The sequence below is a fragment of the Lissotriton vulgaris genome, chromosome 4_1 (genome assembly GCF_964263255.1).
Source record: "Lissotriton vulgaris chromosome 4_1, aLisVul1.2, whole genome shotgun sequence".
NCBI classification, from domain to species: Eukaryota; Metazoa; Chordata; class Amphibia; order Caudata; family Salamandridae; genus Lissotriton; species Lissotriton vulgaris.
Genome location: NC_141691.1, coordinates 1,590,341,971 through 1,591,495,403, shown reverse-complemented (window position 1 = coordinate 1,591,495,403; position 1,153,433 = coordinate 1,590,341,971). Strand labels below are relative to the sequence as shown.

General features: G+C 47.1%; 5 protein-coding genes across 11 annotated transcripts in view; 4 read left to right on the top strand and 1 right to left on the bottom strand.

Moving 5' to 3' along the window:
- The window catches only part of CSPP1 (centrosome and spindle pole associated protein 1), a 1,363,238-nt gene extending 1,226,056 nt beyond the window's left edge, over nt 1-137,182 (bottom strand). For 4 of the 6 annotated variants that reach the window (XM_086965839.1, XM_086965840.1, XM_086965843.1 and 1 more), the window contains exons 1-5: nt 137,109-137,182; nt 113,648-113,759; nt 106,916-106,934; nt 99,772-99,870; nt 13,031-13,134 (exon numbers count right to left, since the gene is read on the bottom strand). In XM_086965839.1, coding sequence (XP_086821965.1) covers nt 13,031-13,134; nt 99,772-99,870; nt 106,916-106,934; nt 113,648-113,746 — 321 coding nt within the window. In that variant the 5' untranslated portion in view covers nt 113,747-113,759; nt 137,109-137,182. Of the gene's footprint in view, nt 1-13,030; nt 13,135-99,771; nt 99,879-106,915; nt 106,935-113,647; nt 113,760-137,108 lie in introns of all 6 variants that reach the window. The other 2 variants (XM_086965841.1, XM_086965844.1) reach the window with 2 other exon arrangements.
- Nucleotides 137,183-137,254: 72 nt separating this feature from the next.
- On the top strand, nt 137,255-330,662 carry COPS5 (COP9 signalosome subunit 5). The gene is made up of 8 exons (XM_086965846.1): nt 137,255-138,033; nt 173,200-173,434; nt 225,725-225,853; nt 261,133-261,198; nt 281,256-281,341; nt 299,087-299,198; nt 319,609-319,757; nt 330,314-330,662. Exons 1-8 carry the CDS (start codon nt 137,879-137,881, stop codon nt 330,399-330,401), a joined length of 1,020 nt encoding a protein of 339 aa, XP_086821972.1. The 5' UTR covers nt 137,255-137,878; the 3' UTR covers nt 330,402-330,662.
- Nucleotides 330,663-459,019: 128,357 nt separating this feature from the next.
- LOC147724283 (uncharacterized) lies at nt 459,020-460,580 on the top strand. The gene has a single exon (XM_086966989.1). The coding sequence runs from the start codon at nt 459,036-459,038 to the stop codon at nt 460,278-460,280; it is 1,245 nt and encodes a 414-aa protein (XP_086823115.1). The 5' UTR covers nt 459,020-459,035; the 3' UTR covers nt 460,281-460,580.
- Nucleotides 460,581-473,898: 13,318 nt separating this feature from the next.
- On the top strand, nt 473,899-1,129,655 carry PPP1R42 (protein phosphatase 1 regulatory subunit 42). 2 transcript variants are annotated; one of them, XM_086965837.1, is made up of 11 exons: nt 473,899-474,054; nt 553,558-553,616; nt 588,096-588,172; nt 722,810-723,023; nt 761,293-761,459; nt 830,875-831,013; nt 879,883-879,999; nt 914,086-914,203; nt 965,029-965,160; nt 1,026,303-1,026,459; nt 1,128,714-1,129,655. In XM_086965837.1, the coding sequence occupies exons 4-11, from the start codon at nt 722,892-722,894 to the stop codon at nt 1,128,796-1,128,798; spliced, it is 1,047 nt and encodes a 348-aa protein (XP_086821963.1). In that variant the 5' UTR covers nt 473,899-474,054; nt 553,558-553,616; nt 588,096-588,172; nt 722,810-722,891; the 3' UTR covers nt 1,128,799-1,129,655. The 2 variants fall into 2 exon arrangements, with proteins under 2 accessions (XP_086821963.1, XP_086821964.1); XM_086965838.1 differs by lacking the exon at nt 553,558-553,616 and having other exon boundaries at nt 473,900-474,054.
- Nucleotides 646,925-653,516, top strand: CUL1 (cullin 1). The gene has a single exon (XM_086965836.1). It carries the CDS (start codon nt 647,805-647,807, stop codon nt 650,133-650,135), a length of 2,331 nt encoding a protein of 776 aa, XP_086821962.1. The 5' UTR covers nt 646,925-647,804; the 3' UTR covers nt 650,136-653,516.
- Nucleotides 1,129,656-1,153,433: the final 23,778 nt, after the last annotated feature.

Genomic DNA, 1,153,433 nt, shown 5'->3' with positions numbered 1-1,153,433 from the left:
ATACTGGATGTAACCGAAGATGTCATTTTTCAAGGTACCTGCCCAAAAGAATGTCTCTCTCCTGTTTTTTTTTTACAAAAAGCATAGAGCTTGTGCAGTCTGCAGAACTTGCAAAACTTTCTCAGGTCTTACTAAAAAGGACTGGTCTCCAAGTAACCGATGAGAAGGTTTGCCTCAAGATTCTTGACTGGGGCTTTAGCTCCGTTATCTCTGGAATCGATAAAGCTAGGGAGACAAGCCACCACCAGACTATGCCGATACCCATGGCTGAAGTAAGATTTCTCAGAGCATGAAGGAGACATCTGGAGGATCAATCCAAAGCATCCTACAGGTGCAGGTATGGTATGGTTGGAGGTCGATGCAAGTTTTACAGTTCACGCTAATGAAGGGGATGCGGTAGTTTCTCAACCCAAATGGTGTTCATGATTCCAGCATTGCTGGCTGGGGAGCCCTGCAGTTCCTGGGCATTCACAGTGCATCAATATGTCCTTCAGGCCAGTCCTTCCAGACAGCTGGATCTTGACTGTTGAAGGATCAGCTCACATCATCCAGGAAGGTGCAAACCAGCTACTCGTCCAGCCAGGTAATATTTTCATTCTTTCCACAGGTTCAGCAGCAAGGTGGCTCTGCAGACATAAGCCTTGTATTCAGAAGGGAAACAGTGCAATGGTCCACTCCTGCCCCTTAATGTCTTCTCTCATAGTATTGGTGCACTGGATCTCCTAGTTGAGAAGACAAACACTGGACAAAGCACTTAGGCTGAAAAGGCCAATATTTATCCTCTGATAGTCAAGCTGGGTCAGTCGGCCAGAGACAGGATAGGCTGGTCCAGTTAGATGCAGAATGAATACAGATATGCAAGCCATCTTACAAGAGGACTATGACAAACAGGAAAAGAGGAATAGGTTTCACTTCGGCAGAGGATTTTATGTGCAGATTCTCTCTCTCTCGGAGTCAATCACATCCACTATGGCTCCACCTCACTGTCCCAGTCACTCCTGCCCCCTTAATACTCCTACATATTTTCTTAAGTTTTTCAAATAGTGTGGAAAAAGAACAAATTGATCTTTCACAGAAAAACATTTTGAACATTTTACTCTGTAGTAGAATGCATTTTAAAAAATATTTTCATGAAAATGGGAAAAAAAAATCCGTTTCAAACCTGAAAACAGAAACATGCTTAGAGATATATGCCTTTCACAAAATACCAAGATAGGAATATTTAAGGTCATATGTGGCTACATGGAGTTTGGCTGGTTAACTAGCAGGTTTGGCTATGTATTCAGGGCATTATAAGAATGCTCCCTTATGTTAGTCACCTCATAAGTTCCGTACATTAATTCCTCAGCAGTTTTTTTACGAGACTGCATATCATCAGCATTCACGCCACGACAGTTACCTAGGGGTGCCAATTTTAACTTGGGGCTCAACTCTCTTTGTGACTGTAAAAACCCACATAGTCATCCTAAGAGCATTGTGGAATGCTTCGTCAGCTTCTGTACTCTGACTGATGGAGGTTTAGAGATAATCATTCAATCAATCAGGAGGTTTAAAGGAGCTGGGGAGAGGGGGGGGGAGACACAGCAGTTCCATTCAGTCAAAGAGCTAGGTCTTGAGAGTCTTCCTGAAGGTGTTGAGGGAGGGGGAGAGTCTGATGTCGATAGGGAGCTCGCTCCAGGCCTTTGCTACGATGTAGGAGAAGGATCTTCCCCCTGTTCTGGTTCTGCGATGTGCGTTGTCTCAGCGAGGTTGGTGGAGAAGAGTTTTCTTTTCAGTGCATGGAAGGTGAGTCTTTCGTTGAGGTATTGGGGTCCTGTGTTGTGGAGGCATTTTTAGGCGTAGGTGAGTATCTTGAAGGTGACTCTTTTCGACTGGGAGCCAGTGGAGCTTCTGTAGGTGTTGGCTGATGTGCTCACGTCGGGGGATGCCGAGGACGAGTTTGGCTGCGGTGTTCTGTATCGTCTGGAGCTTGCGGAGTAGAGACTTGTTGATGCCGGCGAAGAGGCAGTTTCCATAGTCCGGTCTGCTGGTTAGGAGTGCGTGGGTGACTGTTTTCCTTGACTTGGGGAGGATCCATTTGAAGGTCTTTCAGAGGATGCAGATGGTGTTGAAGCAGCTGGATGTGACAGCGTTTACCTGCTTGTTCATGGAGAGGGAGGCATTGAGAAGAATGCTGAGGTTTCTTGCGTGGTCCTTGGGGGTAGGAGGGCTGTCGAGTGCGGTTGGCGACTAGGTGTTGTTCTATGCTGATGGGGTGGTTCAGAGTACGAGGACTTCCGTTTTCTCAGAGTTGAGCTTCAGGCAGCTGTTGCTCACCCAGGATGCAACGTCCTGCATTCTTTCCTGGAAGAGACGTCCTGCTTTCCTTCCTGGAAGCTGAGTCTGGTGGTGGTGGGGTCCTTGGTGAGTGAGAGGATAAGCTGGGTGTCATCAGTGTAGGATACTATGCTGAACCCGTGAGGTCTGATGATGGTGGCGAGGGTGGCCATGCAGATTGTGAAAAAAGTTGGACTCAGAGATGGTCAAGAACGCAGCAGAGCATAGCACAACAAACATTCCCAGACAGATTTCTAGTTATGAATAAATCAATCAGAGTACTTGTAAAGCGCGCTACTTACCCGTGAGGGTCCCAAGGCCCTGAGGGGAGCGCGGGGTGCTGCTACTGCTCGAAGAGCCAGGTCTTGAGGAGCCTTCTGAAGGCGAGTAGGTCTTGGGTCTGCCGTATGTGGGTAGGGAGGGTGTTCCAGGTCTTGGCGGCGAGGTAGGAGAAGGATCTGTCGCTGGAGGTCGTTCGTTGGATGTGGGGGACAGCGGCGAGGGCGAGGCTGGCGGAGCGGAGCTGGCGGGTGGGGGTGTGGAAGCTGAGTCTGCTGTTCAGGTAGGCTGGTCCGGCTTTGTGGAGTGCTTTGTGCGCGTGTGTGAGGAGCTTGAAGGTGATCCTCTTGTCGATGGGGAGCCAGTGTAGGTCTCTCAGGTGGGGGGTGATGTGGCTGCGGCGGGGGACGTTGACGATCAGTCAGACGGAGGCATTTTGGATGCGTTGTAGTCGTTGTAGGTGTTTGGCTGGGATTCCTGCATAAAGTGTGTTGCCATAGTCCAGTCTGCTGCCGACGAGGGCCTGTGTCACTGTTCTTCTTGTTTCGGTCGGGATCCACTTGTAGATCCTGCGGAGCATGCAGAGGGTGTTGTAGCAGGAGGAGGAGACGGCGTTGACCTGCTTAGACATGGAGAGGGAGGATTAGAGGATGAATCCTAGATTGCGAGCATGATCGGTGGGTGTTGGTGCTGTTCCCAGTGTGGTCGGCCACCAGGAGTCGTCCCAGGCTGAGAGGGTGGGACCTCCGTCTTGTCCGAGTTCAGCTTCAGAAGGCTGCTCTTCATCCAGTCGGCGACGGCCTTCATTCCCTCGTGGAGATTGGTTTGGCGGTGTGTGGGTCCTTGGTGAGGGGGAGAGGATGAGCTGGGTGTCGTCAGCGTAGGAGATGATGTTGAGGTCGTGATGGCGGACCACTTGTGCGAGGGGGGCCATGTAGACATTGAACAGCGTTGGGCTGAGGGATGAGCCCTGGGGGACGCTGAAGATGATGTCGGTGGCTTTGGATCGGAAGGGTGGGAGGCGGACGCTCTGGGTTCTGCCGGAGAGGAAGGACGTGGTCCAGTCAAGAGCCTTCTCTTGGATTCCAGCTTCTAGGAGGCATGTCTTTAGAGTGCGATGGCAGACCGTGTCGAAGGCGGCTGACAGGTCAGGAGGATGAGGGCTGATGTTTCGCCGTTGTCTAGTTGGCGCCTGATGTCTGTGGCGGCGATGAGGGCTGTCTCGGTGCTGTGGTTTCGTCTGAATCCGGACTGGGATGGGTCCAAGATGTTGTTGTTTTCCAGGTGGCGGGCCAGTTGCATGTTGACGATTTTCTCAATGACCTTTGCTGGGAACGGGAGCAGGGAGATGGGCCGGAAGTTCTTGAGGTCCGCTTTGGGCTTCTTGAGGAGGGCGATGATTTCGGCATGCTTCCAGCTTTCCGGGAATGTCGCTGTTTCGAAGGAGATGTTGATGACCTTCCGTAGTTGGGGTGCGATGGTTGTGTCTGGTTTTTTGAATACGTGGTGTGGGCACGAGTCAGACGGAGATCCTGAGTGGAAGGAGTTCATGACCTTGCGCGTCTCGTCGTCGTTGATGTTGGACCAGGAGGTCAGGCGGTTGGCGTATGGTGGTCACAGGGGAGGTGGTCTGGTGTAGTCAGGGCAGTCATGGTGTTGAAGCGGTCGTGGATATCAGCGACTTTGCGGTGGAAGAAGATGGCTTGAGAGTCGCACAGTTCTTGTGAGGGCGGGATGTTGTTGGCGCTGGGGTTGGAGAGTTCATTTATGATGCTGAAGAGCTCTTTGCTGTTGTGGGCATTGTTATCCAAGCGGTCTTTGAAGGAGGATGTCTTGGCTAATCTGATGAGGTAGTGGTGTCTGCTGGTGGCGTCCTTGTGGGCTGCGTGGTTGTCCGGTGTGCGCTCGTGGAGCCATGTCTTCTCCAGTTTCCGGGATGCGCATTTAGACGTCTGGAGCTCGTCGGTGAACCAGGTGGCTCTCTTGTTGGCGTGGCTGTTGGAGGGTTTCTTGAGCGGGGCGAGGGTGTTGGCGCAGTCGTCGATCCACTGTCTGAGGTTTCGGGCTGCGGCGTCTGGGTTGGTGGGGTCGGTGGGTGGGTTCTTGGCGAGGGATGTGATCAGCTGGTCTTCGGTGACTTTGCTCCAGCAGCGGCGAGGCAGCTGTTGGGTGCGGTGGTTGGTTTCTTGAAGGTGAAATGGATGCAGCGGTGGTCGGTCCAGTGGAGTTTGGTGGTGTGGTCGAAGGCAACGTGGGAGCCTGTGGAGAAGACGGGATCCAGCGTGTGGCCGGCGGCATGGGTGGGTGTGGTGAAGAGTTGTCTGAGGCCGAGGTTTGCGAGGTTGGCTATCAGGGTGGCGGAGTTGGCGTTCTTGTTCTCGAAGTGGAAGTTCAGGTCCCCGAGGAGGATGTAGTCCGTGGAGGCGAGTGCGTGGGTGCTGGCGAGGTCGGCGATGGAGTTGCTGATCTGAGCCCGGGGTCCAGGGGGTCTGTAGATGAGTGTTCCTCTGAGGGTGGTGTTGGGGTCGGTGTGGATCCGGAAGTGCAGGTGTTCCATGGTGTTGAGGGTGTCATCTGCGTGGGTGGTGACCTTGAGCGTGGACTTGTGGACCATGGCTATTCCTCCTCCGATTCCGTTGGCGCGATCCCTGCGGGTGATCTTGTAGCCGTCCGGGATGGCTACGGCTATGGCGATGTCGGGCGCTGAGGAGTCGTTCCACCAGGTCTCGGTCAGGAAGGCCACGTCTGGGGTGGAGATGTCGAGCAGATACCAGAGCTTGATGGCGAGTTTGCGTGTTTGCGTGCACAGCGGGTGTTAAGGAGTTTGCAGCGGAGGTGGTTGGGTCTAGTCCTTGAAGGTTTGGTGGTTCTGTCGCAGGTGAAGCTGCATGTGTGGCCGCTTCTCGGCTTGCATATGAGGTGGCTTGTGAGGGAGTAGCAGCGGGGAGGCAAATGGGTGTGCAGGGGGGGGCGGGTCGCATTGAAGCAGAGGCGGGAAAGGGCCGGATTGGAAGCGGCGGGGGGGGCAGGGGGAACTGGCGCAGAGGGGAGGGAAAAACCCAGGAAAAAAGGAGGCAGGAACCAGGTGACAAGCAGCGGCGTGGGGGCGACCTGCCTGCGAGCAGGGTCAAAGGTCACAAAAAAGCAATGAAAGGTCACAAAAAACGGGGAAAACGAGTGGCACAGAGGCACAAAGGTCACAGGAAAGGGCAAAAAAGGTCACAAAAAACGGGGAAACGAGTGGCACAGAGGCACAAAGGTCACAAGAAAGGGCAGAAAGGTCACAAAAACGGGGGAAATGAGTGGCACAGTGGCAGAAAGGTCACAAAAGACAGGCGAAACGAGTGGCACAGAGTCAGAAAGCTCACAAGAAAGGGCAGAAATGTCACAAAAAAATGAGGGGAAACGAGTGGCACAGAGGCACAAAGGTCCCAAGAAAGGGCCGAAAGGTTACAGAAATGCAGGGGCAGCTAAGCAACAGAAGGCAAAATGGGCAGAGAGACACGGGGGCCGCGAGGGGAGCAGAAGGAAAAACCGGGCAGAGAGACACGAGGGCAGCGAAGGAGAGAATGGGCACAGGTGGTGCTGTGCGGAGGTGGAGCGACCTACCTGGAAGGGTCAAGGGTCGCTCTCCTCACCGAGTAGCGGCCGGCCTATATGGGGCGGTGGGAGGGAGGAGCAGCTGGTAGGCGGGAGGTAAGTTCGGAACGGGCAGTCAGGGGGGCTAGGCCGCAGGGGACGCAGCGGTGAGGGGCGACGAAGGAAACCGAAGGCACAAGGTCACAAAAAACTAGGGGAACGAGTGGCACAGAGGCACAAAGGTCCCAAGAAAGGGCAGAAAAAGTCACAAAAACAAGGGGAAACGAGTGGCACAGAGGCAGACAGGTCACAATAAAGGGCAGAAAGGTCACAGGAAAGGGCCGAAAAGGTCACAAAAACGGGGGGGAAACGAGTGGCACAGAGGCACAAAGGTCCCAAGAAAGGGCAGAAAGGTCACAGAAATGCAGGGGCAGCTAAGCAACAGAAGGCAAAACGGGCAGAGATTCACGGGGGCCGCGAGGGGAGCAGAAGGAAAAAACCGGGCAGAGAGACACGGGGGCAGCAAGGGAGAGAACGGGCACAGGTGGTGCTGTGCGGAGGGGGAGAGACCTACCTGGAAGGCTCAAGGGTCGCTCCCCTCTCCCACTCTTCCATGTTTGCAGTCACTTGAATACTTATCATGAATGCTATCAGACCATTTCCCAGTACTCTGGACAGCAAACTTGCCTGACCCCTTGCAATATCACAGATTCTGGTGTTTCCCATCCGCAGTCCTGACCGACTCAGTATTCAGAGCTGACATTGCAAGTTACTGATGAAATTTTCAACATTAACATTGGCTCGCTCTCCTCTTTTCTGTCTGTATGGTATACCCTTAAGGTTTAGATCAGGAGCATATTAATTTTGAAGCATGACGAAGACCTCAAGTTGATTCGAACCCACCTACACATGTTACAGAAAAAACCTAGCTGGGACAACGTCAATATTAAGGTGACTCCTGAATTAGCTACCCCAGCAGCACTGGATGGCCTGCTAGCTGAATTTAGGGAAATAGCGGACTGTGACATAACTTATTTGGGCAAGCATGCACAGGCTTGTAGGGAGGGTGAGTGATCATTAAGAACACAGTTAGGGAGAAGATACTCAGCAAGGAAGGGATTTTTTGGAATTTTCGCATTACTAAGCAGAGTTGTACTCTTCAAAAATGTGCCCCACTTCGGAGCACATGGTGTCCTATCTAGCTACAGTAGGCTCATGAGCTCATGAGCTACAGTTGCTCATGAGACACTGGTTAGCTCATGAGCTAACCACAGTCAAGGTCAGATATAAGGAGGTGCTAAGAAAACATTATGTGGACCCTATGGCTGCTCAAGCCTTATGTTTTGAAGGCAAAATCACTAGGCCACAAATAATCAGTGTGAAATTTTAAAATAGCTAAGATGTTTTTACACCCTAAAGCTCGTACTGAGTCCATCAATACTACAGAGGGTTTCACTGAGAAAATCCCTAAAAGTGAGGCTAATCTTCAGACAGCCACAGAAACCCAAACAATGGAGTTTATGCCCAGAGCCTCGGGTTATACCACTGGAGGAAAGCTTTTTCAATTTAAATAGATCTGTCTAGAAGTATCAGAAGTGGGCATTTTGGGTTGTAAATATGGTTCCCCGGTGATCCATGTCCTTCCACTCCAATGACCCCTGTGAGCAAAGTCATCAATCAGTTATTCACCCAGCTTTTACAGGCCAAGGTTCTTGCACTTCCTTTGGGCTTTTTATTTTTTTATCATCCACCACCTCAAGCAACTATTATTGGCAAGCCAAAGAGGCAGGATTTTGTATTTGCTGACCAGTCTATTGAACCTTTTGCTCATTAAAACTGTTTTGCTCCTTTAGTCGGCCTCACGGACACGGATTGACTGGCTCCTTTTCAGGTTTCGATTCCAGCACTGCCATTCGCTGTTCCTCTTGATAAGCCTGTTATCTTGGAGATAGAAGTGCCTATAACTAGTGACATGCATACACAATGGACATGCATGGCAGCCTATGTTTCCTTTTCTGGAATATAGCTGGAATCCGTTTGAAACAGAACAATGCGGACTGACTAGAAACCAATAATTCCTATAATGTTCTCTGTTGTCCGGAGACGTGGACACTTGAAAATATGCATATAAATGGTTTCCAATCCTCTTGCCTTAATGCTAGACCTTCCTACTCTGGCAGGCCAGAGGGAGGCCTAGCAGGGTTTATCTCTTTTGAAATTAGTAAATTTAGAATTAAAGTGATGCTGTCAATTCCCTGTTGTCACATTTTACTTTTGATTCTTCCTTGCTTTCCGGTAATTTCACTGATTAATTTCCATTTTTATTTCTTTGGCAAACAACCACATGAACCTATTCAGGGCTTGGTTTTTAATGAAGGCCCCAATCAAAAAATCTGCGAACACAGGGTGATTATTATTTGTTTGGGCAATTTCAACATTACCAAATGCCGTTTACATAGAGATTGTGTATGTGGTCTAACCAATCGGGAGAGGAACACTTAACACACTTTTTGCATAATGAATATGAAGATGCACTAAATGCAATGTTAGCGAATACAATTTAATGTTTAACTCAGATTTTTTTTTAATGACGACGTGGTGTTTCCCCCAACATTTACAGGAAAAGGTAGAGGGTCTACCAGAGTTGGACTGGCTGCTCGGGCAGTCTGGCACTGTGAGATGGGACAGCTTGAAAAGATCAGTGTGAGGGCCAGTTGTTTTGGTCCCATAACAGCTCATAATCATAAAATCAAAAAACCCTGTCCACATCCTGGCTATTTGAAGGTGGCACATCTGGCAGGGTCAGAGTGCCTGATGGGTCAGTCTAACACTGGGGTCTCCCACTGATTTCTATCTTATCTTCATATTCGGCTCGGTTACTATCTGAATCAAACATTGTAACATCCTGTATTAGTGACCACAACCCAGTCTTTCATTGCTTAAATTGTCCTGCTACAAAGATTAAAAAAAAACATGATCCTTCAATTGCATGCCTGCCCTAATGAAGGGTTATGTATTAAATGAGAGAATGTGTATTTATTTATTTATAAAGTTTTATATAGCGCGAGCTTGATCCCGAAGGATATCAGAGCGCTTTACAATTTGAGGCAAAGGTAACAAATCAGAACATTAGCCTAACATGGGGAATCTAATGGGCATTGAATCAACTAGTACAAACATAACAGCTCAATATTGATCAAAACTTATTTTTTGAGGACATTATTTAATTAATCTAATAAAACAGCGATGTGATGTTTATCAGATGAGGCCAAGACACATGAGATTTTAGCAAACTTTGTTTTTCTTTGTGAATCCGTGTCTAACATGATGATCACTCAAACAAAAACCCCACAGATCCAACTTTTTGCAGATGGTTCAACCATACCTGTTCTCTTGCATCTAGAAATTAAAAATTAGCTACAAACTCCAAAACATGTAATATTAAGGTGATTCAGCAAGCCAGGTAAATGTATAAGAAGGTGCTAGAGGAGTGAAAAGAATAAATTAAAGCTAAGATATGGAAGTACCTACAAGCTGCAGCCGAGCGCAAGGCGTCTATGGCATTCTAGGAGGTCATAAACCAGCCTTTTTTCTCTGATGAAAATTACCCTAAAATAGCATGTCATATGGACCAGTAGACCCGGTTTGCCACTTCTCAAAAGTCTATAATGAAAGGGGCTGGTCATACTTTCAGCAGATGGCCGGCAGTTTAGCTTAGATGGCCCACTTTCTCTTGCCTGCTCTATTGTCGTAAGTCACGTAGGTACTGCCTTCTCAAAGTGCACCCTTGGTAAGGCTCCCAGCCCAAATGGGATGCTTATAGATGTTTTTAGGCAACATCCAACATTTTGTGCCCAACCCCACTCCCCCTGCCAGCTTACTAATGTGTTCATTGCCAAAATCAAAACTGAAAATCCTGGCTCTTGGGAAAATCCAACATTGTTCCCCAATTTTAAAAAGGCCGATAGAAGGCAATCATCATGCTATTGCCCTATCTCCCTTATGGATTCCTCCGGCAAAATCTTAGGAAAGGTGATTCTCCAAAAACTGGAAGAATGGGCGGAGAGAGAAGTTTCTTCTAAGATGCACAATATAGCTTTAGCCCTGGTGTCGGCACGGTTGAGCAGTCCCTAAACCTTCTCCTGCTCATGGGGAAGTATGTCAAGGGTTCTCTTAATTTAGCTTTCATGGACCTCTTCTGTTCTTTTGATCTAGTGGACAGGGGCAAGTACTGGGACATGATGTTGAAGGCAGGGTTAGAAGCCTCACTGACTGAGCTTTCAAGACACCTTAATTGGGACACGTTTGCTAACGTACGGTACGGCCAAGAAGGAGAATGTACCCCACCTTTTGAAACTAAAAGGGGGGTTAGACAGGGCTGCATTCTTGCCCCATCTTTGTTTCTATTCTATATTATTAACTTTACCAAGTCCTGAGGACATGAGGGAAGAATTTCTCCAGGGCTGGGGGACAATATGTGCCTTTCCTACTTTATGTGGACAATGCAGTGCTGATCTCCCGCATGGCCAAGGGCATGCAACAATTGCTGAATTGTTTAAACAAGATTGTGGGGGAACTGAAACTAAATTGTTATCATTAAAATCGTATATCAATAAACTCAGGTCCCAGGAATACACAGTCGCATAGTTATCATTGGTGAGACTCATTACTAAGGTCCCAAATTTTAACTACCTTGGTATTATGATTGGCTCTAATTTTAACTGGGAAAAGCTTTTATCACAGAATGTTTCCAAAATTGCAGGGGCTTTGGAAGCTATTTTTAAATTTTCTACGAAACTTGGCCATAAACACATTAAATAATTGATCTCTTTGTACAACACCAAATGTCTCTCTTTGGGAACGTATGGGGCAAGTGTTTGAGGTTATGTTGGACCCAGGGTGTCTGCAGGTTATCGCAAATACATTTCTTGACAGACTGCTCACAGTTCCTAAGAGTAATGGCAGTTTTATAACTCATTCGGAAGCTGGACTTCTGTATATAGGTAATAAAATTAAACTTGCCCCTCTCTTATTGTGGTTGACGAAAAGGCACTCAACTCAGATATTTTCTAGCCAGGTTTTAGCAGACTGTGTTACATTGGACCATTGGGACTCCATCTCTTGGCTTACATATATCAAGATCTTATTCATTTTAGACTGTGCACTGTACACTTTTTGGCAGTTTTACCGCAACAGAGAACAAGGTTTTCCTCATTAACTTGCTGTCCCTGCGACAATATTAGCCAGCAATCCCTTATTCATTTTATGGTATTTTTGTGTTTTTAGAACATACTTACTGTCCAGTTTTTATGGCCTATTTTCGTTTGAATAACCTAAGAACTTGTAGGCCTCTGTTTTTTACACCCGCTAGATTTCATCCTTATATGTTATGCAGTTCTTGGTTATATCTGGCAAGCATTGAGAATTAGGAGATAATTCATAGTTCTATTAAAAAAAACTCTTTTATCATGTATTTTAAGATCGGTTTGCCATTTTTTGCCATTTTCCTTTACTTTTATGAGATTAGTTAATCTGGAATGTTTCCGTTTTAGGGCAAGGGAATGTTACGTACAAAAAGTTTTTATAGTGTAATACTCTTGGAAAACCAGTTTCGGTATCAATGTGTTAATCTCTTTCTGTGACACCAAAATCAGCACTTTAATGTACCAATAGCACTTTATGTTTTTAATGCATCTTTTTAACAATTATGCATTGTTTGTCTGTCTTTTTATGGCTTTATTATCCAAATAGAAGTATTTGACTGACAGACTACTGGTACAATATCAATAAAAATAATTACAAATAAATATATCCACAGTATGAAACAAAAACAGCACACATTCAGTAGTCTGTTTGACTAGTATCACAGTGTGCCATACAATCCATTCACAAAATAGCGAGTATGGTAAAAATGATCCTTTTTACTGTTCACATAATAGTGGGATTACACTTTAAAAAAGAAATAATGTTTGCAATTGAATTGAGTCCTTTTGAAGGGTAATGCACATGGATGACTTCCTGTTTTATCAAGCATAACTGTAAAAAATAGATGCATGTTACAATATTAGAAGAAAAGAGTCTAGTAGAGCATGTATTCTCAAGAGAAGAGGTCTGCTGCCATAAGTAAATGTGCATAAGTGAGGAAAATTGTGAAACTGTCCCAGGGCAGAAGGGAAAGTGGAAGAACTAGTTCTGAAAAGAAAAACCATACATGCATCCAGATAAAACTTACAGGCTTGCTAAGAGCATTCTTGCAGGACATATTAAAAACGTTTCTTGCACATTTTCAAAAAGGAGCAGTGCCAAGGTAACTTCTTCAACGAAAAGAAATGTATTTTAAAAGGAGGAAGGTCACATTAGTTACCTAATGGGGCAGGGCAAGGAGGTAATTTTGGACTTGTAGGTGTCCAAGAGGACCTTAAAACAGGGGTGATGAGTTGAGCTTGTGGCATGGTCGCCACTTGTGTTTTTTTGGCATCTGTGGTAGCTCTCTGCTCCATCTCCATCAATCTGCTGCCATAATCCCATGAGTAAAGGCAAACGGACTGATGTTAGAATATAGACAGTATTATTTGGGTGGCTGCGAAGAGAAGGTCTAGCAGGTTATTTAATCCATTAAACTGGAAAAGTGTTTTTCAAATAGTGCATTTCAGTCAGTTTAGAACCAATAATGCCTGCCCCGGTTTGCAGGTCCTCTTGGACACATACAAGTCCAATATTCTATCCTGCATGGTCAAGAATAACATATTTTATGAACAATATAGAATCTCCCATTTCAGGTTCCTAAAATACACTCTTATTTTGCAGGAGGACCACCAAATTAGCTAAACATAATTCAGATTTGGAACTAGCATACCTGATTAAGATACTTTCTGTAATCTTGACGAAGTTCTTCCTTCAGTTTATGTTTTTTTCTCTCATATTCTTCGCCAAGAGGCAAGCTAACACAGAAATCCTCCTCTGTAAAAGTGTAAACTGCCATTAATTGCACTGAATAAAAATAAACTTTTATGGCTCAGGTCACTGTAATTAACTTAAAGTATAAAACCATATGACCAACAGGTATACAGAGAAAGACAATAGATATCTGGCTGTTAAAGGGCTTCTCCTAAGATCCTCTTCTTCTCAGCCTCTAGAGAACATGGTAAAGAGCATGTTAAGCACTCCTTGATCGTCCCTCATAGGCTTCCAACTAAAAGATTTTCATCGCGGTTCATAAAGTAATTTTTGTGAAAATACTACTATCAAAAGTGCTATCCTTGCTCACAAGTTTGTTTTTTCCACTCCTTGATCACAATTCTCAAAAGTTATTTGTATATTTGCATATCAGTTCCCTTTCTTCATTGAAGGCAGCGCCAAGAGCCCTAGGACAGACGCTGCGCTTTTATAAAACTCAAATAAAATTTGCACAGAAGCAAAATGTGTCATTTGCATCCACAAAAGACAGATCCTGATTCAGAGAATCATCATCAATGAACTTTATTTCGACAACTCGTGTCATACATGCATGTTTTTACAATAAATAAATACAAGATAGTTAAAAATGTTACACCTCGATAAAAACATACAGATTCCTCCTTGTACGAGTGCGGAATCATTGCAGCATACAAATCAATTGAATGATTAACAGGGCACAATCCATCACCCAATTTCCACAAGAGAAAGTCAATATCATCATTCAAACCAACTACTTTAAGCATTTGTTAAAAAGGAGCTAGTGTGTACATTTGAATAAGATGGAAGTCAGAAAACAAATTATGACCAGCGCATGCACAAATTTCTTAAAACTAGAAGCCTAAGTAACACGTCGAGCCACATGGGGCATATGCATTATTAAGGCAGTTACCAACATCACATCAGGGCCACCACAGGTGATATTTTTAAGTCTCAGTCGTTGCATAAGACTATTGTTGGACCCCGCTAGACAGGGTAAAATGCATCAGAGGAGCCAGAGTCACTGACCTGGGGTGGGCATTCCCTATCTTCATTCCCACATGCGACCCAAAAACTTAGCAACAGAACATGAAAACAGTGGCCGAGGATCAGATCTTAAGATTCTGAGTGCAATTGTGCTACTTCTGGTCACCAACTTCTTGCAAAGAGGTTTGATCCATTTCAATTGGAGACTCACATAACCAGGAAAGGCAAATAAAACTGGCAACAGTTTCTACAGAGCCTCTGCAAGCCGGGCATAGCACACCTGCACCTGAAGCCGAAGACCAAAGGTAAGTATGGGTTTTCAGAGTCAAAGTGCCAACCCTAAATTGAAAGCAAAGCTTTCTATCTAGTGGCACAGTGATAGTGTCCCATGAGGGTTTCAAGAAACTGTGGCATTTTAAGTCTAGGAACCTACCCGTCAAAGATGAACTCTCCACCCCATGAGTCTCACAATGAAAAATTCATAGCCAATTGAGGTTCTTTACTGATTCTGATGATGGGGTGGGTTTGCGGGATGGGTTTTTCCAAAGTTCCCTCATGCCTATGTTGATTAATAAATATCTTATTAACTTGCTGTAGCCACTTTATTTTGTGGAATCTATCAGCGTCAATAACATCTCTTAGGGCCATGGCACAGCGGGCTAATTCAAGTGTAGACCATAGCCTTCTCCAAAAAATTAATGGGTGTCTTCTAACTTCAGTGACCAACGCTTTCCAACCCATGTCAAGCATTAAGGGTTTCAGCACGGTGCTAGGGGAAGTCGAGTCAAACTTCTCAAAACATTCTCTGGGATGGTTAAAGCAGAGATATTAGAGAACCCCCAATGTTTTGAGCCGTATAAAGCTGAGCCCAAGGCTTTAGCACAGTAAACCTGTAAGGCTGGGCCAATTGATTTGAAAAAGGAAAAATTATGTTCCTTCACTATGGTCCCGAAGATCTGTCTGTGTTTTTAGGACATAGAATCCACTTTGGGTTTCCATGATATGTTCGAAGACAGGGTGACACCCAAGAAGATAAAAACATCTGCCATCTCAAGTGGCTTGTCCCCAAACATCACTCTTCCCCATGTTGCTTAAAAGATGTATACTTCGTTTTTATGGCAGGGGAGAGTGGGGGCTTCCCACCCTAAATCCTGTGGTGCTCCAAATGAGGTAACAACCTCAAAGTTAATCAGCAGTAATAAAGTTCAGTAGCTGCAGTAAATTCATCAAAGTAAATTTTTTAATCCATGGAAGTCATATATTTGTCAACATATAGACTGTGGCACCAACATTTTGATAGTTCAATTTAACTCAGCAAATATATTTCAGGGAAACCACTATCCCAATGCATTTCGGGATTTACATCCCTTCATCAGGGGAATGAGGATCTGCGAAGGAAATAAACACTAGTTTTAGGAAGTGGACTTTACCTTGCCCATCAAGAAAAAAATTGTTAATAAAACGGGGATTGACACTTAAAGTGATCAGAAAAGAAGACTGGAGGAATGTGCTTGTGCCAGGAAAAACACGGAAGAAAGAAATTCCCAAGTTCGGTGGCTAACACCGTGATACTAAACATGTGCTGCACGCACTGAAAAACACTAAGGTGGTATGCTGTGAAAAGTACGAATCATCGGCTCCATCACCGAAAGGGACACCCATTCAAAGTGCGTTCGAACCGTTTAAGTCATCTGAAACAATGCGGTGCATTCGAATATCGTCTTACCCCAAACGCTCATCGGCAGCGTTACAGTGTGCTGTGACTCTCGGTTAGGAAAAGCCAGTGCTCTCGGTTAGGGAAAGCCAGTGCTCGCGTTGGATATTTAACCGGACACTAAAAACGGACCAAAGTTTAAGTGGTGAACATAGATGATGGACACCCGTGACAGGGTGAGAAAAAGTGCTACCCATATCATCTAATTAAAGAGTGAAGTCCTGAGGGTTCAAAGGAGTGTATTAAAGTATCATGCCGGCGGAACAACGCGAAAATAGTGATAATAGGCAACAAAACATAGTGAGGTACATGTCAGCGAAAATAGTGTCGGCCATCTTGGATCAGGGAAGGTCGACAGACAGATACTGACAGTGACTCCGGATGGTAATTAAACATATGGACCCATGTAAGCATCAGAATAAGCTAAATGGTATAAGATAATGTCAATCGCCTAATATATACTAAAAACCAGATCATTAAGAAAAACATGTAAAAGGAAACACGAGTGCAAAACAATGAAGTCTGGTGTAAGATGTATAGGAGGAAAAAGAAATAGACAGTGAGTGAACCAGTGGGAAAAAAGAAGTATGAGGTCAATGAAAAATAAGATCAAAGAAAAAATGCATCACAATGACAGGTAAATTTAAGGGATGGGTTAGAGTGAGATTAGACAAGATGAGTGATTGTATGTTAGAGATAACAGCTGTATTCGATTCGATCATTCAGTCCTTTCGGTTGGCTCGATTCCAACCGTTTGATCCAGAAGAGTTCACGTTGCAAAAGTATCTTTCGGTTGTCAACGCCCTGTCTCAGTGGGACAACCTCTAGTACAAGGAACCTCAGTTGACTTATGTTATGTTGAGCCGAGATGTAGTGGGCTGCTAGAGGAGATTTCAGGTTCTTATTTCTTATCGTACTTTTGTGTTCTGTTAAACGAGTTTTTAGTTTCCTTTCAGTTTTACCCACATAGGGTAAGTCACATGGACACTTCAGTAGGTACACCAGGTTCATGGAATCACAAGTTGCATTGGTTTTCAAACAGATGGGCTTACCAGATCGGGGGTGATTCATGGAATTCCCTTTTATCACGTTGTTGCAGTGACTGCAGTTATGGCAAGGTTTAGTACCTGAAAACATGGTGGTCGGGCATTTTGGTTTAGATTCCAACATATTTTTCAAATTGTTCGCTCGCTGATAAGCAAATAAAGGAGTACAGTCAAACAAGCCTTGAAAATCAGGTCCATGTTGTATCATTGCCCAGTTTCGTAAGATGACTTTCTTTATCAAAGGACTTCTTGAGGAATACTTAGAAACAAAAACAGGTCTTTCCATTTTACCCTGTCCAACTTTGGGTGTTAAAAGATCTTGTCTGTCTTTCAATCTGGCGCGTTCACGTGCTGCCAGTAATGTTGCTTCGGGGTATTTCCTTTCACGATATTTCTGTAGGATGTTTTCCTCAGTTTGTTTATAGTCATCTGGTCCCGAGCAAATCCTTTTAGCTCTGAGTAACTGCGAAAAGGGTAGGTGTTTTTTTAGCGAATTTGGGTGACAACTGGTGTATAATAGAGCATTATTCCGGTCTGTTTTTTTGGTGTATAGTGAAGTCTTTAGACTTGAGTTCTCCAAGGTGACTTGAATGTCCAAGAAAGGTAAGGTGACGTTGTCTGTGTTGTGGGTGAACTGAATATGGTCGTCTACCTGATTGATGTAAGAGATGAATTCATTGATTTCTGTAGCAGAACCTGACCATATTAAAAAGATGTCATCTATGTATCTCCAATAGGTGACAATTTTGTTCCGCCAGTAGTCGTTTTCCAAAATGTTGTCGATTTCCAAACGGTGCATGAACAGATTTGCGTAGCTGGGAGCTGCGCAATTGCCCATGGAAGTCTCAACTAGTTGTAGGTAGAATTCATTATCCCAACAGAAGTAGCTGTGGTACAGCATGAACTGCATCAGTTCTAGTAGTAGCACTTTCAAGTCGTTATCCATATTACTGGTCAGTAGAAAGGATTCCATTGCTTAAATACCCCGATTGTGTGGAATAGATGTATATAGGGCGCATACATCAATCGTCACTAGGATGTACTGGGTATTCGGTCTTAGGGTCACTTTATGCAATTGATTCAAAAAGTCTGTGGAGTCACGTATGTAAGTGGACATGTTTCTCACCAAGGGTTGTAAGTACATGTCAACGAATTTTCCAGTTGGTTCATGAATGGAATTTTTTGTGGATACTATGGGTCTAAATGGAGGTTGCTGCAGACTTTTGTGGATTTTAGGCAGCATATGAATGCTGGGGCACTTCGGGTGTGGGTGTATCAGGTATTTTAAATCCTTCTCAGTGATGGTTCCCATTGTCTTGGCTTTCTCCAAGATAGTTCTTAAAATCTTCGAAAAGGCTTCCGTGGGGTCAGAAATTAATTTCAAGTAGAGCTGATTGTCTTGCACATGAGAAGTTACACTGTCTTTATAGAACTCTTGGTCCAATACCACTATGGCTCCTCCCTTGTCAGCTTTACAACAAGTTATGTTTCTGTTGTTGATGATTTCGTTAAGAGTTCTGTATTCGTTGCAGTTGAAGTTCTTGATTTTAGGCGGTGGTTCTTTGAAAACTTTTCTCAAGGCATTCAGGGTGATGGTTTCATAGGAATCCAGTATTTTGTGGCTCACTGGAGCCATGAAGGAACTCTTGCTTCTTAACTCTTTGCAGGCATGTGTTGTCAATTGGCCCGTGGGAGGGTTCACATTCGTGAAAAAATGTCGTAATCGTAAATTGCGCATAAATTTGAATACGCAAATCTCCATTTCAAGTTCGTTCGAGTGGTAAGTTGGGACGAAAGATATCCCCTTTTGCAAAACATTCACCTGATTGGTTGTTAATTGTGTCTGTGATATATTTATCACTAAGTTCTTTTGCTCCTGGTTGCTTGGGCTATGGATGTTGTTGTTGTTGTTGTTGTGTTTGCGGTTTCTGCCCCTCCTGGTTCTACGCTTACGGCTGCACCTTTCTCTAAAAAAGGAACACCAGAGGTAGTAGGAATGTTCTGGATGTTGTCGTTGCCCTTGTCCTGTGGAGTTGTTCTTTGGGCCCTGCCCTGGGGTGGACCCCGTTTTTGGGTTGTAGATCCGTCAGATGAAGTGTCATCGGATGAGTGATAGGTGGAGGGTCTTTGTTGTCTCCGTTGGGCGTAGACTTCCGCCCAACTGTACACCTCCCCTAATTTATAGTCCATAGTATCTCTTTTATATTTTCTGATTTTTCTGTCATTTATTTCTTTGGTGTATTTGTCCAACTGGACATTGATGTCTTCTAAAGCTTTATCTAACTCTTCCTTGTTCATGTTTTTCTCCAAGTTTTTTTGAATCTGGCCTATCTCTTTCTCCAGGTTGTTAATTACTTTGGAAAGTTCTTCAACAATTAGAAGAATGAGGTCTAAAGAGCAGCGATTCAATATAGCGTACCATCGTTCCGTGAACTTCGGGTTGTTCCGGCAGAGAGTGGGCTTTAAGGCGATGCGTAACCCTCTAGGGATGCGTAGGTCTTTGTGGTACCGGATCAGAGTCCCAGCGTGTAGACGCTGATTGATAATTCTCTTAGACATATACAGTAGTTGCCTTAACATACTCGGATTGGAGAAGGTACTGGTTGAGGTTGGGTCCACCTCTTGAACAAGTGAATATATCCGTTTAGTTTCATCCTGATCAAATCCAAATGTTTCCGCACGGTTTGCAGTGATATTTGCGATTTCTTCGTAAGACATTTTTGTTGGGGTGCTCGCACAATGGCCAAAAGTAGATAACAAAAATGAAAGGTGGTGTGGCACACCCTAGTTTAGGAAGATTTTTGACAAAGGTATTCGTTGGGAACAAAGTAAATTGTTTCTGGGCGCCGCAGGGGTCGTCTCTTTTGGCTGAGGAGAGACGCGAAAAATTGTAAACAAATGGCAGGGGAGAGTGGGGGCTTCCCACCCTAAATCCTGTGGTGCTCCAAATGAGGTAACAACCTCAAAGTTAATCAGCAGTAATAAAGTTCAGTAGCTGCAGTAAATTCATCAAAGTAAATTTTGTAATCCATGGAAGTCATATATTTGTCAACATATAGACTGTGGTACCAACATTTCGATAGTTCAATTCAACTCAGCAAATATATTTCAGGGAAACCACTATCCCAATGCATTTCGGGATTTACATCCCTTCATCATTGGAATGAGGATCTGCGAAGGAAATAAACACTAGTTTTAGGAAGTGGACTTTACCTTGCCCATCAAGAAAAAAATTGTTAATAAAACGGGGATTGACACTTAAAGTGATCAGAAAAGAAGACTGGAGGAATGTGCTTGTGCCAGGAAAAACACGGAAGAAAGAAATTCCCAAGTCCGGTGGCTAACACCGTGATACTAAACATGTGCTGCACGCGCTGAAAAACACTAAGGTGGTATGCTGTGAAAAGTACGAATCATCGGCTCCATCACTGAAAGGGACACCCATTCAAAGTGCGTTCGAACCGTTTAAGTCATCTGAAACAATGCGGTGCATTCGAATATCGTCTTACCCCAAACGCTCATCGGCAGCGTTACAGTGTGCTGTGACTCTCGGTTAGGAAAAGCCAGTGCTCTCGGTTAGGGAAAGCCAGTGCTCGCGTTGGATATTTAACCGGACACTAAAAACGGACCAAAGTTTAAGTGGTGAACATAGATGATGGACACCCGTGACAGGGTGAGAAAAAGTGCTACCCATATCATCTAATTAAAGAGTGAAGTCCCGAGGGTTCAAAGGAGTGTATTAAAGTATCATGCCGTCGGAACAACGCGAAAATAGTGATAATAGGCAACAAAACATAGTGGCTTATTAAGGTACATGTCAGCGAAAATCCCAAAATGTATTGGGATAGTGGTTTCCCTGAAATATATTTGCTGAGTTAAATTGAACTATCGAAATGTTGGAACCACAGTCTATATGTTGACAAATATATGACTTCCATGGATTAAAAAATTTACTTTGATGAATTTACTGCAGCTACTGAACTTTATTACTGCTGATTAACTTTGAGGTTGTTACCTCATTTGGAGCACCACAGGATTTAGGGTGGGAAGCCCCCACTCTCCCCTGCCATTTGTTTACAATTTTTCGCGTCTCTCCTCAGCCAAAAGAGACGACCCCTGCGGCGCCCAGAAACAATTTACTTTGTTCCCAACGAATACCTTTGTCAAAAATCTTCCTAAACTAGGGTGTGCCACACCACCTTTCATTTTTGTTATCTACTTTTGGCCATTGTGCGAGCACCCCAACAAAAATGTCTTACGAAGAAATCGCAAATATCACTGCAAACCGTGCGGAAACATTTGGATTTGATCAGGATGAAACTAAACGGATATATTCACTTGTTCAAGAGGTGGACCCAACCTCAACCAGTACCTTCTCCAATCCGAGTATGATAAGGCAACTACTGTATATGTCTAAGAGAATTATCAATCAGCGTCTACACGCTGGGACTCTGATCCGGTACCACAAAGACCTACGCATCCCTAGAGGGTTACGCATCGCCTTAAAGCCCACTCTCTGCCGGAACAACCCGAAGTTCACGGAACGATGGTACGCTATATTGAATCGCTGCTCTTTAGACCTCATTCTTCTAATTGTTGAAGAACTTTCCAAAGTAATTAACGACCTGGAGAAAGAGATAGGCCAGATTCAAAAAAATTTGGAGAAAAACATGAACAAGGAAGAGTTAGATAAAGCTTTAGAAGACATCAATGTCCAGTTGGACAAATACACCAAAGAAATAAATGACAGAAAAATCAGAAAATATAAAAGATACTATGGACTATAAATTAGGGGAGGTGTACAGTTGGGCAGAAGTCTACGCCCAACGGAGACAACAAAGACCCTCCACCTATCACTCATCGGATGACACTTCATCTGACGGATCTACAACCCAAAAACGGGGTCCACCCCAGGGCAGGGCCCAAAGAACAACTCCACAGGACAAGGGCAACGACAACATCCAGAACATTCCTACTACCTCTGGTGTTCCTTTTTTAGAGAAAGGTGCAGCCGTAAGCGTAGAACCAGGAGGGGCAGAAACCGCAACCACAACAACAACAACAACATCCATAGCACAAGCAACCAGGAGCAAAAGAACTTAGTGATAAATATATCACAGACACAATTAACAACCAATCAGGTGAATGTTTTGCAAAAGGGGATATCTTTCGTCCCAACTTACCACTCGAACAAACTTGAAATGGAGATTTGCGTATTCAAATTTATGCGCAATTTACGATTACGACATTTTTTCACGAATGTGAACCCTCCCACGGGCCAATTGACAACACATGCCTGCAAAGAGTTAAGAATCAAGAGTTCCTTCATGGCTCCAGTGAGCCACAAAATACTGGATTCCTATGAAACCATCACCCTGAATGCCTTGAGAAAAGTTTTCAAAGAACCACCGCCTAAAATCAAGAACTTCAACTGCAACGAATACAGAACTCTTAACGAAATCATCAACAACAGAAACATAACTTGTTGTAAAGCTGACAAGGGAGGAGCCATAGTGGTATTGGACCAAGAGTTCTATAAAGACAGTGTAACTTCTCATGTGCAAGACAATCAGCTCTACTTGAAATTAATTTCTGACCCCACGGAAGCCTTTTCGAAGATTTTAAGAACTATCTTGGAGAAAGCCAAGACAATGGGAACCATCACTGAGAAGGATTTAAAATACCTGATACACCCACACCCGAAGTGCCCCAGCATTCATATGCTGCCTAAAATCCACAAAAGTCTGCAGCAACCTCCATTTAGACCCATAGAATCCACAAAAAATTCCATTCATGAACCAACTGGAAAATTCGTTGACATGTACTTACAACCCTTGGTGAGAAACATGTCCACTTACATACGTGACTCCACAGACTTTTTGAATCAATTGCATAAAGTGACCCTAAGACCGAATACCCAGTACATCCTAGTGACGATTGATGTATGTGCCCTATATACATCTATTCCACACAATCGGGGTATTGAAGCAATGGAATCCTTTCTACTGACCAGTAATATGGATGACGACTTGAAAGTGCTACTACTAGAACTGATGCAGTTCATGCTGTACCACAGCTACTTCTGTTGGGATAATGAATTCTACCTACAACTAGTTGGGACTTCCATGGGCAATTGCGCAGCTCCCAGCTACGCAAATCTGTTCATGCACCGTTTGGAAATCGACAACATTTTGGAAAACGACTACTGGCGGAACAAAATTGTCACCTATTGGAGATACATAGATGACATCTTTTTAATATGGTCAGGTTCTGCTACAGAAATCAATGAATTCATCTCTTACATCAATCAGGTAGACGACCATATTCAGTTCAACCACAACACAGACAACGTCACCTTACCTTTCTTGGACATTCAAGTCACCTTAGAGAACTCAAGTCTAAAGACTTCACTATACACCAACAAAACAGACCGGAATAATGCTCTATTATACACCAGTTGTCACCCAAATTCGCTAAAAAAACACCTACCCTTTTAGCAGTTACTCAGAGCTAAAAGGATTTGCTCGGGACCAGATGACTATAAACAAACTGAGGAAAACATCCTACAGAAATATCGTGAAAGGAAATACCCCGAAGCAACATTACTGGCAGTACGTGAACGCGCCAGATTGAAAGACAGACAAGATCTTTTAACACCCAAAGTTGGACAGGGTAAAACGGAAAGACCTGTTTTTGTTTCTAAGTATTCCTCAAGAAGTCCTTTGATAAAGAAAGTCATCTTACGAAACTGGGCAATGATACAACATGAACCTGATTTTCAAGGCTTGTTTGACAGTACTCCTTTATTTGCTTATCAGCGAGCGAACAATTTGAAAAATATGTTGGAATCTAAACCAAAATGCCCGACCACCATGTTTTCAGGTACTAAACCTTGCCATAACTGCAGTCACTGCAACAACGTGATAAAAGGGAATTCCATGAATCACCCCCGATCTGGTAAGCCCATCTGTTTGAAAACCAATGCAACTTGTGATTCCATGAACCTGGTGTACCTACTGAAGTGTCCATGTGACTTACCCTATGTGGGTAAAACTGAAAGGAAACTAAAAACTCGTTTAACAGAACACAAAAGTACGATAAGAAATAAGAACCTGAAATCTCCTCTAGCAGCCCACTACATCTCGGCTCAACATAACATAAGTCAACTGAGGTTCCTTGTACTAGAGGTTGTCCCACTGAGACAGGGCGTTGACAACCGAAAGATACTTTTGCAACGTGAACTCTTCTGGATCAAACGGTTGGAATCGAGCCAACCGAAAGGACTGAATGATCGAATCGAATACAGCTGTTATCTCTAACATACAATCACTCATCTTGTCTAATCTCACTCTAACCCATCCCTTAAATTTACCTGTCATTGTGATGCATTTTTTCTTTGATCTTATTTTTCATTGACCTCATACTTCTTTTTTCCCACTGGTTCACTCACTGTCTATTTCTTTTTCCTCCTATACATCTTACACCAGACTTCATTGTTTTGAACTCGTGTTTCCTTTTACATGTTTTTCTTAATGATCTGGTTTTTAGTATATATTAGGCGATTGACATTATCTTATACCATTTAGCTTATTCTGATGCTTACATGGGTCCATATATTTAATTACCATCCGGAGTCACTGTCAGTATCTGTCTGTCGACCTTCCCTGATCCAAGATGGCCGACACTATTTTCGCTGACATGTACCTTAATAAGCCACTATGTTTTGTTGCCTATTAGCACTATTTTCGCGTTGTTCCGCCGGCATGATACTTTAATACACTCCTTTGAACCCTCGGGACTTCACTCTTTAATTAGATGATATGGGTAGCACTTTTTCTCACCCTGTCACGGGTGTCCATCATCTATGTTCACCACTTAAACTTTGGTCCGTTTTTAGTGTCCGGTTAAATATCCAACGCGAGCACTGGCTTTCCCTAAACGAGAGCACTGGCTTTTCCTAACCGAGAGTCACAGCACACTGTAACGCTGCCGATGAGCGTTTGGGGTAAGACGATATTCGAATGCACCGCATTGTTTCAGAAGACTTAAACGGTTCGAACGCACTTTGAATGGGTGTCCCTTTCGGTGATGGAGCCGATGATTCGTACTTTTCACAGCATACCACCTTAGTGTTTTTCAGCGCTTGCAGCACATGTTTAGTATCACGGTGTTAGCCACCGGACTTGGGAATTTCTTTCTTCCGTGTTTTTCCTGGCACAAGCACATTCCTCCAGTCTTCTTTTCTGATCACTTTAAGTGTCAATCCCCGTTTTATTAACAATTTTTTTCTTGATGGGCAAGGTAAAGTCCACTTCCTAAAACTAGTGTTTATTTCCTTCGCAGATCCTCATTCCCCTGATGAAGGGATGTAAATCCCAAAATGCATTGGGATAGTGGTTTCCCTGAAATATATTTGCTGAGTTAAATTGAACTATCAAAATGTTGGTGCCACAGTCTATATGTTGACAAATATATGACTTCAATGGATTAAAAAATTTACTTTGATGAATTTACTGCAGCTACTGAACTTTATTACTGCTGATTAACTTTGAGGTTGTTACCTCATTTGGAGCACCACAGGATTTAGGGTGGGAAGCCCCCACTCTCCCCTGCCATTTGTTTACAATTTTTCGCGTCTCTCCTCAGCCAAAAGAGACGACCCCTGCGGCGCCCAGAAACAATTTACTTTGTTCCCAACGAATACCTTTGTCAAAAATCTTCCTAAACTAGGGTGTGCCACACCACCTTTCATTTTTGTTATCTACTTCGTTTTTATGGCATTGATCTCGAGACCTAGCGATCTACGAAATCCCCAAAAAGGTGTAGTGCACGCGGGGGCGCTAGAAGGCGCACACACGGAATGGCTGCCTAGCTATGTAGCTCCCGTTCCTTGGAGCACTATCCTGCATATATCCTTTGCCACTGGGGATTAAATTTACGCTGCTGCTTGCCATCTACTGCAGCGAGTGACCCCCTACACTCGACCAGAAGTTTGGACCTCCAGCGCCTACTGGACCGGAGCAATCGCCTTCCAAAAATCTGCCGCAGCGACCCTCTGAGACTGCCGAGCGCGGAGGCCGGCCAGCGAGAGCTACGCGAGGCCGCTGCTCGCCACGAGGCTACAGGCCCCACTCGCCCCCGCTGTTTTGGCGCCTGGGACAGTCCCGGTCCTGTACTCCCTGCTGCCGGTGCGGACTGCTGCGGACTGCGGGGGCGGGCCGTCACCCGGGAGTGCCTGCCCGACATATCTGTTCTGCCACTGACGGATCTGCCTCTGGGGACCTGCACCTTCCAACTCGGTGCGGTCCAGACATCTACGGAGGTGGAGGTTTCCCGGGACCCTGCTGCACTGCCGAGAGAGGTGCGGGGAACCGGAGCACCAGCGGCGGCCTGACTGCCCGGGCAGTGGCGGTGAGTAGAGGTTTGCACTCCCGTCCTGCGGGAGCCATTTGCCGTGCCTGCGGGGCTCGCTCTTCTTAGAGGTGCTTGACAGCGGTCTTTTCCTATCTCGCACCCCGGACCGAACTCATTGCTGTGACGACCTGCTGCGACGAATGTGGCCAACTGTCGGGGGTTCAACTGACCACTCTGCCCCATACTTCTGCAGTCGCAGTGTTTGCTGCTGGCCTGATTCTTCCGGAGATCCACGCTGCTGGCCCCCCCACCGTTGGCTTCTGGACTGGGCGGCGGTGTGGCGCTCCAATGTTCAGAGTGTACCCCACATGGCATTTCCCTGATCTATGGTCACCGTGGAGCTCCTTGTGCCTATCCCTGCCACACATTTGCTCCGTATCTGCTGGCCTGCGATCAGAACATAATCCCTGCTCGCCGCTTTGCTTATCCTCAGCATCAAGGCCACTGCGTGGGTTGGAGAGGCGCTGACCGTGGTGAGTGGCGGTTGCTGTCGGCGCTATTCCTCCTCACAACTAGCGCCTTGAGGAGCTGCGGGAGCAGAGAGTGGGCTGCCGGGCGGAGGGTGACCGGTGGGCGAAATGGTGCACCCCGAGAACCGCCAGACTAAAATAAGCTTTGATGGCGCGAGGAAGGGCGCCAAATCGGTGCCTAATGACCCAGGACCCAGCGATGCGAACTCGTCTACCATCGCTTCCCCTGCCAAGGACCTTGACCTGCACCGCCTCTTTCAGGAGATGAGACAGGGGTTTGCCACGGTCGTGGAAAAAGTTGATGGGATGACGTCTCGGCTAGACGCCTTGGTGCAGAAGGTGGATCAGCACGTAGAGAGGATAGCCTCCACTGAGCAACAGATCTCGGACAATGATGACATCACCTCCTCCCATACCACGCAATTGGCCCGCATGGACAACTTGCTACGCCTCATAGCAGCCAAGAAAGAGGACTTGGAAGCCCGTAGCCGACGCAACAACATACGTGTTACGGGCATTCCGGAATCCACGGACACGGGCAGAATGGAACTTTATATCGAGAAGCTCCTCAAGGGGTCGGTAGGGGAGGACGCGTTCTCTCCCCAATTCATTGTCGAACGAGCGCACAGGTCCTTGGCTCCTATGCACAAGCCCGTTCTGGCGCCCAGGCCAATCATTGCCAAATTGCTCAATTATCGTGACCGAGATGTAGCACTAAGGGCTGCCCGGACCCAACAAACCCTGCAATACAATGGACTCATTTTCTCCATATATTCTGACTTTACCCCGTTGGTGCAGGAGGAGCGCTGCAAATTCATACCCGTGAAGAAGAAACTGCGAGAGGCCCAGGTGGAGTATGCCTTTCTCTAACCGGCAAAGCTACGTGTCACGCACCAGGGGAAGAATCGTTTTTTCACCAACCCACAGAAAGCTGAAGACTTTCTAAAAACAATTTGTAGGGCCCGGAGGGGCGGTCGAGATGCTGAGGGGGACCCGGAGGAAGAAGACCCGCCCTTGAAGCGAATGAACACTGATCCCATGGCTTCGCCTGGTCCGGACTTACTGCCATCTTCCACGGCCTTTATCGGCCCCCGCTCGGGGTGTACTGAAGGCATGGATTTTCGACTACAGACTGGGATTTGCTGACCTCTCCAGTGGTAATGTACTCCAAGGACCACTATCTCTGCCCTGGCCTCCACCAAGGGTCGTATAGTATGGGAGGCCATTGGCGGGAGAAGTGGTTGTGCGCCCTTGCTGTTGTTTCCCTCACGGGTGCTCCCCATGTGTAATGTTCAGATGTTGCAGTTGAAGGGGGTGAGGGGGGGTGGGAGGCACAATGGGTGGGGAATGGTGGCTACTGGCATGATTGGGATGCTGGGGTGGGAGGGGGGTTGGGTTGGTTCGGGAGGAGGCTTTTCTTGCTTGGAACGCTTGTTCGAATTATACACGGTCATGATTACCTATGTCGGCTACTTTGAGAGGGCATAGTCTCATCACACAGGCTAAGATTGGTTGAATTGTTATTCTTCTGTCTATGGCTGCCTTGAATGCTAATGCACAATTGACCTGCATGTCATGGAATGTTAGAGGGCTTAATGATGCTAAAAAATGTCGGAATGTCATTGCTTATCTCAATAGACACCATGTCCAGGTGGCCCTGTTGCAGGAAACCCACTTGTCACCGCAGGGGCGGACCACCTTTGCGAGCAAATGGGCCGGAGTCCGCACTTTCTCCTCTTTTTCCACTTACGCGAAAGGAGTCACCATTCTTATTGCTCGTTCTGTACCATTTCATAAATGCGGAGACTTAGTGGATAATGAGGGGTGTTATGCTCTTCTGTGGGGCAGACTGGGGCGTGACACATACACATTTGTTGCCAGCTATGCTCCTAACGTGGATGCACCCGCTTTCTTTACCACACTATGGGGCAAAATCATGGACGTTGGATCTCGCCACGTTATCTGGGGTGGTGACTTTAATTTGGCATGGATACCACATCTAGATAGGGCTGATGGAGTAAGCCACTACAAGCCTAGGGCTCGGGAGGCGCTGGAGGGCGTGATCGCAGAGGGCGAACTGGTGGACGTATGGCGGCACTTGCACCCCCTTGGGAAGGAAGGCACACGGGCACATGAGCGCGGTTGGACTATTTTCTCCTTACCAGAGGGATAACTACAGAGGTTTTAAGGGTGACACATTTGCCAAGGACATACTCTGACCACAGTCCCGTGCTGCTAAACCTCCGCATACCTGGGTGGGATAGCCCCAGACCACACTGGAGACTACAGCCCGAGACCTTGTTGGATAATCTGTTCCGAGTCGAGCTGGGTGAAAGATAACTGCCTTTTTTCCCAGAAATAGGGGATCAGTGGACTCGGTTGAACACATCTGGGAGGCCTTCAAGGTGACCGTTAGAGGATACTGCATTTCCAAAAGCTTTGGGGTCCTGCGGGATATTCAAAACACTATTCACACACTAGAAAGGGAGCTGCGGGCATTGGCACTTGGCATGGTGGCAGACGGTAGCCCTGATACACATGCTGCTTTTAGGGACACATTGTCAAAATATGAGGAGGAGGCTACCAGGGAGGCTAAGTTCCGGAGGAAACACTGGCAGGCCAGAAAATACTGTGAGGGAGATAGGCCAGGGAGGGCACTTGCGACACTTACGCAGGCCCTCGGGAACGCAACACCATACTTGAACTTACTGACGCTCACGGGACCACAGTCAGGGACTCGGACGGACTGCTCAATACCTTTACATCTCACTATCACACACTTTATACCTCTTACACTGTGGCCGATACATCTTACGCTGCCTATCTGGGAGATGTGGCGCTCTGCTGGCTCAGCGACGGAGACAGGGCGTTTCTGGCGGCCCCCTTCGAACTGAATGAAATTCGCGAGGCCATTATGTCCCTCAAGAACGGCAAGGCTCCCGGCCTCGATGGCATCCCTGCTGAATTCTATAAGGCATACATAGATATTATGGTCCCTGTCCTCCGAGAGGTTTTCGAGGAGTCGCTGGGCGACGGCGTCCTCCCTGGCTCCATGCGGGAGGTGGTTATTACTTCCCTCTTGAAGCCCGACAAGGATCCCAGCTCCTGCAATTCTTACCGCCCGCTTTCCCTCCTAAATTGCGATGTCAAGATACTTGCTAAGGTCCTGGCTGCTCGCCTATCCCTACTCATGTCCAGGATCGTACTGCCCGATCAATCTGGGTTTGTAGCTGGCCGCTCTACCTCACATAACCTCCGCACTTTATTCTCTTTGCTCCGCACAGTACACCCCGACATGCCGGTCACAGCCGTCTTCCTTGATGCCTCCAAGGCATTCGACTCGGTCGAATGGCCTTACTTATTTTTTGTCTTAGCTAGCATGGGGTTCCCGAAACTCTTCATAACCTGGGTCCGCCTGCTCTATACTCGACCCACGGCGAAAGTACTTGTAAATGGTCGCCTTTCACACCCTATCGACATTTTTAGAGGCACGCGTCAGGGATGCCCCCTATCTCCCCTCTTGTTTGCTATAGCTGTTGAACCTCTTGCCTGTCGCCTCCGTCAGCTGCATCGGGAGGGGGCGGTACAATGCTAGCAGCGTCAAATTGATGTGTCTCTCTACGCTGACGACATCACGCTTTATGTCAAACACCCTGATTTGCACCTCAACCCACTACTCCGAGAATTTGTTGTGTTCGGCAGGATGTCGAGTGTACACATTAATTGGTCCAAGTCGCAATTTTTCCCTCTAACGGCAGCGGTTGCCGACTTTCCCCTTGATTACCCGCTGGAGTGGTGTCGGACCGATCTTCGGTACCTGGGCATACAAATTTCCCGTGATAGGAGCGAAACACTACGGTCCAATTACGGAGTAGCAATCACGAAACTTGCTGTCACAGTGGACCGTTGGATAACCTTGCCTCTCTCCATGGCCGGCAGGGCATCCCTTATCAAAATGGTAGTTCTTCCCCGCTTCCTATATCTTCTCCTTAATATTCCCTATTTTCCTGGCGCTTTTTTCTTCAAAACCCTGAAGTCGGAACTACGTCGGTTATTCTGGGGGGGTAAGAACCCAAGGTTAAAATGGTCCACGCTTACCCTTCCATATGACAAGGGAGGCTTTGATATCCCTGACTTTGAAGCGCATTATCAATGCGCACAAGCGCAGTATGCCTACCACTGGCTGGCTCCCACCCCCTTCATGCCTCACATTGCGGTGGAAGATTGGATTGTACATCCTATTCCGCTCAATGGACTGCTCCATTGCCCGGAATCATCCATACCTACATCGAACACCTCTGTATCATGTACACTGGATGCATGGAGCCGTATTGCCAAGAGCATGTCCTGCCGTCTGCCGTATTCACCCAAGCTACCGCTGACATTTCATCCTGATCTCGCCCTGCTACAGGAACAGAGCTTTCACACCCTGTGTGCGAGGGTGCGGGTAGCATGTTGGGGCGACCTGTTCTCGAACGGTCAGTTCAAGTCTGCAGAACTGTTCTTTGCATCTCATAGCCGCACCCCGCTTGAAGTCTTCTATTACATACGCCTGCGTGCGGGGATGAAGGACATCCTGCCTGATTTCCCCGCTGAACCTGAGATCCTACTTTCACTTCATTTCTTACTATGCTCACAAGACGGGGCACATCTGGTCACTGGCCTTTACCGTCAACTCAGGGCTGCGGCTCCAATGCCCGAGGCGGGTGCCCGGATACATTGGAATGCTGAGCTGACTGCTGATCTCACTGATGAGCAATGGCAATACTGCTGCGCCCTTACGTCTCGTATATCCGCTAGCAGTAGACTAAAGATCATACATTATAAATTCCTGCAACGGACATATTATACACCAGTGAGGAAACATAGGTTCGGCTTGGCGGATAATGACCGGTGTGAGCGCTGCCATGCCGAACATGCAGACTTCCTGCATTTGGCGTGGGAATGCCCTCTAGTACAGCATTACTGGCAACAGGTGACTGACGCCCTCACGGTAATGACGCAGGGCACCGTGCCTATGGATCCGTTGATGGCGCTTCTCGGGCATACTCCGCATATCCCTAAATCCTGTTGGAAATTTGTCGATACTGCATTGATCTTAGCTAAGAGGCAGGTGGCATGTCGTTGGGGGCGAGGCAGAGAGCCTAAATTTAAGGATTGGATGGCAGACTTGACCTACTGTCAGGAACAACACACTACCTTCGCTGAATTGTTGCCGATCATGAGTCGACCTAAAGATATTTGGGGCTTGCTAGTTAGCTATTTACTTGCACAGACGGATGATGACGGTGCACCTGAGGTGAACCATACTAGTGATTAGCGACACTGCTGGGACTCAGAGTGGGGCCACAAACCCCGACAGCATATATACATTTCACCTCCTTTATGACAAGGGTTGTATCCCGGTTCCCGCGCCGTGGGCCACTGCCCTGCCCAGCGCACCCCACATGTCGCTCATAACCATTGACCTCTCTCACAGCGACGCCTGCCCCCTCGCCCATTCCAGGGCCCTTCCATGCCACCCATGACATGTACCCGCCTCCCTCACACTCCATGACGCCATGCATGATGCCTACTTTAGCGTTTATTATATGCCGCCAGGACTTCTGTTGTACGACTATTTTTATGAGTAAGATCTTGACTATCTGCTTTACATTGTCGGCTCGGACCTCCACCTCCAAGTATGTTTATAAAGCCTCATGGTTTGTAGCCTCATGGTTTGTTTACTATTGGGAAGTTTTTGAACAAAAAAACTGAAAACACTGTTCTACTGCAGTACATCCTCCGGTGCTCTTTAACGCTGGATGCGTTACTACTGTCGCCTGATCCTGTGATACGCTGCCGGGCCTCCGGGATGCCGGTCACAAGGCTGTGTTATAACGGATTACCACGCTGCCGGCCTCAGGGTAGTAGGTGCAAGAAGCTGTGTACTGTCTTCCCTATGCAATAAAGCAGTTTTGAACGCCAAAAAAAACCAAAAAAAGGTGTCGTGCAAGCTGTAGCCCACCAGGAGTTTTCAAGATCAACAGAGTATCATCCGCAAACAATAAAATATGTGTTTTAGTGGCAACCAAAGCAGGGGCATCAGCGGGAAAGGAAGAAAGGAACTGAACAATGGTATTAAGAAATGGGGAAAACAAAGTAGGAGCCAAAATACAACCTTGAGAAACACCTTTGTCAATAGGGAACAGATCTGTGATTTTGCCCTGTTCACTCCAGCGAACTAGAGCAAAATTATCTTGGTGCAGAGTAATTACTATGGCTAACAGATCTAGAGGTGTACCCAAATCCTGGAAGACCAACCATAACTTCTTGCAGGGGACTAAATCAAAAGCTGATTTAAGGTTGGCAAAGGCTACCACTACACTAGAGTATAAAAGCAAGAAGCGAAATACCTAGTCTATTGCACTGATTTTGTTGCGGAAGCCTGCTTGGAAGGATGAGAGGATGACATTATCAGTAATCTAGTCCTGAATTTTAACCAGGACTAGATGGGCAAAAATCTTTTGAAGAGTCGATTTAACCGATTGGCTGGTAGTTCCCAGGCGAGCATCAAACTCCTTTTTAGGTCGAGCCTAGAGTCCTCGTGCATGCACTGCTCTGCGAGGTATGCTGTATTCAGTCTGTGAATAATGGCCACGGCCACTCTCACCGCCTTTCATTGGCTCCTTCCTGTGCCTTACGAGCTGTCTTTCTTTGCTATGGTACATTGGTACCATTTGTCCCTCCTTTTGGTGAGTTTGTTACGCCCATGGCGACTGGCCTGGTTACATGGGTCATTTCGCTTCAGGGCATTTCTGTTAGTGTGGGCACTCTTTTTTTAACTTTTAATTTTGTCCGGAACTCTAGCGCCGTGTTTAAAGTTGCTACGTGGTTCTCACGTGTGACCATGTTTTTGCGTGCCTTAAAGTGTTGCTGGTCTCTCTCGTCTCAGATGTTAGCTATGTGTGGGTTGGGTGAAGTTTTATACTTTTCCTGTAACCTTAATTGGACAAATTAATTTAAAATGGGGGCAGCTGTGTCGCTGGCTATGTGAGCGCGCGATTGATCATGGCAAGCTTAATCAGCGCACGCACCACAAATGTGCAGGGAACAACAAAAGTAACAAAGGTTTCTTTTTAAATATTAAAGGGCATGTGAATTCCAAATTTTGACTGCTAATAAACAGTCTGCCAACGTTTATTATTGTGAAAATGACGAGCAGAACACTGCTCCGTGTTACAACCTGAAGGACCAAAACGATGTTGCTTGCCTATACAATAAATCAGCAGGCAAAGGGCTGTAACGCTTAACGTTGTGATGATATGGAGGATACCGTTTGTTCCAGTGTATTTGGGGAGAAAGTACAATTGTGGACACTGGAACACCCTTCTAGATTTCTGGAGGAAAGAGACACAGGATTTTCTCATAATAATAATTTTAAGACCGGGTGGGCAAGATTGCGGTATTAACGTTAAGAGACCACCTTTCAGCTGCAAACTGCTCAGGCTGGGCATTGTCACAAACAAGTATTTGCAATGCATTAGGTCTAGCAATTGCAGCATTTTGAGCTATTGGCATTGTAAATGGCAATGCCTTTTAATTATTTGTTTAAAAAAACCTGCAATAATGAAAGGCATTGTCATTTACAATACCAGTAGGTCAAAGTTTCTAAAATGCGAGACCTATTGCATTGCAAATGCTGGTTTATATATAGAGTTATCTTCAGCACCCTTCCATGAGTACAGGATAGGGTCACTGCTGGCAATGGCCATAGCCAGAACAAATATGTAAAAATGTGTCAGCAGGAATGCCATCGGGTCCTGGCACTCTCGTAACTGCTTCTAGGGCATTATAAAAATATGCTGCTCTCAGCTAGGACAGAAGGTGATCAGGTCAGTTGACTCATCGTATGCAACATTTAGTGGGAAACCCTCTTAATATAGATGTGAGAAATTATCAACCCAGGAAGCGGGCGATGTAATTTTGAGGGGGTGGGGCTTGCCTAACACTACTCTACTTGACTATGGACCAATATCTAACAGAGTCCTTAGCGGAGCAAGAATCTTTAAGATCTTACCATCTCCCCTCGTCCCACTATCTTTTTGCACGCTCCAGAGTTGATTTATAGAGCTTCCTTGCTGTGTGGACGTGCAGTGTGTCCTTATTTTTTATTGCCTGACCAATAGGGAGCGTGTTCGTCTACATTCCTTGTCGAACCAGCCTTTTGTTGCGGAGGGGGACCTCCGAAAAGATGATATGGGAATAAGAAAATAGGATAGCATTTTCCTAAATAGCTTGTTGGGAAGGTCAATAACTATCCCTTTATCACCTTTGCATAATGACCTAGTATACAACTCAGCCAAGCAGGATGATACATCCTAGCTAATAGCACACAAGGTGTCGGGGAGCCCACAGCCAAGGGGACAATTTAATGCATTGCATATTGTTAAAGGACTGTATATTCCTGGCGGTAACCAAAGTATGGATGTTAGTTGCCATAATAAAGGCTTCCAGACAGAGAGGATTATGATCACTCTCTAACTTCACATTAACGCACATATCCCTAGGAATTGGCCATAGTTTCACGTCTAATAAGAAGTACTCTAAGTGACTAGAGTGAATCACGTTGTCTTATGTATTGGCAGCTTTCCGATCAGAATCAGACCAACCATTAACTGCGCTGTGTCCCAACTCCAAAGAAATTGTTTTTAGCTGTAAGGCAGCCTCTCACCAATTTTTATGGGTGGCAATTCTAGACACAGTATACCCCACATCTTGTCCTCATCTCTGGCTAGGTGGATATGCTCAGTATCCAATTGCTCAAACGTTGTATTAAATTCCCCAGCTATTATTAAATAAGATCAGCAATTAGTGTTCCCCAAGTGCTCTTCCAGACGTGATGGTAATAGATTTTAGCCCCCCACAGCCCCTCCGTCTTAGACATCATATACATCAATGCTAGTAGTGTTATCGGCCACAAGGCCATAATATCTGCACTGTTAATGTCTTGGCCTAATCTACAATGTCAGCCCTCCTGAAGGTCCACCAGCTGGGCCGTGATTTGGGGGAATGGAAAAGTTTAGGGAGCCAGGTTTGAAGAGTGGTTCAAGGCACCAGTCCGGAAGTGTAACCTTGGAGCCCAGGCCTGCCACATTCCAGGAGATGATAGACATCAAAGACCTAGTCTCTGTGACAGTGGAAAAAGGGGTGAGGGATAAGGGGGCACAGGAGTACGGAATAACAGATAGGCCCATACGATCACCCGGAGCCTGGTTGTCATGTAGGGCGCCCAGAACTTTTTGTGGAACTGAGTCACCATCCTCCACGCAAACAGAACACGCACTGGCATAGCCAATAGGTCTCGCCTTTAGGACCTTATAAGTGTTTAGCCATGCAACACTTGATGTTGTTGCACCAGGATATTGTGCTGGATAACTAAACACTTGTAAGGTCCCAGAGGTGAGACCTATTGGCTATGCCAATGCTTGTTTTAGAAGCCACCAAAGAGACGGGGATGGTTGGAATAACAACCACTCCACATTTAAGTGAATCAAAAGAAAATTATGATCACCGAATGTTTTCTTGCACCATATAATCTGAAATATAATCAGGAAGAACTGAAATAACAAAAATCAATGGCTATATGATAACTTCTCCCAGGGAAAGTCTGTTTCTGAGCGACTGAATTAGGGCACATGTCTGTGGCAAACTGCAAATTATTCTTTGCTACTAAAAATGCAATGCATCCCGATAGGTAGCGTGGGAGCAATGCATCAGCATCACTCAGACTAAACAATCCACAGGAAATAGCTGGTAACTTGTTACACAGTCAACCAAGATAGATTATGGGGCATCACAACAGAATCTATAAGTAACACGGTTCAAACTCCCCCACACATCTATGAAAAAAATATTGTTTGAGGAGTCAAAGTTATTATAGAAATTAACAAGAAAATGTTTATTTACATCAAGACATTTGCTGCAGAATAAGAGATGGCGTGAAGGAGATTGGGATAAATTGATCGGTACTGCATAAACATTTCACGTATCTGCAATGTAGGGCACAAGGGCTTAAATTATCTGTCAAACATCAAGATCATTGGTCAATTTCTGTAGACAGAATTAGAAATAGAATGTCGAAGTCAACAGCAACACTACCTCGTCTTAATTTTCTGATCAAATTGGTTCTGTTGTATTGCCTAGCCCTCTGCTAGACTAGCGCGCCACTAAGTCCTCCCAAAAATAAAGATAAGTAAACAAACTTAATTTGTAGTTCGAAATTCCTTCATATTTTCAGAATATTCAAAAAAGTGTTGGTTTCAATTTTTATGCATGGATTACAATAATCTGCTAATCATATGTAATTTTTAAAATACTTTTTACATATATATTTTAATATTCTTCCAATTTCATTTCACCGACTCCCTGCACAGACGAAGACTCACTGGGGTTCAGCGGCCAAGGTATTGAACCACTGTTCTAGAGTAGTTAAAAGATGCAATTAGTTTTAATGAGAAACTTTGAACTGGTCCACAAAATGCCGGTGTTCATGCTCAATGGGAGAATAGTGGCTTATAGGCGGCCTTGTTAGTGGACAAAGTAACTGCTACTGTATTGATATGTACTATTTTGTTTGGGCCATTTAAGTCCTCGTACGAGTAAGATGTGTTTATTAAACAATGATTGGTAACCTATGTTGGGCAATATCTAGTTTCCACTGTTGTTTTGAAAAGAAAAGTAAAATTACAGTATCACTTACACCATGGCAGTAAAAAGATTTTTTATACTGATTCAAACATAAAACTACTGCTAAACAAAGTGATTCTTAATGCAATTGCATTGTCATAGTAGTTACCAGCGAATAATAAACATCAAGATTTTTTTTATTAGCAGTGAAAATTCTAGAGTTAAAAAAAACGAATCTCACGCAAATGCGCACAATTATTTGTTTTTTAACAAAATAGCAGGGCTTTCTGCATAGCAGTTTGTTGGCTGCCGTGCACCAACAGGTGTCACTATTACTCAGCTCACTAATATTAGTTAGACAGTCCTTCGAAGTACTAAGGGCCGAGCAAACCATGACTGGATTCCAACACGTGGTACCCAGGTTGCATAGATAACAAAATCAAACTCATATTTATTTTCCCCTTTACATTTTGATCATGATGTGGCAGAGTGGATGTATCTTAGTGGATTTTGTGATCTGCCTTAGTCTTTTTATACATTCTTGATCAACTGACATCTTGGCAGCTATCATACTTTTGTTATAATAATACACAGACACCCAGTCTAAAAGAAGCGCTATGTGCCTACTGGATGAGGAGCGCACTGAATACGAAGCTCTTTGTAAACTTCCTACAGAGGGGCACGTGCTGCCTGGATGTATAACGTGCCAAAGATTTATTATTATTGGGGTAATTGTACAAATCGTAGGACATCAGAAAAAGCTTAACATGCGTTTTGAAAAAAGATGTTTGTGTAAACCTGGAAGCCCACATTCCCCCAGAAGACTAGTGATGGTTTGCCTGAGAGCAACAAAATAGCTATATTAGGATTAAAAATAAAAGCAGCAGGTGCAGTGTAAACCGAGCTTAAATAGAGAAGATATGCCACACTGCATGTACATGAAAACTGAAACAATTTAACTAGACCAGTGAAATATAGAAATGCCAGTTTATTCAAAAAGGTTAACTCATTCGCCCCATTGAAAGACTGAAGAAAATGGCAGCTAGCACGCGGGCCCCTTTAAAAACGTGACTTGTGTGCTCGGTTATACATTTTTATATTTTTAACTCCAGTTTCTGAATGGCAGTTATTACTTCTTTGCAATACATTATAAAAGCAGTACATTAAACTTATCAAATTGCTTGAGTTACCGTTTAAAAACTTAATTTAATTCAAGTGTGTTCATGCTGGTAGCACAAATTCAGTGATAATAAAACGTATGAAACATTTCAACTTGCACACGAAAAAAGGAAATAAAACAAGAAACAATACAACTAAAAGAAACAAAACAACACCAGGTATAACAATTAAAACCACAGACTCTACCTTTTTAAAAAGATATGAACTTTTGTGCAGCGTGACTGTGCTGTCAGACCCCCGGGGCGGGTAAAAAGTCTCTGCAGTTCGGCTCCAGCTGCCTCAGGGACTGTACTCTCAAGGCAGCAGTCACTATTAGGAGCGCAGGACACCTCCACGATCGTTACAGTTCAAGATACTAAGGGTGGGAGAGTGCGTGCTCTGTTGGCAAACATAGGAAGTACCACGCTTTCAACTTCAAAAGTCACAGAAGGCACAAAAGAAAAATCCATTCCAGTCGGGGAAGTGGGAGAACGCTGCTCCGTTAGCGAGCGCAGGAACTGAAGTGCTGGTAAGTGAAATTAAACATGATTTCTTTAAAAAACGCCCAGCGTCAAAACAGAGGAAGGGAGCTATCCCTATTCTCTCACGTGTCACAGTTTTAAGCATTTAACATGACCCCAAACATTCCCGAATCAGCAACCATTCTAATACAAAAAAAACATTGGCTGCGCGGCTGTGAAACTAACGCAGGGATGTGCTCTCTGTGGTGGGGAAGGGGCAGAGCGAGGCGCTTGGGAGAGCGCTGTAAGGCTTTATGAGCCATGACCGAGTAAAGACAGATGGCGGCTGAGCGCGTGCACGCAAGCTTGAGGCCAGCAAAAGCCTCTGGTAGCACTTTGAAAAGCCACTAAGTAAATGTCTCGCAGAGCAGCGCATGCGCTGGCTCAGCGAGACCTAAAAATGAATGGGCTGGCCAGTGAGAGGGAGCGGTGATTGTCAGTCTAAGTCCTGTGTGAGAGATCAATTGCATACATGGGACAGGGCACATAGGTCAGTTTGAGGTCTATGCTCAGGCCATCTATATTTGAATCGTATTTTGGAGATCGCTGGATCGTTAGATCACTGCGTAAACACAGGCTAGACATTTACGACCTGCTTACAGAAAAACTATTCGATCTCCTGTTTCTTACAGAAACATGGTTGGATGCGGACTCAGACTCAGATATCATTGAGGCTCTACCAGAAGGGTATCTGTTGGCCAGGCAAGATAGGCCCATCGGCAGAGGTGGAGGCATAGACATTGCGTTTAAGTAACCGCTGTGTTGTCAAATGGAGCACATTATGATTATGGACAGTGAGGCAGGCGCCTCTACTATTAGGCTGAACAGTGGTACTACTGTGAAGGGTTTTTTGATTTACAGATCTCCGGGTCCCTATTCCAGGTTCTCTGACAGCCTAGTAGAGGGAATTACAGAGCCCGCACTACGTAGAGATAAGTTCCTCGTGCTAGGGGATCTGAACATGCACATGGAAGATCCCTTGGACAGAAGGGCTGTAGGGTTCTGTCAGGCATTGCAGGCACTACAGCTGGAACAGAGAGTGAAGACCCCCACTCACCAGCAGGGCCACCTACTGGACCCGATATTTGCTAATTGGGAGGAAGTAGAGGCCAAACCCACCATCCCGGTTCCTTGGTCAGACCACTTTCTTGTACCTTTTATGGTGCAGATTCCGGGTGCTAGGATACTGGAGCAGGCACCTCTTAACTTTCCCAGCCGGAAGTGGGTAAAATTGTCTCAAGCGAGGTTTGATGAGGCACTTACCAAAGGAGGGAGGCCGGGTGGGTTGGATGTTGAAACAGCTAGCAGTAACCTGGATAAGCGTATTATAGAGGCGCTGGTCTGGCCAAGGCAGAGAACGGCCCCATGGTACAACGATGAGCTGCGGTAGGCAAAGGCGGAGTGCAAGCGCTCTGAGAGGCAGTGGAGGGTGGCCTTTTTGAGCCAGGCCAGGTAGGAGCATTTGGTGAAGAGGCGGGCTTACCATGGGCTGATTAGGAAATCAAAAGCAGCCTACTATGCAGAGAGGATTAGGGAGGCGGAGAACTCCGCTAAAGAACTGTTTAAAATTTACAAATCTATCTCGGTAGCTAAATCCTCCGTAGTACAGGGGGACTGCTCGGTGGATTCTTGCAATCGTATTGCGGAATTTTTTGCGGAAAAAGTCGCGAAAATCTACTCATCCTTCCCAGCCCAAACTACAACAGGATCTGAGTTCGCTGAAGCTTTGGGGGATGTTAGGGGATTGTATGGTTTGGCAAGCTTCACTACCCCTCCCCGGAGGCGCTCATACAGATCTGCAGATCGGTAAAGTCAGGTTCCCCGAGGGATCCTGCATTTCCTAAACGGCTCGCTGGAAGCCTGGTGACCCTGGAGCCCTTCATTAGACACCTGCTAGATGTATCCTTTAGGACTCACACTGTACCTATAGGGTAGAAACAGGCGGCTGTGCTTCCCCTACAAAAGAAGCCGAACATCAGTTTTGAGAAACTGGAGAACCTCCACCCCATTTCACTTCTACCATATATGGCCAAAGTAGAGGAGAAGGTCGTGAACATCCAGCTGATGGAATTTGTGGAGGAGGCGAACCTCCTTCATGCCACTCAGTTTGGATTTCGGCCTCAACACTCTACGGAGTCAGCCCTTCTTATGGCGGTCGAGACTATCAGATAGGGGGTGTATGAGGGTCAAACTATGGCCCTGATTCTCCTGGATCTAAGTGCAGCATTCGACACTGTAGCACATGCCACCTTGCTACAGTGTCTGAATGAAGGTGGGATCTCAGGTACTGCACTGAAATGGATCCAGTCCTTCTTGGTAGATAGAGGTGTTCAGGTTAGGCAGGGTGACTGCTACTCCAGAGTGGTCAACTTGGGTCAGGCCGTACCCCAGGGTTCGTCCTTGAGCCCAACCCTATTCAACCTGTATTTCTCTCCAGTGGCTACCATAGTTGAGGGCTATGGGTTGCGCATAGTGTCCTATGCCGATGACATGCAGCTGGTCATCTCCCTATCACGCACGCCTGGTCTTGCTGCAGACAGTTTCAGAGCCTGCATGCAGAAGCTGGCATCCTGGATGTCGTCCAACTGCCTGAGGCTGAACGGCAGCAAGACGGAAGTGCTCGTGGTGGGGGGGGGGGGGGGGGGGCGGCGTTGGAGTGGTCATCGGCATGGTGGCCACCCTGTTTGGGGTCGGCACCCTTGCAATGTCAGGAAGCCAAAAACCTGGGAGTATGGCTCGATACTGACCTAACATTTGGGCCCCAGATTAACCAGGTGGTGGAGGTGTGCTTTGGTGTTCTGAAAGGCCTGCGGAAGGTTCTTGAGCTCCTACCAACGGAGGCCCGAAGGACGCTGGTGCATGCCCTTGTAACAGCACGATTAGACTATGGCAATCTTCTCTACCTGGGGGCCGCAAGAAAGAGCTTTGATCGTCTTCAAGTGTTGCAGAATGCCACGGCCCGCCTGGTCCTGAGATTGCCTAGGAGATCGGCCTCAAAGGCAGCGCTCCAAGCACTTCACTGGCTCCCGGTGAGGAGCAGAATCGAGTTCAAGACTCTGTGTACATGCCACCGCATTATTGGCGGTAAGGCACCGTTACCATTACAGGACCTTGTTACCTGTTATGAGCCACTTCGAGCCTTGAGATCTTCCGGCTCAGTGCTACTGAAGATTCCCAAAGTGAAAAAGGCACGTATGGGGGGGCAGGTCCTTTAGGTTTCTGGCCGCGAAAAGCTGGAACAAACTCCAGTTGGAACTGCGCCTGGAGCCGTCAGAGTCCAGATTCAGGGGTAAACTCAAAACTCATCTTTTTGTCCGGTAGACTGGTGCCGGGTTTTAGTTGCTGTGATTTTGCTGCTCCCACCTACCATAGCGCGGGGACACGCCGATGTGCGTAACCTGGCGCTCTATAAATCTGCTTATTATTATTATTATTATTATTACATAGGTGAGATATTCGGGCATCAAAGGTCACTAGATTATCGACTGGATCCCTCTTCCCCAGACTTAACTCAATGATGTCAAACTTGGTTCCAATTTGTGAGTACATTCTCGCCCCAAGGATTTCCTCCAATGTGAGAAAGAAACAACCCCTCATTTTTGGATCCAATGGATGGTTTTATTAATAAATGCATCCTCTTCTTCTCTATGCATGTGCTGGGTGAGATTAGAAACATTGGTCAGGGAAATGGAGCAAGGGCAGAAGGTCCCGGATGTCAGGTAGATATATGCATTGGGACTAGGAGATGCCTAGGCGACTCAGGCTCCCTATATAGCTGCTTGTTGCTATAGTTTGGGGATGGAGAGGAGCTACGGGGTCATACAAAACTGCTCTAAATTGTATGATCGAATACCCCTGTCCCTCTAAATGTTCCTGGAGCGGGAATCATACGAGTGGAATTATGAGAGACTGCTTGGTTCCCGTCCACGGTGAGGTTTAGTTTTCTGAGGAAAGATGACCGTTCAGAGGGTGTGAGATACATGTATTATTATTATTATTATTATTATTATTATTATTAGTAGTAGAATGAGGGAATTGTTCAGATACTCGTATTAATGTAATAGAGAGACGCAACACCAGAGCTTTACGGTCTCACAATTATCCCCTGAAACGGTCTCACAATTATCCCCTGAATTCTTTAATGTGCTTGAGAAGATGAGCTTTGTCTCCTGGGATAATAGATGTTAGGGGCCCAGGCCCCTTGTCTGTCTCTGGCAGGGAGCTGGTTTGCTCAGCAAAGGATGAATATCAATTGCTACAGGGGATAGTATGCCGACTGGGCTCAGAAGCGGTCGCTCCTCACGCTCCCTGGTCATCTGGGTATCGTAGCGCTATTCTGATCACTGCCACTTAGAATTATCTGTGCATTGCTCGCATTGACGATATCGTAGCGCCATACTGCTCACTGCCGCTTTTATTAATTGTGCTTTACTCTCATTGACTGCATTGTAGCGCTATACTATTACTGCTGCTTTTAACTATTTGCATTGCTCGGAATGCTGATTTAAATTACATGTGCCTGATTGTGCCGGTGCCACTGGCCATAGCATAGCGATATTAGAGACTGTGCCCCAATCTCTTCCTGTTTCGCTTTTGTTTTTGCTGCCATCTTGTTGTTGTGCCTCCTAGCCCATCTCTCCACCCCGCTCCCGCCTCCCAGCTGCTCCTCCCTCGCTCCGCCCCCCTCCACTATCCACTTATGTCAGAGCAACATACGCGCAGCGGTTACGCGCAGTGGGCGCGCCAAAGGTAAGCCCGTCTACACCCGTCCGCGCCTGGACCGCGCCCAGCGCCAGGCCCCCCGCAAAGTCCACTCCTCCCGCATAACGTACGACTCCGCAACCCTCTCTGCACTTAACTCCGACCGTCTCCCAGACTGCTACCAAGCCGCCCCAGGACGCACCCATGGACCCTTCATCTGCCACTCCTGCAAGTTTGACTGTATCAGGACCCACACTAAATCCACAAACTCAAAACAGAGCTCCGACACTAACCACCTGAAGTGCATCCTGCTCAACACCCGATCTGTCCACAAACACGCCACTGAACTATGGAACCTACTAGACACCTATACGCCGGACATCGCCTTTCTTACAGAAACTTGGATGAACGCCTCATCAGCGCCCAACATCGCCATAGCCATCCCGGACGGTTACAAGATCATTCGATAAGACTGCATCAACCAAACGGAGGAGGCTTAGCCATCGTCCATAAGAACACCATCCGCATCACAACCAGTTCCGACGACAACCTCGCAGCTGCCGAACACCTTCACTTCCAGATTCACACCGACCCTAAGACCACACTCAGAGGCACCCTCATCTACAGACCACCAGGACCCCGCACACAATTCAGCGAAGACATCACCGACTTCATCAGCCCACACGCCCTCCCCTCCGAGGACTACATTCTAATAGGGGACCTCAACTTCCACCTGGAAAAGAACAACGACAGCAACACCACCACCCTTCTGGACAACCTCGCCAATCTCTGACTCAAACAACTGGTAAACACCCCCACCCACTACGCCGGTCACACGCTCGACTCAATCTTCTCCTCCAGCAAGCACATCTTCTTCAATCACGCCACAGAACTCCATTGGACGGACCACTGCTGCGTCCACTTCAACTACAGTAAGACCACGACCCACCACCACCCACAAGTCCCCCGTGGAAACTGGAACAAAATTACCACCGACCAGCTCACCACATCGCTTTACAAAACCCTCCCGCCAAATCACTGGACCCAAATAAAGCAGCCATCAACCTCACACAATGGATCACACACAGAGCTAACAAATTAGCACCCTTGAAAAACTATCAAAACAAGCAAGGTATCAAAAAAGCCCCTTGGTTCAATGACGAACTTAAGAAATCCAAAAAGATCTGCCGCACCTTCGAGAAAGCCGGGCGAAAAAACCCAACCACAGACAACATGACTGCCCTCAAGAATGCCACCCGCAAACACCATCAGCTGATCCGATCCACCAAGAAATCGGCATTCAAGGATCAACTCGACAACAACGCCCACAACAGCAAGGAACTCTTCAACATCGTCAAAGAGTTTATCAATCCCAGCGCCGGCACCAATGACATCACTCCCTCTCAAGACATCTGCGACTCTCTAGCCTCATTCTTCCACAGCAACATCGCAGACATACATAACAGCTTTGGCGACCAGTCCACCCCCCTCACCTGCACGGAACTGAAGCCCCCCACCACCACCCTTGACGCCTGGGACCCAATCAGCACAGAAGACACCATCCGCTTGATGAACTCCATCCACTACGGATCACCAACCGACCAATGCCCCCACCACATCTTCAACAAGGCCGACTCCATCATCGCACCCCATCTCCGGGAGATCATCAACTGCTCCCTCAACACCGCTATCTTACCAGAAAGCTGGAAACATGCCGAACTCAGTTCTCTACTGAAGATACCCACAGCAGGCCCGACTGAACTTAAGAACTACCGCCCCATCTCGCTCCTCCCTTTACCTGCCAAGGTAATAGAGAAGACCATCAACAATCAGCTCGCCGCTTTCCTCGAGTCGAACGGCTCCCTCGACCCATCACAGTCCGGCTTCCGAGCCAAACATAGCACCGAGACCGCCCTCATCGCAGCCACAGACGACATTCGAACACTACTTGACAACGGAGAAACAGCTGCCCTCATCCTACTGGACCTCTCCGCAGCGTTCAACACGGTCTGTCACAGCACCCTCACAAAACGCCTCAGCAACGTCGGGATACAAAGAAAAGCACTGGACTGGATCATCTCGTTCCTCACCTGGAGAACTCAGAGTTCGCCTCCCCCCTTTCAGATCAGAGGCCACTGAAGTCATTTGCGGCGTACCACAAGGATCATCGCTCAGCCCCACCCTCTTCAACGTCTACATGAGCCCCCTCGCATCCATCGCGCGCCAACACAACCTCAACATCATCTCCTATGCTGACGACACACAGCTGATCCTCTCCCTCACCAAAGACCCAAACACCGCCAAAACCAACCTACACGAAGGGAAGAAAGACGTAGCCGAGTGGATGAAGAACAGCCGTTAAAAACTAAATTCAGACAAGACGGAAGTCCTCATCCTAGGATCATCCCCCTCTTCCTGGGACGACTCATGGTGGCCACCGGCCCTGGGCAGCGCACCCAAACCCACGGACCACGCACGCAACCTGGGCTTCATCCGGGACTCCTCCCTCTCGATGACCAAACAAGTCAACGCCGTCTCATCATCATGCTTTAACATCCTACGTATGCTCAAAAAGATCTTCAGTTGGATCCCCACGGAAACAGGAAAGACGGTCACCCATGCACTTTTCACAAGCCGACTGGACTACGGAAACACCCTCTACGCCGGAACTACAGCCAAACTACAGAAAAAACTGCAACGCATTCAGAACGCCTCCGCCAGACTCATCCTTGACATCCCCCGCCACAATCACATATCCGGTCACCTAAGAGACCTCCGCCGGCTCCCGGTCAACAAGAGAATAACGTTCCGTCTCCTCACCCACGCACACAAAGCCCTCTACGACCTAGGACCCAAATACCTCAACACGCGCCTGACCTTCTACACCCCCACCCGCCAACTACGATCGTCCAATCAAGCCCTCGCCGCAATTCCACGCATTCAAAGATCCACCATGGGAGGAAGATCTTTCTCCTACTTAGCGGCCAAAACGTGAAATTCTCTCCCCACCCACCTCCGCCTTACACAGAACCACCTATCCTTCAGAAAACCACTCAAAACTTGGATATTTGATAAATAAAGTACCCCCCTCCCTCAAGCGCCTTGAGACCCTCTGGGTGAGTAGTGCGCTATACAAATTTTAACTTGACTTGACTGGACTAGGCTGTGCAGTGGGGGTATCTGGGGCAGATAAGGTACTAGAGCTACAGCGACTCCGTGCTGGCCCTTTGAAGTTGCTCGAGATGATATGGGCTTCTTTTTTGTGCTTGGTTGTTGGCCCTGCTTTTTCAAGGGATTTCTGGGGAAATCGTTTAGGGTATAGGTCCTGGTTTAACATATGGTTTAAGTGCCTTATTTTTTATTACCACTGCCTCTGTGGTCTGTGTGGGAGGGAGTGTCTGAACTAATTAACAATTCAAAAGTCTCTATTAGAAGGTCTATTTCTTTGAGGGTACAGGTAACTGGCTTGGCACAGTTTTTAGCATGTTTGGCAATTCCCTAGGCTAAGTCCACTGCCTTACACTTGCCCATCTTACAGGAAGATAAAAATCCTAATAGTTGCCACAGAATAGTACAATACAGAATACAGTCCATCAGTGCAATATACACCACCCCACACTCAATCTGCTGTCAGCAAATAAGTACACATCTAAGTGAGAATAAGAACATTATGCACTGCAGCACTTGGGTGAGGAGGTTCGAACTAGCATGACAACAAAGTCAGCGGATTTTAGTTTGAGAGACAGTACCTTAAAAGTTCACAAAGGAAGCAGAGCCAAGAGGGTGGGCCCAGCCAAGCCTTCTTTGGGCTCCGACAGGCACGGATGGGTCTGCCCTTGGGTCAGGCGTGGCCAGCACACCTCCTGCACAGCGGGACTGTGATGGCCCTTAAATGAGATTACGGTTGAGCAGCTGGTGATCCTGAAGGAGGATGTGGGTGATAAAGTCGACAACGGCTCACCCCCTGCAACTCCCATATTCTCCCGAGTAAATGGAAGGGCAGCTCCCCAACGATTTTGACAGTCAGGAGAGGGCTGGTAGCACGCACTCCACATCAGCAGAGTGAAACCAGGAGAACTACAATTACAAATACATAAAATGTGCTAGTAGCCAGATTGTCCACAGCCCTAGGATAAGCATGGGAAAGGTGTTATACGGAGAAGGAGACAGGGATGGGGCGAGATGCTCTGCTGCCAATAGAGGACTACAAAGTCACAACTTAATGAAGATTTGCAAACCTTCCCGAAAGCTTTTTTTCAAAGTTAGTCCAGGAAAAGGTTAGATTACATGTGCATACTGAGTGTGAAAATTCCCTAAGCGCAATCATTTTTTAAGAGGGTCTAGGGTAGGTTGATTTGTTACGGGTTAAAATTGCTAGCCGCATGTGCGAGTCCCTTAGGTCATTGCCCCCAGTATGCTATAACTAAGATTTTTTAAAAGGCCTTTATGTGTATCCTCTAAGTGAGTTGCTTGCAGGCAGACAATGTCTGCCTTCAACAGTTGCAGCCCTTGCGACGCCATCTGTCTTTTAAAAAAATCATCTACACCACAGATATTTACAGTAGCTATCTGTAATCTCCCCATTTCTGTGGTCTCATTAACCCCAAACATCAATTGAATCTCCACTGCATAAGCAAACACACCAAAACAATGCAACAACAAGCATTTGCAATGCAATAGGTCTCGCATTTACACGAGTTTGAGCTATTGCCATTGTAAATGACAATGCCTTGTATAAATATTTTGGGTTTTATAACATTAAAAAAGAAATTGTCAATTACATTACTTGTAGCTTAAACTCTTGCAAATGAAAGACTTATTGCATTGCAAATACTTGTTTTTGCAGCATCTGCTCCTTCCATAAGTTCTCTGGCTTGCCTACCTACAATAAGGAGTTCCACATCTTTGGTACACACCCCAGTAAGAAGCAGGCACTAAAGGATCTTTTCTTGAAATGTAACCTCTGTACGTTATTAGTTTATTTGACTTTTAATCATGTGAGAGTCGACGGAGATGTCAGACTCATGTGTAATGTCCTGCCTACCTACCAAGGCTATCTACAAACTTTATAATACCCCAACTTGTATGTGCTTTCACTGCACCTGTTTGGCTTCACTTATAGAAACACTTCAACCCATGGCAGCAAACCTCTTGTACACTTTACTTCTCAGTCTAGGATGTGCTGGTACTGCCAGGTCAGGCCTCCAAGATAGTTTTACTTGAGAAACATGTTCTTTTGTAGCGAACCTGCACCACTGGGGTGTTAGGACACATTATCTGAAACGTATCTGAAGTACAATACAATAGGAATTACAAAGAGGAGCAGAGTTGCAGAAGAAGAATGGTTAAGCTGCAGTGACAAAAGCAAACAGAGGAATTGAGTGAACAGTTGGTAGCAAAGCTGGTAGGGGAGAAAAGAGAGTCGTTTTTACTCCAGGTGGAGGTGGTACAGATGGAATGTGAGCAGGATGGGTTTAGAGTTTATTTTAAGAGGAAGAGAGCTGAACGTTGGGGTCACCACTGCAAATGAGGCGTTTCCGTGCCCGAGAAGATCCGACGAAAGGAACTTCCGGTGTTGGGTAGTTTTGACTCTCAGGGTCTCTTTACTCACCCAAGATGGTACGGTCGGCTATAAAATCGAGGATTGCGTGAGATGTTCAGCTTCGTTCGTGATCAGGCATGTTTTGAGTTCACATTTGAGGCTGATCTGGTGGCACAGGAGAATGTTTGCATCAATGCACCCGCTGTACCAAAGTCCATGGTTTTATCTGTGCACTTCTAAGCTAATTACACTTAGTTGGTAGCGCCTCCATTTGGTGTCTGGCTCTTGCCTTTGCCCACTAGCCACGCTTTCAGTAGCCAGATGCCCTGTCACTTCTCTCTTGTAGGTCACGCCTACTGCCCCCGCACTCCCCCTCATTTTTTGCAGCTAACTGTTTTTGTATCCCCCACTTCTAGAACTACTTGCTTTGAGCTCACCTGTGCCAGCTGTTAATGCACATTTGATGGTTTTATTCCGCGCACAAGAGTAAACTGAACAGCCAATAGATACTTGTGTAAGATTCATCTGCGGGTATTGTATTTTCATATGAATATGCGAGTGTCCACATATAAAGGAGCACGTTAACAGGACAATATGGATAACACCCTGCTGTGCAATGCCAGCTGCTGTCCCTGCAGTACTCGGCTGCCTTGCCCTCCAGCTGCCCGGTCCGAGCAGGAAGGAGCATGTCTCCTTCTGCCACTCCCTCCTGCAGGGTACAGCTTTCTGCACCACCCGCAGTCCTCGCCAGCGCCTGGCTCGTAAACTCTCGCCCCTGCTGGGTTCAGCTGCGCACTCTGTTGTGGGGTTGGTGGGTATAAAAACAAATGGTAAAAGTGGCCGTCCTGGGACCCATGCGCACTTCAAGGTCGCGGCCTCCAGCTGCCATAATCCATGGAGTGCAAGGATTGTTTATACTTATTGAAATAATTATGACGTGTCGCATTCTCTGTTTTTTTGGTATGAAAGCATATTTGTGAGCAGCTTCGTTATTCATATTGCGCCAAGAAGAACTTGCCCTTACTGGCGATCGCCAGACTTCGACTTTGGATTAAAAGTGTCAACTTCACAATTAAACACGAGGTGGGGTGAGGGGGGTGGCTGGCAGTGCTAAAACTACAAGTACACATCAGTTTTTACCAGACAAATGGCTCAGAAAATGATTATAAAAGTAAACAAGACCACCATAGGGCAAGCTGCAAACACCAGCGAGAAGGCATCCTCTCACCCCAGCAGCACTTACCTACGAGCCCAGGTAGCGCTTGAGGCACTCTTCACACACCGCCTTCTTGCAGCACGGCAGGGGCTTCAGCAGCCGCTACTCCAGGCAAGCCCGGCAGCAGACGAGCACCAGCCATCTCGGCTCCGGGTAGAGGGGAGTCTTTTGGGCTTGTGGGGCAGCGGCTGCACCTCTGCAGACTCCCCCTGCTCCCCGCTGCCCTTCCTCCAGCGCTTCCGCCGCCTCCGTTGCAGCTCGTCGTGGTGCCTCCGCGGGCGCCAACACTCGGCCCAAACTCCCCGCTGGCCTACTCCTCTTCACCCCGAGTCTCTGAGTAGGGGATCTCTGCCGCTCCTTCATCCTCTCCACCGGCCTCCTCCTCCCCCGGGGGCGCATCACCGCTATACGCACGAGTGACAAAACCAAAACCGAAACCTAAAGCCTAAAAAGTCACGTGAACTGTTCACGAGGCGTGCGTCATGATCTGATTCTGCTATGCTGTCTACGGTAGAAGATCACGCGCGCGACCAAATCCCATTGTACAAAGCTGCGCGTGTGGCCATCTCTTGTCTCCACTCGTTGTCGCCTGTGCCGACGACTATGGTCTCGCGGAGAGAACGCGCTTCGCGCTTTTGCCAGGGCGAGGCCTACAAATGAACTCCACAAGAACAGTTGCCTTTCTCTGCCCTGCCACACCCCACTTTGTGTGATCCACCGTACTCCCCCCTCCCCGCCCGGCCCCCACACAATCAGGCATAGCCTGAGTGATAAGTGTTTGACCCACTGCCCCACAGTCCCCCTATTTCCATTGCTGGTACACAGTCTGCATCAGATTGCCCAATCCCATTAATCATTATTGCACCCAGAGGTACGTAACATAGCAGCCATTTGTTGATTTGGGAGGGTCTCTCCCTTCTTCCTTTCTCTTGATTTCCTCTAAATACTCCTGTGGTTGGACCTCTGCGTATGGTTCCTTTAAACTTGATGATAAGTAAGACTCCCTGTTTTCCGTTTTTACAGATTTTTACAGATAAATACAGACAGAAAACAATGTGTTTTCTGGCTGCATTTATTTTTATAAGTGGATAAATACAGAAAATGGTGCTTCTTTTAAGTGACTCTTCGTGCTGTCTCATCAAGTCTAGCCCAACAGCTGAGTAGATTGACAGCAAGGAAATTAAAAAACGGGATGAAATTTCTTTAAATAACTGCATGTGTCAACATATATTTGTTGTATAAAGCTAATATTTACCAGGAGATGTACTGTTACGTAATATTTGGCAGGTTAGATAGCTAAAACACACAGACCTAAATATATGAATGCGCGTCTATCGGTTAAATAAATATGGAAATGTACAGTTTTACAATTTCATTTATACGCAAAACACAAAGTAAATATGGATAAATACAGATACAATGGCCACAAAATAATTATGGATAAATACAGACCGAAATGTTAAAAAATAAATACCATAAAACTGGGAGCCATAATTAAGTCTGGCTGGATTCTGGCGTTAGACCTCAGCCCCTATGTTTTTTTAAAGGGAGGAATAAGTTGCTGTAGGCGCCAGCTTCCTTCTACTGTTGCGTGAGCAAAGTCAGGCTTGACAAAAAATGAGAACACCATCACAAGAATTAAGAGTATTAGGACGGCCTTGATCATAAACTGGTTGCCTCAGTAGAAAATTTCTGAAAAATAACGGTCTTTCCTTCATATTTTTTTTTTTCAAAACTGTTTTTATTAAGAGTTCAAGCAAGATTCGGTACAGCCCTCCACAGTCAGGAGGAGACCGTCAATGACACATATGTAAAGGCACAGCATTGAACCCAGAGTTTTAGAATGACATACCCCAAACCTCCCCCATCCCACCCATCCCCAATAACGCCCTCCAACCCCGTTCCCAAACTACCCACCCTAACCCAGTGCACGTGATCACAGCTTAGCAACATGAGATGAAAAGCAAAGGTGGTGTCGGCCAGCAGCCTAGGGTACAGGATCCACATCTGGAGGCAGTACATCGTCAATGTCTATCGGGGGGTCAAGGGCCAGGCCCCTGTAGTCCGCACACCGTTTCCAGATTTTATAATGTTTGCGGGGACACCCCCGGGCTTCAAATACAGGCTGCTCCAGGCCCATGAGAAAGTCCAATCCTGCCTTCCATGCACCAAGCGGGGGGCACGTTCACTCGTCCAGGCCTGTGCCAGATACCGCTTGGCCACCACCAGTCCTAGCAGCAACAGGTGACGTTTGTAAATGTTACCCCCAACGTTTTCCAGGACATGAAGAAGGCCCAGCCTAGGGGTACGGGGCAGGTCCCACCCCAACACCTCCGACAGGCAGTCCCAAACCCCAGCCCAGAATCTAGTCAATCTCTCACAGGACCACACGGTATGGAAAAGTGTCCCCCTTTCAGTACCGCACCTCAGACACTCCTGAGCGGCTATAAGACCCGCTCGCCACAGACGGTCCCTAGTAAAATATGCCCTGTGAAGGTATTTGAATTGGATAAAGCGAAGGCGGATGGCTATAGCAGTACCACGGGGAGATTCAAGGGCCTCACGCCAATCATCTTCATCCAAGGGGCCAACATCATTCTCCCAGGAGGCCTTCAACGTTGAGAGGGAAGGGGAGCAGTGCGTAACCAGGCAGCGGTATATCTGAGAGACCTTCTTGTCGCCCAGGTCTCCCATAAAAAGTTTTGCCTCAATGGGACTAAAGTCGGGGAGTTGCTCCAAGCCCACCAGGCTAGGGGCGAGGGCGGGGCGTAACTGGAGGTACCGGAAGAATTGGGATCTGGGCATGTTAAATTCAGAACTAAGGTCCTGAAAGGACTTAAGCGTAGTGCCAGTGAGGACATGGCCGAGGGACGAGATCCCGATCGCGTCCCAGCCGCCAAACCCGGATAGAGACGCCAGCGCCGGGAGCAAGCCATTACGCCATAACGGAGTCTCGGCCGTCAGTCTACCCCACCAACCCATACGGTGCAGGGCCTGTCGCCAGACCGCGAAGACCACCTGGGTGACTTTCGGCAGCAGTCTCCTCCGACTGGCCGAGTACAGTAAGGTGTGGAGGGAGGCGCCACCCATCAGAGAATGCTCCAGAGCATAGGCCGGATCACTACGGTCCCCATACCACCACTCGTTAAGCACTAGGAGATGGGAGGCCTGATAATAAGACAACAGATCCGCGGACGCCAAGCCGCCGCAGTATGTAGAAAGAAAGCACGTGCGCAGCGCAACCCTGGAGGCACCCCCGGCCCACAGAAACCGGCCCAGCACAGAGTTAACACTTCGGAACCACTGCGGGTCGATCTTAAATTGATGGTTCTGCAGCTGGTAGAGAAGCCGTGGCAGGGCCACCATCTTGAAGATGGCCGACCGGCCATAAATATTAAGGGGCATACGCGTCCACGTCTTGACGTCCATCTGGACCCGATCCCACACCGGCTGAACGTTCCGATCCCACGCCACCGAGGCCGAGGCAGAGAGGAAAACGCCCAAGTACTTCACGCCATCGACAGCTACCTGAAGGGACGCAGCCCATGGGCAGCACACTGCGTCACTCCCCAACACCCATAGGGTCGACTTGCGCGGATTAAGAAAGAGCCCCGACGCCTGACCAAACTCTTGCATTAACTCAAGGATACGAGGGCCCGTACGCTGCAAATCAGTCATGAAGAAAAGCACGTCATCGGCATACAAAGCTATGCGGTCCGAGTGGTCTGCCCCCACACAAAGCCTCGATAAAGCGCGTCCCGGCGCACCCGGGCGGCCAGCGGCTCCATAGCTAGCGCGAATAGGTACGGGGAGTGCCCCTGGTCACAGGAAACCGAGCGGATATCGCCCCAGAAACACGCACCGAGGCGGTGACATCCGTATAAAGCAACTTTACATAGGAGACAAAGACCGGGCCCAAGTTCAGTAGCGGCAGAAGAGCAAAGAGATAGGTCCAGCTGACCGAATCAAAGGCACTGTCAATATCAGCCAGCAGAAGCGCCGCCTGATCCCCGGAAGACCCAATCGCGTCAATCGCGGCCTGCGCCCGCCGAATGTTGTGCCTCGTCGCCCGGCGCGGCATAAAGCCCGCCTGATCCGGGTTGACGAGGGCCGAAATGTGTGGAAGCAGGCGGTTCGCGAGCGCTTTGGCCAGGAACTTGGCTTCAAAATTAATGAGGTATATGGGACGATAAGACTCGTGGCGATCAGGGGGTCTGCCTGGCTTCTGGAATACCACGATTTCGGCATGACGCCAGTCCGGGGGGAGGCTGCCACGCTCCCGCGCCTGCTCTAACGCCCGCTTGTAATGTGGCCCGAGCTGCAGATGAAATTTCCTATGGAATTCGCTGGGGAACCCGCTCGGCCCCGGTGCCTTACCCACATTGAGTTGACCCAGTGCGTCGCCCAACTCCTCAGCCGTCAGGGGGAGATCTAAAGCATCACGCACCTCATCGGAGACAGCAAGCGGAGGGACTGCCGCAAGGTATCCCTTGATGCTGTCGGGGGAAAGGCTCTCCCGAGAGGCGTACTGACGCCCATAATATCGCGCAAAGCTTGCCGCAAGGATCGCAGGGTCCGTTATCGCCACCCCGGCGTCGTCAACAAGCCCCGGCAGAGTAATCGGCTGCAAAGTCTGCTGACAAAGCCTGTGGAGCATGGTGCAAGACTTGTCACCCCACTGGTACACTCTACTACGCGTAGCCAACCACGCCTGGCGAGCCTCATCCAATAAGACCGAGGAGTAAGACTGCTGGGCCTGTAGAAGCAGCCGCAGCGATATATCATCAGCTGCTTCCCTGTGTTGCGCCTCCAGCTCCTCCACACGCGCCGCAGCGGTAACGATGCTTTCCTGTCGAGTCCGGCGAGCAGAAGCGCACCAGGCGATATCTATACTCCTCAAGGTGGGCTTCATAGCCTCCCAGACCGTCACCGCGTCCACCCAAGCCCCCCCCCCCCCGTAAGGTTGTCCTGCCAATAGCGGGCAATCGCACCGCGCAGATGCTGGGAGTAATCTGGATGCTGCAGGTGCCATGTAGACATCCGCCACCGGAACGGTTGGCGCGCCTTACAAAGATCAATTTGGACCGCCACGGGGGAGTGGTCAGACAGCCCGCGAGGCCGGATCGCCGCCCCTTTCACCCTGTCGAGGAAGAGGCCCCCGGTACAAACAGACAATCAAGGCGCGAGAGGGAGCCATGCACAGCCGAGACGTACGTGTATTCCCGCCTCTCCGCATGCAGGTGCCGCCAAACATCCACCCATCCAAGACCATCAATCATGGCGCCCAACCGTGTAGGGGAGGCCACAGTCGCAACCCCCTGTCCCCTCTGCCTGTCCAACGCCATGTCCACCACATCATTCCAGTCGCCACCAATCACAGCCAGGGAACGGGGGAGCTCAGTCCATAGGGCAAACAACCGCTCCGCAAGGGTCCACTGCAGCGGGGGAGGGGCATACACACTACCAAACACCACAGGCTCTACACCAATCTTCCCCTGTACAAACACAAATCGGCCCTGAGGATCGAGCCACTGACGCTCATGAGTGTAAGCCAACCGTCTGTGGATAAGAATGGCCACCCCCCTCGAGCCCCTAGTAAACCCAGCATGGAACACCTGGTGAAAGCCAAACCGCTGCAGACTCAATGCCTTAGTGCCCAACATGTGTGTTTCTTGAAGAAGGAGCACATCCGCCAGGTCTCTCTTCGCCCAGCGAAGCACAGCACCCCGCTTAATCTTGTCCAGGAGCCCCCGAACATTCCAGCTCAGAATACGCATGGAAGCGCCAGGGGACGCTAGCCGTGGAACATCAGCCATTGTCACGATGTGCCAATTCCTGCAATCCCCAGCTCCCGACCCAGGCCTCCAAACACCCCAGTTGCAAAGATCACAAAAAGCACTTGCACCCCACAGAACACAACCCCGAACCCCACAACCCCTCGTAACCAGACCCACCCCACAAGCAACCCAACATCCCAATACCTCAAGAAACAATGAAGTATCTGTTGCGGCATACGGTACTTCAGGCCCAGAACATGGCGCCGAAAGCCAGCCATGCCAATGGATCCCAACTAGCCCCCCTGCAACCAACTAGACACACTCTCAAAACCACCCCCCAGTCCCAACAGGAGGAGGCAGCCCATAGAACGTGCCCCAAACCCCCCCTCAAGCATACATCAAGGTCAGAAGCAATGCATCACAAAAAACATTAGTCCGCAAGGGTCCCAAGCATTCGCCAAAGAACAAGGTAATACTGCACCAACCAATGTGTGTTCCACCGACCAAAGTGCAGCTGCCGCAGTGTACGGCCACAGATGAAAAGCAATGAGTAGGCAGTCAGCGGGCGATGATCAGGGGCCCTTGCCAGAGTGATCGGTATCAGGCTGCGTGTCCCCCAGGAGGGGATCTCGGGACAAGGACCTCCGTCTTGAGCGAGACTTGCGATGCCGTTTCCCTTTGTTCGGCTGATCGCTCCGGTCCTGAGATGAGCTGCGCGATGACCCGGAGGGCAACCCCGGTTGGACGTGTGGTCGAAGTCTGACCGCCTCGTCGGTCCATCTGAAGACGGCCTCAGGAGTATCAAAAAAATGGGTCTTAGAGTTGAAGATCACCCGGAGGCGGGCCGGGTGGAGCAGCGAGTATTGAATTTTCAGGCCTCACAGCTTGGCCTTGGCTGCCAGGAAGGAATGCCTCTGCTGCTGGACCAGTCTGGTATAGTCCGGGAAAATCATGATCTTATGATTATCATAGAGCAGAGTGTCCTTAAGCCGCGCCTCACGGAGAATGACGTCCCTGTCATGGAAGTTGAGGATCCGGGCGATGATCGGGCGAGGCCGCTCCCCGGCAGGCGGCTTCTGCGTCAAGGCGCGGTGTGTGCGCTCCACCACGAAGCAGCGCAACAGGGTATCCGGGGGTAGCCAGCTCTCCAGCCACCGGGATAGGAAAGCGTCCATAGGCCCCTACTCACAGTCCTCCGGAAAGCCAACAAAGCGCAGGTTGTTCCGCCGCGCCCGCCCCTCAGCGTCTTCCACACGGAGTGCTAGGCCCCGCAGAGTCTCCTCCAGGTCGGCAACCTTCTTCTTGAGGGCCCCAACGTCTCCTTCCACCGCCGTGACCCTGGTCTCCGTTTCAGTGATGCGGGCGACCGCATTGCGAAAGTCTTGACGCAGCAGCATCACATCGGCACCCACCGCGCCGATCTTCGCATCCAGCATGCCACAGGACTGCGTAATGGCCGTCAGCAGCGCCGCGTTGTCCGGTCCAGCATTCTGGCCCCCACCGGCCGCCCCGGCACCTCCTCCAGAGCCAGTGAATTTATCAATAGGTCCCGTCTTAGTGGCGGCTGTGCCACCCCCGCCTCTAGTCATGGCGGCAGCAGAGACAGCTAGGCAACACGCACTTGTAGCAGGGTTGCCCCACGCGAACGTCTACCACCTAGGCCCCGGCCGGGGCGTCCGGAGCACACCAAGCCACTCGGTATCCACACGCCACCAGTCCGCCAAAACACAGGCCGGGACCCAGGCAATGTCGCTCCTCCAAGGCGCAGGAGTCGCCAATCACAAGCCCAGAGCGGGGCCGCCGATATGGCGCCGCCAGTCCATCCGCTCCAGTCGGCTCAGCAAGCCCCTCGACTCCGTTAGAGCAGTATGAACGGGGCGATTGTCGGATCCGCTCTATCGCCTCGTCGGGACACCACTCCGCAGGACGCAGCAGCGGGGCGCGTCGTCCCTCCACCTCCGGTGACTCCGCTCCAACCTCGCGGGCCCAGACGCTCGCCGTCTGCCCGGCGTCCAAGGCCAGCCGGCGGGCGGGACAAAAATTGAGGTCCCGGCGCACCACGCGGCAAGCAGGCCCAGCAGGCTCATCCTCCAACTGACGCGCCAATGGTGGTCCGGAACTCCAACGACCACACCACCGTGCTCCACCGGTCACCAGCAGGCACCTCTACAGCAGTAGATGAAGGAAGAGGGTTCAGGGCAAGGATAAATTAGCGGATAAAGATCGGGCCGGCAGGAGCTCTACAGAGCCGCGTCCGCCATCTTCGCCCTCGAAGCCACGCCCTCCTTTCCTTCATATTTTGCAGGTGTTTTTTCAAGGTTAACAGAAATCAATCAGCTCTTTGTATTTCAGAGTCCCAGTCCCAGTTCACTTGGTCGGGCAAAGCACCTTTCAGTCGGTTTACCAGATAGCCTCTAGGATTGCTACCTTGCAGTATTTTCAGAATCCCTAAAAAGCGCAAGTTATTTCTTTGCTGGCAATTTTCTTGATCTTCAAGCTTGAACACAACTCGGACATAGCTGCACCTTGAGTGGTACTCTGTGACTTCAGGAATTCAACCTCAGCTTGCAATACCTAAATCCTTGTTTCAACAGATGTTAATCGCTCAGCAATTTCTCTGCACGTTTTATTCAACTTACGGATGCCCACTTGTACTTTTTTAGCACCGACTCTTGCTCTACATTAATCATTTTTGGTTTCTTCTTGCATTTGTTTAATGGACATAAATATAGCAGTCAATGAGGGTTCTTTACTGTATAGCCATATTTGAGCCTTCTTCAACACCATCTTCCGGAGTGATTATCTTCGTTTCTGTGTAGTCCTATATTAACTGTTTACCAGCACTCCCCTTCTGGCTTCCTTTCCTCTTTATCTTTTTGGTAGACATCTTTCTTTGGGTCAGTTGAATATCCTCAATTGATGTGCTACTGCTGGACTCTGAAAGAGCCTCACTGCTTGAGGGAGTGTTTTCCTGCCCAGCAGAGTCAGAGTAGTCGGTTAAAGAGAAAAACGTCTCTCCTAGCAGATTGGCTGAGAGGGCCCCCCTGCGCGGACATATAAAGCTAGAGGACCCTGCACTCAGAGGTGTATCAAGCTTCGAGTCCCCAAGGCCTCCTCTCATCCTGCCAGCTTCCTTGCCATCTACTCTTTGCGCCACAAACTCCTCCGTGGTCAGCTGACCTCCCCATTCAATAACCCCCTTACTGAACTCTCCAAGCCAAATTTTGGTATAGCGACTAGGAGCAACGGACCGTTAGTTTCACCATTTATCAACCCATGGGGTCTCGTTCAGACTGTATCCTTTTTGTCTGTGCCACATCCCCCCCCTCCCCCTTCTCCGAAAGTACGTTATTTTTTTGGGAGTCCACTGACAGACATACAAACATTGAAGAAACAGTGGGTTGTGCAGACCCTCCCCCACTTCTACCTGTGACATGGATTTAATTGTTGTCTTTCTTACTACAGTCTCCTGCTTCATTTTACCAAGTCCAATGCGCTGCCTCGGGTCAGGGATCACTCCATGAGCATTCGCAGGCTGGCTGCTTCCCGCGGGCACTGCGTCACCACTGGGAATTCTGGCAGTCTGTGCTTTCCCCATTTTTCCGCCTTTAGACGACATGAGCTAGTTCTACAGCTCTCCTTGGAGCCACCGTAGCCGCCGATCCCAGCCGGCTGAGAGTAGGAGCCGCGAGGAAGCGCTCGTCATAGTCTGCAGCAGCACCTCTCGAAACAAAGCACACAGTAAGCAGTTCACAGAGCCCAGGCTGAGCAATCAATCATCGTACCGCTGCTCCATAGAGAGACGGTGAGAGGTGCAGCAGTGAGCCGCGAGCCATCTTTGCCCCCGCATTGCCACCAACTCCTACTGCGCGGGACACAAAAACTGCTGCTGCCTGTGGGGAACTCAATGACCGAGGATCCCTGGTGCCAAAGGTGCCATCAGGTGTTTGGGGCAGATTTCTTCCACACTACAAAACACTGTCCAACTACCGTTGAACGGAACATTGACACTGCCGCTGCCTGTGAGGGACTCCATGTTCTAGGATCCCTAGCACCAGGAGGCACCATAAGCTGTTTCGGGGCAGGTTTCTTTTGCGCTTCAAAGCGCTGCCCCGACTCCACTGTGCGGGCGAAGCCCGGGCTCGTCCCACACCAGTCAGCAACAGGAAGAGGCAGGGCAGGACCACCCCTCTTGGCTTTTATACTAAAGCTCAAAGTCTTACAGGCCAGTAGGTTCAGAACCACATTCCTCTTTTACATTTATCTTCCAGCCGTTTCACATTTGTTTGCATTAGTCATAGTGGTGAACCAAAGGATTCCGGTTTGACTGCTTTTCTTTGCCTTTTGTGACTCTTTCCTTCTGTCTCACCACGTTCCCTCGTTATTTAGATAGTCTAAAGAAAATGGGGAAGCGCAAGACTAGAGCAGCCCCTTCAGGGGGCTCTGGGACTACTTGGATGTTTTTTTGCACCGTTCAGTAGTAGTGATTTCAAAAGAAATTGAGTTGGCGGAGCGCCGCCTGTCACTCTCTTCACCACCAGGAGCTTCATGTACCTCAGCCTCGGTCATTGTCCCTGTGCAAATTAGTGTTGGGATCAATAAATCTACTGCTTCAGCAGAACTACCAAGCCCGGAATTAGTTGTAGATGTTCGTTCTGTTGCAGAAATAACTACAGGAGAAGGAAGTGGTGCAACCAGGGGTCAAGCAGGCAAAAGGAAAAGCATGAGAGCAGGCTCTACACTGAAACAGCCTTGCATAACAACTTCACTCCCTGTGCCTGGAAAGTTACGGCAGATTCGGATGTAAATTTGAGGACACTAAAGGCCCTTGTTAGTGATCTTAAAGTATCTTTATTGGATAAAATTTCAAGTAGATTTGATGCCTTCTCCTCAGAATTAAAGCCATTGAAGTTAAACTAAATGAACTGATCCCTTCTAGACCTCAATTCAAACTTTATAGGGGCGTATCAACCCTCCTCATGTTCAGAGGTGAGATCTGCGGCGCCCTTACCAGCAACCATTAAGAGTCAAACAATAAGCTTCTACCCTTCTCCTTGACTTCAATCTCTCGGTCTGATCGATCAGGTGTTTTAAGAGACACTCAGAAAGAAAAAGGGTCTCTATTAAAACCGGATCGAGTTGACTCGGTTAGAAATGGTCTATATAGTAAAGCCCCAAAACTGACAGGAAATAGCTACAATTTTCCACAACTTCCCCCAATGTACCCCTTATGTTTTAGTGTTCAAAAATGCCCCTAATCTTTCGCCACAAGTACATGACTACTTGGGACTAAAGAATACAATTATCCATTGGTTTAAAGACAAGGGAGGTGGATGGTGGATCTATCCTTTGAAATATTGATGGTCCAAAGAACCCACTGGTTAGGCCAGGTAGAAAAGAGTCACCGGAGAACTGTGTGATTGTTAACCTCAGAACTCCGTTGGTGGCAAAGACCCTTTTAGCCATGCAGGCCAATCAACTTCAAGCTCCAAGCAATATCCAAGAGTTACTCTTAGGTTATTTTTACAGACCATCTATCTTGCCCAAAATTAATTCAGCTGTTAAAGAACGTCCAACATGAACCAGCTGCAGGTAGGTACAATATCCCTTCTGGTAACCCATTTGAACCCTTGGCTGCGCTAGAGGAAATAGACTGACGCTATAAGGGTTTATACTCTACACTAACAAATGTTCCTGTTTTATTTCTGCTGCGAGAACCCCATAAAGATAAAGGGGGCGCTTCTACTTCCCAGAAGTAACCTTGTAACATTGCCACTCAAAATCAATCTAATGTCCCTAGCCCCTGGAGATTGGCTCCGGCTCAGTCAGAGGAGACTTCTGTGGAAGATTTTAATAGAAATTCTGAGAAGAAGGTATTAAGCATAGTCTCATGGAACATTGCTGAAACCAGCGCAAAAATCCTAAGCCCAGGTAGTATACATTTTATGAACTCACATGATATTTTATGTTGCCAAGAAACTTGGTCTTTTTCAACCTGTTTTGCCTTCTAAGGCAGGTAAAGCAAGTGGGTGGCTGGACACTTTTTTTCCTTTTAAAGTTGCTGATATCAATATTACAAAATGTTGGTTTTCTCATTTCCTTCTTTCCCATTTTAGTATTTCCGGGTGATTCTGATATTTTGTTAATTGTTATTATAATATTTTTAATCACTCAACTAGGGACTTTATTAGTCAGTTAAATTATTTTTTAACAGACTTTTCAAAATGCCAAACACATTGTTCATATCATTTGGGCTGCTTAGTATAATATCACTTTGTGTAGGTTTTCAGGTACAGGGATTGTAGCCTAAGTGATGGCCAATCTGGTAAACCTACACACTTTTCTCATTCAGTTCATGGTGAGGCAATAAACAGCCTGGTTGTAAAATAGAACTTAGTTTTTCCTAGCGACGTTTGTGGTTCTAAAAACGCTGGAGTTCCAACTTACACAGGGAATCAAAAGCATAGCACATTAGATTATATTCTTTTGTCGAATGATTTATCACCCGTATTTATATGATTTTTTTAAAAGCCAGTAATAATGTGCGAGACCAAAATCCTCTTTACATCAAACTGGACGCCCTCATTAAAATCCTCAAAGTGACTAATAGTTTGGAGATAAATAGGAATAAAGGTTTAAAACTAGATTGGAGAAGATTGACCCAGTAGCTTTTAACCACCTTATTGTTGAAGAAGCAAGGGTTCCCTTTATGGCCTGTTTATTGGACGAGTTGGGTCTTGCTATCATTCAGCTTGAATTTGCCAAAATTTGTAAGATGATTACTATGAAGCTCTTGTCTTCTGCCCGGGAGAAGCTACCTTCTCGCTAGTTTAACTCTGCATGTTCAACCACCAATTCAATTCAATTCAAATTTATTAGGATTTGGAATTCCGCAGAATTCCACATAAAAATACATCTTAAAAGCACAATTCATTCCACAAAAATTTCCAACGTAAATTCATATTGTCATTACATCTAAAAACCCGAATAAACATAACAGTAGCAGTCAGACTTGTGGTGTTCCACTGCAAGAGGGTGTGAACCTTAAGTAATCATGTTGACATACATGAATTCATACGGATTTATAATTGAACGCTATCCTAAAACATTCGGTATTAAAACTTATTATAAGAGGCGTGGCCAAGATGGCGACCTGACCAGACGTTGGATCGTGAGGCCCTGAACCCCAGAGTAGCCCCTGATTATCGCTTTATATCCCCCTCGGCATCAGCATCTTCCCGGTGCAGCTGGAGGAGGCAGCGGTCCCGGCTTTGGCGAGCTTCAGTCGCCCGTGCTGCCCAAATCACCGCCCCGCCGGAGAGCAGAGTCCCGCCCGGGGCCACGCCGCCTGACCGGCCGAGCAGAGAGAGCGCTAGTGCGGTAACCCAGAGATGGAGCTCTGAGAAGGGGCCCGGCCGGCGGATGCGCTAGTGGACGGCGACAGCTGGGGACCGACCCGCACCGTGTCTGTGAGCCGGCGGCGACATACCCCAGAGGGGACAGCTGGAGAGCCGGCTTCCGGTGCGCGGCTCGCCCTGAAAATCGAGGCCCTGGTCTCGGGCCTAGGCGGAGCGAAGCGTTGGACCCCATAGTGGCCTAGAGGCAGCGGAGGACCCGGTCTGCGGGATCCGGAGAGACAGACTAAGCCGGATGCATTAGCGCTGCCACCTGAGGCTCGCTATATTGAGGGGGACGAGCAGCACTGACCGGCAGGTGAAGCAGAGCCACAGCGAAACTCGATGCCCAGGCTTTGCGGCCTGCTGTAGGCGGCAATCGGCCAGAGCGCTGAGGAGGCGCCGACGGACCTGGGGGCTTGTCGTGCCCTGCAACGCCCTTCGCCCGGCCTGCTGCCGATTGCTGGTAAGGTGCGGAGGGGACCGCCACAGAAAGCGCCCGGCGTGGCCGCCACACGGGAGGCCTGAGGGAAAGACTCTTCTCCCGGGGGCACCCCTTCCTGTGGCTTCATCTCAGGCCACCTGCTACAGAGGCATGGGGGCCCGACTGCCTGCGGGCGGCGCGCGGAGAGCGGCTGTTCCGGAAATAGAGTCCCCGGCTTTGGGCCTGCTTGGCGGCGGCTGGGGGGCTTGGCATCCATAGCGCCCGGGTGTGCTGCATCGCGCCGGGCGTCCCCCCTGGCGCCGCCCTCCACTTCTGGACAGTCACACGTGCCCTACATTGTAGAGCTGGGACCTACCTGACCTGGTCCGGCTTCGTTGGCGACAAGGGCCCGGTCCTGGCGCCTGTGGAGGCCTTCACTACAAGGGGCAGAGGCAGTAGAGTGCGACCGGAGCTGGGAATGGCGAAACCCCTGACGGGGCCAACTACAACTGCCCTGCCCACTCTTGCCACCCGAGGACAACCCTATTGATTTACAGGACATCGAGGTGGGTGGTGAGTGGAAACCCCTCTGCTTATATCCCGTTGCCGACGGCCGCCTGCTCCCTGCTTCTCTGCCTGAGCCCATAGAGAACGTCCACTTCCCTTGTGTGGCTAGAGGAGGGACCCCCCCACTCCACCCAGCACCCCTCGGAGACCGGGGGTTATGGCCAACGCGGAACGCAGGGCAGGCCGCACGATACCAGACATGCTGGGTAAGAGCGCTGTGAAGGGGGACAAGACCCGCACACCCCCTTCGCCCACTACTCCGGCCAACACTACAGCGCAGGATGACGGGAGTGCCCCTATCACAAAGGCGTTCCTGGAATCTTTATTCAATACCCTGCGCGATGATTTCACGGCCCTGAAGCAAGACCTGGCGGGGAGCAACGAGAATTACGCAGGGATGTGGATGGCCTTGGTGAGAGAGTGGCGGCTGTGGAGAATGATGACCAAGCACGCATCGAAGAGGTCGAATTTTTACGACAGGAGGTACTCCAGCTTCGGAACAACAGGTGGACCTTCAGCCGCACGCAAAGAACCTTGTAAACCGTTCCCGGAGAAACAACATCCGCGTGCGGGGTGTTCATTTAAAAGCCGAAGGTAACAGCTTGTCATGCTACCTGCAGGAACTCTTCAGGGAGACTCTCGGGGAACCAGCCGATTTCGAGGTCCACATTGACCGTGCACACTGAGTGGGTCTGGCGAGGCGGGCTCCCGCCCCTCCACTGGACATTCTGGCCTTTCTTTCGGAATTCCCTTTGAAAGAGCGTATTCTGAAAGAGGCGCGCCTGAGGCAACCTCTTAGCTTCCGGGGTCACTCAGTGGCCTTATTTCAGGACCTCTCGGCCATCACGCTCCAGAAGCGGAAATCCTTCTGTGCAGTCACGTCCTTTCTCCAAGATAAAGGGATACCACACTCTTGGGGTCATCCATTTCGGATTATCTTCAAATGGCAGGGAGCCCTGCATCAGATGCGCTCCCTCCGTGACACGTGCACCTTACTAGGCATCGACATTGCGGAGGACGACTCGCCTGGAGGAATGTCACCATGACAGGTGCACGAGGGACCCTCTTCGTCGCAATCTGATGGGTGGCAGCAAGTGAGGAGACGCCGCCATCCCAAGAAGGGCCTCAAACCCGACCCAGAGACAGTGGCCCAGGAACAGGCGGTGGATATCCAAGAGGTGGTCAAAGACACATCGAGCTCTGATTGACACATCGAGGTTTGGGGGTTGATTTAATGCATTATTTTCGCAAGGGGGGGGGCAGGGGAGCCAATAGGGCTGCTACTGTCACATTCCTCCACGTTGAACTCCCACAGGTCTGGGCTACAAGTTGACTGACCTGGGACTAGGGGCTGCAAGGTCGCCAGTGCCACGTTTCCCGATACTGACCTGACCTATGGGCCTCCACGAACTTTTAACCTGTCCAGGACAATTTTGTTCTTTGGGGACTTGCCAGTTGGGGTAGGGTGGGAGTTGGGGAGGGGAATCCAGAGCTCAATTTTTGCATACACACATTGGTTACATCTCATCACTGCTCGAAATCTGCCGTTCGGGGAGAAGCCTTTTCATTCATTGCCATGGGTCGCTTGCCGGATGCCATAACCTCAGCCCACCACCTCACACATCACAATGCCACACACCTTTAAAGTATTGACACTCAATGTGCGGGGACTCAATAACCCGGTTAAAAGGCGAGCGATCCTCTCCTATTTAGAAAGTGCACATGCGGATATCTGCCTCCTCCAAGAGACGCATCTGCTGGCCCGGGATTGTCACAGGCTTCGCTCACGAGCGTTCCCGGGACAATTTTTCTCCTGCGGGACCACTAAAACTGCTGGGGTAGCACTTCTAGTAGCAAGACACTTCAAGGGGGAAGTCCTCCACAAAATAGCAGAGATAAAGGGCAGACTCTTGGTGTATCGGTTGGTCTTGGCGGGAGTGACTTACACAATAGGCTCTTTGTACAGTCCCAATGAAGGTCAGGAGAAAATCCTACACACTGCCCTCACAGAAATAGCGGCGACTTCGGATAGACACATTATAATAGGCGGGGACTTGAATGTTGTGTTTGACACAAACTTAGACCGGTCCTCCCCGCACACCTTCCACGCTAGAAGCCTCTCGGCCGCTTGCACCGACAGGCTATGGGATCTTGATTTACACGATTTGTGGCGGCAGCATCATCCTGGAGAAAGAGAATACTCCCACTACTCTGCGGCACACAAATCGTACGTACGCATAGATCACCTCCTAGTGATGAGTCCGGTGAGTTCACTCACCTCGTCGGCCGATATGGGAGTCATATCCTTGTCGGATCATGCCCCGGTCTCCATGACTGTCACCACCCCCGCCGTCTCTACCGTCTCCTAGAGTGTAGCGAAGTGGAGTGGTGTGGCTCACTGGTTAGAGGCGGCAGACCCGGAAGCAGAGGATGGCCCGGGACCAGGGTTCAATCCCGACAAGTGAACCAGGGTCAGCGGACTCGATAATTCTCGCCTCTGTGCCTACTCTAACGAGGGATCACACTCAGCAACTCTGGGCATTAGCTTGCCTCATCTCCACAACGGCCCCCCACAAACGCCGGGGATACCTGGTTTCACCTTGGAGATACCCAGGAGGGAACATCTCACAGGGAAAGCCAGGACGGGTTCCCCAGTGGTCTATAGCGCCAGGACGCCTCCGGGTAGCAGTGCGCTTTACAAGACACACACATTTACATTTACATTTACTCCGAGACACGCTCTTGCACAGACGGGATGTGGTGAAACAGGTTCAGGAATCCATACAAGACTTCCTACAGCACAACGCAAACTCAGACACTACATTAGCAACCCAGTGGGCCGCATTGAAAGCTGTCCTGCGGGGAGTATTTATTGCAATTTCCTCTGCCGACAACCGAATGTGAACAGAAAAAAGAGAGGAACTCACTCTAAAGGCGCAGGAACTCGAACACATGCACCAGCGGACGGGGGCCCGAGAGTCTGGAAACAGCTCAAGGTGGCGCGGGGTCACCTTGCGGCTCTCAATACTGACCGGGCAGAATATGCGGCACTGAGGCTGAAACACGCCTATTACACAGGCGGGGACCGGTGTGGGCGGTTACTGGCCAATCGGCTCAGAATAGCCCGGGAACATCAGAAAGTGAAGGAAATCACGCGCACTACCAGGTCTACTGTACTGGAGGATGCGCAAATAGCAGAGACATTCCGAGACTTTTATGCTAACCTTTACGAGGGCACGCCCCCGAATGTCGCTGCCGCAAATAGGTATCTGGACTCGATCACACTCCCATCTCTGGCACCGGAACAGTCGGAATAGCTAGAGAGAGAAATCCACATCGAGGAGGTGGTCGCTGCAATAGTGCGTCTCAAGGTGGGGAAGGAGCCTGGGCCGGACGGCTATTCCTCCTCCTTTTACAAGACCTTTTGTACCACTCTAGAGCCATTGCTCACTCGCTTATTTAATTCATTCGTGCACCTAGGAGCCATCCCACCGGACCTCCTGCGTGCCTCTATATCGGTCATCATAAAGCCAGGGAAGGACAGAACTAAATGTGGGGCGTATCGACCAATTTCCCTCCTTAATGTTAACCTCAAACTATACACTGGCATCCTCGCCACGCGTCTGGCCGCCCATCTGCCAGGCTTAGTAGACCCCGATCAGGCGGGCTTCATCCCTGACCGGCAGACTGTTGACAACACAAAGAGCGTAACCTACCTGATCGAAAAAGCTTCCCGAATACCTGGGGAATACATGATATTGGCGGTCGACGCTGAGAAGGCGTTTGACCGGGTTCACTGGCCCTACCTTGAAATGGTACTAACCAAGTTCAGGATAGGGTAGAGATTTCGAGCCCTAATCTTCAACTGCTACAGCGCGCCCTCCGCAGTGGTGAGAGTCAATGGCTATACATCGACCATGATCTCCATCGAGAGGTGGACGAGACAGGGGTGCCCACTGTCGCCACTCCTCTTCGCCCTCTACATGGAACCCCTCGCTTATCGGATCAGGCAACGTCAGGATGCTCTTGGCATCAAATTCGGCGGCGATCTTCATACCATCAGCCTCTATGCGGATGATGTCCTACTTACCCTAGATCATCCGCGGACGGCGCTGCCGGCGTGCGTTGCTGAGCTTGAGGCGTTTGCTATGGTGTCCGGATTCAAGATGAACACGGACAAATCTATAGCATTAGACCTGTCCCTTACGGCCCGACACGAGCTTAACTGCAGACCCTTCGACCCGTTCAATGGGCTACAGACACAGTTCCATACTTGGGAATTCAGCTCGCCCCGACCCTGACCAGAATGGTCACGGCCAACTACACTACTCTGCGCACTCTCATCCGAGGAGAGATAGAACGGTGGAGACATCTTTCCCTATCCTGGCTGGGTCGCATTGCGGCAGTTAAGATGACCGTCCTGCCGCAAATTTTATATCTCTTTCGTGCCCTACCACTTCGGCCTCCAGCGGGCTAGATACGACAAACCCAATTGGATCTAGCCAAATTTATTTGGCAGGGTCGGAAACCCCGGTTGAAGAGAACACTCGCCACTTTGGCTCTTGAGGAGGGAGGTTTGGGCGTTCCTGACCTGTATAAATACTACCAAGCAGCCCAATTGCGCTATTTGGTGGAATGGAGCAAGTGGGAGTCCGACAAACACTGGCTCTTTCAGGATCAGGCGGTAGCGGGGCGCCCATTGCAGGAGATACCGTTTCTACCTCGAGCTTATAGGCCGGCCAACCTCTATGCGTCCTCAATCACCCGGGTTCCCCTAGAAGTCTGGAATGCGACTAATACACTTCACGGCTTGACTACATTCCCCTCTCCACTCACACCCCTAGTGGACAATCCTGACTTCACCCCCGGACTGGCTAATGGGGTCTTTGCGCACTGGAGGCCGGCAGGTTGCCGCTTCCTGTATCATATATACCGCTCGGAAGGGGTGCTTCCTTTCCAGCTCTTTAAGCAAGAATATAACCCCCCCCGAAACAGAGCGTATGAGATACTTGCAGGTGCGTCACTGGGCGTTGCACCCGCAAGTCCGAGCAGCGGCCGATAGGAAATTCACTCCGTATGAGCATTGGCTCTTCTCACGCACTTCCAACTCCAAGCTCATCTCAGATCTTTATAAACTAATTCAGACGCTTACCACGCACATCTACAACCCGGGCAGGGTACGATGGGAAAAAGAACTGGGTAGATCCCCGAGTCATAAAGAATGGGAGAACATTGCATATAGGGCGTACCACATGGGTCTCACCGAGACACTCACAAAAATATCTCTATACTGGTACTACACCCCTGAGAGGCTATCCGAAATGGATCCTTCAAAAGATAAGCTCTGCTGGAGGGGTTGTGGACTCACCGGGACCTTGATACACATTCTGTGGGATTGCCCGCTCATCCAATCATACTGGACACACATCTTAGATGAAGTAGAAGCACACTTCCAGACAGAAATACCCCGCTTTCCTGCTTATATTCTGCTAGGCCTTCCCAATGCACTAACTTACCCACTGCACTATCGTAGGGGCCGTCAAATGGCCATAGCCCTTGGGTCTGCTCTGCAGAACATCCTCACACACTGGCGTACCGCCACTGTCCCTACCACTACAGGCTGGCTCCACCGGATGTGGCATGTGCTGGGTATGGAGAAGCCGTCACTCACCGCAGCAGGGAAGGGGGAACAATTTGAGGAACTCTGGCAACCATTTAGAGCCCTACTTCTGACTGAATTCACGGAGATAACTTGTCCTAGATATCTCAGATTATTGCGCCTGACGGCACCCATAGCTACGGACCCCTAGGTACTCAAGGCATGAGACGCTCAGAAGCTGATCGGTTGAGCTGTGGGGAGACCGATGGGAGCTCTGGACTGGGTGGTGGGAGGGGGGGGACAAAGGGGGCTTCGGAATGGGGAGTTGGGCTAAGGGCAGGGGGGGGGGGGGAGTTTTTCTTGGATTTTTCTAGTTCTAACACTTCTTTGGTTCAATGCATTTTCATCCCTGACAGGTTGGACATTGCTGTTATTGCCAGTATTGCATTGAACATTATGCCTTCGCTGAGGATTACTACTCGTATCTGGTGTAACCACACTGCTTATTGTACTACATTGCACTGTCTTTCAATAATAAAAAAATGTACACCTAAAACTTATTATAAAATTGAAAATTTTTAAATTCGCTATATAGCACTAGATCATGGACGCAAGAACCATGTACAAAGATAGTTTATCTATTCACTAAACTGTACTGTATATCCGCAGCATAATAACGGTGCAAAGTAGTTCAATACCATAAACTCGCTTCTTTTTTTTTTTCACAACCAATTTTATTGAGCATAAGAGTATCAAGGATGTGGTATCTTCACACACCAAGATCACCACAACAGTATCAATGCAATGATGACATATTCAGTAATGAATGCAGCAAGTGCCAATGAAGCTCAGCTTTAAAGATGCCCTAGCAGCCTACCCTAAACCCCAACTACACCCCCCCCGTACCCAACACCCCCCCCCACCACACGTGTACAGAAAGCAACACATAGAAGAGGCACAAAGAAGATGCAGGTATAGCGCAGCCAGGGCTGTGCCACTCGAGGCGAGAAGTGTCACCGCGATCAAATGTCTTCCTCCTGCTCTGCTGGGGGATCCAAGGATAGGCCACGGTAGTCGGCCCACCGCTTCCAGATCTTGAAATGTTTGCGTGGGCATCCCCGCGCCTCAAAGACTGGTTTTTCAAGGCCCATGAAATAGTCTAACCCAGCCTTCCATGCAGACAGAGGGGGGGCCCTCACAGACTTCCATGCCCGAGCCAGGTCACGCTTGGCCACCACCAGACCCAGGAGCAACAGATGGCGCTTATACACGTTGCCCCCAACCCCTTCCATGACATGTAGCAGGCCTAGCCGATGGGTACGAGGAAGATCCCAACCCAGGACCTCAGCCAGGCAACTCCACACGCCCCTCCAGAATCCAGCCAGGCGGCCACACGACCACACCGTATGTATCAGGGAGCCAGGCACTTCCCCACAGCGCAGGCACTCCGGTGACGCAATCAAGCCAGCCTTCCACAGACGCTCACGTGTATAATAGGCACGGTGCAAGTATTTGAATTGTATCAGGCGGAGCCGAACCGCAATAGCGGTGCCGCGCGGGGACTCCAGCGCCTCCCTCCAATCGTCCTCATCAAGGGCGCCCACGTCCACCTCCCACGCCTCCCGAAGGGAGCAGAGAGTGGAGGAGCAGTGAATAACAAGTGACTGATAGATCCTAGAGACCTTCTTGTCACCAAAGTCCCCCATAAACACTTTCGCCTCTAGCGGGCTGAATTCCGGCAGGGAGTCAAGACCGGCAATGCTCGGGGCAAGGGCATGCCGCAGCTGGAGGTAGCGGAAGAACTGGGACTGAGGCATCTGGAACTCCACGCGGAGTTCCTCAAAGGACTTGAGGGTGGTACCCGACACGACCTGGCCCAGTTGCGTAATTCCAATAGCCTCCCAACCCTCAAACCCGGCTAGGGCCGCCAGTTCCGGGAGCATGCCATTGTGCCACAGCGGCGTTTCAGCTGTTAATTTGCCCCACCAACCCATGCGGCGCAGAGATTGCCGCCACACCGTAAATACCACCTTAGAGACCGACGGCAACCCACGGCGTATGCGAGCCGAATAGAGAATAGTGTGGAGTGTGCGATCTCCCATGAGAAGTCTCTCCAGGGCATAGGCCGGGTCACTCCTATCTCCATACCACCATTCATTGAGGACGAGTAGGTGCGACGCTTGGTAGTAGGAGAGGAGGTCGGATGTGGCCAAACCACCACAGTACGTGGACAGAAAGCACGTCCTCAAGGCTACCCTGGCTGCACCGCCATCCCACAGGAAACGGCTCAGCACAGAGTTCACCTGGCGGAACCACTCCATGCCAATAGGGTGCGGGAAGTTTTGGAGTTGGTACAGCAGCCTCGGCAGTGCCACCATCTTAAAGATGGCCGACCTCCCAAATATCGTGAGGGGCATCCTGGACCAGGTTTTAACATCTGACTGGACCCGTTCCCACACCGGCAAGACGCTGCGCGTCCAGGCCACTGCCCGTGAGGTCGAGAGGAAGACGCCCAGATACTTCAGGCCATCCGTCGCCACACGCAAGTCGGCGGCCCATGGGTCGGAAACTACACCGCCACCTAAAAGCCACAGGGTCGATTTAGTCAGGTTAAGGTGAAGCCCAGAGACCTCGCCAAACCCCCGCATGATCTCCAAAACCCGGGGACCCGAGCGCCGCAGATCAGTGAGAAACAGGAGGACGTTGTCTGCATATAGTGCAATCCTGTCCGCCAGGTCATCGTTCCAGACAAAGCCACGTAGGTGGGCGTCTGTCCGTATTCGCAACGCCAGGGGCTCCATGGCCAGGGCGAATAAGTAGGGGGACAGCGGGCAACCCTGTCGGGTACCACGTCCGATTTGGAAGCGCCCAGAGACCGCGCCGGCCACGCGGACCGACGCCGTGACATTCGTATAGAGGAGTCGAATATACGACAGGAAGACAGGCCCTAGGTTGAGGCGGGCCGGCAAAGTGAACAAATACGCCCAGCTCACTGAATCAAAGGCTCGGTCCATGTCTGCAAGAAGGAGTGCGGCTTGTTCATCCCTAGCACCCATGGCGTCGACCACCGCCTGCGCCCGCCGGATATTATGCCTGGTGGCCCTGCGCGGCATGAACCCGGCCTGGTCAGGGTGGACCAGGTCGGCAATGTGGGGCAAGAGGCGGTTTGCCAGGGCCTTCGCCAAGATCTTGGCCTCAATGTTGAGAAGGGAGATCGGCCTGTAAGAGTCGTGCCGGTCCGGCGCCCTGCCCGGCTTCAAAAATACCACTATCTCGGCGTGACGCCAGTCTGGTGGCAGCTCGCCCTTAGTCCGCGCCGCCTCCAGGGCACTGCGAAAGTGGGGTCCCAACTGGACGTGGAACTTTTTATAAAATTCGCTAGGATAGCCGCTCGGGCCGGGCGCCTTCCCAGTATTCAATTGGCCAAGGGCCTCCCCGAGTTCCTCAGATGTAAGCGGGGCCTCCAAGGCGGTTCTAGTCTCATCAGGGACTGCCTGCGGGAGCAGGTCGTCCAGGTATGATGCAATCTCGCCCTCCATCAAAGGGTCACGAGGAGCGTATTGTGCCTCGTAGTAGCGGGCAAAGCTAGCCGCCAGCAGACTCGGGTCGGTCACGACCGAGCCGTCATCCGCCGTGAGACCGGGCAGCTCCAGGGGCTGGAAAGTTGCCTGGCAAAGCCTATGCAACATGGTGCAGGACTTATCGCCCCACTGGTACACCCTGCTGCGCGTGGCGAGCCACGCCTGTCGGGCCTCCTCGTATAGGACCGAAGCATATGTTTGTTGGGCCTGCAGGAGCTGCCGCACAACGCCCTCGTCACCCCCAAGCCGACCACGCTGCTCCAGCTCCTCTACGCGGGCTGCGGCGGTCACAATGGCTTCCCGACGTTTCCGCCGAGCAGCCGCACACCAAGTTATATCGATGCCCCGGAGCGTAGGCTTCAGCGCCTCCCACACAACCATTGCACCAACACCCCCCACCAGGTTCTCGCGCCAGAAGTGATCAATCGCTTCGCGTAAATGCGTCACGTACTCCGGCCGCTGCCGCTGCCAGGCGGACATACGCCAGCGAAAGGGTTGTCGTTTGGAAGGGAGGGTCACGGTGGCCAAGACAGGGGAATGGTCCGAGAGGCCCCTGGGGAGTATTGCGGCATCCCTGACACGACTTAGACAGGCACCCGGCACAAACAAATAATCAAGCCTCGAGAAGGACCCATGCACCGCCGATACATACGTGAAGGCCCGCACTGCGGGATGAAAATGCCGCCATACATCAATCCAGCCCAGGCCACGCACAGTCGCACACAATCTGGTGGGAGCAGCCGCGGGGGGGGGGGGGGGGGGGGTCAGACACTACAGGAGCTCGTCTCAGGCGGTCCAGGCCCACATCCATGACCTCGTTCCAGTCGCCCCGCACCATGGTCAAGACTTCCGGGATCTCGTCCCACAGCGCAAACAGCCGCTCAGACAATGCCCACTGCAGGGGGGGAGGGGCGTACACACTCCCAAAGACCACCGGCTCGGAGCCCAGCAGGCCCTTGATGAAGACAAACCTGCCCTGGGGATCAATCCATTGCTTCTCGTGAACATAAGCCACCCTACGGTGTACCAATATGGCCACCCCCCGCGACCCCCTCGTAAAGCCAGCATGGTAAACCTGTTGATACCCAAACCTCTGGAGGCTAAGGGCCTTGGAGCCCAACATGTGAGTCTCCTGGAGCAGAAGCACGTCCACCATCTCCCTCTTCCCCCACCGCAGCACAGCCCCACGCTTGATCTTATCCAGGATACCCCGCACATTCCATGTCACCACCCGCAGCGTCTTTGGAGAAGACACAGTCACGGTATCAGCCATTATCGACACACAGTCCAGAATCCGGCCTCCCCTCCCACCCTGGCGCAACCCGCAGATCAACTAAAATCAAAACCTCAGACACGTGTGGTCCCACCCCTCCAGCCCGCGAACTCAGCAACCCCCCCCCAACCCAGAACCCCCCCAACATTTGCAACACCAGAACTCTACCCCACACACCACACCAACCACCCCAATACCTCAGAAAACGTTGAAGTATCTGTCGCGGCATGGAGAGGACCGGGTCCAGAACAGAGGACCCAGGGCCCGCCATACCAATGGATCCCAACAACCCCATCATGTCACACACACCACCCCCCCAACAACACTCACATCCGTGAGGGTCTGAGGCCCACAAACAGTACCCCCCGAGCCCACTGCGTCCCATGGCAATAACTGGAGTCCTCACATGGGAACCGACCGGCATCTCAAGGACAGAATGAAACAGTCTCACCGGCCAAAGCAGAGCAGTTCAGTAGGCAGCATACAGAGTGTGTTCAGTCCCGGCAATGTTCAGCTGCCCGCGTCGGAGTGCTCCGAGTCCCTGGCACCACCCGACCGCGATGCACTGGCTGAAGCCGACCTCTTCTTGGAGCGAGACCGCCGATGGCGGCCCTTCTTGTTCGGGCGATCCGTCCGCTCCGGCGACGATCCCTGGGACCTGCCCGGGTCCAGCCCCGGCTGGGCGTGAGGCCTGATTCGCACCGCCTCGTCGGTCCAGCGGAACACCTCCGCCGGTGAATCGAAGAAATGAGTCCGGGACTGATATATCACCCGCAGGCGGGCCGGATACAGGAGAGAGTATTGGAGCTTGAGGCCCCGTAGCTTAGCCTTAGAGTCCATGAAGGATTGCCTCTGTTGCTGTACCATCTTCGTGTAGTCCGGGAAAATCATGATAGTATGATTCTCGAAGGCGAGTGAGCCCTTGTTCCTCGCCTCCCGCAGGATAGCATCTCGGTCATGATAATTCAGCAGCCGGGCGATGACAGGTCGTGGGCGCTCACCCTCCGGCAGCCGCTGGGTCAGGGCCCTGTGGGCCCTCTCAATCACGAAGCATGTAGACAGTGCCCCTTCGGGAAGCCAGCTTTCCAGCCACTCAGTCAAGAACCGCTCCATATTGTCCTTCTCGCACCGCTCCGGAAAGCCAATGAAGCGGAGGTTGTTGCGCCGCGCGCGCCCTTCTGCATCCTCCACGCGGGCCGCCAGTGTCTTTTGGATGCTCTCCACCTCCGCCAACCGTTTCTTTAGGCCACCAATGTCCGCCTCGGTCGCTGTGATGCGGGTCTCAGCCCCAGTGATCCGCTCCACCGCGTTGCGGAGGTCCTGGCGCAGGAGCGTGACATCTGCCCCAACTGCCCCAATTTTGGCATCAAGCATGTCCCGGGATTGGGTGATGGCCGCCAGAATAGCCGCATTGTCCGGCCCAGGGCCACCGCTGCCACCGGCCGCCCCCGCGCCGCCGCTCGGCCCAGTGAATTTGTCGATGGGACCATGTTTAGGCGGGCCACCTCCTCTGTCCCTGGTCATGGCACACGCTGGGCAGGGCGGACACCACCCCCGAGCTGTCGGGCACTGTCACAAGTCCTGGATGGGACGGACCAGACGAGGCCTCAGAGGAGAAAGTGGGCCGGCCTCCCAAATCCGGCGTCGCGAAAATCGAGGTCCCGGCGTCACCCAGGTGGGACAGGCCTCACCCGCACTCGTCACTACGAGCGGCTGTCCAAAGTACAGGAAAAGGCAGTGGCGCCGTGATCTGTGGGCAACCGAGCCCAGCGGGCCGGGCCAGGAGAGGCAGATCGGATGCCACCACCGTTCGCCAGGCTGTCGCCGGCTGCCTCAGGGCTCAAGGATCCCAGTCTCCAGGCCGTCACGGGGCCACGCCTCGCCGTCACCGCTCGCTGGTCACACAGGGGAAGAGCCGATGATTAGGAGCGAGTGGCACTGTCCCAATCTCCAGGCGATCGCAGCCAGAAAGATGAGCCCGGGTCGGCGCACCCGCACCCGTCAGATCGCAACTGCCACCATGCGTCGCGAAACTCGAGGACCCCGGTCTCCGGCCGGCCACCAGGCCGCGCTGCGCCGCCGCCTCCCTCCGATCACAGGAAGGGAAGAAATGCAGGATCGACACACAAACGTAGACAGGAGACTTCCCCAGATCGAAATCAAACACTGGGTATCAACAGCGGGCTCGGGGTCAGGATAAATGATCGGATTAAGTCCGGGCCGGCGGGAGCTCTACAAGGCTGCGACCGCCATCTTCGCCCGCCAAGCCACGCCCCCCCTCGCTTCTTTTTTTTAGTATGAAATCTACAATAGTTTAGCAGCAATCACGGATTTAGTGAGGTGCTTGGGATCCTAGAGGATAAGAAACTAAGAGAGGAAAAAGTTTATAATAGTGCTGATACTTAATTCCAAACCTCGTACATCGGGCAATAATCGTCTAATACATAATAATTTAGCAGCAGAAAAAATATATAAAGTGCTTGAGATCCAATGATGAGTAACTTGCAGCAAAAACGGTTTATAAAGTGCACAAGCTGAATTGTACACAATAAAAAAAGTGCAAATGCTCTGTACATACGTATTGAGAAGATCTTTACGCCCTTAAAATATGTTTAAAAATTGTTTAAAAAAGCGAACATCAGTTCGGATGGGGGGGGGGGGGGGGGAACCGACAATTTCTGGCCTCTTCCGCTGTAACAATATTATACATTAAAAAACAATTCTTTAAATATCTGTGACGTACTGACTGTAATGCGGGACAAACAAATAAAACATGATTCAAGCCTTGTATACAGGAATTACATAACTGACAATACCTTTCATGTCTAGGGATACCCTCCCAAATTCCTGTTACAATTCTTAGGGGGAGTAAATTCAATCTCAGTAGCAAATTCACCCTACGCACTCCATGTTCAAGATTCCATAAAACATAAGGTTGGGGATTTTTGACAATACTGCTCCCCACAATACAATCTGTTACTATTCTTTGAACACATTTTAATATCTCTTTCACGAGAGACCCGTAGATTGTTTTCTTAATTATAATTTATTTTCAATGCCCTCTTGAGAACCACTACCCCATCCATATCTAAACCAAACATTGATAATGCTTTTTAATTATTCCTAACAATAGCACTTTTTTCCTTAATATTTACAAATATTTCTCTGTACAGTCCTACCTGTAGCAAATTTTCGGAGCTATTTAACAGTGCATTACTCCATCGTAAGCATGCAGCCATTGATAGCACATATGTAGAGAGAAGACCAAATTCGACCCTAAAGCGCTGCAATCAGTGCAGCACGATTCAGATTACATATTTGGTGCCAGATTGGTCCTTACACTTTCTCGAATTTGGCCCACTCTTGTGCATCTATTGTTTCACTGGCATAGCTCAGAGTTGGTGGGATCTTTATTTTATAAACCGAAATAATATGTGAGAAATGTCTTTTCCCACAGTGTGTGTAGAAACGATTGATTGCAAAGGCTTGTGAAATTGCTTTGCCTTTGCAATGGTCCATATGTCTATTAGTTGAGCACCTATTTGTAAATATTTTTCCTAAATATGGATAAAATGTTACAACTTCCAATTTCTCTTTTCCCAGGAACCAATTCAAATTTTTTCTGACCCTACATCCTTTATCACTAAAAATCATAACTTTGCTTTTTAAAATATTTATTTTTAGATGATAATACTCTGTGTACCTAATTAGCTAAACAAGTTGTCTTTGCAGTCCAATTGGGGTAAAATCCATTATTATGGCATCCTCTGCATATAGCAGACAGCTCAACTCTAAGTTTTCTATGTTAGGGGAATTCCCTTTACTAAGCCCCACTCTTCTTGGCAAATCATTAATATAGATGGAAAAGAGTAAAGGGGCCAGAAGGCACCCCTGCTTCAATCCATTGTTGAAGCAGGTAAGTTCAACCACAGATAGAATACTGATGGTCACATTGGAAAAAACAACCTTGGGTAGCATCTAAAGTTAAGCAAGCTGTTTTTTTTTATAATCATGTCCTGGAAGATAGAAAATCTGAGATTAGAAGCAAAGCCTGGGAGGACCTCCAGGAGGCTGGCAAATTGAGAGACAGTTCAAAGTTTTGGTATGTGATAAACAGATCCTTTTTCAAGGAGCATGACGATTGCAGTATTGATGTCTTTATACCGATGGGGGCATGGGTCTCGCATTTTACAAAAATCTTTTCCCCCGAAGATATTTCTTCCTCACGAGACTGACAGTAAATTATTTTGCACATGATTTCCAATATTCTTTTGATGTACAAGAGTTTATTACTGCTATAAATAAGTGTACTCTAGGTAAAGTCCCAGGACCAGATGGGAAACCTGTGGATATTTTTAATCAAACCTTACCTACAAATGTGTTTAGATCTTTAGTGTTGGGGCCCATCCCAGTGACTTTGGAAGACCGCTATTGTGGCTCCTACTTTGAAAAACGGGGACCAGTGAACCTCGGCCGATTTATTTGATCGACTCTAGCGGCAAGATCCTAGGCCGAATATTATTGGCCCGTCTTGAAGACTGGGTTCTTGCAAATAACATCTAGTCAGAAGTTCAACTCAGATTTAAACTGGGTATAGGGTCAATTGCACGATGTCTGAACTTTATCTAATCTGGGGAAGTACATGAAGGCTAAAAAAGGCTCTCTGCACCTTGTTTTTATAGACTTATCAAGCGCCTTCGACCTCATAAATATCACTAAGATGTGGGAACAAATGGGCAAAATGGGAGTGGAACCTGACCGTTGGACCCTTATTGCGCGCTTGCATCAGGACCTTACAGGTAAGCGTTTGCTATGGCCCCCAAGGCGAATGTTCCCCTCATAGTATGTTGACTAGGGTGTCAGGCAGGGGCGCATCCTGGCCCCTTTTCATTTCTTGCTTTACATAAATGGCATTAGCAACCATCTGGTAGAAAATAGTAAAGATATATCTCACATCGGACAAAAATCCATTCCCATTTTACTATATGCGGAGGATGCAGGTCTGATTGTGCATACTGCAAACAGCCTTCAGTCCTTCTTAGACTCATTTCTAGCATATATGGAGGATTTGGATCTTAAATAAATTTTTCAAAGTCATATCATGACATGCAGTCGCCCCAGTATTAAGTCAGACTTTTAAAATAGGGGATTCAATTTTATCAAAGGTGAAACATTTCAACTATCTTGGAGCCACTAAGCTGAATTCCGCTTTTAACGCTTAAATGTCAGATGTTTACCAGGAATATTGAGGCCATTTTTAGATTTGCCCGCAAGCTGTAAAATTAACCAATCCCAGAAATGCTGAACCTCTTTAAGAGTAAGCATATTTCAGCAGGCGTGTATGGCGCAGGTCTCTTTGGGTACAATTAAGTGGAAATCTTACAACATGCAGAAAAACAATTTATGCGCAGATTATTGTCAGTTCCAGGAGGCACAGCTACTTTTATCTGTCATGAGGAACTTGGGATGCGATATGTTAGACCTGTCTGCCTTTGGGTAGTCCCTCCAATTTATTATTTATTTTTGTCCCCTTCCTGCCCCTCATACCTCTTAATTTTTATGTCCACTGGATACTTTTGTGGTGTTGGACTGAGGATAGATGCTCTTTTTGCCCTCATAGTTTCTTACCAAAGGCCCAGGAGCCTTTTCTGACTAGAATTCACCCAGCCCTACAAAATGGTGGCCATCAACTGCCACAACTGCCATCCTCTGAGGAAGTCCCATAGGATAGCATTGAGGCCTTCCAGAATCTTCTGGATCCTGCTGGACCCTGTGTGGCCAGCCTATAAATAGGGTAGGGGCAAGGTAGACATTTTGTGTAGAAAGTGGCCAGAGGGAGAGCGAGGTGGACAGGGACAAGAGGGAGGGAGGCGACACTGTAAGGAGGACAGCGCTTCTGCAGGAATAGACAGACTTGTGGGCCGGCTGATTTCCTAAACCGACGCTGCCCCTTGTGAGTTGACCAAACCCTGACCTGAGAATTCCAATACCAAATCTCGGAAGAGACCTCGCATCTGCCTCCCCTGAGTCTTGTGTATGGAGAACTGTAACCCAAGGACTGACAAGCGGTGAGAGTTTGCCACAGGGAGATTGCTGTTGTCTTAAAGGCAAGAATTCCACACAAAACTGACTGTGGAGAGTGCACACTTATTGGCGGAGATTGCACAGTGCGCGCAGGCACAGAACTCACTGGCGGGTGACGTGAGGCGTCAGCTGTGACCACTTCAGCGGGCTGGTTGCCCCTTCTCATCGAGTCAGTTTCCGACCACTGTGAGGAAGAAGGCGCGGCTGGGCGGAAGCCGCCTGTGAGGAGGTGGAGTTCTGCGGTGACGTCGATAGTGAGAGGCGGGGAGACGCTGAGCGAGGCCGAGCGGAGTCCGGGACCTGACCCAGGAAGTCTCCGTCGTCGTCTGGAGAGGCGGAGCCGACATCGGAGGAATCCCCGGACGTGGTGCAGCGCGAGTAGGGAAGAGCGGCCCCCGTGGACCTCAGAGGAGCCTCTCCATCTCCGGTGGGAAAACGAGTGACCGGAGCACCTTAGAACCTCAAGTCGGGCCAGTTCCCTAGTGCAAAGTAAGCTGGGAAACTTGTGGGGAAGCGGGAGGCGGCTCAGCGAGAGACCTGGGATCTGTGAACTGCCGGAACCGAAAGTAACTGCCACAAAACTTACCGGCTTGGAACTCTGCTTGCTAGTGAGTGGATTCTTTATATTAAAAAGCGGCAAGGTGACCAGGGTGTGAGGAGGGGTAGGGTGCTCTGAGAAACAGCCCCCCCCTTCCCACGAGAGATACGAATCCGGATCGTAGGGCTACATTAGAGCCAAAGAACAGTGTTCTAGAAATTCCCCAGTGGTTGAGGTGCTCTTAGGAGCCAGAGTTTTCCCACTATAAATAGAGCTCAAGTAAAGCCATAAGAAATGTATGAGTAATTTGCCTATCTTCTTTTGATTGTATAGTTGGCTGTAACTCCGGCTGGGGACGCTGCTAGGGGTAGAACACGGTGCAGCTGTAACTCAAGCTAACTTGGCCCCTAAGTTCTTGTGGGTAATGTAATTGACTGGTTACATGTCAAAGAGCCTTAATCTAGTACCATGTCCTAACCAAACTATACTGTTCAGGCTAAAAGAGGTGGTCATAGCTGTGAATATTGCTGTTTAATCTAAAATGAATGTATTCTCTAATGAAATGAAGTAATTGATGAATATTGCTAATTGATGGTGTACACTTCTAATGAACTGAATGTATGTACTATCTTGAACTGAAGAAGAAAAAAAAAGAAAGGTACAAAGAGAAACTTTTATAAAAGGTACTGGTATTTTTCTACAAAGGTGTGGTGTCTTTTATTTTTAGCGGTAAGACATTGAGTCACTGTGAGTGAATTGTAAGCATTACACTAAAGCCACGGAGCTTAGCTGTTTCCACTCTGCGCCAGGCTACCCTATGTAACCTGGGTGGTCCCTAGGTCCAACATAATTGGTGCTTCAGCGGTGGGATACGGGTTTGTGCTTACAACCACTTATTAGTGACACAGTGCTTACCACAGGCCTACACCTGGAGTTTTCTCCTGGCGGACTTCCTAATTACTACTTTTGCTTTTTCTAAATTCATTCCTGGTGGTGGGTGGAGGTAGCTTCAAATCGCCCCTTGTGAATCTATTCTTTTTGTGTGCTTGTCCCTAAATTGCCCTTTAGCAAAATGGAATTTGCTTTGGAAGAAATGGACACTTATTCTGTAGCCCAGCTTAAGGACTTTTGTAAAAAGATGGGAGTGTACTTTAAGTGTGGTGCCAAGAAGGGGGAACTCCAGACCAGTTTGAGGGCTTGAGTGGCAGCACAAGGAGAAGGGAAGGAGGAGGAAGAGGGGACGGACCGGGACACAGTCATAGGGGTAGAGGGATTGTTCCATCCTGAGATGGGAAACCTACTTCCAGTACCAATGACCTACTCAAGGAGGGGCAGTAGTGTCTCCGGAGGAAGCTTGACCGAAGCGGAACTCACAGACAGGAGGGAGAAAAGGCAGCTGAAGTGGGAGTTAGCCAGGTTAGAACAGGAGAGGGAAGAACAGAGGATGGCTCATGAGATTAAACTAAAAGAGCTAGAACTCCAGGCCCTACAATTAGGACCCTCCCCTACTCCAAATTGTGGCAGCGAAACTAAAGAACCAACCAGGGAAACCCGGCCCTACCTACCTAAAGACATAGTTGCCAGCTATAGTCAGGGGGATGATATTGCCAAGTGGCTGGCTGCCTATGAGGTCTCTTTAAGAGCCGATGGGATCCAGGAGAAACACTGGGGGGGTGGGTTATATAAGTATATGCCTCCCACTGGCCGGGACACATTATTGGCCCTAGAACAGGAGGAGCAGACCCACTACCCCACCATGAAGGTAGCATTAATCAAAAAGTTTGGGCTAACCCCGGAAAAGTATCGCCAAAAGTTCAGGGGGAGCCACAAGTTAAGCACCCAAAACTGGGTGGATTTCCTGGACTATGCGAGGAAGGCATTGGAGGGCTGGGTACAGGGCAGCGAGGTGAAGGACTAGGAGGGGTTATATGACCTTTTTCTTAAAGAGCACCTACTCGAGAAATGTTTTCCCGAGCTGCGCCAACACCTGGTGAACAGCAAGCTGACCAACCCTCGGAAGCTTGCAGAGGAGGCGGACATCTGGGCAAGTACCCGGGTGTCCTCAAAGGGGACTGGAGGGGATTCCCAAAGGGCCGGACAGGGCGCCCCTCAGAAGAAGGAGGGGGGGGGGAGATAAAAAGCGGGAGTTCTCTAAAGGTCCCCAAAACAGTTTCCAGGGAAAGGAAACAGGTTTCACCCCTAAGGCTAACCCGCCAGAAACCCTCATCCTGGCCAAAGCCAGCAGCCAAGGGTTGTCCACTGCTTTGAGTGTGGTGGTGTTGGACATTATAAGAGAGATGTCAAATGCCCAAAGAGACCACCCCCTCCCACCGAAGGAAAAGCCCCGGGAGTAGCTAGTGTAGCGCTCGGGGAGGAGTTGCCCTTAGATAAGGGGGGTGAGTGGGCGGGTGTCACCTTAGTGTCCCTGGGGGATCGGGAGATGGTTCCTAAGATCCAGGTGCCCCTAAATACTACCAAGTATGGGCAATGGATCACCATCAATGGCCAGAGAGGGGAGGCTCTGAGAGATACAGGAGCCAGTATGACTATGGTGAGGAGTCAACTGGTGTCTCCAGAGCATGTGATTCCCAATGTACTCCACCCCGCCGCGATGGCTGACGGCAGAATGGGCCATTACCCTGTGGCCGAGGTTCCCTTTGAGTGGGAAGGGGTTGCAGGTTCACTTCGAGTTGCCGTAAGCCCTGCTGTGCCAGTCCATCGTCTGCTGGGGAATGACATGGAGCACAATGCTTGGAGAGAGGTGGAATACCGGACGCATTCAGAGATGCTGGGTACACCTGACTGGGCCTGTGTAAGCACAAGGTCTGCGACTACCCGGAGAGGGAGTTCGCCCGGGTTGGAGCCTGGAACAATGGCCCAGCCCGCTGCCAAAAAGGGACAGACCCGAAGACAGGAGAAGCCTGCTTCGGCTTCCACACCCCATGTGACAGATCGGCCACCTGCGGTGGTGGACCAGGAGTCCGTGGAGGGGGAAGTAGTCTCCCTGGAGGACCTACCCATTCCTGCTGAGTGGCATGTGGAGGGAGGGCCTACCAGGGAGGAGTTCTGTAAGGGCCAGAAGGAGTGCCCTACCCTTGAGGGACTGAGGCGACAGGCCAAAGCCCAGGCAGCAGGGAACGTTGCGGGACATTACCACATTTACTGGGAAGACGGACTCCTCTACAGTGAACCCAAGGTCTAGGGCCTTGGTAGTCCCTCAACGATACCGAGCCTTTCTGCTAGAATTGGCTCATGAAATACCCTTGGCAGGACACTTAGGTCAGGACAAGACCTTTGCCCGGCTTGTCCCCCACTTTTACTGGCCTCAGATGAAAGTGGCGTCTGACACCTACTGTCGGACATGTGTATCCTGTCAAGCCAGTGGGAAAACAGGGGTGAAGCTGAAAGCTCCCCTGGAACCACTACCTGTCGTTAGCACCCCCTTTGAAATGGGTGGGCATCGACATTGTGGGGCCATTGGATCCACCAACAACAGCTGGTCACAGGTTTATCCTGGTTCTGGTGGATCACGCCACCCGGTACCCAGAGGCAATTCCTCTGAGGACTGTCACTGCACCTGTGGTGGCAAAGGCCCTGATGGGGATCTTCACCCGAGTGGGTTTCCCCAAAGAAGTTGTGTCCGACAGGGGGACCAACTTCATGCCAGCATACATGCGGGCAATGTGGAAGGAGTGTGGAGTGACCTACCGGTTCACCACTCCCTATCACCCCCAGTCAAATGGACTGGTAGAAAGGTTCAACAAGACCTTGAAGGGCATGATCAGAAGTCTGCCTGAAAGCCTGCGGAGGAAATGGGACGTCCTCCTACCCTGTTTGCTATTTTCCTACAGGGAAGTGCCACAGAAGGGAGTGGGATTCAGCCCCTTTGAGCTTCTGTATGGGCACGCTGTACGCGGTCCTCTCAGCCTGGTGAAGGATGGATGGGAAAAGTCTCCCAGGAAGCCTCCCCAGGATGTGGTGAGCTACATGCTGGCCTTCAGGAGCCAAATGGCTAAGTTGTGGAAGCAAGCTTCTGACAACTTGGAGGCCAGCCAGGCAGTAATGAAGGAGTGGTATGACCACAACGCTCACCCGGTGCAGTTGGAGCCTGGCCAGAAAGTGTGGGTGATGGAGCCTGGAGAGCTAAGTGCCCTCCAGGATCGCTGGACAGGCCCCTTTGAGGTGTTAGAAAAGAAGGCTAAGGCTACATACCTGGTGGACCTTAAGACCCCTCGACAGCCCCTACGGGTGCTACATGCTAATCGCCTCAAACCCCACCATGAGAGGCCCGAGGTCATCTTGATGATGGTGACTGATGGAGGAGAGGAAGCGGAAAGCGAACCTCTCCCAGACTTGCTTTCGTCTCAGGAAAAGGATGGGTCGGTGGAGGGAGTGATTCTCTCCCCAACCCTAACTCCTGAACAGCGGGAGGACTGCCGCCAGATACTGGAACAGTACTCTACGTTGTTCTCCCTTGTCCCGGGAAGGACCCACCTGTGTACCCATGATGTGGACACAGGAGACAGTCCACCAGTGAAGTCAAAGACCTACCGGCTGTCAGACAAGGTGAAGGCCAGCATCCACGGTGAGGTTACCAAGATGCTGGAGCTAGGAGTTATTGAACCTTCCAGTAGCCCCTGGTCCAGTCCGGTGGTTCTAGTGCCAAAAGCCGCTCCACCAGGCACCACTCCAGAACTGAGGTTCTGTGTGGATTACCGGGGACTGAACTCAGTTACCAAAACTGATGCTCATCCGATCCCTAGGGCGGATGAATTAATTGACCGGCTGGGAGCTGCCCAATACTTGAGTACCTTTGACTTCACTTCAGGGTACTGGCAGATCTCCCTTACAGAAGGAGCAAAGGAAAGGGCAGCTTTCTCCACGCCTGAGGGACACTTTCAGTTCTGTGTGATGCCCTTTGGGCTCAAGAACGCCCCTGCCACTTTTCAGCGGCTGGTGAACCAGGTCCTCTCCAGAATGGAGAGTTTCTCTGCTGCTTACCTGGATGACATTGCCGTCTTCAGCCGCAGTTGGGAGGACCATTTGCAACATTTGCAAGCAGTTCTCCAGGCCCTGAAACAAGCTGGCTTGACAATCAATGCCAGCAAATGTCAGATTGGGCAGGGGTCGGTTGTGTACCTAGGACACTTGGTGGGTAGGGGAACAGTGCAGCCCATCCAGGCAAAGATTGAGGCAATCATGGCCTGGGAACCCCTTAAGACCCAGACTGAGGTCCGAGCTTTCCTGGGCCTCACAGGTTACTACCGTCGCTTTGTGAAGGGGTATGGCACTATTGTAGCGCCCCTCACAGAGCTCACATCCAAGAAACAACCTCGACGGGTAGTTTGGACAGAGGCTTGTCAGCAAGCCTTTGAAAAATTGAAGCAGGCAATGTGTGCAGCACCGGTCCTGAGGGCCCCAGACTTCTCCAAGGAGTTCATTGTCCAGACAGACGCATCAGAACATGGCATTGGGGCAGTGTTATCGCAACTCAATGAAGAGGGTCTGGATCAGCCTGTAGTCTTCCTGTCAAGGAGACTGCTTCCCCGGGAACAGAAGTGGAGTGCAATTGAGAGGGAAGCTTTTGCGGTGGTGTGGGCTCTGAAGAAGTTGCAACCATACCTGTTTGGCTCGCACTTCCTGGTTCAGACTGACCACCGACCCCTTTGTTGGCTGATGCAAATGAAGGGGGAAAATCCCAAGTTGTTGAGATGGTCCATCTCCCTACAGGGAATGGACTTCCGGGTGGAACATCGGCCTGGAGTGGACCACGCCAATGCAGACGGTCTCTCTAGGTATTTCCGCCTTAGTGATGAGGACTCCCAAGGGGTTGGGTAGCTCTCCCCACTTTCAGCTGGGGGGGGGGACGCGTGTTCGACCTGTCTGCCTTTGGGTAGTCCCTCCAATTTATTATTTATTTTTGTACCCTTCCTGCCCCTCATACCTCTTAATTTGTATGTCCACTGGATACTTTGTGGTGTTGGACTGGGGGATAGATGCTCTTTTTGCCCTCATAGTTTCTTACCAAAGGCCCAGGAGCCTTTTCTGACTAGAATTCACCCAGCCCTACAAAATGGTGGCCATCAACTGGCACAACTGCCATCCTCTGAGGAAGTCCCATAGGATAGCATTGAGGCCTTCCAGAATCTTCTGGATCCTGCTGGACCCTGTGTGGCCAGCCTATAAATAGGGCAGGGGCAAGGTAGCCATTTTGTGTAGAAAGTGACCAGAGGGAGAGCGAGGTGGACAGGGACAGGAGGGAGGCGACATTGTAAGGAGGACAGCGCTTCTGCAGGAATAGACCGACTTGTGGGTCGGCTGATTTCCTAAACCGATGCTGCCCCTTGTGAGTTGACCAAACCCTGACCTGAGAATTCCAATACCAAATCTCGGAAGAGACCTTGCATCTGCCTCCCCTGAGTCTTGTGTATGGAGAACTGTAACCCAAGGACTGACAAGCGGTGAGAGGTTGCCAGCGGGAGATCGCTGTTGTCTTAAAGGCAAGAATTCCACACAAAATTGACTGTGGAGAGTGCACACTTATTGGCGGAGATTGCACAGTGCGCGCAGACACAGAACTCACTGGCGGGTGACGTGAGGCGTCAGCTGTCACCACTTCAGCGGGCTGGTTGCCCCTTCTCATCGAGTCAGTTTCCGACCGCTGTGAGGAAGAAGGCGCGGCTGGGCGGAAGCCGTCTGTGAGGAGGTGGAGTCCTGCGGTGACGTCGAGAGTGAGAGGCGGGGAGACGCTGAGCGAGGCCGAGCGGAGTCCGGGACCTGACCTAGGAAGTCTCCGTCATCGTCTGGAGAGGCGGAGCCGACATCGGAGGAATCCCCGGACATGGTGCAGCGCGAGCAGGGAAGAGCGGTCCCCGTGAACCTCAGAGGAGCCTCTCCATCTCCGGTGGGAAAACGAGTGACCGGAGCACCTTAGAACCTCAAGTCGGGCCAGTTCCCTAGTGCAAAGTAAGCTGGGAAACTTGTGGGGAAGCGGGAGGCGGCTCAGCGAGAGACCTGGGATCTGTGAACTGCCGGAACCGAAAGTAACTGCCATAAAACTTACCGGCTTGGAACTCTGCTTGCTAGTGAGCGGATTCTTTATATTAAAAAGCGGCAAGGTGACCAGGGTGTGAGGAGGGGTAGGGTGCTCTGAGAAACAGCCCCCCCCTTTCCCACGAGAGATACGAATCCGGATCGTAGGGCTACATTAGAGCCAAAGAACAGTGTTCTAGAAATTCCCCAGTGGTTGAGGTGCTCTTAGGAGCCAGAGTTTTCCCACTATAAATAGAGCTCAAGTAAAGCCATAAGAAATGTATGAGTAATTTGCCTATCTTCTTTTGATTGTATAGTTGGCTGTAACTCCGGCTGGGGACGCTGCTGGGGGTAGAACACGGTGCAGCTGTAACTCAAGCTAACTTGGCCCCTAAGTTCTTGTGGGTAATGTACTTGACTGGTTACATGTCAAAGAGCCTTAATCTAGTACCGTGTCCTAACCAAACTATACTGTTCAGGCTAAAAGAGGTGGTCATAGCTGTGAATATTGCTGTTTAATCTAAAATGAATGTATTCTCTAATGAAATGAAGTAATTGATGAATATTGCTAATTGATGGTGTACACTTCTAATGAATTGAATGTATGTACTATCTTGAACTGAAGAAGAAAAAAAAGAAAGGTACAAAGAGAATCTTTTATAAAAGGTACTGGTATTTTTCTACAAAGGTGTGGTGTCTTTTATTTTTAGAGGTAAGACATTGAGTCACTATGAGTGAATTGTCAGCATTACACTAAAGCCACGGAGCTTAGCTGTTTCCACTCTGTGCCAGGCTACCCTATGTAACCTGGGTGTTCCCTAGGTCCAACACGATACATTGAAGTTTTGACTTGGTTAGCCCCCCTATTGCGGTGGGTAAGAATATGGTTATCTCTAAACGCAGGTCTGACAATAACTTTTATTTCTGATTGCTTGTAATTAAATGGGGTTTATCAAATTAAATTGTTATGTATATGAAGAATACCTTCAATAGTTTGGGCCTGTAGGGTTTATACCAGTCTATTCATAAGCAACAAATGTAAGTATTGTATCTGGAGCACTGCATGATTAAATGTTTAGAGTGGTCCCATGCTAAGCAGCCAATTCTTAATTATGCCTTTGTCTCCACAACTCATAGTATAGAGCCCTACTTAGGGTGGGTCACAAAACCTACATATCGCCACTGGCTTATTCTTTTTAGATGATACACTTTTCCCTTTAAACTTTCCTTCCCACTATCGAGGGCCTGGAATCAAGATTTATCTTTTTGTGGATTTGATAATATCTTGATCCAAAGTACTACTCATTTAACTTTGTTCAGGCAGTTGTACAAAGAGCCAAGACGTTGCTTTTTGGTGCTGCTGCTTCAGAAGGCTAATGTGAAACAGCATAAGGAAGGGTTAATTTTCCTGTAGTCCCTAGGACCATTTGAAATTCCCTTATCGGTTCTTAGTTTCGTCAAATCAGCTTTCCATATTAAGAGGCGATATGAAGCTTAACGGATTTAACTGTGCCCAATCTGAATTTTGGAAATAATGTATTCTTTTTGTAAACAAATTTATTAAATCGAGTTATTTTGTTATGAATTAGTTCTCTTGTCATGGGCTATAAATCAGAATCTTGTCATATGTAAAATGGTCATTGTTTATGATTTTTAGATAAGATGTGTTTTTGAATCTGTATTATATTTATCTGATATTGTAAACCATGTTTTCACTATCCACTGTGCTTTTATGGCTTTGGCCAGATAAGGTCTATTTTGACTGACTGACTGGTAAAAGGTTATCCCTGTTTGCCGCCTCAGCTTTAAATATCTGGGTATGCACATATCGACTATGCTGGACCTCATTCGGGCCCTCACCCTTGCACCCGTCACGCAGGGAACTAGAACCAGCCTGGCGGTGAGGCAACATCTCCTCCTATACCTTTTGTGCAGTCGCACTAATCAAGGTTATATACTACCCCAGTTTCTATATATCCTGCAAAGTTGTCCACTCCACATTTCTAATATGTGGTTTAATGAGGAAGCAGCATTGTTTTGGTCATTTCTTTGGAGGGGCCTCCCTCCGCGCATTGCCCAGGCTAAATGTCGGCCAAGTCTATGAAGGATGTGCTGGGACGGTTGACATCAGTCTCTACTACTGGGCATCCTACCTTTTAGTCATAATTGACTGGCTGACTAGCAGCTGGGAAGATCCGGCGTATCAACTAGAACTGTGCAGACTTAATCTCGACAGGGTGATGGATTACGGATATGGTTGACCGCTCACTCTTAGCCTCCAGGAGGTTACTAGGGTGATCCTTTTGAAGGAGGCAGGGTGATGCACTTTACGGGCTGGGATAAACGTCGGACTGTGCAGACTCCTCTTTGGAAGTGACATTGGCTGTAGCAGGAGGCACGACTGGAGGGATTTGGATTACTGTGCAGGGAGACGTATGGCATGGCTCTGCCATGTACTCATTCACTGACCTCCAGACTCCGTTTACTCTCTCCTGCTCCTAGTCCCACAAATATTTACAGATGCGTCATGTCGTGCCCTGGAGTGTTATGACATTCGCCTACAGGAGCTCCTAGACTTTAGCCCTGTGGAGGCGCAATGGGGGGATTGGGACGCCGAAGGGTCTCCTAGCTATACCGCGCCCATTTATGTAATGCCCCGGAGACAGTGTATCCTCAACGACAGTGGTGGGAAGGATGGCTTGGGGAATTGGAAGAAGTTGAATGACGGGAGGCATGTATGGCCCCTAGGGAACTATCAATATCTGCATGTTTATGCCTAGTCCAGCTCTACTACCTCCACCAGACCTACATGACTCCCTAGCGACTGGGATTTGTAGGCATCCTTTCAGACCCCAGGTGTGCCTGTTGCAGTCTCGGATGTCAGAATTTTTTCATATGGTCTGGCAATGTCCGAAGATTGCAGGTTACTGGACTACGATTAGTACCGCCCTCTCAGCAATCCTAGATAAATCAATCGTATTGGATCCAAAAGTGGTCCTGCTGAGGATAATAAACGAATTTGGGGGGCAGACACGGCAAGATAGAACTCTGTTTGAGTTGGGGGCTCTGGTCGCCAAAAGAGACAGCACAGTTCTGGAAAAGGCCAGAACCCCCGAAGTTGTTGCTGTGGCAAGGACTAGTGTGCCAAGCAGGAGGAACCAATTTATATTGGCCTGCGGATGTCCACAGAAATTCCTTCAGATTTGCGGTAAATGGTGGACTGCTATGCATTGTCCTCTACAATGGGAGCTATACTTTGTAATGTGATTTGAAACGTGGTGGGCAGCAGAGATTGAGGGGCACTGTTTACGTTCATATTATTCTGGTTTAATTTGTGAATTTTTGCGAAAAACCAATAATATTTGTTTATCAAAAAAAAGTAAATAATTGAAACTTCTAAAAAATAATTTTAATGTAATATATTCCAATTAAAGTTTTAATTTCAAATGAATAGCGCTGTAGCTTCTTTTACTTTGCTCTACATTTCAACTAAATGTACAAAATAGGGGGGCGTGGCTTACTGCGCCAACATGGCGAACGTGTGCTGAAGAGCTCCGTCCAGCCCTAAGACGATCCTTTAATTATCCTGGCTCCCTCGGACGTAATTCAGGTCCTGGAGGGAGCGCCTTGACTGCTGGCGCCGGAGGCGACACTTTGTTCTGGATCTGGGCGGCCGGCGTGACTAAGAGCCGGCGCGGCAGCTCTGGGGACCGCGGCCTGGTTGCCGTGTGTGCAGCCAGGAAGTGCCGTAGTCAGTGACCCGGGTGAGAGCGGCAGGCGGCGGCTGGAAGACGGGTGGCGGCGGCCGGCCGGAGGTTGTGGCTTGGCGGCACTGGGTCCCTGCAGGGGGGCGGAACGGCCCCGGACCCCCTGGTGAGAAGCTCCCCTCGTGGGGCACTGGGGAAGAAGTGCCCGGTCCGGCGCATGTCTGGCCTAGACGAGGTGTTGGCGGCAGCGGGGGCCTGGAGGGCCACAGTCCCCCTGCGCAACTTTAGAAGCTGTGGTGGTGGCTGGGAAATGATGAGCGGAGAGCGGCCCTCAGCCGGCATATCTCTGGGACTGGTTGGTGCTCGGCAGCTGGGTCGGGCCGCGCCGGCAATCTGCAGGGCGGTGGGTGCCGCCAGGGCTGTCGGCCAGGCCCACATCCTTGGGGTGCGGCCTGGGGGTCACATCGGGGCCCAGGAGTGAAGAGCCCCCCCCCCCCCCCCTCCCCACCGGAACGACTGGAGGTGCCGCGGAGGGGAGCTGCTGGGGACATCTGACCCGGCGAGAGACACATAAGGCAGCGGAGAGGCAGTGGGCGAGCCCTGAGAAGAGACCGTGAAGTTGGCATTGGTGGGGTGGTCTCCCCGTCCCCCCTGCTGGACGACGGCGCCTGTTTGCTGGCGGTGGCCCAGGCGGTGACACGCTCTGGCACTACCTATTTGAAGGAACTGGCCATTGGCGTTGGGGGGTGCAGTGACCGGAGGAGAGCCCGGCTCGTGGAGGTCAGGCGAGCTGGTGGCTGGCCCGCCCCCTGGGGGCTCCGGCGGGGTGCCGTCGAACGCTGATCATGAAGAGGGGCAAAGGAGGCCGTGGCCCGGCCACGCATGGGCCCATTGAAAAATTCACTGGCCCCGGGACGGCGGGCGGAGCGGCCGGCTCTACACAGGGGGCCCCACTGGACAATGCAGCGTTGCTGGCGGCGATCACCCAATCGCGGGACATGTTGGACGCCAAGATTGGTGCGGATGTGATGCTGCTGCGGCAGGATTTACGCAACACAGTGTCCATCATAACAGAGGCGGAGGCGCGAGTGTCGGTGTGGAGGACGATGTCACTATCCTCAAACAGAAGGTGGCGAAGCTGGAGACTATGCACGCATCAAGAGAGAGAGAGAGAGAGAGGACTAGATAGCTAGTCCGCGTCCCCGTGGGTTTATATGTATTATCAAAGAAGACTAGCTTTGTATGACTATTAATATATGGACTCTGACTAGTTTTGTCAGGGGGCACCTGGTTGGTGTGTTCATGAAGCCCTCACCCACTAACCTAGTTGGTGGCATGCTACATCATTGGGCCCACCCAGTGACACCTAATGTGTCCCGGGTGTGCTACGACGCCCGATTACAGAGGAGCTGGTATTATACTGAGAGTGCAGTGTGGGGTGTTAGTGAATTGGCAGTTAAAACGGCTTGGCGATGGTCACAGTACCCATGGGTAAATTAGAGTTTAATAACTGGGCCGCCGTCAGCAGTTAAAATAAGGCTAGAGGATGTTACAGGTGGCAAGCTACTAACTCCTACATCCATATGTTGGTCGACATGTTTCAGCCAGTGCCTTAGGATAATCTGGCTTTCCTCAGGACCTATTAAAAATGGTGTTGGTACAAGTTAAAAAGGTGGGGAGTGTAATCCAGGCTATGTGTTACACTCGCTAAGTTGTTTCTCTAGGTGTGAGAGGGGGATTCCCTTCTCATGCATACCTGTACAAACGACATATACGACATAGACAAAACATTATGACAACCATCGCATCCTGGTGTTCCCAGACTATACGCGCCTTGTGCAGCAGCAGCGCCAGTCCTTCCAGGCGGCCACTGCCCGGCTGCGGGAGCTCAAGTTGCCATGTGCCCTTCTATTCCCGGCGCGCCTTCGCATGGTGTTCCAGTCCCGCACCATGTTTTTCGACTCTCCGGAGGACGTCTTCAAGTGGAAGGATGAAACTGTATGAGTGAGACCTCGTACGCCGCCTGGCATACACTAGGACTCCTCAATGAGTTAAGGAATACGGAAAGGCTCACAGGGGCCACGTAGGCGCAGCAGCAGACGATCTCGTTCCCAGAGGCGGTCACTGTCCTGCAGTCCAGCGCTGGAGGGAGACACCGGATCACAGCCACAGGACGCTGGCGCATCTGCCCCGGCAGGCAGTCACCGGGGCAGATGCGGGAATGTTCGTGGACTCCTTGATAAGATTTAACGGGGAGCAGTGCTGCGCCAGGCTAAATGGGTTGGGGCTGACGTCCTTCTATTGCAAGAGACTCACGTGATGGGCTCCAAGGTTTTGTGTCTGCAGCGCTATGGCTATCAACACATTTTTAATGCTGGTTTTACACAGGGATCCAGGGGGGTAGCCATTCTAATTCACCGCAGGGTCCCCTATGTACGTGTGCAACAGTGGGTGGATGGGCAGGGGCGCTATGTCTTTATCCGGGGTACCATTGGGGAGGCTCCCATAGTCTTTGGTTGTGTTTACGCCCCACCTCCCCTGCAGTGGCATTTAGTAGAAAGGCTGCTGACACTATGGTCTGATATACCAGAGGGGATTTCCGCCATAGGGGGGGACTGGAACGATGTCATGGATCTTTCCAGAGACAGATGTAGGAAGGGTGGGTGTCAAGGGTGCACCCAACCCACGAACTTACATGCCCTAGCCTCCAGCCTTGATTGGGTTGATATGTGGCGGCTCCAGCATGGCAATGAGAGAGGGTACACCTACATTTCGTCAGTGCATGCGTCCTTTTCCAGGTTGGATTACCTCTTTGTCCCTAGAGGGGTGGCCTCCAGGGTGGTGTCAGCTAGTATTCAAACGCGGGGGCTGTCCGATCACTCTGCCATTTACGTGGTACTGCAACTGGATGGGCGGCGGTCGCCTTTCCGATGGCGCCTCTCGGTGTGGCACCTACTGAATGAAAACTATGACAATGAAATGAGGGAGGCGATTGCAGGCTTCCTGGCCACAAACGTAGGCTCAGTGTCGGAAGTGGCAACAGTCTGGGAAGCGATTAAGCCCACCCTTCGGGGTGTGGATATAGCCTTGTGTACGGTGGCTCGGCGGCCGCGCCGGGAGGAGCTGGTCAGGGCAGAGGCGGAGATTGAGCGGCTGGAACGTCAGAGTGGGGAGGCGGATGGGGGTAGAGTAGTGAGATGCCTGATACAAGTGCAGCAATCGTACGCCTCCTTGTTGGAGGAGGCGAGGCAAGCGTGGCTGGCGACACGTAGCAGAATCTGCCAGTGGGGAGAAAAGTCCGGCAAAATGTTACATAGGCTCGGTCAGGGCACATTTAGTCCCCAGGTCCTTCCGGTGGTGCTTGATGATTGCGGAGCACCGCTTGCGGGCCCCCAGGCTATCGCACATAGTTTCGCCGATTACTACGCTGCCCTCTATGCCCCCCAGGAGTGCCTGGCTGTGGAGTGGGTGGACAGGTTTCTTGCAGACCTTCTGCCCAAGGCGGTCTCTGACGAGACACAACAGCAACTAGACCTTCCCCTGTCAGACGAGGAGCTTGGCGGGGCGCTTGGGGAGCTGAATGCCGGGAAGGCTCCTGGCCCTAACGGATTCCCCAGCGAACTCTTTAAGAGGTATTTTCTTCAGCTGGCTCCACACTATCGAGCCGTGGTGGAAGAATCCAGGGAGGTGGGCAGGCTTCCCTCGGACTGGCGGCATGCGGAGGTGATCGTGTTTCAAAAGCCGGGCAGCACGCCTCCTACCGCCCTATTTTCTTGCTAAATGTAGAGGCCAAAGTCCTGGCTAAGGCCCTGGCAAACCGCCTCTGGCCGCACATATCAGACTTGGTGCACCCGGATCAGGCCGGATTTATGCCCCAACCGGCGACCCGGCATAATATTCGGAGGGCACATGTGGCGCTGGCGACAGCTAGAAGGCTTGGGGTCCCTGCAGCCTTCCTGCTCGCAGACATGGATCGGGCGTTTGACTCCCTCAGCTGGGTCTACCCGTTTGCCCTACTGCGCAGACTTAACTTTGGTCCCCGGTTTCTGTCGTATATTCATCTTTTAAATACCGACTTGACAGCATCGGTTAGAGTAGCCGGGGCTACATCACCTAGCTTTTCAATGCGGCGCGGTACTAGACAGGGCTGCCCTTTGTCGCCCTATCTCTTTGCTTTAGCGATGGATCCAGGCGGCCTGGGTGCATATGGATGCGCAACTTAAGGGACTGGATTGGGCACCCGGTATATCACACAGGATCGCGTTATACGCCGATGATGTCCTTTTCTTTTTAACTGAGCTGGACAAGTCGGGACCGAGGATCCTGGAGATCATGCGCATCTTTGGGGAATCCTCCGGACTGTACATGAACCCCCGGAAGTCAACTTTGTGGGTACTGGGTGACCCCGGGATGGTGGGGTCCTGGGCCTCCGCACTGCAGCGGGCTGATGGCGGCCTTAAGTACTTCTGACACGCCGGAAGTGGCATGGGAGAGAAACCTGGCGCCGGTGTGGGAACGAGCTCGAGCTGATATGAAGCTCTGGTCGCGCATGCCTCTTACCATCTATGGCCGATCGGCTATTTTTAAAATGGTCACACTCCCCCGGTTGCTGTATCAGCTACAGACCATCCCTATCCGATTGCACCAAAATGGTTCCAGCAGGTGAATTCTGCGCTGGGGCAGTTTCTTTGGGCGGGAGGAGTAGTACGAGTGGCGATTCGCAAATGCTTCCTCTCCACCTACTGCGGAGGGCTGGTAACCTCAGATATCCTGTCCTACTACCAGGCTTCTCACCTACTCGTACTGAATGACTGGGGGTATGGGGACAGGGGGGAACCAGCATACGAGCTGGAGGGCGGCCTGATGGACCCACACTCCCTACATACTATACTATACTCAGCGACTTTGTTAAAAGAGCTACCACCGGGCACACGGCTGATCTTCCGCATCTGGAGACAATCACTGAAGCGTATGGGGTTGTGGAATACCCTTATGAGGGAAACCCTGCTGTGGAATAATGGGTGCCTGCCAGAGCTGGCGGCCCTACAAGGCTTTAGGGGATGGGATGCCATTGTGGTCTCGACCCTGGGCGATGTGCTCAGTCATGGGACCCTCAAGTCCTTTACGGAGCTCAAGAGGGAATTTGGCATGCCAAGGACTCAGTTCTTCCGCTACCTACAGGTCCGTCATGCGCTGTCCCCCTACTTGGAGGGAGTTCCCTCGCTTCCGGAGTTTAGCCCCCTGGAGGCCAAGGTCTTCATGGGCGATCTGGAGACCAAGAAAATTGCAAAGATCTATCAATCGCTGGTCACCCACAATGCGCCAACTCTGGATGGGCTGAGAAAGACGTAGGCACTTTAGAAGAGGAAGACTGGAGAGGGGCTCTGCCTGCTCCGCGGGGGGCGGCAATAGCCATGCGTCTCTGACTGATACAGTTTAAGTACCTACATCGGGTCTATTTTACAAGGGTCCGGCTGTGGCGGGTAGGTATGGTGGCCTCCCCGGAATGCCTTCGGTGTGGTCAGGAGGAAGGCACGTTCTTGCATACTGTGTGGTCCTGTCCTGTGTTGGATCGATTTTGGAGGGGGGTGTTCTCCTGCCTGGCGGAGGTCCTGGGGTGGGAACTCCTGCGTACGCCCCAGCTCGCCCTTCTACATGTCATGGAGGGAGTCGGGGGCAATGCCTACAAGCAACACCAGTTACTCCTAGGGCTCACCTTGGCAAAGCGCGATATTGCGAGGAAATGGAAGGATGTCCAGGCTACACCACTATCGGCCTGGAAAAATGGCCTTGGCTGGAGCAACCCATCTTTCAGGCCCGTGGATCCCCACGCAAACATTATAAAATATGGAAGAGGTGGGCTGATTATAGGGGATTGTGGTTAGATGCCCCGGCTGCGCCTACTGATCTCCCTGGGGGTTGACCGTAGGGACCTACTGGTAGGGGGTTGGCATGGGTGGGAGGGGAGGGCCGGGGTAGGCGGGATCTTGGGGTGAATGCAGTTCTAAGGATCTGTCTATGTACTTATTTGTTACTCTTGTCCTATGACCCTAGATTGTTTTGTGTCCTGAACCCAATGGAATGTTGCGCAAGTTGGGGGGGGGGGGGGGGGGGGAGGAGGGGGGGGGGGTATTGTTTTTTTTAACGGCTCTGTTGATTCAGCTCCCTGGTGCCCTTGAATGTATCCCTGTCGGCGATGCGCCCTTCTATGCTCGTTAAGGGCTGCGGCAGTGGTTTCTGGGTTACAGAGCCCTGCATATACAGAGTGTTATCGTTTAGGAGCCCTATGTGTTGGAAGTTTGTCTTAATAAAGACCATATAGGATGGGCAGCGCTCGATAGCTGTAGCATTGACCGAGGGTGATGACTAACTATGCAATGGACGCTGAAAGGGAGCCGCTAAGCTCAATGCTGCACAATACTATATACTGCAGGGGTCACAGAGCCAAGGGGGTGGGGGCGGGGGGGGGAGAAGGGGTTTGGTTTGATATGTAGTTCATTCATTCTCTGCCATAGAAATGATGACTTTATGCACCAAAAACACAACATTCTTAGAATGAATAATGTGCACGTACAGCTTAGGACGTCCCAACGGCTATTATGGGGGGGGAAGTATCCCGGTTGTGTTATGCTTATGGGTGGGGGCGTGCGTCGCCCAGATATGCAATGTATAGTGCAATGCTTCATAATGTACTGTGTCATTTTCCTTCATTCAATAAAATGTGTTTTTAAAAAAAAATTACAAAATAAATGTACTTTAATAATTAACATAAATTGGTAATATTATTTGAGTTAAATAAAAAATGTTAACTTTTCCCTATACTTTACCATAAAGAGCTCTCCAAGTTTGTTAATAGTAAAAAGTAGCAAACTTACTCAAAAGGGTAAATTACCTTTGTGAATTATGCCACAAGTGCTCAAACAATCAGGAGAGTTACTAAAGCCTTCTGATAACATTTTCTCCAGTAGTGCCCGAACCATTCGACATGAACCTGATTAATGGTTAGTCTCAACACATAAATCGCTGCACATGAGTTTTAATTACATCTTTCAGCTAACAACAAAATCATTCCATGTTTTCCTTCTACTTTATTTTGGTGAATTGCTTTAGACACTGGGTTACACTTTCCTTGCATTTTAAGTATTGCAGTGCAAGCAGACTAATTAACAGGCACAGTACTGAATTAACAAAGCTACAGGTCACATTGTTAGGAGTAAAGCAAATAAAAGAAGAAGTGATAGTTGTACACACCTGAACCATGGGTTGTTTGCTTCACTTCGCCGCCATACTGAATATTTGGCGAAATATTCTCTTTAGCCAAGGACAACATTCTTATGTTGGCCCCAGTCTCGCAGAGGCTGCTCCCGAAGGGGGCTCGAGAGCCGGCGCCATAACCAGCGCTGCGCCCCTGGACACAAACAAACTAGTGGGGGCCGGTTCTTGGCGCGCAAAGTGACCAGGAGCTAAGGAAATGCCGGCCCCTCCCCCAGCGACGGCCACCGAAGAGGCGCCGACACCCCCGGCCAATGGAGGCCCAGGCGGGCTACGAACTTGCCAATGGGCATGGGGCCTACCTGGCCTGGAAGGCGAATGGGGGAGGAATATAAACGCTGCTGCCCCAGGCAAGCTCCTATCTTATCGGAGCGGGGGAGCAGCACCGGCGGCGGAGCACAGATTCTTGTCGAGTCAAGATGAACCCCTGCACGAAAGGGCCAGCAGGAGCAACCGCCGTCGCTGAGAACATTCACCCCGCCCGGAGCAGAGCAGGGTCCGCCAGGGGCAGAGCAAACTGAGAACCGGAGACCCGAGGCCAGCGGCGCCAGTGAACTTACTGGTTATCGCACGCCGCCAGGCGAACCCTGCTGCAAGTATCAGGGGCGTTGGGGCACGGGCGGAATTACGGTAGACTGCAGCAAGCAGGTTGGACCCGAGCCCCGCAGCCGATCTTCGGCCCTGAACACGGGCTAGAACATAACATAAGCACGAGGGGCAAAGTCCGAATGGCGCGGACAGCATGATTGGATCCTCCGCCACAGAGCTGACCCAGGTATCATATTGCCTTTTTCCTCGTGGCAGGAGCGGAAGAACGGGGGCAGGGCTGGGAACCCCTTCACCCTCTCCTATGGCAAGGAACAAGCACAGACTGGAGCAAAGGAAACACAGGAAACAGCGGGATCAAAGCAGCGTGAGGGGCGGCAATGGTCGGGGAGCCTGAAGCACTGAAGAGACCCACCTTGATGGCCCCGGCTGCCTGCCATGCCTCCCGCCTTCCCAGCAAGCCGCAGAGGGGGGACGAAAGTGAGACATCTGCGGTGAAGATCGTCAGTGAGGACGTCTTGGGGCAGGAGTTGAGAAAGGCCCAGGAAGTCACAACTTCCAGCACCGACAGCCTGAACGGCAGTGCGCAGGAAAGGAGGCAGGTCGGTGCGGGCGGCGGTGCCCCCGAAGCGTGGTAATAGAGGTAAGCTCAGCAGATCGGGGGGGGGCAGCATAGCTTAAAACGGCCACTGCATACTAGATTGCGTTCGGGGCAAAGCGACAGACTAGCTCTCTCGTTAGGCAGGAAGGGGCTCCGTATAAAGGGAACCTGCAATAGAGTAATGGAGGATTAGGGTAGTCACTTGCCAGCCCCGTCGTTAGGAGGATGAGAACGCACGAGAAAGGGCAATTGGACTCTTACCAGGCCGTGTGGGCAGCATCGTCACGGAAGCGAGCTCAGCAGAGCGGGCGCAACATAGCCGCGACGAAAAGCTGCCATGGTCTGCAGTGATCCAAAAACGCACCAATAGCGTCCGAGTTTGAGGCAAGATAGACTCACCTTATCGCATAGTAGGAATGGCGCCATAGAAGGCGGAATGATGGACACGGCGGAAACCCTAGCAAATCGGCCCGAGGGTAGAATGGCAGGGAGAGCGTTGCCAGGTTTAAAATAAGTCATGGGGCCCTCGTAGTAGAGGACACACACAAGCGGAAAGGGAGGAAATACATTTGTCTCCATACGGGGCCCTCGTAGTAGAGGACACACACGATTGAAAAGAAAGGGAGCAAATTTGCCGCTGTATAGAAAGGTGCGAAATGCTCAAGAATCAATAGTGCGCGGAATGCTCAAGAGTCAATAGTTCGGGAAATGCCCAAGAATCAATAGTGCGCGAAATGCTCAAGAGTCAATAGTGCGTGAAATGCCCAAGAATCAATAGTGCGAGAAATGCTCAAGAATCAACAGTGCGCAAAATGCTTAAGAATCAATAAGGCTCAAAGAGAGTAAAATAAATAAATAAATAAATAAAAAATAAAAAAATAATAATAATAATAAATAGATAAATAAATGCGAGGATGGATCGCTTTCTGGTGGGGCCCGGCTGGGGAGGTATTAGTCTCCCTTCGAACACTCTCGGCCCGAAGGCCCCCTCCCACACAAACCGCGGTCCCAATAGCTGCAAAGGTATCCACACTGTACAGCGCAAATGTTTACAGTTTCTGGGCCAGCCTTAAAAGTTCGACAGCTAAGCAGAGAGAGGAATGCGTCCGTTACGTTGTACGTTGTGGGTTTCTTTCGGGCCATGACTCTGAAGGTGTACACCTAGCAAAAAAAAAAAAAAAGGGAGAGCAAGTACGGAGAGATGAAAGTAAGCAGCTGCATTGTAAATTGAAATGTTTTCGTTTTCATACACAGTGTACCATCAACATGCTAGGAAACATTAAAGTACATCGAATCGAGGATACATATGACACAGGAATAGAAAACACCTTGTTACATATTGGGAAAGAATGGTATAATATGTAAGATCTCCCGTTGCTCTAAGTCAAGGGTTACATTTCCTTTGTAAATTCAGGGTTACGAATGTCGGATAGGCTTATAACTACTACTGCTAGGATACGTGATCAGCACAAGTACATTCCAGGCACCCGCTTCTAATTCGCTGCCCGGTAAAGGGTTACCGCTGACCGATGACGGCAAAGTCCCCCCTCGCCGGGGGGGCAGCTACACCATCACCAAGCCTTTTGGTACCTGGTTTCGCCCACAAACAAACCTCTTAATCCCACGGCGCCAGAACGCGTAACATACACAAGGTGCCCGGGTAAAGCACTCCAATACCTTCAGGTCAGTGACTGTTTAAAACGGCAAAAACATTCGCGCGCGTCTAAGCAGCGTTTTTGATTCGGAGTGATGTTTTTAAAAATGTTTTTCAAAATATGGCGTGCTCATGGCGCATACGCTGAGCAGTCTCTGCATCGGTGCAACTTTGCGATCCGTGCCATGTATGGAGGAACAAATGTGTGTTGTCTCTAAGCTGCGATGCGTTCAGTTTGAAATAAAACAGGCTTCGGCAGATTTTCGGCACTCTTAAAAAGGGCTACTTGCTGAAACTGCAAAGAAATACTACAGTGCAGACGTTTCTATCGCTGGAGCGAGAATCGGTAGACGAAGCATTCAATTGATCTATAGTAAGGAGTTGATGTCAAAATCCCCATCATTTATTCTCAGAGACTTGCAATGACGAGAAAAGCAAGCAATTCTAAGGCAATTGGTCTCACCTTTGGGACCGTGTACATATTTAACTATGCAACACAGTAGCCTAGGTGCGGAAACATTCACTGTTCTCTAACATGAAGTAAACACCAAGCTGCATGACACGCCAGGCATGGGAGCACTTGGGGAGAATTATTGCCTCGCAGTTGGAAAGGTTGGAGTCCAAAGCTTTGTTTTTAATGTAGAGCTTTGTCTTCAATGTATAATCAGGGCCTTCGGTTCCTATCACTAAGAATCAATATGTGGAAAAATATTATTGTCTACAAGTACGCACGGAAGACAATTTCTAGGGACGGGAATTTAGAGAAAGCTAAAGTGATTCTGATATTCTACTTACCCCGCCTCTTGTCGTTTGCTATCAAGAAAGTTAAATAGTGGCAGTGCCTAAACCCAAAAAAAAAAAAAAAAAAAAAGAGTCCCTCAGCGAAAAGCAATTCAAGGAATGATGGGACCACGCCTCAGTGACCTCAGTCACCCACTGACAAGGAATACGCCGGGGGGTCAGAAGTCAGAATAGGACATCCACAAATCAGTGTGCCCAGGACCATAAATAGGGTGGCCACAGTGTTCGCTGTTAGAGCACTCAGAATCGGCAGAAGTGTAATCGTTTGCACTATGCTGAGTATAAGTTTCAGTCAAAAGTTGCTTCCCGATAGCCACGATCCTTTAGTAGGGCAAAGCCATAAATGGTCGCCAGGGGGCACGGTAATACACAGAATGACCATATTGGCGTGCAATTGGTAGGGAGCTCCACAAGTCTGGTAGGAGTCCGGATTTCTACTGTCCACCAAGAGGGCCAAAGGGGTTGAAGCATGCAGCCCGAACGGAACAGCCAGACACAAAAACCTGTGGTAGGAGGACGATGCGAGACACAGTTGAGCAAGCAGGGCAAAAACCAGCTGGCCCAAGGTAGGTCGCCGGCCTGCTATCCTGCAGCAGGTACCTGGGGGAGCCTCATCAGATGAAAAGCATGGCCAGTTAACAGGGTTTGATTCATGTTAAGGCTTTGTGGCCTCAGGGTACGGCAGACCCGCTGTCTGGGCATTAGATAGCAGTACAGCGCGGATGCTAGTTTAATTCTGATTAAGAGCCAGGCTGCCGACTCCCCCCCCCCTCCCCCCCCCTGCTGCAAGGAACTTGAACAACGCAGATCACAAAGGGGAGGCCTTTTTGGGGGTAACAGTATACAGTTAGCTAGGAGCTGGCGTAGAGGTTAAAAAAAAAAAAAAATATATATATATATATATATATATATAAAAGAAAATAAGTTTGTGTCAAAAACATACGGCAGCTCTGCAGTATGGGTGGAAGGGGAAGCAGAGGAGGCACAACAGGCCCCCCCCCCTAGCGCCAACTGCCCCCATCACAGCTATCTCCTTTGGCTAAACCAACCGTGGAAATGGCAGGCAGTATGTGTACTAGAGGATAAGATGGATGTAGGCTGGGGCCTGAAGTGTGCCCAGTTTTTAATTAAATGTCAGCTGGGGCGGAGGGGTGCCGAAGTCCGAAAGAGGGTTAGTAACTCCCACTCCCACCGAGGAAACGCAAGACGGCAACAAGTGGCACAAAGCCAAGTGCCTTGACATGTATTCAAGGTCAATAACATCAGTACCAGTGAGTGGTGGGGTAACATTATAACATCTGTTATCCGGCGCAAATATATCCTGTGGCATCATGAGCTTTACAGATAGTAGGTTTTCTGCCACCCGAGGGGGGGCCAACCCATGCTTCCATCTCTCCAGTGAAACATGGGTACAGTGGATGAGCGGGGTGGCAGGTATGAAACAAGGTCCCATATGGAAATTCCACAAGGAAAGGCGCGATCGAGGGCGTATACTGGATACTAGAATAAGCAAAGGCAATTCAAAAGCGTTAAATAACAAAATAAATCTTTGGACAAGATTACAATGGAGTAGGCGGCTACAAAATTGAGCAAATGTTTACCAACGCAGCGTTGACCGAATTGGAGTGATCGCTGCACCTCAATAGAACCGGCCCAGACAGCCTGCTGGTAGTGTCCTGGTCCCCGGGGACAAGGGTAAGAATGCGAGCTGGGGTGGTCTCAACATTAGATGTAATTACGCCCACTATACAGGCTCAGACGGGAAGGAGAAAAGACAAGGGCGGCCTACCACCTTGGAAAAAGTAGAGGCAATGCTCCTGCAGGCCCCCCGGGAAGCCTCACAAGGGGCACAGAGGGAAAAAACGGAAAAAGGCAGCCTCGTGAGGAATAGACAGGGTGGATGCTCAAGTCGGGCCAACCTGTGGGGGGCGATTGTCTTGGCAGGGTGCAAACAAGGAAAATCAGGACGTAGTTGGGGGGAGCCGCGGGGAGACGGAAGCCTCCCAGACGGCGTGGCGAAGAACTACGCTGATATCGGTTGGTACGGAGGCACACCGGAGGGCGGTGTGCCAGAATAGGTCCACTCACCTTCAGATGCCTCACGGCTGGGTGAGTTGGCCTAAGGACAGGTGTGTAGGACCACTCACTCTGGGATGCCTCACGGCTGGGAAGGAAGTTGGCCTACCAACGATGGGGGGGTAGCAAACGGAGACGGCGCTCGCAGCCCAGCCCCTGCCTGAAGGCAGGGCACAACAAGAGTCGGACAAGGTAGCGAGGGGGCCTAACTCCGGGACAGAAGCTACCCACTCCCCGCGCAAAGTGAGCGAAAAAACCAACCTATCAAGGAGAACGACCCAGAAGGGCCAAGAGACAATAACAAGGAAGTTTTGTCAAGACATAACATGCAAAATATGCAAAGTATATACATGTTTCTTTGTATTCCTAATAAACTGCGGCCAACAAATGACCACTATGTGACAAATGTGTACGTTGGCTTTTCTTGTCCGTGTAAGGAATACAGTATGGGCGAAGGTGGTATACATGTGGGAATGGGGCAGAGTGCGGGGGTTATCGCAGAGGCTGCTCCCGAAGGGGGCTCGAGAGCCGGCGCCATAACCAGCGCTGCGCCCCTGGACACAAACAAACTAGTGGGGGCCGGTTCTTGGCGCGCAAAGTGACCAGGAGCTAAGGAAATGCCGGCCCCTCCCCCAGCGACGGCCACCGAAGAGGCGCCGACACCCCCGGCCAATGGAGGCCCAGGCGGGCTACGAACTTGCCAATGGGCATGGGGCCTACCTGGCCTGGAAGGCGAATGGGGGAGGAATATAAACGCTGCTGCCCCAGGCAAGCTCCTATCTTATCGGAGCGGGGGAGCAGCACCGGCGGCGGAGCACAGATTCTTGTCCCACCCACCCACACCTAAGGAACAGCTATGTCGCAGGGCTGAGGAACAGGCAAAGCGTGGCGAAGAACTACGCTGATATCGGTTGGTACGGAGGCACACCGGAGGGCGGTGTGCCAGAATAGGTCCACTCACCTTCAGATGCCTCACGGCTGGGTGAGTTGGCCTAAGGACAGGTGTGTAGGACCACTCACTCTGGGATGCCTCACGGCTGGGAAGGAAGTTGGCCTACCAACGATGGGGGGGTAGCAAACGGAGACGGCGCTCGCAGCCCAGCCCCTGCCTGAAGGCAGGGCACAACAAGAGTCGGACAAGGTAGCGAGGGGGCCTAACTCCGGGACAGAAGCTACCCACTCCCCGCGCAAAGTGAGCGAAAAAACCAACCTATCAAGGAGAACGACCCAGAAGGGCCAAGAGACAATAACAAGGAAGTTTTGTCAAGACATAACATGCAAAATATGCAAAGTATATACATGTTTCTTTGTATTCCTAATAAACTGCGGCCAACAAATGACCACTATGTGACAAATGTGTACGTTGGCTTTTCTTGTCCGTGTAAGGAATACAGTATGGGCGAAGGTGGTATACATGTGGGAATGGGGCAGAGTGCGGGGGTTATGAGTTTCTGCAGCCGTGCTCTGGAAAGGAAACCATGTTTTTTTTAACATAAAGATATACATGACACAATGACTCTTTATTATAATTAATCAGTAGGCCTCCAATAGGAAAAAGGTGCTGCTCAAATGCATAGTTTTTGCACTTGTTTTGTAATCTGAAAAAGCAGATGCAATTGTACAACAAAAACAAAGCTTTTCGGTTTGTAGGAGAGGCATAGCGTAAAGACAAAATTACAGTACTGACCACCTCTTTTGAAATTAGACTGGGGGTGCCGATTGTTTATTAATTATGGAAAAGTCCTAATAGGGTGCTGCGGGAAGGTCAACTGAACAATGAGACTCTGGAAACTCCGCTTTAAACCTCTTGCATTGCACAATAATCTCTCTGCAGGGTTTAATTTTGTGCCGTTCCCTGTTTCCAAATATGAGACGGACAAGGTAGTGAAGGGAAAAACTGAGAAAATCATACTTGAAGGACAGAAGAGAATATCTGAAAAAAGCGACCATGGGAAAGCAAATCACAGGACCTCGGGATCCTAGAAACAGGCCACCGCAGAATTGGTGTGTATGGTGCCTGCGCTGGGGGGCTACTCCACTTAATTTACAGGCACTACAGACACAAGCACTTCACTGTGAAGGGCATGCTGGCCCATGGTGGTAGTTTTTTCACCACCTATTCATTTTTTTGAAGAAGCTTTGATCAGGGATTATTCACTTTCCTACCATTACTTTTTAACCAAGCGAGTTAAGCCAACTCCAAATGCTTTCATTGGCAGAGGCCTGAAGCTGCAACTAAACGATGAAGCCCAACAAGATCGAAAGATCTGGGATTGCTTGTGTTCTCTTGCAAAGGGGATAGAGTTTAACAGTTTGGGATGGACTATCTCTGTTCAGACAGGGCTAAGACTCACTTTGATATGTTTTGTACCAGTTTGTATTGGCATATTCAAGCATTGCATCCATCTCTTTTTTTGCTTTTCTCAGCGATATACCCCAAGTGCAGGGTATGCTCAGACGTGGGTCTTGTACTCTCTTTCCTATAAGACTCAAGTCGAATCTCACTTTAGAATATCAACAAAACTAAACAAGCATTGGAAATGCAATAGGTCTCGGATTTATTTGAGTTAGAGCTAATGGCATTGTAAATGGCAATGTCTTTTAGCCATGTGTTATGGAGTGTATGCATATGGTGTGTAATAGAATTATGTGGTATGGATTGGAATTGTTCACCCTGCACACTCACTGCTCTGCACTCACTGCTCTGCACTCACTACTGTGCACTCACTACTGTGCACTCACTACTGTGCACTCACTACTGTGCACTCACTACTGTGCACTCACTACTCTGCACTCACTACTGTGCACTCACTACTCTGCACTCACTACTCACTACTGTGCACTCAATACTGTGCACTCACTACTCACTACTGTGCACTCACTACTCACTACTCTGCACGCACTACTCACTACTCTGCACGCACTACTCACTACTCTGCACGCACTACTCACTACTCTGCACGCACTACTCACTACTCTGCACGCACTACTCACTACTCTGCACGCACTACTCACTACTCTGCACGCACTACTCACTACTCTGCACGCACTACTCACTACTCTGCACGCACTACTCACTACTCTGCACTCACTACTCTGCACTCACTACTCACTACTCTGCACTCACTACTCTGCACTCACTACTCTGCACTCACTACTCTGCACTCACTACTCTGCACTCACTACTCTGCACTCACTACTCTGCACTCACTACTCTGCACTCACTACTCTGCACTCACTACTCTGCACTCACTACTCTGCACTCACTACTCTGCACTCACTACTCTGCACTCACTACTCTGCACTCACTACTCTGCACTCACTACTCTGCACTCACTACTCTGCACTCACTACTCACTACTCTGCACTCACTACTCACTATTCTGCACTCACTACTCTGCACTCACTATTCTGCACTCACTACTCTGCACTCACTACTCACTACTCACTACTCTGCACTCACTACTCTGCACTCACTACTCACTATTCTGCACTCACTACTCACTATTCTGCACTCACTACTCTGCACTCACTACTCACTACTCTGCACTCACTACTCTGCACTCACTACTCACACTCACTACTCACTACTCTGCACTCACTACTCACTACTCTGCACTCACTACTCACTACTCTGCACTCACTACTCACTACTCTGCACTCACTACTCACTACTCTGCACTCACTACTCTGCACTCACTACTCTGCACTCACTACTCTGCACTCACTACTCTGCACTCACTACTCTGCACTCACTACTCTGCACTCACTACTCTGCACTCACTACTCACTACTCTGCACTCACTACTCACTACTCTGCACTCACTACTCTGCACTCACTACTCACTACTCTGCACTCACTACTCACTACTCTGCACTCACTACTCTGCACTCACTACTCACTACTCTGCACTCACTACTCACTACTCACTACTCTGCGCTCACTACTCTGCGCTCACTACTCTGCGCTCACTACTCTGCGCTCACTACTCTGCGCTCACTACTCTGCACTCACTACTCTGCACTCACTACTCACTACTCTGCACTCACTACTCACTACTCTGCACTCACTACTCACTACTCTGCACTCACTACTCACTACTCTGCACTCACTACTCACTACTCTGCACTCACTACTCTGCACTCACTACTCACTACTCTGCACTCACTACTCACTACTCTGCACTCACTACTCACTACTCTGCACTCACTACTCACTACTCTGCACTCACTACTCACTACTCTGCACTCACTACTCACTACTCTGCACTCACTACTCTGCACTCACTACTCACTACTCTGCACTCACTACTCTGCGCTCACTACTCTGCGCTCACTACTCTGCGCTCACTACTCTGCGCTCACTACTCTGCGCTCACTACTCTGCGCTCACTACTCACTACTCTGCACTCACTACTCTGCACTCACTACTCTGCACTCACTACTCTGCACTCACTACTCTGCACTCACTACTCTGCACTCACTACTCACTACTCTGCACTCACTACTCACTACTCTGCACTCACTACTCACTACTCTGCACTCACTACTCACTACTCTGCACTCACTACTCACTATTCTGCACTCACTACTCTGCACTCACTACTCTGCACTCACTACTCTGCACTCACTACTCTGCACTCACTACTCTGCACTCACTACTCTGCACTCACTACTCACTACTCTGCACTCACTACTCTGCACTCACTACTCACTATTCTGCACTCACTACTCTGCACTCACTACTCTGCACTCACTACTCTGCACTCACTACTCTGCACTCACTACTCTGCACTCACTACTCTGCACTCACTACTCTGCACTCACTACTCTGCACTCACTACTCACTACTCTGCACTCACTACTCACTACTCTGCACTCACTACTCACTACTCTGCACTCACTACTCACTACTCTGCACTCACTACTCACTACTCTGCACTCACTACTCTGCACTCACTACTCACTACTCTGCACTCACTACTCACTATTCTGCACTCACTACTCTGCACTCACTACTCACTATTCTGCACTCACTACTCTGCACTCACTACTCACTACTCTGCACTCACTACTCACTACTCTGCACTCACTACTCACTATTCTGCACTCACTACTCTGGACTCACTACTCACTATTCTGCACTCACTACTCACTATTCTGCACTCACTACTCACTACTCTGCACTCACTACTCTGCACTCACTACTCACTATTCTGCACTCACTACTCACTACTGTGCACTCACTACTCACTACTGTGCACTCACTACTCACTACTGTGCACTCAATACTCACTACTGTGCACTCAATACTGTGCACTCACTCACTACTGTGCACTCACTACTGTGCACTCACTCACTACTGTGCACTCACTCACTACTGTGCACTCACTCACTACTGTGCACTCACTCACTACTGTGCACTCACTACTGTGCACTCACTCACTACTGTGCACTCACTACTGTGCACTCACTCACTACTCTGTACTCACTACTCTGCACTCACTACTCTGCACTCACTACTCTGCACTCACTACTCTGCACTCACTACTCTGCACTCACTACTCACTGCACTCACTACTCACTGCACTCACTACTCTGCACTCACTACTCTGCACTCACTACTCTGCACTCACTACTCTGCACTCACTACTCACTGCACTCACTACTCTGCACTCACTACTCACTACTCTGCACTCACTACTCACTACTCACTACTCTGCACTCACTACTCACTACTCTGCACTCACTACTCACTACTCTGCACTCACTACTCACTACTCTGCACTCACTACTCACTACTCTGCACTCACTACTCACTACTCTGCACTCACTACTCTGCACTCACTACTCACTACTCTGCACTCACTACTCACTACTCTGCACTCACTACTCACTACTCTGCACTCACTACTCACTACTCTGCACTCACTACTCTGCACTCACTACTCTGCACTCACTACTCTGCACTCACTACTCTGCACTCACTACTCACTACTCTGCACTCACTACTCACTACTCTGCACTCACTACTCTGCACTCACTACTCACTTATCTGCACTCACTACTCACTACTCACTACTCTGCACTCACTCCTCTGCACCCACTACTCTGCACTCACTACTCTGCACTCACTACTCTGCACTCACAAGTTCACAACACAAATTTTAATTGCTTTGTATTTCATTATAACACTACAAATTGAGATTGAAACGCAAATATTTTTTTTTTTCATTTTGTTGCTTGTGTTCACTGTTTAGAGGAAGGTGAATTGAATCAATTAGTAATAGCAAAACTTGTTGTTGACAGCTCCTTAAGCGCAGTATGAAGCTCTATATAAAACTACATTATTATTGCTTTAATGTTGAGACACTTCTGTTCAGCTTATGGGCACCTCCGATAAATGCACAGTCTGTGTAAAAATGGTGACACTTTCCCACAATAAGGGCATAAAAGAGAATGCAGTGATACAGTGAACAGCCTGTGCGCGCTAAAATTGTCTAAAAATCCACGCGTGCCCTTGTTGAACAGCTGGTAGTCGACACAGAAACGGAAGGTACAGGATTGGGACGGGGGCCGGGGCTCCGAGTCTTTTTCACCCCCCTTACTACTTGCTCGGTCGGAAGTGAAAGGAGCCGCCGTGGTTGTTAACAAAACGGACATACATAACACTTCCAGGGGCAAGTACTGGGAGGAGAGTGCGCTATTAATCGGATAGTACCAGAACCGCTCAGCAGCACTGCCATATTTAAATGGAGACATAGGCAGAAATGTATAGCAGGCCCGTTGTTTTTTTAATGGCCCAATAACTTTGTATATGACGGCGGCTGTACCTTCAGCAGTGCAGTACTGACACTTGTTGGCCGTCTGTGCAAGGATACCAATATTTGAATGGGCATGGAAACTACAATTGCCTCAAACATTTGAGTAGGTGAGGTACTGACCTGAGGGCTGGGCCTGGACTGCAGCTTCCGAGGTAGGCCATAGGCGGGAGCGGGCCGGGCACGGCGGGCAGGCAGTAGAAGGCAGGGGCTAGTAATAGTTTAAATTATGGCCGCCGGCCGGCGGTGACGGAGGTCCTTCTCTCTGTCGTTGGAGCGTGGCTGGGTCTTAGGATGCCACACCTCACGTCTCACTCGCACTTTAAATTGCACGCGCTGAATGCTCATGCCAAATGACGCGCACTATGTAATTAATAAAAAGACGGCTCGGAGGCCCGGCTGGGGCCCGCGCGCGTGCGCAGCAGTTGCGCACATTTGATTAATGAAGAGCGAGCCTGTGAGGCCCGCCCGACCCGCACCTAATTAATGATGAGCCTCTGATGCCCGGCCTGGGCCCAGGGGCGTGCATGCCGTGCGCACCGCGCACCATTTAATTCACGACAGGGATAATTTATGATGAAGTGAAGGGGGCCCCTGGAGCGCGGGGCCCCCGTGGAGCAGTGCCGGTGACGTCACCATGGAGCGCATAGACACGCCGAGACTAGGTAGGAAGGGGAAGGGGAAGGGGGGGGGGGGGTCTCTGTGTGAAATGTTCTGTATGTGTGCGTGTTGAGTGTGTGTATGTGCGGCGAGGGGGGGGGGGGTGTCTGTATGTGTGTGCGTGCGTGTGAGTCTGCTTCCAAGGAGCCATGGGAGACAGGAAGCGCGCGCGACCTGGTCCCAGTTCCAAGGTTGCACGTGCACCTCACTTGTCTCCCGTCTCCCTTGACTCCTTGAAAGCAAGAATGATTGCAAAAGAGTCTCGGAACGACAGATTGCTTCGCAATCTGTTCGCAGTTCCGAGACCTAAAAAGGCTTAGTGTTGCTTGAGTTTGCTTGCAGAGGGGACCTGGCCATAGCAGTTTGGTGATGGACTGTCCCATCTGGTGCAAGGTGTTCGCTCATTTACTTGTGGAGCTATCGGTATGAAGTGAAAAAACAAGCAAAACAATGAACTGAAAGTGATTACTGATCTCTAATTTCAAGCATTCCGTCCATCATTTTTCAAAGTGTCCTTGCTGGCAACAGTGTTCCAATATGTTAATTACAAAAAAAAGAATAATCTACATTTTAATAGGTAATTTTTTTCTGCAAAGATTTTAGAAGAACATAACTGATGAGAGTCTCAACAATTTTCAATATTGAGTCTGAGGGGAAGAAATTAAAAACAATCAGTCTAAAGTTTAAGGTTCTTACCCGTACTTCTATATAAGGTGAGCCTTTGTCCAGTGTAGCTTTATCTTGTGCCAACTTAAACTTTTGCTCTTCTATAAAGCGATCTAGATCTTCTCCCATGGTCTTTTAAAACCTAGTAGATAAATGTTAACATATCTAATTACGCCGTCATGGTTTTGTCACATAATCAAGAAACTTTCATATGGCAAAAGACAACAGCTTGCATCGAAAACAGACTTCCAAGTTTGGATATTTTGAGCTTCAAAATCTTTCTACAGGCAAAAAAAAAAAAAAGTTTCCTATTTCTGCTTCAAGCTGTTTTAAGAAGAGCCACGTGTATTAATTTGAAAAATATATATTTATCTCTACTAACAAGGATAATGCCAAGTGTTTAACAATGTTTTGCCAACCATCTCCTTCCCCATTGATTCTCATTACCACTTTACCATTTCCAGTTGCAGGGCAGCCCTCATGACAACTTCAAGTTAAAATACCCGAATTGGCCAACTTTGTGGTGCTTACATTTTAAGTTTTGTTTTTATAGCTGTTACTGTCCAACACTGAAATTCAGAAATTGTAAACAAAGACTGGAAGTGGTTAAGGCTGCAATCACTCTGGGTGTTATGGTCGATTGGGGCTGCTGAGAAGTTACACCACCGCTCACTATAGAGCCACATGCTCAGTCAGAACTATCTTGCTCACTGGGACAGTCTTTCAGATCAGCTTCCTGGCAGTGAAATGTGTACTTGTTGTTCGCTTTCTATTACACAAGCCCTACCCCACTCGGCAAGCAGCATTTCCAGTATGCCTTCTGTTAAATAACATGAAGTTTAAAACAAATTAAAAAAACATTGTCTTTTAAAGTACAGCAACAGAATAATTTCCACACATTTTTTTAAATCAGTTTTCGGTTTGTATCTTATGGATGGATATCTTTGCCAGAGGGGCATTTCTACTCTTTCAAGGTAGGTCTGCATTACCTTGCTCTCGTCTATACTACAGACTACTAAACTTTTGAGTTCATCTGCTTATATTGATTCTATGATCACGTTTTCTAGGTTAGTATGATCGAGGAAACAAAAAAAGTCAAGGAAACTCATGGATGACTGACCTCTGCTTTTGTACCTAGCCCTCTTTATGTACCTGTATATACTAAGTCCAAGAAGAATAAAATACTTTAAAATATGGATGTTCCCTGGTACCTTTGGGTCCTTTCCGGGGGGCATTCAAGGTACTGTAGTCCAGACATCCTAGCTGAAAATGCTCCAGTGAGTCTATTCCAAGAAATTAAGCTAAGTACATATAAATGAAACGTGATTATGCAGTGAAAACCACACTGCACCTATATAGGGAGCTTTGGCCCTCCTCCCATCCAATGAAGGAGCAGCTAACTAAAAATCAATAACCGGAGTAATTTGTAACTTGGGAGGCGCTACACAAACATTTTTCACAGCTAAGTGTAACTAAATCAGCAAAAAACATGTTGATATTCTATATTCCAAAAAAAGACTCAAAAACCCAAATAAAGGGAATTTTAGAATTAAAGTGCACTTGACACAGTACAGAAGACTGCCACTCTTGACATTTAGGGTTGGATGGCCACTGTAAGCATCATCAACAGTTATAAAGTGCTGTAGCTGTAGAGCAGGGTCTTCATACAAGAGTCTGGAGCTTTTCAGGTAGGGTGGTACGCTTTTTATTCAGTTTAGGCCCTCCGGTTACAGCCACAGCCTGAAAAGTCTTGGTAAGACTCGGTTCTCCCCCAAACTGTAATCTGCGTACAGGCTTTACCTAGCAAATACACCAACATTCCAAGCATCATCACATTATCACTGCATCCACACTTTACAATATACAACATGCCTAATCAGCCCATGCCTCACAGGGTACCAAGTCACAGCACAAAGTTTCAACATTGTAGGCATTCACAAACATTCTGAGGGCCTCTTCTAATAAAGTTACCCAGCGAAAACTACACACACAAACCACTGGTGCAAGTATGGATGAACAGTTCCTGGAACACCCGCATTTTTTAGAGGCTGCAGGAGAAAGTGGTTCTCTAGAGGTAAAATAGAATTCCCTATGGGGTATAAAAAAATATACAAACACGTTTTAGCCCACCTTATTCTACCTAGCAATATTCTAAGAAATGTATGAATATTATAGACTATCATGATACTGCAAGGGATGCCTATGTATCCACAAAGAAATCGGAAATCTACTTCAAAATTCATATGAAATTTATAAGACCATATTTTTTTTTACTTTTTGAAGTAGAGTTGTGACTCGGGTTCTATGACAATTGTGCTGCCTCTGAGGGTAGCAGCAATATGCTTTGCAAGTTGAGTCTTGCTAGCGACATAATGAGAAAAAATGTACTTTTCCTTATACATCTGGTGATTTAACTTCATATGGATACATTTGGAGAATGTTTGGCTACAACATGGATTTCAGACAAAAGAGAAACGGTGTGATTAACCATGTGAGTTTTGAAGATACAGCTATGTTAGCAGATGTAGCATGCAAGTAAAAGTTAAAGCAAGGGCACACACATTCGATAGGAAAAGGTAGTTAATATTTACTGGAGTAGTTCGTTCTCTACAATCATAATTTACACGTTTACTGTAATAACAAAGTAAGATTTGAGAAGTTTCTATACTCGAGTTAAAAGGAATTTCTGCGGCTCAAGCTATTTTTTTAATAACCAACTTTATTGAAGATTTTACACCACGACATAGAACACCATATAAGAGTACAATGCACAAGCACAATAGTATAGTAAGCCCAAACATCAATAATGCAAAACAGTGCAGGATTGAATCGACAATCTGTAATAACTACACAATTTCCCCCATATTCGGCCATAATTATGAGGACAACCTCTGGCCTCGAAAATCGTAATCTCTTGGTGAGGACACCAATCCATCCCCTTGCGCCAACACCCGACAGTCAGTGGCTTTTTCTGTTTCCAGGTGCGAGTAACATCCTGTTTAGCAACTAAGCAAACCCCATCTCCTACATCAACCCCAACAGCACACTCTGGGGTGTCAACTCCAAGGTGCATCCCACAACAGAGAAAAGCACAAGCTCCACCCCCTTCCAGAAGGGTCGCAACATCAGACACTCCCATGCTACATGAAAGAAATCTACCGCTGGAAGCGCTCATCACATGCATATTACTTGAGTGTCTGGGAGCAAAATGGTGAGGGCTCCTGTGGGGTGCGGTACATCGCATGCAGGTCGTAAGACTGAACCATTTGCAGCCGCAATGAAATCGCCAACTCAGGAGTGCCATTCAGGCCTCCCTCGATTGTACTTCATTCAGTTCACCTACCCAGCCTAGCCCGCTCAAGGCAGTCAGTGGCAGGGATTTAGTGACTGAAGATCTGTTGCAGACATCCAGTTGGACAGATCCACATCTCCCTTGCCTGGAGCACTCGCGTATAAGACCTCTAGGGGATTCTGTGGATGGATGAGACACTGGGGCCTTACAGACATGTAGAGAGTACAATACAGACAGGGGCGTGACCATTCATATTATTCCCACCTTTATGGCCTACACACTCGGCTCAATAGGTTTGAGTGCTCGGCCAACCTCAGCCTAAGCCTTACCCATACTGAATATCTAGGATACACATGATCTGATCATAGCCCACTACTGTTAATATTCTGCCCCATTGCTGAACCCCCAGTGATTCCCGCATGGCACCTTAATCCATCTTTCCCTGAAGATGGGTGCTTTAGCGAATCCCTGCTGACGTCTGTCACGGAGTACTTTCAATTTAATCAGGGTACTGTCACAGACCCCTCCTCGTTGAGTGGGACGCCTTTAAGGTCGTGGTACGTCGTCACTGCATGGGGCAAACAGTAGGGGTCAAAAGAGAGCTCAACAAGGAGCCCTCTACTTTAAAGCGCAAACTGCATGATTTGGGTAATGAGGTGTGTCCTGACACAGCGCTGATACAACTTAAGGACTTGAAGAGTCAGTATAGCACCTCCCTAGAATGACTTCAGTGCCTTGATATTAGAGAATACTTGTAAAGAGGCTGGCTTAGTATATGGTGCACACTTATTTAAGTGAGGCACCTAGCACTAATCCAGGCAACCCCTATGGTGGTTTTGGTTGTCTTTGATAACCATAGAAAGCTTCCAAAGTGGTAGCTGTGGACAGCAGATACAGGCTTATTTTGAAGGAGTGTTAAGCAGCTTGTTTTATCAGTTTAATCATGTAGTGTAGGTTAAACGAAAAAGAACCACACAATGTATAAATAAAAATATGTCTATTTATTACACAACACTCACTAACACATCGGTATATCTCCTACCCGGAGATATCAACACAAATACACAATAATACTTTGGTTGCAATAAGGTAAGTAAGCACAAAATACAGTGGACTCCAGGGGGAGTCCAAACCATATACTAAACAAGCATTGGAAATGCAATAGGGCTCGCAATAGGAAAGTTTGAGCTATTGGTCTTATAAATGAATTTTTTTTTATTTATGTGTTATTTTTTAAAATAGCTAAATTAATAGCTTTGTCATTTACAATGCCAATAGTTCTAACATTCGCAACTGTGACACCTATAGCATTTGTAATGCAACATGTTTGTATTTACGTGACTTAGATGTATTGATATTACAAATAACAATGGCTTTTAATTTTTTTAATAATTAATACTTCAATAATTCATTTAATTTGTAATGGCAATAGCTTTAACTTTTGTAAATAACTTTTGTGAAGATTATGTTCAGTGTTTTTTATTGTGACGAAAATCCAAGAACAGAAGTGAAATATTAACATCTTTTTGTGATTTGTAATAAAGCGTGAAAGCTTGAAAACAACTTGAAACATTGAAAGAACATATTTGAACCGGTGATGCTGTAGTTGCGCTGAGTGATGCTGTGGTTGCGCTGAGTGATGCTGTGGTTGCGCTGAGTGATGCGGTTGTTGCGCTGAGTGATGCGGTTGTTGCGCTGAGTGATGCGGTTGTTGCGCTGAGTGATGCGGTTGTTGCGCTGAGTGATGCGGTTGTTGCGCTGAGTGATACTGTGGTGGTGCTGAGTGATGCTGTGGTGGTGCTGAGTGATGCTGTGGTGGTGCTGAGTGATGCTGTGGTGGTGCTGAGTGATGCTGTGGTGGTGCTGAGAGATGCTGTGGTGGTACTGAGTGGTGCGGAGTGATGCTGTGGTGGTGCTGAGTGGTGCTGCTGTGGTGATGCTGTTGTGGTGCAGAGTGATGCTGTGGTGGTGCAGAGTGATGCTGTAGTGGTGCAGAGTGATGCTGTGGTGGTACTGAGTGGTGCGGAGTGATGCTGTGGTGGTGCTGAGTGGTGCTGCTGTGGTGATGCTGTTGTGGTGCAGAGTGATGCTGTGGTGGTGCAGAGTGATTCTGTAGTGGTGCAGAGTGATGCTGTTGTGGTGCAGAGTGATGTTGTGGTGGTGCAGAGTGATGCTGTGGTGGTGCAGAGTGATGCTGTGGTGGTGCAGAGTGATGCTGTGGTGGTGCAGAGTGATGCTGTGGTGGTGCAGAGTGATGCTGTGGTGGTGCAGAGTGATGCTGTGGTGGTGCAGAGTGATGCTGTGGTGGTGCAGAGTGATGCTGTGGTGGTGCTGAGTGATAATGTGGTGGTGCTGAGTGATGCTGTGGTGGTGCTGAGTGATAATGTGGTGGTGCTGAGTGATAATGTGGTGGTGCTGAGTGATAATGTGGTGGTGCTGCGGTGGTGCTGAGTGATAATGTGGTGGTGCTGAGTGATAATGTGGTGGTGCTGAGTGATAATGTGGTGGTGCTGAGTGATGCTGGTTTGAATTCCAACTTTGCTGGCTTTCTTACAAGGGTATCATCATTAACAACCTACCTGTGAGAGCAACGAACCATCCATGGCAAATAGAGGCCTTGGAAGTCTTGACTCTCTAAATTGAGGCCTCCATGTACAGAACATCCCTCATTGAGAAATTAACCCTCACCAGGGCTGCAGTTTCTGCGGGATTATGTGTAGTTTAATATAGCATATACATGTAAGGAGCAATGGTTTGCACTAAATGGCCCAGAGTGTACCCATGTGCTTCAAATTATGCCTCCTGTCATCCGTGAAATGCAACACCATGGAGTCTTTGCAATGCTCATTGACACAATGCAACTTTACCATACATGGGTCAATGGCCAATTAAATAGACGTTCTGGGAGCTGGCCCTTTAATTCTGTAATCGGATTTAGGCATTCATCCTTTCTGATCGATGTATTTTGACTGCCGCGATTTGCTAAACGTTTCTTTAAAAAGCGGGACCCCTGCACTGCTTTGATGGAGCAGGCAGCCTTACAATGCAGAAACAAGAGAGGCAAAGTGAACGAAGGAGCAAAGCATAGAATATATCAAGTGATGCGCACTCTGAGCTGGGGGAGGGGGAGGGCCATTAAAGAAGGGGGCGGAGAGGAGCCGGTGAAAGCTCGGGCTGAAACTTCAAAGGAAAGCGGACATGAAAGGAAGGGTGGGAGGGAGATTCATAGGGGGGTGAGGGGGTGTGCACCATGGTGAACTGAATGCATTTGCCAGCAGAGGTGGCGCGCACGAAGTGTCTGCTGTGAAAAGGAAGCTGGGCACAATGCACGTGGTTGTTCGCGCTTTGACCGAGCGAGAGAAAAAGGCAGTGCTTTAAATATCTTGGGATCTGAGTCGCCCTCCTTCCTGACCTTGCGTGGTCGCCTAATGTGACCCCGCTGGTGAAGAGCCTGCGCTGACCTCCACAGGTGGCAGGACTGGGAAGAATAGCCCTGTTCAAAACTATATCACCCAGGTTCTTATATACTTCAGAATACACCCTTCCTTTTTCACGAACCTGGTTCAAGGAGATGGACCGCCTGGCTACCAAATTCCTTTTTGGGGGAGTGGTGGGCGGGGGGTGAGTGGTTGGTGACCTCGCTTGGCTCTGGCCCAATGCCGGATACCACCCTTCGACGGATGAATGGGCATGACCAACCTAAACCTCTACTACTTAGCAACTTGGTTGCTCACAATGCACAACTGGTTCAATGGTGGCTGGTCGGACCCAGTGTACAGAATGGAACTGAATGCTCTGGGCGTACCTAAGATCCAGGGGATGATGTACGGGGAATCTATCTCCACATCCCTGCCCACAGTGACGCAGGGGGTTCTCCTAGTCTGGCAGGCCTCTCTACAACACACCCAATAGTCAAACAAGCTGACTCAATACACACCGCTCTGGCAAGGCACCTGGCTCCAGGAGGTTCACAACCTGGAAGGATTCAGGGAGTGGGATCTTATCTGCATCTTGCAACTTGGGGACATATGGTGGGGTGAACACATACGCACCTTTCAAGACATACAAACCCAGTATTCCCTACACAGCTCCACGTTCTACAGTTATTTGCAATTGTGGCACGCCCTCAGCACCCATATATCAGATGGTACCTCACTGCCCGAATACAGCCCACCGAAGCCCAAATCATGACAGGTGACCTGGAAAGTTGTTGGGGGGGGGGGCCTTCCCGAATTTACCGCTCCTTAACAAATACACTCCCACCACATTACACTGACTCAGGGCCCAATGGGAGGGAAGGATCGGCCCTCCGGTGGAGGAGGACTAGAGGGACGTACGGATGAAACCCAAAACACTCCCCACTTCCGCGAGGCTCCGTCTAGTTCAAATATTCTACCTCCATGCCGCATACCTCACACTAAAGCGCCTCCACAGCGCAGGGCTAAGGCAGACGCTTCATGCACCCGCTGTAACCAGCAACAATCTGATTTATTTCACATGGTATGGCTATGCCCCGTCATTACACATTTTTGAGATTCCATAGAAAAGGAATTCACAGAGTTCCTGGGCTGGGAGATCCCGCATAGGCCACTGAATGTGCTCCTGGGGGTTGCTGAGGGATTGGATGGGTCTAGAGCTGACAGACTCCTTTTGAACACTGCCATGAAGGTGGCCAAGAGAAACATTGCTGTTAATTGGTTGAGCCCTGCTGCGCCCACAATGGCAAGATGGCGTAGGGGAGTGGACTGGTGCGCAGCACAAGAGAAGCCCTTGTACAAAGCCAGAGAATGTCCAATGAAATACCGCAAAGTCTGGGGCAAATGGTTGGGGGTATTTGACGGCAAGCATTACGCTTAGGTATCTGCAGACTCGATATAGGATTTTACTTTGTCCTCCTTTTCGCTCGGTGCCTTTCCTGGGCGTGGCTGTGTGATATTGCGAAGAAGCCATACATTTACTGTACACTAATGTATTTTCTTACTGCTGGTCATTTGTTTACTACGGTTTTAAAAACCAATAAAATAGATTATCCAAAAAAAACTTATTCAAATGCCAATTAAAAAAAGTTTACAAAACAAAAGCAGAGAACTCAAGGAACACCAGCAAAAAAGGAAAGACCCATCTGTATTCAGAAAGTTTGTTGGTGTCTCTATTTCGAAAAAAAAAAATTATCTTGCCCAAATAAGTGATCACACTCAGTAAACAGTGCATTTAACCAAAAAAAATGAAACGTTATACCTCCTACTTGGATACTAATCTGGTATTTGCCTTTGTCTGGCATCGAAGGGCCAAACAGTTGAGGAAACTCCATGAAATAATGTTATGAAAAATAACCTGGAAAAAGAAAAATATAAACACAGAATCCGGGGTTCCATGTCTAAATGCAATTCTGCAAGAGGTGAAAGGCCTAAACGATGACAAGAAAGTGTGGGTTTCCCCATACACTGGATATACTAGGCTAGAACAGGCAAAGAGGTTGGCCCAGGTAGTGTGAAAAATGTCAAGCTTGCTTCTCATCGCAGAATCAAACAAATCAAAGTCACAAAGATAAGGGGAAAATAGTGCTAATGCCATGTTGAAACAAAAACCACTATATGTGAAACTGAAAAGGCAGAGCTTGTGACAGAGTTTGTAGCCTTTAGCTTTGACAGAGAGCAAAATAGAGTTACAAAAAAAAAGTCAAGACAACAAAAAGTAAGAGCTAGCAAAACTCAGGGACAAGGCATAGGATGCCTGTACAGCTCCAAAAGGATTCAACATTAGCAAAGCCAATAGGGCTCACTTTCACAAGATCTATTGGCGTTGTTAATTTTTTTGCCATGTTGTACAAGAGCAAAGCTGATGTGCGTTGTATAGTAAGGTATGTAATTGTATGGAATGGTATGGGAGAGAGGGGTCAAAAGCCACAGGAACAGAGGGTGGGGTGCAAAGGCACACGGATGGAAAGTGGGAGCGAGGGAGCAGGTAAAGGCAACAAGGACGGACGAAGAGAGGCAACACAAAGGAATAGCATATCTGAAATACAACTAAAATGACAAAAGTGAGTAAAATGTAAGTGACTGGTACACTCCATATAATATGCCTGTTATTGTACAGTATGGTACAGTCAGTCATTGTATACTATAGTATGGTATTATGGGGTGATAGGTTATATCATTGTATGGTATGGTATGGTATAGTTTGGCCAGTCATTGTGTAGTATAGTATGGACTGTCATTGACCAGTATGGTATGGCCTGTCATGGTAGTGTATAGTGTAGGAGGGTGCCCTTTCTTTGCATGGTTACCCCATTTGTGCCTGACATATGATGCAACCAGACTTGATGTGCCCTGGGTCCCTGACAATAAGGTTCCCAGGGCCTGTGTTCTTTCCCAAAATTGTACCTTTGTATCCACAAATTGGCATATCCCTGGCCACAGGCAAGCCCCTTGTAAAAGGTACCATGGGTACCAAGGGCACTATGGCCAAGGAAGGCCTCTGAAGACAGCAGCACCTATTATGCCACCCTTAGAGGCCCTGCTCCTTAACCTACACGCTCTGCCACAAGAAGGCTGTGTGTTTGGGTGCAGAGAAAAGTGAAGAGTAGACATGGCATTCACCACTGCGTGCCATGCCTGCAATCCAATGCTTAAAGCCTAGGTATGTCACTCCTCTGGCAGCGTGCACTAGTCCTAAGGTGAGGATACGGAAGCATCAGCCCTGTACTCCTAGAGTGTCTACGTTTATTCTTAGACATCATAAGTGTAGTAAAGCCATAAAGAATAAATGGTCTGGGAGATGGTCACTACGAACTCCACAGCTCCATAATGGTTTTACTCAAAACTGGGAAGTTTGGTAGCAAACTTCTCAGTACATTAAATCCACACTGATGCCAGTGTGGGAGTTAATGTAAAATGCACTCAGAGGGCCTCTTAGAGATGCACCCTAAAGATAGACCAGCCCTGGTGTGGGTCCTGAATGGCTGCCCGTCATCGTCACCATCAGACAGCTTACTGGACTCCTCTGTAGTGGGCTTCCGCTCTCTGGGTCTAGAAACAAAGCCCATCCTGGGTAGAGGTGTTATGCCTCCTCCCCTAGGATGGACTGCGCCCACAAAAGGGGAAGCTTCAAAGGCCTGCCGACCTTGGACGCTGTCCCAGGCTGTATTGCTGCCCCCAGCAACTGGCTCACACTGGTTCTGACCCCCTACTTGGGCAGGAGAATCGGCGGGAAATCCAAGTTAGGAAGAGAGGTGTGCCCACCGTTGCCAACTCCACACCTCAGGTGAGAGAGACAAGGTGAAGCACACATCTCAGTGTCCTCCATCTTGAAGATGAGGGGACTCAGCCAATAAGGAAGAGGCTCTTGCCCCCTCCCTCGAGAGGGTAGCATAATAGGGGGTGTACTCATCCCTAGGAAGGGACCCGTTGGTCCCAACCTACACACCCCTCTAACGCTCCTAAATTTAGTATTTAGGGGCGACCCTGAACCTGGTCTCCTCAGATTCGAGAAAAAAAGAAGAAGGACCGAAGAGCTGTGCTGACCTAGGAAGTAACTCAGGACACCAAATGACTTGGCCCCAGCCCTACTGGCCTGTCCCAACCACGACCTGCCTACAGTGAAGAAACCAGCACGTCCCGCAGCATCAGACCCCTAAGAGTCTGGAGGACTTGCCCTGCACCCAACTAACAGACTGTCTCCCATGAGCATCAGATTTGCTCAGACCAAAGACTAACCATCGGAGTCTGAACTCTGCCAAATCTGGACCCGGTCACCACGGCTTGAAGTCGAGTGGCCCCATACTCCATAGAGGTTCAGCTGGCGATCCTAAGTTGGGATCCAGTGATCCCAGACCTCTCACAAGTTTCGAAACTAAACCTGCAGCCTTTACTTGAAGGGTCCCCCCCGACAGCGACTGAAGGTGGTAAGACAGCTGCTCCCTTGACCGAAGCGGTCCACAAAGTCAGACCACGTCAGTCCGACTGACGCCAACTGCAACCAGTCGCAGCCTAAGGAAACCAACGCCTATGACACCAGAGTCCTTGACACATTCCTGGCCTTGGGTGGCCCAACCTACAGTGTCCAAGCATCCTCCCAGATCCCCAGTCACCTTCCCAGTCGTTGGTCACCTCCAAGAAGTCCTCCTAACCGAGCCTGCAACTTTCCGAAACCAACGGTTTCCACTGAGAAGCCCTGGGACTGTGACGTCTGCTTTATCTCCTACAACCGGCTGCCTCTGTGCTACTGTCAGTGCAGTTCTTGTGTCAGTCGTTGGCCCCTGCAATGCGGATCACAACCTGAGGAGCTTTGCTCTCACACTCAAGTAGCCTGCTTGCCAGCAGGCCCCAACCAAAGGTCCCCCCCCTTAGCCCGTTGGCTAACGTTGGGCCCCTGCACCCAGCCGTCCCAGTGCCGCTGGTGGTGTAACTAGAGTGTCTACTTGGACTTAGGGGAACCTTGGACCTCACCCTGAAACCTACACCTCGTAAGTCCAATACTTACCTCAGAGTTCGATAACCATTTTTCATCCCACAGGGACTCATGGTATGAGATTTGGGGTCTAGAAAGTGTTCTATGCAGAACTGCTAAAGTATGGGGAAATGTGAGCCCTATTGTAACGTAATCCAAAAGTAATCAAAATGAGTATTTACTGTGTAATGCCAAGTATTCTGAAAAGTGATATCAACATGTAACTGTTACAATTACAAAAACAACAGCATTTCCTTGAACAGTTGTGCATTTGAAAGTACTTATTACCAACCTGTATCAAGTCCTGCTTGGTTCTAGAAATCGACTTTAAGTTAACCTTTTTAATATGTATCTAATTGGTCTAGATTCTGTCTCGGAGTGTGTGACATCAGCCTTGATTGATTGAATACAATAAATGCTTAACACACCCTCCTTATAAGCCTAACTGCTGAACCACACTACCACAAATAGAGCAGTTAGTGATTATCTAATTTAGCCTCTGCTATACCTCTGGGGATCCCCCGGACTCTGTGCACACTATACCTTAATTAGGTATAGTATATGCAGAGCCAGCTTCCTACATATAGTCTGTCATTGTATATGGTATGTCTGTCATTGCATAGTATGGTATGTCCTGGTATGTATGGTGATGGAGAGAGGGGTCAAAAGCCACAGGGACAGAGGGTGTGGGGGGGCAAAGGCACATGGAGAGTCGTGGAAGGAGCAACACAGACAAATGGAGGGAGAGCAACAATGAAGGAATACCATGTCTGCAAAACAAATAGAAACAACAAAAGTCAGAAAAATTTAAGTGATGCGTTCTCCGAATATAAACTTTCTCAGCTATGATGTAGTGTGTTTGAAGCAGTAACAAAAACTGAGATACAGAGAGGGGGCCAAAAGCCACAGCCACAGAAGGGAGAAAAGGCAACATGGCAGGAGAGGAGGGTCAGAGAGAGAGACGGAGGCAAAGGCACACCGACAGTAGGGTGAGAGGATGGTAGCAGGTAAAGGCAACATGGGTGGACGTGTGGAGAAATAGAGCGGGCAAAACAATAGATTATCATGTCTGCAATTCAACAGCAAAAATCAGAACAAGCATTTGCAATGCAAAAGGTCTCGCATTTGAAAGAGTTTAAGCTATTGGCATTGTAAATGACAGTGCAAAGGCATTGTCTTTTAAAATGCCAATAGCTCAAAATCTCGCAAATGTGAGACCTATTGCATTGCCACAGTGAAAGAGTACATGGTGCGCTGGTAATACATAGAAGCGGCCCACATTGCTAGCGTCCAATGAGTGCTGGGGTGGGGGGTAAGCCACAGTGAAAGCGATCACGACGGTCTACTAATACATAGACGCACAAACCATTAGTAAGTAGTTCTCCAAACTTCTAATGAAAGCTCCTGAGTTAGGACACATGTAAAAAGGCCAGTCCTAATGGGAGGTAACAACAGAAGACAGGGAGGTACTAAGAAGGGACTCATAAGCCGTAGCCTATTAACAAACCAGGAGCCAACATTTACAAAGGACAATGACACACAAGCCACTAAAAAATATGGGCGGAGAGTGAGCAGGGCATCAAGTCCATACCTGAATCATCATGCCTCGCAGAGCAGCGCTGCCCAGGCTCGACCTAAAAATGTAAGTGATATGCGTACAACAAAAACGTTCTCAACTATGTGTAGCGTGATTGAAGCAGTAACAAAGGCAGAGATGCGTGAAAGGGAACAAAAGCCACAAGGACGGAGGGTAGGAAGGAGAGAGGCAAAGGCAGCATGAACAGAGGGAAAGGGTGTGGGAGGGAGTGTGCAAAGCCAAAACGAATAGACATGCCTATCATACAACAAAAACAACATTCAGAAAAATCTCATGAACACGCACAGTAACATTCAAAACAGCCCTTTTGTCTTGCGCCCCGGATGGACACCACACAAGGAGGAAATAAAACCAGCATGCGCTAATCACAAAAGCATGGAAATAAGAAATAAGAGTGATGATGAAGCCAACGAATTGTTAGCAATTGATGGGCTCTAAATCACCTTTAAGCTAACAAAATGTCTTGCAAGCGACAGCACATGCTCTGTCTCAGGCGAGACCTAAAAAGAGGAGAATAAAATAAAAACAAAGCAAATGGAGGACAGGCCAACTACCCATTTTTAGGTCGAAGCCTGCATTGCAGGGCGTGCCGTGCTGCAGGCAGAGAGATATTGTGAGGAGGGGAATTCAGTACTGCGTGAAGCCACGCCCCTTTTTTCCATTGGCAGGCCTCTGGAAACGGAGGCCTGCCATTGGAAAAAGCTCATGTTTAGCAGATTTGTCTGCTCTGGATACCGCCTCTCGAGGACTCCATGACCTGCCTTACGGTAGCACGACAATATTTCTTGAAATATTGCCTTGGCAACCATGGGGCAGGTCAGGGAGTCCTTGAGGGGCGGGATTCAGTATCCTGTGTCCGCCCCCGTTAGTGCGTACTACTCCTACTCCACCATCTACTACTACTACTCCTACTCAATCACCTACTACTACTACTCCACCACCTACTCCTACTACACCACCCCCACCCCTACCCACCACTGCCACCCTACCCACCACCATCACCCTACCCACCATCACTCTACCCACCACCACACCCACTGCCACCAGTAGGTGGTGGAGAAGGAGTAGTAGGTGGTGGTGTAGGAGTAGTAGTAGTAGGTGGTAGGTGGTAGAGTAGGAGTAGTAGTAGTAGGTGGTGAAGCAGTAAGAGTAGGTGGTGGAGTAGTAGTAGTAGGTGGTGGAGTAGGAGTAGTAGGTGGTGGAGTAGGAGTAGTAGTGTTAGGTGGTGGAGTAGGAGTAGTAGGTGGTGGAGTAGGAGTAGTAGGTGGTGTAGTAGGAGTAGGTGGTGGAGTAGTAGTAGTAGGTGATGGAGTAGGAGTAGTAGTAGTAGATGGTGGAGTAGGAGTAGTACTAGTAGGAGTAGGAGAAATAGTAGGTGGTGGAGTAGGAGGAGTGGGAGCAGTGGGTGGTGGAGTAGTAGGTGGTGGAATATGAGTAGTAGGTGTAGGAGTAGTAGTAGTAATAGGAGTAGTAGTAGTAGTAGGCGGTGGAGTAATAGTAGTAAGTGGTGGAGTAGTAGTAGTAGGCGGTGGAGTAATAGTAGTAAGTGGTGGAGTAGTAGTAGTAGGCGGTGGAGTAGTAGTAGGCGGTGGAGTAGTAGTAGGTGGAGTAGAAGGTGGTGGAGTAGGAGGAGGAGTAGGTGGTGAGTAGTAGTAGTAGGTGGTGGAGTAGGAGTAGTAATAGTAGTAGGTGGTGGAGTAGGAGTAGTAGGTGGTGGAGTAGGAGTAGTAGGTGGTGGAGTAGGAGGTGGCAGAGTAGGAGTAGTAGTAGGTGGTGGAGTAGGGTGGTGGAGTAGGAGTAGTAGTAGGTGGTGGAGTAGGAGTAGTAGTAGGTGGTGGAGTAGTAGGTGGTGGAGGAGTAGTAGGCGGAGAAGGTGAAGTAGTAGTAGGTGGTGGAGTAGTAGGTGGTTTAGTAGTAGTAGGTGGTTTAGTAGTAGTAGGTGGTTTAGTAGTAATAGGCAGTGGAGTAGTAGGTGGTGGAGTAGGAGTAGTAGGTGATGGAGTAGGAGTAGTAGTAGGTGGTGAAGTAGTAGGAGTAGTAGTAGGTGGTGGAGTATGAGGAGTAGGTGGTGTAGTAGGAGTAGTAGGTGGAGTAGGAGTAGTAGGTGGTGGAGTAGGAGTAGTAGGTGGTGGAGTAGGAGTAGGTGGTGGAGTAGTAGTAGTAGGTGATGGAGTAGTAGTAGTAGATGGTGGAGTAGGAGTAGTACTAGTAGGAGTAGTAGGAGTAGGAGTAATAGTAGGTGGTGGAGTAGGAGGAGTGGGAGCAGTGGGTGGTGGAGTAGTAGGTGGTGGAATATGAGTAGTAGGTGTAGGAGTAGTAGTAGTAATAGGAGTAGTAGTAGTAGTAGGCGGTGGAGTAATAGTAGTAAGTGGTGGAGTAGTAGTAGTAGGCGGTGGAGTAGTAGTAGGCGGTGGAGTAGTAGTAGGTGGAGTAGAAGGTGGTGGAGTAGGAGGAGGAGTAGGTGGTGAGTAGTAGTAGTAGGTGGTGGAGTAGGAGTAGTAATAGTAGTAGGTGGAGTAGGAGTAGTAGGTGGTGGAGTAGGAGTAGTAGGTGGTGGAGTAGGAGGTGGCAGAGTAGGAGTAGTAGTAGGTGGTGGAGTAGGGTGGTGGAGTAGGAGTAGTAGTAGGTGGTGGAGTAGGAGTAGTAGTAGGTGGTGGAGTAGTAGGTGGTGGAGGAGTAGTAGGCGGAGAAGGTGAAGTAGTAGTAGGTGGTGGAGTAGTAGGTGGTTTAGTAGTAGTAGGTGGTTTAGTAGTAGTAGGTGGTTTAGTAGTAATAGGCAGTGGAATAGTAGGTGGTGGAGTAGGAGTAGTAGGTGATGGAGTAGGAGTAGTAGTAGGTGGTGAAGTAGTAGGAGTAGTAGTAGGTGGTGGAGTATGAGGAGTAGGTGGTGTAGTAGGAGTAGTAGGTGGAGTAGAAGGTGGTGGAGTAGGAGGAGGAGTAGGTGGTGAGTAGTAGTAGTAGGTGGTGGAGTAGGAGTAGTAATAGTAGTAGGTGGTGGAGTAGGAGTAGTAGGTGGTGGAGTAGGAGTAGTAGGTGGTGGAGTAGGAGGTGGCAGAGTAGGAGTAGTAGTAGGTGGTGGAGTAGGGTGGTGGAGTAGGAGTAGTAGTAGGTGGTGGAGTAGGAGTAGTAGGTGGTGGAGCGGGAGTAGTAAGTGGAGTAGGAGTGGTAGGTGGTGGAGTAGGAGTAGTAGGAATAGTAGGCGGTGGAGTACTAGTAGTAGGTGGTGTAGTAGGAGTAGTTAGGTGATAGAGTAGGAGTAGTAGGAGTAGGTGGTGGAGCAGGAGTAGTAGGAGTAGGTGGTGGAGTAGTAGGAATAGGTGGTGGAGTAGTTGGAGTAGTAGGTGGAGTAGGAGTAGTAGGTGGTGGGGTAGGAGTAGTATGTGGTGGAGTAGGAGTAGTAGGTGGTGGAGTAGTAGTAGGTGGTGGAGTAGTAGGAGTACTAGTAGTAGTAGGTGGTGGAGTAGTTGGTGGAGTAGGAGTAGTAGTTGGTGGAGTATGAGTAGTAGGTGTAGTAGGTAGAGTAGTAGGTGGAGTAGGAGTAGTAATAGTAGGTGGTGGAGTAGTAGTAGTACTAGTAGGTGGTGGAGTAGGAGTAGTAGGTGGTGTAGTAGTATTAGTAGTAGTAGGAGTAGTAGGAGTAGGTGGTGGAGTAGGAGTAGTAGGTGGTGGAGTAGGAATAGTAGGAGTAGTAATTGGAATAGTAGGTGGTGGAGTACTAGGAGTAGGTGGAGTAGGAGGAGTAGGTGATGGCGTAGTAGTAGTAGTAGTGTTAGTAGGAGTGGTAGTAGGAATGGTAGTAGGAGTGGTAGAGTAGGAGTAGTAGGTGGCGTAGTAGGTGGTGTAGTAGGAGGAGTGGGAGTAGCAGGTGGTGGAGTAGGAGTAGTAGGTGGTGGAGTAGTAGTAGGTGGTGGAGTAGTAGGAATAGTAGGTGGTGGAGTAGGAGTAGTAATTAGCATTTCTTTCAATGCCCTTGGACTATACCATTTCCTGCTGAAAGGCAATATTTTTCGCCATGTGTTCCCATACCTGGCGTGTCACGCAGTTTGGTGCTTACTTACCCTATATGTTAAACAAGCATTTGCAATGCAATAGGTCTTGCAGATACGCATGTTTGAGCTATTGGTATTGTAAATGTATATGCTTTTTATTTATATATTTAAAACCAAACCCAAAATAAAAGCCATAGCCATTTACAATACTACCCTAATTCCCCTACCTTTTATCTGCATATCTTCCCCTTCATTCTAATCTAAATACTCCCTCAGTACAACACATCTTACTCGCAAAGATATACAATATATGTAGCCCTCTACCAAACAGATATAGTTTACGGTTAGACACAATAAGTCTGTATACATCACATTAGGCCATTTAGTACTATCTTTTTACTTTTATTTAAAATTACAAATCATTTTCATTATGTTTTACAAAATAAAAACAACACACAAAAAACAATGTCATTTACAAAATCAATAGCTCTAAATAATGTCACTGCGAGACCTATTGCATTTTTAATGCTTGGTAACCCCTTCACTGCGGCGTCTATTCCGCCGCAGTGCTAAGGGGGCGGGGCGGAAGAGCGGCGGGCACATGCTGGTGACGGAACCGCTCCGTCACCAGCGTCGGTTGCGCTGTGCTTATGACGGAGCGGTTCCGTCATGGCCCGGCCCGCTCAATAGAACGCTCAGCGCAGGCGCGGAATTCGCGTCGCGCATGAGCGGCCCATGACGGAACCGCTCCGTCATCAGCACAGCGCCACCGCAGCTGATGACGGAGCGGTTCCGTCATCAGCATACAAGGGGTTAAAGCATAATGCCTGAAAGTATGGGGAGGTTGACATCCTATTCAGTCCCATGCCTCAACATTCAAAGAGCAAATGGAAGAAAAAGGTGCATGGAGGAACCGAGTATTGAGGGGAAACACAAAGCATAGAGGACTTGAACATGGGCCAGATAAAAGTGAAGTTGAATGAAAAGCAGCAAGGTAGGAGAAAGAAAACGGCGGCAGAGGATCTTTACAATAAAGTGTGAGAGGCATAAGTTCTGAAGGAAAGATGAGCAGGACTGAATAGGGTTTTATTTTAAGAGTCAATATCAGCCACCACTAGCAGATTTTAAGTACATGTCCCGTAGAAATCAAGTATAGTTAAAATACAAGTTGCTGAACTGCTCTGTGCACTACTGCTCACTCTATCGAAGAGAGTACTATAGACTGACAACATTGAAGCATATGCTTAACCTGTTGCATACTTGATGTCAACACAGCTACATATGACATTTAAATGTGTTTATTCCCATAGCTATTATATCTAGGACGTTTTTATCTCACTAAACCCTCATGCCGAATATATGCTTGCTTCTTTTATTAGTGTCTGGTGCTCATGACGGGTGCGATTGAAACGGAGCGGCTAGCTTCTCTCAAGAGCCGGGAGCCCATTGGTTTTCTCAAAGCCATCACCCCTCTGGCGTCGGTTCGATAAAATCCAATTCCAACCCATGTGTTACTGTGTGTTTCAGGGAACAATGAGTCGGTTAGGGTGTGTGAAAGTCCGATTCCGTATGCAAAGCACAAACACGGTTACACATTACTCAACTGTGCCAAGCCTTCTGCCTTGACTGAAAGAAGCCCTGAGTAACGAAGGACCTCTTCTCTGGGGCACTTGGTTGAGAAGGGAAAGCTACACAAGTGGGTGATGGGAGGAGAGTGGCGGCTGTAAGGAGCTGCATGCTCGGTCACTCGAAGAGCCTGTCCGTTGTCAGGCAACCAGGCTACAACAAGGCGCAGCCGGCGCCCGACACCAAAGACAGAATCAGCCCACTGAACGGGACAAAAGCAACTCCACGCAGACACTGGAGCCTTAACACCGCGCGCCACTCCCACAGGGGCCAGGGCTCTGTGCAAGAATGTGCTATGTAAGGGCAGTCTACTATTAGAAAGCAAGCATGCTTTGAGCGCGTTGGCTATGGCAGTTCAAAACAAAAAAACACAGGGAAAGCCAGAGAGAAAATAAGTGCCCCACATAGCATATAATTGATAAGGAATAACAAGTGACACCACGGTCAGTTCAAGGCGAGATCTAAATTCTGAAATGAAACCTTGGAAAGAAGATGCCACAGACCATAGGAGAATGCCTGGTGCCGGTTCATAAGAGGGTTAGGTTGGTTCAGGTGCAACAGGAACCATCGCAATATAAGAAACAGATAGAAAATAAATAGAGCACAGTGTTGAAGCTGAGAGAGAAGTTAACTAAAGTGAGACTGGTCTGCTGCCTTAATGCCTTCTTGTATACTGATGCCAATATCCAAGTTTCGTTGTTGTTGGAATAGATGCAAGTTCGAAAATCTTCACAGAGTTGATAAATACAAAATAAATGTGCTTCCACAAAACTAAGAGACACTTTCTAATCAAAAAGTATTTCAATAAGCAACAATTTTTTTAACTTTCAAGAACAACATAGCGCGATTTTAGGTAAAAGTCCTTAAAAACAGTTAAGGCGTCAGAATATGTCCCATCTATTCATTTGTTTGGCTTGTCTAAACATTCGGTCGAAGTGTTTAAGTAACAAGCAGTGCCAACAATTGCACACTGGTCCAAAATATTCCCGAAATTGAAGCAGAAAGAAAAGTTTTAACTATTTTCTGAACTGCAGCAGATACCATTTACTCTACAAATTGGCTAGCAGATTGGTCCGCATACTTAAGTGAAAAGGGCTGGCCAACCATTCCTTCAAAGCAAACAGGTTTCATCTGCTGATCTTGACGCTTTCAAAGACTGACCACCCTTAAGATTTCTCTTCCGATGAATGCATTATCTGCTGCAGCACTAATTAGGACAATAATTCGAATCACATTATTGTTAAGCCTAATATTTTTTTACCCAGTGTTTAAAGTCAAAGGTTCTCCTTATTGTAATGGGAAAACAAAATCCTATGATACTTGATAATGTCTATTATTACAGCCAAGGGCAGGACTTCCACAACACCGAGAATAATGTTAATTTAATAGATCAGGCAGTCAAATGTGACCGAGCATGTAGAAACCAAAATATTAAACAAATCTCACAAGTACGAATGTGTGATGTGGAGTAGCATGAAAAATAAATGTCAAACTTAACATTGGCATCCACAAACGTTCCCCTGATCAGAAGAATGACGACGCAAGAGCATTTTCCCATAGGAAGGCAACCTTTGATGGACAGATTATTCTACTGGAAAAAACAAACTGCATCTGTAGTGCAATCATCAATAAATATGCTCTAAATAATAAAACACATTCGCCCTAGGCTAAGCTTCCAGGACAGAGTTCAAGCAACAACCGCTCATTCACTTTCTTTCCTGAATTATGCAAACAAGCTTTACCTAAGAGAATCCACTTAGTTGCAAATTGCAAAAGTCAGAGAATTCCTCGGCCATATTGTTCCTGCATCTTAAACCCTGGGATCACACTACGCCAGCCTCTTGACCCTGCTCTGGAATACAATCTCCCTCAAAATGGGTTTTAGGCAGTACGTTTAGTCTAAAAAGCATTCCAGCAAATTGAGCCATCGGTATTTGACCCAGAAAGTCTGAGCGCTATGATGCCACAGCAATAGCAGGTGTATTCTCTATACATGTTACATACATAACATATAATACGTTTAAAATATAGTAACTAACTGATTTCAGCTCCAGGGCTGTGACTTCTATTAAAAGTGTATGTGTGTAAAACAGTGTCACCAGCAAAAACCAACGGGAAAAAAGTCCCTTCTCCTGCATTCCCAGGCATCATTGTTTAGTGCCAAAATGGAAAACAGTGATGAATTACCTGCATGTGATTAAAACGTGAGTCTATCGAAGGGATACAGAAACTGAGCTTAGAATTGTCAGTATGGGGAACAGAAAGGCATAAGTAACAAATCAGGTTGTTCTCTTTTTTGATAATTTTTGCTAACACTTTACTAACCACATTGTATTTATGTATGTGATCCATCTGTACGCTGTCACCATCTCTCCTTTTTTGGAGTCTGAACAATCATGGAATCAGGCTTCATTTACAAAACAAATACAAGTGCAGAGTTGGGTAAAATAATAAACGCCACAGATTTGCATCATAGTCTCTCTTTTTTGGCACAAATATTGACTTCGATTTATGTAATCACAGATGTACTTATTTATGTGAGTAAATAGATAACCTGCGTTTTGTCCTAACAAAAACTCAGCTTCGCGCATTTATACTGGAGCAGATCAAATGATGATAGTTGAGTTCTATGCACCTATGTACGATTATCATATGTGAACTGCCAAAGGATCTTAACTTTGATGTACAAAATGCATGAGCTGATGCATAAAAAGTATTGATGCCATTTATTTTGTGCCTTTAAAGCAGCTTGCATTACTGTTAATTTCATCAGTATCATAGAAGACAACAACCATAAAGGTATCAGACCGGCCCTGCCCCAAAAGGCATATTCCAGTCTAGAATTAAATGATGACGCCTCTGCGGATACTCAAATAAAGACGAAACGTGTATGTGCCATCTCTAACTTCGCCACAAAGATGTACTTGAGTTTCAAGGCAGAACAAGCAAGCAATCTACCATGGCACCATGGATCTACCCCATCCTGTAGAAGATTATTCAACATATAACACTAAAATGCAGTGGAATCAACTTCTTATCTGATCAAGCTATCCTTTTTGTGCCTGCTGACAAGCAGACCATAATAATTAATTTGACATATACTACTGAAGCAGGTGTCCAACAAGTAGTAGACAGTTACAGTATGCAAAGGTGAGTTTCTTATGAGTAACCATAGCCAACAAGTGGCCTTTTGGCGCCACTTAATGGACCAAAAGCTGTAGTGCTTGGATTTATCGGAACTCTGTTCTTTTGGTAAACTTAATCAGAAAAAAAAGATTATTTGGGCCTCGGTCTCCAGTAAAGAGAGTATGATGCCTCCTGGTAATTCCTTTTGGAACTTAGGTACCACTGTCAACAACAGTAATGTAGATGTCAGGGTTTTTTGTACAGAATGGCTCAAATACCAATGTGAAGATGTTTTGTTGTTACGCATCTCTATTATACTCATGTTATCGACCTCAAACGGATGGAAGTGAAACCGCAGGGATTTGAACTTTTGATCATGAGGTCAAACACTGCCTGTTTGGGTCCACTGAGTCACCAGACATAGCTCCGGAGTAGAATGACCCCACTTTTTTTTGCTTTCAGAAACAATGTCGCCACCACATTCTCCAAATGTTGCAGTTTCTGCAACAGGTTATGCTGGGGAATGGCATACAGAATTGAAATAACTAGTTTGGATGGCACCCTGGCTCGTATGACCTGGTACCTTTGAGGAGGAAAGGGAATACACTCTTGACTAGGTGCTCAATGTGAGGATATAAAAGGTTTTCCCACCATCGTAATCTCTGTTTTTGCATGTTGATCAATTCACCTCATCCAAGCTTAATTTGTTAGTAGTCAGTTTATATTTCTGCATACCTTACATTCCTTTATTTCTTTACCAGCATCAAAAGGGAAGAGTCAGTTTAAAGCAGCCAGTCCTTGTCTCCAATACAGGAAAAAACAATGCTTTGAGACATAGTGTAATTCACCCACCCACAACAAACCTTAGATGGGTTACTGCCTCACTGAACATAAAAACACACAAGATGATGGACGGAATGTTGCACATTGGCAAAACATTCACCCCCCGTCACAGATCTGGGTTTAATCCATCGTTATTTTGCTCACCAGTGAGAAAAAGGGAAGCAAATAGTCACAGCTGTGCAGAGAACATACACCACGTCCATGGTACATGTACACAAGAAATATAACAAGACAGAACGCGGCGGAGAATTAACACACTCTGCATGTATTTCCACTGTATGATCGGTCTTTGCTCTAGGAGGGGAACATACAGAAGCCCAAAATTAGAAGGCTAGCACACCACCTCAACATACATAAGTGCAGACGTAGGCTGTTGCACTTCATTTCTCTTGGGGTGCGCTGCTAGCAGGACAGTTAATAACACTCAGTGTTGCAGTCTGCACAGTCCTCTTTATTAGTTCAAATAACAAACATTTGAATCAGGCCGCTTGCTGCTGTGCTCCCTATCCCTCAGGTCAGCTTGCCTAACCATCCTTCGCTGCGCCATAGTTGCCCTAACCCCCGCTGTACCTGCTCCTATGCCGCCCTGCACAGCCGCCTCCGCTGGCCTCTCACTGCCAATGGCAACCAGCACCAGCGAGACCAACGCCTGCAGCCGGTATTCAGTAGAATCACTTGGCAACTGTGGGTGACAGCGCCCTCTGCACCCCGGAGGAGTCACTGCGGCTTCTACATCTGGGCAGACAGCTGCGAGGGCTCTTTTTAACCTAAAATTCGGTAGCGGTCGGATTGTATTTTCTGTTTTTACTTTTAAACATTCAAGGCAGTGTCTTCCTGTGCTTCGCATTTGGTACAGGGCTCATATAATAAGTTTCTTAGTCTAGAAAGACCGGAGTTGCACTGCTTGCAAATTAAACTTTTCTACCTAATATGGCCGCGGCCTAGGTACGTAACAAAATGCTTTGATTGGTCTAGTTGTGACAGGTGTCCGAAGCGAGTCACAGTCGACCACTCCATGTCTTGACGGGTGGGGATAAATTATTTTACCCCTTCTTCGGGGTTCGGTCTACTTACCCAGTGCGAGCCTTTCAGCTTTGCTCCATCAGTCAGTAATATCTTGTGTGGAGAGAGAGACTGCAGTGCGCTAGTGCTGATAGCTGTCTGGGAACTAGGCCGAGGACATTAGTCACTCCAACCCCAGTGTGGTTTCTTCGGGAGAAGGCGGTCGATCTGTTGACAGCAGCGGAAGACGATGGCGGCTTGTGGGACCTAGAGTTCAGTGGCGCTCCGTTTCTCCCGGCACGTTGCAATACTCTCTGTTCTCCTCGCCCCGTGGAGCTATGGCTGTAGCCGGCAGTAGCAGCGGGAGTAGTGTGGCCCAAAAGACATGGGAAATGGCGAACAACATGCAGGAGGCGCAGAGCATCGACGAGATCTACAAGTACGACAAGAAGCAGCAGCAGGAGATCCTGGCAGCCAAGCCCTGGACTAAGGAGTGAGTATGGGCTCAAGCTGGAGGGTGGTATTAAAGAGAGCATGCTGGGCATGAGAATGCGAAAGTGGTGGCTTCTCAAATGCTGTTCAATGGGTGTACGTTTAACTTTTAGAAAGCAGGGTCATAGCTCTGACCCATCGCCCCATCCCAATGAATCAGACCGCACTAGATTGGTTTTAGAAAAAGAAAAGTCACAGGCTTTTATAATTTAAAAATGCAATCATTGTTTTATTTAATAGTGACATGTTCTTACACGTAAAGAGCTGTAGTTCTTTTGTCTCTCTAGTAGAGATGCGGCTCACGCGAGTTTATTTTTGGGGGTTTTCCCTCCGTCGCTCTCTGTCGAGATATATATATATATATATATATATATATATATATATATATATATATATATATATATATATATATATATATATATATATATATATTTATTTATTTAAACTATAACAAGAGTTTAAGTAAAAATAACCATTGAAATTATCCAGTTATAGTTTAGTTAGCAAACTATAACTTGCGCCTCACCAACCATACACTGCGTATGACGCACATTTTACTCATGGTATTGAATTATATACTTTATACACAGATCGGTAGTGGTGTTTTCAAAATTTGAAAAGGACCGCACAATCACCAATATCAGTAAAAAATAGAAAACAGTACTGGACAGTCAATAGAATCTTTAACAATATCAAAGACGGAGTGCTACATGGACCAATATCCCCCACAACCAGGAAGGAACACAACTTCTCAAGCCAGATGATTGACAAGTAAACATACAAACAAAAATGGTCAAGAGAGCACAATCCTACAATGTAAGTATATGATGGACTCGTACAACAAAAAGTCCAAGCAATAGTAAATTCAAGTGGTGTCAATAATTCAAACTAGGATGCAGGACACATAGATGAGTAAAGTTCATAATTTGTTTAATCTTTTCCTTTATTAATTTCTTAAAAATAATTGCCCAGTTGATAAAACGACAGCCGACACGTGTTTCGTCCGTACTATGAATTAGTGCAAGGACTTTTTCAAGGCTAATAGATGAGGTCATACGGCATGAGACTTGGCAAATCACGTGGAAAATAGATAGTCAGCTCGATGCAAAACAATCGAGCAAAGGGATTAAATGGATACAAATTAGACTACCGCACATGCCATGGTTATGACGGAGTTCCATTATCAAGTGGTGTCAGATTACACATCACGCCTCGTGTTACCTCGAGGTGTTTTTTAGCACGTTGGTGTTACATTACACCGCATAGCCATATAACATTGATGTCACCGCCGCTACTTGGAATAACCATGGCATGTGCGGTAGTCTAATTTTTATCCATTTAATCCCTTTGCTCGATTGTGGATTTACTTAGCTTAAATACTGAGTCTATCTGTTTGACCGTAATATCCACCTCTGTGGCTTCTATCACGTGGTTCTATCAGGATACATTAATACCCCTTACAGAATAGAACTGATGGTCAAGAATCCCCCCTCGCCCCCTTTTTCTGATATTCAGCGAGCTGCACATATCTTTGTGGATCTAGTCAATCGGGCAACTCGTATTGGGATCATCTATGCACTTTGGGAGCATCGAGCTGACTATCTATTTTCCACGTGATTTGCCAAGTCTCATGCCGTATGACCTCATCTATTAGCCTTGAAAAAGTCCTTGTACTAATTCATAGTACGGACGAAACACGTGTCGGCTGTCGTTTTATCAACTGGGCAATTATTTTTAAGAAATTAATAAAGGAAAAGATGAAACAAATTATGAACTTTACTCATCTATGTGTCCTGCATCCTAGTTTGAATTATTGACACCACTTGAATTTACTATTGCTTGGACTTTTTGCTGTACGAGTCCATCATATACTTACATTGTAGGATTGTGCTCTCTTGACCATTTTTGTTTGTAAATTATATACTTGATGACCTTATCCAATGTTTGTGGCAGTGTGCTATAGGCCTTGTGGATTGGAGGTGATTTAAGCTAGACCTGTGCCTAATTTTCTATCACCAGTCAAGTGATAATGCACATACCCTTTCGCCACATGCAAGACACCGCATATCGCTAAACTCTTACCACATTTGGTGGATGTCACCCTCTTATCACTGGTGTCACCCGTCTAACAAACAGAATAGCTCCATTCACTTTATTGGAGACACCCACTTGGTAAACCTTGAATACCTTTTCAAGAAAGCATTCGTTCTCTATTCTTTCTTATAGGATCACCCCTTTAAACACCTCACAGGATGTGCAATTTTGACTCGAGGCTGTCTTTATTTATTTATTTATTTGCAGAGCTTTATTTAGCACGAACATGACACTACAGGGTGTCAGAGCGTTGTACATGTGGCAGTCGGGTCATACTTAAAACACAAGATGCAGGAGGGAGACAGCAGGGCGCAAAACCACAAATAAATGCAGATGCAGTATATCAAAACAATTTTGAAGCTCATGATCTCAAGGAGTCTAAAAGTAAAACATGACTGAGGGTGACTAGGGAAGGAATCTATTCATCATAATCATTTTTCCTTTTTCTTTGAAGAAGGTAGACAGGGGTGTGGAATTTGATAACATATCCACTTAACTATGAGGCAGGTTGTTTCATAAATCTTGTTGTCGTGTAACAAAATCCACTTGTCTCTTTGGTGCCATGTAGTGAGGTGACAAATTATGGCAGCAGTCTCATTATATAAGAGCTCTGATATAGCCTCTCTGATTATGCCAGGGCGCATACCATAGTAGTGTTTGAATACTTGCAATTCGCTTATGTTGCCACATTTCCACAGATCTACATGCTGGGGCTGTAGGTAGAGGTAAGCAATAGTTCCAGGGTTGGAATGCCCTTTGTGTCTGTGCAAACCTACTAACCTGCACGTTTTAAAAGTTTTCAACAACACTTTTCTAATCTTTTACCATACTGAGAAAGTTGGAAATTTACTGCTGACAATGGCAGACATAAACCTTCTTCCAGAGTTGGGGGGGAAAATGGTTGTAAGGAAATTGAACTTGCAAACACTCAGATATGAGCAAATCTACACATGCATATTTCCTCATGCTAAAATGCAGTTCACAAATACTTTCTCTTAGTGCTATGTCTTGTCCTACTTCTGTAAATTTCATGGGAAATAATGAAACTGTATAGATGCACTTAATGCAAGGATATATACTATGGGCACCTAATTTGGTTTGGCATTGGCCATGATCTTTTGCGTTTATTAAAATTCTGTCTCTATCGGCTGGCTTTACTATGAGTGACAACATTCTGCTCTTTCACAAGGAGCATACTGGCACACAAAATCGTTTTGTTGAGTGCCAGTAACTACTGTGGCAGTGTGTACTTTTTGAGACCAAAAACAATTACTGCTTTTGCCAATGTTTGTTATAATGGTGAGGACCCGACAGCTCCCACACCAATAAGGTTTTACAAAAACCATGCCAAAACAATTCACACATTGACAAAACAAAAAAGCTGACTATCAATTTCAGACCTACTGACTTTGCCAGTGCTTGTTTATTTTTGTTTCCCATAATCTTATTGACTGGTTACTCTGATTTTCCATTATGAATATTTTGGGGAAATACTAGCATGCATCAACACATGTTACTAAATGATGCTGCAAAGAAATGGTACCTGAAATTTTACAGTGGTTTAGCAAAATGCTTTTTTTGCCTACTTTCATTTTTTATGAACATTTTACTTGGAAGGGAAAGAATCGTCAATCTTGCTTTCAAGCTTCAGCAAATATGTGTATCAAATCAGAGCATCCATGGAGCATTATACATAGCCGCATTTTGCTGAACTTTGAAAACTTGTGTACATTTTTAAACTGGAACCACTGTCAGTAGTGCAGTCAGAGCTTACAACATTTACTTAGAGTGCTCACCCTAATATTATAGGCTTTCAATTATTGAACCATGAATAGAAGTTTGAACAGCATTAACATATGGACAAAAATATTACCTTAACTGCAGACGGTGCCTTTCCCTGATCCATAATAAGGTACTGCAAACTGTCAGCCAAAGGGTTTGTGCTGCGGGGGGTTGGACCTACTTGTCCCAAAGACAAAATACACATGAAAACTTGTTGCCCTTGACCACAAACAATATGTCCTGGGCGTCTGGCTGTAGGAATTCCACATCCCTGACGCAGAGTAGGGGTTTGTCCTGATTTCTGGTAGTAGTCAGTTCCATAGTCTAGGGGCTAGACCAGAGAAGGAGCGGTTGTACGTTGTCTTCTTTTTGAACTAGTGTCTTCTGCAGTAGGAAGTTAGAGCTTCTTGAGGAACGGCTGCTTCCAGGAAGTTCAAGTTTTGTGACCAGGTAGACAGGTGTGTTATGGTGAAAGGCCTTGTGAGTCATGCAAGCTATCATCAGCGGGATTCTTGCATCAAACCGGAGCCATTTTAGATGGTTGAGGTCAAGTGTGATGTGGCTGAATCTTCTGTATCCATTGATGAGCCTAGCAGCTACGTTTAAAGTAGCTGTCAGTGGAGCCAGCTGTACTTTGTGTAAATCAGCAAGAGTAGCGCTCCCCTAATCCAGACTGGAGATAACCAGGGATTGGACTGCTAACTGAAAGTCAGCCCGGGGCAAGAAAGGTTTGATTTTCCTTAGTATAGTTAGATGTTAGTTAGTTCCCCTAGTCGTGGCACTAATATGATCTTGCATATTCAGGTGTTTGTCTAACGTTATACCTAGTGATATAGTGAAATCTATTAAGTGTGGGACGTAGTTGAAATCAGTGAGTTGCTGGAGTCATTCTTCTATAGGGGAAGAGTGATTGTGAGGTATGATCAGGAGGAATTCAATTTTGAGGTTTTTGAGCATGAGGTGATTGCAGGTAAGCCATTGTTGGGTTTTCTGTAGAGTGATGTTGAGCAGTTTGATGTCATCAAAGGAGGACATTTTCAAATCTAGTTGTGTGTCATCAGTCTACATGTGGTAGTTCATGTTAGAGAGGTTCAAAAGATCGGCAAGAGGTTCCATGAACACATTGAATAAGGTGGGAGAGAGTGTGGATCCTTGGAGAACTCCAAACATGACTGAAGTAGTGTCAGATAGGGTTTAATTGACCTTGATTTTTTTATGTTCTGTTATGAAGGAAAGAAGCAAACTATTTTAGGACTGGACCTGATAGGCCATCGTATTCGCAAGCAGGTCAATCATATTATCATGTTTGACCGTGTTGAAAGCTGAACGAGGTCAAGTAATATAGGGTTTAAATTGGTCTAACATGCCAACCCCAACTTCACCCCGGGTCTCGACCCACAGGCGTTCAGAGCATGGTGGCACTCCCCCTGCAGGTCCTTGGGGCACCTTTTTAACCAGGACAGCATCCTTTCATTTCACCAAATGAGAGAGGACTATGGCATTCCAGAGGGGGATAGGCTACCCTATATGCAGGTTCGTTATTGGGCACTTCACCCACAGGTTAGGCTGGGAGCGCAGCATCATCTCACCCCCTACGAGAAGTGGCTAGTCAGGCGCACATCTGACAAAAAATTAATCTCTGATTTGTACCAACACCTACCTGTCACAAACTTCCACACATACAATGCTGGCAGATGTCGGTGGGAGCGGGAAATAGGGAGGTCTCTTACACCTAAAGAATGGCGCGGCATTTACTATAGAGCTAGACACTCCGCATATCATACAGGCCTCACTGAAACCCTGACTGAAGTGGCCACCTACTGATACCATACACCGAGCGCCTTCATCAATTTGAATCCCGCATCAGTGACCGCTGCTGGAGAGGGTGTGGGGAACTAGGCACACTGGAACATTTACTGTGGAGTTGCGACCGATTGCAGGGGTACTGGAACACAATCTTGGATGAGATAGACGTGCACTTAGACACCCAACTACCCCGGTTTCCATCCTATATCCTTCTGGGGCTGCCCAATGCCTTGATGTATCCCCTGAAATCACGGAGAGATTGCCTCATCGCTGTAGCGCATGGGGCAGCCACGCAAAATATTCTAGCACACTGGAGGACCCCGCAGGCCCCCCCACACACAGGCTGGCTGCGTAGGTTGTTGATGGTGCTCGGCATGGAGAAACTGTCACTTGTTCTGGCAGGAACCGTAACTGTGGCGGCCTTTCCTGACTCTACTCACTGAGGAGTTCCGGGAACTGAGTTGCCCCAGAAACCTACGCCTCCTGCGTCGGGCAGACACTCCGATCCCAGAGTTAAAAACAAAACCCGGGCGCGCGCGGAAAGCCATACTTTGCAGATTCTTCCATCTTCTCCTTTTCCCCCTGGTTGGGTTCCCTTTTAATTTGTGGACAGAAGGGGGGGTGGGGGGTCCTTTTGATTTGTTTTGGGGTGTTCTACGACACCTGTATTGCTGACCTACTCTAAGCAACTACGGAGCAAGACTGTTTCTTTTGAGCTGGAGTTGGTATCGCGATGTCTGACGAAGAGATTGAGGTCTTGTTTTCTTGTTTTCTCTGAAATTTCAATAAAGAGATTTAAACCATACATTGGTTTAACATTCTCAGGGCATCATCAATAATGTGTGTTGGAGCCGTTTCAGTGCTATAACCCGTTCTGAAGCCAGATTGACGCTGATCAAAGAGTTGAAAGTACTCAATGTGTTTGCAAAGTTGCATGTGTACATATTTCTTTAAAAGCTTTGCTAGTGTTGAGTTGTTGGTGATAGGGCAGTAGTTGTTCAGGTCAGACAAGTCTGCATTAGGTTTTATTTGGAATAGGGGTGACCTGTCCTATCTTTAAAGGATCAGGAAATATGCCCTGTGAGAGCGATTCATTGAATCTTGGCCCAAAGAGGGAGTAAGGAAGTACTGAATTGCTTGAGATTGGCAGACATGGAATCCTTGTAGTAGTTGGAAGGTTTGATTGTAGTTATTAGTGTGAGTATAGTGTCTTCATACAGGATTTTGAAGTCGCTCCAGTTAGCATTGTTCTTAGTAGTATAGGCAAAAATGGTTTGGACGTGGGTTAACAGCAAATGTGAGGCGCAAAGCAGGTCTGATTCAATCCTTTGTCTTTTCAATGAAATAGGTGGAGAATTCCTCACAGCTTGGCAAGGAACAAGTGTTTACCAGGTGTTAATTAGTTTTGCTTGTTACTTGTTGTTTGATAATTTCAAATAGTTTTTTTAGTCCGTTTTTGGCATTGTCTAATTACTCCCTGAAGTATTCTTCCTTGGAACATCAGATGTTTGTTGTTAACTCTTCTTGTTGACCTCAAGTGCTTGTGGTGTGCGATGGAAGGAGAGGATTTCCATGAGTTTTAATTTGAGTCTTTCCTTATTAAGGCTACTGTTGAACCAGGTTTTGGTGTGTCAGATCTGCCGCTTCAGGGCAATCATATCAAGTCTATCTGTCATGGATTTTATTCCAAATTACATAAGATCATTCACATTAATCATGTTTATGGCAGGTTGTAAGAAGTTGTTATTGCTAGTAGAGGTTAAATCGGAAAAATTAATATTCCTCAAGTCTCTGGAACAATGTTTGGGTTTAAGTGGTTGGCCCTTCTTTGTCGTCATCTTTTCCAGAATGAGGAAGGAGATTATGTTGTGGTCCGACTAGTCACAGGGGATATGTCTTCCAGTTGGATAGTATTGAATTCCAGTAAGGTGTCATTAAAAGCATTTCAATGTATGTTGAAGTCCCCAAGGAAAATATGTTTGGTGTGCTGATTTGAATTAGCGGAAATGGTCACAATTATTTGTTCAATGAAAGGTAGGTTATTTCCCGGGGTGGTAAATTGTATGAACTTTGCAAACTATCTACTCCCCACCCCATCTATCATGCAGGACTACCTGGGGAAATTCCTTGTTGACATTCGCCAAGAAAGCGGCTCCCTGAAATCGGACTTTCAGACTGTCCTCGTTGATCTACGTAAAGACATCACCGAGGTGTAAGACCGAGTGGTTGACCTGGAACAAGGCCTCGAAAAAAATCATAAAAATGTTACCCGACCTGCAAGTCTAGTGACTTAAAAAATCTTCTCAACCTATTTGTAATGCTCTCGAACCATAAACTGGTTTCAAATGATGAAATCATGGGCAAATAATTTAATTTGAGCATCAATTTTCTTCATCATCACATACAAGAGCACATTCAAATGTGTGCTGTACAAAAAACTCTTTTGTTGAATTTAATAGACTAAACTTTGTTCCCATGTATAATACAAATCTAGCCACATATAGGATACACATCACATGACCCCTGACTTGCCTCTTAGTTCATCATTTTTTATCGGGGCAGGGGTAGAGATGTTTCTCAAATCATATTTAAAAACTATCACTTTAAAAGAAAACATGCATGAAGTGGTATCACACTGTCATTTGTAATCAGCAGATTTTACATTGAAATGGCCACACGTTCCCACTGACCTGCAGCTTTAGTGATAAAACTATATAGTGTACAAGCAATAAAGTTTGGAAATATAGTTTCTGTAAACATGTGTCATTTGCACATCACCAAGTAAAGTGTTCTGGTTTGTTTTGCTCCTACTTAACTTTTTGTTTGCATCACACTTCTTAATTACAAATAAAGTTCTTTAGTAATTCCTGATATATTTGTAATATTAATTTACAGGCTATTTATTTAAATATGTGTTGGAGAAAAATAACAGACCTCTTCAGGCAGCTCACTTGAAAAATAAATCTTATTTTCCAAGCAGTAATCAGTTAAGACATACTGACATTTGACCTCTTTCCTTGAACAGACAGCAAATGTATCAAGATGAGAACAAGATTTAATGGCATCTTTATTGCTCATTCACTTTCTGAATGTTCCTTTCCTGCCTAAGTTTACTCGCCAGATGGGACTAGTAGGGGGTGAAAATAGATCGACTTGATAAAACTTTACTCACAATTGCGAGAGGGTGAGTAGATTTTTAAGGCTGACATCATTGCACACCTCCTGCAACTTAAGATGAACACACTCCTTCTTCTACTGAAGACAATTTACAAATAGCTATCTCCCCTTTTTAGGTCTCGCGCCTGCGATGCATATGGCGAAGCCATATGCCATCGCGCAGGCGCGATACTATTGTTGCTGGGTCTGCTTCCCAGGAGATAGGAGATGTCACGCGCACGCTCTGGAAGGCGATCGGCGCCGGCCGCGCGCGCGTTTCCCAATCTCCTGTCTCTCTGGAAGCAGACCAGCAAGCCCCGCCAAGGTACCACGAGCACGTCCCACGTGGGCGCCTACCACGAGGACGACCGCAGCAGCAGGGCAGCCTCGCCGCTCACGGCATCTCGCTCAGCGATCGCTCGCAATCACTTTCACCGCTCCTACTTACTGTGACCCGCAAAGGCGACAACAGGGAATAGACGCCGGACTCTGTGCGCGCTGCTAACACCGTAAAGTAAATATTCATCCCTACTACGCAGTAACTGCTGCTCCTGGCAGTTCGCTTTTCATTTAATTTGATAATGTGTTCAGCAAATGAAGTGGTGCGGGCTGCAGTGTTTTACCAGGACAAATGCATATTTTCAATCATTGTTTAACGGGGGTGGCTCAAGGCAGAGCTCAACCCCCCACTAGCGCCGTGTGCGATAGGAAGAGTAGGCGCTATCAATCGTTATTGTCTGTCTCGCGCGCTGTAATTGCATTTGATAGTCCACTGATTCTGATGTCTGCGCTAATGTTGGGAACAGCGGATAGACAGATGCTCGGGACCAATCGTATGCATCCAGTGGGCACTTTGATAAGTTGGCAGCGAGGTTCCGGGTTTGATGATAAATTGTCTCACTGGTCTCTCAGCCTCTCCTGCTCGCTCCTCAGTGATTGCTCTTCCCTTCCGCCATTGAGGGGTCAGGAGTCTCTGCTAAATTTAAAACTGCCATTATTTAAGATGTAGGCGATGCAAAGGCTAGCCCGTCAGTTGATTACACATCTGAACGTTACTTGTTTTTGGTTTAGCTGGTATGTCTTGTTTTTAACAGGGCTGGATGGATACTTTTTTTTTTTATATTCATGGTTCTGAGGGGAGACATAAATTGCCATTCCAAACAAAGACGAGTTTTTTTTTCTATTAAAAACCTGAACTGGCCCCAACAATTATTAAGATCTGTATCTTTCGCTCCCTGCGTGGATAACGAGCTCTCTCTCTGCTGGACACAGACGCTGTGTCTCGAGGCTCGGTTAATGAAGCGCGCCTTAGGTCGGGAAATTAGCAGGACTCTGACACCGGAGCCAACCTTTGGTGACCCGGCTGTACATCAAGTGCCTCTGCCATGTCTTTCCTCGTTATCACCCCGTAACCATGTCAACCCCTCTTTGTTTTCATTTCCTGTAGCCTCTTAGCGAGACTGTCGGGTGCTCTCTTGCCAGGGACAAGAAAGAAGGGGGGAGGAAGTCACGTGCATTCTGCCTTTTATGTGCTTGCGTTTGTTTGCTTAAATCAATGGAAACTTCCTATAAAATACTTTAAAAAAAAAAGCTAAACTCAATTATTTGTTTTGGAAAATGTGCATCACTCCCCTCGCCCAAGGCATGCCTTTTATTGTCCAAACACAGTGGCTAGCGTTTACAGTAATTTGAAGTGTTGGAGCCTGACTGACAGCAAAAAGCAGATTTAAAGTTTTACCTTGTGAAGTTTACCGACTCTTTAGGTTTCATAGCTACTTATACATGTTCATTAATGTGGCGGTGGCATAACGGTCAGAGCTGCTGACTTTGGAGCTGGGGAACCAGGTTAGAGTCTCGGGTCGGCTCAACATCACTTAATCTTTCCTGGCCTACCAAAAAATGAATGTGTCCTTGTTGTGTAATGTAACTGGTGCTCATGTAAAGCGCTCCAATACATTAGGGCGAGTTCATGCTGTAAAATACTGCAAAAAATAAAGTGTGTAAATAAGGGGAACCATACAGTGGGACTTTGGGCCCTCAAGCCATGCAAGAATAATGCCTCATCTACCCATTGCTGTGTGGTAAAAGACAGCCATCACCCTGATGAAGAGAGTATCTTACAGTCCAAAGCTTTGGTGCCACTGTACCTGCTGCACTATTGATAGCTGCACCCTAGGCTTTTAAATGCAACACTGTAAACCCAACCACTTCTACAGCGCCAGGGTATCGGAAAGTGATTTGGGACCAGTGCAAAGGGTGAATGCGTGATACAAATACACTTAAAACACACTATATGTAGCACTTAGTTTGGATGTTTATAAATATTTTCAAGTTTATACAGATTGGGACTGAAGGCACTGATTTATAAGGTGATTTGTCCTGGATCAAACATTTTTGGGTAAAGTGGGGAAGCTGAGATTAATATAACCTGATGTCTCCTGCCTCTGTAGTTAACCACTGCGACACAAGAAAATGGGAGTTATTTAGAGTTTGGTGGACAAGATAAAAGTTATGTGTACCCTGTCAACCAAATTCGTGGTTCGCCAGCTCAATTTACAGACCCCCCTGGATATTGCTATTTTTACAAAAGTCACCACGAAAATTAAAACAGTGACTTAAAAAAATAAAAATCGGCTGATCTTCCGTTTATTTGCTCCTCGCTGTCGCCCAAAAAAAGGTGAGCAACAGGCCAGCTGTCATCAGAGGTGTAAAGTACCTCTGTCGCGCCTGTTAATAACTTGCAAACGCCTGTATAGATCTCCCCAGACCCCGCCCTCTCCACTGCTCTTTGTCTCCATCAACCAGTGTTGCCATCAGTTTAAATGAAGATGAAAGTGGCAGCTCACTGTAAAGAGACATGTGTCATTTCGAAGTAGGTGAGATCCATTAAGTAAAGGAGATTACCACTGCTCCCACTAACTCATGAGTTTGTCACTTTCATAATAACTGGCTTCAATTGGTCCAATCCAAAGATGCTGAAAAACCTGGCAACCGGGAAAGGACTGAGAGACATTGGACGCAGTGTCTATCCTTACAGGCATTCTATTGGGTCACGGAGTCAATGGGATGTTGCGGAGAAGTGTGGCTTAATGATTATAGCGGCAGACCCTGATGCAGAGGTCTAGCCCGGGACCAGGGTTCAATTGCCCACCTCGGCGGATGTTGGGCTCAAAATTCCACGGACCTGATAATTCTCGCCTGGGTGCCTATTCCAATCATGGAGTCCAACTCTGGGCAATAGCTTATTTATTTTGAAAGTTTTATATAGCGCGAACAAGACCCTTGCGGGTATCAGAGCGCTTTACAAGGTAAGTGTCTTAGATACATAGGTACAAGGTAAATAACATAAAGTTCAAAGCTAGTCAATGATAGCGTAAACACCCTATCGTAGATACATAGGTATATGGTGCAAAACAAAACGTTCCATGAAGAACTTTTCTCTGTGCTCCAGATATTGCAAAATACTGCTGCAAGAATGGCTCTGAATAAGCCCAGACGTACCCAGTCCCGTCCCCTGCTGCAGTCCCTGCACTGGCTGCCCGTTAGGAAGAGAGCAATCTTAAAACTTCTTATCTTGGTGTTTACATTTTGCATTACAAATGCTATAGGTGTCCCATTTGGGAAAGTTATAACTATTGGCATTGTAAATGACAAAGCTATTAATTTCGTTATTTTCAAAACCAACACATAAATAAAAAATGTGTCATTTACAATACCAATAGCTCAAACTTTCCTAATGCGAGACCTATTGCATTGCAAATGCTTGTTGCATTGTTTCTACTGATCTCCAGCCACCCAGGCGGCAGCTCATCTATCAGGGCTCAGACTCATACTTTCTGTTTGCTATTTGTAATCCTTATTTTTTGTTCCTATTCTAGGATTAGCTTACTGAGCGTATTCTTACTTGGCGCTACTCAAGGGATCATGCCCCCCTGCTCAAACTTTCCTCCGTTGAGGGTGACACCCCCACAGTGTCTGGCACTTCCTCCATGACCCCTAATAGAGAGGTTCATAAGATTGGGCCCCTTTGGCCCTTTTTGTTTCCCCGAGTATGTCCCCACACCCTCTTCTTCCCCACTGGGTCTACGTGCTATTGCAAAGACTGTAACCATGTCGCAGCACTGCAAGTTAAACTCAACACCAACCCTCACCTGGGTGCAGGTCACTGTTCCCTCTAGGCCGCGCGTGCACCTTTCCTGACGTCCGCGCGCACCACCAAGCGTAGAGCGCGCACACAGGACGTCGCTAGAGTCGCGCCGCCCGCCGCTTTTAAAAAGCGAGCGGCGCAAACATGAGGCACTTTTCCAGTGGTTGGGGCGGGTGTGAGGAGTGCGGAGTGCAGGTAAGTAGGCAGGGGGGGGGGCTGGTGGCGATTATGGTGTTTGCGTGGGCGCATGGCAGACTGTGGTCTTTTGTTTAAATATTGCTGACAATCAGAGCCCCTTCACGAGCTCCGATTAACAGCAATACTTAAACAAAATGCCACAGTCTGCCCCGCGCTTTACTAACAAAAGCGTAGACACTTTCCAAACGCAGCGTGTACTTTAGCACACGCTGTGTTTGGAAAGTGTCTACACGTAGCGTAAGCGCGTCTGGTCATGTGACCTAAAAATAACACTTTTCATTGGTTCAGGACAGTTTTTTTTTCATAATGATGAAAGCCCCCACCTTATTTCCTCATTCTCACTTTGTACTTTGAGTGAAGAAGACCTGTTGATAGACCTCTCTGTACCTTTTTGGACTGGAAAATGGCTTCAGTAGCAGCAGGAGCATCTCAGCCACCACCACCACCATCAAGAGGACCACCACAACACCACAGTGGTGAGGAGAAGGAGGAGGAGAAGAAGGAGGAGGAGGAGGAGGAGATGGGGGGGGGAGGAGGACGTTCCTGCCAGAAGATAATACCCCATATAGGCTAAAGCAGCACATTATCTGGGAGTATTTTTCCATCCTAAAGGACCGAAAAAAGTGAATGTGCCAAGGGTTACTTGCCTAATCTGTGGCATTGAACTTTCAAGGGGGAATCCTAACAAGGAATACTCTTTTGGCAATAACACCATGATTCGCCACATGCATCGCCGGCATCCTAACAACTATGCTGCGGCAGAGGTCCGAGAACTGGCCAGAAACCCTCCCCAATCTTCACCCAGCACCTCCAAAAGAAAGCAACCCACTCCATCGGGACCAGAGACAAGGGAGATGGTCCCAAACATACAACCCCAGTTTGGGCAATACAAGATCACTTGTATATTTTATGGTTAAACAATCACCTATGGTGAGCAAAGCATAAAGCTCATCAACCGTGCTGGTGACAACCATAATTGCCCCAAAAAACCTTTTCCTGATTTTTTTTTTTTTTTTTTTTATTTTTTATTTTTTTTTGCTCCAGTTGAGCCGTTTACAATTCCCTATTTTTTGTTTCTCCCCATAAAAATAACAAAAAATATATAAAATTGTTCATAAAAGCCAAAAAAAGTACAAAATGTTCAAAAAAACATTAAAAAAAATAGAAAACAACAAAAAGAAGAAAAAAACAGTTCTTTTTAGAACTACCTCTAATTTATAAAAAAAGGCTACATTTTTTAAAAACTCTGTCATTCTTTTTCACCCATGGTACGCTCCCCGGTACGCTCCCCGGTGCGCGTACCGGGCGCTCCCCCCGCGCAAATCGAAAAAAACATTATTTTTTTTGCCCCGCGGGGCCCTTTTAAGTCCCCCACATCAAACCTAGGGGGTCAGGGGGGTCTACTCTGCCCCCTTTTGGTCATTTCCCCTTTTGTTTTTGCCAACGCTTGTGTCTCGATCCTACCGAGACACAAGATGGCGGCCGCTCCGGACTGTTTGAAATGTTGACAGACACCCGAGAGCCAATCAGCTTTCCGCTCGCAAACTCGCGTAGCGCGCTGGTTCGCGCCCCGGTGCACGTACCGGGGCGCGCTTATAGATATATATATATTTTTTTAACCTAAATTACTCAAAATCCACTGGAGCACATATCTTGACATAGCATAGGCACATCGGGCTACCAGTCCCTACAATTTTGCCAAGTTTGGTGGAAATCCATTCAGCCGTTCGGGCTAAAAGTGAGTTTGACCGCCCTATGGAAATTAACATGGGAAAACATGTTTTGGGACCCCCCCTTTTAGCTCGCCCCCCGCTTGACGAATCCCCCCCCCAAACTTTCAGGGAGGAGGAAAATTTCAGGGAGATTCCTCAACCGGCGCCAAAGTTATTCCCAATAGAATGTTGTGAATTCCCTATACAAAATAATCCTAACTATAACTCCCTACTGGCAACCGCCAGTAGGTAATATACGAACCAGCCCCACTCCACCAAGAAACGGGTCCGACACATGCTCTGTGGCTCTTATTGAAGGTTTCCCAGTGAAAAGTCGTGTGGTGGTGAAATGAGGGCAGACGCGTTTCAGTCTTTCGACTTTCCTCAGTGCCCGCTTCACCTGGAATACAGTTCTGCCTGAGGGGCTTGTTTAAAAAGATAGACGGAGCTTCCCTTATTGGTGCAGGAAACTCTGGACCCGCCTCCCACAGCTTGCCACTCCACCTCTCCTGCTGAATCCATTTTGGGTTTTGTTGTCCCACGCTGTTCATGCGGATACAGTGATCCACTCCAGCAAACACACAGTGGTGTCCCATTCCTGGCTGCGTGTTTCACTCGCCGCCGTCGATAGTCTCAGCAGGCTAAATGTTGTCCTGTCTCATTCGTGCCACTTTAAGCAGCATACTGCTTCTTCTTCACTCCCCAATTGGGCTCCAACTCGGGTGAGTGTTTCTGACATTTTGGGGGGGGCGCCGCGCTATGTCTTCCAAACATAACACCACCAAGCTGCAAGTTATGCGCGGAGCTCCTGACCGTGAAGGCGTGCCGGTGAGTCGGTACTTGCTCCCGACAAATATTCAAACCAGTCCCACTCCATGAAGAAACGGGTCCGACACATGCTCAGTGGCTCGAAAGAGATTTTAATATATATATATCGGAGAAGGACTACATGCCGAACAGGGCTTCAACTTCAATTTACTAGTTCAAATGCACAGAACACAGCATGTCTCCCCGACACGTTTTGGTAAAAATTAACCTTGATCACTGGTTATATCAGCAAATTGGATCAACAGGTGAGTTTTTATGTCCCGTGATGAGTTCCTTAGTGAGCAATGCAGTGTGGTATGAATAGTTTAATTAAATCAGCCATGGATCACAGTGTTCAAACAAAATATAACCTACAAGACCTTTAGTCCCGTATCCTCAGCCTTGCCCCTCAAATCTGAACAGGCCCCCAAAATGCATAAATCTGCAAGAGCAATCACTGCCCGCACAGGCGGTTTAGGCAGCTCATGTTTGCAAATTGGTGCAGTGAGACTTGAACCCCAGTTCCATAGTTGGCAGCATCCTGGATAGAAGAAGGTAGCCAGAAGCTCAGCTAGTTAAGAGCTCGAGGTTCCAACAGGAGCTCGAGCTGAGCCCGAATCAGGTTTCGGCTCAAGCTTTTGGTGGTTCGCCCAAATCTAAAGTATACAGATATTGTATTGCACACACAAGAGCTGGGTTTAAGTGTGTGGACTGCTAGTTATAGGACATAATCAGAGAGAAGTTAGTGGTCACAAACTTGAGACTCTAAAGGTGAATAATTCCAAGAATGCGTAAACAGTTGAGTTGCATTTTGTTTTGCGGCTTCTCGGCATTATGACGTTTTGTGTAAAAGTTGCAAAGCATGTCAAGAGTTAGAATGTCCTAGAAGTATTCTGTCAAAAAGCAGTTGTTAAAATGTCCGTAAAATTAGAACAAATGAAACTGTTAGCCCATCTAAAGGATCCACAAAGAACCTTTTTGGTTAATGTAATTGGGCACTAAACCAAAATACCTCAAGGTAAGCAACGTCCTCCCTTTTTTTTTTTTTTTTAACCCCACAAACCTCCTATTAAGCCAATTGAGGCTAATTTTGTGTATAAACCATGCACCCAGAAGTCATTATACATTTGCCTGTTTTGCAGTTTATATACCTTTGTAATCGACTTCTGGATAGCGGAAATCATATGCCATTGGTTTTAATAACCCCCAAAATAGGGGCTTCGCTTGATGGTTGGTTAACTTTTTTTCTTGCTGATGGTAGCTAATGAACATAGTTACCTTGCCCTTTTTATAGGTCTCAACTGAGCCAGCACGTGCACGGTCGCTGGCAATGTATTTTATTAGCAATGGAAGCGTATGTACAAAGTAGAGGGCAGATGCAACAGGGAGTCGGCAGGGGGCAAGCAACCAATGGAAGCACTTTAAGCTGGGGCAGGTGAGTAGGGCAGGAGGGTGAAATATATTAAAAAGAAAAGCCAGCAAAGGGGGTGTGGAAAGCAACAGACAAACTTCGGGGATAGTAGATTAACCCTTTCGATGCTCATGACGAGCTCAGCTCGTCATGATGCACAGTTGAGCTGTGCTGATGACGAGCTGAGCTCGTCATGAATGATGTACTAAAGCATTTTCCAGCACAGGGGGGGGGAAACGCCTAGCAGCCAAGGTGTTAAGAAGCTACCTGGGTACCCCCATGGTTTGCTGAAATGGAAATCAAAAAATTAGTACCCTGAATGTGAGCAGTGGAAAAATACAAGTCGTCCAGTCATAAGGATAGTTAATAGGCTATGATTCATGGGAGGGACAAACGGAAGAGGATAGCAAGGCATCCAACTAGAAGCAAGCAATAGGCGATGATAAAGCCAACCAATGGTAAGCAGTGGGTGAGCTCAAAGCCCACTTTAAGTTTTTGATCTTGTTCACAAGATGCTTTTGCCTACATATAGCTGTTGTTCGCAGAGGGGGAGCAATGGCCTCACAGGTTCACCTACATATTAAATACTGTCTCATTCTGGGGCTTTTGATGTGCCAGGCTCCCTTGACCCTCAGGGCATCCACCCTGATTATTTTTCATTGATTTAAGCAGCTGACTATTAAAAAGTTATCTTTTGCTCTGGTTGCCCGATTTTGCTAGGGTTTGGGTTCTTATACTGTTGTCTCACTCAAGACACCAGGACTGTTTCTATAGAATCTTCTGGCCCACAATTGTATTATGATGGTTCCCAGTGATTTTTACAGCCCCTTTGCACTACCGCATCCTATTACTAGAAGTAGAGGGCTGGTAGATCTTTGCACCTGCCTTCCTGCCCAGCTCTTGTTACTCTAATCTGGATCACCCTGCAGGAACACATCAAGGTCCTCAAGGCACACCACCCTTGTTGCTCTGCTAATCTGGATCACCCTGCAGGAACACATCAAGGTCCTCAAGGCACACCACCCTGCTTACCAACAGTCCTCAAGCACTCAATGTCTTCTACCACTTGCAGAGTGCCTGTATTTCCAGCAGAAAATGAGGTTACCCCTCCCAGGTGGTTTCAAATTTAGTGCACCGGGTCCCTGCCAACCTGGTCCCCTGAGCCAGTGATTCTTCCCTGAAACAACCCCCCAATTGGTAATTCTTCCCCCTGTACGTTCTTAGTAAATGGTACCCTGGGTACCTAGGGCCTGGTAGCTTAAGAGGGTCCCTTGGTACCCCCCTCATTGGACCATGCCACTGCTCTTGCGGGCAGCATGCCCTGTGACGGAGAAAACAACTAAGTCAACATGGTACCCTGCCTGGGTGCCATGCCACCTAGCACTGCATGACAGCATAGGTAAGTCACCACTCTAGCAGGCCTCACAATCCCCTAAGGCAGGGTGCACTATACTAGAGGTGAGGGCATATCTGCATTAGCAGATAAGCTCCTACAATATTGGGGACCATTTCATGATATTGTAAGGGCCAGTCAAGCCATAGAGAGGACCAGGGCTGGGAACTCCACAGCACCATGATGTCTCCACTGAATATAGGAGTGTTTGGTGGCAAACTGCTCCTTGCAATAAATCCACACTGGTGCCAGTGTGTGGGATTTATTGTACCATGTCCCAAGAGGAATACCTCCGAGGTGCCCCCCTGAATCCCTACCAATCCTGGTGTGGTCTCTGACCACACCATAGGAAGCCAACCACAACCAGACATGTTTCTGGACCCCTGGGGAGTCCCTGCTCTCTGGGACCTGAAACAATGCACATCCTGGGCAGAGCTGTCATGCCTGCTCTTCCAGGATGGGCCAGTGCTGGAAGACGGAAGCTTCAAAGGCATACCGCCTTTGTAATGCTACCCCCAGCCTCTGTTGCTAGCAGCAGATGGCAGTCCCTGGTTTACACCCCCACTTTGGGCGGGAACATTAACAAAGATAGATGTGCCCACCCCTGCCAATCACACCACTAAGGTGGGGGAAGCAAGGTGAAGCACAACTCTGTCTCTGCCATCTTGGAGCTAGGTCTATGCCCTCACCCACAGGAGGGTGGCAAAATAGAGAGTGTAGTCACCCCAGGTGAAGTGCCCATTAGCCCTAGCTGCTACTCTCATAAAACACCTCCTAAATTTAGTATTTAGGTGGCTCCCCCAGACCTGGCCTCCCGATCTGCGATGACTTAAGAAGACACCCTGCAGCAGAAGCCAGAAGATGACAATTTCCTTGGCTCCAGCCCTACCAGCCTGTCTCCTGCTCGACGACCCTGCGACCTTGTCTCGCGGCGCCGCGGATGGACGAATAGGTCCCAGGAGGAACCAGACCGAACTACTCGGTCTCTTTCTCTGCCAGGCGACCCATGAGGCTTTTTACTAAGAAATAACTGAAAAAGCTTGAGGGAATCCCCCTCTAACAGTTACAGCGCCTTAGCGTGCGCAACACATAGAAATAAACAACACTCACTTAAAATATAGTTTATTATAATTTTGCACTTTTCACATTTCTCTTTGGTCCTGAGGAAAGCCAGCTTAGAATAAAAGGCACTGGCTGAAACATGTAGACCACACTGGACGCTGGAGGTCATTGTAACTCTCCCTTAAACGTCCTTTTGCCTTTTTAACCTGCTAACAGAGGCCCAGTTCATTAAATATTGCTAATCCCTCGGGTGCTGGGATCTCCTGGATAGCATTTTAAATCTTCACCTTCACACCCCTTCACTGCACACTCAGCAATATACCAGCTCCGCAGTCACCTGGCGTTGAAGCACACCCGGGGCACATTCGGTGCCACTGTGGTGGGCCCGATGATGAAGCATGCCACCGACTAGGTCGGTGGGTGAGGGCTTTCAAAGGAAAACAGTGATTTTCCCTCATTGATACTGCTGACGTACCTGAGTCTCCTAAACATTTCCCTTAAACTAGCTAGCCTATATTGATTGATATATATAATACTGGGGATACAGGCTAGCTTATCTAGTCCTCTCTCTCTTGTTGATCTGTACATGAGTCTGAGTGACTCACCTGTGGCGCCACACTACACACGCCTCACACCCCACATACCCACACTTCATCAAACTGCAAAATCAAAAGATCTCCGGCAATGAGCCCCTTCGTGGGTGCCCGTCCGGCATTGCTGTGCCGGCCCGATGAGGAGCATGCCCAGATGATGAAGCATGACACCTTTCACGATGTGTGAGGGCACTTGCGCCTATTGTAACGTATTCTACTGACCTGACATACTACTAGTACTCTGCATTTGTCTAAGGAACTGCACACTCCTGTATTTAAGTTACTGTTTAAGGGAGCACATGTGCTGGACCTATCCAGAAGCACCTGGTTTCTCTTATTTAAATACAGTTAATCATCAAGCTTTATTCGGCACAAATTCACTGAGCCATAAAAGCACAAAATATTATAGATATTTTAATCATATTGTATCTTAAAACCAAAATTCACACAATGCCAAGGCAATTAATATAAAACATAAAACAAAATGATGTGCCTACATCATGCATAAATACACCAGACTGATTTTATATCTGCAAGGTTAAAATGCAATTCTGATGACCATTGTCTACATATAACCATGAAACCTCAGTGAAATCACCAATAAACAAACCAACGAGCTAAGGTTAGTACAGTAACCCTTCTCAAATTTTCTGGTTTCCTGAATCATCTAAAAAATCTCTAATGTGGCTCACATTCAAGAAGAACAGGGCGACTCTGTAGCATACTCTGGCATCCCCTAATTCATGCAAAAATGTAAAAGCCACCGGTGATAATTCTTTTTTGTAAAAATGGTGGTTTAAGAAGGGATTTCTTGGGGGTCAAATGCTATATGCTGAGATGACTGATCTGCTTGGTTATCATGGGGACATTTCCTAGTAATTGTGCCCCAGCTCTTGTTTTTTGGAAAATCAATCAAATGATGGAAAATAAGAAGATGGAAACTGATTAAGAGATACCTGTGCTGTGCATTAACTATCGTAAGGTATAATTTGCATCCTAATTCCTCATTTCTTACTCTGTACTGCCCTACTGAAACCTTGGGGAGATCTACTTGTTTCCTCTTCCTATGGCAGACTTCCAGCACATGCTTTCTTAATTCTTTTGTGAATACCTTAAGATATCCTCCGGATGAAACCATAGATTCCCCTCTGCCTGCTCCAGTCACAGCGAAGTCTGTTTTATCTTACATAACCATTGGATTCTATTCATCTTATCTAGGCCCATACAGTCCTTAAGGATTAATTTAGTAAGCAGATTTTTTGTTTGGACCAGACAGATCGCCACAAAAGTAGTTTTTTTTTTAATGGATATTAGAAAGGAATTCCACTCCCAGTGCCCAATAGATGCCGGGGTAGAGCAGGGTACTCGCAGTAATCTCCTTAAAAAAGGTGTTTTCTGTAATCGGTAGAACACTCTTGTCCCCTGTGGCCCAGATAACCTACACCATACATTGCATATTAAATTGTTTTAATATTCTATATAGAGGGTTAGCATCTGGACAATGAGTTAATTACCTAATTTAGCAGCAAACCTCACCCACCCTTCATTATTTCCAATCATGTTGGAGACCCAGATCTTCCTATGGCGCTGCCAATCCAATTTTGATGAAAAGTGGATCCCCAAATAACTAAAAGTATTAGTGCCTTGTAGTTTACTTCCTTTATTATAAACAGTATGTTGTTTCCCTTCTGCACGACAACAACTAATTGTAAAAGTTGTAGCAATATTAATTGCCATGCTCCGCTCCTCTCCTCCATAAAATCTGTAAAATAATTTATTAGAAGGGGCAGACTCTTGAAGTACTTGAAAATACAGCTGCATCATCGGTATCGGGACCTGCCGCCTACCAATCCTGTGGGTATCAACACCCACTGCCTGAGGTGTTTCCTCTATGTCATTTATATATAATGAAGAAAGGAGGGGCCCCATTACACACCTTTTGTCGAACCCCTCTCCTTATGTTGAAAGGTTCCGTTAGTTTTACCTGTATTCCAAATCTAACTTTTGCCTCTAGATGTTTATACAAAGAGGCTAAGAAAGAAATAATTTCCTTGGTGGCCCCCTTTTAATCCAGACATTTCCCGAGCTTCTATGATTAACCAAATCTAAGGTGCTACCAAGGTCGATAAAGCAAATCTACAGTGATCCATCCATAGCTTGGTATACCTCCCTATTAATAGGGTCAAGTTAAGCGATAGCTCGAACGTTCTTAGGCCTTACCCAAACCGAGAACTAGAGAGAATTCCATTCTCTTATGCCCATAATTCCAATCTTTCTAGGAAGACTCGCCCCAACAATTTAGCCGAAGAGCCCAGCAGTGAAATGGGCCTGTAACATTTTGTGTCGTTTCTTGAACCCTTCTTAAAAATCAGTATAATTAGTGAGGTTGACTAGGTAGTGGGTATATGCCGGGCTCCTGCTGCATTAAGAACGTTGGTTAGAAAAGGGCCCATAAATTGAGATCTGATCTATACACATCCATTGGGACCACATCCGGTCCTGCGGCCTTGCCCTTTGGGCTGTTGTTAATCCACATCCGGTCCTGCGGCCTTGCCCTTTGGGCTGTTGTTAATAGCCCTAACTACCTCCTCTACAGTAAATGTGATAACGGTGGATAGTTTGCCTGCCCAACCACCTAGATCTCCCTCTTCTTGATCAGACCTAGAGAATATTGAACCAAAATGGTCTGTCCATTGGGTAGGGTTGACAGCAGATTCCAAATCGGGACCTGTTCTCTTTGTAAAAAAGGGGGGCCTTAGCAGTTCTCCAAAACGGAACACTATCCTTGGTTTCAGCTGCTTGCACCAGGTTCGCCCAAGCCCCCTGTAGGAATTTCTTCCTGGCCTTTACAGGATTATTATAGTTTATTCTAGCTGTCCGAACTGCCTCCTTATCCCTAGGGTATTGGTTTAGGATTTTGATCATCCTGGTCCTAGCCTTTGTGCATTCCCCATCAAACAACCCACACCGTTGCTTCCTATGATATTTAACCCTTATTGTAAGTAATTGGTTGATCGAGTTGGATATTATTACATGGGCATCCTGTGTGTCCCTGTGATTATTTACAGGCTCCAGCCCAATTAATAGTTGTTCCAAGATCTTTGCCACCATATTCTTTATAAAATCAGATGGATTAACACCTGCCCATTTAATCCCCTCTTCTGACCTACAGGGACAATGTTGGCAATCTTCCCTGATTTACATACATTTTTTCCTCGTAACAAATTTTAAGAACTAAAGTCAGATCATTTTAGAGTAAGAAATGTTGTAGTAAACACTGGTGGCTGAGGCTAACTATCACTAAAGCGAGAATGTACTTTGAACATGGATAAAATAGCTCTCCTCTTTTTTTTTTGTGTGTGTGTAAATTCCAGTTATGGCGATGCTTAGGTATTCACCATGTTGATGTTCTCTTTTAGAATTCAACTGAAGTATACAAAAAAGTGATTGGTAGGATGTTTGGATTAATTCAGCCACTGCTAGTTCACCGTTCCAGTCCATTGTAATTTTGTACATCATACCACCTGAGTTTGGACCCAGCTATATTCAAATCAGTCTTGACCCTGCTCCAATACAGTCTAGCCCAAACTGGCATGCCAGGTCCTCCCTGAACCGGAACACAAGCAACACAATGCAGGTTTCATCCTTACTAGGAGGTAGCGGGAGCAGGGCCTGGACTCTGGCTTTTAGACTTCATACCATCATGCAGAATACCTTGCCGCGCAGGTACAATCGCGCCGCTCTGCTCTCTATTAGAGAGAGGCTTACGGTATGTGCTTATGATCCTGTGCACCCGCTGTCGGGTCCTTTAGTCTGTGCCTGTGGCAGTTTGTCTCTTGACACCCCCTCTGGGGTGCGCTCCGGGAACAGGGATGCCTCAAGTACACGTACTAACATCTCTGAGCGTGTACTTAGCATATGGAGCCTGAACGTGAGATCGTTGATCAAGCACCATCAGTCCTTACGTGACATGATCGAAAAGGACTCTCCTGACCTCATTTTCCTCACTGAGACGTGGCTGCAGGATGCGGATACTGCAATAATCAATCTGGCATTCCCTTCCAACTACACAGTGTTCACTCTTAACCGCACCTCTAGAGGGGGCGGCATAGCTATGGTATTAAAATCTTGATTCCTGGCTGAATGGAAAGCTCTTGATTTACCAGCGTGTGAGAGCGCCTCTTTTAAGATAGCCTTCAGTCATCAGTTTACTCTGAGCGGTATGCTTATCTACCGCCCACCAGGTAATGACACTGCCTTTAAGGCCGCTCTGGTTAACGTGGTCAGCTCTTTAGCTCCAAGTTGTGCCAATTTTAACATCGTAGGTGACCTCAATATTCACTTTGATCAGAGGTCATCAGCACCTATCAACACCTTGCTAGCGGACCTTGAAGCCATGCAAATGAACCAACTAGTTACCTCCCCTACCCATATAGGAGGTCATATCCTTGACCCCTTCTTTTCCACACTGGAGCGGGCTAGGGCCTCTGACCCGATGGTGGTAGGTTGGACTGATCATCTGTTGGTTAAAGTGTCATGTCCTATAAATGACCCACAATTTAAACCTGTGGACAGACTGATCCTTAAAAGAAATTGGCATAAGCTCAAACTGGAGGAGTTTTTTAAGATCTTGGAGGTACATCCTCTGGGCAATCTGCTGAATGTGGAACAAGGATATGAGCAGTTTCGTAACTGGGTCCTGGCTGCCCTTGACTCTCTGATACCGATGCGCTGGTCGAAATGCCATGCTAAAGTTCCCAGCCCATGGTATAACGATACTCTTGCCGAGCTTAAGAGAACGTGCCGGCAAGCTGAGAGGGCGTGGAGGAAATCCTTTGATCCCACTTTGAAATCTCTGTATTTTACCCAGCTTAAGATCTATCACAGGGCAATCTGTCAAACCCGGGCCACACACTATGCTTTGGAGTTTCAGAATAGCCCCAACCCATCTAAATTAATCTTTAAGGTTCTCAAAGACCTTCTGGGTAAACGGGCCACCTCGGCGGAAATCTGCACGGACTCCCACTGTGAAAGTCTGGCATCCTTTTTCGTGGAGAAAGTGCAGGCAATCTACCAAGGATTTACATCATCTGTGCCCGGTACTGAGCAAACCGGGGTGATGGCTACGGTTCATGAAACCCTGTCCTCCCTGTCAGTAATGTCTGAGGAGACTTTTGACACTCTGAGCCTCAAAATTAAATCTGGTTCTCCATTAGATCCGCTGAAGCCAGAGTTACTCAGACTCCTCCCTCCCCTATGTCGCGAGCCTATCCTGGATCTGATCAATCTTTCGCTCACTTCAGGTGTGGTCCCTTCTTCCTGGAAGCAGGCAGTGGTCAGCCCAATCTTGAAGAAGCCTAACCTTGACCCCCTATTACCAGAAAACTACCGTCCCATCTCCCTCCTGCCCTGGACCGCTAAGGTTACTGAGGCACACGTAAATTCCATCTTGTCCGCCCATCTCTCTCGTAATAACATTCTAGACGAGAGCCAGAATGGTTTTCGTGCACAACATAGCACTGAAACGGCACTGCTCTTTATGACCGAGCACTTGCGAACGGTGCTAGATGCTGGGCAGACAGCGGCGCTCCTTTTGTTAGACCTGAGCGCCGCGTTTGATACGGTGTCTCATGATATTCTGATACGGCGTTTGGAGGAAGTGGGAATTGAGGGGACTGCTCTCCAATGGTTTTGCTCTTTCCTTTCGGACCGGTTTTTTAAAGTGGCTATTCCACCTGGTCAGTCCTCTTTCCATCCTCTGGGGCTGGGGGTTCCGCAGGGCTCTGCGTTGAGCCCCTCTCTGTTCAACCTATATGTGAAGCCGCTGGCTGCAGTCGTCAGACAATGTGGCCTTACCATGAGATCGTATGCCGACGACACGCAGCTGGCGGTGACACTCAGCGGTGATCCCGAGGTGAACGCTCCCAGATTCCGTGCAGGACTCATAGCCGTGGCAAACTGGATGCAAACTAACTGCTTGCAGTTAAATGCCAAAAAAAACGAAGTCCTGATTTTAGGAAAGCAGGCGGAGCTTTGGGGAGATCAGTGGTGGCCTCCAGAACTGGGGGTGACTCCCATCCCAGCTGCCGAAGTTAAGAACTTGGGGGTCTGGCTGGATCCTACACTCTCCTTCACCAGCCACACGAAGAAGGTCGCAGCTACCTGCTATGGTATTCTGGGCTAAGACCGGTCCTCAAATTCTTCGACCCCCCCTACTCGGCAACTGGTGGTCCAAGCCTCCATTCTCTCTCGGCTGGACTATGGGAGTGCGTTGCTGCTTGGAGTGAATCAGGCGGAGGCTACTAGACTGCAAAAGGTGCAGAATGCCGCGGCGCGTGCTATCGTCGGCCTTCCTAGGCATTGCTCTGTCTCTACAGTTTTGACCTCGCTCCACTGGCTGCCGGTCAGACAGAGAATTAAATTTAAGGCCCTCTGTCTGACATTTAAAATCCTGAAGCTCTCCTCTCCCCCTGCCCTTGCTAAGCTTGTTACCTCCTATGTTCCTACGCGGTCTCTTAGATCGGAATCTCTCCATCTGGCGGTCAGTACACGGTTTAGACTGAGTAGGATGGGAGGCCGCTCCTTTCAAGTGCTAGCGGCAGGACTATGGAACTCTCTCCCTGTCCATATTCGAGCCTTGAACAGCCTCACTTCTTTTAGGGGTGCCATAAAAACTTATCTGTTCCCTATTGCTGTATGATTCCCCTTCTCCTTCCCAGCATCGATCTGTTGTGTTGTGGTACCCGATCAGGCGCCGGGACGCCCCTTGGCTGGGGCAGCTGCGTGCCTTAGAAATGCTACTAACATAACATAACATAACTAGGACTCATCAGTTGGTATAGCTTGATTCCAGTGACACGTGGGCATGCGCGTCCTAGTTAGGGTGTCGCACTGAAGAATACAAAAAAAGAAGACTGTGCTGTCAAGAATCGTTTTGTGAACTGTTTAAACAGTCTGAACCATATGTTTCGGATGCGTGCCGTAACGTTTTTATAAGGTGATGGCACTAGAATAGTTCTGCAGTGCCTTTGAGAGCAAGAAAGATAGTGCCATAGCAAGGGTGTCATGAGCCCTAATTCAAATAAGAAAATCGGCCCCTGACCTCCCAGTCGGTTATTAATACACAGCCATAATTGTATGTGTAGTGGGCCCCTTGCACCTACAACACCAATGCCACTGCACGAGTGGTAACTACACCACTGGTAAGATGTTTTTTATTCTACCTGTTTTGTCACTTCTTCCTATATTCACCTCTCTTATCCCATCTCCTAAGCTTTTTCTCTCACCTTGTTATCCTTTTCCACAGTCTCTTATCCATCCTCTCCTCCCTTTCTCACATTTTTGCCCCCCTTTACTCTTTTTTTCTGTCCTCCTCAATCTACGTCCTATCCTTCCTTCTCTTTCCCCAGTACTTATTTAACTTCCCTATCAATTTCCACAGGGTCTCTTTCACTTCTATATCTTGTATTCGCTTCTCTCATATGTTGTTCGGCTTCGTTCCCTTGTCCCAGGCACCCTAATGTCTGCCACTTTTTGTTCTTCAAATCTTTTCTTGCTTGTTCTGGTCCTTTTTTTCTCGATCTTATCCTTGCCCTTATGTCCTCTTTTCCTCTGCCTGCTACTTTTCACCCTTTCCTTTTATCCTTATTCCCCATTGCACCCTTATCTGCTTCTCTCCCTTTGCTCTTCCATGTTCACTCTCACCTACATATCTCTTCTTTTTTCTGCCCTCTTCATTTACACCATTCCTTTTTTATTTCTTCTCTATACCTCCTTTCTGATACTCTTCTATTTTTCTTTCCATATTTTTGTTCTTACTCTTCTTCTAGTTTCCATTCACATCACTTCTCACTATCATTTTGATCTGCTTTCTCATTTTCTCTCTTCTGGACTCAACCTTTACTCTGCTACCCCGCTTATTTCACAGAGATTTCCTAACTTTTACTTCAAGCCCTGTAGAAGAAGAAACATACACATGCAGGAAATCTTAAACAATTGAGGAGTCCAATTAAAATGCAGCCTTCGCTTCACACGCACCTGCCCCCAGTGCTACTCCAGCAGTTGTACCACTGATAGTTATTCCCTTGACATAAGGATAGCTATAAGGTGCTCACGGACGCACGATCCCTCAGGATTACAAACTGCAACAAGCATTTGCAATGCAATAGGTCTCGCATTAGAAAAGTTTGAGCTATTGGTATTGTAAATGACACATTTATTACTACGTGTTGGTTTTGAAAATAGCTAAATTAATAGCTTTGTCATTTACAATGCCCATAGTTATAACTTTCGCAAATGTGACACCTATAGCATTTGTAATGCAATATGTGTTGCATTTACGTGACTTAGATGTATTAATATTACAAATAACAACAAAGGCTTTTATTTTTTTTAATAATTAATACTTAAATCTTATTGTTATTGTTATTTATAATGGCAATAGCTTAAACTTTTGTGAAGATTATGTTCAGTGCAGTAACAATAGCTACATTAGTCCCCGTAGATTCCAGGGAAACCGGTGACTTTGATAAGAATCCAATCAGCATGTCTGGTCAATATAATATACTGGCAAGCAAACATACTTTTCCCGAATAATTCCACAGAACTGTGTTCCCCCATCATTCCCTGCAGGGGACAAAAGTTCTGCACGAGCAGGCTCCCAGCAGTGCTAGTTTCCGAACAGCTCCCGTTTAAATCAAAGGCTGAACCGCCCACCTCCCGCTCACCCCATCTGCTACTGCCCTAAAACTATTTATGTGGCATATGTGCCGCGATCCAAGTTAGCTAGCTGCTCACATCTGTTAATAGAGTTGTCCGGGGAGAGCCGGTTGTACCTGTTGTGACGTGGCGCTATGGGGTTGCCACCACAGGAATAACAGAATAACAGATTTTCGATCCTAAATTCAGTGGAAAAGATGCTATTTTTAGCATCTACTAAACCAGAGTGCATACACGCCAAGAGACCCGATTTGGGTGGGAGACTCCTGATTTTTAAAGACAAAACTGACTTCATTTTGGCTTTCTTGCGCCTGAAATTGCCTCTTAAAATTAAGTCAATGAAGGGAATATATTATTCCGATGTTTTTTTTTGTTATCCCCCGTTTTCTTCTTCTTAAACGTTAGCTTGTACTGTGAACTATAACAAATGGATGACTCGATAAATGCAGCTCTATTCTTCTAATTATGCCACATTAAACAAGTCGGGCAACAGTGACAACCCGACTTTGTTTTAATCTGGGACCACCCAGATAGATCGTCTCACGCAATATAAACTAACTGCAGCCAACAAGTAAAGATGGTGTCAGCCTTTTATGGGATTGTGGACGATTCTTGTTTGAAGGAGGGGCGGGCAGGATTGGGGGAGGGGTGGCCCACGGGCAGTGCCGATGTGAAGCGGTTTGCGCTTAGGAATGAACCCGTTGCTACCCTTGTGCAATAAGAGGAGGACACTGAACGGTTCAAATGCGGTTTGCAGCCATTAATGCCCAGGCATACACACATACTATTAGTGCATGCTACAAGAGGTAAACCTTCACCAGTCCACAGATTGTTCCTTCCTGCCTTAAGCCTTGCTAAATAAAGCTTTGTATCTGGATAACAGGTGCCCAGGGTGGCAGGGACACAGGCTCTTGTCTTACACATTTGCTATTCCCACTAAGAATATTACACCAGTGTTGAACTCGCAGACGTTTTACAACAATCATGGTTATTACCAAGTCTTAACAAGCTATCACCCAGCAGCAATGCACGACACGAATTCAAGCATATGTAATGGGGTATTTATTTTAAAGAGTCAGATTATGCTTGAAAACAAAACTCGACTGAGAAACAGGCACTCTAGGAACTAACCTCACACAGGATGAGGCATATCACAATCAAAATAAGCTCTTGGCATTGCTGTGGGGGGGCGGGAGCGCATTGATGGGGGAGCAGCAGCCTTTGATGTGCGAGCGCGTGAATGGGGAGAGCGGCCGTGGGAGGGGAAGTCAGGGAGTGCCAAGTGGAGGCGGGGGGAGGGGGAACGGAGCCTTTGAAGTGTGTGCGCCGCTGAGACAGATGGTGGTTTGTGACGTAGCTGGTTTGTGAACGCGCACGGAGCACATGCACTGTGGCAAATCCGCCGTTGGTTTCAAAGCTTATTTGGCCCTCAATACTCTACTCTCCTCCATTTTTCACTTAAGTGATAAATAGTCGAGACCTAAAAACAGATGTGTAGCAACGCAGTGCAACGCATGCTTTAGCACTCTAGCTGTAACAGGCTCAGTGTTCATGTTACTTTACTTGTTACACAACTGCCCCAAGCAATGTTCTTTAAGTCTGAGCTGAGAGAGCACGTAACAAGAGGAACACAGCTCTGAATAATGCAGGTATCGCCTATAACAAGGTAATATGGCTAAAGAAGGAATGACCATCCCATTGCAGAGAGACTGTCAAAATGTGTGTTTTTGTTTTTTACCACATAGAGGCTTCTCTTTTGTCAAAGACGCATGCAGGCTTATCCTTTAACGTGCAGCATTTCTCTTAAAGGTGGACAGAATAAGGTCACCTCCACACTGAGTATACATTAAACACTTCTGATCAGTGTTGTGTTTTGGCCATAATTTTGAGCCCTCACCTTGACATCTAGGTAAATTAAGCATCACTATTCAATGTTAAGCCGGTTCCTCTGTGTCAAGAAGATGTATAGATGTTGACGACTTTCACCCGAGCACATTCGGATCAAAGCCCTTCGATTCATATCCCTCACAGCACTGTTTCAAGGCCAGGATGCAGAAGAACAATGCAGAAACATTTGGGGTCCGTTTCCAGCTATCAGAGAAGAAGATAGAAAGGGTATAGATATGGGCGTTATCCCTCCGTATGCCTTTTTCTGTGCTGACCACTCAACTGAAATAGCTTTTTCAGTTGTACAAAGGGAATCAAAGCCTCAGCCCACAGACAGTTTTGCAAATTTTTCTCCAGTTTTTCAGCCCAGAGCAAAAACACTTTTTGTTGAGAACCAGTGGAAAAATTGGACTAAAGCGACATGGGGTCAAGGAGGTGGGTTATCCTTGAAAACAATACTACATATAAGAATACATTGGGTATTTACAGTGATATCCGTTTATATTTTTGGAGGTGACTAATTATGTATTGATGTTGACTAAATTGTTGGTTGCAAGGAAATCGGGTCTTATCTCGAGTGGTAGAGGTGTAACACTATGGGACCAGTGAAGAAGCATGTGCTCCAAGGCGTATAGCGAGTGATGTTAATCTGCATAGAAGTATTTAAATTGGTGGACAAGAGAAACCATCTGAAGTCACTTATGCATTACTTTTAATTATATATATATTTGTCATTTCTGAAACTCTCTAAAATCAGCTCTGCAGAGCTTTGATGTGTATATATTTGGCATTTCTGAAACTTTACCATGAAGAGCATGGAATGCCTTTTAGCTCGTTAAGTGCAAGTGAGAACAAAGGGACAAATCGGGAGGACAGAATGCTACTAGAACGGGAACAACAATATTTCCCTGAGCAAGTCAAAAGTTATTAAAATGGCCTAAAGCAAAGACTGAACTTGAGCCATATTTCTGAATACTCCAGAAAAAGCAAATCTCTAGGGGTAAGCGGAGGAGAGTCTCCTAATGTTGCTGCTTTCAGTGGTAGGAGAATTGTGTGAGGGGCTAAAGTGAACAAGGGTTGATGAAATCCCTGCAGCATCCCCCTTCCATCAGCTCGCTGCCATCCTCGTTGGTTCCTCACCAGACCCCTCCAGCACTCGCTGTGCTACATTTTTCATTGCCTCCTGTTTAATTTCTCATGGTTCTTAAATTTTTTTATATTCTATTGTAGTATTGCGAATACTGATCACCCACTTGAGCACTTGCATTGTGCCCATCTTTCAACCACCTCTAACCATGTACCTTGCGTGCTGGTAGAGGTTTTAACACCATACCTTTTCGAAACGCTGTTTTTTGGGGAGGTGTATTTTTATGTTTTGCTCCTTAGCTTTTTCATTCAATTGGAATTCACGGGTCAGTTCATAACATGGCTAGATTAGTTAACTACTGACTCCAGCAACCTGGGTAGCCCACAGTGTGCCATGCGCAAGGAAGTGTCAAATCTGTTTTATCTTCTCTATCAAACTGCTTTTCATTGTGCTATATTTTTAACTAGTAAAACAAAATGCTGGGGTATGCAGAAGTGTAATAAATTATAAAAGAGAAGCAAACCCTCAATTTAAACGGTGAACAAGGATGATGGTCATTTGAACTTGAAAACCTGAAGGAAAGCATTGTTGTTAACATGGTTTTGAATTCATGTGTTTATGGTTTTCCAAGCACGTTTTCCGCGTGCCATTTTAACATCCACCTGTAATGTTTCCATTCATAGGCAAAAAAAAATAATTGAACTTCGATTGGTTCTACAAATTATAACTGAAAAGGTGGTGGGGAGTAGGTTTGGGTAGAGGAGGGCAGTAATCGTATTTTTGGTGATGTAAATATTTGAAACACTAAGTAGACTGCCTTTTCCTATTTATGTCTTGCGTATACAGTGCATGCGTTGTCTCTTCGAGACATTTTGTTTATTGTTATTGGGCTTGGAGCCCTCCCATTACTTACCATGGGTGTGCTTCAAAGCCACTCTCATTTGCTTGTTTCCTGCTGGTCAGTTCTACGGTCAGCCCTTCCCTCTTGTTGCGTGTGACCTTCCCCTGGAGCATAGCCGTGTACTTGTATCCTTACACTGCTCGCACTTTTGGGACCTATTTTTTTTCATTTTGTTGAGCCACTCTAAAGAGAGCAACTTTCATAGCTGGCTCTACCCTTTTGACTGTTGTTTTAGGTTGTTCAGCTAGCCTTTGTCTCTCCTGAGAGTACTCGCTATCCGTGAACAGGCCTTTAATTCTTGTTTTTATCTCGTCTCATTTGCTGTGCATTCAAAGACTGAGGTCAAATGTCAGGCTTTTTATTCCGAGGGAACTTGGTGTTTACTTTTGCTGAATTCAAAGTGAGAGAATTTATGTAACAATCCATCCTGCTGAGTACCCATGTGAGAGGACAGGCTGTAGGATGTAATCTTTTCTAGCGCACAGCAAAAATGAATGTGCTGATACTATAGCCTTATAGCCCGCCGTAGCGGGCTATACCGGCTATTAAAGGCCCGCTGAATCGTTAAAGGCCCGAGCCGAAGGCGAGGGACTTTAACGAAACAGCTGGACTTTAATAGCCGTATAGCTCTGCTACGAAAGGCTAGAAGGCTATTTGAACATTCTGCCACTAGAGGGCAGAATGTTCTAACAAATTAAACAAAGGGTTCTCGAAGTTCGAGGGGATATAAATCCCCTCGAACTTCGAGAAGCCTTTGTACAACATTGGAATGTTGCTCTGCGGGCCTTTACCGGCCCGTAGAAACAGGGAGCACTCAATCGTCTGCAATGGAGCTCCCAACATTCCAATGTACTAATTCAGAATACATTGGAACGAGAACCATAGAAATAAAGCCCTTTTTTTTTTTTTTGTAATTCTGAACTATTGTGGAAACAGATGTTTTAATATGATCACGACAAATCATACACTAGGTGATGACATTGCCAAACATTATTATTTGTACGCAGTACAACTGTATATCTATGCAAATGTAATGGCCATTTTCAATTGGAAATGTGTTGTCTGTAATATCAGTGCCCTATCACAGCACACATACTCCACACTACGTCACTCCACTTTACACTACTCCTCTCTACAACACTCTGCACCACTTTATGCCATGCTACTTCACAGTAAGACACTCATTGACACAGCTTGCCACTCCACACCCCTCCACTCTACCCCACTCCAATATACCCAACTCTATTTCACTCTAATCTACCCCACTCCAATCTCTACCATACTCTAATCCACTCCACTCTAATGTACCCTACTCCTCTCCAATCTACCCCACTCTAATCGACTCCACCCTACTCCACTCCACTCCACCCTCCCCACTCCATCCTACTCCAATCCACCCAGTCTACCCCACTCTACTCTACTGTATCCCAATTTACGATGCTCCAATCTACCACACTCCACTTCGATCCAATCTATACCACTCTAGCCCACTCCAATCTACCCACTTCCAGCCCAATCTACTCCACTACAATCTATCTACTTCACTTCAATTTACTGCATTCCACTGTACCTCACTCCACTTCAACCTACCCTACTCCTCTACCCCAGTCTGCCCCATTCCACCCCAATCTACTCCATTCCAATCTACCCCACTTTAATCCTCACAGTGTACCCCACTCCACCTCACCCCACACAATCTACCTCAATTCACTGCACTGTTCCCAATCTGTCCCATTCCAATCTATCCCAGTATACCCAACTCCACTCTACCCAGATCTACTGAATTCCTATCTACCGCAGTTTACCCAAATCTACTTCTGTGTACCACAATTCACCCAAATCAGCCCACTCTTCTCCACTCTGACAGTAATCTATCCCACAGCATCCCAAATCTAATTTACCAAATCTACCCCACTCTACTCCATTCTACCCCACTGTACACCACTCCAGTCTACCCTACCTCGCTCTACCCCCATATATCCACTACAATCTACCGCACTCTACTGTAAAACAATCTACCCCACTACAATCTACTCCAGTCTGCTTCACTCCACGCTACGCTAAACCAACCTACCCCACGGCACTTTACTCCAGTCTACCCTTCCCACGCTATTCCAATCTACACCACTCCACACCACGCCATTAAAGTTTAGTCATGCTGAACAGCAGCCACACTGGTGTACAACGTGGCTAAAACACATTGCCAAAACCAATAGCTCTTGCATAAACAAGACCTATTGGCTGTGCCAGGGCTTGTTCTTTAGTACAAGCAAAGAGCGGGACATCCTGCACACTTACGTGGCTGAGGAGGTTATGTGAACTGTGTATTGTCTTTATTTGTTAAGAATATGATAAATATTTTCGGAAGTGGCTTTATTTCCACAATTACATCTTTGCTTCCGGTCTCTTGTAGCCATCATTACTTCAAGTATTGCAAAATCTCGGCGCTTGCTCTGCTGAAGATGGTGATGCATGCTCGTTCTGGAGGCAGTCTCGAGGTCATGGGGCTAATGCTTGGGAAAGTGGACGGTGAAACCATGATCATTATGGACAGCTTTGCCTTACCAGTGGAAGGAACAGAGACCAGAGTCAATGCGCAGGCAGCAGCCTACGAGTACATGGCGGCATATATCGAAAATGCAAAGCAGGTACTGAAAGCAACCTTTTTGACAAATCTCCATAAGTATGTGTAGTTCACTATGCGAATAAAGTATGTTTCCTTCTGACCCAAATCCTACATATGCTCTAGCACTAACCTGTAACTTCAGGCTTGGGGAGCTCTAGAATGCGGATCGGTATTTATTTTCGCCCAATACTTGAAAATGTACATGCTTCAGATTTGAATGAACAATGTGCCCTATAATCCGATCACTTTTTTTTAGAGCAACTGCACGATGGCAGAGAATAGCATTAAGAGCTAAAACGTTTTCTCACTGTCTCATAATGTGTGTAATGCCTTTCTGTGACTTGCCCAATGTACTCTTGATTTATGCGACATTGTCCTTTTTGTTTTAAGGACAGAGACCAGGGCTGTGGTCGCATGATTTTGCTTGGTGACCATTTCTTCCCTTTTTTTACATAAAATATTCAGGCCATCCAAACACTTCAGTATAATTATATTATGAAAACGAAAACCTCTAAAATATGTCAGCTATGTCCCCGGTCATCGTAGCATACCCCAAATCCATGCCTATCTTCATTAGAGCTTGACTGTGGGGATGTTATGGTGTAACTAGTGACCATAACGGTTCTTGAATCTGCCACTGCTGCTCAAAAAAACAAACAATGGCAAATGTATTGAAAAATGTATTTCTTTGTCAGGCGGGTGCAATGCAGTTCTCAAACTCCAAAGCCATAGTGAGAATCTCAGTCTTGGCCAGTCCGATATCATTCATGTTTGAAAATCTACTACTTGAATCAGTTCTTGATCTTATTTGTACAGATAGCGATAAGTAAACCTTTTTACCCACCTTACATATTTTTTTCTGTAAATAGGAACAACAAAAAAGTAAAGGTTGATGCAAAATAGAAAAAGTTCCCATGGTTAGCATCACTCTTATTCGGTTTTACTGTGCTGTTGTGCAAATAATATTATTCTTATAATGAGCATATGCTACTTTCAAGATCTTTCTTTATGCGCATCTGCTCCCTTCCTTCCATTGAACAACGTTTTGCTGTTTTTATTTACGTAGTTTCGATGACTGTACATAGGTAATAAATGCAATGCGTAACTGTGCTAATAGCAGTTTCAGTCATCCTAAGTTGCATCAGTGTATTAATCTGGGTAGTGATGCCAATACATAAGAAGGAACCTCCCCTATCACTAGATAAAGGATCCCAAAAGGCTTGTAGGCTATGTGCCATTAGCATCTTTTCATCTGAAGATTGGTTATTATCTTCTGTTTCAAATTGTAATTTTAAACTCTTTGAACAAGTCTGTAGCACCGTTGTCCGGCTTTAGGGAGGTCCAATGAATGGGTCCCACCAGATAGAAGTCTAAGCTTCAAAGTGCCATAATGGTTTAGATGTATCCAGAGGGTCATGATTGGCAGATCTAAGGTTACAAGTTGGTAAGTGAGTCTGATAAATTGTTGGAGATGTAACTTGGTAGTTTTTAGGTCTCGCCTGAGCCAATGTGCTTGGGCATTGCTCCGGCAAGAATATAGTAAGGGGAAAAGAACAGTCTACCAAAACGGCGGATTAGACACAGTTCATGTGATCTAGGCGCGTGCACAGAGCCAGCCACGTCACACACCACCATTTGTCTGTGCCTCGCATCAGACTTCAAAGGCAGCCTCCCCCCCCCCCAATCGGACTTTAAAGGCTGCCGCTGCCCCGCTGCGCATCAGACTGCAAAGGAATGCGCTCCTGCCCCACCGCCCCCGCCACAGCAATGCAGAGAGCTTGTTTTGCTTGCTACTCCTTGCCCTCTGGTCTCCACCTGCTCTCTCGTATGCTTGCATTTTCCTTCCTTGGACCTGGGTGTTTTCAGTTTTCTCCCATTCAGTTCCTTCTCGACCCTGTACTTGATTACTTTCCAAGCCCCAGCCCTCGCTGCCTCTATCGTTATACACTCTCCCCTTGCTTTTTCCCAGCTCCATCATTCTGTGCTTTGATAAATTGAACTCGCTTTGTAGCACTCAACCCTGCGTGTTAGCTTCAGTCTCTGTGCTGCTGCACCACATGACTCAGGGGCACCACCACATGACTCAGGGGCACCACCACATGACTCAAGGGCACCACCACATGACTCGGGGGCACCACCACATGACTCGGGGGCACCACCACATGACTCGGGGGCACCACCACATGACTCGGGGGCACCACCACATGACTCGGGGGCACCACCACATGACTCGGGGGCACCACCCCATGACTCGGGGGCACCACCCCATGACTCTGGGGGGCACCACCCCATGACTCTGGGGGGCACCACCCCATGACTCTGGGGGGCACCACCCCATGACTCTGGGGGGCACCACCCCATGACTCTGGGGGGCACCACCCCATGACTCTGGGGGGCACCACCCCATGACTCTGGGGGGCACCACCACATGACTCTGGGGGACACCACCACATGACTCGGGGGACACCACCACATCACTCAGACCAACCAGATCATCACTCAGCGCCACAACAGCACTGTCCTTGCTTGCAACCAATAAGCATTGCCATAGCCAATAAGACTCACATTAGGAAAGTGTAAGCTATTGGCATTGTGAATAACAATGCTATTAATTTATATATTTTCAAAGCCAACACATTAAAAAAATGTGTCATTTGCAATACCAATAGCTCACACTTTCTTAATGCGAGACCTATTGCATTGCAAATGCTTGTTTTTATTGATATGAATACTAATGCTAATATGTTGCATTTGGCCCCGTTTTTAGCTGTGAGCTGAGTAGCCTGATGTCAGCAAACTGAAATAGGGTGTGCTCGGTGGGTTAAATAGTCTGAGAAGCAAAATGTAAAACGTTCTCTAAAGGCACAAAAGAGTAAATGGGGATTCCGACCTAAAAGCTCTTCGAACTAGTCCAGTCTACTGATGACTTGTGAGTTAAATAGTGTTTTGGCTGTCCAAGAGGGTACGCGTGAGCAAGTTTTGTGTACGTCAAGCAGTTGACAGCATGCTATGGAAACTGCACTTAAGATGAATGTTTCCGTCCTCATTGATACCCTGAAGAGAACACAGAGTTTTCAGCTGATAGATCCAACTTCATTGAGTCGGAAGGAAGGAGCACAGGTTTGGCTCGAGGCGTGGGTTCAGTTGTGGAGGGTGAAGTTTAAGACTTCAGTTTTGTAGGCTGTTTATCAGAGGGTGTAGTGCCATCTAACGATGTATGGTTGGGAGGCAGGGAAATGTGTGACTGGGAGTGAGATGTAAAGGTGGGGAATTAGAAAATTTGTGGGTGATCTACATGAAGATGATCTGAGAAATCAAATGAGGAGATAATATCACCAAGAGAAATTGGCACATAACATCAGCCGCAGCAAATGTGTACTTTTGAACTATTTATGCAAATTATTAATCAAACTGGAAAAAGTTGTTAAACAAAAATACTTTTTTTGTGTAAATTCATCTTACAATAGCTACAGAGTGGTTTCACTGTTCAATAATTCTCATATATGCACATATGTGTTGTGTTAAACAGACTTATATAGCGCACATCTACCCGTAGGTGTCTTGGTGCTTGCTGAACATAAACCTGCTGAGACTGGGACAGCTAGTTGTTAAACAACCATGTCTTTAGCTTTTTTCTGAACGCGAGCAGGGAGGAGATGCTCCGAAGATGTGGAGGAAGAGTATTCCAAAGCCTGGCCATGCCATTGGCAAAGCTCCTTCCTGCCAGTTCACTTTGCTGAATCTAGCGATGGTGACAGTTCTAGAGCCGGCCGACGAAAATGTCAGTTTGGAGTGTACCAGTTAAAAAGCTTCCATAGAAATTCCAGTCCTCCCTGTGCAGGGCTTTATGGGCCAGACAGAGCGCTTTGAATTTGATTCCCTTTTGAACTGGTTGCCAGTGGAGTTTTCGAATGTCTGAAGAGATCGATTGGAATTTGGGAATGTTCAAGATCAATCTAGCTGCTGCATTTTGAAACATTGAAGTTTCCTAAGCAGTTTTTCCTGAAGGTTCATGAACAGTCCATTGCAATAGTCTAGTTTTGTGAGGACTAATGCTGAGACCACAGTTTTCCTGGCATTTTTAGGAATGAAAGGGAAAACCTTTTTCTCAACATTCTAATTGTGTAGAATGAAGAGGAGATTACCTTAGATACTCTGGCTTCATATTTGAGCTTATCGTCAATAATGTAGCCCAGCAGCACAGGCCTGGGCGACCCTTAAGATTACACTAGTTAAACAAAACCTTGCACAACATTGGGGCGCGCCCACTGCCCCCAGACATCTGCACCGGTGTCAAGACCTAGATAGAGCAATGGTGGCAGAAAAGGCAGTATTCCTACACAGAGGGTGTCCAAATAAGTGGGTGCGGGGCAAATGAAATTTGCTTCGCTGCAAGATTTGTTCCCACACCGAACCCCCTCCCCCCCAACCCCCCCCCCCCCCCAAGAAGGAATCGGACCAAGATTTAAGCGACTAACCCACACAAACTATCTTAAAACCACTTAAATACCTGGGATCGGGGACGGGACACTTATGTATGTAATGTTGTGCAGTAAGGCAACTGTGTACAATGTGTTACTTGACAAACTAACCTGAAATCAGTATCATGATATTGACAATTGTTATATGTAATCAGCACTCTTCTGAACTTGTAAAAATATATTTAAAAAAATGTAGCCCAGGTTTTTAGCTTTCAACACAGGTGAGGCATGCAGTCCCAGGCCACCAAATAAGAGACCATGCTGGAAAGAGATTGCCAAGGAGTGTAACCTCAGTTTTACTTGAATTAATTTTAAGCCATATCTGCTCATCCAGCCGCTTATTGCCACCATGCAGTTGTGTAATCTTAAAGAGCCAGAGGCATCTTTATCCACTGCTAATACCACCAGCTGGATGTCATCAGCATAGGTAGTGGGACTTAAGTTGAAGCTTTTAATGAAGGAGTCCAATTTTGAGACATATATGTTAAATAAGGTTGAGCTCAACAAAGAGCCCTGGGGGCCCCCACAAGGTAGTGTAAAAGGTAAAGATTTCAAATGGCCCAAATTTAGAGTTTGAGCACTTCCAGAAAGAATGACCGTAATAAAAGGGCCTTATTTTTAACTCCTATGGCGTTCAGACGGTGGGCCAGAAGCTCATGTTCCACAGTATCTAATGCTGTTTAAAGGTCAAACAAGATGAGGGCTGCTGACCCCTCACTATCCAGAGAGGTTCTTATGTCTTCAGTGGTTTTTATCAATGCAGTCTCAGTACTGTGGTCTGCTCTAAACCTTAACTTACTGGGGTCTAATTGATTGTCAAGAACGTGTATTTATATGTACATATAGGTGTATGTAATATCAATTTATTTTAAAATACAAGAGACAATATGTCCTAAATCCATGCCTCTTTCCATTCTAACTTTAAAATCTTTCAATGGGGGCAGTTAAACTAAACTGGCTAAATTCAATGGCTTTACGAATTTCTGTCTCAACCATAACTTGCCTAAACAGGTTTATCAAGTTTATTTTTTTTAAGTTTTTTTTTCTTCACCTGACTGGTCTACGTCAGTCAACATATTAAATAAAATAAATCCACATCACTATCTTATAAATAATCCTATGACATAAGATAGACCTTATCAATTTAATATTTCTTCCATTAATAAAAACCGATAAGAAAGATTAACAAAATGTATATACTTCAAAACACATATTCATTTGGCGAATTTTGTAATGAGGTCCATCAGATCCTGGTCGGAAACTGGCTTCAATCTTTTTATTAGAAGAAGTAGATATTGGTTTCTGGCTTTTTTCACTGCTGGACAGAAGTGCAAAACATGGAATGTATTTTGATCTCCTTTTTTGACAGAGTTCACAAATGGAATATATTCTAAAATTCGTAGTCCTTCTTGCCAAAACTCGGTTTAGATGGATATTTCCTATATGGCGGCACATGATAAAACATCTGATACCATGAGAGATTCGGAAAGAAAACTAGGACTGAGCCAGTCACAGTGAAAGTCTGTGCACACTGTTTTATAGATTTTCAGGGAAGCACAATGCATCTAAAAGTGAAATTTGTTGATAGTTTCCTGGCTCTTGTTTGCTTTTTTTCTTATGCTGGGGAACCGTAATGGTCCCCCTCAGTGAATTTGGCTAGCATAGCAGAATATGAAAAAGGGACCAAGCATTTGGCCCACACTTATAAAACCTTTGTACATTTCATTAAGCTTATACCAATCCCAGACCTTTTTAGTGCTGATTGATACTCCAGGATGTCTTTTGCTCCCTGCTAAGATTTGTATGTGCAGTTCAATTGATTTTAACAATATGATTGTGCCTTCACACCTTCTTTCTAAGTGTGATTGTACCGGTTTGTACTATGCTGGGAATCCATCACCATTAAGGTTTTTACCCTTTATTTATGTTTTCATAGCCTAGCATCTTCCTGTTACGGTGGCATATTATACGTTTTTCTGGCTAGTCATCTCAAGTAGAAATCTTGCGATGATTTGAGAACTAAAACATATCCTGTCGTGGACCGGTCTACCAGTTGAAGCTAGATGCCTATCTTGTGCAGTGGAATATGGGAACTTTGAAGCTTTTACAGTATGGCTTGTCTTTGTATGAAGTGTATCATGGCGTTGGGAGATTCTGAGCTGATTTTCAGAAAGGTTGCTATTGATAATTTTACATCAGCGTCAAGCAGGGTGATCATGTCCACATATGCAGAAACGTCATAAGAATTGCATACTAGTAATTTTCCTTATAACCGCTTAGCCTCTCAGTGATATCAAGAGTTTGAGAGTTAGTAAAAAAAGGGATAACAATGAAATTGCTGTCTGGTTCTTTGTTTTACAGAAAGGCTGTGAGTCGGTTTGCTGTTTTGTGCCTAGTGAGAGAGAGGCCAAACATCAATGCTTTATAGAATAGTTTCAGGTCCAATTTGCTCAGTCCTTTTAAAAAGAACATGATTTCCTTGTCAAACGTTTTTTCTCATTGGGGGGCGTGGCTAGCAGCATGGTCGAGTAAGACGTGTGCCGGCGTAGCTCCCGGCTACTTACACTGATTCGACTACTTGTATGGCGGCCTAAAGTCCTGAAACTTGGAGTTTTGCCTTCCACGGGGGTCCCTGCTTCCTTCTGACAGCGTGTGCTGTTTGAGAGCTGCTGCGGCCCGTTTCCAGCAGAGGTGGCGTCCGGATTGAAGACCTCGCTACGAGACCTAAGATGGCGCCGCCCATGTGCTGGAGGTAGTCTTGGTGCTGCCGGAGATGCAGCTGTTTGCCAAGCGCATTGCAGCCGGAGAGGAGTTTCATTATTACCTGGTGGGGGCTGCGATGGCCGATTGAGGCTCCGAAGGGACGCCGCATCGGCCCCGGGGAGCTGGTGGAGAGGCCGGAAAAGGAGCTGAAACCGCAGTTGGCCCGTCGGCCCATCCGGGGCCTGCCGTGCTTGAGGGGTGAGCCGGCCCGAGCGGAGTGGCGAGGTCTACGGCGGTCCTGAGGGATCCGAGACCGGATCCGGAGAGCAGCGGACACCCTGTCGGCCAATCTGGGCGGGAGCCGAGTGACAGGCGAGCCCTTGGTGCCGTGGACCGGCTGGAGGACTCCCGGAATCGGGCGGTAAGTGGGAGAAGACTGCAGGCCCTGCCGGCAGAGACAGTTGAAGCATAACCACCCCCTCCCCCCGTTCATCCGTTCGCATAGTGAATGACCAAGGAGTGAGGAGGTCTTTGCTTGAGTGGGAGACAACCGAGAGCGCGACGCGGGGAGGAGGCCTCCGTTCCCTGCGCTGACTGGGATCGCCAGCCTGCAGGCTGAAGGCCGGCCACGGGGGGAGAGCCACGGGCGGTTGAGACCCTGGAGGTTCAGGGGCCACAGTAAGACGCGGCATGCGGAGCTCAACCCGGCAATAGACCTGGGCAGAGGGCCGGAGTGATAGCTTTGACTTGGCAGCTTGTGAGAGGCAGGGGGCACCCCACTGGCCCGCAGCGAGGTTGTGGAAGGACCGGAGAGTCCTAGTGGCTATTAGGGGGGCCCGCGTCATTGTGTCCGGGAGCCCAGGACTGGAGAGGCCCGGCGTTCCCGTTACTCCCCCCCCCCCCCCCCCCCCCCCTTCTCATCCTCACGTTGCTGTAGTGTGTCTGATTGTGACAGGATTCGACTTTTGGCGGTTCCCGGGTAGCGGCGAGGGCGCTGCCTGGATCAGGGGCCGGGGCTGCGCGTCCCCCTGGAGGTGGGAGCAGTGCCGGGGATTTTGCTCCCCTCCCTGGACTGAAGCAGGGATTACCCATTGAATGTCCTTGGTGAATGGGAGTGGAGGTTAGTGCGGCTCCCGGTGGAAGTTGTAGCATAGGGGCCCTGCCTGCTGAGGTCACTGAGCTTGGGGTGCGGTGGAGAGAGAATACGTGGCACCTGGACGGCGTGCCTGCGGAAGGTGTGCGGACAGTGATTTGATAATCATGGGCAAGAAAACCACAGACCCTAAGCCCTCCCCCGGCAGGGAACTCTGGACCAGTACACGGCGGCAACACCCCCCGTCCCGCACCTGGAGGGTGATCCGCCTGGAGCAAGATCGGACACTGCCCTGCTGATGGGAGCCATACAAGCATCCCGGGTGGCCCTGGAGAATAAAATCAGACAAGTGTGAACGGAGTTGACGCTCCTACGGCAAGACCTCCGAAACCTGTCCGAAAGAGTGACGGCCTCGGAGACTAGAATAGGAGACGCAGAAGACACCATACTAGACTTAAAGAAGGATATGGCGGACCTACAGTCCTCCCACAAGCAGCTTATGTGGAAGGTGAACGATGTGCAAAACAGGGCAAGACGTAACAACCTCCACTTTGTGGGTTTTAGAGAGGGAATTGAGGGTGCAAACATGGCGTAGTTTCTGCACTCCTGGCTTCTTCGCACCTTCCCACAGGATACATTGTCTATGTGCTTCGTCATAGAAAGGGCGCACCGTGCGCTGCTGGCGAAGCCACCGGCAGGAGCAAAGCCTTCGCCAGTTATTGCTCACTTTTTTAGAATTTTTTGGACAGAGACATGATTCTGCGGGAAGCTAGAAAACTTGGGGAAATCCGCCTTCAAAAAATGCCCAAATCTTGATTTTTCCAGATTACAGCCAGGAGGTGCCGAAGCAGAGGCGTTCCTTTGACTCAGTTAAGGCTAAACTAAGGGACCTCCACGTCCAGTACACGCTTCTCTTTCCTGCGAAATTGAAGGTGATTTACAGGGAGAAAACCTACTTCTTTCAAAACCCAGAAGAGGCATGGCAGTGGCTGGTGGAGCCCCCCCACTCACTGCATCCCCTGGTGGTGGCAATACACAATATGGAACAAGAGAGTACACAGGGGACGGGGGCCTCGCAGGGGGACCCCCAGGACTCCAATTCGTGATGATGGGATAATATCGGCTGCCCAAATATTGACTTTGTGGCCACAGAGCACTCAAGTTGGACACCCCTCCTGTTTGTTTTGTTCTTTAGGATTGATTTTCTTTCTGGTTTTTACCTGCTTGTGCCTCTGCTTTTCCATGTTTCTCTTTTAGAGGTTTAGAGCAGGCTCTTCCTTTTTTGGGGCTGAGACTGGGTGGGCAACAGACCTTTACCTGGACAGCATTATCTTGCCTCTAGGATGGCGATAGGACTGGAAGGGAGGGGGGTGGGGAGGGGGGAGTTCTTGGGGTGGTTATGAAAGGCTGTCGGGGAGGGGAGGGGGCAGTTTTAGATGTTTGTTGGGGGGCGTTTACTGTTATCTTTTTTTAAAGCATGTTGCAGACAGAAATGTTCCACACACCCACATACCACACACTAGACGCCGACCGATGCAGAAGCAAGCTGGGAATGATGTTTCCTGAACTGGTGGGTGGCCCCGGGAATCCTGCGCAAGATAGTAGCACAGCCAAAATCCTCATGTGGAATGTGAACAGCCTGGGTAATAAGATAAAAAGGGGGTTGGTCATTGGCTTTGTCAAGAGGACGGCCCCGGACATAGCCCTGCTGCAGGAAACCCACTTACATGGTACGCGGTGCGGGTTTCTGGCCAGGGGAGCGTACAAGGTGCTGTCACATGCAGGGTACACGTCTGGATCTAGAGGGGTTGCCATATTGATTAAGAAGTGTCCCCCCCCCCCCCCTTTTTTTTTACTGCTACACGTAAATGGACAGATCCACAAGGGCCTTATTTGGGGGTTACGGGACCCTGGAAACGCCAGAAGATCACGATAGTTTCTCTCTACGCACCACCCACACTTCAGGCTAGAACCCTAGCGAGGGTCGCTGATATCCTTCTGAACACGCCAGACACACTGCACATGGCGGGGGGTCGGGGGGTTTATTGATGTTATCTTCCCCCCTCTTGACAGGTCGGGAGACCGGACGGACCCTATGGCACTGTCCCCTTTGGCGAGGATCACTGACACGCTGGGGCTGACTGACATCTGGAGATGGCTCCACCCGGACGTTAGAACTAACTCTTATTTCTCGGGGGCACATAAGGGGTACTCTAGGTTGGACTATGTCTTCCTTCCTGCAAACCATGCTCTTAGCACTGAGGATCAGGCAAAATATCATGTGCGGGGCGTCTCGAACCACGCGCAACTCTTGGTGACAACAGGGATGAAACATAGGGCAAGGGGTAGGAGCTGAGGATTGATATCATGGGATCTCCAGAATAACGACCTGCTGCGGGGACTTGGGGCCGACGCAAAGGTGTACTTTGCAGAAAACCTATGATCGGTGCAGTCAGGGGTGACTATATGGGAAGCTTTTAAGACAGTCATGCGTGATAGGGCCCAGAATATGCTAGCGTGGGAGAAGAGGAGAGTGCAGGGTGAACTACAAGACCTGGAAACACGCATCTTAGAACTTGAACGGCGGCACGTGGAGATAGACCGACACAGTCCCTCAGACTCCTACTAGATGCACAGCACCATTACAAGGCACTGGTGACGGAGGAGGCCAAAACGCAGGCGCAGGTGACCTTACATAGGTTGTATGACGTGGGGGATAAGTCTGGAAAACTCTTGGCGTGGCTGAGTCGTAAAGAGAAGGATGCGAGATGGGTGGAACAGGTGTTAGACGTACAGGGCCATATCAGGAGGACTGATGTCCAGATCGCGCAGGCATTCACAGCTTATGAGGAGTTATACAAGGCGAGGGACCTAGGCTCGACAGCGGAAGTAGGGCATTTTTTGTATACCATTGAGACCCCCCGTCTTTGCGGAGGAGGATCAGGCGGGTCTAGAGGAAGAGATAACCGTGACGGAGGTTAGGGAGGCTCTAGCTAGACTTCGCCCGGGGAAATCTCCTGGTCCGAACAGGTTCCCCGCAGAATTTTCTTTTAAAACAGCAGACCTTCTCACTAATCATTTGGTGGCCTTGTTCGTGGGGGCGGGTCAGGAGGGCACTCTGACGCCAGATTTACGTATGGCCACAATTGTACCTATCCATAAACTGGGTAAGGCGCCAGAGGAGTTTGCGTCCTATCGCCCCCATATCCGTTCTGAATGTGGAGGTTAAACTCCTGGTGACGATTCTGGCGCTGCGACTGAGACGGGTAATTTCAGCTCTGGTCCACTTGGATCCGACGGGCTTTCTGCCCGACAGGGAACCAGGCTAAATCTGAGGAGGACCCATAACTGGCTGATGGAGGTATGTGATTGTGAGGAGCCCATGTGTTTCTGTCGCTGGATGCAGAAAAAGCTTTTGACGCGGTACCCTGGCCCTTCTTGGAGGGAGTAAGTTTGGTTTTGGTCCGAAGTTTAGGAAATGGGTGAACCTCCTCTACACCGACCCACGAGCGAGAGTTAAAGTCAATGGGGTGTTATCAGCAGACTTTCCCATACGGAGAGGGACCCGGCAAGTGTGCCCTCTATCACCACTACTGTTTTCCCTTACCATAGAAATAGTGCCGTGCAAGAAGACTCGAAAAAGGGATAACAGGGTTTAAGACTGACCGGAGTGATGCAGTCGGGGAAAAAATTTCGCTATACGCGGACGATATCATCCTATAAGTCACCCACCCAGAGGTCTCAATACCGCGTTTATTCACCCTGTTGGGCTGATATGGCTCCCACTCGAGATACAAGATTAATTGGCATAAGTCGGTCCTGTACAGCCCCCGGGGAGAGAGCTTGGGGCCTACCCTACCTGTCGCGCTTTGGGTGACGGAGGAGGGGTTTACATACTTGGGGATATTCATAACGAAGGACCGCTCAATCTCGTATCAGAGGAACATTCAGCGAGTCCTCGTAAATTTCGCTGGTGGCGCTGCCAGATGGAAGCCCCTCCCCCTTACGATTCTAGGTCATGCAGAAATGTTCACGATGATAACCTTACCGAGGTTCTTATACGCCCTACAAAATGAGTACTTCCCCCTCCTTCGACAGGTCTTCAAAGCGATAAATGGAGAACTCCTGGCGTTGCTTTGGTTGGGGAAGCAGCCCAGGATTGCCCTTGAGACTCTACAGAGGAATCAGTACAATGGGGGGGATCTCCTTACCAAACATCGAGGCATACTATTGGGCGGAACATTTATCGCCAATAAACGATTGGCTCCACGCCCCAGCGGACCATCCAACATATAGACTGGAGAGGGGAAAAATGGCTCACCAAACGTGTTTGCACTACATATATGGAGGTAGGGGAAAACGAAGACTACTCTCACCAACACGTGTGACCGTGGAGTTGTGGGAGAGGGCGACGGGGAGACTCAGATGGGCACACAAACCGACAAAACAAACCCTGATATGGCATTGTACATGGCTGAAGGAATTGCATAAATTAAAAGGGTTTAAAAGATGGGATGACCTAAGTATTTCTCTTTTTGGGAGATCTGCTGAAAAGGGGAGCTTTGAAGTCCTTCAGGCGTTAAGGATGGTTTATGGATTACATCATACGCAGTAATTGAAGTATGCACAGGTGTGTCATGCATGGAGGGCGGAGGTGCGCTCTCGAGTCCGCTGCCGTAGTATGCACCATTGGAGAGCACGTCCCGACTAAGCTAGTTTCCCTGACCTATAGGACTTTGTTAATAATATGCCGGACGGACTGGAGAAATTGAGAGAGATCTGGGAAATGGATCTGGGGGAAATGGATACACTAGATTTGAAGACTGCCCTGATGCACCCTAGGGAAGTCGCGATAAAGTCTCGGCTTCGACTTGTACAATTTAAAATCCTCCATAGGGTTTATTATGATAGACACCGACTACACCGGATAGGGCAAGCCACTAACTCTACCTGTGGGCGTGAGGAGGGAAACTTTTATCATGTCATCTGGGACGGTCGTGTTATCCAGGATTACTGGGCCGAGATATTAGGGGAGCTAAGCGCCATATTGGAGACTGCCCTCCCGGTGGAGCCTAGATTGGTTCTGTTGGGCATAGCTAATCAGGTGGATCTGAATCGCCCACTTTTGATTTCCTCTCACTGGCTTTGGTGGTGGCCAAGAGGGATGTGGCTTGGGCTTGGGGTGCTCCTGTGCCCCCATGAATAGGGTAGTTGAGAAGAGGTATGGACATCCTACATGGCAGCGGAGAGGGTCACATACAAAGCCAGAGGCTGCCCCAAGAAGTTCAACAGAGTGTGGGGGAAATGGAGACGGTACCATGTCCTGGACGTGGGACTATGAAAGAGAAAGGGCGGTTCTCCGTGCTGTACCGACGCAGGGGGTGGAAGTTATGGACATCAATTTGCAATACTGAGTTAGAGGACATGGCACTGTATCCACGTGTAATGTTTTGTCATGTGACATCCTGGGGAAGGTGGGCGGAGGGTGGTGGTGGGGGGTAGGGTATGGTGGAAGGCCTTATGTGACATGCTTGATATGTTTATATGTTTTAAAAATGCAAATAAAAAGAAATTTAAAATAAATGCTTTTTCGCATTCAGGTCTGTAGCTGCATACTATCGTTGATTGTTGTGCAAAGTGCTCTTTCTATTTCACGCACTCCCAATTTGAATGATCTGATGTGTTTTTAACTTATTCAAAGATTCTATATTTTGTTTGGGTTTGTAAAGCTCAAAAGTTACCTAAAGCGCAGAAAAGCTTCCTTGTGATGAAGGAGAATGAGCACTACCTGAGATGATTTTTATTATTATGTAGCATTTGGAACACTGCCTTAGGTTTATTACACTAGCCTCTGGTAAAAATGCCTTTTTAAAAGCAACAACTAAAACATAGTCCTTATGGCAATAGGCAAATCTCTGAATCCTAATATAGTCCAAGATTAAAAAGCCTGCAAAATCTATGCAGAATTTTTAGAGCTTCTGTGGAATTTCAGAAAATCAATATGACTTTAGGAATGGTTCCTCTTTGCAGTAACCTATAATAGTCAAACACAAGCTGATGATAAGTATGCAAGGAAAAGGGGGTAAAAGAACAGTGCTATTTAGATGCATTGAGTGCTCAGCGCATCAGATTAAATCCAACGTTCATCAGAGAAGGCTGCACAGTGTATTTGGTATAGATCAGTGCTGCAAAGAGGTTGAGCTGCTAAGATATTGTGGGTATTCAGCTATAAACAGACAAAAGTAGGTATAGAAGACTTTTTATTCAATCTTCTTTGTAGGTAAAAAAAAGAAATATATGTATATGGGCAAACTATAAAGTAATACCAGTCCGTCCTCTTTCGTGATTCCTTATCAGGGTTTTGATAATAGTCTTCGGTTGGTTTGCTCTCCACTTCCGGCAGATTGAAGTCAGATTACCAAGTGGGAAGGGAATAAAGAAAGCAAGAGAAATAACAGCCATCACTATGGGCTCTCGTGAGTTTCAGAAGTAAAGGGGGATGGAGGGAAGAACACCCGAACCGTCACCAGTGCCACACGAAACGTTTGTGTAAAAGAAAAAAAAGACACAAATAAACAAAACGTTCGTCCCGGGAGCTTAAGGATTCAAGACTCTCCTCCCTCCCCTGGCTTATGGACACTTGTGGGAGACCCCCTTTCGAACCATCCACGCACTCATACCTCTGGAAGTCACGCTCCTTCGTGAGGGGGCTGGCAGGCTCGTGGTACCGGATCTGGTCCGGCTCCCGTTCGTGGTTTCCTCTGGAATGGCTCCTCGGCAGCTTTGGTATCCCCTGTTCTCCTGAGCACGACAAGGCTTGGTTGACGTCGTCTCCGCGATCCCTCTCCGGCTTATCCTGGACTCATAGGTTCTGTGGTCCCAGTACGCGACGTCTTCTTCGGTTTCCGTGGCAGTTAAAAAGGCTGTCTCCCAGTCTTCCGATACTCCCAAAGGTGCATGTGCCCCCGTCACGTGGGACGTCCGCTACTCCAGGAAGTGGAAGGATGGTGGATTATAGAGACTCCTGGCTGAGCGTATCCCATGGTGACTGCAAAACAAATACAGGAGAGACGTAAGGAGATCATTGGTTATCCTCCCCCTTCACGTTCGGTGTCCTGGTTGAGCATTTCATGACCAATATATATTTATCACAAACGCCCAGCAATGTTTTACAGAATTACACTAGATTAAGATTAAATACATTTTTATATGGAATCCTATCAATCTGGAGAAGAAAAGATTGCCTTATTACAGGGGCGTCCTGAGTTACAAACTCCAGGAGACGCACTAGATGGCTGTAAGAAATTACTAGACTACATTCTAGTATTTTTGGTTATATTGTAATTGGGGGTCTTAAAATGCTATCCCTAAAGAAACTGCTTTGCATAGCAGATGTAACATTGCTGAAGACTCCTAAAAGCATATGTTGCGGCATCAAACAGTTGTGCTGGAATGTCGACTTCTGTACCATTCCAGGGTGTGTTTTTCCTTCAGTTCTTTGGCGGTTAGATCTGTCATTTTGACAATCTGGAGGATGAAGTCCCACTGGTTTATGTGGGGTTAAATTGATGATGGAGAGGGGCGTGGGTGGCCACATTACTTAAGGAGCGCCACAGCACAGGCTTTATTGATTCTCCACTGGGACTAACACCGGCAACTCCACTGAGTATCATGGAAAATGTACACACAGCGTCCTAGGGAGGGAAACCTGGGCACTGTTGCCATAAGAATTTAGGTTTCTGCTACTACTGTTAAATTAAAGGGGTTATTACATGTTTCGGCACTTATTGCTTCACCTAAAACACACTACTGAGGGTGAACCGTTGGTAATGCCCAAATATACCATCTCCAATTCATGCTTACAACCCTAAATGTAAGGCATCTTAACTACCCCACTAAATGATGTGGTGTTTGGAAATATCTTTAACAGGAGGATAGAGACATTTTATTTATTCATGTAACTCACATTGCACATTAACCAACTTGGAATGAAGAATAAGGGCTATTCAGTTCAGTTATGGCCTGCAGGGAAAACGCAGGAAAGAGAGATGTAATTCTCTTTAGAATAGATATTGACATCCACTTGACACTATCTGATCTTGGCAAACACAAGGAGATGATGGACGGAGTGCTGAAACTTTTCAGATAGACCTCCCCAGTCACAGATCTGGGTTGAATCCATCATCGTTCTTTAGCTCACTTCCCCACCCCAGTTCAGACACAGGTATATGGAAATCAGTCTTGACCCTGTGCCTCATGGGAACAGTCCAGCCCGAACTGCCAAGCCATGTCTTCCCTGGATGGGAAACCAGCATCCTGAGACCTGTTCCTCAAATGTCACATGCCCTAATAATCTGTAGGCAGGAGAGTAGGAAGGCCATCCAAGCCTTCATGATTGGTGTTCAACTCCTATTTCATCCAAAAGAAGAGAGGAATTAGATAAGCCTATCTAAACGCTAGCAATTCTGCAAGCTATCAAAGCTATGTACCATAACCGGGCTCTGGGCCCAGATGTGCTCACCATTTTCTACAGATATTTCAAAGCTCTTCTCATAGAACCCTTTACTAAATTGTTCTTCAAAGATGAGCCAGGCACAAGTACGAGAGTGGTGGAACTTGCCATAATCCCCCAAACCAGGCAAATCACCAGACCATTGCAAATTGTATGTTCCATTAGCCTTGCTCATTGCCGACTGTGTAAGGAAATGCCTATTTTTGCATAATCACCCCCAGTTTTAGTACCAATGCTGCTGGTTTTTCGACTCTGAAGGTGCACTTTCGCAGAGATGGATGCAGGACTCCAGTTTCGTCCACCTCGACAGACCTCTCCAGGACATCGGATGGCCAATTTGTTCATAAATTTCTTATAGAAGGTCACAATCAGGCCGTCTCCTTCTGGTGCTTGGCCATTAAGCATGTCTCCTGCGGCTTTCTTTATATCATATATTGTAATGAGCAGTGACAGTATCTCATTCATGAGTTTTCAAGACATACAATTGTCAACTTCTCAAAATTTTGCAAAACCTTAGCCTTGGAGTGAGCGAGTTGGCATTAGCACAGTTTGTCATAGTGCATGAAGGTTTTGGTAATGCTAGGAGAATCCATAGTGCTTATCACTTTTATTATCCCTGTTGGCTGCTGGAATCTAGCCAACATTCTTCCTGGTCTTTCCCCCTTACCTAAAGCCCTTACTTACTCCTGTAAATGTACTGAAAAACTTGACCTCACAATCTATTCTATTCTATACAGCACTTGCAGAGTGCATAACTATTCACAGGCATCCCATCGCTGATAGTGTGGCTCTGACTCATTAAGGAGATTTAGAACGACCCGTCTTGGAAAAGCCAACCCCTAAGTGATTTCCGCAAGTAGAGTTCCTTTTTGATCATTCTTAGGGAGGCTGGTCCACAACTTGGCTGCATTGTGGATGAAGGAGCATTCTCAGCATGCCATAGCAAGTGGCTGCAAGTTTTACTGCGTGGTAGTTAAATTTGAATTATCCAGCCACATTCCTAGGCTCTTTACGCTGTTTTCAGAAAGACTGAGATCCCCAGGTCCGTGTGGCCAGCCCAGATCCCAGGATGAGTTAAAGTTGTTGCCTAGGATCTTCAGCTCCATCTTGTTTCCATTTAATATTGAGGTAGGAGCTATTCATTCACTTGGCAACTTTCTCTAGGCAGTGGCCCAGTGAGAAACATGGGTAGTCTTGGCTCGGAATGAGGGAAAAGACCGGTTGCGTATCACCAGTGTAAGAGACTAACAATATCTCATAGGGGAGGATGATATCAGCAACTGACCTCAAGTACAAACTAAAAAGAGTCTGACTCTACCAGGAACCCTGGGGAACACCACATTTTAGGGGGAGGACTTCTGATACACAACCCCCTTCAGCGACCTGAAAGGTCCTGTCCTTGAGGAAGTACTTCAGCCAAGCTAGAGCGGTTCCAGAGATTCCAAAACTCTGTAGTCTCTCAGCAAGAATGTCATGTTGAAAGCTGAACTCTGGTCCAGGAGGATGATCGCTGCTGGACTTTTCGCTTCTTCATCCACAGCCAGAAAGTCAGTCTCTGTGCTGTGGAAAGGGCGAAATCCAGGCTGGGTGAGATGCAAGATAAAGTGATTTGCTAAAAATTCTGAAAGTATTAGATTCTCCTTGACGTCACTCTGCCTGGCATGCATAGTTGCCAGCCATCGGTCACTGTCAGCTGTTGCATAAAGCAAATTCATCTCCTGAAGGTCTCCCTTTATTCGGGGAAGCATGGACAGATTAGACTTAAAGACCACAGATTGTTAGGCAATACAAACAATGTGACTTTAAATGCTTCCTTTAGAACACTTGAGCTGTGTACTTTGTCTCCACAATTGTACTTTTGAAGGCTGAATCTAGCACAGCTTCGGTGGGAGCAGTGTCCTCCTAGAGTACATTGTGTAAGCAATAGTGTTAAAACTTGAGTACAATTGGCGAGTGGTCTGACAGTTTACACCGGTAATGTATGCATATCCGTATCCATCCATCCATACACCACACATGAGGCCAGACAAGAGTCTTTCTGCAAGTACATACCATGCAATGCTGATTAGAACATAAAATGTAATCCCGTGGATGCTGGAGTCTACAGGTATCAACAAGCTCACCGGCAGTCGTGATTTGATGAATGAACTTTGCTTCAGCTGGCAGCTCCGCAGTTGATTCACCTGATCTGTCCAACTTAACATTTAGGATTGTATTGAAGTTCTACCCACTCACTCCCTTTCCAAATGATGGTGCATCGAAATTGTTGATTATCTATAATGGGAGCATAAAAATTTGGTAACGTACATTCCCTCCATCACTCCTTGAACTATTAATGACTCCTACTACCCCGAGTGCTTAAGCTCTGAGCAGTCGAAAGAGGGTTCTCCTTATTCATATCTGTAACCCAGCCCATATGTCTTATTAGAAATAGTGACCTCATCCTCCCAACCTGCTCTGTCACACCCTTTTAGTTTGTTGAGACAGATGCGTTTCCCGCAGGTCTACCACATCTACACCACACCTATTTAAATGGTAGTGTCTTCCAGGTATCCCGAAGACACCAATTGTTTCAAAATAGTAGTCTCAGCAGCAGTGTGCATCATCTTTGTATCGTGTTCCATGATCGGTGTCACAATGTGTGATATAAAGTGTGAATGGGCCTCTTTGATTGTGAAACATAATATTCCTTGGTTTCTAATCATAGAACAATTATTCTCCCTCCCACACTGCCCACCCAAGCTAATGGTGAACAATCCTCACCCAATATCTTCCAAACTTTAGAGAGCCACGACCATCTATGACTCCTAGTGCTGAACACTAGGGACTGAAAGCACAGGGATCAACAATTATCACAGACATGTGGTAGTAGCTGCTCAATCAGAAATATGGGTGAGGCAGCCCCACCAACAAATTCATGTGCGCATAAATGTGATTCTTTATATCTAAACCAGGAAGATCATTCATATTCTTGGTAAAGATAAATATTTCCCGCGCAGCACGTAGACAATATCGCCTTTCGACCTCATATCCGTGGGTTGAGTGCAACACTCTGTGATTCGCGTGACTTTTATCTGGACGCCTCCAGCTTCGGTTGACTTATCGGAATCTGATTGTGCGCAGCCCGTAGATGGGCTAATGATTTGACCTCCTATCTGTGGACCAAGCCTTTTTTATTGGATTAGCCGTGACCCATACCGGCACGGCCGCCATATCGTTCCTGAATTAGTCTGCAGGACGATCCTATCTCCTCGTGCGCAGCGCTGTTCTCATACCCTCTCTCACCTAAGGAGATACTTTGAATTTTCCATATAGCGCCCTGAAGAAGTCCTGCACTGGGACAAAACGCGTCGGCTGTACTGTGTTTTTTCTATGTAATGGAATAAAGAGACTAAACTGAGGAACCTCTCCCTCGTCATTTACTGGATCCGCACTTTATAATCGTTCCTATTTAACTGTGTTTTGTTGTGTGGTGCACCCGTGCTTTTGGGTTTAAATCTATTTTCTGTTATTGTCTCCAGTTCCTGTTTGCTCTTTTTCCTCAGTGTCAGGCATCAGACACTTTTCCTTAGGGTGTGTAATAAGCAGCACAAATGCTGTCAAACAGCTAGGGTAGACCATCACATATGACACATTTATGGATTGTAATTCCTTTTTGCTAGCTCCAAATGATCTGTAGGCATCCTGGGTGGCTTGTGAAGTCTGGAAAAAGTGAAATTGACGAACCGGCATTCTGAAGTTCTCTTTTCTTTCAGGCCAATCTCAATGCCACATTACGATCCTTGTAATTCTGTAGTCTAGCTAAGACTGACCACGGTGACACCACTGGGACTGGCCTCAGGGCAAGCATCCTGTGGGCCTTCTTGACAATTCAATCTGAGGAAAATCTGTCTCTGTCACACAGATTAGTCAGGAGTGACGCCGCAAACGAATCCATATTGACTGTGTTGATTCATTTCTGGACACCAGTCATTCTAATGTTATTGCAGCTGGTGTGTGTTTCTAGGTCCTCATTCTTGGCACAGATGACTTCAATACCTTTTCCATCTTAAGATTCCTCCCTGACTTCATCAACATGTTGTTCTCAATGTCTGACATGCAATGGTCTGTCATGTTTGGAAGCATGGTTATCAAACATAGAATCCGTTCGTATAGACAAGGCATCAATTTAGCACTGATCGTCCATAAGCTTGCCCTGTATCTCCTATGAGAGATTTGATATCCTGATCTTTGGGACGGGCAGGACATCAGCTTTATCCTATGAACTCTTAACGCCGGTCTCCAATGCAGAGTGAGTGCCTAATGTCAAAAGATAAATTGGGCTGCCTATGGTCAATTTTCCCTTTCTATAGAGATGGCAGCAGCAGAATTTACACCACCACAAGACAGCCATGTACCGGTGGTTGGATTTGGTCTGTAAGTCGTGTGACTGCCACCTTCAGTTTCTATTGAGGAATGATGAACAGAATGAAATCTGTTGTACTCCATATGCAGATGTTTATCTACCATATTTTTCTTTATGCCAGGTCACAGACTGGCTTGCACGGTCTCGATCTGTAATGCTAGAGCACTCTGCCACAAGGATTCGACTTGCATCAATTCAGCTTGGGGACAAGACTATCCATGCATACACTGTTACTCCCCCAGGCCATGCTGCTGTGGTGGAGCCAACCCCAGTCTCCGACCTCTTCTGTAAGGTGCTCCAGTGACTTCACCTTTCCATCGGTGAACACTAGTCCAGATTGTCTATTCTCCTCCTACATGTGTATCTGCCAGTGCTGATATCTCTCCTCTGGCGCAGCTTTTACCACACACCTCAGAAAGGGTTTACTGCAGAAGTTTCGCTCTCTCTCGCTTTCTCTCGCTCTCTCTTTCTTTCTCTCTCTTTCTTTCTCTCTTTCTCTTTCTTTCTCTCTCTTTCTCTCTCTTTCTCTCTCTCTTTCTCTTTCTCTCTCACTCTTTCTCTCTCTTTCTCTCTCTCTCTTTCTCTCTCTCGCTTTCTCTTTTTCTATCTCCTCTTCGTGGCCAAGATAGGCACGTTTGTGAAGGTGGGGTCAGTCACCCCCGGGGTCAGTCTTATACCTCTGCCACAAATAGCAATGTTTCTTCACCACTCCACTCTGACTGTTTCGTATCTGTGAGAGGTCAGGTTCTTCACACTGACATCAGTAGTACAGTGTGCCACAGCGCTCACAACCGCACTCCTTGCTGTCTAGGCCTCACCTAATTTCAGGTGATAAACCGTCATCCCACAAGCACCACACCGCATTTTGATTTCCTCCTCCCCTCCTCGATTGCAAATGTTTCCCCCAACTAAGACCGAATTGTCCATGTCCCTAGCAGAGGCTATCTGAATCCGATATAATTGAGAGAATCCCCAGAGAGTTTAATAAAAAAAAATTTAAGGCTGTTTCTTCTTAGATCCTGATGCCTCACTTAACTCTTTTGATGAAATATTAAGAAATACCATAAATTAATTTTTACCCCAAAAATAAAGAACTATTCAGCGTAAAAGGTAGTTTCTCCCCAGAACTTATAAAGATAAAACGTGAGCTTTGCCAGCTAGAATGTAAATGGCTTAAAGACCATTCATTGGATTGCAAGGTTATATACTCATCTAAAGCAAAATAATATTAATCTAAAATAAAGGAATCAAAGAAAGTCTACTTCTTATGTAGATTGCAGAATGCCTACAATTTACCTAGAGTACTTTTCTCTATTGTCAGACTGCTTCAAAAACCTACTGGATTGCAAAATGACTTTCTCACCTCCCCTAAACTGTGAGACACTCAATTTTTTTCAGTTACTATATCTATGTGTAGGAAGAACATTTGCATCTAATCACCTATTAAGCCATCTCTCATTTAATCCATTGTCCCTTTCTGGAAAGTTGACGCAACACTTGAGACATTTCTCTCTCTATAACTGGCACAGTTCATTGAAATAATTTCAAATAGCACCCCCACCCCCTGGGGAATTACGCTAGATCATATTCCTTCAAAATATGTGCAGAAACATGAAGGGGTTATTTTTCTGCCCCCGTGTTCAGGTCTTCAACTGCTCTCGGAGGGTCAGTCTGTTCCTCATGTGTGGAAGTTAGTGCCTCAAACCCCCGTAATTTTAGACCCATTTATCTTTTACCCCATCTCTTCAAATGATTGGAGTGATGGGTTTTTCTCCAACTTCAGAACTTTGTGAAATCTAACATTACTCATAATCCTTTCCAAGCAGGCTTTAGGCCCAAAGCGAGCACCATACTGGTAGTGATATCTGTCGTAGATCTTTGCAGATTAATGTATACAGAAGGACTGGAAGCCTTGGTGCTCCTAGACCTCTCCAAAGCCTTGACACCATTGATCATAATCTCTTGTACACAAGAATGAAAGATTGTGGTATCCGTCGTCTGGCACTAGACTGGTTAAAGGTCTTTCTAATCCTTTGTGAGTAGATGGTTATTCTTCACTCTTTTATCTTCTGAACCAAAAAAAATGGAACTCTAAATAACATAGTTTTCGATTTTTTTCACTGTCACTCTTCAGTATTTACAGAAGAACGCGAATATCTGTTTCATCAGTTGAAAGTAAAGATGTTTATGTACCCGGACAATACCTGGTGAACACTTTGGTATTAATCTCGAACAATGACAAAAAGGGTCTGTACATTCCACACGATCTATCACCCCCAGGTGATGATCTTCTTTTATCACACAAATAATGGAAACCATTTTCTCTAACTCTGAGCAATACCATAGCCATTTCTTCCTTGGGGATTTCAACTTACACTAGAACGATACAAATGATCCACTACTCTGCACTTTCAAGAATTTCCTCTCTGACCTAAACTTCACCAAGTTCTGAACAAACCTACCCACAATAAGGGTGCCACCCTTGACTTATTCATCGCGAAAGACAATGTTATACAACTGGATGGCATATCACCTTGTGACTGGTCAGTCCCACTACCTAATCTCTTTTCTCCTCTCGGAAAGGGTGCTGATCAGACTTTGTAAAACCAAACAATGGGCAAGAGAGCTAAGTTACATCAACGTTAATGATCTAACCCACATTAGCAACAACCTCCTTCCTCCGCCCCCTAATGTGACAAACCTTGATGACCTTACTACATTTTACATCTACTCCATGACCAATTTGCTTGACTAAATCGCTCCAAAACAGCTCAAAGGGAATCCCAGCAAAAAAGCAAATCCCTGGTTTAATTGCTCCCTTAACGATGAAAGACGCAAACTAAGAGTGGCCGTGAGATCATGAAGAAACTCTCCTTCCATAACGAACCTCAAGCAGTTGAGGATGACAAGAAGTGCATATCACAAAAACATCTGTTGCACCAAAGCCAATCCCTCTAAATCGGAACTAGAACATGCCAAAAACAGACTGAAAAAACTCTTCAAAATCTTTAAAGTAACAAGCAAACAACTCCACCAACTAGCACTCTACACTTAAGGACTCACTCCCCAGCGATGAAAACTCTCTATACATTTCGGAGATCAGAAAAGAAAGATTTACCTATAACTACAACTCCCCGTACCAAATGCACATTTTCAGCCCCAGCCCATTCCCTTTCCATGGTTACCCTTGGCGAGTTCCCTACTTTCTGGCTACATGGAGTATACTCCAAAAAGTAATGCGTTGTGGAGTACCTTTTCACTACCAGATGATGCTGAACTATTCAAAATTATAACTTCTCTAAAACCTTCATATCATTTCATTGATCCGCTGCCCGCCAAGTGCTTCAAAGAGCTTTGATCTTCCTTGCTCCCACTCTGGTCTAAGATTGTCCACGAATCTCTCATGCAGGGCTTGATTCCTGACTGCCTCAAAATAGGACAAGTCACCTCCATCCCAAAGAAGCCTAATGCAGTCTTCTCTGATCTTAACAACTTATGGTCAATTCCTAATAGCATGACTTTAGCCAAGCTACTTGAGAAATGCTTTCACAAGCAACTCTGTAATCCATATAGAACAGTTTCAACTCATGGGCCAATTCCAATTGGGTTTCAGATTTAGATATAGTACTGAAACTGCCTTAACACACATTGTTGATGATTCCTTGAGATTACTTGACAAGAACGAACTCTGGGGCTGATTCACTAAACTAATCTGAGACAAAATTCCAAACCTACTACTTTTGGTATTCAAAGAAGACCTTTAGTAGTAGTAAAGTTAGGATTTTGTCGTCTTATACTTCTTGATCTCTCCTCGACACAGTCAAACATGACAGCTTAATTTATCTCCTTGAAATAAGGATGGGGTTATTCGGCCCAGTTTCAACATAGTTTTGCCTCATTCCGACATAATTGAACGCAAAGAATCAAAATCAACCATTCCTTGTCTATCACTACACTGGTCTCAATTGGAGTGCCTCAAGTATCCGCACTCTCGCCCATGCTTTTCACCGAAATACTGAACTGCTCAAACACACATTACTACATATACGCCAATGACACTCAATTATACCGAAAAATCTCTTCACCGAATGATATCAAAACTCTAATTTTTGCTCTTCTGAAAACTCAACATTGACTAACTCACAATCCACTTAAGCTAAATACGCTCAAGACCGAATTCCTCCTGATTGCTCCCCAAAATCACTGCCACGATTTAAAACTAGCTCAAATAACACTGCGCTCTAATGCGATGTTTATGTTGTGGACTTCACTAAATCATTAGGCATAACTCTGGACAAAAACCTGAATATGCAAGACCACATCAGTGAGACCACAAGAGGAGCCAATCACCAACTCAACACATTAAGGAAACTCAAACTATTCCTGCTGACTGATGACGTGCAGCTATCAGTCCAATCCCTAGTTATTTCCCACATGGACTCCAAAATTGTTACCTTGGCTGGGCTACCTAAATCCTGACTGGCATCTGTAAGAGCTTCGCTGAACTCAGCAGTCTGACTCATCACTGGGTCACGAAAACGAGATCACATCACACCAGATCTTACTCAACTCAATTGGCTTTCTCTCAAAGCAAGGATCCGATTCAACATAGCCTACTAGACGTACAAAATGCTTCATTAGAACACTCCAATTTACCTGGCAAAAAAATATGGAACGTCTCTCACCCCCCCACCCCCACGCCAATAGTTATAACTTTCGCAAATGTGACACCTATAGCATTTGTAATGCAACATGTTTTGTATTTACGTGACTTAGATGAATTGATATTACAAATAACATTGGCTTTTAATTTTTTTAAATAATTAATACTTAAATAAAAGTGATTGTAATTTATAATGCCAATAGCTTAAACTTTTGTAAACAACTTTTGTGAAGATTATATTCAGTGTATTTTATTGTGACGAAAATCCAAGAACGGAAGTGAAATATTAACATCTTTTTGTGACATTTGTAATAAAGCTTGAAACATTGAGAGAACATATTTGAACCATTTGTTGTTGAATGGTTGCACAGATTGATGCTGTGGTGGCGCCGATTGATGCTGTGGTGGCGCTGAGTGATATTGTGGTGGCGACCAGTGATGCTGTGGCGTTCAGTGATGCTGTGGTAGCGCATAGTGATGTTGTGGTGCCCCTGAGTGATGCTGCGGTCGTGCTAGGTGATGCGATAGATAGACGGAGGGGGATAGATAGATAGACGTTTAAAAAGTAGGAGACTTCTGGGGGAGATACTGGAGGATGTCATTCAAGCAACTAAGCTAAGGAATTGAACTTCACCTAGATCATTTTTTAGATACATCCAAGTAAGACATACAGTGAGTAACTAGGTCCAAATTTTGGAAGGTGCTCCCTGAAGCGCCCTACTGGAATCTGCATCGCTGGTGGACTCGGGAACCACTGGTCCGGTGTGAAAGATTAAGGCATTAAAGAACAACACACCGAATACAATCAAAGACTAAGTGGGAGGAAGATGGAACAGGACCTTCCAGTGGCTGCAACCAAGCAGTTTGAATGTATTTTATTCAGGAAGATTTGAGGTGTGTGTGTGTGTGTGGGGGGGAGAGGTGGAGGGGTTGTTTGAAAGCCACAAAAACCAATAGAAGTGCTTTCCCCTAAAAAATGTTACCCTATTGGTCCGGCCATAGGTCTGCGCGAGAAGACATCATTGCAGAAATACTAGTCAATAAAACACACGCATTCAAGAAGGGGTGGGACACTTGTTCAGCATTTGAGTCGCAACACTTGAAAACACTGGGGATGACTTGGGTGGGATGCCTGAATATATTTCAGTTTTCCCAAGTTTCAACATTGGGATACAAGTACAGCAATCTGCAGTGACCACATGAGAACTCGCCATCAGAAAAGATTTATTTTTATTTTATATGGGGGCCCAGGGGAAATAAATAACCATACAGAATCACATTAACAGCCCCCAAATCAACTCTTAAATGAGAAAGGTTGTGAGAAAATGTGTTTAACCCTTCACACAGGTAGCCTGTCTGGGGCAGACCTCAGCATTGCCAGGAGCGCTGCGCAGGAAAACACAGCGTGCGGCGCCGTCCATTCAGAAATAACATGTGTACCAACACAGACTACTCGCCAGAGAAGTAACATTCTGTCATAAGATCACACAAGGTACCAAGTCCCCTTAACTCTGAGGATAGTTCAGCAGGGATTTCTGAGATCTCGCAGAGGCAAGAGGGTGCTGCCAGAAAGGACCAAGGGAGCTGAGCAATTTATTCCTTAATTAATTCGCATCTAATAGCAGGCGCGTTCTGATACCAGAAATGCCCTGAAAGAACCAAAAAACTTGCGAGAATTATTGACTACATCCTTCCACTAAAAGACTTGAGTAGAAATACAGCTGGAATTCCCTGTGCCGTTTTTATAAGCGTACTGACCTATACAAACTACGCAAGGGCTTTTCCATAGCACACTTTTAGAAGCGGTGGTAAGATATGTGAAATGTCTGAAGGGCACGTTTAAAGGAAATAAGGGGGTGTGCCCCAGTATCATTTACTGGGATGTCAAACATTTCAACTGGTGGCCACACCTCCAAACGTTAAAGGCTTCAAACCTGTCCAAGTCCAGACACCAACAGCATGGTTTAGAAAGACGTGTTTGTTTGAGCCTGTTATTGCAAAAGCAAATTTTAAATCTGGACTTTAAAATGACTGGCCATGAAAGAGACCAGTGACCGACGCCCCTCAGAGACCCCCTTACGCCCTGCCTCTTGCACGTCGATAGGCTGCACGCTCTGCTGGGGTATGGCTGCCTGGCATGCAGCCATTCACAAGCTCCTTTCACGTGTACGATGCTGTTTGTAGCACTAAAATCCAGACATACTGGTTCTGCTAGTGCTGGAACAAAGTAAAAACAAGCTGTAGTAGGTGCAAATCAGTGTTGGTGCGTCGCAGCTGGGGGGGCGGCGGTGATGGCTGATGAGAGGGGGTTAATGGAGCGTAAAACGGCACCTACGGCAATACAAATTAAAGCAATTTAATCGGAATCACTGGAACCATGTAAGAGGGGTGTTGCTGTCTGCAGGGCTTTAATGCATACAGCTCCATACAGATTAGCACCCTGGTCCTGGGCTAAACCCGCCCACGCCAAAAGGCAGCCTTGATTGTAGGGTTTCGGCTTGAACCACAATTGTTTAAAAAAACCAAGAAGGAAACCACACCAGAAGCAAGACCTTCCTGGAAATTACGTCAGTGGTTTCGGTTCTTAGAACACCGGTCTAGGTGCGCCTTTTGCACCTCTCATTTAGTGACATTATCTGACGTCATCTTCTAGCACTTTCTGTGCTCTGATTACCGTTCTGCTTGCCCCAGAGTTGTTAACTTTGTTCTCTTGGAACGGACAGTGGGCCGGTTGGCGGCTTTCTGCAAGACAGAAAGTTGTCGAAAACCTGGTGTTTACGGTGGGTTGAGTTTATGGATTGGCGACTTTGTCTGTGGTAGATCACCTCTTATGCGTTTGGAAGGGGCGAGCCAAGCTTCGTGCATGCGTGAATTTTAAAAGTCTGGCGATGCACAAGACCGTGATATCATCTGTACTTCTACTCAAACTGGTATTGTCTCTGTTCTATCCTACTTAGTTTTTGGTCCCTTCTAGTTCACCATCGGTACATTATAGATGGGATTGCATTTTTAGGGTTTCAGTTATTTAAGCATTTTTATATAGCATGTACTTTACCTGAAAGTGTCAGATTGCTTTACAAGTGATCCAGTTACATTACAGAAGGACATCAGAGTACATGGATCACGTGCAAGATACGAAACAGATACATGCGTGAAATAAAGACGAAACAAGTAAGTCCGGTTATCCGGTTCGCTTTAATACTCCTGACACAACATCGATAGACTAGTCAACTGCTGTTGAACCAACTGAAACACAACAGGCAGAGTAGAACATTGCGACCGGGCAAAAGAATGAAAGGTTACTTTGAGGGGATAAAGGGCCAAACCAATTAAGAAAGAACTAGGCGGGAAAAGAGAAAATACAATTTGGTAAATACAACAATGTGCCTAAACACAAACAAGCTCTTGGCATTGCTGTGGAGAGGGGGGGAAGGGGGGAGGAGAAACCCGAGACACGGCCTGGCGGCCGTGAAAGTGAAAGTACGGCCGGCCGGACGTGAATAATTAGGGGAGGAGAAATGCCTGAGGCAGAGCGCACAGCTTCAGATGCCTGTGGGAGGGAGGCTGGTGGCTTTGAAGTGCACTCGCTTTTTTCACAGGCACTGCATGCAATCGCCGATGGTTAAGCTCTGGTTAAGCCCCAATATCTCTCGCAAGCTCAATGCACAAGCGCATTGACAGGCTCGACCTAAAAAAAGTCAAAATGTTGTTCCAAGTGTTGTTCCTGAAAAGCTGCCTGCAACTATAGACTAAGTCACCAAGGTAACTTTTATCTCATGTTTACAGAATGGATCTATCTTTCAACCATGCTATGCTTCTTTATTTCTAATATGATCACCTTATGTCTGCTTAACTTCTTTTATGGTTTGCTTATATGTACAGCCCTCTGATACCCGGTCGGGTCATGTTCGCACTTTATAAAACTTTTCAAATAAATAAATACTCCATCTTGGCCATTTCCCACCATGGCTGAAGTGGTCTCTCTTTTCTCTAAATGCTCTTTTAAAACATGATGGGGGTTGAATACCAACTTCTTGAAACTGAACGCTAACGAAATGGATATTCTGTTAACCCTCTCACGAAGATCTTTTTAGCTGTATTTTAGGGGAGGTTAAGTCAACCTGCAAATGCTTCTCAGGATAGTCCAATGTAAACGCACTGGTGAGCGTGTTAACCTTTATTTTTTATTTTTTTCGGTCTGATTAGACAAAGGTTGCTCTCTGGAAATATCTCTTTCCACCCAGCATCAGCACACTACACAGTACTTAATATACAGAAAGGAGCTTTGAGGCCGACCTCTTCAGGGCTTGTTTGTGCACATTTCTTCCATGCCCTGACTCCATGACGATCTGTCGTGTCTTGGATTAGCCACCATCATTTGTTGATGTAGATATTTCTGCTTTTGTAAAAAGTAGTCCTTGATTTTCTCTACATTTTCAAAGTATCAAGCGGTAGCATATTCCTATCACCTTGGCCCAATACACAACTGCCCTCCAGAGACCTAGTATTTTGTAAGCAGGAGAAGATATCTAGTAAAGTTATTTCCTCATATGCATAGTGCGAATCTTAAAGCTGCCCTGATGGCGCTCAGCGTTTAAATCTTAGGCGCTGTTCTGGGACACTCGCCACTCGAGCAGTTCTGACATCACTGCTTATTTAGTGTACTTTCTTTTCAGCAACCCTGAGGCACGGATTTATATATTTTTGCATCCATAGTACTCCGAGGGATGAAAAGGCTGGTGCAGCGTATGACACACCCAAGTCCTACTTCACACACTGACAACCAGTACCTCCACTACTGCCCCACTTCTGAGTCACTGTATATTGTTGTTTGAGTGCAGTGTCGGGTGGCGAGTGCAGGTATGAGAAGTTCATCTTCACCAGTCCCCACAGAACACCAGAAATTGCAAACCAAAAAGCAGAAAGCTTGCACGACGTGGGCATCTCCCCTGTGCTTCACGATTTAGATGGGTGCACAACACTGTCAGTGGAGATGCCACGCTTTTGTGATATTACGTTTTTTTATTTACATTTTTTCATTATGTTGTATCATGTAGAACACTGTGTTCATTCTGCCTTTTGCAGACTGTGCCTCAGTCGCTGTTTTGCAGGACAGAGGCTCACTTGTCACTTTTTTTTCTTTAGGTCTGGAGGCTGATTTGCTAAGAAAGTAGTAATTTCACACTTGCAGATTTATACTTCTGTGCAAGTGTAGATTTACTTCTAACTGGAATTGCCAAACTTTTCCAACAGTAGCCATGGAAAGCTACGCCAGCCAAAGGTTTCCATCAGTATTCCTGAGGAGGTGATTTGACCATCCCAGTGAGGTCTTATTTCTATGTGCGCAGTTGTCAAAAACAGAGCTTTCGGGGGGGGGGGCGTTGTCTGACTGGAGATGCCGTAGGACGTGTTCTGTGGGAGCTCCGACCCTCCACCACTGTTTTGGGCCTGCAAAGCGGAGCTGGGGCGCTCATGTTGACCACCCCCATCCCCCGGGGTGAGAGCAGGCTGTGGGGAGCTGCGGAATCAGAGGGCGGCAAAGGCTTGCTGCGTGGTGTCCCCCTTGAGAGGCTTGCGGGGAACACTTAGCGACTCGGAGGTGGGAACCGCCATTTTGTCCGCTGTCCGGCGGAGCCTTTGCTGTGATTTCCCCGAGCTTGGTGGTCCCTGAGCCCAAGGAGCCTGCATGCCCCCCCCCGTCCTGGCGGCTTCAGGGGAGTACCGGCGGAGTGCGATCTGGGGGTGACTGGAGCTCCACAGCTGCGGTGCCACCGCTGGCCCCTGGGTGACTGCGGGGAACCTGCGGCCGGCGGGCTGGAGATGCGGCCGGGAAGAGGAGACTCGGACCAGGATTGAAGCTTCCTTCCACTATCCACACCCCCCCCCCCCGCTCTGATAGGTGGTGAGCGGCACGAGGAGACTGCAACGGAGGCTTCTTCTGGACCCCCGGTAGTGGCCTTACATAGTGGGCGGCCCCGGCAGCTGTGTTGGCCCCGCTGCGGTGGCAGAAGTGCGGGGGTGTTCCTGAGGCCCTACGGAGACTGCGAGGCCCCCCTACACGGCCGGGCCCCTGGCGGAGAAACTGAGGTGGGGCGGATTTCCGGCTCGTGGTGACCCCTTTGAAAGTCTGACAGGGAGTGCACGGCGGAGCGGAGGTAGGAGCCGCCATCTTGTGGCCTGCCCGACGGAGCGCTTGGTGCTGCCTGCTCGGGCCTGGGGGTCCGCGAGCCTCGGGTGCCTGCCCGGGTCCCCCCCACACCAGGAGCAGAGGAGATGAGCGCGGATTGAGGGCGACTGGAGCCTTGCAACAACTGTGGTGTAGCCAACGATCTGCCGGCTGGAGGCGTGACCGGACGGCGGAGACCTGGGCCGGGCCTGAGACCTTCCCAACCCCCCCCCCCCCCACCCCATGTTTGTTTGTTGAGGGGAGTTGTGTATATCATCTGCACCACGCCTTGCAGTCTTGGGTCCTCCTCTGTGGACCATTTGCAGTAGGTGTCCTGGGGGCGGGGGGTAGATTCGCCACTGTTGTCAGCTGTGTCACTCCTGCTCTCAAGCCTTACAGGAGGAGGGGAGGGACAAAGAGAGACTCCCTGTGCCTGAGTGCCAGTGAGCGGACGGGCAGGGAGCTGGGGCTCGTTAACCTGCATACTGGTCTGGGACTGAGGCTTTGGACCATACCTAGCGAATGGCGTCACGTTGGGGAGCCCTCCTAATTGCCTGGTACTAGGCAAGCTGTGGCTGCATTCTCTGACTGCCTCCGGGCCACTCCAGGGATGGCGATGACTCGCTCCAGAGGGGGGAAGGTGGATCCGGCCACTGCCCCAAGGACCATTCTGTTGTGGCGATGTGGGGTAAGGCGAGGGCGTCCACTACCTCTGAGGGCTCTTCCCAGGCAGCCGGGGACTCGATGCTGGTCACTCAGGCGTTTATGACCTCTTTTAGGACAGAGCTCAAGATGGAGATCGGCTCCCTCAGGACTGAGGTGCGCACCTACGTGACAGAGCTTCGGAGGGAAGTCACGGACTTGGGGGACCGGTTGGATGGGCTGGAGAAAACAATGGATGCCCGCACGGAAGATCAGGAGCAGCTGTGGCAGCGCCTGGCTGTTCTGGAGGAGCAGAATATAGAGTTGCAAGTCAAACAGGAGGACGTGGAGAACTGAAGCCACCGGAACAATCTTCGCATCCGAGGTGTTCCCATCGGAGAAGAGGGGAAGGACATTCTAACGTATGTGGCGCAGCTCCTCCATGAGGTATGGGGTAATGAGAATGCCTCTCTGCCGACTATGGACCGGGCGCACCGAGTCTCTGGATCCTCGGGCCGATTGGGCCTCCTTCCGGACATCCTGACCCTGATGCATTTCTTTACTGTGAAGGAAGCCATCTGGAGAGCGACTTGCGACAAACTAGACCTCCGATACCAGGGGCACAAGATACAGATATTTCAGGACCTGGCGCCAAAAACTCTGAAGCGACGACGAGCCTTCAAGCCAGTGACAGAGAAACTACGAACCGTGGTCATTTCTTACCAATGGGGCCACCCTTTTGCCCTCATTTTCCAGTGGGAGGGCAGGCGAAGAGTGATTCGGGTCAGCTCCTTCACGTACCAACATCGCCGCCAGCAAGCCCATCCCGCCCACGAAGGCAGGAGCGGATACCAGCCAAACCGACTTGGACCACTGTCCAGCGCCATTGTCGCACGCCCCCGCTAGATGAGCGGTCGTCCTCACAGGCCAAACAGGACACCATAGCACACATTAAATCCCTGGAAGGAGACCGGGAGGAACCTGTCTCTCGTCCTTCGACGCCATGATCAGAGGAATGGCCCTCAGCTGAACAATAGATTGCCCGCTCCCCCAGCGGGTTCCTCTCACCCCTACGAGTGGTACTCTGCAGCATGTCTTACCATATGCCCCGGCTCCTGGCTGGGAGGGTGGGGGTGGCGGAAGTTCCCTGATGGTAGAGCATCAAGGCTACTACGGACCCACCCCGAACTGTCCCTAAGGGAGTGACATCCCTGAGAGCATCCAAACCTTTGGGTGTAGGATGGGCCAGAGAAGTGAGGCCCTGTTGGCAGTTATGGTTATACTATGTTTTGAGGCCGGATTGGCCGCTTCTTGAACTCTTGCTCTTTTCTCTTTCTTCTTGTCTCATACTGGCTTTCTTCCCTCTTTCACTTCTTCCTCTCTTCTCTTCTCTTTTCTCTGCCTCTCTGCACTTTGCTTCCCATTGCTTCCGCTCTCTTTCTCTTTCCCTTCTTTAGTGTGCGTTGGGTTGGGAGAGACGCGACCGCGACGCTCAGGGTGGAGTGGGGCGGGGGGGCATGCCCTGCGGGGCTGCGCTGCGCAAGGGCAGGCGGGGAAAGGCGTGGATGGGTTCTGACTGGCTCATAATATGACAGCTAACATACCCAGTCCCTTGAAGGTATTAACGCTAAACGTCAAGGGCCTGAACTCTCCTAATAAGCGACGCCAGACGTGGCGATACCTCCTGCAACAGAGCCCAGACATTTGCAGGAAACCCACCTCTTTCAGGCTGATACTCGACGCATGGCTCACGCCAGATATCCCCTCCAATTTTGGGCGGCAGCAGACACTAAGACAGCAGGTGTAGCAATACTGTGCAGGGCTGGCGTCGGGCGGGAGGGGGGGGGGGGGTTGGGCCCTTTAGGAGTGGGGTTGGGCGCTTTCTTAGGGTGAGTGTGGCGATTGGACGGCGTACCTTCACTCTGTGTAATGTGTATGCACCCAACCATATGTAGGATCGGTATCTCCAGTCGCTCCTGACAGATCATGTCCAGCGGGGAGACCCCTTTCTGATCCTAGGAGGGGATTTTAACCTAGTCTGGGAGCCGGCAGTGGACCGTAGTGATGCCGTGTTCAGTGGCGCCGGGGCTATGTCTTCCGCATTGCGTATTCAAATACCGGAACTGGGACTGTTTGATGCGTGGCGCTATCACTCCCCGGACTTGAGGGACTACTAGTTTTATTCCCACGCCCATCGCTCGTACTCCCGGGATGATTACTTATTTGTTTCTCATGCCCTGCTGCGCGACATGTTGGGAACCTCCATGTCTGATATTTCGCTCTCAGACCATGCGCATGTCGAGTTGCTCTTTCAGGACCCGGCCGGGTCCTCTACCCGCAAATCGAAGTGGCACTTGCCACCGGGTATCCTTCGAGACCCGGCAGATGTAGACAGCATCAGAACTGCCATTGACTCTTACTTCGCTACCAACGATCTCCCGGAAACACCCTTTCCTGTGGTGTGAGACGCCTTTAAGGCAACCATGAGAGGCCATATAACCACTCTTTTGATTGCCAGGGCGCGTGAGGCTCGGGCCTTAGAGGATAGACTGGCAAAAGACATAAAATTGGAAGAGTGAAGGGATCAGGGTGGCCCCTCGTTAGCATCTAGGAGGCGCCTTGCCAACCTTAGAGGGCAACTACAAATTTTACGCACTAACAAAACAGAGAAATCGCTACTGGCCCTAAAGCAGAAGTACAATGAGGGGGGGACAGGATGGGCAAGTTGCTCGCGGGAAGGTTACGGGCTTGTGCGGCTAAGGCTCATATAACGACTGTCCAGCGCCCTGACGGGACGAAGGTCACCTTGGAGGGGGCAAAGCACGAGGCTTTCCAGACCTACTTCTCGGCACTATATCAGAGGGAGCCGCCGGCTCCAGAGGTGGTGGCGGACGTTCTAAATAATTACACGGGGGCGACGCTACACCCGCACTATGCTACGACCCTGGAAGGCCCTATCACTCAAGAAAAGGTACTAACAGCCATGAGGGATCTTCCCCTTGGGAAGACTCCGGGACCGGATGGTCTGCCCCTATCTTTCTATCGCATGTTCCAGTCCCAGCTTTGGCCGCATCTCTTGAGGCTGTATAACTCCTTTACAGACACAGAGGGGCCATCCCAGGATATGGTAATGGCGGAGATAGCATTGATTTTTAAAGCCAGGGAAGGACCCCACACAGTGTGTGTCGTATCGCCCCATTGCTTTGCTAAATACCGACCTCCAATTTACACCAAACTCTTGGCGAGCTGGACCCTTATATGCCGGGGCTGGTGGATCCAGACCAGGTTGGCTTTATCCGCAACCGGCAGGGGGCAGATAATGTACGCAAAATAGCGCACTTAGTGGGTAAGGCGCGCCACTGGGGAATCCCGGCTTGCCTTCTTTAGTTGGATGCGGAGAAGGCATTCGATCGCGTGGATTGGACCTTCCTGCGGGCGGTTTTAAGTAAAATTGGAGTGGGCCAGAACATGATTACCCGGATCATGGCACTATATCTCGGATTCGGGTCAATGGCTGGCTCACGGAGCCATTCACCATATATAGGGGTACCAGACGGGGTGCCCTCTTTCACCTCTGTTATTTGCCCTTGTGGTGGAACCACTGGCAGAGATGATTCACCAGGCACCTGATATACATGGCATCCAATTGGGGGGACGTGAGAACAAGGTGGCGTTGTTTGCGGATGATCCTATTCTCTCCTTAACGCGCCCCGAGAGTCCCTTCCGGACCTCCATACTGCGCTGTGCCTTTTTGAACATGCTTTCTGGCCTCAAAATTAATCATAGTAAGTCTTGGGCTCTCAACTTTACCATCCCACAGAAGGAGATCTACCTCCTGGAGAGCCTGGTCCCATACCAGTGGGTCGCCCACTCCATTCGCTACCTCGGCCTCTTGACATGTGGACGCAAGCTAATTGGCGAGACTGTCGCAGGTCAGTGCTTGAAGATCTGTGGCGGTGGGGGCCACTGCTGCTGTCGTGGCTGGGCCGACTCCACGCTATCAAAATGTCGGTCCTTCCCAAAATCTTATATCTCTTTCAATGCCTGCCCACCCCCATTCCGTTACATTGTATACGGAGCCTCCAGCGCGACCTCACAAACTTTATTTGGGGCGGTAAGAGACCCCAGTTCTCGCAGAAGCTCCTGATAGTGCCGAGGGATAGGGGGGACTGGCATGTCCCAATCTAGTGGACTACTATTGGGCAGTGCATCTTCGGTGCGTAGTGGAGTGGGTGGTCCCAGAGAGTGAGAAGGGATGGCTACACATGGAACGAGCTGTGACTGAGCTAACTATCTGGGACCTTGCTTGGCACCACCGGGCGGCGCGCTCGAAGAGTGCCTATGTTGCTATACCCACAAAAACGGTCCTGGACATTTGGGATAAAGTAGCTGTACGCAGAGGCCTCACGACCTTCCCCTCGCCACACACTCCGATAGAGGGGAATCCGTCTTTCCCACCGGCATATCACACACTAGCCTTTGTCAAATGGTCGCAAGGGGACTGCCGGGTTAGAACAGACCTGTTTGAGGGGGGTGCGCTTAAATACTTTGCTCAATGCAGGGAAGAGTTCTGAGTCCCGTCAACGGCAGGGCACTGGGTGTCTACGGAGGACATGCATCAGGCAGCTACGCGGGACTTCACTCCCTTGGAGCGCCTGGCCGACACCCCATCGAGCCAAAGGGGCTTATATCCCGAATCTATCAGATTTTGAAACATCCACAGATACCGCTCTCCCACCCCTATTAACACCTCTGGCAGGAAATGTTAGGTGCGGATATTTCGTCTGCGCAGTGGAGCAGGCTGTGGCGGGATATTCCCAAAGTGTACTGTAGAATTCCGCAATGGGAGAACGCTTATAAGCTCATGCCTCAGTGGTATTACACGCCCCAACGCCTTCACAGGATGTTCCCTGCATCCTCCCCCTTGTGCTGGAGATGTCGATCTGCGACAGGGGACTTCATTCACATCTGGTGGGCCTGTCCGTTGTTGACTATACTCTGGAAGGAGGTCCTCAGCCACATCAGGAGGGTGCTGGGGTTCCCTTTGCCTGATGATCCTAGTGCGGTCTTGCTGGGCATTAAACCTGCTGGCCTGAAGGCGCTCACCAGGAGTGATTGGATTTTGGCGCTTCAAATGTTAGGAGCGGCCAAACAGCTCATTGCTCTGTATTTGAAAAAACCAGAGGCTCCTCCTATCGCTGCCTGGTTTGTGTGTTTATGGCATGTTGCCACTATGGAGCTCTTCACAGCGCGACTGCAGGCACTTGATACACGCTATAAGGCTGTTTGACAACCTTTAATTAAATACCTATGCACGGTAGAACATGCCCGCCATATGCCCACCAAACTGAGAACGCTGCGCCTTTTCACAGGTGCTGTTATTCCCTCGGACCCAAGCAGATTGATGCCCTAGCCGCTCTCCTGCGTTGCGATTCCACCATGGTCACCATGGGAATGGCCTTCATACTCTGCTCTCTCATTCCCAGCGCACACTGCTCTTACTCTCCCTGCACTGTCTCTCCTCTTCTCCTTCGTCCATCTCCTATCGTCTACCCTTTTCTACCATCTTCTCCGCTGCTCTGCGGGTTCTGGCTCTGTTGGGCTGATTGTTGACTCCGGGCGTGTTGCCCGTCTGTTGCAAGGGTGGACACTAGTTGTCTCCCTCCATACAGGACCAGACTGTCATCATATGCATCACAGAACGCGGCCGGCCCCTTGTGGGTTGTAGGTGTAACTCTGGGTAACATCTCGCCTTCTATATAGAGTGATAGCAAATTGGATGTAATATTCGAGCACGCGGCCGGCCCTGGATAGGGTTGTAGGCTTAACGCTGTGTACCTCTGGTCCTGGTCCTGTGGTGTGCGAACTTTTTTTTTTCTCAAAATAAAAACAGATTTGAAACACAAAACAGAGCATTCCTCATGGGGAATAGGATCCCCTGTGCCAACACCTACTACTTTGTTTTTTTCCATAGGAAAAATATTTTCACGTAAGACAACTCTTCCGTTACTGCCTCACCAAATCTTAGTGATCCAGTCCTCTTCCCACCCTTGATATAGATTTAAGCCATGCAAATAGGATTATGTCTGCCAAGAATCCCTTTTTGAATGCCTTGCAGGCGATAAAAAAAAAAGGCAAACCAAGTCGAAAATTAGACACGAGTTGGTGGCTGGGTACCGTCAGTGCTCACAAATCAAGTGTCTCACAATTATTTAACTATCTACTATGCACATTAACATAATCAATTGTAAAGTATTTGGACAGAAGAGGTTGGATGCCCCAGGGTGAAGAAATGCCACCAAATGTTCCTCAAAGAGCACAATGCTTATGAAATCTAAATAGATCCCTGAGCACTCCACAATAAATTGTTCCAGAGTTAGATAAGAAGTCTTAGTATTTGTTCATAAACATTTGAGCATCTAGAACTTGCATTTCTTCTTAATATTATTTATATTTGCAAAATATCAAACATCTGATCGTTGATATACAAATTCCTACAAAACACTAGCCAACAAGTGTTTTGCCTCTGGGCAAATATTTTCCAGTCAACTTTCTCTGGGCTAAAAGAGGTAACAATACATTTAGAATGCCAAACTAGAACCAAAACCATAACCCATCCCCCAAAGTACCATGAACTGAAAATGGGGCGGAACTGAAAATTACAAATGTGTTCAGAGAGCAACTGAAAATCTTTTTTGCTTATGAAATAAACTTTGTGTTTTGATGTCAAACATAGTCTACGTTCCAAATATAATGCAGTGCCAATTATGTATTCACCTATTTGACGCACCAGAGTTATTGACACCCATAAACCATGATATAGAGTGGTGTGGCTCACTGGTTAGAGGCGGAAGACCCGGAAGCTGAGGTCGGCCCGGGACCAGGGTTCGATTCCCAACGCAGCAAGGTGTTGGGCCATGGTCAGCGGACTCGATAATTCTCGCCTCTGTGCCTACTCCAACCATGGGTCCCACTCAGCAACTCTGGGCAATAGCTTGCTTAATCTCTACTAATGGCCCCATCAGCGACGGGGATGCCTGGCTCCACCTTGGAGATGCCCAGGAGGGACCATCTCACAGGGAAAGCCAGGATGGGTTCCCCAGCGGTATACAGCACCGGGACGCCCCTTTGCTGGGGCAGCTGTGTGCTTTACAAGTATACGACATTTAACATATGGAAATGTCTAGAATGTAAAAGAAAGGAAACTAAGGTAAAGCTTAGAACACACTGTATGGCTCCCCTATTCTGAATAAGAACATCCAAGATACTATTCTTTAGAAAGTAAATATGACCAATATCTTAACAACAATTTCATTGTCTTAAGTAAGTAAACAACAATTAATATCTAAGTAATTGCCCTCCATGCCAATATTCTAGACAAAATTAAGGTGATGGTGGTAGTCGTGCAAATAGTATTAAAAAAACTAAAGTTCAAAGCCCAAAGTCAGCCTGTGTTTCAAGTTAAAAAACTCAATAAAGGTAGGATGTATCGAGGACTCTGTCTATAAACTACATATAAGTTGTTTCTAAAATAAACAGATACTTGCAAGTTACCCCTTCAAAATAAACTATTACTTTGCAGCATACCACCGTAAAGTGAATGTGTTTTAGTCGCAAGTAAAGCACTCTAGATTCATGTCCTAATTCAAACTAGATTAATGATTTGAAACCCCATTGTTTGCCATATTAGGCACCATCATAAAGAACATGCGGTAATACCTGTTCTGAAGCAATCTTAGCAAAGATTCCCATAGCTATATAATGATAGAAGGTGCAACAATAAAATGGGGAGCTTAAAAGGGAACTTGCCAACAGGAAGGTACTCCACATTTCTTGCACTAAATGTCAGTGCATGGTGTTGTAGATGGCCGCCATGTTAGAGTAACTTATATAGGTAAGATCAAAAGAGGACTTATGTACCTGTGGTTGAATAGAAGTACAGGTATTGGCCATCTTAAATGTGTCATTGTGTTGAATAAAAACCAAAAAAGGAGAAACCCTATGCATCCTAAAACTATCTCACACAATTAACGAAAGCAGCCTGTTCACTGGAGTTGATCTAAACGTAAATCACAAACCATAGCAATATTTATCTGTCAATATAAGCAATTGTATTTCATATTTAGGCACAGATTTTAGAGACAAAACTAATCAAGGCTGTTAAACTATACATTTTGTGCCAATACCAAGAAAGGACTGTGCACATTCTACAATACATGGTGTCCACACAATGGATTGGCATTTTACATCGTCATAATAGAGTGAATGATTTTTTTAAAAACATTTATAGGAAAGCAGAGAGTGGGTATATCCTCAAACAATAAACACCAATAGTGTAGGGCTTACCAAGTTTAAGTCTTAGTGTTCTGAGTAACCTTGTTATTCCTCATAAACTTACTAGTTACAACTACTCAGTATTTTGTCATTTGCTCTCAGCATATGTGTGAAGTACTAATGAACAAGTCTATTAATCATAATCGCAATATATAGTCTAAAACGTGCTGCTCAAACAAGTTCTGTTAAAATCTCAAATGTAGAGTTGGAGCATGGCTGTGTGGAGTCCATGTTATTTAAAGTTGAGTCTTATGACTAAAAAAATGGAGTGCCAAGACTCTCTGAATTACAGTAATGTTCAGCAGTCACCTAAGAAATAGTGCAGTTTGTTGCCAATATTTAGTCCTTATTTTGCTGCTGCTTTTAATTTCATGATCTATAACACTTCCTGATATCTCTGTTTCAGCCCACAAATTCTACATTTGGGGTCAACTGTTGCTGTCTCTAATCCATGAAATTGAAAATGTCCTGTATTACATTCCAAATTATGCATTGCAATTGGATGTTTAGGATCTCCCTGCTTCACTGCTCAGAAGTGATCCGAAATTCTGTCTTGCAGGAGTTTAATTGTACTGCCAACCTATGTGTTATGACATTTACAAATCAAAACATATACCACAAAATTTGTTTCACAGTTAATTGTGCCCTTAATCTCACAAATTGGACTGTTATTGTATGACAAAAAAAGGTTTTTACCTGATCAACTGCTAGTCTGAAAATGGAATAATGCCCACATTAAAGCCCTTTGTTCTTGAGGACCAGCAAGGCACGATCATCCTTATTCCTGGATAGCTGTGACTAATTATTTTTCCTATTTTGTCCTTTTCGATCAATAAATCTGGGGCAAGGGGGTAACCTATTTACTAATCACAGTATCTTCTATCAGAAAGTAGCAATGTCTGGTAAGAATTCTACTACGTTTACTGCCTTCAGGCCCATAAAATGTAATTAACTAATTACTTCATTATTCCTCTATTTGTTTTTTAATGTGACACATCTATCCAGGTTTTAAGCTTTCAGAGTAGCAGCCCTATTTATTCGTTTCTCATACCCTCTCCTCAGAAATATCTCCTCAATTGTATTGATATTATTTTTAAAAATCACAATCTGTTACAATTCCTCCTCGCCCAAATCTTTACCCCAAATGGAATAGACATAAGTTGACTCTTAAGGTGTGAGCTAGATGCATGTAATAAAGACTTGCGTTATGTATTCTTGTGGTACATCCAACTCTGTAGTGTCCTATCACTGAACTACATGTCCACATCTAGAAAAGTAATACTCTCATAGTGATAATCTAAAGTGAAGCTCATATTATATTAATTGGAACTCAAAAATGCAACAATTTCAATCCAAATAATCAATACGGCATCTGTATATCTTCTCCAGTATTGTATGTATTCTATCCGTTTGCGCCACCAGGACCCCAGATATACCTCTCCTTGAACCAACCCATAAATAGATTTGCGTACGAAGGGGAAAGCCTGGAACCACCGTCCATTGTACAATAACACATTCTCAGTCAATCCAATCATACTAAGAATCCTAGTTGTATGTGCCATGAGTTCGATGGGTCTTTTGTTAAGAATTTCAATTGCCATTGGTCCAAAGTCATGTTTTATATTTATGTATAATGAACCCATATGCAAAGTGGTCAGTGAAATCCCTTCCTCGCAAATTATATCACACAAAAGATGAAGGACGTGTTTAGTGCCCTGAATGAAGGCTGGGAGATTGAATACTTAGGGTATTGTCAACCGCTTTGGTGTGACATGTGTGAGTAAATAACTGGCACTGCATTATATCTGGAAAGTAGGCTATGTTTGACATCAAAACATATGAACTTTTTATTTCATAAGTGAAAAACAAATTCAGTTCCTCCCGGAATACACTTGTATTTCTTAGTTCATGGCGCTTTGGGTGATGGTTTATGATTTTTGGTTTTAGTGTGATATTCTAAATGTGTTGTTACCTCTTCTATCCCTGAGGAAGTCAATTGGAAAAGATTTGCCCAGCGACAGAAAATGTTGCCAAGTGTTTTGAAGTAACTTGTACATGAAGGATCAGTGTTCGGTCATTTGCAAATTAAACATAATATTTGGTAGAACTGCAAGTTGGAGATGACTGACCTTTAGGAACAAAATACTAAAAATACTTTTCTTCTAAGTATGGAGCTATTTTGAGTCTAGATTTGTTTACATTTTCTATGAATAGGGTTTACAGAAAGTAACTGCCGCGTGGCCTCTTTGCAGCCCTCGGGAGGAAGTTTGGAGGCTCTGATCGCCTGCCCCTTTGCCCAGCCAAGGTATTTCTTTCAAGTTTTTCTTATAAGCCGTGCTTCGGGTAACCAGGCTGCCGGCAGTTGTTTGCATCACTCTGACTGAGGTCTACTCCTTGCCAGGCTCCGTCATCTGTGTCTGTGAAAGGATATTGTGTGTGCTCTGTTCTCCATCCACCAGATCCTTAAAGTAACAGGCCGGATTTAAATCTACCCATACATATCCCGAATTCCAATTATAGGTCTTGAAACAAGCATACCTGTACATGCAGAACTGAATTTATATAAAAGCAAACGCATTGAAAGAAGTTGATAAGTATTTTTTTTTCTGCTTCCATATTCCAACAGCAAAAGTCGTTTGGAAATTACCTTTAAAATGCCCAACTACTGTTATTAATAAAAAAAAAAAAAAAAAAAAATATTAAGACTCACGCCTCGTTACAGGCCAAGTCAGTACTAAGCGGTGAAGGCTAATGCAGAACCAGCCCGCAACCATGAATGTTTGCTTTTGTGGACAACGTTGTGCCACTTTTTAATGGGAGCTGTGCCCCCTTCTTCCTTGTAACAAGGCCCCTACTGTGAAGCAGAAGATACTCCTCTACTCCAGTTTTTCAGGTGTGCCCCCTCCCCCACCAAAAAGGGAGGTGGTAAACTTGAACTAGACAGGGGCCAGGGCACTAAATCTGAGAAGGCTTTAATCGGGAGAGCCGTGGGGCCTTCAGCCCAGAATAGTCGAAGATTCTAGAATAAGACACAACTAAGCCGATGAGCTGCTCCCTAATCAATGACAATCTACAAGTGGACCATATATCGAATGGTTGTTCTTAATGACTGGTTTTAGTAAGTCAAGTTTTACAAACTCATGTTTTTAAACGGAGATCTTTGGTTTCTAGTAACTTTTTGTTTGCCTGCACCGCAGGAGATTAAATATTTGTAAGTACTAGACATTTTCGAAGATAAAAATCAATTCAGTTACCTGGACTTTTGACGATACTCAAGCAAAAAGTGGCTTAAATTGCTATAACGTGCAGTGACGACTTTGAAATATGCTCTGCAATTACAGTAAACACTCCGAGAGAAATTGGTATGTCCTCTCGATCACTTCCATTATTTTTATGCATGCTATTCACTTTGTTCAAAAGAGGACCATTCATATATGTATGCAACGTACCAGATATTCTTAAGCTGTGTGGTAACTTGTCAAGTTTTGTATAGCGCGAAAATGACCCCGGAGGGTATCAGAGCGCTTTACATGGGTATAGGTAGGCAAAGGAGAATAGGTAAGAGAGAAATCATGGAAACCGTTAGTTGATACACAACCGGGGCAAGCAGAGATTGGTCGGGAAAGGAAGCAGAAGGGTGATAGCGAAAAAGGAAGGCAATATACATAAATAGCCAATCGGACATAAAGTTAAAATAAATAATCACTTAGAGGCAATAGGAGCCCAACAGCAAGTTCAGTTCAGCGCATAGTTCATTAGAGCAGTTTGTTCAAAAGTAGCTTTTTGACTTCCCTTTTGAAGGCAAGAGTAGAGGGTATTAGTCTTGTATCCACTGAGAGGGAGTTCCAGATTCTCGGGGCGAAGCCAGATAATGAACGTTTGTACGTTTTAAGCTTCTTAAATTTCTTTGGCTTAAGCAGCAGAATGCTAGTACTCCTTGTGGATCTGGAGCCACCCGAAAGTTCCAGTTTGTTTGTCAAGTAGATAGGGGTGTTGAAATGTAATGCTCTATGGGTCATACATGCGATCTTGAGTTGTATCCTGGCTTCAAAGGGAAGCCAATTGAGCGATTTGAGGTCCGGTGAGATGTGATTGGTCTTCTTAGGGCCTGTGATAAGTCTAGTGGCAGCATGTAGAGATGCTCTGATGGGTGCTAAGCTGAGTTTAGGCAGACCGCAAAGAGTTGCATTGCCGTATTCTAGTCTGGAAATGACAAGTGCTTGCACTGATGATTTAAAGTTATCCTGGGGAAGATAGGGTTTGAGTTTCCTTAGTATGCAGAGTTAAAAGTTCGCTCCTTTAGTTGATGATCTGATATGATCTTGCAGGTTTACGTTTTTGTCTAGCACAACTCCCAGTGATTTAGTGGAGTCAACGATGTTCGGAGTGCAGTTGAGGGCGGTGAGGTTACCGAGAAATTTCAAAACCATGGAGGTTTGCGTAGAGGGTGAAATGAAGAGGAATCCAGTCTTGAGGGCGTTTAATTTGAGATGGTTGGAGGTAAGCCAGTTAAGAGTTTTGAGAAGGGTTCCATTGAGAGATTTGATGTTATCAGGGGAGGAGATGTTCATGTATAGTTGGGTGTCGTCCACATATAAGTGATATTGGATGTTGGAGTCTTTAAGGATTACAGTCAGTGGTTCAAGGAAGAGGTTGAAGAGAGGGGGGAGAGTGAGGAGCCTTGGGGAACACCCAGAGTGCAGGGACTCTGGTTGGAGAGAGACTGGTTGAGTTTGACCCTTTGTGATCGGTTGTTGAGGAAAGAGGCAAACCATTTAAGGACCGTGCCAGAGAGCCCCATTCTGCGTTCCAAAAGGAAGAGTAGATTGTCATGTTTGACGGTGTCAAAAGCCGATGACGGATCGAGTAGGATTAAAAGGCAGGTTTCATTTTGGTCAAGTGAAGTGAGAGCATTGTCCACAATGTGAGTGATGGCCGTTTCAGTGCTGTGCCCAGTGCGGAAACCCGATTTAGCAATTCCAGCTTCTCGACCAATTCCAATGTGTTTGCGTAGTTGTTTGTGAACGCATTTCTCCAGAAGTATCGCCAGGGTCGGTATGTTTGTGATTGAGTCGTAGTTGTTCAGGTTAATAGGGTTTAAAAAAAAAAAAAAAAGAACATTCAGCAGACATGTTAAGTACAGGTGCCTCTGGAAACACTTGAAGGCATGTAAAAGGGGTGCATGGCACGTACAGGTCTTCAAGATGGATGCAAGTCATGGTGCCAAACTCTTAAGATCGGTGCATGGTAGTGCGGAGGGCTGTAAGAAAGGAGTGTGGTAGTGTGAAGGGCTGTAAGAAAAGCGTGTGGAAGTGTGAATGGCTAAAAGAGGGGTGCATGGCAGTGTAGTGGGCTGTAATATGGGTTCATGAAAGTGTGGAGGGCTGTAAGAGGTACATGGCTGTGTGGAGGCTGTAAAACAGGCGTCTGGTAGTGTGAAGTGTTGTAAGACAGGGGTGTGATAGTGTGAAGGGCTGTAAGAGAGGTGCATGGCTGTGTGGAGTGCTGTAAGATGGCAGCTTAGCTGTGTGCAAGAATCTTAGATTGGTGTACAGTTGTGTGAATGGCTGTGAGAGATGCCTGAAATCTAAGAGTTATGAAGTGCATTATTGCGAGCAGTTCTTCTAATGGGGTGCATACTTGGCTGCACAAGAGGAGCACGTTGCTGTAAGAAGGGTTTAAACGATGCATTGCTGTAAGAAGAGCTATATAGAGGCTGCATAAAAGAAAGACTGCTGCAGCAATCAATCAATCAATCATAACACTTGTATAGCGCGCTACTCACCAGGAAGGGTCTCAAGGCGCTTGGGGGAGGGGGGCTGCTACTGCTCGAACAGCCAGGTCTTGAGTTGTCTCCTGAAGGCAAGGTGGTCCTGGGTCAGCCGAAGGTGGATGGGGAGGGAGTTCCATTACTTGGCCGCCAGGTAGGAGAAGGATCTGCCTCCGGCAGTGGCTCTTCGGATGCGTGGTACGGAGGCGAGGGCGAGGCTAGCGGATCGTAGCTGGCGGGTGGGCGTGTGGAAGGTCAGGCGGTCGTTGAGGTACTTGGGGCCCAGGTTGTGGAGAGACTTGTGGGTGAGGAGCCTGAACGTGATCCTCTTGTTGACGTGGAGCCAGTGCAGGTTCCTCAGGTGGCCGGAGATGTGGCTGCGTCGAGGGATGTCTAGGATGAGTCAGGCGGAGGCGTTGTAGTCTTTTCTGCAGCTTGGCTTTGGTTCCGGCGTATTGGGTGTTTCCGTAGTCCAGCCGGCTGGTGACGAGGGCCTGGGTGACGTCTTCCTGGTTTCGATCGGGGTCCATCGGAAGATCTTGCGGAGCATGCGGAGGGTGTGAAAGCATGAAGAGGAGACGGCGTTGACTTGTCTGGTCATCGAGAGGGAGGAGTCCAGGATGAAGCCCAGGTTGCGTGCGTGGTCTGTCGGCTTGGGGGCGGTGCCCAGGGCTGGGGGCCACCAGGAGTCGTCCCAGGCGGTGGGTGATGGCCCAAGGATGAGGACTTGCGTCTTTTCTGAGTTCAGTTTCAAGCGGCTGTTCTTTATCCACTCGGCGACGTCTTTCATCCCTTCGTGGAGGCTGGTTCTGGCGGTGTCGGGGTCTCTGGTGAGGGAGAGGATCAGCTGGGTGTCGTCGGCGTAGGAGATGATGTTGAGGTTGTGTTGGCGTGCGATGGCTTCGAGTGGTCTCATGTAGACGTTGAAGAGGGTGGGGCTGAGTGATGATCCTTGCGGGATGCCGCAGATGATTTCGGTGGCCTCGGAACGAAACGGGGGAGGCTGACTGTGTTCTTCCAGCGAGGAACGAGATGATCCACTTCAATGCCTTCTCTTGGATGCCGGTGTTGCCGAGGCGTTGGACTAGGGTGCGGTGGCAGACCGTGTCGAACGCGGCGGAGAGGTCCAGGAGGATGAGTGCCGCTGTTTCCCCGTTGTCGAAGGGCTCGGATGTCGTCGGTGGCTGCGATGAGGGCGGTCTCGGTGCTGTGGTTGGCTCTGAAACTGCACTGCGAGGGGTCGAGGGATCCATTTGTCTCGAGGAAGGCGGCAAGCTGTCTGTTGGCGATCTTCTCGATGACTTTGGCAGGAAAAGGGAGGAGCGAGATGGGTTCTTGAGGTCGGTGGGGTCCGCTGTTGGTTTCTTCAGTAGGACGCGGAGCTCGGCATACTTCCAGCTCTCCGGGAAGGTGGCTGTGTTGAAGGAGGTGTTGATGACGTCTCGTAGTTGGGGTGCGATGGTGGAGTCGGCCTTGTTGAAGACGTGGTGGGGCAGGGGTCAGTCGGAGATCCGGAGTGGATGGTGTTCATCGTGCGGGCTGTGTCTTCGGTGGTCACTGCGGTCCAGGTGCGGAGGGTGGCAGTGGGGTGCGTTGGTCCGACGGTTGGTTGTGAGAATGCTGTGCCGAAGTTGTTGTGGATGTCGGCAATCTTGCGGTGGAAGAACGAGGCGAGGGAGTCGCAGAGATCTTGTGAGGGGGTGATGTCGTTGTTGCTGGTGCTGGGGTTGGAGAACTCATTGACGATGTAGAAGAGTTCCTTGCTGTCGTGGGCGTTGTTGTCTAGTCGGTCCTTCAGTGATTTCTTCTTGGTGGTGCGGATGAGCTGGTGGTGCTTGCGGGTCTCGTGTTAAAGGCCGGTCATGTTGTCAGTGGTCCGGTCGAGGAGCCAGGCTTTCTCGAGGGTGCGGCAGGTCTTCTTGGAGTCCTTGAGTTCGTCGGTGAACCAGGGGGCCTTCTTGCTTCTTGGTTTGCTGGGAGGGTTCTTCAGTGGAGCAAGGTCGTCGGCGCAGGCGGTCAGCCACTGCGTGAAGTTGCGGGCTGCTTCGTTGGGGTCCGGTGTGCTGGCAGGTGGGTTCTGGCTGAGTGAGGCGGTGAGCTGGTAGGCGGTGATCTTGCTCCAGCTTCTGTGAGGGATCTGTTGCGGGTGGTGGTGGATGGTGGTTTTTCTGAAGCTGAAGTGGACGCAGCTGTGGTCGGTCCAGTGAAGTCCGGTGGAGTGGCTGAAGGTGATGTGCTTGCTGGATGAGAAGACTGGGTCAAGCGTGTGGCCGGCGTAGTGAAGTGGGTGGGGGTGTTGACCAGTTGCTTGAGTCTGAGGTTGACGAGGTTGTCCAGCAGGGTGACGGTGTTGCGGTCCTTGTTGTTCTCCAGGTGGAAGTTGAGGTCCCCTAGGAGGATGTAGTCGGCGGAGGGGAGGGCGTGTGGGCTGATGAAGTCCGTGATGTCTTCGCTGAATTCTGTGCGTGGTCCCGGTGGTCTGTAGATGAGGGTGCCTCTGAGGGTTGTCTTTGGGTCGGTGTGAATCTGGAAGTGGAGGTGTTCAGCGGCGGTGTAGGTGTCGTCCGCGTCGGTCGTGATGCGGATGGTGTTCTTGTGGACGATGGCGATGCCTCCTCCGGTCTGGTTGACGCGGTCCCTCCTGATCTTGTATCCATCCGGGATGGCGATGGCGATGTCGGGGGCTGAGGAGGCGTTCATCCATGTTTCAGTGAGGAAGGTGACGTCTGGTGATGTTGTGTCGAGCAGGTTCCAGAGTTCGACGGCGTGTCTGTGGGCGGAGCGGGTGTTGAGCAGGATGCACTTGAGGTCGCTGCTGGGGTTAGGCTTGGCGGGCGTGGTGCATGTTCGGAGGCAGGTGAACTTGCAGGTAGTGCAGGTGAAGGGTCCGTGGAAGCGTTTCGGGGCGGCCCGGCAGCAGGCGGGGTTTCGGCCGGCATTGAGTGCGTTGAGGGCGGCGGCGTCGTAGGTCTGTCTGGTCGTCTTGCGTCAGTGGGGGCCAGGGGTCCTGGCGCTGGGCGCGGTCCAAATGCGGACGGGCTTACCTTTGGCGCGCCTTCTGCGCACAATCGGCGCGCCCGCTCCGCGGTCGCCATTTATGGTGAAGTGGGAGGGAGGGAGGAGCAGCTGGGAGGTGGCAGCGTGGAGGGCACAGAAGGAAAAGGGGGCGTGGCCGCTAGCACGGCAGCGGGAAGCGGGGCGGGCAGGGGGCAGAGACACAGTAACAGTACAGGCAATGATAAAATAATCAGTAACAGTAAATGGGAAATAAAATAAAGATTAGCAAGCTGCAGGGAAACAAAAAAGAGACAAAGGAGACAAAAAGAAAATTAGCACAACACGAAGATACGGCGGGGGCCGAGGCAGACTCAGCGAGGCTGCGGGCAGCAGCGGGGCGGGTTGCACACGCAGCAGCTGGTGGCCGTGCGGCGCGGGGGTGTCCTGGGAACAGGTCACACTCACCTGCGCCGCGTGGTCGACATTTATGGCCAAGTGGGAGGGAGGGAGGAGCAGCTGGGAGGCGGGAGCGGGGAGGGCACAGAAGGAAAAGGGGGCGTGGCCGCTAGCACGGCGGCGGGAAGCGGGCGGGCAGGGGGCAGAGACACAGTAACAGTACAGGCAATGATAAAATAATCAGTAACAGTAAATGGGAAATAAAATGAAGATTAGCAAGCTGCAGGGAGACAAAAAAGAGACAAAGGAGACAAAAAGAAAATTAGCACAACACGAAGATACGGCGGGGGCCGAGGCAGGCTCAGCGAGGCTGCGGGCAGCAGCGGGGCAGGTTGCACACGCAGCAGCTGGTGGCTGTGCGGAGCGGGGTGTCCTGGGAACAGCAGAGTTCCATAGTTGTGCGAAGGGTTGTGTGAGGGAGCATACATGGTTGTGAGGATTGTTGGAGGACTGCCTGGATGTGGGAAGGGTAAGATGGGTGCATGATTATGGGAATAGTTGTGAGACGTGCATACATGGCACAGTGCTTGATTGAGAAGAGTTATGCAAGGGTGTATTACAATTAAGGGTTTGAAGCGGGCGGCTTGCATGACTGTTAGAACACTTGTAAGGTCGATACAAGGGGGGGATGGATGATTGGAAGAGCTGTGAGATATGCATCAGCTCTCCTGATGCACCCCTCCCTAATCAGTGGTAATAAATATCTATCAAGGTGCTTTGGTGGAGAGGGGACGTGTCTCCGGTTCTCCATCCTGGGTGTAAAGTGGGGCTGCCTTTTTTATTGTATTGTTTTGCACGTGAAACTCTGGACTGGTTGAAAGTTTTGTACAGGTTCGTGCTGGGGTGTTTGTGGTATGTTAAAGGGCTGAAGTGCTGGTATCAGAACCGTGTTTAGTGCTTAGGTGATGTCTGTTGTGTCCTACCTGTGGCTGCTGTACTGGATGTGATCTAAGAATGTGTTTGAGAAATGTGCTGGTTATCTTTGGGCATTGTGTCCTGCCTTTGTGGTCAGCAGTGTTTATCCAGGGCCGAGCAGTGTGTTCTACAAGCGGGGTCGAGATTGATTGATTGAATGATTGATTGTTACTGAGCCGTGTGTTAGATATACACCTGCGAGTGGGAGTGGTGTTCACTGAGAAATGCCTTGAGTACAAGGGCTGCAGTTGAGTTGCGCGCTTTGTCCTACAGGTTAGAACAGTCATCTAATAATAAGCCTCACACTGGAGAGTTGTCTTTTTTCGATTTCACCACATTTTGTACAGCTTACAGTGACTTTATTCTCATGAGACCAAATCTCTTCCCTAGATACTTCACGAGATCCACATTGCGCTGTCACATGCCGGCAGGTCTTTGATCTTCAGCCAAAATCGCCAGGGGCTACATCTCCGCGCCGTATTCTGAAGTTTATAATTACACTATCAAATTTGTATTGGTTCTAACAGAAGACAGTCCTATACAATTGTAATATCGTTTTATCTTCAAAATAAATAAAATACGACCATTAAAACAAAGAAAACATACATCTATAAACCAGACCTGTTTGTTGGCTTTGCCACTGCTTGATTGATTACATGACTGCCTTGCTGTGTGCTGGTGTGAATGGTTATTGGGTGAGACAGTGTGTTCTTTGAGTTGAAATGAATGAGTGCCTATGACCGGCAGCGCAGAGCCTGCAATAATACCATGTCCTTACAATACTAGAGACAACTTGCTTGTTAATTAGTTAACTTGAAACTTGATAGAATGCTCTGTTTATTTGAGAGTTCAAATGCATAAACATTCATTGGCTACTCCAAAATGTCTGTCTTAGAACGAAAAAGGCTAGTACTGCTATTTGTTATTGGACCTCTTAGATTTTTTTTAACATTCATAGTGCGGTGACTTTAAACATTTCCACCCCCTGCTTTGATTCTTCAGAACGTTATGCACCTCTAAGCAGTCCTACATCTGTCAAAGAACAAGACCTCAGATCGACAAGTTTTTTATTTTCTTATTATTCCCTTGAATTTAAATGCATTTTCTAAAAGTCCACGAGAGGGCAGCAGTCTCTTGTGAATAACGGATGCCCGTATATGTTTTTCCTTCTCCAGGTCGGCCGTCTTGAAAATGCCATTGGTTGGTATCACAGTCACCCTGGTTACGGATGCTGGCTCTCGGGGATTGATGTCAGCACACAGATGCTAAATCAGCAGTTCCAGGAGCCGTTTGTCGCTGTCGTGGTAAGTGTCTGCAGCATTTTTGCTTGACTTGTCATGGCTTTTCTGTAATATGACATGAAATAAAGATGTGAGCTTCTGGGTTTGCTTCAGGCGCCCCTCTGCATGTTGCCGGATTTAAATTGTGCAGGTTGCCCTTTTCAGTCAATGTCCTCTTACACAGATAGCCCCCCTCCCTGCTTCTTCAAGACTAGTGTAGTGTTCACCCCCGTGCTGCCTCCTTCACGTCTGTCAACAGCATGCTCTTTCCTGTGTACTGTATTCAATATCCACTATTCGCCGTAGTTTATAGCGCACTCTTCTATATTACCTGTAGTTTGCTCTTTTCCACCCTAACTTTAACACCACGGGAAGCCATTAAGGGGGATACAGACCATTAGTTTGACGAAGAGCGCACAAATATAGGTTACTACAGTGAACACGAACACCACGCATCACGCTTATAACGCATGCCCAAAACTGCATTTACAACTCATTTGCCTCAATGACTATGACCATTACATGCATTACATCACATATACATACATATGTAAATTTTTCATACTTCCCTGAACACTACACATCTCTGAACCATAAAATATCCTTACTAACCCTCAAAACTACCTTTAAACACTTTTCTTCCTGTCAGCAATACTATCATTGAACCCTAAAAACCCTTTACTACTCCCATATAATACACTTTGCCGATCCTAAAAAAAAAAAAAAAAAACCTCCCCAGCCCTATATAATATCCATCTCTGAGCTCTAAAACATCCTATACATCACCGGGCTCTTAAAACTCCTCATGATCCCTGTGCACCACCCATCCCAGAGTTGAAAAATTCCTTAAAACCCCTAAGCGGTTCCCATCGCAGAGTACCACATACACTACGTATCACAGACTCCTACTCTAGATACCCCTAAAGCTTCTGACCTTAAAATATGCTGTAACTTTAATTTGTTTTAACTTGCCTCATAACTCACCCTGTTGTAGTAGTAAATGTATTGTTGAAACTTTGTTGTGATTGTAGTGGATGCATTGTAATAGTGTAATGCCAACGGGGTCGGATTGGTAACGTGGGCACTCCGGAAATGGCCGAAGGGCCGGTAATAGTGTAATACCGACCGCGTCGAATTGGTAACATGGGCACTCGGGAAATGGCCGAAGGGCCAGTAAAATAGTGTAATATCGACAGGGTCGGATTAATAACGCGGGCACTCTGACAAATAGCCAAAGGGCCGGTAGGCTAGTTCCAGCTGTGGACTGCTTTTTTGGAAAGTCTGAGGGCTGTCTATGCTGTTGGATGCCGTAAGTGGCCTAGTGGGTGCCTGAGTGGCCATTCTAGAGGCAGATGATGGGCTCCGGTATTCATGTGTAGCTCAGCAGTGTGAACTAATCTGTGCATTTTTTTAAAATCTAAGTGAAGTTAATAGAATATGCCTCCTACCCCCCATCTTTTAATGAAACTGCAAGATGCTTCTTTGGTGCCTGTTTGAACAGTGGGGTCACTCATTTACCCAAGGGAGATCCTTTCGTCTTCTAGTCGAAATAGAATGTCGAAGTTCCAGGATATATGTTGCAGAGTTTAGTCTAGGGTAATCTGAAGTCCTAGGGACTGGGTTCCTATACTTATACTAAGTTTAGGAGTTGGACTAACTCTAGGGTCCCACCTATGGGAGGACCTGGGGAGGAGGTGTTACACCCCTTCCCCTTTGTCCAGTTTCGTGCCAAAGCTGGGCTGAGTGCCCCAGTAACCGGTTTGAACTGAGGTATTCACAGGGACACTTTGTGTGCCCCAGGCACTGTGTGAAAATCATTCACTAAATGCACCCGCCCTGCCCCAATACACTAAAGCCTGTCTGGGGAGGTGGTTAAACCTCCCTGGACAGGAAACCTATTGTCCAGACCTCCCCTGCTGGAGTTTTGTCCAGCAGTGGGAGGTCAGACTCATGTCTCAGGCAACAGCATCCATTTTGTGATGCTGGGGCTCTTTTAAACTTCTACAGTTTAGGTAAGTGTGTACATGTCTTCTCCCTCTTGAAGGGTGGAATTCTACCCCCGCCGCCAGAACTGGCGGGGAAGGGGGATATTCCAAAGTGTTTGAAAACAAACAACATGTTTTGATGCAGCCATTCCAAAGTTAGCATTTACCGTAAGGTTATAATGCAGTTAAGAGTATATGGCATGGCTGTATCACAGAACAGCTACAAGGAAGGGATTCCGAAAGCTGCAGAGGGACTCAGCTCATGCCTGGGCACCCTCTCACACAAAACCAAGCACTCTGCCTTCAGGATTGTCAAGGCCTGCCATAGGAGTGACTTATAGGTTTATATGTGTCTGTATATATAGGTAGATATAGGTATACTATATCTAAGAAAGAGGTACACTTACCGCCTTACCCAGGCTGCAGTAGCAGACCTGTGGTGCCATTTTGGAAGGCTTCCCAGGGAAGGCATAATACATGCTTCAGCCCCTGGCAGGCCTCTGGGGTACCTATGCCCTTGGTACCTAAGGTACCATATACTAGGGACTCACAAGGGTAACCCAGTAACCAATCTGGAGTGGAGTGTACCTCAATTTAGAGAGGAAGCAGCTAGGCTGGGGTCCTGGTTAGCAGGACCCCAGCCAGATTAAAGTCGATAAATCAGTGAAACACAGCAAAAAGTCTGGGTTACCATAGTAAGCAGATCCTACTCTCCTACAGAGTGGCTTTTTATTATTCTATTCCCCGCTTCCCATCCACTTTGTTTTTTTATATTTAGCAAAACGTATTCCTCTGACTCCCGTTTCTGCCATGGTGTCCCGGCACAAACTGTATTTCATACGTTTGCTGCCAAATTAGAGTAACTGTTATTGACCAAAGTGAAAGACTTTGTAGAAGGTTGCTTTTATCTTTTTTACAAAACCTGTGAATTGTGTAGGAACCAGGGCTCTCTATGTAGGCCTTTGACTTCTCTTTAATTGCTTAAGTTCCCAGAACAAAGCATCAAGAGTTACAGCAAACACAACTGCAGACCAAGATGTATATCTGCACGCCTATTATCGCAGTAGCTAAATGCAAGGTCTTTCTTGGGGCTACTACATTTTTTTTGCCTTCTGCTAGTCTCTGGACACCTTACTACATAGTACAGTAGCCTTTCATGCTTCATAGATGGTTTAATCACACACTTTTTTTCCTATTAAACGTTTACATCCATTCCCCTTCCATGTCCTAGATTAAATTCCACCAATGGTCATCTGTTCATCTCTTTGTATTCTGAAATTATGCATATTTGCGCTGTTTCATATAACTATTCATGTGCTTCCAAGTTTTTCTTTAAAAGCAGCCTCTGTTTTTGACACTGCCATGATTGTCTTAATATTCCAAACGCAAAACAGTGTAGGTGGTTTAACCTTTCAAATCGTGCAGTTCTCTTTACGAAGCACAAACGTTCTTCTGTGTGTCATTGATCTAATGGGTTAGAAGAATAATGGAGGGGTTACCCGCCTCCCAATCAGTAATATAGATCTAACAGCCCCAGTAAGATTCGTTATTTATTTGTGTAGCGAGATGTCTTTTTGCTCCCACTGCTGGTACGTTCACTAAATTAACAGCTGTACCCTGGTAATTCAACCGTGTGTGTACTCTTCTGTATCCAACTATATAGACCAATGCTGATTATCCAGAAATACGGGATACGTTTACAGGAGCAACCAGTGTGTACACAGATGGACAGGTTTCTATGTCTTAGGTTTGTAATTACTGGTGCAGTCCTTCTAAAAGAGGGATCAAGAGGATCATTTCCTGTGGTCAACCCACTAAAGCTCCCAGTTTATTTCCTTAAAAAAGGGGAAAGCTATTTCATAACTACCACTATTATTGGAGAAAGCGGATAATGCGGTGTTGATAGTTTAATTAATAGAGTATGTCCTCTTTTTGGAGTGTGCCAAATAATACTTTTCGCTAAAAATACTTCTAGCGAACACCTAACCGGCTTTAGCTGCAGTGTGTCCTGCTACATATTAAAAGCATATGGCACGATAAACCTTTATGAATTTGGGTTGGATGTTTCACTGCCCTGATATTTTCAGCACATTCTTCAGGACCAGAGGACCAACATGCAGAAAATGGATTGCAAGTATCTTCATGGAATTTTTTTTTTAAAACGTTCTTTTGTTGTTATTACAGTAGTAGGAATACCGCTTCAACCAGACCATAAACATTCAGGGTATCGTTTGCAAAATGCGTTTCCAGCCAAGGGGTGTAATCATCCCGGGGACAGAGGTAACGGGTCAAAGTTCTCCACCTCCTCTTCCCTCCCAGAACAGAGGTTTCCCCCCCCCCCCCCCACCACCCCCGGTCTCTTTATGATGGATATCTCAAGAAATACTGTTCTCCTCTCCCTCAAGGTGGACTATTGTCTAGGGGTCTAAAGGTTTCACCAGCATTTCTCCCTATTCCTCTGTCATTTTGTCATCTTGGCAAGACTGCTTCATATGGTGTTCATTGGTCAGAGCCCATTCCAACAAATCTTTTACAAACATCTTCCCCCCCCCCCCCCCCCAGACTCCTGGGGGACCCCAGTTTATAGCAATTGGTCTTTTTTTATCTGATAAAAACTTCTAGCCTCAGATTCCTTACCTTAGAAATATACCCAGGCATCAGACTGGATCCGGAAACGTTTCCGGAGCAGTAACCCTGCGTGCCAGTAGGTGGCATTGATCGGCTCTGCAAGTGACATGTGCAGTGCCTATATAGGTGCCAGCCCAACATGCTGATGTCAGTTTTCTTTCTGATACAGTCAGCGCTAATCCGGAGAGAGCGTATCTTTGTTTTGACCTTTTTCAAACAGTATTTTTTTTATTTTTTAGATGTCATCCCGGAAGGGCGGCTTCAAACCCTGCGCTCCTGTCACTGACTGATGTCGGTCACAGACCTGTATCTTGTATGCCTTTGGTGCATCAAGCACGATCCGAAGGTCTGCTCTGATTGCCAGGCCATGAACCCATGCCTTAGAACAAATATATGATACGACTCGCAGCCCTCTTCTGGATGACCTGGACGCCGCAGTATGCACACTAAATAATGACCTCACTTCTGCAATAGAAAAAATAGCCCCATTGCGTCCTCTCACCTCCAACAGGCAAAAACCCTCTGCCCCTTGGTTCACACAAGAACTCAGGACACATAGAAGCAAGTGTAAGAAGCTTGAACGACTCTGGAGACAGAGCTATGACCCAGCAGCCAAGGCGCTCTACAAACAAGGCCTTAAAGAGTTTCGTAAACTCAAACACCACTCCATGAGCACGTACTTCTCGGATACCATTGTCAAAGCTAAGAATTCCACCAGGACACTCTTCAACATAGTCAAAGACTTCACTCAGCCCAATGCCCTCGCTGCCCCTATCCCCATGTCGCAAACACTATGCGACAATCTCTCAAACTTCTTTGAAGAGAAAATTATCAACATTGCAGCCACCATCCAACAAAATGGTACGGTCAACACTAAAAGTCCCGACACCAATCATATTCCGGCCTTTACAGCATTTCAACCTCTTACTAAGGAACAAGCTACGAAATTATTTCTGGATTGCAAGTCGGGCTCTCCTCTAGACCCTGCTCCAGCCTCAATCCTGAGTGACATTGCTCCTTTAATTATCGACTCTTTTCTCGAAATCTGGAATTCCTCCCTTTCCACCAGTGTTGTCCCTGCAGCCTGGAAACATGCACTACTTATCCCTATTCAAAAGAAAGTAGGTATGGACCCTCTTTGTCTGAGTAACTACCGTCCGATTTCACTTTTGCCCAAACCCGCCAAAGTACTAGAGAAAGCAGTCCAACTCCAACTATCAGACTATCTAGAATCTAACTCCCTGTTTCATGACACCCAGTCAGGCTTCAGACCGGACTTTAGTACAGAGTCTGCACTACTCGAAGTCTCTGAGTCAATTAGAGAATGCTCGGACAGGGGAGAGGAGGCCATGTTGGTCCTCCTCGACCTGTCCGCTGCATTCGACACCATCTCACACGACACACTAATGACTCGCCTACAAGAGACAGGGATTGGCGGCCCCCCCCTCCTGTGGGTAAAATCTTTTTTAAATAACAGAACCCAACAAGTGATGTTAGGATCGTTTCTCTCTGACAAAAAACCACTGACCTGGGGAGTCCCACAGGGCTCTGCCCTGAGCCCTCTCCTCTTCAATGTGTACCTTAAACCTCTTGCAAAGATTGTTGAATCATGTGGAGTCAAGGTGACTTTCTACGCCGACGACACACAACTGGTGTTCTCCTTCAAAGACCATGATGAAAAATCATTTGACAACTTCCGCAACTGCATGGTAAAGATCGCCTCATGGATGGCCGAGAACAATTTAAAACTCAATACTGATAAGACTGAAGTCTTATTTTTTAATCAAAAAACTCCTCTACCCCCCAATATCTGGTGGCCATCCGAACTAAACCCTCCCCCAGAGCCGGTCCCAGCGGCCCGAAACCTAGGATTTCAATTCGACACTTCTCTCTCCTGCAAAACCCAAATCAGTAAAGTAACCTCTGCCTGCTTTGGAAAGCTACGCATGTTAAAAAAAATCATTCCCTATCTACCACTTGACTCCCGAAAAACAGTAGTCCATGCCCTGATAACCTCCCACCTGGACTACGCAAATAGCCTGTATTTAGGGGCCCCCGCCTATCTCATCAACCAGCTACAGAGAGTCCAGAATGCAGCGGCAAGATTAATCAACAATATTCCTTTTCGACACTCCATCTCCCCCCACCTTATCAAACTTCACTGGCTCCCAATAAAAATGCGGATTCAATTCAAAGCCCTGACCCTGGCTTTCAGAGCCCTCAATGACCGTGGTCCTGCATACCTCCGACGCAGACTGAGACTCTCTCATTCACAGCGTAACCTCAGATCCAACAATCTACGCCTAATCACAACCCCCCGTTTTCGTCTCACACGTACGGGTGGAAGGGCCTTCGCCGTTGTCACCTCTAAACTCTGGAACCAGTTACCCACAGAGTTAAGATTCGCCACCTCAGAACCCCTTTTCCGAAAAAAATTAAAGACCTGGTTCTTCTCCCAGATCTAAACTCTCATTCCTTCCCCCTTCCCCCCTCTGAGATAAGGTCTTCAGCGCCGGGACACCTCCGTCGGAGGTAGCTGTGCGCTCTATAAAATACTAAATAAAAATAATAATAATAACCCAAAGGCCTTGAGAGAGCGATCCATCAAGCTCCTGGCGGCCCAATGTGCAGTGCCACAAAGATCTCGATCCCGGTCAAGCGGAAGGTCCCAGGAGTGAGTGCAATGAAGATTTTGGGCTCCGCAACCAAAGTTGTCGGGCCTTTCTGGTACGTCCTATCATAAGAAGAGCAAGACGTAGAAGAGGTCTTCGACTTCACCCTGTTCATTGGCCGACGAGACGAGGGTGCGTCTGCAATCGAGGCATGGCTCCGCGATTGAGCTAGCACCTGGGTGGGTTCTGCATTTCTCTGAGTTTTCGGGAGCCAGAGCGACCCTAGCTCAACTTGAGGAGTTTTATGAGGTAATTTTCCTCCTATTTGAGCAGCCCGGTCCAGCTGACCCACCGTTGGGTCCCGTGGGTTCGGGAGGAGCCCCTGCTTGGATCTCTACCGTCGGTTAGGCCTTGGTACTAGTTGAGCCCCTTGGACCCTGAATGGATTTAGACTGGCACCAGTTGTGCCACCTCGACCTTTCCCAGACGCCAGTCCCTATGCAGACACTCCCGACATCCCCAATTCTGTTTTTCCTGACTCTGACCCGGATGGGCTTCGCCTAACACTCCAGCTCCCTTTGGAGCCATACCTTTCAGGCTGTGGCCTAAGCCTTATCCTTATGGGATAGGACTCTGGGAGGACTGGGGGGGGGGGGGGGGGGGTTTAAATCGCTGGACCCTGCAGAATTACAGCCCTTTGACCCCAATGTGGCCTGGTCTGAGGATTTGGCAGAAGCAAACAGACTGGACACTTCTCCAGATATTGGCATGCTTTCTCCCTCTACCGCGGCTACAGAGAGGGAGCATTTTTCGCAATGGTGGTGAGGGCGGCGGCCGAGGTCCTGGACCTTAACCTGCAGTCTGTGGCAGTCGGGATTAACGTCTTGACAAAGGTGCTTCAGCCGGGAGTGTCCCTCTCAGAACTGCTTCTCCCCTTTAATAAAGCCTTTACAGAAGCCCTGCTTGGGACCTGGTCCAAGCCCAGCACTGGGACTCCTCTGAGCAGGACAAATTCCCTCTGCCAGTACCAGCACTAGGGGATCCCCAACTTCTACATACAACACCCTACCCCGGAGAGCTTGATGTCTAAGCCTCTACCTCCCATGGTGCTTTCCCTTCCTCACCCCCGGATAGGGAATCAAAGAGGCTGGACACCTTAGGGAAAAATGTTTTGCAGCGTGAATCTTTCTGGATTCACTATGCTGTGCATTATTCCGCGGTCTAGTGGTTGGGTCCAGAATCGTAGTTTTTTTTTCTTTTTTTTTTTGTCGTAGCCCAGGTGGGTGTCGTCCTCCCACCTTTTGGTGCGGAAGCTCCCACCCTTGGGCGCCATCTTCAGATTCTTTTTTCCGCCGTCGAGTCTGGATCGTTCCACGAGTGGCTCCAGAGTTTTGGAGGAAAAGAAGACACTGATAAGCCGCTTTTGCAAGGAAAAGCCTGAAAAGACCACGAGGGATAACCACTTTGAACCGGGACGACGAAGAAGAAGGAGAACTTCGAAGATCTTCGACGTCCGACTGAGAATGCGCGCAGGAGGCAAATACGCGCAGAAGGATCAACACCCGGTTTGCAACCCCTGCCTACCGGTCGACCACGAGAGCAACGACTGCAACGCCTGCTCCAACTTCACACCGAAGACTCTCCGGGTTAGGGAGCGACCGAGACGGGACAACTACAACATGCAGGCCACAAGTCAACAGCTGTCCCTTCGGGACATGGGGCTCTGGAGCGACGATGAGGATAACGTCGCCGGAGAATACGACAGCTACACGGTCATAGAGACCGATAACAAGACTTCTAAAAAGGTAGGAGAGTCGACGACCCCTAAAGCTCCGAAAGAGCCCCGACAATCTGAGGTGGACTCTAGAAAAACAGAGTCGAAGTCCTCGAGGGGAGTACTGGTGCTGAAAATCTCGACAGCCGCAGCTGCATCCAGGACGAAATGCCCAGCGGATCCTTCGAAAAGGACTCCCAGGCGGTGAAGACCGGCGAAACGCCAAGGTCGTCGGCGCACGTCCCCGAAAAGGAACTTTTGACTTCGAAAGAGGGGGCCCCCAAAGATGGCTTTGGTTGAAAGACCCAACGCTCATCTCGACGTCGAGATTTACGACGAAAATAGCAGCCGAACCTTTCGACGCCTAACAGGCCGCCGAAATGGAGAGGAAGAAAAGACGGCTCGAGGCCGAGATGGATGCCATCCTTCAACGAAAGAAGGAGTTCGACGATGAAGAGATTCAACATACCGTCGAAGCAAAGCACGGTGGTCGTGGAAATAGAAGAGGAGGAGGACTTCGAGGCCAAGGAGCCGCCGAATCGTCGCGAGGCACAGAAACACCTGGATGAAGAAGCCTCTTACTACGATGAGGAGGGGGAAGACTATCAGCGGACGACCCTCTGATCAGCATCCTCGGGGACACAGGACCTGGAGTGGCAGGACCTCGACACCAGGAGCCCAGAAGAGGCCGTTGACACGTACCCTTTCCCCGCCAGATGACATTGGGGTGTACAATATGGTCCTCAAGAACGCGGCAACAGCCTTTGGAGTAAAACTAGATGAGGAGAAGCCGAAAGCTGACTTTTTCTTCGAGACCCTGCTCCCCACGCAGACTAGGAACCAGTACCTCCATATGCTTGAGAGTGTCATGGCCCAGGGGAGGAGGCGTTCAAGGAACCAGCGACATGCAGGTCCGTCACGCCTAGCACAGAGAAGAAATATAAACACTCTGCCAAGGACCCTTCATACATCAGAGGATCTGTTACAGCTGACTCCATTATTGCGGCGACCGCCAGTAAAAGGGCTAATGTCCCGACGACCTTAGGGCCATCTCCAGACAAGGAAAGCAGGAGGATGGACCTGACTGGGAGAAAGATAGAAAGGAACGCTGCAATGACCTGGCGCATGGCAAACTCAAACACCCTGCTGAACAGGCACCAGTACTAGATCCTGGATGAGATCGGACAGCTGCTGCAGCACCTACCAGATGAGTACCAGCAAAGAGCTGCACACCTGGTTGAGGAAAGAAAGAACGTGGCAAATGCCTGCCTCAAAACTGCCTTGGATGGAGCAGACCCGTCCAGCAGGCTGATGATGTTGGGAGTCACTGAGAAAAGACAGGCTTGGCTCAGGATTTCGGGCTTAAAGCCAGTGGTACAGCACAACATTCTTAGCACCCCTTTCAACGGGGAGACACTTATTGGCGCACCAGTGGATGAAAAACTCACACAGCTGAAAAAGGAAAACGAAACTGCAAGGTCCATGGGGGCCCTCTAATTCAGAGGAACAAGGAGAGGTACCCCGTAACGGAGACCAAACAGAAGGGGGGGGTTAACCAGCCGGGAACGTCGCACCAGGCATTCCAACAGTCACAGCAGGGCAACAACCAAACACCGGAAGGGAACCAGAAACAACACTGGCACCAACAACAGAGAGGCCAGTCCTTTTGCGGGAGAGGGAACGGACGTGGACAAAACAAGAGTGGGCCAACAACCCGCCTCTAAGTGACTCCGTCACGAGATCCGTGCCCACCCGCGCAAAGCCTCCCAGGGTGGAGCACAAAAAGACCGAAGCAGGGTTACACGGAACACACATTGCAGAACATGTAACACCAGTAGGAGGCAGGTTAAGTCGTTTCTTCCAGGACTGGAAGAAGATAACCACAGACAAATGGATACTCAACATCATACAGTTCAGATACTGCATAGAACTGGAAAAGACACCACCAAACAGCCAAAAAGAAGGGCGCAGTCAGAAAAAAGAGCTAGAGCTACTTCAAAGGGACGCGACAGACCTCCTGGAAAAGGAGGCCATTGAGCCAGTACCATACCGAGAAAGGAACAAGGGAGTGTACTCCGAAAGGAACAAGGGAGTGTACTCCACATACTTCCTCGTGTCAAAGGTGGACGAAACAATGAGGCCCATCCTAGACCTAAGGTTCCTGAACAAGTTCATAAAGACACAGAAATTCAAGAGGACGTCCTTAGAGGAGGTCATTCCTCAGATAAGGGACGGAGATTTCATGGCCAGCATAGACCTCAAGGATGCTTACCTGCACATCCCAATGAACAGGCAGCACAAACACCTACTGAGATTCACAATATACAAAGATCACTACCAGTTCACAGCCCTAGCGTTTGGACTAAAATCTGCACCAAGGATCTTTACAAAGTGCCTCGCAGCAGTGGCAGCGCACCTAAGACGGGAAGGGATCCATGTATACCTGTATACCCTTACCTGAACCTAATAAAGGCAAGCTCCCACAGAACATGCAAGGAACACGCACAACACGTGACAAATACGCTGATGGACCTGCGAGTCTCCATCCTCTGGGGAAAATCCTCTAGGGAACCAGAGCAAGTAAAAATCTTCCTGGGAGCGCAGATCAACACCATACAGAGCAAGGTGTTCCCCAGCGACAAGAGGACAGTGGCACTACTGAAGGAGACGCGCCTCTACCAGAAGGGGCAAGCTCTGACCGCGAGCAAGGTCATAGGCATGATGGCCTTGTGCATACATTTGATACCAAATGTACGCCTCCACATGAGGGAGCAAGAAGAACATGACAGAAGGGAAGCCTCTAACACCACCGACCCCAACGGTGACCATCACAACAGACACATCCCATAAGGGATGGGGAGCACACATGAGCAAGCTCAGGGTGAGGGGTCTGTGGACTCCAGCGGATGCGGTCAAACACATCAGCTGCCTGGAACTAAAGACCGTGTTCCTCGCCCTCAAAGCCTTCCAGAGGAAACTACAACCAAAGAGTGCTGATCCAAACAGACAACACAACAACTATTTTCTACATCAACAAACAGGGAGGAACACAATCAGCTCCACTATCAAACCTAGCACAGGAGATATGGAGATGGGCCATCCCACTGAAAATAGACCTGTTAGCCATACACCTACCAGGGAAGGACAATGTGCAAGCAGACTGGCTCAGCAGACAGACATCGGCATCCCACGAGTGGGAGCTCAATACGCAGGAAACACAAAAGCTATTCAAAAGGTGGGGAACGCCATCATCTGAAAGAGACACGTTGGACATAAATTCCTTCCTTTAGAATATCCCCAGGCGTCAGACTGGATCCGGAATTTTTTTTGTGTAGCAAAACCCCTGCGCGTCTGTAGGCGTCGTCTGCGTCGTTAGCGCCGGAATGACGTCGTCGGAGTACTTAGACGCTGCCCATGCGCGCGGACGTCAGTTCTTCTTTTTTCGCGCCAGCTAGCGCAGATCCGGAGAAGCTCTACCCCTAGTCATTTATTGACTGAACTTTTTGATCTTTTTGATCATTTATTTCCTCGAGTCTTCGACTTGATCGGTGCCGGTAGGGATGCCCGGGTTCAAACCCTGTTTTAAGTGCGACCGACTGATGTCGGTTACGGACCCGCATCGCCGGTGCCTGAAGTGTTTAGGCCTCGACCACGACGACCGCACCTGCTCCGACTGCCGGGCCCTGACGTCTAAGGCTAGGCGGGAGCGATCCTGCAAGCGCCTCGAGCTCCGGCAGTCGGCCCCGCGCCGTTCCAGGTCCCGGTCCCACGGGAGGGCGAGGGACCGGTCGCGGGGTCGGAGTCATCGCAGCTCCGGGAGTGGACATCAGTCGTCCGGATCCAAGACCTCAGGTAAGAGGCATGAGAGGTCGGAGATACGTCATCTTTCCTCCGACCCACTCCGATGCTCTCACAATCAGGCCGGGGGTTCAGGCGACACCGCCCACGCGGCTCCGAGGGAGTCTCAAGTGTCGCTGCCTGCCCCACACCTTCGGGTCCCTGGGCATAGATAGAGCGGTACCTCATGGCCATGAGGTCCCTCCCTCCTCAGTCTGGTTCCGTGGCGCCTCCGGGCCCAACGGTCCTGGCTGGAGGCCCTAGCGGGTCGGGTGCTTCGGCCCCGACGCCGCCGGCGACTTCGGTCCCGGCGCAGCAGGAGCTCACCGGATCCTGGTCGTCGCCAGTCGACCTCACCGGCGTGGGCCCCACGGGTGTCGCCCCCGGCGCCCTCTGTGGACGCCGTCCCCAATGTTCCCTTCGGTCCCACTCTGGCGCCGCTTCCGACGGCCTTTGGAGATTTTTATTTCCATGAGGAGGCCCCGTCTGTTAATCCTGTTTTACAGGAGACGGGTGACGAGGGAGATTGGGAGGGGTCTGAGGACGCTCTGGCACTGGAGTGCCAGTCTCAACAGGACTGGACATATGAGCTTGGGGAGGCCAGTGGTATTGACACTTCGCCAGACACTGGATTTGTCTCCCCTCCAACCGTGGCTTCGGAGGAGGGGTCTACTTACAGTGTATTGTTGACGAGGGCGGCCAAGGCCTTAAACCTTGAGCTGCCTGTCGCGGCCGTGAGGACTAACCTCCTCACTGAGGTCCTCAAACTGCAGTCCAGCTCCAGCGAGCCTCTGCTGCTGTTCAATGATGCCTTGTGTGACGTTCTTGTGGGCACTTGGTCCAAGCCCGCCACAGGTCCGCCTGTGGATAGGAACGTGGCCAGACGCTACCGCCCGGCCCCGGGCTACCCTTGCTTTTTGTCCACCCATCTCACCCAGAGAGCCTGGTTATCCAGGCCTCCACCTCCCAGACCGCATTCCCGTCGGCTCCGCCCGATCGGGAATCCAAGAGATATGAACAGTTCGGGAAGAAAGTGTTCTCATCCCTAAGCTTTGGGATGCGGTCTGTCAACACCGCCTGTCTCTTGGGCCGCTACACCCACATCCTGTGGGACGCTGTGGCGGACGTGCTGCCACAATGTCCGGAGGAGGTCCGGGCTAAACTCGCCCAAACCCTTGTGGAGGGCCGAGATGCAGCACGATATTCCATCCGGTGTGGGCTGGATACCACAGACTCACTGGGCAGGGCGATGGCAATGACAGTGGCGGTTCGACGCCACGCCTGGTTGAGGTCCGCCAACTTTTCGGCCGATGTCCAGGCCACACTTCTGGACATGCCGTTTCATGGCCCTCGCCTCTTTGGCGACAAGGCAGACCATGCACTTGAGCGTTTTAAGGACTCCAGGGCTAAAGCCAAGTCCTTGGGCCTCTCGGCCACACGCCAGCAATCAGGTGCCTTTCGCTCCTTTTGTGGCCAAGGAAGGGGGCGCCCCCACACGTGCTGCCAGCCACGCACCGCAGAATGTTCAACAGCGCGGTGGCGGGCGTGGAAACCGCCGTGGCGGCGGTCGGGGTCAACGGCGAGGCCAGTCCACACCTCCCTCCATAACACCTGCCTCAAAACCTTCCTAGTCAGAGTTTTCAGGACCATGTGACGCCTGTGGGAGGCAGGGTTCGCCATCACCTCTCCCACTGGCGCACTGTCACGTCGGACAGGTGGGTGCTGCAGATCGTCCGAAGGGGTTTACTCCCTCCCCTTCGAGGCTACCCCTCCAGCCATGCCACTGCAATTCCACCGCGGTCGGGAGATCACTTGCAATTTCTGCAAGAGAAAGTCACGGCCCTCTTGGCCAAGGGGGCCATCGAGCGCTTTCCTGGGCCAGAAGTAGGGTGTGGTTGTTACTCCCACTACTTTCTGGTACCCAAGAAGGGCAAAGGGGGCCTACACCCTATCTTGGACCTACGCAACGTCAACTGCTTCCTCCAGAAGGAGAAGTTCAAGATGCTGACTTTGGCTTAGGTCTTAGCTGCCCTGGACCCTGGAGACTGGCTGGTAGCGTTGGACTTGCAGGAAGCTTATTTTCACATCCCCGTCCTGCCGGCCCACAGGCGTTACCTGCGGTTCACGGTAGGCCACGAGCACGTTCAGTTTACCGTGCTCCCCTTCGGCCTTACCAACGCCCCACGGGTGTTCACGAAGGTGATGGCAGTGGTCGCAGCTCATCTGCGCAGGTTAGGGGTGTCAGTCTTCCCCTACCTCGACGACTGATTGTTGAAGGCGGGCTCGCGCCAGACAGTCGTCCGCCACCTCCAGACTACGGCCGACCTCCTGCACTTGCTGGGGTTCTCCATCAACGTGCCGGAGTCGCACCTGTGTCCCTCTCAGAAGCTCTTCTTCATTGGAGCGGTTCTAGACTCTGCGCAGTTTTGGGTTTATCCATCCGAATAGCTTGTTCGGGATATTTAGGCTCTGATTCCGATCTTTCAGCCTTTATCCCGAGTCTCGGTCAGGTTGACGCTGCGGCTTTTGGGGCTGATGGCCTCCTGCATCCTTCTGGTGCATCACGCCCGGTGGCGGATGCGGGCTCTGCAGTGGTACCTGAAGTTTCAGTGGGCCCAGCATCAGGGCAACTTGTCCGATCATGTCTTGATCTCGGTGGGCACTGCAAGACCGCTGCAGTGGTGGCTCACGGACCGCGATTGGGTCAATGGCAGATCCCTCTCCCTTCCCCAACCGGAGCACGTAGTTGTGACGGACTCGTCCCTCCAGGGCTAGGGAGGCCACATGGGAGAGGCGGAGATCAGAGGCCTCTGGTCTCCGGGGAGTCCCGGCTCCATATCAACCTTTTGGAGCTGCGGGCGATCCGACTAGAACTGAAGGCATTCCTCCCCTCAGTCCGGGGGAGTGTAGTGCAGGTGTTCACGGACAACACCACCGCCATGTGGTACTGCAACAAACAGGGCAGGGTGGGGACGTGGACCCTATGCCAGGAGGCTCTGCACCTCTGGCAGTGGCTGGAACATCAGGGCGTGACCCTGGTGGTTCAACACCTGGCAAGCTCTCTGAATACCAGGGCGGACAAACTCAGCCGTCTGTGCTTGATGGAACACGAATGGCGTCTGAACTCGGACGTGGCGCAAGGCCTCTTTCAGCAATGGGGAGAGCATTGGTTAGATCTATTCGCCACAGAAGAGAACGCGCAATGTCATCAGTTCTGCGCGTTGGAATTTCCAAGGCGGCACTCGCTCGGCGAAGCTTTTCGTCGCGAGTGGAGTTGTGGTCTATTGTACACCTTTCCGCCTATACCACTTCTGCCCAGAGTGCTGAAGAAGATCAGGCGCGACCGGGCCCAGGTTATCCTGGTGGCTCCGGACTGGGCACGAAGATACTGGTATCCTGAGCCACTCAGCATGTCAGTCGATCCCCCAATTCGCCTGCCTCTTCGGGAGTACCTTCTGTCGCAGCAGCAGGGGACGGTTCTGCACCCGAACCTGTCAAGTCTCCACCTACAAGCTTGGAGATTTAGCGGCGGCAGTTGAGGCCATTAGACTTGCCTCCCGAAGTCTGTGATATCATCTGGCAGCCAGGCGTCCCTCCACAAAGTCGGTATACGCCTGCAGGTGGAACAGATTTGTGGCATGGTGCACAGTAAAGGCTGTGGACCCACTCTCTGCACCCTTTCTGCGGTTCTCCTCTTTCTTCTTTCTCTTGCCCAGCAGGGCTCTGCTCTGGGCACTCTCAAGGGGTACCTTTCTGCCCTTTCCGCCTTCTTACGGCTACCTGATCAGCCTTCCTTATTCAAGTCCCCCATTGTCAATAGGTTTTTGAAGGGCATCACACACATGTTCCCTTCTGTTCCCTTCGTGATGCCCCAGTGGGACTTGAATCTTGTACTTACTTACCTAATGTGTGCTCCCTTTGAGCCGCTCCATAACTGTCCTCTCCGTCTTCTTACTTTGAAGACTGCTTTCCTGGTGGCCATCACCTCTGCCAGGAGGGTGAGTGAGCTCAGGCTCTTTCTTCTACACCTCCTTTCCTCTCTGTCCATCCGGACAAGGTTGTGTTGCGGACGAGACCCTCGTTCCTGCCCAAGGTTGTCACGGCCTTCCACATCGGGCAGTCCATTACCTTGCCCACCTTCTTTCCGCCTCTGCATCCCTCGAAAGAGGAAGAGAGGCTCCACCGTCTGGACCCAAAACATGCGCCCTCTTACTATCTGGATCCCACACGCCAGTTCCGGATGGATGACCAACTCTTTGTTGGTTACGTGGGCGCTAAGAAGGGAAAGGCGGTGCACAAGAGGACCATCTCGCGGTGGATCATCTTGTGGATCCAGGCATGTTACTCCTTGGCCAAAAAGGAGCCCCCTCCTGGATTGCAGGCTCATTCTACTCGGGCCTCAGCGACTACAACTGCCCTGGGCCGAGGAGTGCCCTTGCAGGACATTTGCCTGGCAGCTACGTGGGCCTCGCTGCACACGTTTGCAAGACACTATTGCCTGGACAGCCAAGTCCGGAGTGATTGCTTCTTTGGCCGTTTCGTCCTCCAGGGCTTTCTGGTGTGAATATTGGTTCGCAGACCCACCACCGTGGTTGGTATTGCCAGGGTATCTATTCTAAGGTAAGGAATCTATCACTAACGTGTCTCTTTCAGATGCACAAGTTACTACTTGTGGAACGATATATTTGTAAGAGACATTAGTTAGTGATAGATTCCTTACCCACCCACCCATCCTCCCCGTTCTGCGAACCGATATCTAGGGTTAAGGTCATCCCCTTTCAGGGCCCTAGTTTCATGGCACCAGTGTTGGTTCTATCATGGCTCTGCGTATCTGGCGTGGAAAAGCTGTGTATCAGAACTGACGTCAGTGCGCATGGGCGGCGTCTAAGTACTCTGACGACGTCATTCCGGCGCTAACGACGCCGACGACTGACGCGGAGCCGCGGACGACGCCTACCGACGCGCAGGGGTATTGCTACGCAAAAAAATTCCGGATCCAGTCTGACTCCTAGGGATATTCTAAGGTACGGAATCTATCACTAAGTAATGTCTCTTACAGATATATCGTTACACGAGTAGTAACTTGTGCAATAGACCTATGTACAACACACCTGAATGCAAAATGCCAAAGCTTCGCGTCCAGGCTACCAGGGGAAGGATCCCTGGGGAATGCCCTATGGATAAGTTGGTCAAAAACATTTGCCTACGCTTTTCCCCTGATACCACTGATACACAGACAGGGCTCGAAAATTCGACTCGACCGCTCTCATAGTCTAGCTAAATTTAACAAGGTCTAGCTGTTTTTAGGTCCTACTCGCCCTTTCTGGCGAGTAGGAAAACAAACCAACTTTTGTCCTCTGTCTCTGAAAACGGAAAAAATGTGACAAGATAACAAGATTTAAAGGCATTTTTATTGCTCATGAAGTTAATGAGCAATAAAAATGCCTTTTAATCTTGTTATCTTGTCACATTTGCTCCGCTTTCAGAGACTGAGGTCAAGTAGGTTGCAGTTAGGTCGAGGACATTTTTTAAGGTACTAGTCCTGCAGGACTAGTACCATTTTTGGGATTTTTCGAGCCCTGACAGAGTACTCACCAAGTGCAGAGCCAGCAGCATGACTCTGGTCCTGGTGGCACCACAGTGGGCCAGGCAGATCTGGTACTCGCAAATAATGGAAATGGCACACTGTGCCCCCCACAAATTTGGGAAAAGAAAGGACCTACTCTCCATGGAAAATGGAGAAGTATTGCACCCAGAGCCGGAGAGCCTCAGCCTGGCAGCATGGCTACTGAAGACTTAAGAGTTTGCACACCTGAGGTTACCTGAGAGCATCCTGCGGGTACTACGAGAGGCATGGAGACCTAGCACACGAAGTTGCTATGTGGCGAAGTGGAAAAGGTTCACACTATGGTGCAGCAGGAAGAAGCTACACAAAGAGATGACAAGAGAATCAACGGTGCTAATGTATCTCACGCACCTGCTGAAGGAAGGACTAAGCTGGTCCTCTCTGAGAGCACACCTGGCAGCAATAGTGGCCTACACAAGAGGTGAAACAGGGAAGGGTTTCTTTACATCAAAGATAGTAAAGAGATTCCTGGAAGGGGCGAAAAGAATCGCATCTCCGAAGAGGATGCCGCCACCGGCATGGAACCTTAATGTAGTCCTAACACAACTCATGAAAGCGCCTTTTGAACTCATCCATAAGACCTCTCTACAAATGCTAACATTGAAGACCGCTTTCTTGGTGGCAATCACCTCACTGCGCAGGGTCAGCGAACTACAGGCGCTAACACTACAAGAACCCTACATCCAGATACACAATGATGGGGTGGTGATGAGAACGGACCCACACTTTATGCCAAAGGTGGTGTCGAGGTTCCACATCAACCAGACAGTGCAAATACCAAGTTTCTTTCAGAAACCGACCACAAGTGCAGAGAGGGCGCTGCACACTCTGGACGCTAGAAGGGCAGTAATACAGTACATAGAAAGAACCAAGGAACTCAGGAAGACAAAGCAGTTCTTTGTGTCCTTCGCAAGCAGTTTTCTGGGTAGATCAGTAACAAAGGGAACCATCGCACGATGGATCGCACAGACAATACAATTCTGCCACAAACAAGCAGACCAAGAACTAGCGGAGGGGGCACGGGTCCACTCGACTAGGAAAAAGGGAGCAACAATAGCCTTCCTGGCTAACACACCCATTCAAGAAATATGCCTGGCGGCAACATGGGCTTCAGTGCACATGTTCATTAAACACTACTGTGTGGGTATACAAATGAACAAGGGAGCACAAGTAGGACAGAAAGTGCTTCAACATATATTCAACAACCAACGCTCATCTTCCACCCAGCCGCCGCAAACATAACAAACCGCTACAAAGTCTATGCACGGCATAGTGAATCCAGAAAGATTCACTCTGCAAAACCTAATAGTTTCTTACCTGTCGGTGTAGTTTTGCAGCTTGAAGATCTTTCTGGATTCACTAGTGAACCCACCCACCTCCGCCAGAAAGATGAGGCTGGAGAAGCAGGTGGAAAAACAAGGACTATACTGAAAATGGACACCTTGAAGGACTAAGCGGGTAAAACACTTACTTGAACATTGCCAAGGATTCGTAAACAGAACACAAAACGAGAAAAAAAGAATCCGAAGATGGCGCCCAAGTGTGGGAGCTTCCGCAGGAAGCGTGCCGACGTCCCGAGAAGGACACCAAAAGGTGTGACGTCGACGCCCACCTGGGCCTCAAAAAAAAGCTGCAAAACTACACCGACGGTTAAGAAACTATTCGTTTTTCTTTCTCCAGCCTAGCACTGCCAGTGAACACCACATACCTTTTGGACTGCTACACCGATGCTCGATGGGACACAGTAGAGCAGGTGCCGTCCTCTCCCAGACCTTTGCCTACATGAGAGATGCAGCCAAGTTCACCATACGTTGTGGATTGGATACCACTGACTCGTTGGGCAGAGCAGTTTCATCAGTAGTGGCCTTATGGTGCCACTCGTAGGTGAGGACAACTGGCTTTTCTGGTGATGTCTAAGTATCGATTGTGAACATGCCCTTTGGCTCTCATCTCTTCGAAGACCAATACAGCAGGATTACGACCAGGTCCCTGGGCCTTTCCATGGCCTCTCGCCACCCCCAATCCACCATACGCTATTTTTGTGTTCACGGAAGGGGTTTCCAGCTGCTTCTGTACCACCACAGCGGCGTGCAAGCTTCCCAGCCTTAGCCTGACTGAGGACACGAAACCCACAGACCTCGTAGGTCGGGCAGCCAGAGGTAGGCCCAGCCCACCAAACCTCCCGGCAGCCGCAGTCTCCAGGCCCTTATAGTCTGCCCTCTTGTCATCATGGGCATCCAGTAGGTGGGAGGGTCTGCCATCACCTGCCCCACTGGCGGTCTAGAACATCAGACCAATGAATTCTGCAAATTGTCCGGAGAGTTTATTCCCTTACGAGACTACCCTTTCACCCATGCAACCTGCTTGCCACAGGATGACGAGGACAATCTTTATTAGCTCTGCCAGAAAGTGACTGCTCCTTTGTCCAAGGAAGCCATCGAGAGGGTACTCGCAGCAGAAGTAGGTTGGGGTTTCTATTTCTGCTGCTTTCTGATACTCAAGGAGACTGTGGCTTTTGTCCTATACTAGACCTGTATCCTCTCAAATTCTTTCTCAGGAAGGAGAAATTCATAATGCTGGCACCTTCTCATGTCTGGTCTGCCCTGGACTCTGGAGACTAGTTGGTGTTGATGAACTTTAAGGACGCATATTTCCACATTTCTGCCTGCGTGCCCACAGGCAGTTCACGGTGGGCCACGAGCATTTTCAGTTTGCTTTGCTCCCTTTTGGCGTTACCAGCGCCCCTCGGGTTTTTACCAATGTGATGTTGGTGGTTGCTGCTCATCTGCAGAGATCAAGTGGGAGTCTTCGGCTATCTTGACATCTAGCTGTTGAAGGTGGTCTCTCCCCAGGCTGTCGTCTTACACCTCCAGACTAAGGAGGACAGCCTGCATTTACTGGGGTTCGCTATCAACGTGCCGAATTCAAATCTGACACGCTCTCAGACTCTTCCCTTTCATCTGAGCTGTTCTAGAAATGGTGCAGCGGGACACTTGCTAAGTGGGCTGTGAGCCCCATGATTTTTTGAGGGGACTGCTGAGTGGCATGCAACTTGTGGACAGGTGGTGAAGAATATTCACATTACTCAACCGTGTTAAAAAGTTATACTAGAATAGACTACAACCTCTTGAACAAGAGGCTTCTTGCAGAGGTAAAGAATCCATTATGTTATCAGATCATGAGCTAGTGCAGGGCATCCTGACACAACGGTAAAGGGTAAGGAAAAAGGGATATGGAACATGGCGCCTAAATGAAACACTGTTAAGAAACCCAGTAGTGATAGAGAATATCAAAGAGAGAAAATGGCAATAATGACACCCATGCTGCCACAAAGTGAGATGTCCTAAAGGTGGTACTGCGGGGTCAATTTATAGCAGAGGCAGCCCATTTTAAAAGGTGAAGGAAAGCCTCTTCGTTCTATTGAGGGAGAGAAAAAATGAAAAGTACAGAAGAGACACAAAAAACAGTCACAGAAGCAATGGAGAAACGTTGTTTCAATTGGAAGCCTAATCCGTACCATAGAAACGGAGAAATTTAATTATTTAATAGCGAAGCTGGATAAAAAAAATACTGCAAGTGGGTAGTAAGCTTTGAAAGTTGTGTACTAATCTATTCCGAGCTAAACAAGGATGTAGGCATATGGAGGAGGTGAGAAACATTGAAGGGGAAACGTGTAGGGTATACAAAGAAAAAGCAACGATTTTTTAATTATTTATTTTATTTTACTTAACATTATACTCCAAAGACCCTACTACCCTCCAGGATCAGCTGGCATAAATATGCTGGCAGGTTTGTGGCAAATCTCACATGCAGATGTGAAGGAACTTGATAAACCACTAGCAAAAGAGGACATTATTGCATAAAGTATGCCTTGAAATGGGAGCAGTAACGTTAGCAATATCTAAGCCTTATATCTGAATTTGAAGCAAGCTAAATCTGCTGATAACTCTGCTTCCTAATGGAATTTTTTGTTACTTAACGCTAGTGTTAAAATAAACTAAAATGGCAACGCTGTGGTTTCAGGAGATTCTGAAGGAAATTATACTCTTTACTTTATTTTGGGGAGACAAGTAAGTGGTAATACCAGGAAGGCTAGTGTCCTGATTCTGAAATAGAAGTTGGCAGGGTTGACTGGGACATTATGTATCGTGTCCCAGATCCCCACTTTTTTGCTTGCCCTTACCTTGGCACCCTTGTCATAAAGGATCCGGAATTACACTCAGATATAAGGGTTTTAAATGGGGACACAAGAATATAGGTTCACCATGTTTGCTGATGACATTTTGCTCTCCCTAACGGATCCTAAAACGTCACTAATGAAGGTGATTGATGAACTCTGGGAGTATCTGCAAAGATCAGACTTGAAAATTAACCTGTACAAGGGCTGGCAATCACACTTTTTTTTATAACTTTTTATTTGCAAAAAGAAACTTGTTGGTCATTACACATATATACTCAGTCATTGCAAAAAAAAAAAAAAAAGATGGTAGTAGTACATGGATCATTATGGCATTAAAAGTTCGTCAAGGGAGGGTATCTCACGGGGTTCACACAGGTGTCCACGGTACTCATTACATTTTGACCAAATGTTTTGTCAGGAGTCTACTACTCCTCCATGGACCAACCAACGGAGCCGGCGTAAGGGGCAGCGGAGAGGGATTCTCCTCATAGACTCGTAGCAAGGAAGCACGAGTAACCCCTACGTTAAACGGTCTCATGGAGTAGTAGACTCCTGACAAAACAGTCAGCTAAATAGCGGTTATCCAATAGGTACATTGTATTACCTGCACTTGTATATTTTCACTTTTTTAGTATATAGAACCCCTAAAAAAGTAGAGAAACGTGAGTAAGGTGGGGATTTGTGTACCCCAGTCCTGAAGGTGTTTTTACACCAAAACATGTTGACACACACATAGGAGGTGGCGCACATAGGTTACGCCAATACCTCCGCTCACCTTTTTATTAGTACCAGCCCGGGGACCAAATAAAGTTTTTGTACCCCACGAGCCAGGCACTTTTTACCCTTCACCCACTATCAAACCCCACCACAGCACTCACTTAAAATTCCCTCACCCACACCACACATAGCCACTGTAAGTGCTCCGACGCAACCATAGGTCGCAGCACGCCGCATCCCGTGGAGGGGTGCGAGGACCCCGATGATGAAGCATGACGCCAAGGGGCCTGTTGGTGTGTGAGGGGTACCAAAAAACAACCAGTGTGTTCCCAACCATCGTAGGGACACCCCCTTCCCCCTTCCTAATGGATTCCTTTTGTTTATGAAACTAACTCAGGGAGAACTAATCCATTTAAGATTATTCTCTCCCTCCCCCTTTTTGTTAACTTTTGTGAGGCAAATGTCACCATCCCCTTGGATCCCCATAGGTCTTTTATACAGGAGATCCCTATCAAATCCCAATTGCGAAATCCCTTTGTACGACCCAGTGTACCCAGCCTTTCGGAAACCCAGAGCAGGATAGCCAGCGTGAGTTTGTCTGCCCACCCTAGTATGCAGCTGATAATATGCCAGAGTTGGACAGAGTGCCTTGTAGGTCCTGTAAGGGGATATTTGTTAGGTTTAGAATAGAGCGCAGCCTTAAAGTTTTCTCCTGGGAGGAGCCACCTGTCCATCTCGTACCCGGGATCGTCCCCACCACTATACTTACCCAGATTTATGGCCGAGAGGTGTGCTGCCCCATAGTATTTTCGGATGTTCGGGAGTGCTATACCCCCTTTGTACCACCCTAGTGTGAGTTTCTGGAGCAATATGCGCGGTGCCCTATCCCACAACAGGTCTCTCGGAGTGGCCTCAATATCTGTAAAATACTTATGTGGGACTAAATCTTGTTAGTTCTGGAGGGTATATAAAAAATGTGGTAGCGCCATCATCTTAAATAGAGCTGCCCGACCCAGTAGGGACATCGGGAGCCTTTTCCAAATGGCAGTGTCCCTTTTGAATCTCTGCAGAGGTGGTAAGAGATTCCTCTTGTATCGAGTTGTCTCGTCCCTCGAGATAAAGATTCCAAGATACTTGAACCCCTCCATGGCCATCTTGATCTGGCAGTCACGCGGTATTGACGGGGGCGCCACGCAGGACGTATAGTAGCGATTTCCCCCAGTTGGACATACAGTAGTGTTTTCCCCTAGTTGATGCTGTAACCTGAGTTTTTCACAAAACTGGTGAAACTGTCTAGGGCGACTCTTAGGGATTTGGAGCGGGAGGGGAGGTACAAGAGGCTATCATCCGCATATAGCGAAATCCGGTCCTCCCAGCCATCTGCCCATCTGAGCCCCCTTAATGAGAGAGCCTGACGTATCCAGGCCGCGAGAGGTTGCAGGGAGAGGGCAACAGCAGGGGGGAGAGAGGGTAGCCCTGCTGCGTCCCTCTTTCTCTGAGATCTTGTCATTCACGACCACCTGGGCTAATAGCTCAGTGTAGAGGTGGCGCACCCACCCAATGAAGTTAGGACCGAAGCCCATCTTCTTGAGGACCGCTATCATGTATGGCCATTCAAGGATGTCAAATGCCATAGTGGCATCCAACATGACCACCACGTCTTCCTGGATAGTGTGGCAGCGTCCTAGTACTCCGTGGAGTCGTCGCAAGTTGAGCGCAGTGTTTCGGTGCGGCATTAAGCCTGATTGGTCAGGGTGGATCAGTTTGATAATTATCGGCTTTATCCTGTTTGCGAGGAGCTTCGCGAGGATTTGGGGTTCAGCATTTAATAATGATATCTGCCTAGAAGAGCTCTCTGGGTTTCCCTTCTCTAGGGATGGCCATCAGTGTGGCGATGCGTTGGTCTCTCGGGAGCTTCCCAAAAACCTTACTGTCTTCGAACTTATTTTTAAGGTGTTGACCCAGGTAGTCTGGTTTGAGTTTGTACAGCTCAATAGGGAGACCATTAGGTCCCAGGGCTTTCCCAGATTGCCTTAGCCAGCTCTTCTGTGGTGAGTACACCTTCCAGAGTCTCCCTATCGTCGTCAGAAAGAGTGGGCAACTTAATGTCAGCCAAAAACGCGGAGGAATCCTCCCGCCGCTCCGACCCCCTGCTGTATATTCTTTTGAAATGTGCTGCAAACTCGCTAACAGTCTCCTGAGGTTCAGTCAGAGGGCTGTCCCCCTCAGTCCGAAGCTCTGCCACCACCCTCTGCACTTTCTGCTTTTTTGTCTAGCCAGGCTATTAATTTGCCCTCTTCGTCACTGTGTTCAAACAATCGGCCGTCTCTGTCTCTTGCTAGGTTTTTAGCTGCGTCTGTCGCTAGTTCCTTCTATTCAGTATTCAGCTGCTTTGAGCTGCATCTGATGCCGAGCTCCCGGATTCCCATCTACGTGTGTTGCCCCCTCCAAAGCGAGAAGGCCACGCTCGATGATACGCATTTGTGTCTCCTTCTCTTTGCACAGTCTGGCAATTAGGGAGAGGGCTTTACCCCTCAGTACCGTCTTAAATGCTTCCCAAAGGACAGCAGGGTATTCCACCGTCCCAATGTTTTCTTGAAAGTATTGTTCTATCCAGCGGGAGATCTTCTTCTTAGCCTCAGGATTATGTAGGAACCAGGGGTTTATGGGCACAACACAGACCACCTTCTGTTCCCCCAATAGTGAGGTGTGCCCATATTGGGGAGTGGTCAGACGTACCTCTTGGCAGATTTGTGATGTCTCGAATGGTAGTGTCAAGGTGCAGAGGTGCAAGGATATAGTCTAACCTAGAGAACGTTTGATGTGGTCCCAAGAAGGATGTGTACTGCTGTAGGTTTGGGTTGCGCTTACGCCAGAGGTCAACTAATCCAAATGCCTCCAGGAGATTGGAGAGCCACATGTGTCCGGTCAGTGTCTCGAGGGGGGGTGCCTATCCAGTCCTCCTGACACATCTGCGTTGAAGTCACAAATTGAAGAACCATATTCCTCTTGAGCTTGTCACCCAACCCCTTGACATCACAACTAAGGAGTTTGAGACTTTTATTCCACCTTGTAGCCATCGCTGGAAGCTATCTTAGTACAAAATCTGTAGCATCTGCAACCCTGCACCATTGCACAAATACATTCCCTGCATAACCAGCTCAAGCCCTCCCCCCCCAGGCATCACTACCCATCAATAAAAAACAATGAAACTGTCGTCCCCCCGCCATTCCCCCACCCTGCTACCCTGCCGCGTAGGTTTACAATGACCCACATCCCCAACTAGCAGAGCGCCTGTCTCCCCAAAAAGGAAGGAGAGAAACCCCCCCCCCCCTGAAAACTGTTAAGTGGGGAGATGCGCTGGCACCAACCCCAGCCTCCGAACGCCTTTCCCCATACATTTAGTACCTTATCAAGCATATGCATGTATATTTCGAATAGAGCCAAGCGGTACCGTCAGTTACATCCCGCCCCCACCAAGTGCGTTCAATCAATCAATCATACCATTTGTATAGCGCACTACTCACCCGGAAGGGTCTCAAGGCGCTTGGGGGAAGGGGTCTGCTATTGCTCCAACAGCCAGGTCTTGAGTTGTCTCCTGAAGGCGAGATGGTCTTGGGTCAGCCGAAGGTGGATGGGGAGGGAGTTCCATGTCTTGGCTGCCAGGTAGGAGAAGGATCTGCCTCCGGCGTTGGCTCTTCGGATGCGTGGTACGACGGCGAGGGCGAGGCTAGTAGAACGTAGCTGCCGGGTGGGCGTGTAAAAGGTCAGGCGGTCTTTGAGGTACTTGGGGCCCAGGTCGTGGAGAGACTTGTGGCTAAGGAGCCTGAACGTGATCCTCTTGCTGACGGGGAGCCAGTGCAGGTCCCTCAGGTGGGCGTAAATGTGGCTGCGTCGGGGGATGTCCAGGATGAGTCGGGCGGAGGCGTTCTGGATGCGTTGGAGTCTTTTCTGTAGCTTGGCTGTGGTTCCGGCGTAGAGGGTGTTTCCGTAGTCCAGTCGGCTGGTGACGAGTGCCTGGGTGACCGTCTTCCTGGTTTCGGTCGGGATCCAGCGGAAGATCTTGCGGAGCATGCGTAGGGTGTTGAAGCATGATGAGGAGACGGCGTTGACTTGTCTGGTCATTGAGAGGGAGGAGTCCAGGATGAAGCCCAGGTTGCGTGCGTGGTCTGTTGGCTTGGGAGTAGTGCCCAGGGTGGGGGGCCACCAGGAGTCGTCCCAGGCGGAGGGCGATTGTCCCAGGATGAGGACTTCAGTCTTGTCTGAGTTCAGTTTCAGGCGGCTGTTCTTCATCCATTCGGCGACGTCTTTCATCTCTTCGTGTAGGCTAGTTCTGGCGGGGTCTCTGGTGAGGGAGAGGATCAGCTGTGTGTCGTCGGCGTAGGAGATGATGTTGAGTTTGTGCTGGCGTGCGATGGCTGCAAGAGGTCTCATGTAGACGTTGAAGAGGGTGGGGCTGAGTGATGATCCTTGCGGGACGCCGCAGATGACTTCGGTGACCTCGGATCGAAACGGGGGGAGGCGGACTCTGTGTTCTTCCGGCAAGGAACGAGGTGATCCACTCCAGCGCCTTCTCTTGGATACCGATGTTGCTTAGGCGTTGAACTAGGGTGCGGTAGCAGACAGTGTCGAATGCTGTGGAGAGGTACAGGAGGATGAGTGCCGCTGCTTCCCCGTTGTCGAGCAGGGCTCGGATGTCGTCGGTGGCTGCGATGAGGGCGGTCTCGGTGCTGTGGTTGGCTCTGAAACCGGACAGCGAGGGGTCGAGGGATCCGTTCGTCTCGAAGAAGGCGGCAAGCTGTCTGTTGACGTCTTCTCGATGACTTTGTCAGGAAAAGGGAGGAGCGAGATGGGGCGGAAGTTCTTGAGGTCGGTGGGGTCCGCTGTTGGTTTCTTCAGTAGGGCGCTGAGCTCGGCATGCTTCCAGCTCTCCGGGAAGGTGGCGGTGTTGAAGGAGGTGTTGATGATGTTCCGTAGTTGGGGTGCGATGGTAGATTCGGCCTTGTTGAAGACGTGGTGGGGGCAGGGGTCAGTTGGAGATCCGGAGTGGACGGTGCTCATCGTGCGGGCTGTGTCTTCGGTGGTCACCGTGGTCCAGGTGCGGAGGGTGGCGGTGGGGGGCGTTGGTTCGACGGTAGGGTGCGTGGATGGTGCGTCGAAGCTGTTGTGGATGTCGGCGATCTTGCGGTGGAAGAATGAGGCGAGAGAGTCTCAGATCTTGTGAAGGAGTGATGTTGTTGTTGCCGGTGCTGGGGTTGGGGAACTCCTTGACGATGTTGAAGAGTTCCTTGCTGTCGTGGGAGTTGTTGTCCAGTCGTTCCTTCAGAGATTTCTTCTTGGTGGTGCGGATAAGCTGGTGGTGCTTGCGGGTGGCGTGTTTGAGGGCGGTCATGTTGTCTGTGGTCTGGTCGCGGAGCCAGGCTTTCTCGAGGGTGTGGCAGTTCTTCTTGGAGTCCTTGAATTCGTCGGTGAACCAGGACGCCTTCTTGCTTCTGGGTCTGCTGGGAGGTTTCTTTAGTGGTGCGAGGTCGTGGGCGCAGGCGGTCAGCCACTGCGTGAAGTTGTATTTACACAAGTTGACCTCGCACACCAAAATGCTGTATAGCAAACTCAATGTTAGTATTCAGTAAACATTCATGTTATGACTAAAGTAAAGTCAAACTGTTCTCCCAAGGAATTGGTACAAGTCAATTTTTCTTCGTTATGTTCTCTTTATTGATTGAAACACTCGCAGATAAAAAATAGCCAACGCGTTTCGTCCGAAACCGGACTTCTTCAGGGTATGATTAAAAAGTTCGCGGATTCAATTATACATCCTTTCATATATGGATCCAGTAAGAGGTAGCAAGAGATCAAAAGGTAATGCCTTAAATTCGGCGAGTCCGTCGTGTATGCGTGTGGTCGTCTGGAATCCGGATACCAGACGACCACACGCATACACGACGGACTCGCCGAATTTAAGGCATTACCTTTTGATCTCTTGCTACCTCTTACTGGATCCATATATGAAAGGATGTATAATTGAATCCGCGAACTTTTTAATCATACCCTGAAGAAGTCCGGTTTCGGACGAAACGCGTTGGCTATTTTTTATCTGCGAGTGTTTCAATCAATAAAGAGAACATAACGAAGAAAAATTGACTTGTACCAATTCCTTGGGAGAACAGTTTGACTTTACTTTAGTCATAACATGAATGTTTACTGAATACTAACATTGAGTTTGCTATACAGCATTTTGGTGTGCGAGGTCAACTTGTGTAAATAGATATACAGAACAAATTCATTTGTTCTAAATTGGGCTCTAGGGGGTTGTAGCCCAGACCATTCGCACCCTTGCTTTGAGTAACTGTTGGGAACCTGACTTGTGGTGCGGCACTTAAAGCCTCAATCCCCTTTCTTGCTGTGATAGACTGCGTGAAGTTGTAGACTGCTTCGTTGGGATCCGTTGTGCTGGCGGGTGGGTTCTGGCTGAGGGAGGTGGTGAGCTGCTCGGCGGTGAACTTGCTCCAGCTCCTGTGAAGAACCTGTTGCGGGTAGTGGTGGGTCGTGGTTCTTCTGAAGCTGTAGTGGTCGCAGCTGTGGTCGGTCCAGTGGAGTCCGGTGGCGTGGCTGAAGGTGATGTGCTTGCTGGAAGAGAAGACTGGATCAAGCGTGTGGCCGGCGTAGTGGGTGGGGGTGTTGACCAGTTGCTTGAGTCCAAGGTTGGCGAGGTTGTCCAGCAGGGCGGCGGTTTTGCGGTCCTTGTTGTTCTCCAGGTGGAAGTTGAGGTCCCCTTGGAGGATGTAGTCGCGGAGGGGAGGGCGTGCGGGCTGATGAAGTCCGTGATGTCGTCGCTGAATTGTGTGCGTGGTCCCGGGGGTCTGTAGACGAGGGTGCCTCTGAGCGTCGTCTTTGGGTCGGCGTGGATCTGGAAGTGGAGGTGCTCTGCGGCGGAGAAGGTGTCGTTGGAGTCGGTCGTGATGCGGATGGTGTTCTTGTGTACGATGGCGATGCCTCCTCCGGTCTGGTTGATGCTGTCCCTCCGTGTGATGTTGTATACGTCTGGGATGGCGATGTCGGGTGCAGAGGAGGCGTTCATCCAGGTTTCCGTGAGGAAGGCGACGTCTGGTGAAGTTGTGTCGAGCAGGTTCCAGAGTTCGATGGCGTGTCTGTGGATGGAGCGGGTGTTGAGCAGGATGCACTTGAGGCGGGGGGGCGGGGCCGCAGGGAGGCAGCGGCAGGTAAGTCTGGTGCGGGCGGGCGGCTCAGCGGCGGCTGGGTCGCCCTAGCGAGCAATCAGCAGGAGGAGTGTGGGGGCGACCACGCCTGGGTAAGGCACAGCGTTTAGCAATGTCCCATTGCCGGCTGGGCATTCTGCCCGTGAAGTGTGAATAATAAGTCATGAAGTAGCTCCGGCCCCACTGAGCAAATTCCGCCCTTCCAAGGCATGGAGAGTACATCGCCCTCCCGGTCAGGGTTGCCCCAGGAAGCCCACCCCCGGTAACCTATATAAGATTTATACATTACACTACAACTTAAAGAGATCCAAAAACGTAATGTCTCCAGTCCATGCGAGTCCACTATCGTTTCTGAGCACCTCCCATGTCAGGGCTGTGAGATCTCGATTGCCATGAGCGCGGACTAGTTCTGTCTGTGTCCTATCTGCCATCCAGTGACCCCGGTGACTTGGCCCGAGTATCTCTCCATCCGTCCTCTGTTGCGGTTGTCGACGTCTGTGACGCACCTCTTTCGAGCCAGTCCTGCACCTCCGAAGGCGACATGAAGAAGAGGGACTTGCCGCCAGCAATTATTTTGAGCTTGGCAGGAAAGAACATCATGTATTTAATACCTTTTTCCCGATGCGCTGCTTTCACCCCATCAAAGGAGCGCTGGTCCTGTTGCACTTTGAGCGTAAAATCGGGAAAGAACCTGACTGTCGTGTTCTCATATTGTAGGTCTCACATCTGTCTGGCGGCCTGCAAGATGGCATCCCGGTCTCTATAGTTAAGGATTTTCGCTATGATGGTACTCAGTGGAGCCCCTGGTTTGGACTTGGGGATTGGTGCACAGTGGACTCCCAACGGTGAATATAGTAGAGAGTCGTTTCGGCTTCAAGTAATTTAGGATCAAATCCTCCAGGAAGAGGTCCATACTAGGCCTTTCTGAATCTTCGGGAACGCCCACCATACAAATGTTCCGTCGGGCCCTCCCTTCCTGACCTTCGAGCTTCAAGGCAACCTAGTGGTGGCAATCACAATTTTTAAAGCTTCTCAGAACTTTGTGAAACTGGGCCCCATAAAAAGGACTAAGAACATGATTAGGTATTTGGATATTGACTTGGCCAAAACATTAGCTATAACTAAATATATCAAGCTATGGGGTCTGACTAAAGCGGTGAAGCCTGAGCTACAAATCTTCCATGCTGAGCCGGAAAGCCTGACTTAAAGGTACTATAGTGCCAGAAATCTTGTGCACGTTCCAGACCTTGGAAATTAGACTACATTGCACACCTACATCGTATGTGCATGGATTTAATTTTGGCAACGGTAAAGAATACTTAATGCTGCCCCTAAACTAGGAGAGCCCCAATTTGCTTAGATATTTTAAGGCAGTAAGCTGGCAATATCAAGTAAAATGGGAAAGGAGTAGGTTACATATGGGAAATACAGTAGACTCCATGGGCATACATAAATCTGCTGCTATAATCTTTGCCCATACCAAGTCCCACCTTGGGGTCTGGGATTAGGTGGGGGGTAAAGTGGGATCTGATTTTGTATCCTTCACCCATGGCTCGATTGTGGGAGAATAAAACGTTTGCACCAGGGGTGGAAAGACATTGCACCCGTAGCTTGGTGGAAGGGGATGTAAATCACTGCACGATGTATTAAGTGTTGGAGGGGTCAAGTCCTTTGTACAGGAGCAAATTTTAAACAAAGGCTAAAAGAGAAGCTACTTATGCGGGTGAGTGGTGGGGGGGTAAGAAACTCTATAAAATCCTTTACAGATAAGGCATCCCAGATAAATTGGGGCAAATCGGTCACCCAGGAGGTTCACTGTATTGGAGGAGATGTGAGGGTGCTTGTATTTGGGGTGCAAGAATACATTTATTGAGTTCATGTATAAAATTGTGCCCATTTTCTGAAGGTGTGCTCAAAACTATTGAAGTAAGTCAAATAATAGCAGTACCTAATATAAAAAAATAGCACAATAATTGCAACCAAGTGCTAATTTAATATAATCAAACTAAATAAGCGATGCAGTGAAATACACGTGATTTAAGTGGTCAGTGTGTGTATCATATGACTAAGAAGAGCACAGCCTGTTAAAATGTAAGCAAAAGATTTAGAATCGGTCCACCTCAGCAGTCGACAAAGTTTCAATCCCCTGTATAAATGTGGGATCATTATCAGGACTCTATGGATAGGGAGCCCGTGAAAAAGATTAGAGTTGAATCAAAGCACACTGAATGAGCAGAAATACGTTGACGGGAGCCTCCAGCAATGGGCCCAGGAGTATGAAACCCCTGCGGAAGGAGGCGGGTGTTCATCAATCTGTTACTGCACCAAGGAAGGAATTCTCCAGGGCCAACGAGATTGGGACCATGGGGGCTGAAAACAGTGCCCCAATGAGCCAGTGAGTTGCTGCAGTTCAGGAAACCGAATTGCTAAGCAGACGTAAACGTCCTGCCCCAGGGCTGGCCCATTTGTGCGACCGATTTATTGAGAAACGCTATGTAGCTATTGCCCTCCATCTTTCTACCCACTACTTCTCGCCTTTTGCTGTCTTTGTCTGGGAGAGGACCCATAGACGCCAGAGGCACACACTCAAATGCCCTTCGCTTCAGATGAAGTCATAAACAGCGGTAAGAAGTGGAAAACCTAATGTTATCCCTAAGGCATTCATAGAGGAGGAGAGTAACTCCTGCCTTAAGTTTGCATTGGACACAGCTGACACTGTGAGTAGACAATTGGCTACAGGCACTGTGATGAGAAGATGTTAGTGGCTATACATTTCAGGATTTAAGTACAAAGTACAGGCTAACATAATTGATATACCTCATATAGGAAACCATCTCTTTCGACCAGAGGTGGTACATAGGAACCTGAGGAGTATGAAAAAGGCAAACAACACAGATAAAGCCCTAGGAGCATTGCAAAAATGTAGGCATTTCTCTAAAAGGTTTTTCTCTAACGGAGGACATAGGAGTGCATTCTCACATTCCAAAAGCAACCTACAGAGACCCACTTTGAGCAGACACAACAGCAGCAACAACCGCACCAAAAAAGCAATAGCTTTGTGCCTTGCCAGAGGCAGCACCTCTAGAGTCACAACCTCACAATCTGCTGCACACAAAACCCGTTGGGGGGGAGAGAAATGGCTTCCTTGTGCACACGGAAGTCCATTACAATGGACAAATGGGGGCTAAACTTCAATTAATCATGAGTTTCCATAGAGTTCATTCAACCACATCCTATTAAATCTCCAACACATACATACAAGAAAGAGCAAGAACAGGTACTGCAAAAAGAGGTGCAGGAATTATTGGAAAAGGAAGCAGTAGAATTTGTAGCCCTACAGGAACAAGACTCTGGGGTTTGTCAAGACACAAAGGTTCTGGATGACTTCGTTACAGGATGTAGTTCTAGTGTTGGAAGTAAGGACTGTTATAGCCCTAAAAGATGCCTACTTCCGCATCCCAATTCATCCCTCACAGTGCAAATACTTCTGATTTCTATTTAAAAGAGATTGTCAGTTCAAAGTGTTACCCTTTAGCATAAAATCTGCCCAGTCTATTCCTTTGTTTCCCTATCGAGACAACTCGCTGGTGAAAATAAACACATTCAAAGAGTGCAAGAAGATTCTGCTAAATAATTGAAAAAAGGTTTCCTCTTCCTCATAGATTTTCCTGGGACCAAAGCTCGACGCTCTGAAATCAAACGCATACCGACTCTGAAGATAGTACAAGCATTGCAAGGACAGTCTTGTCTCTACCGCAGGTCTTGACACCTGACTTTGAGAACAATGATAAAGCTATTGGAGATGATGGCCTTTAGTATTTAGTTAATCCTAAACACGATCGGGCGGTTCACAAACTTCACAGAATGAGAAATCAGTAAAGAATTTCAATGGTGGGCTTCTGAAAACATGTGGACCGCTCAATATACCTTAGAGGTGAGGGATCCACCTGTAAGAGGTGGGTGAGCCTCTGAAAGCTGGCCCTGGCTCAGCTCGAAGTCCTCTTGACCCCTGAAGCCCGAAATGAGTTGAGCTTTCATGTGGCGTCTGTGCCACTCAGGCTGTCACCTCATGCGCCAAAAAATAAAGGGAAAGCTTTGATGACAAGCCTTTGATGTAAAACGCACAAGAGAGAAATAGATACCAGTCTAGTGATGATGTATTCCCAGATGACTATGGTGGAGTTAAAGGTGCGTCTGTTTAAGTGCTTCGTGAAGCAACAATAAATATATCATAAAAAGGTTAGATTGTCAGTCCTACACGTGTTGGTACGTGTCTGCACAAGTGGAGACAAATACAGCAACTTTGACAATGGGCAGTTGCAATGCATTACAGAAGACCCGACAGTCTGATCAGTCAAGTCAATTTTCAGCACGCAACAGGAAGCACAGGTTGTTGTTCCAAATGAGTGTTCAAGAGGACAGTTTAAAAAGAGTTCAAGCACTGAAACACTGCTCACTCGAGGATCTTGACGTTTACGAATACATAGAGTTCAGTGCTCCCTTAGTTTAGCAAACAATTCTCCTCCTAGATAGAAAGCCATAGCTTTGCTAAACTGCCTGCCATTGCCATGATCTATTAGACTGCGTCAAATGTCTTTGTGTGGCTATGAGTAGTATGTCCTTGTAGGAAAGTAGTGTTGATGAGAAGGGAGGATAATAAATATGCAAATATTGTGCAGATGTGCAGTATGAATTATTAACACTTGCTTTCCTTTTTTTTTTTTTAGATTGATCCTACTAGAACAATATCTGCAGGAAAAGTAAACCTCGGAGCATTTAGGACATACCCGAAGGTAACAAATCATTCATTGTGTTAAGGCTAATGCAGGTTTTTATGTCAAGCTAGCGTCAGTACATACAAATTGTGATATATCTATTGGTAGGTAGTGTCAGTTGCATATATTATTATTGAACAGATCACCTTGCATAATATGGCCTCTGGTACCCCAAACAGAGCGACAAATTAGATATTGTTAAAGAGTTTGCTACTTCTGAGATTGACAGTCACATTAGTATTAATGGGAAACGTATTCTCTTCACCCAGTAAATATCTGGGATTGAAAAAATATTGTTCCTTGTACTTACAAATCCTATAGTTAACAACCATCTCTTATATGGAAGGGGTATTGGCTCAACATAAATTGTCCTTTTCTCTATAATGCTTTCATCACTTGCCTCACAGGTTGCATCTCGTCGTCTGTGCTTGGTGGCTCTCTCTAAATATGTGGAATTAGGTTGGTCCGCTCTGTCTGGCATCTGCTTCGTGTGTTGTGCATGTTGAGCGTTTGCAAAATCACCGTACTAATTTAATAAATGGGTAGACTGATTTGGCCTGGAATAGTGCCTTTACATCCCCTTCAAAAGTGTGGGGTGAGGGGGATTAGTTACAGGATGGTTGGTTGCCGCCCGCAGTTGGGTAATTTTTATTTGATGTCCACTAGGCTCTTATTTGCCACACATTCTCCCTGTGACAGGGAGGGCAACCGGATACCTTGCAGAGGGACTTTATCGAGACCCACATTCCTACGCAGGGACACATGCATTGGAGCATGGAGGGCATGATGGAGAAACATAACACCCAGGAGGCAAGACACACTGGTTGAAGGTCCTGTCATGAAACATCATTGGCCTTTTTGATGAGCTCAGATGGGGTGGTGGCCCGAAATCTTAAGTCAATCCCCAGACCTGATACTCCTGCAAGATACACACCTAACAGGGAACATAACCAACAGGTAGCAATACAAAGTACTGGCCCACTCCGGATACACCGGAGGACTGGTGATCCTGGCAAGGAAAAAAAAAACACTTTCACACAGAAAAGACCTGGCGATTGGTTTGGGTCTAGGGCTCCAGAGGATGCGCCCACATTTTCGCCTTGAGCATCTAGGCACCCTCAGCAAACCGTTCTAGATGCAGATGGATAACTCCTGTTAGAGATGGATGCTGATATACACATGGTGGAGGGAGACTTCAACGAGATATTGAACAATATCCTGGATAGATCACGTTGGCACAGCTGGGCTACCAGCAGATACCCTCCTGCTAGGTCTTTTAGAAGTTTGGAGAGCCACACACCCGAAAGACAGACAGTATTCCTTCTTTTCTGGGACTCCTCAGACCTTCTCCCTACTAGACTATCTTTGTTTCGATGGGGGAGTTCCCTGGTCACCTGTCAGCGCCGATGGGCATCTTGGACTACTGCCTCTGTTGGTACTTTTGAGGGCACAGACTGACACTAAGGGGGGTGGGGGGGGGGGATGCCTTAGTGGCTGGGAGCTCCAAGATACTGAAGTGGTGCGCGATCTGTTTCAATCCAATACTGTGATTAAAATACAGACTCCATGCCCTCCCCGATGACACTGGGGGAGCTTATGAGATGGTCCTATGTGATAGGGCTCAAAACTTAATAGACTGAAAGAAAGCCCAGAGAGTGACCCAATTGAAACCGCGTAAAGCGAACATATTGGAGGCAGAGCAACTGCTCCTCAGATTGGGAAGCAACTTCGCCTGGAGACCTTATATAAATGCCAAGAATGACCCGGCGCATGAGGAAGCTAAGGAGCAATATTTTGCCTCACTGCAAAACCTTTACGAAGAGGAGGACAAAAGGGGCCGCGTCCTGGCGTGGCTCTGCAGACTGGCGGAGGTGGGCAAAATCGGGGACCTCGCAGGCACATAGCTGTCGCTTATGCGTCATACTATCAAACCCTGCTTTTTTTGGGAGGAATATCTGCTGCTGCAGCTTGGTATGGCTGACTGGGAATATTTTGATCAGGAACTCTCCCTACAGGAGATCTCAAGGGCAGTGGTGGTGATGCTTCCCGGGAGGACCACGGCCCCAACGGGATATCGGTGAAATTCGACAAACGGACACTCTCCATCCTGGGCCGCCACTAGCTGGCCATGTTCAAGGGAGCATAATTGACCCCTGTAAACACTGAATACCGAACCTTTCCCTAGTGGCTAAGCTTTTACTGAGGCTGACACAAAGACGTGACTGATCCGCTCCCATGGGACAATGAGTGCTTTTAAGCTTTCCTAGAGCTGAGAAATCCATATGAAGAAATAGTGTTCTTTAAGAGTGGAACACTGTATACGTCGGCTATGGCTATGTCACTTGTTCCTGGGCGCGGCCATGTCAAATTATCATTGCATGAGCACCTGCTCGCCTACATATTCTGATAATGATGGTATCGTTATGATTTGGAAATTAATAAAAATTTGTTTGGCGAAATAGTGTTCTTTGAGTCAGAACCAAGAGCACTGGTGTCCGAATCGCCACAAACTGGTCAGTTGCAAGGAGCAATACAGAAAGAGACTGCAAAAAGGAGAAAGGGGTGAAGAACTGCAGTCACACCAATCCAGGCTCCTGTGGTTTCACCAAGTGCCATTGAAGTTTCTGAAGGAGAAGAAGAGACAACATTTCAACCTGAGAAAACAGTTGAGGCAGCACCAGAACAAACAGATGATCCAGGTGAAGAAACAAGTTCTGGATCAAGAAGAGTCACCCGCAGTGCTGAATGCCCCCAAAATTATGGTCAAAGGAGACTAATAAATGTGTCAGTTGATCGCATACCATCGACCGTTGGTGAAGAAACCGAGTCAAGTGGTGTAAGGGACACCGTAGAAGTTAACAGAAAAGAATCAGATCAAAAAGAACACGAATGCCTTGTCGAAGATATACTGAACCTGATTGGCCATATTACACAAATCAAGTGTTAAATGCATCAGTGAAAGATTTGATTGACCTGAGATCCAAACTATATGAGCTCCCATGATATTACAATAGATGCAAAATTGGGACAAAGCTGTTTGAAACTTTTTTTCCGAAAGAAATAAAGGTTTGAGAGACCTTAATAAAAAGTGCAAAAGACTGAAATAATAAAATGTTGTCTTTAAGAAGATATCCCTAGGCTGCGGGAAAAGAGCAGGGATAACACATTTATGGTTTAAATTGTTTTATTGAATTTATTTGGAAATTATAACACATTACATTACACCTAACACATTTAGAAGAAGACGGAGTAGTGTTAAGGTTGGCTATACAAAGATAGCCTTAAATAAGAAAATGTTCCTAACTTTAAAATAGAAACTATTTGAGAAAAAACCCTGAAATATTGATTTTATTGTTGCTGCTTTATTTTCCTTAACGATCTCACTACAGGCAAACGTGCTTCCTAACTAGGGATAGATGCAAGATTATGTTGGGTGTTACATATTTAGTAACAGTATTAGTGATTATAACAATATTAGAGGGGCTTTATTTCACACCAGATAACGATGAGATTAGGTCAACACTTGCCCCTAAGACATCTAAAAACACACAACAGAGGAGACCAAATTAAAGGCATCATTCGTGAGCTACATATAAGATTATATTACTAATGTTTATTCTAGGTTAGTTCAACAATGTATGCACACAGGTACTAGACAAAGGATTTTTGTGTCTGTGCTAACTTATCTTCATTAGTTGCAGAAGACATTACGTGCTACCACATACCTTTTGTTAATCACAGTTGCATGTAGCATTTTGCTTAGCTTAGTGTACAGGCGATAACACTTTGAATATTTTTACTCAGATTATGACTTGGTTCTTTCATGAGTACCATTACACAATAGCATGAATTTACACCCACTGGCAAAAGAAATGGCTACAGCTTGGTATTGTTTAAGACCATCTATACCTATAGATAGTGTTAAGGCTTTCAAAAATATTTGAACCTGCTTAATGAGACCCTTAGAGGAGGTAATTGTTATGACCGAGTGAAGAAGTACAAACATTTTATACAGTAAAAATAGAGAAGAAGACTTTTTGAAAAAGTTTGGAAGAAAGAAGCGGAATGTAAAAAGAAAATGATCAGTTCCAAATTAAAATTGACTGGAGACAAAAAGGTAAAATATGTCTTTAGAGAAGAAGAATCTAGACTAGAAAAAGACATGTAGGAATTAGTAGTTGTGAACACACATTTGAAATTATGGGAGGTACGTGGCATTTTTTACCAGAAGAAGCTGTCATTCCTGGAGTTTATTTCATTTGTGGACCAGGTGCCTATTTTCAATTACCAGTTGATTGGGAGAGTATTTGTGATTTAGCTTTACTGTTTCCTAAAAGGTATCATGTATATAGTATGGATGCACTAAAAATGACATCACACAGACATACAAGTAGCATAGGTGATGAAACGCATTATAGTGGGAGACCTTATTGGAGCAACCATATCTCCAGTAGGGGCTTTTTTGAATGACAAGAAGGTTAGAAAGTGTTAGACTCAGCCTCGTTGCGTGGTCCTTCCTGACCTGTAGCAACACCCTTCCGAGCTTACCCCACAACGAACCCCTGAGTTCCCCAGCCTAACTGACCCTTTCCTCCATGTTACCCATGACCATTCCCGGACTTCCCCGTCCAGGCCTCCATCTTCCCGGCCCGTAGGCCCTGTGTGTCCACTTCCCGGCACCTAAGATGGCCGCCGAGCCAGCGCGGCCTAGGCCAAGAGGCGCCACCCTGGCTGGAGAACCGACACCCCCCATGAGTGAGAGAGGAAGAAGCAGTATCGTTCACACCTCCGATCTCTCCTCAAGAAGTGGGGTTTGATCGCCCCTCCGGCCACCCGGAGGGCTGGCTCCACGCCTGCTGTGTGTCTGGGACTCCTCCTGAACCTGACATGAATGGATCAAAGAGCCGCGTGGCAGGAAACCCCAACAAGCGGCTCCCAGGTGCTAAGACCCCTGCAGACCAGAACTCCGGAGATCAAAGGGGAACAGCCCTATAACTGGGGATGCTCCGGGTCTATCGACAGATTCGATTCTGGACACAAGGAGAGCCCTGCTGACATGGTCGTGGCTTGATTGGCAGAGAAGGACTTCTGCTGGAAACCACCTGAGCCCTGCTGAGTGACTCTTAGATCACCTGAGCCCTGCTGAGTGACTCGCGGCTCCCCTGAAGATCGTAAGATCTCCGACATCGTGCTTGAGCCCTGCTGAGTGACTCGCGGCTCCCCTGCAACTTTGGAACACCTGAGCCCTGCTGAGTGACTCGCGGCTCCCCTGCAACTTTTGAACACCTGAGCCCTGCTGAGTGACTCGCGGCTCCCTGACTCTCCTGGTCCGGCTGGACCTTGACAGATCGCCCATATCCCCCGGCTCGAGGATTGAGAGCTGTGCGTCGGTTACGCAACAATATTGACACTGAGCCTATAAGACTGTCCCGCTACCCCTACCCTGACCGAGACTCTTTGAGCTCTTGCTCTGCTTGTATTACTTGCTTCATCTGATCATAAAGAGCCCTTAAATCCCGATATAAAGAAACGTTCTCAAGAAGCTACGGTGTGGTGTCTTTGTCGTGTGGTGCATGTGTGGTGTGTAAGATCCTAGATTCGAGACTCTCCCCCTGAGAAGTCTCCCGCCTCGCTAGTCTTCGTACCTAGGGAGGTGGGTCCCAGGGTGGTCAGGTACACTCCCTGCCCTCCCCGGAGGTCGCCTTCTAACAGAAAGGCTTTCAACAGTTGTGTACAAATTGACAATTAGTACTTCTGGAGCTTTATTAGTTGTAAATACAGAATTAGTGGATATTAAATCAATGGTTTTGCAAAATCACTTGGCATTAGACATTTTACTCACAGAGCGAGGCGAATTCTGCAGGATGCTGAAAGCTCAGCATTGCTGTTCCTATTTACTAAATGAAAGTAAGACAATGCAAGAATTTGCTAAGAATATTCTGATCTGAATCCTGAATTAAAACCATTAGAAACTCCACGGAGTTTAGGAAAGTTTGGCAAGGGAATTTCTACAATTGGTAACCGGTTTGCTACTGCTGGGTGAGAAATTTTGAATGCTGTCTTTTTGCCAGTACAGTAGGGCTTTGATTCTTAGGCTCGATTGCTTTTTTTCAAAGGCTGTAGGTATTACATTAACAAAAGAAAGAGCAGCTAAACCAGAAGAATGATAGAGACGGAATTGGAATTAAAATTAAATGATTACTGAAATTGAAAATACAAAACGTTATAAAGGAACCTCGAGGTTTGAAAAGAAAAAAAACACTCAACTGAGGATGAGAGTGAACTCTAAAGATTAATTTGTGAAGAAATTGTGATGGTTAGATAGCCATCAGAGGGAGAAATTTAGGGTGCATTTTAATACTAAGAAAATAATATAGTTTATAATAATGTGCAGAAATAACGTGCACTCTTTAATTAAAATAAAATGTGTTTAATATGCAGAAATTGTAGTAGGCAACCATATCTATTCGTACTAGGCCTTAAATGGCTAAAACAATATTGCTTGAAAAGCTGACTTAGCTAGAAATGTTTAAACCTGCATAAAATGATTTTCTTGACAACTACATGAACGTGTTTTTCATTATAAATAATAGGTGCAGGAATGTTTTCATCTAAACTTTGCAAAATGTTTCTACTTACAAAAAGATCACTGTTAACTCGCATGTTTTTGACATTTGGCCAGGCATTGAAATAATTCACATACATAGAGATGCAGCATTTAATCTGTGTACTTGACCTTTTTAGCCTAATTGTTTTTCCAAATAATGGTGGTTGCGCTAAATGCTTTCTTTTCATTAATTTCAGATGTTTCGATTTCTAATTAGACCATTGTTAACAATGAAACTTCTTGACTATATTATAAGGTTAGCATGTAGTTTAAACGTGGGAAAGCGAACTTGAATGAGGAAATTGCGGAAGTGTGGCTCACTGGTTAGAGGAGGCATACCCTGAAGCAGAGGTCAGACCCGGGACCAGGGTTCGATTCCCGACGCGGCAGGGTCTGGAACCCAATTGTCCACGGACTCGATAATTCTCGCTTCGGTGCCCACTCTAAGCAGGAGTTCACACTATGCAGCTCTGGGCAACAAGCTTGCTTAATCTCCACAACGGCCCCCCGCGGCGGGATGCCTGGCTCTCACCTTGGGGATAACCAGTACGGGTTATCTCACAGGGAAAAGCCAGGACGGGTTCCCAATGCAAGCGCCGAGATGCCCAAGGGTAGTCGAGCGCTATATAAGAACATACATACATACATACATACATACATACATACATACATACATACATACATACATGAATTTAGGAATAATACCACCTAGTTACAAATTTAGCATTGCAGTCTGTGGACCATTGTATTCTGGTGAGAAGAAGAGCGATCCTCTTCCCATGAGAGCATTGAAAGCGGATTGCCTGACTGGAGATGGAAGAGGCAACATGTTGCAAAAGATTTAGAATGTGTTGTCTATAATGCGTGTTCCTAGAGTAGGTTACCAATTTCCAGACCTTTTCTTACCCAGACCCACTTCCACGCAGTTTTAAGACTCCATTGAGTTTCTTGAACAACTTTGGGAAGTTCTGCTTTGATCCATTTTGGTTTCCTTGAATTGCTGTATATGCCAAAGCGTTATGCTTGCACTCTCACTCTTACTATAACCCTTTATGGGTGCTGACTACCATCCTTTCTCTCCCAATTCCTAGAATAGGGATTCTTTCCTTTTTTGGAGCACAATTAATGCACGTTATTACAACTTACTGATGGATTATTGATTTCTAAAAGGATTCTAATGATTAAACTTCATGAATTTAACTTGTAACCTAATAAAGAAGACTTACTAAAATATTTAAATATTAACCCCTTGTATGCTGATGACGAACCCCAGCCGTCATGCACTACGGTGCTCGTGTGCTGATGACGGCTATGGTTCGTCATGGCCCGTCCCCGTCCCTGTTCCTTTGTTTACCGCACAGCGGCGGAAACGGGCCAGCAGCGAAGGGGTGAAAACCCTTTAACTCATACTAATTTCCCATTACTGATGGGAAATTAGATTAGACATTGTGATTATAATTTATGTGATGTTCAGCTCCTGGTCTTCTCTAAAACAATGGCAGAGATCCATTGCCACAATAAGAGCGGGAATTCGCCCATGTGATGGTAAACCGAGAACTTTAAATTGAAAAATTGATTCCCGCTCCAGCAGTTAGGTCATTCAGTGTTTAGTATCTTATCGCAAGGGCTACATGAATAATAAATAGCTTGGGTATTAGTCCTAGCTGCTTTGAAAATGTTTGAGAGACTTTGGGAACTCTAATTCTAAAAGAGTTGAGCAACTTAGAAAAAAATAGGGATTTCCTGCAGATCCATGTTTAGATGAGGCTTCTGAACGGCCAGTTAGCATTAAACAGCTTTCAGGGCCCCATGGAGGCCTGTACGGTAAGTGTAAGTGAGTACACAGGAAGAAAATACCCTACTAAAATGTAAAGGCAGCTAACTACTGTGTACTAAAACCATGTAGGTGGTGTTCTGAATGTATGTTGTAAATGAGGCAGCAAGTAATCATTGATGGCTGTGCAGAGGCGAACCCAAAGTGCACAGCTAAAAACACAGCATTTTTTGCCATCCTGGAGATTATATTCTCTAATAGGGCTGTGATATGCAGATTGATCAATTTCTTCTCTTCAGAATAATGACGGATTTCTTTACATCAAGTTACTGTGCTAATTGGTCTGAATGTAAGGATAGTGTGGGTTATCTCCAAACAATTTAAGCTGAAATAAAAAGCTTTGGACATGATGGTTTTCTGCTTACATGGTTTTTGAAGTTTTTATGATGGCTTTAACACCTCTCATGTATATTGAAATTATTGCCTCAACCTCAAATTGAATCCTGGAGCATGCTGCTACACAACCTTTCAGCTCTTTAGACTAATAACACAAGCTTTCCACCTGCAGGTAATGGAAACAAAGTATTGTATCTTTTAATGCCATCACCTTACGGCTAATTCGCTTCCATTCTCACTGCATTCGAACCAGTGAGGTCCACTCATTCTACATCCTGACGCATTAAACTCACCACACTTACTCTACTCACACTGCATCTTGAGCATTGCTTTCCTGCCCCCACAATGTAATTCTTCCACTCGCACTGTATCCCAACTGATTGCACTTTATCACTCCTACTCGCTACTTGAGTCCATGCAGGTGCATCACCCCTGTCGTTTGTGCTTACCCCAGCTAGTATAGTTTAACATTGTCCACTCACTCTGATGGCGTTCCCTCTAAACTCCTCTCCTTGGACTCTCCCTCTGCATTCTCTCAGATTTAAGTATGACACTGTATTTGTGTCCTCTCTTAGGCTACATCTGCACACCTCGTGCTGCTAACCTTTTGTAGCACATCTTTCCTTCATACTTAGGGCAATCCTTTGTATCTCACCTTACTTGCCCTCCTCTCATGTTGCCCTCTCATCTTCACTCTGAGCTGGTCGTTCACATTTATATTATTATGGCTTTAGTATTCTCTTCCCTTTCTTTTCTGACATGTCTTTTCCTCCCTCCTCGGCTCTCTTTCCCCTCACCCTCCTGCACCTTCGAGCTCTTTCTTGGAGGATCTTTCACTGCAGTATTGTTTGGTCTGGTCTTTGCTCACCACTGTTTTCCCACAGCTTTTCGGTTACAAATAAGGGTCGCTAGTTGGCAATAGTTTGCACCTTTGTTAAAGTAGGGACTCTGCTTCATAGTCAGGTTAAGGGAGATACACTTCTAAAATAACCCCTGCTCACCCCCTTGGTAGCTCGGCACGAGCAGACAGACTTATCTCAGAGGCAGTGTGTAAAGCATTTGTGCACACATACTAAAATACAGTGATACACTACAAATGGACACCACACTAGTTTAGAAAAAGAAGTAATCTTTATCTAAACCAAACCAGATCAAAACGTCAAAAATTCAACATACAATAATCAAAATGACTTTTAGAAGATAAAAACTGTTCTGTCCATAGCAAACTATAAATGCAACACTTTCAACACAAAGTACCTTGAATGCGTCAGAATCATAAACAAAAACATCTGTAGGGAAGGTGATGTGTCGGTTACTGAGGTTACGTTTGAGTCCAGAAGTAATCTAAAGTTCTGGGGTCTGGGCCCCAATATTAATATTCCATTTCTCTTTGTTCTCTTGTGGTAGAGAGGCTCTTTGCCCAATCAAAACCAGTTCTGTCCTCTCTGGTCCAGCTTCCCGGCAGGAGGTGGAGACAGCATTGTGTAAGGCGGATCAGGCCCAATCAGGTGAAAGGAATCACCTTCCCCTACTCTAAATGCAGCCCTGGTCTATTCAGCCCAGCCCTGACATCCCGGAACATCAGGACACACCTCAACCCCCCCAATTGGTTGTCCACCGTGAATGCACGTCCACAGTGAATGCACATCCCCAGCCCCCTGTCGCTCCAAAGCCAGACAATCCACAAACCATCAGAAGCACACAGGATGCCTAAGCAAGTAAATACCCACTTTCTAAAAGTGGAATTTCCAAAGAAACAATATAAAAATCATCTTTACTAAAATATGTGTTTTTATATTCTGAATTCAGGCATCCTAAACTCTATCTTTCTATCTTGTTCCAGTGGGACATTATACTTATAAGATGTTATAAATAAACTCCCATTCTATCCCATGGGACAGATAGCCTTTCAACAGTGAAAAAACGAAATACACTGTAGTTCACTATCATGACATGTCACACACACACACCAGTGCATGTCCTACCTTAGACATACACTGCACCCTGCCCACAGCGGTACCTTGGGCCTACCTAAGGGGTGAGTCGCATGTAATAAAAGGAAAAGTTAGGGCCTGGCAAGTGGGTGCACTTGCCAGGTCGACATGGCAGTAAAAACTGTGCGCAGACAATGCAGTGGCAGGTCTGAGAGTTCTTTCAAAGGCAGCTTGTGTGGGTGGCGCAATCAATGCAGCAAGCCCACCAGCAGCTTGCATTTGATTTACAGGCCTTTGGCACACACAGTGCACTGTACTAGGGACTTGGTAGTAAATTACGTAGGTCAATCATAGAAACACCAGTCCATAACCACAATTTACACAGAGAGCATAAACACTTAAGCACTGATTAGCAGTGATAAAGTGCAGAGAGTCCTAAAGCCAACAATTGCAGGGTCACAAACAGGAGTCCAAAAAGCAAAAGGTCTTAGGGTAAACCCGCTGAAAAAGCCAATATTGCTTTCTTTGGTTTCAGTATCAAGCTGGCCTTTCTTCCCTGTAATTTTCTTACCCCGCCCTTCCATCGCCATCTTCTCTCTAGCCTTCATTTTTCTTGGGTATTTTTCACTATAGTTTTCTTTCCTATCCCCTTTCTTCCTTTGTGCTTTACTTCCCACTATTTTTCACTATCTCTTTCTTCCCCTGTCCTCTTCGAAGTGCATGTGTTCTTCGAAGTGCATGTGTTACCTTGTTCTCTCCCTCTGTTTTTCCTGCCTTTTCCCCTGTGCACTTTTCCAGCTCCCCCACTTCTCCTGTGTACCCAACCCGCTCTCTGTGTTTAATGTAATCAGTTTTAATTTTTTTTTAGCACTCCATGGGTGTGCATGTTTTATTGCTTTTCACAATTTTTCCTGTCCCTCTCGCTGCTTTCCCCCCTGCTCTGTATTCTCCCGGTTACGCATCCATCCCACTCCCTGTCATCCAGACAATTAAAAAAAAAAAACGTTATTTTTAAAAGTTTATTTTGAGCACCAGAAAGTTGCAAACGTTCTCCTGAGACGCTGGCATCCTTTTGTGTTACCCCCAGGGTCATACTCGAATCTGTAGGGCAATCAGGCAGTGCCTGATGGGCTGCTTGGATATGTCAGTTCGTGAGCTTTTTATTTGTTTTTGCTGTTCATGGGCCTGTTGTCATGACTCATCACATTATTAGCCATCTTGGAATGGGTTTTGTTAAATACAACATCTAATACAAGATTGCTAGCTATGCCTTCTCATGCATCTTGACACATGGATGCAATTCGTGAAGACCTGCTGGGTTTGCCAATGCCTGTTTATGTAAGATTCTGCGATATGCTGTGGGCACCAATTTGACCAACAATCCATCAAGCCAGTGAATGATGATAGCTTACCTGACCATGCCATTGGTGAATAGACAACCTGAGTTTCCTTTCTGAATGTTGTCTGTTATATGATGTGGATTTTGTTGTGTTGGATGGTTGGGTGTGTGTAGTAGAAACGTGACGTTTTGCCAAATGGGCAAACATGTCTGTAGTGAGACCTATAAATGCCCAGGTTGTCAGTTTATAATTATTCCTGTGCAACCTAACATTTTTATGCTCTTTCCAAGGTCTTGTCACATAATTCACCAGCATTGATGTTCTCAGATATGATTAACAAATTAGTCCTGTTTAGTAACCTGTAAAACTAGCCCCGTCCCAGCAGCTGCTGTGCTGCAGCAATTCTGTAGACCAGGCTCTTGGTCTTGCATTTGGCATTGTACCTAAATGATCACGTCCTATTCCCAAAATCCAAGCCTCCTTTTTCCAGACCAGTCTGTTGGATTCAATAATTGGCTTGATTCACATTTCCACTTTTCTGCCATTCCACGTATAAATGTGCAGAAGAATAAAGGTGAAGGGAGTAAACTTGTGGCAGCCTACTTGAAAATTACTTTGTTTGGAATAGTCTGTTCACCAGCTCTCTCTTTGCAATTTATTTGACTCAACAAGTGCCTCTTTACAATCCCTATGAGAATTTAAGCTATTAATGTCACATTTGGTAAATGATTTTATTGAGGTTTTGCCATGTTCAATTTCAACCATGTATTACCTGCCTAAATTTGTACAGGGAATAAATGTGATAGTAACACACTAATTGGAATCTCAGAGGTGAATTACTGTAGAGGCTGTGATGAGTTCTCAGATTCTTCTCCTAGACATTGATATACCTTCTCACCAACAACAAAATTTCGGGAAGATGTCATAGCCATCTCAAGCTGGATGACTGAGAACTGCCTCACACCTTAACTCTTCAAAAACGGAGGTGCTCCTAATTGGCCGGGACTCACAGAAATGGGGCGACCAGTGGTGGCTCCCGACGATGGGCTGTCCCCCGATTCCAAAGAAGGAAGTTAAGAATCTGGGAGTTTTAATGGACAACTCTCTCTCCTACGAGTCGCATACAAAAAAGGTGGCTGGTACTTGTTTTGGACGCCTACGCACCCTTAAGCCCATTCTGGGCTTCTTTGAACCGTCTACCAGACATGTAATAGTCCAGTCCTTGGTCCTATCCCACCTGGACGACTGCAATAGTCTATTTCATGGTACCAACCTAACGACCATGAATAGACTCCAAAGGGCTCAAAAGGCTGCGGCTCGCACACTTCTTGCCCTCCCCAGACACTGCCACACTTCTCACTTACTACGCCGTCTTCACTGGCAGCCGGTGAAACAGAGAATCCAGTTTAAAACACTCTGTCTAACTCACAAGATCCTATATGGCCAAGCCCCCCAAATACTGCAGGGTCTCTGCTCTTTCTACATCCCCACACGTGCCCTTGGCTATGCCGACCTCCACCTCGCTCGCACCACTGGGGTACGCAAGAGCAGAGCAGGTGGACAATCCTTCCAATTCCTGGCTCCGGCCCTTTGGAACTCCATCCCCCCTGAGGCATGTGCCACACAGGATCACTGGCTCTTCGGGAAAAAAAATTAAAACCTGGTTGTTCGCCTCCATTTAGCACAAGCTACCCAGCTCAGCTTGCCAATCTGGCTCACTCCACTGTATACTCCATAGCACCCCGCTGGTTGACTTGTCTGCAAGCGCTGGAACGCCCTGTTGCTAGGGCAGCCATGCGCTATACAAACACAACTAACATAACATCCGATTTTCCTGATAATGCTTTCAATTTGTGCAAAAATGTAATGATCATGCAAGTGCTCTGTTTTAGGTAAATTATGTGTTCGAGGCATATGCGCTGCAGATACTACACTATGCATTAGATCGCCACCTGGCATTGGGCTCGGATGATTGCATGTTCTTGTCGTCTTGGAAGAAGTCTTTTGTAGTCAGGAGATAGGTGACTCCTCCCTTGAACGATAGTACGCATGGGCATTGGCTCCATCCTTCCATTGTGATTTTCTGCCACTGGGTTTGGATGAAAGTTTTCCGCTCCGGCTAGAAATAGACATTTCAAGAACTTCAAAGCGCAAAAAACTTCCCAAAACTCTCCAAACTAACTTCGATACCGAATAACATTGTTTTGATTCCATCAGCTCGATTACGGTCATAGACGCGGGCCGTTGGGCCTATCTACGCCGGGAGAACTACACCTCATGGAAAGGTCGCCCTCAAGAAATGCCCCGGGTGTGGAGCAAAGTTTCCACGCAGTGACCATCACGAGCTCTGCAACCTGTGCCTGTCGCCAGAACACGACGAGTCCAGCTGTACAGCCTGCGAGTCCTTTCGATCCAAGAAAACCATCAGAAATCGGAGGGCCCGTCGACACGACCTGCAAGAGATCAGCTCCGGAACCAGTGGATATCTTCGTCGAGGAGGTTCCGCTCGTTCCCGAAGAAGATTCTGATGATCTCAAGATCGTATCAGAGGAAGACTACTCAGATGACTCCATACCATCGGGTCAGCGTGTGAGTACCACTGCCCCTGCACCACACACAGCACCCAGATCGAAGGCAAAGGTCAACACTCCGCCTCCGGGGCCCAGTCGCAATCGAAAAACCACTTCGACAGCCCCGCCATCGAGCCCGGCTCCGAAGAAAGTAATTAAGCCTTCCGGTACCTCAGTACCAAGCAAGCTGCACGTGCCGATCCCACCAGCTCCCTCAGCACCGAAACCGAAAGAAGTTTCTGCTCCGAAACCATCAACTTCTAAAGACAAGGGTACGAAGCCAGCGTCCGACGCCTCGAAGCCGACGAGACGAGCTTCCACTCCGAAGACATCGTCTTCCATCCCGAAACAGCCAAGGCCTGATTCAGACACGTCCAAAGCCTCGAAACAGCCTACGTCACCGAAAACAACACCCTTGGTGCCGAAAACTACGCCAAAGGACACTGTAACAACTCCTAAGGCTAAAGACAAGCAGCAACCTCGCCCGGTGCGGAAAAAATCGGCGCCGACAAAGGTTTCTCAAGCAGAAGAACTTTTCCAGCCAGATCCTCTGCAAAAGAAGATCTACATCGACCCAATAACAGGGCAGGTGTACACCACACCACATAAGAAAGGGAAGGCAGATGAAACCCCCACTCCTGTGGTTCCTGCCAAGAAGAAGGACTTTGCCACATCCCCTATGCACCCTTTTTCACCTATCCTTCCTTCTCCTTCATCTCCTGCTTCTCTTAACAATTCACCACAGATTTCTCCTTCACATTCTCCTCTTTTGTCACCACACTCACCTCAGAATGATGATGAGTATAGTTTAGGGGGAGGGATGGACACAGATGAGCTTTTTCCATACCCTACAGATGACACAGTCTGGGAGTACCCAAATCCACAGGATATACCAGACATTCCTGACCCGCAGTCATACCCATCAAAACCTTCTTCCCCAGAAGAGGACATCGGATTTGGGCACCTATTAAACAGAGCTGCCATTTACCATGGGGTCACTGCATTCTGACGAAGCAGAGGAAGATTTCCTATTAAACACTTTTGAACAATCACAGAGATCTGTTCAAATTCTTCCTATGATTAAAGGAGTCATCAAACATGCTCCAGAAAATTTTAAAGACCCTGTACGTACCAGGATTTTAAACCCTAGGATTGAGAAAAAATAGGCCTGCACCTGCAGATCCAGCCTACATTAAAGGACAACTACCATTAGATTCCCTAGTTGTATCCAATGCTAGGAAGAGAGCAAACTCGCAAACTTCAGGTGAAGCTCCTCCACCTGACAAAGCATCCAAGGTCATAGATGCCTCAGGCAAAAGAATAACCGCACAAGCTATCAACATATGGCAGATAGCTAATACACAAGCCCTCCTTTCCCGATATGATAAAGCTTATTATGATCAGTTAGAGAAACTGCTGAACCATCTACCTGAACAATATAAGGCACAAGCAAATGACCTCAATCAAGTGCGCACTAGACGTTGCAGATACTGCTTCTAGAGCGTGGCTACGCATTTCAATATTTAAACAGGAAGTCCAAACTACCATTTTAAATCAACCATTTAATCAAAATCAATTGTTTGGACCAGCGGTAGACACAACACTGGAAAAAATGAAGAAGGATACAGACACTGCCAAATCTATGGGAGCTTTGCAGTCCACACAAACTAGAAGTGCCTTTCGTCGCTCCTTCTATAGAGGGGGCTCCAAACAAACAGGTGCAGACAACACAACATCCTTCAAATCCAGCACACAAACATCCTCTAACAAAGGATATTTTTAGAGGAGGATATAGAGGAAATAACAACAAGGGAAGAGGTTGGGGAAACAGTAATCAATCCTCTTACACCACAAAGCAGTGACTTCCCCCTGCTCCCCCAACAGCATTCCACTCCTGTGGGGGGCAGATTAACGCAATTCCTACCTGTCTGGAACTCCATCACCACAGACAAGTGGGTAAGACAGATTATCCAGTATGGCTACTGCCTAGAACTTACAGCAGCCCCTCCACACCTACCACCCAGGCAGCGTCCACAGAACACCTTACTCTGCTCAAACAAGAAGTTCTGTCACTTCTACAAAAGGACGCAATACAACTAGTTCCTTTGCAAGAACAGGGAACAGGTGTATTTTCTAATTCCCAAAAAGGGCGGGACACTAAGACCAATTCTCGACCTCAGTCCCCTCAATCATTACGTACAGTCAGATCATTTTCATATGATCACTTTAAAAAAAGTGCTCCCACTGCTGCAACAAGGCGATTTCGTTACGACGTTCGACCTAAAGGACGCCTACTTCCACATTCCTATACATCCTGCTCACAGGAAGTATTTGAGGTTTGTCCTGGAAGGACAACATTATCAGTTCAAGGTCCTTCCATTGGAAGTGACAACAGCACAACGAGTATTCACAAAGTGCCTAGCAGTAGTAGCAGCACACCTCAGGAGACAACACATACATGTCTTCCCTTATCTAGATGACTGGCTCATCAAAGCCAAGTCATTCAATCATTGTGTCTAACACACGCAACAGACAATTCAAATGTTGCACGACTTAGGGTTCACAATAAACTACACCAAGTCGCACCTCCAACCCTCTCACATACATCAGTATCTAGGGGCTACAATAAATAAATCTACTGCTCTAGCGTATCCCAGTCCAGCAAGGATACAGAGCATTCAAGCCTTAGTCACAATCTTTCAACAACAGCAGTCTCTGCAAGCCAGATTGTTCATGAGACTAATAGGCATGATGGCATCTTGCATCTTCATAGTACCATATGCAAGACTGCAGATGCGCCAGTTACAAGAATGTCTAGCACAGCAATGGAACCAGGCACAAGGGCAACTAACAGACCTGGTGTCGGTAGACAGCCGCACACATTGCTCTCTGCAGTGGTGGAACACCAAAAACTTGACTAAGGGGCTGCCGTTCCTCGAGCCTGTTCCACAGATAGTGCTTACAGCAGACGCATCCCTCACAGGATGGGAAGCTCATCTCCTACACCATACAACTCAAGGACACTGGAACAGTCAACAACAATTGTTCCATATCAACCATCTAGAGCCGCAAGCAATTTTCTTAGAACTCAAAACATTCCAAGTACAAGTACAGAACAAAGCTGTCTTGATCTGGACGGACAACATGACAGCCATGTATTACATACAAAAACAGGGGGGGACACACTCTCTACACCTGTCCCAACTCGCACAGAGCATTTGGAGATGGGCCATTCCACAAAACATATATCTGTTGGCAGAACACCTTCTAGAAGTTAGCAATCAGATAGCAAATCTGCTGAGTCGGCAGAAGCAACAAATTGATGAATGGGAACTACATCCACAGGTTCTTCAACCATTCTTTCACGAGTGGGGTTATCCAGACATAGATCTGTTCGCCACACACAAACGCAAAATGCCCAACCTTCGCCGCCAGGTTTCCACACCCGCTGGTCAAGGGCAGTGCGATATGGATGAACTGGTCTGGCAGATTTGTGTACGCTTTTCCGCCCATACCACTAATACCATTAGTGGTACGCAAGCTCAGACAACAATCCCTAAAATTGATCCTAGTAGCTCCCACATAGGCACGCCAACCGTGGTTCACCAAACTGCTAGAACTCTCTCTAGTTCCACACCAAAAGTTACATCTGACTCCATCCCTGCTAACGCAGAACCATGGAGACATCAGACATCCAGACCCAAGTCAACTGAATTTGGCGATCTGGCTCCTGAAGTCTTAGAGTTGGGTTATCTTAACCTACCACCAGACTGTATGAACATCATTAAAGAGGCCAGGAGACCTACTACCAGAGCTTGCTATGCTGCTAAATGGAAGAGATTTGCCATTTACTGCAATAATAATCAAATTGATCCCCTGGATGCTTCTATCCAAAATATCATTTGCTTCATTTTACATTTACAAAGGTGTGACTTGGCATATTCATCCATACGCCTACACCAATTGCAGCATATTTATAAAACAGACAACATCTGTCTCTTTTTAGAGTACCTGCAATTGAAGCATTTATGGAAGGATTAAAAAGAATCATTCCACCCAGGTTACCACCTTCTCCAGTGTGGAACCTCAAAGTGGTTCTTACAAGGCTCATGGGACCCCCTTTTGAATCTCTACACAAATGTGAACTGCAATTCCTCACCTGGAAAACAGCTTTCCTTATTGCTATCACCTCTCTTAGAAGAGTAAGTGAGATCCAAGCATTCACAATACAAGAACCTTTTTTACAACTACATCGTATTAAAGTGGTTCTAAGAACTAACCCCAAATTCCTTCCAAAAGTTATTACTCCTTTTCATTGAAACCAATGTGTAGAGTTACCCGTGTTTTTCAAAAACCCTGACTCTGTGGCAGAAAGGGCTCTACACACTCTAGATGTTAAGAGCTCTTCTCTACTATATAGATAGGACTAAATCTTTTCGAAAAACAAAACAATTATTTGTAGCTTTCTCTCCACCTCATAAAGGCAACCCCATCTCTAAGGATGGAATTGCAAGGTGGGTTGTAAAATGCATACAAGTCTGCTATCAAAAAGCAAAACGTATACTAATAGTTCCTCCTAGAGCGCACTAAACACGCAAGCTAGGCGCCTCTATGTCTTTCTTAGGGAACATCTCCTTAGAAGACATATGCACGGCAGCAACATGGTCTACAACACACACCTTCACTAAACACTACTGTGTTGATGTGCAAGCCAAGCAGCAAGCTGCAGTAGGCCAAGCTGTTCTTAAAACTCTTTTTCAAACAACTGCAAGCGACCACCGCTAGGGGAGACACTGCTGCACAATCAATGCATAGTGTAGTATCTGCAGCTCATATGCCTCGAACGGAAAATGCTACTTACCAGTATGCATTTGTTCTTGGCATGTAGAGCCACAGATCAGTACACGCCCTCCTGCCTCCCCGGGACTTGTATCTGTTCCAGTTTCTATCTTACTTAGATGCACACGCATAGACATCTTTTCTTTACTTCTAACTCCATCATTTCCCATCGTGGCGAAAAACAATCTAAGGATGGAGCCGATGCCCATGCGCACTATCGTTCAAGGGAGGAGCCACACATCTCGTGACTAGAAAATACTTTTTCCAAGACGACAACAACATGCATTCATCCGAGCCCAACACCAGGTGGCTATCTAATGCATAGTGTAGTGATCTGCAGCTCTACATGCCAAGAACAGATGCATACTGGTAAGTAGCATTTTCCTTCCTCTCTTTATAATTTATGACTTTAATTTCTACTTATAGCTGTTTACTTTGATGTTCTATGTGGATTGTAGCAATGCCATTTTTTGCACATTAGGGTGCAGCCAGTAATGCTATGCAATTCCTTCTTTTCTATTTTGGTTTTGTTTCTAATTATTGTATTTTAATAACTTTTGCCTTGCCATATCATTCCTTTCTGTGATCCAAAATGTATTTTATTTGCAATTTTAGGGGTACAAGCCTCCAGATGAAGGTCCATCGGAATACCAGACTATCCCATTAAATAAGATAGAAGACTTTGGTGTGCACTGTAAACAGTAAGTATTCCATTGTGATATACTCCATACCTGTGAAGTACCCAAAGGGGGATCTAAGCAGAACTTTGAAATCCAAGTGATGTGGGCACCCAGGTGGCACATCGGAAGTCTAGGATGAAAGGGGCTTACCAAAACTCTGGGCAGCTGCCTGACAGCATGTTCGATCATGTAGTTGCTTCTGCATGGCTCCTCTTCTCTATCCCTTGGGCTGTAAAATCCTCTTCTATGCAGCGCTATTCTGCGAGGGTAACTCCACTACCATTTTCCCGTCAGCAAGTCGGCTGCTTTCCTCAGGTTATTCCAAACAGGACTTCAAGCAGAATGCTAGAATTTCCTGGTTTGTTCACAAGCTGAAGAAATGCAAGCAGTGAGGGATCCCCAGCCCAGGAGCCAGATATCTCTCAGACGCATAACTGGGTCCCCATTCTTGTTCAAGATAATCAGTCTCCTGGGTTCCTAATAAGTGATTAGGCCCTGTAGCAGACACAAATGTGAATTCCAGCAGCCCCTCTGTTCTGGTTTTAGGGGTGCTGGCATTCAATGGAGGTGGGGTGTACCGCTATGTGCCCTAACAGGCAATTTAAAATAATGGTTCGTAGAGGATGAGGTGTATGCTGCACAGCCTGTACACAAAATAATCTGTAGCAGTGCCTCTGAGGGAAGCATAATGGACTAGATATTCCTATGCACTCAAAGAATTGTGTCCCTTCCCTAATCACTGGGATCTTGGTCACTTGAAAGGTGAAGCGTACAAATGTTCCAGGGTATTCTCCCAGATCATAACTGTCTGAGCAGTTCCACCTTTTCCTCCATTAAGACAACCATTCACATACACAATGATCCAAATTGGATTCATGCTCACTTGATCCCACATACACACAGGCTCAGCACTAACCCAACTCTGCTTGCAACTACGCACGCTCTCTACTTCAAATGTTCCATATAGATGGTGCAAATGCAGACTCTGGCCGACTTGTAGGTAAGGCCATTGTGCATCTCTCACCTGCAATTGAAAGATGCAAAAAGCCCTGTTCTTTCCAATATCATCAATGCTTCCACCACTCTCTGTCTCTCAGCCCACCGGGAGGCAAGTCACATCACCCGGGTAAGACCTCGGAGACCCTCTTTTAGTTTTGTTCTATTACACTGGTGACCCACTGTAAATAACCATGGTTATCACGTTCACCGGGGACAAATCTAGAAACCTGCAGCCACAATTTTAACTTGTGACAAGCTGAGCATTGGACATAGGTGCATGTTCACTAAAGCCATGTAAGGCACATCCCTGTCCTAACATGTCCTGCCAAAATTGTTTTGCTACTCCTAGCATCACTTGCGGATCAGTGTGATCATGTGGCCTATTCTGTATTCTGTATTATCTAGCACTTTCCTACAATTCAAAATCAGGACAAATCATGTTCTGCCCTCTGTTTCCCCTCATTGCATTTGCTATTTATTTTGCGAGCCTTTTGGAAATGTTATCAATTGGTAAATAGAGAAGCCATGTTCAATGCATTTTTTTTAAACTCCCTCCTGATGAGCGGTTCCAACCTACATATTGCAACAGTTTCCAGTACATAATCCTAGTGTCCTTTAGCTATTTTTCATCAAATCATAGATTCATACGTATCATTCAACTTATATTTAATTTCTGTTTAACCTGCCTTTTTTGGCTCAGCCATTCCTTTTGAGGTCTCTCCTACGCCGCGCACAAGCGCTGATTAGGAGAGACCTCCTGGCATCGCTCTCTACTTTCTTGGAAACTCGTGCATGTTTTGCACTCTTTCCAATGAGTACTCGTGCATGCAGAGCGTTTGCCTTGCGGGAACGAGCAGCGGCATCATCTGTTAACAATTATCGCCCCCGCCGCTGCTCACTCTCGCAAGGCAAATACTCTGCGCGCACGAGTACTGTTTAACTTTCTGGGCCGCGCTTGTTTTCTTGTCCATGCCAGTGCTTTTGATGGCTCGTCGTGCCTGGGCACTGAGTGCCAAGCAGACCCTTGGCTCGGTTCTCAGGGTTCATTGCCTGGCTCGCTGCCTCGAGGTGGAAGGGGGAATTCCCCCACAGTGCAGGGACCTGCCCTCCGGGGCAAGAAAGGCCCTGGCTGCAGAGAGCCCGGTTCACCCAGAGGCCGCTCCATAGGAGGAAAATGCTGGCTGGATTCAGGAAGTCACTCAGTTTACAGAAAGGCGCTGCGCACTCTTGGGGGAAACGAAACTGAAAGTGATATTGACAGTACTTTGTTTAATCATTTCAAGTGGTTTTGCGTCAGTGACGTCATCAGTCAAACATTTAAGTGGCCTCCGAGTGTCTGCTCCCTAGAGTGCGCCTCTAGCAGCTGCCTGCCTCTGGAGACTCACTCCCAGACCAGGTGAGTGAACTGGGATCTGGGGTAAGGGGGTGAACCAACAAGTAACAGCGAGAGCCCTTGGCTCGGCTCTGAGAGCCCGTGCACGAGACGAGCCTTGACAATGTGTTCGTGTAAATCATGCAGCAATCGCCGTGCAAAATTAAGATAAAGTTGCTTCTTCGTTTACAAAATGTATTTCTTTAACATGTGAGGGGGGGTATTTAACCTAAGGTAACCTGTTTAAATCGCACTGTATCGAGGGCTATGTAATATAAGCAATAGATATTTAACATGAAGTTAAAAACATTCATGCCCGTCCCCGCCCAGACAATGCCACCAGTGAGCTGAAGTGCAAGAGCCATCAGTTACTACCTAGTGTATTAATCAATACAATGGGTTTTTTTTAGAGCACGCGTCCTGAAATCACTTACTTAAAAATGCTCTTTCATGTGGTGATGAAGAAAGCAGGTGAAATAACACATTTGCCTAGGATCACACAATTTGGTCAAGCTGGGACTGATCCAGGGTTTTCTAGTTTCAGATTGTGTAATTCAAGCACTAGATGGTGTTTTTTTTGTTGTTGGTTTTTTTTGTCCTCATTAGCCATTGAGTCGATCCAACTGTGCTCCTAACCGCACAGACAAGAGGCCAGACCCCCCTATAGCACCAAGAAGCCCAATAGTAAGCTCCAAGTACTCAGAGTCCGCCCCCCGTCCCCAGCAGAGCTTGGACGAACATTCTCCCTTCAGACCAGTTCGGCCAGTTGTCCAATAGCTGTACGGTGCCTCCCTTTGGACAGAGAGATTTTAGGCCTAATCATCGGACCCGGGGGGAAAAAAAAAACCCCCGGGTAAACTAACTGTCCCTTCTCCAGTTAATCAGGCGGTCCCAAAATCTCAAAGATCGAGGACTACATGATCTGGATAGATCCTGCTTTGACGTTGCATATAATGAAGACAGCCACTCTGCATGTGTTGGGGAGTTTGTGTTGACCCAGTTTTTGCAAATTTCTCTTCTTGCCAGTAATATGGCGTAAAACAGAAATTCTCTCTCTAGTCCCTTGATATTGTCGTTTATTCCAAAAATAATTAAAAGCCATGAGCACGGGATAGATGAGCCAAGAATAGATTCAAGTGTTGTTCTAACTTCGTTCCAGAAGGTAGCAATGCTCGGGCACTCCCAAAACATGTGAAGATCTGAGGCGGCTAGCAAAGAACATTTGCAACAGCACTTCCCTGGTTGAAATTTCGACAGGCGTTTAGGGGAATAATACGCTCTGTGAAGTGTAAAAAAGTGGTTGCGCCTCAACCATGCTGGCTTAATAATTCTATAAAGCAGGGTGAAAGATTCCTCCCATAAGGCCTCCATGTGTGGTTCTCCCTCCGGCCCCCAGAGTTTTTCCGGGAGGTTGAGATCCCTCTCTCCCTCCTCTATGATGTGCCAGTAAAAGAGCGCTACTTCCTTTTTCCCGGGAGGTCTTTCCACCAGGGTATCTTCTAACATCTCTCCACTCCCATCATTGCTTTCTTCTTAGTTTGAGTCCGAAGCCAGCTACTTAATTGCAAGTACACTAACCAAGAGCTTGATGGTGTTATCTTGAAGTTGAAAATCTCCCAATTTATGATTGATCCTTCCACCAGGAGATCGCCCCACTGTGTGATACCTGCATCTAGCAAGATTCTTTTTACTGTGTTGGCTTCTTGTGATGCTAGTCCCGGTAAATCCCAAATTGGGGCATATTTAGATAGGTATCCTGCCCCGATCTTTGACTTTATTTGAGACCATTCTTTTAAAATACCCAATAGTGACTTTAATCTAATCTTTTTAAAAAACTTCTGGTGGCCGAACTTAAAGAGAAATCCATTCACTGGGAGATCCGAACCCATTAGCATTGCCTTATACATAAGCCCATTTGCATTTTCCCAAGGGATCTTAAGTAACATCCTAGCATGGGTCAGGTGGAATGCCCAAGCATAGTATTCCAAATCTTGCAATGCGAGCCCCCCTTTTTCTCCTTCTTCTCAATTTTTTCCAGGCTAATCTGCTGGATTTATACCCCCAGACAAATGAATTTATATTTTGCTGACATTTTGCTAGCTGTTTAGTATCGAAAAAGGAGTAGTTCGCGTACCATTTATTAATAGGGATGCTCTAGGATTATTATACAATAAGCCTATGGCCCTGCAAAAATTAGGACCCAGATGGTATTTTTCCATGATTGAATTTAAATATACCCAGTTAACCCTATTAAACGCTTTTGTAGCGTCAAGGGTCATGATGGCCAGGGGTAAGCCAAAAGTTGAAGCAATATCCGCGGCTCCCACCAAGTCGTAGGTTAAGTCTGCCAATTGCCGGCCCTTAATAAACCCCTTTTGATCCGGGTGGATAATTGACCCAATCTCGCTTCCCAATCTCGCAGCCAAAATGGAGGTAAAAATTTTATAATCATTGTTGAGAAGCGAGATTGGGCGATATGATCTGCACTCGGCTGGGTTCTTACCTGTTTTTAATATTAAAGCTATATTGGGTTCTCCCCAAGAGCTTGGTGGTGTCTCCCCTCTAATCATTATGTTATTAAAAAGGTTTGTAAGAACTGGGGTAAGAATAGAATTAAGTACCCTGTATAATTCTCCTGGGAGACCGTCTGGTCCCGCAGCTTTACCCTGTGCTAGTTGTTGAATAGTGTTGGAAACTTCCAGCTCTGTTATATCTTTATCTATATTTTCAGTTTGATGGCTTTCCAATTTTGGGAGAGTTATTTTATTCAACCATTCATTCCTTTCATTTGAATTAACATTAAGTTCCTCTGTGTAGATATTCTGGAAGAACTCATTAAAGGCTTCCCCAATGGCTGTATCTGTTGACCTACTGTTGGCTTCCCCAGCGACCATCACTTCCTTAATGAAGTTTCTGGACTGATCAGCTTTTATTTTCCAGGCCAGCAATTTTCCAGCAGATTCACCGTATTCGAAGTGGGCAAGTTTTCTTGCCTGCCATCTTTTATTTAACCTTTCCTGCAACAGTGTATCTAACTTGGCCTTTAATTCTATTTTCTCCTCTTGGTTATCAGAGGGGGACTGGTCTAATGATTCTAGATGGGTCAATTCTTGCTCTATATGTCGAATTGCCTCTTCATATTTCTTTCTCCTGAATGAGGCCCTACCTGTGATACAACCCCTGATGTAAGCCTCCCATACCATGACCAGGGAGGCAGAGCCTAAGTTTTGCTCTAGAAAAAAAAGCGTTTCCTGCTTCAAATATTCTTTCTCCTCGGCCTCCAATAGAATTGTTCGGTCAAAGGACCAAGATAAGTGAGTAGGCTTCTGCTCTGATTTTATAGTGAAGAAAATAGCAGAATGATCTGACAGATGTAGAGGCAGATATGTTATGCTTTTAACCTGATCCTTAATTGAAAGACTAAATAGGGCGTAATCAATACGTGATTTATGCCTATATTTATAGTTGTGGTATGAGACTCCCATAGTATTCCCAGATTTGTCTCCATAGATCTATTAAACCAAGATTCGACATACATCTACGCAGTGTATCCCTCATATTGCTATGTACTACGGCCCTAGAGGTTGCAGATTTGTCTAATTTTGGATCTAAGACCAGATTAAAATCCCCGACCCATATTATCGGGTCAGAGCAAGAAATCAGCTGATTTTGCAGGATATTTAAATAAGAAGGGTCATCCTGGTTAGGCCCATAATAGCTGATGATGTTAACAGGCTTAAGGTATAATTGAGCATTAACTATCAACCATCTACTGCTAGCATCTGTTTTCCAACCCGTAATCTGGGCCTTTGCTGATTTTTTAAAGATGATGGCAGTACCGCGAATATTAGCATTGTGATCCGTAGTTATAAATGTATCGACCCATTTAAGCTTTTTAAGTATATCGGTGATCTCCTGTTTGTTCAAATGTGTTTCCTGGATCGCAATGATCTGCGCGGGTGAATCTCTTAAGTATTGTAAAATTCTATTTCTTCTAGCCCTAACACGCAGACCATTTACGTTCCAGGATAAGAATTTAATGTCTGACATTAATTGTAAAGCTCTTTAACACTGTTTCCCCGCCCTCAACTCTATTAATTTTTTGGGAGACAGCCTATCATTAGCTATATCACTTTCTGTTTTAGCCAAGCATTCACTTTGAGGCACAATTGGATCCATATTGTTCGTTATTCTAAAATTCGGTTTATGAGGACTTTTATATTTTACATTACCCCCCTCCCCCCTCCCTCCCTTAGAAAACCCCTCCCTACTTACTCTGGCATGATGGTTTGCCAGCGTGTCGTCTCTGACATGCTCCCGCTACATACCCTAGTATCATTATTAGTAATCATTTTACTGGTCACTATTCTTAAGATATAAGCAGTAATGATACATAAAGCCAAATTGTAGGCCCCTTGTCTAGTCGCTATTCTATAATACCATATTATTGCTATTGATATTACTCTACTGTCCAAGAATAGATTTGGGGAGTAGCGTGGGAATCAGAAAATAAACATCCTTACAAATTATTAGCATAGGAATTTTGACATGAGTGTACTGGGGTGGAAATCTATCGTAGAATTTCCAGTTAGTTAACTCTTTAAATTTTTTTTTTTGTGTGTAATATATCACCCAATAGTGTTTTATTAACAAAGTTGTATATCCTCACCCAAGTGATAATAATTTCGCGTGGTTTTTTTTTTTCCCCTTTTTTCTTTCCCTCTCTTTTCCTATATTCCTTTTATTTATTTCCCCACATTGTCCCCCATTCTTATATATATATATATATATATATATATATATATATATATATATATATATATATATATATATATATATATATATTTATTTATTTTAATTCCCTTATTTTTCTTTTCTTTTTTTCTTTACCTCTTCTTTTTTCCCTTTCCTTTAACTCATTTACAAATAATTACAAGAATTTCACCCACGGTCAGGAGGGTTTACGTGATCCCTAATATTGGCGAGTAGCTCATCTGCTTCCAAGGGCGACTTAACGTTGTACATTTTATTATTGTACATAATCCTTAAAAAAGCAGGGAATCTCAATTGCACAGTGGCTCCTAGGCTTCTGAACTTCTCCATCCGTTGACCTAATTCCCACTGCCTGTCCAGCGCTGTTCTAGATAGGTCTGATCTCACTTCAAAAGAGAAGTCAGAAGCTTTCAAAGTCTTGGTTTTCAGGGCTGCGGTCAAGATCTTCTCTTTCAAGGAGTATGTTAAGAAGTTCACTAGGATCTTCCTTGGTTTATCCCTGCCCGGTTTAAGGCGGAACGGATCCCTGTGTACCCTCTGAATATCTATTTCTATCTCAGGCAAAGTTTCATCCAAGTTCAAAGAATCTTTTAGTAGGGTTGCAACAAACTTTTTTAAGTCTCCTCCTTCTTTTCCCTCTGGTATTTTTAGGAGTCTCAAGTTGTTCCTACTGGAAAAAATTTCGAGAGACTCAACCCTCTCTTTGACTGAGTCACCTTCCCGTCGTAGTGTCTGGATCTTCACTTCGGCAGACTCCAGTTTAGCCTTGAGCTCCTCAACACAATTTTCTAGACCGCCAGTTCTTAATGAGAGACCATCAACCTTAGATTCCAGGTTCTTGCACATTGTGGGGATCTCCGATTGAGTATGTCTAAACTCCTCAAAACATCTCTTTGATTCCTTGAACCCGTTTCTAATCTCTGCCCTCATGCTAAGAAGTATAGCTTGAATGGTATCATCACTACCAGTAGCTTCACCGCCCCCACTACCTGGATCCAAATACTTTCTCGCTTGCTGTTTCTGCAGTCAAGGCTGGCTGGTCTAGCGGCAAGGATAAATTGTCGACCCGTTCGACTGGGTCCCCCATCTCTATAGCTCTGGCTAACTCTCCTGCCTTTTCCTTCCGATTACCAATATTATCGAGTACAGGTATGGAAGATGTAGAAGTGGTTGTAGCACCGTTATCTCTAACTAATACAAGTGCAGTTTGAGTACAATGTGGTCTTTGGGATTCTTGATTTATATTCAGGACCTGGGGGAGGACCTTAAAATAAGATTTCAACGAAGGTGTGATTCGGGAGGTTTTAATAGCTTTTGTCTTAGAACCCTCCTTACTCAGGCTAACCTTATGGGGTAGCTCCTTCGGAGCGGTGTACCGTAGCTGTCTTTCCTTACCCCTTTTTGATACCCTTAAAACTGGGGGTTGTAATGTATCAACTTCTGCCTGTCGCTCAAATCCTGGCTCGGACTCAGTGAAAGACTGCTCCCCTGAACTTTTTTCTGCCACTTGGCCTGTGTCATTAGGGTCTGTAGGGTCTATAGGAGCGGCTAATTCTTTATCTTTATTGCTACCTTTTCCTTTCCCCTTCGCCTTTCGCCTCCCCAGGGTTCTGGTGATAGTTGGATGTGGAGTCTCACTCAAAATCTGACAAGAGGCTTTAGATTGTGCGTTAAATCTGAATAGTCTGGGTGCAGAGTCTAAATTTTGCAAAGAGTAACAGCCCTGTGTATCTGTAAGATCCTGGCTATCAACAGGCTGAGCCCCCCCTACAAAAGAACTCGACAACTTCCCCCTCCCCCTCTGCTGGTCCCCCTTACCGCACCAAATAGTTGTTGTTGCCACTCTTTTTGAAGAGACGCTGTATACTGCGGCTCTCCTCCTTCTTCGAAGCTCCACGGCTGCGTCACCCCAGCGGTAAGGTGTGGGGAAAATAGTCTGCCCGCAACACATTGGCAGTTCTAAGCGCCTTTACACTCATGCAGCACTGTTGCTTTTCTAAAGAAACCAGACTGATCTTTCGCTGATAAGTTTTCAATCTTCTCCAGACTTTCTCCTGAGACTGGGGTCCTAGCCAGACCTAAGAGGAACAAAAGAAGGTCCCACAACAAATCAACTCGAAAAGAACCCAAGTGTAGTTCACATATTCCTCTAAATACCAGGTCTCGCTTGAAGTTTGTACCATGTAAACATAAACAAATATTAAGAAAAATATAAACCATAGAAAATGTGTCTTATAAAAATATACAGTTTATTACAATTCAAAGATAAAAACAAATAGTTTGTACAATAAATGTGCCCAAATACACAATAGGATATTTGTAAAAACAGTTAAAAAATCACAATTTTAAAAAAACATTTCATCATGAATGTCACAGTTGTTCTTGTAGTCGACGCAGCGTTTCGGTGAATCGGTGATAACACCTTCTTCAGGACAAACAATTCTATAAAAGAACATTACAATTAGACACATGCCATGATATGAAAAACCGGCATATTCTACCTTTTTATTTTTAACATTCTCCTTAATGTTTGGGCGTATATTGAGACACACAATGAAGGGGTTTTTTATTACCTTAAAAGACTGTCACAGATACATTCTATTCAGTGCATTACTGAAGGCATTCGGTCTATATGACTCTACACCTGGGTCTTGTGGAATGAGAACAAATAGTCCTCATGAGGGTAGCTATGAGGGTTCAAGAAACCTGTAGCATACCTGTGTGTTCTTATGACACTATCCTCACTCTTTCAATTTGGAGGAGTTTTTGGTCAGCTTCAGTCAGACATCTGGAATATTTAATTTCCAATTTGCAGTCCCTTAATGAAAAGAGGATTATAATTACTTTTCATATAATCTTAAGTCCTAAATTGTGGACCTTTCCCTGAAAACATATGTTGATTTTACCTTCTTATATCAGGAGCTCTGTATTGGTGAGGGTACCGGAGGGGGGCCACCGAGTTGTAGATAAGAGCACTGTTGGAATAAGGAAGTAATCTTATATTTCCGGAGCACGCTCAAATATAGTTTCCGTTATTAACTGATTAGCTGGAGTGATCTTAGCATATTTTCTTAAGGGAAAGACTCACATTTATGTACTAAGGTTTATAGAAGTGGAGTACGCATATAGATACATGAGGCATTCTGCTGCTAGATACTATGACTATGCCTGGTGTATCGCAATAAACTGTGCATGGTAGAGTACATCTGATATTTCTTATCTCCCCAGTTCCACTCACCTAGGAGTAAGCAAGTTTCTTATTCATATGTTAGCCACTGGATGCTTTCAATTCTTGTCCGCGGTGACACTCTATTAGCGATTGTGGTTGTTTTGTAAATGCAACCTGTAAGGGATCATATGATAGCCTCAGTTTGTATTCTTTTCGACTTCATTAATACAAACAGGAGAATTTTTTTGAACTTACTCAATGGTTATGAATAAAGGCATAATTTAAAATCAATATTAGGTTTTATTCTCTAATTCTACTAATTTTTACTCAAGTTATACAATTGTAGGGGTTTTTGGTGAATAGATTATTTTTTAATTACACATTCCCAGTATTCGCTATCTTGCTAGTACTTAATTTTCGATAGCGGAGTGCTATAACAGAGAGCAATTAGGTAGCATGGGTACTGACGAAAATCTGTTAGCTGACAGGTATTATCAGCGTGCTGCTCTGGTTAGGTTACTGCGGGGCGATGATAATTCGAACAGTGGGCCGTCACACGGAATCAGCTGGCCATAAAATAGAACAACTAACGTGGTGTGGACTGGAGATAATCACTCAAAATATGAGAGGAGGCAATATTAATATGAAACGGAAAAAACGGGAGCAATTTTACATGTCCCGTTTTAACTCAGTAAATGAGGGCCTCAACACAAGGGAAGATTGGGAAAGAGTCCTGCAATAGCCCTGTATCTGCATATCTCTTAAAAACTTCTGCGCAGAAACGGGTAATACTATTCATGAGTCCAGTCAAGATCTTAAGAAGAGAATAACAGTAATTCCCACCAGCATGCTAGATAGACAACGTGTACCTATTAGATCGCCGGGAATATAGGATCCGACTCCCCTTACCCCTCCTCAAATCTAAATACACAATCCCAAAAATAAACTTCACTAGGGGGAGCTCAATGAATCCCTAAGTGAATACTTTTTGCATTAAGCGACACTTCCACCATATATTTAAACAGAAAACGACATAAGACCTGTAAAATAAGTAACTCCATGAAATGGAAGGTCTTAAATAGCTGCTTTTGAATTAAGACGGCGGAACCACACATACTAAAAAATCCCCGTAAATAATCCAACATTGCCTGTGACTGTGAACAATAACAAAACACGCCGGTTTGTTTACAAACGCACATTTGTCAACAGTGTGTGCGATGAATACATAGAACTACAATTGTAGTTCTTCCCTTCAATCAATCCCAAAGTAAAAATGACGCGGAGAAAAAAAGTCACGTAATTGACGGCTTTTCCCGCTGAAATTGACATTTAAAAGACAAGCGGACGAACGCCAAGACACATACCTGGCAGACCGTCCTGACAAGCAGACGCCGAAAGGACCGCGAGGGGAGCAGGGAGGCCGATCCACATTACGAAGGTAAGACCAATACCGGGACTGCGTCAACGGCACCCGTTCTAGTGTGACGGCCCACTGTTCGAATTATCATCGCCCCGCAGTAACCTAACCAGAGCAGCACGCTGATAATACCTGTCAGCTAACAGATTTTCGTCAGTACCCATGCTACCTAATTGCTCTCTGTTATAGCACTCCGCTATCGAAAATTAAGTAATAGCAAGATAGCGAATACTGGGAATGTGTAATTAAAAAATAATCTATTCACCAAAAACCCCTACAATTGTATAACTTGAGTAAAAATTAGTAGAATGAGAGAACAAAACCTAATATTGATTTTAAATTATGCCTTTATTCATAACCATTGAGTAAGTTCAAAAAAATTCTCCTGTTTGTATTAATGAAGTCGAAAAGAATACAAACTGAGGCTATCATATGATCCCTTACAGGTTGCATTTATAAACAACCACAATCGCTAAGAGTGTCGCCGCGGACAAGAATTGAAAGCATCCAGTGGCTAACATATGAATAAGAAACTTGCTTACTCCTAGGTGAGTGGAACTGGGGAGATAAGAAATATCAGATGTACTCTACCATGCACAGTTTATTGCGATACACCAGGCATAGTCATAGTATCTAGCAGCAGAATGCCTCATGTATCTATATGTGTACTCCACTTCTATAAACCTTAGTACATAAATGTGAGTCTTTCCCTTAAGAAAATATGCTAAGATCACTCCAGCTAATCAGCTAAATAACGGAAACTATATTTGAGCGTGCTCCGGAAATATAAGATTACTTCCTTATTCCAACAGTGCTCTTATCTACAACTCGGTGGCCCCCCTCCGGTACCCTCACCAATACAGAGCTCCTGATATAAGAAGGTAAAATCAACATATGTTTTCAGGGAAAGGTCCACAATTTAGGACTTAAGATTATATGAAAAGTAATTATAATCCTCTTTTCATTAAGGGACTGCAAATTGGAAATTAAATATTCCAGATGTCTGACTGAAGCTGACCAAAAACTCCTCCAAATTGAAAGAGTGAGGATAGTGTCATAAGAACACACAGGTATGCTACAGGTTTCTTGAACCCTCATAGCTACCCTCATGAGGACTATTTGTTCTCATTCCACAAGACCCAAGTGTAGAGTCATATAGACCGAATGCCTTCAGTAATGCACTGAATAGAATGTATCTGTGACAGTCTTTTAAGGTAATAAAAAACCCCTTCATTGTGTCTCAATGTACGCCCAAACATTAAGGAGAATGTTAAAAATAAAAAGGTAGAATATGCCGTTTTTTCATATCATGGCATGTGTCTAATTGTAATGTTCTTTTATAGAATTGTTTGTCCTGAAGAAGGTGTTATCACCGATTCACCGAAACGCTGCGTCGACTACAAGAACAACTGTGACATTCATGATGAAATGTTTTTTTAAAATTGTGATTTTTTAACTGTTTTTACAAATATCCTATTGTGTATTTGGGCACATTTATTGTACAAACTATTTGTTTTTATCTTTGAATTGTAATAAACTGTATATTTTTATAAGACACATTTTCTATGGTTTATATTTTTCTTAATATTTTGTTTATGTTTACATGGTACAAACTTCAAGCGAGACCTGGTATTTAGAGGAATATGTGAACTACACTTGGGTTCTTTTCGAGTTGATTTGTTGTGGGACCTTCTTTTGTTCCTCCTAAATTAGACTCCTTGTCCCCTATTTAATTATAGAGGAGGCCTCCCTTCCTTTTTTTTTTTTTTTTTTTTTTTTTCATTCCTAGCCAGACCTAAGCCTGAGCCCAGATCTACTAAAAAAAAAAAACAATCTCCCACAAAACAGGGTCTCTGTGGTCTTCGGGAGCTTTGTCTGTTTATTTAATTATTTTCCTCTTTTATTTTAATTTTTTTTTTTTCGGAGCAGCCCGTCTCTGCAGCCTCCTTGGGTAGGGCCCCACCTGCCGCTCACTCCCGCTCTCCTCTCTTCCCTTGAGCCTGAGCTCACACGCTTACTTACCGTCCCACCACTCGAAAGGGAAGGGAAGGGGAGGGGACAGACAGGCACACAAACAAACTTGGAGAGCTCCGTGGGGAGCATGCGGTCCTTATTGAAAGAATGCGATGCCACAACTATGCAGCACATACCGCCAAAACACATGCCAAGGCGGATAGAGCCGGCCACTTGCTGGCCTGGCTGGTGCAGAAGGCAGAGCGTAATGCCCCGGTTGGCGCCATTCGCGCAAGGGACAGGACAGTGGTATACACGCAACGTGAGATCCATCGGGCGCTGATCGACCATTACCGGGACCTCTATAGCGCCCGAGGCATAGGCAAGCTCGGGTGTTGGCTGACTTCCTGGAATCGGTTGCACTACCTACAGTTACGGAGAGCCAAAAGGCAGAACTTGGTGCCCTGCTCACACTATAAGTGGGAGATGCAATACAAGCACTGGCGACCGGGAAAACACTGGGCCCGACGGCCTGCCAACTGAATACTATAAAGCAAATAGGGACATTCTGGCGCCCCTGCTCCTCCAGGTGTTCAGGGCATTGGTAGATGCGGGTCAGCTCCCACCAACTATGCGAGAAGTGTTTTTAGTGTCCTTGCCCAAGCCTGACAGGGACCCCATGTCCCTAGGTTCCTATCGCCCACTGGCAATGTTTAACACCGACTACAAGATTCTCGCCAAAATTCTTGCAAAGCGCCTGGCGCCTACGGTTCCGCACTTAGTCACCCGGATCAAAACGGGTTTGTTCCAGTGCGGTACATCCCTGAATCACAGGAGATACTTCAGGGTAGCGGCGGAGGCAACGAAGACCTGGCCCAGGGCGGGTATCTGGTGCTAGACTTAGAAAAGGCCTTTGACTGCTTCGAGTGGGCTACCAGTCGTCGGTGCTGGAGGCGTATGAATTGGAAGCAAACTTCCTGCAGATGGTGGGACTCTTGTACAGGAACCCAGTGGTCCGCGTCCGACTGGGGCCATTTATCTCGGAGGCTGTGGCGGTGGGCAGGGGCACCCGTCAGGGGTGCCCTCTGTCTCCCCTACTTTTTGCACTGGCCATGGAACCCTTAGCTGCGGCCATGAGACAAACCCTGGTTGACGGTATCCCACTGGGCGATGGTGTACACCAGGTGTCCTTGTATGCGATGATCTTTTGGTCTTTGTCCGAGACGTGGGCCGCATACTGGCGCTGCTGGACCACTTGTTAAGCCGCATCGCCGACCTATCGGGACTCCGAGTAAACGTAGGCAAGTCATGCCTCTATGCCTTTTGTAGTGAGGTAGCTGACCCGGAGTACAGTTTGCACGGTACCAGAGTCCAGTGGGGAGCAGATACGTTTAAGTATCTGGGGTTCCAGATCTACCGCCAGCCAGCAGACCTGCTTGACGGAAATCTGGGGAGAGCGGTGGCGGCGCTCAAGGCTCTGATGGCGCTTCCTGTCTACACTCCCACTGATGCCCACAGGCGGAGTGGCTCTTGCCAAAATGGTGATTCTTCCTCGCCTTTTGTATTATTTTGCAAACTTGCCCTTGTTCATACCTGCGTCCTTTTTCTCCAAACTCAACCGGATCCTGCTTGACTTTATTTGGGGCGAGTCCAGGCACCGTCTGGCCCTTGGGAAATTGTCCCTACCCCCCACGGATAAAAGCGGGTTAGCTGCCACCTGCTTTGAGCATTACTACCTGGCGACGCAGCTCCAATGGATCGCCCGCTGGTTAGCGGACAGGGGGAGAGAGGACACTGCCTTGAATGAGCCGCCTTATACCCTGGAGCAGATCACTGCGCTATTCCATCTGCTGGCGGCGCCATCGCGACCCACCCCACTGTTGCTGGCGGTGGCATTCAAATGCTTCCGCAGGGCGCTGAACCTTACAAAAGCGGTGCTCCCATACGCACCTGCGGTGCCGCTGGAAGGCTCGCCAGGGGGTGAGGGGATCCTCAAGCACTATATGCTAGAGCAATGGCAGGAAGCGGACGTCCAGACGTTAGGCGACCTGTATCGAGACAGAGCACTGATACCCTATGAAACGCTTGTCACGTACACTGGGCTTCACCCTGGGGGGTTCCTAATACACCGCTCCCTCGCGGCTCGCATGGCGGCTAAGTTGGATGATATTGCGGAGGAGCCAGCGCAGCACTTGACCGTGAAATACCTATATGTCATGGGCAGGGGCAGGCATCTAATCAAGTGGTTTGCTGCATCCCTACGGGCGCATACGGAGCTGGACCTGGCCCCCCTCAGCGGAAAGTGGGAGTGATATATGGGGCGTGCACTGGCTGACAAAGGGTGGGCGAGGATCCTAAAAAGTCCAGTGCGCATCCCCAGAAATAGGCGCTTCCGCCAAATCCAAATCTACATAGTTCATAGAGCCTACCTTACCCCAGACTTAATAAATAAATACTTTCATAGGGCTGATGCGTCTTGCCCTAGGTGAAGTGAGGTGAATGCAGACCTCCTACATCTTCTGTGGCATTGCCCAGGGCTTGGTACCTACTGGAGAGACATTAGCGCGCTGCTTACGCAATGCACCGGCCGCGCCATCCCTTGTGGCTGGCCTGAATATCTCTTACATCAGTTCAAGCGTTCGCCTAAGGATAAGGCATTGTCCTGCTTTCTGGATTTGGGGATGGTAACCGCGGTGCAAAGGCTCACTAGGAGATGGAAGGCGAGTGACCCGCCTAATGTACGGGCATGGATTCTGTCCCTCCTGTCCTGGGCCCGGGCAGAATGGACTGCCATACGAAGGGAGGAAACAGTGGGGCTCCGCAGGGAACCCATGGCGGCGCACTGGGAACTCATGCTCAACGCTCTGCAGGTGGCGGAGAATGCCACAGGCGAGGGGGTGACGGGGGATCAAGATGGTACAGAGGGTGACGAGGGGGGTGTGCAGCGGACGCTATGCCTGCCACACTGACTGATGCATGCCATGTAAAAGAGATAAGGAAGCAGTAGCAATAGAAACATGCGCGCTTGGGGGGAGAGGGGGTGCCGGGGAGGAGGGCTCGGGGATGAGAACGGAGACGACTTATGATGCATCTCTGTGACAGCAGATTGATGTTCTGGATTTGTTGTAAATGTTTTTTTTCTTTTTGCAGTTAACTAATTTATGCTGAGGGCGCGCCTCGGTGGCCTAGACTCATATACATGCTATTTATGTGCAATATTGCGTCGCCTGGTTGCTACATCCTCTTGCCCGTGCATCGACACCGGATACAGCTGTACAGTTATATCGTTTGCAATGACGCACTTTATGTAATGTTGAAATATATAAATGCCAATAAACAGATTTGACAAAAAAGAGTATTTGCGGTCTCCTGTCTTGACACCTATCCCTCACTGTTCTTGAGGTTGTACTAAATCCACTTAACTGCAGTGTAGTTGGTACAAAATGCAGCACCAAGAATTGTGACCAGACTGTGGTAACAGAATGACACCTCACCCAATCCTTTGAAACTTCACTCGCTGCTTGGATTTGGGAAATAGGGGTGATTGCAGATTTTTACTATCAATTGCCTCTGGAGATCCAATCGGTGTTTTAGCGTTACAGGAACCTAATCAATCCTTAAGTGTCTGGCTCTTAAATTTAATTTAAAAAAAAAATGAAATAAACAACCTATACCAGGGTAAGTCGTTTCCTGCTGGTTAAGCTCCCAGAATGGCCATCTTATTATTATAGGTTATAATAATAAAAATAACAGATCCCTCATTGATCAGCTATACATCTAGGGTGCCACATGTAAAAATAAACACGAATCATGGGCAATGAATGTGGATATTTTAAAAATATTCTAAAAATCCCATAATTACAGTAAGAGAAACTGGTGTATCATTATCATAGAGGTGACTGCTGCCTGGACGCAGGTACTCCCTGAGATGGAGAAGTCCTGCTTGGCTGAAAAGCGTGTATTGATCAAATAAAATAGGAAAATCACTCTTTTTTTTTTCTACCCGATCAGTGGTCATTAACCTTTTCCCCTCAAGAGCAATGAACTGATTGACGACCAATCATCTGCGTTTCTGTTTTTTAGGTATTATGCTTTAGAGGTCACATATTTCAAGTCTTCTTTGGATCGCAAGTTGCTCGAGCTCCTGTGGAACAAGTACTGGGTGAACACGCTCAGCTCCTCTAGCTTGCTCACTGTAAGTACTGTGCAATATTAATGTGGCTTTTATGTACATGTTATTTCTAGGATGGAAAGCAGTTATTTCTATTGTTATCTGACTGTAATGAATTGGCCTTTTAAAGTCATCTCTGTATTCTGATCGACCACTCTCCTCTCCACGTATGAATTAATATTTAAATATAATAGAGACCAGTCTTGCATAATTGCTCTTTCCTTTAGTAGTGCAGTATAACTACTTGTTAGACCAGTAAAGCCAATACCGTTATTCCTTGATCATGATTTACTGCATGAGGTTCTATTTTGCTATCCAGACTCACAGGGCATTTGTATTTAAAATCGACTTTTACCCTAATTTTGGGCAACTACTACTTACGTTTTGGTTGCACACTCCATAAGTGCATGTGTTTTCCAATTTTCTCTCTTGTGTTCTTTTCTCGACCATTGATCTCTCTTGCCTGTGTGCTTCCCCGTGCTCCACTTTTCCCTCTTTCGTCTGTTACCCCGTGTTCTGTAACTCGCGTTGGTTCTCACCTGCCTGCCATGTTACTTCTCCTCCACTAATCCAGCCATCATGTTTATTTTTGTTAATAGCGCTAGCGCTAATTGTGCTAAGTTTTTAAAACTTTTTTTAAAGCATGTTGTGAGAAGTTGGCCCTGGTATATGCTGTCCACTAATTAAAGTGGGCACCTTGCACCAGTTCAAACGACCCTTATTGATGATTAGGTCAAAGACAACTTTTAAAGAAAGCTATCCTGTGGTAGCTGTGGAGAGCAGCCTTCAGGCTAAGTCTTGAAGGAATGTAAAGCAGCTTGTTTTACCAGTCTATAACCTCCTGAATGACCAAATGAAAGGAGAACCACACAAGGAATATACAAATTATATGTATTCATTACTAAACACTCTCTACTAACATCTTTATGATATTGGAGAACAAAGCACACAATATGAAATCACTAGAACGACAGTAAATAGCACAATACATGGATGGGCTCCAGGGGGAAACCAAACCTTATAGTAAAAAAGTGGTATAACAACCACGACTTGACTAGACAGTGCCTAGAGCACGTAGAATTGCTGGGACCCCAAGGAACCACCCAAGGTAGTGACACAAGGGAGCCACAGGGGACGCGTGCAGTGTGAGAACACATATTGGTTACCTGTTCGTTTATTGGTATTATATTTTTACATGTTTGCTTTCCTATTTTGCTCCTCACTCACTACCGACTACTATATTGTACCCAATAGTTGGTGGAATCACCCTCCTGTTGCCCCTACCCCTTGTTTCTGTAAAGCGCCCTGATATCTCCAAAGATCTTGTTCGCGCTATATAAAACTTTGAATAAATGAATAAATGTGCAAGCTCCTTACAACTCTATGGGAAAGCCGCAGTTGGAATTTTAAAGATTAAGGACACTTAGAAGAGGACTTTGAGCAAACCCTTTCAAACTTGGAAGGTTCCAAGGCCAGCACCCATGTGAGCACCAGAGTACTCATGTTACCTCACCCAGGGAAGCCGGGTGCATAGGTGTCAAATGGTGTCGGAAATCTTAGTCGTTTTCAATAGCGTGATGCTGAAAAGTGCTGCTGCCTTGAAGAGGAAAAGTGTCCGGTGTGATTCAAGCCTGGATCGGAGCTGAGAAGAACCTGAAAGCAGAGACGACAGAGTCTAGGTCACTTCTTGATGACCAGGGGCTCGGTAGACGAATGCCCACCGATATTGGGTGCCTCAGGTGAGAAGAGATGAAGCATGACTTTGCTGCCACGGGGACCAGGAGACGTCGAGGACGACCAAAGCCTGCAGGCAAGCTGTCCCATGGTGGATGTTCAGTGCTGGGGGGGTCAGTGTCCGGATTGAACACAAACCACCCAAGTGATGGAGAGTCAGGGCACGTCTGGAGCAACTAGGAAAGCCCACTGAAAGTTAAAGTTGCCTTCACAGGGATCCACGGGCCAACGAACCAGGGATCGCGAAAGCACCTCAAGAGGAATAGCAAAATACTACCCCATGGAACACTCGTGGAGTGTAGGCCGGTAATCTTCGGTGGAATCCCGGTTCGGGGTCAGGACTATGAGTAGCCCAAAGCACAGCTTCAGGGTCGCCGGAAAGCAGATGCTTCTGCAAATGTACACGGTGTCCAAGGGCTCGGGTTGCACGGTCCCCACGAGGGATACGGGTCTCCGGTTTGCTGAGCACACTAGTCGACCTCGGGGACACTTGGAAACCCACCTCCTGTGTTGCAAATGTCTTAGGAGTCCTCAGGAGCTTCGGAGATGCAAACCGGTCAGATGCGTCTTTGATGCCTGCTTAGCAGGGGAGTAACTCATTTACTCCAAGGGAGATTCTTCAGTCATCTAGCACAGTGTAGATCATCAAATTACTTAGTTTCTGTAGCAGAGTTTTGTCCAGGTAAATCTAAAGTCCTATAGTCGGAGGTTTCTACTTTTTTTTAATCCTTTTTATTCAGGGGGGTTCCTACTTTATACCCAAGGAAAGGGTTTGACAAACTCTGGGTACCCACCTATGGGAGGGTCAGGACAGAGGGGTGGCTATACCCATGTTTTTTGTCCAGTTTCACGCCAGAGCAGGAGCCAATGGCTCCTGCAACTGGTTTGAGTTGGACTATGCACAGGGACACCAAATGTGCCCCCAGTGCAGAAATCAAAGCACTCGGAGTGCACCCACCCAGCCCCAATACACTAAAGCCTGTCTGGGAGGTGGTCACACCTCCTTGTGACAGGAAGCCTATTGTCCAACCTTCCCTTGCTGGAGTTTCATCCAGCAGTAGGAGGCAGACTCGTGTCTGTGGCTGGCAGCATCCATCTTGTGATGCCAGGGTCGAGAAAGCTGGTTCCGGGTGTACCGGTCTTGTCATATTTCTCCCTCTAGGAGGGTAGAATCATACCTTCCCCGCCAATTACTGGCGGGGAGGTATGATTCCAAGTTGTTTGACACTAAACACAACATTTTTCCAAACGGCTGTTTTTAAAGTTAGCATTTACTGCGAGGTTATAATGCACCTGCATCACAGAACAACCCCGGAGAATAGGTTCCAAAGGCTGCAGAAGGGCTCTGCTCAAACTAACAAAAGGGGGGGTAGAGGTGCACTCAGTACTCTACACTGTTATCTGATAATCAAATCTAACAATAGTAGTCAAAAGGGTGCTACACTACAAATTGTGTTGGCTACACAATATGTGAAAACTATAACAAGATGTAGACAGTGGCCTACATGCAGTGTGCACTTTTCCAGGAGAAATAATTCTCAGTTATAAGAGTAACAAACTCAATAATTGAATTAACAAAATAATCTCAATGAACTGAGTTGATGAGCAAACATTATCAGTAGACGTTTTATGTAACCTGTTTTGTAGATTATAAACAGTATCATTTGCTATTTTAACAGTATCTTGTCATGAACAAGAATGTATAGAGATACTTGCTCTATTGAACTGTAAATAATAATGTGATCTTGGTAAATATCTATGTATTTTGAGAAGTGAAAAACACTTTAAATATATAAAAGAATTTGAATTCATTGAGATTATTTTGTTAATTTTGTTACTCTTATAACTGAGAATTATTTCTCCTGGAACAGTGCACACTGCATGTAGGCCGCTGTTTACATCTTGTTACAGAAGGGCTCTGCTCATGCATGGGCACCCTCTCATATAAACCCCAGCACCCTGCATTCAGGATTGATAAGGCCTTCCACAAGGATGACTGATAGGTTTATATGTGCAGTGATATAAGGGAGATGTAGTGAACCTATATTTAAGTAAGGGGGGCATGCACCAGCTTACACAGGTTGCAGTAGCAGACCTGTGGTGTCAGTTTGAGTGGTCTCTCGGGGGTTGCACAATACATGCTGCAGCCCTTGGGAGGCCTCTGGGGTACATATGCCCTAGGTACATAGTATACCATATGCAAGGTACTTATAAGGGTACCCCAGAATCCAATCTGGAGTGTACCTAAAGTCCATGCAATCAATTTAGGGAGAAAGCAGATAAACTGGGGTCCTGATTAGCAGGATCCCAGTCCGACTAGTCGAAAACCAGCAAAACACCGGAAAAAATTGGGGGTAACCTTGCAGTCCGATTCCCCCTTCCTACACATGTAAGCGATATTTAATTTCCTGATCTATCCAGAATCAGTCAATAAAAAGAACAATGAAAACCAGTCAGTTTATTGGCAAGCAGATGACTGCTGAAGTCATGCATGCACCTACAAAATGACGCAGTGGCGTGACCTGGTACTTTTCTTTTTCAGCCATGAGTACCATTGAGTTGGGTAACAACAAACATCTGTTATTCAGCGCCAAGATACCCGTAGTGGTGAACGTGCGCTTTACAAATGCACATGTTATGTTATGTTTCATTGATGCTGTGAAGTAGAAAAATCGGAACCCGTAGTAAACACCATCAGCAATGTTGGTGAAGTAGGACATTATGCCACATCACCATTTATATTTGTTGATTCTTTGGTGCTCACAATCTGCAGTTAAGCTCTTTATAGAATTTTGGTGATTCTTTCACGGAAGGGTTGGATGGCCTTCTAGCCTGACTTCCACACTTTATTCTTGTGCTTTACACACTTCTGTTTTTTTCATCCCTACTTAGTTCAGGTTTTGACCTAGCTTTATAATTCATCGGAGTGTACCTGACCATTGTGATTTGACTATCTTGGAGATTCTAGCCTTCAGCAGAAAAGTGCACATGCAGCCCATTGATTCCTTGCAGTGTTTTTTCAGCCTTCTGAGCTCTGCCTCCCTCCAGCTCCCCAGTATATTAATCTTAGGAGCAATGACAGTCAAGCAGAAACTGTCAGAGCCTATTAATGGAGGCACCCTTGCAGAGGGGAGCTGCTTTAGAGCAGACATAGCAGGCCACTGGTCCCGCTCTTTGTACCCACATAAACTTTAGCCCTCTTTGCTAGGTAATTGATTATGAAGCAAGATACCCATACTTGGTGTTTTACCATAGACCAGTTCATGTAGTAATATATGGCTACAAAACCAGTCATGGCTGTGCCAAAAACCAATCTAGGCCCACTGCACAAAGGAAAACTGGTCCCTTAGTATCTTTTTGCATAGGGTTCTTTTTCATACAATGCTTGTACTGCACCTTGGCCTTGGATTAAAAGGCATAATCACATTGTATAGAGTAAAGATGATGTTGGCAAAAAACTTGTTTGATTGTTTGCTTATAATCTTTAACTGCCATGCTAAGAGTGTGGGCAAGGCCAAGATGGCGGCTCGATTGGACATGCTTGCTTGTCGATCCATCCTCACTGCATCTAAAGCACTGTAGCAGAGCTCCATCCACCTAGACTACACCCCCTGGAACAACCCGGGACAACAGCCAGCTGGTCCGCAGCACGAGTAGACTGGAGAGGCCCAAACGGGACTGGGTGAAGGAGCGGGGCCTCCGTGCAAAACTCTGGATCGGAGGACTGCGACCCATGCAGTACACGTTCCCCCGCGCTGCGGCCTTCCCAGCGCTGGAGTGCCGGTTGACTTGGCCCCGTGTCGCAACGCGGCTGGTTATCAGAGACCCGTGCCTGGAGATCCCGAAGACAAGCTGACCATGTTGGGGCCATAACTGAATACCAAGGCGATGGATCCCGTGAGGACTGCTTCGGCCAGTAAGGAGAGACTGCGACTGCCCTGGTGGCTCCTGACTGTAGTGTCAAGGGGAGGCTGACTCTGGTGTGTGGAATCCTGCTGAAGACGTTTGCGGCTGCCCGGGGCTCGGCTAGGGGGGCATAGCTGGGGTCTGGAAGCTACGTGGAGGAGGCTCTCCCTGGATTGCCTTGATGGCTCTCCAGTCTACGAGGAATTGCAGCCCGGCCGCCCCTGTCCTCTGATTGTGGTGCCAGACGGGCAGAAGCTTTAAGGATTTCCCCCGCTGGGCATCTAATCTTCCACATTTCACTTGATTATAGGCAACAAGCAGCAGCCTGCACATGCAGTGAGGCCACAGACCGGCTTCAGGTGAGTAGACCGCACACCAAGCCCCGGTGTGAGGTGGGATTGAAGTGGGCTGGGCCTGCTGATCTGGCAGTCCTGGTTGAGCAGTTGCCCTCTTCCTGGGAGCTGGGCTGGTTGCTGTGAAGGCCGGAAGGCCTGGAAGCAAGAACGTTGGGCCTGAGCCGTTTATGAGGCGGGACCAGGGCCTGCTCCACCACTAGCCATAGTGGAGAGGTGCTCAGCATGGTGGGACTGCTTGGCTACCCCAGCGACTTCTGGGGACACGATTGGTAGACATCTGCTGGTCTGACCCCCCTGTTCAGGAGCAGGGGGGGGGGGAACGATGCAGTGACTGATCAGATTTAACGAGTGGCCCCAGAGTACGAGTGATCTGGCGAGGCTTGGCTCCTGAGCATGAAGAGATGCACTGCTGGGCCCCTGCACCTGCTCCAAAGTAGGTGACTTCCGGAGGGTGGAAGTTGAGGGTGGGGGCCTTTAAATTGACTCTCTTCTTGGAGCTTGCACCTGGGAACCCTCTGCTTCCCAAGTCACAGAAGCCACCCTTGGAGCAGTCCTTGACGAAATGGCCTTTACAAAGTCAAAGAAGGACTGCACCCTGTGAGACCTTCTCCTGAAGGCCTATGGTGAGAAATCCGGGTCAGCTGAGCCGAAACCTGGGGGCAGTTGTTAAGCTCTTGAAAGCCCAGTTACCCGCAAATTTCAGGAATCCTTATTTGCCTCCCTATGTGAGGATCTGTAAGCATATTTGAGAGGTATGCAGATATCTGGATGAGGTAGGGGAGCGGGTGGCGGCCTTGGAGAACAGTGCCACTGCCAGAGACTAAGAGAGCGAAAGGCTTCATCAGGAAGTAATCCATCTCCAAGAACAACAGACTGACCTGTAGGCACATGCGGAGGACCTTGACAACTTGTCCAGAAGGAATAACCTTTGTATATGGGGGCCCCAACTGCCTCAGAAGGCTCTGATCTGGAGGAGTATGTTCAGGTCTTGTTCCACCAGATTTTGGATTCCCTGGCGGAGGAAGAAATCAAACTCGACTGATTCCACCGAGTGGGGCCACCGTGTGCGTTGAAGCAACTTCCAGCTGACACTATGGTCTGTGTCGTGATTTTAAATCTATTTCAGTTTTTTCTAAGGAATATAGGGAGTTGTCCTGCCCGTCATATCTCTGCATTCTCTGCCTGTTTCAAGAGTCTTCTCCCTCGGAGCGCTACTGGGTACTGTTAAAAGTGGCCTTGGTGAAGTCTCGGGTTGGGGACGCTTGGAACCCCGCTTGTCTCCCCCTCTAGTAGCAGCTACGTAGGTGGGTGGAGGGGTTACTTGTTTCCTCTTTTTGTTTTTGTTTCATTACTCCATTCAAATCTCAGTTTCCCACATGCTAAGCACTTCTACTGTTGGCAGCAATCCAAAACATTGAATAAACGCAGCCGGATCAGTTGGGTTGTAGACCGCATGCTGTGTGCTTTATGTGCAGACTGTTAATAAACAGAATTGATCCTAAATGTCATGCTAATCAATGATCTTTCTTCTGCACAGTCTTAGTAAAGATCTATTAGTGAGTTTTTCAAAGTTGATTTAACGCTGGATAAGGTAGAGCGTTTTTCGGAAGATATGTTGAAGGGAGTTCTTAAGACTCTGTGTTACCACAGAAAGAGCTCTCACCCTTACGTTTAAAAACTACAGTGATCAATGCTAGATTTTTAACACTATTTTATTTTAAAAGCAGTCCACTTGTAGTCAGCCCTTGAGCCATATGTATCCCTAGCATCACAGCGCAAAGCAGGATACTCTGTACTTCCCCAACACTCCCTTGCAAGACCAGTTGCCCCCACCCTAAAACACTTTTACTCTCTCACTTGTAGAGGTGTTTTCTCACGGGCACTTCTGCCACAGTTTCTACACCTTTTGAATATCCAAAGCATCAAACTAAAGCTGTAAACTGTTTGATAGTTCTCCACGCCGGTAGTGGGCTCAGGCCCCACTACGGCACTGGAAGCAACATCCGACCTCACTGGAGCCATAAAGTATCCCAACTGGCTCCCTGACTTCAATTCCTTTTTTCCCCCCCCTCCATCGACGCAAATCTGGAGCTTCGCTCACCTGAGGAAATTCTCAAGATTTTTGTCTAATCGTTACCTAAACTACTTACAGGTGCAATGCACGGATGTCTCCCCCATAACATGTCCGGTTTCTAAGCCTTCAAATTTCCATCACAGTCTCGCACAACATCTATTTGTAGTTTCTGAAGTCGGACCACATTTAGGTCCGTACCTCTAGCAAAGTATGCACCCCTAGGCCATAAAGGAGTAAAAGCCAAGCTGTTTATAGCTCTGGCTCGGAATGATCATGGCCAAATATAAGAAGAGACCCAGGACAAGTTGCTTGGCGTCACCTCAGTTGTCAAAATCATCCAGGCGGAAGCACAAAAAGGAGCAGCACCAAGACTCCTACTTGTGCCCAACTTCAAACTGGAAATCCCCACATCCTTCCATTAGTCCTCCTCGGGACTCTTCTTTGGCATCAGAGCTGGTTAAGCTTCCTGCAGAGGACCTGGAACCTGTGTCTTATTCGTACCCGACGACAGTCACTGACCCGTTGACGTCTGCCCTACCATCACCTAGGCCTCGGCCTGGTCTGTATTACCCAACTTTATAGCCCTGTGAATAGACCCGATTTTTTGCAGGGCTATGGTACCTTCTGGAGTGCATTTGAGACCCGTGGGACTCTAGCCCCCTTCGCTCCTTGCCTTCCACTGCTACCTTTAACGTTAGCTTCAACTCCAATGCCGGCTTCAACTTTGACATCATGACCAACATCTCTTCCGTTCCACATTCCAGCAGCGTCCACCTCAACATTGGTTTAGATTTACTAGCGCTGCTGCTGCCGCAAACCTCGCCACCGGCACCACAGCTACTCTCTACCCCAGATCCTTTGCCTCCAATGGAAATGCTTCCCCTGCAACACATCAAGACGGAAACCACAGTGTCCTATTGAAGATCACTATTCTCTTGGGATTCTGACCCCCTGTAAGAACAGTTTTTGTTGTTTAAATTTGTTTATTGGGTTTTAGTTTGCATTTTACAATCAGCATGACCGTGATTATGCAGTACAGTGGTACATGTCCGTAGGTACACCGTATCAGTACACGCCGAATAGCCTTCCTCATACAGTATTCATGTGCTGATCAGCCTATTCGAGTTGTTCGGTCCGTTAATATTCCCCAAATAGTCCCCTGTAGTGTCAGCAGTAGCTTACCCCTGAGGCGAGCAGAGACTGTCCGTGGTGAACGACCTACTATGCTTAGCGTGGTAATGTTGATCTTTACTCAGTCGTCCCAGATAGTGCCGACGAGGCCGGCATGATGCGTGTCTGCATGTGTCGTCATGACGTTCTTGTGTATAGGTCTTTCCAATAAACTATTGGTAGGGGGGATATCCCCTCCAGTCTAAACTTCTAACTGTTTCAACCTTTGGGGTTAACCTGGTGGGGTGGAGGGGACTGGGGGGGGGGGTGCTGTGCTGGGGTGGGGCTGTATCTTAGAGTGCATAGCACTGTAGCATGCGGGGAGTCAGTAGCGTGTGCTGGATAGCAGGGGTCATGGGGTGTGGAGCCATGCGGCGCTTGGGAAGTTTTGTGACTGTGTCAGTGAGGTGTAGAGACCGAAGTGGCTGTTCGGGTCTGGGACTGCGAGGCAGTCTGCGACTCTGGTGGACTTGTCGCCCGTGTGAATTTGTGCATTAACTGGGCCCAAACTAGGGATATAGGGTGTTTGCGGTGCCCCGTCACTTCCTCCTCCCGGAGTATCTCCTCCTCCGCTTTACCCCATTTATGTCCGGCGCCTATCAAGGCTGCCTCCGGTGGTCCCGAGGAGGTCCTCCAATGCATGGCTATTCCCCTGCAGTATTGTTTCCCATCACTGGAGGGCCAGTGATAGGAAACGATACTGCACTTTCTCGTTTTCCGCCTTGCGGAAGATTCTGAGCGCCCATGCTTCCCATGTAGACATGGTTGTGATGGCAGTCAACTCCCCGAGGGTCAGATGGACTGTATTCCAGAACCCTTGGAGTGTGGGGCAGTCCCAGAACACTTGCTTAAAATCTGCTTCCGGGGTTTGAGAGCGGGGGCAGGCAAAGTGTGTATCCGGAAAGAAGCGATGCAGTCGGTGTATTGTGAGAGAGGCTGTATGGAGGATATTAAACTGTATGTTACGGAATCTTGCATTCCTAGAGACTTTTTTGGGGTATTCCAGGGCCATGCTCCATTCTTTGTCGTGGACCACTCTGCCTATGTCCGTCTCCCACTTCTGACTTAGGGGTTAAAGGGATGGAAGGATCAGTGTATGCACTTCCTTGTACAGCCAAGTGACCAGATGGCGCCCCACTCCATGTGCAGGATCGTGTGTATCACTGGGTGCGGCGTGGGTTCCCCTGCGTTAGGATTTCAGTATTTACGACTGCTCTCTATTAATTGCCTGTGGAGTAAGAATTGCTCGTGAGGAAGATCATATTGCTCCATCATCTGGTCGTATGTTTTCAACTGTCCCTCTTCGAAGAATGATTCCACCTCTGTGACTGACCACTCAGTCCATACATGAAGTGTTCCATATGTGTAGTATGTGTCCCGTCGTGGGAAGCCCACCAGTGGCAGTAAGGGTGAATACGGCGGTCGTGCTCAGAACATGCGGTGAATACGCATCATACAGGTGCGGGCTATGGATAACTGTAGGGGTCGAGTACGTATAGCTTTGGTACCTGGGAGCAGCATTCAGTGGATTGCTGGTTGTGGCGTGGGGCCGTCTGCAGTGATGGTTTCTCTGACCCCCTGTAAGAACAGTTATTGATCAGGAAGGTGATGGGATGTCTGGTACCATGGACCCATACTTCATGGCACTCTGGTACGGAAGTGGCCTTGATACTTAACTTTAGTGGGTTCTGCTCCTTGACTGGCCTCTCTTCACTGGAGGTTTCATCCTACTATGCAGCCTTACGAAAGGTGGCGGAGGCTTTTGACCTTCATCAGAGAATAAAGCCAACTTTCTCACTGAAGTTCTAAATCCAACAGCTCGCGATACAGAACCTCTATTACCCTTCAATGAAGGTCTCACAAAGTCCATTCTTGCGGTGTATGAGAAGCCCACTACTTATGCAATGAACAGAGTGATGGCAAGGAGTTGTAGACCAGCTCTCAATGGCCTGGCATTTCTCTCCAGTCGTCCGTTGCTAGAGAGCCTTATTGCCCAGGCTTTCTGCTCATCCAAACTAGCATTAGGAGCCTTCAGACATTCCTTGCCTCTCCCTTCCCTCTCTTCTTTGTCCTCTTCTCCAGCAATCGCAGGGAAACAGTGCTACTTTTTTCTTATTGAAACACACGGTGCCTTTCCACATACCTGCAAGGCCATTACTTCAGACCAATGGGTCATGCAGATTGTGGAAAGTGCTGTATCCTACCCTTTTAGCTTTCCTTGCCCCCCAGCAGACCATCTTCTAATCCTTCAGCAGGAGGTAGAGATCTTACTGCAAAAAGAGGCGGTTGAGCTGGTGCAAGAGTAGGAGCAGGGCTAGGGTCTGATGTTTCAGTTGATTTCTGGTTCTAAAAAAGGGAGGTAGGCGGTTTGATCCTAGACCTAAGGGTTTTGAATGGTTCCTGTGAAAGAACAGCTTCAAATTGCAATCCCTAGCACAGTTGCCACTTGCAGCAGAAGACTGAATGGTGCATGTCCACCTGCAGGACGAGTGCTTTCACATAAAAATTCTGCGGTCGCACAGGAAGTATCTACATTTTACTGTCTGACCAGAACATCACCAGTTTACAGTCCTTCCGTTTGGCTCAAATTCAGCCGCTCATCCGACCATCCAGCTTTTTGCCACACAAACCATGGTTTCCCACCATGCCCGCAACTTTATATAACCAGATGCAAAAACAAAAGAAACTATATCCCCTTTGGTAGTTGTTTAATTGTATTGCTTCATGAAAATGCTGCCTGGCAAGAAAAGAAAGCAAACACCACAGGGAGACTCACCCTCCTTTTTTAGCCTGGATGTTACCTCTGAACTACTCCATTCCATTTGACCATCCACCTACCCCCAGGACATCTAGGCGGGCACAGATCAGGTATTGTCATGTGAATGACAGGGATGACATGGCCAAACATGCCCTGTCTTTTACCCCTGCCTCATTGCTGGCTGCTCCTCCCTGCGTTGTGAAAATGATGGAGGAGAGTGAAAACTTTAAGCTGGTACTTTGTTTTCAAGATCTTGGTAACTGGCCAGGATAAACTGCACATATACAATACAAACAAGCACCAAGTGTTTATGAGGTAGACCATGTGATATAACTGCCAAAGCTGCCTTTTGAACTGTGGAATAAGGTTCGAGTCTCAGCATCTCATCATCTCATCTACTGATCCTGGGCAAATCACTTGATTTCCCTGTCCCTAAAGAAAAACATAATAGTAATCCATCTCTTTGTAATGTAATCAGGTGCTCCTGTAAAGCAATGCCGAGTTTGGGCTATATAAAACTGCAAAAAGTATGATAAGAAAGCATTTCTGTCCAAAGTAAGCATGTCTGTGTGGGGTGTTTTGTATTATGAGGGCTTCAAAAGCCTTTCATTGCCAAATACTTAAACATTTATTCAGAGTGACTCGAAACACTACATATGTGCGTTGCGGTTTCACTATTGCTGTACATTAACGTGTTCCAAGTACAGTAAATTTGCTGTTTAATATTTACTGAAATGTCAGTAAACTACATTATATCACAGAAACGAGTGGTGTTTGTCATGTGCACCTACGCTATGCTTTAATCTGTATTTCTATTGTCAAGTCATCCGTCCTATTTAGTCGTCATTTATGGGCTATGTCGCCTAAAGTGGATAACACCCCATATTTGATGGTGGTTTTCAGCTTTGACATTATTACCAAAATGCAATGGATCTGGCGTTTATGGGCTGCAATCTCTCAAGTACACCACTCCTCCTCCTCTTGTACAGACACAACACTCACCCTACACTAAAAGAGGCGCGCTGCTTACCCTGAAATCACGAGGGCACATCATCCTGTTGGACTGAAAAACCCCACACTGCACTCTGAATTCACAAGCACTTCTCTCACCCTGCACTCGCACAGGCACCTCCTCTCCCTGAACCCACACCAGTATTGGTCCCAGCTCTCCCTGCACATACACTGGAATGGCCTGCAACTCGGACACTGTACTCACGTTGCACTCACTCAGGCACACTCCCAGTCCTGCCCTAATCCAGTGACACTGTTCACCCTGCTCTTAAACAGGTACACCTTGCGCTCGGGCACATTACTTATCCTGTGCTCTTACAGATACGTCACTCCTATTGCTTTTCCCCCCTTGAGCCACCCTGGCAATGGCTCCTTTAATCTGATCCCCACAGCCTCTCCTTGACACACAAGTACATGTATTTTCGTTTTATAGGGAGGAGCTGTGTGGGAGGGGGACACAAGACACATGACAGCCAGCTCATGCCTGTGCATGGCCACTAATTTCATTCGGCGAGCTTATCCTAGTAAGTGGAGAGCAGCTACTAACTGGAAGGGTAAAACAAGTAGTCATTTCTAAAGGAAGGCTCAGCACCTAAGATCACACGTTTTGTTCAAGCAGAAAGCCAGGATTGAGTCCCGATTCTTTTCCTTTTTTTTCCAGTTTCATTTTCTGCAATTCAGCAACTAGAGCAGTATCTTTTTGTCACATCAAAGGTTAATGCTTTGTCCTTAAAACCTTGGAGTATGGGATTAGAGCATGGGTTACGGGCAGAATGCTGTAGTTATTAGGGAAATACATGCTTGTTTTTTTCCTCCAGATTCCCTTTTTATTAGTACATAACTTTTAACTGTCACTAAAATAGAATGCCGCAAAATTTCCAATTTTGTGTTGAACAATTTTCTAATCCAAGCCACAATATCCGGTGGTCTCTATCGTGTATTCAACTCAGACGCATGGGGAATCTCATTGTATACTTGAACGACTGACACATAGAAACAGAGTCCCCAGAGATGGTGGTGCAATATATGCACGTCACAGTGTCTCTGTTGTTCAACTTGGGCTTTTCCATCAACCAGTCCAAATCTCACCTCGTGCCTTCTCAGTGCATCCTGGTCATAGGTGCAGTAATGGATACTACATCAAATTGGGCCTTTCCAGCTACTCTGGGTATTCAAGATATACAGGCTGTGAATCCCATGTTTCACAACAGAGCACAAGTTCCAGTCCTGCTGGTCTTGCGTTTTCTAAGTCGACTTGTGTCCTGCATTTTGCTGGTCACTCACGCATGCTGGCACATGAGGACCCTCCAGTGGTGCCTCTTCAGACAGTAGTCCCGAAATAGGGGAGATCTGTGCTGGTCTGTCAGAATCTCTGGAATACTGCAGCAGATTTGACATGGTGGTATGTGGAAGGAAAGCTAGTGCAGGGAAGGCATTTCCAGCCACCACCAACTGTAACAACAGTCCTCATGGATACTTCCACCCTCAGGTGGAGCTCATCTAGAGGACCTGAAGATCAGAGCCCTATGGTTTCCTGCAGAGAAGATGTACATCAATCTGCTGGAACTGTGTGCAATTTGGTTGGTGCGCTCTGGACAGACTGACCGCAAAGAGATCTTGACAGACAATATGACCTTGATGTGGTGCATCACCAAGCAAGGAGCTGTAGGGTTGCAGCTTTTCTGTCGATGTACAACTGTTCAGGTGTTTTGCACAAGCACTTTATCTGGCTTGTTGCCACTTATCAGTCTGGGGTTCTTAATGTCCGAGTGGACAGTCCCTGTCGATGTCACCTTGATGATAAAGTGTGGCGACTTCACCTAGAGGTGCATCAGCACATCTTCAGACTTCACGAAACACCTCAGGTGGACCTTTTCGTAACAGTGACACTGCTCAGTGCCCAGTGTTGTGTGTCCTCCAGTATCCGTTGCTGGGATTAGCTGTGGTTGGCTTTCCGCTTCACAATGTGTTTCCCCCTCATACCCTTGATTCTTCAGATGCTGAAGAAGATTAGCCTTGATCGGGCCCAAGTCATCTAAATAGCCCCAGGCTGGCCAAGAAGGGTATGGTGTGCAAACCTAATGCTATACCTGTGACTCTTGCTTTGTCTCCTTCATAGGGTAAACCACCTCTCGCAGACACAGGGGCATGTACTGCACCCCAACCTCCAAAGCCTCTGCATTGATGCTTGGAGATTGAATGGGGTGACCTGATTGCTTTTTCTCTACCTCCTGAAGTAGTGGATGACATCCTAAGTGCCCACAGACACTCCGCCAAAAAGATCTATTCTGGGTGTTGAAGTTGGTTTATTAAATGGCCTACAGACAATTCTGTAGACCGTCTTAAAGCCCACTTAAAGAACATCCTTTGCTTTCCATTCTTCGAAGCCCAAAATGGGTGGGCAGTGGGCACAGGCATAGGCTACTTGTCCGCATTACTCAGGCTCCTAGATCAACAGTCCCTCTTCACGTCACAACTAGTTAAGAGATTTCTGAAGTGCCTTGCCAAAAGGTTTCCACCTACCCCTTTCATAATTCCACTACTGGATCTTATTCTGTTTAATGTACTCTCTTTTGGAACCATTGCACAGTTACTAGTTGTGACTGCTTACATTTAATACAATTTTTCTTGTAGCTCTAACATCAGCAAGGCTTGCCAGTGAGTTGCAGGTACTGAGCGGCAAGCTTGACTTCACTACTTTCTTCCCTTCCCCCCACAAGCTGGTTCTGAGAATGAGGGCTGCTTTTCGTCCAAAGATGGCCTCACGCTTTCATATAGGGGCAGTCTAATCACCTTACCCATGTTCTTTCCTCCTCTTCATTCTTCTAAAGAGGACGAGCGACTTCATAGGCTGGATCCCAGGACAGCAGTCAGTTTTTAACTGATCGTACTTAAGGCTTCAGGATTGACAACCAGCACTTTTCATAGGTTACACTGTCAGGTGAGTATAGGGGTTTTGGTGTTGTGGTTACTTCTGAAGCCAGATTGGAGAGGACCAGGATGTGGTTCATTTTGATGAACTCTGAGTTGGATGTTGATGGCTTTTTCTTTGAGTTTGGCTGAGAAGGGGAGCAGAGAGATGGATCTGTAGTTCTTGAGGTCCGTTGGGTTGGCAGAGGGTTTCTTCAGCAGGGGCTAATCTCATGTTTCCAGTCTTCAGGGAGGGTGGCGGACTCGATCGAACAGTTGACAGTGCAGCAGATGTTCCGGGTGCGATGGAGGTGCAGGCTCTGTTGAAGATGTGGTGAGGGCAGGGATCTGATGGGACTGTGGAGTGGATGCTCTGCATGATCCAGACAGTGTCATCAGAGGTGAGGGTGGTCCAGTTGAGCAAGATCCTCTGGAGTCATTGAGTGAGGTGATTTATGATGGGCAGCAAAGCTGTCTTAGATCTATTGATCTTGGGGTGGAAGAAGGTGGCAAGGTTGTCGCAGATGTCTGGAGAGAGCGAATGTGTGCTATCTCTGTGCTGGGTTTGGTAAATTCTTTGACCATGGCTAAAAACGAATTTGCTGTTGTTGGTGTTGCATTCCTGTATGGCTGCTTTCTTTTTTCTGATGAGGTGCTGGTGTGTGGTGACGGCAGTTTTGAAGGCTGCCTGGTCTACCATGATCTTGCTGAAAAATGAGTTCTACATCTTCTTTTGGACTTGCCTTGGGACTTTACTGAAGCCTAGCAATAATTCCATTTGAAGAAACTTGACTTCTAATGTTGCCACATGCATTACTGCCACATATTTTGTAACCTGACACTTTTCCGGCATTGGTACCGCCTTCTCCGACTTCCACTAGCTATAGAAAAGACTTGACATTGAGCAAAGACCTGATTTCCTGACAAATAGTTAATCATAAAGACCAAATGCTCTCCCAGTAAAATTACATTTGTTTGAAATACAGAAGGCTAAATAATTCACATCTAATGGATCACACTTGGATATCTCTTCTAGCTCTGAGGCTTCACTTTGGTTCGTAGTGCATAGTTGCAGAGTACTGCACAGCTGCGTTTCCCACTTTCATTCTTCTCTTGCAATGCATGTGCTCATCCCTAAACAAATGATTCACACCAAATATGCCAGAATGAGAGAGAGAGAACGAGAGAGAGAGAGAAGGAGAGACAGAACGAACACGAGAGAACACAAACTTACTTTGTGGAATTTGGAAAACCTAGCTGCCTTGAAGAAAGGGATTATTAAATCACGCCTAAGCACAGCTTTTAACGGTTTACAAAAAACCTCCTATGGACCATACCCAAAAATCACAGTGGCTTAGTACCAGCCCTTTCTTTACCGTTGGCTTTCTTATCACTCATTTCCATGAAACTTTTTCGATGGCTTCATTTCTTTTTCTTTAATTTGTCTATCTTTTGAAGCATAGTCTCTGTATCATCCTCTTGATTGGACGACTTTCATGCTTCCACTTATCATATTCAGGGAAATACTTTTTTCTCTTTTGCTTGGCGCTTGATGAGAGTGCATGTGTTCTTGATCCCTCCTTCACGTTAAGGATATTGATTCACCTTAACCCTTCCATACAGCCGCGATTCTGGGCCTGTGCGGCAGAATCAGGATTGGGCGGGTTTATAACGGCCCCCAGCCGTCATCAGCACACGAGCACCATAGTGCATGACGGCTGGGGGCCGTCATAAGCATGCAAGGGGTTAAAGCACACCCTTGATCCTAATTACATCACAGGAAGTGCCATCATATGGGCTTTGGACATCAGCCTTCCCAAAGTGTTGTCTTATGACCTTAACCCTATTGACATCACAATATTTGACATTGCTGAGGTTCCATAATAAATGCATGATTAATATAATAACACAAAATAGACACGTCTATTTTAGATAGCTCCTTTATTGGGGTTCTGACGTGATGTGCAAGGGGATGCTTACTTATTTCTCTTAACTTTACTGGAAAATTAGTTTGTTCATCTGAAGAGGTTTCAGTGCCACAAAACACACAACCGTTCTGGAAACTTATTATTTTCATACCACAAACTAGCGTAATTTAATCGTTTTCCCTACTGTATTCTGCAATGAGAAATGGTGTTGATAAATCACAGGGAGAGAAAAGTGCTTTAAATAAAACAATGCTCGTTATGTTCATACATTTTAATTGAAGTAGAACATATATTGAATAGGAACTAAAATGTTGAGCTTAAATTTTCCTTACTGTTAATACATTTTGATTTAAGATCATTTGCAAGCCTCTATCACTCTTATGAAGCACAGAGGTGACCGCTTTATTCAGACACTTGTTTTTTGATCTGTTTACAATAATGAATCGTCAATTTGTTTTGAAAAAAAAATTGTCATTTATTTTTATTTAATCAGAAGAGTGCACAATGCACTGCTGTTTTTTTTCTTTCATTTGTACAAAACCTAACATGTATTGTCTAACCCTGGGCAAAGCACTACGCCACGCTTGCGTACTTTGCACTACTTCGCACTACAACAATTACACGTAGCACAGTGCAAACACGCGTAGCGGTCATTTTTTGCTTGCTCGTGGTCCTCAACGTCAAGTTAGCGACCGCGAGCAAGCAAAATGACATCCCGGCGAGACTTTTACGTCGTTCGCGATCAGCAACATCAAGTTGACGGTCGTGAGCGTGGAAAATAAACTTCCTGGCGAGATTCTCAACGCATGGAGGTCAGGTTTCTCATTGCGAGTGGTCGGGTATGCTCGCGACCGCTCACGATGAGAAACTACCAGTCCGCGTTGAGAAAGCTGCCGCAAGAGTAGAAATCTACTGGAGCGGCAGCAAACGACCGCTTGCACTGTGCAAGATGCAGTTTGCACTGATTGCACAGTGCGGACAATCATCCGGCACTGTGCAATCCGTGCGAACAGCATTTTGCAAAGTGCACTATGCAGTTCGCGTTGCTCACGTAGTGCGAAGTGCACTTTCGCGTAGCTACGCGTAGCACTGCTGCGCAAACTACCCCCAGGCTTCGTATTGTCCCAGTGGACGCTGCAGAAAGTAAACGGTGCTAATAAAGACACTGTATACCTTCTGTTCTTAGAGAATGCCTGACGACTTCTAGGCAGGGTTCCTGAAGAGGGTGCTTCTCACCTCCTATTCCCCCCCCCCCCCCGCCGCCCCCCAACTCCCACCCCCTGAAAACATGTTGACCAGATATTGCATTTTAAAGTACACTTTCCACATAAATTAGTTAAAAAGTCACAGGCTCTGTAAAAGCACTGATTTAAATATTTAAGTCTTTGCTGTAATGCCGCGCCAATAGGGGTGCCACTATATTTAAAAACATACCTTATGTCAAAAATGATCTCTAGGATGTCAGTTCAAGCATTTTGTCATGATTGCCCTCCTATATACTTTGGTTGTCCTCCGTTATGCAAAAAATTACCTTCCATGTGCAAGCACCAGCATTTTGGCATGGTTACCCCCATGCCAAAAACTTCTTCAAGTTTGCAAGTGCAGCAGTTTGTCTCCTCTGTGTCCCCTTGTGCCAAGTGTGTCCTCGTTTGGTAGCAATTTGTCACAGGTGTCTGTCGTGCGAAAAATTGCCTCCAATATGCCAGTGCCCGAATTTTGCCATGGCTGCCTCTTTAAGGCAAGAACTACCCTCAAAATGCCGGTGTCAAGGGTAGGCTCACAAGCATAACTCCACATTCTTACTCATTTTACTTATATTCACTTGTTCATACTCACACTCTTACTTATTTATTCGCACTTGCAGTTTCACTCCATCACTGCCTCTAATGCTCACTCATTCTTGCTGACATTCCCTCACAATCATACCCATTCATTCTCACTAGCTACCGTGCCACTTTATTTCCTTTAAAAAAAAAGGTAAATACGTTTCAAAAAATGCTTTCACTCAAGTAGAATTTTTTTTTTAAATTTACCGGTCTGAATGGCATCTACCATCTTGGAAGGGTAAATAAAAACCATGTTATGCCAATGCTTCACAGCAACAGAAATGAGCAAAAGCCAATAAATCAAAACGTTTTGAGCTATTGGCTTTGCTAGTGCTTGTTTGTAACATTCCTCCTTTCACAGACCACATGTGAAGTCCTAAAGCTGGGGGCATTAATTATAACAATACATGGGGCTAAAAAAGACATACTATCTCCAGTATAATGTGAGCACAAAAGTACGACCAAATCAATCTAGAACCATGTATTCCCTTAACAGTGGTGGTGATTGAAGCTCAGTTTGGAAGAGGGAAATTGGTGCAGGAGGCAGCTATATTCTTTGAATGAAAAAGCAACTCCCAGTGGCAAAATGCCATCAAACAGCTTGCAGATTTAATTGCCCAGTGATTCTATATATCCTGTGTCAGAAAGTGTGCTTAGGATTTGTTGGGAATTGAACTAATAGTGACGACTACTGTTGTGTATGCAGACTACATGGTCAATGCTGCTCTTATACATTGTATACCTTTTGTGTGTCTCCAAAGAATGCAGATTACACCACAGGACAGGTCTTCGATTTGTCTGAAAAGCTTGAGCAGTCTGAAGCACAGCTCGGTCGTGGAAGTTTTATGTTGGGGTTAGAGACACATGACCGAAAATCTGAAGACAAATTAGCTAAAGCCACAAGAGACAGGTAAGAGCTGTATATGTCTGTTTTGTTTTTATGCATGGCTCTAATCGCGAACCATGAGCTGTACTAACTGGATTCTAAATCATATAATTCACTGCTATGATGTAGCAACAGTTAATAACAAAACGTTTTACCCACTGTTGCTAAGTCTTGAAGGCCTTCCAGACCATGTTGACAGGGCTCTCGGAGAGCCTGTCAGTGCCGCTGCACTTGAATGAAAGCAGAAAGCACAGCTGCAGAAGGGAGAAGGAAGGTGGTGGGGGTTGGTTGAGGATGGCAGGTAAGGTATTTTGTTCACATTAGGGCGTGGAAGCCATTTGTGTATGGCTCCCCTATTAATCCTTTGCCTCAGCCTAGCAGTTATAAGCATTGGCAGATGATTTTTCAGGGCCATATAACAAATAAAATTATTGATGGATAACTGAGTTACCAGGATGCCTTTCACCTTGGGGTTTTGACAGCCTCATTGCTTTGCTTTCGTCTATTTGATGTCAGAGAACCCCATGGTATAAATCATCCAGTGACTCACATTTCCCCATCCATCATTCTATGTTATGTACAGTTCTTACTGAGAGACTCCATCATGAATTCCAGATTCTAAAACTGGTAATCGACTGCTATGACATAGTAACGGTTAAAAGCTTCTACCCGCTGCTGCTACGTCATAAAGGAACTCTGGGCTCCTCTGACAGGCCTCTATGGTAATCCGGAAGCAGTGCTTTTGAAGAGGGAGGGGGTAGGCACATAGAGTGGCTGGCAGAGCTAGATGTTTTTTTGGGTTTGGAATTGGGAGGAAAGACCATGTAATGTTTGGCTCCCCCATTTCTCCTCTCCCTCTGCATATCAGTTGACGTAGTGGCAGATAAATGGGGGCATTCATATATAGATGGGTAAAAGTAAATATCTGGGATGTTTTCACTTTGATGTTACCATAGTCAACAGGAGCTTTGCTCTCATAAATATTGCATTGAACCCCTTGGTGACAATCATCCCCGATTTTCACTGTTGACGATATTGCTAAATAATTTAATGTAAGGCCCAATGCATGTGCCTCCCAGTTTTTTTCTGTTTCGATTTTCAAAATGTGTAACCTGATAAAGCTAACGAGCAGTAAATGATTATTAGATAGAAAGGCCAAGAGTAGACATTTTGGTAACAATTTTCAGTTTCTCCATCCTTTCCATCGTTTAATTTGGAAACTAAGCAGGTGCAAAAATGTCTCAAATTTGTAACTCACTAGCTAAGGAAGAGCTGAAGAGCATGTTGCTCTCCACCTGGCTTGCTTCATTTGTATTTCTTAGCCCCTAACTTGTTGCAAAGGACTTTAACTGACAGTAGGATTATTTTAGACTTGTAAATAGTCAGGCGGTCTCCTCCTTGGGCACTGGCTAATTGTCTTTTATTTCTACTTTGACCATAAGTCGCTTGTGGTCTGCAAGATATAGCAATGTTTTCATCTGAAAATCTTCCAGTAATTTCTTCCTTTTGTGAGTTTTTTTCTTTTTTCTAAATCCTATTTATATATAGTGTGCACAGGTAGGCATGTACTAAGAGTTAGATACCGTTCCTACCTTCAGTGTAGACTATGTATCATTTCCTAATCTCCGTCTTTCCTGTTTTAATTTCACCACAAGAACAGTCCTGCCAAGTACCACGAATTCAACTCGGAGGCCACTGAAGTCATCTTTGGCGTACCACAAGGATCTTCACTCAGTCCCACCCTCTTCAACGTTTACATGAGTCCACTCGCCTCCATCGTGCGTCAACACAACATCATCTCCTACTCCACCCAGTTAATCCTTTCCCTCACCAAAGACACCAACACCGCCAAAACCAATCTTCACGAAGGCATGAAAGAAGTAGCCGAATGGATGAAGGATAGCCGCCTAAAGCTTAACTCAGACAAAACGGAGGTGCTCATCCTAGGATCTTCCCCCTCGGCCTGGGACGACTCTTGGTGGCCTTCCGCTTTGGGCACAGCTCCCACACCCACAGACCATGCACGTAACCTTGGCTTCATCCTAGACTCCTCTCTCTCGATGTCCAGACAAGTCAACGCAGTCTCATCCTCCTGCTTCAACGTACTCCGCATTCTCAAAAAGATCTTCCGCTGGATCCCCCTCGAGACAAAGACTGTCACCCACGCACTGGTCACGAGTCGACTGGATTATGGTAACACACTATACGCCGGAATCACAGCAAAATTACAGAAAAAAACTCCAACGCATCCAAAACGCATCAGCGAGACTCATATTAGACATCCCTCGCCATGATCACATCACCGGACACCTAAAAGACCTCCACTGGCTTCCCGTCAACAAAAGAATTACTTTCCGCCTTCTCACCCACGCACACAAGGCCCTCTACAAGCTAGGACCTGAATGCCTCAACAATCGTCTGTCCTTCTACAAACCCACTCGCCAACTAAGATCGTCCAATCAAGCCCTCGCCGCAGTCCCGCGCATCCGAAAATCCACCATGGGTGGTAGATCCTTCTCCTTCCTTGCTGCCAAGACCTGGAACTCACTCCCCACTCACCTCCGCCTTACTCAAAACCACATCTCCTTCAGAAAAGAACTTAAAACCTGGCTATTCGACAAATAATGAACCCCTTCCCCAAGCTCCTTGAGACCCTCTGGGTGAGTAGTGCGCTTTATAAATGCCCGAACTTGAACTTGAACAGTGTGGTGATCCGCATCACCGCACTGAAATGAATTGTCACGCATTTGCATAGTGCCTCAGCCTCCCTGGCACTGCCTAAACTATCTCATGGAGTGAAAGTGTGGCAGCTGGCAGTGCTCCCTACCTGGCGTGCCCGCGCTGTTCCCGCTGCAGGCTTGGGTCTTGCAGCAGAGTTGAGGCTGCTGTTAGGCTCGCTGTACAATGCAACAATGTTCCATTTTGTTTTCCGCTGGGCGGCTCTCACACATCCTGACGTCATGGTAATGCCCAGGCCAGTCTGATGCATCCAATAGTCTGGCGCCGGGGTGGGGCATGTCACGTCCTGCTTGCAAACGCGGGGAGTTTTTATTTTTAGAGGAAGCGGCTTGAGCTGGCTACTGGTGTGTTGCTGCCGCCGCAATCTTAGAGCTTGAAGCGCTGCGTGCTGCTCGCACCTGCCTGGTCCGCTATTGCGTTCTGCCCCACTGTCAATTCAATTATTCATCAACGAGCTCAGCTTCACGTCATGGAGTCCATGACCAGCAGTTTCAGTGGCCGCCCAGGACAACCGGTCACTGATTGGAGAACAGCAGACTTGAGGACAGCCGGCCCACGGGCTAAGGAGGCCTGCGGTAAACCTGAACTGCCTGCAAAAAAGTTGAAGTAAGTACCAGCCACCCGAGTGTGTGTGCGCTTATTCGACCCTGCGAAAATAGTACTTGCTGAATATTTGACTAAACCCATTTGTTCACAAGCAAGCCAAAATATGTGACAACCATGATTTACAAAATGACAGGAACATTGATGCAAACATTAACAAATGCCATAAGTCTGCCTTTGTATTTGAATGTGCTTTTTCAATAATTGGCAGGTTTTGTGCATGTACGTGTCTGTGGGGGACTCGTGAAAGTTTGTCAGAATGTTCTGTACATTACTCATGGAACGTCACGTCCAGTTCATGTCTCCTCGCTGTGTTTCTATCACAAGTAGCTTCTGTTTTGCATGGATGCTTTCTTGGATGGTTTTTCTCGCATCCTTCTGAGATTGTGGTGAGTGTGTTATTCAAGTCTCAAACGGATGTCACTTGTACAACCATAACAAACAGCAGTTTATGTTCTGAGAGAGTTTTGAGCCCGTCATTGTTGCAGTGTTACAAGTGAAACTACTGGCTCTAAAATGTTACATGCTTTTGCTAAAACGTAATTTTGGCTGGAAAAGTCAACTTGGCAACTGTGGTCTAAACTGCAGAGGTGGGTGAAAGTTGAGGCCTGTGCCAGTAATTTTTTGGGGAATAATAAATGGGCAAATCCTAATCCAAAGATACATCATAGCGTGTGTGCCGTCAGAACTGAGCATAATCTTTACCACACAGCGGGCTCGTCGCCTTCCTTAAATGAAAGTGTTTCTGAAAGTAGGTCAGTGAGACTATGCTATCAGCCTAACTGGCCAAAAAAGAGTGCCTCCCATGCTCAGCTTTCGAATGCAGCCATGCTTACAGCTCGTGTGGTCCGCGTAAATCGAGTGACTCTACGAGTCACTAGCTGATTATAATAAAGCAGTCTGGAAGGCGTTCATAATTTATCTATTTTCTGCAAATTTTGACTGTAGTCTAATAAATGAGTTGTTTAACAATTATGTCTTATGCTTTGAAGCAGTTACCTTCAACATTCTCGTTGCTCAAATGGGTGTAATTTCTGATATTTATGTGTTTCCCTCCTCTTCACTGCTTTATTTTGCTCGCGAACAAGTGTCGCTCATAGTCGTTGAAATGTCACTCATAATTTCACTGAAATTATGAAAATGTCACACACAGCAATCTGAAACCTTGGCAGCTATGCGAGAAGTGCGTCCTTGCTTATTGTCCTCATCCAGGAATGACACATTCACATTTACATTACCATCGATCCCTCTGTAGTGTGACAAGCTATTGTGTGCCTACGATCTGAGAAATTAGATGTACGACTTTGCAAAAGAAATGAAACTGACCCTTCAGAATGCAAAAGAATATTTAAATACTTAAAGCGTATAGTTGCCAATATTGCTAAATGTTAACAGGTTTCATTGTGGTGGGGTCTAAAATGCCTTCGCCTGCCTAGTTTCTGGGCACTGTTGCTTTGCGGAAACATATACACCCTCCTCTTGTGTTTGATGCCACTCCGAAGATCCTATGTTTAGGTTTGGATCGTTCTTTACTGGTCTCTTTAAGCGGCTTTCCTTTTCTAAACTGTTTGGGACCCCACAAATGAGCTGTCCGCTCAAGTAAATTTTTTGGTGGCCAAATCTTTTTAATAGGTTCCATCTCCTATGAAAGTCACACAGCCCTGCCAGTGTTGTCTCACACCGTACCTTCTGTTTTCTTCCTGCCTCTCTCATCCATGGGAAAATGTTTTCCAACAAATTAAATCCTCTACGTACTCTTGCATTGTCTCTGGTACACTCAAGATGCTATCCTACAGTTAAGACTTAGGTTTGGACTTTTGTCTGGCTTTTGTTTGAGCTTTTGTAGCAGTTTTTCAGTGTTTTACCTCCGCCAGGTGTTGTTAGACCTTTATGGCTCAGAACTTTGCACTTCACCTAATTAATATCCTTTTATTTTTTAGGTCGAGCCTGAGCCAGCGCGCATGCTCTGCACTGCAAGGCTTCTTGTGGATTCTCCAGCTTTCTCCGTGTGGGTCTGACTCCTCCCACAAATTAGATTGGGTTTTGTGTGTGTCTTTCAAGAATGAAAGCATGCAAATGGCTAAAGGCGGGTGCATATTCTACTTCTTCTCCAAAAGTTCACTCCCACTGCATTTTGCTCTCGGGAGTGAGCAGCCGCGCGCAGAGTGGCGGCTGCATTCCTTTCACAGCAGGTGCTTTTAACAAGGCTGTTTACGATTATGTGCGCTTCTGGGAGGAGTCCGGGGGCGATGGCTTGGGCTTTGAAGGTGTATGTGTACAGCGCAGGGCTCTTGTTATATAGCGCTACCAAAACACATCTCTCGGCGACAAAGCGCTATGCAAATAAAACTTATAACAAAATTCTTCTAGCAAACGTATACGGCCGTAGGAGCAAACTTGTGGAAATGAACAGCGCTGACGTATTCTAATGAGAAATACGCATATAAACGTTTTCCGGGTAAACAAACTCATTTAGGCAATACAACATAGTTAGATCATTCCGTTGTTGTGACTTCTGAAGATGTCTAGTGAGCGCCATAAATAATACATTGTACCTATGAACACCATCTCTGAAAAGTGAAGCGCTGCACTGCCCTCAGTCTAGATTGGAACTTCCACGTAGAATGCTACATTGAAAGCAGGGAATGCTTAGATCAGAGAGCCGTAAAAGTCCCTTGTATGCACCAAACATGGAGAAACTTAGGATTGAGCCTCTCGGCGATCATTCATTTTCCACCCAGCTCACGTTCACTTTCATTGTGCATGTCGATAAAGCGCTTAATAAATTCATGTTTCATGAAGCGCTGCAGCCAAGGCGCACAGCCCCCAAGCTTCATCTTTCGCAATGGTGCTCCACCTTTTCAGTGCAGCACCCCTTGTTGTTTTAGGAAGTTAAGAGGAAGGAGTGAAGGGTGCGCTGGTTCTCTTTATACTAGTGGTTAATCTCAATTGAAGCTTTACAGGGACGTTTTTAATTAATTCACAATAAACTTCGTGGGAATGTGCGCACACGCTGCTTTAGGAGTTGCCTTATTTTCCGTTTTAGCCCTCCCACCCTCCCTCTAGTATATGGAAACAATAGCCGTGCTGCTGTACCCTAACTTTATTGCTTACTCGCCAAACACATGCAGCGTCTCCTGGCTTTCTCTGTGTTGGGTAAGGGCACAAATAGTGTGAATGCTTGTTTATTTCCTCCTCACCCTTCCTCATAATAATGGCTAGCATCTCTTTGTCCCAACCATGGCGCTTAGCCTGTTTATAATGTGCTGCATAACTAAACACTTATAAGGTCCCAACGGCGAGACCTATTGGCTATGCCAATGCTGTCTCCACAGACTTTCACTTCTCGATGTAGAATATTGCCTCTGGCTGTATATTCCAATCATTCTTTTATTTTTTTTATTAATTCATGCGCATTTGTTACCCTTATTCAACCCCGCTACTGATTTCTCTTATACACTATCTCATGGTGACTTTAGTTGGTTTTCAACAACTGTGGCTGGCAAAAGGGCCAGATATCTCTGCTAATTTTCTTTTTTTTTTAATGCACGCCTGTGTCGCCTTCAGGGTTCACTGCTACCAATTCTGCCCGCATGCCATTTAATCGAAGTACAGAATTCATTTATATAGCTCCCCCCTCTTCTGTGGTGTTTGCCTCTCAGTGAGAACGGTATGGAAGCTTGTTATAGTGTGCCTGATCTGTGCGCTCTGTTCCTCATGGGCAATCTTTCTCAGTGCCATCTTGGTGAGAATGCTGCTTCTCCACTCATGGGCCCGTCCTAGTTCACCATGTCTGTCCTTGCACAGCTGCCCTTTCAGCCCAGTGCACACACTCTTGGGTGACCCATGCCATTATTGCTTCTTTGTCACTTCTTCAAACTCCCTTGGCTGGCTTGAATGTTGTTGTAGTAGTCTACTGCTTATGCACATACACCCTCAATCTCGCCAAGGGGTGCATAAAAGGCCCCCAGCTAGTTCAACACTTCTTTCACTTATTTATAGCTGTCCCAAGGAAGAGTCAGGGGAATAAGTATGAAGGAAGTGAAAGATGATGATGACTATTTTTTCCGTCTTTGGTGATTACAACACTTGACTAGACCTTGACGAGCACTTGCTCTCAGACCTACTTTCATCTTTGTTCACTGGGTGTTGATAAGATGACTTTATTATCGTGCGTTGTTTACTCTGCTTCTTGCTGTTCAGAGGAAGCAGTGGTAACCAGTTCCCAAAGACTGATGTTTTGCCCCTTCAGAGACGATGGAGTCCAAACTTGCAGCAGGAGCACCATGATACCTCCATATGTGTATTCCTGAGGCATTTCTTCCATGGAAATGGCGTGGAATTTGGAGACTGTGTGTCGCTGTAGGTCTTTACTTCACCCAGCACATTATAGTCGTTTCTGCAATTCATCTCTGTCCAATTATACGAGACATCCTCTGTGCATCATGTCACCTAAAGATTAATTATATAGCATTGGTCCACCGTTCTCCACCAAAGAACTGTCCTGGTGGAAGGTAAAGGCTTCATGTTCTGAGATTACATTGTTCTGTGGTTAGAGATACAAGCCTTTACTCTACATTAAACCAGTACTCCTGCGCAATATTGGCCACACCTCGATCAAGAGTGTCTTCCATAGGCTGCATTACAACGTTCTATGCTGCAGTAGCTAGACTGCCTACAAAACTGAATTTTCCCTGTCAGCACTACAGAGAGAGCTCCTCCCCTGTCAGCTCTGCAGACAGATCTGTCATTTATTATGTTAAAATAATTTAACATATCTTAAACCTTCATCCAATAAGCAATGGAGTGCTCTATAGGGCACATTTCTTATTGTAGCAGAAGCATCTCAGACAAGCGGTGTTGCACATGGAACAGGTTGTTGTTGTTGGTGTATGTGTGTAAATATGTGTGATATTAAACTATAACTATAACTGTACTGTCCCTGTTTACAAAATATTTCCAGCCATGCTCCTCATGACATCCTGGTTTCTGTAGTGTGGTTCCATCATGACTTCGGCCCCTCACGTCAAAATCCAAATTTGCACAGTACTGTTCAGTGTGCAGCATTTTCATGATGCTCCTGCTGCAATAAACACGATTTTATATGTAGCATGCTTCACTGCTGATTTGGAGGTTGGGTCACACTACATAATGTTTTCCAAGGCGTAGATGAAGTACTCGTAAATCAGTGGAAAAGTGGTTTTGATGTTGATGGGTTTCTAAAATCACCAAAGACAAAGATTTGGTTTAGTGGTTTAGTGGCTTAGTCGTTTGTATCCATTTACTGTTCGCTTTTCCACTTAACCAAAAATCTGTGTGATTCTGCCCAAATCAGTGTGTCTATAATTGTATATATGTGTACTATAAATGTGCTATTGTGTGGTATGTAACAATCTGTGTGATGAATAACTGATCTATCCCTATTGCATGTTATTACCCACCCTCCCCCGAGAAACTGTTTTTTGTAATGTGAGCATTAAGATAAACCCCAACTCCTCCCATGCTCCTGCACCAACCATGCCTCCCCCATGAACTACACCATGCCAGGGGATGCCTCTAGAACTAAACCTAACACTCCTCTTGTGACTTCTGGACTATATGACCAACGCAGCCTCCAGGCATGGATACAGTTTTCCAGTGGTATTTAGAACTGGACCCAATATTGTAGATGGGGCGTCCAGGACTGGACATCAGCCTACAAGTGATAGTTATAACTGTAAGGTCACCTCTGTTTCCTTTTTAGATTTCTAACTCTACATCACAGGTTTCCTCTTGATTTCAATGTAGCCTTATCATTCTGTTTACCCACGTTAAGGCCATTAAGTACAAGAACTTGAAGATGCACAAACACAGGAAAAGCACCCACTGACCCTGTGGGACTTGTTCTGTGTCATAGTAAAGCATGACAACCCCATTTCATTACTCAAAAGCTTAAAAAAGTGATATTGCAAATGTTTGTTGGCAGGTGCCCGACTTTCAGGCACATGAATATATGAGATGTCTCTGAAGTAGAACTGGCCTTTCAAGTTCTGCAGGAAGTTAAAAATGAGGGTTTGATTCCAGCGGAAAGCACTTCTACAAGTTGTTTAACCCCTCCCATGCTCGTGACGGAACCGTTCCGTCACGAGCCTCGGGTGGGCTGTGCTGGTGACGGAACGGTTCCGTCACGGCCCGCTCGCCGCGCCTGCGTGGCGCGTTCTATTGAGCGGGCGGGGCCGTGACGGAACCGTTCCGTCACAAGCACAGCTCACCCGCGTGCCGTGACGGAGCGGTTCCGTCACGAGCACCGGACCGCCGCGCGGCCCCCCACCCCCTTAGCACTGCGGCGAAATAGCCGCGCAGTGAAGGGGTTAATCGACAAGGAGTGCTGAAGAGTGGAACCATGGCTGATGTGAAAATTAGATGTTCTTTTGTGCTAGTGCTAGCTGCACAGTCATGCCGTTTCCCTTTTCCCTCCGCAGTGCACTTCCACAGGCAGAACATTTAGAACCCTATTTGAGTGTATATGTTGTTCTAGAAGGGCTTTGCTAGCCAAAGGTGCTCCCGCATAGCTAATGTTTGGCCTCAATAGAACACAACATTTATTTATTCATGTCGTCCTATCCCTTGTGAAAAATGGTCAAGATGAGACACTGCAAGACCTCAGTGGTATAGATATGCTTGTAAGACCAGCCTGAAAAGCTTTAAGTGTATTTGTTTTCTGCAGCTTTATGCTTCCACGGCTGACAAAACTATTGCTTTGGATTCAGAGAATATGCACTAGAATCAGCACTGTCATGTTCCACACTATCCTCCTCTGGTTAAGGGTCGACCTAAATTAGTAAGACGTTCGCTAGCGGTTTCCTGACTCAGCCCATGTTTTACAAGGTCTAAATGTATTGGTAAAGACTCACCAGAAGCTCTTAATTTTACCACTAGTTAGTGACACGTCAGCATCTGCATTATGGCTACCTCTATTAAATGTTGATGAATCCACCTCTTTAGTTTGACATGTACCTAGTTGTTTTTTGGTGAGTGTTAATGGATCTCGCTTGACATTTATTGTGCTAGTTAGACTTCAGTACCTTAAGATGGCTCATCCCTTTATGCACTGCAATATATTATAATCTACAAACACAAAATAGAAATAGTTGCGTTCTGTAGAAACACAGTCCAAGATTAACTTAATGTATCTTCTGTTTGTAAACTACACTTTTGTTTGAAATACTCCAGTGTGACTAATTTTTTTTTCTTTTCAGCTGTAAGACAACAATTGAAGCTATTCATGGACTGATGTCACAGGTTATCAAGGATAAACTTTTTAACCAAATAAACACCTCTGCCTAAAACTTTACCTGAAGCTTTGGACTTGGGAAGTCTCGTCCTCCAAAATGTGGTGCCCTATTTAATTTGTTTCAAGCTCTTCAAACTGGTGGAACTGTAAACTAGAGTAAAGCATTTACAACTGTACATGACCCGATGTCCTCTTTGTTTTATACCTTCCTCTTTCTTAGTTTTAAGCCTGAAACTGTTCCGCAAAGTTGTCAATTGCAGGTCTCCATTTTAAAGATCCATTACATTCTGCAATAAAACACGATTTAGCCTAAACATGTCTCATTTGCATCATTATTAAAAATGTATAGTTCTTGTGATGTTTTCACTTGGTATTCATAAAGTTCAATTTCATTTTGCCTTAAATAAATGTTAGATATTGTGCTTTTCTCCAGTTACCCATTTACGCGCGGGTTGCAGACTGCTGAAAATTCTCATTCATAATACCTGATATATATATATATTCAGCTTCCCTACCGTTTCTCAGCTCCATTTGAGAATTGTAATTGTGAGCCTGCTGTTCGCTTCTATTAAATTTACCTCTGTTAAAGTTTAGCCATAAAAGGTATGTAGTATGGTGGAGAGACATGGATATCCAAGATGGCTGCTCTTGTTTACATTTTTTGAAAACAGATTTTATTGCTAGATCACATAGAAATCGCAGAGCTCTGTTCCCCAGAGGCAACTGCCAATCAAGTAGATACACATAACGCATTGCAATCCATCATGTCTTTTACATCAAAAACCATAAAATGAATGCAATTAACAACCCTCCCTCCGCCCCCCCACCCCCCGCCACCCCCAACCCTCTCGGATCCCCCCCCCCCCGCACGGTTTCAAAACAATGTCAGCAATTTGTGTACACACATCCATCGGCACAGCATGCTCAGGCATCTAGTATCGGGTCCTGTTCTGGTGGAGGCTCGAGCCAAATGCCCCTGAAATCAGCCCATTGTTTCCAGATCTCATAATGTTTCCGAGGGCAGCCCCGGGCAAGAAATATGGGCTTCTCCATCCCCATACAAAAATCTAGCCCCCTCTTCCACGCCACCAATGTCGGAGCCCTCGGGTCCTTCCACGCCTGCGCTATATCTCTTTTGGCAACTGTGAGTCCCAGTAACAATAAATGCCTCTTGTAGAGGTTCCCCCCCACTCCATCCAACACATGCAACTAGTCCTAGGCGAGGCGTGCGGGGGAGCACCCATCCAAGGACCTCATCCAATCCATTCCAAACTCCATTCCAGAACCTGTGTAAGTGGCCACAACTCCACACCGTGTGAAAGTGCCCTCCTCACATCCAGACCTAGTACAGTGAGGCCCGCCTGCCATAGCCTCCGCCGGGTGAAATATACCCTGTGTAGGTATTTGAATTGGATCAACCTAAGGCGGACAGAAATGGCCGCTCCTCTGGGGCCTGCCAGAACCTCAATCCAGTCCTCCTCTTCTAAGGCTCCTACATCATCCTGCCAGGTCCCCTTCAGTTTCTGCAAGTCGGAAGAGCAATGTATAATCGGGGATTGATATATGCGTGATATTTTCTTGGTCTCGATGTCTCCCATAAAGACCAGAGCCTCCAGCGGACTAAATTCAAGAAGAGATGTCAATCCCTCCAGATATGGGGCAATGGCATGTCGGAATTGTAAATAACGGAAGAAGAACTGAGTGCGGTGCATATGGTATTCTGCACTCAAGTCTTCTAACGACTTGAACGACGTCCCCGCCATGACATCTCCCAGTTTAGACATTCCGATATCGCCCCACCCCGCAAAGCCCAGAAGGGCCACCAAGTCAGGGAAACTGCCATTTCGCCAGAGAGGAGTTTCTTCAGTCAGGGTCTGCCACCACCCCATTCGCCGCAGGGCTTGCCTCCAAACATCAAATACCACCTGTGTCTCTGACGGCAGTGCCCTGCGCCTCTGCGTCGCGTACAGCAACGTGTGGAGTGTGTGTGTGGCTCCATAAGGGACCGCTCCAGCGCGTAGGCCGGGGTCTCACCTGACCACCATTCAATCAATACGAGGAGATGCGAGGCTTGGTAATATGAGCGATCATCGGTAGTCTCCAGACCCCCACCGTACGTCGATCGAAAGCATGTGCGTAGCGCCACCCGGACCGAACCACCCACCCATAGGAATTGTCCCAGAATCGAGTCCACTTGCCTAAACCAGGAGGGTGAGATAGAATAGGGATGGTTTTGCAACTGATAAAGTAGTCTAGGCAGAGCCACCATTTTAAAGATGGCCGACCTACCGTAGATTGTCAGTGGCATGCGGGACCATACTTTAATATCTGCCCGTGTTCGTTCCCAAACTGGCACCACATTGCGCTCCTAGGATACAGCAGAGATCTGACAGGAACACCCCAAGGTATTTAATGCCTCCCACTGCGGTCTGAAGGGCCGACGCCCAGTCTCCGACTGCTGGGACATCCCCCAGCACCCAAAGGGTAGATTTGCGCTGATTGATATAGAGGCCCGACGTCTCGCCAAAAATTTGTAAGATGCGCATAAGGCGGGGCCCTTCTTTACATTTTTTAAGTTGACTTCTTTTCCCGAGCCAGGTTGTCGATGAGAGCGTAGCTCATACTCAGAGGGGATGAGTACAGAGATAGCAAGAAGCGAAGGAATGGAGCTTTCTCTGATAATGGTATGCAATCATTACCGGGGACAGTGGTCCGTTCAAAGCTTCAGAGAAGAGCCGGGATGATTGCTGTGACAGTTCGTCTGCTGAACCCTAGTGGCTGAAAGCACTCCAGCGCAAGCTACAGAGGAGAGCAGATGGACTTCGAGGGTTGAATGCAATGCTTTTCCTGGTTCCACCATGATTTCAACTGTCTCTTTGGGCTTTGATGCGTGAATTGATAATAACTTGTAATGAGAGGTCATCCAGCACCGCCCAACGGAAGTAAGAAGAAAGCACTGCAGGAAACCTTGACCTTATTCCTGCTGAGAGCTGTGACTATGCCACTGACTACCAGTAGTATAAAACTCGGTGGATAGGAGGAATTATTTACTGCACCTGATGACTACCGTTTTATTCTGTTGTGGGGTGTGTACCGGGTACAGTAAATTCCTGCTGTGCAGAGTATTCCATTTGAAAACTTAGAATAACATGCATAGTCTGTATATGCTGCACTGATTTCCAGATGTATCACATTTTTCCTGAACACTTAGCTTAGTACATTTAATGAGATGTTGATGAAATGTCAGAATGTGGAATGCAATTACCACTGCACAAGTCTTCATTCCAGGGCTGGCATTTATGCCCTACTCTTATTCAGAGACTCATGACGTTTGGTGCAAGCCTACTAGGGTAAACCACAAGCTAGTCAGAATTGGGAGAGCAGCAACCAAAAAGAAAAGATTGAAAGTCATAGGAAACAAATTCCTTTTTCCTCATGATCTCAGTAGGGAAATATGTTTGAGGCATTTGTGCTGAAGATACACATGCTTTGCATACTCCTGCCATCTAATGTTGGGTGCAGATGTTTGCAAGTTGTTTTTCTTCGAAGAAGTCTCTCCAGTTATAAGGTAAGGTGACTCCTCCTTTCGGTAATAGTGCGCATGGGCATCAACTCCATTGTTGGATTATTTGATTTTTTTTCTGTCATCTGGTTTGGATGTGTAATGCTGCGCTCCGGTTCAAAACTGTTCTTCGGGTTCCCCTCTGTGCGCAATCCACTCTACCCTCTATGGTATTGTTCGCAAACACGTTTCCCTGTTCGTTATCGAAGCGATCCTGAAACACTCTTATCTTTCAGCTGACATAACTGGGTAGGCCCTCTGGCCTAGCCTATATCGGTCTACCCTTCTTCTGATGGAACAAACTCCACTCCAATTCTGTCCTCTGTGCCGCGCCAAGTACCCTCACACTGACCTACATCAACTTTTTAACTTGTGCCTCTCACCGGAGCACAAGGAAGAAGACTGTGACGACTGTAAGTCATAGCGGTCTAAGAAAACTCTACGTGATAGTCTGGCTCGATGACGAGAAATGCAACACCAAAGCATTCAACACACTCTGGATATCTAAGGCGAAGAATCCGAGCATGGAGAAGTCGAAGTATTGGTGGCAGAAGAGGAGGCCATCTCTGTTCCAGAGTCGGATTCCGAACTTGAGATAGACTTGGACTCCGAAGACGTGACTCCGGGACAGGGTGCCGTGAGTACCCAACACCCTTTGCCACCCAAAGCTTTTTACAAAAAACATAAGGCTACGGCACCACCTCTGCCTCCGGGCCAAGGTCGGCACTGAGACAATGATTCTAACGGCTCGCACCGAAACAAACAGTCAAGACTTCCGGCTCTGGATCAAAACGGCCGAAATCATCTTCAGATCCGAAATCCTTCGGTTCCAAGGACCGATCTGGTTTGGAGCCAAAACACTCTGCTCTGAAACCAAAACATGTTTCGAAGCTGAAACCTTCTGCTCACAAAAGCAAAACTATTGAGCCTCCCGAACCAATTTTAGACGTTCTCAAGGCTAAATTGGATCCTAAACAGAAGAAGCTTTATATCCATTCTAATACAGGACCTATTTCTGCCAAGACACCAGTCAAACACAATCTTCCTTCAGACGACCCTGCAGATAAAATTCCTCTGAAAAGAAAAATGGACATGGCTGCTAGCCTGCTTATCCTGCCCCTCAATCCCCTCCACCTTCTACAGAGTTACCAGATTCCTTACACATACCACCTCAGGGATCTCCACATACACAGCCTCAAGGGTATGATACTGATGAAGAAGACTCTAATTTGCCTGTAGACCCATGGAATGATTACACCAGGGGATACTGACCCAGGCCTTTACCCTGCAAAACCATCACCACCAGATGATAACATGGCTTATCAAGAACCTATTGCTAGAGCAGGAGAGTATCATGGGGTGGCCTTACATAAAGAGTCCTTAGAAGAAGACTTTTTATTTGAAACCCTTCGGTCCACACACAGGTCAAGTCAAACACTCCCTATGTTAAAAGGTATGATGAGGCATGCAGATGACATCTTCAAAGACCCTGTGCGAGCTCGTATTTTAACTACCAGAGCCGATAAAACAATATAAACCTTCTCCATCTGACCCTGTATTCATCAGAGGACAATTACCTCTCAATTCCCTAGTAGTGTCCAATGCTCACAAAAGGGCCAATTCACAAACATCTGGTGATGCAACTCCCCCAGACAAGAAATCTAAGCTCATAGATGCCTCTGGGAAGCGAGTGGCTGCTCAAGCCACTAACCAGTGGTGCATCGCAAACACACAGGGCCTACTTGCTAGGTACGACAGGGCACACTGGGATGAGATGAAGTATCTGCTCCAACCTCTCCTAGATGAACACAAAAGCAAAGTACAAGAGTTTAGTTCAAGAACGCAAACTAATTTCTATCTTATCTATTAGATATGCTCTAGATGGCGCTGACACCGTTGCTAGAGAGATAAATACCAGCATTCCACTCAGAAGGCAAGTATGTCTTACACCCCTTTTGACAAAAAACACCTGTTTGGTCCTGAAGTCAATCCGGCTTTAGAAAAAATGAAAAAGGACACTGACATAGCAAAGTCCATCGGAGCGCCCATGTCTCCATTAAATAGAGGCTCCTTTCGCCGCTCCTTTTACAGAGCAGGGTCCAAACCCACATCTTCAGACCCAAATGTTTCCTTGTATAAAGGCAACACTCATTCCTCTCCATTTAGAGGTTTCTATAGAGGAAACAATTCCAAAGGTAGGGCTAGAGGTGCCACAGCACGTAACTCCCCATCTCCCAACAAACAGTGAGTTGCCAACATTTCCCCCGATTATTTAACACCTGTCGGGGGAAGGCTTCAACAATTTCTCCCCATTTGGCAGTTCATAACATCCCAATAATGGGTAATCGATCTTATCCAACATGGTTAGTGCCTGGAGCTTACCACCAATCCTCCAAACATCAAACTCGCACTCACAAACTGTCATCACACCACTTAGTTATTCAAACAGGAAGTGCAATCTCTCTCACAAAAAGGAGCCATAGGACCAGTTCCATTAAAGTACCAAGGTACAGGGGTGTACTCTCGCTGGTTTCTAATCCCCAAAAAGGACGGCTCCTTGAGACCCATTTTGGATCTGAGTGTTAAACCTATACATTCCGTCAGAATACTTTAATATGGTAAATGTTATGTTATAGCACATTTATAACGTGCACCGATACTCTCAAGTGTCCTGGCATGGAAGTTAGCTGGGGTCAGAAGCAAGAAACACGTTAGATGGCCTGACTAAACAGATGCGTTTTCAAATGCTTTTTAAAGAGTTGAAACTCTTGGGTAAGTTGAAGCTCAGGGCGAAGCAAGTTCCAGGCAACAGCGGCTTTAACCGAAAGCGACTAGCCACCCAAGCGAACTCTACAAACGCGCTGGACAATCATCCGGCGGGCTGAAGCAGATCGCAGAGGACGGTTCGGCATATAAAAGGCGAACCTCTTCCTGAGATAGGAAGGACCTGAGCCATGAAGAGCCCGGTGTGCCAAGGTAATTGCTTTAAACTGCACCCGTTGGACGACCGGCAGCGAGTGCAGTTCACGTAGGTAATGATGGGCGCTGGCTCTCCTAGGAGCGTTAAAAAGGAGTCTTGCTGCGGCATTCTGAATGATTTATAGTTTCCGCAGAAGATAGCTGGGCAGACCTATAAAAAGAGCATTAATACAAAAATACCTCTAATCTGACCTATATGGTTTAATCCAGTGATTGAATCACAACTATAAAAAGAGCATTGGCATAGTCCAGCCTCGATAGAATCAAGGCGCGGGTAATCGTCTCCTTGGCCGCCCGCGGAAGCAGAGGAAAGATTTTTCTGAGTTCCTTGAGGGTGCCGAAGCAAACTCCGGTCAGTTTTTTAACATGGTCCGCAAACCGTAAATCCTCACTGAACCAAATCCCCAGATTTTTGGCAGGTCCTTCCACCGAGCGAGGGCTGGGGAAGTCAGGCCATAGATGATGTCTAAAATCCGGAGGAAACTGACCATACAGGAGTACCTCAGATTTGTCCTCATTGCATTTGAGACACTTCTGGGCAGCATCAGTGGACAGATCTGAGCCGCTCCAAGTGAATAGCAGCTGCGTATCATCAGCATACGCTATCACTTTTGCTCCCAGCGACTCAGCCAGGTGGACCAGCGGTGTAAGATAAATGTTAAAAAACAGGGGACTTAAGGTAGCCAGGTTCCTGACCGAGGAAGCACACGGGCCCATGCAAACCTGCTGCGAGCGAGTCCATTCCCAGGCCAGACCCGAAATCCCAATCGCCGATAGCCTGCCAAGAGCAGCTGGCGGGGCACCGTATCGAAGGCGGCAGAGAGGTCAAGCAAAATCAGGGCCGCTCTGCCGCCCCCGTCCAGACACTCCCTGATAGCCTCCGACATTTCCACCAGTCTCAGTGCTATAGGCAGACTGAAATCCGGACTGAGCAGGATGCAAAGCGCTGGAAGTCTCCACAAACGTCTGCAGCTGCCGAAAGGCAGCCTTCTCACAGATTTTGGCCAGGGCAGGTAGCAGCGAAATAGGTCGGTAGTTGGCAAGTACTAGAGGGTCCAGTGAGGGTTTCTTCAATAGAGGGAGCAATTTTGCGTGTTTCCATCTGAGCGGGACTACTGCCGTCTGAAGAGACAGATTAACCATATGTACTACCACTGGACAAACCTCTTTGGCTACGCCCGCTATAACTCGGGCCGGACAAGGGTCCGAAGGCGAGCCGGACTTGAGAGCGCCAAGAATGGCCAAAATGTCGGTCTTGCCAACGGGCAGAAATGAAGTAAGCCTAGCGGAAACATCGCATGGAATGTGGGGGGGCCACAGGAAAGAGATCTCCTCCTGGCTGAGATGGGAACCAACACTATCCTGGATGTTTGTATCTTATCCACAAAAAAGCAGGAGAGATCCTCACACCATTGATGTGACACAGGTAGTGGTCTTTGTTCAGCACAAGGTGATAAAAAACTGAACAATAGCAAAGATCTATTTTCCATTGTTCCTGGCATGCGCAATTCTTTCAGCAAAGTAGTCACTTTTAGCTTGCCTAATAGCCATGTAGTACTCCCTCTGTGCTAAATGTACGGTCTTTTTAGCGGACGGGCAGTAGTCCAGGCGCCAGCAGTGTTCCAGCTTCTTGCACTCCAGTTTCAAGTCCCTGAGCTTAGTGGAGTACCATGGCTGCGAGGGGGGGAGCGACGGTTACGACCATTATTATCTATGGAGCTGGCGCAGACCCCCTGGCTGATCCATTGATCAAAATTGGCCACCGCCCCCTCAAGATCCGTAGCCGGAGAGGGGCGGGAGTGTTGTAAGGCCGTAGAGCGAGACAGGAGGTTAATCTTCCTGGCTAGAGGCTTGTGAGGTAAAAAGAGACTTCTGGAGGTCCTGCCAGCCGACCAAGAAAACCTAATCAGGTGATGGTCAGACCATGTAACTGGCTAAGGATCATTAGCGTGGACAGGGAAGTTGGCGCAAACCAGATCAATGAGGTGGCCGCCCTCATGGGAAGGTTGTGTCACGTGTTGTGTCAGATGGGCAAGGCCAAGCGAATCCCGGAGGATCCTGACTTCAGAAGCCGCCGGGTTGTCCAGATGGATATTAAAATCCCCGACCAGGAGAAATTTAGGGTAGCGGAGAGCGCGAGGAACAGTAATATCAAAAGCCCGTAAAAAGGCTCCAGGTGGACCTGGCGGGAGATATACCAGAGTCCCGTTCCCCCCCCGGCTGAAATGCGGGGAGAGGATAAAAGTGAATCCCCAATTACTTTACCAGTGAAAGACCAGGAGTCTCTAAACACCACAGCCACCCAACCCCCCCCCCCCCCGCCCCCCCCCCGTATCGCTCCGGTCACCCCTGCCTATTTCAAAGTCAAGAGGAATAGAGAGTTCCACCACCGGAGTGCTGGACTCATCGAGCCAGGTGTCCGTAATGAAGAGAGCATCTAGCTTAGAATCAGATAGCTCAAAAATGTCAGACGCATGTTTGACCATTGAGCGGGCGTTAATAAGAGCTGCCTGAATCCTAGCTTCGCCTGGCTCTGGGGGACACGGCTTGGGCAGTTGGGTATGAAAGCGAAATCTACAGACCGGGCAGGACTTAGAAAGGTTATCAAGGTGGGGAGGAGCCAAGATGGCGACCGGAGCAGACGTGTAGGCTCCCGGCTCTGCCAGCCCTTGAGCCCCGCATTGCTATCCTGCCTAGCATCCTGACATATTTTAGCGGTGGTCAGATCGGGAAGTTGTGCTGACTTTGCCCGTGTTCCTCCGGGATCCCTGCTCGTCCGGAGCTCGAAGATAACTACGAAACCGTCCTGCTGCCTTAGACCCCTGCGTGAACCGCCGCTCACCGCCGGACCTCGATGGAGTGGTGGCGGCCGGACTGCCTGCGTGCTACCTGGAGCCTAGGGAGTGTTGCCTTTTGAACGGGACGCAGACCGGACTACACTATCTGCCGTGGATTGCCGCGCACTGAGACTGTAGCGCGCTTGTAAGGAAAAGATGTACTGTACGAGCGGCTCCTTTGTTCGGTGCTGGGGGCGTGCTGCTTAGACTCCATTACTGTGCCTGCCTGAAATCGCCGGATTGCTCCTTTGCCTTGCCTATCCATCTGAGCCGAGGCGGCTCCTTGTTGAGGACGCACGATTGCAGCTGGCCTTGGCAGCATCAGAGGCCGGGATTGTAACTTATTCATGCTGCATCCGCCCCGGCTTTTGCATCGGATTATCTGCAGAATGGATGTGTCTGCTGACTCGCAGTATGGGGAAGATCGCCCACCCTCGCCCTTGGACTGTAGTACCCTATCCGGGCTGGGGGCCGGAATGCATGTACCCTCTCGTGATTTGGAGACGGGGGAACCGCAGCCTGCATTGTCTTATGGGGCTATCCTGGCTGCCCTTTGTGATCTGCGATCGGCTTTGAGAAATGGCTCCCTTATGCTATGTGAGAAGCTCGATGTAACTGCGTCTGCTCTGGGGCGGGAGCGGAGGGTCTGTTCCCAGCACCGCTCGCATTTTCCTTTGTTGGTGCATGAAGGGGCTACAGTGTTTTCAAGTGCTCCCAGCGATGGAGAGACCAGTGTTGACTGTATCGGCGCCTGCGGACGGCCGTCCGCCAGCTCTACCTGTGATACTTTGTTTCCCCCTCTGGGGACTGACTCTTTGTTTTCGCTACCATCACTATTGACACGGGTGCCGGCTAAGCGACTTCTGGGCCCCCCGAAGGCTCCTTCTTTGTGGCCTCCGTTCTTTCCATTGTGGAGCTTGTGCCATCAGGATACCCCGAAGGCTCCTTTTATTGAGGTCAACGGATTGTTTCGTGAATGGCACCGTCCATTTTGTGTTCACGAGTCTCCCCCTTCCTCCTTGCGACCATTTTGTCTCTTTGTTAGGCTTTCCTCGAGGGGTGTGTCCAGGGGGGCATCCGAGATCGGGCCAGAGCTAGGCGGTTTCCTCCGTTGTATTGATTCACGGACTGGCGGGGATTAGGATGGGACTGCTACGTATATCAACTGTATGACTCGGATGCACAATACGATATGATTCTCCCCATCTGTAGTTGTATTTGCTGCTTGCTGTTGTACTGGTGATACTTGGGGTGGAGGAAGTCTGTGGGGCTGGGTCGGCCGGGAGCATATAGAATTGGCCCTCCTCGGTTCATTCGTGATTTTCTTTTTTTCTTTTCCTCCTTTCTTTCTAGCTGTATTTCGGGTACTCTTTTTTGGGCGACAGGCACACTGCAAGGAGGGGGGTAGGCCGTAGCCTCTGCATGCGTGTAGGGTGGGGGGATGGGGGGGAGCTTTCGTTGGTCTTTGGTTCTATGGGCCTTATTTATTTATTTTTTTCTTCTCCTATGCTCATGCTTTCACTTTTCTTTTTTTCTTTGGATCGGTGGGGTGGATGGGTGGAGGGGGGGTGACGATTGGCATGTGATATGATTAATGGTTACTTGTCCTTATGGATTGCTTCGTGCCGCTACATTGCCTATGTTTTTGCCTGCTTATTCACTGCTGATGGTGTTGCCCGCTCCCGTTACTTGATGGTTACTTGGTCCCTGATTCTTCTTACTTACTATTTTTTATAGCATATTATTGAGTAAAACACTTTTAAAATTAACCTTCATACCTCCTGTTTCCCGGCAGTTCCCTTAGGTTCAGTGTAATTTGGACTGTCTGCTACCTTGTGATGTGATACTGCTGAGACCCGTCTATTTGCAACTCTGCATCAATGTTTTCGAGGCCTGCCGGATGGTTGTAGGTCCGTATTTGTTTTGCCTTTTTTGAACAATAAAGGTTTAAAAAAAAAAGGTTATCAAGAACCCCCCATTGGCCGCCCCCCATGCAACATGGGCCCTTCAGTAATAATAAGTCCTTACGCGAGTAGATTTTATTGTGATTTGGCTGATCTGGCAGGGTTTGGCCAGCATGGCTGGCGCTGGTCGCATCCGGGGCGCAGACGGGCTTGCCTTAGGCTCTCCTTCGGCGCACCAGCGGTGCGCCCGCTGCACGTCCGGAAGAACATGAGCAATATATAGCCTAGCCCCTCCTCCAGCTAGATCGCAGCCCATGGTCCTGCCGGGCTTGGGGACTTACCCAAGATGGCGACCTGCCCTCCACACAAACGGCAATACAGCCGCGATGGACCGAGGCAGGGGGAGCACACCTCGCAACAGGTAAGAGAGGAGATTGCAAATTAGTGAAGAAGCAGCGATTTAAAAGTGGTAAAAAAAGTTGATTTAAAAGCACAATTAATACAATAGGGTCGAGCAAGTAGCGATGAGGTAAGAGCAGAAGAGTACACATTAATATTAATCATTACACCCAAAGTGCCTCGCAGTCTGCCCCACAGCGCTTAAGCGGAATCTTAGGAGCTGCCACCACCTACTACTGCCACCAACAGACAAAGCTAGTCAAAAGGGGCAGCCTTTCATCAACCCAGTTCCACAGGTCGTGCTAACAGCAGACTCCTCTCTTGCTGGTTGGGGTGCCCAGCTCCACAATTACACAATTCAGGGTCTCTGGGACAAGAAGCACCAATCTCCCCACATTAACTATCTAGAGATTCTAGAAGTATTTCTAGCACTCAAACCTTTCCAGTCATCTCATAGACATGATTGTCCTAGTCCAAACGGACAACATGACAGCCATGTACTATATACAAAAACAAGGGGTTGGGGGAGACACATTCTCCAGCTGTCACACCTCTCTCAGACCATCTGGAGCTGGACAATTCATCACAAAATTCATCTTCTGGCAGAACACCTTCCAGGAGTCAACAATCAATTTGCTGTTCTCCTCAGCAGAAGGAGACCGCAAATACACGAGTTGGAACTACATCTTTTTTCATACTTTCAAAAATGGTGATTTCCACAAATAGATCGGTTTGCCCCAGTGGACAAAGCAAAATGCCCAAACTTCGCCTCCACGTTCCCACTCCCTCGATCCAAAGGCAGTGCCCTATGGATCAATTAGTCAAAGATATTTGCCTATGCTCCTCCGCCTCTCCCACTCCTTTCGTTTCTAGTTCGACCGCTCAAGCAAACATCACTCACACTTGATTTAGTAGCTCCCACATGAGCCCGTCAACTATGGTTCTCCACACTTCTGGAACTCTAAGAAGTTCCACGTCAAAAGCTACACCTCCATTCCAGCCTTTCCACTCAGTAGCTTGGAGTAATCAGACACCCAAACCCCATGGAGCTCAACTTAGCAATTTGTCTCCTGAAGTCCTAGAGTTTGGATACTTATATTGCCCCCAAACTGTATGACTATCCTAAAATAAGCTTTTGGGAAGGTCCAGCATGAATGGCCTAGTAGAAGTCTAGAAAAAAGATTAATGCGGTTTCTTTGTAGAGAGAGTCCGATACTGGGAATACAAACCAACCTGACCAGAGTAGTTCAAAGTTGGGAAGCCATATTGTTGGATTATAATGCCCTCACACACCTGGTAGGGTGTCATGCTTAATCATCAGGCTGCTCCTTGTCTGGTCGGCGGTACAATACCAGACGGGCTTCCTATAGTAGGGGCACTTTAACAGAGATCTTTTACCAACAGCCGTAAGGTGATGTGGGGTGAGGGACTAGTTTTGTGTAGATGTATGTGTATTTGTTCTGAATCTAAAATAGGGTTGGGAGTACCAACGACATTAACTTTAATCAAGAGGCCTCCTACCCTAAGTAAAAGAAGTGATATAAGGCACTCAGCTGAGGATTAGGTCTATAGTTATGGCGCTCCTATAGGTGAAAGGTCAACATGTTTCTTGCCATATAACTAATGTGCGGTCGATTCGGCAGGACCAAAAAAAACGAATTTAAAGTATCTACAACTAACAAATCAGATGGTATGTGGCGACACACTCACTACCATACGACTCACTAGTCAGATACCTGGTAGTACTGGAACTACCCTAAGTTGTAAACTAACCAGTCATCACAGTGCCCGGTAGGTTTCAACACGAGGAGTTCCTCATGTATAATGTGCATGTAGCACGTCGCCAGCTAACCTACCCTCTGCTACCAGGACCTAAAATAAGCAAGAAAGCCCACTACCAGAGCTTGTTATGTAGCAAACTCTATCCCTTCTTCGCGCTAACCCAAAATTCTGCCCTAAATTGGTTTCTACTTTTCATCTTAAACACTCAGTTGAGTTACCTGTAGTCTTCCCTCAACCTGATTCTGTAGCAGAACGAGCTCTTCACAAACTTGATGTCAGGAGAGCGTTACTGTAATCTATCAAAAGGTCAAAAGATTTTTTGTAAAACAAAGCAACTGTTTGTTGCATTTGCACCACCTCATAAAAGCAATCCTATCTCTAAATCTGGCATTTCAAGATGGATTGTTAAATGCGTTCAAACTTGCTATGCAAAAGCAAAAAGAACTTTATCTATATCCCCTAGAGTGCATTCCACTCACAAAATCGGGGCTTTTATGACCTTTTTAGGTAACATTCCTATAGCTGACATATGTAAAGCAGCAACATGGTCTACACCACACAAATCTACCAAACACTTTTGTGTGAATGTGTTGGCACAACAACTAGCCAATGTAGGGATAAGCAGTGCTAAAAGCTTGTTTCAGTCAACTGCAACATCTACTGGTTAGCCACCGCTTTGGGAGAATACTGCTATATCGTCTATGCAAAGCATGTGTATCTACCGCACACATGCCTTAAATAGATTATTACTTACTCAGTAAGCATCTGTGCTTGGCATGTAGAGCTATAGATTCAAATGTGACCTCCTGGGTCACCTGTAGTTGTTGCAGTTCTCCTTATTTACATTATATACACATGGACATCTCTTTACCATACTCTTACTCCATTCTCACCCTCTTAAGGGAAAACAATCTAACAATGGGGTTGATGCCCATACGCACTATCACCGAAAGAAGGAGTCGCCTTACCTTGTGAATGGAAAGACTTCTTTGAAGAAAAACAACTTGCAAACATCTGAACCCAACACTAGATGGTAGGAGTATGCAAAGCATATTAAACTACAGCCCTACATGCCAAGAACAGAAGCTTACTGGTTAAAGAACATAATCCTTTCCAGGCAGAATCTTCAAGAAATCAGAAAAGAAATATTTTACGTTACAAGGAGAAGTCTGGGAGAGGAAATCTGTGTATGCTAGTTGAGCCAGAAAGCTCCTAGAAGGAAAAAATAAAAAAAGGAACAGAACAGAAGAGGAGAGGAGATGCATGCTGATCTTGGCCAGAGACCTCCTAAGGCAGAAGCCATCACTCGCGGTCGTTCCTCTAGAAGCATCACTGTGGTGCTGTGCCTTTTCTGGCATTCGGCGGCTTGGCTGGGGAGGTAACTCTCCTATGTAGGCTCCCTTTCTCCAGTGTGTGCTGCCCTGTAAATCCATTTATAGTCCGGCATCTGAAGAACAAAACACTCTTTGTACTTGTAAGAAGCACTTTCATGTGTTACTTCGGACTAATCCCCCCCCCGCACACACTAAATAATATGCCAGATTGAATAATTTTGCAAGTTAAGTACTTATTTTCATCTAGAAGAATACAAAGCACTATACTATAGTAGAAATAAAGTCCGGTGAAGATAATGTGGTTCAGTGTTTTAATTGCCAATTGATGGCCCAGGAATCATGGGCTGAAATCCCAGCATCTCCCACTTTAACAATCATATCACTATACATCAATGTGCACTTTTGACCTTATTTAGGATCATAAACCATTCAGACAAGCATTGAAAATGCAATAGGTCTCGCCCTTGTTTAAGTTAAAGCAATTCTGTTTGTAATCATGTGGCTTTTTAGCTTTGCTTTTTTTAGTGTTTTTCAAACTTTCATGCACATAACATGTATATGTATGCATGCATTTAGATTTGGATTTATATAGATATGCAGATGTGTGTGTGTGTGTGTGTGTGTATATATATATATATATATATATATATATATATATATATATATTAATTACCTACTGGCGGTCGCCAGTAGGTAGTTCTAGTTAGGATCTACTTTCCATAGGAAATCTGCAACATTCTATTGGGAATAACTTTGGCGCCGGTGGACGAATCTTCGCGAATTTCTCAAAGTAGGTGGCCCGCTCCTTCCCTGAAAATGTGGGGGGGATTCGTCAAGCGGGGGCCGAGATAAAAGGGGGGTCCCAAAACGTGTTTTCTCCATGTTAATTTCCATAGGGCGGTCAAACTCACTTTTAGCCCGAACGGCTGAATGGATTTCCACCAAACTTGGCAAAATTGTAGGGACTGGTAGCCCGATGTGCCTTTGCTATGTCTCAAGATATGTGCTCCAGTGGATTTTGAGTAATTTAGGTTCAAAAAAATATATATATCTATAGGCGCGCCCCGGGGAGCGCAGCGGGCGCAACACGCGCAAGGAAAGCTGATTGGCTCTCGTGTGTCTGTAAACATTCAAAACAGTCCGGAGCGGCCGCCATCTTGTGTCTCGGTAGGATCGAGACACAAGAGGTGGCAAAAAAAAGGGGGGGAATGACCATAAGGGGGCAGAGTAGACCCCCCCCCCGGATCCCCTAGGTTTGATGTGGGGGCTATAAAAAGGCCCCGCGGGGCAAAAAAAAAAAAATAATAATTCGATTCGCGCGGGGAGGCGCCCGGTACGTGCACCGGGGAGCGTAGCATGGGGAAAATCCAGTTTATTCACTGCGTCACCTCTACGACCCTTTCTTGCGTCAATACGTCCCTTTTGCATACATTACACCTGACATAGGTATAATGTGGCGCAGGGGCTTACAAAGTGACGCATCTACCTAGATGCGTCACTTTGTAAATATGACTGAATAAGGTGCATTTTTTACAGCACTGGTGCGTCACAAAAAGTGACGCACCGGTGGCGTTAAAGTGACGCATGGCCTCATAAATGAGGCCTTCAGTCTTCTAGTCATGCGTCATATTAAATATATGACGTATTATGTCTGAAGTACTTACAGATACGTCAGTATTTCAGACGCATCTGTAAGCGCAAAAGTGATGCATTGCTGGAGTGTGTCACAAAAATGATGCAACTCCAGCAATGCATCTTTTCTTACCCTTCCACACCCCCGTTCCTTTTCAACATTTTCTTTGAATATCCACATTCCCCATGTTCACTCTCCTTCTCCTTACTTTCCTTCCCAACACTCACCTTTTTTCAGTCCCCCTACTTCACTTCCTTTCTCCTCTCATACCTTTCTGTTCTTTCCTACTCATTTTCCTTTCCATTATCAATGCACTCCACTTCACTTACTCTTTTTCATTTTTTAATGAATATAGCTCTTTGATGAGAATTGGAGGTAGTTCTGAAAAGAACTTTTTTTTTTCTTTTTTTAAAACAAAAACAGGGAATGGAAACTGCTCAACAGGAGCAAAAAAAAATTAGGGCTGGGAACGGCAGCGATGGTTCTCTAATGCTCGAACCATGAGCAGAACACTTTGCTCCCCAAAGGTAAGTAGCTGATCGCAGTATCTGCATTTCAGGACGCCTTTGTTGAATGCAGGCTTAATGTTTAGAACCAGCTCTTGCGATCACCCCCTCACTGAAGTAGTTGCTCCTCCGGTGGATGTAGAGGCCCCATCACTGGGAACCTCTTGTGCCAGAGCCCTGACACTTTCCCGGGCAAAATTCTGGGGGTGCTTCCTCTCCACATGGCGAAGCATTGTGGAGTTCCCAAAAGAATATTTCTTAGTGGGGTCACCCCGTGACAGGACTGTGTGGCAGATCCTGCACTCCACTTTTGGAGCATTGACCTTCTTCTGGTCATCTGGTATGGAAAAAAAATTCCAAATGAAATGCTCTTTGACCTTCGGCTGAGGAGGCTCTTCATCAATGAATTCAGGCTCATCTTCACTGCTGGATGGTCTGGCTGCCATGATTATCCAAGAAAGATCGAAGAGAAAAAAGGCAGGTCTTTCAGTCACAAAAGGGAAAGAAGAAGTGAAGGTGGGGATTTCATTCTTTGTAAAAAAAACTGTTAGCAACCAATGAAAAGTGTTATTTTAAGGTCACATGACTTGACGCGCTGACGCTGCGCGCACCGGAGCGCTTCCGGGGGCGCATACGCAGCGCGAACGTAGGCGCTTCCGGGGGCTCATACGCGGCGCGAACGTAGGCGCTTCCGGGGGCGCTTACGCGGCGCGCCGAAGTGACGTTTTGATAGTTTCACGGAAATGCAAAATTATTTTCATTTCATTATTCAAAAAAACTGCTTTTATATGTATGGTACTAAATGTCTTGCGTTATTTACTTTTCATTCATATTTTTTTACACGAACGCAAGTAGCGCTCTGGGTGCGCTTTCCGGAGAGCTTACCGGTGCGCGGACCCAGAGCGCCCCAAGAAAAAATGATTAAAAAAAAATGTTTTTAAAAATATTATAAAAAAAATAATACTAATTAATACTCACACAAAACAGCAAATTAAAAAAAATCGTAGGTTACAAACTCGATATAGAAAGGAATTAGCATTTTAAAAACCTATGAAATTCACTGAAAAAACCATAGGTTTCACACCAGTTATAGTTAGGAATTAGCATTTAAAAATCCTATTAAATTCACTGAAAAAAACATAGGTTTCACACCAGTTATAGTTACCTGGAAATTTTACTGACATAAAACCATTGAAATTCCCACGTTATAGTTAGTTGGACTCACTATAACTTGCGCGCCTGCAATGCACTGCTGATGATGTCGCATATTACATCACTCATGACATGGTCAGTGACATCACTCATGACATCACTGATGACACCATCCTTGTGACAGACCTCCTTTCAGTGTAATGTAACCCTTGAAACATATTCCAAAATAGAAACTAACATTTTCAAAAACATGGAGATACCCATACCAGCTACAACCAATTCAGTAATTCCGCCACCTATATACACATCCACTCATTCACCAACAGTTCTATATAGTCACTCATACATATACTCACTCATCATATGTAGTGATACACCTATACATCCTGTTACACACCGACAGTCATCCAAAAGTTACTCACACACATACTCGCACATGCAAATAAACTATTGAACATCCATTTATTTGCATATACAGCTATACACACACTACCACCTTACTTCTAAGGAAACTTACACATACTTACTCTCTTAAACAATCACTTATAGAAACACATACTTATTTAAACAGGAACTCTTACAATCTCTCACTCTCACTTATATACATCAATACTCCATATACTAGATTAAAACATATGTAGTTACTGATAAAGACACTAGTGAGACAGACATTCACTTACTAACACATACATATACACACTCATTCACCCATACAGTCCTGCACATAAGCTGTCTTCAAAACACATACAAACAGTGAGTGTCATTGATGCATCTATGTGCTAGGTAATACCCCCACCAAACCATACAGACACTCATACTGATACTAGAAAAAACATCTAATAACCCATATACACACACATGTAGCTACTCACCAACCATGCAGCCACTTATACACAAAGTGAAACACTGATACAAACATTTAAATATTTAAACAGTACTCGCTAATATATGTATTCACTAAGATACACTTAATAAGCCAGTTAATCAATCAATTTTTTTTTTTTTTTTAAAACATCCATTTAGACACTTATTTAAACATTTATTCTTCCATCCACCTTTACAAATACATATATAAAACATATTTATTTTTCAGAAAGACACACGTTCACTGGATGGTGTCATCAGTGATGTCATGAGTGATGTCACTGACCATGTCATGAGTGATGTAATATGTGACATCATCAGCAGTGCATTGCAGGCGCGCAAGTTATAGTGAGTCCAACTAACTATAACGTAGGAATTTCAATGGTTTTATGTCAGTAAAATTTCCAGGTAACTATAACTGGTGTGAAAGCTATGGTTTTTTCAGTGAATATATATATATATGTGTGTGTATATATCAAAGCTCCTTCAGATTGCACCTACTTCACGCACTCGCGAACGGGTGCTCTCGCGTGTGGTGCCCCCGGTACAATCAACGCTCCAAACTTGCCTTCAAAATGAAGAAAGAGAAAACACTCTCAGGGGCGAGTCCAGGTCTTTATTAAAGGACTCCCAGTGACCAGACTTGTTTCCGCAGTCGCCTTTTTTGATGGTGAATTGGCGCGCCAGAAACGGCCATTTTATTAAATATTATTTCCGACATACACATGAACATAGAAAGCGGACTGTTCTTTTCCAAAAACCATGCGTCTTCTTAAAGCATGCTGCGGCAAAAATTGGCTCACTTTAACATAATTTCATCAGCATTTTTCATACCGTTCCAATGAGCACTTTGTTATACAACCCATGAATGGGTCAACACAAAAAGAAACTGTGTTCGAGGCATATGAGCTGCAAATTGTACACTTAGCATTAGATCGCCACCTGGTGTTGGGCTCGGATGATTGCATGTTGTTGTCGTCTTGGAAGAAGACTTTGTAGTCACGAGATAGGTGACTCCTCCCTTGGATGATAGTGCGCATGGGCATCGGTTCCCTTCTTAGATTGTTTTTTTCCGCCACTGGGTTCGGATGAAAGTTTTCCGCTCCGTTAGAAATAGACTTTTCAAGCACTTCGAATCTCAAACTTCCTAAAAACTTACCAAACTACTTTCGATATCGACTAACATCGTTTCGACTCGATCAACTCGATTCCGGTCGTCGACGCGGGCCGTTGGACCTATCCACGCCGTGAGGCCTACACCTCATGGAAAGGACGCCATTCAAGAGAAGCCCTGAGTGTGGAGCAAAATTTCCACACAGTGACCGCCATGAGGTCTGCAACCTCCGCTTATCGCCAGAACACGACTAATCCAACTGTACAGCTTGCGCGTCCTTTCGATCTAAGAAAACTATCTGAGATCAAAGGGCCCGTCGACACGACCTGCTGAGATCAGCTCCGGAACCGGTGGATATCTTCGACGTTCCCGAAGAAGATTCAGATGATCTCCAGATCGTATCGGAGGCAGACAACTCAGATGACTCCATACCATCGAGTCAGCTTGTGAGTACTGCCCCTGCACCACACACAGCACCCAGATCGAAGGCAAAGGGCAACACTCTGCCTCCGGGGCCCAGGTGCGATCTAAAAATCACTTCGAAAGCCCCGCCATCGAGCCCAGCTCCCAAGAAAATAACTAAGCCTTCCGGTAGCTCGGTACCGAGCAAGCCACACGTGCCAGTCCCACAAGCTCCCTCGGCACTGAAACCGAAAGAAGTCTTGACTCCAAACCGTCGACTTCTAGAGACAAGGGTACAAAGCCAGCATCCGACGCCTCGAAGCCGACAAGACCAGCTTCCACACCGAAGACATCGCCTTTGGTACTGAAACCGACAAGGCCTGATTCCTTGGCGCCCAAACCATCGAAATAGCCTACGACACCAAAATCAACACCTTCGGTGCCGAAAACTACGCCAAACGACATTGTAACACCTCTAAGGCTAAAGACAAACCGCAACCTCGTCCGGAACCGAAAAAATCGGCACAGACAAAGGTTACACAAGGAGCAGACCTTTTCCAACCAGATCCTCTGCAAAAGAAGATCTACATTGACCCAAAGACGGGTCATGTATCCTCTACACCACACAAGAAGAGGAAGGCAGATGCAACATCCACACCTGTAGTTCCTGCTAAGAAGAAGGGCTCTGCCACATCTCCTATGCACCCTTCTTCTCCTGTACTTCCTTCTCATTCATCACCTGTTCCTCTTAACAACTCATCACTGGTATCTCCTTCACATTCTCCTCTTTTATCCTCACACTCACCTCAAGATGATTTATTTATTATTTATTTAAAGGTTTTGTAGAGCACGTAGTAACCCTAGAGCATCCCAGCGCTAAACCTGAGTCTCCGGGGGTTTCAGCCGAGGAGGGAATTATGGGTGAGGAAAAAAGATGATGATGAGTATAGTTTAGGTGGAGGGATAGACCCAGATGAGCCTTTCCCATACCCTGTAGATGATACAGACTGGAAGTACCCAAACCCACAGGATGTGCCAGATATTCCTGACCCACAGTCATACCCATCAAAACCTTCTCCCCCAGAAGATAACATTGGGTTTGGTCACCTGTTGAACAGAGCTGCCATTTACCATGGGGTCACTATGCATTCTGATGAGGAAGAGGAAGACTCTCTTAGACACATTTGAACAATCGCAAAGGTCTGTTCAAATTCTTCGCATGATAAAAGGGGTCATCAAACATGCTCCTGAGATATTTAAAGACCCTGTACGTACTAGAATTCTAAACCCTAGAATTGAGAAAAACTATAGGCCTGCACCTGCAGATCCAGCCTATATTAAAGGACAACTACGATTATATTCACTAGTTGTGTCAAATGCTAGGAAAAGGGCAAAGTCACAAACTTCAGGTGAGGCACCCCCACCTGACAAAGAATCCAAGGTAATAGATGCTTCAGGCAAAAGAATAGCTGCACAAGCTACTAACATATGGCGTATAGCTAATACACAAGCCCTCCTCTCGCGATATGATAGGGCGCATTATGATCAGTTAGAGAAACTATTAGACCATCTACCTGATCAATATAAGGCACAAGCAAACAACCTTATACAAGAAGGCAAGCTAATTTCTAATGCCTCAATCAAGTGCGCACTAGATGTAGCAGACTCTGCATCTAGAACTGTAAATACTAGTGTCGTACTTAGGAGACATGCGTGGCTACGCATTTCAGGGTTTAAACAGGAAGTGCAAACTACCATTTTAAATCAACTATTTAATCAAAAACAACTGTTTGGACCAGAAGTAGACACAGCACTTGAAAAGATGAAGAAGGATACAGACACTGCCAAATCTACGGGAGCTTTACAGTCCACACAAGCTAAAAGTTCTTTTCGTCGCTCCTTCTACAGAGGAGGCTCCAAACTAACTGGGGCAGACAATACAACATCCTTCAAATCTAGCACACAAACATCCTCGAAAAACTGATATTTTAGAGGAGGATATAGAGGTAATAACAAGGGGAGAGGCCAGGGTAACCACAATAATCAAACCTCTTCCACTACAAAACAGTGACTTCCCTCTGCTCCCCCAACAGCATTCCAACCCTGTGGGGGGCAGATTAACACAATACCTGCCTGTCTGGAACTCCATAACAGAAAAGTGGGTAAGACAGATTATCCAGTATGGCTACTGCCTAGAACTTACATCAACCCCTCCACACATACCACCCAGGCAGCATCCAATGGCTAGAGAACACCTTACTCTGCTCAAACAAGTTCTGTCACTTCTACAAAAAGATGCAATACAAATAGTTCCTTTACAAGAACAAGGAACGGGGGTTTACTCTCTGTATTTTCTAATTCCCAAAAAGGACGGGACTCTAAGACCAATTCTCGACCTCAGGCCCCTCAATCACTATATACAATCAGATCATTTTCATATGATCACTTTACAACAAGTGCTCCCACTGCTGCAACAAGGCGATTTCCTTACAACACTAGACCTAAAGGACGCCTACTTCCACATTCCTATACATCCTGCTCACAGAAAGTATCTAAGGTTTGTACTGGAAGGACAACACTATCAGTTCAAAGTCCTTCCTTTCGGAGTGACAACGGCACCACAAGTATTCACAAAGTGCCTAGCAGTAGTAGCATTTACATCAACATATAACATGTGGACATATAAACAAAGACACAAGGTGTATACGGAAAAATATATCTTTATCAAATTGCTCAAAAAAAGTCAGCTACAAATACAGATCAATAAACAAATAAAAATTAGGACTGTAGGTACACATATAGATGAATCATAAAGTGACACAACAGAACCTAAATGGACACCTATCCCAAATCACATTGAGTAAAACAAAAGAGAGGGATAAGGTGTGTAGTCGACGTTTCGGTTTCTCTGGCGTTAGTTTGTTGAAACCATCCTCAGGACTGTTATTAAGTTATGGTCTGTATAGAGATATTGTTTTCTGTTTAAAAAGGTAGTAACTGCATCCCTTGGATTGCTGTAAGTCAAGTTGTTTATCGAATCTATAAATTATTAGATGAAAAGTAACACGTAATCATTCAGGCTATCGATAGATTGTTCTTCATAGGTATTCCTCATAAAATTCAGTTCTATATGATGAGGATAGACAATCGAGCATGTGTCAAGTTGATCTCCAACGCAAACAAATACGAGCTGAAGTAAGTAGTATGGAAAGCAGTTATAAATCCTGCACCACCTGTCCTAATATTAGGATGGAGTAGAGTAGAGATACGTGGGTTCGTGAAGAAGAGACGCAAGGGATGCAGTTACTACCTTTTTAAACAGAAAACAATATCTCTATACAGACCATAACTTAATAACAGTCCTGAGGATGGTTTCAACAAACTAACGCCAGAGAAACCGAAACGTCGACTACACACCTTATCCCTCTCTTTTGTTTTACTCAATGTGATTTGGGATAGGTGTCCATTTAGGTTCTGTTGTGTCACTTTATGATTCATCTATATGTGTACCTACAGTCCTAATTTTTATTTGTTTATTGATCTGTATTTGTAGCTGACTTTTTTTGAGCAATTTGATAAAGATATATTTTTCCGTATACACCTTGTGTCTTTGTTTATATGTCCACATGTTATATGTTGATGTAAATACTTTTTGTCAAATCAGAATAGGATTATTGATATATTCACGCTTAGGACAAATGATTGGTCCTTCCAAAAACATTTTGAACTAAACAAAATACAGTTTGAATAAATTCCCTTGACGGCAAATTTACCTTCTCAACTTTATTACCCAAGCCCTCAAGGGTATTTCGGGTCGCTCACTCTTTCTAAAATTTAGCAGTAGTAGCAGCACATCTCAGGAGACAACAAATACACTTCTTCCCTTATCTAAACGATTGGATCATAAAAGCCAAGTCATTCAAACAGTGTGTCCAACACACACAACACACACAACAGACAATTCAAACGTTGCACGACTTAGGGTTCACAATAAACTACACCAAGTCGCACCTGCAACCCTCTCATATAGATCAGTATCTAGGGGCTACAATAAACACGTCTACAGCTCTAGCGTATCCCAGTCCAGCAAGGATACAGAGCATTCAAGCCTCAGTCACAGCTTTTCAAAACCAGCACTCTCTGCAAGCCAGAGTGTTCATGAGACTAATAGGCATGATGGCATCTTGCATCTTCATAGCACCATATGCAAGACTGCAAATGCGTCCATTACAGGAATGTCTAGCACAACAGTGGAACCAGGCTCAAGGTCAACTAACAGACCTGGTGTTGGTAGACAGCCGCGCACATCGCTCTGCAGTGGTGGAACACCAAAAACTTGACCAATGCGGCCGTTCCTCGAACCTGTTCCACAACTAGTGCTTACAGCAGACGCATCTCTCCCAGGATGGGGAGCCCATCACCTACATCATACAACTCCAGGACAATGGAACAGTCAACAAAAATTGTTCCATATCAACCATCTAAAGCTGCTAGCAATATTCTTAGCACTCAAAACATTTCAAGTACAAGTACGAAACAAAGCTGTCTTAATCCGGACGGACAACATGACAGCCATGTATTATATACAAAAACAGGGGGGGGGGGACACTCTCTACAACTGTCCCAGCTCGCACAGAACATTTGGAGATGGGCCATTCCACAAATCATATATCTGTTGGCAGATCACCCTCCGGGAGTTCACAATCAGATAGCAGATCTTTTAAGTCGGCAGACACAACAAATTCACGATTGGGAACTACATCCGCAGGTTCTTCAACCATTCTTTCACAAGTGGGGTCATCCAAACATAGATCTGTTCGCCACACACAAAAACGCAAAATGCTCAACCTTCGCCGCCAGGTTTCCACACCCGCTGTCCAAGGGCAATGCAATATGGATTACCTGATCAGGCAGATTTGCGTATGCTTTTCCGCCAGTACCACTAATACCATTAGTAGTACGCAAGCTCAGACAACAGTCTCTCAAACTAATCCTAGTAGCTCCCACATTGGCACGCCAACCGTGGTACACCACACTGCTAGAACTCTCTCTAGTTCCACACCAAAAGTTACGGCTGACTCCATCCTTGCTAACGCAAAACCATGGAGACATCAGACATCCAGACCCAAGTCAACTGAATTTGGCGATCTGACTCCTGAAGTCTTAGAGTTTGGTTATCTTAAACTACCACCAGACTGTATGAACATCATTAAAGAAGCTAGGATACCTACTACCAGAGCGTGCTGTGCGGCTAAATGGAAGAGATTTGCCATTTACTGCAACAATAACCAAATTGAGCCTCCTGGATGGTTCCATCCAGAATATCATTTGCTACCTTTTACATTTACAAAGGTGTAACTTGGCATATTCATCCATACACCTGCACTTTGCAGCAATTGCAGCATATTTACAAAACAGACATCTGTCTCTCTTCAGAGTACCTGCAATTAAAGCATTTATGGAAGGATTAAAAAGAATCATCCCACCCAGGTTGCCACCTTCTCCGGTGTGGAACCTAAATGTTGTTCTTACAAGACTCATGGGACCCCCTTTCGAGCCTTTACATAAATGTGAACTGCAATTCCTCACGTGGAAAACAGCTTTTCTTATTGCTATTACCTCTCTTAGAAGAGTAAGTGAGATACAAGCTTTCACAATACAAGAACCATTTTTACAAATACATCGTAACATAGTGGTTCTAAGAACTAATCCAAAATTCCTTCCAACGTCATTACTCCTTTTCATTTAAATTATTCTGTATAGTTACCTGTGTTTTCCAAAACCCAGACTCTGTAGCAGAAAGGGCTTTATACAAACTAGATGTTAAAAGAGCTCTTCTCTACTATATGAATAGAACGAAGTCTTTTCGAAAAACAAAACCACTGTTAGTGTCTTTCTCAGAAAGAAGGAGCAGCGTTAAGGCTCCTAAAAAGAGGACGCTTGGAGGCACAAAGATGGTGGTGTGAAAAGGGTGCACCTCCTGAGGGACATTTTATGGAAGGGAGACTGGTTAACCAGTCTGGATCTAAATGACTCATATCTAACGATCCCAATATGGGGACCTCATCAGAAGTTCCTCCAATTCACATGGGAAGGGAAAACTATTCCAGTTTTGCAGCCTCCACTTCGGAATATCATCTCTACCTTGGTGCTTCACCAAGTTACTCCGACCTGTCACCGCCTGGCTCAGACAGAGGGGAGTGAGGCTGATCATATATCTCGACAACATCCTCATAATGGCCAAATCAAAAGACACCGTGTCACTTCACACCGACCTTACAATTCGCCTTTTGCAGCACCTGCAGTTTATTATAAACACAAAGAAATCTTGTGTAATTCCAAGTCAACAGACACAGTGTCTGGGTTTCGTGGTAGACACAGTGAGAGCAGAATTGAGACTCCCCACAAAGAAAGTAAGGAAGGTGAGGAAGGAACTCCGAAAGTTACTCAGCCTAGACTCCTTCCCCTTAGGAATCCTAGCAAGGATCCTGGGCCTACTTTCATCGACAATTCAAGCAATCTTCCCAGGTCCATTAATATCCCTGCAACGTATGCCACCCTGTTGGGTTCTATCATTGCTTTGGATATAAAGCTTAACACATGTAAGCCTTCTTTCCCCCTAATATCTCCATGTGAACCCTTAATCAATCAATCAATCAATCAATCAATCATTGACACTTATAAAGCGCGCTACATACCCGTAGGGTCTCAAGGCGCTGGGGGGGGGGGGTGCTGCTACTGCTCGAACAGCCAGGTCTTCAGCTTCTTCCTGAAGGAGAGGTGGTCTTGGGTCAGGCGCAGGTCGGGAGGGAGGGAGTTCCAGGTCTTGGCGGCCAGGTAGGAGAAGGACCTTCCTCCTGTAGTCGCTCTTCGGATGCGGGGGACGGCGGCGAGGGCGTGGTTGGCTGATCGGAGGTGGCGTTTGGGAGCGTAGAAGTTGACTCGGCTGTTGAGGTAGCTCGGGCCTTGGTCGTGTAGGGCTTTGTGTGCGTGGGTGAGGAGGCGGAAGGTGATTCTTTTGTTGACGGGGAGCCAGTGAAGGTCTCTCAGATGTCCGGAGATGTGGCTGGTTCGTGGGATGTCGAGGATGAGTCTGGCTGAGGCGTTCTGGATCCGCTGGAGTCTCTTCTGGAGCTTGGCGGTGGTACCGGCGTAGAGGGCGTTGCCGTAGTCCAGTCGGCTGGTGACGAGGGCCTGGGTGACGGTCTTCCTGGTCTCGGTGGGGATCCACCAGAAGATCTTCCGTAGCATGCGTAGGATGTTGAAGCACGCCGAGGAGACGTTGTTGACTTGCCTGGTCATGGAGAGGGAGGAGTCCAGGATGAAGCCCAGGTTGCGTGCATGGTCTGTCGGTTTGGGTGCGGTGCCCAGGGCGGGAGGCCACCAGGAGTCGTCCCAGGCGGAGGGTGAGGAGCCCAGGATCAAGCTGCGTTCTTGATCGTTTTGGGTGGCTTTTCTGGAAAAGAAGCATTTACTCCAGTCTGTCTCCAGGGTATTAAAAATATTAGCCTCCGTGTCCTTAATAAAATCCAGATTTTATGCCCAGCAGGCTGTGAAAAATCGAAATGTTCCCAAACTTCTAGAAAGTTTGCCTATAGAGGATGCCTACATTGTGCGTGTGCTATGAGTATCTGGAATGTGTCATCAGGGTTATATATGTGGCCTATCAGCCAGGGCTGCTGACTCTGGAACTGAAGAACCAGGTTCGAGTCTGGTCTTTGGCTCAACATCATTCTAGGAAAATTACGTAAACTCCTGGTGCCATGAAAACGGTGAAGAAAGCATGATCTTTTAATTGGTGCTCATGTAAACACTGAGAGGGCATGAATAGAGCCAGGTTTGCGTACAAATATCTGTAGTTTATGTGAATATTTCTATGCCACCGATATGATTGCTAGTGTTTGGACAATGAAGTGTTCATACATGTGCTGCACTTTTTTTGTTCCTTTCTTCATAACCAAATGAGTCCAATTAGTAGTGTCACCATAAGCACTGTTATTTTTGCCATCTTAACTTCCACACGAAACTTAAAACTCAGTAATTTACATGCTCAGTCCCTGTTTAAGTGGTCATATGCACCACTTCACCGTCATCATGTACACAAATTTTGTTTGAAGAACAACTCAGGAAATAAATAGTACAGTCCAACTCCTGGTTTGAGAACTATTCCTGAATTCAACAAATAAAAAGTAAATACATACAAATAACAAGCGCGGCCCGTCATGGGACTGACAGAAGATGTGCACGCTGGGGCTGCCTTTACTGGCGGCGGGAAAAAAAATCAACAGAGTATCACGCTGCCAGTAAAGGAGCCAATACCCGCGTGGACATCTTCTGTGTCAGTTTGTCTCCCCGCGTGCACATCTTCTGTCTCAGTTTGTCTCCCGGTGTGCATGCTAGAATCGTATCTATTCCAAAAGGCCTCTCATGTCAGAGCAGCGCACGCGCTGCTTTCACCAGGCCGAGACCTAATAAACGAGACTACAAATGAAAAGCCTTGTGCACATATGGTCAAATAAACTATAACGCTGCCTCGGGGGCGGAGCTAGCCGGCAACCGAGATGGCTGCCTGAGTCTGGAGCTCCTCCGCTCTGAACCGCAATCCTGCATTTATCCTGCTTATTTGGGACCCATATATCGACAGATTTGTGCCTGGAAGTGACCGCAACTGCTGGGGCCAAGTTTGAAGTGTCGCGGTGGGGTCCTGTTGCTTGGTGACCGGGATCGCTGATGCCCAGTTTTGAGGGGAGCTGCTGGGAGCCGTGGCTTGGAGAGCGGGGAACAAGTGAGGCGGTGGACGGAGGGCCTGTGAAGCAGTGGGCTCAGGTGACTACGCGGCGGCCCCTGGATGCACGCCTGCCGGCCAACAGCACTGCGCAACCCTGTGTTGAAGTGGAGGTCACAGCACAATATCCGAGCGGCAAGCGGAAGAGTGAGCCTGGCGAGGGGGGGGTCTCCTTACTCCTCTACCCTTGGGGTGGCGGATTCGAGGCCTGGAAGCTGCGACTAGTGCACGGAGTGCTCGACCCTTGAGGGGCCTGGAGGTGAGGAGAGACGCTTGGCCTTGGAGGCCCTACTGCGACGGTGGGTGCACCCGGGACTCATCGTTCCCACCTGTGCATCTCTTGCTGGGGCTCCCCGTTGGTTTTGCGTAGGAGGATTGGACATTGAGGGGCCTACCCTTCGGGCATCAGAGGCTCCCTGTTGTTTGAGGCGGGGGACCGTCCCCATTGCGAGGCCCGTGTGTAGGAGAACGGGGGGCCCACTTGACTGCATTCATATTGGCGGCCCGGACCTGCTTGATGCCAAATTTGATTTACCCCCCAGCCTGAGGTCCCGAGAACAGATATAGCGGGCAGCCAGAGGCGCCACCGTGGGCTGCTTGATACTGCTTGCCTGCCCGTGCGCAGTACCCGGCTACACTGATACACCCCTCTTCTCTGCTTCTGTTTCTGGGTGCACTGGTCCGCTACCTAACGACTTGTGGGACGCGTGAAGATTGTGAATGCTTTCAACTCTCTTGCAGTGCTGGGGCCTTTTCCTCTGAGTGTCCTTGCGATTCCCTTGGCCCGATCTGTCGACGGAGCACCTACTGACCACGGATCTACGCTTGAGGCTTGGAGAGACCTCTCTTGGCACCATGGGACGCCAGGATAGAACACAACCGAAGCTCTCCTTTCAGCAGAAGACCTCTAAGAGGACGGATGGCGCTGGGAGTGGCGACACGACCGATGGAGCCGGGGCGGATGGTGCGCAGCAGCAAGTCCTCAGAGAAAAACTCCTAGCCATGGAAAAGAACCTACAGGGGGGCATGGCTGCGATTGGCACGAAACTGGATGCCCTGACCTATCGCATGGACCGCATGGCAGAGAGGTTAGATAAACACGCGGAACGACTGGACATGTCGGAGCGTCGCCTTACTGAGGTCGAGGAGGCCCACACCTCGCTGGAGTCAGACAATCGACAGAGTGGGCGGGCTATGCAGTTGCTCCTGGATAAGACTGAGGACTTGGAAGCCCGTTCGCGACGCTGCAATCTACGGGTTACGGGCCTTCCGGAGAGTACCCCTACTGGTAATATGGAGCTTTTCATGCAAAACCTGCTGAAGAAACTGTTTGGGGACAATGCTTTCTCGCACATGTTTGTGGTCGAGAGGGCGCATCGCTCCTTGGGGCCGCGACCTATCATAGCCAAGCTCTTAAACTAAAGGGATCGCGATATCGCGCTCAAACTGGCTAGAGAAAAACAACCTTTGCAGTACGAGGGCTCCATCTTGTCCATTTACCTGGACTTCACGGCTCGTGTCCAGAGGCCTGGAAACAGTTCGCTCCCATGAAACGCCAGCTATGCAATCTGGGCGCTGATTACACAATGCTGTACCCGGCGGAACTACGCGTTAATCGACAGGGGAAGTGCCTAATCTTTACGGATCCTAAGGCGCTGCAGAAGGCCTTGAAAGACTGGCAGCTAGAGAAGCAACAGCCGAGGCAGGAATACGATGGCCTGGAAGGGGCTCCCTGGAGGACCAGGACTGATTGAGACATGCAGCGGGCCGATTGCTGCTGGCTGTGTCACCTAAGGTTTGGTTGCTGTTTGGTTCACTATAGGCCTCTAGACATGTTTCGGATCCCGGGTGGTACCGGTGATCCACAGACTGATGTGTTGTATAACTACTTCTCAGGTTATGACAGTTCTTTAATACTGCAACTGTGTAATTTTGCATTGAGCCCTCTGGCGGCCTTGTGCCGCTCTCAGTTATGTGTAGATTTGCCATTGTATATGTTTGTGCCTATTGCCCGCTGGACTTTGCTCGATAGTACGTTCTTCTATATTGACTGACCACGGTTGCACTGGCTCCCCTTCGGGCCCAGAGTGTACTTTTTTGATGTGATGCGCTTATTCTCTTCCGTTGTTGGGGTTTCCAAGTGAGCATATAATGGTGTTGTTACCATGCTTTCTTTTTTCAAGGTTCCGGGCGTGGGGTGACGGGGAAGGGTGTTGGAACTACTGTTGTTTGGTGCCACTGGCACGTGCTAGTTTGGCTACTTCTGCCCTTGTGTGCTAACCACTGCTCTCATAGTTCCTTAGTGGGGGGGTGGGGGGGGGGTGGATGCTGTGTGGGTGCCGGGGGTGCTTGTGACTGTATTCTTGTTGGGGGCGGTGATGTGGGAAGGGTTCTGTTTGTTGGGGTGGACGGATGAGCGTGGGTTAAATGCTTTGGAGCTGAGGTTTGCCTGGGGAGGGGAAGAATGCTTGTTGGGGTGGTTGGATGAGCGTGGCCTAGTTGGGGTTGGGCAAACATGGGTGGGGGGATGGGATGGTTTTGTTCCTGATTCCATTTTGTTGCCTAGAGGTGCGGGCAGCTGTTGTTTGTGACATGTGATCTAGCTGGTAGGAGTGACAACGGTAGACAGGCAATCCCACAAGTTACTAATCTGTATGCGGTAGACACTAATTTTTTCTCTCCTCCATGGCAGGGGACGTGACAGATGGGGTGGAAGCTCTTGACACAACACGGCTACTGACATGGGATGTGAGGGGCTTGAATGATCACCGCAAGGTCCGTAGGGTTCTCCAATATTTGGCTATGTACAGGGTGGACATTGCGATTCTGCAAGCGACGCACCTGGCACCACATAGTCCCGTCCTTGCTTACAGAGGACTCCGTGACAATAACCATGCTGCAGGTTTTACTTCTCATGCTAGGGGGGTTCTTACTTGGTTTAATCCTAAATCTTCCCTTACGTGGACGCCGATGGCCACTGATAGTGAGGGTCGGTTCACGATCATGGCCTGCTCCGGTAAAGGTCTTGACCTGTGTATAGTGAACACATATGGCCCCAATTTTGATCTCCCTAGCTTTTACACGACACTGGCCCAGAGGGTTTATGCGTTGGAGGACAGGGTTGTTTTTTGGGGAGGGGTTTTTAACCTGACACTACGTCCGGCGCTGGACACATCGGACGGCCCACCCCGGGCGCCTTTGGCCTCTGCGCGCACACTAGATACACATTTGACTAATCTTGATCTGCGCGATGTATGGCGACACAGGAACCCTTTACGGGGAGGGTTTACACACTACTCAGCCCACCACAACATTCATACGAGGATTGACTATTGGTTTGTGTCCTCGGCTTGCATGCGAGACCTGCGATCCTGCGAGGGCCTTCCGCGGACCTACTCGGACCATTCGCCTATATTGATCTCCTGCGCGGTGCCGGCGAGACGGGTTCCGCCTTTTTCTTGGCGATTTCCCCCTTACTCTTTACTTGACCCCCTCTTCAAGGAGGAACTATTTACGGCCCTGGAGACTTTCTTTGAGGCCAATGTGGGTTCTGTTGATTCGTTCCATTCGGTTTGGGAAGCATTTAAGCTCTAAGCATGGCGGCGTGCTAAAGTCAATCAGGGGCCGCTTAGAACTTTTGGAGCGGAAGCTTCGAGATCTGGAAGAATTGCGCTTACGGTCTGGCGGCGGCTCTGTCGACCGAGAGATTGCTGGGGTTCTTCGGGAGTACAACAACGAGGCAGATTTGGAGATTAAACACTTAGAGAAGTATGCCATCGCCAGAACTTACTGTGAGGGTGAGCGCCCTGGCGCAGTGCTGGCACGCCTGGCTAGGCGGGGCAAAGAGCGTTCTTCTGTTCCGCTAATGAGATCTGGTGACGCCGGGCTCCCGCTGACTAATGATGAGATAACTGCACGTTTTAAAGACTACTACGAGGCTCTGTACGCCTCGAGGGGACCTGCTCTGGAGGATGGGATAGTTGACTACTTGTCCCACATAGAGCTCCCATGGCTCTCAGATGTGGACCGTAAGTTTTTGGCTCGCCCCTTTGAGAGAGAGGAGGTGGAACTAGCGCTGTCCTCCATGAGGGGCGGTAGCGCCCCGGGCAGCGACGGCCTCACAGTGGCTTTCTACAAAGCTTTCTCGAATTTGCTGCTTCCCCATCTACTAAGCCTCCTCGATGATATGGCTAATTCGGGATCTATGCCGCCCTCCATGCGCGAGGCTGTCATCGTGGCGATTCTTAAACCGGGCAAGGAACCTAATGACTGTGCCTCATATCGCCCACTCTCCCTGATGAACGTAGACGCGAAGATCTTTGCTAAAGTGCTCTCTAACCGTCTTCATCCTATGGTCACGACACTGGTGGCCCCGGAGCAGTCTGGGTTTGTGCCTACGCGCAATCTGGTTTATAATATTAGAATGGTTTTTGCTGCTTTTGAACATACTCGCCCGGAGGTACCAGCTGTTGCCGTATATTTAGATATGGAGAAGGCGTTCGATTCTGTAGAGTGGACGTTTATGCATCATGTTCTCCGAAGGATGGGTGTTGGTCTTCTCTTTCTGCAGCTATTGTCGGTCCTGTACTCAAAACTGAGGGCTCTGATCCGTATTGGACCTCTGACCTCTGAACCCATTGATATTGGCAGGGGCACGAGGCAGGGATGCCCGCTCTCCCCGATGCTCTATGCTTTGGTGGCAGAGCCCCTTGCTTGTGCCCTCTGCGAGTACCACGCTCACCGGTGTATCCGCTTCCCTACGTACAGGCTCATTGTCTCTACGTAAGCGGACGATACGCTTCTCTATGTTTGAGACCCGGAGAATCACCTTTCTCCGGTATTGCGGGAGGTGGTCCGGTTTGGCGCCCTTTCTGGCATCCGGGTGAACTGGATGAAGTCGATTATGTTTCCGCTTACTGCGGCTACGGTGCAGTTCGACCCTGAGTTTCCACTACAGTGGACTACTGAAGCAGTCCGATATCTTGGCATCCGGCTCCACACTAATTCGGAGTTAGTTCTCCGGGAAAATTATGGCTGCGCTTTTTCAAAATTGTAGGGTGATGTAGTGAGATGAATTTCCCTCCCACTGTCTCTTCTAGGGCGCATCACGCTAATGAAGATGGTGGTGCTCCCGCGTTTTCTTTTTCTGTTTAACACAATCCCTATGGTTCTGTCGATCCATTTTTTTCCGCAGGCTCCAATCGCTCCTGGTACGGCTTGCTTGGCCGGGTAAACAACCTAGAGTAGCTTGGCATATTTTAGTACGACCGTATGCGGCGGGCGGGCTCAACGCCCCAGATTTGGAACTCTACTACCGCGCGGCACAGTATGCCCATGCATATGCGTGGATCCATGGTCCACAGGACGCCCCCTACGTCCGTATTGAACGAATAGTCGCAGACCCGACTCCTTTGCCGGCCCTGTTAATGCAGACTAGAGATAGACGTACGGGCCTGGTCGATTCTCTAATGTCGGTCACTCACGCCTGGCACTATATGGCGAACGCCCAAGCATGTTCGCCCCTCTAATCTCCGAGCGCTAACCTTGAGTTGTGTTACTGGCTGGGTCCCTGCAGGGAAAATGAGGTGATTTTGGCACTGAGACGGATTGGGATACACACCATGGGTGATTTGTTCTCGGGTGGTGTGGCGCGGAAGTGGGACGAGGTGACTGCTGCGATGGAGGACCCTCCCTCGATAGCGCGTTTTCAGTTCCATAGGATACGCAGTGCTCTGCGGGACCTTCTGGGACCAGACATGACAGAGCCAGTGACGGTAACTACCTTTGATTATGTGGTCACGGCTGAGTCTCCTCAAAGATTGATTTCCACTCTTTATCGGTTGGCCCAGACGGAGCTGTACGCAGATTATACCAAGCCACGACTGGCCTGGCAACATGACCTGGGCACTGAAATGACTGAAGACCTCTGGAGCTATTGCTGCGCCAGCGTCCGCAAGATCTCTCTCAAAGGCCGGCATAGGCTCACGCATTTTAAATTCCTGAACAGGACATATTATACGCCGGATAGGCTTCATAGATACAGACTTCGTGAATCCTCGGCATGTGAGAGGTGTAGGGCCCCCCTGCCGGATTTCCTTCATGTTGCCTGGTCCTGCCCCAGGATCTTTTCTTTTTGGCAGGCAGTCTTTGTTGAGATTAATAATACTGTGAAATTGACGCTAACTCCGGATCCCTTATTGGCTCTCTTGGGCTACTCCAAACCCTTGCGCTCCTCCCAGCGACGCACTGTAGATTTGGCGCTTCTGATGATCAAGCGCTGTATTGCCACAGCCTGGATGAGAGGCCCCCCGCCTGTGGTACGGGCGTGGAAGAGAGAACTGGTTTATTGTTGTACCCAAACTGAGCAGTATAGCGACTTGTTGCCCCCCAGGAACAGGCCTAAGAACTACTGGACAGCAGTACTGGAGAGTGCGGCTCATGCGGACGTGCCTGATGAGACTACTGCAGCTGTTGATGTGGAGCGGGATGGTCCAATGGGGGTGACTCCTGCCGCTGACCCTGACGCGCCTCTGGAGGCTGAATTATACCTGTAGGGAGTCCTTGGCTGCTGGTGGGAGGTATTGAAATGAGGCAGGCCTGTGCACACTGACCCCTTTCCCTATAATTCTGTTGACCTACCGCAATGCCTATGTTGTGCAATCTCTGCGACGTGTCTTGGTTGTCTTAGGAACGTATGATGCTTGCCCTGCTGTTTGATTGATTAAATGCCTGTGACGTTGTTTTCGTTTCTGTTGCATTGGTTCAATGAAAAAACAAAGTTCACCTGGAAATGCATTGTCATTTTTTGTCTAGCATGTGCTGCGGCCAATTGAGGTGCCTAGTGCCGAATCGCCGCCGGTCCCCCGGGATGTCGGCTGAAGGGCTGTATCACTGAAGGTTATTTTTCTTATCGTACGCTGCCGGCCCCCGGGTTGTAGGCACACAGCTGTGGTACATGTGCAATGCTTAATAAAGCCTTTTGAACTTTAAAAAAAAAACTATAACACTGCCTCATTTGTAATAATATGAGTACAGGTTTTGCTTTGTTTTCATGTTGGACCTATTGTTGACATTCTAGGGCTTTCAGCATCTTATACTCGCCTTGTTTGACCAAAGCATCCATGTTGACGTTGGATCGATCTGATGACTGGTTTTCTACTTCACTCCGCGAGAATTTCCCAACATAGAACTGTGAATATGAGCAGGTTTAACTTTCTCGTTCTAAAAATGTCTAACTAATTCTGCCCTAATACTTTTAATGGTTATCCAACAAACTTCTGTTTATAAATCATAACTTTATTTGCATAGAATAGCAATGAAAAACAGAAAGTACAAGAAAGTAAACTTATGGAGTAATAGAAAGAGCTTAAGGCCACCCAAAAACAAAATGCATCTCAGTGTACCTCTTAGCAGTTACATTACAGACTGTTTTTGTATACACTGAAATTTCCCAATTTAGTACAGTGAACCCCAATAATATTACTACTCATTCTACATCTTTTTACATGGCTTCTTTTGTAATTGGGGAGTCTCGTCCCACGGGCCCCCTTCACCAGCTTTGGGTCTAGCAGTTAAAAGAGCAAATCTACAAATTAGTTCCATGTCAGTTGAATCTTTCTCACCGACTTTCCATTTTTCTTTAATTTTGTATTTATTACTTTTGCCTCAGACCTTTAAAAAGGTGTCTAACTTCAGGGCCTTCTAGTGTAGGTTTTTTGTGTGTGTTTTTTTCAATAATATGTGGACCTATGGACGTAGGTGTTAAGCCTGCAACTATGCCTTAGAATTAAAGTGACCCCCTCCGGATTCCTAGCTATGATTTAGTCGGTTGGTTAGGAGTAACCCACATCATTTGGAAGAAAGTACTTCCACTGTATTTACATTTCGGGCAGTCATCACTAGCAGCAGGATTTATTCTATGCAACATAACTGGGAATGCACAGGCAGAGCACCGCACATTAAATTATGCAAGTTTACATCAAGCAGTACTTTCCTTATCTGCAGGTATGCTTACCTCCACTTCCCCTGTTATTCTGGCATAACGTCACATAGAAATCCCCATAATTGGGCAACCATGTGTTGGGGGTGAGAAGAGAGACGACATTCCACCGGGAGTATAGAGTACAATCTTCCTGGGTTAATACTACTAACATGGGTATCCTATAGCCCAAACCATCTTCAGACCGAGCATACGTGTTGAAAAATTCTATTAGGAATCCTGATTCTTTTTTTTCTTTTAGTGGCATACTTCATCATCGGGTCTCTTCCTGGTGTAGGGAGAATAAGGTACCCTAAAGATCCCAAACAAAAGCAACAGTTCTTAACTGTATCTAGGATGCCAACAATAAAAAGGTACAGGTTGTCAGTCTGGAATTTTTATGTCACTAGACCCCATCGGGTAATATGCTTAAGTTCTCCCTGTTATTGTGGTATCGCAGTCAGTCTCCCATTTCCTTTTTACTGCCTGCCCTAGACGTCTTCCAAAAAGGCTGTTGATGATGGTTTTATCCATTTTGTTACTCATCAAATCTCATTTTATCCTGATTTTTTTCTGGGTGACTGGAGGGTCGCATAGAGGTGGACTTGTGAGCAACAGTGGCATCTGCAGTTACTTGGCATCTCAAAGGATGCGGTGTACAAGCCAAGAGACTCATGCACTGAACCGTCCTGTTTATGGTGCATCCTACCAGATGTACATCACTTTGAGTTTGCTCTCGACATAGATCTGACAATTGCGCTTACGCAAAAGCACGAGTTTGTTTCTCTTGACTTATTTATTCCTCTGAGCACCAATATCCTGCATGTCTTTTTTTTAGCCAGTCCCAGATCAAGAGGAAGCGTCTGCTTCACTGCAGAGGGCTGGAATCATGGCACATCTACTTGTTTGTGCCCTCCTGGCTGGATCAGCCTAGTCCACCGTACTCTGGCTTCAGGATACATTAATCTAAGCAAAAAAGCCCTGCACACTTCCAAAGGTTAAGTGCATGTACATGTCATTAATTAGACCATATCACAGTTGAAATGGTTTGCCAATCCAATCGATGACTTTATTTTGGTCACATCAGACCATAAAAGCTCATTGCGGCATACATACAAACACCAAGTTAATAAATAACATAAAACAGTATAAAACAATCATATTTACAGTCATTTACCAGATTAAAACAATGCTTCAGCCATCCCATTTATAGCACAGAATCAAAATTCATTAAAAGTTGTCGATAATAACTAAGTTAAGATGAAATTCCAAATATCCACATACCTCAATGCCTTCTTACTTTTCTTTTCACAGGAGGCAAGTATACAGTTCCAAATATGATTATTTTAAAATACTCCTACGCTTGTGCCACATCCGGTTCAAAAAGCGTGAGACAGCAAAAACAATAGGGGGATGGGTGTCATACTTTAAAACCCTAAAAGCTTGAGAACAGTGTCTAAAACCCAAGTTTCTATAAATTGGAATTACTCATCGTTTGCGGGATTCAAAATATGCAGGGCAGATAAAAGACATGGATTTCCGACTCTAACTTATATTTACACGCTGGACATTCATTATTCTTTTCATTGTCCCATTTGCTAGTAAACAGCCTAAGAGGGAGAGTCCCCAATCTAAATTGCATGTATAGTTTCCTAGCTGCAGGTGGGTAAATCAAGTCTAGAAACTCTTCTTTTTCATATTCTGCTTTCACTTGGAGAAACTCTGTTGTCAAGCGACCAACAGTGGAACTTGCTTGCAGGGTCAACAGATTGTGGTGCCTATAGTGTCACACCAGATCTGCCCTATTTATTGATTGGCACGCTATATCTGGTGCTTCCCAAAGCTCCGACCTTCCTATTCTATTACAGAGTGCCCTTATGTAGCTAAGCCATGGGATTTTCTTGCTGCTCAGAATTCGCAAGACCTCCCTAAATTCATCTCTGTAAGGAGATAACTCAGTGACTACCCATAGTCTTCTCCAGTACATCAGTGGCCTTAGCGCGGCTTCATCCTCAATGGGTAGTAGCCCTAGGTCCATGCGGAGGGGGACAAAAGGTGTACTGCGCGGAAGTCCCACCAAATTACTCATGAATGCGTGCTCTACCTTCATGAGGTTTGCGGGGCTGTGGTGCCCCCAGAGTTCAGCCCCATGTAGAGTAGCCGCCCTAGCCTGTACTTTATAGATTTCAATACTAGGGGCAGCTGGTTTGAACTTGGACAGTCTGTACATTTTCATTATCCCTCCGCTATTTCAGTTAACTTTAAGGACGCCCTAGCTAATTGGGTCTCCCACTCGAGCTGTTCCGCTAAAGTGATGCCCAAATACTCAAACGTCTTCACTCTCTCCAGGGGATTACCATCTAATGCTGGATTCGGGCAAGTGGACCTGGGAGGGTTGAAGATCATATATTTCGTTTTGGATAAATTGATCTCCAGGCCTCTCGAAATACAGAAGTCAGCAAAGCAAAGTACGCTGGATGCCCGTTGATGTTTTAGACAACAGCAAAGTGTCGTCCGCGAACATCAACGCAGGCACCCTCCCAGTGACTAACCTAGGAGCATCGTTATCTTTAACTCCAAGTAAATGGTCTATAAGCCCATTGATGTAAAGGCAAAATAAAGTAGGTGCCAAAACACACCCCTAGCGGACCCCCTGTTTCACCGGGAAGCGTGCTGACAATTCTCCATGCTTCCCACACCTAACTTGTGCGTAGGTCTCCCTGTGTAACCTCACCAGCACATCCAGAAGGTATGGTGGGATTCCAAGATCAAACAGTACCTTCCACAACTTTTCTCTAGGGACTAGATCAAAAGATGGAAACCATCCTGAACCAGATGACCACATGGAGACAGGCGTTACTTTTCGCCGATACACTTTTTTCAATTCCTGAGCTTCTGAACTGAGATAACATATATGCTTGAACACACATCATTTTCAAATTTATTGGGTTCTATTCACAGGCAACAACTAAATGAACTAATATTGTTTACTTTTCAAGCCCTGAAGAAGTCCGATTGAGGAAGAAACGCGTTGGTGGTTTCGAATTTTAAAGGACATGAATAAAGAATAACTTTTAACATCGCAAGATCTGATCGATTTTTCCCATTTGGTAAAATAACCGTTTACTACAAACCATGTGTGCACTGTGATATGGTCTAATTAATGACATGCACATGCACTTAACCTTTGGAAGTGTGCAGGGCTATATTGCTTATGTTGTTTTAGAGTGATCAAGGAATTTTTTCCTTGCCTCTTTATGTTGGGACCTAGGGGATTGTGCCTTAAGCCCACTTGCACCTTACCTTGCTGAATATTACTACTGGGGATGTTAGGACTGGTGCAGTCACTAATGCTTTGATCCCCTTTTTTGTGTGTTATAGGATACAGTAATCTCTTTACCTCGTCGGTCCCAGACCATTCAAATTCAGACAAAGAACAGTTTAATAAAATGCCTCCATCAACATTCAGACCCTAACACGTTTTTACCACACAGTTGTTTTACAAGCAGTTTATTCTGCCCACTGGCTTCCTCCATGGTCCATGATTCTTGAGTCTTCGCTTTTTATAACCACTGTGATTATTCATGAATCACAGCCTAGCTTGGGGCCATGTAGAAGTTTCACCTTTAGGTTTGATAAACTTTTTCTTAATCTACTGCAACTCACTAGGCTGTTACTGACAGTCTAAAACCGATCTGGAAACTTAAGTTCTGTGAATTCACTAAATGTCCCTCCCCGCAGCGGCCCGTCTGTGCTAGCCGCACTTTCATCCTCCCTCTCCCCAGGCTGTCTGTGCCTTCCACTCCAGTTGCCTCCAAGACCAGCTGCCTCTGGTCAGCCCATTCAGTCGACCATCAGATGCAAAACGCCCTTACACTCTTTCTCCCTTACTTCAAAAGTTTGTACCTTACTTTAAAATCTCCTGTAATAGTCTTTGTGCAGTCTACTTTTGCTCCTCCCCCGAGTACTGCTGGAATATACATTACAATGGGAATGGAAGAAGGGGAGAATTTATTTATTTATTTATTTATAACAACATTTGTAAAGCGCGAACGAAGGCCCACGGGCATCTCGGCGCTAAGTAACTGCAATGTTTAGCCAACAAGGGGAGCTGAAGTTCATTGATTAAAAAGCCAGGTTTTGAGGTTTTTGCGGAAAGACCAGAGGGAAGTACTGGTCTTGATTGAGTGAGGCAGTGTGTTCCACAGTTTCGGTGCGGCTACGAGAAATCTTCTGTCACCCCAGTTGACAGATTTGGTTCGGGGGACCACCAGTTCAAAGGAACTGGAGGAGCGCAGTGTTCTAGAAGGGCAGTAGGGGGTTAGGTTCTGAGTGAAGAACACTGGTCCGGCATTATGTAAAGCCTTGTATACCAAGCACAGGGACTTGAACTTAATCCTCATCTTCACCGGTAGCCAGTGAAGTTGTCTTATGGTGGGTGACACCGGTTGGTATTTGGGAATTCGCCCTAGGAGCCTGGCGGCCGCGTTCTGAATAGCCTGCATTTTCGATAGCACTCTCTCCTGGGCACCTAGACACAAAGCGTTACAGTAGTCTAGGGTGGAGAGTACCAGGGAGCTCACCAATGTTTTGGCGGCATTTTCGGGTAGAAAGGGCAGAATTTTCTTAATGAGCCTTAATTTATGAAAGGCTGAGGAGGAAATCTGGTTAGCATGTGGTAAGAAGTTCAGACGATTGTCGAACAAGACTCCCAGGTTCCTCACCTTGTTAACCAGGTCTGGGGGCTGGCCCATAGGTGAAGGCCACCAAAGGGGGGACCACTCCGGGGAAAGATTGCCAAAAATTACAACTTCCGATTTATCGGAGTTTAATTTCAGGCAGTTGTGGGCCATCCAGTTCCCAATTGCCAGCATGCCCTGATTGAACATGTTGGCTTTTTGAAGTTCATCATTCTTGACGGCGAGGACCAATTGAGTGTCATCTGTGTAGGACGTGAGGCTCATCCCCTGTGCCCTGATGACTTTGGCAAGGTCCGACACATAAATGTTGAATAGTGTCGGACTAAGGGATGAGCCTTGGGGAACTCCACATGGCAGTGACAGGGGGGAGGATTCATAAGGTCCGACAGTTACGACCTGGGTCCTATTAGCCAGGAAGGAGGCAAGAAGATTTTTAGCATTGCCTCGGATGCCTATGCTCTCGACACGGTCGACCAAGGTGGTATGGTCGACCGTGTCGAAGGCCGCCGATAGATCCAATAGGATCAGGACAGCTGTACCTCCCGCATCCCGAATGGATCTGATATCATCCGCCGCTTTGACCAAGGCGGTCTCAGTTCCATGGAATCGGCAGAAGCCAAACTGCGATTCGTCCAGACATTTCTTTTCCTCGATAAAGAAAGAGAGTTGGACATTCATGATTTTTTCCACTATTTTCGCTAGTAGTGGGAGACTGGCGATGGGGCGGTAACTTTTGAGTTCTTCCTTATCAAGGGTGGGTTTTTTGAGGAGCGGTTTTATAAGGGTTTTCTTTAATGTCTCAGGGTAAGTACCTGTGCTAAACATGGAGTTGCAAATATCAGTTATGGCCGGGAGAACTGCATCCATGATTGGCCGCAGAACCTTCAGGGGACAAGGGTCTATGGCCGACCCCGATTTAATGGAGGATACGATGTTTAGTACCTGAGAACAGGTCACCTCTCTGAACTGAGGAGAGATTGGTCCGTCAAGGTGAGTTGAAGGCCTGTGGGAAGGGGTTACGTTGTTGGCGAAGACCCGATAGATGTCGTCAACTTTGCTGAAGAAAAACTTGGACAAAGCATCACAGAGAGTTTGGGACGGGGGAGGTGTGAGATCGATAGAGAGACCTGCTAGTTGTTTGGTGGTCTCATATAGAGATTTGTTCGAGTTTTGTGCAGTTTCTATTTTGTTGCAGTAATACTTTTTCTTAGCGTCAAAAATGAGATTTTTGTATTTTGCTACTGACTCTTTGTACAGAGATTTGGCTTCGGGAGTGTAATCTTTCCGCCAGTGTCTCTCTCTGTTTCGACACTGTTGCTTTTGTGTGCGTAATTCCTCCGTGTACCACTGGGCCGACGGGGTAGATCTGTTGCGTGACCGTTGTTTGACTTGAACCAAGTCTTTGGCTGCTGAGCTAACCCAGTTGTGGAATTGGGAAGTAGCGGTGTTGGGGTCGGGAGATAAAATGGGGGAGGTGTCTTTGAGCAGGGTTTCCAGCCTGCATTCATCTATGTCATCCCATGCCAGATCGGGTTGGCGGGGGTTGGGGTTAGATTTGTCGGCCAAGGAGTCGTGTACTTGTAGCGATGCCAGGATGAGATGGTGATCAGACCAAGTTAAGGGGAGTATTTGTGTGACTTGGAGGCCCGTGGCATTGGTAAAAATGCCATCTAACGTGTGACCTCCTTCGTGCGTAGGGGAGTGAACCAGGGGAAGAAGGCCAAAGGTGGACATGTCGGCTAAGAGCGTGGCAGTATCGGGATTGTCAGGAACGTCAAAATGAAAATTAAAATCACCTAGAATAGTGAGGGAGTTGTCAAGCGCAGATGCTTCCAAAAAGGACCTAAGAGCACCAATGAAATCGTTCCTGGGCCCCGGAGGTCGATAAAGGAGAATCCCTTTAAAGGTATAAGAAGGGGTCAGTTTGATTGCAAATTCTAAAGCTTCACAGGAAGTCTGTGGAATCATAGTGAACCTTACAGTGTAAGTGTCACGAGCAATGATGGCAATACCACCACCTTTTTTCTTTGTTTGCCTATCCAGTCTGTGGGTGGTAAACCCCGCAGGAACGGCTATGACTAGATCCGGGTCGGACGCTTGGCCCATCCATGTTTCTGTCATGAACAGAAGATCTATTTTATGATCATGGATCAGCTCATGAATGTCTTGGCTGTGTTTGCCAAGCGAGCGGACGTTCGTGAGCGCAATGGTGTGGGTTTTCGTGGAGTAGTGCTTACCACCCGGGGGTTTGCGGGTGGAAGGTATCATGGCGTGACAGCCTGGGCAGTATGTGACTGGGCTTGTGAGCAAAGAATTCGGGTGGGATATGAGACATATCTGACTGGTCGTGGGGCGAAGAAGCTGGAGCTGGGCGGCAGAGTAATGGATACTTGGAGGCAGAGGGGACGAACCAGGGGGGGTGGCCCTAGGCCCGGGCCAGGCGCAGACGGGCTTGCCTTTGGCGCGCCTTCGGCGCGCCCGCTGCGCCCGCCCGCTGCGCGGTCGGGCGAATCTGTTGTTAATATACATAGTTGGGCAGGGCGGGAGGAGGGTGGGAGGGGCGCAGAGCAAACCGGCCAGCCTTCCCAATTAAAGATGGCGCCCAAAGTGATCCTGAAAGCTTCCCAGCGCCTGAGTACAGCGGCGCTGTGGGAAGAGAACGTGCAAAAGCCTCGGCGAATTAATCTCGCCTTGAGGTGGGGGGGCGGAGATATAAAATAGCACCTGGTTAAAATATTTTACAGTTATTAAAAAAACAGATTAGCAATTCAATAGTTTTCAATCGTTTTTTTGCCACTAAAGTGCAAGTAAGCAAAGCAAACCTCCGGCTTCCGCCTCAGAGGGAAAACATCAAGCAGATACTGGGGAGTGAGGGTAACTCCCTTAAATACCCTGGGAGGGCGGGAGGGGCGCAGAGCAAACCGGCCAGCCTTCCCAATTAAAGATGGCGCCCAAAGTGATCCTGAAAGCTTCCCAGCGCCTGAGTACAGCGGCGCTGTGGGAAGAGAACGTGCAAAAGCCTCGGCGAATTAATATCGCCTTGAGGTGCGGGGGCGGAGATATAAAATAGCACCTGGTTAAAATATTTTACAGTTATTAAAAAAACAGATTAGCAATTCAATCGTTTTCAATCGTTTTTTTGCCACTAAAGTGCAAGTAAGCAAAGCAAACCTCCGGCTTCCGCCTCAGAGGGAAAACATCAAGCAGATACTGGGGAGTGAGGGTAACGCCCTTAAATACCCTGGGAGGGCGGGAGGGGCGCAGAGCAAACCGGCCAGCCTTCCCAATTAAAGATGGCGCCCAAAGTGATCCTGAAAGCTTCCCAGCGCCTGAGTACAGCGGCGCTGTGGGAAGAGAACGTGCAAAAGCCTCGGCGAATTAATCTCGCCTTGAGGTGGGGGGGGCGGAGATATAAAATAGCACCTGGTTAAAATATTTTACAGTTATTAAAAAACAGATTAGCAATTCAATTGTTTTCAATTGTTTTTTTGCCACTAAAGTGCAAGTAAGCAAAGCAAACCTCCGGCTTCCGCCTCAGAGGGAAAACATCAAGCAGATACTGGGGAGTGAGGGTAACGCCCTTAAATACCCTGGGAGGGCGGGAGGGGCGCAGAGCAAACCGGCCAGCCTTCCCAATTAAAGATGGCGCCCAAAGTGATCCTGAAAGCTTCCCAGTGCCTGAGTACAGCGGCGCTGTGGGAAGAGAACGTGCAAAACCCTTGGCAAATTAATCTCGCCTTGAGGTGGGGGGGCTGAGATATAAAATAGCACCTGGTTAAAATATTTTACAGTTATTAAAAAAACAGATTAGCAATTCAATCGTTTTCAATCGTTTTTTTGCCACTAAAGTGCAAGTAAGCAAATCAAACCTCCGGCTTCCGCCTCAGAGGGAAAACATCAAGCAGAAAGGGCTCAAACTTACTTACAACATGCACCAGAGAGCCTATCCATCAGTGTACAGTTAAGGGCTCGCGTATCTGATCTAGTGTTATAGTAACACCTTGCGGGGCACCTCCTTCTGGTAACCAGCCTTGCAACCATCTTTTCGGTGGAGCGCCGTAACACCTGCTCCGCCTAGTCCCCAGACCAAGCAAAAGAAACTCCAGTACTATAAGCCAAGCAAGTAGTGAAAAGATGACGTCTGGTAGGACGGGGAGAGCACTACCAGCTGCCCTGAAGCGCAGGAAGAATAAGGCAGCTTGCTCCGCGAACCTGGACGTGATAGCGGAGTCTACAGCCCCTAGCCCCGAGTCTAACCCTCACACCCTGGTCCTAACTTCTATACCTGACCATGCCCTAGCCAGCCCTAGGGGAAGGGCAGGCCAATCGGGCTGACCCAGAACCACGCTCCTTGATTTTTTTCCCCAGGAAGGCTTTAACTGCTGTTACCACATTCGTCCCCAAAGAAGAGACCTTTGCTTGTGAATGCCCAGCACTGGCTGAGACCAGACCACTGATGCTACAAGTCCAAGCTACAGTCCATGGAGCCCTGCTGTCTCCATACAAGTTCAATAATGGCGGTAATGCTGCTGAAGGCCCGACTCACGAACTAGCCACCTCATCTGTCCCACTAGCTCGAAGCCCTACACTGTGCTCTTCGCCGCCCTCTCCAGCGACTAATCCCCGCAGTCGTCCCTGCTGGTGATTTCTCACCAGACACGGCTCTAGCTACCAGTGGTCAGGAATCCTCATCTACTCCATCCATGAAGACAGCTTGCCCAGCTGTCTAGGGCCCCCAAATAGGTGCCCACATACAACTAGTGGTCCAATCTCGACTGGTACCCACAACAGAATTATGCATAGATTGTCCCTTCAGCCCAGCAGCTGCCCAATGCATCAGGTGCCCAGCTAGAAACCATGCCTTACTCTCCACAAATAAATCACTTAAACGTGATGCTTTGGCAATCCTCAGCCCAGAACCGATTGCACAGAACTGAACGATCAATCTCTCCTGAAGCTGTCGCTTTTCGTCCAGAGGTGCCTCGCAGCCCACGCGACCTGCCAATACCAACTCAGGCATTCCTTCTTTATCTGGACACAACTTTTGCAAAACCTCACACCTCACCTCACTTCTCCACTGGCAAGCTGTATCTCCAAGTCAAACTCTTGAAATCCCTTGATGGCTTTACGGCATGGATTGATAGTAAGCTTGAAAACCTAATTAGAAACCATCATCTTGTCCATTGGCTCCATCCCTGAGAATTTAGGGCCATCGCCTCCAGACACCCTGGCAGCCACTTCTACTATGATGCCTCTGCCTGCACCTCGAACCGTTGGTTCTGATGGAAACCAGCCCCCCCCCCCACCCCCCCCCCACCCACCAACCTCTAAGCAAAAGGAAACTGAAACACCACCAGAAGCAAAGGAACAAAACCAATAGCAATTCCTTTTCATTCACACACAATGTATTTACGTTGGTTATTAAAGAGAGCACAAGGAGCCTAGTGCTCACTGAAGAAAAGGCGGGTTTAACTATACAACAAAAACCCAACTACTGAAACAAACTGTGGGCCTAGTGATCGCCAGGCCAAGTCTTCCTCCAAGCCCAAATGCTAGAGCGCCAAGACAAATCGAGAGTCAAACTGTCTCCAGTGCTGAAGTTTCCACCACAAGGGTTCATCAGCCAGACAGAGGAGGGACTTTGACGCGTTAATGGGGAGGTATCACGATTCGGTTCACAATCGAAAATGCATCTTCAAAGAAAAGCAACTCGTAGCTCGTCTAGCACAACGGTATAGATGCAGTCACACTGTAGTGTTTTCAGCAGCCCATGGTCATATCTCTTTTCTTTGGTGACGTCACAGTAAAGGCACTGGTGCTGACATTTGAAAATTCGGATTTGTTTGTTTTGAGTTGTTAACTGAATGCTAGTTCTTTTCACAATGAACATAGCCCTGTTGATCCTGTTACGTGGGGTGTGTATTCAGACCCATCGCTCATCGGGCATATCTGCAATACCCGGGAGCTAGACACAGGTTGCAGCAGCCTGTGCCAGACCAACTTTTCTCTTTGCATTCTGGGGCTTGTAGTCCTGATTTCATAATGGACTAAAGAGATTTTAAAGTCTGAGGCTGATGGCCAGTGCTACATGAATCAACTGGACTGTGAACGAGGACTGGACATCATGTTCAATGTATTATATGTTTAGCTTCTAATGTTGTCAGGAGCTATCGTAAATGTTAACATACCGAGAGAGCACCGTGCCCGGTGAGATGACGTGAATTTAAAGGATGACGAGCAGGTATATAAACTGTTATTGTCTAGCCAGAGTTTACCGTTTCTGAGCACCCAGCCACAGCATGACATAATAAAAGATAATAAACTAAGCTACTGTGCGGCCCCTTACAAATAAACACAGACCTGAACGGCGCGCCACGCGGAGTCAGGGGGAAAAGTTTCACGTCGTGCCGTGCTGCCCTCGTATTGCAGAGAGGCAGGCAGGCCGGCCACGGGGGATTGTGGGTAGGCGTAAGCGTGACGAGGAGCAGGGATCCCCATGCTGTGCACGGCCCCTGTGTCATAACCTAGACCCTGATCCAGCTGGGCTCAGGCTGAGCAGGGCCGGTCCTAGGACTTGAGGGGCCCTGGGCGAAAGGGAAGATGTGAAGTCCCTCTAATTTGCATGCGACATCACAAGAAGTGACATCATAGAAAACCAACATCACAAGACTATTGATATTTGACATTGCTAAGAGACATAGTGTTGATATCAGTAACATGAATTAAAAGATAGATATCCAAATGAAATACGTCTATCTATTTTGAAACTGTATTAAGTGGATTACACAGTCACTTTGGATGGGAAAGCTAGATGCAGGTCTCACAAATATGGCAAGTCTAACTCCTAGTTAACTGTGTGTTACCAAATTAGTTCATAGTAATAATTAGAGCGCATTGCCGAAAATAAATTGAATGGCATTCCTGGTAAAAAAAATTATGCAACAGGGTGTAGCGAGATGACATTGAATTCAGATACAAATACCTTTTTTATTCTTTTTGAGAGCTTCATAAATCAGACTAGAACAAAAAAGGACAGCAGAGTTCTGTAGGAAAAAAACTTTCAGGTTTAGAATTCAGAATGATTATATACTCCTCACAGGGGATGTAAGCCATGTGAGGAATATATACATTACTTATATAAAGCAGGTAAAAGGAAACATTACACTCTGACAATGAGGAGAGAAGTAAACTGATAGGTACATAGAAAGACACTTCTAGTGAAACATAAATAGAGTAACTTCAAAGTTCTAGGTTATTCTCATTGGGTGGCTCCCAGGTAGTGATTAATTACGTAAAGTTTAACTACTAGAGTAGTGGTAATTTTACTAGGTGTTGGCGCCACAGAGGGATGTACACTTATCCTGATTACAGGTAATCAATTTATAATGTTTCAACGGTGCTACAAGGAGAAGAGAACCACTTTCTCTCTTCTAGTTAGGCAAATGCCACAAGATGCTTGAGACTCCTTAGCACACGTTTAGTATACCATGTTACAAATATATACATGTGTTTCCACCATACAGTTCGCACACAAAATAAATTCTCATTCCTTTTATTCAGGGTTGGTTGTTGTTTATTTCAGGAGACGTCACAGCCGACACGTGTTTCGTCGTTTTGGGGAATGTAACACCCGACTTTTTCAAGGCTATTCTCCAATGTTTCTTTTGTTATTTTTTGAGGTGATAATTCCAACCCTCAAAGGGGTTCTTGTGGGGATGACGTATGTATAAGGGAATCTTCATCCATGTATTGACCAGAATATTGGTTCAATATTTGTAAGCTTATCGTTGTGTTCTTCTCGGGAGGTTATACGTCCCTTCTGCTACATCTTATGTTGCAGTGTTTGTCCGGTGATTAATTACGTAAAGTTTAGTATCTATGTGTTTAACCCCTTCACTGCAGCGCCTATTCCGCCGCAGTGCTAAGGGGGCGGGGCGGCCGCGCGGCGGCCGCATGCTGGTGACGGAACCGCTCCGTCACCAGCCTCGGTTGAGCTGTGCTCATGACGGAGCGGTTCCGTCATGGCCCGCCCCGCTCAATGGAACGTCCAGCGCAGGCGCGGAATTCGCGCCTCGCAGGCGTTCCGAGCGGGCCATGACGGAACCGCTCCATCATCAGCACAGCGCACCCGCAGCTGATGACGGAGCGGTTCCGTCATCAGCATCCAAGGAGTTAAAGTAAAGGTATGCTGCAGATTTTAGGGGGTTTTCATTTGGTGTCAGGCCAGTTGAAAGTGGCAGTGTCAGAATGGCATTATTCTGATGAAAATCCATCAATCGCCCCAAAAAGATGGTCCTATTCATCTATATATTCACAACTTTACATGGTCGTCAAACTTGAGAAAAATATGGGGTAGGGCAGGAATGACGAAATAAAAGAAATTGCAATCTTTGTATTATGTCCTGTACACATCTGGAAGTTATTGGTAGAATCTGCCCTGTTTCGCCTACATCCTAATACAAACATATAAATATGACAGGTTATCAGAAAGCTCATTCATAACTAACAGGGAAATAATACAAGGCAAAAAAATGAGTGTCATACTTACATTCTCCTTCAATGATTAGGTGGTGACGATCTTCTGAGCCGATCAGGATATTACTCAGGACATTGGAGATCAGAAGTAAAGGTAACTTGTGGAGAAACACAAAAAGTGTTTCTGACAAGACTCTCAGGTTAGAGAAGAGCTGTTATATCAAATGGGGGGACCAGGAGTCGTTAGGTCCAGCATATAAGCTCCTTACTATATATAATGGTCCAACAGTTCTATGAAAAGATCTCCGGTAAAGTGCCCCTTTTGGGTGCCCGTTGGGCATTGCAGTGCTGGCCCGCGTAGAAGATTGTCCGATGATGAAGCATGACCCGCATACAGGTGTGTGAGGGCACTTGCTCCTTTTGCAGCATATTCCCCCTCTGATAAATGGTATTTCTACACCCTTATTCCACTGTCTTTAAAATGAACTGTAGACTCTTGTTGGATCAGAGAAGAGCAGTGCCAAGATTGAAAAAATTGAGAAATACAAATCTGTGCCATGATGCTCTCCTAGACAAAATAATGGAAGCAGGCTAAGTCTTATTTCTTCAATTGTGTCTTTTTTACCCTGATATGTCATTCACTACTGATAATGAAGGTAAACATTTCTGGGAAGAAATTCCTAAAGGTCATGAGGATGTTTTGTCATGTTAGCTGGAATGAACAAGGGTCCCTGGGACTCCAAGTAAAATATTGGGCTTGCATGGAGGGGTGTTGCCAGTAAGGCAACACTAGGCAGCACAATCTGCTATTGTGCTCTCAGGGCAAAAACATATCAAGCGCTTTGTCACTCACCTTTCCATGTGCAGGGTATCAGTGAGGCTGGGGTCTAAACCAAAATCCGAATAAGACCCGTCCAACTGGTGATTGTCTGCTTTTGACAGCCGCCTGCAGCTTGAGAGTGGCTTGTGTGAAGTCCTGCTAAAAATGTTGGCTTCCATGGGTCCGTAGAAGTAGGTGGAATTTGGATGTTTTAAAGTTTGTGTTGTTTCTGCTGAGGTTGTCAGCCTTGATTTCTCTTTGGCTTCCTTCCTCCTTCATCAGGTGTACTTTTTTTTTTAGCATTAGGCCATATCTTTGCCTCTAAATAAATAAAATAGTGCATGGCTACAGCTTATCTCACCAATTACAATTCTAGCGATTTTGGCATCTTTATACTCATTGAAAGCCTTTGCTGCCAGGCACATGTCGCCATGTGGATTACTGGGCCTTCTGTGATGATCACCTTTTTTGGGGTACAGGCACACATCATTCCAATGTCACTGTGGCTAAGCTGGGACTTCCTTATTATTATTACAGTTTGTGAGTCTCCCTCTCACATACCCTCACCCATCTGAACCCCTGGTGCTGCTTTCCATAATGTAATCTGTACCTCGTTGCCCATCACGCATGACATAAAAAACATTAAACTTATTCTCAAAACAACACAACACCCTTCTAACCTCATACTTCCAACTACATGTTATAGCTTGCTATCTATGTTGGTAAGTGCTTAGCACCTCACATATAGTAAGCGCTAAACAAATGCTACAATACCATACAATATCTTAATTGGACACATCCTAGTAAAACACACTTGAAAAGCTAAAATCCCATTAAAATGAATTAGAAATGCTTCCAAATTGCTGCTGTGGGTTACACAGCATTGAACATGAATCTATAAGGCTGCTTGTGGGGCAACGTCATTTCTGTTGTGATCAATGTTCAACCTCGAGCAGTCTAGCTGATATAAGGTTGGCATGAAAGTTCAGACCTCTCATCTTTCATGTAGAATTTCATAAGTATACCTATTTAATTGCTCACTTAACAGGCTGTCCAGCCTACGATTAAAGTATCCTTAGACTGGGTAACAGAAATGTACGCTTTTCGCAACACTACAAATTACGTTTCTTAAGGATAAAATAACATAACAATTTGTAAAGCGCACGCTCACCCAGAGGTCTCTTGGCACTGAATAACAGATGTTCATTGTTACCCAACTCAATGGTACTCATTTTACCGACCTCATATGGATGAAAGGCTGAGTGGACCCGCCGGGATTTGAACCTGTGACCCTGAGGTCGAACACAGGCCCCTGCAATGGATGCATTAGTCCATTGAGCCACCAGATCTGGCTACTAAACCTTTGGATAAACCTTTGAAAAGGGAAGCTCCAAATGGCTGCCATATTGCCAATGTACCAAAACCAAAGGCTGAATATGGGGATTAAGGAATGAGTTAGTGAACTTCATTGCCATACTATGGCTGCACCTTTACATGCGAGGCCACAAGGAATCCCTTGCACAATGTCCATCTTCTTTCTGATCCCTCCGTAAAGTGGATTTGGGCTCAGTACATGCAACAAACAAGGCTAAATACATGCCGGGCCTTTATCATTGTGTGTTGACCCTAATAACTGGGGCATAGGATTGGATAGTAAATCTGTTGACAAACAAAGCCTGGAGAGGAGGCAAGCAAAGGCCTCGGTTTGTTCACAGTTGATAGCAGAATAGTATCGTGAGTTGCACCCTGGCTGTATAACGGTAGACCAGCAGTTTGAATCTATTCATGGCACAATCGTCCGTCCACGATCCATTATCTGATCGTCATTAAATAGTACAATCGTAACTCCGTAGAAAAAGTAGAATGAAACACCTTTATATGTATGTGATAATTCAAATGACAGCTAAAAATAGCTTTGTCACGCCACTACATAGGTATTGTGCGTTTCACCACTGCGTTAATATCCAATGTGTTGAGTGCCTCTTTTCATGCTAAATATTCAATTTCAAAATATTGCTAAATATTACAGGCAAAAGTTCAGAATAACATCACCATTGGCAAAGCCAATAGGTCGCGCCTATAAAAAATATTGGCTTTGACAATGTTGAGTTGCCGTGTTGTACACCAGTGTGGCTGCTGTTCAGCATGGTTAAAACTTAGTGGCATGGAGTGTCCTTGAGAAGAGTGGTAGGAGTAGGGTGTCATAGACTGAATTTGTTGGAGTAGTAGTTGTAGAGTGGAATAGGGGGTGTAGAGTGTTATACAGTTGAGTAGATGGGAGTAGAGTTCAGTGGTTCAGTGGCAGAGATTGTGGTAGAGTGCAGTGTTATCAAGTGCAGAGTCGTAGAGTGGAGTGTCGTAGATTGGAGTGGGGTGGCCTGAGGTAGTGGGTGGATTGGGGTGGATTGGGTTGAATTGGGATAGAGAGAGTTGGAGTGAGTGGAGTGAGGTGGACTGGGTGGTTGGGTGGATTGGATTGGAGTGGGATGGATTGAAATGGGGTGAGGTGGATTGGAGTAGGGTGTATAAGATCAGTTTGGGGTGGGGTGGATTGGAGTTTGGTGGACTAGAGGGATTGGGATAAGTGGGGTGGCCGGAACTGTGGAGGATTGGATTGGGGTAGAGTTGGGTGGATTGGAGTAAAGTGGAGTGGATTGAACTGCAGTGGAGTGGGCTGGGTTGGAGTGGGGTGGACTGAATGTGGTGGATTAGACTGGAGTGGGTGGATTAAAATGGGGAGGGAGGACTGGATTGGGGTTTGGTGGATTGGAGTGAACAGGAGTGGGGTGGACTGGAGTGGAGGGGGTGGACTGGAGTGGGGTGGAATGTAGTGAGATGGGGAATGGATTGGGATGAATTGAATTTGGGTGAATTGGATTGGGGTGGGGTGGATTGGAGTAGATAGAATTGCAGTGGGGTGGATTAGATTGGGGTGAATGGGATTTGGGTGGGGTGAACTGGATTGGGTGAGGTGGGTTGGATTGTGGTGAGTGGGTTGGATTGAATTGGGGTGGGTTGGATTGAAGTACAGAGGTTTGGATTAGAGTGAGGTTGATTCAATTTGGGTGGATTGGATTGAAGTGGGAAGGATTATATTGGAGTGGGTGGATTGGATGGAGGTGAGGTGAAGTGGATTGGAGTGGGGCAGATTGTTTTGGATGGGAGCGGGCAGACTGTTTTGGATTAGAATAGGGCAAATTGTTTTGGATTGGGGTGGGGCAAATTGTTTTGGATTGAGTGGGGCAAATTATTTTGGGTTGGAGCGGGGCGGATTGGAGTGGGGCAGAATGTTTTGGATTGGAGTGGGCAGATTGTTTTGGATTGGGGTGGAGCAAATTGTTTTATATTAATTGGGTGAGATTGTTTTGGAGTGGAGGGGGCAGATTGTTGTGGGCAGATTTTTGGGGGATTGGAGTGGGGTGGATTTGAATGGAGTGGAATGGATTTTGAAGGGACTGGGATGGATTGGATTGGGTTGAGGAGGTGAGGTGAGGAGGATTGCATTGGAGTGGGTCTTTGGATTGGGCTGGTTTGGCGTGGATTACATTGGCGTGGGGTGGATTAGATTGGGGTGAATGGGATTTGGGTGGGGTGAACTGGATTGGGTGAGGTGGGTTGGATTGGGGTGAGTGGGTTGGATTGAATTGGGGTGGGTTGGATTGGAGTACGGAGGTTTGGATTAGAGTGGGGTTGATTCAATTTGGGTGGATTGGATTGAAGTGGGATGGATTAGATTGGAGTGGGGTGGATTGGATGGAGGTGGAGTGGTTTGGAGTGGATTGTGGTGGATTGGAGCGGGGTGAATTGGGATGGAGTGGTGTGGATTGTAGTCTGGCTTTGATTGTAGTCTGGTGGGGATTGGGGTGTGGTGGGGATTGGGGAGTGGGGCAGATTGTTTTGGTGTGGGGCAAATTGTTTTGGCGTGGGGCAGATTGTTTTGGTGTGGGGCAAATTGTTTTGGAGAGGGGCCGCGTGGATTAGTGTGTGGCACATTGTTTGGGGGTAGATTGTATTGGTGTGGGGCAGATTGTTTGGGGGCAGATTGGATTGGTGTGTGGCAGATTGGATTGGTGTGGGGCAGATTGTTTTAGGGCAGATTGGATTGGTGTGGGCATATTGGATCGGTGTGGGGCAGATTGTTTTAGGACAGGTTGTTTTGGTTTGGTGTGGGGCATATTAGAGTGGGGCAAATTGGGATATGGGGTGAGAGGATTGGAGTGTGAAGCAGTGGGGTGGTTTGGATTGGTCTAGGGTGGATTGGATTAAGTGGGAGTGGAGTGGAGTGGTGTGGGGTGGATTAGAGTGGGACCGATTGGAGGTGTACTGAATGATTGTGTTAAAGCATTGTCTAGCTACAGTACTTCCCTTCTGCCTTCCACCACACCCCACCATCCCTGCCCTGTTAAACAAAACCCAGGTGGAGCACAATCAGGGGTTCAAAACAGTATCTATGAATAACCCTACAAGTAATTAAATGGACAAGAAATTCACAGCTGCTCGGACATAAGTGAGGGACTCAAAGTGTGTCACAAAGCATTCAATCTTCTTCCTTCACGATAAGAGGGGCCACGGAGCTCCCTGCTGGGGAAATTGGGTGGTAATCCATTTCTACGCACTTAGCTGCATTTACAGCCCTCTAAGTTTATCACTGTTGGCCTAGGCTGGGAAATTAAATGTAATGATCTAGAAGTATAGCGCTGTGAGGCAGAGGACAGGACCCCCCCTGTCCTGGGGGGCCCCCACCTCTGGCCCTTTCAGCCTGATGGAGAGCTGTGAGGCCCAGCTGCCCTAGACTTCACAGCACTAGATAATGGCGCAAGTCCCAGTGAAAAGGGCCCCACACCTAACTTTGCAGCCTGATTCACTGCTTCGAGACCCAGGGGATGAAGAAACACCTCCTCTGTGCCTCAAAGCAGTAGGGAGACACTTTACTAAACACTGCCCTACGGTGGCAGTCTGAGCTGGATGCTCCCCCTCCCCTCATCGATCTCTCCTTACTTGTTAATGTCCGGCTCATTGTGGAAACAAAAGAGCCTTCTGTCGCCTGGAAACGGAATACACAAAGGGCAGACCAGTTCTTTGCCACAGGTTTTAAACAGAGGTGCGGCCCTGCCCTTGTCTCTGAGAGCCAACATAATTGCTGACTTTGCTGCTCTCACGTCCTCTACCCCTTGTTTACCCTCCCCCACCTTTCACACCCAGGAAGGCTACCATGTCCTGACCTGTAAGTTCAAGACACCTCGCTCATAAAGACATTAGCAAAGTGATTGAGTTGGGGGAGGGGGGCCTGGGGGAGTGGGTGAGCTGACTGTGAAAATGTGACAGTGGGGCCCCCTGTTATTGAGCTGAGTGCGAGGCCCTGGGCAGCTACCCACACTGCCCATGCCTAGCGCCGGCCCTGGGGCTGAGCAAGCACATATGTTGTGACTAATTCACATGCAGTTGTTATACTAAAAAATAAAATGAGTTCCACATTGGTGATAAGCGTACTCGTTAAATTCATGCCAATGTGGGTGAAGCTGTGTTGTGAGGGTTATGTGTTTTGCCTATGAGCAGTTCTAAACCTTATCCCGTGCTTCTGCTTATTTTTCGGTTTACTACACCATCGAACAGAACTGCAATCAATCGGATATAAGGAAGAAACACTGACAAATACTAGACGCTCTGAAGTGAAACCAGTATTTTAGGAGATTTGATGAATGACTTCTATATGCATCATTTGAGTGGGAGGGGTAAGAAGAGATGGGGACAGCAGCATATGTAATTGTAATTGCATTTCTATAGAGCCTACTACCCCTGACGAGGCACAGGTAGTAGCACATCTGATGAGGTGTTGAAGCACTTTTTGGCGAGAAGCACGCTACTCCGGAACCCAAAGAGGATAAGCGGTGAATTAGTATAAGGAAATATGAAAATTGATTTGAGCGGTGGACATATTAGTCAGTTATTTGGATTGACAAGGATAGTGGAAGGATAGAAGAGGCAAGGGTTTGCATTTATATAGTGCTTGCTACTCCCAATGAGGTGTTGAAGTGCTTTTCGGTGTGTAGCACACTACTCCGGAACCCATAAAGAATTAGTGGTGAATTAGTATAGGGAAATAGGAGTGGAGATTTAATAAATTGTAGTATGAAGAGGGTCTGTTAAACATCCTTAATATGCAGTGCCAGAAGAGTGGGTGAGATTCTAAGACTGAGTTCAATGTTGACAGTCAAGTGTTTACCTACAGAGATGATCATTGCTGTACAGATATATTGTATGTAAGCGAGAGTGGACAGGGAAAATAAGCATTGACAAAGCCAGTAAGTCACAACTTTTCGACCTATTAGCTTTGGCATAGCCTCTCAGCTATCCTGGCACCATCAACAAGATGCTGTGTAGCATGACGAAAAGTTAAAAAGAAAAAAAGGCTTGTTGACATGTCTACCTCATTTTGTAGGTGCACCAAGCTCTGTCACGCATGTGTCCAAAATAAGATGGAAGCTGTTATTTTTTTATTTACTGATGAGAGATGGACCGCGAGAGGCCACCATAACCTTGTTGACAGACAAATTGGATGCAATACTGGCTACAACTGGGTACACATGAGAGGCCGTGGATTTGAAACTTGTTATGGTGGGCAATGATCTCTCCTTACTAAAGGCAGACCTCTGCAAAGTAACTGAGAGGGTGGCAAACATCGAGTCATCGCTAGTCAGGGTGAGGTCTTCTGTGTGAGTGCTGGGTGCAAATATAATAAGATAAAGTTTGTGCAATAAAGAGTGAGGTATCTGAAATAGAGAGCAAATGAGTCCGAAAGGAGGTTATAAGAGTTACGGTGCACTAAATTGCACTACTGGACGAAGGCACTCATTTTGGTGCTGAACATTATGGACAAACTTGACATTAACAGATTCCGTCCACAAGAGAACGCTCTCCAGATGGATCATCTTGTGCATCAAGATTTGCCACGCTCTGGCCAAGAATGAGCCTCCTGAAGGTATCATTCTAGGCGAGCCCCCACCATGTGATGACCTGCTCCTAAGTTATAGTAACGAGGAAAACCTGTTGCAGTTGGTATGATGACCTGTTCATAGTGGGTGATAGAAAGGTGTTTCTTTTGTGGACTGACAGCCACAGTGCAGCAACAGGGGAGGCATATTTGTAGAAGTAAGCTGAGCCTCCTGTCTCTCCAGCTGATAAAGTACATGCTGTTTTTCCCTGCAAAGCTAACATTTCTAGATGGAACAACATCACACTTCTTCACAGTGCTGGGTGTGCTGTATGACTGGGCCATGGAACACAAAATAACTATTGCTGAGTTCCCATGAAGAAGGAGTAGATGGAAGCGCATACGATGGGAGCCAAGAAAAGGAGGCAAGCCACCGAATAGCAAGGGGTGGCCCTACAGGCAAAAGTGGTGGCAGAGATCAACCTGCGGAGGTCTTCTTTGGAAGCATTGGCGGAAGAACTGACTAACTCAGCAACCAGGATGACCAAATCCGCCATGGAGTGAGACATGGATTATCCAGATGTTGAATAAAGCCCCTGGAGTTAAGCCAATGTCATCAGAGGAACTATGCTATATACTGCTATTTCACATTGTTAATATGCACTTGGAAGCTGTGGCTCAAGTTTTTCTTCCCTCCACTTTTCCTCTCCCCACATTTATTTAACATACCACCACACATATGGCCATATTAGAGCTAATACATTAGGAGTAGATGCAAGTAATGGAGTTCTAAGGTGGGCTGGATGGTGAGCTTTACCAGAGAGGCACACAACTAGATGAAAGGGTTGGTGAGATACGATTGCACAGAGGTGAGACAGGAGTCAGAGAATGAGCACTTGTGGAGGGTTGGGTACGTATGTCACTCACAAAAGATGATATCTATATATATATATGTACATATACATATGTACACAGTGGTGTCATAAGTGATGTAATATATGAGGTCATAAGCAGTGCATGGCGGGGGCACAAGTTATAGTTAAAACTGCCAACTCTAACTGGTAAATTTCAGTTTTTTTTTAGTTCAAAACTTTAATCTTGTCGCTGACAAATTCAACTAACTATAACATTACTTTAACCTCTGTTTTTTTCCAGTGAATTTCTAAGGGATTTAAGAAAAAAATTAAAATTGATTATTTCATCACACCTAACTATAACATTAGTTTAACGTTTGTTTTTTTCCAGTGAATTTCAATATTTTTTCAACATAAAGTAATATTTATTTTAGATAAGTAAATCCAACCCCCCGCCGCGCCCTGCCTTTGGCAATGTGCGGCAGGGTGTTGGGTGCATATCCCCACAAGCAGCCAACCCCACAATGTGCATTACCTTCAGCTGTTGGCAGTAGGGGTTGGCCATAAGGCCTGGCATGGAGCCAGGGCCTTCTGGCCAACCCCCACAAAGGCAGCCTACTCCACTGTGCACATGGCCTTTGGCCCGGCCCTTGGGTCCCCATTCCCCAGTATCTTTTTTTATTTATTTAAAAGGGAGAGCACCGTGTGGTACCCCTCCCTGAGCTTCATAATGCACTGTGGACCTCATCTCCCAGGGCCTTCTTTTTTTTAAAGGGGGAGGGGGCAGCATGCCCCTGTTCCAGAGCCTCATCTCCCTGATCCTTTTTAGGCCCTGGGGATCCAATCCCCTTGGGCCATTTCTCTAAATAAAAGAGAGAGGGGCTCACATGACGCCCCATGCCAGTTTTGGCCTTGGGGACCCGATCCCCTGGGGCCCAGCATGATGATCAGGGAGAGGAAGGCAGCCGGCCCCCCACCAGGGCCGATTTCAGTCCTGGGGACCCCATCATCCAGGGCCACTCTTTTAAATAAAGGGAGATGGGCACAAGTGGCTGCCCTCCCTGGGCCGATTTTGGCCCAGGGGATGCCATCCTTTGGACCCAACATGATTTTGAGGGGGAGAGATGCCTGCGGCCCCCCTCCCTGGGGCCATTTTGACTCCAGGGACCTAATCTCTCGTGGCCCTTACACTTTAAAGGTGGGTGCCCTGGTGCCCACTCTGGGCATCCACCTTTCATTTGTTGCGGGCCACGGGGGGAGCCCTACGGCATGCAGCCTCAGCCCGGTCCTCGCATATAGAGGGAGCAGCTACTAATTCTGCTTCCTCTGGGTGGGGGTAATATTTTGAACTGTTTCCCTGCCCGCTTCTCTGCGGGCATGGAAACAGATAAAAAGTCCGCTCCCAGCGGGCAGGAGTATTTTGAAGCTCCCGCCTGCTGGGACAAGACATAGTGCTTGCTCCCATTTAGAGGGAAATTAAAAAATGCTCACGCCAGGCTGGGAAACTGCTGTGTCCCGGGTGTTGGCTCCCCAAGACAGTGCTACTGAGCCGACTATGGGCGATGGGGTCCCCAGGGCCATTAATGGCTTAAAGAGGGGCCCCCTTCCCCATCTGTTACATTTTGGCCCGGAGGGTGGACTCCCTGGGGCCTTTTGAAGCTCACGGGTAGGGGGACACGCAGTCCCTTCCCCATTTTCTTAAATTTTGGCCAGGGTTAGGATTGGAGAGGTGGGCCATGCACCCCATATAAAACCTTCTCGGCCCCAGGGTAGGGTTTCCCCAGGGCCTCTCTAGGCTCAGGGATAGGGGCTGCGCAGCCCACCTCCCCTTCATGAATACAGCCCTGGGGGTATGCTCCCTGGGGCTTATAACTATTGAATGTGGTCCGGCTTCCATCTTTTTTTTGTTGCCTTGGGGATTGTCAATGTCAGGCTCTTCCTCCTCGTTGTGCGATGTAAAGTCGCGTAAGGCCTGTACTAATGCTTCCCACGCAGCTGCTGCCTCCAGCGCCTTGTCGTCTAGTCTTCGACGTGCCATTTGGTATCGGAGTGTGCTTTCACTAGCGGCCCATTTCAGTAGGACCTGTTCTCGTTTTCCAGAACCTCGTGATTTCTCTTTTGGCCAGAAGAAGTCCCATGTCTATATATTTGCTTGTGGTCCAATTTTGGGAGTGTGTAGGAGCCAATGTAACACACTGGTAGTCATGTCAAATTGCAGCTGCCTCTCCGTCACCACATTCAATCCGGCTTCCATCTTGTTGATTTTTTTCCCAATCCCGCAAGAGTCTCGTAGGATCAAATTATTTGCAGATTATTGTTTCTTTTTTGACCTGAAGGTGTGCCTACCCTGAATATTTATAGTATTAAAAAAAATTAGGACATGGGACTAAGTCCAAGAGTCTTGTAATGGCTAGCAGCAACATTTTTCTCAAGTTGCTTACCGGCAAACCGAGTGCTTGCTCTTGTGGGAGTCTGAGAAGGGCCAAAGGAAAAAAGATCCCTGGGCCAATCAGAGCACTCTATTTTGAAATTGCCTCTCCCTTGGATCCAGCTATCCAGAAGCCCATGTAAGTAAGTATGAATAGTATGTTTTTAGTAAAAGCAAACAATAGATTTCATTTGGTGCGACTCTACCCAATCATTCCTGGTTTAGGCATTCTTTTAGACTGTTGAGGACATTTTGTTTTGGCCTCTTCTTTGACTGATCGTGGATACTCCACATATGCCTTTTGCATTTCTTTTTCCAACTTTTCCATTGTGTATATATTACCTGCCTGATTGCTATGAATTTCTTCTTTTTTTCTGATAATACACCAGGGAAAGGGCAACTCTTACAAGCTGGAGAAGATGTGTTACGTGGACTTCTGTTGAACTCTTCTTTTTGTAGGTGAAATGACTTTTTCCCCATTGGAATATGGCTTTGCATGCTAGCTCTATGACTTTAATCTCAGTTGCAATTGTTATATACGCAAGTGTGGGGATATAGTAGGGAGAAGTGTCTGCTTGGCCTTCAGCTCCAACTCTGTTGGTTGACTGTTACGCTATATTTTGCCTATAGCATGGCAATACTTAATTTAAGCTGGAAGCGTCCACCAGCAATAATTTTTAGGAACCAGCAATTATTATTCGTCATCAGACTTTCACACAGTGGAAGAGAGAGAAGAACACAAAAGGGGGGATAGGAAGAGGAAGAGAATGATGTAAAAACAGTGACAGGAAAAAATGAAGGAAAACAACCAATAAGAGTGAGATAATGAGGCAAGGAGTGTCTGGTTGTGGCCGATAGAGTCCGGAGGTAGAATAAAGGCTACGCAGCATTGATAGTCGGTATCATTATATCAAGATAAGTATTGATGGTAAGTATATAATTGTTTGTTTTATATAATATCAAAGTTTTTAATATCAATAACCTTAATATTGTTGTATAATATTGTTTCAGAGTGATTTTATGTAGGGTTTATAATGTTTATTTGAATGTTAAATTTGTTTATATATTTTGAAACATGTTTGTTACTGTTGAAAATATATTTATGTATATATATGTGTGTGTTACATATCTAAATATATATTTTTGTTTTGGGGAAGCTGGGTATTGTTGGGAATGAGATGTTTGTTTTTGTTGTAATAATTCTTTATTTATTAATATTGTTATTTATTTTTTTGGGTTGTGGTTATTTTGGGGTTTCAGTGGGCAGTTTTTAAATTCTTAAATGTTTTAATTAATCGTGGGTAATTTGTTTGCATCTAAAAATGCAGTTGTGATTTTATTGGTCAGGCTTTGTAGGTATTTCGAATGGGTAGTGTATTACATTTTATTCATGTTTTAACGTAAAAAAAAATTGAAAATATTTTGGGTTGAATTAATTATTTTTAATTAGTGTTATTTATTTTTTGGGTTGTTGATTATTTTGGGCTTTGAGTAGATAATTTATTAAAGTATTTTTTTTTAAATTACATTTATTTGGATTTTATTCATTTAAATATTTAAAAACGTTTTTTTATTTTTTATAGTTCAGGTTTTTGGTATGTAGGGGTTTATGTGGGTAATATATTATTATTTTTGTTTTATTACATTTAAAAAAAATTTGTTTAGTAATCTTAACGTTATGCCTGTTTTTTAATACATTTGTGCATGCTATTTGTGTTATTTTTCTTTTTTTTCAGAGTGGTTTTGGTGTGCATTGATTTATTGTATTTAATTTTTATATTGTGTTATATTTGAGTGTTTTTATTTAGATTTTTTTATCTTTTTGATTTTTTAGGCTTTTGCTTGGGTAGTTTATTAAATTGTGTTATATTTTTTAATTTGCAGATTGTTTTGGTAATATACTGAACTGCATTATTAAATGTATTCTTAGTATAAATGTTATTTATTTTTCAGTTTTTTAGGTTCATGGGGTTGGGGATGGGAGTTACAGTGCATTAATAATTATTGGTGTGGTCTCTGTTGCACCTAACAGATGATGCCATATTAGCAAGAATGATCCAGCCCCCCTCGGTTCAGGCACTGCATATGTGTCCTAATACCTAGAGTCAATCCCCCCACTGCCGGGCCCACTCTCCCATTGATAGCAAGCTTGGGCTAGGAGGTGTATCTGGGAGAACCTCATCCCCACCCCTCCTGTATTCTGAAAGCTAATGTGTCCGTTTGTGACCAACTGCACCTTTGACATCAAAACGTCCCTCCTCCTCCAGTATACCAAATGTATAATGTTTGTGCCTCTCCTGTGCTCTTGCATGGGAGGCGTGAACTGGTTTCACACAGTTTAGTCTGACCTGGATCACTCATTGTAGGCACTGGGTGTCACATCTGTACCTACCACCGAGCACCTCAGGAGTTCTGTTTGACTCACAATAACCAATGGGGGGGGGGGGGGGGGGTCTGCTCAGACAGCATCTCTCCTGTGTCTACAGCCCTATGCCCCAGCCCCTTATGCTTCACCACTGTGTGCGCCATGGCCCATCCTGTCCAGAATCACTTAAATTCGCCCAAAGTGCTACCTACTTGTTGCACTCTGGTTCGATGCATACAGTCATTGCTTCAGTTAGGTTCAAGTTTAAGTTAATAATTTATTATTCATTATTTCGTTTTTCCAGCTGTCTAGGGCCTTGGTCTTTTATTGTGTCATGTCGCCTGGTCTCATAGACTTCCAACAAATATGCAACACTTTTCCTGCCTACAGCTCGGGCCCCTTCTCGCCCATGTGGCACACCCCATGTCCAGGGTCCTATGTCAGGAGGACCATCGTACGACCATGCCTCACTGATCTGTTTTTTCTCTTCAATTGCTGCTCTGTGGGACCCCCAGCTACACCACAAGGAATGTGGAAAGGGGGTAGTGCCTCAAGGCGTTATTAGTTGTGTCCACTCTGTTTTGGGGGCAGCATCTTGCCAGTGCTTGTTCGCTGCTCAGCTCTTGTCGAGCTGCCTAGACCTAACCCAAAGTGCCTGCTTTTCCTCTGCTTACCGTCTCAAAGCCCCGGGTACTCTGTAGCACCCTGGGCCCTCAGTAGTGGACTTCTGCACATGGTGGGATGTCTTGTGGTCATCACGGTCAGAGCAGAGTGACAGGACTACGCGTCAACCCCTATGTTGGCTTACACCAAGCCCCACCTGCATATATTTAACTGGTTTTAGCTACATTAAAGATGGCCAGCCATGCATGCATGGCATCCATCTTTGAATGATTCTGTAAATCTTTACTGCCAAAGTATTCAAAGATTTCCACCAGTGTATGTACATACATGAGTACACACGGGTGTTCATCTTTATAATGTGTTTGTAATTAATATTTTTAAAAAAACTATAAAAAATAAGTACTGGCAATACCAGACATGCTGACTTTGTCAATGCTTGTTCTTCTTCTGCTGACAACTGCTGTTCATCTTTAGCCCTTCATTGCACTATTCTCAACAGATCTAGTTTTCAAGGTCTATTTTCAATAGCAGCTGCTGAAATATATAACTACTCTTCTACAAGCCATTCAGAAATAATGTATGTCTATTTTCTGTCTTGCACCCTGCTCATACTTTTTCTTGTCTACAGCAACAAACGAGATTATATATTCTCTGTTTCAGTTTCATTTTCTTTATATTCAATGTCTCCGTTTTCTAGCCTTACCTCCTACCTGTTATCCATGTTCTAACATCTCTTTGTTTAATCCGTTATGAGCTGTTCATTTACTTTTTTGCTTTTAATCTGTTTTTCTGAACATTTTGTGCTGCCAAATCAAGTTTCGTTCATTTTTATAGCACTAGACTATGGACAGCTTTAGCTCTAGCACTCTGTTGGCTCGTCCTGTTATTCCCAATAAGCATAGAGTGGGATTTCTGTCAGCCCTTTGCTCGTACTTGGATTGCTTTTTTGGCTTTCTCAGTTGTTTCTTTTTGATTTGATGGCCTACCTCTTTATTCTTGTGTTTCTCCCGCCTGGGAGCATTTTGGTCTCACAGTGTTTTGAATGGTTGACTTGAATATTGGAAACACAACAAGATGATTGATGGAGTGCTGAAACTTTTCAACCACTCAAGTCAAGAGATCTGGGTGTAATCCATTGTTCTTTTGCTCACTCTGCACCCTAGTTTGGACTAAGCCATATGCAAATCAGTCTTGACCATGAACCTCATGGGAACAATTCAGTCTGAACTGCCAAGCCAGGACTTACCTGGACCGGAAACAAGCATTTTGGGACTGGTTTTAGGGCATCACCCCTCATCAGCAAGGCTAGCTTGAATCCAGTGGTGCAGCGAGCAAGGGACCCACATATGGGACATTTACTGCCTAGGGCTGCATGCCACTCACTGCTACCTCACAACCGATCTTTCTCTCTTTCCTAATTGTCACAGGGTGGGGAGAGGTCATCAGACTTCATTGGCCTCACGGCATCATGTGATGACTTAAGGAAGGGTGAGTTTACAGATTAAACTGGAGCCTGTGCCGGGTTGCTGTAACGAAGTGTGCGGACCCTGAGGGGAGAGTGGATGCTTGGAGCAGGCTGCCCAGACGGTGGAGGGGCCATAATCAGGTACAGGCAGCTGTCCGTGATGCGAGGCGTTCTGCACTCTTCAGACTACTTTCGTGTTTTTTAAAATAATTTACTTACCCTATTCTTGCTTTTTGCACTTGTTTCCTCCTTTGTTCTTACGTCTTTTTTTCTCTCCTGCTACCTTTCTCATAATTTTTCTCCGTTTCCTTCTTTCTCTGTCAGCATGTCCTTTCTTTTTATTTCATGCCAATTTGCTAATTTTCTTTTTCTGGCTGTCCTGTCTGCTCTTCATATTTCCTCATTTTCGTTTCCTCTGATGCCTTGTAATTACTGCCACTGGATCTGTGTGCAGGTATAGAGAGGTGTCAGGGACCTCCGGATCCAGCTGAATGCAACAGCCAGACTCAGAAGCCTAGGATCACATCATTTGGATAAACCAGGATTGATCCTTGGATTTTTGGTGTCACATTGAGCCGTTAAGCAAGTAAATGGATGTTTCTCTTGCTGCCCTATTTTATACTGAACATATTTTTTTGTCTCCCTTTCTTGGCACATGAGATTAGAGCATAGGCAACAGGCAGGTGCCACAAGAAGGCATGGCTCATTTTTGACTCAAGAGTCCAAAAGGATCTTGAACTTAGCCCGAGCCAGGCAGTTAGCTCAAGCTTTCAATGGCTCGCTCACCTCTACCTCTCAAATTTGCAGATAAAAAATTAAAAATTCGATGCAATACATTTAAATTTTTTCTTTAAAAATACCTATAAGAAAAGTGATTGTTGGTTAATTTATTATAGAAATTTTGTTTGAAAATGCACCGTTTTACACCACTTTTTGAAAATGTTCTCAGGGGCAGAAATCTCCCAAACTTTCCTAGAAAATTTCGAGCTCACTCGCATGTGCACCAAAGTTCATTAATTGTTCTTAAGCTCCACTAGTTTCAAATTCCACTAGCGGCCACTGCGTTTTATCTGACCTGATGACATCGGTAATCCTGGGAGGATGGTGGAGCGCCTTCGTGCGCTCCGCTCTCCCAACGATGAGGGCTCACGACCTCTTGCGAACTTTCCCTGATGATGAATTGACCTCCTCAGACCTCAGATGGCCCATGTAGTTGTCGGACATCTTTGCCTGGCTCCTGCAGTCAGCCGCGGTCCGTGCAGGTAACAGCTGTGGGGCCAGGTAATTATTTATTTAATTTTCCCTTGGCATCATCCCTCGGAAACTCCTGTTACACGACCCCACTGCCCCACCGCCGTTACCTGCACCGACCGCGGCTGCCTGCAGCGATCAGTAAGTGTTTCTCCTGGCTTCCCTGGCAAGGTGAATCAGGGCATCGGCCCAGACTGACCGTGGATCCCCTTCTTGGCACATGTTGGTTTGCCAAACTTGGCCAGCACACAGGTTATGTCCTCGTCTTCACAGTCCACCCCCTTCCTGGGGACATGGAGTTCGCCGACCTTGGCGGCTGCACAGTGACTGCACACACTTCACTGTGGGCCCCTTCTTGGTCACGCAAGATCGCTTGATTTGGCACACACAAGGGAGACACCCATACTTCATGGTGGCCGCCCATCCTGGTCACATGGGGGTCAAGAGTGGGTGGACAGCCTGCACTCCTGCAGCAGTACCAACCAGACTGAGCATCTCACACTTCGCTCATCAGGATCCACTCACTAGGATCCTGTCTGAGTCTTGCCCCTCCAGGTGCTCCTCTCCTCAACACAGGGTCCAATGGTCTTGGCAGTTAGGCAGAATTCTGGTGCTACAGGTTCATGATAAGTTGTCTTGACTTCCTGGGTGATGTCCCCATGCCTAGCAGAGAGACAAGCAGAGAGTGGTCCCTAGTCCTGGTCCTGTAGTTAGAAGTCTTTGCAATCTGCTTCCTCCTGATGGATAGTGCTGTTTCATGCTCCCATCTTTATAGTCTAACTCCGGATACAAAATGTGATTTGGTGTCTGACCCCTTGACATTTGAGTTGGGGTGTCGGCTCCTTTGGAGCCCTCTCTCCTCTGCACTGCTCTTTGCACTGTCTGCCACATCAAGAGTGGCTCCATTTCTGACTGACCCACAACACAGGCTAAGTGAGTAACTGCAGATCACACCTGGCTGTCAGCCTCCACTGAAATATGTCTCATAAATGTTCAAAGGCCTAGGCCTTCCTCTCAATCAAGGTTCCCTGGTCGACAGTGCCAGCTTTATCAGTCTCTCCATAACTTTGACAATGAGTCCAGGCCTCACTGCCCAGTAACTCTTCCTGGAATCAAAAAGACCGTTGATGTGCACAGAGGATGCTTTACTCCCCTTCCAATGGTGTGTGCTCCCTCCTCAGCCCCTAGGAATATCAGCACCACACAACCCCCATCTGAGGGTTGCAGCCCTCACCTCTCAACCTCTGCAGGCTATATTTCCAAAATGAACCATGCACAGGCACAAACACATTCCATCCCAGCAAGCACATGCAAGTATCAAGCATCCAGCGCTACATACAATCCATGCAGGCAAGAGTAAGTTAAGTACACCACCACAGAACTTTACATGAGTGGGCCTTTAGGCACCATTCCTGTGATATAGGTAAAAAGGCCTGTTCGCTCTACTGATCATTATGAAACACAGCACAGGGATCCTGCCACCACCGTGATCATGTCCCTCGAGCTTGGTGCACCCCTTCTGGCCCATTACCATGAGACAGGCCTAGGTCATGGTGAACACACATGTGCCCTAGGACCAAAAATCATTACCAGGGGTCCAGATATGCATGCAGCTGGGGCTCTCAGGGCAGGTGGGGTGCACATCCGTCCCCATGCCGGACGCTCACCTTTTACATGCCAGTACCTCAACACACATTCCATACAACAGATTTGCGATAGTTCATATTTTCATGCCCAACTTACACATTTCTCAACTTTTCTATATTTTTGGGTACTTTTTGCAAAAAAAGGCGTTGTTTGGGAAACAAATCTTTGCAACATCTTACACATCCATAATGGACTTGCAAGAATTTGTTTGCTTAAATGTACAACATCGGCCAAGGACAGGACAGAGAGTTAGCGAGCCTGACACATCAACCAGCTCACTTTCTGCCCAGGTCAGGTGTAAACCAAACTCACTACCAGTTTAAGGTAAATAAGTGCCGTTTGTGAAATAAACGTTTTCCACTGCTTTAGAGGGAATGACTGAACAGGTGACTCGTGACTTACCTTGAACAAACTTTTACCTAATAACAGCTGTTTGAGATCTAAGAGGGAATAGCATAGGCTGAGGAGCCACAGTGGAGTGGTGTGGCTTACTGGTTAGAAACGGCAGACCCAGAAGCAGAGGACGGCCTGGGACCAGGGTTCAATTCCCGACGTGGCAGGGTCGTGAACCAGGGTCAGCGGACTCGATAATTCTCGCCTCGGTGCCTACTCTAACCAGGGATCACACTCGGCAACTCTGGGCATTAGCTTGCCTCATCTCCACAACGGCCTCCCACAAACGCCGGGGATGCCTGGTTTCACCTTGGAGATACCCAGGAGGGAACATCTCACAGGGAAAGCCAGGACGGGTTCCCCAGCGGTCTATAGCGCCAGGACGCCTCCGGGTAGCAGTGCGCTTTACAAGACACACACATTTATATTTACATCTTACCTGCTCGAGGCTGTCCCTCTGAAACGGGCTCGGTCCTTTTAACGGGAAGAAGGGCAGGGAGGGTGCACGGGGGAGGGGGGACGGATCTGGTTCGCCCGCTGGATGTGTATGCCACCTGTGAAGGAAGAGGCGGTTCCACCTTCCTGTGCTCTTGGATGAGCATCGTTCATAAGCACCAATCAGCTGAAATATATGCAGAACAGCAGTACATACAAGAAATATGAAAAATGGAAACGGAAACATTTGGTTAAACTCCTTTTAATAAATCCTCTGGGAGACTGTGAACTTTCAAGTACATGGATAGCTCGCAAAATATTGAAACCTGATGTTAAATAAATGAATGCCACATCGTATTTTTTTCGAAAGGTAATTTAATACATTAATTGCAAAAATATCAGATAAAAGGAAGTAGCTTTTTAAATATAAAAGTATTGTATCAAATTATCCTTGTGGTTACCTTATTTAACTCTTATGTAAAGTTATACAGGATGGTGCTTAATCTGTGTTGTAATGAAAAAGTACGGTAAAAACGAATAAGTAATTACAAAATGGGCGCAAAAAAACATGTGTATACTATTTCTCATTGCAATGCAAGCCACCATCATATACTCCTCCCGCACCAAAGACTGAGCCTCCTGTCTGTCTACAATCTGTGTACAACATGCCTTTGAGATGCATTAACCTGATGCAGATACACAGTAGTGACAAAAGCTAGGGATCTGAACTTGATGCCAGGGGAAGGTGTGTAAGCGAAGTAAAGTAATTGAGGCGGTCTATAGAAAGCAAAATAAAAGTGGATCAATAAATTAGGACTCACATTGCATTAGTGCCTATTAAGTTATTGTTTTATTGTTGACATTTCCAACATGTTATGTGGTGTTCCAACCTGTGCATTTTAGGATATTTTGAGTTACTTCAGGTGTGATGTGTTTGCACTACTCTACATGACCGAACACATGAAACTCATTAGAAGTTCCCTCCGTATGCAAGGCGCCTCATTGTGGACTACTTGCCTCCACCGGTAAGACAACCTCAAATTCCAGTGGACTCTGAAAATTCCCTGGTTAGATTTCGTCAACTCAGTCTTAAATATTATTGGGTTGTTCATGGGTTGATCTTGCTTCCTTCCTAGTCAGACGCTTGAAACTGGCACTTGCTTTAAACTCAAGGTCAGTTGCTAGGATCACATGCTTACTCCATCCAAGGCTTTGTCATTGTTTCTCTGCACACAAGGAGGCAGGTTCTTAACAGAAGACATCAGTCTTCCACTGGTCAAATGAGAAGCTATTATGACAATGATGAGACGTTAATCTTTTTCTCTCGCCTTTTGCACCTCCCTATGCACACTGAGGCTTCCTTTATAGCATGTACCTCTTTATAAAAATTTAAAACCAAAGTTAATAAATAGACTTGTTTTTGGATATTGACCCAAGTCTACTGGTGCCAATACCTCTTTAAGAACCCAATAACTGCCTCTTCTTCGTTTTGTCAGTGCTCTGTAAGATACAGCACAAGGGGGTTGACTCACACGTTTCTTAGTCAGCAGCGGTTCAAAGAGAACCCCATTTGCAAGGTTAAAATTCCATTCTTTTTTCAATGAATCAGGAATGTTGTCATTATCTTCAAAAGGGTATTTGAAAATGCAAAATTCCACTACTTTAGTGGAGTTTATGTAATCACACATTTAGTAGTAGGGCAGGGTTGTTGGTAATTTTGGGCAGGGGTCTACCTGTAAAATTTGGTGAATGCCCCCAAACTTATAAGGAACAATAAAAAAGTATAATGTTTTAATGCGCACTTCAATACATTTTCAGACAGAGAACTGTACACCTTGTTACATGTCTAGATGCCGTAATACTTATGCATGTGAGTTCTCCTGGAAATCTGCCTCTTGTGCACGCAAGTTCTATTGGAAATCTATGGCTGTTTCACGTTTTCAGCAGTACTCTTGGGATTAAATTGAAAGTTGGACATTTGTTCCGAATTTAGAAGTGCCCCTACAACTGGAAATGTAAGACTTTCAGAGCAGTCCCTTTGTTAATTTCTACCACAGTGTTTCTCCTGAACTTGTTACCAGAGGCATATACAATTAAACAACTACATTAATTCCGGCCCTGTAACTAGCCTTCAAAAAGTGCATTTTAAGATGTACTTTGTGCAAATGTTGAATGATTTTTAAAATCATAAATTAGATTTCCAGATTTCCCCAGATGAGTCAGAAGGCATGGCCTCTTGCCATAGCACATTCTCCGCGTAGCTGGCCTAAGGCCAGCTTGAACCAGAAGTCCAAAAGGTGCCACAAGCAGATTTGGCTAAAGTACCTGCCAGAGACAAAAAATTTTTTATTTCGTAGCATCAACGTCTTAAGTTCAAATGTTCCGCGACAACAGTAATCAACACACTCTTAAAAGTATTAGTACTAGAACTGGATATTATTCACATAGTAGTTTTGTAAGCATATTGAATAGTAGTGACAGAGCTGTTGCCACATGTACTGCGCAGCTGCCTTCAAATGTTTTCTAGACTTCTCTCCAGTACACGGCCCGGAAATTCGGTTTATAACCCCTGTGGAACTAAGGACTTAGAGCCTTTTTACGAGTTTGGTGGTCCTCCTGTAAGCCAGCCACTGCCATGCCGACAGGAGGACCACCAAGCCAGTTGTGCAACTGCCGGATTCGGAGTTGAATCTAGGGTGGGCAGGCAGTGCTGCCGCGGCCTCACGGCAGCAGCGGCCTCACAGGAGCAGCGGCTGTGTTAGGCTCATAGGAGAACCTTTATAGCAGACTGCGCCTTGGCAGTGCCTGCAGCATGTTCCTGCACGGTGTGGTATGCATGCTCACCCTGTAGGAATGGGGGTGGAATTACAGGGTGGCACAACATGTGCCCCCCCCACACCCTCCCCCCCCATGCCCCCTCATGCCCAGAAGCGACAGGGGGCCCTGTTAAGGCCCTCTTATTTGCCTCTCCGCCACCCTTTTCATGGCGGGCTCACCGCCATGAAATGGGCGGTGGAAAGCCAACTCAGATTATACTCGGCAGTGCCGTAGCGGCACCACCCGCTTATTCCTGTCCCATTCCGCTGCGTGACTGCCACAGGATCCTGGATACTGGCAGATGCGGCTGTCCCGGTGTGGTCTGACTGCCACATTCAGAATATTGCAGGCGTACCTGCAGTGGTGGAGGTGGTCGGCAGATGCTGCTAAACACTGCATAGTTTTTCCAAGATAGCTGGGAGATAACTATGGGGGCAACTCGATGGACTATGGCTGTCTATGTATCTCTGCTAGAGCTAGAGTTCTGCACTGCAGCTGTTGCTCTAATTCGGTTGCTTCTTGGCCAGGGTCATCGTGTTGGTTCTCTTGATGATAAATGACATTACAACACTGGTATTTCTAGGACAGTTGCTTTATTGTAGTAACATGCAACAGCACCAGGAAGCAACTGTCACCTTAACCAAAGCATCACATTCTATACAGAATGTAGCGCACCCTACCTAGACATTCTATTGTAAAACATTATGAACAACACATTACTGCACATCTTCCTCCCTTTAATGAAATAATAGTTCTCTAACTGAAATATTAACTTACATAAATCCACCACAGATATCATCACAAACTGTAGCTCTCATTGCGGTATTAAGCCAAACGTATACACCTTTCAATGTACATTTCTTTGGGATGCCCTAATATAAATATTACAACAAAAGTGTTGCCACCATCTCAAGTACAAAAACATACAACAAAGTGTTGCCATCATCTCAAATATGAAAACTTACCAGTTTTTTTATCACTCTGCTTTCTGACATACTTTTGATATCCTCCGGGATGACATGATGACTCAGTACTTTTGTATGGTTTAGTTTGAAGGGTATTTTGTGAATCACTTCACACAGTCACATTGACGACCCTACTTAAATTCCACTAATCATTCCCTTTTATCATGACAGCATTACCTTTGACTGCTTCTGCCATAGTGGGTTCCCTGAACCTACATGACCCGTTTGGTACATGACATGGTTTTTTAATCTGTACCTAATCACCCACCTGAATTTTCTGGATCACTGACACCACAAATATCGGTTTACAGAATGATCAAAACCTAAATATCAGTAACAAAAATATTGAGACCCTATACTTAATTAAAAACTAACTAATATCGTACAAAAAATATTGACTTCAAAAATATCTAAACTTACATATATCGAAAACAAAATTATCAGAAACAAAATATTGTGACATAATTATACTAAGAGTTCTCCAAACCGGTCCTGGAGGGCCAGATCCATGCCAGATTTTTAAAATAACTACATGTATCTCAATGGGGATATCCAAAAAATCTGACTATGTGAAAAATATCGAAATCAAGACTATCGACTACATAAATATCATTAAAACAAGTTGTAAGAAACCAGTAAAAAAATACAAATAACACATTATTTAAACAAACAACAAAAATATAGCCCACGTTAATAACTACAATTTATAAATAAAATATATTTTACTTACCCAAAATAATACATTTAAAATATATCAACATAAAAATGCTCTAAATTATATATTACACATAATTACATCCCACTTACATACAACACATATTAATATTTACAAACAATATTATTTCTTTACTTAAAATAAATACATATAATATTAAATAAAATAAGTTATCTCTAATACAAGCATACAAAAATATTAATTGGCGTTTTCCAAATAAGGACATAACTGCAAAAGTAATTAAAATGAAGCTAAAACAACCAGTAATATTAAACTATACAAAACGATACCCATTAAAATAGCTTAACCAGTTAAACAAGCAATATCAAAGCCTCAGTAATTTAACAAAAAAATAGCTCAGAAAATGCCAAACATTTGAAGTGGACAAAATTCTGCCAGATTTTCCCTGCAAAAGAGACACCTGCAACATATACAACAGTACATCCACTTCTCCAAGTAAAATAATTGTAACTTTAAGAAACCATTCTTAATAAACAATTACTATCACTGTTTTTAACATTTATCCTTTTCTACAGATTATTCAAACTTCAACTAAACTCCATCGACAAGCACACATCAAAGACCACAAAAAAACCATGTGTTTCTAAAACACTGCTTTAAACTTACTAAAACAGCAACAATTAAAACTCTGAATAACCTAAACATCCTTAAACATCAAAAATATATGTTCAATCAATAAAACTACCTTTTCTCTAACAACAGAAAAAAGCATCTGTTTGAAAAAGAAGCTTGACGAAGAAAAAGGTTCCATGAAGATAAAACTTCACTAAAGAAGATACAAGTAAGTTTTGAAAAAAACATGTCTACTTAACTGTATATTAATAACAAGCATTTGAAATGCAATAGGGCTCACATTTACGAGAGTTTGAGCTATAGGCATTGTAAATGACAATGCCTTTTATTTATGTGTTGTTTTTAAAACAAATAAATAAAAGGCATTGTCATTTACAATGCCAATAGCTTAAACTCTCTCAAATGTGAGACCTGTTGCATTGCAAATGTGTTTTTGCTATACTTTTTTTTTTTTAAGTTAAGAGAGAGCGTGTCCTGCCTGCAACAGCAGGCAGGACAAAGTTATTTGCTAAAATAGTGCTCGGAGGCTGTAATTATAATAGGGGGTGTCGCCGTGTGAGGTTACAAAATGAGACACAACGGTACTAAGGAGGGAGCTTCGAGTCCCTACATGAATACAGCATGCCTCGCAGAGCAGCGCATGTGCTGCCTAGGCTCGACCTAAAAACAGACTTAATTGCATGATAATTATGGTGATGCTTCAGACCGGACCTAACAACACTGGGAATGGACATTTACGAGTCTCTTGTTACATCTGCGGCAGGGGTAGGTGGTACTGCTGCAGAGTTTACTATATTTTGCACCCTGAGGGTGGGGGCAAATATGCAGAGTCTGTTGGGACCCTTCTCTGCATCAGCTGCCACTACTCGCTTGTTCCAAGGCCCCTTCAGGCACCCTCATGTCCAGCTTCTCATGGTATTTGTTTAGGCTATATGTCCCAGTGTGCTGATTTGGGAACATGTTACTCACAGCCCCCCATTCATACAGACAAAGGTACAGCCCAGCTTTTCCATGGTGGTATCACAATTTGGTGGAGACTCTATGTAGACAGGTAGGTGTGTTACTTACTGGCGTTTGCGTCCACAACGGTTTTGATTTTGCTTGTCGGCGAGTAGGTACAGCAGCGGCAGGACATGTAGAACATGCTCCATGTCGGCACAGGACATGAGAAACTGTGTTGAGGTGGGTATCAGGCTTCTATTCCTCCCTTTCCGCCAGCTCAGATGAGGTGGTTGAACCGCCACGGTCGGCTCGTCAGAAAGGCACATCGTAATGGGGCAGGCAGTCCGTAAGGCGGTCCGCTCTTTAACTGGCTCCATTGGTCATTTCCGATGCCACTGCGATCGGAATTTCCTGGAAGAGTTGGAGGGATTGCGGTGGTCAGATTTATGTCCTTACGCTAGCATTGTAATACGCCGGTCGGAGCGACCACTTCCGTTGGGACCGTGGAGGTCCGACTGCCTCAGACAGGACCGCGAGTCCGGTCCGACTGCTATCGTAATCAGCCCCTATGTGTGCCTCCTATCACCCACTTTCCCTAATAATTTGCAACAATAAGATCCTGGCCAAAGTAATTGCCACCCAGTTGTCCCACTTACTGGAGAGTATAGACTCCTGCACAGTCTAGATTTGTTCCGCAAAGATCAACAACACTTAATTTGTGCATGGTCTTTGTGGTTTTGCAATTTAAATTTAGTGTGCAGTTCCGAGAAGAGAAGGAATTCAACTCATCCAAAATACGTCCTTTTAAGAGAGTAGTAGCTCATAGTGTGGTCATCGGAGGCAACACGTTGCGGTCTTGCATCAGATAAATCCTGAAATAAATGCAGCAATTCCACTGGTGGACACTGAAAAGGTGTTTGATTCCTTGGAATGGCCTTTTCTATTGGAATAGCATCCCAAATAGTTTTTTTATACTGCTAAATTTGCTTTATGCAAAGCTCACAGCCCGGTTATGTACAAATGGCCTGATCTCAAATCTGTTTCAACTAGCTACAAGCACTTCCCAGACATGCCTCCTATCTCCCGTGTTGTATATATTAGCAATGGGTCCTATTGCTTGGCAGTAGCAAGAGAAACATTTGCTTAGAGGACTGTATTTCCTTCGTGGGTGGCTATTGCTGTCTCTGTATGCAGAGGTACACAAGAATAACAATAATTTGGAGTAATACTGATTTCTTCTCACTTACCGATGGTATGAAGTGCTGTGAGTTAGAATATCCCATTAGGAGGGTCACAGACTCGGTAAAATACCTGGGTATAGTCTTGAACAGAAGTGTTGAGTCAATTAGTCAGTTCAACTATAGACCTTCTATTTAACTTGGCTGCTAGAGATATTTTCCACCTGTGCTGCATTCCCTGATTTACCATTGTTCATGACGAGCTCAGCTCGTCATGAGCATCGAAGGGGATTGTGGCAGGTTGACAGCTGGCTCTAACTTCCATTGACATCAGCTGGACAGGTGGCATTGATAAAAATGATTGTACTCTATTTGTACCTCTTCACGAACATCCCTGTATCCTTGAATAAACACTTCTTTATTATACTAAAAATAACACTGATCAAATTGCCATTGGCAAATGGGCTGGCGTGGATCAGCTGGAAAATGATGATACTTCCATACACAAGAGGGGACTCGAGATTCTGGATCTAGAAATGTACTATTTTGTGGCACAATGTGGATTAAGCAAGATATTTGTTCAGCCTGGATGCTCGCACCCCATATCTCATTCCAGAAGGGACCAAACGGAGGGCATACAATTGGCTTTGTTGCTTCAAGTAGGCCTCCCCAGAGGTTAAAACTTTAACCACTAGAAGTTGGGCCTGGCAAATATGTTACAAAGCTGGAGGGTCTTTTCTGTAGTCACCTCCACTTAAATTAATAAATAACCCTTTATTGTCAGTGACTACAGAACGGACTGCGCAGAACACTTTGAAGACAATGACACTGTTAGAAATGTTGGGCATGTATGTGCATAGGGAAAATTCTTAACACTGGAACAATGCCGTTCTAGAGAAAACACCACTTCTGATTGCTAACTGAACTATGAAAGGCACAAATAGATGTTACAATGGGTAGACTTTCTGCTATGAGAATGTTGTAATGTGCATTCATCATGTGCAACCACATTTTTTGTTCTACATGGTTGTGTACTGAATGTTTAAATTAAATTGAAAATACAAAATACACTGGCTCCCGATTGAAAAGCATATTAGTTTCAAGGCACTTTGCATGGTTCACAAATCACTGCATTCTCCCTACCCATTAAGATTAAAGACTATGTTCGATTGGCACTCCCCTAACAGGCCCTTGCGTTCTTCGCTCCAAATGCAATTGGTCATACCAAGAACCAAAAAGAACAAGCATTTGCAATGCAATAGGTCTCGCATTTACGTGAGTTTTAGCTATTGACATTGCATATGACAATGCCTTTTATTTATGTTTAAAAAACGAATACAAATATAAAAGGCATTGTCATTTACAATGCTAATAGCTTACACTCGCGTAAATGCAAATGCTTGTTTCATGTCCCACTATAAGAATAGCTGTGCTACGTGAGAGTGATGTATTAGTCCTGCCCCGTGCTATTTTGATGGTCTCCAGTTCTGGTGAACTTTTTGATTTGTTTCACTATTATTATGACATTGCCATCTGTGTCCGTAGCTTCAAACCCCATGTCAAGTAGCAGTGACACTCGTGTGAGCAGGACTTTCTCACTTTTCCTTTTCACTCATTCTAGTATGTGAAAAGCACCACCTGATGGACAGTGGAACGATCCTGTGTGACTCGGGGACATATTTCTGTGGCTGAAATGTTTTTCACGGAAGTCAAGCAGTAACCCCGCAATAAATCTGAAGTAAAACGTTACTTTTCACTGATTACTGGTAAAATGTGGCAAGAAATTAGCCTAGTATGAAGTCTTCGAATGTGTTTGGAATGTTTCTCATCTTCCCAGCGTCCACAAAAGGTCTCCGGGCTCTTACTGTGGCTTTAAGGGATTGATACCATCTTGGACCTGCACAGCGAGGCCAGGGCTGCATTACTGCTGGCTTTTTGTTGTTTTATCCTAAGCCGTCTATGGTCTGCTGTATACTGAGTCATCTGTGGTCTTTAATTAAGCTTTGCTGGAGGTTTGGCTCTCGCTTGGCACTTGCGTTTGCCCGACCGCAGTAGAAGCTTTATGTGGACTTGAGATGCTTCTGTTAATGATGGAGCCTGCAAGCTTCCGTTAACAGGCGCTCATCAGACACCACATTTTCACAGATGGACTTACTGGGCAGACATTTGACTTATTTTGCAGCAAGTCATGGGAAAGCAAGATAACATCTATAGAACAAGCGGCTCCCAGCAAGCAGAACAGTGGACGTCCACATCCACAACAATCTTCAAGTACCGTCAAGAGTCACCAGTGCAGCAATGTGAGGAAGCAGAGAGACTCAATGGCGGCTCGCGGGAAGCCCACCAGCTGTGTTATGTCTCGAAGCACTTGCTGCGTTGCTGGGACGCACGCCCAAACCACGAGAGCTGGCAGTAGAAAACTAAGTCGGCTCTGCACCAGCTGAGCGACAAGGAACGGCACAGGGCAGAAAAGTGCTTCGCGGAGCAGCTGGAAGTCGCTGCTTGGCGATGACAATGCGCCGGCAGGCTCCGAATTAGTTCCGCACTTCAGGACATCAAAAAGATGATTTCTGGGCATGCAGTTTGGGCCTGCCTCAGACCCGCACCCTTGAGCTCCTTGAGTTAGAAAGAGGACTCCCTGGTCCGCTGCAGGGTCGTATGTGCAGCTCCAAGAATGATGAAGCCACGCAACAGTAGCTCCTATTCAGGCAATAGCTGAACAGCAACTTTAAAACTGAGCGCAACGCCGCTTCAAGGACACCGCGCTTGGTTTATTTTTTTAACTTTAACACTGAGCGCGGTGTCCTTGAAGCGAGCGCTGTAGTGAGTATTAAAGTTAAACTAGGCTCCTGGTGAAGCTGCATAGAGAAGGAGCGGGCAGCCCTTTCGGTTTCGAGCGCAGCTCGACACTCACGCCGTGCTGGGTGGCCCGTCTTTGCAGCGGTGATGCGGCTGAATGGAATTCCTGTTCCCGGCCAACGCCTAGCATTACAAAGGGTGTTGGGGGCTGCAACACCACAAATTGAGATACACACCTGCGAAGGCAAGTGTGTTTCAAACGAGCTGTGGTAAGAGCAAAGGTGGGTACACGGGAGCGGACTTTCACCACAGAAATAAGGAAATGGTTCTTCTATAACAAGCTCTTGGCATTGCATTGGGGAGGGGGGAGAAGAAATGCGAGACACGGCCTGGCGGCCGGGAAAGTGCGGCCGGCCGGCCGTGGGAGGAGAAATGCCTTTGAAGTGAAGCCCTTTGATTCAAAGGCTCCGCCCGCTGTGGGCGGAGCCTTTGAAGTGAAGCCCTTTGAAATGAAGCTCTAGGAGGCAGGCGGCTCGGGGAGAAGCACGTTCATGAGCACATGCACTGTTTCAAATCCGCCGTTGGTTTGAGAAGTTATTTTGCCTCCTATAATTCTCCCCTATCCATTCCTTGCGGAATGGGATAGGCGAGACCTAAAAAATTGGGGGACAGAGAATTTTCGGTGGCAGTGAGCAGACTTTGGAACTCCCTTCCCCTTGCTCTCAGGTCTAACCCACTGCTGCTCCCTTTTAGAAAGGCTCTGAAGACCTGGCTTTTCTCGCTCTAGTATCGATCTGGATCTTCTTCTTCCTTCTCAGCCTGCTTGTGGACGGCTGGTCTCTAGCGCCTTGATGCCTTAGGGTGATTGTTTTTTATTTTTTTATTTTTTTGAAAACATATTTTATTGAAGATTCATCATCATACAACGTTACATCCAACCTCTCATCATCATTTACGAAATATGTCTACTTTTATACCCCAACATTCGCTCACGCACCCCCCCCCACCCCGCCACCCCCCTTGGCTGGTGCGGGCATGTAACTTCCAAATCTCAATAACACATGTTACTCAGTTAGCAGTTGTACAGTCTCTGATTGTTGTAAGGTCTAAGCATTACACTGAAATTCTATGTGCCCTAGCTCTCATCTTCTTGTTGGTGATCTATCAAAGCCTGAACTAAGGCCTCCCACGCCTTCGCTTGATCTAAGGCCCTCTCCTAATGCGATCGTTGGGCTTGTTGCATCCGGATCGTACTCTCACTCCTTGCCCATTTCAAAAGTTCTGCCCGCCAGCGCATGTGTGATGGACCCTCCCTCGACTTCCAGTGCATGGTGATCTCTCTCTTTGCTAAAATAAGCCCTAGGTCTATAAATTTGCTTGTTATCTTTGTCTTGGGTGTGTGAGGAAACAAAAGCAGCACACATGTGGCCATATCGTAAGACAACTGCCTGCCTGTAACATCATTCAAAAGTGTACCCACTTCTGTCCAATATCTCCCCAGGCTCTGGCAGTCCCACAGCATATGCTCCAGTTCCACCCTTTCTGTCAAGCATCTGGGGCATGCAGCATTTTGCACCTGGAAGTGCCTGCCTTAGGGTTATTGTTGCGCTTTACAAATCTCAAAATCAAATCAAATCAAATAAAAAAAAAAACTAAAGCAAATCGATAGCACTAACCAGTTTCCAACAAACCCCTCCAAAGGTAGGTTACGGGTAGGTTAACACAGCCTCTGCACTCCTTCAAAGAACTATCATCAAATTAATTTCTATATATTGTCAAGGGTGAGCAGGCCAGCCGAATGCCCCTCTGACCCGTGTACAAAATGAATCTTCAAAAATTTACTTTTAACAACTTTAGCCATCACTGATCAACAAATGTTCAGCAACAGTAGTTTTTCACGAAAACTTAAAAATGCACCCCCGTTATTAAATAAAAAAATTGTAGACAGTACATGTGGAAGAATTACTACCTGGTTCCATATTAACAGTTCATTCCTTCAATACTATAAGGTGAGCTAGCGTTTGAGGGGGGAAATAGTGAGTCAGAAGTTAAATAGATATTTTTTAAAGTCTTTTCTTCTCTTTTTGTAGAGAAACATTAGCTACTTGCACTTCTACTACTTGAATTGGCATAAGGAGAAGATATTTAGGTAACTATACTTTCCACACATAGTTCTTGAGCCCCACTGTTCTACTATCTTGTTACCTATTTCTTCCCTTACAGTTCCTGCCATATCACACGCCAGCCAGCCAGTGGAGGGTATCATTGGACCAACCGGTAGAAAGTGTCGCTCCAAGGATTTCTTCCCCGACCTTTTCTTGTTTTGTTTCCCTTCTTCCCCCCAAGCACCCCCGTGAACTAGAGTCTGATAGTCACGGCGGTGTTGGTGGGAAGTTGCGGACCTGTCTTCAGCTCCTGGGCGCTCCTGCGGAAACACAGTGAGATCATTACAAGGGGTGGCTTATATATAATCAAAAGGACGTTCCTTTATAATGAGTAACCTAAATAAAGAAGTGTTGATGATTACACAGTCTACGTATAGTTTGACCATATAAATATTACTACTTGTATGTACATAACATTGTACATAAAATGTAGTAAGTAAAATGTATTTGTGTATATGTATGCCTGTATACATATCACTATATACCTAAATGCCTGGGTATGTCTTTATATTTGTATTAATTAATTATTTACATATTAGGAGAAAGAAAAAAACATTATATTTTCTCTGTTCAACCTCTGCCCCTCTCCATTCTCTGGCTCATCCCAAACCTTTCTGACTACTTTGGACTCCAAAACATCCTTTCAAAACTCTTCCCTCCTCCTTTATCCAATTCATCCAACTAACAGGTGTACATGTCCCCATATACCAAATTACACCGCACATCTTCCCCTTACTAATCCACTTCAGTAAGTCTATCCCTTTCAAAGTACAGTAAATGCACGAGATCTCAGGAGCACAGTTTTAACATACTTACCACAACTTAATCTCCAAGGAAACAAAAAAAACGTTACTAATCTACTACCTTTTTACTTCTAACCTTGGATTCCAGAGTACTGTGCTGAAGTTTTTTCAATGCCTCTTCAGGGGTAGTACGTGTAATATAAATATAATTTACAATTACAATTACAACTAGTGCTAATCTCCCAAAATCAGAGAGGCTGTGCTGAGGCTGAAACCCAGCCCCACTCAAGATACAACAACTTGAAAGGGAATTAAAATGGCACTGGGCAATAAATCCTGAAGGGAAAAGAGTTTGCTTGAGCGTACCAGAGTGAGCAGAGACTTGAGGGTCTGACTTTTCATCAAAGCTGATAATTAAGGGAGGAATTTGTCTGCTCACCCTGCTACAAGGGGGTCTTATTAGACCATGCATTGCCCCCACACCTGTCCCTAAAGAGAGACATCTGACTTTTATTTAACAATGGCTTCTAGTGCTTCAAACCCCTAGTCCTCCACAGGCGCTTGGAGATTCCTAGCAATAATGTTGATAATCATCCCAGCTGGGTAAATTACTCCGCCATTTTAAAATAGGTTTCTGGGATTAGGCCACTGCTGTGGTGGGAGAAGGAGTCGCCAGGAGACCTGGTTCAGAGTTTTTAGGAGCCCCCCTGAGGACTTCTTGACAGGCGAGATACCCCCATGTAAAACCGAGTATCTCGTCACACCGAGCGAACATTCTCATATCCCGCATCTTGCAGGGCTTTGCTCGAGGCACGTGGAACAAAGAGCTGCCCGCGTGCAACAATCGCGCCAGTAATCCATGACTCCTAACATGAAGTGAGAGGCGAGGCTGCAGTTCATCAAAACGCGCCCCGGGGCACAATGTTTCCCAGTCAGTCATTGCAAAACTTTTTTTTCTGTCTGCTTTTATCCAAAGCACCTCTGAGCAGTGCTTAACGAACTGGCAGCTCCGTCTCGAAGTCAGTTGTTCCATAAGCTCCGCCACAAAACTGAAAAAGCAATTAATCATTTGAACCAGCCATCATACCATCATTTTAGCCATTTACTTCCTCCACAAAGTCTGCCTTCGTGCACTGCGATAACGCCAAGTTTCTGTACAATGTAAAGGGCTTTAATCCTGAGTGTAGACAGTAAACTGCGCAGGCCCTCTATGAATACATGGAATTATGTATTGTTAATTCCCTTACCATAGCAGGCCACGATGACATGCTGACAAAGCTTACCGGGGCGGCCATATTGTTGGTAGCGACTATATGCAGAGTCAATAGTATATATATATATATATATATATATATATATATATCTGTACACAAAGTGATCCTTCAGCCCTTTGGACGCGCTCAGCAGTGTGTGCTCTGCCTAGGGGTCGGATCCTGACCCAGAAAATTTTTGGAAAACAAAGGAGGCGGCACAATCAGGATGTCTTAGTTAAGCCTTTATTTCAAGACTATTCACCCCACCAACGCGTTTCAGCCTTACACGGCCTTGCTCACGGTTGGTTAGTCCCTCTACAGTGTTTCTATTTATACTGACCCATAGACAGCCATTTATGAGGCATTATGGGATATGTAGTTTTTGTTACATTTTAGTGAAAAATTAAAAGAAAAGAAAGACTTGGCATGCTTATAATTTCAACATGTTATAAGTAACTTAATTAATGTCAAGTGATACAGGGTCTAGTACCCTAGTCTTTTCATGATGTTCAAGGTTTTGTATTTAGAAAATATAGGGTGTAGTACCCTAATTTCTGCTGAGGCTTTCAGTCCAGGTGAATATGCAGGTCTTCCCCAAAGTTCATCCCTCTCGGGTGTTTGGTGCGGAGTCTGATAATCATCCGCGACTCCATTTGTCGTAGTCTGCGGACCATATCTCCTCCTCGTTCCATTTTGTCCAGAACTTTTGCCCCAAAGAAATGCATCTGCCTCCAATCTCCGTTTTGGCATGTGCTCATATGTTTGGCAGTGGCATATTGCATGTTGGAATTTTTTACTGCCCTTATATGTTCCAAGATTCTTTTTTTCTTTTTTTCAACATGCAGGTCGTGCTCCCTACGTATTTCATTCCGCATTTGCATTGGATGATGTAAACAACATTTTTGGAACTGCATGAGATTTGTTGTTCTATTTTCATGGACTTGCCATTCGGTTCCTCAATCATTTTCATGTGTTTGCCAATTTTGCAAGCCTTACAAGAGTTGCAGGGTTGAAATCCATTGCGTTGTGTACTTAGCCAATTCTGTTTTGGTCTTTCTTGGAAATGACTTTTTACTAGTAGGTTTTTCAATGCGGTGTTCTTTTTATATGTTATTAGGGGAGCATTTCCAATGGTGGTTCCAATGTCAGGATCTTTTGTTAGGATATGCCAATATTTTTTCATTATTCGAGCAACATTAGAGCTCTCCTTGCTGTAAGTCATTATTAATCTTGGAGGAGCATTGGCTTCAGTTTTTTTCGGTTGTTCCATCAGTGTCTGAGTCCGTGTTTTTTGGTCAATTTTGCGTTTGCATTTGTTTAACACTCTTTCCTCATAGCCTCTCGCTCTGAATCGACATTTACTTTCTTCGATGACTTTCTCTGCTTCTTCAGGTAGGGAACAATTTCTCTTGAGTCTTGTAAATTCACCATACGGTATACTCCGTAGGAGGGGTGCGGGATGAAAGCTTGTACCATGCAGTACACTGTTTGTGGCTGTCTTTTTCCGGAAAAGGGTAGATTCCAATTTCCCGTTGTGTACATATATCTTGGTATCCAAGAAATCAATTTCTTTCACACTGGTGTTGCATGTGAATTGCAGTCCGACATCATTCTTGTTCAATTTGTCGAAGTACATTTTAAATTGGTCATCCGTGCCATGCCAAATAATGAATAGGTCGTCGATGTAACGGACCCATAGCATTATTCGTTCCAGATCTTCTTGGTTGTCTTCATTCCAGGCAATGGTTTTTTCCCACCACCCCATCGTGATGTTAGCATAGTTTGGTGACAGAGAAATGCCCATGGCAGTTCCACAGATTTGTTTATAAAGCTGTTTGTTAAACAAAAATACATTGTTTTTTAAGCAGAGATCAATCATTTGCATCAACATATTTGAATGGTCTAGATATGTGATGTTACGTTGTTTCAAGTAATATTCGCAGGCCTGCATTCCGATTTCATGGCGGATCGACGTGTAGAGTGAGACTACATCAATTGTTACTAAAAGGAAGTCAGGGTTCCAGGTCACATCCATTAGGGTTCTCAAGAAATCTCCAGTGTCTTTTATGTAGGATGGAAGGGTCTGGGCAATAGGGGCTAGAAATTTGTCTGCGTAGTTTGAGATGTTTTCATACAATGACCCACACGATGAAACTATTGGCCTTCCTGGTGGTTGATTTAGGGTTTTATGAATTTTCGGGAGAAAATATATACACGGTGTTATCGGTGGTCAATCGTTAGATATTTTCTCTCTTCATCATCTATTAGACCCTTCTTGTGCCAAGTCTCCAAGTGTTCGTGTAGTTCCTTTTTCATGTTGTTAAAAGGATTCATTGTTAACTTTTCATAGTTATTCAATTGATTTAGTTGTCTCATAGCCTCCCATGTGTAGTCAATTGTGTTGAGTAGGACAATGTTGCCCCCCTTGTCCGCTGGTTTTATAATGATTTTGTCGTTATCCATTAGCGTTTTGATGGCTGCACGTTCTGCTTTTGTTAAGTTTTCGCGTGTCTTGTTTCTGGCTTTAACAAGATTGTCAAGTTCTTTTATTATTGCTTCTGAAAACATATCAATTTTGTTGCCTGGTGACAGGATGGGGTAATATCTCGATTTTCTTTTTAAGCCAGTAGCTGGTCTGGCATCCGTTGGAATATTTAACTCCTCTAGAAATTCAGTTTCTGAGATAGAGGCTCCTTCCAGGTCAAACAATGTTTCAAAGCTGTTTTTCATGTCAGGAATATCTGCAATGGTTTCGAAATGAACTGTGTCCGTACGCTCATTTACATTGGTGACTGGTGCCGTCTGGTTATTAACATGTACTTTTGCGAGTTTCAACTTTCTGATATATTTATAGAAATCTATGCGGGTCTCCGTGTAGTCGAAATGAGCCTCAGGACAAAAAGATAAGCCTTTGTTCAAGACACGCTGTTCTGTTTCTGTTAATTGGTGGTCTGAAAGGTTCACTATTAAGTTGGCCTCGGATTGCGATTGCGTAGTGGGTACTGACGTTTTTCTTCGTTTTGCCCGGCGGGTTTTTCTGGCACTGACATGGGGGTTGTTTGATTTTGCTGCCCCCTGCCTCTTCCTCTGTTCCTTTGGTTGGGGTATGGTCTTTCTTTTCTTTTAATTTTTCACTAAAATGTAACAAAAACTACATATCCCATAATGCCTCATAAATGGCTGTCTATGGGTCAGTATAAATAGAAACACTGTAGAGGGACTAACCAACCGTGAGCAAGGCCGTGTAAGGCTGAAACGCGTTGGTGGGGTGAATAGTCTTGAAATAAAGGCTTAACTAAGACATCCTGATTGTGCCGCCTCCTTTGTTTTCCATATATATATATATATATATATATATACACACTAGCAGCTCGTCCCGACGGTTGTAAAGATGGTCCTCCCCCCCAGATGACACAACTACTTATGTGGTAAGTACTTGGCTTATTTCTCTGAATTACGCAGAGAGCGCCGAGCCTGCTGCCTCCTTGGCTCCGGCGCCTGCACTGAGAGCGTTCGCGCGCTTACACAAAATGGTGGGTCGGCGTGCTACGTCATCGCGCCGACCCGAACACTAGAGCGCTAACTCTACATATCTCCCCCTTTGATATACATTCAACACAATATAGAGTCACTGTCCATCCCCCATGTCATAGTCCCGAAATCTGGCTGGCCTCATCACGGCCCTTCCCCCTCTGGTACACCTTACCGGGGTGGACGTCACTTCTCTCCTGCTGGATCTCCCCAGGGTGTTCTCTCTACCTTCTTGGCTGCCTGCCGCCTTCGGGCTCTCCTGTGACCTCTGTTCCTGCCGGGGCATCTCTCCGCTGGGCGATCTCACCGCCCCTTGCTCGCCCCTTATGTTCCCTTCATCGGTCTCTCCTTCCTCCATGGTCTGTTCATACTCCACTCCGCTTCTCTCCATTCCTTCCTGATCTTGGTCCGGAATATCCCACTGTAGTATTTTGTTGCATCTCGCCATGCGGTCTTGGGACCATACATTTCCGTCGCTCAGCAGGGCAGCCCTGTCATACACCTCCTTGACTTGGAGAGGTCTACTGTACTTGCTGTCCCCCTTCCTTTGCAGCACTGCCAACTTGACTCTCACCCATTCTCCTTCTTCTAATCCGGTGTCTCTCACATTCCTTCTAGCGTTGTAGTGTTGTGTGTACACTGCTTGGGCCTTTTCCAAATTCGCTTGAACCACAGCTGGCGACCATTTGCTGGTCACCGTTTTCTCCTTCCACGCCCTGTTGTCCTTCGTGAATGGATCTCGGCCCCTCAATATCTGGAATGGGCTGTACCCTGTGCTCGTAGGGGTGATTCGATACGCCCATATCATTTGCCATATCTCTCTTTCCCAGTCCTTGTCTCTCATTATCACGGCTTGTATGGATCCCATCAGAACACGGTAAACCGTTCCACCAGCCCGTTTCCCGCTGGGTGGTATATGGACGTGTGCTTCGAAACTATGCCATTCCTTTCCATGAATTTGGCCCACTTATCTGAAGTGAACTGTGGACCATTGTCACTCAGTATAAGTTTAGGGATCCCTTCCCTCTGGAATGTGTTAGTTAGGAATTTGAGCACGGTTTCGGTGTCCATTTCTTCTTCCACTCTCAGATCTGGCCACTTGGAGTACCTGTCCATAAGCACACACACATATTTCTGTGTTCCTTGTCCATCAAGAATCGGACCTAAGATGTCGATAGATAATTCTTCCCACGGATTCGTGGGGGTGTCGAATTTACCCAAGGCTGGCCTGAGTGGTTTTAGAGTCTTGTCCACTTGTTGACATTGGGTACACTCCCTGACATGGCGTTCTGCTTGTATGTCCTGCCCGGCCACCAGTACCCCTCCTTGGCTCTCAATTTGGTCTTTCCGATTCCCAAGTGACCTTCATGTAGTAGAGCAAGTAATCTGGGGATGATTCCTCTTGGCGGTATCACCTTGTCTCCTCTGTATATGAACACTCCCTTGTCATCCACCGAGAGTTCTTCTCTCACCTCATAATGCCTCCGCAGGTGCCCATTCAAATGTTTTTTCTCGGGCCACCCGCTCACTATGCATTTCACTACCTCCTGTAGCTCCAGGTCCTCTCTGTAGGCTTCCTCCCATTCTTGGTTGCTGATGACCCTTTCATGATCCTCCATAAGTGCTACCATATCTTCCATGGTGTCCCGATCCTCTTCTTCTCTTTCCATCAGTGCCGCCCGGCTTAATTAATCTGCTACCTTGTTTCTGTTTCCGGGGATGTATTCCACATCGTACCTATATTCTAGGAGCTTCAACGTCATCTTAGCAATCCGGGACGTGGCGCTAGCATGCCCACTGGACGTAAGTACCTTTAACAGGGGCTTGTGGTCTGTTTTTAGCTGAAATCTTGTACCCCATAGAAATTGTCTGTATCTGGTCATAGCCCATACCACAGCTAGCACCTCCTTCTCTATGACGCTGAATTTCTTTTCTGTTTCACTCAGCACTTGGGATGCGAAGCTCAGCGTCTCCACCACTCCTTGCCCCCTGTCTTGCATCAGGACTGCTCCCAGTCCCTTGTCGCTGACATCGGTGGTTAGGATTGTACTCCCCTGAGGGTTGTATCCCTACAACGGTATGGCCTGTCCCACCTCTCTCTTTATGTCCTCAAATTCTCCCTGGGCTTCCTCCGTCCATCTGAACACCGTCTTCTCCCGTGTTAACTGCCTCATGTGGTGGGTCTTTGTCGCGAAGTGAGGGACAAATTTTCTATAATATTCGGCCATTCCCAAGAATGATCTGACCTCTTCCTTGTTGGACGGGGGTGGCGCTTCACGGATGGCTCTCACGTTTTCCGTCTTCGGGGTGACTCTTTGTACCCCGATCTCGTGTCCTAGGTAGATCACCTTCTCCATTCCTAGCCGGCACTTCTCCCACTCCACCGTTAATCCTCTCTCTTCCAGTACTCGCAGAACCTTGGATAGCTTGGCATCATGATCCATTCTGTCCTTACCCATCAGCAGTATGTCGTCCTGGAAGTACTGGATGCCCTCCATGTTCTTGAAGAGTTGGTGCATCAATTTTTGAAATACTGCCGCCGCTGACGCCAGTCCGAACGGCATCCTACAGAACTGGTAGCACCCGAAGGGTGTGATGAAGGACGTGAGTTTCCTGCTCTCCGGATGCAGCGCTATCTGATCATAGGCCGAGGTTAAGTCGATAGTGGAATACCACTTGATTCCTCGAGTCTTCGCCAACATCTCCTCAATACGTGGCAGTGGGAACTTCTCCACCACGATGTTCTTATTTAATTCACGCAGGTCCACGCAGAGCCTGACCTTGCCGCTGGGTTTCATCACCACCACCAATGGCGCCAGCCACTCCGCGCACGTGACAGGCTCAATTATGCCTTTCTTCTCCAGCTCCTGAAGTTCGATTTGCACCGCTTCCTTCACTGCCAGTGGCACATTTCTCACTCTGTGTGCTACCGGTTTCGCGTCTGTTTTCAAAATGATTTTATGCGCAAACCTCTCCAGCTTCCTTACTTTCCCGCCGAATACCCTGGGGTAGTCTTCCCTCCATTTCTCCAGGTTTGGCCATTGTTCAGGCTCAGTTAGTAAGACTTGCACTGCTCCTCCTGGGTCCAACTTGATGCCTACGTCGCCCTGGTCCATCCATCCCAGCACCGACGGTCCCTTCTCTGAGACATACAGTTTGCAGACTGCACAACGTCCCTTGAATTCAAACTTGAGTGGTCTAAAGCCCACCATGGGAATGCGGTCTCCATTGTACGACACCAGCCTTATGTCCAGTTTCTCCAATTCTGGGCCCAGTTGTGGCCTGAACTTCTCATTCCATACCGCCCGTTGCACTATTGTGTAAGGTGACCCCGGGTCTGCCACTATGCTGATTGGTACTCCTGCGATGTGCATGTCCAACACTGGTTTGCTTGATCTCTTGGCGTCCACACATAGCACCTGGTCGTAGATGCAAAGGACTGTGTCATCCTCTTCATGATCGCTTCCTTCCTGGTCATCTTGCCTCTGGTCCACAAATTTCACCACGTTCCTAGTCGCTTTCCTCCTACACACCTTCTCATAGTGTCCTACGATCCCGCAGAACAGACACTTGGCGCGGAATGCCAGGCACTTCCTGTCGTGCGCCTCGTGCGTCATGCTGCCACACCGATAACACGGGTTCTTGGCGCCCTTCAAATGGCCTCCGAGCGGCCCCGGATTTCCTTGCCACTTGTTCTGGCCTCTCTGTGGTGTTCCCTTTATCCTGTTTTCTCTCCTGGGGACCTCCTCTTCAATTCTATTTACCATGGGCCTGGCTAGCATTTCTTTTCTTGCCGCCTCTGCGGACCGCCTCGCCAATTCTGCCTTTTTGACAATCGCCATTACCTCCTTCAGGGAGGAGTCCCCACTGGCCCACAACTTGTCCTGTACCGCTTTACTCGTTGTGTGCATCACTATCTGATCTTTTATGAATTCGTAGTGGAAATTCGCGTATCGGCACGTGGATGCCAACTTCTTGAGTGCCGCGACATATTCATCGATCGATTCCCCCACTTCCTGTTTCCGTTGTTGGAAGTTGTATCGGTCAATTGAGATACAGACAGCCGGTCTATAATGTTCATTTAGTTCTTCTATCGCATGGGCATATACGTCATCATCATTATCCTGTCTCTGTTTGGGTACCAAATTCTTGAACACCCTCAGCCCCTCCGGGCCCAAATTGTGAAGTAGTATCCTCCTTTTACTTGTAAACGGTTCTTCATTCTCATCCTCCAGCACCTCGATGTAGTTGGAAATATATTCCTTCTAGTCCTCCCACTTCATTAGGGGTTTGCCTGGTTTGGGTAGAAACAGTATGGGCGCCGTTGTAGAGGACGCCTGCGCGCACATGGTTTCGCGCTTTTCTCCTGGTGGCGTCTCCCCTTGTCCCTTGGTGCTCCCTGGTGCGTTATCCTTATCCTCCCCTTCTCTTTTCGGGCTTACTGGAGTGCTTCGGGCCTCACCACCGTCTCTGCTCCCTGAGGTCGACAGTGCTATTCCCCCGCTGGGCATGCAACAGGTTCTGGTAGCCCCTTGTCTTTGCCCTGCCGTCCACTACTGGCCGCGTGGCAGCGTGTTCTGGCTACCCTGCCGTCGTGGTTTGGTGGGTCTCACTGCCCCAATCCTTCTTGCCTGGGCTATCGGTGACTGGGCCCCCTCGTACCTGTTTTCCTTTTTTTTTTCTGGCTGTGGTGTGCACTCTGTAGTCCGAGGACTTCAAACACGGCCCTGCCGCGATCTCTGCGTCGTGGGGTGCTGCCTCCGTCGTGTCCAGCTTGTGCTGTGCAGTGGGTGTCCTGCCTGGTGTGTTCACTCTGCACGTGGGCACTTTACACCTTCCTTCTTACTTTAGACTGGTTCTGTTTTTTTTTTCTTCTTTAGCATCCGAGCCTCGTCGCCATTGTAAAGATTGTCCTCCCCCACAGATGACACAACTACTTATGTGGTAAGTACTTGGTTTATTTCTCTGAATTACGCAGAGAGCGCCGAGCCTGCTGCCTCCGGCGCCCGCACTGAGAGCGTTCGCGCGCTTACACAAGATGGCGGGTCGGCGTGCTACGTCATCGCGCCGACCCGAACACTAGAGCGCTAACTCTACAACGGTGTCCGGGTATGAATTGCTGCCGGCCAGTAGTATATTGTTTTGTAGGATTTCGTTTTCATAGCATTTCTTATCTGTGACAGGCCTGTGAAACGCTCCGATTCACAGTGCACTGCTGATGCACTTAAGAGTGTGCGTTCAGTAGTGTGTGAACTCGAGTTTCCCTACTTTATTTTTCCTTGCAATATTATATAGTGCAAACTCGACAACATGGCATGAGCACAATTTACATTACAGAAGGACACATTCATTAGTGGTAGGCACGGGGAGACAAAGCGATTTGCTTGGAATCACAGGATGTTGAGCTGATGCCGAGTTTCGAACATAGCTCCCCAGCTCTAAAGTTTGCAATTCTAGAACTTGTGGCGGGAGGTGTGACTAAAAGTGTATGTCGGTGCTGGCCATCAATGAGAGAGACCTGTGCATTTTTCAAATCGGTGGTGAAAAAATATGAGTATGTTGCTGGAGATGTGGGCCGCCGTGCCACAAATGTACTTACCGGGGAGGGCAAACACCCATTATTCCACAACTTTCTTTCCGCATACCATCACTCTGCATACTTTCATTACGAAAGTACCATGACTCCGCAATGCCATTATAACGCATGGCATTACATTTTATATGCTTTTACCACGCATACATTTGCAACAAAATTCATTGTAAATGCATGAATGGTAAAAGCATGTTTTTAAAAAAATGTTTGGATAAGGTAAGTATGGGTATAGGGGTATATGTTTTGGGGTACTGAGGTATAGTTTTTGGGGTGTTTGGGTATTTTAAGGGTTCAGATATAGTTTTGGGTTATGGGGTACAGGGGTAGTTTTAGGGTTTAGGGATAGGTATGGGTTTTGGGGTACAGGGGTATTTTTAGGGTTCAGGGCTAGGTTTGGGTTTGGGGGTATAGGTGTATTTTTAGGGTTCAGGGGTAGGTTTGGGTTTTGGGGTACAGGGGTATTTTAGGGTTCAGGGGTAAGTTTGGGTTTTGGGGTACAGGGTTATTTTTATGGTTCAGGGCTAGTTTTTGGGTACAGGGGTATTTTTAGGGTTCTGGGGTAGGTTAGGGTTTTGGGGTACAGGGGCATTTTAAGGGTTCAGGGCTAGGATTGGGTTTTGGGGTACAGGGTATTTTAGGGTTCAAGGGTAGGTTTGGGTTTTGGGGTACAGGGGTAGTTTTAGGGTTCAGGGCTAGGTTTGGGTTTTTGGGTACAGGGGTATTTTTAGGGTTCAGGGGTAGGTTTGGGTTTTGAGGTACAGGGGTATTTATAGGGTTCAGGGCTAGGTTTGGGTTTTGGGGTACAGGGGTATTTTTAGGGTTTAGGGATAGGTTTGGGTTTTGGGGTACAGGGTATATTGATAGGGTTAAGATGGGTTAGTGTTTAAGGGTGTTAGGGGTATTTTAAGGAGGTTTATGATTATGGGGTGCAGGGGGATTTAAAGGGAGCAGGGTGGACACCCGGAGCTGGAATGTACAGAACCTGGGAAGAAAAAACAATGAAATATTGGGCACAACGCCCGCTTTTTTTCCCGTAATCCCGCGCCCAGCACACGCCCACGCCCACGTCCCAGCACACGCCTACAGCACACGATATGAGACATGGCATGAAGGGCGGAACTTACCACACACCCCCAGCGTTTGTCACGCCCCCAGCACACGCCCACAGCACAACGCAGACACGCCCACAAGGGACTACTTTGCTGGCACAGTTCTTTTACCTTTTAAATGTATATGGTGGGCGTCTGCATAGCCTATGTCCTTCTGCTGCAACTGCCCTTTCCAACGCTGTATTGGGTGTTGTGATTGGTGCTGTGGTTCCTGAGATTAACCGCCTCAAAGGTTTGGGCTCTCTCTTTATTATATTAGTATAGATATAGAAGATATATGGAGTGAGGCCACCGTGGTGAGCGTGATCTCTGGTTGTCATTAAAATTACTACGTACACTGTCCCCAGTGAACTGTCATGTAATGGTACTTGAACACTCATTGATGGAAAGGCCTATTTTCGAAACGGTTTAATTAAAATTAAAGCACTAAGTACTAATACTCTCCATGTGCTTTACAACTAATGCTTCACCCAGGCAGGCCTGCTCTATGCCGGTAAACATTGCTTGGCACGCAAATAAATGAAGGCAGAGGGAAAAGCAGCAGGAATAATTACTTACATCTTGCGCCCGATCCGGTAGACAAGAGTCATGATTGAATTCCTGTTGATGAATAAATACATATTTGTAATGGAGATGACACGTGAGACTACTTTTTAATTTTTTTTATTTAATGTGATTTTATATAGCGCGAACATTACCCGAAGGTGTCAGAGCGCTTTACATAAGAACCAGTTGCGATACATAAGGACTCAGGATTACGTGCGTTGCATAAAATATACAATCAGAAAAAATTGCAAATGTACAAGTTATGGAGTCACACAAGGAGGAGCATTCAAGGAAGGGATACGGATGGACATACTCTAAGAGTCACATAGGCATGGTAGAGAGTGCAAAGGTCTACTGCATATACTAGTGATTAGAGTTATCTCTATATACATAGGGAAGGGTTACAAATGGATATACTCTAAGAGTCACATAGGAATGGTAGAGAGTACACAGGTCTACTCCATATACTAGAGATTAGAGTTATCTCTATATACAAAGATATACAAATAGTCGGTGAATCCTATCCCTGTGGGGCCTATTCAATATGTATAGTTTCCAATCGAAAGTGCAAGGGTCGTCATACAGAATTACACCCATGATCAAGGCATTCCTGTAGTACATCGATATCATATGCAGATGCGTGCACAGATCACTCCTGCTGCCATACTGACTGTGGATAGAGCATAACATGCCATCTTCATTCATCATCCATTTAGGGCAGCAATGCTACGAACTTCATTTACATCATTAAGTCCCAGAGTTGTGGTTTGTAAACGGTCCATACATCTACCTTCTCTTACTGAGAGTTTCGTAGAATGCGTTTGAGCTGGTTTAATTGCTTCCACAATTTCCCATCACTTCCATTCTGCATCGGATGCAACTCTGATGTTGCCATATCCATTGAGTGATCGTCTGTGTTGTGTGTCCAACATACATTATTTACGGACACAGGAGCAGAGCGAAGCCTTTACCCTGGTACTCTTGCCAGGTAGCCTCAAGTGGAGGCCTGTTACCTGACAGCAGCGGCTATCCTACAATTGTGCAATTGTGGATCGTCCTCGCTGTTCTTATGACCACCAGTTGTAAACTTTATATTACTACTTGCACTGTTAACAATGACAGTGTGACTTCTTGATGGGCCAGATAAATTCCCCCACACCTCATTAAGGGAAACAATAGGGTAGAAAGACGTTGACCAGATTTCTACTTTGCGGTTGAATTTCCTCCCGGTTTATTTAGTTGGGTTTAATCCTATTCTTAGGGACAGAATACAATAGTGGAATTCCACCAAGAGATTGTTTTAGCTTCTTTTCAACTGCACTCACCACCATCACCCACCCCTTATACTCACATAGGGATGTTACATCTAAAAGAGCTATTCCTGAATTCAGGAGTTGTATCCCACACCGATGCAGGTTATTGTGGTGTGAGGAGGATGCCTATGATGAAGCATGCAACCTAAGGGTGGGTAAGGGTCAGAAAAGTTACTGCAATTAGTGTTCGAGACGGTGCGGTCCTTCAGTGAGTGACAACAAATGTCTTGACCATGTACAGACCTGGGTTTTCTTGTGGTTTCTATTGATATTATGAGTACATACTCGGTCTATAAGTACTCATTGACTTCCTCTGTGTTTTGTGACAAGAGCAGTTGACCACTGTGCAGGAGGGTTGGTCCACCAGAAACTTGTGAAGAGTGTGACTGGCGTGCACCTGACTCAGAGCCCATCACTATGCTGAAGCGGAGAATTTGCAGCACTGCAGAAGTGTGCTCAAGCAAATTCTCTGTTGACTCTGCTGTTGCAGCCATTGCACTAAATTGCGGTCTGCATTGCTGAAGAAGGGGCCGATCCTGACATGTAGCACTTATCAAGTACCTGAAGTGATCCTGTTGATGCAGCTGTTTCAATCACCAAAGTGAGACAGTGGTAGCCATGGCACATTGTCAACTGTGTGCCTGTGTGGTCTATGCTACTGAAAGTAGAAGCTTCTCCTTTGAGTCACTGAACAAAGTATGCCGAAGCAACTGAGTGACTGTCTGTAGCGCTATCCTTAAGTGCGCCTGATCGATCCACCCACCAGTGGCAGACAGCCCTTAGCAGAAACCCAGTTGCTGACTCCGGACCTGCAACTGGAAGAGTACTACAATGACCCCTCATCCAAAGGAGGCCCAATCGACTGACTCAATGACTCACCCGTCTGGAAGGAGGAGGCCCACTTATGACCCATACGCCATCTACGCTGTGAGCCTACAAGGGGCCGCTACCTGAAGCCAGCCGAACGCTACCACTGCTTCCAGGACACTGCTGTGCAGCCTGCTGCTGCCAGTCAGGAGTAGAGCAGCCATCTGGGCTGACCGCTGCAGGTGTACCTCCTCTCCAGTGATGGAGTATAAGAGACTGAGGCGGCCCAGGACAACGATAAGAGACTGAGCGCTATTACTGCCTGAAGGCTCGTAACGGAGAGGAGGGCAGCATGCACCTGCACTATTACACACAGACTAACCTACAGTAAGAAAGGGGGCTGGAAGGGGACAGAGTAAGATGGGGGACTACCTTATCTAGATGTATTAGCCTTGTACAAGGATCTGGAGTATTTGATGCTTTTGTGTAGTGTGTATTGCTGAGTTTTCAGAGTAATAAATACTAATATCAATGATAAGCACTAGGTTTGACAATCATGTTGTGCTGTTGGGTGTCTGCTAAGTGCTGAGTCTGTTGTACCCCCACACTTATCTTCCTGAGAAGCCTGTAACTGCTCACCATTGCTAGTCAAGTGCTAAAAAAGTTTGTACTTTGCCCAATTTGCAGACCATAGTAGGACAGACTTTGGAACATCAAAGGCAAATGACTCTAGCCCCCACGGCGTTGACCCAGTAGTCCCTGCTTGCTCTGTGCCCTGCCTCCTAAGAGGGGTCTGACAAATGTACACTGTCAGATGGGCAACCCAACAGGATTACTTCGGGACATCAAGCCTGTTTTGTTTCTGCGGTCAAATAAACATTCTGTCGGAATTTGTTCCAAAATGTGGCAATATTTGAAGTGAGGTGTATGTCAGAGAGAGAGGAAAAGAGTGGGAAAGGGGACATCCCTGGCTGCTGACCAGTGTGGCCTCAATTCCGCATGACTGTTTCTCATTCACCTTGATTTTAGGAACTTTGGGGGTTATAACTGCCCATTTTAGGAAGCAACAGTTGCAACCAGCTGTGCCTGGCGTATCAACTGTGAGTGACAGCGAACCCGTGGAAGATCCTTCCTAGCATCTAATGATATCATTTTGCCGCCACTTTTCCCACTGACATCTATGTGATGTAGGATCTTTTTGTATTGTTTGCAGTTTGCTTATCTTTAAGAAATCCTCTTTTGTCAGTGTATGAGTTGACGTACGAGTCTGTCCGGCCTGGTTTCCAGACACTTTGTGAAGTATTGTGCAACTAAAAAGCTTCTTTACGGTTTGGTGGGAAGCCCTCTCCCATCCTGGTCCATGACCGCCATCCTTATTTAGAGACATTTGCCTGCCTAGTGTAGATCTCTGAGCCTTCTGAGGAGGTGCCTCAATGGCTTTAGTTTTGATGATCGCCTGCATTGTTTCATGCAGCTTCTCAGCAGTTTTTGGGTGGTTCGAAACATACTTCCAAAGCAGGGGGGTGTTTTTGAAAAACAAAATACTAATGGCCCATATACCTTGGGAGTTAGTTTCTCTTAGTGTTTGAGGGATCAGTTTTATTTTTTCTTGTTCCAGAATGTCTGCCATAGTTAGGGTGGATGGTCTGACATGTTTTGACCAATGGCATAATATCAGACAGACCAACAGTTTGGTGGACAGTGTACTCTGCTACATTTGTGTGGTTGGGTTCCATGTCCACTAAACTCTAAATTGGGCCATAAGTTAAGTATGGAATCGTCCTGCGTGGCGCGCTAAGGGCCCTATTAAGATGGCGCTCCTGAGTAAGAGGGACCCTCCGCATGGGCAGCGGCGGTCCCTCCATGGCAATTAGGATGTGACCGCCACCCTGGCGGTCACATCCTGTATTTTTTACATTGCGGCGGGTGCTGCTTGAAGCAGCACCCGCCTCAATGTAAAAAATGAAAGCAGTGCATTTGAATGCACAAAGCGGCAGGCACCGCGCGGTGCCTGCCGCTTCGTGCACGCAAAGGCAGGGGGGTAACATAGGTACCTCCCATGTGCACCCCCCACATCCCCTTCACCCAGGGGGCCCGCAACGGGCCCCCGAAGTGAATGTCCATATGCTTTTCCACGGCGGAAAAGCCGCCGCGGAAAGGTATGTGATTCCCTCCATCCTAATATGGCTGGCGGTGTCTGATAGACACCGCCAGCCATGTTAGTGCTTTTCCACGTCGGTCGGAAGGCGACCGCGGCGGAACAGCTGCGGACGGAATTCAAGACCCACCAGCCATCCTAATTTGGCGGTGGGTCTGTGGAGGCTCCGCAGCGGCGCTTCCGCCGGCCCGGAGGATGCGGGAAAACCGCGATCATAATCGGCCCCTTAGTGTAGAGTCCTTGCTGGGCTGAATTACTAAGGGCGCTGTTGGCTTCCTTCATAGGAGGGACTGAGCGCGCAAGCGCAGTCATTCATTAGACCTATTAATGTGAAAAATAAACCAGCGGCAAATGCCTTGGAGAATCTGGTTATCACCCCATCAGGACACGGGGCCTAAGATGCCGTGAGATTCCGCATGGCTTCAAGGTCCTCCTCCCTCTTAATCAGGGTGTTCAGCTGTCTCCTCTGCTTACAAGTGAGGCATAGTGACCGTCGCAAGGCAGTCATGGCTGTTCTGCTCTGAAGTGAGTTTGGCTGTATATAGAGTATTGTAAAAGTGGATGAAGAGTTGAAGTTCTCCTGATCTCCACTGACAAGTTCTTTAGAGTAGGCCACAGCTCGGATTTCACCGAATAATTCTCTTTTGTGAGATCTTTGAATACTTTCTGCATGAAGCTATTTGTCAAGGTCTCTTCCTCAGATGTAACATCCGAAGCTCAGTCACCTTGCATCAATGTGACTCTAGAGGGTGCAGGAGTAAGTGATGTCATTGTAGTGCTTCTACTTGTGAGTGATCTATAATATTTGTGTCCTTAGCACCAATCATGGAGGCAGGGATAACTCCTCACAACCACTGTCCTCTCAAAGGTCTCCTTTTATCCAGTGCACTAATGTTCAGTGTTCTCTTTGTTTTCTCTAATTGGCACTTGATCGTTACTATATGCTCTCAAGGTTTAGGAGTATTGAGAATGGGATCCCATGTGCTGTCAACACTACTGAGACTCAACCTCTTTCCATCTATGCACACAGACTTGAATTTCTGTGCTAAATATGCTCTCTGACCTCGTACCATAACTTATGTCTTTAGCTAGACAGTGTTTACCCCAGTTTTGCTTGTACTAGCACTGGAGGTATTACATATCTGAGGCCTTTGCTGCTCCCGACAAACCCCATTCACTAACTCGCCACGCCGATCCTCTACAAGATGTTCTGTACTGTGAGATAGCTGGATCAACCAGGACGACCGAAACACCCGCAATGTATATGTCAACTTATGCCATTGATGTATTATGATTTATTTATTTATTTATTTTTAACATTTGTTAAGCGCGAACAATTGCCCGCAGGCGTCTCGGCGCTGTACATTTGTTTGCTTTCCTGTGCTACTCTGTTAAATTATTAGAGACTAAATAACCAAGTTTTCAGTTTCTTCCTAAAAGAGATGAGGGTTGGGCAGGATCTTATAGATTGCGGGAGAGTGTTCCACAGCTTTGGGGCAGTGACCAGGAAGCGTCTGTCTCCCCAGTTGACCAGCTCGGTCCGAGGTACCACCAAATCATTCTGTGTTGTTGAACGAAGTGTTCGCGGGGGAGCGTAAGGAACAAGGTGGTCTCTAAAAAATTGGGGTGCTTGATGATGTAGCGATTTGTAGACAATACATAATGTTTTAAATTTAATTCTGTTCCTAACAGGGAGCCAGTGAAGACTTCTCAAGGTCTCGGCTATTGGCTTGAATCTGGGAGTATCTGAAAGAAGTCTGGCTGCAGCGTTTTGAATTGTTTGCATTTTCTTGATGACCCTAACTTGGGCATTGGAAAACAGTCCATTACAGTAATCCAGTGCTGATAGGACCAGGGAACTGACCTAAGTTTTGCCTACATTTTTCGGAAGAAAAGGGAGAATCTTCCTTATCAAGCGTAATTTAAAAAATGCTGTGCTAGCCGTTTGATTGGCATGGGCCATGAAATTTAATTTGTCGTCAAAAATGACGCCCAGATTTCTCACTTTTGTGGCTGGTTTTGGCAGATGATATGTGTGCTAAAAAACAAGAATTAGAACTGCCCTGCCAACTGTATACCTGTCATGTACTATGATCGAGCTTTGTATACTATTATTTTTTTCTATTGTACTCCTTCTGCAAAATACCTAAATAAAGTTAAAAAAAAAAAATAAAAAAAAAAGGTTAGGAGGTGTGGTCCCATTCCTATGTGAGTCTAAGCATTGGTGCTTTCCTCATGTGCTGAGTGCCTCCAAGTATGTTATTGAGTGGCGTCTATGCTCCTTTATCGGTCACCACGAGTGCTGTTTGACTTGGTGGCTCATCTCTCCACAGAGATTGCTCATGTTACGTCTCTGTCCCAAGACGTAAGTAGTGTATCCATATATGTTGTCTAGCTTGGGTGGAGGAGTACCTGTGTGTATATTCCCTGCATTCATGCTAGAAGCCTCCAAGGACACTGGTGATATCCTCTGTAGTTTATCGTAAGGGTGCCTGGGGTAACTTCCTGGACACAATGACCTGCCTCCAAATCCAGGCCCGTACCAGTTGTTGGTGCCTTTATGCCTGCTCACTCTGTTCTGTCCAAGATCCTCAGCCATCTTGGATTGCCTCCAAAGACTGCTGTGGATTGCCACAGCAGTCCATCACCAGTCACAAGGTCTCGTTCGGGGGAGAATAGATCGTCCCCTCCTCTCATATAATGTGAAAGCAACTCCCTTCCTGAGATACCAAGAAGTACCAACCCTGTGTCTAGTTTGCAAGACCACCCAGGGTATTACCAGGCCCTTAATCATCTGCCCCAGGTGTATCAGAGGTCGTTCGCTGGACCTTGCTGCCCAGTTCCAATACTGGGACTCCTGCCTTGGACCCCTACTCTACGATTCACCAAGTACTCACAGTTCCAAGGGTGCTCCGGGAGAGATGCCCACCTCTATTGATGGGCTGGTACGGTCTCTCCGGCATACTCACCTGCCCTCCAGCATCTCAAGTTGGTGGCTTCACTTGTGGCTTGCTTTTATCCAGAGGAGTGCTTCGTGGATCATCCTGTATATACACAGCGTATCACATGTACCCCTGATGGGGCAAAAAGGCTTCCCTTGCTATGATCGAGGGTTTTAAAGCCATGATGTCTGACAGGACGCCTACTAGCAATCAAAAGTAAAGGTGACTGTTTCCTGAAGCCACAATGTCACTACACACAGGAATATGTGGCAGGAAAGTGTCCTCCAGAAGCTGCCACCTTCTCAGAAGTTGAAAGCAAAGGCATACAAAAACCTCCTTGATGGGTGAAGTTTTCAAAGGGCAGGGGAAAATCAATAATCCAATCCAAATAAGAATTCTTCTGGAGCGAAGAGTCAGGACTAGCAAGTGGAGGGAGAGAGGGAACAAAGTGAAGGAACACAGCTATGTTGCGACACACCCTCCAACCAGACTGAAGTCCTTACTTTTTTAGCAAAACAACCAGAAAAGGAAATTATATCAAACATCACATGACAATAATCATAATGGATTGGAAAAATCAGAAAGAAACCAAGGAAGAAACGTCATGATGGACAATGAAAAAAACAGAGAATGAAAACCTGAAGTAGACTAGCTGAGAAGAAGCTTTAAAAGGCATCTACAAACCTTCAGCCAGGTAATGGCTATTTCCAAGCCAGAATAACAAGGAGCAGCAGCCAGTGGCCCAGTCATTTGAAGAAAGGCACCCGCAGCTGAGTGAGATTCTCAGCACACAGCTTTGGGCTTCTTGCGGTGTTTCTGAGACCTAGGAATCACAGGACCACACAAGGTACCAAGGGTCTGTGCCCATAAGGCTAACACTTCAGGGTTGCAACATAGAGCAAGTGAGGAACAAGAGCATCAGCATATTCTTTATAAATCTTAGTGGTGAGTTCATCAGGACCCAAGGCTTTATTCTTCCCGTATTACTTGATGGCCTGCCTCACCTCTTCTTTTACAGTGGCTTATGATAGCTCCCTTGGATTGCCGTCTTGCTGCACTATTATTTAAGTGTTTTGTGTTAAGCTGCAGTGGTACTCTTGATGTGTATAATTTGAATATTATGTAGCTAAGATGTTCAGGATGTACTGTGTGTGTGAAAGGCGATCAGTCTAAGCTAAATATAAATAAAACACAAATAGTTGTTAATTACAAACCATTGGCTACGGTTTCTGGAATCTGTAGGGTTGCCAACTATCTAGGGGTTAAAATCTCATCTAAAATTAGTGATATGGCGTGGCCATGATGGCGACCGCGACAGCCGCATAGCCGCGGAGCTCCTCGCCCCGACCCCCAGTAACCCCCACGAAAGCCCCCTGTAGCAGCTGATTTGGCCCCCCCGCACGCCGCACAACGCGGGGCAGACCCGGAGCTCCTGTGTGGGAGCCAACGGAGCTGTGGCCGCTCATACCTGCCGCCGGCCGTGGCCGGGACACACCGGGGAACGGACCCTGTGCGGGCCGGCCTGCCACGGCCCTGTGGCCGCCTGGTTCGCGCTGCGGAGCCACAGCAGCGGAGCGGAGACTGATCCCTGACGTGCGGGCCCTCAAGGGCATAGGGGAGCTGCCTAGAGTGCCGAGGAATCGACACGAGCCCTTTGCCCTCTGGACAAGAATTGTGGAGCGGAGGGTGCCGTGGCCGGCGCACCTGAGGCGGACTGCGGCCGGGGTGCGCTGCACGCCAGGCCCCGGCTTGGGCCTGCTTGGGCCTACGCCGAAGGGGGGAAAAGCAGTTGGCGCGCGGACGCAAGAAGCCCGCCGGAGGCGATAGTGGTGTGCCCCAGACGCCTGCACCTCCACCGAGCCCCGGCCTGGGCTCACCGACTGCGACCATGAGCTAGGAGGAGGCGGGGCGTGCGGTTCCCACCCCGAGGTGGCTGCTGTGCACACTCGAGGCCTGCCCCAGCCTCTGCATCCAGGCCTCCCTTCCAAGCGTGAGAGATCCTGGTGTGGCACCGACAACCCGGCTGGGGAGTGGACGATCCGAAGCACAGCTGCACCTGAGGTGAGGAGTTGGGGGTACTCGGGGGGCCTGGAGGTCGCGCCCCCGGCGGGAGGAGAGCTGGTGTCGATCCGGGGCCGGACCCCCTTCCGGATCCACGTAAGAACGGCCTAAGGCGCCCAAGTGGGCGAGAGCTAACCTCCGGACACATCCCAAGCGCGTGTTGGGGGCTCTGTGGACCAACTGGACAGTAGCGTGTTGCCCTTGTCTGCGCTGGCCCCTGCCAACAGGGGGGGGGCACACACCGGACCTCCGGCGGGGTAGGGCATACTCCGCGCTCGCACACATCTCCAGGCACAGTGAAGAGGGGCTCGAGGGACTAGAACTACAGGCCCTAACCTGACGCTATACTTCAGCTCCTCACGGGCATAGTCTGTTCTTCTTGACACCCCACAATGTCGAACGCCAACCGGAGGGGGGCCGGCCGATTAATGAGCTACTGATGAAGACTTCCTGTAAAACGGAGAAATCTCAAGTGTCCACATCACCAAAGGCGCAGACAACCACTCCAACCAAGGAGGCTGAAGATGCCCCTATCACAAAGTCCTTTCTGGAAACCCTCTTCAACACGTTACGGGAAGACTTTCAGACTCTAAAGCAAGAACTGGTGAGTGAACAAAGGGAACTGCGCCGAGACTTGGATGGTTTAGGGGAGAGAGTGGTGGCGGTGGAGGAATCTAATCATGCACGCTGTGAGGACTTGGCGCTCCTCCAGCAAGAAGTTATCCGTCTTCAGGAGCAGCAGGTGGGCCTCCAGGCCCACGCGGAGGACCTCGAGAACCGCTCTCGGCGGAACAACATACGGGTGCGGGGAGTGCCATTGAAAGCGGAGGGGAATAGGGTCACCGAATATCTTCAAGACCCCTTTCGGGAGGTCCTCAACGAACCTGCTGACTTTCCCATCCGTATCGACCGGGCACACCGTGTGGGACTTCCTCGCCGGGCTCCTGCCCCACCGCCAGACATCTTGGCGTTCCTCCCGGACTTTCCCCTGAAGGAGAGGATTCTGAGAGACGCGCGGCGAGCGCAACCCATCCGCTTCCGTGACTGCCCCATCGAACTCTTTCAAGATCTCTCTGCCATCACTCTCCAGAAGCGCAAAGACTTCAAGGTCGTCACCACGTTCCTCAGAGACAAAGGAGTGCCATATTCCTGGGGTCACCCATTCCGCCTGATCTTCAAGTGGGAGGGAGCCTTGCACCAGCTCCGTTCGCTTCAAGACACCTGTGCCCGACTGGGCCTCGAGCTCCCCGACGACACCTCGGACGGGGACTCCACTCCGGGACCCTCGCAGGCGGTCCGGGCCCAACCGTCTGAGGGAGACTAGCAGCAAGTTAGGAGACGCCGCGGGCCCAAAAACCGTCTACGCCCGGACCCGGGGACGATTGCCAAGGACAAAGCCGCAGCCATCGAAGAGGTCGTCAAAGACACTACCGCTAAATCCTAGTGTGCCTCAACGGGGCCATGCCTAACGCACTCTCTCTGAAAGTGGGGGGGAGGGTGAGGGGTGGGGGCGGCGGGGGTTGCCACTGCCACAGTCTCCTTTACTTCTCTATTCTGCGGGCCTGAACTGACTTTGGATAGGCCTGAGACTATGATTTTGAGTTGGGAACCACAAGTTGGGGTTAGGGTGGGACAGGGAGGGGTACTTTGTTTGGTGGAGGGGTCCTTCGGAGGGAGGGGAGGGGGAAGGGGGGAAAGGGGGGAACCTTCTTTTCCACGGATGCGGAGATGTACAGTTGAATTTTTATCCTTCAGGCCACCAGCCCCCATTACACATGCGCTTGCCCCCACTTCGTTCCTGGAATGATGCATCCGCTGACTATTCTTTCCCTAAATGTCAGGGGGCTTAACAGCCCCAACAAGCGCAGGGCGATCCTCTCCTTCCTAGAGCGCTCGCAGGCCGACATCTGCCTCCTACAGGAGGCACATCTGCTGTCCAAAGACCACCACAGGCTTCGGTCCCGTGCCTTCCCTGAGCAGCTTTTCTCGTCCACGTCCAGGAAAGTGGCTGGGGTAGCCATACTGGTGGCAAGGTCCTTTAAGGGACGGGTGTTGCAGAAGGAGGCGGAAGTTAAAGGTAGGCTACTAATCCACCGCTTCCTTGTGGCAGGGCAGACGCTACTAATAGGCTCCATGTACGTACCCAATGAAGGACAAGAAAAGTACTTGCACTCCGCGCTTGAGGCGGCCACAGCTAACACGCACCAACACCTGCTACTAGGGGGGGACCTGAACCTGGTGTTTCACAACGTCGCCGATCGCTCCAACCAGAGGGTGGGCCAGGTAGGGGCATTGTCAGTGGAGGGCCACGCACGCCTTGCAGACCTGGGTCTGATCGATTTGTGGAGGCACTTTCATCCCCACGCCACAGCCTACACTCACTACTCAGCAGCCCATAAATCTTATGCGCGACTAGATTACCTGCTTTGCTCCGCCCACCTTGCGACGCGCGTACAGGAGGTTGAGATCCACCCGGCCTCGCTCTCTGATCATTCCCCGGTTACAGCATCCTTTCTGGTGCCTGACACACCCAGCCCACAACGTCACTGGCGCTTGCGAGACGGCTTGCTGCAGAACCCCTCTTCGTTGGAGAAGATCAAGGCAGCCATCAGCCAATTCCTTACACACAATGATAACGGTGACACTTCCAAAGCTACCCAATGGGCAACACTAAAAGCTGTTCTCCGTGGCGAGTTTATTTCCCTGACAGCGGCCAACAATAGGGAGCGCGCACAGAAAAGGGCTGACCTCACACAGCGCGTAAAGGAGCTGGAACAATTGCACCAACGCACCGGGGCGGCCAGGGCATGGCGCCAGCTCTGCACGGAGCGGAAGATGCTAGCTGCACTAGATCAGGATGTTGCGGAATTCGCCGCGATACGCCTGAAACATGCCTACTATACAGGTGGGGACCGCTGCGGGAAACTGTTGGCGTGCAAACTACGGGAACAGCGGCAGCAGCGGCGAATCAACGCCATCCGACCCGCACAAGGGGATACACTCACCGATGACGCTGCCATAGCGGCTGCGTTCGGGACCTTCTATGCCGACCTGTATGAGGCAGTCAGGCTAGACCTACAACGTGGTAGCGACTACCTCGACGGGGCAACCCTTCCATCGCTGACCGAAGCACAGTCTCAGTTCCTCGATAGGCCCATAGGTCTGGAGGAAGTCATCTCCGCGATTTCCCGCCTCAAGCTGGGGAAATCTCCAGGCCCGGATGGCTACTCCGCGGCTTTTTACAAGAAATTCTGCCAGCAAGTGGCCCCCCTACTGCGGGATCTCTTCAACACCTTCGACCAGGCCGGGGCTATCCCCCCCGAACTGCTGGAGGCAGCGATTTCGGTAATTCCCAAAGTCGGCAGAGACCCCACTCGATGCGGCTCCTACAGGCCGATATCTCTATTGAACGTCGACCTTAAGCTGTATACGGGTATCATCGCGAGCCGGCTGGCGCTGTACATGCAGCAGCTGGTCGAACCCGATCAGGCCTGCTTCATCCCTCAGCGGCAAACGAGCGATAACACCAGACGCGTCCTCCACCTTATCGAGGCAGGATCGCGCACGAGGCCGGGCTGTATGCTTCTCACCATCGACGCCGAGAAGGCGTTCGATCGGGTGCACTGGCCCTATCTAGAACAGACGCTTCAGAGATTCGGCCTCGGGGAGACTACCCGAAACAGGATATTAAAACTGCTATAGACAGCCCACCGCGACGGTACGAGTTAATGGTGATACCTCACCGCGTTTCCCGATAGGCAGAGGGACCAGGCAGGGCTGCCCGCTCTCTCCTCTCCTGTTTGCGCTCTACATGGAGCCACTAGCACAAAGGTTCAGGCATCACCACCACATTAGAGGCATCCCCTTTGGGGGAGACACGCACAAGATCAGCTTATATGCAGACGACATCCTGCTCTCCCTAATGGACCCTATGCAATCTCTGAGGGCGCTTCTGGTCGAACTGCACTCCTTTGCACAGGCCTCGGGGTTTTAAAATTAACGTGGAAAAATTTGTGGCCTTGAATGTGTCCCTGCCCCCCGACGTGTTGGCGGATGCCAAAGCCGAGTTTGATCTGCAGTGGTCCAGCTCCACGGACCCATATCTGGGGGTCTTACTAGCACCGACGGTGCCGGGTACAGCAGAAGCCAACTACGCCAGGCTGAGCACACAAATTAGTGAGACGCTGCGGAAATGGAATCGCCTCACACTTTCCTGGCTCGGACGTATAGCGGCGGTCAAGATGACCCTTTTACCGCAGGTCCTTTACATCTTTCAGACCCTTCCTCTACGCCCACCGACGGGATGGCTCCAGAAGACAAAAGCAGATCTAGCGCGCTATGTCTGGAACGGGCGTCGTCCCCGCTTTAAGCAGCGGATCGCGACTCTCCCCCCGGCCCATGGAGGCGTTGGCCTGCCGGACCTCACCCTGTACTTCCAAGCAGCGCAGCTGCGCACTCTGGTGGAATGGTACCAACTTGAGTCCAGCAAGCATTGGCTCTTCCAGGACCAAGCCGTAGCGGGTCAACCGCTCCAGGGTGTACCCTTTCTACAGCGGTGGCATAGGCCCCCTAACCTCTATGCGTCATACATCACGGGCACGGTGATGAAAGTTTGGGATCAAGTGGCTGTCCGGAGAGGACTCACCTCGTTTCCCTCCCCACTGACGCCAATATTCTGGAATCCCGACTTTACACCGGGCTTGGACCCACAGCTTTTTAAAACGTGGAGGACCACTCCCTGTAGGGAAGCGGGCCACATGTTCAATCTGGAGGGCATCCTCTCCTTTCAGAAGGTGAAGGAGGAGTATGGGATACAGGAGGCAGACCGACTTCCATACTTGCAGGTCCGGCACTGGGTCTTACACCCCTCCATTAAGCCGGGGGCGCAGCGTTTCCTCACGCCATACGAGAAATGGCTTCTCACGCGCACGTCTGAGAAGAAACTGCTCTCAGATTTATATCAACACTTGCTCCTCACCAACATATACACCTACCACCCTGGGAAGGCTAGATGGGAGGAAGACCTGGGGAGGCAACTCACACGTAAGGAGTGGGAGGGGATATATCACAGAGCCAGGCACTCGGCCTATCACACCGGCCTCACAGAGACCCTGACGAAAGTAGCCACATATTGGTACCATACCCCAGCAAGAATTCATCGTTGGGACCCCCAGGCGAGCGATCGCTGTTGGAGGGGATGTGGGGAGCGGGGAACACTTGAACACCTGCTATGGAGCTGTGAGCTGCTGCGACAATATTGGTCCACCATCCTAGATCTCGTAGACGCGCACTTAGACACCCAGTTTCCCAGTTTCCCTGCCTATATCATTCTTGGCTTGCCAAATGCGCTGATGTATCCCCTGAAATCCATGAGAGGGAGGTTGATCGCCATAGCACTGGGAGCCGCGGTGCAGAACATTGTGACACGCTGGAGAGATCCACAGCCCCCCATACAACTTGGTTGGCTACATCGACTCTGGACAATCCTGGGAATGGAGAAGCTGTCCCTGACAGCAGCAGGGCGAACCGAGGAGTTTGCAGATCTCTGGCGGCCATTTTTTACTTTGCTTACCGGGGAATTTCAGGAGCTGAGCTGCCCCCGATATCTACGACTGCTGGATGGGTTTTGCTTGGGTTTACTCAGCGGACAAGAAGGTGGGTGGGGGTAAGGGAATGGGGGGGTCGTTTGGGGTTGTTCGGGGTTTGGTTTTGTTGCACAGATAATTACAGCATTCGACACGCTCCATTGCCTTTCAACGCGGCCGGTCCAACTGGGTTGTAGGCGGCTTGCTGTGTTTAATGCATCCTGAATGACACTGGTACCCGCTATGGTTTTACTTAGCATTGTAATTGTGTGGCCGGTGTCTTCATAAGCATGGGTCGGTATTTTTGCTATGAATAAACAGATTTAATACTAAAATTAGTGATATAATTACAATAAATTACGATGCTTTATTAAAATCAACATCTTTGTCATTAAAAAAATGGCATAAGTTCCCTTTAAATATTATCAGCAGAATTAACCTGATTAAAATGAAAATACTTCCGAAATTTCTTTATTTATTTCGTTCTATACCATTGGCACTTAAAAATTCCTTTTTTTTAAAACTTGATGGAATGTTCAGTAGTTTCATTTGGGGATACAGGAAGGTGCGCAGATCTTTGATGTTACTTAAGGGCTCTTTAGATACCGGGGGACTTAATTTTCCAGACCTTAAATTATACTTTTGGGCTACCTTTATTGGTCGTTTGCGCTCCTTGCCTAATTCAGATACGCAATTTTTTTTCTTACCATTATGTTAAATTCAGACTCTAGAATGTTTTTGTTAAGACTATTACAAAAGGGTTCAATTTAAGACTGCTAGAGATACAGCCAAGATTTGGTTCAATATTTTGTCTTTTTGTAAAACGTCTTTTTTTTATTCTAAATTACGCCTCTGGGGAAGTCCGGGTCTTCGCGGATTTATAATGATGGTTGGGCAAATATATCGTCTGCTCATGGAATTGTTACATTGGGGGACCTTTATGGCTCTCGTGGCTTTTTAGATTTTGTTGTACTTAAAAATATAGATAAGTTGACCGAGGAAATGAGGTTTAAGTATATCCAAATCCATAATTTTTTTATATGTAAGATAAAAATTCTCGATATCTCAGACTCCGACATTTGGAACTGTTTTTATTCATCTAAGACAAAATCTTTAATCAGTGAAGGGTACAGTTGTCTTATTACATATAAGACAAGTGATTGTTCTAAATTAGCCGAGAAATGGTGTTCCAAGTTGAGACTTATGATAAATTCCAACCAGATTGCCCACTCTCTTTCGAATCTAAATAATTTGGTGCAATCATCGAGCTTAAGACTGCAACAATTCAAAACCACGTGTATGTTGTATTACACCCCTGAAGTGATTCTCAAGTGGTCGGCAAATGCTTCATTTAGTGACCGTACTAAGTGCCCTAAATGCGATCTTGTTGGTGCTAATCTAGAACATATGCTGTTCTCTTGCTCGATGTTAAAGGAGTTCTGGTCTGCTCTGGACAAGGTCATGAAAATGAAATTGGCTAGGCCTCCTCTTCTCTCGGCTCTAACTGTACTTTTAGACATACACAATGTTACCCTTCCTCAACAGGCCTTAATTACCATTTTACTATCGAGTGCTAAATTAACCATTGCTCGTGCCTGGATTTCCCCACAGCCTCCACATATAATGGAATGGTGGTCTTTGGTTAATGAAATTTACGGCATGGAGGCGGCTCTGGCTAGGCTCAGAGGTGACCGGTCTTTATGCAAATTTCAAAAAATCTGGGGCAATTTTATTGAAAATTATCTTAAAATTACTTAAAATTCAAAATGTAAAATGCTAATCTTGTATTTTTCTTTTTGTATCTTCTCTCTGCCTTCCTTTTTACCATTTTCTGATAAATCTCTTGTATCTCCTGAATTTAATATGACCATGAAGTAATTGTTAACACATTAATTCTGCTACACTGTTGCTAAATTGTATCCTCCCTGATGTGTTTTGTTTTACTTGGTTTATTCTTTTCCATTTTTCGTGCTGTTAATAAAAAGTAAAAAAAGGCGATCAGTCATTCCTGTGTTTGAATTATGGATATTCTGTTGTCTACGCATTTTCCTTGTAGTGTTTGTGATAGAGATTTCTTAGGTGTGTCCTTTTCTCTAAACCTTTGGACCTTAAATGATTTCTGCAAAAGTCACACCTAAGCTCCACTGTTTCTCTGAGCTCAATGCAAGGCATGGCTAATCCCTGCCAGCATCCAGTGTGTGCTTTTTGGAGTATTCTGTCTCCAGCTGTGTGAGTTTAGTCTGGAGGTGGGTCAGGTGATCCCTGAACACCTACAAGGTTCCAGTTCCTTGACAATTGAAATGCCCCTGATGTATACTTTAAAGGTTTCCCAAACATCCAAAGTACTGGGATCTGAGCCCACATTGATTTGAATGAACACAGTTATGGCCCAGTGTATAACTATTTTGAATGACGTGTCTTGTAGTTGCTTCAGTCTGAATCTCCATGTTTTGCTGTGTTAGTTGGGATTGGGATAAGACATCTGCAGTAGTACTGGAAAATGGTCTGATAGAGTTCTGAGGAAGTTCTATGTCTTCTTTACCAAGGGGCTAGATTGCATGATATTATACATCTTGGTTTTAGTCACAGGGTCTCTGGCCACTCACCTGCACTATAATTCTGTCACCCCACCGCTGTTTAGCGGGTCCGGTTTCCGGGGAGGCAGTGGGCAGGGAGCGCCATCTTTGTGTGGGAGGGGAACTGTGGGTGCCATCTTTGAGCGTTCTTGAGCTCGGGGACAGTGGGAGCTGCCTATTTAAGGCAGAGTATCCACTGGGACAGTCTGGCACAGTGGACCTGAAGTTAAGTATTGCAGCAGCGCCTTGCTGCTGGGTGTGCGCGCTGTTTTAGCGTTTATAGCGTTACATGCTATTTTTTAACCACCCGTTTTGTATTTTATTTTAATATTGTTTACTTTCCCCTGGTTTTAGTCACAGGGTCTCTGGCCACTCACCTGCACTATAATTCTGTCACCCCACCGCTGTTTAGCGGGTCCAGTTTCCGGGGAGGCAGTGGGCAGGGAGCGCCATCTTTGTGCGGGAGGGGAACTGTGGGCGCCATCTTTGAGCATTCTTGCGCTCGGGGACAGTGGGAGCTGCCTATTTAAAGGACTCCTCTCAACGCGCAGCGGTGACGCGCAGCGGGAGCGCCTTCTCTGCGCCTGAGTCGCGCCAGAGTCCCGCCCGTCTGCGCTCATCCGCGTCTCGGAAGTCGGCGAGGTAGGCATGTAGTAATTTTGCTGTCCTGTAGTATGTTGTTTGTTGATTAAGACGTACCAGCAGTTCCGATGCTCTCTTACTCTTCCACTGAGTTATTAGCGGTACGAGGATCTATTTCCTCCTGCCACCATGTTTTCCCAGGAGGCCGCTCGCTTAGGAAGGGTTGCGCTGGCTGCGGCTGGAATATGCCGCAGCGGGAAGGTTTACCGCCTGTATCCACATCACCACATGTTCTTTGTCACCTGCCTAATACCAGATCTCTTAGTAAACATGCCAATGACATCTGGAATCTGTTATCTGACTCTAAAATCTCGTGTCTGTTCCTCACAGAGACCTGGCTTAGTGAGTGTTCCGGCCCTGATATTGCCACTGCTGTCCCTCCAAATTACACAATCTACAGGAAGGACAGAGAGGTTGGTCGGGGTGGTGGTGTGGCAATAGTTGTTGACAAGACTCTCTCTTGTTTGACATTCCCTGTGGATAACATCAAGGGTAGTGAAGCCTTAGGCTTCACTCTCAAACTATCTCCCCATCAAACCTGTACAGGGATTATTATCTATAGGGCACCTGGCCCTTTAGGTTCCTTTTTTGAGGACCTTCAGGTGGCACTTTCTGTACCTTGCCTGAGATCGAAGCATTGTATCCTACTGGGAGATTTCAATCTCCATATGGACAACACTGTTGACCCCGATACTATTAAGCTCCAGGACATAGTCTGTCTGTTGGGGCTGTCCCCTTTCATTTTTAGCCCGACTCATATCAAAGGCCATACGATCGATCAGATCTTTTCCACTAGGTCTATCGAGGCTTCTCCACCGCTTCCTGTTCTTTGGACAGACCACTTTCTAATAGAATTTCGCATCTCCATTATATCCATGCCCAGTGCTAGAGGAGCGAAAGATACCAGAAGGATGTCTCGGCCTTTTCATCGAGTCACGGCAGAAATGCTTTCTGCCGCTCTTGGCCAATATCCCTGCCCTCTATCAGGTGACCTGGAGCAAGATATTGAATTGGTCCAGAAGTGGCTCGAAAGTAGGTTTGAGGAGTTAGCCCCTGGTAAGCCAGGTAACTCTGTGGGTAAATACACCTCGGCCCCCTGGTTTACTCCTCTTCTTGGTAGGATGCGCCAGGACTGCAAGAGGGCAGAAAGAGTCTGGAGGCGCTTGTATGATCCAGAAGATAAAACTAAATACAGGGAGTTAATCCGACTTTACCATAAGCAAATTTTGGATGCAAAAAAAGCTTATCTGGAACACAGAATTGACGCAGCAGATAGTAGGAGTAAAGAAATTTTTAGAATTGTACAAGAGTTTATCTCCCCTGCCTCGAGCTCTCCAAATCATTCTCACACCGAAGTCTGGATCAGCCAACTCAGTGAGTTCTTTATTAATAAAATCAAGCTTATCCAAGGCTCCTTCCCTAAAGAGGCCTTAGCCCAGGTGTCTGTCATCTGACTCCCACACCTTCACCAGTGAAGGAGATGTAATGTAATGTAATGTAATGTATAAGCATTTATATAGCGCACTACTTACCCGGAGGGTCCCAAGGCGCTTCGACCGCTGTGAAACCCTTCCTGGCTTCCCTGAGAGATGGTCCCTTAATGGGTATCTCCAGGGTGAGACCAGGCATCCCTGGCGGTCTGGTGGGGCCGTTAGTGAAGATGAGGCAAGCTAATGCCCAGAGTTGCCGAGTGTGATCGCTGATCAGAGTGGGCACCGAGGCGAGAGAATTATCGAGTCCGCTGACCCTGGTCCAGAAACCTGCCTCGCCGGGAATCGAACCCTGGTCCCGGGCCGTCCTCTGCTCTCGGGTCTGCCGCCTCTAACCAGTGAGCCACACTACTGCTTTTGGCTTTTCCCTCCATCTCTCATGCTTCTTCTCTCGACCTTCTGACTCGACTTAAATCAGGCTCGCCGCTCGATCCCTGCCCTGCTACATGCCTTGGGAGAGTGGCACCGGCAATTAACACCTTGCTCAATCCTTTGCCCAATGCCTCCCTGACATCTGGAGAGGTGCCCATGGCCTGGAAGCACGCCCTGATTCTGCCGCTGTTAAAAAAACCTACATCAGATCCCCTTGTTCACGCGAATTATAGACCAATTTCCCTCCTTCCCTCTCTGGCTAAGGTGATTGAGAAACACGTGCACCTCTCTATTTCCAGCTTCATTGAGAATAACAACATCCTGCACGACTCTCAATCGGGTTTCCGTGCGAATGACAGCACGGAGACAGCTCTTTTGGAGATTACCGATGCCATTCGAGAGACTTTGGATGGAGGAGGGAAAGCCATCTTGGTCATGTTGGACTTGTCGGCGGCGTTCGACACCGCCCCCCACGACGGTCTCCTCTTAAGACTCTGGGAGATCGGTTTTCGGGGGACGGTGTGGAAATGGTTTAAGTCATTTCTAACCAACCGCCGACAAGTGGTCTGGGCACCTCTGTTTTCCGCTGAAATGCCGCCGCTGGAGGTGGGGGTACCTCAGAGGTCCATCCTGGGCCCCACCCGTTTCAATATCTACATGGCCCCTCTGGCGGCGGTAGCGGAATCTTTTGGTGCCCAGATCATATCCTATGCTGATGACACCCAGCTACTTTTTACGTGCAACAAGGGTGAAGATTTTGACAGCGGACGGATCAGGGAATGTCTGGAAGCCGTGTTTGACTGGTTTCAGAGGCATAGTCTGAAGTGCAATTCGGACAAATCGGAGCTGCTCTTCTTCGGAAGTCCTCCGGATCCCGATTGGAAGACTTGGTGGCCTCGTGACATGTCACCGCCTGAGGATACCTTGCAAAAAGCCAAAAATCTGGGTGTCTTATGTGATGTTGATCTTTCTTTTAGACCCCAGATTGTAGGGCTGACCGGAAAGTGCTTCGGTGTTTTGAAACTGCTGCGGAAGTTTCTTCCCTTAATATCCCTCCAACATAAAAAAATTATTGTTCAGGCCTTGATAGGCTTGCGTCTTGACTACGCGAATGCCCTCTATCTAGGCCTTCTGAAATATCTTCTAGCACGTTTGCAGGTCGTGCAGAACTCGGCTGCTAGAGCCATCTTTGGACTACCGCGAAGGGCTCGCGCGTCGGAGTTGCTTGAGAAACTTCATTGGCTTCCGATTGCCAAGAGAGTCACTTTTAAGATCTTGACCCTGGCCTTTAAAGCTCTCCACTTGACCGGCCCTAACTACCTCCGGAAGCGGATGGCCTTTTATGCTCCCAGGAGGTCTTTAATGTCCACATTGCAGGCCAAAGCCGCTGTTCCCACTATTAGACGTGCTCGTACTGGAGGTCGCTCCTTCCGGTATTTGGCCCCTCGTTGTTGGAACGAGCTTCCCTTGGCTTTGAGAACTACTTCTAACCTGCTCGCCTTTCGAAAAGAATTGAAGACCTGGCTCTTCTCACAGTAATGCTGCGCCGCCATGTTGAGGGCGTTGTGTTATGTACTTTCCTTCTATCTCTCTTTGCCAAAGCGCCGGGACACTCCATGGAGTAGCCGTGCGCTATAGAAGAGCCCTTTTATAACATAACATAACATCTTTTTGGGGTTGTTCTAGCCATTCAAGTTCCAGCTTAATGCTTTGAATTGGCGATTCGGCATGTTATTATTAGTGGCTGTGGTGTATTTATTGTCTTTTGCTGTTGTGCCATTCGCCACATGGGGCATGGTTCATAGATTCATTTGTGTGAGCATATTTCATTGCTAGAGAATGGACATAGTACATGATGCAATAGTAGATTAACAACCCCTCACCAACCGTGACCCCAAAAGTACAGTAGTACCCCATTACTTCTAAATGCAAAGGATGAGAACTGATGCCTCAATTATTATTTTCCTACTGCTGTGCACTTGACACATGGAGAGGCCAGAGGCATGCCATAGCCTGGGAAGTGCGGGGAGCATTTAGCCTAATACGCATTTTGCAACCTAACCACGGAGTAACAATATGTACTGTGAAAAAGAAGTAATGAGCAACATTAACATCAGTATGAATTATGATTGGTTCAAGCCCTATATATCATTCTCTTGCGTGTTTCGGGTATATGTCCGCCCGGTCCAGGATGTTTCATGTTTATTTTAGATCAAAGTTCTTATCGTGGATTCTACTGAGCATGTCTTCCCTTCTCTGTTTGCTTTTGTGTGTAAGACAGGGTTGGGGTAGCAGTCCACCATCTGCAGCTGTCTTAGATTTTATTGTTCAGGTAATTTGTTTTCTGCTTCATTCAGGCGATGGGAGATAAGCACCCTCCATCATTGCCAGGCCTTTCCAGGAACGTCATCAACCTCTCTGGGTTGCTAAAGACATTCTCCTTTGTGGACTGTGTGCAGTATTGCTGGGTAGATCAATAACAAAACGGGGAACAAACCCTATACTCTCAAGGAACTAGAAGAGTATACAAGTCATTATTATCACACGTGTTCCAAGGGCGTTAATTTACAAAGAAGTAACATATAGGTAGATCCATATTTATAATCCTCATATGACAATTCCAACAGGTGATAAGGTGCTACCCGTGATGACGCAGTTCATAGTGCAGTTAAGTGAAGTAGTATGCATAAATATACACAGTGTGCAAATGTTATCACAAAAGCTTATACCTCACTCGGCACACAATCCCCTACTCCCCATTGATACCATTGATGGGGACATCCAAAGGCTGAGCAAGAATACCAGACTCAGGCTTACTGTGTTGGAATGAGGCTGGATTGGAAACACTGGGAGACCTTTACACAGAAGGCGCCCTCCTCACATTCGAGACTTTAACAAGCGACCAAGGAGTTCCCGCGGGACAATTTCTCCTATACAATGCAATTGTCAGTTCTTTTTTTTAAATATTTCTTTTTATTAGAAAAACAAGCAAGGCAGCAACAAATTACATGAAGTGCATAGACTGCGCAAAGGCGGAACATCATTATATCGACAATGGAATAATCGACACATTGACGGGGGAGGGGTGGAGCATCAAAAACCTTAAAGCAGTCAAGGAGTAATGCGGGGTCAGGGGGAAAGCGGGACTTCAAGGACAGGCGTCACTGGTGGTATACATATGTCACCTCTATACCGATTCCAAGGACCCCATACTTTGTGCCACTTCCGGGGACGACCCCGAGCCAGGTATACAGTTTTTTCCCTGAACATGCACCAATCCATGTTTTCCATCCACACCTCAAGGGTAGGGGGCCTCTGGGATCCCCATAACTGTGCAATATTACGTTTGGCGATCATAGCCCCTAGTGTCACCCATTGAGTTTGAGCCACGTTATGGTCGGTGGGCTCCCAAACATTTAGCAAGCAGCGCCTGGCTTCTGGCAAGAGAGCCACACCCGTGACCTCCTAAATAACCTTGTGAACCTTCCTCCAATATATAGCAACTTCCCTACACTCCCAGATGATGTGGAGAAACGTACCCAGCTGTCAGCTACCCCGTTGGCACAGACCCTCTTCAGAAAAGCCCATGCGAACCAGACGGGGACCCGTGATATATACTCAGTGTAATATTTTAGTTGAACTAATTCGAGTCGTGCCGGAATTGCGACCTCCTTGGGGCAGGAGATCGCCGACTGCCAGTCCTCATCATCAAGCTCAAGGCCGTCACGGCTCCACTGATCTCACAATTTCGACAGTAGGTCTGCCCTATGGTTGATCAATTTTTTATACACCAGGGAGATGTTACTGTCCGGTATATGACCATCCAACACTCAGTCCTCCAGTGGGGTAGATTCCGGTATCTCCTCCCCAACCGGGAAGGCCGAAGTCAATGCATGACGAACCTGAGCATAACGGAAATACACAGACCCACCCAATTCAAACTCAACCTGCAGGGCCGCAAACAACTTTACCTGTCCCTTGGCATAAAGGTCTCCTACCTTGTTAATGCCAATAAGATCCCACTTGTCGAACCCCTTAGTGTTCCACAATTTACCAAACCTATCAGATCCGAAAAGCGGGGTCGCCAAGGTCAAGCGATCTTTCCAGCCCAACGCACTAATGGCATCCTGCCAGACACGTACGGCTGCCCTCGTCGGACCCGACAAAGATCTCACAACCGCCTTAGAATATAGCGCCCTATAATAGTTGCCCCCGGGAAGTAACCACCGATCCATGGCGAAACCAGGGTTTAACTCGGGGCCATACGTACCATGGTTAATGGCCCCTAACTGCGATGCCCAATAGTACCTTTTGATGTCGGGAAGGGCAATACCCCCGTTGTACCACAGGAGTGTCAGTTTGGCAATCGCGATACGGGCCTGCCATCCCACAACAGTTTCCTCTGTAAACCCTCAACTATCCGAAAGTAACTAGCAGGAACTATGTCAAGCGTGTTCTGAAGGGCATACAAAAAACGAGGAAGAGACATCATCTTAAAAAGGGCCGCTCGCCCAAGCAACGAAAGCGGAAGCTTCCGCCAGCTCGCAACATCCAGCTTCAACCGATTCAAGGGGGGGAGAAGGTTTTGCTCATATCGAACCCGGGGGTCCACCGAAACATAAATACCAAGATATTTAAACCCCTCTTGCGCTATCTGAATGGGACAGTTACGCGGCAAAACAGGAGTATCACCACATAGGACATAAAGATAGGATTTAGCCCAGTTGATAATCAGGCCCGAGTTTTAACCGAAGGATGTCAAAACGTCACACAAAACTATCAGAGACTTCCTAGGGGAAATCAAGTAAAGCAGGATGTTGTCTGCATATAGGGAGATACGATGTTCGTACTCCGGAGACCAGTAAATACCCCTCATGAAGGGCTCCCAAATGATCCACGCAGTGAGGGGCTCCAGGGCCAGTGCGAACAAAAGGGGGGAGAGCGGGCAACCCTGACGGGTAGCCCGTCCGAGACAAAACGGAGCCGAAACACGACCATTAACCACAATCTGTGCGAGGGGGTCCGCATAAAGAAGCCGAACCCAATTGATAAAATCCGATCCAAAACCGAATTTAGCCAGCACCGCCCACAAATACGGCCATTCCACAGTATCGAACGCCATAGTGGCGTCCAAAGATGCCAAAATGGCCGGCTCACGCAACGTGGCGGCCCTCGCAAGAACTCCGTGCAGACGCCGAAGGTTCAACGCTGTGTTTCTATGCGGGATTAAACAAGACTGATCCGCATGGATTAGAGCACTATTGGTTTTGATCAATCTATTAGCCAGTAGCTTGGCAAGAATTTTACGTTCGGCATTTAACAGAGAAATCGATCTGTATGAGGCACACCTATTCCTCGGTTTCTCTTCCTTGTGTATTACAACTATCGTCACTAACCTCTGGTCGCGGGGAAGAAAACCACGGTCCCGGGACTCTAGGAACATGTCCCTTAAATATGGAGCAATCTTGTCAGACCGGAGTTTGTACAATTCTATCGGCAGACCATTGGGACCCATCGGTTTACCGGAACGTAGGGAGCGCATAGCTAACGCCACCTCATCGGCAGTAATTGTACCATCCATAAGTTCCCTGTCTTCCACAGAGAGACACGGAAGGGCAATATCTCGTAACAATAAGCACGAGTCCTCCTCCGGCCTATCAGACACGGAAGAGTACACAGTATGAAAATGATCCGCAAAACACGCCACTATCTCTTGTGGGTCTGTCACAGTAGCTCCGCTCACTGTCACAATCTCCGGTACCACATGACTCGCTCTATCCTTTCTATCCAACCATGCTATCAATTTGCCTGTCTTGTCACCAACATCATAAAGACGCCCCTGTTGTTCCCGACTAAGAGCTTTCGCGGCTTCCGTCACCAACATCTTATATTCCAGCTGCTTCAATTGCAGAACATGCAATCTAGAACGGGTCACCTCCCGTTTTGCGCTAGTTCCAAATCAGCAATCTCGGTCTCTATCTTTACCACTTCTTCCTCTTTTTGCTTCTTGACTCCAGCAATCAATGATAGAGCTTGACCCCTAATAACGGCCTTAAACGCTTTCCATAAGGAGACCGCGGAGGAAACCAAACCTTCATTCTCCCGGAAATAGTGTTCCAAAGCCTTTACAAGTACACTGCGGGTCTTGGGACTGCGAAGATACCAAGGGTTAATCGGGGCTACCCTTCCCTCGGCACCCGGTGTTAATTCCAGCCGAAGCCACAGCGGGGAGTGATCGGAAATACCCCGGGCCAAATGCCTGATCTCTTTAATACAAAACGCATGTGCCGCCGGCACCAACACATAATCAATCCTAGAGAGGCTACCATGGGCGCCCGAATGAAACGTATACTGCCGCTGATCAGAGTGAAGCAATCTCCAGCAGTCCACCAGGCCCAGAGTGTCCATGAAATCAGGTAGCCATCCAAGCGCCCCCTTTAGATCCCTAGGGGGGTGTCTATCAAGCAAACCAGAAACCACAGCGTTGAAATCCCCGCCCAGTATCAGAGACCCCCCGGGAAGATCGAGCAAGACCCGTCCCAAATCAGCAAAGGTAGTAGATTGTAGGCCAGGAGGAATATAGACAGAGACCAGGGAAAGCGTGCGGCCCTCCCACTGACCCGAAATAGCCGCATAACTTCCCCTATCGTCAAGGACCGTGGAGTCTACCTCAAGTGGGAAAGCGTTCTTAATAAGGATTCCAACACCCTGGACCCAGAGGAGAACCCGGCATGGGCAACTAGACAATACCCCTTCCTGTTCATGGCATGACATGTATTCCCTACCAAGTGGGTCTCCTGCAGTAGAACAACATCAGGTGAGTGACGTTTCAGGAGCTGCAGTACTACCCCACGCTTAATCTTATCCCCCAGCCCGTTAACATTCCAACTCATCAACCTCAACCCCCTACCCCCATCATGAAAGAGAAAGAGGATCCAGCCCCAAGCAGAGTCCAGCACATCAATAAGAAAGTCCAGCAATAGAGCGCCTTGCAAAAATAGCAACCAGAAAACCAGCACACCCCCACTAAAACAACCCATTACAACACCCCCACCCTGCACCACTGCATACGACTAAAGAGCCATCCCAACTCGCAGTGTGCCTGTCGCCCCCACATCTAAACTAAACTACGAAAAGTAAAGCTGAGGAGGAGAAAGACCCACCGATATTCCCGCAACCCCAGTTCAAACAACAATTAGATGCACATCATAATTGGAACCATCACAGTAGCAATCCCACAAATGTCCCCAGAGACTGGACAAATGGCACTCATTCCTGCAACCCAAGTCCTCCCTCTGCTCCACCAGGCTGACTCTCTGGTCCCTGTCGGGCCGGCAGAGTGTCTAACCAGTCCGCTACCACCTCAGGCTTATCAAAGGAGTGAACCCGTTTGTTGTATTCGATCCTCAGCTTGGCCTGGAAAAGCATGGCATATTTGAGTCCCATATCTCGTAGTCTTCTTTTTACCCCCAGAAAACTGAGCCTCTGTTTCTGGACCGCCTGCGTGAAGTCCGGGTAGAAACTGATAGAAGAATTCTCAAATTTCAAGGGTCCACCCGCCCTCAAAGCCTGTAGGATAGCATCTCTGTCCCGAAAGTTGAAAATCCGTGCTATCATAGGCCTCGGCGGGGCTCCCACCTTCGGTCTGCCACCCGGGATCCTATGGGCCCGTTCCACCATAAAAAACTTGCTCAGTCCCTTGGGGGCTAGATGTTTGACGATAAGGTCCTCAACAAAAAGGTCAGCCGCTTGTTCCTCCGCCTGTTCCGGAACACCAACTATGCGGACATTGTTCCGCCGAGCCCTCCCTTCAAATTCCTCCAGGCGACGGATAGCAAAGTCATTGGAGGATTTCAGGTTACGGGCCTCGGTCTGCAGGTCAACGACATCAGTGGTTAAGCTCGACGTTTTTATGTCCAAAGATTTGACCTTTTCATTGGTTTTTGTAAGGTCCGTACGGATCAAATTAACGTCAATCGCCACTGTATCCAACTTATGAGCAAGGGTCTCCATTTGCTTTCCGAGGGAAGACTTGATACCATCGATGGCGGCCATCATATCCTGCAATGTCGGTTCCATTGCCGGAGTCGATGAACCCCCCGCTTCCTCCAGCGGTCGGCTAGGTCCACTGGGCGACCCCTTAACCTGAGCGTAGCAATCCATCACATTGGTTTGGGTATAGCCACCTCGTCTGGTGGTTTTCAACCTCTGTTTGTCCCCCTCCGATTTGTTCGCCATTTCGGGATAATTCCAGGTATTATCCAAATCAAGAGCAGGGGGGGACACAAGCAGGCGAACCAGAAAGCAATAGACAGCACCCAACTATAAGGGATGTCGACCAAGATACTAGAGCAGTATGGAGTCGAGAAAGCGAAAGTCCAAAATGGCCCTCAGGCGAAGGGACAAAAATGGACAAAAAGACAATTTATGGTGCAGTCCAAGGCCAAAACTCCAAATATTGTTCGGCACGCCCAAGTACCGCTCAGGATACAAGCTTTCGAAGCGGTTGAGGCGTCCCAAGGCCCAGGATCCAACCCAGATGACAAAAATCTAAAGCGAAAGTGGAACCAGACCGAGTGTCTCAGCTGCCTTAGGCCGTTGTTGTTCAACTGCACTCTGGGCACCATGCCAACTCGGGCGCCGGGGATCCAAGAGGCGAAGGCCGCAAACTTTCCAGCGCTACAACTCCGGTCTCCGTGGTCTGATCGGGAAATAAATTTCAGTTTTCGCTTCTCCTGTGGTTCATCCACACGAAGACGTCAACAGCGAACAGAATCAGTGACAGGATATATTCGGGAGGTTACGTGGGTCTCGGGAGCCCTGTGCTCACGCGACCATCTGGTTGCGCGCAAAGCTCCTCCAATTGTCAGATCTTTAACGGCGGTGTGGGGAGACAGCACAGATGAATTACCAACGCACCTACTCCTACACTATCTACACGTTATGGGGGAGGGTTCACACATAATGCACTGGCTGGTGGAAGCGCTTCTCACGCACACATTGAAGCCGATGACTCAACTGCGTGTGAGATGGGTGGAGGACAGGGGGCAGCCATGGATGGATAAGGAATGGGACAGGATTCTGGCAGGCTCATCCTACATACCACAAAGCTCTAAATTTAAACTCATACAAACATATATAATACACAGAGCATACCTATCCCCAGACAAAATCAACAAATACTTCAACATTAACACCATCATTTGCCCGAGATGCCAGCTTGTGGATGCTGATCTTCTGCATATGCTGTGGTCCTGTGCCCAACTCCAAACATACTGGAGTGCGGTTGTGGAGGCGCTTGAGAGGTGCACTAAGTTCTCATTGGAGAGCACATGGGAGGTCTGTATCTTAGGACTCTACACACGAAAAAAATAAAACAAAGTTACCTCTAGATTCAAAGATTTAGGCCTAATAGGAGGAACATGACTCATCACTAAAAGATGGAAACATAAAGATCCACCAGTAAAAACCAACTGGGAAAAATCCCTTGCGGTCTGGGCACTAGCCAAAAGCACTACATTGCATAGAGAAGAAACTGCAGGGCTCCGAAAGTATCATATTGCGCAGTACTGGGATGCAATCCTCCATACGCTCATACACCAAGATAGTGAGGGAGAAGATATGTCCCCACAGACAGCCAGAGATGGCGGTGCAACTGCTAGCTAGTGAAATACTGAGCACTCTATCTTTTAACATAACCCACCATGCCTGACATGATATGCTTCGTGGCGGTGGACTGACGCCGTGCCCAGACGTAGCAACTGCAAAGCTACCACAATTACCCCCTGAGGATGCGCATGGCAAAATATTGGGCTGAGTGCACTTACAGCAACACATATGTTCCAACCGAACAGTAGCACAGACTAGATGGCGGAATCCCCCACTCCCTCACATTTAGTAAACCCTTCTTCGATATTTTATTAGTTAGCACACGCATCTTTTTCTTTTCTTTCCTAGCTCATAATATTTTTTTTTTAATTTATATGTTTAGGATTAAGCATTACTAATTGTTAAACAGCTAATAAACAACATAAACGGAGTGACATATAGTATTCAACGAACCACATTATCCCTAGCCAGACATCATGGATAACAGCTGTAACAAATACGGAACACACAAACATACTGTGAGGAAATTTTAGTGACTAGAGGCAACACTAAGCAAATTTAGTAATAAGGCGCAGACCTCAGTCTTGTGCTGACAATGCCTATTATATAATTGTTCCTGCCCATCTGTCTCATAACGTGACATGCATGTGTCTATGTAAGTTAATAAAGGACAGTGGTATTCATTTTTATAAGCGCTGTAAATGCGCTGTTTTGCTTGTGTTTGTATAAATAAAATTCAATAAAGATATTTGAAAATAATAAATATACAGTGTGCAAAACACAGACTCCGAGCTCAACCAACAGGACAAAATTCAAAAGCATGAGAATATAATTGGCAGCTCAGGCTGTACTGTTCCCATGAGGCACAGGTTCGCGACTGATTTGCATATAGCTGGGTCTGAACTGAGGTGGCGAAGAACGCTAAAGAACGATTATAGATTCAACCCAGATCTGTGACTGGGAGTGAGTGTCTGAAAAGTTTCCACGCTCAGTCCATCATCTCCTTGCGTTTGCTAAACATTAAAGTGTCAGGAGCCACGCCAGCCACAGCAGAGGCACCCCCCAAATGGTCGCACGACCCGAATCCCAATAAATTCAGACCACACAAGTTTCTGTTTATGGAAGAATTGAGGTCACAGTTTATTAGGCATTTCCAACTTACAACCAATCCTTTACACACCATTATTTTTGTCTGGCGAGCCTGTGTCCTTACCCCATCAGCTCTGCACTGTGCGCAACATTCAGTGCAGCTATGTTTGCCAAGGTGACCTATCACTGTCCTTACCCCATTAGCTCTGCACTGTGCCCTACATTCAGTGCAGCTATCTTTGCCAAGGTGACCTGTCACCTGGGGACGCACCCTTTCCTTTCACTCCGGGCCAGCTTCTGCTTCCAGCCCGACCGGGTAACCTTTTACTTCCGGTTTCCACACACTCTTTGGGTAAGCGCCTGCTTCAACCCAACCGGATGACCCTTCCGTTTTCGGTGTCCACTCACTCCCGGGTAACCAGCCGGTTCCCACCCGGCCGGGTGACCTTTCACTTCCGGTGTCCACACATTTCATTCCGGGTAAGCGTTTGTTCCTACCCCAGCCCGGTGCCTCTTCACTTCCGGTGCGTACACTCTTAATTGTTTACTTCCGGTTCATCTGACAAAGGGGCTCAGGGAGCTTGCCAGTGACCCCCTGGGTCCTGACTGCCCCGTTTGCGCTCTGTGCCCGCTTTGCAACCTGCTTTTTTGTATTCCTCTTGGATCGCTTTGTAAGTACCGCCTGCTGTCCCTTCTTCCGAACCAAAGGACCTCTTGCAAGTCCCCTATGCCTCTGCGACAAATCTCACCCCCTTCTCCGCCCCCCCCGCCGAAATCTTGTTCCTCAGAGGGTGGGCGGGTCTTCTCCTGACACAATTCCCCGGAGAAAGAGGGCCTTGTGCCCGGTGCCCACCTTTAAATACCCCTACCTCCCTACCACATTCCTAACCCTAGATTCACGGCTGAGCTGGCCCAGCCCTATTATCTGGTGGTACCACTCTTTCTCCTTCCTTGTCTCTCTTCCCTTATCTCCAGCCTATCCCGTGCATTGGTGCTCGGGCTCTGCTTCCCGGGGGCGGCCTCCACTGACACCCCCGGTCCAGCCACTATCCCCCTACCCCTGGGGAGTGCGGGGCCGAACCAAGGGGCACAGCAGAGGCACCCCCACATGGTCGCACCACCCGAATCCCAATAAATTCAGACCACACAAGTTTCTGTTTTATGGAAGAATTGAGGTCGCAGTTGATTAGGCATTTCCAACTTACAACCAATCCTTTACACACCATTATTTTTGTCTTGCGAGCCTGTGTTCTTACCCCATCAGCTCTGCACTGTGCCCTTCATTCAGTGCAGCTATCTTTGCCAAGGTGACCTATCACCGTCCTTACCCCATTAGCTCTGCACTGTGCCCTACATACAGTGCAGCTATCTTTGCCGAGGTGACCTATCACCTGGGGACGCACCCTTTCCTTTCACACCGGGCAAGCTTCTGCTTCCAGCCCGACCGGGTAACCTTTTACTTCCGGTTGCCACACACTCCTTGGGTAAGTGCCTGCTTCAACCCAACCGGATGACCCTTCTGCTTCCCGTGCCCACTCACTCCTGGGTAACCAGCCGGTTCCCACCCGGCCGGGTGACCTTTTACTTCCGGTGTCCACACATTTCATTCCGGGTAAGCGTTTGTTCCTACCCCAGCCCGGTGCCTCTTCACTTCCGGTGCGTACCCTCTTAATTGTTTACTTCCGGTTCACCTGACACAGGGGCTCGGGGATCTTGCCAATGACCCCCTGGGTCCTGACTGCCCTCTTTGCGGTCTATGCTTGCTTTGCAACCTGCTTTTTTGTATTCCTCTTGGATCGCTTTGTAAGTACTGCCTGCTGTCCCTTCTTCAGAAACAAAGGACCTCTTGCAAGTCCACTATGCCTCTGTGACAAATCTCACCCCTTTGTCCGCCCCCCCCACCTCCTCCAGAAATCTTGTTCCTCAGAGAGTGGGTGGGCGGGTCTTCTCCTGACACAATTCCCCGGCGAAAGAGGGCCTTTTCCCCGGTGCCCACCTTTAAATACCCCTACCTCCCTACCACATTCCTAACCCTAGATTTACGGCTGAGCTGGCCCAGTCCTATTATCTGGCGGTACCGGTCTTTCTCCTTCCTTGTCTCCCTTCCCTTATCTCCAGCCAAGCCGTGCATTGGTGCTCGGGCTCTGCTTCCCGGGGGCGGCCTCCACTGAGACCCCTGGTCCAGCCACTGTCCCCCTTCCCCTTGGGAGCGGGGGGCCGAACCAAGGGGCAATGTTGCTTTCATGATGCACTGCAAAGTCAGCTACAGTGACCCAGAAAGACAAGGTCAATTTGTTTATTCACTGATAACCAGCAGTATAGAGAAACCTGAAGCGCGTTGACTGCTTAAATGAATGCAGCTCCTCAGTGCACACGTCGGCACCAGGAGCTCTAATATGCATGACTTTTAGTGCGGTTATGCGCACACCTGCACTAAGATGCATTTGTCTTACCCCTGATGCGTGGTACTTGGCAGGGCTGATTTAACTCCATTATAATCCGCACACAATTTCTGAGCACACAATGATCTCTGCAGCAGGTGTTTTAACCATGTAGATATTTTCAAATACAGCCTCTTTGTGACCAATTAAGTAATCTACAATAGATTTACTGTCACGTATGTTGCCAATTTTTTTAAATAAATGTAGAAGTTTACTGAACAGACTATATTTTTTAATCTCCACCCCTCATGACTCCACCTCTTTTTCTCTGCCACCTTGTCCCCCCCTCATTCCAATGTATGGGTTCCCGGAGTATTTTTCCCCAATTCTATGTCAGGAAGCGGAGGCGAGTATTTTGCTTGTCCTTTCTCCATTTTATTGGACAGCACGTTAAAAGAATAAAGAAAAAACATCATCCATGAACTACCCTAACCAACATGGCAGCGGTAGTCATGGTAGCGCATTAACCAATCACAGTCCATACAACAGCATAAAGGAATCCCACGTCGGTAGTCCTTTCTCTTTCTCCATTGCTGCCGCGTCAAGATAAGTCCTGTTTTTCTCTCAGCTTATTCTTGTGGCGTGGCAGTTTGAGAATATTGTTGCAACAGCTTTTGTTGGTTTTCATTATATTATTGGGATTGTTGCCTTGCTCTGCAAGCTGTTCTTGAATGGTTTTACCGACGCGGTAGGCTTCTGGCCCGAGCGTCTCTGTTTCGTGCGTGCGCGGTCTCTGGCGGCTTTCTCCACAGCGCTTTCTCCGCGCTTGTCGTGAACACGCGCAGAGGCTTGGCGCTTCGCTTTTGCATTGTTGCCTCGTTCCCCACACTGACGCTGCTGTTTAGCGGCAGGATATTATTTTGGTGACTGATTTCTATAATATTAATATTTGGCCTTCTCAGTCACTTACAGTTTGACGAATTGTTTTAACACATTTTACTTTGTGTGGCCTTTGTGGGTGCCTGTGTTGGGGAACCCCCCTCATAATTTTTTTTTTTTTTTTCCTTTTATGGGTGCCCAGTCTTCTGCGCAAATGCAGTCTCATCAGGAACATGATTATGTGGCTGTTGACTCTGAACAGCCTCAACAGCCTCTATTGCGCCCTCCTGCAGAGGTGGACAGACTCCTGTCTTCGGCTATTGCCCAGGCGCTGGCACCTCTGCAGGACAGTGTCAATAAGCTGTCTGCCCACGTATTTAAAACCGGTTCAGGCATTTTGGGAGACAGTGGGGCTGGGCCCAGTGGCGTACTTTCTGTACCTCCACGCACGGACAAGAAGCGTGGCGCGGGGCACCTGGAAGGCTTCAGCAGACTTGCAGAGGTCTTTCATAAGAGTGCGCGCATGCTAAGAAGCGCACCCTTCCGGGGGGACGACTCACCCGGGGATATTGGTGGTGCTACCACCCAGGACCTTGACCCGGAGGAAGGGTTTCCCCTAGAGGGAGTAGATGACGAGGATGACTATGCTGATGACGATGAGGATGAATCCTCCGAAGATATGTCGGATATTAGTAGGTCTTGGCGCCCTAAATCGAATGTCTCAGATTGTGGTCAAGGTGACCTGGTTCCCCCAGACATGTTTGACCCTACCACTATTTTCAGACCCCGTTCCTCTGAGTGGATTCCTGAGAAATCTACGCCAGACTATGTAGCCGCTAAACTTCGGCAACCGCTCTCTCAGGACGTGCGATTACGTCTACGCTCGGAGTGTCCGCGCCTGTCTCTTCCCAATAGGGTGGCGGCCACTCCTGAGATAGACCCAAAATTATGCACGTTTTTTGCCAAATACGTTAAAGACCCTAAAAAAGGGATAGATAGATCCTGGAAAGCTTGTCAGGACAAGTTGTTGGACGTTGTAGGTCCCCTTAAGAAGATCATTGAGCTTGCCCAACGTTCCAAAGAGACTGGTATGCCACTCCCAGTTGATGACGTAGCGGGTTGGGCACAGAGGGCTATGTTTCTCCTTGGCAATGCCAACTGTGCTCTCTCTGCGGAGCGTCGCCGGTCACTCTTACTAAAAATTGATCCCAAGCTTGGTGAGTTATCCTCTTCTGAGGCAGGTTCAGTGGCGCAAGGTGCCTTGTTCGGTGACCCTTTTGTAAAAGAACTTGGGAAGTTTGTGGCAACTTTCTCCGTGTTAGATAAAGCACAAGCTTCAATGAAAAAGATGTTTCCAAAGAAGGTTTTTGGCGGGGCCGGCAGAGGCAGGGGTCGCTCTTCCGGCCGCCAGTTCCAGCAAGGCCTCAATAAGGGTCAGCCCAGGAGGAACACTGGATAGAACGACGGATGACAAGGTTCCTTCTATCCGTCCCGTGGAGGCAAAGGCCAAGGCAGAGGACGTGATGGCAATCAGTTCAACTCCAAGGGATTCAACGGTAAGCTTTTCCATCATTTCTCCGGTACGTCTGGGGGGGAAGGATTGCTATGGTTCTTCAGGCCTGGTCGGCTCTCACATCAGATCCTTGGGTTCTGGAAACTGTTCAGGGATTTCGCATAGAGTTTTACGGTTCCCCCGTTCAACTCTTGCGACCTCGTCCACTGTTTTTTTTCACACGCAGACCAGGAGCTCATAGATCTAGAGGTACAGGCTATGCTGCTAAAAGGCGCCATCATTCCATCTTCTCTTCATCCAAACGGCTTTCTCAGCAACATCTTTCTGGTCGAGAAGAAAGACAAAGGTTTCAGACCAGTCATCAACCTTCGTTCATTCAACGAATGGCTGATTTACAGACATTTCAAGATGGAGGGCATCCATCTATTGAGAGACCTTCTTCTACAGAACGACTGGTTGGTACTTTGGACCTGAAGGATGCCTATCTTTTGGTTCCAATTTTCCCTCCACATTGTCGATTCCTCCAGTTTCTCTGGAGGGATCAGGTCTACGAGTTTCGTACACTCCCCTTTGGTCTTTCCTCAGCACCATGGTGTTTTACCAAACTCCTGCGACCCGTAGTAGAACATCTTCGCACCATGGGAATTCGTCTAATAATTTACTTGGACGATATTCTTTTAATGAATCAGTCCAGGGATCTTCTTCTGCACCATCTTCAGATTACCATATCTCTTCTTCAATCTCTTGGGTTCATCATCAACACCCAGAAATCAGACTTAGTCCCTCAACAGGAAATGACTTTCCTTGGTTTTCTGATAAGGACGACGGATGCAACGCTACATCTCACTTCTCAAAAAATCTCCAAGATCAAGAAGGAGATTCGCAAGGTCCTTCGTCGGGACCGGATTGCTCTCCGTCAATTGGCCAGGATAGTGGGCTTACTGTCTTCATCGATTCAGGCCATTTTTCCAGGCCCGCTTCATTACAGGGCTCTCCAGAGACTAAAAGCGTTTCATCTTCGCAAAGGTCTCACGTACTCGGAACTCATTTCTTTGTCCACAGAAGCCAGATCGGAACTCCTATGGTGGTTGGATCACATGGATGCATGGAACGGGAAGGCGATCTACAGCTCCCGTCCAGATCTTGTGATCGAATCAGATGCCAGTCGCCAGGGATGGGGAGCCCAGTGCGGCTCCCTTTCGGTGGGAGGCAGATGGACGGAGGAGGAACTTCATCTCCACATCAACTGTTTGGAACTACTTGCGGGTTCGTTCCCATCCGTTCATTCACCACGACCAAAGTCTCTTGTTGTGTCCTTCTTCGGATGGACAATACGACTGCGGTCAGATATATCAATCGACTGGGCGGCACCCATTCCAAAGTCCTAGTGGATCTTGTGAAGGATTTCTGGAACTATTGTCTTCTACGTCAGATTTCTGTCATGGCGGAGTATCTCCCCGGCGATCTGAACTCAGTGGCGGACTGGCAATCCAGGAATTTTCGGGATGCCAGCGATTGGAAACTGGATCCTTCTGTGTTTCAAAAGATTTTGGATCTTTGGGGCCTTCCAGTGATGGACTTGTTTGCGTCCAGTTGGAACGCCCAACTTCCCCGGTTCTACAGCTGGAAGCCGGACCCGGGTGCGGAAGCAGTAGATGCCTTCCTACAGGATTGGTCCAAGTTCCCAGCTTATGCATTTCTCCTGTTCCTGTTCAGTCGGAGGGTAGCAGCTCAGGTCCGCAGACAACGAGCCTCTCTAATCTTGATTACTCCGATCTGGAAGGCTCAATGTTGGTTCCCGTCCCTCCTAGAGTTATCATGGGACAGACCTCTTCGGTTGCCGTTTTTCGACCTCATTCTGACGGACCCATTGGGTCATCCACACCCCCTGGTTCTCCAAGGCCATCTACGTCTCATAGCCTGGAGGATTTCAGGGGACGTTGGTCTAACGACTCACTTTCGAGAGACGCTGAACTCCTCATTCAGCGAGCCTGGGCCCCTAGTACCACTAAACGATAGCGATCTGCCTGGAACAGATGGGTTCGTTGGTGTGTGGCAAAACACCTGGATCCCGTGGGCTCTTCTGTGACAGAAGTAATTAATTTCCTTGCTAAGCTTTTTCACGACAAACTTGCATACTGTACCATCAATTCTTTCAGATCAGCAATTTTTGCGGGTCATGCCCTTGTGGATGGTTCTCCTGTAGGAGAGCATCCTTGGGTATGCAAACTCCTCAAAGGTATTCGTCTTTCACGTCCCCCGGAACCTCGTTATTCCAGTCTTTGGGATGTGAATGTGGTTTTGCAATTCCTTCTATCCTGGCAGGATAATGAGTACCTTTCACGCAAAGAGCTTTCGGCTAAATTGGCTATTCTCCTCTGTCTAATTTCTTGCAAAAGGGCTTCTGATGTTCGTGCCCTTGATATTTCTGCCAGAGTCTTTACCCCTGACGGGGTTACTTTTACCGTCTCCAGAAGAACTAAGTGCAATACCAGGTCAGTATCTTATCCAGCTTTTCCGGATTCACCAAAACTACGTGTTGTTCGTTGCCTCAAAACTTATGAAGATGTGACTTTAGAAGTCCGCCCCCCGGGCGAGAGACAATTACTAATTGCAATAAAGAAACCTTTCAAGGCATTTTTTTCTCCTACCATAGCCAGATGGGTCAGGTGGATTATGTCTGAGGCTGGTATTAACATTACAAACTTCGGCGCTCATTCCACTAGAGGCGCTATGGCTTCCAAGGCTGTCCAAGTTGGGGGCAGATTGGAAGATATTATGAATGCAGCGGATTGGTCTTCGGATTCAACTTTCAAAAAGTATTATTTTAAGCCAATCCATGAGGCTGCTTCTCTGGTGGTGAGTAAGCTTTAAACAAGCAAAATCCTTGCCTCCGCTTCCTGACATAGAATGAGAAATTTCCTAGTTCACACAAAGGAAAATTTCAATTCTATTAAGGACGCGGAGGCGAGGATTTTCCCACCCTGGCTTTATCTAGCCTTCCCTCCCAGACCTATGGATTCCAGTAATTGTTTCTTCATATGAGGGAAGTAATTTTTGTTTCCTATGTATTGATGTATACACTTGATTGTTATGTTTTACTTGATATATCTTGTTTTTTACTGCAATTATCTTTGCTTATTCCCATTGCAATGTGTTAGATTCTTTTCAACATTGTTCTGGACGAGATATTATTATTTCTCTTCCCTAGGCTCCGATCAGAAAACGGACTAGAGGGTAGAGGACTTCTTTCCAGCAGCAGCAACGAAAGAGGAAGAACTACCGACGTGGGATTCCTTTATGCTGTTGTATGGACTGTGATTGGTTAATGCGCTACCATGACTACCACTGCCATGTTGGTTAGGGTAGTTCATGGATGATGTTTTTTCTTTATTCTTTTAACATGCTGTCCAATAAAATGGAGAAAGGACTAGCAAAACCCTTGCCTCCGCGTCATTAATAGAATTGAAACTTTCCTTTGTGTGAACTAGGAAATTTCTCATTCCAGCCAAAATAACCGTTGATAATTTCAGAGGGTTAATTCCAACAATATGGCGCCCAGGGCTGCTTCAAGGTTCTTTCTTTCATACAGAAAGTTAGCTCTCTAGTCTATCAGAACTTTGTGAGTGTAGCCTTACCTCAATGTAAGTTATTATTATTTTTTTTTGCATATTTTATATAGCGCGAACTCGACCCGAAGGTATTGGAGCGATTTACAGGAGCACCGTATTTACATCACACATTCATGCACGGGGAGATTAAGTGATTTGCCCAGAATCACAGGATTTGGGAGGGAGGGGTGGGAGAAAAGTAGACCAAAAATGTTTTGAGTGTGAAAAAGGCCGCTTTATTAGGAAACAGGTGCACATTACAAATATAAAACCCTGGCAACGCCGTACAAAACTATACCTCACTAAATAAATAATTAACTACAAACCCCGCCCCCCACCCCCTCCCCTAAAATTCTTTGGCCCCTCCCCCACCCATCAATACAGCATTAAAACATTACAACAACATTATAAACATACCATACGTCATTAATCAAATCATTACGTCATCATTTAACCCCTTATTCATCAAACCCCAATCACATATTGAAAGCCAGGCCCTCTATAACCATAAACCCTGCCTGACCCTTCACTCCTGCCAATACCCCCCAAAACCTGAACGGTCAAACAATGACCAACTTCCCCTGAACCTGTCAATCAAAGAATCAACCCAATACTCATCAAACAATCTACAATAAACCGCACCGAGACAACCAAAAACCCCGCACAGCACCTGTTCCTAGCGACAATACAAATCACAAGAAAAGACCCCTGCACACCTATATCTAAGAAAACAGCCTTTTAATCAAAAATTAAAAATATAAAATAAAAGAAGAGAAAAACCCTAACTTAACAAAAAATGGGGGGAGAAAAACCCCAGAAAGGAAGGATATAATAAAGGGGAGGGAGGGTGGGACAAAAAACGCTAACAGCCCTCCTAGCCACCAGGTCACCAAACCTAAAATGGTGGCTAGGAGGCGGGAACAGGGAAATTTATAATTGGGCTGGCCAGTCCTACTAGGCCAGCCCAATACCAGAACATTCTGCCACCGTGTCGGCGGCGTTCGACACGGTGTCGCACGAATGCCTATTAAATATCCTCCAGAGCAAAGGAGTACAAGACATAGCGTTAAAATGGATTAAATCATTCCTGAGTAACCGCACCCAAGCAGTGCACATGGGCCAATTCCATTCAAAACCCCGTCCCATTGGCTGTGGAGTCCCACAAGGAGCCTCTCTAAGCCCCACTCTCTTTAATGTCTACGTTTCATCTCTGGCTGACATTGGAAGAAAGTGGGGCATCGGCATATGTTCATATGCCGACGATACACAGCTGATGGTGACCATGGACGAAAGATCGGAAAGATCGGAAACAACCAAAAATAAACTGCACAGTTGCCTCTCCGAAATGGCAGATTGGATGCGCAACCACTGCCTTAAACTCAATGCCGGAAAATCTGAAATATTACTGTTCGGAGGAGCAAAACTATCATGGAATGATACGTGGTGGCCACCGTCACTGGGAACAGCCCCCACCCCGAAACAGTACGCCAGAAACCTGGGCATCATGATGGACGACGCACTGTCCATGAAAGACCACGTACGCATACTCTGGGGTAAAGGATTTGCAATTTTGAAACTCCTAGCCAAAATCTTCTCTTGGATCCCACTGGACTGTCGGCGTACAATTACCCAGGCCCTCCTGGTCAGCCGCCTGGATTATGGCAATGCCCTATTCGAAGGGATGAACGAGCAACTGTTCTCCCGCTTACAGGTCCTTCAAAACCAGGCAGCCAAACTGGTATGCAATAAAGGCAAACGAGATTCGGCATCAGCATGCCTGAAAAAACTCCACTGGCTGCCAATGCGTCAGCGAGCCACCTTTAAACTGCTTTGTCACGCGCACAAAGCCCTCCACAAAACAGGCCCTACAATCCTGCAAGGGAAAATCGAGTTTTATATTCCAAACAGGAACCTAAGATCCAATAACTTAGCCCTAGCAAAACCCAAGCGCATCTACAAAACGAGGACAGGTGGTCGAGCCTTTTCACACCTGGCGGCCAAACGATGGAATGAACTACCTATGGATCTTAGACACACTACAAACCTCCTTCAATTCCGGCAAAAACTCAAAAACCACCTTTTCCCTAAAAACTAATTCCCCCCGCATAATCTCAGCAGTCCCTTTTTCTTTTTAGCGCCGTGATATCCCTTGGGATGAGTGTCGCGCTCTATAAATACCAGAAATAAAATTTAAAAAAAAATAACTTCCAGAGGAAAAAAACCCTCGCAGCCCTCCCAAACAGCCCGGGGGAGGAGGCCTCCCTTCGGTCAGCTCCCTCCCCCAAGCCCCCCTTGGGAGGGAGGGCGAGGGGTGGGAGAAAAGTAGACCAAAAATGTTTTGAGTGTGAAAAAGGCCGCTTTATTAGGAAACAGGTGCACATTACAAATATAAAACCCTGGCAACGCCGTACAAAACTATACCTCACTAAATAAATAATTAACTACAAACCCCGCCCCCCACCCCCTAAAATTCTTTGGCCCCTCCCCCACCCATCAATACAGCATTAAAACATTACAACAACATTATAAACATAACATCATCAATAAAACATTACGTCATTAATCAAATCATTACATCATCATTTAACCCCTTATTCATCAAACCCCAATCACATATTGAAAGCCAGGCCCTCTATAACCATAAACCCTGCCTGACCCTTCACTCCTGCCAATACCCCCCAAAACCTGAACGGTCAAACAATGACCAACTTCCCCTGAACCTGTCAATCAAAGAATCAACCCAATACTCATCAAACAATCTACAATAAACCGCACCGAGACAACCAAAAACCCCGCCACCCAGAAAGGTAGGAGGGGGAGAGAAACTACACCGCCTCCCTTTCTGCCCCCCCAAACAGTAAACTATAAACAGGACCGAACCAATATCAACGTTGCATGGCTAGCGAACGCGCCAAAACCTCACGTAACTCTAACAAGTATAGGTCCATTCCCACTCTGGACAGGTGGACACCATCATCTCTGAAAAATTCCACTGTCTCAAATTTAATCTCCCTATGGGGAATCCTGCTAAAACCAAGACCACGGCAGCAGCGATAAACCTCAGAGTTAACTTTCTTCCTGGCCCTGTCAACAGCCCTGGGATTGACCGCTCCTCTCCAGATCCTACGCGGTATCAATTCAGTCCAAAAGACATGGCATCCAGCCCAAAGCTCTTTGATATGGCCCAAATCCCTCTTAATAGCTCGAAGTAACACCACACCTTTGGTAGCACAAAGATCGTTTTCCCCCAGATGGATGACCAGAATATCAGGACATAGCCCGCCCACCATATTGTTGTTAAGACAAGGGATTAACTCTCTCCAGAGCATACCACCTTTCCCCTTCCAAACCACATTGAACATGCGAGCGTTAAAACCCAGAAGTTCTCCAAAGTAACTCTGCGCCGCCTGGACTCGGGCCCACTTCACGAAGGAATGCCCAACTATCCAGACTGTCACCACAGGAGAACGAGGCCCAGCAACCGATCCTACAAAAGAAAACAGAGTTAAAGCTCATGGGAAGGAAGAGGACGCATGCGCCTCCTCCGCTTGACTCCTCACGTAGCGCTGAAAGCAGTTTGAAGACCAACGCCCCAATCTCATGATATCCCTTTGAGTCCAACCTCTGTTAAAGGCTTCAGTTGCAGCACCAATCCTGAAAGAATGTGTCCCATATAAGTTCCCATCCAGACCCAAGTGCTGCAAAGCCTTGCGCAAAACCATGCGAAATTGGTATGCTGTAACAGGGGTGCCATCAATATGCTGAAAAACAAGCGCATCATCACCACCCCCGCACAAAGAACGCCAGCGCCGCGCCAACAGTAAAGGGCAAGTAATCCTTGGAGCACGCGCTTGCAACCACACACCCTTCCCTTTCTTCGTCTGATTTGGAGCTGGCTAACCATATATGCACCCCCTCATCAGAACAAAAAACATCACGCCAAAATAGGCCACACTTACATTTCGAACCCAACAACTCCGAAACCCTGAAAGCTCCAAAAAACATGAATGCCATTAACATGGAAAATAAACATGACTCAAAGTCATTTGAACAAACGGAAGGTAGAATAGTTATCAACCGAGCCAGAATCTGCCAAGATAAAGGAGCCCTGAGTCTACTGGTATGCCCTTGCTCTCTGGCCCAACCCTCGAGCATCCTCCTGCCAATCTCCCCCGCTGTCGGAGAATAACCCCATAACAACTTACCCATAAAAGCTATCCCTGCCAATTTACCTGCAATGGTTACCTTGGTCAGCCCTTTATCCATGAGATCTAAAATGAAGTTTACCACATCCTCAGAACGACGCCAAACTTCCTCACGCCTAGAAGCGCCGGACTCCAGAAACTCCCTCCAGGCCAGAGAATAAGCAGAACGCGTAGACACAGACAAAGAACCTACCACCAGTTGTAAGACCCGACGTTGCCTACGTGCCACAGATGAATCGGCATCGGGGTCGGTGCTCCGTCTGCTTCCCTCGCCAGTCCACGGAATCTCCCCCACTGTGAAAGAGACAGAGCATCCGCAATGTCATTGTCCACACCAGGGATGTGCAAAGGACGAAAGTGAATGTCGTGTTTCAAACAACCCAGCACGAAGACTCTCATGAGCTTCAATACCTGTTCATCCCTGGCAGACTGTCGGTTAACAATCTCCACTACAGCCATGTTGTCCACACGAAAAAGCACCTTCTTGTGTGCCAAGACCTCCCCCCATAGGATCAAAGCCACCAGCAAAGGGAAAAGCTCCAAAAAGGTAATGCTGCGACCACCATTCAACCACTCATCCGGCCAACGTTCTGCACACCATCTTCCATTCCAATACAGACCAAAACCATCACTGCCAGCAGCATCTGAAAACATTTGCACATCCCACTGGAAGTCAACGTCCCGTACCAAAGGAACACCATTAAAAGAAGAGAGAAAAAATTTCCACATTCTCAAATCCTCCTTGACACCAGCAGACAAGCGAACACGATGGTGAGGCAAATGTTGACCTGCAAGAGCCCTGCCCAATCTGCGACAAAACGTCCTTCCTGCTCTCACGACCCTACCGGCAAAATTGAGATGGCCTAGTAGCACCTGAACATCTTTCACCAACACTTTCCTTTAACATGGTTTCAAGCAACTCCAGCATTTTCACTTTTTTATCCTCAGGCAGGCGAGCACACATTGCCACAGAATCAATTTCAATTCCTAAAAAGGACAAAACAGTGGCAGGACCCATCGTTTTCTCGGGAGCCAAAGGAACTCCCAGATCCTTCATGAGCCCTTGGAAAGTGTCCAGAGCAGACTGGCACTCCGTGGAGCCCGGGGACCCGACAAAGAAAAAGTCATCTAGGTAGTGCGTTACCAGTGAGTGACAGAACTGATGAGTAAAGTACCACTGTAGAAAAGTACTAAAACACTCAAAAAGAGCACATGAAATGGAGCAACCCATCGGCAGAGCCTTGTCCACATACCATTGTCCTGAAAAATGTATACCCAGGAGACACCAATCATCCGGATGGACAGGCAACAGCCGGAAGGCAGACTTTATATCACACTTGGCCATCTCAGCAGCTGAGCCCGCGGTCACAACAAGTGACATGGCCACGTCAACTGAGGAATAGGAGACTGAAACAGCCTCTGGGTCAATAAAATCATTGACAGACGACCCTTCCGGCCATGATAAGTGTTGAATAAGCCTGAATTGTCCCGGATCTTTCTTCGGGACCACTCCAATAGGTGATATTATTAAATTAAGGATCGGCCAATCATGAAAAGGGCCAGCCATCCTTCCTTCATGTACTTCTTTATTTAGCTTGTCCTGCGCCACTGTGCCATGCTCAGATGCTGATTTCAAATTAGCAGACCATCTCCTCTCCCTTGAGCCCATGTAACCTAACCGGAAACCAAATTCAAAACCATCCAACAATTTTTTCTTTACTGCTTCATCCTCATAGTCCTGAAGCGCAAGACGCAACCTCTCCAACTTAACCGGTGTATGAGCCCTTGGACCCAACACCCTGAGTACCTCTGGATCCCCTTCCCCCTGAAAACTGTGGGGGCGTCCCCGAACCACCTGCACTCGCCTGTTTCCCCTGTTGGCTTCCTGCTGGCTTGTTATCCCAGCATCTGAAAAATGGGTGTCTCCTACCACAGCAGGGCATTCGTGCTTAAACTTACAATATTCTCTGCTACAAGATCCCTTGTTGAACTCCCAGCATGCGCCCATTCCCGACTGTGTGGTTGAAGTAGCTCCCACCCCTCCCCGGGTGGGCTTGCCCTGAAAGGGCCGGTAAACTAAAGGGAAACCACTCGCTGTAAAAATAGTCTTCCCCCCTGATGCAGATCCCATGGTATGCTGCCATAAGTCAATGTCCAGCTCCCCCCACTTGGCCTCCGGATCCCAAGCCATCCTGGCCCTGAACTCCTCATCATACTGGGACCAAGCAAACCCGCCTCCAGTAATCTGCGCCTTGCGTATAACATCCATGTACTTAAAAAGAGACACGCTGCGCTCTGGAAACTTTTCACAATATACACTCGCATAAATAAGAAATGCAGCCGTCCAATTCTCAATGTTTAAAGGAACTCTAGGACGTTTTGCCAACTCAAACTCCTCTTCCTTAGACCCTTCTTTAGACCGGACTTCCCGGTGCAGCAGCTTCAGGAGTTCAACATACTCACCGTTCCAAATATGTTCTTTTGTAGCCAACATTAAATGAGCACCCAAAGGCTTTGTGACCCCCATATAAGGCAACTTTTTAATTTTCAATTCCTTGCTGGCCAATGGCTCTTTAACTGCACTAGGAGCATCAGTGCTAGTACCACTCTCCACTTTACCTGTGACTTCCAAAACATCATCAGTGCCCACTGCGGTGTCCTTAACATAACGTCCTTTCAGCAACCTCCCTTCACCAATACCCACATTCCCTTCCCCTCCTGTGCCCACAGACACCATAGTAGGTTTGGCCTGTGCAGCTAACTGCTCACCTGGCAATAAAGAGACCACTCTCGAAGGCTCCGCCCGTGGTGCTGAAGTCAATGTGTCCTGTCTGCGAGGCGCCCTGACCGATGGGCCGTGCTCTCTTCTCACTTGCACTTGACTTTGTACCGCTGGAGCCTGAAAAACACTACCAGATACATGAGAGGGCACCCCCCCCTCCACGTCCCGTAATTCACCTTCCTCGGGACTATCCTCGTCATAATCCAGCACCACTGAATCCGAACCAATAGGCAACACATCAGTACGGGTCTTACCCAAACCGGTATCAACAATAGTACATTTAAATGTTTGTGAAGAACCTCCAGGGGGGGAGCAGACTGTACCCGCCTGTAACTCCCCTTGCATTGACTCTGCGGCTCCATAGCCGCCGGTAAGGTAGGACACCTATACCTGCTACTCGTTGGGGCCAGCGGGGTCCCGCCGGACCCTTGTGTGCCGACCGCGGCGGGCTCCCTCGGTGGAGCAGAGAGGGCCGCGCTAGGCATTCTCCTCGCTTCACCTTGGCGAAATTGGACTGGACCGCGCCCTGCCAAGTCTGGACCGCCGCACCTATCCCTGTCCTGAAAAAAAAAAGTTTGGACTGGTGTGCTAGGGTTCCTAAAGACTACACCCAAACCAGACTCTGTCCCCCGCAAAGTAGAACCCACATTCAACACCTGACATCTGTCTAAAGAACGTCCTCGAACACTAAATCTCAAAGGCACCTCCCTGACCGGAGAGCCACCTATCACCTCTTCATCCTCACTGCAATCCAAATTATCCACCGCCACTGCTGAAGAAGAAGCCTGAATATGAGCCCTTGCACACCACTCGTGACCCTCACCATCTTTCTGAAAACTCCGCTGCGCAAGACCTGCCGCACCAAAATGCTCCCACCCAGGGGAACTACACATAAAATAGGGGCCTCTTGTATCCCCAGTCCAACGTGGAACCGCATCCCTAGGCCCCTGCACAAACCCACCACTCACCTGCCCAAAACCCCTTCCATGCCCCAACATCGTGCCCTGGGAGCCCACACCCCCTACCCTCAGTACACCAGGTGGGCAAATCCCTCCAGTATTATCTACAACTGCCTTACTAAGAACCGTCGACCCTGCACCAGGTGCAGGTCTTGCTACATTGCTATCAGAAGGAAAGGTTCTGTGGCCCACCAGTGACACTCTCCTGCCTTCTCTCTGAAGACTGTCATCCACTCCCAGAAAAACAGCAGACCCAAAACCCCCTGAACGTGGAGCCTCTTGCCCCAAAGCCACACCAGAAAGAGAACTCCCTTCGCCCATTTGGGCCCATTCTCCCTCTCCCCTGGAACCCCCCCCCACAGACAAAACATCACCCACTGAAGAACCAGGAGTGGAAAACAATAAAGGGCTGCCCACATTACCCTCCACATCCACCATACCAGTATCAGCATCCTGTTCCGAAACTACCTGACCATAATAAGGCGCCAAGCCCCCAGAACCCAACTCAATATTAGATACCACAATACTTGAATCCCTCTTCTCCCCAGCATGTTTCTCATGCACGAAATGCTTGGAAGGGGTTAACAAAATTCGAGATGCTGCCTCAGGCACAAACTGAGACTCAGCGACAACCCACTCCGAATCATGAACACCGGGCTCAACCCGCTCCTGGCCTGCCCCTTGCAAAACAAATTGAACAGAGCCTCTGCGCGCTCCACGCGCAGAGACCACCTCCTTGTGCTGTAAGCGCCGCTCGACCAGAGGGTCCAAAGCGGAGCGCTTTTTGCTCCCTCCCCGGCCCCCCCTTCCCCGCCTCCCCGCCGAGGCGGAACCTGAAACCAAAGGTTCAACTAGAGCCAAAGCTCCCACCCGCACATCCGGGGGGGGGAAGCAGCGCGCGACCTGAAACCTGCGCCTGACCCACCATAGCGCCGGACATGCCCAGAGCTCCCCCCGCCCCCACCGCAACTCTTACCTTGGACGTCGGAGCCGCAAACGTCTCCCTCCCGCCCTCACCAGAAGCGCCGCATACCGCCGGAGCTTCCACCTCCCTCACAGCTACACGCGCAAGCCTATGAGGGGCCGGCTTCCTCGTACGGGACCGGCCCCTATCGCTTACCTGGCTCGGGCGTCTCTTCTTCGGCGACGAGCACGCCATTACCGCAGCAACCACGGCAGCAGAAGCCTGGCGCTGGGGTCGCGCCGGCACACCTCCTGCCAATAAATCCATGCGACCTGCCTCAGCTAGCAGGCGCATCGCCTCAATCACTCGAGAATCCTCCATTGCAATAATTGGAAAAGACAAGAAGCCTAAGACAAGAAGCCTAAGAAAACTGTCCCACAATAAACAAATAAGCCGCAGACAAAAAACGCTAACAGCCCTCCTAGCCACCAGGTCACCAAACCTAAAATGGTGGCTAGGAGGCGGGAACAGGGAAATTTATAATTGGGCTGGCCAGTCCTACTAGGCCAGCCCAATACCAGAACATTCTGGCAACTTCCAGAGGAAAAAACCCCTCGCAGCCCTCCCAAACAGCCCGGGGGAGGAGACCTCCCTTCGGTCAGCTCCCTCCCCCAAGCCCCCCATGGACGCGACCTCGAGGCTCGAACCTGGTTAGCGTAGGGCGTTTATGCCGACGGACCACATCCTCTCCCCCAAGTGACACAATTAATCCATTTAAACGAATCTGGTTGATAATGTAGTGCACCGGTTTATCCCGCATGCACTGTAATCCGCCACATCTACTTCCCTCACCGCAGAGCAGCACTCTCTTTTATGTAATACATACAGCATAAACGGTAAATTAGTTCGCGCTTAGGGTAAAGACACATTGGCGTCGTATTTCCTAAGTGGTACCGGATATAGCAGCACATCACCCCCATTAGTCTCAGCGACTCGATGCTCAGGGCACAGGGTTGTGCGCGAGCGCTGCTTCTTTTCACCTTTTCCGGTTTGGCTCTGTTTTGTAGCGTTCTGTTGCCATAGCGACCCTTCAGCGGGACTTGCAAGCTTCTTTTCGAGAACTACCCTCACTGTTCCGGCGCAGCCAGCTATCCAAGTCCCGTGGGAGAGCCTGCACATACTGCAGCCCGAGAGCATGCCCGGTACCCCCAACATTCAATGACTTGACTCCAGGGAGTACTGCAGCAGGAGAGCGGCAGGTAGGGCCATCGCTGGCAGCCTCAGTGCTGCAAGACTGGTGCTGTGTGATCAGCTCTTGAACTGACCCTAAACAGGATCCAGAACAGGCTTTAGCTTTTTTAAACTCTAGTCTTTACCCAGAGTCACTTCCAGGCATTGGTAGTTACACTAGATATATTCATTCTCACGACACACTAACATGCTTTCAAGAGACAGCTAAAGAAAACGGACTCTTTAAATAAAAATAAGTACACTCACTCCTACAAATGTTCTTTAACAAGCAGTAGGTTCTCGCAATGAAAATGCGCTTTTTGTCTTAACCAAAACTGCAGTATTTTAAAACGTTTCTCGTGGTGATCAGTGTATGGTCCGTTTTATGTACAGTGTGTCGCGTGTGGAAGCAGGACTTTGTCAAAAGTCCCACTTTCTTGAAAGTAGCCTAGAACGCCTATATGGCTGTTAAAAAAAATTGTGTCGGAAATGTTAGGAGTCGCTTTAAAATTAAGCACCTTCCACCACAAACAGATGTAAACTATATACGTCTCCTCTGAATTCCAAATGCCCTATTGGAAAACAGCTTTGAGAACATTGCAGTGTAAATAGTGATTGTCTTCTCCAATTCAAAACACTTTAACAGGGTCGCCAAATGTGTAACATAAAAGATTACTATCGCATTAGTTCAGAACACGGAGTACCTACCTGGCAATGCTTCGTTTATACATCTGCCATTTTCTTTCTCCCTGTTCTTTGTTTCATATCGTCATGTAAACAATTCTAGAATTATTGATGAAAACAATTTGACAAAAAATAACCATTGCCTCACTCGTGTTTTGAATTGCACGTACAGTAGAGTAGGGCAATTATTATCATGTACCGAAAGATTCTTCACATTTAACAGTCTGTCGACTTCAATCATTAGGAAATAAAACGTGGACAGGAAACTTTCTCGTCGTTTCAGAATTTCATCTACATTTCCCATGCAGCATTTAGATAGTATTTCTGCGTTATGAGCTAAAAAATATTCTTCTATGCTGAACTCTTTAGAATCGTTGATAGATGTACTATTAGGCCTATTCAATGTTATTCAGATTTTCGATTTTACTCAAAAAGTAGAAATAGTCCAGTGTCCTTGCCAATTACTACTTACAAAATCTTCCAAAGGAAGTATAGTTACCCTTAGTACTGTACATTCAATACCTAATGAATTATTAACAGATGACGCTTTGTCACTGGGAATTAATGACATGTTCGTGCTTTTTTTTCCAAACCATTAATCTCAGATGGTTTTGCCCTTTTGGTTGTTTCGATATAAATCAAGAATAAACTACAACTCAAAAGTACAGAGGGTCTCACTGGTACCCTAACCTCATCTGGGAAACCTATCCTAAATAAACAAAGAAGTGATTTGCCACGTGTTTCAGAGTTACTGTATGCAGTGAGAGTGACTGCACCCCCTAAATATAGGTAGATAACCAACAAAAGGGCTCCAGAGATTCATTTTGACAAATAGTTACCCTTTGCAGTTCATAGAGCCAGAATAGTTGTCACGTGGGCTAATGTCATGTGTGACTATTAGCAAGTCCAAGCATTTTACCCAACATTCTAACACCAGTCCCGTCCCATAGATCAGCTTTTCAAAGGTTAGTCCCCTTATCAGTACTCTATTTCCACTTTTGTACTATAAATGTGCTACAGTTTAAATTGTCCATAATCTTATATCTCTTTTGATGAAACAAAGTTTAATGTTTAGTTATATTTAGGAAAACGTTGTTTTCCCTATACAAACCAAACAAACTACAAAAACTGTAAAAATTCTAGTTATACCTTTCATTTGCAATCTATTCAGCACCTCCAAATTATTATAAGTAGCACACCTCCTTACACACTGTTTTTTCAACTCGCTAACCAGGCAACACTAACTATAACTTGCCACTTTACCATACACTTTGTTGTGACAAATGATGTAATTTAATAATTTCTAAGTGTTGTCATGAATGTTATGATTTCACATGTTATGAGTAATGTTGTATGCAAGGGTATAACCAGTGCAATGAAAAGGAATGAGTTATAGTTAATGTAGTGTGGTGAGTGAGATGACAAGACTGTGTTTGGAGGTGCACGACTAATAGTAATTTGAAGGTTGTGCGTAAATTATAGATGGAAGTTATAATTATAACTTTACAATTTTTAATATTTGTGTATTTTAAGTGGGGTTGTATAGAAAGAATAAATAAGGTATTTCTAACTTTAAATTAGCCTTAACCGTTGCTTTTTTAATTGTATTTTAATGTTGTTTTTTTTAAAGAAAAATGTGTGAAATGGTTGTGTGGAGTGTCAGTCATTGCTGGAGTGTTGTAAAGTGGAGTGTCGTGTAGTACAGTGAAGGAGAGTGTTGTAGAGTCAAGAATCATAGAGTGGAGTATTGTAGAATGGAATAGAGTCAAGTAACCTAGCATACAGTGGAGTAAACTGTTAGACATTGGGGTGGTGTGATGTGTCATATAGTGGAGTGGAGTATCGTAGAGTGGAGTGGCATGTTGTAGAGTGTAGTGGCATGTTGGACAGTAGAGTTGGCTGTTATACAGTGGTGTATTATCAACTGGAGTGTCGTGAAATGAATTGTGGTGAAGTGGAGTGTCATTGAGTAGAGTGGCATAGACTGTTGAGTGTTGTAGAGTGCAGTGGCATAGAGTGAAGTTCAGTGAAGTAGAGAGTCGTATAGTTCGGTGTTGTTGAGTGTTGTGTCATACAGCAGAGTGGCGGAGAGTCTTGTTCAGTGTAGTGTCGTACAGAGCAGTGCAACTATTTGTGAGAACACAGAGTGAGGTAGAGTGGCGAGTTATAGTTAGTGTTGTCTGGTTAGCGAGTTGAAAAGATTGTGTAATGAGGTGTGCTTCTTATAATAATTGAAGAGTAGTGGATACATTGAAAATGAAGGCTATAACTTTACAATTTTTTAATTTTTTGTAGTTTAAGTTTGGTTTGTATAGGGGAAAAAAAGTTTGTCTAACTATAACTAAGCTTTAACCTTTGTTTTTCTAATTTGAATTTCAATGTTTTTTTAAACTTTTATTAAAAATATGTTTCGAATCGTAGAGTCCAGTATCATTGAGTAGAGTGCTGTTATGTTGAGTTTTGTACAGTATAATGGAGAAGAGTGCTGTAAAGTCTGTTGTCATAGTGTGGAGCAGAGTAGAGGGGAGTGGCGTACTGTACAGTGTAGTAAAGTGCTATGTAATGTAATGGCATGGTGTCTCATAAAGTGGAGTCCAATATCGTAGACTGGAGCGCTAAGTTGTACAGTGGACTTGCGTGTCGTACAGTAGAGTATGGTGTCATAGACTATCCTAGAGTGGAGTAGAGTGCTTTAGAGTTGAGTAGGATAAAGTAGAGTGTTGTAGACTGGAGTATCGTCGAGTGAAGTGTCGTAGAATACCCTAGGGGAAAGTGGAGTGCTATGTCATATAGTGGATGGAAATGTGTATCGTAGAGAGGAGTGGAGTGGGGTGTTGTCGAGTGTTCAACATGGTAGTACAGTGGCGTAGAGTGGATGGGAATGGAGTAGAGTGTCATAGAGTGTAATACAGTGTTGCCGAGTGAAGTTGCATATAGTGGAGTACAATGTCAGATAGTGGAGCGATGTAGAGTGGATTACACTGGAATGGGGTAGCGAAGAGTGAGGTAAAGTGTCAGAGTGTCAAGAGGTGTGTCATAGACTATAGGGGTGTGGAGTGCAGTAGACTAAAGTGTTGTAGCATAAAGTAAAGTCTCATAGATTGGACTACTGCGTTGAGTGGCGTCTCATACCGTATATGAAAGTGTTGTAGATTACAGTAGAGTAAAGTGGCATACAGTCTAGTTGAGTTTTGTAGAGTGGAGTGGGTACAGTATAGTGTTGTAGGGTGTGGTATAGTGGATTGGCATAAAGTGTTATACAGTACAATGGCATAGAGTGGCGTAGAGTGGAGTGGTGTACAGTGGAGTAGTGGAGTACTGTGTCGTTGAGTATAGTAGAGTAAAGTGGGGTGCAGTGGCATACAAAGAGTTGCATACAGTGGGTACAGGGGACTAGAGTATAGTAGAGCGGCATAGAGATGAGTAGAGTGTTGTACAGTGGCATACTGTATAGTACAGTGTTATACAGTAGAGTGTAGGTTTCTAGACAGGAGTAAAGTGCTGTAGAGAGTGCCATTCAGTGTAGTAAAGTGTTGTAGAGTGGAGTCGCATAGAGTACAGTAGTGTGTAAAACAATGGAGCTGCATAGAGTGGATTGTTGTACAGTAGCGTAGAGTGTGGTAAAGTCTCGTACAGTGGAGTAGAGTGGAGTGAAGTGGCGTAACGTAGTGTGCAGTAAAGTATAATAGGGTGTATTGGTGTGTTGTAGAGTGGCATAGAGTGTACTGACATCGCATAGGTAGTAAACTGCTTTAAATTAGAGGGGTGTTTCATAAAGTAGAGGGGAGTGCTGTGTATTAGGGTTAGAAAAGTGTTGCGTAGTGGAATAAAGTGTTGCACAATGAAGTGTAAGGGCATAGAGTAGAGTATAGAGTTGGGTAGTGGAGTAGAGGGCTGTTGAGTGCCAAAATGTGTAGTGGACTTCTAGAGGGTCGTACAGTGGAGCGGTGTAGAGTAGAGTGGCATACCCTTTCGTGGTGTAGAGTGGATTACAGTAAAGTGGAGTAGCATACAGTATAATAGCGTTCAGTGGAATACCATACAGTGTAGTGTAGAAGGATGGAGTGACATAGAGTGGAATAGCATAGAGATGAGTGGTGGAAAATGAAGTAGGGTATAGTTGATTGGTGTAGCATAGAGTCGAGGAAACTGTTATAAATTGGAGTGGCGTCCAGGCGAAGTAGAGCACATCTTATGTGAATTTGCCACAGTGTCGAGCTGGTTGTAAATGCATCCAAATCTGTCTTTACCCATTTGACGCAGACTCTCCTGACCCACAGTATGTCCTGGGTGGCACACGCATCAAATGGGAAGCACACACATTCCGATATCTGGGGATCCGGGTGTATCATCGCACAACAGATCTGCTTGAGGGGAATCTGGATAGGGAAATCACATCTATCCGGTCACAAGCAGCATTCTGGGGAATGCTCCCTCTAACCACCATGGGCCGAGTAGCGTTAACAAAGATGATAATCCTGCCTTGACTGCTATATTACTTTACCAATCTGCCATTGTACCTTCCTCTGTCCCTTTTCAATACACTGGAATGATAAGTGAGAGGGCACATCTGGGTGGCCTCACATAGCAGAGTAGCAATTCGAAAGCTATATCTACCGTCGGACCGGGGGGGGCCAACCTTACCCAACCTGGAACATTACTATGTAGCAACCCAGCTGCAATGGGTGGCCGTATGGCTGTCGGAGCAGCGCCTAGTGGACACTGCATCGATCCTTCCGGCCGTGACCCATGAGACTCTTCTCACTCTTTTCTACCCATGCTGCAAGCAGAAGCCACCGCTGCATCTCCTTCTAACTGTGGCACATCGATGTTACTGCACAAGTCTGATTTTGACGAGGACCACCAAACCGTTCACCCCGCGATCTCAATAATAGACACGTCAGGTCGACAATGTGCCATCACAGCCGTGAAGTGCGCCATCTCACTGATAGTTGTTTACAAGACCTCGGGGATCTGTATCATGATGGCGCCCTATCGACTTATGCCTCACTCATCGATGCCTACTGAGTAGCGCTGGGGCAATTTCTAAAACACCGAGCACTCATAGCCGCTCTACATGAGAACTGGGGAGACATGTCCACTGAACCTTCCATGCACCTAACCATCTAATACCTGCACGTGATGGGGAGGGGTAGACATCTCACAAAGTGGTTTGCGACATCTCTGCGGTTTCACATAACAATGTTGTTACTCTCCCTACGCGTTCACTGGGAGGAAGACCACCAACGCACTTTCACGGAAGCTGAGTGGGACAGGGTGCTGGAGGGCCCAATAGGTGTTCCGCACAACATGCGGTTCCAGCTCATACAATACTTTTTTACGCAGAGGGCATACCTTACGCCAGCGCAAATTAACAAATACTACGCTGGTGCGTCCGCAGCCTGCCCATGCTGTCAAGCTGCCGACCCGGATTTACTGCACATGCTATGGAACTGTCCGAGGCTGGGGGAGTACTAGGAGTTGGTAGAGTCAGCACTAAGCCTCTACACGGGCCACACCATCTACCAGACATGCACCTAACTATCCAATACCTGCACGTGTTGGGGTGGGTTAGTCATCTCACAAAGTGGTTTGCGGCATCTCTGCGGTCTCACATAACAATGCTGTTACTCTCCCTACGCGTTCACTGGGAGGAAGACCTCCAACGCCCTTTCACGGAAGCTGAGTGGGACAGGGTGCTGGAGGGCCCGATAGTTGTTCCGCGCAACATGCGGCTCCAGCTCATACAATACTTTATCACGCAGAGGGCATACCTTACGCCAGCGCAAATTAACAAATACTACGCTGGTGCATCCGCAGCCTGCCCATGCTGTCAAGCTGCCGACCCGGATTTACTGCACATGCTGTGGAACTGTCCGAGGCTGGGGGAGTACTAGGAGTTTGTAGAGTCAGCACTAAGCCTCTACATGGGCCGAACCATTTACCAGACATGGGAGACCTGCGTCTTGCACCTGTATGCAAACAACAAACGCTTGTGAGTCACCTCTCGGTTTCTGGCACTGGAGCTGATCACTGCAAAGTGACTGATCATGAGGCGCAGGCAATCGGCGGAACCCCAGGTGGTGCAAGCCTGGAAGCTTTCGCTAAAGGTCTGGGCGCGGCCGAAAGTGTAGCACTGCGCAGGGAGGACGCACTGGGTCTCCATAAGATCCCCATTGCAGAAAACTGGGACGCAATACTATGGGAACTCCTGACGGTGATGAGGCCTTAGAGCCTGACGCTGGCTCTGCAGCAGGCGAATAGAAACAGAACCCCCACACAAGTACCATGTAGCTAAACACATTCAGCGATACGCATGACGGTTATGCCCTGAGCTTACACAGACGCATGCAGAATCAACCAGAGTGCAGTGCCCCCACCCCCTCTGTAACACACAAGCCCCCCCTCAGGCGCCGGTGCAGAGGCATAATCCACACTGCAGCGGCCCATGATCACTCCGCCCACCCATGCCCCCCACCCGGTTAATCACGGTTCCCCCCCCTTACCCACATTGTGTGCGCCTCCTCAATGATATCGATATAAGGAGGCAATGAGAAAGAACTTCACGGGAAAATGACCCCTCCTCCGGCACGCAGCCTAGCATGAGTTGCGCCTGTCAGAACGACACGCACAGTAGCTGAGTACCACAACATGCCCGGGGAGGTGGGGTGGGGGGGCGACGAGCACCCAACATTTGTACTGCTGTCTTATCATCCCGATTACAAAGTGTTGTACTTCTTTCCACTAGCTGGTACTGTGAATGTTTGGGTTAAGGCTCTGTGCAATGTTGTGGATTGCATTCAAATGTTGTTCCATGAAAATACAATAAACAGATTTAAACAAAAAAATAAATTTGAGTGGCGAGTCATACAGAAGAGTGGAGTGCTGTGTCATTCAGTGTTGGAAACTGTCGTCGAGTGGAGTGTTGTACAATAGAGTGTACGGGCATAGAGTTTGGTACAAATTTGGGCAGTGGAATGTATGGGGATACAGTGGAGTAGAGTCTAATAGAGTTGCACTGAGTGTAGTAGAGTTTTGTAGAGTGAAGTTATATAGAGTTAAGGAGAGTACACTGAAGTGGCATAGAACGGAGTAGCTTACAGTGGAGTGGCATGTATTGGAATAGCGTACGGTGGAGTGGAATAGCATATAGTGTAGTAGCGTACAGTGGAGTAGCGCAGACTGAAGTGGTATACAGTGGAGTGGCATAGAGTGGAATGTTGCACAGTTGAGTGGCATAGATTATAATAGAGTATAGTGTAGTAGCATACAGTTGAGTGGCTTACAGTGGAGTGGTGTAGATTGGAGTGGGGTAGAGTGTAATAGCATACAGTGGAGTAATGTACAGTGGAATGACATCCAATGGAGTAGCGTAGAATGAAATGGCATACATTGGAGTGGGTCGGGTAGAATTATAGTAGAGTAGCAAAGAATGAAGATGTGTACGGTGCAATAGCATTGAGTGGAGTGGCTTTCAGTGGAGTGGGGTAGAGTGGAATAGCATACAGTGGAGTGGCATCCAATGTTCCAGCATAGAATGGAGTGGTGTATAGTGGAGTGACAGAGAGTTGAGTAGCGTGTAGTGGAGCGGCATAGATTAGAGTAGCATACAGTGCAGTGGCAAATAAGGAAGTAGCATACAGTGGAGTGTTGTACAATGGATTGGCATACAGTGGAATAGCATAGAGTGGCATACAGTGGAAGTGGAATAGCATACTGTGGAGTAGCGCTTAGTGGAGTGGCATACAATGTGAGGCGTACAGTGTAATAGCGTAGAGTGGGCTGACATAGAGTGGAGTTGTGTACTGTGTAATAGGACAGTGGAGTCGCGTAGAGTGTTATAGTGTATAGTGGGATAGCATACAGTGGAGACTTGTAGACTTGAGTGGCTTACAGTCGCGTGAGGTAGAGTGTAATAGCATACAGTCGAGTGGCTTACATCGGAGTGGTGTCCAATGGAATAGCATAGATTGTAGTGGTGTAGAGTGGAGAGGCATGTAGTGGTGTACAGTGGGGTAGCGTACAGTTGAGTGGCATGCAGTGGAATATCGTAGAGCGGAGTGTTGTAGAGTGGAGTGGCATACAGTGAATGGTGTTGAGTGGAATAGTGTATAGTGTAATAGTGTCTATTGGAGTGGCGTACAGTGGAGTTACGTAGAGCAGAGGTAAGCACAGTGTAATAGTGTAGAGTGTGGTGGCATACAGTGGAGGTGTGTACAGTGTAATAACATTGAGTGGAATGGCATAGAGTGGAGTCTTGCACATTGGACATGCATAGAGTGGAATAGCATACAGTGGAGTATCGATCAATTGCGTGGCGTTGAGTGGAATGGCATATACTGGGATATCGTAGAGTGGAATGGTGTATAGTGTAGTGGCGTACAGTGGAGCGACATACAAATGTATGTGAAATTAAGCAGCAATATAGATTATGGTGAGCAGAGTAACGCAAAACAGCGAAATTCCCTCCCTTACATTTCACCAGATTTACCAATCAACAAAAGGTCACCCCTGGTGGCCTTGCTTTGCTTTGTAAATCTGATGTTAGTATTGCCTTGCCCATGCAACACCATGCGTGACACAAGGGTACCACAATACAATAACAAAACAAGGCCGTATTTATAATATGGGCCACTGTATACTGCGGCAACTTTGCGGTATACCATGATACATGATGATGACAATCCGGTATATAATTGGATATTTACTTGTTTTAGAAAATGAAACAGCAGCCTTTTTTTTACTACACTTTGACTGTTTTCTTTGTTAGGGCCTTAGATATAGGTAAGTAGTAGATTTTACTGTGGTTCCCTACCTAATACCACTTTTTTAAAGGTGGAAATAGGTAGGAAAATTGAATTATATATTTTTTATTTATTCATTAAATACGTTTACAGAGTACTGCGCTAGTACCTAGGAAGTACCGTATTTTACAGGAAATGTGTTTTTTTTCCTGTGGTGCTTCATACACTTTTATTCACAGAATTAAATATGCTAAAAATTGTAAATATATACTTACTACACTATATTTGTGAAATATAGTGTTTGACAGCGTTTTTTATTTTTATTAAAAAAATGTAAGTACTGCAGTACTTACTAGGTAGTACCGCAGTACTCCGTAACATCTTTTTAAAACAAATAGAAACGTATAATTTTTTTTCCGTACCTATTACCAGTTTACTAAAGTGGTATAATAGATAGGGAAAAATATTAAACCTAATACTTGCCTATATCTAAGGCCCTAAGCCAGAACACTGACAAAGTGGCCTAAAAACAATATGGCTGCCTTTAAACTTTTTAAAAAGCACTCATTATCCAATCAGATAATGACTTGTCAACGCCATGTACCGCTTTAGTTTCACAAAATTTAAGAAATTCAATGAAAGTACTGCAGTCACAGATATCACAAAGTTTAAATGTATTATAACTGAAAAATACTTACCCTACTTGCCTCAAATACCCAAAAAGGATCATCTGCGCACCATAATGTATAATCCTCCCAAATTTCATGTAAATCTTTTCAGTTATTAGTTTCGCTACTTCAACTATAATAGGTTATAGAAAATGCATTGATGGAAAAACACTTTTTGAGACCCCCCTTTTATCTTTGCACCCCCTTAACGATTCAGCCCTAAAATTTACATCATCAAAATATTTAGAAAATGCTGTTGGTCTGGAAAGTTTTGTGGTGATTCGTCAAATGACTGGAAAGTTATTAAGAGCAAAACTCCGAGGAATTCCTATTTCTGGGAATTCTAACTAGAACTACAATGTGGCAATCAGATGTATTGTGATTTCTTTCTTTTTATCCATTGTATTTATTGTGACCAGAAATGTGTCTTTTAGTTGTTCATGTAGTAATTCTAAAACTTTACATATGCAGTTTATTTTATTTTTCATCTCCCTTGTTACTTTCAGTAACATTGTGTTACATATGAAGCCCAAAGTAAATGAAAGCTAATCATTGTTGTTTTAAAAATTGAGATATTTCTTTTTCGTAGGTGCCAATTATCATGTCCTCCATTTAGTAGTTTGTATAGTTCACTGCTAAGTCACTTTTCCATTTTGTTTCACAGGAGTGCATAAGGAAGGTGGTTTTTGTTTGGCTTGTTGGACACAGTTTTATTTTGTGATCCAGAGTGCATGCTAAGAAAAGTAATGTCGATTAAGATGTATTCTATTTGTTATTCATTTGTTTATTGGGTTCCAGTACCATGTGACCATAAGTGGGTCTTTCAGTAAATCTGAAACTTTACAATGCACTCTAGTTTATTTTATGGGCTTTCTTGCTATTTTTAGTAGTACTGTGTGACACAGATGTCACTAAGGCTGTGGCCCTTATAACTTCAAAACCATTTTATAACATCACTTGCAATAGCCAAAAATGATCACCCACATAGTCTAATGTACATTACTGTGAAATTCTATTACAATCCATTTAGCTGTTTTGCTGCTACTTCTATTACGAAAAGTCTATGTGAAATGCATTGGGGTCAAAACCTGTTTTGGGATACCCCTTTTTCCTTTGCACCTTCTTGACCAAACACTGCAAAACTTTCCATCCTCCGCCAATATAACGGGAACAATAGGTCTGAAAGGTTTACTGGAGGTTCGTCAAATGGGTGCAAAGTTAATTAAGGGTCAAAAATCTGAGAAATTCCTATTACTGGCAGCCTAACTATAACTACTTATTCACCAGTTATGGTAAGCAAATCACATAAGGCATGACATAACTTCCCGCCATGTTTGACTGTTGCTTGCCTACCCCTTTCCAGTGCAGTTAGACCTGTTACCTTAGGGTGGTCCCCCCCCCCACTTTTTGCCTTCATCCTCCATTTTTTCTGATATCATTTTTCTGGCATTATGACTATGCATGCGTTACTACTGCTAGCAGGCGCGCAACGCCATAGGGCTCAAAGGGCTTCAGCCCCCCCGTTGTGTGCATCAGCCAGGGCATACAGACAGTTTTTGAGCTGTTCTGGTCTGGCGTCCGTCTTATTGCAGCCGCACCCAAGTACTTCGCAGGTCTTTAAAAGACCATTTACTTGCTAACGAGGCTTTGTTGTTTTTTCGCCCCTTATAAGAGCCCCTGCATCTTCACTCTGCAGAGTTAGCCCCCTGAAATTTTCAGTAGCCCCCCCCCCGAAATTTGGCTCTAGTTTTGCCTCTGACTGCTAACTAGTGCTGAAGTGCAGGTGCTCATTCCTTAAAACATGGTAATATTGGCTTATCCCAAAGTGGCTTATTTAATGTATTTATAAGTTCCTAGTAAAGTGGTACTACTTGTACTCAGGGTCTGTAAATTAATTGCTAATAGTGTGACCGCGTAACTGATTGTGCCACCCACTTAAGAAGCCCTTTAAACATGTCTCAGGCTTGCCATTGCCGAGCCTGTATGTGCAGTTTTCATCTAACATAAACCTTTTGCCTGGCCCAAACCTTCCTTTTTAATACATATAAGTCACCCCTAGTGTAGGTCCTGAACAACACAGATGGCCGGGTGCAATGTATTTAAAAAGTAGGACATGCACTTTTAAGACTCACAAGTCCTGAGAGTGAGAAACTCTTAAATTTGTTTTCCACTACTGCAAGGCCTGGCTCTCCCATACGATAACATCGGAGTTGTCTTATTACATTTTATACGTTTTTTTTCTAAATGGGAAGAGTTAGCCAGTTCATATTTGGTATCTCTGGAAGCCTGATTTAAAATCCTAACTTTTGGTGAAGTCGGATTTTAAATTACAAATCTGAAAATTTCACTTTTAGAAAGTTGGCATTTTCTTGCCTTAGCCATTTGGTGCCTGCAGCCCGGCTTTGGTCACATGACTGGGTGTAATTGGCAGTTGGGCTTTGTGTATTCCTCCTAAACAGCAACACACAATGGGAGTTTGGGTGCGACTGGATGGGCCATCACTGGCAGGATGGGAGGGAGGAGCCGGGCCCAGCCTCACTTACAACTGAATAGGCTGTGCCCTGTCTCCACTCAATTGCTGCATACCCCCTGTAGTTAGTCTAGAGCCAGGGCAGGGAAGGCAGGGCATGTGTGCACTTCAAAGGCATGTCTCGAGAAGCTTTCCCCCACTTCAAAGGCACAACTGTGTATAAAAGAAGGACCTCAGACATCACTTCAGTGCCCCATTCAAATCTCTGTTGAGCCAAACTTGGTGGGATAGTGTAAGAAGTGCGAAATCACGCCTGGAACACACTCCACTTGCGGGCATGCTTTGGTGAAACATTCGTGTCACATACGCTTACCCTGACCTTAGGGTGGTCTGAGCTATTACTAGCCAGAACAGGATGGCACTTCCCTGTAGTCACACACTGGAGCAAAATAGCAACCGAGGGTGAGCGATATAATCTGCTGTCAGAGGCACATGGTTTCATGGCACGGCTGAACTCTAATAGTACTCCCCCTTACATAAATCAAAAACATGATTACGGGCTTTAAAGCCCATCTAAATTTGTATGCTCTAATTTATGTTTTTGTTTTCACCACATTGCACAGACATTCTACAATATCATCGGAGTATGGGTGATAACTGTTCATAGAAAATATTAGAAGTATCATCCTTTTAAGAATAATCTTGTTTCCCACTTTGCTCATTGCAACTAAGATAGGAAGTCCCCAGTGGGTGATTTCTTATATAACTTTAGTGCCAGAGAACTGCCTGTGAAACGGGGGCAAAACAACAATCCTCCCCTAGCCCACTTAGTTCGTCAAGGAGATGTGCTGGCATGCACACCTAAACGTATTCCTATCTGCCGGTCGTTGAATGATCAGAGCATCCGAGCGGTTGGAATATAAGCTCACTGCTTCACATCTCTTGCTGATTACCCACGCCATTACATTCCTTTACGCGATTGTGTCATCATCGAAGCGTGTCCCGAGCATGATGCGGAATGTAGTTTGCTGTTGTTGTCAGTCACATTAAGATGCTTTGGTATTGTCGGCCAAATTAAAGTGCTTTGAATTGGCATTACATTTTCTTGTTATTTCAAAAGGAAGAATACAGTTCCCAACATTCTATCGCATCCCAGCGCAAGTAGACAATCCTAATCATAAAGGGTGGCCAAAGTCTGTGGCGAATACCGTTCCCAGTTATTACCGGAAACATCAGTGACCTGTGCTTGTTCATGTTTAGTATAACCCTAATGCTTAGTTTTTTATTAGTTATTTCCATAAGTGTCTCCATACTTTGGCACTATAGGGGGTCTGATAATTGGGTTTTCTAAGAACAACCATGTAAACAAATGACTAACCATAAAACAAAGTTGAGCTAGTCTAATTCAAATATCTCAGGTGGTATGTGTAAGCTCCAGCGGGCATACTAAGAAAACGTATTAAGATTAAGATGTATTCTATTTCTTATGTATTTGTTTATTGGGCTTCATTGGCATGTGACCATAAATGGTTATTTCAGTTGTTCATGTATAAATCTGAAACTTTACATATGCAGTCTAGTTTATATTTTGACCTTCCTTGCTAGTTTTAGTAGCATTGTGCTTCATAACCACTTTATAACATCACTTGCAATAGCAAAAATATAATATACATAGTCTAATGTACATTGCTGTGACATTTCATTACAATCCATTCAGCTGGTTTGCTGCTGCGAACAATAACAAAAAGTCTATGTAAAATGCATTGGGGTCAACACCGAACTATAACTAATGTGTGTGTGTGTATCTATATATATATATATATATATATATATATATATATATATATATATATATATATATATATATATATATATATATATATATATATATATATATACACAGGGACGTTATAGTTAGGCTCATATTTCAATTGTACAAAACCGGTGAAATTCAGCAGTTACAGTTAGCTGGTCTAACTATAATGTATGCTCCCACAATGCACTGCTTATGACCTCACATATTACATCAATCATGACATGGTCAGTGACTTCACTGATGATATCTTGATGATATCACTGATGACATCATCTAGAAAGTGAAAGTGTAAACATTTCTGAGTTTCAATCAATCAATCAATCAGGGGTTTATATAGAACGTTACTCAACCGTGAGTGTCTCAAGGCACTTGGGGGGATTAGAAGACAGCTCCGGATCAGTCGAAGAGCCAGGTCTTGAGGTCCTTCCTGAACGTGTGCAGGGTCGGGAGCATCTGATGTTCACCGGGAGTTAGTTCCAGGTCTTGTCTATGATGTAGGAGAAGGCTCTTCCTCTGGTTTTGTTTCTGCAGATGTGGGGGACCTCGGCGAGGTCGGCGGAGCGGAGGTTTCTCTTGGGTGCGAGGAAGGAGACTCTCTCGTTGAGGTATTTGGGTCAGATGTTGTTGAGGGCTTTGTAGGCGTGGGTGAGGAGTTTAAAAGTGACTCTGTTCTCGACACGGAGCCAGTGGAGGCTGCCTAGGTGTTGGGTCATGTGCTAGTGCTGCGGTGTTCCGAGGACGAGTCTGGCTGTGGCGTTCTGGATGGTTTGGAGTCTGTGTAGAAGAGTTCTGTTGATTCCGGCGTAGAGGGTGTTGCCGTAGTCAAGTTTGCTGCTTATGAGTGCGTGGGTGAGCTTTAAAGATATGTATACTAAGTGACTGAATAACTTTAATACTATTCTTTTTGTACTACTAATAAGTGATACTATTTCTAACATATGTCATCTGAAATACTAGGAGACTGAATCTGTGTGTAAGTGGTTATCTGACTAGATGTATGGGTGTGTGAGTGGCTTTATAGGTGAATATGTGGGTGTGAGTTGCTGTATGGGTGAGTAAGTGCTTGCGTCAATGGCTGAAGTGGTGAGTGAGTTGCTGTATGGGTGGGTGAGTGGCTGTGTGAGCGGCTATATGAATGGGTGAGAGGCTGTGTGAGTGGCTGTATTGTTGATTAAGTGGGTGTGTCAGCAACTGTGTGGGTGAGTGTTTGGCTGTGTGAGCAGCTGTATGAGTGAGTAAGTGGCTGTGTGAGTAGCTGTGTGGGTAGGTGAGTGTTTTTGTGAGTGGCTGTATCAGTTAGTGAGTGCCATAGGTGAGTGACTGGATATGTAAGTGGGTGTATGGGTGAGTGTATGGCTGTTTGAGTGAATCAATGGGTAAGTGAGTAGGTGTATGAGTAGCTGTATTGCACAGTCAATATGTGTATACGTGCTTGTATAGGTGAGTGAGTTGCATGTTAGTGGCTGTATTGGAGAGTTAGTGCCTGTGTGAGTGGCTGTATGGGTGAGTGAGTGGTTGTGTGAGTGCTTGTATGTATGTGTGAATGGGTATGTAAGTACTTGTGGGGGTGTGGGAGTGGGTGCATAAGTGGTTGTATGGGTGAGTGGCTCTGTTGAGAGGCGGTATGGATGAGTGAGTGGGGGTGTAAGTGCCTGTAGGAGTAAATATGTGGGTGTGTGAGTAGCTGTATGGGTGAGTGAGTGAGTGACTATGTGAGTGATTGCACGCAGATGGCATTCTGTGAGCAATTGAGACCATACTACTGCATTCTCTCAAGAACCTATTCAAATGTTGGTGTAGTAAAAAGCAAATGCAGTCCCCGTTGTTGATTGCAACTGCTAGTAATGCTGACTGAGAAAAACGTTCTGATTTAGTATATAATTAACGGGTCCAAAATCGTTTGTAAAACCTCTTTCATTGACAGCTTTTAAAAGTAGAATACATAGAATCAAAACAGAAACAACAACCAAGATAGGGAGAAAACAGATCAGTAAACAAATGATAAAATGATAGCCAAATAGCAGCACACTTTTCTTGACACCATATGAGTGCTACATCACTTTTTCTTAATTAGAAAAAGTTAGCAAATCAAAAATCCATTCCGCAATCTAAGGAGACAAGGAAGATTTACATTTCTTTTAGAAAGTGCTTTTTTTGCTACAACACATACGCTGGAAAGCTTCATCTTTTAGGATGCGTTAAGCCATGTATAGCACTAAAGACATGAAACCTTTACAGTTTTCAGTTGTATAAATTCAAGAAATTCACACTTGAGTCATGCTAAATGTGTAATAAGTAACAATACATAGAAATCACATTTTATGTGTATTTAACTTAGTCAAATTCAACTATACGTGCAAGGCAAAATATAATGTATACATTTTAAAAAGTGCGGACAATTCTGTCTGCCATTTTTCTCAATGAACGGCCTCGGAGTGACCGTGAGATGGTTGGGAGGGAAGGAAAACGTGAATCTGCTCAGTCGGTTTGTTGGTCTCCAACGTGGCTCTTAAATCTAGAATCTGGAGTATCAAGATTCATCACATAGAAATTCGTCAAGCCATGGCATTAATTGCTCCAATAACTGCATGCGTGACGAGCCAAGTGTGGTATAAAACTTTAATGACGACTAGCAAGGCATTAAACTTATATCTGGAATACATGAACCGTAAACGTGTGACTGTCTGTCGATGGCAACATGTGAGAAAAGGAAGGCTCTTGGCCTCTATGCGCTGTTCTCACCTCCCGGCTAAGTCTGTGTAGCCTTCTCATGAGAAGGAATTGAAAGCCAGCCATGGTTGGTTTATCAGTTTTAAGACTGATTCATCCTAAAAAATTTGCAGACTGTTGGGGAAGCTGCATTTGCCGTTGAAGAGAAAGTAAAAAAAATTACCTCGAGCCAATAAAGCATAGATGAAAAGGGGTCTATTCTCTTCAGGAAAAAAATGCCTAACCGCACTTTGAAATCAGAAAGACAGGCCCTCTGGCTTCAAAGCCGCCAAAGAACGTGTGTGATGTGTGTTTGAGCTTGTATAGCGCACAGCTACCCGCAGTGGGTTTCCCGGCGCTTGCTTAGGGAACCCGTCCTGGTATTCCCCTGTGAGATAACCCCGGCAGGGTATCCACAAGGTGAAAGCCAGGCATCCCGCCACGAGGGGCCGTTGTGGAGATTAAGCAAGCTATTGCCCAGAGTCGCAGAGTGTGAACCCGTGAGTCGAGAAGGCACCGGAGCGAGAATTATCGAGTCCGTGGAATTTTTTAGCCCAAGACCCGCCGAGGCGGGGAATTGAACCCTGGTCCAGGGCCGATCTCAGCTTCCGGGTCTGCCGCCTCTAACCCCTGAGCCACACTTCTCCACGTGTGACTGTGTTGTTTTGTGGCAGTGCAGCTATGCATTTAATGAAGCCAGGCTTGCTTTACAGGGATTCAAATCACTGTGCCCTGAAAGGCAAGAATGGAAATCTTCTGCCTGTGTTCAGCTTATCAAATAAAAGGCTTGGGTGACAGCAACTTATTTCGAAATTGGTTCCCCAAATGTATAATTCCAGAATCAAGCAGTACCTTGATGAGAAAAAGGACTTGACTTTAAAATACTGCTGATCGTAGATAATGCTCCACGGCATCCTGAGGCATTCCAGTTTACACAAATCAGCGTTAAAGTTGGCTTTCACCCTCCCCCATACCACATACAGCCTCCATCTTGGTGACCAAGGCATGATTCGCTGTTTAAAGGCTACGTATAACAAGTTACGCTCTCATAGATATGTATCACTATGGAGGCTGTCTTGGTTTCAATATTGTTCTCTTGTGTGATCACTTTATTATATTATTGGATTCTTGTATCTTTTTTAAACTGTTAACTCAACCACTGATCACTTCGATCGCATTCTATTTCTTGAGTTACTTCTCAGTGGCACATGGTGAGATTTGAAAGTGGTGGCTGAGGGCACTGTGGCGAGTGAGCAAGCCTGACTGCCCTAAGGGGGTAGGGCCGGACTGGGAACCGGAACCGCCCCTGGCAAACTGCTCGGTCGGCACACCTGGGGGGCGGCTAAGCTGTTTGCTAGGGCCAGTTTCGACCAATTTTGCTACAGTGGGCCGAATTGCCGACCCCGGTAACAAGAACGCCCCCCTTCAGGGGCCCAAAACCGGCCTCCACCCTGGCGGCCCACTGGAGAAACGCCCAGTGCCAGCTACGGCCAGTCTGGCCCTGTAAGGGCGGGCTCGTGGGGGTTTGAAAAAAGAGCGTGCAAATGGTGCATTTTCAAGCAAATTTGATTTGTTGGACTGGTCATAGTGAAACAGCAAGGAATAATCATTAACAGGTAGTAGAGCACCCTACAAGGCACTGTACATCTCATTGAGAGCAACCAACCATAGAGTAAACATTAGACAGATTGATGTCAGGCATACTTCATTAATTTCAGTGTCTCCAATATCTGTAGAGCAGACGAGAACCAACTAAGCAAATCACAAACTAGCACCATTCAAGAAATTGTCACAAACTATTCAAGAAATGTTACAATTAACATATTGCTCACTTTTTGTCGAGAAAATCAGCACGTCTCTCTTTAATAGCTGCGAACTTCTCAATAACTTGAAAATTAAACTCTGGGATTCATTTAACAAGGTCTCTCTCTAGAGAGAGCATCACTAAAGCATTCAGTCTTTCCTCAATCACGGTGTTCCTCAGGAATGTCGTAATTCTGTTTAAAGTGGAAAAACACAGTTCCGCTTCTGCTGTTGTCATAGGGGTGTTATGTATTATTTTTTAGCAAACCCACTGTCTCTGTAAGTGGCTTTTCCATATTAAGTTTCTAAATTAAAGCAAGCGAAGAAATGGCACCAATGGCCTCCTGATACACAAGCATTGAATACAGTACAGTTAATTCAGTTCTCAGATTCTCTTTGTTGAGCATAGGGTAAGCTTCCACAGCCTCATTCAGTGCTTGCTCAAGGAAGGAATTATCATATTTTGCAAACTGATTACTTTGCAGTAATGTGTCACTCACAAAATGCTTTGTAAATGAAAAACGTTCATTTGCCTGTACAATTATAGTGTCACATATCTCTTTTGCAATTCGGACCAGACTACTGATGTTTTTTCTGCGGTTTGAGAAACTAGAATCGTTTGGCAGTCTGCTATCTAAATTGTCAACCTCTTCTCTGACTTTGTTCATGCTGGTGAAAAAGTTAGTGGTAGCTCTTTCCACAAAGACAGTATGTATTTCACGTTTTTGTATCTGGTCATATATGTCATCATGAGGCATTATTTCATGAAATAAAAGCAGGAAAAACTGGAACTCCCTGTCTTGTAATGTTCTAGCAAAGCCACGGCCTCATTCCGACTTTTAAATTCAAAGTCATCATTGGCTTCTATGGTTTCGAAACATTTCTCAAGATCAACCCTATATTGGAATATTAGGCTGATTGTACGTATATGAAAGTTCCAAGGAGTTGAGGCTCTCTGTGGAAGCCTTCTGGTCACATTTTCTGAAGTACTTTTGTTCTTTTTGTGGGAACATGAGAAGAATGCTGCCATTCCCTCCTACATCTTTAAAGAGAATCTGTGCCTCAGAGATCTTTCCTACTGCTTGTTGCATACTAAGATTAAGTTGGTGCACATAATGGGTATTAGGGTACACACCTCACATTTATTTTTGTACTCCACCAGAGATTCCACTCATTATTGAAGCGCCATCATAGCTTTGTACAATCGTTTTTTGTTTTTCAGACTGCTCTGGAAAAATCAAGTTTATTTCACGTAGTATAGCTGAAGAATTCACAAATTAACACAAGTCATGTATGTACCTAGCATGTAAAAATCTTCGAATGCATGTAATGATGGCAAGCTAGTATGTCTAGATCGGACAGTTTTGAACAACCTGCAAGTCCAGAAAGTCTGACTGCCTCCATTGATATAAAATGGACGTCGCCTCATGCATCCGTCATACCAAAAACATAATATGTACCAATTGAAACAATGGATATAAATGCTTAATATCTGTGTGTATGTATCACAATATAAGAAAAACGAATAAAAAAAGCTTTAAAAAAAATAGCTGAAGAAATGGTTTCTGCAGTAGAGTCTCTTAAATGTGTGAAACCATAGTACCTCTCCACAACTTTACTGTCATTGTCAAGGTACAGAAAGATCACTACGGACTGTGGTTTAGTGGCCACATCAGTGGTGTCATAAGCCTGAATAGCTACAAAGTCTGTGTTTTTCAACTGTTGGACGATATAGCTTTTTACAATCTCAAGCAGTTCATTTTTTATAGTTTTAGAAGTGCCCTTGAAGACTGTAGCACTTGCTAAATGAGCTTCCATTTCACTGTCTATGCTTGCTATGAAATCCAGAAGGCCTCTGAATATACCAGGATTTGAGGAACAACAGAAATGAATGCAATCAATTATTTTTGATAGTAGGTGTCTATTCCTATCAACTGCTTAATTGTGTTTGTTTATAGATTTGGGGTACGCATCGCTTATGTGGGCTTCATTCGGCGTGTCTCCCAACATTCCCAGACTCGTCAGGTTTTCCACGTACATTCTTGTGTGCGCTTCTTTATTATTTTTTGACAAATGCTTCAACTCTGTTACTACTTTTTGGTCCATGGAATGTCACCACCAAACAGCAAGTAGGTGAAGCAGAACAGAGAATTTGTTAAAGTACACCCTGTAAGCCAATCAACGTTTGTGTACCAGGTGTTTGAGAATGTACGTGTGCAAATCTTCCCTCTGTCTTGGGTACTTTGCTGTAGTTTTAGGTCTGGCCGGTCAGGTCCTAGTTGTTTTACAATTAGTTTCTCTTCATGTCTCAGTCCAATGAACAAAGGTCACTAGAAAATGTGCAATTATTACACTTTGTATTATGCAATGTACTGCTGATCATTAAAACATATGAAACAAATTAACATGGGAGCCTGCACCTAACCTTCTGGGATCGCATCCATTCAACTTCTCCATAGCTTTCCGTAGGGTAGCAAGTTCCCCTGTGCGTAATCATTGTCCAAAGTCCACGTTTTTGTCTGTTGTGGTCTGAAGCAGCCTCTGTCGATCTTGGAAATCCTCACTAAACAAATACAATTTGGAGTATTTTTCACGGTTGCTCCCTGTAACATCCCTGCAAATGTTGCTATTACTTCCCTCTGGAGATTAAGGAAAGTTAATTTTTCATGATGTAAATTCAAATTGTATTATACCATCTGTGCTTGTGTCCAAACACAATAGCAAACTTTCAGTTATTATTAAGCACCTGATACTTCTGGAAAGCAATACATGAACTATTAATCAGGTTGGGCAGACATTATATCCGAACATTTACAGAGAGTGTGATACTTAGACTGATCAAGCCTCAGAACTCTGGGAAAACTTTCACATAACCATTGACATTGCCCCCCAAAGACCAGGATCGTAGGTCACATATGACAACAAACACAATAGAATGCAAACAAAGGCATTTGTATAATTTTAGATGGTTTGGAACTTATGAACATACATTTCCACTCACCGCTTATTCCGGACCTTTCAATTAACCAAGGTAGATATCCAATGAGAATCACAGTTGCCTGGAGGTTTCTTCAATGTTATAGCCTTATTGAGCTGGAAATAGGGTACAGGGGACCATGCTGGTGGTCTTCATCTTCAAAATCGCGTCTTCTATAAGGCCACATACTGTTCTGGGAGATCCTCCCGAAGCCAATTTGAGGAGAAAGAAAGGCATCTTCTCTGCATCGTTGACACTTTTGTGGGCACTCCCAACACTAAGCATCACTGGCAGTGAGGAGGGAGAATGTACAGTATCTTTGATATGCTTTTGGAGAGAGAGAGACAGCTACTTGTAAGTTAACTATTCTCAACTGCAATCCACATCTTGAAGATACAGACACGTGGACCCCAAAAATGTGTAACCCATCCCTGTACGTACGTATACATGTGCTCCCAACAGTCATGTGGGAGTGAAGGGTGCCCGTAATATAACACTGCAGAATTGTAACACGTAGGGCCAGTAGAAAGAAGTGCAGACAAAAAGTCATGTACATCAGAACAATGATGACATACCACTGAACACCAGTCTCTTCACAGCCTGGTAAACCAAGGATGGATACCCATGTCCATCAGAATGGAGTAGGGAGCTGAACACGAGCATAACCAAACCAAAATCTCGAACCGCGCCTTTTAAAAAGGGTTATTGCACAAGGTTGCTTTGGCAGCAGAAGATGCCAGGCCACTTACTTACAAGACATAAATCGGTGGCATAGAGGCACAGTACTACATCCAGGACTTTTTTCTCTACACTCATGGAAATAGGGTAGGCAGTACATTGAGAGAATTTTGTGACGGCCCAGAGTTATAATTTGAGGGTGCCTAGCACCTTCCCAATCGACACTGCTTCTGTGAAAAAAACTAGATTCCAACCTCCACCCTAAGCTTATTGCGGTTGTTGTCTTGTTGTCTTTCATAAGGGCGGGGTCTGTGACAGTATTTATTTAAATATCCTAATTATGTGAATTAGAATCTGGGAAATGTGTCTTAAGACAGTATTTTTGTGCCCCTTAGCTGAACTTTATTGCACTGAAACTATGACACTTCCTTAAATATCAATGTGTGTACTACTGTTGGACAGATATCTGTGATCGCTAAAGTATTGGTCAAACTTCTGTTGATAAAGAAAAGTAGTTCAGTCTCAATTGTGATTCATGATAAAACTAGTACTCCGGGGCGTGGCTTCGGAGGCGATGAGCTAGGGCGTGGCTTCCGGGAGCTCCGGCGCCCTGCTGCCTGTTTTAGCGATATTTAGCGGAGTTTGGGGGCTGCACGGGGACCCAGAGAGCTGAGGGGACCCCTGGAGAGTGTGGACACTGGCGACCTGAAAGCACAGCGGAGTGCCTCGCCGGGAGAGCCGGAGAGGGTCGGTGACGTCCCCGCGGGCGATTCGGACCCGCCATTTTGGCTCTCTGACCGGAGGCAGGCCCCTGCGTTCCGGACCCGGCCACATGCTGTCTGTGGGTCCCGGCCGGGGTCCGGATGAGCGGAGGAGTGCGCCAGGGTGTAACCCTGCTGGCGGAAGCATCGGCGTCGCCCGGTGGGGACAGGAGCCTGGGCGGCGGCCCCGAGACCCGGCGCGGCCTACGGAGGCCTCGGCCTGCAGCAACCGGAGGGGAGCTGAGGAGCGGGCCTGCAGCCGAGTCCACTCGGGGCGGTTGAGGAGCCCCTGGAGTGCGGAGCGGCCTGAGGCGTGAGTAAACCTGCCCTGTGTGCCGGCGCCCCGGCGAAGAGCTGTGCCCGCCATTTTGGTACCCCGGAGTTGGAGGGGTTGCCAGTGTGTGCAAGGGGCCCGGGGGGCGCTGTAGTGGAGGGCGCCGTAGCGCCGGTGAGCTGCTTTTGCGGGGGGCCCTGGAGGCTGTTGCTGGGGCGAGTGGCGAGGAGCAGTGATCTGCTGGGGCCACCCGAGGGACAAGCACGGCGTGGACCCGGGCCCTTGCTGGTGGAGGTGGCTATTCGCCGGGTGGTGGCGAATAGCGGAGGAGCGGTGTGCTGCGGCATGGGACTCTGACCTCTGTCTCTCCTGCGCAGTGGTGTGGACATAGGGCCCCGTCTAGCCACGAGAAGTTCGTGAGGAAGCTGGGAAAGGCCATGGGGCGAGGCGAGAGAGCAGGCCACAACGGACTATTCGGGTGAGAGGCGCACAGCAAACCCGGGCCTTTGTTGGTAGCGGTGGACCTGGCCCTGCCTGTTGACGCTGTGCGGTGGCGAATGGAGTCGGCGCCGGTTGCGGCGCTCTGTTTGGGATGCTGAGGCCTATGGCGCTGTGCCCTGTCCCCCCCCCCTTGTGCATCGGCGTGGGCGTAGGGCCCTAGATGACCACGAGGAGTCGGCGGGGGAGTGCTGCGGCCCTGGGAGTTGGAAGCGGAGCCAGGGGCGAGGTGGGGGAAGGGCCCCCACGAGCTTCCGGGGCGAGAGGCTCTGAGAGGACCCGGACTCTTGGTGGTGGAAGGGAGCCTCCCCCTGGATGTAAGTGCGAGCTGGTGAGAGCTGCGGCGGTGCTGGTTGCAAAGCATTAGTGAGTGACCTGGGCCCAAAACCCCTGCGTGCTGCTGTACCCTGGGTCCCTGCTCCCTGACTCTCTGTTCCCCTGTGCAGCGGCCTGGACACTGCCCTATATTGCCGGGCTCTCCCCAGTGGCCTCCTTCTGCCTGTGTACTCTTGGGGCATTTCGTAACACTGACCCGGGGTGGACCGGGGAGCCCCTATTCCTGATACTCACGCTGTTGCTGCCTGGGGGGCCTGGCAATGCTGATTGACTTAAGCATTGCGGTTGCCTGCTGCATGGGAGTGGTACTTTGAACACATCGCTAGAGGGACGGGAAGGTTGGAGGAGGTACGACCTTGAGTGGAATCCCCCCCACCCCGTCCGCTTTCTTGGACCTGCTGTGCTACACTTTGCCTATATTCTGCGACACCCGTGGACAGACCTCATCCACAGATCTGACGATGACACGGTCCAGAGGGGGTAAAGCGGATTCGGCGGCGACATCCAGGGACACTTCGTGGTGGCCATGTGGGGCAAGGCGGGAGCGATGGCACCGGCTGAAGGTTCCTCGCAGACTGCTGGGGACTCGCATACGATGACCCAGGCCTTCATGGCCTCCTTCATGTCCGAACTCAAGACGGAGATAGGCTCCCTACGCTCTGAGGTACATTCATGTGTCCAAGAACTACGAAAAGAGGTCACCGAGCTGGGAGATAGGGGCGACGGGCTCGGGAAAGTAGTTGATGCGCGCACGGAGGATCAAGAGCAGTTGTGGCAGAGAGTGGCGGCGCTGGAGGAACAGAACATTGAGCTGCAGGTCAAACAGGAAGACCTTGAAAACAGGAGCCGCCGGAACAACCTCCGCATTCGGGGTGTTCCGCTCGAAGCGGAGGGATAAGACATCCTGACATATGTGACGCGGCTCCTTCACGAGGTCTGGGGTGCCGAGGATACCTCTCCACCAATTTTAGACCGCGCTCATCGAGTCTTCGGGCCCGCGGGTAGGGCAGGCCTCCTCCCGGATATCCTGACGCGAGTGCACTACTTCACAGAGAAGGAGGCCATTCTGAAAGCGGCAAGGGACAAGCCGTATCTCAGCTACGGAGGCCATAAGATTGAAATCTTCCAGGACCTGGCCTCCAACACCCTGCGCAGACGGAGGGCCTTTAGACTGGTGACGGAGAAGCTGCGGGCCCTCAATATTTCCTACCAGTGGGGCTATCCCTTCGCCCTTATCTTCCGCTGAGAAGACAAACGCAGAATCATTCGGTCTTATCGTGAGGCGGCGCAACTGCTCAAGCTGCCGGACTCGACGGCTCACAGCCCCTCGCGGCCAAAGCACCAAGAGAGGATCCTGGCCCAACCGGATTGGACCACGGTGCAGCACCACCGCCGCTCCCCCGATGGATGAAAGATCTGCCTCGCAGGCCAAGCAAGACATTATAGCGCACATCCGCTCCCTCGAGGGTGACCGTGAAGGGCAGGCATCGCGTTCACACACCCCGTGACCCAGAAATCAATGGAGAATCATGCCTTTGCGGTCTTAGATGTTCCACATGCCGCCCCTTTCCCCCTGATCTGGCAGTGCTGGCCGACGCCTACACCCAATCCTATGGAGACAATCCACCTACGCGTTGGATGAGACGCTACCTCTAGAGTGGCCTCAACACATGATCATCACCACTGGCTCAGGGAACGGCTCTGACCCCCTTGTTGTGCGACCGTTCTGTGCCCCCTGCTACCTATCTGTATCCCCTCTTCATGAAATTGCTGCCCTAAGAGACAAAGAAGATGACTCCCTCTGCGTATAACCCGTGGAGTGCGCCTGGAAACACGAGGGGGTCAATTTAGTCACCCTACATTGTCCGCTCCGTAATGACGTCTGATGGTCGGCACCACACTCTCCTGTAGCGTGCCAATGCCTGGCGCCCCCGACCCCAGATCGGTCAGCGGGGGTGGCGGGGCTCGAGACAGCTGTCTGCTGGTTTTTCTGTAGGTGGCCCCCATACCGTCCCATAGGGAGCGACATTCCTGAGTGCGTCCAAACCCTTGGGTAGAGGATGCCCGGTGACTGGGACAGTCCACTATGGCCCTGTTTGCCTCCATTGGCCTTTGTTGTTCAGAGGCCTGCTCGGCTGGTTTTGGAATCTCTTTCCCTTTTTTCTTCTTCTATCTTCCTTTCCTGCTTTAAATTCCCTCAGGCCTTTCTACTTTCCTTCTTCACGTTTCTGTGTGTGGCAGGGTGGAGCTCGGACAGCTGCAACCTCCTGAGCAGGATTGGTGGGAGGGGGTGACCTCTGTCCCTTCCCTTTCACGATGGCGGGAGTGGGGAGCGAGGGCGGATCCTGACTACTGCTAAATATGGCTGTGAACATCCCCAGGCCCTTAAAGGTCTTGACGCTTAACGTCAAGGGTTTGAATTCCCCTAATAAGTGAAAGCAGGTGTGGCGTTACCTTCTCCAACAATCTCCCGACATCATTTTCCTTCAGGAAACACACCTACTGCAGGGAGACACCAAGCGCATGGCACATTCCAAGTACCCTACCCAGTTTTGGGCGGCTACTGACACTAAAACGGCGAGAGTAGCAATATTGTGCAGAGCTGGCTTCAGGCGGGGAGATGTAAAGCCTTATAGGAGTGGGGATGGGCGCTTTCTCAAAGTTACAGTGCGCATGGGGAGGTGCCAATTTACCCTATGCAACGTATACGCACCCAATCAGTTGCAAGGCAAGTACCTCCAGACGCTTTTGCGGGAACAGATTCCATGCGGCGACCCGAACATGATTGATCTTGGGGGGGGGGGGGGGGGGGGGGGGGGGGGGGGACTTCAACCTGGTCTGGGACCCGGATATGGATCGTAGCGATGCCACTTTGAATGGCACCGGGGCGATGTCCTCTGCGTTGCCCACGACGATTGCGGACTTGGGGTTAATTGATGCGTGGCGCTACCACAACCCGGAGCTGAGAGATTACTCCGTCTACTCGCACGCTCATAGATCCTATTCCCGTATAGACTTTCTATTCACGTCACTTTACCTGGTGCGGGACACGTTGGGAGCTTCCATCTCGGACATCTCACTGTCGGACCACGCTCATGTTGAGCTGCTCCTACAGGACCCGGCTGCACGCCCCGCTCGAGGGGCACGTTGGTTCCTACCGCCGAGCATCCTCCGAGACGCTGCGGATGTTGACAGCATCCGAGAGGCCATTGACTCTTATTTTGTCTCCAATTACACCCTGGAGATGTCCTTCCCGGTGATATGGGACACCTTCAAGGCCACAATTCGGGGGAATATCACTTCCCTGGCAATAGCGCGGAGGCGTGCGGCCTGTAAACTGGAAGCCAACCTGGCGGGGGATATCAAGAAAGCCGAGATGCAAGATCGGGAACGCACTTCACTAGAATCCAGGAGGACGCTAGCTAACCTCAGGGGCAGCTCCGGCTCCTACGCACCAATAAGGCGGAGCACTCTTTGCTGGCACTGAAGCAAAAGTACTTTGAGGGAGGAGACAAGGTGGGGCGCTTGCTAGCAGGGAGGTTGAGGGCACGCGCGGCCAGGGCCCACATAGCTAATATCCAGCTTCCGGATGGGTCTAGAGCTGTCTCGGAGGGGGCCAAGCAGGACGCTTTTGTGGAATACTTATACGGGAGGGAGCCCGCCTTGGCGGACGCATTCGCGGCTGTCCTTGATGACCATGAGGGGACGCCGCTGCCTTCGGGATGTGCGGCGGAACTAGAAGGCTCCATAACTGAGGAAGAGGTTACGGCGGCGATTAAAGATCTCCCCTTGGGGAAAACGCCAGGACCGGATGGCCTACCCCTATCTTTCTATTGCACATTCCAGTTCCAGCTTCGACCTTACCTCCTGAGGCTGTTTAACTCTTTAACTGACATGTGTGCTTCCTATCGCCCTATTGCCCTATTGAATACCGACCTTAAGATTTATACTACACTACTCGCTAAGCGCTTAGACCCGTATATGCCGGGGTTTGTGGACCCTGATCAGGTCGGCTTCATCCGCGATCGACAGGGAGCGGATAACGTACGCAAGCTTGCGCACCTCGTGGGGAAGGTACATCATTGGAACGTTCCGGCTTGCCTTCTCTCCCTGGACGCGGAGAAGGCGTTCGACCGGGTAGATTGGGCCTTCCTTAGGGCGATACTCCATAAATTTGGACTGGGCCCGAAGATGGTCGCAAGAATCATGGCCCCATATATAGGGCCACTGTCCAGAATCCAGGTCAATGGCGGCCTAATTCCACCGCTAGCGATACACAGGGGCACAAGGCAGGGGTGCCCCCTCTCACCCCTATTGTTTGCCCTCGCAGTGGAACCTCTAGCGGAGATGATACGCCGCGAGCCTGAGGTTCACGGAATAGTACATGGTGGGATGGACAACAAGGTGGCATTGTTTGCTGATGACCTGATCCTCACCTTTACGTGCCCGCAGGAGTCTCTCCCGGCCATCCATAGGGTGCTTTGCCTATACGAGAGAGCCTCTGGCCTCAAGATCAACCATAACAAGTCTTGGGCTCTCAACCTCACTATTCTGGCAGAGGAGATCCCCTCTTTGAAGGAAGCCGGGCCCTACCAGTGGGCTGAGCACCATATTCGATACTTGGGCCTCACCCCGACCCCCTCCCTGGATGCCTGGTCATCGGTGAACTGAAGGGAATGCCGCAAAGCAGTTCTAGAGGACCTGCGAAGGTGGAAGCCTCTGATGCTGTCGTGGCTAGGCCGGCTCAATGCTGTTAAAATGTCGATCCTCTCCAAGATTTTATATGTGTTCCAATGTCTCCCCACCCCAATTCCGCTTCACTGTATACGGGGACTGCAACGCGAGCTCACGTCTTTTGTGTGGGGTGGAAAGCGATCCCGCTTTTCACAGAAGATCCTTATGGCGCTGCGGGATAGGGGGGACCTAGCTTGCCCCAACCTAGTACACTACTATTGGGCTGTACACCTCCATTTTGTGGTGGAATGGGGGGTACGCAAGAGCGAAAAAGGATGGTTCCATATGGACCGAGCGGTAACGGGGAGCACTATCTGGGACTTACCGTGGCTTCATCGGACTGCTCGTTCTAGGAGCGCGTACATGGCAGTACCCACAAAGACGGTACTTGACATTTGGGACAGTGTTGCTGTGTGTAAAGGGCTTACCACGGTCCCGTCCCCACACACCCCCATAGCGGGGAACCTGCAGTTTCCCCTGGCCCATCACTCTCTGGCGTTTGAGAAATGGACGCAAGGAGACTGCAGGGTGATTGGCGGTCTCTTTGACGGGGGCACACCCAAATCCTTCGACCAATGCCGGGAGGAGTTCCGGCTGCCGGCGGCGGCAATGCTGCAGTATGCTCAGCTGCGTCACTGGGACTCTGGTGGGAAAATGAACCAAGCAGCCACACGGGCCTTCACCCCTTTTGAAAAATTGGCGCGCTCCCTTGGGGGACTAAAAAGGCTGATTTCCCAGATCTACCGCATTCAGCAGCATCCGCCGATGGTACCTGTCCACCCCTATCAGCGTCAATGGCAACTAGCGGTTGACACGGACATTGAACCCTCGCAATGGGAAAGAATATGGAGAGATATCCCCAAGATATACCGGAGTATCCCACAGAGGGAAAATGCTTACAAGCTCCTAACCCAGTAGTACTACACTCTGCTACGGTTGCATAAGATGTTCCCCGCAGTCTCCTTCTTGTGCTGGAGGTGTCGGTCTGCAATGGGGGATTTTGTCCACATTTGGTGGGCGTGCCCGATTTTAACTGTCTTCTGGAAAGAGATCCTCAGTCACATTAGATGGGTATTGGGGTTCCCCCTGCCTGAAGCCGTGAGCACAATCTTGCTTGGTGTTAGACCTCCCACTCTCAAGGCGCTCACCCGTAGCGACTGGATCTTGACGCTCCAAATGCTAGGGCCGGCTAAGCAGCTTATTGCCTTGTACTGGAAAAGATCAGAAGCACCGCCCATAGCGTCTTGGTTTGTACGGCTCTGGCACGTCTTGGAGATGGAGCTCCTCACAGCGCGACTGCAAGCGCACGACACACGCTTTGGGGCGGTCTGGAAGCCCCTAGTACGATATCTCTGCTCAGTAGAACATGCGAGATACATGCCCACCAGACTCCGAACTCTACACTTTTTTGAAGACGCTATTACCCCTACAGATCCTAACAGACTACTTCCATAGACACTCTACATGGCGCGAGAGCTGCTGAGGCTGCTTCCATCATGCTAGCCCCCCCATACTGTTGCATGCACACCTTGCCCTCACACCACTTTCCCTATCTCTCGTCTCCTGTACTCTTTTCCTACTTTTTCCTTCTCTTTTCTCTATCCCTGGCCTTTCTATGAGGCTGTAGCGCCTTGTTGGGCCGTTCAGAAGTGTTGGGCCAGTTGCCCGTTTACTCGTTCCCAAAGGCCCTGTGCTTTGGACTGCTTATGCACTATACAATTAAGACAGCTGACGTTGAGCCACGCTTCCGGCCCCATCGGGGTTGTAGTCAAGGCGCTGTGTTAACATGTTTCTATATGCCAGATCTATGATCCAATTGCTATTCTGTACGCAGCCGGCCTCGATGCGAGGTTGTAGGCTTAACGCTGTGTCTCTGTGCCCCTGTCATAGGGATTGTTCTATAAAATAAAATAGACTTGGAATAAAAAACAACTAGTACTCCTGTGTTTCAAATGGCAGAATCTTTAGGCAACTTATCAAAGGGTTTTTCATTCACTTAATGGAACTTATGCTACATGTTAACAATGAAGCAAACCAATTAAGTCTGACTGATAATGTCAATGTGCAATCCCCTCCAGCAATTAAATTTTTCCTCTTATGAATATCTGCAAAGAGCTGCGTACCTTACATCCAAGGGTCAAAGCCAGGAAGTTATTTTGACACAGTGGACCACAAGGCCCTCTTTGGTTGCATGTAGAACATTTCTGGTATAGAAGATACATCACTAGAGCCGTTTAAGTATTTTCTTTAAGGCTGCACCCACTGGGTGAACCTGCGATTCTCCCTTTTAGGCCCTTCTTTATTTCGTGCAGAGTGACTCAAAGGTCTGTACCATGCCAAGCCCGTTCAGTAAATAAATGGTGCCTCTTGACAGCCAAAATAATGTATTAATTGATTTTGTTTTGTAAAATGCTACATGTCGCCTTTTGTTTACTTCTAAGGCTCACCCACTACTCTGGAACTATGTTGTGGCATGATGGGAGAAGAGTTATGGCTTCTGCCTCAAAATCAACACAAGTTGAGCTCAAAAGTAAATGAAGGCAAACAAAGGTTCTCCGTTGTTGCAGACACAATACTGAAAGAAAAGTTGAGCTGTCTAGCGGGATGCGTGGTATGGAGGGCTGAAGAAGCTAAGAGGATGATGCCCATAGAGGTTCATAGAGGACTAGCTGCAGCAAGAATACAGAAATATGAATTCTCAATATGTTAGGACAGGGGCGGCTCTAGGCTCATGGCGGCCCTGGGCAGGGAGCATAGATAGGGTGCCCCGGAAGAGGGGGTCCGGGCGGGGTGGAGCGCGGAGGCCAGTGAAGAGGGGGGGTGCGGGGGGTTGGGAGTCAGGGTGTTTGGAAGTGGAACAGAGCCGGAGGCCGCCAAATCCCTGCCGGGGACCGCCATGCAAATATGTAGCCATCCTCAGAGGATTATTATATTAGGGATATATATTGACATGGTGGCCCCTGGGGTTTGGTGGCCCTGTGCAGGTGCACAGCTTGCACGTGCCTAAGGCCGCCCCTGGTCAGGATATTGCAAAGGCTGTCTGGGCTATATACTTTAATGCAAAAGAGATTTTCAGCAATACAACAAGCTAGGAAAGTTTACAAAGAATTGCAAATGCAAACTGTCTTCAACGGGTCTGAAAGAGAAGCTATTTTATATTGATGCTTTGAAGATTCTGAATTGGATTATTGCAATGTTTTTTGGTTCAGCCTAGGGTGCCTGGGACTGGGCTGAGACCAAATCTACAGACATTAGAATGAATGAGTGTTTTTTTAGATCAGAAAAGAGACAAGGAGATGGATCTCCAGAGGGAGGCATGTGCACCAGAGAGCCTTTGGAGACCGGTAATGGAAGGAGTGTACTACTTGAAGCTCTAAACGTTCTAGTTATGAGCCACTTATTTTCTACCAGCTCTTGAAATGAGAGGTCATGATTTGGGAACAGCTCTGGGAAGCTTTTTTTTTATATCTCTTTATTGTTTTAAAGTGATATATATAATTAACAATGAACCCTATAGCAACATATCCCCCTGCTCTGGTCAGATAGACAGTTCATCAGATTACAGTTACTGTGACAACAATACACGGTACACAGCGGTTTCTCATATTTCATTTGGTTTTAAAAATTATTTCTTGACATTTTATAATATAACATTACTTTGAGGGAGAGCTGCTTCATCTCTGTTGTTGTCAAATATCTTGTATCATGGAGGTAATCTGTCAGATAGATAGTCCAAAATGGTGACTACTACAAACTAAGGGCCCGATTACGATGTCAGACAGACCGGAGTCCATACAACATAGTTTGGGAACTGGAACCGAACGACTTCCTGTTGTCGGTTCCAGCCCAGCGAGTAGGATGCGACCGAACCCTGTTCGGTCGCAATCCTATACTTTACAATGAGAGCATGCATTCCGAATGGAATGGATGCTCTCATGGTAAAGAGCTGACCTGCAGTTCATCCCTGCACTCCGTGGCAGGCATCCCAAGGTTCCTGTCACCGGGTGCAGGGATGAACAGGGGGCACCCTAAATGCCCCCTAGGCCGTCATTCGGTGGCCTGGCACCCATGGGGGCCCTGCTGGGGGCCACTAAAGACAGATTCTCAAAGCCTTTCTGTGTCGGAAAGGCCGGCAGAGAAAGGCTGTGGGAATTTGACATCGTAATCCCTCGGCTAGAAAGGATTACTGAAGGCTTTCCGAATGGCGGCCGGGCTCTCCCAGCCCCTTTGGAAATCCGATTCAGATTCCCTTCCGACCTACCCCATCAAAATGGGTTAGTCAGAAAGGAATCCGACCAGACGATTTCGATGCGGTCTGAATCTTGACACTATCGAACACATCCATCATATGTGGAGAACATTATTCCACCTCAGTGCAGCAGTTTGAGCAACAGTCATCTACTTGTGGGTTCACTCTGTGTAGCAACTGTGGAGTAGTGTTACTCTTTAAACACATATAGTATGTAACGTTAAATATAGTGTTTCTGTGTGGGGGATCTACAGGTAGCGAATACCCTTTCCCATTCCTTACCTAGTTGTGGTGACCTGCAAGTCTGCTTCATACAGACTTGTTGGCATTGGAAGGCTTTCCCTACATAGATAGGTACTGGCCAAGTAAAAAAAGTCCCTTTGCAAATGAGGTCAAAGAATTTGGCTCCATCTTGACTTTAGAGTGCGCACGTCTACAGAAAGTTATTTGAAGACTGTTAGCGAGAGAGCGAATGAGAGAAAGATATTTTTAACCTTATATATGTGATACTGCAGCTTACATTGCAGTAACCTGTGCTTTATTGTGTGTGAGCAAAGCTTGCACTGCTCATGCATGTGGTGTACTTTATGTGAGTGGAGCCTACGCTGCTGTCTGCCCATGCTACACCTGTTGTGTGTACGAGGTGAGTTTGCAGTACTGATGCCCGTAACATGCCTGTTCTGTGTGTATAGCGAAGATTACACTGCTGCTGCCAGTGCAATGGGGTTTCCATTGCTGGTGAAAGTGGTACCACATGGGACATGTGTTCATTGAGACACAGAAAATGAGGCATAGTGTAAGGACTTGTAAACTCGTTTCAGTTGTACCATGCATATTTGCCAAAATTACAAGAATAAATCACTACCGAACCAAGCACTTACATTGCAGGCAGCTACAATGTTACAGTGCCATTTAAACACTTTATTACAGTAACATTTAAAAAGAGAAGGAAAATGAATCACCACCTAACTGGGCACCTAAGGGCAAGTTTAAAATCAAAGCTGGGTTACCAAGTTAATCTAACAAGTAAATCAAAGAAAGCATACTATGAACCAATTTCATCACTGAAGAGAAAGGAACTATTTTTAGGCAGATGAGAACAATGTACAGGTGTTGTGCAGTCACTCAAGTGAAGGGAGCCAAAGGGGAGAGGGCTAACCCATTGCCCCATTCAGTATGCTGAAAGTGAGCGGAAACAAAACGCGAATGGCAATTTAACATACCAGTGGATGAAGCCCACTAACCCCAACCCCCTCACGGTAGGTATGTTATGTATGAATGTTTTGGAAAAACAATAGCCTGTAGAGATAGCTAACACTGTCTTAGAAGGAGGCCTACAAATGAGAGGGAGCACCTTTATTTATGAAGCAGTTATCCTGCAATGAGTGTCATCAGACTATGCCGGGGCATGAATTGCTCATTTACTGCTGGTTTCTACTTTACCTTCAGCTACTTGTATGTTTTGTTTTCCTTATTATTAAATGGATGACAATAGGTGTCAGAGGGAAAAAAAATAACTTGATCAATTATTCTGGCCTGACATGAGACGTCATGCTTAGATTATTTTTAATGTATACAGATACTGGATCGGTGGATGTTTAGGGCTCCATCTCCAAATACTATTGACTCTGCTTCCATCCTGACTGCAAGGAATAGATTAGGAGTGCCCGTGTTAGCCAGACAGAGCGGGCGGAGCCCAAGGCGGAACTGCTTGGTAGTGCTGCTGGTATGTGGCGATGGCGCGACATTTTAAGCATTGTTTTCATTATTCCTTAAATAAAAGCTCAGTTATAGATTTTTTCACATTGGTGGCTTTGTGGTGTCCTGTTTCATGGGTATTAGAAAATCTCACACAAAGGCACTACCATGCTAATGAAGGCTATGAGATACACATTGTATCTGTGGCTTACCTTGACTTGTGAGTGTGCTAAGGTATTGCCACCACCCTGGCATTTAGTTGCCATCTATTGCATCTAATGACAACCCATAGCATAATTCCGATAGTCATTGCTGCCATCTGAGTCCAGCCATGGCATCTATTGGTCACTCCATGATATGGATGAATGGGATGCTTAAAGTAGGCATATGGGGCTGAACATGGGCGTATGCTAGTAGTAACATGAGCATATGAGAATTTACCTTGAAATATAAGCTAGTAACAGTCCTTGGGGTCAGTAGTAATTAAAGGCATTTCATGAAACAGACGTATTGACTTTGTGGTCAAAATTGTATTGCCAATAAAGTAAATGCTGGTATTTTAGTAAAATAATTGTTTTAAAAGAGCACTACAAAGTCCTGCATGTAGACAAAGTGTGTGTTTTCACTAAGAGGAAATAAGCTAATATTGAGGGAAAAACAGTGTATTTCAGAAAATGAGCGTCTCAAGCTTGGGATCAAACTGTCTGCATGTGCAAAATATATTGACTGGTTTAAGTGTAAGTCCTAATTCATGTTGAGTTGGGAACACGTTTGCCGAAGTTATGGTATCATTTCCTTGGTATCACTTTGCACTTACTTGCTACTATGTCGGTTATTTTATGACTTAAGAGGAGGCATTTCATTATCTAAGTTGACATCTTTTTATGATATTATCATTATTGCATCAAACTGTTGCAAGTTTGCGCCTCTAAGATCAGCGTGGTCCAAGGTCACACCCTGTCTACCGCCTTAGCCTTTAAGTCCTCTGTTACTTGTCTGTGCCTTGTTTGTTCTTTATGTGCCCAATATCAAACGTACCTTGTTTTGTATGCCCAGTGTCATAGATATCCACGTCCAAGTGTTCAAAGAGTTTCGTGCTAAGGTTTTCGATCAAAGTTAATGGGTTAACAGTAACCTGTAGGCAAATGTACTAAGATTTGATTTGCAGACACTTATCAGAAAATGTGCACCGCCTTTTTGCGAAACGATTCTTATTCTGGAATTTGACCTTTGTACTAATAGGTTGGTTCACAAAGTAAGGAACCATAGTAAGTCCAGACACCCCTGTCTAATGAATATTCCTTAGACAGATCGCAATTTGTGCCTCACTTCAATGGGTCACAATCACAGGAATGGTGGCCTGCTAGGGTCAACACACCACCATGCCTGTGATAGCTTTTAAATAAAACTTTTTCTATGCAACCCAATTTCCTTAAAGGAAACGGACCACTTTAAAAAACCTCTTTTAAACATATCTGTGACAAGGAAAGCTGCCACCAAAGGTTTTACCCTAATTCATAAAGAGGAAGGGGTCCAAAGGAGATAATTTTGCTCTTGCAAATAGTTTACTACCCCAAATTGTGAGCCAGTAACTTTTCAATGGTTTGTGTCGCGACCTTAATTCCGCTCACAAATCATTGTTATTGAAATGCAGTTTGGAAGGGACGACCACATTCAGGAAGTATCAGGAATACCATTTTAGGAGTCAGTAAAAGTTTACTGACTCCTAAAATAGGGTTTGTTCATAAGTCTCAAACACTCACAAATTCTGAGTTGGAGTGTTTGTGATGGCAAAATAAGTACATGTGGCCCTTTATGATTCCTAGTTATGAAATTCCATTGAAGTGTATGGGGCCACTGAGACTGACCAAGAGTGAAACTGTGCTCCAGTGAGTGAAATATGAGGTCTCTGCAACTCTGTGTGCTTGACTAGCAAGAGTTGTTCCTTGTACTGTGTATACAATGGGGCTCATGCGCTGAAGAACCTTTTTTTCTATAAACACCAGGACATTGAGATAACTCATAGGATTATGAAACAAGAAGGGGATTTCATTCTGAACTTCAGTCTTATGGTTTATGTCAAGTTAGACAGGCTGTAACGATCTGGAAATGGTCACACCTGTCACTGCATTATTTTCACGTTGTGTTACGAGCTGTCATTTTCTCATCGCCTGCAGATGTTTCCAGACTTAGTACTTTGACACATGCATCTTTTGAAGAAACAAACACTGGATTGTGGAAAAGCTGCTAATTGTTTTAAGCGAGACCACAGAAAATAAATGTAATATCCAGAACGGTTTCACAGATTGAACAAATATGCCTACCAGTAAAAAAGACTGTACTCTAGACGACTCTCAATAACTACATTGAACATAAATAAACGGGCCTGACTTGATGGATTACCTCTCTCCCATCAAAAAACACAAATTCCATAATTTGTGATTTTCTCACCTCTTCAATTCGTCTTTTAATTTCCCCCCTGATGATTTATGCTTGTGAAACCTATAGGCTACCCATCAGCCCTGGCCTTTGGGCCTAGAAGAATTGTAGAACTGTATCGTTTTCCAGCACTTGTAGAAGTACTGAGTGATTAGAAGTTGCAATGGCGGCATGTATCCATGTGAAAACTGCAGTCTCTCTAAGGTGACACGTTAGTCATATAACTCTGGAATACCGGAAATGTGCGAAGTTAGTATTGTAGTTTAGGTACTGTCTGACAGCCTGCAGTTCGTGTGAAAGCACTGAAGTTTCTTTAGGTCGAGCTATTTATAGCTCTGAACTATTGCAGGGGAAACAACACTCTTGAACAAGCGGATTGCTCCCAATGCATCTTGTGTACTGAAGCGTGACGCTTCGCCAGGCGCTCGCTTGGCCTCACACCCCATCCCCATATGCTCTCCCTCCCACTCGCTCGCTCCTCCGCCCCCTCACCTATATACGACTTGCAAGTAAGCCTCTATGGCATTCCCCCTGTTCATTAAGCCTCCTGTGCTCCGTGTATTCCCCCCTCCCTTTTAGCCCATCCCTTTGAAGTCTGCTCGCATTTCCCTCCTCCCCCTTCTGGGTCCTTGGCTCCTCGCAATCCCCCCTCCCTTCTCGCCCAGCCCTTTCATGCTCTGCTGCCTTCTCCCTACTCCCGTTTTCGTTAGTTGCATTCACACTAGGAAGTCGATTTTAGGTGAAGACGTCAACAATAAGCTGCACAATGAATAACTTAATCACCATCTTTTAATTGTATTTTAACTAAATTGCCTTCTACTAAGGGACTTCAAACTAGTCATGTACCCTGTACTAGAACACTTGAAAATGTGCCTCCATCTGAGTCCAGTCGGCTCCCGCTTAGTTCTAATTTACTGACATTTGCTGGGATGGTTGGGGTAAACATGGGACTGTCCTGGATACCGGCTCACCCTGAACGTTTCCTTCACACAGAGTACACAAACAGATTGAAACAGAGCTCTTTGCCGTTTCCACCCTTCATTACGACTTTCTCTTATTTTCTTATTATTTCCAAAAGTCCGTACTTGAACCCTTCCTTCTATCCAACCCCCGTGCCTCTCGCCTCCTTGACACCACACCATTGTCTTCCGCCCATCGCCCCTGCCTCCTGCCGCCTCCCCCTACCCTTTTCTACCTGTGCGCCTCGGGTACTTTGAATACTCAGTACACGCGCAGCACGAAAATACAAAAAATATAAAAAAATGAGAGTTCTAAAACTGAGAATCTAGCATATTTTCTTTAAGAATGTTGATTAGACTAATAACAGCATCAACAATAAGAATAATATAAATATTAATGACTGCTGGGAGCAATAATTCACTGAACCATCAGACAGGCTATGTTAAAACTACACCTTCGTTTATTTTTCTTTATTCCCTCACTGAACAGTATAGAGCAAATTACCATAAGAGGGCATCCCCCTAGACATGAATTATGTAATAATTTGGGAAGCTTACTGGTCTTGAGACGCGCGTGCACAAAGCAATCAGCCTCGCACCCATTTGCTCCCCGAGCCAGGCATCTGAAGCTTTACCAGCGCGCGCTCGGCCTCACTTCTCCTCACACCCCATCAGCAATAAACACCATCTGCCTCGTATCAGACTTCAGAGGAATCCGTCTCACAACGGCCACTGCCCATTCCCCTCCCCTACTACAGAGCGCATCTCAAGGCCGTGCTTTCACTTTCACAGCCGCGAGGCCGTGTCTCTTTCATGGCCAATGCTTGTTTTTGTACTATCGCGTTTGCTTTCAACAGTGGCTGACGCGCTTTTCATTTCTCTGCGGGTAAAGTCCACTCTTTTCTCATTGTAACTTTTGATGTGCGACAAACACAAATCCCACTCACCGCCCGGGTAAGTTGAATAAACCTTCTCACTGCTGGAGTGTTAATTAACATTCAATAGTGACGTCGGTCCCCTGGAGGAGTCTCTCCTTTGTGATGCACATGTTTGGTGTTTCCGAGGGTAACGCATTTACTGCCCCCTCCCCCCAGCAGAAGGAAGCGGGCAGGGAGATGAGGGCTTTTACCACCCCGGAAGTCCTGCCAGCAGCCCGGAACATTGGAGCCCAGCTGCCAGCCCGGGCATGTTTTCTCCGATGGCTACAGAGTGCCATGGACTTTACATTATGTCTACTTGGTTTCTTCAAATGTTTAAATCGGACTTTGTATACTTCTTTCCTATATTCCTCTGTATTCTTTTTCTTTACTTCATCCCCCCCCTTCTGCCTCATGCCTGCAGCCTTTCACTGTCCCTTCTCTTCTATTTACCGCACTGTCCTTCACAGTGCTTAATTTGAGCCAGTGGTTTCTGGTGCTCAGCACGGGCACTTAATCATCAACACTGGTGCTTGTAGCGTGAACTCAATCCAATTAGAGCGCTTTTCATCAGCACCAGTTAAGGACACACTCATTTTTGTAGACATTGGAGATTAAGTTATTTGGCCAAAACCACAGAATGTTGAGCCGAAGTTGGCAGATCTGGCCATTATGCCACATCCTCTCCCATTCCTGGTTAGTAGTAGGTTCTGTTTTAGGTGGAGCTAACAGGAGAAATGGGCTGGTGCAAGCTGCCTCTTGACGAGAGCACTCAGAGACACCACCACATCACTCAGGAACACCACCACCTCAACACTCGGGGACACCACCACCTCACTCGGGGACACCACCACATCACTCGGGGACACCACCACATCACTCGGGGACACCACCACATCACTCGGGGACACCACCACATCACTCAGGGACACCACCACACCACTCAGAGACACCACCACATCACTCGGGAACACCACCACATCACTCGGGGACACCACCACATCACTCGGGGACACCACCACATCACTCGGGGACACCACCACATCACTCAGCCTAACCACATCATCACTCAGCACCACAACAGCACTGTCCTTGCTTGCTACCAACAAGCATTGCCATAGCCAATAGGTCTCGCATTAGGAAAGTGTAAGCTATTGGCTTTGTGAATAACAATGCTATTAATTTAGATATTTTGAAAGCCAACACATATTAAAAAAATGTGTCATTTACAATAACAATAGCTCCCACTTTCCTAATGCGAGACCTATTGCATTGCAAATGCTTGTTGTATACTGGCTGCAGAACTCGACAAAAGTGCTGGTACTCAGTATTCTAAAGTTCTGGTACTCTCCTTTTGAAAGAAGTTCAGGTAGGACACATGTCCATTTGAAGGTCTCTTTACTACTCATACAGTGTTCCTTCAAACCAATGAATGTGACGTGATTTAACAGTCAGTCTTACTGAATTTCTTTGACCAGCTGCTCCCATGAAAGGTCATATCCATACCTTGGCACCTATTACAATTAAAGGCTATTAGTACATCAAGTCCACTACATCCATAAAGGGGGACCCTTTCCTAACAGGGACATTTGATAAATATTCCACTAGATTTGACCAAAAACTTGCAGCCCTATGCGGGCCGCAGATTTCAATCTTTCTTTGATTATATCCCCTTCTCCATAAGCAACAGTCTCATTTAACTCCCACATTTATTTATTGATTTATCCGTCCTTTTCCAAGCCAAGGATAGGACCAAGGCGTGATGCCCCTTTACATCTGCTGTTGGATGAAACGGACACCCCTTACTTCCTTTCACAGTTTGAAACGTGAGTAAGCAGGTGATACTTGAAATAGCCAAATAAAGCACCCATTTTAGGATGCACGGACCCTCTCCACCAAAGTGGTATGCTTCATCATCGGTTCGTGACTTTTTTTATCAACATTTGACCTCTTACCTATCAAAAACCATATGATCTTTAAGTGTCTTTGCATGGTTCATTCCTCTCAATCAGTATGTTTGGTTTATCTGCTATACTCCGGGTTGCTTCATGAGGTATTCTCCTTAACTTCTTTGAAGCCTTCCTGAGATCAGGGAAAAGAGGTGGGGAGATCGGTCCTACTCCTGCCTTGTAGACAAGTACTGGAACAAACCATCCCAGACCCAGTGTTAAATTGATGACTGCTTCACCTTCCTTATGAAACTCAAAACTAGGATTTTTCCATTTTATTTTTCTTTAATCACCTAGCAGCAGTTGCCATTCGGTGCTCTCCTTCTATTAGTGCCAATATACCATTTTGAGTGACAGTTTTCGTACTGTATAAATTAATCTTCAGTCAGTGTATATATCCTCTCCCTAGTCTGACAGGCGCATGTTGGCCTTCTTGGGACAAGATACAGGAATCTAACAGTTAAGCTTTGGAAATTAGGTGTAGTGTAGTTTAAGCATGGCTTTTCACCTCTAATGTGCATCGTTTTGTGTATAATACTATTTTGTCTACACATTTAGTTTATTAAAGTACCCTCCGGTGCCCTTTCTAGTCAAGCTGTAGCTCAGGGTGACCAATAAGAGCTACAAGTATACAATGCACCTTCAAGAATTCAGGCGCACAGACTTGTGACTACAATGGATTTTCTGTTTCCCTTACTAACACATTCACCCAAGGTTCAGCTCTTATTCCCATTCTCTCCTTTCCCTTCTCAACGCATCGCCCACTCCCATCACCTACAAAGAACTTGCCCCGATACCTCTCAAATCAGCCTCAGGTCGCGGAGAGAGAGGACTCCTCATGTGGCTTTTCCCTGCAGTTTGATCTGGGAGCATTTAAAGAGGGTTTGTGTGGCAGTCTGGCTTCTTCTCAGACCTCAATTGTCTCTTGTTGTAGGACACAGTTCCCAGAACTTGATACAGTTCTTCGTCTACTGGCTGTTGTCAGACACAGCCTTGCAACAATTGGTCATGTTCTCTGTCTCTGCTGTGATCTGAGTCAACCCCTTTCGACTTGGTCTTCTTTCTGTTGGTCCCTTTTAAGCTTGCTTCTTCTGCACTGCTCTGTATTCCAAATATGATGTCTTTCTGGCCGACATCCGATTGTCATTTAAACTATCTGACTAGCTTATATTCCGGACTGCAGATAATGGACTAGCAACTATTGACACCCATGGATTAAGGAGGACCTTGACAGCTAGTGCTGGGGACACCCTGTCACAGTGGATTACGTGATTGAAGTGCGATAACATAGGTGGTCCTGGGTAACCAGTGATTAAAAAAAATAGCACCAACACAGGATGGGATGCTGGCCATCAACAACTTACTGGCCGAGGTTCCCAAGAAAAAGCCTCACATTCAGCTTTTATTTTCGTTCAACTTTGCGACATGCATCACTTAAATTAAAAATATTTTACAACCCCTTTAAGAGAAACTACTTCCAAGGAAGGTACTTGTATCACTAGAAATATTTTTTTAGATGAGTACCATGTTTAGTAAAAAGGAAGCGAAATCAGCAGGCAACATGAGGGGAGTTAGATATCACAGGGCAAAGGTATGTCACTCAGTAGCGGCCCTACCCCTGCCGAAGTGGGTGGCAGGAGGGAGGTGTGTAGTGTTCTGGGACAAAAAAAATAAATAAACTTACCTTATAGCCGCCACTGTCTCCTGCATCAGCTCTTTCTGCTTCTGGCTCTGGGCACAGGCTCCCAGACTGCCCTGCGGCCAATCCTGAAGCTGCTCTCGCATGAGAGCAGCTTCAGGATTGGCCTGAGCACCGGCAACTTGCGCTCCCAGGCAGACTGGGAGCCTGTGCCTGCTCTTTGCAGCCTCAGCAAGGCAGCTGGGGCTGGAGAGAGCCTCACTGCGCATGAGGTGTTTGGTCGGCCTGAGACGGCTGGCTAAACACCTCATGCGCAGTGAAGGGAGTGACCACCACTCCCCCACCAGCAGTGTCATCCCCTGGACCCACCCCCAAGACTCGTCAGATTCCTAAGGGTGGGTCCAGAGGATTAAAATAAAATGATAATAAAATGGGTTTAACCCGTTGACCGCAGCTGGAATTCCGCCACAGTGTGGGTGATTTATGACTGGGCGTGGTCAGGACGGCCCCCGGCCGTCCTCCGCACACGCCCACAGTGACATCGGACGGACGCACAGAAAGGGTTAAACCCCTTTTTATTATTGTTTCATTTGCTGGTGGTGGCGGCAGGTTGGTCGGCGCTCCTCCGCTGTAATGGAGCGGCTGCCACTGACGTTGCTTAGTATTAAGATGTAAGGGTTGTCAACACAATACTTAATAAAATACTCACAAATTAATAAAAAACATGTTCATCATAAGACTCAACAGTCTCAGTATGTTAGCGGTACCTGCCCAAGGAGGCATTGTGCAGGCATCTAAGAAAATAAATGTTTGACATAGTGTAAATGGAGCCATCGCCCTCTGTTCTATTGTTTGTTTACTTTCCTCCTTTGACTGCATTACCAAGTCCCAGCTTAACAACAGGCTGCCATTGTTCATTCACAGAGTTGTAACGGTTAGCGAAGGGATGCAAAGATTAAGGTGTTGTGCATTGTATTGCTATATACTTGTATTTTAGTCTAGTTAAAATACATTTTTTACGGTTCTATAAGCTGTCGAAAGCACTTTGAGTCACTTGGGATGTATTTACAGATAGGTCCAGAATTGAAACATTTGGTAGCTCTGTTTCACCTGTTGTTTGACAGCAGGCAGAAGGCATTGCTTCACAAAGCTTTGTAGAATGACAAATGCTCTGCCCCATTGAGATGTAGTGCGAAATGCAAACTTAAACATAGGCTTTCCTGTTTTCATTTTTTCTGTTAGCATTACCGTGACTGTTTAGTGTTTTTTCAAAGTCTCAAAATTAGTGTTCATCCGTATTTATACATTTCGACAAATAAAGTGAACGTTTTTAAAATCTGTAAAAGATCTTTACAGAAGGGGGCCAATAAATTGTACAGAGTATCATAAAAATACTTAATTCACTTCAAATTTTCGAGACAGTATTGGAACACATAATCAATTGCCTTAAATCATGCGTTGTTTGTTTCATAAAATGTGTGTAACTTTTCTTCCACAGCTCTTTGCTTCTTAAGTGGAAAACACACTAGCATTGAGCATGTTGCACGACCAAAGTCCTTGAAAGTTTCCCCGAGCTTGTTCTCAAGTGGAAGTGTGACTTCCAAACCAATTACGTTGTACACTTAGTAGACTTGTGTGTTTGGGATTTTAACTTTTTACTTTGTGAACTACTTAAGTCATGTTCTCCTTTTGAAAGTGAAGGGTGCAATAGATTTTGCTTCTTTCAACCTGTGTTCTATGGCCCTTGCATGTCTCGCCTGTGGTGTCAAATTCTGTGAATCACTACAATGGACAGTATAGCGTTCACTGCACTCAGCACAGAAAACCAACTGTTGAATGTTGAGATCATTTTCTTTATCATGCCACAATCTACATCGACATCAACTGTCTCCCTCATGAGTTCCCAAAAATGATTATTTTTAATGCCTTTCTGTTGGTATTTCTTTAAACACAAAAAGCCATGCATCACATAATTCAGAAGCTCCTTGTATTGATTATAACGGACACGGACCACAATTATTCGTATTAAAGACTTTTTTAACCTACGGACTGTCCGCCATTACGCGTTTCAGCCGTCCACGACATTGATCAATGACAGAACTGCATTATGGGATCAACAATTTAAAGTGACAAGTGCATCTACCATGTCAATAGACATCGATAACAGACGATAGCCATTTCCTTGTAAGTGGATAAAACTACACTAATAGCATGTAAGATACATAAATGTCTGAACATATGCAAATATATATATATATATATATATATATATATATATTTAAATATCCATAAATACACGTAAATACGATTGAATGTTTTCATAAGGGATGTCAGTTCTTTTTGATTAATTTGATACATAAATGTATGATTTCTTCTCCTTATTTACACTTATATAGTCCCATAATTGTATCCTTTCATTTGTTCATTCCTATTTTTGTGAAAAGGGAAATGTGTTATAACTTGATTGTCATTGGTTCTTCAGTGTTCCACTGTTCCACTGTAGTCAAGGGTAATGGCTGTGTTCTATGTCTGGGCAACAGTGGAACACTAAGAGAGCTTGAGAGAAGAGCTGTTGACCAAGGTGGAAGCTGTACTGGGTTGGCGTGCGAACTAAAATCTCAGAAGATCTTACTGACTCCTGTGTTAAAATAACACATTTAGGTAACATTTAGCAGAAAGCACGAACTCCTGCAATATTAAGAAACAGAACTAAAGTAACAGGTATAAAGGCAACAAACTGGGAATTGGTAACAAAGGAACAGGGAAAGAAAGGCAAGGACTGTGAAAAGGATAACTACAGAAGTAATGTAAGTGAAAGAAATAATGTTGCACTGAAACAGAGAAACTGCAGAACAGTGGAAGTTAGGGAATCGGTGCTAGTTCAGGAAAAACTGTGTAGGTTCAGGAAATCAGGATGCGCTACAAGACAGTGCTAGTTCAAGACGAAAGGATACAGTGCTGCTATATAGTACAGGTATAGGAAAGAAGGAATTTATGAAGATCATGAATCGGGAATCACGAAACACCAAGGGTCTGCTTAACAGGAACAATACATCAATAATGAATGCTGTACTGAAGCTTTAATGACCACATGCCTTAGGTGTGAAGAAGCTAGCACCTGCCAACCACATGAGTTCTATTTCCTCCACCCATCCTTGGTCTACAAGGGTGGAGACTCTAAGAAATGCAGGCTGTGTCTTGAAAAGCATGCAGGCTGCCACAAAGCTAGGCATGGATCTGGAATGCAAGTAAAGTTCTACATGTTTTCCAGGAAGCCAGACATCAGTATTGGGTCACAAGGTCAAGGCGTCAAGTAAATGTAGATTTTGGAAGGAAAACATTCTGGCTGCCACAAAGCCCTGCTTGTATCTGAAATGAAAGGATAGTTCAAAATATTGTCCAAGAAGCTCAAATTCAAGACACAAATATAGTGCGAGGTCAGAAAGCTTGGGCGACAATGGAAAGTTCTACAGGTAGGCTTGCTAATGGTGGGCATGAGAGCACAGAGAGTGAATTGTGACAGTATCACATTACATAGCCTTCTGTCTTGTGTCAGTATTGACTGCTGCAACCATAAACAAGTAGTGGTTCAGCCAAACAAAGAAGTGTCCTCTCATCTTGTCCCTTTGGTCCCTCCATAATAGTATTTTATAGTTCCTGAAATCAGAGCCAATTAAAAGTCTCTCAAGGGGGCTCAGTACTTTTTACATTTATATGGGCAATCTTTTATTGCATTTTGGGAAATATACAGCTTTTTTATGCATCCTTTTTCCCCGCAGGGAATTACAACGCAGCGACCGCGTTGTAATTCCCAGCGGAGAAAGGTTTTCGTGGTAAACAATGTTTATCCATTTTGGGTCTGTGGATCTGACTCCCTTGTTTTCCATAGTATTACCCTCTACAGTGTTAGTGTATTAGGAGAATCCATAATACTCAAACGTTCTGTTTGCACTTTTAGCTAGAACCTCTGGATAGCAGTATATTCCCAAATCGTGTAAAACTATATACCGTCCTCTACTACATCGCATGCATAGTAGACTGCCAACAAAGTTCATGGTATGCAGTCTGGACTTACAATGATCTGTTCTATGCAGTATCTTAGGTTAGAGAAGTCTAAAACTTGTTTGGATACCACCATATCCAGGGTATGGCAATGCCTCGTCCCCTTCCACATCCACTTAGGGGCCCAGATACAAAATACAATAGGTTTTCAACCTCACATGTGCATTGAGTAAGTTATTGTTAATGGTGCTGTAACTTTAATTGCCTGGTCTCTCAATTCTTCCATTAATATTCTAACCTCTATTAGGGAGTGATCAGGAACATCATTCCAAGCCACTGTATGGCTCAACAAAGCTCGCCGGATAGTTTTGTTTGCACCAGGCACATTCTCCTTAACAATCCTTAAAGGATTTCAGACCACTGTTCCTAGCACATCACCTAGTTTCGATATTCCTGTAAGGTCCCAATTCCTGTATGCCTAGAGCTTTGTCACCACCCCCACGAGAGAACTCGCCAGTAGAGGGGTTTCTGTTGTGACTTTACCTTTCCACTCTACAAGAACTGTGATAATGAACCACAACTTCGTCTCTGTGGATGTTGCATGCAGCTTCATGTTCGTGACCTTTCTCCCTTGTTGAAAGTAAAAATATATCTTACTGCCCTGGGTTATTCTAGCTAGATGGATTGAGGGCTCATCCAACAGGGAATGTGCCAACTCGTATATGACTACTCATTCAATCAAGTAGTACAATCTTTAAAATTTGGCAGGACAACACCACTCTCATGAAGAAGCTGGTATCAATTTGTCATAAAGCATGTTGTTTTGGAATGGCATGGAGGTCCCTGAGTATAACATTCACTCATTCTTTCTCACTCTAACTCATTCTCATGGAAACATGCTTTACGGGGCTGTGCAGTGCCATGACCATGTGTGCTAATGCATGAGTATATGATTTCTGTTGGAAAATCAAATAAATACATTTTAAAAAGAATAAAGTTCCCAGGGCTACCTTTACCAGTGATGCGTGGGGAAGCCTCTGAGGCCAGGGCTGGGACTACACCAGCCCTAAATAGAATCTCTGATGTCGGGTTCAACTGCTTTTATACACCTGTGCCACCCCTAAGACAGATGTCACTGCCTTCCTCAGGCTGCTTTACCATAGCTTGCTGCGAAGGTGACATTATTTATTACACTAATAGTGAAAAGGATCATATTTCTCCCTATTAGAATAATTACCAATGGGCAAAAAAACTAGAAGGCTACATACCCAATACTCATAAGGACAAGCTGTATGTGGACCTGCTTCTAATACCTATTTCACAGGTCTATATGTTGATGTAGTCATGCTGATATATGGGAATCGATTTATTTTCTCTTACACTATTTGTGCTTGTCTAATGATGGGTCAGGAATAAAGGACGTCAGCACATGTGCCATTCCTTCTTATACTTTGACATACAAGCCCTGCCCTCTACTTACTGGTTTTCCTGTCCAACTGCTTTTTTTTTACAGACTGTTGTTGATAATCAAATCATTATATTTATTCCTATCCCTGAATGATAGGGAGGGATGTTCCAAAGTCTTATGCATTTAGTGTATTACCGGATGTTCATCTAAAAGTCTTGATTTGTAGCTTATTGCAAGCCACCAATCAACAAGTTTTTCCTTTTTTGCAGGAAATTTTGTCAGGGAGATTCTCAGTTTGTTCACATTTTGCACTTCCACTAATTGATATTTCACTGGTCAATATCCATCATGGAGTTTATAAGAGAAAAGTCACTTCAAACAGATGAGTATTATACATTGTAGAAATACAGTTTCTGATCCTTCTTTTTTCATTAATATTATAGTTCAGAGTTGTTCCATTTGCAGATGAGATACTACATTTGTTGTGGTCAAGTCATACATTTTTTAAAGATTCTTTTTCATTTATGTTTTGAAAACTTTACTACATTGAAGGAAAGAAAACAATACACAAACAATCACCATTATTTGGCAGAGATACATGCAATATTTCAATTATCAATTAATTTCTATTTAAATCAAATCATTCACATTTCCCAAGGCATCATTTCATTTTAAGCACTTCCATAGTCTAGTTTCTTTTTTTCAGTAAACAAAGTATAACTACAATTGTGATCCATCTGAAGACTAGAACCCCAATAAAGTGATTAGGAAAATATTAATAAACCATAAAATGCAAAACCATAATATGTGAATTAAAGGGTAGCCTAAAACATATGATGATACATAAAAGAAGACTGAAACAGAGAGATGATTGAGAAGAGGTGTCATTAAAAAATGCAAATCTAATATTATATATTATTTACTGCAAAATAGCGATAATGAAACATAATATCAAGTTCTTTAGTATTCATACAGTGAATTTACATAACTTAACAAGGTCTTCTTGGAGGCCTAGCCACTTCATTGTTTTAAATTTTACAAGTATTCGAAAATATAGATGTTTCTGTTAGGTATTCTATCAAAGGTAACCACAGGGTATTAGTTTTCTTTTGTTTTTTTAAACATCTTTATTCACAATTTTCCAACAACAGTTTTCCTACCTTTCCCCTCGCCCCCCACCACCCCTGATCAGACAGAACAGAACGAAAAGTACATATCGTACAGTATACTATTTACAAAACGATAAACAAAAGAGAAAACATACATTGTATATTTGTGGTATAAATCAAAAACAGTAGCGTCAAATAGCTGGTTCGATTTTTAACTTTGCTGCTGGCACCATTCTAGCAAGGGAGATCAGATCTTCAGGCCAATTTTCCGACGCCTTCTACCCTTCCGTCTGTATATAGAAGTCTCCATATTTGAGATGGCCAGGAATCTAGATAGCCATTGGTTAAAGGAGGGGGATTCGGGATCTAGCCATGCAGAGGCAATACATAGTCTAAACACTGCCATAGCAATAAATATAAGTTCGTGGCCCACCCGGGTTTCATTGGGATCTGTAGCTCCGAGTAGGATTATATCAGGAACACCGGAGTTTTTACCACTGTTGTTAAAAATTTCTCCATTTCCTTTTTAAAGAGATTTAAACCTATACAGGTCAAAAAGATATGACAGCGTCAGCACTATACAAGCCACACCTAGGGCAGGGTATTAGTTTTCATAAACTTGGGTGAAGAACATTTAATAGTATTCATTTTCTGAGCATAACATATTCCATTTCGCGTCCAATTTGTTCTCTTGACAAACCACAACAACTTGGAGAGATTTATGCAATTATATAACTACCTCACTCTCTTTACGCAGAGCTGGAGAATAAAACATTACCTACCTTCGTTTGCTTCAACTTTTGGGATTCTCCATCATTCAAGTGAATCTCTTGTAATAACACAATACGTGCATTTTATCTGGGAGTATAATTAAGAATCTTTGACGTTTAACTGGGTGTTGGAGACCTTTGACATTCCAGGAGATTATGTGTACCAACTCAAATCAAAAATTAAAGCGTGGAGAACATTACTACCTTTGCTTCAAATAAATGATAGAATTGTACCATGAAAGGCAGCAAAAAAACATATAAGTACAGGAGTATGGCACTTTCTATTTCCCTTACATTGATGGTAAAAAGTAGGATAATAAACAATTTTGGTTACGAAATTCAATTCACATTAATTCTCACAAAGTTTGATGATATGACCAGCCTACTAATATACTCTTCGAAGCCATTGAATAAGACTTATCTGAATTGCAGTAATGTGATATCATACGCGAATGGCTCGAAACACCATTATGCATGTAATGTTTATTATCTACTAAAATCTAGCAATCATTTTTCCCCCCTAAAATAAGCACATGAGTATGTCAGAAACAAAGAAGACACTATATAGAACAACTTGAAGTCAAATATCTGAACATGAAGACCACAAAATTGACTGGAAACAAAATGAGTTACTGTAGAGCATGGTGAACAGTCAAGGGTCTTCATTAGACAACATAGTAGCAGTCAATTCAATAAGTCGCCTAGGCGACACAAACCTATAAGCAAACAGAACAATGATTAAGATCATATAATATTTTATTAGTTAAACAGAACAGTTAACATACAACGAGGAACAAACACATTACATTATGGCAACAAAAACATGAATAAATAAACAGAATAACATTTGAACTATTCCCTCTTTAGAGATATCCTAATCCCTTTAACCAAATATTTTGTACGTTCAACACAATCAGAATAGTGCTACTTTAAAAAGACAAGGGAATACAAGGCCATATCTAGCATTGAGCTTTCTTAAAGAAGGCCTCAAGTCCAGAAAGTCTTAATGTCTCACAGTTGTAGCTCTTGAAACATTTTGAAAAATAAAAAATATCCTGACCAGTCCAAATCAAGCGCTTCTCTCTTGCAGCTTGACAACTTTAAAATATTTTTTAAACTCTGCATCATCCATAAAGAGGTAACCACCACACTCTCTCTCTTCTTCACTTTCACACACACCTCCTCTCTGATAAAGGGCAACTCTGCGTCGATTCCATTGTTCGCCATTCTCCAAAATGACATAATAGTCAAAAGCACGCACAACTTTGTTAGATCCTTTAAACTTAGACAAGCTTCTCACAGTGCAACCAGATCCTAACCCAATCTCCCTCCACCACTGCCTTTTTATAAACCCCATCAACCCTCAACTCAGAGCTGTGAGAACCACCACTCGATACCCATTCCTTTAACCAAGCAGGTACTAACTTGCTCCCTGGAGATCTCCCTCTCATGATCTCAAAGCGGGACTTGGATGTGGCCTCTTGAATGGTGGTACAATATGCCCAAATCAGATCCTGGACAACCTACTTGACATCTATGCCAGTAGACACCACCATTTGTATAAATCCCTTCACCATTCTGTTGGCTCTTTCTACAATGCCATTGCCTTAGGGATTATACACAGTGGTGCGATGATGGATGATACCATGTTTTGTGAGATAAGTTTCCATGTCCAGGGAGACTAACCGTCCCATTATCTGTGATAAGGATGGATGGAGTCCCTTCCTCCTAAAAAATCTTGGTGAGGCATACAATAGTTGATATGATGGTGATTTCACATAGAAAATGCACCGACAGCCACCTGGAAAACATATCCACCACAAACCTGCAGTCCTACTCCACCTCTGACATAGGACCAAGGAAGTCAATGCGGACACTATGCCAAGGTTTAACAGGGTTGGCGATATGACTCATGAACACTTGTTTGCCTACTTTGAGTCTCTTTTCTCTCTCCTTGCATATCTGGCAATTGACAACCCAATCCGAGATTTGACCATCCATTCCTGGCCACCAAAACTGAGTCTTGACTCAGCGCTGAGTCAAGCCTTGGACAAGATGACCTTCATGGGCCATGCCAATGATCCTATTTCTTAATCCCAGAGGGGGAACAAACCTGTCCCCTCTCATGAGAATCTTGCTACCACAAGTGGATAACTCATCAAAGACTTTAAGAAAGGGACGTACAGATGTGGAAACGCAACTCTCCCTCCTCTTGCCAAGGTTAACCAGACGCATAACCTCTATGAGACCAGGTGTCTAACCCTACCCATGACGTGAAGATATTGCATGGTTAGATGCTGCTCAGGCTCCGCCGTGACATCTCCCCACCTGGCCGTCATCCTCGCTATTAGGGAGCAATGTAGTAAGAACCCCCCTGGAGGAAGCCCGTCTTCGGAGACCAGCGTCTCATAAGGCATCAGTGTTCCATCCCTGTAAAGGTCACCCAGTGTCTGGACATCTGCCTCCCGCCATTGCTCTAACATGGGGAGCGTGAGAAGAGAACCCCCTCGCCGCCTGGTGAACCCTCTAAGGGCACCGCAGGCGCGTAGGGAAGCACCTTTCGCGCGAGGAACAGTGCTCTGCGGAAGCATTTGTACGCTACCGCCAGCAGCAGCGGGGTGGGTCGCTCAGTCCCCGCCAGTGGGTGAAAGAGTTTAGTGACACGCTCCAGAGTGTATGGCGGCTCACCCGTGGTCGTGTCGTCTCTCCCCCTATCTGCCAACCAGCGGGCAATCCATTGGAGCACCGCGGCCAAATAGTAATGCTCAAAGCAGGGAGCGGCCAATCCTCCCTTGTCTGTGGGTAGGAACAATTTCCCCAGCGCCAGTCGGTGTCGGGACGTGCCCCAAATGAAGCCTCGCAGGACCGTGTTGAGTGTGGAGAAAAGGAGGCCGGTATAAATAGGGGCAGATTAACAAAATAGTACAGGAGGCGGGGGAGCGTGATCATTTTGGCAAGGGCCACTCTGCCCGTGGGTGTCAGCGGGAGCGTGGACCAGAAGCATATGTGAGATCTAAGTGCTGCCACCGCCCGTCCCAGATTTCCATCAAATAAATCAGCCGGCTGACGGTAAATCGGAATCCCCAAATACTTAAAGGTGTCAGCCTTCCACTGGACTCTAGTGCCATCAAGGCAGTACCCCGGTTCGTCTACCCCACTGCCAAATGCATAGAGGCTGGACTTGCCTGCATTCACCCGAAGCTCCGAGACAGCTGCGAATCGACGCAGCAATCGGGGCAGTTGTTCCGGTATGCATCCCACATCCCTCACAAACACCAACAGATCGTCGGCATATAGTGATACCAGATGGGTAGCATCACCCAGGGTGATGCCATCTCCCAGGGTCTGCCTCATGGCCGCAGCCAGAGGTTCCATGGCCAGTGCAAACAGCAGCAGGGACAGAGGACATCCCTGCCGAGTGCCCCTGCCCACCGCCACTGCCTCCGAGACATATGGCCCCAGTCGTACGCGGACTACTGGGTTTCGATATAGGAGATCAACCATCTGCAAGAAGTACACGTCCAGCTCGTATCTCTCTAGCACCGCCGACAGGTAGCCCCACTCCAGACAGTCAAAGGCCTTTTCCAAATCTAACACCAGGCACCCTGCCTTTGGCCATTCCCTCATTGCCTCAGCCGCTACCTTGAAGTATCTCCTGAGGTTCAGGGACGTGGACCTCTCTGGCACAAATCCATTTTGATCTGGGTGAATTAAGTGGGGGACCACTGGCGCCAGGCTTTATGCAAGTATTTTTACAAAGACTTTATAGTCAGCATTGCCAGCGGCCGATAGGAACCCAAGGCTGTGAGGTCTCTATCCGGCTTGGGCAGGAATGCTTCTCGCGTAGATGGGGGAAACGAGCCTGCGTCAATCGCTGTATTGTACAACTGAAGGAGTAGGGGCATTAGGATTTCCCTATTCGCCTTATGGTATTCGGCTGGCAGGCCATCTGGGCCTAGGGTTTTCCCCGTCACCAAAGCCTGAATCGCGTCTACCACTTCCTTCAGCCCGAGTGGGGCATTAAGTGCGCCTCAGTGCTCCTCAGAGGCCGTGGGAAGGGTAACAGAGTCTAGGAACTCGTCTAGCATGTGCCTGGGGCCAGTGCCGCGGGCCGTGTATAACTGCTTATAGTGGTCAGTCAAGGCTCGATGTATTTCACGTTGCGTGCAGACAATCTCCCCTTCCCCTGCACGAATGGCTCCTATCGGGGTTCCGCGACCTGCTTTTTGTACTAACCAGGCCAGCAGCCGACCCGCTATGTCCACCTTGGCGTGCGTTCTGGCCGTGTGCGCAGCGTAGATGTGGCATCTTAGCTGCTCCATGAGAACTGCATGTTTACCACGGAGATCGCTCAGCGTGCCTGAGTGCCCACCAGTCCCCTCACCCTCCCTCTCATACCGCAGGAGTTCAGACTCCAGGCGCGTCAGGGAAGCAGACAATGTTTTACGGATGTTCCACGTGCTTCCCATGCAATGCCCACGAATGGCTGCTCTGTGCGCGTCCCATTTCACCATAGGGTCGCTCACCGTCCCTGCATTGTCCTCAAAGTAGGCTAGGAGGGCTGTGCTCAGTGAAGAGCGGAACTCAGAGTCTTGGAGCGTGGCAGCCTGCAGCCTCCACGTGGGTACAGGCGGCCGGCCCGCCTCCCAGCTAATGTGGAACCATAGGGGGTTATGATCTGAGTGTGTCCTACCCAGCTATTCTGACTTGGCCAGGAGCGGGAGCAGTGATTGGGAGCCAATTATTCGGTCTAACCGGACATGTATGTCATGGACTGGCGAGTAGTAGGAGTATATTTTATCTACAGGGTGCTGCACGCGCCATAAATCATGTACCCCCCAGTGTGAGAGCCAGTCCCGGAACGCCTGTGCATTCTACATTACCGCTGCGGCCCGGAGGGGATGAAAGGATCGGTCTAGGTGTACATCCAGCACAAGGTTAAAGTCCCCACCAAGGAACCAGGGGAGGCCAGCATACGGATGAAGGATGTGATTTAAGCTCGCTAGGAAGGAGAGCTGGTCCGTGTTAGGTGCATATAGAGATCCCAGCAGGACTTCCTGACCATTCAGTCGCCCCCACACTAAGTAGTACCTCCCCTCTGGGTCCACCTAATCGTCTTCGCATATGAAGGGGACACCCGCCCTCACCTAAATCAGCGTGCCGCACGCATGCGCAGAAAAGGTCGTACCATAGATTTGCCCCCTCCAGCGCGTGCGGAGCCTATCAAGTTCCACCTGGGTTATGTGTGTCTCCTGGAGGAGAGCAATCTCCACCGCATGTCGCTGCAGATAGGAGAAGACAGAGTAGCGGTGTGATGGGGTGTGCATACCGCGGATGTTCCAGGTCATTATGTTAGTGTGTGTCATGTGTCGGGACGCAGCGAGCCCGTCCTGGGCCAGGGGAACACCTCAAAGGGGGGGCCTATGGGTGCCATCATGGAAGGGGGAATCAGTGTGCCGCATCTGAAACGTGAGAACAGTGACAAACAGTGGGCGAGTTCCCAACGGGGCATACGTCCAAACTAAAAATGAATCTACCGCTTAGTGTTGTGTTAACCCAGCACAGTGGCTATGTGGGTGAGCGCGCAGCCAACAGTCAAATTATGGTGCACCCCTATCTCGGACTCCCGGGCGTCCAAGAGGTGCTCGAAGAATGCTGAGGTGGGAAGCGCACGGAGCCGGTGTGAGCCACCAGTAGAGGAGCCCCTGCATGAACTGATCGTTCCGCGCCGTTTAATCGTGGGCCTGGAAACACGCCTGCGTACACTAAGCTGTGCATGCTCGCAAGACAGCGCAAACACAGTTGGCTAAAAGGCACATAGCAGCAGCGCGCGGAACAACAGCATTAGAAGGATATAGGAAAGAGAACATTTAGCGACAGGAACTCCTGCCTGGTCGCTGTAGTCCATTGTTCAGTCACACAATCTGGTCAGCTGTCTGGGGCATCATCACGGGCAGGCCCATGTCTTCTGAAAGCACAGTGGATGGGGAGGACGAACCACTCATGTCTAGGTCATTGTGCGGTCGGTGTCCGAGTGGGCAGCGGTGCTCACCACTCCCAGTGTCGCAACCGCTTCAAGTGCTTCCTGCTGTTCCAGCCGCATCTTCTCCGGGTGGGTGCGACCTGGCCCAGGCCTGCACCCCGACGAGCCCCCCCTCCTTCTTCGCCTCCTCGATCGCTGCTCCTGCCACCCGCTTTCCTCCGGGCCCGTGTGTCTCGTTCCTGACCATTGTCCTGTCTCTTCCAACCAGTCCCAGAAGTCCGATGGGGCATCGAAGAAGCGGGCAGCTTCCTAAGAGACCACACAGAGACGAGAGGGGAACAGCAGGGAATAGGGCAGCTCCAGTTCTCTCAGCTGTCTCTTCACGGCTTTGTATGTGTTTCTCCTCCTCTGCATTGCTACCGTATAGTCTGGGAAAAACATCACTCGGCTATTCCTCACTTTGAGATTGCCCAACTTCCTGGTTTCACGGAGCACCACATCTCGGTCGCGATAACTGAGAAGCTTGAAAAGGAACGGGCGAGGCCGAGCTCCAGGTCGCGGAGCCTGCATTGGCACTCTGTGTGCTCTTTTTACCACAAAGTGCAGGGACAGCATCCCCCGAGGCAAGAGTTCCCGCAGCCAATTCTCGGAATACAACGGCGGGTCTTTCCCTTCTTCCCCCTCCGGCAGTCCAACCACCCGGATGTTATTGCGCCGAGAGCGCCCTTCCGCGTCTTCAATGCGGTCCTCCAGCATGTGAACCCTGTCGTCAGTTAAATCTTGGAGTGCTGAGGCGTGATTTTTCTCCACAGGCTGCAGTTCTTGGACCGACTGACGTTGTGCGGCGACAGATTCCGACAGCTTACGGTGGTCCGCATGTAGTAGGTTGAAGTCGGAGGTGACCTTATCTATCCGGACTTCTAGGGACACTTTAGTTTGCACAAAGTGGTTCCGATACTCTCCACCGCCGCCAGTACAGAGTCCATTTTGGCTGCCAGGACTGCCTCCGGCTCCATGCTGTCACGCCTATGCTCCTGTGCGGAGCCCAGATCGCCCGCCGTCTGCTGCTTAAGTTGGGCTTTATCCCTGAGTCTGCCCATCACCAGCTGCGGTGCCGTAGGCATCCACGTGTGATGCCAGACTTTAAGAGGTTAGAGGAAAAAATGCGTCACCAAATCGGTTGCAGCACCGGCAGTGGCAGGAGGGAGCTGTTCAAAGAAACGGGCTGTTTCCGCCAGGAGCCGTGTCATCTGTCCCAGGGAGAGTTCGCCGTCCGCCCCGACTCCAGGGGTTCTTTTGTACGTGTCCTCTCAACGGTAAGTAGCTCTCGCTCCTGACCTGTACCCCAGGCTACAGGGACCTCAATAGCATGGGGAAATGGGCCCAGCGCACCCAGCACATCCCCAAACACCTGATGCCTGTGCGTGGTGCTGAGGTTGCCGTGAGAGCAGGCTCCGCTGGCTATGACGGCCCTTAAAATGGCACCTAGTTCAAAATGGCCCCAGTGCGTCCGGCCGCCACCAATCTGTCCGTACCAGCGAGACTCACCGCAGTGTCCCGGTGCAGCAGCCGCACGGCCCAGTCGCGGCAGTCTCCACTAGCGCGCTGCTTCCTCCGTCATTGACCTCGGCACGGTGCTGCGGTTCGCCGTCTCAATGTCCAGGGGTCCCCGGGGGCCTTATCTAGCTCGTGTGGGCAGCTGTGCCCAGCCGCCCCAACTGTCGGCTCCGTCACTCTTAGAGGCCCCCAGCGCCGGCAACACCCGCAGGGCAGCACCTCGCAGCCAGAGTCCAGCACTCAAGGCCCAAGGTCCGGGCCTCCACCCAGCAAGCCTGCACAGGGACCAGAGACTCGCCCCTCGGCCTCAAGCTCACCACCGCAGCCCAAGGTCCCTGCGTTCCGGGCCCTAAATCCGCATTTTTCAAATTATCACGACACAACCGCTCCAGACAAAAAGTGGGCACCCCTTGTCGTGCAGCAGCACCGCCGTGCAGACGCCTCAGCCCGGTCCCTGGCCCCGCTCCTCACTGCGTGTGGCTCAAGACGCACAGCAGCTCCTGCGTCTCTGGTAATGCGGCGCCTCTCTGTGGGCCGGCAGTCCGAGGGGTGCGCAAGGTCCCGGCTTCATGGGCTGCGGAGGTCGCCGCAGCCGCCTCCAGCACCGCTCCGCCTGCAGCCGTAGGCACTGCAGTCTCCGCCGCCTAGGTCTCGTCTTCCCCCTGGGCCACGGGTGCAGGCCCCGTCGGGGTCTCCCATGCGCCGCCTGTCGCCTGCCGATGCCCCCTGGGTCTCGCCTCAGCTCACTGCCCACCACGTCAGTCACGGGGTCTGCCGATCATTCCGGAGGGCCGCGCTCAGCCTGCTCTGCGGGCGTCTGGGTCCAGAGCAGCTCCTATCTTCCCCCGGCAGTGCCACCGCAGCGGCATGGGGCTCGCCAGCGGGCGCCGGATCCCTGGGTGTGTTTCGCGCTCTTTGCCTTCAGGGTGATGCTGCCACAGACCGCTCGTTATCTCCACCGTCTCCGCTGCGATCTGGGGTTCACTGCGTCCTCGGGTCCTCACTGCATCCCCATACCGTCTCCACTCAATTTGGAACACGGAGACGCATCTCTGGAGGATAAATGCAGGAGCATTAGGGGTCTAAGGACGGAGCTCTAGTAAGCCACGTCCGCCATGTTTGCTGGCTGGCCATGCCCCCTCATCACCAATTCATTAATGTTAGGCAGCGGATAGGTGTCAGCAATGATATTCTGATGAAGCAACCTCAAGTCCACGCAAAATCTAAGTCGACCATCAGCCTTTCGCGTGATCACTACTGGGGAAACCCAGTCTGAGGCCTCCACTTGTTCAATGAGCCCCTCTTTTAGCATATTGTGTAGTAACTCTTATACACCGTCTATAACAATAACAGGCACCCTTATGAGCTTGTGTTGTACAGGGATCGCTCCCATCTTGAGAACAATTTTAATCGCATAACCTTTAAGAAGACCTAATTTTTCATAGAAAACATTTTTATGAGAGTTCAAAATATCTTCAATGTACTCGTCTTTTACAACCATGACTTGTGTTGTAGAAGTGAGATTTCTATCAGTCTCACTGGTGCAGGGACATCCTTGGTCTACGGGTTTACAAAACGAGGATCAACACTGGAGTGGAAACAAAATACAAGTTTATTTCACTCATGAGAGGAGTCCCATCACTCAGACACCACAAGTGCCATAGGGAGGGAACTAACAAGTACAAGTTCAAACATGGCATTTATACTTTTAGGTGCCTTGTGAAACACATTGAAACCACTTCAACATTGTTACATAATGCTTTCACAACCACTTACACAACCCCTTTTGGCATTGTTACATAAGTGTACATGCTGAACTGTTGAATCCTGATAAACCCCTACCCACGTCATCTCTGTAGATAGGTAAGGGAAGTTACAGGCGTTGGTGGGCTAACAGATTAGACATCTGTACACTTAGGGCAGGACTCCTTACCTGTGGCACACACGTATTATCAGTACAACCAGCTTTCCAGTGAACATGTAACCTCTGACTTTATGAAAGTCCCAGCAGAAACACAAAAATGGGGGCTGGTAGACAAAATAGAAGAGGAGTAGAGGCTAACTTAACAGAATACATTTTTTACCGTTCAACAGTTCCTCCTTTTGGACTCTACTAAACACATTTTGTCTAATTAAATAATAAAAAATATATATTCCAGATACATAAAACTTCATGAGTACAGAAAGGATAAAAGAGAACAAATTAACATACTTAGTGATATAATCATCATGACCACCATATTCCTCCACTTCTAAATCTGATCCTTTTGCCTGTTGGTTACCATCATCATCTGGATAACATGCTATGTTTAGCTCTTTATTAAGACCTCCTATATCAAAGGTAAAATCTTACTAACATGTGCTGCCCATAAAACTCCAAACTAGGCCGTGCAAGAGCCATTGTGGGAGAATGGGAGTGGTATGAGGTGTTCACCCCTTTTTCCTGGTGTGCAGGCAACAATCCACAAACCCAACAATCAAAAATATTAGCAATACTATGCGTATAATTTCACAGCAGTCTTTGCCAGGATCATTTGGAACAGGCCTTTCCATTTCACAGCATCTCTCAGATCAAAGTTTTGGCACCAACCATTATGCAGATCTTGTGTAGCCGCTGAAATCTGGTGAGAAACTGCACGCTACACATCAGCCAGACCTTCAAAGCAATTGCTAGTCTTTTCCTCAGTGTTTTTCACAAGTGCATTTGCATGTACATATTCAAGCCACTTCAGTGATGTTGAAACACAGTCTTTTGCAAAGTGTAACTCTGTGCTGTGTTTGTGTTGCTTTATTGGGCTTGAAACCTCAGACAGATAGCTCCAATCCAATCTTTGTTCTATCTGTGGTCCTGCACACATCATCCTTGAGACCTCATTATGATCTGATTACAGAGAAACTGGCAATCTATACCTGGGCATCAGTTTTTGCAATAACACATTTGATACTATACAGTTGTCATTTTTCTCATATTCTGTTCTGATACAACCTTGTTGTTCTGCTTCCAAAACATTTCTTGTACCACTTTTAGTTTTTTAAGTGATTAACATCAGCATTAAATAAACAGTATCCTTTTCCTATTCACCTGTGAAAATTCCATTGAATTTATATGTTAACAGGGCACAATATTGTATAACTGAATTAACTTTTGTCTCACCTATGACAATAATGACTCCCATTTGAGCAGGTATACTGCATGTAATAGTAAGGGCAATCAATTTCAAATTTTGGGCTGTTGTAACTACTGAAAGACATAAAGCTTTAACAACATAATATATAGGAAGCACAGCGTGTGCTGCTCCTAATCTGTCATTGTTACCTTTCAAACCTGGGCAATCTAAAAAACGGACATTGTTGGGCTCAATCAAACGTTCATCCTTAAAATCTAACCTTGGCTTTAGACATAGATTCATGACACCTAGACATTCAGATTCAGCTTCATCAAGAACAATTCCATTTGTTGGCTGTAAGCTCAATACATTTGAATTCAGACATTTCTTAGCCACAGTAGTATCCCAAAATAACTTTACAAAGGAAGGTATTATTTTCTCACTCTTTTTGTGTCTGACATTTACCATAGCTACTAAATTAAGGCAGCTGGTCATTTCTGTGACATTGGGGTCAAGGGTCACTGTTCTTTTCATTTAGTTTCTGTGAACCTGTGATCAGAAAGTTACATAAACTTCCAATCAATTCCAACAAAAATCCTTTACTGAGTTTATCTCCAATTATTAGTAAAATTTCTGCATCTGATTCTAATTTGAATAAGACATGTTCTGCATGTTTTATTAATCTGACATCTTTCTCTGTGAACTCCCATACTTCAGTGTTTATTATTTCTTGGAAATCATAGTGTAATTTTTCAACTGTCATTTCTGCTATAGCTGTCTCTTGTTGGGCCATTTTAAAGTCAACATCCTCATCAGGAATTTGATAATTAACATAATCTACTACTTTCTGGTGCGAACTACACTTAACAATAGCCACTCGCTTTGTTAGTGTTAATGCAGTCAGCAAATTTTGAACTAACTCTCCATGCTGTCACCCCAATTGTATGCCGTGTGGTAATAGCATAAGCTGCAGTCGTGGTGCCATCGGGTAGCGTAAAACAAGATCCATCCACATACAATTCAGTCTGAGCATCAGGCAGGTGCATTTCAGTCAGGTCCACTCGACCCTTTGTTTGTTCTTCAGTTGTAAAAATACAGTCATGTATATCACTAGGCTGTTCAGAGGGCAATGGCAACAAAGTAGCTGGATTTAAGGTCAGGCAGCGTTTAAGTGTAATGTGTGGTACTAACAAAGTGCTTAGTCTGATTCAATAATACATCAACTGAATGGGGATCAAAAACCGCCAATTTACGATCCAGTACAAGTCCTGCTGATTGTCTGATTGAAATGACAATTGCTGCCACGGCCTTCAGGCAACCAGGGAGTGCCCTGGCCATATATACTTTTGGCATTTAAAGTCTAACCCTTCTCTCATCACTTTCTACACTCTCTTGTGGTGCTTTTGATTGTAATTCTTTAATTTTCTGTACAATAGTCTGTACTTCAAATTTCTTCCTATCAATTTTTTATTTAATCTGTTTTTGTTTAATTTGTTTTCTCCATAACCCTACGGCATCAAACATACCCTGCCTACTTTTTCTCTTAAAGAGCTGCTCTTCTACAAATGGCAATTTATTTAAATCAAAGGTACCATTTAGGTAGCCACTGTAAACTGGCATCTGCCTTCATATATTTGTTCCACAATGTGCTAAACAGTATGGAAGAAATACCATATTTAATGTACATTTCATAATTCAGAGTGCCTTCTAGAGGCGCAGGCTGTCTTTCTTCTAGAATACTATTCTTGTTTCAACAACAACATAGGGCACGAAGAGTGCTCAAAACAGGCATGTTTACCAAATACTTCTTAACAATAACGTTAAGAGACTCTTATACCAAAACCTAAAGATGAGAAAAAAATCTCACATTACCTGTCAGACATTTTCAAATGACTTTTTACTAACAAAAGACCCAAAAAAGACAACCAATTCGATCCTACCTAATCGCAGTACTCCAACTCGCACCTGCCAATCCTCTGATCAATAGATCACCTCCAAAATGCCAACCGAAGAGTCCCAGTTGAGACACACAGCCACCACGAAGGTCAGGTCGGTAAGCTGAAAATCACCTTGGCCGCGAGAGCAAGTCTCAGTCTGCGGGGCGGCCCTGGGTGTTTCTGTCCTGTCGAAACGACCTGCTTCTGGTCCAGCTGTGTCCTTCAATGGGGACCCACTTTGCCGGTGCCAATTGTAGAAGTGAGATTCCTATCAGTCTCATTGGTGCAGGGACACCCTTAACCTACGGGCTCACAAAATGAGGATCAACACTGGAGTGGAAACAAAATAGAAGTTTATTTCACTCATGAGAGGAGTACCATCACTCGGACATAGCAAGTGCCAGAGGGAGGGAACTAACAAGTACAAGTTCAAACATGGCATTTGTACTTTTCGGTGCCTTGTGAAACACATTAAAACCACTTTGTCATTGTTACATAATGCTTACACAACCCTTTTGGCATTTTTACATAATGCGTACATGCTGAACTGTTGAATCCTGATAAACCGCTACCCACGTCATCTTTGTAGATAGGCAAGGGAGGTTACAGGCGTTGGTGGGCTAAAAGATTAGACATCTGAACACTTTGCCCTTCAGCAGGGAAGGACTCCTTACTGTGGCACACAAGTATTATCAGTACAACCAGCTTTCCAGTGAACATGTAACTTCTGACTTTAAGAAAGTCCCAGCAGAAACAAAAAAATGGGGGCTGGTAGACAAAATGTAAGGAAGTAGAGGCTAACTTAATAGAATATATATTTTTACTGTTCAACAGTGTGGGTCTCTAGGATCAATTTCGATGTGAAGATCGTACTGATGCACCCAGCCTAAAATAGCAGGCCCACTTTCAGCGACATAAACTTTACCATAGATGGACCTCCCTTCGAACTCAATCAAGGATTACATAATCCCCACCATGTCAATAGTTTCACCTTGGTAGATTGTGGGTGAGATGTCTCTGGGTTTCAAGCTAGTGTCCCCTCTCAAGAGTATAAAAATGAAATCAGGAACAATGGAGTACTTAGACCCTGTGTCAATTATAAGTGACGCCTCTTTACCATGTACCTTAAATACTGCTTTAGGTCTGCTCAACCCCAGACTCATCTCTATCCACACAACGAATTCTATCTGGGGTTTCAATTTGTTGAACAGTTTCTTCTGCTACCCACGCAACTTTGCCTCTCTTGGCCATTCTGCACCTCAGGCACTCCTTGTTCTGAGCAAAACAAAACCTGGACTCTGACCCTTGACTGAGACTGCCACAACCATTGCAACACTTACTTGCTGGGACAGAAGGGGAACAACCCTACCTCTCTGACTAGGGTGTCTTACCCGAGAGGCCATAGGCTGGGCACTAGATTGGGCAAATCTGTTCACAGCACCCACCTCCAAGACTTAGTTCCACTTTCTCTAGTTCCTTCGTACATAGGTTGGACTGTTCAAGGTCTTTGGCTATCCCTATAGCATCTGTTAAGCTGGGATATTTAGCAGCCCACAATCTCTCCTGAATGTTCTTGTTTGCACACTGAATAATAAGCTGGTCTCTTATAAGTTCATCTGTCATTGCACCAATGTTGCACTTCATAGACAATTTGTGAAGTCTAGAAACAAACTCACCAATGCTCTCATCTCCTTTCTGATGTTGGGTATAACACTTGTATCTAGACATAACTTAATTTTCCTCTTTGGCATAGCGCAACTCCTAATCTGCGCCTAGCTTCTAAATATACATCCTGAATGACTTCTCCATTCACACTAACAGCTTGTAGGTAAATATCTAAAGACTCTCTGGCCTTCCTTACCCACAGCACTAACAACAGGGCTTTTTTCCTTCAGGGTTTGATCTCTCCGCTATCCAGTGCTTCTAAATATTTGTCGAACATCAAGACCTAATCATCCCACGGCATGGGTGGTGTGCCCGGCTGCATTAGGAAAAAGGGTGGTGGTACAATAGATACATGTGTAGATAATGCAGGTATAGATGCAGCGGGTATAGGTGGAGAATTATCCCCAAACGCCTCCATATTTGTTTTTTTTTTAAAAACCTTTATTTAACATTTGCACACATATACAAAACCGGGCCTACAACCCCCAGGGCTGGCCGCTAAGCAGTTCAGTATAGTTTCATAGTCAGTTTCAAAGCAATTGTCCCTGGGGATCATAGTAGCTCAGATTACCAAATACAGTGGTTGCGAGTGCAGTTCGGTGCGAAACAGGATAGGAGGTTTTCATTTTCAATATAAAATAGAAAGGATCAGGTATCATATAGTGTCTCGGACCATGGGAATGGGGGCGAACAGGAAAACGATGCGTCCATACCAAGTTCGCTACCCTAGCAATCAACGGCGTTTAGACATGCGACATCAGGATAAATAGCACAGTATTAATATCCACACCGTCCTTGTCGTCCGCCCCCCGGCACCCAGGCCCCGGAGAGGTCTAGGCACAGGTGTAGAGATGAGGATGTAGAGAAAGCCGAACCCACTACACTAACCCAGAAAAGAAAGGAAAGGAAGGCAAGAGAAGAAGAAAAAGAGGCCATAGAACAAAGACAAAAACGAAATACCCACCCCCACACCCCCCCACCCTGCACCCCTGCAAATGACTACGGCCACCCCCCACGCAGCGTGCCTGTCGCCCAGCAACCAAAGCCCGAAATATAGAAGAAAGGGAAAGAGAAAAAAGTAAGAAAGCCCCATTCGAAAGGGGAAATCGGAGGAGGGCATAATACTACGGACTCCCGGTCTCCTTCCCCCGACCTAGCCAACCCTGCCCCGGAATCCGTTAGGACAGTGAAGCAATCCCGTCAACCATAATTTCACATCGGTAAACCCAGACAGGGATCTCAACCCTGACCCCTACGATCAAATGTACTGAAGTCGGTAAGTAAGGGAAGCCCCTTACACACAATGTCCCATAAGTCGACAGAACAGGAGCGCATAGATGTAGATTGCTGGTACCACCATCGCCCCACCCCATCTCCGAGGCCAAGCTTCGTCTCATCCGCCATCTTGAACGACCGGTGGAGGAGGGGGATCGACAAAGCCCAAAACAGCATACAGTACAAAGTGGAGGACACCACAGTGGGGACGTATAAATGTTCCGAAGGGTGCAGGATCGAAGGTTTCAACAGTTTAATTGGGTGTCCAGGCACACTCCAGTCTGGCAAATCCGTCACAATGGGGGCAAACACTGTTTCCACCGCCGGGTCTAAATACACCTCCGAAGCGTCCATTGCAAAGTGGGCTGGCTGCCGGGTCGCAAGCGTCAAGGCAGGGTCCGGTCTCGAGCCTGTGGCTTCATCCATCGCAGACAACAAGGCGCGAGTCCGAGCTTAATAGTGCCCTGAAGCGTCATAAGTGCCTCCATCACCGTTAACAAAGACGGGCCAGATCGAACCCGCTCCTTTAAACTTATTCTGTCCTCAGGCATGGTGAACCCAACGGAGAGGCGCCTTCTCCGGGGTAAAGTGAAACGGAGCAGGAATAAGCTAGGAGGGAACGGCGGTCAGCGAGCAGTGGTACGCGGCGAGGTGCCGATCCGGGGGGCTCGGCGTTATGGATGCCGGATCCCCGGTCAGGGACCCTCACAAGACAGTAACTTGCGTCACTCGTCGCCTCACACGTTATAGGGCACCAGGTAGCTGATGGTAGCAAAACAATCAAGAAAAAGTTCGAGTGGACCAGAGACCGGGCCCAACCGCATGCAGCAGCCTGTTGTTGTTCAGCTCGGACCCGGCAGGGCCAGCACTAGAGATCCCAGCTTCCCAGGTAGGTTAGGCCTCAGTACGTTCTTCGACGTATCTTCGCTCCACGACGGCGGAAAAACTCAGGGATTGCACCACTGGAGTGTGGGACGGATCACCCACACGGATCCGGTTCAGGTAAGCAGGATTGTCAACAGGATAGTGAAGCGCAGGACGGAGGTCAGCGGAGCCGGGAGACTATGCGGCCATCTTAGTTGGTATCGTAGCTCCTCCCCCAAACGCCTCCATATTAAACAGCTTATAAATGCCCCCTTAAAAGAAAATAGAGAAAGCACACCTTAGAATAGGCTTCCTAATGTAAAGCAGGAATACTAGCCCTTTGAATGTGACAAACGAGCACTTAACATAAGTAAAGTAAACAGTTTCAGAATTCCAAGCATTATCAACAACAGGTGTGTGTGTCACAACAGAAGTCAGTACCAAAGGTAAAGCACAAGACTTGATTTCAACACTCCATGCACCATTAACACCAGGTGTGCGTTTTACCGAAGAAAATCGTGAACGCACTATGGAACTATCGTACCGGGTGTGCGTATCACCGAAGCCTGTCCAGAAGCGACACTAACAGGGGAAAGGACAGCATACTGCCAAAGAAACCATGCGGGAGACCAGGAGACAGATTAAGTTATGGGGCAGGTATTGGCCAAGACAGAACTCCTTCGCAGATTCATCACTCAGCCGAACTCCTTCGCAGCTCCACCACTCAGCACCTGACACCTCCGAGGCTCCACCTCTTATGAAACTCTGATATCAGCTGCGGTAGGCGGAGAGTAGGCAGCGGACATGAGGTGCACATGATGTTATACTACACAAACCAAAGTATCTCAGGGACTACAAGATGATAGAGAGCCTTAGATACTTCTCTTGATAAGGACTACCACGAAGTATAAATAACCGAAAACAATATTAATTACATTTTCGGATTCCCATCACTCACCAACATGGTGACATGCTTCATCATCTGGGTCTCCTCTGACAGTCAACCTGGTGACTTCAAGGGCTACAACTCCATCATAGTGGTGAAGGAGCCCAACAGTGTTTTTATCTCTATTTGGAAATACCTGTCTGATTTACCAGATGTGAGCAGTGGTGTGTATGGGAAATATGTGCAGTGCAACAGTGAAATGTGAGATTAAAATTGGACCCCGGTAGACCCAATATTTATTCTAGTCTACCGTAACCCAAAATAAAAACAGTGCAACAGGCAGTTTCAACAGATAGCTGTGTACGATAATTAAGTGGTCAACATGTTTCAGCACATACGGACAATACTCTATCCTGTGCCTTCGTCAGGACATATCAAATGTATTGCTACTGCAAAAAAGTGAAAGATAAAAAGTGAAAGATCAATAAGTATGCAAGTACACTTAAAACAGTTGGAAACAATACAACCTGATCACCTGATTTGTGGTGTGTACAATTTCTCCTCAACAATACTCGTGTATCTTGAGATATCTCGAGTATTTGAGGGAACTACCTCACCCCAACCGGCAACAGCTCAGGATACAGGAGGCACCGCTCTGTCCATCGGTACCTCACGACATGAGGTTATGCCAAATCTCCGCTCCCGGCCAAATTCCAGAAACAATGGAGGAAATAAAGAAGCTGCCGCCTCAAACAGTAGAATTGCCTTCCTGTTAGGTATCCTCCCCTTTTGACATCTGGGTTTTAAAAAAATAATTTTTATGCCTTCTTTTTTAGCGCTCGAATCACCGTGAGGCATCTCGGCGCTTACTCAGAACGCACCCTAAAAGAGAAAAAAGAAGAGGGAACAGAAGAAAGGAGAAAAAGAGACCCCTAGTATAGGAAAGCCTTTAGGTGTTTCCTGAAGCTTTGATAAGATGGAATCTCACGCAAAGAGACAGGTAGGCTGTTCCAATATTTGGGGGCGAGGTAAGAGAAAGCTCTGCCTCCTGATCTATGAAGTTTGATTCGGGGGACCCGCAGTAGTATTTGCGAGCTTGATCTCAACGGCCGACTAGGGATATATTTTGCCAGCTTGTTCTGCAAGTATTTGGGGCCATGTCCCTGCAGGGCACTAAACGTTAGGCAGCAGACCTTGAAGAACGATCTTTGCTTTATCGGCAACCAGTGCAATTTCTTCAACAAAGGCAGAGAGGGGGATCAACACCAGCCTAGCTGCCGTATTCTGGACCACCCCCTTTTGTGAATCGTTTTTGGCCACTATAGGTGTGGCAGGGTATACTCAGACATGAGTCCCTTTCTCACTGCATCATCAGGATTCAAGCAAGCCGGGCCGAAGAAGGCTGAAATGCCAGAAACCGGTCCCCGGTAGCTTGTCTCCTTTCTGGTGAAGAATTGGCTTGGTAGTTTGGTCTGCCCTGTTCCCATGATGCACTGGGCCAGGGACAGACTGATTTGCATATAGCCAGGTTCTGAGCTGGGATGGTGCAGTGAGATAAATAACGGTGATGGATCAAGCCCTGATCTTTGGACTGGGTAAGAGTGGTCTGCTTAATTCAGACACTCTGTTCATCACCACCCCCTTTTGTGAATCGTTTTTGGCCACTATAGGTGTGGCAGGGTATACTCAGACATGAGTCCCTTTCTCACTGCATCATCAGGATTCAAGCAAGCCGGGCCGAAGAAGGCTGAAATGCCAGAAACCGGTCCCCGGTAGCTTGTCTCCTTTCTGGTGAAGAATTGGCTTGGTAGTTTGGTCTGCCCTGTTCCCATGATGCACTGGGCCAGGGACAGACTGATTTGCATATAGCCAGGTTCTGAGCTGGGATGGTGCAGTGAGATAAATAACGGTGATGGATCAAGCCCTGATCTTTGGACTGGGTAAGAGTGGTCTGCTTAATTCAGACACTCTGTTCATCACCACCCCCTTTTGTGAATCGTTTTTGGCCACTATAGGTGTGGCAGGGTATACTCAGACATGAGTCCCTTTCTCACTGCATCATCAGGATTCAAGCAAGCCGGGCCGAAGAAGGCTGAAATGCCAGAAACCGGTCCCCGGTAGCTTGTCTCCTTTCTGGTGAAGAATTGGCTTGGTAGTTTGGTCTGCCCTGTTCCCATGATGCACTGGGCCAGGGACAGACTGATTTGCATATAGCCAGGTTCTGAGCAGGGATGGTGCAGTGAGATAAATAACGGTGATGGATCAAGCCCTGATCTTTGGACTGGGTAAGAGTGGTCTGCTTAATTCAGACACTCTGTTCATCACCACCCCCTTTTGTGAATCGTTTTTGGCCACTATAGGTGTGGCAGGGTATACTCAGACATGAGTCCCTTTCTCACTGCATCATCAGGATTCAAGCAAGCCGGGCCGAAGAAGGCTGAAATGCCAGAAACCGGTCCCCGGTAGCTTGTCTCCTTTCTGGTGAAGAATTGGCTTGGTAGTTTGGTCTGCCCTGTTCCCATGATGCACTGGGCCAGGGACAGACTGATTTGCATATAGCCAGGTTCTGAGCTGGGATGGTGCAGTGAGATAAATAACGGTGATGGATCAAGCCCTGATCTTTGGACTGGGTAAGAGTGGTCTGCTTAATTCAGACACTCTGTTCATCACCACCCCCTTTTGTGAATCGTTTTTGGCCACTATAGGTGTGGCAGGGTATACTCAGACATGAGTCCCTTTCTCACTGCATCATCAGGATTCAAGCAAGCCGGGCCGAAGAAGGCTGAAATGCCAGAAACCGGTCCCCGGTAGCTTGTCTCCTTTCTGGTGAAGAATTGGCTTGGTAGTTTGGTCTGCCCTGTTCCCATGATGCACTGGGCCAGGGACAGACTGATTTGCATATAGCCAGGTTCTGAGCTGGGATGGTGCAGTGAGATAAATAACGGTGATGGATCAAGCCCTGATCTTTGGACTGGGTAAGAGTGGTCTGCTTAATTCAGACACTCTGTTCATCACCACCCCCTTTTGTGAATCGTTTTTGGCCACTATAGGTGTGGCAGGGTATACTCAGACATGAGTCCCTTTCTCACTGCATCATCAGGATTCAAGCAAGCCGGGCCGAAGAAGGCCGAAATGCCAGAAACCGGTCCCCGGTAGCTTGTCTCCTTTCTGGTGAAGAATTGGCTTGGTAGTTTGGTCTGCCCTGTTCCCATGATGCACTGGGCCAGGGACAGACTGATTTGCATATAGCCAGGTTCTGAGCTGGGATGGTGCAGTGAGATAAATAACGGTGATGGATCAAGCCCTGATCTTTGGACTGGGTAAGAGTGGTCTGCTTAATTCAGACACTCTGTTCATCACCACCCCCTTTTGTGAATCGTATTCTGGATCACCTGCAGCTTTTTCAAGGACTTTGTTCCAGCTTCTGCTAAAAGTGCGTTGCCATAATCCAGTCGGCTAATGACTCGCTTGGGTCAAGGTTCTTCGATGCTCTAACGGGATAAAAGGAAAAATCTTTCTTAGGAGTCTTAACCTATAGTAACAGGATCCCGAAATGGCCGCTACATGATTCTGCATGGAGAGAGAGTGGTTGATCTTGATCCCCAAGTTGTTCACACACTCTTTGGGTGTGGGGGGGGGCCCTAGTTGTGTAGACCATCACTCCTTGGACCAGGCTGCCGAGGCCTTTCCCTGCAGCATGACTTCCTTCTTCCCTGGGTTCAGCTGGAGAAAGTTGTTAGTCATCCAGTTACAGATTTCCATGATACCTGTGGAAAAACAGAGTCTATCCGCCGCCTGGTCAGGGCCGATATTGAACAGCAGCTGGATATCATCGGCGTACGAAATGGTTTCGAACCCCAGGGCCTCCACTATCCTAGCCAGAGGTGCCATATAGATGTTAAAAATGGTAGAGCTAAGGCAGGAGCCCTGGGGGACGCCCTTATCCAATGGAGTTTTAACTGCCCGATAGGGGCCTATGATGACTGTTTGGGACCTATCGGTCAGGAAATTCTGAAGCCATTTGAGGGCCAACCCACCGATTCCAATAGCTCCTAACCTCTCCGCCAGCTTCCTATGTGAGATGGTATCAAAAGCTGCGGAGAGGTCAAGAAGGATCAAGATTGCCGATCCCCCAGCATCCACCGACATCCGCAGGGAGTCAGTAACAGCTAACAGTGCCGTTTCCATACTGCCTGACTGCGAGGCATCCAGAATAGAGTTTGCTTCAAGGTAGCTGTTCAACTGCTGATTGATCATACTTTCAAGCATTTTACCCAGTAGGGGGAGCAGCGAAATCGGGTGGTAATTTCCCAACTCTTGGGGATTAGCCTTAGGTTTTTTTAAAATCGGATGGACAAATGCTTCCTTCCAAGGAGACGGAATTACTTCCTCTGTAATTGAGAGGTTGAGCAATTTCTGAATAGTAGGAGCCAGAGTCTGGGACAAGAGTGCCATGATTTTTGGGGGGCATGGATCTGCCGGGGAGCCAGACTTAGCGGATTCCAGTGCTTTCTGCGTTTTTGCTAGCGCAACCCGGGAACCTGTCTTCAACTGAGGGTGCGCCCCTGCTGCTGCAGACTGGGGAACTGCTTCCGTGCTGGCAGCGCTCTCCGGGCAGCTCTTACATCTTCCCTGAGGCTCCGCGACCACACAGGGTTCGTCCGTCCACCACTTCTGTGTGCCGCCTCTGTCAGGACCCCGGCCAAGATCGTCGCCAAACTGTTGTGAAGGAATGGTCACAAAAGACGACGGTGCTGACAAGGTAAGCTGTTTATTGATAACCACACAGAAGTGGCGGACACCAGCACTTGGCAGGCACAACAGCCCGAAGCAACAGCCTTCACCAACTGACGCCCCCCCCCCCATTCAAAACCCTGACTTTCTCTTCAGTTGTTGCCCATGAGACCTCGAGGCACGAAGGGTCCTCGAGCTCTCGTGAAGCTGGGTGCGCAAGCCCAACATAACAGTAGTCTTTACCCCGTGGTGGTTAATGTCTTCACCACTTTCTCACTGATATTTGGCTATCTTTTGAATACAAACATAGTGGGTGCTAAGGTTTTTTCACCAATAGTTAGGATCTTGAAGTGCTTTATGATTCACAAAATAAAAGCACTGGCTTAAATGATGGGACAAGTATTTATTAGTATTCTATCTTGTTTTAGCCTGAGCTAATGTTTTCCCTGTTGTTTCGAGCTCTCTTTTATTTTTGCTTTGCAAACTTTTATGGTGTAACCTCTTTGTTATAGTTTGTTTCAGAGCAGGTCTGGTGACAAATATCTCTAAGATTGGAACAGTTCCTTTAGATACCAAAAACATGACTGAAGGGGAATTTTCCTCTTGTTGGTTTTGGTTGGTAACTATGGAAATCTAACAATGACTTGCTAATGGATCTAACAATGACTTGCTAATGGTGATTTTCATGTGTTATGTATTCTCAAACATTCTCTTCACCACATACCTTTCTAAATCCAGAAAAGTAATTGTTCTAAACCCAGCACTCCATGAACTGAATTTAGAGGATACAAGATGTAGAGGATGAGATTGAAATGAGCTACTGGCCTTGTGAGAATGTTTAATTACTCATAGAAGAACATTTAAATACCCATTTTCTGTTTCTGCAAAAAATATTTCACTGCAATTGATTCATAAGATCACTCATAGATGCACTGTATGTTCCTAAAAGGTTGTTGATAAAGCCATAGAAAGCCTGTATACCTTTCCAACGAAATACAAGCATGAGTAGCAGTCTGGTAGTAAAGTGAGGAATAAGAGTGGTTAATGTTTTGTTGAATATATTCCTTCTGATCAAGGCAATAAAATTAGCAGCAAGCAATGAAGCATTTTGCAAGGGTAAGGTCAGAGACATTTTAATGCTTTGTAACAGTGTGGAATGTATTGATTGATAGTCCACTGTCAGATGGTGACAGATCTAATGCAAATGAGGTTACCTGCTACAAAAGGTGTCAAGTACACAATTTACAAAATAATTTTAACATTTCATCCATAGTTAGTTGTAATGAAGATAGACATCGTTATTGTGCTATTTATCAAATAACTATAACGTTTTTGAGAAACAAACGTCAGGTATGACAATGGTTTCATGTTGAACATTTTCCAGTCCTTCTGAACTCTTGCACCACCACAGGAGTATATATGAAACCCAGAGCGGTACTAACTGGGCAGCAGGTTAACACCAAGGTTCAAGGCAAGCATACTAAGCCTGGGCCTCTGTTTATATAGTTAGTGACCTGGAAGCACTTGTGTTAAAGATAATCATTTCCGGTTTTGATCCTTCACATAGCAGCTACCAACTGAATGTGCGCTCTCTGCTCAAATATAAATCACCGCCTTATTTGGTTCAAGAAGACATCTTTTCCTCTATAGTTTCAAGGCCCCTCTTTATCAGTGCTGTTCGTATTGGCTGTCACCTATGCACGGCCTTCTACTCTCTTCCAGAGAGAAGCCCTGATTCAAATCCCACATCAGTTATTGGGGCATTATAACAGAGATCCTCCAACAATTGTAACACTGAGCATATTGTATATTGTAGTAAAGATTGCATGTACAGTATGATTTATTCCTTATTGGTCACAATCTCCAGTTTTTTCTAAAATGCTATTACTGGGGCAGCACCTGGTGGCAGAAGGCACACCAGCACCTTTGTGTGCTCTTTGTACCACATGGAAATTTGACCTTGTCGGCTTCATCCACTGTTACATGATAGCCACCATGTATGTGTCTTCATTGTTTTCTAATATCCCAATCACATGAATGTTGTCTTATCGTGACCCTCCCTCAACATCATTCAGGGCCATATGTATGAAGCCGTTTTTGAATCGCAAAGGCAAGGTAAACAAGGTAAGCTGTTTATTGATAACCACACAGAAGTGGCGGACACCAGCACTTGGCAGGTACAACAGCCCGAAGCAACAGCCTTCACCAACTGACGCCCCCCCCCCCATTCAAAACCCTGACTTTCTCTTCAGTTGTTGCCCATGAGACCTCGAGGCACGAAGGGTCCTCGAGCTCTCGTGAAGCTGGGTGCGCAAGCCCAACATAACAGTAGTCTTTACCCCGTGGTGGTTAATGTCTTCACCACTTTCTCACTGATATTTGGCTATCTTTTGAATACAAACATAGTGGGTGCTAAGGTTTTTTCACCAATAGTTAGGATCTTGAAGTGCTTTATGATTCTCTATTTTCACAAAATAAAAGCACTGGCTTAAATGATGGGACAATTATTTATTAGTATTCTATCTTGTTTTAGCCTGAGCTAATGTTTTCCCTGTTGTTTCGAGCTCTCTTTTATTCTTGCTTTGCAAACTTTTATGGTGTAACCTCTTTGTTATAGTTTGTTTCAGAGCAGGTCTGGTGACAAATATCTCTAAGATTGGAACAGTTCCTTTAGATACCAAAAACATGACTGAAGGGGAATTTTCCTCTTGTTGGTTTTGGTTGGTAACTATGGAAATCTAACAATGACTTGCTAATGGTGATTTTCATGTGTTATGTATTCTCAAACATTCTCTTCACCACATACCTTTCTAAATCCAGAAAAGTAATTGTTCTAAACCCAGCACTCCATGAACTGAATTTAGAGGATACAAGATGTAGAGGATGAGATTGAAATGAGCTACTGGCCTTGTGAGAATGTTTAATTACTCATAGAAGAACATTTAAATACCCATTTTCTGTTTCTGCAAAAAATATTTCACTGCAATTGCTTCATAAGATCACTCATAGATGCACTGCATGTTCCTAAAAGGTTGTTGATAAAGCCATAGAAAGCCTGTATACCTTTCCAACGAAATACAAGCATGAGTAGCAGTCTGGTAGTAAAGTGAGGAATAAGACTGGTTAATGTTTTGTTGAATATATTCCTTCTGATCAAGGCAATAAAATTAGCAGCAAGCAATGAAGCATTTTGCAAGGGTAAGGTCAGAGACATTTTAATGCTTTGTAACAGTGTGGAATGTATTGATTGATAGTCCACTGTCAGATGGTGACAGATCTAATGCAAATGAGGTTACCTGCTACAAAAGGCGTCAAGTACACAATTTACAAAATAATTTTAACATTTCATCCATAGTTAGTTGTAATGAAGGTAGACATCGTTATTGTGCTATTTATCAAATAACTTATACGTTTTTGAGAAAAAAACGTCAGGTATGACAATGGTTTCATGTTGAACATTTTCCAGTCCTTCTCAACTCTTGCATCACCGCAGGAGTATATATGAAACCCAGAGCGGTACTAACTGGGCAGCAGGTTAACATCAAGGATCAAGGCAAGCATACTAAGCCTGGGCCTCTGTTTATATGGTTAGTGACCTGGAAGCACTTTTGTTAAAGATAATCATTTCCGGTTTTGATCCTTCACATAGCAGCTACCAACTGAATGTGCGCTCTCTGCTCAACTATAAATCACCTCCTTATTTGGTTCAAGAAGACATCTTTTCCTCTATAGTTTCAAGGCCCCTCTTTATCAGTGCTGTTCGTATTGGCTGTCACCTATGCACGGCCTTCTACTCTCTTCCAGAGAAGCCCTGATTTAAATCCCAAATCAGTTATTGGGGCATTATAACAGAGATCCTCCAACAATTGTAACACTGAGCATATTGTATATTGTAGTAAAGATTGCATGTACAGTATAATTTATTCCTTATTGGTCACAATCTCCAGTTTTTTCTAAAATGCTATTACTGGGGCAGCACCTGGTGGCAGAAGGCAAAACAGCATCTTTGTGTGCTTTTTGTACCACATGGAAATTTGACCTTGTCGGCTTCATCCACTGTTACATGATATCCACCATGTATGTGCCTTCATTGTTTTCTAATATCCCAATCACATGAATGTTGTCTTATTGTGACCCTCCCTCAACATCATCCAGTCTGTATTTCAGGGAGAGAACCATTTGTTTCAATCCTTTACCTGCTTCTGCAGGTTGTCGGTGTTGGGCTGTAACTCTCCCAGTGCATTTTCATTTTTCTTTAGTGTGTCAGTGAGTTTTTGTTAATCGTTCCTCTGGAGTCTCACATCTATCCCCACCAAGTCATTTTTTGTTCTAGTGCTTCTCCAATATTTGAGATGGCAATAAATATCTTACCCAGTTTCTTCTGGGCAGTAATTTTTTTCTACCGTAGCCTGTTCTTTTGCAGTTTTGGTGAACATTGACCCACTAAGTTCTGCAGCGCCCTGCACTCTTGGAGTATTGTTACAAAAAAGAACACTTTAGCGGCGGACTGTATAGGCTGCACCTTGATCTCCAATCATAACAAGTAGAGTGTCCTGTGCACAATTCTTTTGGCACCTGCAGCCTTTTTGTGCCTCTGTTCAATAGATCAAAAACGTATAAACTATGAGAAGGTGCACCAGGAAAGAGTGCAATTTCAGTATAGATATCAAATTATCTTTATTTTTATTCCTCAGTGTAAACAGTAAAATTCAATCAAGGTGTTTCGTTCCATACACTCCTGGAACTTCATCAGGGCTCCAGATTGTATATAGCGATGTATTTATTGGATTTAATAACTTAGTAATGCATCCATAGTGATTTGGATGAAAAGTCCTCCACATAAGATGTTCTGGCTATTCTATGGGCTGCCGCGAATTCTAACAAGCATCATCAAGCCCCATAATCAATACCATAGTAAGCATCCATATCGAAGTACTGTGCGGTCTGGTTTCAAAAAGCTCTTGGAGTCTTGTGTTTGCCCATTCTAATTCAGAATTCAATTTTGATAATTCCTGTGCTTTTAAGGTAGAGCAAGATTCCACGTTTGTGCTACTTTCTCAAGATTGTCAGGTGGTCCAGGTGTGCAACCCAGGGTTTCCTCTGTGCGTGCCGTTGAGTTGTTTAGAAATCTTATGGGGGTGTATGAGTTTGCCTCAAGTGCACTCCTGCTCCCCCAAAATAATAAATACCTGCAGAGGGGTTTTGTACTGCAGATTAGTCTACTGATGTGTGCTCTGATCGCTTAAAAGAGCGTCCTTTTGGAGGGGACCAGGTTTGGCAGTTGTGGCTGGATTATTGCAGTTGGAGCCGGACCACGGCTGATTTGCATATGGCTAGTCACACTGTAGAATTGCAATAGTGGGCATAACATTTTGGCTTGGAATGTAAACGTGAGTTAGTGGCTGAAATTCAACCATCCTTTTCATAGCAGTAGACACCATAAATGCAACAAGTTTACCCATATGTAGGTCTCATGCTTACTAAGACTATGTCAGAGGACTCAAGCTATATTTCACTGAGAAGGCCTTAGTAGCCGAAACCAACATTGGGTTGATTGTGTCCCTATCTGGAGGGGACTTGGTCTGACAGTTTGGTCTAGACTGAGGTTTATCTGTATGTGGCTGGTATTTGTCTAAAGTAGCATGGTTGGTTAAAAAAACAATGGTGTGGTATGCAACCTGAATGACTACCAGTGGCTGAGATTAATTTAGGTATTCCTTTAATCTGTTTGTTGCAATAGACATTCCTAAGTGTGGCAATGATGCCCAGACGTATCGCCCATGCTCATTTGCCACAGTTCACAAGCTGAGTAGACCATGACCATCTGGGGTTGCTTGGGTTCCCATATGGAGGGGATTGGGTCTATAAATTTCGGGCTAGACTATTTCTACTGGAGCAAGACCAAGGCTAATTTGCATTCGGCTGTGGTTATTCTGGAACCGCATAGTGTTAAAAAACACGATGAACTGAATTGCAGCTCCAAGTGCTTGTTGGTGGATGAAATTAATTAAACAACCTTCCAACACTTTGTTGTTTGTCACAAAGCATCCAGTCCCTTCCACACAGCCTCAATCATTCAAACTTCTCCTGAAATCTTGCTGGAGGCACTTGCTTTTTCAACAGTGACGTTTGGGCTGAAGAATCTTTGCTATGTACCTAAGGTAAAGCATGTTAATTCAATAGGCTCAGCTGGTCTAGTCAGACCTCCCTAACCAAACACCCGTGGCCCTCTGCCTTCTTCAGGGCTTCATGTTTTTCCATCCCAGCCTCTGACCCTCAACCGGGGTACCACATAATCTCTGGGTGCGGTATCCAGCAGATGGGGGAAGGCCACAAATCTCTGTGGGTTCTCGTTCCCAGCTGGGATTACCTTTGTTGTGCTTGCTCCCATCTGGGCCTGTCAAGACCCAGAGCACTAACCAGGTCCTTGCTTCTCCTGGTGAAGCAACTCATATATGCAGCCGTCGCTAGGCACCAATTAACCCCCCCTCCCCAATAGTAGCAATCTCCAATCCACACCTGACTGCAGACCAGTAGGGCAGGGGAAAAAGGGACGTTCTCTAGGCGACTGTTACTGCTGCTCAGGCTGTCCTCCGGGTGAAATTATCTGGACTGTGAGCTGTTCGGAGTTTGAGTTCCTCGATTTCTTACTCCTGTGAAAACACAAGAATTAGACACAGGAATTACCTCTCTCCCTTACTAATTTCTTAGCCTTACTTTCAGCAATTGTCCCTTCGTATCGGTCACTTCCCGTTTCCCACTATACGCGAGGGTTTTTCGGAATCTCTTCTTTTGTTTTTTAACTGGAAAGGGAAACTGGTAATAGAAGAACCAAGATCTGTGATACTGTTGTTCTGTACTTGGAGTGTTTGCTCTAATCTACCCATTGTTAATCACAGCATTTTGCTCTTCTCACTTCTAAATTAAGGGCACAAATACCGCAGCAAACTCCGAAATTGTAGCTGCTTTACTTCAATGGTTTGTGCAAACTGGATGGGTATACACAATGATTCAAACAACACAACTGTCATGAAAATACGTTTTTGTCTTACATCAAATTGAAACTTCTGTCTTTTTCCCAAAAACTTTTTTCTCGCATTATTTCTCTCTATATTCTGCATTGAGGTGCTTCTCGTAACTTTACCAAAGTAATTATGCAATACATTTCTGCTGCTTATTTCTTACCTTCAATATAGTGAATCATTTCTTTTCCTTACTACTATCTCTTTCTAGGTTGTCGATCAGATCAACTTTCACTCCACGCAACGGTCTTCTTTCTGCAAGAGAGGCAGGTAAGTCATCAACAGACTGATGAAGTGCAGTTGTCATGAGAACCCTGACGGAGATCTTACTTGTGCAGGTTCCTCTCTAACACGCGCGGCTCCAACCTGTGGGCAAGGCTTAATCATACTTGCCAAAACCAACCAACATGGTTGCTAAATCTTGTGCGATCTCGGCATCATGCAGGAAGTGGTATTGTAATCCAAAGAAATCTAGATTGGGATGCGGCCTGAGTAATTACCAGTGGTTGAGATTAATTCAAGCATTCCATCCATCACTTTTTGTGTACATTTGTGTTCCACCCTACGTGGGAAGGGTATGCCCAGACGTGAGTCCAGTGCACACTGTCATTCGAACCAAGCTATATCTGGCTAACCCATAACAAGGGTGAAACCAGTCCAGGGTTGCTAGTGTTCCGGTTCAGGGAGGACCCGGATTTTCAGTTTGGGTTGGGCTGTTCCCATTAGAGCAGGGTCAAGACTGATTTGCATATGGCTGGGTTCAAACTGAGTTGGCATGGTGTGCAAAATAATGATGGATTAGGATGCAACACTGAGTAATTATCAGTGGGTGAGACTTATTCAAGCATTCCATCCATCACTTTTGTGTGCTTTAGTTTTTCATTATAATTGCTAACTGGATGTGTCACAAGTCATTGATTATAAAGATATTAAAGACAGATTATACAAGGATTGCAGAATCTTATGTATTACAAAGAAATTGGAGCTATCGCTTTATACAGGGATTACAGAATTCCATGATTTATATATAAAATCTTTAAATATTATAAACCAAGCAAATTGTTGTTGGTCTAGTTTCAGCAGAGCAAAATATCTTAATGATTTATGGGCTTGCAAATACCTAATGGTTTAAAGCCCTGCGGACGAGGGAACTCAAATTCATCATTCCACTTCCTGGTCTCTAGCCAACTTTGTCATAGCCACCCCTACTGCATTCACCTATTTTTAGGACCGTTTTACTGGTAGGCTTGGCAATTAGTAGAGTGGCTCCATTAGGGTGAAACAGGAGGCCACCACCATATGGATAGGTACAGCTCAGTGGTCCAACTCCTTTCAAATCCAGTATCTCATCTCCCCACCATCCCCAAACCAAAATAGGTATTGATGTTTCCAAACACATGGACTGATTTTCTCCCCTTACCCTCTTACCTCTAAAACAGGCTGAAAAGAAGCCAACTAAACTGTAGTTATGAAAGATGGTGTTGGATAGAGTAACAGGAAGCTTGAACAGAAAACCTTCAAAACACTTTGCCTGCTGTCCTGCCAGAGGTTAAGGTGGGGTCAGGCCTATTATACCCTAGGAAAGCTCAGACCCAATACTGAAAATGAGGTAGAGTCAGGGGTAGTGCTGACCTTATTTTCAACCAATCAATATCCTTGAAAATGAAGGAGAAGCAGGGGTGGGTTTTAAGCCATATCCTCTCTTGTCATAGTTGACACGAGCTGGATATCAGGTGGAGTGTCTGGACCTCATCCATTCTATTTTTCGGTCAAGTGTTCTTTCCCGATGAAATGGTGAAGGGGAGACGGGAGAATGGCGAAAGAGGTGCGTTTTGGGAGGCTATAATGTGAAACAAGCTGGATTCGAGGATCCCTCTTCTGACTTCTGCTAGTCTCTATTTCAGGTCCCTGGACCAAGCAATTACCCCAGCTCTTGTGATCCCCAACATAAGCCTGTATTAAGTCTTGTATGCTATAAAGCGTATTCCATTAATTCTTAGATATTCTCAAAAGAACAGGAAATGCAAGTGAGTGGCAGGGGCGTAACTCAGGCCCCCGCTTCCCCTGCGGTACAGGGCAACCCCCAAGCTGCAAGGGGCCCCCTCAGCACAATACTCAGGTCTGAACTCTCCGGATAAAATCCAGAGCGGGGGACCCTCCGTGTACATTGCAGGGGGGCCCCTTAAACTTTCCTCACGCCATTGGTGTGTGGGAGGTGAAGAACCAACTATCATCGCAAAAGACTGTAAGGAAAAGATCAGGATGTAACAATAGCAGACATACGGTACTTTCAGACACAGAGAAGCTGTAAAAAGGACAGACTGTACAGTTACCCACTATCTTATGTGTTGGAATAAATACTGTATTAACCAATCCAGGCTCTTGGTGCTTAATGGGTAAAAATGTACAGACCCTGGTTATGAGTGGCTTGCATTTAAGATCTGGTATTATTGTGCATCACAAGTAGATCCCCCTGCATACCGGGGAATAACAACATGCTGGAATCAATGTTTCTGCAGAGGTGTCTGCAAGTAGACCCATAATTGCAGGCTTTTTACTAGGAACACCATGCCCAAGGTATTACTTGGATGATTTTTACCCTTTTAACTATTGTGAGATTAATGCTACCAGGTCCTGTAATTCCTGAATTATTTACTATCTACAGTTACTGGGAAGGGGAATTTCTGGTCACTTGTAATGGTAACCTAAGGAACATTGTGCTTGCATCTTGAATTTTTACAACCGGTAGGTATAAATAAGCTTAAAAGATGAAGAATAATTTTTTCATGAAAATTTGGTTGACAGAGCACAACCCAAAACAAGTTACAAAAGTGACTCCAGTGAGTCGTCAGTTCAATAAACAATAATAGCACAGATCCAATAGTATTCTCAGCCAAAATCTTTTATTCTTAAGTCTTCATCGATGTTGACCCGTAGAGACAGAAACAAGCACAGCCGACACGTGTTTCGTATTGAGACGACTTTTTCAAGACTGTTTAACAGAATAATACATCTCATTTTAATTTTATGTTTAATGTTCCAGAAAAATTGAGAAACTAACTAAGTAATTTCTATTTAAGAACATCTAACAAAGAAAAGAAAAGGGAGAAAATGAAAGGATGTGCATTGTAGAGGAAACAAGACTACTAAAAAGTAGTCCGGTGTTGCTCAGGCAGAGACACCCATGCGCAAAGATAGAGAAAACCCAGTGATGGAACTGGAAAAAATGTTTGGTGAGAAAACAGTCCCAGACACCAAGACATTGGCCCCTTGCTAATACGTACAAAAACATTTTTGTGAACAACCATAACCAAAATTGGAAGAGAGCAAGAATAAACTTAGAATAATACCAAAGATCAACACTTTGCGTTGAAACATGTTGTGTGATGACACTTTCAGGATAGTGTTTAAAGCGTTCGTATATTTGCCCAGGCTCCTATGTATAAAACAAATGTCATTTTTAGACATAAAAAAGGAAAAGAGAAGGGAAAAAAACGAACATCCATCAATAGTTATTCGAATTTTGAGGGTTTATTAAGTATGTGAATACAAATATGAAAGTCCTAATGTGGAACAAACATCCACAGTTTATACTATCAATTCTTTCTACCTGTTTGGTAGTTATGCACGTAAGACCATGTCTACAGTAAAGACATAATATAAATGGTGAGCAGTCTTATAGATGCTACACCCGAAATAACATCCATCAAAAATAATTTGATAAAAACTTTTTCTGGATTAATAAAAGCAAGTATCAAATTCGGCTAGAGAAAATGTATTTGCGCCTTGCGTGACACATTCGTCCCATAACTTACGGAATCAAGTAAGGAGAGTATATTCCACAGTCGGGTATAAGCAGTGTCGGTCAGAAGCGTCCAAACAATAGAAGGCCCTTCCCGACGTGAAAATCGTAAACAACCAGCAGCTGAAAAAAATGAGTGATTAACCCCTTCCATGCGGCCGCGATTCCCCTCGTGTGCTGTAAACAACACGAACAGGGGCGGGCCGTGACGAACCCCAGCCGTCATCAGCACACGAGCACCGTAGTGCATGACGGCTGGGGTTCGTCATCAGCATGGAAGGGGTTAAGAATGGATAAGTAGACCGCCTCTGAAAATTACCAAACCACCCATCTTGATGGCCAGCTGCATTTGACAATGACATCCTTTTGCCCGACACTTACTTTGTGGAGCGGTGTCTGCAGCCTGGGCAATGCTAATAAAATCCTCCTTTTGTAAAACGGACCACTGTGATTTCGAATGGGCAATGTGATAACTGCAATAGACCAAAGAGAAACTAGTATAAAGAACCTAATATCTGGGTTTTAAAAAATCTATATAAGCAAATTACGAGACACGGTGACAGGAGCACCCAATACATGATGTCGCTCGTGTCCAGGTCACAATGGAATAAAAGTGGTAATAGCAGCTAGAAAAGGGAACTTACTTCGAAAGATACGAACAAATTTACTGGATAATTAGTAGGGGAACGTCAAAAGATATCCTCACTAGGTAATGGTGTACTTCAAACGCTCCCAGGCACAGGTAGCTACAAAAAACAGAAAGCCAATAGAGCAGCCTCCACAATTTTTCATATATTTTAAATGTAGAATTCACTAAGTTATACAGAGATTCTATGACCAACTCGAACTGGCACAGAAAATATGCACATGGTCCTTCTGTCTAGAATAACTCACCCTGTCTGAGAAGGTATCCTCAGTGTTTCGAATTCCAGCCACGCCAAACGACCGATGTGAGGTGCCATTAAAAGTATTGTGATTTCCCGCCTTTCACGGCGTGACGCAAGGGTCAAAACGCATACGCGTTATCCTAGTTAAGGCAATATCCCGCGGCCATTTTTGTAGTTTGCTTGTATTACAAAGCGCAGCAAAAATGCAGGTGCCCGTATCCAACTCGCATGAGATGTACAAAGTGTAAAGCAGACATGCCAACCCTCCCGATTCAGGCGTGAGACTACCGATTTGAAAGCTAGTCTCCCGCCTCCCGATTCCTACAAGCAAATACCCGATTCCTCGGGGGTTTCAGCTGACAGGGCTTGCTATTGTGTAAAGTGCTAATTTTTCCAACAAAGAGTGGCGATGCAGGGGCTCTCGAAGGGGTGAAAAACCAACAAAGCCTTATTAACAAGGGAATCGTATTTTAAAGACCTGCAAAGTACTGGGGAGGGGGGAGCTGTTTCAGCCCGGGCTGCCACAGGGGGGTGGGGGGTGCATGCACTGCCAACAACCAGGCCAGTGCCCAACACTTGCATCATCCTCTCTGCCTGCATTATACTCCATGCTTCTGAAAGGTAAGAAAAAAAACGTGCATTTACGTTTTAAATGTCCGATCCTACAGCAGCGCACTTCCAAAGCCCATACATGCCGTTAACCCGATTCAAAATCCCATTCTCCCGATTTTTTTTTTTAATCTCCCACTTTGCTCTCCTGAAATGTTGGCATGTATGGTAAAGAATGTAACAAAATGTAAAAGATGTTACAACAGTCCTGCCCAACACTGTGACACGGACATGCCAAATATTTAAGTATAAACGTCCGAAATGTCCCAAACGGAACCGCGTACCATATGCAATCAGCCACACAAGCCAAACAGATAGAGGACAGGGGCGGTTTTCTTTCAAGGGCGGCGGGGCTCCGCCCTCCCTATCGACTCGGCCGGCATAATAAGCAAGGGTTTTAAAATGCTAACAGCAACAGCAATGTTACTTATTACCATTTTAAATCCCGAACCGGAACCGCACTGCCGATCAAAGCCCCGGGCCATCTGACATCTGACCTGCTGCCTGCCTGCTCTTGAGCGAGCGTCACTGCAGCAGCAGGCAGGCCAGGCAGGAAATGAAGGCAGCGTGTGGGGTGATTTGTGACACATGCGCTTTTGCGCATGTGTCACAATTGAAGTCTAAGACTGCTGGAGTGTAAACACCGGGCGCATTAGGTGCCAGCCCGGAAATATAAAGAATGGCCCTTTTGGGGCCCGCCCAGAAATGACGTAAAGCAGCATCGTAAATTTAGAGCAGCCTCGGGCGGGTACAGTGTAAGCCCGAGGCTGCATTGAAGTCTATGGTGTGTACATGAAGGCTGGGGCATGATGACGAGTACACCCTCACCCCACCCTTTAATCAGTCGTCACTTGAGGGGGTGGGGTCATGCATAACTGACCCCAGCATTCTCTCAAAAACGATTAATTTGGGAAAGGTCATTTTTAAAAATACAATAATCATTACACTGAATGATTATTGTATATAAACGTTTAACTTTATTAAAAAAAAAAAACGCTGTAAGCATTTTATTTATGTCACAGAGTCATGAGACTTAACTCATGACCCTGTGACGTGGTGCCACATGCTGCACAGAGTAGAGCCTTCACTTTCATCCTGAAAGTGAAAGCTTTACTGTTTCAGCTCTCTCTCTCCGAACCAGTAGCTGCTGGACAACAAAAGAAAAGGAGAAGCACAGCCAGCCAGCAACTAGCATCAACCAACTGACTGACCAAGACAGAAGCTGCCTGATAACTGGGGTAAGTGTGAAGTATTAATTATTGTTCTTTTAAATTATTTTTGCAATATTTCCATTATTTAAATATACTACTTTGTAATTATTTTAACATATAGCACACTCTAGTATCATGACTCATGAGTGCATTTAAATAAACTTGCAAGGGTTAATGTGTCTCATGCAGTGCACTTCATGCAAAATGCTATGTAATATGCAGATGACAGATTTTTATTTTATGAAACTAGATAAGTGGGTTACTGCTTTGAATACAGAGCTCATTTGGTTATGTACAGTCCATACATGTTAATCCTTCCCATATAGCACAGTGAGCTATAAACAGCATGCAACTCTTCAACCTTGTAACGCTCACTTACTTTTGTTACACAACCTGTACATTGATTTACACTCTTCATTTATTGTCAATATATGTGTACATGTGATCTAAAGCTCTTTGACACCCTACATGTGGATGAGTAGCACTATAAAAAGAAATAGAAACAAAATAGTGGTATTTAAATTTAAAATGTTTGCAAATACAAATTCAAAAGCAAGCGTCTTATGATGTGATAAGCTTTAAGCCTTTCTTTCTGCTCCATTGCTTCAAATCAATTACTATTTAAAGCAAGACTACTCACCCGTAGGGTCTCAAGGCGCTGTGTGTGGGGGGTTGAGGGGAGGGGATCTGCGATTGATTTGACGAGCCAAGTCTTGAGGTCCTTCCTTAATTGCGGACGTGATGGTGATTGCCTGAGGTGCAGAGGCAGGACGTTCCAGAAGTTTAGACAAGGATCTTTCTCCAGCACTGGTCTACAGATGTGTGATGGTGGCCTGCGCCAGTTGGGCGGAGTGGAGATGTCAGGGGAGAGTGTAGAAGCAGAAGTGGTGGTTGAGCTATGTATGTCTGGCGTTGTGGAGGGATTTGTAGGCATGCGTGAGGCGCTTGAGGTAAGGTAATTCTTTTGTTGAAAGATAGCAAGTGAAGGTCTCTCAGGGAATATATGACGTTATATCGCATGCCAACACAAAGAATGCCATTATAACGCGGTTGTAACAACACAAGTGCTGTTACAACGCATTACCATTGCAAAGCACACTTTTACCATGCATATGCCTTTACCACGCATGCCATTACAAGGCAAAGACATGCGTGGTAAAGGCATATACTTGGTAAAAGTGGTTAAGGTAAGTAATTGTGTGTCTCTGTTTGTGTGTGTGTGTGTGTGTGTATATATATATATATATATATATATATATATATATATATATATATATATATATATATATATATATATATATATATATATATATATATATATATATATATTATATTTATATATTAATACCCCCAGGCAACCCCCAAATTACCCTTTGTACCAGTGCCAATAGCCCTACCCCCTTAAAATTCTAAAATTACCCTTACCACCCTAATACCCATACCCCCTAAACCCTAAAATTACCCTTACCACCCCAAAACCCAAACCAACCCTGAACCCTAAAATTACCCTTACAACCCCAAACCCTAAAACTTTAAATTACCCTTGGCACCACAAAATCCAAATTTGTCCGAGCCCTAAAATTACCCTGTGCACCCTAAAATCCAAACCCACCCTGAATCCTAAAATGAACCTTGGCACCCCAAAACATATACCCATCCTGAACCCTAAAATTAATCTTGGCAACCCAAACCTATACCCCTACACCTCAAAACCCAAACCCACCCTAAACCCTATACTTACCTTATACTTACATGTAAAACACATATGCTTTTACCATGCTTGCCTATACAAAGAAATTCATGTAAAGGCATGTGTGGTAAAAGTATATACATTATAATGCTTTACATTGTAATGCTATGCATTGTAATAGCATTGCGATGTAATGGTACTTGCGTTGTGTTGGCATGCGTTGTAATGGCATGCGTTGTATTGGATATTTCCCTTCTCAGGTGGCCGGTGATGTGGCTGCGGCGTGGGATGTTCAGGATGAGTTTGGCGGAGGTGTTCTTGATGTTCTGCAGTTTCCTATGGAGTTTCTGGGTGGTGCTGGATAGAGTGCTGACAAGCTCATGGGTGATTCAGAAAAGGGGGTGGTGATGAACAGAGTGTCTGAATTAAGCAGACCACTCTTACCTAGTCCAAAGATCAGGGCTTGATCCATCACCGTTATTTAGCTCACTGCACCATCCCAGCTCAGAACCTGGCTATATGCAAATCAGTCTGTCCCTGGCCCAGTGCATCATGGGAACAGGGCAGACTAAACTACCAAGCAAATTCTTCACCAGAAAGGAGACAAGCTTCCGGGGACCGGTTTCTGGCATTTCAGCCGTCGTCGGCCTGGCTTGCTTGAATCCTGATGGTGCAGTGAGCAAGGGACTCATGTCTGAGTATACCCTGCCACACCTATAGTCAAGTCAAGTCAAGTCAAGTCAGGTGATTTATATAGCGCGCTACATACCCAGAGGGTCTCAAGGCGCTTGAGGAAGGGTGGGGAATTACTTGTCGAAAATCCAGGTTTTAAGTTGCTTTCTGAATGTAAGGTGGTTCTGAGTGAGGCGAAGGTGAGTGGGAAGTGAGTTCCAGGTTTTAGCTGCCAGGTAGGAGAAGGATCTGCCTCCCATGGTGGTTTTGTTGATGCGAGGTACAGTTGCAAGGGCTTGGTTGGAGGATCGTAGGGGGCGGGAGGGGGTGTAGAAGGAAAGTCGTGAGTTGAGGCATTCGGGTCCAAGTTCGTAGAGTGCTTTGTGTGCGTGGGTTAGGAGGCGGAAAGTAATCTTCTTGTTAACGGGGAGCCAGTGGAAGTTTTTCAGGTGTCCAGAGATGTGGTCTTTATGCAGGATGTCTAGTATGAGTCTGGCTGAGGCGTTCTGGATGCGTTGGAGTTTTTTTTGGAGTTTTGCGGTGGTACCGGTGTATAGGGTGTTTCCGTAGTCCAGGCGGCTCGTGACCAGTGCGTGGGTGACCGTTTTTCTAGTTTCGGTGGGGATCCAGCGAAATGTTTTTTTGAGCATGCGAAGAATATTGAAGCCAGAAGATGAGACGGCGTTGACTTGTCTGTTCATAGAGAGTGAGGAGTCCAGGATGACGCCTAAGTTCCGTGCGTGGTCCGTCGGGATGGGTGCTTTTCCAAGGGCCTCTGGCCACCAAGATTCGTCCCAGGCGGAGGGGGAGGTACCAAGGATGAGGACTTCAGTTTTGTCGGAGTTCAGTTTTAGACGGCTGTACTTCATCCACTCGGCTACTTCTTTCATTCCTTCATGTAGGTTGGTTTTGGCGGTGTTGGGGTCTTTGGTGAGTGATAGTATCAGTTGAGTGTCATCAGCGTAGGAGATGATGTTGAGGTTATGTTGGCGTGCGATGGTCGCGAGGGGGCTCATGTATACGTTGAAGACGGTGGGACTGAGTGAGGATCCTTGTGGCACGCCGCAGATGAATTCTGTAGCTTCTGATTTGAATGGTGGAAGGCGGACTCTCTGGGTTCTTCCGGCAAGGAACGAGGTGATCCACTCCAGTGCTTTTCCTTGGATTCCGATGTTTCTGAGGCGTTGTATTAAGGTGCTATGACAAACTGTGTCAAAGGCTGCGGAGAGGTCGAGGAGGATGAGTGCGACCGTGTCTCCGTTATCTAGCAGAGTTCGAATGTCGTCTGTTGCTGCGATGAGTGCGGTCTCAGTGCTGTGTTTGGCTCGGAAGCCAGACTGTGAGGAGTCGAGGGATTTGTTGGTTTCGAGGAAGGCGGCGAGCTGGTTGTTGACAGCTTTCTCGATGACTTTGGCCGGGAATGGAAGGAGCGAGATAGGACGGTAGTTTTTGAGTTTGGTGGGGTCAGCTGTGGGTTTCTTCAGAAGGGCGCTGAGTTCGGCAGGTTTCCAACTATCCGGGAAGGTGGCGGAGTTGAGGGAGCAGTTGATGACGTCTCGGAGGTGCGGTGCTATAATGGAGTCAGCTTTGTTAAAGATGTGGTGAGGGCATGGGTCTGTGGGGGATCCTGAGGGGATGGAGTTCATTAGGCGGATGGTGTCCTCAGTGGAGATTGGGTTCCAGTCATTGAGGATGTTCAAGGGGGGTGGGGGTCCTGCAGAAGGTTGGGTGGGTTGGTATTCGGGCCGGTTGTCGAAGCTGTTGTGGATGTCAGCAATCTTGTTGTAGAAGAATGAGGCTAGGGAGTCGCAGAGGGCTTGAGAAGGGGTGATGTCGTTGGAGTTGGCTGAGGGGTTGGTAAATTCCTTGACGATGTTGAATAATTCCTTGCTGTTGTGGGCGTTGCTATCTAGTCGGTCCTTGAAAGCGGCTTTCTTGGCATTCCTGATTAGTTGGTGGTGTATACGGGTGGCGTTTTTGAAGGCGTCCTTGGTGCTGGTGTTTGGGTCTTTTTACCAGGCCTTCTCAAGGGAGTGACAGAGTTTCTTAGATTTCTTAAGATCATCGTTGAACCAGGAGGCCTTCTTGCTGCCTAGTTTGATTTGACGTTTTTTCAGAGGTGCTAGGATGTCGGCGCTGTTGGATATCCATTGGGTGAGGTTAATGGCTGCTTGGTCGGGATTTGAGGAGTGGGCAGGGGGGTTTTGAAGAAGCGATGAGGCGATCTGGTCGATGGTGATTTTGTTCCAGTTTCTTCGCAGAGTGGGTTGAGGATGGTTGTTGGTTGTGGTCTTGTTGTAGGTAAAGTGAACGCAACTGTGGTCCGTCCAAAGGAGAGCAGTGGTGTGGCTGAAGGAGACATGTTTGCTGGAGGTGAAGATGGGGTCGAGTGTGTGACCTGCGATGTGGATGGGGGTAGTGACAAGTTGTTTAAGTCCGAGGTTGGCGAGATTGTCCAGAAGGGTGGTGGCGTTGCGGTCGTTGTTCTTTTCAAGGTGAAAGTTGAGGTCTCCCAAAAGAATGTAATCCTCGGAGGTGAGAGCGTGTGGGGTGATAAAGTCTGTGATGTCCTCACTGAATTGTGCACGGGGTCCAGGTGGCCTGTAGAGGAGGCTGCCTCTGAGTGTGGTCTTTGGGTCGATGTGGATCTGGAAGTGAAGGTGTTCAGTGTTTGCGAGATTGATGTCTGAGCTGGTTGAGATGCGGATGGATTTCTTATGGACGATAGCGATGCCACCTCCTGTTTGGTCGGTACGGTCCTTACGGATGATCTTATAGCCTTCCGGGATGGCAATGGTGATGTCAGGGGCTGATGTGGAGTTCATCCATGTTTCTGTTAGGAAGGCGACATCTGGAGAGATGGTGTCTAGTAGATTCCAGAGGTCGATGGCGTGCCTGTGGACTGAGCGGGTATTGAGCAGTGGCCAAAAACGATTCAGAAAAGGGGGTGGTGATGAACAGAGTGTCTGAATTAAGCAGACCACTCTTACCCAGTCCAGTGGCGGAGGTGTTCTTGATGTTCTGCAGTTTCTTATGGAGTTTCTGGGTGGTGCTGGATAGAGTCCTGCCAAGCTCATGGGTGACAGTTTTGTTGTACTCACTGGGGACACACTGGAAGATTTCATCAAGTAGATGGAGCATGTGGAAATAGGAGGAATAAACAACATTGATTTGGTGGTTTATTGAGAGAGAGAAGTCCAGGAGGTTGCCAAGGTTTCGCACGTAGTCAGTGGGCGTGTGGGGGGTCCAAGTGCGGCAGACCCCCTCTGCCTGGGCCACCAAGAGTCAACCAGGGCAGAGGGGGTGGCAACACTTGGGTTTGGATCCCAGGTTGAGGACTTAGGTCTTGTTTGAGTTAGTTAAGCTTGAGGCAGCTGTCCTTCATCCTGAGGGAGACTGCATTTATCCTGTTGTGGAAGTTGCTCTTGGCAGCTGTGGGTTCTTCTGTGAGGTAGAGAATCAGCTGGATGTTATCGGCGTAGGAGACAATGTTGAGTCTGTGGTTCTTGACGATGGCTGCAAATGGGGCCTGAAGAGCTTGGGGCTCAGGGAGGAGCCTTGAGACCCTTTGCAGCTGATCTCTGTGGGTTTTCAGTTGAGTGGTGGAAGTCGTACTCTCTGTGTTCGGCCGGTGAGGAAGGAGCAGATCCATCCAGGGCTTTGTTCCGGATGCCGGCATCGTGGAATCTTGTGCAGAGGGTGTGGTGGGAAACGGTGTTGAAGGCGGCTGAGAGGTCCAGCAGGAAGAGGGAAGCTGTTTCCTATTGGTCGAGGCATTTGCTTTTAGGTTTGAGGCTCCAGATATCTCCTTGGAACAGAAGGAGGCCTGAAGGCCCTTTAACTTCGGCCTTTGTTATGGGCCCAGGTGAAATCTGATAAGCTGCTGCCCCCCTCCACTTGCACATTGCAGCTCGGAATGATAGCAGGCAACGTGCAGCAGCAGGCGCTGCTGAATGTGTCAGTTACAAATGAGGTTTTTGTTTGGCTAAGGTATACACCTAAGCCAAGCAGTACCCACCACCACTCAGGTTAATTCAGATGCAAGATTACCTGTACTCCTCGTCTGGTAGCTTGGCGCAGAGGAGGCTTATCAAAGAGGCAATGTGTAAAGTATTTCTGCAACGCATAGTAAAGTAACAGTGAAAGACAAAGCAAAACACTCCACACTAGTTCTAGAAAAATAGACCATCTTTATGTAATTAAAACCAGGCCTAAAGGACAGCAATTCAATAGTCTATCAAGAGTTATGCCAGTACTAGTAACGTTAATAGCTCATCACAGTGCTCAGGAACCTTTAAGGGAATTACAGTAATCCTCAAATGAGCCCACCGGCCTCCTCCACCTTGAAAAGATTTTCAATGCAGTGGGGGTTGAAGTTAGCCTGCACACAGGCCTTCGGGACAGTACATGGGGCTTGGAGTCACTGCTCTCGTTATCGGCGGTCTCGCACACGGGGTCCACGTGGTAGGAAGAGGAGTTGGGCTCTGGCTTGGCCGCTGGAGCACAGGCAGGTCTGTGGCCCCATACTGCTGTGCTGGTGGGCCTCACACATGGAGCTCGTGTTGATAAGAGGTACAGAGGCAGGCAGGACTGGTGTTCAGCCGCAGTAGATGCAGTCTTGTGAATCTTTGGCCCAAAGAGCCTGGAGAGAGCGAGCTCAGATCGTTGTGTTGCTAGGCAACCAGAATGCGCTCACGCCACTCGGTGCTCCCGGCGCTGACTGAGGGTAAAGGTCTACACCGCTGCGGTATCTTCAGAAACAGCAGTGTCGAGTATGACTAGTAGCAAAAGGTGACCGAGCGCCAACACAGCAGGCGCTAGACAATGTGAGTGTGTCTGGTGGCCCAATAACATACAAATAGCCCTGATTCCTCCATAACAGGAGGAAAGCTAACAAGTTCTTGGGAACTTGTAGGATATAGAGGCCCAGTTGTCCCTCATTGCAGAGGTAGCAGGGAGCAGGCCAACATAGCTGAGCAGAGTGCATAGGCAGTACAGCAAAGCAAGTGACAAAGGGGCAGTCCTTCCTAGCAGCGTTGTACCTCATAGTTGCAGAGTCTTCTTCAGACCCCAAAGTGAACCAATTTGGGGATGTCACAGCGAGGTCCAGTACTAATACCAAAATGTGTCTTTGAAGTGGGGGAGACAACAAAAGACAGCTGTCTTTGATCCTCATAGTATTATTTAAAATAATTTTGTTTGTGTTTACAAATATCATATTGGTTTTGAAGGGATATTTCTTAAAATATACATTTATTTATTTTCATATTTTATTTTTATGTAGCCATTTTTTACTATACTGACTGCCACAAGGGCCTGAGAGTGGCATGCAAAGTATTTAAAAATAAAGTAAAACATTTGTACCTAGCCTGCTTATGCAAATAACGTTTTTGTTCTTTCTTAAATAAATGAAAGATTTTTAATGAATATTTCTTATATTATAAGCAATGCATATTACACTCATTTCCTAACTTATTTTTATTTAGTGGTTTTCTAAAATACTGATAGACCCAAGGGCTTCAAAGCGCTATATGAACTATTTTAAATACAATATTTACTTAATTATTTTGCAAAATTGCCTTGCTCAAAAATCAAAGCTTTTGCTGACTTCCTAAAAATTAAATGTTTGTTTGAAATTGATATTTCTTATACATGTTGCTATTTAATATGTCATAATGATTACTGGGCAATCAACTTTGAATAGCTGATGCAGAAAAGGAAATGGCCAGCCGTCATTTTTGGTAAGAACAAAATTACAAGTGTGTTTCTTTGTGGATGTGCAACCTGGCTTAGTACCCTGGCCCTCTTCAGAAGTCAACTTGCTTGGCAACACAGAAATTCTCTGAAATAATGTATGAGTTTTCTTTTATGAATGCCTAGAAGAACTGATTTTTCAGTCCATTTATCACAGAAATAGTGCGGAAAATTGCACCAAAAAATGCCAATTTTTTAAAAAATTCTTCGCGGGGGGAAAACCCCCCCACACCCCCCTTATTGCCGTCGGGCTCGCTCGCTTCGCTCGCTCGCGTTCATTGATGCCTACTTCAATAGCCCCACCAGGTTCAAATTCCACCAGCCGCCCCTGATAGAGGAAGCAGAACGTGTAAGGTACCAGAAAAAATTCATGCAGAACAAATAGCCTCATAAGAGCCCCATCCATTTGTGAAAGAAAAGACGAGTCAAGAATGTTGTGAAATAGATACATGGAGTGTACATCCATAGGCACAGAGTCCAGTGTTAAGCTTACAAAAACACATTTTCTTCTTTTTTTGGTTGAGTCAAAATGTTTCATATCTAAAGGTAGCTACAAGATAAGACAGTCCAGTATATGCAGGACTCCTCATCCGGTTGACTATACATCTAACAGATGTCCAATGATTTCTCAAGACAGTTTAACATACTCTCTTAATAGTTTATAACAATTTGTGTATGTTCTATATCACCGGGAACCATACATGTAGAATATTAAGCTTACTACACAGCTTAAGCAAAATATGTGCACATTGGGGAGGACCGAAAAACAAAAATGTGTCTAGACCGCATATTATGTCTGGATATTATACAAAATTAAGACAAACTTATGTCTTAAGATTAAACACAGAACTTATGATTAAACAGTTTGAAGCACGTCAAAAACTCTAAGGAAAAACAACAAAATACAACAGTTTTACATAACTCCTCAAAGCATATTAATATAGTTTGACAAAGCAGATCGATCATGGTATTCTATCCTTCACTGCTGTAATACAAGGGTACATAAGTACTAACAGATAACGTTAGTCTCTAAGAAACACATTCATTTCTTTATCAATGTTCAACCCCTATTCCACAGATCTAAGTTTACATTTACAGGAAGCCTCCAGTTTACGTAGACGTAAAACCCTATCACCCCCTCTCGGGTGGTCTGTCAGAGATTCCAGCCCATGGAATCATAATTGGGGTAGTTCGGCAGGCCCATGTGCCTCATTAAAATGTACAGCTAACTAGCATTTCCATTCCCGATAGCTCATATTTGTTCCTGGATCCTTTCTTTGACAGGTCTAATTGTACTCACTACATAAATGTGTTTGCAGATACAGATAATGCAATACACCAAAAACTTACTGTTGCAGTTCATGAAAGACTTTTTTTTTTTAAAAACACTTTATTATCGACTGCAAAGTTGACATTGATGGTAACAGGGTCATGTAATCTGGACAGTCTTTTTCAAATTATATCTCTCCCCATTATGTGACAAATATATCAGTATCTCCTGTACGGTACAATGTAAATTGTCAAAAGATAATCAGAGCATTGTAGTCATGTTCCAACATATCATTTGAGAAGTGCTTCAATACAATTCAAATGTCAATGTGGGAATGTGCATTTTATATAGTTAAACAGGAACTCATATAAACCCTCTACCCAAACCCTCCCTAGCCCACCCTCACCCACTCCTGGTCTATCCGGTCCCAGCATCTTTACTACTCGTGGGAAGTCTCTGGTAGCTCTCAAACTATAGGGTGCGTTAAACAAAAGGAATTCACCTGTTTACGCTGAAAGGGCCTTTCACTCTAAAGTACCTGCGGGCTCATTCGCTTTACTGTGACTCAATCACCTGTGTTGGGGTTAAGTCAAGTGTTTCTAGTTCGATCAGCATGGCTTCCCACTCCAGTGCTATAGGTTGTTTCCGTAGTCCCCTCTCTTCCTCCCTCCGGAGGGCTGCTCCCTCCGCCCGACCCCACTGCACTAAATCCACCTGCCACGCGGCCACTGCAGGGGTTCTGGGGGACTTCCATCTCATCGTTAAGACCCTAAACGCTAAAATGAGCGCAAGATCTAGGAATTTCAGCGTAACTTTTTGTTTCCCTGACCGTCTACGTAGTCCCATAAGGCAGGGTAGGGCCTCGTCAGGAACCGGCAGTTGTGTCACAGTAGTGAGAGCTGGGCGGACCTCGGCCCAGTATCCCCGCAATCGTGGGCAAGACCACATCATGTGAATAAAATCCGCTTCATCCCCCCCACAGCGAGGGCAACAGTGAGGCGAGCCCGGAAACATACAATGTATTTTCTTAGGGGTGAGGTATGATCTATGGAGCACCATTGCCTGAATAAATTTAAGTCTAGCATTACGTGATACTCTTTTAGGATGTTCTAGTATGGTCTTCCATGCCTTGCCCGTAAGTTCAGTTTCAGAGTCCTCTGCCCAGCGTGTTCTAAGGGTCATGAGCGGAATCACTGCGTGTGCCTGTATCCCTGTGTATAACCAGCGCACAAGGTGGCCCCCCGGTCCCATGTAATATAGAAGGTGTACTAGTTCATGTTGTTTGGGTTTGGTTCGTTGTGGTGCCCATGTAGTCCTAATATAATGTGTCAAGTAGCGTGTAACAAGTATAGGCGTGGTGGAGCTCCAGTAATCTGCTCGAGGGATTCGTGGCTCAGCAGAGCATCATCCCCAAAAAAGGCTCCCACTTCCTCTACCCCACCATCCGTCCATCCCTCCATCCCTGTAGTCTATTTCGCGTGAGTCCTCCTTGTGGTGTGGGGATGCCTATTTAAGGAATATTTGTTGCATAAGGTGGTACTGCTGACGTGAAGGAAATGGCTTTCCTCCAGCAACTTAAGGCAGTTTTCAACAAGGGGGGACAATCCGGGGGACCCGGGTCTTGGGCAGCAATAAAGTATGGAGTTCCCCGCGATCAAGTCTCTCCTGAGTGAAGCCGATCTCGTGCAAATTCCTACCCGCAGTCCAGTAAGAAAGCCACTGAAGCTGACTAGCATAGTAGTATCTCTGAAAATCGGGGACCCCAAAACCGCCTGACGTCATGCCAAGCTGTAGTTTCCAAAGGCTGATCCGTCTCCGGCCAGCTCCCCAGATAAGAGTGATCAAGATGGTGTTCAGTGTGATAAAAATAGATTGAGGGAGGATCACCGGTAAGTTCACAAAGTAATATAGGAGGTGAGGGAGCATAACCATTTTCGAAATAGCAATTCTGCCCATCACCGACAGAGGCAGCGGAGTCCAGAACCCTACACTACTTCGGAGCCTTGTGATGGCACGTTGAATGTTACCATCTATCAGGTCCTCTGGTGTCCTATACATCTGTATATCCAAGTACTTGAAGGTGGTGGGGGCAACTGGGATAGAGTATGTGCGAAATCGTATGTGAGTTAAATGTGGCGCCTCCTGGAAGAAAAAACTAGTCGACTTTACAGGGTTTATCGCCAGACCTGACAAATGCTCAAACTTGTCAAATAGCGGGTTGTTGTCCGCTGTCAGATCGCGTAGCTATAAGAGAATGTCATCCGCGTAAATAGATATTAGGTGCTGTGTCCCGTCAATAGGGATGCCCAGGCGAACCGCCGTTCTCCGGAGGGCTAGGGCCAAGGGTTCGAGCGCGAGCACGAACAACAGTGGGGACAAGGGGCAACCTTATCTTATGCCTCTGTGCACCATGTATTGTTCCGAGATATATCGGCCAGTGCGAGCCCTGGCCATAGGAGATGTGTACAATAGACGAACCACTTAAGAAAGTTATCCGGGAAGCCAAAGTGTTTCAAGGACTCAAACATAAATTCCCAGGATAAGGAGTCGAATGCTTGTTTAAGGTCGAACTCTATACACCCCGCATGGGGGAGATCGCGTGAAGTAGCCACCATTATAGAGTACAACCTGCGAGTATTCAGAGATGTGCTACGATTCGGGAGGAATCAGCACTGATCCTGGTGAATAAGTGTGGGGAGGTGCGATTGTATACGGTTGGCGAGGGCCTTACTTGGAATCTTATATTCGGTTGAGAGCAAGGAGAGAGGTCTATAGTTGGTCATTTCTAGCACGTCTCGTCCCGGCTTAGGTATGGACGTAACTAGCGCCTGCATGGTGGATTCAGGTAGGTGTCCAGTGTTAAATGCTACCCTCTAGACTGTCTCCAGTTACTGGCACTAGGAGTTCTGAGTAGGTTAGGTAAAACTCTACAGGAAGACCGTCAATGCCAGGTGTCTTATTGCGGTTCAGGCTTTTAATCGCTGCCCGTATCTCATGTTGGGTAATGGGGCCGTCAATGTCCTTCTTTGTATCTTCCGTCAGTACCGGGAAGGGGAGTTCCTGTAGGAACTCTTCAATCATTACATTGTCTATTGGTACAGAGGGTGTGTAGAGTGCCTGAAGATGGTCGTGAAATGCCTCATTTATTTCCGCTTGTGGATTGACTAAGTTGCCCATCTGGTTAAGAATGCTGGTTATGTTTGGCGGATGAGGTTGATCCCTCACCAGTCGCGCAAGCAGTGTGCCGGATCTGTCAGCTTCAGTGTGTTTCCATTGGAGATATTCCCTATAATCTATCGTCCTTAGTGTCTCTAGCGTTTCGGCATGGTCTATATGGGCGATCTGCAACTCTCCCATCCTCCCAGGGTCGAGGGCTGCCTCTCTCTCCAGTACCCGCAGACTGTCTTCCACGTCGCAAAGTTTCTTATGCACCTCCTGTCTGGCCCCTACTAGTTGCCCTGTCGTCGCCCCCCTGACCACTACCTTCAGGGCGTCCCATTCTTTCAGGTTTGAGGAGGTAGTGTTCCAGTTTTCCCTCAAGTAGTTAGAAATAATGTTGGACAATAATGCACGAAAGGGAGCGTCTTCAAGCAGACGTGGATTCAATCTCTAGGTGGGCACCTGGGTTGGTACCCTACCCCAGAGAAGTGTGAGTTTTAGGGGTCTATGATCGGAAAAGGTAGATATTCTGATCCGCCTAATTTAGTGACTATAGATCTGGAGCATAGGAATCGATCAATTCTAGTATAAAGGTTGTGCATTGGGGAGTAAAAAGAGTATTCCTTGTAAGCAGGGTGGATACCCTACCAGGAATCGGATAATGTCCAGCCGTCCACCCAGGAGGTGAATTGCTCGGCCAATTTACTCGCTACAGAGGCCTGAAGTGGAGGATGTGATCTATCTAATCCTATGTCCAATACTGCGTTCCAGTCCCCTCCAAGTACCCAAGGAATCCCGTCCCAGTCCGCCAAAACCGTACCCAGCCTGTACAGAAACTGGTCTTGTTCAAAGTTTGGAGCGTAAATGCTCCCTAGGACCAACAAAGAACCATCCAAAGTGCCCTTCACTAATATATATCGTCCCTGGTCGTCCACCCGGCGCTCAAGTTCAACAAATGGGACCGCATGACGTACCCAGATAGTTGCCCCTCTAGCGAAGGTCGAATAATTTGTGGAATAAATGTGGCCTCTCCATTTTTTCCGCATCTTCTGCGATTCAGAATCCGTGAGATGGGATTCCTGGAAGAACCTGATGTGCGATTGGTGTCTAAGGAGGGACGCATGAATTCGGTGGCGTTTCTGAATTGCTCCCAGTCCCCGCACATTCCACGTGAGTAAATTATAGGACCCTTTGATCTCAGCTGTCCTTGCCATATTCCCAATTGTAAGGTGTTGTCCCCTCTCGTGTTAAGTGCTCAGGTAGGTATGACCAGGAGTCCCCATACCCCATAATTGTAACTAAACCCGGCACAGCGCTGGAACTGCACTGGGCCCAACTGTGGTGCAGCAAACATATGAACCACATAACGGTGCGTACGCTAAGAGGGAGGTGGCTAGTCGTTTGTATGGCCATAGAGCAGCTAAACATTGTCACCCAATGGCTCAACGGTACTCCATCCCGGGGGGGGTGAGTAAAAGACATAAATGTGAAGGGAGTGGTAATGTGAACAGGTTCCTACGGTAAGCCCTGAGTAACCAGGAACCCCTCAGTCCCCAATTCAGGTCATCAACTGTGTTGAGTTTGTGGAACATTCAACTAAGGATCACAATAATGAATCCCAACCCGCGGTGTACTATCAAGAATAGACTTTGTTTGCGACCTAAGGAACACAGCTGCAAGACATAACAGCAATTCCAACACCAATCATAACATCAGCAATGATATCAATGTTCACATCCATAGTTCCTATTAATAGTAGTTCGACGTCTATAGTCAATTATCTATCATGTCGTCCGCTGCTCTAGGCGTGATGGTGGGGAACAGGATTGCAGTGTGTTCAGAATCTGAATGTAATGTACTGTCCTCTGAGTCAGTTGCAATTTTGTGTGAGTCCTCTCGAAAGGCACCAGCCACAGCAAGCACCCCCTGCTGGTCTCTCCTCTGTTGTTCCAGCGAGGGGCCGTCGCTTCCATTGCTCCTGTTGGCTCTCTGTGAGCGGCGAAAGGTTCGCCCCGGGGCACCATCCGAGCCCTGCGTAGACATCTCCAGAGCACTGGCCTGGCTGGACCCTATGCACATTACCTCCATCCATTCTTCAACATCAGAAGGACTTTAAAAAAAATTAGTTTTTTTCTCGTGTATGACCTTCAGTCGGGCGGGATACAGGAGTGCATACTTAAGCTGGGCATTCTGTGGTTTTTTCTTTACTGCTTGAAATAAGGATCGCTGTCTCTGGACCAGCATTGTGTAATCAGGATATAAGGACACACAGTGGTTCTCGTATTGGATGAGTGCTTTTTCCCTAGCTTTCTGTAACAGAGTGACCCGATCTCGATAATTAAGGATTTTCACAATCAGTGGGCGGGGCGATAATCCGGGTTTAGGCTGTCCAGTCGGAATTCTGTGCGCCCGTTCTACACAGAAATACGGAGAGAGTCCATCGGGTGCCATATCGTCTGCCCCTGCAACAGTCTCACCCGGGACCAGGCAGGGTATGTTTCCGGTTTCTCAGCCAGTGCTCAGGCCCCGATACACCGTCATGCGGCGGGCCTCCAGCCGCGCGAGCGCCTCCTCGTCCACTTGTCCACCAGCAATCAGTTATAGACCAGTGAACCATTGTTCTTTGAAATCTGCTGCACGATTCCCTTCACAACGCTCCGGCAGTTCGATAACGCTTATATTGTTGCGTCGGTTTCTCCCTTCTGAGTCCTCCACACGATCTAGAAGCGTGTTGACCTGCTGTTGGAGCTGCTTCAATGTGGAGGTGTGAGATCCGTTAAGGTAAGGCCCTGTTCCTTAACTTTGTCTGCCAGCTTGCCATGATCTGCTTTCAGACCGGTAGTGAGAGTGCCCAACTGTAGATCGCTGTCCTAGATTCCTGTATCTCTTTAAGGATGAGATCCAATTTGTTCTTGCGTTGTTCTTCCACGTGTCCAGTCGAGGCGGCCCCCAGCGAGGAGCGCCCACTTGCAGTGCCCGTCATGGTATGGGGGGTGTCGGAGCCGCCCTGGCCCTTCTGCATTTTTGTCCGGGATCTGCCCATGACGTTCAGACTCCTCCAAACTCACCGCAGAGTCGCTATACCACTCCGCCGGGGCGAGGGGTCGTCCCAGTGCCCAAGGTTATGGTGCGGTGTAGCAGCGGCGGGCCGCAACGCCCTCTGCTATCACCTACGCAAGGTGGTTCTCAGGGTAGGTCAGGTACCCATCAGGCCGCAATGGTGGTCAAATGTAGTTTACTGCAAGGGAAGGTACGCATAGTCCAGGGCTTCCAAACCAAAGTCTAGGTGGGGGGGCAGCCCACAAGACAGTCCGCAAGACAGTCCTCATCCACCTCCCCCACATGAACCAGGCGCCTAGCCACGAATGTGAGATGTCTTGTAGGGGGAGGGGGGGAATGGTGAGGGTCGCAAAGAACAAAAGGAAGAGGGGGGCCCTCACGGAGCACCATCACTCATCGCTCCCACTCTGCAGCGTCTCTCATATGCCTCTCGCCTCCCCTACAGCGCTCGCCCCCAGGTTCATCCGACCCCACCAGGAGGCGCGGGCCAGGCCACCAGTGGATTCAGGGGACAGGTTCTAGTAGGCAACGAGTGTGTGTCCAAGCCTCCAGGCGATGCAATCCTCAAGCCCGTTGTTATCTCACGTATCCTCTTGCGTTTCTGCCCCCCCGCCCCCAGCCCGGCGAGGCGTCCAGGAAGTCCAGGCCCAAACAGGCCCCAGATGCTCCGGAAGGCCACGCAACGCTCCCAGCACAGCTTGGGGTCTTCGTCTGCCCCTGCAACAGTCTCACCCGGGACCAGGCAGGGTATGTTTCCGGTTTCTCAGCCAGTGCTCAGGCCCCGATACACCGTCATGCGGCGGGCCTCCAGCCGCGCGAGCGCCTCCTCGTCCACTTGTCCACCAGCAATCAGTTATAGACCAGTGAAGTCCTCTGTAAGCCCGGGTCTATACAGGGGTGCGCACAGCCCCCGCCCCGCAGCAGGCACCAGCCGGCTCCCGCGGCGAACACCAGCAGGTCCAGGCGACAAACACAGTAGCCCCAGCAGACGTCCCGGCCCCGGGGAGATGCCGCACCCAGGCCTGCCGATCTCTCCGATGATTCCCAACGCCTCAGCCCACTAGTCTGTAGACTCCTGCGAGGCCCGTAGCAGGCCCAGTTCAAGGTAGGTCTACCTTCGATGACGGGCCTCGCGTAGTGCTCCGATCCATCGCAGGCCCCGACCAGGCACCGCGCAGGTTCTCCTGCAATCGTGTTGTTTCCTCTGCCGCCAGACGGTCAGCATCGGGTGGCGAGCGGCCCCTCCGCCACCCGCAGCCGCATCTACCGATCCACGTATTTGGCCTCACGCTGCGAGCCCCACTCACGACCTCCCGAAGGCGGCTCCACGGACGGCAGTCCCCGCCTCCACTAGAGCTCCCGGTCTCGGCCCACAAGTTTCACCGGGCAGGCCCCTCTCTGTCTCGCCGGCATAGGGCAGTCCTCAGGGACGGAGTGATCTCTCGGGGAGCGCAGGGGTATCAGCGCAACCTCCCCCCACTCCCATTCAGGTGCAGGCGCTGCTGGGACCGCGCTGTCAGGGTGATTTCCCCCGTGAGGGTCCGGAGCTCTATCGGGCTGCGACCTTCATCTTGGCTGGCTAGCCACGCCCCCAGTTCATGAAAGACTTGATCTTATATTCTGTCAAGGTGTTATATCTAAAGCTTTTAATCCTGTCCAAAGTGTGTGGACAGACAGAGCAATGACCACATTTGTGAAAACCTATAGGTGGTCTGCCTAGCCAGGTTGTATTACCCTTATGTTTTTTGGGATTGTAAAAACTGGGACTTAAGATGTTCCTTAAAGTCTGTCCTTGTTTGTAAACAATAGTGGGCTTAGCAGGGAGGAGCCAAGATGGCGACCGGAGCAGACCTGTAGGCTCCCGGCTCCGCCAGCCTTTTTCCGCCGTACCGATATCCTGGCTCAGATCCTGGCAAAATTGACGGCAGATTGGGTGCGATGCGGCGCTGATCCTGGCGGTGCTTTCCCGGACCCTCGACCTGCCCGGCAACCGAAGATAGCCGCTTACCAGTCTACAGCCCTGGACCCCGCTTGCACGGGCTCATTCTGCCGTGCCTCGGAGAACTGCTGCCGGCCGGAGTGCTACATCGGCGCTGGCTGCTGAACCACCGGTGTGATCCTTGCGAGGCGCTGCCCGTGCCCAGCCACCTGAAGGGATTCGAAGCGGGCGGAGAGAAGGAGGCGCTCGTGAAGCTGCAGTGCCCCTTCGGAACGGCGCCTTTGTTTGAGGCTGAAGGTACGGGGAGAGGATTGCTCGGCCATGTTGGATTGCCCAGGACTGCCTGACCCCATGCCTCTCTACCCGGGCTTGTCACGGGGCGCTTAGCCTGCACTGCGTGTCTCACTGGCACGGCACATAGCACCCCGCCAGCATTGAACGGACGTACGCTAGTGCTTTATTTATCCTGGTGATCACCCCGGAGTTTTGCCATAATGGCTTTGCGTGCTGATATGTTTGGTGGGGAGGTGCGCCCGTCCTCGCCAGCGACCTGTGCTGCCCCGCCTGTAGTGGAGCTCGAGGTTCCAGGGACTCCCCGGGGACATGAGAGGCAGGGGCTACAGCCTATATTTTCTCTTGGCACCGTTCTGTCCGCCCTGTGCGACCTCCGTGTAGAAATGCACCACTGCTACGGAAGATTGGGAGGCAAGCTAGACGACATGGCGTCTGCGCTGCGATGGGACAGTAACGAGCTGATCCCGCAACGCTGCCACCTGCCCCCGCCTACACTTCACGAGGATTCAGAGCTTTCTCCTGTCTGTTGGACGCCTGAGCCCGCTTCCTATTTTACTGGCGCCCAAGACCGCCCGCCTGACAACTCCGCCCGGGATACTTTGTTTCCCCTTTCAGTGAAGCGTGCTACATTGTGGCTGGATTTATTATTGTGTGTGCCTTGGGATCTATCTGCGGCATTGCTGGTTCTACCGACGGCTCCTGTGTTGTGCCCCCTGACTTTGCTGCCTACAAACTCGTGTACTCCTGGTGTTTCTGTGGCACTTTCTGCTACATTCGACGGATTTCCTGGTGACTTTATACGGCCATTTTGTGATCCCAAGTTGCTTTCGTTCTTTCTCTCGCCATTTTGCTTCTTTGTTCTACAGTGGGCGGGCCTCTCTCGGGAAGCGCATCTGGGGGTGTATCCACGTTCGGGCCAGGGCTAGGCTGCTTCCCTGTTATCGGCTTCTTGGCTGGTTGACCTGGGTTTGGGATTGTTTTTTGCGTCCAGATTACTCGACCGCTGTACATTGATGTTTCACTCCTGTATCTACCTTATTGCTTGCCGTCTATCCTGAACTTGGGGTGGAAGATGTATCAGTGGCTGGTGGGGACCGGGATGCCTGGAATTGATCCTCCTCCTGTTCTATTTGTCTTTGAGAGTCGAAGATTAGGGTGTCCTTTTCTCCCTCTCTATATCGGATGTTATACCTTTTTCTTTTTCCTTCTCTTTCTTTTTTTTTCCTCGCTATATTTCGGGTTTATTGGGCGACAGACACACTGCTGGGGGGGGGGCAGGCCGTAGCCTCCGCATGCGTGTAGGGTGGGGGGTTAGTAGTTAGTATCTAGTTATTATTTCTATGGTGCCTTCTTTTATTCCTATTTTTGATTTTCCCTTTTGGTCTGGGTCCATGTCTAGATTACTAGAGGTTAGGTGGCGGCGGGTAACGGGTGGGACGTGAGGGGGGTCTTCTAGCTGACTCTGCAAATTGCTGCCATGCTGCCCGGGTGGGACTTGACGGTTGTGTCGATATCCTGTGTACAGACTTGTAGCTACTGTCATGCTCCTCCCGCATGGATCCTTCCTTTTTGCTTCTCTTCTCTTATGATTCAGGACAGTACGATTTGATTCAATATTTGCATTAAAAAAAAAACCTTTAAAATTAACCTTCACTGGTTCTGGGACATGGTATTACAGTAATTAATGTGTAACTCTTTAATGCTTGCTTAGGATGATGGGGTAATACTGTGTCGCCGTAACGCTTGCATTGGTGCTTTAACTGTTTTGTGGCCGGCCGGAAGGTTGTAGGCCCGTATTTGTCCTTCTTTGATGCACAATAAAGGTTTTCAAAAATGTTTTTTTTAAAAACATAGTGGGCTTAGCACCCGTCACTTTCTGGATATCTGGATCAACCTGTAGTATGTGCCAGTGTTTGTTAATTATTCTGAAAAACCTGCTACTATGTGAGCTGTATGGAGTCACCAGAACAACCTTGTCTTTGAAGGCACTGTTCCCTTCGTCCTTAGTTTTAGATCTAAGTAGTTGTTTCTGGTCCAATTTGCTTGCTTTGCTAGCGGCCTTAGTGAGGATCTTACAATCATATCCCCTAGAGATAAATCTGGCAATGATGTTAATCATCTCTTGCTTGAAAATAACATCCTCACTACAATTTCGCCTTACTCTGGTGAGTTCTCCAAAAGGTATTGAGTTGACTTGTGAGCGAGGATGTGCAGTTTCTTAATGTAATAATTCATTACAGGCAGTAGGTTTTCTAAACAGGGCTGACATGATACAGTTATCCTTAATGTACAATTTAAGGTCCAAAAAAGATGGTCTCATTCCTGCTGTGGGAATGTGTAAAGTAGATGTTATACATGTTTGAATTCAGAAATAGACAGAATTCCTGAAGCTACACTGTATCACCTGTCCATATTAGTAGCACGTCGTCTATATAACGACCCCAATATATGACATGATTGATCAAGTGATTTGGGCATTGGGACCAAATGTAAAATTTCTCCATCCAACCCACAAATAGATTAGCAAAGGATGGAGAAAATTTAGACCCCGTGGCCACTCCCCGATGTTGTTTGTACCATGAGTCGTTATGGAGGAAGACGTTGTTCTCCAGAACCAGATTGATCATCTCCAATAACATATGTATGTGCCCAAAGAGAGGCATCTCTCTTGGAAAGGAAGTATCTGGCGGCCTCTAGTCCTTCACAGATCGGAATGGATGTATATAAGGAACTGATGTCTAGAGTCACAAAACTACAAATATCAGTCCAGTCAAAATCCTGCAATTGGTTAAGCAAGTCCTTGGTATCCATTATAAAAGAGGGTAGGTTGGTGACATAGGGTTGAAGATATCGATCAACATATTCTGAAATATGTTCGGTGGGTGAACCGATACCCGAAATTATCGGTCTTCCAGGGGGAAATCCTCCTGGCTTATGAATTTTTGGGAGAGTGTATAGGCATGATGCCACTGGATTAGAAACAAAAAGATATCTAAATTCCTGTTCATTAATAAGGCCATTTTCCCTCTGCCATCAAATGTTCTTAGAAGAAGAATTGTTTTCATATTTGAAAAGATCTATGAAGTTTTGATGTGTAATATTTGTACATGTAGTAGAAAGGAGCAAGCAATTGAGGAGTGGGCACATTAAACCTCACCAATGACATTATGTGTTTTGTACTATGTTCTTTGTGGCAAGTGACCCCATACATCTGCCATACCTTCTTCTCTTACAGAAAACAGAATGTAGGGCTATTCATATAAGGGAGAGATAGGTAACCCTTATACCAGCAAAGCATCCCGTAACCGCCATAGGCGGCTCCTCCACAAGAGTGGAGGAGCATCGCCAAAATTGCTGCAAGCGCAGCAGGCAAAGACACATAACGAAAATGGTGTAATAATGCCAGTTTATTTTGCCTCACGATCGCGCTGTACACGATGCAGTGGCGTAACGAAACTTGAGGGGGCTCCCCTGCAAAACACATGGAGGGCCCCCCCCCCGGTGACCCGGCCCACCACCTGCCACTTTGCCCCACCCCCCAAAAATCTAGCATATTTCAATTTGAAACCTCCAACATTTAAATGAAATACCTCTATATTGTCTTTCTCAAAGTTCTTATGAGAAAGTGGGAAACCCTCTCAACATATAAGCTATGCCATTTCTAACAATAATGTCAAACGCAGATTATTTAATTGAGGCAGCAATCAGAACGATGCCAAGGAGCAATCCTATTGTCTCAGGAACTGCAGCAATAAGAACAATGCCAAGGAGCGATCCTATTGTCTCAGGAATGGCAGCAATCCAAACAATGCCAAAGAGTGGTCCTATTGTCTCAGGAACTGCCTATGGCTGAAGAATAACTATGAAGGGTCAGAATTAGAATTGACATTAATGGACAACAACATGAAACTTTGAAAGCCTAACCCAAACCTGGAATTCCATAAAAACTCGACTGACAACCAGTGGTGCTGGTGATGTTTATAAATGGTGAGGCGTAAAAGTTGGGTGGGAGAGCACCATGGCGAGTGAGCGCAGCGAGCGAGCCTGAACCATTAAAAGAGGGTTCGGGGTTCTCCTCTGAGAAAATTTTGAAAAAAGAGTAGGTAAATGGTGCGTTTTCAAGCAAATGTGAGAAGCAAGAAGGTTAATAAAGTAATTGTGAAAGTGTAGTTATTACATTATTAAAGACATATCACATACCAACAACATGATAGCTGCTTATTCAGTATAACCACAGAGCTTCAAACAGACTTCAATACACAATGCAGAGAACCTCACAGATTTTTTTAATTTAAACTGCAAACAACTAAACAAACAACTGAACAGAAACATTCAAGAAGAAATATTATGATTGACGTATTGTTCACTTTCTGTCCACAAAATCTAGAGAAGTAGTCACTCTGCACTTCAAAAAGTGTTCATCTTTATATAGCGGGAACGCAACCCGAAAGTATTAGCGCAGCTGGCTTTACATGAGCGCACATTGAGGACACAATCAGTATCACTCAGTGTCCTCCCTCCGAGCTTCATACAAACAAAGTCAAGAACTGACTGGCACGCTCATTTAAAGCCAGCTGCGATAATACTTTCGGGTCGCGTTCCCGCTATATAAACATTAACACTTTTTGAAGCACTTCAAAGAGTGTTCACAAAAAAGTATTTAGTTCATTTCATCATGGACTTTGCAAACTCACTAACAGGGTTAATAGTGAGTTTTCAAAGTCCACGGTGTAATAAAATACACAGGGACTCACTGGAAAGAACTACATACTTTCTTGTTAGGCACGGGGAGATTAATGATTTTTCCCCAATCCCCAGTATCACAGAATGTTGAGCCAACGACGCCACGCCGACCTGCTTGAACCACACATCACAAATATTTTAAAAAAGCGAAGGAAAGTTTTATTTAAAACAATCTGTTCAAGAATCATTTAATGTCATCAGGGCAAGACGCTACAGAACAGAGCTGGTTTTATCAGGGGGCCCCCTGAAAGTCTGGGACCCTGGACCGGAGCCCACTTTGCCCATGCTCAAAAAGTCTCTGGTTGGCATCTGACAGTCTTTTTTGCCGCACCCTTCCTCCTCCTTTTCCATGAATTCCCTCACTACCACTCACCGACAATGCACCTCATCTCTCTATAACACCTTTCTGACAAACATTTCATTTTTTTATAGCTCTACTCATAGTTTACTCACACTCAGTTCTGTGATCTGCATGGCACACTTTTTTGTAGCATGCATATTAACCCTATGCGCCTTGTGGGTGGTTGGAGTGCCCACGTGAGTGCATGGTGAGTGATGCGACAGTGTGAGAAATGGGTAAGAGGAGTGGCTGCAGGGTGAGTGAGGTGACCATATGAATTTGGGTGTGGATGTAAGTGCAGAGTGGGACATATGAATGCAAGGTTAGTGATGGGCTTGTTTAAGTGAGTTTGCAGATTAAGCAGTGAGTGGGACAGCTGAGTGAAGTGTGACATGAGTGCAGGGCCAGTAGTGTGCTTGTGTGACTGCAGGGTTAGGTACAGCAGGGTGAACAACGCAAGTGCATTGTGAGTGAAGAGTGATCACTGTAAGTGCAGGGTGAGCGGGTGAATGGTGTGAGTGCATGGTGATCAGTGTGAGCACATTGTGATTGCTGTGAGTGCAGGTTGAGCGTAAAAGTGACGGGCGAGAATGAGAAGTGAGTTCTCTGAATGCAGGGTGCATTCCCAGACACTTGAAGTAACTTAGCATGTTATTGACGCCGGCGTAGGGTTTTCAGATATACGTTAAAATATTGCTATTAGGGCGTTAATCAGGGATCGATGGTTGAGGAAATAAATAAGGTGCTGATCCTCCAACAAACTTCCTGTCTTATGATTAGGGTTGCTAGCTCATTATTTTGATGTCCTAGACGGGACAAAAATAAGCACTCACCTAAAGCCGTATTTTCAGCACCTATCTGTTCATACTTCGAACAACAAATATAAATAGAAAGCACTTTTAATTGTGATCTTGGGCTGCCTGAATGATCCATGACTGATCATTAAAGTGAGCAAAGACAGGAAAGTCACATTACAGATCAATACAAACTTTATTTATAAAGCTATTTAATGTCAAGACAAGGTTTTTCCAAGCTCTTTAAACAACACATTGCTGTCATTTTTCTTATGGCAACCTTACTTTATATTCCTTTTCATGAAATGCATTCTCACACTACGGCATTAAATGTAAAATTCAAAAAATGTAAGGAATAGGCAGAATGTGGGCCCAGGGGGTACTGGAACCAGAAAAAAAACGAAACCTTGGTAACCAGTTTACAAAGGTATGTAAATATGCAAAAGGTCTCTGGCCTCAAGGCAGTTGCCTTCAACCCCCTTGCTTCTGGGCCTGGAAGATGAAGTTACCTGCACCCAACGCACATGGCACGCACCATTTAATTTTATGAGGTAGGACTGCTATGAGGCAACTCACTGGTGCAACCAACGCCGATGAGAGAGTGTAGTACTGACTGTGTGTGCTACAGTGCTGATGGGGTCCCTGGAGGCTGGAAAACCCCTTTGATCAATGAAAAGCCCTAAAACATCTTTCAACTGCTTCAAAACCACAAAATGGAAGGTTAAAATACTGATACAAAACTATTTGTTTACCAAGAACATAGAAAAGTAAAGCAATCATCACCATAAAATGTCTTACACACAGATGCTATTGAATTTTATTGCGTCCTATTAGTACAGTGAAGTACGTGTTGCTGAGATCGAAAAAACACAGGGTTGATATGTTGATGTTCCAGCCAGTAAAAGAGAAAGGAAAATCAAACCTGCTACATATTTTTACCGTTTATCCCTATACTTCACACACATAAAAAGAAAGCATGCTTAAATGTGTTCTGACCAACTGATACCTAAAGTAAACAAACACCGAAATTGCACATTACAAATGACTAAATACGCTTTTGTTTCCAGTTAGTATAAGGCATGTCCAGGATCCAGGCCTTTGCAGAGTCTTAAAATAACAATTGATGGCCGGAAATTTTCTCTTGGAAAGGTGTGAACTCTGAATACATGACTCACCCGAGTGTTGCACAGTAATACCCATCTTTGTATTTAAAACTCTTTTAGTTAACCTATGAATATGAATATTTACATAGGCATTCTCACTAGTCAACACAATGGACTGCATAATCAAAGATAGCTGCACGACGCGTTTGGTTCACATTTACTACCAGCCTGGTATACAAGTCTCAGGCCACTTTTGACATTGACAAGTTTGGTCTAACTTTAGGTAAAAGATTTACTCACAAGAAGATACTCCTGTGAGTACATCTGCTCGCGGTAGAGGGTGAATGGGCCTTACGGATCCAGTTTGTTCTGGGGTAGAAAGTACCTGACGGCCTGAACACACACACACTCGAACACACACAAACACGCACACAAACACACACGAACACACACACAAACACACATGCTCCCCCCTCCCCAGTGTCTGTGGTTAGTCACAAACTTCCTCTGACTGCTACACATCCTGGCTATGGTCGGCGGTTTACTCCTGTAAGGGGTCATAGTAAATCAATCTCCATGGTAGGAATGGACAGGGATCACCTCTAAGATTGGGAGGGGGGAGGAGGAAAAGGAGTTTCTCCACAGGAATACATGTTTTTCCTCACAAAAGAAACACACGCGGCTGCACTTCTGCGAAGGTGTTTCTGAAACGCTGTGCACAGTAATGCACGTGGCCAGCCCCTTACATAAAAACAAGGACGAATTCATAGAGTTTTCCCATACTGGCGGTTCTACTGGAATTGAATACCCAATAAATTAATGTTAGCGTTGATGCAAAGGGCTGTGCATGTGGAGATTGAAGGGTTATCTCTAGAAGTCACAAATCATCACTGCGGTTTTAATTATGCCTTCTTCTGCATACCGTGTCCTTGGGCTCGGCCAAATTATCTGGTGCAGCCATTTCTTAATACCAGAAGAAGCCTGGCCTCAAATATATAACTTGTTGCTCTTCACATTCACTTGCTGCTTAAGCAGCTGATCTACTTGTAAATTAGTGGGAACGTTTTCCTTCAAGTGCCTCAGAAACTTTTGAGCCTGTCATGTTTACATTCGGAGAATTGCAGGATCTATAGAAGCGCCGACTTTATATACATGGGCAGTGTAGATACTGAGATTCTGGGGGTAAAGGGTGGGTGGGGAAAGTCTCGAGCCTTTTCAAAGTGGTGCTTCCACCTTCCTGCTTCAGCCTGTCGGTCTTCGTAAACATAAATATGCATGAAAATAATTTATGTTAAGAACTTAATTAGCATTTTTCTACTAATAGTACGGTGTTACGAATACGACCCTGCACCCAGCAGAGTGGGCTACCTGCGTGAAATTGGTTATTGGGAAAGGCAATGGTTTATTATAAGCCTGAAAACGTGCGATGGCTGTCATCATCTGTCTAAAACATACCTGTTTCAGAGGTAGGCGTGAGGCGGGCCGGGCAGCTAGCAGAAGCAGAAGACAGGGGCAGGGTTGGGCAAGGCTAGCCAGGCAGGGGTTGGGGTGCTTGTAATACATTAATTTAAATTATGGCCGGTGACGTCCTTCGGACAGTCCTGCGGTAGGAGCGTGGCTGGGTCCTGGGAAGGCGCACCTCAGTCTCACGCTGTGACGCAGCACACTTTTAATTGCGTGCGCACGTCATGGCAAATTCAATCAGGCCAGGGCAGGAATTGGTTACCAGCTCTGCCCCACCCCGGAGAACACTCAAACGACGAGCCTCAGAGGCCCCGGCCGGGCCCACACTCCAGTGTAAGAAGCTCGGCTGGGGCCCGTGCGTGCGCAGAAAAAGTTGTGCCCCATTTTATTAATGAAGAGTGGGTGAGCCTCTGAGGCCCGTCCGAGCATGCGTACGGCACGGACCTTTTAATTAAGGATTCATGAGCCTCTGAGGCCGGGCGACGGGCCGGGGGGCCCCCTGGTGCATGCCTTGCGCAAATGCGCACCATGATCGAATTTATTAAAATGCAGGGGGAGTGCTGTGCGCACTGCGCACCATTCAATCAATAATGAAGTGTGGGACCCATGTAGCGTGGGGGCCCCTGGAGCGCGGGGGCCCACCCGCAATGCGTGGGCTGCGGGGGCCTGTGTTACGCCCCTGACACAATGCAAGCGTGAGGCTGAAGGCGGGACTGAATTCTGCTATTGAAGGATTACTGCTGCCCCTTTCACTGCACAAGTCGGGTTGGCCAGCTGACTACCGACATGCACACTGTAGACACAGCCATCCCCCAGCTGTGAAACAGCCAGAGGATTGCTGGCACAGGCCTCCAGCTTCAAAATGAGTGCTGTGCAAGCCTGCTCCCACCAATCCTGGAGCTGCTCTCGTGCTGATGAGCGCTGCTTCAGGATTGGTTGGATTCGCTTTCACTGAGCAGGAAGGAACTCCTTCAATTCCTGCTTGTGGAATGCAGGGGAGAAGGGCAGCGTTTATGCTGCGTTTGGCGCCATCACGCCCCACCGTATTTGTTAACAGGTAGCCGCAACTGCTAACCTCTATATTGAGGCAAAAGCCAATTAAACGTTTCATATGTAAACAAGCACTGGCAATGCTACTCGGTCTATATTGAAAATGCTAACTCATACAAAAATAAACAAGCACAAAAGTGCACTTGTACCTGTTAATGTCTAGATGTGTTAGCCAGACCTATTAGCATTGCTCATACTTGTTTTCTTCTGTGCCTCTGTGTGAAGACTTGAAAGTTGTCCCTCAAACTGCAATATTGCCTTCAAAAACCATACCTATCTGCTAACACTAAAAGCAGCAGACACACAAATAACAAAAAGGTAAAATACGGCATACTAGAAACTAAAAACACATAAATAAAGGAACGATTTTTCCCCATCGCTGCTTCAGGCTCTAATTGTTAAAAAAAATGCAGCCATCCGCAAAATGCTGTACAGCAGTCAGTGGCTGAAGAGAAATACACCAGCTCGCGTGTCTGCATACAATATGTTGTATAGTATGTTGCATATTATGTGTGATGACAAAAAAGGTTTTGACAGACAGCTACGCAGCCTTCAGCCAGACCGTACCAATGAATGGGCTTGATGGAGATTGTAATACTATCCATACATTAATAGCACTAGCATTAGGAGCAGACCTGAAACCACCATCCTTACTTCACATTTGTACAAGCAAAACGCTCCAGTCGATGTCCCAGTCGAACCTGTGTACCTAGAGCTGATTGACTCACAATACAGTGCCGCTTCCTGTTCAGGCACTGCAGTCAAAGAGAAACCATTAAGTCCCTTAATGTTTTCTAAATCTTTTCCAGCAGCCCTTCGCTGCCTAGTGCCTAGTGCGCAGACATAACGACCATGTTTATTTAGGTCCTAGCTGTTGGGCTCATCTAATATGTTTTTTTACTTGACAGGATCTGCAAGTTGGCCTTATTAAGAATATCTGTGAGCTATTTTGAACCTGGAAGAGGTACATCCAAGTACAATTACGGTAATATTTGAAAAAGAACATCTTTTAATTTCCTTTTACAAATCTACCACAGTGCTGCTTGCCTTTTTCAAGGTGTTGACTTCCTTGCTGTGCTTTCTCTCAATTTGTCATCTTTATAAGTGGCGCAATGTATCTACTATCCTTGCCATACTCTACATACATGTTCCCTACATACGAATTTATCAGATTTTCAATAACGTCTCTAATGTCTCTTTAAATGCGTCTATGCCTTTTTAGTGCAGTGGTAATCAAACTTTTATAGGCTGAGTGAGCCCCGGCTCACTAAAACATAAAGTTTGGCTAGGCTCGGCAAGTTATATAAGCCGCTAAAATGTTTACGATCAATGTATGATATCCTGATCCGAACGATCAAATAAAACATTTTAGGGGCGGAGGGGGAGAAATATCAGTTTTATTTTTATTTATTTGAGCATTTTTATATAACATGGACACGATTCAAGGGACATCAGCGTGCTTTACAGGGGAACAGTAACTACTGCATGCATGTAGCTTACAAAAGCACCTATTAAGATAATAAAAGAAATCACAACATCACATTACGATAGAAAGGATTCTGTTAGTAACATTTAGCAGAATTGCAGCTGTCAAGACACGTGGGTGGGAAGTTCAGACCAAATGACTGTTCCAAGTTATTTCTTTGGACTTCTGGTGGTCTGGCAGCAGTGGCCCACACTTAGGGGCCCATTATGATCGCGGACGGACTTGAGTCCGTCCGCGATCACTGAGTAGGAGGGAACCTCCGCATGGCCTGCGGAGTTCCCTCCTGTGCAATTAGGATGTAACCGCCACCATGGCGGTCACATCCTCTATTTTTAACATTGCGGCGGGTGCGGCTTCAAGCTGCACCCGCCGCAATGTTAAAAATGCATGCAATGCATTTGTATGCAGAAAGCGGCAGGCACCGTGCGTTGCCTGCCGATTTCTGCATACAAATGCAGGGGGGTACCATAGGTACCCCCCATGTGCACCCCCACCCCCCCCCCCCCCTTCACCCAGGGGGCCCGCAACAGGCCCCCGCAGTGAAGGTCCGTATGCTTTTCCACGGCGGCAAACCCGCAACAGAAAAGCTTATTTTTTTGGGCATCCTAATATGGCTGGCGGTGTCTAAGGGACACCGCCACCATATTAGGGCTTTTCCACCGCGGTTGTAAGCCAACCGCGGCGGAAAAGCTGTGGACTGAAACCAGGACCCACCAGCCATCCTAATGCGGCGGTGGGTCTTTGGTGGGTCCGCTGCGGTTTTTCCGCATCCTCCGGGCCGGCAGTGGCTTCCGCCGGTCCGGAGGGTGCGGAAAATCTGCAATCCTAATGTGCCCCTTAGTATGGTTGAGTCACATTAAATCCATCTTGTGATGTTTCAGGTGAGAATGAAAGTTGGTAATGTTGGGAAGGGTTTCAGCCCCCCTGGCAGAGGTGGTGCAATCGTTCGGCGTGGAGCTTGTCTCCTACTCCGACGATACGCAACTTTTCATATCTCTGACCCAAGCCCCGTCTATGGAAGCTGACAATTTTAATGCCTGCATGACCAAGCTGGCCACTTGGATGACAGAGCACTGTCTAAAACTCAACGGTACAAAAACGGAGATCCTCATTATTGGAGGTAATGAGGCCAAATGGACGGCAGAGTGGTGGCCTAGCTGCCTGGGACCTCTGCCCTCTCCTAATCGAGAGGCGAAGAATCTAGGCGTCTGGGTTGACAATAAGCTGTCATTTGATAGCCACATAAAGAAAACTGTAGGCAAATGTTTTGGGGTGATGAAAACGCTCAATCGCACCCTGGATCTGCTACCTCTCAACTCCAGGCGTACCATGATGCAGGCATTAATAACTTCCCGTATTGATTACGGCAACGTACTGCTCATGGGTACATCGGAGAAAAACATCAAGAAACTACAGGTTTTACAAAATTCGGCAGCACGCCTGGTGCTAAGGCTTCCCCGCCGTGCCCCTTCACGCCCCTCTCTAGCTGCCCTGCACTGGTTACCTATTAGTAAGAGGATTGTTTTTAAAGCTATGCTCTGGTGCCATAGGATAATCCATCACAGAGCACCGGCCTATATGTCGGATCTGGCATCTTTGTATGAACCCAACAGATCTCTCAGATCCAAAGGAACAGGCCTGCTCAGAACTGCCTGCCCCAAAAAAGCTAGAATGGGGGGCAGATCATTCCGCACCTTAGCGGCTAAGCACTGGAACCTCCTGCCTCTGGATACCAGGCTTGAGAGTAATGAGTCCTCTTTTAGGAAAAAGCTGAAAACCTGCCTCTTTACTGTGTGAATGGTTTCTCTCTCTCCTTTTAATATGCTCTCTCCACAGCGCGGGGACACGCCGGGAGGCGTCACCAGGCGCTCTACAAACTCCTTTAAATTAAATTAAATTAAAGCAGTCTACTTGTTTTTAAAAGGACCTCCTGTCCAAAATGGCCACCTTCTGGAGTTAATGGGCTCCTATATGGCCACTCAAGCCCCTACCTACTTCTTTCCTCCCACACTTAATGCTACTTGTGTTTTTATATTAGATGGCTGTGCATTAGCGGCTGACCTACTTTTCCTTCTCCAGAATTCATGTAAGAATGCAACTGGGGTGGAGGAGATTCAGGGACAGCTAACATTAACTACTGCACCCCAAGGCGCTTATGGGTAGCTAGGTATAGGGTCCATTTTGGGGTGCAGGACACAGTTGTGGGTTTCAAGGCACTAGATTCATGAAGGTGTGGTTTATGTTTATGATGCAAATCCATGCAGGCAATTTGTGGTGCTGGTATAGGGTAAGCTATGGGGTGTTTCTGTGGCAGCTATGTGGACAGCTTTCAGATTCCATTCGGAGAGTCTCAGGACATGGCCGAGGCTACTGGGCCTCAACCATGGGGGTGAGGATATTTGCCTCGGCTGTCCAGGGGCCAGTTCTACTATGGGTCTGCAAAAGAGGTCAAGTACAATCCCTTTCACACTTGAGTCTTGGGGTAGTAAGCGCAAGCAGCAAAAGGCTTCTCAGACTCAATAATAAGAACGTCTAGCCCAGTGCTTGTCTTTTTAAGAAAGTACTTTAATCACACAGTTGCACGCAAGAAATACACACTCCAATAGTCATTTACTTAATGTATGTCTCTGGGCGATATCTTCTGTGGGTGCTATACCAACCTCATCCCTCACCATTCCCTTCTAGGGCTCTCCCCCAGTACTGGGCCCCCTTGCTGTACGGGGCAACCAGGAGTGAATTTGGCTCAGGTGCAGTTTCAATCAACCCCAGTTCACAAGATACAATCTGTCTGCAGGGCCGGACTAGCCCTTGCGGGCACTGGGCAATCCCCCGGCCCGCTGCAAGGGGTGGGGGCCGGTTTTGGGCCCCTGGGGCCGTTTTTGTTACAGGGCCGTTTTTCAGCATAGCTGCAAAATCGGCCCTGTAACAAAATCGGCCAAAAACCGGCCCCGGCAAAGAGCTCGGTCGCACCTCCAACCTCCCCCGGGGGTTCCCAGTCCGGCCCTGTCTGTCTTAACCCTGCCTTTGTAGAAGAGTCTCACAAGTCTTTTTCGGCTGTCGATTTGCACCCCCGGGCAATCAACAGATAATTGGCAGGTCTCTGTTGAGCCAGACAGAGGCCACTGTGACAGCACATCTGCTCAGCTGTTATCCATGGTTGCTGATTCTTCTTTCAAGCGTTCTTCTGAGGCTGCTCTCCAAAGCATTCGTGTAGAGTGAGGTTTCAGACAGTAGGTCACAGTGGAGCTGTCTCCGTTTGGGAGTACCCAAAACTCCAGGATGGCATTGGTGGCCTGCTGTTGAGTCCATTCGAATGGCCTCCCACTGAGCTCAGATGAGCGTAAAGGGGTCGCGACGGACAGAGCGGGACCTCCTTCTTTTCCTGAGCTAGGTTCCAGGAGAGGTGAGGCACACTCCCTGTACAATGTGGATGGACGATACGCCAAGTTGATACAGAGGAGCATTTATCTTTGTTTGCACACTGATATCCTTTTTTGTTGCACTTTTGAAATACAGTAGCGAGTATTTAGAACGGTGGCCCTGACGAAAGCCCTTGGAACAAGTCCAGCTGGGTTGAAACATGTTGGCCTTTTGAGAAGCAGCTATTTGGTTCAAACTGCTTCACTTGCTTGGTTTTAATGAGGGAGAGAACAATGCTGATTAAAGTTTGCTCTTATTGTTTCTCTATCCTTTTTTAATCTACACCACTTTTTCCTTTTCCCACTGCACTATTTCCCATCCAGATCATAGCTTTATGGTCGTCACAGTGATTGAGGGTTTGACCCCGACGAGTCTGAGGCATGGTATGGTCTTAATGATCAAGAGACACACCAGCCAGATGAGGATGACCAAATGATAAAGATTTGATCTACACAATATGTTGATGGAAATCCTTTTTCTCTGTATGGGTCTATTCAAGCAATCGCAGTGGATCATAGATTTGTGAGGTTGTATTTCCATTTCTATTTTAGGTACTAAGCTTGTTCTAGTACTTTATACACTTGCTCACTTTCACAGGAGTAGAGTGGACGTAGGGATTACGAATTAGCTCCCTTTTAGACCCCCAGGTTGTGTTTTGTGATGAGGTCCATTCGAATGGGGCCTGGTGGGTAAATTGGAATAAGACCCATCCAGCATAACAAAGGCAAAAAGGGAAGGTTTGTGACTTTTGCTCCACACAGGTCCCAACAGAGTAACCCAGTGCAGACGTTTTGAGCGAGGCATGCGTAAGTGCTGGGATTATTGCTACACAGCCAGTTGCAATGACCCAGACCAGAGCTACCTTTACAAGTGGTTGAGTCTTTATGTAAGGCACTTGCTCAAAGTTCACTCTGGGCCTTAATGATTTGGTCCTTAAATGGTTCACTTCTTACCTTAAGCACAGAACACGGCGTTTGTTCTTGTACATGTAAAGCGCTCTGGTGCCTATGGGTCTAGCCAGCGCTACATAAAACCTTACAAATAAATAAAGGCATCAGATTTAGTTTGTGTCTGTCCGACTTCAAGCTTGTGAGGTTTCATCCCTCAGACGTGCCTACTGGCTGCCAAAATTTGAAGCCCTCTGAATGTACAGTGTCTTCTTCAGATTGTCAGAGAACATATAAGTGATCAGTTAGTGCTTTATTTGCCTCATGCCAAGTTGCTATGCAGTCTTGTGATGACCACTGAAATGCTCCTCTCATGTTACTTTCTGTGTGTTCTACTGACTCATCATCTTCTGCAAAAAGACCTCTGTATGATTGTGAACCACTACACACCTCATCAGTGAGTGCCTCTGCCAAAGTAAAATATGGCAATTTTTGCTTCAGCTGTAGTTCAAATGTCAGGAGTGATAGGTTTGGGAGTGCTCATGGGATTCTAGCATTAACAAGGTCTGATAAGAGTCTACCCTGGCCAGTGAGTTGGATCTTCAGCAGATGCATTCCAGATGCATGGACAAGAAAACTCCTTCCACTGTGTTGGCAACTCTGCCTTCCAGTCCCTGTTTTGGGTTGACCTATATTTACCTCCCGTGGACTTAATATCTGTAAACCCACAGGAATGTTTCCATTGCTCTTTTGTGCAGTATAAGGCTCTTATAGACGGACAGTGTACCACTATCAGTAGTGGAAGGTGGCTCCTGCACATTTTCCATGTGGTTATGAAGAGACAGTTGGATGGTTTCAGCTAGTTGAATATATAGGGGGTCAGGCCTTGTCACTGGGAGGTGTTCATTAATTATCTAGGTAAAATATGTTCAGTCCCTAATAACTAGGTTCTTTTTTGCCCCTGCCGGCAATTTGTAGTATTGTGCTTACATTTGGTATGCATGGAGACCCTGTTCTTTCTGTGTATTGCCTGCTACATGTGACATAAGATGGTACTTCTCTACATGAGTGTTTCCCAATAACATGCTGAAACTCATCTGACTGCCTTTGCAGTACAACCCTCTGATCTACCCAGGAACAGCTCAACACAACTTGGGTTTGTTCTGTGATTTGCCACTTAACATCCCAACGATCTAGTGTTGCCAACCTCACCGGTGTACAAAAGCTGGGAAAAGGCCTTCAAAATTGCCCTTGCTCTACTTGGTTGATGTGGAGGAATTTGAAGGTAGCACACTATCTAATTTGGCCCTGCCTTCCAATGAGTGCTTACAGTTTGGAATTAGTAGTCGCCCTCAGCAAGGAGCCATTTCTTACACTTCACCTTGACTCTGAACACAGACTCTGCTGTAGCAGCTAGGAGTAGGAAGACTTACAGCACCAGGAGTTCAAGTTACTGCTGCCTACCTCTACTTTTACACTGCGAAGAAGACAAGAAGTCAAGACTCAAAAGAGAAGGCAACCCGTGGTGTTCTGCTTGTTGGAAGATGATCTCTACTGGCTTGAGTGGAACTGAGAGTCCCATGACCTCCAAGTCAAATCATACAGTCTGGAAACCTGTTTGAAGGAGATTTGTAAGAGAGAGACTCTGTCAACATACTCAGGAGCCACAACATCCTGCAGTCCAGCTGACCTGGACCGAACCAGAAGCATTTCTATAACTACTTAGTGCCCAAGACATTTTAGAGACACAGAATGACTGCACCTGCTAACAGTTCTGCTCTATCTCGTTGACCTGATCCTTGGACCCCCGCCATACTCTCCTGTAGTGAGCACTGAACATGATACTGAGTGTTAGTCCGGAGTGTAGCTTGAAGGACATTGCTGAACTTTACTGTGCGAAAGCCTCTATCGCCCTCTTTGAGAAGGAGAGAATCTTGATGGATCATTTTCATGCTAGACCCGTTGTGTTTTATTGGCTGATGCTGGTTGACCTGAAGTATTGCAGTGTCAATCCTACAACCTACTGTTCTTTGCTTGAAGGTTCGGTTGCACCCTAACCTTAAGCCAAGGGGCCTTGCTGTGCCTGTTGGTGCCCATCCAGTTGGTGCCCAACCAGCCCAGTAGGTCCCCTTCGTGCCACCTCATTGAAAAATCGAGCCTAGTCATGCTGGGATACAAACCCAAAACGTTTTTAAACTGATTAGGAAGAGGCTGGTCTGGGCCACCCCTCTAAGGTTCTGGATCTTGAGGTGGTGCAAACAAGATCCATGGGGAAGAAAAAGGATTAACGGCCAGACACAGGAGGAGAAATAATAAACACCCTCGACTCCTTTCTGGTTAGAGCAGCAAATGTATTAACCAAGGAGATCGAGCTCACAGAACGGCTGCTCTCTATTCAGGAGGTAAGAACCGTCCGGCTCGTTAGTGATAAACAGCTATTGCCGGGATGTGATTTGGATACGCGGCTAGAGATGATAAAGGATCCGCCCCTCAGCCTGACTGATAATCAATCGGTTTCATTACCCGGGACATCTATGACCTTAATGACCACCCGGTAAAGAGAAAAAGGGGTGGGATTAGACAAAATAGCACACCAAAAGCTAAGAAACCTAAGAAGACGACTGGACTTGAACTCTTACCCCAGTCTCAATTTTGTGTAGATATGGACGACCTTTGCTATAGAATAGAATGTATCTTGACACTACACTTACAGCCTTTATTGCATAGATTGGATTCAATAAAGCAATGTTTATCACAAACTATTAATCATATTGGGTCTTCACAAAACGCGTCAGATAGCAATCCTCCCAGTGCACTGAACCAGTTATCAAAACTCTACGTTCCAACCCCAAAGCTGAGCAATGTAGCCAGCCGCAGGAGTGGAATTATGCCACCACAGCAGCTTAGTCACCAGCATTTTCTTGAGAGCATATCACATACAGTTGAAGGCCATGGGGGGGCTTTAACTCTCACAAATCGAAATAGAGGTAACGCTCATTCGATAGTAGTGCAACCTGTCAACAGAACGGACACCCCCAATCTGGTTAATCCCAGCGTAAAACAAACGGCCTCCCACCCCTTGCCCCAAGAGAAAGCTAAAATCCCAAGAGTAGCGGGAGTAGCAGGTAGGGAAGAACATCTAGGGAGGGACCAGTTACTAGATTTGCTTCCGGCTAGGTGCCCATATGTTCTGGTATTGGCATATGTCCCAGAGCTTAGACAATTGCAGGCCGAAACCACAGAGCAACTCTTGGGGAAGGCGCTACACTGGCTCTCACTGTTTACAAGAGAGGGCCTTCATTTACACTGGCACATTTTAACGGCAAGAAGAGTAACCTGGATGGGTTTTGCTCCTAAAAATATTATAGGGGATTTTATTGTGGTGAATCTAGATAATCCAGGCCTAGTGGGAAATAAGCTACCCCAACTCCCTATTGCCCCATCCTTAAACTCACAGATATTTGCTTTGCCATTAAGCTATTTTTATAAACCACATCCCAATCAGAGGGCAGAGATGGGGACACTTACGCCAGTGGCTACCCCAATCAGCAAAGCAACTACCAAAAGAGAAGTAATGAGCTTCAAATTCAAAATAGATATGCCCCACTGGAGAATCTGGAGGATTGCGATTGACTGGCTACTAATGGCAAAAAAGAAGTCGGAGAAGGGGAGTCTAGGGCAGTACCTGTACAGAAGAAGGACATGGTTGAGGGCAGGGGATGAGAAGGAAGGAGGGGGAGCGGTGGCCAGACTCCTTAAAATTGGTTTTATGGAATATTGCAGGTTTCAGAACAAAAAAAAAGATAATTCGAATTGGACATGGGAGATAGCCAAGTATGATATATTATGTTTTCAAAACACATGGGAAGTGGGTTTAGCTTTTCTAGAAGGTTTCTGCCCTTACCAATCTCCAGTGATTCCTGCCAGATCAGTGCAGGCCAAACAAGGCATCTTGACATTGATAGCTAAAACTATCAAGATTAGAAGTCTGAAGTTTTAAACTATAGCTCTCCATTTTCATTTCCTCGTCTGCGAGAGGAACAGAGATAGCAATGTGATCATAATAAATGTTTATAATAACTTTTTTGAGGGGAGCATGGCACAAGTGGTTGATTCCCTGGGAAAGACGAGGGGCGAAATTATCCCTCGTCATTGCAAGACCCTGGATATTTTATGGATGTGGTATTTCAGCGCTAAAATGTGTCAAACAAAAGGTAGACCAGTCTGTGGGTTAATTAAATGTGAAGGTGATAACATGGTCTACTTTGAACTTGTACAAATGGGAACGTCTTGAACAGGTTATTGATGAAGTGGAACCTGATGATATTAAACATTATAAACCCACTTACTGATGCTATGGATGCGACATTTGCGAGTGCACTTAAGGGATCTACAATAGACTATATAATTGCCACAAAATTGCTCATTGGGAGATTATAGATTATGCAGGTTAAATTCTCAGGGCTCTCTATTATGATCTGAAATGTCAGGGCAAATGTAAGAATTATATAGATAAAGTTCCAACATCATTGTTAGTTAGAAACAATGGGTACATATTAAAATGGGACAAAGTAAATCTCCTCCCTAAGGTGTTGTATTGTAAACAGGCGGAGTTTATGACTTAAAGCACACAAAAAGTTTAAATAGGGTCGGAGGCCAGGATTATAACAGACAAACCGGGATATGCGGCCCCAAATGAACATATAAATACAAATTATATCCCAGTGTCTTGGAGATAAAGAAAGAACAGGAAGTACTCAAAAACCACAATTCACACACATGTGAAGTGAAAACTAAAATTGATGCGTAGACATACTATGCATTTTATTAGTGTACGCTACAATCAAGAGTTAAAAACAGTGTTAAGGACCAGTTTTAACAAATAGCCGTCCTCGACAAAAATGGTCAAAATTTTTTGTCGAGGACGGCTATTTGTTAAAACTGGTCCTTAACACTGTTTTTAACTGTTTAATTTTAGTTTTCACTTCACTGGTTTTGCACTGCACTTTCAATTTATGTTCCCATACACTCTACTACTTAAATACACTACTCACCTTGGTAAATATACCTTTGTTTGACATTCTAGAGCTCTAATATCCATGGAGCAAGAATGTCAATCTTTACAAAAGGATACCCAAATGATGAAGCTAATCACCAGGAGTGGTGAGTGATGGGAATCCATACATATAAATTATATGTCATGTGTATGAATTGTGGTTTTTGAGTTCTTCCTGTTCTTTCTTTATCTCCTAGACACTGGGATATAATTTGTATTCATAGGAGTTTAGGACTTGCCTAGTTCATATGGGAAGCCCGACCACATAAAACAAGCTTTTGTGCAGGTATTAGCAGAAATTAAACTTCACTTGACACAGTAATTTCCAACCAAAGATACCCCCTTAGAACGCTGGCTTGATACATCATGTGCAAAGGGCTTTATCAATTGTTTCTTATGCCTTACATGTGGCCCCAGAGACGTTTCCTTGATTCGGAGCCTAAGGGTCAAATATAAGGAGGTTAGGGAGAATAGGTTAAAGACGTTAAGGGAGGAAGTTTGGTCGGATTTGAGACGAGCTACAGATACAAAAGACAGTAGAGGATTTCGGAAGGTTCCTAAAAGAGGCTGTTGAACCCTTCTTAGATACCTATATTGAGGAAGTTGGATGGATGGCATACTTCCAAAGTATTTTTCAAAGTCCTACAGAGGTATCGAGTTTAAATGCGTCCCATCTAGATGTGAGTAGTAATACCCATTTAACGTTTGAGATGGCTGAGATATCGTGAGCAGTAGCACAATCTAGCTCTCTAAAAGCCCATGTCCCAGAAGGGATCCCTGTAGATATTTTCTTAGAGCCCCAAGATCAATGGGCTCCTCTTCTGACAGACTTTTGTAACGCAATAGCAAAAGTGGGTCCCCCGGAATTAAGGAAGCACTCAGCAATCATTTCTACATACAACAAGCATTTACAATGCAATAGTCTCGGCTTTGTTAAAGTTAGAGCTATTGGCATTGCAAATGGCATTTTCTTCATTTTTTTTATTTTAAAACAGAAATAAATTGTATTTTATTTTACAATGGCAATAGGTGAGCATTAGAGAGTAGTAGAGAGTATTAGCGGACACAGAGCCACACACACACAAACACACACACACATACACACACAGACACACACACACGCACACACACACACAGCCACACACAGAGCCAAACACACACACACAGCCACAGACACACAGACAGAGCCACATACACACACAGAGCCACACACACACACAGAGCCACACACACACAGAGCCACACATACAGAGCCACACACACACACACACACACACACACAGAGCCACACACATACAGAGAGCCACACACATACAGACAGAGCCACCCACACACACACAGAGAGCCCCCCACACACACACAGACACACACACACACACAGAGTCATACACACACAGACAGAGCCACACACACACACACACACACACAGAGCCACACACACACAGAGCCACACACACAGAGCCACACACACACACACACACACACACACACACACACACACACACACACACACACACACAGAGCCACACACATGCACACAGACAGAGCTCCACACACACAGAGAACCCCCCACACACAGAGAGCCCCACACACAGAGACACACACACACACAGACTGAGCCACACACAGACAGACAGAGCTACACACACACAGAGCCGCACACACACACACACACACACACACACACACACACACACAGACAGAGCCGCACACACACACATAGACAGAGCCACACACACAGAGGGAACAGGGAGCAGGGAACAGAGGCACGAAAACCAAGCAGGGAACCAGAGGCACAAAAAACCGGATCACAAGCAGGGAACCAGAGGCACTAAAACTGGATCACAAGCAGGGAACCAGAGGCACAAAAACCGGATCACAAGCAGGGAAACAGAGGCACGAAACCCGGATCACAAGCAGGGAACCAGAGGCACAAAACCGGATCACAAGCAGGGAAACAGAGGCACAAAAAACAAGCAGGGAACCAGAGGCACAAAAACCAAGCAGGGAACCAGAGGCACAAAAACCAAGTAGGGAACCAGAGGTATAAAAACCAAGCAGGGAACCACAGGCACAAAAAACAAGCAGGGAACCAGAGGCACAAAAACCGGATCACAAGCAGGGAACCAAAGGCACGAAACCCGGATCACAAGAAGGGAACCAGAGGCACGAAGACCGGATCACAAGCAGGGAACCAGAGGCACGAAAACCGGATAACAAGCAGGGAACCAGAGGCACGAAAACCGGATCACAAGCAGGGAACCAGAGGCACGAAAAACAAGCAGGGAACAGAGGCACGAAAAACAAGCAGGTTACAGAGGCACGATAAACAAACAGGGAACAAAGGCACAAAAACCAGATCACAAGCAGGGAAACAGAGGCCCGAAAACCGGATCACAAGCAGGGATACAGAGGCACGAAAACGGATCACAAGCAGGGAAACAGAGGCGTGAAAACGGATCACAAGCAGGGAAACAGAGGCGCGAAAACAAGCAGGGAACAGAGGCACGAAAAACAAGCAGGGAACAGAGGCACGAAAAACAAGCTGGGAACAGAGGCACGAAAAACAAGCAGGGAACAGATGCACAAAAAACAAGCAGGGAACAAAGGCACAAAAACCGGATCACAAGCAGGGAACAGAGGCACGAAAAATGGATCACAAGCAGGGAACAGAGGCACGAAAACCGGATCACAAGCAGGGAACAGGGACCAGAGGCACGAAAACCGGATCACAAGCAGGGAACAGAGGCACGAAAACCGGATCACAAGCAGGGAATAGAGGCACAACAAGCATTATTATGGTTACCACTACTCTGCTCTATCCATTTCATCCAGGTAAAATACATGTAATCGATCTAAGGTGTATGAGGAACCACATACTTCAAATAGAAATAACCAGTTTCAATAGATTGAACAGGAGTTATCATATTTTGAACAAATAAAGGTACTCTAACCTCGCACCTCCCCGTGATACCAGCACACATACGTGCAGTGTCACGTCACAGGGGTAAGAACAGAGCAGCTCTCTATGCTCTAAGATTTTCCATCTGACACATGTAATATACGGCCTGATTCAAATTGGACAAGACAACCTGGCAGCCAAGTCCAGCCGAGACCAAACTGTATAACTCCACTATCTTACAAGTTCCAACTTTTGTGAAACACAGTCAATGTAAGCAGAGCACTACCAAGCCACACTAGTAATGGTAATGCCCATCACAAATGTCAACACAATAAGGTTGCATTGTGCAGTGGATAACACGTTAACATCACTCACCTTAACATTCATGTTGGTGAAAACAGTACAATGCATATACAATTACAACTCTCCCTATTGGCAAGAATGACTGTATAGAATTCGTCAAAACATTGAGATGTTTGATTTCTTTCTTCCCATTACCATAAGCATTGTACCAATGCAAATCAACTAGACCATAAAAGTGTCTCTCGTCCTGCAGAAAACAATGTCTAAAAGTGTGGGCTTAAAAAGGACGCAAACATTGTGGCTGAAGGTCACACGCACGAAGCCATCTATGTGAAAGTAAAGGCATGAACACCATCTGAAAATGTGTGGCCTCTACTTGCACATACTCATTATGTCCCTATTGTACATAAATACTTAAGACTGGTGGAAATACTAGCTGCTCCATGTCAACACCGACACATTGCGGCTTACTGGCAGTAGAGGGGGAACCGAAACAGCATTGAAAATGCAGCCCTAACAATGACTAACCTACCTTCATCACCTCCATTGACAGGGCTCACTGTACAGAACGTTTCATCACAAGGCCTAGCCTAGGACAAGCTAAACAGCTGTGCTAACTAAAGGTAGTGCGTATGTGCACGTAGTAACTCTGTGCGTCCAGGCTCTCGCACTACTTCCAACGTTTGACACCAACGGGTAGCTTTGTTTACGTTTTATGAAAGGAAACGGACTGTGTGTGCACAACGGTTTTGGAGCTGCAGAAAGATATGTTAGTCAGGTGCTACAATCTCTAAGTAGAAGCGATATATTGAATCACAAATATTCTGTTACTGACCTTAACATGTCTACAGCGCGGGACAGCGACCAGCTTAAATGTGTAATTTTCAGTGTCACATGACCTGTTGAAGACGGATCCGCCTAGAAACGTCTTCTATTTACCAAGCACCGACACGTACTTCTTAGAAAAGCAACAGGCCTACTGCTTTGTGAGCTCGAGTAAACAGTGTTACCGTACGTGCTGTGAAATTGTCCTTTGGGAAGGAGGAATCCGTTGTTTTTCGAAGCGTTCCAGTAAAAGGTTACGTATGTCTTATCAATACAATAATTATTTCTTCAATCTTTAAAAAAAAAAACATAAAAGCACAGAGTAAAACAAGTGTGCCAACGCGGGACCCGCACCTGGCTCTTTTCTCTTCCTCTCACCAAAACCAGCTACAACAGTTAAAACAAAACCCCGCAGTCCCTCTCCCGAGAAAACAAGCCGTCAGGAGGGCAGTCCAACACCACCATGTTTTTCCGAGGCATTAGCAGGAATGCCTCGGAGAAAGCCCCGTCATTTTCGGATTCGGGGACGTGGTTTTCGTTTTCTCCTCTTCCCATTGGCTGGAATGTAAAATTCCAGCCAATGGGAAGAGGAGAGAAAGAAAACAGAAAGAAGCGAAAAAACACGCCCCCGAATCCGGTCTTCAGCGGAGTGACGCCCCTCTCCTCCAATGGCTGGCCTCCATGTAGGAAGCCAGCCAATGGAGAAGAGGGGCGGGTTTAAGCCCCCATACTGTAGACATAAAGTCTCGGAGTGAGACTACGCAAGCACAGCCTTCGCTAGTCCGAGACCTAAAAAGGGGGCTAAGGGAAATTCTCAAAACTACAGACCAATGTCTCTAAATGATAGCACTGCTAAAATGATGGGCGTGTACTGTTAAATAGATTGGAGGAATGCCTAGGGGAGAGAAAAGGACTGACAAGAGTTCGGTACGGGTTTAGGAAAGGTAATGGGACCACTGATCAATATCTCAATGTAAGCATGGTGGTCGCCAAGTACATGATAGTGAAGAAGGGCCACCATTTTATGGCGTTTATGGAACCACTCTACCACATTTGCCTGTGTAGTCCATATTAAGCTTTGAGAAATTATGGAGTACATGGGAGCATATCCATTAATAATTAACTCTATAAGACAGCTCTACGCAGGGGCAACAGCTATGTGAGGTTTGGAAGAGAGGGGGAATGTACAAAACCTTTTGGTATTCAGCGCAAAGTGAGACAGGGGTGCATGCTCGCCCCATTTCGGTTTTCCCGCTACACTAACAGGGTGGAGAAGGTCCTAGTAGAATGTAGCAAGTATGTTTCCGTACATTGAGGCAACCCCCTCCTGATACTCTTTTATGCAGATGATGCAGTGCTCCTGGCTATATCCCCCAGAGCACTGCAGAGACTCATAGAAGAGTACACTAGTCTTATGGTTACCTTGGACTTACATGTCAATGAATCAAAGTCAAATGTTTTAATCTTAGGGTCACCTTTAAAGAAACCTCTGGTCTTTTATTCAGTTCATCGCTGGGTAGAGGGTGTAGATTCGTTCCTTTACCTTAGGATTATTTTTGATGGTAAATATCTGTGGAAAGATATGGTTTTAAATAGAGCCCTTCACTTGGAGAGACGTATCGTAGCCCTATTTATTTTTTCCAAGAAATTGGGAAATAAACTTAGCCTGGAAAGTTTACACATTTATGCTGCAAAAGCAAATGCTGTAGCCACACACGGCACAGCTGTGTGGCATGGTAGACATAGATCCCCTGCAACGTGTGGTGGACTCCTTTGCCGAAAGGCTTCTCTCATTGCCCAAAAGTTGTTCAAATTATATTTGCCATAGAGAGCTGGTACTCCCATACATTAGTGACGTTGTTCACCTGGCTCCAATGTTACTGTATTTCAAAAGACAGTGGTCCCTAGTAGTTCAGGGATTAGGCAGAATTGATGGACATACACTCAATAGTCAGTATGACCTTTGTCCAGCAGGACAGGTTTTTATTTTAAGAGATATGGAAAACATAAAAGGATTTTTTACAAGGTGGGTACAACCAGTAACCCACAGGGGACAAGACAAAACAGGGGGGTAAACTTGACGCAACAAAGGCGGTCTGTGCTAGTATCTCAGTGAACAGACAATGGTAAAGTACAAAGCATCATTGTGAACAATTTTCTATTTGTAGGGTACATATGATGCTACTATGTCGACGGCGTTTCGATGCCTACACACAGATACATGGCATCATCTTCAGGACAAAGAATTAATTTGTTTGTCTTGAAAGCATAACAGTTTTTTGGGGCCAATATTGTGGTCCACAAAGTAGTCTGTTAAGCAGTACCTATGCTTTTGGAATCAAAGCAAGTAAGGAAAATGAAGGGTTTAGGAGCACAATAGTATCCAAACCAGGGCAAGGGAGCCTCTAAATACGAGACCGGACCAATCGTGTCTCATTCCTGGTTTGGCTGCTCCTTGTCTATGCAGGATACAAAATGGCGGGAATCGCTCAATGTTACTGTGGCATTCCTTCAGGAGGAGGGAGATGATTTCCATGAATCAAGCTGTGTTAAGGGATTGTCTCAAATTGAATATTGCATAAGAGATACCCTGGCTGAAGTATGTAGATTCTACGTTGGCAAAACTGGGTTTGCGAGATTTATTTGACTCTCCTGAAAAATGTATCACTTTTTCTAAAATCTTGTTGAAACAGATTTTCCTGGAAGATGCACCTGTTGTTAGATGGGAGGAAAATAAAAACAAAAGTAGTGTTGGTCTATACCATATGTCTCCCCCAGCCAGGCATAATCTGCAATCTTATTTGGCCTTTGTGCATAATTTTCAGCATTGTTTTATTTTGATTAGATTCCGCTTAAATTGTATCCCACGTATGCCGGGATTTCAGGCAAATACTTATTTTCATAAAAACCTGTCCTTATGCCCTTGTGATGTTGTATCTGACCAGACCGCTCAGCATATTTTGTTCTTTTGCCTGTTCTATTCCAATCAAAGGCAACAAACAATAGTACCTTTTCTGCATAGAACTAATCTCGTTCAACGTAGGTCAGCACTGCTACACTTCCAGCAGCTTGACAATCCATTAGTGTGATTTTTCCTGGCTACTTTTCTTTGAGCAGCAATGAAACGAAAAAGAACTTAGGGGCCGATCACGATGGCGGGCGGATCGCCACCGCAGGGCTGGCGGAGGGGCCCGGCGGGGGCGATCCGCCCGTCATCGTCACTACAAAGACCCCCCGCCATATCATGATGGCTGGGGGGTCTGGTCCGCGGTGGACGGAAAGACCGTCCGCCGCTTTTCTGCCCGTCGACAAGTCGACCGGCGGAAAAAGGGGTTTAATATGGTGGTAGTGTCTGGAAGACACCACCATCCATATTACGATGCAGGCTGTGATCAGCCTTTCCATGGCTGCATTGCCACCATGGAATGGCTGGCGGTTCCTGCTATTGGGGGCCTGTTGCGGGCCCCCAGGGTGTTGGGAAGGTGGCGGGTGCACCTGGGGGGTACCTAAGGTACCCCCCTGCTTTTACATGTACAATGTGGCAGGCACCCCGCGGTTCCTGTCATGTTTTGCATGTAAAAGTACAACATGTATATTTTACATTGCGGAGGGTGCTGCTTGCAGCACTGCCCACCGCAATGTAAAATATACAGGATGCGCCCGCCACACTGGCGGGTGCATCATAATTGCTATGGTGGGACTGCCGCAACTATTGCGGGTAGTCCCTTTAGCAGCTGCGATGGCGGGCGGACTTTGTACACCCGCCATCGTGATCGGCCCCTTAGACCTAAGGAAAGGAAGTGCGAGTATTAAAAATGTCTCTCTCTAAGGCGATAGGTTGCCAAAATAGAGATAATGAAACACAATTTCACTTATATTATGCTCAAGTAATATTAGGTATCTAATGTTTATTCTGACCTGGGGAGATAACCCCTGGGCTTACAAGTTTTAAATGTAAACTATTGTGTCCCAGTTATAATTATCCTGCATTTCGGGTCAGGTTTTTAGGAGGACTAATCAACCATTGTATGAACTGTGAAACAAACCGGTCAAAAATGATTCAGGCTTTTTTTATGTTGTCTGTAACAGGGAAAAAGTGCCAGGACCTGTGTGATTCTTAACGTTTTTAAATTATCGCTAGACCAAACTATATTAATTTATTTGATATGGTACTTTATTAGTACATATTCTTCAACTTTTTAAAAATATATTCAAAGCAGAAGAGACATTAAAGTCTATATACAGAAAATACTTATGTATAGTGATTCACAAAACATTTAACAACAATATTGAGTATATAATGCTCAATATAAACAAACATAAGTGATAAAATCATAAGCAAAACATCCTATTATCATGATTGTCTTGTGTTGCCTTTTGGTATCGCAATCAAAATAATGATTCATATCCACATATTACTTCTTAGACATTCAAACAGATGTTGCATAATTCATCATTTCAATTAAGAAAGAGTGAAAGAACAAGGGGAAAAAACATTTCTAACTGGTTTACAAAAATGCCCCACAACAAGATTATGTTATATACAACTTTCTGCAACAGTAGCTTGTGGCCCTCATCTGTGGGTCCTTGTCCTGTTCATTCTAAGCAAATCAGATTCCAGATAGCCCCAGAACTCTGATGCTACAAATTGCAGGTGCCATCAATGTTAGCTTATTTCAGTAGAGACCGTAGGAAAATATTGCCATTTTTAAGTTTTGCTCATAAATCTATGACAATTAATGTTTTAGTTCCTATTCGCACTGACTACTGTAATGGAATACCATATATGCGTGCCATCTTGTGAAGTCCATTATGAAAGGCCACCATATTTAGAACGCTGCATAACATATGACAGATTTTTTTTTAAAAATCAGGGTTGCACTGGCTCCCTGTAATGTAAAGAAAAAGATTAGCTTTAAATCTCTCTGATGCATTGCATGTACAACTCTATGTCTTCATTTTATCAAATGGGGTACTGTGAAGTACTCCTGTAAATTTCCGGACATTGTTTCTTTTTTAAATGATTTTTTTTATTTGCATTTTAGGAAAAAGAGAGCGAACAAACATTAGTTTAACATTGCTTGCAGAATGATCATGGCTGCACTTACATAAGATGTTCCATGTAGCATGCTAATATCACAAATGGTTGCAGCAAAACCGGCATGTTCATAAGTTTACTGCCTCTATGTGCTGTTTTTTCGCTAATTATCAAACCTAAACTAGATCCTTAAACAAGTAAGTAATTATCCAGGATAAGGCTGTACGAACCATCAATGCGAGGCCCAGTGGAGGGCCCCTTCCTTGGACCTTGGTTAAGCACTGTGGGGCCCGGAGAAGGGGATCTCTAAGTTTGCCTTTAATTAATGTTGAAGTAAAAGAATCATTTTTTTCCAGGGATTTCCATGTCTGCGAACTGGCGATAATGTTCCCAGATCACACCGCCCTTTGCGCAAAATCCCTTTGATGTGTTCTTGCATAGTGACTTTTCAGATTGCATATAGCCATTTCGGTTCATTAAAAATCTACTTTGTGTGAAGGAGTAACTAATCATTTGTGTTATGGTAAAAGACAATCCACATACTTTTACTAAAATGCCTGAAATTGTAAAATATAAACATTATTATACCAAGCATATGGCCTGAGTTGAGTTGATGGCTTATATTGATCCGTGAAATGCCCAGCCCTCCAGTTCCCCACTTTTTTAAAATACTTAGACTACATGTTCTTCAATTTTACCCTTGCTTGATCACTTTCGTTTCGCACAAGTCTGGAGATGTATTAGATGTCATGTTGTGCTATATTTATTTGTAGTGTTTAAGGGGATAAAGGGACCCAATTGTAATGGTCAGGGACTTTGGGTAGTAGTAAGTTACAAACACAGTAGTCCTTGACGGGGAAGATACGAAGGAAAAGCAATAAATATAGACCTGGAGTCAGTACTAGATTGAGACTGCCCAGCCGGACAGAATGATTTTAATAATATTTCAGTTCACAAAAAAGAATAGAGTGGGACACAATCCTGCATCCAATTCAATACATATAACACAGAAACACAAGTAATAAAAGGCTCAGGCAGGACAAACAGCTTGTATGTTATACAAAAGATGAAACAAGCAGAGATGGGTAACAACACTGTTACACATAAATCAGGGCTCGAAAAATCCAAAAAAATGGTACTAGTCCGGCAGGACTAGTACCTTGAAAAATATCCTCGACCTAACTACAACCTACTTGACCTCCGTCTCTGAAAGCGGAGAAAATGTGACAAGATAACAAGATTTAAAGGCATCTTTTTTGCTCATTAACTTTGTGAGCAATAAAAATGCCTTTAAATCTTGTTATCTTGTCACATTTGCTCCGTTTTCACAGACAGAGGACAAAAGTTAGTTTGTCTTCCTACCCGCCAGAAAGGGCGAGTAGGACCTAAAAACAGCTCGAGTGGATTTTTCGAGCCCTGTAAATAATCATTTGAATTGTGTTTACGGTGTACATTAGGTCGACAACTTTTTGATCCTGTAAAACCAATTCCGGGATCATCATCAGGATGTGAAGTTACATGCCTGAGAGGGATTTGCTGTGCGTGTTGCACAGGGGCAGGCGGCCTGGATTTGACTGTGGTCGGGTGCGGCATGCTAAAGCACGTAATGGAACTAGCCTAAAAAGAGAGAAATAGAAGTTGCTACGTAAAAGGCCAGGTTTGAGGGCTTTTCTGAATTAAAAAAGGGTTCAGAGCAAATGGCAGCTGGAAGAGAGTTCTACCATATGGCAGCCACACTGGGGAAGGATCTTTCAACATATTGAACTGTTCTAATTTGATGCATGGTTAGTAAGAACTGGTTGGATGGAGGAGTTTCCCTAGATTCAGGCCAGCAGGCTGTGAGTGAGAAAGGAGATGCTTTTTGGTAGGATTTAGGGCCAGATGTACGACCCTAAATTGCATGCGCAAACAGGTTTACGACCCGTTTACGCATGCAAAATGGCCCAGGGCTATGTACAATTCCTAAATAGCGCCTGCAAATCAATGATTGAATGTTTTGTCACCGCAATTTCGGTCGCAAAACACTCGCAAATTACCAATGCAGACGCAATTTGGAAAGGGTCCCCATGGGACCCCTTCCACTTGGTGACTGTGGGACCCCTTCCACTTGGTCCCAGGGATCACTGCCTGCCCTTAAAAAATTAAACCAAAACGTTTTTTTGTTTTTTTAAATGCTTCCTATTTTTCTTTAAGAAAAACGGGCTGCATTTAAAAACAAGCTGCTTTATTTATAAGCAATACCAGACATGGTGGTCTGCTGAGCCCAGCAGGCCACCATCCCTGGGAAGGCCTGTCATTCCCAATGGGCTCGCAAATGGCGAGAGGCTCATTAATATTCATGTGCCTTGCTATTTGTGACCCCATTGGAAATCGCAAACCGTGTGAAACAGACTGTTGTACGTGCCAAATAGCGCCTTGCAAATTGCGAGTCGCAAATGAGTAGCAATTTGTGAGGCGCTATTTTTGCAGGTCGTACATCTGGCCCATAATGTGTTATAGTAAGGTAATTACTCAATTACTCTTTCCCTCTTGCAAAGGTTCATATTTGTACTTAGATTAGATAGGCTAAATAAGATTTGAGTGCCCTCTACATACATATAGAAACAGACCCCTAATTGTTGTACAAGAGTGAATCAAGTGGTAAGGACATGATTCACCCTGCAGTTCAATTGCTTAGGTGTGGAATAAAAAGGTGGTAATTTAGAGATCAACTGATGGTCAGATAGACACAATGTAACCCGTTTGACTCAGCAGCTCAATCCTAGCTTCCCTTCTAGGATTTTTTTCATAATGGAATGACATATGGTATTGAAGACTGTTGAAGGGTGTAAAAGAACCAGTGTCCCAACAACCCCATTTCTATCCTGTGGCAATGATCAACCAAAACTAATAGGATCACCGGGTCTGTACTGTGTCCTGTCTAGAATCCAGCTTAGAAAGTATCCAAAAGACTCTCTTCCATAACTGCTTAAGATATTTAAAAAGTTTTTCTTCAAAAGTTTGCCATGGAATGGTACACGGCAAATTGGCAGAAAGTTGTTGATCTTGTGGGTCAAGGGTATTTTTAAAAAAAATTCTTTCACAGTGGAATGGGATCTGGAAAATACCCTGTCTTAAAGAACAGTTAAATATGTCCAGGAGTTGAGTTTTGAGAAAAAGAGACATTGAATCAAAGTTGCTGGTCATAAACTGATAGGATGCAGCTTGAAATGGTGGAATCCAGACCTGCCCCATCAATCGGTCTGAAAGAGTTTAAATTAATCACAGTTTGGATATTTTGAGTTGTCACGGAAAAGTTATCGGGTGTAGGAATTTGTTCTGCTTAGATGTTGTCATATAATAGTTTACACTTGTTGAAAAAGAATTGAGCAAGGTTATTATATAGTTCTTTGGAGTGTTGTAATGTGGCTGAGAAATCTAAAGGAGATTGTAGTTCTAATACAATATGGAATAATTATTTCAATAGGGTCAAATCCGATAAGAGAAGTAACTTTTCTTGGAGTTGTTGATTTTAAAAGGCAACCTTAAAGGACTGGTCCCACCGCCTAGTTCCTTACAGCCATAGTCCAACACTGGTCCAACACCAGGAAACAGGACTGTATCATCTACAAAGTCATGATTACCGACACACCTGCCTACTTGGTGATAAGTTCTCCAACTCCATTAGTACTCTGTACATGATCAGCAAGGATACCTTTCCGACAGAAGAGGAAATGCAAAAAAAGGAAAATAAAGCAAGGCAAAAAGCCATCCAGAGAGTCCCAACCCAGCTCCAAGTTACATAACAGCTGAATACTCATCTCTTTGAAGAACAATACATCATGCTGCAGTAACAGTTCAAAAACCAGCTACCTGTCCTATCACATATTGGCTGTATCTCTGTTCATCTCTCAGTTGCCTTTCACTTAGATTTGTGCTATGTAAATACCACATTCACAACACACTAAAGAATACACTATCTGGAAATAATTTGTTAACATGCGATTAAAGATATACATTTTGGAGCGATCTAGCAAAAATGTTTCCACCCAGCATGACTAATCTATTTCCACTGAACAGAACTTTAGCAAATGCATGCCCTTATTGCATTAGTATTATTTATCTCATACCCTCATTGGGTCATGCTTGCGGTATAAAACTTTATAAATAAATAAGTGGCGCTAGGTGGCGCATGGCCAACCGACATGGTTGCACTGCCGTGAGGCTCTGGCAGCCCAGCAGCAACATCCTCGCAAATATCCTGCCCAAGACTACCTGCATTAACATAGACTCGAGTCGCTTACCTGCAAGTCCTGCCATAACCCATTACGACCGAAATTGCGGACCCGCGGAGCCCCGGGACTGTGTAGACTCCTCCAGTCATGGCACTGCAAGATTGCTGATGCACACTGTGGAACGCCACACCGGCTGCTGCTACCAATTGGGACCCTGGCGTCCACGTTGAGACTGGTCCACGTCGGCAAGGCCGCACTGCTTAGCACAGCACCAGCGCACAAGTGGGTCCGGGACTTTCATCCTCTATATTACTGCCTGTTACGACTCCCATGCGCTAGTGACGTTAAGAAGCTGCAGAGTGTCAGGCCCCGAGGGAGCCCCCACTGTGTTGGCCCGTGCTTGTTCAGGCTCCCGCTGCCTTGGCGTGTGCTGCCGTGGCCGCTGGTGAGGTGGCGGATTGTGTGGCCCCCGGCGCTGTGGATTGAACGCTACTGGTCACTGAGTTGAAGGGGACAAACGCGAAGCGACCCCAGTGGCTCCTGAGGGCACATTTAATCAGCAAGTTCCCAAAAATAGGACATGACCTTCCAGGTTGTTACCTGTTCTACATACAGTGGCAGTGATATATCCGCGATGGCATGTCTCCCCACATGGTGCAAACGATTGCAAATTAACGCGGGCGAAATACTTTTCACGCCCACAGCTCGGGGTAAACGACTGTGCAGCAGCGTCTACCAGAGACTTTATTGTGCCCCAGAGCCCGTGCACTTACTCCTGGCCCACCAATACAATCTGTGCGTTCCCAGTCATTTGCACATTTGATCGAGCGGTGCACCATAAAGTAACCACAGGACCAGGCCGACATAAGAGCACACAACAGTGTGGAAAGCAGCAAATATTGGGACGTACTCGCCTGGCAGTGTCCAAAGACTGCTCATTGCTGGACTCGCCGGTACTTCTACTCCCCTAGAGCGCACCGTCTCTTTGAGTGCCTGGAGTATTTCGCCTGAAGTCACAACATGTTCATTGTCATTCTGAGCGAGATCCACCCAGGGGAAAACGGACAGCAAGCAATCAAAGTTGCCCTTTGAAGCCCGAAAAACTACCACTCGCTCTAGTGCTGACGAACCGGATAATGCAGGGGCGGAAAGGCTACAGGACCCAGAGACCTCACGAGACGATGATGTCAAAGCCCTCCTTCTTGTAATGCAACAAAGCCTCACCTCTATAGAGTCCAAAATGGATTCCAGGAACACTCGAATGGACTACATCGTCCACAAGCTAGACAAGCATGAAGAGAGGATAGTGAAAGCGGAGAGGCGCATTTTGGATGGCAAGGACAACGCGGCCAATCTGCAAAAACAAGTTGCTCAAATGGATAAGGTCCTGAAGGTCATCAACGGCAAAAATGAAGACTTGGAGGCCCGCACTAGACGAACAATGTACACATTATAGGTTCGCCAGAAAGTACCAACACTGGAAGGATGGAGGACTTTATCGAACGCCTACTGCGTGACACCTTTGGAGCTGAGCATTTTTTCACAGCATTTGACCATAGAATGAGCACATTGCTCCTTAGGCCCCAGGCCTCCCCCAGGAACTCAGCTGCGCCTGATCATTGCTCGGTTCCTAAACTATCGGGACCGTGACGTGGCCCTGAAGTTGGCCCGGGAGAAACAACACTTGAATTTTGAGGGAAATGACTTCACGATGTAGCTCAACTTCACCCCAGCAGTGCAAGATGCGTGAAGGAAATTTGTCCCAGTCAAGTTGAAATTACGCAACGCACAAATTGACTATGCCCTACTATATACCCTGCACGTTTGCACATCACGGCAAGCAACACTTCTTCACTACTGTGCAACAGGTGGAAGATTTTCTTAAGCGTGTTAAGTGACAGTTTTCTCCACGAAAGTCACAAGATGCTCCGTACGGATCGACCTCATCAGCACAGGAATAAACACAGAGACACGAGTCCCTTGGATTAATCATAAGATGACGCAGATGTCTACACTCCATACTCACAATGTGGGCTAAGAAATTTTCAATATGTCTTAGGTCTGCTTGCTGGCCTGAGAGCCCAACATCCACTGAATTGGGAGAACATTGCTATGATCCTGCACTCAGATAAGTGGGTGGTGTGGTTGGGAGGTGGAAAGTAATGACAAGATATCGTAGTTAATGTGACCGCCCATGGACTATGCTGGGCTACACTCTCCCCCCTCCGGACTAAGTCTGGTCCAGCTACCAGCTGATGGAAGGAGGGAACCTTGTGTGCCCCCTATTGCACCCCCAAGGGCGTTCAACTCGCAACTTGGCACTTTAAGAGTTTTATGCTTTGTTCTACGGGAGGTGGGAGGGCGTATAAATACCAGCATGTTGGGGTTGCTATTGTGGGTGGGGGAGGGATGGGGACTAGGAAATTTTGCTAACTATCTTGTCTGACACATATTCATACGGAATGAACTGTTAAACCATGCACAGTGCACCTTAGGCAGTGAACGCTATATACACTCATTTAATGCTTTCCCTATGACTCAAGATACCGAAACTTTGAAGATACGCCTTTTGAAGGGGATCGTCAGTGGCTGATAATGGCCTCATAGATGCCTGGAGGCACGTTCACCCAGAGGGCGCGGAAGGAACATATTACACAACAATGCCCTCTTCCTGGGCCAGATTGGATTTCTGGCTGGTCACTCGGGGTGTTGGCCCAGGGATAGTTGACACTACACATCTAGCCAGGACGTACTTTGACCACGGACTGGTCTGCTTGATATTATCCCCACCTAGGCTACACTTGGCCCCCAGAAGTTGGAGGCTTAGTCCGGAAACGCTACTAGATGAGCCTTTAAATCCGAATTAGGACAGGAAATCCCTGCCTTCTTTCACAGAAATTCAGGCTCTGTCACACATATGGGCGTAGTTTGGGAGGGCCTTAAGGTCACTATACATGGCTTTTGCATAGCCAAAAGCTCTGGTGTTTTGCGTGATATTCGGCGTTATTAGCATCGCTTGGAGGAAGAGCTTAAGCGTCTGGAAAGGGCAATGGGAAATGATGTTAACGGTGAGATTCAAGCAACCTTCAGAGATACGCTTTCGGACTACAAAGATACTGCAGACACGTTTCAGAGGGAAATATTTTACAGTGTGTAGATATGGCGAAGGGAAACGTCCAGGCAGGACCCTCGCAGAAGGGTTCTGCAAACTTCGCTTCTCCAATTACATTGTGGAACTAACTGATGAAGATGGGGTGCGATATAGAGACAGTGGGGACATATTAGCCACCTTCACTTCATTTTACACACATCTATACAGTACCCACAGACAATATCCACTAGACCTCTCTGACTACCTACAAGATGTTGTTATTGGATGGTTAGGGGATACCCAGAGAGAATTTCTTGCCACACCTTTTGAGGCGGATGAAATACGTACGGCCATCATGCAAATGCAGTCTGGAAAAGCCCCAGGGTCAGATGGCCTTCCAATAGACTTTTACAAAACATACATAGACCAACTGATAACTGTTCTTAAAGAGGTATACGAAGAAGCACGTGAAACAGGCATTTTCCCGTGCTCTATGAGGGAAAGTCTCCTCACTTCCCTCCTAAAACCAAATAAACCTGCAAATGTGTGTGATTCTACAGGCCGCTCTCTCGCACAAAAATACTTGCCAAGATACTTGCCAATAGGCTGAGCCTCCTGATGGAGGAACTAGTACTGCTGGATCAGGCTGGCTTCATCCCGGGAAGGGGACATCCCACAATCTCCTACATTGTTCTCCATCATGCACAATGTTGACTTCACCCTTCCACTTGCGGTTGTTTTTTTAGATGCCACAAAGGCATTCGATTCCGTTGAATGGGATTATTTATTCAACATATTGCAATGTATGGGCATCCCCAAAGGATTTCTAGTCTGGATACGATTACTGTATAGCTCTCCCGTAGCCAGGGTTCTGATCAATGGACTAGTCTCCTCACCCTTCTACATCACATAGGGCACTAGGCAAGGCTGCCCTCTCTCCCCGCTCCTGTTTGTTCTCGCAATCGAACCACTTGCTGCCAAAGTAAGACAACACCATCACGATAAAGCTCTACGCTGCCAGTTGCACCCCATACTTATCTCCCTCTCCGCTGATGATATCACCCTGTACATTAGAAACCCTCAGCACAATTTAAACCCCATACTGCGAGAATTTGTCCATTTTGGTGAACTGTCGGGGATACATATTAATTGAAAGAAATCTCAAATGTTCCCCCTTACTACCTCCACAATATCATTTGAACCTGACTTCCCAATAGAATGGTGTGATACGGATGTGAAATACCTTGGAATCTTCATCACATTGGATCAGGGGGAGCTAATGCGAATAAATAATGGCAGAACTCTAGAACAGATCGCTAGTAGTGTCACAAGATGGATCGCCCTTCCCCATTCTACGGCAGGCCGAGCTTCCCTCATTAAAATGGTTATCCTCCCCAAACTTTTGTACTGATTCATAAATATTCCATTCGACCCCGGTAGACACTTTTTTTAAACTTTGCACACAGAATTGATTAAACTGCTATGTTATGTTATGTTAAAAGCACTTATTAAGAACACGTACATCGACGTTTTCATGGCGCTGAAGTGGAGATCAAGGCAGTGGACAGGGAGAGCACGTAATCTGTAAATGCTTGAATGAACAGCAAGGTCTTTAGCTGTTTCCTGAACTGGACTAAAGAGGTAAGAGACCTTAGCTCAGCCGGGAGAGAATTCCAAAATTGTGGTGCTAAGACTGAGAACCTTAATCCACCATACTTCTTCCGTTTGGCTGATGGAACTTCCAATAAATTCAGGTGGGAAGATCCTAGGTCTCGCGTGGGAATGTAGCGGCGTAAGCGAGCCGAGATGAAAGCCGGGCCGTTACAATGTAGTGCTTTGAAGATGGTGCAGCCCATCTTCAACGTGCATCACTTGCTCACTGGAAGCCAGTGAAGGCTTTTCATTAATGGGCTAACATGATGCCATTTAGGCTGATGAAAGATCAGCCTGGCCGCCTGGTTCTGAACTAGCTGGAGGTGCTTCAGTTGGTATGCGAATGCCAGCATACAATGAGTTGGCATAATCCAAGCGAGAGATCACTAGGGCTAGAGTGACCTGGATCATAACTTCCCCGCTCAAGAATCTACTGATCTTCTTTATTCTACGCAGAAAGAAACCGGCAGAAATAACTGAGCTGATCTCGGTTTTAATGGACAGATCATTACTAATGATGATCCCCAAGCTTTTAGAAGAGGCGGCTGGCACAGGTGGTTTGCCCAATATCGGGGGCCAAAAGTTGGAATGCCAGGGATTTTCTGGCCCACCCGTGAGAATCAGCGCCTTTTTCTCCGGGTTCAGCTTCAACTGGTTGTTGTTCATCCAGTCGCTAATGAAGACCATTGTGTCTTGAACATTGGACTCAGTCAAGGCAGATGAATTAATGTTGAACACCAATTGAAGGTCATCTGCGTAGTTAAAAATTCTAACGTTCCTTTTCCTCCGAGAACGAATTAAAGGAAGAAGATAGAGATTAAAAAGGAGCGGGAAAAGAGAGGAGCCCTTAGGAAACCCACAGGTAATGTCTCTATGATTGGAGGAAAAGTTGGTGAGGCGCACCGCTTGGGACCGGTTGCTCAAAAAGGAGGAAAGCCACTTTAGGGCCAAGCCCTGAATTCCAGCATTACTGACACGGTCGATCAGAATACCATGATCGGCCATGTCAAAAGCTGCAGAGAGATCCAAGAGTATCAGGGCCTGGGTAGTACCTGTGTTTGCCCCTCCTCTGAGCACATCCATGACAGAGAGAATGACCGACTCAGTCGAGTGTGCGGGTCGGAAACCCGCTTGATGTGAATACAAGATTTGAAAATGTTCGACAAAGGAGCTAAGACAGTTAGCTACATGGCCTCTAGATCCTTTCCCAGATAGGGCAACAAAGAAATAGGGCGATAATTGCTGAGAGCCGACGGACCGGCACCCGTTTTTTCAAGATTGGAATAATTTCTGCCCTTTTAAAGGAATCCGAGACAATACCTTGGTCAAGCGAGTTGTTCAAGAATGAGCGGGGGTCAGGACATACTGTAAAAGCTTCTTGGAGAATGTAGAGGGGACAGCAATCCAAGGGGGGGAGCCAGAACTGACTTTATTTAGTAGGTTCAGAAAAATCTCCTCTGAAATCCGCTATGGGGCGGTAAACAACCTAGATTGCGATAGGATGTTCTTATTAAGCCCTATTCTCAGGGGGGATTTGATGTGCCAGATTTGGAACTTTATTATTTGTGTGTGCAAGCCCATTATGCCTACTAGTGGTGCCATCCACCTAAGTACATGCTGCAAGTGGCGGTGGAACAGTGGCTGGCTGCTCCTATACCACTAGAGGGGGCCATCCTAAGCATGGCCCATCGTCGGGAGTCCGACACTACGGCAGTCACAAGCACAGTAAAAGCGTGGCAACGCATAGCCAAGCGCATGCATGTTCCCATGTTATATTCTCCTAAACTTCGATTGGTGTATCATCCTCAAATGCTGCTATTACAGGATTTCTTTTTTTTAAACAAACCCAAACTAAATTTGACATACATAACTTAGGTGACCTATCCTTGAAAAGGAAATTCTGCATCATGCAGCAGATGTTCACTACATCTACTCCCTCCCCTATGGATATTTTCCGATATGTTAGGCTATGTCAAGGCATTAGAGAATACATACAGTCATACCCACAAGTACCGAACATGCTCATTCCATTACATACACTTGTGATGACTGAGCAGGCCTCGCATGTAGTATCTACATTCTACCATAATATTTATACCAGCCAAAGCCCGCTACGCAGTGAGCCAGAGGAGAAATGGGGCGCGGACCTGGGCCACGCAATTACTGAAAAACAATGGCTCTACTGTTGTAAACAAACGGAACAGGTCTCAGCTAGTTGCCGCCTACGTATTATACACTATAAATTCTTACATCGTATCTATCTCACCCCTGTTAAAATGTGTAGATACAAGCTAAGAAACAGCGACCGCTGTGACAGGTGCAGGGTGAAAAAAGCTGACTTTTTTGCATCTTGCTTGAGTTGCCCCAGCATCCTAGAATATTGGCAACAGGTGTTTGCAGGATTACATCAAATGAAATCTCCCCTGATCCAAGCCACACCATTGACTGCACTTCTAAACTACACAGAGATTGTAGAGGTGGGATACAGGAGCTTCATTTCCCTAGTACTGCTACTGGCCAAGCAAAAGGTGGCATGTCGGTGGGGTCGGGCAGGGCCCTTAAATTTAAGGATTGGTTCAAAGATATGCTATTCTGACAAGATCAAACACTCAAATATTCGGAATTGCTACCACTAACCTCGAGATCCAGAGACATATGGGATCCCTTCACATTGTATCTCCTTGCACACCCGATTCATACTACCAATACTATATAGCTGTCAGACACACATTATTGGGACATCGCCTGTTCGTGAACTGAGACAGAGGGGGGGGGAAAGATATTGTTTGGGTATCCTCGAATGTACTCTCCATACTGTTACAAATGACCTATGTGTTCAACTGGTGTATTATAGATCTCCAGCAACTTGATATAATGCTTTTCTCTCCACTGTTAAGGCCTACAATGTATAAGTGCTTACCTGCCTGTGCAATTCACACGTCATTTTTTTTTGTCCTCATACCACCATTATATGCAAGTAATAGCCTGTCAACCGATCTGTACCTCCCCAGGCTTTTGCGATATTTCAATAGCTCCTGCGCTCGTGCCCTTCCAGTGTCCTGGCCGCACAGACCACGCAGGTGTAATCATTGGACAAAGGGCGTTACACACTTCTATCTCCATCCCAGTTCTGGAAGGCCGCCCATATCTTAGAGTTTGTGTTAGACTCCAGGCCTCTATCTATTTTCGCCATTCTTCTTACTGCACGTATCCAGTCATTCCCTTGTGGTGGAGAGGGTTCAATCCATTTCTTGCAGATTTCTCGCCTGGCGAGAAAAATTAAATAGAATAGTAAAGCCTGTTTATCCCAAGTGATATCATTACATGGCTGATCTACTAGCATTACTAGTAAGAGGCTAACTTTGATGTTGGTGTCAAGAATTTCACTGATTATCTTTTCAACCTCATACCAGTACCCCTCTAACTGAGGGCATTCCAAAAACGTATGCTTATCATTAGCATTGATCTCACCACACCTGCAGCATTTGGGGTGGGGGGGGGGGCATCGGTTACAAACTTTGCTAATTTTTGTGGAGTCCAATATAGCCGGTTTGCTGTAAAGAAATGGTTCCTCTTTAAGCTTGATGGTTGGACTGCTTTGTACAGTAGCTTAAATGAGAGCTGCCATACCTTTTGCGGATCAGGGGTCTGCATCACCTCGTACCATATGTCATAGGGGGCTTTGTTTTTTTCTTCCTCGGAAGTCAATAATACGTTGTACCATTCACTTATTTCTTTCTTTACTATTGTTTAGTTCTTCGATTTTTTTCAAACTCCCAAAGACTCTAAGTCTTCCATCTATTTGCTTCCCCCCAGAACTTTAACTGGAGAAATTTAAATCGTGACCGAGATCCTCCTGTCTTACTCCATAATATTTCCCATGGAACCACTTCACCAATCACTATCAAGTCCCCCCAAACCACTATACCTGCCCTCCTAAGTGGGACGCTCAATTCATCCAGCAACCATTCAGGTGTACCAGGTGAGTCCCATATTGGGGCCTCTCCTGAATAATATCCAATTCCTAACATGTTCCTGGTCTTTACCCACAAAATCAGAGCTGCGTTCATTATTTTTAATTTTACTTTTTCGGAAAATTTCTTAGCACCAAAGTTAAACAAAAATACTTTCCCTCCCCACTCCTTAATCATCTCCTCGCACAAACCTCCCCACACCCTGTGCCCTGTTGTGTGTAATAAAGCCCTACCGTTTTTGAACTGGAATGCCATGCCATATAATTTCACATCTGGTAGTGCAAGCCCTCCTTCTGCCAATCTACGTCTAAGTTTCTTCCAGGACATACGTGCCCCCCTATCTGCCCAGACAAAACTGCCCAATTTACCCTGTACTTTATCTATTAGATCATTCGGAAACGTGAGTGGTATGCAATTAAAAAGGTCAGCTTCGGCAGAATGACCATTTTAATCAGGTTCATCCTTCCGTATACCGTCAGTGGAACATTCTTCCACCTAGTTAAGGTTTTTTCAATTTCCTTTGTAATTCTTTCCAAATTATGCTGTGGGATATCCTGCACTGCATTGAGAATGTTGATACCGAAATATCTGATCTATCTGTACACTCCCCCTCCAATCCGGGATATTCCAGCACATAATCCCTGTTTTTTTCTCGGTTTACCAAGTATCCAGACAAAGCCCCATACTCATCCGCAAATTGCTCTACCCGTGGGATCGTAATAACCGGGTCTGATGTATAAATAATGAGGTTATCCGCATAAAGTGAGAATTTTTTTTCGAACATTCCAATACGGAAGGCCTTCACCTGAATGTCTTGACGGAGCACCTGAGCAAACGGCTTGATATATAAGTTAAATAACAGGGGTGAAATTGGGCACTCCTGTCGTGTCCCCCTTGTGATCTTAAAACTCTTAGTAAGAGCTCCATTTAAAAGAATCCTAGCTGTAGAGCTGTTATATAATGTTTTCAAAGTAGTTATAAAGTGAGGCCCGAACCCCATATGCTCTAAAACTGCCCATAAATACTCCCAACAGAGTCGATCGAATGCCTTAGTGGCGTCCAATGTGACCACCGCCAAGGGGACAGATCTTTCTGTCGCTATGTCGATGCATCCGATTAGTTGTTGGGTTAACTCACACATCTGCCTTCCGGGGATAAACCCCTTCTGATCATCATGTATTAGTTGAGGTATTACTCTGGACAGCCTCCCTGCCAAAATGCTGAAAAAGATCTTATAGTCAGTGTTGGAAAGTGGGTTATTGGTAGGGGAAAATGTAGATCTGCTACTGGCAATAAGGCCACTAACACATGATAGGACTCAGCATAGGTCTTAGAAAAGTATTCCTTTGCTCAACCCTTGGTAACGTGGCTGCGAGCAGACAGGCTTAACTTCAAAGACAGGTATGTAAAGCATTTAAAAACAACATTTCAGTAAATAATTAAGACACAACACAAAATAAAAATCCAACACCAATTTATAAAAATAGGTAATATTTTTTATCTTTTAAATGACACCAAAACGAAAATAATCCACTGTAGGGAACCAGAGATATGAATTTTTAAAGATTAGTCACTTTCTAGTGCTTAGAAACCAGCAGTGCCCCTTTAAGTCATTTCGTTTTTTCTGTCAGGGACACACCTTTACAAATTGTTCTGAAGAATTCTCACCACTGTAGTGGGCCGCCTTCTTCAGCAAGCGAGGTCCAGTTAGAACACCTTCCTGGCGTTCTGCTTGCAGGTCGCAAAGTATCCAACACACAATCCAAGGTTCTGGAATCTCCAAGAGGGTCCCTGTACCTGTGCAATCCACTTGAACAAAACCCTTACAAATCCACTGGTACTCCAGGCGTTGAATTCTTTGTGGGGCTGTTCAGGTGAGCTCTGTTAACCTGTAGCTTGCAGGAAGTTTCCACTTTTGAGTCTTTTGGCAGCAAGGTAATCCACAGGGCTGTAGTTTCAGAGGGTGCAGTTCCTTGCACACAGCAAAATATTCAGCAGGGCACTTCTTGCTTCATTCAGTTTCAAGCAGCAGATCTGGAGGGCTCTGCCCCTCTCAGATACTTATTCAAAATTCTCTGGGTCAAGCACCAGGTCACTGCTGACCAATGAGAGCAGGGCAACTCCTCCTAGTTATGACCACTTCTGTTGGAGTGTGGCATTAGTTTGTCCCAGAGTGCATCATCCTTCCAAATCCATAATGGCTGATTTTCCAGCAAGGAGGTAAGAGCTGGCTAAACACACCCCCTGGGATATCTCATTTCCATGGACCATCCCAGTAACATCTGCAAATACCTTTCTTAAGCCTAGTCCTGACTCTGGGTCACGACTGTCATAGTGGACTAAAACCCAGGCCTCCCCTCTTGCCTTTGAAGAGCGTAGTTTACGACGCCACTGCCTGGCCTGGCATTCCTATAGAACAGATCACTGCCATCCCAGCAGCCTGGCTAATCCACTTAACTCTGACCAATCAGGGCAAACCACTGAAAGGCTGAATTTGGACTTACAAACAAGAAAGTCTCATAACTTATTGTATGTACACTTTAGGAGAAATTCAACAATATAATATTGTTGGATTTAATATGGCCATTCTGGGAAGTCTTTGAATGGTCCGGCTAGTCCTCTCCTATCAATATATATTAATCAATCACTTACTACCATGTTAACCTAGGGGACATGGGGTTTGCAATGGGGAAAATGACTTGCGCCACTTTTGTAGCACCAGGGCTTATAAAACCATATTTTATAAGTATTTCCCTAATTTCTACCGGACCCCCACCCCCTGTGCAACTAGGGGAGACTTAAGGGGTTCTGAATCTGCAGAAATATTGCAGATCACCCTTACCCAATTCTTCCAGCATTAAAGTCGAAATTGAGCACCTCTTTAAGACAATGTGGGGAGTGAAATGTAAAAGTTAATTTACCCAGGCTTCTAAAAACTCATTTTATAAGGGTGCTCCTTATAGATAACTGACCCCCCCCCCCCCCCCCCCCACCCCTGGGATACCTAGGGGTGACCCTGGGGGTCCCTAATATGCAAAAACATGGTAGGTTTTTACTTTTTAAGGGCCCCTACCCCCAAAGTCGAGTTTGGGCACAATTTAGGGTTTAAAAAACTGTCCTGGCCACCAGTGCAGCTTTTAAACTGACCTCAGGCTTCAGCACTGCACACATGCTGGTGCAGAGAATCTGCTGGCCTCTAAACTGCCATGCCCCAGGATACTGGAGACTTCTAGGTAGTTTTAATCCCCTGCCCTATTACATACTAGGGGCTTAGGTGGTAGGTCATGCCAACTACAGGGGTACCCCACCATACTTAAGTGTACCCTAGTGTAGGCTGGGTGTCTTAACTGTGTTCTAATGTGTTCCTTTTGGCTTGGCACTGGCCCTGGGCCTGGTTAAACAGAGCCCAGGGTCAGTCAGAGTCAGTTACCACCATTTCCAGTCAGCAAAAAGTTGGGGGGTGCCCAGGGCAACGGATGACTTTGCAACATAGGCCCCCCCCCCCCTCCAAACGAAAGGTAATGGGTTCCTAACCTACACCCTGGTAGTCCTCATCGGCTAAGTGGAAAAACCTGGAAAGTCCATCTGCATTGGCATGGGCAACCCCAAGTCTGTGTTCCACTGTAAAGTCCATTCCCTGTAGGGAAATAGACCACCTTAACAGCTTGGGATTCTCCCCTCTCATCTGCATGAGCCACCTGAGAGTCCCAAACAAATATGCTCTCAACTTTTTCAGTGACCACACCACAGCAAAAGCCTCTTTCTCAATGGCACTCCACCTCTGCTCTCTGGGAAGAAGCCTCCTGCTAATAAAGGCAACTGGCTGGTCAAGGCTCCCTTCATTCAGCTGTGACAAAACTGCACCAATCCCTTGCTCTGAAGCATCAGTCTGAACTACAAATTATTTTGTGTAGTCAGGGGCCAGTAACACTGGTGCTGAACACATAGCAGCTTTCAGAGTGTCAAAAGCCGTCTGACACTCTGGGGTCCAAATCAACTTTTTGGGCCTCTTTTTAGAAGTCAGTTCTGTTAGGGGCCCCACAATGGTCCCATAATTTTGAACAACCTTCTATAGTACCCTGTCAGTCCAAGGAATGCCCTGGCCTGAGTCTGGGTAACAGGAGCTGTCCAATCCAAAATAGTTTGTATTTTAGCTTGGAGAGGCTGTACATGGCCCCCACCTACCAGGTGGCCCAGGTACACCACAGAACTCTGCCCTATTTGGCACTTGCTTGCCTTAATAGTCAGGCCTGCCTGCTGCATGGCCTGAAGCACTTCCCTTAGGTGGTTTAAGTGATCCCCCCAGGTAGAACTGTATACAGCTATATCATCCAGGTAAGCTGCACTGAACTGTTCCAACCCAGACAAGACCCTGTTCACCAACCTTTGGAAGGTGGCAGGTGCATTCTTTAATCCAAAGGGCATTACCTTGAACTGATAATGTCCCTCTGGTGTTGAGAATGCTGACCTCTCCTTTGCTCCATCAGTGAGGGCAAACTGCCAGTAAGCTGAAGTCAAATCAAAAGTACTCAGGTACTTAGCAGCCCCTAACCTATCAATGAGCTCATCAGCTCTAGGTATAGGGTAAGCATCCGTCTTTGTGACTGCATTCAAACCTCTGTAGTCCACACAGAACCTTAACTCCTTGGGTCCCCCCTGAGGATTAGGTCAAGGTACCAGTACCACTGGACTGGTCCATGGACTCTCAGACGGTTCAATTACCCCCAGCTTCAGCATCTTAGCAACCTTAGCTTTAATGCTGGCTCTGACATGGTCAGTACATTTTACTTTTGACAGGTCGGCTGTCACCGGTGTCAATGTGGTGCACACACCACTCAGTGATGCCTGGGGTCAGAGAGAACAGGCCAGCAAACTGCTCCAGCACCTGCTTATAGTCTCTGTGCTGCTGGTCTGTCAACTTGGGAGAGAGCACAACTCCCTCCACTGACCCATCTTGCACATTGGTGGAGAGGAGGTCGGGCACAGGCTCAGTTTCCTCCTCCACACCCTTATCAGTGGCAAGTAACATGGTCATGTCTGCCCTGTCATGGTGTGGTTTCAATCTATTCACATGCAGGACCCTGTGAGGGTTCCTGGGGTGCCAAGGTCAACCAAATAGGTAACCTCACCCTTCTTTTCTAAGATTGGATAGGGCCCACTCCACTAGTCATGGAGGGTCCTGGGAGCCACAGGCTCCAACACCCACACCAACTGTCCATAGTAGCCTTTTGATCATACCAGTGCTTCATGAGCTCCTGGCTGGCCTCCAGTTTCCTGTTTGCCTTGTACATGTACTCTGCCATTCTAGATCTCAGGCCTAGCACATAATCAAGCACATTCTCCTTAGCTTCTTTAAGAGGCTTCTCTAAAGACTCTCTACGCAGGCTCAATGGCCCCCTCACCGGGTGTCCAAACACCAGTTCAAAAGGACTGAAACCAACCCCTTTCTGTGGCACCTCCCTGTAGGCAAACAGTAAGCATGGGCGGAGAACATCCCATCTCCTCCTGAGTTTCTCTGACAACCCATTTATCATGCCCTTTAGGGTTTTCTTGAATCTCTCAACAAGACCATTTCCTTGTGGGTGATAGGGGGTGGTGAACTTGTAGTTGACACCACACTCATCCCACATAGCAGTCAGATAGCTGGACAGGAAGTTCGTGCCCCTGTCTGACACCACCTCTTTTGGAAAACCCACTCTGATGAACACACCAAGCAGTGCTCTAGCCACCGCAGGTGCATCAATGGTTCTAAGAGGTATGGCTTCAGGGTATCTAGTAGCATGGTCAACTACCACTAAGATATACCTATTCTCTGATGCAGTAGGTGCTTCCAGGGGACCAACAATGTCCATCCCCACCCTTTCGAAAGGAACCCCAACCACTGGCAGTGGTATTAGGGGAGCCTTTGTCTTGCCCCTTGCCTTGCCACTGGCCTGACAGGTGACACGGGAGCTGCAAAACTCCTTTACCTTTTCAGACATATTGGGCCAGTAGAAATGGTTCACCAACCGGTTCCATATCTTTGTCCGTCCCAAATGTCCTGCCAGGGGGATATCGTGACTCAAAGTCAGGATGAACTCTCTGTACTTCTGGGGCACCACCAATCACCTGGTGGCCCCCTTCTTGAGGTTTCTGGCCTCAGTATAAAGCAGTCCATCTTCCCAGTAGAGTTTGTGAAACCCACTGTCATCCCCCTCCTCTTGCTTAGAAGCAATCTGCCTTAAGCTCTCAAGGGTGGGACAGTCACGCTGTCCCTGACTGAACTCCTCTCTGGAGGGTCCACCTGCTCCTGTCAGTTCTGCAAAATCTGACAGCTCTGGCAGGGATGGAGCCCCTCCCTCAGAGGCCAGATCCTCCCCATCAGGGTTAGATTCTTCCTGCACCTCTGGAGTTCCCTGGGCTGGCTCACCAGGCCCAGTGCCCTTGTCCTTGGATGCTTGGCCCTTAGTTCCAGGGTCCAAGTGTCCAGCCCCTCCCTTCTGGCTAGTCTGTGACCTAGTCACAGCACATACCCACTCAGGGAGCTCCAATATTTTCCTATGGAGTCCTCTTGCCACCTCTGACCACGCAGAGACTTCAAGATCATTGCCCAGTAAACACTGGACCGGGAGCACCTTTGACACAGCTACCTTCATAGGGCCTGTCACACCTCCCCATTCCAAATCCACCACAGCCATGGGATGGAGTTTGGTAGTGCTGTCTGCATATGTCACCTGGTGAAACGCACCAGGTAACAACCTCTCTGGCGGCACCAGTTGATCCAGGACCATAGTTACACTGGCCCCGGTGTCTCTGAAAGCCTCAATCTCAGTCCCATTCACTTTAGGCCTCTGCCTGTACTTGTCCATGTTTGGAGGTAAGGCAGCAAGGGTGGCAATACTCACCCCACCCAGGGACACTAAGGTTGCTTCCACCACCTGCCTGTTCTGTATACCACCCTACACTGACACTGGCAATCCCTGTGGATGGCCCCTTAGGGGGAAGCTTCTTGGCGCATACAGCATTTCCCTGCTTATGCCCTGGCTGGTTACAGTCAATGCACTTACCCACCTTTGAGGGATCAAAGAACCTACCAGGCTTTCCCTGAAACTCCCTCCCTTTGAATTTGGGTTGGCTCGCCCCCCCCCCCCCCCCCCCCCCCCCACCCTCCTTGTGCAGGTTTTTGTGGGTCTTTGGAGGACTCCTTAGGATTTTGACCTTCATTTCCCTGGGCTTTCCCTTGGGGAGGGACCTGTCCTCCTTTCTTCTGGTCACCCCCCTGATGCTGAATGGAAACCCGGGGTCTCACCCACTCATCAGCTGATTCCGCCAGCTCTCTGGGGTCAGTCAGCTTAGAGTCCACTAGATACTGGCGTAACTACTCTTCTGCACAATGAGTCAAAATGTGTTCTTTCAAAAACAAATTATACAATCCCTCATATGTGTCAACTTTATTACCAACAATCCAGCCTTCCAGTGCCTTTACTGAAACGTCCACAAAGTCTACCCAAGACTTTGAACTCAATTTCTGCGTGCCTCTAAACTTCACCCTGTACTGTTCTGGAGTCAGACCAAATCTCTTGACTAAGCATGCCTTCATCTGCTGGTATGATTCTGCATCCTCTCCCTTCAGGGTCAGGAGCCTATCCCTCCCAGCTACTGGAATCAACTCCCACAGGAGTGCGCCCCAATACCTAGAGTGAACCCTACTCATTTTAAGGTCCCTCTCAAAAGCTGCTAGCCACTTGTCAAGGTCATCCCCCTCAGGGTACTTGGGTACAATGCCTTTGGGAAGTTTAGGTTCAAATCTACCACCCCTAGACATTTCAGCATCTTCTTCACTTTCGCTGCCACCATTCCTTTTCTCCTCCCTCTCCCATTTTCTCTTAGCCAATTCTAATTTCTCTTTCTCCAAGGCAATCAACTGTAATTAAGCCTGAAGCTGTCTCTCTGCAAGGGACAGTCGTGATACATGAGTAAGGGACCCTTCCCTACTCCCACCACCACCGTGATTCACCTGGCTAACACTAGCCACAATGGGAAAGGTCTCATCCGCAACCCCCTCTCGGGTGAGGTTGGGGGGGACATCTTCCCACCCCCTTGGGTTCTCCTCCGCTGCCCTGGCCCAGGCCTTTAGGGACTCAAACAACCCTGCCTTCCTCGTCTTCTTTGCAGGACGCAGCCCCCTAAGCCTACACTGTTCCCTAAGCTCCGCCATCTTAAACTGGGACAGTTTAGCCAGATCCAGCTCCATGGTTCCCTAGTTTTGGGTCACAAAAACTAGGCACAATAGACTTAGAACAATTTGGAAAAATCAAAACAATGGATTAAAAACAGTTTAGTCCAAATTCGAAAAAAATCAAACTCAAAAGTTTTGTTCTAAGGCAATTTAGAGGATTTTTATAATCTTAAATTATTCACTGAAAGGTGTACTTTTTAAACACAAGTCCTCATCCTCACCGCTGAACACCAAATGTTGGAAAGTGGGTTATTGGTAGGGGAAAATGTAGATCTGCCATTGGCAATAAGGCCACTAACACATAATAGGACTCAGCATAGGTCTTAGAAAAGTATTCCTTTGCTCAACCCTTGGTAACGTGGCTGCGAGCAGACAGGCTTAACTTCAAAGACAGGTATGTAAAGCATTTAAAAACACCATTTCAGTAAATAATTAAGACACAACACAAAATAAAAATCCAACACCAATTTATAAAAATAGGTAATATTTTTATCTTTTAAATAACACCAAAACGAAAATAATCCACTGTAGGGAATCAGAGATATGAATTTTTAAAGATTAGTCACTTTCTATTGCTTAGAAATCAGCAGTGCCCATTTAAGTCATTTCGTTTTTTCTGTCAGGGACACACCTTTACAAATTGTTCTGAAGAATTCTCACCACTGTAGCGGGCCACCTTCTTCAGCAAGCGAGGTCCAGTTAGAACACCTTCCTGGCGTTCTGCTTGCAGGTCCCAAAGTATCCAACACACAATCCAAGGTTCTGGAATCTTCAAGAGGGTCCTGGAAAGTGTGAAACTTCAATTCCGCAATCCACATGAACAAAACCCTTACAAATCCACTGGTACTCCAGGCTTTGAATTCTTTGTGGGGCTGTTCAGGTGAGCTCTGTTAACCTGTAGCTTGCAGGGAGTTTCCACTCTTGAGTCTTTTGGCAGCAAGGTAATCCACAGGGCTGTAGTTTCAAAGGGTGCAGTCTTCATAGGTCATGCCTTAGAGTTCCTTGCACACAGCAAAATCTTCAGCAGGGCACTTCTTGCTTCATTCGATTTCAAGCAGCAGATCTGGAGGGCTCTGCCCCTCTCAGATACTTATTCAAAATTCTCTGGGTCAAGCACCAGGTCACTGCTGACCAATGAGAGAAGGGCAACTCCTCCTAGTTATGACCACTTCCGGTGGAGTGTGGCATTAGTTTGTCCCAGAGTGCATCATCCTTCCAAATCCATAATGGCTGATTTTCCAGCAAGGAGGTAAGAGCTGGCTAAACACACCCCCTGGGATATCTCATTTCCATGGACCATCCCAGTAACATCTGCAAATACCTTTCTTAAGCCTAGTCCTGACTCTGGGTCACGACTGTCATAGTGGACTAAAACCCTGGCCTCCCCTCTTGCCTTTGAAGAGCGTAGTTTACGACGCCACCTCCTGGCCTGGCATTCCTATAGAACAGATCACTGCCCTCCCAGCAGCCTGGCTAATCCACTTAACTCTGACCAATCAGGGCAGACCACTGAAAGGCTGAATTTGGACTTACAAACAAGAAAGTCTCATAACTTATTGTATGTACACTTTAGGAGAAATTCAACAATATAATAACATTGGATTTAATACGACCATAATAAAGATCACATAAAATCATATAATGTTGAGTTCGCCCTGAAAATAAGATAGAAGTAGCCATTTTGATTGATTCTTTTAACGATAAATCCTTTATTCCTAATTTCTCTTCCCATTTATCGCACAAATTATTAAAGTCGTCAGGGAGGTAGGTCATTAACATATTATAATAATAACCTATTTTCCTTTTACTAGCTAAACTGTCTATAAGCAAAATTGGCTTTAGATCTTGTCTCTCTACATTAGAAAATGAATGTATGAAGCTATGGATCTGTAAATATTTAAAATAATCTTGAGAAGGGATTTTAAAGTTATTTTGAAGGACGCCAAAAGAAAGTAAGGAATCGGAGTTAGTTGTATATAAATCAGAGAGATAGCAAATCCCTTTAGTATTCCATTTTTTCATCACCTGATCTCTAAATGTGGGAGGAAAGCAATGGATTGAATTTAATGGGGTGTATCTTGTAACTTTTCTGATACCAACCAATTTTTTAATGATTCGCCATACTTTGTATGCTGCTGCTATAATCTTAAATTTTTTTTTATAGTAGCTTGGTTCTATTATTTTTAACAGATGATGATTAGCTTCAGTGCCTAATGCAAGTTCATATATATTTGGGTATTGTGCCAAAGAAGTAGGGATTTTATTACCGACAATCAGAGGGGAAATATATTGAAGTACAGCTGCTAGGTAGTAAAATAAAACGTGTGGTACAGCCCAGCCCCCTCTATCTTTCGGTATAATCATCTTTTTATATGCTCTCCTAATGCCTCTATAACCCCACAAAAATCTTACTGAACTTTTTTCAAGTTCTCGAAAAAAACCTATCGGAAATTCCAGAGGAATCGTTCTGAATAAGTAAATAAATTTCGGAAGTATTAGCATCTTTAATACATTATTTCTGCCATGGAGAGATAGATGTAGATGATTTATTCTTTCCAAAGTTGAATTAACTTTCTTGAGAATCGGGGTATAGTTTAAGCTAGGTATTTTCGATATAGGTGTGGTTAATCTAATTCCTAAATAAACTGCTTCAGCGACTACGTTTCTAATAGGCGGTGGGTTAGGACCTATAAAAAGAATTTGTGTTTTGGATAGATTTAATTTATATCCTGAAAAGGATCCAAATACAGCAGCAAGTTCTTCGATCCTCAAAAAAGCTCTTTCAATATCTTTGGTAACCACTACCAAATCATCTTCATAGGCAAGGGCTCTGTATGAAATACCTCCTAGCTGTACCGGTAATATATTCTCATCCCGATTTAATTGATTAAGAAAAATATCTATATATATGGCAAAAAGAAGAGGGGAAGATGGACATCCCTGACGTGTTCCTCGCTGAATAGGAAATGATGCAGACTTAGTAGAACCTATTTTTATTGCTGATACCGGGTTTTTATAAAGTGCTTTGAGTGCGTTTATTATTCCTGGACCAAAACCTTTCATAGATAACAAATCCCAGAGATAGGGCCATGCCACTCTATCAAATGCTTTTTCAGCATCTAGCAGGGTAATCCCTATTGGTGTATTAGAGGCTTCTGCCCAATCCATCATGGCTATAATTCTTCGTACATGATCTGCCGTATCTCTGTTGGGAATAAATCCATGTTGCCATCGAGAAACAATTAAGGATATTATTTTTGACAATCGTGTGGCAAGTATTTTAGAATATATTTTGCTATCGGCATTGATTAAGGATATTGGCCTATAAGAAGCTGGATTAATTGGATCTTTATCTTTTTTTAAAAAAGTCATGATTACTGATAGAGCCCAAGATTCTGGTGGTATGCCTTTCTGAGCCTCCAAAAAAGTAGTAAGCATATCATGTTTTATATATTTTCTGAAAGTCTTATAAAATTCTAATGGAATAAGGTCCGGTCCAGTTGCTTTGCCTATTGCTAATGAATTCAATGCATTTTCAATTTCTTCCCATGTGATTGCAGAATCTAGAGCAACCATTTGATCATGAGAAAGAGATGGCAAGACATTTTCCACGGCAAAGTTCATACATGCTTCTGACGAATAGTAGTCATTCTCTTGTGTATAAAGTTTAAGGTAAAATTTGCGAAAAACTTCCAGAATTGCTTCTGGTTTATTATGTAATTGACCTATCTCATCTTGAATTATATTAATGGTGTTATAAGCTTCTTTTTGTCTGATTCTTTTTGCCAATATTTTCCCTGTATTTTCACCTATCTCATATATCTGAGATTTATAGCTTGCCATCTGTTGTGCTGACTTGTCTGCAAAGTATTCATAACAAATAGCTTTATTGATCGCTAGACTCGATTCTATATCAGATAGTGGTTGTTTTTGTGCAATTGCTGTTATTAATTTCTTTTCCCAAAATAATACTTTCTCAAATACTTTTTCGTTCTTTTCACGCATAATTTTCTGTTTTTTTATAACATAAGAGAGCGATTCACCCCTTATCCCTGATTTGAACGTATCCCAGACAATTTGAACTGAGACAGTTCCTCTGTTAATATCGAAAAATTATTTTATCCATATGGCCATCATATCTAAGTATTCTGAATCAAACAATAATTTACGATCAAAAGTCCAGGGCTTCGGTTGAAGCATTGATGTATCAGTTTTAATTTCAATCAGTATTGGGTTATGATCAGAAATTATGCGTGGAAATAACTCAAATTTTGTGTCATAAATAAATGATTTTTTAATAAAGAAATAGTCCAAACGTACAAACTTTTTATGTGGATGGGAAAAGAATGTAAACCCGGGAAATGGTAGTTTTTTTTCGTAGACTAAATCAGCTAAGCCATGATCCAAGACCAATGAACGTAAGGCCATAAATGACTTTTTTTTAACCCCTTGATAGCAAGATGTGTCACAAATATCCCTATTAGAATCTAGATGGATATTAAAGTCGCCACAGAGTATTAATAATGAAGACCAGCTAGCTAATTCCAAATTTAAAAGGTCCAGGATAGATGGATCATCTACATTTGGGGCATAAACAGCACAGTCCATACTATATTATTAATTTTAAACTCTGATATTGCCCATCTACCATATTTATCTGCTTTATGCCGAACCAGAGTACCCAAACCATTCCTGAATAAAATTGCAACTCCTTTTGTTGTTGAACCTTGAGACGTACATACAGCTAACTTCATACCTAAGTCTTTATATAGATGTCTGTCCTTCCACATTATATGTGATTCCTGAATACACAATATGTCAGGTTTCATAGACTGTAAGATTTGTGCCGCAATCCCCCTCTTCTTTTTATTATTCAAGCCACATATATTCCATGAACAGATACGTAATTTTCCCATTTACATTAAAGAATTTTTTTCCACCCTCACTTCGCAAATGAAGTACCAGACAATGCAGCATATAAGTATATACAATCAGATGAGACCCCCAATACTTCACCCTGCCATAAAACTTAACAAAAAGTAACAAAATAGTCACACATAGCAAAATAATAGACTTTCTGTTTTTACTTGCAACTGCGTTTTCCCCCCCAACCCTCCCCACAACCCACCTCGGACTCACCCTGAGCCCACCCCTCCCCCCCCCCACCCCCCAAAGCTATCAGGGCAGAGGGACTTAATAGTCCCTCGTATTGATGATGTGATGAGTGCTAAGTGGTTCTCATCGTGTGGCTCTTTTTCATGATTATTGTACCCTTCTGAAAATCATTTTAGATCCAACATGTCACAAATTATTATTCAATATATATTAAATGGAAGACGAGAGAGAAGAAAAGAGAATAAGAAAACCAGAAAGAGAAAGATAAGGAGAAAATATCTAAGCATATCTAAGAATATCTAAGCAGACTTTATCATTCATTTGCTAAGCCCTTTACTGAACCTCCTTTCCCTTTTTTTTTTTTTTAAATAATTTCCCCCCCCCCTCCTCCTCCTCATCTCTAACAGCCTGTAGAAACACAGAAAGGGAGCAAAAAAGAAAATAACATGCACTGCATTGCTTTCTTATTACACTCTTAAAGCAGAAAAAACAGGTTTAAACTTAGAGCCGCTATAGTTCATAGTTATCATAGAAAAAGAGAGAAAAAAAATAGCTGAGAGTAGAAAGATTGTAGACTTTTTTCTTTTTTTTTTTCCCCCTCATTCTCCTTTCTCCCTCATATAGACGTCAGAAATTCTTTGGCTGCTACCTCAGAGGTGAAGAAAACGGAGCGTTCTTTATATATTACTTTAAGTTTGGCAGGATTTAAAAGATATGCCTGCGCTCCTTTTGCCTGGAATAAGGCGATGAGCTGTCTGAGCTGCCACCTTAATTGAACGGTAGCGTGACAGTAATCCGGGCGCAAGAAGAATTCCACCTCTTTAGCCTTACGCTTTTTATTAGGTCTTGCCAAATCGTAGAGAGCTTCTCTAGCTAAAAAGTTGTTCAGGGAAATCAAAATAGCTCGTGGTTTAGAGGCTGAGTCTTGTCGTGCCTGAAACGGAAATCTGTGTGCCCTTTGAATCTCAGTCTCCCATTTCCATTGAGTTAACTCTGGGAAGGCATCTGAAAAAGCTCTATCATAAACCGACGTGGGTTTGAATCTTCCTTCCCTTCTGGCACACCTAAGACTCGGAGATTGTTACGGCGTGATCTCTTTTCTAAATCCACGAGTTTCCAATTAATCTCCTCTTTCAGACCATCCATTGATTTTAATTGTGAGCTCTGCTGAACCATAGAATCTTCTATTTGTGAGATTCTATTTTCTGTCTCAGTGACTCTGACGATTGTATCATTAGAAATTTTCATTACTTTTCTCAAGTTGTTTTGTAGTTTTTTCACAGCTCCCTGGGTTCGGAGATTTTCAGTTTTAGTTTCTTCTCTATGATGTAGCATTACACGATATAAAACTTCCAATGTTATTTCGGGTAGGTCATTAGATGGATTGTTAGATTCTGGGGTAGTGGATGTTGGAGGTGAGATAGACCTATTGGGCCCCGCAAGGTAGAGTTGGAGTTCTCCTCCTCTTCTTCCTCCCCCCACTCAGGTCTATTAGGGGACCCCTCATGATCTGAATCTTCAGGATTGCTGAGCTCTTCTTGTCCTAGATCAGAGTAAGATTTTTCATGCTCCCGCAATAAACCTGTGTCCCGCACCAAATCATCTGTACTGTCAGAGTCTAGCGCTTGTGAAAGGTCAGTCATGGAGTAAAAATTGCCAGCTGAATCTAAGGACTCTGTATCATCACCTCGGGTTTCAGCAGCTGCCAGTGTCTTTTGTATTGAATCACAACTTTGTCCACTGGTTGCTCCCTCCTTAACAGATCCTTCGGTGGTACTTAGCTGTTTGTTTAAGCTCTTCTGATTAAGATCTGGGTTAGCCGTTTTTTTTTCTGAACATAACTGGAATTTTCGGTATGGCTCCTAGCCTACAACTCCCAGAATTCATCACGTTTGTGTCTTCAACACTGCCAGCAGTAGGAGCTGCTATTAATGATTCAGAATGAGTGGGGTGTGGAATAGTATGCAGTAGCCCCTCAGCCAAAGTCAGAGTGGTTGGTATGGCTTCTAAAGTTGAATTCAAAGGAATATTCGTACTCACAGTAGTATGAGAAGAGTCATTCATCGAGACTACCCCTGCAGGCTGAGTCGTCTCCTGTGCTGCTGCGGTATCAGCTCTCGTTTTTGGCTTTTGCTGCCGCTGTAATCCAGTTGGGTTCTTCGGTGCCATTGAAACCGGTAAAGCAGGTGAAGTCTCAGAAATCTGAGGAGCCGACACAGTGTATCCGTGTTGTTTCTTTTGCAGCCGTGAGCGGCCCTTCCGAGATTGAAGTCGGCGTGTTTCAAAGAAACCCGATTCAGTCGCTCCCGCCGTATCCCTGGACGAGAGCGAAAGCGGTGAAGGCAGAGGAATTGGGCATAGCCACGCCGAACGGAGAGTACGGGTTAGCTCTTCCAGAGGTCAAAGCGCATAGCCGAGCAGCTGTATGCTGTATGCACTCGCCGTCACCATGTATTTTTCAGCATAACCTCCAACCGTGAGCAGCAAAAGTAAGTAACAATGAGGGAATAGTAATCTCCCACAAGTAGCAGCTTATTTTCGTTAAGTTTTCGATAAAAGATCAGCGCGCATCGCAGAGCCACACGAGAGCTCCAAATCAGCGTCTCCTCACTCGGACTCGCAGTCCGCCATCTTGCCCCAAAATGCCCTTTATTATACACCCGCCAAGGTCTTGAAATGGGGGACTACTGTTGGAATAAATTGTAATCGGTGTAATATGAGAGGAGCTGACACAATACATATGTTTTACTCCTGTGTAAAGCTTGCAAGTTTAATTTCTGATATTCAAAAATTTATTGAAAATATTATATGGAAAACAATGATCATATCACCTGAACTAATATTATTTGGTGTTTCTAAAGACTCAATTGACTTAGAACAATTCAATCTATTATTTATTATGATGTCTGAATTGCGCGCATGCATCACACAGGACTGGATTAGCCCGGAACCACCGTCGTTTTCAACATGGAGGGGTCGATTATTAGCCAGATACAAACTCGAACTGGCAATCTATGCAACTAAGGGAAGGAAAAGGAAGCAACTAGGCATAAAAATCTGGACTCCAATTCAAAAATGGGTTGATGGGGTAATGACTCAATAAGATCTTTTTTCTTTATGTTTCCATTTTCATCGTATTTTGTTTTTTGAATGTTTTCTGCAAAATGCATATGTATATTTTGTATATTTGAAGGATATGTCATAATCTGTTTAAACTTGCAACAAAAACTTCAATAAATAAAAAAAAAGGATTTAATACGACCATTCTGAGAAGTCTTTGAATGGTCCGGCTAGTCCTCTCCTATCAATATTTATTAATCAATCACTTACTACCATGGTAACCTATGGGTCATGGGGTTTGCAATGGGGAAAATGACTTGCGCCACTTTCGTAGCACCAGGGCTTATAAAACCATATTTTATAAGTATTTCCCTAATTTCTACCGGACCCCCACCCCCTGTGCAACTAGGGGAGACTTCAGGGGTTCTGAATCTGCAGAAATATTGCAGATCACCCTTACCCAATTCTTCCAGCATCAAAGTCGAATTTGAGCACCTCTTTAAGACAATGTGGGGAGTGAAATGTAAAATTTCACTTTACCCGGGCTTCTAAAAACTCATTTTATAAGGGCGCTCCTTATAGATAACTGACCCCCCACCCCTGGGATACCTAGGGGTGACCCTGGGGTCCCTAATATGCAAAAACATGATAGGTTTTTAATTTTTAAGGGCCCTACCCCCAAAGTCGAGTTTGGGCACAGTTTAGGGTTTAAAAAACTGTCCTGGCCACCAGTGCAGCTTTTAAACTGACCTCAGGCTTCAGCACTGCACACATGCTGGTGCAGAGAATCTGCTGGCCTCTAAACTGCCATGCCCCAGGATACTGGAGACTTCTAGGTAGTTTCAATCCCCTGCCCTATTACATACTAGGGGCTTAGGTGGTAGGTCATGCCAACTACAGGGGTACCCCACCATACTAAAGTGTTACCTAGTGTAGGTTGGGTGTCTTAACTGTGTTCTAATGTGTTCCTTTTGGCTTGGAACTGGCCCTGGGCCTGGTTAAACAGGGCCCATGGTCAGTTACCACCAGTTCCAGTCAGCAAAAAGTTGGGGGGTGCCCAGGGCACAGGATGACTTTGCAACAGTCAGCATTTAGCAGGGAGATTGTCCTGTATGATTCTACTTTAGCGGGGTCCTTAGCAGGCTTCAAAATTAGAACTACAGAGGCTTAATGCCATGATTCTGGAGCCTGCCCTTCCCCTCTATATATCGAGTTAAACAGCATCTCCCAGATAGATAATATTTCATCAGCTATATTTTTGTATACTTCTGCCGGGAGAGCATCAAGCCCTGCGGCCTTCCTGTTTTTAGACTTTTTATTGCTCCTTTTATCTCATCTTTTGTAATTGGCGCTTCTAAAATACCTTTTCCTTCTTCGCTTAATGACGGAAGATCTAGTGTGCTAAGCCACCATCTGGTCTTTGTAATGTCAGTGATAATATTTTCCGTATAGAGCTGTGAGAAGATTGTAATTATGTGCTCCTGCATAGAATCCCAGCTATCCAGCTTTTCTCCTGTTTCACTCTTTAACTCTTTTATGTCATTCCTTGACCTTTCCACTCTCGCTTTCCAGGCAAGCAGAGCCCCTGCTTTTTCGCTGTATTCAAATATCTTTATATTCGCCGCTTGCCATCTAGCTTTACACTTGTGCTCTATTTTCATTTTAAATTCCAATTGTGCCTCATGCAACCTCTCTTCCATCCTCCCTTTTTCTTCCTCTCGACTCACGGAATGTAGGGCCTCCTCAAGGATCCCATCTCTTTTTCACTGTTCTCTAATTGAATGTGTGATTTCAGAGTTTCTAATGAGTTTAGGCTTTTTAGGATTCCTCGAATATATGCCTTAAAGGCATCCCAAACGATGCCCAGGGGGGCATTACCTTGGTTATTAACGAAATATTCAGTTGTTGCTTCCTTCAAAGCTATCTCCACCCCCTCTTCTAAAAGCAGTGCACGCCTTAAGGTCCATCTCCTAGGTGGTTGTGGCCTCAAAGCTTGTATAGTTACCATTACAGGTGAGTGGTATGAAATATGAACATGGAGGTGCTTAATCTTCTAAATATTTGCTAAGAAGGATCTATCTACTAAAAAATAGTCGTGTCTTGAGAAGTGATGATGTTTTTTGCTATGGTACGTGTACCCCCTTGTCTTATGCTTCAAGTGTCTCCATACATCCACCAAGTTAAAATCACGTATCATGCTTTTCAGAGCGTTCCTCATTCTGGGGATATATATACTCTCTCTTCTTGTAGACCGATCTAACACAGGGTCTAACAGAACATTGAAATTGCCACCTACGATTACGGGAACTGAAACTGCTGCCATCCTCAATTCTAGGCCTAAAATGTATTGAGGGTTATCCTCATTGGGACTGTAATATCCAATACATAGAAGCTCCATATCAGCCCACCTTATCAGGGCTGCCGTCCACCTACCTGAACTGTCTGTGCTTGACTCTTTCATTTCTACTCCACAACCGTTCCTGATCAGAATAGCTACTCCCTTACAGCAGAATAGTTGATCAGAGGCAATATAATTTTGAACCCAGCCACACCGCCCAAACAACTCCTTACTCTCATTTGCCATAAGATGCGCCTCCTGTAACAGCATTACTTGGGCCTGGCTATTTCTTAAATACTCAAGTATTTTCCTCTGCCAGGCATTAGACCTCATGCCATTCACATTCCAAGTGAGAATTTTGATATTCGGGATGTTAATCGAAGTTATCTTCCTTAATAAGTTCCCCTTTTACTTTCAATCCTAATCTAAGGAATCTAAGGAGGCATTCCTGCATAAAAGTTTTTTTCCCCACTGCTCCCCACCCTTGCTCCCCCAACACCTCCCCTCTCCTCGACCACTGTGCCCCCCACCCCCCCCCCGAGGAACCCTCCCTACGTTGTTAGGCATAATAATGCCTATAGGCGTGCCCTCTGGAGGGATTTACTAACACACAATTTATTTTACATTGTTGAAGTGCTGGAGAGCTAAAGAACTAATATATATATATATATATATTTATATATTTTCTCCAATCCTGACGATCACATTAGCAATCAGGCGCTGACTCCGTGGGGTCTTATTTCAGAAACAAGTATTTATTTTTCTTAGTGCTTGGATTGACGCGTTTCGACGGTCACAGCCGCCTTGCTCACAACACAGAGCAAACAATTCGTCATTGCTTTTAACATGTCAACATGTGATTGGATCTCAGAGTGGTTTCCCCGTAGTCATGACTACCAGTCAAAAACTCACTGGAAATTTACAGCGTTTTCTATGTAGTACAACTGCTGTTACATAGAAACAACATCCTTAATGTTAAACTACACATTATTCATTTTGTGTTAAATAAAAGGCAATTGGTGTCATTGCCGATTATGAAATAAAATTAAAACAAAAAGCATTTTACAATTTATAAGCTTAGTAAAAGTTTGCATGTAAATTCGTTTTCCGTAATGTGTTAAAAATAAACCAGATAAATCTGCATTTTAAGTACCATCATTCCAGAGTTGTACTTAATGATTAAGTAATAATGGGTCTAGTGCCCAATTAATAATCATGAACCTAGTAACATTTCACGGTTCATTATGTGAACCCACATTTGATTAATTATGAATTGAGCCCAAGTGGGCAATGGTAACACATCGCAGAATTACTTGTCCAAACCCATTAAATTCTTATGCTACTCATTACAAAAATACTCTGTAATGCTTTAACAGTGAGATCTCATTGTTTTTAGAGGAAACCATAAAAAATTAGATTCTGTGAGCATGTATGCTGCTATTTCAGATAGATGACATATATCTTATACATAAACTTATATCTAGGACTCTGTTTTCGGAGGAATGGTTTGGGAGCTTACAGAATCGATATTCATTACTTTATATGGGAATCATAAATGTACACTAAGGGCTTCGTCTGCATTTAGACCTTGCGGCGCCTTACTATCTAGGAGAATGATGTACCTCGACTCTAATCTCCTGAGGGCTAGTTGTCTGTTTCCCCCTCCCCCCATATATATATATCCTTCTCACTTCGCTCGATACCGCTCACACAGCATCCGCAGTCGAATCCAGACAGTCAGGTAAAACGAATAAGGCAGACCCAAAAAGAATTGAAGTGCAGTGATTTAATTCAGTTTAAAAATTGTAACCCAGCAAGCCCGCATGACGCGTTTCGCCTCCAGCCGGAGGCTTGATCACATGATACATTGCTTGTAATGGAAGAGGGTACTTAAGGAGTGGAGAGTACATGGTGGGCGGTACTAAGCATGTAAAAACCGCCCTTTCCATTAACCCCATATTGATCAACACATTTTATACATTTCACAATTTGGGTCTGATTTAAAAACCATAGTGATTGATAGGAAAAATTGAGGGCCAGTGCCCTAGTCTGAAACAGGTCATAAAAATAGTCAAATTGATGTGATAACTGTAGAATATTTGTGCAACATCCCGCAAATTACAGAACTATACAATATAAATTCTAGATAAAATATTAGTATGTAGAAAAATATATATATGTACATCTCTATATATATATTTTTTTTTTACTTTGACGAATTCTCATTACTCATTTTACTTATTAATGCCTCGACGTCCTCCACTGAGCGGTAGTAATACATTTTATTGTTCCACATTATACGGAGCATAACGGGGAATTTTAACTGCACTTTCGCTCCCAGCCTTCGGAGCTCCTCCATTTTTCCACCTAGCTCCCATTGCTTTTGTTCTGTAGCCTTACATACATCGGACCTGGCCAGAAGGAAATATCCATTAAACACAATGAACAATTTTTTAGAGCCCTGCCAAGTATCTCCTCCTTGATTTATAGGTAAGGAAATTCACCAAGGTCTTTCTGGGTTTTGCTCTCTGGGGGTTACGTAGAAACGGCTCTCTGTGTGCCCTCTGTATTTCCCTCTCAAAATCGTTTGCCGTAGAAGAGAGATTATAAAGGTCTTCATGTCTAGCCCTTCTTCGTTTTCAGGAATATTTAGGAATCTTATATTATTCCTGCGAGAATGGTTCTTAATTCTCTCTAGGTCATCCTTTAGCATTTGGTTTTGTTTTCCCAAATTAAAAATCTCAGTTGTGATTTTCACGACATCCTGTTTAACAGCACTGACTTCTTCCTCCAGAATTTTAGTACGGGCAGCAACCTCGTCCAGCTTCTGTGCTAGTTCTGAGCAAGATGCTTGGATACCTAATTGATTAGCTTCTGATATCTCAAAACGCTCTTTGGTATCCTTTTTCAGCTCCAATAGGATACTGGCCAATGAGACCTCTGTCTCTAGTACTCTTCTTTCTGAACTAGTTGTACAATTCTGGCTATCCACATTCAATTCTGGTGCCGATGATTGTACTGGAGAATGTGCTTCCAGCTCCTCAGGTACTGTTAAGGCTGAGTATCTATTACTGATTGGAACAGTTATTATATCCAACTGCAGAGGCCTGCTCTCCCCTCCCGACATACTCAAATTACTCAAGATGCTTGAAGGGCCCATTGCAGCAGTGACTTCTATATCATTACCTTTCCGCGAGTTACTAGCATTCGCCATTGTATCTTTGCGGGTATCTTCTGGGCTAGGGCTTGTGCTTACTGCGTTATCGTTCTGCATGCTTGGTAGTATGCGAAAGTGAGGGCGTGACTTTAACTCTTGCAGTTGGGAGGGAGGATTTCTTTGTATTCTTTCCCTCACTGGTTTTCCTTACGGCCCCCCCAGTCCCTCTGCTTTGAGAGACTACCCTTTCTCTCCCCCTTTTCGCCTTAATTATAGTCTTCACCTCTTTTGGTATATCAGGCAGGGCATCTGGTGAGATGGGAAGAAGATTAGCCTTACCTCCAGTATTCCTGGTCCTCAGTGTATACCTGGAGGGGGCCTCTCCTTCCTTGTAGGTCTCTGTCTCCATATGCAGGGGGCTTCCTCTCCTCTCTCTAGCCCCACGCTTATGCCGCTGCTCAGCTCTAATCGGGTCTCTCCTCTCAGCCAGCACCTTTTCCACCTGATGCAGTCAAGCCCTGCCTGTTCTGCCTCTGCCCCCAATTCCAGCCCGCCAGATCCGCTGGAGGCTCCCTGCTGCCTCACCTCAGCGCGTCAGCTGCACTCTATGCTGTGCTCCCCAGCGTCTTCCTTGCTCATTGCCCAGCGCCTTCCTTGCGCATTGCCCAGCGCCCTGCTGCTCAATTACAGTCAGTAAGTTCCACTTTTCCATGCCGTGTTCCAAAAACGCCCCCGCTAATTCCCGCTTGCCGCGGGTGTTACGCACTCTCCAGCGGTAGAGAGAATCCCTGGAACTGCCACCCGTGGCCACTAGCGGCTAGCTAGTGGCCGCCATGCTCCTCCCGACCTCGGCTTCAGCTCTTCGGTAAATACTTGCTCTTCTCTAGCTGCGGGTGGCGAGGATAAAAGCTATCCCCCCCCCACCGTATTCCAAACGCCACTTCTCCTTTTCGCTTCGTCACGTCTGCCTACACGCTCCCCAGCGGTATCGAAAATGCCCCGGACTGCCGCTCGCGGCCGCTAGCGCCTAGCTAGTGGCCACCATGTTCCCCCTCCCCAATAAATGTTCTCCTGAATGAACTATGTTCAACTGCTGTATTATAGATCTCCTACAACTTGATATAATGCTTATCTCTCCACTGTTAAGGCCTACAATGTATAAGTGCTTACCTGCCTGTGCAATTCATATGTCATCCCACCGATCCAGACACCGCCACCATCAACCTCAAACAGTGGATCAACTACTGCGCCGACAACCTTGCCCCACTCAAGACCTCCGCTAACAATCACACCATCAAGAAAGCCACCTGGTTCACCGAAGACCTCCGGACCTCCAAGCACATCTGTCGGAAGCTGGAGAAGAAATGGCTCTGCGACTGAACACCAGACAGCTACACAGCCCACAAGAACACCACCCGCAGACACCACCAACACATCAGGACCGCAAAGAGGACCGCCTTCAAGGACCGCCTAGATAACAACGCACACAACTCCAAAGAGCTCTTCAACATCGTGAAAGAACTCTCCAACCCCAGCTCCAACACCAATGACATCCCACCATCACAAGGCCTGTGCGACTCCCTGGCACCCTTCTTCCACCGCAAGATCACCGACATCCACGACAGCTTCAACTCCGACACCCCCACTTCCACTACCGAGACCACCACCCCTGCGACCCCCACCCGCACAAGCTGCCTGACCGCCTGGTCCAACGTCCGCGATGAAGACACCAACAAGATCATGAACTCCATCCACTCCGGATCTCCATCTGACCCATGCCCTCACCACGTCTTCAACAAAGCCAGCGCAGCCATCGCACCCCATCTCCAGAAAACAATCAACACCTCCTTCGAGACAGCAACCTTCCCGGAGAGCTGGAAGCACGCCGAGATCAACGCCCTTCTGAAGAAACCGAAAGCGGACCCCAAGGACCTCAAGAACTTCCGGCCCATCTCCCTGCTTCCCTTCCCGGCGAAAGTCCCTGAGAAGATTGTCAACAGACAGCTGACCCGCTACCTCGAAGACAACCACATCCTGGACCCATCCCAGTCCGGCTTCCGCAGCAACCACAGCACCGAGACCGCCCTCATCGCCGCCACCGACGACATCAGGATCCTGATGGACAAAGGACAAACAACCGCCCTCATCCTTCTGGACCTATCAGCAGCCTTGGACACGGTCTGCCACCACACCCTAACAGCACGCCTCCATGACGCCGGAATCCAAGAGAAGGCCCTGGCCTGGACCACATTCTTCCTCTCCGGCAGAACACAGAGCGTCCGGCTCCCACCCTTCCGCTCCAAGACCACCTAGATCATCTGTGGCGTCCCACAGGGATCTTCCCTCGGCCCAACACTGTTCAATATCTACATGGCACCACTCGCCTGCGTCGCACAACAACACAACCTCAACATCATCTTCTACGCCGATGACACCCAGCTGATCATATCCCTCACCGAAGACCCCCACACCGCCAAAGCCAACCTCCACAGAGGAATGAAGGCCGTCGCCGAATGGATGAAGCACAGCAGACTGAAGCTGAACTCAGACAAAACGGAGGTCCTCATACTCGGCTCTACCCCTTCAGCCTGGGACGACTCCTGATGGCCGACATCGCTGGGAACAGCCCCAGAACCCACCGACCAGGCTCGCAACCTGGGGATCATCCTCGACCCCGCCCTCTCCATGACCAAGCAAGTCAACGCCGTCTCCGCGTCCTGCTTCAACACCCTCCGAATGCTCCGCAGAATCTTCAAATGGCCCCCCCCCCCGACACGAGAAAGACCGTCACCCATGCCCTCATCACCAGCAGACTGGACTACGGGAACGCCCTCTACGCAGGAACAACAACCAAGCTCCTGAGGCGACTGCAACGCATCCAAAACGCCGCGGCACGACTGATCCTAGACGTCCCACGACGCAGCCACATCACGCCCCACCTGAGAGACCTGCACTAGCTCCCCGTCGACAAGAGGATCACCTTCAAACTCCTCATCCACGCACACAAGGCCCCCCACAACGCTGGACCAGTATACCTCAACGACCGACTCAGCTTCTACACCCCCACCCGCAACCTCCGCTCTGCCAACCTCGCCCTCGCCACAGTTCCACGCATCCGGAAAACCACCGCCGGCTGCAGATCCTTCTCCTTCCTCGCCGCCAAGACCTGGAACACTCTCCCTACAGACCTACGACAGACTCAGGACTGCCGGCCTTCAGAAGACTTCTCAAGACCTGGCTCTTCGACCAGTAGCAGCTCCCCCTCCCAGCACCTTGAGACCCTCACAGGTAAGTAGCGCGCTTTACAAATGTATTTGTGTGTGTGTGTGTGAGTCATGAATGTTCTTTGGTTTTTAAACGAATAAAAACAGATCTAATTAAAAATGTATATTTTTTTTATTGTTTTAACTGGCATCAAGAAAGTTGCTTCAAGATGCAAGAGGACTACAATTGATGGCTCTTCCTGTGATATCATTTCCTGGGGTGTCACCCATTATATGCAAATTAGAGGGGCCTCGCACATTCCCTGGATGCCCAGGGCCCCACAAATTCTAGAACCGTCCCTGCAGATGAGAACCTAAAAAAGAATGGTGAGTAGAGAGATATGCAAGTTATTCACAACATAGGCATTCATGTAAAAGATTACAGCATGATTCCATGCCACCAAGGGGGAAATGCTCCAATCTTGCTTCAAGATGCAAGAGGACTAGAATGTTTGGCATTTCTTGGGTTGTCACCCATTGTATACACATTAGAGGGGCCTCCCACATACCCTTAATGCCCAGGACCTAACAAATCCTAGAAGCGTTCCTGCGGATGAGACCTTTACTAATAATTATTGTCAGGTGCATCACTTCAGTCTTATGAACTAAACGTGTACTAGGACGACATTTACCAGCATTAACCTTCCTTCTAAATATGCAGGACTGGCATGATGTGCTAGGGTGACTAGAACCTTAAAACCAAAACCTGGGACTTTTCACAAAAACAGAAGATGGGCTTCAATTTTACTTTAACCCGAGCGTACAGAATGATAGTGCTCCTTAGCAGAGAATTACAGAAGAGGCATTAAGAACTTAAATATATTGCAAGTTTTAAAGCCAGTAGCGTGCCAGATACTTACATTGCTTTCTTATAACAGCTGCTAACTATCCCTGCTTTTGAAAACATAACAAGGCACCTCCCACCGTTTTCAGTCGATCATTTCTAAAACCGGGACATGAGCTACTTTTCCGCGAATTCTGCAGGGACAGCTGGTGAAAATCCGGGAAGCCTGGTCATCCTAGCATGTGCTTTTGATGTAAAACGAAAACCAAGGACTGGAGCACCACATCTTTGCTTACAAAGAATCAACTATTAACCTTATTCGTGAGTCAAGCATGACGTTTATTTATGCTTAACATAAAAGTGTTTCATTGGTATGTTTGTTCTACTGCTTTCCCATCTAAAGTTGTAACTGGACATAGAGTATATTGGCAATAATGCCTGGGAAAAGAAAACGTGATGCCATAACCCATCAGTACTTCATTTGCCTGATGAAGACATATTTATCCTCGATAAAAAATGTTCGGCTTAAAATATACAGAACTAGTAACGCTGACTTGATCCCTGGTTAAATAAAACGGAACATTAAATGCTTTACCATTTTATCAGTCTTTCACTGTCGTTTTGTAGTTTAACGAATGGTCTTTTCTTATATATCCTTCATTATCCAAATTCACTTACATTGCTATTTATTGTAGATTGCTCATAAAATGCAAGGATCGGGTTTCCCCGAGTCACCTCTCCCTAATACGCAGTTTCGCTTACACCACTTCCGGGTGGTAGGAGGAGTCTAGTCACTACAGAGTACAGAAGGAAACGGCGCTGAAAACTTGTTTGTGTAGCTACAGTGCTACGAGGATACCAGAACTACGCCTCGAAACTACCGGGAGTGAGAGCGACAAAAATACTCTGACGTCATTTCCTCTAGTTCTTCCGATTGATTCGTTATCTGACCCGGATGCAGAAGTGCAGCAACGCAATAAGGCCCACCGCAGCCGGGTCTCCACGTACCGAGGCCCTCCTTCTCCTTACAGTATCGGCCTCAACGCCTGCAGTTCAGTTCACGTGAGCGTCTCGGCGCGAGCGCTTACAGCGGAGTGCAGCGTGCGACACCGCAGGCAGCCGATCTGCGAGGGCGTCTCTCCCTGGTTGCTGCGTACGTCATAATTGTGCGCCGGGGCGGCAGCAGCTTCTTCCGCCTCTCCTTCCTTCCCATTAGGTCCCGCGGCGCCGATCAGCCCAAACGTCTTGTGAGAGAGAAGTGCGTATTTGGCTGGATGGCACGGAGAGACTAGACTGCGGTGGACAATGCCGGGTGCCTGGCAACGCACCGCGTCGCTTTTGTAAAGAAACCCCCCCTCCCTCCTTTCGGCTGCTGCGCACGTACTAGCAGCCAGGGTTCGGGCGACGCTTGCGCAGCACGAGCAGGCATCGGCCTACGGCAGCAGGGGGGGAGAAGGTGAACACGGCTACAACCAAAAACCGTCCTGACTGGAGAACCGGGATTTTTTCAGTCCTGTCGTTTGGAGGCTGTACGTCGATTGGAATATGTTTGGACTACCGTTGCCCTGTTTACTGTGAAGGCTTGTGATCGAAAAAGACACCACTTATCTCACCCATCGGAACTCCACCTTGGAACACCACCTTCTTTGTCGGCAAGTACCAATGGCCTCTTTGACTTTAAACGGATCTCACGTATGTAAAACAATTGTTTTCCTGTAAAAAAACAAAACAGGAACTTAGTCCAGCACTGTGAACACTCCTGTGGTTTCGAAAACATTGAGGCACCTGCAAAAGTAAAACTACATCGCCCAAACTCATTACAGAAAGTTCAGAATGGCGGTGAATAGAAGTCAGAATCCGCATGGACTAAAGCAGATTGGTCTCGATCAGATCTGGGATGACCTACGGGCTGGCATCCAGCAGGTGTACACCAGGCAAAGTATGGCCCGCTCTAGATACATGGAACTCTACACCCACGTGTACAACTACTGTACCAGTGTACACCAGTCTAATCAAGCCAGAGGAACTGGAGTACCACCATCTAAGTCTAAAAAAGGCCAGACACCTGGAGGAGCGCAGTTTGTGGGCCTGGAATTGTATAAACGGTTAAAGGAGTTTCTGAAGAACTATTTGACAAATCTTCTGGAGGATGGAGAAGACCTGATGGGTGAAAGTGTGTTGAAATTTTACACACAGCAGTGGGAAGACTACCGTTTTTCAAGCAAAGTGCTGAATGGAATTTGTGCCTATCTCAACAGGCACTGGGTTCGCCGTGAGTGTGATGAAGGGCGCAAAGGAATATATGAAATCTATTCACTTGCTTTAGTGACTTGGAGAGACAGTTTGTTCAGGCCTTTAAACGAGCGGGTAACAAATGCTGTCTTGAAACTGATTGAAAAGGAAAGAAATGGTGAAACCATCAACACAAGGCTGATAAGTGGAGTTGTACAGTCCTATGTGGAACTTGGACTGAACGAAGATGACGCATTTGCAAAGGGCCCCACGTTAACAGTCTATAAGGAATCGTTTGAGTCACAGTTTTGGGCGGATACAGAAAGGTTTTACACGAGGGAAAGCACTGAATTCTTGCAGCAGAATCCGGTGACCGAATATATGAAAAAGGCGGAGGCTCGTCTTTTAGAAGAACAGCGCAGAGTACAGGTGTACCTCCACGAGAGTACTCAGGATGAACTGGCGCGAAAATGTGAGCAGGTTCTCATTGAAAAACACCTGGACATTTTTCACACAGAATTTCAGCATCTGTTAGATGCAGACAAAAATGAAGATTTGGGACGCATGTATAATCTTGTATCTCGCATCCAAGATGGACTTGGAGAGCTAAAGAAGCTCTTGGAAACGCATATTCATAATCAGGGTCTGGCTGCCATTGAGAAATGCGGTGAAGCTGCTCAAAATGACCCAAAAATGTATGTACAAACTGTGTTGGATGTTCACAAGAAATACAATGCACTTGTTATGTCTGCTTTCAACAACGATGCTGGCTTTGTGGCAGCACTAGATAAAGCCTGTGGTCGGTTTATAAATAATAATGCAGTTACAAAGATGGCACAGTCCTCCAGTAAGTCCCCAGAACTGTTGGCACGGTACTGTGACTCCTTGTTGAAGAAGAGCTCCAAAAACCCTGAAGAGGCAGAACTTGAGGATACCCTAAATCAAGTGATGGTAGTCTTTAAATACATTGAAGATAAAGATGTGTTTCAGAAATTTTATGCGAAAATGCTAGCTAAGAGGCTGGTCCATCAGAACAGCGCTAGTGATGATGCAGAAGCAAGCATGATCTCTAAATTGAAGCAAGCGTGTGGTTTTGAGTACACCTCAAAACTTCAAAGAATGTTCCAAGACATTGGTGTGAGCAAGGACTTGAATGAACAGTTCAAAAAGCATCTAACCAATTCCGAGCCATTGGACTTGGATTTCAGCATTCAGGTTCTTAGCTCTGGGTCATGGCCTTTTCAACAGTCATGCACATTCGCTCTTCCATCTGAGCTGGAACGCAGTTATCAGAGATTCACTGCCTTTTATGCCAGCCGTCACAGTGGGAGGAAGCTAACTTGGTTGTATCAACTATCCAAAGGTGAACTGGTGACTAATTGTTTTAAAAATAGGTATACGTTACAGGCATCTACATTCCAAATGGCAATACTACTGCAGTACAACACAGAAGATGCCTACACTGTACAGCAGCTGACTGACAGCACACAGATAAAATTGGATATTTTGGTACAGGTTCTGCAGATATTATTGAAGTCTAAGTTGGTTGTTTTGGAAGATGAAAATGCGAATGTTGATGAGGTGGATTTAAAGCCTGACACTTCAATAAAGCTCTACCTTGGGTATAAAAACAAGAAATTAAGGGTTAATATCAATGTACCAATGAAAACTGAACAAAAGCAGGAGCAGGAAACTACCCACAAAAATATAGAGGAAGACCGGAAGCTTCTCATCCAGGCTGCCATTGTGAGAATAATGAAAATGAGAAAGGTCCTAAAACACCAACAATTGCTTGGAGAAGTTCTGACCCAGCTCTCTTCTAGATTCAAACCTCGAGTTCCTGTAATTAAGAAGTGCATTGATATTTTAATTGAGAAGGAATATTTGGAGCGTGTTGATGGTGAAAAGGACACTTACAGTTACTTGGCTTAATTTCTTTAGTAATTGCCTGAGTGCTAACTTGTGTCATGCTCAGCTTCTAGTTAAAGTATGTGATGGCAAGAATGAAAACAGACCTTTAAAGCAGCCAACCAGCTGTCCCTTGGACCTCTCTTTAAACACCTCAGACTAGGACTCCCATCAGTCCGTCTCAGGTTTGCTTTGGAACTGCTCAGGATTGATTATTTTCTTAAATGGAAATGTGGGCGCCATTTAAAGGAGGAGTCTCTCCCTCTCAAATAATACAGAAATTCTCAAACTTGCACAGGGTTTTGAAAATGTTTAATTTCCAGTCTGGCATTGGGGAAATTTGCCACTTGGTCACTGCTATTGGGTCCTCCTGAAACCACAATTCATTCTTTGGAAGTGGTCACAGGAGGTTTGGGCATTGCACATTGCTGCTCCCCAGCCCCTTTTAATGGAGGAAGGCCAGCTGAGTAGTTTGGCATGGATGTCCTGCTTCCCCAGAAGGAAGTGCGTATGGACCCAGTGGTGGTTGCCAGCTAACCACAGTAAGGATACGTTTGAGCTCCAATTCCCTTTCTTAGTAACATTCCCATTCCAGGTTAGCTGAGGTCCAGGAAGGTCTATATAAATATATATTAGAGGGCAAGATTTCCCCTTTAAGAAAATAAATCACTTGTTATGTTACTGCCTTGGTGCTTATAAATCCAAGCATTGGCTGCAATTTAATGGGTGTCTGCACAAGTGGTCTCAGTGATGACAGCACTCATAGAGCAAGTCTGATTGGGCATGTAATCTGCATTGAATTTTCATACCAGTTTATTTTTATGAAAGTCCTTGAAGGTCTGTTTGCTCGTGTATGGTTTGGAAATTGTTCCTTTTTTCATATGGGATTGTCCCCCTGCCCCCCAAATGAATTTTGTCACTTGTAGTATCAAACCACCGTTTTTTTTATTTTTTTTTTATTTACAAATTGCACTTAGACTCCACTGTCCAATTAGCCATTATCGGCGGGTAGCCCATACTCCATTCTAGCTGTTGCCTTTCCTGCTGAATGTAATATTTGTTATCTGCTGAGATGGCTCGTTCAGTAGCTAAATCCTGACTAGTACTTGGATGAATCCTTATTTTGCTATTGCTATCTCATCTTATTGGTTAATATCTACCAACATTTTGTAAATGAGGAAGCAGCATTTCCCTACCAAGCGCCGTTCTTTAAAGGGAAGCTTCCATAATGGGTAAACCATGTTTTCTATCCCCAGTGCCTGTAACTTATCCTGGCCCTTCATATTAATTGTCTTTTCTTCCTAAGGAGGAAACACTTACCTTTTGAAGATGTTGGTCAGGGACGTGCCCTCTCCTCTGCTGATCAGCCATGACCTCTGTCCAAGTGGCCATGTCCACTAATAAAGGAACCCTCTTTCCCAACCGGATTTTGCTGCTAGTCTGTAGTAAAGCTATACCCATCCAGACCTCCTGTGCTTCATATCTTATGGAAGAATCTTACTATTGAGTGATGGGATGAGGTATGCAAATCAAGCTTGCCTTTCCCCATACCCCATGGTGACCGTGATTTGTGCCTGTCACCCTTTCTAAGGTTAGGTGGTTCTCTTCAGCATTTAAGCCGATGAATTCACCATAGTGGTTGAACAGATGGGAATGCACTTGTGGTGGTTTTTTTTTTTTTTTTTTCTTTTTCTTTTTCTTTGTAGCATGCAAATTCTATGGGAACGTACCGTGTGCCACTGCCCACATAAATAGCATTTTGCAAGTGTGACTCGTTCTCATTGTAATTATAACTGAAATTATTTTATGCCAATGGACGACCCACCTTAGCATTGTTTCTTGAGTTTCATTATTGTACAATTAAATGCACCACGCATTGTTTGAGATAATCTTTGGGTTGGGTCTCTTGAAACAAAATTGCCAGACATTGCCGTGAATGAAATCCAGTACCTCTGGCCATATTCCAAGAAAGTATGACCATGGCTATTTGTATGTGTAAACTTAATCCATATTTGTTGTTGATACCGATATGGGCTTGGATTGCTTTATTATTTTTTTTATCCAACTAAGTATGCCCAGGGTAAACCTGTTTGTGAACATTTTTGCTTTTTTGGTTGATGATGGTCATTAGGTTATTGCTAGTCGTGTCAACATCCAACATAGACTTGGATTAAAAAAAATTGGAATGTGGGAGCCATCCGCACTCCCTCAACATTTGTTAAGACACCTGGGCCTGATTGGTTTGTATGACATAGCCATGAGGCAGATGTTGCCTAGAATCTTTATTCCGATCTATAATCAAAGTTGCATGGCTTCATTTTTACTGCTCCGCAGGCAACCACTCGGTTGCCCCGTTGCAACCCCCACCAACCTAGAACATAAGCAGACAAATACTCAGAAGGATCGAATTATTTGGACAATTCTCGTATTTTGCAAGAATGTCATTACTCCATCACATGCGCTTTATGCAATCATTATTTAATGTACCAGGCTCATTTTTAGTCAGGCCTAGCTAGTAAGAGGTGGTAGAAGTTTTATGGCAGTGTGCTCCTTGCCTATGGCAAAACTGTTGTGAACTGCAGTCCATAGAGACAGACGGGCGTTTTTTAACACTCTGCCCACACTACTGGGTTAAGAGCCCAGCTCAGGGATAAAGACATCAGAACTAGTGTTGCATTCTATACCTTGCTAAAATGCAGTGGCAATGATTGGTCTAACATTGTTTAACTAATGAGCGTTTGCTCAACATTTCCATCACGTTTTGTTCTGTCGTTTACTCATTGAAAAACATTCATGGGCAGTTCATGCAATAAGCAAGTATGGTAGAGTGGCAGTTTGAGGGAGTTGGATAAACTGTTTTTTTTTTCCCTTTTCAAAAAAGTGATACTGCTTTATAAATCATTTTGGATTTTGAGGGCCTGTGAACATGGTCTTATTTGTTAAAGTAAGGTGTGGCTATGTGATGTGTAAAAACACATTTTTAACAAAGACATGTTCGAACAACAAAAGTGAAACTTTGCTGTATTGCTATTTTTTAACTGTTGTTTTGTAATGGTGAAAAGCTTAATAAATGATGATGATCACATAGCCCCTGTCTAAATGCAGTTTGGCCTTGGAAATAACCCATTGGTGGCAATGTCATCCTCCACAGGAACTAAATTCTTCAGTCTCAAAGATCGCTTTTCCAGCAGGTCTCGAGGCAGAGCAATTCTCCTGGCGGATTGTACTCTTTCAGGTGACAAGACTCTTGGGGAGGGTTCATTACAGGGAGATTAAAGTAACCAATCCAGATGTTTATCATAAAAGTTATATTGTTGAAAGCGGACACACTTATTAGAAACTTCAGAACATATGTAGGGAGAGACTCCTCTGACAGAAGACTATCAAATAAACACATCAACATTTCTGGCGTCATGAGTGATTTTTCTTTTATGGAGACCATTACGAGGTGCCATTTACTAGTTCCACTTTTTAGATGCATATTAAAAGTTACGTAGTCCCAATTGTTTGGTTGTCTGAAATGAAGCGTACAGTGCTCTTCAGTTGTTCTTTTAAGGAGCTTGGTAATGTAATGTGTCTTGTGTTTGTTGCGCTGACAATAGGGGTCTTCATTTTTTCCAGGTGTGCTCCATAAAGCTATGTGTTCACAATGCCCCTCTGTCCCCACATTTTTCAACGAAGCATCTCTAGTATTATCGTGATGTTACTGAATATTTGGTTTTCACAGTTCTGCCATGGCCTTTGAGCCATTATTGTCATAATTCGTTGTTTAATCCCTGCCTGGCCACAACTAACAATCTGCTAGCTGCAGTTCCCAAGTCACTTAGTATTTTCCTCTTTCTTCCTGTGATTGACTTCAGTGTACAGATCTATGTTTGTCGTTTTACAATGCAGTGAAAAGAGTTAGGGAAGGAGCTGGGTTGGTCTTAACTATTGTCAACCACAAATCCTTAAGAGAAAGGCAGCTCTGATACATAAACTAACACAGTGCAACAGTTAGCTCCTAGCTCTTCAAAGAGGATGCCTACTAGTAACACACTATTTCTTTGCTACACTGCTCACTTCAGAGATTTTCTTGCTTCAAGTGAAGATAGCCAGGTGCTGGGATTCAAGATTGGATTGCCCTAGAAGTCAAGGATGGTCGTTTGCAGATGTTAGGAGAGCCTGTGTTTGGCTGAGTTGTCAGGCCTCGAAACATAAAAATGTTACTTATACTGCAGGTCTAGTAACTTGAATTATCTACTTGACCCGTAAACTGGTCTCAAATTGTGTGCTCCCAGTCAAATATTTTATTTTACAGAGCAGTCTTTTTCTAAATGATCACATTTGAGAGCATCTTCAAATATGTGAGTTCAGCATTTCTTCGCACAAAAAACTATTGTTTGAGTAAATAGATGATGAATTTGCTCCATGTATAATAAGAATCTGGCCAACATACAGGGTACACATTATCCCTGACTTGCCTGTTAGTACACTAATAGCATTGCCATTAGGCCAGGGACCGGAGTGGTTCTCGGTTGATGTTTTAAAACTCACTTTTAATAAATATGTGAAAGCATGATGCGGTAGTGCACTGTCATTTTCAGACAGTACATTTCCCATTGAAATGACTAAACTTTCCCACTAAAAGGTTTACTGGCTAAAATAATATACGGTATTGGGTTTCAGCAAACCTATTTATCATTTGCACATCACAAAGTAAAGTGTTCGAATGTATTTAAATCCTATGAAAATATTTTTTTCAGTACAAAAAAGGGGCATTCATAACTGCTTAAATATATTTTGGAATGTTTGTATAGTTCATTTATTAGCTTGGAGACTGTTAGGAAAAAAACCTGACACCCTGCAGCCACACCCATTGCACAGCACGTCAAACAGTTCACTTTACAAAATCCTGGAACTCTTCAGTCGGAGGAAAAGTAATTGTAAGGAAACATAAACTGACTTCTGAGCTTAGTCTTTGAACACAACAAATGTGACCAGATAAATAACAGGATATAAAGGCAACTTTATTGCTCCTTCACCTTCTGAGTGAACAGAACACCTGCTCTTTGTCAGCTCTCCAGAACTGGCCAGTAGGTGCTAAATATAGCTCATCCTGATAAAATCTGATTCGCCATAGCGATTAGGCGAGTAGATTTTTCAAGGCATGGTTGTGTGATTCCAACATCCCCATATAAGCTGTAAGAGTGAGTGGTACTATATGTGTCTTGAAGGCAGGAAACATGAACAGTTCAACTCCTTTGTATGTTTTGCAAATTTGATTCTGCTGAAGGGCTGTATTATGCGGCACAGTGAACCTCTGAATATGCAGATCTATTTATTAATGGCTAAAACCGTTAGGAAATGATGGTTGCACTGGCGGGATGTTTGGTTTACTGTGATGCAAAATATCCCATATTGGCATGGCAATTAAATGTACATAATTGTAAGCTGTAATTGTGGTATTTATTTTTTTACGTGTGAAGAGTTTTACTCCCTCCCACTATTTCCAATAATTTTGCATTTTTATACAGTTTAGCACAACTTTATGGGCAGAGGGACCACGTTGTAGATGCTTTGATCAATGGACTGTAGCCCATGCATTTGAGTCCTTGGATTTCAGATTCAGCTTTTCATTCATCCAAGGTCCGTAAAATAAGAAAGAACACCTTATTCATATGTTTTTGAGTTGGAGTGTCGGAGAGCCCGAGAATGTGTTCCATTTTGTTGTGGGGGCTCTATAATCAGTCTTTATTGCTAACATTTAACATAGATTTCTCTGATTGAGAACACATTTTGTTGATTCTTTGTCACACTGAAGAGGTACTTGGATTAAGGTTTGAACCAAACTACTTTTGTCATGTATAACTTTTTTTTGTTGCCCTTTTCTATTTTAAACACACACCCTGAGATACAATAAATAAAGCCCATTAACATGTTATGTAGAGCAGTGTACTAATAAGCACATGCTTATTACTACAGTGCAAAGGTCAAATTCCATGTCATTACTGCAGAACATGAAAATCCGTATAAGAAAGCAGTGCTTTTATTGCCTCATAGAATGCATGTTATATTTACTTTTATAGTGGAAAGCACCTGTTTATAGTCAGGGTGACCATTCATTATGTTTAACCTAATGTATGGTACTGACCTTATTTTATGGCTTCTGTTAGATACATTTTAGAACTAAAACACACAAGAAAAAACAGCATGGCATCAACCATATATGCAGCTCTGCTGGATGTAGTATGCAATTTATTATCATTTCTGGGGGTGGAGGCACGACCTACTTGAGGCTTTGTCTTTTGTGAAATAGTGGATCCTTTTCCACACTTGCATGAGAATAAATGCACATTTGCATGTGTAGTATGTAGATACAGGGAGGAAAAATATGAGACACCAAGGAATTCAAAATAGAAATGACAGCTTAAAACGTTAATTTGCAAAATATTTGAAAACAACAGACTTGACGCTTTATGCAGCACGTTTTCCTTCGCAGGTCTGATTGGCCTTAGTAAAATTCATCTTAAGCGATGCACTCGCAATTATTGGTATATGAAGCAATGCAGCTTAGAAGTGCTTCACGTTTTCCTCTTCCTACGTGATGCATGTAAAATGTTTCAGCATTTGTTACGCCTTTGTATTTCACTACCCTCCGGATTGAGGCCCAGCCTGATTTTCAGAATCGGGCATACCAAATCTACTTGCATATTTCTGTTTAACACCCAGACAGCATTTAGGTGCGAGACACATAATCCACTTGGCTGAGCCAAGACATTGGCAATGTTTCAAGTTCATGGCTGGAAGAAAGTAGTTTAAGAAAGCCATTGGTTCACAGGGACGGAACCTAAGCGCTCGCTCTATATGCTATTAACAAAAGGTCTGTTTTACAGATGTGCTGGTAAAATCTAGACCTAAAAAAGGGTATGATAGTCCTCGTCAACGATATTCAATATTTTTAGTTCTATAAGGTAAGTCTGCAGCTATGTAGGTTGATCTTCCCAGATATTATTTCCTTTTGACACAACAAGTTGGCAGGCTTTTTGATAATGAAAATCTATACCTCATGGTTTTTCCCAGATCAGTTCCTAGTATAAAGTGGATAAGCCATGAGTTTGAAGCTGCAACATGTGCTGTTCCATACCCTAGTTCAGAGGTCTTCAAACTTTTTTACTCTGAGCCCCCCACTAAGCAAAATGTTTTGAGGTTGGGCCCCCCTCCAAACGTTTATGGCGAGGATTGGGGGAGCGGGAGGGCTATGGCTGCATGCAGGGAGTGGGGCTTATGAGATGATTTCAGGAATACTTGTTCTATAGCTTATGAACCGCAGTAAATATGAGACTTATAAAACCGCAAATACATCAAACAAAAACAGATATTATCCCTTTTTAAAAAAAATATATTTTGTATTGGGGTTTTCTGGTACGTTATAAAAGACATTTCAAATAATTTAGCATAAGCATACAGTAAACAAGGCTACAAATAATTTAGCATAAACCTACAGTAAACAGGGCTTCCGCCCAGTATTGGAGCTGTACAAATATTGGCAAAAATTAGAAGTTTCAGTCCAAGAATAAATACACAATTGATGATAAAGGCATTAATGATAAAATCCATTTAACGGAGACTAACCCGGCTGGCCATACAAAAGTAGGAATGGTGTACTGCATTCTACATCACAATCTTGCCTCCCTCCACTTTGTAATAGGTGCCCATAGGCGTCTTCCCATCTTCCGTTTTTTTGCACCCTTTAATTCATATAGGCTAGACTCTATATTATGTATACCCAGTAATCTAGAAAGTCACATCTGGATGGAGGGAGCCATGGTGTCTTTCCAACCTGCCGATAATAAGATCTGGAGTACTGCAACTGACATAAAAACCAGAGCTTCCTCGTACCTTCCCAGGTTAAGCTTAGAGTAAGTACCCAATAGCATCAGGGTAGGGGATAGATCGATCTTATGACCTAGCAACCCCTCCCAAAATGTCTCTATCTCCTCCTTAATCAGGCCTAGCATACTACAATGGGAAAACATATGCAGTAAGTCTGCTTGACTGGCATTGCATCTGGGGCACTTATCATCTTCTCTGTCCCCCCCCCCCCCCTGCAAATAGTTTTTCCGGCGTGTGGTAAAGGTTAAACACTGTTTTGTAGTGCTGGGCCTGCAGATTAGAGCCCGGAATAACTTTTTGTACAAACATATGGCAATATCCAGGTCGACATAGGGGTTACCCAGTTTTCTGGCCCAGGTGCATTCAGTTTTCTCGATATCTTCTTGGATCCTCGTTAAAAGAAAATTGTACACCTCTTTTATCTTCTTGCACCCTTTAGCTAATAACTCTACCAAGGGGAGATCAACCGGAGGCGACATCTTTGGTCTTAGAGCCTTAAGGATTCGGGCAATTTGGCCGTACAATAGCCAATGGTTAGATGGGATACCAAACCTGCGTTGCAAGACATCAAACCCCACCATCCTACTCACTCCATGATATTCCCTAGGGTCTTAGCTCCCAGTCCCTTCCAAACCTTAAGATTCCTATCCGTTCCCAGCTGGGGGAAAAGACTAGAGTTACACAGATGTAAATATGAATTTATCTTCGGATCGTTAAAAAAAAACTTCAGGATAAATTTCCAGACCAGCCAGGCCCCATAATGAGTTTTAAGTCGAGCCTTCTTATAAAATCTCCGATCAACTTTGCACAGCAGTAGGCTGATTGCCTTTTTCCCCAACAACATCTCAAACATGGAGGGTGGTATTTTCCACCTCCGAGTCCCCCTCAGAGTGAAAAAGGACAGACATTTGTATCAAAAGGCAGGAGCAGTGATAAAACCTTAGGTTTGGGAGTGCCAACCCACCCCTTTCCCTGGAAAGTGACATAAGGCTGGTGGAGCGCCTGACTTTGCCATACTGCCAAATGAATCTTATAAAGACGGATTCCAAATTTTTCAGTACAACACTTAGGAAAACATTAACATTTTTAATACGTTTACCCTCCCTATCAATGAAAGATACAACACATCTATTCTTTTTAACTCTGCTTCTATAGCCTTGACGAGAGGGGGATAATTTTCCTCTACAATTCTGTCCACTGAAGCATTAATTTTCACCCCTAAATAGATAGCAGAATCCACGAATCTTGGGTCAGTTTTAACAATATTTTTAGAACAGATTATCTGTGTTTTTGATTAGTTTAATAGGTACCCTGATCGCCAACGGAAGACCTTTGCCATCTGGGCCAGAACTGGCAGCGCCTGCTGGGGATTGGTAGTGATAACCGCCAGGTCATCGGCATATGCCAAAATTGTATTCACGTGGCCATTACATACAACAGGACTTATCCTAGGGCACCCTAATTTCCTGAATAAGGGGGTTTATATAAAGAGAGCAGAGGATAGGGGAACAGGGGCACCCTTGACACGTCCCTCTCTTAATGTCAATTTTGTCCGATCTCTCTCCCATTACCACTACTCGCGCTACTGGGTCCGAATACATAGCTTTGAGAGCTCTAATGATTTTTTCACCAAACCCTCTCCCTGCAAAAAATACCCCAAAGAAAGCTCCAAACAACACGATCAAAAGCTTTCTCCGCGTCGAGCAGGATCATGGCCATCCTTAGCGCCCCACACATCCTTCACCCCGTGCAAACTAATAAGAGCCTGTATTGCCCTAAAAACTCTAGGTTTCCGCCCAGCATAGAATGCTCCATTGAGCCAATCCACTGAGATATTTAGATCTTCACATAATACTGTGGAGGTTGGCCAACTAACTAATTCTACTTCTAGAAGATCAAAAATCTCAGGGTCATCCTTGTTGGACCCATCAACTACACATAATGTGAAACCCATTTCCATCTCGGCTAGTACCCATCTACCATGGCTATCCACTTTAACGCGTCTAGCCCCTCCCAAAGACGTTCTTGCTAATATAGCAACCCCCCTGATTGCTGAAGATTGCGTTGAGCATGCCACCAACTCAAAAAAAAACATTAAGGAGTAACAATTTTCTCTTAGCCCATGGGAGATTAGTCTCTTGAAGCCAAAGAACATCTATTCGATTATGTTTCACAAAATACGCCAACCTTTGCCGCTTCCTCCAATCATTCATACCTCCCACATTTATTGTACAGATTCTAATGTTCGCCATCCTGATGAACCAAACAGCCTGCTATAAAAAACTGAGCCTTAATCGGCCTCTTCTTTGCTGAGCTTATGCCTTGACCAATCATGCACCATTTTTCAAATTTTCCCCCCAAGCCCCCCCCCCCCCACCCTACTCTGCGAAGCGCTCAGACCTAGTCTGTGCATGTGATGGTCACGCGGTGACAGCAGTGAGGACTTAGAAAATACACAAAAACAAATTCCCACAGAAGCCCATACAACCTTGAACATAATCCAAAAGTCCACAGCCAGACAGGTTAACCCAACCCATCTTAATCAGCAACTGAAGACTTAAATCTTTAAGAGCGATCGCCCCCGTTGCTTACAATTCCAGCCTATTTGCCTAGAGAGTCAAGGTACTCCTTCACCTTGATTTCTGAAGAAAAGTACAATGTCCTCCCTTCGTTGATAATTTTTAGCTGTGCCGGATTTATCAGGAAGGCTTGCATCTTTTTATCCTGAAATGGCTTAATCATTCCTCTTAATCCCCAGCACCTCTCTACGGTCGTGTGACAAAAGTCCGGCCGGACGAAGAATGAGACCCCCCTCGCTGCTTCTTCTAGCATCTGGCCTAGCCAGTTCTGAGATGGCCTGTCTCAGGATGAAATTTCCAAGGAAAATTAGGCCTGCCCTGGGTTTATTGCTCTCCTTAGCATTCCTTCTAATTTTAAAGGGGGTACGGTGTACTCTCTGTACCTCAGTGGGCCAGTTCCAGCTGACAGTTCGGGAAATGCCTGTTCAAAGAGCTTGATGATATACGCCCTAATATCAGACCCCTTGACCCCCTCTGGGATTCCCAGGACCCTCAAATTATTCCGGCGAAGCCTGTTCTCCATTCCCTCGAGCTTCCACTATATATCCACCACCTGGGAACAGTGCGCATTGACCTTAGTGACAGCCTCGGCAACCTCGGCCTCCGTTGATACCACCCTATCTTCCAAATTTGAGACTCTGTCCCCAGTGTTAGCACAGGCCTTGGATAGCTTCCTAACCACGCCCTGCATCTTCCTCATTGCAGCCTGGGATTTACAATTGTCCTGGCGTGTTTCCTCCCTATGCGCAATTATCTCTTGGTGGATTGTTTCCAAGAGCGACATTTGGGTAAATCCCAAACAGGGACTGCCCTGCAAAGGCATAGAAGATGAATGATCCCAGCTCAGTTCGCATTGGGGGTTGGCCTGACCCTTTGCTGCTACTAGGGGCCTTCGTGCGGTTGCAGGCTGATCAATCTCTGCGTCATTCTCAGAGTCCAGATAGGAGCTGCCTTCCTCATCCTCCTCGGACCACCCGACCCCATCTGAAGCCGAAAAAAAAGCTTCACTTGGAGCGTTCTCTTTTCCATTCCCGACTCCACCGACCACCAAACCTCCCAGTTCTAATGGCTGCACCATGTTGGTATCAGTGGTGACTTGTACCAGCAATTGGGGGCCGGCCGCATTTAGACCCGAATCGAAAGGCACTAGGGGCCCACCATTTCCCCCCAATAATGAGGCTGCTTCTCCGGGGGTCTCTACCTCTAGAGAACCCTCCGCTGAGCCCTGAGATTCCTCTCCCAACATTGTGGTCACTTGTGTTGAAGGAGGGGCTGAATTAGGGGGAGCCCCACTAGCATCAGTTGTTGGCTCTTGAAGGACCTCCACCTCTATGGGTATACCGCCCCCGACTCCTTGGTCGGCTCCTTAATCTCCTCCTTACCGGCCTTAGAGAACAAATCCGCAATTGACGCTGTAGCCAAACGAGTCCGTGCTGCAGTCTGCTGCCTCTTCTTCTGTTGTTCCACCGGGGGCATTTGAGCTTTCAGAGTGTCCTCGGCTGCCTCCGCTTCTGCTCCTTCACGCAAGATTTTCTTTTTTCCAAAAGCTGCTTTTGACCCAGATTTACTTTGGGGGCCATTGCTTCCTTCCTCACACCGCCCCACTGACTGGACGGGCTTGGGCTTTTTCGGCAGATACTCCCGCTGGTGACCTCCGCTCTAGGCTCCGCTCCGCTGCCGCCTTCGGACCTGTCTCCGCCCACCAGAGCACCCGAGGTGTTTCCGATCCGTAGAGAGAGCTGCTACCACAATCGCCAATGCCCGCAGTAGTTGTTTAGCAGACCCGCGGCAGGAGAGCTCCGTCAACATGCCACCCAAATTTCTCTCGAAATGTTTTTTTTCCTTAAAACGGGTTCGGGTAGCTCCTGGCTATTGGACTACGTCTCCATTCGGCTCCTTCTGCTACGTGTCCTCACGGCTAAGGCCACAACTGCGCGACCGCCATCTTGCTTCAACCCAATAGCCACTGCACGAAAAAAAACAGATATCCCAAACAAACTGCTCCGCACAATTGGGTTGTTGTGAGGCCCTCACTCTCTTTGAATGCAATGCAACTCCACCTGTTGCACTAATGATAACTGCAGTCCTCAGTAGCAGGCTATATCCTCTGCATCTTTTACCTCTTTTTCACCATGACGGATCATCACCTCGTTCCTAATGCTCGAAAGGAAAATTAGCTTTGATGCCGCCTCTTTTTTTCGACAGTCATAATTGTGATGCAGTGGGCCCCTCAAATCCCTGGGCCCCAGTCCTGCTGCATCGGCTTCCTTAATGATAACCAGCAGTGGCCACTTACACACTTGGTAGCAGTACCAGCTTCACTAATGTAGGTCCTTTTAAAAAAAAAAAAAAATACATATATTGTTCCCTTCTTCTGTGTATCTCTCTGAAGAAGTGATTTGTGGCAATATGTATACATAAAAATGAGTCACCATACAGTGCTCCGTATTTTGGGCCTTCTGTTTGACAATATCTATGAATCTTGCTCCTTTCCTCTGTCTCCTGGACCAATATTGTGAGGCCCCAGGGATCAAGAGGATTAGGGCTCTGCATTCAAATGCAACCATGCTGGCCTTCTACCTGCCACCCCATGGACTCGGCTTTCACACAAAAACTGCCCCTGAATGGTTAATGATGACTTTGAAGTGCCTCTGCCGGAAAGCGAAGGGTGTGGTAGTAGTGCAGAAAATTAAAAAAGAAACCTGCCTTATTACAGCCATTAATTGACTGAGTCACTTTTTCAAGTCGTCAAGAATAGCTTTATTCGACTGTTGAAAGCAATCATAAAAGCAATACATTTTAAAAGATAATCATACATCAATTGATTTTACAAAGTCATCAAGTTAAAAAGTGGGACAAATAGAATGCAAAAACCTATACCACAATTTCAGAAATGGAGAAAGTCCAACAGAGTGGCCAATCTATACATAAAGTGCTCTACATAATCATAGACTTTCTATGATATACCACTTTTTTCAGGAAAACTGTGGTTATAAATACCCCTCGTTCATTGTCCAAGTATTGTAAACTTAACAAGGCCGGACGACATTGGCGCAATCCCATCTGTCTCAAAAAGGGCAGTCAGATGAATGCATAACATTTACAAAATAAGAAAACATGCATGGTGCTTTGGGGGCGGGGGGGGGGGGGGGGGGGGGGCACATCGTCACAAGGACAGGGCTGCAAATCTCGCAACCAACCATTTAAAGTGGGAAAGCTAACTAATCCATGGAAGAATCCAGCCTGAAGCGAGATAAGAAAAATCTATCGTAATTACCAGAAGCACAAACCAAATAGGGTTGAATATTAAAAACAGTTAATATCAGTTCGTTTTAAGATCTCCGTGGGTATTCTTACAGTGTCTAACAGAGTCAAGCCCTCTCTCCTCAAATCCTTTCTAGAAATGGCTGAGATGGTAAGAGGATTAGCGAAGTATTCAGGTCCACCAAGATCCTTGAAGATCCTGAACACATACTCAGCCATGGAATCCTCATAGCCCCCTCAAGTTTCAAAATATCGGTCATGATATCCCTATTGAGCTTGGCTTCATCTCCAGTCCACAGCCTGTGCCATAAAAGCACAGGCTCAAGCTTGATCAAATTGGATATAAAGGTAAGGCCCAGCTCTGCATGGCAGATATAACTTGAGGTACCACTAGGAACAGCAAGTATTTATTTTAGGAAGGAGTTTTCAACTACCTGCATAGGAGTCGGGTCTGTAAAACCCCAGACCTCACTCCCATAAATTGCGGCAGCGACACATTTAGCTTTGAAGATCTTAATTAGCTCAACAGGTGGTCTTTTGCCCAACTTTTGTGTTAAAGATTTAAGAGCCTCAGTAGAGCGTACCATCGCCAATTTCTTGGCTGCTACTGCTTGCACCCATGTCTCATTCTGAGCAAATAAGATGCCTAAATATGAGAAATGCTTAGCTACCTCGAGCTTCTGTCCTTCAATAAAAATAGCCCTTTTGGTCTTAATGTTTTTACCACAGCGCATAATGAATGTTTTAGAAGAGTTTACCCTTCACCCCAGGTCTTTCATAAAAAGGGAAAAACTATCCACTGTGCGCTGAAGACCCACTTGGGTACGAGACAGCATGGCATCGTCCGCATACAAAAGGGCTGTGATTGGACGGCCGCCTACATATGGGGAATCTAAACTATCTCTGCACAAAGCTTCCTCCAAACCATTTATGTACAAATTAAAAAGGAATGGAACCAGTACACAACCCTGCCTGACTCCACTCCTGATTGGGATTTTGGCAGTGCATTCCCCCGTCAGGCCATAACGAACACGAGCTGATGCGTCATTATAAAAACGCTTAAGAAAATAAATAATATTTACATCAACACCCATTTGTCCCAGTAAGGACCACAACTTAGAATGAACCACACAGTCAAATGTGACAGAGAGGTCCACAAAGGCCAGAAATAAATTCCCTCTCTTGGCCCCTGTTTACTTCCCCTCCAGCATCAGAAGGTTTAGGCCCTGTTCTATTGTTCCCAGACCAGACCGGAAACCGTATTGCAAATCTGATAGAATAGAATTATCAGCAGCCCAGTCCAGAAGACTGTCAAAAATTATCCGTCCAGCTACCTTTGTAAAAGAATCCAACTTGGAGATACGTCTTTAACAACCCGGATCGTGCCTATCCCTTTTTTCAAAAATGGGCACAATTATAGACTCCACCCAGGTAGACTGAGTCACTTAAAGCCAGAACCCCTGTAATTATGAGTTTCTGCAGCAGCAGAGTTTTCCACATAATTATCAGTTTCTTGCATTTGCTACATAATTTGCTGATTTCAACAACAAAAACCTTGATTCTAGCTCAAACGGAACAAAAGTTACTTAAAGCGTGGCAAAGTGTTCTGGAGCAGTGGAAGTCCCTTTGCAAAGTTTGACTGGTAATCTTGTAGTTGCTTACTGCTGTATTTGGGTGTTAAACTGGTACTAATGAGGTGAAATATTTCCCCTGACAGTGTTACCTTGATTTAAAATGCCAAAATGAGGAAGTAATGCTAACCACAAAATGTGGCGCATTGTGCCGCATAACTTACCTTTTCTTGCTGCATAATTTAGTCAAACCTGCCGCATAATGTGGTCCTCTTCTTCTGAATAATTCCAGCCGCTCTGCTTAAAGCTTCATGGTGGCAAAGATTTATTCTTTTTCAGATGTAATGTAATGGTGTCATCTGAGATCTGGAAAAGAGACACTTAGAAAAATGTCCGCATTAGATAGTTTGATCACTTCGTATTTTGTAAGAACTTGTTTTACCTCAATTCCTGAATCAGTTTGCAGCAGCCTAGCTTAGAGTATGTAAATACTGTTTTAAAATAATGACTTGCATATTCAGAGTGCTTTCTGCCACAGGCTGGGACCTCATAGCACTATAAATAGGGCCACTGGAATTATGCGGCAGGAGAAGGCCAATTTCTGCAGCAGGGTTGACTAAATTCTGCAGCAAGCAAAGGTTAGTTATACTGCATAATTCTGCATATTTTGTGATGGCATTACTTTGCAATTTTTACACTTATTAACAATGTCCTGGCTTTTATTGCCCCTCATAAGTTCCAGATTAACACCCACATATAGCATTAAGCAACAGAAAGGTGACCAGTCAACCTCTAGAAAGGGCCTTCCACTGCGAGGTAACGTGTTGCTGTGTTTGTAGTAACTTTTGAACCGTAAAGCTAGAAACACGTTTTTTTTCTATATCTGCAAATTATGCAGCAGATGATGGATTATGTGGCAAATGCAGGAAATCCGTAACTATGTGCTGTGAGTACAGGGTGAGTGTGAAAGTGTAGTGTGAGAATGAGGAGTGAGTTGTCTGAATGCAGGGTGTATTCCCAGACACATGAAGTAAATCGGCATGTTATTGACGGCAGTGTAGAATTTCAGATACAAGTTAAACTATTGCTATTATGGCATTAACCAGTAATCGAGCGTGGAGGAAATGAATAATGTTCTGACCCTGCAACAAACTTCCAGTCTTATGATTAGGGTTGTCCGGTCATTATTTTGATGTCGCAAACGGTACAAAAATAAACAGTCCCCTAAAGCCGTATTTTCAGCACTTATCTGTGTATACTTCGAGCAGCAAATATAAATAGAAAGCACTTTTAATTGTGTTCTAGGGCGGCCTGAATGATTCATGAATAATAATTAAAAGGGAACAAAGATAGAAAAGTCACATTACAAATGAATACACACTTTTTCATTTATAACCTTTAGTGTCAAGACTAGGTCTTTGCAGGCTCTTTAAACAACACATGGCTGGCATTTTTCTTTTGGCAACCCTACTTTATATTCCTTTTCATGAACTGCATTCTCACAATAGTAAATGTTAAATGCAAGTGTAAGGAATAGCAGAGTGGGGGCCCAGGGGGTACTGGAACAAGAAAATAAAAACTACGCCTCGGTAACCAGTTTACAAAGGCATATAAATATGCAAATGGTCTTAAAAGACCTGTGAAAATCTTGAACGTGCCGGAGCTTAAACTCTAAACACTGCCCAGCCGAGCCCACAGCTGCACAATCGCTGACCCTCTGGTTCAATGGCACTCTGATCTCCCTTCAAGCGCTTCGGAGTAAATGAAGACAGCCTGGAAATGCAGCAAATAAACATCGCTGCACTTTCTGACCATCTTCATGTATGTGTACTTGCAGAGGTTTTTGCACCCCCCGCACCCCCGGGGGGCGCGCCCCATGGCTTGAACACCTCTGCCCTAGTTTGTGCACTAATTCCCCTTGAGATGTCAAGAGTAGCAGACCTAAGAGTGGGCCATGCTGTGGTTCTATTTAGAAGGACGTTCTGTTACAGTCAGATCAGTTAGGGGATGCCTGAAAAAATTCCAGGCATAATGGGAGAAATGATGTGAGGTACTTGACCTGGACTGATAGAGATGACCGAAATTGAAATTGCAATGGGGTAAAGAAAGGATCTATGAATGATTGGATCTAATGATGTCCAATACATTTGTGAAAACTGTAAACTTAACAGATGCAACTAGCATGTACATTTTAGATTGAGACTTGAGAAAAACAAAATGTTGCCAAGTTATACTAGGCAAGAAAATATTAGATGCACATTGATATTTGGCAACATTTGCATACTGTACTGGCAATTGTTTTGCAGTTACGTTTAAAGAAAGTAAAATCGTTTTTAAAGGAAAGGTGACTTGATTGAAGTGCCGCTGAATAATGCTTTTAATTTTTCTTGAGCGGTTTCAGTCTTGTAAACATGTTAGTGAGCCACCAACTGCTTGCCGTCCTTGGTTATATCTGCAGGGGGTCACTTTACTTAAGCTTTTTAATTCAACTCTTCTGCTGTGATTTGGGTACGCAATCAGTTTTGGCCCAGCATGCCAGCCGTATCAAGGGTGAACATGAGCAGTTTGAGGGGGCATATTTTACTGTAGCTTCAGGCTTGAAAAACGAGATGTTGAGGCTGCAGACCAACACATGGCATGGCTTGGCAGTTCGGGCTGGACTGTTCCCATGAGGCACAGGGTCAGACTGATTTGCATATAGCCATGTCTGAACTGGGGTGGCAGAGTGGGCTAAAGAACAGTGATGGATTAAACCCAGATATTTTGACTGGGTGTGAGTGTTTTATTCAGATGCTCCGTTCATCACCACCCCCTTTTGTGCGGCTTTTGGCCGCCATAAGTGTGGCAGGGTATGCTCAGACGTGAGTCCCTTGCTCACTTTGCCACTGGATTCAAGCAAGCCGGGCTGAAGACAACTGGAATGCCAGAAACTGGTCCTCGGAAGCTTGTTTCCGGTCCAGGGAAGACATGGCTTGGCAGTTCGGGCTGGACTGTTCCCATGAGGCACAGGGTCAGACTGATTTGCATATAGCCATGTCTGAACTGGGGTGGCAGAGTGGGCTAAAGAACGGTGATGGATTTAACCCAGATATTTTGACTGGGTGTGAGTGTTTGATTGATTCAGATGCTCCGTCCATCACCACCCCCTTTTGTACCGCTTTTGGCCGCCATAAGTGTGGCAGTGTATGCTCAGACGTGAGTCCCTTGCTCACTTTGCCACTGGATTCAAGCAAGCCGGGCTGAAGACGGCTGGAATGCCAGAAACCGGTCCTCGGAAGCTTGTTTCAGGTCCAGGGAAGACATGGCTTGGCAGTTCGGGCTGGACTGTTCCCATGAGGCACAGGGTCAGACTGATTTGCATATAGCCATGTCTGAACTGGGGTGGCAGAGTGGGCTAAAGAACGGTGATGGATTTAACCCAGATATTTTGACTGGGTGTGAGTGTTTGATTGATTCAGATGCTCCGTCCATCACCACCCCCTTTTGTACCGCTTTTGGCCGCCATAAGTGTGGCAGTGTATGCTCAGACGTGAGTCCCTTGCTCACTTTGCCACTGGATTCAAGCAAGCCGGGCTGAAGACGGCTGGAATGCCAGAAACCGGTCCTCGGAAGCTTGTTTCAGGTCCAGGGAAGACATGGCTTGGCAGTTCGGGCTGGACTGTTCCCATGAGGCCCAAGGTCAGACTGATTTGCATATAGCCATGTCTGAACTGGGGTGGCATAGTGGGCTAAAGAACGGTGATGGATTAAACCCAGATATTTTGACTGGGTGCGAGTGTTTGATTGATTCAGATGCTCCGTCCTTCACCTCTCCCTTTTGTACCACAACACAATCTGAAGCAGAAATGATTAGGAAAAAGTGCAGTGTTCCTTGCCCAAGGCTCCCTAGCAAGCTCCTCTACTGCATCTAGACAAGTGCTGGCGTTCAGCAGCCTGTTTGGCCAAGGGACTAAGCAGTTATCCCTGTCATCCAGTCTTCAAGTAGCACTTGTTCATCAATAAGACATGGGAGGACAGCAGTTCAATGTATTGTGAGCGTATTTGGCCTGGTGGTCCCTATATGCAATCATATTTTCGACCATCGTTTATTTTGGAATCCTGCAATTTTAATCTTTCACCATCAATTTTGATGAGTATTCTTCTGTAGTTCTTTAGTAAACGAGTGAGTGTTGCGTTAAGGGTATTTATTTTACAAACTAACTCCAATTCGACAGAAGCAAATTAATGATAATTAACAAATAAATGGTGGCATTTGTTATCTTTAAAATTATTTTAAATTCTTAATTGAGGCATATTTAATATTGAACTATTCTCAAAGGTGCATTCACTATTTGAGGCTTTACCTCTTCCTGTTATTTTTATGTCTTTGTCACTGCTGTGATATACCTTTTTAGGTTTAAATCATTTTATTAAAACATTTACAGAAGAAAATAGAGGCAGTCGTTGCATAAAATCAGTGCAATGGTACAACCATACAGGAGCGCAACCAGTGCGTAAAAGTTCCGCCATAGTAACGTCTATTTAGGCGCGGTGTCAGGTGCGTATGCTGCAACAACAACCTCAGCAAAAGGGAAAAAACACACCCCTTCGAACAACTCCCCCCTCTCCGTCCCCTGAACCCCGTCCCCCCTCCCCTGTACAGTACTAAATTCGCCTTCCCGCATCACCCACAAGTCACCCTCCTTTCGCAGCTGACCGTAACTCTAGACTCATTGGGCAGTGAAGTCCGTTTGCGTCATTAATCTCAATAAGCGGAGATATTGGGGGCATGTGAGTTCTCTAAATTCTGTTACAAGCAGTGAGTGAAACGGCTGCCACAGGTCATTAAACTGCTCCACCTCCCCCGCCACCATGAGTGATAACTTCTCCATCCCTAGGACATGCCACAATCTATGAAGCCAGCCTGTAGTAGAGGGGAGTGTGGTGGTGCGCCAATGAATGAGTATGTTTTGAACAGCAGAGCCCAGTGCGATCGCTATCTGCCTACCCCTACGAGACTTCAAAGGGTACATCAATCTGTTGGGCAAGCCCAACAGGACGTATGCAGGGAAGCGAGGTAGTTCTATGTCAAAACATGAATCAATCTCATCTAAGACATCTTTCCAATAGGGGTGCAGCAGGGGGCAGTCCCACAAAATATGTGTATGTGTGCCTATCTGCCCACAAGCCCGCCAACAAGCATTCTCAATGTTACGGTTCATTTCATGCAGTCTCTCCGGTGTGTAGTACCAATATGTGGATACCTTAGTGAACGTTTCCGTGAGACCCGTGTGGTACGCTGAATGTCGTGCCCGGTACGAAATGTGGTCCCACTCTGTGTGACTCAGGGCCCTCCCCAATTCCCTTTCTCAACGTTCCCTACCAGGGTTATAGATATGAGAGGAGGAAGGCTGCAAGAACTTATAGAGGTCTGAAATAAGTTGTTTGTCTGAGGTGCGTGTCACCAGCCACTTCTCATACGGCCGGAGCCTCCTGTCTGCCGATTCGCGCACTTGCGGCTGGAGCGCCCAGTGGCGCACCTGCATGTACCGCATCCTTTCCGTCTCGGGCAGTTGGTATTCACGCCTGAAATCTTGAAACGGGATGACGCCGTCTGGGGTGTACATATGAAACAGCGTGCTGCAGCCTGCAGTTCGCCAATGCGCGAAAGCCCCGAGTTCCATCCATGGATGAAAGTCTGGGTTCTCAGCCAGAGGTGTGAATGGCGAGGGGAAAGTAGTGAGATTGTGTCTGACATTAGCAGTGTCCCACACTCTCATCGGGACTCCGTGACGAAGGACGCATACAGATTGGGGGGGCGGTGAGCCCTACGTAAGAAGGGCACCTCCTGCAAGGTCCGGCCTGCGACCGCTTGATCCTGAAAAAGCCAGTGCTTGTCTGACTCCCATTTACTCCACTCCACCAGATATCGCAGTTGCACCGCCTGGAAGTACTTGCGTAAGTCCGGTATGCCTAGACCCCGGCCTCAGGGTCTAGCGTGGATAAGGCTCTCTTGAGTCTGGGTTTGCGGCCTTGCCAGATGAAGCGTGCAATGTCCGCTTGAGTTTGCTGAACCCACCCTTTCGGCGGCTGGAGCGGCAGAGCTCGGAACAGGTATAGCACCTGCGGCAGTAGAGTGATCTTCACTGCGGATATTCTGCCTAACCAAGACAGTGTTCCTCTGCTCCAGCGGTTCAGTTCCTCCTTGATTTTTTTACTCAAGGCCGCGTAATTGGCGGTCACCATAGCAGGTAGGGTGGGCGCCAATAGTATGCCCAGGTATGGCACCAGGTCCGTAGACCAGTGCATGGGGAAGAGGTCCTGCAAATCAGTTCTAGTGGTAGCAGTCAGTGAAACATGAAGGGCCGCAGACTTTCCCATATTCATCTTGAAGCCCGCGACAGCAGTGAAGTCCTCTAGCTCCGCGATACACGCAGGGAGTGCCCTCCTCGGATCCGCAAGCGTTAGCATAATATCATCTGCGTAGAGGCTAATGGTGTGTGTATATTTCCCCATCTTTATGCCGGCCGCGTTCGAGTTTTGGCGTATCCGTTGGGCAAGGGGCTCCATATAGAGTGCAAATAGCAGCGGGGACAAAGGGCACCCCTGTCTGGTTCCCCGTTCTATCACAAATCTGTGAGAGCTACAGCCATTCACCCGTACCACCGCAGATGGAAATCGGTAGCAGTTAAACACCAGAGTGCGAAATTTCTCTCCTATGCCCTCCTTCGAAAGAACCTTCTCCAAGTAAGGCCAATGTACCCGATCGAAGGCCTTCTCTGCGTCGACCGACAGCAGCATTCTCTCCCCTGGAATCCGGGAGGCCTTCTCTAGGATATGAACCACTCTCTTGGTATTGTCCACCGTTTGCCTCCCAGGGACAAACCCCGCCTGATCCGGGTCCACTGGGCCCGGCAGATGAAGTGCCAGGCGGGCCGCCAGGATCCCGGTGTATAATTTGAGGTCGATGTTCAAAAGAGAGATCGGTCTATACGAGCTACATTGAGTCCGGTCCTTCCCCGGTTTGGGGATGACCAACACCGTTGCTTGGAGTAAATCTGGAGGGATAGCGACAGGGGCGGAGAATGAATTAAAAAGGCGTGTACGGATAGGTGCTAGCGTGGGGCAAAATGTTTTATAAAAGAGGAATGTGTAACCATCGGGGCCTGAAGCCTTCCCGTGCTTGAGCTTGGAAATGGCTGTAATCCCCTCCTCAACCCGGAAGTCTCGTTCCAGATGTTCCGCTTGTTCTGTGGTGAGGGAGGGAAGAGCTACCGAATCCAGATATTCTACCTCTGCCTGCTCCGATGGTGGCTCGCCTGCATACAGGTCGGCGTAGAACCGGCGGAAACCTTCCGTGATCTGGCTGTCCTCTGTGGCGGTCTCTCCAGCAGAGATTGATAGCTCTTTCACTAAGTGTCTTTGATGCGCCACTCGGAGCTTATTCCCTAGGAGCCGGCCGCACTTATCGCCGCCCGTGTAGTACGCGTGTTTCAAGCGTAACGCTGCATATTCCGCTCTATCCATATCCAACGCTGACAGGAGTTTCCTCTCTGCCTTAAGTTGCTTCCATACTCTGGGGGCCCCTGTTCTCTGATGTACCTGTTCCAGCTCACGTACCTTACGGGTGAGTTCATCCCGCCTTCGCTGCCGTTCCCTATTCTCCGCCGAGGAGATAGCAATGAATTCTCCTCGGATCACCGCCTTCAGAGCTGCCCACTGTGTCGCCTGGGTGGTATCAGCATTATCATTGTGCGTCTGGCAGTCACGGATTGAGTCCTGTATGTGCTTCACCACCGTCTTCTTATGCAGGAGAGTATCTCTGAGGCGCCAAACCCCGCGTGAAGGAGACATCGGTGGCAGACGGAATGTACCCGTGACTGGGGCGTGGTCCGAAAGTGAGAGAACCCCTATTTCAGAGTCAGTGGCTAGAAGGTGGTCTAGTCTCGCATACGTTTTGTGTGCGTTTGAATAGTAGGAGTAGTCACGGGTGGTGGGATGGAGGCGGCGCCAGAGATCGTGGAGATCTAGTTCGGCCAGTTGGGACCTACCTATCTGCGAGATTTCCCCCGTCTGAGGGTGCCTCTTCGCCGATCTGTCCAAAGACGAGTTGAAGACCATATTCAAATCTCCCCCTATGATTATGTGCCTATCCGGGGTGGCCGTAATGTCCACCAAGGCCGAACTGAGGAATCGTTCTTGGCGTTCGTTGGGGCTGTATATCGACCCAATGGTGAACACCAGACCACCCAACTTTACTCTGTACGCTAGAAGCCTCTCTTTCTGTTCCACTAATTTATGTAGGACCTCTCCCCTGAATGTTTTGGACACCAGGATCGCTACCCCTGCCGTTTTGGTGGTATTGGAGGAGAAAAACTGTGTTGGGAATTTGTGGGACCGCATCCTCTGACAGTCCTGGGCTAAGAGTTGGGTCTCCTGTAAAAGACAAATATCAGCATGTGTGTTTTCAAGTAATGATAGCACTGCTCTCCTCCTCACAGGGTTATTCAATCCCTTCACGTTAAGAGTAACGACCTTAAGGTCAGTCATCGATGTGGGTAGAAGTACAGCTCTATCAATTGGTCACGGCCCGGAATGGGCGATCCCAGTGCTAATAGTGTGTGGAAGTAATATAGAAGCAGAGCGAATGCATCGAAAGTACTGTACGGTCCCCGCCCCTGTTTCCCCAACTTCCTGTGAACATCCCTAGAACTGCCCATCCCTCCCCACCCCCTTCCCTCACTCCCCTTCAACAGACCCGTCATGCCAACCACCAGCCACTTCCCCCCGTCTGCTCCCCTCCTCGTCCTCCTAGGCTGCCATCTCAGTGTCACAGTAACGCTTCCAACTCCCCCCTCCCCTCCCCGCAACAACTCCGCAAACCTCATAGTCCCAGTCCGGTTCCAAGTGGAACAAGTCTGTGGTGACTCAATGTAGTGGACGTCCGGCCACCACGTCTCCCCGCTGTCCCCCCAACCCCCAGCCCCCGGTGCAGCAATGGAAACAATGCAAGAAAGGTGATCTCCCCCCGGAATCAGCCTAGGCTGCATATCAGGCTGTGAGGGCCACTGAGCGTATTGCCTTCTTCCTGCCCTCTCTCACTGTAGGCGAATCTGGTCTGGTGCTGTGCCTCGAGCCTCGCCGTCGCGGGGCTTGCCGCCAACCATCCCTGGTCATCCTCCGCCTTTGAGGTTCCTGCTCTCCCTCCTCCGCCATATCAATGCCCAGCACATCACACGTGTCTCTGAGCGAGCGAAGCTGATGTAGCGTTCCATTCCAACGGAAAATGATGCGAAATGGGTGCCCCCATGAGTACGGTGTTTCCTTTTCCCGTAGAAAATCCGTGGCCACCTTGAACGCACGTCGTTTCCTGAGAGTAATCGCTGAGAGGTCCTGGAAGAGGGCCACTGGGTAAGCCCTTAGTTGCAAAGGTTCATGCTTCCTTGCTTCTCGGAGGATACGTTCTTTAAGTGCGTAGTCTGGTAAGAAGGCAAGAATGTCCGGTGGCGGGGCTGGAGTATTCCGTGCCTGGCCCACCCTGTGGGCCCTGTCGATCCGAATCGGAAAGGCCGCGTCTTCTCCCAGAATCTCCCTGAACAACACTTGGAGAAACCCAGCCACATCCGCACCTTCTTCCTTGGATGGCACTCCCCGGACCCGTATGTTGTTTCGCCGGGATCTGTTCTCGAGGTCCTCGTTGTGTGCCTGGAGGTCCAATTGTTGGTCTTGTAAACGCAGGACCTCCTGCTGCAGATGAGCAATTTCTTTATCTCGAGAGTGTCCAGCAGTCTCCATGGTAGCCACCCGTTCTCCAAGGCTGTCTGCCTCGCGTCGTACCTCTCTAATCTCCCCCGCCACCTCCTGCTTCAGCGTGTGGAAGTCCTCACGCAGGGAATTGAAGAGGGTCTCCAAGAAAGACCTGGTGATGGGGACTTCTCCCTCTGCTCCCCGCGCGGCTACGGATGTGCCCGGGGATTTGGGCCCCCTCTCTCCTTTCTGTTGTCCCTTGGCTAACATCTCTGGGAGGGTTCGATCTACTTTCTTCCCACGTTGCCCTGCCATTGCGATGCCCCTCACTGCAGCCGCTCCGTACCCTGTCGCACTGCCACGGTCGCCCACCTTCACTGCCACAGGCCCCTGGCCTACGTTGCACCAATATCCGCAACCGCGGGCTTGTCAGAGGGGCAACTCTTCGTCTCTGAGCTGCCGCAGTGCAGTCCACCGGGCCTTTGATAGTCTTGGCCCCACGACTGGGGCTTCGCCAATCCAACGATTCACGCTCCTCCCTGCGGGCCTCCGGTGTGCTTCGGGGCTCTCAGTGCCCCAGTCAGGGGGCACTTCTCAACTGCGGGACCAGCCCAGGGGCGCACCAACCTCACCGGGTCACAAGTCTATGGCAGTTCCCAACCGCAGAGAAGGCCGCAAGAGTTTCCCCGATGCCGGGGGGGTGAGGGGCGGAGGGCAAGCCCAGTGGTCAGCCAAGCCGCAGCAATTACGCCACACCTTCACCAGGTTTCAGTCCTCCCTCCCCGGTGAAGCGCTGGTGCACCGGACCCCGTCTGTAGCCCGAGCCGCCTCCCGGACCCTAGCGATGCCTGCGGTCTACCTCGAGTCTCCCCACCTCCAGGTCACGCGGGGGGGGGGCCACCGCCACCTCCGAGGCTCACCTCTGTCGACTCCGGGTCTGCTGCAGGAGTCGCCCGGTCCGGAGCTCCGGTCTTCGCCTCACCGGAAGCACAGGCCGCAGCACCGGCCTAAATTAGGCATCTTCTGGGTCCGTCACTGCTCCACTCCGGGTTGCCGAAAGGCAGATTTCTCACCCTGATCCGCGTCCGGGGAGGCAGTCCACTAGGCACCCTCAATGTCTTGCAGGTGAGGCCCACGCTCCGCTTCCGCTCCCCCGGCCCCACCGGATCTCCCGACAGCTTCACCTCGGCGCTAGGCCCGCACACGAAGCTGGCGCAGACACGGGCCACCGCTCATCCCGGTGCAGCCTCACGCTGGGTCGGTTCTTCCACCTCTTCGCCAGCCACTCCGCTCGCGGGCCCTGTGCAGTCGGCTCCGGCGGGTGGTCCGCGCAGGCTCTCGGCAATTCGGCAGAGGAAAGGCCGCAGTCCCTGTCCTCGCTTCTTCCTCCAGGCTGACGAGACTCCTCCCCGTTCTGGCTCGCTCCAGGTTCAGTCGCGCCTCAGGGATAGCCAGCGGCTGTCCAAGCCCCCTCGGCAGGCGATTTCGCCGTTTCTTCGATCCGCTCACTACCACACAGCGCCTAGCGTCCCCGGCCCCCACTAGAAGTGCAGGGGGAGGGGGAGATTACGCTGATTATAGGCACCGGGACGGCCGGGATCGGAGGAGCTCGCAGGGGACACGTCCTCTCACTCCGCCATCTTGGCCACGCCCCTGTGATGTACCTTTTTAACTATTCTAGTGCCTGCCATTTTATTTTGCTGTAGAGTAGCCCAAAATGTTTGAATTAAAGCAAATTATTTGGGTTTCTCCCTGTGCTAAGTAGATTTGAAATGTGAGGCGCTTAATTCTATGAAGTGTTGATTCTGTAAAGCCAATATTTGGTTTAAGAACTGATAACTTTTTTAGGTCGAGCATAGGCTGCGCGCAATCAAGACCTATCATCTCCTCTAGCGGCGTTTGGCAAGCACAGGAATTGCCATTTGTTCGTAGTGTTGCCATTTAGAAAAACAGGGTTTTTATTGGTACGTTGGGTCTGATTTTCCCACCTTTGTGTGCTTGGGTCACTCCCAGGTGATTTCACTCATTGTTCGCTTGCGTTGGCCATCCCTGTATGTCTTCCTGGTCATCCTGATCTGCGTTTTTATTTTGTAGGCTATCAACGTCGTTTTAGGCTTTCAGGCCGTTTCACAGAGCAATGCTCTGTCCCACACCTGCAAAGTGGCAATTTCGGTCTGGTAGCTGTTGAGCAATGCCAATAGCTCTAACTCAAACAACTTCATTTCTAATGCTCGTTTTTCTTTGCGCAAGTAGAACAAGACAGTTGACTGTGCCTGTGCCTGGGAGTGTATCTGTGGAGATATACCATGAGAGAGCAGATGGTTGGTAGGACAGGATGGGCGTGGGAACACATTGGACTGTAGAGATGAGGTCTAGAATGTTGGTGTACTAGAGAGATAGGTGCTGGAAGTAGGAGTGTGAGTGATGCTGCAGCACCCCCAAACTAACAATGCTCGAGTTGAAAATCTAAATGAGCAATAAATATGCCTTTTAAATTTTGTTTTTATATTGTCACATTTGCTGTGCTTCAAAGGCAGGGGTCCAATGTCCGGTTACAAAATCTGACAAATTAATGCTAATTTAAACATGGAGAGAGGGGTTTACTTTCTCGACTGCAAAGTGAAATGATTTTGTAAAGTGAACTATGTGACAATCTTTGTGGAAAATGGGGAGTGAAATGAAAGGCTGTAGGGTGCAATTGGTTTTCTTTAAAACAAAAAATGTAAATATGTGTAAAATGTACACATCTTTCACAATATAGCCGTTAGTGAAGCACGAATTGTCTAATTCTGAAGTTTGATGGAATGAAAGATATTAATAGTATCAAAATAAATCCAGGCCCTTGGTGATGCTCGAATTATAAATGTTCACAAACTCGATTTCTACACTTTGTATGCTTTATTGTTTTATCAGAAAAACTGAATGTGCAATGGAAAGTGAGTTGTATGTAAATAAGTGCTCTACCACACCGTGCTTTAGTAGTATGTTTTCAGCAGTGTGTTCCAAAATGCACCACCAACTACATATTACACAATTAGCACTCTTGCTGGAAATATTTGCTACACTTGTTCATTGTGTGAATTTTTGATTTTTCACAGTGCCCATTACTTCAGTGAAGTGATATTGGCAGCGCCCCCGTTCAGAAAACTGTTTCAGCACCAGTGACTTGAGATTAAAAGATTTGGCTAGGGTGGGCGGATGGCAGAAGTGCTTTTTAGTGAATCCATGCCTGCATGCTGTGATTATTATTATTTTTTTAATGCCAAGGCATCTCACCTGTCACTATTGTGTGTGACCTAGCACAAGCACATTTCAGAGTGGCAGTAGGAGCACCTCTCAGTTACACTGTAAACTCAAGCAGTGAAGCTACAATCATTGATTTTCTTTTGTTTCCATGTAACTTACAATCCTGATGTCTCAAGGCCACCACACTTACGAATGATACAAAGCTGCTTCTCTTGGAATGCAGGGTGGTAGCTAAGAATACAGCCTGCCAGCAACACCTGGTATTAACAAGCTTCCTCGATGATCCGCTTTTACAGAACGTATATTGCTTATACACAGATGCACGATCCAGACCATTCGTGCACACAGACTACCCGTCCCTCAGACAAGCAGACATATGTCACCTTACACAGCAGGGGAGCCCAGAGAGTATCTGGCAATTAGCATCAATGGGTGTTACATCTGTGGAAATGTGGGTTTTGTGTAAGCTGTGTAATGCTTGTTTTTATTGTCTTACATGGTGATATGCAGTATGTGCCTTTTGTTGATGAGTGAGCATAATGGAGCAGTGCTACAGGGTGGTGTCAGCTGGCCTAACGGGAGAAAATTCGAACGTTTTGGAAGACTGTTTCGGACATTTTTAGCATTCATTTCAATGTTTGTTTTATTGCAAGCGAGTTGCAGGTAAGTCTTATATTAAATTGACTTGTTTTTCACAGCCTCCTATCAAGGTCACACATGCACCAGCTAAGGTACACAAGTTTTGCAAATCACACGTTCTGTGTGTATCTACAAGATTGGTTACATATTGGTCGACTGACACTGATGGTGAGATGGGATGTCTGGACACTCCTCTACAACATCCAGGCAGCAGAACTTCAAGTATTAATACATGCTGATTAGCAGACCTAGGCACAGAGCAGTGTAGATGAGTCCAACGTAGCTTTGTGGACCTGCTACTTGATGCTCTGCTCACCACAAAATGCAACACAAATCCGTTTTTCTTTTATCTATTTGATTTAGGATTTCTAGAGCGCGTAGCTACCCTCGGGCGTCCCAGCGCTATCATAAAAGCTTGACAGTACTCCTGGGGATGGATTATTGGGGGAACAACCAGGTTTTCATCAGTCTGCGGAATGAGAGAAGATTGTTTTCTTTTTGGATGTTAAGGGGGAGGCTGTTCCAGAGCTTAGAAGCGTTAAAAGCAAAGCAGCGACCGCCAGCACGAGCTTTCTTTATTCTGGGAACGCTTGCTAGAAATAGGGTGTCCGATCTGAGCTGTCGGGATGATTTGTGTGGCTTGATTAGGGGTCTCAGTATTGGTGGGCCCTTGCCTTGTAGGATTTCATGGGAGATGCACAAGGCTTTAAAGGAAATGCGTTCTTGGACGGGAAGCCAGTGAAGAGCCTTGAGGGAGGGTCTAGCTGAGCATCTAGATTTTGTTCCGGTCAGTAGTCTTGCTGCGGCGTTCTGGGTGTGCTGCAGTTTTTTTATGGCAGCTATAGGTGCACCTAGGTATAGGGCGTTTCTGTAGTCCAATCTTGATATAATGAGGTCCTGAATCAGAATTTTCCTAGACTGGGGGGGAATGAGCGGAAGGATCTTACGGGCTGCTCACATGAGCCCAAAGCAAGTGCCGGCTGTCTTTTTTGCTTGGGCTCTGAAGCTGAGATCCTGGTCTAGCCAGAAGCCAAGGCTTTTGATTTCTTGTTTTGGTATGGGGGGGGAGGGGGGTGCCCATACTAGCTGGCCAGGCAAGGGTTTTGGGGAGTTTGTTTGGGTTGCCCAGAAGCATGATTTCGGATTTCTCTCCGTTGAGTTTGAGCCTGGAGTCGCCCATCCATACAGATATGTTGTGCAGGCAGGAGACTAGATTGTCCATTGATTGGTCGGCCTGGTTGATGGAAACGACTAATTGTGTGTCGTCAGCGTACATGACCACCTTTATGCCGAATGGAGAGACGATGTCATCCAGGGGGGCCATGTAAACATTAAAAAGTGTGGGGCTCAGGGAGGAACCCTGAGGGACTCCACAGTTCAAGGGGAGAGATTTGGAGTGGCCATGGCTATCGGCTACTTGGAAGGTCCTGTGTTCCAAGTAAGATTTTAACCATGCCAAAGCAGTCTCTGAAATGCCAGTTTTTTGGAGACGGTGTAGAAGAATGGTGTGGTCCACCGTGTCGAAGGCAGCACTCAAGTCCAGGAGGATCACTGCCACTGATCCTCCTGCGTCTAGAATGGACCTTGTCTCCTCAGTCACTGCCAGGAGGGCGGTATCAGTCCCCTGTCCAGGTCTGAACCCTGTCTGTGAGTGGCGAAGGAGGTTGTTAGACTCTAGAAATGTTGAGAGTTGTTCATTTACCATTCTCTCTGCCACTTTACTAATGCCTGGAAGGAGGGAGATGGGTCTGAAATTAGAGGGGTCCAATGGGTCTAGGTGAGGTTTTTTTATGAGTGCGCGAACTACCGCATTTTTCCAGCTGGCGGGGACTGTGCCACAGGAGAGAGAGGCATTTATCAGCCTCGTGAGATGGGGAGCTATGGTGGGGCCTACTAATTTGAGTTTGCTCATGGGGACTGGGTCGTCTGGGGATCCACTCTTCACACGGTTGAGAGTGTCCAGCAGCCTCTCGGTGGAGACGGGAAGGAAGGCTCTTAGTGTTGGTGCGTCTGGGTCGATGTGCCCAGCTGGGAGGTCGGTTGAGGGATCGGTGTTGGGGAAGGTCATTATGATTTTTAAAATTTTAGCAGAGAAAAACTCAGCGAGTTGGGTACACCTGGCACCGGTGGGATCGGCGGCTGGTTGAGGTTCAGGGACTTTCAAGAGACTTTTTACTACGCAATAGGTCTCCCTGGAGGAGTTGGAGGCAGCCATGATTTTTTCTTCGTAGTAGGAGGCTTGTGTCTTTTTGATAAGAAGTTTGTATTGTTTCATAGCCGATTTATAGGTTTCTTTGTTGTTAGGGGTCCAATCTTTTCTCCAGATACGTTCCAGTTTTTTGCATTTTTTGCGGAGATCTCGTAGTTCCGAGATGAACCAGGGGGATTTGTATGAGTTCCTCTTACTAGGGAGCTGTTTAGCGGGGAGAACTGCGTCCAGAGACTATTTTATACAGTCTCGGAATTGGGTGTCTGCTAGCGAGGGATCTTGGCTCAAGGTAGGGGTGGAAGCTATGAGCTGGTGGGTCCAGGCATCCGTGTTTAGTTTATTCCATGGGCGCGATGGCGCTTGGGGTGGAAGGCTGGGGGCGGTATTTATGCGACTCAATTAAAAGAGGGAGTGATCCATTGAATCCACGTTCGCAATACCCTGCTACATTTGGGGCATCTTTTTTGTTTTATCTTTTTTATTAAGAAAAAGATCCGACAATCAAGACAGCATACATTCCTGAGCAAACACATTGCTCGAGTCATACTTTGAAGGCAGCAAGCCTGGACACATGGGACATCTATTTTAAGCAGTGACCGGCCTCAAGCACTGGACCGGCCAGGGCACGAGAAACGGAACCCTGCAATGCTCTATGAGGTGAGGATCTGAATGCTCTGTTAACCTTCCATACACCTGCCACCTCGGGCACTTTAAATGCCGTGCCAGGCAAAGACGGAAGTGCACGGGGCGCTAGAGGGCGCACTGCAGAATGGCCGCACTGCCGTGAGGCTCCTGCTGCCCGGAGCTATTATCCGACTAGGGATCCTGCTTACCATCACTGCGCCCTGATCTGACCCTATAGATCTGCTGGGATACCGACTGGCCACCCACGGTCCAACTCCTGTTCCATTCGGAGGCTGCTGGCCGAAGTTACGAGGGCTCCAAGTTTCCCCGACTTGCGCTCTGGAGGTCGGGTGCTCCGTAGCCCGGCGTCACTACCCACGCTAGCCCGCGGCTCCGCACGTGGGGTGTAGGCCCTGCTCTACCTCTCTCCACCGGGCTTGCTAGCTGGCCGGGCATGCTGCTGAATGCTCCCCTGTCCTCGAACTGGTTTTTCGGCTTCTACCTCTGCCTGCCCAGGAACTATTGATTACGGAGGCACAGCGGATCATCGTCTGGTCGCCTGGACAGCAACCCCTTTGGCCTAGGAGCGAAGACGGCCATCTTTTCCTCTGGGAGTGGCGGGGCGTCCATGCCTGCTCGTGCCCCCGTGCTTTGGCGTTTGGTCGAGTGCTTGGGCCGGCCTGCAGTCTGGCTCTTCTTGTCTTTGGTGCCCCGCTGTGCTACTAGCGCTTTATCATGGGGAAACCGGACACTAAACAGTCTAAGTTGTCCTTTGACTCTGGAGTGGCTAGGAGGGGAACGCGACTGCTCCAGGATGCTGGGACCTCGCGGTCTCCCCCCCCGCCTGTTGCTGATACTGTGCCGCAGCCACAAACCCCGGACTTTCACCAGATGATGCAGGAGATGAGGCAGGGGTTTGCCACGATAGTGGACAAGGTGGACAAAATATCGTCGCGCATGGATGCGGTGGTCCAGAAGCTAGACGTGCACGAGGAACGCCTGACAACGGCGGAACAGCGCATCTCGGACCACGATGATACTGCTGCCACTCATACCACGCAGCTGGCGAGAATGGATAATATATTGCGGGTGATTGCCGCTAAGAATGAGGAGTTGGAGGCGAGGAGTAGGCGCAATAACGTTCGTATAGTAGGTGTGCCGGAGTCAACGAATGTTGGAAAGATGGAAACTTATGTGGAGAGACTCCTGGTGGGCGCCATTGGTGCGGATGCCTTCTCGTCTCAGTTCATCGTCGAGAGAGCGCACCGGTCACTGGGACCTCGGCCGGCCTCTGGAGCCGCACCGCGCCCCATCATTGCGCGTCTTTTAAACTATCGAGATCGGGACGCTGCCCTCCAAGCTGCCCGCACCAATCGGGCCCTCTCCTTTGAAGGGGTGTCTTTCACCATGTACCCCGATTTCACGCCGATGGTGCAGGACCAGCGTCGTAAGTTCCTAGGGGTGAAGAAGAAACTTCGGGAACTGCAGGTGGACTATGCTTTGCTTTACCCTGCCAAGCTTAGAGTGACGCACCAGGCTAAGCAACACTTTTTCACTAACCCACAGCATGCTGAGGATTTTGTAAAGCGCCTCAAGCGCGATCGAGCGGCTGCAGATCGAGGAGGCGATCGAGACCCTGAGGGTGAACATTCGGCGGCTGAGGAGGAGGTCACCTGATTGGGGTGACCTTGTTCATTTTTGTATTGAGACATTATTGTCGTGTGTCTTTTGCATTGACTTCCTTGTCTGCGTCGGAGGCCTCTCTGCCATCCGCTTTTATGGCGGGGGCTTTACCTTGACTGTTTGCGAGTGTTTGTGTGAGTGGCGGTTCTTGGGGTCGGTATGGGACAGCAGGGTGGTGCTATTTGGTTTTGCGCTCTGGGCACCCACCCCCCCGCGCTGCGCCTGGGGCCATTTGGGACTCGTTGGCTCGGACACTGGCGTGGTGTGTGGGAGTGGTGCCGTGCACCTCTAGAGGGTTCCCCGGAGGGTGTACCCCACTTGTACCTTTGGTTTGGACTCTAGTCCTTTGTTGGTTGACTGGATGTGTGTTGGGGAATGGAGGGGGGTGGGAGTATGCATGGCCTGATATTTGGGGTGTCATCAGGTGGGTGGTTGGGGTGGGGATGATGCTGACGATACATGTTCGCCCAGGTCTCATGGGTCGTTGCGTTGATTGCTATTGCTGTCTGTGTGTACGGGCGCGGCTCCGTGTCCGCTGCTTCGGCTGGTCCTTTATTTTTCTGTGCGGCATTGGTCCTGGGGCCCTTGCCTTCGTTCGCTGTGAGCCTGAGAGACACGGCCGCTATTTCCGGCGACCGCATGGTGGTGAGCACGCTACACGAGGGACGCGTGTGCGAGTTCTGGGCCGGATGAGCTGTATTTGCTGCGTGCTGCGCGTCGTGTTTCCTGGGTGCCTGTTGCACGGATGGTGCTGTTGGGGGGGAGTTGTTGAGGTTCTGGTTGCTTGGTTTGGAGATGGCTGGGATGTGTGTGGAGTGTATGTGGTGGGACGATTGCGTCCTGGGCTGGTGTCCTGCTGCTGGCTGCTGCTGGGAGTCGGACATACCGCCCTTGCTCATTGGGTCCTGTGGGGCCCTGAATATGGCTAATGTCGACTGTCACTATACACAAGATATCAATTTTGTCCTGGAATGTACGGGGTCTTAATGATGCCAGGAAATGTCGAACTGTGATCCAGTATTTGGACAGGCATGCTATTCATGTGGCCCTCCTCCAGGAGACGCATCTGCGTCCTGGACCTTCCCCCAGCTTTGGTGGGAGGTGGGCTTCGGCCAGGATGTTTGCTTCATACTCCTCTTATGCTCGAGGGGTTGTTATCCTTGTTAAAAGATCGCTCGCATTTCAAGAACTGGGATCTATGGGGGACCCAGAGGGACTCTATGTGCTACTCTGGGGGCGACTTGGGCAGATCACTGTGCTGTTTGTTAATTGCTATGCTCCCAATGTTGATACGCCAACTTTTTTCGTTACGTTGTGGGGCCATGTGCTTGCTGTCGATGCCACTCACATTGTGTGGGGGGGGGATTTCAATTTTGCACTTCATGCTCAGTTGGATAGATCGGACGGGAGTCCTCAGTATAATGTGCAAGCTAGAGAAGTTCTGCGTGGGGTGGTAGAGGAGGCTGGGCTGGTTGACAGCTGGAGGTATTCTCACCCTGCCACTAAGGAGGGCACTCATTACACTGCACATGCGCGCTCATGGGCGAGGCTGGACTATGTTTTTCTCTCTAGGGGGTTGGTGGCTGGCCTGCAGGAGGCTGTGCATCTTGCTCGTACGTATTCTGATCACTGCCCGGTGAAGGTTGTCCTGTCTGTTCCCGGGCTGCACAGGCCGCGCCCGCCTTGGCGCCTTTTTCCAACTGCCTTGCTTGACCCTGTGTTCAGGGCGGAGCTTGGCGAGGAGGTGGAGGCGTTCTTCCCCAGAAACAAGGGCTCTGTCGACAGTGTCGAGACTCATTCGCAATCACAAAGAAACCCTTATCACGGACATCTACCACTCGGCCTCCATTGGACCGACCAAGATGGACCTAATATTCCACACTGAAAGACCAGAATACTGGGTCTCCACGATTAGATCGCGGATGTTTATAGCCAAAACAACTTCCACTCTCCACAGCTGCAAACTAACCACGACTCTTCCGTTCAGATCAGCTGGCAGAGGCTACATAACCGTGACCATCTTTACCAATGGCACGGTCCTCATCCAAGCTAACAATGAGAACCTAGAAGCTTTCGACTCCATATTTCCCGCACTCAGGTCAGCCCCTCCCATCCTCGCCTCTACGCCGCCTCCGACCACGACCACAACTTACAGTGAAGACCGTGATACTCCCTTCCGCAACCCCTACCCAGCCCCAGTAATACCTCACCCTCCTTGCTCAGCCACCCAACATCCGCAGGACACTCAATCCCCCTCCTCCTCCCCCTCCTCCAACCACCTCACCTCCCTTAACACCAAGCTACGACAGCCTCCTACAGCAATCACCCCCACGCCAGCAGGCTGCCTTCAGATAACGAGCCACTTCCCCTCTAGTCTCCCTACATCCCTCAATCCCCCCCTGTCCAAGCACCCCCCTGTCCTCCTCCCTTCCTCCCCCCTGTCTAAACCCCCACCGGACCCTCCCCTGAACACCTCCCCCGTCCTTCACCCTATCTCCCAACCCACCCCGAACACCCCCCCGTCCTTCACCCTGACCCCTATCTCCCAACCCATTCAGAACACCCCCCCGTCCTTCTCCCTGACCCCTATCCCCCAACCCACCCTCTAGAACCCTAGCACTCTCGGACCCACCGCGGATGCCCACATCCCCTTCCTTGAGGCCATATCAAAACGGCTCGCAGCCCTGGAAAACCAGGTCAACACTATCACCCATGGTCTTTCAGAAATCATCTCTAACCTTGGAATAGTCTGTAATCCCTACAAACTCTCCCCCCGGACCTCCCCCCACGTCAAAACCTCCTCTATTTCCTCTCCCACTCCAATGGGCTCAAATCACCCGACCGCCAGGTCCCTTAGATCAGAAGCTCCTATGTCAGACAGGGAAGCAGCCTTACTTGCCGCCACCTATGACTCCTCCCCTACGGAGTCACCCAAATCTAAAATTCAAGTCATCACAGGTCACCGGAAAGACCGACCCATCGTCAATACACAGAGATTACCAGTCCTCACCGCTATACCTAGAGAGACTAAAGAGGGAACCACCAGTAATCAGGAGAAATTCACCAACTGCCTCCTAATCAACTGCAGATCGGCTTCTCTACACGCAACGGACCTAGCCGAAGCCATCCTCACCCATGACATTGACGTTGCGTTCCTCACGGAGACTTGGCTTAATAAGACATCCCCTCCCTGCCTAGACATGCTGGTTCCACCCGGCTTCTCCCTCATCTCCAAAGATAGGATTGAACAACGAGGAGGTGGGGTCGCTATCATCCACAAGGACAGCTGGAGCATCACAGAAACCGCCTCCTTCGAGTATGACTCCTTTGAATGCCTATCCACTGTCATCAAGACAAAAGACAATGACTCTCTACTGTGCCACCTACTCTATCACCCCCCGGGCAGAAATAACGAGTTCGGAGACCAATTATCAAACCTGATTGCACAAGACACACTGGGCGACTCCAAAAACTTAATTCTTGGCGACCTGAACATCCGGTGGAATGAGACCCACAACCCTCTAATCAAATCGCTATCTAGCCTCCTTGATGAGAACAACCTCACCCAACATTGTACTGAGGAGACTCACTACAAAGGAGCCACACTGGACGCCATCATTGCCCAAAAGAATTCCATCACGGTCAACCACATACTACCAGTTGACTGGTCAGATCACCACATGATCTTATTCCACATCAATCACCCCATCTTCTCGCTTAAACCTCCGCAAGACCCGCCTAAATGGTCGAGAAACCTCTCCCAAGTACCCCAAGACATCTTGGAAGGTCAACTAAGCGCTCTTCTTTCAAATAACACTATGCACCTCTCGACCAACGACCTCGTCGACCACTATAACTCGGGGGTAGTCGCCATACTTGACAATCTAGCTCCTCTTAAACTCAAAAGAAGCCGAGCCACTCCATCCAGAACCTGGTTCACTGCGGACCTCAACGCAGAAAGAAGAAACCTGAGAACCAAAGAAAGAAAGTGGAGAAACAACCCAACCGCCATTCTCCGCCTTCAACTAAAATCAGCCCGTAGGAAGTACAACAACCATATCAAAAACAAGAAATCCAGCTTCTTCCGTGAGGCATTGGTCAAATCCAAAAACAGACCCAAAGAACTCTACAACATAATCAGACAACAAACAACAAAGCCCCTGCCCTCAACCCTACAGGCTTCCAAAGAACTCTGTGACAACTTTGCCAACTTCTTCAACGTCAAAGTCCAAAAAATCGAACTATCTCTAGACATCAACAACCCACACCTCCAGAAGAGCTACTCGACCTCTCCAGTGGCACTCCCATCCGACTCCTTTCCCTCCCCCTGGCTAAGCTTTCGCCCCGTCCAGGAAACTGAGATAATCGCGCTGATCTCGACCTCCAAACCTTCAGCACACATCTCAGACCCCATCCCCCCATCTTTAATCAAACAAATGAAGCTTACCTTAGCGCCTATCTGGGGAAGAATCATAAACAGCTCCTTACAAAGCGGTGTGGTCCCCGATTGTCCAAAAATGGGACAAGTCACTCCCCTCCTGAAAAAACCCGGTCTCGACTCAACTGACCTGAACAATTTCAGACCAATATCTAACCTCCCTTTACTCTCGAAAACACTTGAACGCTGTGTACTCCTGCAACTGACGCAACACCTGGACAACATCAATCTCCTGGACCCCCTCCAATCTGGCTTCAGACAAGGCCGCAGCACTGAAACCGCGATGTTGAACATCATAGATGACATCCATGGATCTCTTGACGCTGACAAGTGCTGCCTCCTCATACTCCTTGATCTCTCAGCAGCGTTCGACACGGTGGACCACAAGCTCCTCATCACGACTCTCCAAGAAAGAGCCGGCCTTGGCGAGGTAGTTCTCAAGTGGTTTTCCTCCTTTTTACACAACCGTTCGCAACTAATAAAAATCAAGAACTTCACCTCCGATACCCAGCAAGTCAACAAGGGTGTCCCTCAAGGATCGGTGCTCTCCCCCCAGCTCTTTAACATCTACATGGAGCCACTCGCTAAGTTACTCAGGAACGCCAACATCAACTTCCACCTCTACGCGGACGACACGCAGATTTACCTGGAAATCTCCTCTCTTAAAGACATCCAGAGACTCAACGATATCCTAAATGAAGTTCAAGACTGGCTGACAAAGAATCACCTGAAACTCAACCCCGATAAGACAGAAACACTCCTCATCTCAAACAAAGAAGATAACCCTCAAATCACCGAGTGGCTAAAGTCGATCGATGCTCTCAAGGGTAACCTCACGCTAGCCGACTCCGTTAAATCCCTGGGCTTCACCTTAGACCCTAAACTAACCCTGACAAATCACATTAAGAACTCGGCGAAAAGCGCATTCTTCAACCTCAGACTTTTGAACAAAATTAAACCTTACATTCCCAACAAGGACCTCAAACTAGCCACGCAATCTCTAGTTCTATCAAGACTGGACTATGGGAACTCAATCCTAACAGGCATCCCCAAATCCCACCTGGCTCCACTAAAAACAACACTTCACGCGGCAGCAAGAATGATCACAGGCTGCAAAAAATATGATCGCATCTCCCCGGCTCTTAAAGAACTCGAATGGCTCCCTGTGGAAATGCGAAGTACCTTCAGAACGGCCTGCCTAACCCACAAGGCCCTCCACACCGGCAAACCGGAATACCTGGCTAACAAGCTCAAAAAAGCAGGCCAAGCCAGAAATTTGAGAAGCTCTAATTCCCTACTGCTCATCCTACCAAAAACCAGAAGGAAGAGAACTGCGGACTGCTCTTTCTCAGGAAATGCCCCCAAAATATGGAACGCCATCCCCCCGCACATCAGAACTCTACCGTCCTATGCAGAATTCAAGAGCCAACTTAAATCCTTGTGCCTGATCCGCTCCCTTGGTTATGGATAACTTGGAGCTGCAAACGTCTCAGAATCCATGCGGTATTGTTGAATCCAGTACTGAGAAGCCCTGCTGTCCGAACTTTTCTTCTTTCCAAATTGTCTGTCGCCGATTGCTTTTATTGGGTTTGTTTCATGTTGTTCTCTTTTTCATGCCCACTACTGTGAAGCGCTCTGATACCTTCGGGTCTTGTTAGCGCTATAGAAAACTTCTAAATAAAAATAAATAAATATGGGAGGCGTTCAAGGTTACGATCCGGGGAGTCACTATCTCTAAAAGTTGTGGAATGCTTAAATTGATTGTTCGAACTCTCGGGGGCTTGGAGGGAGACTTGCGTGACTTAGAACGCAGGATGCAGGCTGGCTCGGATCCCGATCTTTTGAATCAGTTCCGCACCAAGCTCTCCGAGTATGAGGAGGAGGCTGCCAGGGAGGCTAAACATAGGGGGAAGTATTGGACGGCGAGGAGGTACTGTGAGGGGGAGAGGCCCGGTAAGGTCCTTGCTGCACTTACTAGGCATCCACGGCATGGGTCGGACGTGCTGGAATTGGTTTTGCCGGATGGCACTCGCTGTCGGGACACTGCGGAGATTCAGCGTACCTTTATTGACCACTACGCACACCTTTACACGACGCAGCAGACTGGTGAGACACGGTATGGCGGGTTTCTTGATGAGTTGGCACTTTGTTGGTTGTCGGATGATCATCGGGCGTTCTTAGGTAGGCCCCTAGAGGTGGAAGAGGTCAGGAATGCAATCATGTCTCTGAATAATGGGAAGGCCACTGGTCTGGACGGCCTTCCTGCTGAATTCTATAAGTGTTATGTGGACATTATGGCCCCCGTTCTCCACGAGGTTTTTGAGGAATCCCTGGAGGAGGGGCGACTGCCGTGTTCCATGCGGGAGGTCGCTATTACGTCGCTGCTCAAGCCGGGAAAGGAACCACTGGATGTGGGTTCCTATAGGCCCCTCTCGTTGCTCAATTGCGATGTCAAAATACTCGCGAAGGTCCTGGCGGTGAGACTCGCTGAGCTCATGCCTGTTATTGTTCTGCCCGATCAGTCGGGGTTTGTGCCTGGTCGTGCTACTTCCCACAACCTTCGTACCTTGTTTTCCCTTATTTCGACCATTGCTCCTGATATCCCAGTCGCCGCCATCTTCCTTGATGCCACTAAGGCCTTCGACTCCGTTGAGTGGGGCTATCTTATTGATGTACTTTGTCGGATGGGCTTTCCTCGGATCTTCATTTCATGGGTTAAGCTCTTGTATACTGATCCGTTGGCAAGGGTGGTGGTGAATGGGGTGCTATCCCCCCTGTTCCCTCTTACAAGGGGGACTCGTCAGGGATGCCCCCTCTCGCCCCTCCTATTTGCCATTGCTATTGAGCCTCTGGCCTGCAGGATTCGTCAGTTACACCAGCAGAGCGCCTTCAATTGTCTTCAGCGTCAGGTCGGGATCTCTTTGTACGCGGACGATGTCACGCTCTATGTAAAAGATCCTGAAAACAACCTTAATGCGCTCTTGCGAGAGTTGGTTGCTTTTGGGGGTGTCTCCGGTGTCCATATCAACTCGCGGAAATCCCAACTCTTCCCCCTTACTGCGGCTGTGCGTAGGTTTCCTCTTGATTACCCTTTGAAGTGGTGCGATTCGGAGCTGCGGTACCTCGGCATTGTTGTGTCATTGGACAGAGAAGAAACGATCAGGCTTAATTATGGTGTGGCTATTACTAAACTGGCAGATGACGTCACTAGATGGATGTCCTTGCCTCTCTCCATGGCCGGTCGGGCGTCCCTCATCAAGATGGTAGTTTTGCCCGATTTCTGTACCTATTTCAAAACCTTCCATATCATACTGGTGCTTATTTTTTTCGTAGACTTCGCTCTGAGCTTATTCGATTGTTTTGGGGGGGCAAACAGCCGCGGGTGGCTTGGGCTACCCTTACACTACCCTATTCTGATGGAGGATTTGACGTCCCTGAATTTGAGCTTTACTATCTTAGCGCTCAAACGCATTACGCTTATCACTGGATGCGCCCCACGCCGTTTATGCCCCAGATAGCGGCCGAACATTGGGTTGCCCATCCGCTCCCGCTGGAGGGGTTAGTATTGGGCAAGGTGTCAGATGTGGATACGCCTCAAACGACGGTGACATGCATGGTGGATGCCTGGAAACGGGTGGCACGACTGCTGGGCGTCTCCTTTCTTTATTCGCCGGCCCTGCCTCTATCCTATCATCCTGATTTGTCTCTGTTGCTGGAAACGGGGTTTCAACGATTGTGTAGGCGGCTAGGTATTCTTACGTGGGGTGACGTGTTTCATGAAGGCGCCTTCCGTACCCAGGCTCATTTCTTTGGAGCTGCTGCCTGCTCCCCTTTGGAGCTGTTTTACTATGTTCGTCTGAGGCAGGGCATGCGTGCCTTGCTACCGGATTTTCCTTCGGAGCCGGAGGTCACTCTCCCCCTCCATGTGCTGTTGGTTTCAGATGGGCGTCACCTGGTGTCGAAATTATACGGTGCTATTCGCCGACAGCGCTCTGTCCCGTCCAATCGGGTGCGTGAGCAGTTGGTTGTTGAACTGGGAGCCCCTATTACCGACGAGCAATGGATGTATTGCTGTGGACTTACTGCCAATGTTTCTTCCAGTTGTCGCCTGAAAATCATCCATTACAAATTTGTCCAGAGGTACTATTACACCCAGGCGAAGAAACTTCGGTTTCATTTAGCGGAGGATGACAGATGCGCTAGGTGTCGAGCGGAGGGTGCTGATTTTCTGCATTTGGCTTGGAGTTGTGCGGGGGTGCTGGAATACTGGACTCAGGTCCATGTGGCCCTGCAGGTTATGGCGGAGGATGGGGTGGCGTTTGACCCCTTGGTGATGTTGCTGGGTTATTCTAGGGACGTGCCTCCCCCTCATCGTAGATTTGTTGACATGGCCTTGCTTCTGGCCAAGCGTAGGGTGGCTTGTTGCTGGGGTCGTAGCAGGGTACCGCGCTTCCATGATTGGTTGAATGATCTCATATACTGTCAGGACCAATATAATGTTTATTCTGAGCTGATGCCCGTGCGGTGTAGGCCCAAAGACTTTTGGAGCCCGCTACAGGTGTACCTCCTAACTAGAGCTGTGCAGGACTCTGATTCTGAACATGAGGACCGAGTAGGGGTTGGTTAACGCCAGCACGGTGGGCCGAGATATCATTCTACATTTGCTGGTCCTCGGGTATTGGAGGGGGGGGCTGAACTGCTTCCTTCTTCTGCGGGATCAAGGGGGCTGTATTTCCTTGTATGCCACTCTGATGGTGGGGATAGAGATCGAACTCCTGTCAGGTTTCAGTTGGCGGCTGAGGGGGGCCTGTTGGAGTACATCATGCATGTAATATGCTTGTGTCGTTTGACGCTGGCATTTTTTTTTCCCTCTTACATGTATTGTCCTTTTCTCTGCTTCTCCTTTGTTTTATTTTGCGCTCACAGAATATGCCCTTGCTGTACCATCTCATCAGTGTACCTGTGCGCCCTGGGTCATCGCTCTCCTACATGCTATGTGATCTCAACAATTACTGTATATACTGATTGATATGCCACTCTGTACTCAGGACTCTTTTGAGTATTTTGTTATACTGTAATAGCCATTTATGACTGTATGGATCATGTATGCACTTCCTTTTTCCTTGCTTATCTCCAAATAAAGGTTTAAAAAAAAAAAAAAAGACGGAAGTGCACATCTGGAGACTTGATGGTGGGATTCTGGGCGGTACGTCTATGCAATGGAATTCTTTGCCTTTGTACTTACGCTCGGAAACGAGTCTTCTTCGCTTCCGTAAGCTTTTAAAAACCCATTTATTTACTGTCTAGTTCTTGTGTTTCAGTGGCAGTGTCTTCCTTTGGATCAGCGCGGGGATGCCCAAGGGTAACCGGGCGCTATATAAAACTCATTAATAATAATAATAATAATAATAATAATAATGCAACAGGCTAGACATTCCCAATTCTTTATGTTGGGGAAAGTGGTAAAGGCAAGGGCTCGGAATGGATTATTTTCTGTTTGCTTTTTTTTTGTGTGTCTCAGGCACTCAAGAAAGGCTTCAGAATGGGAGAAAATGTTATTCCACGCCCCCTCCCCCCCAATGTCTCATTCAGAGCCTAATAGAGAACAACAAAGAAGCACCCTGACGAATCGGCACTTTCTTAACAGACTGCTCTTCTTGCCTCCTCAGGTGAATAGTGCAGCTCAAGTCTGGGGGGGGGGGGGGGGGCTTGCATTGTTTCTTCTGCACAGCAACTTTTATCACCAGTATCTTTGTGCAATATGGCCAAACTCATCCATGAATGTGACCTCCCCTGTTACTTTGAGGAGCGAAGGGCCTTTCATTGGGATCCTGGTGACCATACTAATATCATCTCATCAGGTGTAGCGTAGACCTGTTCAGTCCCCCTGGTTAGTAAGAAGCACTGCACTTTGAGCTTGCCTTTGGTGTGAGAAACGTTACCTAAGTATTCTGAACCTGCAGGACCTTGCTGCAGATTCCAGACATCCCTCTTTTGAATCTAGTTCTGTGATCAGTGTAATGGTGCATACCTTACAAGAATGTTATCTCTTGTACTAATTTCAATGATCCTTCTTCACTGTACCAAGAAATTAGAAATCTGCTAGTGTACATTTCCGATATCCATTTTTGGTTTCGTGAAACACGTTTAAAATTCTGTCAGCAGGCTTTCTACAGAGATAATTTTGCTTTATTAAAATTTCTTATTTCAATATGCTGTGTGGTTCTTTGTAAGTTCAACATCATTATCTTTCTTGATTCTCCCCCAGTCAACAACATCCCTATCTTTCTTGATTCTCCCCCAGTCAAAACAGTTCCAATGAAGTTAAAAAACTTGGGATCTCTGGTCTAGTTTCCCCTCAAAGGCAGGTACGCCTGGGCGAAGAACCTACGCCACTTTCATTGCTTTCTGTTTATTAATCTTTGTCATTATGATGAAATTCGACCACTGCTAGCTGTATCAAAAAGACACCCATCCCATATGGGCAAATAAGGGTTGCCCCAGTCATCTTCCTCCTTTTCATCCCTGAATTACTGTCCACTTTCATTGGGTGATAAAGTCCATCTCAAACTGGTGTTGCTGACAATTTGAATCCGTAATGATTCTAGTAAAACTACAGGACTCAGTCTTGCTCCCTTCTACATCTTGCCCTCAGATTCAGTGCACTCTTTATGTACTCTGTAGTTAGTATCAGGAAATCTGCAACCCTAGAGCCCAAGTGTCTCTTTACCACCAACCAGGAAATGTGTGTATTCATTTGGATGGGGTCTCAACCTCTTGTTCAACCAAGGACCGTCTGGGGCCTCTGATTTCTACATTTCAGTAGGTCATACGGTCTTGTTGGTCTGCCGTTTGTTAATTTAGGAGAGAAGTGGCACAGGCCGATTTTAGAAGGGATTAGAACAAAAAAAGCATTGACCAAGTTAAGGAAATTTACCCCATATATTGGAAAGGTGACAGGATTACTATATTCCCCAAAGTTGGGCAAGAAGAGCAACACTACGGAAACATTTTCAGTTTCTAGATTGTGAATTGAATATTGGTGGTGATCTTAATATGGTAGTGCACAATGATCCGTTGTGCTGGGTGCGTTAGAATTATAGGCAGACACATGTGCTTATTTGACATGTGGTGCATAAGGCACACCAGTAATGTTACTTATTCATATTACTTTGCAACCCTCATAATGTATGCTCTTTCACTCTTAATTGGGTCGTCCATTCATCTGCTGTTACTGGGTAAGCTATCACTGGAGCTTGATGTTGTGCTCCCCTGAGTACAGAAAGTGTGTGACCATGAGATTTGAGTGGAATTTTGAATTCTGCTGGTGGAATTGGAGGACTTTGGTAATATTGTGTTACTCTTGTAACGCAGCATTATTAATAAATTCCACTTCTACGGCTGCGGAATTAATCTGCAGTGTTTGTGTTTTTTAAACAAGACTGGAAGAGTGAGCTGTCCCTCTATGTTTAAAAATCACTGCAGATTAAACTTTAATCTGCAGTGATTTTGAAACATGGAGGGGCAGCTCCCATCTTCTGGCCCTATAAAAAATCACTAACTGCACTAGTGTGCTTACCCTTTTAGCTCCCTTACATATCCTGCGGAGTATGTAAGGGCGTCAAGGGGTATGCACTAGAGTGCATACCCCTTGGTGCCCTTACATAATCTGCAGTGATTACCGCAGAGTATGTAAGGGTGCCGATGCGTATGCACTGCAAGTGCATTTAGGAGCGCTACTTACTAGCGCAAAATGCATCCAGCAAACCCATATTGGTTTACAGAGGCAAAAATGAGTACCCTAAATGCTCCGTTTTGTGGTAGTGGGGGCGTGCAATTTAGTCTTATTAGTGCGTGGTGCTAAGCATTAGATGTACTCACAGAGGCAATAAATGAGACACACACACTCAAAGAATAAATCCGAGACCAATTTAGAAAAATAACTTCTTTTTTATATTAATTTTGATACCAAGAACATAGTAAGAAAGTAAGTACTTTTAAAATGGCTACTTTCACGGGTAAAAAAAATGTTCTGTCAAATGCGTTTTTTACGTCTAATGCTTTCCTATGGGAGAAAAAGGCATATACGGTATACAAGTACTTGCAGCAGGTTTCTGGGGGTCCCCTTCAGGATTTAAGGTAGTAGGGCGGATAAAGTCCAAAGTACCACCAGCAGTTAGAGAGCTTACCTGTTCTGTTGGATAGGGTGCTAGTCGAGTTGGTAGCCTTATGGGCTAAACCAATTGGGAGAGGGGGTGCCATCTTCTAACGGGCTGTATAGACGGACTTGGGAACAAGTTCGGGAGCTTCCACCGGAGGGGGAGGGGGGGAGAATCGCTCGGTTCACAGGGGTCCTGGTAGCAAGGGAGCATAGTCTGTTCTCGAGTGCCCAGGCCAGGGTTCTTGAGTGCAGAGGGGTTAGGTTGGCTGGGCTGTTGCATTGCAGGTCCTTATGGTTGTCAGTCTCGCCGGTTGAGGGTGCAAACATCAGGACAGATGGGCTACTCTGGAGGTGGGTCTCTGTGATGCTGATGTCCCACGACGGTTGCTCAGTGTCGAAGTCCGGATTGGACTCAAGCAGGCTTTGGTTGTTGCAAGGGGTCCCTTACCACAGGTATTGGTGCTGTGCAGCTCCAGTCGTGCTGGAGTCTTCTCACTTGTTGGGGTAGATGGATCTGACTTTCTGGAGCATGGTGACCTCTTCCTCGACGGCTGCCGGATCTGTATGACCAGGGAGTGGCAGCACGGTATACTGGACTCTGCTGTTTTGGTGCCTGCGAATTGCAGGGGAGGAGCTCCTCTACTCCAAGGGAGATTGCTTGCAATTTGCGAAGGGCTGGCAGTCTACCGGAGTTCTTGGTAGAGTTTCAGCTGAAGGCCGAGTTGGTTTCTTCATGATTGTTGAGACTGATGCAGGCAGGCAGGGTTTGGTGCCAAAAAGTCCAGAACAAGTCTTCAGTTCTTGTTTTCATGGCTCTTCTGGGTCTATAGAGTCTGAGTTACTGGTTTCAGGGGTGTCACCTAAATAATTAAAAGCGTTAAAGGGAGTGACGGGTGGTAGCCAATAGGCTACTCACCTACAGGGTGACCACACCCCATACAGCACCACTTCCTGCGGGAACTGGACATAACCCTGACCTAGTGAACCTAATTCCACTAACAACCAAGATTTTGGAATTATAGTTTTCATGTACACATCAGGTAGTCCAAAATAGGGCTGGAACTGCCCTGATAGCGAATACTCCTCTGGACCAGCTAATTTTCCTGCCTGTCCAGGTGCAAAATGGGCCCGGGGCAGGAGGTGGCATTTCCCCTGTCTAGGGGAAGCTTGGGTTGTAAATCAAAGACGGCAGAGGTCTTTGAAGCCTCCTGCCTTGATTTTTTTTTAACACACTTTATTAGTGACCATGACATATTACATTGCATTCCATAAGTACATCAGAGACAGTCTTTTTTCTTTCCATACATTATTACACCAGTGTTGTATACAAAGTATATTTTGTGGGTTCTATATTATAACTTAGTCCTGGTATCTGGACTCTGTTATCATGAATATCAACAAAGCAGCGTATTCTCAACGTGAGTCACATCAAATTTTAAAACAGTGTGTGAATATTATTGTCAGAACTGAACATAACCCTTCACGTTCCCTCCCTCCCTCCCCATGACTTCCGGTCAAAGGCTTCCTAGGAAGTCGTAAAAATTAGAGTAATTCTCTACAGACAGATTGCCCCAATGACGGATGTGATCCAGGGCCAGAGAGTGTTATTCCTGGTCTCAGAGCCTAGGGGTCTATGACCCTCTGACGTCTTAATATGCTACGCGGGTGATGTAATTCATGTGGGTAACAAATCAAGTGTCTCGAGTTCAAGCAGCATAATTGATTTAATTTAATTGCGGGTTTATATAGCGCTAGAATCGACTCCCGGAGGAGTATCTCCGCGCTTCGACCGCTGGGGAACCCGTCCTGGCTCACCCTGAGAGATGATCCCTAATGGGTATCTCTAAGGTGCGACCAAGCATCCCCGGCGGTCTGGGGGGCCGTTGTGAAGATGAGGCAAGCTAATGCCCAGAGTGGCCGAGTGTGGTCCCTGACTGGAGTAGGCACCGAGGCGAGAATTATCGAGCCCGCTGACCCTGGTCCACGACCCTGCCGCGTCGGGAATCGACCCCTGGTCCCGGGCCGTCCTCTGCTTACGGATCTGCCGCCTCTAACCAGTGAGCCACCCTATTTCCCATTCTAGGGAAATAGGGTGTTTCCGCAACCCTCTCTCCTCCTCTCTGCGGAGAGCTGCTCCTCTGCCCTCCCCATTGAAGCATGTCTGTCTGCCAGACGGATACGGCTGGGCATCTTGGGGATTTCCACCTCATAGTGAGCGCTCGTACCCCTAGGATAAATGCGAGATCTAAGAATCTTATTTGTGCCTTTTGTGTCTTTGAACGTCTCCGGTAACCTATGAGACAATTTAGAGCTTCGGCTGGCACTGGGAGTTGTGTAACTGTGTTCAGTGAGGTGCAGATTCTTCCCCAGTAATCTCTGAGGCATGGGCAGGACCACAGCATGTGGGGAAAGCCCGCCTCATCTTCTCGACAACGGAGACAGCAGTGGGTTGAGCTCGGAAACATGCGATGGATCCATTTGGGCGTGAGGTACGATCTATGTAGAACCATGAACTGGATAAACTTAAGTTTCGCATTGTGCGATACCTTTCTGGGGTGTTCTAGCATATGCGCCCATGCCTTGTCAGTAATTTCCAATGGAGAATCTTATGACCATTGTATTCTGAGGGAGGTGAGTGCAACAGCAGCATGAGCCCTAACCCCTGTATACAACCACCACACCAAGTGACCCCCAGTTCCCATATAATATAGAAGATGCACCAGATTGTGTTGTGGGGGCTCTTCCCTTTGTGGGGCCCAGGTAGTCTGTATGTAGTGTGTCACGTTGGCATGCAATAGGAATAGGCGTGTCGGTGCCCCCGTGGGTTGTGTAAAGGAGTCGTGATCTAGTAGGGCGCCATCTCCAAAGAAGGTGCCTATGTCCTCCACCCCAGCATCTGTCCAGTCCCGCATCCTTGTTTTCTATAATCTACCCTGTGGTGTAGGAATTCCGAGAAAGGGGATATTTGGGGCTTTAGGGATCGCTGTGTTGGTGTATACCAGGGCCGCCTTCCAACATTGCAGGGCGGTTCTAAACAGGGATGGGCAGTCTGGAGGAATTCTAGTTTTTGGCAATAGTAAGAAGTGCAAATCGCCTCTATCAATTCTCTGTGGTGTGAACCCAATCTCCTGTAGATTTCTCCCTGCCGTCTATTATGACAGCCATTGGAGCTGGCTGGCGTAGTAGTAGCTTCGGAAGTCAGGGACTCCCAAGCCTCCATTGTGTGTCTCTAGTTGGAGTTTTCGAAGACTTATCCGACGTCGCCCAGCTCCCCAAATGAGTGTAAGCAGCATAGCATTCAATGTATTAAAAATGGACTGGGGAAGAACGACAGGTATATTTACAAAATAATATAATAGGCGGGGCAGCTTCACCGTTTTCGCGACGGCTATTCTGCCCATTACCGATAGTGGAAGCGAGGACCAAAAGGCCACTCTGGCGCGTAGGACTTTTATAGCTCGGACTATATTACCCTCAATCTGGTCCATCTGTGTTCTATATACTTATATGCCTAGATCTTTGAAGGTGGTGGGGGCTACCGGTATTGTATAATTACCAAACTGTATGTGAGGTGGATGATGTGAATCCTGTAAAAAATAAGTGATCGATTTTTCGGGGTTTATGGCCATCCCGACAGTCGTTCGAAAGTGGCAAAGATGTTGGGGAGAGGGGCATTGTCCGCAGTCGGATCCCGTAGATATAACAGTATGTCATCATCATAGATCGATATTAGATGGTGAGTCAGCAACAGGAATTCCGAGCTGAGCTGCTGATCGTCTGAGGGCTATCGCGAGTGGTTCCAATGCGAGCACAAATAATAAGGGGGACAGCGGGCATCCCTGTCTAGTGCCTCTATGGATATTATATGGGCCCGAGATGTAGCGGCCAGTGCGTGCCCTTGCCGTGGGGGACGCATATAATAGACAGACCCATTTAAGGAATACGTCCGGGAATCCAAAGCATTGCAACATCATAAACATAAAATCCCAAGATAAAGAGTCAAAGGCCTGTTTAAGGTCTAGTGCTATGCATCCCGCTGCTTTTTTTTTGTGTTTCAAAAACCTTTATTGAAGTTTGGTACAATACAGGCATGAATGTCACATTTGGCCCATCACATGTGTATCTTTAAAGCAGTGTCGTGTTCGCACTTCATATCAACAAACAACCCGTCCCCTCCTCCGACCCTGACCCCCCCAACAGAATACATTGCGACAAGACAATCATGATGCTCTCTAGTACATGTGTGTTGCACTCGGCTGCAATTATCTTTACCCACCAGCTGGCGAAACCTGTTAACTGAACCAATCGGGGTTGCCTTGTCCCACCGCTGCCTCATGGTGATATAGCAAGGAGACCTATCCAGTACCATCTACCACCATATCCATTCCTTGTCACTCCGCGGTGATTCACTGTGGCCGTCCCACCCACCTCAAACTATCACACTGACCTGTCCCTCTTCCTGTGCACTATGCTCCTCCCCATCTTCCGTCTCTCTTGTTAGGAGGTAAGACACTAGGGGCCCCCAAACATCTTTGGGACGGGATTTCATTTGGAGTGATTCTGCATAATTATGTAACTGTTCCTGCCAGGTAGATAAATCGTGTATCCAATCTTTGAATTTTGGTGCACGCCCCGTCCCCACCTGCATGCTACTCTTCGTTTGGCTATCAAGACTCCCAGTGCAAGGAACTTCTGATGTACTGTCTGAACAGTGTGTGTCAGGCCTAAGAGACATATGAGTGGAGACGCTGCAATCGGTACACCCAACATCTCGGACAGTCCCTCAAAAATCTCGGCCCAATAGGCCTCCACCCCAGGACATTGCCATGCCAAATGCATGAAATCCGCTCCCTCTCTACCACATCTTTCACAATTGTCAGTCACCCTCAATTGGAAGCAGTGTACCCTAACAGGGGTGTGGTACATTAGGTGCAGAAACTTGAAATTAATATGCCGCAGTCAACTGCTACCCGTCACGGCCTCTGTCTGTGTGCAGCTGCGTTCCCACTGGTCATCAGTGAGCGGCTCGTTTAGGTCCTTGTCCCACTCCGCCCTAGCACGTGAGGGCCCCGGAGGGGCAGCACCTCTGACTTGCCTGTATAGCAGGGATACGACATGTGTAGGGCCATCAGTCTGTAGTAAAGCATGCAGTGGTGTAAATATGACGGGTTCTGTCTGGAATGCTGGGGTAACTGCCCTAATGCTTTGCCTAAGTCGAGTGTATAGAAACACTTCCATACTGGTGGGCGTGTGATCCCCAAAGAATTGCTCCAAGTTGCGGAAGCGCCCCTCATTGCACAGGTCATCCCATGTGTTATACTTCAGGGCCCTCAGCATACGGCAGCCCAGTCCCTTACATGTGACTTGCAGCAGTGGGTTACGCAGGAGTGCCAAGCGGGGGCAGTACATTAAAGGTTTCTTCCTCTTGTGCGCCATCCATTTCCAAGCTCGTACAGTGCAGTCCACAGTGGACGGGTCACGGCCCGTTCCTTCACCTGCGTGAATAAATATCCCTCCGGGGGAATGGGAGCCATATAACCGTCCTCTACAGCTAAGTGTGCCATGAACCAGGGAGCGTGTAACCAGTACACCGCATAGTGTGCCGGAGCACAATAATAGTAGTACTCAAAGTTGGGAACGTCATGGCCACCTTGATGATATGGCAACATTAGTGTCGCTAAGTTCAGCCGTGCCTGTTTCCCTCCCCAGATGAGACGATGCAATTGTGTATTAAGCGTGCGAAAGAAAAAACTACCTGGGTGGTATAGTATATTGATGAATAAATATAAGAATTTAGGTAATATCGTCATTTTTATGAGGGATATCCGACCTGCCATCAAAAGGGGTAGCCTGAGCCATTTATTTATTTATTTATCATATTTGTAGAGCTCACAGCTACTCAGAAGAGTGTCCTGGCGCTAGCGGAAACAGAGCGATAAAAAGAGGGAGGCAGCATGTACAGGGAGGGCTGAAACAGCCATGTCTTCAATGATTTCCTAAAGTGCAGAATGTCTGGCGCTGGTCTGATTGCTATCAGGAGTTCATTCCAAAGGTGAGCAACCCGAACTTGAAAGGAACGCCCTCCTAAGCGGGCGCGATTGAATTTAGGCACGCTCATCCGATGTTGATGAGATGATCTGAGGGCTCTTCCGGGTATGTAGTATCTCACTCTCCTCCTGATATAGGTGGCCCCAATACCATGTAAGGCCTTAAAGGCGATGGAAAGGGCCTTAAACTGGATTCTGCGGTGAATGGGGAGCCAGTGTAGTTTCTTGAGGTGGGGCGAGATGTGGGCTCTCGGCTTCAGCATCAGGATGACTCTGGCGCCGAGTTCTGGACGACCTGTAGTTTACCGAGGAGGCAGTCTGGGAGACCTAGATAAAGGACATTAGCATAGTCCAGTCTGGAAGGGATAAGGGCCTGGACCACCGTCCTTCTGTGAGAGAGGGACAGGAGGGGGAGAAATTTCCGGAGCATTTTCAGGGTTCCGTAGCAAGTATCGACCACTGATCGAACTTGGCTCTTCATGTTCAGTGAGTTATCCAATTTAACCCCAAGGTTTTTGGCTACTCCCACAGAGGTCTGAGGGGGGGACATATCAGGTGGCCACCACTCTCTCCAGACTTCCTGGTCCGAAACTCCGAACAGAATTACTTCTGATTTAGCGGAGTTACACTGAAGCTGATTGTGGCCAAACCAGGAGAAGACCTGTCTTAAGCAGTTCCTGATTATGTCACCATCCAGAGCCTCACCCTTTTTACAGGCGAACAGTAGTTGAGTGTCATCCGCGTAAGAGATGATCATGGCACCAGCTGTTTCTGCAAAAAGGCGAGGGGAGCCATGTATAAGTTAAACAGTAAGGGGCTCAAGATAGAGCCCTGAGGAACCCCCACCTCTGTAGGAGGCATAAGGGAGGAGAAAGGTGGGATCCGGACTTCCTGCCTTCGGTCTTCTAGGAACGACGAGAACCACATCAACACCGTGCCCCCTACCCCACAATCTCTCAGTCTCTGTAGGAGTCTTTCATGGGGCACGGTGTCGAACGCAGCAGATAGATCTAACAATATTAGAGCCGCTCTCCCGCCCGAGTCAAGTGTCATTTTAATAGATTACGATATTTCGAGGAGAGCTGATTCGGTGCTGAAATTAGCACGGAATCCTGACTGACTCAGGTGGAAGCAGTTGTTTGACTCCATAAATTCGGTGGTGTCAGAGTTCACGTAATTTTCAATGACCTTAGCTATGGAAGGCAGGGGCTAAATGTGTCTATAATTAAACACTATCAAAGGATCTGCTGTAGGCTTCTTCAACAGTGGCAACATTTTGGCTTGTTTCCAAATGGCTGGAACCTGGCCACTACTCAGGGATAGATTCAGCACCGAGTTGATCTCAGCGTTAATTACCTCGGCCACTGATGCCAATATTTTCGCCGGACAAGGATCAGAGAGTGAACCAGATTTTGGAAATATTGTCCGTGACCTTATCTATCGCTTTACCATAGTTTATGCACATCTTTATTCCTGGTGACATATATACACAAGTACTTGAAGTCCTCCATCTTTCATTGCAGCGGGTAATCAATCTGATATTGTTTCTTCTCACCAGTCAGCGGGAAAACTGCAGACTTTGCCCAATAAAGCTGCACCCTTGCTATAGCTCCAAATTTCGTTATTTCCTGCAGGACTGGATTAAGGTTTTCTTGGGGCTTATGTATATACAGCGTTAAATCGTCCGCATAAAGGGATACATACAACTGCCTAGCGGGGTATATGAGAGCTCTATGATTGTGATGCTGCCTCAGTTTCGCCGCGAGGGGTTCAATTGCCAAAGCAAAGAGGACCGGAGACAGTGGGCATCCTTGCCGTGTGCCTCTGGAAACAGGGAAATTGCCCGACCTGGGACCGTCAGCAACACCGAGGCACGTGGGTTGCAATATAGCAGCCTCACCCAGTTGAGGAAGGCACCCGGCATGCCCATGTGACTTATTGTGCCCATGAGGTAATCCCACTCAACCGTATCAAAGGCTTTGGTGGCGTCTAGAAAGACTGCTACCGCTGCACTTGTAGGGTTGATATCTTGAGGCACTGCCATTAGGGTCCTAAGGTTATGTGCAGTTGCCCTATTGGGAACAAAGCCCGCCTGGTCTGGCAGTACAAGTCGTTTCATCAGGAGAGTGAGACGCTTCGCAAGTACCTTTGCCAGGATTTTAGTGTCACAGTTGAGAAGTGACAGTGGCCTATAGGATTCGCAAGAGGTCGGTGGTTTTCCTGGTTTGAGCAACATGACAATCTGGGCCTCTCTCATTGTCATCGGTAGTTGCCCCTCCTCCAAAGTCTCATAGTAAACTGCCTTAAAAATGGGAGCTAGAATCAGAATCGTCACATAGGTCTTATAAAATTCCATGGGCAATCCGTCAGAGCCCGGCGCCCACCCCGACTGCATATGCATTATCGCCTCAGTTATCTCGTCACCTTCCAGGTCTAGACGGAGAAACTTTTGCTGGGTGTCGCCCAGCCACGCCAGGGTGGTGTCCTCAAAATAGTGCTGTAAATCTAGAGGCGGCCCCCTCTTGGATGTGTTAAGCGTCTCGTAATAATCCGCAAACGTGCGGAGTTGTTCGGGCAGGTTCCTATGCGATTGGCCATGCGCGTCGAGATCTCCACCACGTAATTGGCAAACTTGGGGGGTCGCACCGCGTTCGCTAGTGCTTTCCCAAGTCGGTCCCCCTCCCCAAACAGTCGCGCTCTGTGCACTTTTCCTCTAAATCTGCATTCCCTATAAGCTGCCTCCTCATATTCTGACATTTTGGTGCGCAGTGTTGCCCTAGTACCATCTACCTCGCCGCCTTTTGACAGTTCCCTCTCCAGTGTTTTAAGTTCCGCCTCCAGAGCATGCAAACTTCTACGTAGGTCCTTCAGGATCCCCCTCTTTTACTTTTATTATTTTTTTATTTATTTAATGCGATTTTATATAGCGCAAACTTTACCCGAAGGTGTCAGAGCGCTTTACATAAGAACCAGTTGAAAAACATAAGGACTTAGGGTTACATGCGTTACATAACAGATACACACAGAAAAAATTGCAAATGCTCAAGATGTAAAGTCACACAAGGAGGAGATACAAACAGAAAGAAAAATTGCAAATGTACAAGTAGTAAAGTCACTCAAGGAAGAGATACAAATGGATATACTCTAAGAGTCACATAGGAATGCTAGATAGTACAAAGGTCTACTGCATATACTAGGGATTAGAGTTATCTCTATATACATAGGGAAGGGATATGACTGGATATACTCAAAGAGTCACATAGGAATGGTAGATAGTACAAAGGTCTACTGCATTTACTAGTGATTAGAGCCCCGTTACTTTGAAAGCCTCCCAAACTGTAGTCAAACTGGACACCGAGTTCACGTTACGTTCAAAGAATTCCCGTATGTCTTGCTTCATTTCGGCCCTAAACACAGAGTCTTGGAGGTGTAGAGGATTGAGTCGCCAGTGGGTATATAGGGGGACTGGTCCACTGGGGGCAACAGTGTAAACATAACTGGAGAATGGTCCGAGTACGTGCGGGCCAGATGGGATGCTTTCTCTACCCAGTGTGCCTTTCCCACCGTCACCAGCACGTAATCTAACCGCGCCCAAGACCCATGCACTGCGGAGTGATATGTTCCCTCTTTCGAGGTGGGGTGTTTATACCGCCATGTGTCCAGCAGATAGTTAGTGGATACAATATCACGAAGTGTCCCCTGCGTGTTAGTGTAATGTAGGAGTCCGGGATGGGATCTGTCTGCGCTAGGGTCCATTACAGTATTGAAGTCACCACCCCAGACCACGTTAGTGGTGCCAATCATCTGGATTTTGCCCCACACTTCTAGGAGGGCATGCTGGTGATCCGTGTTGGGGCCATAATAGTTAGCTAACATTACATCAGAAGAGCCCAAACTCCCCCAGAGCAGGCAGTATCGTTCATTCCCGTCTACCTCCATACCCCCCTGCACGAAGTGCACCCCACGTTTTATCAGCACTGCCACACCTCTTGAATAGTTCGAATATGAGGCAAAACATCGATGGGCAGCGGGCAGCAAATTGGGGCTGGCCACTCGGGCCTAGGTGGGTTTCTTGCAGCATAGCTACCTGATCATGGTGTCTATCTATATAGTCCAATACTTGTCTCCTTTTCCTAGGGTAATTTAACCCCGTACATTCCATGATAATACAGTTCCACCTCTCACATCCAGCGTCCCTTCAGCCATTATTCCAACATGTACTGTATCTATTACGTGCCTTCCTTGTCTATTATCCATCCCGCAACTAAGAACAACCCCATACGCCCCCCCAACCTGCCGGGCATGTTTCCCTCCCCCCAAAGACTAACACAGAAGTCTATTGAGTTCCTCCTCTCGCTAGAGGGAAGTCCGGGGGTATGCCCTCATATGGGGAACACTAGGGGCACACGATTCGCCCTTACTCCTCCCTAATTTCACCCACCCGCAATCCCACTCAATAGAGCAGGTTACATTAGCAGGACTGAGGCGAGTGACCGGGCGGCTCAAAAAGTAAAAGGATACTGAGTATCTGTCACTACAACACCAATATGGAGAGAGCCACTTGGTGATTGTTCGTAACGTCCATCTTCCGTACAATGTCCATGTCCCAGTACTCTGTCCTGGTTGGATGCAGGTGAATGGGAGCTGGAGCGCCTGCTTTCCTCCGTCTCCCGGGATGTTGCTCTGGTTGTCTCCTAGGGTAATCTTCAGCTTGCTGGGGAGAGGTAAAAAAATGCTGCTTCCCTAGATGGGTAATCCTGAGTTTGGCCGGATATAACATCGCGTACTGGATGTGCTGCGCCAATAGTTTTTTCTTCACCGCAGCATACTTGCGCCGCGCTTCTTGGACCGCCTGAGTAAAGTCCGGGAAGAACGTCAGGGTGGTATTCTCATAACGGACTTGTTTCATTTCCTGGGCCAGCCTCAGTACAGTATCCCGGTCGCGATAATTCAGGAAGCGGACAATGACCAGCCTTGGCGGTGCTCCTGGCGGCGGTTGCACGGCCAATGATCGGTGAGTCTTTCCACCGTGAGGTGGGCCGAAAAGGCGTCCCTGCCGAATAGTTCCACGAATACCTCCATCCGGCCCGTGTTGGTGTTCTCCACCAGGCCAAGGACTCGCACATTATTACGGCGGGAACGCGCCTCTAAATCTTCGTTCTTTTCTGCGATCACTTTCAGCAGTTTGTCTATTTGAAGCATATGTGTGCTCGTCGTAGCGGCGCCGTCTTCTAGTTCTGACACCCAGGTTTTTACTTCTTTGAGCCTGTGATCGTGCTGCTCGAGTTTGTGGACTACAGAGTCCATTCTCGTGGCCATAGTGTCTATCTTGGCGTCGATCAATGTGTGGCTTTGTTTCATGCCCATCAGGATCGTCTTCCAGTCATCTTCGGGCTGTCCCGTCGGGTCCGTGTCTTTGTGCTCAGCCGAGGTAGACTGCTGCCCCCTACAGGGGTCGAGCGAAAGTTTGGACTGCTTGGGTTCAGTGCGACCCATGTCTTGCGTGGAGTGGCGCGTTATGTGATGGGCCCACACTGCCGCGGTCTCCGGATAGCGTGCGGTATCTTTGCAGTATGGTCACTGCACTCAGGGTCTCACGGGACCACCTCCCAGCCAGGCACTAGATGACTCCCGCAGAGTGCTCCCGCCGCTGGTCAAAACGTGCAGGCGAAAGGCCCAAGCGTCCGACACTGGATAACTCACACACTTTAGCCTCAAAGTCCCCTCGCGGGTCCTCTTTTCCAGCGGGGGAGGGGGGACTGGTATACTGTTCCTCAATGATAGCGCCACTGTGCAGGCTGTTGTACTTAGATGCGGCACCAGTGGCTGGGCACTGAACTCTCAGCACAGCGCATCAAGCAGGCAGGTTGCAGCTGGGGGACCCTGTGGGTATTTGCCGTGTGTGATCGTAGCTCGCTCTCCACTGGGTGCACGCAGGCTCAAAATGGCGGCCGCCGCGCTCCTACGCTTTGCAGATAATGGCACCCCTCTGCTGGAGTGTCCTGAGGATTTGGGCTGTCAGCTACACCTCAGCGGGTCCCTGCCAGTGTCTCTGTATAATAGCGGCTCCTCGACTGCGCACCTCGCGGCTCCCACCACCGCCTCCGCTTCGCTCACTCACCCGCCACCGGGGCTATTATGTGGCTCGTCACGTCAACTCCTGCAGGTAGGTTCTCGCTTGTCTCCCAGGCGCCCGCAGCCTTGCCCCGCACTGAAGTGCCGCCAGCACCAAGGAGCACGCCAGTTCAACGGCGCGTCGGTCCGTTCGCCGCCTGTTCCGCTGGGGCCCAGTCACCCCCGGACTTAACTAGATGTAGGGGCCGCCTCGTAGCTCCGGCACTCCACCTCGGATACTCGCCCAGATTTTTGTCGGCGCCTAACTCGGGCGTGTGGTGCCGTTGGAAGACGGGAGTTGGACTCACATGGGCCGAATCGCGTCGTCTCTCCGTTTAGATGCACAAGAGGCAAATTTGATACTCCAGGATGAGGGTTATGTTTAATTGTCCGCCCTATCTGGCAGGAGCCTCGCTAGTGCGCAGCCATATTGGTCGTGCGCCCTCTAGCGCCCCCATGCATCCTGCTGCTTGATAGTCACGAGGGGTGGCCTGCATTACAGCGTGTCATCGTCTCGTGTTCAATGAAGTACTGCGAGCCGGTAAGAACCCGCATTGGTCCCTGTGTATTAGCACATTGAGGTGGGGTTCTATACGATTAGCGAGGGTCTTACTTAACATTTTGTATTCATTGGACAGTAAGGAGAGGGGTCTGTAATTAGAGAGCTCTAGGGTATCTCAGCCTGTCTTTGATATCAATCGACCAAAGCTTGCATAGTGGATTCTGGCAGATGACCGGTCTCAAAGGCTACCCTATAGACAGACTCTAGGGTGGAAACCAAGGTCTCCGAGTAGGTATGGTAAAACTCCACTGGGAGTCCATCAATCCCAGGGGTTTTGTTACAATTTAACCCTTTAATAGCAGCCCGGATTTCATTTTGAGTAATAGGGCCATCAATGTCCTGTTTTACTGCATCAGAGACCACCGGAAAGGGGAGGTCCTGTAAAAATGCTGCTATAGAACAACTGTCTACCGGAGCAGGGGGCTCATTCAGCATTGTCAGATGTTCATAAAAGGCCTTATTAATCTCATTTTGTGTGTGGACTACATGACGTGCACGGGTGCGGATTCTGGTTGTGATAGGTGGGTCTGGCCTGTCCCTAACTATACGGCCAACAGTGCACCCGATCTATCTGCGTCAGAGTGTTTTCGTTGGAGGAATGCACTGTGGTCTATGGTCCACAATGTTTCCAATGTTTCTGCATGTGCTATGTGGGCATTCTGTAATGCTCCCCGCTTGTCTGGGTCGGCTATTGCTTCCCGTTCCAGTGCGTTTAAGCTTTGTTCTATAGTTTGCAATCGCTGACGTGTCTCCTGCCTGGCCCCGACTGTCTGACCAATCGACGCCCCCCTTACCACCACTTTCAGGGCATCCCAATCAATCAGATTGGAGGAGGCTGTGTTCCAGTTTTCGGTCAGATAATTAGTGAGACAGTTAGAGAGGGCCGTACGGAACGGGTCGTCCTCTAACAGCTATGGGTTCAGTCTCCAGGTAGGAACAGGGGTGGGTACTAGACCCCAGTTAATCATGAGCTCTAGGGGGTTATGGTCAGAGAATGCTTTTGCTAAAAAAGTGGACTGGTGAGTCCTATCAATGATGGTTCTAGAGCAAAGGAAACTATCAATTGTAGTGTGCAGACTGTGTACGGAGGAATAGAAGTAATATTCTTTATGGGTCGGGTGTAGGTGTCTCCATGCATCTTGAGTGTCCACCCTTCCGTACACGTAGTGAAGAAGTCAGCCAGTTTACCAGCATTTGTGCCCTGAAGGGGGGGATGTGATCTATCTAAGGCTGTGTTCAGGACCGCATTCCATTCTCCACTCAGTATCCATGGTATGCCATCCCAGTCTGTCAGTGCTGTACCCAATCTACGCTGAAACTGATCCTGATCAAAGTTAGGGGCATAGATGCTGCCCAGGACTACTATGGAGCCATCTAGTGTGCCTTTCACCAAAACATACCTGCCGTGATCGTCGACCCTTCTGTCCAGCTCAAGGAATGGGACCCCATGGCGTATCCAGATGGTCGCCCCCCTAGCAAAGGCGGAGTAATTGATTGAGTAAATGTGACCTCTCCATTTTTTGCGCATTTTTTGAGCCTCAGAATCAGTAAAGTGGGACTCTTGGAGGAATGCCACCTATATATGATGTCGAAGAAGGTACTCATGAATACAGTGCCTTTTTTGGATGGCTCCCAACCCGCGTACGTTCCACGTGACAAAGTTGTACATCCCCGTGGTACTAGCTTTCCCGGGCATGTCTGTGTGGGTGATAGAGAGTTCCACATTTGCGGAATATGTATACTAAGCCCCACCAGGAGTCCCCCATCCCAAAAACCCCAACTAACTGTGGCGCAACATTTAAAATCTGCTGTGCCCAACAATAATGTACAAATAACACGAAACAGATAACGGTGCATACGCTAACAGGGAGGCGGCTAAGCCCAGTCGCGGACATGCTTATCATAGGGTCTACAGCTCGACGGCTCTACGGATCCCCATCCCGGGGGAGCGGGAAAGTGCATTCAGTACCCCTGGGGGTTCGTGCCTGCCTGCCATTGACAGACTTTTCTACGGCATACTCTGAATCCCCTTCCGACCAAACCAAGAGAGAAGGACCACACATTTGTAACACACTAGAAGGAGTAGCCTTTATCTATAAAACGTACAATTTGCGCCTATTGCAGTACTATACCAGTCATAGCAAGGTAATAAAAGGCAAAGAAATCAACTTAATAAAAGGATATAACAGTTCCAGGAGCGTGGATTCCATCTCATTGATGAACTGCATAGTCACTGTGCTTTCTGCAGTCTCCAAGTGCCCAGCGTCTATGGTCAGTTGTCAAGCATATCATCAGCCGTTTCAGGCTTGATGGAGTGGAAGAGGGTGATACTATGCTCCGAGTCAGAATGTATGGTACTCTCGTCCGAGTCCGTGGAGATTTTATTGGTATCATCTCTGATAGCGCCTGCTGTAGCAATCGCTTTCTCTTGATCTCGTCGCTGCTGCTCCCGCGATGGACCCGCACCACCTTTAGTCCAGTCGGAGTTCTGAGATCGAGGAGTGGTCCTTTGTGGAGGTCTAGTAGAGTCTTGTGAGAAGAAGTCTGCGTGGCTAGCCTGGCTAGAGCCAATACCCATCACCTCCATCCATTCCTCAGCATCCGCATGTCATGGACAATTTTCAGCCTGGCAGGGTATAAAAGCACATATCTGAGTTGCGCTTTCTGGAGCTTTTTCTTTACGGCTTGATAGGATGATATTTGTCTTTGCACTATAACAGTATAGTCCGGATACAAGGAGATGTGTTGGTTTTCGAACTGGATCAGTGCCTTTTCTCCCACTTTTTGTAATAGGGTATCAGCATCTCTATAGTTGAGAATATTTACTATCAGCGGGCGAGGTGGTGCTCCAGGCCTAGGTGAACCGGTAGGGATCCTATGGGCGTGCTCCAAGCAGAAGTATGGGGAGAGCCCCTCAGGGGCTACTTGGTCCTTAAACCACTGTTCCACAAAGTCAGCTGCCTTATTCCCTTTGCTACGTTCCGGTAGACCAATAACGCGTATGTTATTGCATCTATTTCTGCCCTCCGCGTCTTCCACCCGATCCATAAGTGTCGTCACCTGTTTTTGCAGTTGCCGCAATGTAGATGAGTGGTCCGTAACCTGTGGTGTGAGATCCGCAATGGATTGGCCGTGGGCCTTGACGGTGCCAGCTAGCTTGCTATGATCCGCTTTAAGTAGCGTAAGGCCTGTGGTGAGGGTACCAATCTGTGATTCAAGCGCCACTCGAGATTCACGGATCTCCTTGAGGATAAGATCTAATTTGTCCGGTGCACCGCCAGCATGATCAGTAGAAGCCATTCCAGGTGTGGGGGGTTGGTTACCGCGTCCCGGCATGTCGGAGGACAGGTCCGGTCTCTGTTGACCTTCTAGTATTTTCGCTCTGTTTCTCCCCATGGTGTGGCTGTCGCCTGCGGCCTGGCGCCAGTCTCCTCCGCAGGAAGTCTAGGATTAGGGTTGTTGCACCGTTTGCACGTTTTCGTGGGTAGCGTATCGCCTGCAATGTAGGGGACAGGAGAAATTCTGCCGTTGTCCAAGGTCAGCACTGGCTTGGGCGAGACCGGTGTATTCAGGGGCGTCAAACCGGATCACAGTCTGGTGATTGTCAAAGTACACCTCCTATGCGGCGTGTGGGCCCAGCACCAGGGGGGGTAAGTGTCTGTGTCCAGTGACAGGAGCTTTGGGTTGCAGGAGAGAGAGAGGGGGAGAAGAGGCCTCCAGTAAAACCAACGTCATCTCGTGGGCTCTGTGGACAGTACTGTGGGGTCTGAAAAGTTGCCTCGACCCCCGATCCTCAAGCACCAGTGTACCGTGGGGACCCTCGTTCCATCAGGCCTCGGGGTGATGTGTGGGGGCCTGGGCATGGTGTTAGTACTTCGGCACTCACCGCTGATGCAGTCTCTGGGGTACTTTCTTATGGCGTTTTCCTCCTTCCCTCCGCTATCCAGCCTCCACTCAGTACAGGTACTCCCGCCTAGTCCACCAGGGGTCCCAACAGAGCAACTCCCCCCAATGAGACAGTAGGTACAGATGGGGGCCACCCAGTCCGCAACAGCGGGGTTCACCACAGGCAGTCCTAGCACCGCGTCGACAGTATTTCGCGGCAGTCTGCTCCTTCCCAGCCCCGCTCCCGGCCGGGCCCGGGACTCTATTTGGCCCATCCCGGTCAGATGGAAGAAAAGGCGGGCGGGGGACAGCACTGTGGGACCCCACGACCTCTGCACCCGTCGCGGCAGTCCCCAACTCACCCACTCAATAGGACACCGCCATCTTTCCGCCGCATGGCCGTAGGCGGCAGAGCCACCGATTAGCAGGGCCACAGCACACCAGGGGTCCTCCGCCGAGCATTCGCTCCACGATGGTAGCTGCATGGTGGGCTATGACCGCCACGGACCGGGACCGGAAGGAAGGGAGCCCAGTCCCCCGGATCAAGAGGTCAGCTCCGTACGTAGCCCACGTAGCGAGGTACGCCGTGTTCGGGCTCCTCCTCTGCTCCAGGCCCCAGCCTCCAGTGATGGCAATCAGCGTACAGGCCCCAGACTGTTCCAGCGATGCCGGGCAGCCACCGACGCCACTCCAGGTACTTCTCTGCGCAGCAGGGGCTCTGATATCTTAATATTCGGGTCCCCAGGCTGGTAGCTGCTAGGAACACAGCGTAAATAGGGACAGTTCCCCCGGTGGATCCGGAGCACAATCAAGCTATGACCGCCGTCTTAGACGGCTAGCCACGCCCCCCTCCTGCCTTGATGTGCTGATTATTAGCCATCCTGCTTGAAGGAGTTGGCAACACCTTCGGCCAGAGCAGGCATTGTTTGTGCCCTCGTACAGGGTGGGCTCTCACCTGCAGGAGGTCAGAAACCTGTCTGTGATAGCGTTTTCAGGCGGTACCTCTAAGGTACTCTCTTTGGTGCATGTATTGATAAATCCATCACAGGCTTGAGTATGGATTTATTAATAGGAGATGTTTGGTACCAGACATCTTTGGTTTCAGTAAAGCCATCATGTAGCTCCAGAACTTATTATTATTTTTTTTTTTTTATTTCAAGTTATTTTTATTGAAGTAGAAAACCAAAAGTAAAGACAATACAGTAATTCTTCCGTTACAGAAATGATTCGACTCAGTTATTGATGAACAATTACAAAAATGCTAATAATATAAAGTAAATCAGCTCTTGCTTGCATCATCGATATACAGATACATACATAACACTCAATGTGTGGAGGTAGCGGTTTAGACTCTAATGGATGACAACAAACGTACTCTCAGATACCACAGGTCAATGCAACAAGATCGTCATATAATGCCTCAAGGTGGGTCATAGTGAAATGAGGATGCGTCTAGTGATTTCCACAGCTTTCTATTGGACGGACTCCATGTAGATGCTTGTAGTGCCGGATTATTAGCACCTCTCAGAAATGATTAACCACTCCTGCCAGATTTTGAAGTTTACCTCATTTGCACTTTTCCATTTGCACAGAACCACTTTACACGCCAATGTTAGCATTAAGTCCAAAAGCTGGCGATCCTGATCATTTGATAGCTGTGGGTCAAGCGCCCCTAAAATTACATATACAAAGTCCTGTGCAGGCCTTATCTTGAATACGTGATAAATGCAGTCAAATATTTTCCCCCAGTATACTCTTAGTGAAGGACAGTTGAATAGCATGTGGGCGCAAGATCACCAGAACCTGACTGGCAGTTCCAGCATGTAGGAGAATCCCTTAAATTACATTTGAAAAGCTTATCCGGAGTTCAAAATGTCCTATTTATAAGCATGTATTTTGTCTGGAATAGGATGGGTGATACTTTGTGGGCAAGGGCAGTCTTATGAATCACATCCCAGTCGAAATCTATTCCTGTTAAATTCGGTTCAGCTTCCCATTTCGCTTCCACATTTCTGTGAGCTTTCTTGGGCGAGGGCAATAACAGTTTATATACCTTAGAAACGAAGTGACCCGCATACATAAGACGTGGGAGATGAGTTATTAACTATGGTATATAGGGAGAGAAATTACGAGCAGTTAGTATCGCTTTGATTTTCAGGAACTCATAAAAATCCATCGGAGTAAGATCATACTTCCGCTGCAAGGTTGAGAACGAGAGCGGATCTTTATCGTCGTACAGATCCCTCGCCAAGTTAATGCCCTTCTTGGACCATGAGTCCCAGAAGAGTCTATTGCCATTATGCTTGAGATAGGGATTTCTCCACAGGGACATAAAAGTTGATTTAGTGAATGTCAACTTTGTTTTATGTGTTTGGTCGAGTCAAAGCAGAGCCCGCCTAGTATTTAGCATTATATATTTGGAGTGTGGTAAATGCGACAGGTCCATAGTGAGTAGGGTTTCAAGAGGAGCATGGTCCACTAGTGATTCCTCAATATTAATCCATATTGGTGTATAGATTGGGGATTTTGTCAACCACTGAGCACCTTGTTTACAAAGAAAGGCTGTCTGATAGTTCCTGAACGAGGGCAGACCCAGGCCGCCTTTATCTTTTGCTAATTGCAGCTTCTTTAGTGATAACCTGGCTTTCTTACCCCGCCACAGGAAATTACCAAACAGCTGATCTACCTTACCAACAAAGTTGTTCGAGAACGTCATAGGGAGCATGCTGGCCAGATAGTTAACCAACGGAGTAGACATCATTTTGAGCGTCTCCGCTCTACCCCACCAGGAGAGGAATTTTGGAGACCACCCTTCCAGCAGCGTGGATATCTTTTTTAGAGTCAGTTCTTCGTTTATTTTCAGGGTGGAGATCAAATCTTTATCAAAGTCTAACCCCAGATATTTAAAGCACTTAGGCTGCCATGTAAGACCGGAGTCCCCAGTGATTCCTTTATCACATATATTGTTCAGGAGTTTGACCTCCGTTTTGTCTTTATTGAGTTTATAACCAGAAACCCTGGAAATTTCCTAAATATCAGACATGAGCGCAGGTATGGCCTCCTCAGCTCTCTCTGACAGAACAAGCACATCGTCCGCATACGCCGTTAATTTAACCGTGCAATCCCCAAATGGAATGCCTGCGATGTTAGGATCATTTCTTATATGATATAAGAACGGCTCAATTGTCAATAAGAACAGTGAAGGAGATAGGGGGCATCCTTGCCTCGTGCCCTGTTTTAAACGGAAGGCGGAGGAAAAAGATCCACCAGCCCTAACTCTTGCTGAAGGACAGCAGTATAAGGACATTACCAGTCTTGTAAATGTTTTCTCTAAGTTAAATTTGAGTAGGACTGCTTCAAGGAAGGACCAGTCAACCTTGTCAAAGGCTTTTTCAGCATCCAGTGTTATAGCTGCCGTGGGTGTGTCTAGGAATTTCGCCTTTTCTAACACATGTGCCAGTATCCTTGTATTGTCACTGGACAACCTATTTTTAAGGAAGCCTGCTTGAGATGGATGGACTAACTGGGGAAGGACCTTCTGAAGGCGGGCGGAAAGTATCATAGCCAGGATCTTACAATCTATATTAATCAGTGAAATAGGTCTATAATTTTTCGGGAGCAACAGGTCTTTCCCATCTTTAGGGAGTACTGCAATTATTGCTTCTGCTAGAGTGCCTCTGACCTCACCTGAGTTATTTATTTCTTGAAATAGATGTAGGAGGGGTTCGACTAATAGGGAGGGGAAGGTTTTGTAAAATTTAGCCGTGAAGCCATCCAGGCCTGGGGCCTTTCCTGTTTTCAGACTTTTAATTGCATTTTCTATTTCAAGAGCACTAATCGGGCCATTAAGACTAACCTGGTCCTCAGCAGAGAGCTGTGGAAGATCACATTCATCTAAATAACTCTTAATCCTGTCCTCCTCCACCGTTTTATTCTTTGCATAAAGGTCTTCAAAGAATACTCTGAACACCTCTGTTATTTTGTCTGGATCTGAATGCGAGGCTCCTAAGGCATCTTTAATGACCCTAATAGAATTCTTCTGGACCTTAAACTTCAAGTACGAGGCTAGACTCTTGCCAGCTTTATTAGAATCGCAAAGCCTAAATCTCCTTCTTTTATCAAGCCAAACTCCCGCTCTCTCGCTGACTATTTTATTGTATTCATATTTTTTATTCGCCAAGGCATAAAGAGACATATCATCCCTATCCTTCAAATGTTTACTCTCTAGGTTTACAATTTCACTTTCCAAAGACTCCAAATTCGCATTATAATTTTTGTTCATTGCTGATCTGATTTTGATACACACCCCCCTTATGGTACTTTTCAAGGCATCCCATCTAATGAGATCAGATGTGTCCCCCTCTTTGTTAACCTGCAGATAAGAATCGATCGCAGCTTGTATTGTGGACCGATGTTGATCATTACTTAGGATTTCATCATTCAGGCGCCAAGACGTCTGACGAGAGGAGGGTTTGACATTAGCAATGGATAAGGAGATGCAAGAGTGATCAGATATTACTCGAGGTTCTATGGCAGTGGACTCTATTCTAGGGACCCCGTTCTGTGATATGAGGATGTAATCGATTCGGGAGTACGAATCATGTGGCGAGGAGTAAAAAGTATAGTCTCTCCCTGTGGGATTTTGAAGCCTCCATGCATCCACTAAGTGAAAGCGTTGACATAAATTGAGGAAGGCTTTATGTGATTTATTTGCTTTGAAGGGACAGTGGGAATCTCTATCCAACGTTGCATCATTGGAAGATTGAAATCCCCGGCCAGTATGTGAACAGCATTATCCGGGATATTTTCAATATGCTTATTCAGATCCTCCCAGAATTTGAGGTCACTGATGTTCGGAGCATAGATGTTCGTAACATAAAACTCTGTATTATCCCTACTTAGTTTGGCCGTAACCCACCTCCCCTCGCTTCGGAGGACAAAATCTCTACCTTAGATTTCTTCGCAACAAGTATCAGAACACCATTCTTTTTGTTCACAGCTTCTGCACCCACAACCTCATTATAAAACTTATTCCTCCTGTGATAGAACTGCTTAGCCTCAAGCTTCGTCTCCTGTAGCAAAACAATGTCACCTCTTAATCTCCGTATATAGTCTAAAATCTTTTGTCTCTTGACAGGTTGGTTCAGACCTTTAACATTAAGAGATAATATCTTCAGTTTGTCTACATTACATACCCCCATCGGAGTATTAATTGTACTATGTGACAACAGTAGATCGTACCTTCATAGCGATAATTATATATCTCACATGGTATAAACAGTAGCATGCCAGAGAGACAACATCCTGAGATCTATAAGGCCCATATGTACGATAGTAGAGCCCATAACCTTCCCCACCACCAAGCATTAAAACAATGAAGACTATGCAAGCTAGAAGAAACAAAAGTAAAAAACATAGAACACACATCCCGACCCAAAATCCCCTCAACCCCCCACACTCCCCACCCCACCTGTACGTAGTAGGCATGGTGATTGGAGAGAGAGTGCAATGCATCCTCCCCGTGCGTGTACACTTCAGAAAAATTTGGAACAAAGGAACTATCACAGCAGACCTGTAGTTTGCTGCTAACTAAGGCAACATAGGCAAACCATCATCTAGGAACCCAGCACATATATCTCGATTCAGGGACCTCTTTGAGAAGAAGTGTGAATATCATGACTTCCTGCTGGTCTTAGGGTGAATGACGAAAACAACAACATTACCAACTATCGTATTCCTTCGTAATGACACATGGTAAGCGTACCAACTTGTAGCCAGAATCTCATTACCTGACGCTCATTATACTATTAGGCAATAGTAGAAACATTCTCCATAACCAAAAGATCAATAACAATTGCAATCATAAAAAGGCAACTCAATGGTAAAAGAACTTGAGCAGAGTCTAGTACATTCAATACCCCTCCACAGTGAGGAAGAGGAGCACATAAGAAAGTTGCATGGAATGCGTGAGCGAAGATCTTTCACTTTTAACCTGAGGCCGAGGCCTGGTCCGCTGAACTTTCGGGGTTGCTTGTTTCCATGTCTAAATCTTCAGGGCCATCTAGCATACGTTTCAGTTTCAGGGGATCTGAAAAAATGTGCGGAGAACCTTGGATAATCACACGATACTTCGCTGGACCCATAAATCCATATTGGAAGCCCCTTTTCTTCAACAGCGGTCGGAGCGCCAAGAACGCCTTCCTAAGGTCCACCGTCTCTTTACTATAATCCTGTGAAGTGTAGATTTTGGCAGATTTCCAAAGAATATGGTTGTTTTTCCGCATAAAGGTGAGAATTTGTTCTACATGTTGGTAGCGTAGTGGCTTACAAACAATAGCTCTAGGGCCTTTTTGATTCTTATTTATCCTGCCCGGCACTCTATGGGCCCTATCAAATTCCAACGGGTGGTGAAAGGTCATGTTAGTAGCTTGGGTGAACCAAGATTCAAGAAAGGCCACACAATTCCCATGCTGATCTTCCGAACCTTTCGGAATACCAAAAATACGTAGATTCCCCCTTCTGTTCCTGCCTTCCAACTCAGCGAGTTTCCGTGTCGTCTGGTCCGCAGCTATGCATAGACGTTTAATGGCATTACAGAACTTGACTTCCATGTCCTCGAGTCTGCTAATCCTTGATTCTGCTTCTACCAGTTTTGCATTGGTGTCACGGTTGTCTTGCCTGATCGCCGCTACTTCCTCTTTGGTCGCTTTTGCCAGATCCCTTACTTCATCCAATCTGTTAAGTATCATTTCTATCGGATCAGGATTGTCTTTTCTCCCTTTGCTGTGTGAAGGCTGGTCAGACTTAAGCCTCGTCAAGCTTTTCACTAGCTCTTTGTTATCTGCCATGGCTGCTTGTGGCGTAGACTGCCTGATCGTTTAGGATGGTCTTCCTATATTTCCAGCCGCCCCCTATGGAGTACTTGCGGTCGCTGGCCTCTCCGACTCCTTCTTCTAGCTTAATACAAATAAATGCACAATAACCAATTAAATCCACCTAAGAGCTGATATGATGTTCGCTCTACCTGTTTGCTTCCCGCACTTGTTTAGTCGCCGTGAGGAAGTGCGCACTTTTCATATGAGGCCGGAAGCTTGCGTCGCCATTTTAGGAGCCACCATGTGCGTGTAAGGCCTTGCACGATTAGAGACACTTTATCAGCCTAGCCGTTGCCTTTATCCTAAATAGCGACCCGAAAAGCTTGACTGCGTAGCCATTTGATGCATCCGTGTATTAGGAGCGAGCCACAGAAACCTAAATCTAGGCATCCACTGAGTTTTTAAGCTTATAGCCTCATGGTGCAGCACAGGGCTCAGTCGCAGGACCATAAATCCCCAAACATTGACTCCATAGCCATTAATCCAGCAAAGCAGTCCCTGCTTTACATGTGCCACAACAATCACAGCCGTTTTCTACAATGCCGTTTCCGGTTCGAGACCATACTTCTGCATTTTCTTATATTTACGCCGATATTGCCAATATTGTCAAAAATTGTACATGCGCCGGCCGCTACTGTTCAGATGTGTGAGTCGACCTTATTTCCTCCCCCTCATAATGGGCGCCGGTAAACAACAGCGCCTGAGCCGATGCACTTCAAAAAAGAACAGAGAGTCTCCGTTTAAGAAATATATGCCGCCATCTTGTGAGCGCGAGTAGCGCCAGCGTTTCCCTTTCCACACGGGTCTGATGCCCCCCGATAAGGGGTATAGTTCTCACGATTCCCCTCAAAGTGCTGGCCCTCCACCGGTGCCCCCAGCGATCATTCCCGACTCCAGTCAGGGTCCTTGCATTTCCGTCCGCCGACACTCTGGGCAGCCACGCAGTCTTCTTGTCCGCCTTTACTCGCTGCAGCCACCGGAGCGGAACATTCGGAGCAGTCGAAACACCACTTCCCAGCCACAGAAATCCTTGAGCATACCCTCTAAATGCTCCTCTCACATTCCGGTTGCCGATTCAACCACATGTATCGGTGCTGGAGTGGCAGAACACATCCCAAATTCGTTTAACGACCTCCGCACGGGCAGAGAGAATTACAGAGCCGCCATATCTCTCGGCGTCCAAACCACGCCCATCGTAGCTCCAGAACTTATAATCACCAGTGCTCAGTTCACTGGCCATGTCCAAGAATCGACCCGGACATCACAAGGGCATTTCTGCTCATGTAGATATGTCCTCACAGGTAATATAATGCACCCTGCCTTAGGGCTGTAGGGGTGATTAACAAATATTGCATGCAGTGTCTGCAGGCATGGCACACAGGAGGTGTGCCATGTGTCTTCACTTTTGTCTGCACCATGTCATGCAGCTTGCAGTGGCAGTTTGCGTGAGTGGGGTGAGGGGTCCCTTAGGGTGGCACAATACATGCTGCAGCCCTTAGAGACCCTATTTAGCGTTGTTGCCCTAGGTACCAGGGGTACCATTTACTGGGGACTTACAGGAGTGTTAAAGGTATTTACAATTGGGAGGAAAAATTGTACAGTTTTAGGGAAAGATCTGACACTGGGGACCAGGATAACAGGAACCCAATGCCGTTCTATCAAAATTGCATCATTTACCAGGCAAAAAGTGGAGGTGACCATGTCAAAACTGACCCTTTCCTACACTAGTTATATGCCCCAGCACACTAATGTCTTTTTGGTGCACTAGGGCCACTCTGGCGTTATTTGCCGTAGGAGACAAGCAGTGAAGATACCAAAATGAGAGGTATAGAGTGATAAAATTGCACTATTCTCCTCGAAGACGGAGCTGGTATTCAAATGTATTGAAATGAGCTGGAGATTCTTCGAATTTATACTACACTCCATGTGCGTTGTTGAAAATGTTGGATCCTAGTCATTGGCAAGCTTTTGAACCTACTGGTAAAAAAAAAATCAACAGTCCCCTTCCTGAAACGACTATGCATCTGAGGGAAGTCTGCTCTAACCCTATTATTCGTCAAAACTGTGAAGTAGCATGGCCCCCACTGTAAGTGGGCGGGAATCAATAACTTTATTTAGGTAGGAAAAATGCATAGACTCAGTCAATGTTAAACTGACATACACACAAAACGGCAGATATAAAGATTACACAAATACATTTAAAAATTTTCAGGTGACCTGACCCTGAATGACAGGGATGCATTGTAGACCACCCAATTGATGATGTAGCTCGCCACTTTAAGGGCTGCGATAAAGTTGTTAGAGGCAGACTATAATGTAAGAGATGTTCCATTATTTCCAAAAGCAACATTGGCTTCCAGATCTGGTCATTTGAAAGCAATAGAACCCCTTTGTGTAAGAAATGTAAACAATGGACTGAGGCCTCACACAATTTCATACATGAGAGCTGCAGAACATCAAAGTGTATTTAGGTGGCATTCTGCAGCAGTCAGACTACATAAGCTCGACAAGGAGAGATCTAATCTTTGTTAGAAAGGATGTGTGGTTAAAGGCATATCACACTTTCTTCCGTTCTAAACTGTAAATGTGAAAAAAATATTAATGCTGTATTCATTGATACAGTAACTTGAAGGTTAATCGATGGTGGTTACCTGAAGATGGTGTACTTTGATAGATGCTGGTTTCATTGATGCTGCTTGCAGGGAATAGCAACTAGTTGGGTTAAAATAGCCTGGCACAAAAGAGGAGTATCAAATGCCTGCTATGGAATTTCTGTAATATCTACAACTAAAACATGCCTTAAGGATACATATCCCAGATGGGGAGCAATTAGCGGAATGCCCTCCACTCGAAGGTAGATCACTTACCACCTATTGTTTCTATATTCAGAAAGTTTGAATGCTGTGAATGAAAGCAGTGCAACATGTTTCGAATTGTCTTCAAGCACAGGCTCTGATGACCTCAAACAAAAGGCTATGAGATATTTTCCATAGCGAGGGCAGTCTTCCAGTAACTCCCAGGTGCCTCGATGTTCCCACAGGATGCAAAGGCATTCCTTGAATGTTTTTTTGATTTTCAATTTCGTATCTCTGAGTTGATGCATGTTGTGTATTGCATACCCAAAAATAGAGAAAGTTAGCTCGGTTGTATATAAGGTTCAGCAACTGCAAATCCTGAGCTAATTTGTTTTCATTTTACAGGCAGTTGTGGAGTCTCTCTTTAGGATGTTTGTTGGGACATCCTGAAGCTCACACCTTTGCTTTCTGAAGTACCGGGCTCAGGATGGTTCGGCTCACAGTTGAGCTCATTGCAAGAAGCAGCAATTATTTCAAAAACAGAAAAGATGAATCTCTGGGGCAGTACCTAAAAAAGATCACACATCTGAACTTCTCCAATAAAAACATCGATGAAATCGTAAGTATCTTTTGCAGAGCAGTTTGCTCGTTCAATCTCAAACTCAGACTAGTTAATGTTTTTTTCTTGTAGTTGTGAGTCTTAAATATATATGAGTTACTATTGGTGAAATCACAGACATTGCTACAATGCTTGAGTGCATCCTTACATAACCTTTATGACAATATAATAACATGGTGTTTTGTTTGTGAAAATTTGATGTAAGCATAAATATGTGACTTTTTCTTTTCCAAAAACCTTATTGGCATCAGGTAGTTGGCATTGTCACATAGGCATTTAGATTTTCAGATTTTAATAAAGTGTATAGTTGATTAAAACCATTACACCAAAATACATTTTAAAAACATTACAGTAAGATATTTACATGCTAAAACGATAAATGATTTAAGAACAAAGATGTTTCACGGTAGATCAGTAGAAAAAGTGTCTCCATTGGGGAAGCTACTTCATTTCCTGTGTCACCTACACCTGTAGTTGTTGTTGTTTTAAACTCACTGAGTGGGCCTTTACCTTCATCAGAATCAACTGTGCAGTATCAATTCTCTCTGTCCTCTGCTTTGTTTCGGGCCATTTCATCGCAGAGGGATCCATGCCTACTCTCCAGCCCACAGCCACTTCAGCGGGGGCCGTTCCCAGAGGATTCCTGCACCAGCGTTTCTCCTGCACAGAAACTAGCAATTCGCCAACAATTTGCTAAAGCAGTCAGGCCCAGAAGACATCAGGCGTCCCTCTCCCCACTGTTGTTCAATCTCTATATCCGGCCTCTGATCCACTCACTCAAAGCCAGAAGAATAACGGTTTTTAATTATGCCGACTACCTTAAGATCATCTTCCCTTTAGATTCCCTTAATACCGCCGCTGAGTTCCAATCTACGATGCTTCATATCAAGCATTGGATGGATCTTAATCAGCTAAAACTCAACCCGGGTAAGACGGAACTGGTGCTGCCTGGGAATAGTGCTGCTCACTGGGGATCACACTTCTGACCGAGTGAACTAGGATCTCCTCCCACCCCTTGCCCCTCAGTAAAAAGCTTAGGGGTGGTCATTGATGCTGATCTCTCACTTAGAGGCCAGGTGGGGGCAGTGGTCTCTACCAGCCTCTTTCAACTGCAATAAATTAGGAAGATTGCTCACCTGTTATCTCACGCAGCTCTCGTCCAAGTACTGATTGCGCTGGTGCTCTCACGACTAGATTTCTCTAACTCCCTCTATATCGGACTACCTCAGGTCCTGTCTAACTGCTTACAACTGGTTAATAATCAGGCAGCACGACTAATTTACAAACAGCCAAAATGAGAATCGGCCATGCCCTCACTGCAAAAGCTCCATTGGCTGCCCGTGGCCCAACGAGCCGCCTTCAAAACGGGCTGCCTAGTCTTCAAAGCACTGTACTGTAACAGTCCAAAATTTCTCAGCAGTTTAATCACAAAGCATGTCCCTACCCGTAATCTTCGATCGGTCCACCTTTACTTACTCACTACACCAGCCATCAAACTGAAAAGGCAGGGAGGCCGCAGGTTCTCCTACCTTGCAGCCAGATTCTGAAAGTCCATTCACCTGGGCTCACCGACCTGCAAACTGATCTCCCGAGGCGACTCCGGGAGCAACGAGACTCTCAAGCATTCTTGCTTTTTTTAAAAACTTGGCCACATACCTGCACTGCGCCTCGATCCCGGCGCTCGGATCCTTCCTGGCTGCCCCTTCCCTGCACGCGACCAGGACCAGACCGCCGCCGCTGATCGCCCCCTCCTCGCCTGACTCTCGGAGGGGACGGGCGGCTCCACCATCTTGGGCGGGTCTGTCCTCGGCGCTGCAGCGCTTTGGCTCCTCCACCCCCTGTCACGCCCCCTTGACCCTCCCTCTCCATGTGTCGCCCCTACATAACTGTTCCTGTCTACCGACGGCGCAGCGGGCGCGACGAAGGCACGCCGAAGTTGCGCCTGAGATAAGCCTGTCTGCGCCCGTCCGCGACGGGCCGGGACCAGGGGCCACACACTCTGCCTCTCGCCTGGTTTATACTGCTGCTCAACTTACTGCCCTATCCGCCTTTCCTTCTCCTGCCCCTCTCCCCCTTTATCACCTACAATCACTTGGAATCCTCTCTTCTCCCCTACTTCACCCGACTCCTCTCTCTTCTGACTCCCCTCCTCTCCCCTCTACTTCACCTCCGGTTCCTCATTCCCCCTCGGCCCCCACGGTTGCCTCTGCCTACCTACTCAACACCCGGTCCGCAGTTAAACACCAGACAGCACTTTTTAAACTTTTAACCACTGACTTTCCTGACTTTTTATTTTTGACCGAAACCTGGTTCACTACTGACTCTCTCCCTGATCTTCTAGCCATCCTCCCCGACACCTACTATGCCCTCCGAGCTGACCGCCCGGATGGCAAGGCCGGCGGGGGGGTGGCGATGATTGTCCGGTCGTCACTTAAATTTCAGCTCCTTCCTCACCCCCCCATTCCTAACGTGGACTACCTGGTGGCCCGTTCCCTCAACTTTCCTTCCCCCCTCACTGTGGTTCTTGTCTATCGCCCCCCTCAATCGATGCCTTGCTTTGTAGCCTCCATCCAGGAGTTGCTGGCCACCCTCGTGGTCAACAACTCCTCTGTGCTCCTTCTTGGTGACTTTAACTTCTGGCCAGGAGACCCTAAGGAAGATCTTTCTTCTAAAGACTTCTCTGCCACTCTTCAATGTCTGAATCTTACCTCTTACGTCACAGCCCCGACCCACGTGCATGGCCATATACTTGACCAAATCTGGTCGTCTTGTCCCCTTGCTTTACCTCCCTCCACCTCTCCCTGTGTCTGGTCTGATCACTCTATTATTTCCTTTTCTGTTCACTTAGGTGTGGCTGACAAACCCTCTCCCCCTAAAAACCTTCTAGCCCGCAACTGGAACCATACCGACCTTGATTCCCTTTCACTCTCTTTGGTTTCTTCCGCTCCTGATCTTACTTGTCTCCCCCTTGATTCCCAGGCCAAAGCCTTAAGCACATGGCTTGCTGCTTCGTGTGACCGTGTGGCCCCGCTTAAAAAGATCAAAGCGGTTCGTCCATACGACGCGCACAAATGGTTCTCCACTGAGCTCAAAGCACTAAAACTTGATCTCAGGCGGGCGGAACGCCTCTGGAGACGTCAGTACTCCCCCCCTCTGCGTGCTCAGTACAGACAACTCCTTACCAACTACAAAAAAGCAGTCCTCAATGCCAAAACTTCCTATTTCACGGAGAGAGTATCGCTCTCTGTGAATAAACCCCGCGAAATCTTCTCTTTGGTTCGCAATCTTGCCACTTCTGATCGTTCCTCCCCCGGCTTGGTTCCTTCCCAACCCCTCTGTCTCTCACTCAATAACTTTTTTATCGACAAGATTGCGAAAATTAAAGCTAACATTCCTACTGTGCCTCAGCCTATCCTCACTAGCCCTGCCACTCCTCCTTCTTCTTCCCTCGACACTTTCCCCCCTATCTCCCCTGACTTGTTTCACAACTATCTGTCTAAAGTTAAATCTGGCTCTCCCTTGGACGGTGTTCCCGCGCGCATCCTCAAAATCCTCTTCACTAATTGTCCTGGTCCTCCCCTCTCTCTTCTCAACTCCTCACTGGCCTCTGGTACTGTTCCCTCTTCCTTTAAATCTGCTGTTGTGCTCCCCATTCTAAAAAAACCTGGTTTAGATCCTTCCCTCCCCGCTAATTTCCGTCCTATCTCCCTTCTCCCCTACTTGGGTAAAATCCTAGAGACCCATGTCACCTCCTGCCTTTCCTCATACATCGAGGACAATGGTCTTTTATCTTCCCACCAGGCGGGCTTCCGCCCTGGCCATTCCACAGAAGCGGTGGTTCTAGCGGTCTTGGACGAACTCAAGGGCAAGCAGATGTTAACCTTCCCCAAGCCCTGGTGCTTCTCGACTTGTCCGCTGCGTTTGACACGGTCGACCATTCCATTCTTCTCGACCGTGTCTGCGCAGCGGGCATTCGGGGCGCGGCCTTCTCCTGGCTTTCATCCTTTCTTCAGGATAGGCATCAGGCTGTTCATCTCTCCGGTTTCTCTGCCCCCTCCTGCCCGGTCACCTGTGGAGTTCCTCAGGGCTCCTCTCTTTCCCCTCTCCTCTTCAATCTGTACATCTGTCCCCTTGTTTCTTCTCTTCTCAAGCTGGGGGTCTCTGTATATAATTACGCAGATGACCTCCAGCTTGTCTTTGATCTGTCTTCCTCTCCCGATTCTATTCCCAAGTTCAGTTCCACCCTTATCTTTATCTCTGAGTGGATGAGCGCCAACCATCTCAAGCTCAACCCCGATAAGACGGAACTTGTCCTCACGGGTGGCCCTTCTAACCCTTGGTCCCCTGCACATTGGCCCCCTTCTTTCGGCCCCCCCCCCACGCCCTCTTCCTCTGTTCGTACCCTTGGCATTAAAGTCAGCTCTGACTTAACCATGCACAGCCAGATCAGCTCTGTTGTGTCTTCATGTTTCCTTTCCCTCCGTCTCATTCGGAAGATATCTCGCTTTTTCACCATCGACGCGCTTAAAACCATAGTCTTGGCTTTAGTCATCTCACGCCTCGACTATGGCAATGGCCTGTACGTGGGCATTCCCTCCCATGAATCCCGACGCTTACAGGCCATTCAAAACCAGGCGGCCCGTCTCATTCTCTCCCTCCCCAAATCCTCTCACATTACCCCGGCTTTGAAATCCCTTCACTGGCTCCCTATCCGCTTCAGATCCCTTTTCAAACTTGCTTGCTTTGCCTTTCGTGCCCACTCTCGCTCTGCCCCTGCTTACATCACTTCCCTCATTTTTTCCTATGTTCCCAGTCGCACCCTCCGCTCTTCCTCTCTCTCCCTTCTTCACATTCCCCGCTTCCGTAAATCCAGATCCGGGGGCACTCGTCTTTCGGTCTTGGCTCCCCAGTCCTGGAATAGTCTCCCACTTCATCTTCGCTCCATTCCCATTTTTAGCCACTTCCGTAAAGCCTTAAAAACTTTTCTTTTTTCTTTGGCTTTCCCTTCTTAGGTTCCCTTGTGTTCCCCTCTGTGAGTTCTGATCCAGGTGCCCCAGCGCCAGGAAGCCGCTTGGCAGGAGTGCGCTTTATTAAATATTGTTTTCATTTCATTTCATTTCATTCGGTCCTGTAACAATCTGTTGGGCTTTAGAAAGGCCCTAAAAACATGGCTAGTCGGGCAATCTCGCTAACCAGCTTTCCGCATTTACACCACATATGATTAGCGCCATGAAACCTTTGGTGACAGTGCGCTTTACAAGCTTCTATTAACATAACATAACTAGGACAACAGGCTCTAACTCTCTCATCTCCGCTCTTGCCTCTGCACTAATTGATGCAGTAGGTCTTTCTGATCCCAAACAAAGCCACCACACCACACCTAAATGTAACTGAATTGAACTGTGTTGTAATGGCAATCGCGGCACTTGGGTAAGATCCATAAGCATCACAGCGCGTATACCATCTATTGTTGGTGATCTTTTAAAAATATTTTTATCCATAGTCTGTTTGCGGGGAGTGTTCACAAAGAGATCTGATTGGGTTGTTTCGAATTGGAAGGCAGGAGGATGCCTTTGTAATGCACTGGTGGTAGAGGATTATTTTTTTTGGCAGCTAACAATGCATTAGCCTATGCAGGTTGTCTCCTTCAATGGGGAACGAGGAGTACGGGGCGTATGAGGGCATAAAACAAGTGACCTAACGAATTTCGAGCTGTCTTGCTCAAGGGCTCCATACCCCAGAATTCACAGGGCCTCAGGAGGCGGTTTCTGCAACCTTACAGCAGCACATCAGTGTTGGCGCTATAAAGCACATTCCAAACTCCTGCAGTGACAGGAAGAGGCAGGACAGCACCCCCCCCCCCCCCCCCCCCCCCTTCCCACCGTGCCTCCTGGTCAGTTTTAATATTTTCTTATTTCTCATCTCTTTCTGCTGTAATTACATTTTGCAAAACCCGGTAACTGGCTCCTCTGTCTATACGCCGGAACCAAGCATCACCTCCCTGTGCATCACTGGCTGGACCATCTTACCATGTGGATACCTGTTCCCGAAGGTTTGACTGTGTGAACAAAACTGACATTATTATCTGGGCCACAGTAGTTAGTTCTGGGAGCTTATCAATTGGGCTCCCCTGCTTTAGCTGTAGTAAATGTTTGTGATCTAAACCTCACGCATATTTTTATTGTGAGTAGAAACTAGAAATTGCTTTGTTGTAAACCATTCTTTCGAAGTTGTTCTTCTCAGTGCGGTAGCCAGGAGGGGTGTTACATGGGTAAGCGCAATGCATCAGATAAACCAGCAGGGGCCAAAGGTGTACGTAAAGCACCTAGGCACTCTGCTAAAAATTGCACTTTGAGTGAAATAGATGACCTGATAGAAGAGGTCGAAGGTCTGTTGGCCACTAAGGACCTGAGTATTAACACAGGGAAAAGAAAAGAGTATGAGCTTATACTTTTCATTCGGAGCCACCAGCAGTTACTAATGTTTTGCCGCCAACCCAGGCATTCTACTTAAGTCAAATGCAAAGTGTGTTAAGCCCCGTGGTGAACGTTGACTGTTCAAACAGATTTGCCGCTCTGGTAGATCTGGAAACGGAAACCGGTCCTAGCCAGCTATGCCCCCATCCCTCTCTGGTGAATGGCAAGATGGAAGCAGTGTTACCAAGTCAAATCCACTTACTAAGGGGAGAAATTGATAGCTTAAGGGGGACGTTGGAAAAGTTGTCTATGGTCCTCATTGAGAAAATGGATACATTATCTAACTAACTCAACCAATGCCATGACGAAAAAAGAGCTGGTCTAGACATCTACCAAACAACAGGTTGTCCCTAGCACAATGTACCACAGAGACACGTCAAGTACTCCACCTAATCACAAAACATAACAGGCAACCATAGGGTGCCTAGGGATTCAAATAGAGAAATGTATAGGTCTAATAGTAGTGGCCCATTCGACAAACATATATTGCCAGGCCATATATTACGATGCCCCACATAGCTCTTCCACTCAAAGAACCTTGATTGATACCACCCCTATCACCTCTAAACATTTTGATATCTATTTGCTGAATGTGCCCCAACTCCTGAAAGTTGCTTATAAATCTTCTGACTCAATCATCAAATTGACCCACTGGTTGAGACATGTCAGGGGCTGTAGATCTATAATCAGGGAAGACATATTATAGGCCACATGTATCAGCTCGGGCAGAACACATGTGACAGCATATGTCTCAAACTTAAGTCTAGCACTCTAGCAGATGAGTTAACATCATTAGAGCTAAGGTTAAGGCTGCGGACTAACTCATTAATACATCTTAAATATAACATCCCCTATAGCCAACCAGCGTCCCCATTTCCCGCACCACGTGAAAGATCTGAGTGTCCCCAGCCCTTGGCACCTATAGCGGAGTCATCCTATCTCACAGATCTACTGACATCAACTATGCCAAAGGGGCCTTGCTCAGAGAAGGCCAAAGCCAAGTAATCTAACAAAATTCACCCATGTGAACAAGCTCAATAGGGCGTGTAGACCTTGGAGAAAGGTGGCGAGGTCTCTGTCCCATCTTAAAGGCGCGCTTGACAAGGCCCCTGGGCGCCTCCCTTCAGTAGGGCTTATTGAGGGACTCATATCTTCGTTTTTTATCTTGGAATATTGCGGGTATTGGAACTAAACTCTCTGACCCTGAATGCGGAACATTCATAGATCAGCATCATATTGTTCGCCTACAGGAGACCTGGACAGTGGACCCAGTATACAGGAGTGGGTTCTACACCTACTCCGTCAATGCGGTTCCATCTGGTAGAGTGTCAGGGGGTTTGATAATCTGGCTCAGGTTGGATCTTTTTCCAAGGACCAATCTGGTTTCATGCAACAGTAAAGATCCCTTAAGCCTGAAAATTACAGTGAATACGTTTCAGGTAGAGAGACAATTTTTTATTGTTAATATATACATTAGATCAGTCCCTCCCAACTTGGTCTCCCCAATATTTTACCAGATCACAAGTATGCTGACCCAATCCAACCAAGTTGTTTTAGAAAAGAGATTGCAATAGTAGACTCTCTCGGGATGGAATGAATATGGCAAGACTTGCAGAGCCTTTAGCATCTCCAGGGTAGCATTGAAATAAATGGTTGTCACCTCCCAATTAGAAGAACTGATAGTTGAATTTGACCTGAGAATTGCCAATGGCATCACCCACTCTGACTTCCCTCCAAGTCCAACTTTTAAAAGAGGTGTTTCAAATAGTCGTATGGATTACATTTTCATTGACCAGGCACTCAAGCAAGCGCTTGTGGACATGGTCATCATGCCAAGGCCAGACAGTGATCACCAGGTTTTATGTGTCAGGTTCGACTTAGCCATATTCATGAGTGATACCCTGGTGCCCATAACTTTTTCCAGCTCAATCGAGACAGTTAATAATGGGCGTAACATAAAATGGGCTGAAATTTCATCTAATGTGGTGTTCCAGAGGCAAATGTATGAAGCCCCTATTTACCTTTTTTCGCCCTAGGATGCGCCTGCTACCACTCATTGTCAGCTTGACTTTGTCACAGCGGACTGCCAATTCTTGGATCAAATAAAACCCCTCTTCTTTAAGGCTAGAACAAAGGGAAGTATCATTAAGAAACGACCTAGCTGGTTTGGTAAAGATTGTAAACAGGAAAAAAACGCTCTCATAGAAATATTTTAAAAAGGCAGCAAACCGGAGATATCTAAGGCCAGGAAAAAGTAGAAGTCCACACTGATGGCAGCAAAAAAGAGATGGGAGTGGGGCCAATGGGCTGACCTAACCGAGGCACTTGATAGCAAAAACCTCAAGTCCTTCTGGAAGGTAGTGGCTGAAGGCACATGCACCATTGATGACCACCTGGAGGTTGTTGTCCAGCCCAATAAATGGGTTACCCACTTTACGTCACTTTATAAGGAGGAGGCTCAAGGAGGGTAGTTTGATGGGCCCCAGGAGACAGTGGATGTATTAATGCCCCATCAACCCTCCACCTACGCAATGAGTGTGGCCCGTCCAGGCAGGGACCCTCCCTGTTTTTCCCTAAGCGAAACAGAGAATGCCCGTAAACAAACTAAGAAAGGAAAGGGGCCAGGACTAGATGGTATCCCAGGAGATTGTTTTTCATCAAAACCTGAGGTCAGGGTCCCTTACCTCAATCTCATGGGTAATGCCATGATGAAGGGCAGTAAAATTCCACCATTCTGGCAGGGCGCTACTTCTGTCCAAATCTATAAAAAGGGGTTAAGGATAAACCATCAAACTACAGGCCTATTAGCTTACTGGATAACAGCCAAAAGATATTCTGCAGACAGGTACTAACTAAGCTGCAAACTTGGCTTGCCGACAACCATATCCTGGAAGATGCCCCAGTAAGTTTCAGGAGCAGAATAAGCACCATTGTCTAGGAATTTCGTTTTAATATTCTGTGTTGGAAGTTAGTCACCCTAAAGAAAGAACACTTATATGTGACCTTTATTGGCATTCGTCAGCTTTCGATCGGGTCCCTAAGGAAAGGCTATAGAGGGTGCTGGGGAATTACGGGGTTCCAGAGGATCTTCTCTGGATTCTCAGAGTATTGCATACTGACACCTTTGCTCCAGTAAGGTGGAGCAACATTGGTGACTTCACAGAAAAGATTCCCATCAGAAGGGGCGTCAAACAGGGCTGTGTACTAGCTCCAACCTTATTCAGTATGTATATTAATGGGGCAGTGAACTGTGCCTGTGCAATTGTACATGATGCCCCAAAACTTACTGGTATCCCAGTCCCGATCCTAATGTTTGCTGATGACACGCTACTTATTTTCAGAATCCAGATGGGACTGCAGACTCGTTTGCAGCTTTCTGTAAAAACAGAAGCTTAGAAATAAACCACGACAAGTCCAAAGCTATGGGGATTAATCCTCACATGTCCTTTGAACGGAAAAATGAGAATTGATGGTTCCCTGATACAGCCGACTGTCCACTTCGACTATCTGGACATAAGGATGTCAGATTCTCTAAAATAGGGGATCCAAATAGATAAGAGTAACGTCGGACTAAACCAGTGCGCACTCTTAATCAAAAGGAAACACAAGTCCGCGCCAGAAGGGGTCGTGTCACCGGCCCAAAAAATCTATCAAGCCACTCCAGTGTCGGCCTCCCTTTACGGTGCAGAAATTTGGGGCTAGACTGATGCATCCGTATTATCTATTGGGGAAACCAATTTATTAGAGGTCTTTTGCTGCAAACCGCCCCATTGGTTCCATTGAGATTTGATCTAGCCCTTAACCCCTTCCACTTGGTATCTTTTCTTAAACCATTGTTATACTGGATGATGGTTTGGTCTACCCCGGAATTAACTATTTACAGAGAGGCACTCAGCGACCTGATTAATTGTGACACACATGTCCTCCCCCCATGGTTGAAGGATGTCTAAAAGTAGTTTGAACTGCTTAATTTGGGAAACGTATGGATTAGTCCTGAAGAAGTCACTAAAGGTGATAAGCTGCTCTTGAATAAAATCTAGTGGGATGGGGCTTTAACTAGATTCTTGGTTGAGCACAGGCAGGGAGGGGTACCTAACAGGGCAATTCCTGTTTCTCAAATGTTTGCCCAGTTTTGAAATCTCTTTGGACAAGATTTATCCTGCCGGGGCAAAACCTCTGTATTTCCAGTTCAGATCTGGCACGCTACCCTTAAGATCCTTTACCTGGAGATAACTCAAATGGAGTGTGAGCTAGAGACCTGCCCAGTTCTGCCTGTCGTCAAAGGAAACAGAGGTCCTTTTTCTGCCCTTTTGCTCCAGATATTCCATTTTACGCAACAAATGGATAGTTGCATTGTGTAAGTTGGAGACACTAGTGGGAGGCAGTGCGATTATTGAAAAGTGACACGAAAGAGTCAATAGTATTTGCGATCTCACGCTTCGTTTGGGGGGCTTGGTTGATACAAATCAAAAATCTAACAGGGAATCTGTAACCATTATTGCTACTGCTCATGTGTGAGGTATACGTCTTACAAATCATGTACTAATAGCCTAAATTGTTTTTACTAATTGATTTTAATCTTGCCTCTTTCTATGGGAACTTCTAAAACTATTTATTAGGCCGGGGCACTTAATATCTACGGACATTATGAGAGGGATAATCCTTCTCTTGGTGTGGCCAAGGCACTGAACATGGCAGACCACGTTATAGCCAAGTCTTAGGCTAAAATGGAGGTTTATGTTGATAGACGTAACAGTTTTCCCTGAGGTCCCCTCCCAGGCTTATTGCATGGTTACTGTTTATCATAATGTTTATATATTTGTCTGCTCTGTGTTTTTATTTCTTATAATGTATTTATTGCAACTGCACTTTTTTTCTCACCAGACCGAAATAAGGTATATTGATGAAGAACTGTGCAAATGTGTTAACACTTATGTTCAAACGAGTATTTTCGGGGTTGAGATCCTGTATGAGCTCTTGTCTACAAGTTCTAACTCCGGCTTGGTTAAAACAGGCTCTTTATAGTTTTTCCTTTCCAGTAACACTAGACAAACAGTTAAATTGGGAACAATCAACTCTTTACTCGCTCTGCAGAGCCTGCATTTGCCCCATTTGTCTGTCCTGGACCAGGTAAGGATATGATTCTGGTTGGGCTGGTCACCAAACCACAGGCACATGAATGCTAACTTCGGATGGAATGGGCATCCTTGGTCGAAATAAGACTGATGTTTTAAAACTTTGTAAGAGTTAATAACTTGTCAGGCATGCCTTTTCATAGCCAGGGTGGCTTTATCCTCATGAAAGGAAAGTGACTTGGTGTTAGAATGGATGTCTGTATTTGCAAGTCCCATATGTTTTCTGCGTGGAGGAAGTGCATTGCATTCTTTAGATAGACTTTTTGGGTTGCCTGAAATTATTTCCTGCCAGACTCAGGCTGACACTGTTTTGTTATCGGCCTGGCGGAAGGAGTGACACATTTTCAGGAATGCTATTTTAATAGCCCAGTAAAATTTAATGAGGCCAAAGTCAAGGCACAGCTGGCCTGCTAGGTGTAGTTAGGCAATTTAAAAACTGAGCGGTAGGTCTTGGTAGTTAAGTGCCATTTTCTCTCTCACAATTTCAGAACCATATTCTATAGTGGGCAGTAGTTTGGCTGGCATCACCTGCCGCAGAAGACTGAGAATGGGGCCATGCAATATGTTTTCAAGCTGAGTATATCCTAATGTTAGAGAGGCAGACTTAAGCTTCATGCCCTCCATATATGGGATGAAGGACCCTCCAGAATCAAATGTTATGTTATGTTATTTTTATTTGTACCGCGCACAGCTGCCCCAGCAAAGGGGCGTCCTGGCGCTTTGAGAAGGTAAACACAACACAACATTAAAAGCGGGCAGAAAGGAGAAGGGACACAACAGATGAGCTAAACAAATAAAAAGGTCTTGATAGCCCGTCTAAACTGAAGGAGCTCATTGATGGCCCGGATTTGTGGAGGAAGAGAATTCCACCAGCTCGCTGCCAGGACTCGAAAGGAGCGGCCACCAATTCTGTTCAACTTAAAACGCGGGACCACTGCTAAGTTCTGGCCTAGCGATCTAAGAGTGCGAGAGGGGACATAGGGGATCAGCAGTTTCTCCAAGATTTGTGGGGAAGTACCCTTGAGGATTTTAAATGCAAGGCAGAGAACCTTGAATCTAATCCTCTGCTGCACAGGGAGCCAGTGGAGAGAGTGCAGGGCATTGGACACCGAGCACCGCCTAGGCAGACCTGTCACCAGTCGGGCCGCAGCGTTTTGAACCCGCTGGAGTCGCAGAAATTCTGACTGGTTAACCCCCGCCAGTAGGGAGCTGGCATAGTCCAGCCGGGACAGCACTGATGCTTGGACCACCAGCTGTCTTGTGGGTGCATCAAAGAATTTGAGGATGGGTCGAAGTCCTCTGATGATGCCATAGCTAGAAGCCGCCACCTTCTTGGTATGACAGATGAAACTCAGAGAAGGATCAAGCCACACCCCCAGGTTTTTTATCTCTGCCGCTGGGAGGGGAGTCACACCCAACTCCGAAGGCCACCATTTGTCACCCCACAAAGCCACCTGTTTACCAACCACCATAATCTCCGTCTTCTTGGTGTTTAACTGGAGACAGTTGGAATTCATCCAGTTAGCCACTTCCCGCAGACCATCACAGAACCTTGGAGCCTCCAGGTCTGAGTCCCCACTCAGTGTGACCGCCAGCTGCGCGTCATCTGCGTAAGAGACCATGGTCAGGCCCCACCGCTTGACGACCGCAGCCAACGGTCTCACATACAGATTGAAAAGGGTGGGACTCAGTGATGACCCCTGTGGGACTCCCTGGTCTAACGGGTAGGATGACGACTTACCGGGCGGGATCGCCACCTGGAATGACCTATCCGTAAGGAAGGATCGAAACCAGTGCAAGGCGGAGCCAGAAACGCCCACCTCCTCAAGACGCCGAATCAGAATCCCGTGCGAGACCGTGTCGAAGGCGGCACTGAGATCTAATAACAATAGTGCCGCCGTCCGACCTGAATCCAGCATGGAACGCAGATGCTCGACCATCGAGAGAAGGGCCGTCTCCGTGCTGTGACCCGCACGGAACCTGTTCTGGGTAGGGTCGAGAATGTTAAGCCTAGCATGATGGTCTGTAAGAGTGGCATTCACATGGGCCTCCGCTATTTTCGTGGCCCAAGGGAGAAGGGAGATAGGGCGGTAGCTTTCAGGTTTAAGGGGGTCAAGGGTCGCCTTCTTCAGAATTGGCGTGACTACTGCCTGCTTCCATCTGACGGGAACCACTCCAGAAGAGAGGGACAGGATGACCAAGGACAGCACCGGGGTGCGGCAAACCGGCGCCAGGGTCTTGAGTTGGGCCGGTTTCAGCGGGTCTGCTGGAGATCCAGACTTGATTTTGGCGCTGAGAGAGTCAAACACCTCCAAAGATAAGGGGGGTAAGATAGAAAGACATTCCCCCTCACCTAAGGTGCGACCAACCTGCTCTAGCATCAGGGAACCCGTTGGAAAAGTGCGATAGATGGCTTGCACTTTTTCATGAAAGAAAGAGGCCAAACCCTCACAATGTGAGTCCGAGCATATTTCCACTGCAGTTGCTCTCTTCGCCATCAGGTCCTTTAATACTTTAAAAATAAGTTTTGATGGATTGGCAGAATTCTGAAACTGTTGAGCATAAAAGGAAGCGTGAGTTTGACACACTGCCCTGTGGTAGATCTTGACCTTGGCGAGATAACATATCTTCAGATCTGGGTCGTACGACTTCCTCCATAATCTTTCAGCCTGTCTACAGGCCCTCTTAAGAGATGCCAAGGAAGTGCCATACCAAGGACTCGGCTCCTTCCGATGACACTTGGACCAACACATAGGAATCAGAGAATCGAGGGCACCAGATATTCACTCACAGAAGGAGTCGTATCCACAATCGACCTCGGTGAACGGACCTAAAGGAACCTCCTCGAGCAGATGGTAAAAATCCTCCAGTCTTAATTTGTTTCAGTGTCGTTTAAGAACAAGTCTAAGATACCACTCTAAGATATGTATACTGTGTGGTGCACTCAAGATGAGATCTGCCGATGGACCAGGCCCTCGGAGATCTAAATTTCTTAGTGATTTTGTACTACTTTAGTTTTAGAGAGCTTCAATTCAATTTATTCTCTTTTTAAGAGAACAGGTATTCAAAGGGTGCTGTAATCCTACCGGGGTCAGAATCATTAGTAGCAGTTGTCTGCGTTCAGGATGTTTGTCATAGGTAAACCACAGAGTTTCGTGTGAGTGAGCATTTAAAGAGCTTAGAGCATGGACGAGAACACACCCCTGCTTCAAGCCCGTTGTAGTATGTATCTTCTGTGAAAGTTTAGCACCGTCTCCTAACTTCACCCGGAGCCATGTGTTAGTATACAACAGTTTAATCGCCTGTAGAGTATTGGTTGGGATCCCAGCAAGCGTTAATTTCTGCCATAATATTTCACTGGAGAACATGCAAAGCGTTGTTCTTGTGGTAAGGGCAGATCTCATACAGATATTAAGGGCAGTTAATTTTGACAGCATGCCCTGCCCTGTGCGGAAACTAGATTGATTCCACGGGATAAGGTCTGGGTAGTTGGTCCATGTTGCTAGGTCCTGTGGAACTAGACTTGCAAAATATTTGGCGTCAATATCTAATGAAGCAATTAATCTGTAGTTACCTGGATTGCTCTTCCCTCCCCTTTTATGAATTGGAAGTATTATTGATCCATGCTATGAGTCCGATCACTGGTTTGCCAGCACTGAAATTCTATAAAGGATTAAGAATTAAAATTTGCCTTGCATGAATGCAGGACCTTATGCCAGAATTTCTCTGAGGAATCTTTTTTAGCTACCCATGCAGCCTATCTATAATTCTGGTGCATACTTCTTATTTTCTCCTGCTGCATTGTATTCATGATATTGTATTTTAGTTTAGGGTATTCTCTGTTAAGTGATTTCTTTGCTGAGATTAGCTATTTGGTTATCCAATGGTGAGATTTCCTCTTGGTGGTCACCTCGTGCCCCGAAGCATTGCTCTTACAGTACTTCTTTAACAGCGTGGCGCAATATTGTTCCCACAGTGTTCTCGGATTATGTATTGTGCTCGAGAGCTCATCAAATAGCTCAATGCATGTTTGCTCTAGCGTCCATGCAAATTTCCCTAGCCACCTCAGTGTCTCCAATTTTGTGTCGTATGTCGGCAATAAAGATCTTAGCAGAGTGGTTATCACCTGGGCCTTGTTTTAGCATTATCTGGATGTTTTGGCTACTGTCCTTGTGTTCCTCAATATGGAAAGCCCCAATGTGCTTGAGGAAAGGCAGGTTGGGGCTGAGTAGTCTATTATGGATGCCGACCTGTGTGAAATGTTTGTCCAGGACTGGGCCGATCCTCTACCATTTTTAAGGTGCGAAAAATGTGATTGTTAAGCAAATGTGCAAGCCCCAGGCATCCTTCCTTCTTGATGCAGGAATATCTGCTCTTGAATAGTCCAAGTAAATAGTACATTTTGTGCGTTTATGTTTTCATCCAATATTTCAGATTGGAGCAGATTAGAATTAAAATCTCTGGATATAATTATGGGATCTGCGTCATTCCCTGCCACCAGGTTAATTATTGTTTCTTCATGGGGCTTCATTACGGATGCCTTGGCTCCAGAGCATGGGTTAATGTATACATTAAGTAAAGGAGTGGTTGTTTTACCTCCTGCATTAAGTTCTCGAGTTTAATAGCTTGGAGCCAGTTCTGTGCGACTCCGATTTGCTCCACCTTAATTTTAAGGAGGCCTGAAGTGTCTATCGCTAGAACACCTTTAGGTCAAACTTTGGCACTCGCTTTCTGGGGGTGCTTGGGAAATTTCTGCACTGCCAATGTTTCCTGCAAGAGGATGATTTGGAACTTCCACAGGCACTGAACAACAGTGAGGTCGACTTTTTTTTTTCTTTTTTAGAAGACCTGCTGTATTCCTTGAGCAAATATTGTATGGGCATATGTGTTGAGCTGGCTGAGGGTCCTGGTGCCCCACTGTATGGAGTCCAATCTCCTGATAATAAGTTCCTGTTACTTTTCAGGGCCTGGGGGAAGCCAGGACCAAAATGTTGTGCCAGAGGCGTCTGCATGGTCAGATGTGACCCTCCTGTTCCCAGAGGCTCGCCAGATAACAAACCCAGGCTTACTTTATCCTTAGTAAACTGGCCTTCAGGCCCACATGCATTTTGTAGTACCGAAAAAAACAGTCGGGTATGCCTTCTTTGATGTTAGAAGACAATTGATGCCTCAAATGCTCCAATGGATCATGCGTTGGTTTTGTAGGGGAGGGTTGGGGGCGCGGGGCTCTTTCAAAGATGGGTGGATAACGATTGGGAATATGTTGTCACCTTGATCCCCCAGTCCCAAAAAGTGACTTTGTCTTGGAACACTTTTTGGGCACGTTCTAGAGTTTCAAATGATATCAGAGTTGGCTCTGTTAACTGCATTCCCATTGGTTTAAGAAATGCAACAGACTTGATGTATTCTGAATTTATGCTTTCTAGAATCTTGCTATGCTTTAGTAGTCTTAGCACATTGCTGTGATTCAGCACGTCATGGCTTCTTTTTTAGACATATTCCGGAATGAATAATCATTTCTCGCCAGTGATCTATTGGTTGACCTTTGTTGCTTTCCAAGGAGTGGTGTATTTCATCGCCTAGTATGTTACTGTTTTCTGCAGAAGCCGTGATGAGGTGCCCTTAGGTAGCTTTGATCAGCTGGGGATTCAAGGCTTCGTTGAAAGGTTGAATTGAGCATGGGTTTGTTTCCTGTACAGCAAAAGTAGAAACCGCATTGCCATCCTTATTAACAATGAGGTGATGTGAATAAGTGAGGCACATTTGGGTGCTCATCGACTGGCTTAGTTTCTTTATCAGGCAATGGGCCAGCCTTATCGTCATAAGGCAAGTTCTCCGCTGTTGTCTGAAGAACTGGAGGTCGTTGGTTATTACCACTTACCACTGAGTGCTTCCTAAAGCCTTTGTCATCTCATTCTCCCTTTCCTGCGTACCCTGTTTCTGGGGATATACAATGAGGGTCGGTCCCGGAGTGCGGGTCATATGAATTTTTATGGTCAATTGTGTCCCCTATCGTAGACCCCAACGGCTCCATGTACGTGCTTCTAGTACATGTAAGTTCCCTCCACAACCAGCTATGAAGATGCAAATACATTTGCGTCCAACGTTAACATGTCCTCTTTCAGATCCACCATGAATGGGTCAGATATTCAGTTCCTAAGTGTGCCTTGCCAACGTCTTTACATGGTGCACTTTCACGATTTTCTAGCTCTGGCGAGTTAGGCCCTGATTCCTGCCATTCAAGCCTTTTCCTGCCTTCCGCCTCTGGAAGCTGCAGCCTGGACCTGCATCTGTATCCATGACCTTTTACTTACTCCCTGCGCGGCTAGCGGTGCCTGGCTCGGCCTGCTCGCCTGCCAAAACTGTATTCAACCTTCAAGTTATCTGCTCCGCTCCTCGAAAATACATTCCTGTCTAGTAGTATAGGTAAACATCCTTCCCAGCTGCAGAGCAAAGGGCCCGGCCTTTCTGTCTCCATGCAAGTAATTCATAGCTTCCGTTACCATGGTAGGCCCATGGCCCCCTTGCTTTACACATAGACACGTAGTCACATATGCACGCACTAGCAGTCAGTATAGAATAGCCTCTGCCCGAGAGACCTTTCCTTCTAGATAATACAGTTCCTCAAACACAAGATATTAGATATGATTTGGGATTAGGTTGTTCTGACACCCCAGACTTCTGTCTCCTCATGTAGGGCTAAATGTCAAGTCCCCTTCACCCTCCAGTTACACGTCAATCACACGTCATGCTGCTGCGCGCGCATCTCTGCCACATGTTTCTGCTGACTCTGCAGGATTCTTCTAGGGATCCACCCACATGTGACACCTCTATGTGACGTTTCTAGCACACACCTCCGTGTACGCCCTCGTGCACGCCTTCTGTTACGTACTTATGTTCTTATCTCGTTTCTCTCAGCTGTTACGCCTTTTGAACCCATCACCACTGTAATGCATTGACTATATATATGATGTACTGTTAATAAAGCATTGTAATTCCCTTCCTGAACCTTCGTGGTGATGGAACATGAATGATACCTGGTTCGAACCAATTCCTTTTTAAGGAATAAAACCCCTTTTGAAACTCAGATGCCACGGACTCTGCCTTTTCATTTTGACTGAGTTATTCTTATTGAACTTCACCGCATAAATTAAGTATAGGTAATTTAAATTTACCACATAATTGGCGCCCGAATAGGGACCCCTCCCCCACCCCACGCGCCGGCGGTGCGTTGCAGGCCCGGCCCCCTGCCACAGCGCTGACGGACAATTACGCGTACCCGCAGGATTTCCTGTATCTCCCTCAGGCCAACGGAGGTGACTGAGGCTGCGATCGACACCCAGACGAGGCGGTGAGGAGTGTGGAGGATCCCGACCAGAGCCTAGCTGAGAGAGCAAAGTCCGAGGTATTCAGAGGCCCACCAGTTCCGAAGTTCCGAAGTGCTTACGTCACGAGTCGAGTCCAGTCCGGTCCAGTCCAGTATCGAGTTTCCGAGGCCTTCTGTTCCGTGCTTCCCGGTGAGTACCGTTGCTGGGGACGCATCTAGACGGGTGCATTAGTTTGTGTCCGGTCAAGACGGGTTTGGGTACGCAGACCCGGTCTGCACTGTTTAGCGGTGTATCTGTACTGTTTAGCAGTATATCGAGTATGCAGGTAGTTAGTTTTATCCTAGTTATTGTTGTTCGTTTTGTAAAATGTTTAAATGTGTTTTAATGTCGTGGTATGAGTGATTGTTCGATCTACATCATTGTGTATATTGTATTAATTGTGTCCAAGTAAGTATCAAGTACCAAGTAGCACGGCTGAGACATGCCGCTGTTCTCCAAACTAAGACAGATAGGAACTAGAAAAGGGATACTAGAGGAAGCTGTTCCCATTCCACCTAGGGACACTCCAGGGTACTTTATGTACCACAAACACGGCCTAGATGCTGTATTATATCTCGATTTGTGGGTAGACTATACCAAGGATTTAGCAGAGAATCAAAGATGGCCCGCTGCTGGGACATGGGATGCCGATTGCATCATGAGAGTAGAAGAAGCATTATGGAAAAAGAAAGCCAGACAGTCACAGAAAGATGCCATTGAATTATGGCGTAAAGAATCACACAGACGGACAGAGAAAGCACTCAGAAAAGCTGAGAAAAGTAGAGAGGATTCAGACAAAGCCCGAGAAAACGTATTAGTTGAGGAGGGGATACGAGTAAAAGCAGAACAAGTAGACCGACAACGAAACACTCTTATGAATGGTATGTATCCTCTTCTGGCCGAGGGTTTACCTAAGGCCACTCCGGAAATGCCAAAAGATCTGCCCCCTCCATTGCTCCCGACTAAAGTACGTCACAAGACCACAAAAGACATTTTCCTTTCTTCCTATTTAGACGATGTAGCCCCCGAATATGTTAATATTCCGCCGCCACGCACATCACCTGCTGACGGCACTCCACCCCGAGATAATCTACCCCCACTTCCGCAACAACAAACTCCTCCTCCGGTTCCACATCCTGCGCCTGTTCCCCCAGCCCTTCCGGCACCTATTCTCCCTATCATTAACCCACTAAACCTTTTTGGACCTGGCACTTCGGGAGGTGCAACAGGAGGTTTTCAAACACCGCCACAAACACATCGATTGACTTATAGGGATTTAGCACAACAACGTACACCTCAAACAGCGAGTTACGACATACTTAAGGAGCCTCTTACAGACTGTAGATATGATCCAGTACCCGGTAAAGACGACAGAATGATGCTATCATCAGTACGTCTACGACGAGTTGCAAACTATTTAATGTTACTACCAGGAATGATTGATCATCTAGACAGAATATATCTTTTTGTCCAAACGGGGCAAGGCCCTGAAAGTATTGGCGAGGCCATGGCGCATCAGAAGGTTGACACTCAAAAAATGATACTACGTTTCTTCATAAACTGCTTGATAAGAGACCGAGATAGGCCTGGTGTAGACCAGGAAGAGATGAAAGCACTTAACAAATGGGGTCAGAATATAGCAGACGGAAAACATGATAAACAGAGTTGTATAGAAAATATGTATCGAAGGATTCGAAAAGTAGTAGAACAAATACACGAAAGAAGACAGCCTGAACCAGAAATAGATTCAGATAAGAATGAATCCTCGGAGGAGGAACAACCAGAAACGACAACAGGACAATTACAATTACCAGCTAGAGAAATGATAGCATATGTAGGTAAGGGAAGACCTTTTAATAATTCAATACGTCCGGTACGTCCAGAAAGTAAGAGACATTTTCAAGCTGCCATGTCAAATCCAAAGACCCCTGAACATCTATTTCAGGCTACCGATAAAATACTTCAAGAACGAATGGGGTACCATGTACTCGATTCCATGGATGAACAAGAATTAGCCAGGTCAGCAGTACAATGGGCTGACAGTTCTGATAAATATAGTGATGACGGCTTAGCGCAGACCTTTTTGAACCTTTCCCCTGACGAACAGAAATTAGCTGGAGTATATATGATTCAGCATCTCATCACGTTGTTCAAAGGCCAACATTCTGATCCAGGTCCCCTACCCGATATTTTAATAGAGCTACTCTCGAATAGATGGAGAGGTCTAGGTACCGACTTAATCAAAGTAATTCTAGAACATCGACACAGGTATAATGCTTTTCTGAATACACAGTTTGTTCCAGCTCCACCTCCAGAAAGAAAAATGTATTACATAGACAGACAGAATCCCTTGCGAGAAGTACATCCAGTTAGGAATGATGATAATACCTTTAGACGCGTGTTTGTGTACACGCCCATAACTAAAATGGAACTGTTAGAAATTAAGAAACTAGTGCCTAGTCATGACAAAGACCCAGCAGGTTTCCACCGTGAAATAAAAGACATGTTACTCATGGGTGATTATACCTATCCCGACATTATGAAAATCCTGAAAGTATTATTGCCTGCCGGTATTTACGAGAAACTGAAAGAAAAAGAATGGGAGGTGGGAGAGCAAAAGATTGAGTGGGCCGCATTAGAAAACGAAGAAAATACTCGAACCCCAGGCCTAGGGCTTGGGGACAAAACTAAAGCATTACCAGGATTGTTAGTACAAGTATTGCCACGTTTATTAGCTACTAAAAAGGAGGACTGGGATGCAATCTCAGCCTGTAAACAGAAACCAGATGAAGACACTAGTGATTTTTATTCCCGATTTGAGAAATGTTTTGGTATCAATAGTGGCCTGAAAGCAAGTAGCGAGTCATATCCACATCTTTTTGTAACCAAGTTAGTCGAGAATTCCCTGCCCCAAGTTAAGAATCGTGTACAGAAAGTCGAGAGCACATGGCAAGCAAATACGCCTTCACAAATGTTACAAATGTTACAGTACCACCAGAACAGAATCAGGGAAGAACATGATCACGAACAAAGACGTATGAAAGACACGAAAATGAAAATGTTAGTTGCTCAGTCAGTTCCAGCTGACGGTCAGAAAAAGGGCACGACACAGTCCAATAATTCAGCAGCTCCTGTTAAAGGGACATGCAACTATTGTAAACAGCCAGGTCACTATATAAACGATTGTGCAGTTTTGAAACATAATATACTTACTGGAAAAACTAAAGAGAGACCGCGTCCTCCTAGACAGGACCAGGTCCAACAACAAGTACCACAGAATATCCAGCCTATGCAAGCCTCACAACAGACAGTAGCGGTACCACAGCCACAACCGATTGCCGCAACACAACATGCAACTCAGCAGATGTACCAGTATGCCCAAACTGATTATCCCGATTATCAGCGATACACATGAAACAGCCTAGAGAGGGAAGTTGGCTTGCCTCTCATTGAGGTTCCTGTAGATCAAGAAGGTCCTTATGTATACAGTCAAGTATTAGGGAAAGACAGAAAGTTTTTAATTGATACAGGGGCAAGCAGAACAACTATAAGTCACGACGAGGTTCCAGGGGCACCCCTCTCAGGCTCACAGAATGTTTCCCTTGGTTTTTCAGGCAAGCCTATTATTAATGAAGTATCGCAACCACTTCCCCTTGCAGTTGGTCCATTGACACGTACTACAGATTTATTACTCACAAAGTCATGTCCAGAAAACTTGTTAGGTATCAAGACACTGAAAGCTCTAGGAGCTGTTATTTGCTGTTCTCCGGAAGGAGTAAGATTGTTTTTACGTGACTTTAAAGGTCACTATGTGTTGAGAGATATTGATCCCAGATTACAGAATGTTCCTGCACACTTATGGGCACAAGGCCCCACTGATGTAGGTTGTATGCACATTACACCATATCGAGTCACACTTAAACCAGGAGTTGTTTTACCACGAATTCGACAATACAAGTTACCCCCAGATGCTGTAGTGGCTTTACTGAAAATCATTGACGAGCTCATTGCACAAGGAGTGGTTGTAGAAACCAACTCGAATTTATGTAATTCTCCTATCATTCCAATTCTTAAATGCACTGATCCAAATGCACCACCAGTTTATCGATTAGTTATCGATTTGCGCGAATTAAATAAATGCATTGTACCGCAGTATCCTGTGGTCCCAGATATCTCATCTCTATTGACAGCTATTGATTCCGAGGCGACGTTCTTTACTGTAATTGATCTGAAGAACGCCTTCTTTAGTGTCCCAATTGATCCAGAAAGCCAATACCTTTTCGGATTCTGTTTAAATGGACGAAGCTTCAAATTTGCACGCGCACCTCAAGGATTCACAGAAAGCCCCAGCATCTATAGCCAAGCATTGAAAAGACAACTCGACAGTATTCACATGCCTGACAACACTGCCCTACTCCAGTATGTCGATGATCTACTGATCACCGCCCGAAGTGAACCTGAATGTGAACTAGCGTCACTGACGGTTTTGCATTTCCTGGCTGACAAGGGGCACAAGGTGTCCCCTTCGAAGCTGCAATTCTGTGTTCAGCAAGTGGTGTACCTTGGGCACTTGCTGTCCAAATGGGGGAGACAGCTAACACCTGACCGCATCCAGTTAATTGCAAACATGTTACCACCCAAGACACAAAAGGAGGTGCGAGCTTTTATAGGCCTCACTTCTTACTGCAGACAATGGATCCCTCAGTATGCATTTCTAGCAAAGCCACTCATACAGTTGACAACACAGGAGGCAGCGTCTTCGACTGTCCTCCCTTGGACTCAGGAACATACACAAGCTTTTGACGACTTAAAGAAAGCCTTATGTCAAGCACCAGTTTTAGCGACACCATGTTACAGCAAGCCTTTTACACTTTTTGTCACAGAACGTGAAGGTACTGCATTGTCGGTACTCACACAGGATCAAGCAGGTTCACACAAACCGTGTGCTTACTTTTCTAGTACATTGGATCCAGTAGCCCAGGCTCTGCCTGCGTGCTTAAAATCAGTTGCAGCAACAGCTCTAGCAATCAGACAAAGTGATTCAATAGTGTTAGGACATCAATTGACAGTACAAGTTCCACACTCCGTGGAAGTTCTTTTAAACCGAACACAGACTCAACACTTGACTATAGCAAGATTGACAGGTTATGAATTGACATTGTTTCAGCCACACATAGAAATTAGACGTTGTAATACATTGAACCCTGCTACACTTTTGCCATTAACTGAAACAGACCCATTGGCACATGATTGCATTGAAGTCATTACCATCACGACGAAACCCAGACAAGACTTGACAGACACCGCATTACCAGATCCAGACCTGACACTTTATGTGGATGGTTCATGTATGAGAACAAGTACAGGAGAATTAGTGGCCGCCTACGCAGTCACAACAGAAACTGAAGTCATTGAAACGAATTGTATTGACACCCTGTCAGCCCAAGCAGCAGAGCTCATCGCTCTGACACAAGTCTGTATTCAAGCCAAGAACAAGAGAGTTAACATATACACAGATTCCCGTTATGCATTCGGAGTCGTACATGACTTCGGTGTCCTCTGGCGAGAGAGAGGTTTTTTGACTTCTCACGGTGCCAAAATTCAGCACGGTCCTCTCATTCAAGCTCTGTTAGACGCAATACATCTGCCTACAGCTATATCTATCATGAAGTGCAAGGCACATACAAAGGTTACAGATACCATTTCCCAGGGTAATGACCTGGCAGACCGAACCGCAAAGCATACAGCTCAAAATCAGACTCACACCACTGACCTGACAAAGACAATAGTCGCGACACCGACACATTGCATGACAGTTAAGGATCCCGCCCTAGATGTAATTGACATACAGACACATGCTACACCAGACGAAATAAAGAAATGGACTGAACTAGGAGGGGTCCAGACAGAACAGGGATGGATGACGAAGGGAAAATCTACATGGTTTCTCCCCGACTCTATGGTTCAAGTTATCATTAATACAGTACACAGTCCAGCACATTTAGGAGAAAAAGCCATGTTAGACAGTATTCAACACCTCTGGTTCAATAAACATTTACGAGCAGCAGCCAAACAGAAAGTGCGTACTTGCCTGATTTGTTGTCAGTTCAATCCAGGTAAAAGCATTCCCGTAGAGCAAGGTGGATTTCATCCTCCCGATCACCCTTTTGAAGTCCTCCAGATGGATTATATCCAGATGGAACGTTGTCGAGGATTCAAATATGTCCTCGTAGTTGTATGTGCACTCTCCCGTTGGACAGAAGCATATCCAGTCCCAGATTACACTGCTCCGACCACTGCCAAGCAGCTGGTTCGTGAATTCTTCCCCAGATATGGTTTGCCCCGCATCGTATACTCCGATAACGGTCAGCCATTCTCGTCCGAGCTTATGAAGCAGGTATCACTCCTGCTAGGTTATCAGTGGAAGCTCCACTGTGTCCGACATCCCGAAGCAGCAGGTCTCGTAGAGAGACATAATCAGACTCTGAAAATTCGTCTTGCTAAAATCTGTAGAGAGAAAGGTGTCGACTGGATAGTAGCTTTGCCAGTTGCCCTTTTTTATATGAGGATGGTCGCACATTCCAGAACAGGGCTATCCCCGTACGAGGTGGTCTTTGGTAGGCCACCGAATATGTGGGGGACGCCTCTGCCTCGCAAAATCACCGATTTTGATTGTAATATGTTGACAGATTACCTTGCCTCCTTGATGTCTGCACTACAATCATGTCGTTCACAGGTCGCTGCAGCCTTTCCCGACAACACCGAGGTGAAGCCCCATGAAGTGGTTCCGGGAGACCTCGTCTATATAAGGAACTTCGACAGGAGAAGTCTGTTGGAGCCCCGCTGGCAAGCACCAAGACTAGTACTTTTGACCACAAGGACAGCTATAAAAGTGGAGGGCCGCAAGGGCTGGCTCCACTCGAGTCATATCAAAAAGTTTCATGGACTGCCGCCAGTTTCGGACTCCCAGCCCGGCCCTCCTCCACAGACTGACTCAAAGCTCCCCCTGGTAGAGAAAACTTCTTCCGAGATATATAAACTGAAATTGAGGTCTAGCAAGTCAGACAATTTAATTGGTGAATCGGTTAGACGTGTTTTCTGACATGTATCCCCTAGACCCCAACAGAGAGAGAGATAGACAGAAACAGCTCAAGCAACGTGAATATTGTAAATCTCTTCGCAGCCACTGCATTGTGACACTATTGATTATGTTTTTTCTGAGCCTTATGATTATTGCTGCAAGTGTGCTGTTACATGTGTATTACCCTATTTTCAAGCGTGCACAGTCTCCCTTCAATGTTACTGCCGAGCATTCTTTCAGTGAACTGCCCCCGCATGAATTATCTTACAGACTTGCGCTGCGCAACAATACATTCATTAGTATGTTACACCATTCCCATCAGACCAGCAACGCTACAAATTGTTGGATATGTGGCCGACTCCCTCCCTATCAGAAATACAAGGGAGTTCTGCCCCTTTTCCCGTACCCGTTCACACACAATGGATCCTGTGGTGCATGGTTTAGTTTGATTAATTCCTTAGATTCAGATTCTGTAGTTTACCAGGGCAACTGGGTATGGGGAAACCTGAACACTGTTTTGCATAAAGTATGTTTCCCTGACAAGGAGGGTCTTCCCAAAAGGACAGGTACTGATCTAGAAAATGAAGTATATGGATTAGGTAACTTTACACTTAACCTCATGATTCTGAGTGTTGAATCCGAAACAGAACCGGTCTTGCCCGCTATGTCCGTATTACCAGTCAAAGGTGAATTATGTGTCAGAAAGAATGGTTCAGTACACCTGGGTCATAGTAAATGTACTACTGTGATCGAATTTAGTGATAAGGGCAAGTCAACATTCAAAGCTTCCCGTCATTCCTACTTCATTTGTGGTCATACCGCATATATACGCTTACCTCTAGACTGGGATGGCACCTGTTACATTGCATTCCTTCTGCCACCTGTTTTCCTAGCCCCTCCTGATTATCATAGGAATACCCATCTAGTACACAATAGACCGCAGAGAGATCTCCCGATTGTCGACTACACTGAAACGGCATGGGAGCAATACACAGACTTCAATAAAGGTTTCTTTCCCTACTTAGGTGCTGTCTTTAATAGTAAGCTGATACGCAAATTAACTAGAACCCTCGAAGCAGTAGTGAATGAAACTACTTCCGCCCTAGGTAACTTAACAGAGGAGCAGTCTGCTATGCGGATTGTTGTTCTTCAAAATCGTCTCGTCCTTGACGTCATCCTAGCCGATAGGGGCGGAGCCTGTAGAGTCATCGGATCGAGCTGCTGTGTTTTCATTCCAGAAAACGCGCCATCAGTATATAGAGCCATTACCCGTCTTCACAAGATTGCAAGTCTGATACATCAGAATCCAGGCACCTGGACTTGGTCCGGTTGGTTCTGGACCACGTTGTCAGCCTGGGGATGGAAAGTCCTATCCTTCCTAGGTATAGCCCTTCTTATAGTATTCAGTTGTTGCCTATGTCTGCAATGTGGGCCAGCAATTTGCGGCTTGTGCGCCACATCATGTATTCCTCATTCAAGTCCTCATTCAAAACGCCGTAAGAAGAAAGAAGAGCAAATGATGTTACATGAACAGATTGATAGATTAATGAGGATTGATATATCATGAAGGGTCCGTAGGGGACAAGGAGGGAATGAGGTAATATGAATTTTTATGGTCAATTGTGTCCCCTATCGTAGACCCCAATGGCTCCATGTACGTGCTTCTAGTACATGTAAGTTCCCTCCACAACCAGCTATGAAGACGCAAATACATTTGCGTCCAACGTTAACATGTCCTCTTTCAGATCCACCATGAATGGGTCAGATATTCAGTTCCTAAGTGTGCCTTGCCAACGTCTTTACATGGTGCACTTTCACGATTTTCTAGCTCTGGCGAGTTAGGCCCTGATTCCTGCCATTCAAGCCTTTTCCTGCCTTCCGCCTCTGGAAGCTGCAGCCTGGACCTGCATCTGTATCCATGACCTTTTACTTACTCCCTGCGCGGCTAGCGGTGCCTGGCTCGGCCTGCTCGCCTGCCAAAACTGTATTCAACCTTCAAGTTATCTGCTCCGCTCCTCGAAAATACATTCCTGTCTAGTAGTATAGGTAAACATCCTTCCCAGCTGCAGAGCAAAGGGCCCGGCCTTTCTGTCTCCATGCAAGTAATTCATAGCTTCCGTTACCATGGTAGGCCCATGGCCCCCTTGCTTTACACGTAGACACGTAGTCACATATGCACGCACTAGCAGTCAGTATAGAATAGCCTCTGCCCGAGAGACCTTTCCTTCTAGATAATACAGTTCCTCAAACACAAGATATTAGATATGATTTGGGATTAGGTTGTTCTGACACCCCAGACTTCTGTCTCCTCATGTAGGGCTAAATGTCAAGTCCCCTTCACCCTCCAGTTACACGTCAATCACACGTCATGCTGCTGCGCGCGCATCTCTGCCACATGTTTCTGCTGACTCTGCAGGATTCTTCTAGGGATCCACCCACATGTGACACCTCTATGTGACGTTTCTAGCACACACCTCCGTGTACGCCCTCGTGCACGCCTTCTGTTACGTACTTATGTTCTTATCTCGTTTCTCTCAGCTGTTACGCCTTTTGAACCCATCACCACTGTAATGCATTGACTATATATATGATGTACTGTTAATAAAGCATTGTAATTCCCTTCCTGAACCTTCGTGGTGATGGAACATGAATGATACCTGGTTCGAACCAATTCCTTTTTAAGGAATAAAACCCCTTTTGAAACTCAGATGCCACGGACTCTGCCTTTTCATTTTGACTGAGTTATTCTTATTGAACTTCACCGCATAAATTAAGTATAGGTAATTTAAATTTACCACAATCCATGCCCATTTGTGTGGTTGTATTTTGACAGTGTTCTGTGGCCTTGCGCAATCTTTTGCATTGTCTTTTTTTCATCTGTCTTAACGGTCTCGCCGTCAGCCATTCTATGAACCTGATAACAAGTCAGTTGTATTAGATTTATTTCCTTCAGCTGAGCTTCATTTTGGTTGTGTATGTGAAGCCCTAAACTGATTTGTTTAAAAAAAATATTTATCATTTCCCCAAAAAAGGTAAACAGTTCTACATAGATCATAGGGATCGATTTGCGTCCATATCATCACAGAGTAGGCAGTTCAAGCTTAAATGTATGAGCAGACATAACTATCAAGGGGGCTAGGATGATTGAGGCTGAGCACAGCGAGGCATAGAGGGTTACACATACTTATATATAGTAAAACAGACTACGGTCAGGAGAATGAGTCATATAATGGGCAAGCAGGTTCAACTGTTGGCGTCTTTGTCAACATCAGGTTCCAATGTTAAGAGGTAGTCACACAGTGGTTGCCAGATGTCCCTAGGTCTAGAAGTCAGAGTTTGTAAGGAGGCATAAAGTTAGTTGGTGGCATAACAAAAAGCCATATCTCTCAGCCAGGCATCAGTGGTAGGGACCCTGCGGCCACCCCAGTATAGAGTTATTTGTCGTTTGGCCAGCAGCAGCGTCCTGGACTCAGAAGCCTAACATTGCCCAACAATGCCATCAAAGAATCAGGGTGAGCTGTTTGATCAATCAAGGTGGAAATCAAAGCAAAAACAGCCCCCAGAATGCTTAAATAACAGTACACTTCCAAGACAAGTGTACAAAATCGGCCTCGCCTGCCGCACATTGATGTGATCCAGCCTAGCCAGCGCTTTTAGTGTAGTGTACACACAGTGTAAATACTTATAATAAAGCAACTTATGTCTGCGATATCCCCCCTTCTTTTTAATTTATATATGCAACCCCTTATGGTTTCTCTCCGCAAGTCCTCTGCAACAATTTTTAATTATGCAGATGACTTGCAGCTGATTTTTCCTATTGATACCTCCCCCTCCTCCCTCACCAACCTCAAAAACACCATCTTATACCACTCTGACTGGATGACTCACAGCCAGCTCAAGTTAAATCCTACTAAGACGGAACTTGTGCTGGTGGGTGGTCCGGCAAATCCTTGGAATGATAGCTTTTGGCCCCACTCACTCGGCGTTCCCCCCCCGCCCAGTCAACTCTGTGAAAAGCCTCGGAGCAGTTATCTCTGGTGATCTATCCATGAAGTCTCAGATCTCGGCGGTTACATCATCCTGCTTTTTCCACCTGCGCAGGATACGCAAGATCTGTAGATTTCTCACCAGAGATGCACTCATCTTAGTTATCTTGGCTCTTGTCATCTCCAGGGTTGACTTCGCTAACATCTTATATGTGGGGATCTCCGCTTACCAGCTCCAGAAGCTTCAACTGATACAAAACCAGGCTGCCCGCTTGGTTTTCCATCAGCCCAAGCATCAGCACGTTTCGCCACTATTACGGAGCCTTCACTGGCTTCCTGTGGCCAAACCCTGCACCTTTAAACTCGGATGCACCATTTTTACAATCTTGCACCTGCTTTCATCTCTTCCAATTTAAAGCGGTACTTACCAACACGAAACGTACGCTCTTCCGCTGATAATCTCCTGTGTATCCCACAGTTCCATCACAAGAAACATGGTGGCCTCCGTTTTTCTTTTTTAGCCCCCTCATTTTGGAACTCCCTTCCTTCCTCCTTTCGTCACTGCCCTTCCTATGAATGTTTCCGTAAGACATTGAAGACGTTCCTCTTCAAAGCTGCATTTGAGTAATCCTTGGCCCTTGCCCGTTGTATCTGTTATGAGCGCCAAGAAACCGTTTCGGTGAACGTGCGCGGTATAAGCATTTTTAACATAACATAACTGTGATTGTGAGAGATCAATTTAGTCTGCATAGGTCGTTTGCAGGCGCTGCTAATAGGTTAGGAACGTCTGGGTAATACCAGCCTTATCAGTAGTGTTCTTACTGCTGGTCACCTCTGTATGGCATGGCCTACCCTTCTGCGCCTGGAATATAGGTTGTTTGCAGACAAAGATCAAGGATCCCGCTGTTGTACGGTATTTAGGAGCTTTTGACATAATAATGCTCTTGGAGACCTGGGCCTAAAGTAGTTTCCACTAATTGGATATGAAGAATTCAGACAACTGGCAGAGAAAAGCAGCACTTTTGGATGGTCAAAAGGCAGCCTGGCAATCTATATTAACACCAACCTATCAGTTGAGGTTACAGAACTCCACATGGATGATTCATGCCTCTTGGCCTAGCGAATGGACAGGTGGGCTAAACACCCACACAAAGTCCTTGTCCTCATAAATATGTATGTAAATCCCAAGAGGAAAGCTGCAACAACAGAAAGGTTTGCAGCACACATGCTTTATTTAAAAAAACACATACCATCCATTGTACTGGCTAATCTCGGGAGACTTCACTCTCAATTTATTTTATCACCCAAGTGAGGAGCATGCGGAAGTAGTTAGGCGTCTCCCAGTACAAAATATGCCTCCTCAAAATCGAAAGGACAAGATGGGAGAGGAACTAGTCGAGGTTTGCTAATTAGTTGGCCTACTTGTTCTGAACAGCTGAAAGCCAGGTGATATATCCCCGCTTGGACCAGAGCACCAGTCAAGTTGGTCTCCAACTAGACTACATGCTGGTGACACTCCCACTTTTCAAGCAAGTGCAGAACTTTAGAATATCCCACAGCGAGGAGAGTGGTCATCCACAGATTATTACGGTAGGCATATCCCTACATAAACACAATGCTGTAACAGCCCTACAGGGAGAAACTGACACTGGAAATCTGAAACACCTAAAGTGGAGTTCAAGCTCAGTCAAGGATTTGGCAGAAGAAGCTGTGGTCAGCCTTCAGGATATGGCCGCAGAGGGCTCTAACCAGATATCAGTATGGGAAACATTTACTAGTAAAGGGATTAATAAGCATCAAATGAGAGGAGCCGACCTTGGGTGCCATAAATATATAGTTAAGCCACAATCCATCTGCCTGAAAAGATCTACTGTAGGCAGTCTTTTCATGCAACTAAGAAGACCTCTCTGTAGAACTGGGTGGGCAGACATCCCACGTCCAAGGCTGAGTGGCCAACATTTGTCAAATATCCTGTAAGCCGGGAGGCCTTCATATAGAATATGCAGCGTTGACTTAACTGGGGCATGATCTGAAAGAGTACAGGAAATATGGGTGACATCTGTTAGCCAAAGGAGAGCCCCCCCGAGACTCAGACAAGTGATCGATGCAGGTCCAGTCGTTATGCGGAGCTGCATACAATGTGTAGTCTTTGGTGTGGGGATGGCAAGTACGACAACCATCTGCAAGCTGGATGGTGTTGAGAAGATCATCGAGTGCATGTAAAAAGTGGGGTTTAGTGACAGCTGCAGAGCCAGTGGATTCAGGGGTAGGTTGGTATGTAATGTTAAAGTTCCCCCCCATCAGGATAAAATCAGCCTGCAACATCCCATCAGAGCGAAGAGAGAGCGTGATAACATTCGGGAGAATCAATGTTGGGTGCATAAATATTGGCACGCAATACTGCTCTATCGACCAGAGTGCCAAAAACAGGCGCATATCTGCTGTCTGCATCAGGGGAGTACTCTTGTGAATTAAAATTACTGACCCCCGGGGAAAATGAAATGTACTGGGCTAAGAAACTATTGGAGCTCCATGCCGCAGCGTAGGGGCCGTCGTCTCGAGGGGAAAGATGCATCTGTTTAGGAAACACCAGTTTTATACCATGCCTATTTAAATAGAAGAAAACCTGCCTTACCTTTCTGGGGTTGTTGAGGCCTCGAATGTTGCATGTACGGCACAGGAGATCAAGTCCCCAACATCCTCCGGCCTGAGTGGTCATGTACTAAAAGGTGATATGGCGTGGGGAGTGGCATGCAGTGTCATGGAATTGCCATGTGGTGGAACTAAAGTGCAGCAAACACACAAAAAATTCAACAAAGCAAAAATAACCCTTCCTCCCCACCCATACCATAAAAAGCAACATCTGGGGAATCCCAGAACAAACCCAAGTAGAACAAAAGGTCAAACATTACGGTTTACAACTTGGAGGTGTGGCAACGCTTAGAGTTCAGTGCCCCACTGGGCATTGAGTATGTTTCAGAGTCTTACTGTTCAGGGCGGCCATTCAACGCCTAACGTAAACTGTTGGTGAAGAGAGTTCATAGGCAAGGACTCGGGTAGAGCATAGCATCAGTGTGAGAAAAGGACACATAGTCTAGATGTGAGTCAATCACACCAGCGGGTCATGCTGGGATGTCACGGAGGATTCGTAGGGTGAGCGATGCGGTGGTGTCTGGTGAGGGGTGTCGTCCCTGCCTTTTGTGCTTCTTGCAGAACTGAGCCACATCCGCAGGGGTGTTGAAGATGAGTTGTCGTCCATTCACCTCCACCCGGATGCCCTCCAGGTAAAGCATGATGTATTTAAGGCCTTGCTTCTTCAAGGGTATTCTTGATATCTGAGAACTTGCTTTGTGCTTGCTGGAATGCTAGGGTAAAGTCTGGGAACAGGGACAGTGTTGAGAGCTGATATTGGAGAGGGCTAAGTCCGTGAGCAAGGGGCAATGCTGTGTCCCTGAAATTGCGAAGGCGAGCAATGATCAGGTGCGGTGGCGCACCTGGAATAGGACATGGGCCAAGTGGCCATTGTGCTTGGTTAACTAAAAAGGTATGCTGATGAGGTCAGTGAGTAAGTTCTCGACAAATATGTCTAGGTGGCCAATGTTGGCGGATTCAGCAAATTCCCATAATCAGCAAGTTATTATGGTGCAAGCGTGCCTCCAAATCTTTGCTCTTAGCCATTGCAAATTTATGCATATGGTTTACCATGTCAAGGCGCTTCCGAACTTAAGCCACGTCATGTTTGATCTCGGAAATCCTGTGTTCCGCCCCATCAAGCCCCGTGGTGCGTCAGTCATTGCGCTTGCTCATGTGGTCCAGCCGGCTATAGAGAGTATCAAACCGGGTGCCTATAGATTTGAATCCGGTGTGGAGCTCAGCCCTGATGGAGGCACCATCTAGTGACGGTTTGGCTGCATTGTTGTGTAAGGCCTCTTTCGTGTCAGAGGGGGAATGTTGTCACCGTGATATCCTCGTGGGGTCAAAGGAGAGCTTCTTTTGCTTGTGTCTCTGTGCCCTACCATGAACATCGGGGGCATGGCCCAAGCGGGAGCAGACCCTCAGCAGTGGGGAGAGTACACTCGCTCAGTTCAGCGCAATGGTAAACTGAACGGTAAAGTAGGCTGCAACGTGGTCCCAGCAAGAGTCAGTGCGGATCGTTTAGGAAACAGGCCCAAACGCGGCACCAAATGTGTACTCCAACAGTTACAGCACCGAGCAGTGTCAGCTCTCTGAAACAGTCGAAAGGTGTGCAGGCCACATGGCCGAAGGGCAGGCAATCTGGCAGCTCGTCCTGGCAAGGATGGGAAACAATGGCAAAGTAGGAGAGGATGACGCACCCAACTTCATGCCCCACTCACCAATTTTCAAGAGGGGAGCTGCTGCCATGCAGGGACATCCTCTGGCTGCCTGCGCCCCAAGCAGCGGTGTACACAGAACAGGCCCGCCCAACCTCATGGTCCCGTCAGTGTAGGGTAGGAGGCAGGGTTCAGAGCCGCGACCCCAGCATCACCACCAGAATCTCCTTGGCTTTCATGAGGCCACATGCCAGGTCAGCATCTTGCCGTAGAAGCCGCATCCGATCATCAAAACTGGATCGAGCATACACACACAGGTGCCCCGTCCCTAGGCTCGCCCAATGTCCCTCTCACCGCGGGGCCTCCGAGGGCTGCGTCAGACTACAGCGGTCGGCTGTAGGCGGGTTGCAGTACAGAGCATTTACAGGGCCAGAAAGGCAACTTCAATTAGAGGGGAGCCACCTCACTGGAGTAGAGGCTGGCAGTGGTATGTTGAGGGTGGATGTTAGCCGAATAGTGGCAGAAATGGGCTCCTTTCTCTGGAACTTCAATGCCATGCTGCCATCTTGGCCCGTCCCCCCACCGATTTGGTTTGGTTCTGAAATGGAGACTCCAAATCCCAATCTGAGAGAATATCAATGGCCTTCTGAAAGAGTTATACCGCAAAACTGCGAACATCCTTGCCTGCTGTGCCTTATTATATACCTAAAATGTGCAAGTTGTTTTTAAAGTACAATTTTTAGTGGTGTCAATCTTCCTCAGAGCACTCCTAATCGGTTGTAATATAATGTCTCATATTTGTAGAAAATAGTGACTGAATTTTCAACAGTAGAGGTTTGTTGTTGGACCTTTGTAATGCATTAGATAAAGGGTTAATAGCCTTTAACCTCTTTCTGAACATGCCCTCTCATTTTAGATTTGCTGCTCAAATTGCCAAATGGTCTTTGTGATTTTGTTGTGCCAGATCAATAGAAGATTTTGTATATTCGGTTCGGAGGACTGTTGAGGGGTATTCTGAGATAGAATATATCCATATTGTCCTGTGGTGGATTGACAGCAACAAGAGGCAATTGTTGAGATCCTTTTGCAGATATGAGAAATGGCAAGAGAATTAGTTAATTTGCCACGATGTCCCATTGGCATTCAGTACCATTCCTTTCATTATCTCGTTTCAGAGACTAGAACAGCTCCATACTTTAAAGTCCAGGATATCTGCCGAATCTACTATTTTCAGGGTGCTACTTTCTCCCTCCACGATAGTAGTAAGAGCAAAAAATGGCTCTGCTTTTTCATCAACCCATTTTGCCAAGGCTTTGTCTTTATCCTTCAGATCATCTGTTTTGATGATAGCAGCCTTATTCGACAGATAATGTAGCTTAATCCCCAGAGAAACCCTTCAAAAGGTTTCAGCTTTGGTGGTAAAAACTTAAGTTTGGCATACATTTGAAGCTCTGGGGGGCATCATCGGTTGGGACAGAATTTAATGTCGCTGAGTCATGTTCAAGTAGAAGTTCAAGTGTGTAGGTTTGGCGATAAGAGATTGTTTCAGGTGTGTCAAGAGAGTAAAAAGCTGAATTTATCATTACCAGCCTCATTAATGCTGTGAGTTGAAGTAGTCAGCAGTGTTAGTACCTTTTGTGAAGATGTCCGTTTTCCAGTGAGTGTGTTTATAGTATGAACATCTGGTTTAGCAATATTGCGTAGAATGTCTAGCTCAGGCATCACTGGTTTGAAGTTAGGAATAAAGAAGGCATTTTTACTTTTGTAGTGTTAGCAGCGACAACCATAGTTTCTGAGGTGAACTCATGAGCGCCATCTTGGAAAGTCTCTGAGCTATTTGCATATTTTTTCTGCAAACCAATAGAGCAGGCTTCTAAATAAATAAAAAAAAATCCAGAGAATTTGATGTCCTTTGTCAGTGATTTAAGAGATTTTGAGTCTTCTGTACATCAAAGGTGTTTACCTCAGTTTTCTCAATTGTCTTACCGCAGTTTGTATCACTGCCAGCGTTTCCAAGGCTGATCGGGCTCCCATATCAGAGCCATGGCCCTTTCCCTCGGGCAAGCTTTTTTGCAGCTCTGTAGAGTGCCATCCTGAACAGTCCCTTCAGTTTTAACCATGCTTGGGCACTCACTGCAACTGCCTCAGTAATAGGTCTGTCAAACCCAGAGGGTCGTGAGCAACACTGTGCATCCTTTCATCAAGAGTTTGGGGATGCAGGTGTGGCAACATGATCTATGGTCTAATGGTGTACACGCTCTAACCTACAAGACTTGACATGCCATTAGGCATGTGCGGGATGTTGAGGTACATTATGTTTTTGGGAGCACAGTTTAAAACGTATCTAAGAGACACCCATTCCAAGATCTCCTGCCAAATGTAGATGTGGGCCTCGCCGGTGGAATTCAAAAGACCCACGGGCACTGGCAGGATGTCATGCAACACAGTCTGTGAGCAGGGAGTTTCAATTGCACACCACTTGTTTGTTGAGTGAATGTTGGCTTTTTCTGTTGCGGTACGAGTATTCTGTAGCTGATGGTGGACTATCAGTATGTATGAACCATTCACACACTCAATGACTTGTGGTAAAAATGCGGCATTGTGGCTTGCAACTCCTGTTGGGAGTTTGGGAAGTAAATATGGATATGGATCCTTTTTTAGAGAGCCTCCAGAAATGCTTTGAATATGGGATAATGCACTCTTATATGTTCTACCTGCCCCTGCAGCAATGCTTTAGTAACTCCCCGATGACAGTAGGGGCAGGACGTACATGATATGAACATAGGTAGCTATTGCCTGGCTGCTCTGGGTATATCTTCCCAAAATACATTCCTAGCTAGTCCTTATTTACCCTGTATTTCATTTTCATTTGATGCAAACAGCGTGATACGCTGCATATATATATCTCTCCTTCCTCCTCTTTTGATGTACCACAAAAAAATGCTCTCACACCATTGATAGTGGGCTGCCTTTTGAAAGGGTTTATTGCAATCCGGGTCTTCTTTTATGCTTTGCATTCACACATTTTTACAAATCCCATAGTAATCACAGCCCAGTTGATTATCCTAGGTCCTCAGGCAAGCACTGGTTTGTACCAGTTTACCAGGTCGAGCAGGAGAAGCAGGCAGGCCATGTGCCACGCCTCATGAACAACATATATGGAGATAACACATAATGGACAACCAGATAATCTCGGAAATACTTTTTATTTTAGTGAGTTACTGAAACGACGTTTCCTACAGGATGTTTAAACACACAAGAAATCCACTTTTATTTAAAAACAGCATTAATAATCTATAGCCCTGTTTTAATTCAGAATATATGAAAAAGCGTAAATGCAGATATAAGCATTATGGTAAGAAAAATAAAGGCAATGATGTATCTAATATGAAAACGATGATAGATGACAATCTTTGATAGGCACTTCTACCCTAAGTAATGTTAAAATATATATGAAGCAATTGTATATAATGAAGGGGCTCGTACGCAGAAATAAGGCAAGGCATAAAAAACAGCACCTGGTTATCGTCTGCTTCCACCCGGTGATAAATTGCCTGTGCAGATCGCCCATGTTGTGATTATTGGAATTTTACCTATTGTGATTTACTGTTTGGCAATCTCGTTTTGGGAATCACAATTTTAATTCTGAATCTATGAATTCGATTCATTGTGCAGTTTAAAAGATCGCATGGTTTCCATGTTTTTGTAAATCATGACTATCTAGCTTTGCTTTTGCTGCCAGTTTGCGACTGATGCAGATTCACAAAACGTTTGTTGATTGGGCCCATAGTACTGCAAACATGCGTAAGCTTGACAGTCATAACCCATATACTTTCCGTAAGCCAGGCATATTAAAAAAAAATTCAATTACCGAATGCTTGTTTCTCATTGTCAGACCCAATTACACATGTTAGTTTTTCTTTTTCTTTCAGGAAGATCTGTCCTTGTGCAGAAACCTGACTGTCCTGTATTTATATGACAACCGCATACAACAGATCCGAAACTTGGGGTTTGCCTCCAATTTAACACACCTGTACCTCCAGAACAATGCCATTTCATGTATCGAAAACCTCATATCGCTGAAAAGGCTTGAGAAACTGTAAGTGGATATCATGATTTTCTTTTAAATAGAAAATAAAAAAGAAATGTGACAAATGGACAACAGAAAATGTAACTGATGCAGGGGGGGCTGGAACAATATTTAGAGTGGGGTGCGCTGCAATTAATGGTATATGACTTAACTCATAGGGGTTGTGATAAATCCACGTGTCACGCAACAAACAAGTGTGGCATATGTGCATGCTCGTTCAGCAGGAGAGTGGCGTGGGTGTGGTTTGTAGCCTGTGGTGCATTTCTGGAGCACTGGTGTGGTAGCGCAGCGTCATTTACAGACAGCACATGCTATATTGAAATTACCTCTTAATTTGCATAGACTTGCATTTTGCTGGTATAACTATAAAGCGCACAAATGATTATTTGTGGATAGGAGGTTTTAGCGACTAGTTATCATTTAGGCATCACCAGGTGAAGGGCCTTGATCTTTTTTTGATCCTATTAAAATCTTTTTTCCCTCACACTTCAGAATTACAAAACAATGTGCTTTCTTTGTGCTTTGCTAATTGCTGATATATTTTCAAACCTGAATAGTTCATTTCCATAGATTTTATTGTAAGTAAGCAAATAAACTGACATCCTACAGCCTTTCCTCAGCCCCTAGGTCACTTTTACAAAATCTTCTCACTTTAATGTTAGCAGAATAAAAGTAAACGCCAGTTTCTCAGATAAGCAGCATTTTGTCAGAAGACATAGCCCAACGTTAGGCCTCTGGCTATGAAAGCATAACAAATATGACAAGATAACAATATTTAAAGGCATCTCTATTTCTCATTTCTCATTCGCCTTCTGAGCTCCAGAATGGGCATTTGTGGCAACAGCACCCCCAGCATCCCTACTTCCAGCACCTATGAACCGATGCATAAGCTGTGTTGCTCTATCTAAAAACTAGTAATTGGCATTTGTGAAAACCTTTTTTTTATTCCAAGGTGAGGAATGGAATGATATTGTGTAAAGTGTAAAGAATGAAGCACCTGGCTGATTAAAACCATTAGCATACTAATATGATCTCCAGGGGCGGTGGGTGACATTTCAAAGTGGTGGGGGGCAAAGTGATTTGCATAGAGCACCGTAGCGAGTGAGCGCAGCGAGTGAGCCCGAACCCCAAAAGGGGGTTTGGGGGGTTACCCCCCCATGAAAATTTTGAAAAAAAAGAAGAAAAATCGTGCATTTTCAAGCAAATTTGAGAAAGCAGGAAGGTTAACCTCATCCATGCTCATGACGAGCTCAGCTCGTCATGAGGCACAGTTGAGCTGTGCTGATGACGAGCTGAGCTCGTCATGACACCAGCAAAATGGCAATTTCCAGCACAGGGGAAAAATAACCACAGCAGCGATGTGGTTAATAAAGCAATTGTGAAAGTGCAGTTATTACATTAATAGATGGCATAACATAGGTAGCTGCTTATTCAGTATAACCACAGAGGTTCATACATTCCGTCCTATTACGCTCAGGTGCTGAATTCAGACTATAAGACTTTCATGAAAATCTCAGCTCTAAGAGTAAAAGAAGTTGCACAGCAGTTGGGAAACAGCCTTCACGAAGCATTTGGAAAATGAGAGGCAATTACTTGAAAGCAAACTGAAAGCATTGCATCAAGTAGTAACTTAAAGCAATGCATCCAGCAAAACAGTGCATGCAGTCACCCATACAAAAGTAAACTAAAGCAAGTGTGAACCTGTGAACCTTCACTTTGAAAGCAGGGTGCTAGTCAACAGGCCAGTCACATACATTTAAACTGAAGAAGAGTACACTTCAGCATGCAGGCACCAACATAAAAGCACCAAGCAAGTCAAACAGTTTAATTAAAGAAAAATGAAAGCAATACATCAAGCAAACTAGACAGTGACTCAAAAAGTAAACTGAAGCAAGTGCACACTGAAAGGAATGCGCAGTCATAAGTCAGACATTCACATAAAAGCAACTTACCAAGACACCCAATCAATTACATCGGAAAAACTTGAGCCAATGCACCCAGAAAACCAGACCAGCACACCAAAGCATCCCACCCCTGATCTGATGGCAGCTGTGCTCTTAGGGTCACCCCTCAGTTTTTTGGCAGGGTTGTGCACGCCCCAGTTTTATGCCCTCTGCGTCTGAAGGGGAGACAGGCAAAAGGGATCATAATGGGACATCTGGCACAGCCACTTTGTAATCGAGGTCACCCATCCAGCTCAAGACTGAGTTACAGGCTGATCTTAAATCTTTAAACAACCACAAGGGTCTCCAGCTAGTTGGTTCTTGAGCCAAAAGAGTCCTCAGCTCACTGGGAGTCTTTACATCGCGCCTGAGATGACATGACAATGTCCCTTAATCCGGAGCAACTGTGGGGACTGGTCTGGGTCTGGATCTGACTTGGTACGAGCATGATACAAAAAGTAACGGGTAGGTGGTAACCCACTTCAAGTGAAGGAGCTGTAAGGAACCTAAGCGCACTGGTGGTGATACCACTAACAGGGCAGCTCTGGCTTTCTCAGGGTGGGTGTCAGCTGTGTGATGAAACCAGCATGTGAAGCAGTTACCTCAAACAAACTAAAACCAATGCACTCATCAAGACAAGGAGTTACATGAAATCAAATAGAAAACCACCATCAAGCCAGGTAGTCACCTAAAGGCAAATTGAAGTGACTGCACACTATGGGAAGTGCACTTCACCAGCCAGCCTATTACACTAAAGGAAAATAAAAGCAATGCTCCCAGTAAAGAAGACAACATAAATTGAAAATGTTTCCCCGCAGGACCAACAGTCACAAAAAGTAAAGAAACAGAACAAAGTCAGAGGCACTCCAGGAATCCAGGTAGTCACACAAAATCATAACTGATTGAGCAAACTGTGTACTGAAAACTGTTGCAAATAAGACAATTATATCAGAACAAACTAGTCACAGGAAAACAAACGCATGCACCCATCAAGCCGTGCATCACAAGTCAGCAAACGGAATCCAATTAAACCAGCAATACTTGGTGTCACTCAAAAGCAAGTATAAAGTACACTTCAGCAAGCAGGTCAGCCACATTAACAGGAAACATTCGAGGATACACCCAAAAAAGTCATAAAATCAGTTGCAAAAAAGACAAATGCACTCCAGCAACATAGGAAGTCGAATGATGAACACCCCTGTACATAACAGCACTGTACATAACGCACACATTACACAGAGACTAGCAATTATAGGTGTGTAAAACTGTGTATAGGACATGTTATATAAGACAAACGACAACAAGGGGTGAATTCACATGTAATCCATATTGATAGGCAGTATAGTTAAAGAGTACTTGGTCTGGAGAAGCACAAACTCTGAATTTAAAATGTAACACAATGGATTGATGCTCTCTTTAATAACAAGAACTGATTTGTACCCAAGTGAACCCTTTTCCCAACATTGGAATAATGACAGTCTGGGGGAAAAATTCATACACACTAATCTATACCTTGAAGTCTGCACGCAGTTCTTTGATGATGACAGTTAATAGTTCACTGTAAACTACAACTAACAAAATGAAGTCTCTGACAAAAGCAGTAACCCACTGACCTGTTTACATTACATTCACTGTTATATGCATGGTACATGTTCTTCGCAGCAAGCATATTAACCCTCTGCTCTGCACTACCTTACCATGAATTAAAACTTCGAGTCAAAACGTCTATTAGACAAAACTCCGATCTCGCCTGGAAGAACATTAATCACCGGAGTTTTTTTGACATTTTAATTGCTGTCTGGACATTGCTAGAGCGCAGCAGCAGGTGCATTTATGCACAATGTAAACAAGCAAACACCAAACAGGCGCCCCCGTTCTAAATCAGCACCCGGTGCTGTGGTACCGGTCGCACCACCCTAGAGCCGGCCCTGTGCATTATATAACGCAACATTATAGGGCCCCTTCTCTATCATCACCATTAATGTGATGAGGAGACCCTGCACCCAACAGCTCACAGCTTGAATAATTTAGCATATTTAGATCAATTGCCATTTCCCTGAGTGTCTAAGGGGAGCTGCATGTGTGTGTGGGGGGGGGGGGTCTAGCTGGTCTGCGAGCATCCCCGCCCAAGCCTGCAAGTCATCAGCGAGTTTGTTGTCTATTCAGCATTCACCCATACAGCTTTCTCAGCCACTGCCTATCCAATCATGTCTCAAACCCACTTACACATATCTGAGGGTTATGGAACATCCAACGAATAGCCACTCTGCCACCCCAGCACTAGGAACCTCCAACTAAGTCCCTTCTTCTTGCGTGTCGATACCTGCCTCAACAGGAATTGTCTAGCATCTCCAGGGACTCCCCACTCTGTGGCTTCATTTAACCTATCACCTATGGACTGCCACTATGCGACCCACTCGGGGCAATGCTATAGCATACGCATAAAGTCTGCTCCGTCACCTAAACTACTGAGGGCAGGTAGGCGCCTGCCCCGGGTAGATAGCGTGCAGTGTGGCGGGAGTACTATATACCTGGTGAATAACATTATAGCGTATCAATTTGAACCTCCAGTTAGCAAAGACAGTCTGCATGCTTTCCCATTGCTTGTTCGAGATCAGTTCCCTCAGTGCTTCCTGTCATCTGCCCTGAATCACAAAAAGGGATAGCCTCCCATGGTACCCTGTATATAAAGGAGATTAATGTATAGCCCCCAGCCAAGGTGAGTAAGGTCACTAATGTTTGTGAACCTTCTGGGGCCTCTGGGAATGTAGGCCATATACAACAAGACGTGGTGGTTATTTTAGCAAATTGTAAGAATTGTCTATGGCCTAAGTTAAATGTTTCAATCAGTCTGACAGGGTAATACATTTATAATTCAGATACAAATCCCGTAGAGTGTTGCAGACTCCTGCCGGCCACCATCTACCGCTATTGTTTGCCCTATTTGTGTGAAGAGGCATGGGGACCACATGGGCAAGTCTGGTGCATACAGTGCACGATGTAACACCTACTGAACCACCCTCTCCCAAACATGACATACATGACTCACCACTTATGAAAACAAGGAGGTTGCCCCCGCCCCCAACATCAAGAGTTCGGGAAAAGGCATCTCACCACATGTGCCAAGCAGCAACCGTTTGTCCAAAGTCTCCCTTCGTCCAACCAATCTACCATGTGTTAGAGCTGTGCAATAAAGATAATAAAGCAAGCTCCAAACTAGATTGCTCCAGTCTACCATGCCACCAGGTACGTAACGTTTCAAGGCAGTGACGTAGCAAGGTAAGGTGGTGCCCAGTGCAGAAAATGTCTTGTCATCCCCGGCTTGACAAATGGCAAAAATATGTGTTCAAAACACATATTTTTGCCATTTTGTCACCCCCCTCAGTGACCCTCTTCCGATGCTGAAAGCAGATGAACAATTATTTTATCTAACTCAATTAAATATTTTCTAGGGATGTCAAATAAAGCTACCTGAAAATCGTAAAGACAGCGGGCGGGGTAACATGACGTTGTTTACAATCCAAGGCTCTGGCAGTTGTCTGGCGCTGTAACGTTATATGGAAACAGTCCCAACGGTTGATGGCGTCAAGTCATCCCTTCGGAGCCCCACCGAGTGAGCACAACAGCTGCTCGTTCATGCCATTCCGCCAGCATACCTCTCGGAAACTCATTGTGCGGTGTGTCCAGGAAACAAGAAACTCCTGGTTAGGAAGCGCGCGCCGTCCATGTACACATTCACCAAATACTTTACACTCGTATCTTCGGCAGGTACACACGTTGATGCGCGTTTCCCCTCGGTGGTGCCGAGTTAGAACCTGTAGAAAGCAGCAAAGTAAGAGGGGGGGTAAGATTACCCACAGGAGAAGAGGGGACACTCACTTGCCTGATAGTCACATCTCCCCTAAAGCCAAATCGAACGCAGAGAGTAAAAAGGAAACCAGCATCATCCTGAGCCCGGAGCAGTTTGGTTTGCTAATCAAAACCATAGAGGCCACTTTTGACCTAAAACTTAAGGATTCCATTGACTGCCTTGCGGCCAAATTGGACACCGCGAACGCAGAGATAAAAAGACTAGGAGGTCTTTTGGACCAGCAGTTGGCCAATCTATCTAAGGCTAACCCCCCACTCCCTTCTACTAGTTCAGTGAGCTCTGAGGTGGTAGGGAAAAATGCTACAAACGCCTCCAATCCATCTCCTTTGATCCCTCAGGTCAACTGCACGGCTAACAACCTTACTGTCCCCCCAGCCACCTGTTCCCTACCAGTAGACTCGGCGGTAGACCAGGCTAGGAGCCTTCAGAGATCAGGACTCTCACATAATACGAATGCCATACAAAGTAGGCGCAATAATTTTATTAATTTGCCCCCGGATTGCGCCCCCTATGTCGTCGTGTTAGCCAATGTTCCGGTGCATACCCGAGGCTCTTCCGAGCCACAAGAGGAAGTTCATGATTCCCTCAAAAACAAAGTGGTGGCTTGGCTGAGTGCTAAATGTGGTTTCCCCACTAAATTTGCTGGAGACATTATCACGACTAGGAGAGTGAATTGGATTGGTCCCTCGAGGAAAACCTGTAGAGGGGATTGTGTGGTCGTGAACTTTAAATACCCACAACATGTGGCCACAGTCCTCCTACGGGCAGCATCTCTGATGGAGGACAGCAATGGAATTCAAGTGCGCCCGTTAGGGTATTTTTACAATCACGTCAATTTAGCCTCCCTGCCCAGACAAAGACTAAGTCAATTTACCCCGGTGGGGCCCAGATCGGATCCTCAAAGTTTGTTCCAGGGACGTGATAACCTCTGTACCTTTGGTCCCCCTATTACAACTCACAACAGATTCGACGCCCTCTCAGGTCTCGATCTTTGCGATTGACGGAGTGTTGGAGAGGGTACAGTGGACGATGTCATAGTGGATTCAACACCAACGGTTCATGTACCTTCTTCTGCTGCGGATGGTAACAGTTTACCAGAGATCACAAATGATAAAGGGGACACGGTCAGACTGTTATCCTGGAACATTGCTGGTTTGCGGTCTAAGAAGGGAGACCCAAACGGAAAATTTCGTAAAGCGCCACAATATCATTGCCATTCAAGAGACTTGGGATATGGAGTGTGATTACTGGTTGGACGGTTTTACTTCTTATTTTGTACCTGCTTTGCCTTCCCCCGCTGGCCGGAACAAAGGAGGTCTTTTGACGCTGGTATCGGTGAACATCAAGGGCAAAATCACCCCGATTGACTGTGCCTCTCATAATTTCCTCGTATTGGAGATAATATTAGAGGATGGCTGCAAATTGCTTCTTGTTAATTGTTAAAATGCACCGAACGGTCACCCAGAAACTGTGCATTTTACCTGGTTATCAGATTTTTTAAGTCTATACAGAGACAAACAATCCACTTTGTGTCGATTTATTTTAATGGGCGACTTTAATGTTCATTTGTGCTCACATTGTGCCCTAGTGGATGAAGATGGGCCTGATAGCGTGTCCTCCCCTCACCTAGAACATACACAGAAGGGTTTGGTGCTCGAAAATGTATTACGGGAAAATGAGCTGTATGAACCAGAATTCTACGATAAGAGTACACGGGTTGCCACCTATACGGGAAGGGCTAGTGACTCGATAATTGATTTTATTTTTGTTTCAAGAGGTTTTTTGAATTATGTGATTTCATATAATGCAACTGCTATGCCTATGAGTGACCATAATCCTGTGGGGTTGGAGCTAGTGAATAGCTCCCTATTGTTAAAATCAGCTGTCTTCCATCGGTCTATATTGCCTGTAAAGGATAAGGATCAGGGGAGAAGAATTAAATGGGAGATGGTTGTACCGGACAATTTTTTCTTAACCCTATCTTCCTCAGTTTCTGAAGAGCTAAATGTGTGTGCCAACCCGTCAACTGGGAGCAAGGAGGTTATATCTTCCTTTGAAGCGATTTGCCGGTTTGTGTCCATTTGCCTCACAGCTAAAGGTCAGGGGAGCAAACATAAATCGGTGAAAGGCTGGTTTGATAAAAATTGTAGCAAAGCTCACAACCGCCTTAAGAAAGCCCTTAATACTCGCCCAAGGGACAAAGCGTTAGTGGCGCGACTAAGAAAGGATTTTACCACGGCCACTAATTTGCGTAAAAATGAATTAAAGAGCAAAGCCTGGGAAGGATTAATGGATAAAGCCACCCTAAAAAACAGCGCTGAGTTTTGGTCAATTATCAACACCCCTTTATTTTCAGGTGACCAAAACTCAGTGCTGGAACTAAATATATCAGAGGAGGACTGGCTTCGCCATTTTGAAAAAATTTATGATAGCAATAGGGAGCTGGAACCTTTCACAATCCCTACTACTGAGATCGCCCTGGAGCCTGTGAGATTTGATACAATTGAGGTGCTTAGAGCTATAGAGGATACAGCAGGACGCAAGGCCCCGGGCCCCGATGGAGTGCCAGCGGATATGTTTAGGGCTAATCCGCTGTTTTGGGCCAATATTTTAACGAAAGTTTTTAATGCCTCCGCCGCAGTGGGTTTCCCTCAGACATGGTCTCTAGCTACAATTGTGCCTATATTTAAAAAAGGGCAGAGAGGAGACCCTAAATGCTACAGACCAATATCGTTGCTGGACTCCTCGGTAAAAATCCTAGGAAAGGTTGTCCTAGCGAGAATATCCGCGTGGGCCAAGGGGAACAACATTTTGTCCGAGGCACAATACGGATTTAGGTCAGGGAGGAGTACAGAGGATCAATGCCTCAATCTCCACCTCATAATTTCTAAATATACCAGAGCAAAAGGGGGAAGTATATTCCTTGGCTTCATGGACTTGTCCACAGCCTTTGATCTTGTTAATAGATCTAAGCTGTGGGCAATGCTCCTGAAGTTGGGCCTCGATAGTTCCTTGGTATACTTTCTGGCGGAGCTCCATAAAGATCTGAGGGCCCGCATCAGAATGACCACTGACGGAAAGTGTACCGAGAGTTTTAGATCAACTAGAGGGGTCCGTCAGGGATGTATACTGGCGCCAATGCTGTTCACGCTATACGTGACCTCTCTGGAGGACGACCTAACGGCTGCCTCAAAGGATATCCCGAGCATGGGGGGTGCACCAATTCCGGTGCTCCTCTATGCCGATGATGCGGTGCTAATAGCCAGGACCCCAGTTGCCCTGCAAAAGTTACTCGACTCCTTCGGCAACTTTATGTCCAGTCTTGACCTGGTGGTTAACAAGAACAAATCACACACTATGTCAGTAGGAAGTGGTAAACTTAAAGAAAAAACCTTTTTTTGCGATGGAGAGGTGATTACATGTGTGAAAGTTTTTACCTACTTGGGAGTGATTTTTGACCATGGGGAACATGGACACCGCAGTTAACATCCAAAGCGAACGCGGTGAGAAGCTCATATTCTGCAATCCTGGGGTTTACTAAGAGATTGGGGGGGAAACCAATCGAGGCTGTCCTGGCCGTTTACAAAGCCAGGACAGCCGCAATCGCTAAATACGGGGCTGCAGTCTGGGGTTACGTTAATTCTAAAAGCATTCAGACAGAGGAAAACAAATTTCTTCGTTCTCTGTTGGGACTACCCCAGTCAACTGCCACTTACTCTTTACATCTTGAGCTGGGTTTGGGTTATATTTTAGATATAATTAATCTAGCCCCACTCTTGATGTGGATCAAGCTCTGGCTTAACCCGAACCTCAGCCTTAATCACAGGATAATCAAAAACTGTCTTATATTAGATCACAGGAGGGATATTCAGTGGCTGTCATATATTGAATCCATGGCCGCAATTTTGGGACGCCCTGAAATCTTTAATAGTCCAGAATCCCTGTGCAAAGCTGATTTGTTGTGGGTGAAGTCCAATTTCATCAGATTACGTATGGCAGAGCGTGAAGCGGATGAGTTATGTAAACCCTCTGTGAGGGCTCATGTAATGATAACCCCATCTTTTGAGTTGGCTCCTTATCTGTCAGTGGTCACTAATTCCTTTCATAGGTGGTTATTGTCCAAATTTCGTTTTAACCAAATTTATATGGTTTTGCGGGACGAGAAAGACTGGTGTAAGCTCGAGGAGTCGTCCCCATGCAAATGCGATGGTTTCTCCACTCAGGATAATGCCCATTTTCTGTTCTTCTGTTCTTTTTATCACGAACCTCGTACCCGATATTTAAAAACAATTCTAAAGGAGCTGGGTTTTACGCAGTACAAGCCTGCGCTGTTATATTTACAGATGATGCATTCCCCTGTAATTATGTATTGCACTGCTAGCTTTTTGGCTGCATCTGTCAGATGTAAGAGATCAAGGCTAAGGTTGGAATCACAGTTAAGGACAGATACGTGAATTCATGTTTACTGTAGTGTTGAGCACAAACTGTAATGAATTTTGTGTAAATAATGCCTTTTTAATTTGTTTTTAAAATCCACCTACTGTTTAACCCCTTCGATGCTGGTGACGGAACCATTCCGTCATCAGTCACGGTTGAGCTGTGCTGATGACGGAATGGTTCCGTCACGACCACACCCATTATCATTAGTGTGCAGCACAGCAGGAAAATATCCAAAGCAGTCAAGGTGTTAATACTGTTTTAACTGTTTTTTAAGATATATGAATGTATGATATTTGCTATAGAATACTTTTATGATTTTAATTAATCGAATAAAGTGGACTTTGACTTGACTTGACTACTTGGATCCTTAGGATCCAGAGTTGTTTTTTTCTAATAGGGGGAGGATAGATGCCTTCTTCCAGTCCTTGGGAAATATCCAGTGGTAAATATGTTATTGAGCAGGGGGGTAAGAGCTGACCCTATGAGTTCCGGAATGGATTTCAATACAAATGCTGGACATGGGTCTAAGGGGGATCCTGATTGAATAGCGTTCAGAAGTTTAATTGATTCTGATGTTTCTAACAATAAGAATTTGTCTAAGACTGGTGTAGGGTTAGACCTGTTTTGATCTTTTGTCGGTGGCTGCATCCTTCCACCCTTCTGAACTGAGGTGAATGTAGAGAATGTAGAGAAAATGCATTCCACTTTTTGTTGGAAGAAAGTAGCTCGTTTTTCGCACAGTTCTGGGCTGCTCGAGCTCTTAGTGATGCAAGTTTGGTAACAGTTTACAAAAGTTCTTTGGGATTGGACTTAGCTTGAGAAATTTGTTCTGAAAATAACTTCTTTTTTGTTTCCAGCAGTAGTTCCTTATAAAGTCTGAGACTATGCTTATATATTTCTCTATCATTGCTTTTATACTTTTTCCTCCATGCCCGTTCTAGTCTTTTACAGGCCAGTTTCTGTTTTTTTAAATCGTCTGAATACCAGGGGGCTGAGTGTTGGACCTGCTTAGGGGTCCACTGTTTATCGGAACTAATTTATTGCATGCTGCATCTATCCAGTCTGTATAGTCCGAAGCAGCCAATTCCACCCCTGTGGGGAGAGGGCACTGGGTTCTCTTCAGTGCCCTTACTAATTCTAAACAATCTAAGTCTTTTCAGGCTCTTTTTGCGATCTTCCTTATGGGCTCAGGTCTGGGTTAGAGGCCTTTTGACTCCTTCCGTTCAAATAAAATGGCACTATGATCGGACCATGCCAATGGGAGTATTACCGTGCAGGACAGATTTGGATTATTAGAATAGATCCCATCTAACATATGCCCTTTAAGGTGTGTTGGGCCTACAACCAGCTGCTTGAGTTCCCCAGCCTCCATCATTTTATCCAGTATGAAAGTATCTGGATCAGCGGGGGTCTCAAGATTAAAATTAAAAATCCCCTAGTACTGAAAACGAGTCTGAGCTTAATCCTTCTTTAAGTAGGGTACCTAACAACTCTAAGAAGCCACATCTAGGGCCTGGGGGGCGATAGAGTAATATCCCTTTGAAGGTATTGTGAGGCTCCATATTGAGGCTGAATGAGAGAGCCTCACAGGAAGCATTGGAAGCAGAATGAAAGTTAGACTTCAATGAGTCATAGTAAATGACCGCTAGTTCACCCCCTCTCCTAAGAGGTCTGTCCAGGGTATGAGAAAAAAGAATTCTGGGGAGTGGCTTTGGTTAAATCCGGTCCAGAAGTTTGGTCTGCCCCAGAATCAGTTATGAAAGCCAATTCAATATTCTTCGATTAAAAAGCACACACTCTGTGCTATGTTTGACCTAGAATTCATAAGCGCACACTTAAGTGGAGGTCCATCGTCTAATTTGTCCCATCCACCAGGCCTTTTCTGAGGGCCAGTGGCAGATAGGTCTAGTATAAGGGGCAGGTGTAAGCCACAATTGGAACAAACCCTTGTTGAGCAGTTGCGCGAAGGCTCCATGGGGAGCCTTGGGCATCTTGATATTCCCCTCCTGGCATTAGCCCAAGAATCTCCTGCCTTTTATAAGTCATAGTTTCTGAAGTCAAACAACCAGGGGGACTGGCCCTGAGCCCGGTCCGAGCACGGATAGGCGCAGACAGGCTTGTCTTAGGCGCACCTTCGGCGCGACCGCTGCACGTCCGTGTCAGCGTGCCACTTAAATAGGCAGCGTCTGATGACTGTACCGCTAACCCACAAGATGGCCGCCCCACTCGTGCCAACTAGTAAGTGCAATCTAGTATTAACTGACCCCACATTTAAAATCAGCAGCAAAGTATTTAAAATCACAAGAGAGTTAAAAACGCAGTTTAAAAGCGCAAAAACCTGGCGGGCATTGAACTCAGCTCTGATCCAGGCCCGCCAGTGGGACACTAGGACTGCACATACTTCATCTGGTTCACCTGGTGCAGACCAGGGCAGTATATCCTATAATACATAGAAAAATGCACTATCCCTGTGCAGACGTGAACTTCTGTCTGCACAGGAGGACAGAACTGCACAGCATAATGTACTGTCAGTTTGAAAACACCAGCCAACCTTTTAATTCAGAGGGATTGGCACCTTTTTGAGAAGGGTGCCCTCAGGAATTGCACTGTCTATGCCCCTCATTTTTTTGTCTGATGTTAGCCAAGACTTTTTGATTTAAAAAATATATGTATAAAGGGGCTTCCATCTAGCTGTATTCCTCCATTGGTCTGTTGTGTCATTCACATTTTGCTTCCACCCACTACAGCATACATCATAGAGCAGGCATTAGCCCACTTCAGCTAATGGACAATGAAAAATGTCCTAGCTATCATAAAAGAAAGTTTCAATTCTATTAAGTACTCAGGAGGTGAGGATTATGGTATACTTTCTTCGTTTATTAGTGCAGCAGCCACATCAACGTGTCAACAGAAACTTCATTTCCCATAACCCCAAGGAAAAAATTAAGTTACAAATAAACAAGTCCATAACCAATCAGGAACTGTGGGTCTCTGCAAAAGGTCCTGTCCCTCTTCTGTTGTCCTCTTTCTACCTGTGACCAAGCCAACTGTGGAAGATTTCACTCCTCTTTGGAAGACACAGTTCCTGAAATTTAGAGGGCACTTGTTAACGTGTGCACCAGAGACAATAGCGAGCAAATCATGTTCCAGTGTAATGAACCATCTTGTAACACTGTTACCAATTTCAATGGAAAAAAAACCTTACTTTACATACATAAACCGATCCAATAACCCAGGTGGATAATGATTTTTCAGAGGGTGGACTAATCCTCGCATCCAAGTCTTTAATAGATTTGAAACTTTCCTTTAAAGTAGCTAGGACATTTTTTATTCTATGGCAGTATGCTAGTTTGAAGCTTATCCCTCACCAGAGCCGCTATGGAAGAGACTGGTTTGAAATAAAACCTCTTAAGGGTCAAATCCGAGGGCCAATCTGCTACATTCAGAATATCCTCCAAGCGAGCTCTAAGAGCAAAGGCTTTTGAAGCCATCACACCTCTGCAGAGTGTGTCTCAAAAAATTTGCTATCAATACTCGCTTTTTGCATTGTACACCACACTAATCTCACAATGGTTGGTGATGAAACCGCCTTGAAAGGCTACCGTAGTGTGATCAACAGTTGCTTCTCCCCATGAGGACGAAGCTCTTCTGTCATGGTCTCATAGGCTTTGATGGATCTTACAACACACAACTTGGGCGAATATGAAATCCAACGGGAATGACATTTAGTCCGTTGAGCGACATGAAATGTGACTCTGTCCGGAGTAAATGTTTTTCCTGAAATGTCAAGAGCTCTGATAATCGATATCCTCCTGCTGAAGATCAAGCACAAGAGAATGGCCAGCTTGGCCGAAAACTTTCTTGGTCACAAGGAAGCAAGGTTTAAGACTTTGTCACCCAAAGGCCCAGTACCTAGGCTCTGGTTGGAGAGACAATTTAATGATGTGCAGCAATTTCTTTACCAGGGGATTTTCTTCAATGTCAGACCTGCGAACATGGCATAATGCACAGATCTCGCCAATCTAAACGTATTGACCTACCTATAAGCCAGTCCATCGGAAGCTAAGAAGGCAAGGAAATTCAGGATGTGGACAATGTCTGCCCCTCCCCCCCCCCCAGGATCCAAACTCCGTTGCAGACACAACCCCATCCATTGATACCATGTGGATCGATATCTCTTGACCACGCTCTTTAGAGAAGGTCCACTGCATCTACTTGCCAACAAGACCTGTAATCCTCCATGCTAAAAGCTGAAGGTTGCTGTTCGTCACCAGATGATCGGGATTTCCAGAGAGATCACTCAGGAGATGAGGATTTTGTTGTAGACTGATTGGAGAAGCCCAGGAAAGTTCCATCTGAACTGGAAACCATATTCGCGAGTTACACACTGGGGTAATCACTACCAAATGTGCCCTCTGCCTGCGCACCTAAGCTGTCTGCTGCATGATCATGGTGAAGGTGGGAAAGGCATAACCCAGTTCCGTCAACCAATCCTGGAGGAAGGCATCGGTCAGTACAGCTCCTGGATCCGGTCTTCAACTGAAAGTACCGGGGAAAGTGATGGTCAAGTCTGGATGCAAATAAGTCGACCTTAAATGGCTGCTTAAGGGCGGAAAGGGCTTGAAACACTGAAAGAAGTAGTCGCCACAGGCTCGAAACCCAGAGATGTTGAAATTGCCAATCCACCACCTGGTTGACTTACCACTGGAAGTGCTTTGCCGTCACTGAAGCATGGTGTTTCAGGCAGGACTCCCAAAAGTTATTAGCCGGATTTGAGAGGGCTCTGGACCAGTGGTGATGAAAAGCAACAAATCTCCTAAGACCACCAATGCTGCCCGGCGCAAAACACCTTTAATTCACCTTACGATTAACTATCAAAATAATGAGGCAGGCGCTGGAAATTGGAAGGCAAGAAACAGGTTTATTACTCCAGAGGAGAACACATCACTTCAGACACCGGATGTCGTCGGGAGGTGCTCTAACTGCATCTCCGTGGTTCAGTCTTTTATACACATTTGCATCAGTTTATTGGCATGGTTAAACATCCTTGGAATCCCCGCCTTAGGCTAGTTCCCACACAAACCTAGCAGCAATCATCCCCCCACCCAGATCTAACAGATGATCGTTTTCTCGCAGCTGTACATTCCGACAGGATCTAAAAACACGTGGGATCGGTCAGATCTAAGGGTTCGCGTCATTGATTTAATCAGGCCCCTTTGTCGGTGAAACAAGCCCTACCGTGTGTGGGCAATAAACCATGTCCGCAGGGGTCAGTTAGTGCCTGGGACCGGATTGAGTAGTGAAGGAGGTTATCAAAAAGGGGCTTGCCCGTGCGTGGGGGATGAAATGACAAACAGGTTTGATGCGGGAAGTGACTCCGGGGCTTTGTCATGATGACAAGATTTTACAACCCCAGTACATTTGTTCAGGATTAGTCAGAGCGCTGGGGGATAATAGCGAGGTGGGTGTGACACATTGGTGACCAGCAGTGTACGAAATGGCCGCGATATCTAAAATGGTTGTAGCTTACGTGCACGCAGAGGCCCTCGCTAAACAAGATGGCGCAGGCAACGTTCGTGTTTGTCGTTTTACTTTCTTCAGTCCTCCCTTTGAACATAACTTAGCCAGCTTGCTAGTCCTTTTCAATGTCCATAATGTCCTGTATCTCTTTATCGTTCATTACTCTCATCTCCGTGAGCTTAAAGTCCATAGTCTTAGTGTGCAAAGAGTTTAGGCAAAGAGAACACAAAAGTGTATACAGTGTATCCCCAAACAACAGCAACATATTGCTAATATTGGAACCAAGAGGATCATTATTATTTTCCAGCTCCATTCTGTCAAAGTGTCCCAAAACCAGCTTCCAAGTGTCCAAGTCTCTGATTCCTGATGGATTTCAGACGCCAGCCTGTGGAGATGTTTAATTGCTTTGAAAACAGAAGGTGAGTTGTCAGGGACATAAGTACAGCAACTGGCACAGATGATGTGGCATGCTCCTCCACGGTCCGCTAGTACAACATCTAGAACAATGCGGGTCTGTAAAGCCACCAGGCGGACCGCCTGAAGCTCAGCAGTGTTGTTGGTAAGGATGCCAGCTGTGACGTTCAAGGCTGTTTCAACTGCTTGAGATAGGTGCCTGATGGCTCGGCTGTTTGCCATCGGACCCCGTAGTGGGACGAGTCCTTTTGCTGCATCGAGGAATTGTGATGCGGCAGAGTCCGATTGGTCCAGGTCTTTAGAACGTCTGTCTCTGTCGTGTTCTGCAGGTGCTGTGTAGGTTTGAGGCAGTACAAAGACGATGTAGCACGTGCCCCCCCCCCCAGCCTTTTGGGAGCCAGTCGTAGGCTTTGGTACCACAGATGAAGTACATGTTGAGTGATGCAACAAATGTAGGGGGGTCAGCAGCGTTCAGGGTTCTTGTTATTTGACATGTGCTGTGAACCACGATCTTTGTTCCGTGGCCTTCAATGCAGACAAGGCCAGAGACGTTTACCACCGATAGGGCCACTGTCAGAGTTGCGGCAGTTCTTTTCTTCAGATAGGAAAAGGTAGGCTGGGTTGTTGAACACTTGCATTTCTACTCGCTCTTTGGAGGGAATGTTCAATGAGAAGGTTGCATTGCAGGTGTGAGGGCAAAAGGGAACAGTCTTTCTTCCTGTTTTGTTCAGCCAGAATTCATTGTAGAACTGTTTGATTGTCTCATTAGAGGTGGCATTGCCTTTGTAGCTCTCTTGCAGGAGCATTAACCAGGCGAGGCATGATCCATGAACAGAAAAGGGTGATGGGATGAAAGGAATGGAATGTTCAGTGGCATGAGGTAGCAACCCACAGACCCAACAATTGGTGGCATTTGCGGCAAGATTGTGCTGGTGCAATAGCTGTACGAAATAATTATTCCAGGATTCTTTGCGTCGTTCTCGGAGACGTGGTGATATTGACACTAGATAGTGTTCTTTCTTGGTGGTGGGTTGCATTGTGGGTGACATTGTCCTGTAAGCTGGCACACTCTCTTCAACGATCCAGACTGTGACCATTAGCAAGAGGCAGGTGAGAGATGCTGCTACAAGTGCAATTGTCTTTGTGCTGTGGAATTTGGCAATTTTGGAGTCTTTGCGGCTGTTCTTCGGACGTCCGGGTTCTTCCATCATCTTCAAGGGGCTCAATGACTGGCAGGACCACATACTTTTGTCTGGCGCTTTTTCTGGTACAATTTGTAGATTTTAGCTACCGATCCGAGACCTTTGACTCAGTTAGTGGCCTGCTCGTCGGCGCACCCTCCTTTCGTCGATCTCAAGTTGTACCCTTCCTTAGATGGTACCGTGGGGTCGGGAAACTCTGCCAGTTCAAGTGTCTCTGTTTCTGGGTAGCAACTCAGGGCCGATCCATCTTTGGTCAGCAGTTCTTCTTGTGCGTCCACTTCTTTGTGGGTTGCCAGTGTTGGGGAAACTTTCTTACAATGATGAGCGTGCAGCCAGTTTGTTCTTGCTTTCACTCGAAGGGCAGTTCGGGTGGTGATCAAGACTTGCCAGGGGCCCGTCCACCTGGGTTCGAGACTCTTCGTCCTCTGAAAATTTCTTGTCAGCACGAAATCTCCAGGCTTGATATCATGTCCCGGGCCCCTGGATACGTCTGGTATAGCTTGCTGCACCTGTTGGTAGATAAGTGTTAGTTCGTTCGTCAATTTGTACAAATAATCGGACATTAGTATGTCCGGGACATCATTAATGGAGGTTGGTTTTGGTGCCGCCCAAATGTTCATAGGCCTGCCGAAGACTACTTCATATGGGGTCAGTCGGTGTTTGGTTGGGGTGGAAGGCATTGATAGCAATGTCAGTGGGAGGGCGTCAGGCCATTTCAACCCGGTCGTGGCGACTATCTTTGCTAGTTTCAATTTTAGTGTGGCGTTGTGTCTCTCTACCAGGCCCGCTGACTCGGGGTGGAAAATGGCATGAAACTTTTGCTTTATCCCTAACCCCTTCAGTATGTTGTGTATGACCTCTTCTATGAAGTGGGGGCCATTGTCTCTCCATAAAATTCTACAAAGGCCATATCGGGGGAAGAACTCCTTCAGTAATACCTTTGCAGTAGCTAAGGCAGTGTTGTCGCGGGTGGGGTATGCCTCTACCCATTTGCTGAAGGCGCACACAATCACTAGAACATATTTTAGACCATGGCACCTCTCTAGTTGGATGTAATCTGTTAGACCTGACACCCTTGGTGTGGTTTTCCCCTATCTTTTTGCCTCTGCCTCCTGTATTTTTGATGTTGTGCTGGATTTCGTTTTTGCTGGTTTAGATGCTTTGGACACTCTGCCACTGATGTCCAGTGCCAGAGTGTAAGTGCTCCCTAAGAAAATTGTCATATTGATTGGATGTACCTGATTGGCATATTTGTATCACCACGAAGTCCCTAGTAAAGTGTACTAGATGTACCAGGGCTGCTGATGACAGATGCTACTAGTGGGCCTGCAGCACTGATTGTGCCACCCACATGAGTAGCCCTAAAATGGCCTCTCAGGCCTGCCACCGCAGTGCCTGTGTGCAGTCAGTGAACTGCCATGTACTCCTGGCCAGTGTCCCCACTGGCTGGGCCTAACCGTTCACTTTCTGTGCACATCAGTCACCCCTATGGAAGGCTCAAGGTACCCCCCTGGGCAGGGTGCAGTGTATAGGAAAGGTAGAGCATGTACTAGTGCAGGTAACATGCTCTGGTAGTGAGCAGCAGCCATTTTGTGTGCTCACTGCTGCAAGGTTATCTTGCTCCATAGACTAACATGGGGGAGGCTGGTCCCAATGGATACCAGCCTATCTTCCTATAGGAACAAGATGGGACATAAGTGATTGATATCCCTGATCTCAGAATTTAATAACACATCTTTTAGGAAAGGTTGTTTTTACATTCTGTGTGTGAGAACAGTACTTTTAGAAAGTGGTTGTTCTCTTGTCTAACCTTTCTGTGTGCCTGGGTCTGCTTGTGCATTGACTGTCTGGTTTGAGGGTGACAGGGGCTGGGGAGCCCCCAGGAGGTTGTCTTAGTCAGCCCGTGGTTGAATGACTGCATCTGCAACTAGAGTGGTGGGAGGAGATAGCACCTGGGAGTGAATAGGGCTGTGCCTGCCTACCACAATACTGGCTCCACCTCCTGCTGGGTGGCTTTCACCTCTGCCCCTCACACTGAAAGGAAGGAAGAAGCCAGGAAGCCCAAGTGCTCCAACACCACCCAGAACTGGTTTAGACCGGGCTCAGGGCCCACTTGCACAAAGACTTCAAAGACTTTTAGGGGTATAAGAGAAGGACCCCTGACAACAGAAAATCAGATTCTACAATCAAGAGGAACCTCTGCCAGAAGAAAGACCGCTGAAAGAACTGAAGGAAGACTGCCTTGCTGTGTGCTCTAAGGGCTGACCTGTTCTACTGTTCAACTGAAGCTGAGGAGAAGAGGGACTTTACTGTGTGCTGTGACCCTGCCTGCTTGACCTACAAAGACTTTGCTGTGTGCTGTGTCTCTGAATCTCCAAGGGCCTGAGAAGAGCTGGCCTCCTGTTTTGCAAACCAGGGATAGAAAGGTTGCCCAAGACTGAAAAACTCTGCTGTGTCTTGAGACTGCTGCGTGCTACCAAAGATCGTGAGCTGCTGTGTGCTGCGGAGATCGGGGGGCCGCTTGACAGAGTTTCTGCCGTTTGCCCTGTGTAGCGCGCTGGCTGCTCTCTGACCCGATTGAGAGTGCCGCGCTCATCACTGCCTGCCGTGTGGAAAGATCAACGTGCTCATCGGCAAGTGTTTTGTGGTGGCCGAGGTATTGTGAGCCCCCCCAGTGTGGGGCGCGTTGATTCAGCCTGACCGTATAAACACCGCCGCGGACCAGGATCCTGAAATCGACCTCGAGGTTCCGTTCTACGCTCCCAGACCGCGGAGAGAACACCGAAGGGGCCGCGATCTGATTGGCTGCTGCAGAAGGCTGGTCGTGAGGCGCCGCGCTCGGATTGGCTGACCCCCCCCCCCAGAAGTTCCCGCGTCACTGAGGGCTCGCTCGAGCGCCGCGCTGTTATTGGCGGGCCGTGGTAGGCTCGGCTTGGGAGCTGCACGCTGATTGCTCCGCTGTGGAGATCGCCGCATCATCAAGGGGGCTCGCCGGAGGAGCCGCGACCAGATTGGTCTACGCGAGTCATCATTGCCAGAAGACACCGGGAGCCTCGCCGAAGCCAAAGAGCAACAAGGGAGCCGCATCGATCATCCCCGGCCTGCCGCCTCCGTGTCAGAAAGGTATTTGAGCCTTCCGCCGCTCGCTGAAGTATCAGGAGCGGGCGGGGAGCTAACGGGTGCGGCAGAGGCCAGGGGGAGTCCGTGTGACCGAATAGTGCATTTGGAAAGGAGCGCTTCAGTAGAATAGCGCTAGACACGGCCATAGTATTGTTTGCTAAGCGACAACAGCCTACAACCATATTTGCTGATTACTGACACTGAGAATGACTGTTTATAGAGTGAAACCTTCCTAGTAACAAGATATTACCAAGAGAACCTGAAGATATCGTGCAATCATCCTGTAACTGCTTTTACTGCTGAAACTAGATAAAGTTATATTTTTACATATACTTACCTATGTGGTCTACCTTTGTGGAGTACTGTGGAATTATTGTGGTGATTGAGTGCAAATACTTTAACACATTGCCTTGGGGGTAAGCCTGTCTGCTCGTGCCAAGCTACCTAGGGGGTGAGCAGGGGTTATCCACAGTGGGTGTCCCCTTACCCTGACTAGAAGCAAGGGTCCCTATTTGGACAAAGGTACTTACCTCTGCCAACTAGAGACCCCCAAATCTAACATAATCCATTTGGAGGACTTCAAAGGGGTGGTCAGGGACTCCAAACCCTCCTCGTGGTACTACGGTCCCTTTCCCTGGATTGGAACTAGGCGTTTTGCCGATTCTGTGCTAGATGTAGGTAATCACAAATTACTGATTCTTAAATACCGAATTTTACCGATTCGGTATTTAAGAATTGGTAATTGTGATGTAGGAAATAATTCGGTAAAAAATACAGAATCGGTAAGATTCGGTATTTACCGAATCGGTATTTGGCATTGATTCCGATGGGCCTGGAGGCCCATAGGAATGAATGTCAATTACCAAATCGGTAATTACCGATTTGGTAAAATTGGGAAAAAGTCAAGGGGGCAGGTTGTCACTTTGACACCCTATTGCACCCTTGATTTAGTGCTGGTGTGCACATGTGGCATTCATACATGCCCTAAGGGCATGTATGTCTGTCACATGGCACAGGTGTAAATGCACATTTATGCATTTACATAGGAATTCCTTATTTACCACCAACTAATAGTTAGTGGTAAATAACAAATTCTTAAAGCCCAGAAGCACTGTTTACAGTGCTTCCTACATCTCATTTACCGATTCGGTAAATACTGAATCGGTAAATGATGATTCGGTAAATACCGAATCTGTAAATGATGATTCGGTTTATACCGAATCGGTAAATACCGATTCGTTATTTACCGAATCGGTAAAATAGCCTCCTACATAGGAAAAGGCTTTTACCGGTCGGTAACGGACGATTTCGGCCGTTATCGACCGGTAAAAGCCTACCTACATCTGGCCCTCGGTTATCTTGCCATTATGCCATACTCTGGTGATCAGTTCGGTCATGGGGGCAGATCCTATGTGCGCTGGTAAATGTGCCATGGTCAATATGGGGATCAGATAGGCATTAGGTAGCAGCCATTTGTTCCTGTCTTTTGTCCTCCAGCAGCCTTCCTCGTCTTTTAGTCCCACCCGCGCCCACTCGGTCAGTTCGTCTAGTGTGTCTGTCGTTTGTATGTCCCTTACAGTTGTTCTAGCGTCAGTCCATTGTTCAACTTGCGACTTGGTCACGTACATTCGTGTTGTGGTTCTGTCCTTGGCTGTGGCTTGGGCAGTAATGTCGGCTAGTGCATTTCCCTGTCCAATGAGATTAGTCACTTTCTTATGTGCTTGGCATTTAATCACTGCTAGCTGCTTGGGGAGGAGGACTGCTTCTGTCAACATGGAGCCCACATCTCCATGTAGGATGGGTGTCCCGCGTGAAGTCAGGAACCCTCTTTCTTTCCACAGGAGCCCAAAATGGTGAACCACCCCGAAGGCGTATTGGCTGTCGGTGTAGATGTTTTCTTTCTTGCCAGCTGCTAAAATGCACGCTTGTGTAAGGGCAATGAGTTCTGCCGCTTGGGCGGATCGTTGGGCATTGCGGGCTGTTTCTAGAATGGTACGGGCTGTGGTGACAGCATATGCGGCTGAGGTGGTGCCGTCGGGGAGTTTGGTGCACGAGACGTCTACCCATAGTTCCCCATCTGGCTCTGAAAAGGCAGTGTCTCTGAGATCCACTCTACTCTTTGTTTGTTCGTCAGTGAGTGTCACACAATTATGCAGTGGAGTTACACTAGGGTCATTTTCGGGTAGGGGTAGCAATGTGGCTGGATTGCGAGTGGTGCATCGCTCCAGAGTGATGTGTGGTGCCAGCAGGGTTAACTCGTATCCTGTCAGTCGTGCGCTAGTCAAGTGTTGGGTTTTGGTCTGGTTGAGTAGTGTGTCGACTGCATGAGGCACTAACACAGTGATTGGGTTGGAGAGCACTATTCCTTCGCTCTGGAGTATGGATACTGCTGCAGCTGCCACAGCACGCAAGCATGCTGGCAGCGCTCTAGCTACTGGGTCTAGGGTGGCAGAGAAATATGCACATGGGCGATGCTTGTGACCAATTGACTGCATTAAGACAGACAATGCACATCCCTCCCTTTCATGTGTGTAGAGAAAGAATGGTTTGGAGTAGTCTGGGGTTCCTAGAACAGGTGCCGAACAAAGGGCATCTCGTAATTCTTTGAATGCTGACTGGCATTCGGGTGTCCAGGGGAGAGGTGAGGGGATGTCTTTGGCTAGGAGGGAGAGAAGGGGTTTGACGATGAGGCTAAAGTTCGGCAACCACTGTCGGCAGAATGAGGTGAGGGCTATCAAAGAGCGGACTTGTTTTGGATTCTTGGGAACAGGAGTGTCTAGAATTGTCTGGATCCTGTCGGGTGTGAGTTTCCTCCCTTCTTTTGATAAGAGGTGACCTAAATAAGTTACCTGTGGTTTGCAGAACTGCAATTCCTTTCGAGAAACATTGTGACCATTTTCTGCAAGGAAGTGTAGGAGTTGGATGGTGGCTGTGATGGCTATTGGAGTGGTGTCTGCTGCTAGAAGGATATCGTCTACATATTGTATCAACGCCACCCCGTCTGGTAATTGCACGGCATCCAATTGTCTTTTGAGCGCCTGGCTATAGATGCTCAGGCTCTCTGTGTACCCCTGGGGTGCTCAACAAAATCTATATGAGCAGGATCTTAGGGTAAATCCGAAAAGGTAGCGGCTGTCTTAGGTATGGAGAAGAAGGCATTTTTAAGATCAATAACAGTGAAAGTGGTAGCAGTGGACGGAATTAGGGTCAGGATGGTGGGGATGTCAGAAACTACTGGGTACTGTGGCACTACAATTTTGTTTATCTCCCGCAGGTTGATGATAAAGCAGTAGGCTTTCCCATCTCCCTGTCTCTTTATGATCGGCAAAATAGGACTGTTACAAACGTTGCTCACTACCTCTTCTACCACCCCTGCCTCTACCAGTGAGTGTATGATTTCTGTCAGTGCTTTCTCACCCTCCGGTAATATCTTGTACTGCAGTACTTTCAGTAAGGTTGCGTCTTGTCGTATTGTCACGTGTACTGGGTCAATCATCATTCGTCCTACCTCTGAATCAGCCCTAGCCCACAGATGTGATGGTAAAGTGTCTAGTAGGGATGTGTCTGTCTCAGAAATGGGATACATGTGTTGGGAAGGATTATCCCTCGGGTGTTGGTGGTTGTCATATAAGATGACCCCTACCCTGTCCGGTGAACATCTGATAGTTGCACGAAAATGTTTCAACAGATCGTCGAGGCCCATAATGGCGTCTGGGGTGTTAGAGGAGAGAAGGAATGTCGTGTCGATAATATTGTTTTCAAGATTGAAAGGGATCGGTCTGGACAAAGGGTTGGTGGGCGGCGTACCGTCAAATCCTATTGAAGTTACATGTAAGCCAGACAAGGGTGCCCTTGGAATCAGTCTTTTGGATAGTGCACTACGCGTTGCTCCTGTGTCTACCAAAAATAGCGACTCTGTGCCCAGCACCTTTGCGGTAACATAAGGTCCTTGCTGATCAACATAGAGCTCAACTGGATCCCTCCCTTGTCCTTGGCTGTCCTACGCAAAGTCGTACTTGTTGTTGTAATCTGACTGTTGGTACTGATTCTGTCTGGGATGATCAAATGCGTTCGCTCTTCTTGGCCTTTCCTCGCTAGCTTCATTTGTGTACCCTCTCCCATGTCCTTTTCCTTTCTGTCTGCTTACTATTTCCCTCGCCCCTCTGCCCCTACTGATTCTTAGCAGAATCGGGCATTGGGATTTCCAGTGTCAGTACTCCTTACAAAAGGCGCATTGATCCTGTCCTAAGTCTTGACGTCCTGTATATGGATGTCAGTGAAGTACTTCTGGGCGGCGGTGCCCTAGGGGTATTCTGTTGGTATCCTCCCTTATATTGCTCCCTTCCCGTCTTCACCCTTTGAAGCTGCGCTAACATTTCCCTTTCCTTCAAGTCCTTCTTCTTTTCTGTAGCCCTTTCAATTTAATTTTTCTGGTGTTCATAGTACTGGGCCACCTGGAGGATGGCCGCTGGTTTAGAGTTTGCCCAGCTGCTTTAGCTGGTCTGCAGTTTTTGCAATACTTTCAGTAGCAGTCCCTTCACATAATTCTGTACAATCAAGTGGTGTCCGGTTGCGGTGGACATGTCTTGTCCGCTGTAATTGGAGAACACTGTTTCGAACTTGGAGAAATACTCCGAGACATCCTTTGTGGTTTCTGGCGGCACGCGGTTACAATGGACCAGTCGATCTTTTTCTCCGGGATCATAGTTTTTACTTTCTGTACTATCTTGTCGGGGAGGTCTAATATAGCTTTTACCGGTTTATATCCAGGGTTTCGCTGTTTGTCTAAAACACCGAATTGTTCCCAGGTATGGCCGAGCAGCTCTGTGTGGTCTATTTTCCTAAATTGTTTCCACACATCCGCTGGCAGACATAGTCAAAAGAATAAGTCGATATCGGCGAGTGTCATGATTGTTGATCCCAGAGCGGTGCCTAATTCTGTGTAAAATGCGGTGGGATTCTTACGTAAATCCGTCAAAGATTTACGGAACGTTAGAATGTCCTGTCTGTCCCAAGGCGGATATACCCAATTGTAGACCACCCTTCCTTTAGCATCCTGGTGGTTTATATCAGCATTATTCCCTTGTCCTCTAGGGGGGGACCTAATAAGGGGCAGCCTCTTTTATTGGTATCATGTTATCCGTTTTTTCTATCGGGGGCCCTGTCATTATAGATGTCTTATCCTTAACTACCCGTCCTTGTTCTATGAGATGGTGGAATACCTCTAGTGTGTACGAGAAGAGTTCCGCCACATCACAGTCATTTTCATCTCCCGTATCTACCTTCCTATAAAGAGCCATCAGTCGTTCGGGCCCTACATCCTTGTACTTTTCTTCGTAAGGAGTGAAAGTGTGATAACAGAGACATACAATAAAGTGTCCCATGTGGTTTTCGACATAGGAGTTGCATATGTCGGTTATATACTCTTCGGTCTCTTTCCTATCTACGAGTGTTTTAACTATTTTATCGATGCCTGCTCGTTCGTTTTTACTTAATCGTGGGATCCTCAGCAACCCTTTCTCTTTTGATTCAGCTCCTACTGTCGCGTCTTTTGATGAGGCATTAGGCACAAGAGACTCGATTGGTACAGAGGCTATGGGGACCAAGGCAATGGTGCTGCCTTCGACTATGCTTTGGGATTCCTGACTTTGTACTACAGGATGAGTGGGGGCATAAAGAGGTGGCATGTAGATAATCGGAAGACCTAATAACAAATCATCATCTACTTTTTGTTTAGTTGGTAACTCGGGGCAAAGAGTCGATGGCGTTCTAACAGGGTATTGACCTGAAATCTTTGACTCTTGTTTTTTTTATATCAGTTTCTCTTTCTTTTATGTCTTCTTCTAACTTTTTACAAGCTTGGTGAGCTGCTTTTCGCATCTCCTTATCTAGTCTAGCTTCGTTTATTTTCTTTTGTTGGGTTGCTTCTTTCTGCCACTAACCAAAACTGTCAAGCATGGCTGGCGTAGTTTTCTTTTTGTGAAGAGCTATTTCTAGCGTTTCTATTTTATCGGGGTCGAAAGATCCCGTCAGTGGCCACTGATTTTCCCGGTCCTTCCTAGTGCGTTTATGCCATAGTTCACTATAAGCTACAGTGGCTAATCCATACTTTACATACATGTCCTTATTAGGGGTGCCTTCCGGCCGTGCCGGATGACTGACCTCTAATAAACAGTTTGGTCTGGTCCAAAACAATTACCAAACAATCTAGAGAAGACAGGCATCATGTATTAACGGTCAACCTGAATATCTCAAACAATCAAACTAGGCAAAAAGCCCGCACTACCTGTCCTTCGCTGTCGGCAAAGAGATAGATTATTCCTATTCTCTGTTGTTTGCAAGCAGGGAATGTCTCAAATAACTTCAAAAAGGGGGAATACTAGTATTCGATCAAACTATTCAATCAATCAATCAAAAATAAGTAAAAGTCGATTTTTCACGACCTTACCAGACCGTATGGACAGTTCTTCATCTTCCCCTTCCAGCACCAGTTTGTCCTCTTACTCCAACAATCAGTGCGGCATTCCTGTAAGGTCCCAGTCAGGACCGCAGGTCACTCGAGAGAGGTCCGTTCGGAACCGGTGAAGTTCAGTTGATCGGCAGCCAGACAAGGGTCTCTTTTAGGCAAGTATACCCCAATCGTTTAGATGTTCACTCCGTCGTTAGGACCTCTCTACCGGACCCACGTGTCGCTGATGGGCCCCGACGTTGGTGCGCCAATTGATGAAAAGCAGCAAATCTCCTAAGACCACCAATGCTGCCCGGCGCAGAACACCTTTAATTCACCTTACGATTAACTATCAAAATAACGAGGCAGGCGCTGGAAACTGGAAGGCAAGAAACAGGTTTATTACTCCAGAAGAGAACACATCACTTCAGACACCGGGATGTCGTCGGGAGGTGCTCTAACTACATCTCCGTGGTTCAGTCTTTTATACACATTTGCATCAGTTTATTGGCATGGTTAAACATCCTTGGAATCCCCGCCTTAGGCTAGTTCCCACACAAACCTAGCAGCAATCATCACCCCACCCAGATCTAACAGATGATTGTTATCTCGCAGCTGGACATTCCGACAGGATCTAAAAACATGTGGGATTGGTCAGATCTAAGGGTTCGCGTCACTGATTAAATCAGGCCCCTTTGTCGGTGAAACAAGCCCTGCCGTGTGTGGGTAATAAAACATGTCCGAAGGGGTCGGTTAGTGCCTGGGACCGGATTGAGCAGCCAGGTGCAGTGAAGGAGGTTATCAAAAAGGGGCTTGCCCGTACGTGGGGGATGAAAGAACAAACAGGTTTGGTGTGGGAAGTGACTCCGGGGCTTTGTCATGATGACAAGGTTTTACAACCCCACTACATTTGTTCAGGCTTAGTCAGAGCGCTGGGGGATGATAGCGAGGACGGGGTGACACATAGGTGGCCAGCAGTGTACGAAATGGCTGCGATATCTAAAATGGTTGTAGCTTACGTGCACGCAGAGGCCCTCGCTAAACAAGATGGCGCAGGCAATGTTCATGTTTGTCGTTTTACTTTCTACAGTGGCGGCTCCTCCACTATGGCGGAGGAGCGACACCCCACTCCTCATACGTAGTGCCAAGTAAAAACATAAAATGATAATGAGTTATTATCATTTTATGTTTTCTGCTGATTTGCGGGTGGGGCGGGGCTATTCTGCTCTCGGAGCAGGGAAGAGTGGTTTTCCCTCTCCTAAGTGATGGTTTGGTCGGCCTTCTTGGGCTGCACAAACCAGTCATGCGTACTTTCTCTATTCTCCTTGCATGATGCATTACAGCCTGCAAGGAGAACAGCCCACCCCTCCAGCCCCACCTGCGACCCCCCGCTCATACCAATCACAACGCTGCATTCCAGCGTTGTGATTGGCTTAGGGGAGTAAGCCTGCCTACCTGCTTCCTGTTCCTGGAGTCGGAGACAGGAGAGCAGGAGCAGAGATGCCGGCCTCCCCACCTGCGAGTCATACCGGACTATGTACCCCCCAGATTGTTGATAAAGCGGACAGCCACTATATTGTCCAAATTCAGAAGGTCACAAGATTACACCCAGTCTCTGTTCCAACATTTAACTGCGAAGGAACCCGCCATCCGTTCCAAGCATTTAGGATTGTTTTGCGCCGGACCATCCTCTGCCGGTCGTGTACTCTCCACAAGAGCTCCCCAACCTGAACTGCTGACTTTGGGCTCGGTCTCTGAATCCTGTTGTGAACTGAAAATGGCATGTGGGAGAGCCACCACTCGAGTTTCTCTTTTGCCTCTTCTGACAGGGGAACAAACTTACTAGGAGTAGGTGAGACCGCGGCGAAGGTGAGACCCCTTTAGTTGCGTGAGGGCCTGTAACCTGTAAGTGTAGCAGCCCCAGCAAAATGGCCTGATTGGAGGATGACAATAGGCTTTCCACCCTGGCGATCTGGCGGAGCAAGGTTTGTGGTTTCACCAACTTCTCCTCGCCTCTTGTCATATTTTGGCCATCTTCCTGAAGGGAAATGCTCAGTGTTGTCTCTACCGAATTGATCTGGAACATAAGGAATGTGATGGGGTGAGAAGGGGAGAAACTTGTCTTCTCTTGGTTGATAACCAACCCCAGAGACGGAAGTAGATTCACTGCCATCTTATGGACCAATGCGTGGGCATTGGTCCATAAGAAGCGTGTCGTCCAGATATACTATCATGCGTACCCTGGTTGCCCTCAAGTATTCTATCACTGGCTTTAGAACTTTGGTGAAACATCAGGGAGCCAGAGACTGGCCTAAAGGCGAAGAAGTGAATTAGAAAGTTTGTCCTTGCCATTGGAACTGAAGAAACCGGCAATGGGGCGGAAAAATTAGACCCGTGAGATAAACATCCTTGAGGTCGAGCCGGACCATCCAGTCGTTGTTCTGCAGAAGGTCGCTAAGGAGGTGGATGCCTTGAAGTGGTGGTAAACTAACCACTTGTTGAATTCTCAGAGATTGATCACCAGGCTCTGACCCCTGTTCTGCTTCTTGACCAGAAACAGATTGCTGAGAAACCCTGAGAGGTGTTAATTGGAAGAACAAATTGCCCCTTTGGCCAGGAGTTCTTGTACCTCCCATTGAATAAGTGTGGCCTCCTGTCCAGAGAAAAGGAGAGGAAATGGGGGCAAAGGTTGGAAGGGGGACCCCTAGAATTCCATGTGGAACCCTTATACTTTTTGAAGCACCCATGCATCAGACATAAGAGCCCGCCATTCGTCTATGAAATGCACTAGTCAACCCCCCAAACAACTGCAGGGAATGAGTGAAAGACTCTCCGTGTGAATTGGAGCGCCTTCACCTCTGTCCTCCGTTACTTGACCATCTTCTGGTGCGGTAGAATCCCCCCAAATGTGAGGCGTCCTGCTATTGTCCTCGCTGGGATGGTTGGCCCCTACCGTAGGCAGAGTAATTGGAAAGGGCCAGGCGAGTGCCGACCGACTGCAAGGTGTCCTGTCATTGTCCTCGCTGGGATGGTTGGCCCCTACTAGAGGCAGAATAGTGGGAATGAGCACCCCTACAGTGGGCGGTCCCAGTGAAAACACACGCATTGAAAATGCCCTTGACAGTTGACTGGGCCCTGTCAAGGGAGTTAAAGGTTGGCACAAATTTGCCGAGCTCCTTTAGCAAGCAGGTCGCCAAAGAGCCCTCCTTGTGCCACCTGTCCTGCCTCTGATGTCACCAATTACTCTAACTTGGGGTAGAACTTGATGAGCAAAGACCTGCACCTCTCTGTAAAGATGGTGCAGATGCTATTGCCAAGAAATATTAACGCCCGCTGGGCCCAACTGAAAGCACCTCTAGGGAGATCAGGGCCCCGGACGCCAGCCGTCCAAGAGCTTGTCCTGGTACAACCACCAGGAGCGGTCGATACCCATCTTTGGGTCCTTGATATATTTGGCCACACAAGTGACCATAAGCGTGTCTATCTCTAGCGTGATGGCCACTTTCCCATCCAAAGGCGGATAGGGGCAATCCTTCCGAAGGCCATTCGTGACCTTTTGGCCCAAGGTCTTCAGAAGTCTACTAGCCACATACTTGGCTAACTTGTCGTGTGGAGTCCACTCGGATGAGCGGGAATGCATAAGTACCTTAGGCTATAACAGATTTGAATATGAGCTGCCAGGCTCCTCCACGGTGGGATCTGACCTGGCGGCGGGATTGGAGGTGGGTTTCCAGGACTGGTTGTGGTCAGAATCACGATCCGAAGCAGGGTGTGGGGTGAATTTGGCACAGTCTTGCTCGGGTTCGAGGAGTCAGATGGGGTGATCAGTGCTAAGAGCGTAGGGGGGTTGGCGCCCAAGAATGCCTTCTTGAGCCTTGCAAAAGCATCTAGGTCCACCCTCAAAGTTTGCAGGCACTCCTTCTTGAGCCTTGCCAAAGCATCTAGGTCCACCCTCAAAGTTTGCAGGCACTTTGCCTGGTTCTCAGAGATGGGCCAGAGGCCGACCCTGGAGGTTGCGTGGCCATAGACCCAGGAAGGTCTTCCCTCGGTGCAAGGAGGTGTCCACTGCGTCACAGAACTCATCTGTAACTGGGCAGTATGAGACCTCCTCCTCCTCTAAATAGTCCCTGTAATCCTCCATAAGGTCGGTGAGGTAAGTATACTTGGCCATGTAAGGATATGTATATAGAACTTAGAGTTTGGCGACCCACCAGATAAGAGGGAATTAGGCACTGAAATGGTTAGACTCCGGCAGTATGATGTATCCGGCAACAGACCTTGTAAGGTATACAATGAAAGAGAGAGTGACGCAGCAGGTCACAGGCCTTATGAGGTCTGGTATTGGAGGCTACAAGCCTTGTAAGGCTCAAACAATATATAGAGGCTAGCGGAAGTCGTAGGCTACAGGCCCTGTGAGGCCTTCAAGCAGGTAAAGGGATTGTGGGCCCTGGCAGACACTTCGCCCTTATATTTCAACTAGCACTTATATAGGAAAAATGGCAGCCTGGGCGGTGTCTGTCCTTATCTAGGAGTTACTTCTCCTGCAATGGTCCTACCTTGCAGGGTGTTCTGCCTCCAGGCTGACAGGGGCCACCCAGCTCGTTTTCGCAGTGGATGGAGGCGTTCAGAGATGGTGAAACTGACACTCGTCCTGCGGTGAAACAAGAGAACGAGCTCCTTGCAATTGACACCCGGGGCGCCCCGGCCCCGAAGTCCTCCGTTGAGGGAAAACACCTTGGTGAGCAGCCGCGAAGGAGCAGCAAGGCGTTACTGTGGTCACTTGTGTACACATGGCCCAAGTGCCCCCCTACAAGAGAAAAGCAAGCCAGATAACACTTCAAAATGGCAAATAAACATGAAAGGGGGCCGGAGTCCCAGCGTATTACTGACATGGACTATGAGTAGCTAAGAAAGAGGGCAATAGAAGAGGGATAACACCTTTTGCAGAGACTCACAGTGCCTGATTGGTTATGGACTTGTTTATTTGTAATTTCATATTTTCCCTGGGGTTATGGGAAATGAAGTTTCTGTTGACACATTGAGGTGGCTGCTGTACTAATAAACAAAGAAAGTATTGCATAGTCCTCACCTCTGGGTCCTACCATAGAACTTCACCTTGAGTGACTGCATTTTACTGTTTCACAGTGAGCATTTCCACACATAAGGTAGTTCTCTTCAGGGATGGTGTTTTTGTTTTTACTTTATTACTTTGCTTTTGCCTTTGTGTTTAGAGTCTGATATGATAGCAGGAAGCTTTCTACCAGGCCATCCATGTTTCACACAGGGCAGTTCCAGCTTTATCAGTTCCTGTCGCCTTTTACTGGTGTTGTAAATTACTTCGGAGTGGCCTTTATCTTACTTCTGCCATTTCACGTGCAAACAGAACAATTGATTGACAGAATGTTGAACAAGGTCAAACATTCACCCCTGTGCAGTGGGCCTAAATCCATCCTTTTTTCCTCCCCATGCTATTCCAGTTTAAACCCAGCCATATGCGAATCAGTCTTGACCCTGCTACCTGTGAGAACACTCCAGCTCAAACTGCCAGGCCCTCCTTGCCTCCAATATGCCCTGCCTATTGTTGCAATCCTCAGCTTTTCTATTCCCATTACTAAGCAGTTCAAATTTACAGATCACATTCTCTCCTCCCTTGTATGTATTCATCTGATTTAATGTTACACTTTTTGTTGAAGGAATCAATATAATTGAATCTTGGCTTGGTGTCTTTCAAGATAAAACATCATTGTGATGGTAATGGTTGCTATCCAGAGTGGGCGCCTCAGGCTTTTGTGGTTTGCCTTTCCGAAGTACGACTGGCAATAAGAGCACAGCAGCAATGTGCCCCTATGTCTAGTTACTGAAAATGACTGATGCATCAGATGCTGTCTCTTAACTGAGGGAAACAACCTCAAATTGGTATGAAATCAGAATCTATTTGAACTCGAGCCCTAGAGGTAATTCCACCAGTGTCACAAGATCTCACAGCTGATGTAGCCCAAGCAAACTCACCTAGTTAGATTGTCCATGTCATGTCTGCTCTTCATGTCTTCTCAGATAATCTCCAATGTTATGATCCAAGCAGAACTAAGGTGCTTTCAGTTTGTAAGACCTCTCAGGACCTTTTACGACAATGTTCGAACAGGCACCCCACTGGAGTTAGTTAAAAGAAAGGAGTTGGCAGGCAGACTTTGTTCGGCTCACAGTTCCGCCTTGATGGGTCATCTCAGTGTCAGTGCTGCTATTCACAGTGCAGTCCACATCCCATGCCATGTATAGTGTACGCTACCCTCCTGTGATACCCAGGCCACTTACCTCCCTCATTCCACCAGGGATCCACTGCAGTCAGCAGAGCTACCTGAGCAGCCTAAAGGGACCTCCAACCCCTCATTGGCAGAATAGACGCAGTCATTACATTCTTATCTCTTTCTACTGCTCTCAATCCTCACAATGCAACGGTTCCTCCGGCAGTTCAGCAGCACCACTCCACAACCGAAGGTTGACTGACAAAGTCCCAAGATTGGCATATTACTTGGCAGATTTGGTTGCAAACCAGCTCTCTGTATGCCTCAAAGCACCCCAGGGTCTCCAGAAAACAGGTTGGGGTCGAAGGGACAATATTTTGTAAGCCCCTTGCTTTTTCTTGGATCCACACTCCTGCTGCAAAATGTATTTGTATATTTTGAAGCAAGCTTTCCTTTTTCATTAAGAAGACCGCTAACAGGGCTTAACCATTGGTTGTTGCCAGATGCTGGAGGGTATTTTCTTTTTACATAAAAAAGGCATTTGTGCGATATGGGACCCTCCATTAAATTTTTGTTGAGTCTTCGATTCAGTGGCTTGCATCTCCCCGGGTGAAGGGAGTGATGAAGTTAGCTTCTGGTCGTAGGTTTGGACACAGCAGATAAGGTGCCTCAAGGTGCTTTAGTGCCGCAGTGTCAGGTTGGTCTGATCTGGTGCACTTTAGGTCAGCGCCTCAGCACCCACTCAGTCACTCAAGCACACTGGGGCAAGTGCTTTAATGTAGCAGCTTAACTTCTAGCGACGTAGGCTGCACAGTCACATGTTTTGAAAAGTGCCCCATGACTAGCAACTGTACATGTTTTATTGGGCTTATGGGGCAGGTCCTGATAAAATGATCCACCTGAGCACCCAATGGCTGTGTTGCAAATCCTCTGCTTCGACAATCGTGACCATAGTCCAAGCTTGGAACACACCAGCCACACTTCCACAAGTCTACATAGCACAATTTTATTTTAAATAACACATTTTATTGGCATACATTCAATTACTGAGATCCTTATCATGTTTACTTTATTAATTTGAGAATGTATACATGTGTTATTAATGCTAATACTTATTACAAGCATAACTTTCCAACATAGTAAATTCAATGCTATCATATTAATTATTTGCATATGTAAAAGCGTGATATATGTCATAATTATGCTCATTCTTCTTTCAAGGTGTTTGTCTTTACTACGCTTCATAAGATCACATTTCAGAGTCTATTGTATCAGTTGCTGTCTCTCGCCCCGGCAGACCATCCTCTGGTAATCCGCCCATTTCTGCCAAATTTTGGGATGTTTCTGTGGGCATCCACTGGCTTGGAATACTGGGATCTCCAAACCCATGCAAAAATCCATTCCATTCCGCCAGGCCCTAATAGTAGGAGGTGTATCTAGTTTCAAGTTCTGGCAATATCCCATTTGGCAATGGTAAGGCCCAACCAGAGGAGATGTCACTTATATTTATTACCGCCTACTGTGTATGCTATATGCAGTAGTTTCAGTCTAGGGGATCTAGGTAGTTCCCATCCAAGTACCTCAGCTAGGCATGCCAGCATCCCTGTCTAAAGCCTATCCAGCGCTGTGCACTCCCACACCGTATGTATGAAGGACCCCTCATCGCTTTGACAGCGTAGGCACGTAGAAGATTCTATTAGGCCTGCTCTCCATAATCTGTAGCGTGTACAGTAAGCACTATGTAGGTACTCAAATTGAATGAGTTGCAATCTAGAGTATATGGCCGGCCTACAGGGGGACTTGAGGGCTTCAGTCCAATCGTCTGAATCTAGAGAGCTGATATCTGTTTACCAGGCATCTTTTAGTTTCTAGAGAGTAGTGGCACTATGAGTGAAGAGAGATTGATGTATTTTGGAAATCTTATGCTCGCCCAAATCCCCCATGAGGGGTTTGGCCTCTAATGGGTTAAATTCTGGAATTGATTGAACTATTTGAGAACTTGAGTAATAGTGTGATAAAACTGCAAGTATTTGTAGAACTGAGATTTGAGTAGGAAAAATTCATCCTTAAGGGCCTGGAACGATGTGAGGACAATACCCCGAAAGACCTCGCCAATGGTTGAGATGCCAATATAATCCCATTTGCGAAGCCCTTGGAGACCTGTGAAGTGGAATAATGACTGATTATGTCAGAGAGGCGTGATGCAACCGGGTGATGCAACCCCACCACCCCATTCGTCGGAGGGATTGTCTACAAGAAAGAATATCTACTTTGGTGGCAGGTAACAACATGCAGTGATTTGAATTGCTGTATAAATGGGAGGTAAGAGTCGGGTCATTTAATATCCATTGTTCTGTTGTGTATGCTGAGTCGTCGCTAGGTCCATAGTGCCAGTCATTATTCACCTGAAGAATGAGGCTGTGTAATAGGCCCGCATGTCCGTGGCTGCAATACCACCACAGTACATAGATTGAAAACATGTACGGAGCGCTACTCGGTATGCGCTCCCTCCCCATAGGAACTGCCTCAACAATGCATTGATGTGCCTAAACCAGGAAGGCTGGATTGGAAACGGGTGGTTCTGTAAATGATAGAGACCAGTAGCTCTGGATTATTAGTTTCAGAACCATGGGCCACAGATTACAATTTTCGAGCTGTCCAATCAAATGACGCCTCTTTAGCTAAAACAAAAAGGTTTCTGTTTCCAGATACCCAAGAGCCTTGCTCAAAAAAAGTAGTACAGTCAGCACACACTGGGGTTGACCGTGAGACATATGTTAATGTGTGTAAAAAGGGAGAATTGCTCCTTTTTTAGGTGTCCCCTCACTCACCGGGGTTGCCCCACGGTGACATGCTTCATCATTGGGGCCATCCCAGTCCTCTACGGGCTGGGGCGTGCTACGACTTGCGAAGTTACGTAGGAGCACTTTTAAGGACTATGTGTGGTGCATGTGTAATTGTGGGGAGTGGACTATGTGATGTAAATTAAAAATACCTGCCCAGTAGGTTTTCAATAAACTTTATTCTGGCCTCTAGGTGGTAATATTAAAAAAGGGGTGGGGAGATAGGCTACCCTAAACTTAATGTGTTCAGATGTTCCTATCAACTCCTATAGTCGACATGTTTCGTGCATACCCCAAGCACTTCTTCGGGACTACACAGGGACCAGCCCTGTGTTCGCCACTCCTTAACTCTTCAATGAGAATTTATCAAAATTACTTTTTAAATGCAGCAAACTATGTTAAGTGCATGCAAACAATACCTACGTATTTTGTTCCAAAAAACACGTGGTTCTTTTCAAGAGACCTAACTGGGCCCCATGGAGTCGGAGGGGTATCGATATCCTAGCATCTTTGTGCACCGGATACCGCCCGTATTTAGGCACCTACTTGTGTCCCTCCGGTCCGTATGTTTTTAATATTACCACCTAGAGGCCAGAACAAAGTTTATTGAAAACCTACTGGGCAGGTATTTTTAATTTACATCACATAGTCCACTCCCCACAATTACACATGCACCACACATAGTCCTTAAAAGTGCTCCTACGTAACTTCGCAAGTCGTAGCACGCCCCAGCCCGTAGAGGACTGGGATGGCCCCAATGATGAAGCATGTCACCGTGGGGCAACCCCGGTGAGTGAGGGGACACCTAAAAAAGGAGCAATTCTCCCTTTTTACACACATTAACATATGTCTCACGGTCAACCCCAGTGTGTGCTGACTGTACTACTTTTTTGAGCAAGGCTCTTGGGTATCTGGAAACAGAAACCTTTTTGTTTGACTTATATTTTGGAGGACGAGCCTAGCTTACAATCCTCTAACTCCCTTTCTATATGTTGCCTCTTTAGCTCAAGCCTGGCAGAACGCCCAGGAGAACAAAAACCGGGGGAAGCTCTTCTACCCCTGTTTTGTGGAAACAAAAGGGCTCTTGTATAGAGTAGGCAATGACCAAGCGATTCACCAATTAATTGTACCCACCGATTTTCGTGACCAAGTCATGTTTTATGCTCATGCCCATCTCCTGGCAGGGCATTCCGGCACTGAAAAAAACACTAACTCTATCATACAACATTTCTTCTGGCCTAGGGTGTATGCACAGGTAAAACGGTATTGTTAAGAAAGTCACATTTGTCAGAAACGCAATTCCTACATTCCTCCTGAAGTCCCTCTAATTCCCCTTCCTATCATAGGAAAACCTTTTGAAAGGATTGGAGTTGACATAATTGGGCCTCTCCCTAAATCAACACGAGGCTATCAGTATGTGATGTTTGTCGTGGATTACGCTACCCGTTATCCGCAAGCATTTCCTTTAAGGGCCGCCACATCAACAGCTATTTCCCAAAGATTAGTTGAACTGTTTGCCCGAATGGGTTTTTCAAAGGACCTGATAACAGACCAGGGAACCCCTTTTGTTTCTCGTCTCATGAAACAGGTATGCACCCTTTTAAACATCAAACACCTTTGCACCTCGGTTTATCACCCTCAAACCAACGGTTTAGTCGAACGTTACAATGGCCTTTTAAAAACCACCTCTCCCTAAATCAACACGAGGCTATCAGTATGTGATGTTTGTCGTGGATTACGCTACCCGTTATCCGCAAGCATTTCCTTTAAGGGCCGCCACATCAACAGCTATTTCCCAAAGATTAGTTGAACTGTTTGCCCGAATGGGTTTTTCAAAGGACCTGATAACAGACCAGGGAACCCCTTTTGTTTCTCGTCTCATGAAACAGGTATGCACCCTTTTAAACATCAAACACCTTTGCACCTCGGTTTATCACCCTCAAACCAACGGTTTAGTCGAACGTTACAATGGCCTTTTAAAAACCACCCTAAAGAAACTATTAACCGGAGACGGGAAACACTGGGATCAGTTGCTTCCATTAGCTCTGTTTGTCTTAAGAAGCCAATTTCAGAGTAGCCTGGGGGCCTCCCCCTTTGAACTCCTTTTTGGAAGAAAAACCCGCACTCTGTTAGAAATCACCCGAGATAGCTGGGAAAGAGAAGGGGCTCAGGACGCCCAAGAACTATTGGAATATTCACAACAGCTAAAAACCTGTTTGCATAAGTTAAGAACGCTCTCATATGAGACCCTTGAGAAGGCCCAAGTCAAACAGAAAACTTTTTATGGTAAAGGAAAAAAATGGAGAGAACTGGCCATAGGAGATTGGGCCCTTGTTCTCTTACCTACGTCTGCTCACAAACTCTGCAAGGAGTGTCAGGGCCCATTCCCAGTGATCAGGAAAATAGGAAAAACCACCTATGTCCTAAAGCTCTCGCCCACAAGAACCCAAATATACCACATTAATATCCTAAAGAAATGGTTGGGTCCTCTGTCAGTTTCTATAGCCACCTCAGTCCCGCATACGATAGAGCAAACGGTCCTAAACCCTGATCTTACTGAAGTGAAAAAGAAAGAAGTGCGGGACATTCTTCTAAAACATCACTCCATTTTCTTAGATTAACCGGGTAGGACGACGTTAGCGGTTCATTCTGTCCCAACCCCTGATGGAGTAACCATAAAACAAAAACCCTATCGCGTCCCCGAGGCACGAAGGATGTTGTTAAAAACAGAGATAGAGAAGATGTTGGAAGCCGGCATCATAGTCCCCTCTAAAAGCAGCTGGTCGTCCCCAGTAGTTTTAGTGCCAAAACCAGACAGAAGTACTAGGTTTGGTGTAGACTTCCGTGATGTTAACAAGGTTTCAAAACAAGATGGGTACCCACTACCGGGGGTGGACGAACTGATCGAGCGCCTTGGGGAGGCTCAATACATAACAACTATTGACCTCACCAAGGGCTACTGGCAAGTGCCCCTTCTTCCCCAAGATCAGGAGAAGACAGCCTTTTCGACACCTGAAGGTTTATTCAATTTCAAGGTTCTTCCTTTGGCCTACATGGGGCTCCAGCGACGTTTCAACGTCTCATGGATACCCTCCTAGTCCCCTACACACAGTTTGCAGCTGCCTACTTGGACGACATCGTTGTCCACAGTCCCACCTGGGAGGACCACCTTCACCACCTGGAACAAATACTAGGGGCTCTACAAAAGGTTGGTTTACACATAAACTCAAAAAAGTCCCGAATAGCATTTACACAGGTCAAATATTTGGGTTATGTCCTGGGAGAAGGTCATCTGTTTCCCCAGCAGGAAAAGGTAAAAGCCATCCAGTCACAAGTCTTCCCTGTCACTAGAAGGGATTTTAGGGCCTTCCTAGGTCTAGTCGGTTGTGACCGCCGTTTCATCCCGCACTTTGCCTCACTCTCTGCTCCCCTAACCAACATGCTAAAGAAAACGGCTACTTCCATGCAGTTTAAAAAACCTTCCCCTCAAGCGTGCACAGCCTTCCAAACCCTTAAAGACATCCTGTCCTCGGCCCCTTTCTTAATGACCCCAGACTTCGAAAAACCTTCTTTTTTGCAAACCGATGCTTCAGGCGTAGGTTTAGGGGTAGTGTTATCACAACTAGACACCGAAGGCAGGGAAAAGCTCATCTTGTATTTGAGTCGGAAGTTATTCCCTAGAGAAGCGGCATACCCGACAATCGAAAAAGAATGCCTTGCGGTCAAGTGGGGAATCGACAAACTCCGTTACTACCTAGAAGGTCGCTATTTCACACTATTTACCGACCATGCCCCTTTGTCCTGGCTGCAACAGAATAAAGGCCGGAATTATCGCATTTTGCGCTGGTTTCTGTCACTCCAGCCGTATGACTTTGAAGTACGCCACAGGAAGGGGACAAACCAAACTAATGCTGACTTTCTGTCCCGCTATCCTCTTTCCCCCAAACGGGAAAAGCTAGGGGGGGAGATTTGTCACGGGGTCGCGGAGTCACCGTTGATATTCCCAGTGACTGACTCTCGATCTCCTCAACAGGACTGGTCCAGGCCCTTTAAGGACAGCCTGGACTTCCCGGACTTTGAACCCACCCCTATGACGTCAGAGTTCGTCGGCCTACCCGCGCCGGTCTCCACGGAAAGTAAGGCGGACCCGGAAGACGCGAGGAGTTGGGAGATCCGACGCGACTTGGAGTGGAGGAGACGAAGCTGACTGGAGGAGGGACGGACGGAAGACGCCGAACAGGAGCAAAGAACAGGAGAGGTCGGGACTTGGAGAGCTGGTAGCGGAACCACGGAGCGAGTGGAAGCCCCGGAAGGACCACCGCAGGAGAAGCCTGAACGCCACCATCCCCTCGCATCGCCCAGCCACGCTCAGGAAGACGCGTGGCTAAGCCAGGTACGGGGCCGCTTTACAAAGCTCCTACTAATTAAGAAAGAGGGAACTGGGTAGCGGAGGGGGGAGGGAGGGACCAACTCTCACGGGCACCATTTACTTTGAGCACTGTGCACCACACACCTCGGTTTAGTGTTCTTTGTCTGGTCGGATGGTGACCGTTTAATCCTTCCTCACGGATGTTACCTGCACACCCTGCCCCATAGTCAAAATAAAACTACGAGCTGTGAGCTAACGGCCACGTATCCTTTCTCTTTCATTTCTTTACACGGACGAGACGGTGAGGAGTAAGAAAACTGATCAGCTATGGCAGCATACTGAAGACAAGTTGGAAGAAGTATTCAACACCCCTTCCTTTGAAGGACTGAACTTTTACGTTTTTTTTGTTGTAAAAGCCCAATAAAACTTGAGTACAACGACACTTCGATATCTGCTCCTTCTCTCCTTGTACACCCATAAGGTTACAGAGGGATATTGGATGGTATGAGGAGTGTTGTTCTGGTGGTCTGCCTGGTTTGGGGAAAACCACTATCTCTGTATTCCGCCAGTCGGATGGGAGACATATCTTCCCTACCGATTCTTGGATGGTATTAAGGAGATGAGGGCCTAGTTGAGATGTGAATGTTTTGTAGAACTCACTAGGGTATCCATTAGGGCCAGGCGCTTTACCCGTCCATAGCTCGGATACGGCTGCTGTAAGCTCCTCCAGTGTATATAGCACAGGTTTAATTGCTCTTGTCAATGCTGGGAATCTATTTCTACTGAGGAATTGGCTCACTCCTTTGTCTTCATCCTGACATGATCGTCTAGGTGTTCCAGAACAACGAGCAGCTCTTCTTTTAGGTCAGACTCCAGGTGATGTCCTATCACCTCTGGGACGTTGGCAGGCTAACACCAGCCGTGACTGCACAGTAGTCTTCATGGTACTCTGTGAGAAACCTCATATGGTCGAAAAGAACTTGCAACTTTTATAACAAATGGGTTCATTGCTCCCACAGTTTTTTAAACTTTATTTTTGTTTTATTACAGCATTAGGTATACCAGTTCAACAAGACCATAGCACTGTGGAGGCAGTGTACACTTTGCAAAGTGCAATGCCAGCCAGGGGGTATACTCACCCACTGCTTCCACTCGTATTACAGGTACAGTAGACCGGGATGTGTATTCTGTGTGTGTACTTTTAGAAGTGGTTTGGGACGGTTCTTCTTTCATGTGTACTTCACGGGATGTGACCCAGATTCAGTATTTGTGTGGACTGATGCTCCTCAACACAAGCGTCGGACCCACAATAGAGGCATAAAGAGGTGTAGCATTCTGCACTTGGCTATCGCAGCCACGTCATTGAATTTCTAAGGGGAGCATCAGTGTCTAGGTCCCTTCCCTCCAGTCTCAGGAATGTCAGCAATACACTTCCACTGTCTGAGAAATAATATCACCTCCATCTTGAGCACATAAACTGACCAGGTGCCTCTAAAATGAAACCCACTTGCACAATGTGTCTGACATGCAAACCACACACTTACATACAACCACACACATACATACAACCAAACATGCTCTGAAATGTTAGTGCAGCGGTCCGGGTTAGCTTGTAGTAGTGGAACTATACAGAAGCGGGCTGGTTGGCCACCACTCCCAAGATCCAGATAAAAAGGTCTGGTCATATTACAGGATTACTAAAACACATTATGCTGCAATCACTGTTTTACGTGCTAAAATCCATGACCGTTATAGTAGTCCACTGCCACCTTGGAGTGCTCACTTGGTGCCCCTCAGTAGGTCCAGAACTGTAGTCTCTTCAGTGGGCTTACCTAGACCTTTGTGCACATGCTAGATTGGTGGGATGTTAAACTTCAAAACCCAGGCTACGAGATACTCAGTTAGGTGCTCATGAAACACTGTACACCATGCAAGGGACATTCTCATTCCAACTTTGCCCAAGACAATCTGTGCATCACACAACCACCATGAATTCCTATGTCTGTGAAAAGGGCATATACACAGGTCACAGGTATGCAGGTTTGCACTGAAAAATTCAACTGTAATCTTTAATTTTTACAAGCAGAAATTCAAATTCAGAAAAATACCTTATTACTCTGAAGAGGCTTTCACTTAAACATGACTGTCAGCCAAAGATAGTCATCCATCAAAGATGTAATTTAATCATTTGAAAAGCTTGTTGATCAATATTTGACCCTTGAAGAGAAGAACAATATCTTCTCGTAATAATAAGTTTTAAAGTTTTTATTTACAAATCCCCGTATTAATCTTCCCTGGCGTCGACAATTCATTGATCACAAATCCCCAGCTTAATTTTTTTCGACCTCTTAAACAGTCTTCCACACATAATCAGCCTCCCCTTGCCAGCCTTAACCTTACGGTCAATCATGAATGATAAAAAAAAACATGTCAGAATATAGGAAATTGATATAGCTCAGTACCGTTTTGATTATGCATCTGCTGGGAATATAAAATGAATGCCACAACTTTTTGTGAAGTATTATTTTAGGAAGTGTATTAGTATTACTGCTGACATGTAGGCTTATTGATGGCGTGTCATTGTGCTTTTGAACGCCTAATAATGTCCTCCATCTTGACTTTCATTGCCCTGGTGATTTGTAAATATACCAGAAAAGTGAGATTGATTTCCGTGCGCTCCATCCATCCTGCCTATTGCAATATTTGGAACGGCCCGGGACCAGGGTTCGATTCCCGGCGCGGCAGGTTTCTGGACCAGGGTCAGCGGACTCGATAATTCTCTCGCCTCGGTGCCCACTCTGATCAGCGATCACACTCGGCAACTCTGGGCATTAGCTTGCCTCATCTTCACTAACGGCCCCACCAGACCGCCGGGGATGCCTGGTCTCACCCTGGAGATACCCATTAAGGGACCATCTCTCAGGGAAGCCAGGAAGGGTTTTGCAGCGGTCGAAGCGCCTTGGGACCCTCCGGGTATGTAGTGCGCTATATAAATGCCTATACATTACATACATTACATACATAATCCAGGGTAACTTCGATGTGCTCTCCAGGGCACGAGCGGCCTGCGTCAAATCCCGGAGCTGCAAAGGATGCCGCCATGCCGGGCCTTCCGCTCACGCGCGCAGGCAGTGCCTTCAGCCTCTGGTAAACACGCCATAAAGCAGCAGATTCCTTCAATCTCTGACACCGGAGCCCGGGGAAACATTGTCATGCGTCGACAGACATCACGTATATCAATCATAGCAATTACTTAGTTGTCAGTCTGTGGGATGTTAAAGCTGAACTAACGTGACGTCCTAACAAACTGTATTCGTTTCCACGTTTATGTACCCTTTTGTTTTCTTAAATATTTGAGCGGAAGCAGCTGAAATAGGGCGGACCGATTATCAATAGTCAGAGTTATTTGGGATACTCAACTTGCGTTTGTTCTGCATGGTTGTATTTTTTCCATTTAGAATGTACTCTGCTGCTCCTTGCAGGGTCATGGCAGAAACGTGCCTCTGGCGTTGCGTGACGTGATCCAGGGTGGCCATTCTGCATTAGAGCTCCTCGTAAACCCACCCTCCTCCGACTAGGTCACTTGGTTAAGTATAGAGCAGAGGCACAACAAGAGCCAAATTTCGGGGGGGGGGGGGGGGCTAAGAATAAATTTCGGGGGGGGGGGGCTGAACCTTTAATCAGTAGGAAGAGTGGAGATGCAGGGGCTCTTAGAAGGGGTGAAACAACTGCAAGGCCTAATTAACATTCAAATGGTCTTTTAAAGACCTGTAAAACGTTCGGGTGCGGCTCTGTGTGTACCCGGGATCTGTCTCATCCCGGGCTGCCACACACGACGGCAGTGGCGGGGCTGAAGCCCGGTGAGTCCAATGGGTGTTGCGCGCCTGGTATAGAGTGTTTTTAAGACGGCACATTGGACTGGTGGAAAACATCCCACCTCCATAGTCAAGGGTATCGTTACTTTTGCTCTCTTCATAAGCTTCGATGCTTCTGGAAACACCACCATCTCGGCTCATGCTCGGCTTCTAACTCTCAGAACTAGATTTCATATGCCTGCCCAGCCAGGCACCCATCACAGAATGCTAATAGCCCATTAGGGATGCAGAAAAAAAGCTATTTAGAAGGACTATTGTGTTTTGGAACGTACTTAAGCAAACTACAAACTTAGAATGTTCTGGCTCTATGGAATCGACGGTTAGAATTATATTACACATATAGGTTTCTACACTATACTCAGGTGGGTTTCCCTGTGTTCATATTCTAGGTATGTTCTCTGCTCCCCTCTTATCGTCAATAAGCTAGCTATGGTGTTTGTTGCACTCTACAAGAAATTATGTAAGTAGTTATGGAAGATGATTACTGCTGCTATTTTAAATGTATCTGGCTCCTTCAGTTTCCAAAAATTGTTCTTGGTAACCTTTGTTGCCATACCATTTTGAAAAGCGCAAATACTGAGAAATATCTTTGTTTTAGCAGAGCACTGAATTCTTAGGTTAGCCTCCAAATCATCAATCTCAATTTTAGCAGGAACTAAGGTACATGGAAATAGAGATTTGACCAGGACCATTTACTTTGGTCAGGTGGGCTACCAAAGATTCTTACTTCGGGCAAGGGAAAAGTGCTTCTGAAATTGTCCAGAACATGCCCTGCTGCATGAAAATCAAACTCTTTCACCATTTGTCCCTAAAATAGATGGAACAGAGGCTATGGATGATTTCACAATTTGATTACAGAACAAGGTCTTCTTAGGCTGCCTAAAAGACAGCTTGCCACTAGCTTGTCTAGAGTATAGTCACTAGCTTGGTCACTGGGCTTGTAATGCAAGCAGGAAACATATGCTCCGCTCATACTTTACCGAATCCTTTCCAGTGCCCACATGCACAATCTACAAACGTCTGCAGGGATTGCCCACACATGCCTAAAGTTCCAAAGTCTGATACTATTTTTTGCTTTTGCCATTTTTGTATGGGCTAGATAGCACATTTTCCCAGGGCTTGGTAAGATATTCCAGTTTTGGGTGTGCAGACTTATAGATAATATTTTTAACAGGTTTTCTTATTCCCAAGCTACCACAGCAGTGGGGTCATAGTGGTGTTTCCAAGTCACGTGTTACTGCTACCCAAATCATTGACTTCAAAATGATGAATGGTAGAGGGTGTTCTGCTGGAAATCGGACCTGTGTGTTGCAAGTTGTACACAGTACTGAGCTGTGAGCGCCTACCTTGCGGCGCTGTACAGAAGACCAGGCTTCTCCTTCCTTTGGGATAGAGAGGAAGACCTGGATATTGGCTGATGCTCGCTTCAACTCTCTCTGCTTCAGACGGGTGCAAACAGAGGGCACTAGAGGAACTTAATTTGCAATGATACATTGTGTAAGAACACACTCCCACCCGTAATATCAGACTAACTGACACTGAATGTGTAGTCTTTAGCATGTTGTGATCTTATCTAGGACTCCAATTAAATATTCACGATTTATGCCCTTATGTGGTTATAACAAATCATACCCTTATAAAGGCATAAGAATCAAATCCATATTTAGTAATAGCCAATGCAAACCAAATACGGCAAGGCTACTTCCTTACACTCCTAGAGAGCACAACAAGTTCTTTCAACAAACCAAACCTCCAGCAACCTGGGAATTCCCCATGCTTTTGTTTTGATTTGTCCTAGAACTCCTGCGAGCACTGAAAGAACGGCCAGTTCTTAGTGACATCTTTTATTGACGTCTTAAGTCCAACCTTACGTCAAACACGGCACCTTCCAGGTATAAATATACCAGCATTTTCCTTAAGCAACACACTGTGGTGTGGAGCAGAGCGGCTCTCTACTTATCCGAAGCCCAGCTGATGTGAGTGCCGAAGGAAGCCGTCCCTCCCATTTGACGCACTGAGAAAGACGCTGTCTTTTTCTCCTGCCGAGAAAATCCAGCTCCAGTGTTTCCAGTCACCCTTGCGGGTTACTGGAAGATTGAGTCCTGAGAGCGAGATACAAGACTTCCTCCATTCTAAAACCAAGGTACGGAGCTGATTAGACCCTTAGAGAATTCTTGAGTCAGATTCTTGGCTAAAACTAACTTGACTTAAATTGCAGCTCATTTACTCACTCCCACATACTAGGCTTAGGTTAAGTACACCGGGGTAGACGTATTTAGAAGCACCAGTTGAGTACGTTTAGTCAAACTTTTATCATTGTATCTAACTGTGTATATTTTATACCTTTTAAGTATCATATGGCTCAGAAACCATATCAATGCTTTTACAGTATTATTTCATAATACTCCTTTTACTGTACGCACTTTACTTTATAACAAGTATTGCAATTGTGGCAATTCATTTCTCTTGCATGAGAAAGAAGACTGCTCAATAAATAACACCTTTTATTGAAAACGCCCGTCTCTATTTCTCTGCACTCTGGTGAAACTAAGTATGCACGATTGACTGAGTGAAATAGCTATCTAATGTTTTCACACGACTCTGGAGATGTACTCCTTATTCTGGGGGAGCAAAGTTGTCATGTTTATGCGGTTGTCAGAAGCTGAATCCCTTCTTGTCTAATCAGGGAAGTTCACTCCTTTCTGTTCATTCGAGATTAGTGACCTCTGAGCTAGCTGGCAAACCTAAATTAAGTCTAACATATTCAATAGAGACCCAGTCGACCCCAGTCCTACGTCTAAACTATCGTTTATGTTTTTCCAATGCGCAGAGCCTATTGGGAAAATAGGAAATACACTACAAGCAACCTACTGTAAATAGTCCACTTCTGATGTTTCAGTCCCCGCTGCTATAGGCAGGACTGAGTTAGACTTCTTGCAAAGTTAAAAGGCCATTTACCACTTAAGGATTAAACAAAGTGTTTTTGTTTAATATTTCTTAATTTCGTTGATGGTTAACAGTTATGAGGTATCACTCCACCATGCCTGTTTGCTATGGTGGGTCTTCGTTTTGGTAGTGAGCATTGCCCGTGCATTCCAGGGATGGTATAATAGCTGGTTATTAACTCAAACTCCCCTCCTTGCTTTCCATCAGACAGAACATGACATTGTAGGAAGCACAAATCAAATTTGGCAAAAAGGAGAACCTTGTCCACTATCCCCCAGCTCATAATAACCCCCTTATTGAGAGCAAAAGTAATTGGTAAGGGTTGTGGACAGATTGGTTCATCGTCAAGCTGTTTCCCCCAAAAATACATCCTTTATTTTAACCGAGATCAACTTATGATCACTCTGGAGGAAGTTCAATACCTCATAGGCTCCTAACCAGGTTCTAAGCTAATGCAAAAGTGTTATGAAATCAATGAGGTTAAAACGACCATGCCCACCAAAAGTAGGTGCGTCACCTATTCCATTAATGGTGGAGTCAATTGTGAAAATCATATTATACCTAATTAAAGCAAGTTAAGATCATTTTCCTGTGAGTTATAGGCAGACATGTCTGATGGTCTCCCCATCAGTGCCTTTCAAACCAATTATCACAAGGCAATGTTTACTCTGCCATAGATCGGGGGAGGATAGCAGGAATCGATCTTCATATTACTACAGCTTTTCGAAGAGACACTAGCCTTCGGATGTCATCCCCAATACAGTGCATAAGACTTGGGCTTTATGCAGTTTACAGAGGACCCTGTGATTGGTTTTATTTCCACAATTATACTGCATGTGTCCACAACAACAGCATATCTCTTGTATCAGAGGCAGAGATTTCAAGCATTGACGGTTCTGGTGAGTGGAGGGAGATCAGATGGCGGGTGTTGGAAAGAGGAGGGGGTCATATGAGTTAATGTGTTCTGCAGCGCCGGGACACTCCTTTTGGAGTAGCTGCTTGCTTTATAAACTCATTCCTTCATTCATTCATTCATTCAATGTAAGTATGTGTTATTTCTGTAGCTGAAACCTAGACAAAAGGCAACGGAGGGTCAAAGACAAGCCAACTCTTTCCTAAGTTGGAGAGGCTTTGGGGCAGTCCTAATGGATACAGGAGGTGTTGTTCCAGAACCCGGGTGCACAGATGGAAAAGGCCTGCTGCCTTGCTTGTTCTTAAAAATGACGGTTGACTGAGGGTGGAGGTGACTATCTGCAGTGGGACAGGACGACAGTGTAAGCCATGGGGAAATGTAATGTTTCTTATCAGAAATACTAAATTTGTTAGACGAGTAATGCTGTAAATAATGTAAAAATAAATGAGTTATCTTAAGTTAGCTGGCAACAACTATGGTGTAGTATATATTTGATGAGTCAGAAAAAGCCCCAGGCTATATACAGTGGCACCATGTCTGTTGTGCATTGTGGTCTTCTGGTCAGGTAGCTTCCTCCAAACCCAGATATTGATTTAGTTGTTGGAGACTACCATCCTACTTCATTGTTATGTAATATTAAATGTGTATTTTATATCGCTTACAATGGCATCCATCCAGGCATCTATAGTTCAATTTGGATTTCCATTTAGCCGTTTTGTGGCAGATTCTTGCCCTGCAGTACAGCAGAGCCTGCCAGAGCTTGCAGGGTCTTGCTGAAGTGGTATCCCTCAGGTTATGAGGTCCTTGCAGGTCCGGACAGCAGATGGGCTACATTAGACTGACAGACTGAGGTTGCTGACAGCAGTGATATCACTCAAATATCTGCTCTTGATATGAATTTAGAAAGGCAAAGATTTTATCATCAAACATCAGTCAGTTACGAAAATGCACGTTTTGCAACCAAATAGGCACTTTTAATGTTGAAACATTAAACTCAGTTTATTACATATTATTTTTTTATAAAAAATATAGTTGTGTTCGGAATTATCTGCTTTTCATTTTTAGTAAACCAAGTGGCACCTCAAAATTTTTTTTTTTGTTGTATATAGTCTTTATTAAGTTTTACAAATTAATACAGATCAAGTCAGTACAGTTTTGTTACCGCATACGTCGTCTGTTTTGTTTTATGAACTCAAACAAACGAGAAACAGTTCCCTCAATCCCACCCACCCCCTTCCTGCTCTTCCACAATTTTTATGTTTGGCTAGATTGCGCCTTTTGTGTTGTCAATTAACATTCTCCTGGACAAAAAGAATACTCCAACCGTAACATGCACTCATCTACAACTCCCCCACCCTTAAAGGTGGCAGGGAGTTAGGGGTGTCTCTCAGCGGCGCCAAAATAGCAGCTTATTCTCGCAGACCATTCTCCATCTTGTCATCTCTTCTAGTGTGTTTCATGTGTAATTCCTCACCACTGCCCACTCTAAAGCGTCTCTGAGCCAGTCTTTATAGCAAGGGGGCTCCAAGGCTAACCATCTGATGGTTATGCGGCGTTTAGCTACCAGCAGCCCCAGGAGCAGGAATTTCCTACTTAGCTTTCCCTCCTTAGGTGGTGAGTCTGGTGGCACCCCTGCCTCTCTCATCAATAAAGTAGCCCTCATCTCAGTACCAGAGGAGCCCTTCAGTAATAATTTTTCCGAATTGACAAACCAGTGTATCGCATGTTGCAGGTGGGCAGCCATATTGTATAGTTCAATGTCAGGCAATTCCACTCCCTCCCTGTTTGCCAAGTTTGTTTGAGTGTGGTTAGCCCTACCCATTTCAGTTTGTCTAGCTACAGTAATTCAACTATGAGCTTGTTAATTTCAAGCAAATACCGGCGGAGATCTCGTATAATGTGCCCTGCCGCATTGGAGCACTCTGGGAGCAACATCATTTATAGGTCTCGTCTATTCCATCCCATTGGGATGGTAGGTGAGATTTATAGTAAGCATTTCAAAAAGTCTACCCACTGCAGATCGCGTACAGTTCATGTGAGCCAGGCGCGTGCACAAGAATTCGCTCCCCCTACCCCTCCCACAAAGCAAGAAAAGACAAGAACATCAAAGCGACCGTGGCCGCATTTGCCACCAGCCACTTCATGCGCTCCGCAGGTCATAAACAGGACCATCTGCTCGTGAATCGGAATGCTGGCATGGTTGCTCTCACTTGCTGTCCCTCTTCTCCACTGCCTCGCCCCAACTCCTGATTCCATACCCTACTCACTTCTGTCCCTCATGCAGAATTCTCCTTTCTATCCAGCTCTGCTAACTTGCTGCTATGCTTTATTTTCTCTAACCACGCTTCTGTCTGTTCAGCCTCACCCTGTCCCTCTTAGTCCTCCCCTCTCTGCGCCCCCCATCCCGGCATCCTCTCCCTACCGTTCTTTTACTCTTTGACCCTCTTCTCTCTCAAACACGCCCCCTCTTCATGTCATATCTTCTGGCTTCGCGTTCTCTCTCACACCATGTCTTCTCTCTCTCTCTCTCTCACACACTCTCTCTTCTGTCTCTCGCTCTGTCTCACACACTCTCTTCTGTCTCTCGTCTGTCTCTTTCTCTCTCTCACACACTCTCTTCTGTCTCTCGCTCTTTCTCACACACTCTCTTCTGTCTCTCGCTCTCTCTCACACACTCTCTTCTGTCTCTCGCTCTCTCTCACACACTCTCTTCTGTCTATCGCTCTCTCTCTCACACACTTCCATTTTCTTGTTTCCGCTTTGTTACCATTCTTTCACTTGTTTTCATGCGTGAGTAGTGGGAAATTATAACCTGACAGTTTTTTACCCCTCGATTTTAACATAATTTCAGGGTAACACCACCTCAAAACAACGGACACACACACCAACTATTGGTTGGCGAGTACAAAACCTCAGAGTCAGTAGTCACGCTATGCACAGACACAAACAGAGCCAAGCTATTCCTCGGTGTGTACTTAACCTCTCAGTCACGCTCTGCACAGCACAGGCATTCAGAGGGAGCATGCCTTCTGGGCTCTGGGAGTTTAAAGGCTGGCCCGGGAGGTCCACGTGGATTAGTGGACCTGCCAGCTCTCATCAGTTTTAGAGTAATCCAGTGTTTTTTTCGGAAGGTTTCCGTTTAGCCTATTTTTATCAGACACGCTCCAGCGTGTCTTAAATATATTTCTTAAAAATGCTTTTTTTTCGCTGCCGGACCTTAACGTTGCTTTTATGTATGTGTACTTTTTTAAGCTACAATCTAACACACTGGATACTATGTTCATAACTCTGATACCTGCAGTCAAGATTTACTCTGATAATGGGTAACTAGGGATTTCCACAAGCGACCAGAAACCCAGCCCCCTCCATTGGTCAGTCACATGAGCTAGTCGAGGAAGCAGGACAGCATAGATGAACATGGCAGCAAGTAATCTGCCAGTAGAAAATACCCCAAATTTGGTTGAATAACCCCCCTCCTGCTTCCCAACTCCCCCTCCCCCGATATACTTGTTTGGTATCTTACTTGCTCACATCACATCCTGTTCTTACAATTGTCATGCGCATGTAGTTGCATTAGCAAACTAAAAGATATCTTTCAAGTGATTAACTGAAGGGTAATTTTGCAATTCAATATTAAACGTATAGTGAGCCCCTAGAATGAATCCAATTCTGTATATTGTCTGAGGGAATGCAACAATGAGGGAAAATAAATTACATAAAAACTATGGAAGCTTGGAAGAAGGGAATACCAAAAAAAAGAAGAAGCAAGTACATGGACGTATTTCAAAGGAAAGATTATCCCACTTCTGATGGAACCACTGTTGTAAGGTTTTTTCCCCACTTATTTTTTCCTAAAAAACTGTCTATGTTGCTGACATTCTGAGAACAGTTACTCAGACGAGGGCCTCAAATTCCAATTAAACTAGGACCCATGCATCTTTCAACTAGACCTTCACAGGCGCACAGCACTTGACTGGGAAACTCCTTTTCCACAGTGAACCCTGATTCGACTTACACCTCAACAATGTCTCTTTAAACTCCCTATTAGCCAAATCAGTCGGGGCGCTCTGGCTCCCCTTCATGCCTTCCTGGATGGTTAACACCACACTCTTCTTACCCTTCTGTACTCCACCAGTTTCCCACTTGAAAGGTCACTGTTTTCTATTCTTGCACAGGCTCACAAACACCAGGTTTGCCATATTTCCTCCCCAGCTCAACAATTCTTGGCACTAGCCACATGCCCTTTTGACCCTCGGCTAAACCTGCCCTTTCTGTTTAAACCCTCTGATCTCCCAAGGGTTTCTCCCAGCTCTTGTTTTTGTTTTGTTTGTTCTCTGAGACATTCCTGCAGCGGTTACTTCTCCAGTGAGACAAAGTCACTTCCTCCTTTCGTGTCCTCCCTGTTTCTTTCCCTGTGTCCACCCTCTGTCGTGTTCCCTTCCTCCGCCCTCTCCTTCTTTCCCTCCCTCCCTAATCTAAACCTTCTCTTTTCCTTCCCTCCATTCTACTCTTCCCTCCAACCTTTCTTTCCTCTATATACCAATGTATTTCATCCGTAGCTGTGTTCTCTTTTTCCCTTCCCCTCTTCATTCCCTCCACTGGTCTCTCCTCTTTTCCACCCGTTATTCTTCCTTTAAATCCTTTCTGTTCCAGATTCCACACTCCCTCCCTCACACTTCTCATCTCCCTCTAAGACTGCCATGATCTACACCACCCTCCCTGCCCTGCTACTCTCCATCGCATCCCTCCATCCCCCCTGCCCTCCCTCTCTCTCCTCCTCTCACACTGCCAGACTCCTGGCCACCGGTGCACTAAGATGCTCCCAGCCGAGCCCTGGACCCAGTGGAGTCAGCCACAGACCATCCATCACTCTCATCAGTGGCCATGTGGCAGCTAGGTGGGCCCTGACACCAAGGGGAGGGGGACCTGCGGGCCGGGCGGGAGGGGGCTGGTGGAGACAGGGAGAGTTATTAAGGTGATAAGCAGCCATTACAAACAACAACAACTGTCCGGACTGGAAACTTCAAAGAAACGTTGCATAATGTATGTAGGCCAGGAATGTAAACAGTCAACGATACAATGCAATGCTATGCAATAATACGTTACTGGCATTACCGAAGGTCCAAGGTTTGCCAAAGCTATACATGAGAAAACTGCACGTAGCCGGGCGGTACGTGTGCGCGCGAGCGACATCCTCGTCACACGCCTAGTGTCCGTTATTAATGGCTTCGCACCAGCATTGCTTGAGGGCTGGAAACCCAGCCTGGAGCTTTGCATCACTTCTCGAGGTCCATATTTGGAGCACAGTCTCCTGTTCCGGGGGGCACCTCTATGGGGGTAGCGCTTTCAGTCTGGAGCAACACACACACAAACCCCCCCCCCCACACACACACACACAACCCCCCACACACACACACATACCCACACACACACAACCACAAACAACCCCCACACACAGACAACCCACTCACACACTGCCCACTCACAAACTGCCATCTCACACAGACCACTCACACACTGCCCCCTCACACACACAACCCCCTACACACAAACACATAACCCCACACACACAACCCCATACACTCAACCCCACACACACACGCAACCACACAACCACACACACACCAGGATAGCAAAACATAGCATAGCATAACAAAACATAGTATAGCATAACAAAACACAAAAAACATAACATAACAAAACATAGCATAGCACAACAAAACATAGCATAACATAACAAAACTTAGCATAGCATAACAAAACATAGCATAACAAAACACAACAAAACATAGCATAGCGTCACAAAACATAGCATAGCATAACAAAACAAAGCAAAGCATAACAAAACATAGCATAAGAAAGCAAAGCATAACAAAGCATAGCATAGCAAAACAAAGCATAGCATAATAAAACACAACAAAACATAGCATAGCATAACAAAACATAGCATAGCATAACAAAGCATAGCATAGCATAACAAAACATAGCATAGCAAAACAAAGCATAGCATACCAAACACAACAAAACATAGCATAGCATAACAAAACATAGCGTAGCAAAACAAAGCAGAGCATAGCTAAACATAGCATAGCATAACAAAACATAGCATAGCATAACAAAACACAGCATAGCATAGCATAACAAATCAAAGCATAGGATAGCAAAACATAGCACAGCATAACAAAACATAGGATAGCAAAACAAAACATGGCATAGCATACAGCATCACTCAGCACCACCACAGCATCGCTCAGGGGCACCACAACATCACTATGCCCTACCACATCATCACTGAACGCCACAGCAACACTCGTTCGCCACCACAACATCACTCAGCGCCACCACAGCATCAATCTGTGCAACCATTCAACAACAACTTGTTCAAATATGTTCTCTCAATGTTTCAAGCTTTATTACAAATGTCACAAAAAGATGTTAATATTTCACTTCTGTCTTGGATTTTCGTCACAATAAAATACACTGAACATAATCTTCACAAAAGTTATTTACAAAAGTTTAAGCTATTGCCATTATAAATTACAATAACTTTTAGTTTCAAATGTATTTTTATTGAATACGTCAACAAGCATATAACGAGACATCTCTGTCATAAGTTCAGGCAAGTGGCATACACAGCGGGTGGGACAGACAAGCATGTCTTCCCTATCATGAAGAGAAATGCAATACAAGTATGTCAGGAGAGCAATGTGACATCGGAAGTGCGGTAAAACTGTTAGGCAGTCAAATAACATAAAAAGAACGACAACAACCAGGAACTCCCCGCCCCCTCCCCCAGACCCTTTCCCCCCGCCCCGACCAGTGTGCCCCGAAATGATAGTAGAATCGTCAATGCACCAGGGACGAACCGTGTGGCCGTCCGGTGGTTCACCGAGGATCATCAGTGGTGTTAGTGAGGCGTAGGACTCGAAGATACGTCATATGGATATGAAATCAATATCAATGATGGAATAAAAATAAAATAAAAAGAGCCACATGGATAAACAGCAATGATCGTCTAGCTAAATTGTTTTGAACAAAACATAACATTGAGTGCCTCAGGGATGTTTCCAATGATCCATTGGCTACACTCATTCTGATTTATCTACACTCGCCCAGAGTGATGGGCGACACCTGAGAGCACCTATAAACTCTGTACCTTTCTTATAAACATCACCAAAAGCTGTGCCCGGCTCTACTCATTTTCAGATTACAATTTTGGATCACTCAAAGAACCGGCAGCACGCAACCTGAGTTTTTTCACAAGTTATCAATCAACACATCGCTTACTCAAGATCACAACATGGAATTTGAAGACATAGCACGATCAACGGAAGCAAGAGCAGACACCTTTGCATTTGCCAATGAGGAAGCCACAAGAATATATGCCCTAATACAAGACGTTATATCACAGTCATCCACTAGCAGGAGCAAGGAACAGAACATAAAACAGCTACTATATCTGTCTAAACGCCAAATAAATGAAAAACTACATGCTAACACGTTGGTGAAATACCACAAAACCCAGCGCATACCCCGTGGTCTGCGAATTGCATTGAAACCATCATTGTGCAAAAATTCGAAATCATTTCAAGATCGTTGGTACGCCATATTAAATAAGTGTAGCCTCGATTTGATCCTCCTCATCATCGAGGAATTGTCAAACATACTGAAAGATCTAGAAAAGGAGATATCAGAAACCACTGATGAACTCAGTAAAATGATGACAACAGACGAATTGAACACTTTTATGGAAGATATTAAAAAACAGTTGGAGAAACATACTAATGACATCAATGATCGTAAATTGAGGAAATATCGGCGGGACACCTTGGACTACAAACTAGGTGAGGTCTACACCTGGGCGGAGGTGTATGCCCAAAAAAGAAGAAATCGCCCTTACACTCAGAATACTGAAACCTCATCCTCGGATAGTGACACCACTAACCGACAGAGAAAAACAGGTCCAACAACATCAGGAAACCACAACCGAACAAACACCAAGTACGTCCACCAGTTCGCTCAATACGGATTTTTTTAGAACAGGTCGTAGAACCCGACGATCCAGGAGGAGCAAAACAAAAAACAGTTCCACCACAAACAAGGAGTACGACCCAACCGAAAAAAGACAACAAGAAAAAAGCTAGTCATCAACATATCGGATTACTCCTTTACAGATCAAGAGATGAAATTACTTCAAAAAGGCACCTCCTTCGTACCAACAACAGGAACTGATTTACTTGAGCTAGAAGTCAACACATTTAAACTGACTAGAAAATTAAAACTACGTCACTTCTTTACCAACATAATGCCAGTAACTGGAGAAAATGAACCGGATCCATTAATGGGACTCAAAACATTCAGCTCATTTCAGGCTCCCCAAAGTCACAAAACAATCGACTTATTTGAACAAATGGTCAGACAAGACCTATCAACGATTAACTTCCAGAAAAACAAATATAAGAATGTCACACAAAAAGACCGGGATACACTAAAGAAAATAGCAAACAATCAAAACATAACCTGTACTAAGGCAGACAAGGGCGGAGCCCTCGTTATTATGAACTCAAACATGTATCATCAGAAAATCCAACAGCACCTATCGGATGACTCCACCTATTCACAACTCCCAGGGAATCCTACCTCAGAATACATGAGGATCTTGACTGAAATAATAAACAAAGCAACAACACAGGGAGTGATCAACCAAAAGACCAAGAACTTCTTACTAAAATCCAACCCAAGAAGTCCAAACATATATGCGGTCCCGAAAATACATAAAAATCTAATGGATCCCCCAATCCGACCTATTGTATCTACCCGCAACAGCATACACCAGCCTATAGGTCAATTTCTGGACCGTCATCTCCAATCTATTGTTCAATCTTTACCAAGCTATATTCGTGACACAACAGATTTTCTGAAGAAATTAGAGACAATTACCATAGACCCAAATGAAGAACTGTGGCTATGCACCGCTGACGTTAATTCGTTGTACACGACCATTCCACATCAAGAGGGCATTGAAGCCATGGAACAGGCCATCTTGAAACTTGAAGTAGACGAACCCATGAAAATATTTCTAATGGAGTTAGTTATGTTTACGCTGTATCACAGTTATTTTGCGTATAAAGACAATTGGTTTCTGCAACTAGTGGGCACCAGCATGGGAAACAGCGCTGCCCCAGTGTACGCGAATATCTTTATGGGAGAATTCGAACAGTCTCACATTTGGACAAACCCAAAATGGAAGGATAACCTCAGAATGTACGGCAGGTATATTGATGACCTATTCATCCTTTGGAACGACAGAACTTGGAACAGGCGTAATTAACCCTCAATGCAACCAACCCACGAATACAGTTTACCTGGACAATAGACCCCAAAACCATCACATTTTTGGATGTACAAATCACCGTACAAAACAACAAAATAACAACGGATATTTTTCGCAAACCCACCGACCGTAACAACATGTTACACTATAACAGTTTCCATCAACCTTCACTAAAAAAACATTTACCGAAATCTCAATTAATGAGAGTTAAACGTATCACGTCAGATCCTAATCTATCAAAAATAAGAATGGAGGAAATGAAAGATCGATTCAGAGATAGAAAATACCCAGAGGAACTTCTAGTACAAGCTACTAAAGAAGTGGAGAAATTGAATCGACAAACCCTACTATATCAGACAACAAGCAAACAGAAGAGTGACCGGATGGTCATAGTATCAAAATATTCTAATGTAACCACCGAGTACATAAAAATAATACTTAAACATTGGCCAATGTTAGTATTAGAACCAGACTTTAAAGATATGTTTAAAAACAGACCAATATTTGCCCACACCAGGAGTAAAAATTTGGGCGAAATCTTGAAACAACCCACAGAACCCACATCTACCGCAAAAGGAACGAGACCATGCAACAATTGCAATAACAATTGCAATAATTGTCACAATATCATACCATTAAACATGATAACCCATCCAATGAAAGGAAACAACATTAAACTACAAGTGACAGCAACGTGTGACTCTAACAATCTGATATACCTTCTCAAATGTCCGTGCGGAAAAGTTTGTCGGAAAGACTGAACGCAAATTGAAGACTAGACTGAACGAACATTAATCTAATATTCGCACTCACAATTTAAAATCATCAGTTGCAGCACATTTTTTGGAAATGAACCACAACATATCTCAATTGAGATTCATGGCATTGGAAATTATCCAAAAAAAAGAAGGTAGAGACAATAATAGAATGCTGTTACAACGGGAAAATTACTGGATTTACAAATTGAATGCGACCAAGCCCGCAGGCTTAAATGAACGTGTGGAATTTGCATGTTATTTATAAGACTATAACTAGGGCAATACTATGCCATCTGTTCTGTTCTGAACCCAGCTCGTGAATGTATAATTGACCTTATTCCTAATTGTATATACTTTATTGCATTTTTTAATTCAGCTTGTTTTTTACCCAGTTACCGCCTAACCTTTACTATCTTTTATTATTCTTTAATTACTATAGTTCCATCTCACTGCATGCATCAGTAAGCAGCGCAGTCTTTCATCCAGCTTTATTTTTGAACACACAGTCCACTCTCTATGTCTACCCCTGGCGATCACATGACCCATACAAACACCGGCGTTTATATTCATACGCCGAAAACCCAACCGGTCATCTAAGCCGTCTCCGGCGTCCGGAATCCTTTGAAACTTCACCCATTGTAAGTATCCTCAAGCTCGTAGCACCGCATTTCGCGCGCAGTTACCTTGTTAAGTTCCGCATGGGATCGTTAACTTAGAGGCTTTGAACTTATTTTGAATATTATCGTTTTACCGCGTTTAAGCGCCACCAGCCTCCACTAGATCAGCATGCATTTACCAGCACATCGCTTAACGCACTGACGTTTTTTGGTTCACATATACTCTACCCCCATTTACTAGGCACCAGCCAGTGGTAAACCTATCACACCAGAGCACATTATCGGTGATAGTAAAAATATTGGGCACTTTATTTAACCGGCTCATTTGCTCACACTTTAACATTATTTATTCGTTTTGGAATAAGGATTACATTCATATACCGTTTTGTTGTAGATGCTCCCCGATGAAGGGCGGTGGCCCGAAATGCATTGGAGCGGACTATAAATGTTTCATTTGTGAATGTTGAAAGCTTATTTGGAAACACTTCGTCATATGGATATGAAATCAATATCAATGATGGAATAAAAATAAAATAAAAAGAACCACATGGATAAACAGCAATGATCGTCTAGCTAAATTGTTTTGAACAAAACATAACATTGAGTGCCTCAGGGATGTTTCCAATGATCCATTGGCTACACTCATTCTGATCTAGCTTACCAACACTGCAATATTGATGAGCATACAAAATTATAGAGAGCAATGGAAAATGGAGGGCAACATCCATATTTATTTCTGTTCTGCATTCAGTTAGCCCTGTTAAAAGCATACTTGTACATCCGTTTAAGAATATAAAGGAATGGGGGGCGTGGCCGAGCGCGAGGCGAGATGGCTGCCTAGTTTGTGAGCTCCGCTCGCCACGACACTAATCCTGATTTCATCCTGTCTTCCCCCGCTTGCTCCAGCTCGGGACTCACCTGCTGAGGTGTCGGAAGAAGTGGTGCCTGACTGGCGGTTGCTCCGGAGCTTGGACGTGCCCGGCAACCCTCCCGTTTTGCTCCCTCTGCCTGGACCGCGACTGAGTCCGCCCGCTGGCCGAGGGGCCGGAGGTTGGTGACGGCTGCCAACGACACTCGAGGACGCGGCTTTGCAGGCCAGGTCGTCCGAGGCTGGGAACTCCTGGCGGCAGCATCGGATCCTCTCGGACGGCCGAGGTTGACGAGCGATGACCGGGATGCGGCCGCGCACCTGAAAGACTCCACGCCACCGGCCAGTAAGACTGCTCCTTTGTTCTCGGGGCAGCTTTGTTTGGGCTGGCTGGACGGGCGGGTGGTCGCCATTTTGGATCGGGTGTGAAGCACCGAGCGTACGGGGACATACCTATGCTTCCGCGGACCCCAGTGCCCTGCAGGTCGGTGATTTTGGATATTGCTGGCGGGTCTGTCCCTGGTAACATTAATATCAGCAACATAGTGCGACTGATGCCCGTGCCTTCTCTCGAGTGCCCACAGGCTATAGTGGCAATGGCGGATTGCTCACAGCAGTTTAGTGTGGATCTGGTCCCCCCCCCTTTTTTGGTGGCATTCTTACTGCTCTCTGGCCAGTTAAGACGGTGGGGACTGCTGGGGCCAGTTGGGGAGGAAACTACTCTGAATGCGAGGGAGTTTATGCCGGCCGAGCGCGATGGAACCCACGGTTTGGGACCTCATTGTTGCCTTGGGCACTCTCCACCTTGCCTGGGTAAGGGAAGCCAGGGACCTCACTCCATTGCTGGATGATGGCCTCGAAGAGCTGGAAGAGTGTGCTGTTGGTAGTGGTTCTCCACTGCCACCAGATGAAGCTGCTGTGCGCCTATCGCTTGCTCCGCGGGGGGCCCTGCCTGGTGTTGTATATGACTCTGAATCGATTGCCTTCGTGTGTGGGGCATTGGGGCCTGGAACTGGACTGCGGGCGGATTGTTTCCTGGACATTGCTCCTTTGTCCATCCATCCTACGTTGCCTTTGGTGTGTTTCGATATGAGAGATTGGCCAGGTCTCCTGCTGTTGCGCCTACACTGCTGGAAATGTTGCTCCCTTGGCCCATTGTCGCTGGGGTCTCTCATGGTGTTGGTTCTACTTTGTCTGACTGGTCACCTTAATTGCCCGAAGTGGTACTGCATTCCTCACTATCAGTGGCCACGGATTGATGGCAGGGTCAAAATGGGCCAGGGGTGAACTCTTCTTCCTTGCTTTGAGGGACGGATGCCCGGTCAATCATTGGATGAGAACGTTTCTTTGAACTGTACTACGATGCCATTACTGATTGTTGACTTGTTCATCTATTTGTGGCTGCCCTGAGCTCTTGGACGTGAGTGGGGGGAGGGCGGGGGTTTGAAATTATTGTTTTTCCCCCCACTTTTTCCCTTTCATTGGGTTATTTCTGGGGTGTCGGGCACGTTAGTTGAGGGGTGGGCCATAGCCTCTTTGACGTGCAGGGTGAGGAGGTTGGAGGGGGGGGGGGGCACTTGGGTTTATCTGGGTTTTTCTCTATGGCCTTTCTTGTTTAATATATGTTTCCTTTTTTCCCTCTTTTCTTTCTTCTTTATTTCGGGTACTCTTTTGGGGCGACAGACACACTGCTAGGGGGGGGGTAGGCCGTAGCCTCTGCATGCGTGTAGGGTGGGGGGTAGGGGAGGGGGGATATTATTTTGTCCGTTTTGGTTTCTATGGGCCTTATTTTTCTTCTTTCTGCATTCTTTCTTTCCCCCTTTTTCCTTGGGTCAATGGCGCTAGTTATAAGGGGGTGGGTAGCAATTGGCGCACAACGAACTCTGCGATTGTCAATCCTTATGTACTGTTTTGGTGCCGCCATTTTGACGTTGTCTCCATGCTCGCTGTATCTCTGTGCTACGCGTTGCCCACTTTAGGTCTGATTGGTATGTTTGATCCTTGATCCTTTCTAGTCACTACAGTTACTATTCTTCATAAAAAACTTTTAAAAATAAACCTTCAATTCTCCTGCTCCCCGGTAGTATGTACCTCTCCAGTGTAATTCAAGTCGATTGTAACTCGTTTGTGCAACTACTGTGGTGCCGTATCGATTGCTGCTGTGCTCCAAACGTTGTCGAGGCCGGCCGGATGGTTGTAGGCCCGTATTTGTTTTATGACTTTGTGCAATAAAGGTTTTAAAAAAAAAAAAAAAAAAAAAAAAAAGAATATAAAGGAATACATACTTTGCTAGGTTGTGGTCTAATGGCAACCTTTTTGTCTTTTGCTGAAATGAACCATAAATAATATGGGCTCAAGGGATTTGGACCGACTAATGTCAGTGCATTTTGCGGAAAGCGTTTGAATTTAGTGCGAGTTATATGTGTTCATACCCATGTTTTTGCCTTTAACAGGTTCTTCTGAGGCATGGCATATGGTGAGCAGAACAAAGGCCTTGACATCCCCATTATCCTCAATAGTGGCTGGAGGTCACTGTTGCAGTTAGGTATCTTAAAGTCACTATTGCATGTAGCCTGTCTAGTGCAATGGACTAACCCATCTGGCGTTTTATGAGTCAAAAGAATGTTAGTTTGGGGCTCGCCAGGGCCAGTTTGATTTTTAGGTCCAGCCTAGTCAGCGCTTGCGTTGTCTCTTCGTGACCTGCTGTAATCAGTCTGTGGGGTTCCAGTCCACCCCCTTCTTGCTATTAGCTGTCTGCTTTGTCAGTATTGCATTCTTTCTTTCAAATTGTTTAAGGCATGCATTTGTCATGTCTCTTTTACTGTCGTCCCTCCCTGAAAGCAGCGGCCATGTACAGTATTACGCCACAAGTTAGTTTTATAGCATCTGTTTTCTGAACTACTTTTTTGTTATTTGGGCTTGAAAAGGTATTCATGCTATTCTTCGTATTTGGTAGGGATTCATGTTGTTGTGATTTGTCTTGTTGTTGTTGAACTTGAAAATCACTTGTGTTCATATTTATTTTTTGGGGCTCCACTTTTAATTACATTTTTGCCTCGGAAAGGCATTTATATGTTTGTTCCTGGACGCGTTGTATTTGTTTTTCGGGTGTTTGGAAAGTCATTCCGAACAGCATCCGTGTTTCTTAAGAGGTCGCGTTTAAATATATTTTGTGCTTCAAAAAGCATTCATACGTCGCTACCATTTGCTTTGTGGATGCGTTTTAATTGATTTTTGATTTTAAAATGCATTCAGACAAGCTTTAAATTTTGGTTTGAGTCAGTTAAATGGAATTCAAGCGTATTTGCACATTATTGGAAAAGTTTTATAACATTTTCTACAATGTAACATGCTTCCTTTTGTTCCGGGTTGTGTTGTATTTTGCTCTGAAATTGTGCCTTAAGCTGAAGCAAGCATGCTTCGTAACTACAAACACAGGCCACACATGCATTCGCAAAGCATGCACTCCTCGTGGATTAAGATTCATGTTTGAGAACACTGTAGCTAACCAGAAAATACATTTGTAACATGCAGCCTTTGGTTCTGGGATGTCTTGTATTTCGCTCTGAAACTGTTTCATTTTTTTTAGCAAACCAAGCGTGTTGATATTTTTTTAACAACATAATCTAGCATGAGCGAGATTATTTATTTATAATTTTGCAGTGGCGTGTATGCTTGGTAGTATGTTTCCAAATTTACATTTACCTACTTATACACTTAACTACAAATGAAAACAAAACGTCCTTAGTAATTGCTACATCGCTCAAAATTGTGCTTTGGGATATTTGGAAGGCTGCGTGTCTTTTTATATCATTTATTTATTTATAAAATGAGAATGTGTATTTTCTGTGGCCATAGATTGTATTGGCACAATCAGCTCACCCTTCATTCTCCCAGTTCTGTTAGTCTTTAAGCCCTTACTTTTTGAAAATTAAAGCCAGCCCTCCATCAAACTGCTGTATTTTCTAAATAAAAATTAATTTACTGCAATATGTGAGAAAACACATGTTTATCCTCCCAGTATTTTTATAGGTCTGAAGCTTACGTAATTGATTCGGTTTAAATGCTTAATTTTTAACAGAAACACACATAGAACGGAACAAAACACAAATTATCACATTATGCCTCGCAATACACAACAACACCTTTACCGCATTTCACATAAGCAGAACATTGTTTTTTAAGACTAAAGATAAACCTTGCTTAAAACAAATTTGTGTGCAGGAGTGATATGTAATATTCCAGTCAATCCAATTTCACATGCTCTCTGTGAGGGTACATAAGGTACAACAAGCCTTTCTCTCTCCACGTGCAAAACATACAGGAGCCGCTAGGCTCCTAGTTATATTTGCTGAGTACACACAATAGCTAAGCAGCTGTCTGAAAGGCAAGCTACATTGTAGGGCAAATTAAAAAAATTGAACAAACACGCACAGTTTGATATATAATTTACCTTCCCAACATGCTAGCTCGCTTTCCTTCATAATTATTTAAATCTAAGAAAAAAGTGCTTTGGGATATTTGGGAGGCTGCGTGGCTTTTTATGTAATTCATTTATTTGCAACATGAAATTGTTTTTTTAACCATATCAACAGATTGTTTTAGCACAATCAGCCCCCTCTCCATAGATCTGGTTCAGTTACTCCGTAGCCTCCGTTTAAGACATCCAAGGGGGTTGAGGGTTTAAGTATGTGACAACTGTAAATGTAACCCCTGAATAACATTTTAAGATACATAAGTCTATTAATTCTTTTGTTCCTTTGTTTGAAAGTAAAAGTGATTTTGGAATGTGTGATAATTAAATATTTTTAGAACACTTTTTTTTTAGTTTATTATAGGCTTGCTGTTTCCTTTCACAAGACATAGCAAAATAATTGAAAGCTCTCAGGCCACTGCAGACACTATGGTGCACTCTGTTCCCTTCTTTTATATTCTATCTGCAAGAGAGCGTCTATGCAGGTAGGATATTTGTTTGGATTTGGGCCTCCTTTTAAGGGGTATTGGACTTGTTTTTTGCCTTTATTTACTTTATTCCAACCCACACATTTCCACAGCTAACAATTCCAATGCAACACACAAAATACACTCCACACCAAATACATACAGTATATAACACATGGGTAAAAGACATTGTTATTTACAATGTCAATAGTTCTAGCTCAAACAATTGCGAGACCTATTGAATTTTCAATGTTGTGTTATCAGCAGGGCCACTGGAATTATGTGATTGTGCGGCCGTGGCGAATTTCACATAATTATATGATTTTTGCCTCATAATCTTCATCTGCCGCATAATCAGCAGATTTTAACAAATACAAATGTTGTTCCTAGCTCAAACAGTCCAAAAGTTACTTAAAACGCAGCGACACATGTTGCCCTGCAGTGGTAGGCTTAGTCCAAAGGTTGACTGGTCACCTTTCTGTTGCTTATTACTATATTTGGGTGTTGAACTGGTACTAATGAGGTGCAACCAATGCTCAGACAGTGTTAACAAGTTTAAAAATTACCAAATAATGAATAATACTATCACAAAATGTGGCCCCAATATGCCGCATAATTTTCCTTTTCTTGCCTTATAATTAACTCAATGCTGCCCCATAATTTGACCCCTTCCTGCTGCATAATTCTGGTGACCCTGGTTACCAGTAGCCCATCTGCTTCCATTCGATTATGACTCCTACAATAAAAGGCGTACGTTGTATGTAATATAGTACATTCTGATCACCCTCTCATGACATCCGATGTGTGCAAGAACGTCAGTCAGAGTCTTCGTTTTGAATGATGGTAGGCGAATTTCACAAGCCTTAGTCAGTAGGATGAAATAGGACAGTTTTCCAAGTTGGTGGAATGGAATGCACCCCCTGCTGTTGCCCAGTAGGGGGCATATTGAGCTTATTTTCTCAACATAACATGGAGAAGCTGCAACAACAGTATCGTAGGAAATAAAACCTTGTTGGATTTTCTGTGGTCCACCATCAAACCAGCCCCCGTTTCTATTTCTCTTCAGTAACTGATGTAGTATCTGACTCGCGCTGCTATGAGGAAATCATATACTGATGCATGATTTGAATGCCGCGTTGATGCTAATAATGCTGCCTCTCAGCACTGGTGCATCACATTTTGCACTGGGTCTTTCATTATGACTGGGTCGTCACTTTGTCAACATTTTCAGCCTGGCTGCGTCCTATCTTATTTGTGCACCTTTGTATGGTTGTCGGGTTTCGGTTGTGTTGAGGCCATCTGTGTGTGTGCAGATATGATACCAGTGAGCCGTCCTGGCTGAGTTGCTGTGGCCACTTCCACAATGCCACGTTGGACATATCACACACAAGAATGTGTTGCCTCGTGTCTTTGGCCCTAACACGATCTGTGTCTGCCGTTGCTAACTCATTGTACTGCTTTAATGGCCCTAGGCAGGGTAAGCAGCAGCGGTTTCATAGATTCGCGGGCTGGGCGTGGGCCACATTGTCCTTGGGGTATCCTAGTGTCTTTAGTTTGATGATATACATTATCATTTACTGCCACTGTTTGTGCTAGTCCTAAATCTAAAATTAAGTATGGCTCCACCTCTTCTTTGTTGCTCTTAAAAGAGGCTGACCTCATTAATCTCATTGTCTTGTAGATGTGCTGTGTTTGAATATTGTGTGGGTGAGTGGCATTTGTCTCAGGCTACTGACACCGAATCTCCCTCGGTGCAGTCGAGAAATGTGAAGTCTGTGTAATCCTTGAGGCCAAAAGCTCCAAGGGCGGCTGCCGATACCCCTCAGACCTGTTCTTCCAAATACTGGGCCCTGTTCAGAGCTCCCTCAGCTGCTCTGGTAGCAAGCTACTGATCTTTAAACAATGATTCACTCCCTTCCTCTGTTCTCACCATGGAAGCATTCATTTCTTCCTCTCAAGATCTGCCAGGGGCTCTTCCTGCATCTTTTCCCTTGCGCCTCCTGTGCCCCTGCGGTTACCACGCCCCTTAACTCTACTCTGTTTATTAGACTGTTGCTGCTGGGCAACCAGACGCTGTGATGCATCATTTTCACCTAATGGGATCAATTTCCTAACTTCACGTTGAGGCTGATAAAATTACTGAGTGAGTCCACCAGAGAACATTGCTTTGTGAAGAAACTTAGCTCATTTTGCTTTTTCTCTTCCTACTCTGGAAATAGGGTCTTGTTTGTTACCGTGATTGTGCCATACAATATAGTAAAAAAAATAAAGTAAAATAAATTTAAGCCAACATTTACAAAATTCTTCTCAGTAAATGCTATTTATTTGCAGAAGTAAATGCGTGCTTTAAATGTGGTAACACAGTTACTCTTTCATTATCACACAGTTCTGAATTTTTTTAAAGGAGAGCTGCTGAGGTGTGAGATAAAGAAAATGAAGTGTTGTTGGTCAAAGTGAAACAAGGAAAGAGGTGTGACATGTATCCATCACATTTTAAAGATACAATTCCAGCCTGACGTAGGTCAATTGTTCCTGTGCATCACATAGCCTAGAAATGACCCTGTTATTACATCACAGTCGTCAGGGCTTGTGTGTTGTTTGCAGGCCCGGACTGGCCATAGTGAGCACCGGGCAATCCCCGGTATGCTGCACGGGTGGGGGCCGGTTTTAGGCCTCTGGGTGTCGTTTTTGTTACAGGGCCGTTTTTGCAGCATAGCTGCAAAATCGGCCCTGTAACAAAATCGGCCGAAAACCGGCCCGACAAAGTGCTCGCCCCCCTCCCCCGAGTGGGGAGGTGGGGCCGGCCAAGCACTTTGCCAGGGCCGGTTGTGGTTTCCGGCCTTGGTTGGTTGTAGTCTACAAATACATTTTTGCCACCAATACCTTCTGGAGATTCATTAGTTCGAGTATGTGACCATATGAACTTCTAGCTTAGCCACAGCGCTCTGCAATTTGTTGCTTGGAGTCTGGCTGATCCAGTCTTGCTTCTGCATTTTTTAAACCCGTTTTCTTCACAGCCTCATCCAAACCAGTTGAAAATCAAAGAGAAAATAGAAAGATGCTTATGATAGCTTCAAGATACATTACTTCACCAGTCATGCGTTGGTGTAAATCTTTTTACTGTTTGCAATCAGACTCTCTCATTAATACATAGACTTCATCCCAGAAGACTTTTCCCCATTGGAAACATCTGACTCTGCGTGATGGGACTTCCCTTGAGCATTTTTGATTCTTTATCCCACTTCTATAGGTTTCCGATTATACAATAGTCTTCCGTGTGACTTACCTTATCTTACCCCCCTTTCCAGCACACTCGAGTAGTAACTTGCAGATTGAGTGCTTTACAAAAACTACAAATAAGAAATCATAGCCTTCCTAAAATATTTTATTCTAGTTCTTTTTTTTAAATGAGTGATTTATATTGTTGCTACTATCTTCCAGTAATTACCAGTAATGTTAATTCTTGCTGTGTTTCATACATTTGTAGATTTCACCTTTCTTTAAGTTGTTAATGTATGGGCCAGCACCAAATACAGAATTGTTTCCATGGCTTATTCTTCCATCACCCTCTGCACCATTCCACAGGTACCCCTATTAGATTCTTGTTTTCCCAGTGAGGCTGCTCCTAACCCGTGTTCTCGTCATCTAAAGTGGTCTTCTAAGGCACATATTTGTATTTCTCTATTTTGAGCATCATCTCAACCAGAAATGTTGTACATTAGACCAAGTATACAATGCAAGTATTATACTACGTGGTTGTGATGGGCTGAGATGATGACCTTGCTTGCTTCAATAAAAGTAAGGGAAGGTCACCAGCATAGCCAGCCCAGGTGACAAACATGTGACTGTCAAGCTAAGAAGCATTTATCTACTTTTTGGAGTGGATACATAGATATCAAGATTGATTCTCTAAGTTCTGTCTCTCTCAGTGGCGCGATTTAAATCATATACCTAGTTCTCCTATTGCCTTAATTGAGTGAGTGACATCGACTGCCTTAGTGCTACAGGAATGCCTCCTTGTCACTGGTCCTTCTTTACCTGCTGTGAACCTAAACACGGGCTCTGTGATGCGTTTAGAATAGCAACGTGCTGTGCCAAGATCTGTAAATGTTTACTAATTACCATGTGCTTAAAGTGAGATTGAAGTCCTTGTTTGTCTAGTCTGCCTCCCGGTTAAATTCACTTGCTTTAATTCCTAGATCCTGGCACACACAAGCACGTCCCTTGATACCTGCCACAGAGGAAGTCACTGCCTTCCTGTTTCATGTTTCATGTAAATATTATACCTGGATGTGGCTAATCCTGTTTGGGCTGTCTGAGAAACCGAAATACCTTTGTGACCTGGTCCAGAAAGGCCTAACCTCTGCATCAATGCCTCTCTTGTGCTCCCGTTGAAGGCAGACAAATGCATATATTATTTTATTATTTATATAAATGCTTTTTTTTATTTATTTTGTGTCTTATAAAGTGCAAACTCCACCCAACCGGGTTCAGGAGCGCATCTTAGTATAAACTGTCGATTGTGAAAAAAGCCAGACCAATTTGCATGTAGTGGTTACATTTGATGAAAACACGGTCTAAGAAAGTGCAGAGCGCACGTTAAGTCAAAGATGTTCCCATGAAGGAATCTGTTTTCTTGAGTTGCCTTTAATATCTGCACCACCATCATTCTAAACATGCATGACCTGAATTGCTCAATGGTGCCTTCGTGTTGGTACCTGGTCCTTCCCTCTGCTGAAGACCTGTGTTGTCGTCCTCAGGTATTTGGGTTGTAATTGCATCACTGTGGTGGAAGGACTGGAAGGGTGTGAAGAGCTCCGCGAGCTACACATGGAAAGCCAACGCCTGCCCCTGGGAGAGAAACTGCTGTTTGATCCAAGAACTCTGCATTCCCTGGCGGTAAGAACATGTCAGGCTTCCTGACAACTGTCATACAAGACACGACTGTGATCGGTTCTTTCAGTGAATCATTCTGAGACTTTAACCAGATAAAGCGGCATTGTCAGCCACTGTGTTGCACCCTCGCCTTCCCTTTTCTGTCTGAACCTGTGTACTCAGCAGGAGAATTTGAATCTCTTTTGCTGTAATCTTTGCTGGAAACCTTTGTGGTTGTGTTGAGAACAATGATTTCATACTTTTAAACCTGTGCATTATGCAATACAGAAAGTGAATACTAACAGCCAGTGCACGTCTCATTTATGTTGGCATAAGTTAATCCTGTAATAATTTGGTTTCACGTTTCTCACTTGAGATATCTTTAGTGATAGTATACTTTCAGCCTGATTCATCAAGCCGAAATCGTCTCGCAAAGGGCCAGATTCTGAGAATCTGGCCCTTTGCGAGCGCTATTTTTGCATTTGGGATTCATCCCAAATGCAAAAATCGGTAATAGCGATTTTGCTATTTTGCGAGGAATTACATTTAAGGAATCTCTATTTGAGATTCCTTAAATGCAATTCATCATCCATTTAAAAATTGCTATTTCGCAATTTCGGCCCGCTATTTACCGCGAGGTCAAACCTCGTGGTAAATAGCGAAAACTTAGAAAAATGCTTTTAAAAGCATTTTTCTAAGTTGCATGTTGCACACACATGTCCTTTGGACATGTGTGTGCGCAACACCTGTTTCAATTTGCATTTAAGGGGTGCTACAGGGGGTCCTTTGGACACCCCTGGCACCCTTAAAATCGCTATCTTATTTGCGATTATCAAATTGCTAATCGCAAATAAGGAATACTTCCCATTCATTCCTATGGGCCAAAGGCCCATAGGAATGAATGGGGAGTTATTCCTTATTTGCGATTAGCAATTTGCTAATCGCAAATAAGGAATGTGTAGGAATTGCAATTCTTTTTGCGATTCCTACATGAATCCCGTTTTGCGAGTCTGTAATAGCGATTCCTTATGAATCGCTATTATAGACTCGCAAATCGGGTCTTTGATGAATCAGGCTGTTATTGATTCAAGGCTTTTCTGATCTACCTCTGCTTAAAGGGATTTACCGTCCTGATGGATACGCTTCTCAGGTGAACATAGCCCTGCTGTGCTGGCACCGCAGTAGCATAGGCCCAGATGCATCAAGGTAAAATCCACTCGCAAAGGGGCAGATTCTCAGAATCTGCCCCTTTGTGACCGGGATTTTTGCATTTGGGATGCATCATCCCAAATGCAAAAATCGCAAATTAAGAATTCACTAAATTGCGATTACTTGCATTTAAGGAATCTCAAATTGAGATTCCTTAAATGCAATCCATCAAAGTTAAAAAAAATTGCGATTTCGCTAATAGGAGTGGCAAATTACCATGAAGTTCAACTTCATGGTAATTTGCAAAAACTTTGAAAAATGCACTTTTGTGCATTTTTCAAAGTTTCATGTTGCGCACACACATGCTCTAAGGGCATGTGTGTGCGCAACACATGTGCACAGATCAATTTCAGGGGTGCAACAGGGTGTCCTTAGGACACCCCTGCACCCTTGAAATCGCATTTTCAATTTGCGATTCACTTATTGCAATTCGCAAATTGAGAATGTCTTCCCATTCATTCCTATGGGCCCATAGGAATGAATGGGGAGGTATTCCTTAATTGCGAGTCGCAATTTGCGAGTCAAAATGAAGGAATTTTAAGAATTCGCTATTTTTTTGAGCGAGCTCTTCTTGCATAGCATTTTGCTATTCCCTATTAGCGATTCCTTATTTTTCGCTAATAAGGAATCACCAAATGGATGCTTGATGCATCTGGGGGATAGTTCTGTCCTTCCTGCCCTAGATAGGTTTTCGACAATCAGGTCTTTCAGTAGGTTAAGCAACTGGAAATGCTGATCTCATTAACATCATCAAACTGCTTCCACTGTGCTGGTTGTCTGGAGAAAACAGAACAATCCATTGAAATGGTACAATGTCCACTCTGTTACTAAGATGACGAGGTGAAGGCAACACTTTACATTATCCTATATCGTTCTGTGGTACTCCAGCAGGCGATCAGACCTTGCTCACTGTCTCACTCTGGAGCTCGATAACCTGCTTAGAGGTCTGGATATAACTTGTTATTGAAACGGTAAGATGGATAAAATCCACTGTGGCAGATGGTACACACCTATGTTTTTTAGTTTGGCAACTAAGATCCTATGGTCGTCAGTGTTGCATGCAGGCCTACAGCTCTGAGAAAACCAGTGTCCTGACACCACAGACCTCAATCCCTCTTCCATGATGGAATCAACAAGTTACTCTGTCTCACAGTGTCGTCAAAATCCTGCTTCGAGAGGGTCAAGTATCCCACTGGGCTCAACAAATACTTGTAGTTGTCTCGCATCAAAGATCTGCATCTGGAGCAGGCTAACGCGATTTAGGCGTTAGTGTACCTTGATTTTTATCATTTTAAATAACTCGTGTAGCTGCTAATTGTGTTCTGATTGTATTAACCACTTGCTCATTTTGCACTGGGGGAATTTGGGAATTGACTTAAGAATTGCCTAAAACCCCTCTACTTTCTCCTTACCTCCCCGGTCCACCACAAGCTTGCTTGATTGTTGTGGAGGGAGTCGTATTGATATTATCACACTCCGGTGTATCAAAAGAATATCACATTTGTAGAAAGTTTAAAAAGAACACGAATCAATCATTGGAAGGAGAAGGAAACACGGAGAAAGCTAGAAGTATGTTCATCAAAAAATGTATGTAGATTCAGTGAATTTAGATTACAAATTGAGATATGGGGAGACAAATAAAATGTCGCATCATCTCCATCAACGCTGCACTGGCACAAGCATACAACCACTGCTAAAGGCAAGCCCGTCTGCGCCCATCCGCGCCAGGCCGGGGCAGGGGGCCGGTCACTATGCTCGGCCATTTTCTTACACAGCTAACCAACTAAAAGCACTTTGCAGCAACTATGGGCTAGGCACTGCTCAGCTACACCGACTGGAGCACTATGGCCTCCTGCCCTCTGATCTTACATCAGTCACCGTCTGACATTTCTTGGCCAAGGAGGGCACCTTCTGCCTTCACTGACCTGCATTGCGATATTGCCCCAGATCCGTCTTCGACAATAAAAGCGAAGAACTAACGATATATTACCTCAATACTCGCTCCCATGGCAAGCACCAGTCAGAGATACTCTCCCTGATCGAGCTGAACAGGCCGGATATCTTATTCTTGTCTAAAACTTGGCTGCGTGACAACTCCTCTCCTGACATCCTAGCAGCCATCCCCGCTCCCTATTACATCCTCCATGTCGATAGGGACGCGGACAAAAAGGGCGGGGGCGTGGCCGCAATTATCCACAAAAAACACCAGTTCACTGCACTCTCCACTACTCAAATCGCTCAGACGGAAACACTTATTATTAAACTGGAAACGCACTTCTCCTCGCTGGCATGCGTCGTTGCATATCGTCCTCCATTGCACATGCCATCTTATCCGTTGGAGTTTGGCGATTTAATCGGCCATTTGGCCATTAATCACTCCAGAGTGCTGATCGTGGGTGATTTCAACTACTGGCCGGGCGACACAAATGAAACCCCACTCTCCCGCGACTTCACTGACCTATTGATCAATCTCAACTGCGTACAGCATGTTCATACCCATACGCACAACAAAGGTCACACTCTAGACCAAGTTTGGTCCTTCCATCTAGACATTACCCAACTTGTTGTCCTTCCCTGCGCTTGGTCAGACCACTGTTTAATTAGGTGCACACTTACCGGCTTGGCAGTACCTCCCACGATTAGACCCAGCAGCATGAAGGCGAGGAACTGGGGCCAAGCCAGCATCGAGACCTTTAAAACTATTCTTATCAACACTACCCCGCCGACCCAAGTTACCTCTCTCACAAATCAGGCGGAAAACCGAGCCAGTTGGCTTGAACAAGCCAGCAACAAGGTTGCCCCTCAAAAAACATTAAAGCATGCAGCTCCCATGATGCTCAAAAATGGTTCTCTCCCGCCCTAAAGGTACAAAAACTAAACCTCAGACAAGCTGAGCGAAAATGGCGAAAGAAATATGAGCCCGAACTGAAAACCAGCTACTTGTCCCTTTTTAAGGATTACAAAGCTGCTGTGTTAAAATGTAAAACCGAGTTCATCACAAGTAAAATCTTGAACTCGGCTAACAAAACCAGAGAGATCTTCTCGACAGTCGACGAACTGACAGGGATGGAGAGAGTCTCAGCACAACCAGTGCACTCTCAAGAATTGTGCGACAGGTTAAATAATTACTTCTTTGAAAAAATTGACACAATTAAATCAAGCATCCCCTTAACAAGTACTCCCAGTCCCTTTGCCTTGCCTGATAACATCTTTCCCCCTCTACTGGATCATTTCCCCTCCATCACCCCAGATTCCTTTTCCAACCTGTTGAACAGGGTCAAATCTGGCTCCCCTCTGGACAGCGGTCCTCCCCATATACTGCGCGACGCTTTCGGCGCATGTCCCGACCCACCCATATCTCTTCTCAACACTTCTATCTGCAGTGGAATGGTCCCTGACTCGTTCGAAAAGTGCAGAGATCCTCCCCATCCTCAAGAAACCTGGGGCGGACCCCCAAGTGCTGAGTAATTATCGCCCAATATCCCTCCTACCTTACTTAAGTAAGATTTTGGAGACACATGTGGCGGAATGCCTGAGCTCCTTTATTGAGGAGTCTCAATATCTAGACCCTCATCCAGCTGGCTTTAGGCCTGCCCACTCGACCGAGGCGGTTCTTGTAACGGTCATGGACAAGCTATGCACGGGGGTGGACCACAACTCCCCCCAGGCCCTGATCCTCCTCGACCTTTCCGCCGCATTCGACACAGTCAATCATAACATCTTGATCGACCGTGTCCGCAGCGCTGGCGTTGGAAAAATTAAGTCCCTTGTAGCACCTTTTGACCTGAATAATCTATTGCCCAAGCCTACAAGGGTTGATTGGGTTTCCCCTGTTATAATCACATGTTGTGGAGGGAGGCGGCTTGCTATTCTCACTTTTCCCACACTTCCGGCGGGGCCACGGGTGAGCGGTCTAGTGCAAATACGCTCCTCTCCCCATAAAACGGATGTGCTGGCCGTCGCGCATCGGACGTGCTCTACCCTTCTGGCAGGCTTCCTTGGAGCAGGCTAACGCGATTTAGGCGTTAGTGTACCTTGATTTTATCATTTTAAATAACTCGTGTAGCTTCTAGTTGTGTTCTGATTGTATTTTAACCACTTGCTCATTTTGCACTGGGGGAATTTGGGAATTGACTTAAGAATTGCCTAAAACCCCTCTACTTTCTCCTTACCTTGAGGTGTATACGCTCCTTCCTGACGGACAGACATCAATCTGTCAGAATGGGCAATTTTTTATCAAAAAAAGGTCGGCTCTCTTGCGGAGTCCCACAGGGCTCCTCATTATCCCCCTTTTATTCAACCTATACATGCAACCTTTAATATCGGCCCTGAAGGAAATGGGAGCCCTGGTTTACAACTATGCAGATGACCTGCAACTCATCTTTAACATCCAACCTACAAGACTTTCTGAAATCAACCTACAGTCTAACATGACCTACATTAGTACTTAGATGAATGCCAACCAATTAAAACTTAACCCTGACAAGACTGAGTTGGTCTTGACACTCACGCCTTCTAACTCCTGGAATGCCAGCTTTTGGCCTCCCGCTTTGGGCTCTCCGCCCACCCCAGTTTCTTCGGCAAAAAGCTTGGGCGTCAAAATTAGCAGTGATCTTTCGATGAACCCTCAGATCAGTTCTGTGGTGTCTGCTTACTTTCTCATGTTACGGAAAATAAAAAAAATAAAAAGATTTTTATCAAAAGAAGCCCTTACTCTGGTCATTCTTGCGCTCATCATCTCTCGGCTGGATTATACCAACGCACTGTACGCAAGTATTCCTGCTTACCAGATGCATCGTTTGCAACTGATACAGAACCAGGCAGCCACACTGATCTTCCAACTCCCAGCCCACCTTCACACAAAACCATTGCTCAAAAAACTGCACTGGCTTCCCGTGGAACAAGGAAGCATCTTCAAGCTCAGTTGCATTACGCATAAAGCCCTATCAGACACAGGCCCTAGGTTCATCTCCAATCGGATCAAAAAATACATCCCCTCCTGTACCCTCCATTCCTCCGGTCAACATTTACTGACCGTCCCTAGATATAAGCGCCAAAAATATGGCGGCACCTGCTTTTCCACGCTTTCCCCCCAAATTTGGAACTCCCTCCCTCTTTCAATCCGTTCCACTGATTCGCATTTCCACTTTAGGAAGCTGCTTAAAACGTGGTTATTCCAGCAAGCCTACTCCTCCTAAGCCACCAACCCATAGAGCTCTATCCCAGAAGCGCCAAGAAACCGACCAGGTGAACGTTGCGCTATATAAATATTTTAACATTAACATCAGTTTGGCTGGGTAAGAGATTTAAAATTAGCTGGAAGGTGAAATTATCAGTGGGTTTGTTCTGATGCTTTTCCTACATCTCAGCTAATATGTTAGATTGCTGAATTCTCTGAGGTATGTTGCCACTAGACCTATGGAGAACAGTGATTTGAATCCTGGGGCAGGGCATATGTCAAGCAGGAAGCCCTGACATTTTTTAAAGTTTCACATTGACTTTCATATAAAAAGAAAAACCTCTGCAGAGTAGATTGTATGGTTCTCTTGTGCTCTGTCCTTGCGACATCCGAAGATTCCCTTTAACCAGGGCTTTAAGTGGGATGAAAAAACTAGGGGGGTCTCTCAAAGGGGCGTGGCCAATGTAATTAAGGGCGTGGCGTAAAAAACACATGCTAACAATCTGTGCTTAGCATAGTGTGCCACCCGACTTGTATTTTCTCTTTAGGTTATTTGCATCCAGATATATGATACAAGTAACATCATACCTACACCAAATTACGACTATTGGCTTTGTCAATGCTTGTTAGTTGCATACGATAAATATGCAGCAACTACGGCTTGTAGATAATATTGAAAAAGCTTCCACTTAAAACCCTTGTGACACCACGACGATGTTGCTGCCCCTGCATTTCAAAAAGAGAAGGGGAATGTCTCTCTTTAAAGGATTTCCCTTCACCTACAATGCTCACGTAACTTCTCCACTAGTAAGAAGTGAGCAGTGTAAGCACGCGCACATCCATGTGTCTGCTGTCACTGCAATCCGGAAAAAACGGACCGCCTGTACCAGGGCACAAAACAGAGCCCGATAGAGACCCGTTTCGAGCCCCCCTTAAAAAAACTGCCGGTGCTCAGACCCGGTGAGACCCTGCCCACTTAAAGCTCTGTCGTGCTCTTGTAAAGCGCTCTGATACCCGATTACCTTGGGTCTACTTCGCGCTATATTAAACTCAGGAAAAAAAAAAGATAGTTTGAGTGATAATTCTCCTGTTTCGGGTTTTTCTGCAGACTTTTTTCTCCCTCAAGCCTACTTATAGCACAAGGTTACTGCCACTATTCCTTTTTACATTTTAACCTTTGTAAACTTAGTTCATAAATTTGCAAAGGTTTAAAATGTTGTGGAAGAAAACTTTACAAGAACAGACACCCTGCGTTTTACAACCAAATTTCACAGGGTAGTGCTTTCGCTTTGCAGTTAAAGAATATATCCCCTTAACATTCTGACATGCCTGGTATGTCTTCTTGTGCAGGAGACTCTTGTCTCTAGTCTACTGATAAGTGTTCCATTTGATGTTCATGTTTTCCTCACCAATAGCATGCTAGAATCTATTATAGCATGCTAGAATCTATTATAGCATGCTAGAATCTATTATAGCATGCTAGAATCTATATAGCATGCTAGAATCTATTTTATAGTTTGGGTCTATGCAAAGTAGTACTCGTTTTTAATGTAGACATCCACTTCCCCATTCAATCTCTCTTCAGATTCTTTTTTACAGTGGGGAGAATGTAATAGCAAAACGGCAATAACAACAAGGAAAATCAAAAACACTATAACACAAGATGCTTTACTAACTTCAAATATTTTTGTGGTCAACAGATTACTTTACAATTACATCTTTGAAAAAATAAAATTAATTTGACAAAGACAAATTCTGTAGAGACACTATTGTTTGACAACGTTTGATATGAGTTTTGTTCGTCAAGGCGTCACAGCAACATGTTTTGTAGGTGCTGTATTTGTATAGTGCTCGCAAGAGCACACCGAATGACCAGAACACGAGCGGCTGTCGCTCTTTTTACTTGTGTTTTTTGTGGTATTGTTTTAGCGGGAATGTTTCCTTGCGGCCAAAATGGATATGGGAATGCATTTCACCCAAATATAGTGTTATGTACTATATTTGTATTTTGCCCAATTTAGTGCAATTTTCCAGAAATTTTGCATGCTTACGTGAAAGCAAATTATGCGAATTCTACAAACCCCTATTAAAAACAAAACATGATCACAAACTCCTGAGATCCATGTAGTGCTTACTACCCTTGATGAGTATTGCATTGGTGTTGAGTAGCACACTTCGCAGTAGCAGGCCAGTGTTAATGATTTATTCAAACATTTCCATTCAGTGCCATGCACTTTATTACATTCTTCTCATGTCGATTTTTGACAAATTGTGTGTAAAAGTCATATGTGGATGCTGATATTGTGTGCTAGTTTTTTTATATAGGCATTTTTAAAACAAACAGGCTACAGTACAATGCAACAAGCCAGCATGGCATTGACCAATATAGGAGCTCAGGGAAACACAGTCTCCATAGTACACTAATCCCATTAGTGACATACACTTCGTCAGCCTTCCACTAGCTGAAGGATTTGCATCAGCGTTAGTCTAAATAGTTGTTCGAAGTAGCAAGTCGCAACACCAAAAAGTAGTACATTACATATTACCTCAGAGAGGGCATAAGTCATATCTGTACTTCATTTTCATGACCACATTTCTTAGGAACTACAACAGGGAGGCAAGCCCTAGGGGTAAGTGGATGATAATATCTCATCATGTCCGTGTTACACTCTGAGTGTCTCCTTTATTCGCTACTGCATTCAATGTTTGCTGAACTTGAACACAGGTCAGGAATGGTTCCCAGATATCTCGAGGTCTAGAAGAGGGCGGCATGAGTTCCCAAAATATGCTCAATTGTGTGTTCCAGTATGTGACGTCCCTAACCCATTCTTTAATAGAGGGCACCTGTCTCCTGCCCCAGTAAATTGCAACCAGTCTCTTCGCAAACAGTAAAAGGAATGCATGTAGCTTGGGCGGTGTGTCTTTAACATACCCCAGGAGATCAAGGGCTGGGGATGGGGCCAATGCTCCGCCAATTATGTGATTCACTGAATCGAAAACTTTCCGAACTCATCTCCTGGGTATAGTCTGCAAAAGTCTGACGTTTCATCTTCTGGGCCAGTGACTTGCTTATACTATTCTGTATGCATGGCAGCATTGGGTTTTGCGGCAAAGGAATGGAAGGGGCATATAGCACCGGGACTCCTGCCCTTTTGCGCAGCTCATCCCATGCCCAGCATAGTGTTCCAGCAGAATCTATGTCACCACGAGGGTGGCATGCTTTTTGATATAGTGCCACTTTAAGTGGGACTGGGGCCATCACATCGGTCTCAACCGCCACATGTGGCTGGAAGGGGCTCTGGTGTGCCCAATAGTGCAAAATTTGCGTCTGGGCGCATAGGGCATATAGCTGCATATCAGGAGCCCCCAAACCACCCTGTCTCAATGGGAAAGTCAGCAGGTCCCAAGAGGTTCTGACCTGCCCCCCTGCCCACTCCAGGGAAACCAGTTGCGACCTCAGGGAATTAAAAAAGTGTAGAGGGAGTAGAATCAGTATATTGACGAATAAATACAGGAACTTTGGTAGGATAACCATTTTAGCCAGTGCTATCTTGCCGGCTAGCGATAATGGCAACTTGGACCTCACCTTCACTTTTTCCTCCAGCCACATAACAGCTCGGCCATAGTTCAATCTCTACACCTCCTGTGTGCCTCAACTTATCCAAACCCCCAAATATTTAACCGCTTCAGCTTCCCACCTCAAGGGGAACTCCGATGTCATCTGGGGGGTACTGTCAGTCAGTGGGAAAATCACCAATTTAGCCCAGTTTATAAACACACTAGCCAGCCCACCAAAGCGAATGAACTCCCTCAAAAGTGGATCCAGGTTTTCTTCCGGGTTAATAACATAGAGAGTGACGTCATCTGCATATAGCTAAATGAGTAGGCTCCCGGAACTGAACCCTATTCCCCGCGCAGTGTGGTGTTGACGGATGCGAGCAGCAAGGTGCTACATCGCAATCGCAAAAAGCAAAGGAGACAATGGACACCCCTGTCTGGTGCCTCGTGAAATTGGAAACAGATCAGAAAGCAAACAATTCACCTATATGCGTGCGCTAGGTAATGTATATAACAGCCGGATTCGGTTGATAAGAGGTATTACCATTCCAGCGTATCAAACGCCTTAGTGGCGTCCAAAAACACGAGCGCCGCTTTCACGTCTGGGTGTAGATAGTGCAATACCGAAAAAAATTCCTCACGTTGTGAGATGTTGATCTCCCCAGGATGAATCCCGACTGATCGGAGAGCGCAATGATAGGCAGCATAGGCTGCAGCCTATTAGCAATCAATTTGGCCAGGATCTTAACATCCACATTTATCATGGACAGTGGCCTGTAGGAGACCAGCTACTCCTCTGACTTCCCAGGTTTGAGGCGCATGATAATTATCGCCCCTCTCATGGACTGGGGTAGTACTCCCTCTTCCAGCGCTTCCTCAGATACTGCTAACAACCTAGGTGCCAATTGCCCAACATATGTTTTATAGAAGGACGTGGTCAGGCCATCTGGCCCAGGGACTTTACCCAAGGGAAAGCTTTTAATAACCTGGGCCACATCTTCCACTGTAAACGGGAGATCCATGTACTCTCTATGGCCGTTATTGAACCAGATCAATGCCAGCGACTCGAGGAAGTTTTGCAACTCCTCAGTACACATCCCTTGAGTAGTAGTATATAAACGGGAGTAGAACGTGGAGAACTCAGTTAGTATTCTCTCTTGGCCTCTAAAAATGTCGCCCTGCGGAGTCCGTATTTCATGAATGTACATGGCAGACCCGGATGGTCTAATCATAGCAGCCAGTGTATGGCCTGGTCTGTCACCCTCGCCATACCTACGCGCCTCGGCAAATTTCCCCAAAAACTTTGCTTCGCGTTGAGCCTCTTCAGCAAAGTCTAACAGTTTGGCTTTCAGTGCTTGCGCTATGAAAGGGTCGTTTGTGGAGTAGAATTGTTCCTCAAGTTTTTTTATCTGGGACTCCAGAGACGAGATTGTGCCTCGTATTGCCTTCAATACTCCTGCCTGCCTAGCAATACACTTGCCTCTGATCACTACTTTAAATCCCTCGCAAAGTGAGGCTTCAGTAGTCACTGAGCCTTTGTTATTGGCAAAGTAGTCGGTAATGTCCGTTCTTATCTCCTCCTTAAAGGCTTCATCCATTAGGGCATGCGTCGGAAGCGCCATGTAAACGCACGGGGAAGTTACCCCGGGAGTGACAGCCGTAACAAACATGGGGCGTGATCTGACTGGGAGCTCGGCAGATGCAAAACTTCAGTAGTCCACGCAGCAACATCCCTAGAAACCAACCAGAAGTCCAGGCAGGACCAGGCGCTGTGGTGATCAGATATACATGTACCCTCCTTCATTGGGGGATGCCTACTGCGCCATACATCTACTAAACTCCCATCCAAGATTATAGCTTTCAGAGCAGCGCTGGCGGCTGGGTGTAAGGAACGCGCCGCACCTTTCCTGTCCAGTTTGTCATCTAGCATCGCATTAAAATCTCCACCCCATAGTATTGTACTACAACCAGTCATTCTGACTCTAGTTCAAACATTCTGGAAGAATTCAGGGGAATCTATATTCGGACCATAGATTGCTACAACTACCAGGGAAATCCCTCCTAGCATCCCATGGATAAGGACAAATCTCCCCTCAGGATCTTTGTGTACCTCCTCCTCAGGCCAATCCACCCCTCTTTTTACCAGCACTGCCACCCCTCTGGCATAGTTGGAGTAAATAGAGGAGTACACGTGAACCCATCTGTTATGTTTCAGCTTCTGTGACGGTGTAACATTGAGGTGTGTCTCCTGTAATAAACATACATTTAAGTTGTGTCTGGATAAACAAGTATGCACAAGTCTAGATTTTCTGCCATCATTTAACCCTCTAATATTCCGCGTAAGAAGATTTAGTGTTGCAGCGTGTTCGTGTCCACAGTGTACCAAGTTGACCTTTTTCTCGTGCCAACCGCAGGATAATGTCTCGGTCTTGGTTGTTGGCCAGTATCGGCCGAGGTGGTGCCCCTACTGGGGGCTTCAGGCCTAAAGACCTATGTGCTCTCTCCACCACGAAGACAGGGGATAAGTGAGGGTCAAACAGTTCATGTAGTAATTCTGTCACAAATGTCTCCATCTTGGATATGGTGGTAGTCTCCGGAATGCCAGTAATACGCAGGTTGTTTCTATGTGACCTCGCCTCCAAATCGTCGTTCTTGGCATGGATGATACCTAGGAGCTTGTCCATTTGCAATAACTGTTCTTTGGTCTTCACCTGAAATTCGTGGAATTCGGTATGTCGGTTATCTAGGACATCTAGGTGGGTCTCATGCACAGCCACCTGGGTTTTGACCGAGTCCAGCTGCGCAGTTAGGGTTTCCAACTTGAAACCTATGTTTCGTATGCTCGGATGCATTTCCAACATGAGAGTGCGTAGATCTTCACTTTGATCCTCCACGTGCTGGTCCTGTTGGTCGTCCGATTGCGCATCAGAGGCCGATTCGGTTTGGCGCGTAGATCATTTGTGGAAGGTGAGCTTTGGCTGTTTAGCATCTTGCTTACCCATGCTGTAGAGGCTATCAGGATGGTGTAGACCGTGGAGACAGTACTTCCAAGCTTCACACCAGATCAGCACAGCCATCCTTAGCTACTGAGTCTTCCTCCAAGGTACGAGGCGACGCCCAGCTGGGGCCTCGCAGGTCAGCAGGGACAGCACCGTGGGGGAGCCCCGAAGTAGGCACCAGCAACCAGTCGTGTCCCACGATGCCTCGCAAGCAGCAATATCATTTAAATCCCAGGGAACTCCTCATCCGCACAACCTCAATGGACTTTGAGACCAAAAATCCACAAGTCTGTCACACATTAATGGCACCTCTCTGGCACCGGCAGTTCTTCCCCCACAGCAGCCTATGGTTGCAGGCGTGGAATCAGCCAAGCAGACCCTCCCTCTCAATCCGTGGCAGCTTGTAATAGAGTGGGCTCTGGCAACAGAAAGAAGCAATTTAAAGGAGTCTAGGCCCCAGCCGCTCCCGCATCTCCTCCCGCAAACCGAGGCAATGTGAGTCTCAAAAATGGCTGCGATGGGCCTTCATATGCGCAGGGAATTATCGCCTCACCTCTCATGCAGATAGCAGGTAGCAGCAAGCCGGGTGGTCTCAGCGAGTCTCTCCGTCACTCGTAGCTCCCCCAAGCGATGCATGTACCTCCGATGACCAGGGCGGCTTGCACGGTGAGCCTTCGCCCTTACTGCCATTGCGCGGCCCACAGCCTCACTTCAGCCGCAGGCTCAATTCTCGGGCCGCCCGTATGAAGCACTTCCAGGGGGCAAGAGCAGCACAGGCAGCCACCAGCCCCACTGTCACTGACATTGCTCTGCCTCAGATCGCCCATGGAGCTCGAACACAGCACCGATCGGATCCGCTGCAGCTCAACAGTTCAAGGATGTCCGTTTTAAGTTTGCCACCACACCATGTGTAAGGATTTTAGCAGGATTACGATCCCAGCGGACGAGCGGTCATTCCGCTGCTCGGCAAACCACGCCCTGATATTGTGTGCTAGTTCGTGAAACATTTCGCAATATTTAGAATGTAGTTATGCATATTGATATAAGTATTATCACGTTGTTTGTAATGCAATCATTATGTATATATTTCATGCTTTCCATGCCCCTCGCTGTGGAACAGACAACCGCTTCAGCTTATGTGTTTTTTTACTAGTCTTCAAACCAATTATGCTCAACTTTCAGAGCAGTATTTATGAGGATAGAATTATTAACTAGCCATCATAACAATGTATTTATTCTGCCGAATATGATTGCTTAAGCTATAGTCTAGCTTTTAGGCTATTGGAGTTACTTAGCTTGTAGTTGATGCATGGTGTAATGTGTTAGCAGGACATCATCACCGCTTTATAAACAATGATCATGCAATGTGTAGATAGGAAAATGATTCACAAAGTCTCAAATGGCTTCAGAATTTTTACTGGAATTAATGATTTCTTCTCCTCATGAAGAGGTACCTATTTGATGTCCTTTACTTGTTCCTTTTAGTGCTGACTTAGGGCTACTACAGTTCTTTCTGTTATAGCTTATACTGTGGAATGTAGCATTTTTTCATTTTTTTTATTCATTTATCGGTTTTTCCAAAGCGATAACAAAAGAAGATATATGACATTGCAGGAATAAGACATCAGCATTGCGTATTATAGTTATGGCATATCCTTATCTTGTCTTTCCAGTGTTAATATCAACATCAACATCCGTCAAACATAAAAAACAAAACTTTCTAATATAACAATAACAGAGCATGTGTAATCCATAATATGATCGTGTACAGTTTCCCACATATGTGGTCAGTTTCCAATTTACAACTACTAGTGCATATGTTCCACAAAGAAGCCGGTTTGTGCCTATATACCAGGTGTGGACGCCTAGCAGAGCGGGGATATTGCATATACATGTTTCATCTCACATCTCCTCTGAACCATCTAAAGAGTGTATCTGTAGGTAATCTTTAAGTGGTTGCCAAATATCCAGAGGACGGGAAATAGGAGGTAGTAATGTAGCATAGATATCACTTGTTGCATCACAATAAATGAGGTCCCGGACCCAGTCTTTGATTGTTGGAGTTCGAGCTCTACCCCACTGTAAGGATACTTGGGGTTTGGCTAGGAGAAGTGCAAACGCGGCGAATCTTCACATACTTCTCTTAAGGGGTTTGACATATCCTAAAAATGCCATCAATGGGGAGGGTGTTACTTCAATCATGAGTGATAAGTTACAAAAAATATTTTCCCAGTAATCTCGGATAGGAGTGCAATTCCAGGCAAGGTGCGCAAAATCAGCATCTGGCATTGCACATCTGGCGCATGCATTCGAAACGGTGGGATCGATCCTGGCCAACAATTTTGGAGTGATATATGCTCTATGAGGTATTTAAAATGCATCCGTTTATGTCTATAGTTATTTGATACGTATTGGGTTTGGGCGCAGCAATAGGATCATGTTTCGCCGGATAGTGGCTCACCCAGGTCGAATTCCCAGGCCGTCCTAGCCTTGAGGTCCACTAGGGGTCGCATAGATTGTGATAAGTGATAGAGGCGGGATATAAGGTGTAAACTATTGGTTGATGAGATGACCAGGGTGAGAGGGGGAAAGTCCATTGATTCCGTAGCAGCATCCGGCAGGACACTCCTCAGGACTCCCTAGTCTCTGTGTATTAAGAATCGGTCCATGTAGGACGCGGCACCTATCGCTGTCCACCCTGACACCGAGCACAGCCGGGAGTCCTTAAACAGATCACTTACTGTATGCCGTCTTAGTTCCTGCCCATTATAGAAAATGGGGTAACCCAAAACGGTTGTTGGACCTGGGTGATCAGTATTATCAAAAAACAATGGCACCTATCAAAACTGATTTATTTACAAAAAGGAGTTTTAATGGAATACTCCAAACACAGCGAGAAATTTATTTATATACATTTGTACAATATTCAAAGCAAACGGTAGAAGAAAAGGCAACGTGCTTCTACAAGGGTGCCCGAAAAAAGAAGAAAAAAGTGGTTTGAAGAAAAGGGGTGTAAGCCTCAACAGAAAAGTGACATAGGGTTTTATTAAATTGAAACAATACTGGAAATAATCCAGCGTATTATTCAGTCAGGCCACTAATGATATTATTCCATTTTTAACATTCATACAGTCTTGACTGGCATGTATAATGTTCGAAAGAATAGTGGTCCTGTTTATAGAGAAAAAGGGGGGCGTCCGACGTTTCGACCCGTCTTGGGGTACAAGGGTGACTGGAAACCTCGACCTGCGGGTCTTCCTCAGGACGTGTAAGGCACAGCCTTCGTACCGTGGCTAAAAAGCTGTGAGCCCAATTAGCTTTTTATGGGAAGTTCACAATCCTCCTGTGTCTCGAAGAACGTGAAGAGAATGGCCACAATCCCACTCCAATTTTAGTGGTCGTGGACCTTCAACACAATAACTCGGGTGATGGTAACAAAAGTAATTAATACGGTTCTCATACAGGGCATCATCCGTTACTTTGGATGTTCGTGTATGGACATCACCGTAGGGTATGGAAGAGTAGATCACTGGGAACCATTCGCGTGAGTGGGCGCCGTCCCAACTGCCAATTACGGGCGCGAGTTGTTTGTCTGTTGACAGCGACTCGCCAGGACCGGACCACACGTCGCGCCCGTAATTGGCAGTTGGGACGGCGCCCACTCACGCGAATGGTTCCCAGTGAGAGTGACACCGAAGACGCAAAAAGTACCGTCAGCCGCCAGGATTAAGATCTACTCTTCCATACCCTACGGTGATGTCCATACACGAACATCCAAAGTAACGGATGATGCCCTGTATGAGAACCGTATTAATTACTTTTGTTACCATCACCCGAGTTATTGTGTTGAAGGTCCACGACCACTAAAATTGGAGTGGGATTGTGGCCATTCTCTTCACGTTCTTCGAGACACAGGAGGATTGTGAACTTCCCATAAAAAGCTAATTGGGCTCACAGCTTTTTAGCCACGGTACGAAGGCTGTGCCTTACACGTCCTGAGGAAGACCCGCAGGTCGAGGTTTCCAGTCACCCTTGTACCCCAAGACGGGTCGAAACGTCGGACGCCCCCCTTTTTCTCTATAAACAGGACCACTATTCTTTCGAACATTATACATGCCAGTCAAGACTGTATGAATGTTAAAAATGGAATAATATCATTAGTGGCCTGACTGAATAATACGCTGGATTATTTCCAGTATTGTTTCAATTTAATAAAACCCTATGTCACTTTTCTGTTGAGGCTTACACCCCTTTTCTTCAAACCACTTTTTTCTTCTTTTTTCCGGCACCCTTGTAGAAGCACGTTGCCTTTTCTTCTACCGTTTGCTTTGAATATTGTACAAATGTATATAAATAAATTTCTCGCTGTGTTTGGAGTATTCTATTAAAACTCCTTTTTGTAAATAAATCAGTTTTGATAGGTGGTTGCTTTCTTAACAGAATGAATACTTTTTGATTTAATCAACAAAGAGGAGAACAACTTTAATCCTCATTTAACCTTGGAAATGATCAACTGTGAGCATATGATTTATTGAGCTAACAATCAATCACGGGTTGGGCCATTGTTTTTTGATAAGTCTTAGTTCCTGCAGCGTACGTTTCATAGGTTTTTTGGTGGTAGGGGGTAGTCATAGGTTATCGGGTTGCGGTATGTGGGGAGAATATAAGATGTTGTGTTGCAAATATTGACGCAGTTTGGTCCAGGCCCAACATGTTGTGGATACTGTCTGTATTTCCGTCGGACAGCGCAGGAGCCCTTGAGGGAGCAGTGACGAGAGTGTATTCGGGTGTATTTGTGATCACTCGGTCGCACGAGCATTGGAGTGATACCAGAAGTACGTGTATTGGATCTGAGCCACCAAATAATAAAGATAGAGATTGGGGACCCTGAACCCTCCCCGTTCATATGGCATGGTAAGAGTGTCCCAACCTATTCTTGGTTGCTTACCCGCCCATATCAGTCGGATTAACACAGAGTGTAGAGTTGCAAAGAAAGCAGTTGTCAATGCAATTGGGATGTTTATGAATAGGTATAGCAAGTGCTGTATTACTACCATTTTAATAATGGCTATATGACCGGTTATGGAAAGGGGTAGTTTAATCCAGCGCTCGACCTGCGACGTGAGAGGTCAATGGCCATTCCGTAGTTGATTCGGATTACTTTGTCTGCATTGCAATGTAAATAAATTCCAAGGTACTTAGGAGGTGTATCACACAAGCACAAGGGGAATTCCATGTCCACCTGGGTGGTTGTCGGCGCCAAAGGGAAGATTTTCGACTATGACCAATTTATGACCAGGCCCGAATCCCGCTTAATAATGGAGGGCGGTTTTCTGCAGGGTGGCGGGCAAATAGTAATACATCATTCACGTAGAAAGAGGCTATAAGCGGGCCAGTATGGCGTTGTAAGCCACTGTGGAGGACTTCTGCATGTGGCGGGCCAAGCGATCCATCGCTATAATAAATAATAAGGGTGATAATGGACTTCCCTGGCGGGTGCCTTGAGACACGGGATAAGGAGCTGTGAGAATTCCATTCACTCTGAGTCGAGCGACTGGATTGGAGTATAAAAGGTGAACCAGGCCCATGAAACCTATGGGGATACCTATTTTGTGCTTTGCTGCGTATAGAAAAGACCACTCCAGGGAGTCGAATGCCTTCTCGGCATCCAGCATCACAACAGCCACTGGGAGCATGGGTTCCATCTAGTTTATTACTGAGAATACTGTGCGCAGGTTAATGGTTGTGGAGCACCACCCCACCTGGAAAGGACATAAGATGGTATCTACAAGTAGTGAGAGACGCGTTGCCAGATTTTTAGCTAGGACTTTATAGTCATGATTCAACAGTGATAACGGTCTACACGATTGGTATTGGGTAGGAGTTTTGCCCAGTTTAAGTAGTAGTGTGACTATGGTCTCTCGCATAGTTGGAGTAAGGGAACCTCTCTCCAGGGCCTCTGCATATACCACGACAAGTTGAGGAGCAAGTACCTCCTGATATGCTTTATAAACATCCGCTGTGAGGCTGTCTGATCCCGGGGCCCGGATGCTGGTTAAATCTTTTATCGCCAGTCGCACCTCGTCGACCTCAATAGGGGAGGCCAAGAATTCACACTGCTCGTCTTTAATCCAAACCATGGCAATCTCCTGCAAGTAGTCTCCCAGGGCCTGGTCGCCTGGAGGGGACCATGTTTCGTACAGTCGAGTATAATATGTCAATAGGGTCTGTGTAATGTCAGTGCTAGAGGTTAATGGGGTCGCCTCTTCCGAGTCTAGTTGTGTAATGTATGTCGATTGATATTGTGGGCGCAGCATTCTCACAAGAGTTCTGCCTGGTCTATCACCATCACCATCACCGTATACCCTGGCCCCTGCATACTTCCCTAGGTATTTGACTTCCCCGGCAGCTGCGTCATTAAATTCGACAATTAGTGCCAAACGGGTACGAGGAATGGCTGCAGAGGAATCCGCAATGGAGCCCTCATCCACTTCCTTTAGTTTCTCCTCAATTATGTCCAATTCAGTGCGGATTAAGCAAAGTACCCCCACCTGTTTGCAGATACTAACCCCGCGAATTACAGTTTTAAAAGCATCCCAGAGTATAGGTTGGGTGTCAGCTGTGCCCTCATTAAGCTCAAAATATTCCTTAATGGCATCTCCTATTTCGCCACGAAATACCAAATCAAGGAAGATGGTTGAAGGAAACTGCCACAATAGACGCTGTTTGGGATGCAGTGGAAAGTCCAGTACCAGGAGGCAGGTATTCAATGTCATGAACGTCGAGCATCACTTGTGGTGTGAGGTACCAATGGTCTGTCCGAGACCAGGACCCATGTGGGGTGGGATAAAATGACCCATGGGTGATGTGCCCGCCAGGGATCTACAAGCAATGAGGTATGTAAGAGGTTCAATAGGCCGGAGACTGAGTGTGGCTACGTAATTCTGTCCGGGCCCTAGTGTCAGCAACAGGGTCAAGTGTAAGATTCAAATTCCCACCCATCAAGATATTGTCAGTACCTAATTTATCAAGTCCCAAGGATAGAGTAGGGAAGAAGTCTGCACAGTCTGTGTTCAGAGTATAAACATTCACCAGTATTATAGCCCTCAGGGTCAGTAATTACCTCTGCCGATCAAAAAGGGAGAGAGCGGTGCACCAGAATGCACATTCCACGTGAGTAGGAGCTGTAACATGCAAAGAAACGGTTCCCTCCCCAAGTGGATGCAAAACTGTGAGTGGGTAGTGGGGCATAATGGGTCTCTTGCAGGAATGCAATTTGGTGGTATGCCATGCCAGGTATGCTAATATTTGTCTACTCTTTTTTACATTAGATAGGCCCCTAACATCCCAGGAGAGGCGTCGGAGTCCGGAACTGGTACCGCTATGGGTGGTCATTTCCTCAGTTGTACAAGCATTGGCACTCACCAAGGGGTAATAGGGTACACAATCAGCAGTATGAATAAGGGAAGTGCTCCGAACTTACATCTTACTTGTGAAACATAATCAAACATCAAAACCACTCGCCCAGTCCCATCCCACCCCCCACCCCTATCAGATACACAACAACAAGGCACCCGGTGAATCCCAATTTGACACGCCCAAGAGAGAATAAATAACCAAAGAGAAAGATCAGAACAAATAGTCATTCTACGAGGGATGGCAACGCTCCATGGAGCCATCTTATGTTATAGTAAATATAAACAGTAATTCCCACTTTACCAAAGGTAATTGTAAAGGTGTCTATCGCTCCCATCTGTGTTTATATAGAGCAGTCCAAATATTGGGCTGACTTGGAGTGCTGCATTACACGTGCAACCGGTAGAGTCTCCGCATCAGGCAGCTAGAAAGAACCACTTAACATGTGTCCCAAAGTCGAAGGTCATGGATCAGGTGTCATGCCGACCTCTTGTCCTCGCGTGATATGGATGCTTTATGCTTCTTCCAAAACGTTTCTGCGTTGCCCGGTTAGTCAAAAATATGAGTCTTTCCACCTAGCTGAACACGAAGCCTAGCGGGATAGAGCATTGCATACTTGATACTCACCTTTTGGAGAGAGCGTTTAACATTAATGTACTTGCGTCTGGACTCCTGCACCATTTGCGTGAAATCTGGGACGATGGAAATAGTGGATCCCTGATACTGGAATGGTAAGCGTTCCCTAGCTAGCCTAAGGGCCATTTCACAATCGCTGTAGTTTAGGAGTTTCGCAAGTATCATCCTCGGGGGCGCACCGGGAGCGGGTGCAGGTCCCAAAGTCCGATGGGCTTGTTCGACTATAAATGCAGTAGAGAAGGCTTCTCTCCCGAAGAGATGCACCAGGACTGTCTCGATGAACCTTGCCATGGGTCCGGTGTTCGTGGATTCAGTAATTCCCGCGGCTCTGATATTGCTGTGGCGAGAACGCGCTTCCAAATCTTCCGATTTTGCAGCGAACTGTTTGAGGATGGACTCTGGCCGTTCGAGACGTCGTTGCAAGGAGGGCTGTGCATCCTCCAAATCTGAGATGCCTTGTTCTGCTCCCCCTATGTGGGTTTCTTGGGCCTCCTGCGGCTGTGAATGTCATCCAGCCTACTGGTTAAAGTGTTAAAGCGCGTGTCAATGGCCCGGAAGCCAGCTCTGAGCTCATAAATAAATGGGGCAACATCTTGCCCCAAACTGATTTCACAGCTACGTAGTGCCACTGTGGCAAATGATTCATATATTCCTCCATTTTAAACCTTTTTTGTTATTAAACCATGTAATCCATTCTTTTTCTGCCTTTCATTACATTCAACCTTTGCTTCAATCCACACGCGGGAATTATGCTATTTTCAGATTTCTAATGTTGAAGCTGTGCCCATCCGGAGCTCTTGCTCAAACACGGCAAATGCAGGAGTGTCATTTCTAGACATCAGTGAGGATTTTGTACTGTTCCTATTTTGCAGATGGATAGGAGAGTAGAACTTGTCTGTCATCCGCAGATCAAAGTTGGAAAAAAAGCCATTTCTCTCTCGGGGGATCTCTATTGATAAGCATAAGCATGGAATAGTCCTGCCCAGGTGCATGGACCCTAAAGCAGTTCTTTCCCAAGTCACATCCACTTTGCCGTCCTTAGGGAAAAAATGGAGACACATGTGACACAAACGTTTATTGTGCCAGCCATATAACAGGCTATGTTGCCAATCTTTAGGAATTACTTTAAAATGTAGGAGGAAAAAAGGGCCAAACCTTTAAAAGTCACACAAGTAAAATGAAAAGTGACCTTTTAAAAAAAATCCTAAATAAATTATTTTTACTTCTTTTTTAAAGTAAGAGATAGGGGGATAAATAGCAATGCACTTGTGTAGGCAGCAGCAATGAAAACAATCAGAATAGGACACTTTGCCTTTAAGGGCCTCTTGACTTCCGGTGCCCCATCATGCCCTGCAGTTGGTGGTTTACTCAGTTCTTTTTGATAAGTGAATTAGCAATATAGAGTTATGCTGCTTTTAGTGGTGGAGGGAGGGTTGCTTATGATTTCACTGGAGGTTCCCCGGAGAGCGAATTAGGATTACAGGTAAGAAACCATCCCTTGTCTCTCAGGGGATCTCCATTGAAAATCATAAGCACTGAATAGATTAGCAAACACATCTTCAAACATAACAAGAGGGAGGAAGCAAAAAAAGTAATAGTATAATGCTTGATATTGGAGCTTTGTATGTTGATATTTTGAAGCCTATACCTTAATGGTAACAACAGAACATCAAACAACAGATTGCAAAGTGCTATTGATTACAAGGCTACGGGCTGAAGGTGTCACACTTAGATTCTGGGCAAACCTGTGTTTCAATGGTGATGGTCAGATTTGGTTTCATACTTTCTCATTCTGAATTATTGTAGGTTGTCACTTGTCTTATTGAGCTGCACTGTTGAATTTTAGCTCAGGTAAAAGGGTCTCTGGGGGAAATTAACAGTTTGCTTCCCTTATGGGAAAGACCTCTGTTTTTGGAGGACATACGTGTGACCTACTCTAATCTTTTTGGGCTTCCCAGCACAGCCAAGACTTGTTCCAGTGTCTTGACAACTTTCTCTTTAATGTACCTTGTTGGCACATGTGTTGCCCTGTGGACTTATATAATTGTTGCACTCCCTGCCCTCCCATATATGTTTGTAGAAACTGCTGGAAAACTTCTTTGATGCTTTCCCCATTGTCTACTTTAGGGAATCCCCTTATTCTATGTCAGGACAGGATGCTCCGATTATGCTATATCTTTCTTCACTTTATTCTATTCATTTCTTCACAGCAGCGAAATCAACACATAAACACTTTTCTTTTTATCCATGGAACACATCCAACTGGAAACAAAGCAAAATTCAAATAAGCTTGAACAGACTACAACACCCATGAGTCCATCACGTAACACCAGTCCATAGTCCTTCCTTAGTGTCAGTACATCCTAGAAAGGTCCTTCACCCTGGTTGCCCCTCCTCTTTCTTCGCTGCTCCGCAGCAACAGATAAGTCACCTCTTTTGTTCTGGTGCTTTCTCTGCTATCTATTTGCTTATTGTGGACTGTGTACTTTTATAGTTTTGTTGGCAGGTCTCTGCCTCGCCTTGTTGGGGACTCTGCTGGTATTGTGCTTTATTCCGCAGGTTCCCGGCCGCAGGAGCGCTCCGCTCCTTTCGCGGCTCTCCCCGGTGGTGCGGTCCCCTATTGTGGCCGCTAGGGGGAGTTCCCGGGCCTCGTTGGTCTCGGTGGCGCGTCTCCTCAGAGCATGAGAGACGCGTCGGGAGACACACGCCCGGAGAGCCTTGTTCCCCTGCCGCCCTACCGTGACACCCCCGGGGGGGTCCGTAATCTCGCTAAGTAAAAATTGCACGCATGGCGGGGGTCTGTATTGCGGCAATGCCGCGTGAATCGCCTGCGGGCAGGAGTTTTGTCTGTGAGCTCGAGGAGCCTTTAGCGCACCGGGTGGCGGTTAGTGTCCTGTCAGGCTCTGCCTGAGGACGCGCATGCTTGGGGCCCATACAGCCTACACGTTGGGGGTATCACCCCGCTCCACACACATTTGCAGCCTTTCAGACTGCCCGTATCCGTAAGGGATTAACCCCTTGTGCCACAATTGCAGTGTTTAAGGGGAGGAGAGCCCTTTGCGTACAGGCAAACCTGGTCATTGGTAGCTGTAGCTCAGGGTTTCCTGACAGGCTCCCTGAGGTAAAGGGGTGATACCTCAGACTGTGGGCTGAGTTGTAGAGTGTGTCCTACTGTTTTGGGAAATAGCCAGTATGAGTGCGGAGGAGTACTATGAGGAGGGGCAACAGTACCTACCTTTAGACGATCAATTCTTTCAGGATGTTGATGACTACATTTTCAAATGTGTTAATGATGTGGTGGCGCCCATGGAGGAGCGTCTTACGAACCGCATCATAGAGGAATGTGCCAAGTTGGCCCATGCCCGCTTACATTCCCCTGGTTCTGTACCTACCTTGCCCCAGGGGGAGGGTCCCCCATTACCTAAGAAGGGATGTGTGGAGGAGGGTCCAGGGTGGTCCCAGTGGGTGGATTTGGACGCTTTTGACCATCTCAGTGATGCCTTTGTTGCTAAGTCGTCCAACCCGCCCCCTGTGCCTTCTCCAGTCCCGACTCCCGCGGAATCTGTTGGGCCAGACTCGCCATCCCTGGATGGGGGCTCCACAGCGGACTCGGACGAGGTCTTGGCGACCGTCCAGTTTGGCGGCAGACTTGCCCCAGGACTCCTCAGGCATGCTTAACCCGGACGACATAGTCCACCCGAGGTCAGCTGCCTGGGCGCCTGGGGACAAGGTGGCCAAGTTCTTAGCTGGTCGCCTCCCCAAGCCCTTGAAGAAGGAAGCAAGGGGTTGTTTGCGAGCAGAGTGTCCTCGCCCCACCTTGGAAGGGAAGGTGGCCTGCACACCGGAGCTTGACTCCAAGATGGCCACCTTCCTGGCCAAGTGTATGAAGGACCCATCCAAGGGTATAGATTGTTCCTGGCGATTCTGCCAGGATAAGCTTCTTGACGCGGTGGGGCCCATGCCGAAAATGTTAGATATGGCGGAGTAGGCGAAGGTGTCGGGCTCCGTCATATCCCTGGACGTTCTCTCGAATTGGGCACAGCGGGCGATTATCTTCTTAGGTAACGCTAACTGTGCCCTCTCGACTGAACGGAGACGCTCTCTCCTCATTAAGCTGAACCCCAAGTTAGGCGACCTGGCATCTTTGGAGGCTGGGGCGGGTGTGCAGGGGGGCCTCTTTGGAGACCCCTTTGTGAAGGAGCTGAGCAAGTTTGTGGCCACCTTCACGAGTTTGGACAAGGCCCAGTCCAACTTCAAAAGGGTTTTCCCGAACCATTTTTCCAACGGGCCGGTCGTGGCAGGGACTGCGCGACGGGCCGTGGCCAGCAATCCAATACCGGTAAGGGACAAGGCTCCGGGCGGGGTCAGTACAGCACTTCCGCCAATTATACCAACTTTTATCCGACCAGGGGACAAAAATTCCATGGTCGTGGAGGATACCGGAACAACGCAGGCGGACCTGCAACCGGCGGTAAGTCTGATTCCTCCTTCTCAAGTCTGTATTGGGGGTCGGCTAGCGTCCTTCCAGGAGGCATGGCGAGCGGTCACGACCGATGCCTGGGTCTTGCAAACAATCCAGGGGTTCCACATCGAGTTTTACAATTCGCCCCGCCAAAGGGGTCTTCCTTGCCCTATCTCATTCTCAGAGGCAGACGTCCGTCTGGTCGATGAGGTAGTCTGCGAGCTTCTGCGCAAAGGGGCCATCTGTCGGTCGGTTTTGCATCCCTGGGGGTTTTTGAGCAATATCTTCCTTGTGTAAAAGACCGACGGGGGCGGCGTCCGGTCATCAACCTGAAAGAGTCCAATGGATGGTTGGTGTACCGGCACTTCAGAATGGAGGGGATTCATTTCCTCTGGGATGTACTTCTGCCGGGTGACTGGATGGCGAGACTAGATCTCAAGGATGCGTATTTGGTAGTACCGATCCATCCGCCTCATTAACGTTTTTTGTAGTTCCAATGGAGGCAGCAGATTTACGAGTTCACCGCCCTTCCGTTCGGACTGTCCTCGGCACCCTGGTGCTTCACAAAGGTCCTCCATCCGGCAGTGGAATCCCTGCTGTGCCAGGGGGTTTGGATGATCGGACGACGGCCATCTGATGGCTTAGTCTCCTCAGACGTTGTCCGGTCAGGTGCGACAGACGGTTTCTCTTTTGCAGAGTCTGGGGTTTGTTATCAATGGGGACAAGTCAGTTCTCTCCCTGACGCAATCCATCGTTTTCCTGGGCTTTGTGGTGGACTCGGTCCACGCGTACTTGAGCCTTCCCTCTCGCAAGATGGCCAAGATCCGGCATCTGCTACGTCAGACATATCCAAAACCCACCTTTCCCCTTCCGCCAGATTGCCCGAGTGGTAGGACTGCTGTCATCATCCATCCAGGCAATCTTCCCGGGGGCCCCTGCACTATCGTGCGTTGCAGCGCTTGAAAGCGCACCATCGCAGAAGAGGATTGTCTTACGACCAGCTGGTTCCCCTGTCCGCCGAGGTCAAGGAGGAGATGTCGTGGTGGCTAGCCCATATGGATGCCTGGAATGGCAGTGCGATCTTTGGGGCGTCCCCCGACATCGTCATAGAGTCGGATGCCAGCAGGTCGGGCTGGGGGGCCCGCTGCGGCGATTTCTCTACTGGAGGCGCCTGGTCTTTGGACCTGTATAAGAAACAGTTTCCCAACAGGTTTCAATTCAAGATAATTCGATAATGTATGCAGGCAGCATTACATAAAAGAGAAACAAGGAGACTTGTACAATTAAAGGGCTTGTAATTCACCAATTCTTAAAAGAAGTTGCACATAGAAATACAGTTAGGCAGCACTGTACAGAGGAAATCATGTGACACCTGGAGGCACTTGGTGAGTTGTGATATATACAATTAGTGAGAAGTGACGACGCAAGTGCTGAAAGTGACCAGCGCAAGGTGATCAATATATATACAGTGTAGGCTCAACTAGACTCAGTTTGAACAATTTTAATCAAAGTTTCAACATTTTTTGGAGCCAAAGACAAGAGATGCGCCATAGAGTTGCGCTGTGGTGTCGGCGGCGTTTTGATCCCCGTGAGTCGGGATCGTCTTCAGGACAGGGTTGTCATGTTGATGGAGTGCTGCAGGGAGAAAGGTGATCTAAGTAAAGGGTAGCTACAAGGGATTTTGTTTTGAATCTTACTCAATTATTTTATAGATTTTTGGTTCTTATAATAGAGCCAGACGTATCCTCAGGATAACAGGACAAATTTGTTAAACACTTATATAGAAAAGTAATACATTCATTTTTGAGTAATTTAAAAAGAAGAAAAAGTAAAAAGGCACACAGCAGGGCAGGGTTTATATTAAAAAGAATTGTTTTTATAGATATAAATCACAGAAAAAATTGATGGGGATGCAGGCTGAACAAAACTATACAGAGACCATCATGAATAGCAACAAATAGATATTGAATTGACAATTCATAACAGTAAAATCAACTCCAATAAATAAATAAGGAAACCAAATTCACAAATGTATCTTGATGTCCTATGGCAAAAATGGTTTGCCAGACGACTTTCGTTTCCTCGTCACGCTAGTTTAGGAGCGATTGATTTCCATATAAGTGTTTAACAAATTTGTCCTGTTATCCTGAGGATATGTCTGGCTCTATTATAAGAACCAAAAATCTATAAAATAATTGAGTAAGATTCAAAACAAAATCCCTTGTAGCTACCCTTTACTTAGATCACCGACCGCCCAAGCCTACAAGGTTACATTGGGTTTCCACGTTTGTATAAATTGCGGGGAGAAAGGGGCAGGTCAGCGAGGACGAGAGGGGGCACGGGAAAGGTAGGTACGGCGGTTAATGGACGTGAGCCGGCTGTGACATGCAGCAAATGGCGGAAGTGAGAGGGTTCCAGGGGCTGGCATGGCGTGGCCCGCTGGTGGTGTGGCTGGAGTGGGGAAGGGCATGCTCAAGTACGTATGCGGCCGTGGTGCCGAGGGCTGGGATGGAAGTGTCCACTTACAGGGTGCCTAGGTGTCCGGGAGGTTCGGGACTGTAAACAGGTGGAAGGTGTGTCGGGGGGCATCAAGGAGGGAGGGGGGGTGGGTGGACAATGGAGGGAAGGGGTGCTGGTAGTGCGTGGGAGATGGTGCGCGGGCACGGGCGCGATGGTGAGCGAGGGAAGTGTGACTAGCGAATGGATCCGGTGGTAGTCTAGTGGGGTGTGCGTTCAGGTGACGGTGAACGGGAGGCTGGATAGTGCCTGTGAGACCACACGGAAGGGTGTATGTGATCATACCTCGAGAATAATTGGCTGCCAAGGGCCTTAGTAGGTGGCCGGATGGGCAGCGTCTCCAGTGGAAGCTAGGAGGAGAAAGGGAGGACGTGAATAAGCTATGCATGGCTCAGGCGGCTGTGGGCATGCGTGAAGGGCAAAGAGGAAGAACATACTTAATTATTGCCAATGGACGCTTAGTATCAGGGTCCAGGAGCGGGGGCAATTAGTAGATTGTCTGAGGGAAAAGGATGAGAAGTAGTGAATACCCAGTAGGCACGTGGGCGGACACTATGGACTGCGAGCCCGAAAGGATTAAAGTTACCTGATTCGATGTAGGTGTAGGCATTAGCGGTTAGGGACGGACAGCGCCTAGGGAAGAAAAACAAAGGCGTGTCACGGATGACCCGGGCCACAAAGAGCGATGCTGCATGGCAGACAACCCGGGGGCAAAAGCCACGTACCTGAATGGATCAAGGCTGCTGTGTAGGGTAGTTACTTCGGGCGGAGAGGAGGCTCACTAGCAATGGGAGCAGCTCCGTGCACCCAGAAGGGGTTCTATAGCGTATATGAAAGGTGATTGGGCGCGAGGTGGGCGTGTCCTGTGGCTGGGGTGGGACTAAGGCGGGCCCTAGGAGGCGGCCCTGGCATCGCGTTGCTATGGGCAACGAGGTCTCGGTTGAGAAAACTTTATTGAGAGATCGCAGCGAATGCGATATAACTTCATAAATAGCTCATAAGTGTCAAGAATACATTGAATGTGCAAAAAATGCAAGGTAACGTGACATCTGTACGCAACCAACAGGCAAGACGACACATGTGATGAAATTACAGGTACATTGTCGTCTGTGTAGAGATCGGGTCTCCAGGGGACAGCATAGTGAGTAAAGTCAGATCGGGCACACAGTGGTCTCATAAGCATGTACAGGACTAAAAGAGTTGCCCCTGAAGAGGTCGTTGGACGAGCAGGAACTCCACATCAATTGCCTGGAGTTGTTGGCAGGCTCTTTCGCGGTCCGGTACTGGACCAGGGACAGGGTTCACTTGTGCGTCCTGTTGAAGATGGACAATGTCTCCGCAGTGCGTTACATGAACCACCTCGGGGGCTCCCGGTCCCAAGCCCTGGCGAACTTGGCGAAGGAGTTCTGGGGGTTTGGCTTGGCCCATCACGTTTCGGTGACAGCAGAGTACTTGCCGGGTCAGGCCAACCAGGTCGCAGACTGGCACTCCCGGCATTTGAAGGATTCCAGTCAATGGAAGCTGGATTTTCTGGTCTTTCAGTGGTTGTCTGACTTTTGGGGTCCTTTCTCGGTAGACCTATTCGCGTCGCGCTTGGATCACCAACTCCCGAGGTTCTACAGTTGGAGACCAGATCCGCTGGCACAGGCGACGGTCGCTTTTCTGCAGGAGTGGAGTCGGGAGAGATGTTGCGCGTTTCCACCGTTCTCCATGATTGTCCCCTGGCGGCTCAGGTCCGCCGCCAGAAGGCGGAGGTGGTGTTGGTTACGCCGCTCTGGAGGTACCAAGTTTGGTTTCCAGTTATTCTGGAACTTTCTTGGGATTCTCCAATCCTACTCCCCCTGCTTCCTCTTTTTCTTTGGAATCCGGAAGGAGAACAGCATCACCTGGTTTCTCAGGGCTCTCTCCTTCTCATGACTTGGCGCCTTTCCAGGCCTATCGGGATCAGCTGAATCTCCTTTATCAAAGGCATGAGCCGCCAGCACCTCAAAGCATTATCGGTCCGCCTGGACGAAATGGCTACGTTGGTGTCTCCGACGGGACGTGGATCCCGTGGTCGCAGGAATCGTTCAGATCTTGAGCTTCTTGGCTGAATTGGCAACAGACGGTCAGGCATACCGCACCATCAACGCTATGCGTTCCGCTATTTCTGCGGGTCATGAGCCGATTGATGGAGCTCTGGTGGGAGAACATCCTTTTGTGTGCCGGCTCTTGAGGGGTATTCGTTTGTCATTACCCCCGGAACCGAGGTACTCAGTCCTGTGGGATGTTAATGTGGTTCTCAATCTTTTCTTGTCCTGGCAACCTAACAGGTACCTCTCCCTGAAAGAACTGTCCGCTAAGCTGGCCATGTTGTTGTGTTTGGTTTCTTGCCGCAGGGTGTCGGATGTACGTGCACTCGACATTTCGGCACAAGTTTTTTTCCCGGATGGGGTGACCTTCACGATTGGTCGACGTACAAAGTCTGCTTCTAGAACAATTTCCTATCCGGTCTTTGCGGAAATGCCCAAGCTCTGTGTGGTGCAGTGTCTCAAGGCCTACGAGGTTCCACTTTTAAACGGTTCTACTTTAAACCAGTGGTGGATATTGCACATTTAGTGGCGAGTAAGCTTTGAACCAGCATAATCGGAGTCTCCAGTCCTGACATAGAATCGAAATGTGTCTAGGTATTTAACGGTAAGTTTCAATTCTATTAAGGACACGGAGGCGAGGATTATCCCTGCCGCGGCACTGTGGTGCGAACCCGCCCGTACGGCGGTAATTAAAATTTTTCCTTTACGTCTGGATAGTTGGTATACGAATGCTTGCCTATGTAAATATCTTTTTGATTGGTGGAGGCTATGTTTCTCAGGAACTTTACACTGGTGTCGTGTGTTTTAGGACATGATGGTGCCAAACAAGACCAGTGACTCCGAGGCGTTCGCGCAAAGAAAGAGGAGGGACAACCAGGGGGAAGGGCCTTTCTAGGATGTACTGACACTAAGGAAGGACTATGGACTGGTGTTACGTGATGGACTCATGGGTGTTGTAGTCTGTTCAAGCTTATTTGAATTTTGCTTTGTTTCCAGTTGGATGCGTTCCATGGATTAAAAAAATAGGTGTTTATGGTTTGAATTCACTGCTGTGGAGAAATGAATAGAATAAAGGGAAGAAAGATATAGCATAACCCTCGCCTCCGTGTCCTTAATAGAATTGAAACTTACCGTTACATAGCTAGGCAAATTTCGATTCTTAGGCTCTAGGCATTGTAATGTGCAGCATTTCCACTGCTCTTTCCAGCTGGATCATGGCGGGTAGGGACCATTTCTTGAAGCCATTCACACTCTCTAGCCCCTCCGCCTGTCTACTGACAGCTTTCTCCAGTTTTTCAGTCCGCTGCTTGAATCCTTCAAGTCACACTCCGTTGCAGCCTACTCTTCCTTCAAGTTCTTCCATACTTCCCTTGATTACCTTAGCTTCATGATCAATGATTCCCACAGTGTTAAAGCCAGATTCACTGGTGTCCTCTGGTCCATTTTCCTCTCTGTTTTCTACATTTGGATCTGTGCTATGTGTGGCAACAAAATCCTTTTTGCCTCTGAGCGGATTTGTTTGAACCCCTTTATGTTGCACGGCGGCATGAGCTCCCACTGTGAAATGCACCTGTGGTAAGTTGAGCTGGTCTCATTTTTTCCTCAAAGTTAGGTGTCCATGGACCATTGTTTGCTGTCTGCTATCATCTTCAGGGGCTACTCCTTTAGTCCTGATGAGATTTGTTACCTTCCTGATGAGCTCTCTCTCATGCCTTCCGGGCAAGTTGTCACCAGAGCTGGTGCCTTGTATGCCTGTGCTTCCAGTGCCGAGCCTTGGGTGCCTCACCTCCTTCATGGGCAGAGACCCCCTCTGGCCACCGCTCCTCTCACAGTTGGACTCTCCAAAAGACTTTAGTCAGTTTGACAAACTACTTTCGGCACCCATCTAGACCTCAGCACCATCTTGAAGCAATTGTATTTTGGGGGTTGGAGCAGCAGCTCGGGACCTAACGATTTCTTATTCCAACCACTCCACTTGTTCTCGGGTTCCCAACCCCGCCTCATTCTCTCACAAGACTGCTGTTCCTGGTCCACAGTGGGAGCAACGCTGAAGATGCCCTCATGCATGAGCCCAGCTAGCTCCGCAACCTGTGATGGATTTTTTAAATTAATAGATAACTGAAGGCATCTCTGTATGTAATGAGAGGACTGTATGTTAACAGATAGTTAATTGTTGTTTCTTTTGTGCTTCTTTTTCCGCGTATGCTGGATATGAAATTGATGCTCCTGAAAAAGTTTCAATCCTGGAATGCATTGAGGTGAATTTACTAAGTGTGATTGTAGTGTAAGTGTAATTATTTGGAGAAGGAACCATCACATCATTATCAATAATATTTTCGAAATTGAATTGTAATCCAAGGATTCAATCAGATGAAAATGTATTGAACTATGGGTGACTGCCTTAATGTGTGTTCTTGGCTCCAGTAGTTCTTATGATATTGCTCTCAATTGGAGAGCGGCCAGGTGTTATCTGAGGACTGAAAAAATCTTTGAACACTTTCAAGTGTAGATGAATAAGGTATGAAATTCTACATCAAAAAAGGGTGTATCGCTCCAGAATCGGAAAACAATTGTTCAGTTGAATTTCAAGATCCAAATAAGAACTAGCACAAACTAGAGAAATTCTTTAGTCCTCATCACTTCCTAATGAAAGGGTGTTTAAGCTACTTTGGATACACCTTCCACAATTAATTCGCCCTCACTTAACTCAGCATCTCCATCTCCCTATCTACTACATTCACAAACCTGGTTAGCAGTAGTTTCTCAATGTATTTTCTTTCTATGGTGTATATGATTTCTTCATCACAGCTCTAGTATTGAGTATTGAGGTGACCTTCACCTCGAAAAATGGCAGATAGATTGGTCAGTGCAACTATTAACTAAGTTAGTATTCGTGGTGGTGAAGTTGTAGATATTGTTTCAAATAAACTTCGCCCAAAGGGATGAGTAATAGCTTTGAAATTTCTTACAGAATGTGGTAAGAGAAGGAGCATTGTTAGGACGGCGTGGTGATTGGCAGCTTAGCTACACTACTCCCGCCGTCCCCGACAGCAACAACTTTATACAACTGACAACCACTCTCAAAACGAACGAGCAGTCCATGCAGCGGAACAACACGGGCATCTGTGTGGCACTATAACCAGTGGAATCCTGGCTGTCTTTTACCACGTTTCACCTCCTGAGTGTTGGGCTTTGGGCGCGATTCAGGCGACGAGGGATAAAATGGCCACCATCTTGGAATGATCCAGGCCAAACACAAGTGATAACTGACGCCTGATTACACAAGTAAGCTGCATTGAACGGTGCCCTCACAGCCCCGGGCGATCGACTGAGCACAAGCAGCTGGCTGGGCATGTGTGTGAGCAGAGTCTGCTTTCCCTGGATGAGGATTCCGGAGTAACCACCCCACGCTATGCCTGACCTTACAATGGCGGCCGCCCATGAGGTGCAGAGTATTTTCGAGAAGTCCTGATAGGATCCTCATGACTGAAACCTGCAACATTTAAAGGGTTGCGATCTTCATTTAAGGCACAGACCCTACCACTGCTTCTTCCACTACAGTGTAAATTACAGGCAAATACAGTTAAATGCAACCAAATACTGTCCAAGATCTATAAGGTACTGAAATATTAACACTAATGCAATGAGAGGCTTTTAATGTACATAACGCCTCCTTAGGTAACACCACAGTGACATTGAATTGAGTGCTGCCTCTTGATGTCTGTTGGAGCCCCAAAGGGATGAGTAATAGCTTTGAAATTTCTTACAGAATGTGGTAAGAGAAGGAGCATTGTTAGGACGGCGTGGTGATTGGCAGCTTAGCTACGCTGCTTCCGCCGTCCCCGACAGCAACAACTTTATACAACTGACAACCACTCTCAAAACGAACGAGCAGTCCATGCAGCGGAACAACACGGGCATCTGTGAGGCACTATAACTAGTGGAATCCTGGCTGTCTTCTACCACGTTTCACCTCCTGAGTGTTGGGCTTTGGGCGCGATCCAGGCGACGAGGGATGTGAGTACTATCCGCCCTTCCTGCACTGTTATCTCTGCCGTTTTTAAAGTTGCCTGCTTTTGCCGCTTTTTTAATCACTCGTTCGCTTTTTTAAAATAATCAAATTGTTTCTTCCTACTGCATTGTCGCCTTTGCGCGAGCTGTGTACTGACTGTTTTAATCTTGCCTACCTCCCCGCCTGAGTCCACTGCACGCTGCACTTTCTCATATTGCGTTATTTGCACAGTTTGTCCAGCGCCGCCCTCAGCGCTCGGCCCCAGCGGTTCCCGGAAGTGAGGCGGGACCGCATTGCACCGGGGTTGGCGCTCTAGTCTCTCTAGTCTCCTGCCTCGCCCACCCCTACTTATTTGGAGAGGGGAGGTCAGTGCGACGCTATGTGAGTACTATTCGCCCTTCCTGCACTGTTATCTCTGCCGTTTTTAAAGTTGCCTGCTTTTGCCGCTTTTTTAATCACTCGTTCGCTTTTTTAAAATAATCAAATTGTTTCTTCCTACTGCATTGTCGCCTTTGCGCGAGCTGTGTACTGACTGTTTTAATCTTGCCTACCTCCCCGCCTGAGTCCACTGCACGCTGCACTTTCTCATATTGCGTTATTTGCACAGTTTGTCCAGCGCCGCCCTCAGCGCTCGGCCCCAGCGGTTCCCGGAAGTGAGGCGGGACCGCATTGCACCGGGGTTGGCGCTCTAGTCTCTCTAGTCTCCTGCCTCGCCCACCCCTACTTAACGTAGCAATGCGCCGAGCGCGCAGCGGTCGCGCGTTGCGGGCGCGCCGCTTGCGCGCCGAAGGAGCGCCAAAGGAGGGCCCGTCTGTGCCCGTCCGTGTCCCGGACGGGCCCAGGGCCGGGGCACCCTCGCATCTTCCTCGCTGTTCTCTGGCTGGCTCTCTGAGGTACTCCGCTGAGGAGCTGTGTGCCCTCAATACCTTCAGCTGCGATGCCGCCAATTCTTGGGAGGTGCTAAAGGATATGCTTCGCCATTGCCCGACATGTGGGTTCTGCTTTTCTAGCCTTCAATCTCCGACCATTGCGTCCAGGACCAACCTAGAGACGATTAAATCCGGCCTGATCAATGCTAGATCAATGGTCAAACACGCGGCTGATATATTTGAGCTGCTTGATGAGAAGGAGCTTGATCTCCTTTTCCTCACCGAAACTTGGCTTTCTGAGTCATGCATGCCGGTGGTTGAACTTGCTATACCACGCGGCTTCAAGATCACCAGGATGGACCGTCCGAAGGGTAGAGGTGGCGGTCTGGCTGTAATTTACCGAGACCACTGGACTTTGGTGAGTGAACCGCCCGAACTTCTTGGCGAAACCGAAATGTTACACTTCGCTGTGATCCTCTCCCCCCACTTCACCTTGGGAGGTACTTTGCTTTACCGCCCACCTAGCTATGCGGGCTGTTTTGCCGGTAATATTGAGGAGGTTATCGTCCCCCGCGCCCTTAAATTCTCTCGATATCTTATTCTGGGGGACTTTAATATTCATATGGACGAGATGGACCTACCAGAATCGATCGGCTTGGCTGAAGTCTTCTCGCTGGCGCATCTTACACAATGGGTGACCTTCCCCACCCATGCGGCTGGCCATTGGTTGGACCTGGTCTGCTCCAACTTTGAGATCTCTATGCTACCCCCTAGGTGGGTCACTTGGTCAGACCATGCCTTAATTCTGTTCACCTGGCCCATAAATTCAAAAGGGCCGATGAATTGTTCTGCCTCTCATTCTCATGCCCAGAGAATAAATCTGTCTACCTTTTCGGACTCTCTCACGTCCCATCGGCCGACCCTGCCATTGAATTTGGATTCTGCGGTGGAATCATTCAATGCTTGGGTTGAACATAGTGCCGCTCTACATACTAACAAGAGTGGTAGCAGGCGGTCGAGGTCGTCTCCCTCCAAACCCTGGTTCTCTCATACGCTTAGAGAACTTAAATTAGGGTGCAAAAAGCTGGAGCGAGCCTGGCGCCTTGAGTTCTGCCCTGAACTTAAGAGCAAGCTGCGGAAGGCGCAGAAAGTTTATTATGCAGAAATCAAGGCCGCTAAAAGTAGCTACTTTTCAGGAAGGATTGAGAAGGCGGATAACAATGCCAGAGAAGTCTTTGCCATTGTTCAGAGCTTCCTCTCTCCATGCGCTGTCTCCCCAGCTCTCCCGGCCTCCGACGTGTGGTGTGAGGAACTCTCATGTTTCTTTGATAATAAGATCAAAAAAATTCAAGAGGAGCTCTTAAACTCTGATAGTCCTCCTCTGCCTTCACCACCTAATATTGCTATGGATGCGGAGCAACATGTTAGTCAATTTTCCACCTTTGAGCCTGCTCAGCAAGCTGACGTGCTGGCCATTTTGGAGTCGCTAAAGTCCGGCTCACCCTCTGACCCGTGCCCTGCTAGGGTTCTGGGGGGAGCGGCTAGTCTGGTGTATCAGGAGGTTACACAGGTTGTTAACATGTCTTTGGCCTCTGCCTCAGTGCCTCTTTGTTGGAAACAGGCGAAGCTTCTTCCCCTGCTGAAGAAACCCAGCCTGGACCCCCGGTCTACCTCTAGCTACCGTCCGATATCTCTGCTCCCGGCACTAGCGAAAGTGACCGAAAAAGTAGTTTTTAGGCAATTGAATGCTTTCATCGAGTCCTCTCATGCCCTGCACCCGGCTCAATCAGGGTTCAGGGCTGCTTTCAGTACTGAAACGGCTCTGGTGGAAGTCTCAGAGGCCATTAGGGAGTGTCTTGACGGAGGCGGCAGAGCGGTCCTGGTTTTGCTTGACTTATCTGCCGCCTTCGACACGGTGCCCCATGCCCAGCTGCTGACTAGGCTGGCTGAGGTGGGGCTGTCGGGTGCGGTTCTGGCCTGGCTGTCCTCATTCTTGTCTGAGCGGTCGCAGCAGGTATGGCTGCCTCCTTTTTCTTCATCACCCAAGAAGCTCACCACCGGGGTACCACAGGGCTCGACGTTGAGCCCACTGCTGTTCAACGTTTACATGACTCCGCTGATCTATCTGGCTGAGCAGTGGGGAGCCAAAATAATGTCATACGCTGACGACACGCAGCTGTTGTTCACCTGGCCTAAGGACTGCTTAGACGCTCAGACAGTCTGTTCCTGTTTGACCAATGTCTTCCGTTGGCTTGTCTCAGCCCAGCTTAAATGCAACGAGGACAAGTCTGAGCTACTATTCTATGGCAATTTTCCGGCCAATTTTAGAGAGCTTATTTGGCCCACTGATTTTGCATGTCCTAGCCACCATGGAGGCCCGGCTAAAAACCTGGGGGTCTGGTTTGGACAGGATCTTAAGTTTGAAGCCCATCTAAAAAAACTTACTGCAACCTGTTTTGCCACCTTAAAGTCACTCAAGCGATTCCTTCCACTTCTCCATAGGGAGGCGAAGGAGACTGTTTTGCGTGCTCTGATTCTGTCTAGGCTTGACTATGCCAATGCTCTCTACAGTGGTCTCCCCAAATACCTGGTCAAGCGAATGCAGATTATTCAGAACGCGGCCGTACGACTTCTGTTCCATCTTCCTCGAAGAACTAGTGCGCGTGCCCATCTTCGTGAGCTTCACTGGCTCCCTGTGGCGCATCGCATTATGTTTAAATCATTGGTTCTGGCCTTTCGGGCCCTGCATCAGCAAGGTCCACAATATTTGCACAAGAGGTTTTCCTTTTACACGCCCCATCGTGCTCTTCGATCAGCCAATCTTCGTCTGATGTCTATGCCTAAAATCAGATATGCGAGACTGGGCGGTCAGTCAATTTCAGTCCAAACAGCACGGGCCTGGAATGCCTTGCCGCTCTCTCTGCGATCAGCAACCACATTGGCAGGATTTAAGAAAGGGCTAAAAACCCATCTTTTTAATCTTAGTATCTAGATCTCTGCTTCTTTCTTTTTGGACTGGGTCAGTTAGTGCCTACATTTCGCGCCAGGATACTTTGTAGTAGCAGAGCGCGTAATAAAATATTTTATAACATAACATAACATAACGAGGGATAAAATGGCCACCATCTTGGAATGATCCAGGCCAAACACAAGTGATAACTGACGCCTGATTACACAAGTAAGCTGCATTGAACGGTGCCCTCACAGCCCCGGGCGATCGACTGAGCACAAGCAGCTGGCTGGGCATGTGTGTGAGCAGAGTCTGCTTTCCCTGGATGAGGATTCCGGAGTAACCACCCCACGCTATGCCTGACCTTACAATGGCGGCCGCCCATGAGGTGCAGAGTATTTTCGAGAAGTCCTGATAGGATCCTCATGACTGAAACCTGCAACATTTAAAGGGTTGCAATCTTCATTTAAGGCACAGACCCTACCACTGCTTCTTCAACTACAGTGTAAATTACAGGCAAATACAGTTAAATGCAACCAAATACTGTCCAAGATCTATAAGGTACTGAAATATTAACACTAATGCAATGAGAGGCTTTTAATGTACATAACGCCTCCTTAGGTAACACCACAGTGACATTGAATTGAGTGCTGCCTGTTGATGTCTGTTGGAGCCCCTGCATTCTACGCAGCTCTGAGCCTACGCTCGGATTCTGCATCTTTCATCTAAAGAACTGCCCTTCTGAGTCCTGCAGACTGAGGTTCTAGTCCTCTGGTCCTATCAGACAGAGAGAACTTTCACTCCTATCTAGGGACTCTGATCCACTATACTTGTGCCTCTCATCTCCAGGTGCGCTGTACCCCTTCGAGCTGCGGAGACATAATTTCAAAGCCTGTCCAGCCCAACTCCCCTGTTGGTACTGTATCCCAAGGTGCATTCAGCCCAGACTCTCTAATTAAGAACCAGGTTCTTATCCTCAACTCTTTTGTTGCCCTCTCCGCATGTGCTGTCATCTCTTTCAGTGTTGCTGCACCCTGATCTCAGCATCTCAACTAAACAGTTAAACAGGCCATAACCCTGGCATGCAATCTGAATTGCCAAACTCCTGGTAAAATCATTACTGACAAAGAGTCCAAACCAGGCAACAAGTGCTCCAAGGCGCAGCCACCACTCCCGGACTGACCTATAAAAAGTAAGTCAGAAGCAAACCACACTATTGACATGATGCTCAAAAAACTAGCGGAGCTGCATGAGTTGGCAAAATCCACCAAACCTAATTCAGACATTCTGTAGCAAGAATTGTGTGCTATCAGGGCCTACATCAACTCCATTAGCACCAGGGTGTCCGAAGCAGAGTCGCAGATCAGCTCACTGGAAGATAAGTCCAACCATCTCAATTAGGGATATTCAGAGATTACAGATCACCACCAAGACCATACAGAAAGATGTAGCCTAATTGGAAGTTAGTAATCGCAGGTGGAAACTGCGCATCTGCAGGTTACCTGAGGAGTAGGTAGACGCATCAGACTCCTGCATAGCCTTTTTAGAAAAATGGATCCCTCAAATAACAGGCCTTTGCTTCAAGAAAGATCTAGAGCTTGAAAGAGCCCATTTTAGGACATTGCCACTGTGGATACCGGGGGCAATCTTCAGGCAGCTTAGAACCATGGTTAGCGGCTTCCTATGGGGACACGGCAGAAGGCGGGTGACTTTGCCTACAATGATAAGACCGCAAGCGAATGGGGGCCTAGCGGTGCCAGACTTCGAACTTTATTACTTGGCGGCTCAGCTGCAGTGGCTCACTCAGGCGGTGGCTCGAGAGTTTCGGGGCTCAGACGGTCCAGAGGGTCGGTAGCTTCCGCGCCACGTGCTCTCATTTACAATATCGTAAACGAAAAAACAAGGGAACCCTACTCACTAAAGAACCAGGGTGATTAAGTATTTTGCCCGTTGGGGGCCCCCAAGGACTCCGGGGGGTTGGGGGTGCACATGGGAGGTACCTATGGTATCCCCCAGCAGTTCCATGGACAACATGGCAGGCACCGCGCGGTGCCTGCCATGTTGTGCATGGAAGTGCACAGCCTGCCTTCCTGCCATTGTGGCGGGCGGTGCTGAGTGCCCCCAACAATGCTAGGAATGCTGGATGCGCCCGCCACTGTGGCGGGCGCATCCTAATGCCACCAACGGGACCCCCGCCCTTATGGCGGGAGGTCCTTTTTTGCGATGGGATGGCGGGCGGACAAAGTCCACCCGTCATCCTAATGGGGGCCTTAGTGTCTAATTTGGAAGCCGGTTGTCTCCCTTAAAATTATACTCTCCCTTTCCCAAACGAAATTCTCTCTTCTTCATATGACATTCGGGACTCCTGCCTGTCACCAACAAACTGTCCATTAGAAAGAATCCAACTTGTTGGAACTGCAGCAAAGAGACCGGGGACCTTCTCGACCAACTTTTCCACTGCCGCACGGTCTCCCCATTCCGGGATTGCTTTTTTTACTTCATCCATACTCTGATCGGAGTTCATCTGAAAAGGAATGTATTTTATTTCCAAAATTCAGGGATTCCTAGACCCATTCTTGCTAACGGGAAAAACACTGCAGCTATCTTGTTTCGACCCTGGTGAAATTGGGTTGCTTACCTAAGGGGGGCGATAGCATTTCCCTGCAAAACTCTCCATGGAGATCTTGTAACAATGCTATATGGAAGGCACTTGACAACTATTTTGCCATTACCAAACCTCCATAAGCCCTCTATATAAGTTGTATCATTTTCAAACTATTTGACTGATTACAATTATTTGGAGAGTAATCCATATGTATTTTAAAGGAGCTATATTCACAAGATGTACCAGCTCAAAGGCCTGGAGAGCCCTGTGATGGAAACTCCATGTGCCCACTACCTATTTATTTATCACGCATTTGTTTTTCCATTAAGTAGGATTTGATTTGGCTTTCTCCCCATTCCTTTTTGTTCCTTTCTGTTCCCACTCCTGCTCATTACCCCTTAACCAAATTTATACAATAGAGCTGTCTATGGTAAATTGTATGTTTCACCATATATAAGCTATATTGTCTTTAACCCAATAAAATTCTTTGAAATTAAAAAGGAATGTGGTAAGAGAGACAACAAATCTATAACATCTTTTACATTCATCCGGGGGAAGGAATTTATGTGGTTATGTTGTTTAAGTCCTCAGTCTTTCTATAATTTTCTGCCCTCATTAATTCGCTAGTAAAATTTTAGATTAGGTGGGCAAAAAATGGCGCACTTATTTTTAGGTCTCGCCTGTCGATGCGCATGCGCATCGAGCTTGCGAGACTATGGGGGCTTATCCACTCTTGAACCAACTTGCAAGGAATCGTGGCGATTCCTTGCAGTGCACGAGAAATTTAAGCTCAATGCGCATGCGCATTGAGCTTAAAAGCGCGTGCACATGCCCCCAGCCGCCTGCCTTGCCTACTCTCTGTGTCACAGCCTCCCCCAGCTCCGCCCCCTAACTTCTTGATTGCACGGCCGCTAGGCCGTGCCTCCCCTACTCTCCTCCCCCCTCCTCCTCCTACTCTCCTCCCCCCTCCTCCTCCTACTCTCCTCCCCTGCCTGCCGTGTCGCACCTCTCCCCGCTCCGCCCCCTCCCCTGCCCGCCGTGTCGCATTTCTCCTCCCCCCTCCCCTTCTCTCTCTTCCCTCCGTCTTCTTTATTTATTTTTTTACCCGGTCCGCCCCCTCCCCTGCCCGCCGTGTCGCATTTCTCCTCAACACTCACTACAGCTGTTTCTTTTCCAGGTTCGGGCCCCTCCTGCTATCTGCCCCAACCTCTCCCCTCAAGTGGCTACGGGCCCTGTCAGTGCTTTATTATCAAATGACCACCTCTTCTAGATGCCCCCCCTTGCAGGAGCCTGAAGGCGTACTCATGCACATGCCACTCGTGCCGACACTGCTCCCTTTCCACCGCCGTTTGCATGAGGTTCCGAGGCTTCTCCCCGCGTGTATCCCCCCTCTCCCCCGAAGGCTCAGCCCCCATCCACCATGCCCCCTTCTAGAAGCCCCATGGTGTATTCCATGCAGAGCCCACTCCTTCATGTACACACCCCTTCCACGAGCCCCCCCCCCCCACACACATAAACACCCCTACAGACTCACCCTCCTTTTCCTTAGGGTCCCTGGGGAGGCAAATCTCCCCGAATGCGGGCGCATGTCAATCAGGCCCTCTCATGTGATAGCTGTTGCCAGTGACGTGCCAGCCATATGCCCTGGCACCGCGGCGGGTACTCTGCTTGAGATGCCACTCTTGGAGGGAGGAAGGAGGCAGCACCTTGAGGAGCGGGCTGGGCTCCCCGAGACGGCAGAACAATGAACTAGGCGCCTCCGCCAGCTCTGGAGGTAAGGGCTGGCACCCCACGCGCACTCCTGCCCTCATCCACGCGCTCACCTCTCCCCCGCACCCCTCTATCGGGCTATGCACCTCGCTCCCGCCGTGCCAGCGTCTCATACCTCACCTGGCTGACTCACACGTCTCACCCGCGACCCTCCTCGCATCTCGACCCTCACCGCATCCCTCACCTTACCTAGGTATCTCACCGAAGCCCTCGGCACGGCTACTCGCCTCGTCGTGCCATGGAGACCCCGTACCTCACCTGGCTCACATCTTTCATCCGCAGCCCTAGACCCAGCTACACACCTCGCCCCTCACCGTGCCAACACCTCGTCCATCACTCAAGGGAGGGCGTCTCACGCATACACCTCACTCAAGGGAGAGCATATCATCCTCATACCTCACTCACGGGAGGGCATATCACGCATACACCTCACTCAAGGGAGAGCATATGATCCTCACACCTCACTCACAGGAGGGCATCCCACGCATACACCTCACTCAAGGGAGAGCATATGATCCTCATACCTCACTCACGGGAGGGCATCTCACGCATACACCTCACTCAATGGAGGGCAACGAACTCACCCACAGACCTCACTCTAAGGAGGGCATCTCGTCCGACTCCACACCCTTCACTCAAAAGAGGGAATCTCACGCATGCTCCTCACTCACGGGAGAGCATCTCGCGCATACACATCCCTCACTTGAAAGGACATCACAGGCTTACAACCCCTCACCCTCACTCACCCTCACCCTCACTCACCCTCAACCCCTCACCCTCACTCACCCTCAACCCCTCACCCTCACCCTCACTCACCCTCACTCACCCTCACTCACCCTCACTCACCCTCACTCGCCCTCACCCTCACTCACCCTCAATCACCCTCACTCACCCTCAACCTCACTCACCCTCACCCACCCTCAACACCTCATCCTCACTCACCCTCACCCTCACTCACCCTCAACCCCTCACCCTCACTCACCCTCAACCCCTCACCCTCAATCCCTCACCCTCACTCACCCTCACCCTCACTCACCCTCAACACCTCACCCTCACTCACCCTCAACCCCTCACCCTTACTCACCCTCAACCACTCACCCTCACCATCAATCACCCTCACTCACCCTCACTCTCCCTCACTCACCCTCACTCACCCTCACCCTCACTCACCCTCACCCTCACTCACCCTCAACCCCTCACCCTCACTCACCCTCAACACCTCACCCTCACTCACCCTCAACACCTCACCCTCAACCCCTCACTCACCCTCACTCACCCTCACCCTCACTCACCCTCACCCTCACTCACCCTCAACCCCTCACCACACCCTCACCCTCACTCACCCTCAACCCCTCACCCTCAACCCCTCACTCACCCTCACTCATCCTCACTCACCCTCAACACCTCACCCTCACTCACCCTCACCCACCCTCAACCCCTCACCCTAACTCACCCTCACCCTCACTCACCCTCAACCCCTCACCCTCACTCACCCTCAAATCCTCACCCTCACTCCCCCTCAACCCCTCACCCTCACTCACCCTCACTCACACTCACCCTCACCCTCACTCACCCTCACCCTCAATCACCCTCACTCACCCTCAACCTCACTCACCCTCAGCCACCCTCAACCCCTCATCCTCACTCACCCTCACCCTCACTCACCCTCACCCTCACTCACCCTCAACCCCTCACCCTCACTCACCCTCAACTCCTCACCCTCACTCACCCTCACCCTCACTCACCCTCAACCCCTCACCCTCAATCCCTCACCCTCACTCACCCTCAACCCCTCACCCCCACTCACCCTCAACCCCTCACCCTCACTCACCCTCAACCCCTCACCCTCACCCTCACTCACCCTCACTCACCCTCACTCACCCTCACTCACCCTTACCCTCACTCACCCTCAACCCCTCACCCTCAATCCCTCACCCTCACTCACCCTCAACCCCGCACCCTCACTCACCCTCAACCCCTCACCCTCACTCACCCTCAACACCTCACCCTCAACCCCTCACCCTCAACCCCTCACTCAACCTCACTCTCACTCACCCTCACTCACCCTCAACCCCTCAGCCTCACCCTCACTCACCCTCACCCTCACTCACCCTCACTCACCCTCAACACCTCACCCTCACTCACCCTCAACACCTCACCCTCACTCACCCTCGCCCACCCTCAACCCCTCACCCTCACTCACCCTCAACCCCTCACCCTCCCTGACCCTCAACACCTCACCCTCAACCCCTCACCCTCAACCCCTCACCCTCACTCAGCCTCACTCACACTCACTCACCCTCAACCCCTCACCCTCACTCACCCTCAACTCCTCATCCTTAACACCTCACCCTCAACCTCACTCACCCTCACAACACATATTGTGTTACAATACGTGTCACATTTGCAAAAGATAAAACTATTGGCATTGTAAATAACAAAGCTATTAATTCGCTATTTTCAAAATAAGCACATAAATAAAAAATGTGTCCTTTACAATACCAATAGCTCAAACTTTACGAATGCAAGACCTATTGCATTGCTGTGCTTCTCTCCCCTGCTGCACTCTCCTGCTCTCTAGAGATGTGGCCTAACGACAAGAGCTGCCATCTAAACAACGTAAATACAAAACATGTTGCATTCCAAATGCTATAGGTGTCACAATCGCAAAAGTTAAAACTATTGGCATTGTAAATGACAAAGCCATCAATTTAGCAATTTTAAAAACCAACAAATAAATAACATATGTCATTTACAATACCAATAACTCCAACTTTTCTAATGCGAGACCTATTGCATTTCCAATGCTTGTTCTTATTGCTTATTACCACCCAGATTGTATTCTCCAAAAATAGACTCCCTCTGTCTTCTTTAATCGCTTATCATGGATCCAGCTGGCCTTCGGTTAGCAGGACATTTGTTTTTTAAATAAACCTGTGCCATCCATCCAAAGTGATTCTAGCATCTTTACCTGCTTTGGATGGATTCGATCTGCTGTGGTGGTAATAAGGATCATGCTCACCTCGCCCCCATCCACACATCTATTCTACTTTCTAGGTAGTGCCTACATTCTGCCCATCCCCGTCAGTAGGTAGAAGTGCTTCTACTGTGTTAAATATGGCTGCCATAGTGGATGTAAAAAGAGGGGCTAAAACATACATTCTGTGGTTTAATATGCTGTAATCTCGCCAGTAAACATGACTGCTAACATTTTACTTCAAACATAAGCACAGTAGCTATTGCGATTTTAAACTTCACTTCACTCAGATCCATAATTCCACAGCAATGGTGCACACTAGTTTTTTAATCAGGTTTCCTCCTCCCTAATTATTTTTTCCGGAGCGGATGTGGGGAGTCAGAATTGTGCCTTCGGGGGGAGGAGCCAAGATGGCGACCGGAGCGGACCTGTAGGCTCCCGGCTCCGCGAGTCTTTTTCTGCCGTGCTGAAATCCTGCTCTCAAATCCTAGCACACTTGACGGTGGACTGTGTGCGAAACGGCGCTAATCTCGGCGGTGCTTTCCCGGACCCGCGATCCGCCCGGCAGCCGAAGATATTCGCCTCCTGGCTCCTGACCCTGGACCCCACGGACGAGGATTCCTCCGGCCGTGCCCCGGGGACCTGTTGCCGGCCGGAGCGCTCCGCCGGCACTGGCTGTGGCGGAACCAAAGTGACTCCTGAGCGGCGCTTCTCAAGCTCAGCCGCCTGGGGCGGCGTGAGGCAGACGGCGAGAGGACTGGGCTTACGGAGCTGTTGTACCCCGTCGCAGCGGAGCCTTTGTTGGAGACGGCAGGTACGGGAGGAGACTGTCCGGCCATCTTGGGTCACGCATTGCCTGCGGACCCCATGCCTCGCCGCCCGTGGACGCTGAGGGTCGCCTACATCGAGCGGAATAATCTTTAGACACGGTGCGCGGCTCTCGGATAGCAGCTAAAAGGGGGGGCGACTGTTGATTCCATCTGTACATGATGGCGGAGTGCGCCGCCAGGTTTTGCGGTGAGGTGCGCCCGTCCACGCCAACGACCGGTGCCGCCCTGACGACAGGAGTACCTGAGACTCGAGGGATCCCCCGGGGAACTAAAACCCGGGGGCAACAGTCTGAACCCTCGCTTGGAACCGTTCTGTCGGCCTTGCACGATCTCCGCTCGGAAGTCCGCCGCAGCTACCTGGAATTGGGGGACAGGCTGGACCAAATGGCGTCTGTGTCGGGACGGTGCACTACTGAACCGGAATCGCAAAGTTGCCGCCTGTCACCGCCTGCACCGTGTCGGGAGTCTGCGCTCTCCCTCGCCTGTTGTTTAGCTGAGCTCGCTGTGTACTCGGCTGCTGCTCAAGACCCTCGGCTTGAAGATTCTGCACGGGACACTTTGTTTCCCCTCCCAACGCAGTGTGCAACATTGTGGCTGGATTCCCTGTCGTGTGTGCCTCGAGGACTGTCTGGGACTTTGCAGCTGCCTATTCCTCCTGCGCTGAGCCTCTTTTCTATCCTGCTTGTAACAACGTGTGCCCTTGGTGGGATTATGGTACATTTTGTTAAACTCGTAAGACTCCCTGATGACTCCTTGCGGCCATTTTGTGCTTTCTTGTTGATGACCTCCTCCCTCCTGCCATTTTACTCCTTTGTCATGTGGTGGGCGGGCCTCTCTTGGGTGGCGAGTCTGGGGGTGTATCCACGTTCGGGCCAGGGCTAGGTCGATGTACGGCCATGTTGGTTCTTTGTCTTGGTGGGGGCGGGCATTTTTCATGCGCTTTGTTTTTGGGTCTGTCCGAGGTCGGGTCGGGGCTAGGTTCTCCATGTACTGTCGGTTGCTGGGCTGGTGGGACCGGGGTTGGAAGTTGTACATTCTTGTTTAAAGTCGCACATGTTGCAATGTTTTTCCCAAACTGCTTTTGCACTAATAACTGGCTCTCAACAGCCGAAAATTGTATGGGGATTGTGTTTCTGACTGGGGTACCGGGAATGTTCTGATTGGCTCCTCCTCCCGCTTCACTTGTAGTTTTTGAGGGTCGCAGATTAGGATGGCCTTTTCTCACTCTCTATATTCTGCGGTGACGTCTTTATTACTTTTCTTCCTTTTTCCTTCCTTCTTCTTTTGCTTGACCTACATTTCGGGTTCTTTATGGGGCGACAGGCACATTGTCGGGGGGGGTAGACCGTAGCCTCCGCGTTGGTGCAGGGTGGGGGGGTAGATTTAATTTCTGTTTTTAGTTCTATGGGCCTTTTCTTTTACTTTCTTGCGCTTTCTCATGCTGTCTTCCTTTCTGGGTCTGTGATAGGGGATGGTTGGGAGTGGGTGGCACTGGAAGTGGCACGAGTGTGGCTCCTGCTGACCGTTTTGTTCCTTTATTGCTTTGCCGCTTTGACGAAGAGCTTCACGTAATTGATATTATTTCTATTGTTGCCTACTCATGTGGACTCAATGTACGGACTCGGATCTCCTTTATACCTATCCTTCATTGACTTTTCTTTCATCAAAAACTTTAAAATTTGACCTTATTGATCCTTCTCCCTGGCGGCATGTCTTTTCTAGCGTAATTGTGATCAATTGCTGTCGTAATGTTTGTTGCCGCCGGAAGGTCGTAATGTTGACACCTGTGCTCATAAGTTTTGTGGCCGGCCGGATGGTTGTAGGCCCGTATTTGTATTTCTGCAACATGCACAATAAAGGTCTTCAAAAATTAAAAAAAAAAAAAAAAAAAAAAGAATTGTGCCTTCCTGGGTATACTTCAACACACTGCCAGTCAGTGTAGCTGAGGCGTTTGTCCACACCATACCTTCTCCACCTCACTGCCAGCCACCAAGAACATCTGGTGGCTCCAGGTAATTCAGGAATCTGTCGCTAGACTGTCAATAGACTGAGGTTGCAAGGGACAGGTGCAAGGGACAGCTTGCAAGGGACAGGTGGAAAAAGTAAGCGGAATGGAGAAGTAAAAAAAGCTTTACGTTTTGAAAAGTGAAATGATGTGTGAAATCGCATACACATAATTATTTACCTGTTACACCTATAGTTCTGTATCCAATTTATAGGAATAATATGCTGAAATTTGTGCTAAAAACTGTAGTCTTTTGCAGCAGTTTTTCCGCTCTGAGAGGAAGTAAGGTGAAAGCTCAACCATCTTTTGACTGCAAAATACATAGTTTTCCTGTTTGACGTATTCCAAAGGGGAACAGCGTTTACAACGCCACTTTTACAACGTAGTACCTTTACCACTCAACCATTACAACGCAAGTCATTACAACGACTTGCGCTGGGGGGCGCTCTAGGATAGGGAATAGTTTAATTTACTACCCAACACCTTCCCTACTATCCATGGGGACTGGAGTTGGAATAGTAAATTAAAATATTCACTATCCAGCGCCCCCCAACGCAAGTCGTTGTAACGACTTGCGTTGTAAAAGTTGCAACGTAAAGGCATGCGTTGTAAAAGCATGCGTTGTAACGACGTACATCCATTCCAAAGAACAAATATATAACTTTTTCATTTTTAATTACTTTTTAAACAGTTGGCCTCCAAAGCAAAACCCGTAGTCCGTGTTTTTAATAATATTCAAATATGCGAACAACTAAAAATGTTGTGTATCGGATTTCACACTGCAGTGTTACAGATTGTTTTCACATCTGCTAACTTTTATTTGACAGAAATCTCTTTCAATTCTGAACATCAGCAATAACAACATTGATGAACTGAAAGACTTGGCCGTTTTGGAAAACCTGTCCCAGCTTGTGGCCGTGGACAATCAACTGAGAGAAGTAGAGGTAATGTAAGCTACTATGTGTTCGGTCTAGCTGCACATGTGCTTCTTCTAACTCATTGTCAGATTTTCCAGTTCAGAGTCTGTTGTAAAATAATATAGCAATAATTGGACTTGGAATAAAGTGCTACTTCCAAGCAAGAACATATGTTTTAAATATTTATTTAAAGTGAAGTGCTAAATTTAAGAAGCTGTGGAAAACATTGAAATCTTTCAGTAAGTGTATTAGGATCTGGAGTTTTGTGACTTTGTTGAACTTTATGAGTCTACCAAGTCATGAACTGTAAAACTCTAACTTGTGTCATACAGCCCTTTGGCTCCCTCAGCTTCAAAATTCCACCACATACCTGTTACCTTTGAATACCGCCTCGGGATCCCTTGATCTTCGAACACAGACATGTCTGATTTCTCTCACTGTTGGCATAATCTTTGCAGCCTGTATTGGTTCCACCAAAGGAGAATATTGCAGCTTCAAGTGGGCCGTGTTCCTGCATTACTGCCAATCAGACTGAGTTCTGTAGGCCCCATGCCCCCAATAACTTGCATTGTGTGAGTCACGCATCTGTAACAGCTTCCCAAAAGTGTATTTGCACATACTAATTTTTGTTTCCACCTGAATATCACTTGACATTTCCACAAATCCTCATGGAACCCTTCACCTGGCACAGCTTTCCTTATGGGTTCCTGGGAACGTTTGTTAATTCCAGAAAGTTGTTAATCTACACTCTGACATAGGTGCTAATCTCTACTTCCTTTGTGAACCCACCCCATTTTTAGGTCTCGGCTGGGGGCTGCGAACATGCGCAGTCTCGCGGGCGAGATTTAATGATTTTAAGTGAGCTTCAGTATCGGGCTTTAAGCCCCGCCCCTCTTTCCCATTGGCCGACGTCACTGTTTATGCTAAACGGTGGCCAGCCATTGGGAAAGAGCTTTTATTGACGTTGATTTTTCTCTTTTTCAGATGGCCCACTTGGACGGGCTCGTCTGATTTACGTTTGTCGCAAAAGCTTTCTTATCTTTATGGGGCCTGGCCCCATAAAGACAAGAAAGCTTTCATGACGGACGAAAGTGAAAGCAGACCGTTCTTGTTTATTACTATATTAGGAGGGTTCACGCAGGCAAAATTCTTTTTTGCCTGGCGGACTGAAATTTCCTGCACTGTTCCTGGCGATGAGGGAGATGCACGAGGTGTTAATGTCCGCGCGGATCTCATTCACAAAACCAGTTGTATCCTCTGTTGCGAGGCACCATTAAAAGAATGCTCATGCTTGACAGCAGCAGATTTGTGCACAAGCAGGACAGACTGCAGATAAAGCAGGCGAATTCCATCCGATGTTTGAGCAGTAAGTGCAAACCTGGCTTGAGCGGCCCAAATGAATGCTGGACCTGCACTCTCGCCCGGCTGCTCTAATGCCCTGAGATTAAAGCCTTGATGAGCGGAGGCATCCCAAGGACTTAGTGTGACGGTTTCTTTTGGAGGGCATTTGATGACACCATATGGCCACGCACAAGGAATCTGGGCAACCGCGCCTCGCGGCAGAGAGAACTGAAAGGGAAAGCTTAGGGAACATGGTTAATGCACGGTTTATCACGAAAGCATTGTATTAAAGTTTCCAGGTTTAAAGCCACAATTATGTACTGTTTGGTGTTTTTTGCTAATTGAGTTCTCAATAGCAATCTTGAGCACTACCTGCTTTTGGGCATTGTCATATTGCACTCAGGCTTTCCATCTATTACTGTTGATTAAATCCTGACCCTACTCGCCACTAAAGAGCCTCTCACTCTCACAGACTGTCACAGACACTCTCTCACAGACATACTCGCTCACAGACACTAGCTCACAGACACTCTCTCACAGACACTCTCTCTCAGACACTCTCTCACAGACACTCTCTCGGACTCTCACAGACACTCTCTCACAGACACTCACAGACACTCGCACAGACTCTCACAGACACTCTCTCGCAGATTCTCACAGACACTCTCTCACAGACACTCTCACACTCACTCTTACAGACTCTCACTCCCTCTCACAGACTCCGTCTCACAGACTCACTCTTCCACTCTCTCTCACTGAGTGACTCACTCTCACTGACTGACTGACTCTCTCTCACTGACGGACTCTCTCTCACTGACTATCTCTCTCACGGGCTCTCTCCCATGAACTCTCACAGACTCTCTCACTGTCTCTCTCTCACTGACTGTCTCTCTCTCATTGACTGACTCTCTCTCACTGACTAACTCTCTCTCACTGACTCTCACTGACTGTCTCTCTCTCACTGACTGTCTCTCTCACTGACTGACTGACTCTCTCTCACTGACTGACTTTCTCTCACTGACTGCCACTTTTCACTGGCTGACACTCTCTCTCACTGACTGACTCTCGCTAAAAGACGGACTCTTGCTAGAAGACTGACTCTCGCTTAAAGATTGACTCTCGCTTAAAGACTGACTCACTCTCACTGACTGACTTTCTCACTAACTCACTCTCTTTCACTCACTCACTCACTGACTGACTCACTCTCATCCACTCTCACTGGTTGACTCTCACTCTCACTGACTGACTCACTCTCACTGACTCTCACTCTCTCATTGACTGACTAACTCTCACTCTCACTGACTGACTGACCTTCACCCTCCTGTTATTTATGTCCCCCATAACAAAAAAAACCACAACAAGCAACCATTGGGACAGGCAGATTCAAGTTGCCAGCATTGAAAGGACAAAAAAAACTCAAGACATTTTTAATACTTTTTTAATATGGTTGTTTAGTTGTACATAATGCTTTTTTGGTCATATCTAAGGTAACAAAAATGTTTCTGACACTTCTTTATTATAACTTTTCAGCATGCTGCAAACTTCTGTACAGCACAGCTTGAAGACATTGAGGTACTGGGTTTTTCAGAACCGGTACTAATCCGGTAAACCAGCGGTGTCAGGGCAACACCCAAAGACCCCGGATTCCCCTGTCTTGGCAAACAGAGACACGGGATACTTCTTGATGACGTCAAAGACCAAAGTTTATTGGTTGCAACCAGGGACAGAGATCTACGAAGTACACACGGGTAGTTCGTCAGAGACTGCACACTTCTATGAACGGAACACGGTCTTTTATGCCGAAAATTACACCTCTGGCAACATCACAATTTACATTTGGTGCATACAAACTGACCAATAGGAAGGTAGCGTTTCAAAAGTAGCAAATGACGACAGGAAAAAAACAATCCCCTTTTCCGTTGTCCAGCCCACCAAAAACGATCGCACACATGCTTGGTTTCCTGTTCGATCAGGCCGGACAAACCCATCATAAACCCTTCAACCCAGATCGATGAACATGTCGTAAAGGAAAGGCAGAAACAGATGGAAAGGAGATAGAGGAGTGGAAACAGTGTACCATAAAGTAGGACACGTCCTGCCCTTTGATCTTTATCAGGCCAGCTGTGGAATAAGGAACTGGCTCAGCGGGATTCGCCCCAGGCGAGGAGTCAGTTCGGCCAGGTCAACCAGAAGTCAGCCAAGGCGTACGTGTCAAGGACTTTCTTGGCCGCAGTCATCGGGCCTATGTTAGGGCAACCATAGAAAATGGCTGCCACATACAAAATGGAACCCGGAGGTTCAAACTAAATCCTCAAATGCAGAGTGTTCTCCTATATCGATTCATACGAAAACACTCAAACACGTTACACTCGCCATTTGCGGTCTGTAGAGACCAAAATTGTCCATTTCCGACGATCTTTATAAATCGGGTTCAGAACTATCGAACCCAATTCGGAACCACAACATAGGTAAAGTCAATATCTCTGGCTAAACACTTATAAGTTCCCAAAGGCAAGACCTATTGGCTATATCAATGCTTGTTCTTTTTAGCTCACTTCTAGTTGACATTTGCTTCTCACAAGCATACATCTGTCAATGAAGAAAATTGCTTCCCCCTCTTTTCTCAGTATGACTACAAGAGACAAGACTTGAAAAGATGAGTGTGCCAATGGTCTTCCTACAGTCAAAAGGCTGAAAATAGTATTTGTGAGAAGTTGGCCTGATATATGATGTTCACTAGTTCTAGTGATCACCTTGTATCAGTCCAAACAACCCTTATGGTGATTGGTTGTAAGTCAACCTTATAGACCAGCTATCCTAGTAGTGTGGACAAAAGCAGTCTTTAGGCTAAACTCTGAATGGCATGTGAAGCCAACTGTTTTACCACATATAACCCCTTGAATACCACATGAAAGGACACCACACAGGTTGTTATGAAAATAAACAGATATTTATTAACTAACATACACCTCTGAGCTCTTTATGAGATCAGAGGGCTAAGCACATGACAATACTCAAAAGGAAATACGAGTTTGCACAATATTTACAAGTGCGCCCTAGGGGCACGGCAAACCATATACTCTAAACAATGGAATGCGAGGAAGGAAAGTACTGTAAGGAGATCCAGAGGCTGGAGGATCGCTGGGACTACGCTACAAACTGGGTAAGTAAGGAGCAGGAGGCCCACGGGACTCACGTGCAGAGTGGAAACTCTCACGCGGGATGCGTACCAACGTCTATGGATCGTACAGTTCAGAAAGTTACGGATTCCGGACGAACCCGGCAGGATGGAGGGAAAACAACAGTGGACCTGGACACTAGGATAGTGTACACAGACTTCAGCACCTAGAAGCTTTAGTTACCTAACCCACAGGCTGCTGGTGCATAGGGCTGAAGTTGCGTCGGGTTTGCTTCGTTGATCCCGGTGATGCCTGAAACAAGGAGTTGCTGGCAGGCAGCCAGATGGAGGAGTCCGGTGGTTCCAAGGATGGAACTAGGAAGAAGAAGTCCTGAAAGGGAAGGGGACAGAGTCTCGGTCACTAGCCAGTGACGGTGCTGGAACCAGGAGGGAACCAGGTGCTGTCGCCGCAGTCAGGTGAAGGAAGGGTCGCTTCTCTCTGCAGCTGTGTGGACCAGGAGCTGTTCTTCACGACCAGGCTGGAGGTACGAGCTGTCCCACGTAGTCTGCTGCTGTTGGCGGTGTCGGATCGTCGATCTGGACAGTAGGCCTTGGCAAATGCAAGCCACGCGGTGGAGCAAAGAAGGCGTCTGGTGCGGACCAGGAGGGTCCGGGGGGCTTCTCATTCATAGGGAAGCAAGGGCCAGTCTGGGGGGCCAGACTAGCAGTGTTGGATTCTTCGTGTCGTCATCTCAGAGGTCAAAGGCCAGCCGGCGAGTGACCAGACAACAGGAAGAGCAGCAACCAGGCAAAAGGGCCCCACGCAGATCTCGTGGATAATGGGGGGCTGGTCTTTGGTGCAGGAGCTGCGTCGGTGTAGGGCTTCTCAAACCCCAATGCACTCACTCGAGGATCCCTCGGCGGTTGTGCTGGAAGCGCTGTGCAGGTTTTCACAAGATGGCCGTCTCCACGTTGCTCGTCGCACCCACGGGTCCCAGCTGTGCTGTGGATGTGGGTAGAGGTCAGAGAGGTCTGGAGGTCCGGGTCTTGTCGAGCTGGGTAGTCGGATTCCGGGATGGAAGGACTCTGCAGCAAACCGCATAGGAGCTTGATGGTGCCTGCGAAGCAGGATGGTCACTCCCTGACCATAGGGAGATTCTTCAGTCTTCTGATGGTTCAGGAGGGAGAAGGTCAAGAGTTTCTTCGTGGAAGTCGTCAAGATTAATCTGATTTGGAATGGGACCAGCTCCTACCTTTATTCAGCTAAAGGGGGCTGCACTATGACTAGGTCCCTCCTCTGGGTGGGATCAGGAAGGGGGGTGGTTACACCCCCTTTCCTTAGTCCGGTCTGTCGCCAGCTCTGGGGCTGGAGTGCCCCAGGAACTGGTTCTGACCGGTGTATGCACAGGGCACCTTGTGTGCCCCAGGCATGTCTCATTCCTTTGAGCCCTGTCCTACCTAATACACAAAATCCTGTCTGGGGTGGTGCTAGCACATCCCAAGGCAGGAAACCCTTTGTCCGAGCCTCCCTCGCTGGAAGGACTCCCAGCAGCAGGAGGTCAGACTTGTGTCTGTGGTGGCAGCATCCATTTTGTAATGCTGAGGCTCGAGTTAACTTTAACCGGGGTTCACAGTTACATACATGTTGTGTCCCTCTAGAAGGGTGGAATGCTTCCCCCGTCGCCAGAATTGGCGAGGGGATAGTATTCCAATTCGTATGACACCTTACTCGACATGTTTTGATAATGCTATACCAAAGTTAGCATTTGACCGCGAGGTTCATAATGCACTTAAGAGTATATGGTATAGCGTTATCATGGAACAGATATTAGGACTTGGTCCCGCAAGCTGCAAACGGGCTCAGCTCATGCCAGAGCACCATCTCACATAATTCCAAGCACTCTGCCTTCAGGATTGATAAGGCCTGCCATAGGAGTGACTGATAGGAAGATATGTGTCCATTTTAGGGTTAGATATAGGACTACTATATCTGAAGCAAAGGGTGATTACACCACCTTGCCCCAGCTGTCGTGCAGCCAGTTGTGTCAGATTTGGATGGCCAGCCAGGGGTGGCATAATACATGCTGCAGCCCCTGGTAGGCCCTGGGTACACCTAGGCCCTGGGTACCTAAGGTACACTGTACAGGGACTGATAAGGTGACTCAGTATCCAATTGGGTATGCACCTAAGGTACATGGAATCCATTTTACAGAGAGAGCAGTGGGCCTGGGGTCCTGAATAGCAGGGCCCCAGGTCAACTAAGTCGAAAAACCAGCAAAACACCAGGCAAAAAGTTGGGGGCAACCATAGTCAGATATCCACCTTCCTACAGTGTTCTGTTTCTGTATTGTTACCAGTAGTGACCAATGATTCATCAGGAATAAAAAGCACATTATATTCTGAGAGTCCTACATGTTTGACACCGGAAGCGCTCTGCTGAGGCATGACCCTATCTAGGAACTTGCACTGTGCAGCTTACAGAAACTGGATGAACACACCTTGGCACCAGTATCTCGCAAGCCTTTTTGTATGCGAGCGCATATCTTATGTACGTTTGCCTTTTGATGACCGGGCAATGGACAATCACGAAAGAAAGCCAAGTGAGCCATTTATTCTTGAGAACAGATTGCAACAATCCTTTTCCAACTAGACCGCTTCTGATGGGTAACAGGTTTTTTAATATAAGTGATTTAAAAGTCTGTGGAGGGCGTTGCCTCGATTTAATGCATGACTCACTTAAACTCCTGCGGAGGGAGGCCTGTCAGAGTCTGGGGAGGAGCTAGAGCTGAAATTCTTGGTAAATGTAAAGAATGCTGTAAAAGGACGGAAATCCTAATATTGATAATTTTAAGAAAAATAATTAAATGAAAATGGCATGAATAAAATATGTTAACGTTAACTTTTGGAGCGCTCATAAGAGATTCTTCTTTCTGGTTGTGCATTGGACTTTCATCCAACAGTTGCTCGACAGAGTGAACTTTATACTTTGAGAGGCCCCAGCCGCCCTGCACGCACCCCAGCACCAATTGATTTTTGGTGTAGGCTGTTGGGAGGCACATACTACAGGATAGAGAGGTCTGTTCACAAACGCATTTATGAAGCCAGGAAGTAGTAATGCACGAGTACTCTTTCACATGCTATTGTACTTTTGTGAAACGGCCCCAAACGTCCAATTTCATATTAGTGAAAGTGCACACACAGAGTGCAGACCTTTTTTATGTGCACGAAGTGTGTATCATTATTCATTTTTTTAAATCTTTTGGAGCCAGTTCACAATGGCATGTAAAAGTAAGTACGTAAAAGACTACTACAGGAGCGCTGCTTCATATATTCCAATATGCCTTTCTGATATGCCCCTCGGTGTTCTGCCATCGGACCGTGGCTGATTTTGCCCCTTCTCCACCTGTCTTTCAAGACAGTCTGCCTCTTGCCAATGCTTCTTTCCGACCAGGGAAGTAGAAACCAGGCACTGGTTAAAAGTGTAGCTCGCCGAGCATAAGTCTTAATAGAAGGTTTTGAATGGTGCTACAGGTCACACGAGTAATAAAAAAAGGGCCGCACCCCCGTTCATACTTGTACATTTGTAAAGTGGGTGCAGCGCCGCCTAATGCTCCTCTGGATAAGCCATTTTAGACGGTCATTCATACTTCGCAATATGCATTACAAGGACCGATCAGATCAGCTGTCCGCTGGTTTCAGGCATGCACCTTTTATTGCTTATTACCAGTGTTTCGACAGTTTGCACAACACTAGTTGTCAACTTTATTCCAGTTTCCTGACGCACTGAAATCTGACGCGTTGAAAGGCGAGTGTTCTCATATTTCCAGGCCAATAATGTATTCCTCCACTGCTGGCATCGATCCACGCAGAGGTATCAAAGAAGATGGATTCACTCGTTTCACGGTTTAGTCAGCAAGAAACAACATTATGGATTTTTTTCAGATTATGACAAGCAGTCCCACCGGTGACTCATCGCTCTCTCTCCGCGCCGCTGGGGGCAGTTAGGTTAGAAGTGTCCGATAAAAACTGGCGCGCGCCGGTCAAGAGCAGGCGAGGCATCATTGGCCCTTAGTCACTGAGTGTAGAAAGGCTCTTGTCATTGCCGCTGACGCCTCGCTCGAGTGAACCTTTTGTTTCTGGGATTTGAATTTCTACGTTGTATTGCTTCGCAGACTTCTTAATATAGGTCTTCTATTCTGACGTGGTCGTTTATCAGGGTAAGAGCGCATCCCTTAAAACTGGCGCGTCTCTCGAGTGGGATTAGTGAAGCGCTGCCCGGCTGCGCGTGCCCTTCCTCACGGAGCGGCGCGAGCAGCCGGAGCACGTGCGCACGTGCGCAGAGGGCGACCCTGAGTCACCACAGGATTAGCGTGTTCTCAGAATCATAAAGCACACCGGAGCATGGCGTCTCTATCAGCAGTAGATGACGGAAAACCGCAGCCGTAAGACGTCCTTCAAATCTAATTTGAGCAAGGTGATGATGCTTTCACAGCCCTGCAAAATGTGTTTTATTCGACAATTAATAGTAAATAAAAAAATGAGCTGCCTGAAACCAACCCATGACTTCTGCTTCGAGGCACACTTGCCACTGTAAAATACGAGATTCGATCTACCGTGTAAGAAGTCCGATAGATGTTGATGTCTGAGTTTCTCAGAAAACCATGTGTGTATACATACAGAACTCGTACAGCAGGGTCTAAACCAGCGTTGCTCATTGTTACAGTCAGATAGGGTCTTTAGCTGCCTGTCGACTCCACCTGTTGCTGTTGATGCTGCCGCCCCTTTGGCTCCTAAACTGAAGCAGCCTTTCCCACCAAAAGTTATTGGAAAGTCTTTAAAATTATATCGCTGGTGATGTTTATCTCAAACAGAACTTTGGGCCAGTTAATGTAAAAATCCGAAACTGGCGTGCCTCTCGTCTTATGGGACAAAGTGTTTAATGCATTTATCATTTCTAGAACTAGCCCATGACACCACACTACACTTTAAGTGTAAGAATATATTTTTTATGTTGGAAATGTATTCTTCGGAAAGGTACTTAATGCATAAAGCTTGGCAAGGAACGAGAACAGTAGTTCTAGGAAACTTTCACCCAGTATTTCTAAGAAACTTTCACCCAGTAGTTCTCCCACTTTTAGAGGATAGTTTTCTTAGCCATTAGGGTGTTTAATTATTAGGAATGATGGGTGAAAAGCAGCCTAGTTGCTTGTATTCCAGTAGGCCACCACGATAGGGTCTTCTCTCCTGGCCTCATCCCATCCCTTAGCATTTATTCTGTTTCTGGGCATGGTATTGTCTGCTTTCAGCAGGTCCTACAAAGTTTCCTCTCAAAATCAACGTGGTTCCAAGATATTGGCTACATGGTTTCAGTGGTCACTGGATGCCAGGGATGTATTATGAGATGTGCCACCTTGAGGTTTTGCTCCCCAGCCAGCTAGTGCTTGGAGTTTCTTCACAGTCATGCCTGGTCAGGATGTTTCAGGGAGGAGTAAGGGATGCTCTGCTCAAGAGACAGGCCAGGTGTAAACAGATGCTACTACAGAGAAATTCTCTAGGCTGAGTGTGGTTTGTAGCTCAGAAGCCCGACATGGGGTTAAGGCGGTTTGAGGTCTATGAGGGGCAAGCTATAGGGGTTGCTCCAAGGGCAGAGAACCCAAAACAGCCATATCTTAATGCATGAACCTCCGTCTTGAGCTACTTTTGATAGGTCCTCGCGGCGAATGCCATTTTCACAGCAGAGTCTCAATGCAAAGCACACTTAGCCTAGCCACACCTGGGTGACATTGAGAATTCCAGCAAGAGGGTTTAGTGGGCACTTCTCCCCGGGCCTCAAGTATAAAGACTTTCACCATTCCATACCAGTCTGCTGCCAGCAAGTACCCATCTTGCCACACCTCGGTTGGGGCAGTAGTCACCCTTCGCTTTGGTAGTTGGGGCAGCACTATCCAACTGAACCTTGTGAAGCAAACATCATAAAGTGGAGCTCCTCCAGTAAGTTAGAATATATCAGTACGACTGGGGCAAAAATGCAGTGCAGAAAAGTTGAAAATGAGTTGCATGGCACAGTACACACTGTGCAAGGACTTTCATCTCTGTATCATATGTGAGAAATGATGAAAAGTTGGTCATATCCCTTCAAAATTCTTAGGCTCTGTACAAACTTCTACCACTACATTTAAATCTCAGGTAAGCAACCTCACGGAGTTGGTGCAGTCTATGTAGCCTATTCTAATAGCTATTTCTCCTCTCAGATTCTGCATCTTGAATCATTTCTAGTTAGACTAGATCCAGAAACGATTTTTCAGCAGTAGCTCCTATCCTGTGATATGTGGCAGTGTTTTAGATCCTGGAGTGACTCCCAATGGGTCATCACTAATAATCATCTGTATGCCCACAAAGTGCCTCCCGTTTCAGTAATGACAGTTCCTTTTTCACAAGTACTACATACACAAGGATCCAAGGCGTTAACTATTTAGGCGACCTCTGACCCTGCTCCAGGGCCGGATTGCTCCCCGGCCAACTTCAGCGCCTCCTGTGCACTCTCTCCCTGCTGCTGCCGCTCCCAGTACGCCTTTGCTTCCCCGCTGTAGCCCCCTGCTCCCCCCGCCGCCCCTCCCGTTTCTGTGACCCGCTGCATTTCCCGCCGCGGCCCCGCCCCCTCGCCGCCACGCTCCCGCCTCCCAGCTGATTATCCCACCCTCCTTGCCTCATAAGTGATAGCGGACTGACGCTAGGGGCGACCCCTGATCCTGCTCCAGGGCCGGATCGCTCCCTCGCTCCCCTGCTGACTTCAGCGCCTCCTGTGCGCTCTCTCCCTGCTGCTGCCGCTCCCAGTACTCCCTTGCTTCCCCGCTGTAGCCCCCTTCTCTCCCCTGCCGCCCCTCCCGTGCCCGCAGCGGACGCCTGCAGCGGGCCCGCCGAAGTCGCGCCAAAGGCAAGCCCGTCTGCGCCTGGTCCGCGCCCAGCACCAGAACCCCTGGACCCCGTGTACTCCACACCGCCGGACTCCGATACGACTCCAACATCCTCCACGCACTCAACCGAGACCACCGCTGCTTCCAGGCCGCCCGAAACACACCCACGGACCCTTCTCCTGCCACACCTGCAGCTTCACCTGCGACAGAGCCACCAAACCGCCAAGCACCGGGCCCAACCACCTCCGATGCGTCCTCCTCAACACCCGCTCCGCACGCAAACACGCCATCAAGCTCTGGGACCTGCTAGACACCTCCGCCCCAGACATTGCCTTCCTGACAGAGACCTGGTGAAACGACTCCTCGGCACCTGACATCGCCATAGCCATCCCGGACGGCTACAAGATCTCCTGCAGAGACCGTACCAACGGGATGGGAGGAGGAATCGCCATTGTCCACAAGTCCACCCTCTAGGTCCACACCGTCGCAGACGACTCCCTCAACTCCGCCGAACACCTCCACTTCCGGATCAACACCGACCCCAACACCACCCATAGAGGAACACTCATCTACAGACCCCCTGGACCCAGGGCCCCCTTCATCGACTCCGTCTCCGACCTCGCCAACACCCACACACTTGCCTCCATGGACTACATCCTCCTCGGGGACCTGAACTTCCACCTCGCGAACAACAACAACGTCAACTCCACCGCCCTGATCGACAACCTCAGCCTCCGACAACTCGTCACCGAACCCACCCACGCCGCCGGCCACACGGTCGACCCAGTCTTCACCACAAGCACCCATGTCGCCTTCAACCTGACCACCGAGCTCCACTGGTATGACCACCGATGCATCCACTTCACCATCAAAAAACCAACCACGCACCACCGCACCCAACAGCTGCCCCGCCGCTGCTGGAGCAAAGTTACAGAGGACCAACTGACAACCCTCACCTAGAACCCACCCACCGACCCCACTGACACAGACGCCGCCGCCCGAATCTTCAGACAGTGGATCAACGCTTGCGGCAACACCCTTGCCCCAATCAAGAAACCCTCCATCAACCACCCCAGCAAGAAAGCCGCCTGGTTCACTGAAGAACTCCAGATCTACAAACGAGCGTGCCGGAAGCTGGAGAAGATATGGCTCCACGACCGCGCACCAGACAGCCACACAACCCACAAAGACGCCATTCGCAGACATCACCACAACAGCCAAGAGATCGTCCTTCACAGCCAGACTGGACAACTACGCACACAACAGCAAAGAACTTTTCAACATAGTGAAGGAACTCTCCAACCCCAACGCCAACACCAACGACATCCCGCCCTCGCAAGATCTCTGCAACTCACTGGCCACCTTCTTCCACCGCAGTAACGCCAACATACACAACAGCTTCAACTCCTCACCCGCCTGACCACAAAAACCACACCCCGATTGCCACCTGCACAAACCAGCTGACCGCGTGGTCCCACGGCAACGACGAAGAGACACGCAAGGTCATGAACTCCATCCACTCAGGATCACCGTCAGACCCCTGCCCAAAAGTCAGAACCCCAGACCATCTTCTAGCAGGAAAGAGTACAACTTTTGGACCAGTGAGTGAGAGATGGCCAGGAATCAATGATTGGACCAAGCTCACTCGAAAACGGAATTCCAAGATGGCCACCATCGATTTCAGAATCGAAGCAGCGGTTTAGTTTATGTCCCAACAGGTGCCGAGAGATTAGGTGAAGCGCACGCTCTGGAATACTGCACACTTCACTGAAGAACCTTAGTGAATAGCATCGTGTATTTGAAGCTCAGAGTCAGAAGTCCTTCTTGAGGGAAAATTCGCCGGGTTTCGTCCGGTATCTCGTTCCGCTATTTCCGTCGGGACTAGCATACTCCGTTCCTGTCCTTGAATTATTTCCTGTTATCACGGAGGAGGTTGCGTACTTATGTAAATTGTTGGCGCTCCTCCTCATAACTAGTTTCTGAGAGAGAGTCCGCTATCACAGCAGCTGAAGATAAGGATTCATGCAGTATCTCCTGGTGCAGCAGAAGGCGACGGAGAAGAAAACTCTATAAGAGTACAGAGCTAAGTGATAAGATAATATTTAAAAGGTTGAAAACTTTGACTGATAAATATATCGAATTGTAAACTCACCTGAAAACTTGAAGGAGACTCGACAGTTCTTGGTCAACTAAGGAAAGAAAGAAAAGACATTGAATTAAACATAGCAAATTGTATAGATAAATTCTTTAATCAAACGAACGAAGAAAAAGGGTATTTAGATGGCACATTAAAGACAGCCGCACAGTAGAAGAAGTAAGTATAGCGAGATACAGGGTAGAACAAGTGAACTAGTGTTTGGAAGGTAAATAGAACTAATAAGATACACTTACCTTATAGGTCAGAAAATACTGCGAACTGTAAGACAAGAAGAATTAGTCAAGAATAGAGAAAAAACAGAAAGAGAAGCAAGTAGGAAGTCATATGTGAATAAATATAATAAGGTCAGAAGAAAACAGTAGGAAAGAATAAAACAAGGGTTACATCTGTTTTATAGGTTTAACATCACTCTGTGAAAAAAGAATCAGAAAGAAAAGATTATAAAGAAAAGACAGAAGAGAGGCACAGATCTTGAAACTAAGGGTAGGTAAGATTCAGTTTAAGGATTAGAGTAGGTTAGATAGAGTAGGATAGTAGATTATTTTTGTGTTTATATTCCAGAATTCTCAGAGAAAGAACATCGGTCTGCTGGTCAGACTGGAGAAGAATATGAAGCTGAGAGAACAAGTTTCAGGACCAGTCTCTTCTTAGTTTGTTGTATTATCCACTCCCCTTTCCCCCTTGGGGGTGGTCTGGAGTCTAGATATATTTGTTTGATCTCCGGAGCATCCTTGAGTGGGAGTTGGGAACTAGCGTCTCTGTTCCTGTGCAAGTTCTTGGTAAGATACTATTGACTGAGTTGAAAACTAAATTATTTAGAGCCTGACACCACACCACGTGTTCAACAAAGCTGACGCAACCATCGCACCCCAATTGCGGAAGATCATTAACATCTCCTTCGACACAGCGACATTCCCAGAAAGCTGGAAACACGCCGAAATCAACGCCCTCCTCAAGAAGCCCAAGGCGGACCCCAAAGACCTCAAGATCTTCTGGCCCATCTCCCTGCTCTCCTTCCCGGCGAAGGTCATCGAAAAAAATCGCCAACATGCAGCTGACCCAACACCTCGAGGACAACAACATTCTAGACCCATCCCAGTCTGGATTCAGACGCAACCACAGCACCGAGACTGCCCTCATCGCCGCCACAGAAGACCCCAGGCGCCTGCTAGACAACAGCGAAACCTCAGCCCTCATCCTCCTGGACCTGTCTGGCGCCTTCGACGCGGTATGCCACCGCACGCTAAGAACACGCCTCCAAGAAGCCGGTATCCAGAAAAAGGCCCTGGACTGGACCACATCCTTCCTCTCTGGCAGAACCCAGAGCGTCCGCCTCCCGCCCTTCCGCTCCGAAGCCACCGATATCATCTGCGGCGTACCCCAGGGATCATCCCTCAGCCCGACGCTGTTCAACGTCTACTTGGCCCCCCTCGCACAAGTAGCCTGACAGCATGACCTGAACATCATTTCCTGCGCCGACGACACCCAGCTCATCCTCTCCCTCACCAAGGACCCACACACCACCAAAATCAACCTCCACGAGAGAATGAAGGCCGTTGCCGAGTGGATGAGGAGCAGCCGTCTGAAACTGAACTCGGACAAGACGGAGGTCTTCATCCTAGGTCCCACCCCCTCCGCGTGGGACGACTCCTGGTGGCCGACCGCACTGGGAGCAGCTCCAACACCCACGGACCACGCACGCAACCTAGGATTCATCCTCGACCCCTCCCTCTTCATGTAAAAACAGATCAACGCCATCTCCTTCTTCAACACCCTCTGCATGCTCCGCAGGATCTACAAGTGGATCCTGACCGAAACAAGAAGAGCAGTGACCCAGGCCCTCGTCAGCAGCAGACTGGACTACGGCAATGCACTCTATGTAGGAATCCCGGCCAAACACCTGCGACGACTACAACGCATTCAGAATGCCTCAGCCCGACTGATCCTCAACGTCCCCCGACACAGCCACATCACCTCCCACCTAAGAGACCTGCACTGGCTCCCCGTCAACAAGACGATCACCTTCAAACTCCTCACCCTCGCACACAAAGCACTCCACAACGCCGGACCAGCCTACCTGAACGACAGACTCAACTTCTACACCCCTGCCCGCCAGCTCCGCTCCGCCAGCCTCACCCTCGCCGCCGTCCCGCGCATCCAACAAATGACCTCCGGTGGCAGATCCTTCTCCTTCCTCGCCGCCAAGACCTGGAACACCCTCCCCACCCATCTACGACAGACCCAGGACCTGCTCACCTTCAGAAGGCTCCTCAAGACCTGGCTCATCGAGCAGTAGCGGCCCCCCTCACCCCTCCCCCCCCACAGCGCCTTGAGACCCTCACGGGTAAGTAGCGCGCTATACAAGTTTTCTGATTGATTGATTGATTGAAGCCTAGGCAGCGTCCATTCGCTGACCATTGAGGCATGCTGTATCTGGAATATGAGCTGTAAGCACCTACCATATTTTCTGTTGGCTCCTCTAACTGTTCTTCATAAATTCTGGCTTTTGATTGGTGAAAAGCCTTACCGGTCCCTCTTTTTTGCACTTCTGTAACCTCCAATTCAGACTGCCCCCGTTACATGTGCTCACTATCTGCGATTCTTTCGGGGCACTCTTTTTTTTTGTTGGCCTGCCTTTGCTCATGTAGTCAGAAGTGTTCGTGTTTACTTCCTGTGTCGGCTTGTTTTGTTTATGACCACAGTGCAAATGCTTCATCCTTAACAGTGGTGGCTGTGCGCCTTTCTTTTGTTCTGCGTGGCTTGCCCAACTCTATTTACTTTTAGCAACATTCTGGGGTTTCTTTGGGCAGCGCTGCACGCCGTGCTTCATCTTTAACAGTGGCAGCTGCGCGCCTTTGTTTTGTTCTGCGCAGTTTACCTAACTCTATTTACTTTTGGCAATTCTGGTTTTGTTTGACCATCGTGGCATGCCTTGCTTCATCTTTAACAATGGCGGCCCCACGCCTTTCTTCTGTTCTGGGCAGCTTGCTCAACTCTATTCACTTTTCCCAACAGTCTACGGTTTTGGGCAGCGCTTCATCTTTAACAATGGCGGCCGCATGCCTTTCTTTTGTTCTGCACGGCTCACCCACCTCTTTATTTAGTATGCCTCAATCCTACTTACACCGTCCGGCTGTGAATTAAGTCTGATACCTTCAGTTGATCTTTTAACGGTTGTCACCTGTCGTGATTTTATCATCTTAGGGTCACAGAACAACAGATCCCCTGGCAAAACATAAATACTTGGAATTGTCTAGGAGTAGGAGGGTTCATAATGTGTAAAAGGACCGAGGATTGAACCACTGGTGGTACCTCAACCAATCCCAGTGTGTTCCACAACATTTTGAAGTGTTGATTGGCTGTGGAGTCACTGCCTGAGTCGTCCTCCAGGCTCCAGTAATTCAAAGCGTGCTGCCCAGAAATGGAGAAAGTTCAGTCCTAGCTGGGGGTGAGACATCAGGGGAATGTCACAGACAGGGCAATAGTAGAGTATGTTGACTTCGGTAGGTGATTCTGCTGCTGCCCACTGTTTTGGACAACAAGAGGGAATGATAAAAAAGAGGGACGGAAGCACGAAGGACTGACCCCTGGTGGTCATTTTAAGCCATGGTTGGACCAGGTTGGTATTCAAGCAGCTCCGTCTCATCTGAACAGCCAAGTCTTGAGGCTTTTCCTGAATGCTTGCTGAGTGGGGGAACGTCTGATGCTGAGGGGGAGTTAGTTCCAGGTTTTGGCCGCGATGTAGGAGAAGGCTCTTCCTTCCATTCTGGCTCTACTGCTGAGTGGGATTTCGGCCAGGGCTAGGTCGGCAGAGCTGAGGTTTCTCTTGGGTGCATAGGAGATTCTTTCGTTGAGGTATTGGGGTCTGGTGTTGTGGAGGGATTTGTAGGTGTGGGTGAGCAGCTTGAAGGTCACTCTTTTTTCGACAGGGAGCCAGTGGAGGTCTTGTAGGTGCTGGGTGATGTGGTCATGTTGTGGGATGCAGAGGACAAGCCTGGCAGCAACGTTCTGGATGGTCTAGAGTTTGAGGAGTAGAGATTTTTAGATTCTGGAGTCGAGGGCAGTACCGTAGTCCAGCTTGCTGATTATGAGTGCGTGGGTGACGGTCTTTCTCTATTCGGGGGGATCCATTTGAAGGTCTTGCAGAGAATGCAGAGGGTATTGAAGCACATGGAGGATAAGGTGTTGACCTGTCGGTTCATGGTGAGGGAGGAGTCGAGTATGAGGCTGAGCTTGCAGGTGTGGTCCGTGGGTGTGGGAGGGTTGCCGAGGGCGGTGGGCCACCAGGGGTTGTCCCGTGCGGAGGGAATGGATCCGAGGATGAGGACTTCTGTTTTCTCCGAGTTGAGCTTCAGGCAGCTGCTGCTCATCCAGGAGGCAACGTCTTTAATTCCTTCCTGGAAGCTTTGTCTGGTGAAGTCGGGTTCCTTGGTGAGGGAGAGGATGAGATGGGTGTCGTTGGCATAGGATACTATGTTGAGTCAGTGTTTTCTGACAATGGTAGTGAGGGGGGCTCTGTAGTTGTTGAAGTGCATGGGGCTGACTGAGGATCCTTGGGGTACTCTGCCACGGATCTCTGTGGGTACGGAGAGGAAGGGAGGGATTCTGATTCTTTGAGTTCGGCTGGTGAGGAAGGAGCGGATCCAATCTAGGGCAGTTCACTGTATGCCGGCGTTGTGGAGTCTGGCGGTTAGTGTGCAGTGGGAGACGGTGTTGAAGACTGCTAAGAGGTCTAGTAGGATGAGGACAGCTGTGTGGACTTTGTCGAAGTTGGTGCAGATGTCGTCCATGGTGGCTCGGAGGCTGGTCTCGTTGCTGGGTTGCTGCGGAATCCGGATTGGGCAGTATCTGGGATTGAGTACACAGAAAGGCAAGATTCTACTCTTACTCACGTAGGAGTTCAGGTCCTTAAGGTGCACACCGGTGTGACCAACACGTTCACCAACCTCAGAGTACTCTAAAGTCAAAGAAAGCAACATCCCCTTCCTCGTCTGCTGACTATTCGCGAATATTTTTTTTAGGGAAACTATAGTGGCTAGGTTGATCCCATTTGTCTGAAGGCTACTGCTTCGTCCTCCAAACCTGAAACTACTAAGCCTGTACAAGTAAAAAAAACTTCACAAGGGCATCCAACGCTGGGTGAAAAATTCCCTTGTGACTTCGGCATCTCCAGGACCCAAGGTATATTGTCTGTGTCACCCATAGATGATGTCGAACATGGCTTGCAATATGGTTGCCACTTGCCACCTGATTTGTATTTTACTGGCCTAGAAGACATCATTTTCGTGCCAAGTCATGTAAAACAATCTGGAAATTATTAAAACCCGACATTTATAAAAATGTAAATCTCTGCACTATGCACTTTAAGCAACAAGTACAACATTAAAACATGCAAAAACGTGTTAATGTTGTCTGAACTATTCCTAAACGCTTTTTCATCAACTAGTATGAGGATTTATGTGTTATAAAAAAGTACACAGGATTTCATGCAAACTGGCTTTTAAGTACCACCTTTTGGTCCTTACAAATACCCAAAAAAATGTAGCAACCCTATGTAAGTAGCAAAAATAAAAGATGCAGAGATGGCTGACCGTGGAAATGTGATGCTGCAGATATCGACAATTACACCAGCTACTCAACCCACTGCATCAGATACAATGACCCATATCCCCAGTTAGCAGCGACACCCATAATCTACTTGATACTACAGATAGCAAAAAAAATGAGAGTTGCAGAACCTTTTATGTTTTGAGACCTAATTAGGCTGCTGATTCAGTAACTCTATAGTTTCATGCAGGTTATAACGCGAGACAAGAAGAATATAGCAGCCTGAGCAGCAACCTCTTACCACATGTGGCCTCTGATTAGGAGTCATACAAAAGTATACATGAACTAGACCAAGGGCATTTACCAAATCCAGATTGACTACCAAATAAATATACGTCTTCATTCACATCAGTAGTTAAAAAGGTTATGGAGGTTCTTAGGTTTGCATTTATGTTTATTAGTGTAGCACAAAAGCAGAATAGGCACAGAATAGGCATCGAACTAAAAGGTACATTTATCATAATTAAACATCTCAATCCTCCCGGCTACCTTTTACTGCAGGTAACATGAGCTCCATTAACATTTGAAATATAGAGAACAATTGAGTAACAGTTTCCCACATGCTTGCCTCTATGAGGGGTAAAAGAAGGGTTAGGATTGCATAGGATAGAGGTTGGATGAGAGAACGAAAAGGGGAAAAGGTGGGGACGCAGGAAGTGGGGTGGGTAAAACACACTTTGAGGTTAAAGACAGTCAGTGAGAACCTAAAATAAAGTGCTCTCATCCAGACCCAGGTCCCACTTGTTTATGACAGAGGAAGAAAATTGAGCATAGCAAAATAGCACCTATCCCATTCAACTAACGCTCTGTGGTTACACAGAGGTCATTTGGATGGGCAATGTCTTTAAGCTGCCCAAGATGTTTCTCACATTATTTGCATTGCAAAACATTTACGTTTTCTCACCTTGACTCACCTTGTGTCTTTCAGTGTTCCTCATAACACCTTTAACCCCCAGATTCACAACTTCTTCACAGAATATCTGTAGTTCTCTTCTCTTGGTCTAGCCACTGTACTCTGGGAATAGAAACACTCCCCAACCCTCCACCTGAAGGGTCCTTTTAACAGAAAATGCCCTGCCCAATTATGGGATTTAAAGGTCTGAGTATGGAGCACCACCTACCAATGCTGTCGATAGACACGCGGCTCTAGTGGAGAGCCACCATACCTGAGCCATTCTGAGACCAGTGGTTTGCTAAGGACGACATGACCTCAATAGATAATTTTTCTGAGACACCTCCCTGTTGATTTTTAAAACACTTCCTTCCTACTTTTACGGAAGTACGTGGTGTTTGTGACCAATCCCTAAACTCCTTATACTCCCAAACTGTATTCTTCTTTCTACTAGTGCCACCCTCCGGTTGGTGCTTTTTTCCTCCCACAGTTACTACCAATCTCTCTAAAAGGAATTGCTCGGTCACAAGCCTTTTTTATTACCTTTTCCACTTTGTGAAGATTCAAATCTAAGATCTGGACAAAGAAAATGCCAAGAGGATCATATCAGTGAGCATCCATACATTTCTTGTATTTTTATCTTTACCATGAACCTCACTTAAAATAAAGGGATACCAAGGTAGCCCCTACGTATTTCTATATCAAAAAATCACCTTAAAAAAATATCAAAGTGCTACCTCCAATGAGGCTGAGTCCATCCTGATTTCTAGGGTACCAGGATGAGACCTGATAATGAACCATGCCATTAACAGTGGGACTCGGTCTTAAAAAAAGAACACCAATATATGCTAGGTATCAGTACTCCATTTAGTGGTAGATAATCTGTTTCATCAAACCTTTGTGGTTTATTGATTAAGCTAGGAAGGCAGTATACATGGGCATTGCTAGCTCCTCTTCCCCTCTTTTTTTGTAGATAACATGTAGGATCACCATAATGTCTTTCTGGCTTCTAGCATAGTCCCATGTGCGTAAAATTGTGCTCACCTTCCATCGTGCCTCCTCCCTCTCACAATAAAAGGTTTGCTTCTCTTTTCTGATGTCTGAATGCCAGCTTGAATCATTCACTGTCCTGGAACAGCTGCCCTTGAAAAATCGCTCTTCTGTCATGTGGCAACTGAATTTCCCATGCAATCTGCTGTTCTACTCTGTTCTTCTCAAGGGCATCTGCCCTACACATTCCGCTTTACACCTCGGTGCATCACTAGCTTGCATATATTCATGCTGGACCGGTTTTGCCCTCCTGAAGTATACGAAAGAGGCATCCTCTGCAAGGCAGTGGAAACTTGTCTGTGTGAGAACCAACACAGCAGACACCTCTGACATCAGTGGTGCCTCCAGTGCCATCTTCACCAGGTGCCATCTTACTGCCTTGCCATGGTCACAAAGAAGTGTTTCCAAAACTTGTTGGTCCAAACCCTCTAACTCCAGTCGCTCATGGCTCTTAAATGCCTCAGTGGATTTTCAGTCATTCTTCACCGATTATTCGCGGTTTTACGAAAACATCCCATTTCTATGGAATGGGATCTAATGCACATTATCTAAGACTTCACCTTGAATCTCTCTGAAATAAATGGATGGAGTTTTTGTGTGATGTATTTTTCACTTCATTGTTTCATGAATCAAAGCCAATACAATAGTTTCTTTAAGGTTTGTCATTATCTAAATAAATAAACATAGGAGCATGAATCTCCTCCTGTGTTTTTTCTTTTTTGGTCAACCGTGCTGAATTTCTTCACACTCATCACACTTTTACCTTTTACTGTATGCTTTTGTGTGCGTCACATTGGTTGCTTATATGAAGCAAAGAAATACTGCAATATAGCCATGCCTGTTATGCTAAAAAAAAAAAAAAAGAATTGTAATTAATTTTGTCCACCACCATTCCCTGCTCTCACACCCCTTATGATGGAATCCTGTTGCTTAAAGTTAACTGGCCATTTAAAACACCTGAATTATATTAGCCTTTAGTTTTTCTGCAAAACACTTGGATATTGCAAGACAGGGTTAGAATTTGGTAGACACAAGCCAGTGAAAACATCCCCCGTCTCCCCCCCCCAGCAACAGGGATATTCTACATCAGAGGATGCTTCTGTGAGCTGTTTAAACTGTGTTTACTAGGGACTGTGCTCTTCGTTTTTTGGCCAGGAGAGCGAGTAAAGTTTTATTCAAACAGTATTGTTAGATTTCAAGTTAGTGAGGCCTTTACCTGCAGAAGTCCAAAGTGTGGACTGAGCCTGTCTGTCTCCTAGGAGATTCTGAACAGGAGAAGCAGCTTCAAACTCCCTGGCCAGCAAACCTTGTCCGAGGTCACCAGGACCTTAAATGGTCTGCTAGTGGTTGGTACATGTGTACACTGATTGGTGGTTGTATCTGGTGTTTCTATTGGATTAGGGTTAGTGTCCTCATTGGTTGGGTATTTGAGGGTTCTGATTGGTTTCTGGGTCTGTGATTTAATCAATGTAGGGTTGGGTCTTGGGTTAGGATTTCTATTGGAAGTATGGACTAGGGCTTCCTATGTAATTGGCTGTTGGGAGTAGGATGGGACTAGGGCTAGGGTTAGACCTTTAATTGGAAGTAGCGATTAGGGCTTCTGGTGTGATTGGTTGCTGGACTAGTTGTGGGACTAAGAGTAGGGTTAGGCTTTCTATTGGAAGTAGGGACTAGGGCTTTCTGTACAAGTGGTTGCTTGGACTTGGGTTGGGACTACTGGTAGGGCTAGGGCCTCTATTGGATGTAGAGATCAGGGTTTTTGAACTGATTGGGTGCTTGGACTAGGGCTAAGATTGGCTGTAAGGTCCTGGTCTCCTATTGGTTCTAGATGTTAGGGCTAGTGTTGTGATTGGATAGTGTTAGGGCTAGGGTTCCCATTGGCTGAAGGGGTCCCCTGATTACTAGGGCTATAAAAGGCAAGGGTTAGGGCGTCTCAGCCCGGGGGTCTAGGCTAAGGGCGGAGAGGACAAGGGCTGCTGCCTGTGTGAGCCTGTTAAGGGTGGAGAGGACAAGGGCTGCTGCCTGTTTGAGACTGTTCGAGACTGACCAGGGCCAGAAATGCTGCCTATTTTCCCATTTAGCAATACCCAGCCCACACCATCCACATCCACAAACTTAAGGTACCTGATGGATCTATATATTTATCACTTTATTCTAATTTAGCATTTCCAATGCACAACCCTATTTCTCAGCCTATACATCTATCAATATATCCTCTACATCCACTCTCATTTATCCCAAACCCCATACCACTACTATGATCCCCCAAATAACCCTTTCTTGACTCTCACCTACTCTACCCTTCCTTGTATCATCTGATACCTCTTTCTACTATACCTATCCCCCAAAACAACCCTTTCTAAAATCTTCCCTCTGACTCCTCCTCTCCAAAACTCCTTTTTACTCATCCAAAAGCCTCCTCCTACTGCTAAGACCTAAAAACAAAACAAAAAAATCCTTTACTCTTTTATCCCTCCACTATCCTTTTCAATCGAAATTAACAGACTAACATGTTCACTTCTCAAATTCCATGTTCAACTATACTAATTCACCACTAATCCTTTATGGGATGGTGTGCTTCAACTCCTCATTAGTGGTAACAAGTGCTATATGAATGCAAACCTTTTTTCCCCTTTTATCCTCCTGCTATCCTTCTCCCTCCAAATAACTGACTAATATCCACCACTAAGATTACTTTCATATTTTACCATACTAATTCACCACTAATCCTTTATGGGCTTCCGGAGTAGCGTGCTTCAACACCCCATCAGGGGTAACAAGCACTATATAAATACAAACCTTTTTTCCTACTCTATCTTTCTGCTATCATTCCAAATAACTGACTAACCTATCCACCACTTAAAATGTACTTGCATGTTTCACTATAATAATTCAACACTAATCCTCTATGGGTCCCGGCGCAGCGTGCTACTTTCCGAAAAAGCGCTTTGACGCCTCGTCAGGGGTAGTAAGCGCTATATAAATGCAATTACAATACAATACAATACAATACCTATCCCATTCAACTAACGCTCTGTGGTTACACAGAGCTCATTTGGATGGGCAATGTCTTTAAGCTGCCCAAGATGTTTTGCACATTATTTGCATTGCAAAACATTTACGTTTTCTCACCTTGACTCACCTTGTGTCTTTCAGTGTTCCACATAACATCGTTAACCCCCAGATTCACAACTTCTTCACAGAATATCTGTAGTTCTCTTCTCTTGGTCTAGCCACTGTACTCTGGGAATAGAAACACTCCCCAACCCTCCACCTGAAGGGTCCCTTTAACAGAAAATGCCCTGTCTAATTATGGGATTTAAAGGTCTGAGTATGGAGCACCACCTACCAATGCTGTCGATAGACACGCGGCTCTAGTGGAGAGCCACCATACCTGAGCCATTCTGAGACCAGTGGTTTGCTAAGGACGATATGACCTCAATAGCTAATATTTCCGAGACACCTCCCTGTTGATTTTTAAAACACTTCCTTCCTACTTTTACGCAAGTACGTGGTGTTTGTGACCAATCCCTAAACTCTTTATACTCCCAAACTGTCTTCTTCCTTCTAGTAGTGCCACCCTCCGGTTGGTGCTTTTTTCCTCCCACAGTTACTACCAATCTCTCTAAAAGGAATTGCACGGTAGCAGGCCTTTTTTATTACCCTTTCCACTTTGTGAAGATTCAAATCTAAGATCTGGACAAAGAAGATGCCAAGAGGATCATATCAGTGAGCATCCATACATTTCTTGTATTTTTATCCTTACCATGAACCTCACTTAAAATAAAGGGATACCAAGGTAGCCCCTACGTATTTCTATCTCAAAAATCACCCCGAAAAGAAATATCAACGTACTACCTCCAATGAGGTTGAGTCCATCCTGATTTCTAGGGTACCAGGATGAGACCCGATGATGAACCATGCCATTAACAGTGGGACTCGGTCTTAAAAAAGAACACCAATATATGCTAGGTATCAGTACTCCATTTAGTGGTAGATAATCTGTTTCATTATACCTTTGTGGTTTATTGATTAAGCTAGGAAGTCAGTATACAGGGGCATTGCTAGCTCCTCTTCCCCTCTTTTTTTGTAGATAACCTGTAGGATCACCATAATGTCTTTCTGGCTTCTAGCGTAGTCCCATGTGTGTAGTATTGTGCTCACCTTCCATCGTGCCTCCTCGATCTCACAATAAAAGGTTTGCTTCTCTTTTCCGATGTCTGAATGCCAGCTTGAATCATTCACTGTCCTGGAACAGCTGCCCTTGAAAAATCGCTCTTCTGTCATGTGGCAACTGGATTTCCCATGCAATCTGCTGTTCTACTCTGTTCTTCTCAAGGGCCTCTGCCTTACACATTCCGCCTTACACCTCGGTGCATCACTAGCTTGCATATGTTCATGCTGGCCTGGTTTTGCCCTCCTGAAGTATACGAAAGAGGCATCCTCTGCAAGGCAGTGGAAACTTGTCTGTGTGAGAACCAACACAGCAGACACCTCTGACATCAGTAGTGCCTCCAGTGCCATCTTCACCAGGTGCCATCTTACTACCTTGCCATGGTCCCAACACTTGTTGGCCCAAACTCTCTAACTCCAGTCATTCATGGCTCTCAAATGCCTCAGTGGATTTTCAGTCATGCTTCACCGATTATTCACGGATTACAAAAACATTCCATTTCTATAGAATGGGGTCTAATGCTGGAAGGTTTGAGAATGTTGGATCTTCTCCCTACACTAGTCATGCCTACCCTGTAATATAGTAGAAGAGTGCCGTGCACACCACTTTTAGCCTTTTTCTCCTCTTAACCAATTTTTTCCATACCCTGTAATATAACCAGTTATATGTAGTACATGATCCGCAGGTTTATTAAAGGTCTATATACACCAGCAATACCCTGTAGAAAATGGTATGTACACAAATACACCAGGTTGACTGCTTTACAAGAAACAGCAGGCCAGGAGGGAGGGTGGTGGGTTCTACGTTATTGGGGTTGTTTAGAACTACACTGTACAATTACTCTGCGAGATACTATTGCATCTTGTATGCACACACTTATTATTTCATAGTCATAAAGATTGTCTTATGTTTCCCTGGCATATGCAGGCAGACCATGTAATCTGTACAAAGGTGATATTTGTATATGATTGGAAAAAGAAAATGCCGTATTATAACTGCTATGACCCATTGAATTTATTTTGTGACGCTCAATAAAGTTTGTTATAAAAAAAAATGCTTCACCGATTAGTATCCTGCATCTGCAGGCCTGTGTTGAAAGAGCCCAGAGGCGCCCTTGAGAGTGGAGGCCTGGACAAGGTTTAAAAGAATACATAGCTCAAAAAAGTAAAAAAGTATCACCATGTTCCACAGTGCCCAGGTTCACTTACTCCCACGAGTGAAGTTAAGCAGATTCTCCTTACAATATTTTTTTGAACTCGGGGTCAATGACAGAACCATTGCTGAAATTCACTGAGGGCCCTTAGGACCCTATTATGGCAGCCTTGGAAAAGCTTAATTTCTATGTGGCAGTGTAGAGACATATAGCTCTCTAACACAGACTGACTCCTTCAGATCTAAACTTTTTGATGACCCACTTAAAACCTGATAGTTTGGTGGTTCAGACTTTATTGAGAAAACTGAAACCTAATATCTTCCCTAATTTATCACTGGATAGGTAATCAAAACTATTTGATGCCATTGGGGGAAGGTTATGCCTCTGCAGTGTGACGTTACGGAATATAAATGATTCAAGCCTTTTAGTAGCATATATACACACATATGAAATGGCTACAACAGTCTCCAATAATTTGCCAGACCATTCAGTTTGTTAGGGATGGAGAAGGGTTGTCCAAGATAATATTGCTATAAAAAATGAGGGGAAGATAGGACAGAGAGGCTTGCCCTCTTACCGATAAGTAACCAAAATATAGGGTGAAGAAAACACACTTGCTTTCTTATATAATCCAAACCCACCAGAGTTGCCCCTTGGTGGCATGCTTCATCATCAGGTCGATCCTATTCTGCTGTGGAACGAGGTGTGCTGCGACCTAGGAATTACGTGGGATCACTTATAGATGTATTACTATGGTTTAGAATGATGATAATAGGTGTTTTAATGTGGAAAGAAAACCATAAAAACACCTGACTAGTATGTAAACTAATATTTATTCTGTCCTCTAGTCAGCATGATTAAAAACAGGGAGAGGGCAGGGGAGATAACTATGTAACTGCATGCTAAGGGTTGACATGTTTCAAGCCATTCCCTTGGCTATTCCTCAGTACCACTGATCTACCTCCTTGCTACCACTCCTGTCGTGTTGTTGGAACCAATCTTGCTCAAGTACTATGCAAGCTATATATAAGAAGATGATTCAACCTACTTGGTATTCACTGTGTTGTAATCTGCAATGTATAATCAGGAGAGGGTTAGTCTGCCAAAGGTTTGGCAGAGAACATATTTCAGCCAACACGTAAATATTAAAGTACTCTAAATACGTGCTGTTTATATACATTCACAACTCCCTATTAGTGTCATAAATAGTGAATGAATACATGCAAAAAATAGTGTTAAACTCTTCTAATATAATTAGTGTACCTTCTGACACATAGCACATAAAACCCAGAATTGAACGTGAGGCACATACATTTTTTAAGCAAATGTTTTGCTTCATGGATCCACCGGCGGTCAAGGTGAGCTTATGGTCTCACTCTGCGGGGTAAAAGGATTGTGCCCATTATATGTCAAAATGATGCCTGAATCTGTATTTAAGGATCCTTCCTTATATCGAAATCGGCTATGATGTATTAACTATAGTAACAGGAGAGCACTACTGAATGCAGACCACATTTCCACCTGCACAGTGAATGGTGGACCAGTGGTTTCAAACAGCTGGGCACATTTTTCACTCTTGTCTCCACTGGGAACAGCTCATTCGTTGTGATGGAGTGCATTTCACCATTCTGTACGCAGCACACAGGCTTAAGTATGGGCTGAATAGTGACCTGTATCCACGTTTCGGAATTTACCAATGATTTATTCAAGTTTTGGATATCCCTTGTTCCTTTCTTTCATTGTAAAGACTATCTTGATTTTTCCTTAATTTTTCAAGTGGGGTCATCGTTGCATTTCCAAAATACTGTGGTTGTCCTGAGGATGGTCTTGCGGACTACGTACAATAGAGACCGAACATTGACCCCACGTTCTTCTCCTTTCAAGTGTAACTACTGGACCTTCACCGCTGAATTGTTTATCTTTTGTAGAAAGTAGGAAAATGACCCTTTTTGCATGGTTGCCCCTCACTTTTTGCTCTTTTGACGAAGTGTGGCATGGGTGTCTGCCAACCAGGTACACAAGGCCTATGTTATTTCCCAAAACTGTACTGTTGCACACCCAATTGGCAACTCTCTGGACACGTGTAAGTCCCTTGTAAAAGGTACCGTGGGTACCAAGGGCCCTGTGACCAAGGAAGGCTTCTAAGGGTTGCATCACATATAAAGCTATACCCTGACACACACACAATGCATGTGTGTTTTGGTGAAGAACAAAGTGAAGAGTTGACATGGCACACATCCCTGTGTGCCATACCTACAACACACTTCCTATGGCATAGGTCAGCCTCCCCTCTAGCTGGCTGCACTATGCCACTGGTAAAGGTACAGGTGCATGAGCCCTGTACAGTGGCGGCTGGTGACATTTGAAAGTGATGGGGCGTAAAATCCTTCGCAAATATTACCAGCAATATCCACACACAAAGACCTATTTTTTAGGTTTCGCCTGGCGTCCACTGCGCAGCAGTGTTCGCGCAGGCGAAATCTTTTGTTTAGCAGTACGGGGCTTTGTCCCGCCTGTCTCTTCCATTGGCTAGCACCATAAATGGAGGCTAGCCATTGGAAGAGAGATCTGTCCGTTATTCTCCGAGCAGATTCGTGGGCGTTCCGGAGAATTTTTCTCATCCCGCCCCTTTTTGCCGTCATGAAGACGTGGGCAACTGTGGGCGTGTACTTTTTTTTATTTTTAACATGGATGCTTTTCCTCATTGCTAAGATCGTCCTGGTCCCGCATGGTTGTATCCCGCTGTCCGTCCCCGAACCCTGTGAGTTAATGAGTGGTCAGATGGGCGTGATGTCACTTACGGTGCTCATGCTATGGTATTCATGCTATGGTGTTCATGTTCGGAAGTGTGTGGGACAGCTAAAAAAAGGCGGGTCTCGTGTTTACATTTTTTTTTTATATATAGCGTGAACTCGACCGAAAGACCATGCGCTTTTCATGAGTATTGGTTATATTAGGACATGTATATATAATTTTTGTAGGCACGGTGAGATTAATTGATTTGCCCTGAATCACAGGATGTTGAGCTAACGCCGAGACTTGCACCTGGTTCCCCAGTTTCAAAGTCGGCAGCTCGGGTCGTTGCGCTACATCCTCGTGTTCCATGAAGCCTTGCGCTGCAGCTCTCCCCGTCTTGAGCGCGGTGCTTCGCCCTCTTTAGTGGGTGGCAGGACTTGTGGATTCCCTCATTAGGAGGGAAGCTGGGAAGCTGTTCTCCTGCAGGCTCCTGTTCCGTGTCCTTTGCCTCACATTGGAGGCCACCTCCCTCTGTTGGCCCAGACTATCTGCGGGATTTCTCAGCCAGCCTTGGCCGGGGACAGGGTTCTTGGCAGAGTGTCGTTGGCAGGATTATGGGCACTCTTTTTGGCTGTATTCCTTCGGCGGGGGCATGTGAATAAAGAGGGCATTGTCTACAGACTATGCAAGGAAAACGTAATAACTTGCTTTGTCATTGCCATTCCACAGCTGTGCCCCGTACCTTACAAGCCTGATTTAATTCTCATTTCATAGCATGTGGCACCGCTGCACATACGGCTCACGATTGGGACTTCCTCTGGCATTCGTTAGAGAGGTCGAGCATTGTGTGGTCGTGTAGTCTGTACTTCCCGGCCTCGGCAGAGCTGGCCTGCTACACACCGATGTACCTTGGGGGGATGCCTGCTCTGTGGTATCGGTTTCAAGAGCTATCACTAGTGGCAATGTGGAGGGTTTACTTTGATGAGCAGGTTGTGATGGGCAATGAAAGGGCTGACATCCGTGACCAATGTGACATTGTGGTGTATGAGAAACTGATATAGGTGATTCTAAGCAGGCCGCCCGAAGAACGCTTTTCCAGGAGGCCCTGCCCCCTGGGTGCTCAGATGTCTGCAGGCCCGCCCTCACCGGCGCTCCCAGGCTTCCTAGCCCCACCCTCTCTCGAGCTTCATGCCACTGACGTCACCCACGTCTCTCTGGACTCTGGTGGGAGCGAGATGGAAGGGACCTGAGACCGGCCGCGGCTGCACGGACGGGAAGTAGCAGGGGGCACAGCCACACGGACACCCCCACCCTCACTACAGTAAGGAGCCGCTGTCAGATGAGTTCGGGCAGATAATTCACTAAAGTGACGTACCAGGACAGGGTTAAACTGGAGTATTAGGAAGAGGGAGGCGAGTGTGTGTACATTGCTACAGGGAGCAACATATACCCGGAGAGTATACACAGGGGCAGCGGGCACTGACGAACCAGGACAGTGGGCACTGTCTCATGGGGTGAGGGATGGTCATCGGTACAGGACAGTGACGTACGTGCCACCACCACCATACAGGGGTTAGAGACGTGTTTGCCTCAGTGGACAATGTGTTACTGGGCCTGTGCCCACAGAAGGTAGTTATTTGATTCACTGAACAGTAGGCTCTATGGCCAAAGTGCACCACCGGTTGATACAAGAGAGAGAATGTAGAGTGCCACAAAGCGGTGGGGGCTTGTTTTGTTAGGCACGGGGAGAGTGGGTGTGTGTGTGTGTGTGTGTGTGGCTCTGAGTGTGTGTGTGTGTGTGGCTCTGGCTTTGGGTGTGTGTGTGTGCCTCTGGGTGTGTGTGTGTGGCTCTGGGTGTGTGTGTGTGTGGCTCTGGGTGCGTGGCTCTGGGTGTGTGTGGCTCTGGGTGTGTGTGTGGCTGTGGGTGTGTGTGTGTGTGTGTGTGTGTGGCTGTGGGTGTGTGTGTGTTCCTGGCTCTGGGTGTGTGTGGCTGGCTCTGGGAGTGTGTGTGTGGCTCTGGGTGTGTGTGTGTGGCTCTGGGTGTGTGTGTGTGGTAGTAATTGCTGTCTGCTGAGCTCGTCCTTAGGGTACAATAGGTCTCACATTTGAGAGAGATTAAGCTATTGGCAATGTAAATGGCAATGCCATTTATTTATCTGTTTTCAAAACCAACACATACATACAAATGTTGTCATTTACAATGCCAATAGCTCTAACATTTCCAAAGGCGAAACCGTTGCATTGTAAATGCTTGTTCATTCATGCCTTGAATAAAATCTATGGCCAAAGATTGCTAAAACTCATCACAGCACTTTGCTAACTCACAGCGTGCCACATTTATATCACAAACTCTCAATGCCCCGTATATATCAACTCATATGATTACTTTGAACTTTTGAAGCCCTACTCAGAGCCTATTGCACTAGTTGGTATTATATATGCTATGCCTTTTATAGCAGGGAAATACAATTGATAAACCATTCAGCTACACGTCCACAATTTACTCTTTCTTTGTAATAAACCAGAGGTCTTTAATGGTTTATATTATTGGGCTCTTTATCCACCTTTACAGTAACAGAACAGAAGTAATAGTCAGCAATTAAAGTATTTGGCTTCTCTCACTTACACATGCCAGTGCATCCAGCAGGCAACGTGCCATTATTATACGACGACACTTGTAGAATTCCCGTTCACACGCACTGCTTCCTGTTAAACCTTTACAAATAACAACAGATGCCTTTCACATCATTTACCGACATAGAGAATCTGTTAAAACGTGGCATATAAACATCCTAGCAAAAAGCGTAGCACTAGGGGATGCCAGGGGACCTGGTACAGGGAAGGAAAATGGCCCCCTTGACAGCTATTGATGTAGTAAAATACAGAAATAGCCAAGGGAGAATCTGTTAAAACGTGGCATATAAACATCCTAGCAAAAAGCGTAGCACTAGGGGATGCCAGGGGTCCTGGTACAGGGAAGGAAAATGGCCCCCTTGACAGCTATTGATGTAGTAAAATACAGAAATAGCCAGGGTTCAGTTGGCACCTTAGGGCTTCTGGCCAGTCGCGGCCGGCATTACGGGTGGGGGGGTGGAAATGGTGTTGCCGCGCTGCGGAGGGGAGGGATGGAGGGGAAGCGGGATGAATACAATAAATATAAAACTATAAAAGTCAAACTTAACTTACCTTCCCGGCTTCCCGCCTTCAAGTTCCGACTCCAGACTCCCGCGGCGCCGTCCTGTTCGTCTTTTGAATTCCCATAGTGCAGCTCGACTCGTCGTCACGCAGGAAGGCTTCAGGCAGCCTCCCTCCCCTCCCCTCCACCACAGCACAGCGCTGTGATTGGTTCGGCCAGCTGCCCCAACCACGTAATTTCTCTCTGCCTGCAGCATACAGAGAGCAGGGAGAGTGGGAGGGGTTACTCGAGGGCAGGGGTGAGCGGCTTGCCCACTGTTCTTAATACAGTTAATACTGTCTGTTAGGACAGCCTCTCAGGCTGCCCAAACAGACAGTATTAACAACAGTGGGAAAGCCACTCCCCCTCCCCTCGAGTAACGCCACCCACTCTCCCAAACAGGAACTTCTGCTTTCTCGCCGTGCGAGAAGGCAGAAACAAATGGTAGTTATTCTACTATTTGGTTCTGCCTTCTCGCACGGCGAGAAAGCAGTGGGGCGGCGCCCAAACGCCCCCATGGAGGATCCGCCACTGCGACCAGGTAATGTGCCCACATAGCCAATCACAAATGGGTCTGTTAATCCAGATAGCAGAACAGTCACCAAAGGAGAGTGACATCTAGTGTCAAAAGTTAGAAGCTCGTTCCATTAGAGCAGAGCTTGGAAGCAGAAGCAGTCTCCTAGCAAATAAATAGGCAAACTGAATTCTGATGCTGGTGATCATTTGGCCTTCATTCACTGTCAGAGAGAATACGTGTTGTCTGGAAAGCTGAAATTTGTAATGGGAAAAAGTGTCATGGGACGTAGCACACAGATAAACAGTTAAGAGGAGGTTTGGTTAGGACCTTTCACTCCTAGGCAGACAGAGAGAGAGGGAGAGAAACCCCCTGAGCATCTTACACATTTCATGCACAACCTAATCTTTAAAAGTCATGTGATGTCCCTAGTAAGGCTTGAATATAGCAACAATCAGCAATCCACGTGTAGCAATCAAGGTCTGGTGGAGGCAGGAGAAATCTGGTCATTTAGAAATATAACCCACTGAAGCAAGTTAAAAAGGAGACACAACGTGCATTATGCTCTCCATTGGGTTCCCTTGTGTTTTCAATCCTAACTGACACATCAAGCCTTTCAAAGAGGAGTCGATCTTCAGATGTATCTAAGCCAGCATGAATTTTCAGAAGGGAAGTTAGAAAAGAAAAAAAGTAATGGACAGAATGCTTGAATTAAAGTTCGACACTGTTAATCAATTATGGCCCCAATCCAGTCTGTCTGTTTTTTTACCCTCTATGCTACTCTAAGCACGAAGCAGCCATATGCAAACAATATGTGGTCCTGCTTGAAAAGGAGCAGTCCAGCAAACTACCAGGTCAGGTTTCCTCCAGACAGGAACAAAACTATCCTGTTTCTGCTTTGTTGGGCCTCATCAGTGAGGTGCAGCTTGAGTCCTATGGCAGAGTGAGCACAGGACCCAGTGCCAGTGTCTGAGACCTTTGTAAGCATCCTCCCATTACCATTGTGTTCTCAGAAATATTATCAGGGCTGCTATGGTGAGCCACCTTAATGAGGGAGACCTCACTGCGACGTGGTGTTAAAAGTCACACAATGTTTTTTCTGAGCTGTTCTTTTTTTTTGGGGGGGGGGGAGATACATGTTTGATATTTGCCTTAGTCATACATTTTATTAGGTAGCTGCATGTTTAAGGCAATTGGAATATTGTGTTACATTTTCTCTTTATGGCTGACTTAAAAAAAAAAAATAGGTTAACCATGTTTCCTTTTCTCTTACAATTTCAGGATTTGGAGTGTGCTTTAAGCCAATGGAGACAATTGTGGAGACTGGATCTGAGGGGCAACCCGGTTTGTCAAACACCAAAATACAGAGATAAGCTCATAGTCCTATCTAAACATCTAGGTAACAAAATGTTGTATTGTTCAAATACTGATATCCAAAACTGTTTTCTGAGGTGCCTATGAACTGTGCTTTTATTATATTGACTTTTGGAGATTGGGGAAGTCAGGTCCTGGGACGTGGGGCTAGCTGGACCATTAATAAACTAAGTACACAGATTGCCAGCCACACACTTACTTAAATCCTCTACTTTTGAGGGAACAAACCATAAGACACTTCCTGGTTCGTACGGGTATATCACTCTAACCCTTTTATTATTTATTTTTAAAAAATAAATAAATAATAAAAGGGTTAGAGTGATATACCCGTACGAACCAGGAAGTTTCTTATGGTTTGTTCCCTCAAAAGTAGAGGATTTAAGTAAGGTGTGGCTGGCAATCTGTGTACTTAGTTTATTATATTGACAGCAGTTTACAAACAAACAAAAGGAAGCAGACCCCCAGCACAAACAACAAAGACTCGGACCCTAAATGACATTTGGTGTCTGGGAATGGGCTATAATATGGGGCGCTTGAAGCTCCTAAAATAATCAACTGTCAAGCAGCCAGTTGGACTGTACGTTGAGAGACAGCTCTGCAAGGCTTCTGCCTCTAACCAGGACCAAGGGCTAAGGTTTCCCAGTCTCCTTCTAAGACCACCTGCCCTGGAGCACCAGTGCTTGCCTACTTGCCAAGACCAGTGTCCTCTGTGAGGAAGAGGAGAGCAGGGCCGGACTGGCCATAGCGGGCACCGGGCAATCCCCCGGTGCGCAGCACGGGTGGGGGCCGTTTTTTGTTACAGGGCCGTTTTTGCAGCATAGTTGTCAAAATTGTCCCTGTACCAAAATCAGCTGAAAACCAGCCCCGGCACCTCCAACCCCCCCCCCCCCCCCCCACCCCGAGTAGGGGTGGCCGAGCCCTTTGCCAGGGCCGGTTGTGTTCCCAGTCCGGCCCTGGATGTGAGCGGTTGAAGGAAACAAGATCCAGTGGTGGGATCCTGGCAAGTGGATCCCCATGGTGAGGTGTGAAGAAATGAATCTCAAGGGGTGTAGGGGGAAGGTAATGGGTAAGGCTGCCCCCCACTCAATCACAATTAATCAAAATGTAGCCCTACCTCAACCAACACAACATCCAGTTTCTAGACCAAAACACGGGTAAACGATCGCGCTGTCAGTTTCTATACCCTGGGTGTGTATAATAACACTACTCCTCAGGCCAGGATGTCTCAATTGATAAACATCAAGCCAAAACAATGTAAAAACACAGGCCATCACTTACTGGAAGCAGAAAAGTGTAGAGAATAGAGAGAGTGCCTCACGCTCGTAACACCCGAGGGGGTTGCCGGTTTAGCAATGCCCGGTATACCCACTTCTCATCATTGGTCACTCTCTCTAAGTGAAGATAGAAAAGTGCACACACATGGAAAAGTGCACAAAGTGAGAATAGTAGTGAAAGACAGTGAGTGAATATAGACAATACTGTGACAACATGTATACATACAAAGACCTCAAGACAACCAAACAAATAGGAAGGTAAAACCTGGCAAGGTCTTGCTGGCTGTTTCTCCTTTATTCTGGTGCTGCAAGACCTTCCGTTAAAAATGGTTAGTTATATACCATACTCCTTTCTTTTCAAGCCGACATGTTTCGTTGCTATAATTTCAGCAACTTCATCAGGGCGTGAAAGGGGTTCACTATTCTTGAACTTCACATCAAACTGTTTAGACAATGACCTTGTGGTTGCCCAGTCATTGCATACCACCAGCCATCCAATAGACACCGTGTCACGTGATCACGTGTCCGACAGTGACTCGTCCTGATTTATATGTGTTTGATTTCACTGTGTAGGTTGTTTTCAGGGGCTGTAAACCGGCAGCACTTCACACTATTCGGTCCCCTGTGTTTAGTCCACAGTCGGCTCCCTGCCTACTGTAAAATGGCGGAATAGGTGGTAAGAGCCTCGATACCTTTTCCACTCTGATGAATGCGGGTGTATACGTGAGTCCGTTGTTGTTTTCAGTGACCCGCACGTCGATACGTGTGAGGTCAGCACGTTAGTGGTGGAGACGTTTAGAAGGCTTTCCCAGCGGGCACTCGTTGTGCCGGTAAACTTTGTTCCCGCCATTTCCTGATTGTGTTGAGCTGTGCGGACTCTAACTGCCAGGTACGTGCAGACTTCCCCGTTTCTTGTAAACATAGTGATTTAGTTTCACTCCGCCCCCCAGCACGACATTTTATGTGGCCAGAGTTTCGCTTGTCGGAACTGTGCCGTTTGATTTTAGATTGCGTGCCTTCCCTAATTCGTGTGTGGACCCCACTGGTTGACCTTATGTACAGTGGTGTGACATATACTGTAGCGCATCACACCGCGCCTTATGTAGATATCTTGAGCTGCAGTAGTTTCTTCATTTTCAGAATTGGTCCTCGTGAAGTGCTTTCCTTTTCTTTTCAGAGAGAGAAGAATTGATTCCTTCCTGTGCTGTGTATTTTTCTACCGAGTGGGCACTTGAAGTGAGCCCCTACTTAGAGGTACGCGTGGTGATGGCGGCCTTTTATGTTTCTTTTGACTTGATGCCTGATCTCCCTTATCTCTGTTGGGGCTTCTATTAAATGTACTCTGGGACACACACCCGGCTATTACAGATTGATTTAATTTTCATTTGATTTTTTATGCGTAGGTACCCCCTGAGGGGTGTACTCCTACCGTGGATTTCGCAACCCCGGTGCACAGGGTCCGCATAATTTTGTTGGATCCCGTGAGTATTTATAAGACTCCCTTGACCCCCCGGTCTGGTCCTACCACGTTCTGAGATTCATGGTTTTTTGGTATTCAATGCACGGGCCCCCTCGTTATTTTTAACTGTCCTGGTGCATTGTGTCTACATTTTTCTAGCATTTACACAGGTGGTGGTGCTCTTGATCCACATGGTCATGTTGGTTTGTGGTTCTCCTCTATTCCGTTTCTTTTTCTAAATCTCTCTCGATGCTCTTTTCTTTCCTCCTTCTTTCCCTTTTGCTTCTTTCCCTCCGTTTTTCCCCCCTGCTCTTGTTTTCAAGGCACTACATCAGTAACCTATGGGATAGTGTGGTTTTTGGCAGAGCAGTTTGTTGTGTATATATTGTAAATAATGTTCATTATATTTTAGTGTAATTTGGCCCTTCTGTCCTGAGGAAGCCCATAGATACGTGTGGCTGAAACGCGACCGCGACTGCGTCGACAGACATTCTGTGGAGGAGTCCGTTTCAATTATTTATTTGTGCTATACTATAGCATAAGCGCCAGTTGAAATAATCCTGGTGGGGTAATTAATTTCCCTAGGCGCTGATACATAGGACTACCTGGTAGTGTAGCATTGAAATTCAGGAATGCGCACATAGACATATAAGTGTTTTTCTGTGTAATTTTTTGTTTTTTTGTCTTTTGTAGGGCTGTGTTCTTTGTGCAATTTGAGTGTAAATATATATATATATATATGATGTATATGTCGTGTAATTTGACTAAATATATATATGTGGTGTATATGTTGTATATTGTATTATATGGAAAGTTTGAGTACAAGTGAAGGTACTCTCGTTGTATATATTCATTTGTTGCTTGTTTTATGTGCTCCACCTAGTTGTTTGATATAGCTATATATCGGACCTGAATTTGTGTATTCTATACTTTATAAAATTCATTTTTGGATATATCAAGGCTTTTAATTTAACCTTGATTATAAATAAATACTGAATCGATCCCTCTGTGCCTCTTTGTATTTATATACATCTTTTTGATGTCATGTGCTCATGTACATGAGGGTAATTTGGGCACGACCCCCCCCTGTTTTCCCTAGTCGTCCTGATTAGAGCCACTAATGCCGAGTCCCTCGGGCGCTCCCGTCGATCCTTGGAGGTGTGAAGAAACCCTGTGTCCCAGAGGGGACAGTTGTGAAGTTAGCTGTGGCTGCACCAATTGGGCCATCCCCCATGTGCAGATTCAAGTCAACTAACCCATATGCCGGAGGAGGCTGCTGCAAAGAGTACCTTACTGCCACGCCAGTTGGGCCATAGTGTGGATTAAAGTCAATGACCCTATATGCCAGAGGGGACCGCTGTTCAATTCAATTCAATTAATTTATATAGCGCGCTACATACCCAGAGGGTCTCAAGGCGCTTGAGGAAGGGTGGGGAATTACGTGTCGAATATCCATGTTTTAAGATGCTTTCTGAATGCTAGGTGGTTCTGAGTGAGGCGAAGGTGAGTGGGAAGTGAGTTCCAGGTTTTAGCCGCTAGGTAGGAGAAGGATCTTCCTCCCATGGTGGTTTTGTTGATGCGAGGTACAGCAGCAAGGGCTTGATTGGAAGAGCGCAGCTGGCGGGAGGGGGTGTAGAAGGAAAGTCGTGTGTTGAGGCATTCAGGTCCAAGTTCGTAAAGTGCTTTGTGTGCATGGGTTAGGAGGCGGAATGTTATCCTCTTATTGACGGGGAGCCAGTGGAGGTTTTTCAGGTGACCAGAAATGTGGTCTTTATGTGGGATGTCTAGTATGAGTCTGGCTGATGCGTTCTGGATGCGTTGGAGTTTTTTCAGAAGTTTTGCGGTGGTACCGGCGTATAGGGTGTTTCCGTAGTCCAGGCGGCTTGTAACCAGTGCGTGGGTGACCGTTTTTCTAGTTACGGTGGGGATCCAGCGAAATGTTTTTTTGAGCATGCGGAGGATGTTGAAGCAAGATGATGAGACGGCGTTGACTTGTCTGGTCATTGAGAGTGAGGAGTCCAGGATGACGCCCAGGTTCCGTGCGTGGTCCGTCGGGATGGGTGCTTTTCCAAGGGCCTCTGGCCACCAGGAGTCGTCCCAGGCGGAGGGGGAGGAACCTAAGATAAGGACTTCTGTTTTGTCTGAGTTCAGCTTCAGACGGCTGTGTTTCATCCACTCGGCTACTTCTTTAATTCCTTCATGTAGGTTGGTTTTGGCGGTGTTAGGGTCTTTGGTGAGTAAGAGGATCAGTTGAGTGTCGTCAGCGTAGGAGATGATGTTGAGGTCGTGTTGGCGCGCGATGGCCACGAGGGGGCTCATGTATACGTTGAAGAGGGTGGGGCTGAGTGAAGATCCTTGTGGCACGCCGCAAATGACTTCAGTGGCCTCTGATTTGAATGGTGGGAGGCGTACTCTCTGAGTTCTTCCGTCAAGGAACGAGGTGATCCATTCCAGTGCTTTTCCTTGGATTCCGATGTTTCTGAGGCGTTGTAACAAGGTTCTATGACAGACTGTGTCGAAGGCTGCGGAGAGGTCGAGGAGGATGAGGACGACTGTGTCTCCGTTGTCCAGTAGGGTACGGATGTCGTCTGTTGCTGCTATGAGTGCGGTCTCAGTGCTGTGTTTGGCTCGGAAGCCGGACTGTGAGGGGTCGAGGGATTTGTTGGTTTCGAGGAAGGCGGCGAGCTGGTTGTTGACAGCTTTCTCGATGACTTTGGCCGGGAATGGAAGGAGCGAGATGGGGCGGTAGTTTTTGAGTTCGGTGGGGTCAGCTGTGGGTTTTTTCAGAAGGGCGCTGAGTTCGGCGTGTTTCCAACTTTCCGGGAAGGTGGCGGAGTTGAGGGAGCAGTTGATGACGTCTCGGAGGTGTGGTGCTATGATGGAATCAGCTTTGTTGAAGATGTGGTGAGGGCATGGGTCTGTGGGGGATCCTGAGTGGATGGAGTTCATCAGGCGGATGGTGTCCTCAGTGGAGATTGGGTTCCAGTCATTAAGGATGTTCAAGGGGGGTGAAGGTACGGCAGAAGGTTGGGTGGGTTGGTATCCGTGTTTGTTGTCGAAGCTGTTGTGGAAGTCTGCGATTTTGTCTTGGAAGAACGAAGCTAGGGAGTCGCAAAGGGTTTGAGAGGGAGTGATGTCGTTGGAGTTGGCAGTGGGGTTGGTGAACTCTTTGACGATGTTGAAAAGTTCCTTGCTGTTGTGGGCGTTGTTGTCTAGTCGGTCTTTGAATGCGGCTTTCTTGGCCGTCCGGATCAGTTGGTGGTGTATGCGGGTGGCATTTTTGAAGGCGTCCCTGGTGCTGGTGTTTGGGTCTTTTTTCCAGGTCTTCTCAAGGGAGCGACATAACAAGGATCATGATGTAGTTTGTTGGTGCAGAGAGGGGAGGGCGATGTGGTGATGTGAGTGCAGGCATCCCGACAGAAGCATCAGAACCTGTATGATTGCCCGTTACCTATCTCCAACAACACCCTCATAAAAAGACTCCACAGGATTGACATACAAGGATTCACTCTCAAATGGATCTGTTCCTTCCTCACAGGAAGAATCCAAAGGGTCAAGCTGCCGCCCTTCACATCAGAGTCCAAGAAACTGATATGCAGAGTCCCACATGGATCGTCTCTCAGCCCCACCCTTTTCAATGCATACATGGAGCTGCTCGCCAACATCATCCAATCACTAGACATCACTGTCTTTACCTACACGATGAAGTCCACCACATCCTCTCCCTGATAGACAAGAAAACCACCCCAAGAACCAATTTCACAAACTGCATGATCAATGTAGCCGACTGAATGCGAACCAACTGCCTGAAGCTCAACTCCGACAAGACAAAAGTACTGGTCTTCTGCAGCAAGACCTCCCAATGACACTCCACCTGGGACCAGATAGACCCAACCCCCACAGACCACACAAGAAGTCTAGAGATCATCCTAGACGACAAGCTCAAAATGATCGTGCAAGTCAACACAGTGTGCACCTCCTGCTTCCACATCCTATGCATGCTGTTAAAGATCTTCAGATGGTGGCATCACTACAACAGACAGACTGTCACGCAAGCACTCATCACCAGCATGCTGGACTACGGCAACATTCTGTACATCAGAATCTCCAAACGACTACTACATAGACTCCAGACCATACAGAACATCACTGCAGGACTCCTACTAATCCTCCCATGCCGCACCCACATCACACTGCACCTCAGGAAGCTTCACTGACTCCTCATTCTCAAGCGCAGCCAATTTGAACTTCTCCCGCTCGCATGCAAAGCCCTGTGCAACACAGGACCAGAATATCTGAACAGCTGCATTCACTTTTACACACCCACCATACACCTACACTCTGCATCACTCTCACTCGCAAACGTTCCACACATTTGTAAAAGTAAAACTGTAGGTGGCTTATTCTCCTACATCACACCCAAGACATGGAACGACCACCCTCAACACATCAGAGCCTCCTCCTCATTTTTTGAGTTCCACAAGAAGCTGAAGACCTGGCTCTTCTTCTCAGGCAAACAGCAGCAGCCCCTTCAAAGTCAAGAGTGCTACTCAACACCGACAGCCGCTGCAGAACCCTGCAACGTTACAGTGTGGAACTCTCCTGGGTACTCCGTTAGGGCAACCCTGGCAGGAGGGGTTAAAATGATTGCGGAGATAAGGGCCCAGGGAAACCTGATCTGTCTCATGGAGCTATAGGCACTGGAACACCTTTGACTTTGGAAGAGTCTCAGTGGGACTCCTAAAACTCAGACTTCTAGTGAAGTTTAATCTGACTATCACTTATTATGAATGGGGAATAACCAAAACCAATCAAGAGGGTAGTGAGACTAGGGGACCAGCCTATCTAACACTAGAGTACTGAACTCAGAAGCTCTGTGTGCATTATTTGTGTATGCCATATTTTGCTTTGTGATCACATACAAATACAAGTTTTTGACTGGATAATCACTTTTTGCTAATATTGAATGTATTTTGAAGTGTGATCCTGTGTTTGCTCCCTGCACCTTGCTCTCCCCTGAGAATCCTTGGACCGCACTACCACTGAGACTCAAGTGCTGAAGGGGTACTTGGCTCAGTTGCTCAGCACCCATAGTAGGTTGGGCCCTGAGACATCAAGAGTGAAAGGCTTCAAACCTAAGGATTGAGCCCAGTACCTCCTGCTTGCCCTGTCGCCCTCTGAAAGGGGTTCTGATAGCTGGAATTCCTAAGTTTAGGATAGCCCTTATGTTAGTCAGACTGGGTTGCTGTTGGTTGAATGCTGGAGAAAGGAAATGTGGGGCTGTGCCTGTACCGAAGGGAGAAAACAAAGGAGCCACGCAACCAGTACCTAGCGATTTTGTTGTTTGCAGTTGAGTAGGTTTCCTGCCACGATTGTAGTGATTGCTTACAAAATCGTTGCTGGTGATTTTAATTGTCAATTTGAGCCTTTGAGTACTAACACTGAGCAGGATTTTACATGTGATGAAGATCAGGATTTGGTTAGCATCTCGGCAGACTCTCTCCCTGTTAGGAGGTGGTCAGGAATTGTAGTTCAGTTAAATGCATTCACTTTAAATCATGGCCTTCGAGCCTGTAATTGGAGATCTCCCTCTGGCAAAGAAGGGATGCACACATTCAATTGCCCGAATAGTACTAGCTTAATTGATTATATACTGGTGGACATTAGATGTTGGCCCAAATAGGTTCATATGTGTGTTGTCCCCCAGCAGGATAGCGGCCACAATGCACTATATTTGACAATAAGTTAATAGGGGATCGTCCTGGTTAGTATTGAACCGTTTGATAGTCCCTCTAATAATAGGCGCAGACTAAAATGGAGTTCAGCTGCAGGTTCCCCTGTTATAATTAAAAATGTTTATGGCATAGTGTCCACAGAGCTTGAGGCTGTGCGAACTCTATTCTTTTTTTTGTTTTTTTATTTGATCTATTTATGAAAAGATTTCCATAATACAGTTACAGCTCAATATCAGGCACAATAATAGCATAGGGGTGCAAATAATTGACTGGGTGACAAAAAGAGATATGTGCATATTACAGTTACTCCAGGGTACACATCCCCGTGAAGCAAGAGATTTTTGGCCTGTGCCTACGTAACAGGAGAGAGAGTCAGTGCACATCCATATTGTCCGCAACGTTCCATGATAATGAGATCAAACATGTATGAACTATATAACTGTGAGAAATCAGTTAGCTCAGAGGGAACATAGCTAAACAATATGAGGAGAAGGTAGGATAAAGAGGGGTGGGGACAAGGGGGAAAACTGGGAGGGTTTGCTTTCACTCACTGCAGTTGCAATTAGCCTTGAGGAAATTACCATCAACACAATGTAAGCCCGGCGTCACTTATCTATTTGCTGTATTCATAACCGTATGCTTACATCTTTGAGGGATATTTTCTTTGTGGAGATGAAAACTCATATGAAGAAAAGGTCTCTGAAATTATGGTACAATGAGTCGTGTAAAGTAGCCAGATGTTCGTTATCTAAAGCTATTCAGGACCAGGAGAGGCTACTGATATCAGAAGCCAGGCAGGCTTACAAGGTCACTGTAGCTTGAGCCAAGAGAGACTGGGTCTACAATAGCTGGGCATCCATACTTCAAGCCATTAAAGAACAAGTTTTTACAATGGTGGAACATCTCCGTGCAAGGTTGGATGCTGGTCAAACGGCGGCGCTTGTATTATTAGACCTTAGCGCCGCCTTTGACACGGTAGACCACAGCGTCCTCCTGCATCGGCTCGAGGAGACTGGCATTGGCGGCCAGGTATTGCAATGGTTCCGCTCCTTTCTAGATGACCGCTCCTTCTGTGTTGCCATCCCTCCCTTCAAGTCCAATTTCCAACCGCTGGCCATGGGGGTTCCGCAAGGGTCCTCGCTGAGTCCCACGTTGTTCAACCTTTACGTGAGACCGCTGGCTGATGTCGCTAGGCAGTGGGGCCTAACTCTGGTCTCATATGCCGACGACACACAGCTGGCGGTTACTCTCAGCGGGGATTCGGAGATCGAGGCCCCCAGGTTTCAGTCTGGACTGAAGGCGGTGGCCAGCTGGTTGACAGGCAACTGTCTCCAGCTAAATGCCACAAAAACGGAGGTGATGGTTGTCGGTAAGGGAGTGGAATTGTGGGGTGACCAATGGTGGCCCTCAGAGCTGGGACCCACTCCGACCCCGGTATCGGAGGTAAAAAACCTGGGGGTTTGGCTGGATGTGGGCCTCTCCTTTGTAGGACACACCAAAAAAACTGTGGCCTGTTGTTTCGGACTGCTTAGGGGCTTGAGACCTGTTCTCAAGTTCTTTGACGCCCCGACCAGGCAGCTGGTGATCCAGGCAACTATCATCTCCCGTCTGGATTATGCCAGCTCTCTTCTGGCCGGGGCCAACCAGGCCGAGTTAACCCGTCTGCAGCGGGTTCAGAATGCTGCGGCGAGGGCGATTGTCGGACTGCCCAGATTCAGCTCGGTGGCAGGTGTCCTTCGTTCCCTACATTGGCTCCCTGTAAGGAAGCGCATCCTTTTTAAGGTTCTGTGCCTTGCCTTTAAGATTCTGAGAGGTATAGGCCCGGAAATCTTATCTAGCTGTCTCTCCTTTTACGTTCCCACCCGTACCCTCCGTTCCCAGGGCTTGGCCCTTGCTGTGGTCCCCAAATTCAGGCTCAGTCGCATGGGAGGCCGCTCGTTCAGTGTAAAGGCCGCGGCAGCATGGAATTCCCTTCCTGTTGAAATCCGTTTGATGGAGGATCTCTTGACTTTCCGGAGGGCTATAAAAACATTCCTGTTTTAGCTGCTTTTATGTTTTTCACTCTCCTGTTGTGTTATGCTCTACCTTGTCTCTGCGCCGGGACGCTCCTTGGCTGGAGTATCTGTGCGCATAATAAATCAACATAACATAACATAACATAACATAACATGCAATGGTCTCGGCTTTATTAAAGTTAGAGCTATTGGCATTGCAAATGGCATTTTTCTCATTTTTCATTTTTTAAAAAACATAAATAAATGGTATTGTCATTTACAATGGCAATAGGTGAGCATTAGAGAGTAGTAGAGAGTATTAGCGGGCACGGAGCCACACAAACACACACACCCAGCCACACACACACACACTCACACACACATACACAGCCACACACTCACACACACAGCCACACACACACACACACACACACACACAGAGCCACACACACAGAGCCACACACACACAGACAGAGCCACACACACACAGACAGAGCCACACACAGACAAAGCCACACACACACACCGACAAAGCCACACACAAAGCCACACACAGACAAAGCCACACACACACAGACAAAGCCACACACACACACACACACAGACAAAGCCACGCACACACACAAAGCCACACACAGACAGAGCCACACACACACAAAGCCACACACACACAGACAGAGCCACACACACACACACACACAGACAGAGCCACACACACACAGCCAGAGCCACACACACAGACAGAGCTCTCTGCTCAGTAACGCCCTAGGGAACAGAGGCACGAAAAACTGGATTACAAGCAGGGCACAGAGGCACAAGCAGGGCACAGAGGCACAAAAACCGGATCACAAGCAGGGCACAGAGGCACAAAAAGCAACCAGGGGGCAGGGCAGGAGAGCAAGCACAAGCAACGAGGGGCCAGGGGGGCGCAGAGGCACAAAAACCGGATCACAAGCAGGGCGGCACAGAGGCACAAAAACCGGATCACAAGCAGGGCGGCACAGAGGCACAACAAGCAACAAGGGGGCAGGGGCAGGAGAGCAAGCACAAGCAACGAGGGGGCAGGGGGCACAGAGGCACAAAAACCGGATCACAAGCAGAGCAGGTGACAGAGGCACAACAAGCAACGAGGGGGCAGGGGCAGGAGAGCAAGCACAAGCAACGAGGGGGCAGGAATGCAAAGCAACGAGGGGGCAGAGGGGCACAGAGGCACAAAAATCGGATCACAAGCAGGGCAGGTGACAGAGGCACAACAAGCAACGAGGGGGCAGGGGCAGGAGAGCAAGCACAAGCAACAAGGGGGCAGCAAGCACAAGCAACAAGGGGGCAGGAGGGCACAGAGGCACAAAAAAACTGTATCACAAGCAGGGCACAGAGGCACAACAAGCAATGAAGGGGCAGGGGCAGGAGAGCAAGCACAAGCAACAATGGGGCAGGGGGGCACAGAGGAACAAAAACCGGATCACAAGCAGGTCACAGAGGCACAACAAGCAACGAGGGGGCAGGGGCAGGAGAGCAAGCACAAGCAATGAGAGGGCAGCAAGCACAAGCAACGAGGGGGCAGGGGGTCACAGAGGCACAAAAACCAGATCACAAACAGACCGGCACAGAGGCACAAAAACAACGGATCACAAGCAGGGCACAGAGGCACAACAAGCAACGAGGGCGCAGGGGCAGGAGAGCAAGCACAAGCAACGAAGGGGCAGGGGGGCACAGAGGCACAAAAACCGGATCTCAAGCAGGGCACAGAGGCACAACAAGCAACGAGGGGGAAGGGGCAGGAGAGCAAGCACAAGCAACGAGTGGGCAGCAAGCACAAGCAACGAGGGGGCAGGGGGGCACAGAGGCACAAAAACCGGATCACAAGTAGGGCACAGAGGCACAACAAGCAACGAGGGGGCGGGGGCCGAATAGCAAGCACAAGCAACGAGGGGGCACAGGGGCACAAAAACGGGATCACAAGCAGGGCAGGGGACAGAGGCACAACAAGCAACGAAGGGGCAGGGGCAGGAGAGCAAGCACACGCAATGTGGGGGCAGCAAGCACAAGCAACGAGGGGGCAGGGGGACACATAGGCACAAAAAACGGATCTCAAGCAGGGCGGCACAGAGGCACAAAAACCGGATCACAAGCAGGGCACAGAGGCACAACAAGCAACGAGGGGGCAAGAGAGCAAGCACAAGCAACAAGGTGGCAGGGGGACACAGAGGCACAAAAACCGGATCACAAGCAGGGCACAGAGGCACAACAAGCAACGAGGGGGCAAGGGCAGGAGAGCAAGCACAAGCAACGAGGGGCAAGGGGGCACAGAGGCACAACAACCGGATCACAAGGAGGGCAGGAGACAGAGGCACAACAAGCAACGAGGGGGCAGGGGCAAGAGAGCAAGCACAAGCAACGAGGGGGCAGGGGGGCACAGAGGCACAAAAACCGGATCACAAGCAGGCCGGCACAGAGGCACAAAAACCAGATCACAAGCAGGGCACAGAGGCAAAACAAGCAACGAGGGGGCAGGGGCAGGAGAGTAAGCACAAGCAACGAGGGGGCAGGGGGACACAGAGGCACAAAAACCGGATCACAAGCAGGGCACAGAGGCATAACAAGCAACGAGGGGGCAGGGGCAGGAGAGCAACCTCAAGCAACGAGGGGGCAGCAAGCACAAGCAACGAGGGGGAAGGGGGACACAGAGGCACAAAAACTGGATCACAAGCAGGGCAGGGCACAGAGGCACGAAAACCGGATCACAAACAGGGCATGGCACAGAGGCACGAAAACCGGATCACAAGCACGGCAGGGCACAGAGGCACGAAAACGGATCACAAGCAGGGCACTGATGCACAACAAGCAGCGAGGGGGCAGGGGCAGGAGAGCAAGCACAAGCAACGAGGGGGCGGCACGAGGGAACAGACGCACAACGAGGGGGGGTGGAAAGCACGAGGGAACAGACGCACAACGAGGGGGGGCGGAAAGCACAAGGGAACAGACGCACAACAAGGGAACAGACGGCAAAAAACTTACCTGCACAACGCCATGACACCACCATCTTTTTCCGAGGTGAGGCAGAAATGGCTCGGAGAAAGCAGCGTAATTTTCTGATTCGGAGGCGTGGTTTTCTTTCTCTCCTCTTCCCATTGGCTGGAAGGTAAAATTAAAGCCAATGGGAAGAGGAGAGAAAGAAAACAGGAAAGAAGCGAAAAAAGACGCCCCAGAATCGGAAAAAGACGGGCTTGAACGGAGTGACGCCCCTCTCCTCCAATGGCTGGCCTCCGTTTAGGAAGCCAGCCAATAGAGAAGAGGGGCGGGTTCAAGCCCCCATGCTAAGAAACATTAAATCTCGGACCGAGACTGCGCAAGCGCAGCCTACCGTCCTCGCCCTAAAAAGGCCATTGTTCCTTTTGGCATATCTTAGCCAATGGATGACTAGAAATGTCTTCCCCTTTGGAAAACAACATCTTGGCTGCATATTGATTTGCCCATTTTTCTGAGCTTTATTCTCCAGTTATTAATCTTCCTGAGAACCCCTTACCAGCTGTGGCCCTGCGAGTGTTGAGCCAGCTTACTCTCAAGTAAATCACCTTGATTATGCCAGCAACCTTATTACTATCTCAGAGGTTAGGACTGCCCTGGATTGGATTATCCCAAACAAAGCCCCCGGATTGGATAGAGTCCCAGATGATCTATTCAGGGCTGAAAAGGACATTCGGTGCATGTACTTAGTTTTGTTTTTTAATGCTGTCTTGAATTGTGCACCAATGCCACCCCCCTGGGCAGGGGCTGAGATAATTCAGATCTTTAAAAAGGGCTCTAGGTCCCATCAGTCTAATTATAGGCCCATCAACGGAATTGATAGTACGCAGAGACTCTTTAGTTGGGTTATCCTGGATAGATTGCACAAAGCTGCTATATTGACGCCATTAAAAGCTGTCTTTAAGGGAGGTATAAGTACCATCGACCAAGTGTTCCAACTCAAGATTTTATATTCTAAATATGTTACTCTTAGGGTCAGACATCTATATGTGACGTTCGTTGACCTAGGTCAGCCTTCGACCTAGTTTCTAGGGATGTTCTTTGGAAGGTGTTGGAGGAAATGGACGTCCTGAAGTATCTCATGGATGTCCTGATTAGGTTGTACACTGATAACTTTGCACAGGTCTGCTGCGGGTCCCTGGGTGAACTTAGGGACGCTATCCCTGTTAACTTGGGCATCCAACAGGGATGCCCAAGGGATGAACAATAAAGGGTTGGAGCGTTCTTGCTTCAACCCTTTATTGCTATTTATTAATGGTTTGGTGGTGTATTTAGATAATTGCGAGAATGATGCACCAAGCCTTGCTGATGTTAGGATCCAGCTCTTCCGTTTGCGAATAATATCCCCCTGATCTCTAGATCTCCGATGAGGTTTCAAAAGCTTCTGGTTCAGTTTGAGGGCTTCTGCAAACCTAGGATCCTAGAGGTCAACATTGGCAAGACTAAATATATGGTTTTTAATCCTTGTACATCATACAAGGTTTCAATGGGGTTCTCAATTTCGCCCCATTTCTCCAGCTCTTCAAATTTACAATATGCAAGCTGCGGGGCCGCATTGTAGTGTGTAGAACTTTAGGGCCACAAAGCATGCAGTCTTTTGGAGAAAGTAGAGAATCTCTGTATGTGTTCATTGACAAACTCCCTGTTGGTACCTGCTTCTATCCCCTGCACTTAGATCTGGGATTGAGAGTAATTAGTGCAAAAAAGGTCTTAGACCACTCTTTGGGCAACCCCAGAGCTTCTTTCACATTGGCAGGGTTTAGAGGATTTCCTTAGATTACCGGCTGCCCAAAAAGTACCTTGGGTTAGGCATATGAAGCAATCCTTTATCCAGCTAGGATATGAGAACCTCCGGTCTACCCCCATAGATCTTAGTGGGGTATGTAGGGCTACTTTAAAGGGGTTCTATTGGTAGTGTAAGCCATCCTCATTCACTGGGCAATCAGGAGTAGGCTCCTTAGCGTCTGCATTTCTTGATTTTAAATCAGACTTCAATTTTGAACCCATCCTTGATGAGTTTGAGCTCCTTTAGCCAGGTCATTATATTTGAAATTTTGGTATGGGACCTTACATCTATGTTCCTTTACTTCTAAATGGCAGTCTGTTGTCTAGGGAACTGGAAGGGTCCTGTCCTTTTTGCGTTGGGATTATTGAGACTACTGAGCATGTCTTATTTTTCTGCCCAGTTTATATCGGACATTGCAAAAAACAGATTCCTCCAATTTGTTGGTTTTTGGGTATACAAGATTTTAGGGCGGCAGACAGGATCCTGAGAAGTGACTCAAGGCAATCCATAGTGTTTGCAGTCTCACCATTTTTGTTATCCATGTGGAGACTGAGGCTCAAAAACTTGTAGAACACTGATTCCATCTCTGCTGTTTGCCTGACTTTGCATTATACCCATACTTACATTTGATCCTGCATTTAGTCAATTGTACTGTTGTAATGAATTTAATACGTTTTATCTTTTACGTACTGTATTTTATTGATTTTAAGTATCTAGAATTTTATGATAGTTATATACTTGTATGGCGGCTGTCGAATAAAAATTACCGAAGGAATGAACAAAATGTATTTCTGTTACTAAGCTTGAATCATGTTGCCGGATGATTTTTGAGGTTTCAGAACCCTTCAGAAATCATTTCTTCATTCAAGAGAAGTGTAGGAAACCTGTCTGTCATGTGACACTCCTAATTTTTCCTTAGATACCTGATTTTTTTACCTTTGGGTCATTGGCGCCTGCTGAAAAGCTTCCAACTGCTTGTCCTTTACCCTAAAAATGGAAAATGGTTTTACAATTAAATATCCTTATATGACCCTTAAGTAAGTTAGTTATAATGTGGGCACGGATGGCACTAGCTGCTCATTTCCAGGTCAAATTCAGCTGTAATGAGAAATTCCCCATACATATATGTGATATAAAAATGCTTCATGGGCTTGAAAACAGCTGAGTGGGAGTGGAAGGGTGAAGCACATCGGGCGCTCAAGGAGACACGCCACACCAGGACTGCCGCATCTTCTGGAGCCTTGATCGGCAGAGGAAGTATCACATGTAGACTGCTGCTATGATCATCCCTGGCAAAAGATGATTGCTCTCCAGTAACTAACTTGGTCGTTTTTAGGTTTCGCCTGGCGTCCGCTGCGCAGCAGCGTTCGCGCAGGCGAAATATTTTGAGAAGCAGTCTGGGGCTTTGTCCCGCCTCTCTGTTCCATTGGCTAGCTCCCTAAATGGAGGCTAGCCATTGGAACAGAGATGTGTCACTCATTGCCCGAGCAGATTCGTGGGCGTTACGGCGATTTTTTCGCTCTCCGCCCCTTTGCGATCGTCATTGTGGCGGTGGGCGGATGTTTTTTTTTTTTTTCTCGGCATTTTATTGTCATTTCCGACGTGTCTGTTGCCGGGGTGGGCTGCGCGATTTTAGTGGTCCTGCAAGGTCTCGCTGGGAGGGCCGGATACTCGACATGCACGGACGGCCTGGAAGCGAGTCGGAACTCGGAAAAAGACCTCACGCTGACCGGAGTTGAAGCAGGTATGGGGGTCGTTTGACTGGTGACTTCGGCCTGCTAGTGAGAGTCTGTGTGGTGTCGTGTATTTTTTACACCAACCACAGACCTCCAGATTACAGCGCAGTCACAGCTAACACCAGAAACACAAATCTGACTAGTTTAACATTTTCTTCCATTCTTGGCCCAAGTGTAGATTCCGTTTCCCACGCTTTCTGAAAAGTATGCATTATTAGTACAAGTTCACCTGTTACTCCCACGCAACCATAGCATTTAAGAATCCCCCTCCTCCGCAGTCATTCTTTCCCTGCTGTGAAGCTTTACAATTTTCCGGCTGTTGATGGGTTTTATCTCCGCTCCCCAGGCAGTGCCTACGTTCGGCGAGCGCTAGGGACTGCAAGGAAGGCGTTCTCCCAAACCGAAAGTCAAGGATCCACCTCAGAAAATGGCGGCCGGAGAACTAAATGCCAATGTCTTGCTTGACGCTCATGCCATACAACGGCCCCGAACGCACAATATTATTGTGGCTCTCAGGCGGCAAAGTGTGGAAGGAACGCAGTGAATGTTTAACAAAGAGGTCACAGGCTCGATGCCCAGCAGGGAGTCTACACAGTCTCAGTCCACACAGGACAACAAAATGAGTTCTGTTAAGTTGGATATGAATAACCACCTCCGTTCAGAAACATAGTTAACTTTTGTGCAGCAGGTACAGTGGCACTGGGGTCCCTTCACCCCGAGTAGGCCTGTCCTTCAACACTAGCTCAGGTGCATGGGGCACTTGGTTCATGCTTGCATTTGGGGCACTGGCAAGCACGTTACAACATGGCACCCATTACTGAAAACATCACATGGATATTCTAATATCATTAACCATCTATGTCTTGTGGAACCTCTCAGGAGTACAGAGTTGCAGAAAATGAACACACTGGACAGTTGTCTAAAACGAATAGCTGTGGTTCTGGGTGTGTGTGTGTGGGGGGGGGGCTCTGGGAGTGTGTGTGTGGCTCTGGGTGTGTGTGTATGTGTGTGGCTCTGGGTGTGTGTGTGTGTGGCTGTGGGTGTGTGTGTGTGTGGCTCTGAGATTGTGTGTATGTGTGGGGCTCTGGGTGTGTGTGTGTGTGGCTCTGGGTGTGTGTGTGGCTCTGGGTGTGTGTGTGGCTCTGGGTGTGTGTGTGTGTGTTTGTGTGGCTCTGGGGTGTGTGTGGCTCTGGGTGTGTGTGTGTGTGTGGCTCTGGGTGTGTGTGTGTGGCTCTGGGTGTGTGTGTGTGGCTGGCTCTGGGTGTGTGTTTGGCTGGCTCTGGGTGTGTGTGTGTGTGTGGCTCTGGGTGTGTGTGTGGTAGTAATTGCTGTCTGCTGAGCTCGTCCGTAGGGTACAATAGGTCTCACATTTGCGAGAGATTAAGCTATTGGCAATGTAAATGACAATGCCCTTTATTTATCTGTTTTCAAAATCAACACATAAATACAAATGTTGTCATTTACAATGTCAATAGCTCTAACTTTTCCAAAGGCGAAACCGTTGCATTGTAAATGCTTGTTTTTTTGAGTTTCTGGTTTCCATGGTGTCTGAGAAGCTGTATCCCACTGCAGTGTGGGGTTAATCAAGTTTGCCCACTTCCTGTTGGCTGGAGATGGAAGTTACCATTGGATGCTGTACCTCTAGCACCAGTCACCATTAGCAAGGGGAGTTTGTCACCCAGTTTCTGGAAGTCAGTTTGTGAGCTCGAACAGCTTATATCGTGCTCTGGGCTATGTACAGGAGAAGCATGGATAAGCTGCACCACAATGAATAGGCGGGGAGGGCCAGCCAGAGCGGGGTGGCATAGAGACCTCTTTTTTACTTCCTGATTGGTGTTTCCATTTTTTATATTAGTGTGCCTATAGGGTCAAATAAGGCCAAAATAAACATAGGAGGGGAGAAAATGGTAATATCTGTCAAAGATTTGCCTGCTTTGGAAGACACAGGAGCCTTGGAACATGATGGAACAGCCTCACCAAAATGTGCCACCCCTGTAGTGAATGCATCCTTGATTCTCACAAGCTTTGGAAATCGCAACAAACCTCAAGTAAAATAAAAGGGAACCTCTGCCGACAAGGTATTGATGACAGTTATATTTGAGGCACCAAGTCCGTCTCTCTTCGCAGAATTTGAATGAGTTAAAGGTTGTTTCATTCTGCACTATTTAAGATTATCATGAAACAGTGCATACATCTTAATCTTCAAAACATGTAAACATAACGTGCACATTAGTTCATGAAACTCATAATTACATTTTTAGCAAATACCATGTTTTATCGCTTGTTTAAAATGCTCACATATCTGACCCAACCTAATTTATCAAAGTAGTCAGATGAACTGTAACAGATCACCATTGTTGGAATCCAAAGTTTCAGCCTTACACTGTTACAATCAAACTTTTTTCTTTCCTTGAAAACTCCAGTTGCGAACACTGTCATCACTCAAAGCAAGTGCTTTTACCAAATCTCCCTGAAATTCAGGTAATATCAATTAGGATGAAATGTTCACAATGAATTAAATATGTGTCATACTATTCAAGAAAATGTCAACAATAGAAGTATAAGGGTTGTAGTAACCAGAAATCTTTTCGGGTTCACTGGTGACCCATGATACAGTCCCCAGCAATGAATTCCCTGTATAAGCTGAGAAGCATTCAAAGGTATTAGTGACTAGGGACAGACCTCGCACAGCCGCAGAGGTACAGGAGACGTCCATGAAGGCCAGGCCTCGAGTGACAATGGTGTTGGAAATTCTTGAGGAGGCTTTTTCTCAATGAGACTCCTTAGGCAAAGAGATATTTTCGATGGTACTCCTGGAAGGTCAGGTAGAACACTTAAATGATGGGCTCTGCCGTTGTGCATGGTGCTTTGTATACCGAGGTTGACTTAGAAGACGTCCTTGGCCAATGCTTTTAAGAAACTTCATAGTCAAGAACTTTTTACCCATGATTAACCATAGTGAATAGAGTCCACAGAATGAATTGGCTGCCTAAGCGTGGTATGAAAACCAATACAGACTTTAGAGGCACTGTGATAGCAGTACTGGAAAATTCACTGTAAAGGGAGGCAGTGCTTAGAGCAGCCAATATGAGGTGGAATTCAACAGTTAAGGAGGTAAAGGTCTCATAGCTCCATGTCTAGAGCAGAATGATGCAGTAGAGGTGATAGGCTGTACACTGAAGGTGGGGGCATCCTTGTGGCATGCCACCAAAGTGAAAGTGGTGCATGGGGACTCAGTACATGTCTTCATACCAGCTGAGATTGGGGTGTGGTTCCTGGCATAGTGACGTAGGGGAGTCTCACGCATCATGAATGTCTGTAAATTCCATATGAATATATTTCTTAAAACAGAATCTGATAAACATCATTTTGGGATACTGCATAAAAAAGATACACTCATTAGAGATCTAAAATATTTTAAGAACTTATAGATACCATCGGTTAGACCTGCCATCCTTTGCCTTCACCCCTCCTGTTTTCTGCATTTTTTTTAAAAACATTTTTTATTCAATTTTGCATAGTAAATCAAAACATTCTCCATTACATCATGTTCTATTCTATTGACTGTGATTCCTTTACAATGAGTCATATTGGTTATCTGGTTAATCAGTTCTTCCCACCCTACCATATTTGCATCAGAATGTTGCTGTTCGTCTCCTCCCATCTTGCTATAGTGTCGTATATCCGAACCGGGCCTTGTCCCTTCCGTTGCCATCATCCCGGGCTTGTGTCAGGGCTTAATTCTGTTTGTTGGGGTTCGCATAGGTATCCCCTAAATTTGTTACATTTCCGCCACCATTGCCTCATCTAAATCATTTCTCCAGTGCTGGTTTGTGGGCAGTACATCTGTTCCCCAGTTCCTAGCTATATTCCTTTTAGCAATTGTCAACCCCAATGTAGCCCAGTTTTGCAATTGTAGGTTCAAGTCTGTGGGTTCCCACACGTGTAGGAGACACCTCCTTGGGCTGTGATATCACACTCATGATTTTCCCCCAGTATATTTGGATCCGTGGGCATTCCCATAGTATATGATAGAATGTACCTGGGAGTCCACAGTTGCGCAAGCACAGTGAGTCAGGTTTGTGGCCAATTTTATGTAGCGTGGTGCGGGAGTAGTACATGCAGTGAAGTATCTTTAGCTGTACTAGTTTGAGTTTGGATGGTATTGCCCCTTCGCGTGGTGATACCAATGCATCCTGCCAGTCAGAGTCTTCCATGTCGCCCACGTCCGTCTGCCATCGCTCCCTGAAGGTCGTCGTCGGGTCAGGTAAGTTATTTATGATCTTACGATACGTTAGGGAAATAGCCTTTTTGTCCATGTGGTCAGTGAGGAGTCTGTCCTCTAAGGGAGCGGTCTCCGGTAATTGTGTCTCTTGAGGAATGGCACTTGTAAGGGCGAGTCTGATTTGTGTGTATCTATACAGTTCGGTCCCTGCTAGTTCATATTTCTCCTGCAGTGTTGCAAATTGCACCACCTCCCCTTTTGACCATAGGTCCCCTATTTTACTGATACCAATGAGGTCCCATTGCTTGAAACCCTTCGTTCTGGACAAGTTCCCTAGTTTCTGGGTCTCCCATAGTGGGGTGGCCTGCGTCAGTACTCCCTCTCAGCCTAGCGCCCGTTGCTCCATGTGCCAAGTTTTAATTGTGTGTGCTGTGGGGGCCTGTAAGTGTAGTCTTTCTTTTGGTGGTGTAGAGGGCTCTCATTAACTGGTCCGCAGGCAGAATGAATCTGTCGATCCGAAAGGCTGATTCGTCTTGTGGTGTATGTATCCAGTGATTTATCACCATAAGTTGTGCCGCCCAATAATACAATTTTATGTTAGGCTAGGCAATCCCTCTGTCACACCAACTAAGGGTCAGCTTGTGTTGTGCTATTCGCGCTGTCTTGCTGTCCCATAGTAGCGTGGAGACCTCTGCTTCTATTGCTTTAAAATATGTGGGGTGGGGGGCCGGAAATGGAGTGTTTTGGAGGGCATATAAAAACCGAGGCAGGGCCATCATCTTAAAGAGGGCAGCCCTACCCAGAAGTGTCAACTTCTGGGAGAGACCTCCAATGTGTGACGTCCTGTCGGAATTTCAGTAGTGGTTTCATGAGGTTTTCGTCTACAAATAATGTTTGCTGTGTCGTAGCATAGATTCACAAGTATTTAAATCCCCTGGTTGTGACCTGTAACTCACATCCCTGCGGAAGCTGTGGTGTTGGGCTGTGCATTACTTAAAGAAGCGACTTTGTCCAATTAATTGTGTATCCCGATACCTTCCAGTATGCAGTGCACATCTTCAGCAGGCAGCTCAGTGATCGTGTCGGGGATGTCAAGTATATCAGCACATCATCTGCATAAAGCGAGATAAGGTCTTCCCATGTCGCTCCCCATCTTATCCCTCGGATCACCTCGAACTGTCTTATCCAACTAACGGTTCCAGTACCAGTGTGAACAGGAGAGGCGACAGGGGGCAGCCCTGCCTTGTGCCCCTTCCTAATGCGAATTCCCTTGAGATACGTCTATTTGCTAATACTTGTGCCAAAGGGTCTGTGTACAGCATTTTAATCCAAGCCCAACATTTTGGACCAAAACCGACCATCTGGAGGACTGCAAACAAGAACGGCCATTCAACGAGGTCGAACGCCATTGTTGCGTCTAAATGATGGGATCGCTGCATCCTCCTGTATGTTTGATTTCCGTGCCAGTACTCCATGGAGACGTCTCAGATTTAAGGCGGTATTGTGTCCCGGCATGAACCCGGATTGGCCAGGGTGAATCAATGTCGCAAGGTATGGCTGCAGGCGGGATGCGAGGGCTTTTGCTAAAATCTTGGCCTCTGCATTTAGTAGGGATATCGGGCGATAAGATGGGCAATTTAATTGTGGTTTGCCCGGCTTATAGATCGCCACTATAGTAGCCAAGCGCTGGTCTCTTGGTAGCATGCCTTTTTCCATACTCTAGTCATACATATTCAGTAGTTGGGGTAAGAGCGGCACTGCTTCTTTTTTGTATAATTCTATCGGCAGTCCATTGGGTCCTACTGCTTTCCCCTTATGGAGTGCATTTAGTGCCTTACCCAATTCCTCCGCTGTCAATGCCCTTTCTGGATCCAGACTTTTCGTTTGCGACAGCGTGGCCAGCTTTATGCCGCTCAGAAAGTCTAGGTTTTTGTCCACTGTGGCTGTAGCCGTAGGCTTATACACTTTTTCATAATGGGACGCTAGCTCTTCCACTATTTGCTGTGGATCTGCCGTATTGGTGCCATATTCCCTTGTCACCTGTCCAATCCAGTGGCTTGCCTTCTCACGTTTCTCTAGCCAAGCCAGCAGTTTACCTATTTTGTCCCCTATTTCATATAGCAGATGATTTGTGACTGTGTGTTTAGCTTTAATTTCTTCCGAGGCGAATGCCTTAAATTCTTGGTGAGCTAGCGCTAGGTCATGTGTAGTGGCGTCTGTGGTATTTGCTGCATGTGCCTCTTCTGCCTGTCGGACTTTCTCTTCCAGCGCCTCTATATTTTGTCTATGTTCCCGCCTATGACTCGTGATTAATGATATGGCCTGTCCTCTAATCACTGTTTTATATGCCTCCCATAGTATACTCGGCGAGTCTACCGATCTCTCATTTTCTACGAAGTACTGCTTTGTAGACTTAAGCAATGCCTTGCCAATCTTAGGAACTTTCAAGTATCCTGGATATATTGGGAAAGTGTGCCTTCTACTTAAGGTCTGAGAGATGCATCTAAGTATTACCGGCGAGTGATCTGATATGCCCCTGGGTAGGTGAGCTATCTCTAAACGTCTCCCTTGTGTGATTGCCAATGTTAAAATGTAATCTATCCTCGAGAGACTGTTATGTACTCCTGAGTGGAATGTATATTGTCGTTCTACAGGGTGCAGTCTGCGCCATATATCTATCAGTCCCATGGAGTCTACAATGTCCTTTAGTAGTTGATTGGGCCTATCGGGTTCCCTGGGGGGGCATCTATCTAGGGCTGTGTCCATTACTGTGTTGAAGTCACCCCCTATAATCAGTTCACCCTCTGGAAGGGCCAGTAGGAACTAACTGAGATCCTGGAACGTCGTTTGGTGGAGTGTAGGGGGAATGTAGACCGATATCATATTGTACGTTTTCCCTTCCCTTCGTCCATCCATGTTCCTATTATAATCAGCGGTGAGCTTTTTAGGACTAGTATTCCCACCCCTCGGGATCCTGTGGTGAATGCTGAGTGGGCCACCATCTTGAACCCCCATCGATCAAGTGCCCTGCATGTTGAGCCCATAAGGTGTTTTTCCTGGTGTAGTGTCACCACCAGTGTTTTACGTTTTAGGTATTGAAGTACTAACCCCCTTTTAATCTTATTACCCAGCCCATTAACATTCCAGGAGATTACAGTTAGGGGAGGGGTTGGCTGTGCCGGTGTTATTGAGTGGGTGTCTATGCCATCAGGTTGCTGCGATATCGTACACATACTTGGGTGTTGCTTTTATCCGATACAGTCGGGTGTGAGACAAGCAATGTGCGATTGTTTAGCGGTCAATGTCTACCAAGTCGCCATGGAGAAAAAAACAATGCATCTAACTGCCAACAGAAACTTCATCTTCGAACTTCGCCCTCCCTCATCTTCTTTGTTGTGCGGAGATTTTTACCAGTGTACATGCATAGCAGGAGAGCATAATATAACCAAAACCCTGACATCCCCAACTGTCTCCCCGTTCCCACCCCCCTCCCTGCCTCCCTGCCCGGTGGCACTAGAACTTCCCGCCTCCCCAACTGAGCAGAGTGCTTCGATTCCCCAACTTTTATCATGTCACGTGGGGGTGAGTCTATCCGTGATCTCTCCAAAGGTCCCCCTCAGCAATACAGTTATCGCCACAGAGCGTAAAAATGGAGTCATCTCATACCGTACTGAACTTGCATCCCAGGCCCCAATACGTTGTGGCGTATAGAAGTTCTTGTGCAGTTGAAGCCATCCGTAACGTGTCTGATCTGTGGACTTAGGCTGCGGCGGGTTCCCTCCTCTGATAGCCGCTCTCAGGTTCAGAAGATGCGGTCTTACGTTTGATCATTCTTCTGATACGTTCTGTTCCCCAGTCATTGAGAATTGTGATTCCTTTCTCCTGTGTTGATGGTTTCCACCCTGTGTTTTGGGACCATTTGCCGGACGCCATCCTTCTAACCATTCCTGCGCCTCTTCCGGTGTCGAGAAAAACCACGTTTTTCCTTCCGCCTCCACTCTCAATTTTGCCAGGAAGAGCATTGAGTATTTGAGTTCTCTTGCACGCAGCTCTTTCTTTATCTCTAGAAAACTGCGCCTCTGCTTGGTGACCACCGCTGTGTAGTCCGGGTAAAATTGAACCACTCCGTTGTCTATTCGTATGGAGGGTGCAATTCTTGCCGCCTGTAATATGGCGTCACGATCGCGAAAATTGAAAAATCTTGCCAGCATAGGTCGAGGGGGGGGGGCCCTGGGCGTGGTCTGCCTCCTTGTGCTCTTTCTACCGAAAAGAAGCAGGACAATCCACGGGGCTGCAGATGGTTCTTGATAAGATCTTCCACAAAGAGGACTATGGGGCGGACCGCCCGTCTTTTCCGGCACCCCCACCAAGCGTACGTTATTGCTTCTGGAGCGCCCTTCTTGATCGTCCAGTTTCGTCATAATCAATTTATTGTCCGCTTCCAGGAGCTTCATTTGCTGTTGTAGGGTAGCCGTGTCGGTGGTCAACGTGGCCGCCGTCTTCTCAACGTCTACAAGCCTCTCCGTCATTTTAGAAAAGTCAGCCCGTATCAGGGAAATGTCCGTAGATATTGATCCATTGGAGGTTTGTACATTATGCAAGGCCGCCATTACATCTTTGAGGGTGACTTCCTATGATGAACCCGATTTGTCCGCTGCTGTGGTGGCCGTGCGCAATGTATCTCTGTGCGCTTGGTCAGAGTCTTTCGTGTACGCGAATTTGTCCAGTTGGGTTATTGTTTGTGTCTTTGGACCCCTGTCTCCCATTTCAGCTTCCACGTCCAGTGCTGGTGCAGTCCTGTGTGGTGGCCAGTAATCGCTGCTGCCTGCTGTGCAGTTGCTTCCGCACCTGGCCTTTCAGGTTTCCTGTCCCCCACACCTGGCAAATGGGCATCGCGCGTCTCCCCGCACCGTAACTGCTGCTCGTACCATGGTCACACTCGGGCAAGGCCAATCTCCCCAGGATCAACACTGGACTGTGCGGAGGAGGTGGGGGGGAGCAAGGGATACCATCCGCTGTGTTTTGGGGGGAGGTTTGGCCAACGTTTCTTGCAATTTCTTTAAGTGGGTTTGCCAACCCCGTACAGTGTCTCCAGTCGAAATATGGGCGGTGTTGTCCTGTTTAAGGGGCCGAGGGCCGTCTTCAGCAGCCTTTTTATGCGCAGTTCTGCCCCCGCTACCTGTCGCGGGGCGCTGGCTCTGGGCTAGTTCCCCACTTACCGTCCGTATATTTCAAGAGCGGCACGCTGTGTTTCTCCCCTCTTTCCCTTGGTTGAGAGGTCAGCAGAGTTATGGGCTGTGCGCGTTCCGCCGCGCACGACTGTCTATTTGGTTGCAGCTGGGCCTCCGCCTCTTTCACCAGTCTCCCACCGCCTTGCGCTTCCCCTGGGTCACTCCTTCGCTGATCGCGGTGTTACTCTAGGCCCCGACTCCAGATGAATCTCATCCCCACCTTCCTCGCTGATCCTCTCTCCGCCGCCGTCCACCCGCCGGGCTCTTGAGCCGTCCTCCCAGGGCCGTGAACGCTGCTGGTTAGTACCGTATCGCACAGTTGTTGTGAGGACGGCAGGGGAATGTACTGCGCGCGTTCGGCCGCTCGTGGTCCCCTGTGTGATTGCTTCTAAGCCGCCGCCTCCGTTGCTGTTCCGTCCTCGCGCCCTCTCCGGGTCACTCCCTTGCGGGTCGCCGCACCACTGGAGGCCCCTGCTCCAGGTTGGAACTCAGGCCCGCCTTCTTCGCCAGCTGTTTCTCTGCCTTTTTTGCTTCTACCGGTCTCTGGAGCGGCTCTCCCGGGGCCACGGACGTTGCTGGTCTGTATTTCACCGCACAGTGCTCTTGCGGACACAGGATTAGTTGTCGGATTTATCCGGGGGTATTGCTCGATCACGGAGCCCTAGTCAGTTGCGGCCATCTTGCTCGGCTGCTAACCACGCCCCCTTGTCTGCATTTGTTTTGGTTGACAGTATGGCTTTGTGCACTTTATCACTGCTAACCAGTGCTCAAGTGCATGTGCTCTCTCCCTAAAACATCATAAAAGTGGCCAGCACCTGCTTGGCACATTTAATTTACCTATAAGTCCCTAGTATTTTTTACTATAGGTACCAAGGGCTTGTAAATTAAATGCTACTAGTGTGCCGCCAGCACTTGTGCCACCCACCACAGTAGCCCTCTAAAACATACCTCAAGGCTTCTATTGCAGCCCGTAATTCAGTTTTAAACTGCCATTTATTTTGACCTGGCAAGGTTAACATTTTGCCAGGCCTAAATCTTCCTTTTTATTAATACATTTAAGTCACCCCTAAGTTAGGCCCTAAATGCCCATATGGCAAGGTGCACTGTATTTAAAAGGTGGGACCTGTAGGCTTAAGTTTTACATATCCTGGTAGTAAAAAACTCCTAAATTTGTTTTCCACTAATGTAAGGGCTCTCTCCCATCAGAAAAAATTGCGTTACCTTATTTCATCTAATAGGTGCTAACTTTTGATAGGTAGCAGGTAGAAATGTCATGTTTAGACTCAAACGAATTGCCATTTTAAATTCTCTTTAATGGTAAAGTTGGAATGTAAGTTGGCATTTTTCTGTCCTAAACGTTTGTGGCTGGCATCTCCCATTGTCCTGGGCCACATGACTGTGAATGACTCTGCTGTAGGGCTTTGTGTATTCTTCACAAACAGTGAGACAAAAGGGGACTAGGCATTGGCAGGTTGAGCCATCCTGTCAGGACGGTTAGGGTGAAGCTGTTCTCTGCCCCACTTATATTTCAAAGGGCTTGCTTTCAGCACACCTTTTGTCACCCCAGACGTCTATGCGCCTTGGCAGGGGAAAGAAGGAACTTTTCAGAACCAGATGTGAAGGTAGCATAGGGAATCCCCTGCTTCAAAGGCTGGCACCAGATATAAATATTGGACCCTCGGAACAACACTTCAGGAAACTCCCGGACCTGTGGACACTGTAGAAGAAGGACTGCCTTGTACCCCAGAGGACGCCCTGCTGCTTGAAGTCAGCCTTGCCTCCCTCCTGAGTACAGTCTTGTTGGTACCAGAAAACTGCCATGATGCTTGAAGCCTACCGTGTTCCTCAGAGGACTTTCCTGCTGCTTGAGGCCTACCCAGCTCTCTGAGAGGGAAGACTGAACCTGCTCCCTTCAACCCAGGCTAACTTGAGTGTCTCAATGGTTAAGTTGGCTGACTTCCTTTTCTGAGTTACAGGAACACAACAAGCTCCAGAGTCATTCCTGCAACAGCCTTCCCAGCTGACCTGCTGCAACTGGGCCTGCCTCAGACCAGCTGGCCTCTGCTAGAGTGAGTCCCTGATCTCCAGGTCCTGAACCTTTGACTGGCATCACAGTGCACTCCTCTACATTAAAAGCAGAAATCCTGAAGTTTTGGGTTATCTGCAAACTGGTATGTTAGTTCCAAGACTCTGCTACCTGCAATGACTGCCAACGAGAAGCTCAGTTGAACCTGACTCTTCATGCTACAGCACCCACTGGCAATTAGAGATCTACACTACAGCAACAACAGCCCCCAGTGACCACCACCACGGAGCTCCAGCAGCGTCACCCGGCCTGCTCTTCGCACTACAGCGACGACCATCTGCAATGCTTTCCATGCTTTATGCTTTTAGGCACTATATTGACTTAACACTTTAAACTTGAATATCTCCGGTGCTAACGATTGGATGTTTGCCTTTTTGATTAAATTGCATTTATTAAAATTAATCCTGCTTTTCTACATTGGTTTCGGATTTTTCTTGTGTTATATTTTCACTTTATTACGTTTTGTGTGCTGCTCAAATACTTTATACATTTCCTCTATGTTAAGCTTGACTGCTTTTATGCCAAGCTACCAGAAGGTAAAGCACAGGTTAACAGTTGTGGTTCACCCTGACAAGGATTGTGGTTGTTGCTTGAGTAGGGTTTTCATCCCCCTCAATCTATAACCTGATTTCTTACGCTATAGCAATCCGTTATTGTTGTGGGAGCATATATAAATGTTCATGCATAATGAGCATTTGTAATATTCAATAGGAACATTAAAAAAAACATGAACATGCTTGTCGCTCATAGGACATTCAAATAAGTCATACTCGAGATCCTGAAAACTGTACACATACTGGATGAGTAAAGCTCTTTTACATAATTATGTCAGATGTCTCCTCCTATTGCAACATTATTACTTAGAACCCTTTAGGAATTATTTTGATTGGATGCCTTATGTAAGCCGGTTGGAATTTATTTTATTCTAATACTTCCTACAAAGTAACTGTACAGCCATTCTCAATATGTTATATCTCAGACATATTTTAGGTTCAACAGAATTTGAACAGATCTTTTTGATTTTTTTTTTATTGCATTTTAACTCTCTTTCTTTGATTGTTTGCTTAATAATAGTACTTCTTCTGTGGTAGTTAATTTTTGTGGAACACAGGATATGAATGATATCTATTTACATTTAGACTATCATAACTGGGTATACGGGTTGCCACTATTTCTAATACCAATTTATCAAATATCTTATCTAAAAAGACATTCAAACTGTCCACATAGCTTAGAGACCAATAGGGGAAAGAGGTCAGAAGTAATATCACCATCTTTTAAGTTACAACCTGGGCACAAATTTGCATAAAAAATTAGATCACTGTGGTCAGTGCGAACTACAGTCAACATATGTACTGCTTTACATAATGAGTATGACAAAACGATGTAGTCGAGTGTGGAGGTCGAAGAGTAACCAATGTGTGTGAAGTTATTAGCAGTGTCGCCGTTTCTCTGTCATTGAGGACCACAGATACTATCTCCAATTAATTGTTAAGTAGAAATAAGTCTTCTTTTATCTACTTTTTTTTTGTTCTCACTCACCCTCTGGGGGTGTTCCAAAGCTCCCCTTATTCTTTACAACACATTTTCAATTATATGTTTCTACTGAAGTGAGCATCTAAATCTCCGACTATCAGAGGGTGCGATGTAACTCCTTTCAATCAGGTTTTTTTTTTATATATGGTCACATACAGTTTTAAATTGGAATCAAAATCCCAACCTGGTGGGATCGATACGTTAAAGAAGAGCAGCGTTTGTGGGCAATTGGAGATCAAATCTAATCGTATCCAATTGTTAAAGATCTCTAAAACATGGTAACACTATTTACAACTATTACTCAATATTTATGTATTTACTTATTTTTTGTTACATATATCTCATAGCACAGAAAGCTATGATAGTGCTTTACATAGACAACAAGGGGCCAGATGTAGGTAAGTATATTTTACCGATTCATAAATACCGAATTTTACCGATTCGGTATTTATGAATCGGTAAAATAGAAGGGGGGAGATGTAGATAGAATCGGTAATTGAATTACCGATTCTGTAAGAATCGGTAAATACCGATTCGGTAATGCCCATTGATTCCTATGGGCATTGAAGCCCAAAGGAATCAATGGGCACTACCGAATCGGTATTATACTGAATGTTGCAAGGGTGCAGGGGGTGTCACTTTGACACCCTCTAGCACCCCGAATTGAGGCATGTGTGACATGTGGCACACAGACATGTCCTAAGGGCATGTCTGTCTGTCACATGCCATAGGTGTGCATGCACACATGTGCATGCACACCCGGAATCGGTATTTTACCACCCAATTGGATTGGGTGGTAAAATACCGATTCGGTAAGGCCTGTGGGACTCAGAAGAGTCCCACCTACATCTCAAAATTACCGAATCGGTAAAAATACCGATTCGGTATTAATCCGATTCAGTAAATTTACTGAATCGGTAAAATAGGGCCCCTACTTGCCAATTACTAAATACCAGTCGGTAACGGCCGAAATCGGCCGTTACCAACCAGTATTTTGGCTCCTACATCTGGCCCAAGATGCGTAATTTGCCCCGGACCCCTTTTGAATGATACTTCGAGACTTTAAGTCAGAAGAGCGGGCTTCAGTCTTCATCTGATCTGGCGGCCTGCCTGGAGGACGTAAAAAGATGGATGTTGAGCTCATGCTTGAAGCTCAACGATGATAAAACTGAGCTTATGCTCCTTGGCCCAGCGACTCCCTCCACTATGGAGCAACTATGGCCCCCTAGCATGGGCACCCCCCCACTTCCCAAAGACAACATCAAAAGCCTTGGAGTATGGCTCGACAAATCTCTGAGCCTTAATACCCAGGCCACTAAGGTATCAGCCACCTGTATTGGTCTTCTCAGGGTGATCAAAAAAATCCTTCCCCTCCTCCCATTCGAGGCCAGACAAATTGTTATACAGGGCCTAATCCAATCGCGGTTGGACTTCAACAACGCCCTGTATCTCGGAGCCCCTGACTATACCCTGCAGAAGCTCCAGCGCACCCAAAACTGTGCTGCCCGAGCACTCCTGGGAGTTCCTCTGAGGACCTCCATAAAATCTGGCCTAAAAACTCTTCACTGGTTGCCTGTCCGGGACAGAGTAAAGTTCAAGGCTCTCTGCATCGCCCACCAGACCTTCTGGAAAACAGGCCCAGAGATAAACTCCTCCCTGATCTCTCCCTACTTGCCCAACAAAACTTTACGTTCCTCAACCGCCAGACTTGCCAAAATTCCTAGAATCCTCAGATCCAGAGCAGGAGGACGCTTGTTCTCATACAACGCCGCCAGACTCTGGAACACCCTCCCTCTGCAGTTGCGCAACAATGCCAATCTCACCAGCTTCAGAAAACAGCTTAAAACTCTCCTGTTTAACAATTAGTAACCTCAGAGGTCAGGTCTGTTTCTAGCTCTAGCGCCTGGATGCCTCAGGGCAACTGCAGCGCTCTAAAAATCTAATTTTCATTCATTTAAGAGCTGGCTGATCAGTAACGTTTGTCACACGGATCACCTATAGGCATGATGTATACTGCTCCCTATGAGGCTCGCGGGGACTGCAGGCTGTATGAGATGCAAGACAAGTTAATTTCTAGATATAACCTGCTGTTCCGTTTTCCTTATCTTCTTCCTTGGTTTTCACAGGAAAGCATTCTAGCTTTCATCCATGAGCTAATGTTTGACTTAATGCTGAGATATCTAAGGGCCTTCTTTATTGTGTTTGATAGAATTCAATTTGCTACGGTTATATTTTTCTCTAAGTGACATCCATTTCCTTAATTAAAATTACTGAAACTAAAAAAAATGCCATATTGCACTTCAGGGCCGAACCGAGTTTAAAAAGGAAAAAAAGTAAAGCTGGTTTTACAGATGAAATGCCACATTAAGCACTCAGCTCGACAGGGAACTGTACACGTGCCTTAACTCCATGGCTGCTATGCGTTTTCCCCCTCTGTGCTGAAAATTCTTTTTTTACATTGTTTTTTGACGAGCTGGGCTCGTCATCAGTGTTTGAGGAGGCTACACCATGACGAGCCCAGCTCGTCATGAGTGTCGAAGGGGTTAAAATATAATACACAGCTGCTTATTTTCAAATCTGAAACTCAAGATGTTTTCCTTTTTTGCATTCAAAAAGTAACATGAGCTTAGAAGCCATGTTGTATGCTAGTGCCTTCAGCTTGTTGCTATTTAAAAGGTAACACGATTGGCCCGGACATTATGTATGGTAGTACGGCACATGATATTACTCAAACGGGACCATATTCGGTGCCTTTTCCGGGCTATTGCGAGTTTTTACATCTAAAATGGGGAATAACGTGCAGAAATCACAGTTATCGTAGGGATTTCTGCATGTTTTCTCCAAATTCACGTCCGTTTTCTCTGCTGTATGCACATTTTTTAGAAGGTGGATGGATGGATCAGCTGTAGGCTCGACTATGCCAATGTACTCTATCTAGGGCTCCCAGAGTACCTTTTAGCTCGCCTGCAAACTGTTCAGAATTCTGCTGCCAGGGCCATTTTTGGCCTCAGTCGTAGGACTCACACCTCAGCCCTCCTTGACTCGCTCCACTGGCTCCCAGTGAGGAAGCGTATACTCTTCAAGACTCTAACCATGGCCTTTAAATCCTTGCATGGTATTGGTGGTGTCTATCTAAGGAAACGTGTCCAATTCTGTTTCCCTTCCAGATCTCTACGCTCTGCCACACAAGCTCTGACCATCGTTCCAGCTACTAAGCGTGCCCGTATTGGGGGCCGCTCCTACAGATTACTGGCACCTCAGCTTTGGAATAAGCTTCCCCTCTCTCTTAGGAAATTAGACAATCTTCTGTCCTTTAGGAAGGGTCTGAAGACCTGGCTTTTTGGTCTTTAGTCTGACTGTGTTTTTCGATCTCCTCTACAGATCTACATAGCGCCAGGACACTCTGCCCGAGTAGCCGCGCGCTCTATAAGACACCCTATAACATAACATAACATGTACGCAAAGAATTACTGGTCCACCTGTAGACTTTATTTAACCCCTTCCATGCTCATCACAAGGTCAGCTCGTCATGAGGCCCAGCGGAGCTATGCTTATGACGAGCTGACCTTGTCATGAAACTATAGTATTCAAGCAATTTCAGCACAGGAGGGGAAAACGCCTAGCAGCCAAGGTGTTAATGAAAAATTGGAGTTTTGTCAGAAAATGGGTCTACCTGGCATCTTTTTATTGTGCTTTGTGAACGAATAACTTTATCTATTATCTGCAGAAAAGCCTCCTGCTGCTCAGAGACAATTGCTGTCATTTACACTTTTTCATCTACTTCAAAGAATTCTGATACCAAGCCCGTTCTGTCAGTTAAGCCCAACCCCAGGCCAGATCTAGTTGTCAGAGAGACCCACAACACGCTTTTTACTCCAAATTATGTTTTATTAAGTAGTTGCTCAGTGTACAGCAAGCAAAATTGACACATCACTTGCATAATTGGGACCCTTTAGAAACAAGTGACAGCACAGTCAGTACATCTGGTGGAAAAATTAAGCAAACAATTGGCCATACAGTCATATTGTGTACAATAGGATAAATCCTCAGTAGTGACCTATGTTCAACTCCCACTGTGTCTTTCAATCTCTAGTCTGTGAGGCCAGCTTTCCCCTGTAGTTGCCCCAGCCACCACAAACTTTCTCCCATTTCTTAGGTCAACCCAGACTCTGGTATATTACATGCTCAGCTCTTTGACACCAATCTAAGTCTGCTTCTCAATCCGCGATTCCTAGTGTCCCACTGACACCCCAAGCCTGTGCTGTGTTTCGCTTCGTCACACCCAAAGCCAGTGCAAGCAATTCTTTGGGGTATTTGGGGCCCTCCCCAGCATCAGTTATACACAGGAGGTGCCCGCGAATCGTTAATGGCACAGTGAGTCCAGTGACTCGAATCATGATGTTCACCACTCCCTTCCAATAGGATTGAATTTCCTGACATTCCCAAAGTATATATAGAAAAAGTAACCCACCATACTACAGCCCCTAGCAGATAGGTTGGTATTGCACCTACCCAAGCAGTGGAGAAGCGATCTGAAGTAGTATTATCTATGGAATATGCGTAGCTGAATTAAATGCAAACAGGCATCTATATTGCTATCTCTTTGGGCTTCGTAGGTCCTCAACCTAATCCTCATCCTCTCATCCTCTATTAGACCAACGTTCCCCTCCCACTCTTCCCGCAGTTTCTGCAGAAGGTCAGGAGGAAACCCACAACGCTTGCTCCGTTTATAAGAAAGGCGTCTTGCCTGCTTGGAGTAGGCCTTCAGAACATGTAGTGGGTGCAGATATTACAGGAGAGTGTTTATTTGATCCCCTAGAGTTGGAGGGGGCTACGTAGAAATGGAGAGAAATCAGAGCATAGCTTTGAGCAGCCATTTTGGGGAATTGTTGCACAAGGCAAAATATGATTCCTTTCACTGTAAAAGTATCTTTGTAATACAAGAATCTGGTCAATTGTAGTCAACGTTGGAGCGAAATATGAGAGAAATTCATCTTAATTCTCCAATCACAACTGAGTTGCCCTTTTAAAAACTGCTAATCTGCTTCAATGTACAATCAAGGCGGATTGCTGATCGGAACAGAGGAGCGAGGAGACTGTATGCTTACTGAAACAGTTCTCTCTGCCAGGTGAAGAACTGCCAAGAAAGTGTCTCCTCCAGCTATGTTCACTTGAAGGAAACCAGTGCTAGGATGTTAAAATAATTTTGAGAAGCGACTAATACAACCTATAACTTGCTAACAGTACACACAGTATTTAGACAAGCGCACACGTGACCAGTTGGTACACTTTCAAAACTGCTAACATCTTTAACATTAAAAACAAGCAAAGCAGGGGCGTGGCCTAGCTAGCCATCATGGCGGACGTGAGTTAGGCGAGCTCCCTCCAGCCCACCTATTATCCTTAATTTATCCTGGTCCACCTGACCCACGAACGACAAGGCTATTGGCGCTCACACACACCTTGGGTGTCGAGACCGCGCCACGGAGGGGACGAGGCCTGACAGCATAGGAGGAGCCGGAGTGTCACGTGGCAATATCCACTCAACGCTGCTGGCTCTGCGCTGCTTGAAGCCCCCGCCCGCGGTGAGCCACAGTGCACTGGCGGACTGAGAGCCTGCGGGAGCCGCCGTGGGGAAGCCGATCGCCTGAAGCCCTGCTGTCCTGGGGTCTCCCGGAAGAAGTCTGCGGCCTGACGACTGGAGCCCGGCTGGGTGGCCGGAGTGAGAGGTGCCACGGAGGAGGATCGCAGCGAGGCAGGGACGGCGACAGAGGCAGGGCTCCCGAGGTCTAGAGGCGCTACTCGGTGGTGGAGATCCGGGTCGAGCAGACGCTGAGCTAGCTGCGGGGGGAGTCGGGCCTCCTCCTCCCTCCCCCCCTGTCGGCCCGGGCCGAAGTGCGGACTTGGTGCATGGCGGGCCGGTTTTGGGGGTACCAGCGCCCGGCGGGGGACTTGGCTCTCGCCCGCTCGTGGATGGTCTTGCCTGGGGGATGGAGGCGACATCATGGGGCGGCTGAGGAGACCTCCGGGGTCGGCTGCTTCACTTGGGCCTTGAGGCGCTGCCTGAGGGGGTCTGCGGAGAATGGCGCAGCGGCCTTGCCGGTCCTCGGAGATGAGGAGTGCGATATACACAGCAACCAGAGGCAGAGACACCTGCGGTGGAGGTGGAGTTGGGCTGCCGCAGAGGGGGCCCGCACAGTCCAGGGAGGTCCTACCACGGGCAGGCGGCGGGTATTGGCAGTGGGGGTTCAGCGGCGTGGCCAGGCTGCGAGGGGGGTGTGATTGCGTGCCTTCCTCCCCCTGCTCTTAGAGACACTTGTTTTGGGGGCTTCTGGCAGTACATTAATGGCTGTTGTACGTGGGTGAGATTGCGTGCCTTCCTCCCCCTGCCCTGAGAAATACTTGCTGTGGGTTCAGTTCTGGCAGTACATTACTGGCAGTGGAAGATTGCTGTGCCTGGTGTTAACACTCAGTTGGCTGCGCGCCTAGGCCTGACCCCAACCTCAGACACTGTTTATATTGTGCGGGCCCCTTGTGGAATTGGTCCCTCGGGAAAGCCATATCGAGCCTTGCGCCCATATCCTTACCCCTAGCCTCGATTCATCTATTTGAATTGAGGAGGTCCCATTGGTTCTGGGCTGCGTGTATGCCCCGCCCCCTTGCAGCGGTCTCTGATGGAGAAGTTGTTGGCTTTATGGGCGGATGTACCTGCTGTGCTCTCAGTGGTGGGCGGAGACTGGAACAATGTTATGGACCTGGCCAGGGATAGAATTGGGGTGAGGGTGGCTGGGGAGGGGACAACCCACACAATTGAACTCACTGGTGACTAGCCTTGACTGGCTGGATGTGTGGGGATGTGCTCATGGTGACAGGCGAGAGTACACGTTCCTCTCGGCGGTCCACAAAACCATCTCCAGGCTCGACTATCTTTTTATTCCCTGGGAAATGGTTAGTAGGGTGGCGCTGGATGAGATCCTACCCCGTGGCCTATCAGATCACTCCCCGGTGGCCTTGGAGCTATATATCGACCGGGGGCGACACCCATTTAGGTGGCGACTCTCCGTGTGGCACCTGCAGGATGAAGAGTATGATATCCACATGAGGGAGACCATTGCTCAGTACTCCATCTCCAATCGGGGTCAGTGTCTCTAGTGTTGGTATCATGTGGGAGGCATTGAAGCCCACTTTCCGTGGTGTAGATATATCCTGGGGCGCAGCGGCTCATAGCAAGCGCAGGGAGGATTTGATTTGGGCGGAGGCCACTATAGAGGCACTTGAATGCCAGACACGGGAGGAAGAGGGAGGGCAATATGTGAGACAATTACTTCAGGCCCAACAGTCTTATGCCACCCTTCTGCTGGACAAGGCCCGTCAGGTCTGGGTGGCGACACGTAGCAGGGTATATCAGTGGGGGGACAAGTCTGGAAAGATGCTCCATCGGCTTTGCCAGGGCACCTTTCATGCCCAGGCCCTCCTGGGTCTCTTAGATACTGATCCTGGTACTATAGCAGAAAGCTTCGCCACATACTACGCAGAACTCTATACTCCCGAGAATGTTTGCCCGCGGCCACCGTCGATAAATTCCTAGCCGATCTGCTGCACAAGGCGGTGTCGGATGAAGTGTGTGACCTACTGGAGCTTCCTTTAACAGTCGAAGAGCTGGCCACAGCCCTGGATAGCTCAATTCTGGAAAGGCTCCCGAGCCTAATGGATTTCCGAGCTAATTTTTTATACGCTATAATACTCAGCTGGCCCCTCACATTCGAGCCGTGGACGAAGAGGCCCGGGAAAAGGACGTGCTCCCACTGAATTGGAGACATGCAGAGGTGGTGGTGTTTCTTAAGCCCGGCCAGCCACTGGAACAGCAGGCCTCGTACCGCCCCATTTCCCTCCTCAATGTGGAGGCTAAGATTTTGGCCAAGGCATTCGCTAATCGCCTTCTGCCTCACATATCGACACTTATACACCCTGATCAGGTGGGGCTCATGCCTCAGAGGGCAACCAGACATAATATACGGCGAGCGCACGTCGCGGTCGCACCAGTTCAGCGGAGCGGGCGGCACTCCTGTTGGCCGACATGGACAGGGCGTTCGACTCCCTGAGCTGGGTGTATTTATTCGCATTGTTACAAAGACTAAATCTGGGGCCTCGATTTCTTTCCTATTTAATGCTCCTCTATACAGACTTGATGGCGACGGTGCAGGTGGCGGGTGCAGCCTTCTCCACCTTCCCGATCCAGAGGGGTACGCGGCAGGGGTGCCCTATATCTCTTTATTTATTCGCGCTGGCTATGGAGCCCTTAGCGGCTTGGGTTTGCATGGATGCACAGGTCCGGGGTTTTGAGTGGACCTCGGATGTATCTGACAGGATCACATTATACGCGGACGATGTCCTGTTTTCCTCATGGCCTTAGACAAAACGGGACTTTGGAGAGACGTGGAACTCTATATGAACCCCCGCAAATCTACACTGTGGGTTCTGGGAGATCGTCCGAGGTTGGGCGCTTGGGCGAACACCCTTCAGTTGGTTGTTGGGGGGTTGAAATACTTGGGGGTGTTCCTGTCGGATGTGCCGGCCATCTCCTGGGACCGGAATCTGACACCAGTGTGAGAGCGAGTACACACGGACCTTAAGACCTGGGCACGTATGCCCTTGACGCTGTACGGCAGGTCGGCAATCTTTAAGATGGTGGCGCTTCCTCTGCTATTGTACAGCTGCAGAATCACCGTACCCGATCCAGCCCAGATGGTTCCGGCTGGTGAACTCTATGCTGGGGCAATTTCTGTGGCAGGGGGGTAATATGTGTGTGGCCCTGAGAACATGCTTCCTATCCCCTTATTGTGGGGGACTCGCATCCTCGGACATCCTCTCATACTATCAGGCCTTGCATCTACTAGCCCTCAATGAGTGGTGGTACAGTGACAGGAGGGACCCAGCGCACACACTGCATAGTATTTTGTATTCGGCACCGTTGGGCGGCAAATTGCCGTCGGCTACACAGGTGGTTTTCCTGATATGGAGGCAGGCTCTGTGCCGCATGGGTTGGGGGGAATACCTTGACCGGCCAGACCCCCCTGTGGAACAATGGACGCCTGCCAGAGCTGGCGGCCTTGCAGGGCTTCCGGGGATGGAACGATATTGAGTTTGAGTTTGAGTTTAAAAATATTTATATAGCGCACTTTCACCAGCGGTTTCATGGCGCTGCAACAGACAGACCCCTTGGGTGGGAATAACAGAAATATTGGTATTTCGACTGGGGGATGTTATGAGAGGCACGACACTCATGTCTTTTCAGGACCTACAGAGGGTCTTCTCTGTGCCCCAGATACAATTCTATAAATATCTCCAGTTTCGCCATGCTTTGTCCCCTACCCTGGAGGGTATGGAATCCCTTCCTGAATTCAGTCCACTGGAGGCAAACGTTTTTATGGGTGATTTGGAGACAAAAAAGATCTCTCGGATCTATCAATCCCTAGTCATACACTGCTCCACCTCCCTTCAGAAGCTGCGAGGGGACTGGGAGGCAGATGTGGGTGCATTGGAGGAGTAGGACTGGAGGGAGGCATTGGCGGCACCCAAGGGAGCGGCTATAGCAATGCGCCTTCGCCTCATCCAGTTTAAATATCATCACTGGGTCTACGATTGATTGTCTCCCTGGAGTGCCTCAGATGTGGCCGGGAGGACGGTACATTTATACATACTACTTGGCACTGTTTTTCTCTGGAGCGGTTTTGGAGCGGGTGTTTTCATGCCTCTCAGAGGTCCTGGGGTGGGAGCTCCTGCGGACGCTACAATTGGCTCTGCTTCACGCTAGGGCGTGGAAGCCGCGGCGGCCCCATTGCTGAAAGCATGGAAGAACGGCTTAGATTTTTGTATGGGACTGGAATAGCCTATCTTTGTGGCCAGGGGCTGCCCAAGAAAGCCCTTCAAGATATGGAAAAGATGGGTGGATTACCGGGGGTGCCGCCAGTGGCTGTGGAGGCTCGTCCACTAGGATAAGTCTGAATGCAGGCGGTGACATGGGGATGCAGGGTAGGGAGGGTACCAGGGGAGGTGTGGATTATTGTGCCGTAGATTTGTTGCTATACATCGAGGCTGTGGCAAAGACTGTGCGGATATTGTGCAACTTTGGGGGGGCCGTTTGAGGGTGGGGGGAGTTGCGGGTGGGGATTTGATTGTATTGAGCTTTGCATTCTTAATTCTTTCCTGGATGAAACCTACGAAAGTCATTTGCTTCTGTGATGTATGGTATGATTCAGCAGAGGACTCTGGTGTGCAGAGCTCTGCGCTGTGTTTGCAATTGACAAATAAAAATATGTTTAAAAAAAAAAGCAAGCACAGCAGCAAGACATTGCTAGGATGTCAAAATCATTTTCAGAAGCAACACATACAACCTATAGCCTGCTAACAATACGCACAGACATGCATTTTAGGTAAGCGCACACGTGACCTATTGGTACACATTCAAAACATGTAACATCTTTAACATTAAAAAAAGGAACAGGAACTAGGGAAAATTGTTAATGCAGTACAACACCCATATGAGAGATGAGTCAAAACCATTTTCTTTTTTTTTCTTTTCTTTTTTTTATTTTTTAAAACCTTTATTGTACAGTTCAATAAATTACAATCATGGGCCAACAACCGCAGGGGCCGGCCGCAACACAAGAATACGATTCAATGTATTATCTAACGACACAGCTCTTCAGCCGACAACCCTGAGGACCGGCAGCAAATCAGGATAAACATTGTATTGAACTTACAACACGTTGCAGGATAAGACAAAGGTTTCATTTTATGTTTAACCCCCCCACCCCCAACCAAAAAAGCCAAGGAAAAAGAAACAGACATATCTGGTGCCATACCTTCAAACACTATGATAAAGTGAGCGGGTGAAAATAGAATAGTCACAGATCAATTTAAAGGGAACGACCGGGACGCCTGCGCTAGCAATCACAAAACAGGATATACGACCAAGCGATCTATAACCCAACGCCGCCGCCCGCACACAGACCCTGTCCACCCATTGACACCAGGATAGAAAAGGAAGTACGGTTACTAGATACTGGAATAAATACGTGCAGGATCATTCGCCCACGTTATGCATATAGAAGAGACCAAAAGAAAATAAAAGGACAGAGATATCGTAAGAGAGGAACACGAACAAAATAATAAACCCATCCCCCCACCCTGCACCCCTGCATATAGCTCTCGCCTAACCCCAACTAGCAGTGTGCCTGTCGCCCCAGCTAACTAAGTTCTAAAAGAAGAAAAAGAGAAAGAGTGGAGGAGGATAGTTCAAACAGGCTCCCGGTCCTCTCCGTCCCCCCCCCGCCAGAAACAGTAACCCCTGGGATAAAGCAACAGTCTAACCAATAATGAAAAGAAAACAGATCAGGGGAGCACTTGAAAACACCGCCCGGCCTCCCGTGTGCCCAACAGTATAATTCCTACTTCCAAGAGGACCCTAATACTAACCCTAGGCCATACGTCTCAGCCCTGACCCTTCCGCACCATCATACGAACCCCTCCTGGTAGAACCACTGAGTCAACACAAGCAACCGGTATGCCAAGAGAGTTCAAAAAGTGTGTGTCCGAGACAAATCCAAAACCTAGGATCCTGGACAACCCCATCAGCAGAGAAACTCACCCTCAACGACAGGCAGTCTCGATGTTGCTTCCTCCACAGCCACGCCGCAGCCATGGGTAAACAGGATGAAGAGAAGGCACCAATACAGTCAGCGACAGGAAACTCAAGGAAAAAAACGTCAGTCAAGTCTCGCACCCACAATAGAGTCGATGCACACTGCGGAACGTTCCAGGCATTAGGGTCACAATCTTCTGATGCACTGTCCAAGGGCTCCAAACACTCTTGTCGCACAGGGTCCTCATTGGGAAACAACATGGCGGTCTCGGGTGTCGTAGCCGGGCGCAGGTCTTGTAGCGAAGCAGGGTCCGGTCCCGCAAATCCTTTATCCGTTAAGCCCGCAATCATTCCACACATCAGGGCGTCCATACGAGCGTGGAACGCCCCGATGGCTGCCATTACTGTTGCAAGCAACGGCTCACGCTCTGTCCGGTTCATCACTCCACTCACAGAAACGGACATTTACGTACCCTCCAGAGACCCCGGGCTCTCCGTGGGGGAGCGGACAATGGCAGTGCGGACGGCTTTAGAGGGTGGCCGCACACTTCCTACTGCTGCAAACAGTACCCCGCTGCCACAGGCGGAGACCCCGACCATTGAGCCCCGGCGGGGGCCAAACCGGGTCCACGGTACGAGGACCTCCGCGCACAGCCTCAGTATTGCCGCTGCACTCCTCTCACCAAAGTTGAACACTCCAAAGTGATTGCCGTCGAAATTGGGCTTACAATACTTCCACCGCTGTAGACCGGACCCTGGTTGCGGCTGGCAGCTGATGTTGTTCAATTGCAGCCCGGCCAGACCAAAACTCGAGACCCCGGCTCTCCAGCTGAACTAGGCCTCAAACTTCAACTCAACATAACTTCGTCAAATCAGCGAATTAAGTTTCCGGGATAGCACCATCGGAGCATACATAGATTCGTACACCTTGAGGTCGGGCGCAAAATCAGGATTTTCATCAGGATCATCTGGCGGGGGACGGAGATCGACGAAGCCGGGAGCCTAAGCAGCCATCTTGTTTGCGAGCGTAGCTCCTCCCCCCGGCAAAACCATTTTCAACAACTTAAGTTATATTTTCAAAGTTTGGTGTAATGAAAACCCCTGGCATCACACACTGTATTTACACCGGGCAGATGGTCAAAAGATAGTCAAAAGGAAACAGGCACCCTCAGGGAAACAGCTTCTGACATTTGATCTCGGTCTTTGAATGAAGGCAAAGAGATAAGAGCAAGAATTACAGCACTGTTTACAGAAAAGCTCACAGCAAGTGAAAACACAGAGCGCTCGGTTCAACTGCTCACATGAAACTGTCTTTAACTGTTTTAAAAAATAGTTAATCATGGGTTAAACATAGCATTAATCTATTAAAAGTCATAGTAGCAACCCATTCATGGGCGCGTTAGCATCATTTGCATCGTACTGCCCACTGTTCCTTCTTTGAAAGCAGGAAGCAGTGTGTGTACGGGCACGCGCACAAACATGATGGCTGCTTGTAAGCGAGTTTGCTTGTGTGTCTTCTGTGTGTGCACAGGTGCTTTCACATTCTTTTGACTGGTGTTGTGTGATCATGATTTGGATGCAAGTCTTTATATAGCCATTGCTTGAAATATTTTATCATAAATTCTACTACAAATAAAAAAACTCAAGTATACCATAGTTTTTATTTACAAAAATACGAGATGGAGCTGTCATTAACTAACGAGCAAAGCAGCAAGACGCTGCTAGGATGTTAAAATCATTTTCAGAAACAACGCATACAACGGATAATCTGCTAACTATGCACAGGCATGCATATAGGCAAGCGCATACGTGAGTTGGTACACTTTCAAAACATGTAACATCTTTAACATTTAAAAAATGAACCAGGGAAAAATTGCGAATGCAATACAACACAATATGGGAGATGATCTAAAAACTTTTTAAACAACTTACAATATATATTCCGTAGCAGCTAATACAAGGTACTACTGGTGGGATGGGGGAGGTAAAAAAACAAAATAAAAGGGAAAAGAAATGTCACTTACCTTCTTGGTGGCTCCTATCCTCCGTCTCCTTTGATCACAGGAAACCGGAAGCACACAGGCTCACAGACTCTCCTAGCCAATCACGATGCTGCGTTACAGCAGCGTTGTGATTGGTCTGAGCACTCTTTTTCGGCACTCAGAGAGGGACTAGGAGGCTGTGCATATTTTCCACCCAGGCTGTGCAATGCAGCCTGGTGGAGAACATGGTAAGAGCGCTTGATTCTTTGGCTGGCCCAAGATTGCCGGCAAAGCAGTCACGCGCACTTAGAAAGTGCCCACCACTCCTCCCCAGCTTTGTGAGCAGACCAGCCCGGGCCCGCACCTTCAGAGCCACTAGAGAAAATTACAATTATAATAACGTGTTATTATCATTTTATTTTTCCTTTGGGGCGATGCTCCTCCGTCTTAGTGCAGGAGCCGCCACTGGTTATATTTAAAAACTTTGGTGTGATGAAAACCCTTGTCATCACTCGCTGAATTTACACTGGGGAAAATGGTCAAAAGAAACAGGCGCACTCGTAGAAACAGCCCCTGATATTTGATCACCATCTTTGAATGATCAGCAAATGTGACAAGATAAGCCCAAGATTAACAGCCCTGTTAATAGAAAAGCTCATAGCTGCTCAAAACACAACTGCTTGTATGAAGTGCTCTTTGTCAATTATAAAGAAATTCCTGAGACAGTAACTAAAATAAGACAAGTGGAAGGCTACAAGTAATGAAGTGTTGCTCTGTGGGAGTGAACAATCGACGAAAAGGAGGGCCAAATAGGAAAGATCAGCCACATGGAAGCAAGGATTTTTAAAGGACACTGAAAGAATCAAAGGAAAGCATTGGGTGGGCTATAAGCCCACCAAGTATGTACAACAGTCTCGAAGAGATAGAACAATTGCTGTCTAGGCTGAACCTAAAAAAGCATAGCCCACAGACTACAACATGTTGCCATGACTGCAATTCAAAATGTATTTTGAGAAACTTGAGCCGTTACAGGTAGGACCACGCTGTCTTGTTGAATGGTACAAGATTGACTGGTTCTTCTTCATCTCCTAAGGGGTACCCATCCCTGTATGTGCACAGAAAGCAGTGTGGCTACATCTTAAATAAAAACCTTACTCTAAATCACCACATCGCTAAATTAACAAAATCAGCATCATCTCAACACCACTTACTCAAAAAACTTAAACTTAGCATTTCCCTACAGATTTCCGATCTTCAGTAAAGGTATTCCTATTCACTCATGTAATAAGAGCAAACGCCATGCTAACCAGAATCACAACATTTTATGCCGCACCCCCTACATATGCTGCGTGACTGGTGATAGGACCAAAAAAATCTAACACTTCTTCTGTGTCCTCAAACACTATCACTGACTACCACTTGAAGCCGGAGTCAACTTTAAAAATGCATGCATCACACACAAATCTACTCTGCCGTACCTCTTTATCTAAACAACAAACTCACACTCACAGAGAGCCAACGTGAAACGAGAGGCAAAAATTGTCCAAGTCTGAGGTGTATCTAAGAACAAAAAAGCTAAAATATCAAGGCAGGCATTCTCTTGCCTTGGCCACAGACTGTGGATCTCTGTTCCGGAAACATATAAACCCATATCTTGCTTTCAGGAAAGATTTACAATGCATTCCTTCAGACTATACCTTAACGACTATTCTTTTTACACTATCCCCCCATTGTTCGTCATGTAACTTCCAATTTCACTTGTCTCTTGTCAAGGTCTCCACTACCCTGTTGTTGAGTCAGCACTATATAAATACTTCAAATAAAAATAATAAAGGAGGTCAGTGGTTTAACATGAAATAAGTATTAAAGAACTTAAAATATTTCTTCTTACAAAATGGATCGGAAGAAACATGATGTTTCCCTTAATCTATTTAGGTGAAGCAGTGAGCAAGAAGGGAGTTGTGTATTTAGGGTCACATATACTATAGATGTAAAATTAGAATCATAACAGAAGTTCTGTCTGGGCAGTCTATAGAATACCTTCAAGTTAACATGTACAGAGAGAAACCAGTTATCACAGGATGTACGGAGTGAAACCAGTTATCACGGGACCCCAGATATTACCTTCATAAAGTATTAAGAATATTATTCTATGATCATCCCTGTGCACTAGCAGTTGGTGTTTAGATCATGATGATTTATGCCTTTTAATTTTACCAAAGCAACTCTTACTAAGGACAATATCATACAATTTTTTTACCAAAACCATGGAATCTTTCCACAGCTGTCACAGTTTTGTCCCTGAAGTTTATTCCCCTTTCCCATAACCATGCCTTCCTTTTATACATTTGAAAATCCCATTATTCAATTGAGTCAACAGACAAATGCCTTTGTCTATTGACACATCTTTTGCCAGTAGAGCTTGTACACATTGTTGTGGAACCCCATCAAATCATCCTTTCATTCTGTGTCACCTTTTAACCAGCAAGTTAGTTTTTTCAGATTCATAAGTTAAATACATCAACTCAACTCAGTAAAGTTGCAATAAAACTGCTGCTATTGCAGTTAACACGCATTGGCAAAGCCAGTACGTTTCATCAATGGGCCAGAGACGTGTTGGCTTTGCAAATGCTTTTATTTTTCCTAGATAGCCACCCAGTATGCGAACACAAGGTGACCATCTTGAAATACCTTTTCTTAAAGTTAGGAAATAGCATTCCAAAATGGCCACCATGCATGTCCACACATATGTGCACAACATACATCTTGGAATGCTATTTCTTTTGTTTTGAGAAAAAACATTCCAGGATGGCCACGATGAGTGTGAATGCACTGCAACTATTGGAAATGTTTTGTCTTATAACAGTAGAAAAGGCATTCCAAAATATCTGTTGTGCATATACACAGTTGACCATCTTGGAATGGTTTGAAGCCCATTCAAAAATTGCTGTCTTCTAATACAGCGTAATCAATCAATCAATCAATCAGTGACACTTATAAAGCGCGCTACATACCCATAGGGTCTCAAGGCGCTGGGGGGGGGGGGGGGGGTGCCGCTACTGCTCGAACAGCCAGGTCTTCAGCTTCTTCCTGAAGGAGAGGTGGTCTTGGGTCAGGCGCAGGTCGGACGGGAGGCAGTTCCAGGTCTTGGCGGCCAGGTAGGAGAAGGACCTTCCTCCTGTAGTCGCTCTTCGGATGCGGGGGACGGCGGCGAGGGCGTGGTTGGCTGATCGGAGGTGGCGTTTGGGAGCGTAGAAGTTGACTCGGCTGTTGAGGTAGCTCGGGCCTTGGTCGTGTAGGGCTTTGTGTGCGTGGGTGAGGAGGCGGAAGGTGATTCTCTTGTTGATGGGGAGCCAGTGAAGGTCTCTCAGATGTCCGGAGATGTGGCTGGATCGTGGGATGTCGAGGATGAGTCTGGCTGAGGCGTTTTGGATCCGCTGGAGTCTCTTCTGGAGCTTGGCGGTGGTCCCGGCGTAGAGGGCGTTGCCGTAGTCCAGTCGGCTGGTGACGAGGGCCTGGGTGACGGTCTTCCTGGTCTCTGTGGGGATCCACCAGAAGATCTTCCGTAGCATGCGTAGGATGTTGAAGCACGCCGAGGAGACGCTGCTGACTTGCCTGGTCATGGAGAGGGAGGAGTCCAGGATGAAGCCCAGGTTTCGTGCATGGTCTGTCGGTTTGGGTGCGGTGCCCAGGGCGGGAGGCCACCAGGAGTCGTCCCAGGCGGAGGGAGAGGAGCCCAGGATGAGGACCTCCGTCTTGTCCGAGTTCAGTTTCAGGCGGCTGGTCGTCATCCACTCGGCTACCTCTTTCATCCCTTCGTGAAGGTTGGCTCTGGCGGCGGCGGGGTTGTTGGTCAGGGAGAGGATCAGCTGGGTGTCGTCGGCGTAGGAGATGATGCTGAGGTGGTGTTTGCGTACGATGGCCGCGAGGGGGCTCATGTAGACGTTGAAGAGGGTGGGGCTCAGGGATGATCCTTGGGGGACGCCGCAGATGACTTCGGAGGCCTCTGACTTGTACGGTGGTAGGCGGACTCGCTGTGTTCTTCCGTCGAGGAAGGAGATGATCCATTCCAGCGCCTTGTCCTGGATTCCGATGTTGCTGAGGCGCCGTACCAGGGTGCGGTGGCAGACCGTGTCGAATGCCGCGGAGAGGTCTAGGAGGATGAGGGCCGCTGTTTCTCCATTGTCCATCAGGGCTCGGATGTCATCGGTGGCGGCGATGAGGGCGGTCTCGGTGCTGTGTTTGGCTCGGAAGCCGGACTGTGAGGGGTCGAGGGATCCGTTCGTCTCGAGGAAGGCGGCCATCTGCTTGTTGACGGTCTTCTCGATGACTTTGGCTGGAAACGGGAGAAGCGAGATGGGGCGGTAATTCTTGAGGTCGGTGGGGTCCGCTGTTGGTTTCTTGAGTAGAGCGCTGAGTTCGGCGTGTTTCCAGCTCTCGGGGAAGATGGCGGTGTCGAAGGAAGTGTTGATGATGTCTCGCAGGTGGGGTGCGATGACAGCGTCGGCCTTGTTGAAGATGTGGTGAGGGCAGGGGTCGGTTGGTGATCCGGAGTGGATTGAGTTCATCGTGCGGATGGTGTCTTCGGTGCTGATCGGGGTCCAGGCGTGGAGGGTGGTGGTGGGGGGGGGTGGCTGGTCGGTCGTGGTGTGCGTTGGTTGGTTGTTGAAGCTGCTGTGTATGTCTGTGATCTTGTTGTGGAAGTAGGAGGCGAGGGAGTTGCAGAGGTCTTGCGATGGGGTGATGTCGTTGTTTCCTGCGTTGGGGTTGGAAAGCTCTTTCACGATGTTGAAGAGTTCCTTGCTGTTGTGTGCGTTGTTGTCCAACCGGTCCTTGAATGCTGTTCTCTTGGCGGCGCGGATCAGCTGGTGGTGTTTCCGGGTGGCAAGTTTGTAGGAGGTCCTGTTGTCCGGTGTCGGATTCCTTTTCCAGACTTTCTCGAGGGCTCGGCAGTTCTTCTTGGAGCTCTTGAGTTCGTCGGTGAACCATGGGGCCTTCTTGCTGCCGGGTCTGCTAGGCGGGGTCCTCAGCGGGGCGAGTTCGTCCGCGCAGTTGCTGATCCACTTCGTGATGTTATCGGCGGCCTGGCTGGGGTTCGCTGAGCTGGCAGGAGGGTGTTGGCTCAGGGAGGTGGCGAGCTGGTCTGCTGTGATCTTGTTCCAGCTTCTGCGGGCGGTGTGTAGCTGGTGTTGGTGGGTCGTCGTTCTCTTGAAGGTGAAGTGGACGCAGCTGTGGTCCGTCCATTGAAGCTCTGTGGCGTGGCTGAAGTCGATGTCTGTGCTGGATGAGAAGACGGCGTCGAGTGTGTGTCCGGCGAGGTGGGTGGGGGTGGACACCAGTTGCTTGAGTCCCAGGTTGGCGAGGTTGTCGAGCAGGGTGCTGGTGTTGTGGTCGTTGTTGTTCTCCAGATGGAAGTTGAGGTCTCCGAGGAGGATGTAGTCAGCAGAGGGGAGGGCATGCGGGCTGACGAAGTCGGCGATGTCCTCGCTGAATTGCGTGCGTGGTCCAGGGGGTCGGTAGATCAGGGTGCCTCTGAGGGTGGTGTTCGGGTTGGTGTGGATCTGGAAATGCAGGTGTTCGGCGCTGGTCAGGGTGTTGTCGGTGCTGGTCGTGACACGGATGGTGTTCCTGTGGATGATGGCGATGCCTCCTCCCATCTGGTTGGCGTTTCGGTCCCTCCGGACGATCTTGTAGCCCTCTGGGATAGCGATGGCGATGTCGGGAGCTGAAGAGGCGTTCATCCAGGTCTCCGTGAGGAAGGCAACGTCAGGGGCTGTGGCGTCTAGAAGGTTCCAGAGTTCGATGGCGTGTCTGTGGACGGAGCGGGTGTTGAGCAGGATGCACTTGAGGTGGGTGCTGCTGGTGTTCGACTTGGCGGGTGCTGGTGCGGGGCTGGTCCGGATGCAGGTGAATTTGCAGGCGTGGCAGCTGAAAGGTCCGTGGGTATGTCTTGGAGTGGCTTGATGGCATTCCGGTAGTCGGCCGGTGTTGAGAGCGAAGAGGGTGGCGGCGGAGTACGTCTGGCGGGTCGGTCGGGGTCTTCGGGGGCCAGGGGTCCTGGCGCTGGTCGCGATCCGGTCGCGGACGGGCGCAGACGGGCTTACCTTTGGCGCGCCTTCGGCGCACAATCGGCGCGCCCGCTGCGCGTGACCGCTGCGCGTTCGCACGGTCGCCATTTAAAGGCGAAGTGCACGGGTGGGCGGAGCAGCTGGGAGGCGGGAGCGGGGAGGGAACAGAAGAGAAAAGGGGCGGGGCTGATGGCGGTGGCGGGAAGCGGGAGCGGGGAGGGAGAGCGGAGGGCGGCGAGGTAGGCGGGCACACAGGAAGGAGACAGGCACAAATGAAAAAACACGAAGAAAAACGGGGCACTGGGTACAGGCAACAATGCAGGTCAAAAACAGAGGCAAAACAGTAGACAAACGCTCTTACGGCAACCAAAAAAAAAACAAGCACAAATTTCCGACAGAAATCGGCAAAAACCAAGGGGAGCGCTCAAGGCGGCAGCGAGGCCGGCGCTGGGGCAGAGGCAGGCACAGGAGCACACGCAGCAGCTGGTGGCCGTGCGGCGCGGGGGTGTCCCACAAGTGGGTCACCACTTTGGACGGAGCATTGGACGGAGCCAGGGGACTAGGCGAAAGAAAGTAGGCATAAGAGGGGGCTAATTTTTAAACAAAAAGGGCAGGGGTAGGGAAGGAAGTGGGAGCAGAGAGAGAGAGAGGAAGAGGAAATAGTCCCTTATGCACTGTAATGCAAAGTCTTGATATTGGCAGTTGAATTATACAACCATACATCTAGTAGGATGGAGCAATCTCTAGAATAGGGAAGAAAGATATTGAATCAGGACCAGAGAACTGAGATAAACAAGAAGGCCAGTGAACCATGAGCATGAAGCCCGATTCAAAGACCACTCTTATGTCTATACTTTACAAAACATGTCCCATGCCATTCTATCTGTATTCTAGACCCCAGTGTAATTTGGATTTTGCCAGTCAAAAAATCTGAACCTAGAATATTTTCAAATGTGTTTTAAATGTATGAACTTTGAACAGAGTGCTCCAATTTATGAGTTTTGGCTGGTAATGTATGTTGTCAGTATAAGATAAGATAAGTTGTGTTATTTTTATTTCCCTTTTAGAAATACTTGATGGAAAGGAAATACATGAAATGGCAAGGCAATTCCTTATGAACTGGAAGGCATCAAAAGATGCCAAGAAAAAGATTAAGCCTGCAATCACAATGAACGAACAAGCCGCCTATCCACAACTATGTAAGCATCCAATACCATAACACAATAATCAATCATTTGCCAGGCAGCTGTTACTTCTTTTTCTAAATGTACAGAAGCGAGGTTATTGTCTTCTTACTTAATTTTGAGCAAAAAATGGTTTGATTGAAAAGTGACCCTTCTGTGATGGGGATCACATTGAAACCACCCTTAAGCATGATTGCTTGTAGACATATCTTACTGACATTAGAATTATCTGGCATTGAAAATCCTATAATTTGCTTTACATATGTCCAGCCTAATCAGTAGTGTATCAGAAAAAAATCTTGTTGAGCTCCTGAACATGAATGAGCCAATTTAGTGTGTTCTCACTAGTCAGAGGTTTTTTTCATTCCTATTTCTTTGAATCCAAACACTGCAATTGCGTAATCACATATGTTTTGTGTTGCAGGTATACATACAGTGCAGGTATGGTGAAAAATATGTTGGAGGTAGGTGTAGGAAGCTGCCTCTGTATAAACTATACCAAAATGAGGTATAGTGTGCACAGAGTCCAGTGGAACCCCAAAGGTAGGCAGAGGCAAAAGTAGATAGCACCTTACTCTCTATTTGTGGTAGTGTGGGCTAGCAGTAAGGCTTTATCAGAGGGCAGTGTTAAGCATTTAATGTACAAACTCAGGCAGGAAATTATTTCACACACTCAAAGGCTGAACTCAGACCAATTTGTTTGTATAAAAATACTATTTAGGTATTGTATTTCTCGAACCAAGCAAGGACAGCTGCAAGTAAGTGAAATAATACTTTGCAATATATATACAATTAATTACAGTTAAATGCAGGTTGAAATGCAGTTGGTTGAATTACAGGTAAGTCAACAGTTCAAAATAACTTTTCAGTTACTTTGTAGATTACAATACTCGCTACTTCTTGGATTACTTTTTAAGTTACCTTTGCTAATCAGTGTGATATGCCTAGATATCACACTGAGACATTTCCTTGACAAAAGTTAAGTAATTTACTTTTGGTAGATTTGCTTTTTATCCAGTATTTGGGTGTCTTTCATAGATTCACATGCCTGAATCATTCCCCGTCGCCGAGACGGGAGCCTCCGGTACATAAAAAAGTAATGTCCTAAGGACATACATAGAGAACATAGGCCGAAGGGCCTCCCCTTTTGGGGCCTTTCCACGTCCTTATGTAAAAAGGACCGAACTCTCATCGTTAGCCAATCAGCTCCGACCTCCTTCTAGAACCTTCCCGGGAGGAGCCTCCGTCCCTCAGATTTTCTACCGCACGTTGTGCTAGGGAGTCTCCAACCTGAGCTCTTCAGGTTTATTGCTTCGAAGTCTCAAAACTTCTCTGGATAATCCCTCTATTCAAAGGAATAATTATCCTATCTTCGACTGCCGTCTCCCATGTCGGAATCCAATAAAAAGGCTTCATCCATGGCAGACTCGCAAAAGAAAGCCCTTCTCAGGGCCTGTTCCTCCTGCGGCAAGAAGCGGATTCAAGCGGAGGATAAGCACGATCTGTGCTTGTATTGCCTGTACCCTGACCACGTCTCTGACAAGTGTAGGGTGTGTAGAGCCTTCCCAAAGAAGACTGTAAAGGAAAGAGAGGCTCGCCTTCTCGAATGGCTCGACAGGCTTAAGGACCGAGACACTCTGGAATCTTCCGAGGGTAGTGTCTCCGTGTCCTCAAAAGTCTCCAAGAAGAGACCCAGGGAGCAGTCCCCTGGAGAGACAGACACTCCTCCCAAGAAGGCGCACAGGAAGCCTTCGGAGGCACGTTCCACCACCTCCTCCGTGTCTGCTCGAGACGACCAGAGGTTCAAGAAACCCGCTCCATCTACTAAGCGGACCACCTCGGTCTCGACCACCGTGTCGACCACTACGGCCTCATCGCCCTCCGCGACGGCCACGACGACCACCACTGCGTCCTCAGGCGCACCGGTCTCCTCTACCATTCCTCTGAAGTCTTCGTCCAAGACCAAAACAGGATCATCGACGGTGTCCCCACTGTCTGCGTCATCGTCGCCTAAGAGATCCAAGTCAAGTTCGAAATCAAACCGAAGGATCGTCTCCTAAACAGTCAAGGTCAGGTTCGAAAGGCCCGCCTTTACCCAAACAATCTCGAGTTGAAGGCTCTACCACCAGTAAGTCCACGGTTCAATTGTCCCCGCAGACTTTGGTTCCATCGACAATATCGGAATCGTTGCAGTCGCCAACCCAGGCGGCGGGCGCGCCATCTTCACGCACGTCGTCAGAAGGGACCCCGGCGCCATCTTGGAAGGAATCAAGATTGGTCGAGGTCTCCATTCACTCGATTCCACCCTCCTCGGTTCCACCAACGAAGGGGTTGCCACCCGATCAGGAGCAGGTAGCTCTGCAGAGTGAGGATTCCGATGAGGAGAACCAGCCCGATCCGGCCACCTCCCTATCGGACAATCACGAGGACCAGGAGGAAGTCATGTATCAGGAACGTTCCGTACACTCAAGTGTCCGCACGGAAACCACCCCGATGATCTGTTTGCCCGTATCCCTGGTCAACGATTTGCGCTGCCTAGTGCAGGACTATAAGCAGAGATTCCCGGATGCCGACAGCGGAACCCAGGCACCGGTCACCCAGGCGCAGCCGTCTGCCTCGCGTCCTTCCGCTCTCCAGGCCCGGCCTCGGGACCAACCCCAACCTCGTGCTCGGCCCCAGCCTCAGGTAGAGGACTCCTCTGAGGATGAGGAGGGGGAGGCGGACTTGGAGGAAGGTGAAGTGCAAGACGTCGACTCGGACCAGAGAAACGACGACGACGATGCTGCGTCATCCCAGCATTCGTCAACCCCGGCGTCCCCACAACCGCGCCAAACCGAAGCGACGGACGTCGGGGGGTTCCACAGGCTAGTGGACAGGGCGGCTAAGAGGTTCCACATGGCGGTGGAATCCACGGAAACGGAATGCTTCCTCCATGATTTCAAAGAACACAGCCAGAAGTCGGCCAAGTCTATTCCTGTTATAGACTTTCTGTGGGAACAGGGCAAGAAGTTGATGCTTACACCTGCCTCGGTGCCTGCGGTTGTTCCGCGCCTGGACAAAAAATATAAGGCCCCGCTTACCGCGCCGGCCTGCCTTACCGGCCACCCCAAACCGGATTCGGTAGTGACTCAAGCGGCTCAAAAACAATCCCGCAACCCATCCTCGCCACTGTCCGCACCCCCGGACAAGGAGGGCAGAAAATTGGACACCATTGGCAAGCGGTTCTCTACCACGTCCGCCATGTCCATCAAGGTGGCAAATTCCATCGCCCTGCTAGGGCGCTACAACCGCCAGCTATGGGAAGACATTGCCCCCTACCTGCAAGACCTGCCGGCCACGGTCCAGGACGAGGTGAAAGCCCTCCTGGCGGAAGGACAAAACTCAGCTGCAGAGATCATCGACTGCGCCATCGACGCAGCCATGACTGGATTCCGCCAGCTGGCCGGGGCTGCCGTGCTCCGGCGCCAGGGCTGGCTAAAGGCAACGTCCTTTCGACAAGAGGTCCAATCTAAGGTACTGGACATGCCATTCGACGGTCAGTTTCTTTTTGGGGAAAAGATAGACGAAGCACTCCAGGCCATTAAGAAGGATACCGACACAGCAAGGGCGCTGGGCTCCCTCCAGTCCCGGAACCAGTCCTTTCGGGGTGGCCGCTCCAGAGGCCAGTATTCCTACAGAGGTTCCTACCAAAATAGGTCGTCCTACTCCTACGGCAACAGGAACCAGCCCCAGCACAAACAACAGAACCGACAGTCGTCCTATGGGAGGTCGTCCTTCAGAGGCAAATCCGCCAAGAAGGGCGCTGGCGGCCGCCAGTGACCATTTACTCCAGCCAGTCCCACCACCGTCTCAATCCTATCAAATTGGAGGAAAACTAACCCACTTCCTCCCCAATTGGCGAAAAATCACTACGGATCGGTGGGTACTACAGATAATTCAATTTGGACATTCCCTCGAAATTATCAACACCCCTCCCAACACACCTCCGCTGAAGCGTGCTCACAAACACCTGCACCTCCTTCTCAAGGAAGTCTCCGCCATGTTGGTAAAAGGAGCCATCGAGAGGGTCCCAGCGTCCCAGAAGGGGACTGGATTTTATTCCCACTTCTTCCTGGTCCAACAGAAGGGAGACAAGTGGAGGCCAATCCTGGACCTCCGGGCGCTCAACGCCTTCCTTCGGAGTCAGTCCTTCCGGATGGTAACGTTACAGGAGATCCTGGGAGCCCTGGAGAGGGGAGACTCGATGGTCTCCCTGGACTTACAGGACGCCTACTACCATATCCCCATCCTCACAAGGCACAGGAGGTTCCTGCGGTTCGAGGTAGCAGGCAGACATTATCAGTTCAAGGTCTTGCCCTTCGGCCTCAAGTCCGCGCCACGTATCTTCACGAAGTGCTTGGCACCGGTGGCAGCCTTCCTGCGGCAAAGAGGTCACCAGGTATTCCCCTACCTGGACGACTGGCTGGTGAAGGCGCCTTCTCCGGGGGGCGCGACCGCTTCCTCCAACGCCTGCAGCGCACTTTTTCAACAGCTGGGTCTGACGATCAACCTCAAAAAATCCTGCACTACTCCATCCACGAGGATCACCTTTCTAGGGGCTACCTTAGACACGGATTGCGCAAAGGCCTTCCCCTCGGAGGACAGGACCAACAAAATACTGTCTCTGGCCGCGGCGGTGGCCAAGAAATCTCGCATCAAAGTCAGGACATTCACCTCCCTGCTAGGGATGATGTCCTCCTGCATTCTCCTCATACCGCACTGCCGGCTCCGCATGCGTCCCCTGCAGGAGGCTCTGGCGCGGCAATGGAAACAGAGTTCCGGCTCGTTCGAGGACGTTATCAGGATCACACCGGCCATCATAAAGGCCCTTCTGTGGTGGAGAAGGCGGAAACACCTGACGGCCGGCTTGCAGTTCCTCCTTCCGCCGGCACCTCTGGTCATCACGACGGATGCCTCCCTGGAAGGCTGGGGCGCTGTTCTATTGGACCTTCAAGTCAGCGGCAAATGGGAGGCCCAAGAGAAACTACTACACATCAACCTCTTGGAGCTGAGGGCTGTGTATCTGGCTCTGCAGGCATTCCTGCCACGTATCGGAACTTCCCCGGTGCTCGTCAAAACGGACAACACCACGACGATGCACTACCTGAACAAACAAGGGGGAACGCGATCTCTCTCTCTCTCACGAGAATCGCAGAAAATCTGGAACTGGTTGGTGGCGCACGGGCTCTCCCTCAAGGCGGAGTACGTTCCTGGGAAGGACAATACCATCGCGGACGCCCTCAGCAGGCGGACCTCTCTCTCCCACGAATGGGAGCTGCACGGCGACACAGTGGCCCACCTCTTCTCGCTATGGGGAGCCCCGAAGATCGATCTATTCGCGACAGCAGGGAACGCCAAATGCCCAAGCTACGCAAGCTGGCATCCCCAACAGGGGTCGTTGGGAAATGCTTTTTCCATCGGCTGGTTCAGCGTGTTTGCGTACGCTTTTCCTCCGTTCCCGATGATACCGAGGCTCCTCCGGAAGATGAAGACGGAGCCGTGCACCCTGATCCTGATTGCTCCGTACTGGCCGAGACAACACTGGTTCTCGGACCTGCTTCGCCTCTCCATCAGGCCCCCGATTCACCTGCGACAACACCCGAACCTCTTAACGATGTCCGGAGGCCAGGTACACCACCCGAACCTCCGCTCTCTCAAATTATCGGCCTGGCTCCTGAGCACCGAGAGTTCGGAGACCTAGAGATCCCGCAGGACTGCAGGGCCGTCCTAGCCAAAGCGAGGGCGGGCAGCACGAACAAGACCTACTCGCTGAAGTGGAAGAGGTTCTGCTTGTGGTGTTCGGAACAGGGCTTACACCCTCTACGGGTCACCCCAGTGCAGCTGCTACCGTACCTCCTCCACCTGGCTCAATCGGGGCTGGCTCACGCCTCCATTAAGGTTCATCTGGCTGCGATTTCTAGATTCACCAGGACCTCATCAGGGCCTTCACTATGGTCCAGTCGGCTGATAAAGCAATTTCTGAAGGGGCTCTACAGATCCTTTCCGAGGCCTCGGAAAGTCCCTCCAACCTGGCAGTTGAACTTGGTGCTCAACCAACTCATGAAACACCCATTCGAGCCCATACACCGGGCCTCTCTCAAACATCTCTCCTGGAAAACGGCACTCCTGCTCGCCCTGACGTCCGCCAGGAGGGTCAGCGAACTTCAGGCGCTGTCTATTCAGGAACCGTATCTCCAATTCAGGCACGACCGAGTGGTACTCAGGCCCAACCCTAAGTTCATACCTAAAGTGCCTTCAGACTTTCATCTGAACGAACCAATTGTCCTCAAGTCCTTTTTTGCGAACCCTTCCACAGCGGCAGAAAAGGCGCTGCATTCCTTGGACCTTAAAAGATGTCTCAAATTCTACTTGGACAGAACCAAAGATGTACGAAAGTCTTCTCAACTGTTTGTAGCCTACAGCAACCCGCGAATGGGTTTGCCCCTAACAAAACAGAGCATCTCCCGCTGGATTTCATCAGCGATTGCGTTTTGCCATGATCAGGCCGGACGGCCTTTAACGGACCGAGTGGCTGCCCACTCTACCAGAGCGATGTCCGCGTCGGCGGCGCTCTTCGCTGGAGTGACGGTCCTGGACATTTGCCGAGCGGCGACCTGGAAGTCCCCGCACACCTTTTCCAGGCATTACTGCCTGGACATCGAACTGCAGAAGGATGCTGCAGTGGGACAAGCGGTGCTGCGCCATCTCTTCCAATAAGGTGAGCCTTACCTCGTCCCGCCATCCAGGTATGCACATTCTTCATGGTTTTTCTGCTATATGCATGACTGTATATTACCATGTTCTCTCATGTTGTCTGTAATTTATGCAGATCTGCTGGAGGTGTGAATGTGCTGTACCATTATGCATGTATAACTGCTGGCTACTCTGATTCAGGCATGTGAATCTATGAAAGACACCCAAATACTGGATAAGAAATGCGTTACTTACCTGTAACAGCAGTTATCCAGTATTGGTGTCTTTCATAGATTCACATGCAACCCTCCCGCCTCCCCGGTAAGGACTCACGTTCCTCTATGTCTAGTTGCGACACCCTAGCTGGGTGCGTACGAAAATCTGAGGGACGGAGGCTCCTCCCGGGAAGGTTCTAGAAGGAGGTCGGAGCTGATTGGCTAACGATGAGAGTTCGGTCCTTTTTACATAAGGACGTGGAAAGGCCCCAAAAGGGGAGGCCCTTCGGCCTATGTTCTCTATGTATGTCCTTAGGACATTACTTTTTTATGTACCGGAGGCTCCCGTCTCGGCGACGGGGAATGATTCAGGCATGTGAATCTATGAAAGACACCAATACTGGATAACTGCTGTTACAGGTAAGTAACGCATTTCTTTTCACATTTTCATAGAAACCAACTCCACACTTAAAGGAATTTTCAAAGAAAAGCAGTCAATGCAATCCCATGGGAGGAAATGAAGTTATCGATTTACAGGTAAGTACTTGTTTGTGGGAGTTGGTATTCTGGGGCTGGAACAAATGTTCACCCAGGGTTGAGGATGCACTCCCAGAACACCCTCAGCGGCACTAGGGAGGCCAGATGCAGAGTGCTGAAGCCCAATGTTATCCAGTGGGGGTAGGTGGCCTCCAGTTGGTTACGTCTCACTAGCAGGCCACAAGGTTGTGGGAGCAAAACTCCTGGACTTTAGCTCGGGGCAAAAGGGGATCCAGTTTAGCACACAAGGTGCAACCACAGTGGCACAGGGGTGCCCTGTTATTTTCAGTGGGAGTTATCGGTTTTGGATTTTGGCTGTAGGCTTGGTCCAGGAAGACTTCCGGGAGGAACCAACAGCTGGGCAGGTAAGTTGGAGGCCTCGGGACGTAGGTTCACCCCGGGTTCTCTTCTCAAGGGCGCGGGGCGGCTGGATGCAGGGGGGGTTTTAGGTCAGATTTCACCTGATCAGTCCACTTGCAGTTGGGGTTCTCCTTGCAGAGACTGCAGGCGACGTCGGGGAGTCCTGGAGGGGTCAACCCACCGTGGACTTGGACTCTGGGGCGCTGGGGGACCTCGCTGAGACCGGTGGGCCACTAGGACTCGGTCCGTAGGCGTGGAGTGTGGTGGTGGTTCCAGGCGTTGGGTTTGCCCCAGTATTGGAACTTTCATAGATTCCCATGCTTTGTATCATTCCCCGTCGTCGGAATGGGAGCCTCGGTAAATAAAAAATACCATAGTAGTAAACACAAAGTGAAAAAATAGGCCTAGGCCTCATCTCATTTTGTAGCTTATCCACCTCTTTTTGTTAAAGAGACCAAATTCTTGCAATAGCCAATCAGAGCAGCCTCACCCCACAGAACCTTCCTGAGAGAGTCTCAGAGCCTCAGATGTTCTACCGCACGTTGTGCAAGGGAGTCTCCATTGAGCTCTGCTCAATTTTCTTCACTTCTGAGTATATTTCTACAAATTTTTGCCTGTTTTTTTCGTCATGTCTGACAAAGAGAAGAAAGCACTTTTTAGAGCCTTTGCTACTTGCTCAAAAAGAGGTTGTTTGTGGAAGACAAACACGAGGACTGCATATACTGCTTATACCCGGACCACAAGGCCACTGACTGCAAGATTTGCAGAACCTTCTCCACCAAGACCTTGAGGGACAGAGAAGGCCGCCTGCTGACCTGGTTGCAAAAAATGAAGGATCGCAAGGAAGTTCTGTCTTCGGACAGTGAGGGCTCTTCTTCTGCTGTGTCATCAAGAAGATCAAAGAAGAGGGGTAGGTCTCCCCCTTCAACATCTAATGAGCCCCATGTGAAGGCCTTGCCTGGGACCTCTGATAGGTCTGATAGGCCTGCTTCCCTAAAATCTCCTCACCACGGTGTAAAGGAGAGGCAGGGACAGCCTGAGGAGTTGCAACCTTCAAAAAAGGCTAAGAAGATCGTCTCAGTGACTTCACCACCTTCAGAGAAAGAAAAAGGGGTGAAAAAGCCTTCATCTACGCCTCAGGACATTGCTTCTGACAAGAAACAGCGTTCGTCGATGGTGAAAACCACAGGTACGTCAACGATTCCTGTCAAGAAAGACTTGTCTCTAAAACTGGCCTCGTCAACGGGCTTGTCGACGATGGCTACGACGACGGCATCTACACCGTCGACAATGTTTAACACGCCTGATTCCTGTTCGTCGTCGACGAAGCTGACTTTTTCAACATCGACGACGATGACGACAAGGGTAGCGTCGACGGCGATGACGACGACAAGAACTACGTCGACGACGACGATGTCGACCGCCAGCTACCATGATTCTGACGACGACCTCGTCGACGACTCTGTCGACGATCCAGCCATTGTCGATGAAAACCATCTCACCGTCGACGACTCATTCGACGACTAGCACAGTCTCTTCGTCGGCGCTTCCGTCGACGAAACAGTCGACGAAGATTCAACCGTCGACGACGATACCGTCGACGATGTCGTCGACGACTGGGAAAATCTGCATTTCTCAAAGGAAGAGGCGTATAACACCAGAAATGACATCTCCACGGCGGGTTACGCTGTTGCCTCCTACCTTATTACTTGATGATGACTCTGAGGAGGAAAATGATAGCAATTATGGGCCAGCTTATAGCCCATCTGACTTGCAAGTCAAATTACAGGAGGTCAGTTCTGAAGAAGGCGAGGCGGAGCAACACCACTATGCTCCGCAAGACTGTTATGACCAGCAAGAGAGGCCTTGCATGCAGGATCATTCACAGAGATCTCCACGTTGGTCTCAACAGGAGATGGTAGTGATGCCGTCCTCTCTCATCTCTGACCTGCAATTAATGTTGCAGGACTATCGGAGGCGGTTTCCTACGCAACAGGAGGTTCAACAAATACGTCCTTCCACTCCTCTGCCTCAAGTATCGCAAACAGTGGCGGACGCCTCTTTGCCCTTACGGGTGCATGACCCAGAGCCCGTAGAACATCCTCAAGAGGTGGTTGCCATTCGGGATGATGATGATGCCTCATCAGATGCGGATCAGCAGGGGGAACCTGACCAAGATCAGAATATGGACTGGAATCAGGATGTCCTTCAAGATCCAGATGTTACAGGGCCTGATACCGCAACCTCTCCTCCAGCAGATATTGGAGGTTTTCACAACCTAATGGAACGAGCGTCCAAAAGATTTGGTCTTCCAATTACCACAGTTCAATCTGACTGTTTTTTGTATGACTTCAATGAACCATTCCGGAAGTCAGTTTATTCAATCCCCATCATTGAACATGTTTGGTCTGAAGGAATAAAGGCTATGCAAAATCCAGCCACGGTCCTCCCAGTGCTTCCCACTTCCCAGACTGGAGGAAAAGTATAGGGCGCCGGAGGGCAGCCCTGCATGTCTTACAGGTCAACCAAAACTGGACTCGGTTATCTCCCAGGCCGCACAGAGTAGATCCAAAAATCCATCCACGCTGCTAACGACACCACCTGATAAAGAGGGCAGGCGTCTGGACAATGTTGGAAAAAGATTTTCCACAATGGCCAGCCTCCTTTTTAGGGCGGCTAATGCTCTGGCGATTCTGGGGAGATATGATCGCCAGATGTGGTGTGACCTCTCCCCGTTTGTGGAAGAACTTCAGGATGGGTCTAAGGATGAGGTCAGGAAAATCTTGATGGAAGGGGGGCGCGCCTCTTCGGAGGTAATCGACTGCGCTATGGATATAGCAACTACTGCCTTCCGAGAGCTAGCAGGCTCAGCTGTTTCAAGACGCCAGGGTTGGCTGTGAGCCACGTGGTTTAGACAGGAAGTACAGAACAAGATTCGGGAGTCACAGGAGATCCGTTCTTTGTTGAAGGCAGTCAGTCCTCCTAGGATTTCTGGAGGTTGCTGTCTGCAAGACAAGGTGACTTTTGCCGCAGGATCTCTGGAAACTGCAGATGGGCCGGTAGGACTGGGACCAAGTCAGTTGTTCTCTGCAGTCTGCTTTGCGGGGCGTCTTCTTTCGTCCTTCTTTGTAGGTTGCATGAATCTTCCTTCTTGGCTGAGGGCTGCCCCCTAAATACTGTATTTAGGGGTCTCGAGGTCAGTAGCCAATGGGCTACTGACCTTAGGGTGACTACACCCTTGGTGTGCTCACCCCACGTGGGAGAGTGGGCACAATCCTAATCCTAATTGGAGAGTGCCTGCCATCTGCAAGATGGCGGCCACTGAAGAGTGGGCTTCACCTCACCTCCCCCACCTGAAGGGTCGGGTTGGCAGAGGTGGGCACACCTTCTGGGCTCTGCTAATTTTTCCCGCCTGTCTTCCTGCCGAAAAGGAGGGAAGACCGGAAGGGGGCCTGCTCCTGATAGTAGGAGAGGCTGGGGGTCACGTTAAAAAGGCAACAGGCCTTTGAAGCTCCCCTGCCACAGATGGCTCTTTCTGGCCTTAGGAAGGTGCGACCACCTCCGCCCAGGAAAGGCTTTGTTTCTGGGCTCAGGGAGCGAAGGCTCCCACCCCAAGGGTCCAGAAACATGTCTTGTGGTGGCAGGCTTGTGTGTACCAGTCAGGGAACCCACCAGAGGCTGGTCGTTTTTCAGGGGGCATCTCTAAGATGCCCTCTGAGCGCATTGTGTAATAAATCTCACACTGGCATCAATGCGGGCTTACTAAGCTGAGAAGTTTGATACCAAACTTCCCATAATTCAGTAAAGCCATTATGGTGCTGTGGAATTCGTAATGACAAACTCCCAGATTATATACTCCTTTATGGCTTTACTGCACTTACAATGTCTAAGAATAAACTTAGACACTGTAGGGGTAAGGTGCTCATGCACCCAGCTAGAGGGGTGTCTGACCTATACCATAGGCAGTGTGTTGCAGGCGCAGCACACAGGAATGTGTGCCATGTCGACTCTTCACTTTACTCTGCACCAAAACACACAGCCTGCAATGGCTGGGTGTATGTGTTAAGGTACAGGACCTCTAAGGGTGGCACAATATGTGCTGCAGTCCTTAGAGGCCTTCCCTAGTCACAGTACCCTTGGTACCCATGGTACCTTTTACAAGGGACTTAAATGTGGCCAGAGAGGTGCCAATTGGGGCTAAAAAGGTACAGTTTTGGTAAAAATCACAGGCCCTGGGAACCTGATTGGCAGGGACCCAGGGCACATCAAGAAAGTGCATCAGATGGCCCTGGAGAAGGCTCAAGCGAAATTGTTGCAAACCTGTCACTGGGTCTATGAGCTGGGAGATAGGGCAGGTAAAATGCTTGCTTGGCTAGAACGGCGCGAACAGGGCTCTAGATGGGTTCCACTGCTGATTCGCCCCGATGCCTCGCGCATCACGGACCCACTGGACATTGCTGAGGCATTTGCGGACCACCTAGAGAAGGTCTACTCCTCTAGAGCGTATTACTCTGCAGACGAGTCTCGACTCCTTTTGGAGGAAATGCAGTTGCCCACTATCTCCGACTCAGATAGGGAAGAGTTGGACGCTGCTCTCACAACTGAGGAGCTTACGACTGCCCTCTTTGCTATTAACTCGGACAAGGCTATGGGGCCTAATGGTGTCCCCATTGAATTTCTCAAGGGTATGGCCCAAGAAGTGATCCCACACCTGAAGGCTATGTTTGAAGAAAGTCTTGAAAGGGGCAGTCTGCCACTAGACCAGCGTTTGGCCTCCATAGCAGTCATCCATAAACCCAACAAGCCAGCCACGGATTGTGGCGATTATAGGCCAATTTCTCTTATTAACGCTGACGTCAAGATTCTGGCCAAACTCCTGGCTACTAGACTCCTCACAGTCCTCCCCTCCCTAGTGCAAGACGACCAATCTGGATTTCTTCTGTATCGGAACACGGCATTAAACCTTCGCAGACTACATAACGTACTGGGTAGGCAACCCTACATACAGGAAGATGCCGCTATTCTGTCCCTCGATGCCACCCAAGCATTCGACTCCATAGAATGGTGCTACCTCTTTGAGGTCTTGAGGCGTTTTTGATTTGGCCCGAATTTTATTCAGTGGGTCTGATTGCTCTACACTGACTTATTGGGCTAGGTGAGGGTCAATGCCCACACTTCCAGACAATTCCAGTTGCATAGAAGAACCAGGTAGGGATGTCCCCTCTACCCCCTTCTATTTGCGCTCACATTGGAGCCCCTGGCCCATTGGATCTGTACAGATGCCTCCATTAAAGGGCTGAGGTGGAATGATGACACCATTGATAAAATTTCCCTATATGCGGATGATATTCTGGTGTATGTTTCCTCCCCTAGATCCTCCATCAACAGTCTATTCCATGTCTTGTGGAATTTTGGAAACTACTCTGGTTTCTCAATCAATTGGTCCAAGTCAGCCCTGTACTGTCTCCATGGCCCTCCACCCGTTCTCCCGAGAGAATTCACCATTGCGACAGCCAAGGACGGCTTCAAATACCTAGGTATTTTTGTAACTCCGGATCCCAAACTCTTTTACGAACACAATCTAAAGGGCCCACTTCAGAGGCTCCACAACGACATTTCCCATTGGTGTACGCTGCCCCTGTCCCTCCCTGGCAGAGCGGCACTCTTCAAAATGTTTCTGTACGCTGGAAGGCGATTTGCAGCTCCTCCTATGGGATGGTAAAGCGCCTCGAATAGCTCTAAATTAACGGACTCAGGGATGGTACGATGGGGGTATCGCCTTGCCAAATATGCGCCTCTATTATTGGGCCTCCCAATTAGTGGCCACCAACTCCTGGATCCATGGCTCTCCTACCAACCCCGCCTTTCATTTAGAACGATATCAGACGGGACGGGAAGGGTATCTAGGCGCCCTATATGGCAAGTTTCCCCGGAATCGCTACGTGGGGCCCATGACCCAAACCATTGCTATTTGGCACCGGGCTACCAAGACCCTAGGTTGGTCGGACGTGTTCACTCAAGCTACCCCGCTCTGGGCCTCATACAAGCTAGGATCCCTTTGTCATTTGAAGGGGTTTGACAGATGGGACACGATAGGCATCTCCACCCTTGGAGACTTGATCCACAAGGGGAAATTGTTGACTTTGTCCGATCTTCAACAGAAATACGATCTTGCCCAATCCGAGGCATTCAGGTACCTCCAAATAACACATGCTATCACGACTACAGTGCCAGACCTCTCCTCCCTTCCGGAGGCCTCTCCCCTAGAAGACAGGCTACTCTCAGAACCACTCCAGACAAAGGCAATATCCAGCACGTACCATAAACTATGCAACAATCTGCCCAACTCATTCCAGGCCCTACGGGACAAATGGTAGGGAGATGTGGGAGACTTAGACGATGACGACTGGAGATCGACACTGATGTCCCCCAGGGAAACAGTGATCAAACACCGCTTCAGGCTGATCCAATTGAAAATTCTACACAGAACGTATATATCTGCCCCCCTCTTGGCCAAGCTGGGAAGATGCCCAGATGAGATGTGCCTCCGCGGCTGTGGCCTCCCTGGTTCCTTTCACCATGTCCTGTGGGAATGTCCAGTTATCCAACAGTTTTGGGACAGGGCGGTTCGTAAAATGACAGAAGCGGTAGGAAAGCCCATCCCTCTTTCCCCTAAGGAAGGGATTCTTAATATATGGGGTCCTACAGACCTTACGGAGGTGGAGCTTCAGTGGGTAGCCTTGGGTTTCTTGTTGGTAAAGCGCGCAGTGGCAATGAACTGGGGTGCCCCCCAGAGGCCTCTCCTGGTGGGTTGGGTGGCCGAAATGGATAGATGCATGCTAGCCGAAAAGTCTGTATTTAAGATTAGAGGGTGCCCCAAGAAGTGGGATAAAAAGTGGGGACACTGGAACGTGTTTAGAGGAGAGATCTGTACCTCCCCCTCTGTGGAAATGGCAATGGATAAGGATGGAACGAGACGATGTAATGATCCTTCAAAGTGATTTCTTCCTGTGCATGCCTGATATACTTAATTCTGTATTGTATTGCTTGATCAACTGTAGGATGACTCTGCTATTGTTTTTTCAATAAAATGTTAAATAAAAAAAAAGAAAGTGCATCAGAAATCTGGCAAAAAGTGGGGGGTTACTGCAACAGAAACCCAGCTTCCTATAGTAGGAACCATAGTTGCGAGCCAGAGGGTGAACAGTTATTAAGGAGATCTATTTAGTGCTTCAGGACTACTAGAAACACTACCTAATGCACAAGCTAGAGTGTGACCCTAGCTCCCTCTGAGGGAGCGCCACCTTACACTGCATAGGAGCTGAAACTAAGTGTTCATGCGGGGATTTGTTGTAGCACCTTACAAGAGCACCGAAGTACATGTTTGCTGTCACCTGAGTTGCTGTTCAGTTTGTTATGCAGGTTCAGTAGACGTTCCATTACATCTTATGACCAGTGCTAGACGAGTCATGAACAATCATCCATTAGGTAACAGTAAGGTATTTATAACTTTCTGGATATAAAGAGTTGCTAATTATGCTTATTTGTAGTGGAATGGCATTCCAGTGATCAGATTTCCCTAAAGAAAAGGAACTTCCTCCAGTGCTGGATTTTCTGAAGAAGGATATGATCAACAGCTAGGTCATTCTGGATCTGGTGCTGGGCCTATGGCAGTGGAGCATGAATTTGAGTTGAAGGAAGATCTGTCCTGCACCGTGGATGAGCCTGGTGATCGATGAAGAGTGCCTTGAAAGAGATATATCTTGCACTCATCAGCCAGTGCGAAGCTTGGAGCCCTGGGTTCATCTAGGCTACAAAATGGTGCAACTTGTGAAGTGGTGGCATTCTGGATTCATTTTAACCTGTTTAAAAGGTACTGGGGGGCCACAACAGGTTAGCGTCCATGATCACTTCCAAGGTCATAACTTTGATTGAGGTTGTGTTAAGTTCTCTTCCAGGGGATCCTCCTCAATAGTCATAACGATTAGAATATTCCCACCCATGCGCGGGACCCCTTGTCCGGGTATGAATTGCTGCCGGCCAGTAGTATATTGTTTCGTAGGATTTCATTTTGATAGCATTTCTTATCTGTGACAGGCCTGTGAAACGCTCCAATTCACAGTGCACTGCTGATGCACTTAAGAGTGCGCGTTCAGTAGTGTGTGAACTCGAGTTTCCCTACTTTATTTTCCTTGCAATATTATATAGCGCGAACTCGACAACATGGCATGAGCACAATTTACATTACAGAAGAACACATTGATTTGTGGTAGGCACGGGGAGACAAAGCGATTTGCCTGGAATCACAGGATGTTGAGCTGATGCCGAGATTCTAACGTAGCTCCCCATCTCTAAAGTTCGCAATTCTAGAACTTGTGGTGGGAGGTGTGCCTAAAAGTGTATGTCGGTGCTGGGCATCAATGAGAGAGACCTGTGCATTTTTCCAATTGGTGGTGAAAAAATAAGAGTATGTTGCTGGAGATGTGGGCCGCCGTGCCACCAATGTACTTACGGGGGAGGGTAAACATCCATTATTCCGCAAATTTCTTTCCGCATACCATCACTCTGCATACTTTCATTACGAAAGTACCATGACTCCGCAATGCCATTATAACGCATGGCATTACATTTTATATGCTTTTACCAAGCATACATTTACAACGAAATTCGTTGTAAATGCATGAATGGTAAAAGCATGTTTTTAGGTTTTGCCTGCAAATGCTCACGCAGTGAGCATTCGCTAAAAAACCTATTGAGTTCTATATATGATCGATGACCCGCCTCTGCCTCTCATTGGCTAGCTCCATAAATGGAGGCTAGCCATTGGGAGACAGAGGCTGTCAATCGCGCTTTCTCCCGAAAACGCGATTCGGGGGCGTTTCTGGTGCTTTTTTTAAGCCCCGCCCCTTTGTCCCGGGCCGCGCTGCGATTGGCTGCCGGCCCGGGACACCCCCGTGACGTCATTCCCGGGCCGCGCTGTGATTGGCTGCCGGCCCGGGACACCCCCGTGACGTCAGCCAATCACAGCGCGGCCCGGGACCTGACTTGTCTCTCTGTGCTCGAGCACCAGCAAGATGGCGCGAAGAACAAGAACTATGCGCGAGCTCTACAGGCTGAGGTTCTTCGAAAGGTGTCCGACCGTGGCACAGCGTTTGGCGCACACCTGGCCAGCGCCGGCTTCTTTCACGTGGGGCCAAAGGACCGGGTCCAGTGCCTCTCCTGTGGGGGCATACTGAACTAAGTAAGTTTTCGGCTCTGCTGTTCTTGCTTGTAATGCGCGTGTTACGTACACAAAATGCCTCGTGCGCTGGGTTCACGTGGTGCAGTGGTTGGAAAGATTTAATTACGCGTTGAACTCTCTGAGCTGTGAATGAGGTCCATGTGATATTACACCGTCTACCAGCCAGGGACGTTTTTAAGGCAAGACCAACGTGGGCAATTGCCCAGGGCCCCCACCTCCCAAGGGCCCCTCTGTGAAAGTGAAATTTCTCTCTGTTTGACCTCCGCCTCTCTCTCTCTTTTCAAGAAGCGGGTCCTCTCATACAGAGTGCCTGCATTTCTATTTTTCCATTTCAAGCACTGGTCCAGGTCATAACATATTTCAACGGTTGTGTTACCCTGTTAAAGTTTAATATAATTAAGTGTTATTTGGCATCACAGAGGGTATACATTATTGTGATTGCAATTATTTAGCGCTTACTACCCTGGTGAGGCGTCGATGCGCTTTTTGGCAATTTTCAGGGAATGGTTTATAACATTCAAACTTGTTCTGCACAGGTGCCCCCAAAATGTCTTGCCCGAGGCCCCCAAGATGCACTACTACCACAGCCTTTCATGCTTTTTCCAGCGGGGACCCGTCTGTCAATATGTGCCACCCCAGCTCTGATTATGACCCCTTTTGGGGTGAACTATCTGCATGAAAGTTTGGCGGGGCCTTGGTATAGGAGTGGTAGGAGTGGGGTGGGCGCATTTTAGTGTTTCGGGGAGAACGGGAACTGTTTACATGTCACAGTATTGAAAGAGTTAAACGAAGGGACTGCTCTGATTTATTGGGGCGCTTCTCCCCACGGGTTCGGTTGCGGGGGGGAGGGGGGGAAAGGGTGGGGCTTAAACTGAACTCTCCCCAAGGTGGCAGCAAGTGGCTCGTGACTGTCACCGGAGCCCCCAGACAGCATTGTAGGAAGAGACAGTGTATGCGTTACTATGATGCGTTACTGTTGCCGAAAGTACAAACCCCTTTTTTTGTTTCAGAGTTTAAGAAAAGCAGGTGCTGCAAATGTCATAATAACAATGTAATCGATGTTGAACAAACCCCTCGTGGCGTGCCACAGACGGAACTGCCTCATGGTGGTTAAATTATAGCTGCAGTTAATATCTAAGTTAGTGGTACTCATTTTATCTGCTCACATAGATGAAAGTAGGAGGGGCTCATCCGAACATGTGTTGCCATGGTAACACTGAAAGCTCTGGAGCAGTCGCTCAGCCCGAAGAGCTCTTACCCTCGCGGGACAAAGCCCGTCTCCAGAAACAATGTTACAAGTTTTATGTAACTTGCTGAGAAGATAGCGCTGTGTGCCATAGTTTGTGGCTTCCGGGCACTGTGGCTAACGACGAGGCATATTTACTTGTAGGGATGACCGAAGATTATTTTTATGAATGTACAGTAGAAAAGGCTCCTCTGTGATTGAAAGGTGGGACTAGTTAGCAGAAATAGTATCTTCTGGCCAAGCTGCTGGGTGAGCGTCCAGCGCTTCCGGCCCACATGGAAGATGAGGCTGGTGAGAACCAAGAGGGCCCTGCAGAGTAGGGGAGGTGACTACATTTTGTTGTTGTTATTTTCTCCTCTGTCTTTACTTGAGGCCTGCAATTGATGTAACCTGTAACGCTCTGATCCTCATGTAAAGCGCTCTGATACCTCGGGGTATAGCCAGCGCTATATAAAACTTCTCAAAAAAATAAATACACATTCTGTGTCCTTGCCACGAGGCCTGGAGCTGCCCCATCCCAGTGGTGGTTTGCCTTTATTTCCTACATTCTGCAAACACTTCAAGTACCAGAATGCAATGCAAGAGGAATGTGTCACACTCGACGTGGAGCTGAGTGAGATCTCTGCATGAACAGAATTGTCGCCTGCTCGGATACTCGAAGTGCTCACTCACTCATGGTGTTAATGTACTCACGCGCCCAAAATGTTACCGTTCACAGCATGAGTATACATTTAACACTGAGTGCCAAGCCGTGAGTTTCAGCCCCAGGGAGTGGAGTGTTTCTGGCATACCGTGTGTTGGGGCTTTTATGGTGACGTGGTTCCCTGTGTGCTGGCATCGGCCGAGCAGGTGTTGCGAATCATCAGTGCCAGGCTGAAGTCTTGCATCTGGGGGTAGTGTGTAAAAACGCCTAATGAGGTCAGATAAGGACCCATCAGTCTGTGCACCCCTCTTTCTGTACACCAGAGGTCTGCCGAAGCTCCGGCGCAGCCTTTATCACACTGTAGGGGAGAGTTTAAAGGTGGCTCGTCGTGGGAGGGGGTGGGGGCGCACTGTCACCCTGTGACCTCAGCCACACTGGCCAGTTCTCCCCTGTTAAAGGAGACGCCCTCATCTTCAATTCAAATATTGCTGTATTGTGTCATTTCATGTCTCTGTTCCTAAAGCATCTCTTACTCCGGGGCTTACTCATTCGCCTTTTATTTGTCGGCGGGGGCTCCCTCTCCCATCCTCACCCTAAACCCCCATTTACTTTCTGCCCCTCTGTAGCGCTTTGACACAAAAGTGGGGCGTTTAAGTACTGCACAATTTCTCACCTTTACATATCATGTACCCACCTCCCATATGTTGTACACTCGCCCTATGTCTAGTGCCTGCTGCCCTCTCATGTCCTTCCCTGCCTTATGTCTTTTTTCCCCACTCAGTGCTTTAAAGCAGAGTAGAGGAGGGGTAAAGCGCTATAGAAAATGAACAATATGACATATATGACTGACTGTCCTCTCTCTGTTACTCCTCATACTCCGCATCTCATGAGCCCCTATGCTGAAGTTGCCCCTGTGCTGGCAGTGCTTTTTTTGTAAAATAATTCGTGCCAGGGCCTTAAGTTGTCTTCAGACTCACACGTGTGGCGCTATCTAATGTACTGTATCTTACTAAGCTCTTGTATCTGATGTTACTTGTAACGCAACAATCCTAAATGTAAAGCGCTCTGATACCTCTTGGGTCAAGTTCGCGCTATATAAAACTTTACAAATAAAACTTTACAAATAAACTGTAGGATCTTTCGGGTAAGTGCCATGCAGGTTGCAGGAGCATCAGAGTGTACAAAGTACCTAGGTTCGTATACGCTAAAATAATACAGTATGTACCGGTAACGGACAGTAATTCACTCCAATGCAGGGAGCCATTAACATCATTGTTTTCAAAAGGAGCAGGTCACGCTCCGCATCATCTCGTGAGACTTCAGGAGTTACAGCCGCGTGCCGTTCAAACACAGACCATGTCCCGAGTAACGCGTTTGTGATTAGCGCTCAAGCAGTGCAGAGACTCCCGGCTGAACCAAGGTAGGAAGTGCGCCTCCGTTCTCATCTTCGTGTCGGTAGGGATGATTAGAACTGCAGAACTACCAATGTGCAGGTCCGTACAAAAGCATTTCGCCCAAGTAAGAGTTGGCAGTATTAACGAGGAGCGCCTATGAGCAGCGCCAGCCCAAATACTCCTCGATTGTTGTTAAGAGCACTGGTGGTGACAGACCGCTTTTGAATATCGCATTGGTAAAACCCTTAGCGAATGCACGAGAACTGCACAATGAGATGTAAACTTGAGGCTAAAGTGAGCACGTATTATACATTGGACAATTCACACTTTACTTAATCAGAAGTACCATGGCTGTGTATTGTTGCTTGCCGAACGAGTGCCGCACATTGAAGCTATGAACTGCTATCGAAGCACTAGATGCAAACCGCATGGTACAGGTATGGCCAGTAAATAGCACTAAGAAACACTGGGCCTCAGAGGCGGACCAAACCATATACTAAAAAAGTGGTATAAGAACCACGACCCAAGTGGGGCTCTGTCTGAGTGTGTGTGGGGGGGGGGCTCTGTGTGGGTGTGTGTGGGGGGGGGCCTGTGTGTGTGTGGGGAGGCTCCGTGTGGAGGGGCTCTGTGTGGGGGGGCTCTCTGTGGGTGTGTGTGTGTGGCATTTGCGAGAGATTAGGCTATTGCCATTATAAATGACAATGCCATTTATTTATCTGTTTTCAAAACGAACACATAAATAAAAATGTTGTCATTTACAATGCCAATAGCTCTAACTTCTACAAAGGCAAAACCGTTGCATTGTAAATGCTTGTTTAAAAATGTTTGGATAAGGCAAGTATGGGTATAGGGGTATATGTTTTGGGGTACTGAGGTATATGTTTTCGGGTGTTTGGGTATTTTAATGGTTCAGATATAGTTTTGGGTTATGGGGTACAGGGGTATTTTTAGGGTTCAGGGCTAGGTTTGGGTTTTGGGGTATAGGGGTATTTTTAGGGTTCAGGGGTAGGTTTGGGTTTTGGGGTACAGGGGTATTTTAAGGGTTCAGGGCTAGGTTTGGTTTTTGGGGTACAGGGGTATTTTTAGGGTTCAGGGGTAGATTTGGGTTTTGGGGTATAGGGGAATTTTTAGGGTTCAGGGGTAGGTTTGGGTTTTGGGATACAGGGGCAGTTTAGGTTTCTGGGCTAGGTTTTGGGGTACAGGGGTATTTTTAGGGTTCAGGGGTAGGTTTGGGTTTTGGGGTACAGGGGTATTTTAAGGGTTATGGGCTAGGTTTGGGTTTTGGGGTACAGGGGTATTTTAGAGTTCAGGGGTAGGATTGGGTTTTGGGGTACAGGGGTATTTTTAGGGTTCAGAGGTATGTTTGGGGTTTGAGGTACAGGGGTATTTATAGGGTTCATGGCTAGGTTTTGGTTTTGGGGTACAGAGGTATTTTTAGGGTTTAGGGATAGGTTTGGGTTTTGGGGTACAGGGTAGATTTATAGGGTTAAGATGGGTTAGTGTTTAAGGGTGTTGGGGTATTTTATAGAGTAAGGGTGGGTTATGATTATGGGGTGCAGGGGTATTTAAAGTAGGGGTGGGCGGAATTGGCGCAAACTTGGTACAATAAATCCACAATATTTCGTTCCGTCAGATTTCCAATTATTAAAACAGAAACCTCATATATTCAAGGTAAAATAACAAGTATTTCTACATGCTAAAATGCATATAGTCATTTCACAAAAGTGAAATTAGCTTCCAGCAAGCAGTGAGAGAGGTGATGATTTTGAGATCAAGCCCCTGCAAACCATTATGGGATGAGATTAGCAGTGGGAAGTGAATATTATAGTATCCAAATAATTCTACAAAGAGCTGCAGTTCACCTCGTTCTCCCCAGTTGTCCCCAAGAGGCAAATACAAAAGCATTTAAAATATTATACATCAAGCTACAGTTCACCTCATGGTCCCTAGATGTCCCTGATGAGGCAAATGCAATAGCATTTTAAATATTACACATCAAGCTGCAGTTCACCTCATGTCCCTAGATGTCCCTGATGATGCAAATGCAATAGCATTTAAAATATTATCTATCAAGCTGCAGTTCACCTCGCCGTCCCTAGATGTCCCTGATGAGGCAAATGCAATAGCATTAAAAATGTTATACATCAAGCTGCAGTTCACCTCGTCGTCCCAAGATGTCCCTGATGAGTAAAATTCAAAAACATAGAAACCCTTTCATGAATGCTAAAAATTATGCTAAGCTTCTCCCTTTGCAGGGCCTTTTAGTTGTATTTTTGCCCATAACTGTGCTTGGGGTGGTTCTAAGAGAATGGGACCTCCACTGAATTACTATTTAAAGGGAGCAGGAATGTATAGAACCTGGGAATAAAAAACAACACTCGTGACGGAATGCCCCCAGCGATTGTCACGCCCCCAGCACACACCCACAGCACAATGCAGACACGCCCACAAGGGACTACTTTGCTGGCACGGTTCTTTTACATTTTAAATGTATATGGTGGGCGTCTGCATAGCCTATGTCCTTCTGCTGCAACTGCCCTTTCCAACGCTGTATTGGGTGTTGTGATTGGTGCTGTGGTTCCCGAGTTTACCTGGCCAAAAGGTGCAAGTTCTCTCTTTATAATAGTAGTATATATATATATATATATATATATATATATATATATATATATATATATATATATATATATATCGAACACAGATACCCGGTACAAGCCAGTACCCGCTCACGAGTGGGTCGTTCCTAGGGTCCCGGAAGCCCAATATCTTTCTCCAGACGTTTTCCTACAGGAAAATACGTAGACGACACACCAGGAGTTTGCTGTGCTGTGAAAGTTTTTTGCTGCCAATAAACTTTCACAGCACAGCAAATTCCTGGTGTGTCTACGTATTTTCCTGTAGGAAAACGTCTGTAGAAATATATATATATATATATATATATATATATATATATATATATATATATATATATATATATATATATAAAATATATAAGCAATTGCAGCCTAATAAACACCAGAGCTGAATCATGCTGTAAAGAATTTCCACCATACATGAATAACATGCATTAGAAACATGAGAAACAACAACAGAGTTTGTTTAGAAACTGTTTTAATGCTTAGAAAGCCGTAGAAATTCTCATAAAACACTGAAAGCATAGAAAGCTCCCAGGCTGCATTGCAAATACACAGTCTAAAAAGACTGAAAAGCTAACCTGTAGCTGTATAGCACTAAACTGACACCTTACCTTTAAGGCACTCATGACCCCCAGCTTCCCATCATGCCTCAGGGGTGACAGGTAGGTCAGTTGTTCTTTCCGGCTCCTTCAGGAAGGATCCTAGTGACACAGCTCCACTCATTTCTGATTTCTGTTAGAAATTCACTTAATTTTCACAACTTTTTTAACTTACTTCGACGGTTTACATCTTGTCAAGTAAGAATCGCCGAGAGATCCCTTCGGGGATGATTCGCTGCGCTATATAAGTCCACAAGTAAAGTAAAGAATCTGTCTTTTATTGACAGTTTTTTAGGGCATTTTCTCCTTAAAATGCCTTCTCTTTTTGATACCTGCCCTTCTTGTGGTAAAAAGACGACCAAGACAGACGACCATGAAGTCTGTATATTTTGTCTGCCTGAAGAACATGATCCAAGGACCTGTCCTCACTGCAAAACCCTGTCAGGAAGAACTCTGAAGGACAGGGAGCAAATTCGCATCTATGGCCTGGCTCATAGGTCATCCAGAGGAAGGTCTCCGGTAAAGAAGGGCTCCAAGAGGTCTAGAACACCTTCTAAGGACAAGACTTCACGTCCTTCAGCTTCAGCGTCGGGCTCGGCACTGAGGAAAGATCTACCGGTGGGTCATTTATCTAAAAAAAGACAGTCGAGAAGAGGAGATTCAGGTACGTCGTCGACGTCGAGAATTCAAGACCCTCCGCCGTCATCAACTCGGCAACGATCGGCGTCGAGGACTGCAACCCCTCTGCCGACGTCAACCCGGCGACTTTCGGCGTTGAGGATCAAGAGCCCTCCGCCGACGTCAACCAGGCAACGTTCGGCATCAAGGAGCATCACACCTCCACCGTCGTCAACCAGGCGACGATCGGCGTCGAGAAGTGTGACACCTCCGCCGTCATCAGCCCGGCGACGATCGGCGTCGAGGAGCAGACCTCCGCCGTCGTCGAGAACAGGCTCACCTCCGTCGTCGCAGGTACAGCGATCGACGCCGAGAGCCCAGACTCCAACGCCGTCGACAACCAGGCGTCGATCGGCGTCGGGGATGAGATCTCAGTCGTCGTCTCGTCAGCGTTTGGCATCGAGGGTGCCAAATACCCCTCCGCCTTCGTCGCGTAGAACCTCAACGTCGAGATTGGCTCCTCTGACGTCGTCCCAGCGACGTTCGGCATTGATAGAGAGGCATGTTCCGTCATCGGCTGCACATCGCTGTTCGACGTCGAGACATCGCCGATCTTCACCAGCCTCTCGCCGGCATCGCTCGCCGTCGAGGCATTCGACGTCGAGACGACAAGGATCGAGGAAGCATGCTGTATCGACGTCGAGACTCCCGACCGACGTCAAGACCTGCTTCAGAGAGATCCAGAGAAGGATCAGTGATTCTGGTGACGGAGTCAGCGTCCCGCCACTCCTCCTCGCATTCGTCCAGGCTAGCTTCCTCAAGGTCAGCCTCTCCAGAGGCCAGTAACCCTGCACGTAAGTCACCTTTGCAACGGACGCAGCCTTCTCCTACTGAGGTGCGGTTGTCCCGAGCTGGAATCTGCCATTACATCACTGGCGAGATTCAGGGGGCACGAAGCGGATGCAGGAGTATGCCAGTCCTATGCACAGGTCTCCTCTTCAAAGACTGGTTGAAGAAGCGGCGAGACGCAGCTCTCCCAGACACAGGGTCCAAGCTTAGAGATCACCTGTGAGGAGTCCTACTAGATCTCGTTCCCCCAGAAGGGAGCATCGCTCGAGTACAAGAGATAGGAGATGCAGTGCTCAACGCAGGAGTAGAAGATCACCGTCTATTTCTTCTTCCTCCTCTACCTACTCTTCAAAGAGGGATTATTCCCCCACGCTTTCGGATAGCCCAGTCTCTAGGGTCTCACCGATTGATGACATAAACAAGTACCATGATGTCCTGCAGAGGGGAGCTCAAAAGCTCAACATTGCAATGTCTGTTCCCCAGGTCACCACAACGGTGATTTTTGAGACACTTCACCAGAAGTCTGGGTCTCGTCCCTTGCTTCCATTGGTTTCAGGGATTGTGGAACCTGTCATGGACATATTCTTGTCTCCAGCAACCATTAAGGCGGTGCCGTCTCGCATCCAGAAGAAATACAAGCCAGCTACCTCTGACCTGGTCTTTGTTAATATTGATCCTCCTGCAGACTCGGTGATCGTAGCAGCAGCACGTAAGACACATGCAGTCACTGCTACCTCTTTAGTTCCTCCAGACAAGGACAGCAGATCCCAGGACTCGTGGGGTCGCAAGGTCTGCAACTCTACCGCTTCTACACTGAAGGTCTCCAGTGCGGCTGCCTGTTAGGCAGACATGATAGAGCCTTGTGGGATTCCATGGAGCGCTTCAAATCCAAACTGCCAAAAGTAGATCAGAAAGACTTTGAAGAAACACTGACAGAAGGATGTCTGGTGGCTAACCAGATGATTAGTACGGCGGTGGACCGCGCTGTGCTTTCGGCGCATTCGTATGCGCATGGAATATGCGCCAGAAGGTCGTCTTGGTTACGCTTGACAGGCCTCAAACCAGATGCACAACAACGCATCTTGAACCTTCCATTCTCTGGTTCCTCTCTCTTCAGCTCCCACACTGACGATGAGATGAGTAGAATGAAAACCGAGCTGGACACTCTCAAAGCGGTCGGCTTGGAGAAGAAAAAAGAGTTCAAGCGCCGATACAAGACCAACCAGCGCAAGGGGGCTCAACAGAGGGTTCAACCCCCTCAGTGGTCCCAGAACAAGAATCAGGGCAAGTCCCAGTTTCGAGGAGGAAAATCTAACAGAGGTAGAGGTGGTCACCAGCAGCAGTCCTCTACCACGACGATAGGAGGAAAGTCATGAACAGTGGCTTCCTCCGCCTCTGTTGCCCACTCCAGTGGGAGGAAGTGCTTCTCAACATCTAGCAGAGTGGGCCAGCATCACAGGAGATCGCTGGGTGCTGAATATACTACGCAATGGACATGCGCTATGTTTACGTGCGCTTCCAAAGGACATTCCACCAAAAAAGTCTCATCCACATCAGTTAGAGCTGCTTCGAAAAGAGGCGATAGAGGAGGTTCCGCCCTCTCAAAGAGTTTACTCCAGATATTTTCTTGTCCCCAAAAAAGATCAGGAGGGCAAGTTTCGACCAATCCTGGACCTTCAACTTCTGAACAAAATCATAATCAAGGAGAAGTTTTGCATGTTGGCCCTTCACCAAATATGTCCACATCTGCAAGTAGGCGATTGGATGTGTTCGATGGACCTTCAAGATGCGTACTTCCACATTTCCATCGCAAAGCGTCATCGGAAGTACCTTCAGTTTGTGGTCGGCCCCAAGCATTATCAGTACAAGGGCCTGCCCCTTGGACTGAAGTCGGCTCCGCGAGTCTTCACCAAATGCATGGCAGTGGTGGCAGCTTTTCTTCACAGAAAAGGTCTCTTCGTCTATCCATACTTGGACGACTGCTACTGAAAGGTCAAACTCCACTGCAAGTGAGGCACGACTTCCAGTTTTGTCTGCAACAGCTGCACGACCTTGGGCTGCGTGGAATGAAAATGGAAAAGTCAGTGCAAAAGCCCACCCAGTAAATCCTCTACCTCAGCTCCGTTCTGGACACAAGCGTGGGAAGAGCGTATCCTTCGGAGGAGAGACTGTCTTCCATGAGACAGAGGTGCAGGCTTCTGCTCCAGGTGCAGAATCCGACAGTCCAGCAGGTGGCATCACTGCTAGGATCAATGGCATCCTGCATCTTTCTTATTCCCAACGCCAGGCTGAGGATGCGTCCTTTGCAGCAAACTCTGGAGGACCAGTGGGATCAGTCGACAGGACGCTGGGAGGATCAGATCGCTCTCTCCCAGGCAGCGAGATCCTCCCTCTCATGGTGGACTCAGCAGCGGAATCTGATGGTGGGAGTCCCTTTTCACCAGCCACTACCAGTGCAATCGGTGGTGACAGACGCGTCTCTGCAAGGCTGGGGGGCTCACATGGAGTGCCTTCAGATTCAGGGACGGTGGTCGGCAAAAGAACAGACCTACCACATCAACATGCTTGAGATACGAGCAGTCCATCTGGCTCTAAAAGCTTTCCTGCCTGCAATCAAGTCCGATTCAGTCCTGGCCCAGACAGACAACACGACGACCATGTTTTACCTGAACAAGCAGGGTGGAACTCGGTCGCGTCCTCTCTCCCTGGAGTCACAAGCGATCTGGCACTGGCTGCTCGCCCAGAACCTCTCGGTGGTGGCGGTGCATCTTCCAGGAGAGCTAAATGTCAAGGCAGACGCACTCAGCAAGCACTTCGAAGATGAGCCAGACTGGGTGCTAAACGACGAGGTGGTGGCGGACCTTTTTTATCGTTGGGGTCGTCCGGAAAAAGATTTATTCGCAGACGACGAAAACACTAAATGCCACGCCTTCGCGTCCAGATTCCACCGTCCAGGGACAAGGGGGAATGCGCTTTTGATGGACTGGTCTTGGATATTTGCCTACGCCTTTCCTCATCTGCCCCTGATCCCGAAGGTGGTGTCCAAGCTACTCAGATTCAGCATGACCATGATTCTGAGAGCTCCAGACTGGCCACGGCAGTGGTGGTCTTCATCTGTCGGTACTTCCACACAGTAGACTACCTTGCAGGCCGGACCTGTGACCAAGATGGGAGGGAGGATTCTTCATCCCAACCTTCCCTCGCTGAACTTGACAGCATGGCTCCTGAGGTCCTGCAATACGGATATTTAAATCTGCCTCCTGATTGTATGCATATTTTAAAAGAAGCAAAAAGACCCTCCACACGAATGTCATACGCGTTTAAGTGGAAGAGGTTTTTCTTTGGTGTAAAGCACATCACTTTGATCCTACGAAGGGGCAGGAGGAGGTCATCCTCCCTTACCTTCTGTATCTAGCAAAATCTGGTCTTAAGTATGCTTCGATCAGGGTGCATTTGTCTGCCATTACGGTGTACAGGAAGTCGCCTAGTCAGCCCTCTTTATTCCAGATGCAGGTGGTCAAGGACTTCTTACAGGGGTTAAAGAAAGTGTATCCCCCTGTTCGAAACCCTTCTCCGTGGGAGTTAAACCTGGTGTTATCAAAGTTGATGAGCCCTCCTTTTGAGCCAATCCACAGAGCTTCATTACAGCATTTGTCTTGGAAGGCTGCTTTTCTGGTAGCAATTACATTAGCGCCTAGAGTAAGCGAGATCCAGGCATTGTGTACCAATGAGCCTTACACTGTTTTCCACCATAACAGAGTAGTCTTAAGGGCGCATCCTTCTTTTCTCCCTAAGGTGGTGTCTGATTTTCACATCATTCAGTCCATTTCCCTGCCATCTTTCTTCCCTGATCCAGCGACCCCAGCTGAGCGGTCGCTTCATTCCTTAGATCTTAAGAGGGTGCTTAAGTTCTACTTACAAAGTACCAAGGAAGACAGATCAACTGTTTGTTAATTATGGCGCCATGAGAACAGGCTTCCCAGCCGCTAAAAGATCCATTTCGAGATGGATTGTTTCATGCATTACCATAGCTTACTAGCTGGCGAAAAGGCCCTTACCTTTACCTCCCAAGGCACATTCCACCAGGGGGAAAGCGGCCACTGTTGCTTTCTTGCATGACGTCTCTATGCCAGAAATTTGCAAGCCTGCAACCTGGAAATCAGTTCATACTTTTACGAGGCACTACTGCCTAGAATCTGATTCCTGGGCTGATGCTCAAGTAGGCCAGGCCTCCTTGAGAAATCTGTTCGGATAGTGGTTTCCTCTATCCTAGCTTGGTTTTTACTAAGCCTACTTATCACGTTTTCTGTGTTCTCCTTTGCCCGCAGGGAGATGAGGTGAGGCTCGCTATTCTATTCTAATGCTTATGACTATTGATGATGATTCCCTGGAAGAGAAGGATTAGTTACTTACCTGTAATCCTAGTTCTCTTCCAGGGGTATCCTCATCAAAGTCATAAGCATTAGACTATTCCCGCCCATGCGCGGAACCCCGGAAATACTATATTATTTGGGCTTAAGGAGGATAGCAGTTGGCTGAAGAAAGAAGTAAAATAAGAGGTAGTATAGACGATTTTGGAAGAAGGGAAGGAGGATAGGGTGGGTTGTACATTGTCAAAGATAAGCATGAAGTCACTGAGCGATAAGAGAGGTAGCTAGGTTATGGAGAGTTATTGCAATGTGATGTAGTTTGCTTTAAAAAAGTGAGCCTTCGACTCTTTCCTGAACTGGAGTGGCGTTGAGGAGATCCTGATGGACATGGGGAGGTTGTTCCAGATCCTGGGTGCATGGATTAAAGGCCTCCTGTCTTACTTTTTCTATTTTACACTTCAAAGTATGTAGCCTGATGGTGTTTGGGCTGCTGATGGGCCAAGAACGACCAGAGATAGGGAGCTAGCCTGCAAGATAAGCGGGAGTGCTGGTCGCAATTAGACAAGAGACTAAGAAAAGTAAAGAAAATCCATCCATGCACCCAGGATCTGGAACAACATCCCTGACTTTACCAGGGCCGTCCCTCCGCTGCTCCATTTGGGAAAGAGTTGAAGACTTACTCCTCTTCTAAAGAACACTATATCACAATGCAGTAACAGTACACTTCTGTTTCTAGAACTAAACTACCTTTCCTATTACTTGTTAAACATATGCTTGTCTTTCACTGTGTTCAGTGCTCCACCGCCTTTTGGCTAGTTTCACGCTATACAAATACCACATGCATACACACATAGTGAAATGTTATAGTAGGCACAGGTGAATAGGATCCTTGCCGACAGCACAAGGTGAGAGTACTTGTCTGAATAGCAATGTCAGGCATGTGATGGCCATAGCTGGTTATTGTCGGGAGATCTTAGCATATGAGGGCAAAACCTGTGGCGTAAACATAGAAACCGAAATGATAACATGCTCCTTATTGTGGCATTTTGAAACCAGATATGAAAGTGTGTCCTGTTTGGGGTGATGTGGAAAGGGGCATCTTGGCGATGTCTTTAACTGGAGGGAAAACTCAGACGTATGATAACCTTGGGGTCATTTGCACAGCCACCTAGCACAATAAACTGCCGTAGTGTATTTGAGTAGCAGCCCTGGTATACATTCATCACTGAACAATAGGACTGGCACACAGAACAACACAGACACATTTGAGTACCACCACTTCACAGCTGAGAAGCACTTGTGTTTAGGCACCTCTGGCAGGTTCGCACTTTGAGTATGACTCGGGGATATCTGAGCAACAGTCTTGCACTTTTGAATAGCATCCAGATATTATAGACCGCAACCTTAACTATTAAGCATGACTCGAGTCCATGTTGGAAGTATCCTAGAACCTCGAGAACATGCTGGGAGTATCCCAGTAGCAACCTGACACTTAATTGCAATTCCGATGGTATTTTATTTTATAGTACATGAATGTTTATAGTCAGCAACCAACAGTTATTATTAGTTGTAATACCGATGGTGTTTTTTTTATAGCACTTGAATGCTTATGGACTGTTAACTGGAACAACAACAAAATGGCCATAATGTTACCTGAAACAGCACTTAAAGAGTGTTTTTGGACTGCCATGTTTTTAGTGAGTCAGGGGCAAACAGTATTAGGTAGATCATTCTTCTGTGACAGAAATATGTGTCAGTTGTACATAGGGTGTTTTTAACAAGCACACAGATTTTTCTGATAGTTACAAATGGTATTTAGTTAGAATAAAACTGATGGATGAACATACTTCAGTTCGTTTTTTGTATGTTACATGGGGGCGCACAATCACAAAGTCCAGATGAGCAGATTTGGTATGGAAAATATTTCTTCTTTATTAAAAAAAGTTAAATAGATAAGATCATCAATTAGTTCACAAAGAGATTCAGTCAACGCTTTTCTCTCCCTCACAGGGAGCTTCCTCAGGGCGATATCTAAAGTCAAGTTCGATCAAAACGTAATGAACAACGTTTCAGGGTATGGGCTGTCACAAGGGTCGATCGATATTCACCGTCCCTTCCAAACTCCTTTCCAAGTGGTTTAGACGCCCAGCAATATAATACAGGCCCAAACTTTGAAAAATGTAGTCGTGCTAGTGGTTCACCTCGACAAAATGTAAATATGCAGTCTTGCGGCGGCCCTCTTGGTAATGGTGAGCTCGATTTAGCCAGTCACTGTGACCTAGGAGGCTGTGGGATGCTGTGACAAGTGACCCTTGGTAGCTTGGCACGAGCAGACAGGCTTATCCCAGAGACAGTGTGTTAAGCATTTGTGAATATACACAGTAATACAGTGAAAACACTAAAGATGGACACCACACAGGTTTTATCAAATATAAGTATTCTTTATATAGACTTAACAAAAGGTCACAAATGACAAAAATCCACAATACTGTACTTAAGATTGACTTAAAGATGGTAGAAGTTGCTTAGTTCAAGTTGGTGATAAATGCAACACAGTTCTCACAAAAGTACCTGGATGCTTAAGGTAAAATAAACAAAAGGCTTGCAGACGGAGATGCCTCGGTTCCGTGCTCCGGGGGAGATGATGCGTCGCGTCTCAATGCTTGTGCAGAGTAGGGGATGCATCGTGATCCTTACTGGTGCTGGGGTGAAGCGTAGGTTCTCGGCCTGTGGCCCGGTTGCAATGCGCAAGATGGTGCCTCGATGCGACAATCCTGGTGCGATGCGAGAAGATGGCGCCCTTGATGCGACGATGCGAAGACGATGCGTACACATTCTGGCAGCCTTGGGACGACTCTGTACTTTGGAGCCGCGACAGGCCCTGCGACACGCTTCTCCGGCTATGCGATGGCGACCCTCTCTATGGCGCCACACTTCTCCGGTGTTGCGACAGCAGACAGCTTCGACGAAGACACGCTTCCTGGGAGATGCGGCGGCGGTACGCTTCTCCAGCGATGCAACGACTATAGCTGCGGCGGCAACACGCTTCTTCTCATTGCGTCGCGCTTCCAGCTTCCAGCTCCCAGCGACACGCAGGCTTCTGCTGATAGAATCCCCAGCAAGGGAACTCAGGGGGGAGCTGGAAGTGAAGTCTTTTGTCCCTGAGACTTCAGCAGGAGGCAAGCACAAGTTCAAGCCCTTGGAGTAATATTCTGCAAGATGATGAAAGTTCTTAAAAAGTTTCTTCTCTTTTTCCTTGGCAATAACAAAACCACTGCAGGCCAACCCAGCAAACAGCACACTGGCAGAGGGGCAGTCCAAACTCCTTTAGCTTCCTTGGTTCTTCTCCTTGGCAAAAGGTTTGTCTTGTTCCCAGAAGTGATCTAAAGTTCTTGGGTCTGTGTCCCAATATTTATACTACTTTTCTCTTTGTTCTCTGAAGGCAGAGGGGCCTTTGCCCAGTCCAAACCAGTTCTGGAGCACTCTGTTGACATGGCTGCTTCTTTCCCTTCACAGTGGAGGGCAGAGACATCAGACACCCCACAGGAGGTGGAGCCAGCATTGTGGAGGGAAGGCCCAGCCCTATTCAGGTACCAGGTGCAACTCCTCCCTCCCATCTAGATGCAGATCTCCCTATTCACCACTGGGCTGACTCATTCTGTCTCCTGGAATCCCCAGCCCTGTCTCTCAAATTCCAGACAAGGAATACACAACCTAGCAGAGGCAGGCTTGGATAGTTGGTCAAGAAAATACCTACTTTCTAAAAGTGGTATTTTCAAACGCAGAATGTTAAAACCAACTTCACTAAAAGATGTATTTTATCATTCTGAGTTCAGGCATACTAAACTTGAATGTCTACCATGTTCCCTGAGTCAGTTAGGATTATAAGATGTAATAATTTAACTGCCCATTCTGGCCTATGGAGAACAGGTAGCCTTTCAATAGTGAAAAACGAAAATGGCTGTAATTTACTATTAGGCCATGCCACACACACCAGGGCTTGTCCTACCTTATACTTACAATGCACCCTGCCCTTGGGCCTACCTTAAGGGTGTCTGATATGACGAAAAGGAAAGGTTTAGGGATTGGCAAGTGGGTGCACTTGCCAAGTCGACATGGCAGTCACAGGCTGCACACAGGCCTTGCAATGGCAGGCCTGAGACACACTTTACAAGCTGCTTCTGTGGGGGCACAACCAGTGCTGCAAGCCCACCAGCAGCATTTGATTTGCAAGCCCTGGGCACACATGGTGAACTGTACTAGGGTCTGACAATAATAATAATAATAATAATAATAATAAGGGAATTTTATAAAGCGCCTGGTTACGCTCGGATGGTGTGTCCCCGCGCTGAAACCGAAGAACTCAAAAGCAGGAGTGAGGAATAAGCCCGATTATCGTGAAAATATGTATGTTTTTAACTTCTTCCGGAAGCTGGATTCAGATGACTCCAGGCGGAGGTTAAGAGGTAGGGCATTCCAGCTCTTCGCCTCCAGGTAGCGAAATGATCTTCCTCCCATGCGAGCCCTCCTTATCCTAGGGACCTTTAATAGGCCTCCATGTGAGGAGCGCAGGGCCCGTGATGGTACATACCTGGTGACTAGATTCTGGAGAGGTGCTGGCGCCTTCCCAGCAAGGATGCGATGACAAGTACAGAGGACTTTGAATTCGACTCTGCTCCTTACTGGCAGCCAGTGGAGGGTCTGAAGGGCAGCTTTGGAGGCCGATCTTTTGGGAGATTTTAAAATGAGGTGGGCTGCCGCATTCGTAACACCTGAAGGCGATTTATTGCTTTACTGGTTGCTCCCAGATACAACAGATTGCCGTAGTCTAGGCGCGATGTGACGAGGGCATGTACCAGCGCTCTATGGGCAGACGTAGGAAGGAGATCTAGGACCTTCCTTATGCTTTTTAGAACGCTGAAACAGACACCCGCCATACGGCCTATCTTGGGTCCAAAGGACAGGTCAGCGTCAAGCCAGACTCCAAGGTTCCTAACTTCCTGACAAGGTGTTGGAACCTCACCTAAGCATGGAGGCCACCACGCCGACGACCAAACAGATGGGTTCCCCCCCACCACGAGCACCTCGGTCTTGCTGCCATTTAATTTGAGGCAGTTATTGGACATCCAGGCTGCAAGGTCTTGCATGCAAGCTCTGAAACTGTCCATAGCAAGACCGGGCGCACGCGAAAGGGAGAGAACCAACTGCGTGTCATCGGCGTAGGACACAATTTGCAAGCCATGGCCCACAGCGATCGGAGCCACTGGGGAAACATAAAGATTAAATAGGGTGGGGCTCAGGGACGATCTCTGGGGAACGCCCTGGCCCAATCCGATATCCCTGGAATAGTAATCGCCCTGGCGAATCTGGAAGCTTCTCCCAGTCAGGAAGGATTGGATCCATTTGAGTCCAGCTCCAGATATTCCTCCACTGTTCAGACACTGTAGCATAGTGGTATGAGCTACAGTGTCGAATGCTGTACTCCGGTCCAATAGGATGAGGGCCATAGTATGACCCTCATCCACCCCCTGACGTAGTGTCTCCACCGCCATCAAGAGCGCAGATTCCGTTGAGTGGCGGGGGCAGAAGCCAAACTCGGTATCGTGTAGTAGGGCAGCCTCTTCCACGAAATCCATCAATTGCAAATTGACCGTTTTTTTCAGCCACTTTGGCCAGGTAGGGCAAAAGGGAGATAGGCCGGAGGTTCTCTAGCTTATCAAAGCCGATGTTAAATTTCTCCCTAAGGGGTAGAACCCCTTAGGAAGAAACTTAACATCGGCTAAATCAAATAACCCAATAATGGAGTCACTAATCAATATATCAATTTAACATAGGGAGCACTTGCACCGTGGCACTGAATAGCAGTGGCACAGTGCCTAAAGCATATAACCAGCAAAAACATATCAAAAACATAGGAGGTAATCCAACAAAATGGAAGGGAGACTCACGCCAATGATGGCAGGTCTAACACGTGTCCCCTCCAGCTGAAATGTGGGGAGAACTACCCTTCTCCTTGGGAGTTCTGTTCACTAAGGCGGGAAAATCTGGACAGACCATCAGCGGTGGCGTGTTCTGTACCAGGGTGGTATTCCACCGTAAAGTCCATACCCTGTAGGGAAATGGACCACCTCAACAACTTTGGGTTCTCACCCCTCATCTGCATTAACCATCTGAGGGGCCTGTGGTCGGACTGAAGCAGGAAGTGAGTCCCAAACAAGTATGGTCTTACTTTCTTCAGTGCCCAGACCACAACAAATGCCTCACGCTTAATTGCACTCCACCTCTTTTCCTGTGGAAGTAACCTCCTACTGATGAAGGCTACAGGTTGGTCTAGGCCCTCTTCATTAATCAGTGATAGAACAGCCCCCACACCATGCTCTGAAGCGTCTGTTTGAACAATGAATTCCTTTGAGAAGTTGGGCACCTGAAGCACGGGTGCTGTGCACATGGCAGTCTTCAGGGCGTCAAAAGCCTTCTGATAGGTGTAAGTCCAGTTCACTTTCTTGGGCTGCTTCCTAGAAGTCATCTCAGTCAAGGGTGCAACAATGTTGCCATACCCCTTGACAAACCTCCTGTAGTACCCTGTGAGTCCTAAAAAGGCTCTCACCTGTGTCTGAGTCTTTGGGGGTTCTCATGCTAGGATGGTATCAATCTTGGGTTGTAGGGGCGCCACCTGGCTGCTCCCTACCTGGTGCCCCAAGTACACCACGGACCCCTGCCTAATCTGGCTCTTACTCGCCCTGATCGTGAGGCCTGCCTTTTGCAGTGCCATCAACACTTCCCAGAGGTGACGCAGATGTTCTTCTCAACTGGTGCTGAACACTGCAATGTCATCCAGGTAGGCGGCACTGAAATCCTCCAGTCCAACCAACACCTGGTTGCCCAACCTCTGAAAGGTGGCAGGGGCATTCTTCATCCCAAAAGGCTTCACCCAGAATTGGTATTGCCCATCTGGTGTGGGGAATGCTGACCTATCTTTTACCACATCAGTCAAGGCGATCTGCCAGTACTCAGACGTCTAATCAAACGTGCTTTGGTACCGTGCAGTCCCTAACCGATCAATGAGATCATCGGCTCTTGGGATGGGGTGTATGACAGTCCTGGTGACTGAAATGAGTCCTCGGTAGTCCACACAGAACCGGAGTTCAGGTGTGGCACCAGGCGCGGCAGCCTTTGAGACCAAAACCACTGGTCTGGCCCAAGGACTTTATGAGGACTCAATCACCCCTAAAGCAAACATCTTGAAGACTTCCTCCTTGATGTACGCCCTGACCTTGTCAGTCACTCTGTAAGCCTTGTGCTTCACAGGAGGACTGTCCCCAGTGTCCACATCATGGACGCACCACTCTGTGATACCAGGAATCAAGGAAAATAGATCAGAGAATTACCCCCCAACAGTTGGCGACATTCTTGCTGCTCATCAGGGGTCAGTGTGGCAGAGAGGTTGACACCATCCACTCACCCATCTTGCTCTGTTGCAGACAGGAGGTCAGGAAGAGGCTCGGTCTCCTCCTCCATTCCATCATCCGTTGCTAGGAGCATGCCCACTTCGGACCTTTCTAAGTGGGGCTTCAGGCGGTTAACATGTAGGACCCACAAAGGGTTCCTTGGAGACCGCAAGTTCACCAGGTAGGTGACATCACTCTTGCGCTCCACCACCTCAAATGGACCGGTCCACCTGTCCTTGAGCGCACAAGGCTCTACAGGGGCCAAGACCCAAACATTCTGTCCTTGCTGAAGCTCAATCAGATTGGCATTCTGATCATACCACCGCTACATCTATTCCTTGCTGGCTTCCAGATTTGCCTGAGCGAGATCTCTGAATCGCCGAGTCTGGTTCCTGAAGGACAGGATGTAAATGTATACATCCTGGGGAGGTTTCTGGGAGATTGCTCCCAGCCTTTCTGGACCAGACTCAAAGGTCCTCTTGCTGGGTGTCCATATAACAGTTCAAAGGGACTGAACCCTAGGGACTTTTGTGGCACCTCATGGTAAGCAAACAGAAGGCATGGCAAGAGGACGTCCCACTTATGCCTCATCAGTTCCTCAAGACCCATGATCATGCCTTTAAGGGTCTGGTTGAATCTCTCAAGCAGCCCATTACCTTGTGGGTGGTAAGGAGTGGTGAACATACCACCCTCCTTCCACAGAGACTTCATATAACTGGGAATGAAGTTGTAGCTCGGTCAGACAACACCTCTCTGGGGAACCGACACTAGGGAAAATCCTAAACAGTGCACGTCCCACCACGGGGGCCGTCACTGTCCTGAGCGTGATGGCTTCCGAGTACCGGGTAGCATGGTACACCAAGACCAGGATAAACCTTTTGCGCATGGCTATCTTGGGGTCCAGTGGCCCCACAATGTAAATGCCCACCCATTCAAAGGGGGTACTGACTACAGGAAAAGGATGGAGAGGAGCCTTGTGCTTCCTTCCACTTTCCCACTTGCTTGGCAAGTTTGACAAGTTCTACAATGAGTATCTGAACTCTTCTGCATCTGGGGCCAATAAAAGTGGGTGAAAAGCCTTTCAAAGGTCTTGGTCTGCCCTATGTGGAATTTAAGTTTACGAACTGAACATCATCTGCGCCAGCTTGTCACCCACGTATAACCTGCACGGCAGCCATTTTGGGTACCATGGTCTCCCCGTTCACGATCGATCACCAGCGCGCTCCCCTGACCCTGCGAGCGTCCTCCGCGCACCCTGGCTGCCCCCCTCCCTCACATGCACAAGTCCGCATGACCCTGTCCTTGGGAGTCACGCTCGCGTCTGACCAACACCTCCTTTCCTTTCATGAATACCCCTCTGTTGGTAAACTCTCCCTCTGCGCTTGATTGTCCACGCGGCATGAATACCTCTCCTTTGATGACCCCTTCCACCGAGTCCGATTGTCCACACAGGTCCGAGGCCATCGCCTAAGCCGGGAGATACAGTTTACTGCCCCCTATAGTATGGAGTCGCTCCTCTTCAAAGGGCCCACTATTGATCCTGGCCTCCCCACCCCCTGGGATACGATCAGGCGCACACATCCTAAGAATCGGCGGAACACTCAGCTGTGTGATAGTCCCCTCCTCTTATCAGCAGGTTGAGGACCTCTATTGTGGATGCATGTGGGTGTGGGATTGACACGAGGATTACGGGGATGTCTTTTTCCTTGCTTCACAATGTCTTGATTGTAATAAAGGGTGGTCACATGCCATAAACCAGTGCATAAGAGGCCAGGCCTCAGAGAGGCTGTTAGAGCACCTCGAGACGATACCTTGTTGTCTGATCTGATGTGTTCTGCTCCGTCGGAATAAAAACTTCTGTTTCCTGCCTTCAAGTCTCCAGCGCCTGCCTCTTTGTTTGATAACTAGAGTGGTATAGAGGCGGATAACGCCGGGCAACTCTGAAAAAGGTCATCAGCCCTACCCTTTTTCTACAATTGGCGTCCCAAAGCGTGGGGCCCATCAGCGACACGTGGATCCAGTGGGAGAGGTCCAGACGACAGAGTGAACGACTGCAACGATCGGGAGAGCTCCTGTCCGATAGACCCTCGTCTGACAGCCGATCATCCGAACTTCACTGGTTCTGAACAGACCTCTCTCGAGTGATCTACGGTCCTGACTGGGAACCATCAGGAGTGCCGCGAACATCACGAAGAATAGAGGACGATCGGGCGCTGGATTCGGAAGACAGGAAACTGTCCATACGGTCCGGGTAAGGTCGTGTAAACGCGAAAAAATTACGAAATGATTGTTTGATTTGGATAATACTAGTATTACGCTTTGTTGATTCTTCTGGAGATTCACCGTCTGCAAACGGAGAAACAACAGGCTCTCTCTTTGCAAGCAGTGAAGGATAGGTAACGCAGACTTTTGTCCCCATTGTAACCCGTCGTGCCTATCTTCCTCCCCCACTGTTTTCCCGAACTGTTGTTCGTGGATTGTTGTCTGGAGATTCTCTGTCTACAAACAGGGAAGAACAAGGTCTCTCTTTGCAGGTAGAGAAAAAGTAGGTAACGCAAACTTTTAACCCGTCGTACCTACTTATTCTCCCCACTGATTGTTTGATTGACCGTACATTAAGTGTTCGGTATTGGTTCTTTTTGAGGTATTCACCGCCTGCAAACAACGGAGAATAGAAATATTCTATCTAGTCTTTGCACGCCGTGATAAGATAGGTAGTGCAGACCTTTGTCCCCGTTGTAACCCGTCATGCCTATCTTCTCCCCACTGATTGGTAGCCTGTTTAGCCCGGACCGCTTATTAGAGATGAACCATCCAGCTCCGCTGGAGGGCACCCCTAATAAGGACATGTTCACTAAGCATGGACTAGTCGCTATAGCTTATACTAAGTTATGGCATAAATACACAAAGAAGAACCCTGAAAGTCAGTGGCCACTGATAGGTTCCTTTGATGATCATAAAATAAAAACATTAGAAATATCGCTCCAGAAAAATAAGACTACGCCCACTATGCTCGATAGTATCGGCATGTGGCGCAAAGAAACGGAACAACGAAGAAAAAGAGAAGAAGCAAAAATAGGGAAAGAATTACGAAAGGCAGCCCACCTAGCCGCTAAGCAACTAGAAGAAGAAATAAAAGAAAGAAAAGAAGCTACACAAAAACAAGAATCAGGGCTGACAGGTCAATGTCCTGTTAGGACCCCCTCTACGCTCTACCCTGAATTGCCCTCCAACCAACGGGCGAACGATGAGTTACTGCTAGGTCCCCCAATCATCTACATGCCCCCTCCATACGCCCCCTGCCAACAACACCTACAAGCCCTGGGTGCGAACGAGAATGACCTTAGCGCTAGTGCACCAGCCCTGGCGGCCTCCGCACCAGGCGCATTAGCAACAACACCAGGTGACCCCGAGGCTAGCGAGCAACCACCGGCCAGATCAAACAGACTGAGTAAAGATGAACGAGATGGGATTGACAAAATAGCAAAGACACTAGTCGAGCGGAAGGAAAGCGAAGAATACACAATGAACATGTATAATTCACATGCCGACAGCCACAGACGGCATTTCATTTTACGATTCAGCTACCACACCCTGAACGCATATGAGGATAGGTATCAGAGTAAGGGCCCCGCTAAACTGACAACGCTGTATAGAAAGATTGATGTTGGAGATGGGACGGAACGTGATGCGACGGACCTCTTCATGCAAATGCTTGAAGTCTTCCGCCACCTCACGGAACAGAAACCAGAAGTCAAGGTTACAGTCCCTGAAACAACCGAGTCCTCAGTAGAAGTAGCCAACTCTATGATGCCCATCAAAGAGGCGGCCCCTTACTGGGTCCCGCCACGTGGTCAGGGAACAAACGACGATATTAACCATGAAGATGCAAAGGGGAGGGTTGTGTACAATTGGGTTTACCAACCATGGGACCGACAAGATATCTTAACTTATAGGCAAACTCTGCCCGATTTAAGAAAGAACCCGACAGCATTCTATACCGAATTAGGCACAGCCTTGGGTTCGACGATAATGACTTTAGCGGACATTGACTTATTTTTCGGGTTATGCCTGCCAGCTGACGTGTGGAAGCAAATCCGGAAGGCTGACCACACGGATCTGTTCGGACATACCTGGAAGCAACTCAGTGATCTAGATAGACAGCGAGAGCCCGGAAAGAAACCAGTAAAAGACATATTAGAACTCCCAGACAAATTAGTTCAGAAGTTAAAGACACTGATCCCAGAGAAAAAGGTAGACTGGTCGATAGTCACGGCCTGTCGTCAGAAACCCCAGGAAGACGTATCGGAATACTTCTCCCGATTCGAGACAGTGTTCTCCGACTACAGTGGCCAAGACATGACCACCGCAACCGGACAACACCTGTTTGTACAATATTATGTAAAGGGCCTATCACAAGAGGTCTCCCAAAAGCTGCAGACGAGTGAGAGTAGTTGGGGGGCCTCCAAACCCGCAGCTATCCTTCAGATGGCTCAGTATTACGAGCACCAGAAAAATTAGAGTGATAGGGCATCCGAGAAAAAGAAGAAAGATTTGAAAGAAAGGGTGATGATAGCTCAGATACAAGGTATAGTGGTCGGACGGGAACCCCACAGGGGGAACTACCAATCGACTACCCCTAGAAATCCACCTCCCAAAGACCACACCCCAACACCCCACATTGGACGTAGAGACATTAGCGAGGACCAATGCGCCTTCTGCAAAGGATTCGGCCATTGGAAATCCCAGTGTCCGGTTCTGTTAGAGATGAACAGAAATAGGGACCCCAAGGACGTAGCGGGTGGGCCAAGAAATAGGGGACAAGGACGAGGGCACACAAATGACACCAACAATGACATATCAGGGAGATCGAACACATTTGACCGTCCCCGACAGAACCAGTATCAACTATCCGACGGTGAGAATGCCTCCGATTTTGCATAGGACTGCCAGGGGCAAGGGAGGGATCCAGTCGAGCTCTGTGTTGACCAGCAAGGTCCTTACGTCACTGCTAAGGTCCTGGGTACAGAGTCTCCATTTTTAGTAGACACTGGGGCGACACGTAGTGTGTTATCGAAACGACTGATTCCAAGGGCACCCTTGTCTGGCTCACACATTACATCGATAGGTTTCGATGGGACGCCCTCCACTAACCCCCTGTCCATGCCTATCGCCTTTGACCTAGAAAGCAACACCACTGACACAACATTTCTGCTCTCCTCCAACTCCCCTGACGCCATTATGGGCATTGACTTACTGAAGCATTTTCGAGCTACCATTAGGTGTTCCCCAGATGGAGTCCGAGTCATCCTGTACGACAACCCAGGCATGCCCAAATCCTGCCCTGCACGACACATGTGCTCCATAACTGACGCTGATCTGTCCTTGCTCGACACCCTGCCCCCGTACCTATGGGCCAAGAATGACTCTGATGTGGGACGAATGATGATTGACCCCATTCATATAACTGTAAGACAGGACGCTATGCTCCCGAAACTCCCACAATATCGGATATCGCCCGAGGGCGAGAAGGCACTGGTAGCAATCATTCAGTCTCTGGTAGATGCAGGAGTGGTCGAAGAAGTGGTTAGCAATGTCTGCAACAGCCCTATCCTACCCATTGTTAAAAAGCAAGGCGAGGGAGATGAGAAAGCGTACCGCTTCATCATCGACCTGCGAGAGATTAACAAAGTGGTTGTACCCCAATACCCCGTAGTCTCAGACATCACCACCATTTTGACCCTCATTCCGTCCACTGCCACCACCTTCACTGTTATTGACCTCAAGAATGTGTTTTTCTCTATCCCCATCCACCCAGACAGCCGTTATCTCTTCGGCTTCACCCTAAAATCCCGCTCGTACCGATTTTGTAGAGCTCCCCAGGGGTACACTGAAAGTCCCAGCATTTACAGCCAGGCCCTCAAAAGACAGCTGGACGCCGTCCAGCTACCAGAAGGAGTGGTGTTGATCCAATATGTCGATGATATCCTTTTGGCGGCTGACACCACCCCACTTGCAATCACAGCCACTATCCAACTCCTACACTTTCTCGCAGAAAATGGCCACAAAGTCTCCAAAAAGAAACTACAGTTCTGCCAGCCACAAGTGACATACCTAGGCCATCTCCTGTCCAAAGAAGGGAGGAAACTTACGCCCGACCGAATCCAGACCATCCTAAATACCCCCATCCCAAAAACACAGAAGCAAGTCCGCTCTTTGGTTGGCCTTACCTCTTTTTGCAGACAATGGTTACCAAATTTCAGCCTCATTGTAAAACCCCTACTTGCCTTGTTGACCAAAGATGCCCCCTTCCCGCTTCCTTGGACCCCTGAGTGTCAAGCATTCTTTAAGGAACTACGGGATGCCCTTTGCTCGGCCCCTGTCCTGGGAACACCGGATTACTCCAAGCCCTTTTCCCTTTTCATCCACGAAAGGGAGGGGTGCGCATTGTCCGTTCTAACACAGTCTATCGGTCCGAAGCAGCGCCCTTGTGCCTACTTCTCTGCCACTCTTGACCCTGTAGCCAGAGCTTTGCCTGCCTGCCTTCGAGCAGTAGCTGCCGCTGCTGTCTCTATCCGTCAGAGCGAGGGAATCGTACTTTCGAACTACCTCACTGTGTTAGTACCCCATGCGGTCGACACCCTTTTGAACCAAACCAAGACTCAACACCTGACTAGCGCACGACTGACGGGGTACGAATTGACGCTACTTGCACCCCACATCACACTAAAGAGATGCACGACCTTGAATCCTGCCACACTGTTGCCCCTGCCTGAAAATGACCCCGACGTGCCTCCCATACACGACTGTGTAACCCTCACGGACGAACAAACTAGGAGTAGAATTGACCTCCGAGACACTGCTTTTACAGACCCTGATGGAGAGCTATGGGTAGACGGCTCATGCATCAAACTCCCAGATGGCACCACTTCAGCTGCCTATGCAGTCACGACAGCCCGGACAGTAGTTGAGACAGCCCGCATCACACAACGATCTGCACAGGCAGCGGAGCTGATAGCCCTCACACGAGCATGCATCATAGCCACAGGAACCACCGCGAACGTATATACAGACAGCCAGTATGCCTTCGGGGTGGTTCACCATTTTGGGCTCCTGTGGAGGGAAAGGGGATTCCTGACGTCCCACGGCACCCCCATCCTTCACGGAGATCTGGTCTCTGCTTTGATTGAAGCAGTTCTCCTCCCCAAACGATTAGCAGTGATCAAATGCCAGGCACACAAGAAGGTGACAGACTTAGTCGGACAAGGGAACGCACTGGCCGACATCACTGCACGAACCACAGCTGAGAATATGACGGTGACACGCATATATGTGACCAGATCACAAGCAGAGAAATGGACTAACGCAAGGGAAATGATTAGGGGCATCCAGTCGGCCAGCACCCCTCACGAACTGACCGAGTGGGCAAGGGTGGGTTTGAAGGACGATGAGGGCTGCTGGCGGACAAAAGACGCAAAGAGATGGCTGCTGCCTGACTCATACCTGATCCCGATACTGACTATGGCACATTCCCCCGCACACATAGGATCTGCACCCATGATCGAACTCATTTCCAAAGTCTGGTACAACGACAAAATCCCCGACTCAGCCAAACGCCTGGTCCAGCAGTGCCTTATCTGTTTACAACATAACCCCGGGAAAGGAACTGTGGTACCCCGGGGAGGGTTTGGGATCCCCGATCACCCCTTTGAGGTCCTCCAGATGGATTACATCCAGCTAGAGAGATGCCAAGGCTTGAAGTATGTACTAGTCATTGTATGTGCCTTCAGCAAATGGGTAGAGGCCTATCCAACCCGTGACAACACTGCCATGACTACTGCCAAAGTACTACTGAAAGAGTTCTTCCCTCGCTATGGGCTTTGTCGAATTTTATGGAGCGACAATGGCCCCCACTTCATAGCTGAGGTTATCCAACTAATCTTAAAAGGGTTGGGGGTGAAGCAAAGGTTTCATGCGGTCTTCCACCCCCAATCCGCCGGTCTGGTGGAGCGACATAATGCCACATTGAAGTTGAAATTGTCAAAAATAGTGGCCACCACCGGACTTAAGTGGCCAGATGCCCTCCCACTGGCTTTGCTGTCGATGCGCTCCACTCCCACCAAACACCATTTGACCCCCTACGAGGTTGTATTCGGGCGACCGATGAACCTCTGGACTGCCCCCAAGCCGACCTCCATTCATGACGTCCCGGACGTCCTACTGTCTGATTATTTGTGCAAGTTGACTAAAACGTTGTCTGTAATTCATCAACAGGTGCAGCAGGCCATCCCCGATGCTTCCAGGGGCCCAGGCCACGACATCCAACCGGGGGACTTTGTGCTAGTCCGAAACTTTCAACGGGCCAAAAGTCTGGAACCCTGGTGGACGGGCCCCTGGCAAGTGCTGATCACCACCCGGACGGCGCTTCGAGTGGAGGGGAAGCGGCACTGGCTGCACGCACACCACTGCAGGAAGGTCTCCTCGACCCTGGCCACGACAGAAAACGTCAACACCCAAGAAGAGCTCCTGAACAAAGACCGGCCAGCATTGAACTGTTATCCCGACACCGAGGCACTTGAACTTGCAAAATTCCCTGATCCCACTGTGCCATCCAGAGAAGGGTATTTCCTGCGTCGAAAGGAGGGAGCTTCGGCTAAGTAGGCCACGGACTAAGTTAAATCTCAGAACGGTGACCTAAACACAACCAAGGGTTACCGGGAGAGAAGCTAAACGAAGTCTGTGGTTCTGCCCGCTACCGAGCACCTTGAAGATGATGGAAGCGCCAGATAAGAAGATGATGGAAGCAACAGGAAATACCCGCTACAGGAACCCAAAGACTGACAATCTGCACAAATCAAAGACAATCGCCTTCTTCGTTGTCTTTCTCTTTTGCCTCCTCCTCATGACCTCCTTCTGGATCCTGGAGGAAAACACACCCGCTCGTCAAGTATTGCTGCCCACTGCTCAGCCAACCCCTACGAGAGAGCATCACCTAATCTCCCTGTCACCTCAGCTCCGAGAAAGGCGCAGGGAGTTCTGGAACAATTCCTTCGTGCAACTGTTGCACCAACACAACCTTGCTGCAAATGCCACGAACTGCTGGATCTGCGGGTTGCTCCCGCACGCCACTGGACACTCAATCCCTTTCATCCCTTCTCCTTTCTCAGTTCACGGCTCCTGCCTCGCCTGGCTGATCCTCATGCAAGAGAGCCACAAGGACAACGCCACTTCCGGCCAAACAGTATCACACTTCTACTATGGGTTCTGGCTGAACAAAAGCGGAAGGATCTCTGCTCCCCTGTGTCCTGTACCCTCGGGTGCCACCTTCCTCAAGAACATCCCAGCCAAAGAACGTGTTGAAGTGCAAGTGCTCCACAATCCGGCTAGACCCACCTTCTCTCACCTGCAAAAACAAACTGCCGCCACCCTGACTGTGGCTCTGTCTGTTATCAATATCACAGGACTTGTGTGTCTCGAAGGCCAGGGAACGCAGCTGGTGGGTCACAGTTCTTGCCGCATCACCAGAACATTGGACTCAGTTGATCCTCCTTCCTTTGTTGCTTCTCCAAATATGTACTTTGTTTGTGGCACCAAAGCTTACACCTGGCTCCCGAAAGGTTGGAAGGGCACCTGCTACATCGCCTTCGTTCTCCCTCCCACATATGTAGCCCCTGCTAACCATCACCGGCAGAGGCGCGCAAGTGACATTGAACAAGCCGACTCCGCTGGAGCACAGTTCCTGGATGCAGCAAAGGGACTTGTTCCCCTGTGGGGCCCAATGGCGAACAGTCGCGCTATCCGACACCTGACCCAGGCAGTGGAAACAACGATCAACATCACGGCTGGCATCCTCGCTAACAACACGGCTGAGCTTCAGGCGGTCCGCCTTGTGGCCCTTCAAAACCGCCTTGTTCTAGATGTGGTTCTAGCCGATCGAGGAGGAGCATGCCGCATCATCGGATCTAGCTGTTGCACCTACGTGCCAGATAACTCGCCCTCAGTCTACAAAGCAATTGAACACCTCCACAGACTTTCCTCGGAGGTTCACCAAGAACAAGAGGGATGGTCGCTTGGGAGCTGGTTCTGGGGCACCTTGAAGCCTGGGGTTGGAGGTTGCTTTCCTTTGTATTGATACCTGTTGTGATACTATGTGGGTGTTGTTTAGGTGTTCAATGCCTGCCATCCTTGTGCGCACTTGTCTCTAACTGTGTGTGCCCAAAGACTTTGGACTTCGGAAATGAACGCATGAGCCCCCTCTATGAGGTAGAAATACGTGACCTTATGGGGATAAATCCGAATTGACAAGTTGGCGAGACATGTTAAAAGGGAGGACTGTGGAATTTAAGTTTACGAACTGAACATCATCTGCGCCAGCTTGTCACCCACGTATAACCTGCACGGCAGCCATTTTGGGTACCATGGTCTCCCCGTTCACGATCGATCACCAGCGCGCTCCGCTGACCCTACGAGCGTCCTCCGCGCACCCTGGCTGCCCCCCTCCCTCACATGCACAAGTCCGCATGACCCTGTCCTTGGGAGTCACGCTCGCGTCTGACCAACACCTCCTTTCCTTTCATGAATACCCCTCTGTTGGTAAACTCTCCCTCTGCGCTTGATTGTCCACGCGGCATGAATACCTCTCCTTTGATGACCCCTTCCACCGAGTCCGATTGCCCACACAGGTCCGAGGCCATCGCCTAAGCCGGGAGATACAGTTTACTGCCCCCTATTGTATGGAGTCGCTCCTCTTCAAAGGGCCCACTATTGATCCTGGCCTCCCCACCCCCTGGGATACGGTCAGGCGCACACATCCTAAGAATCGGCGGAACACTCAGCTGCGTGATAGTCCCCTCCTCTTATCAGCAGGTTGAGGACCTCTATTGTGGATGCATGTGGGGGTGGGATTGACACGAGGATTACGGGGATGTCTTTTTCCTTGCTTCACAATGTCTTGATTGTAATAAAGGGTGGTCACATGCCATAAACCAGTGTATAAGAGGCCAGGCCTCAGAGAGGCTGTTAGAGCACCTCGAGACGATACCTTGTTGTCTGATCTGATGTGTTCTGCTCCGTCGGAATAAAAACTTCTGTTTCCTGCCTTCAAGTCTCCAGCGCCTGCCTCTTTGTTTGATAACTAGAGTGGTATAGAGGCAGATAACGCCGGGCAACTCTGAAAAAGGTCATCAGCCCTACCCTTTTTCTACACCTAGATGTCCATCTAAAGGTACGTCATGAGCCAACTCCAGTAGGAAGGCTCTGAAGCGCTGGGGTACCACCAGCACACAGGCTGACCCAGGCTCAGCAACCTTAGGCTCGCTATACAGGAGATTGTTCTCCCAGTAGATCCAATGTGATCCTGACTGATCACCTGCTGCCTGGTTTTTGGCCTGCTGCCGCATACCCTCAACAGAAGGGCACTTCTTCTGCTCTGCACAAAATTCCTCCCTGGAGGGCCCTCCTTCTTGCTGCCAATGGGTCAGCTCAGGTAGGTTCCCCAGTTCAGAAACTTCTTCCCCTCAAGGTTCCAGGGCATCCCCCTCAAGGTCTGCCTCGTCCTGGACCGTGGGAACAATGGGGGCTGGTTTCCCGCGCCCCCTACCTCTTCAAGGCAGATTCCTGGGCCATACTTCCAGGCTTCAGGATCTCTTGAACACCCTTGGCTGCCATAGACCGAGTGGTCACACACGCCCACTCAGGCAGACCCAAAATCTCTAAATGAGCCTTCTTCTCCACCTTAGCCCAAGGGGAGCTTTCCAAATCATTGCCTAACTAACAATCAATAGGCATGGCTGGCCTTACAGTTATTTGAAGAGTACCAGAGACCCCCCCCCCCCCACTCAAAGGGAACTTGAGCCACTTTGCAATGGCTCTCTGTGTTGTCAGCGACAACAACTGGGAAGAATGCATTGGGGACCAGCTGCTCTTCAGATACCAAGTGACACTTGACAGCTGTCACACTGGCTCCGGTGTCTCTAAGAGCCTCTACTGTATGGCCATTGATGGTCATCCACTGCCTGTACTTTTTAGTGTTATCAGGCAGATGAGTTTTTGGGACCATCTCAAAATCTCCTAATGAGACAAGGGACATTTCTGCGGGACCCCACTCACCTTGGTCACACTACTCCTCCACTCCCAGGGCTACACTGGCCATCTGACGGAGGGGTGCACGGGTGGCACATACTGACCCTTTTGGGGACACTGGGAATCATACCAATGGTGTCTCACCTGCTTACACTGAAAGCAGGTAACAGGCCCCCTATGAGCAGGTTTACCAGTTGGGGGTTCTGACTTCTTCTCAGGGGGAGGCTGGAAACCCTTACATTGGTTCCCTTGGGAATTAGTTTGTGGCCCTTTCTGGAACTCCCTCTGTTTACCCTTGTCCCCCCCACTCTTCAGCTGGGGACCCATCCCACCTTTGGCGGAGTCTCCCACATGACCCTTGTGGACCCTGGTACGTACCCAGTGGTCAGCCTCCTCAGCAAGCTTCCTAGGGTTAGTCAACTTGCTATCAATAAGGTGCTGGCATAGCTCTGGAAAATAATTAGCAGACAAGTGCTCCCTTGCAATCAAATCATAGAGCGCTTCAAAAATATCCACTTTGCTACCCTTCACCCAACCATCCATAGCTCTGCAAAAGGAAGATACATATTGTACCAAAGTGGTTCCCTCCAGCTTCTTACAATTTCTGAACCTCTGTCTATAGAGTTCTGGGGTCAAACCATATCGTGTCATTAGTGCTTCCTTAATGTGGGAATAAGACATCCTATTCTCACTGGGTAGGTCAAACAAAGTATCCCTCCCCTCACTCACAAAGCGGCCCCACAACCCCGCTCCCCAATCCTTCTCAGGGACCCGGTGGGCCAACATTGCTATTTCATAGGCTGCAAACCACTGCCCAGTATCTTCATGCTTATGGAAATCTTTGATGACATCCTTGGGGATATATACCCTGCCTTCTGAAGGCACAGATGGTGCGCTGCCACCAGAGGGATTGATCTCAAAGCCCTTTGCCTTAATCTCTAACTCCCTCAATATCCTCTCATGTTGTATTCTCATCCTCTCTCTCTCCAAGGACAATCTGTTATTCTCTGCTTCTCTCTGACCCTCCATCTTAAGCTTAGCCATCTCCAGCTTCTGTGTCCTATTTCTCTCCCTGTCTTTCAACTCTCTGGCGGACAGGTCTTTGGAAGAGATACTACTGCCAGGTGGGGATGGTACTCTTCCCCTGGCTGGAAAACTGGCCTATGCAGTTGCCCATCTGCATCCCCAGCTGGCTCCACAACAAGATCAGGGGTGTTTCTTGCTTCTACCCAGGCCTTCAGCGCCTTTTGCTAGCCATCCTTTTTAGAAATGCCTGGTGTAGCAGCTTTCAATTTCTTACAGAGATGCTTGAGCTGTTTCAAAGTGTAGGTTTCCAACCTCTCTTCCTCAAAATCAAGATCCATAGATGCAACAGATGCTGGTCTACTCATGGTAATAAGAATTGGGAGTTTTCAGGAAAAAATAACAGTCCAAGGAAACAAATTCTACCATAAAAAAAGGATGTGGTCGCGTTTGGTCTGCACTCACTAATAGTGTACACCAATTCACTATTTGGACATGCCACGCACACCAGGGCTTGTCCTACCTTATACTTACAATGCACCCTGCCCTTGGGCCTACCTTAGGGGTGTCTAATATGAAGAAAAGTGAAGGTTTAGGCACTGGCAAGTGGGTGCACTTGCCAAGTCGACATGGCAGTCACAGACTGCACAAAGGCCTTGCAATGGCAGGCCTGAGACACACTTTACAAGCTGCTTCTCTGGGTGGCACAACCAGTGCTGCGAGCCTACCAGCAGCATATGATTTACAAGCCCTGGGCACACATGGTGCACTGTACTAGGGCCTGACAAGTAAATCAAATAACCCAATCATGGAGTCACTAATCAATATATCAATTTAACATAGGGAGCACTTGCACTGTGGCACTGAATAGCAGTGGCACAGTGCCCAAAGCATACAACCAGCAAAAACATATCAAAAACAGAGGAGGCAATCCAACAAAATGGAAGGGAGGCTCACGCCAATGATGCCATGTCTAACACATTCCATCCATCATTTTTTGTGAGACCCCCAGAATGTATGCCTAGACCTGGCCATCATGCTTACTTTATAATTGGATTCAAGCTGCAACTCACTGCTGAGATCCAGATAGACTGAAACTGGTCAGGAGTTGCTTATGTTTATTTATTTTATAAAGTTTTATATAGCGACCGTCTAGAGAGCACCAGGCCTCGTAGTTTGGCTTGGACTGTTATTGACAGCCCATCGCAAGGACATGCCGTTATTGGGGCCGTGTTGCGGATATTATAATTGGGGGATCTACTGAAATTCTAAAATGATTGTTGATACCATATATGGGATAACCAAATTGAGAGAGAAATTACAAAATCATCTTACAATCAAAGATGAATTACTACTAATCTCTTTGAAAGCCTTGATAACGATGGTTTTCATCAAAGCGTATGTTTTGCTGTAGTTTGCTGTAGTTGTCTGATGTCAACACTACCAGCGCCAACCGCCAGATCTCCTGGTCCAACGTCAACGACGACGAGACATGCAAGGTCCTGAACTCCATCAACTCAGGATCTCCGTCAGACCTGTGCCCACACCAAGTATTCGATTCAGAAAAGGGGGTGGTGATGAACAGAGTGTCTGAATTAAGCAGACCACTCTTACCCAGTCCAAAGATCAGGGCTTGATCCATCACCGTTTTTTAACTCACTGCACCATCCCAGCTCAGAACTTGGCTATATGCAAATTAGTCTGACCCTGGCCCAGTGCATCATGGGAACAGGGCAGACCAAACTACCAAGCCAATTCTTATACTGGGAAGGAAACAAGCTACCGGGGACCAAGTATTCAACAAAGCAGACGCAGCCATCGCACCCCAACTACGGAAGGTCATCAACATCTCCTTTGAAACAGCGGCATTCCCGGAAAGCTGGAAGCACGCCGAAATCAACGCCCTCCTCAAGAAGCCCAAGGCACACCCCAAGGACCTCAAGAACTTCCGGCCCATCTCCCTGCTCCCGTTCCTGGCAAAGATCATCGAGAAAATCGTCAACATGCAATTGGCTGGCCACTTGGAAGACAACAACATCTTGGACCCGTCCCAGTCTAGATTCAGACGAAACCACAGCACCGATACAGCCCTCATTGCCGCCACAGACATCAGGCGCCAACTAGACAACAGTGAAACATCAGCCCTCATCCTCCTGGACCTGTCAGCCGCCTTCGACACGGTCTGCCATCGCAAAGACACGCCTCCTAGAAGCCGGAATCCAAGAGAAGGCCCTTGACTGGACCACGTCCTTCCTCTCCGGCAGAACCCAGAACGTCCGCCTCCCACCCTTCTGATCCGAAGCCACCGACATCATCTGCGGGATCCCCCAGGGCTCATCTCTCAGCCCGATGCTGTTCAACGTCTACAGGGCCTCCCTCGCGCAAGTGGCCCGCCGTCACAACCTCAACATCATATCCTACGCCGACGACACCCAGCTCATCCTCTCTCTCACCAAGGACCCACACACCGCCAAAACCAACCTCCACGAAGGAATGAAGGCCGTCGTCGACTGGATGAGGAGCAGCCGTCTGAAGCTGAACTCGGACAAGACGGAGGTCCTCATCCTCGGACCCACCCCCTCAGCCTGGGATGACTCCTGGTGGCCTACCACACAGGGAACAGCACCAATACCCACTGACCGTGCACGCAACCTAGGATTCATCCTCGACTCCTCCCTCTCCATGTCTAAGCAGGTCAATGCCGTCTCCTCCTCCTGCTACAACATCTTCCGCATGCTCCGCAGGATCTACAAGTGAATCCCGACCGAAACAAGAAGAACGATGACACAGGCCCTCGTCAGCACAAGACTGGACTACGGCAACGCACTCTACGCAGGAATCCCAGCCAAACACCTACGACGACTACATTGCATCCAAAACACCTCCGCCCGACTGATCGTCAACGCCCCCCGCCGCAGCCACATCACCCCCGCCTGAGGGACCTACACTGGCTCCCCGTCGACAAGAGGAACACCTTCAAGTTCCTCACCCACGCACACAAAGCACTTCACAACGCCGGACCAGCCTACCTGAACAGCAGACTCAGCTTCTACACCCCCACCCGCCAGTTCCGCTCCGCCAGCCTCGCCCTTGCCGCTGTCCCCCGCATCCAACGAACGACCTCCGGCGGCAGATACTTCTCCTACCTCGCCGCCAAGACCTGGAACACCCTCCCTACCTACATACGGCAGACCCAAGACCTACTCGCCTTCAGAAGACTCCTCAAGACCTGGCTCTTCGAGCAGTAGCAGCATCCCCCCTCCCCATAGCGCCTTGAGACCCTCATGGGTAAGTAGCGCGCTTTACAAGTACTCTGATTGATTGATTGATTGAACTTTTGAAAAAAACTTAGGGAATGCAGTGAATCTGTGAACAAGGATTAATAATCTATACACCACTGGAATAATGAAATATGACTTTTGTTCTCTCCTGATATCATTAATGAGTTCATGAACCTTCCATTGAATTAAAATAATTACCAATACACCAGTAGGTAATGGTATTGGAGGAACAAGCACAGGACTGCACGTTCCTATACGCACATTTTTCTAAACTGATTTCAAAGGGCCCGATTCACAGAACTAACTTAAGACGAAATCCTAAACTTACTACCATTTGGTATTCACTGAAGGCACTTACTCATTTTGGTATTCACCGAAGCACTTACTCATTTCGGTATTCAAAGAAGTTAGGAGTCCTAACCTTAGGACTCCTAAATGCCTTCTGTGAATACCGAAAGTCTTAAAGTTAGGATTTTTCTCAGTTTAAGAGTAGTAAAGTTAGGACTCCTAACTTTAGGACTCCTAAATGCCTTCTGTGAATACCGAAAGTCTTAAAGTTAGGATTTTTCTCAGTTTAGGAGTAGTAACGTTAGTACTCCTAAGGGTAATTTGTAGATATTTAAGTATTTATTTAGCATTTTAGAGGTTGGTTTTAAAAGTTATCTGATATGTGAATTAATATTTTAATCAGACTTTTTGATTTCAAATCCTCTTTTCAATTACATAATTCCTATGGGTTATGGTCTGGATGAGGAATCTGCTAGTTTACACAAATCGTTGCAAGCAGTATTTATTTAGGCTTAGACAAACACTCTACGCATTTCGGGGCCAGCAGCCCCTTACTCACAATATATATATCCGGGTTGCATGGTGATAAGCGGACCTTGAGGTGGATGAGACTTTTCCAAGTGTGTTTCTTAAGAGTCAACTCTTCTGTCTTTTTCAATCGATTCCATCTTGCAGCCAAACATGCCCCAATGCCAGAAGCACAGTTCCCGGAGGGCGGGCTTGAAAGCAGAATAAATTGCGCACACAACAAAGAGGGCTATGTGTTTGTCATGTGACTGTTAGTAGTATCCTGTGACGGATGCTTGATAAGGGCGGTCACCCCGCTTGGACCTACAGTGCTTTGCAAACATGGTGAGAATGAAGTTATGTTATGTTATGTTATAGTATTTTTGTATAGCGCCTATCACCGCCTGTCTCTAAGTGCTCACACAGAAAAGGAACATAACCTGCTGTCTCCTAGATCACTTCGCCGTCTGCCCCAGTTAGGGCGAAGATGTTGACTTTTTAAATAGATGAGTCTTCAAGTTCTTCCTGAAGGACAGTAGCTGCGAGTCTTCCTTCAGGCTGGCCGGTAGCTCGTTCTACAATTGCGGTAGAAGTACAGAAAGAGCCCTGCCCCCTTTAGAATTTAACTTGAATCTGGGTTGGATCAGATTGGAGGCCTTACCCGAACGCAAGGTTCTGCCTGGAATGTACTTCCTCAGGCGCTGTTTAATGTATTCTGGGGCATGGCCGAAGATTGCCTTGTGAGCCATGCAAAGACACTTAAACTGCACTCTGAACTTAACAGGCAGCCAGTGCAGCTTCCGGAGAAGTGGGGTTGTATGCGAGTTCCTAGGTAGGGAATATATCAGCCTGGCCGCATCGGGCAGTGCAGCTTATGCTAATCGTGCATTATTTTTCGGGCATACGCCCTTGCCTAGCCCCTGGGTTTTATTCCAGCCTTTGAGACAGAGCAGATAAAATGTTCCCAGAACCATGGCATGGGCTTTCATTAGAAAGCAGTCCAGCAAATTCAAATCTCACAACCACACCCCCACGCCTCTTCTTCCACCCCAGTAGTGGGCCCAGAAGCAGCAACTGCACCCAATGATGCACAGAAAAGACCCTGAAAGCAAAGCCTGCCAAATCAGTACCACCACCCACAGCACTCTCAGCTATCCAAGCACTAGCAGCCACGCTCAGCTCCGCCGATGCACATCAACTTCCTGCTGCCATTCAAACTGAGGGCCCCCGTGCTGCTCTTGCCATGGATTTCAACTCTGGCATTTAGCAGTCGCCTCTCCGCCAGCATTGGCACCCACATTCAGCCCTGAAAACACTTCATCCATGCTGACCTGCAGGAAGATCTGCCCCTCTACTACAGGTAACCCTAAGCGCTCTCCCAATGCACCTCTGTATGCTCTTTCTCTTGCCCTCTTTCTCGACCTTGCTCTATCCGCCCTCTCTGTCTGTGTGTCTCTCCGTCTGTGTCTCTCTCCCTCTCTTGCCAAGGACAGGTGCAATAATATACATAGTTTGCACATTAGTTTAAAACCTGGTTCAGGTATCTAGCAGTGCCTCATTCACGAAAATGTAACTTTTTATTGTTAACAAAAAAAAGAAATTATTATTAATCACATAGGCGAAACCTAATGCATTTACCAATGCTTGTGGACAATGCATTCGCAAAGTGAATTGCATTCCAAATGCAGAACTAGATTTCCACTTATAGAATTCACTTACCAAGTAAAATGTTCTAATTTCAAATTAAAGGTCAATGTGAACGGAACCGTTAGATGGAGAAAAGATTAATCTGATAAGAATAACTAATTTAAGGGAGCGTGTAAATGGATTACAGCTGTGAAGATGGTTTTAGGTACTTTTTGGGAAAGAAGGCTTAAAATTCCAAACCCAGCTGTTCACACCTCATTTTGCTTTTCCTAATGCCTAACAGTTTGGGTTTTAATAAGTTCCCATCAACACTTTGGAAGAGATAAATTGACAGGCAGAATTATTTTTAAAAAATCATTTTGTAGGCTGATCCCCGATGGAACTTGTAGGAGTCCACATCTGCGCAGGGAGTGGAGGGAGGCGCTCTGGGGGACTTAGAAGGAAAATAATTGGGTGTCTGCCAGTTTCAGAAGTACATCTGAGGCTCTCAGTCTGGGGATCAATTTAAATACCACGTCACCGATTGACATTTTGTATTGTGTGTTTTTCTATATTTTTCTAAGTTTTATATTTTCTTCTGATTTTAAAAACGTCAAAAGATATTTAATCAAAGTATTGGTTTTTGAGATATGGCCTGTCTCGTGGCTGATTCACAGGCAGCTCCTTTATTTAATGATGGGTTGTCAGCCATAACAATGATGAAACAAAAGAGGAGTATGCATGGAATGTTGATGAGGAAGCAAGTCACCGACCAGGTCGGTGAGTGAGGGCTTTCTTAACAAACCAAATGGGCTTTGTTGGTTCCTTGTGCTCTGTGCATTTTTCCATTTAACCAGAACAGGAACACTCTTTTGTTGTTGTTTTCTAATATAGTTTGGGGACTAAGAGTGTTCTTGACTCTCCCTACCTCTCTTGTTGTTGATCAGTATGCATGGAATGTGTCAACACAGAAAGTGTCCTTGCTGTGTTTACATGTAGGTCACTATTCCTGTTTGTAGCGCATTCTTGGAAATGGGGTTGACGTGAGCTGAATGTGACTGGCAGGACTAGAATGCTGCAATGCATTATTTATGAGGACTGGTGCTGACCTTTTCTAGTTAATGGCGCACTCTTTAAATGTGGCATGTTATTTTACGCATTTTTATGTCACAGCTTTTGGCTATTCCTTGGCCTCTTGGTTTTTAGGTCTCGCCTGAGACAGCGCATGCACTGTATCTTCGAGACATTTAGTAAGTGGCTTTTAAAAGGGCCACCAGACGCTTTTGCTGGCCTACGGCTTGCATTCACGAGCTCGTACAGAGCTGCCATCTGTGTTTTTACTGCTGTAATCAGGCTCCTCTGCTTGCACTACCCCCTCCCATTTCCCCCTCCCTCCTGGTCAGCTTCATTTGTGTCTTCTAGCTGTGAATCATGCTTCTCTGCTTGCACTCCCCCCTCCCTTCTCCCCCTCCCTCTTCGTCAGTTTCATTTGTGTCTTCTATCACTGTGAATGCTCCTGCTTCCACCAGGCACACACACCATCAGTTGTCAGTGCACGCTTTCACCAGGCACACACACCACCAGCCATCAGTACACGCTTCCACCAGGCATACACACCACCAGCCGTCAGTGCCTGCTTCCACCGGGCACACACACCACCAGCTGTCAGTGCACGCTTCCACTGGGCATACACACCACCAGCCGTCAGTGCACGATTCCACCAGGCACACACACCACCAGCCGTTAGTGCAGGATTCCACCAGGCACACACACCACCAGCCGTCAGTGCACGATTCCACCCGGCACACACACCACCAGCCGTCGGTGCACGCTTCCACCGGGCACGCACACCACCAGCCGTCAGTATACGCTTCCACCAGTCACGCACACCACCAGCCGTCAGTGCACGCTTCCACCAGGCACACACATCACCAGCCGTCCGTGCACGCTTCCACCAGGCACACACACCACCAGCCGTCAGTACACGCTTCCACCAGGCACACACACACCACCAGCCGTCAGTGCACGCTTCCACCAGGCACACACACCACCAGCCATCAGTGCAGGCTTCCACCAGGCACACACACTACCTGCCGTCACATACTACCAGCCGTCGGTGTACACTTCCACCAGGCACACACCACCAGCCGTCAATGCATGCTTTCACCAGGCACACACACACCACCAGCCGTCGGTGCATGCTTTCACCGGGCACATGCTCCACCAGCCGCCAGTGCACGCTTTTACCAGGCACACACACCACCAGCCATTAGTGCACACTTCCACCAGGCACACACACCACCAGCCGTCAGTGCACTTTTCCACCAGGCACACACTTCATCATCCATCAGTGCACGCTTCCACCAGGCACACACACCTGCAGCCATCAGTGCACACTTTCACCAGGCGCACACACCATCAGTGCACGCTTCCACCAGGCACACATACCACCAGCTGTCAGTGCACGCTTCCACCAGGCACACACACCACCAGCTGTCAGTGCACGCTTGCACCAGGCACACACACCACCAGTCGTCAGTGCATGCTTCCACCAGGCACACACACCACCAGCCTTCAGTGCACGTTTCCACCAGGCACACACACCACTAGCCGTCAGTGTACGCTATCACCAGGCACACACCACCAGCTGTCAGTGCACATTTCCACCAGGCACACACACCACCAGCCGTCAGTGCACGCTTCCACCAGGTACACACCACCCCAGCCGTCAGTGCACACTTCCACCAGGCACACACACCACCATCCATCAGTGCACACTTCCACCAGGCACACACACCACCAGCCGTCAGTACATGCTTCCACCAGGCACACACACCACCAGCCGCCAGTGCACGCTTCCACCAGGCACACACACCACCAGCTGTCTTTGCACGCTTCCACCAGGCACACACACCACCAGCCATCAGTGCACGCTTCCCCCAGGCACACGCACCACCAGCCGTCAGTGCACGCCTCCACCAGGCACACGCACTTCCAGCCGTCAGTGCACGCTTCCACCAGGCACACACACCACCAGCCATCAGTGCACGCTTCCAAGAGGCACACACACCACCATCCGTCAGAGCACACTTTCACCAGGCACACAAACGCCACCAGCCGTCGGTGCAGGCTTTCACCGGGCACACGCGCAACCAGCCATCAGTGCACACTTTCACCAGGCACACACACCACCAGCCATCAGTGCACGCTTCCACCATGGACACACCACCAGCCGTCAGTGAACGCTTCCACCAGGTACACACTCTACCAGCGGTCAGTGCACGCTTCCACCAGGCACACACACCACGAGCCATCAGTACACTCTTTCACCAGGCACACACACCACGAGCCATCAGTGCACGCTTCCATCAGGCACACACACCACCTGCCTTCAGTGCACGCTTTCACCAGGCACACACACCAGCCGTCAGTGCATGCTTCCACCAGGCACACACACCACCAGCCGTTAGTGCATGCTTCCACCAGGCACACACACCACCAGCCGTCAGTGCATGCTTTCACCAGGCACACACACCACCAGCCATCAGTGCACGTTTTCACCAGGCACACACACCCCCAGCCGTCAGTGCACGCTTCCACCGGGCACACACACCACCAGCCATCAGTGCATGCTTCCACCAGGCACACACACCACTAGCCGTCAGTACACACTTTCACCAGGCACATACACTATCAGCCGTCAGACACTACCAACCGTCGGTGCAATCTTCACCAGACACACACCACCGGTCGTCAGTGCAAGCTTTCACCAGGCACACACACACACCACCAGCCGTCGGTGCATGCTTTCACCGGGCACACACACCACCAGCTGTCAGTGCACGCTTTCACCGGGCACACCACCAGCCGTCAGTGCCTGCTTTCACCTGGCGCACACACCACCAGCCATCAGTGCACGCTTTCACCAGGTACACACACCACCAGCCGTCAGTGCATTAGGCAGGCTCTTCTCAGAGTTTCTTGGTAAATATGTGTTCAATGCCTGGGAGGGAGTGGGTCCAGCTTCCTTAAATCATGCTGAGTATGCAGGTGCAGTGCATGAACTCCTGTGTGAGTGAGTCATGCTGCCTGGGGCTCACTCACTCCACACTTGTAAATTGCGCCTCCACCAGGCTTTTTCTCATTTGCAAAGTTCGGCGCATGCGCACAGCTAGGCAGCCCCCACACTCCCGGGAATGAATGCTTCCTACAACCAGAATGGAAACAACATTCAGAGCAATGAAAACAAGTTTATTTGATGCATAGAACTGTTAACAAACACCATGGCCAGCTATTGTAGATCTGGTATCTTAAACAAAACACCAACAAAAAACAAGCAAGCATTGGCATAGCCAATAGGTCTTGCTTTTTGGACACTATAAGTAGTTACATGGCTAAACACTTATAAGGTCCCAAATGTGATACCTATTGGCTATGCCAATGCTTGTTTAGGTTCTAGGGCAGACTGCTGTCAGTGAATATTGGTTAACTAGAAGGCGGGTCCAGCCTAACATTCGTGGGCATTAACTGTGTCCTGGGTAATCCCTGTGAGTCATCCGAGGGTGTGTGGTTGGATGTTGTTTCAGGTCCTGCAACCTTTCTCCTAATCTGTGCCATTTATGACACTGTTATGTACAATATCAAAGGCACTCGTATCCCATTCCCACTGTTCCTGCCTTATTGTCACCAGGGTCATGGTCTTGGTCCCATGTTGCACGTGCTACGGATCCAACCCTCTGTCCTGTGGACATGAGCTGTAGTACTAGCCCCTTTTGAACCAACATCCTTTCTCGGATGGAGGTAACAGCATTGGAGAAAGAGGAGGGAGGAACTAGAGAACGGGCATTTGTACTATTCATGTTCATAGAAGCTTGAGGCATTCAGGAAGGCTTTGACATCAGAGGTTGAGTGTAAAAGCTCTCTCCGAAGTGCTTAAGATTAGTCTCTGGCACTCAATAATCCTGGGCCAACTTTGCCTAGGCTGCTGATTCTCTAGTGCTGACCCTAGGCTGCTAAGGTTAAAGTTGTCTGCGTTCAATCAGTGTTGTGGCTGCAGTATGGGTGTGCAGGAGACAACTTGTGGTTTCAGGATGCAGAACTCTTCCCCTTTCAGTCCAGGATTACTGCATGAATAGTGCAAAATGCAGTTGCAGCAAATTACTTTGCTCGAGGTCTACTCCTTCCCCAACACACAGAATCTCCCCATTGATGAGGCTCTTTAAGACCTTCCCACAGTGGTCTGTGTTCTGTCCATGAAGCTCCTGGTAGGTATCCGTGGCATAACTTTGGGTTTCAGTCTCTTGACTAGAACTCTGGAGCGTGTTATTCCTTTTTGCCACACAATCTTACAAGTGGTCAAACATGAGCTATGTGTCACTCACCTCACTAAGACTGTTTGTAAACTGAGCATTACTGACAGCAGATGTTGATAAATTGTGACTCACTGTTCTTTGTGCACTGCAGATGACTTTGAAACAGCCAGCGGCCTACTGCCTGCTCACTATGAACACACAAACATTGAGAAACCAAAGTATGTCATGTTTTCGAAGAACAGAGGTTGTCCTAGAAGAATGCAGAGAGCACATGAAAAAAGGCACATCAATGTTACTGAAGATATACGGTAAGGTTCCTCAGAGTTTAACAGTATTGTGAGGATGCGTCTAGAAATATTAAATCATATTTATTACGTTGCCTTTCCGAAGTCGGGAAAGTTTTCAAATCTGTATTCGAATCCTGCCTTGCACAAACGTTATTGGCTATGTCCAGACATGAAAAGTGAATCTTCACTTCAGTGATAACACCAGATGAGGAGAAACCCATCTGAGGTTCAGTGGCGGCTGGTGTTTGAAGGCAGTGGATGTGGCAGGTCGCGGGTTGGGGCGTGAGGGCAGGAGGGAATGAAATGTAAACAAAAAAAATCCACACTTACCGGTCTGCTGCTGGCGTCCGCCGTTGCTGCCTCCTCTCGGTCCTCTTCTCCACTTCCAGGGCAGAAATCCGGGTGCACCCGGCTCTCAGCCTCCCAATAGCCAATCCCAGAGCTGCCATGCAGCGTTGTGATTGGTCTGATCGCTGTGGATCGGCGCTCAGCCAGAGAATGTTAGGCTGGGCATGTTCTCCACGCAAGATATAATGCAGCCTGAATGGAGAACATTCATGCGCACTTTAGGGAATGCAAACCACTCCTCCCCTTCCCTGCTCTGTCAGCGGAGCAGCCCACCCATCCCGCCCACAAAGCTGCAGGAACAAGGAAAAAATACATTTATAATAACTTATAGTTATTATCATTTTATTTTTCCTTTAGTGACACTGCTTAAAAGCAGCGGGCCACGCTCCACTGCCTTAGTGGAGAAACTGCCACTGCTGAGGTTGCTTGTATCTTGAACAGAGATGACATGACCTTTGGCGCGAGCAGCTGCTTTTAGTGCAGGGTTGGCTAACTGCATAAGATTCATCCTATCTCACAATGGCATAGCTAAGAACAAAATGGTGGAAAGCCATTTCAATGGTGTACCTACAACAGTTCACAAGCTGAAGCTTTTACATTGGATACATACAAAATAGATATTATCCTGCAGAAGGGTAGGTAGTATCCTTAATTGCATTACATGATTATTATATTCTGGTTAGAAATACATTTTAAGTCAAGGCTCAAATGCTTAATACTAGGAATATAACTTTAAAGCAAAATAATACAATATGTCCTAGATGAAGAAATCATAAAATAAGTAGTAGCACATCAACATGTTGCCTTCTTTCTTGTTATTCTTCTGGCAGCAACAAGTTGACTGTCTTTTGGCCTTTATAATTCCTTTAATGCATGCATTTAAACAACTGTGCTTCCACCTCCTTCCCTGCACGCTCTAATTTGTCGTCTTTTTTGCTTGCCCTGTGTGTTTTCTAAGATCTCAGTTGTCCTTGGGCCTCTGCCTCACTGTTACTCTGTGTTTCCTATGTGGCACTGCCTCTGCAGCATCGCCAGGTGATGCGCAGTCCTTGTTTCGAGCATCATCCAGATGCAATTTTTAATATCTTCTGGACTTTGCACTTGTGCCCCTCCTTTTTTTGTTTCATATTTCCAGTTTGGCAGGGTAAAGTGCTGCATTACCCTCATGTAACTTTTCTCCCATGAAGCATGCTTTATCATCTACCTAAACAACGTTTTCATCATGGTTAAGTCCCACCAGGAGTCTCTCGACAGTACCAAGTTCATGGTTTTGTTCATCCCGTGGTTGGGGTTTGCAGTTCATTTAAAAAGATTGCCATTATTCCATCTCTGGAGCTTGGGTGTCTGAATATTTTCAATAGCAACGGCTTGTAACAGTTGAGTCTTCTCCTTCCTAAACTGGCCAACGTCAAGAAAGCACATTGTCTATCCCTCAAAGCTTCTTTCTTTTCTCTCAGAGAACTACCTTCGATTCAGCTTCCTCTCCTCCTGAATTCAGGCCCTTTTTCTGGACCCTCTCCACTATTTAGGCTTCCGGCATCACTAGGTATCTTACCTTTCCATGGTTTTTCCAACACATAGTATCTCTCCCTGGAAGGTAAGCCTGGGTAGAGACTTTTTTGTGGTTGCCCCATATCCACAACAGGAATGGTAGAGTGATGTGAAACGTCTTCAGATCTCATATCGAGGCTTGGGTGCCCACTGCGGCTCACTGATACCTCCAATATGGTGAGATCCAACATCAGTAGTTAAGCATGCTTTGGGTGAATGTTGGTATCCTGCCATCTGGGGTTCTTTGGGAATATAGAGGACAAACACAATTTAAATTTGATTTTGATTATCTAGATAACTATCGTTTCATTACTCACTTCCTTTTCTTCAGCTCAGACCTCCAAAGAACAGTCATCTTTCAATTCCATATCCATTATGTTTTCCACAACCTACTGCGGGCCTTTCTTCCCTGTTGTAGTGCTGAAACTGCAACAGCAAAGTCTAGAATGATGTGGAAATGATCCACCGCCCAATATACTAATTGATAAGATATTTGCTTTGTTATATATGTGTGATTGTGTACACAAGACGATTTAGAAAAGGGGGTGGTGATGAACAGAGTGTCTGAGTTAAACAGACCACTCTTACCCAGTCCAAAGATCAGGGCTTGATCCATCACCGTTATTTATCTCACTGCCCCATCCCAGCTCAGAACCTGGCTATATGCAAATCAGTCTGTCCCTGGCCCAGTGCATCATGGGAACAGGGCAGACTAAACTACCAAGCCAATTCTTCACCAGAAAGGAGACAAGCTACCGGGGACCGGTTTCTGGCATTTCAGCCTTCTTCCGCCCGGCTTGCTTGAATCCTGATGGAGCAGTGAGAAAGGGACTCATGTCTGAGTATACCCTGCCACACCTATAGTGGCCAAAAACGATTTAGAAGAGGGGGTGGTGATGAACAGAGTGTCTGAGTTAAACAGACCACTCTTACCCAGTCCAAAGATCAGGGCTTGATCCATCACCGTTATTTATCTCACTGCCCCATCCCAGCTCAGAACCTGGCTATATGCAAATCAGTCTGTCCCTGGCCCAGTGCATCATGGGAACAGGGCAGACTAAACTACCAAGCCAATTCTTCACCAGAAAGGAGACAAGCTACCGGGGACCGGTTTCTGGCATTTCAGCCTTCTTCGGCCCGGCTTGCTTGAATCCTGATGGAGCAGTGAGAAAGGGACTCATGTCTGAGTATACCCTGCCACACCTATAGTGGCCAAAAACGATTTAGAAAAGGGGGTGGTGATGAACAGAGTGTCTGAGTTAAACAGACCACTCTTACCCAGTCCAAAGATCAGGGCTTGATCCATCACCGTTATTTATCTCACTGCCCCATCCCAGCTCAGAACCTGGCTATATGCAAATCAGTCTGTCCCTGGCCCAGTGCATCATGGGAACAGGGCAGACTAAACTACCAAGCCAATTCTTCACCAGAAAGGAGACAAGCTACCGGGGACCGGTTTCTGGCATTTCAGCCTTCTTCGGCCCGGCTTGCTTGAATCCTGATGGAGCAGTGAGAAAGGGACTCATGTCTGAGTATACCCTGCCACCCCTATAGTGGCCAAAAACGATTTAGAAAAGGGGGTGGTGATGAACAGAGTGTCTGAGTTAAACAGACCACTCTTACCCAGTCCAAAGATCAGGGCTTGATCCATCACCGTTATTTATCTCACTGCCCCATCCCAGCTCAGAACCTGGCTATATGCAAATCAGTCTGTCCCTGGCCCAGTGCATCATGGGAACAGGGCAGACTAAACTACCAAGCCAATTCTTCACCAGAAAGGAGACAAGCTACCGGGGACCGGTTTCTGGCATTTCAGCCTTCTTCGGCCCGGCTTGCTTGAATCCTGATGGAGCAGTGAGAAAGGGACTCATGTCTGAGTATACCCTGCCACACCTATAGTGGCCAAAAACGATTTAGAAAAGGGGGTGGTGATGAACCGAGTGTCTGAGTTAAACAGACCACTCTTACCCAGTCCAAAGATCAGGGCTTGATCCATCACCGTTATTTATCTCACTGCCCCATCCCAGCTCAGAACCTGGCTATATGCAAATCAGTCTGTCCCTGGCCCAGTGCATCATGGGAACAGGGCAGACTAAACTACCAAGCCAATTCTTCACCAGAAAGGAGACAAGCTACCGGGGACCGGTTTCTGGCATTTCAGCCTCCTTCGGCCCGGCTTGCTTGAATCCTGATGGAGCAGTGAGAAAGGGACTCATGTCTGAGTATACCCTGCCACACCTATAGTGGCCAAAAACGATTTAGAAAAGGGGGTGGTGATGAACAGAGTGTCTGAGTTAAACAGACCACTCTTACCCAGTCCAAAGATCAGGGCTTGATCCATCACCGTTATTTATCTCACTGCCCCATCCCAGCTCAGAACCTGGCTATATGCAAATCAGTCTGTCCCTGGCCCAGTGCATCATGGGAACAGGGCAGACTAAACTACCAAGCCAATTCTTCACCAGAAAGGAGACAAGCTACCGGGGACCGGTTTCTGGCATTTCAGCCTTCTTCGGCCCGGCTTGCTTGAATCCTGATGGAGCAGTGAGAAAGGGACTCATGTCTGAGTATACCCTGCCACACCTATAGTGGCCAAAAACGATTTAGAAAAGGGGGTGGTGATGAACAGAGTGTCTGAGTTAAACAGACCACTCTTACCCAGTCCAAAGATCAGGGCTTGATCCATCACCGTTATTTATCTCACTGCCCCATCCCAGCTCAGAACCTGGCTATATGCAAATCAGTCTTTCCCTGGCCCAGTGCATCATGGGAACAGGGCAGACTAAACTACCACGCCAATTCTTCACCAGAAAGGAGACAAGCTACCGGGGACCGGTTTCTGGCATTTCAGCCTTCTTCGGCCCGGCTTGCTTGAATCCTGATGGAGCAGTGAGAAAGGGACTCATGTCTGAGTATACCCTGCCACACCTATAGTGGCCAAAAACGATTTAGAAAAGGGGGTGGTGATGAACAGAGTGTCTGAGTTAAACAGACCACTCTTACCCAGTCCAAAGATCAGGGCTTGATCCATCACCGTTATTTATCTCACTGCCCCATCCCAGCTCAGAACCTGGCTATATGCAAATCAGTCTGTCCCTGGCCCAGTGCATCATGGGAACAGGGCAGACTAAACTACCAAGCCAATTCTTCACCAGAAAGGAGACAAGCTACCGGGGACCGGTTTCTGGCATTTCAGCCTTCTTCGGCCCGGCTTGCTTGAATCCTGAGGGAGCAGTGAGAAAGGGACTCATGTCTGAGTATACCCTGCCACACCTATAGTGGCCAAAAACGATTTAGAAAAGGGGGTGGTGATGAACAGAGTGTCTGAGTTAAACAGACCACTCTTACCCAGTCCAAAGATCAGGGCTTGATCCATCACCGTTATTTATCTCACTGCCCCATCCCAGCTCAGAACCTGGCTATATGCAAATCAGTCTGTCCCTGGCCCAGTGCATCATGGGAACAGGGCAGACTAAACTACCAAGCCAATTCTTCACCAGAAAGGAGACAAGCTACCGGGGACCGGTTTCTGGCATTTCAGCCTTCTTCGGCCCGGCTTGCTTGAATCCTGATGGAGCAGTGAGAAAGGGACTCATGTCTGAGTATACCCTGCCACACCTATAGTGGCCAAAAACGATTTAGAAAAGGGGGTGGTGATGAACAGAGTGTCTGAGTTAAACAGACCACTCTTACCCAGTCCAAAGATCAGGGCTTGATCCATCACCGTTATTTATCTCACTGCCCCATCCCAGCTCAGAACCTGGCTATATGCAAATCAGTCTGTCCCTGGCCCAGTGCATCATGGGAACAGGGCAGACTAAACTACCAAGCCAATTCTTCACCAGAAAGGAGACAAGCTACCGGGGACCGGTTTCTGGCATTTCAGCCTTCTTCGGCCCGGCTTGCTTGAATCCTGATGGAGCAGTGAGAAAGGGACTCATGTCTGAGTATACCCTGCCACACCTATAGTGGCCAAAAACGATTTAGAAAAGGGGGTGGTGATGAACAGAGTGTCTGAGTTAAACAGACCACTCTTACCCAGTCCAAAGATCAGGGCTTGATCCATCACCGTTATTTATCTCACTGCCCCATCCCAGCTCAGAACCTGGCTATATGCAAATCAGTCTGTCCCTGGCCCAGTGCATCATGGGAACAGGGCAGACTAAACTACCAAGCCAATTCTTCACCAGAAAGGAGACAAGCTACCGGGGACCGGTTTCTGGCATTTCAGCCTTCTTCGGCCCGGCTTGCTTGAATCCTGATGGAGCAGTGAGAAAGGGACTCATGTCTGAGTATACCCTGCCACACCTATAGTGGCCAAAAACGATTTAGAAAAGGGGGTGGTGATGAACAGAGTGTCTGAGTTAAACAGACCACTCTTACCCAGTCCAAAGATCAGGGCTTGATCCATCACCGTTATTTATCTCACTGCCCCATCCCAGCTCAGAACCTGGCTATATGCAAATCAGTCTGTCCCTGGCCCAGTGCATCATGGGAACAGGGCAGACTAAACTACCAAGCCAATTCTTCACCAGAAAGGAGACAAGCTACCGGGGACCGGTTTCTGGCATTTCAGCCTTCTTCGGCCCGGCTTGCTTGAATCCTGATGGAGCAGTGAGAAAGGGACTCATGTCTGAGTATACCCTGCCACACCTATAGTGGCCAAAAACGATTTAGAAAAGGGGGTGGTGATGAACAGAGTGTCTGAGTTAAACAGACCACTCTTACCCAGTCCAAAGATCAGGGCTTGATCCATCACCGTTATTTATCTCACTGCGCCATCCCAGCTCAGAACCTGGCTATATGCAAATCAGTCTGTCCCTGGCCCAGTGCATCATGGGAACAGGGCAGACTAAACTACCAAGCCAATTCTTCACCAGAAAGGAGACAAGCTACCGGGGACCGGTTTCTGGCATTTCAGCCTTCTTCGGCCCGGCTTGCTTGAATCCTGATGGAGCAGTGAGAAAGGGACTCATGTCTGAGTATACCCTGCCACACCTATAGTGGCCAAAAACGATTTAGAAAAGGGGGTGGTGATGAACAGAGTGTCTGAGTTAAACAGACCACTCTTACCCAGTCCAAAGATCAGGGCTTGATCCATCACCGTTATTTATCTCACTGCCCCATCCCAGCTCAGAACCTGGCTATATGCAAATCAGTCTGTCCCTGGCCCAGTGCATCATGGGAACAGGGCAGACTAAACTACCAAGCCAATTCTTCACCAGAAAGGAGACAAGCTACCGGGGACCGGTTTCTGGCATTTCAGCCTTCTTCGGCCCGGCTTGCTTGAATCCTGATGGAGCAGTGAGAAAGGGACTCATGTCTGAGTATACCCTGCCACACCTATAGTGGCCAAAAACGATTTAGAAAAGGGGGTGGTGATGAACAGAGTGTCTGAGTTAAACAGACCACTCTTACCCAGTCCAAAGATCAGGGCTTGATCCATCACCGTTATTTATCTCACTGCCCCATCCCAGCTCAGAACCTGGCTATATGCAAATCAGTCTGTCCCTGGCCCAGTGCATCATGGGAACAGGGCAGACTAAACTACCAAGCCAATTCTTCACCAGAAAGGAGACAAGCTACCGGGGACCGGTTTCTGGCATTTCAGCCTTCTTCGGCCCGGCTTGCTTGAATCCTGATGGAGCAGTGAGAAAGGGACTCATGTCTGAGTATACCCTGCCACACCTATAGTGGCCAAAAACGATTTAGAAAAGGGGGTGGTGATGAACAGAGTGTCTGAGTTAAACAGACCACTCTTACCCAGTCCAAAGATCAGGGCTTGATCCATCACCGTTATTTATCTCACTGCCCCATCCCAGCTCAGAACCTGGCTATATGCAAATCAGTCTGTCCCTGGCCCAGTGCATCATGGGAACAGGGCAGACTAAACTACCAAGCCAATTCTTCACCAGAAAGGAGACAAGCTACCGGGGACCGGTTTCTGGCATTTCAGCCTTCTTCGGCCCGGCTTGCTTGAATCCTGATGGAGCAGTGAGAAAGGGACTCATGTCTGAGTATACCCTGCCACACCTATAGTGGCCAAAAACGATTTAGAAAAGGGGGTGGTGATGAACAGAGTGTCTGAGTTAAACAGACCACTCTTACCCAGTCCAAAGATCAGGTCTTGATCCATCACCGTTATTTATCTCACTGCCCCATCCCAGCTCAGAACCTGGCTATATGCAAATCAGTCTGTCCCTGGCCCAGTGCATCATGGGAACAGGGCAGACTAAACTACCAAGCCAATTCTTCACCAGAAAGGAGACAAGCTACCGGGGACCGGTTTCTGGCATTTCAGCCTTCTTCGGCCCGGCTTGCTTGAATCCTGATGGAGCAGTGAGAAAGGGACTCATGTCTGAGTATACCCTGCCACACCTATAGTGGCCAAAAACGATTTAGAAAAGGGGGTGGTGATGAACAGAGTGTCTGAGTTAAACAGACCACTCTTACCCAGTCCAAAGATCAGGGCTTGATCCATCACCGTTATTTATCTCACTGCCCCATCCCAGCTCAGAACCTGGCTATATGCAAATCAGTCTGTCCCTGGCCCAGTGCATCATGGGAACAGGGCAGACTAAACTACCAAGCCAATTCTTCACCAGAAAGGAGACAAGCTACCGGGGACCGGTTTCTGGCATTTCAGCCTTCTTCGGCCCGGCTTGCTTGAATCCTGATGGAGCAGTGAGAAAGGGACTCATGTCTGAGTATACCCTGCCACACCTATAGTGGCCAAAAACGATTTAGAAAAGGGGGTGGTGATGAACAGAGTGTCTGAGTTAAACAGACCACTCTTACCCAGTCCAAAGATCAGGGCTTGATCCATCACCGTTATTTATCTCACTGCCCCATCCCAGCTCAGAACCTGGCTATATGCAAATCAGTCTGTCCCTGGCCCAGTGCATCATGGGAACAGGGCAGACTAAACTACCAAGCCAATTCTTCACCAGAAAGGAGACAAGCTACCGGGGACCGGTTTCTGGCATTTCAGCCTTCTTCGGCCCGGCTTGCTTGAATCCTGATGGAGCAGTGAGAAAGGGACTCATGTCTGAGTATACCCTGCCACACCTATAGTGGCCAAAAACGATTTAGAAAAGGGGGTGGTGATGAACAGAGTGTCTGAGTTAAACAGACCACTCTTACCCAGTCCAAAGATCAGGGCTTGATCCATCACCGTTATTTATCTCACTGCCCCATCCCAGCTCAGAACCTGGCTATATGCAAATCAGTCTGTCCCTGGCCCAGTGCATCATGGGAACAGGGCAGACTAAACTACCAAGCCAATTCTTCACCAGAAAGGAGACAAGCTACCGGGGACCGGTTTCTGGCATTTCAGCCTTCTTCGGCCCGGCTTGCTTGAATCCTGATGGAGCAGTGAGAAAGGGACTCATGTCTGAGTATACCCTGCCACACCTATAGTGGCCAAAAACGATTTAGAAAAGGGGGTGGTGATGAACAGAGTGTCTGAGTTAAACAGACCACTCTTACCCAGTCCAAAGATCAGGGCTTGATCCATCACCGTTATTTATCTCACTGCCCCATCCCAGCTCAGAACCTGGCTATATGCAAATCAGTCTGTCCCTGGCCCAGTGCATCATGGGAACAGGGCAGACTAAACTACCAAGCCAATTCTTCACCAGAAAGGAGACAAGCTACCGGGGACCGGTTTCTGGCATTTCAGCCTTCTTCGGCCCGGCTTGCTTGAATCCTGATGGAGCAGTGAGAAAGGGACTCATGTCTGAGTATACCCTGCCACACCTATAGTGGCCAAAAACGATTTAGAAAAGGGGGTGGTGATGAACAGAGTGTCTGAGTTAAACAGACCACTCTTACCCAGTCCAAAGATCAGGGCTTGATCCATCACCGTTATTTATCTCACTGCCCCATCCCAGCTCAGAACCTGGCTATATGCAAATCAGTCTGTCCCTGGCCCAGTGCATCATGGGAACAGGGCAGACTAAACTACCAAGCCAATTCTTCACCAGAAAGGAGACAAGCTACCGGGGACCGGTTTCTGGCATTTCAGCCTTCTTCGGCCCGGCTTGCTTGAATCCTGATGGAGCAGTGAGAAAGGGACTCATGTCTGAGTATACCCTGCCACACCTATAGTGGCCAAAAACGATTTAGAAAAGGGGGTGGTGATGAACAGAGTGTCTGAGTTAAACAGACCACTCTTACCCAGTCCAAAGATCAGGGCTTGATCCATCACCGTTATTTATCTCACTGCCCCATCCCAGCTCAGAACCTGGCTATATGCAAATCAGTCTGTCCCTGGCCCAGTGCATCATGGGAACAGGGCAGACTAAACTACCAAGCCAATTCTTCACCAGAAAGGAGACAAGCTACCGGGGACCGGTTTCTGGCATTTCAGCCTGCTTCGGCCCGGCTTGCTTGAATCCTGATGGAGCAGTGAGAAAGGGACTCATGTCTGAGTATACCCTGCCACACCTATAGTGGCCAAAAACGATTTAGAAAAGGGGGTGGTGATGAACAGAGTGTCTGAGTTAAACAGACCACTCTTACCCAGTCCAAAGATCAGGGCTTGATCCATCACCGTTATTTATCTCACTGCCCCATCCCAGCTCAGAACCTGGCTATATGCAAATCAGTCTGTCCCTGGCCCAGTGCATCATGGGAACAGGGCAGACTAAACTACCAAGCCAATTCTTCACCAGAAAGGAGACAAGCTACCGGGGACCGGTTTCTGGCATTTCAGCCTTCTTTGGCCCGGCTTGCTTGAATCCTGATGGAGCAGTGAGAAAGGGACTCATGTCTGAGTATACCCTGCCACACCTATAGTGGCCAAAAACGATTTAGAAAAGGGGGTGGTGATGAACAGAGTGTCTGAGTTAAACAGACCACTCTTACCCAGTCCAAAGATCAGGGCTTGATCCATCACCGTTATTTATCTCACTGCCCCATCCCAGCTCAGAACCTGGCTATATGCAAATCAGTCTGTCCCTGGCCCAGTGCATCATGGGAACAGGGCAGACTAAACTACCAAGCCAATTCTTCACCAGAAAGGAGACAAGCTACCGGGGACCGGTTTCTGGCATTTCAGCCTTCTTCGGCCCGGCTTGCTTGAATCCTGATGGAGCAGTGAGAAAGGGACTCATGTCTGAGTATACCCTGCCACACCTATAGTGGCCAAAAACGATTTAGAAAAGGGGGTGGTGATGAACAGAGTGTCTGAGTTAAACAGACCACTCTTACCCAGTCCAAAGATCAGGGCTTGTACACAAGACAACATGTTACTTCACCTTTCTCTCTGTACTAATGAAATGGTCTCCTAATATGCTGTTATACTTCATGAAAAGGAAAACCTAGTACTTTACTGTGAAGCGAAAGGTCATAATAAATGATATTGTTTTGTTCGTCCATTTTGTGATGCATGCTTGTCAGTGGCCATTCGTCCACACGTTAACCTGTACCCTGAAGGTTTCACACCTTCATGTTGATATCTTCAACGTCATGGTATTCTGAGATCCAGGTGTGGTGTTCACATACCCTTTGGGTTGCCTTCCTCTTGAAGACACGTTTATTCTGGCGTTATGGACAGACACTGGCACTTAAACTACGCATGCTCCCCAAAGCAAGAAACTGATGGAATATTTGAACTGAAATGTCTTGATTTGAATATTAACTGGATTCCAAAAATGGCTTCCTGTTTCCGAATCAGTTCGTCAGTACATTTAACGCAGTCTTTGTTTAGTCTACACGTGTTACTTCTAAAAGTAACAAAGAAATCTCCAGTGTGTTCCTGGTCAAATACATTTTTTTAAATGGAATATGAGAAAATGATTTTGCTTTGGCCCAGTCCTCTGATTATTCAGCATTGCCACTCCTCACGCCTGGCTGGTCCAGCTCTGTGTAAACATGGGACGGTTCCAACGCATTTCTTCCTACCACGGAGTCTGCTAATGCCTTATTTTCTTTCATTATTTTGAGTGAAAGGTGAAAGCAGACTATAGTAAAATGAGTGCTCTTTTTACAGTTATGAATATATCATTAGGTGCCCTGTAGTTGGGGGTAATCTATTGGCACGTTGGAAGAGTCACCGAGGCTGGAAATTCATCAACCCAATCTAGGGACATCTTGCTTTATTTGATCATGATGTTAAACTTTTTTAGCAAAATCCGTCCATGCCTTAGATCTGTGGCTAACCATCCATCGAAGCAAAGTACAATGAACGTCTTAACTTCCCGATTTATACGTAACATTGTTTGATGCATATGAAACTGTTCATATTGGTGAGTGAGGCTCTTTTGGGACCTATTAAGCTCTGCATCTCTTTATTGGACTGCGGCACATCTGTTACTGACTGCTTCGCACCACAGCATCTATATACATACTGGCTAATGTACCCCATTATTGTGACAAAGACTGCCCTATCTATACCGGTTGGTTTTCAGAAAAAGTTGGATATCTACAGATTGTAGATGCTCGAATTTTAAATGCAGATTAGACTTGGGTATTCACCCAAATCATAGATTTTAATTTGCATTCATCCACAAAACGTACATGGCAGATGATCATTCACAGGAAAAACAATCTGGAACAATACATTTTGCGGATTTGTACGTTTGCCTTAAAGAAGAGTATTGTTTTTATATTTTAGGAAAATGTTTATCTCTGGAAAAAAAATCCTCCCATTGCACCCCCACTCCTGAAAAACTTACCCCTGCCTATTGCAATAGTAATGGTGTTGTGGTTGGTCCCTACATTCTTGCAAGACCATCTAGCCCCAATGTCACATCTCTTTTTACCCTCTAGCCCTAAACTTAGTACGCAGGGAATTCAAGTTTTCTAGTGGATTGTCTGACTGTAAGTGAATGCAATTTCCGTCTGCTGGTGTAAATATCCACAAATTCCGATTTTGTGAATTAGGAGGTGGGCATTTACACCCAGAATTAACTTTTTAGTCCACATTGAGTTTTCAAAAAAAGATTTTTGAAATGGGCACAGCATCACACTTCACTGCCATCTTAAAAGTGAGCTTTACACTGAACAGCTGAGAATAGGAATTTAAGGATAGCTGATTAATTCATTCTGTAGTCAGTTGGTGGATACTAATAATGCACATTTTAGGATTTGTTCTTCTATGAACATTGTATTGCAATTGCATTTATATAGCACTTTCTACCCCATACGAGGTGTCAAAGCCCTTTTTCGGTTTGTAGCAAGCTACTCTGCAAACCCATAAAAGATTAGTGGTGAATTAGTATAGTGAAATATGAAAGTATTTTGAGTGGTGGATATGTTAGTCCGTTATTTGGATTAAGAAGGATAGTAGAGGGATAGACGAGGGAAAAGGTTTGAATTTATATAGCGCTTGCTACCCCGGATAAGGTGTTGAAGCACTTTTTCAGCGAGTACCGCGCTGCACTGATACCCATAAAGGATTAGTGGTGAATTAGTATAGTGAAATATGAAAGTAATTTGAGTGGTGGATATGTTAATCAGTTAATTGGATTGAGAAGGATAGTAGAGTGAAATAGTTTGCATTTATATAGCGCTTGTTACCCCTGATAAGGTGTTGAAGTGCTTTTTTGGCGAGTAGCACGCTACTCCGGAACCCATAAAGGATAAGTGGTGAGTTAGTATAGTGAACTATGAAAGTATTTTGAGCGGTATATATGTTAGTCAGTTATCTGGATTGAGAAGGAGAGTGGAGGGATAGAAGAGGTAGAAGGTTTGCAATTATATAGCGCATGCTACCCCCGACAAGGCTCTGAAGCGCTTCTTGATGAGTAGCACACTACTGTGGAACCCAAACAGGAGACCATTGGTAATTAGTATAGAGAAATATGCAACCAATTTGAGTGGTGAGCCTGTTATTCTGTGTTTTGGATTGAAAAGGAATAGTGGAGGGACAAAAGGGGGAAGGGTCTAGAACTTTTTTTTGTTTTTGTTTTAGTTTATAGCTGTAGGAGGAGATTTGGGAGTGTAAAGGGGAGTTACTATAGGGAAATATGAAATAATTTGAGTGGTGGGCATGTTATTCCGTTTTTTGGATTGAAAATTAATAGTGGAGGGATAGAAGATAGAAGGGTCTAGAATCCTTTCCTTTTCAGTTCACAGCAGCAGAAGGGGGCATAACATGAGTAAAAGGAAGGTGGAGGGGGAGGAGTCAGAGTTAAGGGCCCAGAATGGCTTGCCTGGGAGATGCGAAAGAGGCATGAGATGATGCAAGGAGGGGTAGAGGAGGGAAGAGTCCAGAAAGGGTTACCTTAGAGGTCATAGCAGTGGCGGCACAGGGTGAGAAACAGGGTAGTGCATTGGATATATTGAACCAGAAAAAAACTATAAATCCAGATACACAAGTACACGGATGGCATATATATATGCACAAGGAAGGCAGTATATATAGATCTAAGATGCACCCAATAAACTCTGGCTTTCAAATGCTGTACTCCAAATTAATGTATTTACATTGTTGTAATTAATTCAATAGTGAAGCAATTGCAGATCAATATTCATGATAAAAGGTTTACCCATTTATGCCGTCACTCATATACATGTCAAAACACAGAATAATGTAACCATCAGTAATATGTACAATTGATAAGCAGAACCAACGAATATCTAAATTTCCAAAGACATAACCATCATACACGTTTATACAAAGCAATACACACACATCATAGAGAGTCAAATGAACAAGAGCAGAAAGGCAGTGGAACAGTACAAATGGCTACTCATCAAAGACAAAAGGGTATTTTGGTTTTGCTTTGAAATGCTAGTTTCTCTTCCAGGGGATCCTCATCAATAGTCATAAGCACTGAATATTCCTGCTTACGTGCGGGGACCCCGGAAATAATATAAAAATATATATGTATATCATATATATCTAGCTCCACATATATGTATGCACATATATCATTTTTTCTCACACCAATGGAGCCTCAAAACTGAGGCTAAACAATGTAGTTACTCATACATGCACTGAATTAGCAAGGAAATAAAAACAAATTAGGTCAAATAGCCCTTGAGCTCTGTGTTTTAATGAGCAAAACACTCATAAATCCTGAAAATTGCTAATAAATAGACATTGTTAGCCCATAGGCTGCATTGTAAAGCAATAGCATAGAAAATGAAACCATTTCCAACAAATAAAACTGGCACCATGCCTTTAAGACAGCCATAACCCCTGGCTTTCCATCATGCCTCAGGGGTGACAGTTAGGTTAGTTGTTCTTCCCGGCTCCTTCAGTCAGGACCCTGGTTTAACAGCTCCTATCTTTTTTGACTTTCTGTCAAAAAGTAGTAGTGTTTTTCCCCAATTTTTGCTTTCACTCGACGTCTTTTAGGCTAAGAGTGTTAGTGCTGCCTTTTTTGGTATCCAAAAAAGGAATATTTTGTCAAAATGCCTTCTCTTTTTGACACCTGCCCTTCCTGAGGGAAGAAAAAGGCCAGGACTGATACACACCCTGTGTGTATGTCTCCCTGAGACACACTCTGCAGATACTTGTGAACACTGCAAGAATCTTTCTAGGAGAACCCTCAAGGATAGAGGATAAGGATTTATGGCCTCTATGAAAGAGGTAGGTCTCCAAAGAGACAGAAAAAACGGAGGACGCGATCGACGTCGAGAGAAGTCCCGACTTGTTCACCTTCGCTGTCGGGATCGGCGTCGAAGCTTCTAGCGGCGACAAAGACGACATCGAAGACCAGTCATCTTCCTTCGATGAGGAAGAATTCAACGTCGCGATCCAAGGTACCTCCGCTGACGTCAACCGGGCGCCGTTCAGCGTCGAGGGAGAGGTCTCCGTTGACGCATAGGAGCTCAACGTCGAGACAGCTGTCGTTGACGCAGCATCACAGGCCTTCAACGGCGAAGCTTCCTCCGTCGATGCCTAGTCATAAGCGTTCGACGTCGAGGCACACTCCGTCGGCGTCCCACCACCGGCGCTCGACGTCGAGACACACTCCGTCGTCGCGTCACCGTCGGCGCTCGACGTCAAGATACACTCCGTCGTCGCCTCACCAACGGCGCTTGACGTCGAGACACACGCTGTCGACGCATCACCGGCGCTCGACGTCGAGACAGAGTCCGTCGGCGTCAAACCATCGACACTCGACGTCGAGTCGTATGTCGTCGACTTCTCAACACCGAAGTCCGATGTCGAGGCAAGTCTCTCCATCTGAATCCCAGATGCGTTCGACGTTGAGCCATATATCTTCGCAAGGAGAGGTTCAAATAGCCTCGACGCGGCTTCCTTCATCGGTGTAGAGGCCGGTCCTGCCCAGGTCCACGTTGGTCCAGAAGCCTCCAACGCCGAGTTTACCAGCTCCGTCGCCAGGTCACAGATTGCCTTCGCAGCAGAGATCTCCACAGTCGGCGTTAGTGGCAGAGGGAGAGATGACCTCAGAGAGACACTACAGGTCTACTGAACATTGTCCTAGGAGCAGGAGTCTTCCTGCTAAAAGGAAGAGGGGTCCAGCGGATCAGGCATCACGGAGTCGCTCAAGTTCTCTTCCAGGGAATCCTCATCAATAGTCATAAGCATTAGAATATTCTCGCCCATGCGCGGTACCCTGGAAACACTATTATATATGTGCCCCACATATATATATCCATATATATATATAAATATATATATATAAACATAAGCAATTGCAGCCTAATAAACACCCGAGCTGAATCATACTGTAAGGAATTTCCACCATACATGAAAAACATGCATTAGAAACAGGAAAAACAACAATTGTTTAGAAACTGTTTTAATGCTCAGCAAACAGTAGAAATTCTCATAAATAACTAAAAGCATAGGAAGCTCCCTGGCTGCATTGCAAATACCCAGTCTAAAAAGACTGAAGAGCTAACCTGTAGCTGCATAGCAATAAACTGATACCGTGCCTTTAAAGCACTCCTGACCCCCAGCTTCCCATCATGCCTCAGGGGTGACAGTTAGGTCAGTTGTTCTTTCCGGCTCATTCAGGAAGGATCCTGGCAACACAGCTCCACTCTTTTCTGACTTCTGTCAGAAAATCTTTTCACTTTTCACAACTTTTATTCCGTACTTCGACGTTTTTCATCTTTTGAAGTAAGAGGCTGTCTTTTTCTGACAGGTTTAGGCATTTTTAACAACTTAAAATGCCATCTCTTTTTGACTCTTGCCCTTCTTGTGGTAAAAAGAAGGCCAAAACAGACTCTCATGAGGTCTGTATTATTTGTCTACCTGAGGATCATGATCCTAAGACCTGCCCTCACTGCCAGAACCTGTCCAGAAGAACCTTGAAGGACAGGGAAAGTATTCGCCTGTATGGCCTGGCAGATAAGTCATCTAGAGGAAGGTCTCCGGTAAGGAAGGGCTCCAAGAGGTCTAGAACACCTTCTAGAAGCAAGACCTCGTGTCCTTCTACTTCAGCTTCGGGACTCGGCACGGAGACAGGATCTTCAGGTGGGTCATTTATCCAAGAAAAGACCTTCGACAGAGGGCTCGCCGTCGAGAAAAGGTACGTCGTCGACGTCGAAGATTCGGGATCCTCCGCCGTTGTCAACCCGACGACGATCGGCGTTGAGGAACAAGACCCCTCCGCCGTCGTCAACCCAGCGACGATCGGCGTCGAGGAGCTGAGACCCTCCGCCGTCGTCAACCCAGCGACGATTGGCGTCGAGGAGCAGAGGCCCTCCGCCGTCATCAACTCGGCGACAATCGGCGTCAAGGAGCTGAGACCCTCCGCCGTCGTCAACCTGGCGACGATCGGCGTCGAGTGGCGAAGACTCTCCGCCGTTGTCGGCACGACGTTCGGCGTCGAGGGCAGGCTCACTTCTGTCATCGCAGTCCCATCAGCGATCGACATCGGGAGCAAAGAGTCCTCCGCCGTCGTCAACTCGGCGACGATTGGCGTCGAGGATGAGGTCTCCATCGTAGTCTCGACAGCGTTCGGCGTCGAGTGCGAAAAATACCCCTCGGCCGTCATCTCGCAGACCTTCGACATCGAGATTGGACACAGCTCCGCCGTCGTCTAGACGACGCTCAGCGTCGCGAGAGAGAGACCCTCCGTCGTCGGCTTCACATCGCCGTTCAACGTCGAGACAGCATTCCTCACCTGCTTCTCATCGGCACCGGTCGCCGTCGAGCAGATGGGAGGTCCAACTAGCGAGAAGTCAGGGACCAAGATCGACGTCTGGAATGCGTGCTGGTTCGACGTCGAGAGCACTTTCGACGTCGAGACAGGCCTCGGTGAGGTCTGGGGATGGATCGGTGGTCCTGGTGACGGAGTCAGCCTCGCGCCATTCGTCCTCTCACTCTTCCAGGAGGGCTTCTTCAAGATCCTCCACTCCGGAAGCGGCAAGCCATGTCCATAAGTCCCCTTCAAGACGGAAGGAGGCCCCTTCCTCAGTTCAGTTGTCCCCAAGATGGCAGCTGCCCTTACGTCACTGGCAGGATTCAGGTGCGACAAGGCGAATGCAGGAGTATGCCAGTCCGGTTCATAGATCTCCTCTTCAGAGACTGGTGGATGAGGTGGACAGAGTGAGTTCTCCCAGGCATAGGCGCGAGAGGTCCCATGAGAGAAGGCCGTATAGATCACGTTCTCCGAGGCGAGATGAACGCGCAATCAGATCACGAGAAAGGAGGCGCAGTGCTCATCGTCGAAGTAGAAGAACACCCTCTACTTCCTCGACTTCCTCTACCCGGTCCTCCAGGAGGGATTATTCTCCCACACTGTCGGACAGCCCTATTTCCAGGGTCTCTCCAATAGATGACATTAATGCATACCATGAGGTTCTGCAGAGAGGTGCTCAGAAACTCAACATTGAGATGTCTGTTCCACAAGTCACGATGACAGTGATTTTCGAGATGCTTCATCAGAAGACTGCATCTCGACCATTGCCTCCATTGGTTCCTGGGATCCTTGACCCGGTCATGGACACTTTTTTATCTCCAGCAAGCATTAAGGCGGTGCCGGCTTGCATCCCCAAAAAATATAAGCCGGCTACCCCGGATCTGGTCTTCGTTAAGACGGACCCTCCTGCAGACTCCGTCATCGTGGCGGCAGCACGGAAGACGCTTGCTGTCACGGCTACTTCTTCTGTTCTACCGGATAAGGAGAGCAGGTCCCAGGACTCGGGGGGGGGGCGCAGTGCCTGCACTTCTGCTGCTGCTACCCTTAAGGTGTCCAGCGCGGCTGCGTTGCTAGGCCATTATGACATGGCTCTATGGGACTCTTTGGAGCGCTTCAAAACCAAGCTCCCAAAGGAAGACCAAAAAGATTTTGACGAGATTGTCACAGAGGGATCTTTGGTGGCAAATCAAATGATTAGCACAGCGGCAGATGGTGAAGTGCTATCAGCACACTCTTAGGCGCATGGAATATGCGCCAGGAGATCATCCTGGTTGAGATTGACAGGACTAAAACCAGATGCGCAGCAGAGGATCTTGAACCTCCCATTCTCTGGCTCTTCTCTCTTTAGCACACACTCGGTTGAAGAGTTGAATAGAATGAAAACCGAGTTGGACACCCTCAAAGCGGTTGTGTTGGAGAAAAAGAAAGAATTTAAACGCCACTACAAATCCAACCAATGCAAGGGGCCTTAACAGAGGGTTCAAACCCCTCAGTGGTCCCAAAACAAGAACCAGGGGATGTCCCAGTTTCGGGGAGGAAAGTCCAACAGAGGTAGAGGTGGTCACCAACAGCATTCCTCTACCACAGCGAGAGCGGGAGGGAAGTCATGAGCAGTGGCTTCCTCTGCCGCCATTGCCCACTCCAGTGGGAGGAAGTGCTTCACTACATCTGGCAGAGAGGAACAGCATCACAAAAGATGGTTGGGTGCGGAATATACTGTGCAATGGATACACGCTACGTTTCTGTGTGCTTCCAAGGGACATACCACCGAAAAGTCTCGTCCTCATCAGTTAAAGCTGCTTCAAAAAGAGGTGACGGCTCTTCTTCAAAAGCATGTTATAGAAGAGGTTCCGCCCTCTCAGAGAGGAAAAGGGGTTTACTCCAGGTACTTTCTTGTACCCAAAAACGATCAGGAGCACAAGTTTTGCCCTATCCTGGACCTTCGACTTCTGAACAAGGTCATAGTGAAGGAGAAGTTTCGCATGTTGGCACTTCACCAAATATGTCCACATCTGCAAGTAGGAGATTGGATGTGTTCGGTGGACCTCCAAGATGCGTACTTCCATATCCCCATTGCAATATGTCATCGCAAGTATCTACGGTTTGTGGTCGGCCACAAACATTATCAATACAAGGTCCTGCCCTTTGGACTCAAGTCGGCTCTGTGAGTCTTCACCAAATGCATGGCAGTGGTGGCAGCTTTTCTTCACAGAAAAGGTCTCTTCGTCTATCCATACTTGTACGACTGGCTGCTAAAAGGACCATCCCAGCTGCAGGTGAGGCACGACTTCCAGATCTGTCTACAACAGTTACACAATCTCAGCCTTCATGTCAACATGGAGAAGTCAGTGCAGCAGCCCACCCTGACCATCCACTACCTCGGCTCCGTTCTAGACACAAGCTTGGGAAGAGCGTATCCTTCGTAGGAGAGACTATCTTCAATGAGACAGAAGTGCAGGCTTCTGCTCCAGGTGCAGAGTCTGACAGTCCGGCAGGTGGCATCCCTGCTAGGATCCATGGCGTCCTGCATCTTTCTCATTCCCAACGCCAGGCTGAGGATGCGCCCTTTGCAGCAGACTCTGGAGGACCAGTGGGATCAGTCAACAGGTCGCTGGGAAGATCAGATATGTCTCTCCCAAGCGGCAAGATTCTCCCTCAAATGGTGGACTCAGCTGCGAAATCTGATGGTGGGAGTTCCTTTTTACCAGCCGCTTCCAGTGCAATCGGGGGTGACAGACGCGTCTCTGCAAGGCTGGTGGGCACACATGGGGTGCCTTCAGATACAAGGACGGTGGTCGGCAAAGGAACAAACCTACCACATCAATATGCTGGAGCTACGGGCAGTTCATCATGCTCTGAAAGCTTTCCTACCTGCAGCGCTACGAGGCCTCCGGGTAGTCTGCGCTCAATAAAACCCAATTAATAATAATAATAATAATAATAATCGAGTCCGATTCGGTCCTGGTCCAGACCGACAACACGACGACCATGTTCTACCTAAACAAACAGGGTGGAACTCGGTCGCGCCCTCTCTCCCTGGAGTCACAGGCGATCTGGCACTGGCTTCTCGCCCGGAACCTCTCGGTGGTGGCAGTGCACCTTCCAGGAGAGCTAAATGTCAAGGCAGACGCACTCAGCTGGCACTTCGAAGATCAGCCAGACTGGGTGCTAAACGAGGAGGTGGTGGCGAACCTTGTCTATCGTTGGGGTCGTCCGGAAAAAGATTTATTCGCAGACGACGAAAACACTAAGGCCTACATGCATCAAGCATTTTTGGAGTCGCAAACGGTGCGATTCCTTAAAATCGGCCGTTTGCGATTCCAAAAATGCTTTTTTGGATGCATCAAGCAATTTTAGAAATCGCAACATTTTTGCGATTTCTAAAATTGCGATTGCTTTTAAGAAATCGCAAATTTGCGATTTCTTAAAAGCAATGCATGATTACTTTTTAAATTGCGAATTGGCAATTAGAGGGATAAATTTACCGAGTAGTTGAACTACTCGGTAAATTTGCAAAAAGCGTAAATAACGCAGAAAATGCATTTTTAAAACATTCATGTTACAGACACACATGTCCTTAGGACATGTGTGTGTGCAACATGATGCGAAAACAACATTTCATGGGTGCAGGGGGGGTTCATTTGAACCCCCCTCACCACCCTTGAAATGCAATCAGGATTTGCGATTTTCAAATTGCGAATTCGCAATTCCCATTCATTCCTATGGGCCTTTTGGCCCATAGGAATGAATGGGAATTGCGAATTCGCAATTTGAAAATCGCATTTTTTATGCGATTCGGTAAAAATAGCGATTTCTACCGAATTGCATAAAAAATGTAAAAAATAATCATGCATAGGCTTTTTGCGATTTCTAAATTGCGAATCGCTATTTATCGCAATTTAGAAATCGCAAAAGCCGATATTGATGCATGTGGGCCTAAATGCCATGCCTTCGCGTCCAGATTCCACCGTCCAGGGACAAGGGGGAATGTGCTTTTGATGGACTGGTCAGGGACATTTGCCTACGCCTTTCCTCATTTGCCCCTGATCCCGAAGGTGGTGTCCAAGCTAATCAGATCCAACATGAAGATGATTCTGATAGCTCCAGACTGGCCAAGGCAGTGGTGGTACCCGGATCTTCTTCATCTGTCGGTGCTTCCACACAGGAGACTACCTTGCAGGCCGGACCTGGTGACCAAGATGGGCGGGAGGATTCTTCATCCCAACCTTCCCTCACTGAACTTGTCAGCATGGCTCCTGAGGTCCTGCAATACGGACATTTGAAACTGCCTCCTGATTGCATGCATATTTTGAAAGAAGCCAAAATACCCTCCACAAGAGCGACATACGCGTTTAAGTGGAAGAGGTTTTTTCTTTGGTGCAGAGAACATCACCTTGGTCCTACGAAGGGGAAGGAGGATGTCATTCTCCCTTACCTTCTGTAATTAGCAAGATCTGGTTTAAAGTATGCTTCTATCAAGGTGCATTTATCTGCCATTATGGCGTACAGGAAGTCACCTAGTCAGCCCTCTTTTTTCCAAATGCAGGTGGTCAAGGACTTCTAACAGGGGTTGAAGAAAGTGTATCCCCCTGTTCGAAACCCTTCTCCTCCGTGGGAGTTGAACCTGGTGTTATCTAAATTGATGGGCCCACCTTTTGAGCCAATCCACAGAGCTTCTTTGCAGCATTTGTCTTGGAAGGCCGCTTTTCTGGTAGCCATTACATCAGCGCGCAGAGTAAGCGAGATCCAAGCGCTGTGTACCAATGAGCCTTACACTGTTTTCCACCATAACAGAGTAGTCTTGAGGGCACATCCGTCTTTTCTCCCTAAGGTGGTGTCTGATTTTCATATTATTCAGTCCATTTCCCTTCCATCTTTTTTCCCAAACCCAACGACCCCGGCTCAGCGGTCGCTGCATTCCTTGGACCTCAAGAGGGTGCTTAAATTCTACCTAGAGAGTACCAAGGGCATAAGTAAGACAAATCAGTTATTTGTCAATTATGGCGCCATGAGAACAGGCTTTCCAGCGGCTAGGAGATCCATTTCGAGATGGATTGTATCCTGCCTTACCTTAGCTTACCAGCTGGCAAAAATACCCTTACCGTTGCCTCCTAAGGCGCATTTCACTAGGGGGAAAGCGGCCACTGTTGCTTTCTTACATGACGTCCCAATGTCAGAGATTTGCAAGCCTGCAACCTGGAAATCGGTTCATACCTTTACAAGGCACTACTGCCTAGAATCTGATTCCAGGGCTGATACTCAGGAAGGCCAAGCCTCCTTGAGGAATCTGTTTGGATAGTATTTTTTGCTGTATCCGAGCTTGGTTTTCTAAGCTTATTGATCACATTTCTGTGTTCTCCTTTCCCCGCAGGGAGATGAGGTGAGGCTCGCTATTCTATTCTAATGCTTATGACTATTGATGAGGATCCCCTGGAAGAGAAGGATTAGTTACTTACCTGTAATCCTAGTTCTCTTCCAGGGGTATCCTCATCAAAGTCATAAGCAACCCTCCCGCCTCCCCAGGCAAAGGACTGTTATATTTTGGAGATATTGTTAACCTCTTGGTACCATGTTTTTTTCAGTCTCCGCAAAGAACTGACCTAACTGTCACCCCTGAGGCATGATGGGAAGCGGGGGGTCAGGAGTGCCTTAAAGGCACAGTGTCAGTTTATTGCTATGCAGCTACAGGTTAGCTTTTCAGTCTTTTTAGACTGGGTATTTGTAATGCAGCCTGGGATATTCCTATGCTTTCGTTTATGAGAATTTCTACTGTTTGCTGAGCATTAAAACAGTTTCTAAACAATTTTTATTATTGTTTTCCTGTTTCTAATGTATGTTTTTCATGTATGGTGGAAATGTGGAAATTCCTTACAGCATGATTCAGCTCTGGTGTTTATTAGGCTGCAATTGCTTATGTTTATATATATATATATATATGTGCTTGCTGACCTGTAAATCCCCTTGGCTCTCCGCGTTCTTCTTTGGAGGGATGTTTTGGGAAGTATTTTGCTGTGTCGCCAGTAAACACAGAACGGAAGGCCCCCTGCCTCAAAAGCTGTCGGAGTACATACTGGCACCCAGCTGCTCGCAGCTACAAACTGCATCGAGGGATCGATAGCCTCCGGGAGCTGCCAGAGGATCTGGACGAGTGCTGGGGAGAAACGAGGTATTCCACCTCGAAGGGAATTTCAGTCCGCATTGACTGCCCTGACCCGGCATTCTACCCTTGGTACACCGGTGCAGGGCTCATGAGGGGACACAGGACAGCGGCCGTCGAACTTTTCTCCCGCCAAGGCTAATGCCGCTCATCACCTACCTGCCATCAGCGGGGACCTACAGTCAACCCCATTCCCCCACACCATCGACCCAGTGGAGCAGGAACAGTGCCCTCTGGGAGTTGAAGTCCAGGATTCAAACGGACTCCAACGTGATGTGCCGATCGCATTAGGGGGAGGAGCGTTAGGCGCTGAACTTATACAGGTGCAGGAAGGAACATTTGGGAACGTCATTTGCTGCAGTGCTGGGCGCTGAGGAAGGCTAAAACTAGCCGAAATGCATTCGCCGCCATTGTTGGGGAGGAAAATAAACATGCTTGCTGACCTGTAAATCCCCTTGGCTCTCCGCGTTCTTCTTTGGAGGGATGTTTTGGGAAATATTTTGCTGTGTCGCCAGTAAACACAGAACGGAAGGCCCCCTGCCTCAAAAGCTGTCGGAGTACATACTGGCACCCAGCTGCTCGCAGCTACAAACTGCATCGAGGGATCGATAGCCTCCGGGAGCTGCCAGAGGACCTGGACGAGTGCTGGGGAGAAACGAGGTATTCCACCTCGAAGGGAATTTCAGTCCGCATTGACTCCCCTGACCCGGCATTCTACCCTTGGTACACTGGTGCAGGGCTTATGAGGGGACACAGGACAGCGGCCGTCGAACTTTTCTCCCGCCAAGGCTAATGCCGCTCATCACCTACCTGCCATCAGCGGGGACCTACAGTCAACCCCATTCCCCCACACCATCGACCCAGTGGAGCAGGAACAGTGCCCTCTGGGAGTTGAAGTCCAGGATTCAAACGGACTCCAACGTGATGTGCCGATCGCATTAGGGGGAGGAGCGTTAGGCGCTGAACTTATACAGGTGCAGGAAGGAACATTTGGGAACGTCATTTGCTGCAGTGCTGGGCGCTGAGGAAGGCTAAAACTAGCCGAAATGCATTCGCCGCCATTGTTGGGGAGGAAAATAAACGTGCTTGCTGACCTGTAAATCCCCTTGGCTCTCCACGTTCTTCTTTGGAGGGATGTTTTGGGAAGTATTTTGCTGTGTCGCCAGTAAACACAGAACGGAAGGCCCCCTGCCTCAAAAGCTGTCGGAGTACATACTGGCACCCAGCTGCTCGCAGCTACAAACTGCATCGAGGGATCGATAGCCTCCGGGAGCTGCCAGAGGACCTGGACGAGTGCTGGGGAGAAACGAGGTATTCCACCTCGAAGGGAATTTCAGTCCGCATTGACTGCCCTGACCCGGCATTTTACCCTTGGTACACTGGTGCAGGGCTCATGAGGGGACACAGGACAGCGGCCGTCGAACTTTTCTCCCGCCAAGGCTAATGCCGCTCATCACCTACCTGCCATCAGCGGGGACCTACAGTCAACTCCATTCCCCCACACCATCGACCCAGTGGAGCAGGAACAGTGCCCTCTGGGAGTTGAAGTCCAGGATTCAAACGGACTCCAACGTGATGTGCCGATCGCATTAGGGGGAGGAGCGTTAGGCGCTGAACTTATACAGGTGCAGGAAGGAACATTTGGGAACGTCATTTGCTGCAGTGCTGGGCGCTGAGGAAGGCTAAAACTAGCCGAAATGCATTCGCCGCCATTGTTGGGGAGGAAAATAAACGTGCTTGCTGACCTGTAAATCCCCTTGGCTCTCCGCGTTCTTCTTTGGAGGGATGTTTTGGGAAGTATTTTGCTGTGTCGCCAGTAAACACAGAACGGAAGGCCCCCTGCCTCAAAAGCTGTCGGAGTACATACTGGCACCCAGCTGCTCGCAGCTACAAACTGCATCGAGGGATCGATAGCCTCCGGGAGCTGCCAGAGGATCTGGACGAGTGCTGGGGAGAAACGAGGTATTCCACCTCGAAGGGAATTTCAGTCCGCATTGACTGCCCTGACCCGGCATTCTACCCTTGGTACACCGGTGCAGGGCTCATGAGGGGACACAGGACAGCGGCCGTCGAACTTTTCTCCCGCCAAGGCTAATGCCGCTCATCACCTACCTGCCATCAGCGGGGACCTACAGTCAACCCCATTCCCCCACACCATCGACCCAGTGGAGCAGGAACAGTGCCCTCTGGGAGTTGAAGTCCAGGATTCAAACGGACTCCAACGTGATGTGCCGATCGCATTAGGGGGAGGAGCGTTAGGCGCTGAACTTATACAGGTGCAGGAAGGAACATTTGGGAACGTCATTTGCTGCAGTGCTGGGCGCTGAGGAAGGCTAAAACTAGCCGAAATGCATTCGCCGCCATTGTTGGGGAGGAAAATAAACATGCTTGCTGACCTGTAAATCCCCTTGGCTCTCCGCGTTCTTCTTTGGAGGGATGTTTTGGGAAATATTTTGCTGTGTCGCCAGTAAACACAGAACGGAAGGCCCCCTGCCTCAAAAGCTGTCGGAGTACATACTGGCACCCAGCTCCTCGCAGCTACAAACTGCATCGAGGGATCGATAGCCTCCGGGAGCTGCCAGAGGACCTGGACGAGTGCTGGGGAGAAACGAGGTATTCCACCTCGAAGGGAATTTCAGTCCGCATTGACTCCCCTGACCCGGCATTCTACCCTTGGTACACTGGTGCAGGGCTTATGAGGGGACACAGGACAGCGGCCGTCGAACTTTTCTCCCGCCAAGGCTAATGCCGCTCATCACCTACCTGCCATCAGCGGGGACCTACAGTCAACCCCATTCCCCCACACCATCGACCCAGTGGAGCAGGAACAGTGCCCTCTGGGAGTTGAAGTCCAGGATTCAAACGGACTCCAACGTGATGTGCCGATCGCATTAGGGGGAGGAGCGTTAGGCGCTGAACTTATACAGGTGCAGGAAGGAACATTTGGGAACGTCATTTGCTGCAGTGCTGGGCGCTGAGGAAGGCTAAAACTAGCCGAAATGCATTCGCCGCCATTGTTGGGGAGGAAAATAAACGTGCTTGCTGACCTGTAAATCCCCTTGGCTCTCCGCGTTCTTCTTTGGAGGGATGTTTTGGGAAGTATTTTGCTGTGTCGCCAGTAAACACAGAACGGAAGGCCCCTGCCTCAAAAGCTGTCGGAGTACATACTGGCACCCAGCTGCTTGCAGCTACAAACTGCATCGAGGGATCGATAGCCTCCGGGAGCTGCCAGAGGACCTGGACGAGTGCTGGGGAGAAACGAGGTATTCCACCTCGAAGGGAATTTCAGTCCGCATTGACTGCCCTGACCCGGCATTCTACCCTTGGTACACTGGTGCAGGGCTCATGAGGGGACACAGGACAGCGGCCGTCGAACTTTTCTCCCGCCAAGGCTAATGCCGCTCATCACCTACCTGCCATCAGCGGGGACCTACAGTCAACCCCATTCCCCCACACCATCGACCCAGTGGAGCAGGAACAGTGCCCTCTGGGAGTTGAAGTCCAGGATTCAAACGGACTCCAACGTGATGTGCCGATCGCATTAGGGGGAGTAGCGTTAGGCGCTGAACTTATACAGGTGCAGGAAGGAACATTTGGGAACGTCATTTGCTGCAGTGCTGGGCGCTGAGGAAGGCTAAAACTAGCCGAAATGCATTCGCCGCCATTGTTGGGGAGGAAAATAAACGTGCTTGCTGACCTGTAAATCCCCTTGGCTCTCCGCGTTCTTCTTTGGAGGGATGTTTTGGGAAATATATATATGTATATATATATATATATATATATATATATATATATATATATATATATATATATATATTCACTGAAAAAACCATAGGTTTCACACCAGTTATAGTTAGCTGGAAATTTTACTGACAAAACCATTGAAATTCCCACGTTATAGTTAGTTGGACTCACTATAACTTGCGCGCCTGCAATGCACTGCTGATGACGTCACATATTACATCACTCATGACATGGTCATTGACATCACTCATGACATCACTGATGACACCATCCAGTGAATGTGTGTCTTTCTGAAAAATAAATATGTTTTATATATGTATATGTAAAAGTCAATGGAAAAATAAATGTTTAAATAAGTGTCTAAATGGATGTTTTTAAAAAAAAATTGATTGGTTAACTGGCTTATTAAGTGTATCTTAGTGAATACATATAATAGTGAGAAATGTTTAAATATTTAAATATATGTATTAGAGTTTCACTTTGTGTATAAGTGGCTGCGTGGGTTTGTGAGTAGCTACATGTGTGTGTATATGGGTTATTAGATGTTGTTTTTAGTATCAGTATGAGTGTCTGTATGGTTTGGTGGGGGTATGACTTAGCACATAGATGCATCAATGACTGACTCTCTGTTTGTATGTGTTTTGAACACAACATACAGACCCTCCAGCTTATCGCGATTTCGCGATTTGCAAAAAAATCGCGAAATCGGCCGATCTCGGGAAATGCCGCGATATTTGCCAAAAAGCCCGCGAAATTTGCCGTTTTTGCCGTTTGCGCCGTTTCCGCCTTGGATTTCGCGGCGAGAAGGAGCGAGGATGTCGAGGGGGGTCTGACTAGGTCGCAAAAATGCATCACATGATCGCGTGGTGCACCACGGCAGGCTCTCAGGCAGGTACGGTAGGGATTTAAATGTGAGCAAGGGTTTTAACTGCACCCTCTTCTGCAGCCGGATATTAGGGGGCCTGATGGAGGATTCTTAATAATGCTGCGGGTAATCATGAAAGCGGCTGCTCCTCTCGCCTGCTGGGAGCAGACAAAGCCTTTATTGGCCCAACAGGCGAGCTTCCGGCTCCGAGCAGAGCGTCCACGTCCAGGTTGTAATGGAAGCGCCTAAATAAACACAGGATGGCTTCGAACGGCAGAACAGCTGCTTGTGTTTTTTGTTTCCATTTCAGAAGCGAGGCAATCGGAGGAGTGATATTGGGAGCTCATTTGTAAGGGGTGGCAAACGAGGCTGGAAACATTAAGCATTGGGCAGTTTGTAGCACCCGGGGGAGGGATAGGCAGTAGTTGTCATATGGAAAGGGGGGGGGGGGGGTGGTTACGAGATACAAAACAGGGAGAGGTGAGGAGAGAGAATGGAGGGACAGACACAGGAAAGAGAAACAAGAAGAGGGGGTGAGTTACAAGCAGGGTGGGGAGGGGAGAGGGGAAGAGAAGGAAGTGAGGATAAAGAGAGGGTATGAGATACAAAATGGGAGAGGGCGAAGTGAGGGGAAAGAGTGGAGGGAGAGAGGAAAGGGAAACAGAGAGAGCGGGAGAGGGGGTGAGAATGAGAGAAGGGAGGGAGAGGATGGGTGAGGGGAACAAGGGGAATTGAGGAGAGAGAGAGGGTAAGAGATACAGAGCTAGGTGGTAGAGAGGAAAAAGAGTGGAGGGAGAGAAAGGAAACGGAATCAGAGAGAGGGAGAGAGAAAGGAAAAAGAAACAGAAGGAGATGGGGTGCGACATATGGAGGATGGGGTGAGGAGAAAGAAGGGAAGAGAGAGGAAAGAGAATCAGAGAGCGAGAGAGTGATGTGAGAAAGAGAGGGAGGGATAGAGGTGAATGAGGGAGAGAGAGGGAAAGAAAGGGCAGTGAGAAAGATCAGTGAGTGAGAAGGAGAGAGGTCGGTGAGGGACAGGGTAAGGAGAGAGAGAAAAAAGGAGTGGGAGAGAAAGCGAGAGAGATAATTGGAAAAGAGAGGTGGAAGAGCAGCGAGAGAGAAGCAGGAGATAAGCACAACCGAGGTGAAGGTAAGGCAGGGGAAGGAAAGAGGATAAGGAGGAGAGAGGAGTTGGAAAATGGGGAGAGCGAAGAAGAAAAGAGAAGGTGTGGGTGATAGGAAGGGGACATGAAGGAAAGAGACGGGCGAGAGAGGGGAAGAGTGTGGAGGGAGGGGAGAAAGGGGGTGATAAGAAAGAGAGAAAAGCGAAAGAGGGAGACAGACAGAAATGTGGGAGAGAGAATGGAGAGAGAGGACAGGGAGAAAGAGAGGAAGAGAGCGGTCGAAGATAAGGGAGTGAGGAAACAGAAGGGGAAGAGAGAAGAGGGCATGAGAGCGGGTAGAAAGGAGAGAGATGGTAGAAGATGTGTGTGGGGGTGTGTGCGTGTGCGCGTGTGCTTCATGTTGTTAAATAACTAAAAAAAGTACGATATTTGTGTTTGTTGTGGGGAAAATGGCCACATAAAATGCCGCAAAATTGCCGCTAAATTTCCATATTTGTGCCGCTAAATTTCCATTTTTGTGCCGCTAAATTTGCTAATTCATGCCGCTATATCCTGGGGGGTCTGAACATATGTGCAGGACTGTATGGGTGGATGAGTGTGTATATGTGTGTGTTAGTGAGTGAATGACTGTCTCACTAGTGTCTTTATCAGTAACGACATATGTTTTAATCTAGTATATGTGAGTATTGATGTATATAAGTGAGTATATGTGAGTGAGAGATTGTAAGAGTTCCTGTTTAAATAAGTATGTGTTTCTATAAGTGATTGCTTAAGAGAGTAAGTATGTGCAAGTTTCCTTAGAAGTAAGGTGATAGTGTGTGTATAGGTGTATATGCTAATAAATGGATGTTCAATAGTTTATTTGCTTGTGTGAGTATGTGTGTGAGTAACTTTTGGAAGACTGTCGGTGTGTAACAGGATGTATGTGTGTATCACTACATATGATGAGTGAATATATGTATGAGTGACTATATAGAACTGTTGCTGAATGAGTGGATGTGTATATAGATGGTGGTATTACTGAATTGGTTGTTTTAACTGGTATGGGTATCCATTTTTAAAAAAAAAATGTTAGTTTCTATTTTTGAATATGTGTTTCAAGGGTTACATTACACTGAAAGGAGGTCTGTCACTCTGTCACAAGGATGGTGTCATCAGTGATGTCATGAGTGATGTCACTGACCATGTCATGAGTGATGTAATATGTGACGTCATTAGCAGTGCTTTGCAGGCGCGTAAGTTATAGTGAGTCCAACTAACTATAACGTGGAAATTTCAATGGTTTTACGTCAGTAAAATTTCCAGCCAATTATAACTGGTGTGAAACGTATGGTTTTTGAGTGAATTTAATAGGTTTTTTAAATGCTAATTCCTAACTATAACTGGTGTGAAACCTATGGTTTTTTCAGTGAATTTCAAAGGTTTTTTAAATGCTAAATCCTAACTATAACTGGTGTGAAACCGTTGTTTTTTTCAGTGAATTTCATAGGTTTTTTAATAGCAAATTTCTATAGCTATGAAATGTAATATTTTTTATAATGAATCCTATAATGTATATTTATGTAATACTATTTTTTTTATGTATATTGTTCATGTTTTTTTTTATTTTAAATTTTTTTGCCCTGGAGCGCTCCCGGTGCGCGTCCCGGTGAGTGCACCGGAAAGCGCAGTCTTGCGGCGCGCCCCAGGGCGCGTACCAGTGAGCATTCCGTTAGCGCTTTTGCCGCGAACGAAAACATCATTGTGACGTATCGCGTAGCCGCGTCCGCGTGATACGCACGGCGTAAACGTACCCGGAAGCAATCGAGCGCATACGATCGTGCAACGTAAGCATTCGACGCGCTTACGCGACGCGCCCGGTGGCGCGTAGCGGAAGCGCGTCGGGTCATGTGACCTAAAAATAACACGGCAGGCAGGCAGGGGAGGAGAGTAGGAGGAGGAGGGGGGAGGAGAGTAGCACGAGAAATTTAAGATCAAAGCCTCCCCTACTCTCCTCCCCCCTCCTCCTCCTACTCTCCTCCCCTGCCTGCCTGCCGTGTCGCACCTCTCCCCTCTCCGCCCCCTCCCCTGCCCGCCCCCTCCCCTGCCCGCCGTGTTACGGTGAAAGGCTTGTTTCCGTTTGTCTCTCTCCTTTCAGGTATTCCCTTCCTGTATTCTTTTTCCTCGAGCTTTACAATATTTCTCCCAAGTGCCCCCACCTTCTACCTTTGTCCCTCAATTTAAACATTTTCCTTCGGCCTCCTTTTCAATTATGCTCCTCAATTTTCTGCCTTGAGGTTCAGTCGCCCCCTTCAATGGCCTCCCTCTCCTCGTCCTTCCTTCCTCTTGCCTCTCTCCTCCGTTCCCGGTTCCCACGCTGCCTGTCCCTGCCTCCTGCCTGTCTTTGGGGTCTGCATGCCTCTCCTGTCTGACAGGGCGGCTGGAACTAGAAGGTCAGTGTGGATTAAGGAACAGCTGGTGTGTGCGCAAACAGCACTCGGCCTCTTCACCCCCCACCTCCGTGTTCAGGCTCACTGGGGCTGCAGTGCAAATCTGGGGAGAAACTCAGCGAGCACGTTCAGAGTGCCGCACGTGCTGTGCACAATTGCGAGAGACAAGGGGAGCGTCACACTCAGTTTTGCAATGTTACCGGTTTTCTGGATGACAATAAAATGATTAAGCCAGATTAAGCCATTTTAGATGCCTCGATTTCCTTTGTTGATTAAGCCTGAGAGGCTTAGCCTCAACCAGAGGGGTTGTTGAGACTTCACACACTGTAGGACCTGTGGTTTTAGACACAAATGTCGAGTTTTGGTTCCTCTCTGTACTGGCGGACTTAGGCAACACCCAGCTCAATGCAATGCTAGTTCAAGCATGTGATGTGGTCTAGGGGTGGGGTTGATGGCTTCTAATGGTGTGTTATCCGATGGCCCGGTTTCTAATCCTGGCTTCTCTATTCAAGCACATTGTGTGATTCTGAACAATTCATTTTTTTTCTCTAAATGATTAAATTCCGCTATTTGTCAGAATTGGGAGTGCCTTAAAGTGGACTACTAACCGCTAGGCCAATAGCCACAGTATTAAGAGTTTTATAAAAACACTAAACATCTACATGGATCATGTGATCCAGTTCAGTAGGGCTGGTCGAGCTCTGCAACCGAGACCTTCCAATGGTGTCATGCTGTGTTGCCATTGCTATAATTTTGTCATAGTCTTGGTTGTTGACACCTAGCTGTGGTTCGATACAACACTTGGGTTTTGGGGTTCTAGTTACAGCTCCATGCACTATTTTTATGATAGAACACGTAGCCATGAACCGGCCCACTATGGCATTGTTGAACACCCGATTGCGCTTGTACAAGAGAACATGGCATGCCGGTATCTCACTCACGTTTTCACAGGTCACACGTAATTTTAATATGAGACATCCCATACCGTAGCCACCCTCACTCACCCTCACCCTCACTCACCCTCAACCCCTCACCCTCAACCCCTCACTCTCACCCTCACTCACCCTCAACCCCTCACCCTCACTCACCCTCAACCCCTCACCCCCTCACCCTCACCCTCACCCCCTCACCCTCCACCCTCACTCACCCTCAACCCCTCACCCACCCTCAACCTCAACCTCAACCCCTCACCCTCACCATCACTCACCCTCACCCTCACTCACCCTCACTCACCCTCACCGTCACTCACCCTCACTCACCCTCACCATCACTCACCCTCACTCATCCTCACCCTCACCCTCACTCACCCTCACCCTCACTCACCCTCACCCTCACTCACCCTCACCCTCACTCACCCTCACCCTCACTCACCCTCAACCCCTCACCCTCAACCCCTCACCCTCAACCCCTCACTCTCAACCCCTCACTCTCACTCATCCTCACTCACCCTCAACCCCTCACCCTCACTCACCCTCAACCCCTCACCCCCTCACCCTCACCCTCACCCCCTCACCCTCCACCCTCACTCACCCTCAACCCCTCACCCACCCTCAACCTCAACCTCAACCCCTCACCCTCACTCACCCTCACCCTCACTCACCCTCACCCTCACTCACCCTCACCGTCACTCACCCTCACTCACCCTCACCATCACTCACCCTCACTCATCCTCACCCTCACTCACCCTCACTCACCCTCACCCTCACTCACCCTCAACCTCACTCACCCTCACTCACCCTCAACCCCTCACCCTCACTCACCCTCACCATCACTCACCCTCACTCATCCTCACCCTCACTCACCCTCACCCTCACTCACCCTCACCCTCACTCACCCTCACCCTCACTCACCCTCAACCCCTCACCCTCACTCACTCACCCTCACTCACCCTCACTCACTCACCCTCAACCCCTCACCCTCACTCACCCTCACTCACCCTCAACCCCTCACCCTCACCCTCACTCACCCTCACTCACTCACCCTCAACCCCTCACCCTCACTCACCCTCACTCACCCTCACTCACTCACCCTCAACCCCTCACCCTCACTCACCCTCACTCACCCTCACTCACTCACTCACCCTCAACCCCTCACCCTCACTCACCCTCAACCCCTCACCCTCACTCACCCTCAACCCCTCACCCTCACTCATCCTCAATCCCTCACCCTCACTCACCCTCAACCCCTCACCCTCACTCACCCTCAATCCCTCACCCTCACTCACCCTCAACCCCTCACCCTCACTCACCCTCAACCCCTCAGCATCACCCTCACTCACCCTCACTCACCCTCAACCCCTCACCTACCCTCACCCTCAACCCCTCACCCTCACCCTCACTCACCCTCAACACCTCACTCGCCCTCACCCTCACTCACCCTCACCCCCTCACCCTCACTCACCCTCAACCCCTCACCCTCACTCACCCTCACTCACCCTCACCCACCCTCACTCACCCTCACTCTCACTCACCCTCAACCCCTCACCCTCACTCACCCTCACTCACCCTCAACCCCTCACCCTCACCCACCCTCAACCCCTCACCCTAACTCACACTCACCCTCACCCTCACTCACCCTCACTCACCCTCAACCCCTCACCCTCACACAGTGCAATAGGTCTCGGAGCATTTGAGTTAGAGCTTTTAGAAATGTTTATGGCTTTTTTTTTTAATTCTTTAGCATTGGCTACAGGAAACAAAAATGCTAAAGATTTACAAAAAAACCCATAAACAATTCTAAAAGCACTAACTCTAATGCTGCGAGACCTATTGCATTTCCAATGCTTGTTTCCTCATTCTCACTTTGTACTTTGAGTAAAGAAGACTTGTTGAAAGACCTCTCTGTACTTTTTTGGACTGAAAAATGGCTTCAGCAGGAGCATCTCAGCCACCACCACCAACACCACCACCAAGAGGACCACCACAACACCACACTGGTGGAGATAAAGAAGAGGAAGAGGAGGAGGAGGAAGAGTAGGGGAGGAGGACATTCCTGCCAGAAGACAATACCCCAATATCCAAAGCCACACATTGTATGGGAGTTTTTTTCCATCCCAAGTGGCCAAAAAAGGTGAATGCGCCAAAGGTGACTTGCCTAATCTGTAACATGGAACTTTCAAGGGGGAACCCTAACAAAAAATACTCATTTGGCAATAACACCATGATTCGCCACATGCAGCGCAGGCATCCCAACAACTATGCTGCAGCAGAGGTGAGAGAACTGGCCAGTAACCCTCCCCAATATTCACCCAGCACCTCAAAAAGAAAGCAATCCCCTCCATCGGGACCAGAGACAGGAGAGATGGTCCCAAACATTCAACCCCAGTTTGGGAAATACAAGATCACTTGTATTTTTTGTGGGAAAACCATCACCTATGGTGAGCAAAGCATAAAGCTCATCAACCGTGCTGGTGACAACCACAAATGCCCCAAAAATCCATTATTTTTTCCTGGTTTTTTTTTTTGCTCCAGTTGAGCCGTTTTCAATTCCTTGTTTTTTGTTTCTCCCCATAAAAATAACAAAAAAAATAAAATAGTTCATAAAAGCCAAAAAAAGTACAAAATGTTCAAAAAAATATTTAAAAAATATAAAACAACAAAAAGAAGAAACACAACAGTTCTTTTCAGAACTACCTCCAATTTATAAAAAAAGGCTACATTTTTTTAAAACTCTGTCATTCTTTTTCCCCCATGGTACGCTCCCCGGTGCGCGTACCGGGCGCTCCCCCCGCGCAAATCGAAAAAAATATATATATTTTTTGCCCCGCGGGGCCCTTTCATGAACCCCACATCAAACCTAGGGGGTCAGGGGGGGTCTATCCTGCCACCTTTTGGTCATTTCCCTCTTTGTTTTTGCTACGTCTTGTGTCTCGATCCTACCGAGACACAAGATGGCGGCCGCTCCGGACTGTTTGGAATGTTTACAGACACCGAGAGCCAATCAACGTAGCGCGCTGGTTCGCACCGCGGTGCGCGTACCGGGGCGCGCTTATAGATATATATATTTTTTTGAACCTAAATTACTCAAAATCCACTGGAGCACATATCTTGAGACATAGCAAAGGCAGATCGGGCTACCAGTCCCTACAATTTTGCCAAGTTTTGTGGAAATCCATTCAGCCGTGCGGGCTAAAAGTGAGGTCGACCGCCCTATGGAAATTAACATGGGGAAAACACGTTTTGGGACCCCCCTTTTTTCTCGGCCCCCGCTTGATGAATACCCCCTAAACTTTCAGGCAAGGACCGGAGCGCCGCGAGGCAAATTTGAGGACATTTTCAGGCAGATCCCTCAACCGGCGCCAAAGTTATTCCCAATAGAATGTTGCGATTTCCCTATTGAAAATAATCCTAACTATAACTACCTACTGGCGACCGCCAGTAGGTTATATATATATATTTATATATATATATATATATATATATATATATATATCCTCGCAACTTGCCTCATCGCAGGGGGGGCACACAGGAGCTGGTGCCATCGGCGGGATCAAGGCAGTATCCCGTTTCTGTACTCACACACAAATTCGAAGTTCGAAAATGATGGCACTCCACTCGGGGAACTTTTCAACAGCGTTTTATTTCACAACTGTGATCACCTGCGCGTTTCGAACGTAGCGTTCTTGTTCACGGTAAATATTCAAACAGTGTGTCCCTTTTCACTTTTGCATTATATACACATGTGACACACAAGGCATTGTGGGCATTGTAGTTAAATTCATATCATTTAACCCAAGTGCATTTTTAAACATTTACAGGTAGATTCATCAAAGACCTGTTTTGCGAGTCTTTAATAGCGATTCATAAGGAATCGCTATTACAGACTCGCAAAACGGGATTCATGTAGGAATCGCAAAATAAATTGCGATTCCTACACATTCCTTATTTGCGATTAGCTCATTGCTAATCGCAAATAAGGAATAACTCCCCATTCATTCCTATGGGCCTAAAGGCCCATAGGAATGAATGGGGAGTATTCCTTCTTTGCGATTAGCAATTAGCTAATCGTAAATAAGATAGCGATTTCAAGGGTGCCAGGGGTGTCCAAAGGACACCCTGTAGCACCCCTGAAAAGCAAATTTACACAGGTGTTGCGCACACACATGTCCAAAGGACATGTGTGTGTGTGTAACATGCATAAGAGAAAAATGCACTAAAGTGCTTTTTTCTATTTTTTTCTATTTTTTTCGCTATTTACCACGAAGTCAGAATTCGTGGTAAATAGCGACCAAATATTGCGAATTCGCAATTTATAATTGGTTCATGAATTGCATTTAAGGAATCTCTAATAGAGATTCCTTAAATCCAATTCCTCGCAAATATGCGATTTTCGCAAATAGCGATTTTTGCATTTGGGATGATGAATCCCAAATGCAAAAATCGCACTCGCAAAGGACCAGATTCTCAGGGTACTTAACACAGAGCACAACATAAATTGTCTAGACACAAGGGACTCTATGGTCCAGTTGAAGACTAAGTATAGTCGAAACGCGTAGGCTGTCCTGTTGCTTAATGCACGTGGTGTTTGTGTAATAAAGAAACTTACAACTTAACTCAGCTGCTGTGGTGCCGTGACTTCTGTGGTGACTACGTGAGCCCAGGGGATCCGAGGTGATATATATATATATATATATATATATATATATATATATATATATATATATATATATATATATACAAACACCATCGCGCGCTGCATCTGCGACGCAATCCAGGCCACACCAGCAATACTCTTCCAAAGGATTTTATTCAAGTTTAAAAGTTATCAAGCATAACGCGTTTCGAGTCCATGACTCTTTGTCAAATGCCATTCGCTCCTGCACCAGTGGGTTCGTTGCAGATTTTTAAAAAACGTAACTTCTAGACACTGAAAGAGGACCAAAGTCAGTATTTATCCAGATTTAAGGGGACAGGTACCAGGCTCATGAGAGTTTAAAGTTCATGCATTTATTCTCAGCTGCAGAGGTGAGTACCTTGTTGTTTGGTGGTTTGTAGTACCCCTTCACAGTATGTTCATATTATTAAGGTTACCTTTGCTGCCTGGTCTCGTTGGTGTATCGTTCGGTTACATGGGACTACAGTTCCCAGAGTCCTCTTTACCTGTCCCATTTTCTTCACCGGATTCCAGTGTCGGTGATGGCAATAACCTCAATTACACAGCGTGTGCCGAGTGCGAGTCACGCAGTAATAAGGACATTTCCATATCTCGGCCACAGTGTGAGTGTTCAGTTATGCGACCACTGATGTAGGTTGTCTTTTAACAAGCCGAGTTTGCTGTGCTTCGGAAACTTCCTCCGCATACCCTGACTGTTCCAAATTCCATTCGCCCGACCGAGGCGGGCCTCACACGGTGGCCTCATCCAGCAGGTTAGTGTCCTGTAGCTTGTTACAGCCGGGGGGCACCCAAAAGAAAAGCTCCTCGCTTCTGTCCCTCGTTCCTGACAGGTGAGCGCCTCCCCTCACGGGTCGTGGGCCTGGTCCTGAAGTGTGTCAGACACTTCTGTTAAATGCAAACACCATCGCGCGCTGCATCTGCGACGCAATCCAGGCCACACCAGCAATACTCTTCCAAAGGATTTTATTCAAGTTTAAAAGTTATCAGGCATAACGCGTTTCGAGTCCATGACTCTTTGTCAAATGCCATTCGCTCCTGCACCAGTGGGTTCGTTGCAGATTTTTAAAAAAACGTAACTTCTAGACACTGAAAGAGGACCAAAGTCAGTATTTATCCAGATTTAAGGGGACAGGTACCAGGCTCATGAGAGTTTAAAGTTCATGCATTTATTCTCAGCTGCAGAGGTGAGTACCTTGTTGTTTGGTGGTTTGTAGTACCCCTTCACAGTATGTTCATATTATTAAGGTTACCTTTGCTGCCTGGTCTCGTTGGTGTATCGTTCGGTTACATGGGACTACAGTTCCCAGAGTCCTCTTTACCTGTCCCATTTTCTTCACCGGATTCCAGTGTCGGTGATGGCAATAACCTCAATTACACAGCGTGTGCCGAGTGCGAGTCACGCAGTAATAAGGACATTTCCATATCTCGGCCACAGTGTGAGTGTTCAGTTATGCGACCACTGATGTAGGTTGTCTTTTAACAAGCCGAGTTTGCTGTGCTTCGGAAACTTCCTCCGCATACCCTGACTGTTCGTGTTTGTGTAATAAAGAAACTTACAACTTAACTCAGCTGCTGTGGTGCCGTGACTTCTGTGGTGACTACGTGAGCCCAGGGGATCCGAGGTGATATATATATATATATATATATATATATATGTGTGGGGCACATATGTAATAGTGTTTCCGGGGTCCCGCGCATGGGCGGGAATATTCTAATGCTTATGACTTTGATGAGGATACCCCTGGAAGAGAACTAGGATTACAGGTAAGTAACTAATCCATCCCGCTCTAGAAGCCTTTCCAGAGAGAATTTGCCTCCAGTGAGCCTTTCATCATCTTCAGGCTCTCAGTCTTCTCACCGGAATAAGTCTCCAGATGTAGTGATATATTCCTCTGACAGTGAGAGGTCCAGACATTCTCCTGCTCGTTTACTGCATGAACAGAGGAGATCACCCCCACCAACAAGTTCGCCTGTGAGGAGAGATACTCAGAAGTCGCCCTCCATCAGGATGTCACCAAGATGGTACAGACCTATCCATCACTGGGTGCCAGACAAGGAAACAGTGGCCAGGCTGGCAACAGATCGAGACAGGCCAGTGTCCAGGCCCAGAGAACGATTGTGCACCCCGGTGCGCTCAGGCAGACGGAGGTCCAGGTCTAGGATCAGAAGAAGGGAACGCAGATCTCCCACTTCTTCCTCTTCCCCTACTCGATCTCATAGGGATTATTCTCCGACCTTGACAGACAGTCCTCATCCAGAATATCTCCAGTGGATGACATGGATGACATCTTTACTTTTCAAGATATCTTGGGCAGAGGGGCTCTTAAGCTGGGAGTCCCTATGACAAAGCACCAGACCAAAACCTCAGTTATTTTCGAGACTTTACATCACAGGTCTGCACCCAAACCTCTGCTACCCTTGGTTCCGGGGATTATAGAACCGGTTATGGAGGTGTTCCTCACGCCGGCAACAATAAAGGCTGCTCCAGCGAGGATTCTTAAGAAATATCGCTCGCCAGAGGAGGATCCACTCTTCCTCAGAGCCGACCAGCCACCAGACTCGGCCCTCATCGCAGCGGCGAGAAAATCCCATTCTGTAGCTTCCTCCTTCTCAGTACCTCCTGATAAGGAGAGCAATTTGCAGGATTTATGGGGAAAAAGAGTCTGCAACACCTCAGCCTCACTCCTGAAAGTATCTAATGCGGAAGCGCTTTTGGGCCTCTATGATAGGTCGCTGTGGGATTCTCTGCAGTTGTTCATCGAGAAACTTCCACAAGAGGATCGGTGCAACCCTCTCAACGCATGGCTATGCTCATGGAGTGTGTGCAAGAAGGTCTTCATGGCTACGTCTTACTGCATTGAAACCAGAAGCTCAATCCCGGATCTTGAACTTTCCTTTTACAGGAACATCGTTGTTTGGGGCAAGTACAGATGAAGAGATGCAGCGGATGAAAGCAGAATTAGACACTCTTAAAGCCGTGGGGCTTGAAAAGAAAAAAGAGTTTCGAAAGAGGTTTCGTCCCTACAATAAAGGTTCTTCCAAGCAGAGGGTTCAAACCCCTCAGTGGCAGAAGGGTCAGGACCAACAAGGGCAGCAGAAGTCTCAATATAGAGGCAGGCGTAATTCCAGAGGTGGTGGAAATCAGCGCCAGGGCAACAATTCCAACAAAGCCCAATCCAAACCATGAGTTCTTCCTTGCCCCAGCGCCGTTAACCACTCCAGTGGGGGGAAGCATCGCGCATCATATGGAAGAGTGGCATACCATTACAAAAGATCGCTGGGTGTTAGCTACACTTCAGAATGGATACTGTCTTCGTTTCCAACAACTGCCTCCACCCGTTCCTCCAATGCCAACGTCAAGTCATCAGCTGAACCTTCTGAAAAAGGAAGTGGCTATCCTTCTCGAAAAGTCAGCCATCGAGAGGCTGCCAATTTCTCAAAGGGGGAAAGGAGTGTATTCTCGATATTTTCTAGTCAGAAAAAAGGGCCAGAAGGCAGAATACAGACCCATTCTGGATTTGAGAACACTCAACCTGTACATCAAGAAAGAGAGATTTCGCATGTTGGCGCTTCATCAAATATATCCGCATCTCAGGAGAGGAGACTGGATGTGTTCGCTGGACCTACAAGATGCATATTTTCATGTGCCGATCGCTCACAACCACAGAAGATTCCTTCGGTTCCGGGTGGGGACCTCTCACTACCAGTTCAAAGTCCTCCCGTTCGGGTTGAAGTCAGCCCCCCGAGTGTTCACGAAGTGTGTCGCAGTGGTAGCGGCCGCTCTACTCCGCAGGGGTGTCTTTGTGTACCCATACCTGGACGACTGGCTGTTGAAAGGTCCTTCCCCAGACAGTGTAAGAAATCAATTCCTGAGCTGCATCGACCTCTGCCACCGGTTGGGTCTGCATGTGAACTTCAACAAGTCAGTCTCACAGCCTACGCAGAAGATACACTTCCTAGGAGCTCTGCTAGACTCCGAGGTAGGAAAAGTGTTTCCTTCGGAGGAGAGACAGTGTTCCATAACTCAGAAGTGTCAACTGGTACTTCGCAGCAAAGACCTAAGGGTGCTAAGGATTGCCTCCCTGCTAGGGTCGATGGCATCATGCATCTTCCTGGTCCCGAATGCCAGACTTCGAATGCGTCCTCTTCAGCAGGATCTGGGGGACAAGTGGAACCTGCAGTCAGCACGCTGGCACGACAAAATCACACTGTCAGACGCAGCGCGAGCATCAATTCCTTGGTGGACAAAGAAGTAAAATATGCAGGTCGGAATTCTGTTCCATTAGCCTCCTCCTGCCCAGACGTTAATCACAGATGCACCTTTACAAGGATGGCGAGCACACATGGGTCATCTCCAAATGCAAGGTCTGTGGTCCCCCAAAGAGCGTACTTACCACATCAATATGCTGGAGTTGAGGGCAGTCCACTTAGCCCTCAAAGCGTTCCTTCCCTCGATTCAGAACTCGTCAGTGTTAGTACAGAACACCACCACAATGTACTACCTGAACAAGCAGGGAGGCACACGCTCACTGACTCTTTCGCTGGAGGCCCAAAACATTTGATATTGGCTCCTAGCTCGCGATCTGTCAATCACAGCAGTCCACCTCCCAGGAGAACAGAATGTGAAGGCGGACACTCTAAGCCGGCATTTCGAAGACAGAGAAGACTGGGTTCTCAACGACAAGGTAGTCAAAGGCATCTTCCAGTCTTGGAGTCGTCCCACCATAGATATCTTTGCGGACGACGAAAACACCAAATGCCGAGACTTCGCCTCAAGATTCTACCGACCAGGATCGAAAGGGAATGCCCTTTTGATAGACTGGTCAGGGGAATTTTTGTACGCCTTTCCACCCCTTCCACTGATCCCGAAGGTGGTGAGCAAACTGACAAACTCGTGCACAACGATGATCCTCATCGCACCCCCCGAAGGTGGTGAGCAACCTGGCAAACTTGTGCACAACGATGATCCTCATCGCACCCGATTGGCCGAGACAATGGTGGTACCCGGACCTTCTCCATCGATCAGTGACCCCGCACAGGAAGCTGCCATGCAGGCTGGATCTGCTATCCAAGATGAACGGGAGGATTCATCATCCCAACCTTCCGTCACTGAACTTGGCAGCATGGCTCCTGAGGTCATACAACACGGCCACCTAGGTCTGCCGCAAGGCTGCATGTCCATCTTAAAAAAGGCAAGACGTCCTTCCACAAGACATTCTTTGCATGCAAGTGGAAGCGCTTCTATATGTGGTGTATGCAGAACAATTGTCATCCTATCCGGGGTCAGGAAGAAGTTATTCTTCCTTATTTATTGTATATGGCTAAAGCTGGGTTGAAGTTTAATTCTTTTAAGGTGCATTTGGCTGCTATAACAGCTTATAGGGGTTCACCTTCCCAACCTTCTTTTTTCCAGTTGCAAGCTGTGAAGGATTTTCTGCGGGGGTTGAAAAAGGTTTATCCTCCAGTACGACCTCCGTCACCCCCCTGGGAGTTGAGCCTGGTGCTATCAAAATTGATGGGTCAACCTTTTGAACCCATTCATAAAGCAACTTTGCAGCATATTTCGTGGAAGGCTGCTTTTTTGGTAGCAATCACGTCAGCTCGCAGGGTGAGCGAAATTCAGGCTCTCTGTTCCAAAGAGCCTTACACAGCGTTCCATCTGAATAGTGTAGTGTTGAGAACACATCCTTCTTTCCTACCTAAGGTGGTATCAGATTTTCATGTAAACTAGACAATCTCTCTGCCCACCTTTTTTCCCAATCCCTCCACTCCAGCTGAGAGGGCATTGCATTCGTTGGACCTGAAAATAGTTCTGAAATTCTATCTTGATAAGTCCAAAGCAATACGTAAGTCTGATCAGTTATTTATCAACTATGGATCGATCAGACCAGGTTATGCAGCCTCGAAACGTTCTATTTCAAGGTGGATAGTTTCATGTATCAAACTTGCTTACCAATTTGCGCAGAAGACCCTGGGGTTTTCTCCTAAAGCGCATTTCACCAGAGGGAAAGCGGCTACTACGGCTTTTCTTCATAATGTGCCCATGTCTGAGATTTGTAAGGCGGCGACTTGGAGGTCCGTTCATACCTTTACCAGACACTACTGTCTAGATTAACACACTAGAGCAGATACACAAGTAGGCCAGGCCTCCTTGCGGAATCTGTTTAATAGCTGATTTTCGGCTATTACACTCTTTGTTTGGGTCATGTGTTTCTCATTTACCTGCAGGTGGTTGATGGGCTTGCTATTCTTTTCAGTGCTTATGACTATTGATGAGGATCCCCTGCAAGAGAATGATAAGTTACTTACCTGTAATCCTAGTTCTCTTCCAGGGGTATCCTCATCAAAGTCATAAGCAACCCACCCGCCTCCCCAGGTAAAGACGTTGTAAAAATGTTTACAGTTTATGGTTGAGTCCTGACTTTCAAGGTTATGCAAAGAACAACTGACCTAACTGTCACCCCTAAGGCATGATGGGAAGCTAGGGGTCATGGCTGCCTTAAAGGCACGGTGCCAGTTTTTGTTGAAAATGCTTTCATTTTCTATGCTATTGCTTTACAATGCAGCCTGTGAGCTAACAATGTCTATTTATTAGCAATTTTCAGGATTGGTGAGTCTTTGGCTCATTAAAACCCAGAGTTCAAGTACTATTTGACCTAATGTGTTTTTTATATCCTTGCAAATACAGCATATGTATGGGTAATTACATTGTTTAGCCTCAGTTTGGGGCTGCATTGGTGTGAGAAAAAATGATATATGTTCATACATATATGTGGAGCTAGATATATGTGATTTCCATATATAATTTTATATTATTTCCAGGGTCCCCGCACATGGCGGGAATATTCAATGTTTATGACTTTGATGAAGACACCCCTGGAAGAGAACTAGGATTACAGGTAAGTAACTTATCCATATTTTCCTAGTTGCTCCTTTCGCTCAACTATGGGTGTCTTTTTCTTCAGTGAGGGCCCTTAGCGACCGATTCATGCCGCATTCACCATTTGTTTACACCCGTTGGCCAACTTGGCCCTCACTTGCAGTTCACAGCACAAAGGCGTTAGAGTAGGCCCTTCTCCTCTAGAAAGTGACCTCTTTGTAGCCTCGCGGGAACAGCAGCTCAAAGTCCTGGTATGACATGGCCTCTGCTGATGCTGCAAATTCTTCTGGAGGCCAGCCAAACACCAAGAACCTGATTGTCGGAGCTAGTACGGACCTTTAAATAATGGCCACTGGTGTTATATCAAGGACAGTCAATGCTTGCGCCCCTTTCAAAATCCACTCATCGTCTCACCCAGAGCATGAGGCAGGGCTGTAGGCTTTTCCCAGTCTTCCTTCCTACACTTGATGGCAGTGGGGGGATTAACAGATGGTGAACAGATGGTATATTGAGATATTGAGATGGCTTAGACTCATATCCCAAGTGGGGTTGAGTAGTTGCTGCCCAGACGGGAATACCCACGGTACCCGTAAAAAGACCTGTGCACCTAGTATTCGGTTAACAGCCACAAACCATCGGTCTTCTGATAGGCTGGAGAATAGAGAGTAACCACTCTCCACTTGTCGGGGGTTCACTTTGGATATCGTGCCAATCCAGCAGAGTTTTGTGCGCTGATAAGTATCCAATAAGACAAGCATTGCCAAAGCCAGTAGCTTTGGCATTCACTGCCAGGCTCTTGAACTTCAATATTTTACTTTTCTTCAACGTATTTTTTTTCTCCATTTACAATAATAAACATTAAAAACCATCCACCCATGTGTGAATAGGCTGATATCTTTTAATGTTTTTGTAATAAAGCTTTGCAAAAACGTTCAAAGGCGGCTGCCAGCAGCCATTTGCCTTGAATTAAAAGCCCATTTCAAAAGATGGTGGTCACAAGCAGTGGGTGGACTGATGCACTGCCAGCAAAAGTGAGGGACCGGTAGCGTGTCTATGGAGCTGTCGAGCCCTGTCAAAATAATGATAATAACAAAATAATTTCCTGTGAAAAAAGCCTACAAGTCGCTGGCATTGAAACGGACTACTTAATCTGTTGTTACTAACATTGTGCTTGGACAGTAGGCCATCACTCGGAGAGAACGGAACCAATAGCTCAAGTCTGCTGACCCTTTGCCATGCTGTATACTCTGGTGGGAAGAAGCAAAATGTCAGTTCAACAGACCATTGGGTGAAGAGGTGTGAATGAATTCCCTACATGTAAAATATATAGAGTATTTAATTGATCTTAAAATCAAAAGATCTTATCTAACAGAAAATGAAAATTACAGAAGGCCTTCCTGTGAACTTGAAATGTCAAATCCACTGGGGAAGAGTCGGGTCAACCAGAAAGTCAAACAACAAGTGCTGTCCATTTTATGCAAAGGCTATCATCCCTACTTGGTTAAAAAAAATATTTCCACCAGTACCATTAAACAAGAAATAAAAATGAAATCATTAGTCAGAAATGAAAAGTGTTCCACAGCTTCCCTTTATGAGTGAGTTCTGCATTAAAGTTTCAACCGTGGTAGACTCCTTAGATTTTATGTTTGATTTAATACATTTAGTACTCCCCTAGTTCTGCAGTGGGTTGAACGCTCTCATAGGTTGTTCATATGACATCTGTAGGACCCTAAATGCTCCTGGTCCAAGATTTTCGGATGCTTATTACTTTTCTGTTCTGGCGCATTTTCTAGTACCGTATTATGGTGTAGCTATACACATTTTTATATAACACTTTCTGTTGCATGCTTCCAGTTTATTGGTATGGAATTCTGACGTCATATTTTAAAGACTACATCTGAAGAAGCTAGCAAAGAAATGTAAGGTATGAATAACTAAATCACATAATGTGTTAGCACACTACGAAATAGTGTATCATGTTCTTAATTTCTCTCTTAAAATATTGCTCTGTCCTTCTCACAAATAAAAATTGTGTTGTTGGAGTGGCTGAGCAGGTCTGTCTACAGCCTATATATCATGACTGTATCTTCACTGTCCAATTTTAAAATTAGGTATGTGGAATGATTATTACTCCTATGTCTTTGCTCTCAATGCCTGTGGGTATTCTCTGCCACCTAGTGTCAGGAAAGAAAATTGCTGCTGAAAGCGGTGTAATGTTTTGCATGTCATACGTAGAACGACATAAATGCGTGAGCACGCATAAACGTGCATGCAGGTTGGGGTGACCACTTCACTTCTTGCATTCACAGTCACTGCATCCACTCCTTAACTTTTCACCTACAAATCATTGCTATCCGGTATGTCAGTTTAATTGGTTCAAAGGTAACAAACTAAGACTGCAACGCCCAGAATGCATTAGGTTGACACACATCTCCAGGACTGAAAACCGTGCCTGTAATGACATGGATTGAGGTGATCACCATAATTCTCTGCAATTTGCCACTTTTAACTAATCAAAGTAGAAAGAAATTGCTTTTGAACAAGATTCCTCCAAATCACACACACATCTCACACTTGCCGTGGGGACAACCAGTAATCCAAAATCTGCTAACAGCATGGACTATGATGAATGTCTATGAGGACGCAGTTCAAATTATAAACAGACTGTCATTCATGTTGTGCAAATTCTGATCATAAATTAAGCGCGCTTTCGCCGAGAGCTAGTGACGCATTCTCAGCAAGGGCCTAGCACGATCTTCATTCCGTCACTCATAAACTAAGCAAGCTGCCATTTGGGACTTCATGCTAGTACTTTTCTGATGATAACCCGATGCAGGGCACTGGCTTCGTGAGCTTTCTCTTGAACAAGGATCCAGCAGTTACCTATCAATGCTGCAGGGGAGTAAGGATACATCCATTTTCAAGTGATGATTTTCAAGAATGCCCCCTTTCTCTTCCAGGGGATTCTCATCAAAGTCATAAGCACTGAATATTCCCGCCCTAGTGCGGGGACCCCGGAAATAATATAAAATTATACATGTAAATCACATATAAATAGCTCCACATATATGTATGCACATATATCATTTTTTCTCACACCAATGCAGCCCCAAAACTGAGGCTAAACAATGTAAATACTCACACATTAACTGAATTAGCAAAGAAAAAAAAACACATTAGGTCAAATAGCCCTTGAACTCTGTGTTGGGCAAAACACTCATACATTCCGAAAATTGCTAATAAATAGACATCTTTAGCCCATAGGCTGCATTGTAAAGCAATAGCATCGAAAATGAAACCGTTTTCAACAAATAAAACTGGCACCGTGCCTTTAAGGCAGCCATGACCCCTGGCTTCCCATCATGCCTCAGGGGTGACAGTTAGGTCAGTTCTTCTTTCCGGCTCCTTCAGTCAGGACCCTGGTTTAACAGCTCCTACCTTTTTTGACTTTTGGTCAAAAATACTTTGTGATTTTCCTCAATTTTCGCTTTCAATCGACGTCTTTTAGGCTTAGAGTGTTAGTGCTGCCTTTCAAAAAAGGATTATTTTTGTCAGAATGCCTTCCCTTTTTGACACCTGCCCTTCCTGTGGGAAGAAGAAGGCCAGGACTGATCCACACCCTGTGTGTATCCTCTGTCTCCCTGAGACACACTCTGCAGACACCTGTGAACACTGCAAGACTCTATCTAGGAGAACCCTCAAGGACAGAGAGAGGCTAAGGATCTATGGCCTCCCTGAAAGAGGTTGGTCTCCTAAGAGATAGAAAAAACGAAGGACGCGATCGACGTTGAGAGAAGTCCTGACTTGTTCTCCTTCGGTGTCGGGATCGGGGTCAATGCTTCCAACGGCAACGAAGACGATGTCGAAGACGAGTCATCTTCCTTCGACGGCGAAGACTTCAGCATCGAGATCCAAGGTACCTCCGCTTGCATCAACTGGGCGATGTTCAGCGGCGAGGGAGAGGTCTCCGTTGACGCACAGGAGCGCAAGATCGAGACAGCCGTCGTCGACGCCACATTACCGGCTTTCGGCGGCGAAGTTTCCTCCGTCTGCGCCTAGTCAACGGCGTTCGATGTCGAGGCGCACTCCGTCGACGCCTCATTACTGGCGCTCGACAACGAGACACACTTAGTCGACGTCTCATCACCGGTGCTCGACGTCGAGGCACTCTCTGTCGACGCCGCACTGCCGACGTTCGACGTCGAAGCATCCTCCGTCGGCGTCAAAGCAGCGACTCTCGACGTCGAGTCATATATCGTCGACTTCTCAACACCGAAGTCCAACGTCGAAACAAGTCTCTCCATCAGAATCCCAGAGGCGTTCGACGTTGAGCCATAGATCTCCGCAAGGGGAGGTTCACCTATCCTCGGAGCAGCTTCCATCATCGGTGCCGAGGCCGGTACTGCCCAGGTCCACGTTGACCCAGAAAACTACGACAGAGTTTGCCAACTCTGTCGATAGGTCACAGGCCTCCGTCGCAACAGAGATCTCCACAGTCGGCATCGGCTGCAGAAGGAGAAATGGCCTCAGGGAGACGGTCTAGGTCTAGTGAACATTCTCCTGGGTGCAGGAGTCCTTCTGCTAAAAGGAAGAGGGGTCCAGCGGATCTGGCATCACAGAGTCGCTCCGGATCCCGCTCTAGAGGCCCTTCTAGAGAGAACACGCCTCCAGTGAGCCTTTCATCATCTTCTTCAGGCTCTCGCTCTTCTCACCGTAATAGGTCTCCAGATGTGGTGATCTATTCCTCCGACAGTGAAAAATCAAGGCATTCTCCCGCTCATTCGCTGCATGAACAGAGGAGATCACCTCCTCCAACACGTTCGCCTGTGAGGAGAGACACTCAGAGGTCGCCTTCTGTCAGGTTGTCACCAAGATGGCACAGGCCTCTTCATCAATGGGCGTCAAACAAGGAAACAGTGGCCAGGCTGGCAGTAGAATGAGACAGGCCAGCGTCCAGGCCCAGGGACTGATTCCGCACCGCGGGGCGCTCCAGCAAACGGAGGTCCATTTCTAGGAGCAGAAGAAGGGAACACAGATCTCCAACTTCTTCCTCTTCCCCTACTCGATCTCATAGGGATTATTCTCCAACCTTGACGGACAGTCCTCCATCGAGAATATCTCCAGTGGACGACATGTTTAGCTTTCAAGACATCTTGGGCAGAGGGGCTCTTAAGCTGGGAGTTCCCATGACAACTCACCAGACCAAAAACTCAGTCATTTTTGAGACTTTGCATCACAGGTCGGCACCCAAACCTCTGCTACCCTTGATTCCGGGGATTATAGAACCGGTTATGGAGGTGGTCCTCACGCCAGCGACAATAAAGGCCTCCCCAGCGAGGATTCTTAAGAAGTGGATTGGATGTGTTCGCTGGACCTACAAGATGCATATTTTCATGTACTGATAGTTCACAATCACAGAAGATTCCTTTGGTTCCGGGTGGGGGCCTCCCGCTACCAGTTTAAAGTACTCCTGTTCGGGTTGAAGTCAGCCCCCCGAGTGTTCACGAAGTGTGTCGCAGTGGTAGCGGCCGCTCTACGCCGCAGTGGTGTCTTCGTGTACCCATACCTGGACGACTGGCTGTTGAAAGGTCCTTCCTCAGACAGTGTAAGAAATCAATTTCTGAGCTGCATCGACCTCTGCCACCGTTAGGGACTGCATGTGAACTTCAACAAGTCAATCTCTCAGCCTACGCTGAAGATACATTTCCTAGGGGCACTGCTAGACTCCGAGATAGGAAAAGTGTTTCCTTCAGAGGAGAGACAGTGTTCCATAGCTCAGAAGTGTCAATTGGTGCTTCGCAACAAGGATCTAACGGTGCGAAGGATTGCATCCCTGCTAGGGTCGATGGCATCCTGCATTTTCCTGGTCCCGAATGCCAGACTACGAATGCGTCTTCTTCAGCAGGATATGGAGGACAAGTGGGACCAACAGTCAGCTCGCTGGGACGACAGAATTACACTGTCAGACGCAGCACGAACATCCATTCCTTGGTGGACTTAAAAGCAAAATATGCAGGTCGGAATTCTGTTCCATCAACCTCCTCCTGCCCAGACGTGGATCACAGATGCATCTCTGCAAGGATGGGGAGCACACATGGGTCATCTGCAAGGTCTGTGGTCTCCCAAAGAGCGTACTTACCACATCAACATGTTGGAGTTCAGGGCAGTCCACCTAGCCCTCAAAGCGTTCCTGCCCTCGATTCAGGAGTCGTCAGTGTTAGTACAAATGGACAACACCACCACAATGTACTACTTGAACAAGCAGGGAGGAACCCACTCACAGACTCTTTCGCTGGAGGCCCAACACATTTGGCACTGGCTCCTGGCTCGCAATTTGTCGGTCACAGCAGTCTACCTCCCAGGAGAACCGAATGTGAGGACGGACGCTGTAAGCTGGCATTTCGAGGACAGAGAGTACTGGGTTCTCAACGACGAGGTAGTCAAAGGCATCTTCCAGTCTTGGGGTTGTCCCACCATAGATCTCTTCGTGGACGATGAAAACACCAAATGCCGAGACTTCGCCTCAAGATTCTTCCGACCAGGATCGAAAGGGAATGCCCTTTTGATAGACTGGTCAGGGGAATTTTTGTATGCCTTTCCACCCCTTCCACTGATCCCGAAGGTGGTGAGCAAACTGACAAACTTGTGCACCACGATGATCCTCATCGCACCCGATTGGCCGAGACAATGGTGGTACACAGACCTTCTCCATCTGTCAGTAACTCCGCACAGAAAGCTGCCATGCAGGCCGGACCTGCTATCCTAGATGAACGGGAGGATTCATCTTCCCAACCTTCCGTTACTGAACTTGGCAGCATGGCTCCTGAGGTCATACAATACGGCCAACTAGGACTGCCGCAAGACTGCATGTCCATCTTAAAAGAGGCAAGACGTCCTTCCACAAGGCATTCTTAAGCATGCAAATGGAAGCGCTTCTATATGTGGTGTATGCAGAATAATTGTCGTCCTATCAAGGGTCAGGAAGAAGTCATTCTTCCTTATTTATTGTATCTGGCTAAAGCAGGGTTGAAGTTTAATTCTATTAAGGTGCACTTGGCTGCTATAACAGCTTATAGGCGTTCACCTTCCCAACCTTCTTTTTACCAGTTGCAAGCTGTGAAGGATTTTCTGCAGGGGTTGAAAAAGGTTTATCCTCCAGTGCGACCTCCGTCACCCCCCTGGGAGTTGAACCTGGTGCTATCAAAATTGATGGGTCCACCTTTTGAACCCATTCATAAAGCAACTTTGCAGCATATTTCGTGGAAGGCTGCTTTTTTGGTAGAAATTACGTCAGCTCGCAGGGTGAGCGAAATTCAAGCCCTCTGTTCCAAAGAGCCTTACACAGTGTTCCACCTGAATAGGGTAGTGTTGAGAACACATCCTTCTTTTCTACCTAAGGTGGTATCAGATTTTCTTGTAAACCAGATCATCTCTCTGCCCACCTTTTTTTCCAATCCCTCCACACCAGCTAAGAGGGCATTGCATTCTTTGGACCTGAAAAGAGTTCTGAAATGCTATCTTGATAAGTCCAAAACTATATGTAAGTCTGATCAGTTATTTGTCAACTATGGATCGATCAGACCAGGTTATGCAGCCTCGAAACATTCTATCTCAAGGTGGATAGTTTCTTGTATTAAGCTGGCTTATCAGTTGGCGCCGAAGACCCTGGGGTTTTCTCCCAAGGTGCATTCCACCAGAGGGAAAGCGGCTACTACAGCTTTTCTTAATAATGTGCCTATGTCTGAGATTTGTAAGGCGACGACCTGGAGGTCCGTCCATACATTTACCAGGCATTACTATCTAGATTCAGACACTAGAGCAGATACATAAGTAGGCCAGGCCTCCTTGCGGAATCTGTTTAACAGCTGAGATCGGCTGTTCCAATTATCTTGGTTGGGTCAGGTTTTCTTCTCATTTGCCTGCAGGTGGTTGATTGGGCTTGCTATTCTATTCAGTGCTTATGACTATTGATGAGGATCCCCTGGAAGAGAAGGATAAGTTACTTACCTGTAATCCTAGTTCTCTTCCAGGGGTATCCTCATCAAAGTCATAAGCAACCCACCCTCCTCCCCAGGCAAATGAGATGTGATCAATGTGGTTCTAGCTTTCTTGGTGAGCCCTGTCTTCAGGGTTATGCAAAGAACAACTGACCTAACTGTCACCCCTGAGACATGATGGGAAGACAGGGGTCATGGCTGCCTGAAAGGCACGGTGCCAATTTTATTTGTTAAAAATGGTTTCATTTTCTATGCTATTGCTTTACAATGCAGCCTATGGGCTAAAAATGTCTATTTATTAGCTATTTTCGGAATTTATAAGTGTTTTGCTCATTAAAACACAGAGTTCAAGGGCTATTTGACCTAATGTGTTTTTTATTTCTTTGCTAATTCAGTGCATGTGTGAGTATTTACATTGTTTAGCCTCAGTTTTGGGGCTGCATTGGTGTGAGAAAAAATTATATATGTGCATACATATATGTGGAGCTATGTATATGTTATTTACATGTATAATTTTATATTATTTCCGGGGTCCCCGCACTTGGGCGGGAATATTCTGTGCTTATGACTTTGATGAGGATACCCCTGGAAGAGAACTAAGATTACAGGTAAGTAACTTATCCTTCTTGTATTCAAACAATGAGGCTGACAGAGATGAAGGAATACCATCAAGGCCCAGCAAACACAATCAAGGCCCAGAAAATGTTGAAATGATGATTATCCCCACTGTCTGCAATTTGTGGCTAACAAAATACTTTTAAACAACTTAATTTAACTTTTAGTACTCGGAGTAACTGCAGTGCATTTCATTGTCGGAATACATGAATTGCAACGTTCCTGAAATAAACATCTGACAAATATGAGCTTATAATGATGTATTTTACATATTGATCACAGCCATATTGTCATCATCCCGCCCCGGAACTATCAGACTTAAATCAGAAACGTTCCTTTATTATCTGCGGACATAATATGAAGTTGGGAACGATAATCGTAGAAGACATTGTGATTAGGTCGTCACCATATACCTGGGAATTTTTCTTATGAGTGATAAATGCCCACCAGACTCTCGAATTCATGCTCCTGGTCCTTAAATGTCGCAGATAGCTTCTCCGTTGCATAAAGGGACCATACCTTCCCCCACTAACAACCCAACATTTATACTACTGGCTGTTTTGGTTAACCATTGCACAGGTTTGGAAACAGCCTAAGAGCTGACAGCAAGAAATGTGATATCAGTTTTCTTGTCGGCGCAGTGGGTTGGTCAGTGCTAATTTTGCCTGGGTCTCCAAGTAATAACACCATCTATTGAAGCGGAAGTGTAATTCTGTGATGATTTTAATATGGGACAGGATTTCATGCCAGAATACCTGAATCCGAGCCCTGGACCATCACATGTGCATCATCAATGCATCCCCTCCCCCGCAACCTTTCCAACAACGATCTGAACCTCTACAAAAAAAAACTTTCATTCGTTTAGGGAAGAGGTACCATTTTGTTAGAATTTTGTAGGCTTTTCATTGTGTTGCATACATATAAAAGATGTTGCTGCCCTCTTCCAAATCGCTGCCCAGGTTCCTTCTGGTAATTAACGCTCAAAATCTTGTTCCAACGCAAAGCACGCTATTGTTTTGAAATGAGTTTGAGATCTAAAAAGAGACAATATAGCCAGGTGATGCCCTTTTGGCTGTCTTTTTTGTAGAACACTGCCTTTAAGCGTGACATATCTCTGTTCACCTTGCCCGGATACCGCAATAAAGAATATGGTAAAAAATAAGTGATCAAACTGGCATTCTTGTTTTTCTCAGAAACCACAACTCAATTAATGGCTCTTGATTGGCTATTAATAACTGATTTTAAAATATAGGGATTAATTTTTGTCGTTCTTGAATTTATTTTACATTGTTCACAGCCCTGAAGAATTTTCTGTAGAACAAAATGCGTTGGCTGTTTTTAAGAGACAATATAGAACAAAAAATAGTTTTGTGAAAATATTGAGACACATATTTCGCACTACCATCACTATGTCTGTGAAAGCCTCGCCTCGTTGGATTTGAACTGGCATATTTAAATATCCTCTCTGTGTCAGGCTGTGGGCGCCACAGGGCCTAGCTAAGCCCAAAAATCCTCCTTCCTCTTCCCCTTGTCTGTCGTCATCCTCACACCTCTGGCTGCGTGAAGAGTCCATTAAAGGGAAGCCGACTTAGTGACATCTCCAAGCACTGGGAATCAAGGTCATGACAATGTGCAGGAAGGAAGGGATACCAGTACTGGAATGAGGAACAGTTAATTGTAGTAACGAAAATTACCAGTAATCGGCACATTTACTCCTCAACCCTTCAACGTGCGTGTCCTTCTACTGGGGACAATATACCAATGCAGTAAGCCCATGACCCGATCCAAAACCATTTACACAAAACCCAAAAACAATGTAGGATGTCCCTACAATGTCATGAAGCAAGGTTTCAGGTAAAGCAATCAACTGCCTTGACACCACGAAGCGCCATACCTCCAAGAGCTGGAGTCAGCGGCCCCAAACAGACCAATTAGCCCCCAGACAGAAAAGTCTTCAAGGTTAGGCAGAACATATTCACATGAATCAAACCATGCGACCGCCTGGAACCAGCGAACCCAACCAACCAACCAAAGGGCTGATGGAGGATCTTATGTCACTCATTTGTCTTCGTCACCAGAGAGTTCACCTGCAAAAGAATCAGGCTGTCGCGGTAGGTGAGCGGGAGCCGGTAGATGCTGCACTCTGCCGCACATCCCCAGCAGCTTGATTCTGAGACTCAGACCCAGAAGGCTTGTAAATCACAAGAAAGGAACTCACTTAAAGAGAACGATGCACAGGCTCCTGGCTCTGAGTCTGGGATCCTATTTGTACTGCGTCCTATATTGAAGATGCAATAAAAAGAATTAGAAGGAAAAAGAACAGTGGTCATTTGGGAGTCAGTGTTAAAAGGATCAGGAAAGGGGGCATGCATGTGTGTAACATTAGCGCAGGCGGGAGTGATACCCAGGATTGGTACCCCCTAACGGATGGAGAATATTAAATAATACTATGTAGTACAAGTAGCATTCAGTGAGCCAACATTAAAATGCAAATTAATATTCTTATGGTTTTATAAGTAGCATTTTGTCTAATTCATTAGCCTGACCAGATTGTCACAGCATGCTTTGTTGTCAGGGCCAGACTGCAAACCCAAATCAGCCATAGAATAAATGTGGGAACCAGCCCCCCCGCCCCCGCTGCAGGGGTCTGCGACAAGAATGAATGGGGAATCTATGCCTTTGGTCCATCTACAGCTGAAAGGAGCCCCTCTGCCTGAAGCCTACTGGGAACATATCTTAGTGGCAGAATGGCCAGTCCACCCCTTTGTGTTGTTTGTGTCAAGTGCACCAATTACTTTTTTGAGACAAAAAGTCCTGATAATGGGTATTCGAGAAATCTACGGGTTAACTCAATTCTGGTTATGGTCACAAACGTAGAGACTTAGCTTAGAAACAATGCGATAATCACAACAGTTTTACAGCCTACTCTGCCAGCCTCCAGCCTTGCATCCTTTCCTTCTTTTCTGGTCCACTTCCATCATGTTGATTACATTACCATGCAATCATCCACAGACTGTATATTTACTGTTATTGCAGTTGTCGAAGGTTGTGTATCCCACATCTGTAGCTTGGTATTGCGTATTTGTGAGGTCGTGGCGTTTAAGGCATCAGAAAGTAGATTTAAATTGAGAGTGTTCGTAGACTTTCAAAAATGTAAAACATAAAAGCCAAAACACAAAGACACCATTGCAATATTATTCTGATTTCAGTAAAATGTAGGAAAAAGGCTTGCATTCTTCTCACAAAGGCACCGCTGTCTGCAACCGATTCTCTCGAACATGTTGAGCTGAGAGGGGTCTGCCGAGAGCAGGCAGCACTGTGCAGCAGTGGCTTGGAATTCACATTTGTGGCTTGTTTGCATCGATTTACTTCTGATTAGTTCATATCATTTATAATCCTTCACCTCAGTGTTTTGGTCATTTGCCAGATTTGATAAAAGGATATAAAAAGGATCCTGGCGCTGTTGCCCTGCTTCCAATAAATATTGCAGTGCGCTTCGGACAGTTATCGTTTCATTTTGCGAAATTAGTACGGTTGACTGACTTGGTGTATTCGTGGCATAATCCCCTGACCACATTTAGATACTCAGTACCTGTTCACACATTAATCATTTCACGTAAAAAAATTTTGGCTGGCAGCTAACCACCTGTTAAAATTCGAGTTTAACTCGAGGCAAGGCGGGCCCTGTTGTCAGTGGATTGATAATAGGAACAAACAGATATATGACTGTGACCTGATACCCATAGACACAAGAACAATGCGTGCTTAGTACTTTCAATTCAATTCAATTAATTTATATAGCGCGCTACATACCCAGAGGGTCTCAAGGCGCTAGAAGAAGGGTGGGGGATTACATGTCGAATATCCAAGTTTTAAGTTGCTTTCTGAATGCTAGGTGGTTCTGAGTGAGGCAAAGGTGAATGGGAAGTGAGTTCCAGGTTTTAGCCGCTAGGTAGGAGAAGGATCTTCCTCCCATGGTGGTTTTATTGATGCGAGGTACAGCAGCAAGGGCTTGGTTGGAAGAGCGTAGCTGCCGGGAGGGGGTGTAGAAGGAAAGTCGTGTGTTGAGACATTCGGGTCCAAGTTCGTAAAGTGCTTTGTGTGCGTGGGTTAGGAGGCGGAATGTTATCCTCTTATTGACGGGGAGCCAGTGGAGGTTTTTCAGGTGACCAGAAATGTGGTCTTTACGCGGGATGTCTAGTATGAGTCTGGCTGAAGCGTTTTGGATGCGTTGGAGTTTTTTCTGAAGTTTTGCGGTGGTACCGGCGTATAGGGTGTTTTCGTAGTCCAGGCGGCTTGTAACCAGTGCGTGGGTGACCGTTTTCCTAGTTTCGGTGGGGATCCAGCAAAATGTTTTTTTGAGCATGCGAAGGATGTTGAAGCAAGATGATGAAACGGCGTTGACTTGTCTGGTCATCGAGAGTGAGGAGTCTAGGATGACGCCCAGGTTCCGTGCGTGGAACATAGTTTGAAAGTACAACTTACCCTGCTTAATAATATAATCATTAGGGGCATGAACAATGGCACGCGCCATGTTGTAGCAGGGGTCACACCTTAACCGACATCCCAGCAGTGAGGAGCAGAATGATTATGGCAACATGTGTCACTGCACCACTTATGTCAAAATTGGGAAGACCAAATTTACGCTGCTGATCATCCCTAACAGGCTAACGGAAGCAGAAACCAGGACTAGATGACTCACTTTAGAAATGGACGTCTTTAGGTTAGTGTGGGTCTGTGAGTTGTCTATGCCATGGATTGAAGCAGGCCAGATAGTACTGGATAATAAATGATCACGTTTCTGTTCAGTATCAGCCCATTGGAAGATCTTCTCTAAGCAAACAGGTTCTTATTCTGAAAATAAGCAAGGCTGGTTCCTGAAGAGATGCACCAATGGACTTCCAAACAAGACACTGGCCGCTGAAGATCACACCTTGACAACTGTTCAGCCAAAGAGTGCAATGCACGTAGAAGCTGAGAGGCAGACCTCCTGGTGCAGGATATGAGGGGGGCTCTTTGTGACGGAGGATGTGGGCCTTAAATGCACAATGGGTGTATTGGAGAGTCGGTGCTGTACTAGGAAGATGTAACTTTTGTCTCTTAGGACTAGGTAACATAGCTTATGTCCATACATCACCAGAAGAGATGTGCAGCATACAAAAAACAGCCATTCACAGAAACACTCGTTTTGGATATACCCAGACAGGGGTACATTCTTTAATATTTTTTTTATTCTTTAAATAAATAATTTTATCCTCATAGTCAATGGAACAATCTTTGGGTAAATATTACTTTTCCATAAGCATTGTGTTCACATTTAATGCTAAGGGACCATTGCACTTTAACTACTTCATGATGTGCCAGTGGCATGGCTATGAAACAGACATTAGGATTTAAAGATGGTGCTCTGGTTTTGATGGAATTATGCCTTCCTAAATCCAGTGAGGTACTATCTACACCAAAACCCACCCAATCTTCCCAGGGAATGGAATGATTTTCCACAACATTTAGATAAAGCAGTGAATTTGCCTTCAGCTGTACTTTCCCTGCCTAAACAAGTATAAACATTTGCAGCATACCAAACCCTGCTTCAAATAACAAATAGTTACAGTTTGGGATTCATGTTTTCAGTGTTTTGATCGCTGCTACCAGCAACACACTGACTAAGGCGGAGACTGTCGTATCAGCCACTAAGTCAGTCAACAACTCTCGTGCAATTGCATAATTTAATACATAGGTTGCTCTTGTTCCGGCACAAGTGTCTGCCCGCTCAATTTTTGAGTCTGGGAAACATGCCCTTATGAGGCTGCCCAAATGATCTGCAGTGACGAAAGGCACATTGTGCTCAACTAAATATTCTGTAAAAAAAATGTCTGCCTCTTGGAAAGAGAGTCTTCACCCCAATATTTCTTTGTGAGGTAGCCTGAGATGGGCTTCATTTTAATCTATCTTTGTGCCCGGAAGAGATGTATGACCTTTAACAGTAATAAGGATTTTCAGATCAAACTCCTCTTGATGCCCACAACTGGCATTCACCTCACAAATCAAGCAGCAGAAGGCATATGGATCAGTCTTAAAAGGAACAGTGATCCCTAGAGTTAAAAATAATTTCCAAAATTAGGATTGTCCTCCGAGGTTTAGGAAGATTTTAAATGAAAGCACTAGTGCAGTAGCTGTGTAGAAGCACCTGCTGAGCACTCCTAATGCTGGCTGCTGTATTGCAAGACAAAAAGTCTATGCTACGCATTGTGACATCTGTTGAAGAGTCGACCTGACACTATGTTTAGTAACAGACAGAAGTGAGTTCAATGTAGTGGTGCCTCCACCCAAAAGACATAGTCCAGTTTCTTATACTGTTTGTAACTAGCACTCCTACATTTGACTGAAAAGCAAAAAGAGAAACTGAAAAACCCCGGAATACAATATGTAGTCAAAGTTTGGGGCCTTCCTTGAAAAATGTGTCTCCTGAATCTCCAATGTGCATAGGAGACAATATGCCACATCTTTTTGTGTATATCATGGGAAACAAACATCTGTAAAGCAGCTGGCTTTGTGTATTTACTTCTAAAACATGTAACTCAACTCAAATCTAGGTGGCAGCATAGGGATAGCAAAAAGAAGAATATACAATGAAATGAATATGCTGTTGTCAAAACATTTTAAAACATGTAACTTGATTGAACTACTTCTATATTGCTCTGCTTGCATCCAGGTCGGGTCAAATTTACTTTGACAGTACGGTGCCCCATATTTCTTCTCACTAGGGCTTTTGGCTTCTATTATCCTTCCCTTTTTGGAACTCATAGCTGAAGTGCTGGCCTTACTGTCATCAGTATCAGACATTGTGCTGCCAAAACAGGGAAGGGAAAGAAACTAAAATATGTCCAACATTCTGCTTGTATGAACAACAGGGATGAGGCTTTCTGTAGCCAATCAGTGATGGTCATAGTAAATCTGCGGTTCTACTGGTGCCGCCTCCTGTCTGTTAGGGCCTCGTACTTATTCTTGTCAATCCTATATGTCCATGGGGTCCCTATAATTTTTAAAGCCAGAACTCTGTTTCACTGCTTTGCAATCAACCCACTTGTTTTACCTTCCTGCAATTATAACAGTGCAGACTCACCAATATCTATAAGTCTGTATCTTTGGTACACCACCATACGCCAAAATTAAAAGGTTTAAGACTCCCATCCTGACTTTGAATTTGTTGACTATAGTTAAAAATTGGGGTCTCTAGTTGGCAATGGTTTGCACTGTTGTCCAAGCAGGGACCCTTATTCCTAGTCAGGGTAAGGGGAACACACTTCTAAAATAACCGCTGCTCACCCCCTTGGTAGCTTGAAACGAGCAGACAGGCTTATCTCAGAGGTGTGTAAAGCATTTGTCAACATATACAGTAATACAGTGAAAACACTATAAATATACACCACACCAGTTTAGAAAAATAAGTCATCTTCATCTAAATCAAAGAAGACCAAAACAACAAAAATCCACAATACAGTAATAAAAGTATGACTTTTAAGAGGTAGAGACAGGTATATTTAAAGCAAATTGCAGAAGCCACACTTTTCACACACAGTACCTAGGATGCGACTTGCACACAAACAAAAACTATTGCAGGGAAGGTGATGCATTGATTCCTTATGCCCAGGGAAGGTGATGCGTTGGTTCTTTACTTTAGGAGAGGTGATGGGTCGGTGCCTTACTGACACGCATGGGCGGTGATGTATCGGTTCCTTACTGCAGGGCAGGTGATGCCTCGGTTTCTTACTGTGCGGGGAGGTGATGCGTCGGCTTCTTAGTGCAACCTCAGTGTTCTTGCCGGAGTGGTACCCAGATGCAATGTGTGAGGATCAAGAATGAGTTGGTTTTTGATGCGGCAGAGACAACGGCACTTGCGTTGGCTTCTTTAGCTGCAGTCCCACGATGCACTGGTTCTTGCAACCGCACAGCAGTTGTTACTTTTTCAGCTTCCAGCAGCAAACAGCCTCCAGAGGTCCAAAACAGCAGCCGGCTCCCCTTAGCAGGTCAGAACTCCCAGCAAGGGAGTTCAGGGAGCTGGTGGTGAAGTCTTTGTGTCCCTGAGACTTCAGAACAGGAGGCAAGCTCTATTTCAAGCCCTTGTAGATCTTCTTCAAGCCGGGGACACAGGACACAGCAAAGTCATTGTCCTTTCCTTGACAGAAACAGCCACTGCAAGCCCACCCCAGACAGCAAACAGCAAACGGGCAGTACTTCTCCTCAGTTCCTCCAGCTCTTCTCCTTGGGAAAGGTTCCTCTTGATTCCCAGAAGTGATCTAAAAGTCTGGGGTCTGGCCCCCTCTTTTCATAATACAAAATCCTTTGTTCTCTGTGGCAAAGAAGCTCTTTGCCCAGCCAAAACCAGTGCTGTCCTTTCTGGTGCAGCTTCCTGGCAGGAGGTGGAGACAGCATTGTCTAAGGCAGACCAGGCCCATTCAGCTGTGAAAGAAATCACCCCCCCCTTACTCTGAATGCAGCCAAGGTCCATTCAGCCCAGCCCTGACTCACCCTGGAAAGACAGGACACACTTAACCCCCCCCCCCAACCCCCCCCCCCCAAGTGGCTAACTGAACAGAATGCATACCCCCAGCCCCTGTCACTCCAAAGCCAGACAGTCAATACACAACCTAACAGAGGCACACTGGATGGCTAAGGAGCAAAATACCTACTTTCCAAAAGTGGTATTTTCAAACACTGAATGTAAAAATCATCCTCACTCAAGATGCATCTTTATACTCTAAGTTCAGGCATTGTAAACTTTACTTTCCTATCTTGTGTCAATGGTACATTATATTTAGAAGATGTTATGAAAAAAACCCATTCTATCCTATGGGACAGATAGCCTTTCAATAGTGAAAAACTGAATTGGCAGTATTTCTTTATCAGGACATGCCACACACATTAAGGCATGTCCCACCTTTTACATACACTGCACCCTACCCACAGGGGTACCTTGGGCCTACCTTGGGGGTGACTCACATGTAGGAAAAGGAAAGGTTAGGGCCTGGCAAGTGGATGCACTTGCCAAGGCGACTTGGCAGTACCAAACTGCCCACAGGCACTGCAGTGACAGGTGTGAGTTACATTTACGGGCTGCTTATGTGGGTGGCACAATCAGTGCTGCAGGCCTACTAGCAGCATTTGATTTACAGGCGCATGACACACACAGTGCACTGTAAAAGGCACTGACTAGTAAATCAAATATGCCAATCATGGAATCACTAATCCATAAAAACATTTTACCGGGAGCACTTGCACTTTGGCACTGAACAGCAGTGGCAAAGTGCCCAAAGCATCTAGACCAGCAAAAATGAAGTCTAACACACAGCAAAATAACAGGAGGCAAAGGCAAAAATACAAGGGAAACCCATGCCAATCATGCCAGGTCTAATAACTCTGCTTTGCTATGCGGTTTGAAGTGACGGGTCCTGTTCAGTGTTGTCCTTAAAATCTTTAGTGGTCACCTGCACTGTGAGGAGGAGGGTGAATATCTGAAAGAAAAAATCCATACACACACATTTGGTTTTACTTATACGGAAAGAATTAAGGTTTTAAACATACCTACAGCATGGTTTACCAAACTCAGCATAGCATAAGTAAGAATACACTCCATCAATGCAAATTTTTATTTCAACGTGATGTCAGTGAATGGAGTTCAAGCATGAGATCATAGGAAACATGGGCGAAAGTAAAAAAAAAAAATGCACTGGATATAGAAAGAAGTTGGAAATATTGATGTGTGAGCTATATTGTTCAGCCTGTGCATGGTCCCCAGCCACTGTTACTCCATTTCTCAGCCCCCATTGTGCCACGGCTGGACAATATAGCTCAAAGTCAAAGACGGAAAGAGACCAGGTAGCATGCCACACCAAGGTAAAAATACTACAATAGAGTGATTCAGCTAGCCCATACGCTCTTTACTTTTGCACACAATGTGCTTAAGAAGGTCCCAACAGGATTTCCTGTGTTATTAAAGCACTAGCATTGCTAAGGCAAACTCACCATCACTTTTGTGTGATGCTTTCGCCTGGTGCTACTGCTGTTTAACCAACAGCACACTGCATTCTGTAACTTGTAAATTTGTTCAGCATATACAAGCAAATAATAAACTCAAGAAAAGCAGCTGAGATAATGGATGACAGGTGGGGTCTTAAACTATGGAAACATCTGTATAACTGTACAGAGCATCACTTATTACTTATGCAGGCACCATCTTCTCACTACTCAGCATTTTTTGAAAAAGTCTTATGTACTTTTATCCAGCAAACACATACATAAAACATTTATTGTTTAACACAATAAAACAGAGCCTAGAGATGTTTAACAAGGAGAATGTATAGGTTTCAACGCGGCAGTAGCTTGTAAAATTAAACACAGCCTCAGGACACAGTCACTGGATAACAACAGATGTTTGATTTGACTTGCTTGCTGGTTAAATAGCCTATGGCTAGAGAAAGCTGCAATGGCAATGTTAGTAGATGACAGCTCATTTTGCCACTGGTTGTAGCAGGTTAAACACAGCCTGGCACAGAGAAGCAACACTATATGCACAGCTTTCAGATGATTATATAACCTTAGAGCCTGACCTAGCGGGCTCTACTGGCCATTAGAATGTTGGAATGTTAGGAGCTCCATTGAAGACAACGGAGTGCTCCCTGCTTCTACGGGCCGGTAAAAGCCTGCAGAGCAACATTCCAATGTTTTACAAAGGCCTCTCGTAGCTCAAGGGGATTTAAATCCCCTCGAGCTTCGAGAAGCCTTGTTTTATTTGTTAGAACATTCTGCCCCCTAGTGGCAGAATGTTCTAATAGCCTTATATCCCTTCGTAGCAGGGCTATACCGACTAATCAAGTCCCGCTCCCTTGTTAAAATCCCTTGCCTTTGTCTCTGGCCTTTAACGCGGGAGGGGGGCTTTAATAGCCGGCATAGCCCCCTACGGTGGGCTATAAGACTATATTAAAGGCCCGCTCCAGCGTTAACAAGGTAGCAGGACTTTAATGACCGGTAGAGCCCTCCAGGAGGACTCTTAAGGATATTAGAACATTCTGCAGAATGTTCTAATTACTAAAAATCAATGCTCTCAGAGCCTGAGGGGGTTTAAATCCCCTTGAGCTCTGAAAGGCCTTTGTTCACAGCAGCAGCTGTGAACAAAACAGCATTGGAATGTTGCTCTGTGGGCTTCGACCGGCCCGTAGAAGCCCGGAGACCTGGTCCTGACCCTCCAGAGTCTGGACACATGAACAAACGCTCAACAGGATGCTTGCTTGCCAAATCCGACATCCCAAATATGGTAGTCTTTGATGGAGTTACTTGAACCTCAATGGGGTAACAAATATTTATTCTTTTTGGTTGTGTTACCAGCCGAGGTCTGACGTGCCTCCCTTTAATGGACACTTATTAAAAAAGGTTTGCAATAGTTACAGTCCGATTGTGCGTACTACTACAAATATATATTTTGAAGACATTTGTTTTATATTAGACACAATCGATGCATATTTTGTGCAGCTTATACTGTGTGTAATACAATTTTAAAATAATGACTTGCATATTCACAGAACTTTCAGACCCAAGCTTGCACCTCGTAGTGCTATAAATTAAAAACACAAGTCACTATTCCCCTTGAGCTTACCCGGAATTCACTTCTTTGTCTCTCTCGTTATACCCACAGACATCTGCTGTGATTGGATTAACCAATGAGGTTTCTAGTACTGCAGTAAGGGGAGGGTTCACTATTTCCTTCAGAAACAAGTATGGGGAGACATTATCACAAGTCCTGTTGTTTTTCTTTTTAACCAGGTGTACTTTACACGCTGTGGTTTGGATGCCTATACCATATGATAGGAAAATAATAAACTACAAATCCCAGCATGCTTTTGCTTTAAAGAGGCATGACTTGAGTGTTTTCAAAGCATATGAAGCTCAGAACAGTCAGCAGCTGGGGGTCGCCCATGTTGCCATCTGACACTCGCAACCTCAGCCACTTTCTGGTCTGCCACAAATATCAACACATCAGTAATTTTAGGCCTTCTTCCCAACACAATGATCACAAGGTTCAGAGTGGCTGGACTGGCCACACTACACTCCCTTGGCTAGCCAGAAGTGCTGCTCTACATAACAACTGCTCCTCCCTACCACAATAATAATGGACAACCACGCCTGGACTGACCAACAACTGGGCTACCGGTGCTAGCTAAATACTGCAGCAATGGTGCTCAGTCTGCACATATCACACTTCTCTCCTCAACCTCCCACAATACGACCACAGTGACAACAGGGTTGGACTGGCCACTTTTGTATAGTGATAGTCAAGTCTTTCTGCTCAACTCACATAGCTAGCTACCTCATCATGGACTGGACACTGGCACCTTACCACTGCTGTGCTTAGCCACTGTCAGGACAACTAACATTTGTCTTCTACTGGTGCTGCGCTGCTGGAAGTAGGCAGACCGAGGCAGGCTCTCTCTAAAGGGCTCAGTACTGCACAATGACAGGGCAAGTGGTTGCGGATCCAATCATTAGCATCCTGGCGGTGTCTAAAGAGTGCTGACAATCATAACACACTCTGCTGTCCTCACCACTTTGGCTGGTGCTCTAAGCTGTGGGCTGCGATGCTAGTGCTGTGGCGTTCTGGCCGCGGCATCGGTTATTGACTCTCACTAGGCTAGGGCTGGTGTCCTTTTAGAGGCTCTTTTTTGGGCTCAGTGGTGCGACCTAGAGTCTGTTACAATGTCATGTGCCAGTGAATGCTAGCCTGGGGAGTGCTGGTATGCAGGTCAGCATAGCTGACTTTTAAAGACAGTAGTGTGCCGCGTGACCAGATGCAACATAATGTGCACAATGACCGCCTGGCCTCGCTGTTAGACGGGGACCCGGAGGGTCGGCCGAGCACAGGGGGAGAGGCCTCCGGCGAGGGCCCTCTCCGGTAATCGTACAGGCAGGTAACTTCCCCCCCCCACAGATAGACACCACACAGAGATGAGTTCTGCACACTTTTATATATCTTTAGGCAAGGTGATGAGCGGTACAGTGGGACCAGGATACGAGGATCCCGTCAATTCTAGTCTCTTTGGGGAAAAAGGGGTAGCGGGACAGTCTGAATACCGGTCTGGTATAGAAGCAGCAAAAGGTGGGGCTCACAATCCTCGAGCTGGAGGGTTCGCACAGATGGGCCGCGGCAGCGCCAGCAGGCTTCGAAGATGGTTCACGACGAGGAGAGCCGCGGCAGCGCTAGCAGGCTTCGAAGATGGTTCACAACGAGGAGGGCCGCGGCAGCGCCAGCAGGCTTCGAAGATGGTTCACGATGAGGAGGGCCGCGGCAGCGCCAGCAGGCTTCGAAGATGGTTATGACGAGGAGGGCCGCGGCAGCGCCAGCAGGCTTCGAAGATGGTTCACGATGAGGAGGGCCGCGGCAGCGCCAGCAGGCTTCGAAGATGGTTCACAACGAGGAGAGCCGCGGCAGCGCCAGCAGGCTTCGAAGATGGTTATGACGAGGAGGGCCGCGGCAGCGCCAGCAGGCTTCGAAGATGGTTCACGATGAGGAGGGCCGCGGCAGCGCCAGCAGGCTTCGAAGATGGTTCACGACGAGGAGAGCCGCGGCAGCGCCAGCAGGCTTCGAAGATGGTTATGACGAGGAGGGCCGCGGCAGCGCCAGCAGGCCTTGAAGGATGAGTTCGTCTCGGTGTCTCTCGACTCCAGGATACAACTGCCTTCCTGCTCTGGAGCTGCCCCAGTTATAGGTCTGGCACCCTTTGATGTCCGGACCCTCGCACTTGGAGGTCGGGAGGTCCGGGATGAGGGAGTCCAGACACCCAGCAGGGGGGTGGAGCCAGCGCCCGGGGAGGCTGGGGGCGATCGACACATGGCGGAGGGGAGCCATCGACATTCCTTCTCCCATTGAACTGCCAAGTGGTCTCTTCACCCCCTGGGTGGATGGTGGTGCCTCGATGTTGGGGCCTGGCCGGGCCCGAGGCCGAGGTCGACCCGAGGCCACGCGGCCTGGTCGACCCGAGGCCACGCGGCCTGGTCGTGTAGTGTCCAAAATGGGGGCTGGGCCAGGGACAGTGGTTCTGGAAGGGGCCCGGGCCAGCCGATACTGGGGTGTTCAGGAGCTGAGGTTCCGTCGGGGAAGGGCCATGGGTTGCCCCGGCGGGTTGCAGGGGTTGTTCTTGTCCGGGACACAAGAGGAGCAGGGGTCCGTGTCCCGCCATGCGGGGAGGGATCGGGCCTTTCATGAGGCCTGTCCAACATGCGTCCCCCCCAGCTGAAGGCAGGGAGAGTCACCCATCCTCTTGGGTACTCTCCTCGCCGAGGCGGAAAAAGCGGGACAGGCCGCCTGCGTTGGCGTGGTCCTGGCCGGGGCGATGCTCCACAGTGAAATCCATCCCTTGCAAGGAGATGGACCAACGCAACAGCTTCGGGTTTTCTCCCCGCATCTGCATCAGCCATTGCAGGGGCCGGTGATCTGTTTGCACCTGGAAGTGGGTCCCGAAGAGATAGGGCCGGAGCCTCTTGAGGGCCCACACTACGGCGAAGGCCTCCCGCTCGATGGTGCTCCAACGCTGTTCTCGGGCCAGCAGGCGTCGGCTGATGAAGGCCACTGGCTGATCGACTCCCTCGGGGTTGAGTTGGGAGAGGATGGCCCCAACGCCATGATCTGAGGCGTCTGTCTGTACAATGAATTCCCGGCTGTAGTCGGGGGCCTGGAGCACGGGGGCGGTGCACATGGCGGACTTCAAGTTTTCGAAGGCGGTCTGACATTCCGGAGTCCAGTTGACTTTCTTGGGGTTCTTTTTGGACGTGAGTTCTGTGAGGGGCCCCACAATGCTGCCATAGTCTTTTACGAACCGCCGGTAGTACCCAGTGAGCCCCAGGAAGGCTTGGACCTCTGTCTGGGTGACCAGGGGCTCCCAGGCCTGGATGGCGGCAATCTTGAGCTGGAGGGGGCCACCAGGCCACTTCCCACTTGGTGTCCCAGGTAGGTCACGGACCCTTGGCCGATCTGGCACTTGCTGGCCTTGATGGTGAGTCCGGCCTGCTGGAGGGCGTTCAGGACCTCCCGGAGGTGGTGGAGGTGTTCTGCCCAGTGGCAGCTGTACACAGCAATATCGTCTAGATAGGCGGCGCTGAATTCCTCGAGCCCCGCCAGCACCTTGTTTACGAGTCTTTGGAAGGTGGCGGGGGCGTTTTTCATCCCGAATGGCATCACCTTGAAGTGGTAGTGGCCATCCGGGGTAGAGAAGGCGGATCGCTCCTGGGCCCCTGGGGTGAGGCCGATCTGCCAATAGCCCGCTGTCAAGTCGAAGATGCTCAGGTAGCGGGCGGCCCCCATGCGGTCAATCAGCTCATCTGCTCGGGGAATGGGATGAGCGTCGGTCCAGGTGACGGCGTTCAGACCTCGATAGTCCACACAGAACCTGAGCTCGGGGGCGACGCCCGGGGCGGCGGCTTTGGGGACCAGCACGACCGGGCTGGCCCAGGGGCTGTCGGACGGCTCGATCACTCCCAGAGCTAGCATTTTGGAGACTTCCGACTGGATGCAGGCGCGTACTCGATCAGGCACCCGGTACGCCCTGTGTCGGATAGGGGGGCTATCCCCGGTGTCGACGTCGTGGAGGCACCAGGGGGTGACCCCAGGGATGAGGGAGAACAAGTCGGCAAATTGGAGTAGCAGTTCCTGGCAGTCTTGGCGTTGCGCTGGGGACAGGGCATCGGAGATGTGGACTCCCTCCACGGAGCCGTCTTTCTCGAGCGTTTTCAGAAGATCAGGGTGGGGCTCGGAGTCTTCTTCAGCCCCACTGTCGGTAGCCATCAGGAGGCTAAGTTCTGAGCGCACAAAGTGGGGCTTGAGCCTGTTGGCGTGGAGGACACGCAGGGGGTTTCGGGGTGACTCCATGTCTATCAGGTAGGTGACGGGGCCCTTGCGCTTCACCACTTTGAAGGGTCCCATCCATTTGTCCTGGAGGGCGCAAGGTTCAACCGGGGACATCACCCAGACCTGTTGTCCCGGTTCGAACTCGATGGATGAGGCATGCTGATCATACCAGCGCTTCATGTCTTCTTGGCTAGCTTCGAGGTTGGCCTTGGCAAGTTCCCTGAACCGCCGGGTCTGGTTACGGAGGGTCAAGAGGTACTTGTATACATCAGGGGGAGTCTTCTGAGGGGCCACCTCCCACCCTTCTTTGACCAGGCTGAGGGGTCCCCGGACGGGGTGTCCATACAATAGTTCGAACGGACTGAAGCCCAGGGATTTCTGGGGGACCTCCCTGTAAGCGAACAGGAGGCACCGAAGCAGCACGTCCTTTGGCGACGTAAGGGTTCTTCCAGGCCCATGATCATCCCCTTGAGAGTGCGGTTAAATCGTTCTACTAGTCCGTTCCCTTGCGGGTGATAGGGGGTCGTGAATTTGTAGGTGACTCCGCATTGTTGCCATAGGGACTTCATGTACTTGGAGATAAAGTTTGTGCCCCTGTCGCTGACGACTTCTCGGGGGAAGCCCACCCGCGAGAAGATCCCCATCAGGGCTCGGCCCACCACAGGCGCCGTCACGGTCCGGAGAGGTATGGCCTCGGGATAGCGGGTGGCATGGTCCACCAGGACGAGTATGAATCGGTGTCCCTGTGCTGTCCGGGGCTCCAGGGGCCCCACGATGCCAATTCCCACCCGCTCAAAGGGGGTGGTGACGATGGGAAAGGGTTGCAGGGGGACTTTAAGTTTTCGGCCGCTCTTCCCGCTGGCCTGGCAGGTGGGGCAGGCCCGGCAGTGGTTTGCTACATCGTTCCGCATCTTCGGCCAGTAGAAGTGGGTCACCAGGCGGCTGTACGTCTTGTCCTGCCCCAGGTGCCCGGCAAGAGGCACATCGTGGGCCAAGTTCAATAGGAAGTCTCTGAATCGGAGGGGTACCACCAGCACCCGGCTGGCTCCCAGCTCGGCAATCTTTTGCTCACTGTAGAGCAGCTCGTTGTCCCAGTAGATCCAGTGGGCCCCCGAGGTATCCCCTGCGCTCTGGGCTATGGCTTGTTGTCGGAGTCCCTCGAGGGAGGGACACGCTCTCTGTTCCTGGCGGAATTGTTCCTGAGTGGGGCCACCTTCTTGACACCACTGGGCCAGCTCTGGGAGGTCTCGGAGTTGATCAGGTTCTTCGTTGCCGGACCCCGGGGGACCAGGCTCATGGGTGGTTTCTTCGGGGACGATCGGCGGAGGAGGTTCAGGCCACTCCGGTTCCTCTGGGCTGGAGATGGCGCGGGCGGCCATGGATCGGGTCGTTACACAGACCCATTCAGGGAGACCAAGCATCCCCAGGTGCTCCCTCGCTCAACGGCTGACCAGTGGGAGCTCTCGAGGTCGTTCCCCTTAAGGCAGTCTACTGGGGCATCGTCGCGGACAGTTACTTTTAGCATGCCGGACACCCCTCCCCATTCGAAGGGGACGCAGGCCATCTGGCATAGGCTCTCGGAGTTGTCGGCCGACCGTACTGGACAAAGTACATTGGGTAGGATCTGGTCAGGGGTCACCAGATGGCAGCGGACTGCGGTCACACTGGCCCCTGTGTCACGGAGGGCTTCAGCCCGGCGGCCATTGATGGTGACCCACTGGCTGTATTTTTGCGTGTTGGCGGGGATGGGTGCCCGCGGGACCATGTCCCTCTCCCCCAGACAGACCAGGGACATGGCGGCGGGTTCCCACTCGGGCTGGTACGGTTCGTACTCTTCGGCGTCTTCGTGGGCCGGCTCTTCTCCCAGGGTGGTGGCGGCAATCTGGCGGTTCATGGGGCTCTGATTTTTCGGGCAGTTGGGGTCATTGGCGTAGTGGCCGGGTCGCTGGCATCTGTGGCAGGTAACGTTGGAGCGGAACCCTGGTCGCGTTGGAGGGCTTCCTCTTCCGGCCGGGGGCGGGGGGTTGCTAGTGGAGGGCACTGTGACGGTGTCCCTGCCCCGACCCTGGCCTCCTCCTCCCCCCCGTGGGCGGTGGGGCCCTTGGGAGGCTCTGTTCTGTTCGCTGGGCCAGCTCCGAGGGACTCGGGTGCTCTCCCATCGGTCTGCTTCGATGGCGAGTTTCCGAGGTTCAGTCAGTTTACTATCAAGGAGGTGCTGTCTTAGTTCGACGAAGCAATTATTGGAGAGGTGCTCCCATACAATAAGGTCGAACAATTGCTCGTAGGTGGTGACCTGGCTGCCCTTGATCCATCCCTCGAAGGCTCGGCTAAATAAGTTCACGTACTCCACCCAGGTTGTACCCGGGATTCGTTTGCAGTCTCCAAACCTCTGTCGGTACATCTCGGGCGTGAGCCCATAGCGAGTGAGGAGGGCGGCCTTCATGTGGTCGTAGGATGTCATCTGGTGGTCGGGGAGTTGCAGCAGGGCGTCTCGTCCTTCGTTGACGAATTTCCCCCACAACCCGGCTCCCCAGTCGCTCCGCGGAATTCGGTGGGAGGTCATTGCTACCTCGTAGGCTTTAAACCATTGCTGGATATCATCGTTCCGGTAGTATTCCCTGACGACATCCTTGGGGATGTGGACCTTGGGGTCCGTAAGGGCAGTGGTGCTCTGGTGCCCGGAGACTCCGAGGTCTTTGTTATGCCGCCGAATTTCTAGCTCCTTCAAGTTGCGCTCATGCTCGTAGGCTAGTCTTTTCTCTTCCAGTTCCCTCTGGCTCTTTCTCTTCTCGCTCTTCCCTGAGTCGTAAGTGTTCGAGGGTTATTTTTTGTTCTGCCAATTTGAGTTCTCCATCTAAGCGGAGTCGAGCCAGCTCCAATTCGTGGAGCCGGCTTTTCTCCCGTTCTCGGGCCTCTTCGGACGAGAGGCCCGATCTTCTTTCGTCCGTAGGGGTGGTACTTGTTTCGGTGGTCTCGAGGCTTTGATCTTGGGGTGCGGATGTTTCCGTCTCCACCCAAGACTCTAAGGCGTGCTTGAGGTCATCTTTCGTGCTCAGTCCAGTTGTAGCAATGCCCAGCTCTATGCAGAATTGCTTTAGTTCTTTGTGGCTGTACTCTTCCAGCTTTTCTATCTGAAATTTTTCTGTTGTTCCACTCTCCTTTGTCGTCATGGTGGCGGTGTGTCGTGGGGTGAGTTTCTCTCTGTACGATTATGCGTCGGATCGCGCCGCTGGCCACCAATGTTAGACGGGGACCCGGAGGGTCGGCCGAGCACAGGGGGAGAGTCCTCCGGCGAGGGCCCTCTCCGGTAATCGTACAGACAGGTAACTTCCCCCCCCACAGATAGACACCACACAGAGATGAGTTCTGCACACTTTTATATATCTTTAGGCAGGGTGATGAGCGGTACAGTGGGACCAGGATACGAGGATCCCGTCAATTCTAGTCTCTTTGGGGAAAAAGGGGTAGCGGGACAGTCTGAATACCGGTCTGGTATAGAAGCAGCAAAAGGTGGGGCTCACAATCCTCAAGCTGGAGGGTTCGCACAGATGGGCCGCGGCAGCGCCAGCAGGCTTCGAAGATGGTTCACGACGAGGAGAGCCGCGGCAGCGCCAGCAGGCTTCGAAGATGGTTCACGACGAGGAGGGCCGCGGCAGCGCCAGCAGGCTTCGAAGATGGTTCACGATGAGGAGGGCCGCGGCAGCGCCAGCAGGCTTCGTAGATGATTATGACGAGGAGGGCCGCGGCAGCGCCAGCAGGCTTCGAAGATGGTTCACGATGAGGAGGGCCGCAGCAGCGCCAGCATGCTTCGAAGATGGTTCACGACGAGAAGAGCCGCGGCAGCGCCAGCAGGCTTCGAAGATGGTTATGACGAGGAGGGCCGCGGCAGCGCCAGCAGGCTTCGAAGATGGTTCACGATGAGGAGGGCCGCGGCAGCGCCAGCAGGCTTCGAAGATAGTTCACGACGAGGAGAGCCGCGGCAGTGCCAGCAGGCTTCGAAGATGGGTATGACGAGGAGGGCCGTGGCAGCGCCAGCAGGCCTTGAAGGATGAGTTCGTCTCGGTGTCTCTCGACTCCAGGATACAACTGCCTTCCTGCTCTGGAGCTGCCCCAGTTATAGGTCTGCAAACAAAACAGGTGATGGACAGAATGTGGATCAATGTCACACATTCACCCCAGTCCAAAGATCTGGGCCCAAATCCATCGTTTTTTTGCACTCCACACCACCCTGGGTTAGACAATGGCGATATGCAAATCAGCTCTGACCCTGTGCCCTATGGGAACAGTCCAGTCCGAACTACAAAAGCCATGTCCTTCCCAGAACGGAATCAAGCATCCGAGGACCGGACCGGTTTCGAGGTAATACCTCTCATCAGCCCGGCTAGCTTGACTCCAGTGGTGTGGAGTGCCTGGGACCCACGTCTGAGCATCCCCAGCGCACTTAGGGCGGAATTTGCAAACAAAACAGGTGATGGACAGAATGTGGATCAATGTCACACATTCACCCCAGTCCAAAGATCTGGGCCCAAATCCATCGTTTTTTTGCACTCCACACCACCCTGGGTTAGACAATGGCGATATGCAAATCAGCTCTGACCCTGTGCCCTATGGGAACAGTCCAGTCCGAACTACAAAAGCCATGTCCTTCCCAGAATGGAATCAAGCATCCGAGGACCGGACCGGTTTCGAGGTAACACCTCTCATCAGCCCGGCTAGCTTGACTCCAGTGGTGTGGAGTGCCTGGGACCCACGTCTGAGCATCCCCAGCGCACTTAGGGCGGAATTTGCAAACAAAACAGGTGATGGACAGAATGTGGATCAATGTCACACATTCACCCCAGTCCAAAGATCTGGGCCCAAATCCATCGTTTTTTTGCACTCCACACCACTCTGGGTTAGACAATGGCGATGTGCAAATCAGCTCTGACCCTGTGCCCTTTGGGAACAGTCCAGTCCGAACTGTTTTGTTTGCATATTCCGCCCTAAGTGCGCTGGGGATGCCCAGACGTGCGTCCCAGGCACTCCACACCACTGGAGTCAAGCTAGCCGGGCTGATGAGAGGTGTTACCTCGAAACCGGTCCGGTCCTCGGATGCTTGATTCCGTTCTGGGAAGGACATGGCTTTTGTAGTTCGGACTGGACTGTTCCCATGGGGCACAGGGTCAGAGCTGATTTGCATATCGCCATTGTCTAACCCAGGGTGGTGTGAAGTGCAAAAAAACGATGGATTTGGGCCCAGATCTTCGGACTGGGGTGAGTGTGTGACATTGATCCACATTCGGTCCATCACCTGTTTTGTTTGCATATTCCGCCCTAAGTGCGCTGGGGATGCCCAGACGTGGGTCCCAGGCACTCCACACCACTGGAGTCAAGCTAGCCGGGCTGATGAGAGGTGTTACCTCGAAACCGGTCCGGTCCTCGGATGCTTGATTCCGTTCTGGGAAGGACATGGCTTTTGTAGTTCGGACTGGACTGTTCCCATGGGGCACAGGGGCAGAGCTGATTTGCATATCGCCATTGTCTAACCCAGGGTGGTGTGGAGTGCAAAAAAACTATGGATTTGGGCCCAGATCTTCGGACTGGGGTGAGTGTGTGACATTGATCCACATTCGGTCCATCACCTGTTTTGTTTGCCAGTTATAGGTCTGGCGCCCTTTGATGTCCGGACCCTCGCACTTGGAGGTCGGGAGGTCCCGGATGAGGGAGTCCAGACACCCAGCAGGGGGGTGGAGCCAGCGCCCGGGGAGGCTGGGGGCGATCGACACCTGGCAGAGGGGAGCCATCGATACTCCTTCTCCCATTGAACTGCCAAGTGGTCTCTTCACCCCCTGGGTGGATGGTGGTGCCTCGATGTCGGGGCCTGGCAGGGCCCGAGGCCGAGGTCGACCCGAGGCCACGCGGCCTGGTCGTGTAGTGTCCAAAATGGCGGCTGGGCCAGGGACAGTGGTTCTGGAAGGGGCCCGGGCCAGCCGATACTGGGGTGTTCAGGAGCCGAGGTTCCGTCGGGGAAGGGCCATGGGTTGCCCCTGCGGGTTGCAGGGGTTGTTCTTGTCCGGGACACAAGAGGAGCAGGGGTCCGTGTCCCGCCATGCGGGGAGGGATCGGGCCTTTCATGAGGCCTGTCCAACACTCGCCAATACACAAGGGGAGCTGCAGAGGTCAGGGGTCATACCTGTTTTCATTTGGCTACAGCCAGGCCCAGGCGACAGCGCTGCATGCTTCAGAATTGGGGGTTGTGCCTTTGAGGTGCCAGACTCCGAGGCTGCACAGGTCAAGAGCCCTAAAAACATCCTGGTTCCTGTCTGCATTGAGTGCGACCTCCTCCATTGTTGCGTTGACAGTGGACCTCATCTGAGATTAAAGGCACCATCACAGTCTCAATGTACTGTGTTCTGGTAGAGAGCCATCGTGCTGCAAGGAAACAAAGCAGATCTCACTGAGTCAGCACTCAGGCCAATCACCACCTGCCTTGTCAAACTGTGAGGCAGGTACCTTGCAGTTTCTGGAAAACGTTCGCCCCCCCCGTGTCCTCATGGAAACACACTGTCGAGTGGCATTGGCAGCAGGCATCTTGTAGGAAAATAACACAGGCAAGGCACCACCCAAGGGTTCATGTGGACACCCCATAGTGGCCCGGGTCATCATTCTTGTTTATGCAATAGAAGAAAGACTCACCAAGTGGTACCAAAGCCCAGCAGCCCTTCAGGCTCATGAATATGACATAAGCCTCCACTGATCATGATTGAAATAATTGAAATCCATTACATGATTCCAGCGCATGCCATCACTACAAGAGACATGCCAGCATAATGCTGTATGTTTTCCACTGGGGCAGCACAGGACAGTGCAGTCACTGCCAATGCGCTCGCAGAACCATAGAAGAACACAGCCCAGGTGGGAACACCTCCAAAGCAAGAGATAACTACCCTAGCAGGTGGTTGCTTTAATTTCAAAGTGCCACTAATTTTAGGCCTGATATGGAGCAACATGTTGCAAGGAAAGTAAATTTTTTGCTGCACACCAGTGAAGCCTTTTTAAAGACAGTCATCTTTCCACATCTTTCCACGTGGCACTTTTATCCCCCTCTTTCTTTTTTGCATTTCACAACAGTACATGGACTTTTTAAAAAAAGAAAACAAGCATTTACAATGCAACTGTCTCACCTTTGCAAAAGTTAGAGCTATTGGCATTGTAAATGACAAAATTGTTATTTATGTGTTGGTTTTGAAAACAGATACATAAATGGCACTGTCATTTACAATGCCAATAGCTTAATCTCTTGCAAATGCGAGACCTATTGCAGTTGCACTGTTGGACTTGGCCCTTCTGACATAATTATAATGATTTCTGATCTTTGCGCACTTTAGCACTGTGGCGCAGTGTAAAGTGCGTGCGCTCTCTGAGTGCGTGTGTGAGATTGGCCTTCCCTCCCATAGGAATGCATGGGGAATGTGTGTGTCCATGGTAATTCCTGATGCGTGGGAAGTGCAAGTGCGAGTTTGGTATGTGCGGACTCGTGTGATTAAATGCTGCGCGATGATGTGTGCGGCGTTATTGTGTCTAGTGTGGAAGTGCCACTTCTAGAAGTTGGCCTGTCTGCGCAGTGAATGTGCTGGCTTGTGATTGGCTGGGGCTGGCTGGTGTGCCAGGCTCCTGGAGTCAGGATGGGTCTGCCCCGGTGGTGAATGGGAGATCTGCATGTTGATGGCTGGGGAGGAGTGCACCTGGGTCCTGAATAGGGCTGGGCTTTCCCCCCACAATGCTGTCTCCACCCCCTGTGGTGTGTCTGATGTCCCCGACCCATCCTGGGAATAGAGAGAGGGGCTGAGCAAAAACAAAGTGCTCAGGAACCAGTTGTATCTGGTTCACCCCTTGCCTGCACCTTTAGACAAAGGAATTGTGTGTATAAAAAGAGGCTGTGACCTCTTGTAAAATGTTCTTGTTTCCTGACTTGAATCTACCAGGGACGTGCTGCTGCTGGGGCCCAGGGGAAGGCTTGCCTCCCTGGGCCCTGCCCAGCCCCTGGATGCCCTGGATGACTGGAGGATTTGCTTTACTGTGAGTTACCGGCTCCCTTTCCTTGCCCTGAAACCCTGTCTGCTGTACTTTTGGACCCTACAGGACCTTGCTGCTCCTTTTAGCGCCTTAGAAGTGCCTTACTTTAACTCTGCAGTGTGTGGAAGAAATCCCCCTGCCTGTGGATTCCCCCGGCCTCGTGTATCCTCAATTCGCAGGAGCCTACCATGCGCTATGCCCCGCTTATTTCATTATTATCGCAGGTGCCACCCCGCTCATTTTTTTTATATATATAGGTCGGGTGCCCACCCCGAGTATGGCCACTACTTGATTGATTTGTATGCTCGAGGGAGCCTACCCCTCTTGCCGCCCTGCCGCTGCGTACCGCGGCCCGCATGGTTGTGGGCGGGGCCAGCGCGACAGAAGCGGGAGGAAGAATGCGGCCGGAAGTTGTTAAAAGAGAGAGGGGGTCTGGAGCCCACTCCGCCTCCTCGAGCACCCTAGAGAATAGAAGAAAAGTCCTCCTGCGGCCCGGGGCTCCTGTGAGCTGTGGAGAGCCCCGGGGCCGCCAGTGCAGAGGAGAAGCCTTTCTCCCGCCTTTTCCAGTCTCCTGGGTGGAGAGGGAGACCGGAGACAACCCGGAAGTAAAGTTCCTCCCCCCTTGTGTCGCAACGAGACGAGACTGCCCCAGAGAGGTGCCCGATCCCCAGCAACCAGCCCGGTGAGTTTGGAAGGGCTGTGGGGGGGGAGTTGAGTCCAAGCACTCCGCCCGTGCCTCTCCCGAGACGTCCGCCTCATTAGATTACTCGGGCCCGGAGGGGCCCATGCTTAGTGTGTAGAGGGGGTGATGTCCGGTCCTATTGTCGGCCCGCCCCCTGTGCCTTTCCGGGTTATGTTAGTCTCCTGAACGGCCCCGCCAGCTAGAGGGCCACTCGAACAGTTGGCACAGTTGTCTCCCGAACCCCGTGGCTCCCACAGCTTCTGTGTTTAGAGCCTGTGCGTGGCTCCAACGACGTGGACACAACTGTTTTCTGAGAGCCTAGAAGGCTCCCCCGGTTCCAGATATGCTGCGGGGCCCCCCTGGGGGTCCCAAGGCCCGTGGGTCACTGCCACCCCTGAAGGGCATTTTCTCAGCTGCCCCAGGTTGGCAGGGGTCAGCTGCGACGTTGGACCTTATTTACAGTGCTTGGGGGATGTTTATTTCTACAGCCTAGAGGGCTCCCACATTCTGCGTATTTTCACTCTAGAGCCAAAGGGCTCCAACGTGTTGGGCGCAATGCTCCTCAGGGCCAGTGAGTGCCCATGCCGCAATTTGCTTCCCAGCAGCCTAGCAAGTAGTGGGCAGCTGCACCGTTTAGGTTCTCTCTCCTAAGGGACTTGTTCTTTGGACTTAGGAGTGAGTCTCACTCCTTCATCCCTACCTTGGCCTTCCCCAGCTGCGCAGCACTTAGTGCCAGCTGCAGCGGTTAGGCCCTGTTCTGTCCCTGTCCTCAGCTGCCCAGCAAGTAGAGGGCAGCTGCTACGTTTAGGTATTGGCGCAGTGGCGCAACCTGGACTTTGATGTGAGTTATGTGCTACATGTGATTTCTGCGCTAAATGTGATTTATGTGATATTATGATTTATGCACTAATGATTGGGTGTTAGGAAATGTACTGTGTGTAGTATGTTTGGCGCACCCTGTGTTCTGACACCTCTGAATGTGTTTTTATGCATCATGTGTAAAGTTTCTGGCCTATACGCCTAAATGTAGTTTTTTTGCTTAGGTGGTTGTTTTTCCTAGTATAGTTATGCTAGTGATTTCATGGTTCCCTGCGTGATGTCTTCCTAAGGTGGTTAGGGTTGCGTAGGTGGTACTTACCTTTTACCAGTGGTTACTGGTTGTATGCTACATTTGCTATTTTGTGCTTAACACTATCTCCAAAGGCTTGATACTGAGCTCGCCCCCTGACCATAGTCCCAGGACCAGTGGATCCTATTGTACCTTCCCTGCCAAGTTGCTGGGACTTGTCTGACCTCCAGGTGCCGCTGGAGCCCCGCCTGAAGTGTGCCTCGCTCGCCCCCCTTCGCAGCTCGTGCCAGGCCGCCCCCTCCTCGAGCCGCACCGCTCCTCCCAGCGCCGTGCCCCGCATCCTGCCTCCTTGGCAGCTCGTGCCTGGCCACCCTAAATGCCTAGAGCCGTGCCGCTCTCCTATGAGCCGCGTCCGCTTCGCTGGGCCGCCCGCACCGTGCCCCCCTCTTCCTCAGAGTGGCACACTTTGGTCGCCCCAGCCTCAGAAAAAGCCCGGAGCCCCCTTTGGGAGGCGAAAAACGCCGCACGCTTGTAGCGTACCGGCCGCCTCCCGCCCGCTCCGGTCTGCCGAGGAGGTCACCCGCATTGTCCCACTCCACCAGAATGGAAGGCACGGTCCGTACCCGCCGCCAGTTATTATATGGTCTATGTTCTAAAAGTGTTACTTCTACAAAGAGCTATTTCTAACAGGTGCTAGTTCTAAAAGTGCTTATTCCTGATAGTGGTCCATTTGGCCCTGTCCCATGTATATAATCCCTTGTAAATATTGCCTGTGCCAGTTGGCACAATGTACATCCTGTGATTCTGATTCTGATGTGTTCTGATAATACAAAGGCTATTTTTATATAACCTTGTGTGGAGTTCCTTTTGTGGGGGGCCTGGGATGTTGTTTCTGATGGGTGCGTGCGCAAATACTTAACTTACATTGCCCCGGGGATCAGCCTTACTGCTCGTGTCACGTTGCCAAGGGGGTGAGCAGGGGTTATCTTTGGAGTGTAACTTCCTTGCCCTAACTAGAGTGGTGGTTTCTACCTGGCTTTGGCGCAAGCCTCAGCCAACCAGAAATCCCATTTCTAACATGCACACACACAGAGCCACACGCACACAGAGCCACACACACAGAGCCACACACACAGAGCCACACACACACAGAGCCACAGGCACAAACACACACAGCCACACACACACAGAGCCACACACACACAGAGCCACACACACACACAGAGCCACACACACACACAGAGCCACACACACAGAGTGCCACACACACAGAGCGCCACAGACACACACATAGAGCCACACACACAGAGCCACACACACACACACACACAGAGCCACACACACACAGAGCGTCACACACAGAGCACCACAGACACACACATAGAGCCACACACACACACACATAGAGCCACACACACAGAGCCACATACACAGAGCCACACCCACATACACGGAGCCCCAGAGCATAATTCCAAGAGCCAGCAAAGGCTCGAAGCATAAGAACCAGGTTACACAGTATTCCCTTTTCATGGCTGCCTGCCCCCTCCTTCCTCCTGCCCCTCCCTCCTCTCGGCAGAATGTTCTGCTCTCTGAATCAATGATCAGAGAGATTTCCAAAGCTGGTCAGTCAGCATCTGGGCAGTCATTCCCCAGTTTAGGCCGATCACCTACTTACCTACTCATTGCCCGAGTTGTCTAACCTCGTACCCGCAGCTGGCCCGCCTCTGCACATCTACTGAATAACACAGCAGCACTGCACATTCCCAAACAGCTGCGCTAACACCCCATGGGTCGCCTGAAATGTACAATAGCTGCTTAAGAGGCATCTGCAATTACATTCCCTGGGTGTGTAACAGTCTTTAATGACATTTCCACAATCGTAAAGAATCTAGAATTATGTGGTTAGGCTTCCTTGTAACCTTTGACATTGGTAGTCACACTGTAAGTGTAACAGGATATATACAGCTACATACGACAGGGACATTTACACACCTGCGTTTCCTGGCTGTGGAGGTTACATCATCTAGTAATTCCAGTGTGTACACATGTATGGTTACATTCTACAGTCATTCCCTTGTATTGAGACATCTGGGACAGCACTTTCAGGGCATCCAGGTGTCTACAGCAACAATGCTTTGGCAGGCAGCCATCTAGACTTACATTCCCTTTGTAGGCAGGTGCTAGTTACGTTCCCTTCACAGACAGGCCTCTTGGCACTGCTTCCCTGAGCACAGACGTCTAAGATTACACCCCCTTGGTAGTGAGCATCACTGGTTACATTCTCTGGGTATCCTGGCATCCTCCGCTACCCTCCTGGGGTATTGTGGTCCCTACACTGAAGGAGACCCCAAGCCCTTTATAAGTCTGGGGCTGAGACACCACAGGGGCACCTTGGAGGGGACAAGGTGTTGACCACCTTCTGCATATTTGCGACTCTGTGAATAGCGATCCCGTTGCTGTTTTGGGGGGAGGGGTGAAGACTTGGAACATATGAGAGTGGGGGTGGGGTGTCAAAGAAAGAGCACACGCTTCAGTGGGAGAAAGCCTTGTGGCAGATTAGGAAGTGGGCGTGACCGGGTCACTGGCGAGAGGCGTCCACTGCAGGGTAAGAGGGGGCTGTACTCCCTTTAGCAGAGAGAGGGGGGCACAAATTAGTCAGTACATGTGAAGGCAAAGGTGTAAATTAGGACCATCAGACTTTGGATCAATCAGCGTCTGACAACGGGAGGGGTGCTATCCGGGACATATGTCTGGATGGAGAGAGATAATCCTTGAGAAGGCGGGACAGCGAACAGTGAAGGCACGCAACACAGCGCCCCCTAAAGCCCTGCAGAATGGACCAGCCGCAGCGCCTAGATGCGACTTCAGAGACCGTGGAAACAAAACCCACCCCACGCTCTTCAAGTGAAATCATAAACACACCCGTGCTCTCAAAGTAAAGTACGCAGCATTTTCAGAGAGCAGTAAAACTGTTTTGCGAGCCCAACTCTCACCTCACGAGCCAGGAGTTTACAAGGGAGGTCGTCACCCCAGGCAAGCCATGTCCGTGAGGGTGAGAGGGTGTGTGAGGGTGAGTGAGGGTGTGTGAGGGTGAGTGAGGGTGTGTGAGGGTGAGTGAGGGTGTGTGAGGGTAAGAGGGTGTGTGAAGGTGGGTGAGTGTGTGTGAGGGTGAGTGAGGGTGAGGGTGAGAGGGTGGGTGAGGGTGAGAGGGTGAGTGAGGGTGAGAGGGTGTGTGAGGGTGAGGGGTGTGAGGGTGTGAGGGTGAGCGAGGGGGTGTGAGAGTGAGGGGGTGTGGGCATGAGGGGGAGGGGGTTTGAGGGTGTGTGAGAGTGTGTGAGGGTGAGTGAGGGGGTGTGAGGGGGTGTGGGTGAGGGTGAAAGTGTGGGTCTGTGGGGGTGAGGGTGTGTGAGGGGGTGTGAGAGGTTGAGGGTGTGTGAGGGTGAGGGGGGTGAGGGTGAGGGGGTGGGGGAGAGTGAGGGTGAGGGGGTGTGAGGGTGAGGGGGTGCGAGTGTGAGGGGGTGTGAGAGTGAGGGGGTGTGAGGGTGAGAGGGTGGGTGTGTGAGAAGGTGAGTGAGGGTGTGTGAGGGTGAGAGTGTGTGTGAGGGTGTTTGAGGGTGAGAGGGTGTGTGAGGTTGAGTGACGGTGTGTGAGGGTGAGAGGTGGTGAGAGGGTGTGTGAGGGTGAGGGTGAGTGAGGGTGAGAGGGTTGTGAGGCGAGGGGGTGTGAGGGTGGCTGATGGTGAGGGTTGTGAGGGTGTGAGGGTGAGGTAGGGGGTGTGAGGGGGTGTGAGGGTGAGGGTGAGGGTGTGTGCGGGTGAGAGGGTGAGTGAGGGTGAGGGGGTGTGAGGTTGAGGGTGAGGGGATGTGAGGGTGAGAGGGTGTGAGGATGAGGGGGTGTGAGGGTGAGGGTGTGTGAGGGTGAGAGGGTGTGTGGGTGAGAGGGTGAGGGTGTGTGAGGGTGAGGGGGGTGAGGGTGTGTGAGGGTGAGGGTGTGTGAGGGTGAGAGGGTGAGAGTGTGTGAGGGTGAGTGGGTGTGAGGGTGAGGGGGTGTGAGGGTTAAGGTGTGAGGGTGAGGATGTGTGTGGGTGAGGGTGAGAGGGTGTGAGGTTGAGGGTGAGGGTGTGTGAGGGTGAGGGGGTGTGAGGGTGAGGGGTTGTGAGGGTGAGGGTGTGGAAGGGTGAGGGGGTGTGAGGGTGAAGTGGTGTGAGGGTGAGGGGTGTAAGGGTGAGGGGGTGTAAGGGTGAGGGTGTGTGTGAGGGTGAGTGACAGTTTATGAGGGTGAGAGGAGGTGAAAGGGTGTGTGAGGGTGAGGATGTGAGGGTGGGTGAGGGTGTGTGAGGGTTGTGAGGGTGAGGAGTGTGAGGGTGAGTGAGGGTGTGTGAGGGTGAGGGTGTGAGGGTGAGTGATGGTGTGTGAGGGTGAGGGGGTGTGAGGGTGAGGAAGTGTGAGGGTGAGGGTGTGTGAGGGTGAGGGTGTTTGAGGGTGAGGGTGTGTGAGGGTGAGAGGGCTGTGATGGTGAGGAATGTGAGGGTGTGTGTGGGTGAGGGTGTGTGTGAGGGGGTGTGACGGTGAGGGGGTGTCAGGGTGTGTGAGGGTGACTGAGGGTGAGGATGTGTGAGGGTGAGTGGGTGTGAGGGTGGTTGTGTCTGAGGGTGAGGGGGGATGAGGGTGAGGGTGTGTGAGGGTGAGTGAGGGTGTGTGAGGGTCATTGTGTGTGAAGGGGATGGGGGATGAGGGTGAGGCGGTGTGAGGGTGAGTGAGGGTGAGGGGTGTGAGGGTGGTTGTGTGTGAGAGGGGTTGAGGGTGAGGGGGTGTGAGGATGAGGGTGTGTGAGGGTGAGGGGCGAGGGGGTGTGAGGGTGAGCGGGTGTGTGAGGGTGAGGGGTGTGTGGGTGAGGGTGAGGGAGTGTGTGAGGGTGTGTGAAGGTGAGAGGGTTGTGAGGGTGAGGGGGTGTGAGGGTGAGTGAGGGTGTGTGAGTGTGAGGGTGAGGGAGGGTGAGGGTGTGAGGGTGTGAAGGGGAGTGAGGTTGAGGGTGTGCAGGTGAGTGAGGGTGGGTGAGAGGGTGTGAGGATGAGGGTGTGAGTGTGAGGGGTGTGAGGGAGTGTGATGGTGAAAGTGAGGGGGTGAGTAAATGTGAGGGTGTGAGGTTGAGGGGGTGTGAGGTTGAGGGGGTGTGAGATTGAGGGGGTGTGAGATTGAGGGGGTGTGAGGGTGAGAGTGTGTGAGGGTGTGATGGGGTGTGAGGGTGTAAGGGTGAGGGGGTGTAAGGGTGAGGGGGTGTGGTTGAGAGGGTGTGTGAGTGTTAGGGGGTGTGAGGGTGAGGGGGTGTAAGGGTTAGGGGGTGTGTGAGCGTGCGAGGGTGAGGGTGTTTGAGGGTGAGGGTGTGTGAGGGTGAGGGTAAGGGTGTGGGTGTGAGAGTCCCTTGGCGAGGCCTCATGCTTCTTTCCGCAGTTTACAGTGAAGTTCATGCTGGGGGAATCCAGTAATTTTAAATTAATTGTTAAATCCGATTTTTCAAAGGTAAAGGAGCGTAGGGTTGTAGGGCTCATGTGCGCTGAGCTCCCGCCTGCGTCCCGTGATGTCCACATGCTTCATGGTTCCCTTGGGGAGGCCCCAGGTGTCTTGTCAGTTAGATACTCGGTTTGAAACACTGCATTAACATTTTTGTGTTTCGATTTTCCAAAATAAAATAAGCATATGATAACGGGGTTCATGTGATCAATGCGCCTGCCCTGCACCGGGAGATGGATCACAGTTTTGGAATGAATGAGGCATGCCTTGTTCCAGGGGAGGCCTCTTGCGTTTCTCTTAACATTTGACAGTGAAACCGTCCCGGTTCGGAACACAGTGCTTCAAACACAGTGTACGTATGTAAAACTGCCCAGAAACAGGCCCAAAGGAAACACACCGGGTGTGTTTGATGCGAGGGGGCAGAGATAAGGACACATCTAGGTGCAGAAAGACAAGAGAGGCAGTGCTGTGTGTGAGTAGAGCCAGCACCTTCAGGAAACGGGAGACTGGACTGCAGAAACTGTGTACCGAGGGAAGGGGGGGGGCAGGCGGGAAGACGGGAGAGGGAGAGGGAAGAGGACGGCGGAGAGAGGGAAAGCTCTGCCTTTAATCTTTTAGCCTCGTCCCTTTCAAACTGGGCGCCCGACTTCCTGCTGGGGAAAAAGTTTCCTTATCTTCCTTATGGGGCCATCTGGACCCATAAAGAAAATAAGAAACCTTTTACTTCAGCAGTAAGTCAAGGAACCCAATCTGAAAAGGATGGGTCTAAAAGAGAAAGGAGAACGTCACTAGGACCTCTTCTCCAATGGCTGGCTACTGTTTAGGAGGCCAGCGAATGGTGACGAGGGGCGGGGCTTAACCCTCGCTAGTGAAGTTCTCCTTGAAACATAAAATCTTGCGAGCTTGACTGCGCATGTGCGCAGTACGCCACGCCAGACCTAAAAAGGATGGGTGGAACCTGCATCCCCTTCGTCGTTTGCTTTTTTGCCATTTCCCCTTGAACCCCCCCTATCACCCCTCCTTCCCTTTCACTGTTACCCATCAGAACCTGCTAATTTGTAGGTCTCACATAGGCAGCGCTTGCGCTGTCTCTTCGATATATGCTGTATTCAAGATATGTGCATTAAACTCCACCCACTTTCCGCCCATCTTTTAATTGGAACCTAATACTGTACTTTGTAGATGGTGGCTTTTCATTGGTCAATAGGCTTAGTAGTCCCTCCTTGGCACCACCTTTTATCTTGTTGTAACCTCCCATGAGGACTGCCCTGTTACATGTGTTGTTACTCTACGTTTTTTAATTACATACTCTGAGCACTATTTTAGTAATGACTTTCTCCTCACTGCTGTTGCAGGCATGGCACACTTCCCTGCTTCTGCAACCCAGCCTGAAGTTTAACTGTACTGTAACACTGCGCGTGACCCATCATCTTTAACAAGGGTGCCCATGCCTTTCTATTCTTGTGCATGGCTTGCCAAGCACTATTTTTATTATTTAAGTAGTGCGGCATGCCCTTAATCTGAAATAATTTCGGCCGGAGAGGCTTGCATCTCTATTTTGACGTTATTCTTTTTTTAAGACGTATGTCACGCCTTCTTATCAGCAACATAGGTGGCTGTGCGTTGCTTTTCTTCAGGGCGGCTTTAAAGCATGAAGTAGAGGCCCGGGCTAAAGAGACTGACGGTAGCCTTCTCTCATGCCTTTTTTCCAATTTCTTTACTTTTGCTACAATCGGGCACACGTGCTTTAGCTTTAAACATCTTAAGCTAAGGCGCAGCTACTGCTATTGCTTCCAAAGTAAATAAATAGAATACAAATGCAGCCGAACACCTATTTTATTTTATTTCTTTACTTTTGTTACAAATGCGGCACCCGCACTTTAGCTTAAGATGTTTAAAGCTAAAGCGTGGGTGCTGCAATTGTAACAAGAGTAAAGAAATAGAAGAAAAAATGTACGCTGCCATTTCTTTTCCATTTGATTACTGTTGTAGCAATGGCGGGACCCGCACTTTAGCTTTGAACATCTGAAGCGAAAGCGCGGGTGCCGAGATTTCTTCCAAAGCCAATAAATTGAAAAAAGAAATGCGGCTGCATGTCTTTTTTTCTATTTCTTTACTTCTGTTACAATGGTGGCATCTGCGCTTTAGCTTTAAAGCGCGGGTGCCTCGGTTGCTTTAAAAGTAAAGAAATAGAAAAACAAGCATTTGCAATAAATAGGTCTTGCATAACTAAAATTTTGAGCTATTGGCGTTGCATTATATAATTAGCAACGCCAATCGCTCAAACTTTCAATAATGTGTGACCTATTGCATTTCAAATGCATGTTCCTGACAGTTTATGGTGCTGACTATAAGAGTCTGCTTTTCTACATTCTGTTGCACTCTTAAACTTTCTTTTGTGACCCATCGCTCTCCTTGCTACCTGGGTGGGATGCTCCCTCACATCTCTGCTGTCTGTTTTGACAATTGAACCCCTTGCTGCCTGGGTAAAGAGGGATGCCTTGATGTACGGTTTTCACTGGGCTGCAGAACCGGATTTCACTCAATGCAGTGATATGCTTCTTTTCCTCCACTACTCATGATGGGCAGGGTTGTGAATCCCCGCAAGCCGTGGCGTGGCGGTGCTCTTTATTAACATGGGCCAAGTCCAGCCTGAACTGCCAAGCCATGTCTTTTCTGGACCGGAATCAAGTATCCTAGGACCAGTTTCTGGCTATCAGTTCAGGCTGGACTGTTCCCATGAGGCACGGGTCAAGGCTGATTTGCATATGGCCATGTCTGAACTGGGGTGGTGTGGAGTGCAAAAAACGATGGATTTAGGCCCAGATCTCTGTACTGGGGTCAATTGTTGTTTTGCATTTGTCACCCCGAGTGGAATGGGTATGCTCAGACGTGAGTACCATGCTCTCCACACCACTGGAGTCAAGCTATCCTGGCTGAAGACGGCTGATAGCCAGAAACCGGTCCTAGGATGCTTGATTCCGGTCCTGGAAAGACATGGCTTGGCAGTTCGGGCTGGACTGTTCCCATGAGGCACAGGGTCAAGGCTGATTTGCATATGGCCATGTCTGAACTGGGGTGGCGTGGAGTGCAAAAAAACGATGGATTTAGGCCCAGATCTCTGTTCTGGGGTGAATGTATGACATTGTTCTGCATTCTGTCCATCAATTGTTGTTTTGCATTTGTCACCCCGAGTGGGATGGGTATGCTCAGACGTGAGTCCCATGCTCTCCACACCACTTGAGTCAAGCTATCCTGGCTGAAGACGGCTGATAGCCAGAAACTGGTCCTAGGATGCTTGATTCCGGTCCAGGAAAGACATGGCTTGGCAGTTCGGGCTGGACTGTTCCCATGAGGCACAGGGTCAAGGCTGATTTGAATATGGCCATGTCTGAACTGGGGTGGTGTGAAGTGCAAAAAAACGATGGATTTATGCACAGATCTCTGTACTGGGGTGAATGTATGACATTGTTCTGCATTCTGTCCATCAATTGTTGTTTTGCATTTCTTAAAAAGGCAGCATGCAATTGGTTCGAGGCGGGGATTGTCTTGCCTTCTTTGTTCCCTGGCGTAGGCTGCTCGGGAGCGAGCAGCGGCGCGCTCCATTCCTCATGGATCAGGTTACTGCGGCGTGGCTTTCACTTTCATCAGCGGGCACGGTCCCAGCTGCATTCATTAAAGCGCCTGCGCGCGCACCACTCTTTAATTATGTTTATTTACACAATGCGCCCACAGCGCGCTTCACATTCAAATTCTGCCAACTTCAGCTTCTTGGTGCTTTCAGAGCCTCGAGGCAGCAGACCACAAGTATCCCCAAAATCACAATTGTTTGTCAGCTTCCAGACACCCACCCCCTCCCTCCAGATTGCTTGTCGATTTCAATTGCGCACTACTTGCGGGTTTGTTTTCAGATTTCGGCTGCACAACTCCCCCATCATTGCTCCTTGCCCTATTCCTCTCCGAGTGACACTGCCTATTTTTGCTAGCAGGGTCCACTCCTGTGACTGCTTTTTAAATTCTGCTGACTTTAGCTTCTTGGTGCTTTCAGAGCCTCAAAGCGCCAGAGCACAAGTATACCCCAAGATCACAATTCTCAGCTGGTTCCCAGACACACCCTCCCTAAACGTGCTGCCGTTAGTTTGCAGACTCAAGGGGCATACCCCACGACTGCAGGCTGGATCCAAGCAAGAAGGGGCAGTGCCGTGCAGAGGGCGGTTTATAGGGCCAAGCACAGACTCGCAACAGCTCACCAGCCCCCCCCCCCCGAGACACATTCGTCCTTCAATGTCCTCTTAACAGAGGGCCGCTTCTTGGCCTTCTATGTGCAGCTTTGGGGCAGAGAGGAACAGAGAAACTATAGCTGACAATTGACTTGACCTACTCTCTACTCAATGCAACCTAAATACACTCCACATATTACCACTCAGTGCCACATAATTACGCGCCACATAATTACACTCTACTCAATGCAACATAAATACACTCCATATAATACCACTCAGTGCCACATAATTACACATCAAATAATTACACTAAATTCAATGCAACATGAATACACTCCACATAATACCAGTCAGTGCCATATAATTACACACATCATACTTACACTCTACTCAATGCAACATAAATACAGTCCACATAATAACACACAGTGCCACATAATTATATGCCTTGAAAACACTGATGATTTGTAGGATAGATGCACAGCTATTGCTTTTGTTAGTGCTAAGCGAAATGTTTAACTCCTGTTTTTGGTGCTCCTAGAGGTGACGTCGAGGGTCCGACGGCGTCATGAAACATTAGCAATTGTGAAACTAGTGAACCTCTAGTTTCATCCCTTTTGGGCACACATTTTCGTTGTCTTTCCAATAGAAAAAGACTTCCACTCTGTTTTTGAATTGTTCATAAATGTCTTTTTTAATTCATGTAAGATGTTATGATTCTTCTTTTAAACATCAAGTCGTTGTCATAAAGGTTTAGGTTTTAACTTCATAAGCATCAGGCAATGTCATTTCAAAACATCCAATGCATTTCGGGCATTGTTAATATGCCCTTCGTCAGGGAACAGACACTGTAAAAATAGTATGATATCAATTAGGGTACTGATTTCTAGACGGTATTAGTCACAAATGATACAAAACATGCATTAAATGGTACATGCTCACTGTCAGAAAAATATATATATATGCGTATGTATACAGATTAACTCATAGTCCCAAGAAATTGCTGTGTATGTACATGCTAGCCTATATCAGTAATATTAGAACAAAAAATAGTGTGTCACTTACAAGCCTTTCCTCGCGAGTGTGGAGGTAAATCTGTAAAAAAACGTAAGAAGCACAGTCAGCGGTGCTATGTGTGCGTTTGAATAAAAGGATAAGAATTCACCCATCTGTGTCGGCTAAGGAGACTGACCTGTGGTATCAGTTTGGCGTGCTTCGGTCGGTTGGTATCCTTCTAAACGACGGTACAGAAAAGATCTGGCCGCGTTTTACTGTGTTCAAAAAAAGGTTCCGGTCATGTGACCATAGAGATAGACGAAAGACTATCAATGTCTTAGTTGAAAAATTGTAAGCTTGTGTGTGAAATTCAAAGGCGATTCGTGTTAGTTGGAATAAAGGAATGGATCAGAACTAAAATTAATTTTTCGAAAAAATAAAATAAAATTAAAAGACTCAAAAAAAAACCAAAAGTGTCAAACGGGACTGGAGTCTCAAACCATAGGTTCGAGTGCCTGTAAATACTTGTTACTATGTACTTTGAACTAATCCGTGCTCAAGAATATCTGAAGACGTATCTCTGTGGTGGTGTTGTGAGAGTTGAGTGTTGTGACTCGCCTTATGGTGTTTGTGATGTATCTGTGTGAACAATCACAGAATTAACACAGAATTGACAAGGTATGGTCATTAGAGCAATTATTACAGATAACATGACAGTTCGATTCTATCATTTAAGCCAGTCGGCTTTTGGGTGGAAAGTCTTTGTATCCAAAAGTTCTCTCTTCTTAGAAGATGTTTTGTATTGTCTCTTCCCTCAATTTTCTGTACTGTTTCAAGAATGACAAACTTTATCTGTGAAATGTTATGTTTTTCTTCCACAAAATGCGCTGACAAAGCTGATTTGGTGTTTTTCAATCGTATGTTAGATTTGTGTTCTGTTAATCGAACTTTGATGCGCCGTTCTGTCTTGCCCACGTACATTTTTCCGCATGGACATCTTATTGCATAAATCAAGTTGCTAGTGTCACATGTTGCATTTACCTTAAGTTTGACAGGATAGCCCTTCATTGGGTGATTGATTGAGTTTCCCCTGATTATGCTGTTGCAATTGCCACAGTTCAGACATGGTTTGGTTCCAGAGAACTCTGTGATCTTTGGGGGTTTGTTCTGAAGGATTTCACCCAGGTTATTTGCTCGTGTGAATGCAAATATTGGAGGAAGGTTGAAAATTTGTTTGAAGTCAGGTTCAATGTTTAGCAATGACCAATGTTTCAAAATTATATTTTTGTATTTTCTGCTTGCTGTTGAAAATTTTGAAACCACTACTGTCCGTGTTTGTTCTGGTTTGGCTCTGGGTGTTAAGAGTTTCATTCTTGTGAGTTTGTCAATCCTTCCTCTTGATTCATCGATCAATGTTTGGGGGTACCCTCTGTTGATGAATTTGTTTGCTGTTTCATTTATTCTTGTGTTAAGGGTGTTCTCGTCGGAGGTAATCCTTTTTACTCTGGCCATCTGTGAAAAAGGTCAATTCCTTATCAAGTTTGGCTCAGGGAAGCTCGAATGGTGTAACATATTGTTTCTGTCCGTTGGTTTGACATATAGGTCTGTGGAGAATCCATCTGGGGTTATTGAGACTTTGACATCCAAAAAATTGACCATGGTATCAGATATGTCCCATGTTAGTTGAATACGTTGGTCTATTTTGTTGAATTCTATCAGTTTGTCTTGTAACTTCTCCTTAGAGTTTGTCCAAATGATGAATAGATCATCGATGTATCTGATGATCATTTTTAAATTGTCTGTCCATTCTTGTTTGGCCAAAATGTACCCCCAAACATTGATCGATGAATCAAGAGGAAGGATTGACAAACTCACAAGAATGAAACTCTTAACACCCAGAGCCAAACCAGAACAAACACGGACAGTAGTGGTTTCAAAATTTTCAACAGCAAGCAGAAAATACAAAAATATAATTTTGAAACATTGGTCATTGCTAAACATTGAACCTGACTTCAAACAAATTTTCAACCTTCCTCCAATATTTGCATTCACACGAGCAAATAACCTGGGTGAAATCCTTCAGAACAAACCCCCAAAGATCACAGAGTTCTCTGGAACCAAACCATGTCTGAACTGTGGCAATTGCAACAGCATAATCAGGGGAAACTCAATCAATCACCCAATGAAGGGCTATCCTGTCAAACTTAAGGTAAATGCAACATGTGACACTAGCAACTTGATTTATGCAATAAGATGTCCATGCGGAAAAATGTACGTGGGCAAGACAGAACGGCGCATCAAAGTTCGATTAACAGAACACAAATCTAACATACGACGAGTGAAAAACACCAAATCAGCTTTGTCAGCGCATTTTGTGGAAGAAAAACATAACATTTCACAGATAAAGTTTGTCATTCTTGAAACAGTACAGAAAATTGAGGGAAGAGACAATACAAAACATCTTCTAAGAAGAGAGAACTTTTGAATACAAAGACTTTCCACCCAAAATCCGACTGGCTTAAATGATAGAATCGAACTGTCATGTTATCTGTAATAATTGCTCTAATGACCATACCTTGTCAATTCTGTGTTAATTCTGTGATTGTTCACACAGATACATCACAAACACCATAAGGCGAGTCACAACACTCAACTCTCACAACACCACCACAGAGATACGTCTTCACATATTCTTGAGCACGGATTAGTTCAAAGTACATAGTAACAAATATTTACAGGCACTCAAACCTATGGTTCGAGACTCCAGTCCCGTTTGACACTTTTTGAGTTTTTTTGAGTCTTTTAATTTTATTTAATTTTTTCGAAAAATTAATTTTAGTTCTGATCCATTCCTTTATTCCAACTAACACGAATCGCCTTTGAATTTCACACACAAGCTTACAATTTTTCAACAAAGACATTGATAGTCTATCGTCTATCTCTATGGTCACATGACCGGAACCTTTTTTTGAACACAGTAAATCGCGGCCAGATCTTTTCTGTACCGTCGTTTAGGATACCAACCGACCGAAGCACGCCAAACTGATACCTCAGGTCAGTCTCCTTAGCCGACACAGACGGGTGAATTCTTATCCTTTTATTCAAACGCACACATAGCACCGCTGACTGTGCTTCTTACGTTTTTTTACAGATTTACCTCCACACTCGCGAGGAAAGGCTTGTAAGTGACACACTATTTTTTTTTCTAATATTACTGATATAGGCTAGCATGTACATACACAGCAATTTCTTGGGACTATGAGTTAATCTGTATACATACGCATATATATATATTTTTCTGACAGTGAGCATGTACCATTTAATGCATGTTTTGTATCATTTGTGACTAATACCGTCTAGAAATCAGTACCCTAATTGATATCATACTATTTTTACAGTGTCTGTTCCCTGACGAAGGGCATATTAACAATGCCCGAAATGCATTGGATGTTTTGAAATGACATTGCCTGATGCTTATGAAGTTAAAACCTAAACCTTTATGACAACGACTTGATGTTTAAAAGAAGAATCATAACATATTAAATGAATTAAAAAAGACATTTATAAACAATTCAAAAACAGAGTGGAAGTCTTTTTCTATTGGAAAGACAACGAAAATGTGTGCCCAAAAGGGATGAAACTAGAGGTTCACTAGTTTCACAATTGCTAACATAATTATATGCTACATAATTACGGTGCACTCAATGCAACATACACTCCAAATACAACTCAGTGACACATCATTACACACCACATAATTACACTCTACTGAATGCAACATACACTCCACACAATACCACTCAGTGCCACATAATTTTATGCTACATAATTACACTGCACTCAATGCAACATACACTCCAAATAATACCACTCAGTGCCTGTGGGGATTTACTTAAGATATAATGTTGAGTTGTAGCTAGGATAATGGAATGTTGCTCTTTGAAGTGGAGCAGAAGGAAACTGGAGCTGATGGAGAAGCTGGAGGTTTTGTTATTCTTATCTACCAAATAAACATTACCAACTTATCCTTGTGTTGGAGACATCTTTACATTGGTGACGAGGACAATCTGTGCAGGGGACAGACATCTACAACCTCCACCCCTGGATGATACCTGGATTTGGTATACATTTCATTTTCTTCAAAAAAATGATATTTCAAGATGCCTTGCAACAAGTATGTCCTTTGCATTTAATGGATATCCTTCATTCCTAAAAAGAAATTCTGCTCCTACATTCTTCAATCAACCGGTAATTATTTATTATTTAATTTCAATTTCTATTGTTTGACTGTCTCACATATGCGTGATGATAGTAAGCTTTAAATGCTGTAAAGAATCTGCACAAGAAGAACTCTTGTAACTCGGCAAACTTTGTGTGACAAACTTAAGCATGAGCAAGAGAGTCTTGTCAAATACGTGTGAAATACGTTTCATCGCTATTTAAATAGCTCTTCTAGCCAAGCGAGTGAGTTGAAGTAATTTCTATACGTTTTATCACTGCTTGGTGACCTTTTGCCTGCAAAATTACCGAAGTTCATAAAAAATGGTTCAAATTTAAGAGGTTCGTAAACCTTACCAAAATCGTTATTCTTGGGCTGCATTTTCTGAAAATTTCAACGAAGAAATCCGCGACAATCTGCACGTGATTGGCTTTGTGCGTGTGTCCTAGCAACAGTGACTATCTGCACGTGATTGGCTTTGTGAGTCTATCTTGGCAACTTTCTAGCTCCGTGCCCAACCACTTACTGAAACAATTGCGCAACATACGTAACGTCAAAAACGTGACCTGCGCTAAACTCCAAAATTGATTGGCTGAAAAGTGCATGACGATATATATCGGCCATCTTGGATTAGTTGTGAAGGGATTTTCTTCGTATATGCACAGCGCAATTGACTATTCTCGAGAAAAAAAAAGGAATACGCGTCGTAATAATCTAATATTGGAATAAATAAACAACGCTGAAACTGCAAGAATACATTGTCACAGCAATCAACAAACTTGAAGAACTTTGTTCACGCAGCTGTTTCAAATCGACAGTTATTAAGAAATCTTCGAATGCTGGTATCTTTTAGACATTCCAACACATTCTTTAATGACAATAATTTATTGTTTTATTTAATTTTTTTTTTCCTTTTCAGGTTTCCTTTAACTCTAGTGGTGTTTGTGGTGTAGTGTGTTCTTTATTTAGATGCAATGAGTGATCAGGGATTAGCAGCCCCTCCTTCTTTTCTTCCGACCTCATGTGAACCAGTCATACCCTGGAAAGAATGGAAAAATATATTTTTAACTTATATATTAGCTACAGGTGCAGATAAATATGGACCTATTCGCAGACAAGCTATTTTGCTTCACCACCTAGGTGTTGAGGGGCGTCGGTTATATGAGAACTTACCTGAAATATCTTTAGGTATCGGTATTGGGGAGCCTACCACTGTTTACGAGATGAGCATGCAAATGTTAGAAAAAAGATTTATTGCCAAGATTAATACAGTTCTGAAGAGGCATAAGTTTTTCTGTCTTGTCCAAAAAATAGACGAAGACATCGCAACTTACGTAGCTGCGTTAAGGGGTCTGTCTTTGACTTGCCAGTTTGAGAACTTAGTAGATTCACTTATACGTGATCAGATTGTTAGGTGTACTAATAACAAAAGAGTATGAGAAAAGCTGCTTATTAAAGATTCTACCTTAGAAGAGGCTATTCAAATAGCAAAAGGTTTAGAGAATACAGATTTATGGATCAAAGTGATGGATCATTGCACCAGTTCTGTAGTTTCAAAAAATATTTTATCAAAGGATTCTGAGTCAAAGGATGTGAATTCAAAAGGATCGCAGATCCATGCATGTGTTGATGAAACCAAAGTTGTAAAAAATAGGGGGAAATTTCAACCTAAGTCCTTCAACAAACCTACTGAAATGTCTCGCACCACTAGCATACCTCCACAATCTAATTCACGTGTTTTCGAGTGCTATAGGTGTGGATCTCCTGGACATATCGCTTCTAGTACCAAATGTATGGCTGGAAATTCGATTTGTAGAGCGTGTGGCAACAGAGGACACATTGCCAAGGCTTGCAATGCTAAAACTCAATATGTCCATGAAATTGATGAAAATGTTCAGGAACTCATGTTGTGTATTGAAGGTTCGCAAATTCAAGGAAATGAAAGTTCAGAATCTATTTGTGGTATTGATGTAGTTAATGAAAGCTCTGATAAGCTTGAAAAGCCACATTCAATCATTAATCTTAATGATAAGGGGGTCATGATGTTAATCGACTCAGGTAGTTTATATACTTTATTGTCCAAGGACATGTACCTTGATGTAGGAGGTCATGAAGGGAACGTAAATTCTTGGGATGTGTCTGACATTAAAGCTGTTGGCTATGGAGGAAAGACCATAGACATTTTAGGGCTTAAATGGATGATAATAAGCTTCGTGGGCAGAAAGGTGTATGGATGAGTGTATGGATGAGTGTATCTGACAAAACAAGGTTCCAATTTACTTGGTTGGCGTCATCAAAGGGATTTAGGAATTATGCTCAATCCTAATGCACCTGAACCGGTACAATCCTTACCAGTCCTTAATGTAGACAGTTATGAAAACAATATTATGGAAACATTTCCTAATGTTTTCTCTGATAAATTGGGAAAGCTGGTAAATTTCTCTCATAAAATTATCCTAAAAAAATGCAGTGCCAGTGGTTCACAAGGTGAGGAATGTACCTTATTTAATGAGAGCTCCCCTTCAAGAAGAGCTCAACAAGTTACTAAAGCTAAACATCATTAAACCTATAGAGGCCACTGAGTGGCTCGCACCCATTGTAGTCGCGCCCAAGGATGGTGGAAACGAGATTCGTCTATGTGTTGACCTGTGTGACCTTAACAGAAATATTTGGGTCGACAGACAACCTCTTCCAAACATTTCTGAAATGCTGACTGGTATGGGTGGAGGTGTGATTTTCAGTGTGATAGATATGTCTACTGCATATCACCAAATTGATCTTGATAAAGAATCTAGACATCTCACCTCATTTGTAACACCGCTGGGAGCATTTTGCTTAGTAGAATGCCTTTTGGTTTGGCATCTGCAACAGATTTTCGGTGATATAAATAACTTCTTGTGTTTTTAAGATGCTGTATTGATTGTTGGAAAGTGCAGTGATCATCATGATGAAGTTTTAATTGAGGTCCTGAAGCGTATGGAAAACAATGGATTGACTATAAAGAAAGACAACTGTCAATTAAAAAGAGATTGTGTTACCTATTTAGGACATGAGATATCGGGGTCAGGGATAAAACCAAAAAAAAGTATAGTCAAGGCTATTAATGATACTCCTACTCCTCTCAATAAGGAGCAGCTGAAGTCCTTCCTAGGATTGACTGAGTACTGTTCTAAATTTATAAAAGGATTCTCAGAAATAGTGGAGCCTTTGAGATTGTTAATGAAAAATGGAGTTTCCTTTTAATGGAATGAAATATGCGAGAATGCATTTATATCTGTGAAAAGGGGCATTTTGCATGCACCTACTCTTGGACACTTCAACGTAAATGGTAAAACCTATGTCACTACTGATGCTAGTGCGGTGGGAATTGGGGCTGTGTTGTCCCAAGTTCATGATGGAATGGAAAGGATTATTGGGTTTGGTTCTAGGAGACTTCAGGTAGCAGAAGTCTCATATTCTGTGATTGAGAGAGAAGCTCTAGCATGTTGCTGGGGTATTAAGCATTTTCGTTATTTTATTTGGGGGTTACCTTTTAGAGTCCGTACTGATTATAAGCCATTAGTACACTTGTTTAAAGCAGGAAGAGGATTAGAAGGTAATGTGACTCCCAGGATTTCTAGGTGGATATTATCTGTGATTGAGTGCAATTTTTAGATCGAGTATATGAAAGGTTTGAAAAATGTGGTAGTTGATTACCTATCTAGAATGCCAGTGGAAGCTACTAGGGAAGATTTAGAGGAAGGATTAGATGCTATTGGATGCAATGAGGAGCAAGCATTTGATAAAGAAGAATGGGACAGTAGTATGTCTGATGATACATTATTACTAGAGGCCATGAGTTGTGTATCAGAAGGATGGAGTAAAAAGAATTGTGATGATGTTCGACTTAGAAGCTTTCATCATGTTGAGGCTGAATTGAGTGTACATGAGGGAAAATTGTGAAGAAGGAACAAGTTGGTACCAGCAACTAAATTGAGGAGTAAGATAATGGACAAAGCACATGAAGGACATCTAGGGAGGAATATGACCAAGAGACGTATTAGGCAGTCATTTTGGTGGCCAGGAATGGACAACGATATTGAGGAGCTTTGCAAAGAATGTTACGCATGTGCCATGAGCGACAAGACAAAAGTTGTTAGACAACCTCCCCTAGCTTGTATGGAATTTCCCAAACGTCCTTGGGAAAAATTAGCAATTGATTTTCTTGGTCCTATTTCTAAGCTTGGATCTCGAAGCAAGTTTTTAATGGTTCTTGTAGACTACCATTCTAAATGGTTTGCTGTGGAGTCTACTGATTGCATTGAGACGGAAAAAGTAATTGGTTTCATGGAGAGAATATTCATGAATGAAGGGATACCAAAGACGCTAGTGTCGGACAATGGAGTTCAGTTGGTCTCCAGGAGAATGAAAGAGTTTTTGTATAAAATGGGAATTACTCATGAGAGAGTTGCTTTGTTCAGGATTCAGGCAAATGGTTGGGTAGAGAGAATCAATCGTTTGTTAATCGACAACATTCAACTCTCATTAGCGAATGGTTTTGCATGGTCTGAGGAACTTAAAAAATTACTTTGGTCATATAGAGTTACACCACATTCAATAACTGGGGTTTCTCCATTCGGTTCTCTTAAGGGACGTGAGCCAGGTGTGAAAGAAGTTCCAGGGTGGTTAAAAAACAGGGAATGTGTGTGGGTAGATCGTGCGGCAGTAGAGGATGATGTGGAAAGGCAGCAAAGAGTGGCCACAAGTCACTACAATTTAAGGAAATGTGTTAAAGATTCGGATATAAAGGAAGGCGATTGGGTTGTAGTGAAAAGAGGAGGAATTGTAACACGCTCTGTAATTTTCTTTCATGTTAAGTATATTCCTGAATATATTTTATGTGATTGCCTTATTGTATTTTTTATTATCATTCCATGTAAGGCGGGAGATGTGTGGGGATTTACTTAAGATAGAATGTTGAGTTGTTGCTAGGATAATGGAATGTTACTCTTTGAAGTTGAGCAGAAGGAAATTGGAGCTGATGGAGAAGCTGGAGGTTTTGTTATTCTTATCTACCAAATAAAGATTACCAACTTATCCCTGTGTTGGAGACATTTTCACAGTGCCACATAATTACACGCCACATAATTACACTCTGCTGAATACAACATACACTCCCCATCATACCAAGCCGTGCCACATAATTACACTCTACTCATTGCAACATAAATTCACTCCACATAATTCCACTTAGTACCACATAATCACACGTCACAATTACACTCTATTCAATGCAACATAAATATACTCAGTGCCACATAATTACACGTCACATAATTACACTGAATTCAATGCAACATAAATACACTCCACATAATACCACACAGTGCCACATAATTATATGCAACATAATTACAGTGCACTCAATGCAACGTACACTCCAAATACCACTCAGTGCCATATAATTACACACCACATAATTACACTCTACTGAATGCAACATACACTCCTCACAATACCACTCAGTGCCACAAAATTATATGCTAGATAATTATACTGCACTCAATGCAACATACACTCCAAATAATACCACTCAGTGGCATATAACTACAAGCCACATAATTACACTCTATTGAAAACAACATGCAATCCCGATAACACCAATCAGTGCCACATAATTACACGCCACATAAGTAACACTCTACTCAATGCAGCGTAAATACACTCCACATAATACCATTTAGTACCACGTAATCACACACCACATAATTACACTCTTCGCAATACAACATAAATGCACTCCACATAATACCACTCAGTATAACATAGTTACATGCCACATAATTACACTCTACTCAATGCAACAAATACACCCCACATACCACTCAGTACCACATAATTGCAAGCCACATATTTTCACTATACTCAATGTAACACAAATATACTCCACATATTACCACTAAGTGCCACATAATTACACACCACATAATTACACTCTACTCAATGCAACATAAATGCACTCCATATAATACCACTCAGTGCCACATAATTACATGCCACATATTTACACTCTACTCAATGCAACATAAATAGACTCAACATAATACCACTCAGTACCACATAATTACACGTCAAATAATTACACTCTATTCAATGCAACATAAATACACTCCACATAATACCACTGTGGCACATACTTACACGCCACATAATTACACTCTACTCAATGCAACATAAATACACTCCACATAATACCACTCAGTGTAACATAGTTACACACACATAATTACACTCTACTCAATGCAACAAATACACCCCACATACCACTCAGAACCTCATAATTACAAGCCACATATTTTCACTCTACTCAATGTAACACAAATATACTTCACATATTACCACTAAGTGCCACATAATTACACGCCACATAAAAACACTCTACTCAATGCAACATAAATACACTCCATATAATACCAATCAGTGCCACATAATTACATGCCACATATTTACACTCTACTCAATGCAACATAAATAGACTCAACATAATACCACTCAATACCACATAATTACACATCAAATAATTACACTCTACTCAATGAAACATAAATACACTCCAAAAAATACCACTCAGTGTGACATAATTACACTCCACATAATTACACTCTACTCAATGCAACATAAATACACTCCACATACCACTCAGTACCACATAATTACACGTCTCATAATTACTCTCTACTCAATGCAACATAAATACACTCCACATAATACCACTCAGTGCCACATAATTGCACTCTACTCAATGCAACATAAATACGCTCCACATATATGCACTCTATGCTACATACCACCAATCAACATAAATGCACTCCACACGATGACACAATTTCACTAAGCATAATTTCACTCAACACCACAGTTCCAGGCCACACAATCCAACTCCACATATTTCCAATACACACCGCATAATTACACACCAAACAACATATTTCAACTCCAGAACTCCACAATCCACAACGTACCTTGAATCCACACCATATAGTGCATGGGTACTCACAAACATTTTCCTGGGAGCCGCAATTTTGGTCTTTGGTGTGACCAAGGGCCGCACTAATACCAGCAGGGGAGTGGGGGTGTAAAGTGAGTGTAGTCGGAAGCAAAGTATGTATACCTAGTGGCTGAACTCAATCGTACAATGTGAAACCAGAAAACCTGGGATGAATCCCGGCTTCTACACTTGACCAAATTGTGTGACCCTGGGCAATTGTTTTATTTCAATTTCCCACCTTTTTCTTCTTCATCACATATATGATGACCTCAAAATACACGACTTCAGGATGCATGTTGTACAAAACCATCTCCTGTGCTTGGATGTAATCGCTAATGCATTGTTGTCAGGGTGGGGCATGAGCATGAAGGTCAATGAAATACACTTTTTGGATTTTGAAAAGATTATGGTATTTATAATTGTTTGCTATCTTTAAAAATGAAGGTGTAACTAAAGTTAAGGGCCTAGTTACTTCCTTTTGTTTAACTGCAATTAACCTTAAAATGTGTGCTTTCTGTATATTTACATGTTTTTAATGTTAATACCGAGTCACATTCACAGCAGCCCAGTCAGTGCTGCTGCTGCTCAGGGGGCCTCATGTAAAGGTCAGGAGGGTCGCATGCGGCCCCAGGGCCGTACTTTGAGTATCAGGGTTGTAGTGTCACCACCTGAGCACCAAACATCATTCACCACCACCATTTTGCATCAGCACACCACCTAAGCATCACGTCAGTCTGCCCTTGGAATCTGGCATCTGTTGATTCTCCCCTAGTGACCGTCCACTGCTCGTGTTCTCATTAAATTACTGTTTTCCAACCTCCACTCCTCCGTTATTTATGTCCCGCTTCCCCATAACAAAATAATGTATAACAAACAAGCATGAGAACAGGCAGGAAGAAGTTGCCAGCAGTGCAAGTACAAAAAAACTAGAAGACATTTTTTTTATGTTAAAATCTATTTTTAATCAGGTTTTTCAGTTGTATATAATGTCGTCTTCGTTTGTATAAAGGTAACAAAAATGCGTGACACTTTTATTATAACTTTTCAACCTAATGCACAGAAGCCACAATGCTCTACAACATAGCCAAAAGTTCTGGCTAAACACATAAGGTCCCAAAGGCGAGACCTATTGGCTATGCCAATGCTTGTTTATAAGAAGATTACAACTACGCTCAACATTCTTTTCTGTGTTTTTGTTTCTTTCAGGCTCCTGGCCTCGAAGCATCCCCATACAGACCTCCACGGACCTGGCTCCGGGGAGCCTCACTTCCTCACCTATGCTGCGCTGTAAGAGCACGTCGAGGACCCAGCTAGCCTTCTGCTCAGAATGAGTCACGAGTGGAAAAGCAAAGCACCATTCATTTTGAGCGTATCATTTTTTTAGAGTCAGTCGTCTCAACACTGTTTTTCTTGTGTCTTAGAAACGTCCAATGAGGACGAAGCTACCTCTATAAACATCTGAGGATTAGGCAGTGGTTAGGCCCTGGTCTACGTGAAGCATCACTTTGTCTGAATGAAGATGCACCGAGTTAAAAGCACCTTCCTCATATATTTATTATATTATGTGTATTATCTTATACAGTAGTTTGTGTCCAGCCTAGGCCCAACTAAAAGAGGGACACCCCAAACAGAAGAGGTGATGGCGTAGAACCCCAGAGGCAAAGAGGCAAAAGATGTGAGGTTTTTCCAGATATCTGAGCCTAATGAAAAAGAGTAATTTATTACGAAAACGTAGAATAACTATGACTTTTTTGTTTAACTTATATGAACTGTTCTGATGCAAAATAGTACCAATAAAAATCATCAAGAAAATGCAACATGGAGTTGCTTGATACTGAATTGATGTAATGCACTTTGCAAAAGAGTATGTTGTTTACAAGTAGTCAACTCATTTGTCTACTAGTCTTAAACTGATGTTAACATACAATAATTATGTATAACTTGCTTCAGGGTGTTATATTATTTCCATATGCTTTGTCATTTTTATAGCTGGAAGAACCGTTCGGATTGTATGTAGCTTTCTAGATTACTTCATTGTAATTATTTGTAGGTCTGGTCGTTGAGGCAGCTCTAGCTGTCTCACCAGACTATTGTTTTTCCAAACAATTCATATATAATAAAGATCCAGAGAGGGGCTTTGGGCCAGTGGGCTTCATTCATTGGTCGGTTAAATTGTCATTCTCATTTTGCGAGTCCCTCCAGTGGCTGCTCAACGCATGTATGCATTGTTCTCATTGGAGTGACGCAGTTCATTTCTCTTAATTGACACCGTTGGTTCAAGGTGTGTTTTTGAATTTATTTTTTATATTAACTTTAAATGCCAGATATTAATTTTGACTGCTCTTGGATGTCCAGTTAGGGGTGTGCTTTTTCAATTTCCTTTTAAAAGTTGCTGAAATGAAATGTATAAGTGACACTGAAACATTGTAGCTGCCTGCAAGTTGAGTGTTTGAGATGGAGGTGATGTATTCTTTCCCCTCTTTGGCAAAAAAAAATAATGCATAGCATAATTGAAAGAACAGTTTAAAAACATCACTAGTAAAGCAACCACGTTCAGGTGCCTGCATATTTTTTTTTTGTGACTTATGCTTGTATTAAAAAAAATAACGATCACACCACTAAAAGCCATACCTATTTGATTTGGCAGTGTTGGTTTTAATTTACCTTTTGCTAGAATTTTTTTTAACCAAAAAAGCACTAAATGTGCAGCGGAGATGACCTATTCACTCAAACATTTTCCATTCTGTAGGACTTTGAATCAGTACCTTTCAGAGTATTAAACAGCATATGGACATATAATCTCTTAATTGCTCCTAAATTCTTTCTGTTGTATCATCTCTGCTCACTACCTCCCAAAATTGATTCTCCGTTTTGGCACATTCCATCTATCATGTCAATTTTTCAATGAAACAAACAGTGAAGTGCTGGAAGGAACACTTGTAATCATCTCAGCCACCGACAATCACTCAGGCCCCATTCAGGACCATCAGTTTTTACCTGCTGACCCGCTGTAAATAGACCAGCTAAATCCAAATCCAAATCAGTCGTGGTCCTGCAATGTAGAAATAGACCAGCTTGATGCTCCTCCATATGGGAACACAAGAGACTCCAGACCAGTTTTAGCCCATTTAGACTTTGCCAGTGAGGTAGATTGAGCCCTGTGTCACATTCAGCTCCTGGCCTACGCCTGGGCATACCTGTCTCATGTTGGATGTCTACTGCAACAAACAACAGAGTGATGGAAGGAATGCTTAAATTAGTCTCAGCCACTGACAGTCTCTTTGATTGCACTCCAGGCCTTGTTTTATGCCGATGTTGCCACTCTAGGCAAAGTAATTGTTGGCATCAAGCCACCATCGCACTTTGAAGAAATGTATTAGGTACCCTAACCAAACTATATGCAAAAGAGTTCATTACCATTCTCCTTAAAATAGCAAATGTATCTCTTGCTGAAGGCATCTTGCCTGATGTGCTTTAATCTGGACAAAGTACCCCACTTGTAAAGAAATCTACCTTAGACACAGAAAACCTACAGAACCTAAGACCTGAAACAAATCTTCCATTTGTTGACAAAAGCATTGAGAAAGTAGGAACACTACTAATTATTGAGTACATAACTGGGATCAAAGTCCAAAACAATATCCAATAGTTTGGGTTTTGAGCTAAACATGTGACTGAATCAGGCAGCCTCCATGTTTTTTCACATTTCAAAAACTTTTATTTGATACAACTTGAATACAGCATGCAGCGGACGCACAGCAGGGTCCAATTACATAATAATCGATAATGGTGACATTCACAACAACCATGTAATCACAAAACACAAATGCCCCTGACACCATAGATTCCACAATTATTTCTCTTACAGAAGTCCCTTTTATTGACTCTGTGTGTCTTGAAATATGTTTTCTTTTACTTTTTATGTTCTTTTATCACATACCAACGTTCCTTTATACTTTACATATAATACATTGACAATATTTACAATGTTTTTCTCGCACTGTACATTTATATACATAAACTTATTGTCACAGTTTTTTTTGGTTTTTTCCTTAGAGAAACACAACTCTTATATATACAGGGTCCTACTTATTTTAAGATTGTCAAGACTTCACATTTTCTTGATCATCTCCACATTTCTAAGTGGTGGTCCTTAAGGTATATGGTCAACAACAGTGTATCATGTAACTTAACTGCTATTCCTTATGTCAAGAAGTTTATCTTTTTGTTTTAGCAGATGTTATTGACACTATCTGACATTTATTTATACATATATGACCAGTATGTATCGCCGACGCGTTTCGACCTTGTCGTGGTGGGACCTGCACTCTTGTTTATGTCAAGGTCTTCTTCAGGGCTGTATTTATATTGCTGTAGGACAAGATTCCAATCTATAAAAAGTAATAAATTGGCTTTTTTAGTGGTGGGTATTATTTCAAGAAGTACTAGGCTAGATAACTATGACATTACCATTTGTGTTCATTTGTATACATACCCGCCTTGTGGTTGACGGTGGATACTGTTACTATTCTCACCTGTATGGCAAAAATCTTTATTTAATTTTTGTGAGCAGATTTAAAAAGAATTGAAGCATTTAATATGCATTATAAGTTGTCTTTACATTACATACCCTCAAGTCTTCTTTATTGTTCTTGTTGAGGCGATCGTGGGTTGCTTCTCTTCATTTTCAACGTGCCCATAGGCTGGTTTTCTCATTATTTAATTCTGAGGAGTAGAACAGTGAGAGGGAACTCATAAATATGTTTGACTTCCTTATGGTCTAGTGATCAATATTTCTCGAGTATTTACTATTTCCTTTCCTGTGTTTGATTTAAAACAGCTAATCCAATTCTTGCCTCAGATGTTTCTTTATTTTTTGTTGTTTGAAAACAGCTTCTATTGTCATTGCTTCACTCGCTGTTGGTTAACGTGTGTTGTATCGTGTACTTAGTATTACACTTCCTCTGTTTACTTTAAAAGAGCTCTTCCAGTCTTTGCCACACTTGTTCCACTGTTTAAAGGCAGCTTCGACTGTTGTTGCTTCACTCGCTGTTAGATAACGTGTGTTAAACAGCTGTTCTTGACTAGTCGTTAAGCTATCTTATCGAGTGTGCGTCTCACTTAGCGTTTAGCTGCACGTTCTTTTTTTAGAAAACAACGTTGGAAGTGTGTGTATTGTTTCGTACCTTATAGTCGCCGTATTCTTTGCTCGCCTTGTGGGATTCTTCGTCGTTGTTTCTTTATGTATTGGTAACCGGTATCCTTCCGGATTTGGCGTCTTTGTTCTACGTCTGGCGTGTGACGTATTTTCCTTGCTGTGCATGTGTCACGTGTTTCCCTGGGTGGATGGAGTTTGTAGTTCCCATCTGTTGTTATATACACGTTCCTTGCACTGAGTGTTGCGAATGTTCTGTTGTTTTCGAATTTTATACAAGTGATTACTGGCGCTTCCTGCTGGGACATTATCTCCATTTGTTGTTGTTCTACTGACGTTCTACTAACGTTCTTCCTCGATTGTGTTTATTGTTTTTTGTAGTTGCTTCATTTAGTTATGTTGGCTCATTTTGTCATGTTGGCTGTTTACGAAATTGTTTCTTTTTTATTGGATTTCAAGGAAGTCCCTCTTGCACTGCATGTTTGAACCTGTTGTTGGTTCACCCCACATGGTGTTCATTATGATGACTTGATATGCTGCTTATGGTAGCCCCTTGTTCCTGTCTTTATGTGAGAGACATATTTTTGAATTTTGGTTTACGTATAGTTTGTTAATTCGGACATCTCGTTGAGGCCATTTTCCATTGTTCCCAAGTATAGGATGAATTTGGCTTCACATTTTGACATTATATTCTCCACATTAGTTCCCACAATGTGTTTCAGAACAGTCCATTTTATATCTTTCTCTGAGTGTCCCATCTCAATACAGTGAGCAACCATCGGTGCATTAGGTGTTTTGCATTTAATCCGAGACTTGTGTTGTGTGATTCTTTTTTTTATTTGTTGACTTGTTTTGCCGATATATGCCTTCTTGCAGGGGCATGTTACACAGTATATAACATTTTGTGTGTTGCAGTTTGTAAACTCTTCATGGAGAATACACTTTTTTTCATATTGGAATTTTGTCCCCTCTATGGTGCTGTCCTTTCACGGGGGGTAATGACAGCATAGATCTTAATGATGCATCTTGTTTTTAGGTCTCGCGACCTATCGATGCGCGCAAGCGCATCGAGCGTAGCGAGAATTCATGTGGCGAAAACATCTTCAAACCAAAGGGCTTTCAGCCCCGCGGTTTTCATGCAGTGCCCGTGTACATGCACGCGCATCGCATGCAAGCCCAGCCCAGTCCTCCCCTCATTCACGCCCACCCACCAGGCTCTCCCGCCCCCATCAGGCTTCTCTCCCAATCCGCCTGCCTCCCGCCTGCCTCCCCTCGCGCATTCACGCCTCCCACCAGGCTTTCCCGCCCCCATCCGGCGTTCACGCCTCCCACCAGGCTTTCCCGTCCCCATCCGGCTTCCCTCGTAATCTGCCTGCCTCCCCTCGCTCGCATTCCCGCACCAGGCTCTCCCGAAACATTACTTTTTTCACTGCTGGCCGGCCCATCTAGTTTTGCACGGCTTTCGTTTTCCGCTTGTCTGTTTAATTTTTACTTTTTACATTGGTACCTTCCTGTGTGCTCTGTAACAATTTTCAAGTTTTTTAACCTCTTTTACCCTTACTTGTTTCCTTTGCTATTTTTACTTTTTACATTGGTACCTTCCTGTGTGCTCACCTCCCCTCTCTCGCATTCACGCCCACCCACCAGGCTCTCTCGCCCCCATCAGGCTTCCCTCCCAATCCGCCTGCCTCCCCTCGCTCGCATTCCCGACCCAGGCTCTCCCGGCGGCTTTCGTTTTCCGCTTGATTGCCTTCCCTGCTGCTGCTCGCATCGCACTCTCTCCTCCCCCCTCAGGCTCCCCCACCAGGCTCTCCCGCCCCCATCCGGCTTCCCTCGTAATCTGCCTGCCTCCCCTCGCTCGCATTCCCGACCCAGGCTCTCCCGGCGGCTTTCGTTTTCCGCTTGTTTGACAGTTGTATTGGCCCTCACAAGTTTATCTTTGATGCTGGAATTTCTTTTTAACGCAAAGATGGGCACATTTTTGAATTGTTCTAAACTTTTCACTGTATTCCAATTTTTTCTTATTATTATCTGAATTTCGTTGGTCATACCGGAGAAAGTGGTGACACATACCAGCGGTGTGTTTTCATCTTTAGTCTTTGGTGTCAACAAAGCCTCTCTTGGAATGTACCAGGCCCTTTTTAAGGCTTTTTTTGGAGTTTTCTTGGGTAGCCTCTTTCCAGCAGTTTTTCAAGTAGGATTGTGGCATTAGCGAAATAGTCTTCCTTTTTTGTGCAATTGCGATGTATTCTCATGAATTGACTTAGAGGCAGGTTTTCTTTTAGATTTCTCTGATGGAAGCTTCCAAAGTGCAGGAAAGTATTTCTGTCTGTTTCTTTGGTATATAAATTCGTGTATATGTGGCCGTCCTCATGTTTAATTAGACGGTCCAAAAAGTTCATCTCAATTTTGCTCTTATTTATTGTGAACTGTATATCACGATTTCTATCGTTTAGCCATCTTGTGAAATTTAGTAGTTGTTCTTCACTGCCGCGCCAGAGCATAAAGACATCATCTATATAACGGTACCACATTTTAATGTGGCCGTCATATGGATTGTTATGGAAGATCCATCTTTCCTCGAACATTGCCATAAACATTATGGCCATTTCTGGAGCAAAAGGACACCCCATCGCGGTGCCCTTCACTTGGATGTACTTGCTACCATTGAAAGTGAAAAAGTTGTTTTTTAAGCATATCTCTGCCAGTTGTAAAAGAAAGTCTGTCGGCACATTATGGGGGCGTTCTCTTTTTTCTAGGAAGACGTTCATTACCTCTATGCCAGCTTCTTGTTGGATATTTGAGTAGAGACTCACAATGTCTAGTGTGACTAACATCTCTTTATCTTCTTCGAATGGATGATGTTCTAAGATGAGTATCGCCTGCATGGTATCTTTAATGTAACTTGTAGTTTCTACAACAAGTGGTTTAAAAAATGTGTCAACATATTTTGCTGGGCGTTCCAATATCGAATTGACCCCAGATATTATGGGTCTTCCTGGTGGATTCCTCTGACCTTTATGTATCTTGGGTAAGATATACATTAATGGAGTCCGTGGGTTTTCATTGATCAAAAATTTGGCTTCCTTTTTAGATAACCATCCTTCTTCTTCTCCTTTGGTTTTTAGTATCTCTAGTTTGGATTTGATTTTCTTGTTCCAATCTTCATCTGTCTTCCGGTAGTATTGTTCGCCGCTTAGTTGTCGTATCACTTCTGCTTCGTACTGTTCCCGTTGGAGTATCACTACTCCCCCGCCTTTGTCTGCCGGCTTCACAATGATTTTGTCATTCTTTTTTAGGTTCTCTAATGCCACTTTTTCTTGTTTTGGCATGGTCCATTTAGTGTAGAACCTTTTGTTTTCTAAGTTTGCCAGGTCTCTCAGTACGTTCTTCTCGAATGTCAACAACTCAATTGACATATTGATGGTATTTGGGAAGAATGTTGATTGATTCTTTAATCCAGAGTAGTTTCTCTCAGTATAGTCAGCTCGATCTTTAAAGAAAGTTTTAAGTCTCATTTTTCTGAACAACTGTACAATTTCTAGTTTCATGAGACCTAGGTCTGGTTTGACTGTTGGGATAAATGAGATCCCTTTTTGTAGCACACTTATTTCCTCTGACGTAAGATCATAATTAGATAGATTGTAAATGGGGTTTTCTTCTCTTCTTACCAGCGATAGACATTCCTTCTCGTGGTGATTTGTCCTTGAAATTGATTGGATTGAGGATTGTACCATCTTGATCCTCGCGCTCTGCCTCTGGGTCTGCGACTTCCTCTGTCCAAAAAAGGTGCTGGCTGGTAGATTTGTCCCTGCTGGTTTGTGGCCGCGCTTGTCAATGGGTTCGTGTCACTGGAGCTGTCCAACGAGGACGATGCGTCTGAGAAGGTCAGAAATTGTCGTCTGCTTCTTCCTCCGTACGTACGGAGCACACCTGTGTTCTGAGGTTGCTTGAAAAAATCTTTATCTAGATATGGATATGTCTTTTTTTCAGAGAAATTGCTGATATCCTTCTGAAGTTTTGATTTTTTGGCGTCTTCTGTATTTTTCTTAAATAGATCGTTTTCTTTTTGCATTTTCAGTAGTAGTGCTTGTGCGTTCTCTATTGCTGAGTTGTTCAGGAGGGCTTCCTCTAATTCTTTAATTTGTTCAAGTTCTTTTAGACTCAAGCGTTCTGCAGTTTTAATTGAATGGAACATCCAATCTCTAGAGCACTTTGTTCCTATATGGCTGAAACCATAAAGGTTTTCTGGTTGACAAACAAAAATCACTGGAACGTTCTTTACTTGCAGGCCTGGACTTCGCCGTGAAGTGCAGTCCTTATCTGTTTCTTTTTTAATCTCGTGAACTTTTCTAGTTCTGATTGTTGACTAGGGTTGGTGACTATACTGCCTGGGTTTAATGTGGAGGGTCGTTTTAGAAATTCTTCTTCTTAATGTTTTAGGTTCTGCCATTTATATGTGATGTTACTAGATGTTTGGTTAGTATTCTCTTGAAAATACCCTTGATTATGAGTTAGTTTTATTATTCTAATTTTAATTGTATCAACTGATTTGATTAAAGGTCTATTGGACGTGCCTGAAAGTTTACACAGCCTGGATTTTAATGTCCTGCTGGGGAGCGTTTATGTACTTTCGTCTAATTTCCTCAAAAAACCTAAAATAGAAGCTGTTTTCAAACAACAAAAAATAAAGAAACATGTGAGGCAAGAATTGGATTAGCTGTTTTAAATCAAACACAGGAAAGGAAATACTAAATACTCGAGAAATATTGATCACTAGACCATAAGGAAGTCAAACATATTTATGAGTTCCCTCTCACTGTTCTACCCCTCAGAATTAAATAACGAGAAAACCAGCCTACGGGCACGTTGAAAATGAAGAGAAGCAACCCACGATCCCCTCAACAAGAACAATAAAGAAGACTTGAGGGTATGTAATGTAAAGACAACTTATAATGCATGTCTAATGCATGTTAAATGCTTCAATTTTTTTTAAATCTGCTCACAAAAATTAAATAAAGATTTTTGCTATACAGGTGAGAATAGTAACAGTATCCACCGTCAACCACACGGCGGGTATGTATACAAATGAACACAAATGGTAATGTCTTATAGTTATCTAGCCTAGTACTTCTTGAAATAATACCCACCACTAAAAAAAGCCAATTTATTACTTTTTATAGATTGGAATCTTGTCCTACTGCAATATAAATACAGCCCTGAAGAAGACCTTGACATAAACAAGAGTGCAGGTCCCACCACGACAAGGTCAAAACGCGTCAGCGATACATACTGGTCATATATGTATAAATAAATGTCAGATAGTGTCAATAACATCTGGTAAAAACAAAAAGATAAACTTCTTGACATAAGGAATAGCAGTTAAGTTACATGATACACTGTTGTTGACCATATACCTTAAGGACCACCACTTAGAAATGTGGAGATGATCAAGAAAATGTGAAGTCTTGACAATCTTAAAATAAGTAGGACCCTGTATATATAAGAGTTGTGTTTCTCTAAGGAAAAAAAACAAAAAAAACTGTGACAATAAGTTTATGTATATAAATGTAAAGTGCGAGAAAAACATTGTAAATATTGTCAATGTATTATATGTAAAGTATAAAGGAACGTTGGTATGTGATAAAAGAACATAAAAAGTAAAAGAAAAAATATTTCAAGACACACAGAGTCAATAAAAGGGACTTCTGTAAGAGAAATAATTGTGGAATCTATGGTGTCAGGGGCATTTGTGTTTTGTGATTACAGTATTGTTGATTCAAGCCCCTGTTCTCCTAAAGGAATCATCCCCCCTATTCAGAACCATTCACAACAACCATGACATTCTGGCCTCTATTGCGAATGGTGAGACCGATTACATTGCCCCTCATGTAAGGTAATAACATTAAAATGCGGTAGTCATGCAGTAGACAAGCCCTGCGGATTCCAACTCTACAATTCTCCGAGACCTGGCTGCAGTCTCCGTGGGAGTATGTCTGTCCCGGGGAGGGGGTTGTGTGTGCCAGAGGACAGGGCCTTGGATCTCAAGTCAGTCAGTTCAGTCTGCTCAGTCAGTGGATGGCAGGGGGGACATTGAGTCACAAGAGGCCTCCGAATGTGTAAGTAGGTATGCGTGGTGGGGATCCCAAATTTCTTTTTGTCTGGAGGCAGTGGGTAGTAATTCTGCGTATGTTATTGTTTGTTATGCAGTATTTGGGTATCTTTCATAGATTCACATGCCTGAATCATTCCCCGTCGTCGAGATGGGAGTCCCCGGTACATCAGAAAAGTAATGTCTCACTAGACATATAAGGAGATAGGCCAAGGGCCTCACATTAGTCAATCAATCAATCAATCAAAGCATTTATATAGCGCACTACTCACCCAGAGGGTCTCAAGGCGCTAGGGGAGGGGGGTCCGCTACTGCTCGAACAGCCAGGTCTTGAGTTGCTTCCTGAAGGCGAGGTGGTCCTGGGTCAGGCGGAGGTGGGTCGGGAGGGAGTTCCATGTCTTGGCGGCGAGGTAGGAGAAGCACCGTCCCCCTGTGGTGGCTCTTCGGATGCGGGGGACGGCGGCGAGGGCGTGGCCGGTCGATCGAAGCTGGCGTTTGGGAGCGTAGAAGTTGAGGCGGCTGTTGAGGTATCCTGGGCCTTGGTTGTGTAGGGCTTTGTGTGCGTGGGTGAGGAGTCGGAAGGTGATTCTCTTGTTGACCGGGAGCCAGTGCAGGTCTCTCAGGTGTCCGGAGATGTGGCTGCGACGGGGATGTCCAGGATGAGTCGTGCTGAGGCGTTCTGGATCCGCTGCAGTCTCTTCTGGAGTTTGGCGGTGGTTCCGGCGTAGAGGGAGTTGCCGTAGTCCAGACGGCTGGTGACGAGGGCCTGGGTGACCATCTTCCTGGTCTCGGTGGGGATCCACCGGAAGATCTTACGTAGCATGCGCAGGATGTTGAAGCACGACGAGGAGACGGCGTTGACTTGTCTGGTCATGGAGAGGGAGGAGTCCAGGATGAAGCCCAGGTTGCGTGCATGGTCTGTTGGTTTGGGTGCACTGCCTAGGGCGGGGGGCCACCAGGAGTCATCCCAGGTGGAGGGTGAGGATCCCAGGATGAGGACTTCCGTCTTGTCCGAGTTCAGTTTCAGGCGGCTGTTCTTCATCCATTCGGCTACCTCTTTCATCCCTTCGTGAAGGTTGGCTCTGGCGGTGGCGGGGTCGTTGGTGAGGGAGAGAATCAGCTGGGTGTCGTCGGCGTAGGAGATGATGTTGAGGTTGTGCTGGCGTGCGATGTCTGCGAGGGGGCTCATGTAGACGTTGAAGAGGGTTGGACTGAGCGAGGAGCCTTGAGGAGCGCCGCAGATGACTTCGGTGGCTTCAGATCTGAACGGGGGATCACTGAAATAATATCGAGGGACAAAATATCGACTTGCAAAAATATCGTGGACAAAATATCGACAGTCAAAATATCGAGTTTGTATCTACAAACAGGTAAGTACAAAAATATCGAGTACAAAATATTGTTTACAATAATATAGATGTAAAAAATATCGACTTTATTAAAAACAGTGTTAAATTAAATTAATATTAAAATTTTATTACTAAAATATACTTAAAAATACTTACATTAACTTATAATAATTAAATAATAAATGAAAATAATAAAAAAAATGTACAATCTTATTTGTTAAAACATATATATATAGTAAAATACTATAATTAAATAAGATACTGTTATATTACCGTACGATACCAGAAGTGTAAAAAATACTATTCCCACTCCAAAGAGTGCAAGCGTAGGGAAAGCGTTGGATAGCGTAGGGGTTAAAATTACTATTCCCACTCCAGTGGGTGCAACAGTAGGGAAAACTGACCCTGAACCCTAAAAAAAACCCTTTACCCAAAAACTGAAAACTGACCCTGAACCCTAAAAAAAAACCCTTCACCCAAAACTGAAAACTGACCCTGAACCCTAAAAATACCCCTTTACCCAAAAACTGAAAACTGACCCTGAACCCTAAAAATACCCCTTTACCCAAAAACTGAAAACTGACCCTGAACCCTAAAAATACTCCTTTACCCAAAATTAATTAATATTATTTAATTACCAATTAATTATTAATTAACAATAACAATAAAGTAAATATATTAGCACATTAGCTGTAATTAATTTAATTTAATAATTAATATTATTTTTTCCCAATTAATTAATTAACAATAACTAAAAATTATATATATAAATAAATTACTCTAATTAATGTAATTAACTAATTAATATTATTTAATTACCAATTAATTACTAATTAAAAATATGTACAAAATTATATTAATTAATTAACTAATTAATATTAATTAATTACCAATTAATTATTAATTACAAATAATTACAAACATATATTAATTAATTAATTATTATTAAATTACTCCCCACCCTTATCCCCTATTAACCCAACATCCCGCTCCTAAACATTAACTACAATTTATATTACTATTAAGACATTTTTTTTATTTTTTTAACCTTTTTTCTACATATTATTGAAATTTTTTACTTTGACTATTTATATATATTTTGTCGATATTTTTGTACTCGATATTTTTTTATCATTATTTTAATCAATATTTTGACCAACAATATTTTTGATATTGATATTTTATTATTATCGATATTTTTAACTCAATATTTTGTCCATTCGATATTTCTGAGTCGATATTTTGTCTGTGCACCCTGAACGGGGGAAGGCGGACTCTCTGTGTCCTTCCGGCGAGGAAGGAGATGATCCACTCCAGTGCCTTCTCCTGGATTCCGACGTTGCTGAGTCGCTGCACTAGTGTACGGTGGCAGACAGTGTCGAAGGCCGCGGAGAGGTCTAGGAGGATGAGGGCTGCTGTTTCTTCGTTGTCAAGCAGTGCTCGGATGTCATCGGTGGCTGCGATCAGGGCGGTCTCGGTGCTGTGGTTGGCCCGGAAGCCAGACAGTGAGAGGTCGAGGGATCCGTTCGTCTCGAGGAAGGCGGCCAGCTGCTTGTTGACAGTCTTCTCGATGACTTTTGCAGGAAACGGGAGCAGCGAGATGGGGCGGTAGTTCTTGAGGTCGGTGGGGTCGGCTGATGGCTTCTTTAGTAGAGCGCTGAGTTCGGCGTGCTTCCAGCTCTCCGGGAAGGTAGCGGTGTCGTAGGAGGTGTTGATGATATCCCGCAAGTGGGGTGCGATAACAGCGTCTGCCTTGTTGAAGACGTGGTGAGGGCAGGGGTCGGTAGGAGATCCGGAGTGGATGGAGTTCATCGTGCGGACGGTGTCTTCGGTGCTGATCGGGGTCCAGGCGCGGAGGGTGGTGGTGGGGGGCGGTGGTTCGGTCGTGGCGTGCGTCGGTTGAGTGCTGAAGCTGTTGTGTATGTCTGCGATCTTGTTGTGGAAGTAGGAGGCGAGGGGGGGCGGAGCTAGCCGGCGTTCATGGTGGACGCTTAAGCGCGAAGCTCCGCGCTAGCGCCGCTAAAACTTGTTCATTATCCTCACAGAGCGGCGATTTTTGTGGAATTCCGGAGGGGGTTGTCTCCTCTACCCCCCCGTGGACCTCCGACGTGACTTTGGGAGAGTTGCGTCCGCGGGTTCCCCTGGCGACGCCACCGCCCGGAGAGTTGAGGACCGGGCCGAGATCCCCGAGCTGTCCTGAGTCGCGAGGCCGGGCTGCGTCACCCGACGTGCGGCCCCTGGGTGAAGACGTCCCGCGCCCCGCGCGCACTGAGACCGGCAGCAGCCACGACCCCTTCGGTGCTCCAGGCCCACACGGCGGACTCCTGCCACGGCAACTGCACACCCTGAAGGACTTGGGGGACTAGAACGAGCGCCGGCGGCAGGGCGCTCCCGCTGGGGGGACCCACGTGGCGCTGGTGGAACCCTGCATTGTCGCGGGCGCCATTGCCTCCCGCCGGAGTGCCTAGACTTGCAGCCCGACCACTTGGAGGGAGCCCTGAGGAGAGGCGGGCGGACCCGAGATAGTGCACCCCCTACACGAGCCTTGCACCCCTGATCTGGCTGGGGGTGTTCTGACACCGAGGCACCCAGTGGGGGAGTGAAAGCGACGAGCCTTGGCCAGTGGCGGTGCTGGTCAGGCAGACCCACACGCGACAGAAAACGGGACCGTCCCGCTGGGGGACCACCGGCACTGTAAGGACTGAAGCCGCCGGCCTCCCCACCCGCTGCTGTGATGGGCAAGGGTGACAGGACCCAAACTAAACTATCGTTCGACCAGAGGAGACAGAAGGTGCCGGACCCCCCGGCGGACCAGCCCCCGGGAGCAGCTGCTGACCCGAGCTCCGCACTATGCGCAGAAATCAAAGGTATGCTCAACACGATGGAGAAGGGCCTACAGGAGGGCATGGCGGCCATTGGCACCAAGATTGACGCCCTGGCATACCGGATGGATCGAATGACGGAGAGGGTGGATAAGCATGCAGAGAGATTGGACATGGCGGAGCGCAGGCTAACGGAGGCGGAGGAGGCGCAAACAACATGGGACGCTGACCGCAAGCAGTTTGGAAGGCTGCTCCAGGTGATACAGGACAAGTCCGAAGACTTAGAGGCCCGCTCCAGGCGGTCCAACATCCGCATCACGGGTGTGGCGGAGTCGACCCAAACAGGGAAAATGGAATTATTTGTTGAGAAGCTACTCAAGACTTTGCTGGGGGACGATATCTTCTCCCCCATGTTTATTGTGGAACGCGCTCACCGCACCCTGGGACCGAGGCCTCCACCGGGTGCGAACCCTAGGCCGATAATAGCAAAACTCCTTAACTACAGGGACAGGGATGCGGCCCTCCGCGCTGCTAGGGAGAAGGGAGATTTGCAGCACGAGGGGATGAACATTTCGTTATACCCTGACTTCACATCTAAGGTCCAGGAGGAGCGACGGCGATTTGTCCCCTACAAGCAGCAACTCAGAGACCTGGGCTTGGACTATGCCATGTTGTACCAGGCGCGGCTGCGCATCAACAGGCAGGGCCACTCGCATTTTTTCACGGACCCCAAGGAGCTGCAGAAATCCCTGAAGCAATGGATCAAGGAGCATCGGGAGGACCGGTCTGCGCCTGCGGAGGAGCGGGCTGGCAACGACGGCCTGGATGAGCAGGACTAGCGAGGAGAGGGGGAGTAGTGGTTTCCTCTGAAGGCCCGGCTACACTAGCCCCTGCGACATTCCTTGCAGATTGGACCGAGGGGGGCCCACTCGGGGCGCACCACTGCTGTGAACGGACTTCCGGACATGATGCTGCGGGTGAGATCTGCACAAGCAACTCGGGTTCGGGTGGAGGGCGGCGATTGCCTTGACACTGATTTCACTGACCTGGGGTGGTGTTGCTGGGGCCCTGCCACATGGGGATGTTGCTGCGGGCCGGGGGGGGGGGGGGGACGCCCGTTAAGACGGGTACTATACTGCTTTCATATCTTACAGCCGCACTTGCAATTGGGGGCGCTAGCGTGGGGGCAGCCTATTGACACTGCGAAGGAGGAACGACCGGACTGAGGTCGATTTGGACATCGAGTGCGCTACCTCTGCCCTCGCGCTTACAGTGCTTGCGGCTCTTCTTGAGACTGCTTGGGGAAGTTGGATGACGGGTGGGGGGGGTGGATGCAGGGATTTCGGTCACACCAGGTTGGGGTTGGTTGACTGTGGGCGGTGGGGGGTAACGGGGGTTCTGAATTCAGGGATCGTTGGGAGGTTTGGGGGAAGGTCCGACACGTGCTCTAACAAGTTAAGTGCTGCAGGATGGGTGTGCGGCTGCCGCTACTGGAGGGGGGGGGGGCCCTCGCCACTACGCTACAAATGATGTCCCCTTTCAATGTTCATGGCTGACACAACACGGGCAGACTCACTGCGGGCTTCGGAGTCCCTCCGGGCTATCACCTGGAATGTGAGGGGATTAAATGACCACCGGAAACTCCGCAAGGTGCTACACTACCTACAGAGACACCACATAGACTTGGCACTGCTGCAGGAAACACATCTCCCCAACACCAGCAAGATGCTGACTCACAGGGGGCTCCAGGGACACTCTACTTATGCGGGTTTCACCACACACGCCAGAGGGGTCCTCACCTGGGTCAACCCGAAATCTAAGCTATCCCTCGCCTTGGTGAAGGCGGACCCGGAGGGGAGGTTTGTATTGAGCAAGTGCACAGGCAAGGGACACAACCTATTGATCATGAATGTCTATGGCCCGAACTATGACTCCCCCGATTTTTATGCGACGGTTGCGGAACATTGTAATGAATGGTCCGCTGGGAATATGGTTTGGGGTGGGGACTTCAATTTCACCTTCTGCCCTGATCTAGATAGGTCCGCGGGCCCTGCCAGGCGCCCTGCAGCGGCGGCGCAGCGCATGCAGGTAGAAATGCTGAGGCTGGGTCTGGTAGATGTATGGCGAGAAAGACATAGCGCCAAGGGGGGGTACACGCACTACTCAGCGTACCACAACATCCACACCAGGATTGACTACTGGCTGGCATCACACTCCCTGTTTTCCATGGTCAAGGGCTGCAGTGTGCTTCCCCGCACTCTGTCGGACCACTCCCCGGTGCTGTTAGAGTTGCACACTCCCCAGCAGAGGATCCCGCCGTTCACGTGGCGATTTCCACCTTACTCATTGCTAGACGAGGCCTTCAGGGCTGACCTGGGAGAGGACATAGACACTTTCTTTACCACCAATCTGGGCTCAGTGGACAGCTTCGGGACGATCTCGGAGACATTCAAGGTGTATGTACGGGGGGTGGTCATAGCGAAGCACTCGGGGGTCCTCAAGGCGATTAGAAACAGGCTGAAATTCTTGGAGGGGCAGATAGCAGACTATGAACGCCGCCAGCTCCTTGACCCGAGCCCGCCTCGGGATGACACCCTGCAAGAACTTTTGAAAGAGTTCCACGAGGAAGCGGACAGGGAGGTACGACATTTAGGAAAATATGCGACGGCGCGCACGTATGGGGAGGGTGACCGCCCGGGTGCACTTCTTGCCAGGATTATGAAAGGCACTAGGCGCAAGCAGACAGTCGCGGAACTGCGCTCCAAAGGTGGGGAGATACTCACGGAGGAGACACACATCCTGGCGGAATTCAGGAGCTTCTACGAGGAGCTGTACACCACTAAAATTTCGGGGGTGGAGGATCAAATTGACAATTACCGTAGCTACATCAAGATGCCGTTCCTGGAGAATTGGCAGAGGGAATTCCTGATGTCCCCTATCCACTGCGAGGAGATATCTGATGCGTTAGCCACCATGAGAGCGGACAGTGCCCCTGGGATAGATGGCCTGACGGTGGCCTTTTATAAGGCGTACAAAGATAAGCTGCTCCCCCACCTCTCCACCCTCTTTGATGAAATTTGCGAAAACGGCGCTATGCCCCTCTCTATGCGGGAGGCGCTCATTGTCACTATACTTAAGCCTGGCAAGCCCAGCGACCTGCCAGGCTCGTACCGCCCATTGTCCCTTCTCAATGTGGACGCTAAACTCTACGCAAAAGTGCTGGCGACCAGGCTGGCCCTGGTGGCGCCCGAGTTGGTGGCCCCGGAGCAGGCTGGGTTCATCCCGGCTAGGAACCTCACTTACAATATCCGCACGGTCATGGGAGCCATGCAACACACCAGGCATGATACCAGAGCCATCGCGGTCTTTCTAGACATGGAGAAGGCCTTCGACTCTGTGGAGTGGCCCTTCATGCGCAAAGTACTGCAGAAGCTGGGGCTGGGAGGGATCTTCCTCCAACTGCTGGGCGCCCTCTATTATCAGCCCACGGCCAGAGTCAGACTGGGAGGTGCAGTCTCGGAACCGATCTCCATCAGCAGAGGCACGAGACAGGGGTGTCCCCTTTCCCCGCTACTCTACGCCCTAGTGGCGGAGCCACTGGCGTGTGCGATTCGGGAATACCACTCGTATGAAGCCATTAATTACCCCACCTACAAGATAGGCATTTCCACTTATGCGGACGACACCCTTCTTTACGTCAGGGACCCGGTCAATAATATAGCATCTGTACTGAGGGAGGTTGTGAGGTTTGGCGCGCTATCCGGGTTGAAGGTTAACTGGGCGAAGTCAGTCGCCTTCCCACTGACCCCAATTACTGTCCCCTTCGAGATGGACTACCCGCTCCAATGGTCCACTGAGCCGATAAGATATCTGGGCATTATGCTCCACACGGACCCGGACGTCATGCTGAGGGAGAACTACGGGGTTGCCTACAGCAAACTCGAGGATGACGTCTAGCTCTGGATTAAACTTCCGCTGTCGCTGATGGGTCGGATTGCATTAATGAAAATGGTCATCCTCCCGAGGTTTCTATTCCTCTTCAATAATCTCCCGATTGTCCTCTCGAAAGCCTTCTTTGCGACTCTAAACAAACTCCTGGTGAGACTGGCATGGGCCGGGAAACAACCTAGGGTGCAATGGAAGGTACTCCAACTACCGTACGAGCAGGGGGGATTAGCGGCCCCGGATCTGGAGCGCTACTACAGGATTGCGCAGGCCTCCCACCTCCACACTTGGATTCATGGCAAACAAGACATTCCGCACGTGATCCTGGAACGGCTGTTCGCAGACCCCACCCCACTTCCTGCTACCATTTGCGGCCCCAAAGTCCGTAGGGTTGGCGTTCTGGACTCTCTGTCGTCCACCAACCACGCATGGCACTCCATTGTGCAAAGGCAAAACAAGGAGCTGATGTACGCTCCCAACATGCCTATACAATGGGCGCTCTGGCTGCCGACCTTGGCGGAACCGGGTGTACATAGGGCCCTTCACGAACTGGGCGCGCACACATTGGGGGACCTATTTATGAATGGCAAGGCGAAGACGTGGGCGCAGGTATCGCATCGGAGAGAGGGCTTAACATTGCTCCAACGATTTCAGTACCATCGAGTTCGGAGTGCCCTCTTGCAACTGCTAGGCCCGAACATGGAGGAACCCCCTGCGGTCCCGGAACTGGTGTACATTATAGACAGCGAATCCCCGAAGAAGCTGATCACTAGGCTGTACAGGATAGGACACGAACACACGGCCCTGCTCTACACGAGGGCGCGTTTAGCCTGGCAGGCTGACCTGGACACCCACGTCGATGACGACATGTGGGCATACTGCTCTGCGGCCACCAGGCGCATTTCCCTGAACGGGAGACACCGTTTGGTCCACTTTAAATTTTTGCAAAGGGTCTATCATACACCGGAACGGCTCCACAGATACGGTCTCCGCGACTCCCCACACTGCGAGAGGTGCCGGGCACAGGTAGCGGACTTCTTGCACTTAGCCTGGAACTGCCCGGGGGTCCAGAGATTCTGGGCGGGCGTGTTTGCTGAGATGAGCACCATAGTGGAGGTGGACCTGGCAATGAACCCTGCCCTTGCACTAATGGGTTACACGAAATCGGTCCCCGTCTCGGTTAGGAAACTGGTGGGCATGGGGATGCTCCTTGCGAAGCGGGTAGTTGCATTATGTTGGATGAGGGGGCCGTTACCTACACTCAAGCGGTGGGCTAGCGATATGATGTACTGTAACACACAGGCGGACACCTACAGTGAGCTCCTTCCGCCCAGAAGTCGCCCCAAGAACTTTTGGGGACTATACCAGGCCTACTTGTCCTCCAAGCCGGACGAGGGTGTCTCGGAGGAAGAAGATGGGGAGGAACAAGGGGATGTCATGCATGAGCCACCTGATTAGCCGGCCTGGGGGGTTCCCCCGCACGACTAGCGCTAAACAAGCATAGGACACACCCCATCCCTAGAACTGTGAGAGGGGAGGGAAACACCCTGGACTTAGGGAGAGTGGTAGGCTGCACTAGACACAACATGTGATAGCGACAACTGAGGACTTACTTGGGGAGCGCAAAGGAGGGACCAGTTACGGGGAGGGGGGGCGTTTACGGGGTTAGGGACCGGTTGGGAGAAAAACTAAAAACTTCCTGCTTTGTTCATATATTCAAAATGCACGCTACTTGGCAGATAATACAAGCCTACAGAGGGGGGTTTCCCTCCACAGACCTCCGGCGAGTGCTGCTATTGGCCTCTATGATGTTAATGTATCATGGTATATGTCATTGTTGGTACACGAAGACCTGTTGCCGGCCCGAGATGGGTTGTAGGCGAACGATTTTTGTACTGTGTGAGGTGCTTTTTTCCTAATAAAACAAATAAAAAAAAAAAAAGGAAGTAGGAGGCGAGGGAGTTGCAGAGGTCTTGCGAAGGGGTGATGTCGTTGTTTCCGGCGTTGGGGTTGGAGAGCTCTTTAACGACGTTGAAGAGTTCCTTGCTGTTGTGTGCGTTGTTGTCCAGTCGTTCCTTGAATGCGGTTTTCTTGGTGGCGTGGATGAGTTGGTGGTGTTTTCGGGTGGCGAGCTTGAGGGCAGTCATGTTGTCCGGTGTTGGGTCTCTGTGCCAGGTTCTCTCGAGGGCTCGGCAGTTCTTCTTGGAGCTCTTGAGTTCGTCGGTGAACCATGGGGCTTTCTTGCTACCGGGTCTGCTAGGCGGGGTCTTCAGAGGGGCGAGGTCGTCTGCGCAGTTGCTGATCCACTTTGCGAGGTTGGTGGCCGCCTGGCTTGTGTTCGTTGCGCTGGTGGGAGGGTTCATGCTCAGGGAGGTCGCAAGCTGGTCGGCTGTGATCTTGTTCCAGCTTCTGCGTGCAACCTGTTGCTGGTGGTGGTGGATCGTGGTCCTTCTGAAGCTGAAGTGGACGCAGCTGTGGTCCGTCCAGTGGACTCCGGTGGCGTGGCTGAAGGCGATGTCCTTGCTGGATGAGAAGACGGGGTCGAGTGTGTGTCCGGCGTAGTGGGTGGGGGTGGTGACCAGCTGCTTGAGTCCCAGGTTTGCGAGGTTGTCCAGCAGGGTGGTGGTGTTGCGGTCGTTGTTGTTCTCCAGGTGGAAGTTGAGGTCCCCGAGGAGGATGTAGTCAGCGGAGAGGAGGGCGTGTAGGCTGATAAAGTCGGCGATGCCTTCGCTGAACTGTGTGCGTGGTCCCGGGGGTCTGTAGATGAGGGTGCCTCTGAGGGTGGTCTTGGGGTTGATGTGGACCTGGAAGTGCAGGTGCGAGGGTGTCGTCGGTGTTGGTCGTGATGCGGATGGTGTTCCTGTGGATGATGGCGATGCCTCCTCCGGTCTGGTTGATGCGGTCCCTTCGGATGATCTTGTAGCCGTCTGGGATGGCGAGGGCGATGGCGGGCGCTGAAGAGGCGTTCATCCAGGTTTCCGTGAGGAAGGCGATGTCTGGTGAAGTTGTGTCGAGCAGGTTCCAGAGCTCGACGGCATGTCTGTGGACGGAGCGGGTGTTGAGCAGGATGCATTTCAGGTGGCTGCTGCTGTTGCTCGTCTTGGTCTTGGTTGGTGCTGGAGTAGTGCAGGTCCGGATGCAGGTGAACTTGCAGGAGTTGTAGCAGAAGGGTCCGTGGGTGCGTCTCGGGGTGGCTCGGTAGCATCCTGGGATTTGGCCGGCGTTGAGTGCGTTGAGGGTGGCGGCGTCGTACGTCCGGCGGGTGGGCTGGGGTCTGCGGGGGCCAGGGGTCCTGGCGCTGGGCGTGGTCCAGGCGCGGACGGGCTTACCTTTGGCGCACCTTCGGCGCTCAGTCGGCGCTCCCGCTGTGCGCGTCCGCTGCGCGGTCGCTCTGAGGGCGTCATAAGAAGGGGAACGGGAGGGCGGGTCAGCTGGGCGGCGGGAGCGGCTCGGCCAATGGGCCGGTGGTGGGCGGGGCCTTTGGCGAGCTGCGGCGGGAAACTGGCAAGCGGGCGGCTCTGCTGTGGCTGGGCCGCTCAGGGGGCCAGGGGTTCATCGGCGGCGGAACATATCTAGGTCCTTTTGTAAAAAGGACCAAACTCTAGAGAACAACCATTCAGGTAACGCCACCCTCTGGAACCTTCCTGGAAGGAGCTCTAGTCCCTCAGATTTTCCACCACACGTCGTGCTAAGGGAGTCTCCACTGAGCTCTGCTCAGTTTTTCCTTGTTTCTGGATTTCCAGTGTTTTTTTCTTCAGGAATCCTTTTTCTAAATGAAGTTATCTTTATCTTCATGGCAGATACTCCTAAAAAAGGCCTCTGTGGGCCCTGTGCCTCCTGCAATAAGAAGAGGCTTCATATCGATGACCAACACAAAGACTGTCTCTACTGCCTTTATCCGGACCACTCCTCAAACGACAGTAAGGTATGTCGTACCTTTTCATCAAAGACCCTTAAAGACCAGGAGGGACGTCTTTTAATTTAGCTGCAGAGGCTTAAAGACAAAGACCAAGCCTTGTCTTCTGAGGAGAGTGAGGGCTCTACAAAGTCTTCCAGAACCGAAAAGGCCCAGAGTTGCTTCTCCAGGGCCTTCGTTGCATCCCCCGCAAAAAAAAGATAAAGAAAAAGTCTTCAGAGGTCCACCTTTAGGCTTTACCAACAAAGGTTTCATCACAAGAAGTTTTACACACCTTTAAAAAGCCTACTTCGATACCGTCGACGACGGTCTTGTCTACGGTGGCCTCAACGACGTCAAAATCACCTTCTACTGCTGTGGGAGTACTCTCGTCGACGACGACAGTCTCCACATCATTGGCGTCCTCAGTATCGTCCACATCAACGTCATCGTCGACGGCTGTTAAACCATTGTCGTCGAAGATCAAAATTAAGAAATCATTGTCGACACCCAAGCCAGCGTCGACGGTACTATCAACAACGAGCTCGTTGACGCCTACATCGACGAGGAGTATTCCGTCGACATCTCTTCCATCGAGGACGACTTTGTCGACGAGGGCTCCGACGATGATGACTCCGTCGACGACGTTTACACCGACGACGGGCTCGTCGACGATACCAGAGTCCAAAGTGGACAGTGCGTATGTCCATCTTAAAATCACAAAACGCATGTTGACACCTGCTCTTACTTCACCTATCAGGGTCCAACCATCGCCTCCTTCTCACCTTTTGGAAGAGGAGGAAGATTTTGACGACGACAGTATGTTCAGGGCTGCGACATGTCCTTCTGAACTTCATGTCAAGTACCAGGAGAGTTTGGATTATGACGAACAAGAACCAGAGGACCAGACGTATTATCCAGACGACAGCCATCTTCGCCAACCTCCCATGGTTTGTCTGCCTGCGTCTTTGGTTTCTGACCTCCAATTTTTAATTTCTGACTACAAGCAGAGATTCCCTACTTCTGCTCCGTATCCTACTCCAGTTATCTCTCCGCCTCCAATGTCACAGCTTCCACCTCCGCTTCCACAGTCAGTGGCTGTCGCACCTCTACCTTCACCCTCCACGGATGATGAGGAGGATGATCAACAAGAGGAAGGGGAGCTTCATGATTCCCAATCGACTCATGATGAGTCGGATGATTACGTTATCCCTTGTCCAGCGTCCCCAGTGCCTCCTCAAGCTGATTCGCCTCCTGAGGATATTTTGGGTTTTCATAATGTATTGGAAAGAGCTGCACAGCGTTTCCAGATCCCTATGCCTTCTCACCAACAGGATTGTTTCCTTTACGACTTTAAGGAACCTTTTAAGAAGTCAGTGAGATTTGTGCCTATTATAGACTACATCTGGGATCAAGGTGTAAAGATCATGCACAATCCATCTTCGGTTCCCCCAGTTTTGCCTCGTCTGGACAAAAAATACAGAGCTTCGGACACCGCTCCGGCCTGCCTTACCGGACATCATAAACGTGATTCCTTCATCACTCAGGCAGCTTAGCGGAAGTCTAAAACCACTTCTGCTCCACTGCCCACCCCTCCAGACAAGGAGGGCAGACGACTAGACAATATTGGGAAACGTTTTTCTTCCATGTCTGCCTTGACAGTGCGTGCGTCAATTCCTTAGCGTTATTGGGGCGCTACAACAGGCAAATGTGGGCGGACATTGCACCATACTTGGGGGCTTCGCCGGACGACACAAAGGAGGAAGCAAAAAAGATCGTGTTAGAGGGCGAATGTTCAGCCTCCGAGATCATCGATTGTGCGATGGATATCGCCTCTACTGGTTTCCGCCAACTGGCTGGCGCTGCGGTCTTACGGCGCCAAGGTTGGCTTAAGGCGAACTCATTTTGGCCGGAGGTCCAGACTAAAATTCTGGAAATGCCCTACGACGGTCAGCTTCTTTTTGGCACTCATATTGACGGAGCTCTTCAAGGCATAAAAAAGGATACCGACACAGCTCGGGCGTTGGGTACCCTTAAATGTAAAAAAAAAACCTTTCGAGGCTCAAGGGGTAGAGGGCAATCTTCCACTAGAGGGGACTTCCTACTCTTCTTCCAACCAACAATATTGGCCACAATTCCAACAACGTCAACAGCAGCAATCTTCGTACAATAAGACCTCCTTTCGAGGAAAGGGAGGACGACAGAAGGATACCGCCCAGCGTCAATGACTTTCCTCTACCACCGGACTCCATTTCCTCTCCACCCTCCAAAGTAGGAGGAAGAATTTCCCATTTTTTACACAATTGGAAACAAATAACAACGGAGCGTTGGGTTCTTCAGCTGGTACAATTTGGACATTCTCTGGAGTTCGTTCAGACTTCTCCCCAGAACCCCCTCGACCTATGCTTCACATAAATTTGCGCCTTTTACTCCTGGAAATCTCACTAATGATCCAGAAAGAAGCCATAGAGAGGGTTCCTCTTCGTCAACGGGGGAAAGGTTTTTACTCCAGTTTTTTCCTGGTGCGAAAAAAAGAGAAGAAATGGAGACCAATCCTGGATTTGAGGAGTCTCATCAAATACTTAAAGAAATAATCGTTTAAAATGGTCACCATTCAAGAAGTGCTGCAACTTCTCAATGCAAACGAC

What these genes read in the sequence shown, in the direction of transcription:
- LOC147724283 (XM_086966989.1), top strand. Translation starts at nt 459,036, where the DNA reads ATGCAGTCTCATCAGGAACATGATTATGTGGCTGTTGACTCTGAACAG.
- COPS5 (XM_086965846.1), top strand. Translation starts at nt 137,879, where the DNA reads ATGGCTGTAGCCGGCAGTAGCAGCGGGAGTAGTGTGGCCCAAAAGACA. An exon ending in ATATCGAAAATGCAAAGCAG is followed by an intron (nt 173,435 to 225,724) that starts GTACTGAAAGCA and finishes TTCCTTCTCCAG; the next exon opens with GTCGGCCGTCTTGAAAATGC. An exon ending in TTTGGTGTGCACTGTAAACA is followed by an intron (nt 281,342 to 299,086) that starts GTAAGTATTCCA and finishes TCTGTTTTTTAG; the next exon opens with GTATTATGCTTTAGAGGTCA.
- PPP1R42 (XM_086965837.1), top strand. Translation starts at nt 722,892, where the DNA reads ATGGTTCGGCTCACAGTTGAGCTCATTGCAAGAAGCAGCAATTATTTC. An exon ending in GAACTCTGCATTCCCTGGCG is followed by an intron (nt 831,014 to 879,882) that starts GTAAGAACATGT and finishes TTTATTTGACAG; the next exon opens with AAATCTCTTTCAATTCTGAA. An exon ending in AGTCCTATCTAAACATCTAG is followed by an intron (nt 914,204 to 965,028) that starts GTAACAAAATGT and finishes TTTCCCTTTTAG; the next exon opens with AAATACTTGATGGAAAGGAA.
- CUL1 (XM_086965836.1), top strand. Translation starts at nt 647,805, where the DNA reads ATGGCGGTGAATAGAAGTCAGAATCCGCATGGACTAAAGCAGATTGGT.